This window comes from Felis catus, chromosome D2 (assembly GCF_018350175.1).
Source record: "Felis catus isolate Fca126 chromosome D2, F.catus_Fca126_mat1.0, whole genome shotgun sequence".
NCBI classification, from domain to species: Eukaryota; Metazoa; Chordata; class Mammalia; order Carnivora; family Felidae; genus Felis; species Felis catus.
In genome coordinates, this window is record NC_058378.1 from 43,821,719 (window position 1) to 44,858,854 (window position 1,037,136).

Genomic DNA, 1,037,136 nt, shown 5'->3' on the forward strand with positions numbered 1-1,037,136 from the left:
ACTGAATTCATAACACGAGGTAGGCATCCTATAAGAGTTGCGTAAGACTAGAATTCTTTCTTCCTGAAATGTTTGATAGAATTCATGAGTGAGACCATTTGGGTCTGGAATTCTTGTCTCTTGTAAAGCACAGAGTTGGATCTTGCCTCTTTTTTTTTTTTTTTTTTCCTGAGGGGAAAAAAAGAAGCTGTGACTTTAAATTGGAGAGTTTAGTCCGATTACACTCGATGTGACTACTCCTGTGGTTGGTTCAAACTCACAGTCTTGTTATTTATTTGCCATTTGTATCTTCTGTTTTTGTTCTTCTATTGCTCTTTTCTCACCTCTTTCTTTCTTTTTGGCGGGAGTGGGGGGATTAGTCAAGTATAATAATCTGTTTTATTTTCTCTCTTAACTTCTTAGCAGTATGTCTTTTGTTATTTTTTTAATAGTTGCTGAAGGGCTAACAAGATGTATTTTTCACTTTCCATATCTAGTTAGATTAATACTGTGCCACTTCACACCTGAGGCTTTCCATTTCTGATGTTACAACTTTTCACTTTACTTTTCACACCTCCTACTTATCACCTTTCAAATGGAATAACTAAAGTGTAATTTTATGTACACAATCCTTTCTTTAGTGGAGAAAGCTATTATGCTTATTTATTTCTATATACACTATAAATTCTACTTATGATGTCATTTTTATTTTAAACAGTTAATATTTATAGGTATTATAAGTAGAAAAAATGAATATTCTTTTATGTTTAACTGCCTATTTTCAATTACTGTTGCCTTTTCAACTTCCTAGATATCTGGGTTTCTCTCTGGTATCATTTCCTTTGGGTTTAGGATATTATTTCAAATTTCTTCTATTGTGGGTCTGCTGGTGACAAATTCTCCCACCTTTTGTTTAGCAGAAATTTTCTTTATTAAACCCTCATTTTTGAAAGATATTTTAGTTTACATATTATTCGGGCAGACTGACTCCACCAATACCCCATGCTTTAAGGATGGCATTCCATTGTATTCTTGCCTCTGTTTTTTCATGAGAAGTTAGTACAGTCTCAGGAACAGAACTAGACTTTTTTTAGCACTGAGTGCTTTCGAGATTTTTCTCTTTCTTTTTGGCTTTCAGTGGTTTAACTATGATATGCATTCAAGTGATTTTCCTTGTATTTATGTTGCTTATAGATCACTGAGCTTTTTATAAATCAATGTTTTTCATAACATTTTGTAACTTTTCAATTACTGTATTTCAAGTGTTTTTTTTTTTTTTCTGAATTATATTAATCTCTTCTCCTTCTGGAAATCCTACTTATGTATGCGTTAGACCGTATGATACTGACCCACATATCCTTAAGGCTCTGTTGAATTTTTTAACTATATTGTATCTCTTCTTCTGATTGGATGATTTCTTTGGATCTATAGTCAAATTCACTGTCTGTTTTCCCCTTCTTTCTTCAATCTGCTGATTCAATGAATTTTTCATCTTAAGTCAATTCCCAAATTTGTAGTTAATTTCTTTCTATAGTTTCCATTTTTCTGTAGAGATTCCTGATCTCTTTAATCAATAACTAATTGCTTTCAGTTCTTTGAAAATATAGTTTTAGGTGTTTTTTTTTTTTTAACCCTTTCATAGTAGCTGCTTTAAAGCTTTGGTTGTTTTTTGTTAAATCCATATTAATGGCCAACTTGTGGTCAGCCTCTACTGACTTTTGCCGCTGACTATGTGTCACATTTTCTTGGTTCTTTTCTGCATTCACCAATTTTTAATTTTATACTGGATGTGGCTGTTTTAAGTTGTATGAACTTTGGATTCTGTTATCTTCCTCTGAAGAATGTTGGCTTTTGTCTTAAGAGGCAGTATGATTACTGGCTGCTCACCTTTCGAATTGAGTAGGTTTGGTTTACATTTTAATATGGAAGATCTGTTGAAAGCCAAATCTGTTTCCTCAGCCTCTCCAACTTGGCAAGATTCAACCTCCATACTCTGAATCTCGTGAGAGTTTGCTTTCAGACTTTGTTAGAGTGGTCAAAAGTAGGTCTTGCTTTACAGTACAATCCTTCCTTGTGAAGCAAGGCATTTCTGGTGTCTCCGCTAGATGCCTCCAACATCCCTGAGCACTGCTTAAACTCTAGTATCTGTTCCATTCTCCACTCTGTAGCAACTATATCTTCTAGGTCTCACTTAATCCTTATAAAACCATAGTTCTTGGGGCGCCTGGGTGACTCAGTCGATTGAGTGTCTGACTTCAGCTCAGGACATGATCTCGTGGTCTGTGAGTTCAAGCCCTGCTTCAGGCTCTGTGCTGACAGCTCAGAGCCTGGAGCCTGCTTTGGATTCTGTGTTTCCCTTTCTCTCTGTCCCTCCCCCACTCATGCTCTGTGTCTCTTTTTGTCAAAAATAAATAAACATTAAAAAAATTAAAAAAAAACAAACCATAGCTCTTCACCAAGGATGCATGGGAACCAGGAGGAAACCTGTTCAGCTTCTACCCTTTAGAGGCTGACTCTCAAATTCCAACACTTTTAACTTCCTCAAACCCTGATGTCGTCTTCTTTGATCAGTGGTACTGTTGTTCCCTGCCTGGACTCCAGCTCATTCACTGCCATTAGGAAATTATCCCCCAGAAGAGACTCGAAGCCACGATGGGGTTTTCCCCATGAATATTCCTTCTTTTCCCGATGTGGTATTGCACTAATATGAGATTACCTCATATATTTGTCCAATTTTATGTTTGTGGCAAGAGAGATAGTCTAGTGCCAATTCCTCTACCATTGTCAGAAACAGAAATCCCATTACTTTTACTGTGGCAAAAGATATGTAATATAAAATTTACCACTGTAACCTTTTTTTTAGTGTACAGATTGGTGGCATTAAATATATTCAGTTCTCCTCACTCCCTAGCCACAATTATTCTACTTTATGTCTCTATGAATTTGACTATTCTAGGCACCTCATATAAATGGAATCATACAGTATTTTACCTTGTATGAGTGATTTATTGCCCTTAGCATAATGCCTAATGCCTTCAAGGCTCATCCATGTTATAGCACATGTCAGAAATTTCTCCCTTTTTAAGGCTAAATAATATTCCATTGTGTGTACATACAACATTTTACTTATCCACATGTCTGCGGCTTGAGACTTGAGTTGCTTCCACATTTTGGATAATGCTATTATGAACATGGGTGCCCAAATATCCCAAGTGTCTTATTGTAATTCCTTTGAATATATACTCGGAAATGGAATTGCTGGATCATATATTAATCCTACTTTTAATTTTTGAGTAACGAACATCCTGTTTTTCCACAACAGTTATACGATTTTTATACCCCAACTAGCAGCAAACAAGCATTCAATTTCTCTACATACTCACTAACACTTTCTGTTTTCTGTTTTTATAATAATAACTATCCTAATTGGTTTGAAGTGGTATCTTATTGTGGATTTGACTTAAATCAAATGATTGCAAATGATGCAAATGATTCACACAATCATTAGCAATATGAAGCATCTTTTTATGTGTTTGTTGATCATTTGTATATCTTATTTAGAGAAATGTCTGTTTGAGTGCTTTGTCCATTTTTAACTTATTTTTAGTGGTTGAGTAGTAAGAGTTCTTTATATATTCTAGTTACCAGTCCCTCATCAGAAGTCCTGATTTCATGCAGTAGCCAAATAAATGTTTTAAAGACTTAATTATACCCTACCCTTCCATTGCTTAAACCTCTTCAGAGGTTACCTGTTGTATGTAGCATGAAAAACTTGCCATTGCCTACCAGGTCATGGTCAGACCTCTGTCTGCCTTTCTAGCTAAGGGATCTTATGATGATTTCTAAAATTTGGAATCAGTATATTTGTACCTGCCAGCTTCCTGGATTTCAACTGTCTTGGGTTTTCACATGACCCACTCTTTCTCATTTTCTACAATTTAGCTTAAATATCGCCTTCTCAGAAGTCCCCCACGGATCACATTATAAATGTAGCAAAACTTCTCCCCTGTTATTCCTTATCACAGATACTGTTTATTCTCTTGGTGCTACTAACCATGGTGCTAAATGTTGCATTTATTTTCTTACACGTTGTTGATTTCTCCTGCTATCAGGGGAGATATATACCTCCCTCACTATAATGTATGATCCATGAAGGGAGGACAGTATAGCAGCCATTCACTCTCATATCACCTTGACCACAAATGCGCAGAAGCCTCAATATCAACAAGCTTATCGATATTATTAACCACATTTGCAGAAGAATCTTCATAGTTCCTAAGAAAGACTTTGATACAATTAAGCATCTATGCTTGGTAAAACTTGGAAATCTGAGACAAGGTAAGGTAATGTGCTATTGCCAGTGTTACTGGAGGTCAATATGGAAGTGGCACCCAATATAATTGGTGTCAAAATAAGAGCTGTAAATGTTAGAAAGTAGAAAATACACTAACCAAAATAACTTTACAATGGGATTTACTGATAGCATAGGTTAGTAGTTAAATGTTGTACTCTAACATTAGAACATCTTGATTAGAAATCCTGGTTTGCCGTTTACTTGCTTTACCACTTGGTAACTCAACACTTCAGTCTCAGTAGCAATGAGATTTGTAATTCACATAGAGCACGGTGCTCAGGGTCTCAAAACCTAGTAGGGACTTCATCAACGTGAGCTATTATCTTCCTAAATAGTGTTTCTAACATGAACTTCCATTGTGTGTGTAAGAAGAAAGGTCTCTTAAAAACAAATATTGCAAAAAAGGAAGGAATACAGAAGAATCCTGAAATTCAGAATTGATGCTAATGCTGCTGCTGCTGCAATCTTTTCTCTCTTGCTGGAACTTCATCTTTGTCATCAGGGTCTCACCCTTTTTATGGCACTAAATCTGAAAGAGAGCAGTAATCATGGGGGGTGCAGGGCTGGGGACACACTGGGGTGGAGCAAGGAGAAGGGTATGCTTAGCATTACTCTGCAGTTATTACCAGGGCTAGGCTCTGAATGAAACAGGGTCCCTGGGCTGAACCTTCTGCCACCTCACCTGTGAATAACAGAAGGTATTGTTCTTGCTTATCTTCTTGTCCTCAGGACCTAGTTTGTGGCCTAGTGCTTGATTAATTGTGTTCGAGAAGGGAAGGAAGAGAGGATACATGGGAAGAAGGAAGGAGGAAGGGCAAGTAGAAATTTTCACAGACCCATTCCGTCATGTCACTAGTGTTATATTGGATTCCTTGCCTTTTCTTCTTTGGCAGTGGTTCTTAAAATAACCTAAACCTATGATCCATGAAACTGAGGAAGAAATCAAATCAGAAGTAATCTGATTTTGCTCTGACTCCCTTTTCCTATCGTCTCTGAGGCAATTGGGAACAACTGAGAGACTGTTCCGAGTGAGGGAAATTAAGTGTGCTCTGTCAGATTTTATGTGTGTGGCTTCGGGATAGGCTTGTGTTTCAAGCCAGTCCTGTGGAATTTTCTGGAAAGTATTTAGGCTCAAATTTTCTCTCAATCCTTCAACATCAGGAGAAATAACCCAGTGGGTTAGTTTTTTAATTCGCGCTCTTCATCATGTGTACCTCATGTGGCTGAGGAAAGACTTTTCCATCCATCAGAGCACTAAACAATTAGCCAAAGTCTTTGAGTCTTCAGTGACAAAATTAGCCTGTCTTGTTTAGACAAATTAGGTCATGGGCAAAGCCTGAGTTCATAACAGTGGAGATTCCCAAGAAGACACTTCACAGAAACCAGTCACAAGACTTTGCTGTGGTGAAATGGGTCCAGCCCTGTGCTCTGTTTTGCTGATTGTGAGGCTATGGGTGAGTGTGAGGCAAGGGGGAGAGCAATGCACATCATAGAAGAAGATGCTAACCTCTCCCTCCCTTTCCCTTCCATATTCTGTGCACTGTTCTAGATCATTCTGGTCTGGGAACAGCTGGAGGGACAGGACATGCCTAGTGCTGCTCTCAGGTCCTGAGACTGCACTCAGCTGCGCTGAGGATGAAAGCTCTTCCCTTGAGGACTTTGTCATCCCTCAGATAAAACAGCTCTAAAGCTACTGGCACAGAGCAAGCACTGTTTAGCGCCATTAATGGCCACCGACTATACGAGAAACAAAAAGGAAGGCAGAGATCATGAGTTTTGAACTGGTCAAACGGGTGTTTTCTGACACTGGAAACAGTCTAAGTGAGTAGAAAGTAGTAGAAAGAGAGGATACCTGGAGATTGAACAAAAATAATGTGTGCTTTTGGGTGGGGAGAGGACAGCAGGTGGGGCACAGCCAATCCGGTCAGAAGGGGGGTGGCAGGAAGGAAGCAGGTAAATAAAGGCTGGTAGACAAGGGGAGACAATAGAGAGGGGACTTGATCTGGATCCCCAACTTCTTAGATTTTAGAATCACTTTGCAAGTTGTAACATTTTCCCCCTTAAACTATCATGGCACAGTGACAGATGGTTCAGAAATGCACTTACATTTAATTCTTTCCATGGGCCTGGATAGCAGGTATTATTATTCCCATTGTACAAATTAGGAAGCAGAGATGTTTGAAAGATGTTAAGAAATTTGTCTATGGTCTATTACAAAACTTGTGGGTTTTCTTTTCCCTTCTAGTACAACACCCCTGATTTAGAAATCCCTCCTGCTGGTAATCAGTCACGTAAGCAACCTGACCTTGGTTTCCCATTTTATGAAGCATGGATGTCGACCTCAGGGCTCCTTGAGACCTCACCTTACTCCAAAGTTGTAGGCATCTCAGGTAGGGACAAGGGGAGAGGACCTAGTTAAAATGCATCACAAAAACATACAAAAATTGAAGTTCATTCTTGCGTCTCAGAAAACTGATTTGTTGTCTTTTCTATGTAAGAGCATGGCCATTCGAATGCAGAAAATTAGCCCTTCAAATCTCACTTGGGTTGGTAACTGTATGAGCCTGCAATTTCTTTAACATCTCTAAGCTTCTGTTTCTTAATCAAGCAAATGGGGATAATTGTACTGACTTAAAATTCTGTATGAAGGATCAAGTGATATGATCTTTTCATTGCTTTGTATAATAAGACTACAACCCCTTCCTCCCACATCTTTACGAATCTGGGTCAGTCTGTTGCTAACAAAAAAAAGGAGCCCCACTCTGGTGGTTTCTGCTGGCCCAGTTCTCTGTAGAAGAGTGGAAGGGAATTCACCCATGCCTGCCATCCCTCGAGTCTCCAAGAGAGAGATGAATAGTTCTTACAGACACAATCCCAGTGAGATCTGATGATTGAGGACATATTCAGAATATAGAATCGCCTTTGAGTTATTGGGCAGTGACCATGTACCCTGGGCATGGGTGCCCGGTGGAAATGTGCCAGAATAGCAGATATCATGCAGAGCAGAAATGTTTAGAATGCCCAGATATTTACCTTTAAAGGAGGAAGCCAGGCTAACAATGTCACAGGCTCTCATTAGAACGCTAGCACCACTGGCTGAGTTATAAATGAATCAGGAATGATCGTTTGGAGTCACTAATAGGTGGCAATTTCTACCTATGTTCTTCCCCAGGTTGGCAATACAGAGCTTTGCCCAATGTCAAAGGACAAATGTTATGGACTAAATGTTCGTGTCCCCCCAGATTTATATGTTGAAGTTCCTGCAGGCTTGGAGATCATTTCTGTCCCCATGCCTCAACTCCCCATGTGAGTTGGCAGTCATTATCATGTGACCACTGCCTCTCCTACATGTGTCCTAGCTCCACTGCACACCGAGAGGCTGCTTGGGGTTCTCAGCACGATGGCCTGCCTCATGCCCAATACAGACAAGGCTCTGTCCCAAAATGGCAATGCCAGGATGACACAGGACACTGCCAGCTGATACAGGATGCTGTGTCTGTACAGCCCATGCTATTCTCACACCTTCCACAAGGAAATGTGGCTCACGTTTCCATGGGGAAGTGTGTCATAAGACACGTGACTTCAGATAACAAAACACGACAATTGTGGAGAACCCACAATTAAATGACAGGCAATTTAACTGCAGTTAAATTTAACTATAGTTAAATTGCCAGACAATGAAGATAGACCAAAAAGGCAATCTTGTTTAGGTCTTTGTGCCCAGTCCCCTTAGGCACATCTTGCAGCCTACTGGGATGGAGAATGCAGCTGGAGGCCCAGAGCTAGGCTTCCCACATCACTGGTGCCTTCCTCTCTTGGCTTATTTTCATCACCTTCCCTGAAGACACACAAACAGAATCCAAAACTACTGTGACCTGAGTGTGTACCATACGGTACAATCAGTAAAAGTGCATTAAGAATCAAATTGGTCCTCCACTGCCACGTTTTGGAAAATGAGAGGGAGGAAAGACTAGGAACAAAATCACAAAGCAATAGCTGGAGGCCAGTGTGAACTTGCCCCTGAAGGAAGCCTCTGTGGGTGGGCTCAGTGTCATGATGCAGGCTCACATCTTGAAGAAGACACCTGTAAAACGTCCTTTCCAGAAAGCAGCATTTTCTGGAAAGCAACTTGACAATATGCAGGTGAAATCTTAAAAATGTCTAAAACTATACCTCCACTAACTCCACTCCTAGTTTATTATAAGGAAACCATAAAGACATGTGAACTGAGGTTGATTTCAACACTGATCGTAACCATGGAAACTTGAGAATAACTTAAAAGAATAGAAATATGGGTATAGTTAAGGAGATTGCAGTGGGAACAAGCAATGGAAAATTATGCAACCATCAAAAATGATGTTTACAAAGAATCCTTAATAACATAAGGAGATGTTTCTAACTGAATTTTAAACCAATTGCTGCACATAAATCTAAAAATGCCATGTGATCTCAAGTGTTTTATCTACCAGTTGATGGCTACACCTGGCTTAAAAACCCATTGTGAATACATAAAAATTATAAATAGTGGTTATTGTGATTTTGAGTTCCAAGTGAACTAAGTAGTTCTTTTGTTGTTTTTAAGTATCTTGCAAATTTTTTGTAAAAGATATACAATGCTTTGATAATCTCAGTGAGAAATACATCATTTGGAATAAAAAAATGTATCTACTTCCTTGCCTCAACCTTCTGCTACACCAAGTAAGACTGCCTTTGAGATAAAGGGCCCTGTCTTTTTTCTCTATAACCAATGGCCTTCCCTAGCTCCCAGAATGAGGCCCTGATGCCCCATAATGTAGATTCTCTGAGGTTCTCTAATAACTGCTCTTTGCCATTCAAATGGCCAGCTCAGGTGCCCATTCAAAGCAGTTGCTAGCAGGAGAGGGGGCGGGTCAGAACAAGCAAGATAAGGGTCAGGTGGCAGCAACAACAAAAAAATCCTCTTTTGGAAATGGTTTTTATCTCAAAAGGGAACTGAAGACTGGAGTCACATTTCCAGCATTTTCTGGATTTTCTAAAGCCTTGCTACTCAAAGTGTGGTCCCTGGATCAGTATCATCAACATCACACAGGGACTTGTTAGAAGTACAAATTCATGGGCCTCATCCCAGACCTACTAAACTGGAATCCTCACTTTAACAAGATCCCCAGGGGATTCTGGGCACATAACAGTTTGAGAAGTGTTATTCTGTAAGGTATGTTTGCAGCAACCTGGTATAATATAATAAGCACAAACTGATGAGATGGGGTATCTGATCTTTGGTACCAGCTATAGGGATGAAAAACAATTTTCTTCCTCTGCCCCATCTTAGGTTCATTGGCTGGGGCCCTATAAATTAGACTGAAAAAAGATACCTTAACAAGAAAACAAACAGAAGTTTATTACCATGTACATCCCCCATACACAGGAGAGTATCAGTGATGAGTAACTCAGAGGGGGTGGTTAGGATATGGGCTTATGTAGCATGTTAACACAAGAACAATACATTTTTAGAGAGGCAACATGACAAAAGAAAAAGGACTCTGAGCTTCTAGGGGTGGAAAACTGGAAAAGCAAATATATGGGGAAACTAACAGTAGATAAGGGCTGGTTTTAGCCAAGTTTGTTATATAGAGTCCTATGGTACTGTCTCTGGGCTGATAAGAGTCTAGAGTTATCTCTGATGATTAACTTTTGTCCTCCTGGTGGGGTAAAGACACCTGTACAAATGTATGTCCTACTTTTAGGCCACAGGGGGAAGGCATAGAGCTTTTCCTGTATTTGTTTCTTCTCAATTGCCTTCAGTTCAAAATGCCAAAGTGCCACATTTAGGGGTGGTATATTCTTCTACCCTTCCCAACTCTGTAATCAAAAGGCAGCATGACCTTGAAAATCTGGATGCTTTTAACTGAGGGATATAACACACTTAGATTTTTGTTTCCACATCTGAAAAATGGGGATAATAAGAGCTCTCCATTATAGGGTTTGAGAGAACTGAATTAGGCAGCATAAAACTTCTAGGAAACTGCTTGGAATAGATGCAGTATTAAATAATTTTTATCATCATTATTATGATTATACATGACAGTTATAAGGATCAAAGAAGATAATGAAGATTCAAGGCTGCTACAGATGTAAGAGATTCGTACGCAGATGTGAAGAGAAATTACTTTACAGATGTTAGGAATCATTCTTATCCAGAAAGCCAGCTGTGAAGCGCTAGCTGGGAAAAAGATGGAAAATACACGCTCATTGGACAGTTTGCGTTCCTGGGGCCTAATTTCATGGCAAGAGTCAGCGGAAGCAGGAGCCCAGCAGAATGAAGGTTCCACAGACCTTTCCTCATTGTTCTCACTCTGTTCCTTCGCGCTCAGGGAGGAGGATTTTTCCTCTTGGATTTCCTTACTAGGAGGGTTAAGAAAAGTTGCAGTGCAACTATCCTCTCACATCCCATCCGGCACCACTGCCAGGCAATGCGCTCATCCCCAAGGCTGCTGGCGAGTAATCTTAACAAATGTTTTCCATTTTCCAACGTGAGGAGGCTCTGCCTTGATGCCCTTGAACAAGGAGGAAGAAAATGTCTAGGCATTACACTGGCCTCGTCAGCTGTCAAGCAAAGTGGCCAACTGCCTTGGACGGAGAATTGATAAGGGAAAACCTTTCAGAAATGGTTCAAATCAACTCAGCAGGAGTTGAAGAAAAGCAGCAGATGACGTTCTTGGAAGGGGGACTGAGTTTGAAGATAAAGAACAGAATGGGCCCAAGCTGGGAATCGTGGACAAAGATAATCCAGTTCCCCTGGGGGTGGATGAGAAGAGGAGTGTGAGAGGAGCAGGGACGAAAACCCGTGGGGATATGGCTAATCAGTGTCCTCCCTCTAGACTTGCTTCCTAATAATTTAAATAAAATTTCAATTTTATTAATCAGAATTCAGGTGAAGTCAATAATGAAGCAAATGGACTCTAACAAACCTGATTCTTAAAATTCAAAATTCCTGACGATGCCACAGGGACCCGACAAAACCAATTTGGTTTTGCTCAGTGCCACACTCAAAGGAGGCTGCAGATAAGCATCTTCCCTGATGTTCCTCTGACACTGAACTTGTGATTCTCCCCTCTCCCTCTCTGCTAAGTGGTGATGCTTTCTCCTCGCCTCCCTCATAGCACTCTCTCTGCTCTCCCGTTGCCCCTTTTGGTTTGGTGGTCCCCAAGCTGAGCTGGTGTCTCCTAGAGTTGCATTATGTTTTCCAGCAGAGGTTATAAACCCTAGCACCTTGAGGGTCGGGGAAGGGGAATGAATGTGTTATGTTAATGAGGCAGAGTGAGGGCCAGAGGGCCCGGCAGGTGCAGCAGGAGCTGGGGTATAGCCATTGTATCTCCGACTTCACCACTCTCTTTGGATATTTGGCAGGACTATTTCAGGCCTAAAACCAATTTGCAGGCCTGAAGATTTCTTGCTTTTATCTCGATCTTAGCTGGACTTCCCGGAAATAGCTGATGATCCAGGAGAATCCAGTCCCAAAGTCATGTACACAAAGCATGCACACAGAGGCCCTCAGTGTCCCCGTCAATTGCTCCCAAACTGTCTCTCCTTTCCACCCCAGCTGCAGCGGATGGTTTCATATCAGCTCAGGCTCACCTTGAGGGATAGCATTCCACTTCCAGTAGGAGCCAGGCATCTGTCAGCTTTGCTTCTCGGCCAGGACCTTGTCCAGGACACCATGGTTATCAGCTCAGCCTGTGTGTAAGCACAGCCAGAAGTACAAGGGAATTAGGCCAACCTTTCCATCTCCTTCTCATGCTTTCTTTGTTCCTACACATCAGTCAGCCATGTCTGAGCTGCTCAGTGCATCCCTCAAAATATCACGCTCTCAAAAGCCTATGCTTTGTCCTTCTTCTTCCCTTATCCACCTGGCTGATTCCTACTCATTTTTCACAATTCCACTCATTTTGTAACTTTTCTAGAAAGCCTTTCATCATTCCCCTACCCACCTCTGTTGGGTTCCTTCTCTGTGTTTGCATTCTTTGGATCCTGCCAGCACAGAAGTACTTACCAGATTTTCCTGTTATCAGTAAGATCTTCTTTTTTCCCACATACACTGCAAGCTCTGTAAAGGACAGAAGATGTGTCAGTCACCTCTGTATTTGCATGCCTCTTGTGTGACAAACAGCTGGTACTTGGTAAATATTTGTTGAATGAATGTATGAGTGCTTTGCAGTTAAGTACATTATCTTGCATAAGACCAGTATCAAAATACTTTGTGAGAATGTATTTGCCACAGAGAAATCATTCAATAAATGCTGAATTCTTGAGCTAAAAAAACAAAACAAAACAAAACAAAAACACTCAAGAGAGTGAGGTAAGTGAATATAAATGTAACAGAACTGATCATAAGAATTTTAATTAATGAGTCAGAGAGTGGGTGGGTGTATGACTGACTACTTCATAGAACCCATGGGGTTACAAGAAAGGGCCAGAATTAGCTGGGGGGGAGCAATATTACTAATTTAAGAAATACATATGGGATGCTTAATTCATGCCAGGTGAAATGTTTAGTAAGACCGAGCTTATATGATAAACTACCTCAGTATTCACCAAGCTGTAATGTCTTTGAGAATAAAAGAATGCTTACTTGGTTTGAATATGTCTTAAAACTTTTAGTATCTTGAAGGTAAAATTTGAGTTCAGGGCAATAGGAGATCCTGGCAATGACAGATCCTAGTTTCACTGCAGGTTTTGATTGACAACAGGTCGCTGGAACCTGATGTTTCTCTGCTTCAGCTTAACCCTGACTCTAACCATTAAGGATAATTGTGAAAATTATCAGGACTAACTACAATTTTGTTAAATGTAGATAGGAGGAGAAAGTGTCAAAGTCCTTAGGAATCTTTCAGTCAAAAATTTTAATTTGTTGCTACCTGGCCAGAGTCCTAAGATCTTTCTGTTACAAAGGCAGAATTGATGTTGCCCTGGTGTTGATTTTGTAACTTCTCTTCGTCATCTGCAAATGTCTGGTGAGGCAGCTTGTTAAAACAGAAATGGCAAGAGCTTGGGAACCAAACTGAGTCTGCCTTTTACTCAAATGCTTTGTAAACTTGAGCAAATTGGTTTTCCTCTTGGAACTTTGGTTTATTTACTTGAAACAGGGGGCAAAATCATCTTTCTTGCAGAATTGAATGAGTTAAGTCAAGTGGGCCTGGCCTGGTGACACCGATTCTTTGGTTGACCAAATTTTAGTCAGGCTGCTGAACCTTCTCCTGGTCTCATGTATGTGCACTTGCTTGTAAAATCCAGTTTTAGCAAGAATCCCTTCCCCTCCATAACTCATCGGCCTTCTCCTCCATATCCCCATCCCCCACTCTCTGTCCCCCCAAGGAGATATCAGATCCACCTGGCCTGGCTTCAGCAAGAATCCTGTGAGGTCTAGCCAGAAGCCCCTTACTCCTGACATTTCCTCTAAGAAATTTTCCATCCACTGGCCTCACCCTGCCCCTTGGCTATAATGTTCCACTTGCACATTTGTATTCAGAGTTGAACCCAACCTATCTCCCCCATTCCCCTGCTGTAAAATCCCATTACGGTTGGCCCACGGCAATGGTCCTAAATAAAGTCAGTCTTAGCATCTTTGACAAATGGCACTGGTTATTTTTTTCCTTACCACCTGTCCCTGGGAGTGGGGTACTGACAAGTTTCCCCTTTTCCTTTCCCCAGAATCCAGATCCCTGCTGTTGGGATTCTTCAGTTTGCCTTCTGAGATTCTTGATGTTTATTTTTTATTTGTGTGTGTGTGTGTGTGTGTGGTTTTTTTTGCTCCCTACCTACTCCTCTATTCAAAAGTTCAGTGTTAGAAAGAATTAAGAGGTAAAATAATTTGGAGCAAAGGACCCCCAGGCAAGAATTTCTCATCTTCTCTTTGTACTTTTAAGGTCTCCAGAGTGGCAGAGTTTTTTGACAGCACTCACTATGACTTGGATGACACTGACCTGTGTCCCGGAAAGAACTGGAGATTCTGGAATTTTTGCTTTCAATTATGCAAAGTGAAAACATTTGAAATGCATGCATACACGTCCATTTGTTATCATACTTTATTTCTGATTGCTACTTCATCAGCAATAGCTTGGAACACTTCAGCTTTCTATCTCTTCCTCTGTTAAGCAAGTAATGATCTGTAAACAAACATTTGAAGAAGTGCTATTTAAAAGTACTTCTTCATCCTTTTGTAATGTAAAGACTATTTTTCTTGTGCAAATGAGTCCACGCCCACTAATTTAGTTTTTGCAAGTAGTATGTTTAGGGGTTCCATTTACCTCTTCTGTGTAGAGCTTAATTACAAATGAAAGGTATGTATTAACTTTCCATTGCCACTGTAAGGAAATGCTTCAGATTCAACATCAAAAAACAAAATTTTGTTTATTAGCTTGTACTTCTGTAAGTCAGAAGTCTGAGAGGGCTCCACTAGGTTCTAGGCTCTGGGTGTCACGAAGGGAAAGCAAGAGTGGCCTTACTGGAGCCTTTCATGGAGATTCTGGGAAAGGATCCACTCCCAAGCTCATATAGATTGTTGGCAGAATTCCATCCTGGCTGTCGGCAGGGGATGATCTCTGCTTCTGGAAGCCACCTAGGTTCCTTCTCACATGGTATCCTACCTCTTACTCTTCACAACTCTCTGAATTTTCTTTCTGCCAGAGAAAGTGTTGTGCTTTAAGGCTCATGTGATTAGATCAGGTCTACCTGAATATTCTCCCTTTTGTTACATGTAGGGGCCAAGGGGAAGCCACCTCAAAATGTGCGACTTTGGCATATTGATTATTTTAAATTAAAGTTACGTAAGAGGCAGCTGGTGCAAGAAGGACACTCAGACCCTCCTCTACCCCCTTCTGAAAGCAGGAAATAAATGTTCCGTGCAAAAGGTATCTGTACCAGGAGGTAAAGACACACCCTTATGACCAGAAATAGGACCTTTAGAGCCAAGAAGGCTGTATCAACAACTTTGGTCACTTTTTACTAATTTACTCCCTCCACCCAAATTCTGATAGGGAAAAGATAGGATAAAATAGACAGAGAGGGAAAGGATAGGACCTGAGGTCCCAGGGTGAGGAAAAACATGTTTTAGAACAATGCTGGGAGTGTCTGACCTTAGCAAACACCCTCGGGTGTAAGGTTCCTAAGAATGTTATAGAAACCACCTATTCTCTCTTCAAGTTCCCCTCAAGAATTTGACCAAAGACCTAACTAAAAATAAGTAATAGACCATAAAACTATGACCCACAAGGAATGGTATGGCCATAGACCACCCCTCATGCAATAGAAACAAGCCAATCAGGAATGGACAACTCAGCACCTAGAGTTGTCAAGCCAATAAGGGTAAAACCTGAGAAGGAAGAAGGGGGAAGAAAAGGGAGTGGTGATAGGAACCGTATAAAACAAGGACTCTCACCTGTAGTCCTGGGCATTCACTTTTGAATACCTTTTCTCTGTGAAGAGAGCTTTCATGCTATTCTTACTTTCTGATCTTATACTCTAATAAACTTTTGCCTGCTGCTGATTTTGTGTCCACCTCTCCATTCTTCGAAGTGGTGAGACAACGAATCCTGGGTTTTGAGGTAAACAATCCTGCAACAATTCTATTTAGAATTTCACTTGAGTGTGAAACTCCCTATGTTTTCTTTGTCTTGTCAATTCCTCATAGATTTGTTTTCTCTTTGTCTAAAAAGTTTAAAAAATGCCTGCTTTGGTCATTTCTTTGGGTTTCAAATTCATTACAGCCAAGCAATGAAACTTTGGTTTTTTTCCTCTTTAAAATATCTTATGTCAATTTCATTCTTCGTTAAAGAAGACCTTGAAGGGTAGAGGAAGACTTTTTCCTTCTCTACATTGGTCAAGTATGCTATATAACACAACACAACCATGGGAATAATGTCTCTGCACATTCACAGGTTCCAGGTATTAGTATGTAGAATCTGAAGTGCTGTTGTAGAACTTGTGCCTACCACAGATACGTCCCTACAGAAGGATGGTTTCCCTCTCTGTTTCCCCTTTCAGCGTTTTCTTAAATGTTCTTGAGGAGGATACCTCACATTGATAGACAAGAAAGACTGACTGAAAGTGAGCAGGGCACCAGTGGCAAAGTGAGAAATCAAATAAAAACAGAGATTGTTCAACAATTTTCTTGAGTTAACATCGTCGAAAAATCAGAGCTTGTGAGACTGAGTCAAACTCAATTTCCTAACTACCTGGCTAAGACTGAGGAGGAATATATACAAAGTCAAATATCTTTGTGTTGGGAAGAATCATCTTATGGAGTCTGATGTTTTAGCTAGGTTGTCTGAGGTGCTAGATTATGTATATACTGCCTGACAATGCCCTGTGATAGGAGTAGGTAGTTAACATTTGTCTATCAACTATTAGATTAGTAAAAACAAGACCAGAGTAAACAGTTATGGAGAAGACTTATAGGTAAGAAAATTCCTAATTAAAACTAGATGTTGATTTATGAATTGATTTATAAAAATATTTTAATTATGTATTTATTTATATTTAAATATATGCCACAGTGTGCCATCACCAAGGCTGAAATAGTTTGTTAAAGTCTTCCACGTGCTCTAGGCAGACAAAGCCTCTCCTCATCTAGACAAAATACAGTATGAAAAATATCTAGCCCACAATCCTGGTCATATTCACTTATTTTTCAGCAAATGTCCATGGTTTACAGTGTGTTAGACAACCATACAGGTTCGGGAAACACATTGATGTGGGTTTGATAAAGTCACAGATGTGGGTCTGGGAAAGTCACCAAGGTGGGTCTGTCCAAACTAGTCCCAGTCCTCATGGAACTTCTATTCTAGACCTGTGTGAAGTAAGCAGCCACACAGGTGCAAAGTTGGGGCCTACAGGACAATGGCAGCTGTCAGAGTAGGGCCCAAGGTAAACACGTATCAAGTGCTGGAGATCGTGTGACAGACAGGCTTAGTGTTTGATAGTTAAAGCTGACACAGTGTCTGTTATGCACGAGGAGTGCTCCATTGCCTCCTGGAAACTCCAGATCTCACCTGACCCTGCCTGGGAAGGTGATAGAATCCATCAGAAAGAGTTAACCTAGTGGTATTAAGCAGGCATATCTAGGAAATGTATGAGCATTGCATCATTCAAAGTATGTAGCAAAATTTGGTCTTGCCTGGGACTTTGGGTAAGATAGTGCACAGGGATCTAACTGCCTCTACTTCCATTAATTTTATTAGAAGAATTGATATACAATAAAAATAAGGAATGGTTTTCATCAGACTTGGGTTGTAATCAAAAGTAAAAAAAATAAATTTCAGATGGGGCACCTGGGTGGTTCAGTCAGTTAAGCATCCAACTTTGACTCCAGTCATAATCTCATGGTTCGTGACTTCAAGCCCTGTGTTGGGCTCTGCGCTGATAGCTCAGAGCCAAGCGTCTGCTTCATATTCTGTGTCTCCCCTCTCTCTCTGCCTCTCCCCTGCTCACACTCTCTGTCTCTCAAAACTGAATAAACGTTAAAAAATTAAAAAAAATAAATTTCAGGGCTTTCTAAATTATACCTTATTTTCATCCAGGGGAAAATAAACAGGTGAACCTGAATTTTCAAGAGGGTCATTGAGTAGGCTGATAAAGCACAGTCAATGAGAGAATTGGTTCATAAACAAACTTCAAAAATTAAATTTTACAAAATCTTGGCTGATTAGGATTTGCAGATGCCAAGTGAAAGATGTGGGAGCAATTGGGAATTACTATTTTGAACTTAGGTAGGAAGGAGGGAAAAGAGAAAAAAAAAACCCCATCACACCCTCAAGGAACATACAGCCGCCCTCCTGGGACTGTTGTGTCCCCATGAGGGACATGAGAAAACCCTGATGGAGTTTCATTCCCCAGTCACCATGAGAGACAAGGGGCAATTCTGCAAGGCAGGACCAACCTCAGGCAGCTCTCCTCCTCCATTCCTCACCCGGCCAGAGCATGTGTTCTCTGATGACCACTGTGGGCACTTGGGAGGGAGCCGGGGCATGTAGGTATGAAGGCACAAAGCTGGGAACTGTAACCATGAGAATGAGACAAACTCATCTTGTATCCATTGCCCAAGGAAGGAACATGGGTAGTGAGGACAATGCAGAGTCCATGGCCTTCCCTCTCAAAAGCAAGGTACTCACACTCAGGCTATCTATGGGATTAAAGGAGGGATCCAAAGTGAAGCAGCCCTGGGTTCAAATGCCAGCTCTACTGTTTATTACATGAGTGACCGGGACCAGGATGCTGGACTTATTTGTGTTGCAGACTCTTGTACATGGGGAGACTATTGTTACTGAGCTCCTGTGTTGGTATAAGAATTGAATGTTATAGGTATGTTAATCTAGCAAGTGACTGTCACCCATTTCCACCCTTGTCCACCCCAATTTATTTTCCATACATCAATACAACACTCAAAGTGAACTTTTAAAATCGTGGACAGGACTATGCATCTCCCCCATTTAACTCTTCCATGGCTCATCATCCCCCTGAGAGCAAATCCACAAGTCTCCCCTGGTCTGCACAGCCTGCCCATGGCTGCTGTTCCAAACCCATCTTTTTCCCATTCCCCTTTGACTGTTGGGCTACAGCTCCACTGATGGAATCCCTGCCCTTCTCCTTGTTAAGTATGCCCCAACACAGGGCCTTTACACATGCTGTTCCCTCTTATACAATACTCTTCCTCAAATATTTACATGGCTCACCTTCAGTTCATCAAAGTCTCTGCTCAAAGGTCAAGCTTCAGAACACTCTTCCCTGACCAATCTACCAAAAATAACCAACTCTTTATGCTTTATCTGCTTGCCCAACTTTTATCTCTTTCTTAGACACCATACATTTATTTATTCATCTATTGTCTGTTTTCTGTAACACTCTGTAGGTTCCATCCTCCATACCCCAATGTCTAGATCAGCGCTGGCAAACAGAGATAATCTATAAATGTGAGTTACCTTTGCCCTCATTTTCTCATTCCCCATCCTTTCTCACAAGTATAGAATGTCATTTCAGAAGATAGGAGGATAAGAATTGTGTTTTCATACCCGAAGGAGTCAAGCTGCCCAGCTAGGACAGCTAGCACCTTCACCTGTGAAATCCACATCAAGATTTCATGCTGTCTACTTCCTCCTCTGCACCCTGGCCACACGGAGTTTTCCTGAGCTCTGTGATCATTCCCACTGTGAGGAGGAAGCAGGACATGATAGACCACTCCCAGAACTGCCTGCCCCATCTTTGGGCCTCCAGTTCCTGCTCCCCAGTAAGCGCCCAAGTTTATCAGGAAGTTCTTCAGTCTATAGTTAGTATCATTATAGGTGCCTGGTAAGCTTTATGAACCTTTATGGCACTTGATACACAATACTTGATACACAATAAATAATAATATACTGTCAGATGATTACTGCATAACTGCTGCTATGATGAGCCATTCAGGAGGCAGTCATAACCATGAGCAAATAGAAGAGCAAACAAAGAAACAATCTGTTGTGCTGCACCTAAAAATAAATCTAGCAACACAGAGATTCATCAGGGGTTGAAATATTTTGTTGACAAAGCCACAAGGATAATGGATCTGTTTAAATGTACTTTGTTTTTTTTTTTTTTTTATATACAGCTTCACTGTGGCATGCTTACATACCTTTCTTCAGGCCTCACAGTCACATGAAGGCAGAGGGGGCCACTTAGGCCCAGGGAGAGGGCAGGCTTGGATCCCTCCCTGGTCATAGTTTGTGACTTGAGGGAATGACTCAGATGTATTTGATCTGGAAAGCTGGTTTCATTTTAACTCCCCAAGGCCAGCAGTTGGGTGCTCAGAAATGGTTAGTAATGAGTGTTTCGTCCTTTAACAGACCCTCGTCACTTTATATATCATGGGCTCTAATTCCTTCTTTCTAATCTCTTCTACTTGTTACAGGGACTGGAGGAAAGGGGGGCAGTATTTTGCAGTTTTTGTCCCAGTAAAGGTATGTTGCTGAATGTCTGAATGCCTAATAGCAGCACAGCACAAAGTGCCAAAGATTGGATTCTATTCAAAAACTGATGGAAGGGCGCCTGGGTGGCTCCATCAGTTAAGCGTCCGACTTCAGCTCAGGTCATGATCTCACGATTCATGAGTTCAAGCCCCGCATCGGGCTCTGTGCTGACAAATCAGAGCCTGCAGCCTGCTTCAGATTCTGTATCTCTCTCTCTCCCTGCCCCTCTCCCCGCTCATGCTCTGTCTCTGTCTCTCTCTCAAAAATAAATAAATCTTAAAAAAATTTTTTTTCAAACTGGTGGATATACTGTAAGATCCCGTTGGCAGAATAACCTGGAAATGACAAAATTATAGTGATGGAGAACAGATCAGGGGTTTCCTGGGGTTAGGGTTGGGGGCCGTTCAGAGGTAGCATGAAGGAGTTTCTTTGTAGCAATGGAAGAGTTCTATATTTTGACTGTGGTGGTGTTAGCACAGATTTATACCCATGCTGAAATTTCACAGTACTATACGCCGCCACCACCGGCAATGCCAAAACCTGAGGAAAACCAAATAAGGTCTATAGTTTAATCAGTAGTATTTTGCCACCGCCAACTTCCTGGTTTTGAAGACGCACTGTGGTACGTGAAATGCTATCACAGGGGAAAGGTGGATGAATAGTCAGAAACTGTATTGTTTTTGCAACTTCTGTGAGTCTCAAGTTATTTTAAAATAAAAAGTTAAAAAACTGCAAAAAAATTTTTTTACAAAACCTGATGGCAAGTTTTCAGGTCTGTTAAGTGGAGTAACTATGCTCTCGTGTCTCTCTCACTGCTGTGACTTCAGTACCTGGAGGAGCTGATTTGGGACTCTGAAAGTAAATAGGAGCAGGTGGATTGGGAAAGAAGACCAGAATTCAAAATACCATCAAAATAGTGGTGAGTTTACCCCCTTTTTTTTCCCCCTCCAAGATCCCTTGGCCTGTATGTAACTCAAACTGAAACCTAGAGGTGGCCATCAGAAGAGAGACACCTCCAGGGATGCCTGGGTGGCTCAGTCAGCTAAGTGTCCGCCTTCAGCTCAGGTCATGATCTTGTGGTTCATGACTTTGAGCCCTACGTTGGGCTCTGTGCTGATAGCTCAGAGCCTAGAGCCCATTTCGATTCTGTGTCCCCCTCTCTCTCTCTGCACCTCCCCCGCTCATGCATCATCTCTCTCTCTCCTTCAAAAATAAATAAAACATTAAAGAAAAAAATTTTAAATAATAAATTTAAAAAAGAGAGAGAGAGAGAGAGAGACACCTCCAGGAAGAACCCTTTGGTCTTCACTCCAGGTGATGGAAGTCTGAAATTGCAAAGAGAATGTGAAAATCTCCTGGAGTTTTGCTGTTGTTATTTTCATTTGTTTGTTTATTTTCTCTTCTCTGATGTTTCATGCCCAGTTCCCAAGCAATAATATGGTGGAAGTGGCAGAGGCCTCTCCAGTCAGTGCATTTGGGTTCTCAGGAGTGGAGGGTGAACCACCATTGCTCTTTTTTCCTTGTCTTATTTCCACTTGACCCCAGATATCAGTGCTGTCTTAGAAGTACAGGACAGAGGAGTGAAAATCAAGCCACAGCACTTTGTCTGGAAGATAAAAAGGAGGAGCTCTGGGGGCCCCTTGGAATCTGTTAAAAACTGATGGATATATTGGACCCGGGAGACTGTGAAGAAGGAGGATATCAAGAAACCCACCCCACAAAGTAGTCTCGGAACCCCTGGGCTCGCTTCATGTTACAAACACACAGATCTGATTCAACTGGAGTATCAGAGAGATTTAGAGAACTGAGCTAACAAGCAGATCATTGTCCAGGTTCCCAGCTGAGTACAGGGTGGCACGCACCTGGGACAAATCTGACTAGCACTGCAAGAATTTGAACACTAAGCTGAGATTGGATGCACAGCCCACAGAAGGTAAGTTGAAACTTGTAATCTCTTCCAAGCCAGGGCAGTTGACTACTAAAAGAATAATACCAACATTTTCCATAGTATTTAAGAAGACCCAGAAATACATACATAATATTCAAAATACCAGGAAACAATCCAAAATTACTTGCCTTACAAAACAAAGCAAAACAAACAAACAACAAAACAATAGGAAATGCTCAGCTTGCATGGGAAAGATAATTAACAAATGTCAATATAACAGTGATATTGGAATTACCTGATAAAGACTAACAAAAACAGCTGTTATACAAATGATCCAATAAGCAATAGTAAACACTCCAAAAAGGGAAAAACAGAAAGACAGCAAAGAAATAGAATATGAATATATAAAGAACAACCAAATAGAAATTTTAGAACTGGAAAATATAATAACCAAAATTAAAAACTCATTGGATGGGCTCAATCGCAACAACAGAGAGAAAACAGATTGGAAAAAAAAAAATGAACAGAGATCCAGAGACTGTGTGACAATAAGAGAGTTCACATTCATGTCATTTGAATCCTAAAAGTAGAGGAGAAAAAGCACAGTCTTTGGAAAAGTTTTTGAAGAAGAAATGGCTGAAAACATCCCAATGTTGGCAAAAGACATAAATCTATAAATCCAAAGCCAGTAAAACCTAAACAGGATAAACCTGAGGAAATCCATACCCAAACACATAATAATCAAACTGCTGAAAATTAAAGCAAGGAAAAAATTATGAAAATATTAGAAGAAAATGATACATTATCTTTAAAGTAGCAGTGATTTCAAATGGCTGCATATTTCTCATCAGAAATCATGAAGGCCAGAAAAAGTAGCACTTTCTTTTAGAGTCAAGCGCAGTAGTGAGAAGCTGTGGGGGTGGGGAGGAAGGGGAGGGGAGAAGAGTAAAACAAGGGGTTGGTCTATAAGTGAATTTGAACCATCAGTTGAGATAACTCACTACCTTCAAACCAACCAGAAGCACCACATTTGTTAAATGATGAAAAGAAAAGTCCTTTTTACCAAGAATTTTACCTACAGTGAAAATATCCTCTATAACTAAGATAAAATAAAGACATTCCTACACGAAGGAAAGTTGAAACAATTTGTTGTTTTCAGATTTGCTTAAAAACAATTGCTGGTGAAAGTTCTTCAGACAGAAGACAACTGATATCAGAAAGAAACTTGGAACATCAGACGTGAAGGAAGAACAACAGATAAGGTAAATATCTTGGTCAATGTGATAGATTATTCTCCTCTTCTCAAGTTCTAAAAATATATTCAGTGGTTGAAAATGAAAAAAATTAACACTGCATAATTAGGTTTTTAATATAAATTGTAGTATGTAAGACCACTATAATGTAAAGGAGGGAGAGTAAAAGTTCTAAATGATGATAAATTTTATAAATTCCACTGGATGTGCTAAAATATTTTGGTGTCAATAAAAAATAAAGTATGCATAGTGTAACTGTGAGAAGAGCCACTGAAAATGCATATAAATAGATAAGGTCAAAATAAAAATACATAAATTAAAATATAATTTTAAAACATAATATTCACCCAATGACAGCAAGAAAGGAAAAACAGAGGAATGAAATATAAAGGCAATAGTCAGAAAACAGACAAGAGAATACTAGGACTATATCTAAACTCAATAATTAGGTTAAATGCAAATGATCTAAATGCATTTGTCTCAATTAAATGAAAGAAGTTTTCAGAATGAAATTTTTAATTTTTTAAAATGTTTTATTATTTATTTTTGAGACAGAGACAAAGTGTGAGTGGGGGAGGGGCAGAGAGAGAGAGAGACACAGAATCCAAAGCAGGATCCAGTGAGATCATGACCTGAGTCCAAGTTGGATACTTAACCAACTGAGCCACCCAAGTGCCCCTCAGAATTGATTTAAAAAAAGTTTTTTTTAATGTTTATTTGTTTTTGAGAGAGAGAGAGAGAGAGAGAGAGAGAGCGAGCAGGGGAGGGGCAGAGAGAGAGGGAGACAGAATCTGAAGCAGGCTCCAGGCTCTGAGCTGTCAGCACAGAGCCTGATGTGGGGCTCGAACTCACAGACTGTGAGATCTTGACACAAGCTGAAGTCAGAAGCCCAACCAACCAAACCACCCAGGCACCCCCAGAATGGATTTTTTTAATGACCCCACTTCATGCTGCCTACAACGACTCACTTCAAATATAACAAAATAGGTAAAAGGATAGACAATTATGTCTCATGAAATCATTAATCAAAAGAGAGTTGGAGTACCTATATTAATATCAGACAAAGAAGATTTCAAGGTAGAGAAAATTACAGGGATTATAAGGGTCATTGCATATTGATCAAAGATTCAATTCATGAAAAAGAAAAAAAAATCCTATATGCATATATACCCAAGAACAGAGCCAATATGCAAAAACTGGCAGAAATGAAAAGAGAAATGGGAACTTTCACAGTATTATTTGGGGAATTCAATGCACATCACTGAATAATAGAACTAGAAGTCAGACTATTAGCAAGGGTTTTGAAGAATTAAACAAAACCACCAACCAACTTGATCAAAATGACAGAGAACATTACCCGACAATAAAATACACATTCTTCTTACATCCATATGGAACATTCACCAAGATAATCAATATTCCGTGTCATAAAACAAACCTCAATACATTTAAAATAATTAAATCCTACAAAGTATGTTTTCAGATCTTAATGAAACCAAACTAGAAATCAACAGATAGCTGGAAAATCTCCCAACACCTGGGAATCAAACAAAACACTTTAAAATAACATGTAGGTCAAAGAGGAAGTCCCAAGGTAAATTAGAAAAAAAAGTGAATTTATATAAAAATTAAAATACAAAGATATCAAGAGTTTGAGGAATATTTAAACAATGCTGAGGGTGAAATTCATAGCAACAAATGCTTTTATTAGAGAAGAAAAAAAGTTCTCAAATCAATAATTTGTGCCTCTAAATTAATAGCTGAGAAAAGGAAGAGTAAAATAAACTAAAAATTAGCATAAAAAAGGAAATAATAAAAATTAGAATTAAAGTCAATAAAATTGAGGACAAAAAAATAAATATTAATGAAAGCAAAAGTTGGTTCTTTGAAAGATTAATAAAATTGATAAATGCCTATCAAAACTGATAAAAAAGGAAGACGACACAAGCTACCAATTGTAGAAATGAAAGAAGACATGTTCCTAAAGATGCCATAGATTTTTAAAAGGATAACAAGTGAATATTCTGTCCAACTCTTTGCATTCTAGTCAAGAATTAACATGAAATCATTCAATTCCTTGAAAACTGTAAACTACCCAAATCACACACGATGAAATAGATAACCTAATAAATATTAGAGAAATGGAATAAATATTACAGAAATGAAATTTATAATTTGAAAATGTTCTGAAAAAGAAATCCTCAGGCCCAGATTGTTTTACTGGTGAATTATATGAAATATTTAAAGAAATAACACCAATTGTACACAACGTCTCTTAGATAATAGTACAAAAGGAAACATCTCCTAAATCATATTATGAAGTCCACATCACCTTGTACCAAAACTGACAAAGACAATAAAAAAAGGAAAACTACAGACCAATATCCTTTATTAAAAAATATAAAACTATCAACAAAATATTGCCACATTACATGAAGTAATGTAAGCATAATCATAATACACCAAAATCAAGTGGGATTTTCCCCAAGAGAATAAGGCAGGTATTTTGAAAGCCATCAGTGTGATTCACCATAATCAAAGTGCAAAGAATAAAAGATACATTATCAGAACAATTGATAAAGGAAAATAATTTGAAAAAAATCAGTATTAATTCATGAAAAAATGTAGGAACAGAAGGGAACTGGATAAATTGAACTTGGCTGAAATTAAAAGCTTCTGCTCTAAGAAAGACATGGGTAAGAGAATGAAAAACCAGGCCACAAAACTGGGACCAAATAGTTGCCAGTCACATATCCATTAAAAGTCTATGAAGAACTTCCAAAATACCTGAAATCCTAAAATATATAAAGAACTCTTAAAACTCCAAAACAAGAATGCAAACAACTCCATTAAAATGGACAAAAGAGGAGAGGGGCCAAGATGGCGGAACAGCATGGAAGTTTTTTCTGCATCTCTCATCCCTGAAATACAGCCAGATCAACACTAAACCATCCTGCACACCTAGAAAACTGATTTGAGGATTAACACAACAATCTACACAACCTGAACCACAGAACCGGGCAGGTATGCAGCGTGGAGAGGTGAACTGGGGGAGAAAACCATGGAGGGAAGGGAGCTGTTTTTGCTATTAGAGAGAGGATGGAGACTGGGCAAGGGTGGGGGTGTTTGGCGGTGGGGGTGAGTACGGGAAGCATCCCACCACCCAAAAGCAGCTGGAGAGAAAAGAGTACACAAGGGACTGAACAAAAAAGGAGAAAGGAGAAAGGAGAAAGGAGAGGGTTTAAATTCCATTAAGAGTCTATAAACAGAGGGAGCGCAGAGTCTGAAACTCTGCAGCTCAATACCTGGCAGTGCTCTGGTGAAAAGGGCAAACCCCAGGAGCGGAGTGAGGTCTGGAGGTCTTCAGGCCACATGGGGAAAAGCTGTTTCCCTGCTGGCAAGACATCTGGTAGAGGCTGTGTGGCTTCCCCACAGGCAAAGGTGCCAGCAGACCCCAGAGAACAACCACATTCGCTGGTGCTGGAACAAGAACATTAAGGGGGAAGCCTGGCACCAGATGTGCTTTGTGATTTTCCATAATCCCTGTAACGCTACTGCTCCACAATCGCATGAACTTTTTCTGGGGCGGGCTGGCACCCAGCTGCAGTCTCTGGGCATCGGAAGCAACATGGTCTCCGGGACGTTCCTGGGTGTGGCCAGCACCCAGCCATTGCTCGGTGAGACCGTCTCCTAGATGGTCAGAACGGGCCAAAGCCACAGTCCCTCAGAAGTGAGAGGTTTGGAAACACAGCTGCGTCTGAGATAAAACTCAGGATGGAGGTGCTGACTGGCAATGTGAGGGCTTAGTCACAAACAGTGTGAAAAGGGAGTGGACAGAAGCTGGAGACAAAGGAGGGGTGAACAAATGATGGTCAGGGAGAACAGAGTTCTGATACTAGAGACTGGGTAGCTGGGTGACACCATTTTCACTGCTCCCGCGCATGCAAATACATATCTATAGGCGCCACAATAATCCACCCCAGTAAGCTAAGCAGCACCATCTAGTGAAGAATGGAGCCATTATACTAAGCCCCACCCAACTGGGCCAACCTAGCTCTTCAGGAACAACACAAGTCTCTCTGCCTGCTTAGTTTACAAACTATAAAGTGCCTCATAGTTCAAGTTCTATGGGAAACTGATGTAATTTCAATCATGCTTCAGTCTGTTTGCTGGTCCATCTATTCATTTTTTTTCTTTCCTTTTCTTATTCTTGAATACAGAAAGAGAAAAAAATTATTTTTATTTTCCATTTCTATTAAAAATATTTTCCCTTAATTTTTTCTACTATATTTTTTAATTTTTTTGGTACATTTTTTAAATTCTATTTTTTTCACTTCAATCATTTCATCTTATTCTATTTCATTGTATTCATTTTTTCAAATTTTCAAACATTTTCCTTTTTTTTCTTTTCTTATCTTTCCCTTTTTTTCTCTAATCTGTCAAGCTCCTTTCAACAACCAGACCAGAACACACTTAGGATCTAGCATCCTTTATTTGTTTGTTTGTGTGTGTGTGTGTGTTGTTTTTCATTTTTTAATTTATTTTTTTACCTTATTAATTCCTTTCCTTTCTTCAAAATGATGAAACGAAGGAATTCACCCCAAAAGAAAGAACAGGAAGAAATGACAACCAGGGATTTAACCAACACAGACAAAAGCATGATATTTGAACCAGAATTTAGAATCACGATAATAAGAATACTAGCTGGCATTAAAAAGAGATTAGAATCCCTTTCTGTGGAAAGCTAGTTATGATGAAATAGAAAGTGCTATAACTGAGCTGCAATCTAAAATGGATACCACAGAGGCAGAGCAGCAAATCAGCAATAGAGAGGACAAACTTATGGAGAACAATGAAGCAGAAAAAAAGAGGGAGATTAAGGCAAAAAAGCACAATTTAAGAATTAGAGAAATCAGTGACTCATTAAAAAGGAACAACATCAGAATGATAGAGGTCCCAGAAGAAGAAGAGAGAGAAATAGGGGTAGAAGCATTATGTGAGCAAATCATAGCAGAAAACTTTCTTAAGCTGGGGAAAGACACAGACATCAAAATCCAGGAAGCACAGAGGACTCCCATTAGATTCAACAAAAACAGACCATCAACAAGGCATATCATAGTCAAATTCACAAAATACTCAGGCAAGGAAAGAATCATGAAAGCAGCAAGGAAAAAAAAAGTCTCTAACCTACAATGGAAGACAGATCAGGTTTGCAGCAGACCTATCCAAAGAAACTTGGAAGGCCAGAAAGGAGTGGCAGGATATATTCAATGTGCTCAATCAGAAAAATATGCAGCCAAGAATTCTTTATCCAGCAAGGCTGTCATTCAAAATAGAAGGAGAGATAAAAAGTTTCCCAGACAAACAAAAATTAAAGGATTTTGTGACCACTAAACCAGCCCTGCAAGGAATTTTAAGGGAGACTCTCTGAGGGGAGAAAGGACAGAAAAACAAAATAAAAAAAAAAAAAAAGACCAAAAGGAACAAAGACTAGAAAGGACCAGAGAACACCACCAGAAACTCCATCTCTACAAGCAGCATAATGGCAATAAATTCATATCTTTCGGTACTCACTCTAAACATCAATGGACCCAATGCACCAATCAAAAGACATAGGGTAACAGAATGGGTAAGAAAACAAGATCCATCTATATGCTGTTTACAAGAGACCCACTTTAGACCTAAAGGCACCTACAGATTGAAGATAAGGGGATGGAGAACCATCTATCATGCTAATGGTCACCAAAAGAAAGCCGCAGTAGCCATACTTATATCAGACAATCTAGACTTTAAAATAAAGGCTGTCACAACAGATGAAGAAGGACATAATATCATAATTAAGGGGTCTATCCACCAATAAGATCTAACAATTGTAAATATTTATGCGTCAAATGTGGAAGAACCCAAATATATAAATCAATTCATCACAAACATAAAGAAACTCATTGATAATAATACAATAATAGTAGGGGACTTCAACATCCCACTTACAGCAATGTACAGATCATCTAAACAGAAAACTAGGAAACAACGGATTAGAATGACACACTGGACCAGATGGACTTAACAGATATATTCAGAACATTTCATCCTAAAGCAGCAGAATACACATTCTTCTCAAGTGCACATGGAATGGTCTCCATAATAGACCACATACTGGGACACAAATCAGCCCTCAACAAGTACAAAAAGATCGAGATCACACCACGCATATTTTCAGACCACAATTCTATGAAACTTGAAATCAACCACAAGAAAAAATGTGGAAAGATTACAAATACATGGAGGCTGGAAACCATCCTACTAAAGAATGAATGGGCTAACCAAGAAGTTAAAGAGGTAATTAAAAAGTACATAGAAATCAATGAAAATGATAACACCACAGCCCAAAACCTCTGGGACACAGCAAAGGTGATTATAAGAGGGAAGTATATAGCAATCCAGGCTTTCCTAAAGAAGAAAGAAAGGTCACAGATAAACAACCTAAATTTACATCTTAAAGAGCTACAAAAAGAACAGCAAATAAAACCCAAAACCAGCAGAAGACAAGAAATACTAAAGATTAGAGCGGAAATCAATGCTATCAAAACAAAACAAAAACAAACACAAAAACAGAACAAAAACAAAACAAAACAAAACAAAAAACCAGTAGAACAGATCAATGAAACCAGAAGCTGGTTCTTTGAAAGAATTAGCAAAATTGATAAACCACTAGCCAGTTTTCTCAAAGAGAAAAAGGAAAGAACCCAAATAAATAGAATCAAGAATGAAAAAGGAGAGATCACAACTAACACAGCAGAAATACAAACAATAATAAGAAAATATTATGAACAATTATACACCAATAAAATGGGTGATCTGGAAGAAATGGAAAAATTCCTAGAAACATACACACTACCAAAACTGAAACAGGAAGAAAAAGAAAATTTGAACAGACCCATCACCAGTAAGGAAATTGAATTAATAATCAAAAATTTCCCAAAAAAACAAGAGTCCAAAGCCAGATGACTTTCCAGGGGAATTCGACCTAACATTTAAAGAAAAGTTAACATCTATTCTCTTGGAGCTGTTCCAAAAAAGTAGAAATGGAAGGAAAACTTCCTAACTCTTTCTATGAAGCCAGAATTACCTCAATTCCAAACCCAGATAAAGACCTCACTAAAAAGGAGAACTATAGACCAATTTCCCTGATGAACATGGATGCAAAAATCCTCAACAAGATACTAGCCAACCAGATCCAAAAATACATTAAAAAAATTATTCACCACGACCAAGTGGGATTTACACCTTGGGTGCAGGGCTGGTTCAATATCTGTAAAACAATCAATGTGATACATCACATCAATAAAAGAAAGGACAAGAACCACATGATCCTCTCAATAGATGCAGAGAAAGCACTTCGCAAAATACAGCATCCTTTCTTGATAAAAACCCTCAAGAAAGTAGGAATAGAAGGAGCATACCTCAAGATCATAAAAGCCAGATATGAAAGACCCACCGCTAATATCATTCTCAATGGCAAAAAACGGAGAGCTTTCCCCATAAGGTCAGGAACAAGACAATGATGTCTACTCTCACCACTGTTATTCAACATAGTATTGGAAGTCTTAGCCTCAGCAATCAGACAACACGAAGAAATAAAAGGCATCCAAATCAGCCAAGAGGAGGTCAAACTTTCACTCTTCACAGATGACATGATACTCTATATGGAAAACCCAAAAGATTCTACCAAAATACTGCTAGAACTTATCCATGAATTTAGCAAAGTCGCAGAATATAAAAATCAACGCACAAAAATCGGTTGCATTCCTATACACCAACAATGAAGCAACAGAAAGAAATCAAGGAATTGATCCTATTTACAATTACACCCTAAACCATAAAATACCTAGGAATAAATCTAACCAAAGAGGTGAAAAATCTATACACTGAAAACTATAGAAAACTTATGAAAGAAATTGAAGAAGGCACAAAAAAATGGAAAAAAGATTCCACGCTCCTTGATAGGAAGAAGAAATATTGTTAAAATGTCAATACTACCCAAAGCGATTTACATATTCGATGCAATCCCTATCAAAATAACACCAGCATTCTTCACAGAGATACAACAAACAATCCTAAAATTTGTATGGAACCAGAAAAGACCCCGAATAGACAAAGCAATCTTGAAAAAGAAAACCAAAGCTGGAGGCATCACAATCCCAGACTTCAAGCTGTATTACAAAGTTGCAATCATCAAGACAGTATGGTACTGGCACAAAAACAGACACTCAGATCACTGAAAGAGAATAGGGAATCCAGAAATGGGCCCACAAACATATGGCCAACTAATCTTTGACAAAGCAAGAAAGAATAGCCAATGGAATAAAGACAGTCTCTTCAGCAAATGGTGCTGGGAAAGCCAGACAGCAACATGCAGAATAATGAAGCTGGACCACTTTCTTACAACATACACAAAAATAAACTCAAAATGGATGAAAGTCCTAAACGTAAGACAGGAATCCATCAAAATCCTAGAGGAGAAGGCAGGGAAAAACCTCCTTCACATCGGCCACAGCAACTTGTTACTCAACACGTCTCCAGAGGGAAGGGAAACCAAAGCAAAAATGAACTGTTAGGAGTTCATCAAAATAAAAAGCTTCTGCACAGTGAAGGAAACAATCAGCAAAACTAAAAGGCAACTGATGGAATGGGAGAAGGTATTTGCAAATGACATATAAGATAAAAGTTAGTATCCGAAATCTATAGAGAACTTATCAAACTCAACACCCAAAAAACAAATAATCCAGTGAAGAAATGAGCAAAAGACATGAATAGACACTTCTCCAAAGAAGACATCCAGATGTCCAAACGACACATGAAAAAATGCCCAACATCACTCATCATCCAGGAAATAGAAATCAAAGCCACATTGAGATACCACCTCACACCTGTCAGAATGGCTAACATAAACAACTCAGGCAATAGATGTTGGGGAAGATGCAGAGAAAGAGGATCTCTTTTGCACTGCTGGTGGGAATGCAAACTGGTGCAGCCACTCTGGAAAGCAGCATGAAGGCTCCTCAAAAAATTAAAAATAGAACTGCCCTACAACCCAGCAATTATAGTACTAGGTATTTATTCGAGGGATACAGGTATGCTGTTTCAAGGGACACGTGCACCCCAATGTTTATAGCAGCACTATTAACAATCGCCAAAGTATGGCAAGAGCCCAAATGTCCATCGATGGATAAATGGATAAAGAAGATGTGGGGTGTGTGTGTGTGTGTGTGTGTGTGTATACACATACACACACAATGGAGTATTACTCGGCATTCAAAAAGAATGAAATCTTGCCATTTGCAACTACATGGATGGAACTAGAGGGTATTATGCTAAGCAAAATTAGTCAGAGAAAGACAAATATCATGTAACTTCACTCATATGAGGACTTTAGGATACGAAAAAGGTGAACATAAAGGAAGGGAAGCAAAAATGATATAAAAACAGGGAGGTGGACAAAACATAAGAGACTCTGGAGTATAGAGAGCAAACAGAGGGTTGATGGAGGGGTTGTGGGAGGGGGGATGGGCTAAACAGGTAAGAGGCTTAAGGAATCTACTCCTGAAATCATTGTTGCACCATGTGCTAACTTGGATGCAAATTATAAAAAATAAATAAATTATAGAAAAAATGGGCAAAAGATCTGAACTGACAATTCACGAACAAAGATCAACAGATGGCAAATAAACATATGAAAAAATGTTAAATATCGCATGTCATTAAGTAATGGCAATTTAAAATAACAAGCATATACCACTTCACACCCTATAGCATAGCTTACATCTAGAACACTGGCATTAAATACTAGTGAGGATTTGGAGCAACAGGAACTCTCAATCATTGCTTGTGGAAATGAAAAATAGTACAGCCTCTTTGGAAGATAGTCTTACGGTATCTTACAAAGGTAAACATAGTCTTATCATAAAATCCAACAATAGCTCTCCTTGCAGGTCCACACAAAAACCTGCACATGAATTACATGACTGCCAAATCTCGGAAGCTACCAAGATGTCTTTCAGTAGGAAAATGGGTAAATAAACTTTGGCTCATCCAGAAAATGGAATATCATTCAGCACTGGAAATGAATGAGCTATCAAGCCAGCCACATAAAGATGTGTAGGAACCTTAAATGCCTATTACTAAGTGAAAAAAAAAATTAGCCTGAAAGGACCACATATTGTGTGATTCAAACCATATGACATTCTTAATTAGGCAAGACTGTAGGGAAAAAAGATCAATGGTTGCTAGGGAGTGAGAGATGAATAAGTGGAACACAGGAGATTTTTAGGACAGTAAAGCTATGCTGTGTAATGGATACTTGAAATTTGCATTGGTCAAAACCCATAGAATTTACAACTCAAAAAGTGAACCCTAATTTAAACTATGTGGTTTCATTAATAATAGTAATATTAACGTTAAAAAAAAATTTAAAAAAAAAGGGGCGCCTGGGTGGCGCAGTCGGTTAAGCGTCCGACTTCAGCCAGGTCACGATCTCGCGGTCCGTGAGTTCGAGCCCCGCGTCAGGCTCTGGGCTGATGGCTCGGAGCCTGGAGCCTGTTTCCGATTCTGTGTCTCCCTCTCTCTCTGCCCCTCCCCCGTTCATGCTCTGTCTCTCTCTGTCCCAAAAATAAATAAACGTTAAAAAAAATTTAATAATAGTAATATTGCTTCATCAATTATTACAAATGTAGCACATTAATACAAGATATTGATAACTGTGTAGAGGGGATGGGGTAGAGGGGTAGTATATGGGCAATCTGTACTCTATGAATTTCCTGCAAAGCTAAAAGTGCTCTAAAAATAAAGTCTATTAATTAAAAAGTCATAGAATCATACGATAAAATAAAATTCATGTTACTGTATTGATCCTTTAAACAACAAGTTAAAAATAAAAGTCATTGATTCTTCCCCTTCTTTCACTCCATTCATTGGTGTCAGTTAATCTCCATCTTAGAAGACTTACCAGTCCCGTGGAGAATTTTTCCTTCTTCCATGGTCAGTTTAGATTTTCTAGCTGATCATTTTCTTTACTTTCTTGCCATTACTCTTGCCTCTCTTTCCTTTTTGCCAACCCCACCTGGCAATTGTGCAACCATTCAACTATCTTCCTTCTTTACCTCCACACAGAGGACACAGAACATGGCTGGAGAAATTCCCCAAAAGCAGATCCTTGGGGTGGTGGTCACTTCAGCATCTCTGATTTCTAGGACGTGCCCAGCACGACTCATTGTCCCTTTTATATAATTCTCATGAGATCTTCTCCCACAATGGTGATTGTAAAACTTCTCCATTTTTCTTAACTATCTGACCCTACCATCATGCTTTCCCTCAGCAGTTGGCATTTTATCACAAATGAAATAGAAGTCATCACATGAGATCTATCACAAATTCCTACTATTGAGCTGACAAAGGTAGCCTCGTCCAGAATCACTGTTCCTTGTTTCTGCCTATTAAAATGAAAGGTTTATTCCCCTCCTCAAAACCTCATCCTATTAATTACTCTTCATTCTGTTATCATTCTATTATTCTCAAAGCATCTCTCTCTGCAAGACTTCTTCCAAAAGCATTTTATACTTTATCAATTTTTTTTCCACTTGGAAAAAAAAATCCCTCTTCAAATAAACATTAGAGCTTTTATCCTATTCTCTCTTCTCCTTATTAATAGCTATCTACAGTCATTACCTCTGATTCCTCACTTTCCATTCACCTCTCAATCCAACTCATCTGATTCTTTGCCATAAAAATTGTACTCACAAAGGTACAGCAGTCTGATGCCAAATCTAATGGGCACCTTTTCACCTTTATTTTATTTGATTCCTTCTCAGCCTTTAAAACCCTCACCCCCTGGTTTTTGTGACTTAATGACACTCTTATTCCATGGTTCATTTGTATTTGTTTGTGCTTCATCACAGCCTCCACTGTCAGCTTTTATTGTTTTATTATTTTTAAAAATTTAAGTTTATTTATTTTGAGAGAGCGAGTGTGTGCGAGTGAGTACAGGTGGGGTAGGGGCAGAGAGAGGAGAGAGAATTCCAAGCAGGACCCACACTGTCAATGCAGAGTCCAATGTGGGGCTCGAACCCATGAGCTGCAAGATCACGACCCAAGCCGAGATTGAGAGTCAGATGCTTAACCGACTGAGCCACCCAGGTGCCCCATTATTGTTTTATTTTTACGTAAACATTGGTCTTCATACTGCACACATGGTCTCTAGACAACTTCTTTCATTCCTGTACATTCAGTTAAGAATATTAATTTCTGTGTAGGTCTCTCTCCTGAATTTCAGTTTTATAATCTACCTTCTACCAGTCTCCTCTGTTTATATTTCCAAAAGTACCTCAAAATTAAAATATAAATCTGAATTCATCACTCACTCTTATTCTCCAATAGTTCCTGTATTAATTGTCAATCAAATGATGCAATCTGTAATCCTTGGGGGATCATTCCTAACATTCCTCTGTCCAACTCTTCACCCCCAGTGAATTCATAAGCCATGTTGGTTCTACCACCTAAATATCTCTTGAGTACTACGTGTTTCTCTCCAACACCAATCAAACCCAAGTCCCCCCACAATCATATATCATGTGAATTATGAAACTAGTCCCCTAACTGGTCTCTTACCTTCAACTTTTCCACCTGTGATGTATTTTTTTTTCCCCACACAGCAACCAGGGTTATCTCTCTCAGGCAAGGTTCTGATCATATCACTTCTCTGATTAAAATACTTCAATAACCCCTCTTGTGTTTAAACTAAAATGTTATCTCCTTACCAGAGTTAACAATCTTTCACAGTTTGACCCATCAGAACTGTCATGACTCAGCCCTCACCACTTCCCAGAAACACTCTGTTGTCCAGTGCATCCGAACTATGTACAGTATCCAGGGCTCACTGTTCCATCTCATGCCTCCAGGACTTTGAGGATGGTGCCCCTACTCCAGAAGGCTCTTAAACTCATTTTTTTTTAAACCACACTAGTGTCTATGTATCCTTTATTGCTCAGTCCAGATACTACCTTCTCTAGAATTCTTTTTCTGGTATAAGTGCTGCAACAATACACTGTATTTATTTCTATCAGCCCTTGTCACACGATGGTATAATGGTTGGTTATTTGCCTGCTCTTACACTAGTGGAAGTTCTTGAGGGCAAATTTAAAATGCTGTGTCTTACTTATCTCTGTGTTCTTGGTGAGTCCAGTAGATAATAAAAAAAAAATGTTTAAATAATTTAGGACATCAGGAGGGAGGGAAGGAAGGAAGAAGGGAAGGGAGAGAGGGAGGGTGGGAGGGAGAGAGGCAAGGAAGGGCAGAAAGAGAGCAGGGGTGGGGGGAGGAGTACTATTCAACCACAAGCCCTCTAAATTTACAGCTATGTAAAGTTGCATAAATACTAACAGATACTTTGTTCCTGGCATGGGATTATGGGTGATTCCCCCTTGCTTTGAAACACTGTTTTTTTTAATGTTGTTACATTGCTTCTAATATTAAAAAAAAACAAACTAATTGTGTTCTGCAGATGCCTGGCAGGTACTCCTGGTTTGGCAGAGACTGCTCCCTGTTCTTTAAAAGGTGTTACCTTTTCTTCATGGCACACACTTGCCTCTCTCTGTTAGTGTGCCATCAATCAGGTTCTGGCAAAGAGAATGTGAACAGTAGTGATACGTGCTACTTCAAAGCTTAGTCCAAAAATAGCTTCCCACAGTGAGATCTGTTCTCTCTTTCTGTCTGGAAGGTGACTAGAGAGAACTTCAAGAACCTTAAAAGAGACGAACCATAGATGGAAGAATCCCAGGTCCTTGAATGATGGCTTGGAAATCTACCCAGCTAAAATCCTTGATTGGACTCTAAATGGGTGAGACATTGGTTTCTATTACAGCAAATGGTTGAGGCTTGAGAATTTATATGTATGGAAGTTAAGCCAAAGTAAAACACTTTGTGAACAATTTAATATGGTCTCATCTACAATCTGAGATCACCTTACTTCATAAATGGCTTGGTCTGAGGCACATGAGAAATTATCACTAAACATGATTCCTGCAGCTCTGGGATGATGAAATTTATAATTTTAAAAAAGATACCAAGAGTTTATTCTTTCTGTTTAATTCTTTTAAAAATTTTTGTTTTTATTTTTAGAGAGAGAGCATGCAAGTAGGGGAGAGGGGCAGAGGTGGAGAGAGAATCCCAAGCAGACTCCATGCTCAGTATGGAGCCTGACATGGGGCTCCATCCCATGACCCTGGGATCACGCATGACCTGAGTCGAAATTGAGACTGGAGTGGGTCGCTTACCCAACTGAGCTACCCAGGTGCCCCCAAATTTATAACTTGGTTAAAAAATTCTATCATGGACTGTCTGAGGTAAAGTTGATAACAGAGGTCTTACTGTCCATCCTCTTCGTAATACACGTGAGAACGCTGAGGTGCAAAAAGGGGAAGGCTGAGTCCAGAGTGACTGGGTTAAGTCTTGCTTTCAAGTCTCCCACTCACAGGTGAAAATGTCCTATCTGAGACAACTCACACTCCACTGAGTACCCTGGACAACACATGTGCTCTGGTGTTCTAAGTGCAATCCTTCCCCCTCAAACCCCTGGGACATTCCTCCTGAAACTGAGTCTGTGGTTGACGAGGATCAATTTCCTAGATACAGGAGAACAGTTCTTTGACCAAAAACAAGCTGCACTTGCCTGGTCGAATGATAGAACTTTTAGAGCAACCAGTCCTCAGCCCCAAAAATCTTTGTAACCATGGGTGACAATGAACTTCCTAAATAAGATGCAAAAAAAAAAAAAAAAGCACCCAATGATGAACTAATTTTGCTACATAACATTTAAGAATTCCTGTTCGACAAAGGATGCTGTAGATTTTGTTTATTGACAATGGACTAAACGATTGTGGCAAAATAGAATCCCTCATCCACTTGTGGTAGAAGTATAAGATGAGATGAGTTCCATTTGGAACTCTGATGTAGAGCTTTCTGGGAATACCTAGTGACATTACATATGTGTACATTCTATGATCCAGCAATGCACGAAGCAAACTCCTGCACAGGTCTACAGGTGAAAAGGTGGAAGGGATTTATCTGTCCCTCACAGGAAGAATAAAAGTAAAATGCAAGGGATGCATACAGCATGCAGAGCAGCCCTTGGAAACATTGAAGTTCTGCATACAGCTACACAGGTAATACTAAAAATGAAACACAACAAATCCTGAGGGAATAAAGTATAAAACAAAGCAGCATGTGTATATATAATACATACATATATATGTATGTTTGATGTAAATTTAAATACATAGCAAACAGCATAAAATATATATATTTTATATATATATATATATATATATATATATATATATATATATAATATATATATTTTATCAAGGAAGTTTTGGGCAAACAAGTGTATGCACAATGTAACAAAAGCCCATATACCTGCCACTCAGCTTAAGGAATAAAACATTGCTGATAAAACTCACCCCACATGTAGTTGGAAAGTAAATCTCTAAGAACATATTCCTCTCTCTCCTGACCAGAGTTTAAAGCTAGTCTGACCTTGCTGATCATTTCCATTCATGTGCTTATACTTTTACTAAATGTGTATTTGTGCAGAAGCAACCTGTTTTATTACTTTCCATGTTTAAAGCTTTACAAAACAAAAAAAAGACATCATATTGTACATATCCTTCTTTTTGAAACTACCTTGATTTATTCAACATATTTTTTAATTAAAAAAATTTTTTAATGTTTATTTATTTGAGAGAGACACAGAGACAGAGACAGAGCACTAGCAGGGGAGGGGCAGAGAGAGAGAGGGAGACACAGAATCTGAAACAGACTCGAGGCTCCACCTGTCAGCACAGAGCCTGATGTGGGGCTCAAATCCACAATTGGTGAGATCATGACCTGAGCTAAAGTCAGACACTAAACTGACTGAGCCACCCAGGCACCCCATATATATATATATATATATATATATATATATATATATATATATACATATATATATCTATATATGTATATATAGATAGATAGATAGATACATATATAGATATATATGTATATGTATATATGTATATATATATATATACACACACACACACACATATAGTGCATATATATATATGAAAAACTTTATGTATATAGTGCATATATATATGGTGCATACATGCACTCTCTCTCTCTATATATATATATATATATGTGTGTGTGTGTGTGTGTGTGTGTATATATATATATATATATATACATATATATATATATACATATAAAGTTTTTCATTTGAGAGAGAGAGAGAAAGTGTGAGTGGGGGAGGGGCAGAGAGAGAGAGAGAGAGAGAGAGAGAGAGAGAGAGAATCCTAAGCAGACTCTATGCTGCCAGCACAAAGCCCAATGCAGGGCTTGAACCCATGAATCATGAGATCATGACCTGAGCCAAAGTCAGAGGCTTAACCAACTGAGCCACCCAGGTGTCCCAACATTATATTTAAATTTTTTTCTGTTGTTACTGGTACATCAAGTATATTCATTTTGGCTATAGATGTGTATGAATGCACATATATTATTTTTGCTTGTCTTGTTGATGGCCAGATTGTTTCAATATTCTTGACATTACAAATAATGCTGAAATGAGCAGTTTTGGGCATATGGCATAAAACCACAACTGGAATTCCTGTGGCATTGCTGTTCATATTTCCCTAGATATTGCTAATGATTATCCAAGGTGGTAATACCAACTTACATTCTCATTAGTACTGCACAAATGTACCTGCTCCTCTACAGTCTGGTCAACAAGCAGTACAATCAGTTTTACATGCAGTACATGTAGTTTTAAAACTTTATTTATCTGATGAATATGAAAGTCATCTGAGGTTGAAAAACTTATTTTTACTTATTGGGATTTGCCTTTTCCTATCTTTTGTCTATTTTTCCATTTTTGTCTGTTTTCTTATTGCTTTATAGTAACTTTTATATATCGTGAATATTAATCCTTTGTCATTTTTATATATTATAAATAGCTTTTTCCTTTGTGGTTTATATTTGCAATTTGTTTATGTTTTTGATACAATAACTGTTTTTAATAGTCAAACTAATCCACATTTTACTCTGTTGTTAATATTTTTCTTGGTGGATTCAGGGGCTTCTGAGTGGCTTAGTTGGTTAAGCATCTAACTTCGGCTAGGTCATGATCTCATGGTTCATGGGTTTGAGCCCCACATCAGGCTGTGTGCTGACAGCTCAGAACCTGGAGCCTGCTTCGGATTCTGTATCTCCCTCTCTCTCTGCCCCTCTCTGCTCATACTCTGTCTCTGTCTCTCTCTCAAAAATAAATAAACATTTAAAAAAACACTACACTCTTCTATACCAAGGTCATAAAGATATTTTGCTATATTTTCTGCTAAACATTTTTTTGAGTTTCACTTTGCAAATTTAGATCTTTGACTGGAACTGATTTGTTTTTATAGTATGAAGAAGGGATACAATATTTTTTTCACTTCAACTATTCACTCCAAAAACATTTACTGACTCATCCCATCTTTCCCAATGGATTTGCAATGTTAATTTTATCGCATATCAATTTTCTATTCATTCAGCGTGTTTTTATTATCTACCATGCATTTGAATATGTTCAAATATGTATATATGACACTCAGGCATAATTAGTATATATTATAAATATTATAATATTATACATATTATAAATATATATTACATATATTTTTTATATTTAAAATTTATTATATATTAAAATTAAAATTTATATTATATATAAAAATATATACTATGTATTATATCAATAATATACTATTATATATATAATATATATATACATATACATATATATACATATACATATATATATTATATATATAATATATATAATATATATAATATATATATATAATATATATATACACATATATATATATGTTATATATATATACATAAAATAATTATGTCTGAGTGGCATTCTGGGTTTCTATTCTATTCCCTTATTTAAGTTAACATCTCTCTTCCTAAAAATCTCAAAAGTTTAAAGATCTCTTTTAATGATTATAATATTTCACTTAATCATAATAACTATCAGAGAAGATTCCCTCCTCTTATTACTCTTTTTCAAATTATTATTGGGCCTTTTATTATATGTATATATATATTTGGTATATTAATATATTTATAATTTATAGTTATTATAATATATTTATAACATTACAATATATTCAAATTATATAATACATTTTAAACTTATGAAACATATAAATCATATAATATTTATAATCATATATGTGAATCACATTGTTAATTTCTGTGACAAATCTGTATCTTCATTTAGATCTTCTAAAAGCAGAGCCGGAGAGAGATGTTCTTGTGGAAATGTTTCTCTTAGGAAGAGAATGAAGGAAGTAAATAGGGCAGGAGACAGGTCTCCCATGCAGCTAAGGGCAATTCACCAGACAAGGGGCAACTGGGAGTGTTATCAGTCAGCATTCATGGCAGTTAGGGGACGCAGCAGGCTACCAAAACTATCTACTGAAATCTATTCATTTTTAAGCATGAATATATACTCCCAGTCATGTAAATTTTATACATTATGGTAACTGTCCTGGGAAAAAGAAATTGAGTTAGGGATGGGTGAAATAAAAGCTCAGAGGGCATATTACAAAGTGAATTAAGCCAATCTAAAAAATTACATACAATGTAACTTCAACTATAGGACATTTTGGAAAAGGCAAAACTGTGGAGGCAGAGCAGTGAAAATACTTTCTGTGATAGTATAATGGTGGACCCATGTCATAAATTTGTGTAAACCCATAGAATATACAACACCAAGAGTGAACCCAAATATCAGCAATGGACTTTGGGTGATCATGATGTCAGTGTAGTTTTATCAATTGTAACAAATGAACCACTCTGGCAGGGGATGTTGATAATGAAGGAGGCTATAGGCAGGGGGCTATAGGGGAGATCTCTGTGCCTTCCTCTCAATTTTGCTGTGAACCTAAAACTTCCCCAAAATTTTTAAGAAAAAAAAGAGGATTTTATACTGGGTGATTGAATGGTAGCGTTCTAATGATGCACATCTCTGAGACACAATAAAAGATTGATATAACTAAATACACAGTAAGCAATAAATACACAATCCCTTCCCCAACCACACAGTTACACTTTATAAACAGATTTTCCAAAACTGAGGAAATCTTGTGAACAGCCATTGTCTACAATTTAGGTGATTTTTTCTTAAGCTTTCGTAACTCTGTACTAATGAGTCTGTGTTCAGCCACCATTCAGTTGTAGCCTTTAATTGCAAACTTTAGAACACTCTAAATTAGGGGTGAGTGAAGCCAAATTCACTAAAACCCAATACATGTTGATGGGCTTAAATTTTTCCCCGGTGTAGACTTATATTAAACCTCAAATCCCACATAAATTTGCATTATGGAGAGTGTAATTCTTATGTTCTGATTTATTTACGCTTAACTCCACAGATGCATTGTTTGCTAAGACTTGTTTGATGTCCAAGATGTCTTGGGAGTGGTATTTTTCTAAGTTGGCTGTTTTGCCAACAGAATACAATGTATGTTACACAATTTACCCATTGTGTCTTGATTCTTGATCATCCAAATGCATTCTTTCATTTCTATCATGTCATTATTGACATTGCCACTCCCCTCACTTGGAAATACAAAACAATCATACTTGTCTAACTTGTATAAAGGTAGCCTAGAATCAGAAGTCCAGCAATATGGTGAAAGAATTAGCAGAAACCTCTATCCCAATGAATTATCTATTCTGCAATTTAGAAGAAAAGAAAACCCAGGAACAATGAGCAAAATTAAGTGGAATTAATAATAAGCCCTTTAGATGTCACTGCAGGAGCCTGCGGTAATAGTGTGACAGATTGAGGCCTCAGAAGGAAGATCTGGCATTTCAGTGCTGTCTTAGAAACTGAATACTTGGCTTTGGGCTCACATGAGTCAAGGCAGGCAAATGAGGTCTATTTCAGAACCAAAATCATGGAAGGGTTATCCTGAATGACAGGAGAAAGAAAAGAGCTGTACCCTTCTCTATGACACTGAGAAATGAGAAGTGAGCATGCTCTTGCCTAGGATTTTGAGTGGGTAAAAATGTCTTCTCTATATCCCATGGAAATTAAACTCATGGTAATTCAAAGATGAGAAAAACAAAGTAAAATCTAGTTTCAAACTATTGAAACTCTTTGGCAGAAGCAAATGCAAAGAGATTCACATTAAGTGCTATACAAATTAGAGTGCATAAGGTGTCTACAGACAAAAATAGTCTCTGCTGAAGATCTGGTTGCAAAAAATAAGAAAATGATCCACAATGAGGGAGAATCAGAGACAGAAAAAAGAAAATTAAACCCAAAAAGAAAGCCCAAAAGAAATATATGAAGACTGTCAATATGACAAGAAAGAAAGAACTGAAAGAACAAAAATATAACAGAAAGGATTGACAAAAACAAACTGTGTTCTTTAGAAAGAGTAAAAAATTATGAAAAAAAAATTTAATGTAGGGGCACCTGACTGGCTCAGTCAGTAGAGCATCTGACTCTTGATTTTGGGTTGTGAATTCAAGCCCCATGTTAAGCATGGAGCCTACTTTTTAAAAAGCTTTTTTTTTTAATACTAATGAAAAAAAAAAAAGGAAAAATTCCCAAAATCAGAAAGGGGGAGGATATTACAATTAAAAATGGAAGTTATTAAGATCCATTTTTTGACAATAAAATTCATAATGTAGATGAAAATATTCTTAGAAAAATCATAATTTACTAAAATTGACATAAGAACTAAGAGAAAATGTAAATAGTCATTTCTGTGTTAAGGAAATTTATCCTTTAAAAAATGGACTCCTCACAAACAAAAGGGTAGTCCCATAGGACGTTTCAAAGTTGCTAAACTTGTATTGGTAGAATAACACCAAGCTTACAGAAATCTTTCCAGAGAATGGAACAAGAGGGAGCACTCACCATTTTATTTTATTAAAACATAATCAACTTGGTTTTAAAACACAATGAAAGCATTATATTAAAGTAAAAATAGGGGTGCCTGGGTGGCTCAGTCAGTTGAGCACCTGACCTCGGCTCAGGTCGTGATCTTGCGGTTGAAGAGTTCGAGCCCTACATTGGTCTCTGTGCTGACAGCTCAGAGCCTGAAGCCTGCTTCAGATTCTGTATCTCCCTCTCTCTCTGCCCCTACCCTGCTCATGCTCTGTCTCTCTCTGTCTCAAAAATAAATATAAACATTAAAAAAAATTTTTAATAAACTAAAAGTACTGGCCAATCCTACTTATAAATGATAATTTAAAAGTTAATATTTGCAAAGATATGCAGTAATATATAAAACTGCTAACATTTTATGTCTAATTTAAGTTTATCCCAGGACTACAAGGTTGATTTGACATTAAAAAACAAAATGTAATATGACTCAGTAACAAAACAAAGGTGAAAAATATTATCTCAAAAGATGAGTAGGTATTATTAGATAAAAGTCAACCTCTATTGATGACACAAATTACAAATTCTCAGCAGGTTGCCTGGGTAACTCAGTTGGTTGCGATTCTGACTCTTGATTATGGCTCAGGTCATGATCCCAGGGTCTTGGGACTAAGCCCCGCATCAGGCTCTGTGGTAAGTGTGGAGCCTGCTTGAGATTCTCTCTCTCCCTCCACCCCTCTCCCCTGTTTGCTCTCTCTCTAAAAATTAACAAAAAATAAAAATACAAATAAAAAACAAAAACTACTAGCAAACCCAGAATATAAACATTTGCCTCAATACTCAAAAATGACTTATGACATTTAGCAACTAACAGGTTTGCTCTTATTCTTTCTATTCAACATTGTAAGGCAAGGAAAATAAAGCAAATGTATAAGGATCAGAAAGTAAGAGTTAATGATTTTTAGATGATGTGTAATTTACAAATGCAATTTCTAATAGCAAACATCATTGAATAGAGCAGCACAATAAATTTCATGATATTCATACAATGGAATAGTATGCAGCTATAAAAATGAATGAACTAAGGCTTTTCATGAAATCATTATTGGCTCTTATAAATACATTGTTGAATAAATAAGTTAGACACACAAAAAAATGTCTGTATGCTTTCACCTATAAAATTTCAAAGCTGGCAGGACTAATTGATGGTAAAAAGCCTGGATATTTGGTGTATTTGAGGCAAAGAAGAGTGTAATAACTGAGAGGGGACATGAGGGATAGTTATGGGTTTTGATTAATCTTTTATTTCTTGGAAAATATAGAGGGCACATGAATGTATTCATTTATAATTATTCACTAGGCTATATTCTTACTTTTTTTTTTTTACTTTTCTATATTATAGTCAACTTTAATTTTTTTTTTGTTTACAATCCAACAAAGTAAAACAAAACAATTTTAAGATTGGTACTTCTGTGTAAGAAAATATGGGAAATTAATATCTATCTACCAGCACTATCTATCTACACACACACTTATATTTGAAAATAGAAACACTGAAGAAACAAACAAGAAGCAAAGCACAGTCGTTATTTTTAAAAGGAAAAAAGAAAAATTGAAATAAAAATTCTCACATTACACTTTTTATACACTTTTGGTTTTGAACCAAGTGAATGTTTTACATATTCAAAAATAGACTAAAAAGTTACACCTAAAATGAAAAATCAACTGAAACAGACCTTCTCCTCTTGTTAGTATTTAGAAAGTTGCAAGAATCCATTGTTTTTACACTATCAACAAAAACAAGCTGGTTATGCAAGAAAATTAGAGTTAAAAAAAATCAGAAACTTGAGAACACAAATGTACTAAATTCCAGAAAAGATTAAACATATTATAGGATAAGAGAAACTTATGGCTCATGGAGAATTGTGAAGGGGGAAATATTCTATCATGGATGAGGTTTAGGAGAATATATGAAAACTGTCAACGTACTTGCCATGGCCGTGAATGGCCTTGTCTGATAGTTTGAAATTCTGAGCCACCTTAGCCACATCTCACCCACCCACTCTCTGGCATGGATCTTCACTGGAGGCTCAATGGTGGCATGTGAAAAGTTGGATGCAGGACAAGAGTTGGGAGAGATCGCAGTGAGGTGCATTGACCCTTCCCCAAGTACGCGGCAAATATTCAAGAGCAAAGGCAGGAAAGGAACAAAGAGAGATTAAATGATCAAGAAAAATACTCAAGACCAGCCAGACTTTCAAATGAAAGGCTGAAGGCAGAGCAGGAGAGCTTAACTATAGTTATTTTTACACTCCTCTCTGAGTAATTGATAGAATAAGTATACCAAAATTGGTAAAAGACAAGATGTGAAAAATGCTATCATGCAATTTGACCTAAATGGCATTTATAGAACATCCCACCTCACAACTGAAGATATTCATTATTTTCAGTTGCATATGGAACTGTCACCAATATAGACCAATATTCTAGGTCATAAAACAAGTTTCAATCAATACAAATGAGTGGAATCATGCAGAATGTATTCTCTGGCCAAAAGCATTTTAAATTAGAAATAAACAGCATTAAGAGATCCAGAAAATCCCCAAATATGTGGCAATTTAGTAACACCACTTTAAATAACTCATGAGTCAAAGTTATCAAAAGAAAATTGAAAAGTATTTCAAACTGATAATGAAAACTTGACATTCCTAAATGTGTAGGTTATAGCTAAAGAGGTGCTTAGAGAAAATGAAATTGCTTTAAATGACTATAGTAGACAAGAAAAAAGGGTTGAAACTAATTACTTTAGCTTCCACCTTAAGAAGCTAGGGGGGGGAAAAAGCAAGTTGTACCAAAAGTAAGTAGAAGGAAAAACAATAAATACTGGAAGTCAGTAAAATAGAAAAATGATAAATACAAAAATCAGTAACTCAGTGCTTCAAAAGTAGTAATAAAATGAGTCAAAAATCTTGCAGAATGATTAAGACAAAGAGACAACACTCAAACTGCCAAAATCACGGATAAAAGAGGGGATATCCTTACAGGTCTATAAACATTAAAAGGATAATAAAGGAGTGGTGTGAAAAACTTTATGATAATAAACTCTTTACCATTGCTTAAATGAACAAATCTTTGAAAAGTAAAACTTACCAAGGTTTAAACAAGTAGAAATAGAAAATCTAAAAATCTAGAAATCTCAAAATTGATTGCAAAATTCAAAAATTTAATTTAGGGGGGGCGCCTGGGTGGCGCAGTCGGTTAAGCGTCCGACTTCAGCCAGGTCACAATCTCGCAGTCTGGAGTTCGAGCCCCGCTTCAGGCTCTGGGCTGATGGCTCAGAGCCTGGAGCCTGTTTCCGATTCTGTGTCTGCCTCTCTCTCTGCCCCTCCCCTGTTCATGCTCTGTCTCTCTCTGTCCCAAAAATAAATAAACGTTGAAAAAAAATTTTTTTTAATTTAATTTAATAATTTATAACTTTTTAATAATAAAAAAAATCTTCCACAAAGAACAATCTGGGCCCAGATGTCTTCATAACAATTCAATGAAACATTAAGAGAGAAAATGCAAATTCTATGTAAACTTTCTCAAAATACAAAGGGCAATTCTTTACACATTTTATAAAACTGTCATAATACTGATACCAATAACAGACAAAGACATTCAAAGAAAAATATTACAGATCAATATCCTTCATGGACAGGGACACAAAATACTTAATAAATAAAATATTAGTAACTCTTTCCCAGCAGTCTTTAAAAAGGATAATAAATCATGAAGTACAACTTATCTCAGGAGTGCAAGGTTGTTTTAACATTTGAAAATCAAGCAATGCAATTCACCACATTAACAGAATGAAGAGAGAGAAAAAAATGATTTCAGTAAATGCAGAAAAGCATTTGATTGAATTTACCACCTCTTCATGATAATAACTCTCAGGAAACCAAGAACAGAAGAGAAATTCCCCATTCTGATAAAGTACATTTATGCTACAAAAACAAAAACAAAAACTCCTCACTGTAGTTAACATCATGCTTAATTGTGAAATATTGAATGATTTTCCACTAAGATAAGGAAGAAGGCAAAAATATCTGCTCTCCTAATTTGTATTTAACATTTTATGGGAAGTCTAAACTAGTGAAAATAAAGGTGGGGGAGATGCTGGGAGGAAGGAGAAAAGGAAAATAAGTATTGGAAAAGAAAAGACAAACTTGTTGACTTATTATTTGCGAGAAATGATTTACACAATTCCCTATGGGTTCTACTAAAAAACTACCAGAAGTAAAAATTAAATTTAGCACGGTCACAGAAGTCAACGTCAATATACAGTAATCAAATATAATTCTAATTCTAGCAAGTAAGAATGGACAAATAAAATTTACAAAACAATAGTGCCACCAACAGTGTCATAAACATATTTAAGAAAAAATTAAAATATGCAAATTTCCCATACAAAATAATATGCAACATGCAAGTTTCCTGTCCTAAAGACTATAAAATATTACAGAAAGAAATTAAAGGCAAAAATTAAAAGAAAGAGAGAGGTATCTATTATATCCATATTTTAGAAAACACAACAGGGTTGAGATGTCAATTCTTTGCAAATGATCTAGATTCAACGCAATCTCAGTTAAAATCACGTCAGGCTTTTATTATTTACTTACTTCAGAAATTGGTAATATGATTCTAAAATCACTATGAGAAAACAAAGGACCTATAATAACTAAATCAACTTTGACAAAGAATAACAAAATTGGAGAACTTTCAATACTTAATTTGAAAACTAAAAAAATCAGGGGAGTGTATTCTTAGGCTAAAGACAAATAGGTCAACCGAGACACCAGAAATGGAGCCAATAAATCAACTCATGTTTTACAAAGTCACTGTATTAGGTATCCGTTGTGTTGTAAATTACCACAAAACTTAGTAGCTCAAAGCAACAAACATTTATTATCTCACAATTTTTGTGGGTTGAGAATTTCAGTACTGCTAAGCTGGGTCTAGTGGCTCAGAATCTCTTTCTGGACTGCCATCAAGGTATAGCTGGAGCCTTAGTCATCTCCAAATGCTCCTGGAAAAGGATAGGATTCAAGCTCACTCATTTCATTGTGAACAAGATTCAGTTCTTGGCAGGTTGTTGGACTGAGGACCTCAGTTCTTTGTTAGCTAGTTTCTTCCCACATGAGCCTTTCAGAAGGGGGGCTCGTAACACTGTAGTCTGTCTCATCAAAGCAAGAGAGGAGTCTGAGAGGGAGGGAGGGACTAATGATGTGCAATATTTTTGCATGGTACTAATTCTGTTATCAGTGTTGTGATGTTTCTGTTCAATTATATGACTTTTAAAATTAAGTTGTTACTGCTTTTTATGTATACTGGTTGCAAGTATTTTGTCAGTTCTATGTGCTATAAATATATTTTCCATCTTTGGCTTGCCTACACATTTTACTAAGAATTCTGATCAAAATACCAATAAAATATGATTTATCCATATAGTTTTCTTTTATGGACTTTGCTATCTATGCTTTTTCTAAGAAATTTTTGTCTACATCCACATCACAAAGATATTCTCTTATGTTTTCTACTAAATGTTTTATTTAACTTTTACATGTAGTTCATTGATTCTTTTTGAATTCAGTTTTTTTTAAATTTTTTTAACATTTATTTATTTTTGAGAGACAGAGAGCGACAGAGAACAAGCAGGGGAGGGGCAGAGAGAGAGGGAGACACAGAACCCAAAGCAAGCTCCAGATTCTGAGCTGTGAGCACAGAGCCCCATGCGGGGCTTCAACCCACGAACCATGAGATCATGACCTGAGCCAAAGTCTTGATGCTCAACCAACTGAGCCCCCCAGGTGCCCCTTGAATTAAGTTTTATGAAGTAGGAGTTGATGTTAATTTGCCTTTCCTTTATGGATATTCTCTCAGTGGTGTTCTCATAACATTTATTGAAAAGATTTTTCTTTCTACATTCAATTGATTCCATGCCAATATTGCATGAGATCACTTATAACAAAAAATTGAACTCATAGAAACAGTGCGTAGAAAAGTGGTTGCCAGACAGGTGTTATGGGTGCAGGAATATAGGGAGAGGTTGATAAAAGGTACAAACTTTCAGTTATAAGATGAATAAGGTCTGAGGATCTAATACATAACATGGTGACCATATTGATAATACTATATCATATAATTGAAATTTACTGAGTGGAACTTACATATTCTAAGAAATGGTAAATTTGTGAGGTAATGGATGTGTTAATTAAGTTGATGAAGGGAAACCTTTCACAATGTATACATGTATCAAATCATCACTTTGTACACTTTAAATATCTTATAATTTTGTCAACTATACATCAATAAAAATAATTTAAAAAATAAAAACATCACCTCTAAAGAAATTAATAGTGCGGGTCTATTTCTGGGCTCTCTTTTCCATTAATCTGTTTACCCTTATACCAAAAACAACACTATCTTATTAATGTAGCTTTATATTAAGTCTTGAAGTCATAAACTTTAATTTGTTTATATTTGTCTTTATTTTTCAAGACTGTTGTAGCTATAGGGTCGTTTGTAAATGTTTACAAAACACTAATTGAGATTTTGATTAGAATTACCATAAACCTACAGATCAATTTGGGAAAACTGAGATGATAAAATATGGACACTTCCTATTCATAAACATGGCATATCTTGCCATTTAGGTCTTCTTTAATTTCTCTCAGCTATGTATTAAATTTTTTATTGCATGCCTTTTGTTATACCTGTACCTAAATATTTTATTTACCTTTATCCTATTTTTAAATAAACTATCTTTTATCTTTATTACATATTCCATTTTCTAATTATTTGCTGCTACTCTATGGAAATACATGTATTTTGTATATTGCTCAGGTATCCTGCAATCTTACTAAATTTACTTACTATCTAAGTTGAGCTTTTCATAGATTTCTCAGAATTATTTATTTAAATATCATGCTGTCTTTGAACAAAGACAGTTTTACTTCTTTATTTTATTTTACTAATTTTTTATGCCTTTTGTTTTTTTACTTCTTGCCTTATTGCACTGGTTGGGACCTTTAATACAATGCTAAATAGAAGTGGGAATATCAGACACCTTTGCCTTGATCTGTACCACAGCTGACAATGTTTAGTATTTTATCATTGAGTATATTGGTAGGTGTAGTTTTTCAAAAAAAAATTTTTTTAACATGTATTTAGTCTTTGAGAGAGAGAGAGAGAGAGAGCATGAGAGAGGGAGGGGCAGAGAGAGAGGGAGACACAGAATCTGAAGCAGGCTCCAGGCCCTGAGCTATCAGCACAGAACCTGACACGGGGTTCGAATCCATGGACCATGAGATCATGACCTGGGCTAAAGTCACTCAACCAACTGAGCCACCCAGGCGCCCCTAGGGGTAGTTTTTCATATGACCTTTTTCAGATGGAGGAATTTTCCTTTTATTCATAGCTTTCTGTGTGTTCTCAACATGAATGGGTTTTAAATTCTATCAAATTATTTTTAGGCATCAATAATGACAGTCATGATTTTTCACCTTTGTTCTGAAAATCTAGTAAGTTACATTGATTTTCAAATGTAAAAAAAATAATTTAATTCCTAGAATAAACCCTATTTCATTATAATCTACTATATTTTTTTCATACACTCCAGATTCAATTTGCATGTATTAGGCTAAGGATGTGTTTCTATATCCATGATGCTATTGACCTGTAAATCTTTTTTGGGGGGGGGTAATATCTTTGTAAGATTTTGCTATCTGTGTTATGTTTTCTTTGTAAAATAAGTTGAGAAAATTTCCCTCCTATTTCCTAAAAGAGTTTGTGTAAGATTGGCATTACTTCCTCCTCAAGGGTTTGATAGAATTCACAAGTGAATGCAAATCTTATTTGAACATGACTGAAATTCTTTTTTTTTTCTTAAGTTCTTTGGCTAAATAGACAACCATTCAGAACTTCTAATTCCTTTTGTGTCAGTTTTAAGATGTGCTTTCCAGGGGGTGCCTGCGTGGCTCAGTTGGTCAAGTATTCAACTTCAGGGTTTGAGCCCTGCATTGGGCTCTGTGCTGACTGACAGCTCAGAGCCTGGAGACTGCTTTAGATTCTGTGTTTCCCTGTCTTTCTACCCCTCCCCCGCTTGTGTGTGCGTGCACTCTCTCTCTCTCTCCCTTTCTCTCTCTCTAACACACACACATAAAATAAAATAAAATAAAATAAAATAAAATATTTAAAAATGTGCTTTCAAGAAATTAGTTCATTTAGGTGGTAAAATTTATTGGTATAAAACTATCAGTTATAGTTTCTTTCATTTTTTAAAAAAATTTTTTAAATTTATTTTTGAGACAGAGAGAGACAGAGCATGAACGGGGGGAGGGTCAGAAAGAGAGGGAGACACAGAATCCGAAACAGGCTCCAGGCTCTGAACTGTCAGCACAGAGCCCGACGCGGGACTCGAACTCATGGACCGCGAGATCATGACCTGAGCCGAAGTTGGACGCTTAACCAACGGAGCCACCCAGGCACGGCTCTTTCATTTGTTTAATAACTATAAAATCTGTAGCAATGGTCCCTTTTATAGTCTTGATACAGTTATTTGTTTTTCCTCTCTTCTTGATCAACCTTGCTGAGGGATTATATATTCATTAAAAAATTTAAAGAAAATTTTTACATTTGTTAATTTTCTGTTTCATTGGTCTGTTTACTCTCACTGCTTTCTTCTCATTATCATTTATGTTATTATTTTAATATTTATTACTATTATTTTATGATTGCTGAATATTTCTCATGAGTTGATACTTTCATTATTATGAAATATTCCTCTTTCTTTCTAGTAAATCTCTATGACTTGAAGTCTATTTGGTCTACTATGAATATCACCACTGAAATTTTCTTTTAGCTATTGGTTTCATGGCATTATTTTTATCAATTTTTACTCAACTATTTAAGTATATTTAAATTTTATCTTTTATAGACAGTATATAGCTAAACCCTGTTGTCATTTAAAAAATCTAACCTGATAGCCTGTGTCCTTTAATTGAAGGATTTCATCCTTTTCATTTAATGTAGTTATTGACATGCTGGATTTAGGTGTATTTTATTTGTTTTCAACTCATATATTTTTTGCTTTTCTATTATTCTTTTCCTCTTTTTTTGTCTAACTTTCTTTTAATACTTGATTTCTCTGTTAGATTTTCAGCTATACATCTTTATATTACATTTAGTAGTTGTTCTAGAAATTACTGTAAGAATCTTAATTTAAAAGTTAATATTATATAACTTTGCCTTGCCATGAATAGAAGAAGCTTGCCATAGCAATAGTTTTATTTTTCATTGTCCTTGGCACTTTTATTCTCATATATATGTAATATAATACTGTATTATACAGCTACATCTATATAATTGGTAAATAACTGGGCAGTGATATTTGTCACTACATGAATTTCTTTATCCCCAGGAACATTTTACCCAAAGGATTTTGTATCCATTTGCTAATATTTGCTTCAAAAAGTTTTTATATTTGGGGTTGCAAATTGGCGATTTTCAAATTCTGTCTTGATTAGCTGTCACTTCCCCCACCTTAGAAACATCTCTACAGTAATTAAAAGCTAATGAATAAAAAATATAAAATTATCATTTCAAAGGTAAACATTTGCAGGCCATGTGTTCTTTTTGAAATGTTCTATAGAATGTTGGAGTGCTGGACATAAAGGCCAGTCTGACTGGAGTTTCCTTCCTCAAAGCAGGATGGCATCTTCAGGCCTCCATGAAGTTCCAAGATCCATTACCCAGAGATATGCCATGGAGCTCTAAAGTTCTCATGAGTTGGTTCTGGAAATGTCCCTTCCTTGTTAACTCAGTTAGAAATGATTAATATCCCAATGGGGACACTCCCAATGGAGTCGGCTTCTGGGTTGCAGTGGATTAAGGTGTATGTATCCGCACCCGATTAAATGCTTGCCAACCAGCTTCTGTAAAAACAGATTTCATACCCAAAGGCATCTTCTCTTTTCTGAGCTGATTATCCTCTTTCAAGCTAAGAAGAAATAATCCCTGACACTCTTGTGCATTAGTGTTGCAGAGCCTATTCCATTTTATCTCTGCCTTATTTGCTTGGAATAGCCAACTTTCTTCTTAACAGGAATTCAAAAAAGTGCTTTTTTAAAAAGAAATATAAATTTTCAGGTCAAAAAGGTCAGCTCTTTTGAGAACCATACAGTCCCCTATAGCTCAGACACTTCACACCAGGGTAATGTCATCCCCAGCCATTCTTCCCAGTAGAAGGGCCTCACTGGGGTAGTGGGATAACCAACTCTGGATTTTTCACAAGTCCTACAGGCGAGTAAATTCTTTCGGCTATGTGTAACTCCTTTTCCCTACTAGCTGACTCTCAAATGTAACTCTACTACTTCCCAGTCATGGGTCCTTGACAAGTTATTTAGTGCCTTAATTCATTTAATTAATTTTTTTCTATAAAACAAGGAAATTAGTAATAATATTACACGTGAGTGTGGGAAGAGACAGTGTAGTGCCAGGATGGGTTCAAAGAGAATGCTCCATGATTTCAGGCTCTTGTCCTTTTTCTTCAATGCTCATTACACCCTTGGCCTCACAGTAACCCACAAGAGAGGAATCCTTCTCCCTACTTTATATTTAAGGATGCTGAAGCTGAGAGAGATAATCCATTATAGTGACAAGCATTTAGCTGTCCTATCATGTCTCCTTACCTTTTTCCGGAGCCTCTCATGAAATCTGCATTGATGACTCATTCCTGACTCATTCCAGAATGAGGGATTTCCCATACGCAGGATTTTCAGTGCAAAACCACGATAGTTGTAGGCAAACTAGATGGCTGGACACTCTTAACCCTTACTCTTGGGCTGAACTACAATTTCTATCTTTTTTTTTCCTACTAAGGAGATACCTCATTAATTCTACCTAGTTAACCAAATGCAATATTTCTGCTAGAACCTCTCAAAACCTCATACACTACATCCTGATACCATCCCAGTGTCATTCTGGTCTTCCTCTGTCATCCATTTTTTTTAGGTTGTTCAAGCCAAAGAAAAAGATGCTTGCCACCCCTCCAGTGTGGCAATCTCCTATGAGATTCAAGGTGGACAGACCTTGATCTCTGATCTTCTTAAGACTTGCCAGGAGTTTTCTTATGGACTGTATAGGTGACTATCAGTCCCAGGGATTCTCATCATCATCTTTCCAATAGGCTTTGGGCTCCTGGACGACTAGTACCCTGCTCTTACATGCCAGAGTCTCACCTTGGTCCCAGATGTTCCCCACATAGGTAGGCTCTCAATCTATGAATACATAATGTGTTATTTAATTTGTTCAGATTCCCTAGTAATCCTTGTAAAACAAAAACAAGAAAAACACATATACACATAAAGGGGAAAACACACCAGCAGCCCACTAAACTTGTGCACCTTAGACTCTGTAACACCTGGATTCACAGCCCAGTTTCACTGCTTTGTGTGATCTTGGGCAAGGCATTTACTTCTTTGAGTCTAGTTCTCCTTGCTGCTGTAGGACAGGGTAATGATTAAATGATTTACTATCAGTTATGTACTCATAACTGTACCTGGGAAACAGTGGGAACTTACTAACTGTTCAGTTTCTTTCTTCTCTTAAGCTATGTACCAGGACTTCTCTTCCCCAGGTCTTTTCGTATTTGGTCACTATGTGTCCTGCATAGAAGATGGAGAGAGTCTGGCCCCTGCAAGATGACACTGGGCTTTAATAAGTTGCCAGCTGGACTGTAGGGGCCCTGCAGGTACTGATTTGGTCGGTTTCTGCAGAGGTAACACAAGTGTCATCTTGCAGGGGCCAGACTCTCTCCATCTTCTATGTAGGACACATGGTGACCAAACACTCCTGGGAAGTACCTGGAGTCACTCCCAAGCCCTCCTGAGTCCTCACTGACTACACAGTGCTGAAGGCACATGTGGGCACTAATTGAATAAAGCTTTCTCAGAATCAATATGGCTTGACTCCAAGTAAAACGACTATTTAAATAAGCAAAAGGAAATGCTACTCACTGGCCTCTGCTGTTTGTCTCCTAATTGCTAGCATATTTGGCTGACTCGGAACCAATTTATGTACAGAAACCAAACAATTAAGAAGGTCTCATTACTAAAACCTGGGCATCCTTTTATGCAAATGAAGCACTGTGATATACATGGGATGACTTTGATCAAAAAGCCTGAACTCGGCTGCACATGTACCTCTAGTTGCAAACAGGTCCCAATGGGGTTAAGCCTTGGGCTACCTTTGCTAAGTTCCTTTTGTGGCACAGAGAAAGCAAGAGCACCGTCTCCAGTCTACAGCTGGGGCACCCATGTCAGTAATGGAGACAAAGCAAGGATATTGTCATCTACCCGTGTGCATTACCCTTCCTGTACCCCTGGTCTCAAGTCTTCTCCACTCCCAAATCCTGCACCTCTGCACATCTTCAGCTACTCACAGTCACAGCCGTGCTCTGAGGTCACATCATGATCATCATAAAAGAGTAGAAATATCCACCTGCTCCTACAAAGCTTACCATATTCTACATTGTGCTAAATGCTTCACATGCATTATCACATTTGAGTCTCACTGCAAGCTTGGGACATAGGAACTAATATTATCTCTACAGATTAAGCAACTGAGTTTCAAGTTCACACAGCTAATAACTAAGAGACAAGACATATACACAGGTGTGTATAAGTATATACTTATATCAGTTTCCCACTGTATCTTTTCTGCAATCTCTGATTTAACATTTTAGTCCGTGTCTAAAGTCTCTCTCTTCACCTGTCCCAATAAAACTGCCCTAATTTATCCTCCTGGAGAACTCCAGTGCCCCTGCTTTATCTTCCCAATCCACCAATCTCAGCCCAGCTTCACTTCCTTCCCTGTCAACATGGTTACTGATGTCAGTCATTTCAACTACATGCTTACCAATTCCCTCCACTCCTCTGATCCCTTAATCTTTCTCAGCATAGACTCTGATGATGTCCAGACCCCGATTAATACAACCACCTGTTTTTCCCTTTGCTGCCCCAGGGATACAGAGTGCTGCTGGAGAAAATCCATGACACATGCATGAATTCAGGCATTGTTAAGCTTTCAGGCTCACTCAAAAATCCTTTATCCTGCTCATGTTGGATCGCTTTCCTATTCACCACAGTGATGACTCTTAGTCTTGTCTTTATCTTCAGGCACCCCACCAGGCTCCTGCCCTCATTCTCTCAGCTGATGAATAAGTGGTCGGTGTCACTGAGAAAATTGAGATCGTTAAGCGTGAACTCCTTCAACTTTCCTCTAAAATCCCTTTACTTTCTCTATTTATGTACCCACAAGTCCCCCAGATTTCAAATATCCTGGTCTTCAGTAGGACCTCACTTTGTCAAAGAGATCCCTGGACCCTGCCGTGCCACTAAGTGTCCATTGAGTACTTATGTTTACCATCAATCATTCCATTCACTCCCGAGTCCCCTGCCATCTCCCCATGATCCCTCTAGAAAGAATAAGTCCATAGTCCCCACTCCATTCCTCATCTTAATGGAAATGTATAACTTTTAATAGTGCTTAGCATACCCTCTTTTTGAAACTTCCTCCTGTGACGGTGCATTTTTTTTTTTAATCTTAGGGCAGGTTGCTCAGGGTTGTCTCACTCTACCTGCTTCCCCTCCTCCACTGGTTAGATTTTATTTACATATATAACTGAAAATACCATATATAAGCTGATGATTCCAAACCAATTTCCCAAACCCAGACCTCAATTAAACACAGAGACCTGCACTTATATAGCAAATAATTATATGTCAGAAATTAAACCCAACCTCCTCCTTCTAAAACAGTTTTCTGTAATCTCTGTGTTAGTTAATGGCATTCAAATGGGTAAAATGGCTCAAGGTCAAAACTTAATAATGACATTTTATCTTTTCTTATTAGGTACTCCCACACACATGCCCAATCAATATTAAGTCCCACAGATTTAATCTCATTCATCCATTCCAAAGTATGTATTTGAAATCCTCTGTGTATGAAGTAAATAATTACACCTGCAACAATGCACAACTTCAGGGGTATCATGCATTTTGTGCAACACGATAATTTTGAGGTATTGTACTATACATGGGGGACATAAGGACATGAAATAATTGACATTCTCTGCCTTCATGGCTGTTTAAATCTAATGGGGGAGCGTAGGCATCAATAAGGTAACTATCAAGTAAATGAAACACTGCAAAGATATAACAGGAAATGATGATTGAGCCAGAAATCGAAGGACGGGGGAAAGATAAAGAGTTGAACAGGGTGGGATAAAAGAGTTCATGCAGAAAGTCATACAGGCGAATGTCTTGGGGCAGAAGCACCATGAAGCATACTTGTTACTGAAAGGCCAGTGTGGCTGAAGCATAAATTGATGGGGCGGGGTGGTAATTGTACAAAATGGGACCAAAGAATAGAGGAGAATCTGATCACACAGAACATTAGACTATATAAACAAGTTATGTCTCTGCTCTCAGAGTACTGGCAAGTTGCTGAGGGAAGATGTAGATCATTTTACACCTGGAGACATCTACAGATTTTAAGCATGTGAGCATGTGTGTGAGAGAGAGAGAGGAAAAGAAGGAAAGAACAAGACAGACAGAAAATCAAATTTGAATTTTGAAAAAAAAATTCTCTGCTTCAGTGTGGCAACTAACTTGGTGAGGAGCAAGGGTAGATGTCGGGAATGTTAAGGCAGCTATGCAGAAGAGATGTGATGGTCTCTTGGATCAGTGTGAGGGCAGTGAGACTAGAGACAAGTAGATAGGTTGGTGAGTTATTTGGGAGGTAAAATCAACAGGACACAGTAATGTGTTGAATATGAGGGATAAAGAGGAGAACAAAATATCTGATTCCTACATAGTTTCCTGGCTTTTATAATTGGATGAATGCTGGTGCCATTCACTGGCTCAGACAACAAGGGGAGAGGATTATGTGACGTGGGGGAGTACTAGGGGACTGTTAAGTTGATCTTGATTTAGAGCATATTGGTTTGCAGGGAATTTCAGCCTTCGGAGGAGATTATACAAGTGTGAAACTCAGAAGGGAGATGAGATGAGGCTGCATATATGTGTATGAGCTATCCGTGTGTAGCTGATAACTGAGGTTATGGTATAGGTGAAAATGTTCAGGGAGAAAAACTTGAGTGACCTAGGAAAAAAGCACAGGACGAAAGTCTGAGAACAACCTTTACTGGTAGAGTAAAAGAATGAGCTCAGAAAAAAGAGAAGTGGCAAGGGGAGTGTGAGGAAAAACCAGAAGAGTGCTGTCTCATGGAAGCTAAGGGCTGAGAGTGTTTCAAGAAGTAAGGAGTGATCATCAGAGCCAAAAGGTGCAGGTCAAGAAAGATGGCACACAAAAATACTTCTATTCGGTAGAGCTACTTGGAGGTGGAATTATGTGAACTAAAGTCGTATAGGAATGGTTGAGGAGTAAATAAGAGATAAGGACATAAGAACACATTCTTTTGAGAAATTCAGTAAAGCCTTCCTTTGTTGATTTATTACCCTTCATTCTTTTTCAGAATTATTTTGCTATTCTAGTTCTTTGCCTTTCCATTGCATTTATAACAATCTTATCCATTTCTACAAAATTTTGCTGTGACTGTTATGGTAATTGCATTAGCCTCATAAACTATAAACTATAAACTTACCTGATAGCCAGAGCTATAGCTGGAGGAAATGTGCAACTAAGATTTGACTTGTATTTAATGCAAAGGGCTTGAGCACAATTAAAATCTAATAGAAAAATCTAGTTAATAGGAGGAATCTGTGTATAAGGGAAAGGAAATGCTGGGGAAAGGAGTGGATGGGATCTAGTATTCAGTAGGAGGTTTGGTGTTGGCTCCCAAGTGGAAAGTCTCCTCTGTTATAACAAGAAAAAGTAAAGGGGGAGCTGCTGAGGGAAGATGTAGGTCATTTTATAGGTTTGTAATTGGGAAGACAAGGGAATTCTTGTTTTGGTGGCCTCTATTTTGTTTCATTTTTTTTTTCTGTAAAGTGGACATGAAGTAAAATAGACTGAGCAAGAACTGCTTCAAGGAAAATGGGGTAGACATACCTTTCCCTGTTCCTTCCTCTAACTACATTGTATATGAAATATATTCTCACATTATACATAAAGCAAATAGAAGAAGACTCCGAAGCGTAAGGAGAAGATGGCGGACTGACTGGGCATCGGGATGAGAAGGAACAACACCACAGTGAGTGAGTCCCCTGGGTTTTACTTTTTTCTTACACATTCCAGACATGTTGCTTAAAAAGCCCACAACCTAGGAACAGAAATATTCACAGACAAAACAAAACAAAACAAAACAAAACAAACCAACCTTCAACAAAGCCTGCTCTTTCTAGCCAAAGGACCAGGAAATAGCCTAGCAATACAGAAAACTATAGACAATAACTGCTCTACTATAGTAAAACATAATAGGAAAAAAAGGTATGCCTTTACCTCAACTCATACCAACAAAAGTCATATGAGGATTCTACACTTCTATCCTTGTCAGGTTGCCTTTGGTTGTTGAGAGGGACATATTGGAATCTACAACTTGATAAAAAAAACACCTATAAAAAAATCTACATCTGTCATTATACTTAATCATGAAATAATGAACCAGGAACAAAGCATCCAATTTAACATAGTCCTGGATGTTCTAGGCATGACAAGAAGAGGAAATAAAGGACATACATGTTGGAAAGGAAAAAATAAAACATATTGTCTCTTTGAAAAGGGCTTGATTGCCTACACAGATAATTTCACGAAATGTACAACTTCTTAGAACTAATACATGAGGTTCAATAAAGTTGCAGGATACAAAATAAACATACAAAAATCATATTTGCATATAATAGAAGTGAACACATGGATACCACAATTTAAAATATAATACCATTTAGGGGAGGAACAAAGGTCGTGGAACAGCATGGAAGTTTTTTGTGTGTCTCGCATCCATGAAATACAGTCAGACCAACACTAAACCATCCTGCACACCTAGAAAACTGATTGGAGAATTAACACAACAAACCACACAACCTGAGCCACAGAATTCAGCAGGTACGTGGTGTGGAGAAGTGAACTTAGGGAGCCAGAAGCCGCGGTGGGCAGGGAGGTGCTTTTGTGGGGGGAGAGAAGACGGATATGAGGGGGGGAATATGGGAAAAACACCCCTCCCCAAAAGCAGCTGGAGAGAAAGTGGATTGGAAACAGCCACAGGGACTAAACTAAAAAGGGAGAAAGGAGAAAGGAGAGGGTTTAAATTCCATTAAGACTGTAAACAAGGCGAGCGCAAAGGCTGCAACTCCGCAGCTCAATAAGCTCAATACCTGGTGGTGCTCTGGTGGGAAGGGCAAATCCCCTGGAGCAGAGTAGGGAGGTTCTCAGGCCACATGGGAAAAAGCGGTTCCACTGCCTGAAGGACATTTGGTAGAGACTGTTGAAGCCACCTGGTCCCAGCAGACCCCAGAAAACGGCCACGTTTGCTGGTGCTGGAACAAGGTCGTTAAGGGTGAAGGCTCGTACTGGATGTGTTGTAATTTTCCATAATCCCTGAAAAGCTGCTGCTACACGATCTCGCAAACTTTTTCTGGGGTGGGCTGGCATCTGGCCATAGTCTCGGGGCACCGGCAGCAGCAGGGTCCAGCGGGCATTCCTGGGTGCAGCTGACATTTGGCCATTGCTCATTCGGCCACTGCTTGGTGAGACCCTCCCGCAGAGAGGCGGAACAGGTCAAAGCCTCAGTCCTCCGGAAGTAAGGGGCCGGGGAAAACAGTCATATTTGAGACAAAACTTGGGAGAGAGGTATCTGCCTGGGGCATGGTCATGGAGACTGAAAAAGCGGGGAGTGGACGAAAGCTGAAGACAGAGGACGGGTACACAATTGCTGATCTGGGAGAACGGTCGGGTAGCTGGGTGACACCATTTTTACCACTCCCACGCATGCGCATACGCACCTACAAGCCCCGCAACAATCCACCCCAGTAGGCTAGCGGCTCCATCTAGTGGAGAATGGAGCCATTACACTGAGCCCCGCCCAACTGGGCCAACCTTGCTCTTCAAGAACACAAGTCTCACCGCCTGCTTAGTTTATGGACTATAAAGCACTTCATAGTCTGATTTCTAATGGAAAATGAAGTAATTTCAGTCCTATTTCAATCTGTTAGCAAGTCCCTTTATTCATTTTTTTTCTTTTTTTTTCTCTTTTTCACTTCTTTTTCTTGAATACAGAAAGAGAAAAACTTCATTTTTATTTTCAATTTCTATTAAAAATATTTTTCTTTATTTTTTACTATATTTTTTACTTTTGTGTAAATTTTTTCAAATTCTATTTTACTTCCATCGCTATATTTTAGTCTGCTTCAGTGTATTCACTTTTTCAAATTTTCAAATGATTTCCTTTTTTTCTTTTTCTTTTTTCTCTTTTTCATTTCTTTTCTTTTTCTTGAATGCAGAAAGAGAAAAACTTCATTTTTACTTTCAATTTCTATTAAAAATATTTTTCTTTAATTTTTTACTATATTTTTTTACTTTTATGTGAGTTTTCTCAAATTCTATTTTACTTCCATCATTTTATTTTAGTCTACTACAGTGTACTCACTTTTTCAAATTTTCAAATGATTTCCTTTTTTTTTCTCTTTTTCGTTTCTTTTCTTTTTCTTGAATAGAGAAAAATTAATTTTTATTTTTAATTTTTATTAAAAATATTTTTCTTTAATTTTTTCTACTATATTCTTTACTTTTGTGTAAATTTTTTCAAAATCTATTTTACTCCCATCATCTCATTTTAGTCTACTTCAGTATATTCATTTTTTCAAATTCTCAAATGATTTCCTACCCCCTCCCCTTTTTTCTCTAATCTGTCAAACCACTTTCAACACCCAGACCAAAACACACCTAGGATCTAGCATCATTTATTCGATTTGTGTGTGTGTGTGTGTGTTAATTTTTTAATTTTCATATTTTTTTATTTTAATTTTTTAAATTTTAATTGTTCTACCTCATTAATTCCTTTTCTCCTTTCAAAATAACAAAACGAAGGAATTCAACCCAAAAGAAAGAGCACAAAGAAATGAGAGCCAGGGATTTAACCAACACAGATACAAGCAAGATGTCTGAACCACAATTTAGAATCACAATAATAAGAATACTAGCTGGCATTGAAAAGGAATTGGAATCCCTTTATGAAGAGACAAAAGAAGTAAAAACTAGTCAGGATGAAATAAAAAATGCTATAACTGACCTGCAATCACAGATGGATGCTGTGGCAGCAAGGGTGGATGATGCAGAACAGAGAATCAGCGATATAGAGGACAAACTCATACAGAATAATGAAGCAGAAAAAAAAGAGGGAGATTAAGGCAAAAGAGCACGATTTAAGAATTAGAGAAATCGGGGTGCCTGGGTGGCGCAGTCGGTTGGGCGTCCGACTTCAGCCAGGTCACGATCTCGCAGTCCATGAGTTCGAGCCCCACGTCAGGCTCTGGGCTGATGGCTCAGAGCCTGGAGCCTGTTTCCGATTCTGTGTCTCCCTCTCTCTCTGCCCCTCCCCCGTTCATGCTCTGTCTCTCTCTGTCCCAGAAAAAAAAAAAAAAAAAAAAAAAAAAACGTTGAAAAAAGAATTAGAGAAATCAGTGGCTCATTACAAAGGAACAACATCAGAAACATAGGGGTCCCAGAAGAGGAAGAGAGAGAAATGGAGGTAGAAGGGTTATGTGAGTAAATCATAGCGGAAACTGTCCTAACCTGGGAAAAGACACAGACATCAAAATCCAGGAAGCACAGAGGACCACCATCAGAGTCAACAAAAACTAACCGTCAACAAGGCATATCATAGTCAAATTCACAAAATACTCAGGCAAGGAGAGAATCGTGAAAGCAGCAAGGGAAAAAAAAATCCCTAAACTACAAGGGAAGACAGATCAGGTTTGCAGCAGACCTATCCACAGAAACTTGGCAGGCCAGAAAGAAGTGGCAGGATATTTTCAATGTGCTGAATCAGAAAAATACACAGCCAAGAATTCTTTATCCAGAAAAACTGTCATTCAAAATAGAGAGATAAAAAGTTTCCCAGGCAAACAAAAATTAAAGGAGTTTGTGACCACTAAACCAGCCTTGCAAGAAATTTTAAGGGGGACTCTCTGAGGGGAGAAAAGATGAAATATATATATATATATATATATATATATATATACACACACACACACACACATACACCCACACACGTATATATGTGTGTATATATATATATATATATATATATATATATACATATATAGGAATATATGAATATATATGTATATATATGAATATATGTATATATATATATATATGAATATATATATTTATATTGAAAATAAGGGGATGGAGAACCATCTATCATGCTAATGGTCAAGAAAAGAAAGCCAGAGTAGCCATACTTATATCAGACAATCTAGACTTTAAAATAAAGACTGTATCAAGAGATTCAGCAGGGCATTATATCATAATTCAGGGGTCTATCCACCAAGAAGACCTAACAAGTGTAAACATTTATGTGCCAAATGTGCAAGCACCCAAATATATAAGTCAATTAATCACAAACATAAACTCATCGATAGTAATACCATAATAGTAGGAGACTTCAACACCCTACTCACAGCAATGGACAGATCATCTAATCAAAAAATCAACAAGGAAACAATGGCTTTGAATGACACACTGGACCAGATGGACTTAACAGATGTATTCAGAACATTTCATCCTAACGCAGCAAAATATACATTCTTCTGCAGTGCACATGGAATGTTCTCCAGAATAGACCATATACTGGGACACAAATCAGCCCTAAGTAAGTACAAAAAGATCAAGATCATACCATGCATATTTTCAGACCACAACACTATGAAACTCGAAATCAAACACAAGAAAAAATGTGGAAAGGTAACAAATACTTGGAGACTGAAGAACATCCTACTAAAGAATGAATGGGCTAACCAAGCAGTTAAAGAGGAAATTAGAAAGTATATGGAAGTCAATGAAAATGATAACACCACAACCCAAAACCTCTGAGACGTAGCAAAGGTGGTCGTAAGAGGAAAATATATAGCAGTCCAGGCTTTCCTAAAGAAGGAAGAAAGATCTCAGATACACAATCTAACCTTATGTGTTAAGGAGCTGGAAAAAGAACAGCAAATAAAACCCCAAAGCAGCAGAAGACAGGAAATAATAAAGATTAGAGCAGAAATTAATGCTACCGAAACCAAAAAAACAGTAGAACAGATCAATGAAACCAGAAGCTGGTTCTTTGAAAGAATTAACAAAATTGATAAACCACTAGGCAGTTTGATCAAAAAGAAAAAGGAAAGGACTCAAATAAATAAAATCAAGAATGAAAGAGGAGAGATCACAACCAACACAGCAGAAATAAAAACAATAATAAGAGAATATTATCAGCAATTGTATGCCAGTAAAATGGGCAATCTGGAAGAAATGGACAAATTCCTAGAAATATATACACTACCAAAACTGAAATAGGAAGAAAAAGAAAATTTTAACAGAACCAGCACCAGTAAGGAAACCAAATTAGTAATCAAACATCTGCCACAAAACAAGAGTCCAGGGCCAGATGGCTTTCCAGGGGAATTCTACCAAACATTTAAGGAAGAGTTAACAGCTATTCTCCTGAAGGTGTTCCAAAACATAGAAATGGAAGGAAAACTTCCAAACTCTTTCTATGAAGCCAGCATTACCTTGATTCTAAAACCAGACAGAGACCCCACTAAAAAGGAGAACTATAGACCAATTTCCCCAATGAACGTGGATGCAAAATCCTCAACAAGATATTAGCCTAACTGGAACCAACAATACATTAAAAAAACTATTCACCATGATCAAGTGGGATTTATACCTGGGATGCAGGGCTGGTTCAATATCCATAAAACAACGTGATTCACACATCAATAAAAGAAAGGACAAGAACCATAGGATCCTCTCAATAGATGCAGAGAAAGCATTTTACAAAATACAGCATATTTTCTTGATAAAAAACTTCAAGAAAGTAGGGATAGAAGGAGCATACCTCGAGGTCATAAAAGCCATATATGAAAGACCCACCGCTAATATCACCCTCAATGGGGAAAAATGGACAGCTTTCCCCCTAAGGTCAGGAACAAGACAAGGATGTCCACTCTCGCCACTGTTACTCAACAAAGTATTGGAAATCTTAGCCTCTGCAATCAGGCAACACAAAGAAATAAAAGGCATCCAAATTCGCCAGGAGGAGGTCAAACTTTCACTCTTCGCAGATGACACTATACTCTATATGGAAAACCCAAAGACTCCACCAAAAAACTGTTAGAATTGATTCATGAAGTCAGCAAAGTTTCAGGGTATAAAATCAATGCACAGAAATCGGTTGCATTCCTATACACCAACAATGAAGCGACAGAAAGAAATCAAGGAATTGATCCCATTTACAGTTGCACAAAAAACCATAAAATACCTAAGAATAAATCTAACCAAAGAGGTGAAAAATCTATACGCTGAAAACTATAGAAAGCTTATGAAAGAAATTGAAGAAGACACAAAAAAATGGAAAAAGATTCCATGCTCCTGGATAGGAAGAACAAATATTGTTGAAATGTCAATACTACCCAAAGCAATCTACATATTCGATGCAATCCCTATCAAAGTAACACCAGCATTCTTCACAGAGCTAGAACAAATAATCCTAAAATTTGTATGGCACCAAAAAAGACACTGAATCGCCAAAGCAATCTGGAAAAAGAAAACCAAAGCAGGAAGCATCACAATCCCAGACTATAAGCTATACTACAAAGCTGTAATCATCAAGACAGTATGGTACTGGCACAAGAACAGACACTCAGATCAATGACACAGAATAGAGAACCCAGAAATGGGCCCACAAACATCTGGCCAACTAATCCTTGACAAAGCAGGAAAGAATATCCAATGGAATAAAGACAGTCTCTTCAGCAAGTGGTGCTGGGAAACCCTGACAACAACATGCAGAAGAATGAAGAACGTGGACCACTTTCTTATACCATACACAAAAATAAACTCAAAATGGATGAAAGTCCTAAACATAAGACAGGAAGCCATCAAAATCTTCGAGGAGAAAGCAGGCAAAAACCTCTTTGATCTTGGCCGCAGCAACTTCTTACTCAACACATCTCCAGAGGCAAGGGAAACAAAAGCAAAAATGAACTACTGGGACCTCATCAAAATAAAAAGCTTCTGCACAGTGAAGGAAACAATCAGAAAAACTAAAAGGCAACCGACAGAATGGGAGAAGATATTTGCAAGTGACATGTCAGATAAAGGGTTAGTATCCAAAATCTATTAAAAAACTTATCAAACTCAACACCCAAAAACCAAATAATCCAGCAAAGAAATGGGCAAAAGACATGAATAGACACTTCTTCAAAGAAGACATCCAGATGGCCAACTGGCACATGAAAAAATGCTCAACATCACTCATCATCAGGGAAATACAAATCAAAACCACAATGAGATACCACCTCACACCTGTCAGAATGGCTAACATTAACAACTCAGGCAACAACAGATGTTGGCGAGGATGCGGAGAAAGAGGCTCTCTTTTGCATTGTTGGTGGGAATGCAAGCTGGTGCAGCCACTCTGGAAAACAGTATGGAGGTTCCTTAAAAAACTAAAAATAGAACTACCCTACGACCCAGCAATTGCACTACTGGGCATTTATCCAAGGGATACAGGTGTGCTGTTTTGAAGGGACACATGCACCCCCATGTTTCTAGCAGCACTATCAACAATCGCCAAAGTATGGAAAGAGCCCAAATGTCCATCGATGGATGAATGGATAAAGAAGATGTGGTATATATATACAATGGAGTATTACTCGGCAATCAAAAAGAACGAAATCTTGCCATTTGCAACTACATGGATGGAACTGGAGGGTATTATGCTACGTGAAATTAGTCAGTCAGAGAAAGACAAAAATCATATGACTTCACTCACATGAGGACTTTAAGAGACAAAACAGATGAACATAAGGGAAGGGAAACAAAAATAATGCAAAAACAGGGAGTGGGACAAAACAAAGGACTCATAAATATGGAGAACAAACTGAGGGTTACTAGAGGGGGTGTGGGAGGGGGGATGGGCTAAGTGGGTAAGGGGCACTAAGGAATCTACTCCTGAAATCATTGTTGCACTATACGCTAACTAATTTGGATGTAAATTTAAAAAAAATAAAAAATTAAATTAAAAAATTAAAAAATATAATACCATTTATTTTAGATGTGAGACACTTTAGTGTAAATATAATAAAATATGTATAAGACTTTATGCCAGAAAACTAAAAACTGTTCATGAAATCACAGAAGATCCAAATAAAGGAAGATACATACCATGTTCATAGGTTGGAACACAATATAGTAAAGCTGTCAATTCTCCCCAAATTTATATACAAGTTTAATGTAATTACTATAACAGTCACAGCAAGCATTTTGAAGATCTGGAAAAAACTGTTCTAAATGCAATGGCAAGGCAAAGAAATAGAATACCCATATAATTTTGAAAAAGAATAAACAGTAATAAATCTGTATGTCTGGTTTCAAGACCTATCATATAGCTACAGTAATCAAGATTGTGTGGTATTGATAGAAGGATGTACATATAAATCAGTGGAACAGAACAGTGAACCCGGAAATCACTTATGTAAATATGCCAAACTAGAGATGAAAAAAGAGTAAAAGTAAGTTAATAGAGGAAAGAGAGCCTTTCAAACAAATGGTGATGGAGCAAGTGGACATCCTTAATCAAAAAAAATTGAAACTCAACCAAAGTCTTATAGCGTATACAAAAAAATAAGCAAAAATAAATAATAACAAACTTAAATGCAAAATATAAAAGTATAGGGGCGCCTGGGTGGCGCAGTCGGTTAAGCGTCCGACTTCAGCCAGGTCACGATCTCGCGGCCCGTGAGTTCGAGCCCCGCGTCGGGCTCTGGGCTGATGGCTCAGAGCTGGAGCTTGTTTCCGATTCTGTGTCTCCCTCTCTCTCTGCCCCTCCCCCGTTCATGCTCTGTCTCTCTCTGTCCCAAAAATAAATAAACGTTGAAAAAAAAAATTAAAAAAAAATATATATATATATAAAAGTATAAAACAACTTATTTAAAGAGAAAATCTTTGAGATGTAAGGCCAGGCAAAGAGCTTTTAAACTTGACATCAAAAGCACTATTCATAAAAGGAAAAACTGATAAATTAGACTCTAACAAAATTTAAAATGTTTGCCATATGAGAGATCCTTCAAAGAGGATGAAAAGACAAGCAATAGTCTGGAAGAACATATTTGCAAACCTGTTGGTTCAAAACCCTCTCAGGGGATTTCTAGGTGAAATCTGTAAATGGACCCTGTATATGAAGGCCAGGGAGAGACCGAAGAAAGAGGCAGGTAACTCCAGATCGGTATGTGGCAGTTTTAATAAAAAGGGAACTTACATACGAGGATCATCTTGAGCTGCAGAAAGAGGAATGAATGCTCTCATCCACCCACCTTGCCTGCCAGAATCTCAGAGTTTATAAAAAGGCCTTAATTGGATTCAGGCGTGTATACCTTGCAGGTGTTTTCAATACATCGCTATCTCAAGCCTATGTTCTCGGAGCAGTCTCTGGCAGTGGGAAAGACAAGCAGAACCCACAGCCTAAGGACAGGGGAAGGGTGAGGGGCATCCAAGTGCCCAGGTCCAGCACATGGGTCCCTTGGTGATCAGGTCTTTTCAATGACCTCTCCCAACAAAACTACATAGCTAACAAATTACTAGTATCTAGAATGTATAAAGAACTCTCAAAACTGAACAGTAAAATAATATAATTAGAAAACAGCAAAAGACACAAAAAGACATTTCACCAAACAGGATATTCAGATGGCAAGAAAAGATGTTCGATATAATTGGCCATTAGGGAAATAAAAATGAAAATCACAATGAGATATCACTACAAACCTATCACAATAACTAAAATAAAAAATAATGACAACACCAAATGCTAGAAAAATTGTGGAGAAACTGGATCACCACCATACTGATGGTGGGAAGGTAAAATGGTGCAGCCACCCTGGAAAAAAATGTGCAGTTTCTTATAAAACCAACATGCAACCATCATTAACAATCGCAACCCAGAAATTTCACTCCTAGATTTTTACCCCATAAAAATGAATACCTAAAGGGGTGGCTGGGTTGCTCAGTCAGTTAAACATCCAACTTCAGCTCAGGTCATGATCTCACAGTTCATGGGTTCAAACCCCGTGTTGGGCTCCCTGCTGTCAGCAGAGAGGCCACTTCAAATCCTCTGTCTCCCTCTCTCTGCCCCTCCCCTGCTCTCTCTCTCTCTCTCAAAAATAAACATTACAAAAATAAAAAAAAATAATACTTATATTCACATTAAAATCTGTGCATGTATGTCTGTAGCAGGTTTATTTGTAATAGGCAAAAACTGGAAACACTCAAAATGTCCTTCAATGGGTGAATGGTTAAAATAATAGTGGTATATGCATATCTTTAAATATTACTCAACAATAAAAAAGATCAAAGCATTAATATGCATAACAACCTGGAAGAATCTTCAGAGAATTATCCTGATAAAAGCCAATTCCCAAAAGTTATACACTGCATGATTCCACATAAGTAACATTCTTGAAATGACAGAATTATTTATGGGAAGGAAGAACAAATTAGTTGTTGCCAGGAGTTCAGGAGTAGCACTAGGAAGTGGGTGTGGTTATAAAAAATAATATGAAGAGTCTCATGATGGTAAAGACATTCTCTATCCTGGCTAGATTTAAATGTCAATATCCTGTGGTAATAATGTGCTATAGTTTTGTAAGAGGTTACCACTAGAGAAAGCTGACCAAAGAGTACCTTGGATCCTTCTGTATTCTTTCTTACAACGACATGTGAATCTATAATTATCTTAAAAAATTTTTTTTAAGTTTAGTTTAAAAAATGTTCAGTGAGGGAGAAAAAGCATGTTCATGCATTTTAAAAATATGAAGTTTCTGGGGAAAGTGAAGATTGAATTGGCCAGAAAGTCCTGGTAGAATTTCCAGGTCTCTTTGAGACTGGGGATCATGCATTTATAATGACAGCAATCTGCTCAGCTGTGTAGCTTTCATCACTGGTGCTCCACTGTCTGGGTGTAGGAATAAAGAAAGCTGGTGGTTGAGTTTATTCAGAATATAGTTGTCACCTAACAGGTGCAACAACAACAAAAAACGAAGGAGAACTTTTCTGAAATTGATCTCTGCTGCTGCCTCAGCTCAGAATCATGGTCTCACTGTCTGAGCTACAGCCAGCTTCTCTCCACTTAATCCCTGCTGTCACCCCTTCCCCCATCCCACCACTTGATCCAGTGCTAGAGAGAGCCTTAGGAAAAAGTAAACTGAAACATATTTTCCCTTGCTTACAACTCCCTGGTGGTACGCCATTACATGGGGAGCATTTTTTCAGAAGTGCAAACAGGCTTTGGCCCTTCAGAGTTTATAGCTCACTACCTCTTCCAGATGCTGCCCACCAGTTACCAGGCACACAATGCTCAGCATCCCCAAGCTCTTCCCTCACCTGCCTTGTTATTTAGATGGCTTGCTCTTCAGATGCTTGGGTCCTGAAGAAACAAAGCCTCCTGTAAATATGTCCCCATAGTCCCTTATATGTAAGTCCATTGTATAAGTCGGAGTTCTGCAAAGAATCAGAAATAGGGTGTGTGGGGGGGACATGGAAAGAAAGATTTATTTTAAGGAATTGGCTCAAGCAGTTATGGAGGAGGCTGGCAAGTATGAAATCTATAGGACAAACTAGCAGGCTGGATACCCGGGAAGAGTTGATGCAGCAACTTGAGTATGAAGGCTGAAGGGAAGCAGACTCCCTCTTTCCTGGGGACCTCAACTGATTGGATTAGATGAGGCCTATTCCCGTTGTGGAGGGTAACTGCTTTATTCAAAGTCTATTGATTTAAATATTAATCTGTTCTAAAACATACCTTCACAATGACATCTAGACTGTGTTTGACTAAATATCTGGGAGCTGTGGCCCAGCCAAGTTGACACATGAAACTATCCAACACATCCACAGGAGCCATGTAATTTGTCCTTCTAATTGAAGCTATTAATAACTTCTGGAACAATAGGCATAATCTAAGACTATCTCTGGCAGACTAGGATGTAAGGTCATTCTCATTACAGCTTCACTGCAGTATACTTTGATATCTCCATGGGTGTTTCTATGCATCTTTGCATCCCCAGAAGACACTAATACCCTGCATGTGGTTGTGTTTGACAAACGTTGACCATTTCTCCTGGCCCATCCTGGTTTTCATTTATCTCTATGGTTGGTCCTCACCATGCAGTCCATTCAGGTACATGCTCCCCATCCATCTGAGATCTCCCAGACTCATATAACAAAGAACAAATTCTGTTGAACTCTGCTAAGACACATGTGAAACACCTCCAAAGGAATATCACTGAAAAACAAGGAAAGAAGACATAATTATCCTAACCTAAGCATACTCAGGTCACTTGCTCGGGTTCAAGGATAACTGCTTTTGGGCTGATGGCCACTGTACTCAGGCCCCTACTCTTCTGGTCTGAGTATTACATTGAGTCTCTCAGACCTTTATTCTTTTTTAAATGTTTATTCATTACTGAGAGTGTGTGAGAGAGAGACCGCATGCATGTGCACGAGTGGGGGAGAGGCAGAGAGAGAGGGGGGGACAGAGGATCTGAAGCAGGCTCTGCACTGACATAACTGAGCCTGATGCAGGGCTTAAACTCACGAACCACGAGATTATGACCTGAGCTGAAGTTAGATGCTCAACCAACTGAGCCATCCAGGTGCCCTGAGTCTCTCAGACCTTTAAATTGGCATCCCTCTGTCCTGTTTTGGTGTTACTGCTAGGTTTGCTCAATTCTTAGAATGTTCCAGGTCCTCTTTCCCCAGCTTCCAGTTTTTTGCAAGGGGCCTCCCCACAACTAAGAATATCTGAAGAATCCAAGTTAAAAATGGGGAAAAAACTTGAATAGACATCTCACTAAAGGGGATAATGGCAAATAAGCATATGAAAAGATACTCCCCATCATATGTCATCAGGGAAGTGCAGTTTATAACAAGATACAACTACACATCTTTCAGAATGGCCCAAATGCAAAATTCTTGGTATATCTTGGTATAAGGAGCTAATAATCACTGATATTTCAACCTAAAAGAATTGAAAATTTATGTTCACATAAAAACCACACAGATGTTCATAACAATGTTATTCATAATTATCCAAACTTGGCATCAAGATGTCCTTCGATGGGTGAATGGGTAAATAGCCTGTGGTATATCCAGGCAATGGAATATTATTCAGTGCTAGAAAGAAATGAGCTGCCAAATAATAAAAAGACATTGAAGAACCTTAAATACCTATTACAAAGTGAAAGAAGCCAATCTGAGAAGGTGCATGCTGTATAATTCCAACTACGTGACATTCTAGAAAAGGCAAAATTATGAGGGCAATAAAATGATCAGTGTTGTCTATGGTTAGGGGGAATAGGAGGTAAATAGCAGGAGCACAGAAGACTTGGAGGGCAGAGCAACTGTTATGTATATTTTCGTGATGGACACATGTTAGTATAGGTTTGTTAAACCATGGAATGTGATTCACTCTGTTGTAAACAGAGGGACTTTGGGTGATATGATGTCTCAATGCATATTCATTGGTAATAACAAATGTACCATTCCAGTGTGGAATGCTTATAGTGGGGAAGCCTGTGCATGTGTGAATAGTGAATACATGGGAATTCTAATTTCCATCCAATTTTGCTGTGAACCTAAAAGTGCCCTAAAAATATAGTCTATTAAAAATAGTGATACTATTATAAGGATGAATATGTAATATGTGAAAGGTACACAAAGCTTTTAAAAACATAGAACCAAAAAGCACATAAAAAACATAGCCAACAGAAAAATATAAATATAAAATCAGACACCTAGGTGATCTAGAATTTGGACAAAGCAAAAAAATTGTGATCAGTCTTTAAGAATATCTAGAGTGAAGGAGGTTGTTAAAAAAATAAATGATGGAAAATGCAGCAAAAAGCCTACAGGAATTATAGATCATGATTTTTCAAAAGTACAAGCTTGAGGGGCTCCTGGGTGGCTCAGTCAGTTAAGCATCTGACTTCGGCTCAGGTCATGATTTCAAGGTTGGTGAGCTTGAGCCCTGCATTGGGCTCTATGCTGACAGCTCAGAGCCTGGAGCCTGCTTCAGATCCTGTCTCCTTCTCTCTCTGCTCTACCCCTGCTCACTATCTGTCTCTCTCTCTCTCAAAACAAAATAATAATAAACACTATTTTTTTTAAAAAGGTACAAGCTTGAATACACATACAGCCACAGAAGGGAAAGAGGGGTTGAAATTTTACCAAAACTGGTAAGTGATAATAATTCATAGATACAAAGAATTCTAAAGCACCAAGCATAAGAAACTTATTTTAAGAACACACCTAAGCACATCATAGTAACATTGCTGAAAAGCCCAACACAAAGTGAAATCCTAAAAGCAGCCAGAAAAAAAAAAGACATATTATGTTCAAAGAAGAACAATGGTAATGAGACATGACTTCAGCAGAAACTCTGGAAGCCAGAAGACAAAGGAGCGATATTTTTAAGGTGTTGAGAGAAAATAAGGGATGACCAAGAATTCTGTACCCAGTGAAAATATCCTCTGAAAGGAAAAATAAAATAAAGATGGATTTCTAGACTTCACCCAACAAAGGTGGTGATATTTGCCATCAACAGATCAACGGCTAAAGAAATTCTTAAGGGAATTCTTGAGGCAAAAGAAAAATTTCAGAAAGAAGAGACATAGGAAAGATACATATATTGATAAATCTAAATGATTCCAGACTGCATAGAGCCATGATTACATCTCATCTTGCTGAAAATAATTGTAGAATCAAAATAACAAAAGGTGGGGAAACAAGTGATAAATGAATTTAAGGTATTTTAAGGTCTTGGCCTTGTCTTGAGAATAGTAAAAGTACATATTTCTATTTTTAGGGTGTTTCCTTTAAAAGTTTGGAACATATAAGAATGCATAACCAACAAGTTAACAGAGATAGGATATTGAATAACAAAGCATTATTTGAACCATAAGGAAGGCAAAAGGGACATAATTAACATAGAACAAGAGGAACAAATGGAAAAGTAATATGATTATAGATCTAACCCAAATATATTGAATGTGAATGGACTAATCACTTCAGTTAAGGATTTAAGAACCTGTAATAAATTAAACACACACACACACACACACACACACACACACGCACTTATGTTGAACTTTAATATGCTTAAAAATGCCAGATCTTAAGTATAAGAATGCAGAAAAGTTGAAAGTAAGGGATGAAAAGGAGTCAATTTTATTTCAAGTTTGTTTTTGGATTCAATGCAGTTTATTTTAACCTTGTTTATTTTTTTAATTTACATCCAAGTTAGCTAACATATAGTTCAATGCAGATTTAATTAAAATCTCAAGAGGGGGGCGCCTGGGTGGCGCAGTGGGTTAAGCGTCCGACTTCAGCCAGGTCACGATCTCACGGTCCGGGAGTTCGAGACCCACATCGGGCTCTGGGCTGATGGCTCAGAGCCTGGAGCCTGTTTCGGATTCTGTGTCTCCCACTCTCTGCCCCTCCCCCGTTCATGCTCTGTCTCTCTCTGTCCCAAAAATAAATAAACGTTGAAAAAAAATTAAAAAATAAATAAATAAAATCTCAAGAGGATTTCTGTGGAAATAGGATAGTGATTCTAAATCTACGTGTGAATGCAAAGGATGGACTTATACTACCAGATATTAAGACTGACCACAAAACTACCATAACTAAGACTGAGTGGTATTTGTGCCAAATGGACATACAGGGCAACAGAACAAAATATGAAAATGGGCCAGAACGTACAAGGTATTTAAGAAAAATGTGAAGCTGCAATGTTGATGGCAAAGGAAAAAATGTTTTTCCTATGGATGGTGCTGGAATAATCAAATATCTGTATTTTTGAAAATGAATTTAACCTCTATTTCACATCATACTTGAAAACCAACTCCAGAAGGGTTATAGATGTAAATATGAAAGGCAAAACAAAGGATAACATCAGAAGAAAACAGAGGAGAATAGCTCCCTGAACTGGGTTAGGTAAAGCTTTCAGAACAGCACATACCAAGCATTGAGGATAAGGGACAAGTGGATACGTGAGCCTACATTGAAATGAAGAACTTTTGTTCCTCAAAAGAAAGGGAGTGAGAAGGCAAGCCATGGTGTGGAAGAAGAGACATTTCACAAAGGCACACGTAAAGGCTCAATCTCACTGCTCATCAGGAAAATGCAAGTTAAAACCGCAAGTAGGCGTACGACATTCCCCCCTGGAATAGCTGAAATCAGAATACCTGACAGCACTGGTGACAGTGAAGATGTGGAACACATGTGATTCACAAGTACCCAAATCACAACATCACAAGTACCCAAATCACTACAGGTATTTCTGAAAACCTTTTAGCAGTATGCACTTAAGGTCAAACAGATGCCTACCTATGACCCAGCATTCCAACAGAAAGGCATACATAAATTCACCCAAAATCATGCACAAAAAATGTTGATAGGGACACTGTACTAACTCAAAATGAAAACAAACCAAAAGTCTGTCACCCATAGAATAGATACATTGTGACATTCACACAGTGAAGTCCTCAACAGCAGTGAAAATGAACCTCATGCAGAATCATAGATAAGTCTCTAAAGCCAATGTCGAATGAAAACAAAACCAAAAAAGGATAATTGATTTTATGTATACGTATTTTAAATGTATATGAAATTAATTAGTGGTTAAAGAACTGATAGTTATGGCTACCTTTGGAGTTCTGGAGGTTTCAATCAGGAAAATGATTGTGTTCTATTCTTGTTTTGGTTGGTGGCTACAGAGAAGCACTCACCTTGTTAAAATGAATCGAACTCTACAGTTATGATTTGTGCATTTTTTTGGCATGTATTTTGTGATTTTTTTTAAAAAGTATATTTAAGAACAGTGGCCTTGTAGTCAGGTACTTTGCAACCCTGTTTCCTACGTTCATCATGGTCATCTCCAATTGAACACTTGGGCTGAGCCAGCCACTGATGCTGGCACAAGGTGCTTTATTCCAAGTCTTATTTCATCCTTTGGGATGGGATTGCTGCTCTTGTTGTATAGATTTCAAAGATGTGGAAACTGATGTTCAGAGGGGTTAAGTGACTTACTTGTGGTCATATATAGCTAGAAAATAGTAGAACCTGCCTTCAAAAACACATCTTTCTGATTCCAATACACTGCCTTTATATTCTTTGGGGATCCATTCAGAAGAATGGCCTCCAACAACCAAGTTAGCTTTGTAGGATACAGTCTCTCTGCCTCAACTGTGAAAAGGCAGAGGAATGTTTTCTCCACAAATGCCACATACCCCACTCTGCCTACCTTTCCCCACAAATTTACAGTCTGTGGCTGAGCCCCAGATCTTGGGAGGTGACCCTCTGTCTGATGGTGTCTTACATCTATATCTTCTGAACATACAGGGCAATTCAGGGTGGAAAGAGCACAGGTTTTATTTAGACTGACAGGTGAGTTGGATCACCTTGAGCAAACCACTTAATTATTCTGAGTCTCATTGTCCTCATTTGTCAGAAAGAGATTTCTTAATTTTCCAATGTAAGAAATGATTTCATTCTTCTAGGACATGATAGGCATATGATCTACGTGAATCCCTTTTCTTTCCTTTCTGGATCCTGCTGTATTAAATATCTTTCATCTCTCCCTCTTGCCATACCTCCATACCCATTCCCCATCCTTCTCCACCCTGCTGTGTGCCCCAGGTTGGTCGGTGTGAATGCCTCAGTGGGCACTCTGTCCTCTGCTCCTGGAATTTGCAGGAGATTGGAGGCAGGGGGCCAGTGAGTTCAGAGGATGGGTCCCTGCAGCTCGCTCCTGTGGGATCACCATCGATGGTTCATTCTCTGGAAATGGATTCAGACAGCCCTTTCCAACCTCATCTCTCACAGTGAGAAGACATGCCCCCTCCCATTGTCCTTTCTGGCCATGAGAGCATAAGAGATGCTGCTGTTTCAGTTCCCACGTGTCTCCACTATCCTGTGGCTTTCCGTGATGTGTGGCATGCATACATCTTTCTAAATAGTTCCTCTCCCCAGATTCCTCAGTTTCACTGTGTCCTTTCATACCGGACAGGCAGAATCCACGTTGACCTAGTGGCCTGCTCTGTCATTTCCTCCTAAATGTGAAAAGCTCCATTCTCCATGAGGCAACTTAGCTTGTCCATACCACAAGCTGCTGACTGAGGAAGACTCGGCTATTGTGAGCTTCAGACCGAAGGAAGTGGCAGAAACTAAAAAACAGGCACAGACAGAGTGAATGTAAAATTATCTCAGCACATGTACTTTTTGTCACTCCAAATGGATGCATTATTTTTTCCCCACAAAATGTGAGGAATTTGGGTCTTACCTCAAGAAAAAAAGAAGCTGTCATGCCAGGAAGTCCCCGAAGGTCTGAGGTTTTATGAAATATATCCCAAGGACTCATCAGTGCCTCTACTAGCTTTGGAGCTTCTCTCTCCCGGAGCCTGCTTCTTCTCGTCTGCATTTCATTAGGAGCACACCTGGAAGTCAGGTGCAGCGAGCGCATTGACTGAACAGCTCACAACCAAATCATGCCTCTGCGGGATGCTGGGCTGCTTTTCATTTGTTTTCTGGGAACACTCACCCTGAGTGGGTCTCAGGAACAGAGGTGGGGCCTGCTGGTACCATCAGGTCCCTACAGGACAGGAGTGGGGCATTCAGCAAGCATCCTGGTGCTAAGGGTAGAAGTGGTAATGCTGTTTCTCTCTGCCCCAGCAGGTAATTCCACCTCCTGCCCCAGCTGGCAGGACCTGAACACTTTGGGTGACGTGGTTGGCTAACAGAGCCTTGCAGTTCCCACCGAGAAGAGTAATGCTGTAGGTATGCCGATCACCCCAAGAGCTGCCTTGGGCAAGAGTATGTTTGCGCAGGCGCCTTACCTGCATTATCACTGATCCTCACCACAGCTCAGGACTCAGGGACCATTCTATGGGTGGGGGGACACAAGGGAGGTGTCCTTGTGATAGCACGGTCTGGCCTTGATAGCAATGGGACTGGGGATGCCTGTGTGGTGAGTGACAAAAGCCAGATTTTAAGCCAGATCTGTCTGATGCCCAGTTTGTACCTATTATGTGAGCACTAGACCACACATTTGGCTCTACCTTAATGCAGAAGAAAGTAATTTCACCTCCATGAAGCAAAGGTAAGTATGGCCTTGCTTGTCAGGAGTCAGCGCTGGCCTTTGGGATCTGTGTAGGTTTCTAGAGGCTCAGATGTTGGAAGAGGGGAGCCTATAAACTGGGCAAACTTCACTCTGTGGATCACAGCACTACAGATTCATTCTAATCACTTCAACTCTGAGATCACACAGCTAGAGAATCCAGAACCAAAACGTAAACTGAGTTTCACCTATTTTATTGACCCTCCGCATTTGTCTCGCGTTGGGTCTAAGAGACACAAATCCCTTCTTCCTGAGTCTGCCACTCTGGGGGCCTGGCCTAGGAGAACAAAGCAGGTGCAGATGTTCCACAGGCACCACGCTGACACTGGCAATGCGAAGTACTAATGCTGGGTCACGAGGAGAAGCTCAGTCTCTGCACACAGACTTCCTTGACGTCATATCCCTTCCCCACCAGTAAGCACGTCATTAAACTGCTCGGAGCCTCATTTTCCTCATTAGCTACCACAAACGATAGTAGTAGGAGCAGATGAGATGATACAGGGGAAGCTCTGGTACGTGGTAAGGACTCTATAACTTACGGCTCTCATTATGATTACTAGCTATGAAATCCTCACAGAAGACAGAGATAGATATTACTGTCATTGATATATGATTGAAGCAATGAAATTCAAAAAAGTAAAACAAAAACAATGTGCTCACAGATGTCACAGCCAATACACACAAGTAGGATTCCAGCCCAGAATTGGCCAGTTTCAATACCCTGTGCCTTGTCTGGGCCACCTTCCCAGGCATTAGAGCATCAGCATCGGCCCTTTGCCCCTGCATCTTGCAGTTGGCCATGTGTTCTGCCAGTGGGGCTTGCCTGCCTCTGGGTTAAACCTCCGGGCGCCTTACTTGCAATGCATTTCCCACACCTTCCTCTGTCCACTCTTCTGTAATTATTACACCCCTCCTGGAGACAGGCACTGAAACAGGATTACACCTAACCACTGGTATTGACAGAATGGGACACCGGGGCTTGCCTGACTCCCGGCTCTTCAGGGCGGTGACTTAGAACTCTTACAAAAGAATGTCAAGAATATATTGGAATACATGGGCCCTGTTCCTGGAAAAAAAATGTGTACGCATACTAGCAATATGACAAGCAATTGTAGAAGGTTCTCAGACACCTCTGTGATCTATCCAGGGACTTCAGGGGAGGCATTCCTGATCTGGGGAGAATCCTAAAACTCGTTAGAGTACTCATCAGCCGTAGAGCTTCCGTGGACCTGACTCACAGTTTACCCTGCGCAGGAGGGGAGGGGAGAGGGACCGTGATAGAAGCAGGCCATTTTTCCATCTTAAGTGAATCTGGTGGACCCTGATGCCCTGCCTGGCCGAAGGCTGTATCAGTGGAGCAGTTGAGAGTGACCCTGTTATCCCAGGCCAGCCACAGCCACTGCAGGGGTGCAAAAGCAGATACTCACCAACACGCCGAGGCCACTGGAGAAGAGGCAGCAGATGTGGAGGCCAAGGGCAGTGGCAGGGCTGGTGCCACTGAGCCTTGGGACAGAGAAGGCCAGCAACTGTTTAGGGGTTGAGAGACAGCCAGTGTGCTCCCCACCCAGGGAGGACCAGCTGCTCTGATAGGAACACGCGCTACAGAGTCAGATAGCAGAAGAAGTGTGAATCCCAGCACTGCCACTTACCAGCTTTGGACCCATGCCTTTTTGAGTCTCATTTTCCTTTCCTATAACTTTTAGATAGAACTTTCTACCTTGTGGGACTGGTGTGAGGATGAAAGAGCATTTGTATGTAAAGGGTATGATACAATCCTTGCAACACTATACTTGATCAGTAAACAAGCTGCTGATATGAATAAGATAATGGGTGTTCTTATTTGGAAGCCATTATGATGCCTTGGAGAATGCATATTTTGGGATTCAGGTTGGAAATCAGGAGTATTTCAGAGCAAGTGTTTGGTGGCAGAGGATGGTTTGCTGTGCACACACCTGGCCAGAGAGAGGCCGCTTTGCAGGAGACATGTCCCCCTCCATAGCAGCTGATTGCAGAGAACCACTTGGCTGATTGCATTGAGATCATACACTGGGCAGGGCAGCCCTGAAGCAGCCTCTTTCCTCCACTGGACTATTTTGCCACATCTGATGAGCATGACTTCATCTGCTTGCATTGCCCAAGGGCCTTGTTGTGTGCTTTCAAAATTTATATACGTGACTGAACTAACGCATATGGACCTCAGTGTCTGTGTGTACAGGGGTACATGCGCCTGTGTATACTTATTTTGTGTATTGATAAGACTCGCTGTTGGTGAATATTTTGTTTTCCTCTGAGCTTGGACATCTGGTTGCCCTGATGACTGTATGCTTGAATCTGCCAGCAACTGAACCCTCCTTGAGACACATTTGGTTGCTCACCCTGGTACGCCCTCTTCTAGATCCTGACCATTGGTCATTGCAAATTTTCGTAGCAGGAGTTTTTCTTGTTGTGGAGAGAACCTCTCCTCTCTCTGGGGCTCAGCACCCAAGGTCAGGTTCAGAGATGAAAGAATGAAAGCTGGAGGGAAGGTCTGACTGATATCATTGATAATGGTTCCTTCCTCTTTTGTAGGACCGTTAGCCTGATTTATTTGGAATTTGTGCACTTTTTTTTCGTAACTGATCTCTCTGGCTACATACCATGGAGAGGGGGGAGAATATAATAATTAAAGTTATTAGCATAGAAAATTGTTGCCTATTTGGAGTTTCCAGGTATGAAGGGTCAGCATAATAAGAACCTAACATGATTTAATTTATTAAAAGCAACTAATGGGGTGAAATAAAATAATGTTTTCAGTATAAGGAATGTTACATTACGAACAGAAATTCTCTCTTTTCCTGCGTCTCTTTATCTATTATTTATTTATTTTCCTTAAGGAAAGGTCACTTAAAAATCTTGGAACTTTCGTCTATCTCGTGTTGCCAAAGCTAAGAGCACAAAACAAGGCTTTTGTTGAGACACAGGTGCTAATTCATGAGCACATGTCCATGGGAGTGAAACGTGAGCTCCCCAAGAAAGGGAACTGAAAATGAAGGCAGATGCCCATGAGTAACCCCTTCGTCTCAGAAGCATAAGGTCATGCAAAGCCCCACATTATCCACCAGACCTTGCCCCTCTCTATGATTATTAAATGAGAACCAAAATAGCAGAGGAACCAAATATCCCTTCTGTACCATCATGGCCATCAGGCCCAGTGATCTTGTCTTCCTTGGTGTGTCTTTGGTCTTCTTTCAGTGCTAGAGAAGACAAAATTAAATATGGAATTAGTTCTACCTTGGCAAGATTTGGGAAGATTTAGAATTTAGGAACTGGGCAGTTCCTTAAGGAAACATAGCCTTTGGGAGAGCTGTCCGGATCCATCTGTCTATTCAGATAATCTGGGAGTGTCTGCTGGGTCTCTGCCTCCCTGCCCCTCAGCCTTTGGAATTTGCACCTGTTTGGTGCATTTGGAGATGCCTCTCATTGGTGCAGGGGCACAAGAACAAGGACTAGACGCTATCCTTTCAATTCCTGGAAGTTGAGATCTTGAGAATGAAAATCAAACTCCTTGGGTTGGCCCTATTTGGTATAAGGCTGACAGAAGAGCCGCTTCTCCCTGGAAGGCCTAGAAGTCAGAGGGGAACCTTGTGATACAAAAAGTTGGGGTGGGGAGTATATGAATCTGGGGGGTCCAGGGCCCATGCTGATGATTCCGGGCAGATTAATATTTATTGGAGAATGGTACCTACAGACACATCCTCTGAGGGTTGGCTATTGAAAAGCCATGCCATGGTCCTTCAAACAATGACAGTCCCTTAGCCCTTAGGCCTAAGCACAGAGAAACAACTTATCTGAGGTCAGAGGAAGTGTAGGGATGAGAGAGGAAACAAAGTCAACTGACAAGAAGTTGTTCACTCCACGAGGCCATGGGAGCACTTCTCCATGCAGTATGGATAAATTCTCTCCCATGAGTTTTCTAATAACTCACATTTTATAGGAAATTGTTAGGTTAACCGAAAATTAGAATTGTTTCTCAGCCTGTCCCTCACGTTGCCCCCTGGTTGATATGGGGGGACTCTGGACATATACCGGGTAAGGAGGGTGTGCCTCCACCCCCAGGCATGTCTGAGACCCATTTGGTCAGAGAAGTCTCTCTCACCACTGCCCGTGCCAATAGGACAGAACTCAGCTCATGACCACAGCATTCCCTGGGAACAAGCAGATAGCATTTCTTCACTGAAGAGAAGAAGAGGGTAGGGAGCAAAGTCAAGTTTTATTATTAAACAACTTTAATCCAAATGCTGATTATTATTTGCAGTGTCTGAAGGCACAAAATATACCTAAAATGTATGGAATAGTCTAAACAGAGTTATAAATCCAAAGAGCAAAGCATGAAAAAAAGATACATTCTGAGCTGACACAGAAATCTGAGTTGGGATTTTTTTTTTTTTGAGAACTTACTTGAATATCAATCATTTCCCCTCATGCCAAGGGTAGGAAATTTAAAAAATAACATAAACATGGTGAAGAATAAATAACACCATGAGGTGTTAAGGGTTTTTTTTTTTTAATGATCAGGATGCCTTTTCCTCAAAGGTATACTCTCTCTCTCTCTCTCTCTCTCTCTCACACACACACACACACACACACACACATGCACGCACCCACACCCACACCCACACACACGCACACACACACACACACACACCTGCCATCTCTCTCTTCTCCCTTACACCCACTCTAAGCAAAGCTGTCCAAGAAGACATCCATGGTGTACCCCAGAAGACAGATCATCTCAGGAAAAAACAGACTTGGGAGTGAGATAAGGCAGTGAGACCAGAATTTGATTAAAAAAATAGATATATATGAAAAACTGACCATCCAGGGCAGGGCCCCCCAAAGTGCTGATGGAAAGAAAATGAAGCCTGCTCTTCCTCAGGGTAACTGTCGCCCACCTAGGCTTCACTATGCGCATGCACCCAGCTCCTGGTTCTCCACGCTCTGATTGGAGAAATGTCAATGGATTGCCTGGGTAGCGCTAACATCAGGCCATTCTCAGCATCCAGAGATAAATAACATAATTATAAACACTCTCCTCTCCAGGGTGCTTTTAGCTGACTATGTGATGCAGCCGTTCCTTTCTGCTCAATCATGTCAGTCAGGACTTCAGGAAAGAAATCAATCCGGGGCTAGTTATCACCCTCATAAATACACCTCTGGAGCAACTCTACAAGGCTATAGGAGATGCAGTCAATAGTCTTTGTATTGTTCCATGACCACAGATGGGCTCTCAGCTCCCTGATGACTGCCCAGCCAGGGATGGGGAGGGGAACCCAGCCCTCCTGGTGCCCAATGTGGGCTGTGTGCACCATCCTGGCAGGTTAGGAGAGCAGAATCACCATTGTCGTCAGCTCAGATTACTCAAACTGCTCTGCTCCTACTGGTTCTTTGTCTGGTTCTAAGGTTTAATTGTCCCAAGAAAGACAAGGGAGGGAGGCGTGGCTATCTAGCTGTCTTAGCCTTAAGGAACGAGCTACCAGTAGGTTCCTTAGCTTGGGGATAATCCTGGGAATCTCAGTGAGAGGGGCCCCTGCCTATTGGCTGGATCACCGCTTGAAGGCTTCTTGTCTGGAGAAGGGGGCAAAGCAGGGAGTAAGGCCTCACACTGTATTCTGGCCCCATTTGGCAGACTGCCTGCAGGGTTTCGGACCTGGAGACATCCTTTTAATTCTGGAGTTAGTTCCCTGGGTGATGAAGAGTTGCTTGTGTTTACATCACACCAAGTTCTGCTGCTCCTTCTCTAGGAGCCAAGGCTCCTTCCTATCTGAACAAACTATTCCCAGCACTGCCCACCGTCTAGAGTACTGGTCTGCTCACCTAGGGCACCTCCCTCCACTCCTCCACCATAACCCTTTGACCCGAAACCACAGGTCACAAATCCCAGGGGTTATTCTCCCTCTGCCTGGTCTCACCACCTCACCTGGTCCACACACTACAGCTAGCATTTCTCTATCCCCATGGACAAGGACAAGCCCACCACTGCCAAGCCTCCCAAGGCAATGATGGAGCCTACCTGCCTTCTCCCACATTCTATCACTTGTTGATTCTTCTAATTAGGAAAAGAAAGCAAAAAAACACAAGGCCAAGAGTATGACCCTAGAGCATGTCAGCATCAAAGCCCTCAGAGATGGTCTCCTCATTGTGGGTGCTTCTCTTGGGCCCACTGCACACTGTGTCATGCAGTGGGTGAACAAGAGGACTCCCCAGGTCCCGGAAGTCTCCTAAGTCCCAGGCTGACAGGAACAGCTGATCACCGTATAGCCCCGTGGCCTGGGGTCAGACCAATGCTGGCTCACTGTTTATCTACCCGAGAGGGTTAAAGAGGAACCAAGGGCCAGGAGCAGAGGAACTTGGCAGGAAACCATGGGACATGGCAACAAGCAGCATTTGGGGGCTCCTCTAAAGGGACTGGCTGCTTATCTTCCCCTCTCCCCCGGCAGGAAGGGGCTCCTTATCTGATCACCCCTCCTGCCTTCAGAAAGGCCCAGGAACAGGGGGCTTCTTTGGCACTTCAGAATGATCACAAGTAATTTGCCTTTTTATTCATATAGAACAAAATTTACAAAGTCATTCATACAGTTTTTGTGTTTTTTTTTTACTGACTTCGAAAATTGGGAATATTCAAAATACACTTTTACCCCACTCCATTCTGTCATTATTTACACATATGTACAAGAAAAATGAAAGAGTCTTTGTGTGTGTGTGTGTGTGTGTGTGTGTGTGCACGTGTGTGTGGTTTGTGTTGTTGTTTCCTTGTATTAAAAAGCTCTGCTGGTCGGGTGGGTGGATGGGCGGGCGGGAGGGCAGGCGGCGCGGTCAGATGGAGGTGCCATGGGAGGTGTCCAAGGCCTCTGGAAGGACGCCTCCCGGCACAGGCTGGAAGGACATGGGGATGGGGGTCTTCACCGGGCTCTGGCGGAATAGCCCCCCATTGGGCGACCTGTGTTTGCACTGCATGGAGGGCATGGTGGCCGAGCTGCTGAGGGGCAGCGGCAGATTGCTGCTAGGCCCTGACGAGAGTGTCCGGCTGGGGCCGTGGCTGCTTTGCTCTGGCAGAAAAGTGCTGACCGAGAGCTGTGTGTTCTGGTACTCTCGCGTCGGCTCCAAGGCTTGGCTGGGAGCCAGGCCCCCCATCTCCAGGGCCGAAAGCTCAATGGACGCTGGGGAAATCTGCTTGTGAGCAATGTCTTCATCCATTAGACTGTTCATGCGCCGGTGAACCTGCTCCAAATTCACTTCTTTGTCCTGGAGGGAAAGCACAGGAAGGTCAGGCCAAGCCCTCACATGAGCCAAGGCTGGCTTTCTACAAACTCTGGGAGGCCTGGAGACCCTAGGCATGTTAAGCCTGGTGGACACTAGGTGAGCACTGCCCCCCCATTCCTCCCATACCCCCTCACCTACATCTGGGTGAACTTCAGTTATCTGGGAACTGGTGGCCTAGGACACTGCCCCAAGGTAGCAAAGACCCAGAAAGCAGGCCTTGGCAACATGTACCTTCCCTCCTCACTTGGCCTAGAACCACGGTCACACTCAGAGGCAACCCCTGCGAGAAGATGCCTTGAAGAACTGGCAGAGACAGAAGGAGGAGAAGGGACTTCCCGTGGGAATAAAAGGAACTGGTCCTTGAGCCCCCAGGGTGTCCTGTGTATTTACCACAGAGTTCATAATGCTCAAAGGGCCTGATGTGATCATCCCCATCAGACACAAAAGGAGGCTTGGGTTCAGGAAGGTCAGTGACCTCCCTGGAATCACCACCCTTGTGAATGGCAGAGGCAGCAAGGGAACGCTGAAGCAGGAAGTGGGGGCCTGGCTCACCCTAAAACCCTTGTTCTCTCCATCTCCAGAGATGCCAGAAAGCAGGCATGTTCTTGTCTCCAAGGCCCATGGGGCTGGTTCCTGGATGAGGAAGATGGTGGAGATGGTAAAGAATGGGTCTTTGCAGGGCTTAGATGACTTTCCCGGTATCAAGAATGTAGAGACAGCCAAGAGGGTGACCCTGACACTCGACTCTTTCTCCATAATGTAAATGGTGGCAAGGAAATGGTTTTGTTTACTTGTGAGCTTAAGAAAAAGAATAAAATTCACTTTAAATAACTTGATGTTTTGTCTACAATATCAAAATAAATCAAGGGGGCCAAACTGCTTGAAAGCTCCTAAAAGACAAAGATGAGGTACTCTATTTGCTCAGTTCCCCCCACTGAGGTGGGGCATAAGACCAGGTGTCCACAAAGGACCCATGCCAGCTCCCCAATGAGGTTCAAAGTTCCACTCCTATTTTTAGGCAGCATGAGTGCCAATGTGACAGGCAAGGTCATGCCTACCACCCATGCTTCCCTGATGTCAAACTCCTAGAGAAATACCATGTCAAAGCTCTGCTCTGAGATAGAACACCACAGGCTGTCTAATGGTGACATCCATAGAGTAGAGAGAGGAGCCTGACCCAGGCCCATCTTATAGGGCAGTTAGAAATACCACAGATGTAAAGGCCCTCAACGGGCTTTCAAAAGATAAAAGAAGGAACCACACAAATCTAGGGGGCAATTCCAGTGGCTGTTCTGAGCTCCTAGGAGGTTGGTGGGAGAGGATCTTCCCCAGGAAGAGGCCACCCTGAGTAGCTGGTGTGAATGCCCCTCTCCCATGGGTTGCTAACCCCCATGAAGTCTCAACCCAGCCTTCCTCAGGCAAGGAAGTTGCCTCTGCAGTTTACTCCTTGTTCTCAGTGGCCCCTGGTGTGGAGAAGGCAGAGCCACTGCTCTCTCCACACCTCTGCTGAGCTCAAGACTGGTAGTCAGACATTGGCTTCTGCCTTTTCCAGAACCTTTCAGAGACAAAGAAAACTGACAACCCCCACAAGAAAATAAGAAACTCATCCCAGGCCAAGAGGAGACCTGAGAATAAGAAAGCCAACTGATTTGAGGATGGAAGGTACTATGGGGCATGGCTCCATATCATAGATGGAACAACATCAGAATTCACTGGCATAGCTCCATGGGCAGAGCCGACATTCCAGGGATCCAAAGCCCCACACAGCTGAGCTCAGCTCACTGGTGCCGGGAAGCCAGCTCCAAGTTGAGGACACCACTGGGTGGCGAGTGTCCTGGGTAAAATCAGGGAAAGGGGCTGGAGACTACCAGGCCTTGACTTAACCTGACTAAATGTAATGCATGCAATGTCTTTCACTGACTCTTTTAAGGCTGTAAAAAACTACAAGACACCGAATTCAAGTTCTCTTAATTACCTTACAACATGCTGACCCAGCTCTGTACAACTTTGCCTTTTTCTTTCTGTTTTATCTGCTTTGTTGTTAGTCTTGCACATGAAACGATTTTAAATAGTTTTTTAAACTGCTGTAGTAGTCTCTGGCTGTTTTAAGACCACCAAGCATCAATTATCCCTTCCTAAGACCATGGTCTGTTTGCTTTGAGGGAATTACTTCTCACTGGATAACAGTTTGGAAGGTTCCCTGCCCACCTGTAGCTAAGACGAAGGACCACTATGCAAACAAGGACAATAGGAATGAACTGAATCCTGAACAAAGAGATAAAGAGACAGAAAAGAGTTGACTGTCCATCCAATAATGCAATAGTACTTCAACAAACTTTCTGCTCCATGACAGTCCTCCTAGATCTTGCCCCCCCCCCCCAGGTTCTCTGGACAAGTCTGACTCCTGCCCACCACCCATCCTGCTTCTCCAGCCTTCTCATGGTTGCTGTGTGCCGCTGATAAACTCTGGGACAGATAAATCTGTCATCTCCACCGGCCAAACTCAGTGCCACAGCTGTGTTGGTAAATATCTGCATCTATAGGCTGTTTTCATTTCAAAATATGGGAAGGGCAGAAGACAAGTATCAGAGATCCTGGTAGCTGGATTAGTTGAGAGAGAATTTCAGAAACTTTTAGGGTCTCATAATAGAACCTTCCTTTCTCTTTGCAGACAGCAAAGCTTGGAGAAGGCTTGATAGCCAGCTGTCCCTGCTGGCAAAGTCTTCAGTTTCCACTGAAGAAAAACCGATGACCAATGGACCTGGGATCATTGGAAGAACGGGTTAGTTGCATGATCTCACCATTTCCTCCTTTAGATTTTCTTTCCAGGGCTCTAATAATCCTTTTGGGGACACAAAGAAGTCACATTTAAAAGTGGACTAATTTGGAGGGGAAGGCAAGTATCTTGGTCCCAGTCCTGTTCACTCTGGCCGTTAAAAGAAAGGGTATGACCCTTTTTCTCAGAAAGTGTTCAGGAGATGCTCCCCATTTTGCAGGGGTCTAGAGATAGAGAAAAGAGAACTTCCTGTCCAAGAAGACCACAGGAAGGCAGAGAGTTGAGAGTGGGGACAAAGTGAAAGGAGCCCTCTCTGTTGAATGTCAGGGCCACAAAACAGAAGGAGAGCTTTGGGGGAAGACCAACAACCCAAAATACTCTGAAGAAAAATGTGAACAAAGGAGGTCTCTGAGATGAAATCCTTCACCCAGGAAGTATAAGGCAGAAGAGGTTCAGGGGATGGAATTATAAAAGTGGTTGAGACTAGGCACCAATCTAGCATAATAATCACAGCTGTGAGGACTTGATCTGATACTACCAAAGCATCTAGAATAAAAATGAGCCCAGAGCATAGGTGTGGCTACAGCCCAATTACCTGATAATCAGTACTTTTGGAGGAAAGAGCTTGAATATAGTTTCCTAAATCCATATATGTTTCTTCTTGCCTCGAGTTAAGGACAAATGAAGCAGTTCCAAGGACTGTAAAGCTGTGCAGTGAGTGTCAGCTTCCAATTGAGGTTAGTCATTAGCCTATAACCTTTCCACGTCAGGACACAGAGAAAACGTCCACACCAACTGAACAGACTTTCCTGGGAGACCTTCCCACCCCAAATGGCAGTGAAGTAATTAATCCTCTCTGCACCAGTGAGACCTCATTCTATTCAAATTCTGTTACTGCTGGTAGCTAGCTCCAACACAAAACAAATCCCAGAAGAACAAGGTGGCATCGTGACCTGCCCATATTTGATTGTTTAACTGGACAGAAAATGAGAAAAACTCATGAGAAATGCCTCCCCACCCCCCAACACAGGTAGTCTGTTTGAGCTTCCAATCTATTTCTAAGTTGCCTGCTTCTTCCACCGTCTAGAGGTCAGATCTGAAGTGCAGAAAACTGGAGAAAACCACCTTGTACGGTAAAGCCTGGAAGAATCGTCTTGGATCACCTGGGGCCACAGATTTAGCACACACTAAGTCATTTCCAGTAGTCCCCGGCCAAGGAACGAGGAGGCAGAAATAATCCACCTGCTCAAGAAAAGAGGCAGGAGTGATTTGAATAATTATCTATATTTTAGACAAAATGGGACATTCTATTATGTTATGCAAATTCAAATAATGGACTTTTTTATGTGAACTACATCAGTTTACATCCTCATTATCCCAAGTTTTTGGTGTTCAACCGTACGGAAACTTGCTGCTGTCTTCATTAATTTACTGTAGGTAACTGACCTAGTCAAACATCCCTGAATATGACATAAAATCCACGGACTGCATTTATCCACAAATCCGGCTGAATTCCAGCTCTGTGTTTCTCACCTCATATTAAACATGATGACAGATGCACCAAAAGAGGTTACTGGGGACCCTCTCCCAGGCATTGTCTTGCAGAGAGATAAAGTTCTGTAATTAAGCCACTGTTCACCAACGTGGAAATAATTCAGTGTACTGGAAAATGGTAATTAACTAAACTATCATCTATGTAACAGCCAGTTACACATGGGACTCGTTAGAACAGGCTTTGTTTGGTGTCCAATGGCTTTTGCTTTAAGTTGAGCAGGAACAAAATGGGACAGGGGACTTCACACCTGACTGGGATGGTTGTAGATGTGTTCTCCCATTACCACTGACACCAACCGGGTTGTAAATGAGACCCAATGGCTGGGGAAAACGCCATCAATACGAACTTCTTAAGTGTTGCTCTAAAGACTTGCCCAGCCCTAAAGGACTGGTCTGGAGGTCTGAAAGTAGTGGCTAGGTAAGAGCAAAGAAATTGAGCAGCTAATGAAGTGGTCTCAAGAGATGATGGACAGTTTTCAGAGCATCATTGGGAAAGAGTTCTGATGGATTCTGTCACAGATTCCATAGGGGAGGGCAAAAAGAAGAGAGAGCTGATGGACATCTCCCATCATACGTGGTAGCAGCAGGTGTACATGGGGTGAACTGAGGCTAAGGGTGAAGAGATTCGCTCAAAGTCACACTACTTCATGCTAAGTGGAGCATCAGGATCAGAGTCCATATCTACCTGCCTCCAAAACCTGGGCTCTTTCCAACTATGCCAAGCTGTGTGTTCCCAATTTCCCCTTGAGAGGATTGTGTAGACCAGTGGTTTTCATCCTTGACAGGATGTCAGAAGCACATGTGGAACTCTTAGAAACTACAGTTGTTCAGATCTACCTAATAGGACCCTTTGGGGAATGGAGCCCAAGCATCTGTATTTCTAAAAACCTCCAGGATTAATCACCTCTGATGTGCAGCCAGAACTGAAAGTCATTGATCCAGCTGAAATGATTACACAACAATTTAACATTAATAACGTTTTCTTTATAGGAGCCCAGACTGGTTCATTCATTCGATAAACACTTTTGAGCTCCTACTACCAGATGAGCTAATGTTCTTGGTAAAGCATCCATCTTGGTCCCTGGCATGTAGAAGGTGCTCAATACTTCGGCTATATTCATCACCTCTTAACGAGAGGCTCCACTGTTCCAGACACTGGGCAAAGTGATGGCAATGCGGAGGTGGAGAAGTGCCAACAGACTCCAAGCAGGGATAGGCAAGTAAACCATTAGCAGCAATTTGGAATCAGCCAGCATGAGTGCATACACCCAGGGAAGCAGCCCACAGAGGTGAGCAGGGGAGATTTTACAGAGGGGAGTGATGTCTGAGCTGCTTTTGAGATACACATTGGTGTAAGATAAGCATTCACTCTCTTCTTGCTAATAGGTCTTGGGATAAGGGCTTAAATGCACACTTGCTATCCTTACCCTCATGCTAAGAGGTGTGATATCAGGAGTGTAGCCACTGGGCCAGACTCAGTTTGTGGCCCAAGAGACAAACTGGGGTGCAGAGGATGTCAATGCCTCGCTAGGAGCCGGCATCCTGGCTCAAGGAAAAAAGCCCAAGCTACACTTTTAATTCCCCAAATCCTCTGGCAAATGTCAGGCAGGAACCCCTGCTCCTGCACACACCCCATGGAAGGCCCAGTGGCAGACACAGCAATCATATCCCAGTTCTGTCCCTGCCCATTCTGCCGTTCATTTCTCCAGGGCCAAAGATGTCTTCCTCCAATGCTCTTGAAGGCAATCAGGAGAGTTAAGAAGATAACATGTAATCTTTCTGGCACAGAGAAGGTGCTCTAAGATGTGAATTGTCCTCCCCACACCCCTTACTGCCCATCACAAGGTCCTTGGGAGGGAATAGGGCCTTGGCCGCCATTCGCCAAGCATGTCCCATGGGCAGGTGCCGCTTATGGCACTTTCCACGCCTTCCCTCATTGAACCTCAGAGCAACCCCGTGAGGCTGGCATAAAGGAAGAGGGGAAAGGTACAGGAGAGAAAAATCTCTACATGGAGTTGGAAGAAGCATCAGAGGAGTGAAGGCAGAGAAGGGTGCAGAGCCAAAGGGGGTGTCCCCTGCCACAAATCCTCCACGGAGAGCAGGCGTGTGCTTCCCGGCCACACAGACAGCAGCTGGCCCGCCGGCTGCTACTCTGTCGCTGCTGCCCGGCCACCCTGGCCTCTGTCAGCTCCTGTCTGCGACGGAAGCAGGGACGGGGTGGGGAGGGCAGGCAAGGCAGGAAGCACAAACATTCCAAGCTCCCAGCCCAGTGACGGATGATTCATCCCTCACTCTTCATGTCATCTCCCATTTGTGCGGTTCTCATCTTTATTTCATGAATATTTTATTCTTAGAGCAATGGCTCCACTTCCCCCATAAATCTAGAGGGTGGCTCTTTACTGCAACCACAGAGTCTGCTGCACTCACCTGCACTGGGTAACTACATAATAGTCTGATTCCTTAGAAAAAATATGAGCTCAAATCCACATGAATATTAAGGGGTTGAACGCACATTACTACTCTTCCTCAAGTAGGTGTCTAAAGTCTGAAGACATCTCAGCACAAGCCATTAAACACAACTAGAACTACACCCAAAGACAGGTTTCTGGCTCTTAAGAAATACAGCCAGTGCCCCAAAATGAAGCATTCTAAGGTAAAGCAGACACTCTCACCTAATTGAGAATGCTGCTCCATAAAACACAGCCAACCAGCAACACAAAGTGGTTCTGGATTAAATACCGTTAATATTTGTGGAAGGTTTGAAAGATATGCTTCTAATATCCTGTTGTTTCAACCCCCTCCTGGTTCTTATTCCCTCCATGATGAGGGCTCAACCACTTGGCCTGACATCCAAGTCCCTTAGAGCAAGTCCCTGCTCCCTGGTCCAGCGTCCTCCACTCACATCCCCTTGCTGATGGCGACACTCCAGCCCCCACAGCTCCAGGAGGTGTGATGACTGTTTACCTCTGTGTTGTTCACCCTGCACGAAAGGCAACTTCCAATCTCACCTCCAGCTCTAGGATCTGTACCAACCCTTCAACACTTCACTAACTGGGAGGAACTCTTCACTAACTGATACCCCTGCCCCCCCTATGACCCCAGGCTGGGCTGGGTGCCCCTCAGTACATCCATGGTACCCTCTGCTCACTTGAGAATAGCCTTGATCAATGGAGGCTGCTTTGGTCAACCTCTCTGCCACATCTGCTCCTGCGGAGGTAAGCCCCCTGGGGACATGGACTGTTCCCCCACAGGCATATATTTATGAAAGGAAGAAGAGAGAGGGAGAAATTTCATTTGAAAATCAGAAACTCATAAAAACAGAAAAAAGATGGGGAATATTTATTTCCCTCTTCTATCATGCAACCCTTAGCAACACCAGAAGGGGCTGGAGGAAAGGCAGCTACCATGCTTTTGCAACCTGTCTTTTCACTGGTCCTCATTCCTATCTGGAAGCAAGTTGGGGGCAGGTGCAGAAACTTCCACATTTTCTAGGCAGGACCAATGTATTTCATTCTCTCTTACGCCTCAGATCCTGGGCTTATGCAGAAGCCAGAGGAGAAGACAGAATGCTTTGCTGACAAGAAGAGAGCTGTTCCTCACAGCTGGGTCATTTCTTGGTCTCCTGGTCTTTTCTCTCTTTCACATCTGCCTTCTATATCTCTCCAAAAATCAATCCCCTCACCTCTCCTTCTCTCTCTCTCCCCTCTCCCTTCTCTCTCTCTCTCTCTCTCTTTCTCTCTCTCTCTCTCTCTCTCTCTCACACACACACACACACACACACACACACACACACACACACACAGTAATCATTCACTTTGGCTGCCCAGGCTAGGCTTGTCACTAAACACTAAACTAGGGGATGTGAAGGGACATGATGACCAGAAGCAGATGAGAATGTCCTGTCCAAAGGAAGAATGGCCTCTCTCTGCACCTAGTTCATACGGGACATTCTGGAGGGCAGAGCCTGTTTCTCCTGGGCACCCACTCTGCCCATGCCATCCCAGGTCGGCACTTCCATGACAGGGAGAAGCTCACCCACCCAGAGAGCCTCTCCTGCTCCCCTGACCCAAGGGCATGTGCACTGAGAAGTCAGGCTGTGGCTGATTGGGTCTGGAAAAAAAACAAACCCAAACCAAACAATATGGAGAGTGAATGCAATGGGATCTTGTCTTCCCTTGTCCCCCTGGGGATGGCTCCAGGACCACCCTACCCTGGGTACATGCTGAGCCTTCTGTACATATAGACTTGAAGCTGGTAAGGGGACATATATGCAGACTTTCCTAAAAACTACTCATCGGAGTAATTCACAGTCCCTCCCAATAACTTCTTCACAAAAAAGTTTCCAGGAGCAAAAGAAGTTCAAGCAGAACCATTAACTGTTCCTTTCCGTGGCTTTCCCTTAAGTCTCCTCCTTCCTTCTCACCTGTGGCCCAGGGGTGACCAGAGAAGCACTGAGGCCATGGGAGACCCAGGCCTTTTCCACTTTGCACTTCCTTGCAGGGAAGCACACAGAAGGCAGATGAGGAAGATGGATGTCCCCAGAACATTTCCAACATGCTGAATCAAATGGCAAGATCCTTCCAGCAAAAACTAAGTGTGATGACAGAGAGCTTGCTGCCTGGTATGAATGGAAAGTCTGTCCTCACCCCCACCTTGCCAGGCGCTCCATTACAGACTGATATGGGGTATGGCCAACCAGTCTCTCCACGCTGCAGAGATGGTGGCCATGGCGACACTGCCTTTCTGGATTTGGCGCTGGTTACTTTGCTGCATCTTGTTTGAAATTTACACCTGTTTGTAGCAACATAATCTGTTGATTAGAATTCAGAAGAAGCTGAGGTATAGGCAGCACAGAGGGGCAGCCCTGCAATCCAGTGGCTCAGCTTATGTCTCCCTGCCTGTGTGTAGGTTTCCGCTGGCACAGATCATCCCCAAATGGCACTCCTTGCCACCCTCCCTTAGGGGAACTGGCTCCAGGGTCCCTTGGTGGAGGCTTCATATAAAAAAATGGACTCAAAGAAGAACAAAACCCCAACAGAAGGAAGTGTTGTGGAAAGAATCAGCTTGTGGTTGGCACACATAAGGAGGGATTTTGTGCCAGAACTTGAAGTCTGGACAGAGCCACAAAGTTCCCTGTGCTGGGTGTTCCTGGAGGAACATGGGCAAGGCTGGGCCCTATACGGAGGGGGAAGGGAAGGGGAGAAGGGGTGATGGGAGGGGAAGCGGGGGCCAGGCCCTACTTGCATGCTGGAAGAGCAGAGCCCTGTGGCCCTTGATGTGAAGGCAAAGAGAACCAAGAAGGAATGAGATCTCCTCTCTTACCCTACAGTTGGTCTCTCCAGGTCAGGGTGGAGGCACATGGGCGGGGCAGGGTGGGGAAGGGCTCTCTGGCGCTGCTCATGCTGTACCCGCTCTATAGATAAATACAGGACTTTAGTGGCCATGGCTGGTGCCTTGGCACTTTGTTCAAGCATAAAAACACCCCCTACATTTGTTCTCTTGCTTTAAAATCAAAGTAAAACAATGACACCATCCCCCCCAAATAAAACACTGCCGCCTCTAGACAAGTGACTTCGGTAAATACTAACTGGAAGAAAACCGCCCGCCGAGTGGCCCAGTATGACTCTCCTGCCTCTAGGATGCAGAAAGGAGAAGCAGGACTCAGGGCACGGACCTCTTTGGGGGTCTCCTGGTGGCACCGGTTGCTGTTCCACCACAACTCCAGGGCGGCCACCAGGCAGGCCAGGAGGAGGCCGATGGCCAGGATGCAGAAGACCCCAGCGAAGCTGTGCAGCTTGAGGGATTTGCCGTCGGCCTGGGCACTGGCGTGGCTGGTGAGATCACAGCGGCCCATGTGAGGCCACCACTTTTGCTTGAGCACGTCCAGGTCCCCAGTGTCCTGCAACTCCAGGATCCTGCAAGATACAATCCACATGAGCCACAGCCACCGGCCTCATCAGTGTGGTCATGGGGGCTTTGGCCCTTTCCCCACCATGCGGGCCCTTCCACAGACCACGCTGAACCGTGGTGGCTCTTATTCTGTCCCAATTTTTCCCTCCCCAATCCATTCTCCCACTGTGAGACAGAGTGCTCTTCCCAAAATACACATCAGGTTTGTCTTTCTCCTTAAAAGTCTCGATGCCCCCTCCTACCACTGCCCATGGATAAAGTTCAATAGCAAGCACATAAGGACCCTTCACATGGGACTGGGGGCAAGCTCTGGGGATAAAATAGGAAAATATAGAACTGGACGAGGCAATATTTGGACTGTGGACTTACAAAAATGCTTTCTTTAAACCTTCAATCCATTGTAAGTTTCTCCCACCAGGATTCCCCAAATCACTCATTCATTCATTCGATTTGAGGAGTATCTGCCTTGCGCTATGTGTGATGTTCAACACTGCTGAGGGTGCAGTCCAGAGACACATACATGGACCTTGAAACAATTAGAGCAATCAGTGTGGACACCGAAGCTGTGATCAATACCATGACATGAAAGCACAGGTGCTAAGAAATGGTGCACTGGGTGGGTGTCCAGACCAGGGGGGTTACAGGGAGGACCTCATCAAGGAAGTGACAGGTAAGCTGCCACCTGAAGGAAGGTTAGTCATCAAATAGCTCACACTTGTCTGGCATATTCTATGTGCCAGGATATATGCTAAGTGCTTGACAGATAGTGTTTAATTGTCATGTCAACCCTTTGAGATGGTTCCTTCCATTCTCCTATTTTTATACAGAAGGAAATGGAGGCACAGAGAGGTGAAATATCTTGCCAAATTCACTTTGTGGTTGGCAGGGATGGCATTCAACAAGAAGGAAAAACTACAGCCATGCTTGAAAGTCTTGTCTGGGCTAAGTGCTCAGCATGTCTGAGATGCTAAAATATGCCCACTGAGGCTGGAGAGTGATGGGTGAGGAGGAAGATGGTGGGAGAAGAAGCTAAAGCAGGAAGAGCTGAGAATGTCGGTTCTGAGAGGGTATGAGAGGGAGTCTGGATTCCATCCTGATCACCAAGGTAGGGCAAACCCCTGGGCTCCTGTAGTCCCCATGCAGGTGTTCGGATGGTGGTTTTCCTTCTTGTGGCATTTTATGGACTCCCTCTGTAATCCAGTGGTCTGAACAGTGAGCTAGTAGTATCTGGTAGTCCCCAGCCTCCTCATACCCAAGCTTTTCCATCTGGGGAGGGAGACTCTTTCAGCCTGGTGCGTGGTGATATATCCAGGTGATAACACCTGTCGTGACCTCTCTGAGCCCATATTCTCAGCTCTCTGGGTGTACACAGTTCAGGAGAAGTGGTTCTGTACAGCCAGGAGAAGCTCACTTCCAACTGTCCAGTTGAGCAGTCTCTGCCCTGGACCTGCATTGCAGGCCACCTGTGACCATAAGCTGAGGCTGAGGTCTATGGGCTGTGCATGCATGCATGGGCTGTGGCTGTTGGAGAGGGAAGGTGACAGCCCAGAGGGGGTCCTCTGACCTTTCACCATCATGGACCCAGCATAGCATGGCCTTTCATAGGCTGTGAATAGCTTGGCTCAGTACAAGAAGCAGGGGATGGAGGCACCAGATCTCAGCTGGGTATCACGGAACAAGTGACTTGCTCCTGCTTAACCTTGGCTGGCTCATCTTTGCAAGATAGATCCATGACCCCACTAGGTGAGTAGATCCTTCAGGATGGGCTGTGTGTTACTCTCCATGGTTTCTCCTGAGCAAGCAGAGTGGCGGCACAACTTGGGCCATCAATGGATGTTGGCTGCATCAATATGTGTATGAATATATTAATTGAATCATGAAAACTAATCTAAACTAAAATGGCCATGGTGAGATAATGAGATAATGTCTGTTAAGAGCCAAGGACACAAGTCAGCACAAAAGACTTAATATGCCGCTGTGCCTGTAGGGACTTGGTCATTGAGATAAATGCATGATTGACATGTGCACCTGTGCGCCTTGGGCTTGTGCTCGGTATGCCATTGAGCATCACAGATATCTCACATGGCACATCCCATGATCACCTGGGCAGCTTCAGTGTCCCATACCTCTGTATGGCACTGGACATGTTATGGAAGCTGGCCACTGGTTCATGCTGAAAGGCCACTATTTAAGTCTATGCTGGCAGGTCTGAATAAGCTGGGCCTCCTGGCAGTTATAGGAACCCCAGGGCTGGATATGCAGGATCTCAGGGCTTTGAGAAGACTCGTGGGTAGACTAATGGCTCACTGAGGAGAGACAGCAGAGCTTTGTATTTAGCACAGATTCTGCTCTGATGGACATCATGCAAACACAGACCGTGCCATCACACTAGCCATGGTATGCAACCTCTCAATTTCAGTGCCCTTATTACTAAAATCTGAGATCATAACAACTCCTACCACAGCATGACTGTGACAAAATGGAAAAGGGACACATGGGCACCACTCAGCTCAAGATATGGCAAGTAATAAGAGCTCCATAAAAGCTGGTAAAATTTGCACAGTCTGATGGCCATGCTGACCAGCAGCCCTATCCAGTCCAGTACTGACATGCACTGCCTTTTATTGAGAACATAGTAGGGACTGATCATTTCCCATTGTTGTAATCCTCCTAGCAGCCTGAAAAGTAGTTCTTAGTGAATCAGTTTTACATCTTGAAGACCTGAGGCTTGGCATCTAGATGACTTGTTCATGGTTGCAATTAGAAAGTGGCAAGATTACTCTTCAGAGCTGGGGCGTGCTGACCCAGGAGGCCATGCTCTTTCCAGATAATCAGGCTGCTAAGTGCAGTCAGCGGGCTCTCTGAGAGTTAGGTTCTGGTCTACGGGACCACGAAACTCTGGCCAGAGCATAGCTGTAGGGTGTGATTTTTACTCCTCCGCTCACTGACTGCAACATCGAGCAGGCTGCTTAGTTCTACCGATGCTTCTCTTCTTCCTGCTCCTTTTAATTGTATGCATTTTTATGCCCAATATTATTCCAGGAAGAATGTAAGGCAATTTATAGGGAAACATAGAATAAAGTAAAAACAAACAAATCAAAAGGAAAATTTAAACATGTAAGCAACAGAGGAAAGATAAAACAAGTCACGGGCACAAAATGAGTCCTAGAACAAAGCTAAACTAATGCACACCATAATAATCTATACTCCTGCTTATGAGTAAGCCGGAGCGATAATAGCCACTTCCTGAAGCCAGTTGTTCTATTTTCCAGACAGATATAATTGCAGGTGCTTTCCTCTGGTCAATAGTTGGGGAGCCTGCTACACAGTAGGTGCTCTATAAATGGCTATTAGGTTGTTAAACATTTATTGAATGCCTGCCCTGCATGCCATGGTCCACAAACAGGCTACAGCACTCAACCCTGCCATACACACTTAGAAGGCACGGCCTATAGAACCTGTCCTCTGCCAAAGCAAGGGCGTGTACCCATATTCAAGGAAACAGCTTAGTTTCCAGGATGAAGGGAAAGAAAGTTACAGCAGTTCCAGATAAGACCGGGATCTGTGATTTCTATGAGGCCTTTTTTTTCCTGTAAATGGCATAGTGCATTGCTTCCATAGTGCATCTGCCCCCTTCCTCCTCTCAGGCATGCCCCAACTAGAGACAGCTCATGGTTCTGTAGGCATCATACAACGGAGAGCCGCTCAAAGAACCACTGGCAGTAGTACATTGACGACCTGAGGTCAGAGTGTTCCTTCTAAGTAGATACCCATCTGCCCAGGTAGGGGAGGGGGGATGCTTTCAGCCCAAGAGAGGCTGCAACACAGAGACTTAATATGCACTCTCCTCCCAACTCTGCCAGGAACTGGATGAGTGACCCTCTCTGAACTTCAGGATGTTAAATGAATGACCTCTAATAACTCTCGCCCCTCCAAATGGATTATCCTCAGTGCTGGGATGCCTGTGTTTACCAGTCAACTGGTGTTGCCCCTAAGCCTGGGTACCATGCCAGCTTTTTCATTTGGACACATCTGCTATTTTGGATTTTGGTGGACCAAGATAGCCTGTCCTTTGGGATTCCTCTCTAAGCTCCTTAGTCCTGCCCTCTTCACTCACCAGGATGTCACCTCACAGACATGTGTGGGTGATGGGCCCAAGGCACAGATGTCCTTAGGAACAGGAGCCCCAGTGAGCAGGCCACTGAGCTCAACAATGCTCCTCACTTTCACCTTGTCTGGTAAGGCCAAGACCCCTAGTCAAAGACTAAGATAAGTTTTCTGGCAGTAAAAGCAGGGTGTTGATGACAGACTTTTTTTCTCAAGGAAGCTGGCCAGGTGTCCAGATTGAGCACTTGGAAACTTGATCATGCCCAAGGGTCTAGAGTAGACCAGGCTCAAGAAGGGATGGACTCCCACCAGCAAATTACATGGGAAGCTTAATAGGCCAACACAAACTAGACACAAGGTTTCACTTCTGGTGGAGGGTATCCATGTGCCTTTGCTTAGGCTAGAATACCCAGGCCTATAAAGCCCTCCTCCCCTCTTCCCCCCGCCCTCCCCTACCATTTGCTAGTATTAATTACCAGGAGGCTGATCTGGGGAGGATGGGGAGGAGGCAGGTCCCTTGCCTGCCCCAGCAGATAGCGTCTGCCCCCTCAGCCCATGTGCACATGAATATGCAGTCAATCTGCTTCTCTGACCACACTTTTTTTCAAGACCACATTGACTCTTCCCACACTGACTTTTCCCACTGAAAGCCAATTTTAGAACTTCCTAAAACTTATAATAATAAGTATTGGGCCCTTCTTAGATCCAATTAATTATTTACTTAATTTTAAATTACTGGGCCTATCTGGCTACCTCCTACTCACCCTTCAGGCCTTAGGTGCCCTCCCTGGCCTCCCGGTTCTGATCAGCTGTTTTCCTCTGCCCTCCTCCACTTCTAGAATAGCCTCTCCATTGCACTTACTTCCCTGTGCTGGCATTGCCTGCCTGCATCACAGTTCCCACCGAGACTATGCACCTTCATGAGACAGGACCATATACTTCCTCTTCTTCGTCCCCGGCTGGCATGGGACTAGTTGGGGTGGATGGAGGAGCATGTGCTAGTGTACAATCAGGGCTGAGTTCACGTGAGGAAGAACCAAGCTTGTGTTGGCTCTTGCCTCCTAAGAGAAGTTTATCCTCTAAGCCCCCCTTGGCTGACGGTGCCTACCTCTGGGAGAAGAGGTCCCTGTAGGGGCTGCCGTGCTGCAGGGCGATCCCGTAGCCCTTGCTGCTGACGCTGTTGCCAATGACAGTCACAGAGCAGTCATCATCTGTTAGGGCTGCGTACTCCACCACTGCCACATCCCATAAAAAGGCGTAGTTCCCCTTCTTTGCCTGAAAGACCAAAATCACCATGGAGTCAGGTAGGCCTGTATCAGTTTTGAGCACCGAGTAGCTCAGTGATGAAATTTGCAGGACCCTCCAATGCGATCCCCTGCCCACAAGCCAGCACAGCAAGCCACTGGCTTGCCACTCGCTGTGTTTAGACACAAAAGGCTGTGATGCTGTCTCCAGTATGCTCCAGGAAAGCACACGTCACACAGAGAAGTAGAAAAGGTGAGTGGTAGGTGAGCTCTAAGGCTAGCTACCTGCTCACAATGGCAGGGACCTATTTCTCAGATTAGCAGGCTCACCTTCAAAAGTGCAGGAAGTCTGACCCAGGGAATTGAGATTTTCTGTTCAGAGATTTAGGGGGAGTGTAATAGTACCCAGTTAGTATTTCTACTTAGAACCTGGCTGAGCCCTGCTTAGGGTGAATGCGGAAGATGGCCCTAGATTTAGTGCCCTGAGTGGCTATGACTTAATATCTAAGTCATAAAAAAATATCTATATATAAGTCATGAACTTGAACTTGCTATGCATAGGGAAGAACCCATAAAGTCAGGGTCCTGATTATTATGGTGCCAGGTTGCGTTTCTGCCACGTGCCTTCTACTGCCCACACAAGAGTGTCCCCACACATACAAACATGTGCAAACACATACATACATGCACAGACACACAGGCACACAAGCAAGAGTGCACACACACACGCACAGCCACACACACACAGGAGGTTTCTATATCAATGCAGTGATTGCAGATTATTTCATAAGGAATTTGCCCATGGCCACGCTGAAGTCCCACCCCATCACACCCATCCACAGCAGACCTTCAGTTATATCCTGAGCCTTAACTCTGACTTTGCCTGGAACTTGGACACTCAGGGGAAATGTGAGCTGCTCTGCTTTTTGGAAGGAGATGCAAACTAGACATTGTCACTTGGCCAGCTTAAAATAGAGCATAATGTTCTTAATGTAGCCAAGTGCCTGGTTTTTATTCTAGAGTGAGCGCACAGTTGTCTCTTTGCCACTTCTTCCCTCTTACCACAAATCACACTGGGTGCTGTAAGACCTCAGTCTGGGCTTGGTGGCAGGCCTGAAAGATCACAGACAAGAGATCAAGCTGGCACGCTACAAGTTTTGTGGCATCATCATGGGCATTGTGCTGATCTCTTGCTTCAGGTGAGTCTTCATGTCCACTGAGACTTTCCAAAGAGTGCTATTGTTACTTAGATGAAGGTAGTCAAGATTTTACTTCTTTTAGGACCCAAAGTGCCCGTGGGCCAAAATGGCTCATTTTTTCTTCAGAAGTTTTCCATCAAAAGGATTTGTGAGCAGAGCATGGCGCCCCCCGGCATGAAGAGGCTGCTCCTAGCCATTCAACAATTTTTCCCAAAGACCTTGTAAGAAATGACACATGCACCTGTGCCACCCATGGACTTGTACCTCCGGGAGCAATCCAAATATTACATCAAAGCTGCATTCCATGGCCAAGCCAATTTCAGAAGTCCCTAAAGGACTTTGACCCAGGTTGCAAAATTACACTCATTTCTCTCCTTCCACATGGGAAGATAACAGTCTTTGAAATTTTTTCCTGCTGGCAAACAAGTTTTCTCTTGAAAAGATATAAATTTTCAACCTCTTAGTATCCAAGTTTCTCAGCAAAATGTTGACTTATGACCTAATATTTGGCTTTGGTCTCACTTTGGAGCATTTCACATCCATGCTCGCAATTCAACATGACAATCAGACATTGTTATTTGGACGATTTCAAAAGGGCATGTCATGTTGAAGGAAGAATTAAGATCAGGTTCGTTTCCACCTTTCAAGTGATGTTCCAAGAAGGAAAAGGAAATAGACTGGCTCAGATTGAGTGGAAACCGACTGACAAAAACCTGGTGCAGCCATTCTATGGGGGTACTTAGCTTCCTTCAAGCCACAAGTGTTTGTGGTTCCAGTTTGGGCTCAGTGACAGGTGAGCGCAGCTGCAAGAAGGATGCATTTATTGTCTTGCTGGCCTAAGCTGAGAAGCCAGGAAACACATGGATAGGATGCTGACAATGTCTCAGCTGCAAATCCCTTAACCAGGAAGGCTGTTGAGAAAAGAGGGGAGAGTAGTTCTTTCTTGAAGTGGCGAGTCTTCCCATTTTTAAACAGACACTAAAGTTACTATTATGTTTATGTCTGCTTCAAGGAGCATGTGGCCAGTCCCTAATATACTTGACAATGCCTGAACGGGGGGCCTGGAGAGACTGATGTGCCCTATCTTGTTTGTGGACCACATCAGAGGCTCCAGATGCATTGGGCTCTAGCCTTACGAAAATACTCTCCATCCCCAACATCTCTGCCCCAATTCCTCAGCATCCCAGAGCTTCCTACGTTCTCCTCTTAGCCCCATGCTGAGTAAAATGTAGCATCAGATCCCTCCCTGTGCCTCCCAAGTCTGTTAGGCTCCAGGGAAATTTTCTGGACCTTGTAGATATCTCCCCATCTTCCTGGTGTGTCACAGACCCTGTGTAACACAGAAGTCTTCTTAGGCCTGGCCATGCTCTCAGGAATATTCAGATGCCAACTATAAGAAGCCCAAACACACTACCCATCATGGTTATGTCCCCTTTATATAGACGTTCCTGTCTCCATGAAGAATGAGCTCCACACACACACCTGCCCCAAATTTGAAGACATGCTTCTCCTTAATAGGGCCCAAACCAGCTTTCCATGGTTTGTGGAAAACCACAATTTGTGGAAAACCACAATCTGTGCTGCTTATCCACAAATCTTGGTGTGTGTGTGTATGTGTGTGTGTGTGTGTGTGTACACAGAAATATACGTATATGCATAAGCATATATATACACAAAATTAAAGTAGTATAAAACAATAGGATAGATACAGTATTATTATTGTTCTGTACACATGTGAAATGTAATATGCCAAAAGATGGATAGGATTATTACATAACGGAGTGGTATTAGTGATTCTTAGGACAAGCTGGTTAAAGGTTTTTCTTTAATCTTGTTACACAATCTATGTTATCACACACTATACAGGCACCAAGTCTGATCTCTGTTCCCCTGTGTGCCCTTGCCCATCAACACAACACAGAGGCCTGGCAGAGCTCTCCAATTTCCCGGCTATTACCCAAATACAGCCTTTATTTCCCTGGGCTGCATCTAAACATTTTGCTTTGTTTCATTCTCCCCTTTCCCTAAAAGGGAAAGAAAAGGCAATTGGTTTAAACATAAAAAATGAAAAGATGTGAAGATTCAGGGATAGAAGGAAAAGAACAGCTTTGATATTAGACAAAGTCAAAGGCATCTGAGCATCCATCCCCAGGAAGTCAGGATAGCAGCAGGTAGCAGGCCACCCCTGACATATCTCCCTGTAAGTACCTTAGCAAACAGGATCCAAGCCCTTCCCTGAAGTCCACTCTGCCCAGTCCACATGTACGCTGGAGTACAACGAATGGAAAGGGATGGAGATAGGATGGTGCCTGGCTCCAGCATTTAGAGTATCCTCCCTAACATTTGGGGGAATGTGATCAGCCTCTATGGCTGGAGGAAGGTTGGGCACAATAAACAAAGCCACGAGTGAGCTGGGATATTGGAGGACTCCCTCTCCATTGCTCCACACCAATAATAAAATGAGATTGCATTGCCTTTCATTGCACAGCTGATTCTGCCCTTCGCAGAACTCACTTGGAGCACAAACTTTCAGAAACAACAGCCTCCGAGGCAAGAACTTCATTATGCTCTTCTATTCCATTCTAACTGCTTTTGGAAAGGGGCAAGCAACCACATTGTTCCCCCAAACAAGAATGCTGGGACTGCAAACAGCGAACACAAATGTTATTGGAAAGAAAGTGCTGAAGGAAATCAGGTGTCTACAGTGCCAGCTACAGGGAAGGTGCAGAGCACCTGCTGGGTGCCGGGACTTTCAGAGCCCTGATTCCTTTGCCATCCCTGGTATAATTCTAAAGGGCAGAACATCAATCCCCTTTGACAGACGAAGGAGAAACAAAGTGAGTTGTCCCAAACAGACCCAGATCATGAAAGGCAGAGCCAGGTTAAGGTAAGCTAGCACTCTGGCTCCAAAGAAGGCTGTGCTGTCCCCTCTGCCCTGCTTGGACCCATGAAGGAAGGGCTGGGGAAGTTGGTCCTGGTGTCCTTGCCCTCTGAGCACTTCCCAGGGCAGTGCTGCTGGTGACAGAACACACTGAGATGGCAATGACTGTCTTTCTCCAGCTTTGGAAACGTGGTGGCTTGTGGAACTGCTGAACCCCTGTGAAATGGAGGTCATGGGCCACACTGTCTTTAGACGGGGTTGTTAGGATATCAGGGACTCCTTGGACACTTGATGCATCCTCATGTGCATTCGCCACCTGGAGGCACACCTAGTGCCTCTCCCAGAGTCCACTTTCACCCAAAGCAGAGCTTGGCCCTCTCAGGTGTCCCAAGTGTTAGCTCCCATGGTCATGTTCATGAACTGGCAATGCATTGCCATGCACAGCCTGAACCCTGGATACAGTGACACCTGCACCAAATTACAAGATGCACAGTGAAACCCCAGACCATCTGTGGAGAAAAGGACAATTTTACAGTCTGTCGGTAGGAATGTGGGCTGGCACGATATTTCTGGAATGGCAATTTGGTGGGGAGACTCAAACGCTCTTAAAATGTGCATATACAGCAATTCCACCCTTAGGGATCTATCCTAAGGAATTATTCAGTTTCTGAAAAGATGTTTGTACAAAGATTTTCAGAGTAACACTGTTTAAACTAGGAACAATTGGAAATAATCTAAATGTTCAAAACTTAAGAATCAACTGGGTAAATGACAGTATTAAATGATGGAATATTATATTACCATTACCATGGAGTCTTAAAGAGAGCAATGATCACTAAGGGAAACAATTGTCTGTGGCAAACAAGGGCTAGCCTGGATCTGGCTCCAACGGTATGGATTTGAATCCCAGCTCCACTGCTTTCTGACTGTGTGAGTGCAGGCAAGTTGCTTAACATCTCTAGGCCTCAGTTCTCATGGACGCAAAATGGTCCATTGCTCACAGAGTTCTGATGAGGATTAAATCCCTCGATAAATGTGACATGCTTAGAATCTTGCCTGGCATATAGTAGATGCTAAATACATGAGAACCAGTATTATGCTGTTTAGTGAAAAAGAATCTGTTACACTGGAGTATTTGCACTGTGATATCCTTTTTAAATCATCATGTAAAAATAATGTTTTTATGTTTATGAAGAAAGGAAACCAAGCACCAAATACCAACATGGTCATCTTGGGGTGATGCCACCATGGGTGACTTCTGTTGGTTTCTTTTAATCTACTGTGTTGCCCATGTTTTCTGCAGCTTGGCAAGCATCTCTCCTGTGACCGCACTGTCCCAGAGGGGAATTTTAGTGATTCGGCCCCCCTCCTGAGCACAGTGTAGTGAAAAGAGAAGAGTTGTAGACAAAGACAAGTGCAGGGCTACACCCCCAGCTCTTCAAGGAACTAACAATCTTGGGGACCAATAATTGTTTCCTAGAGAGCTATTCTGACTGTGAAATTACAAGACACAATACACTGTGCCTGGCAATAGTGAGGGCTCGATTCAAGCTCTCTCTCTTCCCTTCTGCAGTCCCCAGCTTGATTCAGGAGACCGATCTGTCAGCTGTTATGGGAACATCTATCTTCCCACACACCCCCCACATCCATTCCTCCACCTTGACCAAGTCAGCAACATGCTCTGTGGGAGTCTGTGGTGTGTGTATGGGTGTGTGTAAGTATGAGTACATAAATGTATACAAATGTATGTGTGTGTGTGTGTGTGCGTGTGTGCGTGCATGTGTGTGTGCATAAGTACCACAGACCCCAGGGAAGCAGGAGAGAAGTAAACTCAGGTACCAAGTGCCTGGAGAACCACAAAGAGTTTAAGATAAACAGACTAGCAGCAGGTAAGGAGCCTACCTCTCCTGGTCTCTCAGAACAATGGACAGATCATCCAAAATGACATGCACATGTAGGGCAGACAATCAACAGGACTCTCAGAGGTGTTCACAAGCTAATCTCAGGTGGCTGTAAGGAAACCTGCCACCCATGAAGTGAGAGATAATGACCATTTACCTAGACCAGCCCCTAGAACAGGAAAAGCAGGAAAACCAGGGAAGGCTCCATGGGAGGGGGAAATGGCAATATAACACTCCCACAGTTAGTGCAATGGCTGCTCTTCTGAAGTGTCCACGGGGCACAAAGTCAATTTGGCTCCTGGCTTCAGACCAGAGTGAACAGGATGGAGCTGGACAATGAGATAACACAATCAAAGGGGCAGCAAGGCCATCTGGTACGGGGATGTCCTGAGTGTGTGTGTGTCTGTGGACATGAGTGCAGGTGTGAGGGCAAACACGCAGGTTTGTCATGGTGGTCGCAGTGAGGCTGCCCATTACCTGAGGGACAAGACTGGGATAAGGGAAATGTCATAAGGCTACAGCAGCAGAAAATGGCTCCTGATGGCCAGGCATTAGGCCTGCAAGATTTCTGCAATGATTGCCTGTCCCATCCTAGTATTCTTGTATCCTAGAGTAACAAAGTCAGTGGCAAGGAGCTCACCAAGGGGTAGAGAAAATGGCAAGTAATTCCTCAAGCCACTAATGCCCTTACTCTTATATTGTCTTTTCTTTGATTCTTTAACTTCCTTTATAGAATTTTAGTTCCATTTCATAAAGAGAAAGGTCTGGTATGTCAATGATAGCAAAGGTCTGGACACGGGCAGATCAGGCCTTCCTCTAGTGTTCTTGGCCAGTCACCTGAAATCTGAGCCTACATAACCTCATCTAGAAGGTAGAAATAGCAAGCCCACACAGGCTCATCACAGGAGGAGACAGCATGGAAATTGTCTGATGCATAGAAGGAACTCAAACAATAAGACACTGTCCTCATGATCATGATAATCATCATCAGCATCATCCTTATAGGTTAAAGCTTGGACCCCCATCAGCCTGGTAAATTAGAAAGACTGTTAGCCTGGGTCACAGTCTTGGCCCGGTTACTGACTCACTACTGATTTGTAAATATGGAAGATGAGCCCAGATGGTCCTTCAGGTCTTCTGCTTTAACATCCTCAAAGTGTATGATGTAGACCAGTGGGTCTCAGAGTATGTTCCCTGGACCAGCAGTATCAGCATCACTGGAGAACTTAATAAGAAATGTAAATTCTCAGGCTTCATGTCAGATCCACTGAATAAGAGACTCTGGGAGTGGAGCTCAACCATCTAATAATCTCTCTAGGTGGTGCTGATGTGTGCTCAAGTTGAGAGATCCAACAATACAGACCTTTGTGTCCATTAATTTCTGACCCTCTCTTGAGAGCAGGTCTAGAAAGGGGGAGGGTATTAATGGCTCTAGGGTCTCGGGTTGGGGCACTAAATGGAGGAGCAGAAGTCATGGAGTTGAGAGACCAAGACTATTGAAAATAAACACTAAAGGAAAGTTACGTTTTACATCTTCTTCCTGCAAAGTGCTCTACTTGGGTCTTTCTCATACATTCTCTTCTTAGAAAGTTCAGAATAAACTTCTACAGCACAGACTGTGTCAATTTCCCAAGAGGATCAAGGCTCAAAAAGGACTATGCCCAAGACCACAGAGTCAGCTATTGACAGAGATTGAATGTCTCTCCAGGTCTCCTGGACTGCAACTGGCCTTCCACTCTCCCATATCAAAAGTTCAACATCTAAGTAGCCCCAAAGAGTCACACAGAGCCCCCTGAGGAGCTGTCTCTGGTATCACACTGATTTTTTTTTTCTCTTCTGCTACCAAATTCTTGCCAAGCTTTTGTTAATGATGTTCAGCCTCCAGCACCTGACTCTATGGAGGCTTTATGGTTGTATTCCCTTTTTGCACCTCTAACACTTTGGGACAGACAGTCTTATTTAGTGAATCAAGTATTGTCTTAGTGGAAGGAGGTTTCTCACATCTCCAAGGGAGATGGAGCTGGTTCAGTGCAAAGGAAAGATAAAAGTCCTAACTTGGAAGAATCAATGGCTTCTTCCTCAAAGTCTAAAACTGCACACCATCAGCAAAACCAGGGGCCATAAACAACCTTCCCAGCAGGGCAAAGGGACACATTGATTTTCAATGATTTGTCAAAACTTTAAATTGTCCAAAGACCATGACAAACAACAATCTAATCTGAGTTCTTCCATGGGAAAGATTAAGAATGATCTAAAAGAAAGAGTAAATTGGTTTGCTTAGATACAAAATAGATTACAAAGAGAAAATACAGAATGAAAAATGTTATCCTGGGGAAGGGAAACAACTTAAGAATATATGAATTCAGGCAGCAGAGAGGACAGGCATCCATGTGGTCAAACATTCTCTGAAGAAGCATAGGGATAGGGCCATGCAGCTACTCCCTGCGCATGCATGAGTGCGTGTGTTCACACACATACACACCCACACAAAGGAACATAAGCCCCATGGCCATGCGTGTCCTATTCATTGCCCTAGCATGATGTCTGGTATACAGTTGGTGCTGAATAAATATGTGTAAAGTGACTAATGAAGAACTGAAGGCATGAATGCAATGATATGGGGAAGCCTGGGGTCTTGAATCAAAGCAAGCTGGGCTGGATATGTCCTGAACGCCCCTCCAGATTTCTCCTTCACCCTTATCCATCCCGTTCTCTCCTCCACAGGCTGACCTTCCTGGACAAAGGCAGGAATGCCTATCAAAAGGCATCCCTGAGCGTCTGGCTAAGAGTCACTTTCTAAGATCCAGGTCTAAATCAAATATTAATACTAATAAAGCAACAATCATAACAATAAGCACCACTTGTTCAAGTGCACGTTCTCAAACTTAAGAGGGCATGAGAATCATCTGGAGGGAATGTTAGAATACAGACAACTAGTCTCCACCCTGCTTCCCTCTCTCAACTTCTGATTTACTGGGTATAAGGAGGACTCAAAGATTTCATTTCTAACATGTCCCAGATGATGCTGACATTGCTGGTCCAAGGACCACACCTGGAGAATGACAGTGTTAAAAGACACCCTACAAGGCACTGCGCCAAACCCCTACATCACCTCTAATCTTTATGATAACTCTGGGAAGACCCAGGAGTATTAATCTTGTATTTCAGAGGAGGTAACTTTGTCCGGGAATTATCTTGCGAAGGTCTCGCCTCTGGCACAAAAGGGATGTAAGAACCAAACCCGGTTCTTGTTAACTCAAACCCCTCACTCTCCTTGCCTCATTCATGCTGCTTTAACTGAGCACTTGACTTCTTGGAGACAAAGTTCAAACGAGACCCATGAAACCACACCCTGAGGCCAAGTTGACTTTGACATCTGCGGCCACTTCCCCCCTCTCTGTTTCTTTAGCCATAAAAGGTTGTTGGGAACTAGCAACTCAGACTGTGCCAGAAGGAGAGGAAAGTAGTAAAATTGTGTGTGATCACAATTAATATTAAAGACTACCCCTGAAACTGTTGGGAGGCCATCTCTGTGGGTTTAATGTTGAAGAGTCTCATTTGCTAACCCCATTTGCGGCTTAAGTATTCCTTTATGGCCTTTGCTGAAATGTCAGCCTTGAGAGAAAAAAACTCACACAATAGTCTGAAAGCACTTTGAGGAGCTACGAAAGAGGTCACATTCTGACCAAAAAGATTGAAATGGAGTCCTATCTCTCACAGAACAAACTCTGAGCTCTACCTGGCAGGATGTACAGCTTTGTAAAGTCAAAGAATCATAAAGATTCACCACCAGAGGGGACTGGCGGGGCCACTGGGTGAATAGGAGCCTGCCACATGGCCCAGGGGGACAACCAGCCCTTACTAGAAAGCACTGTGATCACTTCTCATCGCTTCTCGCATAACTAAGCTGAGGTCTGAGATATGGGCTGTATAGAATGAATCCAAGACCTCTTCCATATGAGGATTCTTCAAATACTAGAGATAGCCAATTTCACAGCTCAGGGTTTTCTTTACCAGGCTCCACACCATTTCTGGTTCCTTTATCTGATTCTTGAGAGGCATGATCTTCAGGGCTTTTACTGCTCTCATTACTGTCCCTGATTTAAGGTCATCTACCCCTCATCACTCTCTCTCTGTCCATCTCTGTGTTTGTGTGTGTATGCTCTCTCTCTCACACACTAAAATTTTAAAATGTCAGGTTCAAAGCCAATCTTAATACCTTTATATTGGAAGGTAAAGAGACGCCTCATTAGAGCTACCCATCCCAGGGGAAACCACTACTTCTACCCAAATAGGTTTTATATTATTGATGATGCTAGGGATGATGTGGTAATAACAGTAGTAACAAAAATGAACTTGTGGATGGTAGAAAGAGTCTGATAATCTCTTGACAAACTGTTTAACCTTTTCTGTGTTTTGCATTCCTCATTTGCAAAATGAAAATATCACAAAACGCCATCAATGGTGAAGACAGAGTACATAAGCACCATGCCACATGGAATAGTTTCTTTATAACTGTTATTTTCTTTCCTCCCTTTCTCCCTTTGTTTCTGCACAAACAACATTATACCAACAGAGCGGAAATAAAAATAAGCTAAACAAAAATTGCCAATGATCTGGCTGATGCAATAAATCAAAATTGTTTTCATTAGCAATCGCTTCTTGATTTGGAATCAAATAACAAAACAATTCAAAATGTAAAAAAAAAACTTAAATCATAAAACCCAGAGCAATAATACTCAGCGGAACAAACAGAATGGAATCAGCCCACATTTACAGCCAGCACGAAGGTGAAGTGCATCAGACCTGGGTACAAAGCAAATTACGGGGCAGAGCAAATCTGAAAAATAAAATCAGATTTAAGGGGAGTGAACATCCTCCCACCCTCTAATGAGGCGCTTGAAAATAATCAAAGTTAGCATGATGGCACAGATATTGGTTTGATTCCAGAGCTTACCCTACCAAATTATTAAAACTGCAAAAGAAAGTAATTGAAGAATTCATAACGAGATTTGCTTGGCAATGCTCAAAACCCAAAGCAAAGTAATTTAATAAGGGAGGCACACTGGGGGCTTTCCTTGATCTTTGGACTGTATTATCCCAAACCAATCATCATCAAACAGAATTAAACAGCAGGGTGTTATGAAGGGACCAACTTAGTCAATTGTATAGGAACCTGCTCCAGGAGACTGGCTAAGTCCCGCTGCCCTCTGTGCCCCTCCTCACCCCCTTCCTGCCCTCTCTGCAACTGGGTACCAGCAATCCTCCTCATTTATGTTGAAGAAAGATGCACAAGCCTACATTTCTGCACACTCTCATTTGTTACTCATCGAACATTTGTTTGATTTAAAAAGGATAAAAGGCTATGGATGTCCATGTGCTTTGGTGCTATGTCTACCTCTGCTCTAGGCCCTGGGAACAGACGAATGAATAAGAGACAGCCCTGACTCTAAGGAGCCTCTGAGTCTAGCGGGGGATATGACAAAGCAGGGCACTAAGGATGGGATGGCATCTGATGAAGGTGTGCTCTAGTATGCACAATGTGATAAGGAAGCCCCTGGCCCTGCCTGGAGGAAGGAGGAGCTGGGGGTGGGGTAGAGGGCTAGGGACTCAGGAAGAGTGAATGCTTCTGCTAAGTCTGGAGGAATAACTAGGAACCAGCCTGCCCAGCCAAGAAAGGAAATGATGTTCCAAGCATCAAGTACCATGGTGGTGTACCAGGGAAGGGAGAGAGACAGGAAGTGCTCGGGTTTCCAGGTGAGTGGAAGGCAGGAGCTAGTTTTACTCTGATCATGCTTCTCCTTCCATTTCTGCAAGATGCCACAGATAATGATACAGGTGCTGGAGTGAGAAAAATACTGAGCTCAAATCCTGGGTCCCAAACTGACTCAAGACTGATTTTCAGGAAGTGCCTTGCCCTCGTCAAACTTTAGTTTTCTCATTAATAAACAGGTTGTGTTGAAGAACAAGTGAGCTAAAGCATGGCAGAAACTTAACACCACACCTGAGTCATCCTAAGTCTCTCTAATGGTAGCCATCATGGTTATATTAATCTCTGGATTAACATTGACCCCAGACCCAATGTTAGGAAGGAAATGCCTGGATAAAGTAAGAAAGGAAACAAAACTCTTTTATTTTATAAATAACATATGTGCAAAATAAGCCTTTGCCTTCATTCTGACCTTACATCAATTCTAACTCAATTTTAGGAGGAAAGTATCAAGCCCACTTTTATATATTAACCAAACTCAGCAATAGTAAATGAGTTAATGTATGAATGAATGAATGCATGAATGAATAAGAAACAAAATACTTCAAATAATAAATTGTTGCAGAAATAACACATCTTGGAAGGGGTTTATATGTGTATCAATCTGATTATTAAATAAAGGTAGATGTCTAAGCATGATCTTAAGTCTAAACAGGATCTTAATTTTCTCAAACCCACCAAAATATATGGATCATTGATGGCAATACCTCATGTGGACCAAGGGTGTGTGTGGGGAGAATGAGTTGAAAAGGAAATGATTTCTTCTTCATTTGACTTCCCAGAGATAATAAAGCAAAATAAAGCAAAAATACATATGTACCTATATAAAAAGAAAGTGGAAAAAATCACAATAGAGAACATGAGAAAAATAGAAAAATACCAATTTGTAAAAAGATTCTTCCTACCAAAGATAAATCCACAAGGATTTGATGGGGAAAAAAAATGTGAAACCTGATTATTCTTTTGATTCCAAATATAAGAATGTAATTCAAAGTTTTACTTTTGGCAATACTCAGCAATATTTTTTTCAAGAGCTTTCAATGTTTATATCCTTTTTTAATAATGTAATTTTACTTTTGAGAATTTGACCTGAAGGGATAAATGTAGTAACTGAAAAAACATTTTACATGAAGGTGTTCATTATAATGCTATTTATATTTGTGAAAAATTAGAAATGGCCCAAATGACAATCAAGAAGAAAATGTTTAAATAAGTTATTTTACATCTATTTGATGAAATATTAATTTGCCACTAAAATACTTTTTATAAAGTTTTATAACAATATTAGAAAAACAGGATAAAATATATTTTCTAAAACATCATAATTACATACAATTTTTGTACAGATTCAAAAAAGACTAGACAGAAATGTACACAAGAATTCCTGGAGCCTTATTTAGGTGATGAGAAAAGTTTGGTTGGTTCTTTTCTGCTTATTTTTAAAAACATTCTAAGCTTTTCTTAATGGTGATATATTACATTTAAATTATAAATGTATATTTATATATAAGATTTCCTCTTAAAGCCTCATTACTTTAAATGTTGGCATGGATTGGAGGATACTTAACTTTAGTGCACTTGGAGTTGGGTTGGGCCACAGAGTTAAAGCAGGTGAATGAAGAAGGCTCAGGTATATTGCATGGCCAAGACAGTTAGGACTAAGGCTGAGACCCCAGAAGGGGGTTCTTTACACAGCAACTGTTCAGCAGGGAAAACACCACTGCCTTCATTCTCCTACAAGGAAACTATACATTCAGTAGAAATAAAAATGCACTTCGTTTACATGCATTTAACTGTCTTTTTTGCCTCTCTGGTTTTCCTTCTTTTTCCGTGTATTTAATTTTCTGCTAACCAATTTTCTCTCACGGTCTCACACTTGTATTGTCAAAACTGAAAAGGAATTGAGGCGTTTGGATTGCAAAATGTGTGTTCACAACAGGACTACCTTAGGAAGCTTTCCTCAACTTCACTAAACAGAATACATCCCTGCTTTCTGTCCCCATAGCCTTTCCCACATTAAATCACAGCCATTTGCTGTCCTCCAGAACTCAATAGGGATACCTTAAAGAAAAAGACTGAAAGTCTCACACTTCATATTTTGAGCTTAATGAAAATGCAATACATAAATACCATGGGATGCAGCTAAAACAGTGAGCAGAGGCAAATTTATAGTTCTAAATGTTTATATTAGGAAAGAAAATGAGCAAAATTCAATGGTCTAAGTCTCAACATCAAGAAGCAAAAAGAAGTAAGAGCAAATTAAAACCAAAGTGAATAGAGGAAAAAAAATTTTTTTAATTAAAAAAATTTTTATTTTAGAGAGAGAGGGAGAGAGCACAAGCAGGGGAGGGGCCGAAGGGGAGTGAGAGAGAATCTTAAGCAGGCTCCACACTCAGCACAGAGCCCAATGTGGGGCTTGATCCTATAACCCTGGGATCATGACCTGAGCCAAAATCAAGAGTCAGACGTTCAACCGACTGAGCCACTCAGGCACCATTAGAAGAAAAAAAAAACTTAAAAAAAATCTGAAGTCAATAAACCATAACAACAGAGAAAATTCAATAAAGTCAAAAGTTGGTGTTTTGAAAGGAAAAACTATGTTTGTGGATTAGAGGAGCCAATATTGTGAAGATATCAATTTTCCTCCAAATGATCTATAGATTCAGTGCCATAGCTATCAAAATCTCAGGCATTTTTGAAGAAATTTGACAAGATGATTCTAAAGTTTAAGTGGAAATGGAAAGGACCTATGAATACTCTTGTAAGAGAAAAGCTTGCAGGACTTATACTACCTGATTTAAGGAGTTATTAGAATTATTATAAAGCTACTGTAATCAAGACATTTTTGTATCAGCATAAGAATAGATATATAGATCAATGGAACAGAATAAAGAATCCAGAAATAGGCCAACAAATATATGGCCAGTTGGTTTTCAGTCAACACATCTATTTGTTAAGTAAACACACACTTTGTTTTTGTCTTTTAAATAAATGCTAGGTCAATGGGACGCATATATGGGGAGGAAAAGTGGACCTGGACCACTTCTTTATTCCACACACAAAAAACTACCTTGAGATGCAACATAAATGTAAAACACAAATATATGACATAAATGTAAAACCTAGAAGAAAACATGCAACTTTAAGGTAGGAAACTTTCTCAGACTAGAAACAAGAAGCATTAAACCATGAAACAAAAAGCCCTGCTCTATGGGGTTTTATCAAAATTTTAAAATTCTATTCCTTGGGGTGCCTGGGTGGCTCAGTCAGTTAAGCATCCAACTCTTGATTTTGGCTCAGGTTATGATCTCATGGTTTGTAAGATAGAGCCCTGCATCAGGCTCCATGCTGAGCATGGGGACTGCTTGGGATTTTCTCTCTCTCCCTCTCTCTCTCTGCTCCCCTCAAAATAAATAAATAAATAAACATTTTTAAAAAATCCTATTCCTTAAAAAACACCATTAAAAAAATGAATGGGTAAGTTACAGACTGGAACTTGATATTTGATCCTTAGTATTTGATCAAGGACTTACATCTAGAATATATTGAAAACTCATCTAAATCTATAATGAAAAGATGCAGTGCCCAGTAAAAATTGACAAAGACTTGAGCATACACTCCCTGAAAGAAGCTATGTGGATGGCCAATAAGCACGTGAAAGAGTGCCAGATACCATTAGCCACCATAAGAATGCCAATTAAAGGATGGGATACCCTTCACCAAGTCCATATTTTTGCCATAAGCATCTTTGCTATAGATATCTTTGTTGCAAGCATTTCTGCCACATAACTAGTTGGTCATGAGTCACTTTTGCCATAAAAGATAAAAGAATGAAAAAGAAAAGAGGGGCATTAAAAAGCACACAATGAAACATGAAAAAAATAAAATTATTAAACAGATCCCAATTTTCCAAAAACTAGGGTGCATATTTGCAACTGAGCTTTGCATTGTATTGTGAGAGCCTTTTGCACTGTTGTTTGTTCTTGGCATATTGACACATGTCCACTGATAGATGCTCCAAACTTCCATGGAAAATGTGATAGGCCAATGCTGTAATGCATTTGTAACTAAATTTTGTCATTGTTTTAACTGATCTGTCATCATTTTCTAGTGTAGTCTAGTGTGCAATCTGGCTTTACCACTCTCTTATTTCACACTACCAGTAAGTTTTATCACTTTACTTTCTATCAAGTCAACATACAGAGTTGTCATCAGCCTCTATTTTAAGACCACCATCTCTATGTGTTACTGCATAGACCACTTTGAGGGCTAGCTGAGATTTATATAGATCATTATGAGGGCTAGCTAAGATTTATATAATATAAAAATGGAAAAATTTTCAATGGAGAAATGAAAGCGGACTGTCAACTGGTTATCTTATCTTTTATGGCAAAATTGCCTGATGGCCAATTAGTTATTCAGCCAAAATGTTTGCAGTGAAAATTCTTACAGCCAGATGCCTGCAGCAGAACTACCTCAGACCATCCTTCACACCTACTAAATTGTCTACAGTCAAAAAGGCTACAACACTAAATGCTGGTTAGGATGTACAGCCACTGGAGCTTACAAGTATATAAGTCAGGTATTACTAGTGGGAGTAGAAAATAGAATAACCATGTTGGAGGTGGTTAGGCAGTTCCTCACAGAGGTAAACACACATCTGCTCCATGATCCAGGAATTCTACTCTTTTGTATTTGGTAAAGAAAGATGGAAACATTTCTCTACAAAAATCTCTGTATAAAAACGATCATACAGCCTCATTCCTATTAGCCCCAAATTGGCAATGTATGTCAGCTGAAGGATGAGCAAATACAATGAGGTTTGTTCGTACAATGGAATACTATTCAAAACGAAGAAAGAAAAAGAAGTATCTGGAATTGCACAGTTAAACCTCACTGCTGCTTCACTGCGGAAAGAAACTGAACACAAATACACACATTGTACATTATTCTATTTATGTAAATTACAAGAACAGGTAAATCTAATCTGTGTTACCAGAAAGTTGTGAGTGGTTGCTTCTGGGGGTAGGGAGAAGTATCCAGAAAGTGACACGAGGAAACTTCCCCAGGTGATGGGGAGTTTCTATAGCTTCTTTTGGGTGGTGATTACACAGTTGTATACAATTGTCTAAACCCATGAAACAAACACTTAGCATGTCTGCATTTTACTGTATGTCTTGTTAGAAGACTACATTCTATTTGTCTTTGTATTTTTATTATCTTCTTTTCCTAACATACAGTTTGCTGAGGTCTACTGAATGTCAACCTTATGCTTCCATGACAGACACTTTCTGCTGTATGAATTGGTAAGCTCACAGCTAATCTGGGCAGGCTCTTCTCAGTCTCACAGACAGCTCCGAGAGGTGAATTCGCTCGACCAAAGGCAAGCCACAGATTCAATTAAGTCAAAGTGGAACTTAAATTCACCTCTCCAAACTTCTAGGCAGAAGCTATTCAAACTACATTTCTTGAATGGATGAATAAGTGAATAAATGAATGAATAAAGAGACTACCCAACTTGAAAAACGGATATAGTGCCTTTTGAGCAAGTATAAAAGCTATAGAGATGAATAGTTATCCAGTGTGAGTGTCTCAGAAGGAAGAGGCATAAAGAATCCCTGGCCTACATTGACTCGGAAGCAGAGAAAGAACAAAATACGTGTCTTAGAGTATGCCTATAAGACCCATGGCTGCTGCAGAGAGTGTGTTGTTCCTTTCATTACACAGGGCTACCTAGTTTGTACCAATCCCTTTACCAGGAGTCAGACCTGCATCGAGAGTTCCTTTCATCAACTTGACCAAAACTTCCTGATCACTGCACCTAGCATCTCCCAAATACAAAGGAGTATCATTCCTTAGAAGCTTCTTTCCCCTCCTCAGTAGGAGCTTCCAGCATGCCACGGAACCAGGATGCTTCCTCACTTTGCTCCCTCCAAATGAAGAGCACTGTGGGCCACCAAAGTTCCTTGACCTCCCCTGGAATGCTGCAGTCTTTCTGGAGACCTCAAGAAGGACTTTCCTGTCACAGGGTATGGTCTCAGACCCTGTCCTTTTCTTCCATGGGGTACAGCCCCTGACATTGAGCAGGGAGTATGTGCAATGGGAGCAGCCCTTGTCATAGAGCAGTGAGCAAGGGGAAGGGATAAGATTCAGGTGCTGATGGGTGATACCCAATCTGGTCCAGGGTAAGCATTAGATCAGCATGGAAATAAATAAGATTTGTGGGCCTGTTTTCTTCCTGAATTTGCATTCACACTTTATGACCTCAACGATATTTACTGAGTGGAAAAAACCACCTTCTGTTACAACTGCTGGACTCAAAAGCTACTTCCCTCTGAAAAATACTATCTCTAGCCACAGGGTCTGAAACAAGCTACTTGTCTATCTATTCAAAGAGCTCGATGAGCAGTGAAGATTGACATTTGAACCATAAACACTGTATTCTATTTGACAGTGTTATTAAATATTAGGTCTGATTTATGGAAAGGCTTAATAAATTGACAGTCCAGGTCAGCCCTGGCTCTGCACCGAAATTGGGTTATGCTGGATGTTACTTGATAGTGTTGATCAAACTAAAGGAAAAAAAAATCCACTAACAACATTCAAGTCTGATTTCTTGTGACAAAGTTATTACCATATAAATTTGAACCACTTGTTAGCCCAATTCTGCATCTCAAAATTTCTCTGATTGATATTCTTAGTAGTTTGGAAATCAAAAGATAAATCAAGAGACTTAGAACAATTTTGCTAGGGCTTGGAAGGACAGTAAGGCTTTTAAAAATGAATGTCAGGTAAACGTCTTGTTACTTTAGTGTAAAAGAGGAAGGGAAATAAAAGCATGAGTAAAGAGTATGCAAGGGGAAGAGACACACTGAGATACAGAAATGGGAATGTCACCCCATGGGAAGAGGCAAGGTTGGAGTGAGTCTTGGCTTGGATTGTGCCATGGCTTACTCAGGTCCATGTGACTTTGAGCAAGCCACTTCATCCCTCTGTGAGGGGGATCCCTCAGGTCCCATTTCTACACGATGTAGATAATGATAATCAAGTTCTGTTTATGACGAGAAGAATAGTATACGTAGATCCTCTGGCACAGTGCCTGAAACACAGAGACTGCTCAACAGATTTCCGGGGGAGACTAGGCCAGGCCAAGAGCAGAGCTGGGTCCTGGTGGAGTGAGGGAGAAGTCCCTGGGCCACCAGAGTTAGACCTGAAGAGGACAAGAAAGGACAGTGTGTAGGCAGATGACACACCACTAGATGGTATAGAGATAAGAGGATATATTACTAGATATGCCTACGTGCAACTGGGTGGCCTAGAGCTAGGTGATGTGTTACCGCATGTGCCTATGGGCTGTTAGATGATGGACAGCTAACAGATGGTCTCCTTACTTGCTGTGCTCATGCACTCTCAGATGTTATAGAGCCAGATAATGAGTACCTGGATATGTGTATGTGCTTTTAGATGACATAGACCTAGGGGTGGTATCCCTGGCACACCTGTTACTCTAGACCAGGGGTCCTCAAACCTGTTCTGTAAAGGACCACGTCATATCTATTTTAGGCTTTGGAGATGATATGGTCTCTGTTACAACTACTCAACTCTGTTGAAGTAGTAGGAAAGACACCACAGATAGTTTGTAAATGAAAGAACGTGTCTGTGTCCCAATAAAACTTCATTTACAAAAATAGGCAGTGGGCAAGATTCAGCCCATGGACTGTAATGTTGCTGACATCTGGTCTACTCTTTGCTCAGGTCTGACAGGAGCAGGTGGCTGAGAAAAATGAAGGCAGCTTCTTTCCTCTTGAGGACCAGCAGGGTTGCTTTCCTAAGAGAAGGCTATTAAGGGACAAGCCTGAAAGGGACCCTGGAGTTATTTTCGTTACCCCTCCCATCGAGAAGTCCATGGAGGGTAACCAACTGATGGTACTGATGGCACCAACTACATTTCAGATTTATGTGTCTCTGCTCAGTCAAACAGTAAACAGATGACTCATTTAGGGGCAACCCAGTATTTATTGAGACTCACTGGGTGCCAGGCAGGTCTGTTATAAAAACTGTATGCTGTGGGTTCTTAGTAAATAAATAAAACTTCCTTCCCCTTACAAATTCCTTCCTGTTCTCTTCACCAGGGCCTGGAAAGGGCTGCCCCCTCCTTGTCTGAGTGGCCACCAGCATGAAGGAAAGGGTCACAGAGGTGGGGCAACCATGACATAATCCCTTTCCCTGGTTCTGATACTGTGGAAAAGTAATCACCTCTTGCTAAGCAATTTCCCACCTAAATTGGTTTCAAGTCATTAAAATCTGCAGCATTCCCAAGGAAAAAATAATCGCAGCTCTCTGAGGTTACCCTCCACACCAAGCTCCTTGACTTTAGTAGCAATTAGACGTCACTCCACACCAAGTACTCTCCAGAAATGGAGCCAGAGCCACCAAAGAGTAACTGGAAATTACAAGTGAGGTCATCCTCCCTTTGCTTAAGAAGTTTCTGGCAATGTCCCTTCGGGGCATCCCCTCCTCACCTTTACCAGGCTGCCTGTGCTGCACAGAAGCAGGCTCTCTTTGGCTGGATTTCTCCTTATAGCTCCTGAATTCAGGACATGAACCTCACTTGGGGCATGGTCATCCCCAGCCTGGTCTGCAGCAGGTGGGTGGGATTCACAAGGTTTCCAAAGCTGTAGCCTGGGGTTGGGGGGGGTGGGGCTTGAGGGGCAGCTCCATAGGGGCAAGAGATGGGAAGAGTTTCAGACAAGCATTTAGGCGCAGGAGCCCCCCAAACAGGCACATGAAGAGGACCTGAGAGCAAATCTGAGCTCTCCTTCCAGTAAAAAATGCAGCACACTCCATTTTCTGACAATACCATAAACTTACTTTTATGACACTAGTTATAAAACCCTTAACATTTGTCTAGTGCTGGCAGTTCAGTTTTTTCTTAAAGATCCAAATGCAAGAGAGAGATTTGTGACCCCAAAGCTGGTTTGGGGTTTATAAAATGAAGGTGTCATAAAAGTAACACATCCTATGTACTGGAAAAAGATTAGATTCTGTGCCACGAAGCTATAGGCATTTATAAGGAATCCTTCATTTGCATCTTCCACTACTCACATTTTTTTACATTGTTTTATTCATGAGATAAGACCCTAAATATTACCAGAGGGTGAATGATTTCCAAAGTGCCAGCAATGGGCTAGGGGTAAGTAGGATGACAAGTAACTATTTCCCTGATGACCCATCTCCAGATTTATCACCCTCCAGAGGGCTCTATGGTGGTGTTTGCTGTCTTATGGCACACTGGGAACAATACTAGGCAGGTTTGGAGGCTTGCAGAGACAAAAGGGCCTGACATCTGTGGGAGCCAAACTCTCCCTGGCTTGGTCAGGACTCACTCATTTGGAAGGGAAGGGAGGTGCACAAACTAGGATTAATCACCTGAACCCTTGGGTCAGGACACCCATCCTTTTGTCCAGGAATGACCCCTTTTTTAATTAACTCATTAGTTATTTATTATAATGAGAAATGAAAAAAAAATTTAAAAACCCCGTGAATCTAAAGCTAACGCTGACCTTGACTTGCAATTCAACCATTTGCTTTTCTCCTCCCTGTTGCTCTGCCTCTCCCATCTATATGAACCACTATCATGAATTCTGTATTTTATCATTACTTTCTATGTATGTATGCGTGTGTTTTATACATTTTACATGGGTATTAAGTCGTATGTTGTTTTCTATTCATTGATCCATATGAAACTGCCTTGAACGCTTTTTCTGACTCAATGTTATTCTGCTAAGGTTCATCCATGCTATTACATGAAGCTGTAGTCCATTCATTTCATTGCAGGTCATATTTTTTTTTACCTTGGTAAAGCTCATTTGGATGGTTTCCAGGGTTCTGACTATAAGCAATGCTACCCTGACCTTTCTCACTTCTGAAGTGCATGCAGGAGTTTCCTTTGGGTAGATACACAGGCGTGGTATCACTGGGTCATAGGGTATGTGGATGTTCTCTTTTATAAGAGAATAACAAACTCATTTCCAAAGTGGTTGTACTGGGTACACTCCCACCAGCAATTAACCACCTGTTACTCCCGTCCTCTCCACCACCTCTCATTTTATACAGGTCTAATTGGTGTAAAATGATATACCTTTATGTTCTTGATTTACATATCCTAGACCACTAATGATTTTGAATATCTCCTCCTATAATTACTGGCCATATGCATTCCCTCTTCTGTGAAAGGCCTGTGCAAGTCTTATGCCCATTTTTCTGTTAAACTGTTTGAATTTTTCTTACTTTTATAAAAGTTCTTCCTCTCATCTTGATATTAATCCTACATTGGTGATAACATGTTGTAAATATCCTCTCCCAGTGTGCGACTTGTCTTTTTATTTTCTTTAAAGTGTCTTACGACAAATGGAAGTTTAATAAAGTCAAAAGTAGCCATCTTTTCTAAGAAGTACTTTTTGTAGCACTGTTGCAATGAATCTTCATAAAAATGCTATATGAATGGGAGTATTGGCTGTCTATGAGAGACAAAGAAAGCAGAGAGCGGAAACTCAAAGGCCATTTGGCCCAGGCCTACATTCATAAAAAGCCTTAAGTCAACTTTGTATTCATTACTTCCAAATGAGGTCACCTACAACCACAGAGAGTCACTTATTAGGGATGAAGGAAGACCTGGCAGCTCGAGGTTAGAGTGCCATCCTTTGTAAATCACTAAAAACAAAGAGATTTTAATAAATCTCGTAAGCATGGGGATAGCATATTTACATTGCAGCCTATTATTTTTGTTAAGGTATCACTTGGTTCAACGTAAACATTCAAAATTTACCATAACATATAATTTTGAAAATTTTACCTTTTAAAAAAATTTTTTTTAAATGTTTTTATTTATTTTTGAAGGAGAGAGAGACAGAGCATAAGTGGAGGAGGAGCAGAGAGAGAGGGAGACAGAGAATCCGAAGCAGGCTCCAGGCTCCGAGCTGTCAGCACAGAGCCCGACGTGGGGCTCGAACTCACAAACCGTGAGATCATGACCTGAGCCGAAGTCAGATGCTTAACTAACTGAGCGACCCAGGCACCCCTGAATATTTTACCTTTCTAAGGAGACCTCCAAAGGGCCTCTCTCAACTCGGAGAGGTTCCAGACAGGAAGAGCAGTGTGCTCCACTTCACATAGTTGGTTAATACAGAGCTGGCATTCACACCCAAGTGTGTCAGGCTTCAGAGCCCAGACGCTTTCTATTGTTTCACGTGGCTAAATGACAAGGAGAAGCCATCATGAGCTAACTGCTCTGTGAGAACAGAAGGGAGAAGAGGAGATGTTGAGGCAGGGTGGAATGCCCGTCTGCTCAGAGGCAGGAGTCCTAGCCACAGGTGCATGTCTTTCTTACACCATTCACTAGGGACCTCCGGGACAGTAGGCATTGCATGTGAGGGTCACTGGATAGCAGGACACTACCACCAGTAGCATCCTTAGAGGACACCTGCCTTCATCCTACCATCTTCCTCCTCACTGACCCCTAGGGGCTTTGCAGCATACAGTGGGTAAATGCCAAACACAGCCTGGAACCCCAGGCATCAGGACCTAACTACGAGTGTGACCCCACATCTCTGATCCTCACCTGTACAATGGGATAACAATGATTAATTCAGGCCATTGTGGGCAATTAAATGAAATAAATGAGCAGAGTCTAACCCACTGCCGAAGAATGATGGTTGCTACTATGTCCTTCTTCTCTCTGGCCCTGGCTTCCTCGCTCCCTGCTCTCTGTCAGTTTCCCCCAGTATGGCCTCCATCCTAGGTTTGCTGTCCTCACCACCATCCCCTAAGAACACCTCTTTTCCATAGCACAGTTCCACAGACAGGCCCAACTGGCCAGCCCTTGCTCTGGGCCTTCTGCCCCTTAGGTGTGGTCTTCCCCTTTCTAACCCCCGGCTGCCCACAGTGTGCTCACCCTCTCCTCAACCTTGTCCCTTCAGTCCATCCACCTCTTAACTGGTCCTCAGCTTCTGCTTTTGCTGAGTGTTCTCGCTTGGGAGAACAGGCTCCTCAGGGCTACCATCCTATGGGCCCATGAGGAAGGAGGTCCATATGTGGGGGCTTACTCTGCCTGCTCTTCACTGACCCTTTGGAAACTTAGAATATACTTAATGAGCAGCCCCTCTGCTTCTGTTGCCAAGAATGGGCATCTACCTAAAGAATGTGTGCATCTCCTATGGACACTCAGATGCCTGTGAGAAATTTCTATCAAACTGGCTGAAGATGAATCACCCTGTAGATGACAGGGCTACTCAAAGGAGTTGCTCTGAGAAGGTGTCTCCTACCTTGGAGACGATGGTGCCCACAGCCAGTCATAGCACACATGTGGCTAGGTGGCCAGCTCTCACCTACCTTCCTGATGCCTTCTGAAGGACTGGACACACAGTTGTCAGCCCCTCCGTTCTTGCTGATGGTCCTCCAGAGTTCAGCAAATGTGCTGTCTTGTTCCAGGGGGTTGGTGCCCTTGGCTCGGAAGTACTCATACACAGCAGAATCCCGGACGGTACCGTAAGACATATCAACTTGTTTGGAGAGGTCCTGGAATGTCCTGAAATGCAAAAAGGCAGTGAGGCATGTGTACATGTTGCACACTGCAGGGATATAAATGGGCTGTAAAGTCCTCCTGAAGACCGAGACCAGCTGTGGCCCACTATCCACATTCATCACTTCCAACTTCAAATAGCTCGAGTTCCTCAGCCCAGAGCATGACTTATCAGGGCCTAATTCTACCACAGTTATGTTTCTTCAGTGTAGATTAATTCATTAAGGTTATTGAATACCTAAAACCAGGTCCTGTGCTGAGATCAAGGGACAAAAGGATGAATAAGACATCATCCCTGCCCTCAAGGAGCATCTAGTCTAGCCAGAGAAATATATAGACAGACAATCACAATAGAGGAGACAGGGCAACACGGGAGGCTGGATACTAAAGGTCTCCAACTCCAATGTCTACGGCACAGGAAGGAAATACATGTTGGCAACATGGATGATGATGACTAGTCCCTGACACTTAGAACTGGTGTGGGCAGAGGCACACACTCAGGTGGTGCCAGTGAATATGCATGTCCCCTCCAAAACTTGTGGCTCTTCTAGAGTTCCACCCATTGTTGCACTTTGAGCATTACCCCTCAGTTTGCCTTCTAATAAAGAAAGAAAACTGGATTTTTATATGAATTCTCTTGATTTTTAGGTGCTAAGTATTATTGAAAGATGGTGGAGATAAATCAAAGCATTTCCAAGAGCCTTGGGTTTATTGTACATGAAGGAGAAGCAGGTAGTTCAAGTCAGGTGCATGTTGGAGGCGGGGAGTGCATCAGGAAGGCCCACCGGCAGATGTCTGAGATAGGGGTCAAGGAGAGGCTTTCTTGGGGGTAGAAAATAGTCAGACCAGGAAGGACCAATTGGCATGAAGCTCTCACTTGCCTTAAGTGAGCATCACCTGGTTCAGTGTGTTGAGAGAATGCCACAAATAGAATAAACTGGCAAAAAAAAATCCCCAAATGCTTTGTGGTGAGCCAGCCTCTCTCTCCAGGCTCCAACTAAATCACTCTTTATTTATCTTCTGGAAATCTGTTTCTCCTTTGTAACAACAAGGATCATCATCCCCACTTCTTCATGAGTCACCGTTTCCACGAGGAGATCCCATCTTCTCGACCTGATCTACCCAACCCTCCATCTTCTGGTCTCATCTCCAGCTGCTGCCCCTGCCTCCATGCAACTCCACAGCCAATGCTGAAATGAGAAATCCCACACAGTCCCCATCTATGGCACCAGACCATGGTGCTTCCTCAGTCTGGAACCCGTTTATCTCACTCATCCACCAGATATTCTTCTGCAGACACCCTGAAGATCTGGGTGCCTCCCTTGCCCATGTGAAGCCATCACCTCCCTGTGCCATCTCTATACCTTGTACGGTTTCTATGGCTGCATAATATCACTGTGATTTGGGAGAACAGCATCCCAGAGTGAGAGGAAGCAACATCTCTGGAGTCCAACCACCTGCCTTACCTCCTGGCTCCACTAGCACTGATACCACAGGACTGGCAGGTTAGCTAAACTCTCTGTGCCTCAGTTTCCGAAACACTTAAAACAGGGCTAGAAGTAGAGCTTGTGGAAGAGGGCTACTGTTAAGACTAAGTGAAATAATGTGTGTTTAGCTTGTAAAGCAGCTCCTGATGCAAACTGAGTGGCCGGTAACTAGTAGCAATTATTCTGCATGGCAGACTATAGGAATCTGGAGGACTAGAGCTGAGGCAGCCTCCTTTTTACATCCATGGCACTGGATCCAGGGCTGACACCAGTCTTCACAACATGCACACAGAGGAGCCAAAAATGGGTGCTTCTTCCTGCTTTGGAGATGCACTCCATGGAGTTCCTTTAGGCCCTGCTACATGGCCCAGAAACAGAGCTCAGTGTTTGTTTCAATACATTACAGATGAAAGGAAACACAAAATAACAAATTCGATGAAGAAATCTTTCTAATTATTGTTCATTATTTATATCTAATTGAAGCAAGATGTTCCTTTGCTTGAAGGGCCCCAAGGGTTGTAACTCTGTCGTAATTTGCCTGTAATGAAAGGAAGGGGGGATCTTTTTTCCCACGTTTTTTATTTTTCTCATGGTAATACAAACAAACACAAGGCTTTGATGAATGGGAAACATCAAGATGAATTACACAGTTGAGTCTAAATACTGAACTGCTCTAAATTACTGCAGTTTCCATGAGTATGGAATGAATGCGTAACTGCCAAGGAGCTCAGCACTACTGTTCCATCCCCACATTTGAAATGGAGATTTCCTCTCGCCTCTTAGTATTTATTCATGACGGTGCCCCTGGCCAGAGGCTCGGGGATCATCTCTGGATGACAAGTAGGCAGCCCAAATGTTTATGGCTTCATGTCCACTTCTGTCCCAGAAGACCTCACTGCTCCCGCCCCCAAACACCACCTCATTTTGCTGTGCCAGCCTCATGGCTCAGCCCCATGGCCTCCATATATCATCTTTCATAGCCATGAGTCCATGCAGAGGGATCTCTCCTATCTCAGATGCACACACGCTCTTTCAAGGAAAGTTTCCAAGCTCACTAACATGCCCAGCACACAGTAGGTACTTCCACCATACTTCTGTGTAAATAACACTATCAAAACATTCAGAGGTTTAGGCAGGAGGACTCCACTCTTCATACACCAAAGCCGTCATTTCCTTGGGGCACTCATCCTCTCATCAGTTTTGAAAGGGGGAGGAATGAAAGAGTATAGGAGCAATGGGCCAACCAGGCTCCGAGCCAACACTGGCAGTCAGGGAAAGACAGATGTGCACATCAGATAGCACACCCATCTGAACAAGCAAGGGATGCTTAGCTTGGAGAAGGCATCACTAACACACTTAATTTAGCATGTTTCTCAAAGTAGTCTCTTCATCAATGACTTCTAGAAAGTGTCCCTGCACCCTCAACACAGAGAGATGAAGATCTGCCCATCACTGGTGCTATCTCTATAAACCTCAGTCATGCATGCTGACAACTGGTTAGAGTCATTCAAGCAGTTGTCCCACCAACAGCTGCTGAATAGCCACTTGGTAAGGCACCATGGCACACACAGCAAGGAATGAATGGCAGGCATCCTCATGGGGTTCACAGTGAGGGATGGGAGAATGGTCAGAGGAGTAAAACAGTAGTCACTAAACAACATGAGAGGGCTGAAATAGAGCTCTGCATGGGGGACCCTGGAAGCAAAGGGGAGGTGCAGCTGGCTATGGCCAGAGCTAAGGAAAGGCTTCGTAGAAGAGAAAATGTTAACTGAGCCATGAAAGATGGGTAGAGGTAGCTAGATGGAGAATCAAGGGGTAAGGTGTTCCATTAAGACAAGATATGACTGGAGAAGGCCCTGGTGGTCCATCTGGAACACACACCATGGGGCAATTCATATCAGCTAACACAATGCAGTGTTGGAATCATACAGATATGGGTGTGAATCCTGCCTGTGGATACCTTAGCTGTTTGAGGTAGACCAGTAGTTCTCGAAGAATGGTCCTCAGAGTCACAGCATCAGCATCACCCAGGGCCCTTGAAGAAATGCAAGTTCTTGGGCCTACCCCAGTACTACTGAATCAGAAACTTAGGGGTGGTACTCAGCAATCTATATACTTTTGCAGCCCTCCAGGTGAGTGTGGTGCATGTGCAGGTTTCAGAATCACCTACTGAGACCCTAGTTTTATTCACTCATACTTTTCTCACAAATTTGGTGAAGATTAAGGATCACAGACATAGGTCTGGTGCATGGTCAATGTTTAAAAATGGCGGCCCTTCTGTTAGGCTGTCAATAAGCAGTTCAAATGGTCAAAACAGAGAACAGTATAAAAGACTAATCAGGGTTGGGACTGGGATGGTCACACCTGGATGGAAGCAACTGAGGACAGGCAGCTTTTTTAGACTTTTCTAGGTTCATGAGATCGAAGCCTGTCTTGGCATCTGCCCATTTGCCTTCCTAGTAAGAGGCCTGTGGTCGAGTTTCTTGCTTCCATGTTATTGCCAAGGTACATGCAAATGCCTCTTTTTCAGCATCCAATGGGTTGCCTTGTGAACAGTACACATTTTAGGTACCCAGGATGCCTAGAGTGACAACCTGAGGAATTCTGAATCCAGAGTAAGCATGGAGACACCAAAACTCCTTTGGCAGGCCATATGGACCCTTTTTTTTTGTGAACCATGATGGGAACTGCCTAGCAGAGGTTTTTCCCGAGAAATTAGTAAGTGCCTGGATGAGGGAAGCTTCTGGGGTGGGATGTCTTTATTTATTTATTTTTATTGAAGTATAGTTGACGCACAATGTTACATTAGTTTCAGGTGTATGACATAGTGATTCAAAAACCCTATGCATTAGGCTATGCTCACCACAAGTGTAGCTACCACGTGACACCACATGCTTTTATAACACCATTGCCTGTATTATGGAAGGAAGTCGTTAAAAGAATCTTCCCCAGGCTGCCCTGTCTGGGTTTGCATTCACTAATGAAGTGTCACATTGCAAGCATGCACATTCTGCAGCTGACCCTGGCTTCCTGTAGTCTACTGCCTATCTCCTTACTTTTTCATCTTTTAACAACCTGTGGTGTTGGAATCCTTCCATGGCAAGGCTTAGCCTTTCCTCCAAGCCTACTTTTGAGCCTGTATCTTTCACTCAGTTGTGCCCTATGGAAACTGAGTTTGAGACCAATGGGAGATGCTTCTCTATATCTCCTGGCCCGGATGCTAATTTTGGGAGTCTCCCCTAGCTGAAAGCATAGCTGACTCCTACAAACACACCAGACTGCCTTGCAGAAAGCCTTTGCAAACATCCTTTGTCTCTGAGAGCAGTTTCCTCCAAATAAACATGCACACGCACTTTCTGGAAGTCCCACAACATCTCCTTCAGCTGTGGCCAAGGACAGTCTACCCAGCTCGGCACCACCTCCTTCCCCATACCTTTCTCCATAAATCAATCTTACTATTTCCTAGATACGTTTTCATTAACAAAGAGATAAATGTGTTTGCCACATGAAAAAAATCAATAATACAGAATTTATAAATACATCTTTGCATGTTACAGAAATATTTATGTTAGCAATGGAGATAAATACACTTGTAACAGGAGCAGAATCAATATACAGTATATGTAAAACAGATTTTAACAACTGTGGGCTTGCCATAATCACAGTCCTGGTAAATCTAAATCCCAAAGCCCTATTATTCTTCCTTAAAAAAGCAAAGAAAGTAGTGGAGTGACCCAAAGGGCATGGGAGGGTGGGGACGCTCATCCTAATGTGAAGCTGCATGAACTAAAGCCCACAGATGCCTTGACGATCATCCCAGCAGCCTTCTTTTTCTATTGCTTTTGTCTGACTCTACAGGAGATGACGCTACCTGAGTCATTTGGGATGGCCTGGCTGGGTTTCCACAGGCTGCTTGCAGGACCAGTGCTCTCAACTCTCCACCATTTCTCTGCCCCTCCTCAGTCTCTTCACCAGGGCTTCCCCCTGTGCCTCCAGTCACTCTGGTTCCTCTCTCATGCAGTGTTCTCCTACCCGAGGCTTTGCCACCTTTCCTGGTCTCTCCTCCCCCACACCTGGGGCTGTTAAGGTGGACAGGACCTCGGAAGAAGGCTGACATACTCTGAGATGCCTCTCAACCTTGGGCTCTGAAAGGCTTCACAGGTGTCTTCATGTTTCCATTGATTCATCCCAAAACACCTTTTCTAAGCATCTGCTTGTGTCAAGCACTGCTCTAGGTGAGGGATACAGCATGAACGACACCAAGTTCCTGCTTCTGGGGCATTATGTGGTAGAGGTAGGGAGACAGAAACAAACATATAAACAACAACAAAAACAGATGGAATGCCAGGGTCAGCACGCTTTCTGGAAAGGGACAAATTTTACATATGTGGGCAATAAGGGCCACATACCAATCTGTCACATATCCCTTGGTTTTGTGTGTGTGTGTGTGTGTGTGTGTGTGTGTGTGTGTGTGTGTGTGTTTTAGGACACTTTAAAAATGTTTCAAAAAAGAAAAACAGTGTTAGTTTGCAGGCTGCTGATGTGGCCTGTGGGGGCATAGTCAGCAGACTTCCAATGTCATGTATCCAGTGATCAAAAGTACTATGAAGATTAATAAAGCAGAGTAAGAATTATGGAAAATAATGGAGGATGAGATTAGATCAAGGGTGTAGGGGGTGTTTTAGCCATTGGAGTTCACACTGAGGGCATGTACTTCTCCAGCACTTTGAGGGTGCCCTTGTGGGTGGGACAAGACCTGGAGAAGCTGTGCCTTCCAAGAGCAGAGGCTGGCAGGCTGGAAATCTGTCTTCTCCTCAGGAACAGCACCCTCAACATTTGCCAGGGCCCATCATGGAAGCTTGGGGGAAGGTGAGGCGGGGGCATCACACACACTCTTTTGTATCCAGTCAGTCATGAGAGTGACTGCAGTTCTGAATCCCAGCTGGGGAACCCTCTGAGGACATTTAATGACCCATCAGGATGAGGGCGGTGTAGCTCATGACAGGAAGACATGCACTTATAGGATACAGGAGGCCACAAAGCCCTTCTTCAAACGTGAGCCCTGGGGCCAGCCACAGAGGGCCTGGCATGTACTGAGTACCCAGCAGAGCCACACTCCTCTCCCTCCCCAACCTTCCCTCCACATCGCTTTCTTTCCATATTCCATGTTTTTGAATGCTATGGAAATAAAAAGATGCCCAAACTAAACTGCTAGGAAAAAAATGTATTTGTATACAGCCGATCTGCATTCTGGTAAAAAGTAACCATTAATAAATGTAAATAAATATAGGAATAAACACAGGGGGAATAAGCCCTGAACAGTTGTGAGATTTCCACTTTTTACAAATGTGTTTCTATAAAATTTGCGTTTTTTAATTACATTGTAAACAGAATGCAAATCCTTAAAAATTAAAAATCCTTCTGCTACCTAAGTGACAGCTCTGAGCCTTGGGAGCTTAACTGTGTGCTGTCCTTGTCCTCCGTGTCCACCCCCTCTGCCAACTTCCAAGCATGGTCCAGATCCACTGCGAGGAGAGGGGCTCCTCTCCTACCTCATCAAATACCTGCCCTTCTGGCTATGAGAAGCAGGCTCCAAGGGGCTCTGATAGTTGTATCTTCAGTCCCCAGAACAAGATGAAAATGCCCAGCCTAACCCAGAAAGGCCTGAGCCATCCTGAGCATCCAGAGCCCATTAGGACTGAGGCTCCCTCACCAAGGCAGTCTGAAATTTCCCTCATGGGTGCAATCTTCTGGATTGAGCTCAGGTCTGGTACCCTGGCAGCCAAAGTTTCTGAAAGGAAGGTATATGTGGTCATGTGTTTCAGATTTGCGAAACTTAGTCTGGACCCTGTAAGTGAGCAGGGCTCAGTGACAGGTCCTGAGGGATGGGCTGTGAGTGTCACCTCAGCCTGGGTCAGATGCTGTTGAGCCGGGTAGCAAACTGAGGCCCTGGCATGTGTCAGAGGCTGAACGTCCATATCCTCCACTAAGTCAAAACCAGGGCAATACCATTGGCAAAAGATGCTCAGTCTCGAAGCCTCCTGCATTCCAGATCCATCGTCTCTAGCCTCTTCTCAGGCCTCCAAGCCTTCCCCTGGGCTCATTATCTGTCCATCATGCTGTGCCCTGCCTTCCTCATTGGACTAAAACCCACCCGCCCTCCAGGAATCATTTCAGCTGACATCTCCAGTAGGAAGAATAGATCCTCCTGGATCCAGGCCCCATTTTTGTGTTCCTAGGGTAGCCTATCTTTGCATCTACCCCTTTGGACTTCATGTGTCCATCAACATGTCTGCTCCCCACCTCAACAGTGAGCTCCCTTGGGGCTGGACTCTGTCCATGTCCAGATCCCTGTCATTCCACATATGGTCTGACAGACAACAGGTGCTGACTTTGTGTTTCCTGAAAGAATCAATTCTGGTTTAAAACAACTCTGTGCTTATAGCTGAATATGATGGAGAAAAAAAATCCAGGCTGGATACCAGCACAGTGATGGGTCTAACTTTAGAAGCACAACTGCTAACCTCAAGTAGACCCTCATGCAGCCTGGTGTGCTTCCAGACTCCCCTGCCCAATTCATCCTCTCACTCTCTTAGATGACTCTCAGACCATGACCCCACTTCCCATTTCTTAAGACAGTAGATGCAATCAGTAGAGAACTTTGCTTCTTTATAAAGAACTTTCTTTCCTAAAACCACTGAATACCTGCCGGCCCAACTTTTAAAATGGTGGTCAGTCCTTGCTCCTATTTCTGTCATACTGTGTCTGTCTCCTAGAGCCCACACTTCCTTGCCTTCTCAAATACATTGCCCTTCCAGTTGTCACCTCTGTCTCCAACATCATGAAATTGCCTCTCTCTACGGATCATTTCCATCGGCATGAAAACACATACATCTTCTATCTTTAAAAACAAAACAAAACAAAACAAAACAAAACCCAAAAAACAAAAACTCGTTCTTTGAAATCATACCCTTCTCCAACCACTCTCCAGTTCTTCTGGAGAGTCATCTATGTTAAGAGTCTCCATTTCTCTGTTCCCATTTTTCATGAACCTACCTTGGTTAAGTTTTCATTTCAGCACTGAACTGAAGCTGTTTTTGTCAAAGTCATTGATGATCTCCCAAATATGGTGGCCGTTTCCCACTCCACACTCTACCCCAACCAGCAGAATTTGACAAACTTGATCACTCTGTCCTTCCTGAAGACATTCTCTCATTTGGCTTCTGGACATCACTCTTAGTTCTCTCACCTTGCAAGTGCCTCCTTATTCCTCTCCTTTCTACTTCTTCTTCTCTTCCCACACTCTGAATCTTGGGGTGTCCCACGTGCAGCCAATAGATTCCCTCTCTTCTCTAAGTGACATCCCTTTCACCATGATTTGGTCAAGTCAGTTGGCTGTAAATACATCTATACATTGATGCCTCCAGTGGACCACCCCAGCCCTGACCCACCCCATTGACTCTAGGCAACTGCCCACACCTGACAGCTCCATCTGGATGGCTAATAGGTCCCTAGACAGAACACGTTCAAACCCAAGTTCTTGAATTGTGAACCCCAAAATCTACCAGCAAACCTGTTCTTCCTCTACTTTGTCCATCTCAGACAAAGACTATTTTCTGAGATGCTGTGGACGAAAGCTTTGGAATCATTGCTGTTCCTCTCTTCCTTGCATATCTCACATATTAACTTAGCATATTTGCTCTCTTCTATCATCAAGAGAGATCCAGAAGCAGACACTTTCTTATCACCTTCACCATGCACCACTCTGTGTCTTATGTGGATACTGAAATCATCTCCCTAATGGTCTCCCTGTCTCCACCTTTAACTCTACAATATTCCTCAAGGGAATAGGTGGAATGATCGTTTCAATATCTAAGTCAAATCATGTCACCTCTTCGTCCATAACCCTCCGATTGCTTCCTATCTCTCAAAGAAGCATCCAAATCCTCACAAGGTCTGAAAAGTTCCACATGGTCAGAACCCAACACCTCTTCTCTCACCACAATGGCTTCCCTGCCTTCCTGCCTTGGGATTTCTGTAGCTGTTTTCCCCTCAGCCTGATATACACTTCTCTCACATCTTTAATTGGCTCACTTTCTCAGTGTCTTGTGTCTCTGATCAAATGTCACCCTCTCTGTGAGGCCTTTGCTGACAACCCTATATAAAATACCACCCGTCTTAAATTATATGATAAAAGCAAAGAAATATATCACAGCCTTTTGAATGTCAGTTCTCCCCCTGGAATGGGACTTGGTTGTTTGGTTTATTGCTATATCACCAGCGCCTACAACTGCATGACCACATCATCCTGGTTTGCACAGGGCAGAGAGATTTCCTGGGACATAGGACTTTCAGTGCTAAAACTAGGTAAGTTCCAGCCAAATTGGGATAATTTGCCTCCCTACCTACAATACTGCCTGGCACTTAGTAGACACTCTAATAAACATGGGTTATTATGTGCATGAATAATATATTAGTGAATTCATTTTTATCACTTTCCAAATGTGTAGGTTGTATATTGTATTGGAAAGGTCTTTTTCTTGAGTTGACCAGTCTCCTTTCAGGACAGGTGTGGGCTAGTCATCTGCAGAGAAACAGACATAATGATGGCTTGAGAGCTTAAACAGAAGAACTGTAGCCTTGGGCCAGGAAACACAGCACAGAGCTATGTGGTCAGAGCTATCCCAGGAACCAATCACCAAGGAGCTCAGGGATGGGGCCGGGTACTCCCCAGCCTTCCTCCTCAGGGTACTGAAGCTTCAAGATCCAGTTTCTTTGTGGATTTAATGGAAATCAGCATTGGCTGAGAGAATCCTCTTGAGCCTGAACCCTGCAAGCAGCAGCTGTCTGCTTACCCAGCTCCTATGCCCCTTGGGCTCAGTGGGAGCCCTGCACAAACAGCCCTGCCAGCCGGCCATACCTCCATGCCAGGAATATGGCGGACTCCCAGCTCTCAACACCCGCAAATATTTGCTGCCACAAATCAATACAAAAGCAGGATGCACCATTAACCTTTAATATATCAGTGCTGGGGCTCTTAATCCATTATGAGGCTGTCATGAATGTGACCGAAATGCAAATCAGGGCAGCAGCCCTTCGGGAAGATGTGAAGGTGCCTTCATTGCCTCCTGGCACAGCCTGCATCCCCCTCTGCTCCAGAGAAACAGTCTGAGCCTCTTCTCTCCCTGCTGGCTTTTGTTTTCACTGTCCTTCCCTCCCTCTTCTCCTTTCCAGATGTCTGACTGAGCCCCTCAATTATGTCAGCTTCCCAGGCAGTCAGTCACTTGATATGCTAGAAGAAAGCTATAATAATGCTAACTTCCAGACACTGTGCTAATACATCATTTGTATTGCTTCATTAACTTTGGCCATACTCTCACATAAAGTTATTATTATCCCCCCATTTTAGAGATGAAGAAATCAAGGCTCAAGGAGATTAAGTAACTTATGGAAGGCTACAGAAGCAGCAAGTAGAAGGAAGAGCTGTCTTTCCACTCTGCACTGCTTGACCCCAAAACCCATGCACTTGATTGTCATCCTATAGCAATGTCAAGCAGCCCACACCCAAGTATGCAGGATAAATGAGCAAACAGACAATCAAAAATATCATGAAAAACACACTGTTAGAAGTAAGCTCAGAGTTATTGGGACAAGATGTGGACCTGACTGAAGCTCAGCAGATGAGAGACTGGGGTGGGGACGAGGAGCAAGGGTTAGCAGTAAAGGTGAGGCTTAAGTTTTGGCTTAAGGAGAAAGCAGAAACTGACACATGGAGGAGAGGAATAAAAGATGTCCTGAGCAAAGGTGACTGTATTTTCAAACCACTGATGTTTGGAGAGAATGAAAGCTCTGGGAACTATAGCAGGTTACTAGAAGGGAGCAGACATGGTAACATAACTAAGAAGCACTAAGGATAGGACCAAGGGCATAATTACTTATAGAATACTAAGAGGGCAGTATGATGGGATAGAAGTTCAAAAATGATGGGAAATGAAGTACGGATCACAGGATCCGAGAATGTGTGAGATGGGCAAGAGGGCACATTCTATGCACAGGGCAATGGGGAAGTTACCACAGAAAGCTGTCACATGTGCTTTAATTTTTTTTTATTTTTGATTTTATTAAAAAAATTTTTTTAATGTTTATTTATTTTTGAGACAGAGAGAGACAGAGAATGAACAGGGGAGGGTCAGAGAGAGAGGGAGACACAGAATCTGAAGCAGGCTGCAGGCTCTGAGCTGTCAGCACAGAGCCCAACGCAGGCCTTGAACTCACAGACCGCGAGATCATGACCTGAGCTGAAGTCGGAGGCTCAACCGACTGAGCCACTCAGGCACCCCTAAATTTTTTTTAATGTTTATCTTTATTTTTGAGACAGACAGAGATAGAGCATGAGTGGGGGAGAGGCAGAGAGAGAGAGAGGGAGACACAGAATCAGAAGCAGGCTCCAGGATCTGAGCTGTCAGCACAGAGCCCAACGTGGGGCTCGAACTCCTCAACTGAGAGATCATGACCTGAGCTGAAGTCGGATGCTCAACTGACTGAGCCACCCAGGCGCCCCTCTCACATGTGCTTTAGAAGGCAAAACTGAAGAGTACTGGTGAACCCATGTGCTTATATGTGTGTGCATGCATGCATGGGCACATGTGTTTAGGGCCTGGGCATGTGCATGTATGAATGTGCATGGAAGGACCCCAGAGCAGGAAGAAGAAAGGAAAGAGGGAAGGGGGGATTGCTGGAGGGCTGGGAGACTCAGACTAAGAGATGTCATGCACTGTGACAGAGTTTTAAATAAAGGAGCAGCTAGGGGTTCTTCAGTCATGGAATGGTGACCCCGTAGGAGGAAGATTTGTGTGACAGAGAAACCAACCAATGCAGTGAGTGCAGGGATCACAGCACAGGAGACATCTGCCCACCTGAGCTTGTTTATGAACCTGGGTAGTCAGCACTCACAGTGCAAGAAAGCAGGGACTCAAGCCCTCCCCATGTGGGGAAGCTGGAAAGAAAACACTAGCACATGTGAGCCTGTTACTGAACAAAACAAAACCAACTGTAATTAAATGTGAAGCTACAAGATGCTAGCTGTTCTGAATCAGTGTGCAGAAAAATTGCTCAAACAAGATACAGACTGATGGAAAGGTTAGGGAAGGGAGTTGGGAGGAGAAGGGTATGTTCTATTATTGATGAGTCTTGTTTGGGTGCCGGGATGGCAGGGGCCCTACCTCGTGCCAAGTGCTGTAATAAGGGAGGGCTCATTTCATCTTCAGACTGTACCTTTGTGATAAATTATTCATCCTACCTTATAGATGAGGAAATTATGAGGTTTTTAGGGCTACTTTGTGCCAGGACCAGGTTGAACTTGCTGGTCTGCCTGATGTTGAGTTTTTCTCTAAGATGCTTGAGGGATCTTCCCACACCAGCTCCAACTAAGGATGGTGTCCATGCCATGGACCATGGACCATTCACTATAGCTAGCTTTCTCTTGGACGAAACCTCTTCAAATGCCATTAGCAATGCCAGGTGCCAGACACACCACGTCAGGGGCCCCATGAGCCTCAGCCTGGCACTCTCTCTGGCAGGCACCACTGGGAGCTACGGGTGCCTTGATCAGAGGAACATGGCATACACTGCAGCACCTGGATGCTGGAAGAACTGAGCACAATCCTGCTTTTAGTTTAAAATAACTACCCATCCCATGAACTTCCCAGGGTTTGGGAAGGACACTCAGGACAACTCTGCCAGTGTCCAACAGTAAACTCTATGATGGGAGCAACACACCCAGGTGCAGAACACTAGATCAACCACCAAGGGGTACTTGTTGGAAAAGCACGCTGTGGCTTCCACAGACCAGAAGACAAAGAGAAAGACACCAACATTTATGGGGCATCCAAACATATCCATGCCTTATGTTATTCCCTCTTTATTGGATCCTTCTAACAACTCTGAAGGAAGCTATCACAGTCCTCATTCCTAGGACCCTGAGAGATGAACTAACTTCCTCAAGAGTTAGAGACTCATACCAACCTACCCAGAACCCTACATCCAGCCAGCACTAGAGTTAGGCATATAAACCAGTCTGTTATGGCTACAAAGCCTGGCTCTACTTGACCTGTTATACTCTTGAGAAGCAAGAGCAACATGGTCCAGTTTAGTAATATCACACTGCAAGTCTGGTGCCTGGGTTCTGGGCTCTGCCCAGGGTACATGGTACTTTCTTGCTCTGAGGGGCATCCATAATGGGGCAACCATACAGGGCAGGAGTCCAAAACCTTGACACTGGAGTCAGACTCTGGTTGCGAATTTCATGCTACCACTTGCTAGCTCTGTGGCCCTGGACAAGCTCAGTCTCTCTTTGCATCATTCCTTTCTATACAACAGGGATCTTCACGGATTGAGTGAATTCAGGAAGCACTGAGGACAGTGCTGGCCCATGGAAGACACTTAGTATATAGTCACATCCATGATCCCAATTATGCAATGAGAGATTTGCACATTATAGTTATAAAATGCCAATCTTCATGACAGATTCAGAAACAGCTGGTTTGCCTAGCATAGGGTTTGTTTGTTTTGAATTTGAATCCCTTTAATATGAGTATGTGATTTCTGGGTCACCACAAACCCCAGAACTCTCCTTGGTCTTAAACCCGCACTGACATTCTTGCCTGGCCCTGTAAACATTTGTGATTGGAACCCCTGGCCAAGATGAGATCTCAGGTCTTCCCACCATATTTCACGACTCTATGGCCTGGGTTGGCACTAAATCCTTATCTTATTTAGGATTCTCTCTTCTGACAAAGCAGCACCATAAACTGTTTTCTCTGAAACATAGCTGTTTTCTCTGAAAGCTGGAATCTCATTTTGAAGTGTCTGTCGGGACTCAGAGCTATTGTAGGGAAGAGTTCACAAAGAACAGGCCTTTAGCAATTAAAATTCAGTTTGTCTGGACGCCAGGAGCTTTGCTCCTAAGGAGCATTTACAGCCATCTCCCCAGATGCAGGGGCTGCTGAGGCTTGTCTTCAAGTCACGTCAAGGCCCCAGCCACACCACACCCGACAGGGCAAAGCAAATTAACTACCTTCAAAGGTTGCTGTGGGCCTCCCTGACTCTTAGCAACATAATATTGTCCCCATAGTGCCTTGGGGGGGATGAAAGATAATGCATGAAAAACAGCCACAAGCCCAAAGCAGAGCCCATCCCTTCCTCAGTAGGACAAGAGGGTCTTGCAGCAGGAAGAGTTGATAGTGAATATTAGGAGGAAGCTGTCTGCAATCTTCAAGAGACAAGAGCCTATCATGGGATCCCTCAAAGGACTGTGTTATTCAAAGTCAGTGTGCTTTCTTTGTCCCTTCAGAGAGCTGTGTCTCCCTGAAATGTCTCCCTCTTGCCACATTCACAGGGAATTGGACCAGGCAGGACAGAAGCTGCCTCTCATTCTCTAGGATTTAGAGCCTGGAGCACCAGGACCAAACTCTATCTGGATGTTTATGTCCAGATCACAAGATTCACTCAGTGAACAGCACAGTTTGTTTGAGTGGATGAATGATGCATAAACCACACATATCTGCTGCCTCATGCATGTTTCCTCATCTTCTCTTCTATTCTGGATGTTCTGGTCAGATAAATAAAGAGAGGATGCTTAAATCTCTATAGAAAGGAATTTTTTAAAATACCCATCATGGGTTTGACCAGCCAGGCTTGACAAAGCAAAAGTAAAGGGAGCGTTAAAAGTAAAGGGACCCCTCCCAGTGCATCCAACGCCAAGCAGAGACAGGCTCTAGGCTCCTTGTAGACCACAGTACTTGTCTTTAGGGAAGAGACCACATCCCTCCCTCCCCCCATGCCTGAATGAGCCATGTGCAGCATTTTCCTGGTGGGAGGCCTAGCAGGGGAACTTGGCTGACCAGAACAGAGATGCATGCTGAGTTTTAGGAGGTGTGGTTCCCCGCTGCATGGTTTGACAATGTTTTGAGTGGGAGGTTATGATGAGTTCTGACCATGATGTTTGTCTAGACAACCTCCATGGCGTCACATTTTTTTTCAGAAGAAAGGGGCCCCTCCTAAATACAACTCCCTAGGCCTTGCACAACTTGTGTCCACCTGGTCCTCCAGCCAGCACCCCTACACTTCTGTCCTGACCACACTGTTCCCTAAGCCCACTGGGGGCTTCCTCTCACCTCTGGTCCTTCTCATATGCCATGTGGGCCACTTCTCCTTCCTAAACACACAGGTATCTCCTCATATTCTAGGTCTTGGGTTACATATCACTACCTCCAGGATTTGGTTTAAGACATTCTCTCCATTATGGATTGAATCATGTCCCCCCAAATAGATGTGTCAAGAGTTGTAACCTCCCAGTACTTCAGAGTGTGATCTTATTTGGAGACAGAGTTTTTACAGAGGTAACCAATTTAGATGAGGTCATTAGAATAGGTCCTAATCCAACTACTGGTGTCTTTATAAAAGGCAAATTTGGACACAGTCACAGACCCAGGGAGAATGCCATGTGAAAATGAAGCTGAGATCGAGGTAATGAATGCATCCACAAGTCAAGAAACTCCAAAAATTTCTAGCAAATCTACAGAAGCCAGTAGAGACACAAGGAACAGATTCTCCCTCACCGACTTTGGAAGGAACAACCCCACCAACACCTTGTTCTCGGACTGCCCAAGCTGGGAGGCAATGAATTTCTGTGAAGTAACCCAGTTTGCAGTGTAGGCACACATTTTATGGTGCTTCACTCTACTGTACTTGCAGATGTTGTGTGCTTTAGAAATGGAAGGCTTAGGGTGGCCCTGTTTCGGGCAAGGCCATCAGCACCATTTTTCCCAGCAGCATTTGCTCGCTTCGTGTCTGCCACATTTTGGTAATCCTCATGATATTTCAAACTTTTTCATTAGTGTTCTGTGTGGTAATCTTTGTTGTTACTATTGTAATTGCTTTGGGGTGCCACAACAAAACCCATAGATGATGGCAAACTTAATCAATAAATGTGTGTGTTCTGACTATTCCACTAACCAGCCATCCTTCATCTCTCTCTCTCTCTCTCTCTCTGTCTCTCTCTCTCTCTCTCTCTCTCCCCCCTCCTCGGGCTTCCCTATTTCCTGAGACACAATACTGAAATTAGGCCATTTAATAACCCTATAGTGGCCTCTATGTGTCCAAGTGAAAGAAAGAGTCACATGTTTCTCACTTTAAGTCAAAAGCTAGAAATGATTCAGCTTAGTGAGAGAGCAGGTCAAAAGCTGGGATAGGCCAAAAGCGAGGCCTTTTGTGCCAAACAGCTAGCCAAGCTATGAATATAAAGGAAAAGTTCTTGAAGGAAATTAAAAGCGCTACTCCAGTGAACACACAAATGATAAGAAAGTGTAACAGCCTTATGGCTCATATAGAGAAAGTTCTAGTGGTCTGGATAAAAGATCAAACCAGCCACAACATTTCCTTAAGCTAAAGCCCAATCCAGAGCAAGGCTCTGACTCTCTCCAATTCCATGAAGGCTGGGAGTGATGAGGACTCTGCAGAAGAAAGTTGGAAGCTAGCAGAGGTTGGTTCATGAGATTTAAGGAAAGAGGCCATCTGCATAACATAAAAGTGCAAGATGAGGGTGCCTGGGTGGCTCAGTCGGTTGGACATCCGACTTCAGCTTGGGTCATGGTCTCACGGTTCGTGAGTTCAAGCCCCGCGTCGGGCTCTGAGCTGACAGCTCGGAGCCTGGAGCCTGTTTCTGATTCTGTGTCTCCCTTTCTCTCTGCCCCTCCCCCATTCATGCTCTGTCTCAGTCTCTCAAAAAAAAAAAAAACTAAAGAAATATTAAACAAAATTTAAAAACAAAAGTGCCAGATGAAGCAGCAAGTACAGATGTAGAAGCTGCAGGAAGTTATCTTGAGTATCCGCCTAAGGTAATTCATGAAGGTGGCTACACTCAACAACAGATTTTCAATGTGGACAAACAGACTTCTATTGATGAAGATGCCATTTAGGACTTTCAGAGCTAGAGAGAAGTCAATGCCCGGTTTCAAAGCCTCCAAGGATAGGCTGACTCTCTTGTTAGGGGCCAATGCAGCTGGTGACTAAGTTGAAGCCAGTGCTCACTTACCATTCCCAAAAATCCTAGGGCTCTTAAGAATTATGCTAAATCTACTCTGCTTGTGCTCAATAAATGGAACAACAAAACCTGAATGACTGCACATCTGTTTACAACTTAGTTTACTGAATATTTTAAGCCAAGTGTTGAGACCTACTGCTCAGAAAAACAAATTCCTTTCATAATATTACTGCTCACTGACAATGCACCTGGTCACTCAAAAGCTCTAATGGAGATGTAAAATGAGATTAATGTTTTCATGCTTGCTAACACAACATCCATTTTGCAGCCTGTGGATGAAGGAATATTTCAACTCCTCAAGTCTTATTGTTTAAGACTTACATTTTGCAATATATCACTGCCATAGATAGGAATTCCTCTGACAGATCTGGGCAAAGTGAACTGAAAACCTTCTGGAAAGGATTCACCATTCTAGATGCCATTAAGAACATTCAGGATTCATGGATAGAGGTCAAAATGTAATCAATGTTCACTGGATTTGAATGAAGCTGATTCCAACCCTCAAAAATGACTTTGGGGGTTCAAGGCTTCCATGGAGGATGTTAACGGAAGATATAGTGGAAATAGCAAGAGGACTAGAATTAGAAGTGGAGCCTGAAGATGAGACAGAATTACTGCCATCTCATGATAGAACATTAATGGATGAGGAGTTGCTTCTTACTGCTGAGCAAAGCAAGTGATTTCTCAGGATGGAATCTACTCCTGGTGAAGATGCTATGAAGACTGTTGAAATGACAACACAAGATTCAGAATATTCCACAAACTTAGTTGATAAAACAGCAGCAGCAGCAGCAGCATCATCATCAGCAGCAGCAGCAGCAGCAGCAGCAGCAGGGTTTGAGAGGATTGGCTCCAATTTTAAAATGTTCTGCTGTGGGAAAAATGCTATCAGACATAAGCATGCTACAGAGATATTGTTCATGAAACAGTCAACTGGTGCAGCAAAGTTGACTGTTGTCTTTGTTTTAAGAAATTGCCAAAGCTGCCTCAAGCTCCAGCAAACACCACCCTGATCACTCAGCAGCCATTAACATAGAGACACAACCCTCCATTAGATTATGACTCTCTGAAAGCTCAGATGGTAGTTAGCATTTTCTAACAATAAAGTTTTTTAAATTAAGGTATATACATTGTTTTTTAGGCATAATGCTATTATTGTACACTTAATAGATTACACTGTAGTGTAAGCATAACTTTTATATGTACTGGGAGTTCCCCAAAATTCATTTGATTCACTTTATTGGGATTTTTGCTTTATTGTGATGGTCTGGAACTGAACCCCCATATCTCTGAGGTGTGCCTGTCCTCTGTTATGGCAGCCCCAGGAAATGTATACACCTTTGTGCTCTGACAATCACCAACACTTCCTCCATCATACTCTTTCCTCACTGCACTATATTGAGTCACTGGTTTACCTGGTTCTCTGAATCGGCAAGTGCCATTCTATGAAGGTGGAGATGATGTTTTTCTCTTTCACATTTTTATCTCTGGAGCCTAACACAATGCCAGGTGCACAACAGGAACGAAGGATCTCTTTGCTGTAGGAAGGTGTGAATGAATGAGTGAGAGAGTGAATTAACAAATGGGAAGGACAATCTCTGGTTATGGGCCACTCTTATATTATGGTCATTGTGTCAATTACATGGTAATATTACTTGAGCACTGTTACCTCACTCCTGCCCAGCCCAATAACCGTGTGATGCTCAATAAATGTGTGACGAATGAATAAATGAATAACTGTATCAATGAATGTGTGAAGAGGCCTGGGCTCTCTCCTGGAATGTAGAAATCACAGTGTCCCTTCTAGGATGAGTTCATTCCTGGCATCACACTCCTAGAGATGAACCCAGCCACATGGAATATTCACTCGATCTTGGTGTGTAGCAGAGCGGGAACACGGAGATGTTGAGATTCCCAGTAGAGAGCTCCTAACTGGGAGGCAAAAATCATGGCCCCTTGCACAGTTAGTATGAGAGTCCACATGCATAAGCCTTCAGCAAGTGGAATTATGCTGTTTAAAGAACACTTACTAGGGGTGCCTATGTGGCCCAGTCGGTTAAGCATCTGACTTCAGCTCAGGTCATGATCTCATGGTCTGTGGGTTCAAGCCCCGCGTTGGGCTCTATGCTGACAGCTCAGAGCCTGCAGCCTGCTTCGGATTCTGTGTCTCCCTCTTTCTTTGTGCCCCTCCCCTGCTTGTGCTCTCTCTCTCTCTCTCTCTCTCTCTCTCTCTCAAAAAAAAAAATAAGCATCAAAAAAATAAAAAACACCTACTATGTGTCAGACACTGTGTCAAATCCTCAAGAAACCCAAGGGAGCTAGGCATAAACATTTCCAATTTCCTATGAGGAAGCCAAGACAAATGGGATAGGGGACTTGTCTATGGTCCTGAAGCCGGCAAGGGCATGAGCAAAGATTTCACAGTGGTGTCTGACTCCAAAATGCTCTTCCTTTGAAACTGAAGGATTACTTTGAGGCTAGACTTCCATCTCCAATTTCACAGTATAGGTTTTCAGTTTTTCATCCCTTGTAATGACTGAATGTGTTCATGTTTTATCATTCCACATGGACTGATGAAGTATTTTCAAAGTCCCCGCCAACCTTAGCTGTGTTCGGGGAACCCAAGCAATGAGCTCATTCTCTTTGCTGAAGAGTGGAGCTTGAAGCCACAGCTGTGGGTACCTTGGAGGTCGTGGAGGCAGCAATACTAGAATCAAAGAAAATGAAACTCGAAAGGGCCAAATAGGTCCCCTCTCTACTTGGAGAATTTCCTTTCAACTTTCAACATGAATATTTTATTAAGTGGCATATGTCAGTGAAAGCAGTGGCTTTGATTCAAACAAGCAGACATTTGAACCCAGGCTCTGCTACATACCAACTGTATGAACTGGTTCTCTGCCTTGGTTTCCTTATCTGCAATAATAGCTCAATGTAGTACAAATTAAATAATAGAATGTATGTAGAACACTTAGACAACTTGTAGCACATAACTGTATTGTATAACACAGTGTATATATGACGTACATACCTATATAGAGAACACATATTATATCAGATAATATAGTAAAATAATAGTAATTCTTCAATAAATGATACCCATTGATATAAATGGGTGTGACTGATATTTCAGTAGACTCCTCCACAGGGGCCACATACTCCAGTTCCCTTTCCACATAAGCAAACCCCAGCAGCTCTCAGGGCCACGCTGGGGCAGCGGCCAGCCCACAGCATGCATTCAAAGCTCTGGGCTGAGCTCACGATAAGGGGCATCAGCACATAGATCCAAAGGCCTCTAAAGCACCACTCTGGTCCACATTGCCACTTTTCTCTCCTTCTTCCCGTGACTGTAAAGAGTTACCATGGTAATTAAAGTATGAGATCCTAATTCTTATGATATTAATTAAAGTGAAAACCGCAGATGGTGTTTAATAACAACTTAGTCCCAGCAGGTTCCAGGCACTTTACCTAAATCAAACATATCATAAAGTTGGCATGAGAATCACAGAGGCTAGCCCTGCCACATCTGGCCCGGGACACACGTTCTCACCTAGAGTGAAAGTAACAAACCATCTCTATTACTTATGCAGATATGGCCTTAAATTGCCTGACAGTCTGATTCCACCCCACCACCTCCTGGAGCCAAAAATAAAGGAGTATTGATTGCAAAGATTAATAATGGAGCTTAAGAAGGAAAATGGTGCAAAACACCTTTTTCTCTCCTTTCGTGATATAAATGCCTGCCACCCCTGCAACCTAATTTTGTCACCCAGAACACGGGAGTGTATTAATTAAAGTGACACCAAGGACAGGAAAATCTGAGCTCTTGGGGTGATGACTGGAAATACATAAATATGCATCTCCAGGCTGTCTCGGGAAGGGAGGCACGTGGCCAGGCAAGATCAGCATAATTTCACCATGGGGAAGGTGGAGAGGAGTGTGCACAATTTACCCCTGGAGGTCACAGCTCTGATTCCAGCGACTGCTTCTCTAGACCAGACGCCCCCTCTTTTGTAAGAAACCGGACCATCACTTTTGTAAATATCCCCTTATATGACCTGGGGAGTAGCTAATATTTAATGGATAGTTATTATATACTCAATTAATTTTCACAATATACTGACAAAGATAGAGTGGTACCATTTTATAGATGAGGAAACTGAGGCCCAGTATGGTTACTCAATGTCTTGGCCAAATATCAACACCATATTTGACTAAAATAGGAGGCAGAAGAGGCCAGGATAGAATGAACAGGTTTTATCCAGGGGAGCAGTCCTGGAACAGGGTTGGAATTTCCCTCTACAAAACTATCACCTGCTATTGTCCCTCCCATCAGCACTGGGACACTCACATCCCAGCCAGGGAGGCCCTTCCCCACAGGGAAGGACAGGTACCAGCTGCCTTGGGTGGAGAAGTGTAAGATTCATGAGGAGATGATGGACGATTTTAGAGACTCTCATGTTTGCATTGTTTTATTCAGGTCAATTTCATTGTGGTCAGTGAATCAGTTTTCACAGCCCCCTGTGCTCTGTGCCCTGATTTCCAAAACTATAAGAGACCTGACCTCAGCTTATCCTGAGCTCCCTTACCATCATCACTTGTTGAGCATCCATAAGCATCTAAAACATCTAGTTCCAACTGGACCTTGTGGTGCCCATCCAACCCTGCTCTTCTCCTAATACTCACCACAGCTATGGGCATCACCAGCCCCCCAGTCCTGGGCTGCCCTGCACCTTCACTTCAGCCTTTCTCCCACCTGCCACATCCAAAAAGTCATGACCAAGTCCATCTCTCTCAGATCTCTCTTCCTCAAACAATGCCACTGCCCTAGTTCAGGAAAATACAGAAAATGTTCATTGGGCTGTAAGAAGAAGAGAGCCCAGCAGAAGCAGAGAGGAGCAGACAGATAGAGGAGTGATAAGTCTCATTAACACAGACAAGTAGAAAAGATCTCACCCCTCCAGTATCCTTCTATGACCCCAGGTTGGGGAAGATGACCTTATATGTAGCACACTCTTCTTTAACCAAGTCTTATATACAGTATATGTCTCATACTTGCTTGATTGATCCCCTAATAAGCTGCTATCTTAAAAAAAAAAAAGAAAGGTAAATCAGAGAAGATTATTAGTAAGTGCTTACTAGGTACAGGGCACTGTTCTCAATATTTACAGAATAGCTTTTTAGGTAAAATCTATTATTCTTCCCAATTTACAAAAGAGTAATCTGGGTCCCAGAAGGTTAAGTTGCCCAAAGTCATGCCTCCATTAAACATTGGGTCCAGGATATAAAATCAGGCAACCTGGCTCCCCAGCCTGTACTTGTAGTCATTCTTCTGTGCTTTAAGCTCCATGAAAATATTTGACAGGTCTGGCTTCTTCTCCACTGCATCCCCAAAACTGCCTGGCACACAGTAGGTGATCAATAGAATTGTCAGTGGATGAGTAGATGAGTCGAGCCTACCCCAATGCAATTCACGTCATTACATAAACCCTGCAATGGTTCAGGAAGACTTTCCTTCTGGCCCTGCTGCATGTCTCGGCTTCCCTTCCCTGCAAGACACGAAACCTTCTCCCTCCTCACCTTTCCATCAACTCAGCCTGAGCCAGTGTCTGCAATGGGAGAGCACCCACCGTGCCCAGGCAAAGCCCAGCCCTGCAGAGATCACATATACCTTGGCAGCTGAGTTCTCCCCAGGCTCAGAGGAAAAGCCTGTGACAACCTGCTGTGTATTTTGACCATCATTATTATGATATAAGGCACACTAGCCATGTGAGGGCATCAGGTACACACATGCATCCCAGAGCCTGTCAGACACAGGAAATGCTCTGATGCAGAGGCTCCAAGGGAAATCCTAAACAGACAAATTCAGCTCCAGCCCTGCCCTTTGCAGCCAAAAGCAGAGAGGGGAATAAAAGAAGGCTATACACAGAGATTAAATTTGTTTCTGTGTGTGAGCAACAGAGTGTGTGGTTATGACATTGTGTGTGTGTGTGTGTGTGTGTGTGTGTGTGTGTGTGTGCGTCCACCTCTGAGTGGGTGTGTGTGGGCTAATGTGTGTCCTCTTGCTGTGGAACTCTGCAGCAGAGGGAAGGAAATGTGCCCATTCTTGACCCTAGACTGAGGCCTGGTTTTCTTAGTATGCTGAGCTGAGAGAAGCCAATTTTGAGAAGTTCTACAGAAACTATTTTGTAAGACCCAAGTCATAGCTAAGTTGTTAAGCTCTCAAACTGCTACAGTATGGGAGGACACTTCAGGAATCTTGTAAAAGGACAGTCACCTTTCCAAGGACACACAGCTGGTAAGGATGCCAGCACTCTCCGCCCCTATTCAGGAGACTTTGTATAATGTCTGAGGGGTTGCAACAGAACCCACCAAAGCTAAAAAGTAGACTTTATCCCATGCTTTAGCAATGCAGTAAGAGAAGGCTCCTAAAAGAAGGCCACCAGTATTCACACTCAACGTGGCACATCAAAGAGTCACATTGGTCACTGTGTTCTCAACAGCTCATGACCCTTCTGTGAGTCCAGAAACCAAGTCATGACAATGGACTTGGTCTAAGGGGCCCAGATCTCAAGAGGCCAGAGGGAAAAGAAGTGACCCAGGTTGGCAGCCACTGTGGATTTGAGCCTGCAAAGTCAGGTGTTTGGAAAGTATTATCGAAGTTAGGAATCCTCTTGATTCCCATAGGATTAACACAGGACTAATCACTGGATTCCCGGGTCCAGGCTTGAACAAGCATGAGGCGCTAACCAAGTTTGACTCAACTTCTGTGGTCAGTGGCTATTTCATGGCCATAACCCAAATTCAGGACATTGTCTTCTCTTCTGGCTCCACTAAGTCCATCTCAGGTGGGGCAGGGGGTGGGTAGAGGGAGAGTATGATAGGGAGATCTCCTGCTTATTGAGGACTCCCCATGTGCCAGACACCGTGAAGAGTACTTTACAGACATCATCTCTTTACACAATCATGGCACCCATTGAGAAGATCCAATTATCTAATCTGGCTTACATTAAAATGGTTGACTCCACCTTCCTGTGTCTCTATGTGTACTACTTGCCATACCTGTTCCAGTTCACAGGTGACTTCCTTTCTGCTCCTTTCCATCCACTTTTCTAGACTGAATGTGTGAGCTTGCCCTTTTCTCTGGGCCATTTCTCTGGCCCATGTGCCATGACTTGCTCATTAGCTAAAAAGCTGTGCACTGGTTTGTTCTCCTTTTATATGACCTAGAGGAAAAAGTCTACGTCTTTCTCTACTTGGAGAACATCTTGAACATATCCTGCTGCACAACTCAAAGCTCTGGAAATACAAATTATAAAAGTGCTATTTTGAAGACAGATAAATGATAAAGGCTTATATCTCAGATGACATTTTATAGTATTCCAGGAATCAGCACATAGATTACATTGATTGATCAAGAGGAGTATCCTATGAGATCAGCTGCAGTTAATTATTCCCATTTGAAAGGTGAGGAAATGAAGGTTCTGAGAGGTGAAGGGTTATTCTGGACCACAGAGCTAGTGTTTTGTGGAACCCTAGCACCTGTCCTTTTAGTCATACCAATAACACAAGAAAAGTTAAGAGCAGACACTGTAGATTTTTTTAGGTGCTACATAAATCCATCCATAGCAGAGACAAATGGATTTCCTGCCAGTGACACACCCAGTGTATGTTAATATGATGCTCATTCATTATTAATGCAAATCATAACCAAATGCACACCAGGTCTTTTACCCTAGGAGGAGATATATGTAGGACAAATCCTAGGTATGGAAGTGAGGAATGGAGAGAATTATTCTGCCTTAACTGCTGATATATTCCATTGGAGTTTATTGAAAATTATTTTTTAGAGCTCATTTCTGGGTTCACGTTCAATGTTCTATCAATGGCTTTACAGCTGTTTCGGAGGAGATAAGAGACCGTCCATCAGGCTCAATGCTGCTGGTTTGTGTCATTTCCTCTCAGGAAAATTGCCCAGAAAAAAAGAGAAACCTATCTCAGAGAAAGTTTCCAGAAATTATTCACACTATTAGAGCATCCAGAAGGAGGCTACTGTTAGTGTCTACCCTGGGGCAGCTCACACATAAGAGACGTGGCTGGGAGGGAATGATGAGATACAGCAGGGCTAGCAACTGACCCTGCATGGACAGTCTAGCATGCAAGTACCCTCCTCTTCACCCAGTTTCTCCCAGTTTAGGGGGTAGTAAAGAACTCGACCTGAGGCAAATTACTCCAGGAGGAGATTGACATTCCAGTTGGAGAGAAGGCTGCTTTGAGGAATGACATTGTATGAGTGTCACTTGAGGGGTTGCCTGATCCAGTCCTGTAGATTGTGGCTCAAGATCCTTAAGGGAGATGTCTGAGAGAAGGACAAAGCAAGTTAATTAAAATGCATTTATGTGGTGAAGAAGGAACACCTACCTCTCTTCCATCTTTATCTCTCCCAAACAGAGGGAGATCATAAACACAATGAAGTCAGCATTCAAACTTCAGGGATTAGAGGAATGATATCCCTTCACCATCCAGCAGGGCCCCTGTATAAAAATGCTGCAAAGCTTAGTGTGACATTAACAAGTATAGACAAAATTGGGGGTGTCTGCTGAAGGTGTGTGTGCAAGAGCAGGGCAGGCTTGGTTCTTGACCTGTGAGGGTGAAGTCAGAGGCCAGGGGTGGAGTCAATGTCAGGGGGCCACAGGGAGGCACAGTGAGCATTCCAGGCACCCTGTGAGGGCTGGGACCCGCAGGGGAAGCCATGATGGAGAACTGAAGTTCCAAGATCAGGCCCTGAGTTCAGAATCCTGGGCTTGGTCAAAGTGCAGCTGTCAAGTTCTCCCTCCTGCCCTGTCTGTGGCCAGGTGGTTTTCACGAAGAAGCCTGTGCAGCACATAGGGGACAGCTGCAATGGGAGGATTTTTGTGGCAGCAAAGAACATGGGTATATTCTGAGTCGCTGCTCATAGAATGAAGAACAGTCATATGTGCAGAGGACACTGTTTGTATCCTTCCTGGATCCCTTTTTGCAAGGATGGATCCATCCCTCCTGGAGCACTGCCCTCCATAGAGGGTTGCTGCCTCCCCTAGAAATGACCCCCTCTCCCATCTCCTCTGCAAGGGGCAGCCCATAGCCAACAACTGAATGATCTGGAACTATAAAAGGCCAGCCCCTTTGCCTGATGATAGGACCAACTCTGTGCTCTGTGGGGCTACCCTCACACCAGAGCTCTCATGGAGGATCAATCTGGAGCCAGTTTTCAGTTGATATCACATCCTTGTTTAGCAAGGTTTCCCTGCCTTACCCTATTTCCCTAATTCTGCTTCTCTTGAGACTCTACTTTCACACACACACACACACCCTCCTAAACTACGTGGGCAAGAATCCTGCGCTCAGGCTCTGCTTGCTCAGGTTCCAGTGAGAGGCAAGAGGCCTGGAGCAATGGGGTCAAACACACCATAATGGAGATGCAGACTCCAATGAGCTTCTCTGAGCCCCAGGATGGCAGATGGAAGTTAGAAAGACATACATTTCCAAGTTATGAGGCACAGAACTGAGCAATGTCATAGGCACCCATTAAATCCTACAAGTCTGACTTAATTGATAAAACTCCATATTTTCACATGGTTGGCTGTTTGCATGCTGGCATCTCTGTTCTCTCCCAAGTCCTCATGACCCAGGATCTATGAGGACAATTAATTTCACTTGCTCACCAGATTCAAGCACAATTAGTCACTGAATTTGCCATTAGTTAATGGCAGGCAGAGTTATCAGAACCATAATTTTTCTGTTTGGGGAAAAGATGAAATAAATAAGGCCTACGATAAAACCTGGCTCCACAGTAGATGCTATTTACAGACAGGTTGAGAAACAGATTCTTTAGCCCCTATGTTAGCACATGCTAAACTTTCCTGATGATTTAGGACTGGGTGACAGGTCTCCTCTGGTAATCTCAGAGCAGGGATTCCTAATCCCCAAAACAGCCAGGGTGACTTCAGTGTTAAGCCTGGAATCTATTTCTAAATCAAAATCTCAAGAGCCAAAACATTTGATAGGACAAGAGATAAAGTAGGACTAGGGCAGGCATGATGGCTGTAGACCAAGTCCCTTTTTGGCCAGCACACCCAGTACCAAGTAGCCAGTGAGCAGGAGGAAGAGGGCACAGTCTGAGTCGCCCTTGTGATTTGGGAGTTGGAGGAAGAGTAAGGTCAGAAGTCAATGAGTTCCTGGATGTGTCAAGAACTGGGAACTGAAGAAAAGGCAAAGAACAGAGAAGCAGTAGTCCTAACGGAGGACATACCATGCGCTAGATGCATTCACATAGTTGTCTTTATTAACGTTTTCATCCTTATAGAGAAAGGATTCATATTTCTATCTAAGAGTCCAAGGAAACAAAGCCAAGAAGATAAGCCTATATTAGTCAAGGTGATTTTCACCAACCATAGCTCTACACTCAATTCTTTTCTGAAATCCTAGAACTTCTAGGATGGGATCTTCTCTGGAGAGAATGGAGTCTTGGGTCTGACCCTGAATCTTCCCTAGGAAGTAGTGCTTATGAGCTGAGCTGTGAATGAAAAGTAGAATATTAGGTGTACATATGCTACAAAGAACATATCAGAAAATAGGAACAACATAAACAGTGATGGGATAAAGGGCCCAATGAACTTTAGACTGTTGAGATTTAGATAAGTGAGTTGATAAAGCTGCATCTTGAGACACAAAAACCAAGATGCTGCAGAGGGTGATGGTGCCAGGGAATGCTCAGACATGAAAACAAAACAAACAAAACAAAACAAAACAAAACAAAAAAACCAAAAACACATGCACAAAAACAAAAAACAAAATCCCTGGAATCTGTGGAAGGGATTTAACTAGGACATGTGAAGGCAGGATGCTGTTTCTCATTCTTCAGTGACAAGGCACTCAGACGCCAAGAATCCCATTTCTCCATTACTCCTTACCCTGCTCCTGCATCCAAACTTAAAGTTGGCCAGAGCTAAGGCAAGGCCTGGGGTAGTCTTCCTGGCAAGAATGGAGTCATTTTTAATGAGCTTTCAATTGAAGTCTCAGTGGGGCAGGAGACTCAGGGCCCTGCTGAGTGCCAAAAGGAATGACCACCTTCCCACTGGCCAATACACCTTAAGAAGAAACCTTCATTGGAATGATTCAGCAGAGAATCATTGTTGATGCCCTAAAGGAAAAGATAAAAAGGATGGACATAACACACTCATTTGACTTCTCTTCCAGCCTTCTTTAAACATATTCAAAGGCAGTTATGACCTCAGGCTTCCCTTCTGTCCTTTATCAGCTCTAGGAGCACAAATAATAAATGTGGACTTCTAGAAGGATCAATACCCAGAGACAGGCTTAAAGCTTGGCTTCTTCTGCAGCTTGTGGCCTGTGGAGAAGACTCATCTCTTCAGGTGGTCTTTGTACCTCTATTCTCTGGTTCCCTTCTCAATCTGAATCTTACCGTTAATCTCATTTTAAGAGACTTTGCCCTTGATCAGCCCCTCTTTCTCTTACCTCTGGTCCCTCTCAATGTAAAAGCATGTTCAGGTCTGCCTCATCTAAAATCCATAACTACAACATTCAAATCTCCCTGGATAGCTCCTCCCCCCACCTCCGACCCCACCGCCACCACCTCTGCAAGCTACTGCCTCCTTTCCCTTGCCTCTCACCATTTAAGGTCTCAATAATGATATATCCTCACTTCTTCAACTTTGGTTTATACTCCTTGAAATTTAAATTACACCCTTAGCATGAAACTAAATTTCTCTCTCAATGGATAAAGGAGAATGAGCTACACTCAGCCAAGTCCCACGCTGCTGCTTAACATGCCTCATTATAGGTAATCTACACCTGCCATAAGAGAAAACAGGCTCTCAAAGAATGCTGATGACTTCATATGGCATTTAATCCAGTGTTCTTTGTAGTTTCTCATGCCCCATCAGATCCAGGGATAGAATATCCTCCTGTTGGCAGCAAGGCCTGACTATCATGGCAATGGTTCCCATGGTGGTGAGGAGCATAGCTGCAAACCCCAAAGGGAAACTGATATCAACACCAGACCAAATGCCTCCCCTACCCCTACTGCATCCCCACAAAGCCTGCTCCCTAGAACACCATAGCAATCCAGCTCCCTGGGCCTCTTCTCCACCTCCCTAACCACAGACCTCTCCCCTCTTCCTCAGTCACACCTTACATGTTACTGCTGCCCAAGGTCCTATCCAAACCCTACTGCTTTACAGTCTACAGTATCTCCACTTGAAATGTATTAACTTTCATAATGATGTGTGGAGGTCTTAGCGAAAGACTCTGGAGGCTCTGGGTTTAGCAGTTCTTACTTCTCCCAGATGAACAGGTGCACATTTCTAGCTGTTCCTCAATTCATTCTCGAGGGATATAGGAAGGCCTCTTAAGAAGGTAACAACTGAACTGGTATCAGATATCAGTGCCCTGGAGAAGCAAGAGAGCAGGGCCTTTCAGGGAGAGGGAGAAGGGCGAAGAGCATGGGATACAGAGCGAGAGATCCCCTGGTCTGCTAGGCAAAATTGTATTACTGGTAGGGGTAGGGAAGTATATGAGATCAAAATGGTTCTAGAGAAAATGCTACCCAGCTACTGAAAAGTAACAAAAACAGTAGTGATATAACAAAGGCAAAAAGTGTCTCTAAACTAATTTTAGGACACAATGGCAAATGACCTGCAAGAGTCACTGCAGTGATGTTAATTCACTCCAGTCCCCACCACTGAGGCAGTTCCAACCCTGTGTAAGAATAGCCTGAGAGTGGTGAGCAGGTTAACAATGATGAAGGCCTAGGGAAGTGGAGTGGGTCAATGTGGGTGGTTAGGAAAGTGTCACGTGGCACTGGGAGGGCAGATTGATCTCTACCGCATCCACCACAGCCTTGACCACAATAGACTATATGGTAACCTACACCACTGACCTGTTCTTCCTTGCTATGCCCAAGACTTTTCCTTCGGTCATTCCAGGGAAGTCTTGGATCTCTCAATAATAATAAAGGGTACATGTGAAGATAAGTAAGCCTAGAGGGGTTACACCAGCTCACAGCCTCTTGCTGCAGCCTATTCACACAAACTCATCTCCCAGATGTGCCATGTGCCGCCATGATCATGGTTGACTCCTGATTGAAACCCTCATTCAAGTGTAGAAATCCTTGATCTTGTATGCAAGGCTCTTTGTCCAGGGACATGGCCCAACCTCATTTCAAATTTATTTCCCCAGCTCCCTTACGAGCCCTATTCTCCACCTAATCTGAACCCAGAGAGAGAGAAAAGGAGCACTGAATGGATTCTCTGGGCACTTCCTTGGGGTCCAGCACTATATCCAACACTTTTAAATGCATTCGCTTTTTTTCCCAATCCAAACAACCCTCATAAATCAGATATCAGCATTTTCATTTATCTCTGGAGAAAGAAAAATGAAAAATAAGATAAGAAAAGTTTAGTTTCACAGGGTTTATTAATTCCTAGGGCAGGGACTCAGACCTTTGTCTGACAGTTTCCACATCTTTTCTCCTTTCAGTACAACATGATGCTTCCCCAGAATACATTGTGGATTCTCACCTCTGCTATTACCCAAAATGCATTGCCTCTACCTGGAATGCCCTGCCACTCACCATCACTTTCTAGATCTTACATCTCCTTTATGGCCCATCACCCTTCCTACTACCTCAGCCATAATAATTATTTCCTCCATACTGCCTTTGACCCGCGCATCTGACACATCATTCTGGGTTGTTCTGCTGGAATTTCTGCTTCTTTAATACTTCCCATGTTAAATAAGAATCTCTCTGATGGAGGGTCCTTTCCAAGGGTGACAGTAGTTGCTCTACTCTCCTCACACATGCTCAGCACAGTGTTTACACAGAGCTGATGCTTAACCAGAGTTGAATGAACATTGGGGTACCTCAGGCAATTCATGCTCTCAGTGAAATCCCTGCATGAGTCATGTACTAGCAAGCACGGGGAGAGCATCTCATTCTCTTTCTCATCATGGGATGCAGTTTACTTTAGGTGGGGAAGCAGCAGAGAGAAACAGGTACTGGATGATGATGGCTAGAAAGACAGACTTGCCCTCTCAGAACCAACAGCCTTCTCTGCAGCAAGAGACAAGGATTCCAAACAAGAGCTCAGGATGAATCCCAGGCCCAGCGCTTCCATGAGTTGTCAGGTAACAGTGAGTAAGTCTCTCAATCTCCTAGATCCTCTGTTTTCCTTTTGAGTGAAATAGGGATAATATGGTACACTCCTCCCAGAGAGTTAAGATGATAATATGAGATTATGTTTATAAGACATAATTAGAGGGTCTAATGCATAGGAGGTGTGCAGCAATTATATCCTATGGTTGATAGGGTGAATATTCAACAATGAACTCTCAAAAATCCATTAGTAAAAGTAAACTTAAAGGTAAATTAGTAAAAATCAAAGTAAATTAGTTACTGAGTTAATAAATAAGAAGTCCTGAATTGTAGCATTCACCAATTTCTATGGTATAGATGCTCCTACGATGGCCAATTTTAAGTGAGCAACATGATGCCACAGAACTATCACTGGTCAGCTCCAACACACCATTGCTTATGGCACGCGCGTGCGCGCGCACACACACACACACACACACACACACACACACACACACACAATGTTAATTCCATTTGCCACTCCCTCCACTTCCTACAAACACAGACAGACTTCTTTGCCAGATGGAATAGGAAACAATAACTATGATATCCAGTGGAGTGTGAATAGGAGACTGAGACCTGAGACACCCTTGCCAACAGAGGTTGAGGTCTCCTACCAAACAACCTGCATGGCCTCAGCAATCCAGAGACCAGACTGGATTAGTCTCTGTGTCTGGGTGTGGCCATGCTCATGGAATATAGGTGCTTGGAAAGAACAACAAGACTGCCTGTTATGAGAATTCTCTTTAAAGGCACAAGAAAAGCCTCCTTCTGGCATCCCCCGAGGAAGATGGCTCATGGCTAGACAGCTCTTCAGAAATTTCCCAATTTCCAAGGATATGAATCCTTCATTTTCCTCATGATTCATTTCTACTTTGTTTCTCAGTTTGCCTCAGCCAGTTTTGTAAAGCAACTTCTTTCTACAACCAGTACCTAAGTGGCACTCAGTTTCCATGGCAACAAGTTGGGCTAGTAGCTCTCACACACCCGACTTATCACCACTCCCAGATAAACAACAATTCCAACAGATATTTCTCCTATTTCTAACTGAAATCTACTCAACAAGAGAGACATCACTTTACAGAAAGTTCTAGAGGTTGTTGTAGACATGCAGAAAAAAAAATAGAAAAAACAAAATTTCACTGGACAAAAGTGAACATGATCTCCTGCCACATGTTTTGAGGGATGTGTGAGTGTTAAGACAGGGTGAAAACCAACTCTCTTTCAGTGGCAATATACAAATCCCATTGGAGAGAGAATCTCTAAACCTTAAGAGAGTAATTTTTAAAAGTTCTGATCTAAGAATATGAATGTATCTTCACAATATTGTTTTAGAGCCCTTAGTAACAACTTGACATGGGCGTATTAAATCCTGAGGACTGGAGAGCTAAGATGAGGTGCTATGGACCACACAAAGGTCATGAAATCAACTCTAAGGTATACCTATTTCCTTCTTTCCTCATTAGAGGGAGAAGAAACTTGCCATACAATCCTCAGGGATTTTTCATGGCCACTATACATGAACAAATGTTTGAAAATGCTTCAGAGTAAAATCTAGAAACTGCCTCTAGTAAAATCTGGCATCAGAAAAGAAAACTTGAATAGTCCTACAAGCATTAAAAAAACGAATTCCAGGGGCGCCTGGATGGCTCAGTCGGTTGGGTGCCCGAGTTCGGCTCAGGTCATGATCTCGCAGTCCGTGAGTTCGAGCCCCGCGTCAGGCTCTGTGCTGACAACTCAGAGCCTGGAGCCTGTTTCAGATTCTGTGTCTCCCTCTCTCTCTGACCCTCCCCCATTCAAGCTCTGTCTCTCTCTGTCTCAAAAATAAATAAACGTTAAAAAAAATTTTTTTTAAGTTAAAAACAAAACAAAAACAAAAAACGAATTCCATACTTTGAAATCTTCTTACATTGAAAACTCTTGGCCCAGACAGCTTCACTGTAGTGTTCTACCAAGTATTTAAGAACTAAATAGTTCTAGTCTTCAACAAACTCCTGCACATAATAGCCGATGAAGATTTTCTCCTGTGATAAACAGTGGCTCAATGCTTATTAAACCTATTTCTTCTTAATGGACACAAGGTACGTTACATCCTGCACCCTTCCTGGCAGTTAGGTTGGGATCATCTGATTAGATACAAATTAATGGCATATGGGCAGAATGTTATATAATTCTCAGAAACCACACATATGAGAGTCTTGCAATATATACATATTATGGATCTCTTAGTCATCCCTATGCCAGTGGGGAGTCACCTGAACTATACTGGACTCTAATGGAAGCCAGAATGAATTGTATTAAGACATTTTGGCATGTGGTTATTACCACAATATAGCCCAGACTAACCTGACAGACACACATATTCCAATACAATTTATGAAACTATCATAACTTTGGTAATAAAATCTGACAAAGATGGAAACGAATGAAAACTTATAGGTCAAACTCAAACATAAATATAGATGCAAACATCCTAAACAAAATACTAGGATAATAAACACAATAATATATTTTTAAAGATAAACATTGTAACTTAATTTGGTTTCTTTCAGGAATACAAAGTTGGTACAGCATTAGTTATATCAATGTAATTTACTACATTAATACATAAAGCAGAAAAAGAAAACTCTATGATCATCCTCACAGAGGTAGAAAAAGGATTTAATAAAATGCAATATCTATTCATCTTAAGAAAAACAAAACAAAAACTCCGCTTCATAGGAATGAAGGAAATTCTTAATGTTTATCTATAAAACATAACACACATCATTCTAAATGGCAAAATGCTGAAAGGTTTCCCTCTGAGACAAGAAGCAAGATGAATAGGCCCACTCTATTAGTCAGCTTGGGCTTCCATGACAAAATACCATAGGTTGGCTGATTTAAACATCAGAGATATATTATCTCACAGTCCTGGAGATTAGAGGTCTGAGATCATGGTAGGGGTTCTGAGGGGACACAATTCTATCCCTGGCCTGCCAAAATTAATGTCCTTTTTACATTCCAAAGACAGTATTCCATTACCACAGTCCCAAAAGTCTTAACTCATATCAGAATTAATTCTAAAATATAAAGTCCAAAGTCTCATCCAAATATTGTCTAAATCAGATACGGGCGAGACTTGTAGTATGATTCATCCCGAGGCCAAATTCCTCTTACTGTGAACCTATGAAATCAGACAAGTGATGTGCTTCCAAAACACAATGGTCTGCCAGGCATAGGATAGGCATACCCATTCTAAAGGAAAAAATTGGAAGGCAGGCAGGCAGGCAGGCAGGCAGGCAGGCAGGCAAGAAGGAAGGAAGGAAGGAAGGAAGGAAGGAAGGAAGGAAGGAAGGAAGGAAGGAAGAATGTTGGGTTGCAAACAAGTCCTACACCTAGCAAGGTAAATTCCATTAGATCTTAAGGCTGAAGAACTATCCTCTTTGGTTACTTTGCCTGTCACCAGCTCTGCAGGGCCAACCTTCTCCTTTGGTTATGAGTGCCCTGCCCCTGAGGTTCTCTGGGTGCAGCGCCCCTCTTCTCAAAGCACTGGGCAGGGTCATCTTAACCCTGTGAAACCAGAGAGATGAGCCCCATTCTTTGAAACCAGGCAGGAAACATCTTTTCCCCCTGGGCCTAGAATGGAAATGGCAGTCCTGATGATTTCTGAATCACCTTCAGGTTCATTTTTCTCTTTCCTTGAAGGACAGTGCATATTCACAGCCAAATAGCTCTATGGTTCAATCTTGTAGGATCCAAGAAGTCCAAGATGACTTCCTTCATTCCAGCTAATGTTCTCTGAACCCTTTAGTTCAAACTGGAAATGTTTTTGCTGGTATATTCCCACTCTATTCCTGGCTTCTGCTGAGATGGCTGATTAAGTCCATGAGTCACACTCCTGATCTTTTTATTAAATGGTTGTTCATCCACATCCTTAGTGTTCTATTTAGAATAAGCTTTCTCATATTTGGCAATATGGATAGGCTGATAATTTCCCGAATCTGTGAGTTCTTATTCCTCTTTGCTTAACAATTTATTCTTCAATTCATCTCTCCTTTCATGTCTTACCATCACCAGTCAGGAAGCAGTAAGATGATCCTTCAACACTTTGGTTAGGAATCTCAACTAAATACCTCATTTAATTGCTCACAAGTTTTAGCTTCTACAAAACACCAGAACACAGTTCAGCCAAATTCTTTGTCATTTTATAACTGCCTTTCCTCCAGCTTCCAATAACGTTCCTTATTTTCATCTGACACCTCACCAGAGTTGTCCTTAACATCCGTATTTCTAGCATACACCTAAAATTCTTCCATCCTCTAACCATGATCTAGTTCCAAAGCTGCTATTACATGTTTAGGTATTTACTATAGTAGCACCCCACTCCTCAGTGCCAACAACTGTATTAGCTCAGACTACCATAATAAAGTACCAGACTGAATGGCTTGAAAAACAGGAATTTATTTTCTCACAGTTCTAGAAGCTGGAAGTCCAAGATCAAGGTGTCACCATGGTCAGGTTCTGCTGAAGGCTCTCTTCTGGTTTGCAGATGGCCACCTTCTCACTGTGTCCTCACATGTCAGAGATAGAGAAAGAGAGAGATCTCTCTTCCTCTTCTTATAAGGCCACAATACTATCAGATTAGAGCCCCATCTTTATGACCTCATTGAACCTTAATTACCTCCTAGAGAGCCTATCTCCAGATATAGTCACATTGGAGCTTAGGGATCTTCAGCCTGTGAATCTTGGGGAGACACAATTTAGCCTATAGCAGCCACTAACATTGCTTGTATTCAAGATTATGCTGGAAGTCGTGTTTTGTTCATTAAAGGGGAAGAGGGAATACAACTCTAAGAAATGGAAAAAATAAACAAAATCCTCATTTTTCACAAGTCATATGATTATGCACATAGAAATTCCAAGAAAATCTAGAGTTAAATTAGCATTAATAAGACTGTCCTGAAAAGTAACTAGATTTAAAATCAATACGCAAATAAATTGCTTTTCTATATACCAGCAACATAAATATTCAAAATAAATTTAGAAATTATAAGATACCATTTAAAATGCCATGAAAATTTCAGGTACCAAGTAATAAATCTAACAAAAGTTGTCTGTCTTTATGGAAAAATCATTATTGAGACAAATTAAACTGAGGAAGAAAATACCTAAACAAATGGAGAGATGGCCCTTACATGGGTTGGAACATTCATTACTGAAGAAAAATACAATAAATAAAAAATGGAAAGACAGATATACTATGTTCATGAGTAGAATGACTCATGTCATAATTAGACCAATTATCTCAAAAATTATCTGCAAATATGTGTATCTTTTGTTCTTGTGAAATCTAAGAAGCTGATTTAAAAAAAATTTTTTTTCAACATTTATTTATTTTTGGGACAGAGAGAGACAGAGCATGAACGGGGAAGGGGTAGAGAGAGAGGGAGACACAGAATCGGAAACAGGCTCCAGGCTCTGAGCCATCAGCCCAGAGCCCGACGCGGGGCTCGAACTCCCGGACCGCGAGATCGTGACCTGGCTGAAGTCGGACGCTTAACCGACTGTGCCACCCAGGCGCCCCTAAGAAGCTGATTTTAAAATGTATATTAAAGAATGATGAAGGCAGTTCTGGAAAAGAAAAACCAAGATGAGTGTGGCAATTACACAGGTATTACAAATAGATCACTGGAAGAAAAAAAAAGAAAGCCCAGTGACAGTCTCTGGGACATACAAAGACTTCTTATGTGATAGAACAGGCACTGGAAACGAGGGGAGCTGATCAAAATCCTTAAAATTTTATAGCACAAAAAGTGAACAATAATGCATACAAATTTTAAAAATTGGCGGGAATCCAGAATGGAATAGAAATTGCAACATTGTAATCTAACTGTAACACAAATGTGTGACATAACCTCCAAAAGGCTGGGGGAAGAATAAGCTAACACAAGTAACTACGGAAAATGGTGTTTTACTGTGAAGTGTAAGGGTCAAGACAAAGGAAGTATCCAAAACATGGTGTCCTGATTGGTAAATTTGTCTCTCATGAGAGTATGGGCTAATAATTCTGAAACCGGTGTGCATATATACTGGAGTTCAACAAATAAATAAATGAATGGTGGATAGTTAGATGGATGTTTCTGACCGTTGGAGGGAGAAATTACAGAGAAGCAAAGGGAAGAAACCAGAATAAAACACGTGGTACCAGATTAGAGTCAGGGACAATAGTATGCGTTCATGTTTAGCTTAGTCAAGGTGCATATGAATAAAGAAACAATTATAGATACATGAGTTATACACATACAGATACTTCCTAACTCTAACTTCTGAGAGGGTGTAGAAGTGGTGATGCCCAGTAGCAATGAGCACACATAGAGCCCATATGTTAGATTCTAATACCATTCTTAAATAAAGATCCTTGGAGAAATGTCTGATCCTGGGACTGGGGCATGGAATATATAAAATGATTGTGGAGCACCTCTGTAATGTCAGAAAACAAAAAAGTTCTCAGAAATCACAAGAATGGGAGTGTGCAAAAGGGACACAGGAGCCCATCCAAAAGAGCTCTCAATGGCCAAAGGTGAAATAATTTGAGAAACAAAATAGATATAGTAGTACTTGAATATTATAACTTAAGGATAAAATATTCATGAGTCCATAATAACAAATTAATAACTGAATAAATAAATAAATAAATGTGGACAAGAGGAATACTTCTCCCTTAAAGAATTCCAAATAACTTCTGTAGATACTCCCTCCTCCAGGGAGTGGAAATTAATATCCCTTCATACCTGAGTGCAGGTTGTGCTTAATGACTTGCTTCTAAAAGGTAGAATATGGAAAAGAAGGAAAAGTAACTCAACACTGAAGAAAACTGGAGAACCCTACTTTGGCCAGGTGAACAAAACTAACGGAACCAGTAATAAGTAGCGTCTATATAATGTAAACCTGACATGATGTGATGAGAAGGAAAAACCCATGGAAAAAAGAAATCAGGAAAATCCTGAGAAACATTCAACAAAATATCTGACCAACACTCCAAAACTGCCAAGGTCATGAAAAACATAGTCTGAAAAACCGTAAGAGACCCAAAAGACAAAGGAGACATAACAATTAAATGTAATACGTTATCCTGGATGAGATCCTGGAACAGAAGAAAGACACTGGGGCAAACTGGTGAAATCCAAATACACCATTGCATTTAGTTAATAGTAATATACTAATGTTGGATTTTAGGTGGGACAAAATACCATCATAATGTAAGATGTTAACAACAGGGGAAACTAGGTAAAGAGTACACAAAAATTCTCTGTACTAGTTATACAATTTTTACATAAATATAAATTATTATAAAAAAAGATTTACTTAAAAGCATCAGAGGGGAAAACTTGAAGTCTTCAATAAACAGTGCATAAAATTGTTTATTCATATGACTTCAATGATAGTCTCCAAAATAAATTCAACATGGATAAAAACATTTATGTGAAAAATCAATAGTACACAATTTTTAAAACAAATTATGTGACCTGGAGTTAGAGATGATATTTGTTAAGTAACACACGAATAGAAGAAACCTGAATGGGGATAACTGATAAAGTTGACTGTATTAATAATAAATCTTCTTCGCAGTACAAGACACTGTAAGTAAAATAAAATATAAGCCACAGACAGGAAGAAAATATTTGTGCACATGTGACAGATATATGTATGACTGATAAGATTAAAACAAATAATCCAGTTTGAACAAAAGCAAAAAATATAAATAAAAGATGTGCAGAAGGATAAACCTAACTAAAAATAAACTTATGAAAAAATGCTTAGCCTCACTTGTAACCAGGAAACTGCAAATTAATATAGTCATAAAATATCTTGTCATACCCATCAGATTTTCAACAGTGAAAAGTGTGAAATCATCAAATATTCACAAGGTTGATAAACAAAGGGTACTCTGTTACACAGCTATTAAGAATGTAAATTTCCAAAACCACATTACAGAGCAATTTGGCAATATCTAATAAAATTAAACAGGCCTACATCAATGAGCCAGCAATTCTATTTCAAGGTATGTATCCCAAGAAATAACATCCATGTGTTCATTCACAGGACACATACAAAAATGCATTCCACAGTGCTGTCAATTCTGGCAAAATATTGGAAACAACCCAAATGTCAATAGGGAGACAGGTAATATAAATATAAATATATTATATACTTACATATTAAAATTGTGTATTATATATTACATATATTTACATATTTCAAATATACTGAATATATTAAAGATATAGATATTAAATATATTAAGATACTAAAATATATTAAAATTTTCTACAGATGCATATTATATATGGTACCATTTTATGTATACAGTTATATGTGAACTTGGCAGACTCTGAATTCATGTCCATAAATGCCTCTGGATAGAATAGAAAAAAAAATAAAACAGGACAAGTTTCAATGTGTGTTCAACTCTGTAAGATTTTCTTTCAAAAGCATAATTTGAAGCAAATTGATTAAGTAACATTGCTTCCATGTGGGTGGTGGGGCATAAGTGTTTGCTATATTATTTTTAAATATTTCTCCCAACTTAAATGTTTTGTGTGAAATCCAAGACAACTAATGAGATGTGAACTGTGATAAAAACACAAATATTGAGCAGGTCCTGAATTAATTTACTTACAGAACTAATATTTGGCAATTCTGGGTTACTGTGGTTACAGAAAAGGGATGCAAATGTCATAATTTTTTTACAATGTAAATATAATAACTAGCAAAAATGAAAAGTAATGCTTAGGAAATAGGAGGCGACCTATGTATGGTAATTTCCTGGTACAGATTCAAATAATGGAAGCCTGTAGTTAAAATGCACGTGAATTTCTTCAGTTTTTCAGATTTAATTGTATAGCCACAGAAGAATAATTTAGAAACTAATGTTTCCCTATGATAAAAAAAAAAGCTATCAAATTTCAGCAATACATTTAGTTTTACTTACATTCATTTTTTCCTCAAAGTTAAAATAAATTATAATCATTTTACTGAAAACAGATTTGATCATATGATCCCATTTTTTTCTAGATTGCCTCTTTCTATCCATCTATAAATATGCAGAGCCAGATATCTAAAATGATTTTCTGCAAATAAAAATATTAAGTATCTAAGGCAAAGTGGAAATTTTTTGATAATTATTTTTTTGTATTTGAATTTTTATGGTAAAAATAAAAAATATGGGGCGCCTGGGTGGCTCAGTCAGTTAAGCGTCCGACTTCAGCTCAGGTCACGATCTCTCGGTTTGTGGGTTCGAGCCCCACATCGGGCTCTGTGCTGACCGCTCAGAGCCTGGAGCCTGTTTTGGATTCTGCCCCACCCCCCCCCCACACCCCCACCATGCTCATGCTCTGTCTATCTCTGTCTCTCAATAATAAATAAACATTAAAATTTTTTTAAAATAAATAAAAATTAAAAATATATATTTATTTTAAAAACATCCATTATTTTAACTCATAAGGCAATGAGAATGAGAAGCAATCTGCAAGAAACAGTATGTGACGAGGAATTTTAAGGAGGGGAATATCAACTCAATCGGAAAAGTTCAAGAACAATTTGAGGAAGAGCAGTCTTTACTCCGACCTGGAGGAATGCTCAAATACCACAAAGAACAGAGGATTGAATGTGTGGTGGGAAGTGGAGGAAAGCAATCTGAAAATGACTGGTTTGCCCACAGTGAAATGCCTGCATTTAAAAGTGTAGGGATAATAGTATATTAAAAACACAGTTTCAATAGCAGAAGCTAGCCATTAATACAGCATGTGAAAAGTGCTAGGAAAGTGAGGATTGTTCACCGAGTCTGGCAGATCACAGAAGATTCACAGAGAATGGAACACTGGAATAGATTCTTGAATGGAAAATTATGAGGTTTCCAAGAAGACAAGAGGATTAAAGTATTCTAAGATGGGAAAAAAATGAGAAAGCACAGGAAAGAGAGGCAACTGTTTGAAATTATAATATGTGTGAGGAGGACTGGGGAAAGGTGGGGGCTCAAAGGTAGTAAGGATTGTAAGGGTATTCCCTCCTGTGCTTTCTGAAAGAGTTTTGACTTCCAGTAGCGCAACACTAACGGACTTTTTCTTGGGTGCTGGGAAATAACATGATCAAATTTGTCTTTTAAAAAGGTACTTGGAAGGTACTGGATAAAAGAAAAGCAGAGAAGATGGGTTGCAATATATCCAAAGGCAGAAGGAAATCATCCAGGTGTATGAACACATGTTCCCAAGGTACAGTGAAGAAGCGAAGATTTTGAGAAATGCGAAAAATCTAAAGGTGACAAATGATTTCCTGTGGGAAATGAGGACAGGCTGGGTTAGGGATGACTCTGTGACCAGGTGGACAGTGATGCTCTTCAACTAATGAATAATGTTGGTGGAGTGGTTCGGGGGTCAAGCTAATGAGCTCAGTGTTGAACATGTTGAGTTTAGGTGCCTGGCCTGGACCAGGGCCACAGATGTCACATCTTCAGTATTTGCTGGTAATTGAAGCCTTCAGAGTAGATTAGATTGCCCAAGAAGAGTGAGCTAAGCAGTGAGCTGAATGTGTAAGTCTGGAAATTTACCATGTCAGGCATCCTCCAGCCTGTCCTATACTTAAGTGGCTGATTATTTTTAGGTAGCCTGTCAGATTACATTTATCCATTTTGTTGGTTTCAGCACTTTGTTCTATCTTGTTGACATCATTTAGAGTCTCGATTCTACCAGTCAACACATGAGCCATCCCAGACCTTCCATTTTAAAATGGTTTCTCACTATCACACACTACTCTCTCAACCTCCTTATAAAATAACTATAATAGGAATAAACGGTCACATAATCACTCAATAATTACAACTTTGAAAATAGCAAATGTGCCACTTCTTTTACAAACGTTTTTGGAACTGGTAGAAGATAAAAGCCAGAAGTGAAAAGTCAATAGGATGAAATGTCAAGGAAAATGGTTAATAAAATGAATTACCGGGGGAAAAATTGTAGTTACTCAAATGAAATTCGTACTGATGGTAGAGAAAACAGAATAGGTGGTATGAAGGTGAAGAATACATGTCAAAAGTTGCCTCTGAATCCAGAATAAAAGAACAAAGAAATGGAAGGCAAGTGAAAATAAAATGCTAATAGTTACAAAGACTAGAGACCAGAACACGACCCTCAGAATATATTAGTTACAAAGAGAGTAAATAACTATATTTATAATTAAAGGGAAAAAATATCCTCAAATACAACAAACCAACAAAATATAAAAGCATGACAACCGAGAGATTCACAACATTTGATGGAAATTCAATGAAAAGAAACATACACTACTTATATGTGTACTAATAAGGAACGACAGGAATTCAAGCTTAAACTTGGTAGGAGAGTAAGGAGCCAAAGGAAGAAAAATAAAGTTGGTCATTCACACCCTGTGGAGTCCTACATGGTAGAGATACAAACTTAAATCCAGTCAGTTATCCTTCATATTATAAAGAACCAGAAATGAAACACACATGTAGGAATCAAGGAGTTTAGAAGAGAAAATACCTATATTCTGTTGTTGAAACACCTACTGAAATCATACTTCAACCAATCAAAAGTTAAATTGACACTAAGAACCTACTACAGAAAAGCTGTATATAGAATGATATCTAAATTAAAAAAAAAAACTTATTGGCAGGAGCTACACCCAACTTATCAAAATTATCTTAAGGAGAAATATTTTAATAATCCATACCTATTAGAATTGGCCATGAATTGAATCTGAAATAAAATAATTACACATTGAAATACACAGTCTTGTATTTTTTGTGCTTTGATATGTGTATTTGTCTTTAATAAGTTATTTACTTTTAAATTTTTTTCAACGTTTTTTTTATTTATTTTTGGGACAGAGAGAGACAGAGCATGAACAGGGGAGGGGCAGAGAGAGAGGGAGACACAGAATCGGAAACAGGCTCCAGGCTCTGAGCCATCAGCCCAGAGCCCGAAGCGGGGCTCGAACTCACGGACCGCGAGATCGTGACCTGGCTGAAGTCGGACGCTTAACCGACTGCGCCACCCAGGCGCCCCAGTTATTTACTTTTAAATAACAAGCTTTGTATTAAACATTTATATATCCTTAAATTTTATATTATCTGTGAAATTGATTAGCATGTCTCTGGTATCTTAATTGAAGTCTTTGATGATTGTTAAATGCTATGGTTCCAGGACTTTGGGCCACTCTCCTAGGCAATCATTTGAAAAGTTAAGCCAAGTATTATTTTATTAATGTTCTGGGACCACTTTTAACCAATTGGAAATCTGTGTAACAATAAACCACATTTTCCATCTTATTCAGAAGATTACTGCATATGCCCATCAATTGCGCTGCTGAAATCAAGATATACTATGTCTATAGAGTTATCCTAATTTGCTGGTCTAATAAGCCTATCAAAAACAAGCAAAAACAAAGAGGAAGATGTTAGCCTACCCCACCATGATTTTTTCCTGGGGAATTGATACTACTCCTAGGAATCTTTCCTAAGTATTCACAAATATCCTTTCAAATACATCATTTATAAGTTTTTCCATGGTTGCACGTGAAATTGGCATATCAAATAAAAAATTCAAAATTTCAACTGCTTTTCAAATATTTAACCATTACCAATAATCTGACACCATTCCCATTTTCAAATATTATGAGCAATATACTTGCATATATTTCCGTAAGTTTCCAATGTCTTGGGATAATTATCCAATTGCATCTAGAAGCAAGATTTTAAAAGGCATCAAAGGAACAATGAATCTATTCATTGAGGACCAGCTGAGTGCCGACATCACGATGAATCTCACAAAGTTTCCTTTAATTAACTGATATAGCACACCACTGAACTGGCAGAGTTGTGTATATTTTGGAGTTGAGAAAGCAAAGACTCTGATCCATAAAGTGACCACCTAAAATCATGCATAAAGCACGCCATGATGCTTAGCACAACATTTGGATCCATTGATTTTTATATTGCAGCAATGATTCTACTTAACCATCCATCAATAGCACGCAGTATTCCTTAAGTACTCACCTTCTCTTTCCTTGAGACACATTTTTAATCAAAACTACGGCTTAGAAATTAATTCTGCCAAAACTTTACATTTGTTTTCTCAGCAGTTTTCCCTAAAGTGAATTCAGTAACTTGGCCCTACCTGCATGTGTTTTCACAGGATGCCCCTGTTTTGTGCACTACCTTTCAACTTCTTGTTTTCTTGTAGCCATCGGACTCCATGGGAGAGCCCCAGGACATCCTCCTCTCGCTTCCTCACTAGGATAATTTGTGATTAGACCACTACCATTTCATTCTTTAAAGGCCTTTCCTTTTAAATTTCCTGTAATCTGAGATAACAGTCAAGTACGCCTAGCTCTTCCTTCTCTTTTATGTCTGTTACAAAAAATTTCAATAAGGTAGTTTCTCTTCCTTTCAAATTTCCCATTACTTGCATTGTCAGCAAATCATTTTCTTTTCATAATAATTAAAATGAGAACACCTTCACGTGGTTTTAAATTTGCCACAAATATCTTGGTTGTTTTCCAAGATACTTGACCTCATCTTGTTAGAAGACAGTCACTGAACACCAAAAACACCTGGGTTGGCTGGAAGATTAAATGGTCTCACAGTCACTGAACACCAACAGCAGTGACCACTTCATTTAAACTACTTTTTTCCACTTTATGGGATGCTACAGTCGGGGTCCCATTGCACACTGGGTGGTCTCACTTCAAGTTGTCCCTCTCAGTGGTTCTTGAGACAGCCTCTCTGGCACCCAAATGCCCCCCATCACACAGGACAAGCCCAATGAGAAGTTTGTTCTCAGCAGAAAATATTGTCCCTAATTTCACTGGCAGCCCCATTTGTGCTACTTTCTCTCTAAATCCATCGATTTCTTCCTCCAACTTTCAATGCTCATTTTTGTTATTACTTATTTTCTTATTGACTCTACGTTACCTGAGTCTGTCAAGTTCCCTCATTTATTCATTCATGCATTTACCTGACCCCTACTAAATTCTAGCTAAGTGTCAAGCCCTTTGCCTACTGTGGAGAATTCTAAAATGAATGTGACATAGTTTCCACCCCCAAAGAGCTTGTGGTCTAATGAAGGGAATAACCTATAAATGAATAGTAATAATTCAACTTAATAAGTTCAATGATAGAAACACAAAGAGAAAAAATAAGTGAAAGTTAAAACTGAATTTAAGAAGCTCTATATAGAAGCTGCCATAGGAAAAAAATAAGAAAACCATAGAAGATAAAAAAAAAAACTAAAAGGAAACAAAACTGTATCGTGAAAAATACAATTCTTAAATGAGCTAAGTACAGGACATAAAATGAGATACCCACTAAGGCTTAGCATTCGAGGCAGCACAGAACATGCATGTAGTTAAATAAAAGTAAAACTGGAAAGGTGGCCAAGGCCAAGCAAAGATGCTGTGCTAAGGAAGATGAATTTTAACCGGAAATGTATGTGGAGTCCTTGGAGGTTTAAACACCATGTACTGACTTGATCAGAACTTATTTTATAAAAGTGTTTCTGCTGGAAATATGGAGAAAGGGTTGAAGAAGTGAAAAGAGTAGAGATGGGGCGCCTGGGTGGCGCAGTCGGTTAAGCGTCCGACTTCAGCCAGGTCACCATCTCGCGGTCCATGAGTTCGAGCCTCGCATCAGGCTCTGGGCTGATGGCTCAGAGCCTGGAGCCTGTTTCCGATTCTGTGTCTCCCTCTCTCTCTGCCCCTCCCCCGTTCATGCTCTGTCTCTCTCTGTCCCAAAAATAAATAAACGTTGAAAAAAAAAAAAGAAAAGAAAAGAGTAGAGATAAAGGAAAGTCTGAAGGCTGTTGTAATAAACTAAGTGGTCATTGAGACCTGGACATGGTAGAGAGAATATAGAAATGACAACTATTTGAAACATTTAGGAGGTAGAATGAGTATTACCTATTGACAGAGTAGTCCCAGAGAGTACAGAGCAGGTAGGTATTTAGAATCATCCCAGTTTGAGGGGTGTCTGGGTGACTCAGTCAGTTAAGCATCCGACTTCAGCTCAGGTCATGATCTCACAGTTCATGAGTTTGGGCCCTGTGTTGGCTCTGTACTGACAGCTTAGAGCCTGCAGCTTGCTTTGGATTCTGTGTCTCCCCTCTGTCTGTCCCTCCCCCGCTCACTCTCTCTCTCTCTCGCTCTCTCTCTCTCTCAAAAATAAATAAATATTAAAAAAAATTAGAAGGATCCCAGTTTATGCTTAATTAATAAAAATAAGATTCAGGGAGCCTGGGTGACTCTGTTGATTAAGTGTCCAACTCTTGATCTCAATTCAGGTCATGATCTCATGGTTCATGAGTTTGAGCCCTGTCAGGCTCTGTGCTGAGCATGGAACCTACTTGGGATTCTCTCTCTCTCTCTCTCTCTCTCTCTCTCTCTCTCTCTTCCTCCCTTACTCCTGCTTTCTCTCTCAAAATAAATAAATAAACTTTAAAAAACGATATTCGAGAAGAAAGGAAGTTGAATGAATAGGTGGAGCAGAGGACAGTTTCAGTACAGTGAAACTACCCTGTATGCCACTATAATAATGGATACATGTCATTATACATTTATCAAAATCTATGTAATGTATAACACAGTGAACGACCCTTAAGTAAACCATGACATTTAGTTAGCATTGTATCTGTGCTGGCTCATCAAATGTACAACACTAACATAAAATGCTAATGAAAGGGAAGTTGGGGGTACCTGTGTGGCTTAGTTGGTTAAGTGTCCAACTTGGCTCAGGTCGTGATCTCACAATTTGGTAGTTTGAGCCCCGTATTGAGCTCTGTGCTGACAGCTCAGAGCCTGGAGCCTGCTTTGGATTCTGTGTGTCCCTTTCTCTCTCTGCCCCTATCCCACTGGTGGTCTCTCTCTCTCTCTCTCTCTCTCTCTCTCTCTCTCTCTCTCTCTCTTTCAGAAATAAAACTTAAAAAAAATTAGGGAAATTTGTAGGCGAGAGTATAAAGGAACTCTCCATACTTCCCATTCAATTTTCCTATAAGCCTGAAACTGTTCAAGAAAATAGTTTACTATTAAAAAACAAAATATAAAGTGCGAGAAGCACCAACTTGAGATCTCCCAGCACACTGGGCATGGCACTTTATGTTAGCATTGAGGAGGGTCATCTCTTGAGCATAGTCCATAGAGTAAGTATGGGAAAGCCCTGTCTTTCCACTTCCTTGAGAACCCACCATCTGCCTCAGAGGGCTGGACTCCATGCTTCTGAAATTCTTTCACAACATGATGCTGCAGCTGTAGATATGACAGGAGAGAATGGGGCATGCATCCCATCACAGGAGCTGCACAATACATCTGCCGCTTATGAACCCAGCTCCCTTGAATCATATGATTTTTGCACTCATAAGCCTGAGCACGAATACCGATTCTACAGCCAGTTTGTGCATATGGATGACTTAGCACAGCTATCAAATCTGGAGCTTTTCAATTCATGAATCTCAGGGTTCAGATGTGAAACACTACACACACAGCAAACTGCATTTCACACTATTCTAATGGATCCACGAATATAGGAGCAAAAAAGAATAAGAAGGATGAAAAAAATCAAAAGATGTGGAAAATCTCCAATCTGGCCTTTAGAAAAAGGTGTCCTGTCAACACTTTGCCCAGTAGGAGACCAATATGTATACACAACATATGCATTTGTCCTCAAGATAAAAATAGAAACAAAAATGCCAAAGTCAACTCTTTTTCGTTGCATACATACAATATGCACATAAACACATTGTTACACAATGTGATAACTTCTAAGAAAGACAAGTACTGGAGTCTATAAAGAGAAAAACAGAAAACTGTGATTTAAACTGAGGTGTATCCAGGAAGGCCACTCTGGAGGAGATGACATTTGAGCAGAGGCTTAAAGGATGGTCAGAGTTGACTAGGTAAAAAAACAGAGATGAGTATTCCAAAAATATAAATTAGCTTAAGTAAAAACCACAGAGTAGGAAACTACCTGTGACCTTTGATGAGCATACAGGAGCCAGGGAAGCAAAAATATTGAGAAATTATAGCAGGTTAAGTTAGAGAGGGCATTCAGAATGCCCCTACAGCTTTGTAGAAACTCTTGAAATAAAGTAGTATTGGTCTTCCAACTTAGTTCTTCTTTATCAAAATTCTTTCCCCCATACTAGACACTTTGTATGTGCATCAGTATGTATATATACATGTATAGTCTACAGAGTAGACTCTCTTTCTCCTCTCTCTCTCTCTCACATACACACACAGTCTTTGGAATTTTGATAGTGGTTGCATTAAATCTATAGCTCAGTTAGGAAGGTCTCCTATCTCAACAATATTGAATATTCCAATCCAATCCATGGATATTGGATATCTCTACATTTATTTAGATCTTTCAATTCTCTTGGAAACGTATTTCACTAATATTTTTCACTGAGGAAAAATCTTTTACATCTTCACATCTTTTAAAAATATATTCCTGGGAGGAGCCAAGATGGCAGAACAGCATGGAAGTTTTTTGTGTGTCTTGCATCCATGAAATACACCCAGACCAATACTAAACCATCAGGCACACCTAGAAAACTGAAGATTAACACAACAATCTGGACAACCTGGACCACAGAATTTAGCAGGTACGTGGCATGGAGAAGTGAACTTGGGGAGCGAGAAGGTGCAGGAAGGGAGGTGTTTTTGTGAGTGGAGAGAGCACGGATACAGGGGGTGGGGGGGAGAATACGGGAAAAGCACCCCTCTCCAAAAGCAGCTGGAGCGAAAGTGGAAAATTGGACACAGCCACAGGGACTAAACTAAAAAGGGAGAAAGGAGAAAGGAGAGGGTTTAAATTCCATTAAGACTGTAAACAAGGGGAGTGTAAAGGCTGCAAGTCCGCAGCTTGATACTTGGAGGTGCTCTGGTGGGAAGGGCGAATCCCCAGGAATAGAGTGGGGTCCAGGAGGTTCTCGGACCACACGGGGAAAAGTGGTTCCACTGTTGGAAGGACATTTGGTAGAGACGGTTGAGGCCACCTGGTCCCAGCAGACCCCAGAGAACGGCCACATTTGCTGGTGCTGGAACAAGGTCATTAAGGGTGAAGCCTGGTGCCAGATGTGTGTGGTGATTTTCCATAATCCCTGAAAAGCTGATGCTACACTATCTCACAAACCTTTTCTGGGGCAGGCTGACACATGACCGTAGTCTCGGGGCACCGGCAGCAGCAGGTCCAGCAAGTGTTCCTGGGTGCAGCCGACATTCGGCTATTGCTCATTCAGCCATTGCTCGGTGAGAACCTCCAACAGAGGGGGCAAAATGGGTCAAAGCCTCAGTCCTTTAGAAGTAAGGGGCCAGGGAAAACAGCCGCATCTGAGACAAAACCCGGTAGAGAGGTACTACCTGGGGCTTAGTCACAGAGAGTGAAAAGGTAGGGAGTGGACGAAAGTTGAAGAGAGAAGACGGGTATGCAATTGCTGATCTGGGAGAACAGACTGGGTAGCTGGGTGGCACCATTTTCATCACTCTCACGCATGCTTATACACACCTATGAGCCCAGCAACAACACACCCCAGTAGGTTACCAGCGCCATCTAGTGGAGAAAGGAGCTGTTACACTGAGCCCCGCCCAGTGGGCCAACTTTGCTCTCAGGAACACAAACCTCACCACTGGCTTAGTTTATGCACCATAAAGTGCTACACAGACTGACTTCTAGGGGAAAATGAAATAATTTCAGTTCTACTTCAATCTGTTAGCAGGTCCATGTTTTCAATTTTCTTTCTTTTTTTTTTTGTTTTCTCTTTAACACTTCTTTTCTTTTTCTTCAATACAGAAAGAGAAAACTCATTTTTTTTCAATTTTCATTCAAAATATTTTTCTGTAATTTTTATTACTATATTTTTACTTTTCTGTAATTTTTTTTGAAATTCTATTTTACTGCCATCATTTTATTTTAGCCTACTTTGGGGTATTCACCTTTTCAAATTTTCAAACGATTTCCTTTTTCTTTATTTTCCTTTTTTTCTCTTTTTCGTTTCTTTTCTTTTTCTTGAATGCAGAAAGAGAAAAACTTCATTTTTACTTTCAATGATAACACCACAACCCAAAACCTCTGGGACGCAGCAAAGGTGGTCATAAGAGGAAAGTATATAGCAATCCAGGCCTTCCTAAAGAAGGAAGAAAGATCTCAGATACACAATCTAACTTTATGTGTTAAGGAGCTGGAAAAGAAACAGCAAATAAAACCCAGAACCAGCAGAAGACAGGAAATAATAAAGATTAGAGCAGAAATTAATGCTACCGACACCAAAAAACCAGTAGAACAGATAAATGAAACCAGAAGCTGGTTCTTTGAAAGAATTAACAAAATTGATAAACCACTAAGCAGTTTGATCAAAAAGAAAAAGGAAAGGACCTAAATAAATAAAATTAAGAATGAAAGAGGAGAGATCACAACCAACACAGCAGAAATAAAAACAATAATAAGAGATTATTATCAGCAATTGTATGCCAATAAAATGGGCAATCTGGAAGAAATGGACAAATTCCTAGAAACATATACACTACCAAAACTGAAACAGGAAGAAAGAGAAAATTTGAACAGAACCAGCACCAGTAAGGAAACCAAATTAGTAATCAAAACTCTGCCACAAAGCAAGAGTCCAGGGCCAGATGGCTTTCCAGGGGAATTCTACCAAACACTTAAGGAAGAGTTAACACCTATTCTGTTGAAGGTGTTCCAAAAAATAGAATGGAAGGAAAACTTCCAAACTCTTTCTATGAAGCCAGCATTACCTTGATTCCAAAATCAGATACCCCACTAAAAAGGAGAACTATAGACCAATTTCCCTGATGAACATGGATGCAAAATTCCTCAGCAAGATATTAGCCTAACCAGATCCAACAACACATTCAAAAAATTATTCACCATGATCAAGTGGGATTTATACCTGGGATGCGGGCTGGTTCAATATCTGCAAAACAATTAACGTGATTCATCACATCAATAAAAGAAAAGACAAGAACCATAGGATCCTCTTAATAGATGCAGAGAAAGCATTTGACAAAAATACAGCATCCTTTCTTGATAAAAACCCTCAAGAAAGTAGGGATAGAAGAAGCATACCTCGAGATCATAAAAGCCATACATGAAGGACCCAATGCTAACATCACCCTCAATGGGGAAAAACTGAGAGCTTTCCCCCTAAGGTCAGGAACAAGACAGCAATGTCCACTCATGTCACTGTTATTCAACATACCATTGGAAGCCTTAGCCTCTGCAATAAGGCAACACAAAGAAATAAAAGGCATCCAAATCTGCCAGGAGGAGGTCAAACTTTCACTCTTCGCAGATGACATAATACTTTATATGGAAAACCCAAAAGATTCCACCCCAAAACTGCTAGAATTGACTCATGAATTCAGCAAAGTTGCAGGATATAAAATCAACGCACAGAAATTGGTTGCATTCCTATACACCAACAATGAAGTGACAGAAAGAGAAATCAAGGAATTGATCCCATTTACAGAGGCATGAAAACCATAAAATACCTAGGAATAAATCTAACCAAAGAGATGAAAAATCTATATGCTGAAAACTATAGAAAGCTTATGAAAGAAATTGAAGAAGACACAAAAAAATGGAAAAAGATTCCATGCTCCTCGATAGGAAGAAGAAATATTGTTAAAATGTCAATACTACCCAAAGCAATCTACATATTCGATGCAATCCCTATCAAAATAACACCAGCATTCTTCACAGAGCTAGAACAAATAATCCTAAAATTTGTATGGCACCAAAAAAGACACTGAATCGCCAAAGCAATCTGGAAAAAGAAAACCAAAGCAGGAAGCATCACAATCCCAGACTTCAAGCTATCCTACAAAGTTGCAATCATCAAGATAGTATGGTACTGGCACAAGAACAGACACTCAGATCAATGGCACAGAATAGAAAACCCAGAAATGGGCCCACAAACATCTGGCCAACTAATCCTTGACAAAGCAGGAAAGAATATCCAATGGAATAAAGACAGTCTCTTCAGCAAGTGGTGCTGGGAAACCCTGACAGCAACATGCAGAAGAATGAAGAATCTGGACCACTTTCTTATACCATACACAAAAATCAACTCAAAATGGATGAAAGTCCTAAACATAAGACAGGAAGCCATCAAAATCTTCGAGGAGAAAGCAGGCAAAAACCTCTTTGATCTTGGCCGCAGCAACTTCTTACTCAACACATCTCCAGAGGCAAGGGAAACAAAAGCAAAAATGAACTACTGGGACCTCATCAAAATAAAAAGCTTCTGCACAGTGAAGGAAACAATCAGAAAAACTAAAAGGCAACCGACAGAATGGGAGAAGATATTTGCAAGTGACATGTCAGATAAAGGGTTAGTATCCAAAATCTATAAAAAACTTATCAAACTCAACACCCAAAAACCAAATAATCCAGCGAAGAAATGGGCAAAAGACATGAATAGACACTTCTTCAAAGAAGACATCCAGATGGCCAACTGGCACATGAAAAAATGCTCAACATCACTCATCATCAGGGAAATACAAGTCAAAACCACAATGAGATACCACCTCACACCTGTCAGAATGGCTAACATTAACAACTCAGGCAACAACAGATGTTGGCGAGGATGCGGAGAAAGAGGCTCTCTTTTGCATTGTTGGTGGGAATGCAAGCTGGTGCAGCCACTCTGGAAAACAGTATGGAGGTTCCTGAAAAAACTAAAAATAGAACTACCCTACGACCCAGCAATTGCACTACTGGGCATTTATCCAAGGGATACAGGTGTCCTGTTTCGAAGGGACACATGCACCCCCATGTTTCTAGCAGCACTATCAACAATCGCCAAAGTATGGAAAGAGCCCAAATGTCCATCGATAGATGAATGGGTAAAGAAGATGTGGTATATATATACAATGGAGTATTACTCGGCAATCAAAAAGAACGAAATCTTGCCATTTGCAACTACGTGGATGGAACTGGAGGGTATTATGCTACGTGTAATTAGTCAGAGAAAGACAAAAATCATATGACTTCACTCACATGAGGACTTTAAGAGACAAAACAGATGAACATAAGGGAAGGGAAACAAAAATAATATAAAAAAGGGAGGGGGACAAAACAGAAGAGACTCATAAATATGGAGAACAAACTGAGGGTTGCTGGAGGGGTTGTGGGAGGGGGGATGGGCTAAATGAGTAAGAGGCATTAAGGAATCTACTCCTGAAATCACTGCTTCATTATATGCTAACTAATTTGGGTATAAATTTTAAAAAATAAAAAATAAAGCTAAAAAAATTTTTTTTGCTACTTGTCGGTTGTTAGTATATAAAAATACAATTGATATTTGTATGGAGACTTTGTTTCTTGTAAACTATGAAGATTTATTTATTAAATTTAATTTTATTAGAAGATCATTAGGATGTTCTTCAAAGACTATTATGCCATCAGAAAACAAAGACAAGGTGGGGTGACTGGGTGACTCAGTTAAGCATCTGACTTTGGCTCAGGTCACCACCTCATGGTTTGTGGGTTTGAGTACTGTGGCGGGCTCTGTGCTGACAGGTCAAAGTCTGGAGCCTGCTTCAGATTCTGTCTCCCTCTCTCTCTACTGCCCCCCCCCAATAAACATTAAATTTTTGTTTAAAAAAAGAAAAGAAAGAAAGGGTTACTTCTTACTTTCAAGTCTTTTCTTTTATTGCTTGTTGGTCAGGCAGGAACACACAGAACAATGTTAGTGGAAACAGAGTGAAGATGTCATCATTGAGTATATTGTTAGTAGTCAGTTCCCTGTGCTTGTTATCAGTATGGAAGTTTCCTTTAATTCACTTATTTTTTAATAATGAATGGGTGTAGAATTTTGTCAGATGCTTTTCTGTACATTTGAGATGATGATGCAATTTTTGTCCTTGATTTTATTAATGTGGTAGTAACATTGATTGGTTCTGAAATACTGAAAGAAGCTTGTATCCCAGGGAAAAAACTCCACTTGAATAGGACATATTATCCTGTTTATACATTGCTGGATTCAAATAACCACTACTATTTTGTTGAGGATGTTTGCATCTAGGTTCACAAGGGATACTGGCCAGTAATTTTCTTTTCCTGTAATATCTTTTTCAGCTTTGGGTATCAGAGTTAGGCCAGTTTCATTAAATGAATTTAAAAACATTTTCTCCTCTTTATGTTCTGAAAGAGCTTATGACTTGTCTTAGTTCTTTGAATGTTGGTTAGATCTCAACAGTAAAGCCATTTGGCCTCGATTTCATTTGTGGTAAGGCTCACAATCCATTATCTTTAATACACAGATATTCAGATTTCTATCTCTTTTTAAATCAATTTTTGTAAGCTGTGTTTTAAAAAAAGATGTATCCATTTCATCTAAGTTTAATTTATTGGCATAAAGTTGTCAAATAACTTTTAAAATATTGTCTTATTATCTTGTTAATTTTTTTTAAATTTTTATTTATTTGAGAGAGAGAGACAGTGAGCATGAGTAGGGGAGGAGTAAACAGAGAGGGAAAGAGAGAATACCAAGCAGGCTCTGGCTGCCAACAAAGAGCCCAGCGCAGGGCTTGAACTCATGAACCGTGACATCATGACCTGAGCTGAAATCAAGAGTTGGATGCTTAACTGAGTCACCTAAGCGCCCCTGTCTTATTATCCTTTTAATGTCTGAAGGATCTAAAGAAAAATCCCCTCTTTCATTTCTGATATTGGTAATTCAGTTTTCTTTCATTTATTTTACTGTTTTTTAATTTGCTTTTCTTGATGAGTCTTGCTTGGAGTTTACCACTTGGAGTTTAAACTTATCAAAAAACCAACTTTTGTCTTTGCTACTCTTCTATTATCACACACATTCCATTTCTTTCTTTAAAATTAGTTTGAGTTTAGCATATTCTTATTTCTCTATCTTTTAAAGGGGGAACTAAGAATCATGAACTTAAACATTCTTCTGCTTCTTTTAAAAACATTTTTTTAACATTTTATTTTATTTTTTGAGAGACAGAGAGAGACAGAGCAAGAGAAGGGGAGGGGCAGAGAGGGAGGGAGACACAGAACTGGAAGCAGGCTCCAGGCTCTGAGCTGTCAGCACAGAGCCTGATGTGGTGCTCGAACCCACTAACATGAGATCATAAGCTGAGCTGACGTCAGATGCTCAATGAACTGAATCATCCGTTGCCCCTTGTTTTCTTCTTAATAGGCATTTAAAACTATAAAACTTTTCTTTAAACACTATTTTAGCAGAATTACACAAATTTTGATATGTTGTGTTTTCATTATCACGTGGTAAGAAATATTTCTTTAATATTTCTTTTGTTTTTTTTTTCTTTGACCCACAGGTTTAGAATTATGTTACCTAAATTTGCCTGGGGATTTTCTAGATTATTTATTTTTATTGCTTTCTAATTTAACTCAATTATACTGATAGAACATACTCTGTAAGATTTTACTTTTTTGAAACTGGGTGAAATGTAACTTTAATGGCCCAAGAAATCATCTGTCTTGGTGGATGTTCCATGTATACTTGAAAGAAATGTCTATTTTGCAATCATTGGGTGTAGTGTTCTATAAATGTCAACCATGTCAAGTTGGTTTATAGTGTTGTTTAGATCTTCTACAGCCTTACTGGTCTTTTGTTTACTTGCTAGGTCAGTTTATAATGGGATGAAGTTAAAATTTGGACTATTTTAGATTTTTCTGTTTCTCCCATTAGATTTGTTAAATTTTACTGCATACTTTGATGCCTTCTTATTAAGTGAATACATGCTTAGAACAGTTTTTCTGATGAAATTGCTCCTTTTATTGTCACACAATATCCTCTTTTATCCCTTGTAATACTGTGTGGTATACAGATGACCCTTGAACAACATAGGTTTGAATTGCATGGGTCCACTTGGATTTTTTTGGATACAGTATAGTACTGTAAATGTATTTTCTCTTCCTTATGATTTTCTTAATAACATCTTCTCTTCTCCAGCTTACTTTATTGTAACAATACAGTATATAATACATATAACATAAAATGTGTGTTAATTGACTATGTTATCAGTAATGCTTCCGGTCAACAGTAGGCTACTAGCAATTAAATTTGGGGGAATCAAAAGGTATATGTAAATTTTTGGTTGTGACCAACCCTTCCCTTGGTCAAGGGTCAATTGTGAAGTACTTTACTACTGAGATAGCCTAACCAACTTTCTTATGCTTTTTGTTTGCATGGCATATCTTTTCCCTTCCCTTTCAATCTACCTGTGCCTTTAAGTTTAAAACGCTTGTAGACAGTGAAGTTTTTCCTGTTTATAGTTGTTAATGATGAAAGTTTTAGTCAGATACCCGCTACTCCATCATGGCAGGTACAGGAATTCCCGCATTCTTTTTTATGAGTACCATTTATATGCACCACCTTCCTTTTCCAGTTTGTGGTGCTCCGAAGGAAGGAACTGATGTGTAGTTCTGTTAAAATGCATTTGTTAGATGCAGCCAGTCACTTCAGTCTATTGGAATTATATAGATCTTTTTTTTTTTTTCTCATCAGAGGCATTGCTTTCCAAACTTTAATATAAATAAAAATCACTTGGAGACTTAGTGAGACACAAATTTTAAATCGGGAGATCAAAAATGAGGCCTGAGATTCTAATCTATGTCAGCAATACTGGTCTGTGAAACATGGTTTGAATTGCAATAATGTATAGGATTTGCTAACTTGCAAAGAGTCATTCGGGTCTTCTCAGCAAGGTTACCAACCTAAATGACTTGATGGTAGAAGGTAGGTATGTGAGAGTGTGAAACCAACGGATGTAAAAAAAAAAAACACACACACAAAAAAACCCCCAAAACAAACACACAAACAAAAACAGAGGATTAGCAGGACCAGATGTAACCAGAAGAGTGCTAGCACCACCAGTCCTTCAAATTTAAATATTTAAAACACTATGATCTACAAATTAAAAACAAACAAACCTTGTGAGGTAAATTCACATCGTATCCAACTGTTTATAATTCCTATTCAATGTCTTTATCCATATATTAATTGTAAAAATAAACACTTGATGTCCAAATTAATAATAAACCATGTGTAAATAGTCTTTAAGTTCATCCTTCAAAGAGCAATTGATCTACCTTGCGTTTGACCATGACTTCTTAGATACAATGCCAATAGCATGATCAATAAAAAAAAACTGAAAATAGACTTCTTTTGGCCTAATTGATAACTAGCCCTATCCTTCATATTATTCCCCATTTTATCCACAAATATATCTTAAAACGAGATAGGGTCTTAGGAAAGCCCATATATATATATATATTTCTCTCTTTCTCTGTATATATTTTTAAATATAAATAATAACTTACTAATATATAAATAAACATAAATATATATTTATAGTTAAATATAAATAATATAAAATAATAATTATAAATAATATATAAATGTTTAATTATTCATCTCTCATAACCCTTTTACTTATTAATACATAAAGTTCTTCCATGTCTTTTCATACCTTGATAGATCATTTAATTTTAGTACTGAATAATATTCCATTGACTGGATGTACCTGAGTTTATTTATCCATTCACCTCTTGCTTCCACATTTAGGTAATTACAAGTAAAGCTGTCATAAAAATTCATGTGCAAGTTTTTGTGTAGATATGTGTCTTCAGTTCATTTGGGTACAATGCCAAGGAGTGTGACAGCTGGATCACATGGTAAGAGTAGGTTTAGTTTTGTAAGAAACTGTCAAACTTTCTTCTGAAGCTGCTGTACCATTTTCCATTCCCATCAGAAATGAGAGTTCCTGTTGTTCCACATCCTCACCAGTATTTGGTGGTGTCAGTGTTTTACATTGTGACCACTCTCATAGGTGTGTAGCAATATCTCATTGTTATTTTATTTTTCAGTTCCCTAATGATACATATTACACATCTTTTCATATGGCTCTTTGCCATTTGCCTATCTTCTTGGTGAGATATCTGTTCAGATCTTTTTTCCCATTTTTAAAATGGGTTGTTTGTTTTCTTATTGCTCAATTTTAAGAGTTCTTTATATATTTTAATTAAAAAAATTTTTTTTACATTTGTTTACTTTTTGAGAGACATAGAGACACAGGGCACAAGTTGGGGAGGGACAGAGAGAGAATGAGACACAGAATCCGAAGCAGGTTCCAGGCTCCAAGCTGTCAGCACAGAGCCCAACGTGGGGCTTGAACTCACAAACTGTAAGATCATGACCTGAGCTGAAGTTGGATGCCCAACCGACTGAGCCACCCAGGCACCCCAAGTTCTTAATATATTTTAGATACTAATCCTTTATTTGATATATATATTTGCAAAGATTATCTCCCAGTCTGTGACTTGTCTTCTCATTCTCTTACCAGTATCTTAGTCACAGTTTTAAATTTTAATCAAGTCCAACTTACCAATTTTTCTTTTATTGATTGTGCTTTTGGTGTTGTAGCTAAGAAATCATCACCACACCCAAGGTCATCTAGATTTCAGTTTATCACAAGACTGCAAATAATTATAAAAACATTTAAAATAAAAAGCTTACAGTAAGTTTTGTGTGTATAAAGATCATTTTTTACATCAGGAAGATTGGAAGGAAAACCAATCGGAATAAATTAGATTGTCAGTGTGTTCAATCTTTTTATTTTCCTTTCTGAAATTGTATGAATGTGTGTGTGGGCATAAGACAAAGCTCTTATCATGGTTGCCTATCTTTCCCCAGCTTAGCACAAGAATTTATCTGAAGGAAGTATATGCTTATTTTAGTTTACAAATTTGATGTTTCCAAATTCGATGAAAAGATGAAGAAACATTTTAAACACCATGACTAGGCCATCTACAGCAACCGCTCCGTTTTATAGATACAGAAACTAAGAATGAGAAGGGACAAGTGACTAATGTCATCTACCCAGCTGGTGACAATACCAAAACAGAGTTGTCTATTTCCTAGACTATCATCTTCTCTCTCACTTCTCCCAGTCATGCTGCTTTTCCTCAATCTAGGAATCCAAACCTCAGGGTTATTACTTTGACTGCCAATATCCTTGTCAGCAACAACAATTGTATCTAGACTTATATGGTCTTTTCTATGTGTCAGGTTATATTCTAAACTGTAACATATATTTGTTAATCTCCCCTCAATAGTCCTATGAGATAGATGCTATTCTTACTCCTATGTATAGGTGGAAAAGTGAAGTACAGAGAGATTAGGTAAATTACCCAAGATCACACAGTTAGTAAGTGGGAGAAAAGATTTGAACCCCGGCAATCAAGCTTTAGTGTCTATGTCATTACAACCACACTCTGTACATCTCTTAGTCATGCCACTGTGCTTCTGCTTGCCAACATGAGCCTCCAGGACACATGGGATACCTCTGAATGTGATCCTTCTGAATTCTACTCACCTAGAACTTTAACCAAAGCATTTCCTAAATACAGGGTGTTGATGCCTGCACTGCCAAACCACCTGCCAATGCTACCATTTTCAAATGAGTCTGCTTTCATCATAACGGGTGAAGATCAATCTGTAATTGCAATGGGGAGGAAAGTAATTACATTTTGAGGCATGTTTAGTGAACTAAGAGTAAGATAGGCCCTCATCCCTGAATGGACCTCATACACACTCCAAACGAAAAAGCTAAAAATTGCTTAAGGTAACAGTTTTATATATATCTATATATCTATATATCTATATATCTATATCTATATATATATATATCTGTTCTCTAAAAAATTTCAATCTCTCTTGGTACCAGCCTTCCCTATGTCTTTAAAGGAATTTATAGGTTTTAAAGACCAGGACATTTACATTGACAGTGACTATGAACATTTATAAGTGGTATTATAATCATTATTGAATGGTTTTATATTAGTTTGAAAATGTATAGGTTGAGATCATTTAGATTAATAAGAAAGATTCATCAGAGAAGAGAGGACATATACCCATCATTAAGCCTTCCAGATACCTACTAAAATGACCGTGTAATTTTTTAAACTATAGGAAATAATGTATCATGAACCTAGGGAAAGATGCTACCCACTTATCAGATATTTTGGGAAAGCAAATTAGTGGGAGATAGCAATGGAAGATTCAAATTCATCTTGCTTTGAAAGTGCATCATCTCTGTGGATTTCCCTTTGTATATATGTGGACAAAACAGTTGAAAGTAATGGAGCAGTTGAAAGCAATAATGGAAGGCCCTGGAATTCCTCTAACTACTGCAGAATACAGTGTTCAGAAATCCCGGTTCACTGGCATTTATCTCTGACACAGAGAAGAACATTTCCAGAAATAAGGCTAAGAAACACTGTGGCTTTTCTTACAGTTGTAGAGACTGCATCAGTCAGGATTCTAGAAACAGAAACTTTATCAGGGCAAAAGCACTAAAAAGGAAAATTTTCCATTAAGGCACAGGACTGGTAATGGGAATTCATGTCACAGTTTCTAGTTAAACTCACCAGTCCAGGTTACGATCTGAGGGGATGATTCTACCTGCAGCCAGGTTAACTGTTAGGAGGCTCACAGAGTCTTTACATATCAGTTTATGGAACGAGTTATCCAGAATCAAGGAAGAACAAACTAGACATCAAAACAACAAAATGGAGGTACAAGGAAAGGATTTAGTATGAAATAAAACATATGTAAATATTTTATATTATATTGAATTGAAGACACTAAAAACATATTGTTTGAAAAGTATATGCTAAAGAAAATATAGTTTTAAAAATATTTGGTTTTCTGTAGGCATAATTCACTATAGTAAAGACTCTTACAACAAAAAATTAAAAATTCCATAAAGAGTGGCAGAGACATAAAAAGAGGTACTAACAGAGTGATAGGGAGAGAAAATGAAGGGTAAATACAAACATAAAAGGAGAATTTATATACTCATTAATGTTGTTGAAAAGGAAATGAACACTGGAGAAAATCTAATCAAAAATTTGGAAGACAAACTGAAGAACTCTCAGAATAAAAAGTAAAAGGATGATGAATTGAAAATTATCAAAGAGAATACAACAGACATGGAGGACTCATAACATCAACATATGAAAAGTTGAATTTCCTGGAAACAAAATGAAAACAAATGAAAAGAATGTAATACACAAGGAAATATTTAATAGATAACAAAATTATTGAGCTAAAGTTATCAGGTTGTTTTTGCATGTAAAAATAACTCAGAATTCTAATCATAATTAATAGCATATAGGCCAACTCATTAAATATTGATGGAAGTTTTTAAATTCAATGACGTTATTAAGGTTAATTACGAGGAAGAAAGCATAGAAAAGGAGGAGAAGTAAAGGAGGAAGAAAAGAAGAAGGAGGGGAGAAAAATGAAAAGGGATTAGAAACAGAGAGAAGAGAGAAGGAAGAAGATAAGCAGGGAGATAAGGAAAAAGTGGGAAATAATGGAAAGAAGACAGAGAAGAAGGAAGAAGGGGGAATAGTTAGGAAGAGGAGGGGGAGAAGGATAAAGGGGAGGAGAAGAAGGATAAAGGGAAAAGGAAGAAGAAAGTGACGAATAGAAGGGATAGGTGGAGAAAGGAATAAGAGGGAAGAGGAGAAGGAGAAGGAAGGATTAAAATAGAGGGAGGAAGAGGAAAGGCAGCAAGAAGGGTATGAAGGAGAGAAGAGAAGGAGGAAGGAGAAGAGGAGGAGAAAAAGAAGATGGAGAAAAAGAGGAGAGAACAGAGGAAAGAGTGAGAAGGAAAGATAGGAAAAGAAAAAGGAGGGGAGAAGATGGTGAATGGAGTATTCTCAGGCTTCTGTATAGCATTACATACAGGAAAAACAATGGAGCAAATTCTATAGAATCCATACAATAGAGCAAATTCTATACAATATTAAGGGAAAAGTTGTAACACAAGAATATTATACCCAGCTAGGTTTTAATTCATGCATAAATGCAACAGAAAACAATTCTCATATATATTATCTAAGAAAATATACCACTCTTGCTAGATCTATTGCTCAAATAACTACCCTAGCTGAACAAAAAGTCATCAATAAAGAAATGAACAATGGCTAAATTGCAGAATAGAGAGATTCAACAATCACTGAACCCCCTGGAACATAGGCTTCAGTCCAAATAATGACCATAAATGCAGATGGGATAAAACAAAAGAATGAAAATGTCAAACATATATATTAGAGAAACTATTATATATTAGAAGAAGGAGGATGAAGTGGAGAAGGAGGAGACAAGAAATAACAATAGTAAACTGGGCCTAAAAACTCAGATTATAATACCAAAACATGATTGAGTAGGTGGAAGGAGAGGAGGGAAAAAGAGTATGCCAGTATCATCTTACATAGGAAGAGATACAAATATACGGTTTCACATTTGATTCTGAAAGAGAAATAGCAATGCATATAGATTAAGCATAAAGGAAACCACTAAAGAGTAAAAGATGATGCTTACTTTCCAGTTGTGGTGGTGGAGGGTGGGGAAACCACAGTAATAATAATGGTAATAGAATGCTAAACATCATAAAAACAATTTAGAATGTATAAGTAGAAATGATAGAAGATTAAATATATTTATATTATACTACCTGTCAATTGTATGCCAATAAATTGGAAAACCTAAATGAAATGAACAAATTCCCAGCAACACACAATCTACACTAAAGAATAATGAACACCAGGATGCCTGGGTGGCTCAGTCGGTTAAACATCTGACTCTTGATATTGGCTCAGGTCATGATCTCACAGTCGTGGGGATTGAGCCCCATATCGGGATCTGTGCTGAGCATGGGGCCTGCTTGGGATTCTCTCTCTCTCACTCTCTCTCTGCCCCTCCCCCCTCAAAATAAATTAATAAACTTAAAAAAATAAATAATAATAAACACCAATCATCCTCAAGTTTTTACCCAAAAAATTCAAGAGAAGGGAAGACTTCCTAACTTATCCTATGAGGCCAGAATTATCCTGCTACAAAATCCCAAAAAAGGGAAAAGAAAACTACAGACCAATATTCTTGAGTAATATTGATGCAAAAATCCCCAACAAAATACAGTAAACTTGGTTTGCGAGCACAGTTTGTTCTGGAAACATGCTTATAATCCAAAGCACTTGTATATCAAAGCAAATTTCAAGAACCATTGGCTCAGTTGTGATCATGTGACATTTGGTGTCACATACTACTCATATTGCAAGACATGGCTCATTTATCAAGTTAAAATTTATTAGAAATGTTTGCTCATTTTGCAGAACACTTGCAGAACAAGTTACTCATAATCCAAGGTTTTACTGTACTAGGAAATTGAATTCAATAGCATAATAAAAAAAATTATGCACCAGGACTAACCAATATATTCTTGGAATACAAGGATGGTTCAACATACAAAGATCTATCAGTATAAAATAGTACGTTACCTGAATGAAGGAAAAAAAACACATCATCTCAGGGGAGGAAAAGCATTTGACAAAATGCAATACCATTTCATGATAAAAACTCAACAGACCAGGAAGAAAAGGAAACTACCTTAATATAATAATGGCCATGTATGAGAAACTCAAAGCTATCGTCATACTCAATGCTTGTCCTCTAAGGTCGGGAACAAAACAAGAATGTCCATTTTCAACACTTCCATTCACCATAGTACTAGAAGTCTTAGACAATTAGGCAAGAAAAGGAAAGAAAAGATTTTCAAATTGGAAAGAAAGAAGTAGAAGTATCTCCGTTGTCAGACAACATGACCTGATATGTAGAAAACCTTAAAATCAGACACACACCCAAACACACAACTATTAGAATTAATAAATGAATCAGCAAAGTTGTAGGTTACAAAATCAATGCACCAAAATCAGTTGCATTTCTATACGTTAACAATGAACAATCTGAAAGGGAATCCAAAAGCAATTCCAGGTAAAATAATATCAAAAAGTATAAAATACCTAGTGATACACTTAAAACCAAAAAAAACAAAAACAAAAACAAAAACAAACAAAAACACATATAGTGAAAACTAGAAAATTTTTCTGAAAGAAATTAAAGACACAAATAAATGGAAAGACATCTGTGTTCATGGACTGGAAGACTTCATATTGCTAAGATGTCAATACTACCTAAAGCAATCTACAAATTCAATGTAACCTCTATCAAAATTCCAATGATGTTTCAGGGAGAAAGAGAAAATTTCATTCTAAAATTCCTCCCCCCCCTACAGGGGACCTCAAATAGCCAAAACAATTTTGAAAAAGAACAAAGTTGGAGACCTCAAATTTCTTGAATTCAAAACATATTACAAAGCTATAGTAATCAAAACAGTGTGGTACTGGCAGAAGACAGACACACAGACCAATGGAATAAAGTAAAAGCTCCAGAAATATTATCACATTATATGGCCAAATGATTTCAAACAAAGGTGTAAAAACCATTCAATGAGAAAAGGACGGTCTTTTTAACAAATGGTGCTGGGAAAGCTGGGTATCCTCATGCAAAAGAAGAAGTAGGACCCTTACCTTAGTTCATGTTAAAAAATTAACAAAATGGATCAGAGACCTAAAAATAAAACCTAAAACTGTATAACTCCTAGAAGAAAATGTATGAAAAATTTCATGACATTGGATCTGGCAATGATTTCTCAGAAATAACAAAAAAGCAAAGGCAACAACAACAATAATAAAGAACAGATAATATGGACTTCGCCAAAATTAAAAATTTCTCTGCGCCCAAGGACACTACCAACCGAATTAAAAGGCAACCCATAAAATGGGAGAAGATAGTTACAAAACAATATCTGATGAGAGAGTAATACCTGGAATATACATACAAAACTACAACTCAGTAACAAAAACAAACAACCCGATTAAAAATGGGCAATAAATTTAAATAGACATTTCTCCAAAGAAAATATGCAGAGGGACAATAAACACATGAAAAGCTGCTAAACATCACTAATTATTAGGAAAATGGCCAGTCAAAACCAAAATGAGATACCACTTCACACCCATTAGGACAGCTATTATGAAAACAAAAACAAAACAGAAAAACAAGTGAGGGTGAGGATGTGAAGAAACTAGAAATTTTGTGAGTTGTTGGTGGGAATGTGAAATGGTGGAACTGCTGTTGAATATGATAAAGTAGTTCCTAAGAAAGAAAGAAAGAAAGAAAGAAAGAAAGAAAGAAAGAAAGAAAGAAAAAATTAAACATAGAATTATCAGATGATCCAGTAATTCCACTTCTGACTGTATACCTGAAAGTACTGAAAAGATATACTGAACATATATCTGTACACCCACGTTTAGAGCAGCATTATTAAATAGCCAAAGGATGGAAGCAACTCAGGTGTCTATCAACAGATGAATAGATAAACAAAATGTGGTATTAGCATACTATGGAATGTTTCTTAGCTTTAAAAAGGAAGGAAATTCTGACACATGCTACAACATGGATGAAACTTTAATATATGCTCAGTGAAATAAGCCAGTCATAAAAGGACAAAAACTGTATTACTTCACTAATATGAGGCACCTAGAATAGTCAAATTTATAGAGACAGAAAACAGAATGGTGGTTTCCAGGGTCAGGGAAGTGGGGAATGGGGAGTATTGTATAGACTTTCAGTTTTGCAGTATGAAGTATTCTAGAGATGGATGGTGGTGATGTTTGTAGAACAATGTGAACATACTTAATGACATTAAGCTATACACTTAAAAGTGATTAAAATGATAAAATTTCTGTTATGTATATATTACCACAATTTAGAAATTAAAATTAAAAACTATAAACATGTATTTTAATAATTATTCTAATATCTAAAGTTGTCTTAAAACAAATTGTGAAGTTTATCCACTAAGTTAAAAACAATAAAAAATAATAATTTAGGGGCACGCACCTGGGTGGCTCAGTCGGTTGAGCATCCAACTTTGGCTCGGGTCATGATCTCACGGTTCACGAGTTTGAGCTCTGCATCAGGCTTGCTGTGTCAGCACAGAGCCTGCTTTGGATCCTCTGTCCCCCTCTCTCTCTGCCCCTCCCCACCTGCACTCTCTCTGTCTTTCATAAATAAACATTAATAAAATAAAATAAAATAATTTAAAAATTAAAAATACAGGAGACTTTCCATTGAATAAATTGGGGAAAAAATGTTTAATTACTTCCTAAAAAGTAAGGGATCAGACAGCTTCAAAAAGGAGATGTTGTGGCAGGGGTGGAGTGGAACAGAGTGACATAGGAGAAACATTTTTTTATACTATTAAACTAAAGTTTGCTTTACTCCAAATTAAATTGTTATGAATTAAGATGTTATTTGAAATGCCTGGGGCAACCACTAAAAATATAACCCAAAAATATATAGTAAAAGAAATAGCATGAGAATTAAAATGGTATATAAAATATATCTATTTAACACAAAAGAAAGCAGTAATGGAGGAAATGAGGAACAAAAGAGGTGTAAGACATAGAGAACAAATAGCAACAGGGCAGAAGTGAGTTCTTCCTTATCACTAATTACATTATATGTAAATGGATTAAAGTCTCCAATTAAAACTGAGACTGGTAGAATGGATTAAAAAACATAATTGAACTACATGTTGTATAGAAATGACTCACTTTAGATTCCAAGACAGATTGAAAACGAAAGAATAAAAATATATTTTGTGCAAAGAATAACCAAAAGAGAACTGGAGTGGCTACACTAATATCAGACAAAGTAAACTTTAAGGGAAAAGTTTTTATAAGAGACAAAGAAGGACATTATATATGATAAAAGGGTCATTCGATAAGAGTATTAAAAAATTCCAATTAGAAACAAATCTACACCTAACAATAGAGTCTCAACATATATGAATCAAAATTGATAAAATTGAAGGGAGAAATAGGCAGTTCTGAAAAAAATGGTCAGAGAGTTTAATATCCCACTTTCAATAATTGATAAACAACAACAACAGAAGATCAGCAAGTAAATGGAAAATATGAACAGCACTATAAACCAACTAGACTTGAAGATGAAATAGACAATATGAATTGCCCTATAGCTATGAAAATTTTAATTATTAATTTAAAAGCTCTAAGAATATGAAATCTTCTAGATGGTTTCCCTGGAGAATTATACCAAACATTTAAGGATGAATTAACATCAACTTTATATAATCTCTCCCAGAAAATAGAAGATAAGGGAAGACTTCCTAAATCATTTTATTTATGAAGCCAGTGTCACCCTGAAACCAAAACTAGACAAAAAAAGTACAGTAAATAAAGTGCAAACCTCTATTTCTCATGAAGGTAGATGCAAAAATCCTCAATCAGAATATCAGCAAACAGAATCCAAAAATATATGAAAAGAATCATAGATAGTGACCAGGTGAGATTCATTCAAGGTACGTAACATTTGAAAAACAATCAATGTACTCTATTGTATTAATAAGCTAAAGAAGAAAAATCATATGGTCATGTCAAGCAATGCAAAAAAAAAAAAAAATTTGAGAAATCCAATACCCATTCATGATAAATAGTCTCAGCAAGCTAAGATCTATCAGTTTAATGCAATTTCAACTATAATTAATGCAATTCCTATCAAAGCCATGGAAAAATTCTTTATAAACACAGACAAGCTTACTCTAAAATTTATGTGGAAAGGTGAAGGCCCTAGAATAGTTAAAACAATCTTAACAAAGAAAAATAAAATAGGATGAGTCACTCTGTCCACATATTAAGGTTTACTCTGTAGCAATAGTAATCAAGATAGTGTAGTACTGGCAAAGGGATAGGCACATCATCAATGGAACTGAATGGAAAAATGGAAAACTCAGAAACTCACACATGCCCAAACTGATTACTGACAAATCACAAAAGAAATTCAATGAAAAAAGGATAGTCTTTTTAATAAATGATGCAAAAGCAATTGGACATTCATAGACAAAACCATATATATATATATATATATATATATATATATATATATATACACACACATATATATATATACAGTTTATAAAAAATTAACTCAAAATTGACTGTGGACTGAAATACAAAATGTAAAATTACAAAGCTTTTAGGAAAAACACAAAAAACAGGAGATTATCTTCATGGTCTATGGCTAGGCAAGAGTTATACTTGACACCAAAGGTATGATCCACAAAAGAATAAATTTATAAATTGGACTTTACAGAATTAAAAGCTTTTCTTTGTGAAAGATCTTGTTAAGGGTTGAAAAGAGAAAGTACAGAGTGGAGAAAATATTTACAAACAACATGTTTGATGAAGAACTAGTATCTAAAATATATAAAGAACTTCCAAAACACAACAGTAATAGTCAAACAATCCAATTAGAAAATGGGAAAAATACATAAATGGATATTTCACCAAAGAGAATAATACTATATCGATAGCAATGAGCACATGAAAAGGTGTTCACCACAACTACTCATCAGGGAAATGCAAATTAAAACCAGAATGAGTTATCAATCCATGCCTATGAAAATGATAAAATAAAAAATAGTGAAAATACCAAATGCTGGCAAAGATGCAAAGAAACTGGATCATTCCCACATCACTAGTAGTAGTAACATAATATTCCACAGTCACTCTGGAATACAGCTTGATACTTTCTTATAAAACATGCAATTACCACATGATCCAGCAATTGCACTCTTGGATATGTAGCACAAACAAATGAAAATTTCTTCACACAAATATCCATAGTGACTTTATTCATAATTGCACAGAACTGGAAACAACCCAGATGTCTTTCAAAGTGTGAGCTGGTGAACAAGCTGCGGTACACTGGATACCACTAAGTGGCAAAAAGCAATGAACTAGTAATACACACACCAACCCAGATGAATCTCCAGAGAATTAAGCCGAATGAAAAACGCAATCCAAAAGGTTCGATTCCATTTATATAACATATCTGAAATGTCAACATTTTAGAAGAGGAGAACACACTAGTGGCCACCAGTGGTTAAGAACAAGACTAGAGGGGGGGCGCCTGGGTGGCTCAGTCGGTTAAGCATCCGACTTCGACTCAGGTCATGATCTCGCGGTCCGTGGGTTCAAGCCCCGCGTCAGGCTCTATGCTGACAGCTCAGAGCCTGGAGCCTGTTTCAGATTCTGTGTCTCCCTCTCTCTCTGACCGCCCCCCACCCCCCGTTCATGCTGTCTCTCCCTGTCTCAAAAATAAATAAACGTTAAAAAAAATTAAAAAAAAAAAAAAAAAGAACAAGACTAGAGGGGAAGAAGTGTGACGCAGATGGGTGTGGTTATAAAGTGAAAACACAAGGGATCCTTACAGGAATAAAATTCTTTAGCACCCATACTATGGTGGTGAATACACAAATCTACACATGTGAAAAGATTGTGTAGAACCCAATATGCACACACATGCACAGAGTAATGAGTACAAGAGGAGAAATCAGAATAGAATCAGTCAATTGTATTAATGTCAATACCCTGGTTGTGATAAGATACAATAGTTTTTGCAAAATGTCACCACCAGGCTGAAACCAGTTAGAGAATATCATGAGATCTCTCTGCATTATTCCTTATAACTGCATGTGAATATGTAATTATCTCAGTAAAATTGTAAACCAAAAAATAAAACTGGATAATTTCATACTAAATTTTGAATCCTGCCCAGCATCCGAAGTGTTTTAAATAGGCAGTTGGGAGTTGTATTAGCTGGTTAAATGTGGATGACCAGTAGGGCTATGGATCAAAAGAATCCATATAATGATAGTGTGATGAATTCAAGGAGAAATCACTGAAGGCAGGGACACAGAAAACCTTAATCAGGGATCAAGTGAGAGATGACAGTGAAGCCAACATTGTACCCAAGGAAATGCAGACTAGATCAGTGCCTTTGGTCACCTCAGCACCCACATTTCCAATACCCCTTCACTTTCCCCAAGTTCATTTGCAATTTACATAATATGTGGAAATCTCCTAAAACAGAGGCATTTCCAATTTATTTCACCATGTTGAACTAATTCTTTTATGCCATATTTTTACCACTTTGATAAAATAAAGAAACGTTCTCATTCCCTGGTTTCAGTAATTTTATAATTTTATAAATATATGTGAAATAAGTTTTCCAATCACTGTGATAATGACAGGTTTTTAAAAATAATTTTAAGGTGTTTGAGGATTTGAAAGAAACATCTTACACTTGTGGTCTTAATTAATTTTAATTTAATGTTTAGAAAATTTTGATTAAATAAGTTTGTAATCAACACTTAAATGCCTGAGGAAATTTAATTTGTTAATTTTTAATGTTTTGATTTCTTAGTCTTACAAGCAGCATTTCAATGTTCAGAGAAGTATTATTTAATTCATTTATACATTTATTTAATTGTGTATGAAATAAAATACAACAGGAGTGAAGTTCCTTATGGGCTAAAGATCATAATAATTAACTTGCAGATCTGGGATCTAAGTCATCTGCCTCCATGACACCAGGCTGCCCTGGACAAGACTACATGCTCTCTTTACAGCCTCTCGGAGCTGAGTGGTCCTAATCTAGAAGGATGACTGGATCTTACCTTATGGGGTTGTCCATCCTGGACACGGTGAGGAATGCAGCAAGATTCGCCGTGTAGGAGGAGCACACGATGAGGGTGAAGAGCCACCAGCTGCCCATCACGATGCGCATGGCCATGGAGTTCACTGAGGATTCGCCACCTGCAGGGGGCCAGCACAGTGGATTGGTCCTGGGCTTCCATTCTCACTCCCATCCCCACAGAAGTACTCCAGCCTGAAGCCTGGCTTAGGGAACCACCACTGGGGATGGGCTGGGGAACAGGGGAGTGATTTGCTGACTGGTTATGGGGGACCACAATGACAATTCTGGGAAAAAACCCAAAGCCCGCCAATCTCAGAAAGGAATGAAGGCCCACCAGATACGAAAAAAACGTAGGATTGGCCTTTTAGTGATGTGGTGTTTGTCAAAATGCCAAGGATAGAGTTCTGAATATCAAATCTTCCAGTTAGAAGACTCTACCTCCCTGTGTTGTTTCCAGGGCTGCAACCTGATGTAAGATCCTTTTCGAATTTCAGATTCATAGAGAGTAGTCTCAGGAATTCTGTAAATATAGAATTACCTCCTACCTGGAGGGTTCCCCAGCTTTCTTTCAAACCTCAGAAATGAGATATCACTTTTATTAATATTCAGCCCTCACTAGACGACTTTTTTTTTCCCTGGGATTTTCAGAAATCATTGCCTGTGACTTGCAGTCAGAAGCTGCCCCGTTGAGGCCAATTATTTCTCCCTGGTCCCTTAGGTGGTAGCAGAAGAAAGCTTCTCACTGACTGTTCTTATGTAACCTTGCAAACAGGTGCTACAGGCTTTGCCATGGTGCAAATAAGGCCAACACTCACATTAGGGAACTTTGCAATTTGTTGTTTTGGTCCAAACTGCATAATCCTGTAACTCACCAAGTGCTCTCCAGACTTCACAAAGAAAGGGGACTTTGTATCTCAAGAATGGATGGAGTGCTGCTTAGATGATTACAAAACAATTGTGATTTTTTTTTTCCTATTAAGACTTCAAATTTAAGTGAGATTCAGTTTCATCTGACATACCCCATGTGCGTAACAATCAATCCGATGTGGGAGGGGAGAAAAGTGCAAAGCAGAACTCCAAAGTCAATTTTATCTAAAGTGCAGAATTAGGCTTTGAAGTTGAGTTCCTTGTCACTTCATTTAATTTCTATCTGATATAACTCAGAGAAACTGAGTGCAGCATGATATCAGTATCGTTCTAGAGATTAAATAAAACTGCATTTAAAAGGACTTTGGCAAAACGCATCTAAGGAATCTGCCAATGGGCAAGTTCTTCCAGGCCCGTAGAGCTACAGCAACATCAGGAAACCAGGAAAGTACCTTGCTGTACGAAGGCGCCGTAGACTATCCAGATGGCACTGTGCAAGGTGGCCGAAGCGGATGGTCGGGGCTGGGCAGCACTTTGAGCCCTCACGGCCTGTATCCGATTCAGCACAAAGATGAGCACACCCACCACAGGGATGGCGGCTGCAATGCAGGCCCAGACAGCAAAATCAAATGGAGCAAAAAGAGAGAAGATGCTGATTTTCTCCTCGGGCTTCTTGATTAGGATCCCCACTGAATAGTCCATGTACCGCTTGCTGAAGTCCACAACGCTCTCCCTCTCCGGGGTGATCGTGATGGCAGAGATGGCCAAGTCTGCTCTCTGAAAGGCAAAATCATCTGATCAGAAAGCAGTCCTCAGCTTCCTGCTGGGTCCCACCCTGTGTCAAGGCTCGCCCTCTGCCCTTTGGGTTACGGTCCAGAGGAAATGGATTCAAGAGGTGACACGCCGTGACCTTGAATACTGTAAAAAAAAAATAATCCAGCACTAAATTGTCTGCTTGAATTGTAGTTTGTCTTTACTTTCTTGTTCTTCTCACAAACTATCCCTATCTTCTTTCTTTTGCTGGTATTTCCCTCTACTCCATCCCTGCCCCCCACCAAGAAGTCCCTTCTCTCTTCTTCTAGGCTTATCTGCATCCTTCTTATACCTCCATTAAGCCTCTCCAAACTTCCATTAGCCCACATGATGTCTCCCTTTTCCGAGGTTCTTCAGAAATTATACGGTGAGTTGTACAACTACTTTATATCTCATCGATGTCTCGGTCCCTGGTTGTTTTGTATGTAGACTCTATGCCAGAGAGTAATGTCCTCCAAGCAAAAAGGGGTTATCTACTTCTCTTGATTGTCCACTGCCCTTAATTCATGGCCTCTCAGACATATGGGTTGATTCTTCATATAGTAAAGCCACGTTGTAAAGAGACTCTCTGGGCACTCTGTACTGTGACCTCTAAAGCAACTTGCAAGATTTCTGCTTTCCAAGATGGGATTAATTTTAAAATAGACAAAGACTCCATTAAGATGGAGTTAGATGTGAGATTAAAGCTGCCAAGACTGGTGGAGGTTAGGATACTTATGCCTAGATGGATGGTGGCAGCCAATAATGGGCCTGGAGTCCCCACTTAAACCACTGGAGCACTAAAATATATAATGACCATCCTGATCTTGACTCTTGGACCTCTAAGTGGGAGGCATCAACAGAACTAGGTTTATTTTAGGGGCATTTAGGTGGCTCAGTCGGTTGAGCATCCGATTCTTGATTTCAGCTTAGTCATGATCTCAGGGTTGTGAGATTGACCCCTGTATCTGCACTAGGCATGGAACCTGCTTGAGATTCTTTCTCTCCCTCTGCCCCTCCCCCGCTCATGCACAGACACACACACACACTCTCTCTCTCAAAATAACAATAAAATAATAAAAGAAGAAAATAAAATATCTCCTCAAAAAATAAAAATAAAAATAAAACTAGGTTTTAGAATAACCAGCTCTAACAACTAATTCAACCTGCATATGTAAATTGGGAAAACATACACAGAAAGATTTTATCAGAAAAAAAATTATCAGGTCTAATATATGAGCTAGAGGGGCAGCAGATATACTGATATTGTAAACTATGAAATCCAAAAAATAATATAAAAAAATAAATAAAATAAAATAAAATAAAACAAAACTGAAATCCAACAACATATCTAGAGCAAGGAGAAAAAATGTTGGAGGTAACGTTGGTGAAGCTCTCCTCTTAGAGTTGTTACATTTGCATCTCTGGTTCTTGCCTCTTTTTTCAAAAACTCAAGATCCAGGGATTTATTTTTAAAGATTTAGAGAGTTCAGACCATAATGAAGGATTAAGAAGAGATCTAGTGGAGCAGGATAGGTTTACAAACATAGGAATAAGGAAAAGTAATTAATTAAACCAGGTCCAGAAGAAGTACAAGGGATCGACTCATGACACAGGTAGAGGGATGGCTTGTAACATGAGGAAAACAATCTCTATGGGATATCGCTGAGGGGCCCAACAAAGCACAAGGTAAGGAACTTGGGCTGTCCTGAAGACCTAGCTGAGGTTAGAGACCACACATTGTTCACATACCCATCTGAGCAAATTTGTGATTTTCTCCTCTAATTCCATGCAGCAACTTGGATGTCAGAGTCAGCGGGTAGATAATATAATCAAGTCAGGGTTTCAGTACAATAAGAAACCCAGAACAAAAAGAATCACAAAAGATGAAGGGAACAGCATTATCTGATCAACCACTGAGGGCACACCAGGCAGGGAAGGATGCAGTATCACAAGGGCACAAAATTCTTACAGAAGAATGAACCTCAGTGGAACAGGGCAGATACAAAAGACCATATATCATATGACTTCATTTATGTTAAATGTTCACAAAAGTATTTCTATAGAGATAGAAAATAGATCAATGGTTGCCTAGGGCTGGGGTTGGGAATGGGATTAACTGTAAATAAGTATGAGGGATATCACTGGGTTGATGGAATTATTCTAAAACGAGGGGCACCTGGGTGGCTCAGTTGGTTAAACGTCTGACTTTGGCTCAGGTCGTGATCTCATGGCTTGTGAGTGTGAGCCCCACATTGGCCTCTGTGCTGACAGCTCAGAGCCTGGAGCCTCCTTTGGATTCTGTGTCTCCCTCTCTCTCTCTGCCCCTCCCCTACTCATGTTCTGTCTCTCTCTCTTCCTCAAAAATAAATAAACATTAACAAATTTAAAACTAGATTATGATGATGGTTGCACAACTCAGTAGATTCACTAAAAATCATTGAATTGTATATCCTAAATGGGTGAATTTCATATATAAATTAATACTTCAACAAAGTTTTTTTAAAAAAATCTTAGGGGAAATTGGAGACATTTGGTCTGCCTTTATGAGTTTATAAAGGAAAGGACCAATGTTTTAGGAGCAAAGGTTCAAAAGAGTCAGAAGGTTAACAGGCAGTCGTCATGGAGTGAGACAGTGACAGTAGTATGTAGGACGCTAACAAGATGCATCTGTACGGTGCTGATGTGGAGCACAAACAAAGGTCACTGGAGGTGAGGCGGTCAAAACGCTGGGAGCCCAGGGTTGTCCATAGGGATGTCAGAAACATCAAAGTTGGTGGCAACATCAACACTAGAGAGGGAAGGCTTTAGCAGATACCACCATCATAAATGATTGTAAGGAAATGACCCAGAGGTCATGGGAGGACAGGAAGCTTGGATGGGAACACAGTGAACTGGCCTCATACCATGAGTCTCAATGAGGATCCAGGCTCTATAGGAGACAGGAAGAGTAATTATTTGAAACTAATCTGAGGAGGTAGGGAATGCTGTATCACTTACACACAACAATACAGACACATGCACACACCCATTCACACACACACACACACACACACACACACACACACACACACACACTTGCATATACACACCCCACCTGTGGGTCATGAGGGAGAAAAGAATAAGCATTCATTAACTTCCCATGAGAACTAAGTTCTTATTTCAGCCCAAATATGGGGGTAGGTTTCAAGAAGGTGTATTATAAAGCAGGCTCAGCAGATAGGCTCAAAAGGAAAGACAGCAATCAGCACTGAAGGAAAACACAGAGTTCCAGGAAATGAGAGAAATAAAAGAGCAGAAATGGGTGGGTTGAAGAAAAGAGAGTCTTAGTGAGTAAAGAGTGAGTGGTAGGCTGTGGTTTGTTTAGTTAGTTCCAAGGTTCTAACTGCCTAATGGATCAAATTTAGATATCACCCCAGAGGCAGACTAGGGTGCCCCTCCCCATGGTCCTGCTTTTGGGACCTACCTTGCTGATGAGCTCCCCGATCATTCCGTTCCAGGAGGTGTTATGGAGCTGGTGACCATACCTGCCATCGGGGGCTTGGTAAATCTCATATTTGAAGCCCAGAGCTTTGGCCAATGCATCCAGGACATCTATGGAGAACCCTTTGTAGCGCTTGGGCTGTCCAAGGATGTTCTCAGCCACCATCACGAAAGGCTCTTCCTGAGGACAACAGAATGGATGTTCTTCAATTAAATAACAGGTTCATTAACACATATATTTCCAGGGTATTATTGGAAAGATCAACCTGATGAATCATAGCTTTAGAATGTTTCCCAACATGGGCATGTATATGCGCAATTTAGGGCTGGAGTCTGAACATCTCTGCCCTTTTTTAAAGCAGTTTATGGAAACTCAGAGCATAGTACATAGGAAGATCCCTGCAACCAGCATATTGATGGAGGAATGGAGATTTACTTGTCCTGTGTGATGCTATCCCAACTTCTGCCCAGAACCCCATTGCCAGAATGACATGATTTGTTTTTATTCCTTCATTTGTGACATTCAGGACTCTGTCCTTAGGAAATGCCATAATTCTTCAGGACCCACATAAGAACTGTGGTTACTTCTCATCCAGGATAAAGAACTACAGTAAAAGCTCTATGATGTTTGATTGAGAGAAGACAGAATTACATCTATCAGATTGTACTAGAAAATGGATTCTGATTCATGGGAGAATGTCATACCATAAGTCAAAGGACAGGACAGAATTAAACCCCACAGTGTCCGAGCCCAAAGCCACATTCACACATTCTGTGCTTTGTCATGTGTGCTCCTGTAGGGCATGCGGTCCTCTGAAAAACACCTCAGCCTTCCCCGCCACAATCCTGTGAAACTGACCAACAGTGGACTTTTGGCAAATAGCCTCAGAGAACGTACCTCATTAATTTAACTGGGAGTGTGTGTGTGTGGGGGGGGGGTATAATGCCTATTATGTGATGTGCATTCAGGGAATGCAGGAACACTGCTGCCAAAGGCTTCTAGAGCCAAGGAGATGTCAGTGCCTGATGCAACAGAGGGGACATTTGAACCATGTCTGGCCAGCTGATAAGAAGTAAATCCAAAATGTCTCCTACAGCTCTGGAAAGGTGAAGGAATTGAAAAGAAGATGATTCTAAGATCTCTTAAAGATCTAAAAGTCTATGATTCCAGGACATCCATGCAGAAAAATTGCAACAAATGGTTTTCATTATAAAGTCTGTGCCACATGGGGGTCATCAGCAGGATTGGGTGCTGGGAGAATGTCCTCCTCCGAGCATCTTTCTGGGGACTCTGGCTACCAGCAAAGTTCTCTTAAGGACCACGAGTAGGTCAACATACTGTTTACATCCAGGAGCAGGTAGAGATGGGCCAGCAGTGGATCCAGATTTGTGATCTTTCTGTAGAGCAGCCCAGTCACCTCCCATGGAAGGCCCTGGGGCAGAATCTCCGATCTTACTCTTACGTCATTATTTACAAAATTATTTGCCAAAGAGGCCTTATGAACACTCAAGCCACTACTCAAGATCCCCTTCTCTCCAAACCCAGTATTAAACCACATGGAGAGAAGCCTCTAGCTCAAAATCCTGAATGGTGAACCTCCCCAATATGCCCATGATCCTACCAAGACAGTCACCACTTTGAGAGTCAGTCCTTGGAGGCGGCTGCCCATGGGCCTCTCTTGCAGGCTGCCATTCAGACCTTTCTCTGAGTCCCACGTCGCCAACTGTGAAGGAAAAAGGGAGTGTGAGGGACAGAATGGGCACCTGTGTGCACCTAGGAGCTCGTCTCCTAAACTGGGATCTTGAGTCAGGCACAGAGGCGGACAGCAGTCCAATCCATTTCCCAGACACTCAGAGCCATCTTCAAACCTTAGAAAGAATACAGGTGTGATAGAAAGTTCCACTTCTTCCATCAGCTCATCTGGAACTCAAGGACCTGCCACGTCTTTAAAATAAAACCAATCGGTAAGAACTTGTTTCTAGAATGAATATTTCTGTATAATTTTATTCTGCCTGCTCACTGAGGTCATGTCACTGTGTCTCCCACAAAGTGTCTTCTTTCTTAATTACAACTTTACTTGCCTGGGCCAGAGGGCCCTTGAGTTCAGCCATCGCTGCCACCAGGGCAGGATGACAATCAGCAGTGAACCAGGTAACAAAGACCCACATGTACAGCTTGTTTTGCACCCTGATGCCTAGTGCAAAGGTCAAGAGCTCACTGCCTGTCTTCACTGTAATGCATATTTCATAATTTTGCTTGATATGCAGGTATAGGCTAAGAATACACATACTCTGATCCACCACATTTTCCTGAGCTTGCAGAGTTTATCCAATAGGCTGATGCATCTCTGACAGGCACCCTGAGGTGGTCAAGGATACCCTATCCTGGCTCAGAAACAACAGGAGACACAGAAGTTCTTGGGACCTGCTTCCCCTCTCTGCATCCCTGTAGCGTCCGGGCAACCATGATGAACTTTTTTGTCTGATCAATGATTCTCAATCATTAATTGGTGAAATGTAAACAAAATACAGATACCAGCGCCCATCTCAAGGGAACTTAATCAGGATCCCAGCACTGAGGGATCTTAATACTTCCCCAGCAATCCTCATCGAGAAACCCTGTTCTTCTAGGTCACTGCATATTAGATTCTCTTAAGAAGGCTTTTAAACATATTGAAGGCTGGGACTCACCCCCAGAGATTCAAATTTAATTGGTCTGTAGTGGGCTAGATATGAATATTTTAGCTTCCCAGGTGATTCTAATGCACAGCCAGGATTGTAAACCACTGCTATAGATTAAAGCAGTGATCCTCAAACTATAATATGCACACAAATTACCCAGGGATTTAATATGCACTTTCTGATTCTGGAGCCTGTGATTATTCCTGTCTAACAAGCTCCCAGGTGACACTGCTGCTGCTGATCTATGGCCACCATTTAAGTAGCAAGGGGTTAAATAATCAAATAATCAAACCACTGCAGGCAGCATCTACTCTTCATCAGAAAAAGTCCACAAGTACCCTAGTTAGGCTGAACAGAACTATTCATCTGTGGAGAAATGTCACCAGGTGTCCTAAAGAAGCCACCAGTAGTACCACCTAAGGACACTTCTATTTTCCCAGCATGTCCTGTAGCCTTGATGTATACAGCAGGGTCTGCACACTGAGCTCTGACTGTGAGGCCACAGTTGCAAAATCTGTAGGACCATTCCACCTGGAAGATACTAGAACCCCGAGACCTAAAGCAGGAACATCAGAATGAGATACATGGTTGTAACCTGGTTTAAAAGGAACATGGAAACTCCAGCTGTCACTTTGCACACAATGCCAACTAAGACTCACTCCATCCTAAGTAATAGGATACCTAGTGGTGATGAATGAATCATTTAGTTAAGAGCATGGCCATGTGCTCTGAGGAGCTCCTCACAGCCACCACTAATTAATTTCAGAGGCACTGCAGTAAAGAGCAAAGTTAAAATCTACCCAAAGTCCTGTTCAAGGATAGCAAAGATGCCATGCTCTGGTAACTGGTATCAGAATGAAAGCTCATGGCTATTTCTCCACTGGGTCTCAGGAAATAGCACTGGACCCAGAATCACTTCCTGCATCTGGGTCTAAATTCTGGTCAAAGGGAAGAGATAAACCCAGACAAAAAGAGTCAAGGTGTTGATTCCCTACATTCTTTGGACCTTCTGACATGGACGAGGGGACTCATGATGTGTATTTGGGCTGCTTGCATCTTATTCGCATAACTATCAGGCATTGGAGCTGCTTAGCCCTGATGGGTAACCTGCACCAACTGAGTTGGGTGGTGTTAAGAAGGTCCCTTGGACCACCTCAATGACTGAAAGAGTCATAATGAAGGCAATCTTGTCCTAATGATAACATGTGAGTTCCAAGTACAAGATATTCTGCCTTGCAGCAAGGCATGAATTCCTAACGTGCTGCCAAACCCCCTTGGCACAGGTGAAGGGGCATCTGAACTCTGTGCTACCCTGGCTTAGATGAGCAAGCACCTGGAGTGGGGCCATGTTTGGCCTTGATCAAAGAAATTTTACCTGGCTGTCTAGTGGGATTGTAATCAGTCATAGGAATGGAGAACGGAGGCACAGGAAAAAGCAGTTGGAATGAAGCCCTGTCCTTCTAGAGTTTTAGCTCAGCTGTGAGAAGGGCTCTGCCTCTCAATGCCTGTCCATACAACCTTCTTTTTCTAGCCCCCTGCCTGGCTCAAGGCAGCAGCACCTCTGCCCCAGAGTATTGCCATAGCCTCCTCACTGATCTCGTTACCCCCAACCTCTCTCTCTTATAGCCTCCTCCACCATGCTGATATATATCCTTGTAATAAACAAACTGAGACACGATCTGTGTCAATGAAAATTTTAGAACAACTTCCTATTTCCTACAGAATATATTCAAACACTCTGAAGCTTGGCCTAAAAGAAAGGCCGTCCTCATTGAGATCCAAGCCCGACCATCAGCTTACTTCAGTTTACGTAGGCACAGTCTATGCCAACCCCACCAAACCCTGCACCTTCCTCATGCACCTCACACAGCATGCTTCTTCCTGACCCTACCTGTAGTTCCTTCTGCCTGTAATATCATCCCTCTTTGGTTGGGTCTGGTACATTCTTATTCATATTTTTTTAAAAATAAGTTTCCACTTTAGAATAGTTTTAGATAAACAGAAAAGTTGTAGAGGCAGTTTAGAGACTGCCCATATACCCTACACCCAGTTTCCCCTATTTAAGATGTTACATTAGTGTCATACATTCCTCACAGCTAATGCAATGTTTGGCGCAATTTCCAATTATACACTGCAGTAGAAAGCATCTCCAGTGTCTTCCATATTGGACCTCAGTCCGTGATCCTACTGTGCTATTTGGGTTTGTTATCCTGTCCACTGAGATTAAAACCTTGTCTTCATAAACTGTCTAGAAATTTGGGCCATTGGACTAGACCTTACCTTGCTTATTCTCATCTTAGAGTTTCCAACCTTGCTTTGAATGCCATGTTCTTCTCTCAAATGTCAACTTACTCTGTATGGTAAAGATTTGGGGAAGAAGATAGGAACTTGGAGATATGAAAGCAGCATATGTTCAGTAGTCAGCTGACTGATATTCTGGTTGTTTCTACCACTTACCTGAATGACCTCAGACAGTATGTTTTACTGTGGTGCTTAAAACACAAAAGGCAGTCTACAAATATTTTTTAAATAAATATGACTCCATTGAGATTCCATTTTCTTGTATAAAAAGTAAAATAAAAGTAACTTCCCTGCCTACCAAATGTTCAGGGGCTATTCAAAAAAACAGTCGCTTTGAAATAATCTGTTATAAAATAATAATGACAAAGTAAAGAATCAGGATATAAAAACTGTGCAATAAAACCTTAATTATGTTTCTTTAAAAGGGTGGTGGTAAAAATGGGAGGAGCTTTGTTAAAATGTAATATGGTTATATATCCAGGTGGTGGAATTATGAATAATCATTACGACTTCTTGACAGTGTTATATGTTTTCAACAGGTTTTTCACCTACTTACACAGGAAGGAAAATAAGCTGTTGATTGAAATAACTAGTATATGTGACAAAATCCTGTCACATGTATTTGTATGACTAAGGACTGAATGGAGGGGAGTGATCAAAGTCAAATAATTTGTTTGTTTGTCAAGGCCAGTCTGAGGGTCCCCTTGGCTGTCAGGAGCTGTGGCCTTGGGGTGCCTAATGCCTAGAAGAGGCAACTGTGGGTTCATCCAGCATGACATCTCCCATTCTATGACCTCTCCAAGATGGTGTGGACCCCATGAGCCTACTGGGTTTGGAGATGGGGAAGTGGCCACTGCTGAGGTCTAGCTCCATGAAGACAATCCTTCTCCACCAAGAAAGAAATACAGCAATCCTAAGGCAAAGCCATTTAAATCAAAGCTCAACTACATGAGAGGGAAAAAAAATCCTCCAAGCCTGTAATTACCCCTATTTTTTGTCTGAAAGTATTTAGGACTTAAAGGTTTTTATTTTTGTGTGTTTTTGTTTTTTAATGTAGACCTCTCTCTCCCTGGCCTTCAGGGCATCCTGTACTCTGACAGAGAAAGAAAAGATACTTCAAAGTGAAACCAAAATTCTGCCTTCAAACACATCAAAGTACAACCATGTTCCAGGATCCAAGATCCTTCAGTTGGGCAGGGAAGTTTATTATTCCCTCACATCAGCCTGAAGCCGAGTGCCCCAGGCTGAGTGAATCCCCCCATTTCTACAAAGCCTTGTGTTCTTACCCAAATCTTAAGATGAGAGCAGTAAACCTTCACCATTTCTAATGAGACAGAGAGAGAGAGAGAGAGACAGAGAGAGAGAGAGACAGAGACAGAGGAAGGAGTAGGGGAGGGGCAGAGAGAGGAGACACAGAACTCAAAGCAGGCTCCAGGCTCCATGCTGTCAGCACAGAGCCCAACGCGGGGCTCAAACTGAGGAACAGTGAGATCATGAGCTGAGCTGAAGTCGGACGCTTAACCGACTGAGCCACCCAGGCGTCCCAAACCTTCATCATTTTTGAGCCATCCCTCTGAACACTTGATATATAAGACCAGAAAAACCATGGTCCAAACAGAAGACTCTAGGGGGATTTTTTAAAAATAAAATAAAGCCTTTAAATAGATTTCCAAGCTTGCCGCCGATCAAAATTAGGAGACTGTATTCTGCCTCCTTCCTGAGGCTGCCTGGTTCTCTTGGCTCAGAATGCCGAGGAAAAAGTTTAAGTCAATGAAACCAAATGAGGCTGATAGGCTTGATAAATGGGAAGCCAGAAAAAGCTTTCCCCTGTAGAAGTCCTGACACTTACTCATACAGCTGCAGACCATTTCATTTGTACATAAGTGCATCTACTCTGACTTCCCCTTGTATTTTGCAGACAGAATTTTGTTTATGGGATCGATGAATTTTATGGCCACAGACACCCACTTTTGACAGCTGACCTGTCAAGATCAGTGCCTGAAAAACTAATTTCCAGCACTGTTAAACAATACGAGAACTGCCACTATTTGATAAGACAGCTCTGGTTCTCATTCATCCAGGAGGTCTGCTCTACCCAGACCAGAAGCATGGATGGAGCCAGAGGCTAGAGCACAATCATCCCTTGAGAGGAGATATATGGTCTCAAAATCTGATTATGACAAACAACTGTTCAAGAGATCAGCCAATTGGAGAATAAATTTCATAACCCACTGGTCTCAGGAAAATATATTTCCTGAGTTAATCGGGGTGTTCTTCACGTTAGCATTTGAGTTGTGAGATGTGGGGATTTGGGACTCAGTGGTCCTGTATTTAATAAATGCAGGGCTATTAACCATAAATGGGACAGGCCTCCTTTGGAAGCCTGGGCTTTGTGGTCTATAATCTAGTTACAGAGGTCTCTTGAAGTGCCATCTCTTTTCATGGGGAGGAGGGAAGGAGAGGAGAGGCAGTCTAACTGCTTCACAGCCCAGACACAGGATATGACCAGTTCCATATACAGAGCCTCACCACTTCCTGGGGAGAGAGTGAGGGAAGGAAAGAAAGTAGGTTTGCTTCATCTCAAATCTCATATTTAACTATATCCAACAAGACAGTAGATCAATAACCTATATTTCACATTTTACAACTAGTGACCAACCACTTCGGTGGTAAGCTTATCTCAAGAGAGCACTGAAGGAAGGAAGTGAAGTTTTTACGACCATGTTGGTCATACCTCACAGCCATTGCTGGAATCCAATTTGAGCTATACCCTCATTGGCCAGTGACTGCTTTCAGCTGAGCACACAGCCCTGGCTGGGATATGGGCATCAGTAGTGATAGCCACAGTGGGTTTATAATCATGGCAGTGCATGGACTTTTCTAAAACCATAATCCCTCTATTAGCTTTTGTTCCATAATCCATTTTTATTAGAGAATAGATGAGTTCAGTATATGTTTGAAAGGATCATGGCCCTGGGTGGGATTGGCGTAAAGGGGGAACCCACATCTTGAATCAACTTGAGTTGGGGCATTCAGCCAGCAATGATTTCAGAGAGTCAACTGCACATTTTAAGCTTCTAAATGCAGGGACATGTTTAGACACAAAAGAGCATCTTGGAAACAGAATGTAAGAATCTGAGCATAGAATATAATTTGTAGTCAGGGTTTCTGAAGTATGGTCTAATTTAAAAGTTCATTTGGGAATTCCAGTATATCAGGGCCACTAAGGTATGGGCCTTGGAGAGTATGAACCATAGAAGATGACCATCAGATCAGATGTACCCATTAGACCACTCTTGAAGCACCAGATGTACTATAATGAGAAGAGGAGACTCACATGAGAGTGAAGGACTTACAGTGGAGAACTTAAAGTCTCAGCCCAGGACCCTGTATGCAGGGAATTGAGCATGTGGTGAAAGTTACACACTCTTAAAACAAAATCCCTACAGAATTTGTGTTAAAGATCCAGAGGACAGAGCCATGAGAAAATGAAAAGAAGAATAAAATAGGCCAGAGAGCTATCACAAATGGGGCTTAATGAAAAACCTTTAGCAAGGATGAGAGAAAGATATTCCCTCCCCCCCCCCCCTCCACAATGGTACTGGAGAGGAGAACCAGGAAAACTAGCAGAAGTGCCATCAATATTGGAAACTAGGTCATTCGTGATGGAGACCATGAACATGCCCCAGTGCTAGCCTCCATTATCTAAAAGGACAGACACACAGGACTCACTGTGGCCACAAAGGGATAGAAGGACTACCCAACTCCAGTGGTGCCAGTGATGGAGTCTTTCTGTCACATTAACAGTAAGGACAGAGGCAGTTCCACTCTGCCTAAGATGTAGAAATCAGCCAGACAATGTTGCATTCATTGAAACAAAAAAAATTCAGATAATCAACAAAACTATATTTAAAAAAATTTAGCTTCTAAGAGACCTGTGGTCACACAACCATCATGAATTTCAAAAGATGAGAAGCCCCTCCAAAGAGTCACAGGACACAAGAAATGTTTCATCTTTGGCAGAGTATGGAACAAGAGATGTAACAGTGGGTAAGAAGGAAAAGGACTGAAATTTTACCAAAATTTTAAAGGCCAAGTGTGGGCTAGCATGAGAGTGAGGCTCCCTGGGAGCCTAGACACAACAGAGGCCACACCCATTCATCAGCTCTTTCCTCCAAGCCTTTAGGGAATGGAGTGGAAGAAGGAAAAACAGAACAGAGCATCCAAAAGTTGTAGGACAATATCAGATATATGTGTATCTATAATATTATAGGACTTGTATCTGCTATATATGAATAAATCTTATAACTCAATTATAAGAAGAAATTGCAATTTTTAAAAATAAAGGACTCATTTTTCCAAGAAATATGTCGAAGGATAATATGAACATGAAACTATATATGCTCAATATCATAAGTCATCAGGGAAGTGCAAAACAAGACTACAAGGACATATCACTAACCTCCTTAGAGTGGCCAAAATTAAAGACTGACATTATCAAGTGTTGGTGGGGATCTGGAAAGCAAAGGTACAGCCACACTGGTAGACAGTTCGGCAATTTCCTAGAAAGTTAAACACTTCATATTAAGTATGTCCACACAGGGGTCGGTATGTTGATGTTCATAGAAACTTTATTCATAATAGCAAAAAACTGGAAACATTCCAAATGATGATCATGCTCATCAGTGAATGGATAGACAAAATGTGGCATACTTATACAATGGAATACTACTCAGCAATAAAAAGCAATAGGCTACTGACATGTGCAACAGCACAGATGAAGCTTAAAAGCATCACACCAAGTGAATGAAGCCAGCCACAAAAGACTTTATGACTCTATTTACACGATGTCCTTGAAAAGGCAATAATTGTTGGTCCTGAAAATAGATCAGTGGTTGTCTGGGGTCAGGAGTTGGAGGAAGGTATTGAATGCAAAGAGGAAGAAGGGCTATGTGGAGTTGTCAGAGATGATTGAGGAGTGTATACCTAAAGTAGTGAGTTTATTGCACACAAACACAAATACACACACACACACACACACACACACACACACACACATACACACATTGCTAGTGATTTGGAAAGGGATGAAGCCATGTGCTGGAGAGATGAAGTAGTGGCACTAACCTCTCAAGTGACCCACCTATGACCTTTTGGCAAGGATGATGACTTTTAAAGCAAGGATGATGATATGATACTAACTCTGACTGATGTCAGTACACTTGTTCATCATTCTTGGACTAGCTGAAGTTAAATAAGTATCAAGTGGCCAAGAAATTACCTATCAATCTAGAAGAACTGAATGTATCTTTATAAAGGTTTAGGAAGAACATGAGTGCAGCTTTACCTTCAAATAGTTCCTCAGTGTGTGTGGGAGAACATATTTCATAACATTGTATGTAGTATGATCCACCTTTTAAATGTTTATTTCCTTTTGGGTGATAGTTCACATGCATGCCTAAGACAAAAAGGTAGTTTTAAGTGGCTATTTCTGGCCTTGGGTAGGACAATGGGAATGTTTATCTCTTGTACTATACTATCCCATGATGTATGGATTGTTTTATGGACAGGAAGCATCGCTCTTATAAGCAGAAGAAAAGCAATAAAGCTATTTTCATTTTGAAACTGCACTGCAATCTAGCTTGTAACTGTAATGTTGATTTTGTATCTCTCTCTAGATGTGTTGGTTTTGTCTCTCTAAATAAATGGTATGTTCTAGCAAAGGCAGTGTTTGCAGTGAGCCAAGCCAAGCTGGACACCTATGGCAAGTTACTTGAATTGGTCATATGCTTTCTCTGGCATCAAATATCCTCACCTATTATCAGTTATTAATAGACATTAGTTATTGTTATTGACAATACTCTCTTTGCTCTTAGGTCTCTACTATGCCCAGGTCCATACCAGCAGCTTACAGAATTCTTGCCAATTTGAACACACTAGAATCACTGGCACCATCCACACTATCTACACTATACATCAGTCTGAAGTCTGACAAGGTACCTCCCAACAGCCAGCACTAGGCGTCTTTGCATTGTTAAGGCAGCATGTGTCTCTCACCATACTCGCTATAAACTCTTGGCTCTCTCCTCTCCCTGAAACACTCTTCTCTTTCTTTGTTCTCTGACTCCTAGTCACCATTTAAAGATCACTCCTTGCACCTTATACCAAGAGTAAGTGTCTCCCTTTGGCAACCCCATCCCATAGCACTTGATGCTGGTGGAAATGCTTTTCATGATACATTCAATTCCATGTCTATCTATTCACAAATCTACTATATCTCTTGTATGGCGGGGATTATCTGTTCTTCATTTCAACTCACTCAATAAAATTTTATTAGAAAAATTAATGAAATTGACCATCCCCTGCGTACTTCCTCATTAACTGGTCAGAATTTCACACTTTTCTGAAACTCAAGCCTCCAGGTACGTCCCATGTCTCAAGTTCTGCAAAAAGGCTTTCTCAGCACTGATTTATTTATGATGGTTGTAAGTGCCCAGGCTGGATTTTCTCTTTTTCCTGGTTTTGTTTTGCCTATTTACTTTAAGACTCTGAGTCATGAAAAAATGTTAGTAAAATGAACGATTCAGAAGACATTTCTTAAAACCCACTTTTTATGTCTTTACCTCCAGACCCTCGTTACACAATGTGTGGTCTATGCCAGGTCACCTGGGAACTTGTTTAAATCCAAGAATCTTGACTGTACTCCGTGTCTATTGAGTCAGTGTCTGCATTTTAACAAGAATCTCAGGTCACGCATAGGCACGGTAAAGTTTGAGAAGCACAGTGTCTAAATTGTGCCATCTTTATTTCTTACCTGGAATCTTTTTATAAGTTGCTTTACTTATTCCTCACTGCCTCCCTTAACTGCCTTTTATCGAAACCCCACACGGAAGCCAGAGTTTTCTTTCTTTTTCTTCTTTTACTGAAAATTATTTTATTTCACTCTCCTTTTTAAAGTTCTCAAGTGGCTCCCTGTGAAATCAGATTAAAAGCATATATCATTTTCATAGCCCGTAAAAGTCTCCAAGCCCTGGTCCATGCCTGCCCTTCAACCTCATCTCATGCCACACGTCCCACCTGCATCCACTGATGCTGGCCACTTTTCAGTTACTCTTCCAAACCAATGTCTTTCCTGCCTTGGGAACTCTGTGTGTGCCCTTCACTTCCCTGATAACTCTTATCTCTATCCTTCACATCCTATGGTTGGCTCTTTCCCATCTGGCAGATCTTACCCAATGAGTTATCCTCCTGATAAACCTCCCAGGTCACTCTTCCAAATTCTCAAGCACAAGACTTAGTTATTTTCTTTATAGCTCTCAAATGTTATCATTTCTAATATCACCCTCCACGATAGGAGGGTGTTTTGCTTGGGTTTGCTCAGCACCATGCATTAAATATCTGATACAATTCCTGGCATATAGCAGACTCTTAACAAGTTTTTGATGAATAAACAAATAAATGAGTAACCTAGTCTAGGGGTCAGCAGACTTTTCCATAAAGGGTTAGAGCAAATACTTTAGTCTTCTTGGGAAATATGGCCTCTGTGGTCAACCACCCAATGAGTGTCGTTGGGTTCCAATAAACAAAATAAATGGCAGGCTGGATTTGACCCAAAGGCTATAGTTTACTAGTCTCTAATAATTGACACCTTTATTTCTCTTGTTCCCTCTGTCTAGAGAGCTCTCCCCTCTAGCTGAACCTTTCAAAACATTATCCTTCTTTCAAGATTTAATTTATCATTAAAAAAATTGTTTAATTGTTATCCTTTCAAGAAGCCTCATTTTATCTCTCCAATCAAAAGTGACAGATCCTCCTACATCCTTAAAGCCTTACCCTTGCTCCTTTTTCATGGCACTGATTACATTCAGGTTTCCTTGACAGTTCCCATAGCAGATTGTATTTTCTAAAGAATATTGTGACAATATTTCCCACCCCACCTGCTCTTCTATAATGTGACTTCACCACGCCCTATCAAGAAGTGAAGTTTAATTCCTCTCTCTTAAAATCTGGTCTGAATCTGATGCTACTTGTCTTTGAGGCTAGGTTTTTAAAAAAGGCCATTAAAGATTCCGCCCGACTCTTGAGATACTTGCTCTAGGACAAGACTTCTCAACTTTGACATCATTGACATCTGGGGCCAGATAGTTCTTTGCTGGAGGGGCAGGAGTCGGGGGGTGCTGTACTGAGCATTGTAGGATGTTCAGCAGCATCCCTGTCCTCTACTATATGCCAGTAGCATCCCCTCCACCAGAATAACAACCAGAAATATCTCCAGACATTGTCAAATATCCCCTGGGGGACATAATAGACCCCCATTTAGAATCATTTATCTAGGAGAATCCAGCTGCCATGTAAAAAGTTCAACACCCTGAAACCACATGGGAAAAACACCAGAAAAATCACATGTAGGTATTGTGGGTAACAGTTCCAGATGAGTTCAGCCTTCCAGCTACCTCTGCCAAAGTGCTAGACATGTGAGTGAAGCATTTTGAACCCTTAATACCAGCCCATCAGCTGGACAAGTAGCACCAAATGATCTCAGATAATGTTAAAAGATTGTCAAGCCAAGCCTTAACCAAATGTCTGACATGCAGAATACATAAGATATGATGAAATTGTTGTTTACAGTAATAAATTTGGGTACATTTGTTATGCAGTAGTAATAACTTGAACAGAATTTGGTACCTGGAAATGTGGTGTCACTATAAAAAATATATAAAGTATGTAGAATTGGCTTTGAGACGATGTAGCAGAAAAACCTAGAAGGACCTTGAGGAGACTTTTAGTAGAAGCAAAATAAACCCTGAGGGCACAGATTATGAGAGTTTAAAGCAAAGCGAGAAAATAATACTGGAAGCTGCAGGAAACAGTACCATTGTGATATAGTGACAGAAAATTTAACAAAACCATCACCTGCAATAATAAGGAACATCTACTTAATAAGCTGACGGATCTGGCTAAGAAAGTATCAATCAGAATTTTATAGTATTCTGTTTCCTCTTAGCTGCGTATCGTCTTGTAAGCACAGATGCATAAATGGTTCCTAAGTGAAGTACAGAAGGAATTTTGTTTTCAAGCAAAATTTAGAGAAAATATATAGAAGCCAGGATTTGTAGGATTCAAAAATGAAACTTTCTCAACCCCAGTCTCTTCTAGCCAAAAATTCTAAAATAATAGAGGTTCTCAACGCAAAGAACAAATCCCACATACTACCCAGAAAATGTGGCCCCATGAAATCAAGGGTACGACTGTAAAATCCTTTCTTAAGGTTTTAGAAAATACTCAGGAAAGCATCTGATGGACCTTTTAGGGAGACCAATCTCTACAATCTGAAAGGTGTGTGTCTCAGACCATCTCTGTTAGACAACAGAGCTACTGTGCCCCATCACAGCCTGTTGGGAAGCTCCAGATGGAGATGAGCCCGACTCCAAGAAAACTGTGGGCATGGTCTTCATCTGGTATAGCAAACAAACAACACACGTAATAAAAACCCACACAACTTTTAACAGAATTATAATGACAGAAGCATATCCAGGTCAGACTAAATGGGACAGAGAGAATGAGAAAGGAAGAGAGACTTCAGATCTCCAAGCTCCTACAGGCAGGAAGCAGCTGTGAAAATGACACAGCTGCAAACAGAGTACACACTTTGTGGAAAAGTAAGGATAACTTAGGAGGCAGAATCAAGAGCTCAAAGGAGATCAGACAGAGAATCATTTGTGGGAAGCAGTAACAGGCCCTAATTAAGGAGCTAATGACATGAGCCCAGGTGCATATGAGAATTACTATGGACCAGTGACCACTATGTGCCTCCTATCTCCTCCCTCTCTTATGAATGGGGATGTTTATTGCAGTAATACTACTGTGGTCTTATCGTTACATATATTGAATGTGGAGAGGTCAGACAACTTGTCTCTTTAGACTGAGGTCTTCAGATTGAGGGGAACTACACTTGGAAAGCTACATCCAAGAATCTGAACCAAGGAACTTGACCTAATCTAGATAACAAGATCCTGGACTTTGAGCCAATGCCACAAGGGAACAAGGCTCTGGGCTTCTTGAGGGAAGGAATGAGATTATTTTTCATGTAAAGGGGTATGTGTGGATCATTGTGTTCGGATGAAGGAGTGAATCTTCCAGATTGTGTGTTCACAAGAGTAGCAACAAAATCACCTATCTCATATGCTCTTCTAGAATGTGGCTTTACCATGTCCTCATCAACACGTGGAGCCTAACCCCTCTCCTCTCCCTTGAATCTTGACTGGTTTCATGCGTAATTTATAAATTATGGTGGAAGTAACACCATGTGATTTCTAAGGCTACATTCTAAATGGCCATGCAACATCTCTTTGGTTCTATTGTGACACTTGCTCCGGGGAAAGCCAGCTACCATGTAAGAAATCCAACCATACACTGAAGAGGCCACATGTAGGTGCCCTGGCAGATAGATCTAGATGAGCTCAGCCTTCCAACCTCTCTGCCACAGTGCCAGATATGTGAGTGAAGCCCTCTTAAACTCTCCAGACTGGTCCATCAGCAGGCTGTGCAACTAAATGATCTTAGTCAATGCCACCAGGAGCAAAAAATCATCCAGCCAGGCTCTCCTCAAAGTCTTAACCTGCAGAATCTGTGAGATACTGTTGCTTGAAGCCACTAAATTCGGGGGTAGTTTGCTATGCATCAATAATAACAGTTTGCCAAGCATTTGTCCTCATGCCCATCTTACAGGCATGCCTGGGTCGTTCCTCTCAGCACCCAACAGGTGGACTGATGGCACACAACAGGTTAACCTACAAAGGACTACAAAGCACTGCCACACATAACATCTCATTCGAGTGCCACCAACACTTTGTGAGTGAAGTAGAACAGGAATTATTATCCTCAGTTTTGCCAGTGGAGAAACCGAGGCTCAGAGAAGTTACATGACTTGCTGTGTGTCCATTAAATAGTTTTAGGAGGCTGTAAACTCTGGACTTCTGAACCCAAGTCCACTGGACTTCTCTTGTAAAATGCTTCCTCGGCACACAGTAGGGTCTGCATGAACATTTACTCGTTTCACAAAGATAGAAAGAATGAATGGGCCCAAGATGTTAATTTTGATGGTAATGGAATCTCCTCTACACTCTGGAGTTACTAATGAGGCATTGAAAGAAGGCACCTCCCTGAGGTCAGCATTTTGCCAGGTCCCATTTTCCCCAAATTTTATTTGATTTCTGGGAGCCAGATCATTGCACCAGTATAACTTGGAAACCTCACAGGCCTCAGACCTCCTTCTTCCTGCCCCTTGCTTTTAGCCCTATACTTTAGAGATCTCTCCAACTGCACAGAAGGCAAACAGACTCTTATTCCCTTAGCACCAGACTCAATTATTCTTACCCAGAAAATGTATATAAGGGTGGCGATAAGAGAGCTAAACCCATCCCTGAAAGTGGTTTGTATAGATAACCTGGAGTTGATATTAGGAAATGGGTGTCAAGAGATGGAGATTTTGAAAACATTTCATGTTATGTGGAACAGTGGAAGCCTAGAGCAGAGACAGTGTGGGAGGAGAAAGACAGCTCTTCCCATTTCTAATTTTCCCTTTCACAGTCCATAATCAGAAGGTAAAATGATGTTTGCTTCTGTACCAGTGATTCTTATTTGTATTACACATGTAACTCAGATCTGAAGGTAGCCAAATAAAGCATCTTTGCTTCTACAAGAGTGAAAACAGAAAATGATCAGTACTCAACTCTGTAAAATTTGGAGGGTGCTCTGCATTTGATGAGCTTCAAGACTGTGTGCAGGGAAATGAGTCACAGGAATAAAAGACATCTGGCCATCTTGGCTGTGTGCACCTGAAGGTTGGAAACCGAAGAGTGCCTCTTGGTGGCCTCTAGAGACTCTGGACTCACATCGAATACTCAGTAAGGGCATTTCATAGAAGGACATTTACAAGTGAACGGAAATGAATAGAATGGCACAGAATGTTCACATGACTCCTTATTGAAAGGCAGTATGGTAGAGTATAATGTGGTATGGTTGAAAAACTTGCAAATCAAGGGTATGATTGCCTGGAAAATAATATATGACCTTGGTCAATAAACTTGAATATGCTGTGTCTCATTGTCATCACTTGAAAATTGGGGTAGGAATTTTTTATATCTACCATCTGTACTAGTGAAACCAAGTATGAAAAAGCAGGTTAAGAGAGCTATAAAATGGAACAAAAAGTTGATATTGTACGAATAATATTAAAGCAATGTTTATCTTTTGCAGAATGAGTTTGGACTTGAATTTGAATCCTACCTCAATCATATGCTAATTAAGATAATGAGCAAGCTGCTTAACCTTTTTTAGCCTCAAGCTTTGCTTCTTTAAAGCAGGGGATATAAGAGCACTGATAGCAGGTTTTTTTGAGTTTACAATCCACCAATGCTCTCTGATCACTTCCAAATTTATCTTCCTAGATCACCTTTCCTTCCTGGACTCCAGACTCCAATGTTCAGATTCCAAACTGACATCTCCATTTGAGTACCTCACAGATAACGCAGAGTGAAAAATCTCCAAAATGTAATTTTTCATCCTCAAACTCCCCAAACATACATGATGCGCTGTTCTTTTGCTTTCTTCCTTGTCTCATTTAAAGCACCATCATCCGCCCAGTGGCTTAAGCCAAAGATGGCAGCATCATCTTTGATTCTATCTCCCATATACAAGCCATCTGCTTCTTACTCTGCTTCTGAAATACATCCCCAAACCATCTCTACTGCTGCCTTGCAAATCTCAGCCACCATTATCATTTAGACCACTGAAACTGCTTTATAAATAATCCCTACTATTACTTCTGTTCATGGCCAGGCTCATGTGGTCACAGGCAGTTATAGTTGATCAAATATCAATATGTTCCCCTAAACTTCTCAGCCTCAATGAGGTTAGGGCTACCTCTAGGGAATATCTTCTCCATGCAGTGACTCAGGGATCCATGCTACATCTATCCTGTGATTATACCTTATCGACATACGACTTCCATGACACCAGTGGAGAGATGAAAGAATAAGCACACAAACTCTTATACGTGCTGGACCAAAAATAAGAATCCTCTTGGCAAACATTCTCATTTGTTTGACCTCAAGCACAGGGCCTCATGACGAATGGATGGATTTCTGCAGGAGGTGAAAACCAAGGATGACTGAAGTTTGCTTAAGCAACCAACTTTGTGTGACCAAGAAATAAACTTATTATATCAAGCCTCTCACAATAACACACTCTAGCTTATCCTGACCATAGTGCATCCCTCACACAGCAGGCAGAGTGACATTTCAGAAGCATCAATGATTTCATATCACTCCTTCATTTAAAAGGCTCCCTGAGCTCCCAATTAAAATAAGATCCTAGCGCCTAAGCATGACCTATTCTCCAAGATCTGGTCCCTGTTTCATTCTCTCATAGTATTCTATCACTTCTTCCTAGTTATGTAAAACAGCTACACTGGCCTTCTTTCTGTTTCTCAAACATTCCAAAACTATTTCTAGTTTAGATCCTTTGTACATGTTCTTCTTCTGGAAGTGTTTTTACCCTGAATTATTCTGAGTTGGCTTCCGTGCATCATTCGGTCCTCATTTTCTCCAAAGGGATTCCTTGCCAATTCTATCCAAGCAGACTCCCTCTCTATCCTGTTTTCCTATCTCATTTCTGAATAGTATGGATGACTACATGAAATTATCCAACTTACTACTTAATTGCTAAAATGTATATAAATGTATAGTGTATCTCCCCACACTGGAATACAAGCTACATGAGGACAGAATACTTTTGAACCATGCTCGGCTGGACCCTCAGCACTTATTAAAATGCGGAGCACAGAGCAGGCACTCAATAAAAACTAATGATTATTACCATCATTAAAACAAACAATGCAGAAAGGCATGCCTGTTTTTATAGTTAGCTGAATTCCAACAGGAACATCTATCCCAGTGCAGACAGGTGACTGGAGTGTGGATCTGGATGAATCCTAATTTAAGATCATATGGAGCCTTCCCTCACCTAAAATTCAGAGAGGATTCAGCCCTGCTCAGAAGCACATGACTCTTCTGACCCACTATCAAATTTGGGCATCTGATTACCTGTCATGACTGTTTGAAAGGTGTGATACTCTTATGTCAAAAACAGGGCGTATGACCTGGTCTCACAGACAGAATGGCCCACAACATAAAACAGTTTTAAAAACTGAAACGAAAGGAAGCCAGTAATTTTATGGGAAAAAAACCCCAAATATATCCACAAAAGAGAATATGCAATTATCTAACAAGGATGGGACTATGTTCAATTTAATATCACGAAAAAAATAAGTTGTAGTAATGTGCTATCTCTTGCTTACGAAAATATTTTTTAAATTGTAAAATCCCTGGTGCTGACACAGGAAAATGAGCACAATTATAATACAGGCTAAATTGACCCTCTGTGGAGGGTACTTAAGAGCCTAACAAATATACCTCTTGACCAGCCGTTTCAATTCTAGGGGACTTTCATAGGGAAGGAGTTCTATATATGAATGACCAAAAAAGAAAAAAAACCCAAAAATGATCCTCAGAGAAATAAATATAATGGTGAAGATAAATAAAAACGAAACTTTAATGCCCAATTATATGAGAATTGTTAAGTAGTTATGGTCCACCCCCAGGTATATTATACAGCATCAAAAATGATTATTAGAGATTGTGATAACATTAGAAAATATGTCCCTAAATGTTGGGTGGTAGTAATGAGAAAGGAAATCTTGTCACCGTTGAAGAAATGTTTAGTGAGTAGGAATAGAATGTGCTCTGTCAGTGGGTTGAGGGGAAGCTCTGGGAGAAAAGGACAGGAGATTGAAGGAAGATTCTGGGTGTTTACATTCTTACAGTCTCAGGAAAGAAGGGAGCCAAGAGTGGATCAGAATCCAACTAAATGGAGCAGAAAGTCTGGTTAAGTCTGAATTGCAAAACCACCTCTTCTGGTTGCCCGGGTTACTGGCCTCCTTCTCTGGAAAATGACATTATAAATGGGCCAAATCACATGCAAATGAAGCACGCAGATACTAGGGAAGAGAGAGTTGGCCCTAGGAAGCTGTGCCTTGGGGCAGGTCTGAGGAAGTCTGGGAAGGGTCTGTGCAGGAGACAAAAGGTGGCATTAAGAAGAGACGATGGCACATTCAGAACGTGAAGGGGTTGCTACCCCGAAGCTGGAGAACACCAGATCTGCTGTCACTCCCACCAAGGTGGTCCCATCACAGCCTGGGCCCACACACCTCACCTGTTCAGTCTGGTGTCTTTTGTTACATGGAGAAGATACCTCAGCTCCAAAGAATGGGACAGCTCACTGTTCTCAGTGGTTTTGGGGGTCATTGTAGGTAAAGGTGGGGAATCAAAACTACATGATTTCAAAAGAAAAAGAAAATGTAAATGATAAGTACAGGCTCTTATTACATCCATATATATTTAATAATATATGTATGGTATGTGATATGGGGATATATATTTCCAAGATTGATAGATACAAAAGTTAGTAATTATTCCTTTAAGTAATGAAATTATTCCTTAATATTTTTCTTTAGAATTCAACGCATTTTTAAAATGTTCTATAATGATCTTGACTTGCTTTTATAATGAGAAAAATAAACTGTAATTTTAAATTAGGCCATGCTTTTATGCAAGAAAGCTCAGTGTTCATTGGCAGAGAAGCCCAGGGATAAGGCCATGCCAGTGACCAGCTGAAAGTCATCATCCCCACATTTGTGCTAGCCAGCCCACTCTGGCCAGGGAAGAGCCACATCAGGTTCCCCAAAGGCCTTTCTTTAATCCACATTCCTTAATGAAGCTTGGAATAGACAAACTGTAGAAAGAGTCGATGTGCCCCATGAGTGTATCTTTATGATCCTTGTAATTGGTACAAGACCAAAGCACACACAATCCCAGCACTCAGGCCCTTTATGAGCTAGGATTGTTGGGGAGCACAATCCTGGGCCAGCACTGAGCTCTGCTCTTGGAGACACCCTCCAACTGGAGAAAGAACAGAAATCTTGGCCTGCAAGATTGGGGTTGAGATGTGTCTGACCACCTTCTCCAAGGTTGGGAAGGTTTTGAAGGTGACCTCGTGCCAGGGTCTCCACACTTCCTGGATATTACTCCTTCAGTGAAAGAATGTTAAGCCTCGAAACAATATATGAATGCTTATCTGTCATATGTAACTATATCATATATAAGATACATATATACAAATATATTATATATATTATAAAAGATATATAATGTAGAATTTCACAAGTGGAGATACAGGTACAATAAGTTATTGTTAAATGTCTTGTTGGACTTGATAGATCATATGATTATTGGAGAACAGTTCAAGAGTCAATATACACTTAAGGCAAGGTTCATTATTAACTACTATAAATTTAATTTGTCATCATAAATAGTTCTTTTTTTTTTTAAATTTTTTTTTCAACGTTTTATTTTTATTTTTGGGACAGAGAGAGACAGAGCATGAACGGGGGAGGGGCAGAGAGAGAGGGAGACACAGAATCGGAAGCAGGCCCCAGGCTCTGAGCCATCAGCCCAGAGCCTGACGCGGGGCTTGAACTCACGGACCGCGAGATCGTGACCTGGCTGAAGTCGGACGCTTAACCGACTGCGCCACCCAGGCGCCCCTGTCATCATAAATAGTTCTATTGATGACTTGGAATTTGCTTTTAAAGTTTATTTATTTATTTTGAGAGAGAGAGAGAGAGCAAGCAGGGGAGGGACAGAGATAATCCCAAGCAGGCTCCGCACTGTCAGCACAGAGCCAGACGCAGGGCTCAAACCCTGGAACTGTGAGATCCTGACCTGAGCCGAAATCAAGAGCCAGCCGCCTAACTGACTGAGCCACCTAGGTGCCCCGATAACTTGGAATTTTTTAAACCAACTTCCTGTAATATCCGGACAAATTATCATTGTTTTTGCTTCCTTATATGGTTGACAGTGAGCTCAGCTTTAGATCTGAAGCAATGTCCACTCTGCCATTTTCGTACTGTTAGCTGTGTTTGCCTTATTAGTATTATCTTTAAGCTGTAAATTATTAACAGGTAACTTTTAAGCTATTTTTTTTCCTCATTCTTAAGGATTATTGTAGTTATAAATTCAGTATTATCCATAAATTCTTAACGGACAAATATGAATTATATTATAATTTACTGAAATCAGATAAAAACTTGGGCACTCTGGCAAACCATCTGTGTTCTGAAATCCCTACTTTCCCCTTGAGGTATCCCACATTCCACACATCAGTGCTGCTTAGAGTGTCATCCGTGGAGCAGTGCCAGCCCTCAAACTGTTTCTAGTCCTCAATGAGATAAGCAGAGAAATCAGAAGAAAGTGTGTATAAGCACCTAACACTTTGACAGGTTACACTGTGAGAACTAATTTATTAACTAAGAGAGGTAGGAGGGGCCTGTATATTGCATGTCTTTTTTTTTTTTTAATGCTTATTTTTGAGAGACAGAGCGTGAGCAGGGGACCAGCCAAAAGAGAGAGAGAGAGAGAGGGAGACACAGAATCTGAAGCAGGCTCCAGGCTTTCAGCTGTCGACACAGAGCCCAATGCAGGGCTCGAACCCAAAAACCACAAGATCGTGACCTGAACTGAAGTAGGACGCTCAACTGACTGAGCCACCCAAGTGCCCTGCATGTCTTTTATTTCATTTTATCTTTTCAGGAAATTCATTTTATTATGCTTCATGAAAATGTTGGTTGGTGGCAGATCAAGAATAAGAATAATTAGTCCTTTATTACAGATAACTGAGAAGCACTGTCATATGACACGTGGACAGTCGGATATGTGGACAGAAGGCAGAGTCAGGCACACAGGCAAGGCCAGAGCCAAGGCCGAGATTGGCGGGGCTGCTAAAGATACAACAAGCCACCTTTAGATTCAGACAGTTCATTACTTATATGGATAGAGACAGGAAGAGTAGCCAAATGTGCTAGATCCTGGGTCTTTTTGCCACACACCAAAAACGATGGCCCTGAAACAAAAGGGCTTGCATGATTGTATCAGGAACCATGCAGGTGCCCTGCTGCTAAAGAGCCAATTCTAGACTTCAGTTAAGCGGTTTCATACCCCTCAGCTATACTCAGTACACAGAAAGCCCTGTAACTCATCACCGCCTGAGAAGCAATGAGAAAGCATCTCAGGGCAGCCCCCAGGAGAAATAGGGAGGGCGGTGGGAGATTATTATAGCAACTCTTCCCAGGTGTCCCTTCTTCTCCTGTTCCAGGAAGGTCACAAAGTAGTCCACCGACACGTACGTTAGCTGCAGTTACAGCCTCTGCCTGTGTGGCCTGTCTGGATATGTGCAGGGATGTGAGAGCATCATGGGAGAGCTATTCCCTGACATGCACATAGCAAATACTGTAAAGCTTCATTTCCTTCTCAGGTTTTAGGAAATTAAAAAAACCTATAACGAAATGTTCTAATTTTATCCTCTATCACCCAACGGTCCATTTCGCTCCTGAGATCATGATCTCATGAAATCCGCACATGACACCAGAATCCACACGACAGCGGCCTCAGTGACTACTTAGACACTCAACGAGTGGAGGTGGAGGGAGCTCACTTCTATCACAGGCGTCGTTTTCCAAATCTGGGCAATGGTTCACAGAGTCATTTCTTCTATTGAATCTTCAATATATTCATTAACTAAACAAACATTTATTAAAGCCTGCCACATGCCAGAACCTGACAGACACAGGTCACAAAGATGAATGAAGCACAGCCCCTGTCCCAGGGAAATTTATGATCTGGAAGGGAGAAAGATACAATAATGCAGAGTAATTAAAACCATGGGGTACATATAAGAGGAGGGTTTGTCCATTGCATGGTGGAAAGTCTGAGGAAAGAATGATCCTCTAAGCCTCGAATACTAGGGAAAGTTATGACAAAGAGTGAGATATGATATTAAAGAGTGAATAGGATTTCCCCAAGCAACGAACAGCAGAAAGGTCCTTGCTAGTTAAAGAAGACCATACACAACATCATGGAGGTCAAAGAGAGCATGTCATGCTGAGAGCACCTCCTTCCATCCAAAAAAAAGTCCCCCTTTCCTTGAGTTCCATCCTGTGGACCAAGAAGGAGACTGCAAGGCATAATAGAGGGAGGAGGTTATTCTTGAGAGTCAAACTCAGGTTCAAATGCTAGTTCCCTGCCCCACTTGCACACTGAGTGATCTTGGGAAAGTAACATAGCCTCTCTGTTTCTGTTTCTTCACCTGCAAAATAAAGTAATAGCTAAAAGAGTTACTTACAGGATTAGGGTCAGTTGTATATAAAATGACTGGTGTACTGAAAGTACTAAACATATTTTTATCGTTGTTATGGTTTTTCTGCAACTACTTGGGCTGTTTCTGAATCAGTCTAGTTTTTCTCACACATGACAGCCCTCCTGGTACACTCAAAGCAGCCTGCTCATGCACCTGGGAGGTTTCAGGCTTTTCTTCCCACCAGCTCCTCCAACTGTTCCTCATGAGGCATGTTTCAGGGTGACCCTTTGCAAACACAATCCAATATTACTTCATACGTTGGTAGACGAGCACCTAGAAAAGGCCCTGGACTCCAAGCCTGGTCTGACCTGAGCAGGTGTTTCTGTTACCTACTGCAGCAACACAAACCACCCAAAGCCTACTGGCATAAAGCAGCTACAATTTATGATTTCTAACAAGTCAGTGGGTTAATGGGGCTTGCTGGGGGACTGCATTCAGCTGGCGGACAAGCAGGGGGCTGGGGTCACAGGGCCCTGCTCTCCTGTGGTTCCAACTTGGGCTCCTCTGGGTGTGGCTCACTCAGGGTAGCATCCTAGTGCACGACGCAGAAGCTGAGTGGCCTCCTGAGACTCTGAAACTCCCGCAGCGTCCCTTCTGCCACTTCCCACATGTCAAAGCAAATCACTGGCCAGCCTAGTCTCCTGGGGTAGAGCAAGAGACTCCCCGTCTGGAAGGAAAGGAAGGCAAAAAGCAAGCGCCAAGGGTGCACATGCTAAACTGAGGAACCTGCCACCCTTAGAGAGCCTAACACAGCAGGGGACAGTGGCATTCTCACCCTTGGGGGTCTAACTTGGCACTGTGTTCAGGCACACATGGGCACCTGTGCATGGGGCCCAAGGCACAGCAAACCCCAAAACACACATGATAGGGTGGCTCTGATGCCCAGCTCCCTCCAGAGATCTGCATCTTGGTGACCTGGACAGGAAAGGTCTGACATGACTTTACTCCAAATGACATAGGCCTCTCTCCCGGCCCCCCACCTCAGTCCCCTTACCTTAAAACAAGGGAGTGGCATCCAGACTTCTCAGAGCCCTTCCATGCCTCTTCGAGGACACACTGAGCCCCACCCAATGAACTGGATACTACCAGACGTACCTTTGAAACTTCCCTCACTGTGATCTCCCTCCCACCCACTCCATCCCTCTCTCTCTCTCTCTATCTCATCCCCCAGCTACACGTGTGCAAAGGCATCTGGCCATTTGTCCATCTGTCCTGTACACCGGCCTATCCACCTCTTCTCTGTTGATTGAATCACCAAATATATAGGTTATCCCAGGGGCTGCTGAGCCCTGCACAAATATGAACCCCTCGAATCCTCATGACAATCTAAGGAGGTAGGTACCATTCCCGACTCCAGGTACAGTAGGGAGACGGAGGCAGGGAGTCATTTTCAAGCATAAGGGGGGGTGGGTGATCGCATGTATTTTTTTTTTTTTTATCAAGATGTGCTCATGGTCTGCCAACTACCTGCGCAGAGACCCTCCAGGGGTTGAGCTGTTGGGTTGTGTCCCGAGCTAAGAGCAGGCTCTAACACATTAGAAACAGGCCTGGGAACTCAGGATCCCCCGTCTGCAGCTGCTCCTTCACTGGCCTCCTCCCTGCCTGAAGGCCTCTAATGCCTGTGGGGGCTCTGCTGCTCCCTCCCTAGGAAGAATCAGCCCTTCCTCTAGGAGCACCTCGCTGTTCATTATCTGGGGGTAAGAAGTAAAGACTTCGAGGCCCAGCCAGGACTCCATCCTGACAAAGCCCAGCTGAGCTCTGTTAAGGCTGAGTGGAGCTGATGCACACGGGCAGGGTCGGGGCAGGAAATCCCTCCATCTATCCTCTGTGGGAGCTGGCAGGCACGGAAAAAACAGACACCGCAGTCTCTGATCAGGGAGTTGAGGACAGGTTTCCAAGTCCAGGTGGTCTTACAAACTTGCAAAGCATCTCCCGGTAGTAGCCGCCCATGGTCCTGGAGGAAGTGGGGAGGAAGCTGAATTTTGACACAGTTCAGGAACAGCTTCAATGGCGTGACAGCCTGTCTGGGGACACTGGAGAGTGGGTACAGGAGGTGAGGGGGGGCATGTACTATGTACAGAGGTTGAGCTGAACCAGGTTCTAATTCTAGCTGCACTCCAAACATGCCGTGTTAACCTGAACAAATTCTTTTTTTTTTTTACATTTATTTATTTTTGAGAGACAGAGAGACGGAGCACAAGTGGGGAGGGGCAGAGAGAGAAGGAGACAGAATCCAAAGCAGGCTCCAGGCTCTGAACTGTCAGCACAGAGCCCAATGCAGGGCTCGAACTCACAAACCACAAGATCATGACCTGAGCCAAAGTCGGACGCCTAACTCAGGTGCCCCTAACCTGAACAAATTCTTAACTCTCCAAGTCCCAGTTTCCCTCCCTGCAAGGTGGGGGCAATCATCTCATCTGTTCTTAGATTACATGATGAGGGCACTAAAAGGTATCTAAGTACATCCTTGGAGTTCAGTAAGGCCCGCACATGCCTCTATGCCAGGAAGTATTCTAAGGGGGAGTGGAAGCTCCAGCCAGACCAAGAAGGCCCAGTAGGCAGGGCCGGGGTCACGCATCTGAGTACTCCCTGCACAGCCTCACACAGACCAACTGTCCTTGGCACTGAGGAAATCCTTGAAGAGGCACCAACAGAAGGAGTAGAGAATCATGGTCAGAGGGTATCTCTGCACCCAAATTCCTTGATTCAATTTCTGTACCCGCCACTTCCTAGCTATGTCATTTTGGGCAAGTTCCATAGCCTCTTTATACCTCAGATTTTTCATCTGTAAAGTGAAGTTAATAGGTGTTTCAATTACCTTTTGCTGCACTGTTGAACAATTGCAAAACTTAGTGACTTAAGACAAAAATCGTGTTCAGTTTTTTATTTGCTCATGCTTTTGCAATTTGGACAGAGTCTGGCAATAGCTCGTCTCTGCTTCATGTGGCATCAGCCAAGAAAGGTCGCTGGGGTGGCAGGATTCACTTCCAAAGTGGACTCACTTCCATAGGCTGCAAGGTGGTGGGCTACAGCTGACAGCTCAGCAGGAGCCACTGGCCAGGGCCTCAGTTTACCTCCACACAGTTTCTCCTCACTGCTGAGCACAGTGGCCTCGGGGGTCGTCAGACTTCTGATGGGGCAACTGGTTTCTGCCAGAGCACGGAGTAAAGGCTGACAAGTGTCATAAGGCTGAGGCCCAGAACTGTCACAGTGCCACAGTGTCCATTTTGCTACATTCTATTGATTAAAGCAGGTCATAGGGCAGCCCAGGTTCAAAAGGGAAGGGACAAAAAAGGGTGCAAATACCAGGAGGTGTGAGTCATCAAAGACCACCAGAGAAACACTCACCATCGTCCCATCTCCCTCACCAAGAGGATTAAATGTATGGCTCTTGACAAATCGTGAGTGATCTGCTCACACCGAGAGGTGGGACAGTGGAGTAGCCAAAGCCATAGAATGTCGCCAAACTGCCGGAGTCCCACCACTTACCAGTGATGTGACCCACGACATCTAGTTACCCCTATGCCCCCCAGAGTCCTTATATATAACATGTAGGTCATAACAGCACTTGCTTCTAGAATTGCTTATGAGGATTCAGTAAATGGGTGTTTGCAAAGTGTTAACAGCACACTTTAAGGGGCACCTGGGTGGCTCAGTTGGTTGAGCATTCAACTCTTGCTTTTGGCTCAGGTCACGATGCCCAGGTCATGGGACTGAGCCCCACATCGGGCTCTGCTCTGAGCATGGAGCCTGCTTAAGATTCTCTGTCTCTCCCTCTCTGTCCCTCTTCCCCTACCCTGACTTGTGTTCTCTCTTTCTCTCTTTAAAAATAAAAACAAGGGGGGTGCCTGGGTGGCTCAGTTGGTTAAGCCTCTGACTCTTAATTTCAGCTCAGTTCATGATCTCATGGTTTGTGCGATCGAGCCTGGCTTCGGGCTCTGTGCTGACGACACAGAACCTGCATGGGATTCTCTCTCCCTCTCTCTCTGCCCCTCCCCTGCACGTGCTCTCTCTCTCTCTCTCTCAAAAATAAACATTTAAAAAATAAATAAATAAAAATAAAAAAACACATACTTTAACACTAAAATGAACAAGCATTAGTGTTTAACAACAACAAAGTGCCTGCCACATAGCACACGAGACAGAAGTGCTTCCTGTTATTATAATCCTAATCAAAGCTAAGTCTAGTCTCAGAGTCTTCCCCTTGATGAAGCCACTAGCATCAGCACTTCCCACCAAGCAAAGTGACTTCCACAGAGATATTGTCTTCTGCCTCATCCCTGAAGATCAGTCAAGGTCGCTGAATGCTTTTCCTGCCCTCTTCCATCCTGGTGCTCCCTGCCAGGCAGTTCCGTTTGATGGGACTTGCTCCTGGCTCCTGGGCCAGCCCTCGGCCTGCTATATCCTTGCAACCCCAGCAAATGGCTAAATGCACCTGTTCTTGGGGAAAGACCGGGAGCCCCACCCAAGCCGGTCCCCCCCCCCCCCACTCTGTCTTCCTGAGTAGGAGCACACTTGCTATGTTTTCTCCTCTTCGCGAGCAAGCAGCTCCCTCTAGAAATACATCTCCCTGACTTTTCTTTCACTAATCACAGCATGGAAACAACCTCTGGAAAACCAGAGAGAACTGTCCTCCTGGGTGGTAAAAGGCGATTTGCTCAGTGATAGAAAAATAACATTTTTTATCCAATCCATAATTAGGTCTAGGAGAAACAAATTAAGTGAAGGCAAAATTATGTTTCTTTAAAGCATGAATACTGATCTGCATAATGATGTACATTTAATGGTTTTAATTTCCAAGGGAAACTATTTTTAAAATGAGTTTGCAAAATGTATTTTTCCCTTCAATTCTGTGTCTATAAAGTTAAGTCCCCAGGCCTGGTGCTGTATCACTCCAGCCTGTAATCCTAGCTAATTAGTGATGACATTTTAAACTTAATACAGCAAACCATCTTCCACCTCTGAGGGCACCCTGCCACGCCAGGTGAAAAATTAGCGCAAGAAAGGAAGAGTCCCTAAAGCATGGTGCCTGGGGATGTGCTCTCACGTCCCATGTCCCCACCATCTCCTACCATCCCCAGGCCCATGTCTTCTCGGGCGGGGAGTGGGGGGCCTTGAGAATACCGATGGTGGTTAGTATGAATACGTAAAATGGCAATGCTGACATCCTGTTCTGTCAGGAGGTCTGTAGCTCACCTCCTCGGGAGATGGTGTCATAACAGAAAACTTGGAGACAACCAGCCCTCCCTGACCCCTTAGTTCAGCCACACGTGAGGAATATGAAAATGCTGACCTGCAACTGTTTTTGACCACACATGGCAATTTTATAGGGTTCAGCTTTACTAAACGCCTACATATGGGAAATGCTCAGTAGATTTCAGATGTTATTCTTACTCTCATTCTTACAAACTGCATGATTTCGGCCACTTCCCTGTGAATTGAGACAGTAGCACCTACTTCTCAGGTTGTTTGGAGAATCAGATGAAATTACGTGAGACAATGTACTGAGCACTCTGCCTGACACACCAGCCTATTTCCCAACAATTTCATCCCCCCGCTTTGCCAATTTTGGGTTGGCTCCATTTGTTTGCTGCCAAGAAAACTGAATTAACTACACACAAGTCATAGGGACCTTGCACCCCTCTACCGGTAAGGCTGCCCATGTCTTGGAAAAGCAATTGCAAATGGTCACACTCATTGTATTAGCTAGTGAGATAGAGGTTGACAAAAATATATGTATTTGCAATGTTCTCCATGGTTTCTCAAGCACCACCTATGTAATTTTCCCATTTTCTCTCTCTTAAGAACTCCATGAGGGAGGGGTTACACCTCAGTTCCCAGTATGGTAGCCATTCTGCTTGGCCATAGTGATTTGAGGATCGTGGACCTTCGTAAAACACCCTTGCCAGGAAAGCTGTATCACATGGATGCCAAACCCCAGCAGGGTCACTGAACCCCACCTATGGCAACGAGGTATTCAGCCAAAAGCAGAGGCAGAAGGTCTTGCTACAATATCCACACATTTTCCCACTCACCACTCACATCCACAAGATGTGGCTTCAGCCTCACGGCACTGATGATCCACTAATAACGCTTTTAACCCAAAGTTAAAGGTTCTGGCTTTTGGATCCCTAATAAATTTTTGGTAAACTCTTTAAAAGATAAAGAGAGTCTGAGCCCAGCTGAGCAAATAAAAAGTAACTTTTTGTGCATATCCCAGGAAGGCCAGAGCACCTGCTACATGCTATTTTGGTTTGTCCTCTTAAGGATGCCTGCAGCCAGCTTTACAACCCTCATTGAGCCCCAGAGAAGCTAACCCATTAGCTCCTGTCACACGTCAAGTGGAAGATCCAGGTTTCAAAACACTAATGTTTTTGCCTCAAGTTTTATAGATCACATCCCCAAACCGACGACCACAGCTTTTGATGACAGCTTGTTAAGGCTTCTGCATGGATAAGGATGTAGTACAGAGGGACGAATGGACTCCTGTTCCTTCCAGTTTTTGATCATCCATTCAAACAGATACTTATTGAGCCCTTTCTATGCTGGGGTGGTGCCGGGAGCTGAGGAGCCAGCGCGCTAGCGCGCTGAGCAAAGGGTGTGGCCACTTCTCTCATGGCAGACAGACGTCCCATGGTGAACAGAAGAGACAGGCATATAAAGTAGCAGTGGTATTGTTGTGCTGTGCAAGGCAGTGCATGGCAACCAACCCAACCCAAGGTCATTAAGGAAGCCTTCTAAAAGAAGAGACAATGACAATAGGTCCTTAAGGTTAAGTGTTAGCCAGCCACAGGGAGGAAATTGGGATGGAGGCCAGGGGACAGATAAATCTGACATGAATCCCCAGCAGGTCAGCCCCCCATAACATAAACTCTGAAAACCTTGGAATCCACATTGCTCTGGTCTATCTGTCCTCCAGTTTAGCAGCTCACTTGACTATTTCTAGCTGAATTTGGCAATTCGGAAGAGGTGAGGATACCACAAGAACACAGAACAAAAGAAATGCTTAAGACAGGGAAACATTTTTATCAGCCTACTTGAAATGTAGTTTGCTGCTCTCCAGTATGTTGAAAACATTGAAAAGCCTTTACAAATATCTCAAACATCTGCCGAGTGGGCCAAACGCCCCCCTTCCCATTCGCTCCACCCACAATCTCTGTATCCATCAAGCCTCATATTACACGACGCTCAATTACAACATGTATAATTTTGCACCATGTTCCTCAATCAAGGGCCCTTGCTGGGGCAGTCTTTCCCCCACCGTCCTCTGGGTGCGCACGGTGATGCTGATGAAATGCACGTGCATGATAATTAAATTTGGCATAATTACTTTTCCAAATGATCACTGACACTCCATTGTTCCAAAAGGATTAATCCTCAGAGCCTTCCAAATGCAGTCTGTTTCCTGGATCTAAATGAGATTTCAAAGAATTTATAATAACCACAATCCCTAATGCACACTTTGATATATCCTTTCTTTGTTACAGTCATTTGCTGGTAAAATCCTGCTGAATTAGAATTCTCCTAGGGTGATGAGGTACCTGTCCACGGATGCCAGCTACTCTGTCACAGACATTTCACTCCCAGATCGGCCCTGCTGGAGGGACTATGCCTCAATCCACTTCTTCCTTTCTACCTAAGCCCTGCCTACTCCACGTGCCAGGAAGAAATAGAACAGGCTGCTTGCTCCCTTCCTGCTGACAGAAAAAGCTAACTGGGGCTTGCCAGGACGCAGGGAGGGCAGAGGGGAGAAGAAGAGAATCCTCACTCTTGAGGGTATAAAAACGCCTGATAGTAAGGTTGGAGCATGTGCAAAGAGTGAGTGCCAGCTATGAGACAGGTGATTTGCAAGATGCCTTATATACATTAGCTCACTGATGAAGCAGTGTGATCCCAGGAGACAGCTATGTCTCCCCCTCCCCCCCCCCCCACACACACACAGGAGGCCCTGAGCAGCCTCGCTGTCAAAACCTAGCCTAAAGCCACACCCCTACCACCCCTACTGTGGGGCAGACTAGAATTTGCAACTATATCTCTGGGGCTAGAAATCTCATGCTCTTTCTGGAAACCAGGAAGCCACAGCAGAACACAGAGCATCTGGGAGAGGGGCTGGGTGGGGCCCCTCCTGCTCTGGGTGTGGCCAGAGCAAGAGGTGCCACTCTTCTTCAGAACTTAAGATTTGACTTTCAGAGGACAGGCAGAGTGCCCCGGACTCTTGTTCTCCATTCGCCAGTGACCCCCGAGCCAGCTGCCCAGGCCACAGCCCTAATCCCCATTCTTTCTGGTTTTCTCCTCTTCATGTTCTCTGTGTTCTACTCCACAGAAAGGATGCTATGGCCCTCTGCCCAAGGAGGCCCCCTGGGACGGTAGCTAGCTACATCTTATCGTACGAAGAAAAGACACAACCATAGATCTTCTACTCAAGGCTATGAGAGGGGAGGACCCGAGGAGGCCCATTTGCCCTATCATGGAAGGCCCCTGGCATTGGGTTGTCTGACTCTCCATTTTCCCATCACACCTGACAACACATCACTATCCTCCCACCTTCTGGTTTCCACAACGCAACCTATCTCACAAAGCATTTCCCAAATGCTAGGTAGATTTTTCATAACAGTACCAATTTATCTGGCTAAGAAGACTCCAAAGTGACAAAACATCAGCGGCAGATATCGCCAACACGGGTCTCATTTATAATACACGTTTGTACCTTATTCACTGAAAATGGATAGCACAAATGGCACTCACAAGGAGATTTGGGTATTCCTGCAATTTTAAATAGCATCCTCTGCATTAGTTAGAATCTTCAGTATTTAGACAGATTTGAATATGTATAACATTTATTAACTGTAACATTAGCTCTGACATTTCAATTTAATCAGTGTTACTACAGACAAGTAAAGTAATTCTCTCATACTCATACATAAACAGTATTATCTTTTCATTTCCAAAAGGTACCATTTTGTGATATAAGACGCTTGGGGAATAATTTTGTCTCTGTGTGAGAAGGTAGATGAGGAAAACACGGCAAAGTCTCTATGAGACTGCATTTAAAGATTAAATAATACATGAATTACAGAGGAGGGCACAGAGAAGACCTCTGGAGACTGCAGGATGCTCCCACATTAGTTCGTAATAAAAGTTAAATAAATATGTTTTCTGTCCACAGAAATCCAGTTTGTTCAGGAAAAGGATGATGAGCCTCTCAAATGATGACACTTTCCATGAAGAGTGACAAGAGGTGATCTGAGATGCTCAGTAAATCCTTCCCAGGCCAAGAGGCAGCCACATTTAATAATCAGAGAGATCCAGTGTCTCTCCGCACTGCTGGGTGCTATCCTGCAAAGTGATTGTTCTCAAGGACAGCGCAGAGTCCCTGTGAGGTGCACCATTTTTAGTAGGGGTACATCTGGCAAATCAACCCATCACAGGCCTGAAATAAATGCAGGGCCTTTGCCTGGAAACTCATGGCACTTTTTGGCAGTATTCACAAACCCTCTGTGAGACACTACAAGGACAGAGAAAGCAAACCCAGGAGGAAAAGGCTTCCCTGGTCCCCTGAAGAGCCAGCCTTCATGGCATGGAGAAACCCAGCCACTGGGCTGCTGTAGGAGTCCACAGGTGCCGTAGGGTCCAGAGCAAACTAGAATCCAGGATATGGTGGGTAGAAAGAGGCAGATGGATGCCCAGCCTGTGCTAACGGGGTTGCCCCAAACCCTTGAAAACATACTTAAGACTTTATTTCTGAATCTACTCTAAGTTAGTAAATCTGTGTCCTCGAGTTAGCCTTCGTCCATCTGCACCTTCACCCCAATCACAGAAAGCAGCCAGAGTTTGCTCTGATTAACTTATACTTCTGGTTAACGTTGGATGTTGGCCAGAGTATGGGCACAATTCAAGGAAAAGAGAAGAGGAAAGGTGAAAGCAAAAATCAGGATCTACCTGTCTGAAGGCAAGACCTCTATGGTTCTAGAATATTAAAGGGTAGTTTGACTATAAAGCACAGATGCACCAGGCATTTTTCTTGGTCCCATGGAGGCCAAAGTAGTAATGGTTAAATGGTCTCTTTCGAAATGCCTGGTGTATCTTCATACATGGTATTTATTTAGAGCTTATGATGTGCTACACAAAGCAACCGACATATGTCTCATTTAATCCTCAACCTCATACATTCATATGATTATGATGATCTCAATTTTTAAGCTGATGAACTGAGGCCTAGCGAAGTGAAATAACTATCCCACGGTCACACGGCAACATATTGGGATCTGGTGTCTGCCTCCAAATCCCTTATGTTAAACCCCTCAGAGTGCACAGGAAGCGATGGTGGCTACCCCCCATGGAGTTCTGGTGAGGAGGGAGATTTAACTAAAGGGAATTACTTGGGCCCATGGCTCTTCTGTTGGTCTAGCCTGACCAACTGCTGGGGGGCAGGGGGAGGGGGGCTAGCTATGTTCCCCCCTGCCCTTTTGGTTTTATAAAATGTGCAAAAGTTAATATGTTTAACTGAAATCAATTAAGACCACTGTTCTCTCCAACTCTCTTTAGCCACTTGCTCTTACATCTACTGCTGGTGGAGCAGATGATAAAAATTTGGGGAAGCCAAGTTTCGGTACATTTGGTTTGAGTTTAGTGGGACATATTTGTGTGGTCTAATGTCACTTCGGTGCAGAGTTAACTTATTGCCACCTGACTCAGGGTGGCAATCCAGAATTACTTTTAGCCATGCTGTGTGCTGACTCATCTGGCCTCATAACACCAAGGTGCACAAGTGAGGTCATGTCCAGCCCTGGCCACCAGAAGTATGTGGCAGTGGTGGAGAAACTAGGTTTGAAATCAGAAAAATGGAAAAATGTTCCAGATCTTACAACTCACATATAAAACCCCCAAATTTGACAGTAATCTTAAATTTATAGAACTGCAACAATGATGGGAAGCTAAATAAAACTTTTCTAAATAAATACTAATATAAAAAACTTTCAATCAACCATACCGGAGAAAAGATTTAATTATCTTTCTATCCTTGCTATAGACAAATAAATTTAAAAAGATCACCATATGAAGGTAAAATCAAACATTAGCCAAAAAAAGAAAGGGGAAAAAGTATTATAGAACTGTGCACCAGGCAGAGTGTGTGTGTGTGTGTTTGTGTGTGTGTGTGTGTGTGTGTGTGTGATTTTCTTGTATTTGTCACTTTTTTCATGTTTTTTATGATTTGTGTTATGATTTATATTCTCGGTGTATAAATATTCAATTTCACACCTGATTTTATATTCACAATTTCATGTCCTTTTCCTTAAAAAACAATCCTTTGATGTTGCATACGCTTCATGTCTCACAAAACGGGGACCTCCCTGGCCTGCAAAGCTAACTAGAAGTGAAGAATCTTTCCTTCACGGGGTAAGGATACATCTACACTCCTCCTGTTTCCTGTAAGCAAATCCACATACGTGATTGTCAGTCCCGAGCTCTAGAATTCCTTTATAATGAGCTTTTGGACCTGAGAGAGAACTAGGTCCCAGGCCTTGGTATCAAGGCAAGCTGGACTCCTCACCCACAGTTCTTTATCTTATTGTAAAGGTTGTAACTAGTATTTCCATTTTAGCTTTGCCTGCCAGAGCCAAATCTGTGTGCAAGGTAGTAGGTGAATGAACTTGTATAATCCACATTTCTGTGACTCTACCCTCCTCACATGCCACCATCCCCCACCCCCGGCTTTATTAATCTTTTGTCCTTCATGATCTTGGCTCTAATTCCACCAGCTACTTTTATCTTTTTTTTAACTTTCTTTAGCTGCTTCCTCTTCTTTAGTGAATCAGATTCATGAAAAGTGCACATAAGTTAAAAAGCATATCTATATACAAGAAGCAAACTTATCTTTACAAGGGGCAATAAACTTTATACAGAGATGCATAAATAGACAAACAGGACCCAGAAGTCCTGAGTCACCTGCATTTTGCTGGAGTTTTCAGCTCATTGTTGATCATTCCATCAGCAAGAGTTTTAGACCAGGGGATGGATAAGGGCAAGGTGGCATTCAGGGAAGGGACTGGGCATTCCTTCTGTTATCTTTTCATATGCTTGACAGCTGACATTTTCCTCCACCTTTATGCTCTCACTTTCCAAATGGAGCCTCTATTCCACCTGTGGATATTTCTTTGGGCTGGTGGCACCCATCCTATCCTGAGACAGAATCACTTGGTAGAAATCAACAAGCCATGGGGCATTTGCTGAGCGCTCTCTGCTAGCAAATGGCTGTAGCTGGTGCTGTAGCATGGTGCTGTAGCCACCATGAAGGCACATTAGACACATGGAGCATTTAAGTTGATTTGTTTGTATGAAAAGAATATTGTAGCCCAGGCAGGCAACCACAAAGGCTTGGAAATCCAGCAGGTGATGGAGTTGAGAAGTGCAGAGTAATCCCGGACAGAACAGGAAATGCAAACACCAGAAGCCCTGACAAAAAGATTTATCACCTACCTAGGAAATCCCAGGCTAAAATCCATTAAGGCAGGATGAAAGTTGAGAATGTTTTGCCCTTAACCAAACCCTAAGAAAGTACAGGAAATATGAATTATTCAATAAACGGTATTGGGACAACCAGGTGGCCATCTGGAAAAATATTAAGTGGGATCCATTCTTTACACTAGGCACACAACACACCACAGTGAATTCCAAAAGGATCAAAGCTTTAAATGGAGTAAATTAAAACTCCAAAAACACTGGGAGAAAACATGGAAAATTATTTAAATCTGGAGTCCATAAAGAGAAAAGAACGGTAATTGGACCACATAAAAACCTTCCATGTGGTAAGAAGGTAATAATAACAACAATAATAATGATAATAAACAAACTACCAATATTCTGAAGAAAATATTAGCAAAGCACAACACCATGGGTAATCTCTCTTAAGTGTAAAAACACCGACAAATGAATAAGAGTGAGACACATCAAAAGCCCAATTTTTAACATGGAAATGTATATGAATAGCAGTTAACAGAAAATGGTTCTAAAATATCTTGGACAGATACACAGAGCCTTGTTGGAGAATAATAAAAAATACAAACTCCAATTATTCTATGTTACAAATTTTCATCTGTCACATTGGCAAACATATCAGGTTGGTAATGCACTGTGTTAACAAGGCTGTGGGGAAATTGCTGCCTCCATACATTGTTGGTAGATGTAGAAAATGACTTGACCCCTATGGAAGGCAAGTTGGCAATATTTAGCAAAATTGCACACAAAATAATCCTTTTAACCAGCAATTCTATTTCTAGGTATTTCTCTTAAAGTGATTCTCACACTCTTCTGAATTAATATATGTTCAATGTTGTTCATTCAATGATGTTTCCAGTATCAGAAGATTGGAAATAGCCCAAATGTCCCTCTATTGAGTACTGGTAAAATAAATCATGGCCCATTCACTCACAGGCAAGTACTGCAGCAGTAAACAGAAAAAAAAAAATCTGCAGTAACGCACCTGTAAAAATAGAAATTGGGAAGTTCTTTCTGAGCTAATATGAGGGAAATTTTCACTCTACACTTTTACACGCTTTTCAAAAAGAGATTTTTTGAACCATGTAAATGTATTACACAATCAACTATTCACAAGTTAAAAAATTTCTAACCTGATGAACTTTTAGAGTAATATTTGCCTGAGCTCTACACCATCAGAAATACAGGCAAATACTTTACGTTAGTGGTGGTGTTAGTGAGGTGGCTAGATGGAAGCTGTGGACTGAGAGACTTAGGTGTGCCTCCTGACCTTGGCACAAACCCTTCCTCGTTCTGGGCCAACCCACTCAACACCCCTGGGCCTTACATGCTGGAGGAGACAGTGGGTAAGTAAGGACTTTGCTGCTCTGAGGGACGGCTATAAAGATTTAGCAAGCAGCTTCTGATAGTGCCAGCCAAGAACGAGCACTTGGCATGTGTGTATGAAGTAGAAGCTTACCTTCAAAACAATTCTGTTTTAAAATAACAAAAGCGAAGCTTAGATCAACTTCATGATTTCCTCAACAAAGGACAGGGGAGACAATTGATAGAAGACAAAATATAAAAGATTAACAAATAAATAAATAATACTCTTCCACTCCCTCCACTTATGAGAAAAAATAGAAACACACTTTTACAAGACAGGTCCAGGATCTTGGTTGGGGCAGAGCTGATGGTCACCTACGCAAAGCATGGGCATGAGCTGGTGTGGCCTGTGAAACTTGGTACTTACAGTACCAAGGGGACAAAGGGAAGCTGGAGATTCCTAGATGGAGGGCATCTACCAAGCCCCAACTCACGCTGTCATACCTGGATCCTCCTATACAAACAAGCAAGCACTAGTGGTGATTAGAGTGCCTGAGGCCAGGGGTCCACTCTGCCCTGGGCCCCTCCTTTCTCACAGGCAGCCAGTAACTTTGTTACCGGTGCTTTACCCACCTTCCACCTATAGTCCACTCATCAAACCCATTCACAAATGTGTCCTCACAATTCCACATCACAGCGGTCCCAACTCTGCTCAACATGAGAACCTCCTGGGAGTCTTTAAAGTAGATGAATGGCCGGCTCCCACCCCCAGACTTGAGATTCAAGTGGTATGGAGTGGGACCTGGACACTGGAATTTTTAAGAGCTCTCAGAAACCCATATCCTATTGCTATCTAATTTTATTTCGTTGAAGGTGTCATTATCTGTCTTCATGGAGATTATAAACTACTGGAGGAGGAAAGATTATTATAATGGCAAATACCCTGACTTTCTTCTACTAAAGAGAATTCTTCATTGGCCACAGCTCAGGATAGAAGGACAAAACGACCCCAGGACTCTGCAAATTTGATCACTTTTCAAATCCCATCTTTCAGGCAAACTGGGGAAGTTGGTCACCGTAGCATAGGATAGGACATCAGTCAGCAGTAGTAGACAGATGTTTAATATCATTAGATACACTTACACACAAAGTTTATACCTGAAATCATGGGAAACATAGAGGAAAGAACAAATCCACACCCCAAATGTATTTCTGTCCATGGCCACCTCGAGACACATTCACTCAACCAAATTCTTGGGCATCTAAGTACCAGGTTCATGTTGTCCACAGGATCTACAGATGAGGCCATGCCCTCTGTGGAATGCCTGAGATGAGTACACAGAGGATGAAAGCAGGATACAATGGGATAAGGGTGATCACGGAGGAGGGAAGAGGTTCTGAGGACCATGGGGAGCCCCAGCTCCAGTAGAAGGGGCCCCAGAGGCATGAGACTAGCTGTGAGCTCAGGCTCTTGGGATGGGCACATCCTATCCACCATTCCATCCTCTGAGGCAGGAGAGAAACCCAGCGGGGCTCACACGCAGGGGAGCAGGGGCATGGAGTGATGGGATGATGAGCCAATGGCTCGATGAGGTAAGACACAGGCAGCAAGGGAAGCCAAGATGAGGTGGCAGTGGATGACACCTGGCAATGAGACTACAGGTCCATGTTGTCAAGAATTGTGTAGTTATCCATTATATATACATACGTGCATGCATATCCACACACGTACAAGTACATATACACATATATGCAGGTAGTTCTAGTCACAGCTAGTCACTGTAGGTCCTTGAGACATTATGATGAGCAAAAAAGATACAGTTCCTGACCTCAGGAAGCTCACTTTCCAGTGGATGAGAGAAACCCATAAGACATAATTTCACGGCATGGGGACAAGCATGCCTCACATGCTGTGCTGACATTTTGGGGGTTTAACTTATAGTCAACAGGAAACCAAGAATTCCAAGCAGAAAGAAAGACCTCTCTGAGCAATGACCTTTGGAAAGACTCCTGAGCTGGAAGACAAACATGAAAACTCCTGAAAGCTAGGGCGTGACAGACATGAACTGGGAAGAGTGTGGAACAATACAATATCCCCGGGACATAACAATATTTGGAAGGGTGTGAAGGGGAAGAAAGCACCAAAGTCTGACAAGGAGCCGACTATTTAAACAGAAATGTTTTTAAGCTGTCATCCTTCAAAATATTTTCGGCGAAGCAGGATGCCTTTCTTTCTTCCTGCTGTTCATGCACCCGACTTGCTGCTGGAGAAAAAGTTGGGTGAGGGTGCTCCGACACCTTTCATGTGAGGGAGATGTCATAGCTCGCGAGCCCCTGTCCTTGTATCATTTGCTGGTGTCTCTCACTTCACGAAGGCTCCCAGGGCAGACACACAAAACACATCAAATGGAAACAAGGCTCGATTTTTGTTTCCCTGCCTCACTCTTTCAGAAGACTCCAAAGCCTGCCTTGGGAAAGTGTAAACTGTCTTACCCAGTAAGAGCTTTGCAGTTCTCCTGCCAGGGTCTCATCCCCGCCACTGGGCTCAGATGCTTACTAAGCACCGACTCGGGGCCAGGCTCCCAGCACCCCCAGCAGACACTACTCCCATGTTCCAGAAGGACAGAGACCAACAGGACCATAAACTGCTCAGCAAATCCCAAAGGACAGGCTCAGCCACTCCACTCCCTGCCCAGAGCGAGCTTTTCTGTTTTAATTAAAACATGTTGAATACCAGGAAGATTGGACAACGTTTGACAGTGTTATCTGTTCTACAAGCAGAAATGTGATGAGGTTAATCACACCATCTAAAGAGGTCCTAACTGCCCCTTCCAGGCATGTTCCCCTCTCAGTGTGCCCCCGAGTGAGCAGTTGGCAACATCAGCTAATCTCACAGCTGCAGAGACAAGGGTGGAAAGGGAAAAGGAAAGTTAAATGCCGAAATGATGGGTGGCTCCCATGATGCCACCATGTTGACAAAGCATTGGGACCTGCTTGGCTTTGCACACGGGAGCCTGGCGGGGTGACGGAAAGATGCCTGCCTGGGAAGGGCAGGCTGCAGCCTGGGGCAGATTCTGATTTTATCTACCTTCCACAGGCACGAGCCCCAACCGGGTGCTCTGTCACAACTCAGGTGGGGCCAGGTCAAGACAAGGTGAAACAAAGGGAGCAAAGCAGCTCTACCTCATGGCACTGCACAGAGCGGGAAGAGTGTCACAGGCCCCTCGCCCAACCCCAGCCCAGGGTCTCAGGGCACATCTGCTAAGTGGAAAAGAGGGTCTGCTAGACCTCCCATGGGCACCACAGACCAAATGGACTCAAAGCCAAGGCTACCACCAGCTGGAAGTCTGGAACATGCTGACCTTCAACTTCCAACAGATCACCTCAGTCCCAGAAATCAAGTGTGCTTGGAGGAGAACCACTGAGAACCTGTGTCACAGGGAGAGTAAGAGGCTGGTTCTCATCCTTCCCCACTCGGCTATAGGCCCTGTCTCTCCCAGCCACTGCCCACGTGACCTTGGGCGCACCACTTAAACTCAGTCTGCCTGAGTCCCCCTAGCAGTAAAATGTGGATGATAATCCTTCCTAGGGGGTAGCTGCCAGGACTGAGAGGTGATATGTATGAGGTGCTGGGAACATAGCAGGCCCGACAAGAGATTAGATGGATCAGTGACACTCATACGCCAACTTCCTTAACACCCCATCTGGAGGCAGACCATCTGGGTCCAGCCCTGTCTCCACCCCTTTCTGAGCTGTGTGATCCTGGCTGAGCTACACCTCCCTGTGCCTCAGGCCCACATCAGTTCCTAAGTCACAGAAGGATTATGAGGACTCAATCAGCCATTAGATATAAAGTGCTTCAAAGAATTTCTGGCACATAGTAAGGGCTTAATAAAGATCTGCTGTATTACGACTTCCAGGGTATGTGGTCTTGTTGAGAGAGACCAGGATACCCTGCTTGGCCCAGAGGGTGGTTCCATATGGGTACACATGTGCTTAGAAACTCAGGCGGCAAGGGAAGCAAATAATTCTCTGTATCACAGGAAATGTTTCCTCCCATCCCTGCTGAGTGCCAGAAGCTTCTTCTTAACACCCCAACCAGAAGCGGAGACGGAAAGGTAGGTGCTCCCAAGATTAAGAGCTGGCATTTGAATCTCTGCTCTCAGATTGAGTGTGAAGGCAGCAGAGCTCAATTTTAAAAAGTCAGTATCAAATCAAGGATAATTTTTCCTCTTCTAGAAAGAAACAAAAGCTAATTGCCCCAGACTTCTGAGTCCTAATATCATTTGAAGAAGAACATTTCCCTTCAAATATTGAGACACCTCCACACGCTCCCGCTACACTATATAAGCACTTCTGGTACCACCAGAAATGAATTCTTTGTCCTCTAAAATCCACAGTTGTTTTTTTTTTAATAGTGTCTCTGACAAATGAATAATCTTTGCTTTTTTTTAATGTGGCACTATTGATGACAGAAGCTACAATCTAGTGGTGGTTGACCAGAATAAACACACAGTTCAGATAAGAAAATGCTCATATGATGTTAATAGGCATCTTACTGAGGTACACGTTCTAACAGGAGTGCTTGGCTCTGGAAATGCTAACTTGTTCCTCTAATAGTCTTGAGTAAAACTTGTACTTAATGAACACTTACTACATGCCTGGCCCTGTGGTAGGCATTGTACACAAAGAATCATATTCAATAAGTCTGTGAAGTAAATGCCACTGTCTCCATTTTCCGGCAAAGAAACAGGGATTGATTGTGCATTAAAAAAAAAATAGTGCAGACTAGTTTTTCACACAGTCAGTGACTGATTGGACCTAGATTTGAACCCGGAAATGTCTGGTCTCAGAAGCCATGATCTTAATCACCAAGCCCTGACAGGGTCTGACAGAACTTGCTAATCGTTCAGGAGGCCAGGAATTCTCAATAGCATTGGTTTGACCTATTTTTGTTAGTCTTTTGTCGCAAAATTAATCTTCCTCAGGGCATAAATTAAAAGTTTAATTATAGTAAATCCAAATTAATATTCTTTTAAGTGTTTCATGACATTCCTATGTCAAAAAGCCAACCAGGTCTGAGAACCACTAGAGTGAGCATAAAATGAAAATGAGAGCAACAATACTAATTACAACAATTAACAATTAACCTTCAGATTAGAAAGGTGTCTGCACACAGTAGTCTGAATCTATACCATAACATTATGCTAAAGAAATGCTTGAATTGTCAGCAACCAATGTCTTTCATGAGATCTCTGTGGGATGGACAGTATTATTGCCTGTTGACAGCCTGAAAACAGAATCTCTTCATTTGGAAAATGTTGATTGAGCATACCAGACATTGTTCAAAACCTAAACAAAACAAGCAAAAATCACAGCTTTCCTGCATGCTATAGGCTAGTGGAGGGAGTTAGGCAAAGAGCAAAGCAAAAAAAGTCAAAATAAAGAGTGTGTTACAGAGTATAATGGTTAGTTTTATGTGTCAATTTGATTGGGCCACACGGTGGCCAAATATTTGGTGAAACATTATTCTGTTTATGTAGGGGTGTTTCTGGATGAGGTTCACATTTATATCTATAGACTGAGTAAAGCAGATTGCTCTCCCCAGTGAGGGTGGGCCTCAAGCAATCAGTTGAAGGCTTGCATAGAATGAAAAGGGCTGACCCTCCCCTGCCTGACTGCCTTGAGACTGGGTCATCAGCTTTTTCCTGCCTTTGAACTCAAACTAAAACATCAGCTTCTCCTGGGTCTTGAGTCCACCAGCCTTCAGACTGGAAGTATACCTTCAGGTCTCCTGAGTCTCCAGCTTGCCAACAAAGCCTGTATATTTTGGGACTTGTCAGCTTCCTTAATAATATACATTATACGCGTTCAATATGTGTATAATTATATATATTTAATAATATATTCCTATTTAATATATTTAATAATAACATATATATCATATACAGAATATTTATTTGTTTATTTATTTCTCTTGTTGGTTCTGTTTCTCTGGAGAACCCTAGCAGACTAATACAAATGGTTGTAGGGGAAGGATGGTGAATGTTCAGGTATTGACATTTTAAGTGAAGTGAACAAAAAAAGGACTCATTGAAAAGGAGATATTTAAGTGAAACCCTGAAGGATTTGAGGAAATAGGCCAAATGAATATCAGGAAGAAGAGCCATTCCAGGCTAAAGGAACAGCAGGTGCAAAAACTCCGAGGAGGTATGTGCCTCATAGATGTAAGGATCAACAAGGAGGCCAGGGCAGCTGTAGTGGTGTTAAAGAGGTCAGAGGTGACAAGTCACCATGGTCGCGGGAGCCATCCTAGACAAGATTCATGTACAAGCCTGTGTGTATGTCTGTGTATCTGGGTAGGTATAAACCCTCTTCCAGGAGAGGTTTAGGCCAACTTACAACGCTAACTGCCATAACGCTGCATACATTGACATGGGATCAAAAGAAAGAAAGTAAGTGAGGATGAAAATACACTGGGGCCAGCCCCTGACTAGAAATCAAAGATGGTCTCCACATCTCCAACAGGTGAGCCCCACTTTTGCTTCCAACCTCCTAGGAGTCAGCACGAACAGGGGCATGCTGTTAGTCACCACGTTCCTCATATCCAGAAGATACATGCAAACAAATAGCCCAGATCCTGTTTCTTAGGTGGCAAAGTAGAAGGCACCCTAACCAGTTCTGCCAAGTGTGCAGGGAGGACTGGGCATTTAAGGGCGCCATCTTCAGATGAACAGACTGACTTAAGAATTTATTTTAGTGGCCCCTGGGTGACTCAGTCGGTTAAGTGTCCGACTTTGGCTCAGGTCATGATCTCACAGTTCACGGGTTCGAGTCCCACATCGAGCTCTGCACTGACAGCTCAGAGCCTGGAGCCTGCTTCCAGATTCTGTGTCTCCCTCTCTCTCTCTTCCCCTCCCCCATTCACACTCTGTTTCTCTCTCTCAAATATAAATAAACATTAAAATTTTTTAGAAAAAAAGAATTTATTTTATAATATTGAGGAGAGAGACCTCTGCTATTCATGTAATCCTGAGTGGGGGGGTTTGCAGCTGATTTGTGGACAGAAAGAGCGAGGGTGACCTTGGACTGTCCAGGCACTGCCCACAAACCCTGGGAGTGTAGATCTCTGCTTGCTGGTCAAGTAGTGACCTCAAAGCCTTAGCAGGAAATACAGCCAGGTAGAGATGACATCCTTCTGTAGAAACCATGGGTGCTAACTGACAGTCTCACCTGTGCCCTGAGGCAAGCCAAGGATTATCTCTGGTGGGACCAGGAATCACCTCAGGAAACTACTGGGAGTCAGCTTCCGTGCACAGGCACTTGGGCAATCAGGGACTGATTTCATCTAACATGACCAGAATTCTTTTACTCTGAAAAAATATAGTCATCGTCACCAGACACTTGCTTGAGCCAAAATAACCTCCAACAAGAGCACCCAGAGAAGTGCAGCCTTTGAGAAAGGATAGCCAGACCAGAACACATGAGGAGACCACGTTATGTGGAAGAGGTTGGCTAGTTCAGATTGGGGTGCCCCTGACATGGCAGGGTAGATGTGGGCCTGTTAAGGACAAGAGGATGCAATGTTTAATTTCTGGGTGGTTTCCTGCATAGGGTCTGTGATGTAACTGCCCTCCATCATATCAAACGTTCACTAAAATCTGCTACAGATGAAAAAGAGCTGGGGAACACGTCGCAAAGAAAGTAAACGTAGATTTTAGGGAAGTTGAAGAAATGTGGACCTTGTCTTAGAAGAACTCTTTTGGACGGCTTATTGCTCGACCAGGAATCTCCCAGTTCAAGATGTTAAAAGCATGTCAGCTCCATGTTAAAGAACGTTTGACTCTTGTCTCAATAACGGGGTTCAAGCTTATCTAGTAATATATGTATATAAATCAAATACAAGCTCTGATCATTGGTTTATATAAACTGATCCTCAAGCCCCTAATCATACACGCATACTCCCCAGCACCCACCTTGGATGTGGCCGTGGAGGTTGATGGGTAAAGGACAAACCTCTAGAGAGAGAGAGTCAGGAGCCGCAGAGGACATGAATCAGGAAGTTCCCCCAGAGAGCAGAACTGGACTCTGAGTGGGGAACTTTGTCTACTGCCAGGGCAAAAGAACTCACGGGGCTGCCCCGGGCACTCAGCGTAGCTCCAAATGACTGCTATATGCCTCCTTTTCTTCCTCCTCCTAAGTGGGAGTGTTTATCACATTCATCTTGTCCCAATTCCAGGACTATGGATGAGGGTTTGGGGGAGAGGGCTGCAGACAATCAGAGGTACGGGCTGGCTTGTTTTAGTGCCTAAGGCACAGCACCACAAGGATCCTCATCATAAACTAATGGAATCCAGAATCCCTGTCCTTTGGACCTGATCCAGAGACTGGATGGGACCTGAGTGTCATTTTTGATGACGGAGTGCATACGTGCTCTAAGAGGGAAGAAAGATGAAATATTATATGGTGACCAGAAGGGCGGACTGTGGCACTGTTGTAACTGACTACCAAATTCTTTTCTCTCTGAACACACAGTTGGACTGCATTCCAGCCTCACTTCCATTTTAGCACGGCCATGTGACTGAGTTCTACTCAGTGAGATATGACAGGTAATACTTCCAAGCCTGACAACAATTCTCCACGGAGATTCTTGTGCTCACTCCCATCTGCAGACAGGACACTCTTGCCCTGCAAGCATTGCATTGGGACAAGCTGTTCAGTCTGGGGCCAATCACATTCTGTCTCCTACACTCACATGCAAGAGCACACGTGTATACACATACACACGATGGTGATCGGGAACACCCATTGTGGATTTTATACGAATGAGAAACTTGACAAGGGTGGAAAAGCTTTTATTTTTTTATTTTTAAGTTTTTTAAATGTTTATTTATTTTTGAGAGAGAGAGAGAGAGACAAAAAGCATGAGCAGGGGAGGGGCAGGGAGAGAGAGGGAGACACAGAAGCCAAAGCAGGCTCCAGGCTCTGAGCTGTCAGCACAGAGCCTGACGTGGGGCCCGAACTCATAAACAGTGAGATTATGACCTGAGCTGAAGTCAGACACTTAACTAACTGAGCCACCCAGGCACCCCAAGGGTGGAGAAGCTTTTAAATGCTAAGGCTAAATATTCAGGTAGGCAATGCCCTATGCTGGTCTCAGCACACCCCCAAACCTTTACTGAAACTCTGCTAATGTAACAGCCCTGTGTTTGGGTCACTTCTGTATCTCAAAGGAGAAGAGTCTGGTTCCACAGTGGTTCAGAGAAACCCCAAGGAAAGAAATGCACAGTAGGACATCGAATGAGCATGAGATGAATCCACAGATGTGGGGAAGAGAGGAGAAAGACAGTGACGGGGAGCAAAGCAAGCTTCCCTGAGAGGCCCAGAGCTCCAGGTGTGGACAGGGGGAGGGATGGGGTTGACACCACAGCCTGGATGAGGACTCAGCCATTTTTACATATTGATGGAAGCATGACCTCCAGAGTCTGAGGCTTGCAGGTGGAAAGAAATCTGTCTCCACCAGTCCTTGAGGACAAAGCTGGTGACTTCCTTTTCCCCTGTTTCTGGTGGCCTGTGCATCCAGAGAAGCGGCTCCATTGGACTTAACGGCAAAGTGTCCAGTAATAAATGGTTGGCACTCGACTCTACCACCATGACCAGCACCATCCCCCAGACTTCCAAACCCTGGAATTGCCCTGGGAAATTTGTCTGGCTCAGGATAAGATTGAAGACAGAACATTAGCTCCCTTTCAATGGGAGGAAAAGGAAAAATAGCCACCAAGGTACATCAAACAAGTGCACATATACACATACAACACACCAACACACCATACTCACATGCTCACACACACACACACACACACACACACACACACACACACAAACAATTTCTGGCCCAACTACATAATGCTAGATAAAATGAAATGTTTTTCATAAGTTTTTCCACCAAGCAATCATCTTTCCAAAAATGCACAGGCAGTGAATCCCAACTCACAGATAGAAAGCTGCCTGGATCAATGGCCAGACTAAGTGGCATAACATTTGTTTAATACTGCTTTTACATCATTTGCCAAGCACTCGTTAGGCACCTACCATGTGCCAGACATCACGTTAGGCATTTGAGAAACTGGGAGTAGAGGAGGGCATCCCCATCCTTGGAGGACTTCGCAACCAGACTACAGTGGCCACCTCCCGGGAGCTGGAGCCAGTGGTAACTCTGGCTTTCACGTCCAAAAGGACCCTGTGCCTGGGGAGTCACGCCTAGAGTTGATGTGACAGTCCTGCCTCTTTCCCAATGGCTCATCGGGCCACCCATCTGCAGGTACGCTGGACTCCAGGAGAAAGTGGGGGCGTCCTGGGAAGGTAGCAAGGAGCTCAAAAAGGCAAAGGTAGTCTCCACGAGCTGTGAGGCAGGCTTCTCCCCTTCATCCCTCCCCACTCTCCCACCTCACCCAGGGGCTTATTTCTATTGGCAATCTCAGTGGTGCACATCCACATTTAGATAAGTGGCACTAAAATAAAATGGACTGTAATTATTGTTATAGATTACAGTAATTACAGAGGGGGAAAGGGCCGATTAGATTAGCACGCCCACCCCCCACCAGGACCCGGCTGATATGAAGCAGATTTGTGCAGAGGGCGATAAACCTGCTGTGAGCGTTGGATGTCACTACAGCCTCCCAGGGCCCAGGCTGCAAAGGGCAGGGAGGCTGAGGAGGGGCAGTGGGAGGGAGAAGCTTTTAACCTGGAAATAAATGAGCCATTAGAGAATGAGTCCTCTTTCCAGCCTGCCTAGGGGTCACACGTAGCCAACCCCGCAGTCCATGTGAGGGGCAGAGTCATGGCTGAGCCTCACACCATGATCTAGTGCAATCGGGGACTGAGTCCTCCCAGCTCCAGTCTGTTATCTCCCATCAGGGCTACAGAGGTCTGTCTAGAGAACAAGACCTACCAAGGATGACTGAGATACTATCAAGTGACTTAGACTCTCTCTGAGCCTTGCTGTCCTTCTTGGTGGATGCAGAGACCATTCCCATTCATGCAACGTTGTAGTGAGATCACAGAAATACAATGTCTAGGACAGACTATGCCTAGCAAGGAGAAGGGTCTGGTAAATGTGACTGCTCCTTCCCCTGTCCCAGCCACTCCTGTCCCCATTGAATCTACTGGGACTGTCATCCTCAGGGCCAGCCTGGCCTCCTGACCTGAACAATGCTGACCTTGGGTGGAAGAACACAGCCAATGGTTGCCTTGGCCATGAAATCTGCATTGTCCTCTGAGTAACGGCTCTGCTGTCCACCTGTACCCCATTCATAAAAGGTCCTGTGGGTAAGGCTACCACCTGAGCAGCTCCTGGCTTATTCATGGATTGGGTATCCACCTTGGTGCTGGCCTCCAGTGTTCCCTCTCATTCATCTCTCCTATAGGAATTACAGCCCTATTTTGAGTCCTGGGTCAGGATAACTGGGAGCAGATGTCATGGGTATCTCCTACCCAACCAACCCTATTTCTCTTCCCAGAGCCTGCCTAGCTTCAGTGACACTTACCACTACTTGGACACTCAGGGCCACCCATTTGTCTGAAACAGGTATATGCCCAGCCAAGCGTACTGCCCCACCTGCTGGACCCCCGCCATCTCCCAGGTCAGACCATCCTTTGGCCAGCCTCAGTAGGTGTGTCTACTGCCAAGGCCCAACACTTTATTTTTTTTAATGTTTTATTTTTGAGAGAGAAAGAGAACCAGAGTGTGAGCAGGGGAGGGGCAGACAGAGAGGGAGACACAGAATCTGAAGTGGGCTCCAGGCTCCGAGCTGTCAGCACAGAGTCCGACACAGGGGTCAAACTCGTGAACCGTGAGATCATGACCTGAGCCGAGCCAAAGTTGGACCCTTAACCCATTGAGCCACCCAGGTGCCCCAAGGCCCAACACTTTCTGATGCTCTGTCTTCTGACATGCATCAGCTGAGGGCCCCCCAGAATTCCTTCCCATGCATGATATTTCTGCCCCTGGATCTGAGAAGGGGACCTATGGCTCACAGAATCCATTCCAAAATCACTGCCCAGGGTTTGCTACTGGTTACGCTCTCTGCCCTCATCTCCAACTACGCCTGCAAAATGCTCATCACATCATAAGTATCTGCTTACTCATCGGTCACCCTCAGAAGGCTATAAACTTCATGCAAAAAAAACGTTATTTTGCCTTTTAATTACCACTTAGCAGAGTGTCTGACACATGGTAGACTCCAATTAAGAGTTGATGAATGAATGAAAAAAAAATAAGAAAGTATTAATGTCTAGAATCTTCCCAGCCTTTAACTTTCTTCATTTACTTCTTCTCTGTTGGGGGAAACTTTCCTTATGGAATGCAGTCAGGGATAGGGAGGCTCAGTGAGTCTGGCCAGAGGCAGAAAGTACTCAGTGCAGGACTATACGGTGCACTGACAGACAGTGATATGAGTACAGTGCTATATGGTGCACTGGGCCCAGCAAGTCAGGAAGGAAGGAGGATGACTCCCATTCGCTCTGCAGAAATAACACATTTGAACGGAGTCTGAAAGCCCTGGAAACTCTTGGCTATATCAGGCTTATCATAAGGCCTGGAGACACAGTCTTTGTCAATGTAAGTAAACTAGGAGGTCTGAGATTCTATATGGCCTCCTCTTACCCGGTAAGGGTGGAAACCCCAGGCTTGACATGGGGCTTGTACAGCTTGGCTTGTGTTGCTCATCATCTCCACTCCTTATGTGCACCAAGAAAACTTGAATCCAATTTAAACACTTTTCTGAGAATCTGCAAGTGACTACCAGGCCAGTTTTTCAGGCTCGGTGTTTTGCCTGTTGGCCCCTGCCCTCTGAATAGAAAAACAAAGTACTGATATAGCCATGAAGTGAGAGCATTGGCAATGCTGCCACGTCACCTCACCAACCAAGCTCCCATCCCTATTTTCCACTGTCACACATCTTTAGGCTAGCATTTCCAACACATTCAACTAACCTTGACCCAGGAGCATCCGCAACGATATAGAGCCTCAGAAGGATAACTACATAGTGGAAAATCTTGGAACCCTGCCTCCCATGGAACAGACCCCACCCAAGGTAGCCTCTCTGGTTGTCCTCCACATTCTCCTGATGTCCCTGTTGGCCTCTCTCAAAGCTAATATCTGATAAGGTAAGTCTGATGTGGGTCCTTCTGTACCATGTAATGCCCATGATCAGATCTCACTAGTAGGGGGAACGAGGCAAGGTCAGTCACTTTCCTCCATGTCCTAAATATACTGCTGAGTTTGACCCCCGTGGCCTTGGTTCTCTACTCAAATCCTTATCCCCAAATCCTTAAGAGCCCCCTCAGGAATGCAGGCTCCTATGCCAGTACTATCCTCTTCTCATGAGGCAGAGGCGGGGGGGGGGGGGGGGAGCGGCAATCATGACCAGAGAAGATGAAGTCACTCTGCTGAAACATAGCTGCCGTACCCCGGCATCCACCCAGCCAGATGAGCTCCCCCTGCTTTAAGAGGCAGAACCATCGAATCCTCCTGAGCCCTTCATGCCTCCAAGAGGACCCAGACTCTCAACTGGACTAGTCTCAAAGTCAGGCTCTCAGGCAGAAGTCCCTGGAGCCCTTGGGTAGAAACAGAAGTTGCGAAGCCAAAGACATCATAGAAGCTATCCAACTTCCATCAATCCCTAGAACTCTCCAAGATTTGTCACACCTTGGTGCCTTTGTCTCTTCCTTTCCTCTGCCAGCAACATAGTTCCCAAGCCTCTTTATGTGGATTTCATCCACTCAATTTTTAGGCTTCCATTTGTATACTACATCCTCAGAAACAACCCAGCAGAGCACCGGTGGGAGCACAGCCTGCCCCATCAGAACTGTCCCATCAGTTCTGTCTCCATCAGAACTCCTCCTGTTTCCTTCTTAGCATTTATCATGACCTTTAATTCTTATGTTTAGGGTGTTCTTGCTATGGTCTGTCTCCCTGATGTCCTCTCTGCAGCACCTGACACAGTGGCCGGACCAGAGGAGGGTCAGTGACAATTTGCTGGCTGGTCACGTGAATTTATTCTCTGATGGAAGGCAAACACTAAATGTTTCTAAATATAAATCATCAATTGAAGATGTCTTCAGTCCCGACTATCTGGGAAGGCTCATCACCTCCTGGGGTACCTGATTTGTTTTTGCCATAGAACACCCTGGTACTCTGACTGGAACTTGTTTCCTTCTTCAGTGTGGTTAGTAGCAGGCTCCCAGGTACATAAGAAGTATCTGCAGCTGACCTCTAATGACTGCACCATCTGAGAGGGTTTGGGCAGCTTTAAAGGCTTCAGCTCAAGTCAGGACTTGCCTGGGAAATACAACTGGGCTAGAGAATGTGGGAGGTGGCAGGCAGAGTGGGCGCATGCGTTTTGTATTCTAAGTTTTCAGCTGGCTTCATCTCGCATCCCTGCCCTCATTTCTCTTTGCCCTGATTTCCCCCATTTCTTGATTATGGGGGGAAAAAACCAACTTCCAGTTGTACATGAATATTTCTGTAAGCTGCCACTAATCCGTTTTTGGCATGAGGCAGGATATAAATAAATAAATATAAATAAATAAATAAGCTCTGTCTCCCCCCCCAGGGTGCCCCACTCCACTCGGATTTAGGTCATCCACATGTCTATGATCTATTTTCGAATTTCAGGATTCTGGCTATGTAAGCAGGAGCCACAGAGCTGGCCCTGGGACCAAGACACCTGCCAAAGCCGACACTCAGCAGGGCCCTGCCACTAGTGTGCAGGCTGAGACCAGCCCCAAGGATCTGGGGAAGATGCCAATGCAGCCCAGAGTGATGGGCAGCCCACAGGGACTGGCAGCACAGCAAATCCAGAGGAATAATTGGGGGTCACATCTCTCCCTGGCCTGGAAAATGGGGCTTGGGGACAAAGACGGTCTCTGAGGGTGAAGAGAAGGTTTCACAGCTCCTGGTGCAGTGGCCAGGATGAAGTGTGGCACCTGGTATCCAATACCTCACCTGGCTGCACAGGTTGGTTTCAGGTGATGACCTCTAAGCACGGCCTTATGGATTCCATTGCCAAGGTTAAAGCAGCAAGCACTCTCAAGTTTCACAACAGAGAGGGAGGTTTGGGCTGACTTCAGACCTGCCCACGGGGTGACAGTCACGGAGGCACCACGCGATTTCGGTGCCTCTCAAGCCAGCTGGCAGGGGTTCACAGCAGAGGAGCAGCAGCAGCCCAGGCCCCAGCCTCAGCCAGTCCTCAACATCCCCACGCTGTGGCAGAGGGAGCTCTTCACATGCAAAGCCTCCCTCTACCCTGGGAATACAGTCCAAGTGCACAAGTGTGGTTTACAAGCGGCCAAGCGGTTTGGGCCTGCTGCTCTCCTGCTCCAACCACCCTGAGGAGCCTCAGGTTCCATGATGGCAGCAACCCTCCTTCTCGTGCCTCTCAGGCAGTCACACCTGCTCCACCACCTGCAGGGAGGCCTCTCCCTCGTCCACAACCTTGCCTGGATCAGCTCCAGGACTCCTGGCTTAGATGTTACTTTGTCCAAAAGCTCTTCTTGATGCCCGCCCCCCCAGCTGGGCTGGGACCACTGTTGTATGTTCTGTAGCACCCTGTCCCCCCCCTCACCCCCCAGCCACAGTACTCAAAGCATCACAGGAAACATCTACCAGATGGGGTAAGGACCAGCCTCTAAATGTGGGAGGGCAAGGCCACGTCTCCTTTTGTCCCCTGCCATTTCCCTAGCACCTAACCCCATGACTGGCAGATATCAGGAACTCAATAAATACAGATTGAGCAGCAGAATGATTAAATGAGATGACACTCCGCCAAGCAGCAGCACTTTGTCACCAGGCAATTGTCCTCAAGGGACCTAGTTCAACACTCAGGGGCCACTTCAGGCCCTGACAAAGGAAAACTGGCAAGAAACAAACAAGGTCTAGGTCTGTGGGGGGACAGCAGGACAGAGAAATTACAGGGGAGATTAGGAGCTGGCCAAAAGTTAGCAGTCATAGAGAATGGGGCTAGTGGGGCAGAGGGGAGGGCAGCAGGTGAGATAAGGTGGAGACGGTTAAAGCCCCATCAGGAAGAGGACCGGGACACATTGGAGTCACTGGCTTAAGTGGGTCCACACACTGGGTCAGACCAGAAGATGCCTTGGAGGAAGTGGCCAGGTGCTTAGTCCAACCTGCCTTCTGGCTTGATCAGGCCACAAGGGGATAGACACCACCCTACTCGATGAGTAGACATCCAGAGGCTGACAATGGAGGTGGCTGCTGAAAAGACATGAGGCTTTTACAGAGTCAGGCACCTTGTTGTCCTAGGGATCTCTGGATTGTCATTCCTCCTCCTCAAACCCCTCCTCCCTCCCCCCCACCTACTGCCCTGACCAAGCCCTCATCACGGCCTGCACAGAGTTTTCTGCCCCTCAGCTCTCACTCTACTGTTAGAGAAGCCCTCTGAGAGGCCAGCTAGCCACATTCCGGCACTTTCCAAGCAGGGATGAGAGGCTCATCGCCTATGGCTCTGGTCTTTCTGTGGGTCTGGTGGAGGGTGGGGGTGGGACACACTCTATTGCCTCCATAATCTGCTCTCCTTCGAACTCTGCCTTTCCCAGAGACGACGAGGGACGCTCACCCCAAGGTAACTGGAGCACACCTGCTGGGCGGTGGCACTCGGGTGAAATGACAGACGCTAAAGAGTAGAACACAGGTGTCCCCACATGAGTGTTGCAGGGAGCCCATGGAAGAAGCGAGCAATGTCACCTAAGAGGCCAGGTCAGGCCCCCCCCACCCCACCCCAGCACAACAGGGGGCTGGGCAGGGGAGAGGCCATGCTGCGGCCTCTCCCAGTCCCAGCCAGGAGACATGCTTTAAGATGTGGTGGAGCAAAGGAGTCGAGGACAAAGAGCTCAAGTCATAACAAGGAGAACGTAGATCTGAAGGCAATATTCTGAAAGTCCCTTCAAATTTTGAATGCTTAAAATTATGGAGACAAACACACCTTGCACCAAGTGACCTCAAACTCTGTGAGAGGGCATCACCAGTTCCCACGGAGCCCAAGCATTGCCCCAACTCCCCCAACCCCAACCCCGATCCCTCCCCTCACTTAACAGGGAGCAGGTGCCCCTCAAAGAGGGGCAACAACCAGGAAGGAATCAAAAATGAGCAGAATTTTCCCCCAAAATGGGCAGAGGAGGCAGGGGCAGGTGTGGGGAAGAAAGGAACATCTCAAAGAGCAGACGATAAAAATGTAAAATCCACCACTAGGGATTATCCCTCAGGGAGAGGAAAAACAAATACAAGGATAAAGAGTTTAGACAAATATTCTCTCCAGTCTAAAAGACGTTGTAGACAACACGGTCTCTGAAAGGGAAAGGAAATCTGGAAGACTAGAGTAGAGGGAAGAGAGATTATAAAACCACAGAGACGCTGAAAGGAAATGGTGGGGCTCTGGAAAGAGAAGCCTGGGAGACCCTGGGCCCCAGTGCAGGGGCTGCAGAGGGAGGGCAGCTGCGAGGTCCCAGCCACGGGGCAGAGAGCAGAAAGGTGCATTTATGGGCTAGGCTGTAACTAAAGCTCTCTGTCTACTTCCAGCCAAGTCACAGAGCACACCTTTCCCCAAACCCTCCTTCCTCAGGCCTGGGACCTCGGCCCCCACTGGAACTGTGGCCCAGCCTGCTGGATGATCATGACGATGATGTCCCCACTGTCAGTGCCACCGGAGAGCCATCTTGACATGCAAAGTTCCTGAAGGCTGCCGCAGGAGAAACAAGCTGTAGCTGTCAGTTCTGAAATGCAGACAGTGTTGTCCCTGTCTCCGGATGATGCCACAGGACCCGGGGCCTCAAATAAATCTTGTATTGATATTTCCACCAGTGGAGGGAGCCCTGGCGAGGTGCCTTTCAATATTTTTTAAATGATTTTTCCTCTTGGCTGTACTTCATAATAAGTCATCAGACACTGAAAGCCAGAATCCTCTTTCTTGCTGAAATGATTTGTTCTCTGGCAGGAGGCAGGGTTTATTACTCTGGAATACAGCTCACGATCCAAGCTGAGAGTTGCCGAAGGCCTCGGGCCCCAGTCTCCCCCTGCCCTCCTCCTGGCATGGGCTAAATAGAGCGACAGCTGCAGCCCTGTCTGGGCACCTAGATCCGTGGGGCAGGTTGCGAGGCAGGGCCACCCCAGGCCTTCTCAGTGGAAGGCGGAAGCCTCTCCTGCATGACACCCCCGGGGCATGACAGAAATAACACCCCAGAGTTCTGCAGGGGGAGCCACCAGTGACTTGGGTCTGATGCCCCTTCCAAGAAAACCACACAAGAGTGCAGGGCTCCTGAGAGAGCGGGCCAGCAGAGCAGAGGGCGATTCAGGTCCTTGCCCAACAAAAACACAACAGTGGCCCTGCTGCAGATCAGCTCAGATTTAATCAGATGGCTTCTCAGGGGCTCTACCACACGCTCACCCCACCCCATTCCCACTCAAGGCAGGCACCCGGCAGGAAGGAAGGAGAGCTGCCTGTGGAGAGTGGTGCTCCCCGTGGGTCAAGATGTCCAGGTCTCTGGGAGCCCTGGCACCACCAAGTCCTGCTGAAAGCTGTTGATATGGCCCCTTTCTTTTTACCACCTTCAAACAAGACAACTGTTGATGGATGGTGTGCCTGATGCTCAGACTCCACAAAGGAGGACATCCACGTGGGCATCAAGGAGATGGTATGCAAAGCCCATTGTACCTGGCTCTGGTCTCTAACACGCACTGAGGTTGCGATCCCACAAATGGCGAGCAGGTACCTCATCCTGCCACCAAGCACCCACATGGCCTGATACGGGTATTAATAGGTTCCCAATAGGCTTCCAATATCAAGGATATGAGATTGCCCAGCCTGGATCCAAATATGCAGAACCCTCCATCATGACAGATAAGAAAATGCTGTGTTGCTTGTTACTTGTCCGATGTGGTCTTAAATCTGTCTCCATCTTTATGACTAGTTTTAGGAACCACTGACTACCTCAGAATCTGGGAGAGGCTCACAATTACAGAAACTTAGAATTGGACGGACTTTTGGAGGCCAATAGCCAAAAATCCCACTGGCAACAGAAATCCCCTCATAGCATCTGGACTCTACTTGAATACCCTCAGTGATGGGACACTCACTACTTCACGATAGGGCAGCCCCCTATCTTCTGACAGCTCTGTTAGAAACTTCCTTTAGTTGAAAACTGTCTTCCTATAATATCTTCCTTCTGGAAAAACACAGAGCACACTCCCCCTCGTTTCTGAGACATACTGTCCTAGGACTACTTCTAGGGACATGTGTGCTTTTAGGAGGTAAGGCCTCAATTATCAAAGGTCACCTAGTCCTCCCAGGCAGTCTCAAGAACCATCTCCTTTCTTGGATTCCGTCAAACCCTTCAATGCTTTCCAGCATCTCTGCCAGAGCCTTGGTGGATGAACGTCTCTCTCCTAGACTATTTCGGCCTCCACATCCTCCCTCATGCCTCCAGGCTCTCTTCTCCCAACCCCTCACCACACAAAGTGATCTTTCTACAGTGAAATCTAGATATTATGTAACAGGTAACCTGCATGGAACTCAGAGAGTATGACAGGCGCTGGGCTAAGCCCACCATCTTATTTTAAAAGTCCCCATTTAATAAGTGAAGAAAAAGGTCTTTACCACATCTCTAAGTAGCTTCTCAAGATTAACCATCTGGCAAGTGCCAGATGTTAGCTCCCAGCTCCAGTGTTCCTTGCACACAGTGGGTGCACCCCCACCTGTTGTAGGTCAGCACCTGAAGATGGCCCTTAGCAGCCTCTTTAGGCCCATTTTCCATCTTCCATCTTCCTTTCCTCAAGGGTTCTGTGTCTGGCCACCCTGAACCCACTGTCCCCAGCAGCAGCAGCTATGGCACTTTCTGACACACACTTGTGTGCTTCAAGCTGCACACCCATGGCCCCTGTTTCTTCTGCAGGGAATCCTTAGCCTTCTACCACCCGGCAGCTCTCGTCCACCCAGCAACTCAGGCGTGGTCTCCTCAATCAAGTTTTTCCTGAACCTCGAATAATCACTTCCTCTTCTGGAGCCTTCTGCCCCAGCCCCTGTTACATGGCAGGCCCTTGTGTGTTCATGTATCTGTCCCCACTCCAGATGTGAAGCCCTTGGAGTCCACCCCTACCTTTTATTCATAACGTTATTCACAGAATCTAGCACAGGCCTGGAAGGTCAATGAAGATGTGCATGAAGGAAACCAGTCCTGCTTCTAGACTGCTGGCTGTCACATGCTGTTCTCCAACCTCAGCGCAAGGTGGTCTCTGCAGGGCCCTGTCTTCCAGGCTTCTTGTTTTGCTTTAATATCAAAGTTAATCGATATTATCTTTGCCCAAAGCGTAACATGTCCTAGACACCCCATAGATGGTAACCGCTACAACTATTGCAAAGAAAACAAAGTTCCAGGAAGATAAGGAAGAGTATATTGAAACATAAGAGCATTATTATCCTAGGAGACAGCCCCTGGTGTGAGGAAAAACCCACAGGTCTTAGGTTGAATGATTTAACCCAGCATTTTCTAAAGTGCACTCTACAGAGCACCCCTCAAACAGTACCAGATCCTATGTGGGGGATAGTAACGGCAGCAACAGCAAGGAAAGTCCTGTGATAAATAAACTTTGGAAGAAAAAAAAATGGTCATGATGAAAATTAAACAGATTTCTTTACTACAAACTTTTAATATGCTAATATGTGCTGTGAATCATCATAAGATAGATTGAACATCTCATACTTAGCTTCCCCCAGAGCCCCCTTCCTTTGGGAAGCATCTTCTTGAAGTGCTGTTGCTCAGAACATACTCTTGGAAATGCTGTATTAATCTCTCTGTCAGGACAGGTGTTTCAGTGGATTGTTTTTACCCAAACGAAGGCTGTAGATTCTCCCCTGCTGAGGTTATTTGGTTAAGCCTCCACCAGTCTGCCATAAGGATTTGAATATCAACTCTGTCACCCATCATTTTAACCACTTAACATGATCAGTAATCTAATCATTTACACAATTTAGAATATCATAGGACAAAGACGAGCATAGCTATTTCTATCCCGGAGGCGGAATCTCGGTGTGTCAGTGTTTACGGAGAAAACGTGTGTCAGACAGAGTTTTCGAGCTCATGTGCACAAAGAAGTCAATCCTGACTTCCTTAATTCTTAAGCATGTTTCTAACCCTGTCCCTCAGCGACAGCCAATGACATCACACCAAAAATATTTCACGAAATAGGTGTCCATGAAAGAAAGCGACTCTCAACAAAGGAGGCATGCTCCATGTCCGTTTCCCCAGATTATAAACATTAGAATGTCTAAAGGATTGATACAGTGAAGAGCTTTCAGGTAATCTACTAATTGTATCAGTTCTTCCCCCACCCCCCCACCCCCACCTCTGAGGCAGATGTAGTGACAAATTCATGGTTTTACTTCTAAACAAGTACCTGGGGTGCAGCCAGTACTTACCACTGGGTGCCAATAGAGCCATGTGCTCTGAAAGCAGCTGAGCCAGAGATAAGACCATGCATTTGCCTCCTGTAATCATGAGGCCACATAGCTGTGCCCTTGAGGTCAAGCACTCATGGAGAAGCAGAAGCTGGCACACTTCCAAGTGATTACTTTCCCAGCCCCCAAAGAGATAACAAGTTCAGTGTGGATTATTTACCAACCTTTTGCACTATTTAGCTAGGTCTCTGGGTTTAAAATGGCAGATGGCACATTCTCCCCCAAAATCTAACTAAAGTATTTATGAAGACACAGAAATGATTTTTAAAAAAATCAGTTGAACATCTGACTTCTACTCAGGTCATGATATCGTGGTTCACGAGTTCGAGCTCCCACTTCGGGCTCTGTGCAGACAGCTCAGAGCCTGGAGCCTGTTTCAGATTCTGTGTCTCCCTCTTTCTCTGCCCCTCCCTTGCTTGCACTCTGTCTCTCTCTCTCAAAAATAAACATTAAAATATTCTTCTTCAAAGAAAAAAATGAAGACAATGCTGTCAATTCATCTTATTGTAAATACTGGGGAAATTTCCATTGAATAGAAGGTTGATGGATAAGGATTGAGAAATACAATCAGTGGACTGCCTATACTTTTCTGCAAAAGACAGGACAGCCTCGCTTTTCTGAAACATCATCAGTGGATATTCTAACATCACCCTCCCCTTCTTTGCTTGCTCTTGAGATTGGAGCCAGGGTCTACACTAACTTGAATAGTGTGCATCAATTCCCTTCATGTGTGCTTCCTGCTCCTGGGTGGCCAGATGATTTTCTAGATTTTCCCAAACATGTGACAGCAAAGGTAACCAGAAAGTGTCCTGTAGAACATCAGTCTTACAAGGGGCATCTCAAAGAGCTTCATCTAGCCCCCATCCCAATGAGCCATCAAAGGCTCTCAGAAGCCATTCACCAAAAAGTCTTTTAGAGTTTATTTCATTCGATTTCTTTTTTTCCTTTTGATTCACATCCAAGTTAGTTAGCACATAGTACAATAATGGTTTCAGGTATAGATTCCAGTGATTCATCCCCTATGTGTAACACCCAGCGCTCATCCCAACAAGTGTCTTCCTTAATGCCCCTTACCCATTTAGCCCACTCCCTGACCCAAACCTCTCCAGTAACGCTCAGTTTATTCTCTGTATTTTCTCTGTATTTTAAGAGTCTCTTATGTTTTGTCCCCCTGCTTGTTTTTATATTTTGTTCAATATTTATTATATGCATTTGAATTCATGGCATTTTTACTTTCCACTTAACATCTACACACATTCGGAAGAACTACTGCTCCCTGAAACATATTTTCAGAAAACGCTCTAAATTCATTCAGGGAAAACAGTTTCCAGAGAACTACAGGGCAAGAAGTGGAGAAGAAAGGGAACAGGCAAGGATACACTGTATCCCAAGAAACGTAGTCCCCACCAGCAAAGCTCATTTGGCCAAGACACTTTCAGAAAGAATCTTAACATCTTACAGCAGGCACCGTGGTGATTACCAAGTAACCTGTGTCAAGTGCCAGGGAGAATGACCATAGATAGAACAACGTATAATATAGTAAACAATGGCTGCAAAATAATTCCGAGGACATTTATTTTTTTTATGAAACTGTTACAAAGAACCAAAAGAAGAAAATGAGCTAAGAGAAAAAGTCACAGGAAAAGACACAAATATAAAAGCTGAGCTCAAGAGGGGAGTTGGTGAATTAAAAGAGGGAAGGCTTGCAAATAAAACCAAACCTCTAATCCCCGTGTTCAAGTCTACACTGGAATTGACAAAGAAGCTATAGAATGGGTGCAGTGACACCTCCTTTCCCTGGCAACGTGACAGACAGAGGTGACAAGGGCTAGGGTGAAAAGCAGGGGGAAGACAGAGAATGAGGAGCAACACCAGAATTACAGAAGACTCTTGGGAATATATGCACAAACCAGCAAATATGCACAAACGTTAACAAAACCAAGGAAGACACAAAGAAATGCTTTTTGAATTTTAAACGAATCGATGGTAAATCAAAAGGATTATAAGGCTCAAAACGAAATCATTTCAATTAAATCTAGACACATTCTGGTAAAAAAAATACTTTAATTGAACAAAGAGTATATGCTGGAATAAAAAAAAATACTGTTGACTAAAATGCATCTGATTTCAGATTTTCCCTTTTTTACATTACAAACAAAAAAAAAAGTAAATGTCTCCAGCTTGTGTAAGAACACAAGAAGTACATTATAGGTTAAGGAGGGCACTGTCAGATATAAAAGGCTCAGAAATGAACAAAAGGTGACATACTTGGAAAAATTCCAAGCATATAACCCAGCCACCTGAAAGAGGTAACAAGAGTCCAGAAATCAAGGTTTGCAAATCATGGTAGGAAAACGATGACACTGAACACTGAAATAACTGAAGCAAATAGTTTATATGTCTTAATCTCTGCCTTTCCGATAATTATATGCCAATCTGCCTCTTTCTTCTCCCATGCAAGTAGAATATCAAAAAACAAACAACAACAACAACAACAAACCAAAACCAATCTTAAGTGCCCTCATTTGGAACACCGGAATGCAAGGGGTAGGATGGTAGTAGAGGCATTCCTGGGCCATGCTGGTCACCACAGGAAAGGAGAGGAGAAGAGCAAAGGAAGAAACGGAAAAAAAAAAAAAAAAGCAGCCTAGGGGTGCGGGGTGAGGCATGGTGGAGGAGAAAATAATGAGGAAAGTCTGGAGATAAATTTTTCAAGACTTAAATAAAGACCCTGAATGCCCTGGATTGAAAGCACAACATGGTTAAGATACAGGGAAATAAGAAAACGTATGAATCGGTATTGTAATGAAATTTAAGGATACCCAAAACAAAGGAAAATATTTGAACTGTTTCCTCAAAGAAAGAGCAAATAACCTATCAGAACCATTCGACATCAGACTTCTCAGCAGCAACGCTGGGTTCACAAGACAACAGAGTAATATTTCTTAAGGCTTTGAAGCAAAGGGACATTAAATCTCGAATTTTATATCCAGCCAAATTGCCTTTCAAATACCATAAAATAACTGTCAGACATACAAAGCTTCATTAGGTTTGTCGCACAAAAGCACATTTTAAAAAGACTCTGTGAGAAAGTACTCAAATAAGAAAAGGAACAAATCTAGAAGATGTTGTAAGAGATTCATAAAGTAGGGGAGAGAAATACCTGTAAAATTGTCTTTTGTATTTCAAAAGGTAAGAGCACCCCCAAAAGAAAAGGACAAAGTAGATCCATAAGAAACCAAAATGAAAATTCTAGAAAATAGCAAGATGATGTGGGCAATGGGAAAAGCTAATAGTACAAAGTAGCTACATATTTATCATTCGGGAAAAGGCAAAAGGCATTTTAATTTTTTTAATGTTTATTTATTTTTTTGAGAGAGAGAGAGGGAAAAAGTGCAAGCAGGAAAGGGGCAGAGAGAGAGAGAGGGAGACACAGAATCTGAAGCAGGCTCCAGGCTTTGAGCTGTCAGCACAGAGCCCAACGCAGGGTTTAAACTCACAAACTGTGAGATCATGACCTGAGCCGAAGTTGGACACTTAACCAACTGAGCCACCCAGGTACCCCTAAAAGGCAGAAAAAGTCAATAATTTAAATCAAACCTTCAAATAATAGAAAAATCCATATTTCTTATTAATCATAATAAATATTATTTTCAGTTCAAAGACAATGATGGGGGGGGGGGGGAATCTGCTGGGTTGTTTACAAATTGTGTTTTAAAGGACACAGAGAACTTAAAAGAAAAAGGATGAGAAAAAAATATATACCAAGCAGTACTAATTAAGAAAAAAAATTAAACCAACATTAAGGCAAAAAGTATAAAGAATACAGAGAGTCACTACAAAATGTTGAAGAGTTTAATCAAGAAGATATATGATATGTCTAAACAAACATATACCTAATAATTAGCCTCAAAATGTATAAAGGGAACACATACAGAATTGCAAAGAGAAATGTAAAAATCTAGCAACATAGTGATTCATTTCCAAGAAGCTGCTTCAATCACTGGTCAAGAAGACCAAATAATTACCAAAAATGTAGATGTGAACAGCAAAATTTAACAAACATATAATTACGCACTGGAAAATTTAAAAATATACATTCTGCTCAGATACATAATGGTATATTTTTAAAAACCAGTGCATACTAAATATGAACAAATTATTTTTGACCAAAAGTATAAGTTAATAATAAAAACATAAATAAGATATTCCTGTGCATGCGTGTGTGTGTGTGTGTGTATGTGTGTGTGTTAAGTACATCTAAATAACTCAGAGATTATAAAAAAAAAAACTCACAGTGGATAATTCAAAACCATATAGCACTAAATAATCACCACCAGCACTACCATATAACACAATTTATAGGATGCAGCAAGTGATAATATGAGGGAAATGTATAGCTTCCAATTCTCATATTAAAAGAGAGAAAGACCCGAATATTTAGAAAGAAGATGACAATAATCCCAAAAACATATAAGAAAGGAGATAAAGGTAAGAACAGAAAAAAACAAAATATGTGTATTTATTTACTAAAAAATTATTTTTATAGAACTATTTGCCACACACTGTTTTAAGTGTGTTACATTTTAGTAACTCATCTAATCTTCATAACAACTATATTCTTTAGGAAAAGGTGGAAACTGAAGCACAGAGAGCTTAATTAATTTACACAAGACCACACAGCTAATAATTGCTATACCCAGAATGTGACTACAAAGTCTGGGCTATTTGTTTTGTTAAAATAGAAAGAATCAAATCAAGGATGAAAGTTATTTTTTTTTAAAAAAAGAATAACAAAATAGATACACTTCTTGTATTATTGATTTTTAAAGAAAAAGAAAGAGAGGGAGAAAAGGTACACATAAAAAATATTATGGGGATGCCAGGGTGGCTCAGTTTTTTGAGTGTCTGACTGGATTTCAGCTCAGGTCATGATCTCAGGGTCATGAGATGAAGCCCCGCGTCAGACTCTGCACTGAGTGTGGAGCCTGCTTGGGATTCGCTCTCTCCCTCTCTGACGCTTGCTCTCTCTCTCTCTCTCTCTCTCAAAATAAATACATAAACTTAAAAAAATATGAATGAAAGGGTAACCTAATTACCAATATAGCAGAGATTAAAAAGATGAGAATATTCACTCTTTTATGGTAATAACTTAAAAAATTTGAAAAAACATTTGTTAAAACTAACACATAAATAAGCCAAGAAGAAATAATACATGAAAGTTTCTATAACTCTTACAGAAATTTTTTTTCAGAAATTTTAAAGCAGTAAAATTTTTCCCATACATAAGTTCTTGACGGTTTTATAGGCAACTTACAGTAAATTTATAAAGCACATGTTCTTTTTTTTTCAATATATGAAATTTATTGTCAAGTTGGTTTCCATACAACACCCAGTGCTCATCCCAAAAGGTGCCCTCCTCAATGCCCATCACCCACCCTCCCCTCCCTCCCTCCCCCCATCAACTCTCAGTTTGTTCTCAGTTTTGAAGAGTCTCTTATGCTTTGGCTCTTTCCCACTCTAACCTCTTTGTTGTTGTTTTTTTTCCCTTCCCCTCCCCCATGGGTTTCTGTTAAGTTTCTCAGGATCCACATAAGAGTGAAAGCATATGGTATATGTCTTTCTCTGTATGGCTTATTTCACTTAGCATCACACTCTCCAGTTCCATCCATGTTGCTACAAAGGGCCATATTTCATTCTTTCTCATTGCCACGTAGTACTCCATTGTGTATATAAACCACAATTTCTTTATCCATTCATCAGTTGATGGACATTTAGGCTCTTTCCATAATTTGGCTAATTGTTGAGAGTATAAAGCACATGTTCTATAAAACATCTAAGAGGGAACAGACCTAGCCCATCTTCTGATCCAAGATAATTCTGATCCCGAAAGACACAAAAATAGTGCAAGAAAATTTCACCAAGCCATTTCTCATTTATAAACACAGATGCAAAATACCTAAACAAAAATATCTGAAACAAAATTCTGAACAGCTGATGGAAAAAGCCATGTCATCACCTCACAGAGGCAGAAAAAGCTTTCTGTGATACTCAATACTTATTCATGATGACAATCAGGATACATTAAGAAAAGTTCTTCAATCTGATAAAAGCTATCTGCAAAGTACCTTTAATAAACACAACTTTAATGGGAAAACAGAAAAGCAATCACTTTAAAATCAGAAGGATGAGAGGATGCTCACTATTACCAGATTATACTAGAGATTACAGAATATACAATAAGAGACAGAGAAAAAAAGACTTAAGTATTATTGATGAGGAAATGAGTCATTATTTTTAGACTACACATTCATTTATATATAAAACAAAATAATCTTGAGAAAAATTACTAGCTGTAACAGATGAATTTAGCAAGGAGAATGATTATAAAATCTATTCCATCTGAAGTCAATTGCATGTCTATGCACCAAACCATTAGAAAAAAAAAAATATTTAAAGGGCAGCGCTTACAAGATAATTCTATGAAAATATGTACAAGATCTATATGGAGAAAGTTATAAAAAATCACTGAACATCATTAAAGAACTGAGAAAGTGAATATTTAACCCATGATGAAGGAAAGACAGACATAATATGCTGAAGATATCAATTATCCCTAAGTTGATCTACATAGGTAAAGAAATTCTAACCAGAAAAGCAATATTTTCCAAGGAATTCAGAAGAATAAAGAGCTAAGAATGCCTAGGATATTTCTGAAGAACTCAAGGAGAGGACCCAACTTAAAATATAGTATAATTCATATGATTTATTATCAGGCCATAGAAACTATGATAGTTCAGTATTAGTACAGGGATAGACCAACTGGCCAACATAACAGCATAGAAGGCCCAGAAAAAGATCCACATATATATGGAAATTTGTCACGAGGGAAGAGGAGGCATGATGTATTATGCACAAAAATCACTTTCTGATAGATTCAGACCTTAAGTTTCAAAGGAAAACATTTAAACTTTAATAAGAAGTACTCTTAATCCCAGTCATAACAGAGTAATCAGTACCATATTAGCCCTTCCAACACAAATAACTAAAAAGTTGCACTAAATAATATGCAACACCTATTTCAGATATCAGACAAGAGGCAGTGAAGGACTATGATCCTTGAGAGGAAAGAGACAGATGAGGAGAGCCTTACAGAATCAAGCAGGGTAAACACACACACACACACACACGTACACACACAGGCACACACGTCCCACCAAGGCACATTATAATCCAACCGCTAAAAGAAAGAGAAAATCTTAAAAATCAGCCATAGAAAAAAGAAATACTATTTAGAATAGGAAAACGTATGAAAATGCTACTGCAGGGGCGCCTGGGTGGCTCAGTCGGTTGAGCGTCCGACTTCAGCTCAGGTCACGTGAGTTCGAGCCCCGCGTCAGGCTCTGGGCTGATGGCTCAGAGCCTAGAGCCTGCTTCCCATTCTGTGTCTCCCTCTCTCTCTGCCCCTCCCCCATTCATGCTCTGTCTCTCTCTGTCTCAAAAATAAATAAACAAAAAAAGAAAAAAAGAAAAAAGAAAATGCTACTGCAGACGTTTCACCAATCCCAGTACAGGCCAGAAGATAATAAAGCAAAGCAAAATTGTTAGTGGCGAATTTATTTTTTAATTATCAAAGTAGAATTCTCTATGCGGCAAAAATAAAATCCCTCCAAAAATAAGAAAAAGTAAAGCATATTTACAAACAATGAAACTCCCAACAAAAACTTTTACAGGAAAATTTTCAGGCTGCTGGAAAGTCATATCACATTGAAATGTGGATCTATAAATAGATTTTATCTTTGATTTATCTGATCAATAAGGAGTGAAGGAAATGATATATACATATATGTGATTTTTAATTTTTTTTCATTTTTAAAAGACACTTGAATGTGTAAAACAAAATTAATAACAGTAAACTGTGGCTTTAAAAAGTAAGTAAAAACAAAATTAATGACAATAAAGTATGGGACGGTGGAAACTGGAAGTATATCAAGTGTTCTTACATTGTACATGAATTGGTGTAATATTATTTGAGGGTAGAAGGCGATAAAATGAAGATTATTATAAATCCTATAACAAGCATTAAAAATAAATGTAAAAATTAAAAACATATATCTAATAAACCGATAGAGGAGATAAAATGAAATACTAGACATAATGCAAAAGAAGATAGTAAAAGAGAAACAACAAAAAAATCCAGATGATACAGATAGACAAACAGCAAACTTGTAAGTTTGGACCTAGTTTAGTTTAGATTTAGTAAGTTAAACTTACTAAACCTAGTAAGTTTAGACCTAGATCTAACCATACAAATACTTACAGCAAATGCAAATAAAATAAACACACAAATAAAAGGTAAAGGTTGTTAGAATAAATTTAAGCCAAATATGTTGTCTAATAGAGAAGTGTTTACATATTGAGGAGAGCACCTGTTGGGATGAGGATTGGGTGTTGTATGGAAACCAATTTGACAATAAATTTCATATTAAAATAAATAAAGAAACAGATTAAAAATACAAAGATTAAAAAAGATATACCATGCGAACCCTAACCATAAAAGGGGTGGGGGGTAGTGGCTATATTAATATCTGATCCAGTACCCTGGAAAGCAAGAAATATGGATTTTTCTTTTCTTTTCTCTCTCCTCTTGCCTCTCTCCTCTCCTCTCCTCTCCTCTCCTCTCCTCTCCTCTCCTCTCCTCTCCTCTCCTCTCCTCTTTTCTACCCTCCCCTCCCTATTCCTTCCTTTTCCTTCCTTTCTTGCTTACTTTCTTTCTCTTTAACTCTCTGTGTCCAAGGACCAGCAAGCAAAAAGAGAAGACACCACACTTATGGGGAGGTGGTATAACACTATTTATGGTGGGGGCAGAGAGGAAACCTGTGATCCATTTGGGTGCCTCTTGGTGCTGCCTTGACCAATTGTGACTGTGAATTACAAAGTACAGCTACCCAGCCTGAGAAGTATTATTCCTAGGAGCTCAGACTTCTCAGGGTTATGGTTTAGTTCATACCACTAGATAAACCGTGGAGCCCAGCAGAGATGATATACGAGGGCAAAGAGAATTAGAGTGGATCAAGAAGTGAGGGAGGGAAGCAAACCATAAGAGACTCTTAAATACAGAAAACAAACTGAGGGTGGATGAGGGGGTGCGGGAGAGGGGAAAATGGATGATAGGCATTGAGGAGGGCACTTGTTGGGATGAGCACTGGGGGTTGTATGTAAGCGATGAACCACGGGAATCTACCCCAAAAACCAAGAGCACACTTTACACACTGTATGTTAGCCAATTTGATAATAAATGATACTTAAAAAAATAAAAAATAAATAAATTACATTAAAAGAAAAGAAATGAGGGAATGAGCACCAGTTGTGGCTCTGAGTTCAAGGCCTTTTTATAGTAATAAAAGTAATGATGCATCTATGTATGTACCTGATAAAAAACTGTTGAAATACAGGACCGAAAAATGACAGAAAATTCTAATATCCTTTTCTCAGCAATTGGTATTTTAAAAATATCAGTAGTTACACAGAAGACTGAAGCAATACTCTGTACAAACTTGACCTAACAGGCATGTGTGGACACTCCATCTAACAACTACAGTGGAGATGAAGTCTACTCACCCAGATAAACTATTGTTCTTCCACCAAACAAGTCTCAATAAATGTAAAAGGACTGAAATCATACAGATAATATCCTGTGACCAACAAAAATCAGTTAAAAAATTAGTAACAAAATATTTTTTTAAAAGCTCTAAATAATGAAAATGTTCAAATATATGTATAAATAAACAATGGGTCAAAAAATCACAATGAAAATTGGGAAATATTTTGAACCAAAACAAAATGCACAACCGATATAGCAAAGTTTGTGGGACATACCTAAATCAGTACTTAGCAAAAACACATAGTTCTAAATACTTAGGCAGCTCTAAAAAGAAGGCATGAAATCACTAGCCCAAACTTTTCTTTAAGGAGATAAAAAGAAGAGCAAATTAAAACAGAGTAGGTAGAATTCAGAAAATATTAACATGGGAAATATATGAAATTGAAGAAATGGAAAAAAATATAGTCATAAATTGGTTCTTGAAAATGTCAATTAAAAAATGATAAAACCCTTTTGGACCCATCAAGGGGAGAAATAAAATGAAAGAAAGTATAAATTACCAATATAGGGAATAAAAGAGGGGACAGCACTACAGATTCTACAGAGATAGAAATAATGAAGAAATGTTAAAAATAAAATATGCTGATAAGTTTGAAAGCCTAAATGAAGTGGAAAAAAACAATTTGAGATTAAAATGACCAAAACTGACATTAGAAGAAATAGAAATTCTGAATAGATCATAACTATTAACGAAATTAAATTCATAATTTGAAAGTTTCTGACAAAGAAAACATAAAACTCCTTTTGAGGAAGAAAAAATATCAATTTCACACAATTTTTTTAATTTTTACTTTTGCTTTTTTTTGAGAGAGAGAGAGAGAGCACAAGCAGGGCAAAGGGAGAGAGAGAGAGAGAGAGAGAGAGAGAGAGAGAGAGAGAGAATCCCAGACAGGCTCCAATGCTCAGCACAGAGCCCAACACAGAGCTCAATCCCGTGACCCTGGGATCATGACTTGAGCTAAAATCAAAAATCAGGTGCTCAACCAACTGAGCTACCCCGGTGCCCCTCACATAAATAATTTTAGACAACAGAAGGATACTTTCTAACTCATTTGATATGGCCAGCAGTATCCCCATTCTAATAATAAAGACTTTACAAGAACTAAAAATGACAGATCCATATCCCTCATAAAACTAAATTAAATCCACCTATGTATAAAAAAGGATACGTCATGATAATGAGGGCATTTATCCTACAAGTCCAAAGTTGTCTTACCATACAAAAATCAATCAATATAATTCACCACATTAACAGAATAAAGCCACAAATTAACATGATAATCACAATAAGTTCAGAAAAAAACTTGATTACATTCAAAGTTTATTTACGATAAAAGTCTCAGCAAAGTCAGAACTGGATAAGAGCATGTTCAAAAAACTTTCATTTCACGTCATACTTAATGGTAACAGTCTGAATACTTCCCCACTAAGATCAGGATAAGGAAAGAATATCAACTCTCACCATATCTTTTTTATTTAATTTTTTTAATTTAATATTTATTTACTTTTGAAGGAGAGAGAGAGACAGAGTGCGAGTGGGGGAGGGGCAGAGAGAGAGGGAGACACAGAATCTGAAGCAGGCTCCAGGCTCTGAGCCGCCAGCACAGAGCCTGACGCGGGGCTCGAACCCACAAACCGCGAAATCATGACCTGAGCCGAAGTTGGACGCTCAACCAACTGAGCCACCCAGGCGCCCCTCACCATATCTTTTTGACATCTTATTAGGGATATAAAAGGAAAGGTGGGGAAAAGAAGAGAGGAGGGAGGAAATAAGGGAGGTGGAAAGAAGTTGGCTGCCTTTTTTGGTCATCTATGTAGAAATCTAGGAAAAAACTACTAGAACTGACATATAATTTTAACAAGATCTTTGGATATAATGTCAATATGTAAAAATCTAGTGTATTTTACATACCAGCAGTTACCAATTAAAAAGTGAAATTTAAATAACATTTGAAACTGTACAAAACATAAAATACATAAAGATAAGTTAAATAAAGTATATGTAAGACCTATATGTGAAAAACTTCACAATATTGGGGCGCCTGGGTGGCTCAGTCAGTTGGTGTCTGACTTCGGCTCAGGTCATGATCTCACAGTCTGTGAGTTCGAGCCCCATGTCGGGCTCTGTGCTGACAGCTCGGAGCCTATAGCCTGCTTCGGATTCTGTGTCACCCTCTCTCTTACCTTCCCTCGTTCATGCTCTGTCTCTGTCTCAAAAATAAATAAACATTAAAAAAAATCTTTTTAAACTACACAATATTGTTGAGAGAAATGAAATAAAACCTAAATTATGGAAAGATTTGCTATGTTTATGGATGAAATACTTAATATTAAGATGTCTAATAAACCCTGTATTGATCAAAAGATTTGACAATCCTCCAAAATATCCCAGCAGGTATTTTGAGAAACCAACATTATAATTCTAAAGAAATTTTATTATTATAAAAATGTAAAGGACCTAAAATAGATAAAATAGTTTTTACTGAGGAGAACAAAAGTACAAAATTTTTATTACCTAATTTCAAGGTTTACCATAAAGTTTCAGTAATAAAGTATGGTATTAGCATAAGGACAGATGTATAAAAAAATGAAACAGAATAGAGTCTAGGAAAAAAAAAACCACATGTACATGCTCAATTGATTTTCAGTGAAGATACCCAAGCAATTCATTAGAGCAGCTTTTTCAACTGTTAGATAGCATATGTAAATAAATAATAACCTAAAGACCTTGATGCCTACTTCACACCATATGCAAAACAACAATTCAAAATAGTTAACAGACAGAAAAGTAAGACCTAAAACTACAAATTTTCTAGAAGAAAATGTAGGGGACAACATTTATAGCTTTGCGGTAGGCAAATATATATATATATATATATATATATATATATATATATATATATATATATATAAATTGGATTGCATCACCATTAAACACTTACCCCCTTTAAAGAACACCATTAAGGAAATAAAAAGGCAAACTATAGGCTGGGAAAAATATTAATATTACATATATCTAAAAATGACTGGTATCCAGAATGTTAAAGAAACCATACAACTCAATAAAAGAAGACAAGGAACCCAATGTTTTAAATGGGCAAAAGATTTGAATAGACACTTCAGAAAAGAAGACATTAGGAACTGCAAATAAAATGATGTTCAAAATCATTAGTCATTACAGGGGAGGGATTGGAAAACAGAGATGCCACTGTACAACTCCTATATGATAAAAAATGATACAAATTTAGTAGCCATACCAAGTTTTGGCAGAATGTGGAACAACTAGACCTTTCACACATTGCTGGTGACATTGCAAAATGGTATAGTCAATCTGGAAAACAGTTTGGTAGTTTCTCAGAAAGCTAGACACACACAAGTGCCATACCCCTAGATATTTACCCAAGAGAAATAAAAGCGTTACGTTCACATCCACATCACAAATTGTATGTGAATGTTCTTAGTGGCTTTATTCATGATCCAGAATTGAAAAGAATCCAAATGTCCATAAAATTGTGCTTCTATTCATGTAATGGAATACAATTCATCAATAAAAAGGAACAAACTACTCATATACAAAACAACGCAGAAAAACTCACAAACATCAGGCTAAGTAAAGAAAGTTGATAGGAAAGAGGACTATACACTTTACTTACATATTCCAAAAATAGATAAAACTAATCTGTAATGACAGATATGAGATCATCACTTGTGTATAATGTAGGTGGGCACTGAATTCAAAGGAGTATGGAAATGTTCTACACCTTAAATAGAGTGGTGATTCTCCAGATGAACACATTTACTATTACTCATCTAAGTGTGCAGTTAAAATGCATACATTTTATTGTCTGCAAATTATATCTCAACAAAATTTATTTTAAAAGCTTTTACTAGAGGGGCGCCTGGGTGGCTCAGTCAGTTAAATATCAGAATGGTAATTGGCTGGGTCATGTTCTCAAGGTTCATGGGATGGAGCCCCATGTAGGGCTGTGTGCTGATAGAATGGAGCCTGCTTGGGATTCTCTCTCTGCCCCTCCCCCGCTCACATGCGTAGGTGTGCGTGCATGTGCTCATGCTCTTTCACTCTCTCTCAAATAAACATTGAAAAATTTTTTTAAAATTTTCAAACTTTTACTAGAAAATATAAGAAAACATCTTTTTACCTGAGATTTAGACAAAAAATACTAATTTTAAAAGTAAAGAGAAATCAGCCTTGCTTTATTAAGAATTTATTTTATTTATTTTTAAGAATGAATTATTTAAAACAATTTTTTAACGTTTATTTTTGAGAGAGAAAGAGAGAGAGAGACACAGAGTGGAAGTGGGGGAAGGGCAGAGAGAGAGGGAGACACAGAATCCGAAGCAGGCTCCAGCACAGAGCCGTCGCGGGTCTTGAATCCGTGAACCATGAGATCGTGACCTAAGCTGAAGTTGGAGGCTCAACCGACTGAGCCACCCAGGCACCCCAAGAGTGTATTATTTTAAAGACACCATAAAGATATGGAAGAAAAAAAAACCCATGATACTAAAGACAGATGATAGCTGCATGACTTAAAGCCAAAAAGGCATAAGTTCCAGGAACAGATGAACACTGAAGAACTCCCAGTAACCAGTGAGAAAATCAGAAATAATCCAATAATCAATAATAAACAGAAAAAAATGAGAAGTGAACATTAACAGGAAAAATGTGCACTAAATAAACATGTGAAGAGGCTTAATCTTCACGGTGATCAGGAATATGCAGATCAAGATGGAAACATGATAATAGCTGTATACTGTCTTGACCGGCAAAAATAAGAAGTCCAAGATATAGTCAGGGTTCAGAAGATGCAGGGCAATGGGTATCATATATACTGCTGGCAGTGAAAATTAATACAGCCACTTTGGAGAACAAACCACTATTACAAGTTGATTTTTTAGTTAATTATTCACAACCCAGCAATTCCATGTCTGTACACAGTCAAGGGAAACTCTTGTACATAACCACATGTATGCCAAATGATGTTCAGAACAAGAAGGTTTATAACAATGAAAAAAACAACTAGAAATAAACCAAGTGTCTATGTCCAGACAAATAGATAAATAAATCATATACTCCGAAAATGAAACATTATACATCTGTAAACATTAAACAACTTGTCTACATGTAACAAACTTCATTAACATAATGTTAATTTAAAAGTTAAGTACCAAGAGAATATTATAACATCATACCCTTATTTGAAAGTTCAAAACTATTTAAACAATGCATCAAGCTAGGGTGCGGGGCACAAATAAATATGTGAAAAATCATAAAAATAAGTAAAGTAAACTACCATGAAACTTATTCAAATGCACAAAATAACCATTTTCAGGCCTTTATATACCAACCAATACAAGACTGCGTCTGAGATAATGAAAAAAAAAACCATGAGATGAGCCTGATATTCACACTAGATCTTCTTACCTGAAGAACTTTTTCCATCCATTTTGCATGGAAATCAAACAAGGGCATGGGATGGCAATCTCACTAGGTGAAGAGAACAGTTTGTAGTGCTGAGGTGAGACAAAATTCTGAAGGATGTTAAGAAAGGGAAGAAGCTGAAGTGACAAAGTACAAAATACCTCTGTATAAATTATGCACATGTTCGTAGATGACTCCTAAGGTATGAATCCAGCTTGCAAAGAATCTACGAGGATGTGATTGATGCACTGGGAGAATGGAGAAATGAGCAGATCTCTCAGAGGACACAGAATAGCAGAGACATGTTAAACCATAGGCTAAAAACTTCAGTTTAAATATCTTGATGCATACCAATCACTTTCAACTGAGACCACAGGAGGCCATGTCCTAAGTCTAAGAATCCAGTTCTAAGAGTGAGGGAAAGACTACAATAGAATCATTATAACAAATTCTAAAACTAATCTCAATAGTATTAAGATAGTATGTTGGTTACTCACATGTCTTCAAGTACAGCATTTAATAACCATCAGAGAAACACAATATAAGCCAGATCCTACAACATAAATCCCATACTGTCAAAGATAAAACAAAAATTACTACTATAAGTGTTTAAAAAAGAGTAACCAATAATCAAAAAAAACCCAGATCTTTAGTAGATGAATACTGGAGCTAACATACCAAGATTTGAACATAAATAGTACATCTAGGTCATGTCTATATGTTAAGATAAACAGAAGAAATGAGAAAGAGTCTGGCTAGTTGTAATTTTTATACAGGTAATCTGAATCCATAAAAAAAGAGTTATAAAGACCGTCAAGAACTGTAAAATAAAAATGTAAAATTAGATATTCACTGAATCAGTGTAAAAACTGGTCCCAAGAGAAGATGGGGCTAGTTAACTCAAAGACATGTTTATACCTGATATTCAAATAAAGCTCAGAGAGTGGAAAAAAAGGGGGAAATACAGTACAAAAGACATAAGTTCCTGTTAAACATATCTAATAAATGTTTAATTGTCTGAAAAAAAGAGAGAAACTGTCATAAGCAACATTTAAAGAAATAATAGCTGAGAAGTTCTCAAATCTAATGAAATACATCAAACCAGTGAATATAGCGGGATAAAGGGGAAAACACTATATCTTCCTAGACACATTATACTCAAACTTCTGAAAATCAAAGATGGAGAGAATCTTAAAAGCAGCTTAAAAAATTGTACACACACACACACACACACACACACACACACTCCATGGAAAGGTGCAACAATAAGAATGGTGACTGACTTTTCAAAATAAAATTTATGATAAAAAGATAAAAGATAAAAGACTAATGAAATTATATTTGTAAAGTATTTTTTAAAATAACAGGAAACCTGATTTTGATACCTGGAGAAAATATACTTCAAAAAAAAAATGATGATGAGGGTACCTTGTGATAATGGCCATGAAATAAAATGGTTGCAGAAACCCTCTTGTAGATAGCAAATTATGAGCACTTTTATTAGTTATTTTCTTCTCTTAATTTATTTAAAAGACCTATGACTGGAGTTCTAGCTAGTCCATGTTGGCATAAATCTACTCTAGCCCGTAGCTCCTGCTTGATGGACCTCTAATTTCTGGGCAAAATGCAAAAAACAATCACTTGAGGACTCTAACAGGTGACAAAAAATGTAGGCAGGATGTGGAAGGGCATCCAAAGTTAGAGAAGCAAACTGCATGCAGACGAGCTTCCTCTCTCTCTCTCTCTCGACACAGACAAAGAGATGGACTAGACACAGATAGAGATATATGTATTACTTAATTGCACATATATGCATATGCATGTATATATAATATATATGTATATGTATAATATATATACACATATAAACCCCACTCCCCATTCTTGCTCCATTTTACCCTTTAGGGGGCTCTTATTATGATCAACATGGTGGTGTTGGTGATAGCAATGGTACCTAAAGGTAGCATGGAAACCTGTCATTGCTCTACATTCAGTGAGCCTGAACATAGAACAAACAAAAATTATCCAATCTGAAGAAACAAATAGGGGCAGAAAAGGTTGAGAATGAGAGAGCCTGAGAACCTATTGGACAATATTAATATTGATAATATGTACCATTAGAACCCCAGAAGAAAAGAAAAAGGTTTTCACACAGACACATACACACACACACATACGCACACACACGACATTTAAAGTAATAATTACAGAAATTTTCCCAGTATTGGTAAAAGCTATACATTTATGAATTCAAGACATTCAATGAACTCCCAAAAGCATATACACAATACATCTTAATCAAGTTGCTGAAAACCAAAGGCAAAAAATTTTGCAGCTGAGGAAAACAACACGTTACATACAGGGGAACCACGTTTGGGATGACCGTGGGTGTCTTGCAGAGAATACAGAGGTCAGGATAAAAAGCTGTCAACTTAGAATTCTATACCAAGTTAAAATATCCTCCAAGAATAAAGAATTAAGATCTTCTCAGAAAAAGAGAAACTAGGAGAATTTTTTGCTAGAAGACCTGCACTACAAATAATGCTAAAGGAATTGTTACAGGCTAAAGAAAAACAATTTCAAAGGGAAACGTGGATCTCCCAGGGTAAAAGATGAATAAAAAATAAATGGTAAATATTTAAAGATTTTTCCCCCACCGGAAGTACTTTTAAACAAGTATGACTGCTGAAATTAAAAAAAAAATCATTATATTGTATACCTTGGGTTTCCAATGTATGTAGATATATATAACTCCTATAACACATAATAAATTAGAGATAAGCTGAGAGAATTATAGGAACCTATATGTTACAAGGTTTCTACATTTTATGTAACATAGTGTAATATTAACTCTAAGTAAACTGTGAAATACAGATAAATATAGATACAGACATATAGATATATAATGATAGATCCCTAAATAAGGCCCTTAAATATTGGTACAAAGAGATAAGACCCAAAATGAAATAAATAAACTAAAATGGAACATTAAGAATATTCAAATATGTAATCCAAAAGAAAGCAAGAAAGGGGGCACAAAATACCAACATAAAAAGAAAATAAAACAAATAACAAAATTGTAGACATAAATGCAACTCTATCAATAATTAGCTAAGATGGTAATGGTCTGAACAGATATTGACAGGGTGGACAAAAAGGAGCACCTTACTATGAGCTCCCTATAGAAGTCATAATTTAAACATAAATGCTAGACAGATTGAAAGTAAATAGGTGGATAATGGCAAAACTTATTAAGTTTTATGGAATGTAGCCAAAGCACTGCTTATGGGGAAATGTGTAGCTTTTAAAGCTTACATTAGAGAAAGACTAAAGATACAAAATTAGTAACCTGTTTCCATCCTTAATTAGAGAAAAAAAAAGAGCAAATTAAACCCAAAAAAACAAAAAAGAAGGGGAATAATAAAGTTAAGAGAAGCAATCATTGAATTTGAAAACAGAAGAACAGAGAAAAATCAATGAAATCAAAAGCTGGCTTTTGAAAAAATCAATAAGACTGATAAAACTAGTAAGACTGACCAAGAAATAATGACACAAATCACCAATATCCCCAGTGAAAATGAGACATCACTACAGACTTTAAAATGATAAGGAAATATGGGGTGCTTGGGTGGCTCAGTCAGTTGAGCATTTGACTTTGGTTCAGGTCATGATCTCACAGCTCATGAGTTCAAGCCCCATGTCGGGCTCTGTGCCAACAGCTCAGAGCCTGGAGCCTGCTTTGGATTCTGTGTCTCCTTCTTTCTCTCTGTCCCTCTTCCATTCACTCTGTCTCTGTCTCAAAAATAAATAAAACATTTAAAAATTTGTTACATAAAATAAAATAAAATAAAATAAGTAATAAGGAAATATTATAAATAATTATATGCTCATAAATTAAACAACTTATATGATTAAGGACCAGTTCCTTAAAAGACATAAAGTATCATAATCCCTCATGAAGAAATAGATAACCAGAATATCCCAAATATATATTAAATGCATAAAATTTATAATTAAAAACCTTTCAAAAAAGAAAATTTCAGGCATAGATGATTTCATTGATGAAATCTACCCAACACTTCAGGAAGAAATAATGGCTACTCTATACAATCTTTTCCAGAAAATGGAGGGAGCACTTGTGGGTGTATGACACAAAAATATTCGTGGTACAAACTGAATAGTAATAGCTTGTAGGGTTTTAAAATACATGCAGATCAACAGTTATGAGAGAGAAAATAATATTTTAAAAATAAACCACTCAAGGCAAAAAGGAAGAGAAAACAAAGAATATGAAGTATGTGGATCAAACAGAAAATGAATAAGAAAATGATGACCATAAACCCAAACAGATTAGCCATTACTTGGAATGTAAACAGACAAAATAGCATCAATCAAAAGTCGAGAATTGTACTGTACTGAGAAGGGGATTAATAGCTTTAAAAGAAAAGAAGAAAAACAAAATTAAGTTATGTAACCAAACATATCAAGAAGCCATTGAAAAGAATAACAAATCATAGTAAAATAAATACAACTAAAAGCCCTGGACATTATGTAAGAGGCAACCAAAGGAGACCTTTGAGAGATAGGAAGCACAGCAAATGGGTCAGGGACCTTAGGACTGGAAGCACACAGTGGCAGAGTGTCTTATGGTCCCCAATCACCAGAAGAAAACATCTCAGGCCTGGAATTGGGAACTTCCAATCTAGCCTGAGGAGGCTAATTCTTCCCCAGTCAGCCCAGCCCAGAAGCACTGACCTGGGAAATCCTTCAGGAGCTTCTCCAGCAACAAATGGCCCAGCCTATGAAATGCTTCCCTTCCACATCAGCCTGAGTCTCTGGTGACCCATCATGAGACACCTGGGCAGTTGGGCAGTCACCAACAGAGGTGATTCCACCACTACAGGTGCCCAATCCACTAGGCCTCATTGTCTCCATAGGTCTGAGAATCCCCATCTCACTGACAGTCACCAGGTAGCATTAACAGGGTGAATCCTGCCATAATCAGGGCTCAGCCAGGGAAGTGCCCTCTATTCCCCAGAGGCAGGGTGATCTGACCACAAATGCCCAGGCTTGGGAAGTGGTCTTCACCTTCATAGGCCAGAGACTCCCTTCCTTTAACAAGAGGTAGCAAGTGACCCATCCTAGAGAAAACGCATTCACTCTCTCAGGAAGCCCAAAGAGGGAACAACAGAAACCCCCGAAGCACCAGATAAACTAAGCCAACCAAAATAACATCAGCTCTTAAAATTAAGTAGTCATTGGAAACACAGCAGACAAAAGTAGGACAGACTTATGTGCTAAAACTAAAGAGGGTAACTCCCTACTAAAATAAAAGATTTAAATAGAACACAGCCTCCTAAGAAAATTACCACAATGTTCGGAATACAGTAAAAAAAAAAAAAAAAAATTACCCATCATACCAAGAACCAGCCAAATATCAATTTGGATGAGAAAAGACAACCAACCAATGTTAAGACCAAGATGATCAGATGTTTGAATTATCTGATAAGGATTTTAAAGGTCACCATAAAAATGTTGCAACATGCAATTACAAAGTCTTTTGAAACAAATGGAAAAAAAAGTAGAAAATCTCAGTAAAGGGAGTATAAAACAGAACAAAATGGAAGTCATGCAACTGAAAAAATACAATAACAAAAATTTAAAAACTCACTGGGTGGAATCAATCATAGAATTTAAATGGCAGGATATAGAATTGGCAACTGGAGAACAGAGCAACGAAATTTATCCAACATGAGTGGCAGAGAGAAAATAGACTGAAAAAGAGATGAATAGGACCTCAGCTAGGGACTTGAGGGACAAAAGACCTAACCTTCATTCCACTGAAATCCTGGAAGGAGAAAAACAAAAAGAGAAAGAAAGAGTATTGTTAGCAATTTCCTGAATTTCATGAAAGACATATAAACCTACAGCCTCAAGAACATAGGAATGCAAACAGGATAAATTCAAAGAAATCCACATCAAGACACCTCATAAGAAGACTTCTGAAAATCAAAGATGAAAAAAAATCTTTAAAGCATCTGGAGAGAAACTATCTAGAAGAAAACCAATTTCAATGACAGTGCATTCTCCTCTGAAACCATGGAGACTAGTAGAAAATGGTACAACACTTCTCCACGTATCACTTCTCCAGATGAAAAATAAGAACTCTCAACCACAAATTCTGTATCTGGCAAAACTATCCTTCAGGGATGAAGAAGAAATAAAGACATGATCATATGAAGGAAACTAAAAGAATGTGCGGCTAGCAGACCCTTAAGATTGCCAAAGGACATTTATTAAACAAAAAGGAAAGGATAAAATAATTCTTGGAGCATCAGAAATACAAAAATAACAGCAAAAAGAGCAGAAATGAGTATATACATACCACAGACCGTCCTCTTCCTAAGTTTTATAAACCATATTTGATGATTAAAACATAAATTATAACACCCTCTGCTACTCAAGACAATGATATTTGAAAGTGAAGAAGGGAGAAGGGATGTAAATGAAAGGAAGATTTCCAGACATCACTTGAAATGACAAAATGCTGATATGAGTAGACTGTCACATGCGCGTGTGCACACATGTACAAATGAAACTGAGAAAGTCTGAAACTGAATCAGATTCATGAACTGTATCAATGTCAATATCATGGTTGCTTTGCTGTACATGAGTATCACAAGATGTTACCACTGGGAGAAACTTAATAAAGGGTACACTTGATCTCTATATTTCTCTATATTATTTCTTATAATTGAATGCTAATTATGTTAATCTCAAAATAAAAGTTGAATTTAAAGAAGAATATTCTGAGAAGAATGAGAAATCAGAAGGTACCAAACTTTCCAAATATTGGAACATATTATAAAATATGAACATATTATAAAATAATAATAACCCAAACAGCAAGGTATAGGATTGATATAGAAAAAGAAAAATCATAAACAGCATCCAAAAGGGAAAAAAATCTACATGATTTACTATATTTACAGGAAAAAGGAAAAATATAAATTTTATAATTATCTTAGTAGATGTAAAAGAGCCTTTGACTGAATTAATACCCCTTTCTTTTTTTTTAATTTTTTAACGTTTATTCATTTTTTCATAGAGAGAGACAGAGGGTGAGTGGGGGAGGGGCAGAGAGAGAGGGAGACACAGAATCTGAAACAGGCTCCAGGCTCCGAACTGACAGCACAGAGCACGACGCGGGGCTCGAACTCATGGACCATGAGATCATGACCTGAGCTGAAGTCGGGCGCCCAACCAACTGAGCCAACCAGGTGCCCCTTAATACTCCTTTCTTGATAAAACTGTTAGCAAACCAGAAACTCAGGGGAATTTTCTCAATCTTAAAACAAACACCTACTAAAAATGTGCAGCAAATATAATGTAAAATTGTGCATTATAAAAAGCTGTCCTCTGAGACCAAGAACAGGATAAGAATGCCCACTATGCCTACATTTATTCAACTTGAATTAAAGACCCTAAGTAGTGTGATAAGGTAACAGGAAGGAATAAGGCTATAAAAATGGGAAAGAAAAAATAAAATTCTCATTTTTCATATATGATGTGACTATGTATACACAAAATCTTAAGAATCTATAAGTAAACTATTGGAATAAATCAGTGAATACTTCACTAGAAGCAAGTTTAATATACAAAACCAATATTTCTATATACACACAACAAACAAGTAAAAAAATAAGTTTGATTATATACTATCTACAATACAATCACAAATATTAATATGGGGTGGGGATCAAACAAAAATTATTCAAGATCTCTATAATACAAAACTACAAAACTTTCCTGAGGGAAATTAAAAATCTAAATAAATTGAGGGGTATAGTATGTTCACGAACTGGATCACTCACTCAATATTTGTAAGATGTTAACTCTCTAAGGTGATCCAGAGTCCATGCAATCTCACTGAAAATCCCAGATTTTTGTGGGGTGCCTGGGTGGCTCAGTTGACTGAGCATCCAACTCTTGACTTTGGCCCATGTCATGATCTTATGGTTTGTGAGACTGAGCCCTGCATCAGGCTGACATTATTTTTTTAATATATCTTGCCTCCAAAACACACCATACACAGAGACTGATTCCAGATGTAATGGAGATACAAAGGAGAAGTGTAAAACAAAACATTTAGAAGAAATATAGGATGACAGCTTCATGTTCTTAAATAGGTATACATCTTTTAAACAGCACACCAAATGTAGTAAACAAATAGGGAAAAAAATAGTCAACTAGATAAATGAAAACACATTAAAATTCAGAATTTCTGTTCATTAAAAGATGTCATTAAGAGCATTAAAGAGGCAAGGCACAGCATGTGAGAAAACAATTCCAATACATATAAAGGACAACATATCTAGTTCACCTACAAATCACTAAGAAAAAGGCTGAAAACCAAGTTTTTTAAAAAAATGCATGAAAGACCTGAACAGGCATCTCACAAAGGAGATCTCAGAATGACCAATAAACACTTGAAAAGAAGCTCAACATCATTAATCATCATGGAAATGAAGTAACCCCAGTGAGAAACCATTACCTACCCAGCAGAATGGCTAACATGTGAAGGACTAACAATCCAAGTTAGTTCACTGAGGGTGAGTGAAGGACAGATGACGCTCTTAGGAAAAACCCATAGGTATGTAAGCCGGTAACAAGCATTTTAGAAAAGTGTTTAGCAGTATTTGTTAATCACACACATACTTTCTGACCTAGTAATTCCATGCTCAGGTATATATACCCAACAGAAAGACATATATAATGCATCTAAAGACAAAACCATGCACCTAAGAATGTATGTTCCCCAAAAACATGCATCTAAGAATATTTAAAGTGGGATTGTTGGTAATAGAAAAATCTGGAAACAGCTCAAGTGCCTTCAACTACAGAATAAAGTATGAAATAGTCACAAAAGGTATATTATACATCAATATATATTAATTATGTCTTTTTATTTTCTGTGTTTCTGATGCTTTGCTATCCAGGGTCCTGCTAATCCTTAGAGAGACGGCCCCTTCTAGGACTAGCCAATTCCCAGTGACAGTAAATGACTCTCTTGCAGGGGTGCCTTTCATAGGCAAACTAACCAATCCAGAGCCTGTCTCACCACCCCCGACCACCTGCTTTATGGGGCATTTTCACTCTGGGCTACTATTCCTTTGCCCTCATCCTAGGGTGAAATAGCAGACAACTCAGAGCAGCCCCTACATCCCAGAGCCTGTTGAAACTAATGTCATTTCAAACCCAATACTGACTCTGCTTACCCTGTCTCACTATTCCTGCAAAAATCACCATAAAGGCTCTTGTCCACATTTTCCCCCACGCCCTTTGCCTCCTGACTGACTCTGGCACTTCCCTTTATAGCCCTGTGTGGTGTGACATTTGGCCACCTCCAGGGAACTGTTAACAAACTATCGTTTCAACGGTAGGCATCTCCTGATCTGGTGTCCTCACCATACTTGATTAACAATAAAACCTACATTAAAATTTTTTTTTAATGTTTATTCATTTTCGAGAGACAGAGACAGAGTGTGAATGGGAGAGGGGCAGAGAGAGAGGGAGACACAGAATCTGAAGCAGGCTCCAGGCTCCGAGCTGTCAGCACAGAGCCTGATGCGGGGCTCGAACTCATGAACTGTGAGATCATGACCTGAGCTGAAGTCAGATATTTAACCGACTGAGCCACTCAGGTGCCCCAAAACCTACATTTTAAAATACAGTAAGAATGAATAAACTAAAAGTACATACAATAATAATAATGAAACTCACAAACGTGACATTGAGCAAAAGAAGGCAGTTACAAAAGAGTACGGAGTGTGTGCATTAGATGTCAATAGTATTTCCGCTGGTGGGTGTAGTGACAAGAAGGAGGCACAAGGGTTATGCTGTAGTCACTGACGATGTTCTGTTTCTTGACGGGGATGTAGACATGCATGAGCATGTTCACTTTTTGAAAACACACTGTGATTTACTCATGATTTAGGCACTTTGCTATACGAGTGTTACATGTCAGTTTACATTAGGAAAACGACTAAGATTCAGCCACAATTATATTCAGAATAAAATAGAATGCATTCCAAAACAGGAAAGAACAAATTATCTGATACCTCATGGAATAAGTTCAAAAATCAACAATAAGACAAACACTAGGCAGCAGGGAGACGCGAAGAAAAACAAATCAATTAATTAGAGAAACATAAAATACAACAAAATTGATTAAACAAATTAGACCTAGTTCTTTGAAAAAGATCAATAAAGAAATTCTGTCTAGTCTAACCAAGAAATAAAGGGAGACAACACAAATACACAACAGTAGCAATGAAAACAGAAATATTTCAACATATAGATACTTTCTAAATTATTGCAAATATTATACAGAGCTTTAGTAATGAATTTGAAAACACCAGTGTTATACAAGATTTTCTGTAAAGTAGACTACTAAAAATTACTCAAAGAAATGTAGAAATCAGGAAAGAGAATTTCCAAAACATCAGAGTAATAGCTCTAAGACCAACAACCAGCCCAGGTAACTTTAGGAGTTAAATGTTTTCCAACTTTACAGAGCTCTGTCCCTCTAAGTGCAAAAGAGTGAACGATTCTCTACCCATGTTATGCAGGGAGTACAAGCCTAACACGAGTTGAACACAAGCATCTGAGAGGGAAACTATAGGCCAATGTCACACATCCATGTAGGTGGAAAATCTCAACAGCAATAACAAAAAAGCAAAACCATCACTGTATAAAAATGGGTAGCCAGGCTCAACTCCTGGGAGAGGTTTCCTCATTTATAAAAAGGAAACAACACACACAAAAAAATGACCCTCTTCTTCCACTTGCTACTGTCTCTCTGGGTATGACAGCTGGAACTACCACAGCCATCCTGAAATTATGAAGAGAGCTCAGACTACACCCTGGGGACAGACAAGTAGAAAGATGAAAAAGACCCAAGCCTTTGATCTGGGCACAGAACGTCTGCCTTGGCCAACTCTGGAGCTACCCTAGCACCAGGCCTCTTTTCATGTGAGATAATAAGTCTTCCTTATTGTTTAATCCACAGGAGATGAGCATTCTGTTACCTGCAGACAAGTGCATTCTAAAAGTATACAAAGATTAATTATATTGAACCTGAGAGGGGAAAAAAGGGAGAAAAGAGTCTAAGAATGTTTTAAAAGTCAATGGTGAGATATGGCAAACTTAGCAGAGCACATGATAAATGTGATGTTCAAGTCAATAGGGAAAGGAAGGATTCCTGAATAGTAGGAACCAATACTGAATAACGTAAAAGTTAGGTCATCACATCACAATTTATCCCAAATCAATCCCAAGTAGATGGCAGATTACACGGAAATAAAATCAAACCGTAAAAATACTAGAAGAAAGTATGGGTGAATAGTATCTACTCTGTGAATTGGGTACGACTTTCTAAAAAATACAAATACATAAACTGTTAAGTGTCTCTATGTGAAATTATTTTCTTCAGAGGCAAACAGTTAATGGGAAGAAAATATTTGACACAAATAACTATCAATTCCCTTCTGAAAGACTGGTTATAGGAACTGACAAGAAAAACGTCATCCCCAATATAAAAGAACAAAGGATCTAAGGTGTAATTTACAAAATATGAAATACAACTGACCAATGACTATATTTTTAAGTGCACAGTTCCACAAGAAATGGAAATTTATCAACATTATTTTTACATGCTGCTATCAAATTGGCAAAAATGTTTAATATATCACTCAATGTTTTAAGCATAGGATCCAACAGAAACTTCCATATACTACTAGTGGATGTAAAAATTATTAAATCTTTCTATAATCAATTTGAAAATAGGTATCAACTATATAAAGAACTTTAAAAAATTATTGTCCTTGGTTTGGTAATGCCCCTCCTTAAGAAGTAGAAGGACATAAATATAGATGCAATAAAATTGCATATATTTTGGAAGTCCATTTCAACATTATTCCATAGTATTATGATATAAATGCCTAAACATTCACCATATAGGAAGACAAAATAAGTGATGGCTCCTTGTAAGCTGAGAAATGTGTTTCCATTAAAAATCATAGTAAAGAAGAGTGAAAGCAATGAGAAAATGCTTCCAATATAGCATGAAGTGGGAAAGTCAGGATATAAAATGTATGTACAATAAACAGCAATTTGATCAATATACATATCACTTTCTCTATCGCTATGAACAGAGCAAGGGAAAAAAAGAAAAAAGAAGGCAAAAGCACCAGAAATGCTAACAGTATTTATTCCTCGATTCAGAGATCATGGCTGACTTTTATATTCTTCTTTTCATTTATCTGTATTTTCTAATCATTCTACCCTAAATGAGCATGTATTGATGCTATCTTCAAAATGAAGTGATACATGTACTTAAAATGAAATACTTAATTGTATCTTTTCCTTATCCCTTTACTCGGATCAAGCTGCAGGGTTTGTTTTGGTTCTCAGCTCTATCAAAAGTGGTTCTGCACAAGGGTTCGGAACGGTTGACATTTTACTCGGGAAATATGCTGCAAGAATGCTAATCCATGACGAGACTGAAGTTTATTTCTCTTCTGTGACTCACTGTGCACAGCTGGGAGCCTCTATCAGAGCAGCTTCATAGACACACTGCACAATACTCTGGCTGGATTCTCCCAGCCCCACCACTGCCCATCTCTCTTTCCTCACTGCTCAATCTACGACGTAGCTCCTGGTACCAGCTGCTGGAGCCGCCAGGTAAAGGATTCCACCTGTGCTTTAAGAGGCAGTCTCTACTTCATCACTAGAGCTATCCTGTCTACTGGCTGCTGCCTCTTCCACCTGGGCTCACTGCTTAGAACTTCTGAACCCTGAGAATGTGGGACGATTTGTTAACACAGTGTGGCAGACCTGGGCAAGAATGTTAATGATGCATGTTCAAACCCCTGGAGGGCTGGGGTCCTAAGGCATGGCGATCACTACATGATGAGCAATTATGACTCTGAATTATCAGCAGTCACGGACCTTCCCAGGGACATGATATCAAGGAGGGCATTTGATTCCTGTCCAAAGCCAGCTTTCATGAAGAATGGAAATTGACAGAGAAAACGGAAGAAGCATCTTAAACTGGTTAAAGGAGAATGAAGGCCTCCTAGTTCCTCGGGTAATTACTGGAATGAGGAGGCTGAGCCAAAGGCGTTGGTGGAACTTCAGCAGGCTCTAGACCAACAGGAAAGGGCTCTGAGGCCCTAATGCTGGCTCTGGAGGTGGTGGGTAGGGTGGGATGACAGGAGGATGGGGTGGAAAGTAGAGTGAGGGGGTCATGGAACCGCATAGTCCTGAGTTCAGAAAAAATGCCCCAGGTCCTCTGCTACAATCACCCTCAGGTAATCTGCCCTCCAGCCCCAGCACAGTCACATGATTGCTGGTGCTACATAACTGAGTCTTTCCAGTCTCTGGGCCTCAGTTTCCCAAGAGGAGCTGCTCAAAAAACCACAGAGATACTGGGGATGGGAAAGATGGTGCAGGGGAGCTCAGGGTCCCCTACCCCAATTCCCTATCTATGGCAACCACTCCATGTCTGCTTCTACAACTATTTAATGTATTTGGGTTCCAAGAAGATTCTGCTGGAACAGATTTTCTAGGACTAAAGTAAAGCTTGAAAACACTGGACTAAATTCTTTCTCAGTCTCTTGGCTCTCTGTCACAAAGAACAGAAACAGCCCGTTCTCTCTCATCACACCAGAGTATTCTTTGTCCTGGAATGCCAACACATAGAGCAAACTCATAGGCTTTCCTGATGCTTTCTGCCTACCTTCCCACCCTCCTGGCCAAGGAGACAGGCCAGCCTCCACGAAACCAGTGAATCAGGTGGACAGCGCCCATGGGAAATGACGTTCAAAGGGCCTTCGGGCATCTGGCAGTTTCCCTAGGGTGTCACTGCAGCAGGGACTCTTGTGTTAGTGGAAGGAAATGTGTCTCCCACATCAGTATCATTGGGATGGAAAAGGGTGGAGATCCTCAGCAATCATGTCACAGAAAAATGTTTCTGCAAGGCTGTAGCTTGTGTCATACTTGTGGGAAAAAAAGACACCCACGTTTTCCTTCTTCCTTTAATCACACCAAAACAGTTCTAAAAACAAAATTTCATCAGAGGCCAAGTTCCCAGCACACTCTCCCTCATGGTCTTTATATAAGGAGTGGATATCTGGTCCCATACATGGAAGGGGGAACGGTCAGTGCCGGTCACACAGAGCCCTCCTCCTGTCTCTGGCCTCAGGCTTTGGGTATAGCCCAGGGAGCTTCAAGGTGGAAGGCCACGTTCTTTTTTTTTTTTTTTAAGTTCATTTATTTTGAGAGAGACAGAGACAACATGAGTGGAGGAGGGGCAGAGAGCGAGGGAAAGAGAGATGCCAAGCAGGCTCCACACTGTCTGCACAGAGTCCGACATAGGGCTTGATCCCATGAACCGTGGGAGTATGACCCAAACCGAGACCAAGAGTCGGATGCTTAACCAACTGAGCCACTCAGGCACCCCATGGAAGGCCATGTTCTAAGCCTGCCTAGAAGTGTCTGCTCTTTTGGGGTCTGGGATAGAATGCTCGGAGATGGGGTGTGGCCCCACCTGCCAGAAGCTGATGGCCCACGCCACACAGGAGAGTACTCACTGCCCAGCGCTGCATCAGGGTCATTATACCAACTGACCCCCTGATTCGACCAGGAGACCTGTATTATCTGCACCTCCCATCTGAGAAAATGAAGGTTCAGAGAAGGGAAGTGGCTGCAAAAACTCAGGAGAAGCAGATCCAGGAGTGACACAAAGGCCCCCAAGTCAGTGAGACAACATATGCGTAAGGCACCTATGTTCACAGTAGGTGTTCAATGGTCCCTGCTCTGTTCCCTCCGTCCTGTGCTAAACAACTTTCCATACCCCAACCTTTGGTAACTTCCTGACAGGTGGTTTCCCACGATCCCACCCAGTTCATGTCATAAGCTAAGGACATTTGCCTGAGTAAGCCTGTGGGACTCTCCTTTGCAGATTTCTGTCTGAACAAAGAGAAAGCCAAGTAGAAACTGTGGAGCTCTGATAGTAACAAGCATGCACCTCCAGGTAAAATGCCAGGCCAAGTCCTATGGGAGCCTGACGTGACTTTCCAGCAAAGTCTGCTCCCCATGGGGTTGCTTGGTGATCACCCATGCCAGACAGCTCCAAGCCGAACACAGAGATGATTGATATTTTGCCGGGAGTTACACAGCAGGCTCGTGACATAGACCTTTGATTTTGCCATCCAGCACTCCCTCAACAAGAACGCACTTCCTGGATGAGATAATTTAATTAGTATTTGTCCAGCACCCTGCAGCGAAAGGCAATCACCTACCCCTTCCATCCTCTGAAGGGGCTGAGTAATCCACAGTCTCTTGATGCCATTTAATCTAAAACGTCTGGGTGACTCACCCTCCCTGAGATTTCCCTCCAGAGTATTTACCTTAAGAAAACATTCATTTGTTCCCTAATTTAAACAATTCCTCTTGGTTTAAATCTTAAAGAAGCTACTTGGTTTTTGTTTTTGTGCCCGTGTTTGTTTGTTTGCTACAGTTATTTTTAAAGTTATATATACATATGTGTATTTATATATACCTATATACTTGTATATACATATATACATATAGGTATACATATATAATTAAGATATATTTATTATAATAACAGCTTACAGAATATATAAGATATAGAATTTGTATAAATATAAGTAGAGAGAGAGAATAGAATATATACATATATTGAGATAAGCACCATTTTTGCAGAAAACCCCTGACCCTGCTCTAACATGACGGCATCTAGCAGTCAGCCCAATTGGCTCCTGTAACCATTCTGAATTGGGTGTGGCCAAAGAGATGCGGTTGAGGGGGGCTCCTCAGAGGTGCCCCTGCTTCCTTAGAATGAATGATCTCTGCCTTTGTGTGTTTCAGGATCCTAACCCTCAAATCTGCTCTCCACCCTAAACTTTACTTTTAGGTCACACCAATTTCCCAGCCCTACCCTTCACAGCTCTGTCTTCTACCAGGAACCATAGCCCAGAGCTGCCTTCAAATGCTGCCCTAAGCCTAAGCACTCTGCCCCAGTCCCCTTGCCTTGCTTCATCCTGAAACCTCCCAGACCTTGTTTGAATGCACCCTGGGCCTGAATAACAAACATTTGCTATGGTAAATCCCATTCCCCGCTTTCCAGATAACTTCTCCTTAGCAGAGATAAGCTGCCAGGCAGACAGATAACAACTGGGATATGCAGTTATTAAGGTCAGATTTTAAAATGACAAAAGGATACGTTTTAAAATAAAGCCCACTTGAAAATCAGCTTCCCTTCCAACTCAATTACATTCAGGCCTCCTGCTCTCCGAAGCTCCTTAGACTGAGAGATTCCAGCTCCCATTGGCTTCGGGGTTATTGGAGGAGAGTTGCCATGGCAACATGGAAGGCCCAGACACCTGAAACAGGAAGTGGAGGACACAGGTGCCTCTGGGTCTCTCAGGCACCTGGAGCTGCCAGTGTGGCCCTATGAGGCAGGGGCCCCCACAGTCAATGTTCCCACCTACTGTGGGACCTTGTTGAAGCTAAGCTAAAAGAAGGGTGATGGGGGCAGCAAGGGAGCCAGCAGGCAGGGCCTGAGTGTCTCCAGCCTCTCAGGACCACGGGGATGAAGGCACGTATGGTAGCAGATGTGAATAGTCGCTTCAGCAGGTAGCTACACTCTTCAAGACCGTGTTGTAACAGAGTGACTAAAAGGGCTCCCCGATGCTGGTTTCTCCTCACCAGGTGGAAGTCCTAACACAAGCCAACTTCTGTTGCCATCATGAATGACCCAGACCAATGCTGACCACCCATCCCTGGCCCCAACCAAGCCTCACAGCTTTGGGCATCCCTAGTAGACATCACAAGCCACCCCTGATGCCCTTGACATTGCACATCACACCTTGGTCCTCCAGGGTTATCACACCATAGTAGCCAACTCACTTTACGATGGCACAAACAAACCTCTGAGCTCAAAAATATCATCAAACCATGTTTGTCACTGTTGCACCATGACCAATTATTGAACCTCTTATTATTTAAATGACCAACCTATGACTCCACTCTCTGTCATAAGATGGGCTGAAACCCCCCAACTCCCACATCACATATGGACCCCCAGCCATCCCAGTCTCTTGGTGGTGACGACCATCCTCAGCATGTCCTCTAGCCCTTACACCCACCACCATTCCATACATGTATCCTTCTACCTGCTCCTCAAAGAGCACAGCCAAAGAATCCCCTCACCCAGATTCTCAATATCCCAACAGCACGTTAGCCTTTCCTGCCCCTCCACCACCCCCAGCTAATGCTGGAGGCCAGGCTAGAGGGCTCATTGCCAAGGGTTTATCCTGCCCTGAAGAGAGCTCACTATGCCCTATTCATCTGTTGGGCACTAATTAGTAGAGATGTCCTCCTTTCAAGTGTATAGAAATATATGTGTGTGTGACTACATAAGCCTGTGCCTGAGTGTATGCCAACTAGTTAATGGCCCAACAAACACTGGGCCTTCTATGAGGACCATTCCTAGGAGTGCATCTAAGCCAGCTGGGTGACCTGGCCCTGGGCAGCCAGCCACAGGCCTTTACCTGCAACCCCATCATCAGCCCCACACTGGCTCACAATGACCACATCTGAAGTTCTTGGATAACTGTTCCAATACCTTTCTTGCTACATTGACTTCTTGGTCCTAATACCTACCAGACTCTTGACTTCACAAGCCTCCCCTTAACTTTGGGGTTCCAACTCTGAGGAAAGGCTACCTTCCTCACCCCCAAGTCTTCAGCCCTGAAAATCTCCCATAGGAGGAGAGAGAAAAAGGCAAAGTATCACCAGAAAGAGACCTCAGGCCAGACACTTGCATTAGCACCAAATAAAGTAGCCTAACCCCACCCTGAGCTATGTGGCTTGTCTGCCTCTCCCATCTCCCTCCACTGGGCTCCACTGCTCCCTGCTTCCCACACTCCTCGTGGCTCATTTTTCTGTTCTTAGATCTGGGGGGGAACCGGCCGTAACAGCAGACTCCTGCCTCAGCCACAGTTACACCTGTCCCTGCGGTTGGGCTAATTTTGGCCACTCTGGGGAAAATACATTATCCCTTCCAGCCTCAGCCTAGGCCTGCATGGTTGGCCATCCAGGGCCAAGCAGTGAGACCAGGTGGTGCCAGGGGCCCTGCTGTACTCAGAGACTGTATTAGCAGAACTTCCTGGCTGAAAACTACTCTTAGCCTTCTCCACACTGTGCCCCATAAACACCAGCATCAATGGCAGCAGCATCAGAGAGAGACGGGAAGAGGGGATTTTTGTGCTGGTTAACACCTGCTCAGAACACAGAACCAGTGACCCAGCCACAGGAGGAGAGGGAGAAGGGTGCCCTGATGCTTACCTTCCGCATGTCTTTGCCAAAGGTCTCACTATAGGTTGTGCCGAGGATTTCAAACTGGACGTAGGGATTCGAGCTGTCCTCCCGAAACTCCATCACCCCTGTGAGGCCAGTGATGTGGCCCTGCAGGAGAGAAGGAAAACCCATTGAGGAAAATATGGATGGAAGGGATAGAGTCCCAAAGACAAAGAAGGGAAGGAAGTAGTCACCAAGAAGGGGACAATCAAGATCTTGAGGAAGCACCAGACAGGCTATAAATGAGGACCGGGCTGCTAGCAGTCCTATAGCCGCAGAGCAAGATTGACACTTCCTAGACCGCTGCTCACAGGGGAAATCCCTAAGGCTTGCATGTGATATTCAGGTGGTCAGTATGATTAGAGCACATGCTCTGTGCCACATATCGTGCTTGCTATAAAGGTCAAAAAGTGACAGTTCTGTCTCCACCCTCCTGGAGCTCACAGTCTTCCCGTGCATCCTGCTCCATGGGTCACCTTAGCCTGAGCCAAAAGAAAAGTCAAAGGTCAACAGAGCCTTTGGGCAGCAAAGCATGAGCACTAAAGGCCAACACCAGCTCAAGTCCTGGCTTTGCCACCTGTGTCACCTTGGTCAAGCCATCTCCCATCATCTCCAGCCTGAAGTTAATTAGATCCACATCACAGGGCCTGCAAGGGCCGAAGGATAAAATGTGTACAAAGCACAGTGTCTGGCACAGACTGTCTGTGGTGGGTGTGCAAGTCCTGCCCCCTTCTCAGGCCATTCAGTGGGTTCTGTAGAAGCAGGTGGCAGAGGGGCTGAGGGAGCCTATGGCAAACCCCCTCTCCCTTCAACCCACCCCCTCCCTAGGGTGGCGGTTCCACCAGCCTTGTTCTCCCATAGACCATGAGCTGGGAGAGTCCCAGATCCTGAGCTGGCCAAGGAGGGGCCCCAGCTCTGGCTCAGGCTGCAATAGATTCAACCAACACCGGAATACGTTCACTGCTATTGACAGTGCACACAATTTATTGTGACTACAATTCCTAGCACTATAGATTTCCCTAAATGCTCTTTTGAAGCCTCTGAAAGCCAATTCACTCTAACAAGTCTTCTATGGATTACCCAATTCACTTCAAATTCAGCCTTCCAACTTGGTGTCGTGCCTGAGTGTGTGCAACAGGTCATAAATGCAGAACACATGTGCACACACACGAACACACACAAGCTAAAGTCTTAGCGATCAGCACGTGTACTGCATACTGAGACAGCCTCTTATGAATAGTGGCCACCTGCATGGTAGGGTATCTGGCTCACCGGAGCTGGGCAGTTGCCTCCATTTGTTGCTTAAGCAACTCTAAAGTCCAATCTCCTTGTAGAAAACAGAGAAAACAATAATAATAAATCTATGAAGCCCAACTCACCAGCCCTAAATGCTGGGAAAGGAAGAGTGGCAAGGAGGGAGGTCTGTGGGGGGCCTGCAGGGACAACCACACAAAGAGCTCAGTTTCAGACCACCTGCTCAAGGGTGTGTGTGTGTCTGTGTGTGTGTGTGTGTGTGTGTGTGTGTCTGTGTGTATCTGTGTGTGTCTGCACACATGTGCATGCAAGGAAGGACCTGTCTTCAGCCTTAGCCCAATGGGTGTCCCCTTACACACACCTTTTTGATCGTGTCCAGCATGGACCTTCCTCCATTCCATGGCTTGGTGGACTTGCGTATACAGTTCAGGCTCGCCATGCTATGCCACTTCCGGTCCTCCAGCTTCCGGTGGAAGGCATTGGCCAGCATCAGGACACTGTCATACAGGTAGAGATTGGAGATCTGCAAACACAAAGGCGGTGAAACCCTTTCCACTGATGCATTTTCAGAGAAGGGGAGCAGCAGAGGCCTTGGGTGATCCAGGATGCCAACACTAACAAGTGGTGCCAGTATCTATACCACAATCCTCTAGCTTTTAGTTGTTCATTCAAAAACCTTGGGGCACCTGGGTGGCTCAGTTGGTTAAGCGACCAACTTTGGTTCAGGTCATGATCTCGCAGTTTGTGAGTTCGAGCCCCACGTCGGGCTCTGTGCTGACAGCTCAGAGCCTGGAGCCTGCTTCTGATTCTGTGTCTCCCTCTCTCTCTGTCCCTCTCCCATTCACACTCTGTCTCTGTCTCAAAAATAAATAAATGTTAAAAAAAATTTTTAAACAAAAAAAACAAAAACCTGGCCAGGCACTGGAGTCTTAAGCAGAATAAGAACTAGCCCTGACTCAGGAACTAGAGTGGGAAGTGGATCTGTACATCATGAGAACCAGCATGGTCATCACCATGGTTGAGACTTGCACCCAGGCTTTGTGCAAGACTGGAATGGGGCATCCTGCTCACATAACACAGGATGGAGGGAAGGATAGACAGAAAGCTTGGTCTAGAAGGATTAGTAGGATAAAGGGTAGAGAGCATTACAGGGAGGCAGAATTATGCAAAGGCATGAAGGTACAAAGGAGTGGGGTCAGGTAGGGCAGGGTCCACCAGCAGTGATCAGATATGAAAGATTTTAGACTTTGTGGACCTTATAGTCTCTTTTGCAATGCTCAGCTCTGCTCTTACTACAGAAAAGCAACCAAAGACATTATGTAACAAAGGATGTGCCAATAAATCTTTATTTTAAAAAATAGGCAGTAAGCTGGATTGAGCTGAAGACAACAGTTGGCCAAGCCTTGGGGTAGAGGGATTGAAAACAGTGCCAAATATCTGTATTAATGGGTACAGTAGAGATGAAGTGGGATCAAGGGGGAGGTAGGGATCAGGGATCTAGCCATGTTGAGCCTCATGGGCCATGCTAAGGAGTAACAGCATAGGTGACTTTAGGGAGAAGGATGCCATTGGTGGGATCTGTGCCCAGAAATCAGATATGTGCCTTGGAAAGACTGCTCTGATCCCCAGATAGGCCTGGGGTCAATGATGGTCTGAGTGACACTGGCAGCTTGTGGTTATAGAATATCTGAGGACACAGAGCCTGCTCTGCAGCGGCATCACTGCCAGCCAGGGGATACATTTGGGAATTTCAACTGTGCACATATGAGAACTATCCCTCTGCTTAACTGCTAAGTAGAGATGGCTCATAGAAGAAACAAAGCCCATCTCAGAGCTCTTGAGAGCATGATTGCAAGGGAAAAGCTGGTACACTGGTGAGGAGAGCTGTACAAGAGCCCTGGTATCCAGGGATGGGACAGGTCCAGCTCATCCTTCTGACTACAGTTCAAGACCCTGATCCAGATGAACCTGAACACCAGCACCTGCCTTCTCAGGGGCCCATCAAGAGTCCTCTGTAGGGTGGAAGGCAGCCCTGTTCTCAGATGTTACCTGCACACTATCCCTCTCCTCCAAGGGAGGTGTCATGAAGCACAAAGGTAGGGGAGTCAGGGGAGGGCATGGGTAGGAGGTAATGTCCACCCTTGTTCAGGTGTGTGGTCCCTCCTGGGTAACTGGTGCACAAACAACCATCAGCCAAAGTGGGTCAAGGGGATGATTCTCTGCACACCTAAGCAGCAAGGTGTCTGCTAAAAATATTTCAGAAAAACAAAATCACTGGATATAAATAGGAAAATGTGTCAACCTCTTAGGACTCCTGGGAGAATCAAATAAGATCCTTGGTCTGCAGGAAGAACCCCTGCTGCCTTCCAACTTTACCCCTCACCACTCCCCAGTATGGCCCTCACACCCCAGTATCTACGTGCCTTATTCTCCACCTGCAGTTTCTTTCCTCACCTGTCTTGGACTGGGTGCTCCCAAAGCACAGCCCCAGGCAAGAGCTTGGGTAGCATGGACCATTTTCTACAAGTGAAATCAGAGATGGGCTAAGAGAGCTGGTACTGGACATCAAAACCATCTGCTCCCTCACAACTGTCCAGTAACTCATGCTAACCAACCCTCAGGGGCATTTCTGCTACACCATGTCAAGCAGAGCTGACCACTTCTTCTGTGGGTGTCCCTGTGTCCTGCCCATTCCTACAGAGCCCTGCCTTATCCACCTTCAACCCATGTCCCTACAGTGGACACAGGGATGTATGCCACTAAGGCCTTCATAAGAAATGGGTGGAGGATGGACAGCAATGTTGCAGATGTGGCAGGAGTGTGCCTGGGACACCTGAGCACCGCTGACTTAACCAAGGCCTCCAAGTATTTTGGTGCCTGGTGACATTTTCTGGGGTCCTGAAATACACGTGCGCTTACCTGACAGCAGAGAGAAGTCACTGCCATCACGAAGAATTGACCTCCTGCCCTACAGGCAACACCAGGGTAGAACCGTACCTCTCGCTGCTTGAGCCCTGAGCAAGCATTTCCCTCCTGAGAAGGACTAACCCACTCTCTGTGCTTCTCAAATCCTCAACCCTCAGGAGCCCCTACCACTGCAAAATTATTTTTGACAAGTCCACCTCCCCTCTGGAATACAAACTCATAATGGAGATGTTGTTTTAGGCCACTTGGAACAGCAGAGCCCCAGTTGTGACCCAGACCAGCACCCAAAGGAATCCCTTTTTGCCTCCAGCACTTCTATTCACAAGGAATTAAGGTACTTAACAAATGAATGAATGCAAAGAGGCTGGCAATGAAGAGGCAAAAACAGGATGTGACTCAGAAAGGCCAAAGGAAGCCCTCAGCCTTCCCACAAGTATGTCTGCTGGGAAGGATGAACACATTTTAGTTCAAAGGAACAAGCTTTCAGTTCAAAGGCTTTAGCAATGTTCTTTTCCAGATAGATATATGTATCTGGAAATATATATATATATGTATATATGTATATGTATATATATATATATATATATATATATATATATATCTCAAACATGCATATATACAACTTTTATATAAATATGTATATACTCATATATAACTTGTATATAACTTTTATAAATGAAACATGTGTGTGTGTGTGTGTGTGTACATAATGTATGTATGTATACAACTTTTTTCTTACTATCTCTAAACACAGCATCCAGCACCAACAAAAGCATACAGGTGGTGTTTAATATATGTTGGATGGATGGATGGATGGATGGATGGATGGATGGATGGATGGAAGGCTAAATGAATAGATGAATGAGGGGATGGGTAGGTGAAAGGGAGGAGGAGTGGATGGATGGAAGGATAGAGGGGGAGATGGATGGGTGGATGGATGGATGGATGGATGGATGGATGGATGGATGGATGGAAGGAAGGATAGAGGGGGAGATGGATGGGTGGATGGATGGATGGATGGATGGATGGATGGATGGATGGATCTCCTGCTAAGAGGATACACACTGATCTCGGTTCCCCAAAAGAGAAAACAGTAGGAAGAAGAGATTGGGCACCTCCACTTTGACTTGGCAGAGAACCTCCTTTGTTCAAACAGCATCTTGCCTCTCATTTACAGCTTGCTCAAAATGTCTTCTCGATCCCCACTTGGAGCTCCACCTTCTCTCACTCCTGTCCCTTCTCCTGATAAGATGCTACGTCAGTACTTCTCCCTGCTGTGGGCAGACACTAACACCCTGTGTTGATCTGTGGCCCTATCTCTGCTGTTCAACTTCAGCATCCTCACACTGAGAAGACATGTGTGGGGATGCAAAGGGAGAGCACTACCCTCACAGTCTGGTTGTCTGGAGACTGGAGATGGGACCTTTAGGGGAAAAGATCAAGAGCAGATAGTAGAAAGGCAGCCTCTGCTTGGGGCTCTGTCTGGGTCCTGATAAATATAAGGCAAGCCTTTTCTCAGGGTGGGTGTGTGGAGACCAGCATCAGGGCATGGTCACGACCAGCCCCTGAGCCAAGAGTGGTCTGGAAGGAGAGAGGCTCCCAACTGTATGAACACTCACTCAATGTCAGGTTCAAGGGGCTAACAGCCCAAGCTGGGAGCCCCAGGCCACAGGGGCAGAGAAAAGGGGCCTGGTTTGAGGGAATGCTTGCCTCTTTTCCCTCACTTCTCAGGTAAGACACAGCACAGTTCATTCAGAGCAGACAGACAAGCAGAGCAGATACTGTCACTATTTAAACCCTCATCCCCCCTGGCTGGCCTAGGGACATTGCAGCACAAAAGTGACAAGGAACCAAAAAAAAAAAAAAAAAAAAAAAAGACATTTCAGGTGAAAGTAGACCTGAAAAGAAGACAGACCAAGGTTTGAGGCCAAGGGCATGGCAGAATAAAGACCTGGATGCAAAGCAAATGACCTGGGACCAGGTCAGACAATATAAAGTCAGAGGCAGACAAAAGCCACAGCCAGGCAAGGGGCCTGAGGCTGGAGCCTATGGCCTCCATTCTGAGTGGGGACAGAGCTAGAATGGAATCCAGCTGGTTCAGTTAGCCACCTTAGAGGTGTATGCCTGATCCCTCTTTCACTGCCATACAGCACAACTCTTACTGTACTGAGTGTGCCGCTTAGCCGGGTGGCCTTGCAGGATGAGCAAGAGTTTTGGATTCATCCCAGCCTGGGCCAGCTCTGCTCACTGCTATTCCTCCTCCAGTGCATGGAGACAGCAGGTGCTCAATAAATGCTTATTGAATTAGTGAATTGAATCTCCACTTGCATTCATGCAGAGTGATGTTGAACAAGTCATTTAATGCTTAAGACTCACCTTGATGACAAGAAAATACAATGTGATCAGCAGCCCTGGAAAGGTGCACCCTGGAGGGGTGGCCCTGAATAACTCCCCTGAGAACTGCGGGATGGTAGTACTCATGCGTGCCAACTACTGTCCTAACTTCTTTGTGTGCAGCTTTATTTTAGGAGGGAGAAGAAACAGGAAGAAATGGAAGGGGGAATACAAGACCTACACAGGCTCCTGACTTCAATGTGGATGGTCTGAGAGCTCCTCCAAGGTGCCCCATCTCTGAGCCCAGCATGAGTCTGGGACACAGAAGCCTCAGAACCACTGGGAAAAGAACTTGTATCTGCCAACACCACTCGCCCTCTTCCCCAATGCCCCTTGGCCTGAATGCTTTTCAAGGAGGAGCAGGAGTTGTATCTGGATTTGTAGCTTGTGGCTGGGAAGACTGAGCAAAGATCCCCCTGAGCATTATATCCCCAGTTCTGCCTGCACACTGCTCACCTGGACACATGACCCTGGTCTCCTCCTGGCCCCAGCAGCCCCGTCACAGCTGCCATAGCCCCCTGGCCTGAGCCAGACCTTTCGGGTCTGCAAGGGCTGAGGCACTGCAGAGCATCCCTTTATGGGAAAAGCCACTCCTCTGCCTCTGGGGTGTTCCATAAAAGGTTCCAATATCGGAAGGCCCAGAGTGGGGAGCTCACTATGCCTGACTCAGGCTCCTGAAAGGGAGATGGCTTGGCCCACTGCAGTTGAAGGTCTGACATATGTCCTGCAGGGCTGGCTCAACCACAGGAGACCACCCAGGTGTGCAGGAGAAAGAGGGAGGCAGGCAGGCAGGGCTAGAACAGGGACAGCTCCAGCCCAGCCCTGTGGGAAGCACCATGCTCTGTACTCTGCCCTGTCACCTGTCCCTCGCCCAGGCTTAGGGGCTTCAATCCCAAGGAAGCTTCCTTATGTCCTGTCTATGTGGTCATCTCCTACAACCACAGCGTGGTTCAAGTGCCCTCATTCCTCCCCGAGGAAATAGTAACTACTGGTTACCTTGTCTCCCAGCCTTGGGCCCTCCCCCACCCCTGCACAGAGTTGTCTTTCCTGGATGCACATCCTGCCCTGTCACATCTCCAAAGGCCACACCCTGGTCCTCGGCACCCTGGCGGCTATCCCCCTTTCTGACTGAATTCCCAACATTTCCCACCTCCCACCTCTAGCCTCAGACACACTGAACTCTGTCCCTGTTCTCCTGGGCCCCTGGGCTTTTGTATATGCCATTCTTCCTAACTGGTACCTGTTACGGAATAGAGATGAAACTTCCCCATTTATGCAGAGCTTGTGGGAATTAAGAGAGAGAGCATTTTTGAATGTCTAACATAGGAACTGTCACATAATCAGTGCATAATGAGGGTTTGTGGAATTAATGAATGCTGAATGAATAGATTTAAATCTGTTTTTAGGAAAAAGAACACCAAAATAAAGATATACCAAGGTATTTGCAAAAAGAATGCTTCTCAGAATACAACTGATGGAGGGGGCACCTGGGTGGCTCAATTGGTTAAGCATCTGACTTTGGCTCAGATCATGATCTCACAGTCTGTGAGTTCGAGCCTGGAGTCAGGCTTCGTGCTGACAGCTCAGAACCAGGAGCCTGCTTCAAATTCTCTGTCTTCTCCTCTCTCTGCCCCTCCCCTGCTCACACTCTGTCTCTCTGTCTCTCTCTCAAAAATAATAAACATTAAAAAAAAAAAGAATATCATTGATGGAGGATACAAGCCATGCTGAGAAAAGGGTATAGGAGCTCTGGACCAATATATTCCATGGGGAAGTGTCCATCTCCAATCAGAATCTGGGGTCTGCATTTCCAGGAGATGGGAGTATCCTAGCAAACTTGTATTTCCAAAGCCAATAATCTGTGCAGGAAGTGGGTCTTTGGAAGGGAAATGGGAAAGGTGAGGACACATTTCTCAGAGGTAGAGGAGAGAATTTGGCCAGGAGGCCTTGATTGGGGGCTTGCAGCCCTTGAGAGACCCAGGTAGACCTCTTGGCTGCCCAATGATCAAAGACCAATCCCATGAAGCCAACTGAGGACCTTGGATATGGAAAAACAGATTTTATTCTTTTAAGAGTTGGCACCAGAATCCCCACTACATCAGTAATTATATTTTATATAGTTATATTTTATATTCCTGTGTTAGCAAGGGCAAAGGCTACCAGAAAGATTGTTACGTTTATCTTCACGAAAAAATAAGGAGAATTTACTTTGGAGTCAAGACCCAGAGGAAGAAAATAGAGGATGGATAGAAAAGTCAGCAGGAAAGAGAGTGTGAGGTCCCGGGGGGAGGGGACAAGCAGAGAACATTCCTCAGCAGGAAAGGACTGAGGACATCACAGGCTGTCTGTGCCACTACAATGCCAATACCCTACCCTGACTCTTACCATATGTGACAGCATATTCAAGACTTAGATTTGTAGGCAAAGCCAGGGAAGGTGTTGGTTTCACATCTGAGTCAACCCTAATTTGCAGGCAGCCCCATGAGAAGGCTGGATGATCTGTTTACTTACATGAGTCCCCAGAAGCAGCATTAGGACCAAGAGTAATGAAAAGATAAGCACCCCCCCCCCCACTCATGAAATATGCTAAGGAGACCTATACTCTTCAGATCCTATCTGGACCCTGCAGGCCAAGACTTGTGTCCACCTCCATCAGACTGGAAGAGACAGGCCCCCAAAGGACAATGGCCCCGTCGTGGAGCCAGCTGCCTGACTTCCCAGTGCTCCATGCATGTTTCCCTGTAGTAAGTGTGAGGGTGCTCCAGCCGTGTCTCCATTATACTCCATGGCCCAGGGTATTTGCTGTGCAGCCACATTATCAGGGGAAGAATCATGCTTGAAGGCAAAGGAAGATGAATGGCAGGCCAGGGTCACAGCCACGCGAGCCAGCTGCATCTCAACACCAGACCATTATCCACCCCACACCAAAGATAGAAACATAAGAAATGTTTTCATTAAGGAAGTCTGCATTTCCTCCAGGCTTCTAAAGAGCCCAGTTTTCTCTTCCCTCCATCATTAATCAAGCCAAGTGGACTGTTCAGGGAGACCTCACAGGGGCAAACAGCAGGAACTGACCTCCGACCAGATCCTCAGACAGGCTCTGGTCAACCAGCAAAGTCAGACAAACAGCCGGCAGAGGGTCCAGCTGGGAGGACAAGCTGACGCCCAGATGTCGCAGCTTGAGAAATCCATCCCCAGGCGAGGCCTTTCTGCCAGACTGCTGCCAGCCTGCCCATCCTGAGACAGGGCACCACAGCCAGGCCTGGCGAGGGAGCAGATGGTGGCAGAGGGCAAAGGAGCTGGGGCTCTCTGCTCATCGGTGAATCCAAGGGGATGGAAGGCAGAGTGGGGAAGGGCATTTGTCCGTACCTGAGGCTCTCTGGCCTCCAAATGTGCATGTGGACATCTGTGGCCAGAACAGCAACTGACTGCAGCCAGAGAGACCACCTGTGCAATTGTCTCTGACAAAGGCATTGAGGATCGTGCCCCGCCATGCTCCCGTTATGCTTCATGACTGTTGCTACATATTCCACCAGGGTGTTTAGGGTTAAAAAGGAAACCAGTGAAAGTGACATAAAGTCCAAGATAGCGGGTGGCCCGCTGCTACTCCAGAGAAAAGGATTCTACTGGCAGGCTGACAAACAACTTGTAGCCAGAGAAGAATACAGAAAGCCCTAACGAAATAGGGGCATGTGGGAAGGGGGGGTTTCCACATGTTTTAGTAGACTGAGCAAGGGAAGAATTATTCCATCTACCAAGCCATTCAACAATTTAGAAATTCACAAAGAGGAGAAATTCCAACCCGAGGGAGCATTTTATAATACCACATTAGCTCCCACAGCTTAATTCAAGGATCAGGCTCCATGGTGACCAGACAACACAACTTCTATCAGTTGTCCATCCCCCTTTGGAAGCCCATTTGTATAGAAATGACATGACAATGTGACAATATGTCTGTTGCAGCCCTGAAGTCACCGGACAGGGCAGTTCTGAAGACCGAGTGCTTTACAGATTCTCCTCTCAGCAAGGCTGCCCGTGAAATCTTAGCAAAGTCTCAAGGTTCTTCCAGACTGGTTATCACTTTTATTACTGGCTGAGTCAGACAAGCTCTAAACCAACTTGTCAAGAGAACAAGAATGAGAAATACCCAAATGAGACAGTGCTTTGTAGGGGAAAATAAACAACAGCACACCGGCAAATGCAAAGCTTTTGGAGCTACTACAAGTCACTTATTTTGGTATTTTTCCTCCAAGGGACTTTGTACTAAATAGGAATCAAATTGATTTGCTATAATGGTGCTTGGTTGGCTCTGGAGCACAGAAAGCTCTGACCACAGGACTAATAGAAGAAGATGGAGCTTCTGAGACCAGTGCAGTGGAGAAGCCAAGAGATGGACGATCTTGTAAAAACTCCCCATTCTTGATGGTTCTCCTGAAAACATCTAACCCAGAATTATCATCCCAAGAGCAGCCGTCCGGGGAAAGAACTAAAAGATGGACTTGAGAGCTCCACTTCCCAAAGGATCTTCATTAATTTCATCAAGACAAAGTTAATAATCCATGACACAAATGTTTTATTTTTTCTTGAGTTAGTTGTTCTAAACATGTTAGAGTCTTCTCGATAAATCTCACAGCTAGAGGCTAGTAGAAATTAGTTTGTCTTCTATACTGTCATTAAGAAATAAAGAAGTGGTAATAGCTACTTGGGAAACTCGAAGAGAATGGCTTATAAATGAGATGAATCTAGGAGCTGCCCAAATGGTTGTTGGGAGGGGTGAGTAAAGTAAATCCGTGTATTTCCCTCTCACCACACCCCTTCTCGAGGCAGAGGCAACAAATGGAGATGGAGATTCCTTTCATAAAGTTCTTCATTTATATAAATATATATAAAGAGACTTCTAGAGACAATTTAACTTGTGTTAAGATCTGCATTATTAACAGATCCACCCCATCAGTCCTTACTGAGGGTCTCCAATGAGCAGAGTCTTGTAAAAAGGGCTCAATGGGTCTCCCCAGACATGGCCTCTCCTCTCCCACAAAAGGCAGCTCTGCCTGAGTGCCTGCAGGAGTGGTGTGGACAGAAAGCAGTACACAAGGCCTGCGATATGCGTCTAGACCCAAAGGAAACGCTCTCCTACTTGCTGTGTTGCTCTTACAGAGCTTGCTCAGGGGGGTGCCTGGGTGGCTCAGTCAGTTAAGCTTCTGACTTAGCCTCTAGTCATGATCTCGCGGTTCATGAGTTCAAGTCCCGCATCAGTCTCTCTGCTATCAGTGCTTTAGAGCCTCTGTCCCCCTCTCTCTCTGCCCTAACTCTAGGGGTTCTCTCTCTCTCCCTCTCTCTCACAAAATAAATAAATAAATTTTAAAGATCATGCTCAGGAAGACAAGTGGATTATACCTTACAAAATTTAAAAAAATGAGGGGTACCTGGGTGGCTCAGTCGTTTAAGTGTCGGACTTCGGCTCAGGTCATGATCTCACAGTTTGTGAGTTTGAGCCCCGCGTCGGGCTCTGTGCTGACAGCTCAGGGCCTGGAGCCTGCTTCGGATTCTGTGTCTCCCTCTCTCTCTGCCCCTCCTGCACTCATGCTCTGTCTCTCTCTCTCTCAAAATAAATAAAGATTAAAAAATTTCTTTTTTTAAATGAGACCATGTTTGCTGGAAACCCCGAACACACCTGACCACCTCCTCTGTAATGACATGAATAGGTCAGTCTTATTCTAAATGCTTTCTATACATTCCCTCACTTAATTTTTATTATGTCCCTAGGGGGTAGACACTTTACATTCCAATTTACGGGACAGGAAATGGAGGCACAAAATGACAAGTAAATAATAAATATTTCGTTAGTTACTAGAGTTCCTGGGATTTGAACCCACACAGCATGGCTCTTGAGCTGCTGCTGCTGTGCTGCTGCTACTCTTACTATTATTGCTGCTACTGCTATTACTACCAGTACTGTTACTGCACCGCTATTACTACTCCTGCTGTTATTACTACTGTTGCTACTACTAACACCACTCCTGCTACTACCACTGCTGTCGCTTCCACCACCACAAGATGTCTCTGATGTCACTCTTCCATCTTGCTCTTGATGGAATGCCTGGGTATCAGCAGGAACAGACAGAGGGAGGTAGGGTGGCCAGGGTTCCAGGTGTGATATTGCATTTACCATATTTGATGATAACCAGCCACACACCTCGGAGCTATGCCTTTGTTTACCCTCTTCACAGCTGTGGGCCATGTTAGTATGCTCTCTGCCAGATTCCTCATCCAGCCTGCCAGTCTCCTTTTCTCTCCTGTCCTCCTGGACACATGCTTTGCATCTAGAGTATCTAGTATGCCACCAAAGAGCCCACATTTTAGTCCGTGAAAAAATAAGCAATCATAGGCCTTAATAAGAAGAACTTCCATCCTCCCACCACCCACAACCTATACAACACATACTTGTGCAGTGGAAAGGGGCCCCTCCTGCTCTCCTCAAGTAGAAAGAGTGCAGTGACCAGGTAAGAACTGGGAAAAATGGATGCGGCGGTGGCGTGGAGCAGGGACAAGGCTGGAGAGGGATGAAGCCCATCAAGGGGAGACCACGCCTGGGAGTAAGACCCTCCTAGGGTCGGGGTCCCCGCACCCTCCTGCCCCAGGCAAGGATATAGGGATGGGCACACACTGACTGGAGTCAATCATCTCACTCTGCTTCCATCCATGTCGAGAGTGCGGAGATAAATGCAGAGGCCCAGTGAAGGGGACTTACTTGGTCTTGACCTCTTCTTCCAAGCTCCAAAAAAGGAAGAATGGAGAGCAGGCCAGCAGCATCCAAACATATAAAATCTTGCATTAAGCACCTTCCACCCCTGACCCACATGCCCAGGACTCTCGGGTCCATGAGCCCTGCAGGGGCCTTGGTCCGCTCTCTTGGCCAATCAATCCTTCACCATGTTAGAAAGACCCCAGACGTTGTGGTGGCTCCTGGGAGCAGTGGACATGGGGGTAGTGGGAATTACTCCAGCTAAAATCTGTGTCTGCTACATTCCCTCCTCAACCAAGAACATATTTCTAGTGTTTACCATCTTTTAGGGCATGTTTCCCTTCCCCCTCCCCAAACATAAGATTATAGAATGGATTTGACGCTTTGGCAAATTACACAGGTACCCAGACCACTCCAGAGATTCTAATAATCCCCCTCCCCAAAATGTGTGCCTCCTGATAAGGTTAATACCAAAATGTCCTGGGATGCAACAGATACTCAGGTGGTAAATACAGCATATCTCTGTCCTGAAACCTGATTTCCACTTGTCATGCCTGGCTGGGTAAAGAAGGTATAACTAGTTTCAAATGCTGAATGGCAAGCATATCACATGCACAAACTTCTGGGTAATTTCTGAAAACCCAACTGGGAGAAATTTCCTTCTGTTATGTGTCTCCCACCAAGCATCAAGCGAAAGTTTCCTTATGCATGGAAGTCTTAATGGAGAAGTGGATTCTGAGCTGCCAATGGGCAGTCTCCACTGTGTTTCATTGCTATCCTCAAACATCCAGAGGGAAAACGACCTCTCACAATAGGTACACAACTCGCCGTCCTACTCCCTGGCCCCAGGAGAAGCTAACACTGATTACATATATGGCATCAGGTGTGGTAGAAGCACTAATTGGAAGCACTCTGTACCTGTTGCGTTGGATGGAGTACAAGAGCTAGGCATGTCATGGTCCTGCCCTCGGGCCTCCCCCCCGCTCAGCTGGGACTCCAGGAATGTCCTGGTTGGCCTACACCTTAGCACTCAGCAGATGAGCTGGGACACTCCCTAGTTGTTTCACAAGAGCTATGTCTGTATTACTGACTTTCTACAGGGAAGACCCTAAAATAGGTTCAAAATGCTGACTCCCCACAGGAAGGCTCCATCTCCAATCCTGCCAGACGAACCCATCACCCACAAAGTAGTCAGCGCAGAAGCCTGAGAGACAGTAATGTCTTTACTCCCTGAACATGTAACTTTTAAATACAAGAGGCACCCAGTGAGCTCATATGGCCCGTCTGCTGACAACAGGCATAATTGCCTGCTAATGCGGCTCAGAGGCACTGCCCAGTTGACTGGTTTCAATTTCAGCAAATGACAGGGTTCCAGTAATTAAAGTTGGTGGGCAACAGTGCTCAGCTGAAGCTGTGGCACATCTTTGCCCGTTACCTGCGGCAGGCCAAGGGCATGAGTGAGACTCCCTTCTGGAGGGAGCTTGACAGGTGAGCACTGACCTGCAGCATCTGGAGGTAGCCTTCCTGGGGGTCACAGAGCAGGGAGGAGATGCGGTGGTTGTTCCTCATGCATTTCTGGTTGTCCTTTGCAGATGGGAAGATCTGCCGGACCACAGTCATCCTGCCAAGGGCGCTGTGCACCAGATCCAGGATCTCTGGGTCGCTGATTTCCTGGGAAGATAATCAGACCCATGCTTACCATAGACTCACAAACTGCGCCTGCAAAAGGCCCATCAGGAGGTATCAATGGCCAACAGCCTAAAAAGACAAAGGGGTCAAGGGACTGGGCCCACGTCACACAGTTCATTAATAGGTTATTTTAAAATAATACTTGCTAACCCTCAAATACACACAGAATCACTCAACAGCTGTCCTGAAGACCAGAAAAAGATGTCTGTGGCCAAGCCACCAGTGCGTTAGCTTCTATAGGGTCCAGCTCTGAAGAACCCATGCTGTCAATGTCATGGTAGGCATCAGTTGGAAGTAAAAGCTAAACTTCCTGTTGGGGGTCATCTCCCTGAGAGAAACAAAACTGGTTTTCTCAGACAAAACTGACCAAAACGCCATGAGTTTCCCTTAATTCTTTAATGATTAGCTTTGCTTTTTAAGATCCGCATACAAATTTTGAAAATATATCCACTCATTCATACACCCATTCATTGCACAAAATCTGCCCAACATCTCCTGTGTGGTTTGTTCTGTACTAAGTACTGGGGACACAGCCTTGAATGAGTCAGGCCTAATCCCACCCAGTAAAGCTCAAGGTTTTCGTAGCATGAAATAGGCTGAGTGCTGCAATAAGGAAATCTAGGGGCACAGGAAATCCATTGTGCTTCCATGTTAGATGTCTGCTAAGCTCTTTACACACATTATCTCATTTGGTGCTCACAACAATTTCAGGAATTCTAGGAGGTACATCCTATTACTATCCCATTTTCACTGAGCACTTTCAAGCATGGAAATAGTAAAGGCAGCTGGCCACAGGGAGCTCCTTCCAGAACGAGGCTTCGATGAGGAATTAGCACTGAAGCTGAACCTGAAAGATGAACTTGTTAGGCAAAGTGCTCAGAAGTATATGTAGAGGGAAGGGGCAGTTCAGAGCTGAGTCGGTGGCAGTGCTGCTGAAGACAGAGGCAGCGGGTGACACCCTGTGGCACCGGGTTCCTGGAGCGGCAGCAGGGCATGTGAGTGCCTCGGGCAGAAAGGTGCAGTGGTCAGACGCAACCCTCAAGCTCCTGTTCAGGGCCAGATGTGGGGGAAGGGAGAGTAGACCCAGCTAAGGGCAGTGAGGAGCTCTGGCAAAGTTTAGGTACAAAGCAGCTACACTCAGATTTCCATTTCAAAACCCTGTGGCTGCTTGCCATACAATGATATAAGACAAGAAGGAATCAGAACTGCTTCAAGGCTAGGAGCAACACAGGAACGACAAAAAATACAAACTAACACAAATAAAGGGTTTTAGAGGTGGAGTCAGGTTAAGAAAAGTTCTTGTTTATTGTCTCTCAAAAGGGATGGCTAAATCAGTGGTTGGTTGCAAGTCAAAATTTGAACTGTGAACATCCATGTTTTAAAATAGGTCTTAAATCTTCCTCCTTACAGATGACACATTCTAGCTTTGAGGCAATGAACTGGTATAAGTGGAGGTAATAAGGTTAGAAATTAGTGATGGGGAGGGTTCAAATCACTTAAACAAGAATGTTGATGGGTGAACTGGGGTAAAGTCTCTGTTCCAGGAACTCTCTTAGGAACCTGACATAAGCATGAAGACTGGCCAGTTGAAACAACATGCTGGATCTGGGAGAAAGTAAGACATTGAGAGTCATATCCTTTTAGAATGATCGATAGATATAGTTCCCAAGGATGTGGAAATGCAGTAATCTCAAAAGAATTCAAGTAAATCTGGGTTTAAACTACTAAACTTTGTATTTCAGACCAAAGACTATTTCAGGGAAGATAATCTTGTTGGATTGGGACCAACAGCCCAGAGGTGGTGGGGGAAAGTGCAAAGGTGAGATGGGCCCAGAACCAGCTAGGCTTCAGGAAACAGAACACAGACTATAGTTGAGCAGGATGTTTGCACTCTGCTCGTAGCTGCCATGCTAACAGGTCCCCTGCCCTGAGCATACAACAGTGGGGTGAGGGAAATCACATTCTGATCGAACAGTATGTAGGACCGTACGAAAGGGCAACGATGGGCCAGTTAGCTCTACTTGGAGAAGGAATACAGAAGATTGGGGGAGGAAATTGTTTTTAACTAAAAAAACCATGAGGTCAGGAAGAACATAATTTGAACTATGCATAAGAGGGTTAATCTGAGCCTGCACACCTTGGAGAGGAAACGGGGAGTCACATACCTTTTGTTTTTCTCACATACTCATTGATTGCAGAGCCATTGTAGAGGCTCTTTTATTGAACCTCTCCTGCACTCTCAACTTCCTGGTAGGTCAGTGACACTGCACCCCAAGCGGGACCCTGCAACTCTGTAGGGAGTCTGACTTACAGGGTACACAATACCTTTCTGGAAAGCACGCCCATCATCTTCCCTGGCAACCTGCGGCAGAATCAGGGGTGAGTGGCTAAGTGAGCCAAGGGCAGCCCCAACATAATGGGGTGGGGGACTTTGCTCCTGCTCCCAGCTGCTGTGGTCTCTATACTGTTCTTTCTCCATTCTTCCTGCCCAGAAATCCTTACAAACTTGGCACAGTTCAGCCCAACCCATTAGCTGCATCAATGAGGATCTCTGCAGACCCCATCTTCTATGGCCCAGTTCTCATCCACCCCCTCTGGGTCAAAGCACACACACCATCTTCCAGTGTACTCCTCCCTGCCTCCCCATCCTTCTGGGCCTATTCTTAGTGTCCAACACAGAGATAGTTGCAATCAGAATGTAAGAAGTGCAGGTAAAAGAACAGAAGAACAGAAGCAACTCCCTCGGGTCCCTTGAGGGCAATGAAAAGAGTCACCTCTTCTCCCAAGGATGTGTCCCTCCCCTCGGAGAATTCCAACCCTAGACCATCTGTCAATTCCAGGAGTTCTTTGTCAGGCTCTCTCCCGTGCTGTTGGTACCACTGTGTACCAACAGAGTACAGACAGGGGTTCACTCACTCCCTGCACCCAGCCTCCACAGTGGGCCAGCCTCTGGACCCATGTGAAGACATCCAACCTCTGGGCCTTCCTATGGATGCAGAAGGCTATCCACACAGTCACTTTATACAACCCACCTGGAAAACAAACTTTCTCTTTGTCCCAGTTAAACATTCCTTCCAGAGAGTGCTGGTGATGAGCCACAGAAGAAAGACAATGTGTATATATATACTGTGTGACCTCCACTACCCTCACTAAAATCAGCAAGTCTGCAGTAGCAGCAATAATGTGTCATACCCAGATGCCTACTGGGGTGCACAGGCTCAAAATAAATCTTGCTTTTGTTTTATGACTTTGTAAGTTTACACTGCGAAATATATCTTAGGCACAAACATTACATATATTAAGTATGAATAATCAAATGATCAGTGTGCCTTCTGCCAAACTAAGAAATGAAGTATACCCTGCATCTTGGTTGGATCCTTCCCCCCAAATGCTTACCCCTTCCTCCTTACCAGCAGCTAACTTTGTCATGCGATGAGTTCTGTGTATAGCCCAAATAATGTATAACTTTGTCTTATACATTTTTGTTTAGCTTTGTGCAAACTAAACCACCTGCAGGTCCCCTGTGATTGTGTTTTGACACAATTGGTTCTCAAACTTTGTTGTGTATCTGCATCACCTCAGGAACTTGATAAAATGCAGGTCCCGTTCTTCACCCAGCAAAGTTTTCTGTTTTCTCCGTGAGCTCTCCAGATAATTCCAATACTCAACAAACATTTAAAACCCACTGGTTTAACATTTTCCTAATCTGTTCATGGCAATGGGTACAGCTTAGTTTCATCATTTTCTTAGCTGTATCCTACTGCCCTGTATGCCTCTGTCACCATTAATCCACCCGAGTGTTGCTTACCATTGGAACATTTGTGTCCGTTTGCTACTACAAAGCTTCTGTGCACGTTTTCCTTGTGCACGTGTGTTGGTGACTTGTATGAGAATTTCTCTAGGATATATACCTAAAATTAGCATTCCTCAATAGGAGAATATAAATACGTTCAAATTTACGTAGTAATATCAAATCTCCAAAGTTATTGTACCAATTTGTAATCATGTCTGGTAAAGAGATTTCCTGCACCCTTCCCTGCACCTGACATTATTGTAGGACTTCCTAATATTTGTCATCCTGGTGAGTATGAATTGGTGCATCATTGGATTTTGATTTCTACTTCCCTAATTCTTAATAATATTAAGTATCTTTCATATGTTTATGAATTATTTGTGTTTCTTTTCTCATATTTGTGTTTTTGTCCAATTTCCATTGGGTTGGGTCTCTTGCATATGGATTCATGGGACCTTTTTTTTTTAATTCCAGATAATTCTTTGTCACATGTTATAATTATCTTCTCCAGTTTCTAGAACATTTAGTAGAATTGGCCTATAAACTCATTTAACCTGGTATGTTCTTTGTAGGAAGATGCTTTATTACTCATTAACTTTCCTTTTGTATATAGGGATTTTGCTCATTTTTCCTTCTGTCCTTAGTCATGTTTTCTTCTAAAAATTCAGCTATGTTGTCCAAACTTTCCAGTTGATTGGCATATGTTGTTCACAGTGTCTCTCTACTTCTTCACTCTCTAATGTATCCAAAGCCATGTGTTCCCATCCATTGCTAACAATACTTATTTGTGCCCTCTCTTCCTCTGATGACAGAAGTTTATTTTATAAATACTTTTTAAAAGGTAAGTTTTGACTTAACTGATACTTTTTTATGTGTTAGTCTTCTGTTTCATTAATTTCCACTCTATTATTTTTCTAGTTTCTTTGGATTTATTAGGTGTTATTTCTCCAACTGTTAAGGTATGCAGCTTGGCTGTGGAATCTTACACGGTTTTTTTCTTTTCTAATAAAGTGGTTAAGACAATAAATCTACATCCAAACATTGCTTTAGCTGTGTCCCATAAATTATACATACAAATTGTATCACTCATTTTAAAATCCCATTTTGATATATTTTTGACCCATAAGTAATTTACTAGGGATTTTTCAAAATTTTCCAAACATTAGGGTATTCTTTTTACTATCATCCTATTGATTTCTAATTTAAATGCATTGTGCCCTGAGAACATGGACTGTTTGAAGCTAATCTTTTAAAATGTATTGAACTTTTGCTCTGTGGCTTATCACGTGGTCAGTCTGCATGAATGTTTCATGTGCATTAACTATCCTGCTGTTGTTGGTTTCTGTGGTCTACTTTTAGGTCCATTAGATTAGGAATTAGTCTATTTCTTTCTGTATTCAGCCTATATTTTCAAAAATTCAAAAAACATATTCTCAGTGTTTTATTAGTTATGCATAAGTGGAGAACTATAACTCCTTGCTGAATTGAATCTTTTATCATTATTTAGATATCCTCTTTATTTCTAGTAATTCATCTTGCCTCCTACTGTATTGTGTCCAATATTAATACAGTGACACCAGTTTTATTTTGGTTACGAGCTGCCTGCTCTAACGTCTTCCGCCTCTTTGCCATCATCCATCTTTCTCTGTCTCACACTTAAGTTGGAGACTATTATAAACAAAATATACTACATGTTTTTTACATCCATCTTTGACTTTTTAGTAGAAATCTCAATCTATTTGTATTGGACTATGATTATCTATACATTTACATTGATTTCTACCATATTATTTACATTACATCTTATTGTTTCTTTTTTGTGTTTTTTTTTTACTTCCCCTTAGAATGATTTTCCCCTATTTTCATTATTTTGCCCTCTTTTGGAAGTTTTGTTCTCTATATTATTTTTTTCTTGGTTATCTTAGATATTTTTAAATGCATACTGAACAAAGCATGAGGCTAATCAGTATTTTTATTCTCTTCTCTTCAACATTTCTTTCCAATCACCATCATCCTGACTAATGTGATAATAATATCCAGCATTTTAATTCTTTCTTTATGCCTTCCTATTACATATAATTCCTATTAATTTCCCATTACTTTTAGAATTTCCTTTAACGTCGGTTTGTTAGTGATAAACTTAGTTTTTATTTGCTGGAAAATACCTTTTGTAATCTCACTCTTGAAAGATAAAAATCACAGTTGATTACTAGTTCCTCTTAGCACTCTGAATTTCATATGACACTATCATCTGCCTTCCATTTTTGTCCACTATATCTGTTTCCTATGGTTGTAGTACCAAATTATCACAGACTTAGCAGCTCAGAACAACAGGATTTTATTCTACACAGTTCTGAAGGCTAGAAGTCCAAAATCCATTTCACTGGGCTGGAATCAGATGTTGGCAGGGATGTGCTCCTTCCAGAGGCTCTACGAGAGACGGTTCCCTGCCTTCCACAGCTTCTAATGGCTTCCAGCAGTGCTTGGCTTGTGGCCACATCACTCCAGCCTCTTCCTCTGGACCAACTGCCTTCTCTTCTGTGTTCTTAAATCTTCCCATGCCTCCTTTTATAAGGACACTTGAAATTGCATTTAGGACCCACTCAGATAATCCAAGATAATCTCGCTACCTCAAGATCATTAATTTAAACACTTCTGCAAAATCTCTTCTGCCATGTAAGGTAACACACAATTTCCAGGGATTTAGGCCCTGGATATCTTTGGGAGCCATTATTCAGCCCACTAACTCCAGACATTAGGAATCCATTTAACTGCCATTTCTTTGAAGAAGACCTGTGTTTTCTCCCTGGATGCTTTCTAGATTTTTCTCTGTCTAATGACGTCTCTAGGCATGGATGTTTTACTTTTATTTTTATCCTTAGGATTCCTAGATCTGGGGTTTAGTTTCTGTCAATAATTCCTGAGAATTCTTGACCATAATATCCTTTCATATTATTTCTTCCCCATCATTTCCTATTTCCTTCTAGAAATCCAATATTATCATTCTATCTTCCATGTGTCTATATCTCCCTTTCATATTTTCCATCTCTTTGTATCTCTGGTATGTCTTCTAAATAATGTCTTCACATTTTCCAGTTCACCAATTCTCTCTACGTATGTGTCCACTTTGATAGTTAATTCATCCTTCACATTTTTTAACATCAACTATTAGTTTTTTTAATTTCCTGAAACTGTTTATTTTTCAATTCTGCCTCATTTTTAAATAGCTTTTATTCCTTGCTTATGTTTCCAGCATCTATTTTTAAACATATTTCAGCATACTTACTTAATAGTCTATGTCAGATAGTTATAATATCTAAAGTTATTTGAGATCTGATTAAACTGTCCTTTTCTCCTCCCTGGCTCTCACTCATGGTGGTTTGTTTCCTTCTTTCTTTCCTTTGTCTCTATATTCCTCTTTCCTTCCTTCTCTCTTTCTCTCTCTTTTTCTTTTTTTCTTTCTTTCCTTCTCTTGTGTGTACTCTTAGTTTCCTTAGAACTTCCTTATGAATTCCTTGAAGTCTGACTGGAATTCACATTACTTTATTTGCATTCACTTCTACAACCTAATCTACTAAGGTCAGAGCACTACTGATCTACAGCCATTGAATTTAATATTAAACCTTCCTCAGAGCTTCATTAGGCACCACAGGTGGTATGACTTGGGTCACAAACTCACATGGGACTCATCAATTGTCAAGAGAATTCATTCCCATCATGCAACTCCAAAGTCAAGAGAGAACATTTCCTTGCTATTCCCTTCTGTGCAGTGAGTTCATTTCTGGTTAGCCTGTATACCAAGGATCTAAGTTTCTAGCTTTATGAGGAAATCTCTCATTAGGCCCCACATCTGATTGGTTCTTACACTGATCTCATGTGTTTTGTGCCCTCAAACAGCCAGAAAAATAAACATTCAAGGTTTCTGCAGTTTGACCAATAGATTCAAGGCCAAAACTAAATTTGAAGCTCATGTATTTCCCAAAGTTTCAATTTTCACCTCATATTAGGCCTCTGTGGACATTACTTTTGACTGCTAAGTGATCCATTTCAAAATACTTTTAAAGTATATTACACCCTGTTTTTCTAGTTCTTTTCCACTTGGGGGCATCATTCAGGCTAAATACTACTAATCCTTTTATACAGAATTTTCTTTTCTTAGAAGAATGACTCCACCCTTTTCCTGGGACACACACCCACCTCCCAAACTCCTCATATGTTTTGGCTGTGTGACTAACTAAACCTCAGTTATCATGCTACAATTTCTATTTACTTCATTTGACTGCCTTTCTCTAAGTTCTTTGTCATTAATATTGGAAGGAGAGCCATTTCTGAGGGACCCAAGAGAAGCACATGCAATCTTCTCCATTTGCTCAAATCCGATTATATTCTTCAATCATCTCCCATTGTGCATGCAAAAAGGTAAATATTCTGCAGGTCCCAAATTAATATTTTGTCTCTTGCTCCAGAAACATTTCCCTAAATTACTGTTACCTTGCCCTCCTGCAACCTAATAGCTTCCCCCCATAAATCATCTCTCATCAATATTGCTCACTCAAGAGATCATCTCTGTGAAAGATGATGGCATCTTGGACTAGGGTTGCTGCAAATGGACCATCTTTAGACAGAGCTGAAATGCTGAAGCTAGAGCACATGCTGACTACGGGATTGGAAGAGAGCGATGGCAAAGATCTCTGAATCTTTTTTCAATGTAAGAAATATTTGTATTTTGATAACAAAAACATTGTGACAGCTAAAACAAGCAGAGGAAGAAAACGGGGATAGAATTGCCAGTGAACACCCCATTCTTCAAGTTATCAGCGGGGAAGAAAGACTCTTATGCCTTGTAGCATACTTAAAGGAAGATTTCTATGAACACAATAAAATGTGAGACCGAATAATAAAAATACTCACTGCCTCTAATTTTGTCCTGAACATGCACACTGAAACCTAGACTATCTTCATTTGGAGGCAAGTAAATTATCAGGAAACCTCCACACATCTCCTTGTACAAAGAGGTAAGACTAAAGAAAAGTCTGACAAATTCGAAAGAAAAACCAATCCTCACATCCTCTCAGAAGGCATTACTTAATTCACTGATTGAAAGCAAAATTGTCCTTCATAGAGGGCACAATAAGGAACCAAATGAGACCTGATTGCCTCCATTCAGAGACAACCTGTGTCTCTAGCCAGGGCCTCTGCCTGCTTGGGGCTGGGGGTGGCGGAGGGGGGGGGGGCTGCCATTCCAAAAAAATGTTAAGCATACAAGTATGTGTGAATTATCCTGTGGAGAAAGACCATGAGCTGTATTCAATTTTCAAAGAGGCCTTTGACCCCAAAAAGCTGAGGAACAGGCAATACCAAAGCCAGTAATGGTTTTGAAATTGCCCCTTGTTGCTAACTATGGGAAGAACAAAAACGATGAGGAAACATCAACAGAAAAATTGGGAGTTTTCATGTCTTTCAGATTCCTCTGCTTCCTCCTCACTTCCACACAGGCCTCTGAGGTAATAACAAAAACCAGAGGCAATGAGATTTACATGATGAACTATGATGCAGCTATAAAAATCACTGAGTAAACCCATAATACTACAGTATCACCTGCACCATGCAGCTAATAGAGTTAAGGAAGACAGACCAGAAAGGAAAAAAAGGAAGAGCAAGTTACAGAATGATACATCAAATACGGTACATTTATAATAGAGATATGTGTAATGCAGTAAAAACAAATGTGAAGGACACATGGCAGCTTCAAGAGAATGGTTGCCATTGGGGAAATAGAGTGGAATAGCAAACCGATTTGCTGCCTCACTTGCAGTCTTGCCCCTCCTCCCCTATGCTGCCATAACCCTAGGGTGAACAGCTGCCCTTCCCTCCACCATGGGATTTGGGGTGGTGGGACGTCATGACCGCTGCACCCACAACCACAGGTGCATCCTGCTTGCTATGAGCCAACCTGGATGGTCCTACTACTTTAGGCAGTCCTTGGAGAGGGGACACAACTCTATTTCTGTTCAGATGTGAAGGGGGTTCTCCTGGAAGGATTCTGAGATGGTTTGTTCAATGCTAAAATGACCACCAAGAAAAGACAGCACCTTTCAGCCTCTGGAGGTTGACTCATGGGGAAATTCCATTTGATGGTGGGCCAAGCACACTGAACACAACAGACCCCTGAGGAAACTAGTTAGCTTCTGAATCACCCTGCCCTGTAACCTCATGACCTACCTATGAGCCTCCTCTAAGGTGAAACGATAAAGCTTCAGACCATTTAACGAAACTAGATTCATACTTTTCTATTACTTGTGGTAAAAAAAAAACAAGCTGACTGACACAGAATTTAATGGGACTTAATGTAAGTGTGTATAGACAATTATATCTGAAATGGTCAGCTTCTTAAAAATTGAGATCTCAAATATGGCAACATTTGAATGATGGACAAGGTGTTTAGATATCATGCCCTGTACTTCTTGGAAATTTTTGTTTAAAACAGAGAGAATCACTAAAGAAGCCTCACTCCATGTCTGCTTGAGTAGCAAAGAGGATAAATTTTCATAATGAGGAGAAATCTTCAAAATAGCAATTAAAATGGTAAGGATCTCCTTTTTCTAAATACACGCTTTGGCAAACCTGATGCAAAACTCATGCACAAATAAGTTTCTGTCTGATCTTTAAGACTTCAGTAAAATTTCTGAACCCTCTGATACCAGGGGAAAATATTATTAAACATTTATATAGAGCTCTAAACTTATATAGGGCTGTGTAATCACATTATTAGTCATTTCCTTTTATTCTTTAGAAAGGCCTAGATCTATCAAACATCTGTGTGATACCAGCATTATTCCATTGCTGGAGAAATAATAAAGTTTGTTTCCCTCCTAACAACCACAGTGCCAGTAATCTAAAGTTGATGATAGTAAGGAAAACTTCACAGACAAAGCTGGCTTGAGAGAAGTTGAGAAAAACAGAAGGAAGATTCAATAAAGTCGTGATTAAAGATTTCCTCCCACTGAAGTCAACAGGCTTTTTAGAATGTCTGCTGTTTTCAGATCCCCACAGAGTGCTTAAGGCAAAGCAAGCTAAGGCTCCATAGAGACTAGGACATCCTGGCGAGGTGGAGAGGGTGGGAGGAAGCTGCCGAAGCTTGGTCCTGGTTACATTTCCAAGACAGAGAAGATGGGAGGAGGGCACTTTCTGCATGGTGGTTCTGACCAGAGACATCCTGTCTCATTCATCATCCCTTAAAAACTCATGGGGTATGCAGCAGTCTCCCTATTTTACACAGGATATGGAAAGTTGCCATAGAGGATGCCCTTGCTCCCCAGAGTGTGGTCCAAGAGCCAACAGCATCGGTATCAACTGGGAGTTTGTTAAAAAAAAAAGAGGCAGAATCTCAGGCCCCAGGCTGGACCTATCTACCCAGAATCTGCATTTTGACAAGATTCTCAGGTGACTCATAGGCATGTTCAAATTTAAGAAACACTGGTCTATATTATACAGTGAAGTGAAAAGAGTGTCGAATCTGGAATCAAGTGTGTATGGGCTCCAGTCCTAGCTTCTCCTCTCCCTGGTTGTTGAACTTGGACAAGGAACTTAATTCCTTTGAGTGTCATCTGGAAATGGGGTAACTACTTCCCCAGGGGCTCTGCCTTAATTCAAAGACTTTCATCCAATGGGACCCAACATGTCTAGCACAGAGTCTTGCGGTGAGTACTTCTTATCCTTCTACCTCAGAAGCTAAAGCTCTCTGTACAGCCTTTGAAGGCCGGCAAAACATCTGCCACAGCCTGGCTTCAAGGAAGACAGACCAGCCCTCTTTCTGCCCCTTTTTCCACTCCATGGCCCCATGCAGCCTCATGCACACCCCTAAGGGAGCCCATAGCAGACCACCCCAATCTGCACATACGGAGCTCTTTCCTGTCCCTCATCTCCAAGAGATCCTGGGGTTCACTTGACTTCCTGCCAAGACATCAGATCAGAACTCAGCCATCCTATCACTAAATATAATGGCCCATTAATTGAAAATTCATATGGCTTCTTTTATTTTCATAAATGACACAAATGGGTTCTGCTCACAGGAAAGCCAGCATCCTACTCTGCCTGCCCTTTTTACCCAGGGCTGCCCAGACAGGCGGCAGAGCTCTCCCCCCATCCCACCACCTCCATCACGGTCCATTTTCCTGAGTGGTCCAGTCAGAATGGCCAGTAGTGAGCAGCTCGCCCTGTTCCCTAAAGACCTGCCCCTAACCTTGGCCCTAGGGTGAAACAGATGTCCCCTCAGGTTCTCCCCAGGCCTACCAGCTTATCAGGAGAATCTGCAATCTCACCCAGAGAAGACCAAAAAAGTCCCCTGGGGTCTTGCATTTTTAGTGGCTCTTTTGTTCTATTTCATTTAATTGAGTTTTTATTTCATCACATTTTGTTCTATTATATTTGACCATGAACACAAGGTGGACATCTGCCCTCCAATGAGCCAGGAGACCGACACATGTCCCCAACATTTACTGGAGACAGTCAGTAAAGCTTCTGGCTGCAAGTTATTTATGGATGACAGCTGGGCTGGACTGGGCTGTCTGTGAGATTTACCCCTGCTCTCTCTCCTTTTTTTTTCTTTCATGTCTCTTACTTCCACTTTCTTCTTTTCCATTTCAACTCCCTCTCCTGGATCTCACTCTTCCTTCTTCCCTGTGTGCCCTGCCCCCATCTTCTCGGGTCTTCCTGCTCCCAGCAACCTTGCAAGTTCTGAATTCCCACAACCGGTTATCACTCACCTCTGCTCAGGCAGTTTCCCTTAATTCCAAGGGACTCAGAACATCTGAGGTAGGTCAAAGCAATTCCCAGAAGTGGCTCGCTGACTGCTAACCTTACCCTCATTTCTTCAGATGGGATATACCTGAAATATGCTCTATATTGGGCCTGAAACCTATTCTTCTGCAGGTCTAGGCCCGTGTATTAAAAGCACTAATAATTGTAGGGACAAGCTAAAAATAGTTAGTCTGCCATTTGGAGGGAGGAACAAATCTAGTGTCTACACAGTTCAACAACTCAGGTCAGAGTCTGAGTAAGAGTTCTCCAGGTAACAAACCCGGCAGGCAGTCACAGGCAGAAAAGTGATCCTTCACACAACCATATGCCCCCAGGAGAACACTACAGACGTCACCTGGAAAAAAGGGTGTCAAGAGCTGAATAAGGCAACTCCATTAACTTAGATCCAAAATCCATAATGAGCCTCTGGCCCTTTATTGTATACCCACAACCCTGATTCAGATGTGGAGGCACTGTGAATTCTGTGTTCTCCACAGAACCAGAAGGAAGCTGCAGGTGCTAATCCATTGCTCCATCTACACTGGGCTCAGAACTAAAACCAGCTCCTTGAGGCCAAGGTGTATGTCTCTCATATTCTGTTGTCTTTCTGATACTGAGCACCAGGCCTGGTAAACACTTAGGAAGAAAGAAGGGAAGAGAAGGAGGAAGGAACGAAGGAGGAAAAGGGAGAAGAAGGGAGGGAGGGAAGGAGAGGAGGGAGGAAGAGAGAAAGGAAGCAAAAGTGACCCTCAAAAATTTTAGTATTTGAAACTCTGACCTAAGTAATTCTCTAACATAAACCCAACGCTCTTCAGTCTGTTGTTAAATTTTTAAAAGCTGATCGGGGTTTCAATTTTCAGCTTACTCCCCAGGCAAATATTCAAACAGAAAAATAAATATAATGGCCGCTGATCCTTCATGGCACTCATTTGCTTGCTTGCTACAAACCACTTCAATTATTTTGTTTGCAATACCTATTTGTTTGTCTCAGGAGAATATTTAAATCTGCTTTTATTTGTGCACAACTCTCCCTACCACCAGGAAAATGTTTCACATTACCACTTCATGGTTTTTTAATCCCCAAGGAGCTGATAGAAAATTATAATTGTTAATTGCATTATAATTTAAAATCCTGAAATATTATTTAAAAAATTTCCAAATATAAATTAAAATAAGACTTCATGACTCAGAGCCCTGGACTGGATGGCTCTCAAGTTTACAGCCCCATGTTTACCATATCAAAGCCCTTACATCTGAACTGGAGCCCATTGTGTAGATTTAAATGTAAAGATCTGAGAATATAAATTTGGAAGAATAGAAGGTATGTAGCATGGTACTTAACTGATCATGATGGACTCATAGGGACTGAACTTACCATTCACTTTAAATAAAAAACAAAACATGAAATGACAGTTTTCAGACATTAGACAACAGGCATAACTAAAAAGTGTTACCCCTCCCAAAAAAGAAACAAATGAAGTGAGCCTGAACTTCATGCTAACAGAGACTTTTCAGGTTGCAGCAAAGGAAAGGGAAACCTAGGCAGAGCCTGATGGCCTCCATGAGTTGAAGAGAGAGTCTGGGTTTTGAGGAAGCCAAAACAATTGCAATTCATAAGGCAGAATTCCAGAGAAGCGAGAGCTACACAGAAAATGCCCTCCAGAAATCTAGTGAAAGTTCCCTTTGAATCTTCAGCTGAGTATTGGTTAGTGCATGTGAGTGAGGTAACTACCTGAGTCTAAGGAAAGAACCACCTGGAAGGATCAGGTTTAACAATCCGTAATAATGGGTCACATTAGCAACAGCAACAGACTAAAACTGTTTTTGACCTAACAAAGCTTCAAAGCAATTCTCAAAAAAATCAAAATGTTCCAAAATAACTTAACCCTGTCCTGGGGAAGAATAGAGGTGGGGTGGGGCATACTTAAAGAAGAAAAGGAATCAAGCACCCAACCATGTAAAATTCACAATGTCTGGCATCTAATCTAAAATTACCAGGCATGCAAAGAAATAGGAAAATACTCTCCATAATGAGAAGAAAAATCAATCAGTGGAAACAGACCCAGAAATAATACAGATGGCAGAATTAGTAGAACAGGACATTAAAACAGATATTATAAATAGTATAAACACACACCATATGTTCAAGAACATAGAGGAAAGTATGTACATGACAGGGAGAAAAATAAAAGACGCAAATTGAATTTCTACAAATAAAATATGCAATGTCTGCAATGAAAATTACTCTAGATGAAATCAACAGCAGATTAGAAGAAAAATAAATGAACCTGAAAGTACCAAAACAAAAACTCCCAAAATGAATCACAGAGGGAAAAAAAAAAAAAGACTGGGAAAAATCAACAGAGCATTAGTGAGCAATGGAACAATTTTAAGCAACCTAATATACATGTCATTTAAGTCCAGGAAATAAAAGAGAGAAAGGGAAAGACAGAAAAAATATTGGGAGAAATAATGGTTAAACAGTTTCTAAATTTGATGACATCCACACCTAAGCACACAATCAGAGAAAAAGAAAAATCTTAAAACAACCAGAGGAAAAAGATCCAATATGCAGAGAAAAATGAAGATAAGAATGATAGCTGATTTCTCATCAGAAACAAGGTGAACCATAAGTCAGTAAAATGACACCTTTAAGGAATGAAAAACAGAAGGTGAAGAATTTATCAGAAGCAGATCAGAACTATGAGAAACTTAGATACAATGGACAACTTCCTTGAAAGGCGCAAACTACCAAACCTCACTTAGAAAAAAAAATGTATAACCTAAATATATCTACTAATAAAGCTGGACTGGTTAAAAATCTTTCCATGGTGGAGGTAGGTGGGTAGGTGGGGAAATTTCTAGGCCCAGGTATCTTCACTGGTGAATTCTACATATCAATTCTACACAAATTCTTTCAGAAAACTGAAGAGATGAAACAGATTCTTGTTTCAGTAGGCTAGTACTACCCTGATAACAAAACTAGACAAAGGGTTTACAAGATAAGAAAACTACAGATGAACATCCCTCATGAACATAGATACAAAACTTCCTTAAAATATCTTTGCTAATATTTTAGGTAAGTGTAAATCCAACAACTCAAAACAAAACAAAATAAAACCCAGAAACATGATGAGGGCAAGTGGGGTTTATCTCCAGGCTGTAAGGTTGGTTTCACATTTGAAAATGAATTAATTTAGTACTCCATATCAACAGAATAAAAAAAGAAAAACCATGTGAATATATCAATAGATGCATAAAAAAATTGGCACAATCCAGTTTCTAATTCTGTTAAAAACCTTCAGGAAACTAATAATAAAAGAGAACTTCTTCAACCTTATCAAGCATATGTATGATCAACCTATACCTAACATCATAATTAATGGTATAAAGCTAAATGTATAGCCCTAAAATCAGTAAAGAAGTAAAGATGTGCAGTCTTTTTTTGTTTAATTTTCTAATGTTTATTTACTTTTGAGAGAGACAGAGACAGGGAGTGAGTGGGGGAGGGGCAGAAAGAGAGGGAGACAAAGAGTCCAAAGCAGGCTCCAGGCTCTGAGCTGTCAGCACAGAGCCCAATGCCTGCAGGGCTCAAACTCATGAACTGTGAGATAATGACCTGAGCTGAAGTTGGACTCTTAACCAACTGAGCCACCCAGGCATCCCCAAATATGTGCAGTCTTAATAGTTCTATTCAACATTGTGCTGGAGGTTCTAGCCAATGCAGTAGGGCAAGAAAAGAAATAAAAAAGATCTGGATTTGAAAGGAAGAAGTAGAACTGTCTTTATTCACATATGACATGATTATCTATGTAGACAACTGTAAATCTACAAAATAAAGCCACTAGAACTAATGTATAAGTTTAGCAAGGTTGTGACACAGATGCAAGGTCAATATTCAAAAGCCATTTGTATTTTCTACATGCTAGAAACAACTGTAAACTTAAATTGAAAAAGCAACACCATTTACAATTATATCAAAAATATTAGAAACATAGGGATGAATTTAACAAGACCTGTGCATTTAACATTGCAGAACATTGCTAAAAATAATTGAGGATATGCATAAATGAAAATATATACCTTGTTCATAAATCAGAAGACTCAATGTTGTGAAGCTCTCAATTCTCCCTCAAATGATCTCTAGACTCAATACAATTGAAATTAAAATCTTAGCAGGCCTTTTCTACAAACTGACAAGTTAATTCTAACATTTATATGGTCCGGGCACCTGGGTGGCTCAGTCAGTTAGGTATTCAACTCTTGATTTTGGCTCAGGTCCTGATCTAACGGTTCATGAGTCAAGCCCCACATTGGGCTCTGTGCTTCCAGCACCAGCATGGAGCCTGCTTGGAATTTTCTCACTGCTCTCTCTCTCTCTCTCTGTCCCTCCCCTGCCCTGTGTGTGTGTGTGTGTGTGTGTGTGTGTGTGTGTGTGCACGCACACGCATGCACGCGGGCATGTGTGTGTGTGTCTCAAAATAAACAAACAGTTTTTAAAAATAAAATGTATATGGAAATGCAAGGCAAGAACTAAGGTGAGGTACTTGCACAAACTTGAGGGTGAGTTCCCCCTTAAATTTTTTGCCTCATTAGGTGCCTCACTTGCCTCATCCTAGTCCCAGGCCTGTGAAAATGTGAAGGATGTAGATGGGTAAAAGCACATTTTTAAAGAAGAAAAAGGTGAAAAACTTACTCTACTTGATTTCAATACTAACTATAAAGCTACAAGCATAAAGACAGCATGGTACCGGTGTGAAGACAGACATATAGGTCAATGAAATAGAAGAGAGACCCTAGGAATAGATCCAAACATTGAAGGCCAATTGATACTCAATGAATGATCCAAAGGGGAAAGAGTACTATTTTCAACAAATGGTACTGGAAAAATTAAATATTAATGCAGAAAATAAATCAGAAGAAAATAAAAATTAATCTCAGCCCTTACTTCACGCCATATACAAAAATTAACCAACAAATATACATAACAACATGAATGCACTTCAAAATTATTCTGAGCTAAATAAGCTAGACAAAAAAGAGTATGTACTGTATGATTCCATTGATCTAAAATCCTAGAAAATGCAAAGTAATCGACACTGACAGAAAATAGATCAGAGGTTACCTGGGATTGGGTGGAGAGAGAGAGAAACTGGTTACGTGGGAACAGGAGAAAACTTTTGTGGGTAATAGAAAGGTGCATTTTCATGATTATTGTGATAGTTTCACAAATGTATATGTCAAAACTCCAAGACATAACTCATCAAACTGTGCAGTATCTTTAATGTCAGTTACACTTCAAAAAGTTTGTGAAATAATAAGAGTGTATGCACTAGAGTCATACTGCCTGGTTAAAATCCAGAACACCCTACATAAAATACCACTCCCCCCCACAAACACCCTAAAGCCTCCTTTTCCCTTCCTCAGCTTTAACACTTGCTACATGCTTGCCCTTTGGCTAGTCATTTGCCCTCTGTGTGTATCAGTTTGGTCAGCAGTGTCTGTCAGCCCTGTCTTCAAACTTTCAGAATCTGAGTGCATCTTACTACCTCTGCTCACTTATCTCATCCTGGTCCAAGCCATCATCATCGCTAATTAAAGGCACTAATTTTTAAGCTTTCTTTTTCCCTTTTTTTCTGTCCTTTCCCACCCTAATGCCTACAGTGTATTTTCAACACAGGATTTAGGGTGGTCCTTCCAAACCATAACTCAGATGGCATCACTCCTCAGCTCAAAATGCTCCAGTGGCGCCTCAGCTCACTCAGGCTAAAAGCCCAAATCCTTGTAGGAGCAGATTCAGCAGAATCTCCTCGTGCCCCTCCTCACATATTAGCACCCTGCACTCCAAACCACTGCCCAGTTAGATGTCTACCCATAATTTCATCCCTCAAGCTCACCACACTGCCCAGGCCTACAGCTCGTTGCTGTGACTACTTCTCACCTGAGGGGCACATCCTTCCCTGGGCTGTGTTATGTGAGCAGAGCTACAAAAACTTAATGGATAATAGATCCCTTCTTCCTGAAACCAATATCTGGAAGAGGAAACAGCATTTCATATTAAACGAAACCATTATGCTAAATTGGAATTTCCCTTGGAGGCACCAAGCTTTAATGATATGAAATTCCATAGTGAAGAGCCTGGCACACATGCAGATTCGCCAAGGAAAATGAGAATTAATTTCTCACTAATTCTCCAGAAGAGTCAAAATCGAGGGAAAGAGGATTTAGTGAGGAACGTTTACTTGAGGGGGAAAGGGGAACAGGGATGTGATTCCACTCCTCATGAAAGGAAGGAGGGCGCCTGCTCCCTCACTGCAAGTCTGCTTGGGGGAGCTTCACTGGGGCCATTGAAGACTCTCACAAAACACAGCCAGGGCCTTAAGCACAATACTGTGAGTTTAATCATAAAAGCTACTTTATGTGTCTTCTATGAGCCCACTGGTGCTGCTCATTCCCTTCTATTGGATAAAAATTAGAGAAATTTTCATGACTTTTCTGTGTATTAACCAAGGTTAATAGAAAATTCTTTTTTTAAAGTTTATTTATTTTGAGAGAGAGAGAGAGAGAGAGAGAGAGAGAGAGAGAGAGAGAGAGAGCAGGGGAAGGGAAGAAAGAGTGGGAAAGAAAGAGAATCCCAAGTAGGCTCTGCACTGTCAGAGTGGAGCCCCATGTGGGGATCAAACTCATGAACTGTGAGACTATGACCTGGACCAAAATCAAGAGTTGGACACTTAACCAGCTGAGCCACCCATGTGCCCCAAGTTTAACAGAAAATTCTATGTCTGGGTACCTGGGTGGTTCAGTCAGTTAAGTGTCTTGATTTAGCTCAAGACTCTTGATTTTGGCAAGTCATGATCTCACCATTCCTGAGATTAACCCCTGCCTTGGGCTCAGAGCTGACAGTGCAAAGCCTGCTTGGGAATCTCTCTTTCCTTCTCTTTCTGCCCCTCCCCTGCTCACTTTCTCTCACCCTCTCTCTCTCTCTCAAAATAAATAAATAAACTTTTTTTTAAATATGTAATTTATTGTCAAATTGGTTTCCATACAACACCCAGTGCTCATCCCAAAAATAAACTTTTTTTAAAAAAAGAAAATTCTATGCCACTTTAAGTTGTAAAACCAACTTTTGATTCAGGAATTGATCTAATCCAATATAACAATTGGAAGATTTATTTCTTCAGTGCAGAAATTTTGTCCCTTATAAGATAAATGAACATGCATCTCCATTTAAGGTAGGACTGGACTGGCTCAAAGGCAGCACCACATTGAACAAGCCCAACTTGAGCCTAAAATTCCAGCTTGTCTTTATAGAGTTGTGAGACCTTAGGCCTTTTCTGACCCTCAAGTTTATAATCTTTATTCCAGTGTTAGTAACATCTCTCTCAGAAGGTGGATGCAAGCGTCAGTCATATAACAAAAGACCAATATCTCTGCACAAAAGACATGAGCAACTAAAGTCACAAAATTAGAAACATGCATGATCAAAAATTAAATTTCCAAAGTGTTTGGCTTGGCTAATAAGCAAAGAAATACAAATTAACACAATGCAGTGAGCCTTTTTATCTATAATATTGATAAAGATGAAAAACAATGATAGTCGTGTTCATAAAACACAAGAGTGGGACGAGACAGGCACTCTGATAAAAGAAGCTTAGGCTCATTGAGGGCTCCCATACTTTGAAACAATATTTTTACCATCACTAGGAATCAGACATGTCAGATCTAGGTTGAAGTATGTTGACTGCAGCATTATTTACAACAGCATTAACCAACCTAAGTTTCCGAAAGTAGAGAAGGTTTGCAAAAATTATGATTCCTCCAAATGACAGACTACTACAAGACCATTAAATATTATTCTGAATGCTAATTACTGACATGATAAATTGTGAATGATACATTCTTAATTGAAAACAATAAGATACAAAGCTGAACATAGCAGAGAAACCTCAATTTGGCAAAATAAACTACATATATAAGGCTATTGGAAAGGATAATTCATTAGCATCTTAATTTGTATTTTGTTTTACTATTGTAGAAGATTCAGAAAAGAATAGAGCAATTTCCCCCTGCTTTCCTTCTACCCGTGTCCTTCCCTCCCTACCATGCATGTGCCCACATATATACATGGAAGTAAGCAATACTACAGACTCTAGAAAGTTTGTGCTCTTCTTTCTCCCAAGATATTTTCTTTCAGCAAAGATGTGAACTGACAATGATATTGGCTGGGAAGTTTCTGTGGCTTAGAGAATGGGAGTAGTCAAAGTGGCTTCAGCTGGGAAGGGAAGCTTCCAGTTAAGATAGAAAGGGGACAGTAGAGGGGTCTGTGGGTCTTCCCATTCCCTGATATGTGATAATCCAGGATGGGGTATCAGACAGGAGTGGCTGGTAGCCATGTAGGAAGCCTGAGCCCAATGCCTGGGGTCCTTCAGGCTCAGAAGAAAAAAAAAAAAAACAACACCATGCCCAAGCTTGAGACCTAAAGTGGGTTGAAACTTCCTGAGTATCTAGACAGATTCTCTATGATTGATCTCGACAGTGCAAAATCCAGGGACCTTTGCACAACCTTCAAGAGGACAAGGAGGAAGCTATCCTGTTGTAATGGGCTCAAATTTCTCGCCATCCCTTTAAATGGGATTTCACGGATAAATTTAATTTGTTTTGAAATAATGTCTACAAAGCATCCAAAGCAGGGCCTGGCACACAGTAGGTACTCAAATGTAAGTTTCCTGCTTCGGGGAGCAACCACTTGGCTCACTGTTCCTGCAATACCCCACAGCAAATAAGCAGAAATCTGAGGGTGAGAAAGGAGGCCATTCAGACCCCACTGGCCTCACAAGGTGGGCTCTTTAGCAATTCTTGACCAGAAGCCCCACTCTGCAGCTGGCCAGGAGGAGCACTTGGCTCCTCAGCCCCTCATCACCTTGGCAGCCAGCAAGCCAGTCTTTAGGGCTGCAGGAAACTACGGCCTAGTACTGATCAACGACAAGTAAAGGGTTTCTTCCCTCCTCTTGCTGAAATTGGACAATATTCATATGGGATTCTTCAACCAGCTTAAGAGACACTCTTCCCCAGTGCACAGAACATCTTCTGGTTTGAGACAGTGGAAAAAAATAACCAAAGCAAAGCCTACTGTCTTTATGAGCCCTTGAACGTTATTTAAGACACTTCACAAAAAGTTTTGGTGGTCTGAATTGTCTCCTGCCTCCACCTCTGCTTCTCTGTTCCAGTTTTGAAAGCACACTCCTTGGGAACCCCACCAGGGGCCTCCTAGCCCTCCCCCGCCCCACGCTGCGTAAAGGCGGTAGCTGCCTGGCGCATGAGCATGCGCGCATGTGCTTGCTGCTCGCCTCTCCATGTGGTACACGGTGATTAACCAGCCTGGCACAGGAGGTGTAATAACAGACTAGAAGGCACAGATAATAGGATCTTTCTGGCATAAGCAGTGAGTTCATCGGAATCCATCAGAACCCATTTGTGAGAAGAGCGATGGATGGGAATGCACAAAGGTAGACGCTAACCCTTAGTTTTCGGATGCATTTGCTGCACATGGGGATTAAAGCTATTTTTAAAACTCCCTAAGTGTCCGTACTCCCTTTCCCAAGCATCCTTCTGTCAAAACTCTGCAAAAGGATAACGTACTTGTTGGGGACAATTGATTCATATCTAAAACATGGAGTCTGATTCCACATCAATGGCAGGAATCTAGCTGAGCTGTTCTGTCTGCAGGAAGCTTGAACTTGGTTGCAAAAGGCAGAGGATCTGGAGTGGCCCCTACAAGCATTGCCTAGCTGTAGATTTGTGAAGAGCACATGTTTCTCACCCATGATGCCATAAGCTCTCTGAGAGTGAGGAGGATATCTCTCAAATGTGCATGAGCATCCCAACGCTTCAGGGGTGGTCAGTACGCGTATGACAAACGAATTATAGATTGTCAAGAGTTGCAGATCCTGGTAGGGAGCAGGACATGGAGGAAGAAGTTAAAGACCAATGAAGAATCACTGCCTCAGTTCTCTGGGGGAGTTGGAAAAAGAAAGGTTATGGAAGAAATTCATAGGTGTTGCAAAGTGAGGGGAGGGTAATCGGATGGAGTTTTAAAGGATGTATAGGAGTCTGAAAGGAAGAACTAGGGCCCCAGGAAGCCCGAAGCACAGTTAGAAATGTTCCAATCCGAGGTCACCCAGACGATGAGTTAAGCCATGGCTCCTTCCCCTGGCACTCCTCATGAAGACATGCACTGACCTGTTATCAATTCCTCAAATCTGGGTATTTCCTTAAGTTCCAAAGATGACTTCCCTGCAGGACATTAGTGATTGGTTAATAAGAGGAATGCTCCTTCAAGAGTGCTTGCTGTGTGCCAGACCCTGTGATGGGTCACTTCTGGTGAGTTATCTCACCTAATCTTCACAACTTTCCTAGGAGGTAGTATCATGAACCCCATTGAGCAGATGAAGAAAATAAGGCTTAAGGAAGGAAGTGTCCATTGCGTGTTCCCAAAGATTGATCTAAAACACAAGGGTACATTCACTACTCTCTTAGTACTATCCCCCAACTCATCTGTACAGCTCCAAGTACTCTTCCCATGGGGCTCTGAAAAGGGCTGGAGAATGATGTTAACGCTATACACAATGACAATTTCCTCATGTATCTACAACCATAAGTGTTAAATTTCATAGATTCCTTTTGGCTGAGGAAGGATAATAGGTACATTCTGAGTAATGACTGGAAGTACATTTTTAGCAAATGTGGTTTGTTCCCTTCAGATACTACTCATGTGACAGGTATTAGCTTAATTGTATGGGCTTTTGCAGGGCTCTTTCATTATTTCCACAGGAAATCTAAAACAAACAAACAAAAAAATGTGGTACTATGTAAAGTAACATAAAGGGAAGAACTCTAATAAAGGTTTTATAAGAACAAATTTCCGTAAATGAGAACTGTATTACCACTTCCAAATGGTAAAAACATTCTAATATTGTTGGGGTTCAGTCACATACTTAGTGTTTAGTTACTACTGAGTATGAGGAGGAAAGGTAAGAGAGGGGCAGTGTGGCATAGGTATTTATTTCTTAAATTTGGAGTCACCTACCCCTAAGTTCAAATCCTGACTGCCACTTCCTAAGTGACATTGAAAATCAGTCCATCTCTCTGAGCCTCTGTTTTCTTATCTGTAAAATGGAATAATATAAGTTGAGGTACATGGGGACTTGGTCCTCCAACTCTTTCCAACCATTGACCCCACAGGTCATCACATCCTCATAACAATAGCACTTGGCATCAATGTTCTCTCCCTCCCCTCAGAAATGGTTTTTTTCATTTGACTTCCAGGTAAAGAAACCATAGTTACTAATCATATTAATATTCACATTAAATTTAAATCATCTAAGCACTGCAATTAAAAGGCCAAGTGTTACAACAGATAAAATAGCAATATCAAAGTATGAGTGGCTTTCAAGAAACATGCTATATTTTAAGCACAAGGAAACAAGTAGGTTAAAAGTAAAAGAATGGAAAAAGATATATTAGGCTAACACTAGTCAAAATAGATCTGTAATAGCTGCAGTAATATCAAATTATATTTCAGAGTGGAGAACATTTCAGAGCAGAAGGCTAAAGAAGGTCATTTTGTAATGATAACAGATCAATTAATCAACAGGACATAAAATCCTAAACATTTATGCCTCTTGTAACGAAGCTTAAAAATACATTAAACAACAACGGATAAAACTACAAGGAGAACAAACTCACAATTAAAGTTGAATATTTTGATACTCCCCTCTCAATAAATGATAGAACAAATAGACAAAAAGTCATCAAGGATACAGAAGACATAAACAGCCCTATCAACTAAATTGACCTAAATGACATTTATAGAATATTCCACACAACAACAATAGATTACACATCTTTTTCAAGTGCACATAAAACATTTATCAAGACAGAAAATGTACTGGACTATCAAATAAGTCTCAATAAATTTTAAAAGGTGTAAGTATGAGAAACTATATTCTTTGACCACAGTGGAACTGAATTAAAAATCAATAAGAGAAAAATCCTTTAAAAATCCCCAAATATTTGGAAACTAAATAACACACTTCTAAACAACCCATGAGTCAAAGAAGAAATCAAAGGGTAATATAGAAAGTATTTTAAACTGGATAACAGTGAAAACACAACATAGCAAACTTTGGGGGATGCCATTAAGTCACTTGTGGGGAAGTTTATAGCACTAAAGAAAAAGTTCTGAAATCAATGATCTCAGCTCCCCCCCCAAGAGAGATATAGATATAGATGGCAAATACACACATGAAAATATGCTCAGTATCATTAGTTAGTAGGGAAATTAAAATTACAATCATAATGAGGTACCATTACATACCACTATAATGGCTAATATCAAAAACCTGATCAAACCAGCTACTTAACATAATGTGAAGCAATTGGAATTCTCATACCACTTGAAAGATTCTTAAAAAGTTAAACATACATCTACCATATGGCCCAGCAATTCCACTTGTAAATATGTACCCAAGAAAAATGAAAGCATATGTCCATACAAAGGCTTGTACATGAACATCCACAACAGCCTTATTTGTAATCACTAAAAAATCTAGAACAACCCAAATGTCCATCAATGAACAAACAGATACTCAAATTGTGATGAATTCATACATTTGAATACTCCTCAATGAAAAAAAGCACTATTGGTATACATTGCAGTATGGGTGAATCTCAAAATAATTATCTGGATGGAAATAGCCATAGCAAAATAGGAAAAAGAGTACATACTGTGTGATTCCATTTGTATAAAACCCTGGAAAGTAGGAATGATCTGTAAGTGCCAGGAACAGATCAGTAATTGCTTGGGGAGTGGGAGAAGGTGGGGCTGGAGGTGGGATTACCAAGGGGCACTTTGTGGGTCACGGACATGTTCACTATCTTCATTGTGGTAAGAGTTCGTGGGTGACTCATATGTCAAATGTAAATTGTACACTTAAATATATGCATTTACTGTACATGAATTAAACCTCAATAAAGTTGCAAAATTTAAGTGAAAAAATAGATGAAGAAAGGAATGCTCAAAACAACAGTGCTGGGCGCTTGGGTGGCTCAGTTGGTTAAGTGACCGACTTGGGCTCAGGTCATGATCTCATGGTTCATGAGTTCAAGCCCTGAACCGGGCTCTTTACTCTCAGCACGGAGCCTGCTTCAGATTTTCTGCCCCCGCTCTCTCTGCCCATCCCCTGTGCATGCTCTCTCGCCCTCTCTCAAAAATAAATAAACATGAAAAAAAAAAAGTGCCTGCATCTGTAATGTCTGATAGATCCGCTGGGGCTTCAGAGGTGGATAGGATGTGGCCCCTGTCCTCAAGGGCTCCTCGGTGGGGCTGAGGAGAGAAACAAGCGACCCAATTACAACAAACATAATTGGTTTTGAGTGTTCCTAAATTAAATTTGTAGACAGTAAGTGGTACAGGGACTTCATATCCAAGCAGAATTGGAATCTTCAAAATGAAAGGAAGAAAAAAATTAAATCTTCTCCAGACCTTTCTCTGTGTCCCAAATAGAGATTTCTTAAAGCTATTTGATTCCACGTTCATATCATGGTCTTTCTTCTTGTTTTCTTCAATTAGTGTATTAGCATTTCTTTCCCCCTCATTATTCATGTATAGCCTCATCTCATTTTCATTTATTTTAACTCAGCATGTGTTTGTGGGTGGGGAAGATTTGGAAGTCTGGACTAACGTTTTTCTGGACTGTTGACAGAAATGCCCTCTGGGGCAAGCCGACGTCTGCACCCAGGGATCCTCATAGAGTATGTGTTGGTGGCAAACCAGTGAAAGTAATAAGGTGGGGGCTGAGGCCTGAGGGGCCACAACACAACAGCATTCTGGGCAGAGGCTCGCTGAAGAGGTCCAGACCCTAGGATGACCCTGTGCTTGGGGTGGTGATCGCTTAGGATACACTCAGAGCAGCCCTGTAAGATAAGAGGTGGTTGGAACTAAGACCAGAGAGGGCTCTGAGGTCAGCACATGAACAACTTCATGAGTCATGTGGAAGAATGTGCACTCTAGCCTCCGGGTCCTGACACTCCACCACCTGCCAACAACCTATTCAAGAGCAGAGGGGAGCACACTGAGAGAAAATGCACGAGTGCAATTGGAACAAATGCACGTGACAGTGTGCACGGCCCCATCCTTGGAAAGCACAGCTGGCTTCAGAGACCAAAGATGCCTGTAGGAGACACCCATTTCTCACTCTTTAACTCTAACTTAGCCACCCTCTTTGATCACAGAATCCTTTTTCCACAAAGCACCTACAAATTAGCAGAACATATGCTCCCAAATGCAATTTGGAGACTGCTGTAGGAAGCCCAGCCAGCACTTCCCCTGCCCTTCTCCCTGGCTGCTCTGCCATCGGCTAATGGCTTGGACTGGGGCTGAAGGGAGCATGCGTGTGCCTCAGAGGAAGAGCTTGTGCCCCATGGGACTCATAAGTGCAGGGAAAGGGGATGCCGAGAGCAGGGGGTGCTGACAGCTGTAGCTCATAGAGCAAAATGACAGCTTTCTGAGTCTATGAAAGATAGGGACAGTTATAAATGCTCTTCTTCCACATGTAGGCAATTAGACAAGCAGAGTCAAGGTGAGGAAGCAGGAGGCCAGCCAGCAGCAGGAGCCTTAATGCACACAAATTCTCTGTGTGTGACTCCCTTGTGCTGGGAACTCTAGGCAGCCTGACAGAAAGGAGGTCCACTTACAGGCTGTTCAGGGAATCAGGCACATGCATCATAGTTGCATGCACAGGGAATCAGGCACAGAGCATCATAGTTGGGGCAAGGAGTGTACGACAGTAAGACAATGAATAACTCTAATGGGGGAAATCCAGGAAGACTTTTTGGCAAAGGAGATGTTTAGCAGACCCCTGCTGGAATGTAAGACCTTGGCAATCAGACATTCAGGAAGAGCATGCCAGGTATAAAGGGAGATCCTGGCAAAGGCAGAGCCAGGAAAGGAAAATAAATAGAGAAAACAAGTCACTCCTCTGCTCGCAGGGATGAGTCATGGGAGAGTGAGTAGAAGGGTAAGAAGTACATGAAGGTGTACAGGTGCAGTCAGGGTCATCCTAGACAGGTTCTGAGGCAGGGCCCATGATGTTGGCTTTTCTTCACTGAGTAGGAAGCCAACCAGAGGGGTCCCAGGAGACATGGGCCCCTGGGAATGGAACGCTGAGTGAGGGAGCATTGGGGAGAGATGCACTGAGCTGGAAGTGGTCACAAGGCTTCCAAGCAGCTGAGTCTAGAAGGCATCTGGACCTCTGGGTCTGGAGCTCAGACACAAGTTCTGAAATGGGCATGGGATGTGATGGTCATTGATGTCTGCTGGAAATGTGGCAGGGGTGCCTGCCAATTCTGTCTCTTCCACCTACACAGCCCAGAGCCTCACTCACTGAGAAACCTAAGAACAAGGGTTATATATGAGCTTCTGAACTGCTTTCTAAACATCTTAAACCATTTCCATCAAAACATGCTTTGGGTGCATGTCTGGAAGAACTACTCTAACAGTCTGAGCTGTTCAGCAACAAACAGAGCACTCCAAGTCCCATCACACTTAGTTCCGGAAGATGCTGAAAATTATATATATATATATTCCATAAAAGAATTTCCTCCAAAAAGTTCCCAAAAGACAGATCCTCATGGAAAGGGCATTCTCTTCTGCATTCAGACTCCACCTGGCATTGAGGACACCTGTCCTGCACACTGGCTCACCTGGGATCTGCTGAAAGCCATATGGAGAAGAGACACTCCAGACCAGCTAGTGAAGAGGTTCTGGAAGCTACCTAGCTCATCCAGAGCCATGTGTGACTGGTCCTCAACTGGCAACTTCTGGTGAATGACCCAGACTAGTCCCCTCCATCCCTAAGCCTCGAGTTTAATTGTTGCCTTTGTCTTTCCTCGAAGGCCTACTGAGAAATGTTCTTCAAAGGAACTTGCTCTATCCTAAGTATATCAACCTGCCTTCAACCAAACCTTATTAGGAACCTACTCTTTGGGGAATGTTTGGGTGGCTCAGTCGGTTAAGTGTCCTAGTCGTGATTTCGGCTCAGGTCATGATCTCACAGTTCATGAATTCAAGCCCCATGTAGGGCTCTGTGCTGACACCTGGGAGACTGCTTGGGATTCTCTCTCTCTCTCTCTCTCTCTCTCTCTCTCTCTCTCTCTCTTTCTCTCTCCTCTGCCTCACCCAACCTCCCCTCAAGCATATATACATGTGCTATCATTCTCTCTCTCTCTCACTCAAAATAATTAAATAAACTTAAAAAAGAAAAGAACCTACTCTTTGCATAGGGCACTAGGATTCAGTGATTACCTAAATTCTGACCATGTCTTCTAGGGACTCATGACCTAGTGGCCACCTTGACAACTGGTTCAATTTGCTTTCCACATGTTTTTTCGAATCCCCCACCCTCCTCCAAACTAACATAATTTAAATAATCAATGAAAATATAGTTTAGACCCAAAAGTACATCTGCTTGCCAGTGTTCCCACAGTCAAGCCCAGAGACCTGCAAAATCTAAAAACTATCAGTGAGGCTCACATGCTCACAAGCCTTTCTCTGCATCCAATTACCCCTTCTCCAAATGATATAGACCTCATGTATACAACACCAATATTCACCAGTGAAGGAGTATATGTATTAAGAAAACCACCAGGGGGCGCCTGGGTGGCGCAGTCGGTTAAGCGTCCGACTTCAGCCAGGTCACGATCTCGCGGTCCGGGAGTTCGAGCCCCGCGTCAGGCTCTGGGCTGATGGCTCACAGCCTGGAGCCTGTTTCCGATTCTGTGTCTCCCTCTCTCTCTGCCCCTCCCTCGTTCATGCTCTGTCTCTCTCTGTCCCAAAAATAAATAAACGTTAAAAAAAAAAATTGAAAAAGGAAAAAGAAAAAAAAGAAAACCACCAGATTAAGGAAAAAACAAAACAAAATCACGTGCCTTTGAGTGTTTATCTTGAATCCAGGAAAATACATTAAGGAAGTCAGATATAGAGGGAGAAACTAGAAGACACAGCCTGTGAGGAATGAGGGAGCAGGGGCAGAACTAGGGACCACAGTGCAGGCCTCCTTGGGGGAAAGACATGAGGGGAAGAGGCACCAACCTGAGTTTGTCAAACAAACTGAACTTGCTTCTAAAGAAGTAGGGAGCAGCTCAGGAAATGAGAAGATGGGGCCCCGATACTGTTGCTGAATTCTGGAGACCATGTCGGAACCACCAAATGCCTTCTCCTGCTTCTCTTCTTCCCACTTTATTTTATCCTATCCATCACATACGACAAACAGAAAAGCAACTGGTAAACATTGTCTGTGGCTCTGTATTTAGATAGAGTCTCGAATGATACAACTATCATAAGAATAATGGACTTTTGTTTCCAGTGGGGCCATTATGTAACAGGAAACAGCAGTTCTGAATATGGCTGGATCCTAAGGGTAAATCTACATACAGTTGAGAGAACAGCTTGCTCATTAACCAAAGGCCACACTGGGACCTAAGGGTCAAAGCTTTATAGGACGACATACCTCCAGATCACAGACTTCAAGAATGTACATGAGCTGACACCAAAGCCAAGAGTGTCTCCATAAGTGTGCATACCTGAGTCCTACCTACTGGCCTCACTGAATTAGACCTTGACCATAGTTTAAGGATCTTTGTCAGGGCCGTATGCATAATGGTGTCATTTGGTAGAAACGGCTTTGTAGTCAGTCTTCATACAGAATCCCAAATGCACCATTTAATCATTGTATGGCCTTGGGCAAGTGATTTAACCTCTCGGGCCTGCCCTTTCCCAACTGTAAAATGGGGATGATAATAACTGTCATATAGGGTTGTTGATGAGGCCTAAGGATGTTCCCAAATATAAAACACTCTGACAAGTGCCTGGCATATAATAGGTGATCAAGAAATGGTAGGTGTTGGAGCGCCTGGGTGGCTCAGTTGGTTAAACTTCGGACTCTTGATTTTAGCTCAGGTCATGATCCCACGGTCATGAGATTGAGCCCTGCATCGGGCTCCAAGCTGACAGTGCAGAGCCTGCTTTGGATACTCTCTCTAGCCTTCTCTCTGCCCCTCCCCTATGTGTGCTTTCTCTCTCTCCTTCCAAATAAATAAATAAACTTTAAAAATTAAATAAGTAAGGGGTGCCTGCTAGCTCAGTCGGTTAAGCATCCAACTTCAGCTCATGATCAGGTCACGATCTCAAGGTTTGTGAGTTCGAGCCCCATGCCAGGCTCTATGCTGACAGCTCAGAGCCTGGAGCCTGCTTCGGATTCTGTGTCTTCCTCTCTCTCTGCCCCTCCTGCACTCATGCTGTGTCTGTCTGTCTCTCTCTCTCAAATATAAAAGTAAAAAAAAAAACATAAAAAAATAAAAATAAATAAATAAGAAATGGTAGGTGTTACCCTTTCATTCTCAAGAAGAATAGCCTCCTATAGAAAAGGAAGCCAAGAAAGGAGATCACTTCTGGAGGAGGATACACTTAGCTCAGGGATATTCACATGATGTGTGTCCCAGCCCACAATGTGCTAATGACTGTCGTGGGGCATAGCTATCCTCTTGGATGAGGCTGTTCTAGTGTGGCTGACATCTGTCAGCCTGACTACTCCTGGTGACCCTAAGTAAGTCCTGGGGTCCAGCTGCCCCAGCAATGCCCTTGCGGGCACTTCAGCACTAACCATTCTGAAGTCACTCCTAGCCATGAAGAGGGGCTCAGGAGGGACAGAGGACCCTGGAGGTGAGTCAGGATGCAGAGGAGAAAAAAGCATACAGGTTAAAGATGCAAAATCAGAGTGCTTTTTGAAGACTGACAACAGAGGAACACTGACGATTCAGTTTGGAGGAGTCACCAAAATATTCAAGCCAGCACCAGACATTTGCCTTAAGAGGCACATGAAATGCATCCCTTCTCTGGAACAAAGAAAACCAGACTTTGAAGAACCCATAGAGAAGATGATAAAGCCCAGAGGATCAAAACTTCCCAGGACCAAGGAGGACTCCAGCAGGCTCTGAAGAACGGGGAGGTGGCCAACATGTCCCTTCTAATTAGCAGCACAACCAGCCACAACCTGACGTAAATGGACAGTTAATTTGCATTGTCCAACAGGCCCGGGTAGAGTTAATAAGATGTGAATTTATGGAGGAAAGCCATGAAAAGTGGGCCTTGCAAAAGTTACTATCTGATACTACCTGCAAAATTATTAAAATAAGCCACCCAAAACTCTTCCAGCCATAGAGCACTGAGCTAATGAAGAAACACACATCATAAAAGAATAAATTACCTCTATAATAAACCTTGCATCTTCTAGAATGAGGCCATTAGAAATTGATCAGTTAATTTAGGAGAAGCTGAAGGCCAAAGCCCTGATGAAAGCATGCACCAGGAACCGTCTTCCGGAATCAGCTCTGTTAACAGCATGCTGGGGTCACACAGGCTGCCCTGGTGGTGTTTCCTGAATGGGCATGTGGTTAAAGACCACTCACTTGGAATGTCTGCAGTGTGGAGGAGGTCAGAGCCAGGCAGGTAAAACAGCCGAAGAGAGGACTGGGCCACAGTGAAAACTTGGTGTTCCCCTTCTTCCCAGCACCCAAAGCAGTGGGATGGCCTGTCATGGGAGAGACTTCTCATCTACCCGCTTTAAATGGCTACACTGATTCCTGCCCCCGCTAGGTCCAGGGGCGTGTTCACACACGTACACACTCACACACATATACATCTACACTGTCACATATGCTGACATACGTGTTTTCACATACACTCGCACATGTAGGCACTCATACATACACACATTCACAGTCATGTAACACACAGAACTGCAAACTCCTGCATGAAATGCAGCCTCCTCCATCCCCCCTCACTCCTCTGCCCCACTCCCTCTCCATCCCATCTTCTAACCTGCCCCAATCTCTCCAGCCCCCAACCCCCTGACCGGCTGTCTCTCCTCACTCTGCACATCTAATGCCTGAAACCACTTCTCTTCTGACTTCATGTACTCCAATCTTGACTCTTTCCCTGGTTCTCACCTGCTCCCCTGAGCATCTTGGCAGGTCAGGTCCAACTCTCTGAGACCCTGTGCTGCACGGTGGGGCTCTGGAATTCACTCCAGCATCCCAAGTCAGAATTGGCCCCAACAGCTTCCCACTGAGCTTTCTCAAGGGGCTGGGGGCTCAGTGCAGGCTGCACCCCTTCCCACTCTGGGGCTCTTACCTCATTCACAAAGACCCAGTGGCTGTCCTTGGAAGCCAGATTGGTCTCTACAGCCTGCAGAAAGAAAAAGAAAACAAACATGAATAGAAGCAAGCCAGAAGCTGGTAGACACGCAAGATGATTGCCGAGACGGGGTTTGATAAACATTGTTCTTGGAGATTTTTTTCTTCACAAAACATGCCATCCCCTGAGCTTTCGCTGCCTTAGCTACAAGACGCATCATTTGAACACAGATATCTGATTTCCTGCTGTTTTCCAAGCTCTTATGCACTAGCCCTCAGCAAGGTCGAAGCTCTGGTTCCTACAGGCATCACAGGGCCACCAAAGGTGAGGGCTTTCCTCTCCCCTCTTGAAAAAGTACCTGCAAATGCTTTTCTGAAGGGGAGCTTAGGGGGATGATTCTCATGACTGCCAGAGGCTAAAAATCCGAAATCTGGAATGAGGGATTTATGGCAGCTTGTCCAGCTGCAATGAATGACACCTGGGAGAACAGCAGCTCACAGCTGGGGTTCTGAGCTGCCTTCAGTTCTAAAGAACCCATAAAGGACCCATAGAACTGGCTCTTTCTTGCTTCTGGGCAATGACTCTACTCCCATCATTCTCTCTTATAGCAATTTGTTCTGTTTCTTTATAGCACGTGCTATTTCTGTGCTTGAATATTAGCGGCTTATTTATTTCGTAGTATCTATCTCTTTCACCAAGTTGGGGTCTCCATGACGACAGGGACCACATCTTGCGTGGTATCCCAGAACCTTACCCTTTAATTGGCACATAGTGTTCAATATATGAGTGAATATTGCTGTTGAATACGTGAAGGAAGTGGAAGAGAGTGAAAATAAGGGTTCCTTATTTCGTTTCTCATATGTTTTCTGGGTGCTTTTATCCTCCTTTAACTGGAAAGCCATCAGATTGAAAAGAGAGAAGGAACTGATCATTGTCAAGCATGTCCTGTGAGAGCTCTCACCGTTAGCATGTGTCAAGTACTTGCTGAGTACCAGGCACTGTGCCAGGCCACCTATGAACGTGGGAGAGAACTATCAGATTGTAGTCCTCTTTTATTTTTACTTTTTTGCGTGTATTTTTGTGATGTAATTTTTATTACTCTTTTTTATTTGAAAAAAACACAGAGAAGTAAAAATGTTCAAAATCATCCCATAACCTTGCCCCCTTTTTAAAAATGTGCTAAATGGGGTGCTTGGGTAGTTCAGTCGGATAAGTGTCCGACTCTTGATTTCAACTCAGGTCATGATCTCAGGGCTCGTGGATTTGAGCTCCATGTTAGGCTCCAGGCTGGCAGCACAGAGCTTGCTTAGGATTCTCTCTCTCCCGCTCTGTCTGCCCCTCCCCTGCCTCACATACGCACGCTTTCTCTCTCTCTCTCAAACTTTAAAAAATAAACTTTAAAAGATAAAATAAAATATGCTAAATGGTGAAATGTCCCATTTACCCCTCCACATTTATTCTCCAGAGATTGTTTAAGGTGTCCCCTTCTAGAAGGTTGTGGTCACATCTGCAAGTACATATCTATGTACCCATATCAGACAGATGTTTTTATTTAAATGAGATCATGAAATATGCATCAGGTTACAACTATCATTTTTTTACTTATCAATATATCAAGAATATCTTTCCTCATCAGTACACAGAGCTCTGACTCTTTCTCCTTAACCATGAGGCATAGAGGGCTAAAGAGCCTGCCTGCACCAGCAACCCAGCTATATGTGGGAGGTACATCATTGCACTGTCTGTGCACGGGCTTCTGTTAAAACTTCATCCACATAAAGAATGGACACGTTTGTTGGCCAGCACAACAAGCATGTGGAAATAGAGCCTGTGTGAGTGTCCCAGCTCTAGCATCCCAGTCCTTTACAGAAAGCTCCCACAGGACACCAATGGTGGGCACAGGGGTCTTTCTGGGCCATCTGGGGGTTAAAGACACAAACTCCCCTTCTCCAGCCTAGAAGTGAGAGGGTGCCAGGCCCTGTGAAGACAAATTAGGATGGGAGTCTGGACTGGGCTGGAAAGGACTGCCTCCACCAGCTGTCATTTAACCCCTTTGGTCTCAGTTTGTTCATCTATAAGACATATATAATGCTTGCTTCCTCTTGTCTGTCAATATCTTCAGTCCTCAATCTCAAGAAGCAGCAAACACAAAATGGCGTCCATACAAATCCCAAGCCTTTTTCACAAAGCAGAGAAGGGAAGTGGCCATCCCCCACCTTTTGTCGGTTCCACCCTTATTCCTTGATCCATCACATTCTTGGAACCCGGAAGTCTTCTGGAGCCACACAAGTCCTCCTCCTTATGAGCCGTGCCCCCACAAAACTCTCCCCTCCTAGGCTGCTCCATCCCCCACCTCAGGAAGGAGGCTCCAAGTCTTCTCTGTTCTGCCCCTGAAAGAAAGGATCTCCAGAGATGCCAAACTCCTGTGGGGCCATGTCCCAAAGATACTTTCTCCCCATTCTACAAACTCCACAAACCAGGCCCTCTCCCTAGAAGCTATGAGGACTTAAGGGCCAGTTGCCCTCCGAGGAGCCTCAGATCCTCAGAGGAGGTAACTATCAGGGAACTTATAGGTTCCAGAACACTGGAACACTGAACTGAATCTAAAGAGATGTAGATTAACAAGGCTGCACTCAAAGCCCTGCTCTGGGTTTCCAGGAACAGAAGGGCAACTGGGGAGAGGAGACTTAGAAGAAACACTGCTGGGGCCGGGAGTTGACTACTGGGCTACACCACTTAATGGAGAACACAAAAAATTAGACTTGGTCACAGAGTAGGCCAGTGAAAGTATAGGTGTCTTTAGGCACATGAAGAACTGTCATGGGCAAGAGAGACTGGAATTGCTCTTTGCAGCCTCTCAGAGTTTATTTAGGACCAAGATTTCCAGTAATCTGGGAGGCAGGTATCAACACTATGTAAGACAGAATTTTCTGATTTTCCAAGTAGTTCAAGATGGAATGGGGCTGCCTCAGGAGCAGTGAGGTCTCATCAGGGGAAGTGCCTGAGTGGAAGGTGAACAGCGTGTCCCTGAAAGGTATTTAAGTATCAGCATAGAAGCTGACCATGGGCAAAAGGCAAGACTTAATCACACACTGACATTCCAAAGCAATGATTTTCACGTCTGGCTGCATGTAGGAATCTCCTAGGGAGCTTTTAAAAGTGAAGACCTTGAGGGGTACCTGGGTGGCTCATTTGGTTAAGCATCTGACTCTTGATTTTGGCTCAGGTCATGATCTCACAGTTTGTGAGTTCGAGCCCAGCATGGGGCTCTGAGCTGACAGCATGGAGCCTACTTGGTAATCTGTCTCCCTTGCTCTCTCCCCCTCCCCCGCTTGCGCGCGCTCGCTCTCTCTCTCTCTCTCTCTCTCTCTCTCTCTCTCTCTCAAATAAAAACCTTTAAAAATTTTTAAAAAGATGTATTTTTAACAAATGTAGACTTTGGGGCCCAATTCCTTGGGATCCTAATTCACTGGGAATGGTGATATGCCTGAGTCCTGTGTTATTTCAGAGCTCTGACCCTGACTCTTGGCCTCTGCAGCTGGGAACACTGCTCCAGAATGTTTGGTTCTGTGAATCTGAAGGTACAGGTGCACCTGTGCAGGAGAACGGTCCTCTGTGTACCCACAGAGCCAGCAGCGCAGAGGACCTGCCACAGCTGCTGGGACATCCCAGGGAACAGGTGGGACCCTGGCTACCCTCAGGAGTTTTTCCACCTGGTCTCAGACTCATACATGAAATATACTGATGGAGAGAATTGATCAGAAAACCCCACAGGACAACTGGCCAACTTTTCTGTCCTACTTTCCTCATCAATTAAGCTCAGCTAATTTGTTAAGCCTCTTTTCCCCACACAGAGATAAATAGCATTTGGCTGTAGCCTTTTCCAGAGGATGCAACTCACCCAGAAGCTGAGCTAGACTGTAAGAAGGAGAAGCTACTGCAGATTTGGAAAGAACACCTCTCCCCCTACCCCCTAGTTACTGGTGAGCTGCCAGCTCTGTGGGAAGAGCCCTAAATGCTCACAGCCCAGTGGGCAATGCCCCTCGCAGCACCACTAACTCCCTGTCTAAGTGCTATCCTTTCCTCTTCCTCCTCAGCCATGTCTGCAGCAGGTGCAGCTGAGTCCTCCCTTCCGTGGCAGGGCCAGCAGGGTAAGGGGGAAGCAGGCAGGCAGAGCATGTTCGAATCCCAGTTCTGGCACTGCTTGGTTGCGGGCTGCTGGCTGAGCTACTCCACCTCCCTGAGCGGCAGCTCCACGCCTTTAAGGCGTTCGAATGCCAACAGTGCTATCGATGCTCTGCCCACATTCCCCCTGAATCCCATTAGGGTTTTTGAGCACACTGGCTCCCTGTGTGCATTCACGCCCAACGGCAGACACCCGTGGCTCAGGCTGCCGGAACCCTGCACGGCACTCACTGTGCCTGGGAATTTACACCCCTCACCAAGGACAGAGAGTGTCACATATACAAGTCCCAGATGCCCTGTTCCCAGATGGGGACTGCTTCAAGTGTGAGCTCTGCTGGTTACAGAATTTCTCCATGGACTGAGCCCAAACTGCCTCATTGCTAGCGCACCAGCTCTGGCTTCCTTCATTTCCCTGCCACATTCCCACTCCCCTGCTGTCTTTCTTTCTTTCTTTTTTTTAATTCCCCTGGGAACACTTCTTAATAAATCATGGTCACACAAATCCTCACTCCAGAGTCTGCTTCTGGGAACCCAACCTGAGACACACACCTCCCACCCTGGGGTTATCATGGGAATTCAATGAAATTATGTGAAGCTTCCAGCCCAGAGAGTTGCTCACTACAGATAATGAGTGAACATGAAGGTGTTCTCCATTCCTTCCACTCAAGGCCCCAGCCTGGTCTTTGTTCAATGGTTTCTTGAATGTGTAGACATGTATAGTCTCTCATCTATTCCCTCCTTCACTCAACACACTGTGTCTGCCACACACCAGCTATTGTCCTAACTCTCCTGAATACGGGTATGAGCCAGCAGCCTCGTCCGTGCCATCATGGAGCCAACAGTACCAAGACAACCTACAATAAACACAATGTGGCGAGTGTGATAAGTGCCCTCTCCTCCAGGAATCCACAGACCCTTTAAGGCAGCACAACGTGGGGCCTCCCTTCACCTCGGCAACACTGTGAGTCCATTGCTATGAAACACCATTGGCACGGGCAGAGAAGTGTTGAGCTGACTAGACAAACAAAGGGCAGCCCTTCATTCTGTGGGTGGGGAAGGGAGTGGAGTGGGCTATCTGCTCTGGGTGGGTTCTGGTCACTCATCTCCAGCAAGTAGGGAGGCTACATTCCTACAGCTGGGCTTCTCTGCAGGAGCTGGGCACCAGGACTGTGGGGCAACCCTCAAAATAACACAATGGTAGGCAATAGAGTCCTGTGCAACAGTAGGAGCTCCACCTAGACCCTGTGGAAGGCAGGAACGAGGTCACAGTGACCCCAAGGAGTCCCTGCAGTGTCATGATGCCTTGACACAGCACCAGCAGCCCTGGTTAAGTTGCTGCTGTGAGTCCCACAAGGCCTGGCCAAACCATCAGTGACCAACTTCCCAGCTCTTGTGGTCCATCAGTAGATTGGCCAACACAGAACTTTAGAAGAAGAGCTGAGGAGGTGGAACCTTCCAAGGCTCATGCTGACTCCTGTTTGAGCCCCTTTTATTTTTTTTAAATGTTTATTCATTTATTTTGAGAGAGAGAGAGAGAGAGAGAGAGAGAGAGAGAGAGAGAGAGAGAGAGAAAGAGAGAATCCCAAGCAGGCTTCGTGCTATCAGCATGGAGCCCAATGCAAGGTTTGATCCTACAACCACAAGGTCATGACCTGAGACGAAATCAAGAGTTAGACGCTAGACCAACTGAGCCATCCAGGTGCCCTGAGCCCCTTTTAAATAGAAGACCTAAGGAGCTTACCATGGCACGTAGCTCATAGAAAGGGCTGGGATGGTGGACACAGGTAGCCAGCGGTGAGGGGCATCACCTATAGAGACAGAGCCAGGTGTCTACACTTGTCCTGACACCCACACACCACCTTCTTGAGAGAAAAGCACACTGTCATAGCTACACGCCTCTTAGGGAAGTGGAAGGCATCTGTCCCTTCCACACCTAGAGAAGAGAAAGTGTCCCCTCGTCCATGAGCAGCAGCCCCTGTCTGAACCTTGCTCCAATCGCATCACCAGAGCTCTCGTATAGGTGATGCGGGACACCAACAGGCCATCCTGCAGGCCTCCTGGAGGCCAGGGGACATTGGAATCCTGTCCTGGCTATTCAGCCACTCTGGTTCCACAGTTTCCATAGAGAAGTAGATACAGACCAAAACCCCCGCTCCCAGCTCCCCAAAGCTCTGGACAGAAAGCAGTCCCTAGTGCTAATGGGAATAGTATATACAGGGTGGCCCGTCTTGGCCACATACAGGTGGAGATCAGTTCTAATATCCAAATCCCTCTAAGGAGGTGGAGAAGACAGCAGTTCTGAGGGGCTGGAGGAAGCACCTCCAGTCCAGTCCCCTGCCTCTGCCTGCAGCCTTTCACACAGGACCAAGTCAGGGCCATTTCCTCCGATCAAGCACCCCACGAGACTCTTCGATACTACATCTCCCCCCCTTCACAACACACACACTTTCCTTTACTCACACGCCCTAATGAGCCAGGCAGCATTCTCATCCCCGTCTGTGCGGCGGGGAGCCGGGACCTAGATCTGGTCTCGTAGCTCACACAGGTCCCTCGGCTAGTACCTGGCAGAGACTGGATTTGAACTCGGGTCTCTCAGTCTCCAAATCCTGAGTTCTTTTCCATCAGTCACGCTGCTCCTCAACAGGCCCACATAGCTATCAGAGCAAGAATGTGAGCCTTTGGGCCTGTGCCTGGCCCCTGACAATGGGGACAAAATGATCTTTTTTCTCATAACCGAGAAAACGCCGTTAGGAGCGGCAGTGCCTTCCTTCTCCAGGTTAACTTGTTCTCATAAGCCTGAGACCATTATTCTACTTGCATTTCTTAAGTATGAGCCTGTTTCACTTTATCTTGGCCTAAAGGAATAGTAAATGGAGTGGAAAAAAACCTCCACATGGAAGCCTTTTAGCAGCATAGCTGAGGATTTATTTCACAAAGTGCAAATGCCACCGATTATTTATGTATGTGTTAATTGTTGGCCACTCTTCTCTAGGCACCCCCCAACACTGGGAGCCTGAGATAATGAAAACTTGTCAACAATTAGCATCTTTTTAAAACCCCAACTTGTAACATTTCAGAACATTCCCTCCATGGAGCGCACAGCCTGGCATTTTCCCAAGGACAGATAGCGCGCTAACTTTAAAGACCCACTGCTGCCTTTGCAACAACATGCTGTTTAGGAACAATTCTCTGTGTGCGATGTCACCCCTCCGGAGCATGAGGGAGTGCGATGCCCCCCATCGGCAAAGAAGAGGAGTAGCTGGCTACAAGACTACGGATGATTCAAGGAGCCCCTTTACAAGGAAATCAGCAAAGCAGCCACCATGTGGCCCAACTTCAGAAGCTACGCCCAGAACCATGAGCAAAGCCATAAAGGGCAGCCACTGCTGAACTACTTCTGGTCACTCTGGGCTTTCCAGAGACTTGCCTCCTCAAGAAAAGGGCCCGAGATGCTGGCCCAGCTACTTCTCCTGTTTACCCTAGCCTTGTTTCCAGAACTTCCTGGGGCCTTGCTCTTACTGGAAAACTGCCTTAATGTTCTCCCCAAGTGGATGGCTCTTACTGCTGGCTCCATCCTTACTCCTAGGTCCTACTGGGGAATCCTGGACCGTATGTGGGTTTCTTTTCTAGTTTCTTCTCCCAGTCTCTTCCCAGGAAACAGCTCCTCCTGACCAAGCAGGAGTTACCTGTTCCCACCTCACCCATCACTCTGCTAGAGCTTTCTTGAAGCTGAGGGCCCTCACCCTTGGTGGAAGCAGGAAACACAGCCACCTGAGCACACAGACAGGCAGCTTAGCCTGTGTGAGTTGTTGGAAAGGTTGGTTGCTGGAGGATGGTGAAGACAAGGCAATTGCACCAGGCTACACAAGGCCATCTGGGGAAAGTGTGACAGAATTAAGCCTGTGTGGCTTCCCAACCTGACTCTGGGGGACACTAAGAGGGCATTTGCTAAGGGAAATCTGAGCCTGCTATTGGGAGTTTGGGGAAGGTGCTGGCTGCAGACTGGGTGCAATTGTCTTTGTGAACACTCCCCTCTACCCAGACCCTGAATGAAGCCCTCTGCACACAATACTTCAATGAGTCCTCACAACTGCCCACTGAAAGTGGTTTCTGATCTGAACAGAGAGATGGGGAAACTTGCCCAAAGCCTCCCTGCAAGTCAGCATCACAGAGGCACACAACCAGCCCTTCTAGTGTGTCATGCCAACTTGAGGACAAACTCACTCTGGCCACTTCTTGGGGATGTTTCATACAAAAGCAAGAGTCAAGATGGAAGGCAATGCAGATAGTGATAAGGCCCGGATAGGAAATCTGGGAAGCCACAGAGACTTCTGCAAAGTTGGGTCCCGGATTCTACAGTTTCCTGCCACCGCCAATGCCGTGATCCTCCAAACTCCTGGGTCACGTGGTCCTCTGGTTGTACATGGGGAGGAGCCTCCAGTCCCTCACTAAGGGCTAAGGCCTGGTCTAGATACCATGCAGCCCCTTCCCAATATGGCACCTGGCAGACAATGAACTTTGAAAGATGTCCATGGAATCAATGAATGGGTGGATTCACACTCCCGCAATACTTCCCTGGTGCTGAGTACGACAAAAGCCAGGGACATCAATAGGAAGCCCCCAGTACTCAGAAGGGGTACTGACATACAGGTATTTTTTCCTTTGCATGGTACTGTGTTAACAGAAACCCATGCATCCAGGACCTGTGTCCTCATTTTGCACCGTTTGGATATGCACTTGAGTTTTGATTAACACTGTTCTGTGAAAAAAGTACCGCCTGTATTTGAAAATAGCACCCTTTTCCTACACATCTGAGAGAAGGTGAAATGAAACAAAGTGAACTTGAAAGGTGGATAAATACAAGACATGGTGACCTTTGGAAACATGATCACATTTTAGAGTTCTGTATGGGGATATAACTGTTTCTTCATTTGGGCTGAGTGCTGGAACTCCTGATGTAAGCTCCCTTATATCCTGCTTAACAACATAGTAAGTTCTGGAGTAGTCTGGTCAATCAAATGGCATTTTAAAAGACAGCCTTGTAATGTAGTTTGGCCAATCAGCTGGCATTTTAAAAGACAGCACTGTAACACTGAAGAAAGGATACTCATTGTTAGGTTTTTTGGGTTTTTTTGTATCGTTGTTGTTGTTGTTTGTTTTTTACACTGGCTTTGATCTCAGAAAAACTATTATGTTGTTATTGAAAAAAAAAAAGCAAGCAAGCAAACATAATTGACTAAACACATGTAAAAATCTGATAGATCTGGACAATTTCTCGTCGATCATTAGACCTCCCTGGCCTTCGTCTTCACTGTTTACCAAGTTTGAGATAAACAGCTCTTTCAAACCGCCTTCCCACTCTGTGTGGAGGGCAGAAGTGCCAGCTCACAGCCTCCGGGGATGAAGATTCATTACAGATCATTTGTGGATCCTTCAGATGAAATAGAGACAGGTTCCAGGGCTGTGCTGGAAGTGCAATTTACTGTAATAAAAAGTGAGAATATGCTACATGTGGACAATTTATGAGGAAACGTTAATATCAGCAGAAAAATGAAATGGAGTCTGCTCACAGGCACGACCTGCTTAATAAGAGCAACTTGGAGAAAGTAAAGCCAGGCGCTGCCGATAAGTAGCAACTGATGGATACTCGGATTTTAATAAATGGTCCATAATTTCCCCGCCATCTGGAGGGCACAGACGCCAAATAAGACCCTCCCGTGTCCGACTCTCACAGACACCCAGGCTTTGTCCTGCTGGGAGGACAACGGGAGCCGGCTTTTCTATCGGATCTTGTCTCACGGAGAAGAAGGGCATTCCCGCCATTGGCCGCATGGCCACGACCGCACAATTCCTTTTGAGGACGGAGAGGTACAAGAGAACAAATCACTTCTGAGCTTATTTACACTCCGGTTTGGCGAGAACAGCCGCCAGCCTCTGCAGCGGGCTGTGAACAATCTCGTGACGCGGTCCCCCAGAGGCCAGGGGACGCAGCTCTTGGGTGGCAGGTGGCTGCGCTGAGCCATTTCTTATACGCCCTGCTGTTCAGCTCTAGCTTAAGTGATTTTCAGATATAAGCAAAGCAAGGTCCAAACCTGATTAAAAATGTTTTCTTCTCCCTCCCAGGAGTATTTACACGTTCATGCTGGAGCTTGAGAAGGTGCTGCCTGCATCCAAAGACTGGCTCTAGGGACCTGCAGCATGAGGGGCTATGAAAGGAAAGGAAGGGGTGGGGACCATCTGGGGCAGAAAACTCCCTCCTAGGGCCACTGGGTCACATAAGGCTCCACAGACCTGCCCCACTGTGTGGCTGTCAGCCCCAGAGACCAGACCCACAGCAGACATCCACTGGGAGAGTATCTACACTGCCCGGGCTGCTCAATTAAAGCATCAGCGTTCAAGGTTAATACCGTGACCCCTTCAAATCCTGCCAGGCAAGCGGCTTCTGCACACGGATCTAATTCCTTTTCTCAACCTAAATTGTTTTTAAAAGATGGAAGCGTTTGAATTCTTTTTAAGGCAATAAAGTTGAAAGTAGCAATTCTTTACCAAGCTGATAAGAGCTGCTGGGTGTAATTTGTATTCTTTTTTATGAGCCTGACTTTTTGGAGAATGGAATAGAAAGAAAAATATCTTCTTTTCAGTTCTGGAGACAAGAGCTGCTTCTTCCTCAGAGTGCCGGGGAGGAGTTCTCTGGCTCAGGAATTGTCAGGAAACAAGTCCCTGATTTGTGACATGGGAAAGCCAGGGAGGTGCCCTGCATTGGAGAGGGGGCATAAAGCTTACCCAGGCATTCTGGCCCTAGTGAAAATGGTTCTAAGAGGCCATGGGCGGGGCTGTGAGGTCCTGGGGAGTAAGGAGGAGAGGATATTGCAAATTCACTGAAAAGAGAAAGGGGAGGATCTATTTCCTTTAGAATCTACAATATAAACTATTCTACAACCTTTGAGACAGTTTCTCTCCAAGTACAAAGCCTCTGTGCAGTTGGGTCCCAGACCTGGACATGGCCAGGAACCTAATTTTAGCCCCAAATCCTCTGGGCCCAACAATAAAGACACGTAACACTTGGGGTACCTGGGTGGCTCAGTTGGTTGAGCATCCGACTTCAGCTCAGGTCATGATCTCATGGTTAGTGAGTTGGAGCCCCACATCAGGCTCTGTGCTGACAGCTCAGAGTCTGGAGCTGGCTTTGGATTCTGTGTCTCCCCCTCTCTCTGCCCCTCCTCCACTCACACACTGTCTCTCTCTTGCTCCTCAAAAATAAATAAACATTAAAAAAAATTAATAAAGCCATGTAACTCTACATTCAGCTGCTAGAAGGGGTAGACACAGAAGCCAAATACACATAAGCTTTGTCCTCAGGGGGGTATGGCCCACCTACCCCACCCTCAACCCCCTTGGATAGCACAAAGCACTTAGAAAGGCCCTACCCATGAATGAGGCATTGCTTGGAGATAAAACTCTGGGCACAGGGCTTCCCGGCTCAGTATCTCGAGTAGAAAAAGCAGTGAGAAAACTTACCGTAACCATGTCCTACACTTGCCTTAGAGCTGCAGATCTGAAGCACTACACTGGTTTCATCTAATTTGATGATCTTGGTGACGAGCATAAGAGTAGGAGGCAATCCTATCTGACCCCCAGGGCAACTCTAAACCTTGAACTCTCCGAATACTCCCATCCATGTGCGCACACACATATACAAACACACACACACACACACACACACACACACACACACAAACAATTCCATTTCATACACCTTATAGGGGAAAATGGGGCACAAGTAAAAAGATCAATGAAACAACAGGCACAAAATGCCAAGGGTAGGCATTATTGCATCCCTACCAAATTCCTACGTCAGATTCACACTGGTCTTTCTTGCTTTCGTGACCAAATGTTCCACATGGCCTCCAAGGTGCTTATTCCAAAATGTAAGTTTTCTATCTATATCGGCACTATTTCTTGCAACAAATCCTGAAAGGTGACCATTTATGATCCCCTATGAAAGAAGAAGAAGGTGAAGCTTACAAAATAATAAATGTCCAAATAGCCAGCTCTTTGGGTTCACAGACAGGAAGAGCATCATCTCTGCCCAGACTGGAGAACTCAGGAGCACAGCTCAAATAATGATAGCATGAGATAGCCTGTGAGCACATCTGGAGTAGCTGTGTGTCCCACCAGACACCAAGGATGGGGAGACGCATGAGGTCTCAGCCCCTCCCCTCCAGTCATTCAGTGTAGACTTGATGCTTCTTGACTCTGTACTTCCTAGTACCAGGTTGGCTATAGCCCAAGGGAAGGGCCAAGTGCCAACCAGTGCTGGTCTGGCAGTTCAGGGCTTGGGGGGATGGGGAGGGGGAGGACAACTGGCACAAGCCAAGAGGCCTCAGGCTAGAAAGGGACCCAGTCCCTATAAGCTTCCTGAGGAATCTGCCTTATCTAGAGAAAGAGCAAGGCTTCAGGGAGGCCCAGAGGTGAAAAAGAGGCTTTTTGGATTCATCCACTTTGGGGAATCATGGGATTAAAAAGTCAAAGAAGCAGGTGTCAACCTTGAGAAAATCCATGAGCAGGTATGAGAGAGACAACAGCAGGGTCCACCCACCCATTTACCAACCATGTACCTGGGCTCCTAGGAGGGGCCAGGTGCTATAATCAATCTGGAAAAGGAAGTAAGGGAGTCTTGGGCCTTATCTTTGAGTGAATCCAACCCATTTAGAGAGACGACCCATCCAGAGAGAAAATTCTACTAGATAAAAGGAGAGATTGCAGTGATCGGGGAATGTTCAGTTAATGAGGCTCAAGATACCAACTTCCTCCTGGAGAGTAGAAGTCCCCATGCTGGGGCTAGGCAGTAGCGGGGCAGATGGCTATCCCAGTCTAAATTGACAGCATGTGTAAGCCTGGAGGTGAGAGGGGCCATTAGGTTAGGGAATGGTGGCTGAGTCACATCTTGTGAATAAAAATTTGATTCTGAAGTTATTAGGGGAGCCAAAAATCAACTATAATCAAAATTAGCCATGAAGACTTCTTAGCTCATGGATAAAGTGTAGTACAGAAAATATAATTTGTGTAAAGAATCCTGGATCCGTTCCCCTCACCTTTATTAATCAACGTTTCTTTCTCACCCTCAATTAGAGCTTCATTTTCTTCCCTGAGTGTATCGACTAAACTATCACCCTCGACCCTTGTCCAGCCCTCGAAAGCCATGCTCCCAATCCTGTCCTGTCAGATTGCTGTTCTGTCCAGTCAATTGGACCAGACAGCTTTGGAACCTCTTCCTACCCTACAAGTGAAGATGGGAGATCTGCATTCAGATGGGCCATGTGGAGAAGCCCTGGAGACTATGCATGCATTCTTTCAACCACTTTCTTTTACTGTATCCAGCTCTACTGTGTCCATTGTCTATTGATGAGGTCAATTGAGAATTGTCTGGCCTAAGTACCTATTGTCTAGAGTTAAATCTGCACATGAAGCATCCCCACAAGTGGTTATTCTGTGGCTGAAAATCAAAGGAGGGAGGATCAGTGGCATGAGGCAGGAGCTCTGACCTGAAATACTGCCAGGTCCCACACAGCAGGGCCTATGCAGTGGAGCCTGGCTTTTACTCTGTTAAATGGGAGCCCCAGATTGTGTCCTATGGAAGAGAAGAGGCTTAGGAGTTGCCAAGAGTTCTCCTATTGAAAAAGAAAAAAAAATCTATGCTCAGAAAGTGTGGGATATACTGCACCCTGAAGAAACGCAAAGGACACTAACAGAAACATCCTTAGAACTTTAAGGGCTACGTTGTGGGCCCTCCAGAACATTCATATGTTCAAGTCCCAATCCTCAGTCCCTCAGAACATAACTGTATTTGGAGATAAGGTATTTAAAGTAGTGATTAAGGTAAAATGAGGCCATTAGGGTGGGCTTAATCCAATATGACTGGTGCCCTTATAAGAAGAGTAAGAGATGCCAGGGTTACATGCTCACAGAGAAAAGACCATGTGAGGACATGGGGAGATGACAGCCATCTACAAAGCAGGAAAGGAGGCCTCGAAAGAAACCAACCCACCAGACACCTTGATCTTGGACTTCTGGCCCCCAGAACTATAGGACAATATATTTTTGTGGTTTAAGCAACCCCGACTTGGTACTTCGTTACGGCAGTCCTAGCAAACTGATGCTAAAAGTTGTCTTGAAAACAAATTGTGATCAGAAAGTTTGAAGAACCACAAAGCACACTAACAGAAAAGTCCTCATATCACAGAAAATCATCGAACTTGGCTGAACCCCATGTTTATCAAACCCATCTCCCTGGAATACTAAGTTTCTTTGTTCAAGGAACATACAGTATTTCACAGGATACTAAGGTTGCAATAGGAGACGGTGGGATAAATGGTACTCCAGGCCTTGGGGGTCTGGGAGAGGACATTCGGATGGGAAGTATATGGTCGATGTGAATTCCAGATGGGCCAGACTGGCCACATGGAAGTTCACAAGCATGAGAAGTGTAGGGAATCAGTTGGGAAGCAGTCCCAGTGGTCTAGAAAGCTGGTGGTGAGGGCCAGAACAGAGTGAGGTCACCAGGCTGGAGCAGAAGGGATGGGGTGTGAAATGTTTAAAAGAAAAACATTAACAGGATATGGTCATCAGTTGGAAATTGAGCGAGGTGTGAAGGACAAAAAGAAATCAGAAATGACACTAGATGCAATCACATAAAAACAGAAGGTGGATCAGGCTCAGTGAAGAACATTAATTCAGGCATAACCTCCTGGACAGCAGGAAGTCAGATAAGTAAGTCCTAAAAGTTTGGAAGAGATCAGTGATCACGGGAGTGAAGAGGGATCAGGCAAGGGCTTACCTCAGGCAAAAGGTGAAGGTGCATAGGACAAGGCAGATGACAAGGCATCAAGCTAACCTAGAGTCCCCATCTTCTAGTGTGAGCACCGGCAGTGTCTAGCTTGATCTACAGACACATTCAAGTGGCTCCAGTTGTAGGACCAGTGACCTGTGGAGGCTGGGAGCCAGAAAAGCATGCCAGGAGGACAGGAACTTCTTTACCTTAACCTTTGTACCACTGTTGCTTCTACTGGTGCAGGTCAAGCCAGCACCTTCCTGGAGACTGCACAGCACACACCCAGTTGTATCACTTTCAACCCCCAAGAATGTATTTTTTTAATGAGGCGTTTACACACACATGCACACACACACACATACTCCCCTACCTCCCTTCTATACCCTGTACTGATCCAGAGGGTTCTAAACCTAACTGGAAGACTTCACAGTATCCTTGTAGATTTCATGCTTTTGGAATCACTCTGCCACTCTATCTAAACTGTTGAGACCACTTTGGAACATCTTCCTGCTTTGCAACATCATCAGACTTTTCTGGGCATCATATTTTTCATCTGAAAAGTCTGAGAGATAGGCAAGAGTGATTCTCCATTCTCAGTATATTCTAAGATTCTATGGGAAGGTCCCTGATGGTTTGGGGAGCTGAGTGGTTTGGGAGAAAAGAAAAGGGTGTCCCATATGGGAATGAGAACCAGTTGTAGGGTCTTGGCCACCCAATACCAGAAAACTCTTGATTTGTAGAGATGCCCATTGTATGTGTCTGGGCCAGAGGTAAGGGGCTTCAACGGGAGAAGGACCCTCTTCCCAGCATACACAGGTCAGCACAGAACCTAAGCTTAGCACAGTAGATTCCCCTGAATTGTGAGAAAGTGACACATGATCTAATTGAAAAGTTAATCCCAGTGATGAGGGCAGTGTTATGAGTCCAATGATGGTGTCTTATCCAGACTGGGCTCAGAACTGACCTTGACCATCTCCCCACCATCTGGCCTTCCATAGGTTCCAACCCTGATTCCCCATCCTTCTGCCCACCTTTGTGAGCTGCCCAATATCATCTGAATACCTTCCTTTCATTTCCTATTAACTCTGTTTTAAAACTTTTTACAGGCAATAGGGAAAATAATACTTATTTTTAAAATCTGCCCCTATGCATCAGGGGCAGATTTTAAAAATAAGTATTATTTTCCCTATTGCCTGTAAAAAGTTTTAAAACAGAGTTAATAGGAAATGAAAGGAAGGTATTCAGAGCCTAAATGTCCATCAACTGATGAATGGATAAAGAAATTGTGGTTTATATACACAATGGAGTACTACATGGCAATAAGAAAGAATGAAATATGGCCCTTTGTAGCAACGTGGATGGAACTGGAGAGTGTGATGCTAAGTGAAATAAGCCATACAGAGAAAGACAGATACCATATGTTTTCACTCTTATGTGGATCCTGAGAAACTTAACAGAAACCCATGGGGGAGGGGAAGGAAAAAAAAAAAGAGGTTAGAGTGGGAGAGAGCCAAAGCATAAGAGACTCTTAAAAACTGAGAACAAACTGAGGGTTGATGGGGGGTGGGAGGGATGGGAGGGTGGGTGATGGGTATTGAGGAGGGCACCTTTTGGGATGAGCACTGGGTGTTGTATGGAAACCAATTTGACAATAAATTTCATATATTAAAAAAAATGGGGAAAGAACACGAAAAGGCAGTTATCAAAAGACATACAAATGGGCAATAAACATTTATTTTAAAAATAAAAATAAATAAATAGAATCTGGATATCAAACACTAGTAAGACCAATGTGCCGAACAAGAACATAATCAATATTTTTAAGGGAGAATAAATGGAGTAATTGCAAAGCACAATGAGACAATCATAAACCATAGTTTATAAACATATTATCCTTTACAAAATCATAGTTTAAAATGAAGTGGTATTAAAATCCCTCCTTTGGCAGATGGCAATCCCTGGCCCTGCCCCTACCCCTCGCCCTGCCCTCCAGAGGCAAACACTTGTAACTCTTTTAGCTATTTCTTTGAGATTTACTTCCATGTTTTTCAATCTTATGTTCACACTGCTACACTTGGTTGCTCGATTTTAGACATTAGCATTATCCATTATCCTCCTGATATGGTGATGAGGACTTAACTTTCTACACAACCCCTCATCCTTTCATTTTCTGTCCTACTATTCTCCACTTACTTGTATCACAATTTTTAAATAAAATCAAAAGTGGTGACTTCATTAGGACTATGAAATACTATCCCCTACTCTCTCTCTCTCTCTCAAAATGAAGCTGGTTATACAACTTCAGCTTTTCTTGCATCAAGTGCCTTGATTTGTATTTATTTACACACGTGCTGTATTAAACGTGCCCAAGTGCTCAACCATATGAAACAGTCTTCCAGTTTCCTTACATCTCAGAAATGGCCTGTCGGAGCCCTCCCTCCCCTGCTCCTACTCAGATGTCTGGTCTTCGGTTAGATCACCTGACCCCTTCCTTTCTGCTCTTCTGCTTGGAATTTCTGTATCTGTTATTGTTTACTTTCATCTTTTTGGGCTTTCATTTTATTTTTCTGAAGTCTATCCTACAGTATCTTCCTAAGAAATGGTACATGAGGCATAAACTTTTTAGGCTTTGCCTATATGGAATTTTTTTAATGTTACTGCTATATTGATTGATTGATTGATTGATTGATTCACTTAGTACCCTTAGACACCGTAATCTGAATTCTTCCACAGAAAGTTTCTCCAGTATCTTCTAGCATCCGGTGTTACTCTTTAGCATCCTAATGCTATTCTGATTTCTCTTGTTCCTGTTCCTTTTACATCACCTGTTCTTCATCCTCCTCCTTCTCCTCCTTTTCTTCTCTCTGCCTCTGTCTCCCTCTCTCTCTCCCTCATGCTCTGAAACTTGCCACTGCAGTGCCTTGAGATGGGTGTTCTTTTCACTTATTTTGGCTAAGAGCTAAATGGTCCATAGGGCTTTTTAGTCTGGAGACATATGTCCTTTAGTTCTGAGACATTTTCTTGTTTGTTTCTTTGATACTGGCCTTTTCTCCATTATTTTCAGTTCTCTCTCCAGAATTTTTCTTAGAAGAATATTGAACTTCCTGAATTAAGCCACTCATTTTCGTCAACTTTTCTCTCTCAACTTATACTACTACTTTACCCTTGGTTTTACCTTTCTCGATTTTGTCTAATACTTTAACTGGATTTTTACAATTTCAATTGTCACACTTTGTTAATTCAGTTGCTATTTGGTGTTCTCTGTTCTTTTTCATAGTATCCTGTTCATGTCTTAAGGATACACATTTATTTTAGCTCTTTAAGATTATCAGTGATAGGGTGCTTGACCTTCTGTTCCATGAACTAAGTTTTGCCCTGGATTCCTTTTTATGTTTGTTTTATATTTTTTCATTCCTCAAATGCACTGTGATCCTGAGCTGTCCATTTATATTTAAAGTGAGGCATTCCAGAGTGTAGCCACTCTGGAAAACAGTATGGAGGTTCCTCAAAAAATTAAAAAATAGAACTACCCTATGACCCAGCAATTGCACTACTAGGTATTTATCCAAAGGATACAAAAATGTTGATTTGAAGGGGCACATGCATCCCCATGTTTATGGCAGCACTATCAACAACAGCCAAAGTATGGAAAGAGGCCAAATGTGCATCAACTGATGAACAGATAAGGAAGATGTGGAATATGTACATATATATGTATTTAAAATGTGCTAAATGGGGTGCCTGGGTGGCTCAGTCGGGTAAGTGTCCGACTCCTGATTTCAGCTCAGGTCATGATCTCATGGTTTGTGGGTTCGAGCCCCTTGTGGGGCTCTGCACTGACAGCACAGAACCTGCTTGGGATTCTCCCTCTCCCTCTCTCTCTGCCCCTTCCCTGCTCATGACAGAGACTCAAATGTCTGTCTCTCTTGGAATAAACTTGAAAAAAAAAAAGAATGCATTTTCAAAAGCTTTGGGGTGGTGAGGCAGCCTGCCCAAACTTTGGGGTGAGGGAGGGACAGCTGCCTTCTCTGCTCTAATCTCCAGCCTCTGGAGGCTGTTGGAGCAGTATGTTCTTTGGGAGAACATGCAGCTGAACAGGTACAATTTCACAGAGAATTCTTGATCAAGCCCACGGCCCATTTTAGGCTTAGGCTCTGTTTATCACTCCTAGAGGGGAAGGATGTCAGATTCTTATCTGACAACTTCATTCCACAGCCCATTTAAATAAACAGGCAACCCAAGGTAAGGTGAGGGGAAAATCCATCGGTATCCTCAGATTGACATTATATCAATGGATGTGCATGAGGTCTGGGGATTTATAACAGCTTGTTCAAAGAAATAGTTCAAACACACTGGCTCACTTTGATCAACACATTCCTCTAGAAGGATGAATGATTTACAAATCTACAGAATACAGGGATCTGGGCTCCATCAACAGAAATCCAGGCTGAAGGTTTCATAAGCATACTGCCCTTGGTAAGGGTGAGCCTGAGGGCAACAAGGGAAGCCATACATGATGTCTCTTTCCCCAGTTGTTAGGAGGAGAGGGATGACGGACAGAGAATACATGTTATTTGTGGACAGGCGAGCTCTCTGGAGGGCATCTGACAGGGAAGTGAGAGAAGACTGAAGGGGTAGGAAAGGCTTCATGGATAGGCTGGGTTGGAAGGGTGAGGAGGCTTGGAGAGACTTGAAGGAAGAAGGAGGTCAATAAAATCCTGGGTAGGAAGAGTGATGATGAGTAAAACTGTGAAGGCAAGAGACCAAAACATCCCCCGCTCTCAAATATAACAAGTATACATACAAATTGCTCTGCATCCGAAGTGCCTACAGTATGCCTCCGAATAGTGGCTGTAAGTGCCCCTAGTGGCAGAGATGGGAAACACCAAAAAACCCACAGCAGAGATTGCCGCTCACCGAGAACATGCTCAACCAAAATGACGTGTCAGAGCTAGAGTCTCAGCCATTGCTCTGAGAGAATCAATTCTCATGTATGGCCCCCAGCACCATGCATATTCAGGAGTGTGTCCCTCCAAGGCTAAGATTTCTTTGCAAAACCTAAATATATGGCTTCTTCTTTGACTCTAGTACATGATATACTACAACTACAGTAACAAAATCACATTTTCCTCAACAAAACTACTTCATGTATCATTTCCTGTACAAGTATGATGAGAATTTAATTTTTCCTAATCCTTTCAAGTAAAATACCTGTGTGTCTTTTATAACAGAAGATGCAGTTAGTATGAACAAAGCAGTGAAAAGCTTCTCCTGACCTGAACGTACTCTGGTAGATGAGATGCCAGCAAGGTCAGCTGAGGTCACCAGCCAGGCCCAAGCCCAAGTGCCAGATAGCCTACCTACTGTAGGAAGTTCTTGTGGGAGGGGGCGTGCGGGGAGGTCCTGTCCCTCTAGGCTCAATTTGGTGGGCACTAACCCCTACCCACAATTGAGCCCCAAGGACCTTGGTTGGGATAAACCCACCTTGGAACTTTAAGGCTTCTTGAGTTTTCCTGGCTATTTTGACAAAGATGAATTCTAAAGTGAGTTCATGTCAAGAAGAAAATGCCAGAGGAAGACTTCAGAGAAGTGAGTTTCACAAAGTCTAGAGGAATAGGTTCTTACACTGAATGTCCACTAACCACAAGCCATGTCCCAGCCAAGTGTTGTACATAGATGACCTTCATGAATCCACACAACAGCCACCTCCTCAGGGGGTACCATCATCCCTATCATTAAAGAAAAGACAGTTGAGGCCGCAGATGTTACATTACTCACCCTAATTCACACAGGAAATAAGAGACTGAGAGCCAGGAGAAGATCCCAAGTCTACTGGTAGCCAAAGATTCCTCAATTGCTTCCTGAGGGAAACCGAGGCAGGGTAAGGCACTACCTGAAGAAGGCTGGAAAGCCTCAGAGATGGAGCTCCAGCCTAGGAAACACAATATCCTTCCTCTGTGTGACTGGACAGGGAGCTCTGAGAAGGACACATGGGGTTGCCCAATCTCTAAACAGAGGCAGCCTGGAGAGCCAGTGAGCACAGACTGTCAGCCTGGTTCCCAAGGAACAGGAGCTGTTCTTGAGTGACCACAAGTAAGCCTGTGTGCCAGGCCCAGCATAGGCCACAGCTCAGCCCATCTATCTACTAACCCTGGTAAAAGAGCTGCTAGGACTTCAAAGATACCAGTCATCATAGCTAATTACACTCACAGCAATATCTATACACCAGGCACTGTACTAAGTGTGTTCCATACGCTGATTACCTTAATTCTCTCAGCAGTCTTATAAGGTGAGTACTGTTATTAGCTCCATATTACAGAGCAACAAACCGTGGCACAAAGTAATTCTTGAACTCATCCAAGGTAGCAGAGCTAGATAGTGGTAGAGGCCCAAATTTGAATCCAGCAATCTGGTGCAAAAGCCCAGATTCTAACCATTCTCTGTACTACCTCTCCCTATACCAAGAACGTACGAGTTCTGACATGCCTAACTGATACACACAAAGGCCTATAATATCCAAAACCACTGTGTGAGCTGGGAATACAAATATGACAATGGCCATGCCTACCATTCAGGATCTTACTGCCTTTAACACAGACAGAGAAACAGGTATTATGAGACAGGAGCTCTCTGGAGGGGAGGGGTACACAGGGCATTAGGGAAGTGCATAGCAAGGTACCTAACTTGACCTCAAAGAGTCAGGGAAAGTTTCTTGGAGCAGACCATGCTAGAGCTAGATCTTAAAAATGAAATAGAAGCTAGCCAGCAAGACAACCTAAGAAACACATTTTAATTCTTCTAAAGCTTTTAAGCTCTACCTTGTGCCAAGTCAAATACCTAGGAAGCTCCAAGTCTGAATGATATCATTTCAACTTTCCACAGAAAAATTTGCACTGAACTAGAATATCACATTGTTTATGCCTTTGGCTTTCAGCCAGGGCTGATATAAGAAGCAGTCATATGAATCACATTTGCATTGTTTGTAAAACTGCTAGCAAAGACACTATCCATTATGTTGTTCTATGTCCCTTATCTACAGACTGATGTGATAAATGTCTCCCAAAGCACTAAACTAAAAAAAAGAAAGAGAAAAAAGAAAAAGAAATAGAAACCTCTCTCCCAATGGATTGGTATTCTTCTTTGTAGTAAGCACTGAGGGTTATGCATTCTATCCGGTCTATCATTGTCCTGCCTACCAGGAAGCTCAGAACCGAGGTCAATATTAGGAGTTTCCTTTAGCTTATGTGTTTTGGCACAAATATCCCTTTTGCCCTTGATTATCTGGCTCTTAACATCATAACTTTATTTTAATGGATTTAAGGTTTTAGGTCTTTTTGTAACTAGGCCTCTACTTATTACTATTACTGTGGCACAGTGCAGCATATAGAAAACAGTTGAGCAGGCTGGCTTAACACTCAAGACCACGCTGCTCCCCAGCTCACTGATACCTACAATATCCCATTATTTATTTTCTTCAAACCCTGAGTGTCCCTTCATAACCAGAAGGGATGGGTCCAGATCTACAGTTAAATATGAAAGGCCCACGAGCCAAAATGACCCCCAGCTGCTGCCTGTGGGATCTGTGATGCGGGGTCTCCTCTTGGAAGAGAAGAAAGAGTTGTACATCACAACCCTGCAGGCATGACCCCCTTCAGGGCTTCAAGAAAATTCTGAGGACAGGTTTTTCAAGAACTCCAAGCATCAGCACCAGCTGCTGAGAGGCATTTGAGATAACTCTGGCGAAGAGGGTTGTGTAGCTAGCTTCACAATATGTGTGCTCATGCATGCGTGTGTCTGTGTCTCCCCAAATCCCCCCTAACTCTTGTGTTCCATCTTAGCATGACCAAGGCTTCTTTTATCCCCATTCACAAAATGAGGTGGCTATGAAGCATTACAAGGACGATACATATGAAGCACCTGCCATCAGCTGGCACTTAATAACGATTACCTCTTTATTTGCTCTCTCCATGCTAGACTGCAGTCTCCAGGAGGATGAGGACTGTTACTGACTGTTTTAATCCCCAGTGCCTAAAGCAGATCCTGGCCTTTAGAAGCCACCAGACAGATACTCATGCTAAGAACACAATACTCACTTGATAAATATTGCTGGAATGAATCAATGACAACAAACAACAGATCTAAACAGATGACATGATATATAGCTGAGTTGCAAATTTACTCCTTTACTCAATGTGCAAAGATAACATAGCCTCCATTTTCCAGAACGTTCTTCACAATTCTCCATCCCCACCCTTGAGCACCAGAGAAGCAGATATGTCTATATGTGTCTCTCAGGCACTTCGCGTTCAGCTGTCTCTAGTGGATGTCTTCTAGATAGCTTCCCCTTGGCCCTGATCCTTCTTCCCATGATGGGTTTTCATGACCTAGTGGTAGGGAGGGCTTCGGAATGGAACATCCAGCTCATCTGATCTAGTCTGTCTGTTCCTTCACCCCATATGATGGTCTAATTGGCAAGTTTGGTGGTCAGTTCCCTGGTTGGGTGAGGACCTGGTGGTCTTGCCTCGCTAACCTGGCTCCCGTGACATTCAGACTTCTCTTAAGTTTCTGCCATGTCTTCCCTTTGACCACAGATAACATAGTCCTGCCCCAGTACAAAGGACATTTCATCCTCCTCTGGGGCAGTTCTGAACCCAGTGGTTTTCCACCCTCCCCAGAAGACATTTGGGAATGTTCAGCTCCCTTGTCTATTTTACATACCTCTGGTCTGGCACTGGACACATGGATGGATAAACAGTCCTAAGGCATAGTGTATGTTCCTTGCATCTTACACAGTCTCAAAAGGCTGTTCTTTACCCATCTGCCTCCCAACTTCTAGGACTGTGCCGGGCACATAGTGGGCACCACGGAGTCCTGTTAAACTCAAGTGAACCATCTGGAACTAAAATACAACTGAACTGATTTGGAGTGGATATGGTTCACTCCTTATTTCTGAGTTCATATTAATGAAAACTGGACCTTTTGAATACTAGCTTATAAACTCTTTTCAGGAGAAAAACTTGGCTCTAGTCTGAGAAAAAAACCTTACATTCAATATTTTTAGTGAGCTATTTTGGGGTTCAATTAAAAAACAGTTAAAAGAGAGTGTGCTTTAAAATGATATGAATAGGGGCGCCTGGGTGGCTCAGTCGGTTAAGCGTCCGACTTCAGCTCAGGTCACGATCTCGCGGTCTGTGAGTTTGAGCCCTGTGCCGGGCTCTGGGCTGATGGCCTGGAGCCTGGAGCCTGCTTCTGGTTCTGTGTCTCCCTCTCTCTCTGCCCCTCCCCCATTCCTGCTCTGTCTCTCTCTGTCTCAAAAATAAATAAACGTTAAAAAAAAACATTTAAAAATAAATAAATAAAATGATATGAATAAAATCTCTTCTGGTACTAAGTTTTAAGAGTACTTTAATAAGTTAATTTTAATTCATATTTGTTTTTTGAATCAAAGGAGTTTAATTTTATAAATTAAAACAATGCTTTGGTTGCCTAGAAGTGGCCACTTCCCAACTTTACTGGTGGGAACCGGCCCAGCCCTGGAGAGCAGATTTTGAGAGATGCAGTAAGCCATCATCCCCACCTGCTTCACCCAAAACCTCCCTCAGTCTCTTAAAGTACATCAGATTTGCCTAGCAAGCTTTAAAAAACATCTGCATCCAGACTCCACCTCTTCTGGCTTAATTAATCTGGGTGGGGTGTGACCAAGCACTAGCACTTTGAGAGAAGAGCAAGAAAGCTAGAAAGGTACTATGGGGCAATCGGAAGTGAAAACCTCCCACACTCACACACTAAAAACAGCTGTAGAAAGTCAAAATGTAGAGCAGTCTGGGGTCATTGGCTATAGGCACAAAAAAACAGCACCCTCTGATTGGCCCCTGTGAGTTTCAGGAAACCAAAGCTGATATTCAAAACACTGACCTATAATTAGAACAAATGAGTCTTCTGCCTTTGTATCCAGCAAAGCAGCTGTAGTGAAGGCACTGGCCACCCCCGGCCCATCTCGATCTTAAGAAAGATAAGGATCTCCCATATGGCTTCAGCCCAGTGGTTAGTCTGACTGTTACTCTCATGGCCCAATGCTCGTGGTGGGGGAGGAGGGTCTCCCCTCCAAATTGTGAGATTTTTGATGGCAAAGGTGGAGTCTGATAAGTTTCTGTAACCCCATGTCTAGCCCAGTGGTCCTCGACCAGGAGCAGTTTTGGGCCCCCAACCCCAGGGAACATTTGGGAATATCAGGAGATTTTGTGGTTGCCACAACTTGGGGAAGGAGGTGTTACTGGCATCTAGCAGGTAGAAGTCAGACACACAGCTAGACATCTTACAATGTACAGGGCAGTCCCCCACCACAAAAAATTATCTGGCCCAAAATGTCAATAGTACCTAGGTTGAGAAACCCTAGTTTAGTCTAACACTTGACAGAGCTGACACTAAATATCAGAAAGATATTCCCATTAGGATTTTTTTCTTCCCATACATACCCATCATCCAGATAAGGCCAGCATGATCTATAAACATCTAGAATCCTCATGCCAGATTTGTTGGCCATCTGGTCTCAATTTGACAACATTTTGAACTTAATATATAAACCAACGGAGTTCCTTCAGGAGATCTGAATGCCTCCATTCCAAAGATGCTCCCAAAGCTCTTGCCAGAGGAAATGTGAATGGGAAAGACTGGCTCCCTAGGGCCAGTTCTCCAGGAATATCCACCTGAATTAAAGAGGGAAATACAAGAACACATTTACCTATAAATAGGGTCCAATACTGAGGGAGGGATTTTGGTCACACTCATGACCCCCTATTGGATCACCAGCATCTAAATTCTTAGCTGGGATGAAACTCTATCCTCTACATTTGCCCTGACCCTCCATACAGCAAGTATTCTCCAATTTTTCATATTATAGATTCTAAATTTAGGGAAAAAAAGGAGAGAAACTGTTATTTTTATTTGAGCACTTACTACATGCTAAGTGATGTTTTATGTGGCTTAGCTCCTTGAATGCTCACAGCAACCCTATGGTCTCTATGGTTATGTCTATTATACAAATGAGAAAAATGAGGCTCAGAAACATGATAATATGCCATAATACAAAACAACCAGGATTTCACTCCAGGGATAGTGAGTAAATACATTGAAAATGTACAAAAGCCTTTCCAGTTATAACCCACAGTATTTAGAAGGTTTGAGCGGTTGTCAACAACCCAGTCCACTATGGGACATCACCTATAGCAACGTAACAACAGTGGAGTGGGACAATCAGAGATAGTCACTTAACCTTTGGCTCAAAAAGTTTTAAAAGATTAAAACATACTGGGACGCTTGTGTGGCTCAGCTAAGTGTCTGACTTCCGACACAGGTCATGAATTCCCGGTTCGTGGATTCAATCCCCACGTAGGGCTCTGCGCTGACAGCTCTGAGCCTGAAGCTTCCGATTCTGTGCCTCCCTCCCTCCCTGTACCTCCCCTGCTCATACTCTGCCTCTCTCTCTCTCTCTCTCTCTCTCTCTCTCTCTCTCTCAAAAATAAACATTAAAAAATTAAAAAAAAAACCTAAACATGCTAACGCCAGCAATAAAAAAAAAAAAAAAATCTCTCATATTGAACCCAAAGTAGTCACACAGAAATGCATTATGTAGTATTACTTTTTAAAATTAATTTCCTAAAAGTAACAAAAATTAATCAAATAAACTTGAGCATAACTGTTTGGAACTGCCAAGGGCTGGCTATTTTAAGAATGGGCAATGATAGGTGTAGCCCCTTAGAAAACTGGACCTTGCCAAAGGACTGTGCCCTGAGGTCAACCCTCTATAGATGGGTCATTGCTCAGGTCATGTTTCACCTGCTGCTTTGTCAGTAGGATCCCCTCTCTGCCAGCTCACCCAAACTGTGGAGGCGTGGAGTGGGGGGTGGGTGCGTTCCCTCTCACCTGAGTCAACAGCTAAGTCCAGTCATTTCCTTCCCATCTCACTCTATCTAAGCAAGAAAGCCTTGCAGTGCAGACTGAGGTGTTCTTACTGGTTTAAAGGAAAGTCACCTATCTTAGTTGTCCATTAATGCTGCAACAAATTATGCCAGATTTAGAAGCTCAAACAACGCAAATTTATTATCTTGGGGTTCTAGAAATTGCAAAGCCAATATGGGTGTCCCTGGCTAAAAATCAGGGTATTGGCAGGGCTGTATTCTTTCCTGGGCGCTCTAGGATAGAACCCATTTCCTTGCTCTTTCCAACTTTCAGAAGCCACTCTCATTCCTTGGCTTATGGAGCCTCAAAATCAGCAGCATTGCATCTTCCTGTGCCTTTCTTCAGTAGTGACACCCTCCTCTGACTCTTCTGGCTCCCTCTCCAACTTTTCAGGACCCTTGTGATTATACTGGGCCCACTTGAATACTCCAGGATACTCTCCCTACTTTACAGTTAGAAGATTAGCAATCTCAATTCCATCTGCAACCTCCCCTTTGCCATGTAATCTAATATATTCACCTGTCCTAAGGGTTAAGACATGGCTTTGGAGAAAAGGTGACAGGGAGGCAGTATTCTACCTACCACACCACCTCTTAGATGGGTAGCAAACTGTCAGAGAACTTTGGCCCCCACAAGAATTTCATTAAATTTGAAAGCCTTGCTATGGGGACATGCCCCATCCAGTTTGCCCAGTTCCTACCACTCTCTAATTCCCCAGCCTCCTGCCCTCATTTATCTTATTTGTCTGGACCAAGGAGGCATTTGGGTTTTCCAACCCAAGTTTAGTTGAATCTTCAAGAGGGAGGATCAGTCTTGCTTAGCTTGGGGCTCTTTTCTTAAGAAGCCAAGCTCACAGGCGTGATCTTGTGAATGGACCCCAAGAGCTCCTGGCACCATGCCATCCTCAGGGCTCTCCAATGCTACTGGAGTGAATAATGAATGTAGATTCTGGGATACACATGCGCTGATGTGACTTCCAAAAAAGAAACTGGAGAAGCATTTGTTTCCATCGATGTCTGGGTGACTTACAGCTCTAAACATATATCTCCAGGATAATTTATCTGAATTTTATAGATCCTAGACTTTTCCCAGCTGAAACCCAGTTACTGCTTCCACAATAACTCATTGGATTGATCGCTTTAAATTTAAAGGGGCACTGGGAGAACTCTGGCTGCCCGAACTGTTTAAATCTTGTCCTCTGTGGAAGGTTCTGTTATACTTCTGGATGATCTGAACACAAAGCACTACAGTTCCATGGTAACAACATGGCACCAGTGGGGTGGGAAGTGCAGCAGAGACAGAGGCAGAGCTGGGATGGAGAAGGGTGTCAGCCAGAATCTCCGAGAGCAGAGCAAGGCAGAGGCTCTGGTGCCCAAGGCTCTGGAAGGAGCAGCTCAAGTGACAAGAGCTTCTGAGCAAGAGTGGTCATAAACCAAAACACAGAAGGAAGAACCTGGTAGGACCTAAGAAATGCCCTGCCTGGGAAAGGCAAGGCAGGATGAGAGAGAGGAATTTTAGTTATTAAGCACCCACACATGTCAGGTACTTTATGTCTACCTGTGACATTCATTTATTCTTCCAACCTCGGGAGGATTGGTCTTAACAGTTAGGAAGGAATAGGTTCAAATCTCAGCTGTAACTTACACTAGCTGGGTGTCCTTGGGTAAGTTAGTTAGCCTTTCTGACCCCCGTCTTCTCATCTGTATTTAAAAACTACTATTCTGGGGCATCTCGGTGGCTCAGTCAGTTAAGCGTCCGACTTCGGCTCTGGTAATGATCTCATGGTTCGTGAGTTTGAGCCCTGCATCGGGCTCTGTGTTGACAGCTCAGAGCCTGGAGCCTGCTTCCAGTTCTGTGTCTCCCTCCCTCTCTGCACCTCCCCAACTTATGCTCTGTCTGTCTCTGTCTCTGTCTCTGTCTGTCTCTCTCTCAAAAATAAATATTAAATTTTTTTTTAAAAACTACCATTCTGTATTTAGAAATTATTATATATCAAATATAATATATACCTCACAGAGCATGTACCTTTTAAAGGGTGTTTTCAAAAAACATTTAATAGCATGGGAAAATGCTCTTTGACAAAATTAACAGGGAAAAAAAGTAGATGGCATATACCAATATAATTCTTATTTCGTAGAAAGAATATATACACTTTGAATAGATGCCCATCTATATATTTTGAATACATATGCACGTATACATATGAAAGAAAATAAAAATATTAACGGTAGTTATTTTCATGGTGGGAATTCAGATGATTTAATTTTTAAATGTACTTTTCATATTTTCCAAATTGCCTACAATGAACATGACATACTTTGAAATATTTTTCTAGATTTGCATTTTTATTGCAAAAGTGATCCATGTTCAGGATAGGAAATTAAACTTTGTTACCACTGGGAACAGCTTGTTATGAATTCTTGCAGATGTTTTTCTCTGCATATCTAAATATATATGTAGAGGGCATGAGTTTCACAGGCCAAAAATTCAGGTGTGCAAAAGAGGGCAGCTTTAGTTTTCTATAACCGAATTTCCTTTCTGTCTCAAGCCCCCAATCCACCTAGTGGCAGAAACTTTATTTTAAGTAATAGAAAGTACACTCAGGCAAATAAGGGTTTTCTCTGTGTATTTAACTTAATCCCCCCACTTCTACCTGGACTTGCATCTTCATCCAAGGGGGCTGACATGGTAGCCAGGTTTGTGGGGATGTCTCGTGCTGACTCATGATCCGATTTTGCTAAAGCGAGCAGAGGTATACCTTTTGCCTGGCCTTGGTCTGCAGAATCTATGCCAACTGACAGGTCTGGGAGACCTCAAGTTTCCCAAATCTACTTAGCAATCATGTCAAATATTCTGGAACACCCCTTTCTTGACTGGAAGCCCCCTTCTGGTCGAGCAGCTTTGGACCTCCATTTCACACGGAAAACTTCTGCATGCTCTCCCATATATCCCTGAAAGGTGCTTTCTCGGGCTCTCTCAGACTCCAAAAGAAATTTCTACTCTTCTGAAGCTATAGCCACCTCGCTCTGCTCAGGAGACGTTTGCAAGGTCTGCCAGCTCACTGAGTTCTGGTGGGGTCTCTTTGACTCACATCACCAGTGATCTAGGACCTGTGACCCAGACTTCCCTTCTTCACTCTGGGAGAGACTCAAAGACAACAAGTCCTCCCCAACACCCCACTACACTCCAAGATCACTCTCCGCTCAGATCCTCCCCTCTCTGAGGCAGGTATGATCTGTGATCTTCACCTTCTCTCTCTGGGTCAGACAGCCAATTTGGGTATCTGAGGTGTATGGCATGAACCTGATGTCGAGAGCCCTTTGACTCAGCCTGGAGATGACACAAGCCTTTGCTTCTGGCCAAGACTTTTATACTTTGCTTCACAGAGTATAAAATTTGTTTCGAAATTCCAAAGCTGAAAATTAACTTTGGTCCTGTGGTCTTGTATTCTGCACTGGCATTATACCCCTTCCTTGCAGCAGGACCAAGAAATGATCAAATTTGAGGGGGCTACAAGGGGGGAGGGGCTTGGCACAGAAAGAACAGAAAAACAAATCTGTGAATATTTTAGAATACTCACTTTATTTGTGCCTTTGGATATGGGAATATAAATACCCTGAGAGTTTAACAGTAGTATAACACTGGAATCATACCACACATACTTTCCAGAGTTCTTTTCTTCACTGAACAATATGTCTGGAAATTATTGGGCAAATAAATTCTTTGTAACAGCTGAGTAATATTCTATTGTCCTGTTTGGTTATCTAATCCTCTTTTCCAAAAATAGAGTAGTCCCCAATTTGTCACTATTATAATGCTTCAATGAACATTCTTGTTCATTATCTCTTGTTCACTTGATCATCTGTCTCTGCAGGATAAACTCCTAGATGTGCAATTGTTATGTCGAAGGATATCTATTGCTCAATAGCCCCCATCAACAACATATATATGGGAATATTATAGGTTTAAAAAATTCAAGTCCATGTAAAAAATGATATTTTATTTAATAAATCAATGTAATAAAGAATGACTGAACGAATCAGAATAAACCAAAGATGTATGTATATATATCATATTAAAAAATAAAACCATACGCCAGATAGATTAAAATGGAAATAATAGAAGTGCCTGGTGGCCAGTCAGTAAGCATCTGACTTCAACTCAGGTCATGATTTTGAGGTCTGTGAGTTCAAGCCCTGCGTTGGGTTCTGAGAGCCTGGAGCCTGCTACGGATTCTATGTCTTCCCTCTTTCTGCTCCTCCCCCGTTCATGCTCTGTCTCAGTCTCTCTCAAAAAAATGAACAAACATTAAATTTTTTTTTAAAACTGGAAATAATAAAATGGCTAAACTATGAGGAGAAAAAATGCCAGAAACACGAGTATAACCTCACCTTAAAATAAAGAAGAACTTCTTACCCCAGATTATTTTTAGTACGATACTTATAAGATACAGTAAGATACCATAAACAAAGCCAAGTGGTACATGAAAGTCAGGAAATATATTTATAGGGTATATGACAGGCAACTGGTTAAAAACATAAACAAAGAGCTCCCTCAGAATTAATAAGAAAACAAAAGGGCAAAGATTGCAAAAAGCAATGCAGAGAAGAAGAAATTTAAAAAGACTAATGTGGGAGATGGCCAACAAGAACCACAGGATTCCACCCACCCATCAAGAGATGGAGTCTATTTCTGCAACCCTCTCCTCACCGCCAGTCAACCGGCCACATGACTTGCTTGGCCAATGGGAAATTAACAAATATAATGCAAGCAAAGAAAAGCACTTGGTGCTGAGGCTTGCCCTGTGTTGCTCCTCTGAAGAACCCTGCCACAGTCACCCTGTGGCCCTAGCTATCCTGGTGGATGATGAGAGACATATGGCCCACTCATCGCCCCCCACCCCCACTCCAGCCAACAACTAGCAACTGCCAACCACCAAAGCTGCTTAACTGACTCACAGCTAACCACAGACCCCTGAGGGGGCTGACCCAAGGCCAGTAGTATAAGTGCCCAGCTGAACCCAGCCTCAATTGTTGACCCACAGAATCATAAGCTAAAGAAACAGCTGTTGCTTCAGGCTACCAAGTTTTGGGGTGGTTTATTATGCAGCAAAAGCTAACAAAAGCAGCTAATAAATAAAATGTTCAAATTCACAACCAGCAAATTTAAGCAGAACATCATTTTTTTTTTACCCATCAAATTGACAAAAATGAAGAAGAATGATCACTTCAGTTCAGGCAAGGATGTGAAGAAATAAATATTTTCATTCATCGCTGACAAGAGTGTAAATTGTTGCAAACTTGTTTGAGAAGTAATGTGACAATACCGATTAAAACTGAAAATACATGTACCCTTTGGCCACTTTGGGGGGTTTATCTTTCAGGGAAAAGATGTATAAGAATGTTTATTGGAGCATTGCTGGCATTTGGCGGGGGTGGGGGCGGCGGGAATCAACACAGAAAGAACAGAAGAAAGGAAGGGATGGAGAAGGAAAGAAGAGAGTGAAGGCAGAGCATGTACATTATGGATTATCATATAAATATTAAAGGAATGAATTAGAACTACATCTACTAATTTGGAGGAATAAATTTGATTTACTGTTGAATTTTTAAATCCATTTACAATGTAATGGATATAATTCTATTTTTCTAAAATAAAAAAAGATGACATATGTGTACATGTTTTAGCAGAATACTATTGACAGGCTTTCATTTCACCAATTCCTTTTATGCAGTGGCCCCCTAAAGACATAATAATGGAAATAATGCGTGCCATAGTGTATTATAGAAACAGAGGTTAATTCATGGCTTTTGAGTTTCAAATTGAGGTCCTCATCTAAACTATGACTGCTCAACATCCTACCTGTGTACACATATCAGTAAGACCTTTGAAGCAGGTGCCCCATTACATGCGTATAAAGTACTTAAAACTTAGGTACATCAATTACCACATAGTATAAAACATATGCAAAACTATGAATATTCAAAAAGAGCCAAAAAAAGGAAACTATTTTAAATAAAATATATTATATAATGCATTAATAGTACCAAATTGCTTTTGCTATTGCTAAAAACACATCCTCAATCATAAATAATTTTTAGTTAGAGCAGTGTAATTGAAAACGCTTTCCTTTTTAAAAAATATCTTGGTTTCACTCTTTGTGAATCAAAGCCCTGATACTAGCTTCAATTGAATTCAATACTTCATTTTAATCGTTACTGTAACTGAAAGTGGGAACTTACAGAGTTTCATACGTCCAAATGGAAGAAGTTCATCTTTGGTGGTATTGCTTTGCTCAATCTCAGCCACAAAAAAAGATGCTCAAAGTTGGCTAAAACATTTTCATCTTCCCAGGCGTTAATCATTCCTTCTTGCAAAGGCTTCAGAACACACTGAAATTTCATGTTTTTAGGAAATCATTTCAAAACACTGAAACTTTCCACTCTGGAAGATTTTTATATATGGGTTAGAAAATACTGTTTCCCAGGTGTTTTTTTTTCCAATTGCAGATATGAGAGGGGTTTCTTAAATTATTATTTGTGGATGAAATATGTTGTTTTCAGCAGCAGCGAGATAATAGAAATATTTCCAAACATTCATTTTCAAAATGCTCAAGAGCGAGAGTTTCTTTCAAAAAGCAATTATTTCTCATGCATTGTTAAAACAGGATGTCCCATTGAAGGGACAGATTGAATATATTTAATTTTTTCAAAAATAGCTGCCCAGTAGCATTTGACTAATACTGGCATCTCAAACATAGGTCAGTAAACTTGAGTATCTGTCTTTTTGTGAAACAAAAATATCTTAACATCAATTTCAGCAAGTCTTTTAAACACTGTGCCGTGAGGTCTTCACTGAAGCTCTGGGTCGTGGGAGAGATTTCAAAATCTCTCCCCATTTCATTACAAAGTATTGTAAAGAATGCTATCCTTTAAAGGTGTTGTTGTTAGCAAAACAATCAACCAGTGGTATCCCACAGCAGGTCAAATGGGATGTGCTGCAGGACCCTGAAGACACAGACCAGTGTGGTCACCACTCCAAACGCTCCTCACTGCCCACTCCATTTAGCCCAACTACCAACTCATATTAAATCACTGGAAAGTTTAGTTCCTTTCTTTTTTGATTAAAACCCTAGAAGTTTTAACATTTTTCTCTCATACCCGAGACAATCAACCATACGACCCACTCTGGAGATCACTGCTCTAAATAACCCATTTGGAAAAATACTTTCTATGGCACAAGGAAATAAAAACACCTTGCTAAGGCAAGAAGAGAGAGCATGAAGCACTTGAACAACAGAGTCCAATGCGGTCTCTGAAAGGTGTGCTGTGCCAGCTCACTGGGTCCTGACACCCAATCCAAAGCCATCCCTGTGGAGGAGTGTTGAGGGAACTTCCTGGTCTTGGGTGGCTGTAAGGAAAGGGGACCTGGCCTTTGATTTCACTGGGAGACTATGATAGGAAGAAGCCTAGTGCTCCCAGGCATCCAGGAAGGCAGATGTGCAGCAGCCCACAGAAGCCACACACACTTGCCAGTGTAGCACCCAAAGCTGCCTGGTGACCTGGGAGTTGTGGATGAAAACAATCACAGATGCAGATGAGAAGGTCACAGCAGAAGCGTCCACAACTAAAGACATGGAAATGAAAATATAGCAGGAGAGACGAGAGCAAGCAAATTCTAGAAGGAACAGAGGAAGGGGTAACAATTTCCCTCAAGGTAAAAATTAAGGCCATCTATAGACACAGAAAGTGACATGGTCTTCATTTCTGAACTTGTGGCTTGAGATTAATATGCACTATGCATGTTATAAATTTGTACCTACATGGAGATGTGCAAGGATATCCTCCAGGCTGGGAGCAGGGGCTAGTTCAGCAGGCCAGGATTGGAGGGTGGCATGTGGTGGGGATGGAATCACTGATTCATGCTTCTTTACATTGTTTGACTTGTTCTGATGGCCATTTATAACTTTGTCATTCAGATAAAAATATAATTTAAAAACATGTATGTGAGTGTTTCCCTACAGGCTGGCTGGTTTTTTGAGTGAAGCTGTGTTCACAGATTGCCCCAGAAGACCCAGCAGATGCCCTGAGGAGTTGTGGTTTGCCCCCAGGCCTCCACCAAGCAACACTGCACACGGGATGCCTGTTGATGTTTCTACAGGCCGTCGTTCCACAGGAAGATGGCCAGAAGAGGCACCCAGATGCTTCAGTCAACTTCACAGAATTTTTCTCCAAAATGCTTAATAAGGAGAAAACCACCATGTCTACTAAAGAAAGAGGAAAACTTGGACGCACGACAAAAGTATACGAGAATAGCCTCCTGTGACCTTGTTCTTGTTTCGTTCTTCACGTCACCCAGACGTCACGGGAGAGCATCTCGGAGATGTTGCAAAATTACTGGGGGAATGTTGAACAACTCTGCAGATGGTAAGCAACTTCATCATAAGTCTGCGATCCTAAAGAAAATTCTGAAAACAGTATTGCTTTGCAGCGTTCAAAAAGATTCTGGCCTAGGAAGAAAGGAAGCTGTCCTAACTGCAGTCTGGTATCCCAGATGGGATCCTGGGCCAGAAAAAGGAAATCAGTGGAAACACTAGTGAAATCCAAGTAAAGTCTGGGGTTTGATTAATGGTAATGCACCAAAGTCAGTTTCTTAGTTTTGACAAATGTACCGTGTGGGGTAACATAAGATTGATGAGATCATGGGGCGCCTGGATGGCGCAGTCGGTTAAGCGTCCGACTTCAGCCAGGTCACGATCTCGCGGTCTGTGAGTTCGAGCCCCACGTCGGGCTCTGGGCTGATGGCTCGGAGCCTGGAGCCTGTTTCCGATTCTGTGTCTCCCTCTCTCTCTGCCCCTCCCCCGTTCATGCTCTGTCTCTCTCTGTCCCAAAAATAAATAAACGTTAAAAAAAAAAAAAATTTAAAGATTGATGAGATCAGATCATTAACATTAGGGGGAACTGGGTGAAGGGAGATGGAGAACCCTGTGTACTATGTTCAATAACCAAAACTTATTCCAAAATAGAGTGTATTTTTAAAAAAGAGAGTGAGAGAAGTTGGGGCACTTGGGTGGCTCAGTTGGTTTACCATCAGATTTCGGCTCAGGTCATGATCTCAAGGTTCGTGAGTTCCAGCCCCACATCAGGCTTATTACTGTCAGCACAGAGCCTGCTTTGGATCCCCTGTCTCCCTCTCTCTCTGCCTCTCCCCCTGCTAATGCTCTCTCTCTCTCTCAAAAATAAATACACATTTTAAAAAGAGAAGAGAAAGAACAAAAGGAAGAGAAAGAAGAGGAAGATGAGGTAGCCAAAGATAAATTGATGGATTAGTTGTTTCTAATGCAAGTTTTCCTTTTCTCCAAAGGAATGAACTCATGTGCACATCTCCCATGATTTTTACAAAATATTACTGAAATAACAAAGATATAAAAGATCATTTGTTTGCAGAGTACTAAATCTAGCATTAAGATAACCCTGTCTTTCAGGAAGATTTGCAATAGCCATTAACCTCCTATGATACAATTTGAGGGCTGTAAATTGGCATGGAAATTTAAAGCAGGCCATGTATAACACAAATTACATATGGGATGGCAGTTTTGCTTCTGATACAACTTATATTAAATCATTGCTCTGTGAAATGAACACAAGTTTATAATTGACAAAAAAAAAAAGTTGCAACTGTCTCGACATTCTGAATGCTCCTAAGCATATAAGTTATTTTTTAAATCAAAACATGTGTTTCATGGAAAAAAATTTTATATGTAATAACCTCCCCTCCTCAATCACTTGAACATTCCGAAAGGTAATGTGATAATGCATTGTTGCCTGAATTTACATTTTTTATTATTAAATACTACTTTTTATGATCAAGAATGGTATACAAAAAAAAAGAAGCTTCAAGCCCACATAGGATGGCAGACAAGTGGAGCCATGAGGACACAATGCTGACTCTGGGCAGAGAGGACAAAGGAAGAGTTCTTGCTGTGAAAACAGAAGAGATGCCCAGGAAGGAGGTGGTGGGGCGGGGAGGGGAGAGGTCAGCCCTCCCTTGGTATCAGGGTGAGAAAGTCATGAAATAGGCTTTTAAATTTTTATAATAAAAAATAACTTATTAGTAAAATAATAATATTTATAAAAATTCCAAACAAGTCTTCATTAAAAATTCCTTTCTCTCCCCTAATCTCATTCCCCAGAAGTAACTGCTGGTAACTGCACTTTTGGGCATCCTTCCAGACCCTTTTTATGCATATACAAAGATATAATATTAACAGAAATGGAATCATACACATACGCTATTGTATAATTTGCTTTTTTTTTCATGAAACAATAGATCATGGACATTTTCCACCCTTTGTGTATGTAGGTCTAAGTTATTCTTTTGAGAAGCTGCATTGTATTCCGTTTTATGGATAAACCTTAAATTATTCATCCACTCTCCTATTGATTTTCATTTACAGTGCTTCCAGTTTCTTGCTATTATAGATGATGCTGCCACATTGTTTGTGCTCTAATGAGCACAATCTTTACATCAAGCCCTCTGAACTAGCATCCTTGCACTTCCAAAACTAACTCTGTGTTTTTAGACAGATTATTTAACCTCCTTGAAACTCAATGCCCACATTTCAATTGGAGATAACGTCTACCTCTACAGGGAGGTTGTGTGAATTAAATGAGTTTATGTTAATGAGTGAAATTGAATGAAAAAAAATGCCTGGTAGTTTACCTAGTATGTGTGTGTGTGTGTGTGTGTGTGTGTGTGTGTGTGTGTGTGTGTGTCTATAGATGGAGAGAGGAAAGAGAGACAGACAGACGGAAACAGACACGGAGGGATATAGAGATAAAAATGGGTGGACCAACACATGGATGGATGGATGGATGGATGGATGGATGGATGGATGGATGGATGCATGGATGGATGGATGAATGAATGGATGGAGAGACCAACCGACAGATGAATAGATACCTGTTAACTAAGGAAACCTAACAAGAGTTATTCCTCACTAACAGGACATGGGGGGAATTTCAATGATCAATAAACTTAAGTTCCTTCCTTTTCCACTTACAGAAATAGGGAGCAGAAGCAATAGGGAATTTAAATTCTCTAAAGGTATCTGCTTGAAGAGCTATTAAACCAAGAACAGTGGTTAAGACACCTGGAAGTGACAGTTGCCCACCTCAGAAGGTAGAGGAAGGGATGGAGGAGATGGTACTCTTCTGGATCTAAGAAGTGGTTCAGGGAATAGGAATGGCCAGAACATTGAGAAAAAGTGGCCCTGTCATTTTAATAGCATCCACTAGCCAGGGAGGGTGAAGCTCTATATAATCACAAATGTATTCCAGACTTTGGCCAGAGGGATTGTAAAACACCCAGAGAAAAGCAAGACTAAGACTCTTAAAAATGATACAGCTTCAGATGTGGGAGGCTCCCAGAATCCAAACCTGACCAGACTATAATAAATAGTCCTGGCAAGGAATAAAAGGGGAGAATATCTCAAAAGGCCTATGAGATAACAAAATATGCACAGCCTTGCAACCAACTTTGATTCATCCTCTAATTTAATCAGTTCTCAAATCCCATAAACCTTATGCCTGGTATAAACCTCCAGCAGAAGTGATCTTCCTAAACTCACTGTTAATGATGCCAGGCCCTATATTCCTCTGTGATTTACAGAATAAAGTGTGAAGTCCCGGCCTAGAATTCAGAATCCTCCTAAATCTGGTCCCATCCTGACTTGTACCTTGGCCTGGAGTATATACACGGTGGACACCTAGAGTTTGGGGCCTGTCTAGCTCCCCCATTCCATCTGGAAATGGTCCCTATAGGACCTCATCTGGTTCTAATCAAACAGCACTCACAAGATACCACTCCAGAGTTGGCCACTAGAGGATCCCAACCTCCTCTTCTCAGTGACCAGCTCACAGCATAGGAACATAACCCAAGTCAGACCAAGCCCAGCCTTTCTAAGAGAGGTGCCAGATGAACGTAGGGGCAGATTCACCCTCCATGTTCCTTGGGATGAGAAGTCATTAAAATATGGGCTGGGGCTACCAGCCACCATCCTACCCACCATGGGGAAAACTGGTCCCTGAGCCCCATAAGAGCAGGGGAGTTCTGTGTGGCACACAGTACACCCTTATTTGTCGAATGAATGGATGAATGAATGAGACAGAATTGAGTTTGATCAGCAGGCAAATAATAGGACAGACAGATTCCTGAACGTGTGCCTTTCAGACCTCCAAATTAAGTTCACTTACATATCCCATTTCTGCATTTCTGTGCACACTAATTGAGCTGGGTTTCTGTCACATACAACCAAAGACTTGCCCCAACACTCACCCCATGCTCAAAAGCTCAAAGCTCTCCAGATTTTTTTCATTTGCTAGGTCTCTTATGCAGTCTTCCCAGATGCTCCCACATCCAGGTACCCTCTATGTTTTTTAAACTCCAATCACACGTTATTTAAACCTTTAAACATTTATTATTTTCTACCTTGATCTAAAGCTCTTTATTGCCACAGCTGCAACAGATGCCATTGGTGCCCCACCTAGATGTCCCCCAGGATCCCCTTTACTGGGCCAGCTGCTATAAGCCTGACCCAGAGGGTACGGGTGCTGGGCTAAAGGCTCAGACCTACAACCTTCCCTGGGGACAACTGAACCCCAGAGGTACCTGGGAGTCAGTTACCTGTAGCGCCACATCCCAGCGAGCATTGGCTGAAGAACCAAAGCTGGCCATCACACCTCAAGGCATGCTCCAAGCACCACTCCTGCTCCAGGGGATCAAGCTGGGTTTCTCCAGAATCCACATTCTAGAGTAGGCCCACTCCTTCCTCCGTGCCACGCCCCTCCCTCCTTCTGAGTGTTTCGCTTCCCCAGGAAGTAAAGTGCTCACTGATCTGCAGGCCATGCTGTGCAAATAAGGAATAAGGTCTAAGGTAATGTCCCATCTCCCCTAACAAATCTCTTAAAAACAAGCTGTATGTTGACCCCCTTCAATCCCTTGTAGCGCAGTGCGTTCTTGGAACTGTGAGACACAAGCATGAGGGGCTGTGTGAATGAGGAACGAGGGAGCACTCAGCAGAGTTAACAGTCTGGAGTAAATGAGGAGGAGTAGATGATAGGCATGGTGCAAACCTGTAAACACAGCACAAGGAAGCCAGCTTCCAGAGCGGGGCGGAAATTTCAAATCAACTCAGAGAACAACAAAAATGGCCTTTTAAAAAGCTCTATCCAGAGGGAAAGCTAGACAAGTGTGCTGTTTTAGAAATTCTTCTTTTCTTTTACTGATCCTTTTCAGTGTTTCCTAAATCCCCCAGTTTAAGTAAATTCCCAATGTATCCGAATTCCCCCAGTTCATCTGTAATGAGATGGGCACTTATGTATCAAGCGTGACATGGAGGCAATGCCTTCAGTATCTGTGTGAAACCTGTTTTTTAAGGAGGTTTGATTTCCTCCAATACTTGCCTCCCTCTCCAAATAAACTCTTCTGCCACTTTAATTAACAGAAAGGGGTCTCGCACACTGTGCTGTGGGCTCTCTGGTATGCATTTCCCCCCACTGATCTGAGCTGTCATCTTAAGAGAATTATATAGTTTATAGAATATTTGGTAAGAAGAAACTCCCAGACTACAAAAAACAAAAAAGGCTTCCCCCTGGGCAGAATCCCTGGACTCTGGAGTACTCTTGGCTTCCCAACATTAAACTTTTAGCATGTATCTTTCTCCCTTGCTTCATCCCCTGTGGGCTTTTAAGTGTTTAACCATTTCACAGTGTCTCTAACTTAGGTACATCCATAATATGCAAGAAGGCACAGACATAACTCCTTCCCAGCATAATACATGCACACCCTCACATAAATGTTCATACAGAAACATCACACTCTCTGGTTTTAATATTCATCAGCTTCTTCTCCACCCAGAATTTCTAATTCTCAGTGTGGGACAATGTTTTCCTATTAAACATTTTCCCCTAAGCCTCATTACCTCTCTGTGGTAGAAAATCATTGTAGTGCTTTGGCTGTCTTTGCAGGAAAGGAAATTAATTTACAAAAGTGGGAAAAATAATTTCCAAATAAATTCTTCTAAACTTGGGATTTGGCACTTCACAACCAAGTCAGATAGAAGGGAGGCTAGGACTGCTCCACAAATTTCGGAGAGCAGGTGAAACTGACCCAGAATTAACAAGTATACAAAATGGAGGCAAGAAGGAGAGCCAGCCAGAAGCTCTGGCCCCAGAAAACCACACCATGAAATGCCATTCATGAAGATAATAATTGGGTGGTACTCTCAGGATGTTCAATTAAATATAAACTTTAAGAGAAAGGACTGCACTTCCACTGCAAATCAGTAAATGCCAATCATTGTATCAAAGTATGCCAAGTGATTATCAACATCGTCTCTTTCCCATGTCCTAACTATTTAACAAACGGAGAGTGACTGATGGTAATGGGGAAATCTTCAGAAATTAAGGCTACATGAAAATATTAAGTCACAAATACAGAAAATACAATGACCCTTTAATCAGCACTCCTGGCAGGCAAAAAAAAAAAATCTTTATACCTTTTTATTATAGAAGAGATTAACTCACCAAATACAGATAGTTGGCCCTTGCTAGAGTTGAGAAAGTTGTCCCTAAACCAACAACATCACTATGCCACGTGGCTCCTCTGATAAACTCTGCACTCTAATATGACCAGAAAATAACAAAACCTGGTGATGTTCATCCCTACATCAGCCTTCCAGGTCCTCACAATCTTGCTGAATTGTGTTAAACCCCAAAAATGAAGATCAAGGGAGTAAATTACGTGGATGAGTGTTGAAGTCGTGTGAACTCAGACACTTACTAACTGTGCAATCTACAATAAGTCATTTAATCCCTCTGAGCCACAATTCCCCAAGGTGTTGTTGTGAAATTCAAATGAGGTCCTGGATATAAAGTGTCAAACCCATTGCAGACACTCTCTGAACGTTAGGTTTTTCTCTCTTTCTAGCACATACTCTGAAACAGGTGTAAAAGATTGGAGTTTACAGATACAAGTATACTAAATGCTCCTACACGTAACTATGGAAACTTGGCCCCTTCCCCTGGGCAAAGCATGTACGTGCTGGAGTGGTGAGGGGAGGACCGCTGACTCCCCTCAGTGACTTATGGCTTCAGATGATGAGCTGCTGGGGGTCAAAGGAGAGAATCCATCCACCTGTCCCTTGGATGGTGCAGAAAGAACTTGCTCACCCATCAAGAACTAGGACAACAGAAGCTTCCAGGACCTTGGCCCAGAATCCCAGCTCATAGGGACTAGTGGTAGTATCAAGATGACAAACTCCTAGCCATGAATAAGCAACATATGCAGAAATCAAGAGGCCCCTCAGAACCTGCATCTAGATTGCATGGAAGTACCAAGAACCTGCATGCAAGGGCCTCCTTCAGGAATAAAACTGGTGAAATCAGTAAAGGAGGGTCTAGCCCCATACCTGGCCCTCTGCCTAGAAAGGTCTCTGCAGTCTGGGAACATGAACTCATTAAGGGGATTGTTCTGCTAAAAGACATGGGCAGGGCAAAGGAAAGAAAAGTGTTTCCAGGCCTCCAGTTTTGCCTGGGATTAAAAAAAGAAAGAAAGAAAGAAAGAAAGAAAGCTCTAGCCAGCTACCAAAAGGGTCCAGTGAGGCAGAAAGGTCTCTGTAGACAGACAGGTGGAGGCTTTGTGCCTCCAATTCCTTCATTCAGCCCATCCATTAGTTAATAGCTTTACTGGGCATCCTACATGCCAGATACTTTGCCCCTATCTGCCAAAGGCATAGCACACACAGTACAGCCAACCCGCCCCTCAGTCCTCTCCTTCTCACCCACCCCCAGTACCCATATGCTGCTGGACTCCCAGAGAGCTCCTCCAGCTCAGCTCACAAGAGGGCCAGCTGGCCAGCTACCAGCCATCATGGGCCCCCAGGCCCTTCCTAATTCTCAGTATGACAAGAAAACTGGGATCTGACAAGCACAACAGTTTCTTGTGAGCTTGACCAGCTTGAGTGGCCTCCAGACACCCTGACAGAATTGAGTCTCAATTCTGGACCTCTATGTAAGGGCTAAAGTCCAGACGTGGTTACTCAGGATGTATGATGCTTGATATACTGGACAGTCTCACTACCAGCCAGACATCTCATCCTTTCTCCCTTCAACACCTGTTATGCTCATGTTCCATTATACACATATTTTTTTCTCATTTTAATTTTAACCAAAATAACTTCCTGAATCAGACTGTAAGCTACTACCTCAAATGGTCTGTCCCTGCCAGACAAATACTGGACTCTAGAAGTCCAGAGCAAGGTCCTTACAACTGGGCACCACTGACCACCTAAGCCTTTATTTGGCTGTGCCAACTCCTTTCCCAAACAATTCCTATTCCAGCAAGCTCCTTCTAGCCCAAACCTCCCTAATACTCTTCTTCCCTGGACACTCATGAGATGCTAATCCTCACTCTTTTCAAAGTTCAGGAAGAGGTTTGCAAATTCCATACATTCTATGAATGTCATGTATTAAGAATTTAAAATAGATGTTCCGGATTTCTCTTTTAAAATGGGAGCATATGGGGATTAAGTGCAGTTTTGACCCCAAGAGACCATCCTAGCCTTGTCTGTGCTCATGCACGTGGTCTGATCACCATAAGCCGACCAAACATTCACTAGTATCAGAGAAACCGTCCCTACATGGGCCAGTACTCTACAAAATCTAATTCAAAGAGGTCCACCAAGCTAAATTGAAGATGCCCTTGCTCATGTTGATGAGGTCAGTGCAGAACAGGCGGGGAATGGGAAGCATCAATTTGAAAAGGGTCCAGAAAGCTACCATCACCACTGGGTTTTTTAGTGTAAGCAACAGAAATTAATTCTAATTAAAGTTGGGGAATTATTGGAAAGAATCTGGGAACTCGCAGAATCACTGCCAAAGGCTGGTGAATGAAGCTGGGATATAAGGCAGTTCCAGAGGATCAAAGAACAAACTACAGAAGTGGACTTTGGACCAGTCTGCTCCCAGACCCATGCCCCCAGATGAACGAACTCTAGCTGGTTCTTTCGCCCTCCAATTTTCCAAGCCCCACAAAAAGCGTGTGATCAGTCAGGTTAGGCCTTGGTGCTCCCTCTGGTTGTCCCAGTCAGTGAGAAGAAATCCAGGCTCTTCTGGCATCTGTAGATGCGAAAATCCACCACCCCCGCCCCCTCCCCAGAATATACATAGGGGTAAATGGCAGTTCTCCAAAAGGAAATCCGAGAGCCGTGGGAAGGAGGAAAGGATAAATATGCCCCACAGAGAAAATGAAGATAAGAATGTCCCAAACACCCAGGGCGCACCTGCCTCAGACACCCCACCTCCCAGCCAGGGTTGGCTTCACAAGCCTCCACGTTGTTTGCTGTGCACCATGCTCTCTCCCTGCACCCCTCTCAGAGGTCAGCCACACTCCCCCCAACAACCAACGCTTCCCCAGAGGTGGAGAGACCAGGGGTTAATGGGAAGGCAGTAAGGGTTAGGATGTTTTGTCTGTCTGATCAGATGAAACTGCCACTCAGAGGCAGCTTTGCAAAGTCAGCAATCACCTGCCATGGTGAGACCAGCTGGAAACAGGGACCTTCCCCCAAAAGGAGGATTACAACTTTTGATTAAAATGAAAATGGAACATGTGAGGTCAGGAAATGTGCTTGCTAGTCATGTTAGTGATGGCAGAATCCAGCGAGTGAGCAACAAAAGCAAACCTCCCAGACCTGGGGCCATCATGCTCAGGACAGCCCCCACTGACACCCTGCTGGTCAGGTCAGCCAGGCCCACTCCTGGATCCCACATGGCTCCTTCATGGACAGGTCTGCAGTTTGAATTAGAATTCCTTGGGTGACTATTTATGGATGATAGCCTCTCGCTGGAGCACAATCTCCTCAATGGCAGGGACCCTGTCTGGTCTTTGCTCCCACAACTGTCACCAGCATTTAGCGTCTGATACACATAAGTAGGTGCTTAGTAAATGTGTTGAGTTAGGCAATGAATGAATAAATGAATGAACACATGGAGCCTGACTCGCTTGTTTTCCCACAGCTGCATCATTCATGTATCACTCCTACCTCAACGTGGCCAAGGTTCTATAGAAAATACTGATTTTCTTGAATAGTGTGGCAGCAGAGATTCTAACCGTGGATTGAAGGGAGAGTGTGGGATGGAAAGCAGGTGAGCCTGTGCAGGGAAATCGGATTCTATTGGAGAAGGGGGTTGTTACAAACTACCTTCCCTCCCCCACAGGTAGTCCGGTACACTGAAAGTGAGTGCACACAACATGAAATACCATACCCATCTGCTGCTCCAAGGCCCTTGATGATCCCTGTGATGGTTAATTTTAGGTGTCAGTTTGACTAGGCCACGGAATACCCAGACATTTGGTCAAACATTATTCTGGGTGTGTCTGTGAGGGTGTTTCTGGATGAGATTAACATCTGAATCAATAGACTGAGTAAAATCAGTTGACCTCACTAATGTGGGCGGGCCTGATGCAATCAATAGAACACTAAATAGAACTAGAAGGCTGAGCAAGAAGGAACTCCTCCTGCCTGGCTGTTTGAGCTGGGATATTGCTCTTTTCCAGTCTTTGGACTCAAACTGAAACATCAGGTCTTTATGGGTCTCCAGCCTGTTGGCTTTCAGACTGGAATTTGTACCCTGGCTCTCCTTGAGTTCCAGGCCTTTGGCCTCAGGCTGGCATTACATCACTGGCTCTCCTGGGTCTCCAGCTTGCTAACTGCAGAGCTTGGGACTTCTCAGCTGCCATAACTGTGTGAGCCAATTCCTCATAATAAACCTATATATATATGTATATATGTATATATATATATATATACATATATATATACATATATATATATATATATATATATATATATATATATATACATATATATATATATACACACACACACACACACACACATACCCTATTGATTTTGTGTTTCTGGAGAACCCTAATATAGCATTCCTCAGTAACACCTCTCCACTGATTTGGTGACTATGGACCCTCTCCTAGGAAACGTTGGGCCTCCCTCTAACCCAGCAGACAAAGCAGGGGAGACGTGGTACAGCAGGGGGTCTCCAGGACATTGCCCAGTGCTCTGCCAGCACCAGCTTTGAGGTGTGCAGGTCACAGTGTTGACAAATGGATACACCTATGCACCCACCACCATAATCATCACCCTGGAAAGTTCTCTGTGCCCTGCATAGTCAGCTCCCACCCAACTTCAGCCCAGGAAACCAGTGACCAGCTTTATATCACCATAGATCAGATGAATCTTTTCTAGAGCTTCACATACATGAAATCATAGGCACATCTGGCTTCCTTTGCTCAACATAATGTTCTTGAGATTCATCCTTATCACCATATGTACCAAGAAGCTATTTCCTTTCATTATTGTGTAGTTTTCTGTTACCCGAATGTATAACCATTTCTTCAGCTATTCACCTGTTGATGGGCATTTGGATATTTCCAGTTTTTTTCTGTTATGATTAAAGCTTCTCTCAACATTCATGTCCAAGTCTTCATGTGAACCTATGTTTTCATTGCTTCTGAGTAAATATTTAGATGCAGAATAGTAGGCTCATAAGGTAAGTTTATTCTTAACTTAATAAGCAATGGTCAGACTGTTTACCAAAGTGATTACCCTATCTTCCATTCCCAGGAGCAAAGTTTTCGTATCACTCTGCCCCCCACCCCAACCCTGAGACAGGTGGAGAGGTGCTCATGCCGGGCCTACAGGGCATGCAAGACAGAAGACATTATGCCTGTATCACAGCATGGTGGGCCTTCCCAGCCAGGTCTGGAGCCCCCTCCTTGCTGAAGGCTTCCCTGGCCCTCAGTTTTGTGCTCTCCTCTGTACCTCCATGTGCACAGTGACCCACATGTACCCACATGGCAATGGCCATGCTGGGGAGGGAGAGCACTGTATGTTTCTACCAGCCAAGGGCTCAAGGACAGGGCTCTGTTTTATTTACCTGGGTATCTCTCCTCCTGACGCCCAACCCCTGACAATCTTGCACCATGCCTGGCATTACCACTTTCTGGTACATGTGTGATGAATACCTGAATGAATGAATGAATGAAGTCTGTTTTAATAACTTCTATCTCTATGCCTGCCTCACTCAGTTGGACCATTGCTTTCTCCAATTGGGTATGTGATTTGAGCACTGACCTCTCTTGGGGAAAAACTTCCTTTCAGTCTTCTGAGGAGAACACTAAACCTGATGTGGACTTGACCACTCGGGGAGGGAGAGGGGCTTCTGCTGCATTCCCTACTAACCCCTGCCTTCACCCAAGGACTGTCAGAGGGAGGCCTCCCTGGTGGAGCCTTTCTTTCCACACACACAGTCTTTGCTTCCACACTGGAAAACAGGTCTCCTGTATGGTTGTCCTGGTCATGGGAGTAAAGAGCTCCAGAGCTGGGCCTCAAGAATCTCAGGAGAGGTCCCCACCTTGGTTGAGTGGCAAGACCATTCTAAGCCCAGGTTTACTCCTCCAGAAAGAACAGAGTGGTAATACCACATTCACAGCACTTCTCTGAGATTAGAATGAAATCATGTATATGAAAGTGCTTTAAAAACACTAAATTACTCCCCAAATGTAAGGCCTATTATCATGCAGGACTTGGTTCTCCTCACACAGCCTGCCCACCAGTATCACCAGGCTCATTAGCTGTGCTGAACACATCCTCATGTATCTGTCAGTCTAGAAGCTATGAACAGACTCACTGTCAGCACCCACCGGTGACCTTGTATGAGGAGCACTGCCAGGCCGAGACCAGTTAAGGTGGTTTCCCACCACTGGGGCTCTGAGGCCAAAGGAAGCATATGCTCCAAGGCTTCAGACCTCAGGACCTATGGGTTACACCATCCTTCTTTCCTTCCTTCCTTCCTTCTTTCCTTCCTTCCTTCCTTCCTTCCTTCCTTCCTTCCTTCCTTCCCTCCTTCCTTCCTTCTTTCCTTCCTTCCTTCCTTCCTTCCTTCCTTCCTTCCTTCCTTCCTTCCTTCCTTCCTTCCTTCCCTCCTTCCCTCCTCAGTGTTCTTTCCCAACATCCACAGATTTGCATTTTTGGTGACAAAAATACTTAATATCTGGTGGCTGGACCTGGGTGGTCCTCCCTACAGCCTTCTCTTCCAGTTTCCACTTTGCTTCTCCATTTAAATATTTTTTTAATGTTTGTTTATTTTTGAGAGAGAGACAGAAAGAGCATGAGCAGACTCCAGGTTCCGAACTGTCAGCACAGAGCCAGATGTGGGGCTCAAACTCACAAACCACGAGATCGTGACCTGAGCCAAAGTCAGATGCTCAATGCTCGAGTCTGGGTGGCTCAGTTGGTTGAGTGTCCGACTTTGGCTCAGGTCATGATCTCGCAGTTCGTGAGTTCGAGCCCCACATTGGACTCTGTGCTGACAGCTCCAAGCCTGAAGCCTGCTTAGATTCTGTGTCTCCCTCTCTCTCTGTCCCTCCTATGCTCGTGGTCTCTCTCTCTCTCAAAAATAAATAAATATTTTTTTAATTAAAGAAAAAAAAAGAAGTCAACCTGTAGCTGCCTATCTCTCACATCAGAAAAAGTCCTTGCTCAACTAAGTGGCATTACTAAGTACCCAGCAAACCCCATGACTGTTCAAAAGCTACACTTAAAAATGATGTCCAGGGAAGCTATATTGCTTACAACCAGACTAGCTCCCCAAATGAGGATGGAGGGAAGAATACACCATCACAGTGTATCCAGGCACTCTCAGAGCTCTCAGCAGGGATCCTGAAAAGCAAGATGAGGGAGCTGGAGAAACCACTATACCTCAAGGGCCACCCTTGCCCCAATGAGGTTAGGTGCCTCAAGCTCTGAGGAGGGCCATGACAATCTCGTACCTAACTAGTATGCAAGGGCCCAGTCCCAGAAGGTGACCACAGTCCTGCTAAGCATGCAGAAGCAAATATGGGAGCCCTAGTTCAGTAAGCCTTTCCTCCCAAGTTAGTGCAGATCTCACAAGCTCCTGGAGGGAAAGTGTCTATAGAGGCTGGAAAAGGGGCCAAAGTCTCACATGACTTCAGCAGATGAACAGAACAAGGGCTGCAGATGCAAATTAGGCACTGGACAAGTTGGAATGGGACATCCTGAGTCAGAAGGCTAAAGTTTCTTATTCAATATGTAATCATGATGCTGCCTACTCTGGGCACATTGATCACTGGATATCAGGGCCATAATCTGTGGACTCTCAGCTCTTTGGGGTGAAGACACTAAGCATACTGCTCAGGTTTGGGAGGTCCTGAACTGGCAGAGGGATTTAGGAACTGATGGAATCAATCAGTACTAGCCTGCTAGATTCCCTCTTCCAACCTACTATACCTACACTTAGTTCAACACACAATTGTGAAGCCCCTACTCTGGGACAAGCTAGCAACACAATGATGAGTTCCTATGCTTAAGGCACTCACAGTTTACAGGGAAATATAGGCACATGGGCAGATAGTTTAAAATATTATGCTAAGTGCTCCATGGGAGATAATTCTCTGTGAGCCTAAGAAAAGATGCCCAACCCAGTCAGGGGAGTCTGGAAGAATGATCTGTGTTGTTGATTCCTGAGACAAGTATTGTTTATCTTTTATTCACTGCTGCTACAACTGTATTGTGGATTCTGAGACATGTTGCTAAAGGCAGCTGAAGCATAGATTCCATGGAATTCTTCATGTGGAACAAGCTACATTTTTCAGACACAAAATGATTCTTCTGACTTTTTCCTCCACGTGCAACCAGGTCCCAGGCCCTAGGGATTCCACTACTGAATTTCTCTCTCCACTCCAACCCTTCCTGCCCTAGTTCACTGCCACTGCCTTAGTCATCACTTCTCTGGTCATCACTTTTCCACTTAATTTGTATGGCAATAATACTACAAACAGCTATATTAAAGTTTTTATATAATATTAAAATTAAGCCACTATTAATCTGAACTAGACTGTTTTAAGTTAAAATGCTAATGTAATCCTCAGGGCAACCACTAAGAAAATAACTCAAAAAATATATAATAAAAAACAAAAACAGAATTAAAAGGCTACACTAGAAAATATCTACTTAATGTAAAATAAGGCAGTAATGTAGGAATAGAGAAACAATGATATAAGGTGTACAGAATGCAAATGGCAAAATGGAAGATGCAAATGATACTCCATCAGTAATTACATTAATTATAAATGAATCAAATACTCCAATCAAAAGGAAAAGACTGGGATTAATGAATTTTTTTAAAAAATCCAACCATATGCAGTCAATAAGAAACACACTTTAGATTCAAAGATACAATAGGTAAAAAGGAAAAGATGGGAAAGGATGTACCATGGGAACATTAACCAAAAGAGACTAATATCAGAGAAAATAGACTTTAAGATGAAGTGTTAGAATAGATAAAGACAGATACTTTATAATGATAAAGGTGTCAATCCATCAGGAAGATATAATAATTATATCTAATTGCATTACATATATAATTCTATTTAATTCTAATTTTATTACACATATATCATATAACTAGATGTAATATGTTATATATGAGATATACACATGTAACAACAGATCCCCCAAAACACATGAAAAAGAAACTGATGGAATTGAAAGTAGAAAATGATCACTGAACAATAACAATTGGAAACTGTAATACCTCATTTTCAATAATTGATAGAACAACTAGGCAGAAAGTCAACATGAAACAGACCTGACCAACATCATAAACCAACTGGACCTAAAAGACTTCTGAGGACCCTCCATGTGAAAAGAGAAGAATGCATATACTTCTCATGCACACATGGAACATTCTTCCAAGACGGATCATATACTATACCATTAAACAAGCCTCAATGAAATTAAAAGGGTTAAAATCACATAAAGTGTATTATCTGGCCTTAGTGAAATTAAATTAGGAATCTAAAACGAAAGAAATGTTAAAAATCCATGAATGTATGGAAATTATACAACACACTCCTCAATAACCAATATTTCAAATAAGAAATCTCAAAGAAAACTTAAAGATACTTTGAGATAAATGAAAAAAAGAAAAACATGGCATGCAGTGAAAGCAGTGATTAGAGGGAGATTTCTTTTTTTAAAAAAGAAAGATCTCAAGCAAGCAATCTAGCCTTCCCTTTAAGTAACTGTTAAAAAAAAATTAAGACCAAACTAAATGCAAAACAAGCAAAAGGGAAGAAATAATAAAGCTTGGAGTAAAAATATATGAAATAGAAAATAGAAAAACAATAGAGAAAATAAGTAAACAAAAAAGTCAGTTATTTGATGAGATCAACAAAATCAACAAACCTTTAGCTAGACTGACCAGGGAAAAAGGACAGAAGACTCAAATTAGTAGGATTGGGAAAGAGAGGACATCATTACCAACCTTACAAAAATAAAAATAATTATAAAAGAATTGTATTAATAACTGTATGGGTAACAAATTATATGACTTTGGTGAAAGGACAAATTCCTAGAAAGACACAAACTATTGAAACTGTCTCAAGAAGAACTAGAATGTCTGAACAAACTTGTAAGTTTATTCAGTAAGTAAGTAAATTGAATTAGTAATTTAAAACCTTCCCACAAAGAAAAGCCAAGGCCCAGATGTCTTCACTGACAAATTTTTATTTAAAGAAGAATTAATATCAAGCTTCCACAAACCTTCCTCCACCCACCCACCCGCCTATCCCCCCAAAAAGGAAGGAACACTTCCCAACTCATTCTATGAGGCTATTATTACCCTGACACTAAAATCAGGCAACAAGATCACAAGAAAGGAAAAATGCAGACCAACATCCCTTATGACTATAGACCCAAAAGTTTTCTTTTTTTTTTTAATATAATTTATTGTCAAATTGGCTAACATACAGTGTGTACAGTGTGCTGTTGGTTTTGGGGGTAGATTCCCATGATAGACGCAAAAGTTTTCAATAAAATAATAGTTAACTAAATCTAGCAGCATATAAGAAGGACTATACACAATGATCAAGGACATTTATTCCAAGAATGAAAAGATTTGTTTAACGACTGAAATCAGTCAACTTACTATATTAACAGATAAAGGACAAAAACCACATGATTATCTCCAATGATGCAGAAAAAGCGTCTGAAAAACTCCAACACCCTTTCATAATAAAAATATTAAACAAATTAGAAATAGGAGCAAACTTTCTCAACCTTTGTAAGGACATCTATGAAAAATCCACAGCTAACACAGTTAATGATGAAAGACTAAATGCTTTTCCTCTAAGATATCGAACATGACAAGGATGGATGTCCACCATTGGATATCACTTCTACTCAGCATTGTATTGGAGATTCTAATCATGCCAATTAGACAAGCAAAGAAATTAAAAGGCATCTAGAAGTAGGAAGGAAGAAGTAAAACTATCTCTATTTGCAGATGATAGAAACTTGTATATAGACATTCCTAAGGGACCCCCATAAACAAAACAGAGCTAAAAACTATAAAATATATATATAATAAAATAATAATTTTTAGTTATCAGGGAAATAGTAATTAAAACCACAGTGAGGGGGCGCCTGGGTGGCGCAGTCGGTTAAGCGTCCGACTTCAGCCAGGTCACGATCTCACGGTCCATGAGTTCGAGCCCCGCATCAGGCTCTGGGCTGATGGCTCGGAGCCTGGAGCCTGTTTCCGATTCTGTGTCTCCCTCTCTCTCTGCCCCTCCCCCATTCATGCTCTGTCTCTCTCTGTCCCAAAAATAAATAAAGAACGTTGAAAAAAAAATTAAAAAAAAAAAAAAACCCACAGTGAGACACCACTATACTGCCTTCCAAAGACCTAAAATTAAAAAGACTGACAACACTAAGTGTTGGTGAGAATGTAGAGTAGCTGAAACTTTCACACATTGTTTGTGGGAGTAAGAACTCCTGAAACCATTTTGGAACAAAGTTGGGCAGCATCTTCTAAAGCTGAACATATGCCTATTTTATAACACTGCAATCCCATTCCTATATATACATCTGAGAGAAATAAACATATGTCCACCAAAGACATGGACAAACACATTAGCAACAGACTTATTCATAATATCACAAAATTAGAAATAACTCAAATGACCATCAACTAGGAAATGGATAAATGAATTGTGGTATACTCACATAATGGAATTCTACAAAGCAACAAATACCAGATAGACATAACAATACAGAGCAGTCTCAAAACATTATGTTGCACGAGAGAAGTCAAACATAAAAAGTACAGCCTGCATGATTCCATTTATATGAATTTAAGGCAAAACGAACTGACAGTGAAAGAAGTTAATGGTTATCACCAGGTGAGAAATAGATGAGAATTGGACTACTGATGGACTAATTGATGGACTAACTGAACATGATGGAACCTTCCGGAATACACGGTGTTCTACATCTTGATCCAGGTGCCAGTTACATAGGAGTGTACATATGTAAAAACGGAATCAAGCTGTACTTTTAAAAATCAATGTTTTTATGTACTTTACAAAACTGGGATTTAAAATTTTTTTAAATGACATTATCAAAGATGAAATTAAAATATATTAAATAACATCAAACAAAATGAATTATTTAAAAAACTGCATCCAGGATTCTAGCCTAGGTCTGCCCCAGCACCTAGCACACATGTCTATTCCCCCATGTCCCATGGGCCTCAGGCTGTGTCTCAATAAAAGCAACCAAGGATTAACTACACATTTTTTACTGACTCAAAATATTGATGGCTCATAGTGAACTCTTAGTCAACTAAAATTTCCAAGTCTGTTTTCCCCTATGCACAGCTAGGACCCATTGTCCTCATTCTGTCCTTTTACAACTTTAAAACATTTTTATATTATTATTATTGTTACTTGTTACTGCAAGATGTAACAACCCTGATGGAAATCAAATGCAAAGGGAAAAGGAAATTCTCCCCCAGGCCAACCATCTCACAAATTGTCAAGTTCCAGAGCCCTCCAGTCCCTGTCCACTTACATATTTAATTTTTATGTACTTATAATCACCCCATAGATACAAGTCTGCTATTCTTTTTTAAATGTACATACTGTTACATCATAAATATTTCCCATAGTCTTTATAATTATCATTTTTATTGGCTGCAGAATAAGTCTATAGGGTGACTACACCCATAATTTTCTTGGCTATTCCCTGCACTGAACACTGAGGTCATTTCCAATTTTTCAGTATGATAGATAGCACTGCAATGAAATGCTTATGTATTCGTGCATTCCTCATTTAAATTATACCATTAGGCTAAATTCTTAGAAGCAAGATTATTGGGTCAAAAGGTATGATTTTAGGTATGTTTTGCAAAGCGGTTTCCTAATTGACTTGGCCACCCACAATGAATAAACAGTTTTACCACAACCTTGACAGCATTATTATAACTTTTAATCACAGGCAATAGACCTAAAATTGTTTCATAAATTCCATTTTATTTTGTAATTCTGTGATTACTCAAGTAGTTCTCCATCTTGCCATGTTTGTTTTTGAAATGCTGGTATCTGACACAGGGCCAGGTACAGAGAAGGAGTTTGAGAAACGTCTTTTGAAGTGAACTAACTTTATTTTTTGGGATGTCAGTTGTTCATTCATGCCTTTTGCCCATTTTTTAAATCTAAGCTCTAATGTATGCCTCACTGATTTGAAAGAGGCAAAGTAAGTACTTCCAACTTGGCATATATATAACATTTGTTACTCTACCCTCCACTATCTTTCTTCTTTTTTTTTTCTATAAAATTAGTTCTAAATTTTTTTAAAGTTGTGTCTGCAGTAGACCCTCGAACAACATAGGTTTGAACTGTGTGGGTCCACTTGTATTTTATATGTGGATTTTTTGGACAAATACAGCACAGTACTGTACTTTCTCTTTTTTATGGTTCTCTTAACATTTTCTTTTCTCTAGCTTACTTTATGCTAAGAATATAGTCTATATATAACACTGGTAACATATAATGTGTTAATCAACTGTATATGCTATCAGTAAGGCTTCCAGTCAACATTAGGCTAGGTAGTCAAGTTTTAGGGGAATCAAAAGTTAAATGCAGGTTTTTGACTGCACATGCGAACCCCCACTCTGTTCAAGGGTCAACTGTATTTGCCTTTGTAATACTTTTTATCACTTTACATTTTCGAAAATTATCTGAAAAATCTTGTGACCTATCTTTTCCTTATTTTCCAGGATTTTTTTTCCTACTTAATTCCTTAATAGAACTGTTACTTATTTTTGGCACATGATGAGGTATGTAGCTTTTTTTCCCCCAAATAACAATAAATTCTGCCAAAATCATTTAGTCAACAATCCTTCCTTTCTCCATGGTGTTTGATTCCTCCTTTATCTTCTATTAAGTTATTTTATGTAATAGGATCTCCTACAGACTTTGTTGTTGCTATAAATTTGTTTTGCACAGTATCTCTTTATCTCTCTGATTTAATTATTGGTATATATGTTCTAGAATCTGTTAATAGTTGTCCCCTTCATTATTTCTTGTTTTTTAAGTATTTTTATATTGACCAGGTTTCCCTTGCCAGTGTAATTTTCTTTTTATTTATTTTTTTAAGAGAGAGAGAATGCGAGTGGGGGAGAGGGACAGAGAAAGAGAGTCTCAAGCAGGGGCTCCATCCCACGACCCTGGGATCATGGACCTGAGCTGAAATCCAGAGTTAAACACTCAGCTGACTGAGCCACGCAAGTGCCCCTTGCCAGTGTAATTTTCTAATCAATTTGTAAAAGTCCAATTAAAAAAATGATTGGGATTTTGATAGAGATTGAACTATAATTATAAATTGAGAATAGACTTTTTTATATTTACCCAAAAGACTGTATCTGGGACTATTGTAAGTCACCTCAATTATTCTTCTTTATTTTTTTTAGTGAGATATGGTGAAATGCCAAAGAGCATGGACTCTGGAGTAGATTATCTGGGTTTGAATGTCAGCTCATCTACAAACTGGAGCTATGTATCAGTTAGTGCTGCTAGGTGACGACCAGAAAATCTTGGTGGCATACAACATTGAGGACATATTTCTCCCACTGGCAGGTCTTTGGGTCAGCTGAGTGGCCCCGCTCTACATTCTCATTCCTGTGGCTCAGGTGAGAGGACACTGAGTACCTGGGGCAGGCTCTTCTTGTTGTGTTCAGAAATGGAGGGCACCTTTTGGGATGAGCACTGGGTGTTGTATGGAAACCAATTTGTCAATAAATTTCATATAAAAAAAAAAGAAATGGAGGAACAAGGGGAAACATTCCCCACCCCTGAAAGCTTAGACTCAGAACTTTCACATTCACTTTTGCCCACATAACATGAGTCAAAGCAAGTTCATGGCCAGGTCCAGTATCAATAGTGCATGGAAGTAACTGATTGGAGGATATTTAGGGATAGGAATAAATACTTGCTGGACAATAATTTCATCTACTATACCATATGACCTAGGGAAATTTACCTAAAACCCAAGGTTCAGTTTTCTTTTTTAATAAAATAGAGATTATCACCCTGCCAACTCATGGGCTGCCATGAGGACAAAATAGAATAATGTCTGAAAATCACTCAGCATCATGCCTGATGAGTAGCAGAACTCAGTAAATGTCAGGTATTATTATTCTTTCTAATTCTAGGCCAAACACTGCAATTGGCCTTTCAAACCTTTCAGGTTTTGCATGTTTTAGATTTTATCTTGTGTTCTCTGACACATTGTGCCAGTCATTGGAGATATTTGGAATCATCATCTCTCAAGTAAATAAACAAATTCTGAGAGCACCATATTACCTAGGCTCCTATATATTACACGGTGGGCTTGTGTGGCACTGATTACAGAGCCATCCTTCTTGACTTGTCATCACGTAATGTTTGATCTTTGTGCCACAGCTCTTCACAGACAGTGGACATGTTGAAGGAGACAGAGCCAATATTGAAGTCCTCTTTTGATTGACATCAATCAGTGGATCAATAACCTCTGGATATATGCTTAAAGTTATACATCAACCTAATTGACCTGCTTAAAATTCTATGCTTCCCTGTTTCCTCTAGAAGGGCCTCATACAAATCTGAATAGGCATCCCCAGTCCTATTATATATTCTTGTCCTGAGTATGAATTTCTCCAAAATCTCCTTGTATGGCTCTGTTGGTTTATTCAGACATTCCCTATCTCCACTAGAGGTATTCACGATTATGTGCCCACATTCATTTCAGAGCCTCTACAGCCCAAAGAGTCATCTTTCCTTATTTTGACAAAAATATTGGGATTTCTTTGGGACTTTTGCAGTTCCCCTTACCAAGTTGTAGGGTGAGAGCATCTTTTGCCCAGCCTTCCCTTCCTGTCTTCAGAAACTGAAAGGTCATCTGGGAAATCTGTCACAAGGCTCCCCTCACTTCCACTTCACCAAATGGTTCCTCCACACTGTCCACATTTAGGGCCAAGATAGCAATTGTCTTCATCAAATCCTCTGTCATATAGGAAATAGAATTGCCAAAAAGCTATAAGATGCTTGATGAGACCTAGCAGATGGCTAGTTTGTGACTGGGATCAGCTTAGGGGTCATCCTAGAATTTTCAAACAGGGGAAGCCAACTGGCCTCCCTGTGGACATTGAGCTGGGGCCAGTTTATAGTAGGCTAGGCTGGAACCCCAAATTCCAAGGACTGGCTTTTCTTGGTCCAGACCTGTGGTCAGTGAGTCTCCAAGTAGCCCTACTTCAACAAGTTCCCATAAGGCAAGAGACCATCGAGAAGATGATCAAGAAAGTCAATGCTCAGGGCACCTGGGTGGCTCAGTCAGCTGAGCATCCGACTTTATTTCAGCTCAGGTCATGATCCCAGAGTTGTGGGATCGAGACCTACATCAGGCTCAGCACTGAGCATGGAGCCTGCTTAAGATTCTCTGTCTCTCTCTGCTCCCCTCCCCAACTCATGGTCTCTCTAAAATAAAAAACAAGGAGTTAATAAAAAAAGAAAGTCAATGCTCAAGGCCAAGCTCTTACATAGGCCATCTGCCCAAAAACTAGGCTCATTTGTGCTCCCCCCAAAAGATGATAGTGATTTTTTCTTGTAATATATATTTCACCTATAAGAATAGTTTAACCTATTTAAGCCTTTTTCCTTTATTACTCTTCCAAAATCTATCACTTGAATGATGTGCCATTGGTGAGAGTATGGGGAGCCCTGAGAGAGCTCACCGAAGGTGCAAGGGCCCTCTCTCTCTCTGTTCACCTCGCCAGCTAACCGCTGGGTTGGCGAGCATCGTCTAATAGACATGAATGCCTCTGCACTGTATGTCTCATCCTTCTCAGAACCTGGACAAGATTGTGCTATTCTCTTCCTTTCTTCTCATTAATATAAAAGCCTTTATTTTCTCTAATTTGATTATTGAGTTTTTGTTCTGTTTTCAAGTAAAAACAAAATGACCAGCGATCAAACTGTGATCATTTCCTGCAGAGATTAATCTGTCTGTAAGGCCGTGTTCTGCTGAGCACTTTGATCCACATTAATCATGCCTCAGGACCATGCTCCATCAATACAGCACAATTACTAGAGTGGCTAGCAATGAAACGATTTGGAATCACTGCCCCAAGAAGTAGGGATTCCTCTAGACCAAGGGAAGGCAGTGGGAGGTATTGCTCATCAGACCTATGCCTGGTCCTCTTCAGAGATGAAAGAGCAAGCTACTGCCTCCTTGTCTTAGAAAACCTAACCCAGCCAGCTAGCCTCCCTGCCCCTTGTCACCCCTTGCCCTGCCCTGCGTGTACACCAACAGAGGGGTGCTCACATTCCAAGCTGATTCCCAGGAGACAGAGCCCTCCTGTCTCCCAGCGTCCCTACAGCAGCTGCTCTGTCAGCCATAGCCACATCTCTTTCTTTCTGTGTATGCTCTGCAAATTTGTGCCTTCAGTCCTGACAGTCTTCAAAAGCCCCAGATAACAGGCAAAAACAAAAATCCAGAGTTTCCCAGTACCCGGGAAAATATACCACATTGGAACAGTTTGCTCCAACCATAATGGGAACTGATCTGTGAGTCGTGGGACCGTAAGTGATCTGAAATCATCAAAGGAACCATTCTCCTCCTCCTGCCGCATATGGAAGGCACTTAGGGAGGACTTATTTCTAAGCAGCAAGCACTGGCCCATGAATTCCAGTGCAGTCTTCTCCCTGGCAAAGCCCAGCTCCCAGGGGAGAGGTGAAGCCCATAAAGCCTATGTAGGAGCCAAGGATGCTTAACACACTTGATTTGGGGGACAGCCCCTCCTCTGTGAATGTCAATGAATGTCTACGTTGTAGCGTTACTACAGTTGGAAGAAGACTCGAGATGTAAAAATGGTTGGAGAAGTGAGTGACGTGTAGTAGATGCTGAGAAAAGGTTTTTCTTCCACTCCACAGCCTCTTGTGGTGAAAATGCAGATGGTAGAGGCCACACATACTCTGCCCCAGGCAGATCAGATGGTGAGGAGAGAGGGAACAGGCTTCAGGGAAGAGCCCACAAGGAGGGCTAATAGCCAGGCCTGACCCAAGGGTACACACCCCATCTAAAAGGGCTCCAGTAGACACGGTGAAAAACACTGTGTAGGCCACACAAACACATCTCTGAGCTGAGTTCAGCACACGGGCAGTGAGGTTTCAATTCCAGAAGAGAGAAAGATCTGGAAAATGCAAATAGTTGTGGAATATTTCTAGCAACGTAAAGGGAGCAGGCCGAAGCAAGATCCCCATGCAAACCTGCTAAGCCTAGAAGCTCTCACTTTTGCACATGCACCCTCAAGGCTGACCCCTCAGGACACAATGCTGTGAGATTATCTCCTTTGCTTCCCTGGATTAGATTACAAACCCTCAAATCCCATGTGGAAACACCAGGCCAATCTATACATCGCAAAAACCCACTACCTGCTAAAGTCCCTCCACTGAAGGTGAAATACTAACTACTATTTAAACAGACTGGCAAGGCTGACCTCAGTATCCAATGCACTGGAGGATGGGCATGAGGGCAGATATGATAACCGATGGCCATGGCAGGGCCCTCATGAGAACCAGCTCAAGTTGGACCAGAAGGCCAAAGCGGCCCTGGAACTTATCCAACTCTCTAAAAGCATTTTGCTAACCTTCTGGAGCTCCCCAAATACCTGGGGTTATCCTTATAATTCTTGCTTGCTATATGAAATAAAGCCATCAATAAATGGTGGAGAGATGGACATTTTTCCAGACCATCCAGCATCCCCCCCCCCACTCACCCTGTGATCAAAGAAATATCCCGAAAGCCACATCCTTGGGGTTCGGGCTCAACACCATGTAGCTGCCAGGGCTACTCCACTCATCTCTGACTGGCTGCCAGACTAAAGGACGCAGAACAGCCACATGATGTGCTGGCCAAAGTCTGAAAACATATTGCATTTGCTTATAAACATTTTCTCAAAGGAACCGGAGTAGCTTACACAAAGAATTTATCTAATCAACTGATACAACATAAATAAAGCATAATCAATTAGAACAAGAGAAAAGGGAACTACAATTGTACCAACATAAGAATTAATGGCCTTGATCTTCCTGATAGTAAGAACAAAAAAGGGAAATACATTCAGTTGCTTGGATCATGATGCCAGGGAGGAGGAAGCAGATATTCACTAAGTTCTGAAAGACACACCTCCAAGTTGTGTAACGAAGAGTTTCTTCAAGGGAAAAAGCAAATACTCATTGAATACCAACTACATACTGGGAATGCCATGACACCGATGACATACAGGGACATCCCAGCCTGTAGGAGCTTATAAGAACATGACCAGTGTGGAAGGGGTGATGACCAGTGTGCCAGCCAAGTCCAGCTCTGACTCAGCCCCTGGCCATCCTGTGCAGAACACAGCCTGCCCAGCTCTATAGGAAGCCTTGTTTATGCACATCCTCCCTGCATCCTTATAGGGACCCTGCAAGGACATGGCTGCACTCCACAGGTTTTAAAAAAGGAGAGAGACTCAGAAAGAGTAAGCATCTTGGCCAAGTTCAAATCAGTGAGTGGCAGAGCTGCATTCTCTGACTCCCGTGTCCAACCTCCTCCCACTACACCTAAATAAATAACAGTGCCAGACACAGAGACTATGGCAAATTCCATACCTTGTTTTCTTGTGGGACCCATGACAAAAGCTACCACTGTATAGGGGACTCTGAAGGCCCTAGGGGCATAATGAATGCCAAGTTCAGAGCTTTCTAGTAGACTGGCTCCATGGATAGATCTGAGGACTAAGGGTGCAAAAGCACAGAAGAAGGGTTGCATGAGACCTGTGCTCTGCAACCCACCCTCCCCATGCCCGATACTCATCAGCACCACCCAGAGAGACCCCACCCACAACCACATCTGCATCTCCGAGAGTGGGACCCAGGTGCTGATGTTTTGTAGGTCTCCAGGTTTCTCTATAAAGAGACAAACAGGTATTCATTTGTTAGGATTACTGTAACAAAGTACCACAGACCTGAGTGGCTTAGACAGCAGAAATTCATCTCTCCCAATTCTAGAAGTTCGAGATCAAGGTTTCTGTAGGGTTGGTTTCCTCCAAGGGCTTGGAGGGTAAGATCTGTTCCAGTCCTCTCTCCTTAGCTGTGAATGGTGTCTTCACATCGTCTTCCCTCTGTGTGTCTCTGTGTCTCTGTGTACAAATTTCTCCTTGTATAAGGACACTATTCACCCTATAGTGATCCCATATAGTCACCCTAATGGCCTCATCTTATGTTTTTATTTTATTTTTGAGAAAGAGACAGAGTGTGAGCAAGGGAGGGGCAGAGAGGGGAGACAGAATCTGAAGCAGGCTCCAGGCTCTGAGCTGTCAGTGCTGAGCCCGATGCGGGGCTTGAACTCACAGAGTGCGAGGTCATAATCTGAGCCAAAGTCAGATACCCAACCAACTGAGCCACCAAGGTGCCCGCCCTAATGACCTCATCTTAACTTGATTACACAGATGCTATTTCCAAATAAGGTCACATGCTTAGGTACTGGGGTTAGGACTCCAACAGATCTTTTTTGGGGGGACACAACTCAACCATAACCAAGGGCTACAGCATGGATATCCTCAGCGACAGATGATAGTCCACAGGGATCAGGAAGCGGCCAGGAGGCCAGGCTTCCTGCCAGGTTCCAGGTCTATCCACTGGCCTAAACCAAGCCACTTTTGTCTATTGCCAAAACAACCTCAATAGCCTCCTACCTGGTCTTCAATAGTCCACAACTGTCACCTCCATCCAAGCTCTACATAGCAGCCAGAATGAACTTTTCAATCAAACACAAATATCATAATAGCAGTCATGGCTTCAAAGCCTTCAATGGCTGCCTATTAGTCTCAGGAGAGACCAAAGCCACTCCATCCTCGTTATGTTTCAAACGTTGTACTAGGTCCTGAAATGCTCTCCCCTTCCTTCCCCTCCCACCTGGGACTCACCTAGATCGGGTCACAATTAGGTTCCTCACCCATCAGATCCCAGCTCAGAGGTCTTCTCCCCAGGGGTCTGGTACCACACCACAGCCCCCAGCCTGACAGTATCAAGGTGTTTTGCTCCCCACTGGATCCCCAGCACCTACAACCAAGCCCAGAATGACAGTGTTCAGTATTTATCAAGTGAAAACAAAGTATGGCAGTGATGCATTTAAGTGTATTATCCTGGATTACTTTCTCTTCTTCTGTGAATGTTTAAGTACTTACTATGCCTAAGGCATCACACTAGGAGCCTTAGATATCAAAACAAACTTTAGTTCCATGTAATAGATGAAGAAACTGAATTTCTGAACCAGTTGACTGTGCAAGGTCACACAGCTAACACGTCTGACTCCAGACCCTGAGTTCTCAACCACAAGGCTCTACTGGCTCTCACAAAGCTGGGAGTTATCCAGGACAGCTCTGATTCCTCCTTCTGTAGCTCATCTCTGGGTGTTTCTTGGGCAGCAGGTAAACCTCTGCTCCTTCTCCATGGAAAAACACCCATGTGTTCCCATCCAGAGGTCATGAGGCAAAAGGCTGATAAGAGAATAATAATACAGCCAACAGTGCTGGATGTGTCCCAAGTGGGATGGAAAAGGGGACCTGCCTCCTAAAGGCATCATCATGAATTGAGCCCTGGATCTGGAATCCCCAAATGAGGCATCAGGTATTACTTCTGCTACTTATGGAACAGGAACTTGGGAAAGTTACATGGCTTCCCTGAATCCCACTTTCCTTCTCTGTAACATGTGACAGAATATTTCAGTGAGAACTCAGGACACCATGAACACCTAGCCCTTGGTTATGGTTGAGTTGTGTCCCCTCAAAAAAGATCTGTTGGAGTCCTAACCCCAGTACCTAAGCATGTGACCTTATTTGGAAATAGCATCTGTGTAGATAATCAAGTTAAGATGAGGTCATTAGGGCGGGCACCTCGGTGGCTCAGTTGGTTGGGTGTCTGACTTTGGCTCAGATTATGACCTCACACTCTTTGAGTTCAAGCCCCGCATCGGGCTCAGCACTGACAGCTCAGAGCCTGGAGCCTGCTTCAGATTCTGTCTCCCCTCTCTGCCCCTCCCTTGCTCACACTCTGTCTCTTTCTCAAAAATAAAATAAAAACATAAGATGAGGCCTTTAGGTGACTATATGGGATCACTATAGGGTGAATAGTGTCCTCATACAAGGTTTTTAGGGAGCACATGCCAGCCATCGTGGGCACACAGGAAATGACAGCTGTAAATCTCAGGGGTAATGACAGGGATAAATCTCAGCAAACCACCATTTAACAGCAGCCGATGGCCGCAGAGAATCAAGAATTAACCCACAGGCTGCATGTTCCAGTTCAATCCCTGGAAGAAATGACCACCAGTAGCCAATCACAAGATACATACCTCTCCACACCTGGACAGGAATAACCCACACTTCTGCAAGCAACACCTTTGGTCAGACATGCAGCTGCAAGGTAAGGCCTGCTTGCTTTTGCTCCATTTTATGCCTTGAAATGTGCAGGCAAGGGATATGAGCCCCAGTCACTCCGGGGAAAAACCCTCATGGAGTATCAGCCTTTGTGAAAGGGAATCTGGAAGTATCTGGCTACCAAGGCCACTGACTTCACAAGGGCTTCACTGGCTGTCCAGCTTTAGATCAGTGCTCAGCAGCCACTAGGAACCTTGGCAAAGGACTTTATGCCGGTCTCGTTCAAATGGTCCCAAAGTTCCTCCAAGCTCTGCCTTCTTGCCCTGGGGTCCCATAGGCCTGAGTCCTAATGCCCAGATGTCCATATTTGGATCCTTCTCTTTCCTTTACTGTCACTGTATTCCATCCCCCACCCATCACTTCTTGATCCTGGTGTTCGTTCAATGAGTCATTCCTTCACCAAATGCCTTGAGTGCCAACTGTGTGTCAGCACTATCACCAACATAGAGGATACAACAGGAGCAAGAAAGATATAGTTCCTTTTATTGCAGCCTGGTAGGAGAGAGACAATCAAGTGACCTTCCAACTAACATATGATATAATATTGGGTCATGACAAACACTATGGAATAAAGCAGGGCGAGGGCCAGAGGAGAACAGGGACAAGAAGGGCAGTCAGGGAAAGCCTCTCTAGGAAGCAGTATTGCACAGAGGTTCCAACAAGGTAATGAAATCAACCTGAGGCCATCTGGGAAAAGAGTGATCCAATTAGAGGGGACATCCAGTGCAAAGGTCCTGAGGTGGGAGCTTGCTTAGCATATATGAGGACCGAAAAGGAGGCACCAGAGGAGCATGGAGGGATAGAAGTCAGACAGAGACAAGACCAGGGGGAGTAGTGGCCATTTTGTGAGGACATTGGAGGTGATGAAAAGGTCTCTGGATCTTTTTCTGAGTATGAGTGGACATCACTGGAAGCATTTTGAGCAAAAATGATCTGGGTTATATTTAAGAGGGTCAGTTCAGGTGCTCTATGGAAACTGCCTATAGAGTTCAATGGTGAAGTGCAGCTACCCTTGAGGACTCCTGTGGGCATAGTCAGTCAGTGAGAGCTGAGGGTGTCACAGACAGTATTGCTGACAAGGAGGAGGGGAGCCTAACCTTAGCAGCTGTGTGATTCCAGACAAGTCAGTGGTTTCTCAGAGCCGCTCTCTGCCTCGGACAATCCCATTATGACCTCAGTTTCTAATAGGAACACAACAAGATAACATATGCAACCAGCTTTGCATAGTGCCTGGCTTCTATCAGGACTGTGTTTCTGCCTCCACTAGTGTCTCTACCTTTCCAGCAGAATCCCTTCCCATCATGGCTGTTGCAGCTGGAAAATACTCCCTCCAAGGAGGCTGGAAGTTTTTTAGTGAGAGCAACTCATGGGCAAACATAGGAAAACTCAAGAATCTCTTACATCAGGACCTAAAAACCATCACAGAAAAGAAATCCTGGCACTTTTATGGCTCCCTAAAAACCCTTTAGAAACACACGTGGTATTTTTCTCTCAAGGCCCTCTGTGGTTGAACCAATTAGCCAACTTCAAGGCCAGGAACAACATAGATCTCCAGAGGCTGGTGGCCCCCAGAGAAGGAAGAACTGCCTGAGTGGGAGTGGACGCTGACCATGAGCTGGATACAGGGCTCCAGGGTAGCAGGTGGGCAACCCTACTCCTGTACCCATGACCTTGCCTAAGTGAGTATGACTGGGTTGCCTCTGCTGAGTCGATAAGTGAGACAATGGAGTCTCTCCCCACATGCTGGTCAGCCCTGGGTGCAGGTTGGACCCAGCTCAACCAGGAAATCTGGGGAAGCCATGTGCACAAGACAGGGAAGAGAAGACAGAGCAGGGCACATGTGCTAATTCACCAGGTGAGACTGAGCTGTGTGTCCCGTGCGCTGCAGTAACTCCTAAGTTCATAGTGGCATATCGCCTCAGAAATGAGCCTAGTTAAGTTTCACAGACTCTAATTTTCACCCCTCTAAGACGGGCAGGACATAAAGGATTATCCCATTTTAAAGGGGAGAGAACTGATGTTCAGAAAGGGGTTGTGGAGACTTGCACAGAATGGACCTCCTTCTGAGACCATTTGGGAGTCCTAGCTGCCAACCTCTCCTCAGCCAGTGTGTCACATCCAGGGCTGTCGGACTGAATGAGCCTCTGGGCTCCGTGGATGGGCCAAGGGAGATCCAGGGAGTCTCCCAGGTGGAGCCTGGCTCCTCCTCAAGGCCATGCTCCATTGCTCAGAGACCTTCCCTTGCCACAACTCTATCAAGCGAGAGAGAATCAAGGCATGTCACTAGGCCATGGCCTTGGGGGACTGCACAGAGAAAAGGGCTCCTTCTCTTTGTTCTTCATGGCACAATATTGTTTTCTCCTGTGGCCCCTGGACTCCTTAACCTCAACATAACCAAACTGTCCCTTCTCCTACATTCCCCTGTCTCCTCTAGATACCTGGGCTTCAGCCTCTCCCCTCCACCCCCTGCCAATCTTCATGGCTGCTGGATTTCAGGAAAGTTGCCTGAACCCAGCCTTCCTCTCCACCACCAACCCCCCTGACCTTTCAGTCTCCACTCTTCCTGGCCACACAGGGAGGCCCTAGCATACACCCCTGGCCTCCTCCCTACCCTGCTAATCTTTATGCTTATTGCTAGCGACTTTTTCATAGGCTCTTAACAGATTCCCTTTACCCCTGACTGCCCAGCCTGGTGGCCTCAGAAAAGACCTGGGACCAGACAACATCGAACAAGGAAAAAATACAAGTTCCCCCTCCTTCTTATAGACTCAGCATACCCAGCCTATGCCCAAACCTGGTGAGGTCTAATCCATCCACCATCTGAACACTTGGGACCAAGGCACAAACTGTTGATGCCTATTAATAATGAAGCCCAGATGCTGAGGGGTCCTGGGGAGGAGAGCCCTCCCCCAACTGCTGAGACTTCTCAACAGTACAGGCAGGTGATGGGCCTGGTCCAGAACCTGGAGCTGAAAGGCAGCAGGCAGGACCCCTGTGAAAAGCTCTCAAAAACCTGGGTGCTGGTCAGAGCCCAGCATGTGCCAGACCCTGGGAAGAAGTATCAGAGCCAGACAGCCCCACAGAAGCCATCAGACACATCACATTAAGGTAGTGAAATTGAGGCCCAGGAAAGGGGGAGGGAAGCGTCCACAGTCAGCAGCAAACCCAGGAGCCCTCATATTCCAGACAAAGAATACCTCCTACTTGCAGCACCTCATACTTGAAGCATCCCAAACTTAATGGAGAAAAACCTGAAAAGGTAATGAAGTTGTCTCAGACTGCCTTTGTCTTAAAGGCAATTGCCTGCAGATGGCTAGCCCAGAATATTTCCAAATGAGATGCCCTGGGAGAACCCTTGGTGGGCACCGAAGCAGTCAGTCCAAGAGAAAAAATAATAGTGCAGGTTGTTGTCTAAAGCACTTGTGTGTGCATTCTGTTTGGGGAAATAGCATTAGTCACAGAGGCAGCACTGATGGGGGGGTGGGGAGAGGGGGCACAACTGGGGAGAGCTTGGGGGAGGCAGCAGCATGGAGAAGGTTAGCATCTCTGCCAAAGCCTGCCTACAACCTGCCCCAACCGCCACCCACACTGGTGGAAGGGAACTGTCTGATGGGGTGAAAGCATATCAGGACCCTGCACACTGAGTGAGGAAGTGGCAAGGATGCTGGGGTCTCCTGAAACTTTCCCCAGCTCCTTGGCCAGCTCAGCCTGCCTTTGCACGTGAGTGTAACACATGTACGATATTCATTCATGTGCTCAAGCATTTGCTGAGCACTAAATCCAGAGAACTGTTCTAGGTACTGAAGATACAGCAAAGGGCAATGCAGATAAAGCTTCCTTCTCTCATGTGAATGGGGGGGAAAATAACAATGCCCATTTGTTCATTTCATGGAGCTAGGATTCTTCCCATTCCCCTGTTCCACACCCTGCCCCAGAGCAGCCCCATTCTGGCATGTCTGCATCTCCCAGCTATGAGTGCTGATTCTAAGGGAAGACCACCAGCCTGAGCTCCAGGATGGCTCAGAACTTCCCTCCCCGCCACACCCTAAAAACCCCATCCATCTAGGGCCAGTCACTGGAGGAGGGGGTGCACCACAACAGACACCAGAGTAGTCACTCGATGCCCAGTCCTTGTTGCTCCCAGCTTGCCAGCCTTCCAGCCCAGCAGCCCGAGTGGTCTCTATAAACCTACCCTGGATGGGGTTGCACACCCACCTTCTAAAAGCTCACTCATTGAAAATCAGACCCTCTCTCTTCCTCTTCCTCACTCACACAAGGCCTCACCTCCCTCCTCCAGTCCCCCCCTCTCCTCTCAGCCTCCCTGCTTCCTCCCAGCCTCCTTACCTCCTCTTAGTCTCACATCCCTCCTCCCAGCGTCACCTCCCTCTTGTCAGCCTCACCTCTCTCTTCTCAGCCTCCCCTCCCTCCTCACCTCCTCAGCCTCCCTGTCTCCTCCCAGTCTCACCAACTTCCTCCCAGCCTTACTTCCCTCTTCACAGCCTCACCTCCCTCTCCCTCATCTCCCTGCTTCCTCCCTGCCTCCTCTTAGCCTCACCTCAGGCTCCTAGCCTCACTTTACCCAGTTCTTTCTCTCTCTAGGCCTCCATTCCTTCTACCTGGATCCAGGATGCTCTTCCCCCATCACTGCCAGAGTCAAGCTAGCCCTTCAGATTCAACTGTAAGTGACACTTCTTCAGGAACCTTCTCAGATGTGCATCCAGAACAGACCCCTCACAACCCATCTTAACACACTTCACTTTTCCTTCACAGACATCATGATTTATACTGTTTTGGGGGACACAGCAATTATTTGCCTGATGTCTACATCTCCTACCCACTGAAAACTCCATGAAGGAAGGTAAAAAGCTGAGTTTGTTCACCAATGAATCCCCTGCACCTAACACAGACTGTACAGAGGCCCTTGTGAGGAGTTTGAGTTTTATTTTAAGTTTAACAGAAAACCTTCGAAAATTCTTACACAGGAGGTGATGAGCTCACACTTATTGTCAGTGACTTATTGAACAACCAAAACCCAAGAGAATAAAAATATTAAAAGTTTCTTTTCCTTTAGTCATTCACCTTGGTTCCAGAATGACACCCAAAAGTTTAAGTCACTTTTAATTATCAAGAGGTCCAAGCTTATTTCACCCCCTTTCATGCCTTCCTCCACTGTCTCTCATGCCATGGCTAATCTTTGTCCTGGGGAGGAAGCATGATTTCTAAGAGATTCTTTTCATATCCCTCCCAACTCCTCAGGCCTCCCTTCCTAGGGCCTGCAGGAACAGGGGCAAGGATAGAAACATGGCCAGTGTTGTCTGAGGTGTCCGATCACTTGTATATGAGGTGAGGTGCCCCTGGCTTCCATCTGGTTGGATCTAGTTCCTTATTATGTTGGGGGTTCCACTGCATGGAATGTGAAAAGTGAGGAAAAGAAGGATCAGGGAGATTTCTGTTTCAGGCTCAAGTATCTAGATGGTTGTTGGAGACATTTTGTGAGGTGGGATGTTGGGAAAGGAGGAGGCTGGAGAAATCCCTCTGGAGTCTCTTAAGGCCAAGGTATGTGGGAAACATGCCTGCAGATGTCAAGGCTCAGAGGAAACATCTGGGCTAGAGACCAGCATTTGGAGTAGTTTGATGTGTAGAGATGACAAGCCCCTGGGATAGATGAAGTCACCAAGAAAGGAGAACAGAGGAAGGAGAAGTAGCACAGCTCTGCCCCTTGGGGACTGTCAAAAGTTCAAGTTTGGGCAGGAAATTGGGGGGAGCCTGTGAAGCAGAAAGTTGGCAGCTAATGACAACATGGTGAAAACCAGAGAAGAGACTATCATGGAGGTCATGCTCAACCTTGTCAAATGTCACAGCAAGGGTACCGAAGAGGGAAAGGAGCTTGGGGCGGAAATATAAAGATGGCTGGCTTTGACAAAGGTAGTTTCAGGGAAGGGAGGGTGACATCAGTAGCCACACTGTGGTGGGTTGAAACGTGGACAGAAGGAGAGGACATGGAGAGGTAAGAAACAGGGCAGCAGCTGGAGGGGAATGGAAAAATGGGTAAGGGGGTTGCAGTTTTGCTTTTCTGATGGAAGATTCTAAGACAAGTTTCTAGGCAGCGACGCAGGAAAGTGGGAGAGGTGGAATGCAGGAGAGAGGTATAAAAGGGGGAAAGGCAAAATCCCAGGGAGGGTAAAAGCTTGGATCCAGAGCCCAGGGCAGGAAGTGGCCTTTGCAAGGGGAGGGAGACCTACTTCCTCCAGGACAACAGGATGGGGTCATGAGCCACAGGATGCAGATGCAGGTGGGGTTATAACTTGGGAGCCTGGAAATGAGACATGGCTGGGAAATGGGAAGGGAAGTGGATTGGGGATTGAGAGAAGAAGACAGAGTACAACACGGGTTTCGGGAGGATACGTGAATGCTGTAGAGGTGAGTGCTGAAGAGTCAAACCTGATACCCAGCTCTCCTCTTCACGGAACACCATGCACCTGTGCAAATTGGCCTCCAGGTTCATCAGGAGTTTTGCCTGATAAATATCACAAAGAAAAGTGAACAGGGAAATTGGGCAGGCAAGGGAAGGATTATTAATGAAACAAAATCATGATGTTTAACTCAGGAGACAAGGGTTTTGTGAAGAATGTGGGGTTAAAGATCTCACTGTTCCAGCAGAAGAACTGAGGGTAGTTGGAGAACGGTAGGTTGTGCTTGTGACTTTGGATACGGGGTAGCTGTCGCCAGTGGACTTGTCTAGAATATGAACTCCACGAGGCTGAAAGGCTCAGGTAAGTGAGGAGGTGCAACTGGAGATGAAGAGGTTATGGAAATGAAAGGCCGAAATGTGAAAGTCATCAGGAATGAGGCAGATCTGGGATGGGGAGAGAGCAAGCCCGAGGGGGAATAACACCTTCAACTTGACAGGCTGTCCACAGAGGATAACCAGGTGTCAGTTAAGGTAAGTAGGGGAAGAGAAGAGGTGGAGGTCAGGGTGTCTGTCAGCTCCAGGGTGGCAGCTGCCGAGGGAGAAAGGATGGGTGGGGAAGCAGATAGCAGGTGGAGGTTTGTGTAGGCTCAGGCACAGCTGTGACTGAAGTCAGAACAGTAGGATGGAAATTAAAAGATGCAGAGCAGTTGGTAAAGTGTCCAACTTCAGCTCAGGTCATGATCTCACTGTCCTTAAGTTCGAGCCCTGTGTCGGGCTCTGTGCTGACAGCCCAGAGCCTGGAGCTTGCTTCTGATTCTGTGTCTCCCTCTCTCTCTGTTCCTCTCCCGCTCATGCTCTGTCTCTCTCACTCTCAAAAATGAATAATTGTTAAAAAAAATATGCATAGCAGAGACGGGACAGTTTTAGAGCCGACATCTCTAGTGCTCTGGTTGACGGTGTGATTAATCCCAGGACACTACCTCAAATGGGTGATTCTCTGTACAAGGGCCACCTTTCTTTGTATTGTAGCCAATGTTTTCAAAGGACAAATATGTATGTTAATCAAAGAAGGCTAGAGAGGGAATTAATATTGAAAAACTACTGGTCCCAGGACATTTATATTTATGTCTGTTTAATCCTCTGATAAGTACGCAGAGAAATTATTACCGTTCCACTTCACACATGAGAACAAGGTTCAGAGAAAATAGGTACCTCATCCAGGGGCCCCGACTAGCAAGTAACAGACGAAGAAGAAGGAAATGATGAAAAGGGTATTATTTAGATTTATTTAGAACTTCCTGCCATAGGCCTGCCATGGCTAATTGCTTTTACCCACACTGTCTTATTTAATTCTCATGATGAAACTAATAAACTAAATTGCATTATATACCCATTTTATAGATGGCATAATTATGACTTAGAGAGTAATGAGATCTGTCCAAAGTCAAAGGCAGACACCCATATCCTTTGTTGGACATGATGTCTTTTACCCACAGAAGTCATGCTCTAAGCCCCACTCATGCAGAGAAATGCCCCATCAAGAGACCAGTTTAAATATAGAGCAGGTGCCCTTGCCACAGAGATGGACGCCACATCTTTTAACCTCATTGGACTCTGGCCTGCTGAGCCATCCTCCATGATGAGTCAGCTAATCAGACACATGTCCTGGGCCAGGGGCTACAAGCTGTTTCAATTTTTCAAACACAACAAACAACAGGAAAGAAAAATGATCATACCAGATCCAGAAAGAGGCTCGACCCAATGCCCCCAAATAGCTCTTCCAGTCAAGAAACAGACCCTCCATCTGGGCTTACAGATGTTGTTCAGTGACCCTCAGTCAGGCAGCCTGGCCCCTCAGGGGAAGCTGAGAGGATCGCATAGTGACGGTGCCTGTGAGTGGGCAGTGGCAAAACAGGGTGGTTCCCTGGGAAGAAAATTGCAGGACTGAGGTTGCCTGAAATCCAGCTGATAACTGCCAATAACTGGAATTTCTACACCCAACATCCCTGCCCTTAAGTCGTGTACCTGGAATCAGAAGCTGAGGACCACAAGAGCCCCAGCTGTTCACTTCTGTGTAACCCTAAAACTGACCAACAGTGAGATACTGGTAGACCCTGGGATGAAGAAATAGAGGTATCTCATGGCCAGAGCATCATGCCTGCACTTCATCAATTGGTGAGGTATTAGATGCTCAGCACAAGTATGCATCTGCAAATGGACTGAATGCTAGGTTCACCCCAATGGTCTGGGAATAATGCTGAAACCTTATCTCCAGGTGCCCAGGCAAGATTAGGAGTGGTGGCCTCTGGTTTTAATGAGAGAACCTTCTACAGACAAGAATTCCCTACTTCTAAATGCAATATAAGGTTCTTAAAGCAATGAAAAGCAACTAACGTTGGGAGTGTTAATAAGAACACAGTATCTTCAGTCCAGATGCCATTGGGCTTATACTTTTTAACATTTCTGCCAGCCCACACTTGGCTGAAGCAGATGCAAATGTAAAACCAACTTTGATGTCCCCTGTTTGGTTTCATAAACTTACTATAAATGTTTCAAAAGCACATTTTTGTGTTTTATATTCTTTTTGTTTATTTTCATGTTAGACTCGGGGTTTTATCTTATAAAGTTGTTTTCCAAAAGTAGAATTTTGCACCCACAGAATATTGAGGCTTCACATACACAACTCAATGTAGAGGCATCATCCAGAAACAAAGTAGTTCTCTGGTATCATGAGCCAACTCTTTGATGTGCCCTCTATCAGCTATCCTATATTTTGTTTCTGGGTAGACCAAATGTTCTAAGAGCATCTGGCTAGTGGAGCAGTCCCCAACTAGTGAGCAGCTAGATCCTCTGCATTCCATCTGTTGGCTCTGTCTTAGTTCCAGGGACTTCACCACTATGGCTACACTATTCAAGGGTCTCCACCCCAGAGGCAAGGAAAGGTTATAAATCTCACTTAGAGGGCTCCATTCAAACTACTCAAGGGAAAAAACATCCCGCAGCTGATTGAGAAATGCACATCTGGTTAAGAAGCATTGATATGGCATGTTGGAGTAATCACACCCCACCATGATTCTTCCCCTGGATGTAGCCATAAAACCTAGACAGAATGCATGGATCAGTATTAGAGGAATCTGAAAAATAAATAGTGGCAGTCAGGTAAGGGAAGAGGACAATAATTTTAAGTTCCACTAAACTGGATTGAAGTTTAACAAGTTTTCATTTTCTGTTCCCCTTGCTCCTCAGCCTTGGAGATAGGTACAGCCACAAAAGTGTACAGCAGGGCAAGATCACAAAAGCCACAGCTATCTGACTGAAGGACCATCACAGGAGATCCATAAGAACAGGAAAGTACTGGGGATATCACACAGAGGGAGGAGCTTGGGAAAGCAGTTCCATCAAGTTGTTTATAAACTTCTGGGACACACCCCTGAGCTTCTCATAAAAGGATAAGATACTAAACAGGATGGAAAAAAAAAAACCTGTGAAAACAAAATTTAAAGACAAGTTACCATCCAGATTCTAGACTGGTCAATGGGTGATACACAAATGGGACATATCAAAAGAGCACTGCAAGTGCTTTGAAAACTGAACTGATTTTAGAAACAATCCATAGGCAACATGCTAGAACTTGTGGCCTTAACCTAACCTGCTAAAACAAAAATATTAGTATCCAAAGAGATCAAGAGTTTCATAGCATAATATTCAAAATGCCCAAGATAAAATCCAAAAATTCTCAGAATAAGAACCAGGAAAATCTCAACTCATATTTAAAAAAAAGACATTAACATCAAGAGGAGATATTGGGGTGCCTGGGTGGCTCAGTCGGTTAATCATCTGACTTTGGCTCAGGTTATGATCTCACAGTTCATGAGTTTGAGTCCTGTGTCTGGCTCTGTGCTGACAGTTCAGAGCCTGGAGCCTGCTTCAGATTATTTGTTTCCCTCTCTCTTTGCCCCTCCCCCACTTGCACTCCGTCTCCCTCTCTCTCAAAAATAAGTAACATTAAAATTTTTTTTTTTAAGAGAAGATGTTGAGATGTTCTAGCAAAGACTTTAAAATGACCTTTAAGGGGCACCTGATTGGCTCAGTAGGTTAAGCATTCAACTTTGGCTCAGGTCATGATCTCACATTTGTGAGTTAGAGCCCCACATCAGGCTTTCTGCTGTCAGCACGGAGCCCACTTCAGATCATCTGTCTCCCTCTCTCTACCTCTCCCCAACTCTCTCTCAAAAATTAAAATAAACATTTAAAAAATAAAAAAATAAAATGACTATTTAAAATATCTTCTAACAAGCAATTGTGAATACTCTAAAAACAAATTGGAAAATAAAAAGTCTCAGCAAAGAAATAGAAGATATAAAAAAAAAAAACAAGTAGAAAAGTTAAGCTAAAATATACAGTAACTTAGAAAAAATAAAAAACTCATTGGATCAGCTCAATACAAATTTCTCAGTAATAGCATCAGCAGACAGATAATCAAAAAAGATATAGAAGAACTAGACAGTCCCATCAACCTACTAGATCTTATTGGCATTTATAGAACACTTCAAACAACAACAAAATACAATTTATTACCAAATACACATGGAACATTCGTCAAGAAAGACCACATCTCATATTATAAAGAAATCTTTAAAAATTTAAAACAATTAAATCATAAAAAGGCTTTCTGGCCATAATGGAATTAAACTAGAATTGTTGAGTAACAGGGGCGCCTGGGTGGCTCAGTCGGTTAAGCGGCTGCCTTCGGCTCAGGTCATGATCTCGTGGTCCGTGAGTTCGAGCCCCACGTCGGGCTCTGTGCTGACAGCTCAGAGCCTGGATCCTGTTTCGGATTCTGTGTCTCCCTCTCTCTGACCCTCCCCCATTCATGCTCTGTCTCTCTCTGTCTCAAAAATAAATAAATGTTAAAAAAAATAATTTAAAAAAATTAAAAAAAAGAATTGTTGAGTAACAGAAAAATAAAAAAGGAAATGTCTAAACACTTGAATACACTTATAAATAATCCACAGATCAAAGAGAAAGTCTAAAGAAAAATTCAAAAATATTTTGAACAAAAATAAAAATTTGACATTTTACAATTTGTGAAATGCAAATAAAGTAGTGCTTAGAGAGAAATTTGTAGCACTGAAATACGTATATCAAAAAGAAGAAAGAACTCAAAACAATAATCTAAGCTTCCATATTAAGAGACTAGAAAAGGAAGAACATATTAAACCCAAAGCAAGCACAAGGCTGGAAATAAAGATAACATCAGAAATCAAAGACATTGAAAACATAAAAACAACACATAAAATAAATGAAACAAACCAGATTTTTTCAAAAGATCAACAAAATTGATAAACCTCTTGAAAGACTAACAAAAAAGGAGGGCACAAATTACCAATGTCAGACATGTAAGGAGACATCACTACAGACTCCACAGATGTTAAAAGGAAAATAAGGGAATAAAATGAACAACTCTACACCCATAAATTCAGCAACTTAGATGATGCAGAGTAATTTGCAGAAAAACACAAAAACCAAAATTCAACCAAGATAAAATAAATAACCTGAATATTAGTGTAAATACTAAATAAATTTAATGCATAATTGAAAGCCTTCCCTCCCCAAAGTCTTCAGTCATAGATGATCTTATTGGAAAATTCTACCAAATGTTTAAAGAAGAAATAAAACCAATGTTACACAATCTCTTCCAAAATACAGAAAGGATACACTTCCTACTTATTTTACAAAGCCAGAATTCCCCTGCTATAAAAATCAAAGACAGTAGAAAACAGAAAACTGCAGATCAATATTCCTCAATAACATAGACAAAAATAGAGAAAGACCAATACCATATGATTTCACTCATATGTGATATTTAGAAACAAAACAAACAAGCAAAGGGAAAAAGAGAGAAAGAGAGAGAGGGGCAACCTTCTTAATTATAAGGAACAAACTGATGGTTACCAGGGAGCAGGTGAGGGGATAGGTTAAATATGTGAGGGGGATTAAGGAGTGCATTTGGCATGATGAGCACTGGGAGATGTATGAAACTGTTGAATCACTATATTGTACACCTGAAACTAATATAAAACTGTATGTTAACTAACTGGAATTGTAATAAAAACTTTAAAAAAAACATACACAAAAAGATCTTCAAGAAAATATTAAATATAAACAAATTGAATCTAGCAACATATAAAAAGAATATTATGACCATGTAATATATAACTCAGAAATACAAGACTAATTCAATCCTTAAAAATAAAGCAATGTTACACTATTTTAACAGTCTAAGAAACAAAAACTACATCAAAAGATGCAGAAAACTCATTTTGCAAAATTCAGCATGATTCATGATAAAAACTCTCAGCAAACTAAGAATAAAAGATAACTTCCTCAACTTGATAAAGGGTACCAACCCACACACACACACACACACACGCACACACACACACATACACACACACACACACACACACACACGGCTAATATTATACTTAATATTGAAAGACTGAAAGATTTTCTCCTAAAATAAGAAAAAGGCAAATATCTCTACTCTCACCATTCCTATCATACATCTTATTAGAAGTTATAGCCAGTGCAATAAGGTAAGAAAAAAAATAAAACATGTATTCCAAGATAGCAGCATAGAAAGACCCTGAACTCACCTCATCTGACAGAAACACAGAATCTATAGCTACATATTGAAAAATACTCACCAAAAAATACTGAAAACTAGCTGAATAACTCTCTTCAAAATAAAAGATAAAAGAACTATACTGAGACAGGAAAAGCAGAGATGTGGTCTTCCACAGTGCAAGGACACAATAGAGAGGACTCAAAATCACAGTGAAAGAGAAGTTACAACTGATACCACAGAACTACAAAGTATCATGATCACTATGCACAATTATATGCCAACAAACTGGAAAACAGAAAAAAATAGATAAATTCCTGGAAATATACAATCTTCCAAGACTGATCATGAAAAAAATAGAAAATCTGAATAGACAGACTACTAGTAAAGAGATTGAAAAAAAATAATCAACAACCTCACAACAAATTAAAGTCCAGGACCAGACAGGGTCACTGGTGCATTCTACCAAATATTCAAAAATTTAATACCTATCCTTCTCAAACTCTTCCCCCCAAAATTGAGTAGATGAGAATGCATCCTAACCCACCTTACAAGGCCTATATTAGCCTGATATCAAAACCAAACAAAAACACCACAAAAAAAAGAAAATTACAAACCAATATACCTGATGAGCATAGATGCAAAAATTCTCACCAAAATATTAGCAAACCAAATTCAACAATACACTAAAAGGACCATGTCCCAACACCAAGGGGGATTTAGGACAGGATGCAAGGTTGGTTAAACATCCACAAATCAATCATGAAACACCACATTAACAAAATGAGAATACAAACATATGATGATCTCAGTAGATATAGAAAAAATATTTGACAAAATTCAACATCCATTTATGATAAAAAAAAAACTCAACAAAGTGGGTACCTCAACCAATAAGAGCTATATATGAGAAACCCATAGCTAACATCCTACTTAATGGTAAAAATATCAAAGCTTTTCTTCTAAGATCAGGAACAAGAAAGGATGCCCACTCTCATCACTTTTATTCAACATAGTATTAGAAATCCTCATCATGACATTTAGGAAAAAAAAAACGCATCCAAGTTGGAAAGGAAAAAGTAAAACTGTCACTATTTGCAGATCACATAATACTATATACAGAAAACCCTAAAGACTCCACACAAAAAAAAATCTGTTAGAACTAATAAATGAATTCAGTCAAGTTGCAGGACACAAAATCAATATATAGATATCCATTATGTTCCTATACACTAATAACAAACTATCAGAAAGAGAAACTAAGAAAAGAATACCATTTACAAGTGCATCAAAGAGAATTAAATACCTAGGAATAAATTTAACCAAGAAGGTAAAATATTTATACACTGAAAACTATAAGACATTGATGAAAGACATGGAAGATACACAAATAAATGGAAATATAGTCTGTGCTCATGGATAGGAAGAATTACTATTGTCAAAATGTCCATACTACCCAAAGCAATCTACAGACTCAATGCAAGCCCTATCAAAATTCCAGTGACATTTTTCATAGAACTAGAACGAATAGTTCTCAAATTTGTATGAAACCACAAAAAAAAAAAAAAAACATGAAAAGCCAAAGCAATATTGAAAAAGAGGAAAAGAGCTGGTGATATCACACTTCCTGATTCCAAACTACCCTACAACACTATAGTAATCAAAACTGTATGGTATTGACATAACAGACACATTGATACAGAATAGAGAGCCTGGAAATAAATCAATATGTATATGGACAATAAACTTATGACAAAGCAGCCAAGAATACACAATGGAGAAAGGAAAGTCTCTTCAACAAATGATGTTGGAAAAATTTGGCAGCCATATGCAAAAGAATGGAACTAGACCACTGTCTTAAATCATACACAGAAATAAACTCAAAAAATATTTGAATGTAAAGCATGAAACCATAAAACTCCTAGAAAAAAAAACACAGGATGTAAGCTCTTTGACATTGGTCTTTTTTTTTTTAATCTGACTCTAAAAGCAAAGGTACCAAAAGCAAAAATAAGTGGAACTACAACAAACTAAAGAGCTTCTTCACAGCAAAGGAAATCATCAACAAAATGAACATCAACTTACTGAATGAGAGAATGTATCTTCAAATCATGTATCTAATAAGGGGTTAATAACCAAAATATACAAAGAATTCAAACACCCGAAACTAATATAATACTGTATGCTAACTATATTGGAATTAAAAGAAAAGAAGCAATGAAAGGAAGGGAGGGAGGGAGAGAGAGAGGGAGGGAGGCAGAAAGTACTCAACTCAACAGCAAAAAAACAATCTGATTTGAAAATGAGGAAAAGATATAAATACTTTTCTTTTTAAAAAATTTACATTTATTTATTTTTGAGAGACAGAGAGAGACAGCATGAGCAGGGGAGGGGCAGAGAGAGAGGGAGACACAGAATCAGAAGCAGGCTCCAGGCTCCGAGCTGTCAGCACAGAGCCCAACACAGGGCTTGAACCACGAATCGTGAGATCATGACCTAAGCCGAAGTCGGACGCTCAACCAACTGAGCCACCCAGGTGCTCCTAAATAAATACTTTTCAAAAAAAAGACATAAAGGTGGGCAACAGGCATATCAAAAGATGTTCAAAATCACTAATTATCAGGGAAATGCAAATCAAACCCACAATGAGATATCACCTCACACTTGCAAGAATAGCTATTATCAAAAAGTCAAAAGATAACAAGTATCGAAGAGAATGTTGAGAAAAGGGAACCCACATACGCTGTTGATAGGAATGTAAATTGGTATATCCACTATTGAAAACAGTATGCAGGTTCCTGAAAAAATCAAAAACAGATCTACTATATGATCCAGCTATTTGCTTTCCAGGTATTTTTTTGAAGACAATGAAAACACTAATTCAAGAAGATATACACACCTTTCCATTCATTGCAGCATTATTTATAATAGCCAATATGTGGAAAACAACCTAAGTGTCTTATTGAGGGATGAATGGATAAAGATGTGGCATGTTTGTACAATGGAATACTACTTAGCCATAAAAAAGGAAACATTACCATTTGCAAGAACATGTATAGACCTTGAAGTTATTATGCTATGTATGCTACGTATTCTCTCAGAAAGAGAAATACAAATACAGTATGATTTCACTTACATGTGGAATCCAAAGAACAAAACAAAACTCCCAGATACCGAGAACAGATTGGTGGTTAGGGGTTGGACAAAAGGGCAAAGGACAAAAAGGGTCAACTGTATGGTGATGGATGGCAACTAAACTAATTGTGATCATTACTTTGCAGTGTATAAAATATTAAATCATTATGTTGTACAACTGAAACTAATATAATGCCATGTACCAATTTTACCTCAATAGCAACAACAAAAAATTAAAGCACATGAATTGAAAAGGAAGAGGAGTGCCTGGGTGGCTCAGTTGATTAAGCGTCCAACTTTGGCTCAGGTCATGATCTTGTGATTTGTGAGTTTGAGCCCTGCATCAGGCTCTGTGCTGACAGCTCGGAGCCTGGATCCTGCTTTGGATTCTGGGTCTCCTTCTCTCTCTACCCCTCCCCTAATCATGCTCTGTCTCTGTCTCTCTCTCAAAAATAAAAAAAACATTTAAAAAATTTTTTTAATAAAAGGAAGAAATAAAACTGACCTATTCACAACCAATAAGATTTTCTATGTAGAAAGCCTCAATTAACCTACAAAACAATTCCTAGAATCAAAAATTATCAAAGTTGGAGAATACAAGGTCAACACACAAAATATCAATAGTATTTCTATATGCCAGCAATGTAGAACTGAAAAACAAAATTTAAAAATAATGCTATTTACAATAGCTCCCCAAAATGAAATAAATTATAAAGCTAATATAACTTATGAAGGATCTGTACAAAACACTAATACAGGAAATCAAAGACCTAAATAAATGGAAAGATAAACTGCGTTCGCAGATGGGAAGACTCAACATAGCAGTGATGTTAATTTTCCCCAAATTGGCCTATAGATTTAAAGCAATTCTGATTAAAATCCCAGAAGGATTTTTTAAATATAGACAAGTTGTTTCTAAAATGTATATGGAAAGGAATGGAATTAAAATAGCTAAAACAATTTTGAAAAAGAAGTTGAAAAAATCACTATCCAATTTTAAGACTTACTATAGAGCTATAGTAATCAAGACAACATGATATTAGTGAACAGATAGACAAGTAGATGAGTGAAACAGAGTAAAGAGCCTAGAAATAGAACCACATAAATATGGCCAATTGATTTTAACATTGCAAAAGCAATTCCATGCAGAAAGGATAGTCTTTTCTACAAATAGTGTAAGAACAACTACACATCCAAAAACAAACAAAAAAAACATTGAATTCAGCCTCACAACTTATACAAAAGTTAACTCAAAATGGATCATCCATTCTGGAAAAGTCTGGCTGTTTTAATAAAGTTAAATATATACTTACCATATGATCCAGGACACCCACTCTTGGGTGTTTATCCAAGAGGAATGAAATTGTCAGACAAAAACATGAACATGAGAGTTTTTAGAATCACTATTCATAGTCACCAAAAATTGGAAACAAACCCAAACATCCTTCAGCAGGTGGATGGATAAACACACTATGGTTGATCCAATAAAATACTATTCTACAAAAAGATGAGTGAACTATTGACACATACATGGATGAATCTCAAAGGCATTATTCGGAGTGAAAGAAGCCAGTTTCAAAAGTCTACACACTGTCTGATTCCATTTATATGACAGTCTTGAAATTATGAAACTATCATGAAGGAGAACAGATCAGGGGTTAGGAAATTCTGAGGCCATAAAGGAATAGCATGAAGGAGCTTTCTGATGAAATTGTTGTGTATCTTGATTGGGGTGGTGACTCCATGTATCTCCACATGTGTTGAGATTCAGAGAACCATAAAAAACTAATAATGAAATAAAATCACAACAAAAACATGACACAAATAGGACAGGGCACTGTAGCAAACCTCAATCAACCTCCAAGGCTTTGTGCGAGAGCTTCTCAGGTTAAAAACTTACAAACAAGACAAAAAACACATTTGAACCAGAAGACACAGAAGACACAGAAGTAGATTGACAGAGCATTGAAGAGACAGATGTGGACCCTTGAGGATGTCCCCTGACTTCACATCCAAGCTTACTCCTCCCAAGCCTAGAACACTGCTCAGCCACATTTCCCTGAACACAGTGAGTCCTATGAGCACTGGTCCTCAAGTTTGTTTGTATACAGAGTCTGAACTAAAGGAATCTGGCCTTGCAACAGAAGGGCATCTATTATAAATGCAGAGATGTGGCTTCAGTAGTGTCTGAGATACAGCCACAGAATGTAGCTTCCAGTGATCCAGAAAGTTCCCTTATCATCTGCGGGATGTATGTCTTACAATTAGCTGGATTGTTGAAATGACAGGTAGAGCAGCCCTGTTAGTTTGCTAGGGCTTTTGTAACAAGGTACCATAAATTTAAAACAAAGAAATATATTCTCTCACAGTTCTGGAAACCAGAAGTCCAAAATCAAGGTGTCGGCAGCATCATGGTCTCTCCAAAGCCTCTGGGGTAAGATCCTGCCTTGCCTCTTCCAGTTTCTGGTAACCTCGGGCATTCCTTGGCTTGTGGCCATATGACTCCCAATTTCTGCCTCCATCTTCACATGACTGTCTTCCCTCTGTGTCTGTGTCATCATATGACATTCTCCTCTCTGTGTGTCTGAATTTCTCTTTTCTTATGAGGACATCAGTCATATTGGACTAAGGCCCACCTCAATTAGATCTCATTTTAATTTGATCACAGCTGCAAGGGCTCTGTTTCTACATGTCACATTCACAGGTACAAGGAATCAGAACTTCCACATAACTTTATACAATTCAACCTATACCATCAAAATTTCATAGAAAATAGGAAATGAAAGGTAAACCAACAGTACTGGCATTCATTTGTTGAATGTACTGATAGCAATTGATTCTAAAGAGGTTGACAAGCATTGAGTCTCTGCTCTCCTTATCCTAAATCGCCTTTTCAACTTGTTGGGAAAAACAAACCCTCCCTTGAGTTGTATGTTTTTATATAATGCAGGCTGCACCTCTTTTTAAAGTTTTCAAACCAGCCCTCACTGATGTAAAATTTAATGATTTTTTACACTTGCTTCTGCTATGTTTCGATTTCCGAAGTCTCAGCAAAATCCTTATTTAACCACTTGGCCTTTTCACAAAATTATCATGGTACTTACTGGGCCTGGGAGGGATATAAACAAATCTCTCTCCCCTTACAACCCCCCAGACTCAGCCACGTATTCTAGGAAGAAGGAGCCATATTTGTCACTGTGTTCTTTTGTTTAAAGGTACTATGCTACTATGTCAAACTATGCATACCCAAAACATGGAATTAAAAATCTTTAATATACTGAAACAAAAATAACTTTTCAAAACTATGGTTGGCGAAGATCCTTGGACCTTCCTCCATTGGTTTATATATTCACCTGGTAAACATTCACTGAGCACATAGGATGCTCTGCACCCTATATCATACCAGGGGTACAAATAGGACAAGCCATAACACTGATGAAAATTCAGTATTTTGAGTGTTTTCATGGGATTAGCATAAGGTATGTTAGGATCTTGGTGCTGCTCCTAACTCCTCCTGAGAGTAAAGTGTGACTGTCCTCCAACTAGTTCAATTCTTGTCACCAATTCAATGGCAAACCCATAAGGACAAGAAATTCTTCCTCTCCTTATATCTCCCCCACCAAAGCAACCCAGAATCAGACCAGCTCAGGACCTCTAGGACAACCAGAGGCACCTGACGCATTCATTTAACAAATAGAAGTATACAGAGGCACCTGGCTGGGGCAGTAGTTGGAGAATATGACTCTTGATCTTGGGGTCATGAGTTTAAGCCCCACCGTGAGCATAGAGCTCACTTAAAAAAATGGAAGTGTACAACTGCAATATGCCAACCATGGTGTCAAGCAGTGGAGATAGAGGAGAACGGCAGGGCAGCTGTCCTTCCTGAACCATTGTCTACCGCAGACTGGCTCCTAGGAAGTCAGGGAGCTGGGAGAATGGGGAGGCCTTGGCACATCAGCTGGCTGGGAGAGCCCACGAGGCAGCCAACAGCTGCTCATCCAGATATAGCCCTGCTGTCCTGAGAACATGTCACCTTATTCAAAAACAAGAAATATTTTTAATTCTCTGGCACTTATGCCCCACTTAGAATTATTACTTCAGTCACTAATCAGGGGAACCCAACCGCTCCAGACTCCTGAGAGTTCAGGCAGCTTGTCAAAGGTACAAAGGCTACCAGCAGCCAGCAGGACTCGGGGAAGCTGGCTCATGCAGCCCCAGGTGGACCTGATCATTCCACCAGGCCCAAGGGATTGGCATCTACTTTGCCAATCTCCACCAGGCCCAAGTACATGTACAGGCCCAAGTACATGTACAGGCCCAAGTACAGAAGGCTGCCATAGCAGACCCCAAATATGAGAGTGGCTCTCTTTCTATAAAGCTTTGGAACCCAATGGCCAATTTTGTACCCAAACAGATGTCCAAACATCTGCAAATAGGGAGATGTACATTATAACAAAGCACCACTTATACCCATCTGACAGACAAGGATTTTAAGTCCAGCAACACAGGTGCGCCTGAGTGGCTCAGTCGGTTGAGCGTACGACTTCGGCTCAGGTCACGATCTCATGGTTTGTGAGTTTGAGCCCCACATCGGGCTCTGTGCTGACAGTTCAGAGACTGGAGCTTGCTTTGGATTCTGTGTCACCCTCTCTCTGCCCCTCCCCTGCTCATGCTGTCTGTCTCTCTCTCTATCTCTCTCAAAAACAAACATTAAAAAAAAAAAAGCTTTAAACTCCAGCAACATCAACCAAGAGTTGCCAGGATGTAAAAAACAGAGTACAACTAACTTGGAGAGCTTTTTGTCCATACCCAGGGAATCTGCCAGCATGAATGAGCTACAGGGCAGCCCATCACACAGGGCACAAGGGAAGCCATAGGATGTGTTCATCATAGTGCTGCCTGTTACAACAAAACATTAGAAACTCCCCAGCGTCTAGCAGTAGAAGAACAGGAAGGTAAACTATGCATCCAGAGGAATCCAATCAGCAGTTAAAATGAAACAAATCTCTGTCTATTCAGGTTTGTTAGATTCCCCCAAACATATTGCTATGTGAAAAAAAAGCAAGTTATAGAATATTATGTCCAATATGCTACCACATTCTATCATTTGAAACAGAAAACACTGCTATATCTTGTTAGTGAATATGTAGTTAAAATGTAGAAAAAATAAATGCCAAAGTAGATGCCAAGTTTAGGACAATGCTGCATTTGAACAAGGAGAAAGGTATAGGAGTTTGAGGATAGAAACAATGGAGGCTTCAACTATAAATTACTTTTTATTTAAAATATTGGAAGCAAACACATCATATCATAATGGTAGGACTTATCAACCTTTGGAGCTGAGTGATAGAAACACCCATGTGTCACAGGCACTAACTTATGCTTTACATACACTACAGCATTTAACTCTCACTACAATGCTGTGAGGGAAGGTATTATTTACCCCCATTTCACAAATGGGGCAACTGAGACACTGAGAGGCTAAGTAACTTGCCCGAAGTTATACATCCAGGATTTAAACCCAGGCCATCTGGCCCCAAATCTTTGCTCTTAACCACTCTGGGATCCTGACTCTGTGGAATGGACATGGAGGTATATTGCAATTCTCCCTGACGTTTACATAGGTTTGAAAATTTCCCTAATTAAAATCAAAGAAGATGTAGAAGTGCTACAAGAAAGAGCTTCCCAAAGCCCCCAGTTAACTTCATGTGTCAAGTTGGCTGGACCACAGTGGCCAGATATTTAGTCAAATATGATTCTGGATGTTGCTGTGAGGATGTTTTTGGATGATATTTACGTTTAAATCAGTGGACTTTGGGTAAAGTAAATTGCCTTCCATAATTTGAGTGAGCCATCTAATCACTTAAAGGTCTGAGTAGAACAAAAGGCTGACTTCCGCCAAGAGGAAATTCTCCAGCAGATGGACTTCAGAAGTGATCAGCGATATTAGCTCTTCCTGGGGCTCCAGCATGCAGACCCACTCTGCAGAATTTGGATTTGCCAGCCTCCATAACTGCATGAGCCAATTCTTTCAAGCTCTCTCACTCTCTCCAGATAGATAGATAGATAGATAGATACATACATACATACATACATACATACATACATACTATATATAGAGATACACATTATATATACATATATATACATACACACATGTATGTGCATATATACACACACATGCACACACATGCATGTACACATCCTACTGGTGCTGTTTCTGTGGTGAACCCTGACTAATACACCCCCCTCCAGCTCTTGCCTAGAAGAATGTAGTACAGCTGTCAAAGGACAGATGGAAAGAGGCCTGGCTGGGTTGCTCCTACTCCCTCCTGTCTGTGGAGTCTTGAGAGAAAGAATCCTAAAGAAGCCATTAATTATCAGAACATCACACTCCAAGGTAGCTATTGCTAATCCCATCTTATAGGGAGGAAAACTGAGGAGATAAACAGCTTGCCAAGTTCTCCCATCAGGCAAGGAACAAAGCACATTTCCCTAAAGCATACAGCAAGGGCTATCTGTGGGTGCACCTTGACTCTGCCAACAATCAAACCCAAATCAGACAAATGCCAGGAATCCTAAGAGTTGATCAGTTTGGGTACTAGGGCCACTGATGTGAATTTGCTTTTCACTACAGAGATCCTATGCTTAGCCCACAGCCTGGTCACCCTCTTCCCCCAGGACAAATATTTTTGTATGTTTTCCAGCAACCTACTCAATAAGTACATTTTAAATGGACATGTACTTGTTAAATAAAGCAAAACATATAGATACCCCCTCCCTCATATGGGGCTTCCTTTAAAACAGTAAGAAGAGAAACCAAGGACAAGGGTAAATCCTGCTGGGGAGTGTACTGGTTAATCATGTAGATTACGTAGCAGATGGAAGAAAGTGTGGTTTCACTGAAATATCTAACAACAAAGAACAAGATACCCAGACTACAAGAAAATAGCACAAAGAGAAGTGAAAGCAAACATCTACAGAAATCATTATTAAATTAACTGCCAAGTTCACAGGGTGCCTGGGTGGCTCAGTCATTTGAACATCCGACTTCGGCTCAGGTCATGATCTTACAGTTTGTGAGTTTGAGCCCCACATTGGGCTCTGTGCTGACAGCTAAGAGGCTGCAGCCCCTTCAGATTCTGTGTCTTCCTCTCTCTCTGCCCCTCCCCCACTCATGCTCTGTCTCTGTCTCTCTGTCTCTCTGTCTCTCCCTCTCAAAAATAAATAAACATTTTTAAAAAATTAACTGCCAAGTTCAGACAAGGAATCTCACAGCACGGTCAAAATCCTGATGGGGACACAGTGATGGCTCCAATACACACACTCCTCAGTGTCAGAAAACAACAACCACCTAGTAACATTGAGTAATTGAGCAGACACTGAATTAAGACAATATACAGGAATGTCTAATTATGGGGCATAGTTCCTGTGATGACTATGCAGAAATATATGAGGACTCATAGCAGACAAAAGAAATATTGCAATGCAAGGTCCTGTCTGATCTATGAAAACCTGAAATAAATGGAGATACATACCATACTCATGGATAGAAATATGTACAATTATGTAGAGTAAATTCTTCCCAAATTTATCTGTATATTTAATTCAACTCTAGTCAATATTCTAACAGTATTTTCATGGGCCCTAACAAGCTGATTCTGAAATTTACATGGAAGAATAAAGAACAATGAAGAGCCAATACACCTCTAAGAAAGAAGACTGCTGAGGAGAGAGTTTTTTACTAGGTCTCAAGAATTATTAAGTCTTAGGGATTAAGACATTGTGGTACTAATGCAATAATAGACAAAATAACCAACAGAATAGAATACAAAGCCCTGAAACAGATGCTAAAGTTATATGAAAATTTTCTAGATGACAGAAGTGGCAGATCAGGTCATGGGACACATAAGGAGCCAGTCAATGAATGAAGCCAGAAAATACGGGTGTCCACTTGGGAAAAAAAGTGAACTTCAATTCCTAACTCACTCCAAACATAAAAATTAACTATAGTTGGATGAAGAACTTAAATGATAAAAGTCAACTTTCACTGTTTTATGTAGCTAAATATCTTTCTGATCTGGGGATGAAAAAAGACTTCTTAGAAAAAAAGAAAAAAACTACATAAAATAAATGGTTGATAAATTTTGACTATATCCAAATTAAGAATTCCTATATATCAATGAAAACTTTCAAGATAATAAAAAGGCAAATAGGAAAATAATATTTGTTAACATTATAACTGATAAGGGATTAATATCAGTAATATATAAAGAACTAAAAATCAGTAAGGATCTTTGAACCAATAGAACAAGGATCAAAAGACATAAATAGGCAGTTCACAGAAAAGGAAACACCTGTGAATAATAAAGCTATATAAGATCTGTATTCTCTTTGGTGATCAGAGAAATGCTAATAAGGACCATAATAAAATGCCATTTTACACAAATTCTGTAGACACAGATTAAGAAGACTCTGTGTGTTGCAGAGTATATGGAACAAGAGCATCTCCTATATGTTGCTGGTAGGAGCATAAACTGATACAGTCAATTTAGAAAATAATTTGTAATTTTCTTGTAAAATTAAACATTCTGTCCCCGACAATCCAACAATGCCACTCCAAGAGAAACTTGGACATGCATAGCAGGAAACATGCACAAAAATGTTCATAGCAGCACAGTTCATAATAGCAAAATCTTGGCATCATGCCTAATGCCCATCAACAGGAGAATGGATTAAAAGGAAACACCATTCACAATAGCATCCCATTGTAATGTACACTACTCGAATATTATGTAATGAACTCTGGCTACATACAGTAATAATGAGAGTGTGTCATAAACCAGAGATTATGATTAACCCAAATCTGAGGTCTCCAATATGAATGAAAAGGAGTAGGAAAAAATTTTTTGAAAGGACACCTATCTTTCCCTGGTCAGACAAATGCTGTGATCTCATCCTTGCAAGGGACATAAGTGTTTATTGAAGGGGAATTTTTTAACAGCAAGTCCCTTCTGACATTCCTCAAACCAATACCATAAATTAAATTTCTATGCCAGCATCCCAGAGTGAGATAAATTGGGATTTAAATGGCAGAGGATGGGGGCTTAGCTGCAGCCATTTTTATTTATGCATGCATCCAGGCAGAGCAAAGAGAGGATACTACAACCCTGATGGTAAAAGTTAACAGGAACACCAGGCTAAAGAATTTGGGAAGGAAATGGCTTCTAATCAGTCTGTCTGATGGAACCAATTGCCTGAGATAAAGCCAGGCCATGCTGTTGAAGATGGATAATCGAGACTTTATTGGACAAATGAAACAGCAGTGATAAAAGAGGCAACCTTGTTGCCAAGAAGGAAGGTAAATAGAGCTGGAATAATGGTAAAAGCTGTTGTTAGATTCCAGTTTTCCAAGCACTATTTATGCTCCTCCTCTGAAAAGTCTTTCTCACTTTCCTAAACAACTTCAGAGAACCAGGATCATGGACACACTACCCAACCCAACCTAAGCTGAGGTGTGTAAACTGCCTAAATTATCTCTATCAGACACCAGAATGGACAAAAATGGGGATAAACCCAAAAGTTCGGTCACTATCATTAGGAGATAAATAAGCAGAGAGGTTTACAGGGGTGAAAACCCATGTCTCAATGGTCTCCAATGGCTGTCACAAAAGTGCTATCTCTTTCCACTTCCTGCACTCCAGACAGTGATTTCAAACCAACAATTACCTCATCCAGTTTTGATCAGGCACAGACTAGGATCCAGAACAAAAAGATCCACACTACTGTCAAACATCCATTCAGAAACAAATTCAGTTCACTTCTTGGCTCAAACTCTTCCCCCTTCCCCCAGGAAGCTATCCCTGATTGCCCCTAAAACCTTTGAAGGGCCTCGTCCAATGGCTGACTACAGTATCAGTACTGTGCATACTTTGATACTTAGACAATGAGCAATCATTAGAATGAGTATCATGATGTTATTAATTCATTAGACAAATACCATTCAATATTACTCTGTGCCAGTCAGTGCACTGAGAACTGGGAATACAGCAGAAAATGAACACAAACAGGACCCCTGCTGTCTGGGGGCCACTTGCTGGCAAAGGAAAAGCCCTTCATCAGATAGTCATAATACTATCATGATTACAAATCAAACTAAGGGCAATGAAGGGCAGGCAGGACAATGAGGGACCATATCTTGTTGGCAGGAGTGGGAGTGAGGTTAGGAAGTATTGTCTAAATTGTTTTTGAATGATGAAAAAGAAGTAGTCTGTTGAAGGGGTGTGTGCATGTGTATTTACACAATGTACGTGTGTGTGTGTGTGTGTGTGTGTGTGTGTGTGTGTGTGTGTGTGTTTAGTGGAGGAACAAATAAGGCAGAGGAAATAAGTGCAAATTTAAGTAGTAGATGGACCATAAAGGCCACATTTTCAAGATTCCCAAGTGTCCACTGAGAGCTGAATGGATACAGAAAATGTGGGGTGTATCTATATCTATATCTATATCTATATCTATATCTATATCTATATCTATATATATCTATAGATATACATATACATATACATATACATATACATATACATATACATATACATCACACACATACACATATATATTTATATATAATAGAATATTAGCCATAAAAAAAACAATGAAATCTTGCTATTTGCAACAACATGGATGGATCTAGAGGGTGTCATGTTAAGTGAAATAAGTCAGTCAAAGACAAATACCATATGAGCTCACTTATAAGTGCAATTTAAGAAACAAAATAGCAAATGAACAAACAAGAAAAAAGAGTCAAACATAAATCAGACTCTTAAATACAGAGAACAAACTGGTGTTATCCAGAAAGGAGGTGCATGGTGGGGGGGGGGGGCGTGAAACAGATGAAGGGGATTAAGAGTCACTTATCGTGGTGAACACCAGGAAATGTATATAATTGTTCAATCACTGTACATACTGCATGCCTGAAACTAATATAACACTGTAAGTTACCTATACTTGAGTGAAAAAAAGGATTCTGGTCTTTACTCAAATTCAATGGAAATCTTAAAAGGAATTTGGGGTAGGAGACAGTAGGCGCAGGAAATGACTTCTGCATTTTGCCATTTGGAAAAAATCACTCTGAATAGAATTGAGGTGGTCACAGTTAATATGTGAGAATAAGTTAATAGTCTATTGCAATAAGAAATAATGGATGATATCTGGGACTGATATTTGGGCCCCACTGGGGGTTATGGTAACGAAAATCTTAGTGGGATTCAGGAACGAGAAGCAGAAAATGAATACTTTGCCATGATGAAATAACTCCTTAATTATCACCTGTAATCATGTGAAATAAAATGTCTGCTAGACTTGGAACTCCATGAGGTCAGGGATTTTCCTCAGCTACTTTTTTTTTAACCTCTGCTGTATCCTAACACTTAGAATAACACCTACTAAACAATAGATACTTGTTAAATAGTTGTTGGGTGGATGGATGGATGGATGGATGGATGGATGGATGGATGGATCCTAATTGAAGGTAAGCCTTTGGTCAACTAAGGCTCCACTCCCCAAAAGCAATATGAAAGGCTTGAAGAGATAAATGATGATGGAGTGAGTTATAGTGACAGGCTCTTACTGTACTGTGTAAATGGGAGAAAAAAAAACAACTCAGATCTCTGTAGAAGCTGAATTATAATATAGCTGCATTCACAACCTCACCAAGTCTTTTATGGTGAAGTTGGGGCATTGGTTGGGAACCAGGAGGGAGCTGAGAATTAAAATGGATATTAATGGGAGAATGTAAAATGACTAAGAATGGCCTCACTACCCCAACCCTGCAAGTCCCCATTATGAGCTGAAACAGCCTCTCCTCCCTTCCCTATTGCATAGTCCTTCTTTGCTTAAAGACCCAAACATCCCTTCATTTTGGCTTCTACTTTGAAACAAGAAACTCATTTTCATCATCCCTAACACCACTCACTCCCACTCCCAACTATAACACACACACACACACACACACACACACACACACACACACACACTTCATTGTCTCTGTATCTGTAATGAGATTATTACCCCAGCATCTCCTGGAAGATCAATTACAAAGTTAAGCCTGGGAGAAGAAGGCTCACTCATACAAAAATATAGCAGGTCTTAGCTAATTTACACCAGAAATATATATATATAATGGGCCCTGAGGGGACCAGAACAAAGACAGGGGAATATAATCTCAGACCAGACTGAAATCACTGATATGGAGGCTTGCCAGACTTCTAAATGCAGTGTCCTACCTCAAGCAGTTGGAGTGGTTCTCATAATTTGCTCAGCTATTTAATGGAAATCTAAACTCAACAGTGATCTGCTCTAAATGAAGTTGAGATGCCAGAACTTCCTTGACATAATGGAGATGAAGTAGTCCAAAGACCACAGAATACTGACACCAATTTACCACGTGCTGTCTCCCCCTACTCACCCTTAACCACACACACTCCCAAAAGCCACACCCTTCCCCAACTGTTTATATATAAAATGGTGGGAGAGCCACCAGCATTTTGGGAAAATACTTCAGTGCCTGGTCTCTATAGGCTAAAAAGTGCTTGCTCAACTGTAGTTGAGGTCCCTGATTTCAACAGAGATGGGCAGAGGCCAAGTGAAAGCACCCAAACCCCAGGGGTAAAGTGTGCTGGGTGCCTACAGGAAGCAACAGGACCAGAGGGGTCCATTGTTCTCACCCACAGGGATTGCTGATGGTGGTGAATTGACCCTGAGGTCCCAAAAACAAAAGTAAATTCAGGCGACCTACTAAGATCTTACTTAATTTGTATAACTGAGGGGAAAAAGAGGCCTTGTTTAAGCCATAAAAAATGAAACCACAGACTGTTTTCATACAATCTCCAAATCCTAAATCTCTTCAATAACCCTGAACCTTTTAAATGAAAGGAAGCCCTGAACTCTCCCGCGAGTATCACAAATATTGTGAATATTCTTCTTAGCCTTTCTCAAAGGGACGTGAAACTACTTATCAGGATCAATTTGCACTGGCAGACAGGAAAAACCATGACCTACTGGGTATTATTGAATCTTGTATCTTGGCTCATCCTGATTCCTAGAAACCTGGCTCATCACTGGTGCATCCGTCAGAGTGGGGGCTATTGGAGGTCAAAAGACAAATCGAGTTTTGACCTAGGTCAGCCTCATAGAACGTCCAAGGGACCCCAGACCTTCTCAATGGTGGTTTCCCCATTTCTAGAGTGAATGTGTGAAAAAGACATCTTCAGCAATCTGATAAACTTCCTAATTGACTCCCTGGAAATTGACTAAGGGCTAATAACGCAGAAAGGGCAAATGGAAGCCATTTATTTCCCTCTCTGTGCTAAGATCAGAAAACAAAGCACTACTCCATCCCAAGGGAAATCAGGGAATGTAGCATCGTTACTAAATATTTGAAAGGTGCAAAGCAGAGATCCCAATTACATCCCTACATAACTTTATAGGCTGGCAGATGCAAAATATGAGTCATATGGAGTAACAGTGGATTATCATGAACTTAATCAGTGGTAACTCCAATTTAGATCTGCTGTTTCTGATATAGTCTCCTTATTGGATCAAATCAATGCAGACCTTAGCAACTGGTACACACTTATTGATCTGTCAATATATTTTTCCACTACCCCAACAAACAGAAACTGCTATAAGCAGTTAGCTTTCTCCAGGAAGATATAGCAATAAAACTTCACTGTCCTACCAGAGGGCCACATCAACTTTCTGGCTCTAAACCACACAGTCCACACAAATTTGACTGTCCAACCATCTAACAGAACACCATCCTAGTCCAAGACATGGGTAACTTCATGCTGATAAGAAGTAGAGAGCATATATTAGCAGATACCAAGTGTATATATAAATATAAATATAAATATAAATATAAATATAAATATAAATATAAATATAAATATAAATATATATATATATATATATTAAGGTCAAAAATAACTTCAGTGAAAGTGTAGGAACTTGAAAACTTGGTTAAGGTTTTTGGACTCCCAGTGCTCTGGGGTCTTTCAGAATATGCACTGCAAAATAAAGATTAAGATGTTGCTCCTGTATCCTACATTATAAATAAAGAATCACAATGCTGCATGGGTCTCCTTGGATTTTGGAGGCAATAGATACCATGTTTAGGTGAGCTGTTCCCATCCACTCACTGGATGAGTTGAAATTCTGACAACTTTGAATGGGGCCCCCAAAAAAGAGTAGGCTCTCTGCCTTGTCCTGGCTGCAGTGCAAACAGCTCTGACACCTCTCCTAGCTCAGGATTCAAAGTGGCTACAGTAACTCAGGATGCTACATGCAGCCCGCATAAGTACAGCATGCCTCCACATGCATCCACATCCCCACAATAAGGTCTTCTCATTTGCTATCCACAACTGGGAAATATCCTTTCCCCAATTATTCACATAGCTCACTTCTTCATCTTTTACGTCTTTGTTCAAATTCCAACTTCCTAGTAGTCCCTCCCCTTACCACCATATTTGAAACTGAATCTCTCTTAATGGTTTACATCTCCTTTTCCTGTATTTTTTCCCATACAACTTGTCATCACATGACATACTATATCCTTATTTATTCTATTTATTGCCCATCTCCCCAGAATTTCGCCTGAGCAGAAATTCTCCTGGGTTGTTCACTGCCCCAAGCCTCTAAAGCCGAGCCATTCACATAGCAGGTGCTCATAATGTATGTGGGTATTGGGCAGCCACACGAGGATAATGTAGTGACCATTTGGCTTTGTTTTGGCTCTGTAGCATCTGAACTCCCTTCTAATTTGGGGACAATTCAACCATAGCTTTAGTATTTCTAGAAGAAAAGGTCATTCCTCTTACTAAGGATGTTGAATGGGGCCAGATATTTTCTCTCCCAACACCCTTGCAGCTACAGTGAAAAGTGGGGATTGGATAATCTTGCCAAACTCTTCAACTCTGAGGAAAGTACACAAAGAAGTTTAGGAGAGATTGGCACCATCATAGTGCAATCAAGAGTGCCACCATGGTGGAAGTGATGAGGCGGAGTAGAACTGGTAGCCAGAGTTCAGCAATGGCCCTGACACTTAAACCAAGGTGTCACTGAATGTGTGACTTCACTGTGTCCTCTGTGGCTCACACTCCCTTGGTTGGTGCCCATCTCCCTGATCAGATTTTCTAGACTTCCCATTGATTCTGTGAGCTGTCCAACATCATAACATTTCACTATTCTCACAATTTAGGTTACGGGAGCTAACTTGCGCTGTTTGCAAGCAAAACCCCAAAGGTACAGGAAGCGAGGGAGAGGGAAGGATCAAGGATATGGTCAGAAAGTAGGGGCTGGGATGAAATAGTTTCAGAGGATGCTAAAGGCCAAGGTGGCCATGAAGGTAGGAAGCTGAGGGGCAGTGGAGGGGAGGGTCACCGGAAACAAGGCCAAGGAAATAAAAGGTCATAGAGTTGAAGAGTCACCACACGGTCAGTGAAGTCACCCAGCATTATGTCTGGACTGGGGCTGGCAAAGGAAGATAGTTATCCAGTTATCCAGGGCCAAAAACCTTACACAAAAGAGAAGAAGTAAACAGTGAGTGTGTTAAGTCATCACATTGACCCCCAAGGCAGCATATCTTACAAGGGTATCAGAGATCTCCATTCCTGAATCTCTCAGACCTAGCACAGCACATATGTGCTGAAGAGTCACAGGAAGCCAGCCTTCTTCATGTTTAACCACATGAGTAAAAGTTATAAATAAGAGTTCATCTCTAGAACTTCTCTTTAAAGTACACGTATGTGAGCATACAAATTTTTGTCTCATTCACCCTACGTTTATGGTTTAGTTATTTTTTTATTTATTTTTTTTATCTTTTAATTAGGTTTTTTTAAATTTCAGAGCAGTTAACATATAGTATTATATTGGTTCCCAGTGCACAATGTAGTGATTCAATAATTCTATACATCACCCAATGCTCATCATGATAAGTGTACTCTTTAATCCCCTTCAACCATTTCCCCCATCCCCCCACCCACCTCCTCTCTGGTAACCACCAGTTTGTTCTCTATAGTTAAAAGTTTGTTTTGGGGCTCTGGGTGGCTCTATTGGTTAAGCATCCAACTTCAGCTCAGGTCATGATCTCACGGTTCGTGGATTTGAGCCCCTCATCAGGCTCTGTGTTGACAACTTGGAGCCTGGAGCCTGTTTTGGATTCTGTGTCTCCCTCTCTCCCTGCCCCCCGCCCCCCATGCTTGGGCTCTCTGTCTCTCTCTCTTAAAAGTAAATAAGCATTAAAAAAAAATTTAAAGAGTTTGTTTCTTGGTTCGTCACTTTTTTTCTTTGTTTTATTTCTTAAATTCCACATACGAGTGACAGCATATGGTATTTGTCTTTCTCTGATTGACTTATTTCTCTTAGCATTATACTCCTTAGCTCCATCCACGTTTGCAAGTGGAAAAATGTTATTCTTTTTTATGGCTGAATGATATTCCATTGTATATAGCTACCGCATTTTCTTTATCCATTCATCTGTGGATGGACACTTAGGCTGCTTCCATAGTTTAGCTATTGTAAATAATGCTGCTATAAACATAGGGGTGCATGCACTCCTTTGAACTAGTGTTTTTGTTTTTTTTGGGGGAAATATCCAGTAGTATGATTCCTAGATTGTGGAGTAGATCTAAGTTTTTGAGGAAACTCCATACTGTTTTCCACAGTGGCTACACCAGTTTGCATTCCCACCAACAGTGCAAGAGAGTTCCCTTTTCTTCACATCCTTGCCAACATCTGTTGTTTCCTGTGTTGTTAATTTTAGCCATTCTAACAGGTGTGGAGTGGTAGCTCATTGTAGTGTTGAACTGCATTTCCCTGATGGTGAGTGGTGTTGAGCATCTTTTCATATGTCTGTTGGCCATTAGAATATCTTCTTTGGAGAAATGTCTGTTCATGTCTCCTGCCCATTTTTTAATTAGATTGCTCATTTTTTCAGTGTTGAATTGTATAAGTTCTTTATGTATTTTGGATACTAACCCTTTATCGGATGAGTGTAGTTTTGTTTTTCTTTGCTGTGCAGAAGCTTTTTATTTTGATGTTGTCCCAATAGTTTATTTTTGCTTTCATTTCCCTTGCCTGAGGAGATATATCCAGAAAAATGTTGCTTTGGCCCATGTCAGAGACATTACTGCCCAAGTTCTCTCCTAGGATTGCCTTGTTCACTCCTATCACCCAGGGGCCTAGAACAGTGCCTGGCACAGAGCAGGTCCTGCATAAATATTTATGGAATATAAAATAAATGAATGAACTTAAATTTCTCTTCCATCCATTTCATGTCTTTCCTGTTTCTGTAATACTTTATTTCTGCAGCTCTAAAGAATAGCTGGCCATATACCTTGGTCCCTTTCTCTCTCTCAGAGCATTGGCTTCCATTTCTTCTCCCTCTTTTATATGTACTATTTTGTCTCTCCACAAAACCAGAACCATTGGGCAGAGAGACCACAGACTTGAGAGCCAAGACATCATTTCTCACACTCAGCATCCACAGGACAAGGGTGCTCTGATGAGGGGCAATTATCAGTCTTAAGTCTGGCACTGACTCATTCATTCATTCAATAAACCTTTACTGAGTGCTACCACCTGGCCATATGCTGCTAGGCCCTGAGCTAAAAAGGGTCTAAAACCCCAAGAGGAGGTCATGCGCACATAACCATGGAGATCAAAGGGTGCAGAAAAAGATTGGACTTGCTGACAGGTATTTCTGGGTACAAATTCTACCCCAACACTTATTTGCTATAGGGAGACATTAAGCAAATGTCCAAACCTATCTGAGGCTCAGTCCCCTCATTTATCTGTGAGGATACCTAAATCTAAAAGTCCTGGCATGTGGGTAAGTATCAAGAGACATCTCTCACCTCTCCTTGCTCTCCTGTCCCTTTCTTTGCATGTCTCGTTAAGACTACTTTGGGGCTGGGCATACAGCAAGTGCTCAAAATATGAATTGCTGGAGAAGGCTGGGCTGAAGGGTCCTATTTCAGATTTTGGTGAGCCTTGGCTCAGCCCTGACCACTGACTCACCTTTTGCTGCAGACTCAGTTACCAGTCTGTGAAGGCAGGAATAGGTTTCCCATTGCCCCAACCTTATTTGCAGAAGCTAGGATTCACCAGCCACTTCCTCTGGAACCCTTGAACAGGCACTCCTGGGTCACTGCCCAACATCACAGCCCATTTGGCTGTGTTGGTCCTAGTATCCCCAGGACAAGGGGTGGGTATGAAGGGTCCACATCCAATCTGGAGAACCATACTGTGCAGCTGACAACTCAAACATCCTTTTAAGTTTGAACCATTTGAATAGATATAGCCAGTCTTGACAACTGAGAATGATTTGACAGCTATGCATGCTGCAGCAAGAAAAGCTACCATGGGGATTCCAAGTGGGGAAGACAAGGAAGAGGTGGGGAGGATGCTGGTCCTTTGCATGCTTTGGAAAGCCACCAAGAGAGAAGGAGGAAGAAGGACAGGGAGGATACTGGCACACCCCCCAGTGTTTGGCCCAGATGCCACACCATGTCAGCATAGACCTGCTGCACCCATGCTGCTCAAACAGACTCTTCCAGGTACCTCACCCCCAGCTGCAAGATGGTTTGCTTGCCTCACATCTCTGGGAAAGGAGGAACAGTCTAGGGCAATGGTCACACCCAGGCAGAATGATCCCAATGTGGCAATTCAGGGGTGATCTGGCTCTGGGCCACCCTCTTGGCCATGTGGATACAGACTCCTCATGAGCTCCTTTCCACCATGAGCCATAACCAAACCCCAGCATCAGAAACCTCTTCCTGTAATACACTAAAACTGCCTCAGCTTGGTCACAATTCTGTGACCACCTGTGGTGGATGCAAGTGAATCGGTGACCCACTCTCTGGCCCCCACAACTCTGTGGAGTGAGACAAGACAGGCCTGTGTGAAGCAGTCAGCAGATGCCACAAGACAGACAGCAACCCATGCCAGAGTGTCTGGGGAATCTGTATCTAGTTACATGCAGCCTTCTTAGCACCACGTGACAGCATGCCTCTCATTCCAGCAAGCCATTGGTGTTTTAGTAAGCCTCCAAGGCCAAAAGCAAACAGCTGGCTTGCTACAGCCCACATGACTACAGGTGCCCATGTCTTCTGCTGGGCCCAGACTCAGCCTTCTGGAGCTGCAGAAGCTGTATCTTCCAAATTTCCAGGGAGCATCCACAGGCCCACCAGCTCTGCACAGATAGCCGGAATGCTGGGACTACAGACACACCCCCAAAACTTGCTGTATGGGGGCTCTGGCCTGTCTCCCAGCCCTGTCAGAGGCTGAATGGCAGAAGACTGCCATGGGTTCAATGGTGGCCACCAGCCACAAATCTTGGGTTCTGACACCATCGACAAAATACGTCCCCTCCTTCCTCATGATGCAACCAGATATTTTTCCACACTTGGAAAACCCCCAGAGAGCATGCACATCTAGTCCACAAAGGACCTCCTCCAAAAGGACTGAGGAGCTTGCAACCCCAAATTAGGATGCATAGTCAGGAGACCTAATACTGGATGCCAGACTGTGAGGACAATCCAGGACACTGTGGCTCTTATCAGACAGGAAGGTGCCTCATGAAGGCGGAGCTTTCTCTCTCCAGTGACAGTGCATGGGGTGGACATGAGCAGCCCGAGCCAGGGGCCTGGCAGCTCTCTGGAACCCACTTGGGAACACATCTGGACCAGGCTTGGCTTCTGCACTGCAAAGCCGCCTAGGCACCTCAGCACACTCCTGCTCTCCGTGCTGACGATGGCAAGCCCTGCCTCACAGCGCTCCTTCCACCCGAGCTGCCCTCTGCATGATACCCCCTTGACATGACGGTGCTCCCACAGGCACCACAACAGCAGGCCCCCCAGTGCCTCAGCTATAGGCTCTCATGGGATAGTCACTGCATCTCTGTCAGGAAAGAGGCAGCAACCTTGAGTTCCTGTGCAACTTGTTGGGTTGGGGGGGGGGGGGGGCTTTAAGACCTAGGATGTGTCCCCTTTTCCTGCCCATGACCCCAAGCCCACTCCAATCTGCTCAACGCCAACCAGGCTGGGTAAGCAGGCAGCCTCTGTGCTCTGAATTGACAGTGAGGAAAAGCAGTTCCCACGCATGGAACATCCTTGCCAGGCCCTTGTCAGACTGTCCACCTGATCCTCCCAGAAGCCTCTCAGTGCAAGTTAGCATTCAGGTGCAGAACAGGTATGTGACCTGCTTTGAGCCACACTGTAGTGTGGTAGCTAATAAGTAGCATAGGATTCAAACAGAGGTCTGACTCCAAGCCAGGTCTTCACCAGCCAAAAGAAGGCAGACACATCTACTCAGGGCCACAGGGCATCCTGGTGGGCACCCTGGGCAGGTATGCCAACAGTAGGGGCGCCCTAGCTGAGCACCTGCCCATTGGCAGCCCAGGGCCCTGCTGGCTCCATCCCAGCGCTTACAGATGGGAAACAGCAGTCCCAAATACACCGAAGCCTTGGCAATGCCCTAACCCAGAATAAATTAGCTCTCCTCTAATTGTCCTACCACAGGGAGAAACGTGACAGACCTCATACATCATCTAAAGCCAAACTCAATTTGTACCCATTTATAACACAAACATGTCTCAGGTGTAACATCAAAGGAGCTCATTTAGCATTCTGCAAACTCACCTCCAAGAGCTGGCAATGCACTGGCACAGGCGAGATGGCACAGATCACTTATGAGCAAACTTGTTCCAATGTGGGAGAAAAAATTAGTTGACTTTAGATGGCAGGGGGGAGACCCCTCCCACATCTGTAACATGCCCAACAGGAGCGAGGATGGAGCCTGGCACAGGACAGGAACATAAGTTGCGTTGGCCATTCCCACCTCCCATGATTGGCAGGATGGCTTCAGGCCACTGACAGATGGACAGATCAGCCTGAGCAGGGTGAGGAGCCCACCCACTCAGTTCCAGCCTGCGGGTGCCTTGGTGATCATGGACATGGCACTAGGCATAGCCTGTAGGGTCCAGGGGACTCGCGCTGAACTAAATTCAAGTCTTTGCCCAGGGACCTTGTTGCCATTTCTTGGCTTCTCTAAGCCTCCCCTTCCAGCCTATTAAAATGAAGTCAAGGGCAGCCTGGGTGGCTCAGTCAATTAAACGTCTGACTCTTGATTTCAGCTCAGGTCATGATCCCTGGGGCGCAGGATTGAGCCCCAAGTTGGGCTCTATACTGGACATGGAACCTGCTTAGGATTCTCTCTCTCCCTTTCCCTCTCCCCCTCCCCTGCTCTCTCTCTCTCTCACTCACTCTCTCCCTCTCCACCCCGCCCCCACTCAAAAAAAAGGAAGTCAAGTGTGTGAACGTGACTGCACATCAGAGGAAGTAACAGAAAGAGAGAAAAAGTAGAAAGTGCTTTGTAACCCACCATCATTAATTCCATCCCTGCCATTTGCAAAATCCTAAAGCACTATGTCATTTCAGCCAGCACCACAGGGCCAGCACGCAAAGCCAGCAAGTACTACCAGGCCTCCCTGGGGAGGTAGGATAGCACCCCCTGGGAGCAGCATCCTCCTGGCTTCTAATGGGTTTGGCCACCATGGCAGCTAACTTTGGGGCCTTTTGTTAAATAGACTATGTCCACTGAATATGCAAACAGAAAAGTGCAAAAATCCTAAGACTGATGCATTTTTATAAGAGAACACACAGCAATAAGGAAATTGGATATTAGCAGCCCCCCGAGAACTCTTGGGGACCACTTTGCAAAGTGTTACCACCCTTTCTGATTCTCAAGCCTGGGCCAGCCTGCCTGGGAGGAGGATCAAAGTGCCAGAAAGCGGATCTCCAATGCAAAGACGGCATCCGTGATCAAAGCTGGAGACGAATCCACTTGTAATCGCGGGGTTTGATTTAAGGCCTTGATCTCCAAAATGGAAGCCAGTCAAATTAAGAAAAGGCATTCTTTTCCTTTCTGGACCCCTCTGGGTTTCTTGGTGAGACTCTCAGGAGAGACTCCTTGATGGGCAGGCGGCTGCTGCCCACAGCTCAGCCCTGTGCTGTGTGCCGGGCGGCCTCGGGAATGCTCTAATGATAAGAGGCTTTGATGGAGCAGGTGCCTGCCCTGATGAGCAGAGATTCAATGAGCAAATTTCCTTCCCCCCAAAACACATGGATGGCACTCTGAGATGTCTGTTTTTTTTTTTTTTTAATTTTTTGTTTGCATGTTTGTTGTTTGTTCTTCTTACTCTTCTGCTTGAAGTTTTTTGAATAGACTTCACTTTTTTAGAAAAGTTTTAGGTTCACAGCAAAATTGAGAGGGAGGTACATAGAGTTCCCCTATGCCCCCTACCCCCCCACACACCCTCCCCCATTATCAATATTCCCCCACTAGAATGGTCTATTTGTTAGAGCTGATAAGCTATGCTGACACATCACTATCACCAAAGTCAGTAATTTACATTATGGTTGGTGTCTGTTTTAAACCTACAAATTTGTCTTAGTTACCCCAAAAGAGTATTCTCTAGGTGAAGCCATAGGCTTCTCAGACCTGAAACTGAGCCAGGCCTCCTCAATTTTCTAATTTTCTAGTAGCCACCTTAAAAAGACATAAAGAAATGGGAGAGATTAATTTCAGTAACATATTTTCTTCACCCCAATATATCCAAAATATTAATATGTCCACATATAATAAATATAAAAATTATTAACAAGATATCATACACTTGGGGCACCTGGGTGGTGCAGTCGGTTAGGCGTCCGACTTCAGCCAGGTCACGATCTCGCGGTCCGGGAGTTCGAGCCCCGCATCGGGCTCTGGGCTGATGGCTCAGAGCCTGGAGCCTGTTTCCGTATCTGTGTCTCCCTTTCTCTCTGCCCCTCCCCCATTCAGCTGTGTCTCTCTCTGTCCCAAAAATAAATAAATGTTGAAAAAAAAAATTAAAAAAAAAAGATATCATACACTTGTACTGAATCTTCTAAACCAATGTGTATTTTATGCTTATAGCATGTTTTAATCTAAATGCTAAATTTTCATCAGAAATACTTGATCTAATTTTAGATTTCATAGAATTTGCCCTGGAAAAGTAGAGTCACATAATCAGGTTGTTCCAAACATACTTACAATTTTTCTAATGCTTAAGTTGAACATGATTTTTTTTATTTAAATTAATTAAAATTAAATATTATTTAAAAACTCAGGTCCTCAGTTGCACTAGCCACACTTCAAGCACTCAGCAGCCACGTGTGGCTGGTGGCTCCTGTGTCGGACAGGGCAAGGCCAAGGGAGGCCCACAAGTCAGCCGATGCTGGCTTTCACCCACAGTGGCCATTATTCCATGGTCCCAAAGCTGATTAAAGGTGTGAAAATGACAGCAGATCTGAAGTTCTTCTTTTCTGATGGTCTCATTGAGGGGCAAGTTCAAGGCTATGAGACTACCAGGCGCCTGGATGGTACTGTAGATGACATTTTCAAGACGAGCAGAGACCAGGCCCAAACCATGGTCACATGTTGGGAAGGCCCACAGGAGATTTTAAACCCCTGCCTCCTGGGCAGACCGACTCCAGCTCTCCTGGCCTCCTGTCCAGCCCTGGGCACTCAGAGGTTCCCCCGCAATCTTGCACTGCCACCTCCCACTCTGTCCTCAGGATCTGCCCTGCCCAGCTGAGGAATATGCACAAGAGTCCCAGCCCCTCTCCCCACTAATGTCTGACTTGCTCCAAAGGTGAAATGTGTGCTCCAGAAAAGGCTGAGAAACTAATCAGTTCAGGACAATCATTGCCATCCACAAGAGCAGTGAAGCTGGCCTGCAGACTCACGGTGGTCTGTGCTCTGCTACAAGCACCTGGGTTGAGGCGGGGGGAGGGTGAGCACCACCTCAACGAATATTCACAACTCCAAGCTGAGCACTATTACGGTCCCATTTTGCAGAGCAACCTTCACCTCCACTGCCTTTGCCCAGCCCATCTTCCCTGTCTCTGCCCCTGAGTCCTTTTCCTTTTAGACTATCTCTCTGATCAACCTGTTCCACACCCACTGCTCCTACCACCCAAGTCTCCAGTGGAGACCCCTCTCTTGAATACCATTTCTTTACCACCATCTGCCTACTAAAATTACCTGCGCGTGTATCCCACACAAACACTGAAGGCTCAAAAGGCCCAAGGCTGGACTCACCATTTTCCCCTGGCCAAACACCTTCCTCCTCCTCACTACTTGTTCTCCACGAATCATGTACAATTCACACAGCCACACAGGTAAGCACCCAGGCCTCATCCCGGCCTCTGACTTCTGTCTCATCTGTCTCCTACCAAAGTCAATTACATGTGCCCCCTGCACATGACTCAAGTTAGTTCCCCTTCCTACCTCTAGCTGCATATTAGAAGGGGCCTCCCCAGCTCTCACTTAGGTTACAGACAACAACAACAACAACAACAAACTGCACACACTTACACACAAAATGATAATCACAACCACATCTGAATACCAAGTACACAGTGATCGAGTGCTCATTGATTGTGCTGAATTAATGCCTTCCTCTTCATTCCATCCTCTATAGCTCTGTGAACCAAGGCCAGCCAGTTATGTCTCCAGGGGTTGCGGATGGTCTAAGAGCTGTCAGATTTCCCAGTCAAGGGCCGCCACCTTCCCTCAGAGGATGGTGAGGAGGAGATGGGTGTCCACACTCTGCCAACCCACTAGCCATGGACCAGTGGAGCAACAGCCGGAATGGTCAGTCTGGGATGACACTCCTCACCCCAGTTCCCAGATTGGTGACCAGAGACAGCTCTACCTGATTAGCATCCTGCAGAGTAACCTCTCTGCTCTCTCTGTGCTACCCCTCTTCCACTGCCCCCCAGCTGTCGGGTGAAAACAACCCATTTAAACATGTCCGAAGTAATGGCAAGAAACAGGATAATGAGGTAGCCAGCCCCAGGACCCCAGGCAGCGATCACTGTGTGTGCAGAACAGAGTGCACAGGCCTCTCCGTCGCTCTCATCTGTCACACATCAAGTAAGAAAAGATCTATTTTTTCCCCAGGCAGCATGCCTACAACTTCAATTGGCCCAAAATATGCTTGGCTAAATTTGCTTGTGTGATTCTCTAAATGGTACACAGTGTTCTATAAGAAGGCGTGAGAAACCTCAGCACAACATGGTGGGAGCTGGGGTTCTGCAAGGTGAGTAGTTCTGAACAAGGTGCAGGGTTCCTGCCAGCAAACAGCACCCCTGAATTCTGAGCCTCGCTCCTCTGGCTGGCTGCAGTCAGATCGCCCTCTGGCCACCACGCTTCTTCCCAGTGGCCTCGCAGTGACCCTCTCCTCTCTGCCCCTGGAGGCCTCCTCTCTGAGCACGTAGCCCAATCTTATCACTCATTGCTCGTCCAGGGGATAGGGGAGGCTGCTGGCTCCCCAGCACAGGGAGACAGTGGGGGTGGGGGGTGGAGAGGTGCTCGGTCCCATCTGCCAAGATGTAAACAAGGAAAACACCCAAACACATCATCCGAGGCTCAGGGGTCTTTACACCAGACTAAATCCAGAAAGCAGGCCTGGGGAGCGGGGGGTGGGGGGGTGGGGGCTTGCAATGTCAGTCCCAGTGAGCAGAAACCTGAAACAGCACCAAGGTTCTGAAATTGCTTTAAACACACAGCATATGATGAGAGGGGCTCCAAATACAGAAATGTGTCCCCAAGTGGCCAGCAATCTTTGGGAAGAGGATGTCCCAATGGAAGGAGAGAGCCACAGAGCAGCCTCCCTGCAGTCCGACAGGACTGGACTCAAATCCTGGATCAGTCAGTGACTGGGGGACACAGCTGCCACTCCACTCCCTGAGCTGCAGCTTCCTCCGCTCTGGGCCAGGAATAGAAACAGTATCACCTCTCCGATTTGGGGGGATGGGAAAATAAAATGCATATAGTGCACTTAGCACCTGGCACATAGTGGGTCCTTGAAAACAGGTATTCAGGCAGTTCCCCTGTGTGGGGACTGTGTGATGGCAGGAGAGAAGTTTGCATCCTGCTAACTACTCAGCAATGGTGTGCTTGACATCACCTGGCTCCAGTAAGCAGACCAAGCAGTCTTCTGCTTGGTGACAGAAGTGACTTCTCCCTGGTAGGCCTCCTACAGTCATAGTCACGGGACCCACTGGGTGGGCATCGCTATACATGCCAAGTTCTTTACAAATGGTATCACTTTGGTCCCCACCACAGCCCTAAGAGAGGGCCCAGACTCTCTTCATTTTACCTTAGGGCAAGCGTTTCCTTCAAGTGTCATGCACACAACCAGGAAGTGGCAGGGCTGGACTGGGAACCCAAGGCACAGACATCAGGGTCTGTTCTCTGCACTGTGTCAGCAAGGGGAGCCCAGGCTACTCAGCTAGGGTGAGCGTGAGCCCAGCACACACTGGACTCCTCACTAAGAGTAACCCAGTCTGGGCACTCCGTCAACCTGCAACAGTGTATCTGGTCCATCCACTCCCCAGGGCCCCGGTAAAATTGAATTTCAAGCCCTCAAGACTGAAAGCCAACCCCTGGCCTGGGGAACCTGTTTCTTAGCCTCCTGCCTCAGGATCTAGCCCCTCTGCACCCCAGAGCAGGCAGCCAGCCCCTCTCCCATGCCACATTACGACACAGGTCCCTGGTGCAGTGACCTGGTGCAGCACTTCTCCCAGGCCCATAACTATGTTGCCAACACATGCAACACAAACCCATCTAAGCCCAGAGTTTTGATGACAATTAGCTCAAAATAACATATGTGCAACATCTATATTATTGCATAATTTATATACATTTCACACTGTTTGTGGGGGATATATGCACCCAGAACAAGCTATTTGCATATAGATGGCGGGCTGTAGACATATGCTTGTATCTGATAGGTAGTATCTGAAATACACACACACATTGCTCTTTCAAGAGCTGAAATTTGCTTGCTTTCTACCACGACTTGAAGTGCACTGATCCTTTAACAGTTTTTTTTTTCCTTTTTAATTATTACAATGCTGAATTGTCCATCTCTGAACACGTAAATAATTTTCAACAGCTTGATGAGCTGGAGCCGCCAAGTATCAGGGAAAAAGAGGATGACGGCTTCACGAAGCTTCACCTCAGAGAACTTAGGAGTCAAGTTCACTTTTGTGAAAATGGCTCATGCTAATGGTTGCCAAAGAGAAAGCCATTCCCCCAGTCCGGGTCACAATCAACTGTCAAGTCGATAAGCTCAATGACAAAAAAAAAAAAAAAAAAAACCCTGTCATTTATTGATTAAACGCACACGCGGTTTCTGGCCTCTGCCTGAGGTCAGACACTGCACTAGTCATAGGGATCCCAGGGCGAGCCCAGAGGTGAGAGGCAACACAAACCTCGGACAGAACCTGGCGCACTAGGTGCTCAACAATTGGCAATGACTGCGATGTGTCTACGGTGGCAAGTCTGGCCCTAAAGTGGAGACGGACACAGGCAGGGCTTAACTGCGAGCTCAGTGCATGTGGCCTCTGCCACCTGAGAAAATGAATGCCCCTTTCTCGGCCTCCGTTTCCTGGTCTGTAAAGTGGGACCAATGCCTCCAAACTCATAGACATTCATGAAGATTAAGAAATGACATGTCTTTTTAAAAATTTTTTTTAATATTTTTTTTTTTTAGGTGGGGAGAGCCAGAGATAGAGGGAGACGCAGAATCTGAAGCAGGCTCCAGGTTCTGAGCTGTCAGCACAGAGCCTGATGTGGGTCTCGAACCCACGAACCACGAGATCATGACCTGAGCCGAAGTCACACATTTAACTGACTGAGCCACCCAGGCGCCCAAAGAAATGACATGTCTAAAGTGCACTGCCCTGTGTCTGGCCCATGGAGGAACCAAGGGAGGCAGGAAAAAGAGCCCTATCAGAGAATCTCCTAGCATTAGGTTGTTTTTTAACTGCTGGAAAATAGACATAATAAAAACTTCACCATTATAGCCACTCTAAAGTGTACAATTTCATGGCATTTAGTACAGTTACAGTGCTGTGCAACTACACCATGTGTCTTGTTCCAGAATATGTGCTTCATCCCCAAAGGAAACCCCATGACCACTAGCTGTCACTCTCTCTTTCTCCTTCCCCCTAGCCCTGCCAACCACCAAGATGCTTCATATAAATGGAGTCATACGGTATCTGCCCTTTTATGTCTGGCTTCTTTCACTTAGCATAATGTTTTCAAATTTCATCCAAGTTGTAGCATGATCGACACTCATTCTTTTTTATGACTGAAAAATATTTCATTGCATGGATATACCACATTCTATTTATCCAACCATTTGAGTTGTTTTCACTTTGGGGCTATTGTGAATAATGCTGCTATAAAACCCTCTCTGGTTTTAGTGGCCGGGACCAATACTGCTTCAATTTCAGGTGCTGTGTTCCTTAACTCACATCATCCTATCATCTTTGTGGGGTCTGGAGCTGCTCCTCCCAATGTCCCTATAAGGCCAGGACTTCTTCAGGTGAAGCCAGCAGCTGATGGCTTTTCTATTCAAACACGGTCTTTGTTTTGCCTACACATCAGCCACCACCTTGTGTTTCCTCGGTTCTGGCTCCCTAATTGATTTATTGACATAAAATCCACCCTCGCGTCACTGTAACAGTCATTACAGAAACCGCTCATCATCAACCTGTAACCATCACCATCGTGAATTTCTTGTTGGCTGCATACAGATGGGGAAAGAGAAGGAACATTGGGTGAGCGCTGAGTTGGTGCCAGGTGCTGTGCTGGCTCCTTTATCTGAGGGGGAGGAGTTAACATCCCCTGTCACATGAGTGAGAAAACTCAGACTCAAAGAGATGAAGGGACTTGTCTCAAATTACACAGCTAATGAAATGCTAGGGGAGCATTCAGCCCCCACAGGTGTGTTTGGCCCCAGAGCTGCCCTTGAAATACAGCGCAATGCTTCCGTGATGGAATAATTATTAACAACGGGCCATCTTAGCCTGCTTCTCTGATTGTGCCTGTTTGCTTTCCGCCCTGTCAAACTGAGTACCACTGCATCTCCGTGAATAAACAAAGCTCCTGTCTTTGTATGTTGGGTTTGGGGGCAATTCTACCCACTTCCTTCTGAGAAGGTAATGGAATTTTATATACTAGGCAAGGTGGAATTGGGGCCCCGGGCCAAAAGATAAGGCCAGGTCTCTGCAGCATCCTTAGTTACCGTCTGATGTGAGGGGAGCCAGTCCACCAAACTGGTCCTCATCTTCCTGTCAGCAAAATGGGCTTCCGTCTGCCCTTATAACGCCCTAGGAACTGTGGGAATTGTCTCTAGATAATTGGTATCTTTAGCTAGTTGTGTGCATATTCACATGGAAGACCTGAGCTTAAATCCAGAGAAGGGGAGTGTGGGATGTTTACTTACCAGAGACAAGCTAATCAGAACAGCAGGGCTCCCCTTAGGACCACCCTTCAGCCAGCACCCAGAGCCCTGGGACATCCATTGTCTCTGAGAGGCCATCTGGTAGAAGGAATTCAGGAGCCATGGAAAAGGGTATATTATCCATCTCAAATGGCAGCCTTGTAACTAACTAAATAATGTCTGTACCATCATGAGGCAAATACCCATACTTTTTAGAAAATGTCCCAGGTTTTCTAGCTGGAGACTTCCAAATTGGGATATTCCAAAGTCAACATGTTCCCATGAATTCTCGGGGGTGACAGGCAGGAAAGTGGGCTGCTTCAGGCTCCTATCTTCAGTTCTTAAAATAGCCCTTCTGCTACCAGTCCCCAGACCTCTTCTCTTCTTGACCTTCACTCCTTCCCTCAAGGTCCGTCTCACCTAGTATCCTGGCTTTTTTCATTTGTGTGATGATAAGTGTCAAAGTTGAATCTGCAGCCCTGACCTCCACTTGATCCCCAACACAGTATATCTAACTGCCTCCTCCAAGCCTCCGAATGGATGTCTAGGGTGCATCTCAAATGTAGCATGTTCAAAACAAACTTCCGGTTTTCACGTCCCCCTAAGACCTGCTCCTGTACAGTCTTCCTCATCAGGAATGGCCACAGCATTCTTCTCGCCACTAGGGCCCAAAAGCAATGTGCCATCCTTGGCTCTTCTTTTCTCAAGACTCACATCCACATTGTTGGCAGGTCTGTCAATCTGCCTTCAAAATGCATCCAGAGTCAGACCATTTTTCAGGTTTTCCACCTCTGGCCCCCACTCCCAAGTCAAACCCCCTAACACCTCTGCCTGGATTATCTCAGTAGTGTCCTAAGAGGCCTTCCTCTCTCCCTCTCCCAGTAAGGTCTGTCCTTCCCAGTGTACCTACTCAAAACCCTAGAATAGCTTCCATCCTGGAGTAAAATCCAATTTTCTTACCAATCCCACAAGGCCCTACCCAACCTGCTGCCCGCCTACTTCTCTGACCACAGTTCCACACCCAATTGCTTCCAGTTTCTTGAACATACTAAAGACACCCCTATTCAGTCTCCACACTTGCCATTTCCTTTGGACCCATGCTCAAATGCCCCAACATCAGGGACCTCCCCTACCCTTCTCTCTAAAATAGGACTTGGGGCGCCTGGGTGGCGCAGTCGGTTAAGCGTCCGACTTCAGCCAGGTCACGATCTCGTGGTCCGTGAGTTCGAGCCCCGCGCCGGGCTCTGGGCTGATGGCTCGGAGCCTGGAGCCTGTTTCCGATTCTGTGTCTCCCTCTCTCTCTCTGCCCCTCCCCCGTTCATGCTCTGTCTCTCTCTGTCCCAAAAATAAAAATAAACGTTGAAAAAAAATTTTTTTTTAAAAAATAAAAATAAAATAAAATAGGACTCTCACCCCCTTCTCTTTTTTTTAAGTTTATTTATTTATTTTGAGAGCGAGAGAGAGTGCATGAGCATGAACAGGGGAGGGGCACAAAGAGAGGGAGAGAGAGAATCCCAAGCAGTCTCCACACTGTGAGCACAGAGCCTGATGTGGGGCTTGATCTCAGAAACCATGAGATCGTGACCTGAGCTGAAATCCAGAGTTGCTTGCTTCACCAACTGAACCACCCAGGTGCCCCAGACCCTTTCTTTTCTCCTTATCTTTTTTCCTTCACTATATGTCTCTTACATATTTTTATGGTTATCTGGTTATTATCTGTCTCACTTCACCAGAATATAAGTTCTATGATAAAGGGGGGCTTAGTCTGGTTCACTGCAGTATTTCACTGGCTGGCATATAGTAAGTGCTCATTAAATATTTATAGGAGGGGAGAACAAGGGAGGCAGCGAGCGGGGGTGCGGGAGGGAGGAGGATTTTATAGACTCAGCAAGGTTATGGAATCAGAATCCTAAACAAAGGAGTAGAAGCCCAGCCCTGATTTACTGGTGAGCGAGTCCACTGAACAGGTCCCAATCTTCTTACCAACAAAATAAATATCTTTGACTGCCCTGGAATGTTTTAGAGATGATGTGAATTGTCTTTTGATACTGGTATCTTCACCAATCATGGATATTCAAGCCCATAAATGCAAGCTCACCCAAATTCATCCAGCTAGAAAGTAGAGAATCCAGAGTGTGAGCCCAGATTGTGATGCTCTAAAACCTGTGCTCTTTCTCCAACAATGAATTGCATCTCTGGGCAACATTCTTTGTAGAAATTGAAATCACTATCCCGAGTCAAGCAGGGCTGGAGACAGATAACATTTCCAGGAAAAATGTGAAAAATAAATGTTATGGTAACAAATTGCCCATGATCTAATTATCATCATCAAACATTTATTAAGGGCCCATGAGCACATGGTGCCCTGCTTGGCAGGCTCCTCAGAGGGATAGAGAAAACTAGAACAGCAGACAATGGGAGGCCCATTAATATGAATGATGCTTCAGCCTCTGTACTGCCCATGGGCTGGGGAAAAAAGCAGAGAGTCAAAGAAGGCTGGGAATTAAGTGTAGACAAGATGGAAATTGGACTAATTTTTAAAAAAACAATCTAGGCCTGCAAGAAAACCTCCTGAAGCCCTTATAAGAGAACAGCACCCTTGTCCTACAGAAGCAAGGACTGGAAGACAGCCCCAAGGAGCACCCAGGCAGACAGACTGCTTCTTTCCCACCACAGCCCCAAGCTGATGAATCACCCAAGCCTTCTCAGTTAGGGGCTGGAGATCCAGCCCTGACCAACTACCAGGACAGCAAGAATGATAGCTCTCTCCCACTGCACCCGGAGAACGCATGGCCCATTGAGGGTCCCACCAAATGAAAATGGTAACCACTCCCTGTCGCAGCAACAGGTGCCAAATCCCCACAAATACCAGCTCCAATGTTAAGATGTGCTGACTACACTTCCTAAGAGAGGCATCACCCAGTATCACCTCATCCCCATCTTCCCTGGTGTCTCCCCTGCAGAAAATGCAGAATCTATTCTAGACTTGGCTTCGTCAGGAAAAGTTTTCAGGAGACAAGTTTATTCAAGTTTATAACTTCAGAATTACAAGTTAGCTTATATTAAGCAAACTTACCCTTCAGAGTAATCAAACAGAAAGCCCAAGGCTCCTGCTATGTGTGTTAATATTTGATTTTTTTTAACGAGGTACTTATATGTGTGCTAACACAGCTAATGGCATTGAGGTAACAGATGTCCTTCTGAGTTGCCCGGGAAAAGGGAGGGCTTTAATGCTGAACTGAGAATTTTAAGTTCTATGGATGTGTATAAGTGTGTATGTGTAAAATATGGGATATGTAAATCTTTAAACAGGATCTGTATTTTATAAACAAATGAACCAAAGGGAGGCTTAGCATAGGACAGGGAAAGGGAAGGAAGGATACTCCCCCCTAACCCAAGCTACTAATGGCAGACATTCTGCTGAGACTTTTCACAGACATGACTTCACTGAATCCTCCCAGAGCCCTGCTGGATGGCATTGTCTCCATTTCAGAGGTGAGGAAAATGAAGGCTCAGGAAGGTTCCATAACTTGCCCACAGTCACTCAAGCCCATTTCTGACTAGTTCCAAAGCAAACATTCTTTCCGCAATACCACACTGTCTCCCAGGAACCAGCTGAAACTTCACTTCCTGCTAAGGGGCCCTCCCCTGAGCCCCCACAGCATCTGGAAGGCTCCCTGTAATCATGTACTATTTAAACTGTCTGTTTTCTCATTGGTCTCCTTTACCAGACTATACGTTTCTGAGAACAAGGGCCTTGTCTATCTTTTCACTTTTGTATTCCCAACTGTGCCTGTGTGGACGGGCAAATAGACAGGCAAGGGGGAGGGAGGATGGATGGATGGATGGATGGATGGATGGATGGATGGATGGATGGATGGACAGATGCATGGGCAGACAGACAGATAAGCAGATGGGTGGCTGGATGGCTGAGTAGATGGATGGGTGGATGGATATATGGAATCACTGGGGGCTAAGTGGGTCTAGGTTCTAGCTTTTGGGGATCATGGTTATTTGTTCAGAAGCCTTTTGGGAGCCAGGCCACCTTGGACAAGGGCCTCTCTACCTGGCCAAAGGACAGTGACCATAGCCACCCTTTATCAGCCCCCTTTATTTTATCTACTCTGTTCTAATACCTCCATCACAGCTGATGATGAGATTTTACCTAATAGCCCAGGGATGGATTTCTCTGGTCAAAGAAGCTTTCTGCTAATAGATGCTATTCTTATTCATAGAGGTTTCTAATCCTCTCCTTAGTCATGCTGAATTATTTGCCTCAATGTTATCCTGCAGGATTGAGTTCCAAAGGTTGATTAATTGCATGTTGCCAAAAAAGGGGGTTCCCGCGTGTCTATTTTAAATTTGCAGGCTTTTAATTTCATCAAGTGTCCTCTTGACTATGAAAGCACTGAGAATGGGAGTGCGCTATGCAGGATCCAATGCCAGCTGGGGGCCTGCAGGTCTCAGAAGAGGAAGCACCAGCCTGGCGATCACAGTGAACAGGGTCCAGAGTCAAGAGCTGGCAGTGCAGAGTGGATTTATGAGGTATTCCTTGGGTCCCTTCTCTCAGGACTGAACTTTTTGGGCATCCAACATTCATTTTAGTGAGCACCTATTAGATGCCAGGCCTTGGGCTAAGCACCAGGTATGCCCTGGTGAACAAAGCATACATGGTCCAGGAGGCAGACAAACCATGAGAATAAAGTAAATAAATAAATATGCTCATAATTTAATATATATAGCATAAATACATAAATATTAATAAATAGATATTTATAAGCTGAGATACACACTCCCAAAGAAAGTAGCAGGTGCTTTGGTTGAATAACATGGCAGGGGGGACAAAATATAGGGAAATCTCAAAAAACTGACATCATTAGACACTTGGAGCCTGAGACTGCAGCTTTGGAGAGCCTCCTGCCATTCACACCAAGTGGCCCTGAGTGTGACCTGAGAAGGCAGGACTGTGGGGGCATCTTGCTAAATGTATTATAATCAGTTTAGGGGGGAAAGAGGGGAAGGCAATCAGCTTGGAACCGGGGAGGGAAGCTCAAAGGGACAAAAGCTGGCAGCACCCATTCGGGGGCTACCAGACAAAGGGTACCTAGGACCCCAGATGTGGGGCACACAGGTCCTGGGTGATGGTTCAGACAGGAAACACTCCCACTGCAAGACAGGGCTCCCTGGCCGGGCTCTCAGTAAGGGCAGAAGGGACAGGTTTTGCAGTCCCAGGAATTCTGGCCTGGGGTCACACACGGGTTTCCTTGGCTGGAGGTTTCCTTGCTGGGCATTTATCCTGGGAAGGGAGTTCCTCTAAATGTGCAGACAAAATCAAGCTTCTAAGAATTCAATCCAAAGACCTAAGCCTGGGGGTGCCTGGGTGGCTCAGTCGGTTAAGCGTCAGACTTCAGCTCAGGTCATGATCTCACGGTTCATGGGTTCGAGCTACGCATCAGGCTCTGTGCTGACAGCTGGGAGCCTGAAGCCTGCTTCAGATTCTGTGTCTCCCTCCTTCTGCCCCTCCCACTCATGCTCACTCACTCTCTCTCTCTCTCTCAAAAATAAAATAAAATAAACATTAAAAAAAAAAAGAAAAAGAAAGAAAGACCTAAGCCTGCACCCTGGTGAATCTTCCCCAAAATGCCATTCCCTAGAAGTCTTGAAAGCTAGTCTCTGGCACTCTGACCACACCCCTGTTCACCTTGATCCTGTCATCTCTGGCCCCAGGGAGGCCCAGGTATAGAGCTAGTGCTTCTGGAGAGCCAGGACACTCCACTGTGGCCAGCAGAGGCCCAAGGAAATAACCCCGTGCAGCCTCCCAGTTCTCAGTGGGCTTGGAAACCAAGGGCTTTGGACCCACCCCATGAGCCCCGGCTCAGAACTTTGCAAGCCACGTGGAAGCATCCAGCAGCCAACAAGCAGGGGCCCTGCCCCGCCCACTGAGTGTGAGAGGAGCAGCCTGGGGAAGCACAGAGTCCAGGCAGACTTATGGCCTTACAGGGCACAGTGACTATGAGCTGCAATACGCATTCATGACACAGGTAGCCCAGACACCAGGCCCAGGGCTTCTGTAACCTGGAGGGAATGTTCTACTCCCCCACACCCTGCCACTTCCCATTTAGTGGTTCAAACAATGCAAGCTACATTACAAATCAAAATAAGCAACATTGCATTTTATAATTAGCCACAACTTGACAAATTAATTAGTACAGCAGCACAGTGCGTTCCCTGAAGCATGGCTTACTATATTTTGCTTAGAGAATATATGTCTCAAATTACAGATGTATTATTAAAAGAACTTATGCAATCAGAGTGAATTCTAAAGGTGCCCTTTTGGTGCCACTTTCTGGGACAGAACAAGGGGTTCAAGGCAGCTAGAAATATCATCAAACCCGCCATCCAAGCTTCCAACCACAACGGTGTTTGCAAAGATTTGCTTTTTTTCCTGGAAGGGGAACAAAGGCTGTCAAGGACCGAGACCTGGCCTCTGGAAAAGAGTTAATAACAATTAGTTACTTGAGGCAATGTAAAGTGAGAAATGCTGAGCCTCGGGAGCAGGCTAATGATCGAGGGCATCAGGCTTTGGGGCTGGAATCCTGACTCAGCCATCTGTCAGCTGTGTGGTGTTAGGCAGGCTTCTCATCCAGAAATTGATATGGTAATAATAATACCTGCCTTGTAGGCTTACCGTCAGGACTGATGTGTTACTTCATGACAAGTGTTTAGACCAGGGCCTGGTCCATAAGAAGACGATGATGCACTTCCATTGGAAGACTGAAAGCATGTTGTCTTAGGGGAAGCCTTATGGGCTGGTGGCCTAGATGCCTCATCCTTTCCTCCAGGGACAGTCAAGGGCCTGTTCTTAGCCTTATTCATTCAGAAACTTAAAAACTGCTTCTCTATGGGGAAACACCAAGTCACTCAAATGGATGTACACACCAAAAAGTGAGTAAGTGGCAGTGAGAGCGATAACCAGTGGCGTGCTGGTAAATGTGCAACAACTCTCAGGTGGTGGGGGTGGAGGTGAGGGGGAAGCCCTGAGTTGGAAAATGTGCCAGGCTAGAAATCCTCCCACCATGACCGATTCCGAGCTGTCAGTGTGATGTCACTGAACACAGCAGAACTGGGAACAGATACACACAATCAACACGCACAAGCAGGTACGAGCTGGTCCAGTACACCACCAGCTAAAACTGAGCCTGGGGTTGCAATCTTGTATCCATGAGACAAGCCACATTTCTGGGAGGGGCGGGGGGCAGGGAGGAGAACTCCCCGGCTGCTCAGAGGTAGCCGGTGAGTCATGGGGTAAGTGGAGTTAGCCAAATACACAATTCTCTGTAGAGCTGATGGTCTTGCAGAAGAGCCTGGAAGTCCACTGGCTTCAGGTGCTGCGCCCACAGTGGTGATGACACCACCATGCTCCTGCAAGCCCAGGGGTGCCCCCTTCCCCACTTGTAGGGTGTTTAAATGGACACAGCTAATACTGGCCCCTGCAACTCTCCCTTGCCTTCGTCTCTAGGAGGCAACCTCCACTTCTCAATCCTTCTGAAGGTCCCATTTTGTCCTGACACCAAAGCCATTGCTCTCTCTCACACATGTCCATGCAGCTCTATTTTGTGTTGGCTAAAGTGGTAACTCTCAGAAGATGGTTGTTGCTCCTCTTTCCTCGTTCTTGGTGTAGGGGAGTCACTTGCAACAGCCCTTACTCTTCTCTTCAACCGGCTAGCTTTGTAACTCCAAATTCTACTCAAAGCCAATGTTATCCTTGTGGTGGCAAACCAAGCTATTAGCAAGTCCCATCATTTGGCTTTCTAAGTGGTACACTCCGTCTCTACTGACACTCCCTTCCCTTAGACCCTCATCATCTTCTGCCGAGACTACTCAATGGTCCCCTGGCTAATCACCTTTCTTTAATCTCACTTCTTCTCATCCTTCCCTCCTCTACTCAACTAGAAAAAGAATTCAAAATGGAAATCTGACCTTGTTACACACCCCCCACTTATAAGCTCTCTAAGGTAATTTCTCTGTTCCCCCCCAACTCCTACCCTCAACTTTGGTAGTTCTGGACTACATGCTGGACCCCATGACAGCTTACAACTCTGTGCATGTGCAGTTTCTTCCACTTGAAGTTCCCTTCCCCACCGCAACCGGACCACCTGGACAATTCCTCTTCACCCTTCAAAACCCCTTTCTGGGCATGCCTGGGTGGTTCAGTCAGTTAAGTGTCTGACTGTTGGTTTCGGCTCAGGTCGTGATCTCACAGTTGCGAGTTCGAGCCCCACTTTGGGCTCTGCGCTGACAGTATGGAGCCTGCTTGGGATTCTCTCTCTCTCTCTACCTCTCTCTCCTTCTGAAAATAAATAAGTAAACTTAAAAAAGAAAAAGAAAAACCCTTTCTGATGGTAATAAATCATTACGAGAAACAGCTTGCTCTCTCTACCCATGTTTTGTCCTCAAATCTAAAGAAGGACTTTCACCCCTTTAAATATATTAAGGAAAAAGCTGCTGTTCTTCCTTTCACCTTTCCCAGCGCCTTCCCTTAGGAAGGGGGAGGTTTAGGGGTCCCTGGGTGGCTCAGTCAGTTAAGCATCCAACTTTGGCTCGGGTCATGATCTCACAGTTCATGAGTTCGAGCCCTGCGTCGGGTTCTGTGCGGACAGGTAAGAGCCTGGAGTCTGCTTTGGATTCTGTGTCTCCCTCCCTCTCTGTCTCTCTCTGCTCTTCATGCTCTGTCCCTCTCTCAAGAATAAATAAACATTAAAAAAAATTTTTTTTTAAGGAAGGAGGTAGTTTAACCTGCTTGGTAAGGGGGCAAGAGCTTGACACCCACTGGCTCACTTATCTCTAGTGAGTGAGGAGAAGAGTGAGGCCCGAGGCCCAGGCCAGTTGCCTCCGCAGTTGCTTGAGTGGAGGCGGGATCTACAGACAGACTGTCCCCACATGTAGGGCCCAATGAATGCATTTAGGGGAAAAGAGCAGCAAGTCCATTTTGACCTCAGCTCTAAAACAGGTCTTTTATTCAACAATAAAACAGTGTATTTTATCCCTGTCTGTCTCTTCTGTATGTTCCTCAATGATCCAGAACTCATTGAGGAGTCAAGTATGAACAATTAGCCCGGAGAACACAGAACTTGTGTGTCAGGAAGAGATCTGTGTTCAGAGTAGTGATTATCTGCTAATTTGTCAGTTTCCCCCAGTGGACAGTGAGCCCTAGGAGGATAGGGACTGAGTCTTTTTTGAATGGAATGCACTCTAGAAGCACAGAGTGCCCGTCCCTTTTCAGGTGGGACATCAACAATTCTAGGACCTGAATGCTTAGGAAGAGCAAGGCTAAGATGATCTCTGGGCTGCAGGACCCAGGCCTCCTGCAGTGCAAGGCAGGGATGCACCAGCCATGGAGGGATCCAGATGCAGCTCCCAGCCCACTTTCTCCATGGTTCTGCCACCTCCTCTGTTGCTTGGTCTCTTCTCACCCTGCCTCTCTCTCACTCACTGCACATCTGTGATGTGGCTGCCCCTTGGTGCTAGGTGTCAACCACACCTGGATCTCAGAGGCAGATGAGTCGTGTTCTACCGACTCAACCACACAGAGACAACTCAGAATACCTCAGACCAGTTTTTAGGGCAGATCTGCTAAAATCTGCTCCTGCAAACCAACCCAGAGTGTCAGTAGTTCTGCAAGGCCTCGAGCCCCTGTACAGCCTCCTTCAAGGACTGATGTCTTGCAAACACCACAGCAATAGAAGAGACCATCCACCTGCTTCTACCATCACCATCAACAAGGGCTCAGAGACAGGTGTAAGTCCATGAGCCAAAGCCTGTCCATGACCCACAGGGAAGAGGCTGATCTTATTTAGAAACTTCCCTAGCTGGTGCTATTTATGAGGCGGCAACATAAAACAGGGTAGAAAGAGGTACCTGATGGTTTTCTATTCCTCGTAAAGCCAGTTGGGGAATCCACCTGAGACAGCCTGGCTTTCTCAGAGAGCATGGGCTCTGCATTCACACTTCCTGGGTTCAAATCCCAGCTCTCTTTCATCCTATCCAGGTAACCTGGGCCAGTCCCTTGACCATATCAAAACTCAGTTTCCTAATCTATAAAACCTACTCTGTCACTCACAGTCATTGAGAGGTCTAACAGGGAGCACACATGTAAACTTCATTAAACCCCAGGGTTATCCACTTTGATATCTTAAGGGAGTATAAGAGCTATGCTGTCTGCTGGAACCCTGATGAAGTCCCACTTCTGTTCCACCACTTTTCAGCTGGGATGTTAACACCTCACACAGCCTGTCACTGAGGGACAGCCTGCCAGGCCCTCCTACCTAGTAGGCCCTCCCCTCTGGTTCTAGCCTCATCCTGGGCACCTCTCCAAGGAGACCAAGCAAAGCCAACCATCTTGTCCAGTGGCGGCCTCTCAAGCAGTCTCCACCCTGAAATAGGAACAGGTCCACCAGCCCCTCAGGCTGGACCGCATGCAATGGGGAAACTGTGTAGGTGCCAGAGGGGCTTAGATGGGTTTCAGTCAATCCTATAAAGTGCTGTGGGGAGCACAGAGGTTCATCTAGTCCTAAGCCTTCCATCCAGAAGACCGTCACCACCCCCACTGAGTTAGACAGGAGGGTTGTCTCTGTGTTTGGAGTCTTTCCTCAGCCAGAGGAAGTCAGCCTGGCCTGGCAGCAAAGAATCTGAGGACCAAGAACAAGAAAAGCGCTCCCTCTCAATCCTGATGGAATTAGATCAACATAAAGAAGATCTTCCTGACCAGCCAGTGGGTTGGGAGCACACACTGAAGGTATCAGGAAGCCCAAGGCAGCCTCCCCTGGGAATGTGGCCTGAGGCTCCCTTGCAAGGCCCTTGCCTGCAGCCCACTGACCCCTGCCCTCATTACTGGCTGGATGGGGCCTGGAGGCACAGGAAAGGGCAAAGGTGGGCAGGCTGCAGGCTATAGGTGACCTACCTCAGTTCGGCATCCAGCTGGAGCTTCAATTCGACCTCTAGCAAATTCGCAGCTCAACTGAATTTAATAAACCCCCCTCCGGAACTGAACACTGCATCATAAATAACCCGACTACCAGATTTTTGACCACTCTCACAAAAACAATTTCTTCTTACATCTCCGATTTCTGTTTCCCAAACACCAGCCGTCATACCGAATTTCACCAATCTACAAAAAGTTGTACTTTCTGGAAACTTAAATAACCAGAGCTTTACCTGCAAGGTGAGTTATCCCATGTGATATGCACCTATGGGATTTTACACTTCAGTGGGAATTAATGCATGGCAATAGAAAATGAAAAAATATTTTAATATGATAATTGAGGACTTACTAAACACCATCTACAACATGTATTCAATATTAAGGAAGCGAGTAATATCTTCTCATGTTATACCAGATTCACATCTGTTTCGACAGTCCACAAAAGAAACATCAGTTGTTTTACCAGGTTCCAATATGGAAACACAGCTCAACATAGTAGGATTGTGAAGGTTAAGAACTGAACTATGCTGTGTTAAATCTATACACCCAGTGCCTAACAAGTGCCAGGTACGTAAGTGCCAATGTTTGCTGAATGAAGGAGTGAAGAAATTAATGGCATTCCAATGCATCAAGTGTTTAATTTTCAAATCCCAGGCAAACACCCACACAACCTGCCTCCTTTCCCTACTCAGTAATCACAGCACATAAACTTGTAAACCTGCATTGGCCTAACCATTTCTGACGTGCCAGCGAGTGACTCTAACTTTGATTATATTTTAATTGCCAGTCCTTCTGCAGAGCCAGGAAGGCCTGAAACACTGTTAATCTACAGAGGACACACAATTTGCTTAGAAAAGAAGAACTAGGTGTTTGTAAAGGCAACTCTGTCCTTGCATCGGGCTTGTCTCTACTACAGATCTACCAAGAGCTATTACAGACCACCCAGTTTTCCCAAGGATCCCGACACCTCACCTCCCATCGAAGACCTCACACAAAGGGGGGAAAAAAGCCTACTAATCACAGCACAAAGGTGCCATCACAGGGTCCCCCAGGGACTGCCTGGGATGTGCAGAAGTAACACGGGACAGGGAGGAGAGGAATGTGAGTGATTTCCAGACTTTCAGGGAGCCTCATGGAAATCACACATTCCTCTGCAAAAGAAGTCCAAACTCTTCATTCTCGGGTAGAACTTGGAGGTCATTTTAACAAGTTGTCTCATACAGGTCAAAAATACATTCCATCGACACTGCCGAACTGGATGTTGCAGCAGGGAACCCTGGCCCAGTGCTCGACATCCTTGGGCCCTGTGTCAATGTCAGACAGAATCATGCAAATTCATCACACATTCGTTCCCTGGATGTTTACCTGGAAACTGCCATATGCCAGGCCCTCCTCACAACAATGGGACATAATGATTTACAAATCCCTGCTTTCATGGATCCTGTAGCCTACTGGAAATTATTTCAGCACAGATAACACTTACTGAGTGCTTATCATGTACCAGATACTGTTCTTGGAGCTTTATTTGTATTAACTCATTTAATCCACAAGTAACCCAATATGGTTGATTCTGTGATTATCTCCATTTTTCACATGAGGAAACTGAGGCACAAAAAAGCTAAGCAACTTCCCCAAGGCCACACAACAGTTAAGGGCAGAGCTGGGATTGGAAGCCTGACTTTTTGCCTCTGGAGTCCTCACTTATAATCAATACAGCAGTTTAATGGGGCAGAGGTCTGGATGTTCTGAGTTACCACATCCATATGTTCTCCAACAGTTACTGCAGAGCAAAATGAACATATAATGTGGGGATCAACAGGTGGTCAATAGGTAATGAGGTGGGGAAAATTATCCTGACAGGTTAGACTGGGATTTTTCTCAGGGAGAGAATTGTCTACTGAGGACAACATTTAACATTTGTTTAGGGCAACAGATAAGCTGCATAAGGCTTGCATGTTGACTGGCCCCACACTTCTGAGAAGCTTGTAAAATAGAGAAGAATTTGGACTTCCTGGGACAGTCTGGGGGACACAGGATAAGGAACAAACATGGAGGGAGGGAAAGAGAGAGCAAGATGAAGGCAAGAAGGCGAGGCTGACCTCCTCAGGATGCCCCACCCGTAAATCTTGAGGCAAGTCTACCAATCTCATGGCTGATTAGTGTGAGGATTGTTCCGTCTGTTGTTGGAACCAGAGGAGGGCTAAGGTTCCCAATGGAGAGGCACGGTGCCAGGCAGAGGCTGTACTTGCTGAAACCGTGGCTCAGAGAGAAAAGAGGCCAGCAGATTATATGGTGATATGATGAGCTTTGGACTACCACTGGCCATGGACTTGGACACCTTGGTCTCAAGACACAAAGTGGCCCGTGACTGTGTTCTTGGTTATAGCCAGCATGACCATGTCAGATGAGACAGTCAAGAATTTCTGTCTTCGTTCTCTTCTTAAAGTTTATTTCCCCAAAGAGTTGTTTGATAAAGATCATACATAATAGTTAAACCCTAGGGGCACCTGGGTGGCTCAGTCGGTTGAGCATCTGACTTCAGCTCAGGTTATGATCTCACAGTCCCTGAGTTCCAGCCCCACATCGGGCTCTGTGCTGTCAGTTCAGAGCCTGGAGCCTGCTTCAGATTCTGTGCCTCCCTTTCTCTCTGCCCCTCCCCTGCTCATGCTCTGTCTCTCTCTCTCTGTCAAAAATAAATAAACATTAAAATTTTTTTTTAAATAGTTAAACCCTAAACTCATCTTGATCTATCTGAATTGGTCTGCCCATGCCAACAAAGGAGGAAAGAGGGCCAATTATCCTGACAAGTGACACTGACAAAGAAGGAAATACTATTTGCTCATCCCTGGACAACTACCCCCATAAAACTCCCAATTATTGATCACTTGTATGCATTTAAACGTATGCAAAGAATCCCTGAAATAAGGCTGCAAATGCTTAGGCCCATTTCACATAGAAGACATGGAGACTCAGCGAGGTCAAATCCTTGCTGAGGCCCCATGGGTAGCAGGCAGTCAAGTGGGGATACCATCCAGGTCCGTCTGTTCGACAGCAAAGGCCACGTCCTGTCCCCACTCATACTTCTCTCTAGACGGGCCACTGGAACACTGGTGGCAGACTTCTCCACAGCTCAAGCATCAGAACAAAGGACTGCCTCAAAACTAATTAGCTGCTCATATTCAAAACCAATTAATCTTAGTTAAGCTCACTGAAATCTCACCCTCAGTGACTGAAACTACTAAACCTGAATTTGTCATCAAAGACAACTCCTCAGCAGGAAACCTACTTGTCTAAATAACTAGGCCTCCCGAGCCACCTGGGCCCTGGTGGGAGAAGGGAGAGTGGCAAGGGGCTGAACACTAATCCACGAGCATGGAGCAGAGCCAAGCCCCAAGTACATGGACCCGAGCCGCGCGCACATTATTAAAACATAGGCTGAAAATCACTTATTCTGCATTAGCTGATTAATAGTGCCAGTCCTTTCCTTGCACATGGCAGCAGCCCTGAGAAATGATGAGATTACTCCAGCGAATGGAGATGTTAAGGGACAGGTTACTACCAGGGCAGAGTGTACGATTTCATGGTTAATTAGGACTTTTGGAGGGGAGCCCTGCTACATTACCCATCCTAAACAGAGCTCCTAACCCTGCCCCTCTCCTTGCCTTTACATTGTGATGAAGTAAACTTTAAGGGTTGGGAAAAGCCAAGCCGCTCTGGGCTAATTAGAACCCGGCAATGATTGCCGGAGATGATTTTCGTCGTCACCGTGGGCTGGCCAACTCCTGGTGGCCTCTGAGCCACACCCCGTGCCCTCCGTAGTAGTACAGCAGAAGCACTGGAGACGTGGTTTCCAGGGAGAAAAATGACTTTTAATCAAGCCTGGGAAATGGAATTACATGTGTAATTAGAGAGACACAGCCACAAAACCACAAGCAAGGGAACGCGCTGTAATACTGCGCTTCCGTTCTCCGCGGCCAGCGAGAACTTAGGCATAAACTATGCTGATGAAAGCATTTGGATTTGCGTTCTCTGGCTGACCGGAACTTCCCAGGAGGAAAATAATGGCTGCTTTGTCCTCATTGGAAACACCCCATGTGGCGATGCGGTGGCTGGTGGCTGCATTCCCTTTGTCGGCTCCTGCTTTTTGCTCTCCTGGCCCCAGACCTTAAGCTTATCACTCGGGCAGACAAATAAACACATGTATAGGTTTTCCTCACTTTGGAAAGCAAACTCTGAATGCCTAGTGAAGAAGATAAACTATTTTGGGGCCCCAGGATCAAAGGTCACCAGTTAAGGGCTCTAACTGCTATTCATTTCATTTCAAGTTCATTGGCATATGAAGCAGAGTGCCATATTTTTTTTTTAATAGAGACACTGACTTCTTTGACCTCTGAAGGATCGCTTGAGTGCCAGTCTTAGGCAAAAGTAGGGCAGACAGGCAGCCACTGCCTGAGATTATGAGTCTATTAACACAATCCTTTCCTTGGAGGTTTGAAAAGCCTCACAGGGGCCTTCAAGAGAAAAAGCACTAAAACCCCAACAGCTGCAACTGAATATTCTAAGCCAGAGAGACTGGTAGGGTAGGCCAGAGTGGCTCCTCCAGGACCAGAGGCAGGAGCACACAACAAGACTTGGAAATAAAACCATTTCAAGGAACAGTGGGGCCAGGTCAGTGGCCTGGGCTCAAGACCCCGAGCACAGGGTCCATGGCAGAACTTCCAACTTGCTGCCAGAAGGCCTCTCCCCTCCCAAGCCAGGAATCTGAGTGAATGCTTGTGCGTAGAAACGCCATTTAGGAAAGGAGGAAGAAGATCACATTGGCACTAAGGCCACATTGGCAGTTTATTCATGACACATCACGCTGAAGACTCACCTTGTTTGTAATGTCAAGAAATACTACTGCTGTGGCTATGGGACACCGGGGGACATGTGGAAAGTGTACCAGCTATAGAGCCCTACAGGCCTGGGGACTCATCTGTTATTCCTTCTCTGTTCTGAGACTCAGTCTCTTCCTCTATGAAACAGAAGCAGTGACTCACCTTTCTCACAGAATTAGTGCAAGAATTGAAAATAGAAAAAAAAAAAAAAGAGTCCTTCTGTATATGTCAAGCCTCTTGCCAGTCACCTTATATATGTCATCTCACTCTGGTCATTCCATGAGTGTGGCATGGAAGTTGATGTTCAGAGAAGTTAAGCAATTTGGTCCATTACTCAGAAAACAGCAGAGCTGAGATGGGAACTTGGTGTGTCGACAGCAGCTCTAGGGTGTATCACCACCACATGATGCTAAGTGAATGAGTGAATGCCAGGCCTGCAGCAGCTTCTCATGTAGCATCATGACCTCGCTGTCCCCCACCCCCACCAACAGCTTAATCAGATGATCAGGACGGTGGTGGGGCGGTTCTCTCTTACATACTGCATTGATCCAAACCAAATTTTATCCTGTTACGTCTGACCCAACATGCTAGCAACAGACATATTTTTGACCCATAGGATTTCCTTCTTAAAGACATTATTCTGAGGGGGCTATTGTGTGGCCCAGAAAAGCCTGGCCTGATAGTGAGGTTGTGGGGACTAAGCTAGAAGGCAGGAAACAAGTCTGGTATTATAAACCAAGGACAGACATATGTAGTGCCTGGGTTAGGCAGAGGCTGCTTCTCACCACCATTGAGAGAATTCAACCATTAGGTAGCAATAGGGACCCCACCAGAATCAGGGTGATCCCAGATGTCATGCATTTTCCAACATACCAGACCTGTTGGTGGGTCTGGCTGCATTGCTTGGCTTTGACTACCACTGCGACCAGGTTCCACCCTAGGAGTCTTACTTGTCCAAGTCCTTAAGAAATTCAAACTCTTCTTGAAACACATTCAGGCCCTGCCTGCAGCTCCACCCTTCCCCTTCTTCTTGTTGCCACTCAAGTCTGTCACACTGTTGTCAGGTATTCTTTAACAGAATGTCCACATCACTCCTTCCATTACATAGAACATCCAACTTGGTCCTCACATTACAAAGAATGTCCACATTGTCCCTCATGTTACACAGAATGTCCACATCCCCCCATTACACAGAATGTCCATGTTGGCCCTTACATGGCTGGTTTTAAAAGGTGAGAAGTTCTCTCATCTTTCCCAGAGAGTCATGCTTGCATATTAAGCACTTGCCAGGGCTCGACCTCAAATGGTCTGCTTATACAATCCTGTCAAAAGCTGGCAGGCAGTTGGGAAATGACAGGATCTATGCACACAAAAATCTGGATACAGCCCCACAAGACTCAGCCAGGTGTGATTTCACAGGGCACATCCAGGAATCTCTGGAGAATTAAATCAATAAATGCATGAGGGTGACCATGTGACAGGTTTATAGTGACACTTTATAAGAAATATCTGTTTCCAATTATTCAGTTTTTTTAAATGAAGCACAGAATATCTCAACTGGCAAAATTGATTTGGACCATGCAATGCTTGAGAGTTTGTCATTAAGTGATTTTATACATTTTGAACATTTATTTATTTAAAAATGGGTGGGAACTTTTTTTTATTTTTAATGGGTAAATGGCTGACCCTGTAGAAGAATTCTGAAAACAAATGAAAAAATGCTGAGCTACTTCTGGTAAGCAAAAAAGGAGACAATTTAGTAATATATCAGGAAATGAAACCAATCCAAAAAGGTCAGTAATTCTTATCTTTACAAAACATGACTAATTATAAACATTCAGGAATAAAAAAAGAAGATTCACAAACAAGGGTAGAAAATGAAATACTGGGGCACCTGGGTGGCTCAGTTGGTTAAAAAATCCCAAATCTCGATTTCAGCTCAGGTCAGGACCTCATCAGTTTGTGAGATCAAGCCTCTTGCCAGGTACTTACAGTACAGAGCATGCTTGGGATTCTCTCTCTCTCTCTCTCTCTCTCTCTCTCTCTCTCCCTCCCTCCCTCCCTCCCACCCACCCATGCTCTCTCATGGGCACTCTCTCTCTCTCTCCCTCTGTCTCTCATTCTCTCTCAAAATAAATAAATGAACTTTAAAAAAAAAAAGAAAGAAAATACCTAGGAATACACCGAACTAGAAATGCGTAAATCTAAATGAAGAAAATGTTTAAACAGTACCAAAGGATGCAAAAGAAGGCTTGAAGAACATGGAAACACATGCCATTTTTTGAGAGCAGGACTCAACATCACAAAGATTTGGATTGTCCCTAAGTTAGTTTACATATTGAAAGCAATTTCAATTTGTTTTTCTGGCACTAGACAAGCTGATTTTGAAGCTCAAAAGAAAAAACAAATGAGAAAGAAACTTTGAAAAAAAGCTAATAATAATAATATAATAGTAATAATTATAGGAGGGGGTTCAGGGAGACATAATCTTACCAGGTATGAAAATATACACATTAGAAAACATCATTAAATAAAATAGTGAGGCACAGACATGCAAAAGATCACAGGAAAGAGTGGTCAAACAGAAAAGGATTTCCAGAAATAGACACAATATATGCAGGATTTGAGTATATCATAAAGGTGCTATGGCAAATCAATGAGAAAAAATAAAATTTTCAGTAAATGGTATCAAGAGTCTACATTTTCTAAATGGATCTCAGATTTAAGAGTTTTAAATGCAAGCACAGAAGTACTTGTAAGAAAAATAGAGAAAATCCTTTATCACTTTGCATTGGGGTATATTTTCCTACGAACTAAAATTCAGAAGCCGTAAACGAAACGATTGAAAATTTGACTATATGAATAAGAAAACTTTGTCATGAAAAAAAAAGCAAAGTGAAAACAACAGCAGACTTGGGTAGAATACTTCCAACTCATGCCAAAGATCAGGGGAGAAAATCCCTCATATAAAGAGCTTCCCAAAACCAATAGAAAAATAAGCAAAGTATATGATTCACAGAAAATGAAATACAAATAACTCCTGAGCATGTGAGAAGATGCTTAATCTCACTCAAAATAGAAATGCAAATTAAAACTCTGCTCTCATACTATTTTTAATCCACCAACTTGGCAAAAATCCAAAAGTTTGAGAACGCATTCTGTTGACAAAACTATGGGGAAAAGAGGCACGCTTATTCATTGCTGGTGAGAGTGTAAATTGGCATAACCCTTCTGGAAGGGAATTTTGCAATATCTATCAAAATTACAAATGCAAAAATCCTTTTACTCTGCAATTCCATTTTTAGGATTTTATCCGATACTTGCAAAAATACAAACTGACCTGATTACAAGATTCTTCTTTGCAGCACTGCTTTTCACAGCAAAAGACTGGATAGAACCTAGATGTTAGCATTAGGAAGCTGGTTAAAAAGGCTACGGCACATCCATACAATAAAGTACGGTGCAGCCGGGAAAGAGAGTAGGAAAGTCCTTTATATACTAATACAGAAATATGTTTAAGGTGGGTTACTGAGTACAAAAGTGAAGGGTGGAACACGTATAGACAGCATGCCCCCGTTTGCACAGGATGTTGGGTGGGGGTATGAATTTGTATTCACGTCTGCTTCTAATTCATAGTGAAACTCTGGAAGGACCCCTTCCCAAAATTAATAATGTGTTTATCTGAGGGACTGGGAAGGGGTAGAGCAAAATGGAGCTTAGGAGAATTCTGACTCTACAAAAACTGACTTTTACAAAAACTGTTAATTTTTGAACCTTGGGAATGCATTATCTATTCAAAAAGTAAATAAACATGTTAAAGTTACGTTTTCAAATGAAAAATAAATGCTAATGGAACAGATCACAGAGTCCCCCAAAATAAAGTGACACTCCAGAACTGCAGAGACAGAGAACATGCAAGAGGGGAGGTTAGAAAAGAGAAAAGAGCCCACTCTGCAGGACAAAAAAAGTCAGAAGTGCCAAATGCAAATATTCGGCACCATTTAGGAATAGAATGAAAAGACTGAATAGACGAAAAGATTGAAATACACACCCCGGGTGTTTCTGAACTAGTCATACACTTTGTATAAGACTCACATGTGTGTCTGCATCTGTATATATTTCATAATTCAGAGCATTTTAATGAGCAATGAATGCCCTCTGCCCCCAGCAACTGTACATCTCAAAATCTTTTTTTAAGGAAATCATTAGGAAGGTGCTCAAAGACTTAGGTACAAAGCTGTTATCTCACACTCAGATGCTCAACAATAAATGACTCGTTAAATAAATCATGCCCTCCTGCACAATGGAATGCCAAGCAGGCACCGAATTTATGCCAGAGAATATTTAGTGATTCTGAAAGATGTTTACTCTCTGCTGGCAAAGATATACACTAAAATATTCGCCGCAGTTATCTCTGTGAGTCGTATTACGGATGACTTTTATTCTTTCTGCATATTAATATTTTCTAATTTTTCTACAATGAGTATGTATTACTTGTGTAATAAAAAAACAATAAAAGTTATTTAAAAGAGGGAAAAAAAGGAAAAGCCCAGCTTAGTTGATTGATATCCAAGAGAGTGGCTCTAATGGCCACCACTTGTCTAGATTCTCTGCTTCAATATTTTTAAAATTGTGCCATGGTGAAATCCAAAAGGTTTCCGCAGGGGCTGCAGAGGGCAAGAGGGAAGGAGGCAGGAAGCTCTGCTCCACACCCAGGCCCTCCCACCCCTGTGCACACAGACACACCCACAGTAACACATACACTCAGTCAGAGCAGCTCCACTTTCTCAAGTCTTATAAAGAGGTGTTCTGCCTAAGATTTAACTTTAATAAAAGAGACTGCAGATGAAAAAACACACATACTATCCCAGGAAGCTTTGTCCGGATGCCATGTCTGAGCACCAAGAAAACACTTAACTCTCATTACCCCTGAAAAAGGCTTCTCGGAACTGAAGTAATGAGTCTGAAGGGCTTTTATCCTGGGCGGATGAAAGCGCGAGCGAAGGCCCGGAGGTGGGATTCAACAGGACTCACTGGGAGAAGAGGGTGGGCTTGTCTGGCTACAAGAGAGCAGAATGGGGGGCAGGCAAAAGCACAGTGGGCATCTGAGAAGCAGAGAAGTACTGAAGCAGAGGCCTAGTCCCTCCTCTCAGCAGGTGCCGGAGCACAACGTGGGTCAGTCTTGGAGAATATGCTAGCCACATCTCCCATACGAGAGATGCCTTGGTGCTGGAAAGTCAGACTCGGGCTGACCTTCCCGAACTCTAAAAGAAGGTCAAAGTCAGCATCCTGCTGACTCCCCTTCTAGGGGAGGGCCCCACGTTTATCCACAGCTTCTGTCCTCCTGAGTATAAAGGAGGCATTAGTGTGTCCTGCCAACCTGAGGTCAGATGTGCTTCTCACTTTGGTCACTGGCTGGATAAAGTGACTGACCCTGTATTAATTCTGAAACGTCATCCAGCTAATAATAATATAATAGCAGCTATCACCTAACATGTTTTCACTCCTGGTCAGGCACTGCAATATCATCAACAATTTTATTTAAGCCTAATAGCAAGGGTAAGAGGTATCATAAAGACTCACTGTGAAAATGATCCCACTTCTCTAGGACTTCCTGTATCTGTACTCTTTGTCATGTGACTTTGCAGCTCCTCCCATTACAAGGTGGGGTCTATATTTCATCTCTTGACTCTGGACAGATATTGTGACTTTCATGGCCACAGACATGATGAAGTGCCATTTTTTTTTTAACATTATGTATTTAGAGAGAGACAGAGACAGAGTGTGTGTGTGTGTGTGTGTGTGTGTGTGTGTGTGTGTGTGTGTGTGAAGCGGGGTGGGCAGAGACAGAGAGAGATGGAAGAGAGAATCCCAAGGAGGCTCCCTGCTGACAGCACAGAGCCTGATGTGGGGCTTGATTCCATGAACTGTGAGATCATGACCTGAGCAGAAACCAAGAGTCTGACACCCTGATGAAGTGCCAATTCTTTTTTTTTTTTTTCCAGGTTTATTTTTGAGAGAGAAAGCACAAGTTGGGGAGGGGCAGAGAGAGAGGGGGACAGAAAATCCCAAGCAGACTCCATGCCGACGGTAGCAAGCCCAACATGGGGCTCAAACCCACAGACCACGAGATCACGACCTGAGCCAAAACCAAGAGTCTGATGCTTAACTGACTGAGCCACCCAGGCGCCCCTGAAGTGCCAATTCTAAGCCCAGGCCTCAAGAGCCATTGTAACCTTCCATTCACCTCTATTTCCTTCCCTTGGGATCCTGACATCCCATGAGAGCAAGCCTGGGCTAGCTTGCTGGATGATGACAGACCATGTAGAAAGGAATTGACCCAGCCGAGGCCACCCTAACTCAGTCAGCTGACCACAGACATAGGTGAACCCATCCAAGACCAGCCAGGCTGGGCCCAGATCAGCAGACCTACTCAGTGGACCTATAGATTCATGAGGAATAATATATATAATTGGTCTGTTCAGGGACAGTTTGTTTAACTGTATTATTGTGATAGTAGATACCTGGATACAGGTGAGTACCATCAGTGCGGCCAACCTCGAGAAAAGAGAAATTTTCCTGCTATGGAATGAATGTCAGTGCCCACCCCCCCCCCCCAAATTCATATATATGAAGCCCTAATTCTCAGTGTGTTGGTATTTGCAGATGGGGCCTTTGGGAGTTAGCATTAAGTGAGGTCCTGAATGTGGGGCCCGTCTGATGGGATTATTGCCGTTATAAAAAGAAACAACAAAAATTAGTGCTCGCTCGCTCTCTCAGTCTCTCCCCACCTCTAACTCCCTCCATCTACCATGAGAACAGACAGCAAGAAGGCAGCCATCTGCAAGGCAAGAAGAGGGCCCTCACCAGGACCCAACCACGTTGCACCCTGATCTTGGACTTCAGCCTCCAGAACTGTGAGAAATAAATTTCGATATCTAAGCCCCCCCAACACAGCCTGTGGGATTTTGTTACTGGAGCCTAGGCAGATCTCACAGCTAGTAGGTGACAGAGTGAGGATCCAAAGCCTGCACTCCTAATGAAGAGTCCAAGGCTTCCTGCCCAGCCCTGGGGCAGTGAACAGAGGAGGAAGACTCCACTTCCAGGAAATTTTTCTGCCACACCCTTGGGGCAACTCTCTGCCTTGAGCTATCCTGGAATCCCAAATGTCTTAGGCACATGGAATTTCAATGCTGGAAACAGACTTGGAGGGCATTAACTCCAACTGCCTGGCTACGTAGATGATGCCGAAGACCAGGTGATTCAAATGAATGGTTCAAGGTCAGACTGTATATAAAAGCAAAGAAAAGGTTAAAGTAAAGGTCTCTGAGCCCCCAGGGAAGTGCTCACTTGTCCACACTGGGCTCATCTGTCTCTCCAGGAGTAATTTAAATGAGAAAGATCATTCTTCAAGAATTCTCATCTTGCTCCCAGCCCCAGCATCGCAAGGGTTCCAGTCTTGAGCTCCAACAGCCAGAACTCCTATGAGCTACTTATAAATTCCAACCAAATCTAGTCCCTTCCCCAAACTCTTCTCCACAAATCAGCCTGCTGAACCATGCAGTCAACATAGCATGGGCAGATGGTAGGGCCTGGCTCCCTATTGGACATCCAGGGGAATGAAACTGCTTTGGCCTACCAGCGTCATAAAGGCAGCAGCACCCTGTGCCCACATAAAAGACAGAGCCCTTCGGTTACTTCTCCAAGGCCATGCAGAAGATCTGGTAGCAGAGACTGCAGCTTATGTAGGCAGTTTGGCTGTTGCCATGCATATGGTAGCCTGGCAGCTACTTCCAAGAGCTTGCAAACCACATAGCAATCAGGAGCCCCTAGGGCCTGGGGCCCATCTGCTGTGCAAAGATAGAGCTTCATTTCAGATGCCACGAAGCATCAGAGGACATTGTATGCTTCCCTCTGAGCTGGAGCACTGCCCCAGCCTTTAGGCTGTGGTGGAACTCTTAGAGAAGATGAAGTTCACTCAGCATACAGGCAAAGTCCTGGGGCTCTGGGGCTCTGGGGACATTCTGACGAATGAGGTATGACTCTGGCCCTCAAAAGCCCCCAGTCAAGTAGTGAGAGTCCTACAGAGGTTCATAAAATTGTGGGCATGCACACACAGCAACTAATTCTGGTCTGGAGAGAGCGAGGACAGGAAGGGCATTCCAGAAGGTTTGGGGGAGACACCTGTCTGGCTCAGTTAGTAAAGCATGTGACTTTTGATCTCAGGGTGGTGACTTCAAGCCCCATGTTGGGCATGGAGCCTACTTAATTTGAAAAAAAAAAAAAAAAAAGAGGACATGACCTTTGGGCTGGGAGTCCAAGAAGATCTTTCCCGCCATCACGTCTCTGGAGATTGCGCAGGAGCTAAGATTGAGGTCAGGCGTGATGTACATGAGAACTCTGTCTCCGGTGTTCCCCAAATGCTGGCCTCCTATATGTGCCAGGCTCTCCAGCACCTGGGCTCACCTCTTCCTTCCATGACCCACAAAATGGCTTGGATTCCCACTCTACTTACTGCCACTACGTTGCTTAAAACCACACCATGGCTTTCCTTTTTATCTGAAATGAGGTTACAGTCTTCAGTATGGTCCCAAGGGCCTGCAGGTGTGGCCTTTGCCCACTCCACTATGTCCAGTCTCACCCTGCTTCTCGGGTTTCCTGGCACAGTGGTGTTCCCTCAGTTCCTCAAGCCGAATCCTCACCTGCAGGATTTGACACATGTGTCCCTTGCCCTTCAGTCTCGGCACAAGGGTCACTTCAACGGGGGAGTCTCCCCTGACCCTCCAGTTTGGGTCAGCTTTCTCAGATTTAATCCCTCATAGAACCACGTCCCTTTCTTTCACTGTATTTTAATACGTCGTGAAGTTATATCCCTCTCACAGTTTTTCAGTTAATGTCTGTCTTTCCCACTAGTCAGTAAACCTCATGAAAGTAGGAATCACATCTGCTTTTGCTTACGTTTGTAGGCTCAGTATCTAACACAGTGCCAGGGACATGGTATACACTCAACAAATACCTGATGAATTAATGGGTGAATGGATGAGCACTGCAAGAATTCTAACTGGGAGTTCTGCTCCAGGGAATGGAGAATCCATTGTGTCTTAGGTTGGGCGTCTCCAAAAGCAGAGCCTATGACAAAACCTTGAGTATAAGTCAACTTATTTGGGCAGTGAAACCAAGAAGTGCTAGGGGAATGGGAGGGAAGGGAAGGGAAGGGAACAGAAGGGAAGGGATTGGATCCAGGGTGCATAAACGGGACTCCTGGACTAGAGGGCTGGGGCAAAAGGGAGGAAGAGAGAGAGAGGCTGGTGGAGCCGCTGTGTGTATGACAGGTCAGGTGGGAGAAAGGAAGAAATCTGCCCATTTCTGCTTGGTTTTCTACTTGATTACTGGTGACTCCAGCCCCAAGACCCAGGCTTACTGACACAAAGGTTATCAGGTCCAACCTCTCTGTTTCTACTACTGGTTCCCCATGAGCACACAATTTCAGGTGGTCCAGAACAGGAATCTTTTTAGAGAACTCTCAATTCCCGGCTCCATGGAATACCAAAATTGGCTGATTGCACTGAAAGATCCAAGTCATTCACTCCAGAGGAAGAAGTGGTACTTTATAAGGAGACCATGACCCACACAGGTGAGGCTCCAGGTGTCCATGTGCCTTTATTTCCTGAACCTATCATATTTATGCAAAATGACAGAAACCAACATCTGCCAGAGGGCGTTCAGGACCCAGGAAGCGGGTCAAGATTTTACAAATAGCATTCCTCCTCCATCAAACTTTTTAATCCACAAGCACCATGCGCTCAGCCAAATGTCCAGCAAATGTCTGGGATGCCTACTCTGTGTCTGGCACTACATGGAGCACCGGTAGCACAGCTGTGAAGGTAGAACAAATCCCTGTCCTTGAAGGGGTTCTAACCCAGGGGAGAGGACATGTAACCACCAAAATGCATGTCGAAGGAAAGTATTCAGACCTACAAGAGCATAGCATGGGGCAGAGCACTTGGGGGGGGGGGGGGGAGGAAAGGAGCCTCATCTAGAGGCCAGGGAGGCCTCCCTGAGGATGGATCATCACCAGATCGACGTAAGTGTTAATGGGAAGATGAAGGAGAGGGGAAAGCATGCACAGCAGAGGAAATGGTATGTACGAAGCCCTTTGATGGGAGAATCATGACAAAGTGGACAATGAAGACAGGTGTGATCTGAGACAAGGCAGACAGGGGAAGCAGGTGTGGCCAGTTCAGGTCTTGAGTCCCACTGTGCAGGAGGATATCAAAGAACCCCACTTCTAGGGGGCCTGCCAACCTCAGATGTGAGAGAAGGTAGGCAAAGGTGAGGCAGGACAGATGCAATGGGACCCGGGCAAGTGGGTAAAGAATTGGCCTTTCCAGAGCACCTCCTATGTGGCAGGCACTGTGCCACATGCAAGAATTTATCAAATTCTTAGATTCATTCATTCATCCAATTCAACCCAGAGCTACTGAGCCACTGCTTTACTCAATGGCCAAGTAGAAGGCAAGGGTAATTTTTTTCCAAAATCGTCATTCAGAAAAAGAGTGAGAGAACTTATATTCAAATTCCTGACAAACTCTCCTATTAAAGGCCAGTTCTCTCATTTAGTTTATTTTCCACAACAAAGTACTGTTTGGGGAAAAGACATTAACCTGAAATGACCTCAATCAATGCTAGTTTTGGATGCCTATAAGAGGTTGTCTGATAGAATCATTACAGAAAGAGGCAAAGATATTTAACCCTACTTAATAATTTTTCCTGAGTATGACCTTAGAATTGTAAACTGGGGATATTGTTCTAAACAAGCCTTAGTACAAATCACTTTCAAAAGCAAGTTTTATTGTGGAGATCATGATCATGAACCTACCTACAGAATAATGTGGAAGGAAGTGGTTAAAAAGGAAACACTCTCCTAATGTTGTGCAGGTAAGTGCAGGTGGCTTGGGATAAAATCTCCAGTGACAGAATTTTACACAGATCCACAGGGTGCCAGATCTCAAACAACTATGACAGAAGTGGAGATTTCTGTGGCCTGGAGAACTGGGTTAGTCGCTCCATACAGTGGCTCTGGCAATGACAGCACTGTTGCCCAAGAGGACTGGGAAAGCTTTGAATAAAATTACTCCATGAAATGCAAGAGGAAGAAAGCAGTATTTCTTAGTGCACTATTTTATATAACATGTGAGTTTAAATATGTATGGGTAGCTAAATTAATAAATCTAATGCTACAGATAGACATGTGACTCTTTCATCTACCTCCCTAAGAGTTTACATGTTCAACTTCAAGTTGACCCTCTCCCCTAACTACAGGATCTCCCCACTGCGAAAATGCAAAAAGCACTTTCTATTAGGAAAGGAGCTGCTCTCTATTCCAGCATTTATGGGAACTGACGACAGGGGACGGAATGGAAGCTCACCCAGTTCTACACACCAGATGGAAATGGCCCTGCCAGCCAGAGCACCCTATATGCGCACCCAAATTTTGCAGGGAGCAAACCCCCATTTACTGATGAGGAACTGGGTCCAGAGAGGCCCTGGAAGCTGACCTGCTCAAGGGCACAGGCACAGAGGGCAAAGCAGGACTTTAGCCCAATCTGCTCCGCTCTGAAATCTTTCACCTAGCTGCTTCCCCGCAGCAGGACCTGGCCTTGGTGACCCACCTTCCTATTTCGGCACATGAAGAGTGCTCCAGAGCTCGAGACTAAACCCCTAGCTGTTTTCTCTGTCTCTCCTGAGAATATGACACCCAATCCAAGCTCAAGAAACATAGCCTCCAGGCCACAGGCAACCGCCCCATGTGTGGCAAGCCCCTCGGGTTCCTTGGATCCTCTTGGGCTAACTTTTGAACCTGTCCTCCATCCACTGGTGGCTCTCTCCTTTACAGAGGTCACTCTCCTGTGTATAGCTGATCCTAACTGAGTCAGAAGATGAGTGAACTGAGCTCTCACCTCTCAGCCACCAGCAGATCAATGGGCCTTTCCCAAGCCCTTCCCAAAGTCCCCAAGGGAAGGAGTAGAGCAGCCGTGCCCTTGGCAGGCCCCCCCGCCCACCCCCTGTTGCCTGCACCTTCCTTCTAGTGGCCTCATGCTCCTTTGTACCAGGCCATCCACCTTCAGGAGATGGAGGAAGGAGGGAGGCACCAGGATGGCCCAGTACTGATAAACTACAACCGTGGACCTGTTGTTATAATAAAGTTATATTAGAACACATGCATACCCTTCCTTTATGAATTTTCTGTGGCTACTTTCAGGCTACAAGGTAGAGTTGAAGAGATACAACAGAGACCTTAGGGTCTTCCAACCAGTGATATTTAGGTTCTTTAAGAAAGAGTTTGCTAGCTCTGGTTTAGAAGAATAGATAGCAAATGTTAATATCAAAATGTTAATGATGTTTATCGTAAGATAGAGGAAAGATAGGTAATTTTGGTTTTCTTGGGCTTTTTCCTTTATGGTTAGTTATATATTTTTATTTATATATATTTATATACATATACATATTTCTATTTTTCTACCACAATAATGTGTAATCTTCTAAAAAGCACATAACTTAAAAAAATAATTTCTTGGCATATTTACATTAAAAATAACTTCACTAATGCTCACAGTGATTTTCCTCCATTTTACAGTCGAGGAACCAGATTTGAGAAATGTCTAGCAATTTGCCCAAAGTCACACAGCAAGCGGTACACGTGAGACCCCAATCTGGGTCTGTCTGACCCAAAGACCTTCACAGGACCACAATGGAAGAAAGGCCCCAGGCTCCCCTCCTGAGAAGATAGGGACAAAGTGCATCTGTCTGAGAAGCATCACCACCATAAGCCCAGAGCCCCTCCTCCCAGAAACTGGCCTTGATAGGAAGCATCTCACTAAGCCTCTCTCGAGGCTTCAGAACACTGCATGTGGCTCACTGAGTGCACAGTGCCTACCTCAGCCTGGCAGGACCACCATAGTGGATACCAAACTGCTCCCTCTATCCCAAGCACGGAAGCCCTGAGGTCAGCAGGAAAAGCTGGCCATGCTGAGGTCAGAGACCACATCTAAACCTCCCCAGAGCTCCAGGGCTCTTCCCTGCCCACCTCCCACCTTCTCCTCCAGCTCCACCTCCCCACCACCCCTCCCCGGGCATCCACTCACTGCTCCAGCCAATTAGAAGGCTCTGCACTTCCCCACTTGCGGTGTTTGCACACAAGGTTCCCTTTGCAGGATAAGTGCTTTCCCTCCCCGGCCACTTGGCAAATTCCCACTCTTTCTTCCAAAGACAGGTCACAAACTAAAAATGTATGGCGGCTACAGATGTGCTTTCTCAGACTCGCATGGCATTGTAAAAATCGGGGCATTTTATGTAAAAAAAAAAAAAAAAAAAAAAAATTGAGATTCCCAGTCTTCCCAGACCAAATGAAAGATCTAGTAACACTCATCCCACATTCCCACATGGCAACCATAGGCTGTGCCTGAGTAGCAGCTGTTCTTTTGATAGGGTGCGTGCTTCTCAGTTGGCCATGGACCCCACCCATGCCCACATCTATTTACGACTACAATCCCTGCATTAAGTGCTCTGGCACAATGACTCTCTGTGCCCAGCAGTAGCAGCACCACCTGGAAACTTACTAGAAATGCAAATTCTTGACCTACGGAATCAGAAACTCCAGGGGCAGGGTCCAGCAATCCATGTTGTACCAAGTGACCCAGGGGACTCTGATGACCACCCCAATCTGAGAATCCCTGCTCTGGCACTGTAGGGTCTCACCCAAGCAAGAGGCCAGCTGTGTCTCCCACCAGCCTTCTCCACCCCTGACTTCCAATCTTCCATCCTCAGTCACAGCACAGCTCGGTCCTGTGTCAGCTAATGACCACATGCATTGCACCTCTGTCACATACACTCACCTGCCCTGTGGCCACCGGCCATTTACCTGTCCATCTTCCTACCCTGTGAAATCCTTTTGGGTGAAGGCTATCCTGATCCCTCCCTCCCCAACACCAAGCACAGAGCCAGGCCCCCAGTGGGAGCTGAGGGTCTTCTCCAGAACACAATCAACTCATTTGGTGATATTTATGTTCCCTTAATTACTGAAGCAAGAGTGACCGTGAGGCAGCCTCAGCCCTCCTCTGACATGACAAGGATATAGAGAACCAAATGCTTGCAGCTCCAGGAGAAGTGATATTTCAGCAGAAGATGAAGTAATTCCTATTCACAGCATCTGTTAATCACTCAAGATCCTTCTAGATTCGAGGGGCTATAGAATGAAAGGTGTTATTAATGAAACCATACAGACTAGGAGGCAGTTCTGAATAGCAGCCCTCCTTCCTAACAATGCCTTCCCCGGCAAGTTAATCCCCTTCCATTATTTCAAATTCTTCAAGTGCTAGAGAAGTCATGTAGGTTGTTTTCCGAATAGTCACTTAGCTGACAAGCATTTTCTAATTGACAGAACACTCTGAAAAGACAGATTGAAGAGGGGGGAGAGAGGTATTAAGATGGTGCAATTTCCCACACACAGCAGGAGGCTAAGTTGACTGAAATGTAAGATTTGGAAGAAAAGTTATTCATCATACCCCTCAATCCCACAACCCCTTCCAGGAGAGAATTCAGAGATATTCTTCCATGGGTGGCTCTGATCCAAAGACCAAGGATGTGCCCAGAGGGACCACATGCCACCCACAAGCTCAAACCCAAGCTGAGAATTGAAATCCAAGAGCAATAATAAAAACTGTTACTAATAGTTGAGCAGCTAATATGTGCCAGGAGCTTTCCAATAGGGTGTGTGCTGTGGGGTGGGGGCCCACACTTATCCCTAAAAGGGAAAGATTTTTCCCCATTTTCCAGATAAGAAGACTGAGGAAGGCATTCAAGTTCACAGAGCATGTAAATGGCAGAGCTGAGGTGAAACCCAAGTTTGCTAACTTGAGAGGCCCTGTGTGCTCTTTCTGTCACTGGGCCACTTCCTCCCACCTCTTAAGGAAATGCACTTGGTGTGACTGCAGAGTGGCGATGGGCTCGGGTGGCAAATACCCTGAGCCACAGCCCAGAACCTGTCAGGCACCATAGGTGCTGGCAGGGCCTGGGGCTTTTCGTGGGCTGTCGTCACACAACCTGGATGCCCCCGGTGCTTACAGAGCCACTGGACAGCGCTAACCTATCAATCACCCCTCCTTTAATATCACGTGGCCTGATGGATTACCACCACGCCCCACCGGCCTTCAAACCATGCGTGCTTTGAACAGCTAATGAGACATGCAGGATGGCTCCTCGTCTAATGTTTTCAGATTTCCCGGAGTGAGATAATGCCTCTCAAGAGGGAGTGCACACTGAGTTGTCCCAAGCACTGATAAGGTGTTAATAAACCTCAGCAAATGCTGATTAGAGGGGGCTCCAGCAGCACAGAGGTGCTGGAGGGTTGGCAATGAAAGCTGGGGAGCTTCTCAATTTGGAACTGATCCCCGGTTGGCAGCAGAAAGCATTTCCAGTGCCCCAGGGCTGCCCCCACAGGTCTGGCAGTCCTGCGACTGGTCCAAGGCATGGAGTCTGAACTCTGCACCAAGGGACAGATAGTGTCAGCAAGGAGAGCCTCACAAACCCCACCCCAAAATGCCAGAGAAATCGACACACATCCCTCGCGCCCCAGGTAACCATGAGGTACTGGGAATTCGGGAATATAGTTAAAACTTCCTCGAACGGACTTACATTTATAGCTGATGGAAAACTCTCGGGATAAGAAGTTTCAGAATAGGCGGGGGGGGGGGGGGGGGGGGGGGTAGTGGATGCTGCTGGTTCCGTGCCCAGATCCCTTCTACCAGCTGGTGTGCCCATCTCCAGCTGCTGTTTGTGCGGGCTCTGCCTTGCCCAGAAACACCAGCAGGTTACCTCCTCCTTCTGGGAGTGGCCTGCAGCCAATGAATGACTGCAATAGGACCCAAAAGTGCAGACCTTCATCCTCGAGTTGGGATAACTTTGTGGTACAATTCCTACTCCGGGACCCCCCCGGGCTTTGCAGAGTTTCTTCCCCTGCTCCACCCCACTTCCTTCGTACCCCGAAGGCTCTCACCTGAGGACTGTCCCAAACACATCACTGGCGGGGTGCCAGGCTCTGCTTCCAGGAGACCAGACTCAGCCAGAGGAAGGGAGAGAGATGAGAACTACTAATTTGTGAGCACTCTTACGCACTGGCACCGTGTTAGACATTTCCCATACATAACTTCACGAGCCTTCCTCAGTAAACTTGTGAGGTATGGGAGAACATCACCAACCATAGAAAAGGAAATGGAGGCTCTGAGTGGGAAAGTGACTCAGCCAAGGTCACACGGTACATAAATGGCAAAGGCAAGATTGATGTTGAAGTCAAAGCAAGTCTGTTTCCATGACACCACATTGTTCCCCATGTTTTCTATGAGCTGCGTGACATCAGAAGAAGAGAGGATGGAGTTTATAATAAGGATACAGATCTGAAAAGGTACATAAGGGTAAGAGCTGGCAGACCAGCAGGAAGAAAGAAAACCTCCCACACTGAGTTGAAGCAGGCACTCAGATCACCATTCTGTATGCTCCCCGTCACCCCCAGTGGAACCTAAGGATATTGCCTGGCAAGAACCTAATCACTTGCCACCTCTCTGATTCTCAGTTGTACAGCATATCCTACATTTTAATTTAGCATGCATATTTCACTGGCCATAGACTGAAGCAAATGTTTCCACTTTGGGCTCCTGCCTAAAGGAGCTAATAGTTTCCGTAAAGGTAAAGAAGACTTCTGTCAGCGACAGTGCCTTCTGATACTGTCACACATTCTAGCTTAATTAAAACGTGCTCCACGATGCACATCTCGGGAGAGACAACCTGCTCAGATGGTGTCACCCAAGGATACCATCCTTCCTACTAAGAAGGCAGGTAGGCTAACTGCAGTCCAAACAAACCAACAGTGAAATGTGCCACCTCTGTGTGGGTATTAATTACTGTCCCAGGGACCTGCTAGCTGACAGGCAGAATGCCGTGAGCAGGAGTCAAGAGGTGGGTGGGAAGCCCCTTTCTCAAAGTCTCACCACTCTGCAACCACACACCCTGCCCCCAGTGTCTGGAAGGTCCTGGTTCCCATTGCCACAATCAGAAATTCCCATCGGGTCTGCGGTCCCTTTGCCTCTGGCTTGATTTGACCTGAAAATTTCCCAGGAAATCCAAGGGCAGGGGGAGTGTGTGCAGACAGTTGGGGAAGGCTGGGCCATGGGGAACCCAGGACAGGCATAAAACATGTTCATGTATCCCTAATGAGAGCTGCAGGCAGGAGGGGGCTCCACTCACCCAGGCCAGGTTTGCAGCCACGCCTGCTGCTGCAGACACAGAGATGGCTGCCGGGTGCACTTGGCCCCAGATGTGAGCAGAATTCTAAGTAGGCCCCAGCTCAGGGGTTGGGGAACTCCAGAACACAGAGCCAGGCCCTGAGAACACTGCATTTGAGAGCACTACCCTCCCTCACAGAGGCCCCAAATAGCCAAGAAGCTTCATCAACAAGACAATGCCAAATTCCATTTTTAGTGTAGAAAATGTCCAGGAAGTCAAAGGCAAGCTAGTCCAGCACTGTCTTCATTTCCCATTGGCCAGAATATTCCTCTATGCCTTAGTCGGGGTCCCAGGGAGGGATGAGGTTGTTCCTGGTGCAGAAAGCCCAGAAAGCCCAAGCGGCTGGTGGGTGTGTGAAGGGAGTGAGGCCACTTGTTCTCGACCATGGAGAGAGAGGGATACCCAAGAGGAAACTCCTGGGTCACTGTGGGTCTTGATAGGTGCCTGCCAAGGGTAACAAGCTTGTAGAAGGAAAGGAAGGAGCCCAGGTAAGAAGTTGTTGTGGCCATGCCAGCTCTCAGCTTTGGAGCCAGAGAGACTATCTCTCAGAAGGCATGTGGAACGGAAACCAGTTTATCAGCCTTAGTAATGCCAGCATTTCTATGTGTATTTCATGCATACCTTGTGATTACCTCATTATTTCCCTTCAAAGTTTAGAAAAGTTGAAGTTCAACTCTTTCTTGGCTGGTCTAACCAGAGGAATACCAAGCATGCAGGCTTAGAAGACAGCATTGTGTGGTTGGGAGTGGTCATTGCCAGCATCCCCAGAAGCAGAGGAAACCAAAGCATGAACCCCTGATGGGAGCAGAGTTGGGCTTTATGGGCCACCCCCTTTACTTGGCCCAACCTCTCATGGTGAGTTTTACTCCCTTTCCATTAAAGGTACACAGCTTCCTTTGGATCAAATGAAGATTGATATCTCTCTTTTTACAGGTTATGACAAACATTTTCTGAGCACAATTATATGTTGAGTTGTGTGCTACATGTGTGAGGGAGATGCAGCAAGGATGCTGCCCTTGAGGAGTTCATGGTCTACTCAGAGAGAGAGATATCCCTAAACAACCCATAATGTTACTACAAGCTGGTGGCCAGAGAGAGTGGAGGAAGAAGGACCACAAGAGCAGAGGCCAGGAGAGGAGAGGGTGATGAGGACAGGACTTGGGTCACTTGGTGTTGATGACAGAGAAGAGGAAGGTAAGAACAATGGGGGGGGGGGGGGGGGGGGGGGAAGAAGGGTTGACAGCTCTTTGAGGACCCCATCAGGGATAAAGGAACATGACATTATTCTGGGGCAGTGGAGAACCACAGAAGGGTTTTACGCAGAGGCGTGACAAGGTAAGTTTCATATTTTAGACTTTCAAGTTTAAGACGGTGTCTGGCAACAATCCATAAGTCAGCTAACTTCCCTCCAAAAAAACAATCTATGACGACTCAGACCAAGATGAAAATGGTAAACTAAGATGTATCACTAACCGAGGGCCAGATGCCAGGAGAAACTTCTGCAATTTGTAACATCTAAGTTGCTAAAAGAAGACTCATGGACAAGACATTACTTGGCAATTTTTCAGGCCAGTAGTTTTTTTTTTCCAAGACAGTACCAGGTATTTCTTCATCTTATCCAGAGGAATCAATGCCTACTCTCTCTCTCTCTCTTCATTCTATTGAGTAAAGAAATACAAGCACATTTCAGAAAACATAGATATGCTTTTTTTAAATAGCATAGGTAATTAAAGACCATATTGTAGGAGTAAAATAAAATATTCATTCCAAATTACTAAAGAAATCACCTATGGAATCTCAAATCACATATCAAAATATAAAACCAGAAAAACAGCAAGAAAACAAAAATATAAATAAAATATCAGAAATAAGACCAAATATATCTTTTAGGAAGACAAATACAAGTAAGTTCTCAAGCTGAGCCAAGAACTAAAATCCAAACACATGCCAACATTAGTAGCCATGCTTAAAACAAAGCAGTTCCATCCTGATCAGCATGGTGAATTTATCTTTCTAATGTGCCTTTGTTCATGTGTTTTCATCAATCTACCCTACACTCTTTCATGGTCTCAGACCTCAGTCTACACCAAGGAGACATGTTAACCCCTTTGCTAGTGTAAGAAAACAACTAACCCACTTGCCCTCACTTCAGCCATACTACGGCTGCTTGTGAAATGTACAGATCCCTGTATAGCACACACTGTGTCTACACAGCATGCAGGTGACATGAAATTTTTTTATTCTATTTTCTCATCCACCCAATGCCAAAGCCACAATATTTGGAAACACAGAGCTAGCTGATAGAATTTTCCCTTCTTCTCCAGATGTGTGGCTTTGTGAGTCTTAAGAATCAGGAATAAACAGAGAGCAACAGCTCCATTTACATTTCCTACTGGTAACTTATTAGTAAAGGAAAAATCTTTGCTTGTTGAAGGGATTGAGGAGGAGACACAACACATTACACCCCCAGATATTTCAGCAAGTAAAACAAATTCTAAATAAAATGATTAGCATCTATGAAGATTAATACACATGTTCATAATGTCATCTTTCTCTCCATCAGAGTGACCCTTAGGATGGGACCTGTTCATTCAGATCTTTGCAGCAAGAAACCCAGTGCTTACTTCCTTTACACACCAGAACGGGGTGGATGGAGGTATTTTCCGTGTCCTGGGACAGTGGATGCCACTCAGATAGGAGCCGCTGCCTCCTGCAAGTGTCATCTGTGGTCCCCATTGTTCACCCAACAACAGAACTTTGTCTGGTGGAGTTCATAAGGATGCGGTTATATAGCCTAGAAACAGAGTTTGCTAATGAGGCTGTTTTCTTGCCTCCTGAACCAGAGGAAAAAGGAGGGCCAGGTGTCCTTCCCTGCTAGTGGGAAGTTGGAGTGCATATCTTTCCTCCAGGGACAACCAAGGACACTCCCAGGCCTCCAATGAACTCCAGGTCACAACGTAGACACCACTCAAATGCCTGCTTGAGGTTGGGCCAGACAGCAAGAACCAATGTCACTGGGCCCTAATCTTCTCAAGAGCAAAACTCAGGATCTGGACAAAAGCAAGGATAGGAGGAAAGAACATACACATGCTGCATGGCTGACCAGTGTGAGTGCCCAGACTCTCCTCTTGCTCAGAGAAGTGTGGACAGTCAGGGCAGCAGCTGACAGGGACCAGGTTTCAAAGGAGTGTATCCCAGCAACCTGTGATGGGAAAGCAGAACACAGCTTGCCATCCCTGCCTGGGAGACATCCCCATTATTCTGAGCAGAAGTGGCCAAAAAATCAAGTGTACATGCAGTCTGTAGACCCATTCTTCACCAAACCATTATTTTCTTTCAGTCTTGGAAAAGCACACCACTTTGAAGACAAAGATAGCTGAATGGTTCAATTGTCAAAACACAGTAGAGAAAACAAGCCCCTCCCTACCTTCTGAATCCTGGGGAATGCCTTTAGGAAAGGGCATGGGTGTTATTACAATCTGACTTCAGCTCCTAGCACAAGGATGGGGCAGGAGAGGGCTCCAATGCCTCTGATGGGGGACTGAATGAATGAAAGATGGAATGAGTGTTCATGTATGGATGTTGGAGGGAAGGAGTAAAGAGTGACTATCATTGTGGTTTATGAATGAATGAATGAATGAATGAATGAATGAATGAATGAGGGACTGAGTGAACCAGAGTAGGAATGATTACTTGAATGGATAAATAACTGAGCATTATGTGCATGTTGAATGAATGACTGAAATATATAACCTGAATGAATGAGCTTCAACCTGAGCATAACTTTCCACAGTGAGAGGTATGAGAAGCAGGGGCCCTGGCTCAGCTCACTCGCCATGGTGCTCACCAAAGGCTCCTCACTCACCACCACCCCACCGTGCCACTTTGACTCAGTGACAGTGCTTGCAGCCTATAATGGGTTGAATTGTGCCCCCTAACAATGTATATGTTGGAATCCTAACCCCAATGACTCAGAATATGACCTTATTTGGAAATCGAGTCTTTACAGAAGTATTCAAGTTAAAATGAGGTCATTAGGCAGAGAAGATTGGAATATGACTGCTGTCCTTATAAAAAAGTAAAATTTGGAGACAGACATGCACCCAGGGAGAATACCATGCAAAGAAGGCAGAGATCGGAAATGCTTCCATGTGCCAAGGAAGGCCAGAGACTGCCAGCAAACCACCAGAAGCCAGGAGAGGCATGGGGCAGATTGTACCTCACAGCCCTCAGAAGGAACCAACCCTTCCAACACCTTGACCTTGGACTTCCAGTCACCAGGACAGTAAGATGATAAATTTCTGTCGTGTAAGCCATCTTATTTGTGGCACTTTGTTATGGCAGCCCTGGCCAACAAATACACAGCCATGATGAGATTCCCCTCAGGACCAGGAAGCACTAATGGCCACCATGACACCAGCAGTGTGGACAGCTTGTTTCAGAGCAGATGTCCAAGGGAAGAGGCAGGCACATGGCAGCTCCTTAGGGAAAACACAGAAGATCCCTCCACTCATACACAAAGGAGGAAGACACTGCAGACTGTGAGGCTGGCCAGGTATTTGGAATATGTTCAGAGGAACTGGAATGTGAGGAGTGCCATTAGGCAGCTGGAAAGAGGCCTGCTGCCCACTCTGCCCCAGCCCTCCCCGTACTGTTGTAACTGCTGAAGTCTTCACTCTCCCCATAGAGCCCAGCCAGTCAAAGCCAAGACTGTTATGCATACCCCCAATTCCTGCTCCAGGACTGGCACTTAGTAGGTGCTCAGTAAAGTTTTGAAGGACAGACAGAAGCAAGAAGTTAAGGCTCATGGAAACTAAACCAAAATTGCTCCTGGTGCCCAGAGGAGGCCCCACTACATTTCTCAACTTGTTCTCCACCACTACAAGTGAGTGAGAGATGACATTAGGTGGTATATAGGCAGACATTTTTAATAGTTACATATTTAATTGGTTTTCATTGGGAAACTATTCACTGCTACTATATCAAATCCATGATTTCACAGAAATTATTTCTGAAGATGAGGCAACATTGAAGAAGTGAATGGGTTTGAAGAAAAATGGTACATAATGAACAAGATATGGCAAACTGTGAAAGTCAGTCATGAATCACTGGGGCTTGAGCCTGCTGCTGCTATCAGCCAATAGCCTGGCCAAACCTGGTGTATCCATCAGGGTTCTCCAAAAGAAACAAAACCAACAGCAAGTGTATTTAGAGAGAGCAAGAAAGAGATGTACTTGAAGGAATTGGCTCACATGATTATGGAGGCTGGCAAGTCAAAATCTTTAGGGTGGGTAGTCAGGCTGGAAATCCAGAGAACAGGTGATGCTACAGTTCATGTCCGAAAGCTGTCAGGTTGCAGACTCAGAAAGGACCCAATGTGGCAGTTCAAGTCAAAAGCCAGCCATCTCATGCAGAATTCCCTGTTGCTCAAGGGAAGTCAGTCTTTTGTTCTATTCAAGTCTCATCCATAAACACCCACAAAGAAACTTCTAGAATACTATTTGCTTGCATATCTGAGCACCATGGCCCAGCCGAACTGACATAAAACTAACCACCACACCTAGGGAACGAAGTTCCAGGAGCTGATGGAGAGGACTGAAGGCCAACACAGAATAGTTCCCCCAACCTCAGTCTAATCAGTGGCCAACACAACACTGGAGAAGAGTGACGGTGACCTTCATTCCTGGACCCCAGGCCAACCCCCCTCATTGCTCTCCTGACTTCCAGCCTAGTCCGCTCCAAAACTGATCCATAGGTCAGATTTTAGCATTCACAACTCAAAGGCCCTTTCTTTGACACCTTCCTCCTCCCTCCAAATCACCTGCAGCATAAGTTTCCACTCCCCACCATAGTCTCCAAAGTCTTCCTGACTTGATGGCCACCAACTTTTTCAGGTGAAGGCTCCTGATCCAATCATTCTAAACCATGATGCTCCGCCTGAGTGCCCCCTATAATCCCCAGCCACCACATCCTTGCACACCTTACATCTTGCCCCTGGAGTGCCCGCCCACCTTCTCACTCTATCTCATCTGCCCCTCATTATCTGGGACTACTGCTCCATGAAGCATTCCCTGATCCCCGCAGACAGAATCATGTCTTTATTTTCTACATCTCCATATGCACAGACCTGCATTAAAACACACTTTGTGTGACTCTGATTGGTGATTTGTATACATTCAAAGAAGAAAAAGGGGTCTGTCCCCACCCTCATGTGACCACTGGCTGAGCCATCTCCACTTGTAGATTGGGAGCTCCTTGTGGCCTTCTGGGGACATATATTGGGAAACAAACATCAGGATGGGAGGCTGGTGAACAAATGGCTGGAAGGCAGACAAATCATGGATGGGAAGAAACCTTGGCTTCAGAGCCCAGACAGGGCCTGGACATTAAGTGAAAAGTAGAGTGGCCCACTTGGCCTGGCCTACAAGCAAGCCCAGGTAGCTCCAGTTCCAAAGCTCATCCGGAAGATTCCTCTGAGGCTGCCCCAAGGGCTTGCAGGAGCCAAATCCCGACCCACAGCCAGCCTGGTGGCTTTAGCGCTCAAGGGCTCTCCAATACATGGATTAAAGAGGGATCTGGCTGTGCTGGGGCTGGCACTCACCTCTCCCTTGGCAGGGCCTGACCAAGAGCACCCGCAGGCGTCTCCAAGGAAATGCACGGGGCTTGATTTTCAACGCCATCACTAGAAAAGGGCTGCGACCACACAGCTTATCTTTCCCAAAGGCCAGGAGACAGTGACACCTCCAAGGATATGCTTAGCAAAGCCCTGGAACGAATTGAACGGGCAACACAATCAATCCTTTCCTGCCTGGGCTTTGTGCCTCCTTTTAGTTTCCTGCCTTGTTCACTGCAAAAACCCCTAAGTGTAAACCCTATAAATCAGAAATGTCCCCGTGTCATGGTCAGCAGCTGGTCGCCCCAGGCACAGTCAGGAGACGGAGCAGGTGTTCCCTGAGCCTGCAGCAGCCTCTCCACATGCCACCCTCTCCTTGCTCGGCTTCCCTCTCAGTCCCTCCTCTTTGCCCTGTCATGTAAATCAGGCTTCACACCTTCTCCCTCAAAAGCCATGATGTTCTGGAAAGCCTTGCCTCATGTCCTCTGTCTCCCCTGAACAAGAGATCAGACACGGGATCGATATGGGAGCACGCCGCTCTGCCTGCAATGCCATCCCATTCCACTGTTCATGGAGCTCTGGGCACGACTCAGGGCCAGGGCCGGCTGGGCAACAGGAGACATGCGCGAGAGCGCAGGAGAGGCAGGCAGGCGTCCAAGCCCAGCCTTGTCCAGGAGGCCAGCCCCTCCCCTGGGCACTGCAGCAAACCCCCTGGGGACTGTGCTCACCTTCCCCCACTTCTCCCGGCACCAGTGGCAGGGAGGGAAGCCAGCAAGCCTTTCCTTGTGCAGCCTGCCTGGAGCAGACCCCGTGTCAGGACCCGTACGGACTTGCATCCACCTCTGGAAGGGCTCAGCAGGCACAAGCAGAGGCAGCTTCCAGAGCAGAGGTGCTCAGCAGTGCCACAGCCCAGGGACCTAAGTGACAGACCAGCAGCTGCAGTTCCCTTCACGGACATGAAGGGGTTTTCCTTCCTGGGGCCTCGTGCTCCCTCACGGGGCCACAGAGTGTGTTTCAGAGAAGGGAGGGTGGGGAGGTGGGCCTGTCACTTCCAGGAAGCCCCATTACCAGCCTCCACAGCTCAGGCCAAATCGCTGGGGCTGTCTGGGGTGAGCTTACTCAGGGTGAATTACTCAGCCCTGTTTCGGCAGTGGCCTGGACTATAGGGGCTGATTACCCTTTGAACACAGTTCGGAAAGGGAATTTCAGAAGTCAGCCTCATTCTCCCTGATGGAGGTGGAATGCTTCGGGCGGATGGGGGTGAGGCCTGCCTGCAAGTGGCCAGGGCGATGCACTATTGATGATTTAATCATCCATTTTTCTCTGGGGCTTATTCCATGGCTCAGCCAAATCAAGGTTGGAGCACTGGGCTGGGGGGAGTAAGGCATCCATCAGACCAGGAAATGAGGGAGAAAGAAGAAGGGAAAGAAGTCAGGGTCCAGACAGCAGAGCTGTCTCAGGATGCAGCTCCCTCCACCAAGAGGAAGGAGTTGGACAGCCTGAGGCCCGAATCCCAGTACCACCAGTGAATGCCCTTGACCAAGCTATTCCACCTGTCTGACCCTCTGTTGCCTCCCGTGTATTTGGTGATAAATAGTATCTCCGCCATGGGCTGGTTGTCAGGATCAAATGAGTTAACAATGCAAAGTGCCTGGCACACATCAGGCCCTCGATAAATGGGGCCACTGCCCCCCCTCGACCTAACAGGCACAGAGAAAATTAACAGCCATTCTGTTTGAAGTGGCGTTATCTCCTTTCTGTATATTTTGGCTGAGCTCCCTGGCAGTGGGTAGTCAGTAAAGTAAACCAAGGGTGGAAGTGTCCCAAAGTCCAAGTGAAGGAAGTGTTCTCTGTGCAAGAAGGTAACCGGCAGGACCAAAGACTGTGGAGAGGTGGAGTCAGATGAAGGCTTGGGCCCACAGAGGTCACTGTTGGCCACACAGGAGCAATGCCTGGGATGGCGGGCGTCACCTGACTGGAAAGCGTCTGAGTCTGGGTCTCCAGAAGCAAACTCTGACATAAAGATTCAAGTGCAAGGGGTTAATCTGGGAGGCTCAACAAACATCATCAGGGAGTAGGGAAGCGATACAGGGAAGGGAAGACAGCCAAAAATGGGGATTATTAGGAGGCTTCCACATAGAGACCGGCACTTCCTCTTGCAGGGAATCCCCAAGAAGCAGTGTGGGCCTTGGGATTATGCCACTATGGGACAGAGGACGGAGTATCTATATACCACTCCCAAACACTCTTTAGGTGAGGGCAACTCCCAGGTGTGTTACTTCCCCGGTACTTCCTGCCTGCTATGAGGGCAAGCAGAGCATGGCCTTTGATGTTCCAGAAAAAAAAAAAAAAACCTTGGGCACAGAGGGGCAGACGTAGGCAGAGCCATAGGAAATGGGAGGATCTGGAGGGTGTGGACCAGTCATGGCCAGCGCCTGCTACACAGGAACTCCATAGGAGAACAAGAGGAGATGAGGTGCAAAGAGCAAGCACAGATAACTATCTTTGAAGAGTTTTGCTTCAAGGGGAACAGAGAAACAGGGCAAGAGACAAATGTGGGGTGCAGAGAGGGCTGTGCAAAGGTGAAAAGCATTGCAGCGTGCTTGAGAGCTGGTAGATATGGTCCACCTGGAAAGGAGACATTAACAGAGAGGGAGTTCTACCCTTGAGCAGGTGACAGGGAATGGCTTCGAGCATCCAAGGAGAGGGGATGACTTTATCGGGCCCACAGAGTTCATGCACAGCATCAGGAGCTCATGGGTACCACCAAGGGAAGCCGGAGGGCATGGCAGAGGGTACACAGATCAGCCTCCGTCCTCATCCGTCCTGTTTTCTCAGAGATTTAAAACGTATGGTAATTCGGGCTATAGCAGCTTCATTCATGATTGCCAAAACTTGGAAGCAACCAAAATGCCCTCTAGTAGGTAAATGGATAGATAAACTGTAGTACATCCATACAGTGGGATATTATGCAGCCTTAAAAGGAATGAGCTCTCAAGCCATGAAAAGACATGGAGAAACTGTATATGCATATTACTAAGCCCACTGTTACTAAGAAGCCAATCTGAAAAGCTATAAAATGCAAGGCTCTAACTATAGATACCCTAGAAAAGGCAAGACTACAGAGACTGTAAAAACATTAGTGGTTATCAGAGGTTAGGGAGAGAAAGGGATGAATAAATTGAACACAGGGGATTTTTAGGGCAGTGACACCACTCTGTATGATACTACAATGGTGGATACATGTCATGATACATTTGTCCAAATCCAGAACATGTACAACACCAAGAGTGAACCCGGATGTCAGCTATGGACTTCGGTTAATGACAACGTTTCATTATTGGCTCATCAGCTGTAACAAATGTACCCCACTAATGCAAGTGTTAATAGGGGAAGTTGGGAAGGAGAGTGAGGGGGTGTATGGAACTTTGTACTTTCCGCTAAATTTTCTTTAAACCTAAAACTATCCAAAGAAGTAACATCTATTAATTTTTTTAAAAGAAAAAAAAACAGCAAAGAATAAGTAAAAATAAGTTTTGGAGAGTTGAGGAGAGGGAACATGTGAAATATTCATCTAGGAGAGTGGGAGAATGAGCGGCCTGGGGAGGGTGGTGGGATGGCCAGGAGGCATTAAGGGTCTACAGGACGTGGGCAGCCAGATCATAGAGACACCAGCTCCAGCCTGGTTGCGTGTTTTTCCCAGCGAGGTACAATGGCAGGTGCACAGCAGGGAGGGAGCTGGGTTTAACCAGGACCGGGTTGTCCTAGACAAGCGGGCTTCTTCAGATGTGCTTTGCCCCCCAACCTCCCATCCTCGTCATTGCTCACCTACATCACTGTTATCTGTGATACCCTCTCCCTGGTTCCTCTCCACTGAGACTCCAATCCATCCCCAACAGGCCTACCAGAGGGAGTTTCAAAGAAAATGCAACCAAGAGGGTCACTTCCACTCTTCACAATCTCTGCTGGTGCCCAGCTGCCTTACAGGATAGACACCAGGCTCCTTCCTCCATGACACACAAGGAAACTGTCAGCCACCCTGGTCTAAGCTGACTGCCTGCCTCATCTGCCCATTCTCCCCCATACCCTCTGCTCTTGCCATGCAGAGTTTCTCACATGACTCTGCTTTTGCACACACTGTCTCCTCTGTCCACCCTGTCCTGACCTCTTTCTTTGCCTTTATCCTCAACACCCGGCTCACGTGGTCACTCCACAGAGTGACACAGGTGGCTTGTGGCAGCAGTAGTCTGGGCTTCTGTTTCTATTCCCGCAGCTCTGATGGTGCAACGGAAGGGCTTGTCTGCCTTTCTGCTCCACTAATCCAGGAGCTTCTGGGGGTGGAAGACATCACATTATTCATCTCGTCACCACACCCAACATAAAGCCAGACACATTGTGGGGGCTCAGGAAAGTTTGCGGAATGACCGAGTGAAGGTAAAGGATGGAAATACCACCTGGCCCAGCTCCCACCCAAACCTGACATTGAAAGCAGCATTTACTTCCTCTCTTGAACATTATATTCTCGTGCGGAGTGATTTCTGAAGCATCACTTGCTGGCAGCTGCCAGCTCTGAGAAGGGCACAGGGGCTACGTGGGGCTTGGCCCTGAGCAAGCCACAGCCCGCGAGCTCTGGCAGCCATTGCCACGGTGGCGCGCCCGGCAGAGTTCTGTTTCTGTCACTGCCTCGCGCACTGCTGTGAGGCCACGGCCAGATAAAGTGCCCCGAAGATTTCACCAGTGCTGACACACAGTAGGCGCCTAATTACTGCCATTTAACTCCCTTCATCGAGGTAATGGGAAAATTCTTGTCAAGAAGTCTGCTCTTTCAATCTTGTTTCAGGAGCAGTCATTCCCCTAGGTGATAAAAGATAGCTCTAACTTAGACTGCTTTTTCACATGATACAGTAAAAGGCCATGCTAACTTCAGATCCAGATCTCTTGGCCATTCTGAGATATGAAGGGGCTGCCACTAAATCACAAGTAATATAAGTTATGTCATTGTCTTCATCACTGGGAAGAAGAATGATAAATCTGCCGCCATTAGCTTCAGGAATTGGGCCACCTTGGCCAACACTGCCAATGACCTCCACTCAGCACATACCTCACATGCAGCTGTCTGCCTGAATACCCCACCTCTGTGCAGGCCAAACTCCGGTGCAGCTCACACAAGTTGTGCTTCTGTGTTCTCAGCTACAAGGCCCTGCGGCAGCATTAGGTGCTTCCGAGGATTGTGCCAGCACCCATGAAAAGCTCTTCTGGTGTCCTAGGTCCAGCAGCCCCAGGGGAGGAGACCAGGCTCTTCTCCCTGAATCTAGAGTCTCTGTTATCAGACCCTGGGGACCCTCTTGGGTCTAGGTGTTATGCATTCAATCCACAAAAATGCCTGAGCATATCCTCTGGGTCAAGCCTGGACATGACAGGGAGAATAGTGCTGGATGTCCACAGTATGTTCCCTCTAGAAGCTTACAGACTAGCAAGGCAGGAAATACACACACAACCAAACATAACCAAGGGAAGCACAGTGGACTGAGGGAGTATGGAAGACAGGAGCCTGAGCAGGCTGAGCGCATCAGGGAAGACTTCCTGGAAGAGGTCATGGCTGACCTGTGTCTTAAAAAGTAAAGAGGCCTCATACCCACTAGGTTGGCTACTATCAAAACAAAACAAAACAAAACAGAAAATAACAAGTGTTGGTGAGGATGCAGAGAAATTAGAATCCTTACTGTTGGTGGGAATGTCAAATGGTACCGCCACTATGGAAAACAGTGTGGCGGTCCTTCAGAAAATTAAAAATAGAACTACCATATGATAAATCCTTCACCCAATGTGTCCTCATTGTTCATTGCACTATTATCAAAACCAGAACATTGACACAGCATTATTAATTGAACTACAGACTTTATAACAATTTTGCCATCCAAAGTGACTAGTTTTTAGTTTTGTGAGCTGAGGTGCTACCAGATGAAGTCTGGATCTCAGGGGAATAAAATTTATGATGAAGAAAAAAAAAAGAACTACCATATGCTACAGCACTTCCACATCTGGGCACTGTCTAAAAGGATTGAAAGTGGGGTCTCAAAGAGATGTCTATCCACCCATGTTTATAGCAGCATTACTCAGCATAGCCAAAAGGTGGAAGCAACCCAAATTTCTCTCAATGGTTGAATGGATAAACACAATGTGGTACATACATACAGTGGAATATTATTCAGCCTTTAAAAAATGAGGAAGATTCAAGAGCGCCTGGGTAGCTCAGTCATTTAAGCCTCCGACTTCAGCTCAGGTCATAATCTTGCAGTTCGTGAGTTCAAGCCCCGCATCAGGTTCTGTGCTGACAGCTCAGAGCCTAGAGCCTGCTTCGGATTCTGTGTCTCCCTCTCTCTCTGCCCCTTGTCCGCTCACACTCTCTCTCTTTCTCAAAAGTAAAGAAACATTAAAAAGCAGATTCAACTTAAAAAAAATGAAGAAAATTCTGACATAGGCTACAACATGGATGAACATTGAGGATGTGATGCTCAGTCCACAGTCACAATAAGAAATAAGGTAGTCAACCAAGAGACAAATACTCTGTGATTCCCCAGATATGAGTGGAATATGACTACCTAGAGTAGTCACAGAGAGAGGAAATAGAAAGATGGTTGCCAGGCCACTCTGGAAAACAGTATGGAGTTTCCTCAAAAAATTAAAAATAGAACTACCCTACGACCCGGAAAGAGCACTACTAGGAATTTACCCAAAGGATACAGGAGTACTGATACATAGGGGCATGAGTACCCCAATGTTTATAGTGGCAATTTCAACAATAGCCAAATCATGGAAAGAGCCTAAATGTCCTTCAACTGATGAATGGATAAAGAAGGTGTGGTTTATATATACAATGGAATGCTATTTGTCAATGAGAAAGAATGAAATCATGCCATTGCAGCAACATTTATGGAAGTGGAAGGTATTAAGTGAAATAAGTCAGAGAAAGACAGATATTATATGTTTTCACTCTTATGTGCAACTTGAAAAACTTAACAGAAGACCATGGGGGAAGGGAAGGGGGAAAATAGTTTCAAACAGAGAGGGAAGAAGGCAAACCATAAGAGACTTTTAAATACAGAGAACAGACTGTGGGTTGATGGGGAGAGGGGCCAGGGGGGAGGGGAAAATGGGTGATGGGCATTGAGGAGGGCACTTGTTGGGATGAGCACTGGGTGTTGTATGTAAGCGATGAACCATGGGAATCTACTCCTGAAGCTAAGAGCACACTGTATACACTTGTATGTTAGCTAACTTGACAATAAATTATATTTTTCAACAAAAGAAAGAGAGGAAGGTGGCTGCCAGGGGCTGGGGAAGGGGGAACGGGGAGTCAGTGTTTAATGGGGATAGAGTTACAGTGGGGAAGATGAAAAATCTCTGGAGATGGATGGTGGTGACAACGGTCGCACAGCCATGTGAATGTACTTAATGTCACCGAACTGTACGCTTAAAAACGGTTAAAATGGCAAATTTTATGTTATGTGTACTTTACCGCAATTTAAAAACTAAAGTAATAAAAAAACAAAAAGGAGTCTCCAGGGGATAGCGTTTCTGGAAGAGGCACCGTGATAACTCACTCCCACTGCATCTAAGAAGCTCAGAGTTGGGAGAGTAGGAACACCTGTCCTTGGAGACAGCAGGAGCAGCCTGCAGGGACAGCTGTCTGTGAGCCGTCGGGGTCCTCAGTTTGTTCTCCTGGGGTTTGGGGGCTCATCCCGCACTGCAGTGTGCTCTGACCACCCACATATGCCTGCCCTCAGAGCTTCTGCCCTTCTCCACCCATTGCATGGGCCCTACCACACCAGTCCGAGGGGGACACAGTGCCACCAAAGGATAAGAAGTTACAATGGGACTAGAGGGGCAAGCAGGTGTGAGAAAACACTGAAATTAAGAGGAAAAGTAGAAATGCACCTAGGCCAAAGTCAGGAGAGGAAGGTTGCTGGGGCCAGCATGGAAGTTAAAGGGAAGCCCGTACCCACCCCCCTGAGTAGACAAAGCCAATAGAGTCGAGTCTTCCCGTAAAACAAACAGAATCACAGAGAATGTCCGACGTCTCCTTCATTGCTTGGTCACCCAGGAAGGCCAATGGCACTGTCACCACACCCAGCAGTCCTCGTGTCCTTGTGGGTCCCAACAGTGCACACAGCATCCAGGCACAAGACATCTGCCCCACATGCCCTGCTGACCACACATTCCGTGGCACTAAGCTGGGTGCAGGCTGGGGATTGGGAAGGCTTCCCATTGTCTCGGAGCACAGTGCCCTGGAGCAGAACCCAGGCCTCCCCCACCACCATCAGGGCCCCCACGTCAGGCACTGCTCAGAGCCCAGACCTCTCCTCAACCCATGGACTCTCCAGCTGTCTGTGCTGCAGTCCTTTTCTGTGCCTCAAATTTGCCAAGCCCTTTGGAACCTCACAGCCTCTGTTCTTAGGAGTGTCCCCCACCAGGAATGCTGCTTCCTGATCCCAGGGCTGGCTGGTGCTCGTCCTTCAGGCCTTGGCTCAAATGTCACTGCCTCTGAGGGTGCCTTTCTCTCTACATCCTCACCAACACTTGTTACATCTTGTCTTTTGATTGGAGCCCTTCTGCCAGGTGTGAGGTTATATTTCATTGTGGGTTTGATTTGCATTTCCCTGATGATGAGTGACACTGAGCATCTTTTCATGAGTCTGTTGGCCATCTGTAGGTCTTCTTTGGAAAAGTGTCTATTCAGGTCCTCTGCTCACTTTTTCAAATTGGATTCTTTGCAATGTTTGGTGTTGAACTGTATAAGCTCTTTATATATTTTGGGTATTAACCCTTCAGCAGATATATCATTGTAAATATCTTCTCCCATTCAGTAGGTCATCTTTTTGTTTTATTGATGGTTTCCTTCACTGTGCAAACACTTTTTATTTTGATGTAGTCCCAACAGTTTATTTTTGCTTTTGCCTGAGGAGACATATCTAGAAAAATGTTGCTACAGCTGATCTCAGAGAAATTACTGCCTGTGCTCTCTCCTAGGATTTTTATGGTTACAGGTCTGACATTTAGGTCTTTAACCTATTTTGTGTTTATTTTTGTGTATGGTGTAAGTAAGTGGTCCAGTTTCATTCTTTTGCATGTAGCTGTCCAATTTTCCCAGAAGCATTTACTGAAGAGACTGTCTTTTCCCCACTGTATATTCTTGCCTCCTATGTTGTAGATTAATTGGCCATATAAGTGTGGGTTTATTTCTGGGCTCTCTAGTCTGTTCTATGATCAATGTGTCTATTTTTGTGCCTGTCCAGACTGTTTTCTTTTCTTTTTCTTTCTTTCTTTTTTCTTTTCTTTTCCTTTTTTTTTTTTTTTTTTGCTTAGAGATCTTTGTATTTTTCCATTTTATTTTTTTACATACTTTTTATTTTTTAATTTATATCCAAATTATCTAGCATATAGTACAATAATGATTTCAGGAGTAGAATCCAGTGATTCAGCCCCTACAAATAACATCCAGTGTTCATCCCAACAAGTGTCCTTCTTTATGCCCCTGTCCACACTGTTTTCATTACAACAGCTCTGTAGCATATCTTGCAATCTGGAATTGTTATACCTCCAGCTTCGTTCTTTTTCAAGATTGTTTGGCTATTCAGAATCTTCGGAACCATCATGCACTGCTGGTGGGAATGTAAACTGGTGCAAAAACAGTATGAAACCACTGTCAAACATTAGGGAAGTTCCTCACAAACTCAGAAATACCATATAATCCAGTAATTCCACTACTGGGAGCTATCCAAAGAAAATAAAAAACACTAACTTGAAAAGATATATGCAACCTTATATTTATATGGAAGCAACATGAATGTCCATCATCAGATAAATTGATAAAGAAAATGTAGTATACACAATGAAATACTACTCAGCCAAAAAAAAGAATGAAATCTTGATATTTGTGACAATAAGGGTGGATCTAGAAGGTATTTTGCTAAGTGAAATAAGTCAGACAGAGAAAGACAAATACCACAGGATTTCATTCATATGTGGAATCCAAAACACAAAACAAGTGAATAAACAAAAAAACAAAAAGCAGAAGTAGACCTGTAAATATAGAGAATAAACTGATGGTTGCCAGAGGAAAGGGGATGGGGGGGGGGTGCAAAATGAGATAAGGGGAGCAGGAGATACAGGCTTCCAGTTATAAAATGAGTAAGTCACCAGAATGAAAGGTACAGCATAGGAAACACAGTCAATGATGTTATAATAGCATCATATACTGAAAAATGGTACCTACGCTTGTGAGCATAGAGTGACATATAAAGCTGTTGAATCACTGTGATGCATACTCACAACAATGTAACATGTGTCTCGACTATACACACATACATACATACATACATGAAATGTCACCACCTCTGAGAGGCCCTCCCTGACCACCCAGCTATTTTCTCTGACATCCCCCGCTCCTTCCCTCTACAGAGCTCATCCCTCTCCTTAATTATCTGTCCCACTTACATTATCTCCCTTGATTCACTCACTCATTTACTTTCTGTCTCCTTTAACAGCATATAGTTCCATGACGGCTGGGGTCTTGGCTGTTATTTTTGGCCAAGCACTCAGATTCAGTACTGGGCACACAGAAGTCAGAAATATTTGTAGAATAAATGAATAAATGAATATTATCTGCCCAGCACTTTTGTGCCTGTCATCTCATTTGATCTAACAGGAAATCATTTTGAGATAGGAATTACTGTCTCCACTTTATAGATGAGGAAAGTGAGCCCCAGGAAACTGAGTGCCAGTCATACAGCAAAGCAGTGGCGGGGCTGGGATCCAAACTCACGTCTGTCTGAGGGTCCTGCAGAGCCCAGGGGGACACAAGAAGCAAATGAAAGAGTGTGTATGTGAGCATGTGTGTGTGTGTGTGTGTGTGTGCATGCGTGCGTGTGTGTTTGTGTTTGTGCCTGTGCCCCTAGGCCTGGACCTGGCTCTATCCCAAAGGCCCAGGAGCTCTTGGAAGAGAGAGACCTCATCATTTTCATACTTCTAAGTCCAGAACATTCCACGGGACTTTCAATTGAGCTTCAGTAACAGTTTGCTGAACTATTACTCAAGAGCTGTGTACATGTGAGCTCTCATTGTTTGAAGTCCCCTTGTTTTTCAGCATGTATGTCAGGGGGAGTCAGTGAGCCTCTAGGAACCAGCTTAGCAACAGTTTAGGGTTAAAAAATGATTGTGCTTACACGGAGAGCATGAAGCATGGAACCAACACAGTCCTCTGATGTTTCTTCAAGGGCTCTACACACAACCTGTCTGGGCCTCTCCATCCAGCCTACTATGTCACCTTTGTATTGGAAGATGAAATGTATATCTGCGTGAGTGTGTGTGTCTGGGTGAGTGGAGTCTTGTGTGTGAATCTGGGAGTGTCTGTGCATGTGTGTGTGTGGACCTGCATGTGATGTATTGCTGGGTCCATTTATGGCTATGAATCTACATGTAGATCTGTGTGTGTGTGTGTTTGTGTGTGTGTGTGTGTGTATGTGTGTGTGTGTATGAGTGTGTATGTATCCTGCCTCCCCCTCCAGACTGTAAAGTCCTGACAAGAGAGACACCAGGTGGGATCTTTCTCTGTTTTCTATCACTGGCCACTTCCTGGGTATCCAATAAGTGCAACTGATTAATTTGTTAATTAGCAGATGAGCACAGGGCTCGCCTTTCCCCTGGATCCCTGTCCACACTGCTTCCCAGAGTCACAGTGAGACAGCCCCCACTCCTCCACCCCACACCCATTTGGCCCAGCTCCCTCCATCCCCCTTGGACCGCTGATACTCCCCCCTGAAAAGTTCTCAAGGGTCTGCTCTGGCTGGTGGTGCAATCACCAGCGAGGCCAGTGCTCCCCACCCCCTACACCCTCCATCCACTCATGCAGGGCACGTCCTGCGGTCAGTGCAGAAGGAGGAACTGTCTGCAGAGTCCCCAACACTGGCTGCCTCTGTCCTCACCAACAACCGCGGACTGTTCCAGCCCCACAAACGCTTCCGTGGCTTTGTATCCATTAAAGGCACAATCTTGCTCAACCAATTAATGAAGCACCTTCTCTCCCACAATTCTTAAATTTCCCCAGAGCCAAATGTAAAGTGTATACAATTACACAGCTCACAGTTTGATAAAGGAAGGCTGACATCTTTAATAATTCTCAATGAAAGAACATCCTGCGAAGGAATTGTTTAATTAAAAGACAACAATGGGATAAAAAGCAAATAAAAAGGAAAAAAAGAGAAAGATTGCAACTATTAATTCAGAACTAAACAAATACCTTCCACTTGAGATTCCTTAAATACCTTCCTAGAGTTCAGATACACTTGTTTAGCATGCAAATGTCCAGCATTAAACATGTCTGAAAAATGAGCAGCTATACTTTGACTAAATTTCTAGCTCCCCATTTAAAGAACAGCAGAAATGTCCCAGGAACACTAGAATTCCAGCTCTGAAGGCGGGACTCTGCTCTGACTCTCCAGGACAAATTTGTGAGGCTGGGGGAAACCTGGACTCAACAAAAAGATGCTTTACTAATTGAGGGCAGGCCAGAATGCAAAACTCTGCTTCAGGGAAATGGAGTTAATGTACATTTCCTTATTCTTCCCAGTAAGTGCAAGTAAAAAAAAAAAAAACAAAACCCAAACATCATACAGAAATAATTTAAGATGAATCTGAGGAGAGGAGTAAAGGTAGACCAGCTAGGGACCATGGGACCTGAAGAACATGGGAACTACATCTCCAGGTTTTCTTTTCACTTCATATATTCTAGACCCAGAGCTGAAGAGCTGGCAACCCAGAAACACCAAAAGGCATAAGCAAAACAAACAAACAAAAAAACAAACAAAAAAACCCTGCTATTTCTAGCCAAAGGTCCAGGAAATGGACAGCCTAGCAAGACAGAAACAGACAATAAGCACTCTACCCCAGCCAAACACCACAAAGCACAGTGTTGCCCCTGCACTCACCCATACCAGTGAAGGCACAGTGGACCCCTTAGACTTCCACCTTTGCAGGCTGTAACAAGTTTCCTTTCCTCAACCAAGATGACGTCATAGGAGGTTTAGCAGTGAGTCAGGATGTTCACCACCACCCAAGGATAAAAAGGCCACCCTCCTCTCCCCCTGTGGAGGCCAGATGGGACCTCAGGAAGATGGAGTTGAGATTCCCAGGTTTTCTGCCGAGGAGAAGCAAGAAACCCACACCTCCGCTGTCAGCAGAGGCTAGGAAAGCATCCTGTCCTGGACTTTATCTTCCCTTACCAGTAATGAGATGACAGCACCACCCCAGAGTGGTGTCATAAGGAACCAATGAAAACAGAAGGTTTAAGTAAAACCCAGAGCTTCATAACATAGTACCCAAAAATGTCCAGGATTCAAATGAAAATCACGATTCATACCAAGAACCAGGCAGAACTCAAACTGAATGGAAAAAATCAAGCAACAGATTCCAACAGTAAGATGATGGAAATGTTAATAACAATCTGGCAGAGATTTTAAAGCATCCATCATACAAATGCTTCAATGGACAATTGCAAATATACTTGAAACAAATGAAAAAACAAAAAGTCTCAGCTAAGAAATAAAAGATATTAAGAAGAACCAAATGGAAATTTTGAGCCAAAAAATACAATAACTGAAAATAAAGCTCAGTGGAGGGGATAAACAGCAGAATGGAGGGAATAAAGGAAATAATCAGTGAACTGAAAGATACAACAATAGAAACCACCCACTGTAAACAACAGAGATAAAATAAACTGGAAAAAAAAAAGTGAACACAGCTTCAGGGACTTGAGGGACTGTTAGAAAAAAAAAAAAATCTAACATTTGAGTCATCAGAGTCCTAAAAGGAGAAAAGAAAGAGGGTGGGGCTGTAAAAGTGCTTGAAGAAATAACGGTTGAAAACTTCTCACATTGGGCAGAAGATATAAATCCACAGATTCAAAAATATGAGTGAACTCCAAGCAGGAAAAACACAAAGAAATCCATAGCAAGACACATCAGTATCAAACTTCTAAAAATTAAAGACAAAGAAAAATTCTTTAAAGCAGCAAGAGATAAAAAGTACCTTATCTACAGAGGAAAAGCAATTCAAATGACAGTAGATTTCTCATCAGAACCACAGAGGCCATTAGGAAGTGACACAACATTTTTCAAGTGCTGAAAAAAAAACTATATCCTGTAAAAATATCCTTCAGGAATGATGGGAAAATAAGGGTATTCTCACATGAAAAACTTGAGAACTTGTTGCCAGCATACCTACCCTAATGGCTAAAGGAAGTTCTCTGAATAGAAAGGAAATGACAAAACAAAACACCTTGGAATATCACAAAAAATAAAACAATGAGGTAAGCAAAAATATGAGTATATACAGTATATTTTCCTTCCCCTCTTTAGCTTTCTAAATTATGTTTGAAGGTTGAATAAAAATTATAGCACTGTCTAATGTGATTCTAAATGTACAAAGAGTAAATATGTAATATAAGATAATTACATATTATAAATGGGAAAGGTAAAAAAAATAGAGGTAAGGTTTCTGCACTTCACCTGAACTGGTAAAATGTCAACAGCAGATTGTAACGAGAGAGAGAGAGAGAGAGAGAGAGAGAGAGAGAGAGAGAGAAGAGAAGAGAAGAGAAAAAGTGATACTTAGAGCAACCACTTTCACAACTAGGCGAAGAGAAACACTTAAAACCTCTATAGATTAATCAAAATGGAATTCTGAAAAACATTGAAGTAATCCAGGGGAGGCCAGAAAAAGGAAACAGAGAAGCAAACAAAACAAACAACAAAACAATAAATAAAATGGCAGACTTGCGCTCAAATACATCAATTATGACATTAAATGCAAATGATCTAAATACAACAACTAAAAGACAGAGACTGGCAGAACAGATTAAAATTTATAAGCAACTGGGGCACCCGGGTTGCTCAGTCAGTTAAGCGTTCAACTTCGGCTCGGGTCATGATCTCACAGTTCATGGGTTTGAGCCCCACATCAGGCTCTGTGCTGACAGCTCAGAGCCTGGAGCCTGCTTCAGATCCTGTGACTCCCTCTCTCTTTATCTCTCCCCTGCTTGAAATCTGTCTCTCTCTCTCAAAAATGAACTTTTTTCTTAAATTTTTAAAAATTATAAGCAACTATATACTACCTATAACATTTGTTGTAGGAACATCATTCCAATATAACAATATAGAGGTTGAAAGTAAAAGGATGAAGAAAAACATAGTATGCAATCAAAAGAAGGCACGAGTGATAACATTAATATCAGATAAAGTAGACTTCAGAACAAAGAAAATTACCAGAGACATAAGGGACATTACATGATAATAAAAGGGTCAATCCATGGGGCGCCTGGGTGGCTCAGTTGGTTGGTCATGATCACTCAGGTCATGATCCCACAGATCATGAGTTCAAGCCCTGCAACAGTCTCTGGGCTGACAGCTTGGAGCCTGGAGCCTGCTTCGGATTCTGTGTCTCCCTCTCTCTGCCCCTCCCCCACTCGTGTTCTGTCTCTCTCCTTCAAAAATGAATAAACATGAAAAAAATTTCTTTCAAAGGGTCAGTCCACCAAGAAAATACAGCAATCCTTAATGTGTATACACCAAATAACAGAACTGTAAAATATGTAAAGAAAACCGGATAGAACTAAAAGGACAAGTATTCATATCACAATTATAGTTGGAGGCTTCATCCCATCTCTCTCAACATTTGGTAGAACTAGACAGAAAATTAGCAAAAACAGATAAGTACCTAACAGCATCATCAACCATATATGTATATATCCTTATTTATAGAACACTCCATTCAACAGCAAAATACACATTTTTTTCAAGTGCCCAGAGAACATAGACCAAGAGAAACCATGTCCTGAAGCATAAAACAAATGCCAACGAATTCGAAAGAATGGAAACTTTATAGAGTACATTCTCTGACCACAACTGAATCAAACTAGAAATTAATAACAAAAAATAACAGTAAAATCTCCAAATACTTGGAAAACAAACAGCACACTACAAAGCAGCCTATGGGTCAAAGAGGAAGTCTCAAGGAAAACCAAAAATACAGTCAACTGAATGAAAATGAAAATACAACCTATCTAAATTTGTGGTGCACAGTTAAAGTAATAACGAGAGGAACATGTATAATGCTAAAAGCACACATTAGGAAAGAAGAAAAGCCTCAAATCAATAAACTAAGCTCCCACAACAAGAGTCTCAAAAAAAAAAAAAAAAAAAGAGCAAAATAAACCCAAGACAAGCAGAAGGAAGAAAAGAATAAAGATAAAACCAAAATCAATGAGACCAAAAACAGAAAAACGTAGAAAGGATAAAAAACAAAAAAAGAGTTCGTTCTTTGAAAAGATCAATAAAATTGACAAACCTCTAGCAAGACTGACAAAGAAAAAAGAGAGACACAAATTACCAATATCAGCAATGAAACAGGGAATATCTAGACCCACAGACAACCATAGAAGAAGGGAATATTGTGAACAACTCTACACATCAAGATTTGGCATCTTAGATGAAATAGCCCAATTCCTAAACACACAAACAAACAACAGCAACAACAACAACAACAACAAAATATACAACTTACCCAATATGGAATAGAGAATCTTCTAACCATTAAGAAAGCGGAACCATTGGGGCGCCTGGGTGGCGCAGTCGGTTAAGCGTCCGACTTCAGCCAGGTCACGATCTTGCGGTCCATGAGTTCGAGCCCCGTGTCGGGCTCTGGGCTGATGGCTCAGAGCCTGGAGCCTGTTTCCGATTCTGTGTCTCCCTCTCTCTCTGCCCCTCCCCCGTTCATGCTCTGTCTCTCTCTGTCCCAAAAATAAATAAATGTTGAAAAAAAAAATTAAAAAAAAAAAAAAAAGAAAGTGGAACCATAATCTTAAACGCCCCCAAAAAGAAATCTTCAGACCTAGATGGTTTCACTGAAGAATTATATCACATGTTTAAAAGTGAATGCTAATTCTACACAATCTCTTCCAAAAAATAGAAGACGGGGAAATGTTTCCCAATTCATTTTATGAAGCTAGCATCACCCTGATATCAAACCAGACAAAGACCACAGGAAAGAAGAAAACATTAGGCCAATATCACCCATGCATGCAGATGCATAAATCCTTAGCAAACTATTAGCAAATGGAATCCGGTAATATACAAAAAGGACTAGACAACATGACAAAGTAGGGCTTATTCCAGGAATGCAAGGATATTTCAAAATTTGAAAATCAATCAGTGTAATCATCCACCATATTAACAGGCAAAAAGAAGAAAAGTCACGTGATCATATCCATCAAAACAGGGCATTTCACAAATTTCAATATCCATTCATGATAAAAACTCACACAAAAAGGAATAGAGGGGACTTCCTCAACTTGGCAAAGAACATCTACCAAAAGACCTATTGCTAATATCATAAAACTGAATGCTTTCGTCTTTCATTTGCTCCTTATTTGATATGGCAAAAAGCAAGAATATCTGTTCTTACTCCTCCTATGCAGCTTAGTACTGGAGGTTTCAACCAGTGCAATAAAGCAAAAAATGGAAATAAAAAGCCTACAGATGGGAAGGGAAGAAATAAAACTGCTCCTGTTTGCAGATGACATGATTGTAAAGAAAATCACAAGGTATCTAGAAAAGAACTTTTAGAAATAATAAATGAGTTTAGCAAGGCCATATCATACAAGATACACATATAAAAACCATCTACTTTTTATATACTAGCAATGAATATATGGACACTGAAATTAAAAACACAATACCATTTACAATTGCAAGGAATAAAAGAAATACCTAAGTGTAAATCTAAACAACACATGTATAGGACTTGTATGCTGAAAACTACAAGATGCTATTGAAAGAAATAAAAGGAGAGAGATTTAAATAAATGGAGAGACATAGAATGTTTATGGATCGTAAGACTCAACATCAATTCTACCCATATTGATATACAAGATATCAATTCTACCCATATTGATATACAGGTTTAAGTAATTCCTATCAAAATCTCAACAAGATTTTCCCTAGATGCAGACAATATTAATCTAAAAAGCAAAAGAACTAGAATAGCTAAAACAATTTTGAAGAAAAAATAAAAAGAATAGACAGGGAAGAATCAGCCACCTCAATTTAAGATTTATCATAGAGCTACAGTGATCAAGATTGTGTGGTATTGGTGGAAGGAGAAACACACAGATCAATGGAACAGAATACACAACCCAGAAATAGTCCCACACAGCTGTGCTAAACAGATCTTTAGCAGAAGTGCAAAAGAATTCAACACAGGAAGAACAGCCTTTTTTTTAAGTTTACTTATTTATTTGGAGGGGGGAAAGCAGAGAGAGAGAGAGAGAGAGAGAGAGAGAGAGAGAGAGAGAGAGAATATCCCAAGCAGGCTCCTTGCTGTCAGCACAAAGCCATCAACATGGGTCTGAATCTCACAAATTGTGAGATCGTGACCTGAGCCAAAATCAAGAGTCGGACACTTAACCAACTGAACCACCCAGGTGCCCCAGCACAACAGCCTTTTTAACAAATACTACTGGAGTAACTGGACATCCACAAGCAAAAAAAAAAAAAAAAAAAAAAAAAAACTAAACAATTAAAAAACTAACCTCAAACTAAGTCTTATACTGTATACAAAAATTAACTCTAAATGGATCATAGACTTAAATGTAAAACCTAAAACAATAAAATTGTTTTAGGAAAACAATATGAGAAAATCTTCAGGATGGAGGGACGCCAAGGCAAAGTATTCTTAGACTTGACACTAAAACATGACCCATGAAATTAAAAATTAATAAATTGGACTTCATCAAATTGAAAAACTTCCTGTCCCTGAAAGATCCAGGGACCTTTCAAGCTGCAAAAGGATGAAGAAAACAAAACAAAACTAGGGGCACCTGGGTGGCTCAGTCAGTTAAGCATCTGACTTCGGCTCAGGTCATGATCTCATGGTTCGTAAGTTCAAGCCCCACTTTGGGCTCTGTGCTGACAGCTTCGGACCTGGAGACTGCTTCAGATTCTGTGTCTGCCTCTCTCTCTGCCCCTCCCCCACTGGCGCTCTGCCTCTCTCTCTCTGTCTCAAAAGAAAACATAAATAAACTTAAAAAAAACTAGACTGGGAGAAAATATCTGCAAATCATATATCTGACAAGGAATATGAAGAACTCCCAAAACTCAACAGTAAAAAACCAAACAATCCAATTAGAAAATGGGCCAAAGACATGAAGAGACATTTCGCTGAAGAGCCTATACAGATGGTAAATAAGCACATGAAAAGATATTCAATATCATTAGCCACTGGGGAGACGTAAATTAAAACCACCGTGATCCATCATCAGGTACCTATTAGAATGGTTTAAATTAAAAAGTAGTGACAACATCAAATGCTCATGAGGATGAGGATAAACTAGATCATTCACACATTACTGGCGGGAATAAAAATCACCACAGCCACTGTGGAAAACAGTTTGGCAGTTTCTTAAAAAAAAAAAAAAAAAAAAAAAAAAGCAACTACTACATGACCTAGCGGCTGCACTCCTGAGCGTTTATCTCAGAGAAGTGAAGATATGTTCACACATAAAGCTACACATGAGTGTTTACAGCATTATCCGTAACAGCCGAAAACCAGGTAAAAAAGAAAAATGTCTTTAAATGAGTGCCTTGTTAATAAGCACTTCTTGGTACATCAGGCCATGGAATACTACTCAGGGCTGAAAAGGAATGAACTATGGGTACAGGCAACAACTGTGTGCATTACGGATGTGTGCGACAATCCCCAGGGCATTGTGCTGAGTTATGAAAGTTAACTCCATCGGCTATGTGCTGAATAATTCCATTTATACAACATTCTTGAAATGACAAAATTATAGAAATAGAGAACAGATTTGCAGTTGCCAGGGGTTAAGGAGGGATGGAGCTAGGAAGGGGAGTGTGTGTGGCCATAAATGGCAAAACACAGCATCCTTGTCATAGGAATATTGTGTATCTGGACTATATCGATGTCAATATCCCAGCTGTGATACTTTACTGTAGTTTTACAAGTTGTTATCATTGGGAGAAACTGGATAAAGGTACAATGGACCTTTCTGTATTATTTCTTACACCTGCATGTGACTCTACAATTACCTTAAAACAAAAAGTGCAATAAAAAAAAAGTTGAGGGTAAAGTCCAGAATCCAGGATGTCAAGCATCCCTAAAGGTCACCTGTATGAGCCACCAGAAACTGCAGAAACAAGTAACCCAGTTCCTGAGTCTCATGGCACTGAAAAGTGGCTCATAGCACTGAAAGAAGGGAGAATGATGAAAGCAGGATTGTCCTCCCAGAAGACCACTTCTCCAAGGTGCCCAGATGGCAGAGGATATACTCCATGGCATCCCATCGTGGCCACTGTCCTCTGCTGCCCATTACAGCACTCTGCCTTGACAGGAGGAAGGCATGAGGCTGGGATTGTGAGGGAAATGATGGCAGAATCACCCAGCTCCCAGGGCACAGCTCTGGCTCATGAATACACTAGCAAGATAATGACTATGAAGTGGGCAACTCTGGAAAGACCTTCCAGCCGAGCCATAGACTCTAAACATGCCAAGCTGAAAAGCTGCCCAGCAAGTCTCCTGTCCAAGGTACATTCTGGGGAACCCTAGGTTTACAAGATATTCTGGGAGAAAGGTTTCAGTGGTCAAATTAGTTTGGGAACCATTGTATTTTGCGTGCCGTTCTGACAACTCATACTGTAAATTAGCATATTAAAGGTACTACATTTAGTATAAAAATCCTACCATAAAGAATCTGTTTAAGTGTGTTCAAGCCAGCCTTTCACAATTTGATTGGTCAGAGAAGTCTATTGCCATGCAACTTCCTTTTTAATTACAAAAAACACACTTTGAAAAATGGTGATCTATTCTACCTTCCACTGGACTCAAGTGACCCAAAAGAATGGTCACTGGCCTCTGCTTGGACACATGTGGCAGTAAGGAGCTCCATCTCACTAAGCAGATCCTTCTACCAGTGAACAGGACAGTGGACATGGCTTAAAAAACAAAGGCTCTGAAGAAAAATAATCGTGTACCTGAATTTGACTATGGTACAAGAAGGAGCTACGGGGCCTTGGACAAATGGTGTAAGTGCTCTATTCCCTCATCTGTAAACTGGAGCTAATAATGCCTGCTTCACGTGGTGGCTATGAGGATTCACTAATAGTAATCGTGATCATACCGACTATTATTGATCACTTATCATGGGCCAGTAGTGTGCTTGATGGTTTTCACCACCTTAAGGGCAGACATTCCCATGGTCAGAGGAAGAAGCCAAGACTTGGAGATGGTAAAGAGCTCCCTGAGGTTACTGTCAATACTGGTAAGTCGCTGCACTGAAATCTGAACACAGACCATCCAACACCAATGTTTGTGCTCTTCAACAGAGTGAATGCAAAACACCCAGCATACAGTGGATACTCAGTGGAAACATTCCGTCACTTCTCACTTTCCAAAGCCCTGTTAAGAATGCAGTGCCTGGACTTAAACATTGTACCCAGATGTGCCCTGCTCACTCCAACAACACCAGGGCTCTCATCAGCTAATGGTGCCTCAGCCCCATTGAGCTTCTGTGCAACCTCCCATGACTGCCCCCAGGAACGACCTACCCTAGCCTTGTCCCACAATGTGGGGCTCACAAAAGCATTGTCTTGATTTGCCAGAAACCTAAGGGCCCGTCTGGGGATATAATAATTAGTGTGAAATGAACATGCCAGTAGTTACCTTTTTGTGGAAGTAGGTCTTAATCATCTTGGGCTGCTATACCAAAATAGCTTAGTTGGGTGGCTTAAACAATAGGCATTCATTTCAAACTGTTCTAGAGGCTGGGAAGTGCAAGATCAAGGTGTCAACAGATTCAGTTCCTGGTGAGAGCTCTCTTCCTGGCGTGTAGATGGTTGCCTTCCTGTTACACCTTCATGTGGCATAGAGAAGGAGCTCTCCAGTCTCTTCTTCTCACAACACTAATCCCATGGTCAAGGCTCCATCCTCATGACCACATCTCAACCTAATTACTCCCAAAGGCCCCACCTCCAATACCGTAACGCTTGGGTTAAGGCTTCAACATACAAACATTCCATACATAGCAGGGTGTTGCTAAAGGACACGGTCTCAGGGCGCCTGGGTGGCTCAGTTAGGCGTCCGACTTAGGCTCAGATCACAAACTCGTGGTTCATGAGTTTGAGCCCGGCATCGGGCTCTGTGCCGACAGCTCAGAGCCTGGAGCCTGCTTCGGATTCCATGTCTCCCCCTCTCTGCCCCTCTCCCACTTTCACTCTGTCTCTCACTCTCTCAAAAATAAACATTTTTTTAAAATTTTAATAAAATAAAAAATAAAAGACAGTCTCAGGAGTAGAGTCAACAGAAGAATTTTTCATTATAATAGATATTGCTAAATTGCCATCCAAAATATTTATACCAATTTACACTCACCAAGAGTGTATTAAAGGGAACATTTGCCTGCAACTTCTCTATAACTGAGATAGAAAAATGTCAAAGATATGTTGCTAAATGAAAGAAAAAAAAAAAACAAGCAAATGCATGCTATGATCCAATCTTTAAAAAAACTATAATTACATGACACTGTATATGTTGGGAAAGATGAACAGATGTATACTCAACTCTTGATGGTGATTATCTGTGAAGGTGGGAGACAAGCCTTGTTCACTTTCAGTTGCATGGGGAGTGATCATGATTGAAGTTTATGAAACTGTTTTATTAAGTCTATAAGGAGAAGAAAAATATTCAAGTTACTTAAAGAGAGAGAGAGAGAAAGAGAGAGAGAGAGAGAGAGAGAGAGAGAGAGAGAGAGAAAGTGATAAGATATTAAATGTAAAACAAAACTAAAAAATTCCAGACGTGAAGAAAATGAAATCAAGTGATTATTCTCCAGCACAGCTCATCATCAGAAACCACCCCTGGGTTTTCAACAGAACGAATTCCAGATGAAAACACTACATAAGAAGGCAGTTTCTTGACCCAACTTTAGTGATCATGGCACTTCTATTCCAGCAGCATCCAAGTCTCCATTTACACAGCTAAATGAATAGCTCCTAAGCTGTTGGTCTATATGAAAGGGGTGCATGCTTACTATTAAAAACAAAATTAAAATCCCCATATTCATTCTACTCTGAGGCAACCATCATTACCTACTTCATTTTACTTACTTCCAGATTTGGTTCTCTACAAGGATCCCTAGGGTATCTTACATATTTGTAATAAATGTTACGTATGTAGTAAGATGATACAATCTTGTGGCTTGCTTTTTCCCTCCCAGTCTAATATGCTCATCTCCTGCATCTTGGCAAATGTTCATGGGATGGCTGCAGGCACGATACTCCATCACGTGGCTATGCCATACTTTCCGGAACCACTCTCCTAATGCTGGCTCTTCAGATTATCACCAGTTTTTTCATTCAGCTGTTTTGAACTACGTCATCCAGTAAGCTTTCTGTGTAATTAGGATAATCCCTTAGGAGAGATTCCTAGAACTGAGATTTCCAGGTCAAAAACAATATAAACATCTTTACAGTTCCAGATATTCATTACTAAATTGTCTTCCAGAAAGTCTTCCCCAGTATGCAGCGGAAGAGACAAGTGTCACCAAAGTCTCACCAGCACGGGGTGTTCTGTAATTGAGTGGTGAAAAATGGCATCCTGTCTTAATTTGCTTTGCTTTGATTACAACTGAGGTTTTAGTGGTTTTCCATATGTTTGTTAACAAGCTGCATTTTCTCCTGTGATTTGCTGGATCCTGTTCTTTGCACATCTACTGAGGATGATCAGTATCATATCTTAGTTTCTCTGAGTCTGCTTTCTCACACTTCCGCTAAGACTCTCCTATTTCCTGACTCCTATTGGTGCCCACTTCAAATAATAATAGGAGTGAAATTTTAGATCTATGGGGCACTCAACACAAGCACTCTGGTCTGATTTGCACAACAGCCCTATTTGTAGGACGAATGGGATTTGTAATCCCCATTTTACAGAGCAGAAAGCAGAGGCCTGAAGTGATTACATTGGCTTCTCCAGATCACATGGCCACTAACTGGCAGGGCTGGGACCAGAAAGTGCCCTTCAATTTCAGGAGAAAACGTAGCACAGGGTAATGAGTCCAGGTCTGTATATCAGCTCTGCTCTAACCACTTGCACCACCCCGGACAAGTACAGACCTCTCCAAGCCCCAGGAAAACAGCAGCAATTTCCTCCAGGGGCAAGTGAAAGGGCCAAATGAGATCATGGGCGTGCGAAGCCAAGCACGGTTCCTGGCTCACCATAACTGCTCTATAAATCATTCATTTCACACACAGTTGCTGATGTCATGGGGGCCACTCTGCTTGGCCCTGGGAATGCAATGATGAGCAGGAGTTCGAAGTCTGGCAGGGAAAACAAACAGACATAGTCCTAACTGCCAATCCACGCGGCAGGGCCCTCACAAAAGCACGAACAAGGCACTGAGCGGGCACGACCCAGACCCCCTGTCCCCTCAGCAGGGCAGACTCCATCACTCAAGGTCAAATTCATCCTTCTGAAGCTTCACATTTGAGCAGTCTGGCTCCTCCAGCCCATTGTCATCCATGAGGGGTCATCAGACCAAACAGAATGACTCTCATAAATTTTTACATGCCCCATCCATCAAGCCCTCCCTCCATGACTCTGCTCTCAGCCGAAGGAGGCTACATTTTGCCTGATAATATGCGTCTCTGATTCTCTCTGCCCAGAGACCCAGCCACCCATTCTCAGAGTCTGACTGCTTCAGAGTCTGCAGACAGCTGTCCCTCTGGAGGTCTCAGTCCCACACTGCACCTGGCTCCTGGGGAGCCAGGAGGGAGCTAACCTTCAACATGACTTAGGGACCAGGCTCTGATCCGGTCATTTATTCTGACTTCACAGGGCATTCTGATGCACAGGAAGAGGCGAGAGCCCTGTAACTAGCATGAAGGGAGATACGGACGCGGCAAAGCATTAGAAAAACAGGTGAGTTCTCCATCAAAGAGATCCTGGCTGGCCAGGTGACTCAGAACGAATGACAGTCTCTCTGTGCCTCAATGCCTCACCTCTGAAACCAGAACTAAAAACAGATCTTGCTTCAAAGGTCTACTATGCAAATTATCGCAATCATGGACATAACTGAGGCCTCAACTGTCCCAACAGCATTCAAACTGTAGAGTAATAAGAGCCACCAATTACTGAGCACTTCCTGTGTGCAGGAATGTAGTTTAAGCATATCTCATATATCATGTTAATAATGTCTTAGCATAACCCCATTCAATCATTTAGCCAAATATTTATTGAGCATGTTTCTAGGTGCTGGAGATACAGTAGTGAGTAAAACAGACAAATGTCCCTGCTCTGATGAAATATACATTCCAGTAAGAAAGACAGAAAATAAACAAGATAAATAAGCAAAATGTATGATAAGCTATACTGCCATGAGTGTTGAGGAGAGAAACAGCCAATGTCAACTTGGGGGTTAAAGTCTGAGAAGGTTGGCCAGGGAAGGCCTCACTGGGAAGCTGACAGTGACAGTTTGGGTTATCGGTAATAAATTCACTCCTCCACCACGTGGGTGGTATATACTACATAACTCCACTTTGGCAAATGGAATGTTAACAGACATGAGACAAGCAAAAGCTTAAGATATTTTTGTGCAGGCACTTGCCGTCTTGTGCTTCTGCCATGGCCAAAAGAGAACAGTAGCTACTCTTCCTCCATATTTAGCTCCAGATGAGATGCCAGGAAGCAGACCCACAGGTAGAAAGAGAACCTACCAAGTCCAACTGGGATCAGTCAGCCCAGCCAGCTGGCAGGGATGCACAAGATGCCGGATCTCAGTGAGATCTGGGGTTATTTGTTACATAGCGTTATGCAGTCATTGCTGACAGAGGAATTTTGAGTAAAGACCTTAAGGAAGTGAGAAAAGCAGCTACGTGACTATCCAGAGGAAGACTGTTCTAGGAATTGAGGAAAGCAAGAGTAGAGACCCAGCTGGCATATTCAAGAGATAGGAAAGAGGCCTGCGTGACTGCAATGGAGAGACTAAGGAGAAGGGCAGTAGGAAATGAGGCCAAAGAGATGATAAATGGCTAGATCAAGCGAGACTTTACCTGCTTGGACGAGCAGGTAATTTATCATCCAAACCAAAAAACATTTTTAAAATTGAAGTATAATTTGCATGTAGTAAAATAGATTCTTTTTGTCCAATTCTATTTGTTTGATAAACTTAGACAGTCATGTAACCAGCACCATAATGAAGACATATAACACAAAAATTCCCTGTGCCTCTTTCAGTCAATGCCCCTAGCCCCGGAAAACACTGAGCAGGTGTCTGCCCATATAGTTTCACCTATTTCCAAACATCATTAAATGGACTCATGGAGTACAAAAACCTTTTGGATCTGGCTTCTCCCACTTGGCATATGCTTTTGAGAATCATCCCATGTTATTGTGTGTATCAGCAGTTTGTTCCTTTTCAGTGCTGAATGATACTCCATTGTATGGATATACCACAATTTGCTACCCATTCACCGGCTAAAGGACATATAGGTTATTTCCAGTTTGGGACTTTTATGAATAAAGTCGCTATAAGCATTTGTATGCAGTAAACCAGAACAAGGCTGAGAGTGAGTAATTCTTCTGGGGCAAGAGGTGTAAATGGGGAGCAGCCCAGGCAGATCAGGGAGGGTCTGCCTTCACCTGACGAGGGTCAAGGCAGGGACTCTGGCTGTCACCCCTACGAGATGGGAAGCTATGGAAAGATTCTGAGCAGAGGAATGACGTGGTCAGCTGACATTGTAGCGGGTTCATTCTGGCTATAGGAGGCAAAGGCAGAAGCAGGAAGACCAACTACAAAGCTATTGCTGGAAAACTGGTGGCTTAGACCAGGGAGCTGGACTCCCCAGTGGCCCGGAGTAATCCAATTCCAGATACCTTGAAGACAGAGCCACCAGAATTGTTGATGGACTAATTATGACGTATGAGAAAAAGAAGCATCAAAGACAACACTAAGATTTTTTACCTGAGCAACTGACAAAAAGGGTGATTGGCCCATTTTACAGAAAAGGCCACCACCCCAGGCTTAGAAAGGAGAAGACACTTGCTCACAGCCACCCATCAAAAGGGTAGAGCCAGAACTCATGTTCCAGTAGCAAGCCGCTTGGCATCACCACACCACTGGCCTATGTCAATGAGAGAAGCAACTGGCCTCCTAAGGAGAAATCACACATAGGGAGGAATCCTAACATGCACCCAACCACACAAAAACTACCTCAGTCCAGGGCTAACCATTCATGGGAGAACTGACCTCCCTCCCCCCAGGGAGGGAGCTGGGCCTATCCCTCAACTGTTCACTATCAGAATACAATGCCCAGGGATGGGCAAGGGAACAGGAGTACAAAGTGAGGACAGGCAGACAGAAGGGGCTAGCCACCCTGGTCACACTCCATGCTCATCAGTCTACTGAGCCAGTGTGCATCACAGGGGAGGAAGGCCAGGAAAAGAGGCAGTGTTAGAGCCAGTCTCCACTCTGCCCCCAAGGCCATCCACAGCAGCCTGGCTTCTTCTGAGGACAGAGGCTGGAGCTAGCCCTGAAATCCCTCTGGGGCCCAGCTGGGAATTCTGGACCCCTCAGTAGTTCCATGTGAGCCCGTGATGCAGGGTATAGCCCTGCCCGCGGGCCTCAGCTCAGTGCCCGGAACAAGATTCACAATTTGCCATCTATGAAGACTCTACCGCACTCCCAACCAGGACCATCATCCTGGCTCAGGTGCCCAGGCTCCCAGATGCAAGCATCAGCCATGGGGGCTGGGAGCTCCTGTGGGTGAACAATGGCACTGTGACACATGCAGCAGAGACATGACTCCGCTGCTGAGCGTGCAACACCATTCAGGAAGGGACAGGCCCCCCTCATTTCACAGCACCTCACATTCTTCCCAGCCAAAGTTCTTCCGAAAGAGTATGCCCTACACCCCAAGGGTAGCAAAGCAGAGGGCACAGTCACCCTGATACACTGTGCACCTCCCCACACCCCAACCATGTCATTGGGAGGAAGAAAATCATTACTAAGCACTGTTGGGTTGATCCCCGCACACTGGGAAATAAGTCATCCAATGATGGATGCTGGACACATCCCTCAGCATTCCCACCTCCATCTCTACACATTTATCACACATTGTTCATCCTGAACCTCAGAAGGATGGTCCCCTCTGCCATACTTCCCTTGTAAGCACCGCCTTATGGTATGGCCTTCAGAGTCTGTTCTGGCCACAAACACACACACTCCAGTCTGTAGAGGGGTAGATCAAGCTCATTCCACTGGATAAAGCAGGATCCCACTGTCTGATGGACTCTTCAATACCACGCTTGAGTAAAGCAGACTTGGAGACACATGAACTGGATTCAAATCCCAAACCTGCCGCTCGCTGGCTGTGTAACTTTGTGCAGGTTACCTAACCCCCAAGCCTCGGCTTCCTCACCTGTAAGATGTCTCTCTTGGGCTTCGAGAAATAAATGTGCTCATGTATAAACATGCCCTGTGGATAGAAAGATCTTGCTCTTCTTGCAAAACTGCTGGCCAGCCCAGTTCGGAACCTAGGGCGCACCTGCGTCTGTGTCCATCCTCCACCTGCAAACCACCTCGGCTCGGAAGGCGAGACCTCAGCCAGTGCAGGGCCTCCTGGATTCTTCTGAGAAGTCCCAATAACAGTCCCACACCTGTATCATTTAACCTACGGGGGGCACAGCTCACACCCACTTGCTTGGTGGCAACCTGGCATCCTCTCCTAGGGTGCAGGTCTCTGCTACAAGGACAGCCCAGACAGGGGCATGCCCTCCACATTCAATGTGTTCCAAAGTCCCAAGGCCCAGCCCTAGCTGGAATCAAGCAGGCAAGATAGGTAGGGCCAGCTCATTTGTGCCCAGAAAACAGCTCATGTCATACATCAGAGGCAACCCTCGCCAGACTGAAAGCCAGGAGCTATCTATGCCTCTCTGTGCCTTCTTCGGTGGGACCCCCACTCCCATCCCATATCCCCCAGACCACAGGCTCTATCTTGGTCCTTCACTCTCAGACACATGCCTACACCCAGGCTCACATCAGGTGCAGCTGAAATTCAGCCCCAGTACCTTACTCCCATGACCCTCCAGAGCCCGAGACAGTGCACCAGGCCTTTCTGTGTGGCCAACCATCGGGCAGCACACTGGAAGGCTGGGGGGTGGGGAGGCTAGGAGGGCAGAAGGCAGCAAGCTGGAGCTGGAAAGTGAACAAGACCCACAGCAGGTGACAGGGCTGTGACAGGTCCCGTGCCCCCACGCGCCTCCACCTGCTGCTCAGATTAATTTACCTGACGAATCAATCCTGCCCACTTCTGACTTCATGATTTATTCACATAATTACACCCAAGTTTTTGGGAAAAAATTATGATTTACAGGATCTCTGAACTTCTAGATGAGGGTATCACCACCTTCCCAGGAAGTTGAAGGAGTGCTTCCAATTCAATGGGCTATGTTTGCACAAAAAGTGTTACCCCAAATATCTGGCAAGAAAATCGAATGACATGGGCACTGGGGTAGCTTCAATACGCCCAAGAAGACCCTGAGGGAAGGAAGGCCAATCCCAAGCCCAGAGGGCCACAATGTACACCCATTGCCCAGGTGAGAAAACTGAGGCCCGGGGCACTAAATGCTCTACTTGAAGTCCCACAGTCAGAGTTGGTCAGAGGGAACATCTCTGCTACAAAGGGCTTGTTTGTCTCATCATACTTTGCTGTCTCCCAAGAGCATCGTGGATTCACTCACTATTCTTGCCTTCCATGCCTCCCAGTCCTCACGCTTGAGACATAACCTCTGAGGCACACATCTAGATTATTTTTCTTCAAGGAAAGCAGAGCACAAGTGGCCAGCTGCCCCTTGCCAGGGGTGTCCTGGGCACATGGAGCCTTCCTTCCTTGTTCGGCAAGCATTTAATAAGACCCTTCTGTATGCCAGGCACCAGACTGGCACTGTGGGGAGAAAGGCAGCCACAGTTCCCTTCTCCAGTGCAGATGAGAATCCTGTGGGCAAGACTGACATTAGTCAAATAATTATCTGACTGATATATCATCACAGAGGGAATCAAGGAAAAGTACAGGGAGACGTAAGCATGTCTAACAAGCCTGGGTTCCTCAGGATGCCCAGGAAAGGCTGCCCTGAGGAGCAGCCAACCAGGCTGGGAGAGAAAGGATGACTGGGGTTACGGAAGTGTGCAAAGGGGGCACAGAGCAATGGGGGCTGCTCCAGGAAGAGGAAGGCAGTGTGAGAAGATTCTGGAAAGGCCCGTTTTCTCATTCGTAAAAGGAGGGTGATGATACCCACCACTGGGTGTGGTATCAAGACAAAGATGATGCCCGTTCAGGAGCCCAGCACCCTGACCCTTCTGACCCACTCCTGGAAATTTCCCACCAGCAATAATCCAAGGAGAAAAATACAATGTGACACACAAAGATTGCCACTGAAACACTGTCCGAAAAAGAAAATTGACTGAAGAGTTGGAAACAAGCATGATGTCCAATAACAGGAAACATTAGGTGGGTTATGGAACATCAATTCTTCATCTCAATGCAATCATTAAAAATGATCATTAGGAAGGCTTTGCAACAACACAGGAAATGTTTATGCCAGGATGTTGGGTCAAAAAAGCAGAACACAAAATTGCATCTAGATTATGAGTATCTCTATCTAAAATAGGTGCGCATATGGTCAGAGAATACAGAAAATGAAAACAGCAACTGGGCTAGGCAGTGAGGTTATGAAATTCTTCCTGATGTTGTCATAGTGGTTTTAAATAAGCAAAACAGGAGTTAGGGTATGAGGGACCTGCCTGCAGGAGTAGGGTTGGGGGGACAAGCCTGCAAGTATGAGGATGGGAGGAGGGACTCACCTGCAGGTGTGAGGACGGGAGGAGGGACCCACCTGTAGGTGTGAGGATGGGAGGAGGGACCCTGCCTGAGAGAGTGAGGGTAAAGGAGGGTCCTGCCTTCAGGTGGGGGTTGGGAGGAGAGAGACATGAGTTCAAGTTAAAGTTCTGTTCCTAGGCAGCACACTTGGGCCAAGTCTTCTACTTCTCATTCCTGCTCATTGATAGATGAGCACAGGGGTGTCTCTGTGAGGTCAAAGGGCATGTCTAGGGATATAATGGAGCAGGATGGAGGTTTGAATGGCAGAGTCAGGAGGTGGAGCAGGTCTGGGGCTGGGCGAGCTTCCAGGGTGAGGTCATAGGAGTTGGCAGCTCAGATGAGATATGAATAAAAAGGTAAAGGCACCTAGAGGTGAAGGAGAAAATGAACTGATGGTGGCAACAAGGTAAGGAGAGGGGTGGGTTCCTAGAAGAGAAGGTTTCCAGGTCAAAAGAACCCAGACATCTCTGGTGGCTGGGGTCTAACCTGCCTATGGAGACCCCAAACTCTGGCCAGGTTACATAACTTCTCTGTTTCTCAGTCTCCCCAAATAAAATGGGTAGAAATTTTAAAACCTACCTCCTGGAATTGAGTGGCTTGAATGAGACAAGACACAATAACTGTTCAGAAAGCAGCTGGCCTGTGGTAAGCCTCAGCAAGAAGGAGCTGTTATCACTGCCTGCTTGGAATAGAGCTTCATCCACCGAATTGCCCTGTTATCTCTCTGGGACCAGAAACCTCCATGAGCAAAGAGGTACACACATGCATGCACACACACACACACACACACACACACACACACATGTTTATAGATAATATGCATACACACACACATGCAGGCATGCATGCAAATACACACGTGTGCATACATAATATGCATACATATGCATATGCACACACATGCACAGGACCTAGCTCTGTCGCCACCGAGGAGGGACGTGCAAAGGTGGAGTGGCACCAGGCTCACTCTCCAGCATTCCCACCAGACCCCTCTCTTTTTTTCCACTCAGCGGGTTGTTTACATTTTCTTATCTGTCTTACTTAGAGTCTCTTCTGATTTCCCGCATTCTCTGATTTCTCCATCCTGTGTTTGACAGGGGAGGTCTCTGATCATTTTCAAAATCCATTCGGCACTGTTGGGAAAAGGCGCACGCATCAGAGGGCCACGGCGCCTGGGAGTCCGGCCATGGTTTTGTGTGATGACTTGGTTTCCCTGAGTTGTTTTGGTGCAGCTGCCACCTTCCCCCGTCCCCACCCTGGCCCACCTACCTCTTGGAGCCCCTTCCCTCCTTCCACGCTACTGTCTGGTTCCCTCCTCTGCCCAGTCTGGATGGCCTCCCACATTCAAGACCAAAAGGTGATTCCGCTTTCTCTTTTCGTCTTTTTCTTCTGCTTTCCTCCTGACCCTTTTCTAAGCAAACATTCCTCCAACTGTAGTCATAGATTGAATATCTTTCACAAGAAGTATTTTCCTTCCTATTTATCCTGCTTCCAAGTGGCTTCCTTCCTCGGTAAGTCAAAACAACCATTCCCTTAACTCCAGTGAGGGCCTCTGCCTGGCAGTTATCAGGACCTGGTGACCGAAGGGAGGAAGGAGCAAATCGATGTGCAGAAAAAAGAGAAACTCCGTGTTCAGGGATGATGCTCTCACCCCTGCCCTGCCAGGCATGAGCACGGCTTAGAAAGCTCTCAGCAAAGAGCTCAGGCTCCCAACATGCAAGGCCTCATTAACCTGCTCCAGAAGTCTCTGTCATCAAGCCCAGGGACAATGGCTGCCCTCAAGGTCACAGTGACCACACAGGTTCAAGGCTCTCTCCACACCCATCCCAGCTCCTTCTCACACACAACTCCACAGAAGGACAACCACACTCACTACTTTGTGTCCCAATGCCAGACAGGCCCTAAAGCCACTACAGGCAGTAAGGCCAGGACATGGCAGGACTGGCCTCAGCCCTAGGGCTCCCTCTTACTTGGTCGATGTTCAGGCCTGGGACTCAGTGTTGTCGAAAGCTCTCTAGATGCCTCTAATGTGTGGAATAGGCTGGGACCACTGGGCTTCCAAAATCTGGAACTATGGATCCAGATGGATGGGATCCAAACCCTATTTCCACCAACAATCTCCAGGAAGTTACCAGCCTCACTAGGCTGCGGCATCCTCAGCTATTCAAAGGAGAATCAAAACAGCACTTCTGGTAGGTAATGAAGAAAATACATACAAAGAGCCTAGCACAAAGTAAGCATTGAATAACTATTTAATATTACCATTCTTAATTTACCCCGGGTCATCCCATCCAAGTCCAATTCTCTCTCCATTCAGGGCAGCCTCCGCAAAGGGCTTTTCAGATGGAATGGAAAGGCCTCCAGAGCCCATCTATGGGGTTGAGCTGACTGCTCCAGGTAATGAGAAAGCTGGTTTGGGTCACAGTACCTGCCACAGGGCTCTCGAAACACCCCACTACAGCAACCACCTGCTGGGAAGGAGGGATAAATGGTAGGCTGTCTAGACATGATAAGCGGTAGGCTAAGCACTAGCCTTAACAATAGCCGTGACTTCTACTAGACCTCCAGTCTCTACCACCCAGAAGCCCACGTTTCACTGCAATGCTCCTAAGGGGGCCCAAAGGGACAGCCATAACTGAACCAGGCTTGGAACTCCATGTTGGTTCTCATGGCCCATACCTTTTGCTCACTTTCCCCAACTGACATTGAGAAACGAACTAGCCTCATACCTTCCATCTGAATGAAACTCTGAAAGAGTCAGCCAGATGGGGTGGGTACCTCAATAGTAGCCAACAGACCCTCAGGCTCAGAGTGTCCATATATGTGGCAACTTAAAGAAAGGATCAATGCAATAATCAGGTTTAACAACCAGATAAAATTCTTCACCCATTCATTCATTTGTTCATTCAGTAAGCAGTTATAAGAGCCTCCTCTGTGTCAGGCATAGTGCTGGAGTAAGGAACACAGAAATGAATATGACTCAGTGTATCAGTTAGCTATTGCCAAAATAATGCTGTGTAACAAACCACCCAAAACTCAGTAGCTAAAACAACCATCAATTACTCTCTCAGATATGTGGGTTGGCTGGGGAAGATCTGTTCCTCACTGCCAGTTTGTGGGTCAGTCAGTTCAGTGGCTCTGCTCTGACTCTTGCATTTCTCATGCTCCTGGGACCAGTGGGTTATCCAGGGCTTATTCTTTCTCTTTGTGGTAGAAACTCAGGAGAGGTGGAAACATCTAATACCTCTTAAGGTCCAGGCTCAGAATGGACACATTGTCACGTCTGCTACATGCTGTTGCCACAAAGCAAGTCACGTGGCCAAACCCAAAGCTAAGGCACAGGGAAGTATACTCTACCCACCATGAGGTCACAGCAAGAGTATGATGAACTACTGAGGTTGACCATTCAATTGGCCACACCTAGCCTCTGCTGTTCAAGAGTTCCTACTGGCCTGCACAGAGAATACAATGTATCAAGAATAATTTAATGCAGTCAATCACTGGGGTCATTTGGGACCTGGAGTCATTTCTAGTCTGAAGGACACCTGTCCCCTGTTCTCATTACCCCTTTGCAGGCATTCTGTAAATTAGACTGAGCAATTCTTACCCCGTTTGACATGTAGAGAATAGGCAACGCAGAGGGATAAAGGGACTTGCCCAAGACACACTCAACTGCTCAATTCTCTCCTATTATTTGCATTTGGTGAACATATTTATTTGAAAAAGGAAGTGGATCTGGTGTGTGTAGCTTCCCAGGCTAAGAGAAACTAAAGCCAGACTAGTCCAATCAGTCATGCCACTTAAGGAGGTCAAAAAATTCAAACTGATGGGAAGAAGCACTTATGATATGGCACAGCCTTAACCCACAGGCAAGCACCATCTTTTGGAAAGAAAACAGAAACTCTAAAGGGCCTTCCATGCTCTGGGCAGGTTATAGATGTCATCTCATCAAATTCTCCCAAGAGCCCTGTGAGGTGCCCTGAGGTGCTAGCTCCATGTGATGGATGAGGAAATGGCCAATCATAGAGACTAGAGTCCATGCCAATAGTCTCACAGCTGGTGAATGGCAGGGGCAAGGCTGCAGGGCGACTCCTTCTGTTGCAAGACCTGAGTTGTCACTAAATGCTGTAGATGACTCAACTCAGGAGTCGTCCGTGTCGGCCCAGGTGAGGACAGAGCACAGGCGAGGCCAACAAAGAACAGATGGGCTTGCAGAGAATCCTCAAGCATGTCCTCAGGACGAGGGGTGGCCCAGCTCCCACTCACAACTTCCTGGAACCGATCTCATTGGCCAGTTGCAAGGATATGTATTCTCTTCCCAGCTCCTCAAGTGAACATCTGTTTTTCTCAAAGCTGTGAATGTCACGTCAAGAATTTCCAATTACCTTCCCCTTGGTTTTATTTAGCATCAGTGTATTGGAGGCATAATTAGTCTGAGATGAAAACCTGTATTGTTCCCTTCTCCTCTGCAATGAAATAGGTTTCCAAATGTGCTAACAGAGAGGATCCTTCTCCAAAAATGACAAACAGCAAGTGAAGGATGAAAGCAGGAGTGAAATACAGATTGATGACAACCGTGGCTGGGTTGGCGGGAGTGGGGGACGCGATGGCGGGATCTGCCACAGAGCTCCTGCTTCAAATCTCACCTCCTCCTTGCCTTCTAATGAGGATGGGCCTTTTCCACAACATAAAAGTGATGCTGATGGAGATGAAAGACCAATTTCCACTGATATGTTTTCTAATGATGCATCATCAGAAGGAAGTGCCTCCGGGGACTGCTGACGTGAAGGTATCGTGAGAATTCTTCTCTGTCCCCACCATGCTCAGAGCCTGAGGCCCTTGGCGGAGGTGTGCGAGCTTCACATTGGCTCAGGTTACTCAGAATTGGAGGGGGAAAATACACTCACATTTTTACACAAGTCGAAAATGCCCCTAGAGTTCAGTACTCAAGGTACGACAACTCAGAGGCTCTCATTGACCCCAGGACTTGCGGGAGACTAGATCTTTAGCCTCTGGTTTGTCCAGTACTTATCAAATCAAGTCTTCAAGGGGAATTGATGCCTGGAATGTCTGCAGTGATATGTATTTTCCTCCCATTCTTATAGGCCCGTCCCCACAAAACAGCCAGAGGAATCACAAAATGGGACACAGGTCATGTCACTGCCTTATACAAACCCTCTAATGACTCTTCATCGCCCTTAAAATTAAACGCAGCTCCGGGGCGCCTGGGTGGCTCAGTCGGTTGAGCATCCAACTTCGGCTCAGGTCATGATCTCACGGTTCATGGGTTCGAGCCCCACGTCGGGCTCTGTGCTGACAGCTCAGAGCCTGGAGCCTGCTTCGGATTCTGTGTCTCCCTCTCTCTCTGCCCCTCCCCCACTTGTGCTCTGTCTCTCTCTATCAAAAATAAATAAAATATAAGGCTGATGCCAATTTAAAAATGCAGCTCCTCACCTGGGTTGCAGACCACAGGTGGCATACCCTCGCCCACCTCTCTCACCTCATGAGCTCTCTCCTCACCTCACGCGAAGCTCCAGCCACACAGGCATACTCTTTCTGCTGTTCTTCCAACCAGCCAGCCTTTATTACCACCTAGGGACCCTGGCAATGGCAAAGGTCTCCGTTATGAAAGCAAAGGACTTCACAGGCCTGACTCCACCAGCCAGGTTCTCAACTCAAAAGGCAGAGAGGATGGCCACACAAAGTCAAAAGTGGCTCCAGTCACCCCCTATCACCTCGTCCTGTTCTTAGGGAACTCTTCAGCTTTATATTATCTTGCTGTTGTTTCTTCCTATTGCACTTACAAAGTATGTTCCAGAGGAATAAGACCTCACCTGTCTTATTCTCCGCCCACTACCTCAGCACCTTACAGGGTTGCAGAGTATCTGACACACAGGACGTGCTCAATAAGGATTGAGGAACTCAAGACCAGTGAGGGAGCTGATGGGATCTGGCTTTTCAAAAGGACCACAAGGTACATGCAGGTTATCTTCAGATGACTGAGGGGCTGACATGGGGAAAGAACAGTAAAATTACCCTGTAGCCCCAAAACACTGATCCAGGACTAACAGGGAGAAGCCACGAGACAGATTCTTCCTAACATCAAGTAGAAGTTCTCTCACTGTTGAGCTGCCCAATGACACAACAGGTTTCCTTTGTAGATAGTGAGTTCCCCATCTCTGGAGGTATGTAAGCAGAGGCCACTGCTGGAGTCCATGTACTGGAAAGATAAGCATCCTGCTAAGTTCCCGAGTCCACGAACCATCCTCAACACCCACTGTGGTTTCTTTCACCTTGGTCTTTTATTCTCACTGCCAGATCACAATCCCCTGAGCATGGCAGAGATTTGCTCTCTGGCATGGCCCCACAGGACCTTGCACCAGGCAGGGCCATGTTAATGGATGGAACACACACGTCCATCAGACACAGAGTGGAATAGATGTGTCTGACTCTCTGTAAGTGAAACCAGGAGGTTCTAGGCAGAGCCAACTCCATGGGGCCCTGGGTGGGGGTGGGCACCATGCTGACAGAAATGAGCTTGGAGCCTCCACCTTCCTCCAGGGACACAAGCCTCGAGAGTGAACAGGTTAGGAGGTGGAAGAGGTGGCAGTCACCGAATGCCAACACCTGGACTCCAACTGCTTATCTTAATCGGTCCTCCTGCCAGCCGCCATGAGGGGGTGACATGACTTCCATACCACAGACAATGAAACCAAGGCTCAGAAAGGTCAAGCAGCTTGTCCAAGTCCTACAGTGCATCCAGGGAGCTGGGAGTTGAGCTCAGGTCTGACAGATGCCACAACCTGCATTCCTGCCACTTGGCCCCCACCAGATCAGTCACTTCGCTTCCAATCTCGGACCTTCCAACCTCGGAAACATTCTCAAGTCATTCCGTCTTTTCCTCTCCCCATCTTCTGGGAAGCTGAGGTCCCTCAAATACCCCCCCCCCCAGCCTGAGCCCGTCTGAACTGCACTCAGCTCCCTGTTCAATCATCCAACCCCAGACCCATTCAGAGGAAGCTGGTTGAATGAGTGTGTTCCCACAACGCCTCCTCCCAGCCATGTGCAGGCAGAGCTTCCTGCACGTGCCACAGTCTCCTTCCCATCACCTGGCACAGGTGCTCACAGAGGTGCTCAGCTCAGATGTGCCAAATAACCATGGCAGGACAAAGGCACATCGGAATATCCTCCCTCCCAGCCCACGAACAGGACCCAACAATGGCCCCTGTGTCTTCTCCACCTCCTTGGGCTTCCTAGGCTGGTTCCTGAACTTTTGTGGGGGTAAAAAGCGGGGTGGGGGGGGCAGGAAGGAGGGGAGGGGACCAGAAGCAAGAGCACATGTGGACCATGTGACATATCTGGAGATTTGGGGAGCCCCTGTCTAGTAAGAGATAAGGGGGAAGAGAGACAGAGAACACAGATTCTAAGCATTGTTGCTGTGAGTTATGAATTGAATCCTCCGACTGTCTTCAAAAGATACCAGAAAAGAATTGCTAGGTACAGCATTACTTTTGCTGGTTTTCCTCCTAATATGACTTTACTGACACTGGGATGTGAGACACCATAGTTTCATTTGGATTACAAAGGAATGAAACACCATCTCCTGGGAAAGTACCTATGACTTACTGTGCTGGATGTATTTAGAATTCGTCATCCAAAAAAGCTTAGCTCTTTCTTCATCTCATAGAAGAGCCTATTGCCTCCACGCCACCCTCTGCTAAAAAAAAAAATCTTTTGAGCAAAAATTCTGAAACTATAAATGTCTATTTTAGTACTCAACTATGAAAGAATCTGCAAATATATGCAAATACATTTAATAAAATGTTTTGGTCATGTTAAAAAAATTCAAAAGAGATGAATAAACAAACACATGAATGAGAACCTGAAATCCATTGTTTAGCTCACAAAGTTTTAAGTCTTTCCTGCCTATGTTTGAAATGATCACAGCTAACACTTCCTAGGTAAAGGTTTGCCCCAGGTGAGGCAACTTTTTGCATATATTAACTCGTTTAATCTTGACAACCATCTATGAGGTAGGTAATAACATTACCTGCATTTGCAGGTGAGACATTGACCTTAGGTCCCACCATTAGTGAAGGGTAGAGCCAGAATTCCAACTCAGGAAGATGGCTCCAGACTCCTTTGCTTAGACAACTCTACTAACCTGCGCAGAGATCCAACTCACTTGCCAAAAACGCCTTACAGAGCCAGCTACCCCACCACACAAGGTCAGTCCCATCCCAGCCACTCCTGGAAGAAGAAGGCTGCAGGGTATTACCCTGGGAGGCCAAAATATGTGTATATCTTCTAACAGCTTCAGGATACATAGCAGAAAAATCAACCAAATGCAGCCATCCCCTCCTTGGCTATAATCAGTAAGTGCTTACAAACTGTTATTTCCTAGAAACACAGTGAAATAACATGACAAATAGGAGTATGGAAAGGACGGAGCTTCGAATGTTGAGGCTGAGGCACGTCTGCCATGCCTCCACCCCCAGAACCCATCATGTAAATGCCCAAAAGCAACAATGCTGCTCTCTTTCCTTGTCCCCAAAAGGGCATTTAGGGAGAAGCACTTCAACACACGTAAAAGTGCTTGTGGGTTTGACTTAAATGGAACGAAGTCTCTACTTTGTGGGGAGAAGAGCACAAACAGGCCACGTGGCCAGGGGCTATGGCTCACAGAGCAGAGGCTGAGACTTGCCCACCTGGGAGACCCAGGCTGTGGCTCAAGTCATCCATCCACCAGCAATCAGACTGTCCCTTGGAGGCAGGCCCGGAGGGGCACGGTTGGCCCAAGGCATGAGTCGTCAAGGAAACTTTGAGTCTTCTGCCACTACCCTGTCTACCACCAACCCCACAGGCCACACCTAGCTAATTTTCCCATCAGAAAGAGAATTAGAATCTCCTGTGCCAACGAATTCCAAATAATGTATGTAGATATTGCACCCTCAAGGAGGTAGAACATAACCCCCTACTCCTTAAGTGTGGGCTGCACATAGGGACATCTTTCCAAGGAGTACAGAAAAGGGGAAACGAAGAGTAACTTTAGAGGGGAGAAACATGACAAACACTACCTCAGCCGGGTGGTCAAGGTCAACACCAATAGTGATCAGTCATGTTGATAACACGCACACTTGGTATGACGTGATAAGAATGGCAATTTACCTCCATGGTCTTTCTCCCCCAAACCTATAATCCCAGTCTAATCATGAGAAAATATCAGATAAATCCCAACTGAGGGGTATTCTACAAAATACCTGACCAGGACTCTTCAAAACTGTTAAGGTCATCAAAAGCAAGGAAATTCAGAGAAATTGTCACAACCAAGAGGGGCCCAAGGTGACAGGATGACTAATGTATTGTGACACCCTGGGTGGAATCCTGGAGACAAAAAAGCACAGCAGGTAAAAACTAAAGAAATCTGAAAGCATGAACTTCAGTTAACAAAAATATATATCAATAATGTCATTAAAGGTGACAAATGCACCGTACTAACATAAGATGTTCATAATAGGAGAAACTGGGCGTGGGGTATGTGAGAACCCTGTGTACCGTCTCTGCAATTTATCTGTAAATCAAAAACTATTCTAAAATTAAAAGTTTATTTTTAAGAATTGGAGTCTCGTCCTGAGTTCTGTAGAATATGCTTCCAAGACAGTCCTCAAAAGTGTTCCTTCTCCCCAGTTATCTCTGACTTCCTCAGTGCTATGTCAACATTCACCCAAATATTGGCAACACACTTCCTCCCTGGCCCCAGGCCGCCCCATCCAATCTATCAGGTTCCCGGAGGCCACTCAGAGCTTTGACAACTCAGGTGTGATGAGGCACACCTGTGTTGCAATGGCTCCCTCCGTCTTCAGGATTGCATCTGATCCCCAGCATGGAATCTGGGGCTCCTACTCTTTCACAGCCTTGCCCCTACTCTTCCTTGACATCCCTCTCTTTTTTTTATTAGCCTTGTTTTTCTTTTAACTGAGGTATAGCTGACACACAATGCTACATTAGTTTCAGGTGTACAACACAGTGATTCAACAACTCCATACGTTATGCTGTGCTCATCACAAGAGCAGCTACCATCTGTCACCATACCATGCTATTATACCATTAATTATATTCCCTATGCTGTAGCTTTTATCCCCATGATTATATTCATAACTCAAAACCTGCATCTCCCACTCCCTTTCACCATTTTGCCCAGCCTCCTAACCCACCCTCCCCTCTGGTAACCATCAGTTGTATTTAGGGGTCTTTTTCCGCTCTTTGTTTCTCTTTTAGATTCCACATATAAGTGAAATCATATGGTATTTGTCTTTCTCTGTTTGACTTATTTCACTTAATAAAATACCCTCTAAGTCCATCCATGTTGTTACAAATGGCAAGACTTCATCTCCTTTATGGCTGAATAATATTCCATCCCGCAATCGTGCACTCGCGTGTGTGCGCCCCCCCCCCACACACACACACGCACCCCACATCTTCTTTATCCATTCATCTATCGATGGACACTTTGGTTGCTTCATATTTTGGCTATTGTAAATAATGCTGCAACAAGCATGGGGTGCCTATATCTCTTTGAATTATTTTTCTTTTCCTTGGGTAGATACCCAGTAGTAGAATTATTTCTATCTCTAATTTTTTTTTTGAAGCACCTCCATACTATTTTCCACAGTGGCTGCGCCAGTTTACATTCCCATCAACAATGCACAAGAGTTCCTTTTTCTCCACATCTTTACCAACATTTGTTATTTCTGGGCTTTTTGATTCTAGCCATTCTGACAGGTGTGAAGTGATATTTCATTGTAGTTTTGATTTGCATTTCCCTGATGCTGAGTGATGTGGAGCATCTTTTCACGTGTCTGTTGGCCATCTGTATGTCTTCTCTGGAAGATGTCTTCTTTGGAAATGCCTATTCAGGACCTCTGCCCATTTTTAAATTGGGCTATTTGTGGGAGATTTTGGTATTAAGTTGTATAAGTTCTTTTGTTTTGGATATAAATCCCTTATGAGATCTATCCTTTGCAAATATTTTCTCCCATTTGATAGACTGCCTTTTTTTGTTTTGTTGATGGTTTCCTTTGCTATGCTTTTACATGCCTCTCTTGATGGTATCATATCAAAGTATCTATTGCTTTTTCTCCAAAAAACTAATCCTCTAGCTCACCTGTGCTTCCCTTCCATGTTCCCACATTTGCTAGTCCATCACCTAGGATGGCTTCTCTCCACTGTTTTCCCTGATTGGCTTGTGCCTGTCCTTCAAGATTCAGATCAGACACTGCTTTCTACAGAAAGCCTTCCTTCACTCCAGGATGGATGTGTTGGCTTTGGTGGATACCCTAATCATGCCTACACTTACATCTCTCCCCACTGTTGACGGTTGCCTTCTTTCCGTGAGGACAGGTACAGTGCTCTCACCATGCATCTCTGGTGCAATCCTCACCAAATGCTTCTTTAATAATGAGTACATCACTGGAGGAAAAAGATGCAGTGAAAAATCACAACCAGCAATCCAGACCTTTTGTTCCTAGGTATTAAATTACAAATTCTACTCTTTAGAACTCCATTATTCTCACTAGAGTCCTATATAACTACATTCCATTATATGGCAATGTAACGGATTACTAGATTTAATTATAACAGGATAATTAATGTCAAGATATTGCCCGTTTGGACATAAATATTAAATATTGGCTTCAGTGTAACTATTCTCTAACTGTGATTACCGGGCTTAGAAACACCAGTTTTTGATGAGAAGTACCTTTGTCCTGAGGGAAGCAATGCCAAGTAGAACACCTGTTTTGCAGGCTGCTACTGGACCCGAGGCAGCATATCTCCTTCCTGGCTCGAAGTTGGGCTCCCGGCATCCCTGACCCTGTGATGAGCTCCATCTCTCACACCCTCCAGTGCAGAGCACCAAACCTTGCCTTGCTCTGGCGGAACTGAGGACCTTAGGCAGAGGAATTTCTCAAGGGATCATCCAGGCCCATTGGGAGGTCCCTGAGTCACATATGCCTTCATGACCTCCTTTTCCCTCCAAAACAAGAAGTAACAGCAACCACAAGGAGTAAGGGGCTCTCAGAGGCTGTGATAAGGCAGAGACAGCACAGCCAAGTCCCGGGTGTGCTAAGCTTGCTGTGGAAAAGGAAGGCCCCACCTTGGTATTCCATCCTTCTAGCATGCCCTCTCCCTTAGCGACCTCACACACCTGGCTGGGGCTCCAAATTTACAGTGACTATGATTTCATTCTGTGCCTTGACAAAAACATTGCCTCCTGTGAGTCACCTTGAGGCCACTCTCACATAGTAGGACTATGAATGTCCACAAAAGCGAAATACAGGATGCAATATCCCACTTGACGCCCTCTCTCACCCTGGTTCTAGCCAGAATTATGGAACAGATATGTCCAAGCTTCCACTTAGCTTATACCAGAGCTGTGGGCAACTATGTAAGAAATCCTGCCACCCTAAGGCCACCCTGCTTTGAGGAAGCTCAACTAGCAAATTCGGACAGACCACATGAAGAGGGAGAGATGCCCAGCCAGCTTCCGGCTTCTCCCATCCCTCACTCTTCCTGATCCAGGGGTTGTACGACTGACTGAAACTTCACGACAGCCTCTGAGCCAAAACCACCAAGCTGAGTCCTTACCAAAATTTCGATCCAAAGGAAACAGGTGAGATAACAAAATGATTTTTGTTTTAAGCCACTAAGTTTTGGGGTGGTTTATCACACAGCAGCAGATAACCAGAACAAAGGTCCAACCAACATCAGAGCCATGGTAGTGAACAAATAGCCCTTAGATCCTTCTTGCATGAGCCAAACTTGACTTCAGCTTCCTACACAGCCCCAGTCCTGTTGTGAACAGAGAAAGATGCTTTATCTTTCCCCAGTGCGCTGATGCTCCTGGAACAAACATCTCCCTGAAATAGTCATTCAGACCCCACAACCACAGGGCCTGGGATCCCCAGGCCCCTTCAACCCCACATAGCAAGGACTCCTTGTCCCTACCTCAATCTCAGTCATCAATCCAGAAACAAAATAAAAATTTCCTTTGAGTATGCTATGATCGAGCTGAGACCTCTGGGTTACTCGTGTCTCCAAGTAAGATCAAGATAATGCCAAAGGCAGAGGTTCTTTTTTTTTTTTAACATTTATTCACTTTTGAGAGAGAGAGAGAGAGAGAGAGAGAGAGAGCACATGAGTTGTGGAGGGGCAGAGAGAGAGGGAGACACAAAATCCGAAGCAGGCTCCAGGCTCTGAGCTGTCAGCACAGAGCCCGACATAGGGCTCAAACCCATAAACTGTGAGATCATGACCTGAACCAAAGTCAGATGCTTAACTGACTGAGCCACTCAGGCACCTCCAAGGGCAGTGGTTCTGATGGGAAGCAAAGCTGCATCATCATCACCATCATCATCATCATCATCACTGCCACCACCACCAGCATCGCCATTATAACTATCACCATCATGATCATCATTATCACTATCACGATCACTGTCATCATCATACCCATTGTCATCATCACCAGCATCACCATCATAATCATCACCATCATCATCACCGCCTCACCATCACAGTCATCACAGCCATCATTACCATCACCATCACCACCAACATCAGCATCACCATCATCATCACCACCACCACCCTCATCATCATCATCACCATCACTAACATCATCATAACCATCACCATAATAACCATCATCACCATCACTGCCAACATCATCATCATTACCACCACCATATCCATCATCATCACCATTACTATCATCATCATACTCATTGTCATCATTACCAGCATCAGCATCACTGTCATCATCAGCCATCACCACAACCATCAGTATCATCAACATCACCACCACTGCCATGTAATACAGGGACATGTACTGAGTACTCATTATGTACCGGAAACTGACCTAGGCACTTCAAGTATACTAGCTTGTCAAATTCTCATCACATCCTCATGATGTGGTCCTCCCTATATGCTACTATCCCCGCCTTAGAGATGAGAAAACAAAGGATTGGAGCAGTTTTTAATTTGCTCACAGCCACCAGCCTTAAGAGCAGTGCTGGGATTCTAACTTCAAATGCACTAACTCCAAACACCATGTGCAATCTTACTTTCCTTGGCTCCTCTCTCCTCAAGCCCACTCCATGGTTCTTCACCCAGAGTTTCTTTAGAAATACTCCAGTGGAGACCCCAGGCCCCCAAATACAACCTTGCAGTGCCTCAGTCTCATCATCTGGAGTGGTGACAACAGCCTGGCTCTGGACACAGTGTCAGACCAGAGTGAGGGGCACCATACCATAGGAGGGAACAGGATGAAGTCATTTATGAAAGACCTACTCTGGGTCAGACAACACTGGGCATTCACCCCACACATTGTCTCATTTAACTTCACCACAATCCCGGGGGTAAGTAGGGATAAGCTTCCCTATGTTGTCAGTGCGCTCAGATAAAGAGAGTAAGCCCAGCTGCATAACTTCTAAGCCTTTACTCCTGTTGCCCCAAATGTCCTTCCACCTTGAGGATGGGTCCCATGTGCCACATGCCAAATCCCCTGTCTGACCCTGTCAGAGAAGCAGAGTTTTTCTCTGCACATTGACTTAGAGCAATTAATGAGTCAGGGATATATTTGCTTTGCATTTCCTGGGCAGGTGACCATTTTGGGCATGGCTCCTTTCTCATTGAAAGATACCCCAGACAAGTGGAAGAGAGACAGACGCACAGCCCTGGACTAGATTGTCCTTGCTCAACCTCTTCCTGGCTCCAGAACCCAATCTGAGTGCCCAACTAGCTTATTATGCAACTTCCCTTCTTTTGGAAGCTGAAACTTGCCAGATTTGAAAGGATACCTCCCTTCATAGAAAGAAAAAGTCGTGATTTTTTATAAGTGCCCACTAAATGAAATGTGCAAATAGCATTCCCCATTACACAGAAAAAAATTTATGTCTGAGGTTTCCCACTCTGCCATGACTATAGCCCAGGTCCCCTGGGACGTGGAATGAGAGGCAAGAATAGGATTGGAATCCACAGCATGAAAAGGGGCACTATGTAAGTCTATCCTGTCCTAAGGGGAATGCTGCAGCCCAAGCCCAAGGAGCAGAGGTCACAGCTGTGGCCACACAGGCACGGCCTAGAACCTATGGGTGATGCTGAGAGCTGGCAGGGGGGTGGGGTGCAGTTGGGAGCAGCAATGGGTGGGATGGATGGAAAGGGAATCCCACAGTACTATCTCCCACTACACTGGTGGGCCCACTATGGGGGCGGGGAGTGTCACACAGGCCCCAAAGTGTCAGTGTGGAAGCAGGTCAACAAGGGCAGGAGATGTGAGCAAACTCTCCCTCATCATACAAACATACGCACACAAACATACAATGGCAGCACAGATTTGTTTACCTATTGGCACAAGTGCAAACAAATGGAAGCCCACAGGGGGCGAGGCCTGCGCTGGGCTCAGGGGCTGTCCTACCCGACTCCCATTAAGTGGTAGCGGAAAGTTAGCTGTGGGTTGGGTTAGCTCTTGTTGCTGCTTGCCTGAAATCCCTGGCAAAGGATGGGGAAAGGCTGTTCTGCAAAGGGTGTGTCCTCTCAGCCCTTCCAGAAAAAGAGTCCTTGGAGCAGCAAAGCAGTCCCATTTTCACATACATTAATAAGATGCAAAGCTCTTTAGGCTGATTGCTTGCTCCTCACAGGAAGCCACCATGGGTGGCTGCCAGGAGGCTGTGCTCACCCCTGAGAAGTCGCTGGGTTGTCACATGAAGCAGGGGCCTGCGTGATTTCCTGCAGCAAGGGCCCATGCAGGGAGTCCCAAATGAGGCTACCTACCCAGAGCCCTGTGCCATCCCCATGGCCCCAGCAAGCCGAGGGGGCAGAGGGAACACCTCCCCCAGAGTAGCCCTAATCAGCTCCACAAACATCGGCTCCCTGTGGCCTGACAACTATGATCTACTATCTGCTTAGACTTCCCATGTCCCTGAGTTACTTCCTATAGAGTCGAACAATGGCAGAGAGGACACCTGCACCCTGGTCCCTTTCCAGATTGTGCTGCTGACCTGCTCACAACCCTCCTGTGACTCCCCATTAGATTGAAACCAAGTTCAAAGTCCTCCAATGACCTGAGAAGTCTTCTGGGCTTGGACCCATCCCATCACTCTTTGTCTGACTCACCCAGCACCAGGCATACCCTCCTCCTCCCGGATCCTCCATCATGCCAAGCTCATTCCAACCTCAGGACCTTTGCATGTGCCATTCCATCTGCTGAAATTGTTCTGCGGTCAGATCTTGCTTTACATGTTCCATCACGCCCTTCTGGTCCCTCCACAAACACCTCCTCCCTGGTAGCACCGTCCCTGATCACCACATCTAAAACGATGTCACTGCAGAACCACTCTCTTCTTACCTTGCTTTGTCTTTCCTCATAGAGGTTATCACTACCTGAATTACTGTGGCTTTATTCATTTACTTATTTATTTAGTGACCACCCTCTGCCTCCACTGGAATGTCAATCCTTTGAAGTCAGGGACCTTGTCTGTCTCAGTCACTCTGTATCCATAGGACCTACAATAGGGCCTGATCCATGTTAGCTGCTCAATGAACTTTTTGATCCATTTGAAGACCAGCAAACTGAGACCCGGAGAGGCGCTAGTCTGTAGGGTGCAGCATCCCAGGCAAATCTGGGCTGGGCTGGCTCAGACATTTATTGCCTGGGACTGTAGGCTCACTTCCTGTTCTCTAAATCACATCTCACTTGCAAGAAGAGACTAACCCCCACCTTTCAGGCGCCTCCCCAGTCCTCAGAAATGGCTAGGCAGAGTAGATTCTCAGCAAATCCCCAAATGCATCAGCCAGGCCTTTAAAAAATTGTCCAGTTCCCTTTATCATACTCAGTAGCCCTCCCAGAGCCCTGGAAAGCTATAACAACGCCCATGAACAGAGCTACCTGCCAGGGTCAAGGAACTACCACCAGCACTGTCGAGCACTATTAGGGGCACAAACCAAAACCCAATGATAACCCTCTGTCTAAAGAGCTGACCTCCACATGCTTAAAGACCAAGACCTTCTTGCAAATACAAAGAAGGATCCTAAGGCAGTTTAGCAACACCCAGGCACCAGCCAGCAAGGATAAGAAGAGTATGGGATGCACAGAAAACAAGGGTGGTACCTAGAGGATCCAGGGGAGAAGCAGGAACTCTCAGGAACAGTGCACTAAGGATGACTGCCGGTGCTTAGTGAGAAAGGCCTGAGAAAGGAGAACGGGGCTTACTTCACGCCATTCCCGTATTTAATATGCTTACGTTGATGGCATATAAGCCATAAATCAGACGTTGCCACTCAGCGGTCTGCAAGCCTTATCAGCCCTGCCACAGGCAGAGCTGGCCAACAGAGAGCTTAAAAGTTTTGTAATTAGTTGCCAACATTTAAAAATTAAGAGATTTCACAGTAAAGTCCAGATTTCTGGCTCCTTTTGAGACACAGAAAGCACTGGCTATACCAGGCCTTCACGTGGGAATCTCAAGGGCAGCCTGACTGTCCCCTTCAGGGAAGGCTGTGCCCTCCAGGCACCCACGGTTGGTACAATCTCGGCCCTTCTTACAGCCCACCTGGCTCTACACTTCAGTATTCCTGCCTGGAGGTCACAGGCATTCGGATTTGTGACTTGGTTGTCCCTGGCTCGTGTTCCAAAGGGAGGCTGCAGCTATTCTTATCTAATCCTTTGTTTGTCTTCAAAAGCCCCAAGTTACAGAGCGCCCAAGAGTGGTTCATGTGGTTACCTGGGCTGGGTGGACCCACCTGACTGCCACCGAGCAGCAAGAGGACAGCAGACACACAGCTCCCTTGCCCGCTCTGCTGTGCTAGCCATGGGGCTGTCTCCAACTGGGTGCTCACAGTTTGGGCACCCACTTCTCTTGCTTGTGGTTCTTCCCGAGCAGCTAAGCTTGCTAGCTCTTCAGGGGCAGGGCCCCTGCCTTTCTCTACCAAAGAATCCAGTGCAAGGGGTCCAGGGAAAGGGGCCCGTTGTGTTGATGGTGGTTGGCCACCCAACAGGCTGTTAAAGGAGGGCTTCTCATCCCCAAAGTAATTCTGCAGGCAGAAAGTACCAGCAGCTCTTTCTCCTTCTATCAGCCCAGCAAGCAGCAGCTCTGAGAAGCTACTAGTAGCTGTGCCTGCTTGGCCGGGCAAGGGAGAGCCCAGACGGGAGGAGATTCCCTGAATGCTCCCACCTGCTCCTGGGCACCAACTGCAGGTGCCCAGCCAGCACAAGGGGCCTGAGGGGGCACTGAGATGCCCTCTCCTCCCCCATCCCCCCCATGGACTCTAATATCTCTCCAGGTGAGCACTGGGATGAGAGGCCAGTCTGCAATCCCAGCTGCACCGGCTGAGGGCTGTGAGCATTCTGTCACTTTTTGCTAATCCCATCCCTTACCACCTGGTTTTCCTCACCTGGTTCCGGGAGCTGTGCTTTCTGACATAGAATGCGTGAGGAGCCATCCTGCCAGACTGGCCATAGCCCTGCTCCTCTGAGCCACTAACACATGTGCCCTTGACCCCAGCAGCCCAATTGGTTCTACAATCCCAGCCAAACACTTTCTACAGACACAATAACAAAACTACCATTCACAGAGCACCAGCCCTGCACTGGGCCTTCTCATGGGCTTTATCTCATTTCAGATCCCACAGCAACCCTCGGGGAAAGTAATACTATTCCAGTTGACAGACCAGTAAATGGGCCCAAAAAGATGGCACTGAGAGTGAGCTGGGACCTGACTGTGCATCTGTGTTCCAAAGGCAATGCCCCTTCCTCTCTGTGTTGCCAGCAGCCCTCACCCCTGGGGAAGCACCATCGTGCCCCCAGCTAAGCATCAAAGATTCTCAGATTTCTTCTGCAAAGAAGGGAAAAGGTGGGGTGTCGGAAGGAGGAGGCAGAGAAAAGGGACACACTCAGGGGTCTGCCCTGTCCCCTGTTGCTGAAATTAAAGTCATTCCTGTCCTGCCTCTCCCATTCGGGAGGAGCTGAACCCCTCCCCTCCACACCTGCCAGCATACCAGGGCTTTCTATAAGGGGCTGGGGGGATACATGCATGTTTCTCCCGGTGCACGTTTTCCTCGACATCCTACTTCCAGCTGGTTCCCTTCTCTCATACTGTCACACGGGTCTGTCCCAGCAACTCCTTTCTCCCCAATCTCCATGGCTCCAACCACGGACCACAGCCCCTGTCCCTGGCTTTCTCCCTGACATCACTCACCAACACAGACACTGAAGATTCCTAACACACTATGAGGAGGGAGATGCCACAGCAAACAGCCGAGAAATGAGCATTAGACATGCCTGTTAACAGGCCATCAACCATGCCCACTTCTCTCCTTTGGTCAATTGACCCAGCAGCAGGTCACCATAAGAACCCCTAATGTCAACGATAAGTGCACTTCAAAATTCAGAATGTTGACCTTGCCTGGAGTCAAGCAGATTTTTCACTTTTCTCAATGCTCTGTGTGGCCCATATCCTTACATTGGCTAAGACTCATCCGTTTCCCTGTCTAAGCAGCAGTCACTGGGTACCTTCTGGTGCCCAGCCCTCTGCTAGACAGCCCCTCTGGGGCCCAGCCCTATGAGGGAGGAAAAGGAGAGAACTGCAACCCAGAATATTCCCCATGCTTAATTATTACAGTAACCTTGTAGGTCAAGTGTCATTTTAAAGCCACTGTACAGAGAGGGAAGCAAAGCTCAGAAAGCCTCATGGTGAGGACACAGGACCTGAACCAGGTCTGTCTGGAACTCTGCCCCATTGACCACACCACAGAAGGGTTAAGGGGACCTTGGGGTCCTATGGACGTTGCTCTTCCAGTTACCAAGCAGGGAGGCACAGGCAGCCTGCCCAGCCCCTCACACTCCCTGCAGGTGTGTTAGCAGAGACAGGACCATGGGATCCAGGGGGGTGTCCCGCATTCCCCAGATGATCTCTGAAAGGTGCCCAGTCCACATTCCCCCTTCCCACCTGATCCTCAATGGCGATGTTCATCAAGTCCACCCTTTGTCATGTTCTTGGAGGAAAATGGGCTTCCCCTTGATCTGTCAAGAACAAGTTTCCTCCTCCTCCCAACAGCACGTAGTAGCACAGAGCTGGGCTGTGAGTCAAGGAGTTCTGAGCTCACATCCCAGCTCTGTCACATAATCTGGGAGCATGAGCAGGTCCCACAACCACCAGTTTCCAATGCTCTGTGATAGCCCTTCCTACCTAGCATTGCTGAGATTGGGTGAATCAGTGGGTCCTACATAAGCAATCTTGATAAATAAAGCCCGGTTCCATCTCTCCCTCTGTTCCACATCCCCCTCCTCACCACTTTCACCCCAAAGTTGAGCCAGGTTGAAACAAAGTAGGAGAAAGGAGGTGCCTGGTCCTCATCATCCACACACCTGCAGGACACCTGCTTGCTCCTAGGAAGCTCATCTGCACACTGGGACATGGAAGACAGATTACAAAATGCCCCCAAGTCACTACCCTTTAGTGTACTACCCTCTTTGCATTGTGACTTTGCACTTCCCCCAAGAGGAGTGTCCCGGGAGGCTCCCTCCTCTGCCCCTTAAATCTGGGCTGATCTCTTGGCTTGCTTTGGCCAAGAGATTGTACAAAAGCAATAAGGCACCAGGTCTGAGCCTGGGCCTCAAGTAGCCTGGAGCACTTGCATTTGCTCTCTTGGAACTCTGCTGCTGTCACATGAGTAAATGTGGACGAGCATGTACCATGAGAGACCTACGACCTCGTCACCCCATCACCCTAACAACTGCACTCCTAACTGGCCAGCCCAGCTGAATGGCCAGCTGACCACAGATGCATCAGCAAGCCCAGACAAGATCAGGCATGGCTGCCCCAGGTCTGCTGACTGCCAGACAGGAATAACAACAAAGGCTTATTGTTTCATGACACTGAGTTTGGGGTGGTTTGTTATACCGCACCAGCTAACTGATGCAGAGGCTTTCTCTCCTCCAAGCTGACTGGCAGCTTGGACATAGATGGCGGGTGTCTGAGGCCAAGTTCTTGGTGGCACCAAGCAAAAGGCACCATTGGGAGCAATGCAGAAGACGGCAACAGAAAGCTTCTCTGTGGGTTTCTCTGTGGGCTGCACGGCACAGAGAGCTTTTCTGAGATGAATCCAGGCAATTGGAATAACCTGGCCTCACCTCTGCCTCTCTTAACACAGCTCAGCCTTCCTCTGGCTTCCTGCAACGCTGGGGAAATTCTGCTGCTTCCCTTCTGGGCTCCCCACCCGGCCCTTCAATCAACAAATGGGCTGACTCACCACCTCAGGGGAGGCCCCCCAGGCAGAACACCCTTGGGGATCCAGGAGCAGAAAGGGTAATTGAGTCATTCCACTGCTACAGGCTGTTTCCCTTTGTAAATACCTATTTCTCATGTTTGCTGCCTCCCCAGCCAGAAGGGGCTGAGAGACGCCCACAGGGAGGAAGTGACAGTTCGCTGGCTATTTAATGGCCCACAAAGGAAGAAGGAAAGAACACCAGGTGTCTCCAGACCTGCACTTCAGGTTCATGATCTCACTCTTTGACCCCAAGAAGAGGCAGAAAGTTCTCCCAGACAGCCAAGTAAGACCTTCCTGAGCACCAGGAATGGGATGGCATGATTCAAGATGCAACTCAAAATAGAAACAGCACTCGAGCAGAAAACAAACACCAGAAGACCCAGAAACATTCAAGCATTGTCCCTTGATGAGAGCTTGGACGCCTGTTTAAAATATTAAAAACTCAGGGGCGCCTGGGTGGCGCAGTCGGTTAAGCGTCCAACTTCAGCCAGGTCACGATCTCGCGGTCCGTGAGTTCGAGCCCTGCATCGGGCTCTGGGCTGATGGCTTGGAGCCTGTTTCCAATTCTGTGTCTCCCTCTCTCTCTGCCCCTCCCCCGTTCATGCTCTGTCTCTCTCTGTCCCAAAAAAAATAAATAAATAAATAAACGTTGAAAAAAAAATTTTAAATATTAAAAACTCAAACATTAAATGCTTTCAAAACACTATCTTACTCAGGTGCCCCTGCTTAGCTACAGTATTAAGAATGTGTTTTGTCTGCCCACTAGGCAATCTAGCTTCTAGAGAATGTTTGCGTGCAGCTGAGGTCAGAGCTCCTGGGATTGATTGCACCCTTCATCCACCCGTGTGCCAATCATCATCCACAGGCTCTGAAAAGGTGATTCACGAAGATGAACATGTCCCACCTCCTGACCTCACACGTTCCAAGGCCCCATGGGGAGGGGAGTACAAATGACAAGTAGTCACAGCAAGAGTGGTGGGTACCGCGGAAGCCCCCGGGTGACAAAAGGCGATAGAGGTGTGCTAGGAATGTGGAAGGTCCCACAGGGAGGGAGCCCACAATGGCTTCCCCAGTACGCATGGGGGTCCACAAGGATCAAGGGCAGTGAGGACAGAGAAAGAAGGGGACAGCGGCCATGTGGAGTCTCTGTTCTCTTCCCCATCTCAGCCCCAGGCCGCCAGTTCTGGCTGCCTTGAGCATCCCTGAGCTCCTGAGCTCCAAACCTACCAGAACAAACTCAACACAGTATCTTTTCCTCATAAGCTTATTTCTAAGAATTTCGGGGGGGGGGGGGAGGAAGCATTTCTCAGACTCATAGCACTTTTGCTGAAGTACTAAGGCTTTAAAATCCGTAAACAGTAGGATATAATTAAATGCAAATGCAGGGCCACATTTAAAAATTAATCTTCTATAATTAATTAGTAATTTAAAATATTCTGGTAAATGATACTTAAATGGCACAGAATTATCCTAGCTCTGAGTGATAAAGTCGCCTGCTGAAGCTTTACCATGTTGGAGTAAGAAATATTTGCATATATCATGTGGGACAACAGAACACTGAGATTACTTAATTTTCCTTTGCTATAAATGTATTAAAAAAACACAGTCTTTATATTCAAATTGTGGGAGCAAACTCACTTGCTGCAGCAAACTCTGAGAAGCAATTGATTCAAAGCCAGGAGTTAACCCAGCCTGTGCTTCTAGTAAGGATTAAATTGGCCTCCAGCCACACTCCTTGCCTGGGAAGCCAGTCTGAGCAGAGTTGAGGAGAAATTTGGGGAGTGGCCTTTTCCACCTCTGTCCCTTCTATTCACCTGTGCCTCACAATCTGGGTGAAAGGGGACCCCCAGTCCCGAGCAATGGGGAGCTGTCCTACCAATAGGCCACTCCTCTCACTGTTTTTCTCTCCCATCCTTCTGGCTACAGAAAGAGATCACCAATATCTAACTGCAAAAGCTAACTGCCACCTGCTGTAACCATCACTTGCCATTTCTCTCCCAACATTGCAATGCCTTCCCCAGACTGCTCTGCCACCAGCAATGCCTTTACCCTGGTGTGTGTGTGTGTGTGTGTGTGTGTGTGTGTGTGTGTGTGTGTACATATTTATGTATAGGTGTGGGGGCTGAGTGGCTGTCTGTTAGGCTGTGCTCGTCTGAGGGTCTGCTTGTACCAGCTTTGAGGCTGGTTAGCCGTATCATTGCATCAGCCTGTGTCTATGTGCATGTGCGTGTGCGTGTCGTGTGTGTGTTTGTGCCTGTGTCACACATGTCTAGTCTCCCACACTGGCCTGCATGGCTGCTAATCGTCAGTCCTCTCCCAACACACTCACCTCTCTGCACACTGCTCCCCCTACGCCGTGCCAAAGCTGGGCCTGGGAATGTCCCACCCACAGGGGCAGCCACTGCCATTTGCCAACCCACCCAGGCCTAAGGCAGGGTTCTTAAGCAAACTTCACCCTTCCCAATAGCAGAAGTTTTAAGACCAAGGCCCTTACTGACAGGCTGGCTCAGGACTCGAAGACAAGCTGAAAAGGCAACGAAGGTACACACAAGAAAACCTAGCTTCGAGCTCTTTTTATTAGAGGTAAGAAATATAAAATATCCATGCATTTATTCCCTCAGCAGCCATTGTGGGCTAGGCTTGTGCTGCTCTTGAAAGATACAAAGGTGGACACCACCCAGCCCTGTCCATGAGGGGCTCACTTTCTTGTGGGAGGGACAGGGTGCCCAATATCTACAGGCCACACCGAGCTGGATGGTGTGCGAGCTGCCGGGACCTGCTGGCTGCTGTCTGCCTCAGGAACTGGGCAACTCTTCTCCAAGAGTACACAAATGTTTCAAATACTTTGTTTCTTACTCTTTCTAGAAAAACGAAAGAGACAGGGAAGGAAGGGAGAGGAGGAAACAAGGAGGATACAATAGGAAAGAGGGAGGCCTAAGTCCATCTAGAGACAGGGGCACACAAATGACAAAAAAGAGCTGAAAGAACAAAGTCCTGGACTACCCCACCCCCACCTCCGGAGGAATCCTCAGTGGATGAGAGCTCTGGGGTATGCCACCTAGGCCAGCCACTGCGAATGCCCAACACGACTATGGTCATGGTGGTGTAGCCACAATATTTAACGTCATGTAGGTTTCCAGGAGGAGACACCACCTCTGTGTCCCCAGCCAGTACTTGATATGGCTTCTGGTCCATAGTAGGCACCCAATCTGTACTAAATGGTTGGGTGTTTAGGTAGGAGGATGGATAGATGGATGGAAGGATGGATGGATGGATGGATGGATGGATGGATGGATGGATGGATACACGCATGCATGCATGGACAAACAGACGGACACATGGACAGATGATGGACAGATGGATGGAATCACCTCCAGGAAGACGAGATGAAGCCCAGGACCAAAACTGAGTGTGCACTGGAGGTCTCCCTATCAAACCTGGCCCAAGAAGAAGGGACAATAAGACATACATACCCTTCTCAGCACTGGGGCCGTGGTTATGGAGTACACTGTAAGCTGTTAGCCTCAAAGACTCCGAAAAGGACACCAAGAACAAACTGGTCCTGAAGTTTAGACTCCCCACCTTGGATCAGAGACCCCTTCCTGCTGATAGCCCAGTCTCAGCCTCAGCCACTCTCCACCCTGTGCATCCATTGCTGAAACCACATGACGCACAAGTCCCTGAAAACACTGGGGTCTCCAGACTTCTGTCCCCCAGCATCCCCTTTGGCCATGGAGTTAATGAAGGTTCATTCCTGTAGACCCAGCCCCAGTGTCACCTACTCCAGGAAGCATCCCTGAGCGTCTGGCCACCCCCATCTCTCCCTGGCCAGAGGGCATTGCTTCATCCTTGGCACTCTCACAGAACCTGGTCCACGCCTCTGCTCTGACAGGTGAAGGAGTCTGTTCACACCTCTCTCCTCCCCACCAAACTGGGAGCTCCATGTGAGCAGGGACAACAGCCTCAGTGCCCAGCACAAAACTTGACATGGCACTCAGGCTCATTAAATTCTAGAGAAATGAAAGATGGAACCCACAGACAGAAGGAAGAAGGTTCCAATAGCCACAGACAGGATTCCCAGGCAAAGCCTCTGCCCTCAGCCCCTCTCAGGACTCCCACGGCCCTGGAGTGAGGAGAGGACACTCACATCCCCAAACCCCTAGCAGGTGGTTCAGGCTGACAGGCTACATGGGGACAGCGGCATAGTGGGTATCACTGCGTAATGAAGCTCCACTTAGCAGTCAGTGATCTACAGACATATCAAGGCCCAGCTGAGGATAGAATGAGTCCAACTCACTTCCCAGTTAGGGTGATTAAAAAGTGCTGCCTACCCTTACTCAGAGATCCAATGGCAATCCCAGAGCAAAACAAGCCTTTCAGGAAGAAGGATTCTCTATGGCCTATGCCCTCAGCAGTCCCCAAGGGCACCCCACAGTGGGCTCCAGGTCTGGGACCAAGGGACCAGAGTGCTGTCACCCCTGAGCCCAGTTTCCCCAAGGGGGGCCTTTTAAAAACAACGCACTAGTGTGGTGGTTGTGTAGACTGTGATAAAAAGATCCCAGAGGAAGGAATGTGGATTCAAGACTGAGTGATGGAAGGTGAGGGGATCTTGAGGTGGGACCTGTTATATGAGCCCACGTGCCTCCCCCCATGGCCTCGGCCTGCTTGTTCTGCTGACACCCACCCACTACCAAGGCCAGACTCCCCCACGGCTCCCAGCCAGGATGGCTTCTCATAAAGTGGGATCACAGAGATGCCAGTGGTGCATGGGCCCCCAGGCCGAGCCCCCCACATTGAATGCATGCATCCTGGACACTGGACAGAGACACAGCTCCCAACACAGCATGTGGACAGCCTGGCAAGTCCCAGGCAGCCAAGTCCACATCATACAGAATTTGTCACTAGCGATAGTGAAAGTGCCAGCCTTCCTAACAGATTCACATGTAACAAAATGTAGAAGATTCAGGCAGAACCATGTTTCTCCCTCCTCCCATCAGCCGGGCTTTTTGAGTGGGGAAGGGAGAAATTACAGTCAGGAGAGCGATATACCCCACCACTACTGTGGCTCGCACACACCAGTCCTGACTGGGTATAATATCCACGTGTCTTCAATAGCTGTGGGGCTCTCAGGCCATTTACTGCCCCATTACAGTGTTCTGAGTTTCTTAAAATTCAGGACCTGTCCCGTCAGTGGATCAGCCTTGCGAACACCCTCTATCCTCATTATAACAAACAAGAGGTGGGCTCGGTCTGCTCAGAAAGCCCAAGCAAGGCCTCCAGGCAGTGAATGAAGGTTTTGTGCAGTGATGGCCTCCCCAGGTCTCTCCCAGAGGATCTTCTGGACTAGCCAGCCATACATGTCACATTCACCTTCCTTCTCCTACTGTGTTTAGTAGATGCCCTAAAATTCTTTGAGCATAAGCACCCTAAAATCCTCTGCCAGACCTTGGACAGAGGCAGTTGAGCCATATCCCCCAGCATGAAGGGAGCATGGCCACACTGACCTACCACCGACACTATAATATTCTCTCATCCCAACAACATGGCAAATGGGGACCCTGGAGTGGGTCAAATCTGGATTTGACTCCTGCCCAATTAGCCGGTGGCTACTTGTGTGACCTAAAGCCAATCATTTAACTTCCTCAGCTTCACTTGCCCCATTTGCGGACCATGACAATTAGGGAAAGCACACAAAGGGCCAGGACCATGGTGGGTACCCAGGAAATGAAGCCTCCCCACCCCCACCCCAGGCATATGAGATCAAAAACCAAGACCCTGACCAGCTGGAGCTGAAAGCAACAAAGCCCAGGTGCCCTCCTTCCCCACGGTCTCCGGCCAGCACTCCCAGGGGCTTGTCACTCTTGCCCTGCATTCAGAGTAGCCCCTCCTGGGGCGTCCCCAGCTCTGCAGCACCCAGCAAAGCAAAGACTTTGCAAACACAGGAGGGGGGGGCAAGGGGGGGATCAAGAAGGCAACAGGCCAAAGCCAAGCCAAGTATTTCCAACACTGCAGAAGTTTGCATAATTATCCACTTGGAAATAATATCTTTAGGCCAGTCTTGTTTGCATCTTAAATCCCTGCAGGGCCTAGAAACAGAGCAAGGGCTGAATTCATCTGGAAGGCAAACAGTGAATATGATGTTTCCTAAAAAGCTATGTACCAAATGCTTTATCATCGCTCTAGTCTCCTTCATCCCTACTTTACAGATGAAGAAACTGAGGTCTCACCGGTGAGGCAAATCACCCAAGGTCACAACGATACTAAGTGGAGGAGTTGGGACTTGACCCCAAATCTGCTGAACTCCGAAGCCAATACTCTTCCCACTCCCAAGCTTAACAGCAGAGCAGTGACAAGGCAGAAAGGAAGCAAGCAGAGGAGGCAAGATGTGGGCAAGAAGAGAGAGGAAGAAGCCCAGCAACAGAATTAGTGGACACCATCACCAGAGCAGACTCCGGCCGGGGGAATTTAGCAAGGACAAAAGCTTTCCTGTGAGCAGACACCGACACATGCGCTGCTGGGAACATTCTGAGAAAGCCTGGATGCATTAGAGCCGATCCCGGGCTGCCCATTACTGGCCTGAATCACTTCCTACAGGGAAACGTGTTCCCGAGAAAATGCCGGGCGCCGACAGGACATCACAGCCTGGCTGACCACCAGCGTGATCTGGGCACTGATTAGGCCAAGAGCGGCAGGGCTGGCAGCCAACTGCACCAAATTAAGCGTTCCAAATTTTAAGTTCTCTGGCGGTGGGCTCCGTGCCGGTTCCTGATGCGTAAGGTAGCATTCTGAGTAATAATTAATTAGAGGGGAAAGCGGAATAAGCAACCAAAGTACATCAACTGGAATTAGTATAATTCTTTCTCTTCATTTTCCTTTCAATCAGAGAGAGCCAAACAGGTGACTGGGGTTGGAAAGGAAATCGCAGGGAGCATTTGGGCACCGGGCGACCCCTCTGGTCCACCCCTCCTCCCAGGCACACCACACCCCCAGCACAGCCCCCACCCCCAGAAACCAACCCAGGCCAGAGAAGCACCTGCCGCGTCCAGCTCGTCACCTTTCTGCCATCAGACCGCCAGGGCTGGCACCATGAGCCAACTCAGAGAGTATTTCTCGTTGCCTATTCTCAAGACACCAAATTCTTTGTTAAGCTGCTGGGCCCTGTCTTCATTAGAAGGCCCTAACCCCTGATAGAGGTGTTTTAAAAAAATGCACTGATTAGCCCAGGCACCAAAAATACAAGCACGCACACCAAGTATCATTTGAGCTTATGCAACCAACACCTCCTCCAGGTGCTAACAAATACCAAGGCAGAGCTGCCCACCTCTGCAGAAAGCTGGAAATTTATTTTATCCCTAGAGGCTTACACCTGTCAACAAAGAGAGGAAAATTAAAACACCACCACCACAAACAAACCACAGCCTGGGTTTGGCCTCAGGTATCCCTGGCAGAGACTTGTAAACAGGCTTCCCGCCAGCTGCCCCCAGCCTCTCAGTGTCCATGAAGGCCTTGGGTCACCTGCTGGGGATCAGTCGGGAGCCAGGTTGTGCTCGGGGTCTCTTTCTGGAATGTGCTGTGGGCCCAGCACCCAGGAGTCCCCACGTCCAGTTTGCTCCTGCACGAGTAGGCTGTGCCTGGCAGCCACCTGGGCCACCCCACAGCACCCCGGGGAGAGGCTCCTGCGGCCCCAGGCCCCACCACCTACCTCATTGATGAAGGAGTGGGCCCCCTGCGGGCTGAGCAGAAGGATGGCTCGGCGTAGTGTGTCCCGATAGCGGTTCAGCTCCTCTGTCTTCATCGTGGTGAAGAGACTGGTGAACACGTGGCTAATGTTCTTGTCCACCTTTTGCAAAGAGACGTCAAGGCCCAGCCGCGAGGCCTGATCCAGAAAGCTTTGGAGCCCACGGATATCTAAGCAGTGGAGAAGGGGGAGGAAAGAATGAGCTTTAAGCAGGAAGGGTCTAACCCCAATGCTCCACGCCAGGTACAGGCCGCTGCCACAAGCCACGGCTCACGTCTGCCACAGTGACCACTGAACAGAGATGGAAAACACCCACACATCTGTTTGGCCCCAGGGTGAGTGTCTCCCACTGTGAGGAGCATGCCCCACCATCCAAAAGGTCCTGTGGCCAGAAAACCCTTTGTGATGACCTCCCTTTCTCTCCCTATTGCTTCCACCCAATGGGAGCGAAAGTTCTAGCAGTTCTGTCCTCCACACCTGAGCTGCCCCCTCCACAGGATGCTCTGGGCCTGCCCATGTCACACAAGGTGCTCTCTCCCGGAGCCTGGGATGCCCATGGGCCACCATGGGCACACCCTGCCCCATCCACTCCCCCAGAATCAAATTCACAGTAAACAGTATTAATTCAACCAGAGCGCCTTTCCCAACCCATCACTCTCCCAGACTTTCCCTTCATGCCCATTCCACAAACTTCTTGAGCTTGCCAGGCACCATGCAAGCTGCTATAGTGAACCCTCAGCTGCCCACCTTTCCAGGATGACAGACTCACCAGTAAGTCTAGTCCCAGCGAGACGTAACAAGAGTGGTTATGGAAAACCAGACACAGTGTCAGGGAGGAGACCAGGGCGCCATGGAAGTCATGACTGGGGTGCTGGGGGGAAATGTGCAGGGGGCCCCAATTTCCCACCACGGGGGAAGCCCTGGAATAGGCTCTAGGAACTTGCCATGGACTCTGACACTTAGAATTTTGGATAGTTCCTTAAACACATGGGCAAATCTTCCATCCACTTTGTGCCTCAATTTGTTCATCTATAAACTGGGGATGTAAATTTCTGACTTCCATTTTCACAGGACTATGAGGAACCACAATTCTTCAGGGTCCCAGTTGTTTGTGTCTCAGGGGCCGGCACCTAGGAGGCACAGAGAACCAACCTCCTAATGGTTCGCGGGGAGGGCACAGCAGTGCCCCAATAAGAGCCCTGAGAGCCTTTCTAGGGATGGCAAATGCAGGACTAATATTCAATCCTGTGGCACCTGTATTCAAGTCCAGCCATGACCTCAGCCAGCTTTGCCCAACGGCAACCAGGCCCCTGAAGCACAGACACTTACCCAGAGCTGCTTGCCTGCAATGCACGGGGGTCCCAGTGCTGCTCTGCCCACTGAGTCACACAGGAAAATGGCACCAGGCAGCAGGTCAGGCTCTCTTCATCAAGCCCTTGCCCCCTCCCCCAAAGCTATGAAGTATGAAAAGGTAACAGAGATCCTGCCACAGCGCCAGAGGCTCCTGACACACAGGCCCCTGGCTATCGACACCCCTCAGATTCCCAGGGAGGCCACGCAGTCCTCACAGCCTGCTTGGGTCCTTAGAGACCTGGAGTCCCAAAGCCTCTTGAAAGAGAAGCTAAAAGAGGTTTTGAAGAAGTCCTCTTAACCGAACAGAGGGAATGACAGGGCAGAGGTGCAGAGACGGCTCAGGGTGTGGAGGTGCAACAGGTGGAGGGGACCCCCAGCTAAAAAACTCAGTCAACCCCAGCCACCTCCTCTCCTGAGCACATCACAACTCACACCTGCCAATAATAAGCTTGAACACCTCGGCCCAAGCAGAAACCCAGGTCCAGCAGCCGCTCCCATGCTAGGCAGGCAACGGCCTTCTATCTGTGCCCAGGATGGTCTCCCCCTGGATCTGGGCTGTTCAATAGAGCAACCACTAGCTACATGGGGCTGTTTAAATTTAAACTTAGATTCATTACAATTAAATAACATTATACCTCAGTTCCTCGGTCGCACTAGCCACATTTTAGGTACTTACCCACCACATCTGGCTGGTGACTACCATAGCGGGCACCACAGATAGCCATCATCTATGATGGATCACTGCAGAAGTTCTATTGCATGGTACTGCCTGAGAAACTATCTCGTAACCAGCATGGTGTAAATGATGTTCCCAAATATGGGAGATTTAGGCCCCTGGTAATGGCCTCCCTCTTCCTGTGCCTCGTGCCCTGTCACTCTGAAGACGCTTTGAGCCTCTACTCTGGGACACACGACCTGCTCTGACCTATAAGACAGCTGTGACTTGGTGTAAGCAGAGGTCTGAATAAGCGTTTGTGCATTCTGCTTCCACTCTTGGAGCCTGCCACCACCATGAGAACACCCGGGGCTGGCCTGCTGAAGGGATGCGGACACACGTGGAGACTCAGGTGGGCCCCCAGGCAGCCACCTTCAGTCACAAGTCAACCGCAGCCAGCTACTCGAGCGAGCCTAGCGCAGAACTGTCCAGTTGATCTACAGACGCACAACAAATAATAAATGACTTGTTCTAAGCCACTAAATCTTGGGATAGTGTGTTTCTCAGCAATGCATACTGACAGAATGAGTTGATCAGACATCTTTATCTCGTATAGCATATGAGAACTTCAATGAAAGAACAGGGCTTATGTCTTAAAAGTAACTCCACACACAGCTTTCCCACGGCACTGCCCACGTGGAGCTGAGCGTGAGCCAGATCAGGCAAGGTCACATCCTCTGTGGCCCTATCCCTTCACCTGGACACCAACAGCCTCACTGCCCCCATGGCTTAATCTGACCCAGATGTGAGCACAGCTGACAAGACACTGAGGGCTGACTGGGACAGGCATGAAGGTGGCACCCTCAGACTCATATCTACCAGTTCCCACTCCTCTTCTGCACCTTGCAAGGCCATCACAAGTCTTTAAAGTGGCAGAGGGGCACCTGGGTGGCTCAGTCAGTTGGGCATCCAACTTTGGCTCAGGACATGATCTCACAATTCATGGGTTCAAGCCTCACATAGGGCTGTGTGCTGACAGCTCAGAGCCTGGAGCCTGCTTCAGATTCTGTGTCCCCTTCTCTCACTCTGCCCCTTCCCTATTCTCTCTCTCTCTCTCTCTCTCTCTCTCTCTCTCTCTCTCTCTCAAAAACTGAATAAACATTTAAAAAAAATTTTAAGTGGCAGAGACTAACCATGTCTGCAGAGGCATGCTTTCTGCACCTGTACATGAGCACATGCACAATGAGGGCTCCAGCATGGCTCTGTGCCCATGTCCTTGTGTCCATGAGTCCAATAGGGCTCTAGGGACCTCATATGTCATGCCAACATGGCTAGTCCTCCCAAACTGGGCGTGAAGTCCCCTGAGGTCCCTTCCCTGAGGTCCCCCTGCCTAAAACCATCTCAACCTATAGGACTGTTCCACTTTCTTAGGGAACAGGAGGTGCCACTGTGTGCAGGCAACTGTCTTGGGACCCCTAAGTAGACACAAGGACATGCACACATGGAAAACACAAGTCGTCAGAGCTCCTGCACACCTTCACCTGCTCTGCTTCTGCCTACTGTTCCAGGCAGCCCCGGCTGGGACTGAGCCATCACAGAGAATTTAAGTTCCCTGTCAGCAGCTGGCTCCTCACCCCTGGAACAAGCGATGAGGGCTGAAGGCACACTCCTCAGGGACCACAGCCCCTGGCTATAACCGCCTGCTCCCACTTGGCTGAAAAGGTCAGCTCTCAGCCTCTGAAGCTCTTATTCAACCGCACATGGCGAGGGCTGGGAGCAGAGAAACATGTGAGAGCTTATGCTAACTTTGCAGCCCTCCTGACATTCCCCAGGAACAGGGCCAAGGAAGCCCACTTCTCCAACACAAGTCCTTTTCTCCCTACAACAGACCGGGTTTGCAATGCCCCCTACCCCCATCCCCTCAAGAAATCCAGCTCTCCACTGCTGCTCCCCAGGAAGGGAAATTCTCCAAGAAGGTAGACTAGGGACAGAGCTGGGGCTACTCCCATGGGCAGCAGAGTGTGCACTCCAGAAGCCCCTTGGCCCCCCTGGGGTTTTGGACCTTGGCCCAGTTCCTCCCCTGCAAGGTCCCTGTGCATAATGGCCAGCCCAGGCACCACTCCTAGTGCACCTCCTCCAACCAGACCCACCCCCACTGGGCAGGGAGCTGATGGGATATCCCCAGCCCCAGCCCCAGCCCAGAAAGGGCAGGAAGAGGCAAATGGCCCACAGTTGTCCAAGGCCACAAGGAGAGGCATAAACCACGAAAGAGGGCATCGGTCACCCATGGGGATGGGGAGAGGCATCCAGCTCCCCAGAGAAAAGAAACAGTATAGGGAGCATAGGCAAGTGCACTCCTATGAGGAATGTGATACGACGGTGCCCCACCACAGGCCTCAGCTTCCTTGGCCTGCCCTACGGGCTCTCAAGTCTTTCTAATATCTGAAACTGAACAAGCCATCCAGTGGAAATTTATTCATCCCTTATTTTCTCCTATATTAACTAAGAGCTTTCTCCATGTTGGTCCCTCTCCTAGGTGCCGAGAAACAAGAATGAATGAGCCCACGGTGTTCCTGCTGTCAAAGAACTTACATTTCAGGGGCTGGAGAACAGACCGGAACAAATAAACACCATGCTAAATAGATAATTTCCAACAGTGGTAAGAGCTCTGAAGAAAATAGATGTTGGGCTGGAGGAAACTGCAGGAGGTGGGGGTGGGAAAAGCCTCTGCAAGGAGCATCAGTGAAAGGAGACAGCTCTGGAAATCTCTCAGAGAAGAACGCTGCAGACAGAAGAAACAGCATATGGAAAGTTCCAGAATGAGGCATCTGCGACACTACAGGAAGAGGGCCTTGCTCACTTCATGATGGGGGCCAGGAATAGGGAGGACCAAGAAACTCGAATCGTGGAGCTGCAAGGGAAGGAAGCTGGGGTCCATGGGCACCGGGGAGCACCTCCCACAAGTGGAGGAGGGAGAGACACAGGTCCCAAGCGCCCGAGTCCTGGACCTCCTCCCTCAACAGACCAGCTTCCTAACTGAAGGCCCATGTGCCCTCTGGCACTTCCCCACCACTCACCTCTCTGTCCAGTGCCACCCACACCATGCTGCTCTAAAGTTCATGCTCATGTCATCAGCAAACAAGGATCCTCCTCTCTCTTCATATTCCACAGTGCCCAGCCTGGAGCACCGGTCTGTGAAGGGCTCTCCTCCCTGGGCTTCCCGACACCGTGTGCTCCTTCTGCTCCCACTGTTCCCCAGTCCCATCCCCCAACACACACTCCTGTCCCCATTCCCAGATACTCCTTGGCTTCCCTCTGGCATCACCCACTAGTCAGTCTAGGTGGGAGAACATCAACACCAGACACACAATCTATTCCCACAACCCCTTTCCAGTTTCGGGTATCATCAATACCTCCCCTGGGACTTCTGCCACAGCCTCCTAAGAGGTTCCCCCAACCCTGGGGTCTTCCCCTCCAATACCTTATGCCAGGATGGCTTCTAAGTTCACATCTGCTCACAAAAGAGCCCTCCTCTAAAACTTTCCATGAATAACACAAGTTTATTTTAAAGTTGCCAGGAAATTAACATCCTCAAAAGCATCAATCAATTACAAACAAACAAAAAGCCTTCTAGAGACTCTATTATTGTGCATAAAGAAACCCCATACACCTTAGCCTGTGCATAAAAGACTCTGTGGCCCTAACAGCTTTGTCTGTGTTGCTTTTGTATCACCAACACCTACTTCCAACACCACCACCAGAAACCATGCACCTAAACTCCAGGAGAAGAAGCTCTTTGCCCTTCCCTGGACATTCCCCATAAACACACACACACACACACACACACACACACACACACTCATACCCCCACTCATGAGTGCATACGCTCTGCTCCCAATTGGGGTGCTCCCAATTGCACATTGACATAGCCCCACCCCTCCGTCAAAACCTAGTGAAAGTCATACTCCCCTCAGAGTTTCAAAACTCACGGACATGGGAAGCAGAAACTAGGGCTTTCCCATTTCTCTCTCCCATCCCCGGGCTCAGTGCCTAGCACACGCTCAGGGACAGTGTAAGTTTGTGGAATCAAACTGACCCAGAGCAAGAACCAGCCTGAAGCCCCGCATGCCTTCCGCAACCACGCAATGTCATGTACTTGGTAGAAGCCCAGCCATTGGCAAGGAATTGAAATTGGGCAAAAGTTTTTTTTTCAAAATCTAAGGTTGTAGCTGTGATTATCCCACCACTCCTTCTGGAAAAAAAAATCAGATAATCACGGGTACTTTAAATATTTTCATTCTGGAAAGTAATTGAAACAAAAGAACACATTTCAAATTGCTTCTCCTACTATTTTCAGCTTCGAGAAAGGTCCAAGCATTGAGAGTACTTATGAAGAATATTTTACCATCTGTGATATACAGATATATGTATAAAGGCCACCACCTCACACCCTGGAGAAGTTCAGTTACAACTGCTTAGGGATTATTGGCAAATTTTCCAGAAGCTGAGACACAACTTTGATTGTATGGACATTTTTTTAAAACTTTTTTCTTGGGACGTCTGGGTGGCTCAGTCAGTTAAGCATCAGACTTCAGCTCAGGTCATGATTCCACAGTTCGTGTGTTCAAGCCCTGCATCGGGCTCTGTGCTGACAGCTCAGAGCCTGGAGCCTGCTTCAGATTCTGTGTCTCCGTCTCTCTCTTCCCCTGCCTGCTCATGCTCTGCCCCTCTCTCTCAAAAATAAATAAACATTAAAAGAAAAAAAAAACTTCTTTCTTATCTGGCCCCCAAATATAGGTTTCACAATTTTTCCCAGATGTAGTTTATCTTAATCCAAGCTCACTCCAAAGACCCCTGCCCGGGCTCCTCTCCTCCTTCATTGCCCTCCCCTCTCCCTGCCACCAACCTAAAATGCCAGCATCTTTGTCACAGGCACAGAAGAGCTAGAGAAATGGGTGTGGATGGAATCTGGGTCTGCAAGTGAGGAAGCATCCACCATTTCCAAAAGAAAGGATCACAAAGGCCTACCCGCTGTGGCTCCAATCAAAGTAATAACCTTCCCTTTGCTCAGAATCCATTGTGTGCCTCACCTCAGTTTCCCACCTATGCGTTTCCTGCTTTACTTCTTCCTTCCTTCTTTCCTTGCTTCCTTGCGTCCTTGGGTCCTCCCTTCTTTCCTTCTTTCCTTCCTCCCTCCCCCTTCCCACCCTACCTCCCTCTCTGCATCCTTCCGTCCATCCCGTCTTTCTTCCTTCCTCAAATACTTCCTGAGCACTGTCCTGGGCCAGGCCACAGGCTGGGCACCAGAGCAGCAGCATTTTAAGACTTTGCAGCCCCATCCTCAAGGAGCACTCAGTCCTGCAGGTAAGACTGAGCCTGAAGCAGAGTGGCTCCCCTCCCCCTTGTATTGAGCATCTCCTATGCGCCAGAATGTGTTCCGTTTGCAGCCTGCATTTCATGGATGAATTAATTCATTGCAGTCAATCTATGTAGGTGTGATTTAAAAAAAAAAATCTCTATGGGAGTCAGGCGGGCACAAAGCTGGCTCTCAAGAGTTCAGCAAAGGGAGGAAGAGATGTGGCACATCCAGCCAGTTTCGGTAAAACAGGAAGACTGTCAGGTGGTGTCCCACAGTCCTCACGGCATAGTGCCACTGCTCTGTCTTCTTGCCGAGGGTCTCGTCTGGGAGGGAGAACCATCTGTCCTGGTCACAGTCTCAGCTGCCCAGACAACAGCCACAGCCGACCTGGCACTGGGAGTCCTCCAGGGTGACATCTCATCCCCAACCCCCCAAAACGCATTAACCATGACTTTATTTTCTATATTCTGATGCTGTGACATCCGGGGTCTTGCTGACCCGAGAGGGACCACCCCTCACAGGATTAGCCAATCTCTAGAAGTAGGAAACTGCCTACTCCAGAGCACCCCTTTCATGTGCAAACCAGCCCCTCCACAGCCCACACACAACCACCTTGGGGTGCTCTCACACTTGGGGTGCTCTAATCACCCCAGAACCAGGTGATCGGGGATACCCCTGTGCTCCCGGGCCTCCTGAAATTATTCAAACTAGGTCATCTTTTTTTTTTTTTTTTAACGTTTTTTATTTATTTTTGGGACAGAGAGAGACAAAGCATGAACGGGGAGGGGCAGAGAGAGAGGGAGACACAGAATCGGAAGCAGGCTCCAGGCTCTGAGCCATCAGCCCAGAGCCCGACGCGGGGCTCGAACTCACGGACCATGAGATCGTGACCTGGCTGAAGTCGGTCGCTTAACCCACTGCGCCACCCAAGCGCCCCGAAACTAGGTCATCTTAAACCCACTTACTCTACCTCACCCTTCCTTTCCCACAGAGGTCACATTAAGGGCTCTTGCCCACAGTTCCCCTTCTCCCTCTGCCTCCTGACCAGCCCACGTGCTTCCCCTGGTGGCCCCCCATGGCGTGGCGTGCCCCCTCCTCCTGGGAACCGTAACAAACTATCTTTGCAATGGCTGTCATGCTATGTGTTGGTCTCACCATACCTGAATGATAACAAAATACCCTCCCCCCTGGAGACCTGGGATAGAGCTTGGGGAGAGGCGCATAGAAGCAACCCCATCGGCCCCCCAGTGGGGGGACACAGAATAAGCACAGGTGTGGGTTCAAATCCCACCACGCACTAGCCAGATGAGCTTGGGCAACCACCCGTCTGAGCCCATCTCTTCATCTGTAAAACAGAGCAAAGCCCACCCTCCTCACAGAAGCACTACGGTCCTTCCGAGAGGGGCAGACATTACTGCTGGCACAGTGCAAAATAGATATTCAGTGGCCGTCAGCTGCCTTCCAATCTCCTCATCAGCACCAGGAACGCTCCAAAAAGGGTTCCCAAAGGAACAAATCATCTCTCTTGTTCTAGAGGCTCATCAAGAAGGGAGGTGCCATCCTGACAATCGGATGGCACAATGGAAGACAGAAAGTGTCACTTCTCCATTCTGCGATAATGGAAATTCCAAAGCTGTAAAGTGGCTGAAGGAAACGGTCTGTCACTGGAAACTCTCTGAGAAAGAGATCGAACATCTGCCTATAATAGGGGCCCATAATATTCACAAGACTTCCGCTCAAACAGGTTTCAGAGCCAGCCAGGAGGCCATACGAGAAGAGATTCCACAAAGGGGAAGAAGTGTTCTGGGTAAATCCTCATGAGGGCATTCACAGGGCGTGTGCACACACATGGCATTTCAGACACAGGGATCCATGAGTGAGCCCTACCCACCGCCCCTGCCTGGGCCCTGGGAATGGAAGGCATCACCTGATGAGAATATACTCATTTCTCGCCATTTCTCTGTTCCTTTCCATTTGAAAAACAAATATAAGGGAAAAACATTTTAAATAATCAGGCTGGAAGATCGAGATTAAAAACAATTTAAAATAAACATCTACTCTGGCACTTTGGAAAAAACATACCACGCTGCATTAAGTGCTTTGAATTAAGTAAATTACACCAAGTAACTAATTTGCATAATGATCAAAATTTGCATTTTACACATGTTATGATGAAAATGGGTTTATAAAATAATTCTTCACCAACTTCTGCTCCGAGTTGGGTTCCAGTATTTGGATAAAACTCCGTGGTGCTGATCTGCTACTGTCTTTCATGTTTCAACTCTCTGGCTACTTCAATATATTTTTTTCAATCTGGCAGGTCCCTTATCCCCACTATAATAAATAGTGCCTTTGATTTGCAATTCTCTTCCATCAGCCGAGTGAGATCATATTCGTAAAGAACCTGTAATATGCTAATCATTCTTAGAATTTTCACAAATAAAGTTTGATATTCCTGACACCTTTTACTTACAAGGTATTTGGTATTGATTTTAGCACTTCTACTCCAAGATTTTTAGAACTGGTTTGCAAACCCCTGCAGCTTTTCAGGATAAGGTATCAGGATGGTATTTCTCAACAGGCTTCTTTCCAGGGCCAACAGGCATGTTGGGAAGTGAACAAAACCCCACTGGACATGTCCACAGGGGACTGAGCACAAGGTCCTCAGGAGACTGGCTGCCAGCCCCATCAGGCCACTGCACACCTTCAGGTCCTTAGGACCTACGAGACTGGCCCAGAGCTAGACTCCCTCTCCCAGAGCTATTGGACGCTTAGATGCTTCACGTCGTTTCTCCTCCATACCCTTTGCAGCAGGCATAACCATCCCATTTCACAGATGAGAAAACAGAAGCCAGGGAAGTTGGGACCCTCCAGCAACACCACATGTCCAGCAAGAGGAACAACCCATGTTCATGCTTTGAGAAAGTTCTAGGTATTTTCCTAGACTTTTCTCTAAGTTAAGTAGGATCCCAAAGCAAATCCAGAAAAGTAGCTTCCAAGTATTTACCCAGAAGAGCCCCATTTGAATTTCTAAGGGGCCCCAAATCCAAGGACGTTTCTTTTTGTTAATGCCACAGACAGACGGCCTCCCCCCATGGCATGGCAGAATGGACGCCACACACAATAAGGATGATGAAATACGTAATGGCACTTGCTGATTACGGTCTGACTTTGTGCAGGGCACGACGTTAAGCATTTTGCATATATTGTCTCTTTTGATCCCCACGACCCCCTGATGTCTGGTCAAAGTCATCCAGCCAGTTAGGGTTCAAATCCAGACCTCTTCCCCCACATTCACCAAGCAGTCAAAGACACCTGGAAAGGGATGAGAAGGAGGCAGGTCAGTGCCCCCAACCTCATGCAGATGCTGAGCTAGGTGCCTGACACATAGTTCGTCTGAGCCTGGAGCACCCCAGGGAATTACCAGATTATGCCCATTTCACAGATAAATCCCAGGCTCAGAACATAGCTGAGATTCAACTCCAGACTCACCCACCGCCAGAGGCTCTGCTCTCTGTGCCTCATCAAGGCATGGGACTAAACTGGTAGAGGCCAGAGCCTCTCCCTGACCCCAGCCCAGGCTTACAGAATAGCTCCACATAAAGCTCCAGGGAGACCACACAGCATGTGGTCAAGTGCCAGAGTCTAGCTTTTATGAAGGGCAAGAAATGAAAATGTGATGGCATGCCGTACCAGCTGTTAATTTGCAATCAGTATTAATAACTGACATTACACAGTGAACTGCAGCATCTTCATTAATTCTGTAAATTATCACTCTGAGGAAAAGCCCACACTCCTGGAAACAGCAGCCTCAACCGGTCTGACTTGGGAGCAACCCTGGGCTGGGTTCCGCATCTGCAGACCTGCTCAGGGGATGCCCAGGGACGCCGCCTGCTGACCCTACTCATGGCCCGCCCCAGGACCAGCAGCAGCCTCCCACCACCCAGTGAAAGGGCTGTAGGGCTGGCCTCACAAGCACCTCACTCACTCAGGCTTTCTCCAAGCTCGAATCTAGTGCCCACACCTTGCCATGCCTATTGTGAGGACTAGAGAAATGGAACAGACAAGCAGCCCAATGGAAATAGAGGAGCGATGCTCAAAGACGTGCTAGGACCCATGGGAGGTACCCAGGAAGGAGCCTCTTTGCCCAGACAGCGTCTGCGGGAGCTAAGGCCTCCAGAAAACCTTTAGAGAGCTCAGCACAGAGGCTGGGGGCTGTAGGGTGGGGCAGTCTTTTCTGTGTCAACAAGAGAGGGAAGATTACTCCAGGCCAAGAGGACAACAGAGGCAAAGACCTCACAGAACCCAACGGCCCACCTAGGAGACCTGCTGATGACTCTGTTTGGCCCTGACAGTCATGTGGCCTGCTGTACCCCCAAGAAGGATGGCCAGGGTGGCACTCTTGGGACTGGCCAGAAAGCAGCAGGACAGTAGGAAGAGCAGGGTGGCCTATAGGCTAGCTGAGGCCAAGGCCCGTGGCCCCAGCTATGCCAACTCCACCCCTCCTGTCCACTCCACACCAAGTCTCTGAGGCACAAAAAGGACCAAGGGAGAGCAAAGTCCATGCTCTGGAGTCAGTCTAGAGCCCCAGTGTGTACCTGAGTGCCCTTCATGGCCAAAGCCACACGGCCTGAGCAGCTGCTGGCCCCCTCACGTGGGGGCCTTTTCAAAACAGGGCTGTGGCTCCCACACGGGAGAAGGATTTGGGCTTTGGGGTCTGACACCAAGAGATGGACTCAGCCATGTTGCCATCTCTTGCCTTGACTGGTCTCCTCTGCTCTCTGAGCCTCAGTTGCCAGCTCCATAAAATGGGCAGAGTGATGCCTCTGATGCGGTACTATTGTAAGGAGCAAAGCAGATGACACACACAAAGCACCTGAGACAAAGTCCAAGTGTGGGAAGGGCTGCACATGATGAGCTCACCTTCCCAGGGACACTGCCACCTACACTGCCACCCCACCCTTCCTGCTCCCCACCGGTCCTGGCATAGGAAGCCTCTGTCTTCACGGCTCTCTGTTGACCTCATGACAAATGTTCTTTTACTTATGTATTTAATTTACATAATGACTCTCTGATATTTACTCAGATTTCATTTGTTTCATTTGGAACTTGCCTTTGAAGAAGCAGTGCCAACCAGAGCCAGGAGTGAACTGCAGCAAGGGGTCCGGGGATGCCATCATCCCTCCCCAGTAGCCTCCAAATGCCACCTCTGCAGAAGTACCCAGCTCTGCCCAAGCATGGGCACCATGCAGAGCCTCACACTCCCTATGCCAGAAGGATGCCGGGTTGGGGTGGATCACTGCCCCCAAAGCAAGCGGGAGAGACACATAAACACCTGTCCAAGAAACAAGTCTATGCCAGCCCCAGAGGGAAGTGTGGACAGTGCCAGGCAGAAGGAGGGCAGGAGTCCTTTGCTCAGGGAGCTCCGGGAAAGGGGCCGAGCTGGGTATCAGGCTGTGCTGGAGTCAGGGGGCAGCAGGTATACAGATGGCACTGCCAGGGCCCTCTTTGGTGTAGAGAGAGTGGGGTCCTAGGGTGTCATGCAAATGAGGCCAGACTCCAGGGCAGGGTAGGCCACAAAGGGTACTGGGAACACACCATGGGGTGGAAGAAAAGGTTTGAGTTTGAAAACTTCATTTGGCAGTTCTGTAAGAGGGGGTATGACCTGGAGGGCAAAGGCCCAAAGGTTACAGAAAGCCAAGGCCACAGTGCAGGCAGGACCCAGTGGAGCCCAAACCTGGATGGGAGCACTAGAATGGAGAACAGGGCCTTTGGCTGCAGAGAAGGAAGGCAAGAAGGAATAAGGGATAACAGATGCGGGTTATGCCTACAGGGCCGATGGATGGGGAACAAAGGACAGAAAGGAGGGAGGCGGGAGGAGGGGGCAGGAGGCGGCTCAGCCCTGGCAAAAGAGCCACACACAGCCCAGGCCCCTGCTGGGCCTCCCCTCCTTCACCCTGCACCACACACACACACACACACACACACACACACACACACACACACACATATGTGCACACTCACAAGCAGAGACACTCATGTTCGCACTCACACCTTCACATATACCCTTGCTCACACACGTAGGCTCACTTGCACACTCATGCACTCACACACACATTCACTCACACAGTGGTGTGCTGGAACCAGCTCGTGCCACCTCATGAGAGCCTGTTGTTAAATTCTCAATTTTGTGAGCCAGGTATTAAACACTGCCCCTGTCGATTACATTATACAAATTTATAACTGAACAAATGATATTATGAAACAAACTGATAAATACACCAAGCTCACCACTTCCTAATTCTCTGCTGCATTTTACTCTTATCTATGTTATCCGTGTCGATTGTGCCTGAAATACCACGTAATGGCACGTCACGTCTTCCCAACTCAACACCCGGTGACATCATGGTGCTCCAACTCAGCCACTGTGGGAGTATTTACACCCCAGGAACCAGCAAAAACTGTAAATCAGGGTTTCCTGTTTTCTCGGAGAGCTGCTTGTTAAGCATCTACCAGCACAGCACTGCTCCCCAAGCTCACACATTGTCACTGCCCACTCACTGGCACGCGTGCTCACACACCTGCACCCACACTCACCCATCCACACATACACTCATGCCCACACCAACACATACCCCCACGGCAGCACTCAGCACACATATACACACGCATGCACGCGCACACATTCACACACACAACGCACTCCCCCCTCTTACACACACACCAGCATTTCATCTCCCCTAATGTCACGCGGAAGGTCGGAAACCACACCCACACCCCCGCAAGACCAGAGGCTGCTCTGGGGATGAAGGATCGGAGCGGCACATCCTGCTGGCCCCGGTCTCCCCCAGCCTCCTCGGGGCCCAGGAGCTGACTCCCCCAGAAGGTGTCCGTGCTCCACCCAACTCCCCTCCCCGGGCTGCCTGGCAAGCAGAGGCTCGGCGTCCCACTCTGGTGCCTCACTTTGGCAATTGCAAATAAGTCGATGGTATAATCAGTGGCCAGTGGAGGCTGGGAGCCCTGCAAGGAGGGATAACATGGCTGGATACCCCAACCCAGGCAGCCAGGCCATTCTGGGAACAAGCCCACACAACTCCACTTTCAAAACATGCCTGCTAAATCCCAAAATTAAACCCACATCTATATTAATTAAGAGCCAGGATCCGCAGGCCTGATAGGACTGCCGGTCCATCCATCACCAGCTCATTAACTCCCACCAGAGCCTCTCAGGCCAGATTACAAATGGGACTCAGGGTGGGGGCCAGGGGAAGCAGGGTATTATCCTGAAATATAATTTGAACTTTCCTTCTAAAATACCATCCTCAGGCTGGTCCATCACACATCCACACCCGCTGGGGCCACAAGCAAGGGCTGGACTGTGGGGCCGTCCATCACCAGCTGCCAGAAGGCTCTGGAAATGCCACGGCAGCTCGAGAGCTCCAAAGAGGATGGGGACGACTGGACTAATAGTATGATCAATGCCAGTGGGACAGGCCACAGAGACAGGAACACGACTGCGAGGGTCAACGCCAACTCTGCTCCTCTTCCCAAGGGTAAATATCTCCCCACTGGGAGTGCTGGATGGAGAGGAGGGGAGCAAAGTCCCAGTTAAGAAGCGCCTTCCGCGTGCATCCCCATGTGCTCTCCTCACAGCCAGCCTGTGAAGGCTCTATTCTTTACAGATGAGAAATCTGGAGCCCAGAGAGCTTCCATCACTTGAGTAATAGAGGCTGATCCAGGCAGATCTGACTCCACCCTACTCTGCTGCCTCCAGGAGAGCAAACACAATAGGACATGGATCCCCAGGGACCACAGTCCCATTCTCCAGGAAGACCTGTGACTCCCATCTGACTGTGAACTGGCCTCAGTACCCAAGGGGGTCCATCCCAGCAGCAGGAGGTGTCTCTGGCCAGTGGCCCAGGATTCTGAGTGTCTCATCCACCACTGCATATGCTGAGCACCACACACAGTGCTGGCATATAAGAGCAGCCCAATAAAGCCACATGGGGAAAATGTGTGAATTAACTAATGAAAGGCAATTCTCCGTCCAGAGGTGGAAGCTAGACCCAAGAAGATCCCCCTGGATTGCAGCAGAAGCCATGCAGGGGCTGGGTTGTGAAGCCGATGCAGAAGGACTGGCAGGGTTGCCATTGTAGGCTGTCTATGGCATCATCTCCAGGAGCAGCAACCACAGAGGATGTCCTGACATCTCCCCATCACATCGACCACCCAGCAACCCCAGAAGGGCAGTTCTATCATTATCCCCATTTTCCAGATGGCAAAACTGAGACTCAAGAGAGGTAAGTTCTAGAGCCATGATTCCAAAGAGTGCCTGCCCTTAGCCTCGGCTTTATGGGGACACTTCTGCCATGCAAAAGCCCCCCATTATTGATAGCCTCCTTTGCCTTCCAGGAAAACCAATAATCAAAAATAAACCCACACTCTGCCCAGTGTCTTCATCCCAGGCCGGCACCACAGGCTGTACAGTGCACTGAAGGCTGGGGACAGCCCTACAGTGGCCCTAGGACCTGGCCCCCCCGAGACTGAGCTGAAGGTTCAGCACCCACATTATCAGGCTCTAGCGGGCCAGGTCGGCGGCCAGTCTGCTATTCTCTGCAGCAGGGGCCAGGCAGCCTCCACCAAATGGGCTCTTTCACAGCCCACAGCTGCCTTTCCACCAACCTTGCAAGGGCAACTGGAAATGCACATTCCGATTCTGAGTCAGAGTTTTCATTGCGATCATAGTGATTTTCAGTTTAGAAGGAAATGAGCACCCCAGAAAGCATTTAGAATTAATCCTAGCATTCTGGAATAGCAATAAAACCCTGTTAGGAATGAAATATTTGCAGTTTATCACAAGCCCTGTCACCAGGAGAAAAGAGAGATCCAATTGTCTGTTGGTTGGCATGGGTTCCTGGGGCCGTCAGAGGTGACAGAGCTCCTGCAAAGCTCCCCCTTCTCATCTGCACTCCTTGCCCTTTCCCTCTGACTACATACATCAGCACAAGCGAGGGACAGGTTAACAGTGCCCAGGAGTCTCTTGTGGGAGGGGGCTGCAGACTGCGGGAGGGAGGAGAGCCGTTTGTCTCCTGTGGGGCTCTGCTATGTGCCCTGGAGGCAGGTCTGAGGTTCTGCTGCACAGAGTGCTGGCCTGGGGAGGATGGGAAGATGGGGAAATAATCAGCGAATGAGGATAGTTCAAGGCCTTCAAGTGCTCCCACAGCTGCTGATGGGTAGGACCAAGCTAGGACCAAGTCCCCCAGACACATGCTCTGGATCTCATGCTCCTCCTGAAAGCCAGGAGGTCAAAACCTATAGAATGTCATGCATATGCTGGCCTACTAACTCCTTTACAGAGACCCTCTGGCTTTCAGAGGACAGGACCAGCATGGGATCCCAGAAGGTAAAGAGGGGCTCTAAGGTGATGTGGTTATAACCACAACACCTGCAGCAGTGGGGACAGAAGCTGCCCAAGGGGCCTGCGTTTTACTGAAATTCATAAGTCACCTTCTCTCCAGGGTCCTGACCAGCCCTCCTCTCCCCTAGATGATACCATTCAGTCCCATGGCTTCCAACACCATCCGCACCTGACTTGTATCATTACCCTGGACTCTGCCAGGATTTCCAAACTCACCTCTTCACTTGGGAACAGGCATTACAAATGTAATCCAGCCCAGAATGAACTCCTGACTTTCAATCTCCACCCCAATAAATATCACCACCCACCCAGCTGCTCAGGCCAAAAGCCTGGGAGTCTTCCTGGAGACCTCCCCTTTCCTCACTCCTCACCTGCAGTCCACACAAGATAGTTGAAACCCAACCTCTCCTTGCCTCGCTGGTCCATGCCAGCACCTCTCCCAGAGACGATTCTGACAGCCTCCTACCCGGCCTCCCCGCCTCTACACCCAGACAGTGGTTTCTCTAAGCATGAAGCAGACATGTCTCTGCTCTGCTCAAAAACCCGTCAGTGGCCCAATAGTGTGCTCAGGATGAAACCCCAGCTCCTCACCCAGGACCTGAGAGGCTCCACATGGCACAGCCCCTGACCTCATCTCCAACCCAGCTTCCTTCTCCTTTCTCTACCCCCTTTCCTGCCCTGCGGCCACACAGCACCACCCCACCCCTTTCCTTTCTGAACACTGAGAGCTTGTTGCCACCTCAGGGATTTCGCATCTACTGTTCCTTCAGCTGGGAACAGTTTTATCTTGCCCAGTTTTTATCTTACTGCCTCCTTCCAAGCACCCCGGTATCGGTTCACATGTCGCTTCCTCAAAGGGACCTTCCTTGAGCTGCCAGCTGGCCCCTCTCACCCCTTCCTGTGACTCTGCCATACCCCTGCCCCTCTTCCTCATAACACCTCTCATCCCCTAAAATGATCATCTTCATCGATCAGTCCTCGTGTCATCTTCCACTGTGTCCCCAGGACCCACAGCAGTGCCTGGCACCGAGCAGGCACTTTGGGGACGTTAACTAAAGGCCCAGGTAAAACCTAGGGGCAGCATGCTGCAGTGGGAAGAGCCCACGTTTGGAACTAGACTGCTCCGGGTTTGAAATCCGCTCAGCTCGGCGCCTCCTGGCCACGTGGCCTTGGACACATCACTTCAAACCTTTCAAAGCAGCAATTTTCTCATCTATAAAATGAGAATAACAATACCTGGAGGAGTTGATGCCAGGATTAAATGAGATAGCAAGTTGTAAGGCGTTTGGAATGAACTTTGCCAACAGTCACTATTTTTATTCATACCAATAACAGCAGATGTGAAAACACCTAAGTGAAAGTGGAAATTGGAAAACCGACAGGTGAGCAGGGAAAAAGGAAAGGCATGTACGTCCACCAGCGTCCACTCTGCTGGCCCGGGGGGAACCATGGAGATGAATACGCATGCACGCTGCCCTCAAGCAGCCGGTGGGCCGGGGGAGAAGCCAGATGTGGAAATGCTGTGTCACGCGGCCAAATTAATAGCCACATCGGAGGCACACGTGGCAGCCGCGTGAGCACCAGGGAACGCCCCCCTCTACAGAAGGCCTGCCGCAAGGGAAAGGCATCGGTGCACAGCTTGTGGTCTGCCACACAGATCCCTCTTCTTCTGGAAACACCTTCCTGCCCTTATTCTGGGGAATGTCTCTCTACTATCCCCCAATCCTGCAGTTCTACGGGAGCTGCCATCCAGAGCCCCCCGTGTCCCACATGCTGGTTCAGCGGCAGGCACATGATCCAGGCCAAGCCAAAAGAGCTGTCCCCGACTTTCTCTAAATGGAACGAAGAAAAGAGGGATAAGCACTCTCACGACAAAGCTCACTCGCCATGTGAGCTCAGGGGGTGAGAGCTGCCATGTTTCTCGCCAGATGGAGAGAGCAAGCCTGAGGGAAGTTGCCAGTGTGCCGATGGAGAAACAAAGGTGGGGAGAAAGTCCTGACCATACCTAAAAAAAAAAAAAAAAAAAAAAAACTGGCTTATGTAACCATGGGCCATGGGGGCTGCAAGTCTGAAATCTGTAGGGCAGACTGCAGGCTGAAAACCCTCATGTAGCAGCAAGGCTGCAGTACTGAAGCAGAATTTCTTCTTCCTCAGGGAAAGTTCTGGTCTTAGGGCTTTGCAGTTGATTGGACGAGGCCCACCCAGACTATCAAAGATCATCTCCTTTATTTAAGGGCAACTGATGGTAGATGTTAAGTCCACCTACAAAACACCTTCCCAGAGACACCTAGATCAGTTTGACGGAGAAACTGAGTATTATTGCCTCAGCGAGTTAACTCATAAAACCAACCACGGCAGGCGTTAGGAAGAATATCTTTGAGGAGGCAGTCAGGGCAGTAAATACTGATGACACTTTCAAGATACCTGGCTCTGAGGGGCTATGGGAGCTTGGAGAAGAGGCAAGATGGATGGCAGAGAAAGGAGCTAGGTTTCTCCTTGCCCTGTGTGGATGGGGGAAATGAACAGGAAGGAACTGAAACAAGGAAAGACTGAAATTACAAGAAACAGAGAAACTGATCTGACGGCAAGGCCCCTGAACAGAGCAGAGAGGATGAGCCCGGGGCGGGGGCGGGGGGGGGGGGGGTCTCTCATTATCCACTGCATCAGGGTGACAGCCAAAATCTTCACAAGCAGCCCAGCATGGAAATACATGCTGGAACAATAAATCTGCTCCAAATCCTCACCACACCCTGTAAGAATATACAGTCACCCCAATGTTGTAGATAAGGAAATGGAAGCCCAGAGACATTGAGTGACTTAATCAGGGTCCCATCTCTAGGAAGCAGGACTGTGGACCTTGATACAGGAAGGAACGAGGAAGGGATGGGCAGATTCTAAATACTGTATCCTTCTTCTTGGGACACCTAGAAGCCTACACAGAAGCCCCAAGACCCTCTGCCTTCTCTCCAGCTGAGCTGGAATAAAAGGAAGTTTGCCCTGAGGCCCAGGGCCCTGGAGCCTCTGAAATCTCTCCTAAAGAGGAAGCACTCAGCTCTGCAGGGTGCCTCTGTCAGACAACACAAACACATGGTAGGTCCTTCAAGAAACCCAGTATCCCAGTGTAGAGGCCATGGGGCAGGGAGATGACCAAGGCCTGCCATGCCCAACCTTTTTCTCCTCAAAGCACAACTGGTGGCTTTCCACCTGCATGACTTCCTCCCAAAGGCAGCTCAGAGTGGGGACACTTGCCAGTGACTTAAGTCCTTGGGCCACTTCTGCCGTCCCCATGGAAGAAAGCAGGCAAAAAAAGCAGGGACTGAAAGTGAGGTTACCCTGGGAAAAGCTGGAATCTGCCCAATTTATAAACGCTAGTTGATAGCAGGCAGTCAGTGAAGGTGTCCATCATCCTCTCCATCAGTATCAGTGGTGAATATCAGGGGGACTGCCCGCTGTGGACAGGCTCACAGGGGTGGTGCATCCTGACCATCGGGGCAGCCTGTCTCTGTCTGACTCCCAGCTGCACCCACAAGCTGGCTGAGTGTCTCCCCCAGAGGGATACTGTAGCCCTGGAGCATGGACCCCAAGAGTCTAATAGTTAACAGTTATTTCAAGGGGCCCATCCAAGCTGAGAGCGTTCCTGGGACTTTTACTGTGTCATGTCATGCCACCCCCAATTTATCCAGTGAGCTAAAGAAAATGCTGCCTCACCAGTCCTCCCTCTGCCATATTTGTCCCCTGGGCAAATATGTTCACAAGCCCCAAGGGCCCCCTGGTTCCTTTCGAGAATAATCCCCAATCCTTGACCTGAACTGAGCCTGAGTGTGCTGACCAAAGAAAGGCCTAGCCTTGGGAGTCCGACAGCCCTGGGCCTCAATCTTGGCTTCCCCATCCAGTGGCTGAGGTGCCTCTACCCTCTCTGAGACTCAGTTTTCCTGCCAGTAAATCCACTGATTCCAATAAAAGAGCGAATTACTCTCTGGGGTTATTGTGAAAATTAAGTGGAAAATGCCAAGATGTTGTACAAATGGCAGCTACAATGACCATCACCAGAAATTCCCCGCCCCAGACTCACCCACCTCCTGACCCCCCAGAAAGCAACATGTATGATTTGCCCCTGCCTGCTTTGGCCTTCAAAGGCACCCTCAGTCCTGACTTTTCCAAATTCTCTCTGAGCTGCAGGACTCAGTTCCATCTCCTCCTAAAATGATACAAAGGAGCATGTGAAGTGCTCAGAGATACAACAAAGGTGGGAAGCTATTCGATTAAATGCAAAGCAAAAATCAGGGGGATCTGTCTCCCAGTCAGGCTGTGAGCCACAAGAGGACAGGGAATGGGTGTTCCATAGATAGCCACAAGCCACAAGTGGCCACTGAGCACTTAAACCATGGCTAATCCAACTGAGAACGGCTGTAAGTGTAAAACAGACGTCAAATTACAAAGGCTTAGTACAAAACAAAGAATATAAATGATTTCATTAATACTTTTTTCTGTTGATTACATGTTGGAGCAACGTTAATGAACTAAATGAATACATTGAGCTAAATGAAATATCTTAAATAAATTTCACCGGGATCTTCTCACTTCTTAAATTTTAAATTATACATGTGGTTCACATTATATTTCTGTCAGACATCCTTAGGCCAGAGCCTTGTCTGCCCCACAGGACACTATCTTGCTCAGCATCACTGGTCGGCATGCTTGGAAGAGAGGCAGGCTGGTACAGTAATTAAGTCAGCCAGGGTTCAATATCGCACTCCACCCCTTGACATTAGACACTTCGCTGAATCTCTCTCTGCCTCTGTTCTTCATCTGTGAAGTGAAAATAATAAAATAGTAAGCTCATAGGATTCTTAAAAGAACTCAATGAATTAATACCCATGTAAAGCAAGCAGATAAGTAACTAGCATGTCCTAAGTCCTGAACTGGCTCTATTAACACTACCACAATCCCCATCATCAACATCACCAGCATCACCACCATCCTCACCATCACCATCACCATCACCACCATCACCATCACCATCACCACTGCCAGGACCACCATCACCACCATCATCACCATCACCCTTGCCACCACCACCATCACCACCATCACCATTACCACCACCATCACCATCACCACCATAATCATCACTATAATCACCACCATCATCATCACCACCATCATCACCACCACCATCGCCACCATCATCACCATCATCACCACTACCATCACCATCACCACTACCATCACTATCATCACCATCACCACCATCACCATCAACACCATCACCATCAACACCATCACCATCACTACCATCATCACCATCACCACCGTAATTATCACTATAATCACGACCATCATCATCACCACCATCATCACCACTGCTATCACCATCACCACCACCATCACCATCATCATCACCACCATCACCATCACCATCACCACCATCACCACCACCATCATCACCATCATCATCACCACCATCACCACCACCATCACCACCATCACCAGCACCCACACCATGTGTGCCAAAGCACACCTGTCCATCCCATATGGACTTCAATCTCTAAACTAGGGTATTGGTCAGGCTGGGTCTGATTTCCATCCTGAGGGCCCATTCATAGGTATATACTAAGCCCAGTTCTTGCTGCAGTCCCCGAGTGAGGGCAAAGTTACCCTGCATATGCCACTGTGTGCCTATCCTCTATCCCTGTTAAGCAAACTTCTCCAAAGCATACATTCTGTCTCAACCATGTGGAATTCCCAGCTTGGTCCAGATCACCTACTCTGCCCCTGCTCTCCCGGCTGCCATGCCTTCTGCACTACCTACTGCACTAGCACTACCACTCTGCAGCTACCCTTTGGGAAAGCTGACATCAACGGCTTACACAACCATGCCACGAGGAAGGAAGTTTGATGTGTACCTTCTGCCACTCAGAGGGAAGGAAAGAATAAGGCATAGTCAACAAAACGTGTGAAGACAGAGTGGCCAGAAGCTAGCAACCTGCTAATGGTCACCACTCTCAAGCCTGAGTGCCTGCCCAAAGCTCTGCTCCAGACATCCTGAGCAGTGAGAAGCTCATCAGTAGCAGCCCCCAGCATTACAGGGAGAAAAAAGCCATCTGCGTGCATTAAGGGCCTGCTATGTGCCAGGAGCCATGCCCTACCCACTTAGCCTTCAAAACAAAATCCTTCCAGGTGGGAATAAGCACCCTCATTTTTTAGATCAGTAGCCTGAGACTCAGAGAGGTGAAGTAACTCGCCCAGGCTCACACAGGGCATAAGTGAGAAAGCAAGGAATGGAATTTAGAGGAGTCCAGCTCATAAGCTTTTCTCTTAGAATCGTGTAGTCTATTGTCGAAGTACACACTCACACACTGAGAATCAAAGCCTCTTATTCTTAGAGGCCAAAGCCTTCAGCGATTTCTCAGCATCTGTTTGGAAGTTCTTCCCAATGCTCAAGATCCAGGGAGTTCTCGTTAAGAAGCGTTTGCCCAGCTGGCTCTCAGGAAAGCTGTGCCTCCATCACCGGCCTGCCACTTCTCAGCTATCACTACCAGCAACGACAGACAGTCTGACTGCATGAAACCTGAAAAAAGCTACAACCACACAAAGCCCTCTTCCCCTGGCCACCTGAACTAGGAACCCAGAGAACCTGGTGTGAGCCATGCCCCTTGCAGTAAGAGATGGCATGAGAAAATAAGCTAATGCCAGGGAGTGTCAGGAGAGAAAAACAAATTCTGGGCCACAGTCTGAGATCCTACCACATTCAGGTGGCTCTGGAAATGTGAAGATTTTTATGCTCAGATTTTTTTTCCATCAGATTTTTAAAAATTTAAATCCAAATTAGTTAACATATCATGTAATAACGGTTTCAGGAGTAGAATTTAGTGATTCATCACTTACATATAACACCCAGAGCTCATCCCAACAAGTGCCCTCTTTAATACCCATCACTCATTTAGCCCATCCCCCACTCCCCCTCCAGCAACCCTCAGTTTGTTCTCTGTATTTAAAAGTCTCTTAAGGGGCGCCTGGGTGGCGCAGTCGGTTAAGCGTCCGACTTCAGCCAGGTCACGATCTCGCAGTCCGTGAGTTCGAGCCCCGCGTCGGGCTCTGGGCTGATGGCTCAGAGCCTGGAGCCTGTTTCCGATTCTGTGTCTCCCTCTCTCTCTGCCCCTCCCCCGTTCATGCTCTGTCTCTCTCTGTCCCAAAAATAAATAAACGCTGAAAAAAAAAAATTTTTTTAATTAAAAAAAATAAATAAATAAAAGTCTCTTATGGTTTACCTCCCTCTCTGTTTTTATCTTATTTTTCCTTCCCTTCCCCTATGCGCATCTGTTGTGTTTCTCAAATTCCACATATGAGTGAAATCATATATTTGTCTTTCTCTGACTTATTTCACTTAGCATAATACACTCTAGTGTAATCCACATTGTTGCAAATGGTAGGATTTCATTCTTTTTCATCGCCAAGCAGTATTCCAGCGTGTGTGTGTGTGTGTGTATCACATCTCCTTTATCCATTCGTCAGTCAATGGACATTTGGGCTATTTCCATAATTTGGCTATTGTTGATAGTGCTGCTATAAATGTTGGGGTACATGTGCCCCTTGGAAGAGGGGAGTAGGAACGCTTGGAGAAGTGACTCAGTCTGAGAAGTTGAGCCAGGACAGGCAGCTTATAGGAAGGGACGGCATTTGTGAAACTTACTCTCTGCCAGGTGTGGGGGCAAGTAGTTGACATGTGTTTACCCACTGAGCACTCCTGGTTCCCATGAGAAATGCCCTAAAGCCCATCACACCACACACACAAGAACACTGAGGCTGAGACAGTACACTGAGCCAGGAAACAACCTCTACAGCTGAGGCTGGGACCTTGAGGGAGGGTCGTTCTAGGGCACAAGTGCTTGAGGGGGTCTCGAGGAGGGCTTGTCTCTGCATCGGCCAGAATTCACCTTCCCAAATGTACCGCAGACCTCTCAGTGGAGAGGCTCGTGAACGGGTCCTGGTGGTCACGAAGGAACCGAATCGCGGAAAGGGCCGGGGGTGGGAGGGATTGATAACAACATCTCTATCCACTCAGAAACCAAGAGGAAAATGAAACAGAAATTACATCCAGCCCCTTCCTGTTAAAACCAAATCAATAGAGAAGGCAGAAAAACAAGTGTGTTTTATTTTCTACGAACGTCCAATTGTCACACTCTGTTTACAGAAGGAAAATGCTGGTGGCCACACAGGCAGCACTCAGGGCAGCTGGCTGAAACCAGACCTGTTCTGAGGATGGCAAGACATAGAACGAGCAGTGGGGCTGGGCCTGGATGAGTTTTTTGAGGGTGCAATTAGCACTTCTAATTGAAATTAAGTGTTAAATAAACGCAAGGGTGCTGGTATTAGCAATTGATGCAGATGGCTCCCAGGGTCCTGGGCAGCAAGGCCCAAGGAGATAAAAGGGAAGAGAGTGTGGCCACCACAGGGAGGGACTGACCCAGGAACAGAGACACGAGAACAGGCCATCTTCACTGTGTCCCTGCAGAGGGCCCGGGAACCCTTACCTTTCCTGGACCCAGGAGGAGGCACTGATGTACCTGCAACCGGTAACTGACTAAGAGCCCAGTCTGCCAGTTTCCAGCCACGGCCCCTTCAAGAAGCCATGAAACCAGGAGTGTCTACAAGACGAGATAGGATGGCAGTGTCGAGCACACCCCCCCTCAATGTTCCTTCTCAACTGTCCTACAGGGTCATCAGCAGGGATAGCCAGAAAGCCCCAGGCCGGCCAGGGCTGACTAAACCTCACAGAGCTCCCACACAGGCCCAGGCTGTTCCGTGCGGGGCAGGGGTGCAGAAGGAGTCACTCTCCACTGCCCCAAGTCTGAGGCCTGCCCTCCCCAGGCCCCCCAGGCTGCCCAGGGTGAATGGAGGGTGGGGACTGAGATCAGGAGGAATGTGGATTCTGCATCTCAAGGGAGAGATTGCCACTTTCCCAATACACTCATGGTATCTCAGCCCACAGGCCTGACAGCTTCCTTTGGGGCCCTGGACGTCCTGTTCTGCTCTTCCAGCCACAGCCACAGCCCTGCTCTGGCTGGCAGGGTCTCCATGCTTCTCCCAGCATACCTGCTCAGTCTGCCTTTGGGGCTCAGCCGCCTCTCCCTGCCAGGGGTCAACCTTATCTCATCTGCTCCTCCCCACCCCCAGGCTCCAAGGCCAACATGCCCCTGCTCTGCCAGGAAGCCCAGCACCAAGGAAACCCATATGCTCTGCTAGGTGGGTGGGGGCCCCAAGCCAGCACCTGCCTTGCCCCAAGCCTTCCTACTCCATACTTCTTAATCTGCACTGCTCCACAGGTGGGCAACCTTTCAAAGACCGGGGAGGTGGTTTCAGAACAGTAAAGTGGTGTGCCCCATGCCCCTCAGCCTGGAGTGTGACAGAATTTGAAGTCACACCAGGCAGGCAGGTGCTGCCTTAGAGCTTCCCTGCTGACATGCAGGCAGAACCGGGTGCTGCCCCATGGACCCAGAGCTCCAAACCAGCTTTCTTCTGTCATCGGTCCTTCCCATAAAATACAGCGTCCAAGGGGCGCCTGGGTGGCACAGTCGGTTAAGCGTCCGACTTCAGCCAGGTCATGATCTCGCGGTCCGTGAGTTCGAGCCCCGCGTCAGGCTCTGGGCTGATGGCTCAGAGCCTGGAGCCTGTTTCCGATTCTGTGTCTCCCTCTTTCTCTGCCCCTCCCCCGTTCATGCTCTGTCTCTCTCTGTCCCAAAAATAAATAAACGTTGAAAAAAAAATTAAAAAAAAAAAATACAGCGTCGGAGCAAAGGCCCTTCCTTCCCCATCACCCAGACCCATCCTCGCCCTCTCCAGGACCCAGGGGCGCTTCACTTCTCCACAGCTCCCCAAACCCTCGCCCACCCACCAACACATGCCCAGCTCCATGTCCAAACACTCGACGGCTTTACGCTTTTGAAAAAATGGTCCCCAAGACCCTTCTCATGCACAAGAATCCCTCTGTTTCCAAAGACTGGATTTGCAGAGCTGGGAATGGAAACTGGGGTTGCACCACCATAGGCCTTACCTAAAGTAAGCTCCTGAAAACAAAAAAAAGTTGGCAGGGTTACGTTTGTGTGCTACAGCTCTTTTCTCTGGGGGCATCCAACTACCCTTTGTTTTCAAGTGATACGCAGTCTGCTGGCTGCTGGTTACCTGGTCCTGTCCACACCTGGAGGACTCACGCAGGAGAGGGCGAAGTGGGTGCCACACCCGCTGAATCCCTGCTCAGTGGCAGGGACTGCGGGGGTCACCCGTCTGTGGTCTCTTATTTAATCTTCTTTCTGCGGAAGTACGATCAACTCAGCTGCATGGGATGAGGGGATGAAGAGCAGAGGGGATAAGCAGCTGCTGAGTGACTGCCTTCAGTGTCACCACACTGTCCATCTCAGAGGGTGCTGGTGTGGCAGGGAAGGGTCTCCGGCCTGAGGCCCCTACACCACCACACCAGCCCCGTGGCGGCCTTTTTGGAGACAAACCCCAGCAGCACTTTTGTGGACGCACCAGGCCAGGCAGAGAGGGAGGGGCCGTGTGAGCTCAGCGAATAGATTACCCGCTTCAATTATTTTATCTAACGATGACATTTGTACTGTAAAAGTCAGCACAAAAATCAATGAGTTTTAAAGGACAAAATCTGGGGGAGGCTCCAGCCCAGCGACCTGGAACAGCAGCCCAGGAACCAGGAGGAAAAAGTCTTAGAACTGGGAGGAGAAGGAACTCCCAAGCTGCCAGAACCTGGGTGGGCCCACCTCCACCAGCCCCCTGTAGCAGAAAATAGAAAAGTCAGTGCTGAGACCCGGCCCTGGACCCTCAGCTTGGGACAAATACGTACTGAGTGGCACCTGCGTTCCAGGCAGCCCGCTCAACACAGGCACAGAGGGCAGTCCCTGCCCTCACCCAGCACAGCGGAAGAGACAAGATATGTAATGAAACTGATAACTGCCCAACTACTATCAAACGAGAGCAAAGTCTGCTGGTCAGAAGGGTCAGGGAAGGCTTCCAGAGAAATGACTTTAAGATGACGCTTGGAGGAGGGATATGCAAGGGAACGGCATTCAGGCAGATAGAAGAGTAAGAACAGAGGCTGTGAGCTCAGTCTCCTCGAGGACCTGAGAAAAGCCCCTTGCTCCAACCCCCGGGATCCACATTATCCAGCCACTCCCCCGGGGCCCCAAGGGGTAGAGGATAAAGGTGGGTGTGCGGCCTTCCTCCTTACACATCAGCAGTACAGGGAGGCCACGTAGGCAGTGGTAAAGCATGGCTGTGCATGGTCCTAGAGGTTTGCTCTCAGTGCACATTTCATGCTCTCCTTTATTACGTCCTGGGGGTGAGGGGCCCCAAGATGGGCCGCGAACCCTGGAACAAGGTAAAGAGAAGCGATCGTGTCACATGGGCAGCTCGTGCTGTGTCACTCATGCTCAAGTTTCGTTAAGGAAATGCCTGAGGAGCTCTAGTTCTCTGTGAAGAACAGAGGCCCAGGCTGCACCAAGGAGGAAGAAAAACAGAGCTCATGGGCTGTGCAGGACCAAGAGGCAGAACTGTGGCACTGTTTGCTGGCTTCCTGGAGACAGCGGGCTGGGAGAAGGGGGGAGACACAGAGCATCTGGATAGACCCTGACAGGCAAGGACTAAGAGTCAGAATCTGCTGGAGCCCGGGGGCTGAGGAGGTGCCCGGGGCTGGAATAGTTTACAAAGAGATGGACACAATTTTGAGATCGGGGTTAGGTAAGGTTGGGACTGTGGCTAAAGACAGGAGTTAGGACTGGGGTCAGTCTGAGGATAGGGGTAGGATGAGTGTTGGAGCTGGGATTCAGCAAGGTGAATGGAATCCATCCCTTCCTTTATTCCCAAATGGTAAGTGAGAGTCCATCGCATAGACCTCCTTGTACTAGGGGTGAATTGGAGGAGGAAGCATGGGGTGGGGGGAGTTGTGATGCAGAGGGGAGGTTCTAAGGCAGGGCAGGTACAGCTGTGAGTTTCTGGTAGTCCTGGGAAGTGATACCCAAGCAGGCCCCTGGGATTTGGAAGGTGAGACTCACCTCCCTGCTCACACCCCCAGAAAGCCTGAGCAGTGTGGTGGCTCCCACCACACTCAGATGAGGTCTGAGTCACACTGTTGGACATCAGAGCCCAGGGAAATACCAGAATGCTGAAGACACAAGAAAACATTTCAGAGTTCATTATGCCCAAGCCAACCACGGAGTAACCTCCAACCCCCGGACTGGCCTCCATAACGGGAGATGTATCGTTCTCAACTGTGCTTTTTTGTCACTCTCATCATGTAGCACCATTCACTGAGCCCTGAGGCCAACTCCGCTGGCACTTTACATACAGTTTTTCACTTAGTTCTCACGAGAGCTCTAGAAGGTCCACATGACTGTCCCATTCTGCAGATGAGCACCCTGAGGTTTGGAGAGCATATGTCACTTTGTGTAGTCCCACAGCTGGGAAGTGTCAAAGCAGGCCCCGCAGCAAGGATGGCCAATGGCTGGCCCAAGAAGTTGGCTTGACCGACATTTAAAGTTTAGGTAAGAACAAATACGTTATCTCTGCTTTGTCAACCCTGAAGGTTAAGTGTGACCAGAATGCAGTTTCTATCTGTCCCCACAGCCATAGCAAAGTTTTTTGCTGGGAAGTCTCTATTTCCACGTTGTCTGTGGTAGTAGGTCTGCTTGGATCCTACCCCCAGCACCTCCTCACTTCCCAGGTAAGTCTGAGCCATGCCTCAAACCCAAAGTCCTATGTTCTCAGGCTCCCAACCTGCCTTTGTGTTGGGAACCTATGGGTGCCTCCACCTGCCTACTGCAGGAAGGATGCTGGGGTTCTGCTGGCAAGGAGGGAGGCTGAATGAAGAGTACCCCCTGCCAGCCCAGAAAAGGCCCAGGCAAGTGGGGCAGAAGGAGAAGACCCCTCCCCCGTTACAGCACTGCAATCTTACCCACAACCCCCAGAGCCATGTTGTCGGGGAGCCCACAGTCATTCTACCGTCTGAGTGCTGGTTGGTCAGAGAACCAACATGGGGCTTCCAGTGAGGAAGAACAGAGGACCTGGCCCTGGGAGTGAATCCAGCTATGGGTGGAGGCAGACTGCTAGCCAGTTGGAATCTGGAGAGATCCCCCCTCCCTGCTCTGTTTTCCTGGGGATGGGCAGTGGAGAGGGGGCCACAGAGGCAGCCTACATGCCTTCATATCTTCGGAATCTCTAAGGCAGCCCCACAAAGAGTACTTGTCCCCTCTGGAAGAGAACCATGCCTCTCCCCAAGATGCAGAGAATAGCTCCCATAGGTCACACACACCCCTGTCCCTGGCTCTCCCCAAGGACACCAGAACCAGGCAAATGGACCCAAGGTCCTGTGGAGAGAGAGGAACTGCCACAGGGGTGGCAGAAGGGAGGGCTTCTCCAGAGCATCCTCAGTTGTGACCAACAGGCTGGGCCTGGACCATCCCATTTAGTCCTCACCAAGGCCAGGCAGGCTCCACAGCATTGTACCTGTTTTCCAGATAAGGAAGCTAAGGATCTCCTAACTTCTCCTCCTCACAGTCACTGTGGGGTCAATCCTCCCCAATCTATTCCTCAGCCTGAGGTTTTGGGACACAAAAGAGGGCTGACTGAACAATGGTTTGGGCCAACTACAATCTGGGCATCCTGCCTGAGCAGCTGGGGCATCTGTGAGACAGAAGATGCTAACTTCAAGGGGAGGAAAGATTCAGGACTGAACCACTGGGACCAAAGGGAAGTAGGGGTTTTCAGGGAAGGAAGTGGCAAAAGAAGCCACATGGACCCCATAGCTTCTGAGCACACCGTTCAGGGGCACGAGCTGTCTGAGTATGGTGAGGGCAAGAGAAGAAGAGAGCAGTCAGGGCAGGCTGCCTGAAAGATGCAGACATAGGCATCAGTGGTTTGCAATTCCTCACAGGCATGAGTGCAGCCCAAGAGGTCCAGACTCCACAACAGGCACCAAAGGGCAAGATCAGCCTGCACGTGGCTGGGCCTTGGTGTCACTGCCTCAGGCAGTGTGGTGACTAGAGAAAAAGAACATGGGCCCTCGAGTCCAAGACAAATCTTTCCCCTGGCATTTATGGGCTGTGTGACTTTGGACGGAAACTGAACTACGCCGAGCCTCGGTTTCCACTTCCGAGAAATGGGCACAATGACACGTACCTCACCAGGCTGGTGTGCAGAGCCAGTGAGACAATGCAGTCTCGGTAAAGCAAGTTGTTCCTGCCTTTGTCCATCACGTAGAGATGGGCAGGCCCTGCCTCAGCGGAAGTCTGTGTTCCCCTAGGGTGCATCTGAGCCTGGGAGTGAGATACCCCACCACTGGTCCCAAGATAATTGCCAGCACCCAAAGAGCCTACTGTTCACACAGCTGCTGAGGCGGCATCCTCCTCACATACTCCAGCCCCGAGGCAGCCCCAGCAAACCCAGGGAAAGCAGCAGGGGCAGTGGTGAACTGGTGAAGGTTTAACCATGGGCTCTCTGCAAGTGAATAAAAAGATAGATAGCTGATAGATTGATAGATCGATAGATCGATCGATTGATAGATAACAAGTCCTTGATTCGCAGTGTTTGCAGACTTCCTTGGTGCAAATGCTTCTCTTATGATCAATTTCAAGCTACCAAAGTGACATCGCCAAGCACAGAGAGGAAGCCAGCTGGTGGGAGCCACTTCCTGCGCACTCCTGCCTGGTGGGGGCGTCCGGGGGGGGGGGGGGTGTATCCGCTTGTGCCTGGTTCTATTTCAGAGGTGCGGAGCGGAAGCCACCAAGGAGAAAACAGGAGTGGAAACCAGAGAGACCCCAGGGGACGCTAAAGAGCAGTTGGCAAGGCCTGGTGAGTCAAGCAAGTCAGAGAAAAGCCAAATTCCTCCTAAAGTTTCCCAGCAGAGATCTAGGCTGCGGTTTCAGAAACATAGCCCCTCCCACACTGAGGAAAGGCTCCCATTCTAGAGTCAAAGTGCCACCACATCGTGCAGATGCCACATCCCAAAAGAAATAGCCCAGTGGCCACCCATGCAACTCAGCCTGGGGCTCTGAGAACACATCTTCTTCAGGGTACAGTCACCTCACTTGTCCTGTTTGCTCAGGGCGTTGTTGGTGAGAGCTGGCAGGGGAGGAGAGAGGCGAGGAGGGGCCCATGCACGGAGCAGCCACCTGGCCCTCCGCTGCTGAGAGCAGTGCTGGGGCTCTGGGCGGGCACCCCTTTCCCACCATCCTTAACGAAAAGCAAATTTCCCAAGGCTCTGCCAGGAAGTCCCCAGGCAAGGCTAGGACTCAAGGGAATCAGGAAGCCAGCAGGCAGTGACGTGCAAGCCAGCACCCAGTGCCCGGGACTGGGCCCCTGCACCAACTCAGCCAGAGCAGCGGTGGGCATCTGCTCCGCAAGCACTCACCCCGCCTCACTGCTGCCCGCAGAGAGTGTGGTTCTGACCTGGGCTCTACCACCCACGATCTGGAAGTCCTTGCACACATCGCCCAGTTTCAGTTTACTCCCCTATAATGTGGAAATGACAGCCCTCCTCTCCAGAGTGTGAGTGACCCAGCACACTGCCTCCAGAGGTCCCTACCTCAAGAGACGCCCACATCCTGCCCTTTGATGAATGGGCCCACTCTCCTCCCTGGCGGGCAGCTCTTCTCCAGAAGAATACACGCCTCTGCTCCACCAGGGCCAGGGAGGCACAGAGAAGCAATCAGCAAAGGGCCCAGGGCTGAGCAAAACCTTCCCACTGTCCTCCGTGCGCACACGCTCCGAGCACCAGAGGACAACCCCACTGACATGTTTGGTTGACAAAGAAGGAAGAGTCCTGCCCGAGGATGTGTCAGAGCAGAAGGGAAGCTATTTTTGTCCATGTTCTAAAAGCTGAATGGATTACTGGACCCGAGCTTCCTTCTATTTTCAGTAGAAAGCCAGTTATAAACAGCATGTTTACTCACAGGTTTTGCTCTTCACACAAGTCAGGAGAAATGTTTACTCTCCATCCTTCCGCCCCCTACTAATTAAGTGCTCTTGATTTCCCTGCCTTCAGACCTCCCATTTGGCGTGTCTTCTCTCTGAGGCAGTGGTTCTCAAACTCTGCGGCATATCTGAATCACCCAGAAACTTTCACTAGTCTCCGTACCCTGTACCAATTACATCAGAGCACCCAGAGGCAGGGCTCAGGCATTGACGTCCTTTAATTTTTTTTTTAATGCTTATTTATTTTTGAGAGAGAGAGAGCACACGAGCAGGGGAGGGGCAGAGAGAGGGGGAGACACAGAATCCGAAGCAGGCTCCAGGCTCTAAGCAGTCAGCACAGAGCCCAATACGGGGCTCAAACTCACAAACTGGGAGATCATGGCCTGAGCTGAAGTTGGACGCTTAACCAACTGAGCCACCCAGGCACCCCCGGTGTTCTTTTAAAACCCCCAAGTGATTCTGACATGCAACCACTACTGGAAGCGGGCTTTGGCCCTGCCAGGGCAGCCAAAGTTTATACTGAAGGGACAGTACTCCTTTGCCTAAGGGACCTGGGGCAACAGAAGCTGCTTAGACCTTCCACCCTGAGCCCAGGGCTTTGGTCAGCGAGCCTGAAACCCCAACATCAAAGCCAATTCTGCAGGTCAGGTCTCTCTCTGTCTCTCACCACAGTTTAATCAAGTAAGGAATTATTGAAGGGAGAGAGATAAATTAGGAGATGGTGAATCAATTAGATTAATTACTATTGGCTCTATACCCGTTAATGGAGGCGAGAATCTAAAGGGTGAAGCTGTACTGAGATTCAGATGTTCCCCTAAGTTCTATGACCTAAAAACCACTGCTGGGAAATATAGGACAGTCTAAGGACAAAGGTATGAAGGAGAACAATACAAAAAAATACCACACTGCCCAAATACTGCCCAAAAAATTCTCACGCTTCTTTAAGAGACATTTTTTTTAAAGACCAAAACTGTGGAGAAATGAACAATATATTTTAGGGATACTTAGTAGGCTTTTTTTTTAAGTTTATTTATTTATTTTGAGAGAGAGAGGCAGAGAAGGAGACAGATTCCCAAGCAGGCTCCACGCTGTCAGTTTGAAGCCTGATGCGAGGCTCAATGCGGGGCTTGAACTCACAAACTGTAAGATCATGACCTGTGCTGAAATCGGACACTTAACCGACAGAGCCACCCACTCACCCCTGCTTAGAAGGCTTTTAATTCCAGACCAGAGTATGATCATTAAAACCCTGAGATGGTAATACTGCCTAAACCACTGACTTCCAGAGTAATCATAGCATGATACGTATTAAACACTTCAGAAAGTAAATGCTGGAGGAAAATGCCCCCCCAGTGATTTCAGTAAAGCACCTACAATTGTTAACCCTGCATGATGTGCTGGGCCCTCTTCTAAACACGTTGCACATGGTATATTATTTCACCCTTAATTCTATGATGTGGGTGCATTTTTTTTTCAAACAGCTTTATTGATACATAATTTACATGCCACAAAACCCATCCATTATATGTGTACAAGTCAATGTTTTTTTTTAATTTTATTCAGAGTTGTGCAGCCATTACCACAATCTAATTTTAGAACATCCCATCATCTTAAAAAGAAACCTCAAGTCCATTAGCAGCCACCCCCTGCTATAATCTAAACGTCTGTGCTCCCCTCCCCCACGCAATCCTAATGTGATGGTATTGGGAGGTGTTTAGGTCATTAGGGTGGTGCCTTCCTGTAAGATCAGTATTGGCAGGTCCCTCAGTCATGAGGCTGGAACCCTCTTATGGGGTGAGACCCCACAGAGCCCCATACCCCTGTCTACCACGTGAGGACAAAGCCAGAAGTTGGTAGTCTCCAACCCAGAAGAGAGCCTTCAGACAACGAATTTGCTGGGACCAGGATCCTGGGTCCGCCAGCTTCCAGAACTGTGAGAAGTAAATGTTTGTTGTTAATAAGCCACCCAGTCTATGACATTTTTTTATAGCGGCCTGAATTGACTGGGATACCCCTTATACCCTTCATCCCCACACAGCCCCTAGCACTCTCTGTCTCTATAGATTTTGCTATTTTGGGCATTTGGTATAAATGGAATCACCCAATAGGTGGTCTTTCATGACCGTCTTCTTTCACTTAATGTGTTTGAGGTTCATCCACATTGTAGCATTTTCCAGTACTTTATTCCTTATTGTGGCTGAATAATGCTCCACTGTATGTGTATATAGTGGTTGCTAGCATAACCCTCACTTTGCAGATGCAGAGCTACCCAAGGGCAGAGGATGAGTACGTGCACAGCCAGGAGTCTGCCTCCAGAGCCTACCCTTAAGCCACCATGACCGCCCCCCCCCCCACCATAAAGTGCTGGCCTATTTAAGCCCACAGTATGACTCATTTTCCTGCAAAACATAATATGACTATATTATATGCATGTAATTTTGCAGAAGTATCCAAAGATAAAAGCAAGCTGTCTAGGAAACCCGATTGATAGTTTCCTGTTCTCATTAATAGTTGTTCGTTACTTATCCATTCATCCTGCCTGCCATCTGCTCCTCTCTAGCAGGCAAGTGATAACACCACCTAAGATTCCAGGAAAGTTAAGACATAAAACCTAAAATAAAGACAAACAATATTCTTTGCATAACTACAGAAGGATTGCTATCATACGCTTTTATTTTACTGTATATTATAGAAAATTTCAAACATTGAAAATGTGTAAGGAACCCCCAGGTACCTCTCAGTGTCAAGTCCTACCACGTATACATTCAAAGAAATCTCCAACACCATATCCTTCATTTGCAAACATTTCAATTGTATCTCTAAAAGACAAGGGATTTCTTTAAAATACATAAACACCATATCATGAGTACACCTGAAAAAGTGAAGAATCCCCTCAACATGTTCCAATATGCAGTCAGTATTCAAACTTTCCATAAGCAGTATTTGTATGTTTTTTTTCACATCAGGATCTTGATAAAGTCCATGACATATGGCCAATTGGTGCATGTATCTCGTGTATCTTGGGTCACTTCAGTCTCTACTTTGCCTCCTCTGTCTGCTTTTGTCCCCTAGAGCAGCGCACCAATGTTCCCCAGGGCCTTTGAGAATCATGAGAAGTTCTATAAAGACGTGCACGTGGATGTGTATATGGATGCACATATGTAGATAAAGATGTCAATATAGATACAGATACAGTGCCTCAGCATATTGATCTGGTTATGCCCTCTGTTTTTCTCTCCCCCTGTTCTTACTTCCTTACTCCCAGGGGGCATTTCCTCCATTTCCCTACCCCCACCGAAGCAGGCGGGGGAAAAAAAAAACCTCAAGGAAATTGCTGCCCTTAAATTTGAGAAGATTCAGGGCTAGTCTTTCATTTCTCACTTCTGAAATTCTAGATGGATCCAGTTTGGGAGAGAGTAAGCAAATGCCAAATGCAACTAAAAAAAGCCAACTGGAAAGAGGGGAATAGAGGATCAGAGAAAACTTTTGGTAAGAGGGACCAGGAGACAGAAAGAGATTTGGAGAGGCCCACAAAGCCAGGCTTCCCTCTCCCCGCTGGTTTACCACCCACAGGCCACCCATCCTTCAGCCATCCTGCACACTTTTTTTTAATGTTTATTTTTGAAAGAGAGGGAGAGACAGAGTGCAAGTGGGAGAGAAGCAGAGAGAGGGAGACACAGAACCTGAAGCAGGCTCCAGGCTCTGAGTTGTCAGCACAGAGCCCAACACGGGCTCAAACCCACGAACTGTGAGATCATAACCTGAGCCGAAGTCGGACACTTAACCAACTGAGCCACCCAGGCGCCCCCATCCTGCACACTTGAGAGACCGCCCCCTAGAGGATAAGGGTCTGGGAATGGGGGACCAGGAGGGCCATAGGCCCTGCCCAAGGTAGACAGGAGCTATTAGCAGGGGCAGTGGTGGCCATATTGCCCCCATTACACAGAACATAAGAGCATGAACTGACATGGAGACAGAGACAGGCATCATCTGAACAAACACTGATTAAGCACCTACCCTTCTCTGCCAAACACTGGAGATACAGAGATAAGCAAATGGTGGATATAGATGGACAAATCAATACACCAACAGATACAGACGGACAGAAGGATGCACACTTTCCAGATTGCTGCCCACACACGCACTCACGTACATGTACGTATGCACATGCACAAACTAGCTGCTAGATACAGAAAGAACTAGAGGCACAGATGCTGAGTACCCTGGGCCCAGTGGGGCAGGGGGAGGGGAGTGCCTAGAGCCACTTCCTGTCCAGGGCACCCACCCCCACCCGCATGACTCTGGGCTTTGATTCATGCTGTTCACTCTGCCACAAACACCCCTCACCATGCCTCCTGTCCTCTCCACCTCAGACTCCAGGGGGCCCTTCTAGACCCTCCCCCCTCTTCAACTAGCTGTCATCCCACTACACTGCCTGAAACTGTCAAGAACAGTCTTTACTTTGTCCATAAATGAACACACCAATGAATTTAGACACATCGATCCCAACCCTAATAGGAGCTAATGGCTTAATGGTCAGCAATGAAGGTTCTGGAAATTTGGGGTTGTCAGGCAGACCTGCTTCCTGCACCAGAGCTGCCTCTCACGCACGAATTATGTGGTCTTGGACGAGTTGCTCATCCCTCCTGTGCCACAGTTTTCTCAACTGTAAAATCAGGTGATGATATTGCCATGAGCATGAAACCAGATGAAGAATGAAAGGTTTCCGGCACAGTATTTTCCACGGAGTAGGTGATCAATAAATGTTTCCTGAAGAGCAGCCCTGTGTCAAATACATCAGGGACGTCCCCAGCTGTCATGCCAGGAAGAAGCAACCTCAGATATAGCAAAGAGCTTCAGCCATCAGGAGCCCAAACCTGCCCCCCGCCCCCGCCCCCGCCCCCGCCCCCGCCCCCGCCCCCGCCCCCTGAGCTCTGACCATCAGCAACAAAGGCAGCAGGCTGCCAGGTGAGGTCCTGGTGCAACCCGCATGACCAAAGACCAGATACAAGATAGGGATACTAGCTCACACCCTCCCTGTGCCCTGGCTGAAGCCATGTGATGCCCCAACACACACACACACACACACACACACCTTTGCAGGACTAAGAACCCACCCTGTGGGGATTCAAGGACCCGCAAGCCACCTGGGCCCCCGGATCAGGTCTTCCTGGCATGGAGCATCATACTATAACAGAAGCCTGAATGTTTTGCCATTAAATAGCTGGGACCTTGGGAACATTATATAATTCTGCTAAGCCTCGGTTCCTCATCTGTAATATGGGTACAATAATTCCTTCCTAAATGAAAAACAGACTAGATGTGAGAAATCCTTGTTGAATGAATGGGTGGATGGGTAAATAATCTACCCAAGAGCACAGCACATTAAACTAATAGTTGTGAGCTCCCTTTCCCAGCTGATCTGGCATAGATATTGTGTGAAACCCTGCTAAGTGGGCTCTGCCCTGATCCCCACACTGCCCCCACCTCCCATGACAGGACATCCACCCTGCCTTGCTCTGCCTAGCTCCCACCTTGGCCCACGCACTGCTGACTAGCTCCTGAACTTGGCTCTGACTTGGCCCTAGCTTACTTTCAACCTTCTTTAACAGCCGTTGGTAGCCTGAATGCAGCCTTGGTCTCAGCCTATGGACTGCTCAATTCTAATGTCCCCACCAGCCTGGACATGGGTGCACCCCACTCCAAATGCAACCACCTCTCAGACACCACGCAAACCATTTCTTCTCAAGCGAACCACAGCCAAACCTGCCTCCAGTGCCGCTCATCCACCTTCTTGCCTGCTCTGACTGTCCTGTTACCAGAGCTACGCTGCCACATCCCTGGAGCCAGCACTGCTCCACCCCGCCCCTGCTCATGCTGGGAGTCCTGGCGGTCATGACCATGACACTCAGACAGTGGGGAAAGGACAGCCCTGCAGATTTCTCCAGTGCGGAGCTCATTGGCGGCCAGCTGGTTAATGGTGCCAGGAGAGGCCAGACGAGGCTCATCTCACTTATGACTTACGCATCTTGAGTACCAGATCTCATCCCCTGCAGCCAACTTAAGGGCATCATACAGCCAATTGTCCCTTCTCTCTTGTAGGCAGCATTCTCTCTGCAGAGGCCTTCCATCAGACCACACAGGCACACTGTCATTCCCCCTGTCTTTATAAAATCATCCCTCCCCGACACCACCACCCCTCCAAGATTTTGCCTCCCTTTACAATGAGATGTCTACAAAAGGTTGTCTACACCTGCTGGCCCCACTCCCTGTCTTCCAATTCCCTCTAGAACCCACTCCTGTCAGCTTTGATCCCACCACCACCCCGCAACAGCTCTTGCCAAGGACCTCAAGGACAACTCTGTTGTAAATCCAACAGTCAACACTCACGCATCTTCCTCCACAACCCATCTGAACCACTGGGTGATGCTCATTCCACTCTCCCCCAAAATGCCTCTTGACCTCTCCTCCTGGTTATCCTCCTACTTTCTTTGGTTTTTAATTTAAATTCATATTAGTTAACAGAGTGTAGCGATGGTTGCAGGAGTAGAATTTAGTGATTCATCACTTATATATAGCACCCAATGCCATCCCAACAAGTGCCCTCCTTAATGCCCATCACCCATTTAGCCCATCCCCCCAACCACATTCCCTCCAGCAGCCCTCAGTTTGTTCTCTATATTTAAGAGTCTCTTATGGTTTGCCTCCTTCTACATTTTTCTTATTTTATTATTTATTTTTGAGACAATGCGAGAGACAGAGTGCAAGCAGCAGAGGGGCAGACAGAGGGAGACACAGCATCTGAAGCAGGCTCTGGGCTGTCAGCCCAGAGCTTGATGTGGGGCTCGAACTCACGAACCGTGAGATCATGACCTGAACCGAAGTCAGACGCTTAACCGACTGAGCCACTCAGGTGCCCCCCTACATTTTTCTCATTTTATTTTGCCTTCCCTTCCCCTATGTTCAGTGTTCATCTGATGAATGGATGAACGAATGGATGTTGGTTCATCTGAACAAATGGATGAACTATATATATATATACGTGTATATATATATATACATATACATGTATATATATATATATATATCTGTATGTATATATATATCTGTAAATATATATGTATATGTAAATATATGTATATTTACATATATATGTATATTTACAGATATATATAATGGAATATTATTTGGCAATCAAAAAGAATGAAATCTTGCCATTTGCAACAACATGGATGGAAGTAGAGTGTATTATGCTAAGTGAAATAAGTCAATGAGAGAAAGACAAATATCATAGGATTTTATCCTCCCAACTTTCTTGGCTGCTTCTTCTCAGTCCCCTTCACTGATTTTTGGGGGCATCATCTCACACATTTATCTGTTTATTTGTCTACTATCCACCTTTCTGCACTAGAATAGAGTCTCCATGAGGTCATGTTCGTTACCATATTCACAGTGCCTAGACCTGTGCCTGGCATATGTTTGATAAACATGTGTGAAATGAGCTCATTTGGGGAGACTGGACCACCATTCTTGAGGACTAGCATGTGTCCAGTCCTGGGCCAGATGCTGGGGATACAGAAGTAGACATAGCATGGTTCCTGCCTTCAAACATCACTCTCTGGCGGATGGGAGTAAGAGGATCGAATATGGAAACAAATTAAATATAGCACAGTGTTAGGAGCAATGTAGGAGTTATCAAAAAAAAAAGTTGGAAGAAGAAAAGAAGAACAGAGATGTTCCTTGAGCTGGGTCTTGAAGGGCTGTTAAATTCACTGGATTATAAAGTGAAAGGAAGGCTTTCCTAGGCAGGAAGATGAGCATGTGCAAAGGCACTGAGACATAGAAAGGTGGAGGCATGAGTAGGAGCAGTGTACAAGTATTCTGAGAACCCAAGCACTGTAGGCTGCTGGAGAATACCAGCAAAAATAGGGTGTATGGAGAGACAATATCAAGGAGGAAGGGAAAACTGGGTTAGGAAGGGTCCCAGGTGTCATGCTGTAAACCTGAACTGGATCCTGAGTCAAGGGAGAGCCACCAAAGATTTTCAGGCTCAGACCTGACCAATCAGATTTAAGTTCCCAACTCCCCTCTCTTGGCCAAAGGAGTGGATCAGAAAGAAAATATGGTTGAGAAAAAAGAAGAAGAAGAAGAAGAAGAAGAAGAAGAAGAAGAAGAAGAAGAAGAAGAAGAAGAAGAAGGAGGAGGAGGAGGAGGAGGAGGAGGAAGAAGAGGAGGAGGAAGAGGAAGAGGAGGGGGGAAGAAAAGATACCAGTTGAGGTCACTGTCACACTAATCTAGGTAAGAAACGATGATGGTCTGCAATGGTGGGAAAGGAGAATAGGTAGATTCAAGAATGTTCAGAAAGAGCTGGGGATCAATCGGCAGAGTGCCACGAGGGAAAGCAAGGAGTATCACCTGGGTGACAGTGGTGCCACCAGCCAAGCCAGGGGGGGATCAGATCTGGAGCAGAAACGGTGAGTTCAGACACTGCGTCTGTGAGACAGCCCCAGGCACATAGTGGACGGCCTCTATCATGTCACTGTCTGGTGATCTGATCGTACAAGCAGGAAATACCAACAGCTCCTCTCTCCCCCACCCACCCTGAGCGGGGAGAGAGGAGCAAGTCCTCCAGGAACAAGCACTTCCGAAATAGTAAGAAAATCCAAGGAAGGAAAATGCTGTGTCTGCTCCTGGAGAACTTATTTGTTTTTAACACTCAGTGAGAAGGGTTATTTAGACCAATTATAGTGCATTGTCTTTTCCCTACTCCCTCCAACTATGGTTGTTTTCTGAGCCACCCCTGGGAAAATCCTGCCCAGCCTCCAACTTATTCCTCTGGTGGCTTCAGGCAGAAGTGTGTGTGCGTGAAAGAGAGACAGAGACAGAGACAGACAGAGAGAGGGAGGACCTCAGTCCATACAGGGCGGAACATGCTGCCTCCAGGAAGGGACTGAGTCTCAGCCTTGAGGGGCACAACATGTGAGTATGTTTTCCAGGTAGGAGGCCTCTGGCTTCCTGTAAATTTTCCTGACGTTTCACTTCAGAAATCAGGTGAACGCAACAAAAACCAAATCTCCAAAGTCAGTTCCCCACATGACAAGATCAAACGACTAGTTTTAGTAGCCAACTCACCAGAAGCCAAACATCCCCTGTCTCTCAAATGCCAAAAGGCAGTAGCGAGGATTTTTCCCGAAGTTTCATCCTCATCTTGCCCCTCCTCCCACCCATCATTTGCATATAAACCAGGATGAGAGGGAGGGGCAGGTGGAAGAAGACATCCAAGGCAGAGGCAAGGGCTGAGGTGAAAGCGAAATTTGAAAAACACCTTCAAGCTCTCAGCAAACTGGTTATTCAGTGACTGGCTCTAAGGGAACATTGCCTGACTTTTGGCAAATGGGTGCAGGGCCACTGGTGAGAACATCCAGGGCGTGCCCATCCACATCCATGGGCCGTGTGGCTGCAGCTGGTGGGCCCCAGGAAGGGTTTCAGACAACTGCCACGGAGGACAGACCCATTAGAGACCTCGCTCCCACGCGCCGTCCTCCAGGTGACCAACATGTAACTTCTTCCTCAGAACCACCTTCTGCACATGGTGAACCAGCGATCCTTAAATGAAGCAGCCCCTCGATCCACCTTTGGAGCCTGGGAGCCACAACCAGGCATTTCCCAGGCCTCTCTGACTTTGAGAGACTATTTTCTCTCCCCTCCCTAACCCACCTTCCTTGCAGCAGACACCTTCTCCCCAGCATCCCAGCTTAATTCTGAGTGGGCTCTTCTATCCCAGAGACCCTTAAAGTCTGGGCCATGACAAGGAAGGCCTCAAAAAGTTTTCTGATGGGGAGGTCTTCAGCTTTGAGCTGAGGGCTTTGACTTTGGGCAGGCAGGCGCTGCAGAGGCTGCAGGGTCTAGTTCATCCTCGGGCCTTACTCCAGCCCCATTCTCCTCAGGCCAGTCCAGGGTCCTAGCCTGGCCAGAGCAGAGAAAGTAATGGAAAGCACAAGGGTTCAGGTCATCAGATCAAGATGGGCGCCTACCAGTCTCCAGCAGCTCTGACCCCTTCCCCTCCATCCTCCTCGCTCTCCTGGGACCCAGTGGAACACTTAGCCATTCAAACTCACTCAGGCTGTCCCTGACAATGTGCCAGGCATCTTCACCAAGGCTACATCCTCTAATTCTTACCACAGCACAAGCAGGAGGTCACTTCCCTGCTTAGTTTTCAAGGGAGGAAACAAGCTCAAAAAGTATCCCTCCCTTGCTGGAGGTCACACAATTTGCAGGTACAGAGCCACAATGTAGTTTTGGATTTCACTTTCCCTGACAGGTGATGGTATTTTGTGGAGCCCCAAAGCCCCTTCTTCGTCTTGGCTCCCCCAGTCACCGCTCCAACTGGCCTTGGGACAGTGTCCTTCCATCTATGGGAACATCTTTATGAAGCATGGAGCCGTGGCTCACATAAACTCTACCCTGTCCCAGGCCCATCCATCATCAACAGCCCCAGATGACCCTGCTGGCCCAAACCAGTGAATCATGTCTTAATAAATGTTGGCTAGGATTTCAGCCACCTTAACCAAGACAGATTTGACAGTAAAAAGTCACCACATGACCATCCCCATACAATCCTCCAGGGGATCATGAGGAAGCCCATCTTCCCCCTAAAAAAGCCAGCTTCCCACAAAGGGAGAGGGGAAGGGGATTCACATTATTCATCAGCCACCCCTGCCCAGATCGCTCTGCTGCACATGGGAGAGTCCCAGGCTCTGAGTCCAGGAAGACTCCCAGCAGGGTCTATATCACTCTTCAAGACCTAGGGCATCATTAATAAAATGGAGTGCCATCAACCCAAAACAGGCAGAGTAGTGTGGGGCCCACTAGGGCAAGGCACAGCAAAAGCAGGGCTAGACAAAGGAAGGGTGCCTCAGATGGTGGCCAAAGGTGAGGTCACCTGCCAGCAAGCCTGTGAAAGGGAGGCTCCAGCTGGTACCTAGGAAGGAGATCCAGGGAACACATGGCCAGCACCATGTGAGGGGTCTTGCAGGGATCACCTCAATTACTTCTCTCCTCAACCACACAAGCAGGTATCCCTTTCCCCATTTTACTGACAAATGGCATGGAGCCTCCCGGTGATCAAATGGCTGCCCAGGGTATGCTTGGCCTTATACTCTCTGTAGGGAAAGTGACTCTGAGATCCCAAAGGTTGTCCTCAGAGTGCCTCATACTGACCACATACCAACCACAGTCAGAACCTCTGGTCTGCTGAGCACATAGGTCAGGTCCTAGGGTCAAGGGCAAGGACCATTTGAGAGACCAATGGTGTTAACACCGTGTGCTCCCTGCTCCAAGCTGGGCTGGGGCAAAGGCACAGGCAGCAGGAAGCCTTGCAGGAGAAAACCCAAGTGCACCTACTCCTAAGTGTTCCCCTGAATACTCCAGAAAAGGCCCCATCTCCTTCTGGGCTAGAGGCAGGAGTAAGGCAGCTATCAGAGCCTTCTCTAACGCCTAAGGACAGGCCCTGAAACTGGGCAGTGAAAGTCCTCTGAGACTGAGAATGAGAATCACAATTGGTGCTCCCAAGGGTGCATGCAGCATCCTCCTGAGAAGGGCCTAGGGAAATTGGGGCCAGACCAGAGAGGCCATGGGCCCTGGCAGAGACCTGGTTGAGCTCAGGGCAGGCTAATCCGGAGGATCCAAGATGGCGCTGGGACCAAGGGCAGGCAGGGTGGGAGTCCTTGTTTGGACGTTAGCCGTGTGGAAGGCAGCAAGGCCCAGAACTTGAGGCCCCCTCAGGCACATGGGCCATGAGCAGGACAATCTTTCAGACTTGGTGCCCAGGGGGCTCCTGACCAGCCTTTGTTGAACTGGACCAGCCCAGGAATGCAAAGGTTTCTGAGCATGACCCATTTCCTGCCCCCTTCCAAGTGACCATTGACACCTGCAGGCCCACACACCCTGGCTCCAACCAGTACCAGTGCTCTATTTAAATTAAGTAAAATGTGGGGCGCCTGGGTGGTGCAGTCGGTTAAGCGTCCGACTTTAGCCAGGTCACGATCTCACGGTCCGTGAGTTCGAGCCCTGCGTCAGGCTCTGGGCTGATGGCTCGGAGCCTGGAGCCTGTTTCCGATTCTGCGTCTCCCTCTCTCTCTGCCCCTCCCCCGTTCATGCTCTGTCTCTCTCTGTCCCCAAAATAAATAAAAACGTTGAAAAAAAATTTTTTTAATTAAGTAAAATGTTCTTCATCATCTCTCAGGTCTTCTGACCATTTTGTTCGACAGCAGATGTCCCGAGATGCTCAGCACCAGATGGCAGTAGACATTCCATGGCTTCCTGGGACCCTCCAGCCAAAAGACATTCTGACTGTGACCCACACAGGTGAAAAGTGCCGTGGACTTGGGGGCCTGAAGATTTGGGGAGGCTTCCAGGGGAGGCAGACAGGAGCCTAGTACATCAAGGTCATCCACAACCAACACCACCAAAGAGTGACGAACTAATGGTCACAGACATCTGCCCTGCAGCTCTGGGAAATGTGTGCCAGGCATTGGCAAGAGGTTCAGCATTGAGGGCCTGGCCCTCTGCATATGGCACAGTTCTCTGCCCGGGCTGCCCAGGTGGGTAGGAAGAAGAGAGAGAGGCTGGCACTGGTGGTGCAACTGCAGAGAGCCCCAGAGGCTGGTGTGCAACACCCAGAACGGGGCTCAAATGACCCACAAGACACCTAGAATGATTCCCGTAGTGTCCATGTCATCTCCCAATAGAGGTGCAGGAGCAGGACATATTCCCTAATATGCCCCGAGTCACAGCGCCAGGTGGGCTTACTTTTGAAGCCCTCACCCAGACCCCCAAGATGTGCTTTGTTACCTGCACCTGCCTATATGGCCAGCACTCGAGGCCCCACGCTGCACCCTACAGAGCCAGGCAACCAGGCTGCCTGTGGAGCCCTGGGCACGGTCCCTCAGGAAGCCAGATAAGAAGCAACTTCCAAACATACACCGATGTGAACCGGGAGAGGGTGGCAACAGCTCAAAGCTCAAAGCCCCACGAGGAGAAGCGAACACAGGTCTCTCCGGGAGTGAGCTGAGATAGAGAGACAGGGAGGAAATGGTCATGGTGGGCCCAGGAGACAGTGAGGAATAGACACACCTGTGCCCATGGATATGAGGGCGGCTGGTGAACTAGAGCCACAAGCTTCCTCTTCCTTGGAATGTGGCCACTTCAAGCATTTGGTGAAGACTATGGACTTTTCCCAGAGAAAAAGTAGAAAACACATGGGCACACACATACTTGCACACACATACACAGGCACGCTTTTCCAACAACCTCATGGAGCTTCTGGAGCCTATGAACCCAAGAAGACAGCCCCTGAAGAGAGGACGTCAGGTGTGTTTTGTGCATTAATAAGAACAAGTATTATTAATCACTTTTTGCTTCCTTACTTATTGATTTTCTGTCTCCTAGGCTAGACTATAAGTTCCATGAGAGCAGAAACCTGGACTCTGTCATTCTCTGAATCCCCAGTACCTAAAACAGAACTTGGCATACAGAAGGCACATAATAAATACTTGCTGGTTGAATAAACAGATCTAGAACTTTCCGCTTGCACACTCAGAAGCCGCTATGGCCTTGCTCTCATTAATCACCAAAGTGGTGTGGGGCTAACCACAGAAAAGATGTGAACTTCTTTCTGAGCTGGACTCGGCAACTTCAGACTCCCTGGCACCAGAACTAGACCCTGGCATCAATTCCACATCAGCCTCCTCAGAAGCAGACAGCCCTGGAGCCAAGCACTAGCCCTTCCCATTGGGAGTCTAGGCTGAGACGGTAGGGCATGCAGAATTCCAGGGTCTGCAGGTGCTGCCTGGAAGCCTTGCCCTGAGGACACTGCCCACTGGCCCTGGAGCCTAGCATGTGTACCTCTGCCTCTGGGCCTTGGTATTGCAAGGCAGTGGTGGGGGTTCCACACTGCTCACCATTGATATCCACTAATGAATTTCTTTGTGGAAAGGAACAAACTGCTCCACAGTGAGACTGGCCAAGGCCGCCCCAGCGTGCAGGCTGGTGTCTCGGGCATGCTAATTACTGTGCTGTCTGAGTACATCTGATCAGCCTCCCCCACCACTGTTCCATAACCGACACGCTAATCTGTCCCCACCTGATGCTTCCAAGCAGGCCGGGGACCTACTAATCAACCCTAATGTGGACAGTTGAGAAAGGAAGAAAATTATAACCCTGAGATTAAACACCGTGATGTCAGCTCCTAGAAGATCGTGATTCACTTAGCTTCCTTTGTAGTGCATTTCAAGGACTATTAGCTGAAATCGCTCATTGCATTCAGGTCCCCAGATATAATCCTGGCTGTTCCACTCTTTCTTTCCCATGTGTGACAGAATTCCAGCAAGCCAGCATGACACAATTGTGTGGTGGACGTTATACAGGTGGATTATCAAACTTAACACACCTTTGCAAAGCATAAAGGGTATGCAATTGTTTGAACGAATTCAGGCATGATCATTTTCTTAGCATGGAAACACAACCCCTGTGATGGGCAGCAGGGTATCTGGAAAAGGCAATTGGAATTTGTTTAACAGCTTTATGGAAGTATAATCGATATGCAATAAATTACAAATACCACAGGGGCGCCTGGGTGGCTCAGTCGGTTGAACGTCCGACTTCGGCTCAGGTCATGATCTCGCGGTCCGTGAGTTCGAGCCCCACGTCAGGCTCTGTGCTGACCTCTCAGAGCCTGGAGCCTGTTTCAGATTCTGTGTCTCCCTCTCTCTGACCCTCCCCCGTTCATGCTCTCTCTCTGTCTCAAAAATCAATAAACGTTAAAAAAACATTTTTTAAAAATTACAAATACCACAGTGTACAATTTAAAATATTTTTGACATACGTATCACCACAGTCAGGATGGTGAACATATTCATGACCCCCCCAAGTTGTCCTTATGCCCCTCTCTGTTCCTTCCTATATACACCCTGTCCCCAAGCAACCACTGATCTGCTTCTGTCACTATAGAATTATCACTATAATTATCACTACAATTCTAGAGTTCAATATAAATGGAACCATTCAGTATATATTCTTTTTGGTCTTCTTTCACTTAGTCTAATTGTTTTTAAATTCATCCATGCTGTTGCTTTTACCAATAATTGTCTCCATTTTATTGCTGAGTAGTATTCCACTGCACAGATGCACCACAATTTATCCATTCACTTGTTGATGAACACTTCAGTTGTTTCCTATTGGGGGCTATTACAAATTCAGCTGCTATATAAGTTTTTGTGTGGACAGGGGCAGCTGGGTGGCTCAGTCAGTTAAGCATCTGACTTTGACTCAGGTCATGATCTCGCGGTTCATGAGTTCAAGCCCTGCCTCAGGCTCTGTGCTGACAGCTCAGAGACTGCAGCCTGCTTCAGATTCTGTGTCTCCTCCTCTCCCTGCCCCTCCCCTGCTCATGCTCTCTCTCTCTCTCTCTCTCTCTCTCTCTCTCTCTCTCTCTCTAATGCTCTCTCTCTCTCTTTCTCTCTCAAAAATAAATAAACATTTTTAAATTTTTTTTAAAGAAGTTTTTGTGTGGGCATAGGCTTTCATTCCAACAAATAGAATGACTAATATGATAGGTGTGTGGCTTGTATAATAGGTAACTATTTAAGGAACTGTGAAATGCCTGGGTGGCTCAGTTGGTTGAGCATCCAACTCTTGATTTTGGCTCAGGTCACGATCCCAGGGTTGAAGGATTGAGCCCCATGTCAGGCTCTGTGCTGAGCATGGAGCCTGCTTGAGATTCTCTCTCTCTCTCTCCCTCTACCCCTCCACAGCTTACGCACACTTTCACGCACACACACGTGCTCGCTCTCTCTCTCTCTCTCTCTCTCTCTTTCTCAAAAAAAAAAAAGAAAGAAAGAAAGAAAAAATAAAGAAAAGAAAAAAAAACCGTCAAGCCCCTTCTCCAAAGAGGCAGTGCTATTTTATATTCCTATCAGCAGTGTATAAGAATTACAGTTGCTCTGAACCTCACTAATGCCTGGTATTATCCTCCTTCTTTAATCTCAGCCACTCTAATAGGTACGTGGTAGCTTTTAGTTGCAAATTTTTTTAGTTTATTTATTTATTTTGAGAGAGAGAAAGTGCATGTACGTGAGCAGGGATGGGAGGGTGGGGAGAGAGGTGGGGGGTGGGAATCCCAAGCAGGCTCCACACTGTCAGAGTGGAACCCGACACAGGGCTGGAACCCAGGAATCTGTGAGATGATGACCTGAGCCGAAATCAAGAGTCAGATGCTTAACTGACTGAGCCACCTGGGAGCTACTTTAGGTGCAGTTTTAATTTGCATTTCCCTAATCACTAGGAAGCATCTTTCCATGCGCCTATTTGCCATCCATATATCTTTGTTTGTAAAGTTGTATTCAAATATTTTGCTCATCCTTCATTATGGTGTTTGTTACCACTGAATGTTAAGAGTTTTCTACCTTCTATATGTGAATCCTTTATCAGATATGTGATTTGTAAATATTTTCTCCCAGGCTGCGGTTTGTCTTTTTATTCTCTTAACAGTGCCCTTCAAAGAGCTTAATTCTTAAGGTCTTAATTTTCATGAAGTCCAGCCTATCAATTTTTTTTTTAAGGATTGTGCTTTTGGTGTTTTAGCTAAGAAATCTTTGCCTAACCTAAGGCCACGACAATTTTCTATTGTGCTTTCTCATAGAAGCTTTATAGTTTCAGACTTTTCACATCTGTGATCCATTCTTCACTTATTTTTTATATATAGTACAAGGTAGGGATTGAAGTTTCTTTCTTTGCACAAAGATATTTGCTTGTTCAAGCACCATTTGTTGAAAAAAATATACTTTCTCTACTGAATTACCTTTGTGCCTCTGTTGAAAATCAATCATCCATATATGTGGGAGTCTATTTTGGGGTTCTCTATTCTGTTCCAGTGGTCCACCTGTCTATGTTTACAGCAAAAACACACTGTCTTCATTAATGTAGCTTTTTAATATTCTGAAGTCATGAAGTTAGTTCTGCAAATTTATTCTTCCTTTTCAAAGTGGTTTTGGCTATTTGGGGTACTTTGCATTTCCTTATGAATATTAAAATCAGTGTGTCAATTTCTACTCCACACAAAAGCACACTGGGATCTTTATTGGGATGCATTGAATCCATAGAGTAATTTGAGAAGAATTGATATTTCAATACTAATGAGTCTTCCAATCTGTAAACATGGTGTATCTCTCCACTGATATACGTCTTCATTTCTTTCAGTAATGTTATATAGTTCTCAGTGTACGGATCTTGCTGATTTTTGTCAGATTGATCCCTAAGGATTCCACATTTTATGCCATTATAAATAGCATTTAAATAGTATTGTTTTTGACTGCAGTCATCGATTCCTAGCATATAGATATAATTGATTTTTGTTTATTGATATTTTTTACATTGTAATGTTGCTAAACTTGTTAATTCTAGTAGCTTTTTTATAGATCGCATTGAATTTTTCACCTAGATGATCATGTCATCTGTAAATAAAAAGTTTTAATTTTTCCTTCCTAATCTAGATGTTTTGTTTTGTTTTGTTTTTTGTTTTTTGTTTTTGTTTTTTTTTTTTTTTGGCCTAATTGCACTGGCTAAAACCTCAGATACAATGTTGAACCGATACGGTGAGAGTGAACCTTTCTGTTTTGTTCCTGATCTTAAGGAGAAAGTACTGTCTTCATCATTAAGTAGGAGGTTAGGTGGAGGTTGTTCATACATGCCCTTTATAAGATAGAGAAGTTCCCATATATCCCTAGTTTGCTGAGGGTTTTAATAGAACCAGATGTTGGATTTTGTCAACTGTTTTTTTTCTGAAGCACAATCATATGGTTTTTCTTTTTAAATCTGTACTCATGGGGGAATCACATCAATTGAATTTTTAGTGCTAAAGCAAGCTTGCATCACTGGACTAAGTAAGCCCCACTTGGTCATAATACATTATCCCTTTTATATGCTGTTGATAACATTTTGTTGAGGTTTTTATGGGTCTGTGTTTATAAAAGATAATGGTTTGGTTTTTTGGTAATGTCAGTTTTAGTATCAGAGTAATACCAATCTCATAGCATTCCCTTCTCTTCAATTTTCTGGAGGACCACATAAAATTGATAATATTTATTCCTCAACTATATGGCAGAATTCAAGAGTGAATCCAGCCTGGTCTGGAGTTTTCCTTCTCACAGATTTTTTAACTATATATTCAATTTCTTTATCAGATATAGGACTGTTCAAATTTCCCATTTCTTCTTGAGGGTGTTTTAGTAGTTCGTGTCTTTCAAGAAATTAGTTCATTTCAGCTTGCTTGTCAAATCTGTTGGTGTAAAGTTTTTCACAATAATCCCTTATTATTCTTTTAATGCCTGTAGAATCTGTAGTAATGCCACTTCTCTCATTCCTGATGTTGGTAATTTGTGCTTTCTCTTTTTTCCTGATCAGTCTGTCTAGAGGTTTATCAATTTTATCTTCAGGAAGAACCAGCACTTGGTTTCATATATTTTCTCTATTGTTTTTCTGTTTTCTATTTCTTTGCTTTCCACTCTGATCTTTTTTTTTCTTCTACTTATTCAAATTTCATTTGCTATTCTATTTCTAGTTTCTTAAGTGGAAGGTGAGATCATTGATTTGAGACCTTTCTGCCTTTCTAAGAGGCAAAAGAACTTGAAGCCACATAGACATCAGTTTTTGTAACTTTTTGGCTACATGACCTTAGTCTAGTTAAAATAACATGTCTGAACTTCAGTTTTATCATCTGGAAATGGGAGCAAAAGTACCTACGTTTTTTTAAAGTTTATTTATTTATTTTGAGAGACAGTGTGTGCACAAGAGGAGGAGGGGCAGAGGGAAAGGGAGAGAGAGAATCCCAAGCAGGCTCTGCACTGTCAGGAAAGAGTTCAGTGCGAGGCTTGAACTCACACCGTGATATCATGACCTGAGCCAAAGTCAGACACTCAACTGACTGCGCTACCCAGATGCCCCGAAAGTACGTACCATTGAAAGCTGTTACGAGAATTCGTTGAGATCAAATTTCAAACCCAGGACCAAATTTTAAATCCAATACTAGCACAGTAATTCTTCAATATGTGCTTCTTACCTTCCTATCACAAGCAATCATCCCCATCACCTCCTTGGGTGACACCTAAGGGCATATAAGTACCCCACAGCCACAGATACAGAAATTGATGCAGTCACAAAAGTCCAGCCGACCTGATCTATTCATTCAGAGAATGCAGAAACCAACTCCCAAACAGAACCACCTGTTCCTGTGGATTAACTTTAGAGGTACAACCAGAAAGCCAAAGACAACGTTCCATGACACCAATGGGCTTTGTGGGCATCCCAAAGAATAACCAAGAAAAGGTATCCCTAGGCCCTTTCAACTCACCTTAGCATTTAAACCTTCAATTAAAAATCCTCAGAGAGGGGCGCCTGGGTGGTTCAGTCGGGTAAGCCTCCAACTTTGACACGGGTCATGATCTCAGTTAGTGGGTTCGAGCCCTGCGTCGGGCTCTGCACTGACAGTGCAAAGCTTGCTTGGGATTCTCTCTCTCTCTCCCTCTCTGTCTGCCCCTCCCCCTTCTCAAAATGAATAAATAAACTTTAAAAACAATCCTCAGAGAGCACAGATCTTTATGGATTGTAGTAGGGAAAATATGGTCTGGATCTGTGACCTCAGACTAGTTACTAAATCTTCCTAAGGCTCAACTTCATCACCGGCAAAATCCGAGACATAGATGGAGTACCTTACCCAAGTTTGCATTCGCTACAAAGGGTGGCCTCAGACAGTCTGCACCAGAGCCCAAGTGCTAAACCACCATCCACTGCTGCTAATTACACTATACTCCCAGGGTTTCGTGAGATTTAATGAACATATCCAAGGGGCCCAACACTGAACAAGGCCAGGAAATGTGAGATCCCAGGAGGAACCAGAGGACCGGGGAGCCACAGGCAGAACAGGTGACATTCGCAGCAGCTGCACAGGTGGGGAGATGCACTGGGGCCACTCTTGGGGCTGCTCTTGTTCCAGTGGAGATATTTACACTGCAGGAGGCACCACGTCTGCTCGGGCTGAGCTGAGCCTCGAGCTGATTTGCACCTGGAATTGACTGTTATTGATTCATTTCCATATGGCAGCTTCATGGGAGAATTAATTCAAGAAGCGCCCACCACCCATTTCTAAGAGCTTCTACTCTGCACCTGCTACCTAAGACGTGCAAGTAGAGATGCCAGAGCCATAGGAACCACTGCAGTCCTACTAGTGGTAGGGAACTAAGAAGAAGAGATCTGCCCACAGTCCACTGATTGGTGATGGTGGATCTGGGTGGAGACGAGGGTCTCCAGGCTTTTGCCCTGCCCTGTCCTGCCCATCTTTTGCAGGCCCAGGAGACAGATCCTCAAAGAGCACTGATGAGTGACACATACATGCTCAAAGTGACACATGGGACAAAGTGAATATTACAGTGAGCATGTGTGGCCACACACACACACACACACACACACACACACACACAAAAGGAAGCTGTGGCTGTCCCACCGACAGATACCTCAAGAAAATGTCAGTGGTGCCCTCAGGGCAGGAAGGTGTGCACAAAGGGGAGGGTATGCAAAAGGGAATTTGATTTTTAGTTTGTACAGGTCAGTGTTTACCCCTTCACATATTCTCATTGCCGGAGAAACCTATTTACTTTGGGGAGCCACTGAGAGCCCTTGCTTTGGTGCTCTGGGTGAGGAGGGAGCTTGCAGCTGATGTCACCTTCCAGACCCTTCATTTTTGCCTGCAAACTTCCCTGACTTTATCTGCCACAACCCCCAGACTCAGACATTTGATGCTTTACTCAGGCCCGTCTCCTCCCAGGGAGACCCCTCCTTGTCTCCATCCACCCAAATCCTCCCTGAGCATCAGGGTCCAGCGTGGGTTTCCTCGTGATCCAGCCCCAGGCTGGATCCACTATACCCTTAATAATCCTCTGCATCACCATCTCGTCCCCACCTCGAAGCAGTCAATAAATACTGGAGAGTGGGACATGCGGTGTGGCACTAAACTGACTCCCCAAAATAAAAAGCCCTGATGTGTGTAGCACCTGCTGATCTCCATGGTGTGAATACTCACACATGGCCGATTTCTGCTACCAAAGTGCTGTCACTGAGAAGAGGCAGCCCAGTGGTCCTTGTAAGCCCATGCATAGGGTTCCAGGGGACCATGCAGACCTCCACCCCTCACTGCCCCTGTCCCAACACAGGTGGGGGTCCAAGCCTCACTGTGTCATGGCCACAGCCTGGCTTTATGGCCAGGGCCTCTGGTCACCGCAGCTCCAAAGTGGACCCCCTGGGTGGAAAGCTCCCACAGCCCCTGTCCCAGTACTGGCTGTCCCTGGCACACCAGCCCTGTCCTGCAGGTCCACCTGGTACCCCATACTCACTTTGATCTCCCCCCACCACAACAAGCCAGGATAACTGGAAGTTCACAGAAGAATTTCACCTTGAGCTGCCCTGTGCCCTCCAAGGAAACCTTGTGCCGACGTGGAAGGAGGGAAATTTATTGATCTTCCTCAGTGACTGTTAGCAAGATTCATAACTGTGGAATACATTCATCTGCACCTATGACTCTAATTACCACAGGCATCTGAGATGCATGTATGTGTGCATGCATGCTCGTGTGTGTGTGTGTGTGTGTGTGTGTATGAGCCTCCAGATCTCTGGTCCTTTTACTTCTGTTACATCTAACCCATTTCATAAAATAAGCATTCGCTCAGTACCTCCTCCATGCTCCCAGCTCCCTTAGGGTGGTCCCTCTGGAAAGTCTCCGCTCCCACTCGGCAGTCCTGGCTCCAGGACCATCTCTCCCATTTGTCTCCTAGCCCTGGATGTCCTGGTACCTTCTTACAGTTGTTAGTCTGGGATGCTTCCACATCACCCCTGCCAAAACGTGTCAGTGGCTCGCCATGTTAAACTCCCCCCTCTGAAGGACGCAGAGCGGGCTGGGTCTCCCTGACTGCACCCCGCCTAGTAGCCAGGACACGAGGAGTCTCAAGGAATAATGAGAACAGGCTGGAGAAAGGAGGTGAGGGACAGACCTTGAAGGTCACAGGACCACCTGAAGGGATCTGAACTCGACTCTTGAGGAGGAGGGGTGCCACTGTCAGGCTCTAAGCAGAGCGCTGAACTCAGGAAGGTGACTTTTGGTGGCAGGGTGAAGAACGAATGGATGTCCTCCGAAAGGTACAACATGTGAATCCACACCACACACACACACACACACACACACACACACACACAGGCTCCCAAGAGACCACACTCTTCTCCAATACCCTCAGAAAGCAAAGCGGACAAAGGTGGAAACAACCCAAATGTCTACTGACAGAAGAATGGCCAAACAAAATGTGGTCTGTACACACCATGGAACATTATCCGGCCTTAAAAAAGGAAATTCCCACACATACTATGACATGAAGGAACCTTGAAGACATGGGGCTGTAAAATAAGCCAATCACAGGTAGATAAATGCTGTGTGATCCCACCTGTGAGGTACCTAGAGCAGTCAAATTCACAGGGACAGAAAGGGGGTGGCTGCCAGGCACTAGGGGGCACTAGTGTTCACGGGGGGGGGGGGACACAGTTCTGGTTTTACAAGGTGAAGAGTTCTGGAGATGGATGGTGGTGATGGCTGCTCAATGCTGGGAATGTACTAAATGCCACTGAGCTACACACTTGAAAATTACTCCAATGGTAATTTTTATATTGTATATGCTTTACCACAATAAAAAAAAAAGGCAAAAAAAGCAAAGTGGGAAGTTCCCAGTGTTGAGAGATGATGCAAAGATCTTGGGAGAAGGGGAAGCCTTTGATTATGACTTGTCACCCAAAGACTCTTGCCCCCATCGGAGGTGAACTAGGAACAAGGACCTTTCCTGCCACAGTGCCCCTGGGGGACTCTGAGAGATGGGAGAAGTCCCTTCTAGTCCAGACCAGCTCTGACTGGTGGACAGCTCCTAATTCCTGAACCACCTTTCCTGACCAGAGGCCCTGCTCCTGGGGCAACTTAGAGTGGACTGGACTCCTCGACTCACATCAGCCCTGCCCCCAGGCCCATCCACTGCTCCTCCTGAGAGCTTGGGTCCCTCCTCTACACACTCATGTCAGCCTGAACTCATCAGCACCAGACAGGCGTGATCCCTTCAAAGCAAGACACAGGGACCACCCCCCGCCACTGCCCGCCCCCACCGAGCGACCCAAATTCCCAAATCGTTTCTCACGAGAGCTGCGGCTGACCTCAGAGGGCCCCTGCTCCATTTCATCTGGTTCTCTGATTTTGGATTTTGGCCCTGAACTTCTGCCTAATCACATTTCTCCTCAGTAACATCGCAGCCAAGAATTTATCTTCCTCCAAGCCATCAAAAAGCCGGGGACCAGGACAAGGTCTGTTCTCCTCCAAAACACTTCTCTCCCTGTGTGCCTTATTTTGGTACCTGGCAGCTCACCACCATCCTTCTAGATTCCTAATTAGAAAACAGAGTCCCCTGGAACTCGGCAACCCTGCTTTCTAGCAATGCATCCCACAGAAATACGCAGACACGTGCACGAAGCTGTACGTTCCACACAGAGCCGCCTGCAAGTGCACAGTAACTAGAAACCACCTAAATGAGGAAACGGATCAATAAAGCCCACAGTCCACCCTGAGGAATGCTGGGCGGCAGGTGACGAGAGCAAGCGAGAGCCAAGTGGGCCGGCACGGAGTGAAAAGCTCCAAAGCACCCCAAGCGGAAAGCTCGACACAAAACAATACATGAAGCGTGGTCCTGCTTCTGCTTTTGAAAAGAGCCACGTGCATGAATGCGAACGTCTGCACGTATGTGTGACGTGACCAGGAAAGTCCTCTAATTACCTCTCAAGAGGAGAGCAGGTATGTGGGAGAGGGAGAAGAGGGAGCGTGGAGGGCGTATAGTTTTCCTTGATGCCCATGTCGTTTGCGTTTTTTCAACAAGAACAGATTCATTCCCTGTGTTACTTACAGAATTAAAAGTATCTTCAAGGAAAAGAAAGCAGAGTGGTCTACCTTTCCATGTTTCCTCACCACCCTTAGGATACACAGCCCCTCAGCCACCTGGTTGGGCACTCCATGTCGGTCCTTGATCCCAGAGACTAGACTCCAGCCAGGCATAAACCTAGGCCAGCCCAGAACATCTCTGTTTTCTCTCAGTCTGGGCCCCACACTTGCCCTCCACCCCCTGCCCAGGCCTCCTCACTCCCAGGACTCAACTCAGCTCCAGCAGGCCTCCCCAGGCTCTGCCAGGCGGGCAGAGCTCACCCCCTACAGCTCAGATGGCCCTCATCACTCGACCTCCATCACAAGCCTTGTCCCCGCTCATGGCAGTTACCCTTGGGGCCAAGGAGGCAAAGGCCGCACCCGCCTCACTCACCTCCAGCTCTCCACACAGCACCTGGGCCTCACACAGCACCTGGAGTTCAATGGGCATCTGTCCGATGGAGCCAGACTGACTGGGTACAGGAGGCCCCGCTCTGGACAACCAAGAACACCAGAACAGGCATCCACAGATTCCATGACCTCTTTCAAAGCCAGCCTGCAGGAAGCTCCCATAGGGCAGTCCGGCCCCTGCCCTCTGGGGCTCTCCTGGTCCTGCAAAAAATGGGACCTGCTAGGGACCCACCAGACCATGAGAGGACTATACTCTGAACACTCAGCGAACTGGGCTCGACTGAGAAACAGCCAAACAAAGCCCACCTCTGCACATGCTTTAAAGTGAGCCAGGGCACCAGGGTGGCTCAGTCAGTTAAGCCTCCAACTCTTGGTTTCAGCACAGGTCATGATCTCATGATTCGTGAGTTTGAGCCCCGCATCAGGCTTCGTGCTGACAGCGTGGAGCCTGCTTGGGACTCTCTCTCTCTCACCCTGTCTCTCTGCCCCTCCCCCACTCACTCTCCCTGTCTCTCTCTCAAAATAAGTAAATAAAAACTAAAAAAATAAATAAACAAAGTGAGCCAGAGCTACCGCCCATCTGTCCTCGGTCCCTATGGCATAGATCCAGTTGCTCTGGGGGAATCCTTTGAAGTGCTGCAGAAGCCTGGTCCCTCTGAGGAGCCAGCCACCCGGCTTGTTTCTTCCGGAAGACTCAGAGCCCTGCAAGCCTCCCTTCCTTGCTGCCAAGAGAAGGTGGTTGCGGGGGTCCCTGCCACCCTCCCAGCCAGCACAACCACGGTGGCCCTGTCTTAATTTTCTAACTGCCACTTTCTTAACCTCAGCATCTGTGAGCCTCATTAGAAGCCTCTGCAAACCCTCTCTGGATGTGCACAGGAAAGAAACAAACAAACAAGCCAACAGGCAGACAAGGCAACCCAAAACAATGAAACCAAAAAATTAAAAGACAGCATGCCAAGCCGACGTGAGGAGGTAGGTAAGGACAGCAGTCAAGTCCTCACGGGCACGACATCAGGCCACTTGGAAGATGACTTCCAGCAAGGAATTGGATAAACAGAAACCCACAGGGAAAGCAGTGTGTCAGGTGTGACCCTAGCTTCTGGTTCTGAGTGGGCTTGTCACCACTCCCAGAGCCTCCAGTGAGGTGGACAGCTGCCACCAAAATCAAAACTCCCAGTCTTCTTCTTACAATGGAGAATGGCCATACAATGCAATTTTGTGCAATTTCGTGCAATTTCAGCTTTTTCACGTTCCAGGATGAGGCGACCAAGGAGGTCAGGCTTCCGTTCTCAAGCATTGCTGCTGGGCAGGAGAGTTCCCACAGGAGGGCAGGCCTCCGTGTCACAGCACACATCTCACATCAGAAGAGGGGAAAGCCGACCACGGACACGAGTCGCCCCTGGCCAGGCCACCTGAGTCTGCATGTCCCAGTCCCACCCACCCTTCCCACGGATGCCTCACTTCCCAGCACTCGGTCGTGTAAACTGCCAGCCCCCCCAAACCTCCTTCCTGTTGAACACGCCATTTCACATCCTGATTGTTCCTGGGATTTCCTTGCCCCCTCCTCTGCCCGAAACCCTCCTTGCTCCCAGCTATAATTCAAACTCCACCATCTCCCTGGGCAGTTTGTTCAGCACTAGGCTCAGAGGCCAATAAGCTGGTGCTGTCCTGGGTACTGAAGAGGAACAGGAACAGTGAAAAGCGGCCTGGGGTCACCGGGAGCTCCATCCTTCAGACCCAGCATTTCTTTTCGACTTCCCCAGAACCCCTGAGGTAGGCATCTTTATTATCCCCGTTACCGAAGGGAGAAAACTAAAGATGAAAAAGATTTGTCCACGTGCCCAGAAATAAGTCTGAAGAAGGCTGAGGCAGGAATGACACCCAAGTGCTCCAGCAGGCTCCCCACAAAACCAAGGCAGACACTACAGCCTTCATCGTGATATGAACATTTGTTCCTCCTGGGAAACTGTAGAGAGAACTTTCAGGTGAACTGAGCCTGTTTGAACTCTTCGTCGGGCCCTGGCCTCCAGATACACAGAATCTCCCTACACACCTGCCAAAGGAGGAAAATATAGGCAGAAATTCAGTGGGCTGAACACACTGGTTCACTGCTGGAACTGGAGGAGGGCGAGTCTTCGGCTTTGTACATCTTTGGACTCCATAGAAATTATGTATCACTGTTGTAACTGGAAATCTTAGACAGACTTCCAGTTATGGAATGAGTAAATCAGGAGATGAAAGGTACAGCACAAGGAATATAATTTGTAATAACGTTATACCTTGACAGAATGTTGCTACATTTGTGGCGAACACAGCATAACATACAGCCTTGTCCAATCACACTATGGTGTACCTGAAATTAATGTAACATTGTGAGTCAACTATACTTCAATTTAAAAAAATCTCAAATAGGGACACCTGGCTGGCTCAGTCGGTTAAGTTGATTTCAGCTCAGATTATAATCTCACGGTTTGTGAGTTCGAGCCCCACATGGGGCTCTGGGCTGACAGTGTGGAGCCTGCTTGGGATTCTCTCTCTGCCTCTCTGTCTTCCCCTCCCCTGCTCGCTCACTCTCTCTCTCTCAAAAATAAATAAATAAAATAAACCTTTAAAAATCTTTTAAAAATCTCAAATGGGGTGCCTGGGTGGCTCAGTCGGTTGGCATCTGACTTCAGCTCAGGTCATGATCTCACCGTTCATGAGTTCGAGCCCCACGCCGGGCTCTGTGCTGACAGCTCGGAGCCTGGAGCTTGCTTCAGATTCTGTCTCCTTCTCTCTCTGTCCCTCCCCACCCCTCTCTCTCTCTCTCTCTCTCTTCTCTCTCAGTAATAAATAAACATTAAAATTTTTTTTTAAATCTCAAATAAACAAATGCTTCCTAGAAGAATAAATGGGCAATGAAATGTCCCAAAATACAGATTCCTTCATTCACTCGCTTGTCGAATATTTAATGAGCACCTACTATGTTCCAGCTGCTGTTCTAAATGCTGGCTATGCAGCATCATTCAACAAAACAGACCAAATCCCTGCCTGTACGGAACTCACATTCTAGTTGGGGTAAGACACACATCAAAAAATAAATAAATGGCAGTGGATTTAATGAAAACAAATAAGGCAGGAAGGGAAAAGGGGTGCCAAGAGGGAAAAGAGTTCATCTTCAAAAGAGTTAGTGAGGGAAGGCAGATGGGATTAAAGCCAGGCCCTGAAGGTGAGGAAACAGCCTAAAGATATCTAACTTCTTGGTGGGAAGAGTGTCCCAGCAGAGGAAACAGCCAGCACAAAGGTTCTGAGGCCAGACTGCACCTGGTATGTTCACATAGCAGCAAGGAACTAGAGGGGAATAGACAGGATTGGGAGGAAAGGGGCCATGACAGTGCGCAGGACATGAAGGCAGGGCAGTGGCTGTTACTCCCGTACAAAATGGAAAGCTCCAGTGGCCACAGTGGATGTTTGGGTTAACATCCGAGGTTCCCACAGGACACTTTACACCTTCACACCTTCGGGTGCCCCAGCACCTTCCTGCCTCCTGAGACTCCCAAGGGGAAGGATGTTCCGAAAACTGTTCCAGAGATCCTGTCTGGATGCAAGCCAAGCCAGTCCCACCAGCCGCCCTCCCACAGAACCCTGCTGTAGCCTCCAGCCAGCCAGGTCAGCGCTGAGCACCAGGCAAGAGAAACCCACTTCCCAGGCCTCAGCTGAGATCCCCTTGCAAAAGGCGAAGGAAAACTTTTAAAGCATAAGGTCCCAACCCCACTACTGTGTGCCAAGCACATGCTAAAGGCCAGGTTCTACCACCAGCCTAGGAGGGAAGTGCTGTGATACGCATCTTACAGACCAGGAAAACCAAGGCTTCAAAGGGTACACGGCTCCCCCAGGATGTAGTAAACAGTGCAGCAGGGACTTGAACCTAGTTCTTTCTGACACTACAGCCTGTGTTCACAACACCCCAATGAGAAGGCTTCTCTGTCCAGTGACCAGATGTCAGAGCTCTCATCCTGGCTGGAGACGGCTTTGGCCTGAGTGCCAGCCACGGTTGCCAAAGGGCTTCCCTGTCTCCCCTTGCCCCTCCCCTGCCATCCACACCTCCCAGTCCCACTCCCTCTCTCCTGGCCAGCCACACTGACACTCTAGGTCCCTAAGAACCCTCTTTAGGAACAGAAAGGCAGCTACAGGGAGGCTGCACATGGGCCCCAGGCACAGGGCCTGTGGCCACCCAACCAGTGCTGAAGTGACTGGGGCCAAGGACAGGTGACCTACAATTTTCTTTCTTCAAAACATATGTTGCTATATCTAGCAATATTCTACCCCCTCATTGGGCTGGTAGTTACTCTGGTGCATACATTTGTCACACCCATCAAATATCACACACCTAAGGAGTATATTTTATTGCGTGTCAGTTACACCTCAATATAGTTCATTACAAAAAAATGAAGGCGCTCTCGTGACATTGCTGGGTCCTGTTAGGAAACAGCCATGCTTTCCCTGACAGAACGGTAGGAGGTGATTTAACTGAGGCCTTGAAGAGGACACGGTATTTCATTTCACCGAGGGGCGGGGGACAGATCCAATCTGAGCCAATGGTCTTCCCAGACGTTGGGGCCACATCACATGGTACTCTTCCTGGAATTCTGGCATTTAACAACAAAACCTACTTCCTCTTGTGTGCTGGGGTCAATGGGATCAAAGCAATCAGGACCAGGGGCGCCTGGGTGGCGCAGTCGGTTAAGCGTCCGACTTCAGCCAGGTCACGATCTCGCGGTCCGTGAGTTCGAGCCCCGCATTGGGCTCTGGGCTGATGGCTCAGAGCCTGGAGCCTGTTTCCGATTCTGTGTCTCCCTCTCTCTCTGCCCCTCCCCCGTTCATGCTCTGTCTCTCTCTGTCCCAAAAATAAATAAAAACGTTGAAAAAAAAAAAAAAAAAAAGCAATCAGGACCAGCAGGAGAGGGTTGACAATGGGGCCATATCTGTCTTCCAAGGGGACTTTCTGGCATGGTGTAGAAGAGGAAAGCACAGAAGGTCTGGCCAAGTTCTTGCTGTGGTGGCTACTGTGGCCTCCGGCTGCACAAGGGGGCATATGTGGGGGCCAGTGCAGGCTTGTCTTCCCGTTCTTTATCCATGCCTGTATCAGGCCTTTCCTCCCATCCCCAGATGCACTCTGGAATCTGGCAGAGGGGTGAGGAAACTTCAGACTTAATGAACTTTAATCTTCTAGGGAATGCTACAATTAACATGCCCTGAAGTATAGTTGCTTTGTAATTAGATGGAAGAACAAAACCCAAAACACTCGTCCTGGTAAAGTTATTGTCGAACTTCTTGGTAGGTTTCCTAGCAATTAAACTCACTTACTCATTTCATCTAGAAAAAGCATTTATTACTTCAATTTAAACTAATGCCATAATGATACAATGTGTGTTATTAATGAGATCCTCAGTTGTCTGGCCTGCTTTGCCAGGGGCCAGAAAGAAGACGCTGTTGGTGCAGAGCATTAAAACAGCATTTGGTCTGGGGCGTCTGGGTGGCTCAGTCAGTTAAGCATTGGAGTCTTGATTTCCGCTCAGGTCATGATCTCACAGTTTTTCAGATCCAGCCCCACACTGGGCTGTGTGCTGACACTGCAGAGCCTGCTTGGGATTCTCTCTCTCCCTCCTCCCAACTCTCTCTCAAAATAAATAAATAAACTTTTTTTAAAAATAGCATTTAGTCCAAATGATTCTTTCTTCTGGGGAGTTTCACTTCAAGAAGACTCAGGGGTAAGGTCCAATGGCTGACGGATGTTTGCTATGAGAACCAGTCAGGCTGTCCGGCTGAGGAGGTGTGATGGCTCACCAGAGCCACCTGTGACCGTGTAGTGAATGTCCCCTGCAGGCGAGACACCTGACCCCCAAACTCTGTCTCCCTATGTACCAAGAACACAACCAAGATGTGGTCCAGGCCTCAGAACAAGCAAGAGCAGAGATTCACCAGCTCAGAGGCCAAGAGAAAAGAAGCAGCAATGGGGCCCCGCACTGGCCACAATTCCTGAGTAAATCAGTCTGACCAAGCACTTAAGCATGTGCCAGGCGCTGGTGTGAGCCCTTTGTATGTATTAACTAAATTAATTCCCACACTGACCCTATAAGCAGGGATCGTTATTTTATCCCCACTTTATAAACAAAGAGACTACGCCCAGTGTCACAGCTATAGAAGCAGAACTGGGATTCGACCCCGGCAGACTGTTCTTGAGCCCATGCCCCTAACCGCTACACTCAAGGTAATCCTGAGCCAGAGTGGAGGGGCAAACAGCTGGACCTCTCACGGCAACCCTCTGCAGAGGCCCTGTCGCCACACCCAGTCCTCCGATGGAAGAGCGCCAAGTACCTCCACTCCCGGTTCCCACACACAGTTTGCTATTATCACACAGACCACCTGCTTTGTGCCACAAACTCCGCTGAGTGCTTACTCTCATAGCCTATGAATTCCCATCCCACTCCAGAGGTGAGGAAACTGAAGCTCCGAGAAGGTCTCCATGGGCAGTAAGAAGGAGGGAGGGGTGGCAAGCCACATTTTTTTTCTGTTTACTCATTTTTTGTACTTGGTACAAAACTCAAAAGGTATTTTTTTTAAGTGCTGTGAAAAGCAGATCTCCCGTGCCTGTCCCAAGTCATTGTGTTTCTCTCTCTAAAACATTTCACCACACGGATGGTGTGTGTACTCAAATACATATACACAAGCTTGCTTTTACACCGAGCAACCCTCCACACCTTTGTTCTCACTTGGCTATTGTCAGCTAACAGCGTCACGTGTTCGAACTCTTGCCTCACAGTACATAAAGAACGAGTATTCAACTATATATATACCTCCTAATAGATTAACCAATTTGCTGAAGATGAGCATTTAGGTTGTTGGCAATTTCTGCTGTTACCAACAACGCTACAATAAATCTTTGTGTTAAGAAGAGAGTCTACCTGCAGTGTTTGCCATGCGGACCCAGAGGCGGTGAGCACAGCCGTGATACCCAGCTTTGGGAATCAGACGTGGCCAGCCCCCTGTTCCTCAGCTGTATGACCTAGAGTGAGCCTCTTTACTTCTCTGAGCCTCAGTTTCCCCATAAAACAGGAATGGTGCGAACCCACCTGGAAGTGTTGCCATGAAACGATGTAAGCTGGCGCCGTTAAAGTGCCTGCATCGTGCTTGGCGCAGAGCGAGGGCTGGAGAGACAGGAGCTGTTACTCACTGACACCTAAGTCAGCTGGGGCATTCAGGTCCTGCCTGCAGCTTGGACTCCAGGCCTGGGGCTTGTCCTCAGTCTAATCACAGTTCCTCTCTATGCGTTACTTCCTTCTCTTTCATGAGCAGCCAGTGAGTCTGGACACAAGAGCTGAAGGACTGGGGCCATCCAGAGATGAAGACCCCCATGTCCTCTATCTGCCCTCAGGCCTCTGAATGAGCATGAAAAATAGGCCCAACGGCACCACCCGAGGTAGCAAGGTACAGCTCCCAGGGATTTCTGGGGGTCCTAAGCTCACTGTGAGCCTCTAAGGCCTGCCTGGACTATAGTCCAGCCTCACCCCTGGCCACTAACCACAATCCAGGCATATGATCTGTCTCTTCTTCCCTGCTTCCAGGCCTTCCAGTGTGCTCTTCCCTCTTCCTGGGACACTCTTCCTACTCTCCTCCCTTTTGCTCCCAAGCCCTTTGTTTACCCAACTCCTAATAGTCCTTAAGTCGTTGCTTACATGTCACCTCCTGCAGGAAGCTCTCCTTAACCACCTTGCCACAGGCTGTGCAATACCACCAAGAACAAGATTGGCCCTGGGCCATGGCAGAGTCATGGAGGAATGTCAGGCCATGGCTTCAGGGAAAGAGGCAGTCTAGCATCAGGAGCCACATGTGTCTTATGCTGGGACCTAACTGTGGGTACCCAGCCAGGAGGGCAACATCTGTCCTCAGTGCAGAGAGTGAGTTTTTGGAAGGAGAATATGACATTTGGGCAGGGAAGGACTCCTTAAATGAGAAGAAAAAGAGCTAACTGTATAAAAGGTGAATACATCTAACAACAATATAACATAGAACTTCTGTGCATTAAGACAACTAACTGACAGAAGTTATCTCCCATACTTAAAAAACAAAAGTCTCAGTGTTTTGAAATGGGCAAAAATTTTAAATGGTAAACAGGCATTTCATAGAAAACAAAAACAGTTCATAAAGATAGGAAAAAATGCTCAATTCCATCTGTTATCAAGAAAATGTAAATTTAAATCATACTAAGATACCATGTCACATGAAAATCTTAAAAGTAAAAAGAATACCAGGTGTCGGTGAGGTTGGGGAGCTTTGAGAATTCTGGAACGTTGCAGACAGCAGGGTAAACAGGTAGAGATGCTTTGCAAAACAATGTGAAATAACCTAATAAATTGAAACATGCCTGGATAAAATACTCCAGCAATTCTGCTCCTCAGGATGGACTTTCAAAAAACTCTTTCACAAACTAGTGCAGCCACTCTAGAAAACAGTATGGAGGTTCCTCAAAAAGTTAAAAATGGAACTACCCTACGATGCTATAATCACACTACTGAGTATTTACCCAAAGAAAACAAAAACACTAATTCAGAGGGCTACAAGCTCCCCAATGTTAAAGCAGCATTAATTACAATAGCCTAGATATGGAAGCAGCCCAAGTGTCCACTGACTGATAAATGGATAAAGAAAAGCTGCTATATTATACAATGGAATACTACTCAGCCATAAAAAAGAGCGAAATCTTGCCATTTGCAATGACATAGAAGGAGTTACAGAGTATTATGCTAAGTGAAACAAGTAAGTCAGAGAAAAACAAATACCACACAATTTCACTCTTATGTGGAATTTGAGAAACAAAACAAATGAGCAAACAGGAAAAAAGAGAGAGACAAACCAAGAAATAGACTCTTAACTGTACAGAATGAACTGATGGGTTATCAGAGGGGAGGTGGGTAGACAGATGGGTTAAATAGGTGATGGGGATTAAGGAGTGCATTTGTTGTGATGAGCACTGGCTGATTAAAATAAAAACTTTTTAAAAAAAAGAAATATTGAGAATATTTAAAACTTTAAACTTTAAGAAATAAATTAAAATGTGAATAAGTAAAAAAAAAGCCTCTTGCACAAACATCAAAAGCACAAGAATGTTCTAATTAGCATTATATGTAATAGCAAAAACCTGGAAATAACTCAAATGCCCATAACAATAAAATGGATAATAAATCAGGTGATACTATGCAACCATAGAAAATGACTCAATACACCTGAATTGGATGAATGGCCCTCAAAAACCTAATTTTGAGTGAAAAAGGCAGTCACAAAAGTGTATAAAAGTGCTATTCCATATATTTAAAGTTCGCAAACAGGCCAAACCTAAGCAATATGCATTTCAGGATCCATACCTGTATGATAAACTATCAAGAAAAGCAGGGAACTGGCTAGCACACTATCAGGTTAGTGGTTATGTCCCCTCAGTAAAGGAGGACATGATAGGAAAGGGACGCACATGGTTCCTTTACATTTTTTAAACTGGTATGGATTCGTGGGAGTTTATTTATTATCATTCTTGTAACTTGGCATATACATTGTTACCACGTGTGACTTTTAGTTGTTTTTAATAATTTAAAAACTAGCACAAGGGGTGCCTGGGCGGCTCAGTCAGTTGAGTGTCTGACTCTTGATTTCGGTTCAGTTCATGATATCGTAGTCTGTGAGATCGAGCCCCGTGTTGGGCTCTGAGCTGACAGCACAGAACCTGCTTGAGATTCTCTCTTTCCTCTCTCTTTCTCTGCCCCTTCCCGGATCATACTTGCACGTGCTCACTCGCTCGCTCTCTCTCTCTCTCAAAGTAAATAAATAACCTTTATGTATGTATATACATACATAAATACATAAGAGCACAAATAGACAGTGGCCACTCACGCAGATCCTGACCCACCCCCAGCCTGCAGGCTGGTCCAGGGGCCAAGAGCAAGCTGCTGCACACTGGAGACGCTATAGAGAAAAGAGCTCTGGTGTCCCAACTTCACATCCCAGCCCTGTGTAGCTTTAGCCAACTTCCTCTGTTTCTTTATCTGTGAAGAGTTCTTAGCAAAATCATCGTCCGTGGTGGGGACACGGTGAATATTTGTTGAATGAATGAGTCAAGACATCCAAGATTCCATCGTAACTACCACCCTCATCCAAATGTATTCCTGAGGGGGAAATTGTGGCTACAGCTTCTAGCACCCACCTCCCCACACGCACAAATGAATATCCCAGAATTTGAAGTGGCACATCAGAAAGTTCTCTGTTCTGTTCGATCCAAACTTTTGGTATTTTAACGTTACAGATTTTCTCTCCCAAATGTCAGCTTCTCTTCTATTTTTCCTTTCGCTGTCACAACAAGCATACAAGTATTTTCAATGGAATTTTACCAAATGGCACATCTTACATTTTGTAAACTATATACATGCACACTCCTCTTCTCGCCCCTCTGCCAAGTTCTGTCTCAGGGCCCAGTGATTTTGCTTCTTTGACCCTCATCTCCTGATTCAAATGCCCAGTCCTAAGCTTCCACCCAGAGCAGGTTATTCCTGGGCTTAAAGGGAAGCCAGGGGGCAAATGAGGAAGCATCAGGCCTCCTTAAGCAACAGGGGGAGCTTCTGTGTGACATTCACTAAAGCCCTGAGCACACCAGCCTAGGAATGCCAAGTCCATTCCAAATCACTCTTCCTTCCTTCTTGGCATCAACTTGCCCAGCTGGGGACAGGAAAAGGAAGCTGGAGCCTAGCAAACCCCAGATTACAGAAATAGGATGGAGCCTTGGCTAAGGGCGTGGGCATTAAGGTCAAAAAGAACCTCTCTGGACGTCATGTTCTTTATCTGTAAAACACAACAATAATCCCACCTCAGAGAGTTATTGAATGGCATAAATATTTATATATAATATACATTTAATATACATAAAGATACTTGCAGATCAGCATTTAAAAAAAAAGTTGCCATATCCCCAAACCACTTCTGTTTGACTTTGGAAGGAATAAAACAGTCTTTACACTCAATTTGCTTTTTAATTGGGCTCATCTGCAGCTAGTGCTGCAGTGGTGGGGTGGAGGAGGGGACCTCAAGAGCTCTGGAGGCACCATTTGTCTTGGGCATATCAGCAGTGTAAGCCCACCTACTACTCTCAGACAGGCCAATGCCAGCCATGCTGAGAAAGCACTCACAACCTGCACTCATGAGCTGGAGATACCGCATCAAACAGCACATGGGTTGGAAAACAGGCCAGAGACTAGACTGTTGCATGAGCAGCACAGCCAGGACAAGCAGTGGAAGTCAAAGTGGTTACAGTTTACAGAGAATATTTTGGAGCAGAAACCTGGCCTCAGAGGCTGTCAAATCAGCGGACCGACGCCCAGGGCCCACAAAGGTAGGAGGTGTTGCACAGAATCCAGTGAAAGAGCTTTGGTCTCCAGAACGCCTAAAGCCAAACAGATCAGCACCCAGGACAGCGACAATCAAATGTATGGCAGCACTGAGACATCGCATTCACCCCCACCATCCAGATCAGAATCAGCAAACATAGCAGGTTGCCGCCAGTCCCTCCCCTGCACCATGCAAACCTCATGGAGCAGTCATGGCATTTTCTATGGTGAGCCCACATACAGCCTCAGAACCCTTCTGAATCCTTCCCAATACAGCATTCAAGGCTCAACCAGTTGCTGGTCTATTAGAGGAAAGCTATTGGTTTACCCTGTCTTCATGGAATCACTGACAAAGGCCAGTCTGGTTGAAAACTAACTTCAAACCTCATCAAAGGTAGCAAAAGTATCCAAGTCAGAAAAAGAGGCACATCTTTAGGCTTGACTGGAGGTGTTGGGTAGGAGGGGAGAGGTGAGGGGCAGGGAAGTGTGTTTGCAGAATGAAACATCCTAGCCCACCTCCCCCACTTCAGAGGTCAGACTACCCGGTGCCTTGTCTTTCTTCCCATTTTTTCCTTTGTCTTCTGTGAAAGTTGCTTGAAATATCCATGTCCTCATAAATTAGATGCTTCATTCACACACTGATAATTTCTTGGGGCCAACTCTGTGCCAGGCATGGTACTAAGCAGCAGGGACACAGTAGTGAATAGCACCTGGCCTGCTCCCCCGGAGCTTACAGCCTGGTGTGAGAGTCAGTGTCCATCAACAATTAACCCTCAATAGTTTGTCAGGACAAGCTAATAGCAGGCCAAGAGAGTGAGATGTGTACCTCACACATGTAACCAAGGAGCCAGCTCCATAGGAAAGAGAGGAGCCTTCAGACAGGTAGGGATCAGGGCCCCTTTCTTTGGAAGTTCCCACCTCCCAGGCCTTGGGGAAAACCAAGGCTTGAAAAGTTCCTGTAGGCTACAGCACAAAGGGAACAAAGATGTTGGAATAAGGGGGGCTAGGGGGCTTGCAGACCCTACCCCACAGCATCCTCCAGCCCTGGCGGTGTCCACACCTCCCAACAGCCCAGCCTCAGAGCAAACTGGATGCCTGGGTTGAAACATCAGTATGAAGCATTCTCAGGGAAGGCTGAGCCTCTGAGAGACACCCTGTGGGCTCCGGGGGGCTATGCCATGACCTCCAATGCCCTCCACGACCACCACCCAGGGCCAGAGATTGAATGCAGGTGGGAGGGAGAGGTCAGGCCTTGGACACAGTCTAGTTCAAGTGCTTGAAGCCTTGAGTCACCCTTGTCTCCATCACCACCTCATTTCACTTCAGCACAGTGACTGTTTGCTCTTCTAATTCCTCCTGGAAGACTCTAAACAGCATATTTGCTCAAGAGCTGGGGACAACATTCCAGTCTTAGAGAAGCAGAGTATTTAGGCAAATGCAAACATATGCTGGTTTCTCTTCTTAGTTACATTCTTGGCAAAGGAATTATTTCACCAAGAGACAAATCAGGACTTTCGAGGGCCCATTCATTCCAACCTGGCCCCAGCGATGAGACTGCTGACCCTTACCAGTCCCCAGACCCTTTAAAGACATGTAATGTGAGTGGCAGCAGCTATAAAAGGGTGACACAGGGATCCCTGTGAGGGAACTACTCTATGTCCTGACCCTAGTGGTCACCTAGTGGTGATAAAATTGCACAGAAGTGAATACCGACACCCAAGTGCCTATAAACTGGAGAAGGATGAAAAAGGTCTCTGGATTGCATCAATGTCAAATGCTGCTTATGATATGATATGAGTTATGCAACGTGTTGCCCATGGGGAACCTGGGTGAAGGGTGCATGGGATCTCTCTGTATTATTTCTCATAATTGCATGTGAATCTCAGTTATCTCAAAATTAAGTCTTTTTTAAAAAAACACATAATGCAGAAACTGTTTCATCTTGGGAGTAGGACTGGCCTGTTTTCACAGAGCAGCCATAAGAAAACCTAAAACTATTTCTCCAAAGCCCATTTTTGTGCATTTTTAACAAAGTATGATTTTTTTTTTCATATGGGAGGTCTTCAAAAAAGCCACATTTAGCAACATCCACATGACCTTACCTGGCCCCATGACCCTTAGGGTGCCCCTCCCCTGACCTATGCCCAGGGGAGGCATAGGTCATGGCATAGGTTTCAGAGTCACAGGGCAGTGACTCTGAAACTCTGAACTCAGGGCAGACTCTGAAACTCAGGGCAGACCATGGTAGAGGGAGGCAAGGGGCTGGGAGGGCCAGGTGACCGTCCAGTGTGAAGGACAGTCTTTGAAGAGGAGTCTTCTGGGAGGACCGTGCTGGCCGGCCTCTGCCTCTACCTACATGCAGCCCTTCGGATCCCTGCCAGCAGTTTATTAATATTTTATTGAAAACTCTAAGATGATTCAAACTTCAGCTGTCATGATAAGGTGTCGTTGCTAGGCAACATTCGTGCTTGTCTACAGATCTGTTTTTGCAGCTCTTCCCCCACTGGCAAAGCTCAAGGTTAGGCCCTAGCACCCCGAGACCCATAACGCTCAGACCCCCAACCACCATGTGCACCCAGCCCACTCTGAAGCACTCAGCCACCAGCCAATGGCCTGGCTCACGGGTCTCCCAATGCCCAACATGCCTCCCAGGAGCCACAGAGTAACCCCTGCCCCCAACTCACCATACTCGCTGTCGTAGAACATGACAAACTTCTGCCAGCGCAGCTCTGTCACCAGCCTGAGCATGACGTCATTGAGGCGCACGGGCGGTCTGGAGGCCAGCGTGTAGGCCTCACCGTCAGGGCTGGGGTTCAGGTGGCAAGCAGTGCGCGGAGACCCCCCTGGGTTGCGCTGGACAAAGAGGTGTGGGATATGCATCGCATCTGTGAGTGACTGCAGGGCGTTGGCAGACGCACAGCCAGTGGACGTGACCAAGGCCAAAATCCCCTGGGTCATGAGGTCACAGGCTAGAAAGAGAGGGAAGAGAGAGGGAGGGGTCAGCACGGGGACAATGCTGCACTGGCTTCGATCCACATGGCCCATGCCTAGCAGCTCATGCCCAGGGCCCCAAGAAATGCTGCCTGCCTCCAGAGACAGAACTACCTCGAGCCAGGCCAGGAGCTCTCAAATGCAGAGTCCCACTGATGCTTCCAGGGATCCTGCCACCCAGATATTCCTACACCCATTCAGCAGATGAGGAAATGGAGGCTGGGTGAGGCAAAATCATTTGCTCAAAGGTTACTCAAAGAGGGACGGTAGGACGAGAATCCAACCCACATCTGCTTGAGACACCCATCAGGGTTGCTAAATTAGCCATCCTGTTTCCCACCTGGGATGTGAGCCTTTTAAGAGCCAAGAACTCATTTTGTGGATCTGTGTGCCTCCAAGGCCAAGACACAAGCCGTGAATATACCGTGTGCGCTATGATTGTTGGCTACACCGAACTGATTGAGGCTGAAGGGAATAGATTACATCAGAAAGTCAGGGAGACACTTACCCCAGAGGACTCAGGTTTCAGGCAAAAAAAAAAAAAAAAAAAAAAAAGACAGCACTCCTAGGTCTTCTGGCCAAGTCCACTTAATTTATATCATAAAATACTGGGTCAAACCCCAGATGAAGCAGTCAGTTCCAGAAGCCCAAGATTATTCAAAAGCCAGTTGATAATAACAAAGGAAGATGCACGGCAGCTAGGTGGAGGAGGAGAGGGAGGGAGGGAGCCGCCAGCAGCCTGTTCTTGGGCTGAGGCCCTCGCAGCCCATCTTTTGAAGTCATCCAGTATCCGTGAGGGGTGCCCCTTTTAGCCACAGACTTACGTCTTTGAGGGACATCAGACCAATTAATAGAAACATGCACCGCCCAACACTGCAACCCACTGCTCTGGTTTTGAAGCAAACATTTATTAATAATGCTTATGTGATGGAGGGATGTGGGAGAGCAGATGCAGCTTCAAAACACAGCCTGGGAATGTCAGCAGGCCATCTGCCGCAGACAGCAGACTTTTGAGCAACTTTGACAATGTGGTTCTTTCGGTTGAGAGCCTTTGGGTTTATGTAAACGTCTCAGACAAGGCTGAGAGGAGACCAGGAGCAGAGGAAACAACCCCAAGGAGAAGGGAGTGGAGGCCTGGGAAGGTGAGGGAGGAGGGAGGCCCTCCACACCTCCAAACCCTAAAGGCCGGCTGCTCCCCACGCAAGGGCGCTCACTGGGCACATTCATGAGCATCAGCAGGACGGTGACTCAAATGCCCACAGTGCTCCCTGCTGGACCCTCAACCTGCACACACAATGCAGGGGCAGGGGCAGGGGCAGGGGTGGTGAAATGAGATCCTCTGATGTCTCTTGGGAGTCACACAGCCATCCAAATGCTCTGACCAACTCCCATGCAAGCTTCACATGGCAGTTCTCTCCCAAACAAAAATCCAATTGCATCATGCTCCTGTTTAAGGCCTTCAGTGGCTCCCAAGAGCTTTGGGGACAGAGTCTTGTAGGCTTCCCAATGCCTGTAGCTTCCTGCTCTTCACATGCCCCTGCCCACTATGCCCAGGCCAACCAGCCCCGTTTGAGCCCCTGGAACCCTCCACATTTTCTGTTCCCTCTTGCAACTTTCAACTTGAGTGAATACTCAAGACTCAGACTCTATATCCCCAGACCGGCCAGCAACCCCCTGTCTTGAGCTCCCCCTACACCCACACTTTCCCTATCAGGGCATGATGCATGGCTTGTGAAATTCTCTGTCTCTCCTAGGACCACACACTCCAGGGAGCTATGTGATGTGCCTGTTCTGTTCATCATCCTTCCCTAGACACACACCGTTTCCAGCACATGGCAGTCGGCAAAGACTGGTGCAAGAATGCAGTAAGCCTGGATATTTTCATGCCCTCTGGTCAATAATTCCACTTTAGGCACCTATCAAAATTATGGGAATGGCTCTGGATCCCAAAACATTCATAGGATACTTATCCATGCTGTTGAAATATTGCTCACAATCTAAAAGATGCAGATATTGCTGGAGAGGATGTGGAGAAATGGGAACCCTCTTGCACTGTTGGTGGAAATGCAAATTGGTGCAGCCGCTCTGGAAAGCAGTGTGGAGGTTCCTCAGAAAATTAAAAATAGACCTACCCTATGACCCAGCAATAGCACTGCTAGGAATTTACCCAAGGGATACAGGAGTACTGATGCATAGGGGCACTTGTGCCCCAATGTTTATAGCAGCACTCTCAACAATAGCCAAATTATGGAAAGAGCCTAAATGTCCATCAACTGATGAATGGATAAAGAAGTTGTGGTTTATATACACAATGGACTATTACATGGCAATGAGAAAGAATGAAATATGGCCTTTTGTAGCAACGTGGATGGAACCGGAGAGTGTGATGCTAAGTGAAATAAGCCATACAGAGAAAGACAGATACCATATGGTTTCGCTCTTATGTGGATCCTGAGAAACTTAACAGAAACCCATGGGGGAGGGGAAGGAAAAAAAAAAAGAGAGAGAGAGGTTAGAGTGGGAGAGAGCCAAAGCATAAGAGACTGTTAAAAACTGAGAACAAACTGAGGGTTGATGGGGGGTGGGAGGGAGGGGAGGGTGGGTGATGGGCATTGAGGAGGGCACCTTTTGGGATGAGCACCGGGTGTTGTATGGAAACCAATTTGACAATAAATTTCATATATTGAAAAAAAAAATAAAAAAAAATAAAAGATGCAGATAGATGAGTGGTTATGAAAAACACTCCATTTGTTGAAAGCATATGTAGCCTTTAAAATTATTGATGAAGATACTAAGGTAACATGGGAAAGTGCTTGTCATAAAAAAGTTATGTGAAAATGATACAAAATTGTATGTCTTTTATTACATCGATTAAATAAAACTCAACACACATGAAAGACCAGAAGAAAATACTGCAAAATGCTAAAAGTGCATTTTACAAGAGGCCTGAACTGATTTTCCTTCTTTTCCATATTTTGCCAAAATTTCGAGTCATGAACAGATCATTCTTTTAGAAAAGAAAAATAATCTTCCAATAATGGGTAAGTTGTGAAGCTATAGAGGAGGAGGGACTATTTTCTGAGAATTTTCCCTGTGCCAAATACTGTTGAGTGTGTGTGTGTGTGTGTGTGTGTGTGTGTGTGTGTGTGTGTTGAGCACTTTATGTATGTGTCATTGTGTCCATTTTCCAGATAACAAGTTGTGAGGCCACACAACCAATAAGAGACAGTGCTGAACTGAAATGCCATCCAATCTAAAAAACACTTCTGAGAGGCAGCTAAGTGACAACAGCAGGGCACGAAATTATACGCACCCCAGAACTGTAGATAAAAAGCTTGCTTATGGAAAAGGCAGGAGAAAACACCAAAAGACAAGAAAAGAACAAGGTGTGGTGATGCTGAATGGATTTCTCTTTATTCTCTGGTACATACTTTCTTCAATGCCAATACACTGAATTTCTAACTCTAAGAAGTAATCATACAAAATAAACTGGACATCACAAGGATGGAAAGCTGTCCAGACACCCAGCCCAGGACACCCACAAGAGTGCTCCTGGCTGCCATCACTCACTCCCGGCCCTCCACTGCCCACCCCATCCAACTCCCTCCCAGGTCATCACCTGACTTCTGATGGCAAACCCTGTGCCCATTCCATATACACCGGTTCTGAAATCACTGAACCTCTCTGAACGTCAGTTTCCCCATCTGGGCAGGCATCCCACCGTCACTACAGACTGCTTGCTTCCCCTCTGTGTGTTTCATACATATACTCAGCGCCCCCTACTGTGTGCAAACCCCTGCACTGGGCACTGGGGGAGCAAAGGGCACCAGCCCCAATTCTGAGAAGCTTGGATCCACCAAGAAGACAGACCCCATGATTCAGCCTGTGGGGAAGGAGAGATGAAGCTCCTTGGGACCCAGAGAAGGGTGACCTCAGGGTCTCAGAGAAAGAGGATTTAAACCAGCTGAGATGAAGGAAAACAGCATGACAGAGGGATGCAGCATGACAAAGACACAGGGGCCAGGCAGCAAGAACATGCTCAGGGAACAATTGTCTGACTGGTCACTTTGCCCCAGTCCTGCTGGTAGCCAGGGACACCAACTTCTTGGCTGGGCCTGGGCTCACCAGGGCAGCAGAAGAAGCCCTAGAATCTCACTAACCAAGGTTCTGGTTTGGGCTCCTCCGGTCACATGGGGTGAGAGCTCCAGTGATCCCGTCTGTCCTATGACGTGGCCGGTGCTGTGCCTGGCACGTCCTACCCTGAGAGTCCCGGGTCTGGAGAAGCCTGGATCAGCAGGATGCTGGCATTTCAGGGAACACTGGCAGGATTGTGATTGTGAGACTGTCCCGGAATGCTGACGGAGCCCATGGGTCCTTTGTGAGCCTCCGTTTTCTAAATGAGGACAAGAATCTCTACCCAGCAGAGCTAGGGGAACATGGACTTAGGACATGGACAGCAAGTGCCAACCCTTGCTGTGCACAGGAAAGAGGTTAAATAGAAGCCAGTTTCCTGCCACTCTCCTTGGGCATCCCCATCTCCCCCATCAACGTCCCCACCCAAGTCATGCCCAGGATCCCAACAAACAGTAGTTAAGACAGAGAGCGCCCTCACTCCTGCTGCTGACAGCCCTCGCCGTAGAGGTGGGCACCACTACCCCACCCCTCGTACAGCCACCTGCAGCATCATGCAAACTCCTCAAGCCGCCAGCCTCGGAAACTGGGTGGATAATTAAGGCTGGAAGCTTCTCCCAGGCACTAATGGAGAGGCCCGATGCAAGTCAATTTCCAATCCGTTGTGAATGGCCTGCTAATTGGGGCACTGTTGAAATGATGGTTATTTAGAGGCTCCTAACATAAAAATAATATGATCAAAATACATCAGATCAAAGCCAAATCAGCTATTAGCTTAATCAAGGTTGTGTGCTCATTCCGGGACAGGACATACCCCCAGTGCAGAGAGAGATGCTGAACCCCAGTGACAGGGTCCCCTGGCCTGAGTCTGAATCTGGGCCCTGCCACAAACATGCTGTGGGACCTTGGGCAAAGTGCCGGCCCTCTCTGGGCCTCTGTGTTTTCTCTGTCATGTTACAATGATTGCGCCCACTTCACAGGGGTGTTGTGCTCATTCCGTGAAAGGTCTTGGTATGTAAAGAGCCATTCGCACAGCCTGGCACGCAGTAGGGATGCAGAAGTCACCACTGTTATTACCTCTCCTGCTTAGATGTGTTTCCGCAGCTCACTACAAGAGCCTTTGTTATAATTCTTTGCCTCCAATATCATGTGGTCATAAAGCTGATCTCTCTCTTGATTGCAACAATGCATGCTTGATGGCTTGATAAGGACACCCTGAGAGTGGCTCATCAGCTGGGAAAGTAAGAAGCAGAGCTGAATGTGATGATCAGCTTCGAGCCCCCTCCCCAAGCCTGGTGGTCTAGGAGAGCAGAGGGTCTCTGCAAAGATCTATGCACTGCCCAACAGCATCCCAGGAATCGGGAGAAAGAGGGTGCTCAGAGCTCAAGCTTGGGCCCAAATGAAGAGGACCCATGGGCTCCGCCAGCATTCTGGGACAGCCTCACAATCAAGTTCCTGCCAGTGTCCCCTGAGATGCCAGCATCCTGCTGATCCAGGCTTCTCCAGACATAGGACTCTGAGGGTAGGTCGTGGCAGGCACAGCACCGGCTACATCACAGGACAGACAGGATCTCTAGAACTCTCACCCCGTGTGAGCTTTCTGATCTGGGGAGAACACTGCAGCACAGAGAGGGCTGGCCAGTCAGCCAGGGCCACCTAGCCAGAGAGCACAGAGCAAAGAGATCATCAGAAGCAGACCACCAGGAGCCTCTAGAGCCAGTCCCAGAAGAGACAGTGGCCAGCAGGGGACAGAGCCCAGGATTCTGTGGCTAATGCTAGCCAGCACTTCCCTGGACAGAAATGCCTAGGACAGCTCCACACTCAGGGCAGGCCCCGGGGAGGAGCTGGCCGGCAGGCACAAGGCCTCTCTCTCTGCTGACAGCAAATCCGTGCCGTATCAAGTCATTCGGTGCCTGCAGGTGGACACTGTTGAGAAGAGAAGTATCCCCAGACATTGAGGTCACTCCAGGTACTACCCCGTTTCATGTCCAGTCTTCTCCATCCCCATCAGGATTCCTGGAAAATTCTCAGGCTAAAATTGGTTGGGAGAAGCAATACCCCAGAAGCCTTGGGCTAGAAGAGACAATTTGTGGTGTCACCACTCAGAAATGACGGCCACAGCTGTCCCAGGCCTCCCCTCCACCAGGTGCCCCTGGCATATCCACACTGCTCCTCCCGAAAGACCGGATGTGGCCCGGCATAAGTGAGATCCGCCCACGTGGGCCTCTCAACCTCACGTGCCAACTGGCCTCTGGCTAGCCCCTTCAAGAATCACGAGACTCTTCCAGATGGACAAGGCAAGAGAGAGGGCACTCCACCTGGGTAGGAGCAGAGGTGCCCGGGGAAGCCTGCCAAGGCTCTGCTCATCTCAGCAGGCAGCAGATGGGAGAGCCAGGCTCTGGGCAGCCCAGGGCTTCACCCTACCCTACAGAAGGAATGGTCTCTCTCTCGGGTGGGGGTCCAGCAGGCCAGCCCCAGGAGCTCTAGCACCTCTGCCTGCCCCGTAAGTGGGGCTCCCAGTGACAGCTCGTTATCGTAATCATCTTAACAGCCATGAGCACTCACCCTCCCCTGAGCCACCCTCATTATTGGTGCCCTTCCTTTCCTCCTTTAAGCTGGCACTGCTTTATTAATATTTGAATTCTAACGGCTAATGCTTTAAATTAAGGTAGCATTTATAAATACTTTATAGTCAATGAATAATTGACCAAATTTAGTATTGTCATAACTCATAGTAAATTATTGATCTATGAAGAATAAATATTTTTTCATGTTTTATTAAGACACTTAAAAGGTAAACAATACCATCAAATGGTGGGGGGTGCGGGGGGGAAATGGGTGACAGTACCAGACAAAGGCAGGTGCTAGAGCTCTGGTCCCTATAGTACATCGACCCTCCCTAGCCACTTACCATCAAAGGTCACCCCCACAAAGGGGAGGGTCACCAGGGTCTTTACCCTCCTCCCTCTTGCGCATCCTGTCCTACAGACCTGCTTAAATAACGCTCCCAGTGGCTTCCTCCTGCCTTCACTCCCATCTCCTTGCTCAGTTCAGTGTCTGTCCATCTGTCACTACAGCCACTCCATTGCAGACAACCTCACTCCCCTCTCTCTCCTTACGTGGCACAGCTGATGAAATCCCAACCCGGGGTCAGCCCCCTTCCCCATGTCTGTGAGCAAACAGTGGAGAGTCAGAAAGACCCACGTGCCCGACAACGTGGTGACCCTTGCAAAGCTGTGTCACCTACCTCACCCTGCCATTCACCTTACACCCTCTCCACCACCTTCTCTGCCCACTCTCGGACCTCCCCAACTTCTCCCCCAAGTTCAGCTGATGATCTTGCTTCATTCTTCATGGATAAATGGAAGCCGCAATCAAAAGGAACTCACTCCACTTCTTGCCACCACATTTTCACATCTGTCTGCATTTGTGTTAGAAGCTGAAGAAGACAGCCTCTCCCGTCGGAGGTCGGGCCCTGCTCAGGAGCTCTGGGTGCTCCCACCTCTTGCTTTCTCCCAGACCAGACCCATCACTCACCCATCAGTCACGCCCTCTCTCTACGAAATCATCAACCTTCCTTGTATTTGATCTGTCCCTTTACAAGTTAAACCTCAGCCATGTGGATGGTTCCATAGCTGTGGCTCCAGCCCACAGCCCTCTCCTGGGCTGCCAACCCCCAGCCAGGGGAGGCTCCCTTGCTGAGTTCACTAGCAACTCAAACTTGGTTTATCAACACTGAGGTCCCTGGCGTGTGACCTTGTCCCTCCTGGTCACCAATCTCTTCAAAAGAGGCACCCCTCTCCACACTTGTCCTTGACCCTTCTCTCTCCCTGACCCTCTGCATCCAAGCCATCATCAAGTCCTGGATGTTTTATCCCCAAAATATGCTTGGGTCTGTCAACTTTCTTCCACCACCTTGGTCTAAACCACTATGACATCCCTACTGGACCCACATGCATCCAACCTCCCCCTGGGATCTACACACCATCTATGCCAGTGGAATGGCCTTCATGAAACACCAAGCAGACTGTGTTGTCCCTGCTTAATACCCACATTAGCTTCCCACTGGCCTTAAAATAAAATCAACATCCCCAAACAGGCCCTGCAAGGCCCTGCATAACCCACACCCGTGCCCTGTATCCCAGGCAGGCGGCCGTCGTGCTGTAACTCAGACACTGCTTCTCCCGCTTCTGGGTCTCTACAAACTCCCTCTGCTTACAGTGCTCCTCCTGCTAGCTCTCTCATTCTGTGCTTTTGTGGGTAACCGTCACCCCCCAAAGAGAACTTTCCACAACCCTTATTTTCCCTTGCTGTACTTGGCCTGCACACCACCCACCAACATTTGCAGTTGTGGACTATTTTGAGCAGCCGCCGCCAGTCATCTTTCTCTGAACCATGAGCCCATGAGCAAAAGAGCCTGCATACCGCTTACCCTCCGAGCCCCTGGCCCAGCGCCCGGTGCAGCACAGCAGAGCAACAAACTATTTAATACTCCTAACAACTCCGCAAGAGAAGCACTATGGGGGTCCATATTTCATTGGTGACACAGAGTTTTCAAACCTACCAAGGTCCCCAGATACTCATGTCCTCCCAAAAGGGTAGCCATGTTCCAAAAATTGGAGAAGGGGAGTTTCTTAATTCACCAAAAGCTCAGAGGGTGCCAAGGGGACAGTGGGAGAAAAGTTGGCTGGGCCTGAGGCCCCGGAGCACCCCCAGGGTAGGAGATCCCACACCCCTCTGGCCTCACGGTCAGCCCAGGCCAGGGGCCCAACAGCAGCAGGGCCGAAAGGTCCCACTGGATTTTGGACCGTAGCCTGAGGCAGGTGGGCAGCTGGGGCAGGCAAGATGCACAGAGACAACCAGGAGGGTGGGGTAGAGCTGGCAACACCATGCCAATCTCTGGGGCCTCATCCTTATGCCAATTAATGAATCAAAACTGATTCCCTGCTCCCGCAGATTGGAAACACAGGGAACACTGGGTGGGATCGTGCTGGCTTATTTATAGCTCTCCAGCTCCTCGTTAATGATTTTTACTGCTCCGCCAATGGAACGCCAGGCTCCCGGGCCGGATTCGCACAAAGCCTACACTGTGGAAGTTAAATCAGGACAGTGACAAGTCCTGGGAGACTGAGAGAACCTCGAAAGCAGCCGGGCACCCAGGAACCTCCTGTGGCTCTCTCTGCACCCCAAGCCCAGACCTCCCTTCCCGGACGCCCCTCACCCTGCCTCCAAATGCCACTCCCTACACTTGCTCACATCTCTTATCAGCCTACTTGTCTCCCTGCCTCCCAGCATTTCTTTCTCCAACCCACTCTGCAGACCAAAGCTCAGCAACCAAGCATGCCCCAAAATACCTGCCATGCTCCCCACTGCCTAGCAGTCAAAGTCCAGTTTGTGAGATCCCCCAGTACCCCTCAACTCCACACACCAGCATGGCACCCATCTGTTGACCAACCTTCACAAGCCCTGTGCTCTCCGCTGGTCACCACACCCACCCTAATCTCTAACTTTGCACATGCAGATTCCTTTTGCTTGAAATGCCCTTCCTCCACCACTATGACCTTCAAACTCCTACTTCTCCTCCAAGACCTACCCCAAATGCCTCTTTCTCTATGGAACTTTCCTTGGCTTCCCCTTGCTAAGGAAAATTAATCATCCCTTTCCCTGCAGGAAAGTACTGCATCCTAGCATACTTCTATCAAGCATGTATTATTTAACTTCATGCTTAATTGCTAGGGTCCAAGAAAAGAAACTGAGTTTCATGGCTTTCTGTATCTCCAGGCTCAGGGCCTGATAAAGAGATGGTCAGGGGATGTTCACGGAAGGCATGAGTAAGTGAAAGCACAGATGCATAGAGAATGAGTGAAAAGCTGGAAATGTCAGTGCTATAAGGTAAACGAGTCACCCAGAGAATCCGTGGGATGGGAAACATGTCAGGAATGATGCAATGGAAAAGTCTGCCTTGTCAAAGAGCAGGGCTAGCTCTGGGCAGCACAGTGAGTGGGCTCTGGGGCCTCCTGGACTTGGCTCAGAATACAATCCTTGCATGGCTGAGCCAGGGCGCCATGGGATACTCACTTCATCTAATCCTGCCCAAGACAGAGGGACTGCTTAGAGGAAGAGGAGAGTTGGAACCTTGGAGGAAGCAACAGCACTGTTCTGGAGCCGACGAGGCAAGGGAGAGACACAGCCAGATCCGAGGAGCACCGGTTCCACGGGCCCCGGAGGAGGGACAGTTCGGGGCCTGAGCCCGGGTGGCAGCCTGGCTCCGAGAGAACAGCAACGGACAGCTGGCAGCACAGAGAGGTCTCTGGAGAACTCAGTGTTCCCGGGACACGCACTAAGGGACATGGGGCACCCCTGCGTGGCCATACCCCAGAGTACCCAAGAAGGTGTTTTCAGCTCTAGAGCAAGAGTGAGAAGGAAAAGACTGTGGCAGTGTCTGGACTGGGGATAAGGACACGGCCCTTCTGCTTCTCTGGACTGTGGAATGGGAAGACGGGAGCCTGGCCACAGATTGCCACCAGGTGCCATCCATCTAATCACTGAACCCATAGCCTCCCTGGGAAGTGGGTACCACTACCTCACTCTAGACAGGGGCAGAGACCCATAGTTAGGGTGTTGCCCGAAGTCACAGGGGAGCCTGGGTTCAAACCCTGAGCTGCCTCTCACCCCAAAGTTAAACACAGGGGCCCAGGAGACAGGCAGGCCCACTGCTACAGCTGTGTGTTCTCAGGCAAGTCACTTAAGCTGGCTGATCCTCAGCCTTCACTTATAAACAGGCTAATACAGCCCCATCTCTAGGGCCACCACAAGGAATAAATGAGCTAGAGGCCAAGGATGGATGTACCCAACAGGCCGGATCACGAAGCCTGACCTCAGCCCCGCCCACAGCCCTGGGCTGCCCAAGGCCAGTTCCATGTGTGCCTCTCCCCTTCCTCCACCTGCATTTTTCTTCCAAAAGTGAAGGCCATGCAGTCACCAGGCACCCCCTGGCCTGTGCTCCTTCCAGGCCCAACACAGCCCTCTGAGATGGGGAATTGAAGCTCAGTGAGGCTTCTGGATCTCCCTTCCCATCTCAACCTATGTCTGACTTTTCTAGCTCTCTCTGGCTTGCTCTCTCATTCTCCCTACTGTTGTTTCTCACTTGCTGAGCCTCAGTTCTCCCTCAGAGTGCACACGTGGTGTGTGTGTGTGTGTGTGTGTGTGTGTGTGTGTGTGTGCATGTGCATCTCTCTCCCCCACCAGCCTATGCCCTCTCTCCCCAGTAGGACTGACTGCCCTGGAGGGACACAACCCCATGTCTACGCTTCAGCTCCCAATCCCCGTGCTGGGTTTGGAAGTTGGCCCGTGGATGCCCAGCTACTAGGCCCTCAGCACTCCAGTCTCTCCACCCACAGAGGATTAGTGTCACAGGAACAAGTGTCACCTCTCAGCCTGCGCCCCTTCCAAAAATCCTGGGAGGGCACAGAAATGTCCCCATCCTGCCAAGCTCCAGCTCTGAGTTCTAGCTCCAAGATCTTGCACTAATCCTGTACTTGGAATCCCCACAGACAGACAAGAGGCAACCTCCAGGCTCTGAGGTGCAAAGCAGGGACTCGGAGGCTATCCTGCCTGTGTCACATTCATATCTCTGTTACCTGCATTCCCCTGCAAGCAACTCACCATTCCGGACCCAGGTCAAGTGGCTCTTCCTCTTCAGGGGCCTTTTTCACCCAGTCAGGACAACAGAGGCCCTGCCTCTACTGTCCCCCTGCTTTACACACAAGTGCAGTTCAAAGAGTATCATTGTTTGTTCGTAGATCTCTGTCACATACTGGACTGACCCCTAAGGATCTCTCTGTCCCTAGCACCAAGTCTGGGGCTGGACACTCAGATGCCTCAGGGGAGCAGCAGGGACAATAGGACAATGGGGGATGGGCATGCTGCTGGCACTGGTCCACCCGCCATCACAGGGGCAGCCCAAGATGGCTGCTCTCACCGGGCAAACCTAATGGCAAGAGGTCGTCACCACTCTGTGGGTCCGTCTCTAGGGTGAGTGCCCACAGGGATGCCCACACACACCTCAACAGCCTGTGCAGGTCAGATACAAATGGATCCAGTCCTCTGTGCTACTCTGTGGTCTGTCACCTGGTGAAGACAAGCACTGAAGCACTGGCCCGAAGCCATCCCGATGGGCAGGGACAGCCTACTCTCAAGGGGAGGATGCCAGCACTGAGCCCCCAGCCTCTGGCTTTACTGACCCAGATAAGCCACTAGTCCATCCTGCCACATTCCCTTACTCTCCCACTGGGAGGGCCACGCCTGACCTCCAGATGGGAGTCTTGAGCTCAACACCTGCCACCTGCACAATGTCCCTCAAACAGGGTGTTTGGACTCCCTCCTTAGGCACCACCCCTCCACAGCTCAGCCCCTTCTCTCACTCTGCCCAGCCTAGATGCCCCCCCACCTTGGCTGCCATCAAGCCCCCATGCCTTGCAGCCAAATCCAGGAAAATAGACAGCAAGAGGCAGCCCCTCATGCCTCCCTGACCTCTCTGCCACACAGCACCCTACATGGCAAGGGCAGGAGTGGGGAGCTGGGGCGAAGCCAGAGAGGTGGCTGTGACAGATGGGGCTGGTTACACCCCAAGGCCCTGCTGTGTTCATCGTATCTTTGTCATGCTTCTTACATGGAGCGGTCCAAGCAGGCTGGTGTCCACACTTACTGGTCCAAACCCACAGCTGATTGTGAACAGAACATTGTGCGGGGGGGGGGGGGGGGGGGGCTTCACAAATTCCTGACATGTGTCTTACAAATGAACTTCTTTCCATTCAGCCCATTACTCTTCTCAGGAGGCAGCAATTACAAAGCCCAAGCCCTATCCTGTCACTTAGCATCCAGGAGCCTGGGCCAGTCCCTTTTCAGAAAGAATATCGGCGGCGTGTTATCTTCTAAAGTAGGAGGACAAGGGGCGCCTGGGTGGCTCAGTCGGTTAGGCGTCCGACTTCGGCTCAGGTCATGATCTCACGGTCCGTGGGTTCGAGCCCCGCGTCGGGCTCTGTGCTGACAGCTCGGAGCCTGGAGCCTGCTTCTGATTCTGAGTCTCCCTCTCTCTCTGCCCCTCCCCTGTTCATGCTCTGTCTCTCTCTGTCTCAAAAATAAATAAACGTTAAAAAAAAAAAATTTAAGTAGGAGGACAAGGAGGAATGGGTCACAGCACCCGCATTACACACAAGACATGAAAACAAAGCCTCTGGCACAAAGTACATCTTGAATCAATTCTACGATGCTAATTCCTTCCCCCTTGGGAAGGATCCATTCGCTCATCCATCATTCATTCACTTATCAGGTACTTAGTACCCTCCCTCCCAGCTTCTTTTAAACTAGGCACACACGGCTGCAGAGGACAGCCAATGACACAAAGGGGAGGGTGGCGGGCTGCTGTCCAGCCCACTGGGGCTGAAACAGAAAGAAACGAAGCACTCTTTCCCTCTTAGAGAGATGGAACAGCACAGTGGTAAGATGACGGGTGCCAGAGCTGAACTGTCCGGGCACCCCAATCCCTGCTCTGTGCCTCAGGCTGCGTGTGGCTCTGGGTAAGTCACACCCTCTCCTCGAACATGCCCCACCTCGAACACAGGCTAACCACAGGGATTCCAAATCAGATAAATGCATTTAACCAAGCAAAAGCAAACACACAAACAAGACCCACAGCACCTACCTCCTAGGATACTAACAATACTCAAATGAGTTAGCCCCCACCAGGAAGTACAACTAACTGATCATCTGCACAAGGAATGAACTAAGACCAGAGAAGAAAGCAGCCCAGCCAGGTTCAAAATCAGGCTGCCTGTGAGTGCCCAAGGCCACCCTCAGCCTTTCTGTGCATTTCCCCAGCAGGGGCAGTTCTGCTGGCCAGGGACGAGTGGGGCAACACCCAGCCTGGCCTCTACCTCCCAAAGCCTGCAGCTGCTTTCCTCAGTCACCCCAAGGCTCCACATGGCCTTGATGTCTACCTCCGATCTCATTATCATCCTAACAGCCATCATGACAGCACACAGCCTCCAAAACTGAAGAGACAGTGCCACTTTTGGAGAATGAGTCTAGAGGGGACAGCTGCCTCAGCTCCCAGTAGCCACCACCTGACAGTCTCCCAAGTAACGGGGTTGGTGTGGGTACTGGCCCAGCCCCCGAAGGCAGCTTTCCCCGCATCACCAGGGAAAGGAGGCAAAGCCCTCAGGACACAGACAATGGCCCATGCCACCCTGGCCATTCAGGCCAGGCCTGCTGAGCCCAGCTCTGAGGAGGCTCACTCCTGAGATGTGCAAAAACGTGCCCAGCTGGCCTGGGGACATTACCTTCCTTGGCTCCCAGGTGCTTTGGAGCAGACAGGGAGAGAAATCAGAAATCTCCTGCAGCCAGCAGGGATGAGAGGGGATCCTTGCCAGTGATAATGAAAAATTTCACAGTAGCAGATGCTTGGAGAAAATTGAAAAATACAACAAAATTCACAAACCAGAGAGGAACTTAAGAGAAACGTGATCAGTGGGGCTGTTTTCCCATTGGCACCTTTCCAGGCATGAGAAGACTGACTGGGAACCAGGTCCTCCCTACTAGGTAATTCAATTGCCCCCCCGCCCAGAGCCCCAGAGGCCACCATAAATCTCTCCAAGCACCTACTATGTGCCCAGCCAGGATCCATGCCAGGAACACAGAGGATGCAAATATGGCCCCAGGTCCTAGAAACGCCATCTGGAGAGGGAGCTGGGGCATGGGCCGGGACATTGTGGTCCCGTATCCATGGAGGGATGTCAGGCAAGAGGAGTGTGGGTAGGTAGTCATGAGGCCTGGGATGGCAAGGGGGCTTCACGGGGGACAGGGCAGCTGATGCCGGGACAGAACACAGACAAAAAGGGAACCAAGAGAAAGAGAGCAACTAGGCTACCAGCATGCCATGAGCCGAGGCATGCACATGAATGGCATCTGGGGATCTGCCAGGAGGGAGCCACTCATGCTGGGGTGAGAGGGAAACAAGGAAGGTGGGTTCAGAGTGGAGGTCTTGCCTGCTCAGCTGAGGGGCTTTGTTTTGATCCCATGAAGGAGGCTTGGAGGGTTCCTGAGCACAGGCAAGGCCTGCTCAGAGCTTACCTATGGAAAAATGGCCTCAGTGAGGACACAGCAAGAAGACTAAAGGCCTAAGCTGACTCCTCCTGCTCCCTGTCCTGGCAGGACCTGGGCCAGGAAGTATGGAGGCAGAAGGCAAGGAAGACAGTCAGGGCCACTGCAGGTCAGAGGACAAAGTCAGCTAGATGCACAGAATGGGGGGTGGGCAGTCAGGCAGACCTAGGAGCCAGGCTCCCCCACAAAGCCAGCAGGACTAGGGGTGAGGCACCTGTCGCCTAGTGGCACACGCTACCCTTACATGCCATTGCCTGGCATCCTCCACAACCCTAGGAGGGCATCACCATCCCTCCCCTCTACAGTGGGGACAGCTGAGGCTTGGCAATGTGAGGTCTCTTGTCAGGTGTGGACCACCCACCTCCCCCCTCCCGCTAGTGAGTATGAGGCCAAGAACCCAGGCCTCCCAAGAGGCACAAGCTGCCCACCCCAAGCCTGGGCTGAGGGCCCAAGGGGCAGGGCAGGATAGGAGCTGGTGCCTTCCGGCCCTGTAGGGAGTAAGGCCAGCCCTTCAGCCCGCAGTCAGCGTCTGTGATGTCCCCAGAGGCTTGAGAGAGCTCTAAGAGAGATGTCAGGAAAGGAGCCGCCAGTGGAGGAGAGTGGATGAGGTTGGAAAGGAAAAGCGGGCCCCTCACCCACCTCTGCCCCTAAAGGAAACCCTATGGAAGCCATTCACGTCCGGGGCTGAGCCTGAGGGACGCAGACACACAGGCACACCTGGCACCCAGTAGGCAGGCTCGCCTCCTGAATGGCGTAGAGAGGCCTCTAAAAGGTGCACTCCACGAGAGCCGGCCTGCCACGCAGGGCATGAGAGTGGAAGGAAGACCCTAAGTGCAGGGGGTCTGTCACCGGGACTGATCACGTGTAAGACCGCTGACAGGGACAGAGGGTATAGTGTGGGCAGAGCCACGTCATGAAACTCTCCAGGCCACAGTGGGCACAGTCGGTACGTGAGCCTTTCCCTGGAGCCCAGCTGGAAGGGAGCGGGCGCCCCTTCCTCACCATCATCCAGGCAGGAGCTGGCAGTGCCAGGGGCACGTGCACAGAACAGCACCATCACCAGGTGGGGGCACGCCAGCCTCCTGTGTGAGTCTCCGCTGGCCAGAAGAGGAGCCTGGGGACTCCTGTTCCGTGCCGCAGGCCTGCTTCTGGAGGGCGCTGTGGCACATCGAACCAGGGCAGGGAGGCTCTGAAAACTGACGAGAACCACCCTCCTGCCCCCAGAATCCCAACACGATATGCGCTCGTTGTGATCTGCACTCCCTCGGGGCATTTTCTTGCTATGAAGCAGGCTCCACTTGGATGGCTAGGCCTACAAAGCTCCAGAGGTTGAAGTGAAGCCCAGCTCCAGCCCTGCCCTGGCCATGAAAGTCAGCGCCGCTCTCTCCTCTGCGCAGACATCCTCCCTGGAGAGAGACAAGGAGGCAAAGGGGTGGGAGGACACGGCCACCAGCACACACAGCAGGACACGCCCCACACACCAGCGAGCACACACACACCCACGTGGCACTGAGACTCCCCATGCGGTGCGGGCGGCTTCATGCTCCAGCCCACTGACCCCTGCCAGGATTTGGCAGGGATGGTTCTGGGCAGATCTGGAGATATCTGAACTCTGCGGCCTCCTCAGCATTGTCTCTCCTCTGCAGGGACCTCCACCCCAAGGAAGGGCAGTCCAGCTCAGCCCTTCGGACAAGCCCTTCCATACGCCCACAAAAGTGGGCACCCCTCAGGCGGTCCCGAGACTGCTCTCCAACATGTGGCTGAGGTGGCACGGGCAGCAAGTGACAACCACGTGCTATGTCTCATCACAGAGACACAGTAATGCTGTGGGCAAAACGGGCCAACGGAAAGACCTACCTTCCTGAGCAAACTGCTCTGTTCACAGCAGCTCCCTTCCTTTTCTTGTTTGGTTTGCCTTACAATCTTTTTAAGTTGTTTTTTTTTTTTTTTATTCTGAGAGAGAGATAGCATGTGTGAGCAGGGGAGGGACAGAGAGAGAGAGAGAGAGAGAGAGAGAGAGAATCAGCACTGACAGTGCCTAGCCCGATGTGAGGCTCAAACTCACGAACCTGTGAAATCATGACCTGAGCCAACATCAAGAGTCAGATGCTTAACCAACTGAGCCACCCAAGCGCCCCTTGCCTGACAATTCTGAGGTAAGGATTATTGTCACCATTTTTCAGATGAAGACACTGAGGCTTAGAGAGCAAGTCACTCGTTTAAGGTCACATAGCAAAAGGCAATGGAGCCTGAGTCCAAACTCAAGTAAGTCTGATTTTGCAGATCCTGCCATTCCCACACTCCCAAGTGGTACAGGTGAAGACTGAGAAGCAGCAGGTGAAGATCAAGGACCAACAGGCAATAGATCGATGTGCAAAGTCCCCCGGAAAAATGAAAGAAGGAAAACCTTCCTGTTCTCATCCCAAGCACATATCCCCACTAACTGGTCTCCACATCCTACCGAACTCCCAGAACTCCCACCTACTCACGCCCCCTCCACACTCCTAACATACACAGACTCACAAAACTACTTCCTATACCTATTTAAACTATTGGTTGAAGGAAAGTGCTGCCGACCAGCTGAGTGAGCCTATGCATCAGCACCTGTCTGGGCAGAGGCTTACCAGAGAAGAGTATCACTCCCCACCCCGGCTGCCCACACTCCCACACAATTAATAGGAAGATGATCCCTAAAGCTCAGAGCTTAGAAATGTGCAGAAGGAGATACAAGAAGACGTGGGTGCTGGGTTGCTGCTGCCTATCCTGGCCATGGTCAGATCCACAGTCACCCTACCCTACCAGCCTTGCCTGGGCCTTCCCAGTATGGCAGCTTCTGCTCTAACAGGGCCATATGGGATGTGGGGGGACACACAAATAGGTCAGACCCAGCCCATTCCTCCCACATAGCACCTGAGCCCTGCACCTCCATCATGCCCCAGGGGCCCTGACCTCACCTGGGTAGACAATCAGCTGACATCCATAATACACCCAAGATGGACTCCCTCAACATAGCCTTCCAGAGCACTCGCCATTGTCACACCAACACCCAAGATCCCTGTCCCTCTCCTCCTCCTCCTTCAAAGCTCACCTCAAGTGTGCCCTCCATGAAGCTTCCCGGGACCTTCTCAACTACCCCACACACACACACACATACACACACACATACACAGAGTTCAGCTCAGTCTGGCCCCTGTCATTCTGAATGATCGCCCTCTGTCTCTGCCACCAAACTGTTAAGGCCACTACAGGATCCCCAAGATGCAGGTGACCAGGGAATGCTTATTGAAGGAATGAATGAAACTGTTGAGTTTGATCAAGCGGAGGTGCTGAGGACTAGCACATACCACGTATTGATTTTGCCCTACAGAACTGTGGCTCAAGCTGTCCAGCTGAGGGCCCTGGTGTGAAGCAGGAGGAGGAAGAAGGAGGGATGCCATTTCCCAGTCCTTCCCACAGGCCGGCAAGTGAGCTGGACGTGCGCAGAGACTTGGCTAGGGCCCCAGGTAAACCACAGACCTGAGATCCAAGCAGCGCTCACCGCCTCCACTCACTCCCTGCATTTCTGCAGCTGAGGCATCAGCAAAGGTGGATGCCCAAAGCAAATGCAACACCTTTTTGCCTTAAGTGGGTGATTTCTTGAATGGTTTTTACGAGGATATAACACCAAGGGAAGCACCGTGCAAGGCTGAGAATTACATATATTTATAGTGTTAAGGCAGATCTGTACTCAGAGAAGGACTATCTCGTTGCTCACCACAATTTGCACTCTCCTTTGAAGCACGTTTTTTGCAAGGAAGGAGGCCTGACACCTGGCAGTGGCCGGGAGACAGCAGTGTCTGGAGGTGCCTTAAGAGGTGTTGCTGTCCTGGCCCCCAGCCCCACCCTAGGCCTAGCCTGAAGCAGGGACAAGAAAGCCGAGGGGCCCTAGGTTGTCAGAGAGAGACACGGGAAGATCTGCTAAGAATCTACCTTCACGGCATGGAAATCCACACCTCTTTGAGTGACAGGACCATCTCTTAAAGTTCAAAAATGGCTCCGACCTGAGGTACTTGTACTTTAAGTTTCCATTGATTGAGAACATTGCTAATGAGCAGATAAGCCTTCAGTACGTGTGTGCCAGGGTCAGGCTGGGAGCACTCGCGGATTCATACCCCCTTTCTACAGACCTGCAACTGGGCAGCTGGGCTGACGGGGCCCAGATCGAAACACGAGGAGCAAGGAGAAGGTATGGATAAAAGAGAAGAATCACATCAAAGACATCCCAGAAGACTCCCAGGGTCGTACACCTGGAAAGAGGGGAACACTGTGCTCCTTCCCACTCAACCCTGGCCACCACACACAACACACATACACAATGCACACACACACACACACACACACACACACACACACACACACACACACCTGCACCATACACACCCATAGCACACACATACCCCCCACACACACAGAACTCACACATATGTGAAACTATTGGAAGAACCACAGGCAGACCCACCCAACCCTCCCACCCTCTGTGCTGCCCAGAGGAGTGGGAGTCTTTGCAGCAACAAGAGGCCCCCCTGGGCAGGAACCCCAGAGTCCGAGCCAACCTCCTCTCTCCTGCCTTTCAGAAGAAGCTCGGAGGAGCGGTCTCAGCAAATAGATGACCCAACCGCATCTCTCCCACAGCCCACCCTGAGTCCAGCCAGCCTGCAGCGCTAATTAGGAAACTGAGGGCCAGAGGTCACCAGGACAGATGAGTGTGGAGAAACGCCATGCCTGGCCTTGCCATTTTCCCTGGTTTGATGCTGCGTGCCCCGCCCCCATAGGCTCCGGTGCCCACAGTTCACCCTTCTCGGCGTAACCAGACACCTGGGGCAGGAGCCACCCTGAGCTGTGTTTATGCAGCTCATAGAAACAGCCCACGATGGGGTGCCTGGGTGGCGCAGTCAGTTAAGCGCCCGACTTCAGCCAGGTCATGATCTCGCGGTCCGTGAGTTCGAGCCCCGCGTCGGGCTCTGGGCTGATGGCTCAGAGCCTGGAGCCTGCTTCCGATTCTGTGTCTCCCTCTCTCTCTGCCCCTCCCCTGTTCATGCTCTGTCTCTCTGTGTCCCAAAAATAAATAAACGTTGAAAAAAAAATTAAAAAAAAAAAAACAGCCCACGACACACACAGAACTGCCAGGAGAATGCGGTCATCTCCAAGATGTGCCCCCCCCCCCCCCCCGGCTGCCCGTGGGGCTGAGTGTGGTGGCAGTGGGTCCACCTCCTGGTGGGGAGAGGAATGACAGCAGGGACCTAGCGGTGGGAGGTGTGGTCAAGAAAAAGAAGTCACAGGATAGCAGTACCCTATCCATTTGAAGAGGCCCTCCTTCTGGGGCAGAGGGTGGGCCTGAGGTACCTCAGGAAATGCACCAGCCCAGCATTAAGAACTCCCGCAGAGCTAGCTGGACAGTGGCTCAGCCTACACTCTTTGAGAAGAGAGAGAGGGTCCCAGCACAAGGCAGGGAGAAGGGCTCTGAAGCAGAGCTCATGGTCCTTTCATCTTCCTGCCTCCAGCCTTGTCCCTCTGGCACATTCCTCACCCAGGCAATCTTCTAAAACCCTCAAGGATCCCCATCCCTATGGGACCTGCCACTCCAAGGCCTGGCCCAACACCCTCATAAACTGAGCCTCATCCAGCTCTCCACTCCTGTCCCCAACACCTGCCCCACCCTCATGCTGCATCACACAGGCGACTTCCTGCTCTCTGCTGCCCTTCTTCCCACCTCTGAGCCCTCATCCATGCTGGCCCTCTGCAGGGAGGGCTGTCAGCCCAAGTCCCACCCATGAAGTCCCTGCGTGGTCCCCAAGACACAGCTCAAGCTGTGGACCACCTCCCAAGGTAAGCCAGTGCTCCCTTCCATCACGGGGCCTCAGTGCATCATCCCCACCACTAGACCATGAGCCACTGCAGGGCCTAGGATTTGGGGTCCCAGCACAGTGCCTGGCATATAGTTCAGTGAACACTGAAGGAGGCAAGGAATGAATGACAATAGAAGGATGGATGGATGGATGGATGGATGGATGGATGGATGGATGGATTGGTGGATGGATGGGAGGTAGATGGATAGATGGATTGGTGGACAGGTAGATGGGTGGATAAAAGGGAGGGAAAATGCAGACAACCAGGGGAAGTCTGACCTTGCTCCGGCCTTGGCCCCCCACCCTCACTCCACACTGCCAGAGCACAAAGGCACTTAGAAGGATTAAGCCTCCTTGATACAATTGGAGCGGCTGGAAATAGCTCTGTGCAGCCTGCAGACGCTGCCTCCCAGCAATCAGCCTCAATCAACACCCACCTGTCCCCGCTGCCAGTTAATTCCACCTGACACCCTGGCCGGGAAACTCGAAGCCGCCAGGTGTCGGCCCCATATGAAGGATCGCAGGGGCTGGATATGCTCAGCCAAGGCCAGAGCAAAGTCACCCTCCTGGGTCCCCAGTGTCCTATAGGGACAACAGTATTCATGAGCTGCGGCCCACAGCCGAGCTCAGAGACCTCAGGAGATCGTATACCCCCAAGGGAACTAGGTCAGCCTCAGGAAACAAACGTGTTCCCCTTCTGTCCCGGCCGCTCTCCTCTCATATTCCCAACACAATTCATGCCTTTAAAGAGTTGGTACCTCGAGGCGGGATTTTTAAGGGCTTCAGGTATTGGAATATGGAGTGTCTTCAACACCAAAAAACGACAATGCAAGGGAATGAAGGAGAGGGGTAATCCCCTCCAGATCCTCTACTTGCCCAAGGGTGCCCCAAACAAGGGTGGGCAGTATGGAGGCAACTGGCACCCCCAGTGGGGAGGGGCCACCTTGGTCCAGAAGGGGCTTCTGTGCCTTCAAAATAGGGACTATGTGAAACTCAGGAAAGGGGCCCCTTGTGACCTCCTCTAGGACTTTTACTTTGTAACCATGCCTCCCGGTCCCCTAACCCCTCAGTCTCTCCAGTCATATACCTTCCATGCCTCCCACAATAACCCCAGCCACTCAGCCCCAGCAAGTGCACAGGGCCAGCATGGACAGTGCCCCACCTCCTTGGGCAGAAGGGAGGCCCCCAAAACACCAGGGACCACTCAAAGAGGGGGTAGCGTTCTGAGTAAGGACAGGGAGTCAGGCTGCCAAGTTCAAAGCCAAGCTCTGCCACTTCGTGAGCTGTGTGACCTTGGGCAAGACACATAACTTCTCTGTGCCTAATTTCCACACCAACAAAATGGGCTAATAGTAGACCCACATTCACAGGGCTAAGTGAGTAAATATTGATAGTCCCCGATTTACAGTGATCGGACTTAACAATTTTTAAATTTTACAACGGTGTGAAAGCAATAAGCATTCGATAGAAAGTGTACTTTGTATTTGAATTTTGATCTTTTCCCAGGCTAACGATGTGTAGTATGATACTCTCTTGTGACGCTGGCAGTGGCCTGGAGCCTCAGCTCCCCGTCAGCCACATAATCACGAGGGTAAAAAAGCAACACATTTACAACCATTCTGTTTTTCACTTTCAGTACAGCATTCAATAAATTACAGGAGATACTCAGCATGTTGTTATAAAATTGGCTTTGTGTTAGACGAGTTTGACCATCTACAAGCTAATGTCAGTGTTCTGAGCACATTTAAGGTAGGCGAGCCTAAGCTCTGATGCTCGGAGGGTTAAGTGTATTAACTGCATTTTCAACTTAAGATATTTTCAACTTACGATGGGTTTATGAAGACATAACCCTGTCATAAGTCAAAGATTTGTAGTATGATGGGCTAGGAACAGAGCCTAACCCTCAGGGTGTCCTCCGTGTACTTTGTTATGATCTGGAGGGGGCAGTGGAGGCGTTTCTGGGAGCAAGTGGACTCCCATCATTCCAGCCCATGGAAGCTTAATGCCTAAGGAGGTCTGTCATGCCCAGCGCTGCCTGGAACACACAACTATACAACTGTCTCACACCTCTGTCTACTGCTGCTGGAGGTCATGGGATTTTCCTGGATTCTGCTCTACTGTGGGGGCCCCAGTGAGGCTCCAAGTCATGGTCTGCTGAGTGACTGCAGTTCTCAGGCATCCCACCCATTCCCCAACCCCTGTACCCTCCAGGAGGGCTTCCTGGAAAGGACAGCAGAGGCAGGCACTGTACCCCCAATGCTGCCCTGAAAGCATGGCCAAGGCAAAGTCCAGGGGGCTGAATAGCCAGGCCAGTCCTCCCACTCTGGCCTTGGCACCTGCTGTAGGCTCCTCCACAGCCTCCCCCTCACCAAGTCTGGCCTGGACACCTCTTCTCCAGGGGCCTTCCCTGACCTGCCCCAGCCCCCAGTCGAGGCTATGTCCTCTGTAAGGATGTAGCCACCATACACCCTGCCCTGTTCTCAGAGCACTCTCTCGGCACCTGGACACACCTGTCTGGTTCACCTTGCAATCACCACAGCAGGCCCTACGGGTGTTTGTTGACTGAAAAATGACTGCTAGTAAGTTATGGAGCAACTCCCTCCAGGGCATCCCAAGCTCCTGGGACCCAGTTGATGGAAGACACTCCTCCTCCCTGCCTCAGCCCTCCTATCTGTCTGGCACACCCACCTCTTCACACAGCCCAACCTGCCCCCGCTTCCTCAACCTGGCTCCAGACTCCACCTGGCCTGGCCCTACAGTTCCCACCCCATCCCAGAGCCTCTGCTCGCCTCACCAAAAGAGTGACAGGGGACAGAGCCACCACTGGCCCCCACTATTCTCTGGTCATACTCACGGCCACCGGTGGGAGTTTTCATCATGATCTCCATTTCACAGATGAGGAAATGAGTCTCTGAGTGGGGAAAAGAACAAGAGGAATCCCTGTGCCACCTCTCCCCAAATCCTCACCTCCCCCAGAAGCCATCAGGTTACATGATACACAATGCAAGAGCAGCAGACAGATCTCTTATGGTTTTTCCTGATCAATTCTGGATGAGCCACCATCAACACCAAGCACAGAGCAAGGAAGTATGCACTCCCCTCTGTCTCCACACCTGAACCACCTCACCATTCAAGATTTGTCATTTTGCATGCCCTATTACTTCAACCCTCGGAATTCTCCCCTGGCCACTATAAACTCCTACTCATACCTCAAGAACTTGCTCAATTATCACCTCCTCCAGGAAGTATTCTCTGATTTCTCCTAGGTCCTTCTCTGTATTCCCAGAGCTGCCTCCCACTCTGGTCTGTGAGCTGCTCCAGACAGGGCCATGTCCCAGCTACCTATTCATCCTCTGCCCAGGACTGGCAGGAAGGAGCTTCGGCAGACGGGCTCCTTCCATGGATGGGTACATGAACGATGCACACTCACCACTGTCCTGCAGTGTAGACAGTGATGGGCACCAAGTGGCCCTGCATCCCTCCAAGCTGCTATCCCAGATTCCCTGAGACTTTCCTGAGGACCGAGTCTCTCAACACTGGGCTCTTTCCAAGGTCTCTAAACACAACTCTGGCTCCAGCAAGCCTGGAAACCTGTAGTGATGGCTGGGGACAGAGGAAACGCTACCTGCCTAGCCAGGCTTCCAGAAGGGGCTTGTGATGCACATTTTGCAAATGGCAGGAGACATGCATGTCAGAAAATTGTCCACGATCGATTTAAAATTCTAAATGGAAATGGTTGGTTTGCTGAAGTCCCTATTAATTTGCCTGAAAATCTGAGGAGAGTGTCTCCTGGTAGAGGGTCTGAGGCCAGTTCCTGCAAAGTCAGAGACAACTTCTTAACCTCCTGCACCCAGGACAGAGAGTCCAGCTCTAATGACCCCTGAACCAGCAGGCCACCCATAACCCTGTTCCAGCCCCACCCTGCAAACCCCTGTGCCTCGAGCCGGGAGCAGACTGAGCCTCAGCAGGCACAGGGGTCCTACTGTTCAACCATTCTCTCACACCGCAAGCACCCACAAAGAGACCACCTCACAGTAGGTGTCCAAACAGGGCCACACTTGATGTTTTGCACGAACGGCATAGTTGGGTCTTGGTGTCTCTCAGGGCCTTGGTTTTCCCAGCTGACAAATGGGAAGAATACCCTTTCAACTCTTCCAACTCTGTCTCAAAAGCATATTTGCTACCATGGGAGGCAGCAGAGGGCTAGCAGCTATTACAAACCACCCCCAGGGGTCATTAGCCACCCAATGCCGATCCAGTACCTATCCCCTGCGGTTCACTGACTCACCAGCAAAATCCTCCACAGTAATCTGCATTTGTCAGTCTGCCTCCCCAAGAAAGCAGGCACTCAGAGCCTCTGTTACCACACCTCCCCATGAGCAGCACACAGAAGGCACTCAATAAGTGCTTGCGGAGTGGGAGACAGAGTGAGGGCTGAACCCGTACTGCAAACCCTCATGTGCACCTGCACGGACAGCTCTTCTCCCTCCTGAGGACTGGGGGGCCCTGTTCTCACTGTTCTCACTGCACTTGGAGATCAGAGAGGGGAAGAAAAGATAGAATAAGAAGTCGTGGGAACCCCGAATCCTAACTCCCCTCCTCTGTAAGAATGCAGCAATGGAAGGCCAGAAAGGGGCCTGGAGTAACAGAACAGCCATCCTATGGGGGCCAGGAGAAACACAAGGCTGAGCAGCTCTTGTCCTCCAAACACAGGAACATTGCTCCTTCGGGAACTGATACACTGTGGATTCTCCAGTGGGCAGTCTTTTGGCATCTCTCTGAGCCTTGGTTTTCCAGTCTCTGTAATGGGGACAGAGTTGACGTAAAGACTCAGTGATGTTTCATAAGCCCGGAGTCTGCACAGTACCAGGTGAGGTGAGGCAAGGCGGGACTTGGTACAGCCTAGCCTCCTCGCCTACTCTATGTCCTGCCCTCCCCACCACTACACCACCAGTGGGACAAATCAGGCCAGCCTCTGAAGGACAGAAACAGTGAGAAGCAGTTGGAATGCAAGGAGGAGGGTTTAGTGGAGGGAAGAACACTATGGTACAAATGCCCATTTTTAAGTTTTTCTCAAAGAATAAAGAATGCTTAGCAGGGCTCAGAGTGAGGCTTCCTTTTCAGGGTATTAACAATTTGTATTTTTTACTATCCATCTTCCTCACAGTCCTTTGCAGGGAGGGGAAGTCTATAAGTATTTTTTTTTTTTAAGAAAGGACTGAATTTTGATGAACTCAGCTAAGGGAGTGCTTTGCATATGAATGGGAACTGATTAGCCCCACACTTTCCCACAGCCGAGTGGCCTCCAACTTCAAGCGTTCAGAGAGTTAAAAAGTTGAAGCAGCCACATTTATGTGGCTCCTCTAATAAAAAAATCATGCAGCATTTATTATTAATGCCCGGCTCTGATAAATATCCTCATCTAAAATTCTTCACTTGCCGGAACCCTTCTGTATAATTTCTTAGGATAACCAGAGGGAGCACTTCAGCCAGACCTTTGCAGAGACCATGGTGTCTGTTGGTGGCAGGGGGACAGGAAGCAAGACCAGCTAAGTGCGAGGCAGCCGTGTTCGGGTGGGAGCTGTGTCAGCCTCAGATGGGGCTCTGGCTCTGCTGTCACAAATCCACCCTGGCTCAGCACAGCTAATGAAAAGATTGGGCAGATTAAATACCCGTGTGAGGGGTACCTGGGTGGCTCAGCCCATTAAGGTCATGATTTCACGAATTCGTGAGTTCAAGCCCCACGTCAGGCTCTGTGTGAATGGTGCAGAGCCTGCTTGGGATTCTCTCTCTCTCTCTCTCTCTCTCTCTCTCTCTCTCTCTCTCTCTCTCTCTCTCCCCTCCCCTGCTTGCACACTCTCTGTCTCAAAATAAATAAACTTCAAAACAGATATACCTATGTGAGATGCCTGGGAAGCAAGGCACTGGGTTTCTATAATCTGGAGGCATCTGCTAATTGACACTAACATCTCCCAAATCATGGTGTGGTGTGGCGGTCATTCTCAAGAGGGCCATCCTCCTGTTCCTGCCTGCTCCAAGTGTTGGGGCTCTGATGGTCATAGCTGCCCCTTCCCCAGCAAATCGTCCTCACCTGAGGGAGCTGCCTTGCCCAGAGTTGATGGCCCCACTTCCCACCTGAGGGTAACTCACACCCAGTGGCCAACAGTCATGGTAGGAGAGAAGCCTCCTCCGCTTCACCCCTAGAGGGGACAACCCTATGTCCCAGAGTCCCCAAACAGGGTCAGGATGCCCTTACATAACACCATGTCCTTGCTTGGCACTTTCCCCTTCTCCAACCTACTTCTTTCAATAAACCATACCCCCCAACCACTGTCCCAGGCTCTGCAACCAGGGAGACTGAGCGGAGATGACGTGACCTCCCTCCAGAGCCACGCCTGTGCTCTGGAAGGCAAACCACTAAGGACAGTAGTATCATCAGGACTTCTTGTCTTCTGGCTTCCTTTGGAATCTGGCCAAGAGGACCCAGGCAGGAAATGACAGGGTGAGAGGAGAGAGGTGGGGTTCTCCCCTCTCCCTCCTTGCAATAGCTGCCTCTGTGCCTAGAAACTGTCCCCACCATCCCCCCCTCCCACTCCCAAAGGAGTAGGGAAGGGAACAGCTCCCCCATAGCATGACCCCAGGTGCTTTAACAAATCTGTTGGTCCCTTAACCTTGCCCGCACTTTTGTAGAGACTCACTCAGTTCATTAACCTAGCTCCGATTACCCTTTGAGCACACGCTCCCTTTCCTGCCAGCCCTTGACTGGTATGAAACCAAAGCTCCAGCCCTCCCTTGCCTTCTCAATGTAAAATGGGTAGTTTCGTCACAAGTAGCCCCAGGAAGAGAAGCACGCAGCTCTCAGGGTTATTGAGACTCCCCCAACCCCCCACTTCTGCTCCCAGCTAATTTACCTTACACGGAGCACAGCTCTCTGCACTATATAATGGGCTCTCCTCCCCAGCGGGGCCATAAGAATGAAAGCCAAGCAAAGGAATTGATTTTCCCCAAATCCCCAGTGCATCCAAACACACGCAAGTGCCTGAACCCTCAGCTTACCCGCTCCTTAGTAACTAACAACTTATCAAGGATGCAATGTGAAGCAATGGATTAAAATTTCATGCATTTTGCTTCAAAAATCTATAAAAACTAAGTTTCTTGGAAGGAAAAAAGAAAACCCTCTTCTCCAAGCAACACAGAAAGCAAGCTGTGGCCCAAGCCCTCCCCTGGCTGGTATTTCAGTGTAAATCTTTAATTTCATTTGCTGCTCTGTCCTCTGACCCCCGCAGTATTCCATAAATATTTAGGCAGCAAGCACCAGGCTTGTTTTCCACTTTGGAATGCTAATGATGGAAACAGGGCGCGTGAGAGAGCGGCTTCTGGAGTCCAGGGCCCATCAGCAAAATACAACAGACGTTCTGGAGGCCCAGGGAGCCACAGGCTTCCTTAATGAACCTGCAGGTGCACTGATGGCCAAACCACCAGCCCAATCAATAGCACTAAAGACACCTTGAAGGGAGGGAGGTGCCGTGGAGAGGAGAACGGACGTGCAAAACAGACTTCGCAGAGAGGACCGAGAGCTGCCAAGCCAGCACCCCCAGGCTCCCCACGCCTAAATCCAGACCCTCACACATCCCTGCCACATGCACACACATCTCTGAAAATCTGGGACTTCCAGATGGCACTTCCCAACTTCCCAGCCCTTCACCAGCCGCCAGACGTAATCGTAACTTCACCTGTCCCTCCACTGCAGAGACCAGATATCTCTCGACTCCTGTCCAGGCTCATCTCTCCATCTCTACCTGGCACTGGGGGGCCAGAGGCCAGGGCTCTGCAGGAGGTGAGCCTTGGTTTGAACTCCGCCTTGGCCATTTGCCAAGCTGTATGGTCTTCAGTAAGATTTCGTTTAATAACTTTCTAGAGGTATAATTTATATACCAAGACATTCACCCATTTTAAGTGTGAAGTTCTTTGAGTTTTAGGAAATGTATACAGTTGTGCAACCATCATGACTATCCAGTCCTCAGACACTTCCATCACCCCCAGGAAGCTCCTTCATGCCCATCTGCAGTCAATCCTTGCTTCCAGCCTCAGCCCCAGGCAACCAGTAATCTGCTTTCCGCTTCCACAGTTTTGCCTTTTCGAGAAATTTCACATAAATGGAATATACAACATGTAGTCTTCTGTGCCTGGCTTTTTTCACTCAGAATGAAGCTTGTGAGGTTTTATCCATGCTGCAGTATGTCTCAGTGTTTCATTCCATTTTACTGCTGAGTAGTATTCCACTGAATAGATATACCCAGTTTTGTTTACCTGTTCACCAGTTCACCAGATGGACATTTGAGTTGTTTCCAGTTTGGAGCTATCATAAATAATGCTGCTAGGAACATTCTTATACAAGTCCTTGTATGGACAGATGTTTCCACTTCTCTCGCGTGAGTTCCTAGGAGTGGAATTGCCGAATAATATAGTTAAGTATATGTTTTTCTGTTTAAGAAACTGTCATAGTGTTTTACGTTTAACGGCAGCGGATGAAGATTCTGGTTGCTCCACATCCTTACAACACTTGTTACTGTCTGTCTTTATTACAGCCATCCTAGCAGGTGTGAAATGGCATCTCTGTGTTTGATTTGCATTTCCCTAAGGACTATTGGTGTTGAGCATCTTTTCATGTGTTTACTTGCAATCTGTATATCTTCTTCAGTGAAGTATTCGTTCAAATCTTTTGTCTATTTGGTCCTGGGTGGTTTGTGTTCTTGAGTTATAAGAGCTCTTTATATATCCTGGATACAAATTCATGATCAGATATGTGCCTTGTAAATACTTCCTCTTAGGCAGTATTTCCTCCTCTCTATTTCTTCATCGGCAAAATGGAGCTCATCATAACAACCTGCCACGCAGAGATGATGGTGTCAAGTGCCTGGCATGAGGCCTGCCACACAGTAGCCTTTCAATAACTGGAGATGTGGTCTTTATCTTTGACTTGAAGTGCCCAGTGTGAGGCCTGGTGCAGAGGAGGACCTCAGCCAGGTCTGGTCCCCAGCCATGCTGGTATCCTCCTGCACATTCTCTCCAGGAACCCCCGTCTACCCTCAGCAGCACCAGCCCTGGTCCTTGCAGCGCTAAGTGCAGGGCAGCAGACAGGACCTCATGTGAGCATTGAGAAGGGAGCCCAATCTCAGGGGTGATGGGATATTAGCAGGGGTAGAAGGGTAAGATATCCTGGCAGAGGAGAGAGCATAGAGAGCGACAAGGTGCACAGCACATTCTAGATACCCAGAGCAGAGGTGCACACCTGACAGGGAGTGTGGCAGACCCAACGGTCAGGCTCACCAGGGGCGTGAGGGGTGCTCTGGAGAGCCAGCTATCCTGGAGCCCCTGGGGCATCTCCGCTGAGATAGTGACACGTCAAGATGCATTCGTGAAGAATCTTTAATTCTTTAGTCCTCTGCTCCTGCTTCTACACTCCCTCTCCCTAGAAGGTGTCCACAGCCCAGGGAGAGCCAGAAGGTAACCCCCGGTGCCAGGGTCTGTGTCTGGACAGTGTATCATCCCTTCACTATAGTCATGAGAGGAGGTGACATTATCCCATGTCACGAGCAGAGCTGTGCCCCCAAAATCCATATGTTGAAGCCCTAACCCACAGCATCTCAGAATGTGACTATATTTGAAAAGAGGGCCTTTAAAGAGATCCTTGATCTAACATGAGGTCATCAGGGTTGGTCCTAGCCCACTATGACTGGTGTCCTCATAAGAAGAGGGGATTAGGACATAGATTCACACAGAGAGGCAAGACTGTATCAGGACCCAATGAGAAGATGGTCCCTCACAAACCCGGGAGAGAGGCCTCAGAAGAAACCAGTCCCACTAACGCCTGGGTCTCTGTCTTCCAGTCTCCAGGACCATGAGACAATAAATGTCTGTCACCTAATCCCCCAGTCTGTGGTACTTTGCTACAGCAGCCTGAGCAGACTGATACATTTCCAGATAAGGAAATGGGGGCTCAAAAGGTGGCAGGATGCCTGAGGCCCACAGCTGGGAAGAGGCCGGCCCGGGCCATCTGGCTTCAGGCCCTAGGTCTCCATCCCGTCCCCCCGACGCCACCCCAGCACACACCCCACTAGAACACAAAACCTTGCCTGGGACCGTGCTGGGCACACAGATGGGCTCAGGGCACCATGAGGGGCGGGGCATGTGGAGGAGAGAGTGGAGAGGGAGGCAGGTCAGTGAGCAGATGGGAAGCAGGCTCCCAGCAAGACCTTAGGGACTATGTGAGGACATGCCCTGGGGCCCTGCCTCTTCACAGAGGGAGCAGCCGGCCATGCCCTGGGGCCCCAGGGGCATATCCAGGACCCACAAAAAGTGGATTTTAGCTCCAGATGAGGAAAAACCAACTGCCGACCCATGAGATGTGCTCCATGGTAGAGAGCCAGGGCAGCCACAGCACCCAGAGGGGCCACACACAGGCCTGGAAGCTGAGGGGATGCTTTCCAGACCCCTCCACCTCTGGGGCAATACCAGCTTGGGCTCCCCTAGCTGCCAGCACACAGCAGCACAGCAGCCAGAATGTTCCAGCATTCCAGCCATGGCATCAAGGCCAGGGCCAAGCAGTGGCTCACCTATGCCTGTCTCCAGGCCTTCATCCTCCAGAAGAAACAGGATGGGAACCCCAAACTAGCCTCAGAAAGCCCAAAGCACAGAACAGCAGGAGGGCCACAGGTGAAGCCATACCCCCACACACACACACAGAAAGGCACGGAAGACACCCTTCCTTCCCCTGGGCACCCCTAAACACCACCTGCCAGGTGGAGTCTGAGCCCCTGAGAAGGGCCCTCAGGCTCCTGAGGAGCTGCAGCCTGAGTGGACACTCTCTCTTTATAGATGCACATGAGGAGACAGTCTGATGCTGAAGTCCAGGCAATGGAGCTTTGGGGAGAGGTCACCATCCTGCTGAGTGGGCGGCTGTCACCCATGCTCCTGGAAGGGATCCGAAACTCATGCTTCAAGCTGCCCCCATCGCCCACCAGATGAGGGTCATTCACTCTCCGACCATTCCCATCCTGCTCAGCCACCTGCCCTGGGCTGGCTGCTTCCTGCTCCCCCGACCTGCTCCAGGCCTCTGAGCCATGTGCGGTTACTCTGGCTCTTCGTGGTAACTCCAGCCCCCACCCCAACCCTTCCACAGAAAGGCTCTGACTCCTCGCTGACCCTGGCCACAGGGACCCCTTCATCCCAGGCAGCTTAGAAAGGAGGCATCCCTTACAGGTGTGCTGTTTCAAAGTGGGTACATGCACCCCAATGTTTACAGCAGCACCATCAACAATAGCCAAAGTATGGAAAGAGCCCAAATGTCCATCAGCGGATGAACGGATAAAGAAGATGGGGTATATATCTACAATGGAGTATTACTCAGCAATCAAAAAGAATGAAATCTTGCCACTTGCAACTACGTGGATGGAACTAGAGGGTATTATGCTAAGCAAAATTAGTCAGAAAAAGACGAATACCACATGACTTCACTCATATGAGGACTTTGAGATACGAAACAGATGAACCTAAGGGAAGGGAAGCAAAACTAATATAAAAACAAGAAGGGGGACAAAACCTAAAAGACTCATAAATATGGAGAACAAACAGAGGGTTACTGGAGAGGGTGTGGGAGGGGGGACGGGCTAAATGGGCCAGGGGCATTAAGGAAGACACTTGTTGGGATGAGCGCTGGGTGTTATACCTGGGGGATGAATCACTGGAATCTACTCCTGAAATCATTATTGCACTATATGCTAACTAACTTGGATGTAAATTAAAAAATAAAGAAATGAATAAATAAATTTTTTTAAAAAGGAAAGAAAAGAAAGGAGGCATCCTTATGTTCCCCCCCAACAGTCACTCTGGGCAGCACCCCAATAAGACAGAGCACCACCATCAGCCTGTCCCCCTTCCCAATGGGCAACCAGAGTCCCCAAGTCTTGGCCAGTCCACACTTCCCTTACGCAGGACTCCTTCACCACTATCTGACCATCAGGGAGTTAATAGCACTGACTTCATCCCAGACTTTACATAGTTTTTTCCACTTTTTCGTTCAATTAATTATTGCAATATCAATAGATCTTTAATTTTCTCATCAGTGCATAATGGGAATAAGTTTCAATTCCACAATATAATTAATTAGTTATGAGTGCACAAGCACAAGGTCCTACTCAAAGTCCTGCATGTACAAACTCCTGGCTGCTGCCCCCAGGAGGCCGGCACCAGCAGACAGATGTCCTGCCCGAAGCTTGAGGACACATGGCCCAGCCTGCCCGGAGAAGTGACAAGAGATACCCCAACCCGACCTGCCAGAGCCCAGGGAGTTCACCAGATCTTCAGGAAGCATCTCCTGCGTACTGACACCCACACTGGGCCCTTGGGTGAGGGACCAAGCTGACACTCAGGGACAGCCCTGCCTCAGGGGCTCACATGTTAAAGATCACAGAGATATGGCACAGACAGCTGGAAATAATGGGTGCTAATTCAGTTACACAAATCTTTGTTGAGTATCTACGATGCGCCAGGTTTTGGTGACACAGCGGTGTCTGATGGAGGCAATGACCCCACTTGGCAGAGGTTAGGGGTTTCTAAAAGCATGACTCCGCTTTGAAGACTGAGGTGGGTTTACCAAGTAAAGAACAGGGTCAGGCATCCCAGGCAGAAGGAACAGGATGTACGAGGACCTGGAAACGGAAGGACCATGCAGTCCAGGGAAATGCAGTCGGTTTTTAGATCCCAGAGGGAGTATTGGGGGCCCATACAATGCCAAGAGGGGTACAGAAGGACAAGACTTCTTCCCCATCCCCGCGCTGGTCACAGAGAGCCTTGGGGAGCCAGGCCAAAGGTCAACCAGGCAGGGGGCCCGACACACTTGCACTTCCAGGAGGGAAAGGGGGTGTGGGGGAAAGAGTTGGGGTGGGAGCCTCCAGAGCTGCCTGCTCCAGGTGCAATGCCCCATGGGAAGCTTCCTCCTGACGGGCCCTGGCTCAGCCCCACTTGGATGGCTCCTACAAGTCCATATGGGTAAGACAGCTGACAGTGTGGGGCCCAAGCTCGGAAGCCCCCAGTAAGGGAAGTGGTCCATGCCAGCCCCAAGAGCTTGGTGCCAGCACCAGACCCCCTCTTCCCAGAGGACCCCCAGGAGCACATGCTCCCCACCCCTCACACCCCAGCAATCAGAGCCTTCCATGTGCCTGATACGGGGCTAATTGCTTTACACGGGTGAACGCACCCCTCCGTGTGATGACACCGCAGGTCACAGACAAGGAACTCAGGCACAGCAAGGTGACTTGCCCCCAGTCACAGTGACAAGTGGCTGGGTGAGGATCTGACCCTGACGGTGGATGAACAGATGGACACAGCCTCTCCACCAGCCCCTCACCGGGTCCCTCCCACAGCCCTGCCCACACACCCCACCCCTCTGGCACAGCCTGAGACCTGAACCAAGCTCCCTGTGCCTCATCTGTAAAATAAGGGTCATAAGGGCACCCACTTGCCAGGGTGAGGATGAGGATGTCATTCCAGGGACAGCGCCTGGCACATGGCACAAGCACAGTGCATGTCGACAGACATTCTTGGTGCCATTGCTGCTATGGTGGACATTGTGGTTGGTAGCAAGGATCCTGGCACAGGTGTAGTGCCATCAGGAATGGGCACCAACCCTAAGGAAGAGGAGGAAGTCTGGCTTGACAAACCAGAGCTCAGTGGGGCAGGTCTCCAATGGGGGAGGCCAGAACAGGAGTCAGGTGTCCTCAGATGAAGCCTTTGGGGGCTCAGTCACTCTCGAGCCCCACCACAGGCCTGCGAACCACACTGCCGGCCTCCAACCACCCTTCCACGTTCATCCCCATGGCCCCCAAGCCACCCGGCCAACTAGGTTCTGCGTGCCAAGATCCAAAGGGGGCTCAGCTCCTCACATCACCCTGTGAGCAAGGCAACATCACCCCATTTAACAGATGAGGAACCTGAGGTAAAGTAACAAAAGGAGAATGAAAAGAGCTCACACTTGTTGAGCAATTGCTCGATGCTAGGCCCTGGAGAAAGAGCTTCAATTGCAATCTTTCCCTTAATTCTCAGAAACAGCCTCTGAGCTAGGGACGGTTGCTGCCAGTTTGCGGATGGGGAAGTCGAGGCTTGGAAATGAGTTACTTACCCAAAGTGGCACAGATACTCACAGACAGATGTGGGATCCCCACCCGCAGGCCTGCTGGCGGCCACCCTTCTGTCACTCACAGCCCCCAGCACAAGCTCAGGCTCCAGGGTGGAGAAGGGGCCACCCGATCCTTGAGGATGTCTGATGTGGTCTCCCCAGCCCTCACTGCCACCCCTTCCACGCACGCACACACAGACACGCACGAACAGGTGCACACACACCACACACCTCCTCCCTTCCTCTCTGTGTCTCTGTTCCCAAACCAGAGGCATAACTACGAGGACACTGGAATTTTTTTAAAGCAACCCCACTCCCCACCAGCACCACCTTCCCCAGCTACCCCCAGAGGAGACAGTGGCTACACGGGAACCCCTGGCAATGTCAGTAATCCCATCAAAGTCCGCAACTGGCAAAAGGGGTCTCTGGGAGGGGCAGGCTCTTCTTCAAGGCGTCCAAGGCCAGGCTCAGGGCTCAGCAGGGCCAAGGCAGCCCCCAGCCCCCTGAGAGGCCCAGGCACGTGGCAGAACAAGAACTAGAATTTGGTAGAGTGACATGGGGATTTGACGCTAGAGGCCTGATTTCTCTGACTGCTACAGATTAAATCAGGGATAATGTCCCCCATCTAGGAACCGGATTCGATGCAGCTTAAAATCTGCTCAGATGCCGCACCATTATGCTAAGCAGCTCGGCCGTGAGGGGGCTGCACTGCCTGCCTCGTTCATCATCCCTGGCAGCAGAAGCACAGCCAGCCGGGCCACCACCGCTCCAGTGGGAAACAGGAGGGGCAGCGAGGCCCAGGGCACCTTCCCCCTCTCCTGGACGGACAAACAGATGGAGGGCAGCCAGGGCCCCCTCTCTAGTCCCACAGGCCCAGAGAGGCAGCCACGATGAGAGGCTGCGTTGGAAGACACCATTTCTGAGAGCCTGAGCTGAGCTAGTACTCGAATATCCTCTGAGATGTAAATTATGTGGGTTGAACTAATGAGCTATATATGTATCTTTCATCCCCTAATTAACTGCGGTTTAATGAATTTCTCAGCGCGTTGCTGCCAGAATAGCCTTGCAGCCCAAAAGATTTTTCCCCTCCATTTCAGGTAAATATTTAAACACCCCAAATTAAAGAGAGCACCCGGGCCCAAAATTGGAGGTTTGATGCTATCCAGAGTAATTAGACCCCTGTCTCATTGATTCAGCATTTTCATTTCTTCCTTTCACTTCCGAGGGCAATGGCGGGTAACTTTGGCACCAGGAATGTGGCCCAGTGCAGGGCCTGAGGCTCCTTGCAGACCAATGGGCCTGTGTCCAGCTCTCCTCACTTAGAAGTTCCTCTCCCAGGCTCTGGGGGACTGGCTCCACCCAGGGAAAGGGGGCAGGAGATACTACCCACCCGCCATCCTGGGTTGGCACAGAAATCCTCAGGGCAAGAGGGCCCGTAACGTGGTCTAGTGTCCTGGGAGATAAGGATGCTGCGCACCCATCCTAGTGGGCCATCCTAGTGCCCACTCCTCCCCTCAGATGGTCAACTATTCCCAAGGTTCATTAGCATTATTATCGTTATCTCCTATTATGATTAGCTTTACTCTATTACTTATAGCCAACATGCATCAGATGTTTAAGGCACTATAATCTGGGGACCAGGCCTGGCCAGAACCATCCCACTCCAGGCCTCTCTGCCTTGGGCTCAGGGCCAGCTAGGGAAGCAGAGGACACTGTGCCCTCACCTCTCTCCACTGGCCCTGCCACTTCCTGCCCTTTCTGACCAGAGCCACTCAGGCAAAGCCAAAGGCCCCTGGGAAGCCACATAGCCCACCTGTGTTACCTGAGGCCCTGCTGTGGGCATCTCTCCTCACTCTCCCCTAGACTCTCTGGTGCCTGGGACATGTGTCTGGGCCCTGAGAGAAGCCCAGGTAGGGGCTAGACTCCAACCGCCACCAGAAGAAACAGGCAAGGGAGTTCCTGATAAGGATTCCATCAGCTCTCAGTACCCCAAACCCAGGCACCCAGAGGCCAGCTCCCAGAGCAGTGGAGTATAACCCTGGAAGGAGCTGAGGGTCAGTCCAACCACACGGGACTACAAAGCCCAGAGGTTCCCCTCCCTGACACCCCCATTGCCCACCCAGTGCCCCTGTTCCAGCCTACTGGCCTTGTCTCCTCCACACCTGTCCCTTGTCCCAGGGGTGCTACTGCCCAGGTCTCCCCAGGTCACCACTGCCCAGAGCCCCTTTCAACCCCATGCACCCTGCACAAGAGACCCCCTCATCTTCCTGACACCACCTAAAAGCTTATTCCAGGCCTCCGTGTCCTCACCACAGTTACCTATTCATAGCCACACCCCACCCAGGGCCTCCCCCAGCCAGGGTAGGCTCCTGCCCGCTCCTCCAGCCCACCCTGCTCACATCACATTCACCTAGATACCATTATGATGAGTCCACCTATGCAGAGCCCTTAGGCAGCTCGCCATGCCTGTGACAGCTTCCGGTCACTAAGTAATAACTCACAACAGCCCCATGAGGGTGACTGATGGCCCCTCTGCACAGACGAGGAAAGGGCTCTCCTCTCCAACTGCAGACAGGACCCATCTACTTTAGAGTCCCCAGTACCTGGCACTGTGCCTGGAACACTGTAAGTATCAACAAATACTTGCTGGCTGGATGAGGAGACAAGACAGATGGACAGACAGACGGACAGATAAGTGGGTGGGTGGATGTATAGATGAATGGATGGATGGATGGACAGATGGACAGATGGGTGGGTGGAAGAATGTAAGAATAGAGGGATGGACAGACAGAGAGACAGACACACAGACTCTCAAACTAATCACTAAAAAGAGACCCCAACCAGTCTCCCAAAGCCAAAGGGTTGGCTGTACACTGTCTCCAAGGACAGCAGGCCAGGAAGAGAGGCCCTGGGGCTCCAACAAAGGGCCATGACTGGCAGCTATGCCCTCTAAGGATCGCTCCAAAGTGGGGGATCCAAGATGCGAGAGGCAGGAGCTAGAGTCCGAAGTCAAGAAGGGGAAATGAGAGGAGTGTGGGAACCAGCAGCACTAAGCACAGCAGAGACCAGATCAGACCAGGCCCCAGGAGGCCCCAAGGAGCATCACACCATGAGCTGGAGAAATGGGCTGGGTCAGAACTCCACCCTCAAGCAGGCCTGGCAAAGTCTGAAAGGGCCAGCTAGGCCCGATGCCAGGCCCTCTGAGCACCTAGCATGACGTGGTAGCTGTGTTTACCTGTCTCCAGGCCCTCCAGGCCAGACTGGAATGTGTTTCTCACCACTGTAAAGGCCAAATGCCAGCACAACCTCTGTAGAGACAAGTGATCAAGAAGTCCCTGCTCTGGGGATGCCCAGGTGGCTCAGTAGGTTAAGGCGTCTGACTTCAGCTCAGGTCATGATCTCACTGGTTTGTGGATTCGAGATCCACATCAGGCTCTGTGCTGACAGCTCAGGACCTGGAGTCTGTTTCAGATTCTGTGTCTCCCTCTCTGCCCCTCTCCCATTCAGGCTCTGTCTCTTTCTCTCTCTGTCTCTCTCTCTCTGTCTCTCTCTCTCTCTCTCTCTCAAAAATAAACACTAAAAAATTTTCTAAAAAAAGTCCCAGCCCTGGAGGCCCCAGCATGGCTGGGCAGTGGAGGGACATGTCCCAGGGCCCAGGTGAAGTTAGCACTAGGCTGGCAGGGAGGAGCGGGTGGTACGTCCTGGACACAGCTAGGGGTCCTCCTTTGAGCAGAACAGGAGGCCAAGGGGTTTGGGCCTGCATCTGCATCCCTTCTCTGGAGCCTAGGGAATGAGTCTTAGACTCAGGGACCACTAATAGAGGGGGCTGCCCATGCCTCCCATTGCCTCCCACCTCCACTGGAATGTATAGAATTTCCATCCTTGCTTGTTACACTCCTTCCCAAGAACCCACAAGCAAAGTATGGAGATGGCCCAGAAAGAGTGGCTTCCGAGGCAAAGGCAATAATAATGAGATGGCTTCCGCCAGCCAGCAATCGCCTCCACCCACCGACACTCCCCACCTCAGCAGGCTGGGGGCCGCCTGAGCACAGAGGCCTCACTCACTCAGGGCAAGGGAGCATATTCTACACACCTGCAGCACCAAACTAGGAGGAGGAGGGCTGGGGAGGGGTGCTGCCTGGATGGGTCGAAACAACAATATTGTATGGATCAACCAAAAATAACCATGAGTTTCAGAATTGGCAGATTTGGAAGAAATCTCTACTTTCCGCTCTGGTCATATAACCTGGGATAAGTCAATCACTCTAGGCCTCAGCCCCCATCTGTAAACTGGGTGTGACAATCCCCACCTTCCAGTTACCACCAGGATCGAAGAGGCTGGAGCAAGCACATCAGGCCACAGTGCCCTGGCCCGCTGTGGGTGCCAGCACCTGCCCCTCTACAGGAGGAACCAAGACCAGAAGGGGACGGAGGCCTGTACCCTGGTGCAGAGCAGCACACGCGGGTCCCCAGAAAACCCTCCTATCCCCAAATACTTTCTCCTTCAGATGGGAAGAGGGTCCCATATTCCTTTGGAGATGGAGGGGCTCCCAGAGTGCCCCTTCCTGACAGCAGGGCCTGTGCTCTGGGGTGAGGACTCGGGGGCAGGAAAGGACCCAGCATTTGGCCACCACAGACCACCAGTCCTCCCTTGCAGAGCAGAGCCAGCTATTCCCCCCATCCATGTCTCCACTTTACCCTCTCCAGTCTCTGAACACGGACCTGACTGTGCCCCTGTTCGACCCTCAAACCAAAGGTCAAACAGTTCATTTCCTCACTGAGGGTCTTGTCAACCGTCCAAGCTCTTCTCCCACTCTCCACCTCCATTTGTCCTCCACTGATCCCGACTCACCTCCCTTTCTCCACCCTCTCCCCTCCCCCACAAGCAGAGAGCTGTTCCAGGCCTCTACACCTCTGTAGACAGAGGGGACTGACTGCCTGGGACCCCTTTCCTTCAACCACCATTGGCTCCATAGAGCCAATGCCTTCTTTAATTTCAGACTCAGCCCAGCGACCCCTCCTTGACAAAACCTCCAATTTCCACCCAACTACTGCACTTCCAGGCCCCCTTACACAAGTTTGCTTGTATGTCTGTATTTCTAATCCCTAGTTACATAGAGGGCCTCATCAATGTTTGATGAGTGGATATAGCTATGGATAACTAGATGGATGGATGGATGGATGGATGGATGGATGGATGGATGGATGGATGGAAGGAAAAGGGGATGAATGAATGATTACACAAAGAGATGAATGAATGATTTCATAAGATGGATGAATCGGTTGAACAAGAATGCCACCTGAATAAGATGCAAAGGCAGGAGCCAATATGGACATGGTTTCCAGGGTCAAAGATTCCCTCCATGCCGATGGGGCTCCACCGAAGTGTGAATATGGCACATTTCCCTCTTTTCAGAGCATTCGGGGCAGCCCTATGCAGAAGCAGAGGGCTGGGCGAGGTGACCTTCCCAACATCGCTTAACATTAAGCTTTCTCCGTCTGCTGACTTCCAGCAGCTCCTTCATTTCCACAGTCACTTTCTCAGTGCACAGACTGGGATAGATGGGGAGGCCTCAGCACTGGAGTGGGCAAAGGGAAACCCTTCCAGTAAGCAGCAGGATGCCAAGCCTCCAACTGTTTCTACAGATCTCATCTCCGCAAAGGGACACTCAGCAGGCTTGTCCAAGGGCTATTTTAAAATGGTGTGCATTTGACATGCAATGTGAGGACATAACAACAAAGGATGCAGTCTTGGGGCTACAGCCTATTTCTACAGGCCCCTCCCCTCTGCCAGGAGCTGGTGCCCTCAAGCCTTGAAGGGCCATCTCCCAGCTCTTCCTGGAAAATCCTAGATTTGTGACCTTCCGTTCAGCTCCTATAATGCCAGACCCCAGAAGGAGAGGCCTGCGGGGCTGGAGTCAGCACTGCCACCAGACTTCACTCAATCCACTACCAGGAAGGGCAGCACAGGAGTGCCTCCTCCAACGGCCTCACACTTTGGAATTTGTCTGCCGATCACTGCCAACAAGATTCAGAGCCAGGATGAGGTGGCAGCCAGAGTGAAACAGGCCCGCAATTACCCAGCTGCCTCAACGGTCACTCAACAGGATCACCGGAAATCAGGGAGCACAGACACCTGGCCCAGACACGGATACCGCCCACCCACCTGCGCGTGCAGGTGACAGCTCAGGGTCAGGCACCTGCTGAGGCTTCTCTAGGTCCAGCTAAGCCAAGGGCTGTCCTGGAAAGCTCTGTGAGCCAAATCTCCTACAGGAACATCCTGATGGGCGCTCTCAGTTTGTCAACGAGGTGCCTTCAGCAAGACCTCTCGCAGCACACGCATCCTGATGCATTGTCTCACATCATCTTCACTGCCACTCTAGGAGGTGGGATGAGGGTCCCCATTTGATACGTGGGGAAACACACGCGTGGGGCCTACCTGAAGTGGCCCTGCTACTAAGTGGCAGAGACAGGCGTAGAGCCTGAGTCGTGCTGACCCCCAGGCCCACTGGGGCTCTCCCTCAGTCCCACAGACCTCTGAAGCAGTGATGGGCTCAAGGGGAGGCAAGGTGATGCCAGTCCTCTCTCCGTCCAGATGCTGGACTTGATCCAAGAAGAGTTCTGCCATCATGCCCAACCTGGAGGACCTGCCTTCAGCCTCAGGCTGCCCAGCTCCCTCACATCCACTTAGACCCCTGGTGAGTGGCACCTACCCAGTGAGCCTCCTCGGACTCCCCCAGGCAGCTCACATGCCTGCCCTCCCCATGCTTCCTCCTGTCCCAGCACCCCTGGTCCTCTCCATCAGAACACCCGGGACAGTGCACCATACTAATTATTGATGGGGCTATGCGACTGGATCTGGAAGGTGCATGAATAAATGGATGAACAAACGAATATGTGGTTTGGCACCAACTCTGCGTTGGTGTGCAAATCCTTCACGAATCCAGGAACAGACAGGAAATGCGTCTTCCCCTAACAAGCTACAGCCAAAGACTTCCATTTTCCTAGGCCAAAGATGCTCAGCATCTATCATCTGTGATGGTAGCTGAGTGACACCGTCTGACGCCTACCATGGACGAGTGGCGGAAGGATGTATTTACATAGTTTGTGCTCCCTGAAATAACATTACATCTCCGGGGGCCTCCAGCTGCATGTGATACTGGTGCACAGTCTGAATTACCTCCACGATGATTTCATGCTGAATTTGCTGAGTCTCCAAGCAGAGTCATAAATGTAAAGCAGGAGCGTTTCTCTGGGCCTTCACCACATCTTTCATCCAGAAAATAAGTGGTGATAATATTTGTAATATGTTTACTGACAGGACCAGGGGCTCTGTGCAGATAACTCTTTTATGACACAAAGTACTTAACTAAGATGGAAAATGGCATTACTCATGTTAAATTCAAAATGAGCATTTTGTCCCAGATTGCTAGAAACCCAGTAAATGTCATTAGCTATCTGAGGTTACAATGAAATCCGCAAAGGGTTACTCTTTGGTAATTACATTTACTGTAGCTATAGAAACAAGGGACATCAGACTCAGCCGGCTGACAGCTCTGTCTTTTCCCCCAAAAGAACGGCTCATCTGCGTGTTGTCGTCTCCAAAGACTAGGCTCCAAATCATGCATCTCAGCAGCCTACTCTTGGGAGGATTGTTTTCCCCACAGGCACCAGGCCGGAGCCCCAGGACACGGGCTGCTGTGATTCTCAATTGGAAACTGATGATAAAAGACAGAGATGAGGAAAGATGCCCTTCCTGTGGCTTCTGCATTGAAATGTGCCTCCTGAATGTGTGTGGGGAAGTTATGCTTCCTGAGCCCTCCTTCTGTGGCAGATGCATTATTCATGGCCAGCCTGCTATTGTGCAAAGCACTTCCCCCACAATGCCCCACACTGCCATTTCCCAGCCTGACCTTAACACCCCTCCCTCCAAGACCAAGAAACATGCCCAACCTAAAGGAGGCCTCGGGTCTCCACTGGCCTTCTTAGACCCATCTGAGCTGCAGGCAGGACCTGAAGGCTTCAGGACACAGAGGACACGACACACAACTTGGAGCCAGAGGTCACTTCTGCCTCCATGGCAAATGGACTGATGGAAGGACCCTATTAGCCAAATAGACGGACCGGCACCTTCCTTCTTCACCTGTAACTGCCAGCACCTTCCCTCAGATCTGTGACAAGACACCCCCTTCCCTCATTTCATGTGTGTGACGGCCAACAGCTTTCCTCACCAGCTGGTAGCCCAATACCTTCCCTCTCCAGCCACACATAAAGCCACCAGCTCTCCTCAGCACCTACTAACACTAACACTTTCCTTCGTCCCCTGTCACAGCCAGCACCCTCCTTTGCCTCTTACATCTACAGCCAAGAGCTTTCCTCATTACCTGATATAAGCCAACACCTTCTACCACTACCTGTGTGAGCCAACACCTGTGGGTGTGACAGTAAACACCTTTCCTTGCAACTGGGTGGCAAGCAGCACCTTCCCTCACCAGCTGTGACAGCCAACCTCGTCCCTTACCACTTTGACAAACATCTCTCACCACCTCTGTGTGACAGTCAACACCTGGCCTCACCACCAGGAACAACTGACACCTGCCTGCCCTCATCACCTGGAAGTACCGGGATTTTCCCCAATCACCTTCCTCTGGGTCAGGGGTTCTCAAAGTGTGATTCCCCAGACCAATAGCATTAGCATCTCCTGGGAACTTGTCAGCATTCAATTTCTTGTAAAGTCTCAGGCCCCACCCACACCTAATGAATCAGAAACTTTGGAGGTGGGGCCCTGCAATTTGTGTTTTCTAACAAGATTTCCAGGTGATTCTCATGCATATGAAATTTGAGAACCATGGTGGCTGCTCTTTAAAAATCACCTGGGGAGCTTTCAAACACCCTGACACGCTGGTTGCACCCCCAGAATATAGAGGCCCCGGAGTCACTGATTTTACAAGTTCCCAGGTGGTTCCATGTGCAGCTGGAGCTGAGGGCCAAGCTCTGGACCGGCATGCTTCTCCACAATGGCAGATAGGGCCCGGCAAGCTCTTAGCTGTGCTGCTGGCCATCATCTGTCCAATATCCAACAGCTGCCTCTAGGCCACAGAAATGCCCAGGGGACCAGAGTTCCCGGCAGCAGAACTGCCGGGACCCACGCCTGTCACATGCACCCAGTCAGGTGTCCCTGAGCTGCAGAAGGATCCCGCTGGCTGTGCCTGTCAAGGCACTGCTCATCACCTCACTGACAGCTGCCTGCACTGACAAGGGAAAGCCTCTAGGACCCAGATTAAGGACCAGCCCCCAGGGCGGGCTGCATGAGGGAACCCACCGTGACAAGTCCTGCTTGGGCCTGTACCCGAAGCCCAAGACCAGACCTGCCCTCAGTAGCCAACATCTCTCCCTCATGCTCCCCACCAAATCTCCAGCCCCGTAGACCCTCTACCACTTGAATGTCACCCCACTGTGATCCCTGCCCTCTGCTTCCTGAGAAATCACGATTATTTGAGAAAGGCCTAGAAGAAAACAAGCCAAAATGTAACCCTGATTGGGTTGCAACGCAGTGGGGTTTTTTTTCTTTCTTTCATTTTCAAAGACTGTCATACAAATATTATAGTACATTTATACTTTAAAATTAATAACAAAAACGGATTTTCTCTATACTTTGTGGCCTAGGTCAATGTCATACACGCACACACACACAGACACATGCATACACCGGCCCCTTCAGGGATACCTTCTCTGGCCTCTCCACCCTTGGGATCCCTTGGCATCTGGGTGCACACATGGCTAGGCTCTGAGCACCCACAGCTTGGGAGGCCCTCCTCCTGCTGCCGTCACCAGCTCTCTTGCCCAGTGCTCAGCCTTGGGCGGCAGAAGAGTCCCACACTCTCCCTAGGAATCCTGGGATATCCTCAGCCTTGTATGTCAGGTAGAGGCCCTGCATATGGCAGCTATGGAGACTAGCCATGTGCACTCACCTGTGCTGGGCAGGGCCGGCAGGTGGATAGACAACTCAAGAGGAGTTCCAGGGCCCTCGCCTCAGCTGCCCAGCCCAGAACACACTCCGTCTCAGCTCTCCGCAACCCACACAGCCCTGAGCACCACACCACCTGCCCCAGGATGGACACCATAGCCAGTCACCAGAGCTCCTGGAGAAACAGGATCATTCAGATCACAACCCAACCATCCCTTCAGAAGCAAGCCTGGAACAGAAACTGCTCAGCTCTTCAGAAGTTAATCAAGTCCCCCAGCCCCACAGGTATGTCTGCTTGAATTCTATCCATGTGTCTTGCTCCGGACAGCGTCAGGCAGAGGGGCAATTCCATGGGCACCCATCAAACCCTCCCCCTCCTGGGGGCTCTCCTCCCACAGGAATGGGCCAGCTAGCTCCCACAGCATTGACTTGCAAAAACCAAGTATCATCATATCCCCACAACCATAATTAAAGTCACCCCGCTGGCAAGAGAATCCACAGGTGACAACAGACAAAGAAGCCCTCTCTCCATTTCCAGGAACCAGCTCCCAAACAAATATTTAATTCACAGAATCTGGGGGGACCTTAATAAGTAACTGCATGTAGCACCACACGGAGGTTCGGTAGCACTTTTGTAGAAGCATGTGCAGTCAGAGCCTGACCTGGGAAGCTGCTTATTCTGCCTGCACCTCACGATCCACCCCGGTAAGTGCCCCATGAGGCTGGCCTCCAGGGACTCTACTCCCAGGCTCCCCAGCTCCCCTGGCTCCTCCTTGGCTTCAGCCACTAAGAGGCATCAGCAGACAGAGAGCTGAGCTGGGTCCAGATTTGCAATGGCCATGTTCCCCCATCTGAGGCCAAGGCTCCCATCGGGCAACTTCCTCTTGCCTTCTGCATCCTTCTATCCTTCTCGCAGGCTCCGTAACACTGCCCCTTCCCCTACCCCTTCAGGCCCACAGATGGTGCAGCTCCCTGTGACTGCTGGTCCCTCAGTGTTTCCCTGTCTCTGGTTGGTTCCTCTTCATTCAACTCTGTTCAGTGATCCTTGGGAATGTGTGATCGGTTTCTTGCCCAACACTAATTTACCTGAAGAATCTGCACATTAAGGTTTAGAGCTGGGTTCCGGCAAAGTAATCCAGAGTCTTCTCTGAGGTGAGCTGGGTGCTAGTATAATTAGGTGGATTCAGAGATTAACCAGATCCAAAACAGGATGATTCATAACAACCGGCAAAGTGTCTCTAGTGACCTGCCTCAGGGCTCTGTCCTCAGATCTGTCCATTCGACTTTTATGAGTGACTTGGCAAAGGACACTGATTGCTACTGATCCCACCGCACAGAGAGTTAATTTACTGAATGGCAGTGTTGGTATCCAAAAAGATCTTGGCCGTCTGAAACAATGGGCCATATTCAGCAAAATATAACTCAGAGATAGATAGAGACTTAAAAGTTTAGAAGGCCAAAGGCATAAGCACAGAAAAAGACTCAGTGAAAAGCTTTGGGGACAGACTTGGGTTCAGCCACCTTGAAGCTGAGTGTGAGCCAACAGACTGATGTGGCCACTTCTGGGTGAATTAATGGCATGACAGCCAGGATAAGGAGAGAGAGCCTCCACCCCCCACCCCCACCCAGCCGTGGCCAGTTTAACAGGCCAGATGTCAGCTGAGAGCTGAGTTCCACTCTGGTCTGGGCTCTAATGCAGCAGGGACAGTGGTACTATGGGGAAGGCTTGGAAGGCGACAGCCAGGCCGGCGTACAGGACACAGAGACTCATCACGAGGTGTGGCTGAAGAGACCAGAGAAAGCCTGGGAAGAGGCCAGCCAAGTGAGAAGGTGACATGAGAGCCAGCTCCAGACACCTAAAGGGATTATCTCCAGGAAGATAAAGAACAGGGGAGCAGTGCCAAGGACTTTCTCCCTCTGATCCAATTAAAACCGTCTGCAATCACTGAAAAAAAGAGCACCGGCAGCACCCACAGTGACAAGCTGAAAACGTGCCCAGCCTCAAACCACACACTTCCTCCCACCAGCCAGGGTGCTGGGTGGGTGTTCCGCTCCAGGCTTACAACCCCTGGCTTTCCACCCCGAGGAGGCCACCAAATCCCACAGCAAAGCAGGGAGGAACAACCAAGAAAACACAAAGAGGAATAAATAGGTAAAGGAAGTAAAATCTCTACAGTCCAAGAAGAGAAAAGAGGGAAGAAAAGAAAAGAAAAGAAAAGAAAAGAAAAGAAAAGAAAAGAAAAGAAAAGAAAAGAAAAAAAGAAAAGAGAAAAGAAAAGAAAAGAAAAGAAAAGAAAAGAAAAGAAGAAAAGAAGAAAGAAAAGAAAAGAGAAAAGAAAGAAAAGAAAAAAGAAAAGAAAAGAAAAGAAAAGAAAAGAAAAGAAAAGAAAAGAAAAGAAAAGAAAAGAAAAGAAAAGAAAAGAAAGAAAAGAGAGCAGGACAATTTCAGAGCAATCATCAACCTTAAAACAGACCCACATAAGAAGATTTTGGAAAAATGCTACCAGTTGTTTTCAATGAGAACAAAAAATACATTACATCAATTGAATAATAGAGTTCAAAACAAATTAATATCTCTATATAAATCGGTGGTTGCCAGAAGGGAAGGTGGGTGGGGGAATGGGTGAATACAGAGATAAAGGAGATTAAGAGGTACAAACTTCCAGTTATAAAATAAATAAGTCACGGAGATGAAAACTACAGCACAGAAAATATAATCAATGACATCGTAATAATGTACAGTGACAGATGGCGACTACGCTTACAGTGATGAGCGGTGAAAAGCGTATAGAAGTGTCGAATCAATATGCTGTACACCTGAAACTAATAGAACACTGTAGGTTGATTATACTTCAATACTAAATTTTTGTTTCAATACAAAGTTTTTTTAATTAACATCTCTGTGATCGGAAGCAGTAAAAAACAGAATCGGCATTATTATATCAGAAAACATTATATCAGAATTATATCAGAAAACAAATTATATTTATATAATTTATATCAGAAAACAAAATTATATCAGAAAACAAAAACCACATTTGAGACAATTAGTATTAGTATTGTATTCGTCAGTTGAAGCTAAGATATGCTGTCATAATAAGCAACCCCCAAATCTCAGTGGCCTGCATCAACCAGAGGTTATGTTCCCCTCATGCTACGTGTTTATTGCAGCTTGGCCACAGCTCTGGTTTATGGCATCTTCATCCGGGCTGAGGAAGCAGCCCCCACCTCCCCAGGCAGAAGAGAGGACAAACATGCCAGAACCATGCGATGGCTCTTAAAGCTTCTGTTCAGAAGAGGTTTAAGGTATCCACACCCCTGTTTCATTGGCCCAAGCAAATCACGTGGCCAGAGATGACAATAGGTCAGAGCAGAGCCTGTACATCCTCCCACTGACAGAAGCACTGAATATCTTGAACAATAAGACAGGCTACCACACATATCCAGAACATGGGACAAATGAATAGAAGCCTTGTTTCACGAGGAAGATGATCAACAGAAGAGAAAATGCTGGAAGAACCCAATGGGGGGGCTCTGATTCACAGAGAACACGTAAGAAACAGACTGCAGCTATATTCATAAGCCCATCAGAAGAGTTACAGGAGTTGAGCAAAGAACTGATATTAGAAATCAGAAGACACAGTGTGCCAAGGAAAAGTTTATACACAAAACGGCATGCTAAGTTTCATGACTGAATAACGTTTAAATTTCAAAGAAAAAGAGAGGGAGATATTCTGATGAGGGAAACGGTGCACTTGTGGGCTTCACAGAAGTGGGTGCTGACGGGGACTCATCACATGTCCTCCCCAGCTCTGCCTTCAAAGCTTCGAGAGGGGGCACCTGGGTGGCTCAGTGGGTTGAGTGGCTGAGTATCCAACTCTCGATTTTGGCTCAGGTCATGATCTTGTGGTTCATTAGATCAAGCCCCGCACTGGGCTCTGTGCTGAGAGTGTGGAGCCCGCTTAGGATTCTCTGTCTCTCTCGCTCCCTCTGCCCCTCCCCCACTTGCTCTTACTCTCATGCATGCGTGCTGTCTCTCTCTCTCAAAATAAATAAACTTTAAAAGAAAAAAAAAGGCTCGAGAGAACCCATAAGAACATGGACTTGCTTCCTTTCATGAGCTCAGCCCCTGCCCACGGGCAGATGAGCCAGGCCACCCCCCAAAAAGTATAAAGACCAGACTGGTTGCTCTCAAACCTCAGCAGCTCTCCTGTCACTCAGAAATCTGGATCTGCCCACATTCACTGAGGACAGTCTAGTGCCCGTCCTTCCTAAGTTTTATCTGCAAACTATCTGCGTGCAAAAACAAAATGTCTCTGAATCATTAAAATGATTAAACCATACACATGTATATAATCATATATAAAGTTACATAAAGATATTAACACATAAATTATAAAGAAAAACAGGGGAAATGCAGGTACCACCAACATGGCAGGAAACACCTGAAAGTGTCAAATCAGAACAAGAGTGAAATTACTTCCAATTTAATCAAGCCGACAGCCCCGCTGGAAAACTGCACCCCCAACAGTTCACGTCTGTGTCAGGGCACGTGTAGGAGAAGGGGGACAGACGAAAGAGGGAGAAGGAGGCAGAGGTAAGAGGAAGGAGAAGGATGGGAAGAATCCACTACGAATGGAGCAAGCCAAGGAGGCTGGTTAGAGGCCATGTCCTGACCTCTGTCCAGAGCAGGCTCCCAATGGTGATCAAGAAGGTCCTTGGAACCACCCAGTAGGGTCCCCCCCCGCAGGAGAGATGGATGTGGGAAGCACGCAGGAAGGACCTGGCTCCTGGAGAAGCTAGCTAAGATAGGACTTCCCACCACAATACCTTTTGGGGGGAGCATGTGAGAACCCAGGCAGTGGTTTCTCCCTGGGAATTAACACGCTGACATGTATTCAACAAAAAATCAGTCTCTCATGAGCTTTTCAGTGGGAGTCATTCCCACCCAGTCCTAAGACAGCCAAGAGTCTGCCCCTGCCCTCTCCCCACCTATGGAGTGGCGGCCTGGGCAACAACCACCCTCCTCTCCTATGCCCCGTTCTCTGCTCTACTTCCCACAGGGAAATTCAAACACTGCCTACATGGCTTCTTGCCACTTTTGACCCAGCGTTTCTAAGCACTGACCCCTGTGCCAGGCACTAAGCTACGCACCGTGGATATAACTTCATGATAACCTTTATACCAACTCTTAACAGCCAGCAGGTACCCATATCACCCTCATTTTAGAAATGAAGAAAACAAGGCTCAGAGCAGTTAGGTAACTTTCTCCAGGTCATGGAGCAAGTAACAAAGCTAGATTTAGAACCCAGATCTGCCTCTGAAACCTGAGATCCCCACAAGTGTCCTGCTGAGTGCTCCTCATCAGAGCTTTTCAGTGATCCCTGCAGCACACGTCAGCCTGGACCCCAGCAAGGTCTTCAGGAGTTCATGATCTCAGTGGGGACACAGACAGACACACTGAAATGAACTACACCAATACCAGGTGACATCACAGGAGGCTCGAGGTGAGGCCTGAGAGGGCCATAAGGAGCTGGGCCAGTGGAATAAGGGAGTGAGAGGAGGTGGGAGCTGCACCTCCAGAAAATGGAAAATCACCGGTCAGCCCCGCTTCCCCAGAGTCTGCTTGGGAATGTGATAACCATGATAACAGACATGGACAGTGATGGAAAGCAAGCCTCCCAGGGGAGGCCCCCACAGCCAGACTCCACAATTACCAGCAGCTCACCGGCAGCTCTGGAGCTGACAAGACAGACAGTTCCTTCACTTGCGATGCAGGAAATGTTTTGTGTTTTCTGCCTCGGCTTTAATTCTAAGCTAAACAAAGACCAGGTGGGTGGGAGATGGAGTGCTGCCCAGGGAGCCCCCTTCATGCCTCCCAAACATGGTTCCAAAACCAGAGGAATAGTAGGGGCTGGGGCTGCAGGGGACATGGCTGCAGTCCTGGGAAGCAAAACACTACCTGGGGAGCAAAACACTCAGCCACTTCGGCAAGCCCCAGGACCGTCCAAGCTCTGTGCATGGTGGCTTCCCTCTCATATCCCTGGGAGGCAGTATGAGTCTTATCCCAATTTTGTGGATGAGGAGATGGGCTCACATGGATTATGTGACTTGCAACATCAGAGGAGGACAGAGCCACATTCCAACCCACCCTGTTGGAGTCCGGAGCTCTATCTTGGTAGGGCTTGCGGGACCCTAGGAAAGAGGCAGGTCAGACAAGGCATGCCAGCATGGGAAAGGAGTGGGGTTCAATATCGGCCACAGACTGTCTGTTTTGTGGCGAGGATTAGATGTGAAAAGCACTAGCACCAAGCCTGGCACTGGGAAACTGGTCAGTAATTGCCACCACTCAGAAGACTGAAAGCTCCCTGAGGGCAGGGGCCTCATCTGCTCTGCCCACCTGGGACCCTAGTGCCCAAAGGGTGCCTGATGATCCTGCTGGGAGACGACTAGGGATCTGTGCCCCATGGATCTGCAGCAGGCTTCATCTCACCAAACCCAACCCCAGGACATTTTCTGGACTTTCCTTTCCCAACCTCTGGGCTGGATCAGTCAGAAACTCTGGGGCAGCAGGTGAGGAGCAGGGAGAAGGCACAACAGAGGAGGAAGAAGGCAGAGCAAGACGCAGGCAGCCCACTGCCCCAAAGGCCAGATTCTGCCACATGCAACCCAACCTTGAGGGCTCTGGGCAGGTGCACATAAGTGGCTCACAGGGACATGTGTGCATCCAGGCAGCCACCAGCACACAGGTCAGCCCTGCTCCCCAGTCCAACTCCCAGAAACCACAACATGGCTGCCCTGCTCACCATCACATGTCCAGAGACCAGCCCTAGGCATTTCATAAACGTTGTTGCAGAACATTACTGCCCAGAGCCTACTATGTGCCTGGCACTGCTCCAGAAGCTTCCCTCTTCATAATCAGTCTTGCAAAGTGAAAGCAGGTGGTGAAACTGAGGCTCAGAGAGGAAGCAATTTGCCCAGAGTAACACAGCTAGAAGGTGACAGCAAAGAGTCTGGCCTCCACTCATGCTCTATCAACTGCCACACATGGCTTCTAGAAGGAGGAGAAGGAAAAGGGAGAAAAGGGCTGTTCTGGAACAGAAAGCAGTTACGCTCCCCTGACCAGCTTCTCTGAGCCATGCTCTTACTGTGCCCAGGGCAGCCAGGGCAGCAGCTCGAAATCTGCCTTAAATTTAGCCCAGGCCAGGGGCGCCTGAGTGGCTCAGTCAGTTAAGCGTCCGACTTTAGCTCAGGTCATGATCTCACCGTGAGTTCGAGCCCTGCCAGGCTGACAGCTCAGAGCCTGGAGCCTGCTTCAGATTCTGTGTCTCCTTCTCTCTCTGCCCCTTCCCTACTTGTGCTCTGTCTCTCAAAAATAAATAAATGTAAAAAAAAAAAATTTTTTTTTTTTTTTTTAATTTAGCCCAGGCCAAAGCCAAGTCTCCCCTGAGATTCTAGTCCCACCCAACCAGGAGCCTGCCAGGCTCCGGGCTGACCTTGGTGAGCCAGGAGGAAGGCCTTGTTGGCCCAGCCACCTTGAGGAGCTTGGGTCTTTCAGCCCAGACCCCTGGTCCGTGCCACGGGGTCAAAGTCCAGAAGCACGCACCACCCCAGAGTCCCCAACCCTCCCCCTCTGCTAGGACACCAAGCTTGCAGAAGCAGGAGGCGGCGCCTTGGCGGAGCTGCGCCCACAGCTCCGCCCCCAAAGGTTGGCTGTGGCTGCCTCCGCTGTCCAGGGTTCCCGCACTCCCCGTCTGCGTTATCTCATTATTCCTCCTCACCCCAGGTTCAAAACGCCGTCAGCCCTATTTCAAGGATAACAAGAGCTCAGAGAAGTTAAATAACTTGCCAAGATCGCACAGCTGGTGAGCTGACGTGCAAACCCAGGGACGTGAAAACGCAAAGCCCTAACCACAACGCAGCTCACTGCCTTTCAACGCGCCCAAGTTGCAACCGCATGCCTCATGAGACTCCTGCATTGTGCACACAACTGCAGGCTCCTTCCCCCCAAAGCACAGAGGCTGGCGACGGAGAGCCCGGGAGCCAGAGCCCCTGAGGCCGGTACCCTCGCCCCGGGCAGGAAGCGCCCCTCGCGGCGTTCCCAGGCCCGCACCGGCCCCCTCCCCCGGCGAGCGGAGCCTGGAGCATAGGCTGCATTTGTGGGAAACAGGGACTCAGCGCGCTGAGAGGGAGTCAATTTATTCTGGAGAAAACATCTTTGTTCTGCGAGTGAAGGGGAGCCATTCCCAACAATTTAATGCTCTGTTCGCGGGCCCGGGTGCTGGGGTTGCAGCGCGAGGCTTGTTCTTCGAGGCAGAGCCGCACATAATGAGGCTTCTCACTGCCGCTCCCCGCCATCCTGCCAAAAACCAGAACGGTTATTTATCCATTAATCTGACATTACACCCCCTGCATTTTATCTGCTTAAATAAATTTGGTGGTTAGAGTGTGTGCCTGGCGGAGCAACTCCCGCATTCAATTTCCTACGCGCCAACGCGTGCAACGTTGCTGTTATAAACTCGCCTTTGCCATCTTGGGGGCCTCGGCGGTCCCAGCAGCGGAAGATAGGCCTCTCCCAGCTCCGCCAGATCCAGAGCCCAAGGGGCAGTTCTCCAGAGACTGTCTCGGTCTGCACCTGCAGAACTGAGTTACCTGCTGGATGGTCCTTCTACCAGGAGACAAGCCACCTCCTTCTGCTGTCACCTACAGACAGCAGGGAAGTGGGGGGAAACCTCAAATCTAGACCCCCAGCTTGGGCTGGAATTCTGGCTGTGCCACTCAGGAGCTGTGTGACCTTGAGATGTCACCACCTTTCTGTGCCTCTCAGTTTTGCCACCTACTTCCTAGGGCTATTGTGAGAAATAAGAGCTAATATTTAAGTGCTTAGAACAGTGCCTGGCACATAGTAAGTGTTCAATAAAAGTTGGTTTAAAATATATATAATGTTTAAAATCCACGACAAGCATTTGTAAGCAGGGTTTTAGAGATGAGCTAGACTACTAGGTCCTAAATGTGTCCTGAATTAAGAAGAAAAGTGAGTAGAGCACTGACTTTCCCCCCTCCCCCCCCACACACACCACCATTTCACTTGGTTAATTAAGAGTGGTCATGGTTAGGAGGGTTCATGGAATATTTCATTTGAACAAAGCGTTCTGCTCTTGAAAATGTTTGAAATCCTTTTTCCCCTCTATGGCTTGCATTTTACAGAGGAGCAAATGGAAAGCCAGAGAGGGGAAGGGACTTGTCCAGAGCCCCCAGCAAGTCCACAACAGAACTAGAAGCAGAATCCAGGCCTTCTATGACCAAGGTCAAGTTTTTGTTTTGGGTTGTTTTGTTTGTTTTTTTTGTTTGTTTGTTCTGCAGCATTAGACCTCCTGCCCATTCACCTCAATTTCAGTAAGGATCTCACCAGGTACCCAAGGCCGGGTCAGAATGCCCCAGGACGAGGTCCAGCTGGGCCTCCCCTCCCATCAGCTGCAGCACCACCACCACCCCCCCACCAGAGCTGGAGCATAGCCCAATGGCAGGTGAAATCCTGTAACCCCCAGACTTTAACATCCACAGTCAGGAGCCTGGCAACCCCCTGCCCGTTTGTCCTTCATTTATTTCCTTTCATCCTCTGCTTCTCTGCAGCATCTCCTTGGCCTAGAAACTTGCTGGAACTACCTACCTTTCCTCTCTACATCTTGTCTGCCCCTTAACACCCTATACCCTCAGCCCCATGGCTGCCTGTGCCCTGCCTGACAGACCGGAGCCCAGCACTGAGTGACACCTGGGCCTGGTTGCCCCACCCCCACCCTCACCACACAGCTTTGGATGTAGGCCCCTTGGGTGCAGCACTGCCCAGCTCACACCCAGCTGGAGCTCACTACCCTCCTCCAGGGGCTGTCCCCAGCCAGGCCCATTCCCTGAACACCTCCCAGAGGGCTGGCAGCTCCACCTGGAGAAGGTCATTTCCACAGTCTTCTTGCCCAGGAGAGGCCAGCCCGACGCCCCACGAAGACTGTTGAGGTGAGTGGAGAGCGAAGCGGTGAGTCTGGACCAGAGAGAGGAGCTGTGTCCCACGCAGGAGCCGCTCTGCCCAGGCAGCTGCAGGCCCAGCCCCTGCCTCCTTCCGAGCAACAAAGAGGCAGGCATGCGGGCAGACAGACGCCCAACACAGAACCTCCCACTCGCTCGCTGTGCCACTACTTGCCCCCTCTTCCCCGACCCCACAGATGAGGAAGCCCCTCCAACCTGCAGCCAGCTGTACCCTTTGCCAACCAGAAGCTCCCAGGGGAGGATGGCTGCCCGCTAATCTCCAGAAAATCCCCTGAGGCCTGGGACCAGCCAGGGCTAGCTGAACTAGACCAGCCCTTTTCTTTCTAGCCACATTTAAGCAAGTAAAAGTGTTCCAGGCAAGAAGAAATCCCCCCCTCCCGAGGTGGGGGGGGGGGGGTGGTTGCAGGGAGACTGGGGCTGCTCATCACTCCTGGGCAGCTGGCCTGCCTGGACCCCAGTAGGCACATGCTCCTGACACAGTCTCATCTTAACTGTCCTCACTAGTCTCCTACTTCACTTACCTGACTATTCCCTCTCTTTTGACTCACGTCCGCCCTCAAGCTCACCCCTGATCAATAGCTGCTCCTGGGAAAGTGAGCAGAGTCCTGAATCCTATCAGCTTCTGTCACCAGCAGGACCCAGCCCCATCCCCTGATAACCTGTGCCAGGCACTATGCCAAGTGCTCTGAAATCTAAGACTTAGCGAGGTACCCCCCCCCCCTGCCATTTTACAGATGAGGACACAGGTTTACCCAGGGCACAAAGCCTCTAAGTGGTCCAGTCTGAATTTAAACCCAGATGTGTCTGAATCCAGAACCCCAAGTCTCACCACCAGCCCTGCCAGCAGCCAGCCTGCCCACAGACCTGTTCTTGCCTCATGAATGAAATCAGACATGGAGTCTCACTCCCACAGCCACAGAGGATGGAGGAGACCTGGGCACTGTGGGCCACATGTTCTGTGGGTTCTAACTGGGGGTCTGTCTTCCTTCAGGGCCACTAAGACTCACCTGTCATTGGCAGCAAACGGAAATCAGCATTTTGCAGCAATAAAAGGCTGCTCCTGGTTAGACATCAAATGAATCAATCTTCTCTGACAGTTAATTTTCATTTTGCAACTTTCCCTGGTGACAACGGCAAGTAATGACCCCTGAGCATCTGCAAAGTCGTGGAGCAGCAGCCCAGCCTCCCACACCCCTGGCTCCTGGCTGCCCTGGCTCAGACCCTCCCTCCCCTTCTGTGCCCACTGCTCACTCCTGCCCCTTTCCCTGGCCCCCAAGACCCAGCCCACAGACACACCTCTCTGCCCAGGAACCCCTCAAAAACGCTCAAGCCCAAGCTGTCCTCCCAGGGCACTGAGACCAGAAACAGACGCTGCAGAGCTGGGACAGGCACTGAGAGCTCCCTCATCCTCACTGATCCCTCCCATCACCACACTATCAATGATCTTCTCCAAATACCCCATCATCAGACTCCGCAACATACCTCTGGCCCCAGCTGTGACCCCGGGACCTGCCATCAACCCCCAAGGCACAGCACCAATGACTCTATCAGGAAGTTCCCCAAGTACATCTTTCTCCCTCCCCCAGGCCCCATCACAGAGCATTCACATACATGGCACCCCTGACTACCTCCAAGTGTCATCAACAACCCCAAAACCACCACATCTGACCCCCCAAATGCACTTCACAGATTCCTGGCATTTCCACACATCTGAGGAGCCCCTGCATCTGGCCCAAGTCTTCCCCTATCTGTGTGTGGGGGTGGCAGGGGCAGATGGGACAGATCCTTTCCCGGGGGAAAGCTGTCTGCCCCATTCACCTGACCCCCAATCTCTGATGGGCTGTCAGCTCAGCTCAGGGCCTCCCGACCCAGTGTGCCACAGCAGCTCTGCACCTGCTAAGAGAGATGAGGGAAAGGCCCACTCCGCGCTGGACTGTGACTCCCTAGTGGGCCCCAAAGCCAAATGCAGCCACTTTCCCTGGCTCAAAAAACCCTCTCAGGCTCCCCTGAACCCTGGGACCCACAGCCATAAGGAAGCTTATGTTCACGGAAGCGTCTTCCAATGACCCCCAGGCCCTTTCCAGCAGGGCAATGGCATCAGGGACTGGACCTCCCTCTATCCCTCCACTTCCCAAAATACTCAAACTCTTAGAGGAACTCCTCCCCTAGCAACCCACCCCCATCCGCAGAGCCCCTGACCTCAAGAACAATACTAACTACCATTCAGTGAGTGCTCCTGTGTGTAATAGCACAGCTCCAGCCGGGCTGTCTATTCATCATGGGGCCACGTCAGCCTCACGTCACTACATGGATCCCAGCCCTGGGACAGTGCTTGGCACACATCAGACAGCAATAAGCATTTACTGAATAAACGAACAGACGGAGGGCTTTCCACCTATGCTCTCACGAAATACCTCAGCCACCCTGCAGGCTGGGTATTACCCCAATTTGAGGAAACAGAGCGCAGACTGGGGCCCTAAACTCACACGGCCGGCCGTCAACTGGCAGAGCCGCATTCCAACACAAGTCTCTCCTAGTCCAGAGCCTCTGCCCAGCTCTGACCCACAGAGAGCCCCATTCAACAGGGATGCCATCGAGAGGCGGCTCAACACAGCACTGCCCTGCTCAGGACAGAACTCCGCTCCAGGCACTCTGAGTACTCATTTCTTCCTGACACCAAACCACAACTCCAGGAAGTGCAGGCGGCAGCCCCTGGCATCTCCCTGGCAACCTAGGAGCTTTTGTTCTTGAAGAATGAAGCTGATTCATCTCCCCCCACCCCCACCCAGGGTGAACAGCAGGGGCTGCCAGCAGCAGAGAGGGGTCTAGACCCCTGCTGCAGCCAGGAGCAACCCAGGCTGAGCTGATGCACGCAGGGAGGGGCCCTAGCCGGGTTTCCAAACCAAGCGTTCCCAGTGCCCTCCATATCCACGGGCCAGCACCCCACAACCAGGGCTCAGCAGGGAGCCACGGCAAGCCAAGAAAGCCTCACTCCCGACCCTCCTACCCCTCCGGACTCTTCCTCTCCACCATAATCCCACAGGCCTCCAGGGCTCTACACGAGCAGCCCACTGGCCCTCACCCAGCACCCTGCCCTTGGCTCCACGCCTTTGCACACCTGTCCCTCAGGCTGCAAAGCCCCTTGCTTTCTTCTCCCTTGCTGGGGATTTCTCATGGTTGAACCAAGGGCTCAGACATCGCTTCCCCACCCCCAGTTATTCTCCGTAAGCAAAATGTCTCACTGTTCTTGTGTACCCCACAGTCCTGCGCTCTCCCAGAGGCATCCCTTTCTTAGGGCTGGGGCGTCCCTCCACTAGATGGTGAGCTCCTGGAGGCAGAGAGCAGGGCCCCTCTCCACCGAGCAGTCCCAGCTCCAGCATGGAGTGAGGGAACACCCACAGGAGCTCTGAAAGCCAGTGCTGAGGGGACGGCACAGAGCATCCACTGTAGACTGTTACTGTCCGACATACTCCCGTATACCACTCAGTCAAGCCCGGTGACTGACCTACTCCGGCCAGTGAAACGTAAGCAGTTGTGACAGATGCATTCATTCCAAGCAGAAGTTTTGAGTCTCGGAGCTGATTCTTGCTTCTCTGCCGGTATCGTGAAAGGCACTTTGGATGGTGGTTGCTTCTCAGCCTGGCTCCTGAAGGGAGGAAGATGGCAATGGGCCAGCAGTGCCCCCACACCAGCCCATGATGGACATGTAGCGTGTGTGAGAAATAAGTCACCGAGATTGGAGGCTGCTGTCACTGCCACATAGGCTAGCCAGGCCGGGCAATGCAAGGAATGAGAAAGCATGTGCCTCCTGCACCTGCCCAGGACAACGTAGGTGTCAGGACTTTGCAGGATGCCACTAACACGCCCCTGGCTGCCTTTCTAAGCAGGCCTAGTGCACTATGATGACCCCATGACAAATTTCTAAAAAAGGAAGAGAACCGATGGGGCATGTTAGAAAGATTGAGGTTTGGAGGCAGGCAGATCTGAGTTCAAATCCAAGCTAGGACATATCCATGACTTTAAGCAAGTCTCTTCACCTCTGTGAACCTCAGCTTTCTTATCATACAATCAATACCTACCCCCCAGGGCATTCTTAAGATGTGAGGAGTACAAACACTGCACATAAAGTGCCTAGCACATTGGGCAATCTTCCATTGCCCATACTTGCCAGTCCCTCCCATTAGCTCCAAGATGCTGAGGGGTGGGGAGCAGGGTAACTCCATCCAGCCAACTTAGGACAGACTGTATCTGAGATGATGCCACCTGTCACCTACACCTGGCATAGAGAGGCCCAGGCTCCTGCTGTGCTCAACTCGCTGAGATCATCAAGCCAGTGCTCCAAGTTATATCCCCCACCCCCACACCCATGCACACAGACAAATGGTGGTATTCTGAAAGACCCCATCTCTGCCTCCTCTGGGGCACCTGAGCCCTGGCCTGCACGGACCCTTTGTTCATTAGTAGTCCTCCCGTCCTCCTCCCCATGCCTGCTCTGGTCCTTAGTCCTTCCTCTCCTCCTCCCTGACCACAGCTGGCCCTTTTCTCAGGCTCAATTCCTGAACAAAAAACACTTTAGAGGCAGGTTGGCAGCAATGTTGTGAAGATAGGAACACATCCTGTTGCTTCCTGCTGTCCTAAGCTTTCAGACTTGTCTAATTAAGTGGAACAAGAGGGAGTGATTCCTTTAAAATTTTTTCTTTTAATGTTTATTCAATTTTTTTAAGAGAGAGAGAGAGCATGAGTGGGGTAGGGGCCGAGAGAGAGGGAGACAGAGGATCCAAAGTGGGATCTGAGCTGTCAGCACAGAGCCCCACTGCAGGACTTGAACCCACGAGCCGTGAGACCACGACCTGAGCCAAAGTCGGATGCTTAACTGACTGAGCCACCCAGGAGCCCCAAGAGAGAATGATTCCTAATGAACAAGGGGCCCCACAGGAGCCAGAAATGGCATCTCTCAGAATGCAGTGCAGAAACCAAAGCCACCATAGCTCCTGCCTGTGGAGGCTCCAACTCTGGCAGGCACAGGGACTTGGGACTCATGAGAAATGCCCATCAGAGCATCACACTGTGCAAAGACACAAACCAAGGACTCGTATGCAGACACAGAAACCACATTTGCTGATCACCTCCTAGCTAGCTGCCTAGCTGTTAGGCATGCTGAGGGGTGCTTGACGTGTTCACCCCGCGAAAATCCTGCATGATGCCTGCCATTATCCCGTTTTACTGCGCACGAGGGCACCAAGGCTTCCTGCAGGGGAAGGGCCAAGGAGGCTCACATGTGGGTCTCAAGCTCCTTCCTACAACCACCTCACACAATTAACCATCCTCCTCCCTTAATGGCTGAACGAATCTATCCTGATTTGTAGGCTTTCCTGGAACAGCATTTATAATTGCGTTCAGTGTAAAATGTTTTAAATGAATCTAATTCTTCATAGTTTGGAAACACGAAACATCTGCTTTGTCTCAGCCACTGTACCTCTTGATTAAAACAACTATAAACCATTTCTCCCACCCCTTTAGCCCTTTAGATCATGGGCTCCTTGAAGGCAGGGGCCATGAATTATTCTACCCAATACCCACAGGAGCCTGGCAGAGAGTATCGATCGAGAGCAGATTAAAAAACCAAATTTTTCCTTTTCCTCTCATTCCAACACCTACCTCCTCTCCACCACCCCTCACATCTTCACCCTCTCCATTCCCTCCTTCATTAAATAAACTCATATTATCAATATTAAAGAAAAAAAACTCGGACTTCTGCTTCTAACCAAGGTGGATTAACAGGGACCAGATTTACCCTCCTTCTTGAAACAACCCCCCAAAATGGGTAAAATATATGAAACAATGGTTTTCAAGATACTGTCGATGAGGCAACAAAGGACAGTGATTCTTGAGAGACTAAAAAAAACAAGGTGAGCCCTACAATGGCCTCAGCTTACTACCTTAAGTTTCCAGAACAACACAGGAGGGGGAGGGCACAGGCAGAGTCCAGGAGATGCCGTGAGTTGATGATTTGAATCTGAGTATCCAGGGAGACTGAGGCAGCCAGAGGCACAAGACGGAGTACCAAAGAGAGATGTACACAGGGAGAGAATTCTGGGGATTTTCCAAAAGACCCCACTGAAATATTCAGCAGAGCTGATCTTTTCCAAGGTCAGAAAAAGAATCACCAAAAAGATTTGAGGGACTAGTACTTCACACAGGGCCATGAACAATGCTATTTCCAATAAGAATCCCATGATTCACATTGGGTAGAGTGCATAGAAAGCTCCTGCCTCAGCACTAATAGCTGTGGTCCTGCCCAACAAATGGTAAAAACAAGACTCAAAAGGATCAAACTGTTTCTAAGTAATTTAACTGCATCCCAGAACAAAGCTCGGGAATATTTCTAGGAATACAAAAATATCCATCACAATATTTGTAACCACATCAAAACTCACGAGGTATGTACAGAAGTAGGAAAACACAGTTGACCTTTGAACAACATGGGAGTTAGCGGTGCCAATCACCTATGCAAAAATTCATGTATAACTCTTGGTTCCCCCAAAACTTAACTACTAATAGCTTACTGTCAACTGGAAGCCTCACCAATAACATAAGTAATTGATTTACCGTATTTTGTACACAATATGCATTACATGCTGTATTCTTACAATAAAGCAAGCTAGAGAAAATGTTATTAAAAATCATAAGGAACAGAAAATACATGGACAGAACTATTTGATATTTATTTTAAAAAATCTATAAGTAAGTGGATCCACACAGTACAAACCCATGTTGTTCGAGGTCAACTACACTACCCATATGAAGAGAAAATCAATCAATCCAGACCAAACCAGAGCTGGCAAAGATGTCAGAATTAGCAAACCACGGTATTAAAACAGTCATTATTACTACATGCCATATGTTCAAAAGTTAAACAGAGGCATGAAAGATTGAAAACAAGATGCAAATTAGACTTCTAGAGATAAAAACTAAAATGTATGAGATTAAAAAATAAACTGAATTGGATTAGTGCCAAATGAGATATAGCAGGAAAAAAGAACTTAAAAAGATGACAAAAGAAAGTATCCAAAATGAAATACAGAAAAGAGGAAAAAGAAAGTGAAGGAGGGAGAGAAGAAAAGAAAAACAGAAAGAGGAAGGAAGGAAGGAAGGAAGGAAGGAAGGAAGGAAGGAAGGAAGGAAGGAAGGGAAAGGAGTGAAAAGAAAAGCAGATTAATGAGCTGTGGGGCAACTTCAAATGGTCTAACATATGTGTGATTCAAGTCCCATAGAAGAGGACGGGGAGAGGGAAAAGAAAATATATTTATAGAAATAATTCATGAAAAATTTCCAAGTTTTATTAAAACTATACACCCACAGATGTAAGAATCTTAAGAAATCTCAAGCACAAAAAAACATGAAGAAGAAAACCACATCAAGGCATATCATAATCAAACGCTCAAAATTGGGATACAGAGAAATCATAAAAGCAGCCAGAAAAACAAGAAAACTTATTACAAACAGCAAGGATAAAGATGACAGCAAATTTATTATCAGAAACAGTGCAAAGGAGAAGACAATGGAGCAACATGTTTAAGGTGCTGAAAGAGGAAAACTATAAACCTAGAGTTTTTTTTGAGAAAGCATGTGTGTGTGCACGCATGCAGGGGCACAAGCAAGTGGGGAAGGGGCAGTGGAAGAGAAGAAAGAGAATCCCAAGCAGGCTCCACACCAGCATGGAGCCCAATGTGGGGCTCAATCCCATGACCATGAGACCACGACCTGAGCCAAAATCAAGAGTCAGTGGCTCAACCAACTGAGTCACCCAGGCGCCCCTCAACCTAGATTTTTATATCCAACAAAAATATCTTTCAAAAAATAAAGGCAGAGCAAATAGCAGAGTAAGCAACTCTAAGTTCTTATATCCATGAAGAAACATGAAAACACATACACACACACACACACACACACACACACACACACACACACACACACACACACAGAAATGGCCAGAACTGAGGCCCCTGACTGTCTCAGTCAGTAGAACGTGCAACTCTTGATCTCAGGGTTGTAAGTTTGAGCCCCACACTGGTTGTAGAGGTTATTTAACAGTAAAATATTAAAAAAAAAAAAAAAAGAAAGAAAGAAATGGCTAAAACCAACTTTGTCAGAACTCTGGAAAACAGTCAAAGGTTTATAGCAACAAAGAGAATAGTTCATCAAAAAAAAAAAAAAAAAAAAAAGGAACGTGAAAACAACAGGAAAGCATTGTGACATTTCTACTCGCCTTTGTTCCACTCAATCTCCAGCATGACAGCAGTCTTGAAGTGCTCACAGCCCATGTTCCCAGTTAAAAACCTTAATCCCCGATTCCACAGAAAGCAGAACAGAGCATGTTCACAAATTATTCTGCATGTCTATTATAAGATGTCTGGGAGCTACCCGAAGGACTGACACAAGGCACTCATCTATATTTTGCAACTCAGAATGTAAACCAAAACTCACAGGCATTGGTTGGAACACTGCAAGATGAACTAATAACCCACACACAGACACCTGGGGCAAAAGATACAGTTGGGAAACTACTTGAGACTCAGGAGGAAAAGCTGAAAGAGATTCTTTGGGAAATTAAGACATTCAAAAGTACCCATTGATAGGAGGGAATTTGGAAAGCCACACCATACCCAAGGAAAGATACATGCCCACAAGAGACCTGAGAAGACACTAAGATTTCACCTCAGGCTGATCCACAGACTCGGAGCAAGCCTGGCTAAGTGCTCAAGGAGTTCTCTAGCAGAGAGGCAATCTGCAAAAACTGGGAGAAATGTTTGGGGTTTGGGGTTTGTTTGTTTTTCATTTTTACTTGTGTTTGTTTTGTTGTTGCTGTTGTTATTTTTCTTTGATTTGTTTTGTTTTTAACTCCTGGCGTTCAAGGAAATCTCTCTCAAACCATTAGCTGAGCACAAGCTAAAGGAACAGAGACATCAGTATAAAGTCTTTTCTGGGTTTTTTTTTTTATGCTTATTTATATTTGAGAGAGACAGAGAGTGAGCAAGGGAGGGACAGAGAGAGACGGAGACACAGAATCTGAACCAGGCTCCAGGCTCTGAGCTGTCAGCACAGAGCCCAATGCGGGGCTTGAACCCACATTGGTTCACGACCTGAACCGAAATCAGACACTTAACTGACGGAATCACCCAGGCGCCCCATAAAGCACAACATAAAGTCTTTTCAAAAAAAGTTTGAGGGCGCCTGGGTGGTTCCATCAGTTAAGTATCCGACTTCTGCTCAGGTCATGATCTCGCAGTTTGAGAGTTCAAGCTCCATGTCGGGCTCTGGGCTGACCGCTCAGAGCCGGGAGCCTGCTTCCGATTCTGTGTCCCCTCTCTCTGCCTGCCGCTCCCCTGCTCATGCTCTGTCTCTCTCTCTCTCTCAAAAATAAATAAACATTAAAATTTAAAAAAAAAATAGTTTGAAGGGCATCTGGGCGGCTCAGTTAACCATCCAACTCTTGATTTCCACTCAGGTCATGATCTCATTATCATGAGATCAAGCCCCTTCTCGGGCTCCGTGCTGGGCATGGAACCTGCTTAAGATTCTCTCTCTCTGTCTGCTGCTCCCTCCACCACTCTCTCAAAAAAGTAAAAATAAAGTTAAAAATAAATTTAAAAAAATAGTTTGGATGGGGCACCTGAGTGGCTCAGTCGGTTGAGGGTCTGGCTCTTGATTTCAGCTCAGGTTGTGATCTTGCAGTTTGTGGGATGGGGCCAGCATTGGGCTCTGCATTAACAGTGTGGGACTGCTTGGGATTCTATCCCTCCCTCTCTTTCTACCCCTGCCCTGCGTGTGGACACTCTCTAAATAAACAAACAAACAAACATTTTTTAAAATAAATAAATAGAAATAAACATTGCTTTAAAAAAATCACTAAATAATAGACTACTCAGCCTTCAATAATTTAAAAAATATTAAAATTTGGGAAAGGGGGAGAATCTAATTTCTCAGCTCTAGCTGAAAACCAAGAGGAAGGCACAAGTCTTCATTTAAATATTAAGTAATTAGAGGGGGCACCTGGGTGGCTCAGTCAGTTAAGCGTCCGACTTCGGCCCAGGTCATCTCACGGTTCGTGGGTTCGAGCCCCACTTCGGGCTCTGTGCTGACAGCTCAGAGCCTGGAGCCTATTTGGGATTCTGTTTCTCCCTCTCTCTCTGCCCCTCCCTGCTCACACTCTGTCTGTCTCTCTCAAAAATAAACATTAAAAATTTTTTAAAAATAAATAAATAAAAATAAATATTAAGTAATTAGAGACACCAAAGAAGCAAGATGTTCATTAAAGTACCTAATTATCATAATAATGTATTCTGCTTTGGTTTTGTTTTTGAAAAAATAAAATAAAATTATAAATATAAATGTAAATATAGGGGCACCTCGGTGGCTCAGTCGGTTAAGTGTCCAACTTCAGCTCAGGTCATGAAATTCATGGTCTGTGAGTTCGAGCCCCACATGGGGCTCTGCGCTGACAGCTTGGAGCCTGAAGTCTGCTTCAGATTCTGTCTCCCTCTCTCTCTGCCTCTCCCCTGATCATGCTCTGTCTCTCTCTGTCTCTCAAAAATAAACGTTAAAATGTAAATATAAATATTCTCCCAGGAATGTATTGGACTCTATTTATAAGTAATACAAATTTTCAAAACTTAAGTGTGATTGACACAATAGAAGGCAATGTAAATAAATGTTCAATTAAAACCACAAAAGGCAAAAGATAGAACAGGAACAAAGAACAAGGGCAACAAACGGAAAACAGTAACAAATTTGATAGACATTATTCCAACTTTTTTTTAATTTTGCTCATGAACCATGAGATTATGAGCTGAAGCCAGAGCCACTGAGCCACCCAGGCACCCCTCAATAATCACTTTGATGGGAATGCAAACTGGTGCAGCCACTCTGGAAAACAGTATGGAGGTTCCTCAAAAAACTAAAAATAAAACTACCCTACAACCCAGCAATTGCACTACTAGGCATTTATCCAAGGGATACAGGTGTGCTGTTTCGAAGGGACACATGCACCCCCATGTTCATAGCAGCACTATCAACAATAGCCAAAGTATGGAAAGAGCTCAAATGTCCATCGATGGATGAATGGATAAAGAAGTGGTATATATACACAATGGAGTATTACTCAGCAATCAAAAAGAATGAAATCTTGCTATTTGTAACTACATGGATGGAACTGGAGGGTATTATGCTAAGTGAAATTAGTCAGAGAAAGACAAAAATCATATGACTTCACTTATATGAGGACTTTAAGAGACAAAACAGATGAACATAGGGAAGGGAAACAAAAATAATATAAAACCAGGGAGGGGGACAAAACAGAAGAGACTCATAAATATGGAGAACAAACTGAGAGTTACTGGAGGGGTTGTGGGAGGGGGGATGGGCTAACTGGGTAAGGGGCACTAAGGAATCTACTCCTGAAATCATTGTTGCACTACATACTAACTAATTTAGATGTAAATTTTTAAAAATAAAAAATAAAATAAAAAATAATAAAAAAATAAAATAAATTTCAAGCTAAGGATTTAGAGGAATATTTTAATTGAATGGACTGACTCTTGGTTACGGAATACAGAATTAAGAAAACCACTCTGTTACTGAGGACTGTTGTCATTAAATACTGCTGAAAAAGTAAAAGACCTAAATAAATGGAGAGATATACTGTGAAAAATAATAATAATAATAATAATAATAATAATAATAATAATAACTTTGAATCTCAATGGTCTAAATGCACCAATTAATAGAGATTGTCAGAATGGATCAAAAAACATGACCCAACTGTATGCTGTCTATAAGAAATCCACTTTAAATATAAAGACATGTATAGATTAAAAGAAAATGGTTAGAGAAAAATATATCATACTAATACTAATCAGAGAAAGCAGAAGTAACTATTAATTTCAGACAGAGCAGACATGAAACTAAAGAAAAATATCAGGGATAAAAAAGGTACTAAATAATAATACAGGGGTCAATTCTCCAAGAACACATAACAGTTTTTAATGTGTATGTACCTAATGATACAGCATCAAACTATGTGAACAAAAACTGATAGAACTGTATGGAGAGATAGATGAATCCGCTATCATAGTTGGAGACTTCAACACCCCTCACTCAGACATGGACAGATCCAGCAGGCAGAAAATCAATAAGGATATAGTTGGACTCAACAACACCATCAATCAACTGGATTTAATTGACATCTATAGACTACTTCATCCAACAACAGCAGAATACACATTTTTCTCAAGCTCACATAGAATGTTCAAGATAGACCACATTTTCAGCCACAGAACACACTTCAACTCATTTAAAAGGAAAGAAATCACACAATGTCTTTACTGAGACCATAATGGAATTAAACTAGAAACCAATAAAAGATAGCTGGAAAATCCCAAGTACCTATAAATTAAACAACACCCATCTAAATAACACATGAGTCCAAGAATATTTAAAATATTTTGAACTAAATAAAAATGAAAGCACAATTTATCAAAATTTGTTAGATGCAGGGAAAACAGTGCTTAGAGGGAAATTTATAGCATTGAATGCATAAATTAAAAAAGAAGAAACACCTAAAATCAATAATCTTAGCCTCACCTTAGGAAACTAGAAGGGCAAATTAAATCTAAACCAAGCAGAAAAACATAATTGATAAGATTAGAGCTGAAATCAATGAAATTTAAAACAGGAAATCAATAGAAAAAAAATCAACAAAACCAAAATGGTTCTTTGAAAATAAGAAATAAAATAAAATCTATAAAGTCTCTAGCTAGGCTAATTTAGAAAAAAAGAGACAAGACACAAATTACTAATACCAAAAATTAAAGAGTGAATATCACTATAGACCCCATGGAAATTAAAAGGATAGTAAAGGAACACAATGAACAACTCTATGCCCACAAATTTTATAACCCTGATGAAAAGGACCAATTGTTTAAAAGACAAATCCCACACAGGAAGAAAGATAGATGATCTGACTAGACCTATTATCTATTAAGGAAACTGAGTCAATAATTAATAACCTTCCAAAATAGAAATCACCAAGCCCAGATAGGTTCACTGGTAAATTCTACCAAACACATAAAGAAAAAATTATACCAGTTCTCAACAATCGCTTTCAGAAGACAGAAGCAGAGGGAATACTTCCTAATTCATTCTATGAGGGCAGCATTACCCTGATACCAAAACCAGACAAAGACCTTAGGAGGAAAGAAAACTACAGACCAATATGTCTCCTGAACATAGACGCAAAAATTCCCAACAACAGAACATCAAATCCAAAGAATCATACCCCATGATGAACTGGGACTTATCCAAGTATGCAAGGCTGGTTCAACATTCAAAAAATCAGTTAACACAATCCACTACATCAACAGACTAAAGAAGAAAATCACATAATCATACCATCAGATGCAGAAAAAGCATCTGACAATATTCAACACCCTTTTGTAATAAAAAAAAAAAAAGTCTCAGCAAACTTAGAAGGGAGCTTCCTTAACTTGATAAAGACTGTCTACAAAAAACCTACAGCTAACATTAAACTCAAAGCTTTCCCACTAAGATCAGGTACAAGGCAATAATGTCTTCTCTCATCACTCCTTTTCAATATCATAGTGGAAACCGTTACTAACATTCAGTAATGCAATTAAAGGATATAAAAAGGTATACAGATTGGGAAAGAAGACCTAAAACTCTTAATTCACAGATGATATAATCATCTATGTAGAAATTCCAAAAGAACTGACAAAAAACTCCTGGAACTAATAAATGATTCCAATAAGTTTGCAAGATACGAGGTTAATATACAAAAGTCCATCGCTTCCCTATATACCAGTAATGAGCATCAGAATTTGAACTTAAAAACCTAATACCATTCATATTCACACCCAAAGAAATGCTTAGGTGTAAATATAACAAAGTATGTATAAGATCTATATGAGGAAAACTGAACAAAATAAAGAACTAAATCTATGGAGAGATTTTCCATGTTCATGGATAGGAAAACTCAGTATTGTTAAGACATCAGTTCTTCCCAAGTTGTTCTATAAGATTCAGTGCAACCCCAATCAAAATTCCAACAAGTTATTTTATGGATATTGACAAACTGATTCTAAAGTTTACATGGAGAGGCAAAAGATGCAGAGTAGCCAACATAGCATTGAAGGAAAAAAACAAAGTTGGAGCTCTGATGCTACTTACTATAAAACTACAGTAATCAAGACAGGGTGGTACTGGCCAAAGAAAAGACAGATAGATCAACAGAACGGAGATCTCAGAAATACTCACATATAAATATAGTCAACTGATCTTTGACAAAGGAGCAAAGGCTATCCAACGGAGCAAAGATTGTCTCTTCAACAAATGGTGCTGGAACAATTGGAAATCCACATGCAAAAAACTGAATCTAGACACAGACAAAAATCAACAGCCTTCACAAAAATCAACTCAAAATGTATCATAGACTTAAATGTAAAACACAAAACTATAAAATTCCTAGAAGATAAAATAGGAGAAAATCTAGATGACCTTGGGTATGGTGATGCCTTTTTAGATACAACACTAAAGACATGATCCATGAAAGAAATAATTGATAAGCTGGACTTCATCAAAATTAAAATCTTCTGTTCTGTGAAAGCCAATATCAAGAGAATTAGAGGCAAAAGCTACAGAGTAGGAGAAAATATTTGCAAAAGACACATCTAACAAAGGACACTTATATAAAGTATGCAAAGAACTCTTAAAACTCAATAATAAAGGGGCGCCTGGGTGGTGCAGTCGGTTAAGCGTCCGACTTCAGCCAGGTCACGATCTCGCGGTCCGGGAGTTCGAGCCCCGCGTCAGGCTCTGGGCTGATGGCTCAAAGCCTGGAGCCTGTTTCCGATTCTGTGTCTCCCTCTCTCTCTTCCCCTACCCCGTTCATGCTCTGTCTCTCTCTGTCCCAAAAATAAAATAAAAACGTTAAAAAAAAATTAAAAACTCAATAATAAAAAAACAAGCAACCCAATTTAAAAAATGGGCCAAAGACCTTAAGTGAACCCTCATTTAAAAAGATATACGGATGGCAAATATGTATATGAAAAGATGCTCCACATTATATAACATCGGAGAAATGCAAATTAAAATGAGATACCACCATATACCTATTAGAACAGCCAAAATCTGAAACACTGACAATAGCAAATGCTGACAAGGATGTGGAACAACAGGAACTCTCATGCATTGCCTGTGGCAATGCAAAATGGTCCAGCCACTTTGGAAGACAGTTTGGAAGTTTCTTACAAAACTAAAAATGCTCTTATCATGCAGTCCAGCAATCATACTCCTTGGTATTTACTCAGAGTTAAAAACTGTATCCACATAAAAACCTGAACAAAGATGCTTATAACAGCAGCTTAATTCATAATTTCTAACGCTTAGAAGCAACCAAGATGTCCTTCAGTAGGTGAATGGATAAATAAGCTGTGGTACATCCAGACAACGGAATATTATTTAGTGCTAAAAATAAATGAGCTATCAAGCCATCAAAGGATATAAAGGAACCTTAAATACATCTATGGGTTTGGTTCCATACCACCACAAAAAGCGAATATCACTATAAAGCAAATCAAATGAACTTTTTGGTTTCCCAGTGCACATAAAAATTATGTTTACACACATTATAGTCTATTAAGTGTGCAATAGCATTATATCTAAAAAAAGAATAATGTGCATACCTTAATTTAAAGATACTTCATTGCTAAAAAATACTAACCATCATCTGAGCTTTCAGCAAGTCATAATCTTTTTCTGGTGGAGACCCTTGCCTCAGTGCAGATGGCTGCTGACTGACTAGGGCGGTGGTTGCTGAAGGTTGAGGTGGTTTTGGCAATTTCTTTAAATAAGAGAATGATGAAGTTTGCACATCAACTGACTCTTCCTTTCACAAACAATTTTTCTGTAGGATGCGATGCTGTTTGCTACCATTTTGCCCACAGTTGAACTTCTTTCAAAACTGGAGTCAATTTTCTCAAACCCTGCCACTGCTTTATCAACTACGTTTATGTACTATTCCAATTCCTTGCTGTCATTCAACGATCTTTACCACATCTTCACCAGGAGCAGATTGCATCTCAATACACCACTTTCTTTTCTCTACCATAAGAAGCAAATTCTCATCTGTTAAAGTTTTATCATGAGACTGCAGCAATTCAAATATGATAATAATGAAAGGTTTGAAATATTTTCATCATTACCAAAATGTGACAGAGACACAAAATGAGCAAATGCTGTTGGGAAAATAACACCAATAGACTTGCTTGACACGGGGTTGCCACAAACCTTCAATTTTTTAAAAAATGTATTATCTGTGAAGCTCAATAAAGCAAGGCATGATAAAAGTATGCCAGTACTAAGTGAAAGAAGCCAATCTGAAAAAGCTACATACTGTATGATTCCAACTATATGACATTTTGAAAAAGACAAAATGATAGAGACAATAAACAGACTAGTGTTTGCCAAAGGTGGGAAAGAAGAGATGAATAGAAAGAATACAGAGGATTTTTAGGGCAGTGAAAACACTCTGTATACTATAATAATTGATATCACATCATAATGATTGTATATGTCATTACACATTTGTCCACACCCACAGAATGTACAACCCTAAGTTAAACTACAGACTTCGGGTAGTTACAACACGTCAGCATAGGTTCAGCCTCAGTTAAAAAAAAACAACTATGCTTCTGGCATTCTGGTGAGTAATGTTGATAATGGGAGAGGTTATGCATATGTGAAGGCAGAAGTGTATGGGAATTCTCTGTACCTCCCTCTCAACTCTTTTGTAAACCTAAAATTCCTAAAAAAAAAAAAAAAAAAAAAAGTGTCTTTAAAAACAAAGAGCAAATTACATCCAAAGTAAGTAGAAAAAAGGAAATAATAAAGCTCAGGTCAAAAACTAATAAAACAGAAAAACAATAGGAGAATCAACAAAATGAAAAACTAAATTTTTTAGATTAATAATATGGATAAACCTCTAGCCACACTGATCAGGATAAAAACCAGAAGATACAAATTACTAATACCAGGAATGAGAGCGGCACCTGAGTGGCTCAGTCAATTAAGCACCCAACTCTTGATTTCGGCTCAGGTCGTGATTTCACAGTTCATGGGATCAAGTCCTGCTTCAGCTTGTTTGGGATCCTCTCTCTCCCTCTCCTTCCGACCCTCCCCCACTCATATGTGCACTTTCTCTCTCTCTCTCTCTCTCTCTCTCTCTCTCTCTCAAAATAAATAAATAAACGTTTAAAAAATATATCTGGAATGAGAGAAGCGACATAACTACAGAAGCCACAGATATTAAATGGATAATAAGGGCATGTTATGAACAACAATAAATTCAGCAACATAGATGAAATCAACCAATTTGAAATATATAAACCACTAAAGCTCACTCAAGAAGAAACAGGTAACTTGAACAGACTTAATACCTACTGAAGAAATGGAATTTGTAGTTTAAAAACTTCCAACAAAGAAAACTCTAGACCTCTGTGGCTTCACTGGTGAATTCTATCAAACATTTCAGAAAGAAATGATACCAATTCTACATAGACTCTTCCAGAAAATTTTAAAGGAGTGAATACTCCCCAATTCATTCTACTAAGCCTAAATTACCCTGATAACAAGTTATCCCGACAATCCCAAAGATATTATAAGAAAAATAATGAATTATATCAATATCCCTCATGAATACAGATTGTTTTTTTAATTCAGCAAATCAAGTCCAACAGTATATAAAAATGGTAATAAATCATTATTAAGTGAAATTTAATCCCAGGAATGCAAGAGTAATTTAATACTTGAAAATCAACTGATGTAATTAACCATATTAACAATTATATATATAAATAATTTATAATACATATATATATGTGTATGTACACACACACACACACACACACACACACACTCAAACATTCATCCTAATAAAAACTTTCAGAAAACAAGACAGAGAAGGAAACGACTTGATAAAGGACATCTACAAAAAACTTATAGGTAACACCATACTTAATGGTAAAACACTGAATGGTTTCCCTCTAGGATCAGGAAGAAGACAGGGATATTCACTCTCATCACTTTTATTTAACACTTTACTGGAAGTTCCATCATTTCAATAAGGCAAGAAAATGAAATAAATAACATCAAGAATGGAGAGAAATAAAACTGGCTTTATTCACAATGTGATTATTTATGTTGAAAATTGGATGGAATACACACACACACACACACACACACACACCCCTAAAACTGAGTTTAGCAACATTGCTAGATACAAGATAAATATATAAAAGTCGTATATAAAAGTCAGGATACTAGCAATCAGAAGTCAAAAATTTTTTAAATACAATTCACTATAACATCAAAAACATCATTTAGAGACAAACCTGACAAAAGTTCTACCATGACAACCTCCTCCTTTTCTTCTTCCTCCCTTTCCTTCCTCTACTTGCTGCTCCTTCAATGATTCCTTGTTCTTTCATTTCAGGAGCAGAGTCAAGGCTAGACTCAACAACTCCTCAGCGTGGCCAGCAAACTCAGGGCATCATTGTTACTAACTGCAATGAGACTTATAAAAGTTAACATGGGGATCATTCTTTATAAGAATTCTTATGAAAGCCAGGGGAGCAAGGCCCTCCTCTCTCAGTCATGAGTAACCTGCATTGTAATGGTCTGGTGGCTCTCCGTGTGTTCCATCTCTCCTCTCAATTTATTTTACAAAAGTTCTCATCATATCCCCTCCACTATGAAATCAAGTACAGCCTATCACAGCTTTCAAGGTTATGATCTGGCCCCTACCTACCTTACCAACCTTATTCCCCATTTCACTGACCCTTCCACCAGCTAAAGTGATTCACAGTTCCCCAAACATACCCCACAGCGTCCCCTGTCAGTTCATAAAATTTCCAAGTATTTTCTCTCGGCCCCTCCCTCCTTCCCTCCTTGGATGGTCCCCACCCAACAACCTCAAATACTCTTCCTTCTACTCACATACAAGTTCTCCCCTGCACTCACAGATAAGCTGAAGATGTCTCTTCCTCCAGGAAGCCTCACCTGACTCTACCAGTCAAGGGAATCGCTTCCTCTGAGTTCTCAGGGCACTCCGTCCCTCGACTGGGCTGGGAGCACTTTCCCTTTGGGACATGTTTCTTATCCGATCCCTGTACTGAAAATTTAATAGACAGAGGCAGAGACTGTATCTGGCTCATCTCTACAACCCTAAAGCACTTCCAACAGGGCCTGGCACACACAGAAGAAACCATCAGTAAGTGGTGGAAGGAAAGAAGGATGGTTGCTCCTTCCGGGAGGAAGAAAATGCAACACATGGATGAAAAGAAGCAGAAAATGGTTATGGGAGGGTATCTGACATTCATCTTGTTCCTGGCACTGAACTGCTCTGACTGTAGAAGCTGAGGTACACAAAGGAGTTGCACCCACCACCAGAGTCAGAAGCTGCTAAAGGGTTCCAAGGTGCAGCAAGGAGGGTAAGCTCTTCAGGGAGAATTTCTCACCAGGGCTGTGCTAGGCTGGAGGGAAACTACAGTACTCACATGTCTTCATCTACTCTTCTCTCCTGCTCACTAGCCAGGTGGTTCAGCTTAACGCAGGCCTTTCCAGAGTTCATCTGAAAACTCAGTACAAAAAACTATCACCAAAAGTGACTTTGTCCTTCATGAGATTTCCCAGACTCAGGAGAGAGTCATGTCCAGCAGCTAGAGGGAGGAAGCAGCAAGGACTCTAGACTCCCTGCTGCCCACATACCACCTGCCTGAGGCCTGGGGACCAGTAGTCTTAAGCCTTCACTACAAAAGACAATCAGCTGGGGCATTTAAAAAATGTAATTGTCCATGCCCCACCTCAAGAAATGGAATTTCAAATAATCAGAGCCTGGGCCCATCCTAAAAGCTCCCAAGGTAATTCTCCTGAGCAGCCAAGTTGAAAAGCTTGGCCAACCTACAGGTGCATAGAGAGGGCACCTGCCACTGTCTGCAAGGCCTGCTTAAACACCACTCCTCCCTGTACCCCTCAGTGGAAAGCAGGATAGCCCAGTGGTACAGAAAGACCCTACCAACAGTCACCTAGGTTTGCATCCCTACCCTACAGAGTGGGACCCTGCAAAGTGACTCTAACATTTAAAGTCTTGGCTTGCTCATAGGTAAATTAAGAAAACAATCCTCACCTTGCATGGATGCTAGGAAAACTAAATGGGAAGGTGTAATTCAAAACCTCACAGAGACCCTAACACACCGTACATGTTCAAGCCATGCCCTCACATGGTCAGCCTGGCCTCTAAAGGTAGAGGTAGAGGTCCAGGTATACCCCTCTCTCCATGGGTGACTTGGGTAAGCCATCAGACCCCCCTGGGCTTCTGCTGCCTTATCTGTAAAATGAAGATAACTACAGACAGTAGCTGAGCCTTTCTCCTTCCCCTTCTTCTTCTTCTCCTTCTCATTATTATTATTATTATTAGTATTATTAGTATTATTATTTTATTTGAGCCTTTCTTTTCTTCACCCTATCAGGGAAATCAGACACAGAGAGCCTTTGAGCATAGCCCTTCCATGGCGTCCATCCTCACAGGGGCCCTATGGTCCATCTCAGGCAGCAAGTCAAAGAGTACAATCTGTCAGCAATCTCTTAAATCTCCACCAGTAGAGGGAGAAGGTTGGTACATAATTAAGGAGTCACTGTGAGCAGCAACAAGATGCCTTAGGATGTGGGAACCCAAGGATGGGCACAGAGGGCTCTTGCCAGAGAGGTGCTGTGGACACTAACTTCCCACCCCCCAGACATGCCCTAATCCAGGCATCTTGGCCCCTCCATCTTCCTCCTCATCTCAGCAGTCCCCAAGCCCTCCCTGGAGGGTCCCCCTGGGACCTCAGAGGCCTCCTCTCCCCACTGCTATGGCCCCATATCAGTCATTGTCTCTCACGTAAATATTCACACCAACCTGCTTCCAGCCCACTTTCCACTCTTAGCTAGAAGGACCCTCCTAAAATTCAAGTCTGTTCATATCACTCACTCTTTTGCCTAGAATCACTCAGCAGCAACCCATTTGGCTGCAGTGGCATAAAGGGTCCTTCATGGTCAGAGTCAGACCTCTACCTACCAGTCCACCCTTACCTCTTCCCATCCCCTAACTCATACCAAACTGCTTGCACTTCCTCTAAGACACCAACGCCCCCTATCCTGGGCATCGCTGTGCCTATGCATGCTGTTCCTTGGCCTGGAATGTCCTCCCCTAACCTGTGTGCCCGGCTGATTCCTCCAAGACTCTGCTTTGTCACCACCTCCACCAGGAAGCCTTGCCTGAAGACCCCTCCCCAGGCCGGGTTAAGAAACCTCTGAGCCAGTCCAGTTCCTATGCTGTCACTGCAGTTGTGCTGCTGTTGACAAAAGTAAGAGAGAACTCAGACCCTCAGAAAGCTGGGGAGGACTCAGACCCTCTCAAGACCAAGCCCAGGACTTTCACTCCATTCAGTTCACTACAGGTGGCAGGTGCACACAGAGTCTAGCCCACTGCCTGGCCTATGGAAAGACTTCAGAAGAGTTGAGCCAATTTTAATGGAACCGGCCTAGTTGGACAATGAGAGCTGGGCTCAGGCACTCGGTTAGAACAAGCTGTAGTTGTATAGCATGCCTCTCCCTCTCTCTCTCTCTCTCTCTCTCTCTCTCTCTCCCTCTCTCTCTCTCTCTCTCACACACACACACACACACACACACACACACCCTGGCACATACACCTACACACACACGCCTGCACACACACCAGCACACCTGCACACATACACCTGCCCTTGCACATTATGTGCACACACAGCCTGTGCCTCTCTTACAACCACTACATTTCAGTTACAGATGGAGACCCCTCCCAGCAGCTCAGCCGCCTCCTAATCAGGTTCTACTTCACGGAAGCACACAGGAATTGCAAGGTTCAGCCTCCAAGCCAGGGACTCCAAATGCTCCTCTTTGAACAAATCCAGAGCACCAGCTGGCATAAGAGCACCCACTTCCACCACTGCTAAGCTGAGGCCACCCGATCCACTGCTGGAATAAACCAATACTTCTGCCAGCTCCTGGGGTGGGAGTGGAAAAGGCAGGGTAGTAAAAAGGCCACCAAGCACCATCACACACCAGGGCCACTCGGACAGAGCAGGCCTGAGTGATGCTGACCATGCTGTAGCATAACTCAACAGGTGACAAGTGGGGCGGGTGGAGCAGGCAGAAAGGTCAAGCGAGCTCCCCAAGAAGAAGTGGATGCTATGGGGGACACCAGACATGGATACTGTCCGCTGTCAGGCACCAACATCCCAGGCCAGAGTCTGAGGAAAGGGCAGCATCACAGCAGAGGGGTGAGGTCAGATGCCAGGTGGGCACAGTGTTTTAGGGGTCACTCGGGTCTGGTTCCATCAGACCCACAGGGTGGCGTGGGACAGCTTTATCACTCACAGTCTTAGTGCCAACAGCTACACAACAGGGACAATAGCAGTGGAGTTGCTGGAGGGTGCAGAGAGGCCATGCCTAGGCTTGTACCCAGCCCCATGGGCTGACAGCCCTCCCTCAGTGGTGAGGTCAGGAGAGGACCTGGCCCTTCTGGTGGTCAGGGACCTTTGCCCCTGCCCATCCCAGGCCGTGGGAAGGATCCAGGATGCTCCTATAAACACCACCCCCCCAGTACCTGGTGAGGCCTTGTGTCCCCCAAGGCAGGGCACTGCTGCCATCAGGGTGACACGTAGGCATCATCCACAGTCTCGGGCTGCCAGCGGGGGAGTTCCTGGATGGTGTCTAGAGGGTTTCCCTGTGCATGATGCTCACAGAGAAACCCCGTGGTGACATGCTTGCCTAAACCAAATGTGACATTCTTAATGACCCCCAAAGGAGATGCAGCCAGGGAGACTTCGGACACAGAAACAAAGGGAGCGGCTTCAGCAAACCTGCTGCTCAAATGCCCAAGCCCAGAGCCCCTGCTTAGCGCATCAGCAAGAAGGGAACCTGTGCCAGGTGACCTGCAGGTCAGGCCTGGGGGCAGTGCAGGATGAGGAGGAGACAGAGGGCAGCATGGGGTGGGCAGTACAGGATGAGCATGCTTCCAGGGTCTCAGAGAGACCCAACACTGCACCCCTGAACTTGGCCTTCCATTAATAATAATCCTAAATCCACTAACGTGTGCACAGTGTCACCACACACCAGCACTGTTCTGAGATAAGTAGATACAGATGCAGGTGTAGATGCAGGTGTAGATGAGTGCAGGTATAGGTATAGATATAGATCAGATATATGGATAAGCGTAGATAAAGATGTAGATTAGACGTAGCTATAGAGATAGGTGATAAGCATATAGAGGGAGGCAGGCATATAGGCTCAATCTTAATCCTCACCACAAACCCGTAACAGGACTGATATTCAACTGTACCACTTTACAGATAAGGAAACAAGGCTGGGAGTGAGCCTGGACCACTACCCAGCAGTGACTGTGGGAGTTTGGCCCTCATCAAGGACCTAGGAAAGACACCTCGGGGACCAGCCTGTGTAGCCCCACCTCTGGACAGCCAAGGGACAGGCACTACCACCACTCTGTTATCAGGGAGGATTCCTGGGCCAGATATCCTGCCCTCCCCTGCCTTTTCACCAGGTTCAGAGAAACCACCATGGGCTCCACAGGGCGCCAGCTTCAGCCCACAAGTGAGGCCACAGCTGCCGAGAGGGAATTTGCAGCAGGAATGCCCTCCACAAAGGGCAAAGAGGGAATGCTTCTCAGTAGCTCAGCATATGGTTAAGATCCTGGAATCAGATCAAAAGACACAGGATGAAATCACAGCCCTGCCAGGCATCAGCTATGTGACCGAGAGTTACCTGACTTCTAACCTCGCTTCCTCATCTGTACGGTGGGGATGACAGCAGTACCTACACCACATGATGGACTCGACACAGCTCTGCTCAGGGCCTGGTGCCCCACAAATGCTCCGTCAGCGTTGCCTGCTTTCCTGGTTACTGAGAAGCAATCGGTGTCCCAGCATGTGGAGAACCAGAGGGGGAGAAATTAGGGCCCTGTGGGAACCCCCCCGATCAAGAAGCCCCTGGGATTGGGACACCATTGCCTGGGCACCTACAAGGTCCCAGGCCCTGAGCCACGGACATGGTCATGTGTGTTTGCTGAGTCAAACTGGGTTCCTGTAGGCCATGCTCCCTGTTCCCGGGAACCCCTCAGGCCAGTGCGGGAAGTGGACACAAGACACATGACTCCTCCTGGTGCAGTGGGGACCCAGGGAGCAGGACGGAGTAACCACCCTCCCCAGGGACTGGAAGTCTCCACAGAGCAGGAGCCTCAAGGAGGAGAAGCTTGGACCCAGAAGGATGCACAGGACAGGCCTGGAGACATGGAAGTAGCTGGAACGCCTGGGGCACAGGAGGCAGGGTGGAGGGGACACAAAGCCAGACGGAAAGCAGGTATGCCACACGAGAAGCCTGAACTATAAAAGGTCACCAAATTCTCCAAAGTATTCCTAAAGAGTTGGATCAGGTCATTCACTAATTCACCCCCAACTGACAAGCCGGTGCCCATCCTCAAGGCAAGAGATAATTAAGGACAAGTCCAGAGCACTGTGCCCGGCCCAAGTAATGTATCGCTCAATTAAAGGGAGCTACTGCTATTGTTTTATCAAGTGCTTTTTGCAAAAAAGAAAAAAATGCACATGAACGACTGCACAGTGGTTCAAATGAGCTGTACGGACTGTGCCAGGACCACACAGTGGCAGCCTCAGCAGTAGGCTCATCCTGAGGACACAATGCTCAGGCAGGCCTGCCACACATCAGGGGCTTGCCCCCCACCCCCCGCCTCTGACCATGAGCAGCTGGGCCATCAGAGAAACCACAGGACAGAGCTGGCCAACCCCCTCTGCAGAGCCCGCCCCAGCAGGATGACCGCCCATCCTGGTTCGCCTGGCACGGCCAGCTGCACTTGTTGTCTGGAATAGTTATTAATAGCACCACCTTTCCCTTTCAGAAGTTTCTAGGTTTGGGTGACAGCTCATGTGATCAAACTCACCTCTGAGCCATGTGCTTTTAGCTCAGAACTCCGTTGCCCTGGGATTTTCTGAGATTACCTAGACACCCAAGTCAGAAGGCAGCTGCAATCCAGATCAATAGAGGAGGCACGGAGACTCCAGGAAATTTCTCCTCTGCACCTCACTGAGGCAGGGCCCGGACTTTCAGGGTCACATCCTCCAGCTCTGACATAGGCCCCATGCAGACCCGGGGCCCCCTACCACGGCTGCTCCATTCCTGCTGTGTTCTGCCTCCACCAGAGGTGCTGATTGCTGAGTCATACCATTGCCTCCTGGGGAACAGGCACCCGTGGCTGTGCCTGTGGCAGCCTGAAGATGCCATGCCTAGCGAGACCAGAGTCTGTGCACACAGAGGGAGGATGGGGCTCTCACTGTGACCACGGGGTTGCATTCACCCCCAGTCAGAATCTCACCAGTGATGCAGTTCCCTGCCACGCTAGAGCTGTGCTCTGCAGCAAACACCGAGACCTCAATGTCTCCTGAACAATCACCCCCTCAGCTGGAAGGACCAGGCACAGCCTGCCAAGAACGTGCTCAAGGAGGTTGAGAGAGCCCATTGTCTCCAGTTAGGACTTTACAAGGATAACAATGGTGCCTTTGGCTTGGAGAGTGTGTGTTCATTTACATATCTGAGGGAGGACGTTCTCTCTAGCAACATTCAGCTCAAGACATGGGTAATATGCCCATGAGGGAGGCTTTTATGGGGCACTGTCATTCTAGTACATGATCACCATTCACTTTAGAATCTTGCTCTTACTTGCCTCAGAAAATGGAAACAAGGTAGAACCTCATGAGGACCCAGAAGTCCTGCTGAGCACCCATGCTGGCCCTTCAGGTACCTTTGGAGAAAAGTGTCTTGGTTGTATCATAGCCGCCTCAAAACGGCACCTTGGTCTTCAGGTTCCCTCTCAAACCCCACTGCAACCACTACTACCCCAAGCCCCAAGACGGCAGCACACAAATTGCCAGGAAACATTGCCAGGGCCTTTCTCTAAGCATCGCTAATGGCTGCGCCAGCCTCATGAACAACAGGCAGTGTAGGCAGTGTAGACGCAAGACAGCCAATTCAGCCCGCCACCCCATTCAGCCGCAGGACCTGGCCCTATACACCACTCGCCTCCCTTCTGTCTGCCCCAGCTTAGATGTGAACAAAAATGTGCTCTGCCCCACTCCTTTGCTCTCACTGGGCCCCAAGGGCCTACCTTCACTAGAACTACAAGTGTGACAGGTGAATTCCTAAGTCCCTGTCATTCAAGTTCAGCAGACAGAGACCAGTAGACCCCACCATGCTGACTGGGAAAAGTGTCTGACAAAGATCAGTCAGTATCCATGAACGGCAGCCCCAGCCCATGAGAAACAGAACTCCTGAAGCATGCAGCTGCTTAAGGAAGACAGGAAGGTCTCATGAGACCATTGCCATGGTTATTAACATTTACATATGAATCCCTGATAAACAAAACATTAACAAGCTGAACCATCCATAATTTACAATCCCCCTCACTCTCCTGTTGTGTCCTTAGTGATTCAGTGCAGACCAAAATCAAGCTCTCTTAACTCAGCCTCTTCCACCCTCTATGGACCCAGGCCCACCCAGACCAACCCACTCTCCTAATTGTTGCTGGCTTAATCTTCTAGAGACAGCTCTGATCTCCTCAGTTCCTTGCTTACCAACCTCTGATGGCTCTTGCAGGGCCATCCCCTTCCCAGTCTCCTATCCCCAATTGTCTTCGCAGAGCCACACACCTCTACTCCTAGTCCAAGACTTCTGGGGGGCTGGCCCCACTCCCCTACAGAGCGGTGGCCCACCCCAACCAGAGTGCCAACCCTCACTGATTGGTTCAGGGATGGGTTGGTGACCCAAGCTTGGCCTCACAATATCCCCAGAGCCTGTCTGGAGCTTTTAGAACAGAAGCCCTCACTCGTGTTGAGATTGTGGCCACCAAAGCCCAGATAATCTGGTGCATCTGGTGATCACCTTTGTCACCAGGTAGGAAGGGCATTCCTGAGAGTGAAGACAATTGAGAGGAGAAGCAAGACACACAGAAGGAGCGAGAAAGAGAAAGCAAGAGTCTTAAGGATAATATTTAACCACTGGATACAGCCATGCCTGAAGCTAGACATGCCCTTGAACCACCCAGTCTTTAAGCTTCAAAAACTTCTCTTTTCTACTCAAACCAGTTTAACTTGGCTTTCTGTCACTTGTAACTAAAATAGTCCTGAGGAATACAGCTTGGACCATGACTCCAAAAGGAAGTGGACTCAATGACAGATAAATAAGTAATCATCCTGAACTAGAAGGCTAATACAAAGAAGGGAAACCGCAAAGTGCTCTTGGGAGCACTGAAGAGGGAGTATATACTCTGTCTGAGAGCTATGGGGTGTCATCCAAGTTGTCTCTTAAAGGACATTCCAGGTGAGGGAACAGCAAAGACAAAGCATGAAAGGCCACAATGTGTGAGGGAAACAGGAAATAGTACCATGGGGCAAGGCATGGGGTCACTGTGGGAAGCACACATATCTTACTGCAAAGACAACAGAGAGAAAAGTTGCCCTCAGACCACACTACATTCCCTGAGGCCCAATCCAGAGAGAAAGCAGCCCTGGAAAGAAAGCCCTCCCAGGGAGGGCAGTGAGATCCTGACAGTCCAGTTCCCAATCCAGCAAGGCAGAGGAAAGAACAGCAAAGGTGCCAGTCTCCAAGAGTCTCACGGGACCAGGAGAGCTCAGAAAGATCATAGGAGTCCTAGCACCCTGCTCCCAGCAGCCCAGAGCCCACCAGGAGTGTGGCCACTCCAGGCCATGTACATGAGGCTCAGTGATAAACCACAGGTGCAGGGGAGGTGGGAAGCAATGCACAGGAGTCTCCAAGTCCACAACCCACACAAGCAAGTCAGAATGGAAGGAGCCGGGAACCCAGGCCCCCACCCCCAGGCCCCATACACTCTACAGCCCTTGGCCTGGCCCAACGTTTACCCCAGAGACAGCATCGGAGGCTGGCGGGAGAAAGGGGAGCTGAGGAGCCCAAGGCAAGCAGGGGTCCCTCAGAAAAGGGACAGGCTGAGTTAGGGACCACGTCTCCTCAGGCAGCACCAGGCAGCAGCCTGCTCATCACCAGCCCTGCCTCAGCCCAGGGACACAGGGCAATAACCCCACACACCCTTTGGACCTTGGTGTAGGCCATAATCCTCCAGGAAGCCCTCCTGACACTCCTTCCTGGGCTGCTCTCGGCTGCCATTTTGCCCCTCAGCCCCGGTGCTCATCTCATCTGCTGTGGGGATCAACAAAGTGCTGAGTTTCTGTTTTCATGTCCATCACCCCTCCAGACAGGGTTCCTGGGAACAAAGATGGCATCCAGCTCATCCCCACGCCTGGAGCGAAGTACTGTTCAATAAATGCCAACAGCACACCCTGACCTCGCCATGTACAGACACAGCACATACCAAGGTCCTTCGGGTGAGGGTGGGTGGCAGAGATCCAACACACAGGCCCTGATGGAGAGGTCAGCATGCCCATTTGACAGAGAAAAACAAGGGCCGTGACCCCACCAGGTCCCCAAAACTAGGACTCAAACCCAGGCCAGAGCTTCCTCCTTCCCTTCGTTGTCATCATCACCTGGAGTCTGGGCTGCCAACCCTGGAAACCAGGGCAGAGAGGGGGGCTGCAGGGCCCACACACCTTAGGAGAAGCCAGAGGCTTCCCCTCCACAGACACCCCTCATCCCCTGGCAGGCACGGGGGAAGCAGAGACTGCAGGCCTGTCCGGGGAAGGAGGCTGACCCCAGCACACTCAGGGGTACACACCCACCATTCTGCCCACCAGCCTTGCTGGGGGGATGGTGGCCCATCCACAGGCTCCAAGCTGCAGGGAGCTCTTTGTCTGCTCATCTGCAAGCTCCATTTCAAGATCTGTCAGGACTGATGGCAGCCAAGATGCACAGGGTGACAGAGTGATATGAAAAATGGATTCCTCTGTCGCCCTGCAGCCACATGCCCCAGGGAAGCATCAGTGGGAAGAAAGGCTATGTTCTCAGGAAAGCAGAGCCTACTGAATTTGTTGGTAAGCTCATGTTGACGGCTCAGGGATAAGTGTCGGCCACGGGCTCATCATTCTCTGCGCCTGGAGAGAAACAGAAACCCACTGCCCCAGGGCTGAGAGGAAGCCTACCTGGGCCCAGGGCCATCTCTTCACCAGCTCCCTCCTGCCTTTCTTCAGGGGACAAGGTGTTTTCTGTGAGTATGTGAGTGTGCATGTTTACGTGTGTGAGAGAGTGTATGTGAGCATGTGAGTGCAGATGGTTGTGTGAGTGTAGAGTGAGCATGGGTGTGTGTGAGTAGGCATGAGTGTGAGTGTTTGAGTATGAGTGTGTATAAGAGGCAAATGGGGACAGACAAACGGACTTACTGAAAGATAGTGCACAGGGCCTGGGCTCTAAGAAAACCACAGGCCTTAGTGCCCCAGTGGCCTGGGCACGAAACACCCCACTACAGACGCAGGCCTCGAATTCGCTCCTGTCCCTGGCACAGTGCTCAGCCCGGAACAATGTCCAATAGTTGTTGTGGGAAGGTCCCATGATGCCCGGGTTCTCCCAGATACCCAGCCTTTTGTACAGACATACAGTCATTCTCTTCTCTCAGGGCCCCCTTCAGGGCTGCCACAGGATCCCTGGGGGTTCACACACACACCAGCAGGCGGGGAGAAGGAGCAGTCCCTGCCCTCCCTGTGTCCTGCCCCAACCGGTCCCTCACAGGTGGGCACCCTTGAGGCCCCACAGCCCTGGCCCCACAGCCGCCCCCACCAGCTTGCTCACAAAGCCCCACAGGAACTTTTCAGAGCCAGCAAACGCCCTGGGAATCAGGGTGGGCATAAAAGAAGAGCCATTTGATTTGATTACTTGGCTCTGACAAACAGAGCCATTTACATGTTAAAGACTTTTTTCTTTTATTTTATTATTCTGTATATTACATTTCAAACAAAACCCTCAAACCAGTACTGGAGCAAAAGCCTTTTGCATTTTCCACAAAGCAAGCTGTTGTTCGTAGCCCTAGGCCTCAAGCTCAGGGGTGTGGCACCATTGGGAGTGGGGACAGCAAGTATTCACCTTGTAGGAGGGCTGGCAACACTGACTCCATCTTTGGCCCTCCGTCTTGCTCATGTTTGCTCAATGGCCTCTCTTGGGGCTACATGTTCTGGGCCCCTTGGAGACTAATACACAAACCTTAGAAATGCCCAGCAAGGCTGGGATGGGGGGAGGCTTGCTTTGGCTTCCCCAGAATCTGTTAGGAATAACACAGTCCTTCCCCTTCCTGATGCACAGGAAATGCCACAAGATCTCATTAAAGGTTAGCTGTCAGGTGCACACAAGCCCTTTGAGGTGCATGTGAGCCCTCTGATCTCACTACAGTGCCCTTCTGTGTGTCCCCTCGCTCTATAAACTGCAGACTAAGGTCCGGATTTTGTGGAGAGAGAACCATCCAGCTGCTGTGGCTCATCCTCTGCCTGATGCCCCCTGTCAATACGTTACCCTGAACAAAACTCTGTGTAAACTGCACGGAGTGGCCTGCTTTGTTTTCTGGCCCCAAAGTACCTTCTCAGTCTGGGGGAACTTTACTGGCCCCCACCTTCTAACAAACCCGCATCCAAATAAAGCTTGCAGAGTAAAGACACTGCCCTTCAGAGGAGTGTCACCACCAGCCATGCAGAAGGTAGGCGACACCTGGGTAGGCAATGCAAGGACGCAGGTGGAGTGGGAGGCATTCATTCATTCATTCACCACTCATTCATTCCACAAACACCACAGGCACTCAGTCTGGCCCAGGCGCCGTGCTGGTTGCAGTAGATTCACACCAGACACACCTCTCTGATGTCTCAGACCCATACTCTAGTCCAGACAATACCAAGTAGATTATAGAGCATATTCATTGGTGATCCCAGTGAGAGTAAAACTAAATCAGAGAAGGGGATCTTGCAAGCCAAGGGTGGGAGATGGAGGGGCGCTGAAAGGAGGCTGGGGACCCTCCTCCAGGGAATGCTTAAGCAAAGCCCAGTGGACAAGGGAGGAGCCTTCTGAGCTCTGGGAAGAGCCGCTGGGGCAAACTCCTTATGGAAGGCATATGTCGTGCTCGAAGGCAGCAAGGACCAGCGTGGCTGAAGGCAGTGAGCAAGGGAGCCTGTGGGAGCTGGGCAGGGGTAGAGAGGCAGGGCTGCAAAGGGCCTGCCCGCCACCACCCCACCACCTCACCATCTGCCCCCCCACCCCTTATCCCCCACCCTGTCACAACCTCAGCTTTTGCCCTGTAAGATGGGGAACCACTGGGGGCTTTGATCAGAGGGGTGGGGAGATACAAGTTGTTTGTATCAGCATCACTCCGGCTGCTGTGTTGTAAACAGATGGAAGGCGTGAGGACAGAGGCCATTCTGATAATCTGGGTGAGAGATAGTGGTGGCTCAGAGTACAGCCGCAGCCTGTGGGGTGGGAAGTGTCACCAGCAGGAAGGATGGGTGCGTGGGGCATGAGAAAAAGAGGAGAGTGAGGGGGACCCCAAGAGGTTGGGCCTGAGCACTGGGAACGATGGGCAGATGAAAAGGATTCAGGAGCCTGCTTGGGCCAAAGAAAGGGCTTGGCTGGGGACTTGCATATCTTAGAAGCCTATCAGCCACCCAAGGAGGCAACCTGGCCGTCCAAGTGACAAAAGAGTCTGGAGTTGAGGACAGAGGCCCCCAGAGTGGCACACTTAGGAGTCATTGGTGTGTATGCAGTATTTAAAGGTATCAGAAGGTCCAGACTACCAGGGAAGGGAGTGTAAGTGGAGAAGAGAGATATCCAAGGTCTGAGTTGTGGGACACCACAATGTGTGGCTATCAGGGAGATGAGAAGGACCTGGGACACTGCACTGTGTGGCAGTCAGGTGACTGAGAGATTCAGGAACGAGCAGGAGGGAAGGCACTGGAGGTTGAGGGCAGATCAGCAGTAAAGGGGTGGGACATAGGGCAGTAATAAAGGCAGAGTAGGACCAAGGACGACACTGGCTGAGGCAGGAAGCCTCCAACACCTTCCCTCTCCTGTGCGCTGCCCATCCCCTACTAGCAGAAGACCTGCTTCCTACATATTTCACTGAGAAAAGAGAAGCCCGAGGAATAGAAATAGAACCATCCCGTGCTCAGGGAAAGGTGTTGGAGGGAAGACAAAGAAAGTCAAAAGCAACAGCAGAGTGAATGGACTAGAGAAATGCACTGTGATGCAGCCAGCATGCACAAGTGTCCCCTGAAGTTGGCACCAGTGAGACTGGTCGACGTGGATGTCCCTGTTTCTCCACCAGGAGTAGCAGGTTAGGGCTTGGCCAGTGATAGTATCACATCTGAGCTTGTCCTGTTCATCTGTATTTCCCGCACCTATCAAAATTGTACAGGCACTCAACAAATGTTTGAGAGAAGGAACAATCAGAGAGGGAGCTATACCAATGAGACATATACCGTGACCACCTGGCACCACAGCCAAAGAGATGTGGAAATCACAGTGTTCATCCAGGCTGTGGAGGGCCATTTCAATCAGTTGATTCCAAAGTCACCTCTCCCACTTCTCCTGCAGACTGTACTTCTGATTCCTGGCTCCTTCACCAGGGAGGTACCTGAAGCTAGGATCGGCCTTGCCCTAGCAAGCCTTACTGAGAAGCAGGCAGCCTCCCCCGTGCCCACTCTGCCAGCCTCCTGTTATTCACTGAGCCTTCCATACCATGGCCAGCAGCTACAGCCAGTCTCCCCTGCCCCACACACTCCTCAGGATGGCTGAGAACCTACATTCAGTCCCCATGGTTCACCATTAAATGGGATCGTTAGCAAAACTCTGCAGCAAGAGGGGAAAATGCTTCTGAGATAATATAAGAGAAGCCACAGGGTGTAAAATGGATCACCACTGCGGTTATAGCTGTGTACATCTGTTTGCAGATAAGTTCTAGAAGGAGCCACAAAAAAAGTGAAATCATTTGCCTGTTAAAATGATGAGATTGTGGGTTACTACCTTGTTTGTTTTTTTAATTCTGAAAATGTTATTACCTTCTTGGTTATACAATAAATACAAAATATAATTTTTATTATTTTTTTTTATTTTAGAGAGAGCACATGTGAGCAGGGGAGGGGCAGAGAGAGGGAGGGAGACAGAGACAGAGAGGGGGGAAAATCCCAAGCAGGCCCCACACTCAGCACATAGCCCAACGCAGGACTCGATCCCATGACCCTGGGATCACAACCTGAGCTAAAATCAAGAGTTAGATGCTCAACCAACTGAGCCACCCAGGCACCCCAAAAAGTATAATATTTTAAAAATGAGTTATTCTACTACTATATTCTAGACAGGCATAAATATAAAATAAAGTGAAAGGAGATCCCATTCACAGAGGCAACAAAAAATATAATTATTTAAAAATAAACTTGGGGCACCTGGGTGGCCCCGTCGGTTAGGCGACCGACTTTGGCTCAGGTCATTATCTCATGCCCCGCGTCAGGCTCTGCACTGACAGCTCAGAGCCTGGACCCTGTTTCGGATTCTGTGTCTCCCTCTCTTTCTGACCCTCTCCCATTCATACTCTGTCTCTATCTGTCTCAAAAATAAATAAACGTTAAAAAAAAATTTTTTTTAACAAAAATAAACTTAACTAGAGATGTGCGTGACCTACTAAAGAAAACTAGCAGGGGCGCCTGGGTGGCTCAGTCGGTTGGGCGTCCGGCTTTGGTTCAGGTCATGTTCTCATGGTTCCTGGTTCGAGCACCGCATCAGGCTCTGTGCTGACAGCCTGGAGCCTGCTTCTGATTCTGTGTCTCCCTCTCTCTGGCCCTCCCCCACTCATACTCTGTCTCACCCTCTCTCTCAAAAATAAACAAACATTTAGAAAATAAATAAATAAATAAATAAATAAATAAAAGAAAAGAAAACTAGCAAACTTTATTGGGAGTTATAAAAGATGATTTGACTAAATAGAGAAAATAACCATTCCCAGCTGGGAAGACTGTGTTATGAAAACGTCAATTTTCCCCAAAAGTTAATTTATAAATTTAATTCAATCCCAATCAAAATCTTAAAAGGGTTTCCTAAAGGAATTAAATAAAATCATTATAAAATCATTTTGAAAATAAACAGATGAGAATATTAAATAAAATTCCATAAAGGAAAAAAATGAGAGGAAACTAGATATAAAAATAGGTTATACAGCAATAATAATTAAAGTACTATATAACTGGCACAAATACAGAGATATGGATCTGAATTTAAAAATCCAGAAACAGACCTAATTGCCCATGATAATTTCATGTATTACAAGGTAGACATCACCAAACAATGGAGACAGGAATTCTTGATTAATAAACTGTGCTGTGGCAACTGGCAGTTTCAAGGAAAAGTAGTTAATTCAGAAACGCACTTTACCTCACACGCCAAAAAACAAACTCTGGAGGGATTAAAGAGTCAAATGGGGAAGTCAAACGAAAGAACAACTTAGCAGGAAATATTTATCTGTTCTCTGGAGGGAGTGATAACTTTTCAAGTTTCAAACTGATAAAAGGACGTACGAAAAAAATAAATAACAGATTCAACAACATAAAAGCTTTGTAGAAAGGGAACAAGATAACTAAAATTAAAATAGTCTAAGAGAATATTTGTGGCAACGTGTCAGGCTGAGTGTTGATAGCACCATAATATAAAGAGTTCACACAAACCGGCATGAAAACTTCAAGATGCCAACAGATGAATGGGCGGAAGGAACAGAAATCCGCACGAGGAGATAGCCGAGGCAAACACACACAAGGAGAAAGGCTCCATCTCTCTGGTAATCAAATGGGAAATCACTTCACGTCTATTAAAATAGCACTAAAGAACAACAAAGGTTTGTCAACGCAGTGCCAAGTGCTTGTTGAGTTATAGTAAAACTGGTCTTCTCATGCAGCTGATGGGGAAATGATCCTTTCAGAAAACAACTTGGCTTCGCTATGGTTCAAGTACCATGAACATGGCCAAACGATCTGACCCAAGAATCTCCCTTTTTCTGAGAAAACGGTTAGAAGGAAAAGGCTCCTTCAAGATGTTCAACATGGCTTGAAGTAGAATACCCAGAAACCAGAAACAGTCTCAGCAATCTAAACCTCTAACAAAGGGGCATATTTAAATAAATTAAAGAACATCAACTTTAATGGCCAATTTATGCAGCCATTGAAATGATAATTAGGAAAACTCGGTAGCTACAGTGAAAAATGTTTACAGGATAATAAAGAAAGCTGTAACCAAATCTGCAGTTGTGCTATGATTGAAAATATGCCTATGGACCAAGGGCTGGAAGGGAATAGAGACAATGAAAATAGAATCGTGGGGCTTGGTTCTATTCTTCCTCTTCCAATGGAATAGCATTTTTGTGTGTTACATAAAAACTTAGACACAGGAATCTCTTTGGCTGTGTGGTCAGCCTCACCTGACACTCCTCTCTGAGCTCCAGAAACTGTGTCCTGGGGCTGAGGGGTCATGTCACCCCCTGGCCATTCTGTCAGGACCTGGGGCCCATTAGGTCTGGCCGGCCTGGGCTCTCTGGGAGCTCCGGACCTCTGCTGTGCTTCTCCTAGGATGCTCGAAACACTCTTCCTACCTCCCTGGAACAATCCTGGGAACAATCCTGGAACAATCAACAACATAAAAGCTTTGTAGAAAGGGAACAAGATAACTATTGTTAATAGTTAATAGACAAATTAAAATAGTCTATCCTCAGGATTCATCCTGAAACACGCTCCATGAAGCTTCCTCAGCAACCTCCCTCTACCATATACAAACTCCACTTCATAGCACAAACAGCTGTTCTGGACACAGAGCTGCCAGCACGTCTGTGTTGTGTTCCTGTTTAGCCTCAGGGGCTCCTTAAGGACAGCGATTCTGTCCAGTCTACCTTTGGAAGTCCAGCACTGAGCTCCCACCAGGCACAGAAAGTGTATCAGCAGAGACACTCTGCTTCTCACTGACACTCACGGCATCAATGGCCATCCCAACTGGATGATGGGACAGACCTGCGAGCTGGAGACGGTCTTGAGGGCAAGAAATGCTGGCACCGCTAACTCGCCTCTCCCTGGGTTGGCCAAGCTTCTGCCTGGACCCAAACAGGATATGTAGTGCGTTCAGTAGTCTCCCCCCAAAAAGTCACATTTACAGGGAACCTCAGAATGCAACCTATTTTTGGAAATAGGATGTTTGCAGATATAATTAGTTAAGATGAAGTCATATTGGATTGGAGTAGACCCTAAATCCTTATATGGCCCAGGGTCCTGATGAGAAGAGGAGAGCACACCCAGAAACACAGAGGGAAGGTCTTGTGACAATGGTCATAGAGACCAGAATGATGCATCAACCAGCCACGGAACGCCAAGGGCTGCTGGAAGCCACCAGAAGCTAGGAAGAGAGAGGCAAGGAAGGATTCTTCCCACAAGCCTTCAGAGAGAGCATGGCCTTGCTGACCCCTTGATTTGAGACTTCCAGCCTCCTAACACTGGGAGATAAATAAATTTCTGTTGTTTTAAGTCACCCAGTTTATGGTAGTTAAATACGGCAGCCCCGGGAAGATGGAACAGGATAGTGCCCCAGTCTACCTGGAAACAGCCTTTCTTCATAGGGAGCTCCAGGACCTGGCCAGGTCCTGCCTTGAGGCCCACCCACCAGCCAAATCAAGGTCCCACTAGAGTCATCAAACACTTACAAACGCAGCTGCAGTAATTTGGAGTAGAGCCTCTGAGGCCCAGGGACTCCAAGCAAAGCATTTGCCTGGGTTCCACCCCAGTGGAGCCAACCATTCCCCACCCCAACCTCCCTGCCTCTACCTGAGCACAGCATGGGGCCCAGGAAGCCTGGGCCAGGAGGAAAAGACAGAAGACAGGCCCGCAGCATCATGGGGCACAGGAAGGGCAGAAGCTTTGGAAGCAGGCAGACTGAGTTCAAATTCCACCTCTACCATTTACCAGCTGGGTGGTCTTAAAGAAATCACTGAAAATGGAGGATCAGGTGAGAGTAGGGAGCCTGGCATTCCTGTTCCCCTCTACTGCTGGTCCATTCCATAGAGCTAAAATATGTGTGCAGGACCTGGAGGGTCCTCCCTCCCTCCCTCCAAGGAAGGCAAAAGGAATAAAACCTTATTTGAAAAGTAAAATAAACCCTCCACAAGAGCCAAAAAGAGGCAGCTGAGCTAGTTCACCATGGGGGCCAAAACCACAGGTCACAGGTAAGCTCAGAGGTACACTGGCCTACAACCTAGAGGCCACAACGCCCCAGCCTGGCCATGCTGCTGGGGCCCTAGCCGACTCTGGCTCAGGGCAGCTCATTGACTTTCTGCTTCAGGTTGCACTGAAGAAAAACCCAAAATCAATCAGCCCCATCTATCTATATCTGCCACTGACACCCTTCATTTCCATTCATTTTCCTTCCTGTTGTGCTAATGGTGTGTGGCTAAGCCACAGTATAAAAGAAGATATAAAATTATACAGCATTATCTTTCCCCCGAGCCTGAGCACATGTGCTTTTCTCTCCAGCTCTGCTGATTCTTTCAAGAAGGGAGTGGACACAAATCTCACCCAGATTTAGACCCATTTCTCAAGGGGCCCGCTGGTCCAACAGATGGGCCCTCAGACACAGAGTACCATTCTAACCTGTATCCCAACTTTTCCAGGGAAAGGAGCAGCAGGGACCACAGGAACCTGGGCAGGAGAGAGCCAGCACACGAGCCCCTTGCTTTGACTTGCCTCTGAGCTGTGTTTGCCTGAACCACTGGCACCAGGGGTTCCGGGGGTTGGCAATCATCACTAGTAACCGACCCCAGGATCCTCTTCCACAATCAGGCTCTTCACCCTTCTTGAGACCCCAGTACTATTAAAGAGAACAGCTGATCTGATTCAATAGAGAGAACACATTCTAAAATCGTCGGTTGTTCTGTACCTGAAGGAGCCTCTTAAGACATCAAGGCGACCCCCACACCCCCCAAAATGGGCTTCTGACTCAGGGCATGGTTCATTACCTCCGGCCCACATCCTACAAGCCAATGTCATAGGAAAGTAATAGGGGGGATTGTTCTAGACCTTTGCTACTCAAAGTGTATATCCATGGACCACCTGCAGCATCACTTAAGAGTCTGTTAGAAATGCAAACGCTTGGGCCCCTCCCCAGCCCCCTGAATCAGAATCTGCATTTCAGCAAGAACTCCAGGTGCCTGTACATACATACGAAAGTCTGACAAGCACTAGTCTAAATAAGAAGAGACTTAGAAGAAATAACAGATGGCAACATACAGTCCTTGATTGAATACTGACTTAAGCCAATCAGCTATAAGAGATACTTTGGGGGCAACTGGGGAAATTTGAATATGGAATGTTAGATTATAGTAAGAAATTATGATTATTCTGCTAGGCATGATAATGGTGTTATGATTATATAGGAAAATGTCCTTAAATTTTTAGGGATACGTACTTGAGTATTTAGGGATGAAGTGTCATGTCTGCAACTTACTTTAAAATATTTCAATAACAGGGCACCTGGGCGGCTCAGTCAGTTAAGCATCCGACTTTGGCTCAGGTCATGATCTTGCAGCCCGTGAGTTCAAGCCTTGCGTCGGGCTCTGTGCTGACAGCTCAGAGCCTGGGGCCCACTTCAGATTCTGTGTCTCCCTCTCTCTGCTCCTCTCCCTTCCTTCCTCCCTCCCTCTCGCTCGCTCTCTCGCTCTCTCACTCTCTTGCTCTCTCAAAAAATAAAAATTAAAAAATTTTAATACTTAAATAACAACAAAAAAAATAGATGAAGCATATACATAGCAAAATAGTAACACCTGTTAAATCTAGGTGATGGATGTGGGTGTCCATTATATTATTCTACTACTTCTCAGTATGCATGAAAAATTTGTATAATAATCAGAAATAAAGGGTTCTTTTACTTCATTAAAGAGATCTTTCTAAACAAAAGAGAGAGAGAGAGAGTAGTGCTCAGGTAGGAGCCTGCTCCGGTGAGTCCCCCTCTTGGCAGGGATTAGGTTCAGCAGGTAGGCAGTGAGTGTGGAGGGTGTAGGCAACAGGTGAACACATGTTTCTTGAGCACCTACTACCTCCTAGGCACAAGAGTAGTTAGTATTTGTTTTCCTCATTTATCTGCACATCACCCCACAAGGTCAGTCTTTTTTTTTTCTTTCAAGAAAGAGAGAGAGCATGAGCAGAGGTGAGGGGCAGAGGGAGGGAAACAGAGGGAGGGAGTGGAGAAAGAGAAAGAGAGAGAGAGAGAGAGAGAGAGAGAGAGAGAGAGAGACAGAATGAGAATGAATCCCAGGCAGGCCCCACGCTCAGAGCAGAGCCTGACACGGGGCAATCCCACAACTCTGGGATCATGACCTGAGCCAACACCAAGAGTCAGATACTCAACAGACTGGGCCACTCAGGTGCCCCAAGGTTGGTCTAATTAATTAGCTCCATTTTACAGATAGAGACACTGAGCTGCCTACCAGACACCATATCACCCCACGTCACACAACTATTAGAGACTAGGGTAGGACTTTTGGTGATAGCCCCTGTCCCCTCCAGCATACCAGCAGCCCGCCTGGCTCCACAGGGAGCTATTTCAAAGGCCTCACCCAAACTCCCTTCTGGCCACCACAGTGCTGGCAGGACGTGCAACAAGGCTCATCGTGAGCTGTTCCTACCTACACTGGTGTCTTTCCAGACACTGCCTCCTAGTCCCGCCTCTGCACCATGTCTCCTGGCTAATTGACCTCACGGCTGCTGACCTTTTAAAGACCCAACAAATTTTCGCCTTTTAGTCTCAGATCATTACTTCTTCTTGCACTGCCCTTTTCAGTCTCCAACCCTTCCTCTGGCTGGATGCTCGCACAGGGTATCCATTGGCTGTGCCCTGTGAAGATATAACCTTAAGTGTTCTCAACCACCTCCCTAGCAGGCTGTTAGGGCCCCTGACCCTGGTGGCGACCCTCCCTGCTCTCCACCTCACTCAGAGGAGGCACATCCCCAGCTCACTCCACTGCACTTTTCCATACTGCCGATCTGCCCCGACTCCTCCATAACCTGCTTCAAAATGCACTCTGCCCCTTGGCACACCACATGATCTATGCTGGGGAGCCCAGGAGCTGCATATTGAAAATGCATGAAGACAAAGGGAGGGCATGAGCAGGGACTTGATTAAAATGAGGAAGACATCAGCAGAAAGAATTCTTCACCCCCTTCCTACCCGTGAACTCATGCTTCATGTATACCATCTTCAGCTGCCACATTTGGCTTCTCATTTCTATACCCCCCAGGTCTGCTGCTGGAGTCCCACAGAGGGCCTCACCTGCTCCTGGACCCCAGATATGGACCCAACAGAAACATGCTGAGCCCCACAGAGCTCTGTCTGTCTACTTCTCCCAGCCCAAAGGGCATGACAAGTGCCAGAGCTTCAAGCAGAGGTCCCCCCAAAGACAGGAAGAGAAATTCAGAGGAATACTGTGCCTACTCTGCCGTATCTGTGATCTCAATCTCCAGCATTCCTGTAAAACACAAGCTATTGTCTTCATTTAGCAGACAGGAGAAATAAAGAAGGATGAGGTGTCTTGTGATTTCCAAGAAAGTGGGGAAGCAGACATCAGAGCCCATACTGCCACACTCAAGAGCCACATGCTCTCCGTGGTCAGGGTGTAAAGTGTCCGCAGATCTAAAACTCTCAGATTTAAACATGGACTACAGGAGCATTTTTAAACCACTGGATGCCATTGTCCCCATCTTTGATGACTGCTTGTGTGTGTCAACTTGCTAGGCCATAGTGGCCAGTTATTTTGTCAAACACACTAGTCCACATGTTGCTTGCTGTAAAGGTATTTTTTAGATGTGATTAAAATTAACATTTAAATCAGCAGACTTCGAGCAAAGCATACTATCCTCCATAATATGGGTGGGCCTAATCTAAGCAGTTGAAGGCCTTAAGAGAAAAGATTGAGGTCTTTCCAGAGCTTCAGACTTGAGTCTGCTTTCAGATCCAAGACTGCAACTTCAGCTCTCTCCCCTGGGACTCTGGCTTGCTGGCTTGCTCTGCATATTTTGGATTTGCCAGCACCCACAATCACATGAACCAATTCCTTAAAATTAATCTCTTTCCCACTCTCCCTTGCTCTCTCTCCCTGTTTGTCTCTCTGTCTCCATCCCTGTTTCTCTCTCTCTCTCTCTCTCTCTCTCTCTCTCTCTCTCTCTCTCTCAATGGATGGAGACAAGAAAGAGAGAGAAATATGCATTCCCATTGGCTGTGTTTCTCTGGAGAACCCTGACTAATACACCACCTCCTAGAAAAAGCCCTCCCTCAAGATCCTGCTACTGGTCAGAAGTATGAGGGTGCTGAAAGACAAGCAGAGAAGCAGGGTCTGTGCCTGCCCTGATGTGTGCCCCATAAACCTTTCTTTATTTCTCTTAAAGTGACTGGAAAGTGACATGGCTAAGGATTGATCTTGGCTTTATGATTGTGTAAAACTCAAAAGAACTGTTAGTTTATAACCATGTGGTTTTCAGACCTCACTCCCCATCCCTCATTCCCTCCTTCCCTTGGAAGCAACAGAATATCTAACATCTATATCAGAGTCCCCAAAGGCTGTAGGAGTGGAAGCACAAGGGGTGGTGCCACCAGAGCCGAGAACATCTCTGCACAGAGAAGCTCCTCCATTCAGCCTCTCTGGATGGAGAGAAGAAGGTGGAGGTTATTAGTCCTGGCATCAGCTCCCAGAAACTATGGGAACTGGGAATTCCAGTGAGGTCTTCCTCCAAGGCCAGACCACTGTGACTGCTCTGGAGACTTCAGAAAGGAGGATCAGACAATGTCTTCAATGCCCTGGGAAGGTAGAGCTGAGACTCCCACTGAGCACTTTCTATAATTTGTCTCTACGCAATGACTCTATAAAGTAAGCAACACAGTCCCCATTTACAGCTGAGGAACAAGCCTCAACCTAAATCTACATTTGAGGAACAGGCCTCAGCAAGAATTGTCACAAGCCCTCTTTCCAAAGACCTTGTAACAAGATGGTAGGAAGCCAGGTTTACAAATGGGTGTTTTGACTTCAAAATGCATGGTCCTGTGTTCCAGCCCAAAGCCTTCTACCAACACTTGGGGATGATCAGTGCCCCAACATTTACCTTGACCACATTTTTAAATTATCCTTCCTCAGATGTCTCCCAGTCAAGAAAAATGCTAACTCCACCTGACAGGTGAATGTAGAGAAGAGGAAATGCCTTCAGGGATCATCCCACCTAGACCTCTCAGTGAATCTTTAGGCAAACATGGGATCCCAGCCTTTACTCCAAAACTTGAAAGAAGAGTCATCCAACCCAGTTGGCCCAGTTTGGGGCCTCTCCTGCTACAGCCCCAGGCCCCAGCTGACCCCTGCTTTGACCGTGAAGCCCACAAGACCTGTAAGTATTAATGGACCCTGGTAGCTTATCTAGGGCTCTCTTGAGCCAAGGTCAATGGAGAAGGCTCTTTGTTTGGGTAACCTTCCCCACTCACTGTCCTCTGATTTAAAATAGCTCCTAACCACATTTGGCATTCCCTTATCTGCTTCTAGGAGACTTCCAAATCCCAGGGAAAGACAGAGGCAATATTTGGAAACTCTCAAACATATACCTGTGGCAACCTGGGCTCAGAAGACAAAGAAAGGATCTCCTAGATGGTAAGACCCCATATGTCTGGGCTCAATTCCCCCCATTCTGTCTCTTGCCATAAGTCTGGATCCCTAAAGCCAATGGTCAAAGCAATGGGAAAAAAAGAGAAAGAAAAAGCCACACTCTTTCCATGGACAGGATGTGGGGCGTTCTCAGATTTGAGCCTCTTGGATGTAAACATGGACTAGAGGATCATTTTTAAGCCACTAGATGACACTGTCCCCAGTTGTGGTGGTTAATTTTGTGTGTCAACTTGGTTAAGCCATGGTGACCAGCTGTTTGATCAAACACTAGTCTAGATGTTGTTGGAGGAAGAGAGGGGGACAGGGAGGAAGGAGGTCCATTTCCCAGGCCAGAAGACAAGGACCTCCCCTGACACAGAGATCCAAACTCCTAAAGATATGCAACATAAAGAGCTCCAAGTTCTTCTAACAATAAAAGTCCCAGAGAGAGGGCAGAGCATCCTCAGCAGTCTGGACTCTGGAGCCAGATAGTTTGACCTCAGAAGTACTGGAGATAATGGTGCTACCCTGGCGCTATCCGAGGTGCTGACCTGCATTCCTGAAGTGTGCTTTGATGAGCACGGGGATTGGAAGAACCATTCTTTATCCCCACACCTTGCTGCCACTTTGGTGTGAATTCTACTGTCCAGAATTCAGGTGCCAGGTCTGTCCTCACCTCCTGAAAACCTATCCTTCTTGCGTGCTCTCCCCGGGCACTTAACTTTCCATCTGGACTCTGCTCCAGAAGCAGCTTATCTTTAGCTTCATGGACCCATGAACTGAGTCCACATGTAAGTGGCCAGCTGGGTTCTTCCACTCCCAGACCTGAACTAGTGTCCACCATACTTTGGAGTGAGACCCTGACACTTGGCTGTGGCCCTAGAGCCACTTCCAGAATTTGTCAATATTTGGTTCAAGTGGGCTATTGCTTCTATACATTCTGACGAGTTGGGGAGTCTATGCCCAAATGTACTAGTGGAATAAGAACACAAAACACCCAGCCTCAAGTCATAAATCCTCCTACATGGTGGTGTTGATCAAAAGAAAAATCTGTTGTGCTGGAAAAGGAAAAGGTATTAGGTTCAATAGCAAGTATATAGAATATTCTTGGCTAGAGGGATTCTAAACATATAATTATTTCATTATTTATGTTTGGAAATAGTCCCTATTTTATGTTAATAGGATGATGATATAGTAAATTAGTGGATTTAGGAGAACTGGTCTTAGAACGTAGGATTTATAAAGTCATAGGAGAGATAAGGGATGGGAAGCTGCAGAACATTAATTTTCTTGAGACTACAAAAGTAAGGTGAGCACTAAACACAGCTGGTTTTGAAAGAGTGAAAAAGTGGAGCAGCTGACTCTGAAACCTGCAGCCCAAAAATGGGCTTCCTCCTCATGCTAATGAATGATAATTAACAAAGCCATAGTAAATGAAGTAACCAACAGCACTTGGTCCTCTAAAAACTACCCTGGAGGAGATACTAGGATGGAGTCTGGAGGTGTTGAGTAACAAAGAGAGGGCATAAGGGTGAGAACCATGGTGATACATAAAGGAATCAAGTGAACCTGTGTTCTAGAGGGTTCTGGGCATGGTACCTGTCTGTCATGTCTCCTACAGACACAGTTTCGACCAGGGTAAAGAATCAGAGATGTCCACACTGCATCATCTGTTCTATCCACAGCACTCCCACCTAAAAGGAATCCTGGACAGGAGAGGACAGCATTTGTTCCCATGAAGGCTCTTAGGAAGGACTTAAATTACCAGCAGTGTAGCCTCTGGTTTCCATAATTAACACCAACAAAGAACCCACCCAATGGAAGTCCAATAAGTGGAGTGGGATCAACATCCTTCAACAGAATTCCTTCTGAAACATACCTGTGCAATTTGCACACAAAAGTTGCACTAAAGTTCCTCCTACAAACCCCCCTTGCTTTGAGAGACCATCTTCTCCATGTGTCTTTGAAGCCAATCCTCAATGAGATCAGCCTCTAAAACCCTGCCCACCCCTCCACCCCTGCAATATGCACGAACCCAGGACTGAGCCAACTCCACTCTATTTCCCCACCCCCACCTTCTCAGAACTCATAGCCAGATCTGTTCAACCCCACCACCACCCCCTTAGGTCCCAGCTGGCTTGCCTGAAGCCACCTGCCAGAGTAATAGCCTCAGGTCCACCATCGGGACTGCTTCAGGTTGCTTCTATTGTCACCCAAGCCAGAACCCAATGCACAGGGCAGTGCCCCACCATCCTCCTCTCCTGATGGCTCCACCCTGACTCAGAGCAATTTAGTGACAGCCCTCACACCCTCCTTTCCCCTTCCCCAAGCCAAGATCCTTCTAACCAGGCCCACAGCCACTAATGAATTCTCACTATGAACAGACACAGCCCGATGCCTCAAATCTTTCCATGCCCTTCTCAATGGACTAGACCCCAAGGTGCTTCCCAGGATAGAGTCATGGGGTTTCTGCATACACTTGGACTTGGTATCTCCTGCAAAGCACTCTCATCAGGGCCAGCATCTGCAGTAGGTGTTTTCCAGCCCCAGGTGGGGCACAGTAGTAGGAATAGGGCTCAATCAGCTCGCAGCCTGTGCGTGACCCCAACAAGGAGCCTTGAGTCCCCAGGACCCCAATCACAGTTTGATGCATCAGCCAGCCCTGCTCTTGCAAGGAACCCCAGTATCTAAGTGATGTGCAGAAGGGTACATACAGGTCCAGACTCCAAGTTTCTGCCTAGTTTATGGTGTCTGCAAAGAGGCTAGAAATTCCAGAAGAGGCCGTTGATCGCACTCAGGCCCCAGGTAGACATACCCACTGCCCTTCTGTCATCTTGTCCCAGAGACTCCACATGCACTCCAGTCAGCTAGAGCCTGAAATGTCCCCACTTTTATTTCTGAAGCTTCCAAAAAGCCAAAGTCAGAGGAATTCACAACTTGGCCAGCTTTGCTAATACCGTGCAATGGTCTGCACAGTAACAGCCTGTTATCTCTGAGCCCAGATCTCTCCGTCCCAGACAGTAGAGGCTATAGGAAGGTGAGCATGATAGATTTCCAGCCAATCCATCCTGAAAGAGCCTCGTGGGTCAAGAGGGAGGAGGAGAAGCAAGAGAAGGAGGTGGGGAAGAGGACGAGGAGAAACAGCAGAGAAGGAGGAAAAGGGTTAGGAGGGACAGACTAATATTTTCTGAGAACGTCCTCTCAGGTGCCACCCTGTGCCAGCCAGGGAGCTAAGACATCATGTATTGCTATCTTGTTCAAACCCCCAAGAGTCTGTTAGGTTTCCCTGAAGTTTTCAAACGGCAGTGGGAGAAAACCCTGGGGCAGCCGGAAGAGCTGGTCACAGCAGATGGGGGCCACCCACATCCTTTTTCCCATAATGTTCCATTGTATCACACACGGGGTGTGATCCCCCCTCCACAAAAAAATGCTCCATCAAAGCCTAAGGGTGTTACTGATTCCCACACAGACCTCCCCACTCCAGCCAGGCAGGACAAATACCTAGACCACACCTTTCTGACCCAACACTAGACAGATGTCAGGGGCTTCCCAGTTCCTGAGAACACTGGACCACCAGAGGGAAGAAATGCACCATGATTCGTCTCCATCCTCCCCCACCCCCCATCCCTCCATCCCTCCAACTTGAGCTCAAGTTCAGAAGCTAAGTCAAAAACCCACCAGCAGCAAAACTATCTGTTTTGATGAGCAGGTTTTAAAACCCACGGGTCTACATTTCTGAGGGTCCCAAATGACTCAGTCCAGGGTACCTGCCCCACATGGATGAAGTGGGGAGCCCAGAGACTCCCTTGGGGCTGGCCTCCGCTTCCCAGCACTTGTAATTTGTGCAAAGTGCCTCCTGGCTGAGTGCCACCGTGCAGGCTCTTTCTGCTGACAGGGGCACTTTTGTAAAGTTCAGACAGCCTTGGCTACTGTTAAGTTAAATGTGGGCGAAAACAAAGCAAAGCTATTTCCAAATGTTTCCAGGTGGTTTAGCTCCGTCAAGCCCAGATGACATCAGAGTCATTTCACTTTCAAAACAGAAATTCCCTCAACCCAGGGAAATGACTTTCCATGGCAGTGCTGAAAAGGGAAAGCAAGAAATGCACTCTGTGGACCCCTCCCCCTGCCCTCAGCTCGCTGTTCCCTTCTCTGCGGACCCCCACCCCCCTGCCCTCAGATCTCCGTCCCTTTCTCTGTGGACTCCCCCTGCCCTCAGTTCTCTGTCCCTTTCTCTGTGGACCCCCCCCACCCTCACCTCGCTGTCCCTTTCTCTGTGGACCTCCCCTGCCCTCACCTCGCTGTCCCTTTCTCTGTGGACCCCCCCTGCTCTCACCTCGCTGTCCCTTTCTCTGTGGACCCCCCCTGCTCTCACCTATTTTCCTTTTCTCTGTGGACCCCCCCTGCTCTCACCTCGCTGTCCCTTTCTCTGTGTACCCCCCTGCCCTCAGTTCTGTCCCTTTCTCTGTGGACTCCCCCTGCCCTCAGCTCATTGTCCCTTTCTCTGTGGACCCCCCTGCCCTCACCTCACTGTTCCCTTCTCTGTGGACTGCCCCCCCACCCTCAGTTTTGTCCCTTTCTCTGTGGACTCTCCCTGCCCTCAGCTCACTGTCCCTTTCTCTGCAGGAGCTCAGGATGAGAGCATCCACCAGCCCCTCCCAACGAGCAGATGCACCCTCTCTTAGTCAGCCAAGGGGAAGTGACTGCTTTCCTTTCCTTCCCAGCTGCTCCGCCAGTCCTGCCTCTCCACAGACCATACAAGGGGGGTCGCCTCAGACCTCAGACCCCAAAGGCCAGGCTCAGTCCTGAGGCAGGGAGATGGGAAGAGCTGGAGCAAGGGAAGAGATGCAGGAGGCAGGTTCGAATCCTGGCTTTATCACTTACCAGCTCTGCAACTTGGACAAGATGCTCCCCTTTTCTGACCCTGGAAGTCACAGTTGGTCACATCTCACAAGGAGAATAGGGAGACTGAGCTCTTTGTAAATGATTAAGTGTAGTCAGGGCTACCACCTGCCACACCCTGGAAGCACCATGATCAGTGACCACAGTGACCAGTGCCCAGGGTTGTGCCCCCTGCAGTGGAGGGCGTGGCAAACAAATCCCAGTGACAACATGAGCAGTGACACACCCACACTGGTGCCCCAGGACAGGAAACCAAGACAGAGGATACCAAACCCAGGAGCTCCTTCCCCAGTACCACAAGGCACTGTGGCAATGGTACCACAGGATGAGCCACAGGCTGGGCTCCTGGGCTCCAGGCCTGAGGGAGAGACTGAGAGACGGGGCAGACCCAGGAGGAGAAACAGCCCAGGCAGGAGGCACATCTTGTGCACGGAATAAGGCTGAGGGTGGGCAGTGTGGGGAGGGCACCAGGACCTGGGACATAGCAGGCTCTCTTTTACTCCCCTGCCATTAATAACACATTGATTATCCTGACAGCTGCCATTACCCAGCACTAACTATGTGCCAGGCACTGTGCCAGGCTTTTTACACACACCTTCTCAGGCCATCCTCATGACAGCCCTGAGATGCTGACAGATAAAGACACAGAGGTTCTGAGATGCTCCACAACTGCCCCCAAGTTACTCAGCCACCAGTTGGTGGGGCCAGAATCGGAACCCAGGCCCTCCTGCCTTGCCCATCTCTTGGCCTCAGCTGAGCATAGGGATGTTTACGTTATGAATGGAGGACTCTCCAGGCCTCTGGGCTTCTCAGCTCAGGTCCTCTGTCCCCCAATCTTTCAATGTGCACAGGATCAGTAAGAGCCACCTGGGAGGCCTCCTTCTCCAGGTCTCCATGGCAGTGCAGCATGACCTAGCACAGGATGCCATGATGTCCCAGGACTGAGCTGCACCCTGGGTCTCACTTATCCCTGACCACCCCTACCCATTGCCCAGGCTTTGCCCCCACCAATCCTGACCCCCCAGCCTAGGTTCCAGGCTCCAGAACCTCAGTGCCAAAACCCAGGAAATTCACAGGACAGGAACAGCCTCCTCCTGGCTGGGGAGGAAGTGAGAGCTGGGCTGTTCCCCAGCTGGGGCACCCTGCTGCTCCCGCATCCTCAGCCCATAGACTTGCTGTCCTGGTGGCTGGCTCCCTGATGGACAGCCGGGCCTGCCAGTGCTTGTTGTTTCTGCTAAACTTGATGCTATTACAACAAAACCCCTGTATTTCTTGCAAACAATTTTCCCCTTTGCAATCTCATAAATTAATTCCCTCCTTTCGAGCTGACTGGCTTCCTGCTAATCTAACCGCTAACCTATCACCATCCGTAAACTAAATGATCCGTAAACACTCTCACATCTGTAGCCTAATGCACTAAAATTACTTTTCTGTTTTTTCCTACTTTATCTTTCTTTGCTAAGGCCAGCTCAGTCCAGCTTCCTCTCTCCTTCCTCCCAAAGACAGGGCTTGCTGCTCTTCTCTCTTGAGGCTCCATTCCTCACCCCTTGGGCTCCTCCACCAAGAGCCCTGGGCACCAAGGTCTAAGTGATGAGGACTGCCCTGCCTGAAACATGGGTGGCATGGAAGTGGCTCCGAGACCAGGGCTCCTCCCATCCCTGTGCACCTATGTCCAGCGGCCATCTGTTCCCCCAAACCCTCGAGATAGGATCAGCTGTGCCCACTGGGCCTAGCCTGGGAAGATATCAGAGGAAACTCTGAGCTGGCCCAGAGACAGGGGCAAGGAAGCTTTAGGAGTCCCGGGGATGTTTCCCGCCAGGCCTGGGAAATCCTGACAGAGTGCCCTTGGAATGAAAGGGTAAGGGGGCTGCAGGAAGCTTCTGCTGATCACCAGAAGACCCCTGAGGAGGTAGCTCTCTAAAGGCAGCACTATTATGAAGCCGCTTTGATTCTTAGGCCCACAGTCTCTCCTCCCAGCACCTCTCACAGGTAAGCCAGCTGTCCAACCCTCTGTGCTTAGCAGGAATATGGTGCCGCCTTTCCATCGCCCTGCCCAGTCCCCTAAGACCCATTGTAGGAGCATCAGAAAGGCCACATGGGCATGGAGCCCAGACAGAGGACCCAGGGCCTCATGTCTCAGCCAACAAGTCGCTATGTCTGTTCACTCCACAGGGAGCACTCCTGAAGAACCACCCTCTGTCTTAGCCTGCAGTCAGGGATCCCCACACAATCTGTCCTTCCAGGACTGACCTCCTGCCCTAGACCCATTGCTGATCTGATCTCACTGTGATGTCTCTAGTTCAGAGCCACCAGTCTCTGCCAGATCTCCAGGCCCTGCCCCTGTCAAACAGCATGACCTTGGACCAGCCATCCACCCTCCCTCAGCTCCATCTCCTCCTCTATGGGGCTGACACCTCCCCAGATGTCATGAGGATGAAGGTCATGGCTTCCCTCAGCCTTTGTCCTCCAGACCCCATGTCATGGCTCTCATCTTGTCACTCAGGCCAGGCACAGCCATATCCCAGGCAGGACTCTCAGACTCCAGGTAGCCACACTCACCAAGGAAGGATGGCAGAGGCCACAGGGAAGAGAGAGACTTTCAGGGCAGGAACCTGATCTGGTGGCCCAGGGAGCAGTGCAGGGCTGCTTCCTTTCATGGGTCTCAGGCTGGGCAACTCCTCCCAGAACCTCTACAGCCTCTCCAAGTCCCACAATGGGGCTGGATTTTTGCATATCTGGCTGTGGCTTAATTTTATATTATTTAGTCTCATCACCCACCCGATCTGCCTCCTACCTAGCAATCCATCCTTCCACGCCCACTAACCATCCACCTGTAGATCCATTCATCCATTCGCCCTACTCTTCATCCACCCAGCTTCCCACCCACCCACACATATACCTCCACCTATCCATCTTCTCCTTCAGTCACTCTTATATATCTCCCTCCAATCATCCAGCCATTCATCTACTCCCATCTATACTCCATCAATCCACTCATCCACCCAGCCATCCCCAACCTCCATCCCATCCATCCATCCATCCATCCACCCATCCAACTCTAATCAATCCTCCATCAGTCCTCCATCTACCCACCCACCCAGCCAGCTGGCCATCAACTCAATTAACCATTCATCCATCCATGCATGCATACATACATCTACCGTCTTCCTAAACACCATCTGTCAACTCTATCCACTCATCCGTCTAGCCCCCATCTACCCATCTATCCATCTACCCATCCAGCCATTCACCATTATCCACCCACCTGTACCATCCAACCAACCTCCATTCCCCCTGCTCTTCTCCTAAGACCGAGAAAACCTGTCATAGAATGCAACATTGGTGGGCAGTGGTTAGCATGGCCATGGACCCAGCCCATGGCTACCCTATTCCACTCTGGTTGATACTGGGAACCTCTACTCAGTCAACACCCCTCACAACCATTAGGCACAACACTCTTGGAAGTCTTCCCTGATCCCCCAGGCAAATTCTGTGCCTCCAGCATGTTCTATAAGGATCACACTGGGCTCACTCTGCACACTATCTGCACACTCCCATAAGCCAGGGCTGCCACCTGCTTCATGTCAAGGACTTCACAGCCCTGACTTGCAAGTAAGTCAAATCATATGTCACTGCCCCCTCCAGAGTCTCCAGAGCTGTGTGACCACATATGGCAGTCCAGCCTGGCCCTTGAGGCTCTAGACATTCCTGAAACCAGATGAAAGAACCTTTCCCTAACACTGAACCCCAAGGCCCCTCAAAACTGCCCAGGGCCAAGTTAGAACAGCACAAGCAAGATCTTCAGGCTTGGTAGGGCTAGACCCTACAGAAGACAGGTACACAGAGCCCAGCCTAGAATGACTCAACAATAAGTGCGTAAAACCTGAGTGCTCCTGGACCCCGGCCATCTGTTGCTCCAAGGTCATCTTTATGGGCATTGCTCACAAACATATAATCCCTAAACTACTACCCTGTTCATCCTCCAAATAAGGGGCTTGTCTTGGTCTTGTGTAGTTTTTGCTGAGGCAAGGACAGGCTGAAGTTCAGAACAGCCTACTCCAAGCCAGTGCTCCTCACACTACAGTGTGTACAGAATCACAAGAACCACCTTGGCTAAAATCCCAGGCCCTTCTGCAAGAGACTTGATAGGATTGGTGGGCACAGGAAACTGTATAAAAGTCCAGCCTTGGTGATCCCATGATACCAGTGGCCCCTGGGCCACTCACTAAAGAACTAAACATCTAGGGGCGCCTGGGTGGCGCAGTCGGTTAAGCGTCTGACTTCAGCCAGGTCACGATCTCGCGGTCCGTGAGTTCGAGCCCCGCGTCGGGCTCTGGGCTGATGGCTCAGAGCCTGGAGCCTGTTTCCGATTCTGTGTCTCCCTCTCTCTCTGCCCCTCCCCCGTGCATGCTCTGTCTCTCTCTGTCCCAAAAATATATAAACGTTGAAAAAAAAAATTAAAAAAAAAAAATTAAAAAAAAAAAAAAAGAACTAAACATCTAGGGGTGCCTGGGTGGCTCAGCAGGTTAAGTGTCCAACTCTTGATTTCAGCTCAGGTCATGATCTCATGGTTCGTGAGCTCAAGCCCTGCACTGGGCTCCACACTGAGAGCACGGAACCTGCTCGGGATTCTCTCTCTCTCCCTTTCTCTCTGCCCCTCCCTCTGCCATGCATGCGCCCCTGAGCTCTCTCTTTCTCTCTCTCAAAATAAATAAACTTAAAAAATACACTTAAAAATACAATTAAAATAAATAAATGAAAAAATAAAGAACTACACATTTAAATCCCCTCAGAAGAGAACTGTCTGGTTCCCATCCCTCACCTCCATGCAAAAGGCAGACCCCCACTCATTCCCTCCACAACTCAGCCCCCCACCCTCTGCACCAGCCCACCCTGGGCCCTTGGTCAGGGCCTCAGGACTCAGCCCAAGTATGGAAAGCTGCCCCTTTGTTCTGACTTCCTCATTTCCTGATTCTGAACACTGGGCTTGCAGCTCACTGCTAAGACCAGGCTGTGCCTTGTCCTGCAGGGTCAGACCCCTGAATCCAGAACCTTCTCCATCCAGGCCTACATGCTCCCACCTGCATGGATAGCCCCTCTTCCCCCTGCACCTACTCTGAACAAGATAGACTCTGCAGAGTACAGGAATGCAGTGAGTGTGTGCTCTGCGGGCCTGGGAGTTTCTCCAAGTGTTATGAATAACCTAAGGAGAAAGCACTTGTAAAAATTATGACAAATAGCTTGACAGTGTTTTCAATTACCCACAATTACATCTCACCTTCTAAAAATGGTTTGTCCACACTGCCATTTTTCTTGAGGCACCCATCTGGCATTCCCACACCCTGCCTCTGCTGGGATAGCAAGGAGAGGTGAGCAGCCCAGGTGCATGAGGAGCCCCTGTAGGTGGCGATCTAGCCAGTGCTCCTGGCTGGGCCATGAGGGCATGTGGGCCCCCTTCCTGAGCTCTGCTTTAGTGAGCGGCCAAGGGATACCTCCTGGGTTGTGTCCATTTAGCTGAAGTCTGAAATGGCTTCCCAAGTGGAAATAAAAGGCCCCAGGTGCTTAAGGTACTTCACCCCGCTGTCAGCCAGCTCTTCAGAAGCATGAAAAAGGATGTAGCCCACCTCAACATAGGCAGGTACTAGCACTGACTCAGTACCTGAGTACTGGTACCGTGTGGCTGTTTGGCCCCTACTGCTATGGACCCCAGTGCCCACTCTGCAAGGGTGAAGAACCTTAAAGAGGTGTCTTTAACTGACACCCCCCCCAGGCCCTTCTGGTGGTCTTAGCCTCCTTCCAGCTTATCTCACAGCAAAGACACCCCAGCCTCTCTCTTAGATCATGAGGGACCGAGCCTTTCACTATTCTGTCGATAGATTCTGACCCCTCTTTCCAGCTGTCCCCATTGTTCCTGAGCAAGCATACGAGGCTGGTGCCTCCCAAAGTGCCATGCCCCCTGTTAAGAGTCAGCAGAGTCAGGGGGCGCCTGGGTGGCGCAGTCGGTTAAGCGTCCAACTTCAGCCAGGTCACGATCTCGCGGTCCGTGAGTTCGAGCCCCACGTCGGGCTCTGGGCTGATGGCTCAGAGCCTGGAGCCTGTTTCCGATTCTGTGTCTCCCTCTCTCTCTGCCCCTCCCCCGTTCATGCTCTGTCTCTCTCTGTCCCAAAAATAAATAAACGTTGAAAAAAAAAATTAAAAAAAAAAAAAACCAGTCAGCACAGTCAGGCATCAGTAGGACCCTCAGGGTGAGAGAGGCAAGGGGCAAGGACTTTGGGGCCAAGGGACACACTGGAGCTAAGCAGCCAGCTCCCGAGCTGTCTACCAAAGTCCCTCTCCATTATGGAACAAGGTTGACCCCAGAAACTATGTCTCACTCTGGCTTTCATTCTACACATTTCACTTAACTTGGACTTGGTCAAGGCCACAGCCGCCACACAGAAGCCATGCCAGGGCTGGAAAATGCCTCCTCTGTCCTCAGCAAAGTGCTGTGCTCTGCTCCCATGGCTACCCCAAGGCTCCTGCCCTCTACCTGCCAGGGCCAGCCACACCCACGGCCACCAAGCTGGTGAGCTGCAGGTAAAGTTCACACCATTGCCCCCTCCTGCTGTGAAAATCCCACTGCCAATATCCTAGGGATGTTCTGGGGACTGTCCCCAGAGAACACAACCAGCCAGGCCTAGCGTCCTCCCCCTCCACCCCCTGCTGAGACACATCCAAGCCATGGGGCTGGGTCTGAGGTCATGGGCAGAAGAAGAGAGTGTGGGAGAGAAAAGAACTAACGCTTCCTGAGACCCTATCATGAGCAGGACCACTTGCTAGACACTTCATTCATTCATTCATTCATTCATTCATTCAACTGAACACCTACTGTGTACCAAGCACTTGGGATTCATCTGAGAACCAAATAGATTTAGAACCCTATCCTCATGGAGTGTGTATTCTATCAGAAAGAGGGTGTGAAATCATGAAAAGATGCTCAACGTCACTCCTCATCAGGGAAATACAAATCAAAACCACACTCAGATATCACCTCACGCCAGTCAGAGTGGCCAAAATGAAATCAGGAGACTATAGATGCTGGAGAGGATGTGGAGAAGCGGGAACCCTCTTGCACTGTTGGTGGGAATGCAAATTGGTGCAGCCGTTCTGGAAAGCAGTGTGGAGGTTCCTCAGAAAATTAAAAATAGACCTACCCTATGACCCAGCAGTAGCACTGCTAGGAATTTACCCAAGGGATACAGGAGTACTGATGCATAGGGGCACTTGTACCCCAATGTTTATAGCAGCACTCTCAACAATAGCCAAATTATGGAAAGAGCCTAAATGTCCATCAACTGATGAATGGATAAAGAAATTGTGGTTTATATACACAATGGAGTATTACGTGGCAATGAGAAAGAATGAAATATGGCCCTTTGTAGCAACATGGATGGAACTGGAGAGTATGATGCTAAGTGAAATAAGCCATGCAGAGAAAGACAGATACCATATGGTTTCAATCTTATGTGGATCCTGAGAAACTTAACAGAAACCCATGGGGGAGGGGAAGAAAAAAAAAAGAAAAGAGGTTAGAGTGGAAGAGAGCCAAAGCATAAGAGACTCTTAAAAACTGAGAACAAACTGAGAGTTGATGGGGGGTGGGAGGGAGGGGAGGGTGGGTGATGGGTATTGAGGAGAGCACCTTTTGGGATGAGCACTGGGTGTTGTATGGAAATCAATTTGACAATAAACTTCATATATTGAAAAAAAAAAGAAAGAGGGTGTGAAAAATAAATAAGCAAATACCTACATCTAGAATAGTGTGTTATATGTGATAAGCATTTGATGAAAAAATCAGGGAAAAGGAAATAGGAACTGGTGAGTGAGCTTTAATTTAAAACAGAAGGTTAGGGTAACTTTCCCTGAGAAGGTGACATTTGAGAAAATACTCTAAGAAGATGGAAAAAGAAGCCATGTGAGGATCTTGAAGAAAGCACTCCAGACACCAGGAGCAGAGAGTACAAAGGCCCTGAGGCCAGACCATGCCTGGGTACTTGAGGAGCAAGGAGAAGGCTAGTGTGGCTGGCATGAAAAGCACACAGTGGGGGCGCCTGGGTGGCTCAGTCAGTTAAGAGGCCGACTTTGGCTCAGGTCATGATCTCGCGGTCCGTGAGTTCAAGCCCCGCATCGGGCTCTGTGCTGACAGCCCAGAGCCCGGAGCCTGTTTCAGATTCTGTGTCTCCCTCTCTCTGACCCTCCCCCGTTCATGCTCTGTCTCTCTCTGTCTCAAAAATAAATAAACGTTAAAAAAAAAATTTAAGAAAAAAAAAAGCACACAGTGAAAAGAGGCAACAGAGGGCCAAATACTGAGGGCCTCATGGGCTTGAACTCCAAGAGAAATGGAGGGAGCCTTGGCAGGTTATAAGCAGAAGAATGATGTGACCTGCTTTTGGGTTTTTTGTTTGTTCTGGGGTTGTTGTTGTTGTTGTTGTTGTCGTTTGGTCTTATTTTTATTTAAGTAACATTCTTGAATACTAGTATGTAATGGCTGGAAGAATTTGAGTTTAAAACTAATTTTCTCCTAGAATATAAGGACATTCAATATTGCTGATTAGGAGTTTGATGTAAATCCCATTCTCAATATGTTCTGAGGATGACTTTTTTTTCTTTATTGACATATAGTTGACAGACGTTATACTATTTTCTGGTATACCACACGCAGATTCAACAGCTCTCTGCACTATGCAATGCCCACCACAAAGTATAGTCACCATCTGTCACCATACGAAGTTATTACAATATTATTCACTATATCCCCTATGCTGTACTTTTCATCCCATGACTCATTTATTCTATAACTGGAAGTTTGTACCTCTTGATCCCCTTTACCTAGTTCACCCATCCCCCTCTTCTTCCCTCTGGCAACCACCTCTTTGTTCTTTGCAGTTATGATTCTGTTTCTGTATCTGCCTTTGTTTTCAAAGCATCTCTATGACAACTAGTCTGAGAAGAAAAGCCCAGAGACCAGGCAGACAGATCAGCCTCACCAAAACTCAGCACAGACCAGGGAGGAGTACAACAGGGCCGAGTCTCAGAGAGGTTAAGTAGCTGACCCCAGATCACTCAGCCAGAATCAGAGGGCCAGGAATCCATTCTGGGTCTCCAGCTTGTTGTCTCCAGGACCCTGCAAAGGCTCTGCCTACCACCACGTGGCTGGCCCAGCCCTGCACATTCCTGGGGACAGCCCCTGAACTGGGCAGGAAATAACGCAGTGACTGAACTAGCTGAGTTCTGCAGTCCCTTCCAGGCCTGCTCTGGGTGAGCCCAGGGGGTGCAGAGTGGGAGTGTATGGTTCTCCCTCTCTCCACCACTCATTCTGCCTCCACCAAGTCCCCATGGACCTCTGACCGCCCTCATGAATCCCAAGAATAAAGCATCCAACCTTCCAAGAGGCACTAACTGAGCCATGACTCTGAGCAAGGAGCCTCCATTTACCCATCTATAAAACGGTCATGGTAATGGCCCCCTCTGAGGATTCTTGAGACAATCTGGGAGGTGGGAAGTCTTGGGGCCTGCAGAGTTGCTGATGAGGACAGTGACTGTGGCAAAGATGCTGATGGCTTTCAGGAGCACTTGCTGGTCCTGGTACCCAGGATGCTACAGGTGCTGCCCTCCCCTCCCCTTCCCCGGACTCTATCAAATTCCCTCGCAGAGTCAGATCTTAAAGCATGAACTGCAGTGAGAAACAGCTGTACCAGGAGCCCCCTCATTTCCTCAGCGACAGAAGCAGCAATAATCAAGTGATAAAAATGCAATTACATCTTTAAACCGCACCCCTCGCGATCACTATCCCCACCCACCCCCTGGGCACAGGGCATTCCAGGGCCGCCCCTCACACCTGGGCCCCGTGACCACGTGGCAATACATCTAGCAGAAGCAGGAGAAACAGAGCAGGCACCATGATAAAACTCAACATACAGATTACTGTAAAGCAAGTTTATAAGCACAAACTTTCAGACCAGCCCTGCTGGGAATGAAATTCCATTTCATTTGGCTCTGGCTCTGAGATGAATCACTAAGCGAATGAGGCTGGCAGAGTCTCCGGGAAAAGCCCTCTCTCTGCACACGAATGAAGAGTGATACCCAGGCCACCTCCCGGGAGAGCACTGTTGATTCCCGAACATGGGCTGGAGGTGGGGAGTGGGGGTGGGGGGCTCTCAGTGTAGACGGGGGCAGAGTGGACACTTCAAAACACACAGTGACAATACGGATGAACCTTGAAAACATGGTAAGTGAATAAGGTAATCACAAAAGGACAAATACTGAATGATTCCACTTCTATGAGGCACCTAAGGTAGTCCAAATCAGAGATGGAAAGTAGAGTGGTGGTTACCACGGGCTGCAGAAAGAGGGAATGGGAAGTTGTTCATTGGGTGTGAAAACGACAAGGATCCCCTAAGGATTCTCTAAGGAAAACACCGATCTTCCTGGACTTATATGATAGGGCCTCATCGCAATAAACCCATTTTTTAAGCTTATTTATTTATTTTTGAGAGAGATAGAGAGCGAGCAGGGGAGGGGCAGAGAGAGAGAGGGAGAGAGAGAATCCCAAGCAGGCTCCATGCTCAGCACAGAGCCCTACGTGGGGCTCCATCTCATGACCCGAGCCAAAACCAAGAGTCACACGCTTAACCAAATGAGCCACCCAGACACCCCTCAATAAACCCATTTTAAGTGGAAAATATCATAAGTTGAAAGTGCATTTAATATACCTAACCTACCAAACATCATAGCTTAGCCTAGCCTACTTGAAACATGCTCAGAATGCTCACAGTAGCCTACAGTTGGCCAAAGTCATCTAACACAAAGCCTATTTTGTGATAAAGTCAAGTATCTTCTGTAATTTACTGAATGTGTACTGACAATGAAAAACAGAATGGTCCTAAGTGGATCAGTCATTTACCTGTGTGACCGTGTGGCTCACTGGGAGCTGCAGCTCGCTGCCACTGTCCAGTGTCACAAGAGAGGATCATACTGCATGCCATTAGCCCAAGTAAAAATCAAAATTCAAAATTCAAAGTGCAGTACTGAATGTTTATTGCTTTTGCACCATCGTAAAACTGAAAATTCGTTAAGTCATACCATTACAACTCAGGGACTGTGTGTAGTCCCAAATGTACACAAAGTTTCAGGTATAAGATGTTCACTGCTACATTTTTTTATTATAGCAAAATGTTGGGAAGTAAAGGGAACTGGATGAGTCAATTAAGGTATTGCCACTAAAAGAAATATTATGCAGTCATTGAAATAGTGATTACTTTTAGTGACCTGGGAAATGATTACCATATCACAGTAATTAGATGGAAGGAACTGTATGCAACGTCATGAGGCCCTTCTAGTACAGGTCATCCATAAAAAAACGAACAGAGATTGGATCAAAATGGCAGCCCAAGGACATGTTCGACCTCTCCTTCCCAACACAAATGCCTTAAAGTGACAACATTAAAGGTAAATAAATTTTTAAAAACCTGCACCAGTGATAGGAAACAAGAATGGTCTCTTAAGAGGGCATTAATCATGAGGAATCTCTGAAAGGATGAAGGCTCATGGGTTCATATTGGAAATGGCACCAAAGCCCAAAGACACCCAAGAGATAGCTGCCATGAGGTGGCAGTTCTGAGTTGGGAAGCTGAGGGTATGGTGGCACAAAGGAAAGCTCTGAACAAATTTGAGAGTGGTTAAAAAAAAATGGAGAGTAGAAATGGTAGGGTCTTGGGAAAGGCATTCAGGTGCACCCCACAGTGCAAAGCAGTGAACTACAAAAGTGACTGCCCACAGGAGCAAGAAGTGGGAGGTACTTGATTTCCAGGGGGCAGGCAGCTTGACGGTGGCACCAACACCCAGGAATCCTGGTGGAATCCTCACACCCCAAACATGAGAATCTGATACCACCAATGCAGCAACCCAGGTACCCAACCCAGCCCCCCATTGCTGGGGCTGTGTTTAGCCTCACAGATAGTCCAACAGGACCTAAACCCAAAGAGAAGAACACAACCCAGAATCAACCACCAATATTTAAGAAAAGCTACACATTGAAAGAGGCAAGTCAAATCCATCAACTACCAGAACTAACACCTGAGGATATAGAGGTATTAGGACAGACAGAATAACACTTTAGAACAAGGAAACTCTTAGTGATGGGAGAGGTATCGCATCCACTAAAGGAAGAAGAATGAACTAGATCTGGGAACCAAACACTTCGTTATCAAAGTATAAAAACAGGCTGAATAGCAGCACGGAGCAGCTGAAGATCAAATTCCTGACCTGGAGACTGAGACAGGAATTCTCCCAGATGGTGGTACAAAAGCTCAGTGACAGAAAGGATGAAAGGAAACAAAAGGGAATGGGGGTTGGGGGGGGGATAAACTCTCACCACCACCTAAAAGGAATTCTCAGGAGATATCTGAAAGAATACAGGAAATTAGTAAAATAAATAACCACAGAAGGACACAATCCTCAGATTGAAAGTACTCACCACATGCAAAGCCAGATTCTGTACAAAGACAATTATTTAGGCACAAAGTGGAGAAATTTCAGACTCAAGGGAAAAAGGAAAAATGCCAAATTCTTCCAAAGAAGAAACAACACAGATTGCATTGCCTACGGCAGAACAGAAGTTACTGACTGGTGTCAACTTCTTGCGAACCAGGCGGCAGGGTGTGCACTGTACCCCTCTTTCTTTGATGCGGGGCCCCTCCTCACTCTGCCTCACTTTCCCCATCCCATGTGTGGGGAACAGTCCCTACAACAGTCTCACATCGTTGATGTCAGAGTTACATGGGTTGACATGCATAAACCCCAGACACAGAGTGCCGGCTAAGTAAGACCTAGCTCTTACTATTCATGTGATCCAACACACACAGGCCAATGAAACAGTAGTATCTCAAAAGATGTGCTTAGGGGAGAAATGGCATAAAACTTGAATACTCAGCCTTTGGAAAGAAAACAGGAATTTTCTGACATGTGAGAAACCTCATAGCCCACAAACCCTCTTGGAAAGAATTACCAAATGGTACACTCCAGCAACTACAAAAATGAATCCAGACAGAGACTAGACAACTGGTTGGCAGGCGCTGGGGGCAAGAGGAATGGAGAATGACTGCTAACGGGGAAGGGGTTTCTTGTGGGGGTGATGAAAATGTTCTGGATTAGGTAGTGGTGATGGTTGCACAACCACTGCAAGTATACCGGAAATTACTGAATTGTACACCTGAAAATTCTTAAAATCATGATTTACATTATGTGAATCTTGCCCTAATGACAAAAAAATGAATCTGAGAACAGGATGTGGAATACAAGAGCAGCAGTGAGAAAATTTTTCTAATTTACTGTTGAAACCATTTACTGACTATTATTAAAATTTGGAACAAAATCCCAGTTGGGTCTCATCTTTTAAGTGGTGATAAAATTCAAGTGTGGAAGCGTCAAGGCGTATTAAAGTTCTTGATTTGTTCAGGAAGATAATGGAAACACTGATTACGTGGTGAGAGACAAATGGGAGCCTAAATAGATCTTTAAAATACATGTCATCATACAACAAAAATATAACGTATTATTTGAACCCTTAGCAGATGGCTCTCCACTGCGAACAGAGGGAAGGGGCATTTGGGATTGTCACAGTGACAGGCAGGGGTCTACTGTAATTTGGTGTCCAGAGCCAGGAATATTAAATGTCCTCCAAGAAGGCAAAAGTATCACATCCCAAAGGACAGTCTTTCCAAAATGATAGCAGTGCTCCTATTGAGAACATTGCTTTAAGGAACAAAAAACCGGGACAAGGAAAACCCAATCAACCCAACAAAAGGCAAGAAAGGGGGAAAACTGCCCAAGAAAGCACAGTAAGTGAGAAACACAAAATAAGATGGCAAGAAAAAAGTCCAAATGAGGCAGTAATCTCATCAAATGTAAATAGGGTACCTTCGCCTAAAACCTCAATAAACGAATCAGATTTTTTAAATTATTTTTACAAAAGATACAAACACCCAGAAAGGTTTAAAATAATAGGTTGAGAAAGGCAATATTAAGCAAAAGATAAGCCAGAAAAAGAAGGTGTTTATCAGACAAAATGGAATTCAAGGTAGAAAGCACTCAAAGGAATAGCCAGGGAAATTTCATATTGATAAAAGATAAAAGCCACACCAAAAAAATGGAACAGCTGTGGCATTTTATGAACTTTACAACACATCTGCAAAATACAGCCAAACTAACAATAATTAAAGAGGATTCTGACAAACCCACAATCATAACAGTGACTTCAATATTTTTATTTCTGATTCAGTAGGCAAAAAACAATAATATGGAAGATTTGCATATCTCACCTATAAGTTTATCTAATAATATATATTTATTAAATACTTCAACTACGTTCCAGCTTTTGTTTTATAGTTTTGTATATATTAACTAATTTAATCCTTCCACCATGCAACATAGTAGGCATTACATGATATCCATTGTACTCATGATCAAACTAATGCCCAGCCACCTACCCACCATCATGCAGCCAGTGGGAGGCAGGCTAGGACCCAAGTCTGCCCTAATCTGCTCTCAACTCAACTCTGAGCTTACTCACGAGACCCAACAGAGACAGCACAATCTCTCCCATACCACCCAGCTCTCCAACAGTGGAAATCTCAGTGAAATCCTAGAGAAAAAACCATTCAGAAATCCATCATACATTAACTGAGTCCAATGCAATAAGATTGGAATTAACAACAAAAAGAAACTGCCCCCATCTACCTACTTAGAAAATTTAAACCTTTTCTTTATGTGTGTGTATACGTATATATATATATGTATATACGTGTGTGTATATATACATATATATGTGTGTATATGTGTGTGTATATATACACATATATATGTGTGTATATATATGTGTATATGTGTGTATATGTATATATATGTGTGTGTATATGTATATATATATATATATATATACACACACACATATATATGTGTATATATATATATATATATATATATATATACATATCTAACTGCTCGCTTATGAACTCATCACACACACACACACACACAAAATTCCCAAGTATTTAGAAATTAATTTGAATCAGGTCACCTGTGGTATTTGACCAAAATAATACTCTCAGTAAAACCCTTGGTAACTCTTAATGAAGAAGGGATCAAAAAGAACTACCCTAACCAAATAAAAGCCATCTCCTAGAAACCCACAGCAAGCATCATACTTAATTGTGAAACTTTAGAATATTCTACCACTGTCAGTCCTAGACAATGTGATAACACCTGAAAAAGAAATACGAATAAACATGAAAAAGGAAACAAAATTGGCATGAGTTGTAGAAAATATGAGCATCTACCTATAAGCTTCAAAATAATCAACTAATAAACTGTTAGGAATTCATGAAAGTTCAACAAAACTCACGGATAAAAAAAAAATCCATAGGCAAAAATCAATAGCTTTCATGTATGCCAGCACTCCCAATTAGAAAATGCAATCCAAAAGAAAGTTCATTCATATCAGAAAAAAAAAAAAAAATCTATAAAATCCCTGGGGATAAACCTAATAAGAAATGTGCAAGACCCATAAGAAGAAAAACATAAAACTTTACTAAAATCATTAAAAAAGACTTCCAACTAAATAGAGAGACTCACAATGCCTCTGGATGGTAACTATCAGTGTATCAAGATGACAGCTCTTGCTTTATTAACCTATATATTTAAAGCATTCAGTGACAGACACACCATTTCATTTATAACCGGTGGGTGACAAGTAGATGATTGTTTATGAGAACTACATTCATTTTCTGAGCATTTATTTAGTTAATCAAATGTTTGAAAGTTATGGGGCGCCTGGGTGGCGCAGTCGGTTAAACGTCCGACTTCAGCCAGGTCACGATCTCGCGGTCCGTGAATTTGAGCCCCCGCGTCGGGCTCTGGGCTGATGGCTCAGAGCCTGGAGCCTGTTTCCAATTCTGTGTCTCCCTCTCTCTCTGACCCTCCCCGGTTCATGCTTTGTCTCTCTCTGTCCCAAAAATAAATAAACGTTGAAAAAAAAAATTAAAAAAAAAAAAATTAAAAAAAAAAGTTCTAAGAAGCACAAGATGGTCTGAACCACATGAACAAAAACTGAGAAATCAGAGAACATTAATGAAATCGTGAAAAGCCATTCAAATAGACCGCAATGACACCAAAGGGCATAAAAGAGAAGAATGATTGGCCACTGGAAGAAAAGTAATGGAGCACTGCTGGCCCGAGCAAATGGTAGTACCAGGCTCCAGTTAGAAGCGAACGTAAAGCCCCACAGACACACATAACATAGGAGGTACACCCCATGGCTACAGGCACCTCACAGGTTAAACTGAAGGCAAGGGTCAAGCATGTGCCGGACTACCCAGCAGGCAACCAGCAAAGCGGGAAGCCCCAAAACAAGAACATATTTTAAAAATAATTTGGTTTCAGGACATCTGGGTGGCTCAGTCAGTTCAGCATCCAACTTTGGCTCAGGTCATGACCTCATAGTTCATGAGTTTGAGCCCCTCTGTGCTGACAGCTCAGAGCCTGGAGCCTGCTTTGGATTCTGTGTCTCCCTCTCTTTCTGTTCCTCCCCCACTCATGTTCTGTCTCTCTGTCTCTCAAAAATAAATAAACATTTAAAAAATTTAATTTAATTTAAAAAATAAAAATAATTTGGTTTCACAGTCATCCTGAAAAAACCTAATACTTTTCTTGGACATCCTTGCATATATGTTACAGTTTGGTGCTGTTTTTACTCTCAATTAAATAGGAAGGTAGAGCAGCCTAAAACCCCAGGGCTCAGAGATTCCACAGGTCTCACTGTAACTCTGGATATGCACTAGTTATCTCTACCCACTTACTCTGCCTACTGCTGGAGACCACACGCTTCAACAACAGCATCTTAAAGAATTTATACAAGCAGCAAGACAGTGCATCAAATCCACATGAGAACAACCCCACCACGTCAGTGGGCCCCCATCAACCCGTCATCGTCAGTATTGAGTCTTAGGGCAGCATATACTGCCCTTTGAAAAGTTTCATCATTGAGGGGCGCCTGGGTGACTCAGTTGGTTGAGTATCCGACTCCTGATTTCAGCTCAGGTCATGATCTCACAGTTTGTGAGATCGAGCCCTGCGTCAGACTCTGAGCTGACAGTGTGCAGCCTGGTTGGGATTCTCTCTCTCCCTCTTTCTCTCTGCCCCTCCCCCCTCAAAATAAATAAATAAACTTTAAAAAAATAAAATAAAATAAATAAAAATAGAAAATAAAAGTTTCATCACGGAGCACTGAGGCCAGTGTCTCTGTTAACTGTGTTTGCAATGAACTATTTGGATCAATAAATATGTGATAACATTTTGATTAACAATTAAGATCTACTAGAATGGCATACATGATGTATGTAATATAAAAAGACTCACATCAATTAGGGAAATGCAAATTGAAATAACAATGAAGTACGGTCTGTCAGCTATCAGATGGGCAAAACTCAAAAGGCTGATAATATCAAGTGTTGGCAAGAATGTAAGAAAGCTGGTGTTCTTCTTACAATGTCAAGTGGGAGCGCATATTGATTCATTTAGCTTTCTAGAGCACAATTTGGCAGAAGCTACTGAAAAATTTAATTGTGCATGCCATTCAGCCAACCAGCTCCACATCTTGGAATCTACCCTGATGAATACTCATCAGCATGTGTAAGAATTTTCATCACAATATGGTTTGTAATTGTGAAAAATCAGAAATAACTTAAATATTTCTTAACATGGAAACATGTTATGGGATTTTTTAAAAAGTGATAGATTTATGGGTGCTTGGGTGGCTCAGTCAGTTAAGCATCCGACTTTGGCTCTGGTCATGATCTCATGGTTTATGAGTTCAAGACCCACATCAGGCTGTGTGCTGACAGCTCAGAGCCTGGAGCCTGCTTCGGTGTCTCCCTCTCTCTCTGCCTCTCCCCCACTCACACTCCGTGTCTGTCTGTCTGTCTCTCTCTCTCCCTCTCTCTCTCAAAAATAAACATTTTTAAAAAGTGATAGATTTATATGAAATAACACAAAGAGCTCACCAAGACATATTAGTGAATAAAAATTAGCAAGGTAGAGTATAATATGGGTAGTCAGCATTATTTATATATTCAGAAGCATTATTATTATTGCTTATTATTAGGTATTATTTATATATACAAAGCAAAACTCTGTGCAGTTATCCCTGCTTTCCAAAAGTTCTCAAGATGCCACTTCAATTTCACCAAAGACCTACATTAATACAGTAACAGCTTTTTTTCATAAAAGTGCAAATCCTCTTTGGGTTTCTTTCGGTTAGCAAAACAGATACTAATGTAGGTCTTTCATAAAAAGCAAAATGGTGTCATTTGAACTTTTGGGAAGTAGGGGATACTCTTTGCTTTATACCATTTTGGCCCATGAAAAGTTTCAAAGGAATGCTCTTATCTGTATTCCATTTTGTATGTACATAAATGTAAATACCAAGAGAAAGTTCTGGAAGGATATACAGCAAACTGATTTCAGTTTTCCCTCTGAGGAGGGAAATGGCACTTCTATTTCTTTTCATTATCCTTAACTCTTTTACAGTGACACTTATCTGTGTGTTATTTGTGACATTTAAAGAAACAGAAGGACTAAGGTTTAAGACAAATCCAAGTGAAGAGAATGAGCTCAACCATACGAGAAGGAAGTCTGCAAAGACCAGAGGCTAGAAGATGTAAACAGCAGTTCTCTGTATGGTTGTGGTCCTGGCAACATTTATCTATTTTCTTGTGCTTTTCATTAGGTCCTAATTTTCCTATGAAGTCTAGGTATTGCTTTTACAACCGGAAAATTTCAGGAAACATGTTCATATGCAAATGGCTGGTGCCCCACTGCTCCCACTGGGAGAAATTCCCTATAGAGTCTCTCACATTTTGAGAATTAACTCGGGGTCAAGAGCCCCAGGACTCGGCACCTGTCCTGGCACCCTCAGACTTGCCATGTCAGTGGGCCAAGAGACACTGGACTCGGGGACTCACTGACTGAGGCCCTTTAGCTCTGTTTATGGCCCTCTCCATGAGGACCCTGGCTCTCCTCTCACCCCCAGCCCTCTACCTGTCAATAAGCCCAGAACTTCCCTGTGCTGCCGAGCGCTTGCAAGAGAATAGGGCTTGAGATTCAGATAATGAACTGCACACCCCCAAGGTTGCCACCCCGGCATGGGTAGACAAAGCCAAGAAGCACCAAGTGAGGAAAGAAGCATGGGCATGGAGTCCTCAGCAAATATCTGCCAGCATCTTCTTCCACATGTGGGGATAGACGCGGCAATCTCTTCCCACCCTCTGAAGTGAAATAATAAGCTGGCTGCCTGGCTCACCTGCCCTCCCCAGCGCTGCCAGCCTCACACATACACGCCGCCTGTGGCAGGCTCCACCAGGCTGCCTCTGCCCCCCGCTGTGGCCCCGCCACATCCCTAAGGACCATGTCAGGATTTCAAGGACCCTCTGAGGCAAGCGAACATGCTGTGGTTACAGAGCACCACCAACCCCTAACGAGCCAGGGGTCTATGGCCCATGTGGTTGGAGGACAAGAACCCTAACATGTCACCATGAAACCAAGGAAGGAAGACAGTTATGTCCAGAATCAGGGCCTGTGGGCTGCCTTCCCTGGGTAGAGCTTGGGGCAAGGGACGCCCTGCCTTTCAGCCAGAGGATGAGAGCAGGCCCAGAGAAGGTGGGGGGAGGGGGGATCACCCCATCTGGCACTGAGAGAACGGCCCAAATGACCTTCAGCATGTATATGCTACCTTCTGGGCCCATCCCCTGCGCTAGGCCACTGACCCCGTCACCAGCAACTGGCAGTATGTGCATGTCCCACCTGCAAAATCCCAGGGGACGGGGCCCTGCTGGGGTCTTGCTGTTCGACCCCACATTCCAGCCTCCTCCTCACCCATACTTTGGACAGCTCCAGATTTAACCCCAGGGACCCAGAGCCTTGATCTTCCTGGAGAAGTTGGAGGGAACCTCCTCCAATGCAAATCAGCCACAACAGGGCTTAGCAGCCACATCATCAAGGGCTCCTCACTGTCCTTAGATTCAGTTCAACAGCCTGAGCATTGCAGCCTCCTCCCCGGCTCCTGTCCAGACCCCATGCTGCTGCCTCCATGACGCCCCTTCCCGACACACTGAGCTGGCCAACAGGCCTGGCCCTCCCTTCCCATTACCTGTCCCTGAAGTCCCCCACCCTGTCCCTGGAGCAGTCAGGCATCAGGGCCTGTATCATGGATGTGGCCGTGAGCTCCCTCAGGACAGGCCCTCATCTGTTTCCTCTGAGTCCCCAGCCCCAGGGAGAGGCTCAATAAATGTCAATGAATGAACCAGACACCCAGGGCTTCCCTCTGACCCCAGACTCACCATTCCCATCCTGGGGAGTTGTATGCATACCCCTTCCCTCCCGGAGCCCTTCCCTTCCTCCTCTGGCTCTCCATCCTGCCCAGTGGAGATCTTCAGGCAGGCAAAGGACACCCCTGGCAAAGAGCAGGCGGCACTGCCCTGCCCCACAAGCTTGGTCCCCGGTCAGCAGGCTGGCAGTGCCACCAGGGCTGAGTAGGTCTCCCCCTACACAAGTTCACCCACAGCCTGGAGCTCAAGAGAGGCCACGGGAGCAGAGCCCTGGAGACTGCACAGTAACAGCATGGTCGACCATACCCACTCCCCAGCCCTGACTGAGCCGAGTGAGGCAGTGGCCATTAGGGTCCCCACAGTGCCAAGCAACAGGAAGGCCTAGACAGTCCTCATAGTTCGTGCAAGGCCACGTAGCCGGAAGGCAAGGCTGGAAACTAATCCTGGTGTGGCACACGGCAAAGTCCAGGTGAGGCCAGGTGCAGGGTTTCCTGGAAAACAGAAGCCAGGAAAGCCTGGCTGGGAGTAGACCCACAAGTACGGGGCGCCTCCCTCATGCCAGGCAGGCCCACTAAACATCCAGCATGTCCCAGCATGGGAAGTGAGGCTGGAGGACCAGCTCAAGGCCATGCAGCAAAGGGGCAGATTGCAACGCCCAGGAGGCAGCCTGTCAGCCTATAACCCTGCTCGCTGTGGTGAGCACGGAAGGAAGAAGAGAAGAAAAGCAGGGTGGCAGGAAGGGAAGGCAGGCTGTGTGTCCTGGGCTGGGCTCAAACCCAGGCCTCCTGAGAGGATGTCCCATCACAGAAGGACTGCAGGGGTAGACAAGCGGGGGAGGCTGTGGCCAGGCCAGCGCATGCAGGCAAGGGCCAGGAGACGACCACGGTCACCAGTGCAAAGCTGCAGGCGTGGCTTGTCCTTGTGGGATGTGCTACAAACTCCACTTCTCCCCACCCGTCACGTCTCCAGCTGTCAGAGCGCTGCGACTTCTGTAAGCACCTCCCCAATTCCCCCTGGGCATTCTGGTCAGGCTGGGCACCCCTGAGTGGGGCAGGAAGCACACCCAGAGCTGCCCTGACAGGGTCTCCCACCCCGGCCACTACACGACTGAGCCTGAGAAGCTCCAAGAACAGCGAGGAGGGTGGCTCAGAAGATCAGTTGCCACGGTGGTGCCCCCTCCCCCCCCCCACAAGGCACCCACAGCACCATTTGAAACTTCACAGCCGGAGTCAACACTGCTGAACATTCCCACCAGTGCCCCAGCCACGCAGGGCTGGAGGCGGACAAAGACTGCCAGGCTCCCCGCAGGGTTACCCTAGGACCCCAGGAGCAGGTAGAATAAGAGCCCAGACTTTGGGGTGACCAGACGAGAGTCCCCAACTCAGCTGTCATTTCTACCCCAGCTCTGTTCCCCAGGGCAGGCACTGAGTCTCTCAGTTTCCTCACACGTACACAGGCTGTCCTGAGCAAAAACACACTAGTGCCTGTAACACACCTGGCACAGAGCGGATAAAACAGGGCTGCTTTGTCCTCTCCAGAGAGATGGGTAGCCGGCCCACCGTCACTGTTAGATCTCACTGGACATGGCGGGGTAGGCAGAGCTGAATCAGATACAGACCCACTGCCCCGGACACTGGTCATCTTGTCGGATGGGGACGTCACAGTGAGCAGGAATTGACTGTAGGGGACAGACCCGACACAAGCTGGGGAAGCATGGGGGCAGACCTGCAACACCAGAGCCACCTACATATGTGAAAACATGCTGAGTCCAGACCATTCACTTCAGAGCTTCAGAGATGGAAAAACTGGATCCCAGGGGTGGTACGACTTCCCTGAGGTCACACAGCCAGCCAGTAGGAGGGCGAGGCGTGGAGATGGCTGGCCGTGGCCTTCCCCACCCTCTCGGGTGGACTGGCTCTCTCACAGTCTTCTCCTACTCTCTAGAATCAAGACGGACTTCCTGCCTAAGGAGGGAAGGCTACTCGGGTGAAGGATGGGGAAGACAGTCCATGGAGAGAACAGGGAGACATTCCAGGAGGAAAAAACAAGACAGACAGAAGCCAGCAAGTGGGAGAAGCAAGGGTTAGTGGGGCCCTGGGAAGGGGGGCTGGGGATCCCCTTCTGTCTCCTTCAACACCACGTGTGGTAGACACTGTGCCCCAGATGCCTCTTCTGGAATTAAGGATTCCTGGAACACTGCTTTCTGATGCTCTTTGCTGACAGCCTCCAAAGGGGACCGCCCCAGCTGATGAGAAACCCTGTGCCCAAGCCACATCCCATTCCTGAGGCAGCCGCCCCAGGGCTGAGTGGCAGGGGGCATGAAGGCCCAGAACCTCTGTCCCTGAGTCAGGAGGCCTCTGTAGGGTCACGGCATCTTGTCTTTAGAGCCCCCCGGATGTCCTCCCCTGGGATGGCCTCACCCCCTCTCTTGCCTCGTGCCCAAGACTCTGTCCCTTTCATTCCTTCCCCAGGTGTGGACCCCAAGAGTGCCTGCTAATAGAACCTTAAAAGCCAAGCTCCACATATATTTTGAAAATTAACCCCTTGTTAGACATATGATTTGCAAATATTTTCTCCCATTGCCCCCTGTTGACTGTTTCCTTTCCTGGGCAAGTTTATAAGTTTCTAAGTAGTTCCATTTGTCTGTTTTTGGTTTTGTTGCATGTGCTTTTGGTGTCTTATCTATGAAATCGTTGACAAGACACCTATCATGAAGCTTCCCCCTGTGTTGTCTTCTAGGAGTTTCACAGTTTTAGGTCTTACAGTTAAGTCTTTCATCCATTTTGAGTTGATTTGGTGATTTTTGTGTATGGTATAAGGATCTGATTTCATTCTCTTGTATGTGGACATTCGGTTTTCCCAACACTACTGGCTGAACAGACTACCCTTTCCCCATCGTGTGTATTATTGGCACCCTTGTCAAAAATCAGTTGACCAAACAAATGTGGTTTATTTCTGGGCTCTCTACACTGTTCCATTGGTCTACGTGTCTCAATAGCAAACAAACAAGGACAACAACAAAGACACTAATAACCCAATGAAAAATGGGCAGAGTACTTGAACAGACATTTCTCCAAAGAAGACAAACAAATGTCCAACAGGTACATGAAAAGATGCTCACATCATCATCACAGAAATGCAAACCAAAACTACAAATGAGGGGCACCTGACTGGCCCAGTTGGAGAAGCGTGCAACTCTTGATCTCGGGGTTGTGAGTTCAAGCCCCACACTGGGTGTAGAGATTAGTTAGATAAATAAACTTCAAAAAAAAACCTACACATGAGATATCACTTCACACCCACTAGGAAGGCCACAACCACAAACAAACAAGCAAAGAAGAACAACAAAGTAAAGGGTATGGAGAAATTGGAGCCCTGTGCACTGGTAGTGGGTCCAGCCCACCTTTGAAAACAGTATGGAGGTTCTTCAAAAAAAAATTTTTACAAAGAACTACCACATGATCCAGCAATCCCACTTCTGGATATATGTATCCAAAGGAAATGAAAACGGGATATCAAAGGGATATCTGCACTCCCGTGTTCACTGCAGCTTTCTTCACAATAGCCAAGATGTGGAAACAAACTACGTGCCCATCAATGGATGAATGGATAAAGAGAATGTGGTGTGTCTGTAAAATATTATTCAGCCTTTGAAAAGAAGAAAATCCTGCAAGATGTGACAGCATGGATGAACCTTGAAGATGTCCTACTAAGTGAAATAAGCCAATCATAGAAGGACAAATACTGCATGATTCCACTTATATAAAGCATAAATGACAAAGTCATAGAAACAGAACGGAATGGTGATTGTCCGCGGCTGGGAGGAAAGGAGAGGTGAGGGACACTGTTCAAGAGCTATAAAGTTTCAGTTGTGCCAGATGAATACGTTCTAGGTTTATGCCATCAATCATGTACCTATAGTTAACAAAACTGTATCATGCACTTAATCTGTTAAGATGGGAGCTCATGTTAAGCATGCTTACCACAATAAAATAAAATTTTTAAGTCATTTAAAAAATGTTTTAACTTGTTTTCCAAACTCCCTGCCTCATCTCTGTGGGGGATTCCTTTCCCCACCTTCCAGTAATGCTTTCCAAGGTGCTGCCTCCGGGACATCTCAGCCAGGAGCTCTCACAGGCAGCCCCAACTCATCAACTTCCCCGGCTCCTCCCCAACTCCTCATCTCAAGGATGGCAACCTCTACAGGCCTGAGCCCAGACTCAGCCTTCAGCCTGACCCCCCCTTCCCTTACCCCAATGGCCAGAATCCAACCTCCACGCTCTTTCCCTGACCTTCACAAGCCCCTCCTCACTTCTCCTGGCTGCATCATCAGCCTCTCTGTCCTACCTTCCACCAGGGTGATCTCCCAGAAACACAAATCTCATCAAATAACTCCAGCTTCAAATCTCACCCAGCTCCTCTTTGAGATCCAGCTCCTATCCTTGGGACACCCACTTACCACTCAAATCTCCAGCCACATCTCCTTCCAGACCTTCCCTCATGGCAATGACCCAACAAACCACTAGGCACTCCTTACACATCCCATACAACTCCCCAACTCTGCTTAGATGCCATCCCCCCACCACCATCTCCTATCCTTAACTTCAGACAATTTAGCCAACTCCTATTCACACCTCAAAACCCCAACTCAAGTGTCCCCCAGGAAGCCCTCCCTGACATCACTAGAAAGCAAAACTTCTCCCCTAGTCTAAGCCACTTCTATGATAATTTTCCATTTATTCCATGAACTGTAATTATTTCTTTCCCACATAGATCCACTCTTCCCCACCAGACTGGGAGCGTGTTGAGGGGAAGAATTGTACCAGAGTCATTCTGGAATCCCCTGCATTTAGCACAGAGCCTCCTTTACAGCAAGCTCTCAATAAACATTTGTTGAATGAATGAATGAATGAATGAATGAATGTTGAGAGTATAACTGAATGAATAAATGAATAAATCCACTCTAGCACTGGACGCCAGCCATCTCCTTGTCCCCTCCCCCTTCCTCTCCCTCCCCTCTCCTCCCTCGCCTCCACTCTTTCCTCATGTTGTGCTCAGCCTGTCCAGGGCAGGACCCTCACCTCCTACATCACTCAGGGCAAAGGCTGCTTCCCCTCCCTTTTGCCCCCTGCCCCCTTGGCTCCCTCCCAGCCCTTCTAGCCCATCCATCTGCTTGACTAATGAATAGAACAACCTGTGCTCCTTTTCCAGGGAATGTGCCTGCCTTAAACTGCTTTGAAGAGCACAGCACCTGCTCACATATCAATTAAAATTATAATTAGGTGGTGAAAGTATATAATTAAAATAACACGTTCCATCTCCCTCATTTATTGCTGCTGCTGGCTGTCAGGATGAAGTGAACCCGTTCTTCAGAGTGGGGTGGGGGCAGGAATCACTCTGGTCTCTGAACACACCATGCTTCCCTTCCTAGTGTCTCTTCTCATACAAGAAGCAGATTCCCAAGGCTGCCCTAATCAACCTGAGTGAGAAGTGTTTTCTGTCACTTACTCAGCCTTTACACTCTCCCTGTACCTCATTACATAGGGCTCATATCACATGTCAGATTGTCCAGGCCTCCATGCCTTTGTACATGGAGTGCTATCTGCCTAGAATGCCCTCCTCCCAGTTGTGTGTATTAGAAACTCCTATTTACCCTTGAAAACCCAATTCTGATTTTCACCCATGCTGGATTATGAGAACACAATGGGGAAAGATGTGTTATCTACTTTGAGGAACATACATTGTTGTCCATGATGGTCCCCGTGCTCCAGAGAAGTAAACTGTCTTCCTGATCCTTCCCCATGGCTGGAGGGATCTCCACAGGCCCCCAGTGGAGGGCAGGGAGAGGAGAGGCCCTCCCAACATCTTTGGAGAGGTGACCATGAGTCGTGCAAGGAGTTGGGAGGGCTGTCCCTGCTCTCCCCCATGTGCCATTCACAAAGCATCTCTTCACACAACTCCCACTCGTGTGTCAAGGGCCTGCCGTGTGGGGTCCCTGTGCTGGGTGCTGGGGATACAGCAGTCAATAGGAGAGACCTCACGAGCCTGTGTTGTTATTTTTAAGATGCAGACAATCATAGCCACTTTCCAGGGCTGGTGAGGAATAAAATGACACAGCAGCATGTCCCAAATTGAGTTCTGCACAACTAATTCTACAAACTGCTGTGGGAGAAACAGTCTCTGTGGTTGCATACATTGTGACCCAGCTAGATGCTTCTCTTAGAGACATCACCATGTGCATTGGCATACTTAAGGCTCTGAGAAGTCCTGCAGTAAAGAAGCCTGTTAACTTTTGTGAGCTCAGTTGTGAACTCTTGCGGGCTCAGTTGAATGTGGAACTTTCTTTGGCAGAGCATTTAATCTTGTATAATTACTGCTTCACAAAACCCATTTTGGAAACGCCAAGACAGCATATGTAATACCCCACGGAATACCCTGTACCTGGGAGGCACTCAATAACCGTGAGTCTCTCTCTGCCTTGGTGTCCTGAAGAAGGCAGAGGGACAAAGCAGGGCCTCAGCTGCCCACAAATCAGTGTGGTGCAGCCGCCAGTAGCTGTCACACTCAGATTTTAGTGGTGTTAGCAATGAAAGTCAAAGTAAGTTTAATTTTGAAAAGGCAAGGAGTGATTTCCCCCATGCTATGCCAAAACAGGACTGCAGCAGCATGAGCTGGGTGCTGGGCACAGCTCCTGGCTGGAAAAATCTCCGCATAGCACCATCAGATAGCAGCTGGCTTCTCCCAAGCCACACTCCTGTTCTTCTTAGCAGAATATGCCACTTGACGGATTTACCTGTCAGGGCCACTAGCTGGCCCCCTGGATGGCTGCGGATTTAACAGGCCTGTGTTCTGGAAAAGATGTCCCTGCAGCCACCGAAGTGGAAAGGGACTGAGGGTCTGGGAGACCCCAGGTTTGGCTGAGCATAGTTTCCGTGAGTCCTCAGGAGCCAGGGAAGGGACAGGAGCCCAGTGGTCATGTGAACATCACACCTGTTGATCACAAATGTCACCCCTAATGGAGTCAGGAAGGTGGCAGGGCCTGTGCTGGCCACAGACCACTTCAAGTTGCCTTCCTAGGAATTCGATCATTGGACTTCTGGGGTTTTTTGTTTTTTTTTTTAACATTTATTCAATTTTGAGAAACAGAGTGTGAGTGGGGGAGGGACAGAGAGAGAGGGAGACACTCCGAAGCAGGCTCCCGGCTCTGAGCTGTCAGCACAGAGCCCGACGTGGGGCTCGAACTCACAGACCATGAGATCATGACCTGAGCCGAAGTCAGACGCTTAACTGACTGAGCCACCCAGGCGCCCCAGATCATTGGACTTCTTAATCCAATGCCATGTCCTAGAAGGAGATTTGTTTCATTGTGCTTGCAATAAAATGTACATGTGCACACATTAGAAATCACCAGTGGAGATCAGGCTGGAGTGAGGGCTTCTGGGACCATCAATGTGCCAGGATCACGGCATGTGAAGCCTACTGGTTCACGTGCTCTTCTGAACAGCCCAAGCAGGCAGCCGAAGAAGAAATCAGAGTCTCTCCACCACCTGGCCTCCCTGCTGTGACAACGAGGGCTCCTTGACACCCCTACCAGCTCCACACCTTCCCAGACATGGACGGGCTCCCTGCCGCCATCCCCTGGGTGCTGGAGCCCAGTGGTGCCCCTGCCCAGCCCAGCCTCAGGGCTGGCTTTCATAATAGGTACTAAAGTGCAATGATCAGATGACAAAACTCATTTGCCAGGAGGCAACATGCAAAGTCATAACCAGGCCTGGCTCCATGGGAACATGGCTACAAATTATTTTTGACAGTTGTTTTATTTCATGTGAGCATTGCCCATTCATCTGTACACATTCTAGAAAGACCCTGTCCCACACCACAGCTGACTGCCTGGCCCACTCTATCTCACTGACTGATCAATCAACAAACAGACTGACCACAAGCCCAGCCACCAAGAATGCAGCCCAGCACTAGCTAGAGAGGCCCCCAGCAAGTCCACCACCCCTCCAACCTAAGTGTGGGCAGGACCAGAAGTTGCCTTAGGGTATGGCAGGAGCTGGGAGCCTCTGATCCTTGAACTGTGTGCCCAGGAGCCTGTGCCCAGGACATCCCTCCAAGGATGTTGTCCTGTAAAGGACAGGCAGTTCCAATCACAGCTGAGCCCCAGCTACAACACCACAGAATCCCCTGTCTGGGGGGGAGACACTGATCCACCTTTGAGACACCCCTTGGAGCTGTAAAGGTAACAGGTGCTGTCCTGACCTAAGGGAACTCCTTAGCAGTAGGGAAAGCCCAGGCCAGCCCTCAAAACAGCATGGTGAGGACAACAGAGTCCCATGAGGAGTACTGATCCTCACGGAATGGCCTCTGGTAGTGGCTGTACCAGTTACAGTTCGGAATGACCAGCACATTTATTCATTCACATTATTCTGCCAACAGCCCTTCTCTTGCCCTTTCGGTACTTTTTCTTCCAATTCCATGCAGTCTCAGAGAGGAGTGAGGCACACTGCTAATCAATAAGGATACCCACATCCCTGGTGCACTCACCGGTTCCTGGATGGGCATATGACTCAGGCTGAGCCAATCAGGATGCTCCCATCCCTAGCAGACCTGACTGGTTCATGGATGGGCTCATGACCCCAGCCAAGCCAGTCAAAATCTTCCGAGGTCCACTTCCCTTGGGGTGGAGAGAGAATAGGTCTCTTTCCTCTGGCATTTTTGCTAAGGAGGAAAAATGACCTTCAAATAAGGAGAAAGCCTGGCAAAAAAATGAAGTCAGACAGACCCACACAGTCCACTCCAGAGCCCAAGATCCAGTCTTGCCTGAGCCCCTTTTGGCAAACGCCAGGGTGAGCTGGATTCTTGTCTCCTGTAAGTGAAGGAGCTCTGATCAGTATTCATTTAGGAAACCTGTTGCTCCTTCCCATCTCAGGAGTCTACCTGCCATCAGAACCCCATTATGATGCCCACCCAACACCTACACGGTGCCTCCCCTGTTCTATTCCAAGTTCAGCCTAATCCTTAATGTCCAGCAGCACAGGCCTCCCTGTCAGGGACCCTGGAGATCCCGGCTGACCCCATGACCACTGGTAGTTGAACTTTCAACTCTGTCCTACTCCTCTGTTACTTTGCCTCGCACAGCTCTCACCTTGCTGCTCCGCCCACCCCCCCCCCAAACACACACACACACACACACACACACACACACACACACACACACACACTCCTTCCCTCTGTCATGAGTTCCTAAAACTGTAAGGCCAGGTCAGTCACCTCTGCATTCCTCACAGCACCCAGCACACAGCAGGTGCCTGGCATGTGCTAGCTGCCCTAATATGTGTTGGGATGGGGATGGGGCCACCTTCAGTGAGCACAAATACCCCAAGTGCCAGGTGCTATGTTTATCCCCATTTTATAGATAAGGAAAGTGAAGCTCAGGGAGCTTAAATAAGTTACTCAAGGTCAAAAGCTGGAAGAGCTGGGGTTCAGACCTAGCTGGCCCGCCTTCAAAGTGCTATCTCTCACCCACTCTTTCCATTAGACAATGAGCTCCATCCATGCACCTGCCATGTCCACTGCCCATCCCAACACCCAATACAGTGCCTGGCCAGACCAGACACCAGTAAACACCTACAGAAGTGAAGGTGCCCCCCTCCCCCCACACACCCAGCAAGACTGCACCTGGGCATCTCCCAGCAGCCTCCCAGGGGTCCTGCCCTCCAGAGAAAAGCCCCCTGGGAGGAGCTACAAGGGAAGGCAGGAAAGAAGGCAAAGGATGAGACAGGAGAAGCCTCCAAGGCTGGCAAGAGCCAGGCCAGAGCACCTCAGAGCCCCATGCAGGAGGATGGGGTGGGCCAAGCTGGGGTGAGTGAGAACTGGGGTAGGCACACGCTGCCCTTGGGATGGACTCAGTGATTACCCAGTGCTAACTGTAGCCACATGAATGAACCTGCTGCTCCCAGAGGTGAGGTAGTTCCCACTGCACTCTGAGGCTGAGCCAGGGGCTGTACGGAGGGGGGCGGGGAAGTTCTCCTGCTGAGGAGAAGGTCCTGGAGCCCTCAGGGATGGTCACACTGAGCACCCTGAAGAGCAGTGATTAGGCCGACCACACCTACCTAAAGAGCCCAAGAAAACAAAAGAAGGAGAGAGGAGAGGAGGAAGGCTGGGAGTCAGCAGCAGACCCCAGGCGACCTTAAGAGGGAAGTAACCTGGGGCACCAGGGTGGCTCAGTCGGTTGAGCAGCCACTTCAGATCAGGTCATGATCTCATGGCTTGTGAGTTCGAGCCCCAAATAGGACTCAGTGCTGACAGCTCAGAGCCTGGAGTCTGCCTTGGATTCTGTGACTCCCTCTCTCTCTGCCCCTCCCCGATTTGCACTGTCTCTGTGTGTCTCTCCCTCTCTCTCAAAAATAAATAAACATAGGGAAAAATTTAAAAAAAAAAAAAAAAGAGGGAAGTAACATGAGGAAGGAGGTGCCAAGGAGCCAGCAGGTGGGGAAAGAGGCCACACTGAGAGATCACAGGACAGCATTCTGCACCGGGGTCTGGCAACCAGCTCAGAGGTATTCAGTCCTGACTGGGCACCTGCTGTTTGCCAGGTGCTGTCCAGAGATGGGGACCCAAAGACAGCAATCCCTGCCCTCCCACAGCTTCCACTGGTGATGGGGGTGAACCAACAAAAAGAAGGTCAATCATCTAGATGAATGGCCTGTTACAAGGACACTCGTGACACACTACAGAGAAAAACAGGGCAACGTGGGAAGTGCCAGGGAGTGGGACAGGTACAGAGTGAAAATCTAAAGAGGGTGTCGGGAAAGAACTCTCAGAGGTGGGGACATTCTGAGCATAGACTGGGGAGAGAGGAGAATGAGCCCCACAGATATTTTAAGGGAGAGTGCCCCCCCCCCCCGCAGCAGTCAGAAGGCTCCAGGGGTCATGGGTCAAGAGGTGGCATGAAAACCACACCTGATGCAAATGAGCGGAGCAAGAGGGAATTCAGATGACCCACCAGCTGAGAGCGTGGGAATGAATTAGCAAGAAACGCATGGAAAGCGAAGCCCCAGACGGCCACAAAGTCAGTCATTAACTCCAGGGGAAACGAAATGTATACAAGAAAGGCAAAGGCTTCCCCCGCTGGGCCGGGGCTGAGCTGCGATGGCACAGGCCTAAGGCGGCATCCCAGAAGGTGCGACACAGCTGGGAGGAGATGGGAAGCGAGGGTACAGGGGGAGGCAGAGCCCGAGAATTGAATCCCTCCCCTGAAGCAAGAAGCCCGTGCCAGAAAGTCACAGGTGCAAGCCAAGCCCGTTCCCGGGATCTACGCAGGTAAACACCTAACATCCACTCACAGACAGGTGCTGCCACTGGCGGGGACAATGCAGGGAAGGGAGCTGCTGTTTTCCTAAACTTTGTGGAAATTGTCAACTCTTTAAACTACCTGCATGTATCATTTTGATTTTGAAAAAAAATGAGAGAGTGAGAGAGGAAGACAAAGAGTGGACAAGAACTCCCTGCTCCTTGGGGCTCCCAGGGCAGCCAAAAGCCTGCAGGGGAGAAAGAGCAGAGCGGCTGGGGTGAAGACTGGAGGCCAGAGAGGCCCCCTGGAGGAAGTGGCCTGAGGAATGCATGGAGGGTGCCCATGGAGGAAGGAAAAGGCCAGAGCTCTCTGCCTCCCAGAGCCCACCCAGGTCCATGTTTCAAGGTAAGCCCTAAAACACAAGAATAAAGGGAGCACAGTGCTCTAGGAACAGAGAGAAAATCCTACTGCTGACACAGAGATCCTGAGGGCATGCTGGGAGGTCCCCGGGGCCTCCATGCCCCACAAAACTAGCCAGAAGGACAGCAGAGAAGATGGGGCTAATGCCCCATGTCAGCCACACCCCCTCTGCAGCCAGAGGCTCTGGGCACTCACACTGCACTCCCCTCAGCACATTTCCAGAAAGGCCTGCTCAGGGTAATACTTCACCTGAAAGAGCTGGAAGGTGGCATTTCTGCAGCCAGTGAGAGTGGACAGTCCTTCCCTGCAGAGCCCCCAGCCCCACTTCGGCCTGAGCATCCCCTTTCTTATACTTTCCAGAGCTACTCCACTTGTCGCCAGCTGTAAATGGCAGACCACGTGTGTGTCGTGAAACCCCATGGGAGAGACCACGTATCGTGAAACCTCAGTTACGTTTCACAACACGTGGTCTCTGGCTGTAGGCTCTGCATTTACATCTGTGTATGCAGTGATCAAGTACCCCTCCTTCCCCAGGCCTGCCCGCCCGGAAGAGTGGGGGGCTGCGCTGGGGCTCTGGGCTGGGGCTGGCTTTAAGAGCATGGTCGTGGGACTCTGTAGCCTTAGCTTGGAGCATCTGGGCTGCGTGGCTTCCAAACTGCATCTCCAGGCTAGACGGTTCTGCATCTACATCTCTTACTCTGAGGAGATGATACAGAGGTTTGGACCCTGGGGTTTTGCCATGGTGATTTTTAGCTTGCTATTCTGGAGTTTCTGAGTCTAGCAAAGGGGTCCAGTTAGGGTGCCAATTCTAGAAGTTCTAGCATGGGTCAGGAGGGGCTTCTGCTGGGGGGAAGGGGCTTATAAAAAGGAGTTGCTCTGGGCTTTTCCAATGGAAAAGGTTGATGTGGGTGAGGGGCAGATGGGCCTCCCAAGTCTTGCCCACCTCTGCTCACTCCTAAACCCTTGGGGGAGATTCTGGCCTTTTCCCCACACCACTGCTAAAAGACCATTAACCAATGGGACCCCAAACACAGTGCCCTTGTATTCCAAGAGGTGGGACAAGAAGCAAGGTCTGAAGAAGGAAGGATTCTCACTGTCCTCATGGTGAAAGGCACACCCACCCCCCCCTGAGATTTCAGGAGAGGCACCACTGAGCAAGTTGCCACAGCCAGCATCCGGAACAGAGAGGGCAGCAACACACAAAGGCCACACAGCACTTCTAGCTGATCCCAGATACTGATCCCACCAATGACTCAGCCCTAGGCAGGATAACCAAGGAGGTTGAACCCCAGTCCCCACAATGCACACACATGCCCACACACAACATCTCACTGGGTCCCCAGCCAATGGCCAAGAGGACCTGGAGCCTTTTCTTCCAACCTGATTAGCCTGACTGGGGCAGCCCCACCCAGTTACAAGGTGGCCTGAACCAAGGCTGGGCCCTGGTAAATACCCACAGGGGTCCTGAGACAGGGCCAGGCCCCCAAGACAGAGTAGGGAGGGCAGGGCTAAAGGACATTCTGGGTCTGCAGAACAGGAGATGTGGCCTGGTCCAGCCCACCCTCCAGGAAGCCCTAGGGACTCCAGCCTGGGTCAGACCTCGGTAAGCCCTCGTCAGTCTGTACCATCCGCAGAGAGCGAGCCCTGGGTAGCCCTGTGTGCTGCGAGTCCTGTTGGGCAGTCCAACCCAAGGAAGCACTGACCATTGGAGACGTCTCACTTGAGAGGCATACACACAAGTGTTTGTTTCTCTGGAAAGTGCCAGATATTCAAGGATAAAGATCATGGCTTTCCTTGTTGCATATCCTCAAGTTCAGGGCCAGGCCCACAGTAGGCACTCAGGACATGAATGAATGAATTACTGTATATTTCCTTTCTAATACCTTCACTGAAGGATCAACAGAGAAATTTATGTGAATGTTGTCTCTCCTGCGGTCAGAGCATCACTTGTGCTCTCAAAACCTTATTCCAGGGATGGGGAGACTCTCCGAATTCTATCCACGGTTTGGGCTGAGTTTTCTGCAGACATTTATTTGCCTTCTCCTAAGGTGATAGAACCTCCCAACACTCCTCTGGAGCTACCTCATCGCTAATTCTCTCAATTTCCATATATAAAATAAATCTCTTAACAAAAACCTGTATCTACAGTGTATGGAACAAAGGGAGATTTCAAAGCCCATTAACTCACAGAGATGGTATGTTACTGGGAGAATATGGGCTGTATAATTAAAAACAATTTAAATCCGATTATAAAAACACAGTGGGCTTTACTGTCTGCCACCATCTCACTAAATGGAAAGAAAACCAATATCTTGAGTTTTTTTTAAATTACTGTAAAATTATGAATTAGAACATGCACAGACCACTGCTTTACTGCTTCACGTTACTGATAAGATGAGGTGAAATACTCCTTGCAGAGAAATATTCCTTACAGAGAACATAAGCTATCTTCAGCTCAGAGCTCTGTGGGGTGTATGTAGTATCTGGCAGGTGAGACGCCTAAGTCAGGAAAGGAGATGGTCTCCACGCAGCCAGTGTGAGGATGGGTCCTTTCTGAAGACCCCAGTCTCAGCATTAGTGATGTCTGGCTGTCACTGTCCTCCCTACACTGAACTCCAGAGCCCAGTGTCTGGGGGAGGGAAAAGCGAGGGACGAGGGGTTTGTGATGAAGGAAACTGGCAGTGAGAAGCACCCCCATGAGCTCACCTACCATGAGCCAGGAAAGAGTCCAGCTTTCCTGGCTGAGGGCGATGCCCAGCCCTCAGCATCCCACCTCTCCATCACCAAGGGCGGTGTTGACTGGCTGGTCCTGTCTACATATAAGCATCTCTAGGAAGCTCCTAGAGAATATTGGTGCCTGGGCCCTACCTGGGCTTGTAAAATCAGAATCTCGGGGGTGAGCCCTGGGCACAGGCACTTGTCTGAGATCCCTGTGGGTGGGGACTGGGTCTGCTATGCTTACACAGCCCTAGCACAGTGGCGGGCACAGGGTTAGCCCTTGGTAGACATGTAAGCAAGAAATGAATGGGCACCTACTGTGTGCATATCCTCTTTATATACCACTCCTTCGGATTTCATAACCATTCTTCAAGCTAAATGTCAGTATCTCCACTTTACATAAGAGGAAATAGAAGCTAGGAAACAGAGAAAGTGCCATGGATCACAAGCCAACAAGAAGCACAGGAAGAATTCAAACCCAACCAGGTTACTGGCCAGGGCCAAAGGCCATTCAGGAACTTCCCATTACACTTCTCCCCTCCCCATCTCAGTCCATCAGAATTGGCCAGGGGGCTTCATGTGCCCCCACGCTAGGCCGGAGGCTGGTGGAGGAACAGGGACAAACAAGACTCAGTTGCTAGGCTGTCCAACTCTAGTGATGTCATCAGATAGATGACACTGGGGATAGATCCAGGCACCAAATCCTCCTATGCCAGTCCCTTTGGGGGCCAAAGCACACTTGCAGGATATGATTTCAGGAAAGTCCCTGCCCTGATGCCTGAAATTTCACCATCAAGTCATTCTAGGAAGTCTGGCAGAATCTGAGTATCAGTCAACTTTTATGGCCCAGGTCACATCCCCTTAGTCCACCTTTGGACTGTTGCCGTGGTGACTGGCTGCGAGCAGGTATAATGCAGCAGCGCCTCACCTCCCCTGCACCAGGGCTCCCTGCCTCTGCTGGCACCACGTGAGCTGCACACAGGGGCCCACCCAGCCAAGCTGCTGTGCAAACCTGAACAGCCAGGGAGGGAATGCCCTTGGACCACCCTGACCACTGGGGAGTTGGCTGGTGGATAAATACTCTCCTGTCCCTTTGCTAGGGGGGCAATCCAAGAGCTGGTCTGCATGGTCCTGATGGGGATGGGCCCCACTGCTGGGACTGGCTCCGACTAGCTTTCTCTCCTTCCCTGGTTCATACTTCCTACCCCTTTAGAACACATTCCAAAGTATACTGCTACACATCTGCCTTTGTCTCAGACTCTGCTTTGGGCTTGGGCGGGGGGCCTCAGCTTTGACATCTGTGAAAGGCAGGTACTCTTGTCATTAGCAGTAGATGTCATCAGGTGACTCCAAGAAAGGCCCAGCTTGGGTTGACAGGAACAGAAAAGCCTGGGGTTACCTCACCTGCCAGCAGGAATTTGGGGCTCTGGGCCCTGCTCCCCCAGCCTAGGTGGGACCAGGTGGCATTCCCAGAAGAGCCTAGCAACCTGCCCCTCCTCTCCCCTCCACCTGACCCATCCACGGATGACCAGGCACTTGTGGGCATGAGAAACAGGAGCCAGACATATAGGAAGGGCCACACTATGCAGAAATCCTGAAATCTCCAATAATGACTCACTCTATATCTGGGATCTTCAAGGACAAGCCTCTATCCTCAGCCCCTGGGAGCAGAGCATGGAGGTCTACAAGGGAGGGAGTAGAGTGGAGGGAACTGACTGTCCCCTTGTGTTCCCCATCGTCATGGGTCTCTCCTCTCATGACTCAAGGCCTAGATCTAGGTATACATCTCTGGGCCCCGAAGCCTACAGCCTACACCCCTCGCCTGCCCTAAGGGCTCAATCCCCAAAGCCTGGGCCACTTCTGCCAGGACCACAGAGCAGAAGCTCTAAGACCCCCGTAGACCTTACTACGCTGTCAGTACCCTCCTCCTCCACTTAAGCCCAGTCACCCTGGTCAGCAAACTGATTGGGCCATTTCACACCTCTGAGCCTTTGCTCAAGCTCTTCCACCACCTGGAACGCCTACCTCCCTTTCTTTGCCTGACCAACCCCACCCCACCCCCCCATTCCTCACTTAGGACTTGACTCAGGAGTCACTTCTTCCAGAAAGCCTCCCATGATTGTTCCCAAGCCCCAGCTAGGTTAGGCACCACATCATTGCCTCCTTGGGCTGGCTTCATTCTCTTGTAGCACAGATCACGTTCCAAGTCCACTCGACTATCCCTGCCGCTCCCAGCTCTGTGGCCGCAGCGTGCAGGATGGTCAGTCCGGAGGGCCTGGCCCTCACTGCTGGACACAGCCTGCCAGGGCTCTCCCAGAGAATAGTCTTGGTGGGGCTGGAGACCATCCTCTCAGTCCTGGCCCACCTCACACCTCATAAGGATGTTCATATTTCTTCCTCGACCCCCACCACCTGCTTTCTCCAGCTGAAGTTAATAATTTGAAAGTAATTAAGTCCAGCAAACCGAAACCGATTAAGTACAGACTGGCAGTGGCCGGCTGAGCTGCACGGCCTCACGTCTGCCTGGGCCCATATTTGGAGGGCAGTGGGGTGGGGGCCTGATCCCAGGTCCAGCCTCCAGGGACCTGACCACCCTGTGGCAGAGATAAACCTCTCCACGCAGCCAGCCGCCTAATGAGACTGTCAGGGGACCTCTTAACGAGATTAGGCAGGGCCGGAGCTCTGCCTCACGGTGTGTGGAGGGTTTCTATTCAATTAGTCATTCAGAGCAGGGCAGACATGGCCCAGGAGGCTGCGGGAGCCCTTGACGATAGGGCCAGCAACTCCTAGTTTGTCGTGGTGGCCCAGCCTCTGGGGGAAATGACCCCACTATGCAGAAGGATGAGCAGAACCAGTCCAGGACAAGGGGCAAGGCCAGGTCTCTGGCTACCAACCAGGGCTCCTTCCCTCCTTTGGAGGGAGTTCTCGGGAGCAGCCACAAATGGGCCACTTGGAAAAGGGAGGAAAGACCCCAGCCCACAATCGGTGTGGGGATAGAAAAGACCTACTGGGTAGGCAAGGCTGAGCCTGGGTCCAAGGGAGAGGTTTGTGGCTACACAAAAACTGGGGGCTGAGTGTGTAAGGCCACGACCCAGTGCCCTGCTCTCTCCTGCAGACAGGGTGTTCACATCAAGCTCAGAGGAAGGGAGAGGACCGAGGTCACCCAGGAGCTGCAAGAGCCCAGGGAGCAGTGAGTGACACCTCCTGAGAATAAGGCCCTGCCTCCTATCAGGACTTCGGGGTGCTAAGGGAGGCCTGGGTCACACCACACCCACAGAGACCCTTAGGACACTGGGGAGAAAGGGACTCAGGTCTCAGGTCCCCTCCTATCTTCCCACTCCCCAGCGCTGGCCCCACCAGTCTAGTCCCGACTCTTCCCTCACTGTCCTAAACCCACCCTGAAACAAGTGTCACCTGCCTCTCTCAAAGCCCCCTGGCCCTCATGCCAGCACAAGTGTCCCTCCCCCAAGGAAACCTTCCAGAAGGGCTCAGCCGCCAGCCTCCTCTCCCTCCCCACCCACCCAGAGCTCAAACCCTGGCTCCTCCCTCTCTCAGCCCTGCCCCAAAGAGAGGTTTCTAGTCAGCATGCTCTGGGATCTCTTGGCGTCCACTGGGTATGGCTCTAGGGCTTTCAGTCCAATCCCAATCCCAGCGGCCCATGGGCAGAAAGCTGCTCAGGGCAGCAAAGAGAAAATGTGAGGGCATGCTACTGTGGGCCCAGCATCCTCTGTCCTCTCCCAGTGACACGACCACATATGCTCTACCCCTTTCAGTCTTAGCGGGGGGCTGAGGCAGCACAAGCCTGACCCATCAGGGCATCCCACTCCTCTGGCACAGGACTGAATCCGGGAGGAGCCCGTCCCCATGCCAGACCGATGAGTGGCAGTCCTGGGACCCTTATGAGACTCCTTTTAAACAACCCCCCTCTTCCCATGGGCAGGGACCATGGGCTGGGCTGATCAGACATCAGCCTGCAGCAGGCAAGGGCACTGAGTGGATGGGGCTGCCTGGGAAGGAAGCTCCACAAGGATGTGGAGATGGAAGCAGAGTCCTGGGGATACCACTTGAGCCCCTGGATCCAGCCATGTCTGAAGTTACACAACCTCTGGCCTTTGCCATTACATAGCCTGATAAATAGCCCTGTTTTGCTTAGGCCAGTACCTAAGGGTTTCTAACTCCCACATGATTAATACAGCTAATAGAGACGGTGATTTCAGACCCTCAGCAGGTTTCCCTGATGTGAGGTTAGGATGTGGTTTTTCAGATGGTCCAGCTTAGAATTCCCACAAATGCATGGGGGCAACAACTTCCTCCCAGGCCATGAGAGGCAGAAACTCTCCACAGCCTCTAGGGCACTGTGGGTCAGCCACCTTGCCACAGTCCCAGCGGGGTCCTCAGAACATACTCTCAGCAAGCAACCTGACATGCTCTCCCAGGGAGGGGTTCTCTGGGGAGATGATCCCTGGACCCACCCACCACTGGGGTCTCAGCCAGTGTGCAGGTGTGGGTCTGTGAGTTCAACGGGACACTAAGTATACACTCCTGTGTGCATTTGCAAGCCCACACGTGTAAGTGCCAGAGGGACAGTCAGATAGCCACTCAACAAACAGTTGCCCCAGTACTGCATGTGCCCAGGAGTCCTGAGATGCGGAGCTCATGGTGCCTGCACTCACACACCTCACAGGCAGTGACTAGGACATGATGGGAGACACACAGGACGGTGTGGCAGCAAACAGGAAGCCCCAGCTAATGGAGAAGAGCAGCCAGGGGAGGCCTCCTGAAGAACCTCCCCAGCTAAGACTGCAAAGTGATGGGGAGACTGGGGCACAGGGGCAAGTGGGTGGACAGAGTCAGGGGAGAACCAGGCCCTCTCTGCTGGCACAGCAAGAGCACCAGGGCATGCAGCAGGGACAAGGCTGGACCCCAAGGACCCAAATGCTGAGCACAGACATCATCCTGCAGGTCAGGAGCAGGGGGGCCTGGCCAGACACGAGCATCAGGAAGAGGCCCTGGTGAGCTCTGAGGGGCAAGGCGGGGCAGGAGCCTCCCCGCTGGCGGCAGGTGCCTGCATGTCTGTGCACAAACACAGTGTCCCGGAGGTGAGGGCAGGGCACAGCAGGCATGTGGCCCCCATCTAGCTGCACCCACCCCACCATCTAGAAGCTGCCCTGGAGCACTCACCAGGACTGATCAATGGGTGCTGATACTCATCACAAACCTGCCATCCTCCTTTTAATGAAGTTAATTTTCTTGACAGGAGCTAAGCAGCCTGACACAGTCAGACCCCCTGAGCTGCGCTCAGGCGGGCGTCTCCTGATGAGGTTTTGATCATTAACAACAGAGCTTCAAAGCCCCTCCAGCTCCCGAACACTGGGAGGGCTCCAGCTCCTGCTTCCTCGGAGGCCGGTGTGGCAGGGATAGCAGCTACGTCTCTTGTTGTACAGAGACAGCAAGTTCTCTGTTCTCTTCTTATGCCTGACCCCACCATGAAGGGCCCTACCCTCAAGGCCCCATCTCCACCTAATCACCTCCCCAAAACCCCACTTCCAAATACCATCACGTTGGGAGTTGAGGCTTCAACATATGAATTTGGGGGGACCCATGCAGTCCACAGCACTTCCAAACCTTCGCTGGCCTTGGCTTGCAGGCCCTCCTCCAGCTCTGGATACCAGAACCCTGTGCTGGCTGCTGACCCATGTGGCTGGGACCCCCAGAGGGCCACTCCCTGGGGTGTGCAGGCAGGCTGGCTCCCACCCTCACCCCACTGACATGATGCCAAAGTGCCACCATGGATGCCAACAATAGGGAAGGGCCCAGGCTGTGGCCCTCAGCCTCTTCCTGAGCTTAGTCAAGTCAAGTTCCACAACCACAATGACCATCCATTGGAGTGATCTCCAAGGGGCCCAGGGGCAGGAGCACATATCTGGGTCCAAGGATGTGCCTGCCCCAGGAGGAACGGGGAAATGATATTTATTGATCGTTCCTCATGAATGTCCCTCAGAGCTGAGGACATAATAGGGCACAAAAGAGAGCAAGTCCCTCCCTTCCCACAGCCCACAGCCTCCAGGAGACATCACCAAACACAGGAGGATGGGGGCACGGGGCAGGGCCAGCCTCCTCTGGGCATGGGGGGCTCCCCAGGGATGCCACATCTGAACTGAGACCTGAGGAGGGCAAAGAGGGACAGTACTAGAGAGGCTCCAAGCAGCGGCTGGAACTGCTGGCTCTTTCTGCAGAACTTGCCCAGACAGCATGGGTATCTACAACACACAGACACACACACACACAGACACACACACACACAGACACACACACACACACACACACACACTCGTGCACACATACTCACAAGCACACATACTTGTGCACATGCACATGCACGTGCACACACATGTATACACTCACATACACCCCCATACACACACACTTGTACACACACATGCACACACAGGGCAAAGGTGCTCTGCCTCGATTCCATGGGATGCCCGAGGACCTCCTCAGCACTGCCCAGGGGTGTGGCCACCGTACTTGCCTGTCCCTGGAAGAACACTGGCCATAGGTGCCCTGTGCAGCCTCAGTTCAGCACTGTGAGCCATGCAGTTTCCTGTGTCAGCCCTCGAGAGCCTTTATCAGATACACAGGAGACGCCCTGAGCCAGCCCTGAGCTGAGGCTCCAGCTGGGGGCTCAGTGACAGGGAGAGACGTACCCTCAGGCTGGCAGCCTACATACAGGCCTCAGGGGCAGCCCAGGGAGTTGTTTGGACCACAGAGCCCCAGGGAGAGGCGAGTGAGAGCAGGTGCCCTGGGAGCCAACCAGGACTGAGGAGAAGTAACATTTGATGTCCGCAGCCGTGACAGGAATGGAAGGCAGCAGGACCTAGCTCTGAGCTAAGTCAGGATCACCTCAGCTCCTGGCCCCAGCCCTCTAAAATGGACACCAGACAGACAAACGCAGGGAGTTCAGACCAGGGCCTAGAAAGTGACCCCTCTCTCTCTTTCACTGTGCCTCTGGGTACCCAAACAAAAGGACAGAAAACAGCCCCCAGCCCCAGTCCAGGGACAGAGCCAAGGCAAGACCTCAAGACTGAGCAGGAGGAGCTCATGGGAAGCAGGCAGCCTGCAAAGCCAGGCCAAGGTCAGGTCCACAGGGGCTCAGGCCATGCGGGGCGAGCAGATGCATAGGCTAAGCCAGAAGCACCGGCCACAGTGGGGTGAGGATGATGTCCACCCAGCAGGGCCCATGTCTCTACCCTAACCAGGCAGTTGGTGGCACCCAGGCAGGCCCAGAGACCATGGAGTATCATGTACCCTTATCAGGGGCCCAGGAGGACAGGACAAATGATGGCCAGGACACAGGGAAAACAAATGCCTACGGAGTGTCCTATGTGCCACCACCCACACACTTAACCCCAGCACTAGGCTGAGCAATCCTCTGCTGGGCATTCCGAGGACGACCGCTTGCCGAAAGCCTCCTTCCTGCCAGGCATACCTCACCTGTCTAGATCTATCAACACGACACCAAGGTAGCCCCACTTCACAGATGTTGAAACTGAGGCTCAAAGAGGGCAAGTGACCTTTCAAGACCATACAGCTAATCACTCACAGAGCTGGGATTTGATTCCAGACCTGCCTGAGCCCTTTCTACCCATACAGAGCAAGTAGGCTGGGCCAGGCAAGCTGGATTCTGGCTGTTCCGTGCACTCAGAACAGCAAGGCTGCAGCAAGATTGCAACAGTGTGCAGTGACAGTCTCCAGGGTCCCTGAGCTCTGGCCCACACAGATGGCTCCAGGTAGCTTGCATATGAGCCATGTCATCAACAGCAACCTGCTTCCCTGCCCTTCTGGGACACCCAGAAAGGCCAGACTCAACTCTAAGCTGCCCTAAATGCTACAGGGGCTGGGGGAGCCTGCCCAGCCCAGGTCACAAAGGGGAAGGGGGCCAAGAGCCCCTTGGGACCACTCTTCTACCTCTTCTACCTCTTTGCTTGGCCTTTAGCCAGGCATTTTATTAAATTTCCTCAACTGACCCTCTGAGCTATCTGTCCTCTCTGTTGTCACTCCCGTCTTCCAGTTGAGGACACTGAGGTAACCTGCCCAGAGTCAAACAGCAGAGAAGGGACGAGAACCCCAGTCTATGAGTGAGAGCACAGGGCTCCTTCTGCCCCCACCTTGGCTTCTGGGCACCACATCCTCCCGTGTGGAGGAGTAGGAGGGCCGGGCCGAAGAACAGAGGTGGAGAGGCAACGTCCAGCTGCCCCTGCCTGGGACCAGCGAAGGACTGATGTGAGGGAAGCAAACAGGGTAGACGGGACTGACCAAGGCCACATATGCCAGATCTGGCTGGAAGGGGCGCAGTGCAGCCTGGGCTGAGGACCACTCTGGGGCCCCAACTGGCAGTCCCTGGCTTCACCCCTTGGGAGCCTACCTCACCCACAGCCTGGACCCAGAAACAAATAAATGGAAGCCATCTAATCACTGCACAGCTACCCTGCCTGTGCTCTAGGCCCAGAAGGGACAATCATGGGTCTTTCTCTTCCCACCCCATGGCCATTGGCCACAAAACTGGCTGTTTATTGGTTGGAAGGAAGGTCTTTAGAGAACCCAACTGATGAGATATTGGACACGGACCCAGATGCCTTCCTGGTCCCCATGCCTGTCAGAAAGGCTAGACCCCAGAGAGAGAAGCTGTCACTGGCCAGCCCATGGCAGTGATGAGTCTCTGCCCTGGCCCAAAGCTATAGTGAGAGCCAGCTGCTGCTGTGTGGGGAAGGCAGGGGTGAAGATGGCCTGGGGCAGGGGAATTCTGTGAAAGGAACAGGACCACAGGAAACCCTGCCAAGGCCTCAGGCAGCTGAAGTCTGGCTGCGGGGGCTCACAGATGCTGGGTTCAGTGATGGCCAGGCCTTAACCCCCATCTTCACCTCAACACTTAGGAAGCAGCTAAACCAAGCCTTCTGAAGCTGTGCCTGTCTGGTCCCTAGTTCACAGAGGACAAGGCTGGTAGACACAAGATTCTCTCTCTCTCTCTCTCTCTCTCTTTAAATTTTATTTATTTTTGAGAGAAACAGAGCATGAGCAGAGAAGGGGCAGAGAGAGAGGGAGACACAGAATCCAAAGCAGGCTCTAGGCTCCAAACTCAGCACAGAGTCCGACATGGGGCTCAACCTCACGAACTGTGAGATCATGACCTGAGCCAAAGTCGGATGCTCAACTGACTGTCACCCAGGCGCCCCAAGATTGTCTCTCTTTTGAAAGTCCAGTGGGGGCTGAGAACCCAGGCTTCCTGACTTCCCCCAACACCAAAGCCCAGAGTTTTCCGGAGCAGAGGGACGTGTAAATGAGTGGACAAAGGGGAAGTGATGGGAGCAATGGATCTGGCCCAGATGGGATCCAATACTTAAGCCTGTTTTGGGTTGTTTCTCTGTTGTTTTAATAAGTCACCAAGGAAATGGAAGGACTGTTTTGATATGAATAAGTATTTGTTTTTTTGTGTGTATTTGTTTGTTAAAATTTTTTAATTAAAAAAAAATTTTTTAGCACTTATTTTTGAGAGCAAGACAGAGTGCGAGCAAGGGAGGGGCAGAGAGAGGGAGACAGAATCTGAAGCAAGACCCAGGCTCTGAGCTGTCAGTACAGAGCCTGATGACCCACGAGATCATGACCTGAGCCAAAGTCAGACACTTAACCGACTGAGACACCCAGGTGCCCCTGTTTGTTTGTTTTTTAAAGTTTATTTATTTTGAGGGAGAGAGCACGTGAGCAGGGAAGGGGTTAGAGAGGGAGAGAGAGAAAATCCTAAGCAGGCTCTGTGCTGCACAGAGCCTGATGCAGGGCTCGAACTTATGAACCCAGAGATCATGACGTGAGCCAAAATCAAGAGTTGGATGCTTAACCAACTGAGCCAGCCAGGCGCCCCATGAATAAGTATTCGTGTCATTCACCAAATATTTCCAGTTGTCCCTCCTTCCAGGCCCACAGTAGGACTGTGCTTCTTGGATGCCTTATGACTAGCTGGAACCATGTGAGTAGTTTTGGCCAATAAGCTATAACCAGAAGTGACACATGTCCTTCCCCCTCCCTCCCCCCACTTTGGGCTGAGACCCCCAGAGCTCTCTTTCCATGTGGCACAGCAACTGGCAATATTCAAGCTGAGTGACCATCATGAGCCAAACTCCACGCTGACCAATGCCGGACATGTAGAATGAGGAGATAAAGTTTTGTTATGTAAAGCCACTGAAATGTTGAGATTGTTTGTTGCTACAGCTTGACTTAAGTCTTCCTAGCTGATACAACGGAACCATAGAAGAAAACCAGAGGGCAGGGACCTCAGTAGCCAAGTCTGAAAAAATTCCTATCCAAGGATCGCACTGGGTTATAAATGGTTCAGGAATAGGCAATACAGACTAAATGTTTCAAGTTTTTAGCATTTTCTGGTAATGAAAAGGCAAAGTAAAGAGGGAATATGGCTGCTAGAGGGGACAAAGCTAGGGGATTTTTGACCTGGAAACTACAAGAATTTGGAAGGAGTCTATCTGCCCTTATAAGATACAGCTCCAGGTGCTAAGGGCCAGTCTAGTTGTCCTCCACAAGAAATCTGGAGAAATGGCCCTATCAAGCTGCTCCAGACAGGACGGTTGTTAAAGTCCCCCTGTCACCAAGAAAGGGACTAGCAGCAGCTCAGAGGCAGCCTGAGGACAAGTGTCTCACTAGACCCACATACCCCTGGCCTACATGCCAGGCACTAATAACCATCTATTCACAAATTGCCAGTTAGGTCCAAACTCCCAAACTGGGGATAAGGATATGGCAACAGGGATACTAAAAGGAAGCCTATAGAACCCAAACTATGAGTATGTGAGTGAGGCAGGTGTCCATAAAATGAAAGAGTGTGTGTGCATGTGTGTGCCTGCCTGTTTGCACACACAGGAGTGACCCTAGAATGAAGGAGAATTCTGGAGCCCGGTTACTCAGCTGAGGGAGGGATGGGGACCACTCCTTTACACAACCACAAGCTGGTGAGCAATCCAGAGAGGGGACTAGATGGTTCCCTGTCCCCAGGCCCCCTCCAGCATGGAGCCATCACTGCCTGAAGCCACGGCCACAACCATCTTCCAGCCCAAAAGTCTTGCTGGCAGCAGGCCCTATGGGACCAGGAAGAGCTCCAAGCAGCAGCCAAGTAAGACGGACTCAGTTAAGGCCCCCCACCTTGGGCTCTAGGTGGGCATGGTGGATCACATGGGGGAGGAAGGAGGGTTTGAAACACCTGCCCAGAGAGAAAAGGAGGTATGGGCCTGTGTGGTAGATGGGACTTACAGTCTGGCTCTTCAACAAGAAGATTCTCCTGGGACCTTCCTTAGGCACAAGCAGCTTCCAGGCCCAAGGAAGGAAGTCAGTGCATCACTGGAGAGCACAGGTGAGTCTATAGAGGCCTGCAGGCTTACTGCCACCTCCAGAGCAAGCTTGGTAGACATGGAAACACGGCCATAGGTCCCACGTGCCTCTAGCAGTTGTGGCTAAGACCAGAAGATGCCCCCCAGCAAGCAGGAGAGCAGTCAACCGTGCAGAAGAAAGGAAAGAGGGGACAACGTGCACTGGCTATGATGGGCACTGACAGGTGTGCCAACATGGCAGCAGGGCGATGGCCCGCAAAGACCCCCACACCCTAATCCCCACAACTGTGACCACGTGAGGCTTCACGTCAGAGAATTAAGGTTGCGGAGGGTTAATTAATCAGCCAGCTATACAACAGGGAGGTTGTCCTGGATTATCCTGGCGGGCCCAGTGAAATCACAGGGTCCTAGGGAGGGGAAGGCAGAAGAGTCAGAGGCCAACAGGAGATAGGAGGACAGAGGCGAGATCAGAGTCACTCTGTGAGAAGGACCCCACCCACCATTGCTGGCAGAAGACGGTGGAAGGGGTCCAAGAGCTGAGGAAGACGGGCAGCCTTTTGAAGCTGCAAAGGCAAAGACACAGATACTCTCCTAGAGCCTCCAGAGGGAATCAGCATCTGGACTTCAGTCCAGTGAGACTTGTATCAGGCTTCTGACCTACAGAATCGTAGATGATAAATTCCTGCTTTTGACCAACTAAGTTTATGGCAAAATTTGTTTCAGCACCTGGGGAAAATTACTCCGGCCAAGTGGCTGGGAATGGGAATGACAGTCGCGGGCCTACACACATCTTTATGATATCACCAACATCACACTCAGAAAGCCCCTGCTGGTATCTCCTGGGCAGGGACCCATAAAGCCCCTCCCAGAGACAAGTGGGTCGGCCAGAGGGTCGAGATGGATTTGCCCTCACTGGCCTTATCCTTCTGAAAGGAAGCCATGGAAGATGCCAGAGGCATCAAAGCTCAGGGCGGGAGACCTTCTAGCAGAACGTCTACAACCCAGCATGGCACACGGGAGGCAGGGTGACCATCTAGGAGAGACCAATATAAAATGAATGACCAAGGCCATCAGGTAGGCACCAACATGCTCACTGTTTTACTTTCACTTTATTTCATTGTCTCATTGTTTTATTATGAACACCAAGCTATACTTGGGTAATTTTTACCTTGTCTTCCTAAAACACTTTTGTGCTTATTGGAACTAAAAGGAATATTGCCTCCCATGCACATTCCTCTTTCCTTCCTCTTCCCTAAATTGTTATCTTTCCACTGTATGATAGATATGTCCACAGTATAACCAATAACTCAAATCTTTTACTTACAGTAAAAGAGAATACTGTGAACAGAGAAGACTCCTGCTCAGCCGCTTCTTTTATGCATTTACTCATTTATATGATATTCTCTTTGAGCAAGCACTTTAAAACAATATGAAATTTTTTTACTTGACAAATTAGTGTTTCTTCTAGTATCCAGAAGACAAATTTTCACTTACTATGAAGATGGGCTTTGCCAACTGAATCTCAGGCACAACATTATAAAGATTTAAATGTCATTTCGGTGTTACCATTTGCTAACTTTAAATCTTCATCAAACGCATATTTTATTAAATGCGACCCATTCTTTTACATCAACTGACCAGGTGTCTTGAAAGGTAGTTTGTCAGGAGCTTGTACAAAACCAGCCTGAAGAAATCGTAGGTATAAATCTTAGTACCAACAAATCAAAGCAGAGTTTCTTGTTCTCTTCAGTGATACTTAAGCATACCTTAGCATATAAACGACTTCATCTTTTAAAAAATTGATTGTCTTGAATATTGAAAAATATATGCAGCCGCTAAGCAGTGTTTACATGTATGTTGTAGCAATTTCAGAAAGAGCCAATAAGATGTTACACGGAAGAAGAAAAAAAAAACAGGGTATCCAGCTGAACAGAACAGAATGGGAGCTCTCGCTCAGCACTTAACAAAATACAGTGAGTGAAAAAAGACTGGAAGGAACTGGTAGGATTCTGAACGATTCTGTCCTGCCTCGTGAGGCTTTCCTGTCCCTTTCATGTTTTATATAATGAACATGGATGGCCTTTTCCTTTTCTACATTATTTAATTGATTCATGCTCACTGTAGCGATGCGTTTCTTTTATAATCAGGGGGGAAAAAGTTTAGCAAAATGCTGAAAATGGAAAGGTCAGTGAGAGTGTGCTCTCAAGGAATTCACCAGCTTGAGAAACGATGTGGCTGAAAATATCAACAGCCTCAAGAGAAAGTGAGATGGATTCACAGCTGGGTCAGGGGACAGAGAGGGAATTCGTATTTACTGAACGCCTACCACAGGCCTTCTGCAGACAATTTATACATGTCTTGTCTCATTTCATCTGCATGATAATCCCATGAGCCAGGTAGTATGGTTGGTTCCTTTTAACGGATATGGGAACAGAAGCTCGGAGCAAGGCTAGGACGTCTCCATCTTGCACATGAGGTAAGACAAATTTGAACCCGGTTTCTTGGGCTGTAGCAACCAAGCTCTTATCCTTGCATGGTGCTGCCTCGAAGGCAAAGTGGGGACAGGATCACCTCAATCCCAAATGTACTGGGGGTCCACTGGGATCTTGTCCAGCCCATGATGGAAACTGAACCCCGGTGTGCCTCTGCCCTCGGTCCATGGCCACTCTCCACCAAGAAGTCCTTTCCTTTCCCACCCAAATTATATCTACCACCCACGGCCTGCTGCAATGATCATCCAGGCCCAGGAAAGAGAGAAGATATCCACCAAGCAGGACCACACCACAGGATGGACAGCAGCCCAGAGCACAGAAGGAAGGACATGCAGAGAGTTGAGTGCCTGCCCAGCTGAGCCCCAGGCTAGGGACAAGGAGCCTCTGAGCACTGCTCTGCACTCCCTGAGGCCCCTGAGGGGCTGGCTCTTCCTATCCCTTGTCAACATCCAAGGTCTGTGCAAGGTCATGGGATAACAATGTGGACTTCTGCCCACACAGCTCATCAGTTGAAAGCACATACCAGCTTTAACCAGCACACACTCTCTGGGCAGCAGGCATCCCAGTAGCACCCGGTCAGTATGCTTCTACCCGGATGTCATCAGACATCCCTCAGTCACGAGGATCCAACTCCCTCCTTCTGGACAGGTACACACGGTCCCCCTCACACCCTCTGAGACTGTCAGCCTGTATCCCTGGAGCCTGAGACATTCTCCCAATCATAAAAATACAGAAACTGAGATCCAGAAAAGCAAGACCCTGGGTCTCCAGGACAAAGGTGCCCTGGGCTTGAAGGTTGAATGGCCCACAGGTATGTTTTGTTTGGCTTATTGTTTAAATGGTTTGATTCGTTGACAACAGTTAGAAATCAGATTTTATAATTAAAGTCCAGATTTGGGGCTCCCCTTACAAAAAAAAATCGGCACATCTACTATACTAGGATTTTCATTCCCAAATGGCAAAATCGGCTAAGGCTGTATAACAGCTGCTCCTTTTAACAGAGATGACCTCTCCAGACCGCACGCTACAGGCCCTGCAGGGTCCAGCTGCCCGGTTCACCTATGTGTGTCACCTGCCTAAGACTGTAACCCTGGGCAAGAGCATCATCTTCATTCCCTGGAGACCTGCTGTTGGAGGGAGGGGGGATGGGCATCATTCAGGAGCAAAATGAATGAACATGGAATACTCCAAACAGCAGAGGGGAAGTCAAAAGAAGCAAAATATGTCAACAGAGAATGTGGAACAGCCAAAGCAGCATGTGGAACACAGGCAGGATCACCACCACACTGTGAGCCCCTGGGTACAAGAAATGCATATGTCCACCTGTGTCCTCAGCTCCCAAGCACAGAGAATGACTGTCCACAGAGACAAATGTGTAGAAACAGTGTCAAGGGAGCAAGAAGCACTGTACAAATCATGGCATGTGACTGGATAAGTCCATATCACCCCGGATCCCCACCCCAGTTAGGGTCATTCCTGGCTAAGGAGGCCCCACCCTCCCTGGCTGGAGCTCACACCAGACACTTGCAAGGAGGTGTAAGGAGATCACACAGAAAGGAAGTCCAGGGGTGGGCCATGTGAGGGCAGGGGCTGTGGTAGGCCACACAGACACCAAAGGATGGGGATTCCCCCTTCTGTACCTCAGTGGACATCAGACAATAGACGTCTGCCAAGGCTGGAAGCAGCAGTCCCCACGATAGGCAACGCCAGCTTCACCCCACTCGCCACCACTCCAAAAACACACTCAAAACTCCAGGCCTATACACCCACTTTAAGGCATCCTTGGGCCTTCAGGACTCACAGTTGAGCCTTCCCCTTCTCTGCTGCACCCAAGAATAGGAGACTCCCAAAGACCTCCTTCTAGCACAAAGTTCTCTCCAGCACCAGCTCTGACCTTCTGGACACAGATCAGAGGCTTCACTGAATCACCCTACCTGTGCAGGTACCCAGGAGCCCAGCAGCCAACATATAACCCAAGGCAGCAGAAGGGCTCTGGGCCCAGCCACTGGAGGGATGGGCTGGGGGGGGGGGGGGGGCAGGAGCTGGCCTGGAACACTCAACCAGCCCACCTCTTACCTATACCAGTTGTCCTGTCAGTCCCTCCTGGGAGGAATCCCTGCATCCTGTGCCACCAGCTGTGTCCCCTATCCTCACACTCCAGGGCAAGGGCCTCAGAGTCAACCCATGGATACGGAGAGCAAGCCAGAGCATAGAAAAAGGTACCTAGGCTAGGCAGATGCCAGAGATGGAAGGAGCCCTAGGCCCTGATCAGGAAGGTGGCTAGTGACATGGAGGAGGAACGGGGCTCCAGAGCCCAGCCCTGAGCCAGGTGAGAAGGAAAGGAAAGAGAGAGGAGGGGGAAACAGAGGGTGCCGCCGTTGAGAACGCCCCCGCCACGCACCCGTTAACCCCCTGCTGGCGGGTCCAAACTGAAGCAGCGGCTGCAGGCCACGGCGGCCGGCAGCACAGGCAAGGGCTAGGATTCCCTCCCCGCAACCCGGCCGGCCCAACTCTGCTTCGTTTCTGGTCAAACAGCGCCCACCTCCGGCCCAGGCGACGGCGCCTCCGCCCGCGGCAGGGACAGCGAGAGAGAAACCGGCTCCTCCAAACCCGGAGGAGAAGCACGGCACAGACAACGCCGGCCGAGGCACTCAGTGGGCGCAGGGCACAGCATGCCGTACGTAACAGATTGTGCTGCGTAGAGGGGAGTCGGCGGGCTCCGGCGCCAGGCGCTCCTTGCTTCCAGACGCGGAAGACCCCTGCCCATGGAGGTCAGGGGCGGTGCACCGACACAGGTACCCGGCACGCAGACACGCCCACCCACAAACACTCAAGAAACAAAGACGGCCCTGAGCTACATACGCCTGCGCCGCCAGCGCTCGGCGCACACACGCGCGCACCCAGCTGTAAAAGAACCGCACAATCCCGCAACACGCCCGGCAAAGAGCCCAGCTCGCTGTGCTCACAAGCTCCCGGCTCCAGCTCGCCGGCGCAGAGCACTCCTCGCGCCACCGTTTGGTGGGCTGGCGAGGGCGCGCGCAACGTGCTTGGCACCGCGCGTCTGCCCAGGTGCACAGGGGGCTTTGGGTGGCCAAGCCCGTCCCAACCCCGCGGGTCTCCGCTGCTGCGCCGCCTGGCAGGCCGCGGCCCTGTTTAGTTAGCCCTGGGCGCCGCGGCCACTCACCTTCCTGAACGGCCTGGAACGGGTTGTTGGCCTCGATGACCTTGATGGAGTAGGTGATCTTCTCGCTCTGCAGGATGTCATCGTTGAGGCTGAGGTCTGATACGGCCAGCTGGAACACCCTGTCGTCCTTGGCCGCGTTCTCCTCGAAGATGGCACCTAGAGGAGAGGAGGGGTCAAGACCCGGCCTAGAGAGGAGCTCTCCCTCCCCACCCCACCCCCACCCTAGCCTTGGCTCTCGGGTCATGATGCTGGCAGGTCGGCTGGTTGCCTGGTGAGGAGTTTCTCGGACTGGGGTTTCAGCTAGACAGGACAGTTTAAGGCTCTCCTCGTCAACCAGCACGGGAAGACGTCCCCCACACACTGAGTACATGTGCACACAGTTGACACGAGTTACACATTGCATATGCTGCCACCAGGTCACACATGTGTCTCACAACCAAGCCACCTCGTGTCCCAACCATGCCCCACGGACTGAGGCAAGCTGGAGTGGCCTCAGGCAGCACCTAAATGCCTTGATATGGCCCCTTGAATCCCATCGCAGGAGCCAGGAATTTCCCCTGCAGGGCAACGTCCCAGACCCCAGTCCCAAAATGGAATGATGACTTCCTTCTGCCCTGAGATCCCCCTTTGAGTGAAGCTGAGTAAGCAGGTCAACATTGAATTTGCTGCACCTGGGGGCTTCTTTACGCAGGGGCCTGGATGATCAGCAGGTCAGTCCCATCCTGGTTCCACTTAAGGCTACCCAGCCTGGCTCCCTGGGCTCCACCCCTCCTTGCTTATTCCTGCGTGTATGTGGAAGGAGAGGGGACTGTACCCTAGACCCCTTCCCTTCAGACCCAGTAGAGCTGAGGCCCTCATAAGGTACTGCTCTTGAAAGGGCCTTCTAGAACCGCGAACATCTCCAGGGCAGCCTCGGGCTGGCCCTTTGCGCGCTTAGCACCGCCTTGGCGGACTCTGCGCTTCCAGCGGAGATCGGTCCGATTCGCCAGAGCTTGGCCCTGCAGCCTGGGCAACTCTGGAGTCTCCCCAGCCTCGCCAGGCCCCGAGGGTCCCCACGGTCCCAGGACTGGGCCCGATGATCCCGGGAGCTGGGGACTGGGCGGGAGGAGGGAGGCCCGGGTTCCACGTTACACCCAGAGCCGCAATGCTGACCGCGAGACCCGAGGCCCCCCTCCCCCCGGGCGGGAAGCAGGTTTGGCGCCGGGCCCCTGCGGGGGGCGTTGCAGCTCACCCAGCCGAGGCCTACTCCCTCACCACTCCTCCCCACCCCCCACCCCACGCCCTGCCCGTCCCATCATCCCTGCCTTCTCACACCTCCCAACCCCCAGTTTCTCTGTGCTCGCTGGTCTTTCCCAACTTCCGGAAAGGCGACTGCAGAGGGGCTCCCCCAAAGCAACCGCTCTCAGCCCCCCAACCTGGCCCAACTTCCTGGGATTCCTCCCCTGTCGCCACCAACTCCCACACACTCCCCTTCCCCGCGCCCCCTCCTCTTCTCCTGTAGCTCATCTCTCCTGGTTCTATCCCTCCATCCATCTCTTCCCGCTCAGCGCACACACACACTCCTCCCCACCCCCAGCCGCCCACGCTTCTTCCCCCGGCTCCCACCACCTGGACCGTCTGCCGGCCCCCAAGACTTGGACCACGGGAAACTCTGGAACTGTCCAGGATTGGGCTGCAGTCGCCACAACCAGAAACACAAACACCCACACATATACTGCGAGATACACAGACACACACCGGGGAAACAGGCAGACACTGTGTCCACTCTAACAGGCTGACAGTCGTGCACGCACCAACGCTGGCTCAGATGGACCCACACATCCCAACGCCCTCTCGCAGTGACACCAACACGGTGCCAGGCGCACACACAGCGATACACGCTGACAACACCCACCCACCCACATTCACACACGGTTCCGGTCGGGGCCTCTTTGATCCTGCCCTGCCAACTTGGCGAGACCCGGGGCCGTGCCCGCCCCCTGCCCCCCGCTGCTCGGAGCCCGCCGACGGCCCAGCCATGGGCGCGGGTCCGGACGCGCGTCCAGCCCCGGGCTCCCTGCAACCGCGGCCCTAAGTGTCGGCAGAGGCCGCAGGGATTGGAGCCCCGGGGAGCGGCGAAGAGCCCGCGGGAGCGCGGCGCGGCCCATACACAGCTCCTCCGCGGGGCGGCGCGGCGCGGCCCTTCGGGGGAGCACCGCCCGCCGAGCCCCTCGGCCCGGGGAACCGCCAAGTTTGGACGCCGCGCACCCCCCACGCCGCTGGGGCCCCCGCCCAGCCTCGGCCCCAGCTGCCCGCCGCGCTCACCGATGTGGATGATGGAGTCGGCCCGCACCGACACGCACTGGCATATCCAGGGGAGAAGCCACAGCGTCAGCGCTTCCATGTCCCCCGGGCGCGCGGCTCATCCGCCCGGGCCCGGGGCGAGGCCGAGGGCAGCGCGGAGCGGGGAGGCGCCGGTCCGGGTGCAGTCCCGGGCCGCTCCCCGGGAGAGCCGAGCCCGCCCGTGCGTCTTCTCCCGCGCGCCCGCCCCTGCGCCCTGCGCCCGCCCCAGCCCAGCCCAGCCCAGCCCAGCGCGGTCGGGCTCCGGCTCCCGCTCCCGCTCCGGTGGCGGCTGCGGCGGCGCTGGCAGCCCGAGCCGAGGCCGGCGAGGCGGGGGCGGCCCGCGGCGGCGGCGGCGGCGCTTCCCGCGGCTCGGGCGGCTTCGGAGGCGGCGGAGGCGGCGGCCGGGCCGGCGCGGCGGCTCCGGGCTCGCTGTGTGTCTGAGCCCCGGCGAGAAGCGAACTGCGGAGGACGCCCCCTCCCCTCCCCCTCCCCTTCGGCTCCGCTCCCCCTCCCCTCCCTGCCCGCCTCCCTCCCCTCCGCCCTCCTCTCGGCCACGTGACTGCGGAGCCTCAGCCTCGCCGCGCGGCGCTCGCCCGCTCGCGGCTCGGAGGGGGCGCCCGGTGCTCCGCGCTCCTCGTCCGGGGGACACTCGGGGGCCGGCATGGCAGCAGGGACCGGCCGAGTCCGCGGCGCGCAGACACTTGGCGGCCCTGGGTCTTATGCCCACCGTTCGCTGGGGGCAGGAGGATGGAGAAGGGTCGGCCACAGCCTGCCCTCGGGGGATCCCGGAGCGCCCGCGACCTCAGCCTCCGAGCGTCTCGGGCCATGCCCCCCGCCCCGGACAGAGAGCCCTAGCGGAGCAGCACCAGGGGTAGCGGAGAGAGAGACGGGGCGGGTCTCTGAGGCAGGCTCCGGGATGCAAGGGGAGCCAAAGGGGACCCGACGCGGCCGAGCGTCGCGGAGCAGAGACAGAGCCGAGGCTCGCACCCTAGCTAGCGGCGCAGACCTCGGTGGGAGCCCATCCCCCGCCCCGCGGGCCCGGCGCTCAGCCGCGAGTCAGGCAGAAGGCTCGGACTCTGAAGCCTAATTCATGGCCGGAAACCGGCGCAGCCGTGACCGCGGCGCCTGGACGTGAGGAGCCTTCCAAGCGGCCGGCGTACTCAGACTCCCCACTCTGCACGGAGCCTTCACGCGCGAGCCCGGGCTGAGAGCCCGCTCCTGGCGGCCCGCGCCGAACCAGCTCTCTCTGCCGCCTGGTGAATACCTCCGGCGGGCCACCACCAGATGCAGGGTTAACCAGTCTGGGCTCAAAAGCCTGGGAGGAGGTGGCAAGCCTGATGCGCAGCTCCCCCACCCCCAAGTCCCAGACTGGGCTCCACGTGGCACACCCAAGATTTCGCGGAGACAGCTGAGACTTCCTGGACCCCAATTCAGCGGAAGCTCGGTCTGGGCGCGCCTGGCAGAGCCTAGTGTAAGGGGCCGCTGGAGAAAACCCAGGAGCGCCCCTTGGCCCTGTAGTCGGTCAGCCAGAAGGTACCTGCCATGCCTTGCGCTGGAAGCAAGGGACCTGGAGGGGCTTAACAACAGACCTTGCCTGGAACTCCCCGTGCAGTGGGAGAGGCGGACACCTAAACAGATCATTAAAAGATGTCACGAGGACCTTGAATGAGCCATGTATACACGTGGCCAAGCATGCGAAGAAGAGCCAGGGATGGCTTCCTGGAAGAGGTGACAGTTCTAAAAGCTGAGTGGAGGTTACCAAGGGAGAAGGAAGAGAGGCCTCCAGGCATTGAACACTGGTTATCCAGCCAAGGCAGGAAGATAAAGAAGTGTGTGTGTGTGTGTGTGTGTGTGCGCGCACGCGCGCACGCGCATGGGTGTGTGTCTCTCAAGCTGCCAACCACGGAGGAGTCATTGACAAATGTTACTTTGCAAAGGTGGGGGAGGTGGCTGTGCAGAGAGGGCCAAGTACAAGCTTGGAGAGCAATGAGGCAGCCCTTGCAGTGACTGCTGGGGCTGACTCAGCCTGGTGGGGGCAGCCTGATGGAGAGTAAAAGCTGGGTTAGAGAAATAGCAAGGAACCACACCAGCAGGCAAACAGCTTCCAGGATGAGGGGCCAATGGGCAAGAAGAGAGGAATGACCAGGCCTGAAGGCGGTTGGGCTTGGGGGCTGGGTGTGGTGCCCACACAAATGCACTTCCTCAAGAAACCTATCTTTGGGGCCTTAAGTTATAAAGTATGCCCCACCCAGCCTCTCCAAACCCCCACTCACCCATGCCTCCATTCTTATTCTCTCAAAATTCCACCATTTGCTGGCCAAAAAGTTATAGAAAGTAGAGAAATAAAGGATGGACTTTATTATATAACAATTTGGTTCCTATGAGACTGTCCACCTTGAAAAGATAGTGGGTGTGGTCGTCCGGTAGGTGCTCAAACCTGAGGTCAAGAGTCACAGGGTCAGAAATCCCCAAACTCAACTTGTTTGGGCCTCTGCAGTGTGTTAGTAAAGTATGTGATACTTCTAACACAGTGAGAAGTTTCCTTGATGTATGTAGTAGCACTAAGTAGAGGTAGCATGATTGTAGCAGGCCAATCCTCAAGACCTCCCTTCTAAATATTAAGAAAGCAACCTATCAATACACACAGTTTTGAGGAGACTTCTGTCAGTTTCTAGTTTGGATGATGAGGTCCCTCTGTTTGGGGCCATGAGGGTTGTGACTCGGGTTGGAACCCCCTGGGAAGCTGTTGGCCTGGGGCAACCTCCCCTCCTGTCCTAGGTAGCCTCTCCTCCTCTACCTTCCACAGAGTGGGGTCCTCCACCATCCCCAGATGCTCATCTCCTAGTGCTCATATTCCTACACTCCCCAGCCGGGCTGACTTTCCCTGCCAGGCTGGAATGGCCTGGGTTCCACTTGCCTGGCCACAAGGGGAAGTCTGCACAGGTCACATTTCTCCTGGAGCTGGGAGGCAAGGCCCAAGGGTCACTCCTCCCTATGCACACCCACCTCTAGGCAAGACTGTTAATCCTCTCTGCCACCTGAGGTTGGGACTGCCAGCTTTCAAGGACATTGGCTATTATTGGGGGCTTTATCAGGCTCATCAAACCCTTAATTACTTATTGATCCCAGCCAGTATAGTCCCTTTAAGCCCTAATAACCCCCTGAGACCACAAAGCTGCCTCCCCAAAACCAGGCTCTTGGTGAAGCGGTTCTACCTGACGAGCAAGATCACCCCCACTGTAATAACTTGGCTGAAGAAGATAGATTAGCAAACTCTGGGTCATATATTACCTACCCATTGCACAGAAGGGAAAACCGAAGCTCAGATAAAGGAGTGACTTACCCGACGCATCAGGTCAGTTGCTGGCAGACCCAGGACTCCGTCTTCTTGATTTGCTCCTAACTACACAAAGATGTATTCACAGAAATTAAAAGTGAGTCAATAAATCCTTCTTTTGCACAGAGTTCAGCCAATACAGGTGATTACTTTTACTAAAGAGATATTCAGTTATACTGATTGTAACTACATTTATTTAGCATATACCACAGGTGGGCATTGTGCCCAGTACACTACATCTTACCTGTGAGGTGGAACTCCCATTTTGCATACAAGGAAATAAAGAAGGCTGTAAAAAGATCAATTGCCCCTCAGGAATCTCAAGTGGAAGGCTGCTAGAAGCCAGTAGTTTACTGCTGAAGCTACAGACAAACCTCAAGGCAAAGTGAGAGGCCATGGTGGTTGGCTAGGAAGCCATGATCATTGTAACTTAAAGCTTTGTCATTCCAGAAATGCACACCTCTCCTTTCTCAACCCAGCCAATAACTGTGCTACGGAAGGGCCAGTTGGAATCCTGTCTGCCCAACCCCTGCAGAGGTGCCCCTCCCCAATCACGTTTCCTCCCAGAGCCCCCCCCCAATGAGATATGATACTGTACCCTGAAAAACTGCCTTCCTCTTCCCTCCCCAGCATAGAGCCCACCCGGAACTTCTAAGACAATTCAGCCCAGGCCCTACGTGAAGGTTGCTGCTGGCAAGAAAGACCAAAGCCCAGCCTGGGGGGGATTCTCTGCAGGCTTTGACAGAGAAGATACGGTCTCCCAAGTACACTAGGAGGAGGCCAACCCAAGTCCTGAGGTCATCTCCCTAAGGTGGGGTCCGCCAGCAACTTAGAAAGAGCCAGGCTTGGAGCCCTGCAGCCTGAGTTCCAGGCTGGGCCCGTGGGCTCCAGAAAACCCACCCTCTGCCAGGATTCTGAGCTCAGAAAACTTCACTGCCACTTGCCCCTTTTAATCCACTGGGTTTTTCTTTAAAACAAAAACAAAAACAAAACAAAACAAAACAAAACAAAAAAACAAAAAGCTGTATTTATCGCTTATTCCCCCTTTGGCTCTCCAGTTCTATGTAAATGGCCCACCTCCACTTTGTCTTCCTTACCCTTTCTTGCCAACCTCTTTCATCTCACTTTCACGGTTTCTCGGCTTATATTTACTTTATTTGATCTTCTTTTATATTACCATATTTTTTTATTTTCTTTTACTCTTGGTTAGCCTCATGGGCTTTTACTTTCAATTTCCCAAGCCAGCAATCTTTTGCATCGCTCGTTCTACTATTTGAGCCTTCTATTCATTTGGTTTTCCTGAGGTTGGGGATGGGGGAGTGGAGTCACCAGGGCAGGACCCACTGGTATGCCCCATTCTCTGCCCACACTCAGGTGCTGCACCTTCTCCAGGTACCCTCTCCACCGCACTGCCAGTGGCACAGTATGGCACCCATGGCTGGCAGCCCAGGTAGAGGAGGACTTCTGCTTGCTGGAACCATTCCCAGTGAGGAGGAAGAAAACTGTACAGTAGTGTGTCCTCCCTAGACAGAGCACCTTATGTTTGCAGGGTAGAGACCCCTTCTTTATCCTCATTATATGGTCAGGAAACTAGGGCCCAGGACAGGGCTCTCAGTCTGCTTAAAACCAAGGTAGTCTAAACAGTTACCCGCATAAAAAGTTACTTCCTTCGAAAAAACAAGCTGGACCACAGACGTCTGGCCCCTGGACCCATGCTCTCTAGGCAGGGTGGGTGGTAGAACCAAATACCAGCTCAGGCCCATCTGGGGCTCTCATACTGACTTCCAGGTTCCCCTTGGCCTCCTGAGAGTCCAGCAAGGTCCATCCTTTCTATAGGCTCCTCTGAAGATCAGACAAGGCAGGCCAAAGAGCACAAAAGCATTACCGCATGCCAAGGGAGAGCGGAAAGAAGGAAGGAAGGCTCCCAGGAGGGATCCCTGTGGCCTGTCATTCTTAGTCCCAGGCCTCCTGGGGCAGTCTGAGTCCCAACCTCCTCCAAAGCAGTGATCCTCCAGGTGTGTGTTCCCCAGCCTGGATCTGGAAGGTCTTCAGAGGAGGCTCAGGGCCTTTGGGGCTCTAGACCCACCCCACTTCCTATGTCTTGCACGTGGGTATTCTGGGTCCATTGCTTGTGAGGAAAGCGTTCCACAGATGAGAGTCTAAAGTGTAAAAATCACAGCCCCAATGAGTCTCTCCCTGAGCACAAAACCCCACCCGTGTTGCCTGTTGGAGTCCCTGCTTCCCAGTCACACGGCCTGGGGAGGCTTTTCCCTCTTTCCCCAGCCCCTGAGCCTTAGCTTTTTTGCATTCGGAGGAGCTCCCAATTCCCCAGGAAGGACCAAGTAGCAGGGAACTGAACCCTGGCCTGTCTGTCCGTCCCTACAGCCAAACTCAGGACTCCACACCCTCAACAGCCACTGTCCAGGGCTCCAGATCCAGGACACAGAGCTCCGCAGATGCCCCCGTCCCTCCCACCACTGCCCAGGGCTCTTCCTGCCCCTGCCCTCCACCGCAGTGGGCTCCATGCAGGTTGAGCTGAGACTGTGAACTAAGGAGAAAGGTACATACACATTTCAAGTAGAGAGAACAGCAAAAGGGAAAGAGTGGAGGGAGAAGCACATGAAGAAATGCACAGGGGAGAGAATGTGAAAGAAGAGTTGGTGGAATACCCTGGGCAGAAGTTGCCAGAATAGCCCAGGTGAGAGATGCTGAGGCTAGATTCACTGGTCCCCATACACAGAGCAGCACCCCGGGTGTCTCCACAGCCAGAAATGTGTCAACTGTGTGTCTTCAGTGGGTGTCCTAGGGGAGGGAGCCAGAAGGCCACTGGTGTGCAATGGAGAGTCACGATAGAGGGGTGAGGCCCTTGTCCCCGGCCACCAGGGGGCTCACAGGAGACTCCAACCCTGGCTCTGCCAAGAACACTCTGTGCCAATCATATGTCCTCTGCCCCCCGCAGGGATGGGGCTGCAGGTGTTCACAGGTGAGGTGAGGCTCACTAGACCCCAGTCCTGGCCTGCTGCACACCTGTAATGGGGTACTCAAGTGTCAACCCGCACACCGACTGGGAGCTACACAGTGGAGACCCAGGCCACTTTGTTGACTGAATGTGAGAGGCCCACCGCCTCCCACCTCATCCCATCCTAAGCCAGGTGCAGCCCAGCAACTCGCACCAACCCGGACCTGCAGTCTCTCAAAGCTAGCCCCTGCCATTTTCCCATGGGAGTGGGGATTAGGGAAACTGTATCTGCCTGGAGCCCTGGGTCATCTGGCAGATAACCTCTTCCCCAAACCCAGGCCTCCTGCTAGAAACAAGCCCTAACAGATCAGATCACCCTGCTCATGGACACACCAATTTCCATAAGGAGGTTTTCTGGCCTGTAAACCTCTTCTTTTATCTGGAGATGAAATGAAATTGTGATTGATTTTTTTCCAGTCTGGTTGTCATGACGCATTTAGCACCCTGTAAACCCAAAGGACGAACGTTCTACCTCCCAGGGATGTTCCTAGGGCCTCGGCTTGGAGCAGGGGCTGCCCAGTCGACTTCAGATGAGGTGGGGAGACAACACAGGCCCTGGAGCCACTGCTAATAGGCTGTGCAACCTTGGGCAAGGTCCCTAACTTCCCAGAGACTGCTCTGGAAAAGAGAGTCCCAGGGTGTTGGTGGGAAAACAGGGGTGGTAGGAGGGGGCAGAAGCCCCAGCAGGAGGCCTCCAGGGGAGGAAGGGAGACTGTCTGTGTCTAACCCTTGCCACATTCCATGCCTGGGCACCACAAACACCTCACTGAGAGGGGGTGCCCACAATGCAAGAAGGAGAAACAGTGGAGATGGGGACAAGGGTCTGCAGACTGGAGGCCCTCACAGTCTATGCCTCCCAGCTCCTCTTCAACCGTCTCCGGGATCAGAACAGGTCAATGACAAAAGGGAAGGAGGGGGACACTGCCCTAGGAGATGAGAACAGAGGGGAGGGGCAGGGCTCCACCACAGAGAGGCCCAGACCTCCTGCTCATAAGGTTGGTGGTCACCACAAGGCGCTGTGAGAATGGGCTTCTCATCCCCAATCTATAGACACGATCACTGAGGCTCAAAGCAGTAAAGTCACTGGACAGTTAATGGGTACGATATACTGAAAGGTGGCCCCTCAAAAGATATCCACATCCTAATCCTCAGAATCTGTAAATGTGACTTTATTCAGGAAAAAAAAAATGTCTTTGCCAATGTAATTAAGGAATTAAGATGAGGAGATTGTCCTGGATTACCTGGGTTGACACGAAATGCCATCACAAGTGTCTTTATAAGAGAGAGACAGAGGTAGACACACAGACAGAAGGTGATGTGATCACAGAGGCAGGGATTGGAGAGATGCAACCATAAGCCCAGGGACCGTCAGCAACCACCAGGACCTGGAAGAGGCAAGGACACATTCTCCCCTAGAGCTTCTGGAAGGAACATGGCCCCACCAGATTTCAGACCTCTGGCCTCCAAAACTATGAAAGAATAAATTTCTGTTGTTCTAAGGCACCCAGTTTGTGATCATTTGATACAGCAGCCATAGGACATGAACACAAAAAGGAAGCCAGGATGCGAAGCCAGGTGGGTCTGGCGTGAGCCCCTGGGGGCCTGTGCAGGGGGACAAACTCCAGCTTGTTTGCAGACAGAGGCCCAATGGCCAGTGGGCCCAGCTTTGCATTAGCACACATCCACCCCTCTTGCAGACCAGCAAGTAGAGAGAGCTAGGGCAGGCCGGCAAGGCAGCCCGCATAGGGAAGAGCCCTCATGGGGCAGCCATGGACTTGCACTTCACTGCGTGTTCTCAGAGCAGCACTAGCCTGAGGTGGTCCACACACCAAGAGGGACTGGAATCATCAGGAGAGACCTCCAGCAGTCCAGCTGCTGTGGCCTTCGCTCTGCTCTTGTGTCCCATGTAGCAATCTACCCCTACCCCCTTTTTTAAACCGCAAAAAGCCCTTTTATCCTCTATGCAAAAGCTTGTTTTAGGGTCTGGCTTGATTTAGAAAATGCCAGAAGACATGGAGAAGAAAATTATAATCACTCATCACACCACTTCCATGTTCTTCTGCAACTTCCTTCAGCTAAAAGCAGCTATGTGACTCTTTCTGACCAATCAGACATTGGCTGAAGCTCTGCTCCTGGGTAATAAAAAGGCAGTGCCTCGAAGGGGAAAAAGTTGGCTCCTCCCCCTTCTTCTCTCCAACCTGGAATGTGGATGGGAGATCTAGAAGAGAGGCTGCCATCTGGTGACCTTGAGAAGCCAAGCGTGGGACTGACAGCCTCATCCCAGGATGGCAGAACCACCGGATGAAAATGGTAGGCTTTTTCAGCTTTGGACACATGAGACAGTTAAGCCTTTGACTATTTAAGGTACTGCAGTAAATTTTCAGTTATTTGTAATACAAATCCTAACTGATATCACCAGCCAGACATAGCCACTGTTGACATTATGAGTGTTTCCTCTGTGCTTTTTTCTATTCAGATATTTTTTTTAAATAGAAGCAGACAGAAGTACCACTATCTGAAATTATTTAATTTTTGCTTGTTTATTGTCTGTCTCCTCCCTCTAGAAGATAAGCCTCATGAGAAGAAGAATAGTATCTACCTTGTTTATAATTGTATTCTCTGTATCTAGAACAATGTCTGGTATGTCTAGATGTTCAATAAATGTTAGTTAAATCAATGAATTAATTAATAAGTGAATGAACATTCTAATATGAGCACTTCCCCCGCCATGAAATTGTTTTCTGAAAACATGATTTTTAATGACTGATTACAGTTCTAGTCCACAGACCTATCATACTTTATTTAACCAGTCACTTGCTGTGGGATGGCTTTTTCCCACTTTTACCATTATAAACAATGCCCCTGTAAAAGTACTTATACAGGCATGTTCAGCTTTTATGCAATTACTTTTTTTTAGGATAAATGCCTAGAAAGGTTATGCATAATTTAAATCTCTTAATATGTATTTCTAAAATTGCCCTCAAAAGCTGTTTTTTAAAACCAATTTACATTTCCATGACCGATTTATGAAAATGTTTCTCTGTACCTTCACAACACTAGGCATTGTTAATTTCTTGTGTTTTGTTTATTTTGGTAAGTGAAAAGTTGGGTCTCAAAGTTGTTTTAATGTGCATTTCCCGCTCACTGGGGTCACTGAGTGCTCTCTGTCAGTTCATGGCTCTTTGACAGGTCTTTTCCTGTCCCAGGTTCCTAAAGAAGGTGAACTGCATCTGTCATCATCTGCTAGAGGTGTGTGACCACAGATGGTGACGGTGGGGTCCCCTTGGCCAGTGTTCAAGCCCCTCCAGGAACTATGAGGGAGGGCAGCCAAGGGCTAGACCCCTAGAGTCCTTGAGACCCCAGGACAGGGCTCACTGACCTGAGACCTTCTTTAACTCATGCCAGGCCACTCCTGTGGTCCACTACTAAGAGCCACGTGAGACAGATAGGAGTCCTGATGCGAGGCCCAGAGCCTGGCACAGGCAGGGCCAGGACTGATGTTGGAGCCAAGGGAAGCTGATGCCAGGCCCTGGGAGACCTAGGAGGCTGTTAAAAAACTTCTGAGGAGCATAGAGTAGGTTAGAAGAGCAAACAGGGGAGCGTTCCAGGAAGGACAAGCAAAGGCGCTGAGCAGGTTCAAGAATGGCATGTGCTCACGCCCAGATCAGCGCTCTCTTCAGGACCACACAACCAGCCACAGACTGGACCAGAAGCCAGTGTGTACACCCTCATGGCCACACTTTCCCTCAGTTGGTCGCACTTGCCCAGATAACCCCCGGCCTGACGCCAGCCCTGTCTAGCCTACTTTCTACGGAAAGCCGTGGCGGAGGTTAAAACATTTCCTGCCCGTCACTCTGCAGCCGGCCTGAGCCAGGCCCTAGGACACTGTGCCATTCCTCCCATTTCACAGATGGGGAGATGGTGCATGGGAAGCAGAGCACGCGAGAGCTCCTCCGGGCTGCACAGAGGCAGAGAAATAAGGAAGTCGCGGGGGCCAAGAGCCTCGCGCAGGTGAAGGAGAGACGCCAGACCAGGAGAGGAGACCGGCGTCCAGCAGAGACCGCGCTCACCGAGCCCTCTTGCTCATGGCGCCGCCGGGACAGAGGGGACAGTGCGAGGGAGCTCCCAACTTCCGAGGCTGGACCTCCTGCGCCGCCCAGAGGCAGCCGTGGTGCAATGCTGCCCCCTGCTGGCGGCTGGGGAAGCAGGCCCGGCTGCGAACCGCAAGAGGTCACTGGAGAGAGGGGGGAACAGGACCTGGGAGAGCTGAGAGCAACTGCGCTGTTGGTCAGAAGCCAGACAACCCTGGTCTCGGTGAAAATAACAGTAAAGCCAACATTTACTATGATCCAGGCACAGTGGTAATACTTTACACACATTAACTCATTTAATCTTCACCCAGTCCTTAATTAGGAAGGCATGCTAGTTATTCCCATTTTGCAGAGGGGGAAACTGAGGTACTAGAAGGTTATGTAACTTGCCCAGCTAGTAAGTGGCAGAGTAGGATTTGAACTCAGGCAGTCTGGCTCTACAGCCCTTTGAACCATTTGCTAGTCAGAAAGGGGACTGGGAGAGTTTGCTTTTATATGTCCCAACATAGTGTCACTTTCTGCGATTTCCTCCCAAGGCCAGGCGACCTCTGCAGAACAGCAGACAGGTGTCCTATAGCACCAATTATAAACCTATCCTCTGCTTGGCCACATGGAAGGACTGAAACCCTGGATTTCCTATGGACCTGGGACTACTCCGAGCCTCTCCTGCGAGCTTCCAAAGGCTAGGATCTAAGCTTGCCCCAGAATCCAAGGAAATGGCCTGGGTCGCTCTCATCTGAGGCCACCCAAGATCCAGAGCAGGAAGGGGGTGCAGGTGAGCCTTTGTGAAGAGCACTGTGTGCAGTGTTCTTCCTCCACAGCTGGCGGCTCTGGCTCTCATCGTCTCTCAACCTGGTTACTGCAAAAGTTCAGTTCTCTCCAAACCACAGATCAAATTATGACATCCTGCTTAAAACCCTTTCCTACAATTCAACAACAAAAAACAAACAACCCAATTAAAAAATGGGAAAAGGGGGATGCCTGGGTGGCTCAGTTGGTTAAGCTTCCGACTTCAACTCAGGTCATGATCTCATAGTCTGTGAGTTCAAGCCCCGCATCGGGCTTTGTGCTGACAGCTCAGAGCCTGGAGCCTGCTTCGGATTCTGGGTCTCCTTCTCTCTCTGCCCCTTCCCCGCTCACACTCTGCCTCTCTCTCTCTCTCTCAAAAATAAACATTAAAAAATTATTTTTATTTTAAAAAATGGGAAAAGGAATTAAACAAACATTCCCCCAAAGAAGATATATAAATGGCTAATAAGCATGTGAAAGATGCTCAACAGCTTTGTCATGAGGGAAATGCGAATCAAAACCACAGTGAGATAGCACATCACACCCATAGGATCAAAAAAATATCAATCAATCAATCAATAACACATGTTGGCAAGAATGTGAAGTAAATGGAATCTTTATGCACCATTGGTGGGAATGTAAAAAAAAGTGCAGATGCTTTGGAAAATAGTATGGCAGTTCCTCAAAAATTAAAAATAGAATCACCACACAAGAAAAAGAACTTTGTAATTATGTGTGGTGATGGATGTTAACTAGACTTATTGTGATTATTTTGAATCATTAAGTTGCACACCTGAAACTAGTATGTCAATTATATCTCAATTTAAAAAATCCTCGCAAAATACAGACTTAAAAAAAAGAAAAAGGATTACCATGTGGTCCAGCAATTCCACTTCTGGGTATATACTCAAAAGAATTGAAAGCAGGATCTCAAAGGGATATTTGTATTCCAATGTTCATAGCATTCACAATAGCCAGAAGGACAGGGGCGCCTGGGTGACTCAGTGGGTTAAGCAGCCAACTTCAGCTCAGGTCATGATCTCACAGTTTGTGAGTTTGAGCCCCATGTCGGGCTCTGTGCTGACAGCTCAGAGCCAGGAGCCTGCTTCAGATTCGTGTCTCCTTCTCTCTCTCTCTCTCTCTCTCTCTCTCTCTGCCCCTCCCCAGCTTGTGAGTACTCGCTCTCTCTCCCTCTCTCTCTCTCTCAAAAATAAAAATTAAAAAAAAAGTTTCACAATAGCCAAAAGGAGGAAGCAACCCAAATGTCCATTTGGTAGATACGTAGATAAACAAAAGGTGTTATATATATTTATTGAATATGTATAATACGTATACTGAATAATGGAATGTTATTCAGCCTTAAAATGGAAGGAAATTCTGATGATGTTTATCAGAATTGTGGATGATGTTCATTATGTGAAGTGAATAAGCCAATCACAAAAAGGCAAACACTGTATAATACCACTTAAATGAGCTTCCTAGAGCAGTCAAATTCATAACAACAGAAAGTAGGCTGGTCATTGCCAGGAGCTGGGGGGAGGGAGGAGGGGGAGTTGTCTAATGGGTCCAGATTTTCCTTTTGGGAAGATCAAGAAGTTCTGGATAAATGTTCAACTCTGCATTTCTGGGATGGCTGTTTTACTCAAAATTGATTTGAAAATTAATTTTGTTGAATTTTTTTCTATTTAATCATACAAAATGCTGTTTAATGTATGCAAGTATGAAACACATAACTGAATTGTCCAAATAATATTTCACTCCAGTGTATTTAGGTACCATGAATGTTGTGAATGATAAAGCATGCTAAAATGAGTTATATTTCTTGCCACTAATAAACATAATAGCTCCATTTTTTTAAAGCTCCGTTTGTTTTGTTTCTTATATTCCTCATATGAGTGAAATCATATGGTATTTGTCTTTCTCTAACTTATTTCACTTAGTATTATACTCTCTACCTCTATCCATGTTGTTGCAAATGGCAAAATTTCATTGTGTTTTATGGCTGAAGAATACTCCATTGTGTATATTTACCACGTCTTCTTTATCCATTCATCTATCAATGGACACTTGGGCTGCTTCCATAATTTGGCTATTGGAAATAATGCTGCAGTAAACATAAGGGTGCATGTATCCCTTTGAATTTATTTTTTTGTATTTGGGGGAGGGAGGGTAAATACCAGGTGTGCAATTACTGGATCATAGAGTAGTTCTATTTTTAACTTTTTGAGCAAACTCCTGACTGTTTTCCACCAACTTGGCTGCACCACTTTGCATTCCCACCAACAGTGCAAGAGGGTTCCTTCCTTTTCCTCCACATCCTCCCCAGCACTTGTGTTTTGTTTTGTTTTTTGTTTTGTTTTGTTTTGTTTTAGCCATTCCGACAGGCATGAGGTGATATCTCATTGTAGTTCTGATTTGCATTTCCCTGATAATGAGTGATGTTGAGCATCTTTTCATGTGTCTGTTGGCCATCTGTGTGTCTTCTTTGGAGAAAAGTCTGTTCATGTTTTCTGCCCAATTTCTAATTGGATTATTTGGGTTTTGGGGTGAGTTCTGTAAGTTCTTTATATATTCTGGAGACTAACCCTTCATCAGATATGCCATTGGCAAATATCTCTTCCTTCACTAGGCTGCCTTTTCATTTTGTTAATGGTTTCCATTGCTGCACAGAACTTTTTACTTTAATGTAGTGTCAACAGATTATTTTTGTTTTTGCTTCCTTGCTTCAGGAGACATATCTAGAAAAATGCTGCTACAGTTGATGTCAAAGAATCAACTACTCCCTGTGTGCTTTTCTAGGATTTTTATGGGTTCAGGTCTCACATTTAGGTCTTTAATCCATTTTGAATCCATTTCAGTGTATGGTGTAAAAAAAAGTGGTCCAGTTTCATTCTTTTGCAAGTAGCTGTCCAATTTTCCCAACACCATTTGTTAAAGAGAATGTCGTTTTCCCATTGAATGTTCTTGCCTCCTTTATTGAAGATTAATTGACCATGTAATTGTGGCTTTGTTTCTAGGCTTTTTATCCTGTTCTATTGATCTATGTGTCTATTTTTGTGCCTGTATCATACTGTTTTGATTACTACAGCTTTGTAGTATAACTTGAAATCTGGAATTGTGATACCTCCTTCTTTGTTTTTCTTTTGCAAGATTGTTTTTCCTATTTGGGGTCTTCTGTGGTTCCATACAGATTTTAGGTTTATTTTTTCTAGTTCTGTGAAAAATGCTATTGGTATTTTGATAGGAATTGCATTAAATCTGTAATTGCTTTGGGTAGTATAGACATTTTAACAATGTTTGTTCCTCCAACCCATGAGCATGGAATATCTTTCCATTTGTTTGGGTCATCTTCAATTTTTTTCATCAGTGTTTTATAATTTTCACCTCCTTTCACCTCCTTGGTTATGTTTATTCCTAGGTAGTTTATTATTTTTAGTGCAGTTGTAAATGGGATTCTTTTCCTAATTTCTCTTCCTGTGGATTCATTATTAGAGTATAGAAATGCAACAGATTTCGGTACACTGATTTTGTATCTTGTGACTTTAATGGATTCATTTATCAGTTCTAATAGTTTTTTGTTGGAGTCTTTAAGGTTGTCTATAGAGAGGAGCAGGCCATCTGCAAATACTGAAAGTTTTACTTTCTTACCAATTTGGGTGCTTTTATTCCTTTTTCTTGTCTGATTGCTGTCACTAGGACTTCCAGTGCTATATTGAATAAAAGTAGTGACAGTGGACATCCTTGTTTTGTTCCTGATCTAAGGGAAAAGCTCTGTTTTTCCCCATTAAGGATGATGTTAGCTGTGGAGTTTTTATATGTGGCCTTTATTATATTGAGGTATTTTCCCTCTAACCATACTTTGTGGAGGGTTTTTATCATGAGTGGATGCTGTACTTTGTCATATACTTTTTCTTTGTTTATTGAAATGATCCTATAGTTCTTAGCCTTTTTCTTACTGATGTGATGTATCACACTGATTGATTTGTGAATATTGAACCATCCTTGCATCCCAGGAATAAATACCACTTGATTGTGGTAAATAATTTTTAATGTATTGTTGGGTTCTGTTCTGTTGGCTAATATTTTGTTGAGGATTTTTGCATCTCTGTTCATCAGAGATATTTGCCTGTAATGCCCTTTTTTTTTTTTTTTTGGTAACATCCTATTCTGATTTTGGTATCAGAATAATGCAGGCCTCATAAAATGAATTTGGAAGTTCTCCTTCCTCTTCTATTTTTTTGGAATAATTTGAGAAGAATAGATATTAACTCTTCTTTAAATGTTTGGTAGAGGGGCGCCTTGGTGGTGCAGTCAGTTAAGCGTCCGACTTCAGCCAGGTCACGATCTCGCGGTCCGGGAGTTCGAGCCCCGCATCAGGCTCTGGGCTGATGGCTCAGAGCCTGGAGCCTGTTTCCGATTCTGTGTCTCCCTCTCTCTCTGCCCCTCCCCCGTTCATGCTCTGTCTCTCTCTGTCCCAAAAATAAATAAAAACGTTGGGAAAAAAAAATTTTTTTTTAATAAATGTTTGGTAGAATTCACCTGGCCCTGGGCTTCTGTGTGTTTGGAGTTTTGGATTGTTGATTCAATTTCATTGCTGGTAATTGGCCTGTTCAAATTTTCTATTTCTTCCTGATTCAATTTTGGGAGGTTATATGCTTCTAGGAATTTATCCATTTCTTCTCCATTGTTCAATTTGTTGGCACATAATTTTTCATAAATTATCTTATAATACTTTGTATTTCTGTGGTGTCAGTTGTCATTTCTCTTCTTTCATTTCTGATTTTGTTTATTTCAGTCCTCTCTCTCTCTGTCTCTCTCTCTCTGTCTCTCTTTTTAAACTGAGTCTGGCTAAGGGTTTGTCAATTTTATTGATATTTTCAAAGAAACTGCTCCTGATGTAATTGATTTGTTCTACTGTTTTTTTTACTTTTTATTTCATTTATTTCTGCTCTGATCTTTATTATTTCCTTCCTTCTACTGGTTTTAGGTTTTGTTTGTTCTTTTTCTAGATCTGTTAGGTATAAGATTAGATTGAGATATTTCTTGCTTCTTTAGGTAGCTTGTATTGCTATAAACTTCCCTCTTAGACCAGCTTTTATTCCATCTCAAAGATTTTGGACTGTTGAATTTTCATTTTCATTTGTTTCCATATAATTTTTTATTTCTTCTTTGATTTCTCCATCGACCTACTCATTGTTTAGTAGCATGCTATTTAACCTTGACTCTCTCCAGCACTAACCTTGTGCTCTCTCCAGATTTTTTCTTCTGGTGGACTTCTACTTCCATAGCATTGTGGTCAGAAAAGATTCATGGTATGACTTCCATTGTTTTAAATTTGTTGAGACTTGTTTTGTGGGCTAATATGCAATCTATTCTAAAGAATGTATGTGGGCACTTGAAAATAATGTGTATTCTGCTGTCTTAGGATGAAATGTTTTGAATATATCTGTTAAATCCATCTGGTCCAATGTGTCATTCAAAGCCACTATTTCCTAGTTGATTTTCTGTCTGGGTGATCTGTCCATTGTTGTAAGTGGGGTGTTATAGTCCCCTACTATTATTGTATTACTGTCAATTACTTCCTTTATGCTTGTTATTAACTGCTTGAAGTATGTGGGTGCTCCCAGGGGAAAGTGGGTGATGGGTATTGAGGAGGGCAGCTGTTAGGATGAGCACTGGGTGTTGTATGGAAACCAATTTGACAATAAATTATATTTAATATAAAAAAAAAGTATCTGGGTGCTTCCATGTCAGCTGCATAAATATTTACAATTGTTATATCTTCTTGTTGGATTATCCCCTTAATCATTATATAGCATCCTTCTTTGTCTCTTATTACAGTCTTTCTTTTAGAGTCTATTTTGTCCAATATAAGTTTTGCTACTCTAGCTTTCTTTTCACAACCATTTGCATAACAAATGTTTCTCGACCCCTTCACTTGCAATCTGCATATGTGTTTAGGTCTGAAATGAGTCTCTTATAGGCAGCATATAGATGGGTCTTGGCTTTTTATCTATTCTGTCACCCTAGAGACATAACAATTTTAAGTTTATATGTACTGAATAACAGAGTCTCAAAATATAAAAAACCTAAAATTATAGATCTACAAAAAGAAATAGACAAATCCAAAATCATAATGAAAGAATTTTTAACACACATAGACAAATCCAAAATCATAATGAAAGAATTTAACACATGTCTCTCAGTAATAGAAAAAGCAGTCAAAATCATTAAAATTCAGTGAAGAAGTAGGCAATTTGAATAATATTATTATTAACACATTTGATCTAATGGACACATATAGAACTCTGCACCAATGAGAGCAGACTACACATTCTTTTCAAATATACATAAAACGTTTAAAAAAGATCATGCTTACCTGAAATAGTATTAAACATAATTTCTGAAAATAATGTAATTAACTTGGTAACTGATAACAAAAAGATAATTAGAAAGCCTCCATGTATTTGAAAATTAAGAAATCTACTCCTAAACAGCCCAGTGGACAAAAAGGGAATGACAAATGGAAATTAGAAATACTTAGAACAGAATAACAACAAAAATACTACATATCAAAATTTGTGCTTCTGTTAAAAATAGTCCTTAGGGTACTTAGAAAAAGATTTATATAGTCTTGAATGGAGAAAGGCAGAAAATTAATGAGAAAATTTGAAAAATATTTTCAAATATTAGAAAAAGAAAAGTAAAAAACTCAAAAAAGTAAAGAAAATAATATAGAGTATAAATTAATAATATATAAAGCAAGCATACAATACATACAATAGAACAATAGAGATGTTTTTAAAAAAAAGCCAAAAGTTGGTTCTCTGAAATTATTAATAAAGTTGAAAACCCCTGGTAAGACTGATCAAAAAGGGAGAAGAGAGAGACAGAGACAGAGAGAGAAAGAACACACACACACACACACACACACACACACACATACCCAAGACTAAGAAGAGAAACTTAAGAGCCTATAGACAATAAAAATAATGAGGAAATATTATGAACACATATTTGAAAATTCAGATGAAATGGATAAATTTCATTGAAAAATACAAATTACCAAAACTTATACCAAAAGAAATGGAAAGTCTGAATAGTCCTATAATTATTAAAAAAATGTAGGTTGAGTGTCCAACTCTTGATCTCAGCTCAGATCTGATCTTGTGGTTTGGGGTTCAAGCCCTACATCAGGCTCTGCGCTAATGCTGTGGAGCCCGCTTGGAATTCTGTCTCTCCTTCTCTCTCCCCCTCCCCAGCTTGTGTTCTCTCTCTCTCTCTCTCTCTCTCTGTCTCCCTCTCTCTCTCAAATAAATAAACTTTAAAAAAAAGGAAAAAAAAGAAATGTAAATCTTCCAGGCCCAAATGGCTTCATTGGTGAATTCTGCCAAACATTTAAGAAAGAAATAATGTCAATATTACAAAAACTTTTCCAGAGAATAAAAAAAAAGAAAAAGAAAACACAGCCCAGCTTATTTATGAAGGCAGTCTAACTTTAATACTAAAACTTCACAAAGAGAGAGAAGTAAAAATTACAAGTCAATTACTTTCATGAAAGTAAACACAAAAATTCTAAACAAAACATTAGCCAACAAAATCCAACAATATACAAAGAGGATAATTCATTATGACTAAATCTGGTCTATTCTAGGAATGACGGTTGGTTTAACATTAGAAAATCAATTAGTGATATTCACCACATTGTAACGGATTCAAAGAGAAAAAAGAGATAACATTTATAGTCATACCAAAAACTATGAAAAACGTATGGATTAAATGGGACAAAAAATGGAGTGCCTGGGTGGCTCAGTTAGTTGAACGTCTGACTTTGATTCAGGTCATGATCTTGTGGTTCGTGAGTTTGAGCCCTGTGTCAGGTTCTGTGCTGACAGCTCAGAGCCTGGAGCCTGCTTCAGATTCTGTGTCTCCATCTCTCTCAGCCCCTCCGCTGCTCACACTCTCTGTCTGTCTCTCAAAAGTGAATAAATATTAAGAAAGGGGGCGGGGGGAGGGGAGACAAAAAGTGGGCAAGTAGAAATCTATTAATAAGGATAAAAGAGTACCTAAATAATGGCAAAAACATATGATCAATAAATATTGGAAGACTAAGTATGGAGTAGGTGTCAATGCCAATCAAAATCCTAGCAGAGGTGGGAATGCAAACTGGTACAGCCACTCTGGAAAACAGTATGGAGTTTCCTCAAAAAACTAAAAATAGAACTACCCTACGACCCAGCAATTGCACTACTAGGCATTTATCCATGGGATACAGGTGTGCTGTTTCAAAGGGACACAGGCACCCCCATGTTTATAGCAGCACTATCAACAATAGCCAAAGTATGGAAAGAGCCCAAATGTCCATCAGTGGATAAATCATAAAGAAGATGTGGTGTATATATACAATTCAGTATTACTCGGCAATCAAAAAGAATGCAATATCGCCATTCACAACTACACGAATGGAACTAGAGAATATTATGCTAAGCAAAGTTAGTCAGAGAAAGACAAATATCATATGAGTTCACTCATATGAGGACTTTAAGACACAGAACAGATGAACACAAGGGAAGGGAAGCAAAAATAATATAAAAACAGGGAGGGGGACAAAACATAAGAGACCCTCAAATATGGAGAACAGAGGATTACTGGAGGGGTTGTGGGAGGGGGGATGGGCTAAATGGGTAAGGGGCATTAAGGCATCTACTCCTGAAATCATTGTTGCACTATATGCAAACTAACTTGGATGTAAATTAAAAAATTAAATTAAATTTTTAAAAAAATCCCAGCAGATATTTTGGTGGAGCTTGTCAAGTGATTCTAAAATTTGTGGGAAGTGTAAAGGGCCAACACAGCTAAGTCACCCTTAAAGAACAAGATGGGAAAACTTACTCCACCAGATAGTAAGACCTATTACAATGCAAAAGAAGTTCATTGGTATTCACGAGCTAAGGACAAATAGAGTGGAACAGAATGGAGGGCCCAGAAAGGACACTTACAGAAACAAACAGCTGATATCTGGCAAAGTGGACCATAGAGCAGTGGGGAAACTATTCTTCCTCATAGATGGTACTTAAATAAACTAAATAAACTAAATAAACATATGGGGGGAAAAACTACTACTTCACCATCACACACTAAAGTAAATTCTGCGTGAATTAAATATCTAAATAAGCAAGACAAAATTAGAAAGCTTTTAGAAGTTTAGAAAGGTTTTTTTTTAATGTTTATTTATTTTTTTGAGAGAGAGAGTGGCAGCAGGAGAGTGGCAGAGGGAGAAGGAGACACAGAATCCGAAGCAGGCTCCAGGCTCTCAGCTGTGAGCACAGAGCCTGATGCAGGGCTCCAACTTGTGAACCTCGAGATCACGACCTGAGCCAAAGTTGGTTATTTAACCTACTGAGCCACCCAGGTGCCCCAGAAAGTTAGAAAAATTTTAAGAGAATATTTTCATGACTCAGAGGGAGAGAAAAACTTCCTAAACAAGATTCAAAAAGCATTAGCCACACAGCAGGGCGGGGATAAAAAGAGTGAAAAGAAAGCCATGGTGGAAGAGCTCATCCCAAAACATGTAACTGACATTGGACTAATACAAAATATATACAGAACTCCTTAGTAGGAAGGAGTTTTTCAATAAGAAAAGCTCTACAACTGCAGGAGATGAAAATGACTATAAATTTTTCCTGTTCCTCTCATTGAAAGGTGGCATCTAATTCCCCATTCCCTTGAATCTAGATTGGCCTTAGTGACTCGTTTGACAAATATTAAGTAAACCCTACACCCAAAGTGGGGCTTGAATTCACAGCACCAAGATCAAGAGCCACACACTCTACCAACTGAGACAGTCAGGCACCCCACATTTGACAAATAGAACGCTGCTGGGACATGCAAGACTAGATCAAAAGAAGCCTTGCATTTTCCACCTACACCTCTTGCAATGTTTGCTGTGGGGGAAACTGGCTACAATGTAAGAAGTCTGATTGCCCTGAGACTTTGATGCTGTGAGGAAGCTATTCTCCAGCGGGTCCAAAGAGCAGCCATTGAAACATCCCAGCTGAGGCTGCACCCTGCTCAAATTAAAGATCCATGAGCCAAGTAAATTATTGTTGCTATTTAAATCATTAAGTTTTGGAGTGGTTTTTCATGCAGCAATAAAGAACTGAAATAGCAACCCAATAGAAAAAGGGGCAAACAATTTGAATAGGCACTTTTCAAAAAAGGAAATCCGTCAATGATGAGGGAAATGCAAATTAAAACTGGAACAAGAAACCATCAGACATCCACCAAACTACCAGAGTGTAAATTTGTATATCCACTCTGGAAACAGTTTGCTACCATCTATCCAAGCTGAGGATACACTAGGCCCTCACCCAGCCATTCCACTATCCCCTAGAGACACTTCCACACGTGTACACAAACGACAGACACATAGATAAGCTAAAACTACAGAAAATATGAATGCTTAGAGAGCAGGATGTCCACCTTTGTTTCATGCGTGAAGAAAGAGCAATTTAAAAACAGGTGATGTTGAGAAGGGCAAATTTTTTGTTCAGAAGTGTGCCCAATGCCATACTGTGGAAAAGGGAAGCAAGCCCAAGACTGGGCCAAGTCTCCATGGTTTCTTTGGACAAAAGGCAGGCCAGGCCCCTAGGTTTTCTTTTTTCTACGTGGGACTCCATCCCACGACTGTGAGATCATGACCTGAGCCGAAATCAAGAGTCAGACACTCAACCGACTGAGCCAGCCGGGCACCTCAGGCCCCTGGATTTTCTTACCTGGATGCCATGAAGAACAAAGGCATTACTTGGGAGAAGAGACACTGATGGAATATTGGAGAATCCCAAGAAGTACATCCCTGGAACAAAAATGGCATCTTCACTGGCATTAAGAAGAGAGGAGAGAGGGCAGATTTGACAGCTTATCTCAGGAGCTGCTAAGGAGTAAAGTTGGCCACTGCCTTATTTATTACAAAACAAAAATGTCTCATGACTCCTTTTATGTGTACCGTATTTAAGTTGATCTCATACATCAGAATCCAGATCATGAATGGCTGATAAAATATTTCTTTTGGACAGTCCTGATTTAAATAAGATTGGCTTATGGTTAAATGCATGTGATCAGTTTTTTGAACTTTGATAGTAATTTTGGGTCAGCAAGTGCTGTCACTGGTTTCCCCTTCTAGAGATACGATTGGAGGGGAGCCTGGCCGGCTCACTTGGTGGGCGACTCTTGACTCAGGTTGTAAGTTCGAGCCCCACGTTGGGTGCAGAGATTACTTAAAAATAAAATCTTAAAAAAAATAAATAAAAGGATTGGAATTGATCAGTAATATTCGTCCTTTCATAGAGATGGTAAATGCCATCTCTGAACCTATCGGAGATTGGTTTTATATTTAGATTTATGAAACTGGTCATATTAATATATTTAAATACTGAGGAAATCCTTTCACTGTCTCATAGAACAGCAAGATTTAGCTGTATTTCAGGTTGTGTTCGTTAGCCTGTTAAAGGTAAGGGCTGAGGATAGGCTGGCAATGTCCACTTTATCTTTTTGATCTTAACTGTGCCAATTTAATTAAAATTCCCTGCATCTAAAATGTTGCCTTTTGCTTAATGAAAGGCATTTTAGTACGGTTTATGTATAATATTACATAAAGAATATTTACTACTTCTCACATTTTACAGATAATCTATAAGCTCAGATGCTTTTAAAATTCAGTGTGACAAGTTATAGTAGCAAACTTGGCTTCTGAATTCTTTACTAAGTCAGACTAAGTTACAATTCAGGATTGTCTTCTAAACAGCTGTTCAGGAACACAACTGCAGAATTACGGCATAGGCACGATTGGTAATGGTGCTTTTGCCAGCTCATTAGAAGGATTAAAATGGAGGAGATATATCATCAGCACAAATTTGTAAATTATACGATAAAGCTTAAGATAATTAAAAACAAAATCACAGATCATGAAAAAAAAGAAGATATGAATGATGTTCAGAAACATAATGTTGAACAAAAGAGATGGAAACAAAACAAAACAGAAAGACTATATGTAGTAGGGCTCCATTCAAATGAAGTTAAATAAGGGACACCTGGCAGTTAAGCACCCAACTCTTGATCTCAGCTCAGGTCATGATCTCGCTGTTTGTGAGTTCAAGCTCTGCATCAGGCTCTGTGCTGATGGCATGGAGCCTGCTTGGGATTCTGTCTCCCTCTCTCTCTGCCCCTCCCCCACTTGCTCTCTATCTCTCTCCCAAAAATAAATAAAAATAAACTTTAAAAAAATGAAATTAGGGGCGCTTAGGTGGCTCGGTTGGTTAAGCAGCTGACTTGGGCTCAGGTCATGATCTCACAGTTCAAGGGTTCGAGCCCCGCATCGGGCTCTGTGCTGGCAGCTCAGAGCCTAGAGCCTGCTTCGGATTCTGTGTCTCCCTCTCTCTCACTTCTCCTCCCCTGCTTGTGTTCTGTCTCTTTCAAAAATAAATAAACCTTTAAAAAAATGAAGTTAAATAAGCCAGAGACAGACAAATATTGCATGGTTTCACTTCTATGTGGAATGAAAAACAAAACAAAAAAGAAGTCGAAATCCTAGAAACAAAGAGTAGAAAATTGGTCGCCAGGCAGGGACTGGGCCTGGGGGAAATAGAGGTGACAAAAGGGTACAAACTTTCAATTATAAGATGAGTAAAATCTGAGGCCGTCGTGTAACATGGTGACTGTACCTGATCACACTGCTTTGTGTAACTAAAGCTTGATGAAAGAGGAGAAATGCAGTGTTCTCACACACACAAAAAAGTGAATACAAAACACTTGGGTGGTTCAGTCAGTTGAGCATCTGACTCTTGATCTCAGCTCACGTCTTGATTTCAGGGCGCTAAGTTCAAGCCCCACACTGGCTCCACACTAGGTGGATATTATTTATTTAATATATATTAATAATTAATAATAATTATATATATGGTGGATAAATAAATATTATTTATATAAATAAATAAATGTGGTGATGGATGTGTTAACTCAAAGGGATACCTTTCACAGCGTATACATGTATCGTATCATAACATTGTACACTTTACATGTCTCATGAGACGAACACTGAGTAATGTCTAGAATGAGCAAATCACTGGGCTGTACACCTGAAACTAACATAACATTGCATGTCAAGAGTACTTCAGTAAATACATAAATAGATAAATGAATAAACATCTTACAATTTTATTTGTCAGTTATACTTCAATAAAGCTGGGGGGGGATTAAGTTTTTAAAAATCAAATGAAGTTAAACGGCAGCCCAAAATGATTTAGGCATACATTTAGGTGGTAAAATTAATATTTAAACTGTTATCAGTGAGGCCAAATGGTGGTTACATCTAGGAAAGGATTCTGATTGGAGAGGATCACTGGAAAGATTTTTTAGGGTGTTAACAATGTCTTTTTTTTTTTTTTTTTTTTTTTTTTGCCCTGGGTGAGGGTTACATAAGTACTTACTTTATTCATAAAATGGTACACATGTGTTTTGTGTGCCTTTCTATAAATACATTTCACAAGTTAAAAAAAAAAATCGTGGGGGGGGGGGCAGGGAGAACTTCCACAAGTTGCATCTTGGCACACATATCCGTTCTCTCTCTGGTTGCTATGAATAAAGTGTACTCGCTCCTGGAAAATCAAGCGCTCCAACATAGGATATTGTGTCAGCAACTCTCGCCTCTCTCGCATCAATATGTTTCTCTCTCTCTTGTAATTGGGTGCCTCCCATCCCCTTTAGTCATGACCCCATCTCTCTCCTTCCCTTTAAAGCGGACACCATCAGGAGTGCCTGGGTGGCTCAGTCAGTGAAGCGTCTGACTTTGGTGCAGGTCATGATCTCACAGTTTGTGGGTTTGTGCCTTCCGGAGTCGGGCTCCATGCTGACAGCTCAGAGCCCGGAGCCTGCTTCCGATTCTGTGTCTCCTCTCTTCCCTTCCCCCACTCGTGCTCCGTCTCTCTCTCTCAAAAATAAATAAACATTAAAATAAATAAATAAACATTTTAAAAAATGTTAACGCAAACACTGTCGGAGGTTTGTTTAGACTCACCTCCAACTCCTCTCTCCTGGCTCTCTCTAGAACCCACTCCAGTTAGGCTTTACCCCCACCATTCACCCAGACTGCTCTGCCAAGGTCACTAGTGGCATCCATGTTGTTACATCCAGTGGTCACTTTGCAGTCTTCGTTTTGCGCCATCAGCATTTGCTACAGCTGACCATCTCCTCTGTGAAACACTCTCTTCACTTGGCTCTTGGGCTCCCCCTTCCTGGTTTTTCTCTCACCACCCCAACTATTCCTGTCCAGTCTCCTCTGCTCCCCCTCCACCCCCACACACATGCCTTTGCTCTTTTCTTTCCACACTGACTCTCTGGATGATGTTATCCAGTTCCAAGGCTTTAAATACCATCTCTACATCATGACTCCCAAATCTTGATTTCCAGCCTTGCCCTCCCATGCATTCCCGTCTCTTTAACCAATCAGCATCTAACCAGCATCACCACTGATAGGTCAAAATTCAGCTCTAACTGGACATGTCCAAGGGGAGCTCCTCATCTCCCTGTCCCCAAACCTGCCTCTCCTACACCCTTCCTCATCCCAGATAATTGCATCCTTCCGGAAGTTCAGAAACTTACGACTTTCCCTCAAACCCCGCATCCAATCCAGCAGCAAATCGTATCCTCTCTAGCTTCAACTTAGATCTGAAATCCAGCCACTCCTCACCCCTCCACCACTACCGCCGGTACTGGCCCCACCACTCTTCTCCAGTGTGTTCTCCATAGCAACAACCACGGAGATTCAGTTATTGTGTATCAATCCTGTTCCTCCGGGGTGGAGAGCCCTTCCCCCCTCCTCTTTCTCCTTTCCTTTTAGAGAAAAAGTCCCTCTCCTCATGAGGGTTTCCTCCCTGGCCTCATCCCAGGTGCTCTGCCCACCCCTGCCTCTAGCACCTTGGCCTGTTTGAATCCCTTGAACACATCTATGCATTTGCTGTTTGCTCCACCAGAAGGCTCTGCGCCCAGATATCTACCTCTTCAAGTTTTAATCACTCGCTCCCTGTCAGGGAAGCCTTCCCAAATCGCCCGACTTAAATTTGCAGCCCTCTTTCCCAAAGTCCCTATCCTCTTTTCCTGTTTCATTTTCCCCCAAGGACTTGTTAATATACCATGCTTTTTAAAGCCTATGTATTTTATTATCAGCCTCTCCACACTAGACTGTAAGCTCCAAGAGGCAGGCTTTTTGTCAGTTTTATTCACTGCAGCATTCCCAGTCCCTGGCACATAGAAACGATCAGCCGCCATGTATCAAAAGAAAAAAGGTGATTTGCATAACCCTTACTGTAAAGCTGCAGGAGTGAGGACTTGCATCCATCAGCGATCTGACGAAGACCTACCTGGTTAACCACCTAGGAAACTGAAGGGGCGGGGCCTGAGATGGGCGGGATCCGTATCGGGAAGCCCCGCCTCCAGTTCCGACCTTGCTTTTTCCAGAAATTCCCTAAATTCCTAGTGGAAGCCAGCTAGGTGGCAGGGCCAGAGGAACAAGGGGGCGCCTCTTCTCCTGGGGTGGCGGTCGGTGCCAGGCCTCTCAGGGCCGGTTGGCAGGACCAGCGTGTAGATCCGCTGCTGCCGCCAGGGGGCGACAGAGCCCGCTGGGCACACCTGGGCGCACCCGGGCGCACCTGGGCGCAGGGGGCGAAGGGAGCCACAGGGCTCCTCGCCTGAGTTTGCCTGGAGCCGCAGCCTCCCGCCCCTTCCTCATCTGAGCGCTGGGGCCGAGCAGGCGCATCTGACTGCTCTGGACCGAGACATGGGGGAGGAACTGCGGGTCCCAAGCGGAGGGACTCCGGCATTTGAGCTTAAACCTGACGGGTGAGTCGTTATCCGGGTAAAGTGTTCGAGTCTGGGGCGTTTGAAACTGGGTACGGGACTGTTCAAGGGAGCACAGTCAAGGCCAGTGTGGCTCAACTGAGGGGAGCAAAGCAAGGAGGGCTGCCAGGCGGAGGAGAAACTCGAGGTCTGGCCGAGGATTTGGGCTTTTTCTCAGAGAGCCACTAATAATTTTACTGTTTGCTAGCAGAATGACAGGATCAGATTTGTCTTTTAAGCATCCCAGATACACCTGACAGTCTCATTTACTGCTCCCTTTATATTTCTGTCCGTTAACTGCCTCTCCCCAAAACTGAGGCTGGCTGTAACACCAGATGTTTCTGGTGATGGCAGGCTGTCATCTGCCTGCCTATCCCTGTGCCACACTATGTGCCCAGTCAAAGAAGCCGACCTTGCCATCCTCAGTGCCCAGTGAAGGCAGTAGCCTCCCTGCCCCCAGCACTATGCTTATGAGTGTGGACAGCCGAGCCAGACTGTCTGGATTTGTGATGTCAGTTCCTGCTACCTGCATGGCCTCCGGCAAGTTTTTGTGTCTCAGTTTCCTTGTCTGTAAAATGGGAATTATATCCATGTCATATGATTGTAGGGAGGCACCTAAAACAGTGCCCCGTATATTGTGGAGGGTTTGCTATTTGATTAGGAAGAACCGTGACGGGGGCGGGAGGGAAGGGAGCGAGTCCCTTGGACCTACTCTAACTGCAACCACAGATTTCTTTAATAAGCTCACCAGATTTTACAAGTTAAGTTTCTTTGCATCCCACCCTACGTCCTGAGAGAGCCGCCAGGTGGAGCTCTCACACTGGCAGCCCGAGCTCCGCAGAGGAATCAGGTAGGGAGGGAAAGCGGGCGTCAGAAAGACCTGGGATAAAAGACCAGCGACCCCGCCCCTCCCCTGCGGGCTCCGATGCAAACGGCCTGGGCTCCGGCATTTAGCGAGCTTCCCAGGCGATTGTAGTGCACCGCTAGGGCTGAGAAGCTCTGGCCGAGAGAGGTCCAGCAGGGAGAGAAGCGGTGGTGGAGGAGGGCGGGATGCTGTGTGAGCGGCGGGCTCAGGAGGAGGAGCGAGGGAACGACTGCGACTCCGGCCCTAGCGTGGGAGCTTGCAGCATGCTCCAGGAGCGTGCAGCACCGCGGGGACTGGGGAAGAGGCAGGCGCTCGAGCTGCGGAAGTCAGGGGCAGCAGGGCTTGGACGTGGCCCCCAGAGGTCACGGGGGACCTTGGCAGACAAGACGCTGGGTGCAGATAGGAGCCAAAACCGGAAAGCAGAGGCACCGAGGGAGCTAGGCAGAGGAGGGTGTGAGCAGCAGGGCGAGTGTAGACAATTCCTCTTAGAAGCCTGTAGGCGTAAAAAGAAGGGGAGGCAGGAGACGGTAGCTGGAGGGACCTGTGGAGTCAAGGGAAGTTAGACTTGTTTTCTTTCTAGGGTGGGGCCTCCTGGGCATGTCGGGGTGCAGGGAGAATCCTCCAGGAGAAAGAGAAAGGAAGGCGGGGGCGTGGGAGCAGGTCTCCGCGGGAGGAAAGGGCGAGGCTGAGCACTGTGGGCCCTTCTCCGAAGAGGAGGGCAGGTGCTGTGGGAAGGCCCCGTAGCTTTGGTATGTAGTATCGGTTACTGGGTTAAGTACTGCGCTCTAAGCCCTGGTTGACTTTTCTACACTTTGATAGATGTCTGTTTCTGTTAATGATGTATATTTCAGTTTCAGTGTGTTTTTTACATAAATTATTATAATGGAATGCATAGCGTGTTGCCACTTGCTCTTTCCTTGCATGGTTTTTTTTTTTTTTTTTTTTTTTTTGATATTTAAATGTGTTGCAGGTGGAGTTCTTTCTCTCTGGCTTTGCTGCTTTACAGCATTCCATAGTTCACTTACCCATTCCCCAACCAAGGTAGAGTTGAGTCATTTCCATCCACATTTCTAGGATGACCACTAGTGACCCAGTAAACATCTTGGTGCACGTGTCCTAATGAAGATGGGAAAGGGCTTCTCTAGAGCAAACACTTACAAATGTCTCCATTGTTGTTTGCAGACCTAAGTAGAACTGCCAAGTTCCTCTCCAAGTCCACTCATTTATATTCCAACAAGCAAAGTATAAGTCTTCTGATTCCATCAGTCTTACCAGCTCAGTGTATTACCAGGCGTCTTAATTTTTTGCAAAATTTATGGGTATGTAAAAATATATATCTCGTTTTTTAAATTAGCATTTCCCTGTTATTAGTAAGGTGGAGATTCTTCAAGCCAATCATATTTTTCTCCTTAGGGAAATGCCCGTTCTTATCCTTCACATATTTTTGATAGGGTTGCCTATCTTTTTCTTACTATTTTCTAGGAATTTGTCATATGTAGGCTAATTGTCAATTATATGCACTGGAAGTACCTTCTTCTAGTCTGTATTTTGCCTTTTTATTATTTCTTTATAAATTTAATATCAAATTTATCATCTTATTTTTTAGGTTTTGCTTCTTATAGCCTGCTCTTCCTTACCTCTGATGCCATAAGAAATATTTCTACATTTTCTTATAAAACATTTTACAATTTCATGGTTAGATTTTTTAATCCATCTGGAAATTTCTCTGGAAACACTAGCTAATGCCACTAGTTTTGATATGCAGTGTTTTCAGTATAGTTTAGTTTTAACTGTTTTTCTAATATCTATTATTATTTATTTTTTGACCCCTAGATTAGGATTCTTTTTTTAAAATATTTATTTATTTTTGGGAGAGCACAAGCAGGGGGATGACAGGGAGAGGGGGGCAGAGGATCTGAAGCCAGCTCTGCGCTGACAGGCTCACAGCAAGACTGATGGGGGGCTCGAACTCACAAGCCTCCTAGGAACTGCGAGTTCATGATCTGAGCTGAAGTCGGATGCTCAACCCACTGAGCCACCCAGGTGCCCAAAGTGTTGCACTCTTGATCCCCTCTCAGGTCATGATCTCACAGTTTGTTGAGTTTGAGCCCTGTGTTGGGCTCTGCACTGAGAATGGAGCCTCCTTGGATTCTCTCTCTCTCTCCCTTTGTCTCTGCCTCTTCCCCGCCCCCCTCAAAATAAATAAATAAACTTAATAAAATAAATATAAGTATACTTGCATACAGTGTTCTATTCCTTTCAAATGCACAACTAGTGAGTCAGCAATTCTGTTCATTACTCAGTGCTCATCACCGTAAGTGTTGTCACCATCTGTCACCACACAGCGTTCATGCAGTATCATTGATGCTGTGCTGCCCTTTTCATCCCATAAGTTATTTAATTTATAAATGGAAGTAGGTATCTCTTAATCTCCTTCAATTGTTTCACCATCCCTCCCCCTCCCCCACCTGTCTCCCCTCCAGCAACCACCAGTTTCACTCTGTATTTATGAGTTTATTTGGGAGGTTTTGGGGGATGGGGGGGGGGGAAGAGAAGCTATTTTGTTTAGTTTTGGTTTTCTTGTTCATTTGTTCTGTTTTTTAGATTTCACGTCTAAGTGAAAACATGTGGTATTTCTTTTTCTCTGACTCCACTTGTCATTACCCTCCAGGTACATCCATGCTGTTGCCAGTGACAGGCTCTCATCCTTTATTTTGGCTACCATTCCATTGTATGTATATTTCCATTGTATGTATATACAGCGCGTCTTCTTTATCCATTCATCCATCAAGGGACAGTTAGGTTACTTCCATATCTTGTCTAGAGTAAATAATGTCGCAATAAACATAAGGGTGCATATATCTTTTCAAATTAGCGTTTTCATTTTCTTTGGATAAACACTCAGGGGTGGAATTACTGGATTCGATGATATTTCTGATTCTTTGAGGAGCCACCATACTCTTTTCCACGGTAGTTTCACCACCAATAGTTCACAAGGGCTATTTTTCTCTGCATCCTTGCCATCTTGTGTTTTTTGTGGTCTTTTGGATCCTAGCCAGTCTGCTGGTGTGAGGTGATACCTCATTGTGGTTTTGATGTACTTTTCCCTACTGATGAGTGATGTTGAGCAACTTCATGTATCTGTTGGCCATTTACATGTAGTCTTTGGAAAAATGTCTATTCGGGTCCTCTGCCCATTTTTAATCAGATTCTTTGTTTTGTATATGTGTGTATGGGGGTTGGGAGTTGGTGTTGAGTTGTGTAAGTTCTTTATATATTTTGAATATTAACCCCTTATCAGATTCACTATTGGCAAATGTCTTCTCCCATTCAGTAGGTAGACTTTTCATTTGTCAGTGGTTTCCATTGCTTTACAAAAGCTTTTATTTTGGTGTGGTCCCAGTTTATTTTTGCTTCTGTTTCCTTTGCCCAAGGAGACATATCCTGAAAAATGTTGCTAGGGCCAATGTCAAAAGTTTGCTGCCTTTACTTTCTTCTAGGAGTTTTATGGTTTCAGGTCTCACATTTAGGTCTTTACTTTTAGTTGTTTTTTTGTGTCTGATGCAAGAAAGTGGTCCAGGGGCGCCTGGGTGGCTCAGTCGGTTAAGCTTCTGACTTGGGCTCAGGTCTTATCTCACTGTTTGTGAGTTCGAGCCCCACATCAGGCTCTGTGCTGACAGTTCGGAGCCTGGAGCCTTCTTCGAATTCTGAGTCTCCCTCTCTCTCTGACCCTCTCCTGCTCATACTCTGTGTGTCTCTCTCTCAAAAATAAATAAACATTAAAAAATTTAAAACAGGGGCGCCTGGGTGGCGCAGTTGGTTAAGCGTCCGACTTCAGCCAGGTCACGATCTCACGGTCTGTGAGTTCGAGCCCCGCGTCAGGCTCTGGGCTGATGGCTCGGAGCCTGGAGCCTGTTTCCGATCCTGTGTCTCCCTCTCTCTCTGCCCCTCCCCCGTTCATGCTCTGTCTCTCTCTGTCCCAAAAATAAATAAACGTTGAAAAAAAATTAAAAAAAAAAATTTTAAAACAAAAATGGCCCGCTTTTGTTATTTTGCATCTAGCTCTCCAGTTTTCCCTGCACCTTTTATTGGAGAGACAGTCTTCCCCTTGTATGTTCTCACCTCCTTTGTCATACATTAAGTGACCATATAAGCATGTGTTTTCTATTCTGTTCCATTGATCTATGTATCTGTTTTTGTGTCAGTACCATACTGTTTTTGATTACTATAACTTTGTAGTGTATCTTGAGATCTGGCATTGAGATACCTCCAGCTTTGTTCTTCGTTCTCAAGATTGCTTTGGTTATCTGGAGTCTTTGGTAGTTCCATGCAAGCTTTAGGATTACATGTTCTAGTCTGTGAAAAATGCCATTGGTATTTTGGGGATTGCATTGAATCTGTAGATTGCTTTGGATAGTACAGACATTTTAACTATTAGTTCTTCCAGTCCATGAGCATGCTATACTATTCTATTTATGTAGCCTTCAATTTCTTTCACCAGTATCTTCTAGTTTTTAGAGTACAGGCCTTTCACTTCCTTAGTTAACTTTGTTCATAGGTGTTTTATTATTCTTTGTACAATTGTAAATGGTATTGTTTTCTTAATTTCTCTTTGTACTCCTTTGCTATAAGTTCATAAAAATGCTTCATTTTTCCGTATATTAACTTTGTGTCCTGCAACTTTACTGAATTCATTTGTCACCTTTAATAGGTTTTGCGGGGGGGGGGGGGGGGGGTGCGGCACATGGGTGGCTCAGTTGGTTAAACGTCCAACTTCAGCTAAGGTCATGATCTTGTGGTCCATGGGCTCGAGACAGCTCAGAGCCTGGATTCTGTGTCTCCCTCTCTCTCAAAAATGAACATTAAAAAAAAAAAAAAGATTTTTTTGCCTTTGGTGGAGTCTTTAGGACATTCTGTATGTAATATCATCTGCAAATAGTGACAGTTTAACTTCTTCCTTACCAATTTGGATGTCTTTTATTTCTTTTTCTTGTCTGACTGCTGTGGAAAGGACTTCCAGTACTATGTTCAATAAAAATGGTGAGAGTGGACATCTTTGTCTTTTTTTTTAAATTTTTTTTAATATATGAAATTTATTGTCAAATTGGTTTCCATACAACACCCAGTGCTCATCCCACAAGATGCCCACTTCAATACCCATCACCCATCCTCCCCTCTCTCCCACTCCCCATCAACCCTCAGTTTGTTCTCAGTTTTTAAGAGTCTCTTACGCTTTGGCTCTCTCCCACTCTAACCTCTTTTTTTTTTTTCCTTCCCCTCCCCCATGGGTTTCTGTTAAGTTTCTCAGGACCCACATAAGAGTGAAACCATATGGTATCTGTCTTTCTCAGTATGGTTTATTTCACTTAGCATCACACTCTCCAGTTCCACCCACGTTGCTACAAAGGGCCATATTTCATTCTTTCTCATTGCCATGTAATACTCCATTGTGTATATAAACCACAATTTCTTTATCCATTCATCCGTTGATGGACATTTAGGCTCTTTCCATAATTTGGCTATTGTTGAGAGTGCTGCTATGAACATTGGGGTACAAGTGCCCCTATGCATCAGTACTCCTGTATCCCTTGGGTAAATTCCTAGCAGTGCTACTGCTGGGTCATAGGGTAGGTCTATTTTTAATTTTTTGAGGAACCTCCACACTGTTGTTTTCCAGAGTGGCTGCACCAGTTTGCATTCCCACCAACAGTGCAAGAGGGTTCCCGTTTCTCCACATCCTCTCCAGCATCTATAGTCTCCTGATTTGTTCATTTTGGCCACTCTGACTGGCGTGAGGTGATATCTGAGTGTGGTTTTGATTTGTATTTCCCTGACGAGGAGCGACATTGAGCATCTTTTCATGTGCCTGTTGGCCATCCGGATGTCTTCTTTAGAGAAGTGTCTATTCATCTTTTCTGCCCGTTTCTTCACTGGATTATTTGTTTTTCAGGTGTGGAGTTTGGTGAGCTTTTTATATTTTGGATACTAGCCCTTTTGGACATCTTTGTCTTGTTCCTGATCTTAGGGGAAAGCTCTTGTTTTTTCCCTAATGAGTATGATATTACTATGGATTCATCATGCATGGCCTGTTTTGTGTTGAGACATGTCCCATCTAAACCCACTGCTATGAGAAGTTTTATCATAAATAGATGTTGAATTTTATCAAATGCTATGTCTGCATCTATTGAGATCATATTGTTTTTATCCTTTGTTTTGTTAATGTGATATATCATGCTGATTGATTTGCAGGTATCAAACCTCCTTGCATCTACAGAATAAGTCCCACTTGACCTTGGTGAATGATCCTTTTTTTAAAAAAATTTTTTTTAACATTTATTTATTTTTGAGACAGGGAGAGACAGCATGAACGGGGGAGGGTCAGAAAGAGAGGGAGACACAGAATCTGAAACAGGCTCCAGGCTCTGAGCTGTCAGCACAGAGCCCAACGTGGGGCTCAAACTCACAGACTGCAAGATCATGACCTGAGCTGAAGTCGGATGCTTAACCAACTGAGCCACCCAGGCGCCCCGGTGAATGATCCTTTTAATGTATTGTTGATTCATTACGATATAATGTAATGTATTATATTCAGTTTGCTAATATTTTGTTAAGGATTTTTGCAACTATGTTCATGAGGGATATTGGCCTGTAGTTTTCTTATAGTGTTTTTCTCTGATTCTGGTCTCAAGATAATGCTGGCCTTAAAGAGTTAATTTGGAAATTTTTCTTCTTTGTTTTTTTGGAATAGTTTTAAAGAACAATTAATGCCTATACTTCTCAATGCTTGATAGACTTCACCTGTGAAGCCATCTGGTCTTGGACTTTTGGGAATTTTTTGATTATCAATTCAATTTCATTACTAGAAATTGATATGTTTGTATTTCCTATTTCTTCCTGATTCTACTTTGGAAGATTCTATGTTTCTAGGAATTCATTCATTGCTTCTTTGTTATCCAATTTTGGCATATAATGTTTCATAGTACTTTTCTTTAATGCTTTGAATTTCTGTGGTGTCAGTCACTTCTCTTTAATTTCTGATTTGAGTCTTCTCTCCTTTTTTTTCCTTGGAGCTTAGTCAAAGGTTTTATCAATTTTTTTTTTATGTTTTCAAAGAACCAGCTCTTGGTATCATCGATCCTTCCTAATAGTTTTTTGTTTTGTTTTGTTTTCTAGTCTTCATTTATTTCCTTTCTGATCTTTGGTATTTTTTTCCTGCTACTAACATTGGGCTCTGTTTGTTCATCTTTTTTTCTAGTTTCTTGATATGTAAGACTGTTCATTTGAGATTTTTCTTGTTTCTTGAGATAGGCCTGTATTACTATAAACTTAAAACTGCTTTTGGTGTGTCCCAAGGATTTGAGACATTGTGTTTCCATTTTCATTTGTCTCCACGTTTTGTTTTGTTTTGTCTTGTTTTTTGTAATTCTGGTTTCATACTGCTGTGGTTGGGAAAGATGCTTGATATGTTTTCATTCTTCTCAAAGTTTGGGAGAATTGTTTTGTGACCCAACATATGACCTATGCTGGAAAATATTTCATGTGCACTTCAAAAAAAAAAAAAAGTATATTCTGCTATTTTTGGATTGAATGTTCTGTGTATATCAGTTAAGTCCATGTGGTCTAATGTTCATTTAAAGCCACTGTTTTCTTATTAATTTTATGTCTGGATGATATTATCCATTGATGGAATTGGGGTGTTAAAAGTCCCCTAGTATTATTGTGTTATTGTCAATTTCTTCCTTTATGTCTGTTAACATTTGCTTTTATGTATTTTTGTGCTCCTGTGTTGGATGCATAGATAATTACAATCGCTATAGCCTCCTGTTGAGGTCATTCCCCTTTATCCTCTTTGTTTCTTGTTACAGTCTTTGTTTTGAAGTCTATTTGGTTTGATGTAAGTTTTGCTACCCCAGGTTTTGTTTCATTTCCATTTACATGGGGTATCTTTTTCTATTCCTTCACTTTTGGTCTGTATGTCTTTAGGTTTGAAATGAGACTCTTGTAGGCAGCAAGTAGATGAGTCTTTCTCTTTAATCCATTTAGTCACCCTTTGTTTTCTGATGGAAGCATTTAGTCCATTTACATTTAAAGTAATTATTGGTAAGTATGTACCATTTTGTTCATCCTTTTCAGATTGTTTTGTAGTTCTTCATTGTTCTTTTTCCCTTCTCTTGTTCTCTTCCTTTGTGATTTAATTACTTCCTTTGTGTTATGCTTGGATTTTTTGTTTGTGTGTGCGTGTGTGCGTGTGTGCGTGTGTGTGTGTCTATCTCTTATAGGTTTTTAGATTGTGTTACTGTGAAGTTCACATATAACACTGTATATAGCAGTCTGCTTTCAGTTGATGGTCACTTAGGTTCAAACACATTCTAAAAACACTTAATTTCACCCCTTCTTTTACAATTTATTTTCACGATGTCATGTTCTATGTTTTATTTCATGAGCCTCTTAACTAATTTTTTAATGTTTATTTATTTTGAGAGAGAGAGTGTGTGCATATGAGCAAGTAAGCAGAGGAGGGTCAGAGATAGAGAGACAGAATCCCAAGCAGGCTATGCACTGTCAGAGATCTCACGAAGTGCGAGATCATGGCCTGAGCTGAAATCAAGAATCAGACACTTAACTGACTGAGCCACCCAGGCACCCCTCTTATCTAATCTTTAGACATAATTGCTTATACTTCTTTTGTCTTTTGACCTTCATACCAGATTTATAAGTGATTACTCTATTTCCTTTATTTTATGTTTGCTTTACTCATGAAATTTTTTTCTTTTCATAATTTTTTTCTAGTTATGGCCTTTTCTTTTCTGCCTAAAGACCCTTTAACATTTCTAGTAAATTTAGTGGTGATTAACTTATTTAACTTTTGTCTTGGAAACTCTGTCTTCTTCAGTTTTGAATGATAACTTGCTGGATAGATAATCTTCGTTGTAGGTTTTTTTTTTCTTTCAGCCCTTCTCACCTGCAAAGTTTCTGCTGAAAAAAAAAATCAACTGATAGCTTTATGGTTCCTTTGTACATAACTAGTTGCTTTTCACTTGCTGCTTTTAATATTCTCTTTAATTTTTGATGTTTGAATTTTTACTTGTCTTGGTGTGGACCTTCTTGGGTTCATCTTGTTGGGGCCTTTTGTGCTTTCTGGACCTGGATGTCTCATTCCTTTTCCAGGGTAGTAAATTCTTCAGCTATTATTTCTTCAAATATATTTTCTACCTCTTTTTTTCTCTCTTCCTGTCACTTAAGCAAATGTCATTACACTTGATGTTGTACTAGAAGGCTCTTAACCTATCATCTTTTTTAATTCTTTTTCCTTATTTCTTTTTAGCTTAGGTGCTTTCCATTACCTTGTCTTCCAGACTGCTTGTTTTTTCTTGCATCTTCTATGCTACTTTTGATTTCCTCCAATGTATTTTTCATTTCAGTTATTATATTCTTCAGCCTTGATCCTTCATAGTTTCTCTCTTTTTGAAAATTTCACTGAGTTCTTCTCTCCATTATGGTGAGTTTTTATGACAATTGCATGAACATTTCTTCTGGTAGACTTCTTATCTCTGTTTCATTTAGTTCTTTTTTGAGGTTTTGTCTTGTTCTTTCATTTTTTGCATATTTCTTTTATCTCATGTTGTTGATTTTTTGTGTTTCTATGAATTAGAATAGCTAGTCTCCTACTTTTGAAAGCATGGCCTTGTGTAGGAACTTCCCTTGTGTATACTATATGTACCTACCTTCTTTGGCTGGCTGGAGCTGTAGCAAGTGCAGGCTGGGGTCACAGGGCACTCTGCATTGGGGTCACCCTGTTGAGGTGGCTGGAGCTGAAGCAACCACTGGCCACTGGGTCCAGGGTGCTCTGTGAAAACGATGCAGGATAGCTGGCAGGATAGCTGTAGCTAAAGCAGTTGTGTGGTCGGTGGTTCTAGGGCCCTCCGTACAGAAGGCATCCTGGTGGGTCACCGGAACTGAAGTGGATGCAGGCCATGGAAGGGAGAGTCCTAGGGTGCTCTCTGTAGGGGGTGCCCTGGTGGGATGTCTGGTCCAGTGCATGCTTGGACCAGCGATCCCAGAGTGCCCCACGTTGGAGGCACCTTGGTGAGATGGTTGGACCTGAGGTGGACACAATCCAGGTAATCTCACGGTACTCCATGCCAGAAGTGTCCTAGCAAAACAACTGAGGCTGACACAAGTGCAGCCTGGGAGTTCCTGGGGAACTCCACACAGGAGGTGCCCTGATGATTCATCTGGAGCTGAAGCTAGTGTGGGTTGGGATGTCCCAGGATGATTTGTACCTGTGTAGCCTTGATGGGATGGCTTGATATATCATGGGTGCTTTCTGGTGATTTCTCAGTGTATACCACACTGTCACCACAGTGGTGGGAGAGCCGAGCTCTGGTGGGCACAGGTATTGGAAGCCGTCTTGGAGGAGCAGCTGGAGCTGGCATTGGATAGTAGCCTGGGACTCACTGAGATGGCAGGCCAGGTAGACAGCCCGGATCCTGCTTCTGTCTGTGCTTTCAAGGTGGAAGAAAAATGAAAACACTGATGCTCACCAGCACCTACAACACCAGAGAGCATTCCAGCAGCTCCCCCATCGTTTGGCAGAAGTTCTAGGGCTAGTTCCTTTATATTCTAGTTTCCTTTTAACTCGTGGATTATTGTTTTGTGCCCCAGCACTGCCAGAGCTCATGTGCACTAGTGGCCAGAACCCCCTGAAGCAGCAGGTTGGCTAGAGCACTCATTCCTTGTTTTGTCTGCACTGTCAAGGTGGAGGGGGAATGTAAACAGTGGCACTCACCAGCCCCTCCAACCCTGGAAAGCATCTCGCAGGTCCCCCACTGAAAGTAAATTCTTTCATATTCTGGTTGCCCTTTTGTACCATGGCTTTCTCCCTATAGCTCCCGGCGGAGGGATCTGCTCCAGGTTTCTCACACTGTCCTCCTCACCGTGGTTCACGGCATCAGTGTGGAGTCCCTGTGTCTCCATCTCTCCTGCCACTCTCCGTGTGATCCCTCCATCCCTTGTTGTGCAAAAGCTGTTCAGTCTGCCCTCATTTCATCTTCAGGAGAAATTACTCTATACATAGGTGTAGATTTGGTGGGTTCGCACAGGAGGTGTGTTCAGGGTTTTCCTATGTCGCTATCTTGGAGCTTCACCCTCCCTTAACCAATTTTTGTAGATGTAGTTGATTTGACTGCTTTTGTTTTTTAACCTTCATAGTAGGTTTATAAGTGATTACTACCTCTTTGTTTTACAAAGATTACTATCTTTGTTTTTACCAGCGAAATTTTTTCCTTTTTATAATTTTCTTCAAGTTATGACCTTTTTTTTCTTAAAGAAGTCCCTTTAACATTTCTAGAAAGGTTGGTTTAGTGGTGCTGGACTCCTTTCACTTTTGTTTGGGAAACTTTATCTCTCCTTCAATTTTCAACACTAACCTTGCTGGATAGAGTATTTCTTGGTTGTAGGTTTTTCCCTTCAACACTTTGAATACATCATGCCACTCCCTTCTCACCTGCAAAATTTTTGCTGAAAAATCGGCTGATAGCTGTATGAGCATTCCCTTGTACATAACTAATTGCTATCTTCTTGTTGTTTTAAGATTCTCTTTAATTTTTTTACTTTTTAATTCTGTGTCTTCATGTGGACCTCTTGGTGTTTATCTTCTTTGGGGCTCTCTGTTATTCCTAGAAGTGGATGTCTATTTACCTTTCCAAGGTGGGGAAGTTTTCAGCTATTATGTCTTTAAATAAGTTTTCTGCCCCCTTTACTCTTCTTTGGGGATGCCTATAATGTGAATGTTAGTGTGCTTGATGCTGTTCCAGGAGTTTCCTAACCTATCCTCATCGTAAAAAATTCTTCTTGCTGCTTAGCTTGGATGATTTCCACCACCCTGTCTTCCAGATTGGTGTTCCATTCTTCTGCATTCTCTAATTTGTCATGGATTCCCTTTAGTGAATTTTAAACATTAATTTTTTAAAATCTTAATTCCAGCATAATTAACATAGTGTTATATTGTTTCAGGTGTACAATATAGTGATTCAACAATTCTATACATTACTCACTGCTCATCACAATAGGGGTATATTCTTATTTTACCTATTTTACCTATTTCACCCACCCCTACCTCCCCTCTAGTAACCATCAGTTTCTTCTCTATAGTTAAGAGTCTGTTTTTTGGTTTGTCTCTTTTCTTCTGTATTTCTTTTCAAAATTATTATCATTATTATTGTTATTATTATTATTTTAGAGAGGGTACGCAAACAGGGGAGAAGTATAGGGGGGGAGAGAGAGGGAATTTTAAGCAAGCTTCACACCTAGGACAGAGCCTGATGTGGGGCTTGATCCCACGACCCTGGAATTGTGACCTGAGCTGAAATCAAGAGTCGGACGCTCAACCGACTGAGTCACCCTGGTGCCCCTGTTTTATTTCTTAAATCCACTTAGGAGGAAAATCATATGGTATTTGTTTTTATCTGACTTATTTCACTTCACATTATACCCTCTGGATCCACCCATATTGTTGCAAATGGCAAGATTTCATTCTGTTTATGGCTGAACAATATTCCATCCAATACACAACATTTTCTTTATCTGTTCATCTATCAATAGACACTTACATTGCTTCAATAATTTAGCTATTGGAAATAATGCTGCAAAACATAGAGATGCATGTATGTTTTCAAATTAGTGTTTTTAAATTTTACAGGTAAATATCCAGCGGTGGAATTACAGGATAATTCTATTTTTAATTTTCTGAGGAACCTCCATTCTGTTTTCCACAGTGGCTATAACAGTTTTCATTCCCACCAACACTGCAGGAGGGGTATTTTTCCTCCACATCCTTGCCAACACTTATGGTTTCTTGTGTTCTTGGTTTTAGTCATTCTGATAGTTGTGAGGTGATATCTCATTATAGTTTTTATTTGCATTTCTATGATGAGTGATATTGAACATCTTTTCATGTGTCTATTGGCCATCTGTATATCTGTGTTAGAGAAATGTCTGTTCATGTATTCTCGTTTTTAATTGGATTATTTATATTTTGAGTGTTCAGTTGTATAAGTTCTTTGTATATTTTGGATATATATCAGATATGTCATTTGTGAATATCTTCTCCCTTTCAGTAGGTTGCCTTTTCATTTCGTTAATCATTTCTGTTGCTGTGCAGAAGCTTTTTATTTTGATATATTGCCAACAGATTATTTTTGCTTTTGTTTCCCTTGTCCCCTCAATAGACATATCTAGAAAAATGTTGCTATGGCTGATGTCAGAGACATTACTGCTTATGCTCTTTTCTAGGATTTTTATGGTTTCAGGTCTCACATTTAGGTCTTTAATACATTTTGAATTTATTTTTGTGTATGGTGTAAGAAAGTGGTCCAATTTCATTCTTTTGCATGTAGCTATCCAGTTTTCCCAGCACCATTTATTTTTTTTTTTATTTTGTTTTTTCAACGTTTATTTATTTTTGGGACAGAGAGAGACAGAACATGAACGGGGGAGGGGCAGAGAGAGGGAGACACAGAATCGGAAACAGGCTCCAGGCTCTGAGCCATCAGCCCAGAGCCCGACGCGGGGCTCGAACTCACAGACCGCGAGATCGTGACCTGGCTGAAGTCGGACGCTTAACCGACTGCGCCACCCAGGCGCCCCTTTTTTTTCTTTTTTTTTTTTTAAATTTTTTCCAGCACCATTTATTGAAAAGACTTTCTTTCTTTCTTTCTTTCTTTCTTTCTTTCTTTCTTTCTTTCTTTCTTTTGCGGAGACCATCTTTTTCCGTTGCATATTCTTACCTACTTTGTCAAAGATTAATTCACCATAAAATCGTGGGTTTATTTCTGAGCTGTTTGTTCCATTGCTTTGATTACTACAGGTTGGTAGTATAACTTGAAATCTAGTATTCTGTTATCTCTAGTTTTGTTCTTTTTTAAATTTTTTGTTTTGTTTTGTTTTGTTTTGTTTTTGTTTTTGTTTTTGTTTTAGAGAGAGAGAGCACATGAGTTGGGGAGGGGGCAGAGAGAGAGAGATTGAGAATCAATCCCAAGCAGGCTCCATGCCCGGCGTGGACCTCAATCTCATGATCCTGGGATCATGACCTGAGCTGAAATCAAGAGTCAGACATTCAACTGACTGAGCCACCCAGACACTCCATTATTCTTCTTTTTCAAGGTTACTTTGGCTATTGGGGTCTTTTTTGTGGTTACATGCAAATTTTAGGATTATTTGTTCTAGTTCTGTGAAAAATGCTTTTGTTATTTTGATAAGGGTTGCATTAAATCTATAGATTGCTTTGGGTAATATAGACATTTTAATAACATCTGTTCTTCCAACCATGAGCATAGAATATCTTTCCATTTGTTTGTGTCATCTTCAATGTTTTTCATCAATGTTTTATAGTTTTAAGAGTACAGGTCTTCCACTTCCTTGATTAAGTTTATTCCTAGGTATTTTATTGTTCTTGCTGTAATTGCAAATGGGATTGTTTTCCAAATTTCTCTTTCTGCTACTACATTATTGGTGTATAGAAATGTAATGAATTTAGGGGCGCTCAGTCGGTTAAGCGTCCGACTTCAGCTTAGGTCACGATCTCACCGTCCGTGAGTCCGTGAGTTTGGAGCCCCGCGTCGGGCTCTGGGCTGATGGCTCAGAGCCTGGAGCCTGCTTCCAATTCTGTGTCTCCCTCTCTCTCTGCCCCTCCCCCATTCATGCTCTGTCTCTCTCTGTCTCAAAAATAAATAAACGTTAAAAAAAATTTTTTTTAATTAAAAAAAAAAGAAAAAGAAATGTAATGAATTTATATACATTTATTTTGTATCCTGGGACCTTACTGAAGTCATTTATCAGTTCTAGTAGTTTTTTGCTAATCTTTAGGGTTTTCTACAGAGAGTATCATGTCATCTGCAAATAGTGAAAGTTTTACTCCTTCCTTACCAATTTGGGTGCTTTTATTGGTTTTTCTTATCTGATTGCTATGGCGAGGACCTCCAGTATTATGTTAGATAAAAGTGGTGAGGGTGGACATCCTTGTCGTGTTTCTGATATTAAGAGAAAATCTCTCAGTTTTTCACCATCATGTATGATGTTAGCTATGGGTTTTTCATATTTGGCCTTTATTATGTTGAGGTATGTTCCCTCCAAATCTACTTTGTTGAGAGTTTTTATCATGAATGGATGTTGTACTTTTTAAAATGCTTTTTCTGCATTTTATTGAATGGTCATATGGTTTTTATCCTTTCTTTTGTTTGTGTTTTTGTTTTTGTTTTTATTTATTTTTGAGAGAGAGAGAGAGTATGTAGAGTGCAAGCAGGAGAGGGGCAGAGAGAGAGAGGGACACAGAATCTGAAACTCCAGGCTCTGAGCTGTCAGCACAGAGCCCAATGTGGGGCTTGAACTCACAAGCTGTAAGATCATAACCTGAGCCAAAGTCAGATGCTTAACCAACTGAACTACCCAGCATCCTGTATCCTTTCTTTTGTTGATGTCATGTATCATGTTCATTGATTTGTGAATATTGAACCACCCTTGCATCCCAAGCATAAATTCTACTTGATTGTGGTGACTCATTTTTTTAATATATTGTTTTGAGTTCTGTTTGCTAATATTTTATTGAGGACTTTTGCATCTGTGTTCATCAGAGATATTGGCCTATAGTGAACTTTTTTTGTAGTGTCTTTATCTGGTTGTAGAATCAAGGTAATGTAGGCATCATAAAATGAATTTGGAAGCTTACCTTCCTCTTGTATTTTGGGGGATAAATTGACAAGTATAGGTGTTAACTCTTCTTTAAATGTTTGGTAGAAGTTGCCTGTGAAGTCATCTGGTCTGGTTGGGAGTTTTTAGATTAGTTTTTCAATTTCTTTGCTGGTAATCAGTCTGTTCAAATTTTCTATTTCTGCCTAATTGTTTTGAAAGGTTATATGTTTCTAGGAATTTATCCATTTCTTCTAGGTTGTCCAATTGGCCTAAGTTTTTCATATTCTTATAGTCCTTTTCAAAATTGTTTAAGTTTCATTCTTTATTTTGAGAGAGTGTGAGCAGGGGAGAGGCAGAGAACAAGGGAGAGAGAGAATCCCAAGCAGGCTCTGCTCTGGGAGCATAGAGCCTGATGAGGGGCATGAACTCATGAACCACAAGATCATGTTTCTGTGGTATCAGTTGTTATTTCTCCACCTTGATTTGTGATTTTGAGTTCTCTTTTTTTATTTATTTTTGGATGAGTCTGGCTAAAGGCTTACCAATTTTGCTGGTCTTTTTAAGGAACCAGTTCCTGGTTATATTGATCTATTGGTTTTTTAGTTTCTATTTTATTTCTGCTCTAATCTCTTTTAAAAAAAAAATTAAGTTTGTCTATTTTGAGAGAGCAAGCACATGCCAGTGGGTGAGGGCAGAGAGAGGGGGAGACAGAGAATCCCAAGCAGGCTCCATACTGTCACACAGAACCTGATGCAGGGCTTGAACCCATGAACCAAGAGATCATGACCTGAGCCAAGATCAAGAGTCGGATGCTTAACCGACTGAGCCGCCCAGACACCCCTTTCTGCTCTAATCTTTATTATTTCCTTCCTTCTACTGTTTTATGTGTTCTTTTTCTAGCTCCTTTAAATATAAGGTTAGGATGTTTAAGATTTTTCTTAGGCCTATATTGCTGTAAACTTCCCTCTTAGCACAGCTTTTGTTACTTCCCAAAGATTTTTGGACCGTTGTGTCTTCATTTCTATTTGTTTCCATGTATTTTGTTTGTTTGTTTGTTTCCTCTTTGATTTCCTGGTTGACTCATTCATTATTTAGTAGCATGTTATTTAATCTCCATGTATTTGTGTCCTTTCACATTTTTTCTTGTGGTTGATTTCTAGTTTCATAGCATTGTGGTCAGAAAAGATGTATGGTATGACTTTGATCTTTTTTGATTTTGTTGAGGCTTGTTTTGTGGCCTAATATGTGATGTGTTTTGGGGAATGTTCCATGTGCACCTGAAAAGAATGTGTATTCTGTTTTAGGATATAATGTTCTGAATACATCTGTTTGATCCTTCTGGTTCAATGTGTAATTCAAAGCCACTGTTTCCTTATTGATTTTCTGTTCAGATGATCTATCCATTGATGTAAGTGGGGTGGTAAAGTCCCCTACAGTTATTATATTACTACCAATTACCTCCTTTAAGTTTGTTATTAGCTGCTCTATATATTTCTGTGCTTTCATGTTGGGTGCATAAATATTTGTAAATGTTCTATCTTCTTGTTGGATTGTTTCCTTTATGATTATATAGTATACTTCTTTGTCTCTTGTTACACTCTTTGTTTTAAAGTTTATTTTATCTGGGGCACCTGGGTAGCTCAGTTGGTTGAGCGTCCGTCTTCAGCTCAGGTCATGATCTCTCAGTGTGTGAGTTCAAGCCCTGCTTTGGGCTCTGCTGACAGCTTGGAGCCTGGAGCCTGCTTTGGATTCTGTGTCTCCTTCTCTCTCTGCCCCTCCCCCACTTGTGCTCTGTCTCTCTCTATCAAAAATAAATAAAATATAAAAAAATTTTTTTAAATAATAACGTTTATCTTATCCAATGTATGTAATGCTACCCCAGCTTTTGTTTCACTTGCATTTGAATAATAAGTGGGTTTTTATCTCTTCACTTTCAGTCTGCATGTGTCTTTAGGTTGAAATGAGTCTCTTGTAGACAGAATATAGATGGGTCTTGCTTTTTTATCTGTTCTATCACCCTATGTCTTTTGTTTGGAGTGTTTAGTCCATTTATATTCAAAGTAATTATTTATAGGTATGTACTTGTTGCCATTACTTGTTTTATGATTGTTTTTGGAATTCTCTGCTCCTTTCTTTTCTTCTCTCATGGTTTGCTGGCTTTCTTTAGTGATAGACTTGGATTTCTTTCTCTATTTTTTGCATATCTATTACCAGCTTTTGATTTGTGGTTATCATTAGATTTATATATAGCGTCTTCTGCATATAGCAATCTACGCTAAGTTGATGGTTGCTTAAATTTGTTACTGAAGGCACTAAATTGTTACTCCTCTCTCCCTCCACATTTTAGGTATATGGTATCATACTCTAAACCTTTTATTTTGTGAAAACCTTGACTGATTTTTACAGATATACTTGATTTTACTGCTTTGTGCTTTCTGCTTTTCTTACTCCCACTTATGCTCTTTCCTTTTCCACTCAGTCTCCTTTAACATTTTTTTTTTAAAAATGTTTTTATTTATTTTTGAGAAAGAGAGACAGTGCAAGCAGAGGAGGGGTAGAGAAAGGGAGACACAGAATCCAAAGTAGGCTCCAGGCTCTGAACTCTCAGCACAGAGCCCAACGCAAGTCTCAAACCCACAAACTGTCAGATCATGACCTGAGCTTTTAAGTTGGACGCTCAACCAACTGAGCCACCCAGGTGCCACCCCTTTAACATTTGTTATAGGGCTGGTTTAGTGGTCATGAATTCCTTTAACTTTTGTTTGTGTGAGAAACTCTATTTCTCCTTCTATTCTGAATGACAGCCTGCTGGCTAGAGTATTCTTGGTTGTACCTTTTTTTCTTTCAGCACTTTGAATATATCCTGCCACTCCCTTCTGGCTTGCAGTGTTTCTGCTGAAAAATCAGCTGATAGCTTTATGGGGTTTCCCTTGTGTGTAACTGTTTTCTTTCCTCTTGCTGCTTTTAAAATTCTCTCTTTGTCACTACTTTTTTGCCATTTTAAGTACTATGTGTCTTGGTGTGGACCTCCTTGGGTTTATTTTGTTGGAGACTCTCTGTACCTTGTGGATCTGGATTTTTGTTTCCTTCCCCAAGTTCAGGAAGTTTTCAGCTATTATTTCGGTCCCCTTTTTGCTCTCTTCTCCTTCAGGGATTCCTGTAATGCAAATGTTGTTATGTTCAATAGTATTGCTGAATTCCCGTAATCTATTCTCACTTTTCATTATTTTTATTTTCTCCTGTTCAGCTTGATTGCTTTCAATTACTCTGTCTTCTAGGTCACAGATCTATTACCTTATTCATCCAATGGCATGGTCATTTCCCTGGCTTTTTGAGAGGAGGGTTGTAGAAATTCTTTTTATGTAATTTTTTTGTTTTTCCATTTTTCATTGGTTTTTCATATTCTCTAATTCACTTATGGTTTCAATGAAGTCTTTTAGGTCTTTAACCTAATTTTATATTTATATTTTGTAACTTAATCATGTTGTATAGTTTTATCAGATTATTCTATTTCCCGAATTTTCCCAAAATTCTGGAGGTTCTAATCCCCCCTATTACCACTTTATTAAGTGGGTTTCAATCAGAAAAGAATATTGAATCTTCTCAAATGCATTTTTAGGCCCCAGGGAGATGAACATATAGTACTCTTCTTACATATCATTTCCTTTATGTTCCTCCTGGACAAAGACTTTACTTAAAATAAAATGTTAAAATAAAATGTTCCCACCTCCTTCCTCTATTTTATTTATATCCATAACACTTATCAGACACTAGCTGTCCAAATCACAGTCTGCCTTATTCCTTTGGGGCTGCTGTAACAAACTGCCACAAACTGGCATATAAACAACAGAAATTTATTTCTCACAGTTTTGGAGGCTTGGAAATCCATGATCAAGATGCCTGCAGATTTGGTGTCTGGTGAAGGCCCATTTTCTGGTTCATAGACAACCATCTTTTCACTGTGCATTCACATGGTGAAGGGGCAAGGTGGCTTTTCCCAGGCCTCTGTTAAGGACACTTATCCCATTCCTGAGGCCAAAGCCCTCCTGAAGACCCCTCATTCTAATATCACTACCATAGGGGTAGGGTTCCAACATATGAACTGGGGGGGTGGGGGGTGGTGGATATAAACATTCAGTCCATAGCAGAGGCTTAGGAATTTTTCCCCCTCAGGGGAGTCTTTTCCTTCCCCAGAGCCCAGACAATAAAGCTTTCTTGATGAGTAGAATGTTTTCTTTTTTGTTTTTAAACATGTTTTATTATTTATTTTTGAGAGAGAGCATAAACAGGGGAAGTGCAGAAAGGGGGGGGGGGCAGAGGATTGATAGCAGGCTCTGCAGACAGCAGAGAGCCCAATGTGGGGCTCAAACTCACAAAGCGGGAGATGTGACCTGAGCCAAAGTCATATACTCAACTGACTGAGCCACCCAGGGGCTCCAAGCAGAATGTTTTCAAGTCAACCTCCTATTAGGGGCACAAACCACCCAGGGACCTGGCCTATTGTATGTGTATCCCCATCCCTAATCCCTGCCTCCCATCAGAAAGCAATGAAACTTAGTCACCTTGGCAACGTAGACCCATAGCAGGACCCCCACCCTGGCAGCTGAAATATTGAATCATAGTCTTGCAACCCAGGATTTTCCCTTTCCTCTTCACTAAGGGGACTTTGCCTTTCTTCTGAGCTTGTCTAGGCTGTCACATGTCTGGGTGTTTGTAGCACAAGGGGGTTTGGACTGTCTTGCCTGGACCAGGACCTGTTACATTCCTAGCAGTTGCAATGTCCCTTGTTAACAATGAGAACAGACCCAGGCCTTGAGTAGACAACAGTCTGTTTTTTATGCAGTCATTTTTTTCTTTTAATGCTTTGTGTACATAAAAAAATAATTCTGGCTCTCCATTGTTTTCTTTTAAAGTATCCTGTTAAAAATATAAGAATTCTGGGAAGATGGCGGTGGTAGTGGAAACATAGTTTTGTGCCTTCCAAAATTCCCACACAAATACAAACAGAGCAGTAAGATATTAAAACCAAAACCCATGGACAGTCTTTACAGGACTGGGTGATATGGTATATCCCCCATCACCACAAAATAGGACTGGGTGGACAAGAGCCATGAGACCTGTAGTACATCACGATGAGTATTAGGGAAAGCAGAAGGAATCAATAGGGTAACTAGAGGCCTGAGGGCCCTGCACACTCTCAGTATAAGAGCAGAATGAGCCCCCCCTCACTCCTGGCAGGAGAGCCTCTCCTGGGCACAGTACGGGGGCAGAGCGAGGATGTGCAGCTGAGACTGGGAGGGCGTGGCTCACCCCACCGGTGGGCGAGGTAAGGCTGTACAATAAGGTCTGAAGGTCTGTGAATTCTCACACTAAGCTGCCTGAGCTCTCTTGGCAGTGGACCCGACAATAGATGGCAGCTGACAGGAGTGGAATCAAAATTAAGTGGGATGGGAAGAGGAAAGACAAAGGAAAAGCTCCAACTTAGAGCTGGAACCAGAGTGAGGCCAGAAAGGCGCTGTCCTCAGGCGCAAAATTTTAGGGAGCCTCAAACAACTCAGTAATCAAGGTAAATGAGATTTTAATGCAATACTTTTTTAAAAAGCAAATCTAATGCCAAAAAATCCTTGATGAGCAAAATCTCAAACTTTTAAATGAAGAGAGAATCATTAACAGTTCTGTGCTGAGCCAGATCAGAGCCTGAGTCAAAGGGGAAAATCAGTAATACTGATCCTGCCTTTATTATGCTGTTATAGAAGAGTGATCCACCAGCCCCCCTGAGGAATGCACTGAATAATCAGCTTCCAAACCAGAATAACTAAAGAGACATTATGGTAAGAGGTGGTGGTGAGCAGTAAATCCATATAGTTACTTGTAGAATTAAGATTACATGAGAGTCAAAAAGAGATGATACTATGTAACGGCTTTACGTCCTGAGAATGTAGTTATGGTACAAACAGAAAAAATGGAGAGTGGAATTTAAATATTATGCAGAAAGAGTTTTAATTGTTTTCAGAAGTCTAGTTCTGCTATTTTTTCCTAGGGTATAGTATTTATTTTTTTAATTGAGGTACAATTGACATAGAATATTAGTTTCAGGTGTACAGCATAATGATTTGATATTTGTATATGCTGCAAAATGATCACTACAGTAAGTCTAGTTGACATCCATTACCATACAGTTACAAAAATGTTTTTATCTTATGATAAGAACTTTTAATATCTACTCTCAACATCTTTCAAATATGCAAGACAGTATTAATACTGTCTGTAGTCACCATGCTGTACATTCTATGCCCAGGACTTATTTATTTTATAAATGGGAGTTTGTACCTCACCTTCACCCATTTCCTCCCTGCCCCCACCCGTGGCACCATTAGTCTGTTCTCTGTATCTGCGAGCTGAGTGTTTTGTTGTTTAATTCCACGTATAAGTGAGATCATGTGGTATTTGTCTTTCTCTGTCTGACTTATTTCACTTAGTATAATGCCCTCAAGGTCCATCTATGTTATAGCAAATGGCAAGATTTCAGTCCTTTTTATGGCTGAAAAATATTCCAGTGTGTGCGTGTGTGTGTGTGTGTGTGTGTGTGTGTGTGTGTACACACCACCATTTTTGTAATCCACTCATTCATCTGTGGACACTCTGGTTTCTATATCTTGGTTATTGTAAATAATGCTACAATGAACATGGGGGTGCAGATATCATTTTGAGTTAGTGTTTTTGTTTTCTTCAGAATAAATGCCCAGAAGTAGAATTGTTGGATCATATGACACTACTATTTTTAAGTTTTTGAGGACCCTCCATACTGTTTTCCACTGTGGCTGCACCAATTTACATTCCCGGCAACTGCACACATCGGTTCCCTTTTCTCCACATCCCAACATTGGCTATTTCTTGTCTTTTTGATGCTAGCTATTCTAACAGGTATGAAGTGATATCTCACTGTGGTTTTCATTTGCATTTCCCTGATGATGAGTGATGTTGAGCATCTTTTCATGCGTCTGTTGGCCATCTGTATGTCTTCTTTGGGAAAATGTCTATTCAGATCTTCTTCCTATTAACTGATTTTTTTTTGTATTGAGTTGTATGAATTCTTTATATACTATGGATATTAACCACGTAGCAGATACATCATTTGCAAGTATCTTTTCCTATTCGGCAGGTTGCATTCTCATTTTGTCATTGGTTTAGCTGTGCCAAAGTTTTTTAGTTTCACGTAGTCTCACTTGTTTGCTTTTGCTTTTGCTTTTGCTTTTATTTTCTTTGCTTTTGGAGTCAGATCCAAAAAAATCTTCAGCAAGACTGATGTCATGGTGCTTACTGCCTATATTTCCTTCTCAGAGTTTCATGGTTTCAGGTCTTACATTCAAGTCTTTAATCTATTTGAGTTAATGTTTGTGTGTGGTATAAGATAGGGATCCAGTTTCATTTTTTTATGTGTGGCTATTCAGTTTTCACAACGTCATTTACTTTTTTAAGTTTGTTTGTTTATTTTGAGAGAGAAAGAGTGCGAGTAGGGGATGGGCAGAGAGAGAATCCCAAGCAGGCTCCACACTGTCAGCACAGAGCTCAGTCTCACAAACCATGAGATCACGACCTGAGCCAAAACCAAGACTCAGGTGCTTAACTGACTGAGCCACCCAGGCGCCCTCCCACAACATCATTTATTAAAGAGACTCAGTCAGTTGAGCATCCAACTCAGTCAGTTGAGCGTCCAACTTCGGCAGTGGTCATGATCTCACAGTTTGTGATTTCGAGCCCTGTGTCAGGCTTTGTGCTGACAGCTCGGAGCCTGGAGCCTACTTCAGATTCTGTGTCTCCCCCTCTCTCTACCCCTCCCCTGCTCATGTTCTGTGTCTCTCTGTCTCTCAATAATAAATAAATGTTAAAAAAAAATTTAAAAAAGAGACTGTTCATTCCATTGTATATTCTTGGTTCCTTTGTTGTAACTTAGCTGGCCAGATATGCATGGGTTTATTTCTGGGCCCTCTATTCTGTAAGTGTCTCTCAATGCTAATACATACTGCTATATGAGTATGGCATTGACTGATATAGCTTTGTAATATAGTTTGAGTGTAGGGAGGGCGATGCCTCCAGCTTCGTTCCTCTTTCTCAAGATTGCTTTGGCTATTCAGGGTCTTTTGTGATTCCAGACAAATGTTAGGATTATTTGTTCTGTGGGAAAATGCCATTGGAGTTTTGATAGCGATTCCATGGAATCTGTAGATTTCTCTGGGTAGAAAGAACATTTTAACAATATTCTTCCAACCCAAAAGCATGGAATAAATTTTCACTTATCTATCTTGAATTTCTTTCATCAGTGTCTTTTGTGGTAGTATTGTGATTGTTATTCTGAACCCATGTGTACATAAATTGAGATAAAAATAAGTGACTAATTGGATATTCTAATTTAATTATTCACTGTGTCCTTGAGGACCAGGTTTCCCTGTGTGGAAGGGGAAATATAGACGTAACAGAAAAGGTTAAGTAAGAACCCTGGAGTCCTCAGTTGGAATTGGATGGAGAAGCATGAGTATTTTATCATATATGCTATTTTTAGGTTTTCTCACCAAAAAGACCTTTCTATGAGCAACCCAGCAGTGAGGAGGATTCCTAACATCCCAGCCGTGGTCTTCACTATTATTTCCCATTAAAAGAAACCAGGGCTTCTTGGAGAAATGGCTGATTCTAGTCTTGGGCAGGAAATAATACAAGATGAGCTGGAAACACCTGGATAGCAAGGAAACCAGATAGCAAGGAAACACTCATCCTAATGGGGTCGTGTAGGAAGGACTTAAGAGTTAACCTGAAGAAGTTCCCGCTGGCCAAAGATGGGACAGTTTGAACATCAGTAATGATAATAACTGCAATGTACTGAAATCCGTCAAATATGTTTAAATCTTTAACTTCCTCGTGGTATTCTTAAAAACTAATTTATCGAGGTGCCTGGCTGGTTCGGTTGGTCCAACTCTTAATTTTGGTTCAGGTCATGATCTCACAGCTGTGAGCTAGAGCCCTGTGTCAGGCTCATGCTGAACGTGCAGCCTGCTTAAGATTCTCTCTCCCTCTCTCTCTGCCCAACCCCCTCCCCCCCCCACTCATGCACACATCGTGTCTCTCTCTCTCTCTCTCTCAAAATAAATAAATAAACATTTGAAAAATAAAAATAAAAACTAATTTATCATCTTTGGAGGATGACAGTGTAGCAGTTCATTATCTTGAATATGGGCAAATAAATGAAAAGAATCAGCTATCCTGGCTTTCCTCTATGAACTGTTTGGGTGACCAAATAGTAAATGAAGGGAGGTGTCCTTATAAAATCAACCCAGCTCCTAAATGAAAAAGAAATGATGGAATTAGAATTTCGCCATTTTTCGCAATGAATTAATGAATGTAAGCCTTGAAAAGTTGAATATCCTCTCTGCCAACATCTTGGAAAAAGAGACAAGCAGACATTATGTGCTCCCCAATGAAAGAGCACATCAACACCTAGAGTATCATCAAAAATCTCGATCCTGAGCCTGATCAAGCCTCTGGATCTAGAGGTCAATTTGTAGGAGCTCTAGGGACCAGGGGATGTGCTGAACTGTACTGAGAAGGCCATCTGCAACATCCGGGCTGGAAAACCCTACAGGGGAAATGGCTCACTTGCTTCCCCAGATACATTGTAATGAAAAGAGAGATGCAGAAGGAACCTGCAGATTAAAACGTTTAAAAAACATGAGCAAGGCTAACCTCTAGCATCTAGAGAGGCACCTGAATGATGAACACTGTAAAGAACCTCAAGGGGAGTAACAACTATAAAGTCAGGGCACTGGGTGGGTACTTTTGGAAGGAGGCAAGTGGGTGAGATTGGGATGGGATTTAGGGCCGGTAATATGGAGAGGCTGGAAAAGTACTATTTCTTGGTGATGGCAAGGTTGTTCATTTCATCATAATTTCCTAAGCTTCACATTTGTTTTGTGTCGTTTCCTGTATATTGGACATTGGATTCAAACTAAGAACTAATAACCGCCTACAGAGGCGGAGAAGAGAGGAAGGCTCTGGGGGCCTCCACTCACGGCTGGGTTGGGGAATGTCTCGGGACTCACTGCAGGGGGCGCTGCAGGCACCTGGGACCGGGGCCGGGACTGCAGTCTCCGGTGCGGTCAGAAAACTCAGAAGCCGAGCGAGAGAAGGAGAGGGGCCGGCTCGCGGGGAGCGCAGCCGGGAGGCCGGCGGGGAGCCGGGGTCCGGCGCGCAGGCCGGGAGAACCAGCCCGGCAGGCAGCAGGCGGTCCACCCCGCGCAGCTGCCCGCGCCACCGATCCTTTGGTGGCCCGACTTTTTTCTCCCCAGAAACCTTTGGGGATTTCCCCAGTGTGGCGCTTGGGGGCCCCACACCCACACCTTCCAGGCGGGGAGGGCGGAGGCCACCGGGGAGGATGGAGGCCGGGGCTGGTGGTGCGGGGACGGAGGGGGGTGGGATGGGGGCTGATGACCCCCGCCCCGGGGGAAGAAGCGGGAGAGGTGGCTGGGCCCAGCTTCCCCTTTCGGACGCCCACAGACTGCACGCCCTCCCGATAACTCCCCCGAGCAGGGGACACCCGCCACCTCGGGCCCAGCGCCACCCCAGGGTGCTGGCAAGACTCCAGGACAGGACCGAAAAGGACAGAGGACAGGCGCGGGACCTGAGGCCTTGCTCCGCACCCTCCAGCCCCCGCCAGCTTCCTCTCCAGGCAGCCCCCCGGGGGAGGGGGAGGGGCGGTGAGGCCCTTCCGGGGCCTCCGATGGCACCACGGGGACGCGAGCTAAGCGGGGCTTCTGGTCCCGCCGCGCTCTCTCCCCCGGCCAGCCTGCGTAGAGCCGCGCGCCCGGGGACAGGCGCTGGACTCGGAGCCCACCAGCGGCAGCTCACACCCTCGCCGCCGCTGCTCCTTGACAGGTTTGAGCTGGGTTTGGGGACAGAAGGCGGCCCAGCTCGGCCAGTCTCCAAGGAGGTTGCACCTCGGGATGGGCCGATGGGAGGGGAGGACACACCAGTAGCCCTGAGCAGGGAAGTGCCCGAGAAACAGAACCAACCAGACCCGGTGCCCAGGGTTGTCCCCACCCTACCCCGGTCATCCTTCAACCCCGCATCCTTCCCTCCTTCTTCCGCTTGAACCTCTGTCCTCAACTCTCTTCTGTGCCCTTCCTCAAAGAACATCACTCACTCCCAGGACCGCACCTTCCAGAGCTCCCCCCACCCCCCACCCCCCCCCCCCCCCCCCCCCCCCCGTCACTGCCCGAGACTGCCAGATCCGCCTTCGACTCCTCAATCTGCTTTCTACTGGGCGTGGGGCGCTGTTCTAAGAGCTGGGAGAGGCTCTGGGCGAGACAGACTCCATCCCTTCTCTGTGGTGGCCTCCAATCAGTGCCGGGGACAACAGAAACTGGCGCGTATACTTCTGTGTCAGCTAGCAACAAGGACCTTGAAAACAAGTTAACCAGGCGAGGGATGGGACGAGGTGTCTTAGGTGGAGAAGGCCTCTGCTAAGGGACAGGGATAGCCGAGATTTTTCGTTGCTTATCCTTTTCTACCTGGTGAATGTTGGCCTATGTACATCTCTTAACCTTCCAAATTTCTCTTCTTCTTTGAAGAGAAAGTATTTCAAAATAAGCAACAATAAATAAGGCTGTGGGGGTCATCTGTACATAAAATAGGATATAATTTATGGAAAAAAAAAAAGGCCAGAAGACATCCCAAATGGGTACCTCAGAGAAGAGAAACCAGATAAGAAGAGTGAGTCAGTGGGACTCCAGCTTTATCACTGTTTTGGTTTTTTCACTTTAAAAATTAAGTTTAGGGACGCCTGGGTGGCTCAGTCGGTTAAGTGCCAGACTTTGACCCAGGTCATGGTCTGTGTTCTTGAATTCGAGCCCTGCATCAGGCTCTGAGATAACAGAGCAGAGTTTGCTTCAGATTCTCTGTCTTCCTATTTTTCTGCCCTTCCCCTGCTCATGCCAGCGCTCGCTCTCTCTCAAAAATAAATAAACCTTAAAAAAAATTTTTTTAAATTTCAAAATACAGTAAGCATATGTATCCAGTAGGGAAACCTGAAGAAGAAAGGAAAGGCAGTTATCCTGGAGAGGAATCCCGGAGGACTGTGGGCATCTTTAGGACCCGCAGGTGCTTCTGAAGAAACGATGTGGGCAGAACCTTCCTAGTGAGTGGCAGCTTCAGCGGCTGAGAGTCAGGTGTTGGTAATGCCTCTGAAGTAGGGACAGAGGGGCTTGTCGATGGAGCAGGGGAGCCATAGCAGAACATAGGAGTCATGGGAATAGCAGGACTGCAGGCAGGGGACTAGTGTACATGTGCTCCTGAGGGCTGGTCACCATTGCTGAGATGTGTCCTGACTTCCAGCGTCTCCATCTCTAAGGGACCTGAGGGGGTGGTGGTTCTTTGCAGCCTGAGAGGACCTAAGGAGAATCGGCCTGAAGCAAGGGCTTCTGGGGAGCAGAGTGTGAGCGAGCGCACTGACGCCCAAAGCAGATATGGTTTTGTCGCAGTGTGGGTCACTTGTAGCTGAGAGGTAAAAAATGTTTGAGAGGTAATGAGATCAAACTGCGTGGATCCTTGAATGCCAAGGTGATGTGTTCAGATTTCGGAAAGGCCATGGCCAGTTGTTAGTTAGGTTAGGGCAGAGGCAGTTTCAGAGCTAGGCTGCAGATTGATGCATCTGGAAGCCAGGGAAGGTGATTGCCTAAGGGCCAGCCTAGAGACTTGTTTGCCACCAGCATGAGAGTTCTACAGAGACATGAAAAAGACCTGAATGAGGTTCTGGGGATGGGAAAGCAAGGGTCAGTGTGACAGATGCTGTGGAGGTCAGCATCATAGGAACTGATGTGGCAGGAGATATGGGTCAGGCTTGGTTAATCGTGTGGAGAAGCCCGCTGAGACAACTAGTAAGAGGAAAAGAAATTTTCTGTAAGAGCAGAAATGAAGCAGAGCCAGGCTTGATGAGAACAAGGTTGGGATCTGAGAATCATTAGGATCAAAAGAGGCAACTCTTTGCATGTGTGTGTGTGTGTGGGGGGGGGGAGTCTACATATCTCCTTCCTGTGACTCTGCCCTATGCTCCATGGTTCCAGGTTTCTGCTCCCTGTGACTTCATCTTGCAGTGATTCAGCATTGCCATGACCAATTCTGACCCCTCATCTCTGTGGCTTGGAAGCTCCCAGGCTCCACACTTTTGAACACAGGTTAGGGCCTTGACATTGGAATACTTGGCCAGCATCGAGCCACATGTGCATTGGGTCATGTGTCTAGTCTTAGCTGAGATCACCCAGGGCTCCCCTTCCTGAGCTTTGGCAAAGCACATTAGGTCAGAAGTTGAATGACATGTCTCATAGAGATGCCAGAGAGAAGCAATCAAAGACAACAGCAGGGACAGTCCATTCTTACTAGAAAATGTTGCTGTGTTTCACTGGAAGGAAAGCATGAGGAGGACCATTTGATGAAGTTCAACACCAGATCATAATTTAAAAAGAATCTATACCAGATATTATTGTCATGGGAAAATGTTAAAATTCCTTTAAAACTAGAAATATAGAAAGGATTGTCACAATTACCACTTCTATCAATGTTATATTGGTGATGCTAGCCAATGCAGTAAGAGAAGAAAAAATGTATTTAAAAAATGTATTAAAAAAACAGTGAAATCAAACTTTCATTACACAGGTGATATTGTCTAATAGAAAACCAAAAATAATCTATAGACAAATTATTGTAGTAAGAGATTATATGAAAAAAAATTTAATTACATTTCTATATACCAACAGCAGTTAGAAAACATAATCTTAAGGGGCACCTAGGTGGCTCAGTTGGTTAAGCACCGGACTCTTGATTTGGGCTCAGGTCATGATCCAAGGATCGTGCGATCCAGCCCCGTGTGGGGCTCTGCACTGATAGCATGGAGCCTGCTTGGGATTCTCTGTCTCCTTCTCTCTCTGCCCCTCCCCCAGTTGCATGCTCTCTCTCACTCTCTCAAATAAATAAACATTAAAAGAATGAGGTCCGTTTTCCCCAAATTGACTATAGAGTCAATGTAATTCTAAGTAGAATTCCAAAAGTGTCTTTTTTGAGGAACTTGACAAGTGGATTCTGAAATGTATCTGGAAATGCAAAAGCCTAAGAAGAGTCAAGTAGCCAAGACATAGGGAGAAGGTGAATGAAGGATCTGCTTTACCAGGTACTGCAACCATTTGCCACACATTTAGTGGCTTAAAGCAACACAAATTCATTGTCAGTTCTGGAGGCCAGAATTCTAAATATGTCCACAAGGCTGTGTTCCTTTTGGAGGCTCTAGGGCAAAATGTGTTGTTATGCCTTTTCTAGCTTCTAGAGGCTACCACATTGCAATCCCATGGCTCATGCTCCTTTCCTCTTTCTTCAAAGTGCATCATCAATGTCTACTAAGTCTACGCCTCACTCTTATGAGGACTCTTCTGACTACATCAGGCTCACCGACACAATCCAGGATCACCTCCCCTTCTCAAGATCCTTAATCATAGCTGCCTATTTCCTTCTGCCATATAAAATAACATTTGCAAGTTCCAAGGACTAGGAAGTGGACATCTCTGAGGAACCATTATTCAGCTTATCACAAAGACTGACAGAGAAGGGTCAGAAATGGTGCTGGGATAATTGGTTGTTCACATGGGGAAAATGAAATTGATATTTTTAACATAAAATCAATTCCAAATAGATCATGCACTTACATGTGAAAAGGAAAGTTCAATATTTTTAAAATACAGAAGAATGTCTTTATCAACCTAGGTAGAGAAGGATTTACAGACATACCTCATCATAGGGTGTGCCTTGTTTTATTGCACTTTGCAGAAATTGAGGTTTTTTTTGCAACTTGAAACGTTGTGGCACCCCTGCATCCAGCAAGTCTATTGGAACCATTTTCCCAGCAGCATTTTCTTACTTTGTGTCTGTGTCACATTTTAGTAATTCTCACCATATTTCACATTTTTTCATTATTATGATGATCTGTGATCAATGATCTTTGATGTTATTATAATCATTTGGGGGTGCCACAACTGTGTCCATCTAAGGCAGCAAGTTTAAATCATAGATGTGTATTTTCTGACTGCTCTACTAGCTATTCCACCCCCTCCCTCTGCCCCAGGTTCCTATTCCTTGAGACACAGCAATATTGAAATTAGGCCATTAGGGGCAGCTGCGTGGCTCTGTTGGTTGAGCATCCAACTCTTGATTTTGGCTCAGGTCATGATCCCAGGGTTGTTCGATCGAGCCCTGCATCAGGCTCCACATGGGGCCTGCTTAAGATTTTCTCTCTCTCTCTCAAAAAAAAAAATGAGAAAAACAAAAATAAATTATCCCAATTAATAACTCTACTATGGCCTCTAAGTGTCCAAGTGCAAGGAAGAGTCACCGTCTCTCACTTTAAATCCAAAGCTAGAAATGATTCAGCTTAGCAAGGAAGGCATGTCGAAAGCTGAGATAGGCTGAAAGCTAGGCCTCTTGCACGAAATAGTTAGCCAGGTTGTGAATAAAAAGGGAAAATTTGCGAAGGAAATTAAAAGTGCTACTGCAGTGAATACATAAATGATAAGAAAGCCAAACAGCCTTATTTCTGCCATGGAGAAAGTTTTAGTGGTCCAGGTAGAAGATCAAGCCAGTCACAACATTCCCCTAAGCCAAAGCCTAATCCAGAGCAAGGCCCCAACTCACCTCAATTCTGTGAGGACTGAGAAAGGTGAAGAAGCTGCAGAAGGAAAGTTGGAAGCCAGCAGAGGTTGGTTCATGATGTTTAAGGAAAGAGGCCATCTGCATAGCATAAAAGTGCAAAGTGAAGCAGCCAGTACTGATGCAGGAGCTGGAGCAAGTTCTCCAGACGATCTAGGTAAGATAATAAAGACGAGTACACTCAACAACAGGTTTTCCTGTAGAGGAAACAGCCTTATATTGGAAGAAGATGCCTTCTAGGACTTTCAGAGCTAGGGAGAAGTCAATGCCTGGCTTCAAATCTTCAAAGAACAGGCTGACTCTTTTCATAGACATTAATGCAGCTGCTGACTTTGAGTTGAAGCCAATGCTCATTTGCCTTTTTGAAAACCCTAGGACGCTTAAGAAGTATGTTAAATCTACTCTGTTTGTGCTCTGTAAATGAAAGAACAAAGCCTGGTGACAGCACATCTGTTTACAAGAGGCTTTCCTGAATGTTTTAAGCCCACTGTTGAGACCTATTGCTCAGAAAAAGGGATTCCTTAAAAAATATTACTGCTCACTGACAATGCACCAGGTCACCCAAGGGCTCTGATGATGTATGCTGAGATTAATGTTTTCGTGCCTGCTAACACAGCATCCATTCTGCAGCCCATGGACAAAGGAGTAATTTCAACTTTCAGGTCTTATTATTTAAGAAACGTATTTTGTAAGGCTGTAGCTGCCATCCATAGTGACTCCTCCAATAGATCTGGGCAAAGTAAATTGAAAACCTTCTGGAAAGGAGTCACCATTTCAGATGCCATTAAAAATATTCGTGATTCATGGGAAACTGTCAAAATATCAACATTCACGGGACTTGGAAGACGTGTATTCCAGCCCTCATGGTCAAGACTTCTGTGGAGGAAGTAACTGCAGAGGTGGTGGAAATAGCAAGAGAACTGGAATCAGAAGTGGAGACTGAAGATGGGACTGAATGGTTGCAACCTCATGACGGAACTCCAACAAATATGGAGTCGCTCCTCATGGATGAGCAGAGCAGGTGGTTTCTTGAGATGGAATCTACTCCTGGGGAAGATGCTGTGAGGATTGTTGAAATGATGATAAAAGATTTAGAATATTCCATAAACTTAGCTGATAAAGCAGCAGCAAGGTCTGGGAGAACTGACTCCAATTTTGAAAAGAGTGAGACTGCGGGTAAAATGCTATCAAACAGGCATCACCTGCTACAGAGAAATTGTGAAAGGAAGAGTCAATAAATGCAACAAATTTTACTGTTGTCTTATTTTAAGAAATTGTCACAGTCGCCCAGCCTTCAGCAACCACCACCCTGGTCAGTCAGCAGCCATCAACATGGAGACAGGACCCTCTACCAGCAAAAAAAATTATGATATGCTGAAAGCAAGTCTAAAGTATTAATTAAGGGATGTACATTTTTAAGATTTATAAATTTTTTTTCAACGTTTATTTATTTTTTTGGGACAGAGAGAGACAGAGCATGAACGGGGGAGGGGCAGAGACAGAGGGAGACACAGAATCGGAAACAGGCTCCAGGCTCTGAGCCATCAGCCCAGAGCCTGACGCGGGGCTCGAACTCACGGACCGCGAGATCGTGACCTGGCTGAAGTCGGACGCTTAACCGACTGCGCCACCCAGGCGCCCCCATTTTTAAGATTTAATGCTATTGTGCACTTAAGAGGCTATGGTATAGTATAAACATATGTTTTACATGCATTGGGAACCCAAAAACTTCATTTGACCCACTTTATTGTGGTGGTCTAGAACTGAACTCTCAATATCTCCAAAGTATGCCTGTATTAAACAATATAAAATAGTTCTAATCATAATAAATGCAACTACATTAAAATTAAGAACTTCTATTAGAAAACACTGTAAAGAAAGTGAAAAGTCCAGCCCCAAACTGGGAGTACTGGGAGTATGTATGTGTGTGTGTATATATATATATATATATATATATATATATATATATATATATGTGTATATATATACACACACACACACACACACACACATATATATATATATATATGGCATATGCCATATGGCATATATATGGCATAGAGCTTATTTAAGAAAAAAAATTTTAAATAAAACCAGAGATTTTTTTTAGAAAGATGAAGAAATGACATTTTATATCCACAAAATTAGAAAAACATTTAAAATCAGATAATTCGAAGTGTTGGGGAAAACATGGGACAATGGGGGCAACTTTAACTGCAGGTGGAAGTATAAATTGGTACAACCATGTTGGAAAACATTCAAAGGCATTTGGAAAACCACTCTGGAAAATTCAGTATTTTGTAAAACCCAGTATGTGCACATCCCATGATCAGGAGAGTCCACTCCTAGGGATACACCGTAGAGAAACTCTTGCACAGGTGAACAAGGAGATATTTGCAAGATGGACCACAATAGCATTCTTTGAGAAAAAAAAAATACTGAGAACAAGCCTTATTTCCATGGATGTGCGAAAGCACAAGTGTGAAAACTCCATGTAATAGAATATTATCCAGCTGTGGGAATGGACCTACACCTATCTGCAGCAATAAAGATGAATCCTAGAAGCAAACAATGAGTGAAAAAAAGAAAGCCTCAGAAGACAACAAACACACTGTAAAAGACACTATTTTTATTAACCTCCATGACAAGCAAAACTGAGCAACCTGTTGTTTAGAGATGGACTCATACTAGGTGACAGTTTTTTAAAGCATGAGAATGTAACAGTAGTTCTCTCTAAGGGAGTTCACTTAAGAAGGAGCATGCTACCCCAAAGCGGGCTCATGTTCTACTTTGGGATAGCTTTACAAGTATTCATTTTATTATCATAACGTACATATGCATTATATATTCTTAAAGTCCTGGTTCATTAAAATTAAGTGCTTATGTTAAGCTAAAGACATCACTGATAGGAAAGCCAGCAACTGAGAGAATAGATTCACCATGCATTTGTCTGACACAAGAGCACCGACGGATCACCAAGAAGAGGACAAACAACTCAATTAGAAAATGGGTGAAGGACCAGAGGCACTTCATAAAGAGGGTATCCAGATGGCTAATAAGCACATGAAAAAGTGTTCAACCTCATCACTCATGGGGAAAATGCAAATTAAAACCTCAGTGAGTTACCACTACCTACCCGACTGGGCAGCTAACATTTAAAGACTGACAGTATTAAGTTCTGACAAGGATAGTATAGCACCCAGAAATAGTCTTTAATAGACTGGGGCAGGAAGGGATGCCTGGGAGGCTCAGTTGGTTAAGCATCCGACTCTTGACTTCAGCTCAGGTCATGATCTCACGATTCGTGGGATCGAGCCCCACATAGGGCTCTGTGCTCACAGCGTGGAGTCTGCTTGTGATTCTCTCTCTCCCTCTCTCTCTGCCCCTCCCACACTCGTTCTCTCTCTTCTCTCTCTCTCTCTCTCTCAAAATAAACATTTTTTTTTAAATAGAGGGAGCATAAATTGGTTTACCCAGTTCAGAAAACTGTTGGACATTATCTACTGAAGTTAAACCAATGCCCAGCCTTGTGATCTGACAATTTCACTCCTAAATATTTGCCCAAGAGAACTGAATGCATTATGTCCATAAAAGACATGCATGAGAATATCCATTACAGCTTTATTCATAATAGCCCCAGACTGGAAACAACGTACACGTTCATTAACAAGGTAAATAAATTGCGGCACGTTCATACAATAAAAAAGAAATTACTGATACAACAACGTGGATGAATCTCTGACGTTATGTTGAGCAAAAGAAGTGAAACACATACATGCTGTGTAATTCCATACATATGAAGTTCAAGACCAAGTTAATTAATCTGTGAAGATGGAAGTCAGAATAACGGTTACCTCGTGGTGCCGACGGAAGTGCACAAGGGAACCTTCCGGGACAATGGAAATGTTCTCTAGATTTGATCTGAGTGGTAGTTACATGGTGTATACATAGGTAAGCAATTAAGATTTGTGTATTGTGTATAGGTGGTATCTTTTTTTTAAAAAAAGTCCTCTAGTACTGCCTTCCAACCAGGTTTCTCCTCTGGGCATGCTCTGTGTAAGAATCCTGGAACCCTTGACGTTTTGCCTGAGGAAAACTGCAGTCACAGTGAGCAAGCACAGCAAAGAAACCAGTATCATTGGGGGCACAAAATGGCTTGCAAAATAAATAAGAAACCAGAGGACACCATTGAGAGGAATGTATTTCACTGATGAAATGGAGATAGGTAGAACAGGAGAGCTGACTGCCTCCTGAATTCACTTGTTTATTCGACAAAGACTTCTTCAACTTTTGCCACGTGCACACATCGTCCAGTTCTCCGCTAAGAATCAGGCCACCTTATTCACCCCTCAGCAACAGAGCTGGCTTGACCTTCCTTCCCCTTCGTGGTGACTCTGCTCCCTCTGTGCCTGCCTCCACTCCCTCGCCTTTTCACCCCCTTCTGTGTGCACCTTGTATATCTCATGAGTTTAGCTTACTTGAATTCAGCCTTGGCGGATGAATCTATGCATCTTCCCAGCTCAGGCTCTTCCTAATTAGTGTCTGTCTTAGCTATAGCTGTAACAAAGTACACCAGAATTCAGTAGCTTCAAACCGTCGTCATTTTTGTCAGCCCTGGTGCTGGGGGTCAGGGATTTGAGCAGGACTCAGTGGGTGTGGCTTCTCCTGCACATGGTGTCATCTGGGTGGCTCAGCTGGGGCTTCCCCCTTCTTAACAAGGCTGACTCATTAGGAATTACTTGAACACATCAGCTCCTTGCCCACTGAGCTCTTACAAGACTTGCAGATAATGCCTGCAGATAATCCCTAACCCAAACATAAACAAATGTCAGATGTCCTCTTGTTTCTAAACAGCCATGCATAAGGAAACACACAGAGGGGTGCCTGGGTGGCTCAGTAGGTTGGGCGCCTGACTTCGGCCCAGGTCATGATCTTGCATTTTGTGGGTTCGAACCCCACATGGGGCTCTGTGCTGATAGCTCAGAGCCTGGAGCCTGCTTCAGATTCTGTGTCTCCCTCTCTCTCTGCCCCTCCCCTGCTTGCATTCTGTCTCTCTGTCTCCCCAAAATAAATAAAGTTAAAAAAATGTAAGGAAACACACAGAGATAGTGTCCATTCTATGATTAAGAGACTAAGGCTGGTCTAAAAATATTTTCTTTCCTTCTTGTTTTTTAAATTTTTTAATGTTTATTTTTGAGAGAGAGAGAACACGTGCTAGAGGGGCAGAGAGAGAGGGAGACAAGGATCCTAAGGGGCTCAGTGGGTTAAGAGTCAATGTCAGCTCAGGTCATGATCTTGCAGTTCAAGTTTGAGCCCCGTGTCAGGCTCTCTACTGTCAGCACAGAGCCCCCTTAGGATCCTCAATCTCCCTCTCTGTCTGCCCCTCCCCCCTACACCTGTGCCCATTTCTCTCTCAAAAACAAACACTTTTAAAATTAAAAAAAAAGAAGAAGAAATTTTATCTTGGGTAAACCCCATACTGAATGATTAAGTCACTCCCTTCCCTTGAAGGGAGTATTCCCCACTTTACCCAGCTTCTTCCTCAATTTCTCTTCAGATAAGATCTTCATAAAATCAAGGCATCAGTACAAATGGAGGTGGAGCAAAACAGAAATAAATGTCAAAGCTGCACAGATAAAATACATCCATCAGCCTTCTGATCCAGCAGATTATTTCAGGAGACACCCACGGAGCTCAGACAGGAAGTTCCTGTGCCCTGCACGGCTGGCAGACTCAGGGAGCACCTGCTGTCACAGGACAGGCTTGGAGAACTGGGTCACAGCCCTGAGTTTAGCCCTTCCCTTCTAACTGTGAGCCTGGCCTTCTCTAGGCCAGAGTCCCCACACCATTGGCGTGACCGTGAATGAGACGGGGCACATACAGCCCGCGGCACTGAACATAGCACCTCATAGGTGTTCAGTAAACGTTGGCTTCTACCGGGACACCTGGAGCAGCCCCACCCTCCAGACAGCTGCCCGCGTCTGCCCACTTTACCAAACCAGGATAAAGTGGAACCAGGCCGTGGGCTGTCTGCACTCGGCACTGCCTTTTGCAAAGGAGTGGTTCCTCTTCCTACAGCACGAGGCTGTACATGCCTGTGGCTCCCCGCCTCCACCCGCAATACGTACATCACCATCAAGTCACTTTACCAGGTAGATTCGATTAAAACAACACTGCATTACTTTGATGGGCAGAAGAGATGTGTATGCCACATCATAAATGACTTGTTAACATCTAGGCAAGGCACAAAAAAAACCTTTTTTTCTTTTTTTCTTCTTCTTTTTTTTTTTTAATGTAAGCTCTATGCCCACGGTGGAGCTTGAACTCACAACCCCGAGATCAAGAGTTTCATGCTCTACTCTAAGCCAACCAGGCGCCCCCTCGCCTCCTTTTTTCTCTTAACTTCACATTGCCTTGAAAATTAGTTAAAAGATAGCTTGTGCACATTTCATGAACCCTTCCAGCACGGACCTGGAGCCCCAGAACTGAAACAACAGCTTCTTCTGGAAGTATCTAAAAATTGAAACCTGTGCCAGGCACACCCTAGAGGCTCAATAAACGTTAGCAGTTTATCCTAAAAATTATCCTCCAAAATGCACCCTAGGTTTGGAAAGGAAGATGAATGAGGTAGTAGTTGGAAAAAGAACAGGTACTTTAAATAGATGGGCTTCCTTTACTCTGGTCTCTCATGTATGTGATTTTGCTATGTCACTTACTCCTAAAACCCTAAAAATAAATGTCGTATTTAATATTAGGCCACCGAAGCTATTTCGGGACGGACACGCTAGATTGTGCAGTCACTCACGCTTACCAGTTCAGAAACTGTTCAGTGATCCAAAGGTCAAAGGCAGGATGTGGTTGACAGGGGTCTGGCATGTATAGAGGGAACGTTCAGTACAGGTGGGCCGTTTTTATGGAGATAGGCTTTCATTTTCCCCTCGGAGAACAGCCACGGAAAACAGGAAAATCTTGGAGCAAGCACATGTGCTTAAGTAGCGTCCCGCTTTGCATTATTTTATTTTCCGTGATATGCTGTATCGTGAGAGTACTGACGATGACAGTACTGAAGCCCTGAGCCTTTTTTGAAATTTCAGTTTAGCCACCAAAAACGATTTGATGTTTCCCGTGGCCAATCATGTGAGCATTCATGCTCAAGTGCTTTAGAAATTGTTCCATGGTCTGAAGGTTCAACTCAGGATGTGGTTTCCACCCCGAAGCCAGGCTCAGCTGCCACTCACTTGACTTTCACAATTTAGGTTTTCTCTCTCCCAAAGCGTGTGCGTATGTGTATGCACCTTAAAAAGTCAAAACTTTTACAATGAGGGACACCCAGCTGGATCAGTCGGTAGAGCAAGCGACTCTTGATCTCAAGGTCATGAGTTCAAGCACCACGTTGGGTGTAGAGATTGCTTAAAAATAAAATATTAAAAAAAAAAAGTTTTACAGTGAAATAGCTTACAATGAAAAGTAATAGTTCTCTGGGCTCTCCTCCAATACGTGCTGAGCTTGTTCCCCAGAAGCATCTAGCACTGGCCCTTCTGGCTATTTCTTCAGCTCATGTCAGTCACCTCTGTATTTCTAGACAATATGCTTATACTATGTCTTGATTTGTCCACGGATTGGCTGACCTAGAAGATTAGGATTTCTCTCTCCTATGTCCCCTGCCTCCACATACTTATTCTCCCCAAATAGCTAGATCACAGGTTTGGGGGAAATCAGTGGTTAATATTCATTACTGCAACCATATACACATATATTACTCCCAGACGAGTCATATATACATACCACAATTGCACTTCTTTCCTTGTGCAACTTTTTTCTGACCTCTAAATTAATAATTTACTTTCTTTTCTAAGTATCTCTGATTCATCCCACACTGCCAAATGACATGTAAATCACTTCTCAAAACATTCAAACCAATGAGCTATCCTATCAGCCGATTTTTTTTTTTTTTCTTTTTCTTAACTGTGTCTGTCCTTCCTGGAGTCCTGCTTCTAATTAGTCTCATCCCTGGAACCTTAAATGGTTTCTTCCTTGCTGTAAGAAATCAGAATTTATTTTAGAAATTGGTGGAGATAAAAATAAAAAGTTATTTTAAGCTAGTTCCATCGGGACCCTGTGCATTCAAACATGAATAAATCCTGGTTCCTGCTCTCAACGAGCTCAGTCTGGACCAGGAAAGCCGTGAAACAGAAAGATGCGGGGATACTTACAGACAAGGGAAATACGAGGAGAGGTTACCCCCAGAGAGCACAGCATGGGGTACTGAGGCCCCTGCCTTTGGAATCAGGCAGATCTGGGTTTAAATCTTGATTCTGCCTCCTCTGGGACCTCAGTTAACCACTTAACCTGCCAGAGCCTGGATTTATTTCTCTGTGAAATGGGTACCACTCTTCCTCCCAGGATGTTGCAGAGGTGATGTCAGAAAAAAGACACATGAAAGCACGTGGTACCAAACTGGACCCTTGAAATGGCCCTTCAACCTCAGCAGTCTCAGAAACACTCTCCAAATAGAATCCAAGGGTTACATACCTTACAATTTATGTCAATATTAATTGAATGCTGCCATCATCCTCCCAAAATCACCATAAAATTTTCTTGCACTTTTACAGTTTTGTAAAAGAAAAGGAAAGAAAAGCCAAATGTTCCTGGAAGGCAATGACTTCATTTCAGTTTATGCCACTTCAGAGCTTGACTCAAGTTTTGTGTGTCAGAAATTCCTTGCAGTGGTTGTGAGAAAAATCCCCCCAGTAAAAATTCTGATGTTTCATATTCTAAGCGAAGTATACATTTTTTTAAGTTTTTAAATTTTTTTTTAATAATTTTTTTAAATGTTTGTTTTTGAGAGAGACAGAGCACAAGTGGGGGAGGGGCGGAGAGAGAGAGGGAGACAGAGAATCCAAAGCAGGCTCCAGGCTCTGAGCTGTCAGCACAGAGGCCAATGCCGGGCTCGACCCCACAAACCATAAGATCATGACCTGTGCTGAAGTTGGCCACTCAACTGACTAAGCCACCCAGGCGCCCCTAAAGATTTTTTATTTTTAAGCAATCTTTACACACACTAGGGGGCTCGAACCCATGACCCCAAGATCTGGAATTACATGCTCTACTGACTGAGCCAGACAGGAGCCGCAAGAAGTATATATGTTTTCAATCAACCGTCCATTAGTATTACTTGAAATTAAAGGGATGGTTTTAACAGTGTGATGAGGGGCGCCTGTGTGGCTCAGTCGGTTGGGCGTCCGACTTCGGCTCAGGTCATGATCTCACGGTCCGTGAGTTCGAGCCCCGCGTCGGGCTCTGTGCTGACAGCTCGGAGCCTGGAGCCTGCTTCCGATTCTGTGTCTCCCTCTCTCTCTGACCCTCCCCCGTTCATGCTCTGTCTCTCTCTGTCTCAAAAAATAAATAAACGTTAAAAAAAACAAAAAACAAAAACAAAGAAAAACCCAAAACAGTGTGATGATCCTATGGCACCTCGCTCAGCTTGGCTCTCCATCAGAGGGTCAGGCTCCTGCTGTTCATGCTCCTGCTTTTCCTCCCAAAGTCTTCGTTGGTTGTCAGCAAATAGTTGTCACATTCTCATCATATCCTTGCATAGAGTTACTTTGAATTACATCCTTGCTCCTGGTGTTTTTCAAACACGTTATATACCTTCAATTATTTGGAAATGGACTCTGTTTTCAGTAGTATTTGCTCTTTTCCAGGATAGTTTATTTTTTTTAATTTTTAATGTTTATTTTTGAGAGAGAGAGAGAGAGAGAGAGAGAGACAGAGTGTGAGTGGGGGAGGGGCAGAGAGAGAGGGAGAAACAAAATCCGAAGTAGGCTCCAGGCTCTGAGCTGTCAGCACAGAGCCCGACACAAGGCTCGAACCCATGAACCGTGAGATCATGACTTGAGCCAAAGTCGGATGCTTAACTGACTGAGCCACCCAGGTGCCCCTTTCCAGGGTAGTTTAAAAGGATCAAGACATTCACAAAAAGAACAAGAATTATTTCCAAGGTTGCATTTATCTATTAATATTATGCTCATTGAAATATTCATTGCATGTTAGCCCCTCAAGAATTCTTAGTTGCAGATACCATGTAAATATTTACCACTTGCCAATGGCAATAAGTGATGATTTGTTCCCACAAAAGTCAAGTTTCCACTGACCTATTAGGACAGTTTTAATTAAATTAAGTGTGGTTTTCTGGGACACTCTTGAATGTAACCAGATCATTTATGATCGATACTCGATACTTAGCACCCTTTGCGGACAACTACTAAGTAGCAATGCCAACAATACCAACTTTTTGTCTGTTCATTTGATTTTCTGTCCTTCTAATTTTAATTTTCAATACATATGAACAAATATATTTTCAGTAAAAAGAAATCAAAGCATTAAAGATTTTTTAATGTTTATTTTTGAGAGAGAGAGAGAGAGAGCACAAAGAGCACAGGGGCAGAGAGAGAGGGAGACAGAGAATCCCAAACAGGTTCCATGGTGTCAGCACAGAGCCTGACAGGAGGCTGAAACTCACGAATGGTGAGATCGTGACCTGAACCCAAATCAAGAGTCAGACGCTTACCTGACAGCCACCCAGGTGCCCCAAGTCAATAAAGTTTAGACAAAGTTCATCTTGACATCTCCCTCATCTCATCTTTCCCCTGAAATAATCCCTGTTATCGCTTGGCTATGTGGCCATCGAGAACTTTTCTATCTATGCACTCACAAGCATACATGCACATTATCTATACTTTAACTGATTATTGTATACTGTACATATTACTACGCAACTTAATTTCCCCCCCCACCCCCCCACCCCCCCACACCCCCCCACACCCCCCCACCCCCCCCCACCCCCGCCAACAGTATGAGGTTGAGTCCTTGTCAGTATAAGGACAGTGCATGATATTTCAGAGATTCCCGTTCTAGGGAACATTCGGGTAGTTTTGATCTTTCACTATTCTGGTGTTGTAGAGAACATATTCATATTCACTCTTTGTGTACAATGCACGTGTTTTCTCTGGTGGATTGCTAGAAATCAAATTTCCAGGTCAAAGATAGACATCTGTAAAATTTCCACCGACCCCATTAAATTAACCTCTAAAAATTTTATACTCAGACCCACAGTGTATGAATGTGGATCTATGGCCCTACATCCTTACAGAATTGGTAATATCAATCTTTTCAGTTTTTGTGATGTGTGAGAAGTTACCATAGGTCATTAATTGTAAAAATATTGATTGGACGCCTACTATGTGTCAGTCGCCGTCTGGACACTAGAATTTAGCAGTAATGAAAAAGACAAGGCCCCACCTTCATGAAGTTTGCATGCTAGTAGGGGAGAGAGATGAGAAACAGATGAATAATAAAAATATATCTGGCAATGAGAAAAGGTGGTGAGAAATAGTTGGATTCCAGGTATATTTGAAGATAGAGATGAGAGGATAATGGATAAATTCAATGTAAAGCCAATGGGAGGGTCAAAATTATTCAAGTTGAGAGCATAGGAGCTCAATGGAAGCAAAGAGACACGAAAGTTGAATGGGTTAAGTACAGTTGGGGGTGAGGAGGGACCCAGAGTTCACTATAGACCTTAGGTATGAGATATCCAGTGGGAAGGGCGAATAGGTACCTGGATATAGACATTCAGGGAAAGGTTTGGATTGAAGGTCTCAATTTGGGAGTCATCAACACAGAGACAATACTCAAAGCTATGAATTTGTATAAGACCACCAAAGAGTGAGGGAGAATCGAGGGCCATGAATGGAGATCACGGGCGCTCAAGAAGCTTCTATATCTGCACCCTGATTGGTGTTTGTCCTAACGTAAATTCAACTTGTTTGTGAGGTATTAACATTTTTATATTTTGCTAGAATCAACTCACTAATATTTTATTTAGCGTTTCACATCTAAACATGGAAGACTGGATTATAATTTTTCTTATAATGTCCTTGTCAGGTTTTGATATCATGGGCAAACAGTGGTTTGGTTGGGAAGTATTTCTTTTTTTTCCCCAATTCCCTTAAAGCATTTGTGTAGACTGTTATTTTTTTCTTAAAATGGCGAAAAGTCAGGGTGCCTGGGAGGCTCAGTTGGTTAAGCATCCGACTCTTGACTTCAGCTCAGGTCATGATCTCATGGTTCGTGGGTTTGAGCCCCACATCAGGCTCCACACTATCAGTGTGGAGCCGCTTAGGATTTTCTCTTTCCTCTCTCTGCCTCTCTCTCTCTCTCTCAAAATAAATAAGTAAAGATTAAAAAAAACTGGTGAAAAGGCACCAGTAAAGGTAAATGGGCCTAGTGTTTTCTTTATAGGAAGATTTATTATTTTTTAAGAGATTCATTGAGGTATAATTGATATATAAAAAACTACATTTATTTAAGGTATACAATTTGATAAATTTTGACATAGGTATAACCCATGAAACCATGACCACAGTCAAAATAATGAGTATTCTTATCACCCCCAGAAGTTTTTTCATGCTCCTTGGGAATCCCTCCCTCCTACTCTTCCTTTCCCTTACAAATCCACATAACTGTTGATGTGTGTATTGTATTTACTTAAAGATTTTATTGAAATCTCTTGCCCATTTGTTATTGAGTTGTTTTCTTATTATTGAGTTTTGAGAGTTCTCTATATATTCTGGTACAAGTCTTATCTGATAGGAGATTTGCAGATATTTTCTCCTAGTCTGTGGCTTATGTGTTGGCTCTCTGAGCAGTGGCCTTCTAAGAACAGAAGTTCTTAATTTTGATAAAGTCCAAATTATCAATTTATCATTAGAATTCTGAAAATTGGAGCGCTTGGGTGACTCAGTCAGTTAAGCATCTGATTTCAGCTCAGGTCATGATCTCACAGTTCATGGGTTTGAGCCCCGCATCAGGTTCTGTGATGACAGCTCAGAGCCTGGAGCCTGCTTCGGATTCAGTGTCTCCCTCTCTCTCTGCCCCTCCGCCCACTCATGCTCTGTCTCTCTCTCTCTCTCTCTCTCTCTCTCTCTCTCTCAAAAATAAATAATAAACATTAAAAAAAATTTTAAGGAATTCTGAAAATTATTGCTTCATATATTTTGAGGTCATATTATTAGGTAAAAAATAATTTTTAATTTTTGTATCTTCCTTGTGAATTGACCATTTTATCGTTAGGAAATGATAATCTAATGCTTATGACTTGTAGTACTTTTTGCTTTAAAGTTTCACGGTTATTTCTTCTGGATTGGCAAATCCCTCAGGGCAAAAGTGATTGTGAGTGCTGAGTTCTTCCTCCTCACCTTTTCTGAGGCCAAATAATGTCTTACTAGTCTGTTAACCTCATCAATTCTTCTGTAAAAAGATTTTTCTTTTGATTTTTTCCAGTGTTTTAACTGTCTTCAGCAGAATGGTTGGTCTGAATTCTGTTGGCTGCTTGTCTTTTGAATTTCCACCTACCACATTGCTAAGCTATCTTTTTATTTCTAAAAATCATCTATGAACATTTGGATTTTCTATGTAGACAACATCTACATAGATCATCTGTAAATACTTTCAGGCTTTATGTATTCCTTTCAAACTTTTGCATCTATAACTATTTGTCTTACCACACTATATAAGACCTTTAATATAATATTAAATAGAAGTACTAACATTGAAAATATTTGCTTTGTTCCTGAATTTAAAGCAAATGTTTTTAGGATCTTACTTAAGATGAATTTCTGTAGGTTTTTATTGGATACTTTCAATTGTTTCAAGGAAGTTCCATTCCTACTTTGTTAAAAGATTTTTTTTTCTTTCAATATCTTCACTTTTGGGTGTGGAGGAGATAAGTTAAATAGGTGATGGGGATTAAGGAGTGCACTTGTTGCGATGAGCACAGATATCTATCTTTGCATTTGATTTATTAATATCAAATCTTCAAATAAAATATTTCTTTTAGCTACTCTTTTGATTTATTTTGAATATATATCTTCGAATAGTACTTGAGTTTAATTTTTGTGCATCCACTTAGAAGAACCCATGGTTTTCTTCCTTTACTCTGTTAATGTGATGAGTTGTTTTTTTCTGATGTTCACTTACTGTTGCATTCCTGTGATAAATCCAACTTGGACATGTTGTATCTTTTCTATATTTTCTAAAATTGCCATACTCAATTTGCTAGCATATTTTAAAGGAATTTAGTGTCTATGGTTATGGGTGGGATAACCTTACAATTTATTTTTTCCCTGTTGTCCTTATTTTGTTGTATACAGTTCACTGAGTTTTTAGGGTGTTTCTCTCTTTTTCAGTGCTCCAGAATAATTTGCATAAGATTCAGATTATTTACTTCCTGAAAATTTAGTGGTAACAGCTTTCAAAACCATTAACTTTGTTATATGTGTTACAGAATTTTTTTTAACACTAATTCAATTTCTTTAGAAGTTATAAAACTCGGGCATCTGGGTGGCTCAGTTAAGCATCCGACTTCGGCTCAGGTCACGATCTCCCCGTTCATGAGTTCAAGCCCCACGTTGGTCTCTGTGCTGACAGCTCAGAGCCTGGAACCTGCTTTGGATCCTGTGTCGCCCTCTCTCTCTGCCCCTACCCCTCTCACACTCTCTTACTCTTTCAAAAATAAACATTAAAAAAATTTTTTTTAAGTTTTAAAACTCTTGTTTCCATTTCTTTTGGTGTCAATTTTTTCACTTTATTTTTCTAGATACTTATTCATTTCATTTAAGTTACTGAGTTCATTAGCATATATTTAGTCGAGTCTTCAGTTAATGTCTCCCCCCCCCCCCCCCCCCCCCCGTAAGAGTTTTCAATAGGAAGCTACCAAATTCCTTCGCCACAGTTTCTGGCCAATATCTGAGCAATGAATAGCTCCAGAAAGTGCTTCAAAAATTTTTGCATAGGGGCACGTGGGTGGCTCAGTGGGTTAAGCAACCAACCGTTGATATCGGCACAGATCAGCTATCTCAGACTTAAGGAATGGAGCCGCGTGTGGGGCTCTGCACTGACACTGCAGAGTTCACTCGGGATTCTCTCTCTCCCTCTCCCTCTCTGTGCTGGTGCTCTATCAAACAGTAACAACATTTATATAACTCAGCTGTTGCAAAGGAAATATTGGTTTTATTTTAACAATTAAAAGAAATTTGAGGCACCTGGGTGGCTCAGTCAGTTGAGCAACCGACTTTGGCTCAGGTCATGAATTCAGGGTTGGTAAGTTTGAGCCCCACATTGGGCTCATCGCTGACAACACAGAGCCTGCTACAGATCCTCCATCTCTCTCGCTCTCTGTCCCTCCCCTGCTCACACTCTCTCTCAAAAATAAGTAAACATTAAAATAATTGACAGAAATGATTGCAGTTTAAACAGTCTTACCAGAAAATCAGTATTGCCAGTGAAAGTTGGAAACAACTTAGGAGTAGAAGCTGGAACTCCTATAATTTCTTCATTGCCCCTTTATTTACAATCTATCCAAATATGACTCACTAATGTTATTCATTTGTTTGCTTAGCTGAAGTATGATTAACATACAATATTATATTCATTTCAGGTGTGCAACATAATGATTCAACAATTCTGTATATTATTACCACAGTAAGGGCAGTCTCCACATGTCAGCAGGCAACATCATTACAATATTACTCACTGTATTCCTTGTGCCATGCTTTTCATCTCCGTGACTTCTTTATTTTATAACTGGAAGTTTATACCTCTTAATTCCCTTCATCTAGTTTATTCATCCCCTACCCACCCACCTTCTCTCTGGCAACCATCAGTTTGTTCTTTGTATTTAAGGGTCTGGTTTTGTTTTGTTTTTTATATTCTACATATAAGTGAGGTCAGATGGCATTTGACTTTCTCTGACTTATTTTCACTTAGCATAAAACCTTCTAGGTCCATCCGTGTTGTCACAAATGACAAGATCACATTCTTTTTTTATGGCCGTGTAATATTTCATTGTATGTATTTCCCACAATTCAATAGACTTATCCATTCATCTGTCAGTGGACACTTAGGCTGCTTCTATGTCTTGGCTATTGGAAATAATGCCGCGATAAATATAGGAGTACATGTATCTTTTTGAATTAGCATTTTCATTTCCTGGGGGTAAATAGTAGTAGAATTGCTGGCTCCTATGGTGTTTCTTTTTTTAATTTTTTTGAGGAACCTTCACCTTGTTTTCTGGGGTGGCTGCACCAATTCACATTCCCACTGACGGTGCAAAGGGTTTTTTCCCCTCCGCATCCTCACCGACACTTGTTATTTCTTGTCCTTTTGATTCTAGCTATTCTGACAGGTAATATCTTATTGTGATTTTGATTCGCATTTTGAGTCTAGCTATTTTGTCAGGTAATAACTCATTGTGATTTTGATTTGCTTTTCCCTGGTGATCAGTAGTGTTGAGAATATTTTCATGTGTCTGTTGGCCAGCTGTACATCTTCTCTGGAAGAATGATGATTCAGGTCCTTTGCCCATTTTTAAATCAGATTCTTTGTTTCTTTGGTGTTGATTTGTATATTTTGGATATTAACTCCTTATTGGACATATCATTTGCAAGTATCTTTTCCCCTTCAGTAGGTTGCCTTTTCATTTTGTTAACGGTTTCCTTTGCAATGCAAAAACTTTTTATTTTACTGTAGTCTCAATAGTTTATTTTTACTCTTTTTTCAATTGCCCAAGGAGACATGTCTAGAAAAATGTTGTTATAGCCACTGTCAGAGAAATTACAGCCTGTGTTGTCTTCTAGTTTTATGTTTTAGGGCTCAAGTTTATGTGTTTAATCCATTTTGAATTTATTTTTGTGTTTGGTGTAAAAAAGTGGTCCTGTTTTGTTCTTTTGCATGTAGCTGTCCAGTTTTCCCTTCATTGTTTATTGAAGACACTGTCTTTTCCCTGTTGGATATTTTTGCCTTCTTTGTCATACATTAAGTGGCCATGGAAGCATGTGTTTCTTTCTGGGCTGTCTATTCTGTTCCATTGATCTAAGTGTCTGTGTGCCAGTACCATACTGTTTGGATTACTGCAGCTTTGTAATATATCTCGAAATCTGGGATTGTGATATCTCCAGGTGTGTTGTTTTTTCTCAAGATTGCTTTAGATATCTTGGGTCTTTTCTGGTTCCATACATATTTTATTTTAATTTTTTTTCATTTTATTTATATGAGAGAGAGAGAGAGAATGCCAGCAGGGGAGGGGCAGAGAGAGAGGGAAAGAGAATCCCAAGTAGGGTCAGCACTGTCAGTGCAAAGCCCAATGCAGGGTTTGATCCCATGACCCTGGGATCATGACCTGAGCTGAAATCAAGAGTCAGACTCAACCGACTGAGCCACCCAGGCACCCCCATACAAATTTTAGTATTTTTGTTCTAGTTAAGTGCAAAATGCTGTTGTTATTTTGATAGTAGTTGCATTGAATCTGTAGATTGCTTTGAGTAGTATGGGCTTTTTACCAATATTAATCTTCTAATCCATGAGCATGAAATATATTTCCATTTGTTTGTGTCCTCTTTAATGTCTTTCATCAATATCTTTTAGCTTACAGAGTCTTTTACCACCTTGATTAAATTTATTCCTAGGCATTTGAATATTCTTGCTGTACATGTAAATGGAATTGCTTTCTTAATTTCTCTTTCTGCTACTTGAAATATATTCTGTGTGTAGAAATGCAATCGATTTCTGGGGTGCCTGAGTGCTCAGTCAGTTGAGCATCTGACTTGATATTGGCTCCAGTCATGATCTCATGGTTGTGAGATTGAGCCCCACGTTGGGCTCCGTGTTGAGCGTGGAGCCTACTTGGGATTCTCTCTCTCCATTGCTCTCTGCCCTTACCCCGCTCTTTCTCAAATTAGATACAGAAACTTTTTTTTTTAATGTCTATTTTTGAGAGAGAGAGAGTGTGAGCAGGGGAGGGGCAGAGTGGGGATGGGGGTGGGGAGCAGGGACAGGATCTGAAGTGGGCTCTGCACAGACAGCAGTGAGCCTGATTGGGCGGGGGGGGGGGGGGGGGGGCTCGAACTCACTGTGAGATCACGACCTGAGCCGAAATCAAGAGTTAGATGCTTAACTGACTGAACCACTCAGGCGCCCCAATAGCTTTTTCCTTTTTTATTAAGTAATCTCTATGCCCAACTTGGGGCTCAAACTCATGATCTTAAGACCAAGAATCACACACTCTACTGACTGAGCCAGCTGGGCACCCCTCTAGTGTTATTACATTAATAATAGCTATCAACACTTTTTCTGCAAGTTTTTTTTTAATGTTTGTTTATTTGAGAGAGAGAGAGGCGGGGGGAGGAGACACCAAGCAAGCGCTCAATCAGGGGACAGGCAGAGAGAGAGGGAGACACAGAATCTGAAGCAGACTCCAGGCTCTGAGCTGTCAGCACAGAGCCTGACATGGGGCTTGAACCCACAAACCCATGAATTGTGAGATCATGATCTGGGCCAAAGTTGTACGCTTAACCAACTGAGCCACCCAGGCACCCCTCCCCAAGTTTTTCTGTTGAATGTTTTAATGTCTCCTGGACAAAATGGAAATGGATTGAAAGACCAGTTGTATTTTTAATTTTACAAGGAATTTATAATTTGGAAAATTTTTCTAAAGTGGTGGTAATTTACATTCCCACCAACTACATTAAGAAAGTTTTAATCTTGTGCCAGCATTAACATCTTTTGAATTCTGTCTGTTCTACTGAATACAAGTACCATCTTGTGATTTAAATTGGCACTTCCATGATGACTAATGATGTTGAGCACTTTTACATGTATTTATTTTTCATGTTTTCATCCTTTATGAAGTACCTATTCAGGATTTTTGCCCATTTTAAAACTGGATTGTTTGCTTTTTATTATTGAGTTGTGGTTCTTTACATATTCTGGATACAAGTCCTTTGTCAAGCATACGATTTGTGGATATTTTCTCCCAATCTGAGACCTGGCTTTTCATTTTCTTTTGAAGTTTATTTATTTTGAGAGAGAGAGAGAGAGAGAGAGAGTGAGAGAGAGAATCCCAAGCAGGCTTCACACTGTCAGCACCAAGCCTGATGTGGGGCTCCGACTCAGAAACTGCGAGATCATCACCTGAGCTGAAATCAGTCGATGCTTAACCCACTGAGCCACCCAGGCGCCCCTTGCCTTTTCATTTTCTTAATGGTGTCTTTTGATGAAAGTTCTTGATTTGGATGAAGTCTAATCCATTTTCTCCTTTATTGGTTATCCTAAAAAATCTTTGCCAATCCCCAAATCATGAATATGTTCTTTCATGCTTTCTTGTAAAACCCTCATGGATTTAGCTTTTACACTTAGGTCTATATGATCCACATGGTATTAATTTTTGTGTTTGGCATGAGGTTGTAGGGGGTCAAGGTTTTTTGGTTTCGTTTTAATGGATATCCAGATGTTTCAGAACCATGTTAAAAATACTTTCTTTTTTTTTTTAATATATGAAATTTATTGTCAAATTGGTTTCCATACAACACCCAGTGCTCATCCCAAAAGGTGCCCTCCTCAATACCCATCACCCACCCTCTCCTCCCTCCCACCCCCCATCAACCCTCAGTTTGTTCTCAGTTTTTAACAGTCTCTTATGCTTTGGCTCTCTCCCACTCTAACCTCTTTTTTTTTTTTTTCCTTCCCCTCCCCCATGGGTTCCTGTTAAGTTTCTCAGGATCCACATAAGAGTGAAACCATATGGTATCTGTCTTTCTCTGTATGGCTTATTTCACTTAGCATCACACTCTCCAGTTCCATCCACGTTGCTACAAAAGGCCATATTTCATTTTTTCTCATTGCCACGTAATATTCCATTGTGTATATAAACCACAATTTCTTTATCCATTCATCAGTTGATGGACATTTAGGCTCTTTCCATAATTTGGCTATTGTTGAGAGTGCTGCTATGAACATTGGGGTACAAGTGGCCCTATGCATCAGTACTCCTGTATCCCTTGGATAAATTCCTAGCAGTGCTATTGCTGGGTCATAGGGTAGGTCTATTTTTAATTTTCTGAGGAACCTCCACACTGCTTTCCAGAGCGGCTGTACCAATTTGCATTCCCACCAACAGTGCAAGAGGGTTCCCGTTTCTCCACATCCTCTCCAGCATCTATAGTCTCCTGATTTGTTCATTTTGGCCACTCTGACTGGCGTGAGGTGATACCTGAGTGTGGTTTTGATTTGTATTTCCCTGATAAGGAGCGACGCTGAACATCTTTTCATGTGCCTGTTGGCCATCCGGATGTCTTCTTTAGAGAAGTGTCTATTCATGTTTTCTGCCCATTTCTTCACTGGGTTATTTGTTTTTCGGGTGTGGAGTTTGGTGAGTTCTTTATAGATTTTGGATACTAGCCCTTTGTCCGATATGTCATTTGCGAATATCTTTTCCCATTCCGTTGGTTGCCTTTTAGTTTTGTTGGTTGTTTCCTTTGCTGTGCAGAAGCTTTTTATCTTCATAAGGTCCCAGTAATTCACTTTTGCTTTTAATTCCCTTGCCTTTGGGGTTGTGTCGAGTAAGAGATTGCTACAGCTGAGGTCAGAGAGGTCTTTTCCTGCTTTCTCCTCTAAGGTTTTGATGGTTTCCTGTCTCACATTCAGGTCCTTTATCATTTTGAGTTTATTTTTGTGAATGGTGTGAGAAAGTGGTCTAGTTTCAACCTTCTGCATGTTGCTGTCCAGTTCTCCCAGCACCATTTGTTAAAGAGGCTGTCTTTTTTCCATTGGATGTTCTTTCCTGCTTTGTCAAAGATTAGTTGGCCATACGTTTGTGGGTCTAGTTCTGGGGTTTCTATTCTATTCCATTGGTCTATGTGTCTGTTTTTGTGCCATTAAAAATACTTTCTACATTAAAGAGTTTTGGTGCCTCTGCCAAAAATCAATTGACCATTACATGTAGGTGTTCATCTAGGCTCTTTTTGTACTGATTTTTTCTCCCTGCGGTAGGTAATACCACATGGTTTTGACTACTGTAGTTTTATAGTGAAACAAAGTTCGGTAGTGTATATCCTCCAGTTTTGTTATTCTTAAAAGATTATTTTGACAACTTTAGCTCCTTTGCATTTCCATGTGAATTTTAGGTCAGTTTCTAAATTCTAGTTTAAGAAAAATAAAAATAGAAGTGTTGAGCTTGAACATCTCTGCCTTGTTCTTGACCTTAGGAGTGAAGTATTATACAACGGCACTTTTTATATATGCTCTTTATCTGGTTAAGGTAATTCTCATCTATTTCCAGTTTGCTGAGGCTTTTAAATTTTCATTTTAATTCCAGTATACTAGTTTGCTGAGCTTTTAAAATCATAAGTGGTTATTGCATTGTCAAATACTTTTTCTCTGTGTAGAGGGGATCATATGATTTTAGTCCTTTGTTGATATAGTTCCTTATGTTGATTACAAATGTAAAACCAACTTTGGACTCCTTTGACAACTCCTTGGTTGTGATGTATTATGCTTCTTATATACGAGTGGATTTTATTTTCTAATATTTTATTATTAAAGACTTTGCATCTATGGTCATGAAATGGTCTGTTGTTTTTTTTTTTTTTTTTTCTTTCCTTTTGCCTCTAATATTAGGGCATTATGGGTGAGCCTCATACCACGACTTGAAAAGTACCTCCTTCTATTCTTTCTCAAGAAGTCTATTTAAGATTGATATTTTCTTAAATGTTTTACAAGGTGCCACTAATCTTCTGGGATAGTACTTTTATTTGTAGGAGGTTTTTAAAATATAAATTGCTTTTTTAAGATACAGGGCAAATAAATTTGAGTCCGTCTTAAATTTTTTTCAAGGAATTTGTCCAATTATAAAAATGACTTAATCATAATGTTAATATCCTTTTAAAGATCTGTAGCGTCTATAACTGATAGTCCACTTTTCATTCCTGACATTGGTAATTTGTGACTTCTCTTTCTTCTTGATTGGTCCTGCTAAGTGTCTACCAATTTTGTTAATTTTTCAAAGAACCAAATTTTGGCTTAGGTAAAATTTCTCTTTAGTTGTCTCTTATTGCTTTCTGCTCTTAGTTTGCTTTCTTTCTTTCAGCTTACTTGGGCTTAAATTGCTCATTTTATCCCTTTAGTTTCTTCAGGTAGAAATCTAGATGTTAAGCCTTCTTCCTAAACATTTTAAGCTAATTTTCCAAGCACTATTTTACCTGCATCCCATAGATTTTATTTGTATTTTGTTATTCAATTCCAACTATTTTCTAATGTCCTTTGTGATTGACTCATAGGTTATTTAGAAGTATATATGACTTTTTAGTGTTATTTTCTAGATATTGTACTGTATTGACTGATAGAATTCCTTGCACAGGGTCCAGTCATCTGAAATATTGAGATTTGTTTTATGACCCATCATGTAGTCTGTCTTGGTGAAAGTTTCACATGCATCAGAAGAACTGCTGAGTAGCATCCCATAAATCTCAGTTAAGGTAGTTGATCACTCAGATCACCTGCTCCTACCGATTTTAAAAAATACATCCTATCGATTCCTGAGGGGTGTTAAAATGTCAAACTATGGTTGTGACCTTGTCTACTTCTACCTTTTGGTTTTTGCTGTATTTTAAAAGTTCTGCTAGGTGCAAAATTATTCCTTACTGATACATTTTCCCTCTCCCCTAATCATTATGAAATGTTTTTAGTCCTAATACTCGCCTTTTGTCTTAAAACAGTCACTCCAACTTAGTGCTCGCATGGTCTATCTTTTCCCATCCTTTTTCCTTCAAAAACTATTTGTATTTAGCATCTCTTTTTCAAAGAATTTTTTTAATGTTTATTTTTAAGAGAGAGACAGACAAGGGAAGGAGGGGCTGAGAGAAGACAGAGGATCTTAAGCAGGCTCTGCACTGTCAGTGCAGAGACCAATTGCAGGGCTTGAATTCAAGAACTGTGAGATCATGACCTGAGCCAAAGGCAGATGCTTGACTGACGGAGCCCCCCAGACACCCCTAGCACATCTCCTTTTCAGTCTGACAATCTCTGCCTTGTCACTGGGGAGTATTTGGTTACTTACATTCATTAGAATTATTGGTACTGTTAGATTTAGTGGATATTCTTGACTTCTTCCTGTCTTATAAAAGGATTTCTTTGCTTTTACTTAAATCTATTTGCTCTTGGTATTTGTTTTCTATTCTCATAGGTTTTTGTTTTTGTTACTCTTCCCTGTCTTCCTTTGGTATACTCAAATACTTTTCAGTGTTCCATTTTCATTCTTGTAAGCAGCTCTGGCTATATGCTTTCACATTGTTTTTTACTAGAAGCTGTAGGGGTTAGAACATACATCTTTGTTACAATCTACTATTAAACTACTTTACACTAAGATTTATGAACCTTCCAACAGCATAGTTCCATCTACCCACACCCTCTGTAATACAACTGTGGCTAGCAAACAGTTCATTTCAGACCATTGAAAACTAGGTAATACACAGATACTGTTTTCTATTTTTGCTCACACCAGTACAGGGCCTTTGGGGTATTCAAATTGCACAGAAGCTAAGGGAAGAGACGTTTGACCAGGACACTTGATATTCTTCTTTGTTCAAAGATTTTTCTAGGGGCGCTTGGGTGGCACAGTCGGTTAAGCGTCCGACTTCAGCCAGGTCACGATCTCGCGGTCCGGGAGTTCAAGCCCCGCGTCGGGCTCTGGGCTGATGGCTCAGAGCCTGGAGCCTGTTTCTGATTCTGTGTCTCCCTCTCTCTCTGCCCCTCCCTCGTTCATGCTCTCTGTCACAAAAATAAATAAACGTTGAAAAAAAAAATATTAAAAAAAAAAAAAAAAAAGATTTTTCTAGGGGAGCCTGGCTGGCTCAGTTGGAAGACATGGGACCCTTGTTCTCAGGGTTGTGAGTTCAAGCCCCATGTTGGGTGTGAAGACCACTAAAAAAAAAATAACTTCATCTAGAAAAATTTTAATCTGTGCATCCAGTATCAGATTAATGGACACTGAATTATGCAAACTCTTCCAGTTCTTCCTTCTAATGTAACAAAATACCAGTGGTACGTTTGAAACATTTTAATAATCACACTGGTTTGTTCCATTTTCTCCCTGCTTTAGTCACTAACAAGGTATTAACTACTTTAGAAATAATTTGAGAGACTTGCAGTTAAAGGGACCCAAACCCAAGGACCTCAGCAATAGGAAAGCTCTTATCCCAGGTGTGGACAGAGTCACAGTAGTCTACTCTGTTTAGAACATTTTCATTTCCTGACCGTGGAAACAGAATTGTTTGGCGAAAGCTACCATTTACCAAGACCTAGATTTGAAACAGGGTGCTAATGCTTCATACGCACGGTTCCGTTTAGTCTTCACGGTCCTGAGGTCAGGGAGAGCCCCATTTGTGGCTGAGTAAGCAAGATACAAGTCGTTTGGGAAACTGCTCATACATCAGCACTTATTTTCCAAATGTATGTGTGTGATTTAGGTCTTTCTATATGCATAGCCTGCCCACTTCCACATGGTTATACATGTTGTGTATGTGTGCAAAAGGGGAGAGTGGATGCGAGCTCACGGGAGAGGCCCCTTCGAATCTAGTTTTGAAAGCAGTGAGGAGAGGTGACGAATCCACTTGTGCAGGAAACTTAGAATCTGACATCTAAGAAAACTGAAAAACTAAAAGCAGCTGTAAAACAAATCAACAAAGTCTTGGGTCATATTCAGAGAGGCAAAAAGACTAAGGCAACTTAACAAATGCATCACGGGCCTAACTACATACAAGCAGAAAATCACCATCCCTAAACGAATCCAAGTTAAGAGTTGACATTCGGATGAGTATGAGGAAGGGAGAAGTTATGTAACGTTTAACAAAAACTGGTTAACTGTTTATGTGTATGTTGAAAGGGAAATTCACGTAACACATCATATCTCCCCTTAGTCAGCTATATCAAGTTCATGAGCTTTCTTCCTCCAAAACAGTTCAATAGATTTATGTTAAAGACAACATGTGTATTGAAAGTAGCAATTTTATTTGAGTTAAAATTATTTACAAAAACCCAAAGACATACTTCATGAAACTGGTACAAACTATTTTTTTCCTGCCGTTGGCTTTTGCTCCAAAGATCACAGCTGAGAAATACTGTATAAAATAAAAATAGGATTGGATTCAGAAAAGTACTCTACTGTTCTAATTTCCAATTGGTAGTATTTACAGAAATATTTACAATGGAAAAAAGGTTACTTTAAAACTTTAATTTGCAAGTCAGCCTCAAGTACCCTAAAATGCAGAGTTCTCTGAGGGTTAAAAACACACAAATGCACTGCAGTTGGTGAGGTGATTTCTCCCCCACCACCCCCACCACAATCTGCATCTCTATCAGTGCTTGACAATTAGTTATTATTTAAAAAACAAAACAAAATAAAAAAAAACTGTTAAACACGGAGGTAAATCAATTCTCAAATGATTACCAGTGTAACAGAAAAATGTAGTTCGCCCTGACTGTTGTCATCCAAACATTTTAGAAGATTCTTTACCATCTGCCACAAGTCAGGTTTTTTAACCAAAAATCTGTTCAATTCCTAAAGCCAATGATTAATATCAATGCATTTTAAAATTATTAAACAAAATATATCTAACTAATTCAATTTTATGGATATCATTTACTGATATACTTTTAAAATAGGTCACTACGCTAGCATTTATACTCAGGGCAAATAAAACCTCGGTCCTTCCCAAGTTACACTGGCATAACTAGAACTATGCTGTTAAGAGGTGATGGGTGGGGGTTGGGTGGGTAGGAGGAAGAAAACAATTTGCCTGGAATCAGTTACTTCCTTATAGATTTCCCAACAATCTGCATTATCAAAAATAGGAAGACAATAGAAGGCAGCCACTGCATTAAAAAACATTACAGCTGGCACTGATACAAGAGCCCCGATTTGTCACTTTATACAAGGAAATAACAAAGTCTAAATGGATAACAATTAGACTTTTAGCTATTTTCCTCAATACACACCAAACTAATATATTTTTATGGCTTCAAGTTTTACAAATCCAATGAAGAAACATGATATAACTACCTGAAAGGTATTTAAAAGTATTAATGAAAGAAATCTCTGGAAAGCCTGTATTCAGGCCCAATCAACAAAAAAAGTTTAACCAGTGGTCTGAACAATAATTAACATAAGAAAGAGTTGCAATGTTGTGAAATTAAATATATAACATGTGTTTTGTGTGTTCCATGACTGTTTTCCAAACACACTGTTCTATGAACTAAGAATTTGAATGAAAAAAAGGATCTTCTCTGAACCAGCAATTTAAGGCTTTGCGTTTATGCATTTGATCCTGTCACTCTGTAGAAGAATATACACATTATCTGGAAACATGAATTCCACATTGGTGTTTTAGCTTCCTTATATTTATTGTACTGAACATTAGAAAATATATCTAGAGAGCCCTCCCTCAAAACAATGTTTCAAGAGCCTCCTCTAGCATTAAGCGTAAACTACCCTGGGTTTGTTTGTCTATTTTGCTTCATCCTTTAACAGGGCACATCATCTTACATAATATTCCCTCAAACTGTTGTTTGTTTTCTTGTGTCTATAGCTATGACTCATTATGGTATGATAATATGGTCATGGTCTCAAAAGTGAAAAACAGCTCAACAACCCAAACCAAATCAAAAATAAAAAAATATACTATTAATCCCTTGTGTCTTTGGATTCCATCTAATTTTAAATATAGACAGTAGTTCAGGGAACAACAACAAAAAAAAATTCACAAAATTATTAAAAGCTTTATTTACGATTGGAATCATTCAACAAAAAAGCAAAAGCAAATGAGCCTGAAAAAGGAACTAAGCTGTTGTCTAGAATGTCCTCAAAACATTCGATACCTCAGTAGCTAAGCTGCCTTTGCACCTGGCTGGCATGACAACAGTGGCTCAACATACACAGCAGTTGCACTAACAGCAGCACAAATTTTCCCCTTAAAACTTGCCCAGAATGAAGCAAGAGAGGAGGGGAGAGTATAAACTCTGCCAAAGTTAAGTGTATTTAAATACTGCATGGAATTGTTAACAGCCTGAACCTTTTCCCTCATTTTTGATAGTTGCAGATTGATGTAGTAACTGTCATTTAGCAAATGCAGAATGCATGACGAAGAAATCAGGTGGCCTTAAAAATCCAAACATGAATGATACTGATGAATGTTCTTGGTATATCTTCAAGGACTTCTTTCATGACTTTTCTTTGTCTAAGAATAGCTCCAGCATTACCGAGCACCTGAAGCAAAGGTAAAGCAGCTAGCAATGTTCCAAGTATTCAATCACTCTAGAGATAGATTTCTGGCCTGTGGTTCCAACAGCACACTGAAGGGAAGGTGGGGAGGGGCAGAAAGGAAGTAACAGTTAATATTTAACCAATTTTATCAAGCATCAAATCAAAGCTTAGAATCTTTGCTTTACTAAACTGAACACTATGAATCAGAACATATGAAGATTAAATTGTGGCTTTGATAACATAATGCCAATATATTTGGCCATAATAATGAACAATTATCTTAAAAAGAACACATTAAAAGAGAATCCCTTTTCGCTTCTAGTCACTATGGCCATACAGCATTTTAATTCCTACCGTTTAATGACAGTATCATATTTAAGACCACACAAGCTGCAACAGAAGCTACTTACAGTAAGATTCATGAAGCTCAGGAATTTTTTGAGCATCTCTGTCATTATTGAAAAGTCCCCTTCTGGCAGATATTCCCGCACCGTGGTCACATTGATCTGAGGAAACAGATCAAAGAAACATCGGTCAGGCAGCAGAAAACAGGAGTCTGCCCCCGGCACTGGGTTGTTGGTTTTGGCACACACCCTGTTCGAAACTTCCACAAGGTCCTTGAACTCCTTGGTTAATGTGCAATTTCCTTTTCTACCCTCCTAAATCTGCCGGTGTATGTGTCCATTCCCTACTCCATCCCATCCTCAGAAAGGTAAAACTGGGAAAGGCTACAATGAAACATTGTGTCCTTATTTACTTTTGTAAACGTACAGAGAAAAATGCCTGAGATAACAAAATGCACTGTTGAGGGCGGGGGGACGGGAGGGCAGGCACGTCAAGAAGACAAGAGGGAAGTTGAAAATGTCCTCAGAAGTGCTTATGAAATTAAAAAAAAAAAAAAAACCTCATGTTCCTATGTAGGCTAGGAATTAACTAGATCTTTCCAAAGATAATCTAGTTTCATGAGAGAGAGAATGTCAGCAATGCCAAGAAAGGACATTAAGGTGTTTCCCTTCACTGTTAGCAAGAAGCCGCCAAACTATATATATATATAACCAATCTGTTACAAGGAAAATATATAACTTGCTTAAAAAACCTGTTCTATTTCAATATATTTTTGAACTGTTTTAAAGGTTCATAATAAAAGGAAAGGCTCTTTTAAGAAGGTTCACCTAGGGGTGCCTGGGTGGCGCAGTCGGTTAAGCGTCCGACTTCAGCCAGGTCACGATCTCGCGGTCCCTGAGTTCGAGCCCCACGTCAGGCTCTGGGCTGATGGCTCAGAGCCTGGAGCCTGTTTCCAATTCTGTGTCTCCCTCTCTCTCTGCCCCTCCCCCGTTCATGCTCTGTCTCTCTCTGTCCCAAAAATAAATAAACGTTGAAAAAAAAAAAAAAAAAAAAAAAAGAAGGTTCACCTATAATAAAAAGCACAAAAGAAAATATGTTGTCCTGAGTTTGGGGCCAGAAGGTGGGGGCTGAACTTCGGATTTTCGTGATGGGGGCAGGGAATGAGATTACATGCTATGCTTTTAAGACACTTGCCAGCAGTCCCCTCTCTCCCTTTGTAAAAAAAATTCCTGTCAGGGTACTTTTGAAATTATAAAGAAACAAAATAATGTATGGATACAGTTTCAGAAAAGATCTAATAAATGTTACTAAAATAACTACGCTAAGTTATGTGCTATCAATCGCCCATAATCTAAGTGAACCACCTCCCCACCGAAAGCCACCGTAAGCCCCCAGCTGTGCATATTTACTCTGGAGTTAATCTTGCACCTAAAACAGATTTTACAAAATGCTTAAAAAATATACTGAAGTGATGAATGTTATAAGGGCAATCATGATGGAAACTATAGAGCTAAATGAAAGCTAATTTAAGAATGTCTTTAAGCAATTTCTAGGAGAGCAGCGTGCTAGCATAGTGGTGGCAAAAGCAGTAGAAAAGCGATTTCTATGACACAGAATAAATGATTAGATCCAAGGTTTTGAGTGAAAGCCTCAATAATCAAATCCCTTTCCATCAAAACAGAATGCAACATATAGTGGCTGGGGCGTGGGAAGGACAGTCACAGCATTTACTTTTAAACAGAGAGCAGCAAGTACAAAAAGAAAAAAATGAGAGGGGCTCTGTCAGAAGAACATGCGACTCAATCTCGGGGTCGTGAGTTTAAGCCTCATGTTGGGTTGTAGAGATTACTTAAATAAAAAGAAAAAAATGAGAAATGGCATGGCCTATTTGGGAAATTTAGAAAAGTACCCAAGGGGAAGAACAGATTTGGAAAATGGAGAAGGCAGTTTTAACAAGTTTTACATGAAGCCATAAACAAAGTTATGATTCCCTAAATGACTGGGAGACAAGAAAGGTGGTCTTAAGAAAGCTAGCTATGGTGCAGTGTCCAAGATTTCAGGAATGGAGTCAAGAGAGCAGGAAAGACAAAAACGAGTGAGGAGACTATTACAATGCACTAGATACATGGTATGCAATGGAAAATGACCTAAGCTCCTGGGCTTCCGAAGCATGCAGCCCTTTCCTACAGGCAGCTTTTACTATAATATAACCACCTGCTTTCTTGTGTCTCTTTTACTTACACATTCAGCAAACCAATTTCCATTACGTTTTATGTATCAGCTAGCTTTCTGGGGTTAACCATAATAATGCCCCAAGGCAATAAAGACATCCAGGGTTCTATGAATTCACAACACTGCCTACAATTTAAGGACCTTATGACCTCTTTAGAGATAAGAGATACAGACAAATAGAAATTTATACATGAGAAAAATGGCCAAAGGTAAATCATATGTGGTAATACCACAAATTAATTTCTAGACCTGTTATTTAAGAAAGAATATAAATGAAACTAGGGTGTGTGCAAAACAGAATACCTAAAAATTGTTAAATTTAAATAGTATGCCCACTGTTTTGGACAACTGCCTCTTCCTCTTTCCCCTCTGCTTGATAAGCATTTCTCATCTGCCCTTAAAATCTCTGAATTCAAGGGCGCGCCTGGGTGGCTTAGTAGGTTAAGCGTCTGACTTCAGCTCAGGTCATGATCTCAGGGTTGGTGGGTTCCAGTCCCATACTGGGCTCTGTGATGACATCTTAGAGCCTAGAGCCTACTTTGGATTCTGTCTGCCTCTCTCTGCCTCTGCTCGTGGTTGCTTGCCCTCTCTCTCTCTCTCAAAAATTAAACATAAAAAAAAACAAAACTTTTTTAAATCTCTGAATTTAAGGAAACAAAGAAAAGGGCTGAGCTGAAAAAATCTTGCAGGGCCTCTAGAGCCATGATGAGAACTTTGGTCTTGATCTTGAAAGCCATGTGCCAGGAAGGGCCACAACGGAGCACGCTAGTCTGCATTTAGATCAGAGCTTGACTAGAATATAAATATGGAAGAGATGGACAAGAAAGGATCAGAAAAAACATTTAACACAAAAGAGAAGCAAACTTGGGGCACCTGGGTGGCTCAGTCAGTCAAGCGTCCACCTCTTGATTTTGGCTCAGGTCATGATCTCAGGATTTGTGAGATCCACATGGAGCCTAACTTGGGATTCTGTCTCCTCTCTCTCTGCCCCTTCCCCTGCTTGTACATGCTCTCTCTCTCAAACATTAAAAAAAGAGAGCGAGAAGCTAACCCAAAATTTCACTATAGAATAGACTTCCATTCTTGCCTCCTGAATGCCCTTGGCTCCTAAGGAAAAGAACTTCCCTTTCATTTTAAAATTTGGCTCTTCACTAGACCTTCCCCTTAAAAAGTCCTCCCAATGACTGTCCCATTAGCCAGAACTGTCTGCCCTCATGCTGACTCAGCCCTACCATCTGGACACTAATACTTCTAGTTAAACCATCATAATCTAAATCTTACATAGTAATCCCATTTTCCCTGCCAGTAAGTAAGTTGTTTAAACAAAAGCCATGTGAGCCAAAGTTGGCCAAGATAAGAGGACGTCTACCTGGTGCAGTGGGTGTGGAGGGATGGGGAGCGGAACTCTGCTCTTAAAAAGAAATATACAGGAGGAAGGCTACCTTCTTCTACTGGACCTTATTTAACTAGAGGAGACTGGTAGCTAGAGCCAGTATGGGGCCAGGAGGAGACCAAGCACAAGACCAAACAACATGCAGAGGGCAGTTGGGTTTAAAGACACATTATCTGAGTCCTTAATAATAATATCACTGAGACTAGATTTTTTCCTTCCCCCCACTCCCCCAGCCCCCCTGAGACTAAAGCCAGCTAAGCACAGGTTTTATATTATGCTTTTACTTCAACCAAAGCCATTTCAATAAATTCATCCATCCATCAAAAACTTTCTCATTGGGGCGCCTGGGTGGCTTAGTCAATTGAGCATCCGACTTCGGCTCAGGTCACGATCTCATGGCTTGTGAGTTCGAGCCCCGCACTGGGCTCTGTGCTGACAGCTCAGAGCCTGGAGCCTGCTCCATATTCTGGGTCTCCCTCTCTCTCTCTGCCCTCTCCCGCTCATGCTGTCTCTGTCTCTCAAAAACAAACATTAAAAAAACAAACAAAAAAAACCTTTCTCATTAAATCCGATGTACTCTTATTTTGGAGTAAGAAATAATTAATACCTTTAAAAGTTCACCAAATAAGGGTGCCTGGGTGGCTCAGCTGGTTAAGTGCCCAATTCTTGACTTGGGCTCAGGTCATGATCTCATGGTTCATGAGTTTTGAGTCCTACATCCTCTCTCTCCTTCTCCCACTCTCTTTCAAAATAAATAAGCTTTTTAAAAAAAGTCATCAAATATTTGAAAGCTTTAACATGAAGATGAAAATAAAGTAATACATAAGTAAATTAGGTAATGGTATGAAGTTGTCACAATGGAATCTCTTCAAGACACATAATACTGAACCATTACTTACTGGACTCTCCTGGCAGAGACACCCGAGAAGCAGCGCTGTGTACGAGGCCACAATGCAATCTTCCATGTGTTTGCCAGCGTGCTGAAGGGCTAAGAATGTTTAAACAAAAAACTGTAACAGTATATCAAAACAAACAAGAAACCACCCCACAAAACCACCAATTCTGTTATCTTTTCTTCAAAACTGCTTAAACATCGATAAATGCCACTAGAAAAATGGGATATCCACACAAATTAACAAAAAATAACTCAAATAGAAGAGGGACCTTAATATAAGCATGAAAACCATAAAACTCTTAGACAAAAATACAGGACTAAATCTTTATGACCTTGGGTTAGGAAATGGCTTCTTAGCCACCACACCAAATCCACAAGTGACGAAATTAGATAAACCAAACTTCGTCAAACTCAAAACTTTTGCATTTCAAAAGACACCATCAAGAAAGTGAAAAGACAACATAGATAGGTAAATGAGCAATAAGCAGGTGAAAACATGCTCAACACCATTTATTCAACAGGGAACTGCAAATCAAATAACATATACCTTCACACCCACTAGGATGGCTAAAATGAAAAAGACAAATAACTATTCGTAAGGATTTGGAGAAACTAGAACCCTTGTTATGTGGCTGGCAGGGATGTAAAATGAGGCAGTCACTTTGGAAAACAGTTTGATAGTTCCCTAAAATGCTAAACATTAGGTTAACAAATAATCCAGCACCTTCCACTCTTAGGTATATACCCAAGAGAACTGAAAATATATGTTCACACAAAAACTTGTATGTGAATGTTATGTCATGGCGGCATTATTCATAAGAGCCACAGGTGGACTCAACCTGAATGTCCATCAATTGAAGACTAAAGTGTGGTACATACCAACAATGGAATATTATTTGGCCATAAAAAGGAACTTATGTACTGGTAACATGTTATAACATGAAAAACACTGAAAACATTGGGCTAAGTGAAAGAAGCCAGTCACAAAGGGCTACTGTTATTATTCCATTTACAGGAAATGTCCAGAATAGGTAAATCCAGAGACAGAATTAGTGGTTGCCACTGGCCGGGGAGGGGAGAACAGAGAGTGGTGGCTGCTAAATGGACATAGGGTTTCTTTTGGGGATGATGACATGTTCTGAAATTAGGCTGTGGTAATGGTTGCACCTTGTGAATACAGTGGAAACTACTCCAAAGTTTCCTTTAAAAGGCTGAATTTTATCTTGTTGTGGGCTGAACTATTACCCCGCCCCCTGAATATGCTGAGCTCCTAACCCCCAGTGCCTCAGGGTAGGAGGTGGATAGGGTGTTCAATTAAACAGGAAGTTAGTTTAAATGAGGTCACTGGGGTGGGTCCTCATCTGTCTGTTATCCTCATAAGAGGAAATGAGAACAAAGATACATCGAGTGAAGACCATGTAAAAAGACAGGGAGAAGATGGCCATCTACAACCCAAGGAGAGATCAGATCTGAGACCAACCCTGACACCTTGATCTTGGACCTACAGCCCCCAGAAGTGGGACAGAATCAACTTCTGTTGTTTAAGCTGCTCGTCTACAGTTACAGCAGGTCCTCACAAGCTAACACTTATGCCAATAAAGCTATTGCCAATAAAGCTATTATTTAAAAAGAATGCTACACAACCAAAAATATTATCCCAAAGGAAACATGAACACTGAGAAAACGGAACAGCTGGGGCGCCTGGGTGGCTCAGTTGGTTAAGCGACCAACTTCGGCTCAGGTTATGATCTCGCAATTCAGGAGTTCAAGCCTCGTGGTGGGCACTGTGCTGATGGCTCAGAGCCTGGAGCCTGCTTCAGATTCTGTGTCTCCCTCTCTCTGCCCCTCCCCTGCTCATGCTCTCTCTCTCTCTCTCTCAAAAATAAACATTAAATTTTTAAAAATTTAGAGAATGGGGGGCGCCTGGGTGGCGCAGTCGGTTAAGCGTCCGACTTCAGCCAGGTCACGATCTCGCGGTCCGTGAGTTCGAGCCCCGCGTCGGGCTCTGGCCTGATGGCTCAGAGCCTGCAGCCTGTTTCCGATTCTGTGTCTCCCTCTCTCTGTGCCCCTCCCCCGTTCATGCTCTGTCTCTCTCTGTCCCAAAAATAAATAAACGTTGGGGAAAAAAAAATTAAAAAAAAAAAAAAATTTAGAGAATGGGACAGCAATTTTTTACAATATTAGAACTAATGGCATTAGTGGAACCGTGGACATAAGAGAAAGACTAGGCTCAGAAAAAGACATTTGCTGGGGCTTGCCTCCTAGCTTGGTAAAGCTAATCATATTATTTAATTTCATAACCAGAGTGACATGAAGTTACAAATGGCTATTTTGCAGTACGCGCATAAAAAGTAAACCCTGTATCAGCTGCTGACAACAGTGGATAATAAATGTAATGACTCCATCAGTTTATTCCTTACAGTGCTTGCAAGCTAATACCATTTGAGAACTGTTACTGTAATTTTGATAACAGATCTCACTTTATAAAGTGAGACCCATAAAAAAAATCTCAAAACTGTAAAAACCTTTAGGAGTCCCAATGTTCAACCATTCTCTTTTCACTGAGTAAAGCCCAGCCTGGGAAAGGCAGACCTTTCGTACACTGCACACGTGCCTTCCTCACCACTAGGAAACCAGCAAAGAAGAATTCCTGTGAGCACTGAAATATGAAAGCTTGTCTACGCTGAACTAGAGAGGCCAAACAATCATAGCAAGATTATGACAACACACGAATTAAAAAGGTGTTAAGAGGGAAACATTTTCAATTTGAATACACGACTTAAAATAAATGTACCTTTATTGAGGTCAAGTTCTTCATCGTCCTCCTCCTTCTTCTGTTTCTCTTCTGTACCATCGGTCTTTTCAGTTGATACCCACTGTATTTCTCCACTTGTTTCTTGCCACTCTCCACTCTTATCATGCTGAGTGGTGGGAGCATCTTTGATCAATTCATCTGTTTTACTTTCTGCCAACTGAGCTGCTCGTTCTCGCTCAAGGAACAGCTGATAAAATTTTTTTTGAAGATCATTAAAAGAACACCAACCAACATGTATGTACCCAAATATAAGATCTGTTTGCTTTCAAAATCACTAACCCTAAGAAGCATGCTGTCTGGTTAAAAAGGGTAAGTTACGATAAAAGGCTTTGTTCTACATCCACCTGAAGGCAAAAAAGAAAGTATAAATGCTATTGGGATTCAATCAAGTAAATTAAATGTATCTACTAATGCTATAGGCATTCTATTTGTAAGAATGCAAATCTCAACATGTGCCCTTAAATTGGATAATAATGACCGGATATTTCAAGCAAAAATACAAACTTGATTTAAAAAAAAAAAAAATTTTTTTTAAGCCTGAGCAGACGGGATAAAATTAAGAAAGGACACTAAATAAAATTATATAACATTAACACACACACACACACACACACACACACGCGTGCACACACCTATATAATATTAGGGAAAAGCAACATGGCTTCTTTAAAAGAAATCTAGAGATAAACAAGCACCAGTAAAAATAAAAAGCAAAAGGTCTCAGAGAAAACACTCAGAACTGGATCAATCTCAACTAACATTATTAACAATGAAAATGTAATTGTCAGTGGAAGTACACAGAGAAAACTCTTAAGTCAAAAGGGAACGTACTGAATTCCTTGCCTTCATGTACTTTATTTTCCTTGTGCTGGGCTAGTGCTGAATGTACAGAAAGTATTTACTGATAGAATCTGGGGAAAACTCCAAGTTACTAAAAACAACTACCTGAAAATCAAATGCCAAGTAAATCTCAAAAAGTTGCTGAGTATACAGAAGAGTGGTATAGAAACTTTTAATACCCTTAAGAAAATAAAATTTGAGCTTTATACAAAAGCTGTATTTCTTAAAATTGGTTCAAGAATCTCTAGGAGTCCCCAAAATCCCTTTAGAAAATCTGTGAGGTCAAAAATCACATTCATAACAATAAGAGGTCAACTGACTTCTTTCTTTCTCTCATGAATGTACAGTGTTTTCCAGAATCTACATACCATGTGATTATGTTAGTGCTTTCATGGCTAAGGGAACGAAGGCCTCTGTTTTATAATTTTCTGCTTTGATTTCAAATTCAGTAAATATCAATAGATCAAACACACAAACAAAAAATTCTTTTTATAATTTTTTTTTAATGCTTATTTTTATTTTTGAGAGAGCGAGTGAGTGAGCGAGAGAGAGCGAGAGCATGAGCAGGGAAAGGGCAGAAAGAGAGGGAGACACAGAAGCAGGCTCCAGGCTCCAAGCTATTAGCACAGAGCCTGATGCAAGGCTCGACCATGAACCGTGAGATCATGACCTGAGCTGAAGTCAGACCCTTAACCAACTAAGCCACCGGGGCACCCCAAACCAAAAATTCTTTTTAAGTCTCCAATAATTTTTAAGAGTATAAAAGAACCCCTGGGATCAAAATATTTGACAAGAGAATGATGGGGTCATAGCTATGACTCAGGAAAAGATCAAGTTGTTGTGGACTGATTACCTTCTTTAAAAAGGTAGTTTCAGGGGTGCCTGGGTGGCTCAGCTGGTTAAGCACTGACTTTGGCTCAGGTCATGATCTCACACTTCGTGAGTTCAAGCCCCATGTTGGGGCTCTGTGCTGACAGCTCAGAGCCTGAAGCCTGCTTTGGATCCTGTGCCTCCCTCTCTCTGCCCCTCCCCTGCCTGCACTCTGTCTCTGTATTTCAAAAGTAAAATAAACATTAAAAGAAAAAAAAGGTATTTTCAAAAAGGCCAAAAGGATTAACAGGATAGTAAAAGTTTTGGAAACAATGAAAAGGATAGTTCATTATCAATTCTGAACATGCAAATTGTCATTTAAGGAAAGAAAAAGGTAGTTAGGAACCTAACCTGTTAGACTGGAAAAGAAAAACTACAGTGCCCACTATTGTTCAAGAAACACAGCCATACAGTTTTTTGGGAGAAGCATAAATTGAGGACAGGGAGTGTGTTTGGTGACCGGGATCCACTGAACTGAGGACATCAATTTTTATTTATTTATTTATTTTTAAGTTTACTTATTTAATCTCTTCACACAATGTGGGGTTCAAACTCCCAACTCCACGATCATGCTCCTCCAACTGAGCCAGCCAGATGCCCCAAAGGGACATTAATTTTTAAATATAGTTATTCTTAACACAATTCCTAAGCCAGGAAATTACTCCACAGACATACTCTGAAAAGTGTGCACCCCACCCCCGCTTCCAAAAACAGGAAAGGTATGGCCCAATATTTAGAAACACAAAAGTCCGAGACACGGATCACACGAAGAAGTAAATGCTAGAGGACTTGAACTGGATGGGATTGGGGCTAGAAACGGATTCTTGACCTGCAATCTTTTGATAAAACAAATACGCCTTGTTTCTGCCTTTCACTAACAATGCCTAAGGAGTGATTATTATAGTTAAACTGTCAGTGGAGTGCAGTAAGGAAGGGTATACATTCTAACCCAGTGTACCTTTCAGTGAACTGGCGAGGGTGAGCTAGATACAGACACCCATACACACCCACAAAAGAAAAGGGGAGGGAGAGAGGCGGGAAAGGTGCAAATGATGAAGAAGTTGGACAATGCAACAAACTGAAGGTGTTAGCTTGTTTTGAAGTTGTTGCTTACCTGCACTAAAGCCTGAACGGCATGAATTTGTCCAGCTATCCTTAAACTATCATCTCCTTCTCCACTACAGAGGGAAGAATCAAAAGAACATGATGTTTCCATGTTGACAAGACAGTGCCGATTCCGAGCACTATACTCCACTAGATTTATCAGTAGACCCAAGCCCTACAAAAATTAAAACATGCATATTACCACAGGTGAGAATTAAAAGCAAATCAACACAGTATACGTAACTTTTATTGGCAGCTAGAAACCTGTGTTCTGCCATCCACTAAATGGTTAAAAACCAGTGTGAAAGATAATGATCTTCACAATGATTTCACTGCTTTTTAAAAATCACAACCTTTAGGTTTGTTTTTTTTTTTTAACTTTTAGATTGTTTTCATACTTAATACTTTTTTTATTTTTGCACAGAGCCCTTCCTGGCTCTCTTTTGTATAATATGAGGTGTGTTCACAAGTAATCCACTGAAACCCTCAATATATTGAACAGCTGGTTCTTAAACCCAAAACTAAGATGAAGTTTTTATCATTTTAATAGATTAAATACTAATTTCTGAAATAGTCACTCCAACTCACCAGCACTCGGATATCAAATCTCTGCTCCTGAGGTAGGTACTTTGGAACCTGAAGCACACAGTTCATTGCTGTGCCAATCAAGCCATCCTGTTCTCCCGTTTTGGTGCTGCCCCACTCTGAAAGAATTAGGAATGTTAGGAATATGAAAATTGTTATGGATTCTTCTCTAGGACACTACCAACCAATACTCATTAACACTGATATAAAAAGTTAGAAATACATAACTATTTCTTTATTAAAATATATTTTTGACCATACTATTTCCAAACCAAGCTACCAGGCTGACCCTAAAAATACTGGGGTGCCTGAATGGCTCAGTAAAGCATCAAACTCTTGATTTCAGCCCATGTCATGATCTCACAGTTTGGCAGTTTGAAGTTCCATGATGATTGAGTACAGCCTGCTTGGGATTCTCGCTCTCTCCCTCTCTCTCTGCCCCTCCCCTGCTCCCACACATGCTCATTCTCAAAAGTAAACTTAAAAAAAAACAAAACAAAAAAACCTACAAGTAGTTAAATCTATACATGAGTGAGTTACATGATGGCAATTAAAAAATCACTACATCGAGGAAAGAAATAAGGGGAATAACTTGTTTTTACATGTAATATACAATCTTTCAATGAGAATACATGTAGAAAATATAACTTACCATTGTCATTAGTTAAATTGAGCAATACCCCAATGATGGCCCTCATACAGTCTTCCACTGCTTTGCCCACATGGTTGGTTACATTCTGGTGAGGCAGAGGCTTACTGTCAGGTAAGCATATACTGTTCTCAGCACGGTTATACTGCTGAATCAATCCTTCACAATGTTGTAATGCTCTTAAGAGAAAACAAAATGTAGACTATTATGCTAAACAAAATTAGTTATACTAAGAATTTCTATTTACTTGGACCTTAATGTTTCAAATGTCATAAATGCTGCCAAATTAATCTCTATTATAGAGGTATAATGTATTAACTATTTAATCATATACCAAGTAGGTCTAATATCACACTAAGTGCTAAATTTTATTTTGAGAAAACTCGGTAATTTAAATTTTTCTAAGTTAAAACTATAAACTCAGTGGAGAAGCTTACATCTGTACTACTTACAGTTGTCCCCACTTTACCAATCTCTCCAAAACAGACCTACCACAATCCCTCCCTAAACAAGATAATTTAAGAACTACACTTCTGAATTTCATTTAGATGATTTTCATTTAGGATGCAAACTCTGAGCAGGTAAAGAATATTATTTATGTTAATAATGCATAATAAATAACCTTGTATAGATGATATTAAATACTTCATAAACATTAGAGTACATCATATTTTTTTAACATGAGGTCATTTAACTGACCTGGCAGCCATAAGGGTTATCAGTTACATCCCAAGGATTTTCAAGATGCTACCCAAAATAACAAGGAAATATAATCTTTAAGTGAGCCTAGTATTTCTGAAGACTGTCTTTAAATCACCAAGTCCATTAGTTCAAAAAAGTATATGCTCTCTCAGTTGATTATATATACACCACACAAAACTCCTAAAGAAAACTGTACTGTAACTCATCCTTCTCTAGCCTCTCCTGTTAAAACACATTATATTATTAGGAAGGTGTTCCTCATGTCTAATCTAAAATAATTTGTTGCTTGGGCTTGTGGATGGCTCACTCAGTTAAGCATCCAACTTCAGCTCAGGTCACGATCTCGCAATTTGTGGGTTCAAGCCCCACGTCAGACTCTGTGCTGATAGCTTCAGATCCTGTGTATCCTTCTCTCTCTGCCTCTCCCCTGCTCTCACACTCTCTCTCTCTCTCTCAAAAATGAACAAACATAACATAAAGTTAAAATAAAATGAAATAAAATGAAATGAAATAAAAAATAAAAAATAAAATAAAATAAAAATAATAAAATAAAATAAAATAAAATAAAATAAATTTGTTGTTTAGATGTTTGAGGATGTGAGCCAGAACTAACTGTGCTATTATTGTTAACTGCCTTCAGTAGTACTGAGCTAAAACATGGTTTTGGTTTTGATTGGCAAATGAGGGGAAAACATCAGAGGTATATCATTTTATCTTTCAATATGCTATCCCTGCATTTATCAGGGTCCTACTGAAAAGTTTAAAAAGTCAGAGGAGTGTTACTTCACAAACATCCAATTCTGACACCTACGGCTACTTCTAAGATTTTTGACAGAAAATTCCTAATCACAATGAAAGAGATGAAAACTGTCATATTAAATACCTCCTGAAAGACACCATGTGTACAGGGGTCATGAAATATACAAGACGTTTTTAAAGGAAGAAACTGATTTAACCTGCAGGAATACTCTTTGGTAAGGGAGAATAAAACATAATAACAACTAGAACACAAGCCTTAAAGGTACTAAATGTGATACAAAATTTACAAATGTAAGGCCAAAAAATAAGACCCAGGGGAAACCTACAGATCTACTGGAAACTAAAGACTACCAGAAATTTGAATACTGACTGGATGTATGATAACATTAAGTCAATAATTTATAGGGTATGAAAACAGTATTGGGGTTACACCACTCATTCATTCATTCATTCATTCATTCATTCATTCATTCGTTTAGAATTTTGGGGCCAGTGCCTGGGTGGCTTAGTCGGGTAAGTGTCTGACTTTGGCTCAGGTCGTGATCTTGCAGTTCCTGAGTTTAAGCCCTGCATCGGGCTCTGTGTTATCAGCCCAGACTACCAGATGATTTTAACTAAGAAATTAACTTTAAAAAATTTTAAGTAATATTTACATCCAACGTGGGGCTCAAACTCACAACCCTGAGATCAACAGTCGCAAGCTCCACTGACTGACCCAGCCAGGCACCCCTGTGGTTATATCTTTTAAAGAGTCCTCTTTTAAGAGACTTTATATACTCAAGTATTTAATGGATTAATGAAATCTGTAATTTGCTTCAAAATAATTAATACAGAAGAGTTATCAACAGGGTTACAAATGGAAACAAGACGGGCCATGGTTGATGATTATCCAAGCTTAATGGTACATACATCAAGATTTATCATACTACTGGGGCGCCTGGATGGTTCAGTCTGTTAAGTGTCTGATTCGTGATCTCAGCTCAAGTCATGATTTCAGTTTTTGTGAGTTCGAGCCCTGCCTGGGCTCTGTGCTGACAGCGCAGAGCCTGCTTAAGATTCTCCCTCTTTCTCGGCCCCTCCCCGGCTCGCACTCTCTCTCAAAATAAATAAATAAACTTAAAAAAAAAAAAAGGATTTGTCATACTACTTTGTCTATTTTTGTCTGTGTTTGAAATGCAGTAAAATAAGGATTAAAAACACATGAACTCGAGTCAGGCTACAGTGGGCTTTTGATTTCATTCCAAGGACTATGAACACACATCCAAGGCCAGTAAGGAACCAGAGATTTGGGCCATTTGCAACTATGTGGATGGAACTAGAGGGTATTACACTAAGTGAAATTAGAGAAAGACAAATATCCTATGACTTGACTCATATGAGAACTTTAAGATACAAAACAGGTGAACATAAGGGAAGGGAAGCAAAAATAATATAAAAACAGGGAGGGGGACAAAACATAAGAGACTCTTAAATATGGAGAACAAACAGGGTTGCTGGAGGAGTTGTGGGAGGGGAGATGGGCTAAATGGGTAAGGGGCACTAAAGAATCTACTCCTGAAATCATTGTTGCACTATATGCTAACTTGGATGGAAATTAAAAAATAAATAAATCATTAAAAAAAAAAGGAACCAGAGATTTGGCATTGGGGATTATATTTACAAAGCAGAGATTTGGGAAAGTTAAGCCCCTGTGGTATTGGGCTGGACAGGCTGAAGGCGAGATATCAAGAACTAGGATGGAGATTAGGAAGAGGCTGTTGTACTAAACTTGAACCAAGGCTGGAAACATAACTGGAAATTTTATGTGAACTGAGGTGACAGCATTAACCTAATGTCATGCAAGTTGGGCAGAGAGAGTACAATAGAGAGAGCTACATATAGATCTGGAAAAACACATATAAAGGACAGGAGAGGGTTAGAAAAGGTCATTTACAATAAAAATAAGGACTAATACTTAGTTTTTACCATATCTAAGAATTATTTATGCATACACATATATATTAACATCGTAATATATACATTGTATACAATAAGACATTTAAAGACAAGAAAGGCATTTAAAAATCATTTAAAATATTTTAATATTTTACAAATATACCATTTAAAACATTTTTGAAAATGTTATATATAACATATATTAGCATATATACAAATTATCTTTAGTAACAACAACCTTAGGTAGGTAGATGCAATTATTACCCCCTTCTAAAGCACTTGTAGCAAGTAAATGACTTGCCCAAGGTCACAGGGCTAAAGTTATGAAGCTGGGACCCATACTCAGTCTTTCTGGCTCCATAATCTGCACTCCTAACTTTTGTACTACACTGTACTACCTCTTGTTCACAGAACTTGACAAAAGTGTTTTATGAAGGAAGGTGATACAATCATACTTCCTTTATGGTCAACTCAAATGCCTTTTTTTTTTTATATATACACTTTATTTTTTGAGAGACAGAGAAGAGACAGAGTGCAAGTAGGGGAGGGGCAGAGAGGGAGACAGAATCCAAAGCAGGCTCAAGGTTCCAAGCTATCAGCACAGAGCCCAACAGAGGGCTCACAAACCCATGAATGCGAGATTATGACCTGAGCTGAAGTTGGATGCTCAACTGACTGAGCCATCCAGGCACCCCCTTTTTAAAATGTTTTTAATGTTTGCTTATTTTTGAGAAAGAGAGACAGAGACAGAGTGCAAGTGGGGGAGGGGCAGAGAAAGGGAGACACAGAATCCAAGGCAGGCTTCCAGGCTCTGAGATGACAGCGCAGAGCCTGATGTGGGGCTCAAACTCACAAACTGTGAGATCATAATCTGAGCCGAAGTCGGAAGCTTAACCAACTGAGCCACCCAGGCGCCCCTCAACTCAAATGCTTTGAATAAACAGCATGATATTTCAAAAAAACTTACTTAGCTGAAGAAACAATGAGCTGTGAATCTTTATATGCTATCAAGTAGCTTTGATTCTCTGGGTTATGTACTGTTACCTAAAAGGGAAAAATATGAAATAATTGTGGCAATACACAGCTTCTATTCATTTACATACAACATACGATCCCTTGTACAGTAAAGACAAAGATAGGGAAGAATCAGCCCTTGTCATCTAAGGGAATAACCAACATGTTCCATATTTAGAATAATAGAGCTATTCCTCTGTTATAAAATTAAAGCATTTTTACAACTGTTTGCTCATAAGTAACATTCTGAACTACACATTCACTGTAATGAATTACCAATCACTCTCAATGTCAGAAAAGAGCAGTCTCTAACTTATAAACTATTAAAGTCCCTAAATGGATTAATTTAGAATAAAAAAATGCTACCTGTTTAATGTAATGCACCTGAAGCACTCTAAAAGAGCAGGAAAAATTTCAATTTTGTCTACACCAAGAACTTTTAATTCTATATTATCCTGAAATGCACTGCCAGCATAAATTATAACCTACACCGAATTAGGTTTAATCATTCATAAAAGCCAAAGAACAAATATACTTATGGCACACACAGTTCAACAGTAGCATTCTTCAAAGTCAAATATTATTAAGAGCTGTGATTACGATCTGGCTCAAATAGCTAAATCAAGAAAATCCTTATTGATTAAAAAAACAAAACAAAAACCTGACAGCTCTTAATTACCATTTTCCACAAACAATATATTTAAGCAGAATTCCACATTAAGGAAAGAACAAGGACATTTTATAATAAAAACAAACTTAACCTGCAAGGTTTCCTAAAGAGTGACAATATGCATTCTTAAACCAAACTGGTTATTTAGCTTGTTCATTAACACTGGCTGCTCAACGAATGCATTATAATTTCAGTTTGGATTAGCAAAGTAAACTTTTGGGATACTTCATAAAAAATATCTGACGGTCTCTCACCCACCCAGTCACAATTTTCTCAACATAGTTGTCCATACTTATACTCACACTTTCTAAAACTCGTAAACATCTCTCTGCTCCCCATAATGAGGCTACTAGTTTCTCTTCATCTTCATCACTACTTAAATGATCCACACATTCTTTCACTAGGAGAAACAAAATGGATACAAAATTAGTATGTCTCATCACCTCAATATTTATCTCCTTAACTAACATTAAACGCCATCTGCACCCACGAACATGCCAGAACCTCTCTGAATATAATTTATTCTGAGTTTTATAGAACACTGAAATGTTGAAATATAGGAGACTCTTATTGTTGCTCTTTTATTTCCATAACTCCCCAATATCAGAGTGCTAATGGCTTTTCCTTTAAAAGTCAGAGATTTGCAAGATGCTGCTAAAAGAACAGATCTTGGGGCACCTGGGTAATCAGTAAGTTGAGCACCCAATTCTTGATTTTGGATCAGGTCAGGATCTCACAGTTTGTGAGATTAAGCCCCATGAGCAGAGTCTGCTTAGGATTCTCTCTATCCTTGCTCTTTGCTCCCCCCTCCCCACCTCCCCGGTTACATTCACGTGTTCCCTCCCTCCCTCTCTCAAATAAACATTAAAAAAAATAAAATTAACAGGGATGCCTGGGTAGCTCAGTTGGTTAAGCATCCAACTCTTGATTTCGGCTTAGGTCATGATCTCACGGTTTATCCCTTTGTGGGATCGAGCCCCGTGTCGGAGCCTACTTGGGATTCTCTCTCCTCCCTCTCTCTCTCAAAATAAACAAACATTTAAATATATATATATATATTAAAAAAAAAATAAAAGTAAAATATGTTTAAATTGATGCCATTATTTTTTTGAAGTATGTAAATAGATTATTTTCTTCAGGCTTTAAGTAACATTAAAAATGTTGGGGCGCCTGGGTGGCGCAGTCGGTTAAGCGTCCGACTTCAGCCAGGTCACGATCTCACGGTCCGTGAGTTCGAGCCCCGCGTCAGGCTCTGGGCTGATGGCTCGGAGCCTGGAGCCTGTTTCCGATTCTGTGCCTCCCTCTCTCTCTGCCCCTCCCCCGTTCATGCTCTGTCTCTCTCTGTCCCAAAAATAAATAAACGTTGAAAAAAAAATTTTTTTTTAAATGTTATATACATGTGTATGTCATACCTTTATCTACAATATGATCCAGACCACCCAAAAGCCGGAGTTCTTCTTTAAACCAGTCTCCTGCTCGTTTAGAAGTAAGGGACAGCAAGGTCTCCATAGCTAAATGCCCAGTCTAAAAATCAGAGGCATCATTAATGAATATTGAATCTTGGTGAGATTTCTGAGGCAACACTTCTACAGATTGTTTTACTTTAGAAAAGTTCACTGCATGCTACCAGCCCATAGTATTTTTTGTAACAGTAAGTGCTTTCATAAGTAAAACTGAACTAATTTTTATCAGGCTAGTCTAAGTTGAAGAAACACTTTAAACCACTGGCTTGTTTTTACAGAGAAAACCCCTTATTAAAAGTAGTCTATCTAGGAGCAGCTGGGTGGCTCAGTCCATTAAGCATCCAACTTGTGGTTTCAGCTCAGGTCATAATTCTGCAGTTCATGGGTTTGAGCAGCCCTGAATCGGGTTCCGCACTGACAGCATGGAGACTGCTTGGGATTCTCTGTCTCCCTCTTTCTTCCCCTCCCCTGCTCGAGATCTCTCTCTCTCTCAAAACAAATAAATAAGCTTAAAAGAAAGAAGTCTATCGACCCCTGGCTGGCTCAGGGCATAGAACATGTGGCTCTCGATCTTAGGGTTGTGGGTTAGAGCCCCACATCAGGCACGGAGCTCACTTAAAAAAAAAAAAAAAAAAAAAGTCTATCATTTGTCAATTCAATAAAATAAATGCTGATACTGTTCTTTCTATAGAACAGAGGCACAAAGATAGAAAAATAGGACTGTTGAATCAAAGTGCCTATGTATTAACTGTAATACACTATATTGGAATAATTTACCACAAAGGTTGTAACATTTAACTCTAGGAACAAAGTGTAGGTGTTATCAGTACACCTTGCTTTTGAATCCTCAAAAGCACTAGCTATCACTTTAAATTTTTGCCAAAGGATAAAAAATGATATCTTATTGCTTTGGTTTGAATTTTTCGAACTATAGTAAACTTGTACATTTTTTCCACATATTTATAAGCTAACTGTATGTCTTCTACTCTGAGTCCTTGTCAGTAATTCTTTATTTTCCTTGCAAAGCTGCTTGGGATTTTTTGCTTGTTTTGTTTTCAAATTCTGTATATTTTCTTATCTCTTCTGAATAAAAATCCTGTTACTTTTAGGGTTTCAGATTCACTAGTCTTGAACTTGACATGCAGTGTTAGCAGCCTGGATACACATGATATGTCTATCGTGACAAAATTATATGTAAATAATGATTGAAGACCATCATTACAGTAAGCCCAGAATAGTAAAGTCACGACAGTAAAGTCAGTAGTATTTATAACCGGACCAGAGTTTTTCTTTCTCTTCATTTGCCTTTAATTATTCATTTTCTTTCTTATTATGTTTCTTTTTAAAAGCATACAGCCACCCCCCCAAGAAAGAACAATCTGGTTCCTGTAACAATATGGAACTTCAGCATAACAAAATTAGCAAAGCTGATAAGACCTGGTTTTCTTTCCAAAGCTTCTTTCCTTTCAAAGATACAAGTTTACATTAAGTCCTCCTGGTTTGGAACTGAATATAAATATTTAGAAATGGAAAAATAGAGCTTACCAGCAAAAATCTTACTAGTATTACAGATTTAGAGGAGATCTAGAATATTTTAGTATATTCATTAAAAAAACAAGGTTGATGTCCAAGGTGACATATATAGAATGAGAAATTGTCACTATAAAAACAGATTCCGTTTTGCCCAATTCTCATTCTAAGTCCCTGAAAGAGTAATTTGATGAGATCAGTTCAGGTATATTAGCTCAAGAGTCATAGTAGTAATAAAGCTGAAGCCTAATGAGGCTTTCTTTGTTAAGGACGAAAGGGAATAGTAATTTGATGCCAATATACAGCAAACAATCATTAAGTTTTTATGCTAAAAGGGGCCTTGGTTTGTCTCTATCCACATAAAAAGGATTCTTTGGTATGTTAAGCTATATTCATTAAAAACAGCCTATAAATCAAACATTTTATATGCAAACTGGAATAGTCCTTAAAGAGTTAAAGCACAATCAAATCATTAATCAGAATACTAACCAGCAATTGTTAGCTCTCAGTTATGTAAATTATACCTGAAAACATAATATATTTTAAATTATCTTCCCAAGGTGCATCAGGAATAGGAATGTATTTTTAAGAAGTTAAGCAGTTAATAAAAAACCAAAACTAATGTGTAGAGGAACAGTCACTGTACAAAACAATGTCTACTGTACAATTTAAAACAAATACAACATTCAAGTATAGCTGAAGTTGGGAGGAAAAAGAGGCATCCTAAAATTAGCAACTGTGTTCTCATTTTAACCATGTAAGTAAATTATTTAATACAACATAAGAAAGTTATTATACCGCTATTTGCCACCCTAATAAATTTAACAAACCATAGAGAAATTTCAAGGAACAAGTTTATCATCATGCTATTTAGCAGCAAATGCTTGGAAAGAATCTAAATGTTGAATATGGGAAACCCCCACAAAAAAGATACATTTATTCAATGATGCAGAAAATAAAAATCTCAAATTTATTTTCATATCATTAAAAAATTTGTACGCATTGCAAAAGGTTAAAGGAAAATAAAAATTACATATATATTTTAATGTAGTATACAAACAATGTGGTGACGTACAGGGATCTTTATCCACTAGCTGAGCATAACAGCTATTTTCCCAACTTTACTAAGTACTGAATACATTCAATTCTATATCTTGTCTTTTAATGTTAACCTACTTTCCCCTCAAACCCCACTTTATACAAATCACCGACTCTACCTTAATTAAACAGAGCACTACCCCTAAATCATATTTAATTACTACAAAGCATTCTATAATTTTTGAGGCAAATGCTGCAGTCTTCAGTTTATTAGTAGTCAGTAGAAAAAACAATGCTAATACAGTTTTGATATTGGAAATATCTCAAAGTCAGATTATATATAAACAAACAACCTTTTTTCAAAATGACAAGGTCAATTATCTTCTACTGACCTAGTAACCTGTGGGGATACTACTGATTCTACAAGTAAAGCAGCCAAAGGAAAGGAGAACTAGAATCAACCAGAAGCAACACAGTCATCTTAAACTTCGGGAGTTGTGTTGAGCCTAAGGATTACTGGCCATGACCCCAATTGCTGCTGGCAGGAAACTTCTTTCAGAGCCTTGGGCCCTTGAGGAGTTAACCAGACACCTTGAGATACTCTGGAATATGTGAATGCTCATTTAAACGGCCCCTGAAAATCCTCTGGATCTTTACTCCTGAAACCTACAGAGAATAAGAATTCAAATTCCTAACAGTCTAAATATAGTTAATACACTAAAAAAATAAACAAAATAAACAAAACAAACAAAAAACAAACAAACAAAAAAAACCAAGCAAGACAAAAGGACAGACAGAACACAACAGAAAATTTACTGGCAAAAAATCTAAATATAGATGGGCTAGTTTAGGCAGGGAACAGAATCATGCTCAGAGCTAAGCCTTAGAAGAACTTGCCCAATTGTTGACCAGGAGATTAAATGATCTGTCCAAAGTCACACACCTGCTGTGACTAATTTAAAACTTTCTGAAAGTAATTTTCATTTTATAATGGACGGAAGGAAGAAACCTACCGTTATATTTTCTAGATCAAGATGCTTGTTGTGGACAGTTTCACAGAGTCTTCGAATTTTTTCTTTGATTTTGTTCATGTCTTTTTCATTCAGTAGCTTAGCTGAAGAAGCATCTTGTTCCAGTTCCAGAAGTCGAATCATTAGATCTAGGCTAGCTCTATCAAGATCCATGTTCAAACGATCTCTACTCAATATGTACATGAGGGCTGCTGTACAAAGGGACAGATTCTTCAACAGACAAAAATAAAAGTTAATGTACACAACTGGTGACAATTTCATTTATGAGACTGTTTTGAGATTTGTTGGAAGCCTTAAAAATGTTATATTCAGTGCAAACTGCCCCCTTAAGGGGCACACTCTAGGAAAATATGAATTAAATGAATAAAGGTCTGTTACTTAAAATTTTCCTTTCTATCAGTGCTCCCTATATGCATGCTCCCAAACTAGAAAAATGTTAAGTGGAATTACATATTTTCTTAGCCATTCTGTGCTAAGAGTTTATAAAACATTTTTTCCAGCTACACACACACACACCCCTGTTTTTATACAATAGTTCACTTTAGGATATTATAGTTGATAAAGTTGAATTTCAACTTTAAATCAAGAGCATGTTTTAAAATCTGTACCACTTAGGTATTTTTTTTCTATAAAATAAACACAGCTGAGTTTGTGTCAATACTATAAAGTTAAGATGCTCAAATAAACATATTTAGACTCATTTCTTTAAAATAAATCAAGCAGGAGGTGCCTGGCTAGCTGACTGGCTCAGTCAGTAAGTGTCTGATGCTGGGCTTAGGTCATGATCTTGCAGTTTATGGGTTCAAGCCCCACATCGGGCTCTGTGCTAAAAGCTCAAAGTCTGGAGTGTGCGTCAGTTTCTGTGTCTCCCTCTCTCTCTCACCCTCCTCCACTCACACTCTGTGTCTCTCTCTCTCAAAAGTGAATAAACATTAAAAAAAAATGTTTTCACATTAATATAATGTGCTCTCAAAATCATTGAGATCAGGCAGTTATTAGCATACTCTGCTTATAATAGATACTAAAAGCCAGAGTACTGAGGTAATATATTTTAGGTAACCATTAATATTAACAAAATGGTCTATGTTGGGATAGTCTAACATTTGGAGTATTTTGTACTTACACTTATTTCATATGTACAGAAACATAATTATCTAAAGATTTAAACTCTAAATCTTCCAAAGTAGAAAAATTTTTGACTAGGTGACTAATTAAATGCTTACAGAGCAAATTATTTTTAGAAATTAGGATGTCATAGTATAGGCCTTGGGAAATCCACTGCCCCCAAGAGCACACACTAATGCCTTGGTCCTCTCCTAACTGTGTAACAAAGCAAATCAATTCTTAGTTCTTTTCTCTTCCTCTCATTGTTCTGTATCTGCTACAACTTGGCAATGGAGTTCTCCCAACTCAGGGTTAAGGACACTGTTTTCAGTTTCAGAATATTCACTATCAAACTGTGTCACCTAATCTGCATTTAAAACATAATTTCCTTGAGCAAAAATATAATAAAATGATCTGAAAACACCACTACTGATAATGATAAAATGATTTTTTTCCCAATTTGAAAAATGTTAAACCCAACTTTTATTACATATGCTTGATTTTTAAGAGATAGTGTCAAAGCCATAATGAAAATGAGATTTCTTTTCACAATGGGCTAGAACTAGATTCAACATCCAAACAAAATGTCTAAATATTTTTTTAAATTTCAAACCATTTTTCTCATGCTTTCGATAGAATAATTAAAGATTTTTTTTTTAAATTTTTTTTTCAACGTTTTTTATTTATTTTTGGGACAGAGAGAGACAGAGCATGAATGGGGGAGGGGCAGAGAGAGAGGGAGACACAGAATCGGAAACAGGCTCCAGGCTCCGAGCCATCAGCCCAGAGCCCGACGCGGGGCTCGAACTCACGGACCGCGAGATCGTGACCTGGCTGAAGTCGGACGCTTAACCGACTGCGCCACCCAGGCGCCCCTAAAGATTTTTTTTTTCAGCATCTTATGATTAAAGGAAATCAATGCATACAGAATTAAATATTCAGTATAGTATGGTATAGTATGTTAGGTATGAAATCAGAATGACGTTTTAATAGTATAAATTAACAAATTAAGAGAAAACAGGGTCATGAGAAAACATCCTTAAATAATGTATTAAGCAAAAAACTTCTAGCATTAAGCTCTATATATTCAGCAAATAAAACTAACTGAACCCAAAATTAGGAAATACTCATTTATGAATAACCAATAAAGATATTTTTCAATAGCTAAATAGACTAAAATTTTAAAATAATGCTTCCTAATCCCAGAAACTTAAAAATACCTGATGGTGCTGGGAATCATCCAAGGTTTTAAAAACCATTGCTACCATTCCGTGTGCTCTCAGGTGCATTCGAAAACTGGGCATGGCACATTTAGTAGCCAAGCTAATAACACTAGGAGAAAACAGACTAGGTTAGGGGGACTGAAAATAGCTAGTGCATTAGTTTTTTGTTTGTACAATACCAAAACAAGCAAATGCGGAGAGGTGAGGGGTGTCAAAGCACTACCCATTGAGATCACAATATAAAACACATGGGAAAAATGAATTATTAAAAACCTGTTGATGCATAGTGATAAGGTATGCTATATTAAAAAATGTAACTAACACACAGTAAGTCTTTAGTGTATTACTACTACCATTAAAAGCGAAAGGTCTCAGCTACTTTTTGTAACTAACACTTTTGTTGTATCAGGACTATAGACAATGTTTGATTGGATATATTCCAATTGACTGGATAATTCAAACTAAGATATTCAATCTATTATAGTATGCAAAAGATGATCCAAATCAAAACATGCTTAAAACAAATTTATTACTTGTCTAAAATTTAGGGATGAAAAATAATTTTAATGATTTTTTTAATGTAACACTTCTTTTAAGCATCTGTAAACTGAAGACTGTACTATACTAAATGGCTATGATCATCCAACTTTCCATTGTCCATGTAGAATCAAGTTCCTCATGAGAAATCAATCACATTCTAACTTATCACTGACTATAAAATACATTCATGATAATAAACTCACAAATGTTTGGCTCTACTCGGCTGGAAAGTGTTAATAAGATATAGCATGCACATAATTATCAAATATAAAAATAAGATCTTACCTAAGGCAACGTGTGTTTAGAGGCTGAGTGCTCTTTAAGCCACTTAACAGGTACTCAATGTCATCAGTGAACTCTTGATTTTCACCAAATTCCACCACATCATTGAAGTGCTTCACATGCTGAACAACTGTATATAACTGCCAAGAAAAATAAGTCCTCCTCTTTTATAACCACGAACTAGCATACTTAAATCTACGGGCTTGCTTTACTTCATTTAAAAGTGTATAAAACAGTTCAATATATGGAACTAAAAGAAATGTTTTTAAAATCATTGGTAGTACTAGGAAAAGATAAGTTCGTGGATATCTGTTCAAGACATTAAAAGGCTAAATGTTACATACAGAAATCTATCCACGTGCAGTAAAACTGTATATAGCTGCTTACTTCTTTGTCTTCTTTTCTGCATTTCAGTGCAGTAACTATATCTTGGTAGGGCTGAGTAGGTATTGTCACAGTTTTTATCACTTTGGGTGGTGGTGCAGGAGCCTTAAAAACTCCATCATCTTTTTGATTTGGTTCCTTTGAAGACAGCCTCACCTATTAATAAAGGTATTAAATTATTGTTCTAAATAAATATAAAAAAATAGTAGTAACTCATCTACCTAGTAAATTTGGCTTAAAAAAAAAGTGGGAAAAGCCTCTGAAAGGTCATAAAGGGCTACGTTGAAATTCCATGCACTACTAGGTAAGACTCAACAAAAGAACCACTCGGGAATTCTTTCTGGTCTTTTTTAACCTCAGATTTCACAGACAATCTATTATTTGTCTCCAGGACCATTAGAAGGAATAAAGAACCACAATTACATACATAACACTGAGAAAAGCTAGGAAAGGGACAATCAAACTACAACAGATAGACAAAAGAACTTTTAAAGTACAAGAATCTGGGGGCGCTTGGGTGGCTCAGTAGGTTAAGCATTCGACTTCGGCTCAGGTCATGATCTTGCGGTTTGTGAGTTCAAGCCCTGCATCAGGCTCTGTGCTAACAGCTCAGAGTCTGGAGCCTGCTTCAGATTCTGTATCCCCCCTTTCTCTGCCCCTCCCCCAATCATACAAAGTCTCTCTCTGTCTCAAAAATAAACAAACACTAAAAAAAAGAAAAGGTACAAGAATCTTCAATTTAGGGTATAAATAGTCATAATGAAAGGCTGGTATATAATTACTAATAGACACAATGATGATTCTATACTAGTAAACACAGTTGAATATACTCAACTTAAGGAGACAGGGAACTGTATATATAGAGATCTCTATCCCTAACTCTTTTAAATTCATCACTTGATAGCTCCAGATGACTGAGGTATTACCATTAACCTAGAAATATTAATCTATGGTCCTTTCAGTTATTCTGAAGAAAATAATTTGATAACCTTTTCAAATGTGTTTTAACGGAAAGGTATTACTGGAATGAAGGATAAAGCTCTCCTCTGAAAAGTAAATGAACCACTCAAAGCTACTCTAAGATCTATGTAGGATGTAATTTATAATATAGCTCTAGTAGCTAATTACAAAATTCAAATATGGAATAATTTACCCTTAAAACACTAAATACAGTAATTCCAGAAAATGTGGGTCAAGGGTAAAAAGTGGTCCAATATTTTTTAAGGCTCTTATCTATAAACTAGTAGCACCAGATTTTCCATTATCCTGTCCATAATCCTCACTTTTCCAATGATTAAACTGAAGCCACTCAATTTTAATGAGGAAGTCCAAAATACACTGTTGAAATCAAAGATTTTCAAACTGTGAATAAAGATAGCAATGGCTTAATTTATAATCTATTAAACAAAAAATGAAATAAAATGTACAGTTCACTTACTGTGGCACTCTGAGGTTTTACTATTGGTGGCCCAGGCAGTTCTTCCGAGTCTGGATGGTTCCAATGTCTGGCATTATATACAGCTTTTGTAGGAGACTAGAGAGATGAGAAAAAGGTCACCTGTTTCCTTATTTTGCATCATTATAAAAGTAACTCATTTAATAAATAAAAATTCACTAAGAATAACTTAAATAAATAAACATATATCCTAGACAAAGCAGGATAGACAATACCTAGCTTGTATTCCCACCGTGCTCTCATGCCTATGGAATCACTGTGGTATTCTGCCACAAAATCAACAATTAGTGCTGTGGGCAACTATTACCAATCTTGTACTAACTTACTTATCAACACAGTCTACTCAACATATACTGTATTCCTCCTACTACTGATTCATGCTCCATATTCTTCCAGTGGTGGAAATAAGGCAGCTTATGAAAAGTAATAAAGTTCCGTATATTCATATGTAAGTGAAACTATGGGGGGCCAGATGAGTACCATTACTGAGAAGTTTTCAAATTTTTAAAAAGTAGTTACATATATTTAAATAGTTAAATATTAGCAGTAACTATTAGTGTAAATTAGTAGTTACAAATTTTTAAAAAGTAGTTACATATATATATTTTAAAAAGTAGTTACCATATATTACGTAACATATTACATACAGTGGAATCTAAAGCAGTACTACGTAATACATATATGATTTCTGCAGCAAAATGTCTGCATATTCACATGAAGTGGGATAAAGATATAAATGAACATGCTCCACCTCAGTCCAGGTTAGTGTGCTGGCAAGTTAATTTAATATAAACTTAAAATAATTTTCAATTTTAACATTCTCAATTTCAGAATTGAGAATAAAGAACCATGAACCCCTATAATCAAATCCATAGAATTAAATCTGTATGAAAAGCACAAAAATCTTCACTTTTAAAAGGTGACTGATTGGGGCGCCTGGGTGGCTCAGTCAGTTAAGCGACCGACTTCGGCTCAGGTCATGATCTCACAGTCCGTGAGTTCGAGCCCCGCGTCGGGCTCTGTGCTGACAGCTCAGAGCCTGGAACCTGTTTCAGATTCTGTGTCTCCCTCTCTCTGACCCTCCCCCATTCATGCTCTGTCTCTCTCTGTCTCAAAAATAAATAAACATTAAAAAAAATTTTTTAAAAAAAGAGGTGACTGATTAAACAAAAGCTGAGAACACTTTTGCCATTCTTTACAAAAGTTATGTTCAAGTTTGTTCTTTAATCGTCAAATAAATGTTTGATCTCCTTAAGAGATTTTCTGTTTATAAGAGTATAACAACTCACACTTTCAGTACTACAGACAAAAAACAGAAGTACAAGTTGGGAGGTGCCTGGGTGGCTCAGTTGGTTAAGCACCTGACTTGATTTTAGCGTTCAAGTCATGATCTCATGGTTCTGTGGGTTCAAGTCCCATGTCAGGCTCTGCGTTGATAGTTCAGAGCCTGCTTGGGATTCTCTCTCTCTCTCCCTCTCTCTCTGTCCCTCCCCTGCTGGCACGTGCTCACTCTAAATAAATATACAAACTTAAAAAAAAAAAAAGTACAAGTTGGGAAACATACTTTTAAGACAGGCCAAAAATTTACATAACAAATAACCTTCCTCCCTTACTAGCTGCAGTAAAGGAACATAACAGGAACCAAGCATCAAAGTTATCTTTTTCCAAATACTATCTTTAAAACAACCATGTTGTGACATCAAGGTAACAGTGTAAGCTCTACAATAACTAGTTTATTGAAAGATAAAGTTTAAGTTGATTTGCATATTAAATGTGTCAGAAAAATCGTAATACTAAAAGGAATCCTACTTTGAAACTTGCATAGTCTCTCACCTATACTATGTATATAAACCCATTATTCTTACATACCGGCTTACATAAAGTGAGGATGCATCAGTAATCTAAAGCAATTTATGCACTCCAACAATGATTTAATCAGGCCTCTTGAGGTACTACCACATAGAAAAGATCCAGCATAAATTTTAAAATCTAGCTCTCTATTTCTTACTGTTCTTCTCTCAAACATTAGCTATATAATCCATATGGCTGCTAGTTGTTAGATTCTTCATTTAAGCAACTTCTGACACTCAAAGCATAGTCGTGAGCCCAGGAAGTTAAAGGACATTTGGAAAGAACAGGTGCCTCAAAGCCCAGTCACTATACTTCTTTTTAAAAAGCATTCATCTCCAATAATAATCTTCTGGATAATAATAAGGTATTTGGTTTCACAGGTAACAAAACAGCAGGGCAGATCTAAATTAAATAGACCACCTTCCAGTTAACTGTGAGTGGTGATATACCTAAGCAGACTTAGGAACCAGATGGTCTGTATTAAAATCCAGATGAACAGTAAGCTCTACTATTAGTTACTAAACATTTTACTTATCTGAGGATTAAATGAAAATATATAAAACATTTAGAAGAGTGCCGAAAAGAATATGTGCTAAGTATTACCTATTATTAATAATATTAATGGTAATAGTTGCTAAGTGATGATGTGTAATTCTGACACTAGCATCTCCAAAAGAAAATTGGGAGTATGTGGTCTATTCATCTAACAGAGAATTGCAATGAAGAAATGAAATAACTGACATGAAAACACATCTTACCAAGTATTACTGTTATAAAAATCAGACTGGGATACACTATTCTAACTCATCTCAAAAGTCTTTGAACAATATCACTGATGAATACAGATGGAAAAACTCTCAACAGAATACTAGAAAACTGAATTCAACAGTACACTAAAAGGATCATATACCATGACCAAGTGGGATTTATCAGTGGAATGCAAGAAAAATTATCAATGGAATGCAAGAATAATTCAAAATATGAAAATCAACCAATGTGATAAATCAAACTAACAGAATGGACAAAATTCTGTCCATCATCACAATTTGGTGCAAAAAAAAAAAAAAGCATTTGACAAAACTGAATAGCCTTTCATGATAAAAACACTCAACAAACTAGGAATACAAGGAAATTACCTAAATATAATAAAGGTCACATATTAAAAGCCCCAAACTAACACACTCAACAGTAAAAAACTGAAAGGTTTTCCTTCAAGATCAGTATTAAGGCAAGAATGGCCATTCTCACCAATTCTATTTAACATAGACATACCAAAAAGTAATCAGGCAAGATAAAAAAAATAAAAAATAGGGGTGCCTGGGTGGCGCAGTCGGTTAAGCGTCCGACTTCAGCCAGGTCACGATCTTGCGGTCCGTGAGTTCGAGCCCCGCGTTGGGCTCTGGGCTGATGGCTCAGAGCCTGAAGCCTGTTTCCGATTCTGTGTCTCCCTCTCTCTCTGCCCCTCCCCCGTTCATGCTCTGTCTCTCTCTGTCCCCAAAATAAACGTTGAAAAAATAAAAAAAAAATAAAATAAAAAATATCCAAATTGGAAAAGAAGTACAATTTTATCTGTTAATAGATGACACAATCTTGTGTGTAAGAAAACTCAAAAGATTCCACCAAAAAACCCCAAACTGTTAGAACTAATAAATATATTCACTTAAGTTGTATGATACAAACTCAACATACAAAAATCTGTTGCATTTCTATACAATTACAAAAGAACAATCTAAATCCAAAAAGGAAATGAAGAAAACCCCATTTACAAAAGCATTAAAGAAAGAAAGAAAGAAAGAAAGAAAGAAAGAAAGAAAGAAAGAAAGAAAGAAAAAGAAAGAAAGAAAGAAAGAAAAAAGAAAAAGAAACCTGAGGAATAAACTAAGGAAGCAAAAGACTGTACACACTGACAGGTACAAAACATTACTGAAATAAATTAAGGAAGACACAAATAAATGGAAAGACATCTTGTGTTCATGGATTGTAAGGCTTAATATTGTTAAAATGGCCATACTACCCAAAGGGATCTATAGGTTCAATGCAATTCCTATCAAAATCCCAATGTATTCTTTACAGAAAAGATAAAACACAAACTTAAAATTCATATGGAATCACAAAAGACCTTGAATTGCCCAAACGATCTTCACAAAGAACAAAAAAACTGGAGGCCTCACACTTCCTGGTACCAAAACACATTATAAGGGCACCTGGGTGGCTCAGTTGGTTGAGCATCCGGCTGTGGCTCAGGACTACATCAAACTGAAAGGTTTCTACACAGCAGAGGAAACAATCAAAAGAATAAAAAGGCAACCTATAAATGGAAGAAATATTTGCAAACCATATATTTAATAAGGGGTCACTATCCAAAATACATAGGGAATACCTACAATTCAATCTCACAAAAAACCAAATCAAAACTGATTTAAGAAATAGGCAAAGGACTTGAACAGATATCACTCCAAAGAAGAGAAAGAAACAACAGGTTTCTGAAAAGTTCATCATCACAAATCACATGTGAAATGTAAGTAAAAATCGTAATAAATATCACCTTACACCCATTAGAATGGCCATTATAAAAAAAAAAAAACCCAGAAAATAACAAGTGTTGCAAGGATGCAGAGAAAAACTGGAATACACGTGCACTGGCTGGTAGGAATTTAAATGGTGCAGCCACTATGGAAAACAATTAAGGAACAGGAGATTCCTCAAACACGTTAAAATAGAACTTCCCTCAATAGCCAAACTATGGAGAGAATCCAAATGTCCACTGATTTATGAATGGATAAAGATGTAGTGTGTATGTACACACACACACACACACACACACACACACACACACACACACACACGATGGAATATTACTCAGCCATCAAAAAGAATGAAAAAGAATGAAATCTTGCCACTGGCAATAACATGCATGTAGCTAGAGAGTATAATGCTAAATGAAATAAATCAGAGAAAGGCAGATACTATATGATTTCACTCATATGTGGAATTTAAGAAACAAAACAGATGATGGGGCAGCTAGCTGGGTGGCTCAGTCAGCTGAGCATCCAACTTCAGCTCAGGTCATGATCTCGTGGTTCATGGGTTCAAGCCCTGCATTGAGCTCTGTGCTGACAGCTCAGGACCTGGAGCCTGCTTCAGATTCTGTGTCTCCCTCTCTCTCTCTCTGCCCCTCCCCTGTTCACACTGTGTCTCTCTCTCTCAAAAATAAATACACATTAAAAATTTTTTAATTAAAAAAAAAAACAGATGAACATATGGGAAGGGGGAGAGAAGAGAGGGAAACAAACCACAAGAGACTCTTAATGAAATCAAACTACGGGTTGACGGAGGAAGGTGGGTGGGAGATGGGCTAGATGGGTGATGGCTATTAGGGAGGAAACTTGTGATGTGCACTGGGTGTTGTATCTAAGTAATGAACCACTGAATTCTATCCCTGCAACCAATACTGCACTGTATGTTAACTAAAAAATTTAAATTAAAAAAAAAAAAGGAAAAAAAATAGAACCAATTATCAAAAAAATTCAAATCAAGATCTTGAAAATTTTTCACTCTCATGGTCACTGTAGCATTATTCACAATAGCCAAGAGGTGAAAACCTATCAAAAGATGAATGGATAGGGGCACCTGGATGGCTCAGTTGGTAGAACATGCAACTCGATCTCAGGGTTGTGAGTTCGAGCCCTACGTTAGGTGTAGAAATTGCTTAAAAATAAAATTTTTAAAAAGAAAAAAACCACGGATACAGAGAATGTGATATATCCATACAATAGACTATTATCAGCCATAAAACAGGAAAATCCTATCATATGCTACAATACTGATGAACCTTTAGGATGTTATGCTAAATGAAGTAAGCCTAACAGGACTAATACTGCAAGATTCCACTTATGTAAGGTATGTAAAGTAGCCAAACTCATACAAAAAGAGAGCAGAGTAGTAGCCAGGACCTTAAGGGAGGTGGGAAATAAGGGGCTGCTGCTATTCATTGCATACAAAAAAATAATATAAAATGAAAAAGTTCTAGTGTTCTGTTGTATAACATTGTGCTTACAGGTAACAATAATACTGTATTGTACACTTAGAAATTTCCTAAGAGGTAAATTCCATGTTGTGTTTACCAAAATAAATTCTTTTTGAAAAGCCCCTAAAGCCTAACAGGATACAGAATAACCAAATAACTTATATTAAAGGGACATATTCAAGGAACTTTCTATTTACTCTGTTGAACAAAGAGATTTAGTAATACTGTTATTTTATTTTTTAAATGTATTTATTTATTTATTTATTTATTTTTGAGAGCGAGCGAGCAGGTATGGAGGCACACATGGGGAAGGGGCACAGAGAGAGAGGGAGATGGAAAATCCAAAGCAGGCTCACAGCTGCCAGGACAGAACCCTATGTGCGGCTCAAACTCATGAAAAGATGAGATCACGAGATCATGACCTGAGCCGAAGTCGGACACTTAACTGACAGAGCCACCCAGGTACTCCAGTAATACAGTTATTTTAAAAGTTTTTGTAGGGTGATTGGGTTGTTCCATTGGTTAAGCATTCACCTCTTGATTTCAGCTCAGGTCATGATCTCAGGGTTTGTGGGATCAAGTCCCACATCTGCTTGGGATTCTTCTCTCTCTCTCTCTCTCTCTCTCTCTCTCTCTCTCTCTCTTTCTCTCTCTCTGCCCTTCCCCCCACTCATGGCTCATGCTCTCAAAATAAATAAACTTTAAAAAAAGGTTTTGACTTTTTACCATTTTAGTACTTAACTAAATGAAAGTGGATCTAATTAGATCCTCAACTACTATTTCAAAGTTTTATGTGATTAACATAGGTTTAATAAAGGGAGGAGGAGATGAAGATACATACTATTATCTAAAAATTAAAATAAAAAAATCTGCAGGTGGCATGCACATGGACACACAAGGGGCAATGGTTGGGGGGTAAGGACAACACTGACAGACTCTGAGCTCTTTACATCATTCCAAAATGATGTATGACAACTGCACATGCACTGAAGTGAATTGTTTATGGAGACTACACAAAAATACTATGTCACATGCTAAGTTCACCTAGTGAAAGTGACTGTGTATAGTACCTGCAAAAATACCACTTAAGAATTGACTTTTCATGGAAGATGAAATCATCCTTATCATTCAGCAACCTAGCTAAGTTTAAACTAGGTCATTCTGACTGCACCACTACACTAGGCTTACCTTTAATCTCGTTAATTTTATTCTCGCTTAAAAACCAGACATATCACATTAAACAAATTCCTTAACTTTTCGCTGTGTTAAAATATTTGTGGGTTCTGTTCGTTCTGTAATCTAATAAGGAGAATATTACAAAATAAGAAAGCTCCTTAAGAATACTCAAACATTTGGGGTGCCTAGGTGGCTCAATCGATTAAATGTCCGACTCTTGGTTTCAGCTAAGGTCATGATCTCACAGTTTGTGGCTCAGAGCCTGCTTGGGATTCTCTCTCTCAAAACAAACAAAAAAGGAGCACTGTAACATTTTTTTAAGTTAAAATGTTCATTTATTTTAGACAGGGACAGAACGTGAGTGGGGAAGGGGCAGAGAGAGAGGGGGAGACAGAATCCAAAGCAGGCTCCAGGCTCTCAGCTGTCAGCACAGAGCCTGATGTGGGGCTCAAACTCACAAACCATGAGATTGTGACCTGATCTGAAGTTGGAGGCTTAACCAACTGAGCCACTAAGGCGCCCCTTATATTTCTTTACATTTATTTATTTTGAAAGAGAGAGAGAATGTGAAGAGGAGTGGGCAGAGAAAGGGAGAAAGAGAGAATTCCAAGCAGGCTCCACACAGAGCCTGATGCAGGCTCAAACTCACAAACCGTGAGATCATGACCTGAGCCAAAACCAAGAGTCAGACTCTTAACCGACTGAGCCACCCAGATGCCCAAGAATACTCTAACATTTTAAAGATCTGGAATCATTTTAACATATTTCAATCTTAGTAATCTTAAACACATACTATTTTATTCAACTCTCCAGGGGCACGACAAACAAGAACCCTAAGTACAACACTCTATTAGAGCTAAGGGGGAAACATTCCAGTAACAGACCTATGGGAGCATTTATCCATGAGAGAGAATCCAGTTTCTATGAGAACAATGGATAAAAATTGGGTCTTTACAATTTTAATGCCAAGGCCATGCTTAACAGATTGGCTTATTGAATCATAATTACAAAGCAGAGGAAAGAATTCCTTCACCAAAAGCTAAGAAGAAATGACAATATTATGCTATCCTTCACTGAGATGGCTCCCAAAAGGGAAAAAAATTGGATAATTGCTTTTAAGCCATATGAATTTTTTTAACAGTATCAAATTTATTTCTGAGTTTTAAAGAAGACTATGTACTAAATGAGGACAAAAATAGTAAGCTGATTAGAATTCATCTAGCCTTACCCACACAAGGATATCATGAGAACAGAATCACACTCTAACCAGTAATTCAATCAGCAGGCTGTACAACGAAATGAGTTCTGAAAGAATCAAGTGCTGCAACACACAACTGTGTGTGTGTGTGTGTGTGAGTGTGTGTGTGTGAGTTCACATGCACACATGCGCCTGTGGTACTTTAGTGGCAATTCAAAAAGGGGAAATTAAGTCTGGCTTTAAAAAAACGTTAAGGAGTTAAAAAAAATTTTTTTAATGCTTATTTATTTTTGAGAGAGAGAGAGAGGGACATAGTTAATCAGAGAGAGGGAGACGCAGAATCCGAAGCAGGCTCCAGGCTCTGAGAGGTCAGTGCACAGCCCATGCGGGGCTCGAACTCACGGACCGTGAGATCATGACCTGAGCCAAAGTCAGACACTCAACTGACTGAGCCACCCAGGTGCCCCTTAAACATTAAGGAGTTTTTTATTTTTTATTTTATTTTTTATTTTTTTTTTAAATTTTAACGTTTATTTATGTTTGAGACAGAGACAGAGCATGAACAGGGGAGGGGCAGAGAAAGAGGGAGACACAGAATCTGAAACAGGCTCCAAGCTCTGAGCGGTCAGCACAGAGCCCGACGCAGGGCTCGAACTCACGGACCGTGAGATCAGGACCTGAGCCGAAGTCGGATGCTTAACCGACCGAGCCACCCAGGAGCCCCAAGGAGTTTTTTAAAAGATGGATGATAGAAGCAGAGGAAATCTGAGGGAGAAAGGTTTACAAAGATTAAGATAACTGGGGCGCTTGGGTGACTTAGTTAAGCATCCAACTTCGACATCTCATGGTCTGAGTTCGAGCCCCGCGTTGGGCTCTGTACTGACATCTCAGAGCCTGGAGCCTGCTTTGGATTCTGTGTCAACCCCACCCTCCCCAGCTCTCTGCCCTTCCTCCACTCATGTTCTGTCTCACACAAATAAATGTTTAAAAAAAAAATTTTTTTTTTAACAAAGATTAGGATAACTTTTAGCTTTTTATTTATTTTTTTAAAGAATGAGTGATACCTTTTTTTTTTTTAATTTTTTTTAATGTTTATTTATTTATTTTTGAGACAGAGAGAGATAGAGCATGAACAGGGGAGGGTCAGAGAGAGAGGGAGACACAGAATCAGAAGCAGGCTCCAGGCTCTGAGCTGTCAGCCTAGAGCCCGACGCGGGGCTCGAACTCACAGACTATGAGATCGTGACCGGAGCCGAAGTTGGACACTTAACCGACTGAGCCACCCAGGCACCCCCTTTTAACTTTTTAGAACTTTCCTTTAATTATAATCACATAATCTCAAGTTGTTCCACCCTATTACAAAAAAAACCTTAAAAAGATTTTCATGTGTTATTAAATATTTAGATTAGTTATTTGAGGAAAAAAAGGCAGATATCCCTAAATTAAATAGAAAATGTACTGCTGTGATGCCTGGGTAGCTCAGTAAGTTGAACATCTGACTGTTGATTTCAGCTCAGGTCATGACCTCACAGGTTCCTAAAATGGAGCCCTGCATTGGGCTCTGCACTGACATCATAGAGCCTGCTTGGGATTCTCTCTCTCCCCCTCTCTCTCTGCCCCTTCCACGTACACACAAAATCATGTGCACGCATGCACACTCTCTCTCAAAATAAACAAACATTGAAAAAAAAACCACACTGCTAAGAACAAGACATTTATAATAGATTAACACAGAGCACTATGCAGAGAATACAGTCTATAAGTACAAGGGAGAAATGTGAGCTTAAAATCTTTTCTACCGGATTCAATTAAACTCTGTAAATACCTTTTAAAGAAATGGCCTATTTTTATGAAAAAATTGTTAATTCCTAGCTACATGAAGAACAAGGCACACTACTACTCAGTTATTTGTTGAGTATACGTCAAAAGTGGTAACTGGTAGCAATGACTTTATAGAAACAGGCCATGACTGGGGCACCCGGGTGGCTCAGTCGGCTGAGCATCCAACTCTTGATTTCAGCTCAGGTCATGATCTTAGGGCCATGGGATCAAGCCCCATGTCAGACTCTGCACTGAACGTGGAACCTGCTTAGGATTCTCCCTCCCTTCCTCCCTCTCTCCCCCTCTCCCTCTAAACTAAAAAAGAGGTGGGGGCAGGGGGGACGCTTCAGTGGCTCAATCGGTTAAGCACCCACTTCAGCTCAGGTCAGGATCTCAGGGTTCATGAAGTTCGAGCCCCTCATCGGACTCTCTGCTGTCAGCACAGAGCCCACTTTGGATCCTGTCTCCCTCTCTCCCTGCCCCTCCCCTGCTTGTGTGCTCTCTCTCAAAAATAAACATTAAAATAATAATAATTAATAATAATAATAATAATAACAACAAAATCTTTTTAAAAAGAGGCTGTTGTAGGGGTACCTGGGTGGCTCGGTGGGTTAAGCATCTGACTTCGGCTCAGGTCATGATCTCGCGGCTTGTGAGTCTGGGCCCCAGGTCAGGCTCTGTGCTGACAGCTCAGAGCCTGGAGCCTACTTTGGATTCTGTGTCTCTCTCTCTCTCTGGCCTCCCTCACTTGTGCCCTGTCTCTCTCTCTCTCCCAAAAATAAATTTTAAAATGTAAAAGAAAAAAAAAGTTAAAAAAAAGGTAGACTATTGTCATGTTAGAATTTAAAATATCATAATTTGTGCATAAACTGCAAAATATCCAGATAACAAAGCATAAATTCAATCCTTGGCACTTTATGAAAACTATTACAACTTAGCCTACAATTCAACAACTATAAAAAATACTACAATGAGCCATGATAAAATTATCAGCTGAATTAGGGGCATCATGTTTTATAACTAAAAATGTCATTAAGTATATAATGGACCAGTTGTATTAAGCTGAGGATTATCAAATTTAGAAATATGAAAAGAGAAGCCATAAATATCCTGAGACACCTATGGCTAGAAAACATTCATTTCCTCCTCTTTTTCTTTCACAATATGTAGTTAGAGGAACACCTGGGTGGCTCAGTCAGTTAAGTGTCCAACTTTTGGCTCAGGTCATGATCTCACTGGGAGTTTGAGCCCTGTATTGGGCTCGCTGCTGGCAGCAGAGTCCACTTTGGATCCTCTGTCCCACTCTCTCTCTGCCCCTCCCCTGCTCAAGCATGCATGCGCTCACTCTCTCAAAAATAAATACACATTTAAAACTGTCTTAAAAAAAAAAAAAATAGGTAGCTGCACACATGCTTATCCTGATTTTCCAACCTCTCTTGCTGCTTGTGTGGCACATGACTAAGTCCAAGTCAATGATGAGTGAACAGAAGTACAGTACACCTTGTGGGTCCTGGTCTAGGAATGGATCACTGCTCACACCTTCCCATTCCTTCTATATGCTTTAATAGTATAGAGATGACAGAACACTATCACAGAGGAAACTAGACTCTGACAATACAGCAACTGGAAAATAGTCCAGAGGTAAACAGCCAAGGACTGAGAAAAGTAAGCTACCTACTTAAAAATTTATTTGGGGTGTCTTTTATAGTAAGCAAAGCTAAATCCTAAAACACCTGAATAATCTTCAGCTGAAATTAGGACCAAATAATTATAGTGATGTACTGAATATACAAAATTTTACCAACACTGTATTTGCATATCTACATTACCTACACATGTGTAACTACAGTTTAAAAGATGTAAACAGGGATGCCTGCTGCCTGGGTGGCTCAGTTGGTTAACTGTCTGACTCTTGATTTCAGCTCAGGTAATGATCTCACAGCTCATGGGTTCAACCTCACATCAGGCTCTGCATTAACAGTGCACAGCTTGCTTGGGATTCTGTCTTCCCCTTTCCCTGCCCCTCCCCTGCTCACACATTCACTCTCTATCTCAAAAATAAACAAATGTTAAAAAATAAATAAGAGATGAAAACATGTAAGAGAATGGACAAACAAACAAAAAAAAAAAACAGGAAAAAATGCAATCTAAACCCAACATAAAAAAAATTAGAGCTATATATACTCTGAGGATAAACCCAGAGTGATTTCCAAGAGTTATTAAATTTAAAAAAGCACAAAAGAGCACATACAGATGCTACCTTTTATATAAGAAGGAAGAAAAATGAGATAATTTGTGCTTATTTTTTAAAAAGGAAACACAGGGGTGCCTGGCTGGCTCAGTAGGTAGAGTATGCAACTCTTGATCTCGGGGTTGTGAGTTCAAGCCCCATATTGGGCATGAAGCCTTCTTTTAAATAATGAATAAGATAGGAAACACAGAAAGGATAAAGTAGAAAATAATGAAGTTGGTTCTCTACACAAGGTAGTTGATGGGCTGAAAGATATCTCAACGACGTGACTCTTAACTGAACTTACCTTTTTGTGTATTTATGACTTTTGGAAGCATGTTACCACTGTAAATATTCAAAAAACAAATCAATAAGAATGGAAAGGGAAAAAAAAACTAAAACTGGAAGCAAGCCAGAAAAAAAAAAAAACGTATTCATAATTCAAATGAATACCAAATACACTGAAGAAAAAACAGAAGGACAGACTAAGAGGCAGGCAGACAGAACTAATCAAAGCAACTTACAAACATACTATTTCACTTAATACCCTCAGTGGGAGCAGCATTGGGTGGGGCAAATACAGGATTGCAAAAATTAAAATAAAATAAAAATCCTGAGTACATTAGACTTATTGTAATACATGGACAAAGCAATTCTCTATTTTAGGTGTATTGTAGATATTGTATTGTAGGTGCATTGAGTCAATGTGTTGATGTTGCTGGGAGTCAAGGTTAAGAGAGAAGGCAAGAAAGAACCCTATGGGGATAGATTAATATTGGAGATAGTATGCATTCATGATTTTTAGAACAGATATATGCATATGCAGAAACATGTATGCAGGTGAACATAAACATGCATGTTTTCTACTGTCATCTGCTAAAAGGGCCAAGAAGCAATGAGCACATCTAGTACCCAGATCCTAGTCTCTAATACCACTGCCCATAGGGAAGAGGGACTCATTAGAGAATGAAACGGATTCCAGGGCTAGAGCAGAGGTACAAGATGAACCTGGAATATTGTGGTCTGCCAAAAAAGTACAGAAGTGCTCATACAGAAGATGGTATGTTACAGGCACAAAAGAATCAGCTTTAAGAGGCCAAAAGAGGACAAATTTAGCTCCAAAAAAAGTAATGAATTATAAACCATTAAAAGAGAGAGAGAGAGAGAGAGAGAGAGAGAGAGAGAGAGAGAGAGAGATTCATAAGTCTATACTGATAAAAGAAAAAAAAAGGGAGATGGGCTCATGCAGAGTGCTGAAGAATGTGGAGGAAGTGTGAGAGATGGGGATTATTTTGTAACCAGCATAGTAATAAACACTGGATCATCAAAGAATCATCATGTATACTGAATCTAAGAGTATAGTCTAATGAAAGATAGGGTATTTGAATAGTCTTAAAGTATCTCCTCAAAGACTGCTTTTTAGTTTCAAGAGAAAAAAACCAGTTATATACAGTAGAGGCATAGACAACCCCTTGTGTGGGTGATCATAATGAACATCCTCCAGATGTGATAACACTGAAAAGAATACACCATCACTTATGCAGTATCTGGATCTAGAATGAATAACCTGAATCCAATCAAGATAAAGCTTGAGACTAAACCAAAATGAGATGCCTTTTCTTTAAGGGATCAGGTGTGTCAGAGTCATAAAAGATAAAGATTATGGAAATACTCCAGTTTTAGAAGAGACTAAAGAGATTTAACAGCTAAATGAAATACCTCACCCTAGACTGGATCCTGTACCAGAAGAAAAGAAAATGCTACAAAGGACATTATTGTGTCAACTAACTAAATTGAAACAACAGTTTAGGTACAAATATTGGAACAATGTTAAATTTACTAGTTTGAGTACTATGATGTGGACCTAGCACTGAGTAGGAAATGTATTTAAGGGTAAAAGGCCAGGATATATGTGACCTAAATATCCAAAAAAAAAAAAAAAAAAAAAAAGTATGCAAGTATATGGATGTATACAGACAAATATAGACAAAGAACAAATGAAAAAAATACATGTTAAGTTAGTCAGGATAAGGAGTGTTCTTTGTACTATTTTATTTTTCCAACTCTTCTGTAGTTTTGAAAATATTTCTGGGGCACATGGGTGGCTCAGTCTGTTAAGCATCTGACTTCCACTCAGGGCATGATCTTGCAGTTCGTGGGTTCGAGCCCCACATCAGGCTCTGTGCTAACAGCTCAGAGACTGAAACCTGCTTCAGATTCTGTGTCTCCCTCTATCTCTGCCCCTTCTCCACTCACATTCTCTCTCTTTCTCTCAAAAAATAAACACATTAAAAAAAGGGGGGAGAAGTATTTCCAAATAAAAAATTTTAATTTAAATTATTTTCCAAATTAAAAAAAATGTAAGTTCTCTTAGGGACACCTGGGTAGCTCAGTTGGTTGACTGTCAACTCTTGATTTCAGCTCAGGTCATGATGTCGTGCTTCTTGAGTTTGAGCCCTTCATCAGGCTCTGCACCGACTGCAATATGAATGCTGGGATTCTCTCTCTCTCCCTCTCTCTCTGCCCCTCCCCAGATCCTGCTTGCTCACACGCATGCCTCCACTAACATGCACTCTCTCTCTCTCTCTCTCAAAATAAGTAAACTTAGAAAACCTGTAAAATAGAGAAAGTAGAAATTAGGGCACCTGGTTAAGCTGGCTAAGCGCCCAACTCTTCATTTTCAGCTCAGGTCATGATCTCACACTGACAGCATGGAGCTTGTGTGGGGTTCTCTCTCCCTCTCTGCCCCTCTCCTGCCATGCGCGCTCGCTCGCGCTCTCTCTCTCTCTCTCTCTCACTAAATTAAAAGAAATTTTTAACTTTAAAAATAAAACAAGGTAGAAATCTTTTACCATTGTATCAGTTAATATTTTAATTTCCATGAAGCAATTATATCAAATGCAGATAAATTAAAGAAAGTATGAAGTCAAAGAGTAATAAAAAAATGAATACAACCTTAGAACAGGCAATCTTACAAGTGGGAAGGGATAAAGATATCCTTCACTAATAACCTGAAATTAAATACTGTTAATTAAGTAACCTACCAATAACAAATGAAAGTTTCTTTAGGCTTATTTTTTTTCCCAATAATTTCTACACCCAATGTGGGGCTCAAATTCATGACCCCAAGATCAAGAGTCACATGCTCTTCCGACTGAGCCAGCCAAGTGCCCCAACAAATGCAAGTTTAATAGCAATACCTTACTTGGTTGAGATACAGAAAAAAATCAAAATATAACCCATACTTGGCCCAAGGGTGGTAAGGGTTTTCTATTTTTAATAGTCCTTCCTAAAAAGTAAAGGGGCCACTAACAACCATCTCTGCCCCGGCTTCTAAGCTTGAAGTTGTACTTGTGGTAGGCCCTAGGAAATCTACCAAGACAAAAGGCTTGAATTTTGTCTTTACCTCATTCTATTCCTTACTGTTTCTTAATAGAATTTCCTCATTTATTTTTAACCTGGTCCTACCAAACTTCTATCTGTATATTTTCTCCAATGTTTTTTTATATAGGCAACATATAAATCATAATTAAGCATAAATAGATACAACTGTATTTCAATTTAATATAAAATTTCAAATCAAGTCAAATTAAAAGGCTAAAACAGAAAAAACAAGAGACAGAAACAAGAATGGACCATTAGTTTTGGAGGTAATCCTTATATGTTTTTTTTTTTTTTTTTTTTTTGATGCTTATTTATTTTGAGAGAGCGAGAGAGCGAGAGAGAATCCCAAGCAGGCTCTGGAACCTGATGCAAGGCTCAATCCCAGGAACCATGGAATCTTGACCTGAGCTGAACCAAGAGTCAGATGCTTGGGGAACCTGGGTGGCTCAGTCAGTTAAGTGTCAGGCTTCAGCTCGGGTCACGATCTCATAGTTTGTGGGTTTGAGCCCGACACTGGACTCTGTGCTGACAGCTCAGAGCCTGGAGCCTGCTTCAGATTCTATGCCTGCCTCTCTCTCTGCCCGGAGCCCCACTCCCACTCTGGCTCTCTCTCTAAAATAAATAAGCATTTAAAAAAAGTTAAAAAGAGAGAGAGAGAGAGAGAGAGAGAGAGAGAGAGAGAGAGAGAGAGAGAGAGAGAAAGAGAAATGCTTAACTGACTGAGCCACCAGGTGCCCCAATTCTTTTATTAAGTCCTCATGAAGAGAAAAAAACCTTATTTTTTAGACTTCAAGGATATAGAACATAATGACTATCATAATAACATATACATGAATCTAGAGTTTACATTTCTGGACACAATGTTGTAACAGGGACCAAATTCACTTTGCCACATGAAAATAACAAACTGAACAAAATCTATGAAACAGTTTTCAGACAACGGACATCAAATAGCATACAGCACAATGATCCCTAAGAAGGCAAATATATAAGGTAAGCCCTATAATTGCCTGAGTTCCCAGGGAGTGACACAGGAAGGAAGAATTCACAGTCCAACCAGTAGCAGTCTCTCTTATGGAGATGGAACCAGGATCCCGGGGAGATGAAGGTGGCTAGTTTGTACAGCACAGTACCAGAGAAGAGAGCTGTTCAAAGAACTCTGGATATACAAAGGGGCCCCACCGAATATGTAGCTGAGTAATGATGAGCAAATATGTGAAGAAAATACTTAAGGGAAAGAACTTCCCTCAGAAAAGCAAGGAAACAATTCCTAGGCTGTTCTTTCTCAGAGCTGGGGCAAGTTCATGTCCCCACTAGCCACAGTGAAAAGCCTTGTAATTCAGGGGAATCAGGTGATATATTTGGGGGGGGGGGGGAGGGTGAACCCTAAAAGCTGCTCACCCATCTAAAATTTAAATGCATTGTAAGGATCAAACATAACTTAAATGTATCTCAGAATAAGTCAAATCATATAAGGAAATATCCAATGTCCAACAAAGTAAAAGCCTAAATGAGTAGGATTCAATCAAAGATTATCAGGCATGCAAAGAAGTAGGAAAATACGACCCATAATACGAAAAATCAATCCACAGAAACAAACCCAGAAACAATACAGATGATAGAATCAGTAGACAAGAACATTAAAAAATAATTATAACTGTATTCCAGATATTTAAGATAAAGGAAATACTGAATATGTGAAGTAGACAATAAAAATACAAAACAGATCTAAACTTTCAGAGATGAAAACTGTAATGGTTGGGATTAATACCTGCTACACACTACAGAACATCAAAATGCAATAGCAGAAACAATCAAAAATACAACAGAAAACAGACTCTTAACTACAGAGAACTGATGGCTACCAATGCAGAGGTGGGTGGGTGGGGATGTGTGAAATAGGTGATGGGGATTAATGATACACTTATCACAATGAGCACTGAGTAATGTTCAGAACTGCTGAATCCCTATACTACTGGGAACTAATAGAACACTGTATTGTTAGCTATACAGGTAATTAAAAAATACAGTAATACAGATTTTTGATTCATTAAAAAAAAAGAAAAAGGTGAAAATATCCCATTCTAGCTTGGAGGATCTAAGTTACTTTGAAGAGATGCACAGCTTTAAATAGTTTCTGGACACAACATCCCACAATTACTTTAACTTCATAATTTCCAAGTAAACTGGACCCCTGGGTCCACTTTGCAGCCCAAACCTCAAATTGATCTCTTCACAAACAGCACCACTTTGCTGTGAGCCTCTCACACACCATTTCATTTAAGTTTCACCCAAACTCCCCAGTTCCCCCAAAATTCTACAAAAACTATTCTTTGGTAAGATGCTCCATCATTCTTCTGGTGTGCAGTATGCTTTATTGCCATAAGTCAATAACATTCTGTCAGACTACAGGTTTTAGCAGCTGATTTTTGGCTGACTGAGGTAGGACTAGTGTAACTCAAGTTCTGAAAGGGGATAAAGAAAAAAGTATTTGAAGGATATTGGCTGAAATTTTTCCAAGTCTGATAGGCTTACCAATCTTGAAATAATAAATATATATATATATATATATATATATATATATACATATATATGTGTGTGTGTGTGTATATATATATATATATATATATATATACACACATACATATATATATTTAGTACTAAATATTCCTTGCTGAAAGATACTTCCATGAATCCCAGCAATAAACATTTATGAACTCGTTCTGTAGCTCAGACACTGAGAATGTGAAGGTAAAAAAATATGGTCACCATCCTCAAAAAATTACACATCTTTTGTTAACTTGTGATCATCAGAGCATCAAGAGCATCAAGAGCATGAAGTCATCAGAGCATCAAGAAAATAAAGTCTAGCTAAGAGTTTTCTGGATGTCTGAATCCGATGAACTCTAAATAAAATATATTACAAACTGGAAAGACAAATTCCAAAAAATAAGCACCCTAATACGCATGTACACACTCTTTGGCTAAGTGTCAAATGTATGTCAAAGCTATCAGGTTCTTGATAACCTACAGCTATTATTTTTTCATTTCAAACTTCATTTTCCGGGAAATAAGTTACAGACAAATATTTTGAACTTTCAAACTTTAAAGGCACTTGAACTATAGAAAATGAAAAGATTAATAGTACTTTTATTCTTTATTAAAATCCTTCCAGACTAAAATATTACAAGAAAAAAAACCCACAAGAATTAATCAAGAAAATAATTTGTATTTTCCTAAGTCTTTATGTAAATCAGATCAACAATTTAAGTACCTGATTTACTATTTAAGCTAAATTCTACCTATATAAAAAGGTGACAGTTGCTTCTGCTTTGAAACAAACACAATGATGAAGTATTAAGACTAACCAAAAGTTCTCATAGAGAGAAAAACATTCTACCTCAGACAGCCTTTTACAGACTTATTCTTTTTTGTATCCTCAGCACCTAACACAGTGAAAGCAAGTATTATATGTTTAATAATAAAAGCAATCACAAAGAAAAGCCAACTAAAACTGACCTTCTTTCACACCCTGGATCAGCCAGAACATGCTCAGCTTCAACAACTCTTTGGATCAGCCACCTAGGAGCTATAAATGGGTAGTTGTGGCTTTTTACTTGTACACTTTGGCCAGTACCCCCATTAGCAAGCTGATGGCTAGTCTCTTTTTTTTCTTCCAGGCACCACACCCATTTATATCTCAGGTTTCTAGTCCATGAGAATATAGTAAATTTCACACTACCACCTTGATGACTGGATCCCAGGATGATCAGTGAATCCCCAGGCACAGAACAAAGGTAATCACGGGTAAAACAATTTGATAGAAAAATAAGCTACTTCATGAGAGTGAATTTTAACTGCTGAAGGAGGATACTGTGAAGGAACATCTGCTCTTGGGTGGGAGGTGGAACTACTTGTCCTTTAAAAATCTCTTCTGTTGTAAGAGTTGACAACCTATATAAATTCATTTTATGAAACAAAAAAATGGGCTTATAAAATTATAAAGTTACACTTAACTTTAAAACTGCAGCTTTATGTAATCTTAACAAGTATAATATATAGCCACAATTTACACTGATAATCAAATTTTATTTTATTTTTTTTTAAATGTTTATTTTTGAAAGAAAGTCAGAGAGTGCAGGGGGGGGGGGGGTGGGCAAGAAGATCTGAAGTGGGCTCCTCACTGACAGCAGAGAGCCCAACATGGGGCTCAAACCCATGAACCATGAGATCATGACCTGAGCTAAAGTCAGATGCTCAACTGCCTCAACCCAGGAGCCCCAGATAATCAAATTTTAATTCAATTACTCAGAAGCCCACTATTCAGTATCATACTGAATGACAGAAAGGAAGAAAAAAATAAAGTCCACAAAGTTCCTTTGAGAGTCAGATAAAAGATGCTACCAGATGGGCCCAACACTAAACTATAGGAAAATGATAAAAATGAAGATACTGGGTATTTGAGAACTGAAACAGAGACTGACAAATACAATTAGTTTCATCAGTGACCCAGCAGCAGTCTTTACTAGCAAAATAAGATGGCCAAACTCCCAGGTAAAATATAACCCTCCAAGCACTGAAGATTAGTTAGGATGATCACACAGATAATGGGGCAGAAAGAAAAGAGGGCAGAAAGGCAGCAGCTGAATGGAAAGCTAGAAATCAAACAAAAAGCAGGGAAAGCAAAAGAAATTAAGTATATTAGCACATATATGACAACTGCAAATAACAGAATGCAGGAAAACGATATCCAACAATCAGAAATAGGATGGCACTTTTTTTTTTAATGTTTATTTATTTCTGAGAGAGAGAGAGAGAAAGAGTACAAGCAGGGGAGGGGCAGAGAAAGAGGGAGACAGAGAATATGAAGTGGCCTCTATGCTGGCAGCAGAGAGCCCAATGCCGAGCTTAAACACACGAACCATGATATCATGACCTGAGCCTAAGTCTGACACTTAACCAACTGAGCCACCCAGGTGCCCCAGGATGGCACTTTAAAAACAAAACAAAAAAAAAAAGGCATCAAAATTGACAAATGACCAATAAAACCATATATAGAAACAACAGGCACTTAAATACAGATACATTCCAACCTAATTCCTCAAACTCTCATTTTTTCCCTCCCTAGCAAGTGACAACTTTTCTGGGTAATCATTTCAACTATTCTTTTTTTTTTTTTTTTTTTTTTTGGTAAAGTTTGTTTATGTATGTATGTTTATTTTTGAGAAAGAGACAGAGCGTGAGTGGGGCAGGGACAGACAGAAAGACATGGAATCCAAAGCAGGTTCCAGGCTCTGAGCTGTCAGCACAGAGCCCGACGTGGGGCTTGAACTCATGAACGTGAGATCATGACCTGGGACGAAGTTGGATGCTTAACTGACAGAGCCACCCAGGCGCCCTTTATTTATTTATTTTGAGAGAGAGAGAGAGAGAGAGAGAGAGAGGAGGGAGAATCCCAAGCAGGCTCTACACTGTCAGCACAGAGTCCTACTTGGGGCACCACAAACCGTGAGATGACGACCTGAGCCAAAATCGAGAGTCAGACGCTTAACCAACTGAGCCACCCAGGTTGCCCCTCAACTATACTCTTACCAGAAGTTTTCCTCACCCTACTCATCTTCATTCTGCCACATGTGTTCCCCTACCCAGCCCTCAATCCTGTGAACAACCCTTCTCTGTATCTCTGGTTAGGTGCTGGGAAAGATCATCACAGCAGCATACTCAAAACATAAATGTTTTCAGGGTGCCTGGGTGACTCAGTCAGTTAAGCATCCAACTTCGGCTCAGGTCATGATCTCACCGCTCGTGAGTTCAAGCCCCACATCCAGCTCTATGCTGACAGCTCAGGGCGTGGAGCTTGCTTCGGATTCTGTGTCTCCCTCTCTCTCTGCCCCTCCCCTGCTCATGCTCTCTCTCTCAAAAATAAACAAACATTAAAATAAAAAAAAGTTAATGTTTTCTAACATGAGCAGATGGGGAGAGGGAAGAGGGACCTCCTCTTGACGAGTGGCACTAAAGCTAAGGAGATGGCCTGTGTTGTCAGGAAACTGGTTATTACATGAAGATTGAGAAAATATATAAATATGTTGACAATAATGGAAACCAGATTTCTGTCAGCAAAGTGAAGTAAAATGTGGAAAGGCTAGAATAAAACATGGTGTTACACTCGAATTTGAGTTATCAGTGTGAACTCATGGTTCTAAATATAGATACAAAGTGTGTGTGTGTGTGTGTGTGTGAGAGAGAGAGAGAGAGAGAGAGAGAGAGAGAGAGAGACAGAGAGAGAGACAGAGAGAGAGAAAGGAAGGAAGAGATGCATATATTTACATGCTTCCCAGCTCTGTCAACTCAAAGAAGACCTAGAATGACAACACAGAAGAAACAACCATACCTAATGACCAGACTTTTATTTCTAAATACCATTTTCCACTTTTCCACTGAAACAAAACAGGGGCCTTTAGATAAATGGGTGATGTCAGGGCTAGGAATGTATATGATGAGTTTTGAACATCTCAGCAGGTCAGTAAGAAATCCAAAATAGTTGGACACATCACAAGTCAGTTTGAAGAAACATCCACCTGCCAAATCCACAACAATCTGAGTGTTGAAATAATGATAGTATCATTTAAATAACAGTAACAGGGGCGCCTGGGTGGCTCAGTCGGTTAAGTGGCCGACTTCAGCTCAGGTCATGATCTCGCGGTCCGTGAGTTCGAGCCCCGTGTCGGGCTCTGTGCTGACAGCTCAGAGCCTGGAGCCTGTTTCAGATTCTGTGTCTCCCTCTCTCTGACCCTCCCCTGTTCATGCTCTGTCTCTCCCTGTCTCAAAAATAAATAAAATGTTAAAAAAAAATTTTTTTAATAACAGTAACAAATGATTAAATAAAACAGGAATCCATGTTCATACTGACATAAAGAAATGAATATATAAATACATACATACACATATTCTTACATACATGGATGTGAGGAAAAGATCTACCTTATAGGAAAAGGCCAACTGCTAATAACTGTAGAAGGAATGATGTAATCAGGAAAAATCACTCAACAACCATCACGGTAAAAAACTGATCTGGGCAAGAATGAGTGCTAAAACTAGTGGATCAAAGTTTAATGAGGAAAGCTGAGGAACCTGACCAACACCAAGGGATCAGTTAATATCAATAGTAATGGTACAAACACAACTGTGTGCCACCTGATATGATGCAATGAGAACAGAACATCTCTTCTGTGGTATTTCTACCAAATACATATAACCTAAATCACAACACAAATTGAGGGTCATTCTACAAATAACTGATCTTAACCCTTCAAAGATGTCAAAGCCATAGAAAGACCAAGAAAGAAAGATGTTCCAGATTGAAGGACACTAGAGACTTGTCACAACAAAACACAACATGTGATTCTGGACTGGATTACGGGCTCTTTGGGAGAAATGCAGGGCATTTATTTTGCCATAAAGCCATTATTGAGGCAATTGGTAAAATCTGAATGGGATCTGTGACTTAGACTGTATTACAGTATCAATGTCAAACCACTTCCTGGTTTTGATGGGAATGCTGTAGCTACAGAGGAGAGTGCTCTTGTGTTTTAAAAGTACCGACTAAGGGATTTAGGAATAATGGACATCAAGTCTGCAACTTATTCTCAAGACACACACACACACTCCAATGGGAGGGAAGCCCACTTTGATCCCCACAAGACATTTAGCAAGATCTGCAGACATTTTTGGTTGAAACAACTGGTGGTGGGTTGGGCAGTGGGGAGAAAGGTTGGAGTGGGAAGCAGGTTCTACTAGCATCTAATGGATAGAGGCCAGTTACTAAATATCCTCCAATTTACTAGGGCCAACACCACAAGTAAGATTTATTGAGTCCAAAACATCCACAGTACCAAGCCTAAGAAAAGCCCAATAGGTAGGAAGGCTTGCCACCACAAGCCACCTCTTCACTTGGAAATGAGGTCATTAGTGTCTTTAAATCTAATCAGATTAGAGAAGACCCAGATACTCCCAGTGACCTATCAGCTACATGAAGGTGTTTCTATTATAATGGAGAACTGGAAAACGGGAACAACAGCTGAGAACATTTTCTACACCCAGCTACTTACCCCCCCCTTCCTTCTCCTCTGGAGATTTGGGGTAACCTACATAAAAATTCCTTTGAGAATTGAGCTTATCTATTTTTTTTGCACAGACAACATGAATCCTCATTTTTATATATAAAACACCTATCATTTCCACTGTATTAATTTACACATATGTTTTAACTAAATGCTGAAAATTTTGATCCACTTATTTCCTCTATTCCTTTATACTCATCAAAACTCTATAGGTAAAATTTCCCTTATTTCTGTTTCTCAATGGCTCTCTCCTTTTTAACAACTCTGAAGTAGTCTTTTAGTGTCCTGAAGGTAAATGGATGACCTATTTCCTATGAGCTATTTTATACCATTTAACTTCTTGTTGCTCTCTTCCTGAAGTAAGCTTCTAAATCCTTTACCTAGATATTTTCATAAGAGTACGTAACTTCCATGGGATCTAAAACATTTTTATTATTTTTATTAAGGTACAGTAATGATCAAAGTTTCTTTTTGAAAACTGCTGCTCCACCTAAATAGTACTAATATATGTGAAGAAATTCTGACACAATCCCACTTAAAATAAAGAGGGTTTCAGCAAATATTTCAGTAGGCTGTTAAAAAAGGAAATCAAAACACTTACTGAAGTTAAGCCTCTTCAGGGAATAAAATGTTATTTAGGACTATTGTTTTTAGGTGTGCTTCACCCATATTACATTTTTCAAATGAGTTCAATTTCATAAGTTCTTTTGGTTTTATAAATTAACAAACACTTTCTGAATTTTTCTCAGATACTATCCATCAACAGTAAATAGGTCTTCAGCCTACTAGGTTATATGACCCGATTTACTTTAGGCCAGACAGATTCCTTCATAATCGGGTCAAGTACGTATACACTGCTGCCTTCTAAGCCACATTAGTAGCAAGGAAATGACTCCAATATTAAAATTAAAACTAAGTTAAAAACCTGAACACAAATGAGTAAAAATGATTGCAAATGAATATCAAATTAACAAAAGCACACAAGATAAAGTTACTTCAAAATTTGGGAACACATTACTATGACTTCATCCTTAGTGAAATAATCTAAAGACCACAAGAACTGGAAAAATCTTAAATTTCACTCAATGTACTTATTTTTCATAATAATACTAGTATCACCATTTTAAAAATAACATATACTGTAAGAATAAAGCACGTAAACTAAGTACAAACTTTCATAATCTTACATTTGAAATGAAAACTATCAACATGAACTCATAGTTTATTTTTTCTACATGTTTCATAGCTCCATTCAACAAAAGAAACTATAAGAAACAAATACAGCCAGCATTCAGATCTGGGTTTCTAAATACTATACCCATACAAAAAGAACCAAGGATTCTTGCATAAATGGATGATTCTGTGACTAAAACAGGTAAAATATAAGAGGAGTCTCAGGGGCGCCTGGGTGGCTTAGTCAGTTGAGTGTCCAACTCATGGCTTTGGCTCAGGTCATAATTTCATGATTCAGGAGTTTGAGGCCTGTGTCGGGCTCTGTGCCTCTAGTGCAGATGCTTGGGATTCTCTCTCTCTGCCCCTCCGGCACTCTCGCAAAATAAATACATAAACTTAAAAAAAAAAAAAAAAAAAACAAACAAGATGAATCTCAAGTCATCTCTTGTGCAGGAAGCAAGGGAAGTACTCAAAGATGATGGAGTTGGGACTCCTGGCTGGCTCAGTCAGTGGAGCATGCGACTCTTAATGCTGAGGTTGTGAGACTGAGCCTCACATTAGGTGTAGAGGTTACTTTTAAAAATAAAACAAAATCGTAAAAATAAAATAAAAAGATGATGGGGTTATAGCAAAAGGACACAAGAGATACCTTGAAATGGTTCACACTGGCCAAATCTATTGTAAATACATTTAATAAGTAAAAGTTATTGAGTCTTCTCTGCTGTCAGCACAGAGCCCACTTTGGATCCTCTGTCTCCCTCTCTCTCTGCCCCTCCCCTGCTTGCTCACTCACTCTCAAAAACAAATAAACAATTAAAAAATAAATAAAATTCTTTTAAAAAATTCTTTTAAAAAATTCTTTTAAAAAATTGAGTGGCTCAGTCGGTTAAGTGCGACTTCGGCTCAGGTCATGATCTCGTGGTTCATGAGTTCAAGCCCCACGTCGGGCTCTGTGCTGACAGCTGAGAGCCTACAGCCTGCTTCAGATTCTGTGTCTCCCTCTCTCTCTGGCCCTCCCCTGCTCACAGTCTGTCTCTCAATAATAAGTAAATGTTAAAAAAAAATTTTTTTTTTAAATTACTGAGTCTTGAGGCATGTGGGCAGTTTAATCAGTTAAGCGTCCAACTTCAGCTCAGGTCACGATCTCGCAGAATGTGAGTTCAAGCCCTGCATCAGGCTCTCTGCTTTCAGTGAAGAGTTGACTTTGGATCCTCAGTCTCCCTCTCTCTCTGCCTCCCCCACCATGCATGCACACGCGCTCTCTCTCAAATAAACAAACATTTAAAAAAAAGTATTGAGCCTATAGGGTAGAAGAGAATGAGAGCAAAGGAGTAGGGAGAGGAGGAAGAACATTCTTTACAGAATTCCAGTTTTTAAATGCGGAAGAAACGGCAACTAGAAATCTCACCATTCTGCAACTATCAGTGTAATAAATGATGCAAGCAACAGTGGATGCTAAAATGATGAAGTGAAACATAATGGGGAACAGGATATTCGCATGGTGCCAAGGTGGCACCTAGAAGCTTACTTCTAAATTATTACTAAATTATAAAAGAAAAAAATATGCCTTTATTGGAGAGCTGGTGATCACAACCTTCATTTGGTGGTCAAACAATATTAAGAGTAGAATAACCAGGTGTTATGTAGCTTCTGACGTAAAGCAGCATACACAATTATCACTTTGACTTATTCTTGTCAAAATGTTTAACCCAAACCTAATCAAACTTACAGAATTCCAGTGGTCTATGCAACTATGCTACTTTAATATAGTGGAGTAATGACTTAAAAGACATCACCAGAGGAAAAATCATATAAATTCTGAATGTGGAACATTCTGTAAGAAAAATAACATGAATTCGTTAAAATAAAATCAGTGCCACAAGAATTTTTAAAAGATGATGGGACTGTTTAAGACTCAAGAAATATTAACAACTAAAAGATTATGGTTTGAGGGAAAAAGAAAAACTAAAAGCCAATCAGGAGATAGCTGGAGAAAATGAAATACAGGCTAGATATCAGATAATATCAAAGAATTTCTAATTTTTAAAAAGTTCATTAGAGAGAGAACACGCAAGTGCAAGCAGAGAGAGGGAGAGACAATCCCAACCAGGCTCTGCACAGTCAGCGTGCAGAGCAGGCCCTGAATTCACAAACCACAGTATGAGGATCTCAGCTGAAATCGAGAGTTGGATGCTTAAAAGACTGAGCCACCCAGGCAATGCAAAGAATTGCTAATTTTTTCAAGTACTGTAATCATATCACCACAGTTGAATATGAGATTGTCCTTTTTCTTTAAAAATGTATGCCATCTATAACTCCACAACTTTCAAATAAGACAGAAAAAAGTTACACATACATTTATATACGGTAGGGGAGGAGATCATGTATATGCAACTGAGTCAAGATATTAACTGGGAATCAATCTAGACAGAGGATGTGGGTATTCATCATACTGCTTTCACATTTTCTAAATATTTTGACTTTTCATAATAAAAAGTCTAGAGGGAGGAAAATAAAGTAGAATGCTATAAATCAGCAGTTCTCAAAACACGTGCTAGGCATCCACAAAACTCAACCATTTTCACAACAATAAGATGTTATTTGCCTTTTTCACCGTCTAGTCATTCATAAGGACAGTGCGAAAACAATAGTAAACAACAGGTAAAGCTGTTGGAGTCTTAGCATGAATCTAGATAGGGGCTCCAAACTGTAAGCAGTCATATTCTTTACTGCCAGATACTTCATAGTTTAAAAATAAAATGCAGTTTCATATAAGAAAAAGCTTCTCATGAAGGATTCTTTTTTAGAGTTGGGGAGGGGCATAAAGTGAGGGAGAGAGAGAATGCCAAGCAGGCTCCACACTCAGTGCAGAGCCTGATAATGGGCTCAATCTCACAATCCTGAGATCATGACCAGAGCCAAAATCAAGAGTTGGACACTTAATCAACTAAGCCACCCAGGCACCTCTGGATCACCATTCTCTATCTGAAAAACTAATTGACAAACTATGCTTACAGGTCTGTAATACTGACTTGGTATTAGGCACACATTTTCTCAAATATGAACAAAGTGGACCTATCACTGTCAGTCATTCACCCTGAAGTATTTTCTGCCAATGAAAAAATTTCAACTTTTAAGCAACTAAAATTTTAGACCTTTTACCTACCACTATGAAACTGATAGCTTCCCAATACTTAAGACTTCTGATGACTTTGGCAGTGATACTGTGATTTTGATACCATATAACGAGATGTGTCACCATCTGAAAGATCTGCATATAAATCAGTGTAACCAGTATTTTCCAAATGACCAATGGATGATGTTACAAAGTATGTACGTGTAAAAATTCCATTCAAAGTGAAGACAAAAAAAAAAAAAAAAAAAAGTGAAAGACCTACAGATTTCAATGTAACAATATGAAAGGTTCATTGGCATGCTTTTAAATTCCAAACTGCAACTAACCTTTAAGAAACTCCTATTTGTTGAGTCTTGGTATCTTATGGAAGAACAACATTCACAATTACCAGAAAAGGCTATTAAAAATACTTATCTGTGTGAGGCTGGATTTTCTTCATATATTTCAACCAAAACAGCATTAATGAAATATATTGAATGCAGGGGCTATGAGAATCCAGCTGTCTTTCATTAAGCCAAACTTTAAAAAAGATTTGCAAAAAATGTAAAACAATGTTATTTTTCTCACTTTGAGAAAGTAATTTTCATAAAATGTTATACTAACATGTAATGGGTTGTCATTTTAAGTGAATTATTAATATGTATTTTTGAAATGTTTTCACTTATAATTTGATACTGATCTGCACATATAATCAAAAGGTCTTTAAAAAAAAAAGTTCTTTGTGATTCTCAGTAAATTTTTTAAGATTATAAAGTAATCCTGAGACCAAAGAAGTTAATAACTATTGCTCTGGAATTAACACATGCCATGCACAATTTCATACAAACCAAAAGCGGCACCTAAGCATTAATGACTATAGTCTATATATTCCATACAGACTATATTCCACACTGCCCTGGCCCCTGGGCTCTTGCCCCAGAGCAAAGCTCTGAAGTTTTAAGTTTATTGATATTAGCACTGGGGCGCCTGGGTGGCTCAGTTGGTTAAGCGTCCGACTTGGGTTCAGGTCATGATCTTACAGTCTGTGAGTTCAAGCTCCGCGTCGGGCTCTGTGCTAAGAGCTCAGAGCCTGGAGCCTGTTTCCGATTCTGTGTCTCCCTCTCTCTCTGCCCCTCCCCGACTCGTGCTCTGTCTCTTAATGTCTCAAAAATAAAGATAAACATTAAAAAAGATTACAGAAATAACTCGAGTTCAAAAAAAATTAAATTAAAAAAAATTAGCATCAAGCACTTTTTTTTTTCTGGTGAGGGGTTGGTCACATGAAGGGGTACAAAAGTATAGCATAATTACTTTGAAAAGATTCCCAATTAGCTCTTTACAGAGGTAAAAGAATAAAAATAAAATGAGGCCGTAAGACTTGGCTTTACTCATTCTTGAGCTGCTCAAAAGCAGTTCAATCTGCAAAAGATGTTGACAACTTGCAACTTTCAACAACAAAACAAAGAACAAGTTATATAAGGAATTTTTTATTGAACAGGTAAAGTCAAGCAAATTATTCTGAATACCCGTGCTGGACCATATTAAATGACTTACATAATGCATAAGAATGAAGTTGGACACCCCCCCCCACACCCAAAGAATGAAGTTGGACCCTTAACTTACACCATATACAAAAATTAACTCACAATGGATTAAAGACCTAAAACTATAAAATTCTTAGGAGAAAACATAAAGGAAAAGTCATGCATCTGATTTGGCAATGACATTCTGGCAGCAAAAGAAAAAGCAAATTGGGACTTTACTGAAATTAAAAACTTGTGCATCAAAGCACACTATCAAGAGAAGGGACAAGTCACAGAATGAAGGATCTATGTGCAAATTATTTATCTGAGATTAATATCTAGACTACATAAAGAACTATTAACAACAACAACAACAACAAAAACTCAATTCAAACATGCACAAAGGAGCATCTGGGTGGCTCAGTCAGTTAAGCACCCAACTCTTGATTTCAGCTCAGGTCATGATCTCACGGTTCGTGAGTTCTGATGTGTCACTGCAGAGCCTGCTTGGAAGTCTCTTTCCCTCTCTCTCTCTGCCCCTACCCTACATGCTCCCTTTCTCTTCTCTCTCTCTCTCCCTCTCCCTCTCTCTCTCTCTCTCTCTCAGAATAAATAAACTTAAAAAATTTTTTTAATTAAAAAAACTTTAAGGAAAAAAATCAGGGGTGAGAGGCATTAAGGAGGATACTTGCGATGAGCACTGGGTATTATTATATGTAAGTGACGAATCACAAAATTCTATTCCTGAAATTATTACTGCACTGTATGTTAACTAATTTGGATTTAAATTTTAAAAAATGTTAGGGGCTCCTGGGTGCCTCAGTCAGTTAAGCGTCTGACTTCAGCTCAGGTCATTATCTCACACTCCGTGAGTTGGAGCCCCACGTCAGGCTCTGTGCAGACAGCTCAGAGCCTGGAGCCTGCTTCAGATTCTGTGTCTCCCCCTCTCTCTGCTCCTCCCCTGCTCATGCTCTCTCTCTGTCTCAAAAATAAATAAAAAACATTAAAAAATGTTAATGAACAATTTTGTAAGATTAAAAAAAAATCAAACATGCACAAAGGACTTGAAAAGATATTTCTCCAAAAAAGATATACAAATGACCACTCAGTACCACAAAAAGATGCTCAATATCACTAGTCAGGGAAATGCAAATCAAACCATTAGATACCATTTCTCACCTATTAGAATAGCTATTATAAAAAAAAAAAAAGAAAGAAAGAAAAAATAGCTATTATCAGAAAAAAGGGGGGAGCACATGGGTGGCTCAGGTGGTTGGGCATCTGACTCTTGATTTCAGCTCAGGTCTTGATCTCAGGGTGTGAGTTCAAGCCCCGCATTGGGCTCTGCACTGGGCGTGAAGCCTACTTCAAAACAAAATGAAACAACACAACACAACACAACCCAGAAAATAAGTGTTGGTGAAGACATGGAGGAAATGGAACCCTCTGCTGGTAGGAATGTAAAGTGGTTTAGTCAAGGTATAAAACAGTGAGCTAAACACACACCTACTCACTCAAAAATTCTACTCCTGTTTATCCAAAAGTATTGAAAGCAGGGACTCAAAATGGCCAAAAGGTGAAAACAACCCTAGTGTCCACCAACAGATGAATAAACACAATGTGATAAATACGAAATGTTCCTCTAAGAGAAAGAAGACAGGGAAAGAGGGAGAAGGCCATGTGACGGAGACAGACAATGGAGTTATGCAGCACAAGCCAAGAAACACCTGGAGCCACCAGAAGCTGGAAGAGGCAAGGACAAATAGCCCCCTTAGTGTCTTTTAGAAAGCAAGACCCTCCCAACATCTTAATTTTGGATTTCCAGCATGCAGAACTGTGACAGAATAAACGTGTTTTAAGCCAGCCAGTTTATGGCTTAAAACTAATACAAACAGTAACCTTCAATAAATTTATATCACATAATAGAGGAGTTGTACCAGTGGATGGCAGAGTCTGGTCTTCTCTTCAATAAAATATCCTTGAAAAACAACAACAAATGTAGTATATACATACAATGGAATGTTCTTCCACCATAAAAAAGGACTGAAATTCTGATATGTGCTACAATATGGATGGACCCTAACAACATTATGCTTAGTGAAATAAGCCAGACACAGATAGGTAAGAATTGTAAGATTCCACTCATACAAGATAACTAGAATAGGCAAATTCATACAGACAAAAAGTAGAATAGTGTTTACCACAGGCTGGGAGGACAAAGGGGGAGTTATTGTTTAATGGGTAGAGTTTTTGCTATGATGAAATGTTTTGGATATAGATAACGGGATGGTTACAAAACACTGTGAATGTATTTAACGTTACTGAATTGTACATATAATAAAAATTATGCTAAGTATATATTTTACCACACTTTACAAAAATGCTTACAATTTTTTTAAAAATTGACTTACATCCTTTGAACCCAAAATTTGTTAGTAATTTTCAGATTAAAAAATCCAGAACTGAGTCCTCCAATAATATATAAATAATACAAATCACTGATAATGCTTTACTTACCCGTTTGGGACCACTAAAAATCTTTCTGGTGTTTTCTTTTGATTTATCTCCTTGTTTATTTGGGGGCTTCTTCACACTTTCAGGCACACCAGGCAAATCCTCTGTAAAATCCAAGTTTTCTGAAATGGTAATCAAAACTAGCTAGCTTTCCAATATTTCAAATTATCTACCAAACAACCTATGAACATTTGGGGAGTGGCATTTTGCAGGGTAAAAGAATACAGGAATAAAAGCACCATTCAGTTGACAAAATATCCCTAACGATAATAAGTCTCATTTTGCCATTCTCACCCTCTTGCTTGCCGACCCCAACTTTAGAAGAAAATCAGAAACCAAGTTAGTATGTATGTGCTTCAGTTTTATTTTCTGTAAATGGCAAAACCGATTCTTTTCTAAAATAACTGCTGGGTATCTAGGGACACTGACATTGGGCATTCTAGTTTAAATATACACACAGTTATCTACCTTTAACATTTTTCTAGAGCTTAAGTATACTGAATCATGCTGGCCTTCAAAGAATGTCGGCTTGCACCTACAAAAGTCACATAAAAAAAAAAAAAAAGACAGCTATTTTTGGCAAAAGATATAAAATGACCTAGTACAATGTAGCTCAATGATTTGTGGGTCTTCATACAAAAATAACCAAATAATTAGATAAATTCCTAAGCCGTTACATTTCTTCTAGCCTAAACAAAAAAGTAAAATAGGAAGACTTTTCACTATCACTAGCCCAACCATTAAAAATGTTCGCTATTTCATGGGGCACTCGGGTGGCTCAGTCAGGTAAGTATCCGACTTCGGCTCAGGACACGCTCTCAACCGTTTATAAGTTCGAGCCCCGCATTGGCATTGTGCTGGCAGCTCAGAGCCTGGCGTCTGCTTCAGATTCTGTGTACCCCTCTCTCTGCCCCTTCCCTGCTCATGCTCTTTCTCTTCCAAAAATAAACAAACATTAAAAAAATTTTTTTTAAATGTTTGCTATTTCATACATCAGCTGAAGACCCTGGATGTATCAAATGGTCTCTAATTTTTTTTAATTTTTTTTTCAACATTTATTTATTTTTGGGACAGAGAGAGACAGAGTATGAACGGGGGAGGGGCAGAGAGAGAGGGAGACACAGAATCGGAAACAGGCTCCAGGCTCTGAGCCATCAGCCCAGAGCCTGACGCGGGGCTCGAACTCACGGACCGCGAGATCGTGACCTGGCTGAAGTCGGATGCTTAACCGACTGAGCCACCCAGGCGCCCCTCTAATTTTTTAATTTTATTTGGTAGCAATATGAAAGAAGTTTTTGAAAGGGAGCCTGATGATCTCACATTTCAAAGCTTAAAAAGTTACATTACCCCAAAATGTAAATTTCAGCCAGAGATTTTTCAATTGCTGATCAAAATAACTTGCTACCAAAGTTAGAAGAGCTAAGTAAATTGCAGGAAGAAAGGAGCTCAGGTTTTGTGCATGATTACTTATCATCCTCCTGACAAAGCAACCCTAAGCTGTCTGCCCAGTCATCTCATGTGACTAGCAAGGATGCTGCAAACTTCAATTCTCCAGAAGAGATTCAAGACAACACTGGCTGAATTGATAACCCCCTTATTTATTTATTAATTTTTACAGTTAGAGGAGTAAGGAGTGAGCCCTTAGGGACTATTCTTATATGCCTCTAGTTTTGAAGAGTGACTCTAATCTAACAAAACTATTTTTAGGCCAAATAAAGCAAAACAGTAGGTAGTCTCAAGTATGACTTATAATGCACACAAGAATCTTTATGTAAGAATACTATTAGAATTCTAATTCACCATGACACTTCTTATATGACTTAACAGACAAAAACGTTATTTAACAAGTAAAGCGATACAGAGAAACTATGTATTTGGTTAAATATATATAAATATAGCCCCTGGATCCCAGAGGCTTTTGCTTACTCTTCCTCACTCAACAATCAATCCACTTCACTAAGCCCTTGTCAGGTAGTGACTTAATTATAGCGAAGCTAACCTACTTGTGTTGGTCTCTCACAGTAGAAACTATCAACTCCTTGAGAGCCTCCAGTCATTACTGGCTCTACTATCTTAAGAGACAAATTAAATTTTCACTGGTAAGAGTGAATAAATACTTAACTAGCACTTTTCAATTTTATTAAATCAACTCAAGAGGATGATTTTTAAGATTAACATTTACCTTTTAACTTTAAACTTAAGATTTCTTGACAATGTTTTAAAACATTAGTTTAATTTTGAGCCAATTACAAATGCTTTTAATCAATTTTAATTTTCTAATATTTCCCTCATTACAAACCATCTATTATCTATGTAGTTTTAAATGTCCAAAATCTACCAAGTCCCCAACTGCATTTGGATTTTCAAAGTTGAAACATCAAGATGTCTAATATCCCTGTACACACACACACTTTAAAATTCTCAAGTGCTAAAGGCAGAATTAAAACACAAAATTAAAAGACCCAATCTATAAATTGATCCTTACAATGTGGAACTTGATTATGAACATTTAAAACACTGTACCTCTGGATAAGGTACAATCTGTGGTTCTAAATAATACTTCTATTAAAATTAAACATAACAAATTAAAATTAAGTACCTAAGCAGAAACTCAGTAGCTGTTGACTTAAACTTAAAATGCATTTACTTGTAATAATTTTTTTAAGTCTTACCTGCATTATTAGTACTAGACTGACTGTCCTGGGAATTATCACTGTTTTCAGGAGGAGGCTGCAAGGAGGGTGATGGAGCTGTTTTAGTTCTTTTTTTGCTTGTCTTTCTTTCCACTTGACAGTCGTCATCATCATCATCTTCACTTTCACTGAGATCATCAAAGCCAAAATACTTAATTTTGTAATTAGAACTCCCAGAACCTCCTTCATCACCTCCTGTCTCATCATGATCTTCAAAACCAAAAAATTCAAGTTTAACATCCTTTTTGGATTTAGTATTACTAGGTCGAAATCTAGTAGTGGTCTTAGAAGTCGCAATATCTGCCTTTTTTCTTAGACGGCCAGCTTCTCCCAAATCTGCAGGGGTTGATGCAGTGAACTCATCCATGCTACGTTCCATAGTATCCTGTATGGTAACATTACAAACTGACAAGCAAGATGGATGTAAAACAGTGTAATCTCTAGTCCGTCCAACCGTCCCTCTAAAACTGGTCCCAGAACTTACACTGCCTTTCTTTGCCTGATTCAGGCCATCTTTACTTGATTCACTGTTTGCTTTGGCTAAGGCCTGACTGGTGCCGTCCATTAGCTTATCAAAATTTGATGCTCCTTGTGAGGATTTTGCTTTATTCGCCCTACAGTACGTCCTACAGTTGCTTGGCCTAAGAACACTTTGCACGATGTCTTCTTCAATGGCTTCATTTAGATTTTCCAACCGGTTTTTAAAATCTTCATCCTTCATCTCCAAAAGAGGATCACTATCCAAACCTAAAATACAATCTTCTGATCTGATATCTTCAAAATCATTATCCCATTCATACAAACCAGTTCTTACAGATCCCTTGATGGAAGATATTTCTGATGGAGATTCTGACCTTTTTCCAAGTTGGGAGTTCCAAGTATCATTTGTTTCCTTGATTTCATCAGCTTTGTATCCAGAAGCTACTGTTGTTTCTGCATTGGATTTCTTAGTACTGTCTTCAGCATTTTTGTAAATATGGTGACTATTCTTTTCATATTCTTCACTAAAATTCTCCACTTTATCTATAAAAATTAAAAATAAGTCAAGGATAAAAATTTAAGTGACATCAATGTAAAATTTAACAAATAATGATATCTGGCTAAGAGCACAGAATCAGTCTTGAAATAACTGCAATAAGGTTAAACTGTAAAGAAATTAATGAATGTTTACATATTTGACATTTCCCCTTCCACCTTTTAGTATAGAGCTCTTATGCCTTTTAGTGACCTCTCCCTAGTCATTCAAGTCCCTTAAAATTGTTATCCTTAATTCAAGAGATTTCGATAGCGCTAAGCAACTAGATCAATTCAGAATTAAAGGACTCAGCAAACCTTCTTGGAGATTATTATGGGTTTTTCAAATAAAAATGCTTAAACTAAAATTTATTTAGTAGAATCTAAACAGTGTAACACAATAAATGAAAACATTCCAGCAGTTTATTTCTCCGGTGTAGGGCTGCCCATAAGGTATGCCAGCTCTGTCTAGAAACCCATCTCAGGGTCAGGTTTCTTTCTCTAATTCTGTTTCCATTCTTTCTCCTAACCCTAAAAGCCATATAACTTCAAAGATTTTTTTTCTTAACAGCTGCTCTGGTGCCTAAGTGACTACAGTGGCTATCTATGCATATCCGCAAGTAGTAAATCTTACAGTTACTATTCATTTTGTACTTGGGCAATTCATTTTTACTATCTTTAATTTCTATCATCATAAACATTTTTTGTTAGCCTTTCTAAAAACAAGATGAAAATATGACTCAAACTGGTATTATGATTAATTCTCCCAGAACTTAGCAGTAGAAAAACAACGGCAAAATGTTTATGCCAAACTTATTGTTTATACTTAAAAAGTGCACTTACATTTAAGAAAAGCCAAATTACAGATCCCAATTAACAAACCATCAAATATAGGCAAAGGGATGATTACATGAATTCAATGCACAATTTTTAATACTACCCAATGGCTTTAAATCTAATTTAACTTGTTAGATTAATATTTACTTACCTTTAGAAGGGACCTAATACCTGTTTTATTCTTAGATATTTTCCAGCAGAAAGCAAGGAACTACAGTTTTCATAATCTCAGAAGTACCAATCACTAAGCCTAAGATACTGAAAAGTTGAAAATTAAAAGGTGACTCTGACATCTGAGTCAAGCAAAGTCAAGTCTAAATCAAACCAGAAGAAATACCACCACAGCTTTTACTAACAAGTGGAAAGAGTAGGGGTAGCTGAGTCTGGAGACTTACGTTGCCCTGGTTAAACGAGCTCTTCAGAGCTCAGGCAAGATCCCTAACTTCAGGAGTTTTCCTGAGGGCTTCAATTTCCTCATCTGTTCAGAAGGGAAGTCACTGACCTAGGCTACTTTACAGCCTTACCGAAGGAATTATTTCCTAATGACTACATTATGGGAGTGCTTAGTATGTTTAGCTTCACAAAGGTCTGTGAGATGTCATTAAATGTATTATCACATCACTTTTGCCACTGCATAGCATTCTACCATCTTAATGCCAAATTTTATGTAGGCTGTTTCTAATTGTTTTATGTAATAAATATCTTTCTGACTAAAAAGCAAAGAACAGCATTTACATGAACAATAAATGTCAGTATCCCTATTTGTAAAAACTACTACTTCGGGAAGCACCTGGGTGGCTCAGTCAGTTAAGCATACGACTTTGGCTCAGGTCATGATCTCACAGTTTCTAAGTTCAAGTCCCACATCAGGCTCTGTACTGACAGCACAGAACCTGCTTCCGAGCCTCTGTCTCCCTCTCTCTCTCTGCCCCTCCCTCCCCCAAAATAAACAAACATTAAAACAAATAAAATAAAACAAATTAAAAAAGAAAGAAAGAAAGAAAACTACTACTTCAGGGCACCTGGGTGGTTCAGTCAGTTAAGGTTAAGCATCCAACTTCGGCTCAGGTCATGATCTCGAGTTTGAGCCCTATGTTGGTCTCTGTGCTGACAGCTCAGAGCCTGGAACCTGCTTCTGTGTCTCCCTCTCTCTCTGCCCCTCCTCTGCTCATGCTCTGTCTCTCTCTCTCTCAAAAATAATCAAAACATTAAAAATTAAAAAAGAAACTACTTCAAGTTTCACTTTTATTACTCCCATTTCTCCTAAAATCAGAGAAAATACATGTTGTCATGTTGTGTTACTATTCTTATAAATAAGCCATCTTTCCTATGTCTAACTTTGTTGTGTGCTTATTATATAAATCTACTTTAAGTACAAAGTAATAAAGAGCCCTACAGAAAATATTCTCATTAAAAGTTGTAACTAAAAGTTACATTAGCAAGTATAATCAACTCATCTATTCAATTGTATAGCAAAAACAACCCTACAGATGAATTATTAAAATACATTACCTATTTTTAAATTTCTAAACATACATTACCAACAGAGTTCTGCATAATAAATGCTGTCCAAGTTCTCCACAAGAGTATTCTAATATATAAAATAAACACCTTCCCTTCATCATTTACCTCTGCAACAAGTATTTACAACTATATCTTTAGAAGAGAGAGCAAGGCTATCTGATCCTAAAATGCAGAACAATTACTTTCAACTGCTTTCCTCCCTCAAATATCCCAGCTTCTCTGTCACATAAACTCATTTGGTATCTTAACACATCAAGTGTTAAAAAAAAAAAAAAAAAAAAAAAGTAAATAAATATCAGTTATTTTCTTCCAGAGAAGCTATGCATTACTCTGTTTTAATCTAAATTGACTATATAAACAGAAACATGTTCCTAGCTAAGACAGGTTTAGGAGTTCAATGAACGTGTGCCAATTCTGCCACTTTCTGGCTAAAACGAGGCCTTAAGAAGTTCAGGCTATTTCTTCAGCAAAAAATTAACAAAATATTTCTGAAGGGCAGGTTGAACAGATAAGTATATTTTACAGGTTATACAACATCACATAGATGCAAATTAACATAGCTATTACCACTCTGCCATAATACAGGACGTATTTTTAATAATCTTTTAGCAAGATTTTTCTTAGTGGGCTCTAACCTGTAAGTTCATCAATTCTCCTTTATGCGCCCTGTGTCTACCAGCTTCATGCAAGGAATCCAAAACTACATTCTAAGTCCTACTGTTCCTCAAGCTAAGTGTGAAGACTGGATGTATAGAAAGTTCTTAATTTAAAACTTAGCCCAGCACTATCGGCTATCAGATACTTAATAAATGTCTCTTAACATCACTTGATTTTAACATTTTCTTATTTAAGTAATCTCAACACCCACCATGGGGCTCGAACTCACAAACCCAAGATCAAAAGTTGTACAGTCTTCTGACTGAGCCAGCCAGGTGCCCCAACATCACTAGATTCTAGCATCACTAGTTACTCAATCTTTAGTACGTTAGCTAACATATAAAGGAGGGAATTTATCGTAATGAAGGAAACACATGACAAGCATGATGTTAAACAACACAGCTAAGCCAGTAACTAGATGTGCAAAAGTTTGGCAAGCTGTATTATCTCTCTAGGCCTCATACTGCCTATCTAAAACACAGAAAGCAATGGCACATAAAAGATTAATTAAATGCCCACTATTCCCTTGAGGATTCTTAATTTTGAAAGGAAATGGATGATTCCCTTAGCAACAGAAACACAAACATTATCAGTCCTTAAAATACTAGGAGTATACATAGTTTTGTAAAGAAAAATAAATAGGTGGGGTAACAAGTCTTCTGTGAATGAAGGATACTCCTTGAAGTATTTAAAAAATTGGTAAGTTTGATCAGAGATTTATGAATGGGTTTCACAGTTTCTTCACATTTTGTGAAACTGTATGAAAATGTGCACACATTTCTCAGGGAGAGTATGCATAGTTTCAGCAAATTTTCAAACTAAAAAATATTTTTACTGGCTTAAAAGAGAGAAGGAGCAAAATATATGCAGGACATCAGTATATATTGATTGTGGAATTTCAAATCTCTATGGGAAAGATGGATTATTCAATAAAGGTACTGGAATATCTGAGGGAAATAAAGTTGGATTTTTACCTCAAGTATTAAAATATATCCTGGATTAATCAAAGACTTACATACAGAAAATGAAACTATACATATATTATAAAAGAGAATTTTAAAAAATACATTACACTGGAATGGGGAAATTCTCAGATACAAAGCCTATAATCCATATTAATTTACACAAAATCTAAAATTTCAGCATGTTAAAGTTAAAAGAAACAAAATGTGAAAAACCTAACTGCAACTACCAAAAAAGAGGTAAATTTCCTTCACTTAACAAGAGTTCTTACCTATCCAGATGCATTAGAGACGTACATATGGGGGTAAATGCAAAGTTTTTAGAATACAGGAGTGTATCTTTAGGACCTCAGGTGGGTTAAGTTTTTTTAAACCAGATACAAAAAGCACTAACCATAAAGGAAAAGAAAGAAATTTCACCAAAATTAAATCTGTCCATAAAACAATACTATTTAAGAACTACCAAACTAGAGTGGATGGTATTGAGACTACATAAAGAATGCATATAACGAATAAAAAGATGCCTAATTAAAACATGATCAAGAGACTTGACAACTCACTCAAAAAGAAAGGATATTCAATAAACATATAAAATACATTAAAAGATGCCTAATTCATTAGCAAATTAAAACCATAATAAGATACCACAACACAACCATCAAAAGAGCTAAAATTCACAATATCAAGTATTGTGGGGAAGGTAAAGCAGCTTCATTCAACTGGTGGTAGAGGAAACTGAACTTTGGCATTATCTATAAAAACTAAACAGAACACTTATGACACAACAATTTCATTTCAAAGTACTTACCAAATAGATACTCGTGCAAACATACACCAAAAGATGTATTCAGCTGAACCATATGAAATCTCCATTTTAAAAATAATCAACTAATAGCAATTCCACATGGTTCAGCATAACAGAACTATGCCCATAGCAACATCATTCTAAAACAATGAGATCTAAATATTCATTAACAGGACAGTCAATAAAGTGGTCTGCTCATACAAAGAAATTCTACAGAGTAGTAAAAACCAAACTACATTTCTAGGGCAACTGGGTGGCTCAGTTAGTTAACCCTCTGACTCTTGTCATGATCTCAGGGTTTGTGAGATCGAGCCCTGCATCAGGCTCTGTGCTGACAACACAGAGCCTGCATGGGATTCTCTCTCTCTCTCTCTCTCTCTCTCTCTCTCTCTCTCTCTCTCTGCCCCTCCCCAGCTTGTGCACACAAGCTCTCTCTCAAAATAAATGTTTTCAAAAATGTACATGTCAAATAGACTTACCCTTGAAGCAAGCAGTTTTATTTATACGCATTTACTCTAAAATGAGTATGAAATTAACATAAGTAACAAGGAAACTCACAACTTTGTTTCCTGGTTTTTGCTTTCATACACAATATGAACACCTACCAATAAAGAACAACTTAAAGTATCATACAGCCACATATCTAAATACTATGTAGCTATTTAGAAAGAATGAGGCAGATAGATCTGTGTTATGTAGAGATAAGGTCATTGTTAAGGATGGGATGAGGGACAAGACTTTCCTATCGAATTGCCTACAGTCTGAGAATAGTCTGTTCATATGCTTAAAACATAATAAAAACTGCCAAAGATACATATTAAGTACCTTAAAGAGTAACAATGGTATTGCAGTTACCTTTTTTGGAATCCTTATCTTTTAAAGAATTCTATCTATGTATGAAATACAATACTGGAATTTGCTTCAAAATAAGGGAGACTTCAAAAAGGAGAGTAAATAGGAGCACACGAGTGGCTCAGCGGTTAAGCATCCAACTTTGGCTCAAGTCATGGTCTTTGGTTCATGAGTTCGAGTCCCTCATTAGGCTCTGCTGACAACTCAGAGGCTGGAGCCTGCTTCAGATTCTGTGTCTCCCTCTCTCTTTGGCCCTCCCCTCCTGGCACTCTGTCTCTCTCAAAAATAAATAAACATTAAAAAAAAAAAAAAGAGTATATAAGAATAAAAATGAAACAAGACTGACCATGAATTAACGTTTACTGAAGCTAGATACATACAGATATACACATGTGTGTAACTGTATGCTAGTATGTATATACATACTAGCAACATATATACTTCTTTCACCCTTGTAAGAAAGCGAATATATTTCCTTTCACTTTCACCAAAGCCATCAACACAGATGAGGAAAAACAGGCCCAGCGAGGCTCATGACATGAACAGTTACCAATTAAACAAATGGCCAAAACACCCCATAAAAAGATCCACCCTGAGTTCTATTACATTTTACTACCTTTGGTAGCAGCTAAAAATTGAAATACTAAAGCAGATAAACCATCATAATCCACATTAATAGAAGAGATCCAGATAAAGAAGTTAAACATCTAATGTTTTGGACAAATGTGTATCACATGATTTGCTGAAGGTTAAATTTAAACAAAACCTTTGACTTTTGACAAAGACGACTGTACAGATAAAGAGGCTTTGGAGACGATTACTGACTAAATACAGGTGAGGTAACTAGAAAAGTTAATTTGGGCAGTAAGGGGTACCTCCATCATATGCAAGCTGCCTTTAAATATCAGAGTGGTTGTCATGAGAAGAGGGAACAAACGTATTCAATGCGTAAAAATCATTCAATTCACTGAAACTATAAGGACTAATGAGCAAAAATACTGAAGATCAATTAGAACTGTCCAACAAAGGAATACCTAGGGAAGAAGAGAGTGTACTCCCTTGCCATAAAAGAAGTATTTGATAAAATGGGACTTGATTAAAATCAGTTAACTTCTGCTCTGCAGAAGACACTGTTAAAACAATGCAAAGACAAGCCACAGACTCAAGAGAAAACGTCTGCAATAAATATACTTGATAAAAGACCTTTATATAAAATATATAAAGAACTCTTAAAGTTCAATGAGAAAATAAGCAATCCAACTAAAAATGAGCAAAAAAATGTGAACAGGTATCCGCCAAGAAACTATACTGACATCAAATAAGCACATGAAAAATGCTCATCATTAGTCATTAGGGAAATGCAAAAAGCTAGTAATTTCCTTAATATATTAAAAATTCTTGGGTGCCTGAGTGGCTCTCAGTTGGTTAAGTGCCTGACTCTTGATTTCAGCCCAGGTCATGATGCATGACCTCGGTTCATGAGTTCAAGCCCCACATTGGGCCCTGCTTGGGATTCTCTCTCCCCTCTCTCTCTGCCTCCACCACGCTCATGCGCTCTCTCTCAAAGTAAACTTAAAATTTTTTCTTTAATTAAAATAAATTCGTACACATTAGTAAGCCCAACATCTCACACAAACACAAAAAAGCTGGAGACATAGACAATTTATAGAAAAAGAAACAGAAATGAGTAACTTATGAAAAGATACTTTATTTCATACACAATTAAAAATCAAAGTACAAAAAAGGGGCACATGGGTGGTTCAGTCAGTTGACCATCTGACTTCAGCTCAGGTCATGATCTCCCAGTTCATGAGTTCCAGCCCCACACTGGGCTCTCTGTCAGGTTGTCAGTGCAGAGCCCGCCTCTGGATTCTCTGTCCCCTCTGCCCCCCCCCCCCGCCCCACTCCTTCCCTGCCTGCAGTCCCCCCCAATATACACACACACACACACACACACACACACACACACACACACAAATAATCAAAGTACAAAAAGAATCAAAGTACAGGGGTGCCTGACTGGCTCAGTCAGTGGAGCATACAACTCAATCTCAGGGTTGTGAGTTCGAACCCCACATTGGATGTATGGATTACTTAAAAATAAAAAATAATAAATTTTTAAAAATCAAAAACTAAAAAAGTACCCAATGTTATATGTTCATTATTTCTCAATAAAGCTGATGGGGGGGGGGGGGGACAAAATAAAACCAGGCTGAACTATACCTATACTTACTTAGCCCTCAGTATGTGCCTAGTACTGTTATAAATACTTTCTGCATCTTAATTCATTTGATTTCACAGTAACCTTTTGAGGTAGGTACTACTACCAGTTCATATGCTTTTATCACAATTTCAACACCCAGAAAGCTCTGAAAACTAAATTTTTTCATAATACATTCTGAAGCAAAACCTGACCTCACCTAAGTGAGGCTATTTAGAGTATCCTACTTAGAAATGTATTTTCTTTTTCTGAACAAACACTGATTAGAATGCTGCCTCAGACTCTGATGGGGTATTGATGTAAAATATACACACTTTCTGTTTGCCAAATTAATCCTGAATTCCAAAACAAATCTGGTCCCAAAGACTTCAGATAAAGAAATGTGAACCTGCATCCCATTCTGCAGATAAAGGATAACAGACATAAGTTACTGTCTGACAGTCACACAGTTATTAAGTGGTATTTGAAAAATAAAGCAACTTAAAGGGGCGCCTGGGTGGCACAGTCGGTTAAGCGTCTGACTTCAGCCAGGCCACGATCTCGCGGTCCGTGAGTTCGAGCCCCGCGTCGGGCTCTGGGCTGATGGCTCGGAGCCTGGAGCCTGTTTCCGATTCTGTGTCTCCCTCTCTCTCTGCCCCTCCCCCGTTCATGCTCTGTCTCTCTCTGTCCCAAAAAATAAATAAACGTTGAAAAAAAAAATTAAAAAAAAAAAAAAAAAAGCAACTTAAAAAGAAAACAAAAATACCGGAAGCAACCCAAAAGTCTCACATCAACAGAAACCATTTAAGGAATTTATAGCACATACAGAAATGGACATGACCATGCAGCAGCATTTTAAATTAAAAAGCGGGGGGGGGGGGGGGGGGGGGGGGCACCTGGGTGGCTCAGTTGGTTAAGCATCCGACTTGGTTTCCGCTCAGGTCATGGTCCTGTGGTTTGCATGTTCAAGCCCCACATCAGTCTCTGCAGTAAGTGTGGAGCCTGCTTGGGATTCTCTCTCTCTCTCCTCTCTGTACCTAGCCCCTGCATGTGTGTATGGTTTCTCTCCCTCAAAATAAATAAACTTAAAAAAATAAAATAAAAAGGGAGGGAGGCCAGAAAGAACATTTTTATATACTGCCATAGAATTATCCCCAAAATATATTAAGAGAAAGAGCAAGGTACAAAATGGCATGTTAACATTTGTGAATTTAAATACACACACCCATAACTACTTTTATTGATTCTATGTGCACAGTATTTGTCAGAAGGATTGAAACAAAAAATAAATGGTCACTCCAGGGAGAACTGGGGTGACTGGGGAAAAGGGCTGGGAACTTTTCAACCATTACCATGCACAAATAAATTTTGATTTGAAATTTTTAAAAAGATGTACAAATTCTAAAATGAAAAAATTAAACTCTCCAAATAAATGGCATTCATTCAGCTAGGCAAAAAGCCCAAAGTTTTATAGAAGGATAAGGCAAAAAAAAAAAAAAAAAGGCGCCACACATCTACTTGGAAATTTGACAACATCAACTGAAAATCTGAATGTATACACCCTGGGGCACCTGGGTAGCTCAGTCAGTTGAATGTCTGACTTCAGCACAGGTCATGATCTCACAGTTCATGGGTTCAAGCCCCACGCTGGGCTTTGTGCTGACAGTGCAGAGCCTGCTTCAGATTCTGTCTCCCTCTCTCTCTGCCCCTCACCAATTCATGGTCTCTTTCAAAAATAAACATTAAAAAAATTTCTTTTAATGTATACAACATCTTCTACCACTATACTGAGACATTATGCTCAAAAACACAAGTAGGGAGATGTTCAATATAGCAATTATTTGTAATAGCAAAGAACTAGAAATAGTCAAAGTGTCCCTAACAGGCTAATTTTTAAAGTATAGTACACTCACACAATGGAAAACATGGAACTGCTACAAAAGAACAAGTAAATCTGTAAGTATTGATAAGTGCACATCTGAGAGATTTTCCCTTAAGTGTTCTGCAAGGCACAATACACTATATATAGAGAGTGTGTATACACGTACACACTCTCTCTCCATATATATGTGTATATATACGTATAATATGTATACATGTATTTATATATATATGTATCATGCTCCCATTTGTGTGTGCCTACATGTTTAAGAAACATTGATTCATATGCTAAGCATACTGAAGATTGTGAAACGCTATATAAAAAATTGTCAACAGCATTTGCTTCTGTGGAAGGGAATGTATTTTTTTCACCATCAGTCAATAAAAATATGTGGCTATTTATCAGAGGTATCTAAAAAGCCAAAGGAAAAATGGCACATCTTCAGTGGATCAATTTTACTTAAAGATTTGAATGGTAAAAGGCATTAAAAAAAAAGCGCTTTAACTGGTAATTTAAGACATCTTTACATTTTGGGAAGGGAAACAACCAAAAATGAACTACTGGGGCACCTCATCAAAATAAAAAGCTTCTGCACAACAAAGGGAACAATCAGCAAAACTAAAAGGCAACCAACAGAATGGGATAAGGTATTTGCAAATGACATATCAGATAAAGGGTTAGTATACAAAATCTATAGAAAAAATCAAACTCAATATCCAAAAAACAATTCAGTGAAGACATGGGCAAAAGACATGAATAGACACTTCTCCAAAGACATGGCCAACCAACACATGAAAAAACGCTCAACATCACTCATCATCAGGGAAATACAAATTAAAACCACAATGAGATACCACTTCACACCAGTCAGAATGGCTAAAATAAACAACACAGGCAACAACAGATGTTGGTGAGGATGCAGAGAAAGATCTCTTTTGCACTGCTGGTGGAAACACAAACTGGTGCAGCCACTCTGGAAAACAGTATAGAGATCCCTCAAAAAATTAAAAATAGAACTACCCTACGACCCAGCAATTACACTACTAGGTATTTATCCAAGGAATATAGGTGTGCTGTTTCAAAGGAGCACATGCACCCCAATGTTCATAGCAGCTGACAATAGCCAAAGTATGGAAAGAGCCCAAACATCCATCAACGGATGAACGGATAAAGAAGATATGGTATATATCTACAATGGAGTATTACTCAACAACCAAAAAGAATGAAATCTTGCCATTTGCAACTACGTGGATGGAACTAGAGGGTATCATACTAAGCGAAATTAGCCAGTCAGAGAAAGACAAGTATCATATGACTTCACTCATATGAGGAATTTAAGATACAAAACAGATGAACATAAGGGAAGGGAAGCAGAAGTAATATTAAAACAAGGAGGGGGGCAAAACATAAGAGACTCTTAAATACAGAGAACTGAGGCTTGCTGGAGGGGTTACGGGTGGGGAATGGGCTAAATGGGTAAGGGGCACTGGGGAGGACACTTGTTGGGATGAGCACTGGGTGTCGTACATAGGGGATGAATCACTGGAATCTACTCCTGAAATCATTATAGCACTATATGCTAACTTGGATGTAAATTAAAAAATAAATAAATAAATTTAAAAATAATAAAAATAGTTTTTAAAAAAACAAGAAAAAGACATCTTTATATATTATAAAGTATACCAAAACACCAAAGTTACATGTAATTTAAAAGATAAAGCCATAAAAAAAAAAAGATAAAACAGTAAATATCAAACAGCTTTCAAAAGTGCTACTCAGCTGGGCCCACTACACAGATAGTCCAAATCACAGAGCAGTACTGGTCAATTTAACCTTCCCACATGCCCCATCAACATTACCTATGGAAAGCCTTAACTATGACAACCTACCAGCAAGTAAGGAGCTTGTTCACTCCAGTGGCTTTTTTTTTTTTTTTAATGTTTGTTTATTTTTCAGAGAGACGGAGACAGAGCTCCAGCGGGGGAGCAACAGAGAAAGACAGACAGAGAGGGGGAGAGAGAGGGGGAGAGAGAGGGGGAGAGAGAGGGGGAGAGAGAGGGGGAGAGGGAATCTGAATCAGGCTCCAGGCTCTGCGCTGTCAGCACAGAGTCTGACTGCGGAAATCAAACCCACAAGCAGTGAGATCATGACCTGGGCTGAAGTCTGACGCTTAACTGACTGAGCCAACCAGATGCCCCTGCTCCCATGGCTCCTGCTCAAGATGCCCATCTCTGCCTACCTACCAGGAGACAGGAAACATACCCCAGTCACTCCTCGACCAGTGCACCTACCTTCCAAGTGGCAATTAACTCTTCAAATTAATACAGAGACACCCAGAACTACGCTAAAACCTTTCAAAACATATATAGGCACAATTGAGGTTTAAAGATATTCATTTCTGGGGCGCCTGGGTAGGTCAGTTGGTTGAGCATCCAACTTCAGCTCAGGTCATGATCTTGATATTCATGGGTTCAAGCCCCAAATCCAGCTCTCTGCTGACAGCATAAGCCTGCTTTGGATCCTCTGTTCCCCTCTGCCACTTCCCCACCCTTCCCGTGCACGCACACACACACAAATACACACACACACACACACACACACACACACACACACCCTCTCTCTCTCTCAAAAATAAACGTTTAAAAAAAAAAAAGAAAGAAAATTCATTTCTAAATCCTCAATTCCACATGTTCCACATGTACTCCGGTCCAAAATCTGAAGTGCCAACCCACCTGGGATTTAATCATTCTCCCACATTATAAATAATGGCATATTGCTCACCCATTCCTAATCTTACTGTGATATATTGCTCCAATTCTGGCATAACCTATAAAAAAATAATATGATAGATTACCGGTTTCTGTGCTTACTACGTGAGTAACTCTAATGTATGGGTAACATCCTTTGCATGTCAGGCAGTTTCCAATTATTGCTTTCAAATAGAAACTGCTGTAACAACTCTTCCCCTTACTTTTGTCACTATGCTTTCTCAATATTTACATGTATTAAGAAACAAGAATAGATTGATACCAAAGCTTTTTATTATCTAAGCAATGATATTCATACACATGCACTAATTGGAAAAAGTCCTGCCCATCAAGATGTACATTTCCAATAAATTCCAAAATTTCAATAAATTTTTCCTTTAAAATGTATAGTATTCATAGTTGACCAACCATGCACTAATAACTGTGCTCATAACAATCTAGAAGAATTTTTAAATTTAAACATATATACATATTCCTGTACAAAGAATTATGAAAAGGATGAATTATTAAATAAACATAAATACGTGCATTAGGATAAAATTCTGAAGGCAAGTGGAATAGAAATACAAGCATCCGACTCCTGATTTCAGCTCAGGTCATGATCTCAGGGTTCATGGGATCAAGCCCCGCGTCAGGCTCTATGCTGACAGTATGGAGCCTACTTAGGATTCTCTCTCCCTCTGTTCCCCTCGCCAGCCCCTGCCACGTGGATGCTCTCTCAAAATAAGTAAATAAAGTTAAAAAAAAATACAATTTCAAAAAGATAAAGGGGCACTGTAAATCTTCTGGCTGTGAAAGAACTTGTTTGTTTTTTAATATTTGAAAGTGAACAGCAAATAATTACATTTCCAAGTAAGAAGGTGATTATGATAAAAGACAGGAGAGCAGTCATTCTGGGGGTGAAGGAAGGGACAGAGGGAAGAGATTCTACAGTGGCTGCCAAAATTCTATTTCTTAATGTGGGTGGTGGTTATAAGCATGTTGCTCTTATAAATAATTCATTAAACCAAACAGGTATTTCTATACATTGTATTGTATGGTTTTCTGTACCTGTGTTTTTATAATAAAATGGTCAAAAAAATCACAGATACTTAAATGTTTTATTTTAAAACATCAATATTCATAGGAAATTCTTTTTTTTTTTTTACAGGAAATTATATCTTTTGCAAGCATTTAAATTTGAGATCAATATTTTCATAACCTAGGTACTTACCCAAGAGAAATGAGGAAATATGTCTAACAAAAATCTAAACGTGAATGTTTATGGCAGCTTCATTCATAATTGCCCAAAACTGAAAACAATCCAAATGTCCTTCAACTAAAGAAAGAATTTGGGCATATATAGAATGGAGTATTACTCAGCAATTAAAAAGGAATGAACTACTGTTACGTGGAATACTCTTAAAAGCATTATGCTAAATGAAAGAAGCCAGACTGATTAGACTACATACTACATGATCCCAGATGTATGACATTTTGGAAAAGATAAAAACTACAGGGACAGAAAAGAGATCAGTGGATGCCAGGGGTTGGAGGTGAGACAAGAGACTGACCAAAAAGGTGCATGAAGGAACTTTTGAGATAACAGAAATATTCTATATCTTGATAGTAATTAATTATACACATTTTCATAGAACTATATGGGTTTGTTTTTAAAATACTACACCAGGTATATTCCACTTGTCCTTCCAGATCCACTCACCATCCTAATCTCAGCCCCAGGAGGCTGATCTATATCAAAAAGTTTCCTTCCTTCTTCCACTGGGTTTTACCCATTAGGAGCCCCAGCAGGATGAATGGAGGAACTTTAGGTTCAGGTATACCACCCTGCCCCACCCCCCCACCTCTCCACCCCCATCCCCCCTCCCTCCCACCAGCACTTTCCTTATTAGGCCTCTCTACAAAAGGATACTGCTCCCTTAAGGTGGCTTCCTCTATACAGCTCAGATAATCCCCCTGTCCCTGTGAAAATGGGTGATAATAGCTTCACTGCTTGCTAACCAAGGCTAGGGCACCTTGTGATTTCCTTAACATTTTCCCCACAACTTTGTAAATAGTCCCTTTATAAATACACTTTCTTGGTATTAGCCTAATTGGGGCATGCCGCCTATTTCCAGCTGGGATCTTGACTGATAAGACTCAAACTTAAAAAAATATATAGGGGATATAAGAAGCAGGGACAGTTTTCAAACACTTTTCGGACAATGAGTGAATGAACAAAGAAGGTTTGAAAACTGCCATCAGAGGGGCGCCTGGGTGGCGCAGTCGGTTGAGAGTCCGACTTCAGCCAGGTCACGATCTCGCGGTCCATGAGTTCGAGCCCCGTGTCGGGCTCTGGGCTGATGGCTCAGAGCCTGGAGCCTGTTTCCGATTCTGTGTCTCCCTCTCTCTGCCCCTCCCCCATTCATGCTCTGTCTCTCTCTGTCCCAAAAATAAATAAACGTTGAAAAAAAAATAAAAAAAATAAAAAAAAAAAGAAAACTGCCATCAGAAAATTTGGTTCAAAAGACACCATGCTTCTCATCTGTTTCTCTGGGTCATGATCCAAAATGTAAACTCATCTTGTCATCTACCTTCTCCCAAACACTTTAATACTCAAAACGTATCCGTACTTCTTTCCAATCTCAAAATCCAACAACCAACTGCCATCACCACCCAAACCCTTAAGTCTAAATCACGCAGGACTCAGTGATCAGCACACTCACATATACCTGGGGGTTCATTCCCTCTACCACTTCCGGGCCCTAGCTGAACCCTGACTACATACATATGCCTCTTACCCTGCAGCCCCTTTCAGTATGAGAGTAGGATGCTTTGGGGTCACTAGTATGCTGACTCTCCAGAGACTTTTTATAAAACTATTCCTACTCCACCCTCTTATAAAAGCCCATCCTTTTGAGGCTTGTGTCACTTAGCTAGTTACCCTCTAATCTTCCCCAAACTCGTCATTTAACAACCTCTTATTCTTCATTTAAGGGTTTTACATAGGATTTATAACCTATCCCTCATGCCAGTCTTGCTAGCATCCTGAATTCCATCAAATCCCAATCCCCTGACCTCACAGTTCTTTAAGCTTCTCCCAAAGACAGTCTTCTACATTCCGCTCAGCCACCAGTTCTCAGTTTCACCCATGAGTTCTAGTTGTCATGTCCTAGAAGGCTTCACCTCTTAAATATTAAAATCTAGTAACTCACTTCTCAATCACAACCTACCAACTATCCAACCTGTTCCAGTAACCCCATTCCTGACTTTTATTTAACAAGACTCTCAGGGGGCGCCTGGGTGGCTCAGTTGGTTGAGTGGCCGACTTCAGCTCAGGTCATGATCTCACGGTCCATGAGTTCGAGCCCTGCGTCAGGCTCTGTGCTGGCAGCTGGGAGCCTGGAGCCTGCTTTGGATTCTGTGCCTCCCTGTCTCTCTGCTCCTCCCCTGCTTGTGCTCTGTCTCTCTCAAAAATAAATAAATGTTGAAAAGAATTAAAAAAAAAAAAAAATAAGACTCAGTATACTGACCTCTCTTCTTTCCTTTCTCCTATCCACCAGCCTTGTCCAACTCCTAAACGTTTTAAATTTCACAATCATTTCACTCACTCTGGACAATACCCTAAATTCTTTCTTCTCTACCTGTTCACACCACATCTTGTCAGACAAAAATGACAATCCAGGATAGTTCTAATTTTCCTATCTAATATTCTACGTTCTGTGCAGGTTCTGGCTAACAGGGCCTACTAAAGCAGCGGGGGGGGGGGGGGGGGGGGGGGGGCGGGGGGGGGCGTGTTTGCACTCACAATGAGGTGACCGTAAGTTTTTAATGATACAGACTTCACTAAGGCTTCATTGACGTCCAGAAATTCTCTCTATACAGCTCCTGCTTCCATTTTCTGCAACACCTGTTTGAACCCTTTATCCCTCCACTCTAGCCCCCACATTTCCTTGCCCTTATCTTCCTTTCAGGGATAATCTCTTCTATCATTTCATGGGGGAAAATAATGTCTTCATCCATAAAACCACTCTATCTTCCATCCTTTCACTAAGCTCACATTCTCATCCATCTTTCCTCCTACCCAGGAAACATGGTTCCCTTCTTCCAAGACCAATCTCCCCACCTTGTGCTTTGAATCCTATGCTCTAAGGCTCTACTTTGCAATCAAACCTTCCAGAAACCCTCATCACCTCATAACTTTTCAGAACCTCTCTTCTCCCCTTCAAATATCTTTAATAAGTTGTGTACACTTGCTACTCCCATACCCTGTGTAGTCACTATTCAGACTGTTCCAACCCAAGCTGCACACTCCAATGCCAATTCTGCAGTCCTCATTCTTGTTGACTTTGCAAGTAGCATTCCAATTCAGTTGATCCTTCATGAACACCTTTCTACTGGCTTCTATAAAATACCACTGGCTCAATTTTCCTACTGGTGCTCTAGCTGCCTCTATTCAATTTTCTAGTTTTTTTTTTCTTCTTCTCTCCATCAATTAAGTATAACAAGTTCTTCATAGTTCAGTGCTTTCTCCTCTTACATTCTCCTTAATGACTTCATCTAATCCTAGAATTTCAAGTACATTTACATGCTGAATCTCAAATTTATCATCTCCAACCAAGTCTTATCTACGTTCATACCGGCATACCCTATGCCTCACAAATGTCTCAAATCCAGTGTGCCCAAACCTACACTGATGAACCTGCCCTCAAAACATCCCCTTATCTTGGGGCACCTGGATGGCTCAGTCAGTTAAGGTCTGACTTCGGCTCCGGTCATGATCTCACAGTTGGTGAGTCTGAGCCCCGTGTCTGGTTCTGTGCTGACAGCTCGGAGCCTGGAACCTGCTTCAGATTCTGTTTCCCACCCCCCCCTCTGCCCCTCCCCCATTCACACTCTGTCTCTCTCTCTCTCTCTCTCTCTCAAAAATAATAAACATTAAAAAAGTAAGTCCCCTTATCTCAATACCACCATCTGCTCACATGTTCACATTAGATAACTGAGAGACATTCTTAATGTCTCCTTCTTCCTCCACTGTCCACGCCACTATGCTCTGCTACTTTCATGCTTGCTCAGTGTAGCAGTAGGTCCCAACTTAAGGGTCAGCTTTGGGGGACCTGGGGGGTTCAGTTGGTTAAACATCTGACTCGTGATCTTGGCTCAGGTCAGGTCTCACGGTTAATAAGATCAAGCCCCATGTCAGGCTCTGTGCCGACAGCATAGAGCCTGCTTGAAAATCTCTTTCCCTCTCTCTGCTCCTCACCCACTCTCACTCTCTCTCAAAAAAAACGAGTAAACTTGAAAAAAAAAAAAGTTGAAACACTGTTACAAAATTTTCAAGAAGTCAGCTTTGCCCCTATCCCTCACTCAGACCATACACTCTTAAAGGACCCCACATTTTTCTTTTCTTTTTTTTAAAGTTTATTTATGTAATCTCTACACCCAATTTGGGGCTTAAACTCACAGCCCTGAGATCAAGAGTCCCATGCTCTTCCGACTGGACCAGCCAGGCACCCCAGATCCTATATTTTTCTGTAATTTTCAGCACACTTCTTCTCTATTCAATCTCTGTCTTGCCCACTAGAATGTGAATAAGGCAAAATCTTGTTCATTGACATACATGAGCATTCAGCATACACAGGACATTAAAATAATAGCTGAATGGCTGGAAGGAAAGCAACCCCCAGACTTTCCTATGAACAAATTTATCCTCCTCTACCATGAGCACTCTGGAAAAGTTGAGGACTGTTTCCTGGAGTCAAAGATTGGGCAAGAAAAATGTGTGAATCACCTGGCTCTAAATTCTAAAAATATGGAATGCATATGGAAAATCTCTGAAAAGCATCAAGTGTTGTACAAATGTGTTGTCACTGTTTTAAAAGCAGTTATTACCAGCAGAAATCAGTAACTCCATTCCCAGAGGGCATGGACTATGCTTACAGTTTCTACATACTACCTCCTATGGCTGGTATTCAACCTGGATCCGAGAAGAAACTTGTCAGTGGTCACGTGCACTTTTGTTATTGCTCAGACCTTGAAAATAATCCTCCTTTTGGGCGCCTGGGTGGCTCAGTTCATGATCAGGTCATGATCTCGTGGTTCATGAGTTCGAGCCCCACGTCAGGCTCCGTGCTGACAGCTCGGAGCCTGAAGTCTGCTTCCGATTCTGTGTCTCCCTCTCTCTCTCTGCCCCTCCCTTGCTCATACTTTGTCTCTCAAAAATAAGTAAATGTTAAAAAAAAAAAATTTTTTTTTCCTAAAAAGAAAATAATCCTTTTACTAAGAAAATATTTTACAAGAAATTAAAGTTCTGGGGCACATGGCTGGCTCAGTCAAAAAAGCATGTGCCTCAATCTCAGGGTTGTGAGTTCAAGTCCTATGATGGGTATAGAGATTACTAAAAAAAAATAAACTTTAAAAGAAATTAAAATTCCACTCATAAACAAAATTTAAAATTACAGTGTCTTTCAGAATTTGCATACTAAATTTCCATTTGTATAATACATATCGCAAAAAGTGAAAAAAGTAGAAAATACTTATTACTTGTAAAAATAAGGTCAGTTTTATTTGCTAAGTATTATAATTACTTAGGCCACATTTCTTTTAAGTTTATTTATTTATTTAGAAAGAGCAAAAGCAGGGGAGGGGCAGAGAGGGAGGGAGGGAGAGAGACTCTCAAGCAGAATCTGACCTGTCAGCATACAGCCCCACACAGGGCTCAATCTCATAAACTATGAGATCATGACTTGAGCCGAAATCAAGAGTTGGACACTTAAAGGACTGAGCCACCCAGGCACCCCAGGCCACAATTTTTATTGAAAAGAAAATTATTCAGGGTCACCTGGTGGTTCAGTTGGCTGAACGACTGACTCTTGATTTCGGCTTAGGTCAAAACGTGCTTGGGATTCTCTTTCCCCTCCCCTGCTTGCTCATAAGTGTGCTCTCCTCTCAAGATAAATAAATATTTTTTTTCTTTTTTTTTTTTTTTAAATTTTTTTTCAATGTTTATTTATTTTGGGGACAGAGAGAGACAGAGCATGAACGGGGGAGGGTCCGAGAGAGAGGGAGACACAGAATCAGAAACAGGCTCCAGGCTCTGAGCCATCAGCCCAGAGCCTGACGCGGGGCTCAAACTCCCGGACCGCGAGATCATGACCTGGCTGAAGTCGGACGCTTAACCGACTGCGCCACCCAGGCGCCCCAATAAACATTTTTTTTTAAAAGAAAATTATTTAAATAGAGGCAAGAGGGAATCTAGAATGTATTCCTATCAATTATCTCCAATGCCAAAATAAAACTAAAACTGTACAGTGACACTGTTATTTTTTTTTTTAATATACGAAATTTATTGTCAAATTGGTTTCCATACAACACCCAGTGCTCATCCCAAAAGATGCCCTCTTCAATACCCATCACCTACCCTCCCCTCCCTCCCACCCCCTATCAGCCCTCAGTTTGTTCTCAGTTTTTAAGAGTCTCTTATGCTTTGGCTCTCTCCCACTCTAACCTCTTTGTTTTTTTTTTTTTTTTTTTCCCTTCCCTTCCCCCATGGGTTTCTGTTAAGTTTCTCAGGATCCACATAAGTGTGAAAACATATGGTATCTGTCTTTCTCTGTATGGCTTATTTCACTTAGCATCACACTCTCCAGTTCCATCCACGTTGCTACAAAGGGCCATATTTCATTCTTTCTCATTGCCATGTAGTATTCCATTGTGTATATAAACCACAATTTCTTTATCCATTCATCAGTTGATAGACATTTAGGCTCCTTCCACAATTTGGCTATTGCTGAGTGCTGCTATGAACATTGGGGTACAAGTGCCCCTATGCATCAGTACTCCTGTATCCCTTGGGTAAATTCCTAGCAGTGCTACTGCTGGGTCATAGGGTAGGTCTATTTTTAATTTTTTGAGGAACCTCCACACTGTTTTCCAGAGTGGCTGCACCAGTTTGCATTCCCACCAACAGGTGACACTGTTATTTTAAATGTAAGCCTCTAAATATAAAATTAAGTTCATTCACATCAGAATACAGAAGAGAACACTTTGTTTCTTGAATCTTCTACTAGTAATCTAAGTTATTCACTGAACTGTGATTTACCCTCTATAAAATGGAAACAAAGCCTGACTTACATAGTTCTGATTAAGAATCAATTGATATATAAGATATAAGAGCTCAACACAAAAGTAGGAACTACATAAATAATCGGTCTCATTACTTCCCTTAAAAGAATTTTAGGTCTGATATATACATTCTAAACAACAAATATGTCCAATACCTAAATGAGGGTTAGGAGCTCTTGGTGATGCTACACTTTCAGAATTCTTTACTAATTCTCATTAGTGGTACCTGAGTGGCTCAGTCGGTTCAGTGTCTGACTTTGGTTCAGGTCATGATCTCACAGTTAGTGAGTTTGAGCCCCGTGTTGGGCTTTGTGCTGACAGCTCAGAGTCTGCAGCCTGCTTCATATTCTGTGTCTCCCTCTCTCGCTGCCCCTTCCCTGCTCGCTCACTCGATCTCTCTCTCAAAAATAAATAGACATTAAAAATTAAAAAAAAAAAAAAAAAAACACCCTCATTAATCATCTGTACTTTATCCAATGCGCAGATGAAAATCTCATCTCACCTCACAAGTTCCTGGGCTACTTTAAGTTTTCAGGAATAGAACAATTTATTTCCCTTTCCTAAAATCATCTTCAGGGGTGGCTCAGTCAGTTAAGGGTCTGACTTAGGCTAGGCCATGATCTCACGATTTGTGAGTTCGAGCCTTGTGACAGGCTCTGACAGCTCAGAGCCTGGAGACTGCTTGGATTCTGTGTCTCCGTCTCCCTGCCCCTCCCCCGCTCGTTCTCTCTCTCTCTCTCTCTCTCTCTCTCTCTCCCCCCCCCCAAAAATAAACATTCAAAAAATAATCATCTTCAGTTCCAAAGCAAAGTTCTTAAATTCCTGACAATAATATCCCTAACACACAAACACTTAGTACAGCTTTAAGCAAATGGAAAAAATGCATTGGCTACAAAACCAGTCATGCAAATTAAGAGCCTATGCAGTAGTTATCTCAATATTTGGCAAGATGTGTAGACTGAATCCCAGCTGGCTGGCAAGGAAAGTGTGCCAAGTGGAAATATAAGTCTTTGCATACTTTATTCTAGAGTCCAGATTAAAAACCTGTAGCAGAAAGCACAAAGATGGAAAATGGAAGTAGCCTCATATAAAAGGCAAGAGAAACCTTTCATCCTTAATGCACACAGCCCTGGATACCACACTTTACAGAATATTCTAAGATCTCTTAAAAGGACAAAACTTTAGGTACTGCTAACAGTCATTTTTAAGTGGTAAAGCTGTTTGAGAACTCAACTTAAAAGCAATTACAACTAAAGTATTTGCACATAAAATAAGAAGTCCTGAATCTGCATTAAAATAATCCAGGGATTAGAGGATAGGAAGTGGAAAGAGTAGTGTGTAGAGTAGATAAAATAAGGTTTGCCATATATTGACAACTATTGAAGCTGATATAAGTTTTTTATTTTTTAAATCAAGAGTTAGGACATTAAAAAAATTTTTTTTATCTCTATTTTTGCGGGGGGGTGGGGAGAGACAGAGTGTCAGGAGGGAGGAACAGAGAGAGGGTGACACAGAATCCAAAACCGGCTCCAGGCTCCAAGCTGTCAGCACAGAGCCTGATGCAGGGCTCGAACTCACGAACTGTGAGATCATGACCTGGGCCAAAGTCAGACGCTTAACCAACTGACTGAGCCACCCAGGCGCCCCAAGAGTTAGGACATTTTAGCAACTCAATCCTTCTCTGCAGTTCTCATTCACAGTTTATAATCTAGATTCTGGTTCTCATACCCATCAAAAATCTATCTGGAAAATGGCAACCATAATACATTTTATCATAACCTTATTCTGTGTTTCCTCTTCAAATGAGCCACAGTTTTTAAAAGTAATACCTGGTATAAAATATTTTACCTATAATTTTAAAAGTAGCTAAAAATTAACCACATAGTCCCCTGTAGAGAAAGAGATGCACTTTAAAACTTGATGCCAGGAGAAATTTTTACAGTATATTTGAGCTTGGATAAGCCCTTTTCACCGAAATAATATAATTTTACAGTGAAAATGATCTGAAGGAGCAGGCACTTCCCACAGGAAGGATACAATGGAACTTAGCTACTACACTATGAACAAACTACAATAAAATTTCTCAAAGGCTCTTTCTTGAATAAAGTGTGTAAAAACGACCTGCAAGGGTTTACTGAGACATTACATGTACAAGCAGTTTCATCTTAAGTCCAAAACATTATCATTCTCGAAGAATCTTTAATCCAAAAAAACACCCTTTATCAAAAATTTAAGTTTAGTAGGGTGCCTGGGTGGCTCAAGTCGCTTAAGTATCCTTTTGGCTCAGGTCACAATCTCACGGCTTGTGTGATGGAGGCCCGCGTTGGGCTCTGTGCTCATTGGGCTCTGTGCTCACAGCGTGGAATGCGCTTGGGATTCTCTCTCTGTCCCCCCCCCCCCCCCCCACCAAATAAATAAACATTAAACACAATTTTTTTTTCACAAATTTAAGTTTGGGTTTCTAAACTTCAATTACAACCAGAAGGCTTCTTTCTGAATGAGAGTAACGGCAGTAACAATATGACAGACAGTAATGCAAGAGTCTAGATATAGGGAAACGCCCAAATGTTAGAGGGGAGGGGGAATGAAAAGCAAGGTCATACCATGTAAAAATATTTCCAAAACTATAACCAACTTACAAAAACCTATAAATGGTTTTTAAGACCTCAGAACTACAACTACCATGAGAATTAAAAGCACTCCTTCCAAGTTCCCTTCTTATCCTACAGGGGGCTGCTAGGGTTGCTGCAGCTCTAGGTGGCCAAGGGAAAGGAGAAAAAAATGTTCATAGTGCTACCCCATTCCCTTTACACTAAGGATGACCTGTGAAGGAGGAAGAGGGATAAGATGTTCCTGAACATCTATCTGTATTTTAGTACCCGTTTTCTACTCATAAAACCATTACCATGCAGTTTGGATTCCTTAAGTCCACAGTATCAGCATTAGAACTACAATTTAGCTTTATCAGACTGGGAAGCTAATATCTCATTTCTACAGAAAACTGTTTCCAATTCCCACCAAACAACTTCAAATGGCAGTTTGGACATACACAGATGTATATGCAATATAAGCAACTTCTATCTATGTAGATTTAATTTCCAAGTTTCTATTGTCCCTCTACCTAAACACTTTGCCCAGTTCTCCAAAAGTTAGCACTTGGGGAAGCTGTGTCTGCCTTCTTGACCAGTTTCGCCACTTCCTCAGCCTCACGTTCCTTCCTCCAGCCTATCTGCCCCCACTGTGGATTAACTATCAGAGGACAAGACAGCAGTAAGAATACTGGATAATGCAAGTGGAACAGCACTCTCATAGCCTATCACAGTGGAGGTAATGTAGTATGTGCTCAATATGTTGAAAATCAATAAATGAATATCATTCCAAATCTGCCACTAGCCAACCTTGGACAGTCACTTGACCTCTTTGAGCCTCATCTGTACAGTAAGGAGAACTGAGTTAGTTTATTTTGGTTCAACAGTCCTGTGACTTGTAATACATGCTTAGAAGCTGAATTGGGAAAGTTTTTAAGCTGTTTTTTATTTTTTTTAATGTTTACTTATTTTTGAGAGAGAGAGTGAGTGCAAGCAAGGGAGGGGCAGAGACAGAGGGACACACAGAATCTGAATCAGGCCACAGGATCCAAGCTGTCAGCACAGAGCCTGATGTGGGGCTTGAACTCACAAACTGAGAGATCATGACCTGAGCTGAAGTCAGACGCTTAACCAACTGAGCCACCCAGGAGCCCCTAAGCTGGTTTTTTTTTTTTTAGTGAAAGATTAACCTAACCTTAAGTTTTGAACAATGTGTCAAGAGAAATGTGGGCAAAGCATAAGGACAGCCAAATCAGAATTAACCAAGAGGATCAAGGGAATGACAATAACAGCTGGCTCATCCTCTCATCCAAGGGTGAGAAAGAGTGAAAAATGTCCAGCATTTTTAGTAAAACTATGCAAGGCAAAGTCTTTTATTATATTGTTTGAGGCACTTATATTAAGCCTCGAGGACAAACTCCTCTTGAGAATTCAGTACTAGGAAAGTTTTGTCTTTACTTCCTTTCAAAATATGAGATCTATATAACCTTTAGTATCACCAAACTTTGCCAAGAAGTCGGAAACTAAGGTCTGTTTTCAACTACAGTGCCATCCTTGTCCTATTGCTAATAAAGCAAGCACACTGTCTCTCCTGCTACCTCCAAGCTTAGTTCTTTAGTGTTTCAGTTAATTGCACTTTTACCGTTTACCCGAAGTCTCAAATCCTTTACGAAGGGAGTAGAGGTAAAACGGATAAAATGTTATTTTTCAAATGAACCCTAGATACCAGATTTACAAATTAACACTTTAAAAATACAACTGGTTTTGTGGATTAAAATCTATTAATACAAGTTGCTACTGGCACCAGACTCCACAAATCTCAAATTGCAATGAAGTTCAATTCCTCAATGTTTCCACAATACCTCCTTAATCTTTCTAAACTAGTTTTGAAAAAAAGTCTAACACTCCTAAACCTAATCCTCATTGTAAATGCTCATCTCATTTTCATTATCAGTAACAACACAAATCTTCCCCACTAATGTAAGATACTGTGTCATCCTAACACAACAAAAAGACATGTTTCTTACTAGAAATGGAGTTGGGGAGGAAGGAAAAACTGTTCCCAAAATGCACCACAAGTAACAGTCTGGAAGCATTAATATCCAAGCTGCTTAAGTAAAATTTCAACCCCCAATTGGTTTCTTTAAAGTTTTTAAGTCTCTTCTACAAATAATCTAAAGCCCCCATTAATCACAAATGCAGGAAGAAAACCCAAGCAGCAGGATATTTTAGAATTTAAAGCATTTAATAACTAAATGGCATACACAAAGGTCTCCTGGCTCAGAATAAAGAAATTCAAGGGGTGCCTGGCTGGCTCTGTCAGAAGAGCATCCAACTCTTGATCTCAGGGTCATGAGTTCAAGCCCCATGAGTCAAGTTGGGTATAGAGATCACTTAACTAAAAAAAAAAAAAAAAAAGAGAGAGAGAGAGAGAGAGAAAGAAAGAAAGAAAGGAAGGAAGGAATTAAAAGCTTACCTGAAGTCATTAATTTAGCACAGCTACTTTTGCTTGCATCATCTTCTAAGATTCGGTTTGTGCTCTTTTCTTTCCCAACCAAAGTTTCTTCCAAATGTAAGCATTTATCAGACCCAACACTGTCTTCACCAACTGCATGACTAATTTTGCTATTAGCTTCAAGTACAGAAGTGACATCTTCCAGCTGAGCAGCTTCACTAGATTCTGAATGAGAGGAACCCTTACCCTGGGCTAAATTCTTTGAAGAAACTGGTAGAGACTCATCATCACTATCAAATCCAAAAGGATCTCCAGTATTTTCTTCTTCCACCTTAGGTTTCTTCGGAATTTCTTGGATATCTGGTTTGAAATTGGGCCTCTTCTGCCCTAATTTAGCCATAAATGTTGTCTCTCCCCATTTTGTGCTAAGGGTGGTCCGTTTGTTGGAAAAGACTTCATCAAATTTTGAACTGCCATTTCCTCCTTTCCTACTGTAGGTTTTCCCAAATCTGGATGTCATTTTGACACCTGTTTCATATTCTCTGTGGGGGGGGGGGGGGAAAAAGAAAAGAAAATATACAATCACCAAACACTTAACAAGCGTTAACACTGAATATAAAAATAACCCAGGGATTCTCCCCCATGGGGGCTTTTCAACAGTCAAGATACAAACTTTAAAAATGGCTGAATACATACAGGGAAGGTGTATAAAGAGAGGGGCTCATTTTTTTATTCTACATACTTCCGTATCTAATTTTTTTTTTTTATAATGAGTACATAGTCATACACTTACAAAGTAAGCAAGCATAAGGATTAATCAACTTATCCACAAAACCAACTTACGAGTGGAATATCCATTTTTTTAAAATTTCAAATGAATCTATGTACTATTCTCATAAATATCACTTTTACCTTAAGAAAATAATCTGAATAGGGTCATTACTCCTATAAAATCTTATGCACAAAATGTTAATTTTTTTCAGTATCTCAGAATTATCAAATAATTGACTCAATTAGGTCTTGAAATGTCAAAGCATTTATTCATTCATAGAAGGGAGAAAAAGTGGGGAAAATGGTGCTACTTTCTTATGTATTAGAACCTGCAGCCTTTAATACAATCTTAAAGATCCTGATCCTTGGTCTAATGTAGTTTAAACTGTAACTTGAAAAATATTCTCTAGTCGGTCATCTCCCTAATCACAAAAAAACGTATTCTATCTTCTTTGTCTTCATCTGCAGAGTTATGTTTTCTGAAGCTGGTGAATTCCAGCATATTACACCAGTCTACTGATTATTAAATGAAGCAACAGAAACCTGTAAATTTTCCTCTTTGCTTTATAAAGGATAAGTGGACTCATCTGTTGTATCTACATAATAACAAATACTATAACAAAAAAAATTCAAAATAGTAAATCAAAAGAATAAAACACTTTTTAAAGTAACAGTACTTCTTAAACACTATCAATTCTTATCATTTCCTACACTTTGACCTCCTAAAGTTTGAATGTCAATTTATTAAATATACCCAAAAAAGATCACTGTCTAGATTTGGGGGAAAAAAGCTTCATAATTTGAAATTTAAAATATGACAAGTAGAATAATATTTGACTTCTACTCTTGAATACATTTTGGTCTATACTTTAAACATAGTTTTCCTTTACTAACTTAAACTCTTACAACTTATGTCACTATAAACTTAGTTTCATGTATATTCAATAATGATTTTCCTCTCTCGTGTTTGGCTAGAAACCAATTCTAATTTGACAAAGTAATAACTTAGTCATCATACAGATCTGCATTAAGAAAAAATAGTGTGAAGACCTTTTAAAATGTCACAAAACTTTTTCCTGAGATCTACTGTAGATTGACACTAAAGAATCTTTGGCTTTCCTGTTAGGTCCAGTCTAAACAAAACTAAGTATATTTGGCAGCTGCAAGAACAAAAGAAAAAAGTCATTTCATTCCTTCAAGAATTTAAAGCCCTCATCTACAGACCTACATTTACATGTACACCAACAAAGCTGGAACATTTTGTATACACTCACAAGGTAACCACCTAAAAATGCTGACTAAATGACACACCAAAAATTTCGACTTGAGCTCCTTTGGGCCCGCAGGAGAAAAACTGGTGGTCTTGCAGTAAAATGGTCTTGGAACCACAAAGCATTCACTGTTGCAAGTTGAAAGTCTGCAGATGAACACTTGATATGAAGGAGTTAACTATTTTAAGCGATAAGAAAATCATGCTTGTTTTTTAAGTATCCATGTCTTTTACAATTATGTACTAAAATACTGATGAAATAATGTCAGCAATTCTCTAGCTTTAAAGGATGTGGAATGGAAAGTGTGTAGATGAAAAACACTCGGTTAAGAATTAAGAACTGTTGTATCTGAGCGGCAAATACATGGGAATTCATTATGTAATATCCCCTACTTTTGATTTTATAGTTTTCCATGTCTGTTTTGTAAAGTCACTAGACATACTATCGCGATAACATTATTAATGCCTAGAGTGTAAAGTACGTACAAATTAGTGAAAGAGTGCGGACACAGTTGACACACTTTAAGTATATCTCAAGTACACAAGCTATCTTGCTCAGTCAGGCTTCAAACTCCAAAGACTTTCCTAACTAAAAAGGAAAGAATGATTCACAACTAAGTCTTTACAGTCGTTGGGCCCTTGCCTCTCTGCCCAAAACCAGGTCGAATTTTCAGGAACGTCGCTGGGATTAAAAAGTCCTCACACTTAACCCTCAACCAAGTGTAGCTTCTTTAGGACCCCCAGGGGCTTAGGGGCTTCCACCCAGGAGTGAAAGCCGGAAAGGATGAAGCTAACCACCTAGAGATTCTCACCTGGGGGCGGTCGGTGCACCGGGGGGGGGGGGGGGGGGGGGGGGGGGAGAAGAGCTGGAGACGCGGTCCCCTCCCGCTGGAAGCTCACGCAACTTTTCTCCTCCCCACCCCCACCGCCAGGAACGGGATGTAGCTTCCGACGCCCCGGAAGCCTCTGCCACTGAATCCCCAGGGCAGTGTAAGGCCTTAGTGGCGGCCAGGGGCGGAGGAAAGACGGCAAAGGATTCAGGGCTGAAACCAACGCACTTGACCGCGCTTGGGGAGGGAGGCAAATCAGTGGCCGCCCGAAAGGAACTCAGAAAAAGGAAAAATAAAAGAGGGAAAAGAGAGTTCTCCAGGTCGTTCCCCTGCCCAACTTCCTCAGAGGCTGTGTGGGTGAAATAGCGAGACTTCCAGACCCCTGCCTCCCCCACCCTCCCTGGCTCCCTCCGGGCCTAGGCAGCCGCCCGAGACCTCACTTACCCTCGGCGCCTGGCGGGTGCTTTGGCCTCGGGCCGCCTCCGCCTCTCCTGCTCCCAACGGCCCACGGACGGGCGCGGGAGCCCCGCGCGAGAGAACAGGGCCGGCTTGTGCGCGAAGAGAGGCAAGGGGCTCCGCCACCGTCAGAACCCGCGACTCCGCTCTGGGTAAATAGGAAACCCGGTGGAGGGAGGGGGGGGAGCGGCGGCACCGCAACTTCCCTCCCCGCCTTGAGCGCCGCCGGCCGGGCCCGGGCCTAGGCCTCCCTGGCCGCCGCCGCCAGAGCAGGTACCGGAGCCCGCTACGTGCCCCCGCTAGGCCGCCGCCGCCTCCTGCGCCGCCGCTTCCGCCGGTGAATGGTCAGCGCTGGAGTTTGAACAGGGCCCTGAACCATCTCAACGCCATTTGCGCTCCCGGCCCCCACCTCCTTCCTCCAACAGCCGCTCGCTCCGTCACTCCGCTTCCCACAGGCCCCGCGCGGCCGTCCGACCCCGCAGCCAATCGCGCGGCCGCTTACTCAAACCGCCGCGCAGGCGCTGCTCCCCGCATGCTCCGGCGCCCGCCATTGGCCCGGCCGCAGCGCCCGACGGGAGTTGTAGTCCGGGTCCGCGAGGGCGCTATACTCGCGGCTAGGCGCGGGAGCCGGCGGCGGGAGGAGCGGTTGTGGCGGGCTTTGCCCGCCCGGGCTCGGGAGCCCGTTGCAGCTCTTGACCACGCCGGGAGACGCAGGTGCCGCCAGGGAGGGCCGGGGGCGCAGTGCAGGCAGCTGTGTCAATCGTTTCCCCTCCAGGGACTCGCCCGTGTCTAGGGACGGTGGGTTGTGCAGCTGCGCCAGGCCTGCTGGGGCCGCGGCCTGGGAGCGCGGAGGCGCGGAGTTCGCGGCTGGGAACCGCCCTCTACCCGGCCTGGCGAGTGCTGGCCCGACGCAGGTAACGACTGCGGGAACTGGGAAGCCCGGGGCACTGGGCACCTAACGCCGCGATGTCGGCCCCGGCGCTTGAATGCTCCCGCGACCCCTCCGCTCATACTTTCATAGTTCTCTGGTCTGCCCTGCACGCGTTAAGAGAGACCCCCAAGAATACTGGATAGTATTATCGTTAACTTTGTTGTGTGTAATAACGCTAACGTGGTTATGTAAGAATTTTTTTAAAAAGTCTGAAGTTTTGACGGGTAAAAGGATTATGACTCTGGGATTTACTTGAAAATAACTGACCGAGGGAGAATAAAGCCAGTGGGGTGTTTGTCCATTGTTGTGTGATGCGTACACAAGGGCTGATTATTCCAGTCTCGCTAACGTTTCTGAAATTTTCCGTAAATGAAAAATTTCGAGAATTGAACCAGTGATTGCCTCTGGGGAGGACAGGGAGGTGGGAGATTGATGGGAGAAAAGAGTTAATTTTACACTACGCTCCTTTGTGGTCTTTGGGTTTTGGTTTTGTTTTTTTCGGGTCAATGTATTGATTATCAAAGTTGGAAATTTGGATGGGGGGGGATTTTTTTTTTTTTTTTTTTAAAGGCTGCCGTGGGAAAACAGCGTTCTAAAAAGTAGCACAATCGTTTCGTGCTGAGAGGTGCATGATTCATCTGGCTTGGACGGCCCAGCTGTTTGGTGGGTGGTTAATGGAGATACACCTGGGAAATTAGGAAACTAATTGCTTCTAGTGAAAAGCCCTCCCCTTCTTCCGCAAATGGATGATTTGCCTTGAATGCACCCAGAAGTTAACCGGGTTCCTCCAAGTATATTCAGGAAACTCTGAGTCAAGAAAAAATAGTTAAGATATCCTGCAGCCCTTCGCACTAGAAATTTAAGGTGGATTTTAGCGTGGCTGAACTGTTTTACTTTTGCCCTACTGTTTACAAAATGTATATTCTGACATTTAAAGTTTCCCAAATATTGTAACAGTACTTTTTCTTGATAAATCAACTTTTGATAGCTTATGTGACTGGAAGTTATAACAGGTCTGTGCATTCCGCTGTGGGCAGTATGTGCATGGCTTGTATTTGGGTCAGTTTTGTCTTTTCATTTTTTTTATTTTTTTAAAGCATTTATTTTGAGAGAGCCAGCAAGCGTGAGTGGGGGAGGGGTAGAGGGACAGAGAGAGTATCCCAAGCAGGCTCTGACCTATCTGTTCAGAGCCTGACTAGGGGGTTGGAACTCACCAACCATGAGATGATGACCTGAGCGGAAACCAAGAGGTGGACACTTAACCGGCTGAGCCACCTAGGCATCTCAGTTTTGTCTTTTTTTTTTTTTTTTGCTTGTTTATTTTTGAGAGAAAGAGGGAGACAATCTGAAGCAGGCTCCAGTCTCTGAGCTGTCAGCACAGAAGCCCTATGTGGCGCTTGAACCCATGAACAGCAAGAGCCAAAGTCAGACGCTTAACCAACTGAGCCTCCCAGGCGCCCCCCACTTTTGTCTTCTTAAAAAATCAGCATAGGATCTTATTTTATCAGTTTCTTCAGAGATTGTAAGCAGAGGTGCAAGCTGCACTTACTATAATTATTTAGATGACAGAGTACTGGGTGCTAATTAAGGGGTCATTATCATCAGAGGCAAAGGCTAAGATCAAAAAGCCGAAAGTGGTGCAGAGATGAGACCATTGCAAGATCTTCCTGTGGAAGAGTGCTGTGAACCCTCCTGGACCAAAGGATGCATTTTTTATGACCTAGCCTGGTTACTTGGCTGGGTCAGTGACTCCACATGAAGCTTAAATAGAAGAGTTAATTTTTTATAGAAAGAGATAATCCGTGGAGCCCATTTAGGGGCTTCTTGTGCAGTAGTTGTGTTATTGGAGCTTAGTAGAGTTAAATTCTTGCTGCTCAAAGAGTGATCCCTAGTCAGCAGCATGCATACCCTGGAAGCTTAGTGGAAATGTGGAATCCCTGTCCCCAACTCCACTGAATCAGAATCTGCATTTTTAACATGATTCACCAGGTAACTGGCCCACACGTTAAAGGTCAACGGGCCCTGATTTTTGAAGTACACCTATAGCCTTTGACAGAAGTCTAATCTTTTTTGTTAAGATGGGGGAAAGGAGGAAGAGAAAACATTAAGAACCTATTATACATCAGGTACGATGCCAGCCTCTTCATTTGCATCCCTGCCTGTTATCCCTGTTTTACAGGTGAGGAAATTGAGAGGTTGGCATTTGCTCAACGTATGGTAACTAATAAAGAAATCAAACTTTTTCTTGAACATTGGATATCCATTATTATAGACATTGTTGAATCTGGTAGAAAATGGTACGTGATTTGAAGAGTAGGAAAGTGTGTGTGTGTGTGTGTGTGTGTGTGTGTGTGTTTAGTCTGTGGAAGCTTAGTATATTAATACTGAAGAGAGCTGTGCTGCGGCTCTCTGCTCTCCTGTGCCTCACACTAAAGACTGCCTACGCCAGGGCCCCTTCTGGAGGCAGTTCGGTCTCTGGGCCTTCAGGCCACACCACTCCCTTTACCTTTTACCTCCCTGATTCCAGTGAGGCAAGTGAATACCCTGAAAGCCCCACTCCATTCCAGTGCCGTGGCCCTGAGTCCCACACCAGAGTGAGCAATGTGGACTCCAGTATGAATAACACGTGGGAAAGCAGCTTTTTGGATGTTGGTGGTGGTTTTCCTTTGGTTTTCTTAGTTCCCTCAACTTATACTCTGCCACCTGCCTATCCCCATCCCCCACCCTCTCTCCCTGCACACCCCCCCCCCATTGGTTCACTTCACTTCATTCAAATCTTCACACATATATTAGGTAGCAAATGAGGGCTTTTTTGTTTGCTAGGATGCCTCAGTGTCTCATGTCTGATTTTTCTCCCCCATTAAATTATATTTATGGCAGGGGCACCTGGGTGGCGCAGTCGGTTAAGCGTCCGACTTCAGCCAGGGCATGATCTCGCAGTCCGTGAGTTCGAGCCCCACGTCGGGCTCTGGGCTGATGGCTCAGAGCCTGGAGCCTGCTTCCGATTCTGTGTCTCCCTCTCTCTCTGCCCCTCCCCCGTTCATGCTCTGTCTCTCTGTGTCCCAAAAAAATAAATAAAAACGTTGAAAAAAAATTAAAAAAAATTATATTTATGGCAGAGACTAAAATCATAGATCTGAACCACACTTGTACCCTTTGATGCTACAGGCTGCTCTCCTGCGTGCTGCCTGGAGGAGGGTAGAATCTCCACTACCTTGAGCTCCATCCACTCAGGTGGACTCATCCTTTGCTTCAGTGGAAGAAAGAAAATCCTGCCAGGAAAACTAATAGAAGAATCTGTTGTGCCATTGTTGGGTCTCTGTTGCAGCCAGGACATGAGAACTGTCAGAACTGGAATTGCTAAGTAGAACTGTGTAATCTTTTTCTGATAATGTGTAGTACAATGTATCACAACTTTCAAAATTCACTTCAGAGAGCTTGAAGTCAGAAATGTCCACACTGGTTACAGGAAATGTTTCCTTGTTTTAGGATGGGGAATCAGAATTTATAATAAAAATTATAAATCATACACTTGTATGTTGTGGTGATTGTATTACAGTGCCCTACAAAATGAGGGCCAGGCCCTGCCCTTACCTCCCTGACACTCCCAAACCTTTCTGTTCTGCCCAGTATGGAAAAGGAACTTTTCAATCAATCTCCCATGGACCAGCCTGTTTTATTTATTTATTTTTTAATGTTTGTTTATTTTTGACAGAGAATCCCAAGCAGGCTCCGTGCCGTTGGCATAGAGCCCAAGGCGGGGCTCAGACTCCCAAACCATGAGATCATGACCTAAGCCAAAATCAAGAGTCAGACACTTGACCAACTGAGCCACCCAGGTGCCCCAACCTATTTTAAATTGTAACACCCCACTCCCAAATGCTATTTCTACTTTATTTTTCTTCAGGGCATTTATCTCATCTAACATATCATGTTTTTTTGTGTTTATGTTACGTACGTATCTTCCCTATGAGGGAAGGGATCTTTGTCTCCTCTTGTATATCCCTACCTCATGAAAGAGTGTGTAGCAATAGTAGGTGCTCAATAAATATTTAATTGCCTGCCCCCCATTTGCTTCCTTTCATGTTAGATTGTGTCTTGAAAGGAAAGTGACTTGAAACTGTCAGTAGTAGTTGACTGGGTTTTCCCAAGGGAGAGAGGAGTGCTTTCTGGACTAACCTGTTCTTGCTTTGGATAGGTTTTCATCCTGAGAATTGAGAAGATGAATACTACTATAATCACAATTGTCTTGTTTTCCAGTATAATTGGAATATGTTCTCCTGAGATGGTGACATCCTTTGGGGAATAAACTGCTGTCTTGGTAGTTGAAAAGGAAAGCAAGGAAAATTCCCTGGGGACATGTTGCCTGACAAGGATTGGTACCCAGCAACCTCTAAAGGTCTGTCTGGCTACCTGACCCTTGTCTCCAAACAGCCATCTACTCCCCAGTGTCCTCACTCCTAATGTTCTATGATATTCCTCCTCCCCAACAAAAACCCTCCTGGGGCTTCCCATCGCCAAGACTAAAATCCAAAACCCATCTTGTGGCCTGTAAAGCCATGGGTGATCTGGCCCCTGACTACTCCTTATCCCTCTCCATCTTACCAATCCTGCCTCTGTCTACTAGAACCTGCCAAACCTGCTCCTGCTTCAGGCCTCTCTGCTGCTGTTCCCTCCACTAGTCCTGGAGATAAGCACATGACTCACTCCCTCACCTCTTTTAGGCCTCCGCTCAGGTGTCTCCTCAGTAGTGCCTACCCTGAGGTGCTATTTAAGTTAAATCCCTCACCCTGCCAGCCCAGCACTCTCTCTCTCCTTTCCCTGTCATTTTTCTTCGTGGCAGACTTCATGTTTGCTTTACTTATTAACTTGTTTATTATTTGTTTCCTTCCACTAGAGTATAAACTCTATGAGGACAGGGATTGTTGACTTGTTCACTGCCATGCACCTAGCACACTTAGAATAGGACCTCACACACAGAAAGTAGGCTATAAATGTTGACTGAATAGCTCATAAATTGTGTTCAACCTTTGTATATCTCCACTAGTTTTTTGTGTGTACTTGACCTATCAATAAGAGTAAAAGGTACGCTGAAACCTCCCAGTATAAGAGTAATTGTGTCAATTTCTCCCTGGGGTTCTATTTTTGTTTTTATACTTTGAGGATATTTTATTGGGCACACGCAAACTTAGAATTTTTTTTATAACATCCTGGTGGAATTGAAAGCCTTTTAAGTGCTTTGGGAGATTAATCACAAAAATCGCCTGAATTTTCCATCCTTCCCTGTATGCACACCTTTTGTAATGTGACTTTGCAGCTCCTCCCAGAATCTGGGCTGGCCTTGTAACTTGGGTTGGCCCAAAGAACATGGCAGAAGTGATACAGTTCTGAGCTTGAGTCTTAAGGAAACTTGAACGCGCCCACATTCTTTCGTGGACCTCCGCCTCTGCCATAAGAACAGGCCTGGGCTAGCCTGCTGAAGGCTGAGACGCCACATGGAAAAAAGCTGAGGTCATCCATGCCAGTCAACAGCCAGCAGACCCCAAACACGCAAGCCAAGCCAGGATTAGCATGGCCACCTACCTGACCTGCAGCTGCCCACAGATGTGTGTGTGAGCCCACCTGGGGCCAGGTGAACTGCCCAGCTGACTTTAGGCTCGTGAACAATAACAAATAGTTCTATGTTAAGCGTCTGCATTTTGGAGTGGTTTGTTACACAGCATTATCGTGGCAACAGAATTGATGGTTAATGCCTCCTTATTTGGTTCTCAGCCTCAGAAAGGCTTTCCTGACTACCCAAACTAAATCAGCCTCCCAGTCTATAATACCATGTATTATTTTCTCAGTAACACCTCACTCTCCAAAATGATTTGTTTACTTCGTTTTTCTCTGTCTCCCATACTAGACTGTCACCTATGTGAGGACAGAGACCTTGTCCGTTTTGTTCCCTGCTCTGTCCTCTGCACCCTGCGTGGTACTGCTCTGTCCTGCTGCGTGTGTCCACTGGATGCTGGAAATGTGGCTAGTCCAAGTTAAGATGTGCTGAAAATCTAAAATACACACTGGATTCCAAAAGCTTAGGGCCAAAAACAAAAGGATATAAAGTATCCAAATAATTTCCACAGTGATTAAATGTTTAAATGATAATATTTTAAATATATAAAGTAGAATGTCTTACTAAAAATTACTCTCATCTGTTTCTTTTTACCTTTTTTAAAAAATACATATTTTTGAGAGGGGGGAGGGGCAAAGAGAGAGGGGGACAGAGGATCCAAAGCAGGCTCTGCACCCATAGCAGAGAGCCTTACACCGGCCTCAAACCTGTGAGCGGCGAGATCATGACCCAAGCCAAAGTTGGGCACTTAACCAACTGAACCACCCAGGTGCCCCTCTTTTTACCTTTGTTAAGGTGACTACTAGAAAAAACAAATTTGTGACCTGTATTATATTTCTATTGGACCGTACTGATACAGAAGTTCAGTAAATGTTTATGGAAGAAAAATATTTGTTAAAGGCTTACTGAAAGAAATGAGAAATTAAGCCACAAAAAGACATAAAAACCTTAAATACATATTACTAACAGACAGGAACCAGTCTGAAAAGTCCATGTAGCATATGATGTTCCGGGGGGGGGGGGGGGGTGTGAGACAACACTGTAGCAGTTGGTGGTTGCCAAGGGTCTACAAGGAGGAAGCTGGGAATAATGAATAGGTGACGTGTGGGGGAGTTTTTAGAGCGATGAAACGATTTTGTATGATACTGGAATGGTGGGTACATGGTATTATGCATTTGTCAAAACCCATAGAAGTGTACAAGACAAAGACTGAACCTCATGTAAACTATGGACTCTAGTTAATGCATCATATTGGTTCATTGTAGCAAATATACCACACTAATTCAAGATAATAAAAATAAACTATGAGGGCAGGGATGGAAGTATGTGGGAGCTCTAATATACCCTCAATTTTTCTGTGAACCTAAAACTAAAAAAATTTTTTAAAGCTTTCAAAAAATGAATTCACCCAGGGCACCTGGGTGGCTCAGTTGGTTAACTGTACAAGACTTGTTTTCAGCACAGGTCATGATGTCACGGTTTGTGAGTTCTGGCCCCACATCGGGCTCTGCCTGCTTGGGATTCTCTCTCTCTCTCCCCGTCTCTCTCTGCCCCTCCCATGCTTTTGATCCCTCTCAAATAAATAAACTAAAAAAAAAAAAAATTCACCCTTGCACAGCTACCAAATAAAACAAAAATTTAACCACTTCCCTCTTTTAGAACAAGTTTGGCGACTCCCCATTGTCTACTAGAATAAGTTCACCCACTGCCTGACCCTTGCAGCCCCCATGACCTGGAAAGTCCTTCTTCCTCTCTACTTGTGGAACCCAATGAGTCATACACCCACCCATATAAATCGAACATACTCTATTCCTTGTTTCTATAAATTCTAAATGAAAAGTAGATACAGAAAAATGTGCATATGAAGGTTTGGTCATATTGGAGCTTTGTGCCTCTTTCTAAGTAAGTTTGGAAAATGGATATGGAAATGTTGAAAAAGAAGTCTGATAGCCACAGGCAGGCTAGGGATTAATATCCTTGAGATGGAAACAGTGGAAGCAGAACAAGGCTATTTAATGTCAGTGAAGATCTGCTGGGGCTCATCTCCCAGGAAGCAGTCAGTGGGATACTGTGCTGGGAGCAAGATCCATCCCAGCAGCGAGGTGGTGTTAGCTGACCGCCCGCCTCCCGTGATAGGAGACAAGCCACTGGGCTGTCACCTGCTCTGAAAGCCAATCTGTCTCTGACTGCTGCTCACCCAAGCCAGGATACCAGGGTGATTGAGTTTCAGGTATTTCACTTCCAGAGCAGATGACAGTGTGGCAGTGGCATTTCCCTTTCTACCACCATATAGTGGGGCCTCAGGAGAACGCGTGAGAACGTGCGTGAAGTGTGCAGGAAGTGAGCAGGCTTCCAGGTGCTGTTTACAATGCAGATTTCCCCACCTCTCCTCCTTTTCAGGAATTTTCTAATTTCTGACCACTTTGCCAGTGGGAAACTTAAGGAATACCGAGCAAGGATAAATGACTTACCCAAGATCACTCAGCTACTTGACAGGTGTCTGTTTTTCTCCAAAGGTCATGGACATAAAGCATATGCTACCCTAGGTTGTTAACATCACACCGGGTAGAGGAACCCTATTCTTTTGCTGTCCTTTCCAGCCAGAGGTCCATGCCCCCTGGAGGAGTAAGGATCTGGTTAAGACCTCAGGGGTGTTTAGAGGAAGAGACCAGGTTGGAGTCAGAATGGTCTTGTGCCTGTGGGAAGGTTTAACAAACCTGGGAGATAATATATCTGTGACCACTGAGGGTAGAGGGGCAGATGAGTGTCTACAAGGCCAGGCTAATTTACCAATAGGAAGCCAAAGCACTTTGTCTTAACCAGGTGATATACAATCTCTTTCCACCCCGTCCATCAGGTCCTCTGACAACATCCAGATGTTATTACTAGGATGGAGGTGGGGGGGTCCTCTACCGTAAGCTGTTTGTCCTCCCTTCTCTCTGTCACTCAGCTGATCCAGGGAATCCACAACTGACACTTGGGGCAGAGAAAACGCAGGAATTGGGATCTGTAAGAAATGCTTATGAATAACCTGGGCTGGCATTTCTTCAAGTGACAACTCCAGCGTTTGGGTGGGTAGGAGATCTCCTCAGTGAACCCTCACCCCTCTGTATACTCCCCCGCCCCCCGAGCCCATAGTCTGGGCAGTTGGGCAGCTCTGAAGATTGCCTGGGCTGAGGGGCCTCTCCCAGGAGAATGGGAAAGAATTCTTTCCTTTGTGTGACTTGCTTCATTATATGAGTGTTACTGACTCCCATGGTTGAAAAATGATCATTCCTTTATTGGGTTTTCCCAGCTCCAGGCAAAAGCTTTTGGAAGGCCAGGCTGTGCCTGGGAGGATTTAGTGGATTAAAGAATTCTGAAGTTGGGGAATTGTGGGGACCTGGCTGCGTTCCAGGACCACAGTGGTGCCCTGGTCACCTCCACAGCCCCTCCCCAGCACACATGATTCCCCGGGCGCGTGGAGTCATACCTGCACAATTGGGACCCCATATCCAGCGGGGGCACATGCCCCAATTTGCTCTCTCCCTGCAAGGATGAGTGGAGAGTACGTGATGTTCCCATTCTAGAAAGAAGCAAATTGATGGCTTGTGTCATCTCATCACAGGTTACTCCATGCGCAGGGCTTCGAACAGTGCATGGCAGAATGTCAGCCCTCCTCCCAAAGTGACCGCGGGCACCATTATCATCGTTAGCAGCTGGGCTGGGCAAGGAACCCGACTTGATAAGATTTTGGCACTAACCCTGACCAACTATCGAATGTGTACAGGGAAACTCACGCCAAGGCTTTTGAAAAGCACCCGCTGTGACACCCTTTTGTGTCCTCCGCAGGCGCAGTAGCCGAGCGAGTTACGCTAAGGCCGCCCGGCCAGAGAAACCCAGCCTCGCGGTGGTCAGGGCTACCCGAGGACACCTGAGCCCTAGCGGCCGCCTGGCTAAGGAGCTGCGGGCCGGGTTCCAGCCTAGGAGGACCTGGGCGGGGCCTGGGCTTGGCTCCGCCCGAGCGCGGCCCAGCCGGTGCTCCACCTGTGACCTGGATTCCTCAGTGCCAGGAGGGGGCGGAAGGCAGCGCCGCCGGGGTCCTCAGCCTGGAGCGTGCAAATAAGGGTCTCTTGATTGGGAAAACTCCAAATCCTGGTATCGGTGCACAAAGCAGTCTTTTTAAAGCGAGTGGCCAGGGCTGTGTAATAATTTACCGCGTTTGTCTACGCACTCCTGCCTCTCTCTTTTAGACCTACAAATGTTTACCCTGTTCCCACCCAGGCCGAATGCCGGTTTGTTTATTAATCCCAGAGGTTTCAGCCGGTTTTCAAAGACACAGATCCGGGCCTAGAAGGAAGCTTCAAAACATTAACATTTCAAATGAAAGCGCTCGGGAGTTGTGGGGGAGGGGTGCGGAGTGGGGGCTGGTGCCTCGGCTGCTGGTACCAGGGGCTCCACTTTGCCTGGGGGCGGGACCCTATATTTACAAGACAGAAGGCGCCGCTTGGGGCCGCCTTTGTTGTGCGGATGACCTCGCGGGCACTTCCAAGACTGATCGATGGCCTGGGGGGGCTAAGCGGGCTGTCCGGCTGCGGCCCGGGGAGCGGATGTGGTGTGATGAGCAAAGGCCCATCTAGGAGCTGCACGGGGCCGGAGACCGCGTCGGGGACGCTTTCGCCGGAGCGCACCGGCTTTGCTGTCCCGCGCGGTGCTTGGGAGCGGTTGGGGGACTACCTAGCGGCGGCGGGATTGGCCCGTCCACCTCCACCTGGGCTTTGATCTCTTCACTCGAAGTTTCTGGCTTAGCTAGAACTGCTCCTGTCACCCGGCACCGCCGTTCCTCCTGCCCACTGAGTCCCATCGCGGTGCGGCCTATGACGCTCCAGGAAGGAAGCGTGGGTGCGAACCCGCGGTCGGGAGCTGGCCCTGGGCGCCCAAGGCCGCCTGGCGGCGCGTCACGAGCTGCCATACACATCCAGCCACGCTTCGCGCCATCCGGGCCTTTACATCCAGGTACATGATTCCTGAACGTCTTTGCCGCACCCAGGTCTCCAGCGGTCACTTCTGCATTGCTTCCTCCGTCCCGCTGAAGCTGATGTACACAACAAACCGGATGCCTCGGGGCCCGGAGTCTTCTCTGCCCTCAAAACCCTTAGCGACCCCTAACAGAGAGCTCCTTGAAATTGTGGTTACATTTATAATTAGCTATGCGCCCTTGGCCTCCCCAGGCCTTGGCTTCCCTCGCGACAGGGCCCGGGGTCTCCTCCAGAGAATGAATGTTTGCATGCGGGGTCTCCCGTACTCACCTCAGGCTGTGCATCCTCTCCTCCAGAATCACAGAGATACTTCCCAGAGGACCCCTGGGATTATGGAAAGGGAATGAGGTGCCAGTTTTGGTAAAATGAGGGCAATTTATACCAGTCCCCCCTTACCCCCCGCCAAGGGTTTTAGGAGGTAGCTCTGAGTTAGTGGCCACCGACTTCAGGCTCTGTTGATAAATTGCAAGGTCCTATCCCAGCCGGCTTTTGAGTTTTATTTCGCTCTGCCCAGAAACTGCAGTGGGTCTCCTGACATTGCAGAGACTCCACAGTAGTCTCAAACTTTGAGGAAAGGATGTGCTCTGTTAACTCGGTGCCCTGAAAAATACACGTGGTCTCCCAGTTTCGCACCTGGCTTCAGGCTCCAGGCCATGAAATTTGTCCAGGTCCAGGTTTAAGAATCCTGTTCCAGAACCTTCCCAGGCTCCACTTATTAATCCTCCTTTCTCCTGCCAAGCTGGCTTACCTGTTATTCTCCAGCAGGTGTCTGGGCCATGCAGCTTCCATGTTTTTGTATAGCAGTCAGCTGCCTACAGGAATGCCCCCACTTGAAGTTCTTTCCCCACACTCTCCCCTGCAGCCAGGGGTCATCACCCCTCAACTGCTACAGGACTGGTTGAACCTTCTACCTGCAGCCTACTGCCTCCTAGCCTTTGTCTTCATTGGGTTTGTCTCAGTCCCCATGACTGACACCACTTGGGACAGGGCCTTGACTTCCCTCTTCTGTGTCCCCTCTCCACCCCTTTAGTCCAGCCCACTCTCAGAGTTTATCAGGTTGCACTGGTGACTTTTGGACCCATTTGATGACTTGACCTTCAAGATAATCTCCCAAGTGCCAAGGATGGTTCAGAACTTGCCAGAAGACACACAGAATAAGTTCTTTTTTTTTTAAGTTTATTTATTTATTTTTTTAGTAATCTGTGATATGGGGAACAAAGGCAAAAGGAAAATAAATTTCCTTACTACTTACAGCCCATTGACAAGTCCTTGAAATAAGCAGAGTGACCTTCCTCCAAGAAATCAGCTGCCTCCATGTTGACACTTTGCTAAGGGCAAAGGGCAATCTTAGCCTGACCCCCCAGAATCCTATGAGTCTACTTTAAACATATAAAAATTCCTTTGGAAGCTTCCTTTATCTCTATCTGGCAAGATGTATGTTGGCAATTATACTCCAAGCATATGGCCCACTGATACACATCTGAAGGGTCTAGGACCCGTTTGATGACTTCACCTCCAAGATAATCTCCCTAATGCTGCTTTGGTGCCACCAAGGATGGTTCAGAAATCTCCAGAAAGCACACAGAATAAATCCTTTGTTTTTTTAAGTTTATTCATTCGAGGGAGGGAGAGAGAGGGTGGGAGGAGCAGAGAGAGAGGGAGAGAGAGAATCCCAAGCAGGCTCTGCGCTGTCAGCTCAGAGCCTGATAGGGGGCTCGAACTCAAGAACCATGAGATCATGACCTGAGCCAAAATCAAAAGTCAGACGCTTAACCACCTGAACCACCCAGGTACCTCCCCCCATTGTTTTAAGTTTATTTTTATTTATTTTGAGAGAGAGAGAGAGAGAGAGAGAGAAGCGTTTGCTCATGTGCATGCGCACGCACGTGCGCGCGCGCACACACACACACACACACACACACACACACAAGGTGGGGAGGGGGGCAGAGAGAGAGGGAGACAGAATACCAAGCAGTCACTGCACTGTCAGCACAGAGCCTGATGTGGAGCTCAAATTCATAAGCAGTGACATCGTGACCTGAGCCACCCAGAATAAATTCTTAAGCACCAGAAACTCTGCAGGATTCTTTTGCCTACAACAAGCAGCAGGGCTGGAGAACTATTTGGGGTGTCCCAAATCGAGGTCTCTGCTAATATTCTGTGGGCTACTCTGAGCTCAGTGGAGTAAAACCACCAATAGGTGTTGATGGAGGACTACTGCAGGCCAGGCAACAGGTGGAGTGATAGAGGTATAAAGAGCCTGCGGTCTAGAAGATGTCAGCCATACTGTCTGCTCTCAAGCAGCAGTTCTTGAGCTTCTCTCCCCACTGAATTAGTTTCTCCTTCCTCTATGAACCTTTACTTTCCTCTCTTGGGGCACTTACTCCACTATCATCTGTTAGTTTTTTTGTTTTTTTTTTCTTATGTTCTATGTGTGTTTCTTTTTATTCTGGTTGATATTGATCTTTCTGAGTTCTTCAATTTGGTATTCCTAGCCCCTAGCACACTTTTTTTTTTCTTAAAAATTTTTTAATTTAAATTTAAATTTTTTAAAATTTACATCCAAATTAGTTAGCATATAGTGCAACAATGATTTCAGGAGTAGATTCCTTAATGCCCCTTACCCATTTAGCCCATCCCCCCTCCCTCAACCCCTCCAGTAACCCTCAGTTTGTTCTCCATATTTATGAGTCTCTTCTGTTTTTCCCCTCCCTGTTTTTATATGATTTTTGTTTCCCTTCCCTTACGTTCATCTGTTTTGTCTCTTAAAGTCCTCATATGAATGAAGTCATATATTTGTCTTTCTCTAATTTCACTTCGCATAATACCCTCCAGTTCCATACACATAGTTGCAAATGGCAAGATTTCATTCTTTTTAATTGCCAAGTAATACTCCATTGTGTGTGTGTGTGTGTATATATATATATATATATATATATATATATATATATATACCACATTTTCTTTATGCATTCATCCACTGATGGACATTTGGACTCTTTCCATACTTTGGCTGTTGTTGATAGTGCTGCTATAAACATGGGGGTGCATGTGTCCCTTTGAAACAGCACACCTGTATCCCTTGGATAAATGCCCAGTAGTGCAATTGCTGGGTTGTAGGGTAGTTCTATTTTTAGTTTTCTGAGGAACCTCCATACTGTTTTCCAGAGTGGCTGCACCAGCTTGCATTCCCATCATTTGTTAGTTTTATCAGGACTCACAAGAACCAGACTGGTACCCACCTAACGGAAGGCCACCAAACAGGTGATGGTCAGGATAGCCTCCCACCCTGACTCTCAAAAGACATCAAGGAAAGGGACAGGATTCCAAAGCTAGGCACTGGCCGATCTGGGGTGGTTGGCCCTGGGGACTGTAACATGTGTTTTTTAATTTGGTTTTCTTTGTTTGTTTGTTTGTTTGTTTGTTTTTGGTGTAGCAGGATATAAAAATTATACCTAGCTCTCAGACCTTGGTTTCAAATACCATTCTGCAATAAAAAGGAACCAGAGACTCCTGGAGAAATGGCTGATTGCAGGACTGGGGCAAGAAATGTGTAAGACTGTGTAACTGAACCAATGTGAGTTCATTCCTGGGTGAGTCTGAAATTGCACCAGGTTGAGTTGTTGCACAAAGAAAACTTTTTTTAAATGTTTATTTTTGAGGAGGGAGGCAGAGAAAGAGGGGAACAGAAGATCTGATGCAGGCTCCGCTCTGACACCAGAGGGCCCAACATGTAGCTGTAACTCCCAAACCGCAAGATCATGACTTGAGCTGAAGTTGGACACTCAACTGACTGAGGCACGCTGGTGCCCCAGAAAACCTTTATTTCCAGCAATTAAGATCACAGGGAATGGCTTCCAAAGCTGAGACTGCTTGAGCAAGGGTGGGTAAGTTCCTTTTATTTAGGGTTAGGATGAATATTTAGACAAGGAAGCCTTGTCATAGGGTAGAGGCAGGCATAGGGGTTGCACATGCGCCTTAAGGAAACTTGCCTATACACATTGTATGTTATGTAAATGTTCCCCTTTGGGCAGAGATTTTAGCATTATAATGAGATAAAGGTAATTGTCAGTCATTCTGCAGGTCACTCTATGGTCCATCTACACAGGTATGAGCCAAGGGTTAAGTTCAAATTGGTCTGGGTGGTTTGGGCTGGCTGGAGGTCTTGTCAGGGCAGTCGCTGTGACTCAGAGGGCAGTTTGCTTTCCATTTGCCTGAGTTAAGAGGAAAGCCAGAAAGAAGAGTTTAAGGGAAAATGTGGGACAAAGGTCAGTGAGGACAAGCAGGTGGACAGTGCAGGTCAGGTCTTGGGGTCTAGCTGGTGACAGTAAGCCTGGAGTATCCCCTAGTGCCAGAAAGGAAGTACTGAAAAATGAACAAAACCCCACCAATGCTGGACGTGTCCGAGGGACACAGACGCCAACTGAAAGAGCTCCTGATGGCTAAAACTGGAGGAACCTGAGTGATATGAATAGCGCTGGATTTTATATAACCCAAAATATAAAATAAATATCCATGAGTCATGCTGATATAAACAATTGAAAAAATAAATACATGGAAAAGAAGAGACAAATCTTCCATGCAGAAGAAATCCAAATAATGTATGTTGCTGGTATGAGTAGGATAAATCTTGCAATTATTTTTCTGTGCAATGCTGCTCCTGGGTTTCAGCTGTAATCTGACCTTTGGACACGCTGGGTTTTATCTCTAGTTCGGTGTGTAGTTCTCAGTCTTGGCTGCAAGTTAGACCCTCTTTGGGAGCTGCTAAGACCCAAATTAAATTGCACCACAGACCAATTAAATAAAAAATTCTGGGCATGGCCAAATGCCCATCGATGGATGAATGGATAAAGAAGATGTGGTATATATAAAATGAAGTATTACTCGGCCATGAAAAAGATTGAAATCTTGCCATTTGCAACTACATGGATGGAACTAGAGGGTATCATACTAAGTGGAATTAGCCAGTCAGAGAAAGACAAATATATGACTTCATTCATATGAGAAATTTAAGATACAAAACAGATGAACATAAGGGAAGGGAAGCAAAAATAATATAAAAACAGGGAAGGGCACAAAACAGAAAAGACTCTTAAATATGGAGAACAAACAGAGGGTTGCTGGATGCGTTGAAGGAGGGGGGATGGGCTAAATGGGCAAGGGGCATTAAGGAATCTACCCCTGAAATCATTGTTGCACTATATGCTAACTAACTTGGATGTAAATTAAAAAATAAATAAGTTATTTAAAAAAATTAAAATTAAAATTAACAAAAGATCTGGGCCTGCAATCCAGAGATCCAGTAGGTTTTAAGATTCCCCAGGTGGTTCCAATGTGCAACCAAGGTTGACAGCCACAGTTCCAGGGGTAGGCCTGGAGCCAGTACCAGTGAGATTGGTCTCCTTTTGCAGGTGACTGGCTCCAGGGTCTCTGAAGGGGTCTTCAGGCATGAGGTGACTCCTCAGATACACCAGGTTGAGTGTGGTTAGGAGTACTGTAAACCTCACTGAACTTGTAAGAATCCTGTTCTCTTATCACTGCCTTAACTTGCACCCAAGAAATGGTAAGCCTATGAATTCAACTGATACTGTAATTTTATCAAATTACTGTTCAAACATTGGGTCTGCTTTTTGGCTCCCTCATCCTGTGACTACAAGAGGTTAGCGATTATTTTAGCACAATCATAGAAAGTCCCTGGGCTGTTCCTTAGATTAAGAATTTACAACATATTCCTTCTTTCTCTTTCTTTTTAACCTTGACACAATCTCAGACTTCTTTTTTGTTTGTTTCTTTTCCAGAACCATTTGAGAATAAGTTGCTGACATGATCATCCTATAATACTAGAATTCAGGCTCTCTCAACCAGGGTTCCTCAGCTGGATGACAGAAGAGGAGAAAATGATTTGAGTGACTATTCCAGTTCTCCCACGGATGTTATACGATTAGCAGCATTATGCTAAGGAGAGAGTTAATGCATATTATATTTGGAATGCCTTCAGATACTAGGGCTTACTTCTCTCATAGAAAATTAAATGTGGGAGGGCTTGGGTGGCTCACTCAGTTAAGCGCGTGACTCTTGATTTTGGCTCCAATCTCACAGTTCGTGAGTTCGAGCCCCACATTGGGCTCTGTGCTGACCCACAGAGCCTGCTTGAGATTCCCCCTCTGCCCCTCCCCCACTCCCTCACTCTCTCTCGAAATAAACTTTGGAAGAAAAAAAATGATGGAAAGATGGGTAGATTGATAGACATACAGAGAGACAGGGTGTGTGTGTGTGTGTGTGTGTGTGTGTGTGTGTGTTTCCTACTGCTATCCAAGGAGCCTGGAAGAGCAGAGTCCTAATAGCAATGAGCACACATAGCACCCAGAAATACCATTTCCCCTAAAAGGATCCAGTGTTCTATAGAGAAATGGCAGATTCCAGGCTTAGAGCAGGAAACATACAAGATGAGCCCAAAACTTTTTTTTTTAATTTTTTAATGTTTATTTATTTTTGACAGAAAGGGAGAGAAAGTGGGGGAAAGGCAAAGAGAGGGAGACACGGAATCTGTAGTGGGCTCCAGGCTCTGAACAGAGCCTGATGCGGGGCTTAAACCCACGAACTGTGAGATCATGACCTGAGCCAAAGTCGGACACTTAACCAACAGCCTCTCAGGCACCTCCCAAAACATCTTTGTAAACCAGAAAGCAAAGACTTGCTCAAGAATGTTGGGAACATGTCAAACAGACCTATGAGCCAGTATGAAGGGGCTCCACTGATCAAATCTGGGACAATTTGAGCCAGTCAAAATAAAAAATCACATTAAGAAAATATATCCCATTGAAATAAAATAGGAAAGCACAAGTCTATATGATATGCATTGATAAATGAGTAAATTGATGAGGAACGGGGTACTTACAGAATTTCAAAATATCCACCAAATACTTATTAATTTCAAAGGGAAAACAGTGCTTTACAGTGGGAAGCAGACACCCACGAACCGTGAGATAATGACCTGAACCTAAATCAAGAGCCGGTCGGTTAACCAACTGAGTCACCCAGGCACCCCCATCTTTTCATCTTGAGAGCTGTGAGTTCACACTCATACCTACAGTTCCCAATCCAACGTCACAGGATTTATGTTATTTTTTTCTTTCCCTATTTGTAACTCACTCTTCTGACAGTGAGAAGCCTGGCTCCAATTATCCTTAATATATTTACTTATGTGATCAATCCCCTGTATGCAAACCATCTTCCAGCACTACTCCCACCCCCACATGAGCACAGATGCCTTCCTCAAATACACTTGGACTCCAACTCCCCCACGCCAGTCTGTCTTTCCCACATGGATGCCTTCTTCATCCTGCTCAGGCTCTGAAAACCCATGCCACTCTTCCCTTGTATGTATACGCCCTCCTCACTCTGCTCAGGGTCTGGGACACCACAACCGAGCTGTCCCTCCATATCTTTTGTAAATTTAAAATAGATCTGCAAATTCTTTGATATTCTCCCTTCAGAAGGTGTAACCTATTTACCCCTTCCTTGACTATGGGTTGGATTTAGCAACTCACTTTTTTTTTTTTTGAATGTTTATTTATTATTGAGAGAGAGAGAGAAGGAGGGAGAAAGAGAGCACATGTGGGGAGGGGCAGATAGAGAGGGAGAGAATCCCAAGCAGGCTCCACACCACTGTCAGCATGGAGCCCAATGTGGGGCTCGAACCCAGGAGACATGAGATCATGACATGAGCCAAATCAAGAGTCAGATGCTCAGGCACCTGGGTGGTTCAACTGGTTGAGCGTCCGACTTTGGTTCAAGTCATTATCTTGAAGTTCCCTGTGTCAGGTTCTGTGCTGATAGCTCAGAGCCTGGAACCTGCTTTGTCTCCCTCTCTCTTTGCCCTTCCTCCCACTCTCAAAAATAAATATACATTAAAAAAAATTTTTTTAAAGAGTCAAATGCTTAACTGATGCCATATGACTGTCTAAGCTAGTTCATTTTTTAAAAGATCTCTTCTTCCTGGCTCACTCTCTGGGATCACTGGCTCTCAGGGAAGCCGGTTGCCATTTTGTAAAGCTACTCAACAGTCCTGCGGAGGGAGTCATGTGTGGATAGGCCACATAGAAATCAGCTTGTTAGCGTTGACTTTCAGGCATGAAGTGAGCCACCGTAGAAGCAGATCCTCAAGCCTCAGCCAGGACTTCAGATTATTTTAGCCCTCAGCTGTCAATTCTGCCAGGCTAGGCCCTAGACATTGCGGAACAGAGACAAGCCAGAGAATTCAAGTCTGAATTCTCAACTCACAGAACCTGTGAGATAGTAAATGATGATTGTTCTAACCTGCTAGGTTTGAGGGTAATTTCCAACACAGCATGAGAGAGTATGCTTCATTACCCTGCTCAGGTTGTAACATCCTCACTGAGCTACCCATCTGCAGTGCTGTCCTTCTCACCCTTCTCAGTCTCTGACACCTATGCCAGGCCACCCTCCTCCACAAATGCTCTCCTTATCCATTCAGTCACCAGTACCCCACTCTGTGCCACCAACACTCCTTCCACTCCAGGTACAAATGTCTTCCTTCCTCTGTCCTACCTCATGCCTTTAGCATTGAATTTTCCAGGAATGTAAGGGATGAGAAGAAAAGAGAAGAGAAGAGAAGAGAAGAGAAGAGAAAAGAGAAGAGTAAAAATAAACAGAAGTAGAAGAGGTATAAAAAGTTATGACCTTGTGCTTCTCAATCACCTTCCTTCAATTGTCCAGCAGAGTCCAAACCAATGGCATCACCCGCAGTCCTTGAATTCCTTCTTTCCTCTATGATGTTTTCTGATGTCAGTCACTAGGAGCCCCAGAGCCTTGCCTCAGTGGATATTTCATTACAGGTAACCCTATGCAATAGTTAAGTCAGTGATTTCATCACCACATGACAGAACCTGCAAGTTCCCATCCCTAAATAATTACTGTTAGTTATCTATTGGTGCATAACAAATTACTCTACAATTTAAGGTATCGAAACAACACATACTTATTATCTCACAGTGTCTGTGGGTCAGCATCTGGGCACAGTTTATCTGTATCTTCTATGTCAGTGTCTCTCTCAAGGTGGCAATCAAGGTATCAGTCAAGGCTGTGGGATTATCTGAAAGTTGACTCAAGAAGGATCTATGTTCAAGGTTTCTTACCTGGTTGCAGACAGGATTCAGTTCCTTATGAACTGTTGATTAGTTCCTTGCCATTTGGATCTCTATAACATGACAGCTTGCTTCATTAAAGCATGCAAAAATAGAAGGTCATGGGGCAAGATGGACGTCACAGTCACAGTCTTTTGTAACTTAATCATCCCATCACTTTTGCATATTCTATTTGTTAGAAGCAAGTCACTAGATCTGGATCACACACTAGCTTAAATACAGGAGGGGAGGAGCTTTGGGAACAATCTTAAAGTTTTTTATTTATGTTTATTTATTTTTGAGAGACAGAGACAGAGTGTGAGTAGGGGAGGGGCAGAGGGAGAGGGAAACACAGAATCTGAAGCAGGCTCCAGGCTCTGAGCTGTCAGCACAGAACCCAATGCAGGGCTCCAATCCACGAACCATGAGATCATAACCTGAGCCAAAGTGGGACTTAATTGACTGAGCCACCCAGGTGCTCCTAAAAACTGGAGCTTAATACTATGAAGCCATTGTTTGAAAAGCAGGATATCTATATTTGCTCATTTGGAAAATTGTCAACAATATATTACTAAGTGAGAAAAGCAAATTCTAGAACGTGAACCTGTTCTGAACAAAAATTCAGTTACATTTAATTCCAAGAAGTTATCAACTTTTCAAGTATCCAGGAACAAAATCCAGCACAAGACCATAATGGGGAAAAAATAAAACTTCAGAGTTATTTATTTATGAAATTTGGACATTTTTATTTTATTTTATTTTTAAAGTAGGCTTCACAGGGGCATCTGGGTGGCTCAGTTGACCGAGCCACTGACCCTTGATTTCTGCTCAGGTCATGATCCCAGGATCAGAGTCATGGAATTGAGCCCCACACAGGGCTCAGCGCTGAGCATGGAGCCTGCTTAAGATTCTCTCCCTCTTGACCTCTGCCCCTCTGCCTTGCTTGTGCTTGCTTTCTCTCTCTAAAATAAAAAATGATAGGGGCGCCTGGGTGGCGCAGTCGGTTAAGCGTCCGACTTCAGCCAGGTCATGATCTCGCGGTCCGTGAGTTCGAGCCCCCCGTCAGGCTCTGGGCTGATGGCTCAGAGCCTGGAGCCTGTTTCTGATTCTGTGTCTCCCTCTCTCTCCACCCCTCCCCCGTTCATACTCTGTCTCTCTCTGTCCCAAAAATAAATAAATGTTGAAGAAAAAAATTTAAAAAAAAAATAAAAAATGATAATAATAATAATAATAATAAAGTAGACTGCACACCCAACGTGGTGCTTGAATCATGCCCTGAGATCGTGCTCCAGCAACTGAGTCAGCCAGGCACTTCAAATTTGGAGTTTTTGGGGTTTTTTGTTTTTTTTATATGAGTTCAAAAACTCATAACCCTGAGATCAAGAGTTGAATGCTTTACCAACTGAGCCAGCCAGGTGCTCCAAACTTGGAAAATTTTTAAAGAGAATTAAAGTAATATCCCAGAACACATTGGACAGCCCAAAGAGAATCAGTATTGAGGGTTCTACCCCTTCTATGCAGAAGGAACTTTATTGGTTTTCTCTGCTATGTCGCACATTATCTCAAAACTTAGTGACTTAAAATGATGGCAACAATTTTATTATTATCTCTCCCTGTGCCTGTTGACGGGGCTCAGCAGGCAATTCCCAATGGCATCTCTCGTGTAGTTGTAGTCAAACCATGGCTGGGGCCTGAGTCTTTCTCATGGCTGGAACCTCAGCGAGGGTTTCAGCTGGCTCACCTGTCTGTTGCCTGGCATCTGGATTTCGTCTCATGAATGTCCTAAGAGGAGACAGGCAGGCAGAAGCTGATCTGCTTTTATGACCCAGCCTTGAAACTCATGGCACATCACTTCTCTATTCTACTGGTTGAAAGCAAATTACTAGGGGCAGCCTGTATTCATGGGAAGGGGAATTAGACTCCATTCCTGATGGAGAGGATCTTCAAGAATTTGTGGACATATTTTAAAAACCACCACAAGAGTCATTAAAGGAGACTGCTCTGGGCTCTGCAAGCAAAGGCTTCCTGGGCAAACACAATGGCAGCTGAATGATGGGGAGGGCACACACCAACTTCAGGAGACACAGAAGTGGTGATGGGCCCTGGACATGCAGTGGTGTAGGGCACAGAGCAGAAGAAGTCCATCTGCTGTGCCCAGCACTGGACCTCATCCCGGGTGCCCGATTTGCCCATTGCTCAAGTAGGCCCCTTCCTGGGCAGTGAAGTCTGACCTGGCAAAGGACTCAGACAGACCTGTTTCCCAGCCCAGTTATGCTGCTACTATCTCTCAAACTTGGATAAGCTACCCCCTATCTCTAGGGGTTATATCAGCCAGAGTCCTAGCAGAAAACAGATGACACACTCAACTGAGTAATCTGAGGAGAGTTTAATAAAAAGACTGTTTACAAAGGTGTGAATAAGGTGTAGAGTAACCACTGGGGGATTGTGCAGTACTCTGACTGGGGACTAGGAACTAGGAACAATAGGGCTGTCTGTCACCTCCCCTGGGCCTGAAGGACAAAACCTGGAGACAGAGAGGCTGTGTGGAGGGCTACCCTACAGGCGGTGGAACCATGGGTGGCAGAACAAAGCCAGCCAGTGGGAGTTCTGCAGTGGGAACTGGGAACAGACTTGTCACGTGCTCTCTCTCCTGTGTAGTGCCTCCTGCAGGTGCACCCAACTGGCCAAACCCAAAGGGAAGCCCCAGGAGGAGTGCGCTGGCTAATTCTGTCTTGACAGCTCAGCCTCTGGGGCACACAATGGTTGGAGAGGGGGGGGAAGCTGATCTGGAGGGGCAAATAGAAGATGCCAGTCACAGAGATTAAATGGAAAAATGAATGAAAACTGGCCCAGAGAAGACACTCTGTAGCCCTAAGTTCCAATACTCTGTTCAAAAGATGTAGAAAAGGTGGTGTTTCCAATTCACCGGGCTCTACCTTGCATTAAAATGCATTTGTGTTGGGGTGCCTGGGTGGCTCAGTCGGTTGAGTGTCTGACTCTTGATTTAGGCTCAGGTCGTGATCTCACGGTTTGTGAGTTCAAGCCCCTTAATCAGGCTCTGCATACCGAGCCTGCTTGGAATTCTCCCTCTGCCTCTTCCCTGCTTGAGCTCACAAGCGCACTCGCTCTCTCTCTCTCTCAAATTAAAAAAAAAAATTAAAAATCCATATGAGTGTGTCCTAACACAAAGCATTTAAATAAATGAATGTTGGTTGTTTCCCCATAAGGAGGAAAGGCAAACATAGCCTGCTTGAGGCATATCACAGCCTTTAGCAGCATCTAGTGGTGGTTTAATGCATGGAAAAATGTAGGATTCAGGACATCCCTATCAAGCCATTACAAACCTTAATAATAGTTTCCACCCAAATTTCATGAATTATTCAGGCTTCCCAGAATTTGGACACCACAGTTTAAATCAAAACTTCCTTGGAACCCATCTAAAGATGTAACCAGGCAAAAAGCACTGGCAGAAGATTCAGAATAAATTTCATAATCATAGTGAGATGTGCTGCCTGACAAAAATAAAAACTGATGGGGGCTCCTGGGTGGCTTAGTTGGTTAAGCGTCTGACTCAGGACCATTTGGCTCAGGTCAGGATCTCATGGTTCATGAGTTGGAGCCCTGCATTGGGCTCTGTGTTGACAGCTCAGAGCCTGGAGCCTGTTCAGATTCTGTGTCTCCCTCTCTCTCTGACCCTCCCCCCCCTCTCTGTCTCTCTCTCTCTCTCTCTCTCTCAAAAAATAAACATTAAAAATAAACAAAGAATAAATAAATAAAAACTGATGGAGAAGAGACCTCTCCACTCCCATGTTCATTGCACAACAGCCAAGTTATGGAAACCTAAGCATCGCTGAATGGGAGAATGGATAAAGAAGATATGGTAGATCATATGACGGAATATTTTTCTGGCAGAAGAAAAAAGGAAATCCTGCCATTTGTGACAATATGGATGAAACTTGGCAACAGTATACCAAGTAAGGTAAGTCAGACAGAGGAAGACAAATCTTGCATGAGATCTCTCATATGTAGAATCTAAAACAAACAAACTCAAAAAGACAGGGGCTGAGTTACCTGGGTGGCTCAGTCTGTTGACCCTTGGTTTAGGCTCAGGTCATCATCCCAGGGTCGTGGGATCGAGCCCCCTGTTGGGTTCTGCACTAAATTCCATTTAGTTCATTGCCCCACCCACTTCCCCTCCTGCAACCCTTAGTTTGTTCTCTGTACTTAAGAGTCTCTTATGGTTTGCCTAATTCTCATTTTTTTAATTGAGATATAATTGACATGTAACGTGGTGTAAGTTTAAGCTGTACAACATATTGATTTGACGCATTTATATTGCAACATGACTGTCACTGTACTGTTAGCATCTCTGTCATGCCACACAATTATCATTTCTTCTACTGATGGGAACAATTAGGATCTAACCTCTTAGCAAGTTTAATGTTTACAATATGTGATACAGTTTTGTTGTCTGTAATCACTGTACTGTGTCTTAGACCTCCAGGAAACACTTACCTACTATTGCAAGCATGTACCCGTTAGCAATATCTCTCCCATTCTCCATCCTCAGCTCCTTTCTTAAAAAAATTTTTTTTAATTTAAAAGACATTTTCTAAGAGAGAGAGGTGAGTGCATGTGCACACAAGTGGCGAAGGGGCAGAGAGAGAGGGAGAGAGAGAATCCCAAGCAGTCTGTGCACTGTCAGTGCAGAGCCCGACGTGGGCCTCAAAGTCATGAACTGAGATCATGACCTGAGCTGAAATCCAGAGTCAGATGCTTAATTGAGTCTTCCAGGAGCCCCATATTCTGCTTTGTTAAAACAAATGTGCTTGGGTCTCAGAAGGGTCAGAATGTGGAGCAAAAAACTCAGATCAGACAGGCTTGGCTATGCATCCCTTGTTTAGTGAGGTTATGCATTAAAAGTAATTAGGCCACAACAAGGGCACCTGGGTAGCTCAGTCAGCAAAGCTTCTGACTCTTGATTTGGGCTCAGGTCATGATCTCACAGTTCATGAGTTTGAGCCCCGCATCAGGCCCTCTGCTGACAGTGTGAAGCCTGCATGGGATTCTCCCTCTCCCTCAATCTCCGCCCTCCCCCACTGGTTCTTTCTGTCTCAAAACAAATAAACTTTTAAAAAAAGAAAGAAAAGTCATTATACCACAATGAGATACCACTTCATACCCTTTGGGATGGCTATTATTAAAAAAATGAAAGATAAGTACTGGTGGGGATGCGGAGAATGTGGACACTTGTATGTTACTGGTAGGAATACAAAAAAAGATGCAGTTGCTGTGGAAAACAGTACGTGGTTCCTCCAAAAGTTAAATATAGAATTACCATATGATCCGGCAATCCCACTTCTGGGCGTGTACCCAAAAGAACTGAAAGCAGGAACTCGAACAGATATCTGTACCCCAACACTCACAGCAGCATTCTTCACAACAGCCAAAAAGTGGAACCAACCCAAGTGTCCATCAACAGACGAACAGGTTAACCAGTAGTGATGGATGTACAATGAAATATTATTCAGCCTTAAAGAAGAGATTCTGATACATGCTATAACATGGATGAAGCTTTGAAAACATTATGTCAAGTGAAATAAGCCAGATTTTAAAAACTGAAATATGACTCCACTTATATGAGGGCTGTAGAATAAGCAAAATTATAGAGACAGAAAATAGAATAGAGGTACCAGGTTTGGAGGGAGGGAAGAATGTGGGGTTAGTGCACCGTGGGTTGTTTGGAATGACGAAAAAGTTCTGGAAATGGAAATGGCTGAACAACATTATGACTGCACTTAATGTCACTTAAGTGTATACATAAAAATGGTTAAAATGATAACACATTTGTACCGTGTCTTTTACCACAATAAAAAAGATGTATAGATCCAAATGAAAGAAAAAAAGCAGTTATAAATCGCTTTATTGAAATTTTATTGGGGTTTTCAGAGGAGTGAAATTAGATGCACATTTTTAATTCACTTCTCTATCTGCTCAGTGAACATGTGTTAAATGAATAAATGAGTCACATCTAAAAGAAGTTTCTTTGGATAGACCCAGAGGAGCAATCACACATACCTTCACCCCCGAAGGCCTTTGTCCCATCCATCTGTCTTTTGAATTCAGAAGCACCATACGAACTCATGATCATTATTTAAAAAAAAATCATACAACTTCAAATTGTAACCATGTGCCAGAATGTTCACTCTCACAGTTTCTCTATGCTACTTTACCCTCAGGTTTTTACCTCTAATCGCTAATTGGCTAATACCATCACGTGCGTACCAGTCAACGCTCCCAGCAAGCTTCAGATCCAGCCTAACCCAGGACCCAGGTCCAGCAGCGTCTTCTTAGGAAAGCCACCCACCCCCACCCCCCACTGCTGCCCTGTAACACACACACACACACACACACACACACACACACACACACACACACACACTTCTAAGATTTATGGGACTGTTTTACCCTCTTCTCTATTTCTTTTCCATCAGAGGTATAGGCTTGAGATCCTGGCTAGGTTGTCAGTTCCCTTATTTCCTCTGGTTTCCAGCTAGAGAACCCCTAATGCAATCCAGAATCAGATTCTTCAAGCAACAGAAACCAATTCTGACAGATTTAAGGAAAATGGAATGTATAGAATGAAACTAGGGAGATTTGGAGACACTGACCTGGAAAATAGGCAGGTCCAAGGGAGGCTATGCAGTCAGAGATGCAGCAAAATTTTATGCTGTAAAATGAAACCAGAGATGTAAAGTGAGGCCACTGACGAATCTGTTTGGTCTGTCAGCATGGGACGAAGGATATCACCATTGGACCTACTGTTAACCCTGGATGCTACTAACATTGGTTTCAGGATACTGTCACTGTCCCAGGACACAGATGGTGGCTTTGCTAGTGGTGATGACCTAGAAAGGATTCTTCATACCATTAGCTCTTATTTCAGGTTCTGGGGAGGATGCAGCTGATCAGCTCTGACCCTGTGTCCTAGGAGCCTGTGCCCTATGTGCAAAGGCAGAGGGAAAAGCGAGTATTTGGCCATTATGGCTTCCGTAGTGGAAAATGATCATCTCTGCCTTCCACCAAGAGCCATAGGCAAGTTCATATGCTTGGCATCCTTAAAAGAAAGAAAGCTCCATTTTACCCATCTTCACCTAGATTTTTTTGCAGCCTCTGTGATACTGGGCTAGTCACTGCCCCGGCATCACATTTCCTTGCAGTGTACCACAGAGTTCCAGAAGATATAAAGAAAAAAATTTTTAAAAATCAACTGGAGGATGACCTCTGACATTGGCAATGAATGATGCTTGCTTGAATGGAGATGACTGTGTGTGTGAGTAAAATAAGTTTATCACATCCTCACTAGATTTGATGATGCCATTGTTGCTGGGTTTTTCATAATTCATTTTTTCATAAAGGTAATACTTGCTTCAAATGTCAAAACAATATTAAAAGGTCTGTGCTTAGAAGTCTTGGTTGCACTTATACCCCCAGCCAGCTCATTACCTCCCCACCTGCCATCTATAGAGAGCCACTTTTATTCACCTATTGTGAATCCTTCCAGTTTTATTTATGTAAATAGAAGTACATATAAGATGTCATGTATAGCATGATGACTATAATTAATAATACTGTTTTGCAGGGGTGTCTGGGTGGCTCAGTTGGTTAGATGTCCAACTCTTTTTTCTAAATTTTTTTTTAATTTTTTTTTCAACATTTATTTATTTTTAGGACAGAGAGAGACAGAGCATGAACAGGGGAGGGGCAGAGAGAGAGGGAGACACAGAATCTGAAACAGGCTCCAGGCTCTGAGCCATCAGCCCAGAGCCTGACGCGGGGCTCGAACTCACGGACCGCGAGATCGTGACCTGGCTGAAGTCGGACGCTTAACCGACTGCGCCACCCAGGCGCCCCTAAATTTTTTTTTAATGTTTATTTATTTTTGAGACAGAGAGAGACAGAGCATGAACGGGGGAGGATCAGAGAGAGGGAGACACAGAATCTGAAACAGGCTCCAGTCTCTGAGCTGTAAGCAAAGAGCCTGATGCGGGGCTCGAACTCATGGACTGCAAGATCATGACCTGAGCCGAAGTCGGCCGCTTAACCGACTGAGCCACCCAGACGCCCCGATGTCCAACTCTTGATTTCGGCTCAGGTCATGATGTCACGGTTGTGGGATCAAGCCCTGCGTTGGGCTCCATGCTGAATGTGGAGCCTGCTTAAGATTCTTCCCTCTCAGGGTGCCTGGGTGGTTCAGTCAGTTAAGTGTCTGACTCTTGATCTCTGCTCAAGCTATGATCTTGCAGTTGGTGAGTTCAAGCCCTGCATCAGGCTCTGCACTGATGGTGCGTGGAGCCTGCTTGGGATTCTGTCTCTCCTTCTCTCTGCCCCCTCCTTGTGCTATCCCTCTCTCAAAATAAATAAATATAAAAAATTTTGAAAAAAAAGATCCTTCCCTCTCTCCTTGTGCCCCTCTCCTCTGTTCATGCATTCTCTCTCTCTTTAAAAAATAAAAAAATATATTTTAAAAATACTGTATTGCATATTCAGAAGTTGTTCAGAGAGTAGATTTTAGAAGTTCCTATCATAAAAAACCTGTTTCATAACTATGTGTGGTGATGGATGTTAACTAGACTTACTGTGGTGATCATTTTGCAATATGTACAAATATTGAGTCGTTATGTTGTACACCTGAAACTAATATAATATGTCAATTATACTTCGATAAAAAAGTGAATATAGATAAGTTTCTATTATTCATGAAGTTGTATACATCAAATTTGTACAGCTTTTTTTACGTCAATTATACCTCAATAAAGTGGCTTAAAAACATATTTTTTCTTATTTCTCTCTCTTTCTTACAAAAACAGGTAGAATGCTATTTACACTATTCTGTTTCTGCCTTTTCTTTTTCATTTTTTAAAATTGAGGTATAATTGACATAGTTGGCATATAATTAGTTTCAGTTAACATCTGTCACCAACCAGTTACAAATTCTGTGTGTGTGATGACAACTTCTTTTTACAGTTTATTTATTTATTTTGAGAGAGAGAGAGAGAGCAGGGGAGGGGCAGGGAGAGGGAGAGAAAATCCCAAGCAGGTTCCACACTGTAAGTACGGAGCCCCATGCAGGCTCCAACTCACCAACTGTGACGTCAACTTGAGCCCAAACCAAGAGTCAGATGCTTACCCCACTGAGTGACCCAGGCACCCCAAGAATGGGAAAATTTAAATCCATCCCAAAGCTAGCCCATCATAAAAGTTTAATGAGCTGTATAATTTTCCAGGGTTTCAATGTATATATAGATTTCTATTTTTATATAGAAGGATTCATTGGGAACATACTAGTTTTTAATCTTTTTTTTTTTTTTTAACTTGACAATACTTGGAGGACATATTGGCTACATCAAGAGGTACGGATCTACCTTATCCTTTTTAATAGCTTCGTGGGCTATTGTATGGTTAACCAAAAGTTGAACCAATGTGCTCTTTTTTGAGGGTGTGGTGGGGTGGGGAGTTGCTTCGAACTTTGACAAAAACAGAAGGTAAAGTATGAAAAGAGCTCACGGGTTGGCAGGTGGGGATGGTCAGAGGTGGCTACTGAGGGGGAGGGTGTACAGCAAGGCTAAGGCCTCCACTTGGCTCCAGGCTTCCCGGCTTCCCAGCTTCTGGGGCCTCAAGCTGGCTGGTCATCGAGGCCCCCACGGCGAGCCTGCCCTCAGGGGACAGAGAGGAGGAGACCAGGGTGGGGTCCACACCAGGGGGCAGCGTGTGTTTTTGAGCGAAGCCCGGGGAGAAGCAGCCATGGCCGTCCTACCTCTCTTCGAGCTTGCCAGTGATCTTCCATCCACTACGCATTCCTCGCTCTCGACCGTCGGCTCCTCGGAGGCGGAGCGGTTGACTTCCAGGGACACGCGCCAGCGGTCTGCGGCTGCGGGATCTTCCAGACGCCGTCGCTGAGCTAACCGGCCGAGCCCGGGGCCGCCGGCGGGCGCGGCCCCCGCGGCGGGGCCCTAGACCGCGGCCACGGGCAGGGAGCGCACGGAGAACGGCCACCCGCTGTGGCCGAACCGCTGCGCTCACTCCCCGGGCAGCCCCGGCCGCCCGCAGGCCTGGTGGGAGAGGCGGTTGTGGGCCGAGTCCCGGTCGCGGAAAGGGTCTGAGCTGGGGCTCCGCAGGAGGGAGAAGGGCACTCGTCGCTCGGTCGGGCTGGCTCAGCTCCGCGCGTCTGGCGGAGGCTTGGTGGAGTCCCAATCTACTCTCTTGCTGGACTTTCCCGCAGTTTTCCTATAATAAATTTCCGGTAGTAAATAATGCTACAACGAAAATCCTTGTACGTCCATTTTAGTTGGGCAGATGTTTCCATAGGATACATTTGGAGAAGTGGAATTGCTTGATGGAAGAGTATACAGATTTGAAACATTTTTAAATTATTAATTTTTTTAATGTTTATTTATTTTTGAAAGAGAGAGAGAGAGACAAAGTGCCAGCAGGGGAGGGTAAGGGGGGGGGGGGGGGAGACGCAGAATCCAAAGCAGGCTTCAGGCTCTGAGCTGTCAGCACAGAGCCCTAAGCAGGGCTCACGCTCACAATCTGCGAGATCATGACCTGTGCAGAAACCAAGAGTCAGACCCTTAACGGTGGGAGTCACCCAGGTGCCCCTGAAATTATTCTTAGTTGTATAAAATTATATGCATAGTCCTAGAAGGTGAGGGATAGTTTCACTAACACTGGGCACTTCTTAACTTTTTATGAATTGTATTTTTCTTTTTAATGCTTATTTATTTATTTTGACAGAGAGAGAGAGAGAGAGAGAGAGAGAGAGAGAGAGAGAGAGAAAACGAGCAGGGAAGGAGCAGAGAGAGGGGAGAGAGAGAATCCCAAGCGGGCTCTGTACAGAGCCCGAGGTTGGAGTCCACCTCCCGAACAGGTGAGATGGTGATCTGAGCAGAAATCAAGAGTCAGCCATTTAACTGACTGAGCTACCCAGGCAACCCTGAATTATATTTTTTCATGTTTTTTGCCCATTTTTCAATTAGGGTGCTTGTCTTCTTTTTTGGCTTATATGTGTTCTTTGTGTATTAAAGATAATACACCACCAAGATATTGACAAAGTCAACAGTAAGCTCTGATTGATGGGAAGACCAGACACAAATCACTTGCTTAAAATTACATATCTAAAATTTATAAAGGGAACTCAGGGGTGCCAGGATACCCTGCAAAGAGATTAGAAGCATTCTGCAGAACAGATGAGGGATATATAAATTCCCATGTCCCCCAAAAGCCTCTTCTGGGACACAGTTGCACATAATAAATCTGGGGGCGGGGGCGGGTCATGTCATACCCTCTGGAAACTCAGTTGCCCCTCCTCCAAGGCCAGTTTTCTGTGCATAAAACTGAAGCATTTCTGCACCTAGTCTAGTCTGAGCTGACTTCTTGCAATTTGGGGATGCAATTGCACACAGTCTGCCTATAGTGTGGTACCACAAAGCCTGGGCCAAAAGGATTTCTTGATTTATTGCTGCATGACTCTTTATATGTTAAAAAAAGTAATTGACTAGGAGCAAACGGACCAAGGCAGAGGGGAGAGTGGGACTGAAAGGGCTCTATCTCCCTTAATCCCCATCAGCTCTCCTTAGGTGTCCTCTCATCATTATTCAAATAATTACATAAAATATATATTGTTTGTAGTAAAATGTGCAGATGAAAGCATCTTTGGAAGACTGCAATTTAACTGAACTGGTCATATACTGTTTATTTATTTAGGGTGCAAGTGAGCGAGGAGCAGAGAGAGAGAGAGAGAAGCGGAGCTCACAGGAAGCGGGGCTCGTGTGTACCCAAACTGGGACTCGTGCTTAACTTGATGCTGGGCTCGAGCTCACCTGATGCGGGACTCCAACTCACAAACTGTGAGATCGTGACCTGAGCCGAAGTCAGATACTTAACCAACTGAGTCACCCAGGCACCCTATTTATTTATTTATTTTTAATTTTTTTTTTAGAGAGAAAGAGCACGTGAGAGTGGGGCAGAGGGGCAGAGGGAGAGAGAGAGAGAGAGAGAGAGAGAGAGAGAGAGAGAGAATCTTAAGCAGGTTCCATGATCACTGCAGATCCCAACTCTGGGCTGGATCCCACAGTCCTGGGATTATGACCTGAGCTGGAATTAAGAAACACTCAACCATTTGAGTCACGCAGGTGCCCCAGTAATACACTATTTAAGTGAAAAGGATTTACATGCTGTTGCTACGCAAAGTGGCTGTGCCTCTTCTGGAATCGCCATTGGGTGGAGAGAATCATCTCTCTAAAAGGTGATCTGGGCTCCCCAGTTGGGTTGGGCAAGTCTGGCTCTGGGCTGGACAACCGGTGGAGAACAGTGTGAGGAGAAACCCCTTGCCTGGCAAACCCTGGGTGCCTCCAAGTGCCTTATCACCTCTCAACAGCTTCACTACTAAATGACAAAAGAAGGTGGGGAGTATCTGCTTGAAATGATACTGTGGGCCCTGGCCTGCAACCCTGAGCGCCCTTGCCCCACCCCTGGTTTCTGTGAAGGAGGTATAGTGGATACAATGGGTGCCCCCTTCTGGTGATGGGTGCATGTGGACCAAAGTGGGAGGAAGCCTGGGCCCATCATCCAGGGAGGGTTTGAAGTCTTGTCTGAAACTTCAGCCAGTCTATCTCTGCTTGTGTTTTGTTTTAGGAAGCTGATTTCAGTTCAACTGCTTGGATGTGGGTTTCAACACCATGATGAGTTAACTTCTGAATAGGAAATTTGAAAATACAGTCTTTGTTCCATCTTGAAAAATTTAATGAAAATGTATCTACCAGATATTAAATTGTTTCCCTGCTGCAAAGTTCTGCTTATTGAATTTGGAGATGAATTGTTCTCCAAGGACAAATAGATATATTCTGGTTTTGTATTGGGTCCTGCCCAGGCCTGAAGGGGAGCTAAGGGAGTCCTCCTCCCCAACTGCCCCACTTCTAAAAAGAAGACCAGGGCATGCCTTCAGGCCAGCAGGAAACATCATGGACAGTTCTTATTGCTGTTTGACTTATTTTTCCCCCCTCTGTGTCATATATATATATATATATATATATATATAATGTTTATTTATTTTTGAGAGGGGGGAGGGGCAGAGAGAGAGGGAGACACTGAATCTGAAGCAGGCTCTAGGCTCTGAGTTGTCAGCACAGAGCCAGAGGCAGGGCTCAAACCCACAAACTTCGAGATCATGACCTGCCAACTGGGAGATCATGACCTGAGTGGAAGCTGGATACTTAACGGACCGAGCCACTGAGGCGTTCTGCCCCGCCCCCACAACTCTGTGGCTTCTGATTAACTTTTTTCATTTTTCAACATATTTGTGCACATGAAAGATCACTTTTACAGATGCAGTCACTGAGCCCCAAGACCTGTGGTGTCTGGCCCCAGATGCCGCAGCAAGTTGGGACCAGTGCTGGGACTGGAGGCTGAGTTCAGAAATGCACAGAAAGAGGACAAGATGCCAGCAGTCTTCTGTGCCTGCCAGGGGGTTCCAGCATTTTCTAGTCATCCTAGTACCAGGGGCCTCACCAGGTCCCTGAGCTAAGTGCTTCATGGAGACAAAGAGCACCTCAGTGTGGTGGTGCTGAAGCCCTGTGCACAGATGCCCACCCTTTCCCACCTGCGGCAGGCACGTGGCTGATGGAGGCCCCCGGCCCCAGCTGGGACTCTGGGAAGCCCCCTTCCCCACATCTGTGCCTGTGCCCTGGAAGCCAGCACCATCACAGCCGTCCTGTCCTAGAACGGCCAATCCTGTATCAAGGCTCAAATGCCTCCTCCTTCCCTGGGCTCTGCAACTGGAACCGGCTGTTGGAGCAATTCATTATGTCTATTATTGGAGTAATTAATTAGTTACCCAGGTGTCTGCCAGCCCCACCACGGGTCTGCGAAGGCAGGAACTGTTTCTTGTACTTCTTTGTAACCCCAGTGCCCAGCGCAGGAGGGCCGGAATGGTGCTCCCTCTCTTTTTTGTGACCAGTCTCCCTGTGGGCGCTGTTCCCTCTCTGAGGAGCCACAGTGCCACCCAGCGGCAGGCTGGCTGTACTGAGGGTGTTCGCCGAGGGCCCTTCCGCCCCACCCCCTGCTGGTGGGGGCCACTTACTGCCCGAGTTGACTGGTGGATCACCTTCCCCGCAGGGCTTTCCGGCACCCCACCGCTTAGGGCAAAATGGAAGTGGAACGGCAGAGAAGCATGCCCACTGCCTTTGGGATCCTTGGGCACAGAGACTTGACTGCATGTTGCTGTAGCTGCTGGAGGCGCGTGTGGTTCTCCCTGTCCTGCTGTCCTTTCTCCCTTCCCAGGCTATTAAAATACACTTCGGAGGCTCAGCTCAGTCACCGCCTTCTTCCCACGCTGCTCCCATGCATGCCGCCACAGATCTCTAGCTTATGCAGCCTAGATTCAAATCCCGGCTTCGCACATTATCCGTTGTGAGACTACAGGCGAGTTACTTAATTTCACTGGCCTCGGTTTATCTATAAAACGGGAAGAATAATAATACTACATGCCCCATGGGGTTGTGAGGGATAAATGAACCCAGCCTGGTAAGGTACATGTAAGTGTAGTGCCGGTTTAATTTGTACTTTTGTTCCTCAGTCACGTGTACCACTTGGGGGCAAGGACTGTGTCTGATCCGTTTTACCTTCACTGCGCTAGCATCTGCCAGGAACTCAAAAGGTGCTACATCTGCCAGATGCAGGGCAACAGGCAGCCTTTGATTTGGGTCTTAGCAGTAGGTGGCAGAAGAGGTCCCTCATCCTGGTCCTGGCTGTGATACTTTCTCACTGTGTGGCCGTGGATGTGTCACATCATCTCTGGGCCTCAGTTTCCTCATGAGCAAGTGGAGGGGGTTGGGTTATACTGTTCCAAGTCCTTTCTGACCCTCTTGGGGGCCCAGGCCTCCTGATACGTTTTCCCTCCCTGAACCTCCCTTACCCGCAAGCCTTTGTTTGTTTGTTTGTTTGTTTGATTGGCAAGACTCTTAGTTACAGGGTAAGGCTTCCCTGATCAGGTAAATAGATGAGAGCTGTACTCCAGAGAAGAAGGAGTGATTTTGGCTTTGAGAGAGAGAGGAGCAGCTCTGGGACAAAGGGAAGGGATATATTCCTTTCTTAGGAAGGATGTATCTATTATAAGGTGAAGCCAGGAGCAGAAACACTGTAGGTCTGGGGGCACCTGGGTAGCTCAGTCAGTTAAGCATCTAACTTCACCTCAGGTCATGATCTCATGATTCGTGGGTTCCAGCCCCGCGTCGGGCTCTATGTTGACAGCTTGGAGCCTGGAGCCTGCTTTGGATTCTGTGTCTCCCTCTCTCTGCCCCTCCCCTGCTCATGCTCTGTCTCTGTCTCTCAAAATGATACATAAACATTAAAAAAAAAAAAAAAAAAAAAAAAAGAAACACCATAGGTCTGGGTTCAGATGGAGGAGTAAAGGAGTAAAGGGGTGACCACCACAGCTGGGTCTAGGAGAGGATGGGGTTACCCTGGTGTATGAGTTTCTGAGTCTGGGTACTGGCTCTCCAGACTGGTAGGAACTGATAAGAAACACTCTAACAAATATGGTGAATACTAACCCTGCAGGCAAGGAGGAAAGTCCTCTCTGATGAAAGGTGCCAAGATCTTGGGGGAAGTAGGGGCCACGAGCAGCTGAAGAATTATGTTAAACAAATCTATGATTTGTAATATAACCTACAGAAAGTAAAGGTCTAGTGGTGCCTGGGTGGCTCAGTCAGTTAAGCATCCAACTTCAGCTCAGGTCATGATCCCACAGTTTGGAGGCTGGAGCCCCGCGTTGGGCTCTGTGCTGACAACTCAGAGCTTGGAGCCTGCTTCCGATTCTGTGTCTCCCTCCCTCTCTGCCCCTCCCCCTACTTGTGCTCTATCCCTCTCTCTCAAAAATGAATAAATAAACATTAAAAAAAATTTTTAAAAAGAAAAGTAAAGGTCTAAACACGTGTGAATTTTCTAATTCTGAATGGATTCTTCAAAGCTATTTTCTTCACCTTATCTGTTTTTAGACCCATATCTTGAATTTTTAATTTGTGCTATTAATTTTTCACCTTCTGAGTCTTCAATTTCTGGTTGTTGGTTTTTTTTAGATTTTATTTTTAGGTAATTTCTCCAGCCAACATGGGGCTCAGATTTAGAACTCCAAGATCAGGAGTTGTATGCTCTACTGACTGAGCCAGCCAGGCACCCCAATTTCTGTTTTTTTTTTTAGTTTCCAACTTTGTATCAAAAATTCAATTTTTAGGGGCACCTGGGTGACTCGGTTGGTTAGGCAACTGACTTCGGCTTAGGTCATGATCTCACAGTTTGTGGGTTCGAGCCCTGTGTCAGGCTCTGTGCTGATAGCTCAGAGCCTGGAACCTGCTTCAGATTCTGTGTCTCCCCCTCTTTCTACCCCTACCCTGCTGACGCTCTGTGTCCCTCTGTCTCTCAATAATAAATAAATGTTAAAAATTTTTTTTAATTCAATTTTTATCCTAATGATCATACTAAGATAGCTTTTTTTCTCATTTATGTCTAATAATTCCCCTGTCTGGACAGTCTGTGGAAACTCTATCATCTATTGTTTACGTTGGTTCCTGTTCTTACTTTATCTCCTTCTGTGTCTAATTGTCTTTGTTTGTGTGCTGAAAATTGTAATTGAAAATTTTATTGGGGTAATTTTTTTAAGTCTTTAAAAAATTTTTTTTAAAATGTTTATTTCTTTTTTTTGAGAGAGAGACACCCACACAAGAGTGTGAGCAGGGGAGGAGCAGAGAGAGGAAGACACAGAATCCGAAGCAGGCTCCAGGCTCCGAGCTGTCAGCCCAGAGCCCGATGTGGGGCTCGAATTCACAGACCATGAGATCATGACCTGAGCCGAAGTTGGACGCTTAACTGACTGAGCCACCCAGGCACCCCTAGTCTTTTTTTTTTTTTAAGTATATTTATTTATTTTGAAAGAGAGAGAGTAGGGGAGGGGCAGAGAGAAAGAGTGAAAGAGAATCCCAATCAGGCTCTGTACTGTCAGGGCAGAGCACAACTTGAGGCTTGATCCCACAACCAACTATGAAATTATGACCCGAGTTGAAATCAAGAGTTGGATACTTAAGCGACTGAGTCACCCAGGAGCCCCTAGTGGGGTAATTTTCAGACTAGGATAGTATCATCTTCCTACGGAAAGGATTTTCATGGACTTTTGCAGATGTGTAGGGGCATTAGCAATCCAGAAGCACCTTAAGCATTTTTAGTGCCTGAGATTTTTCTGAATCACCCAGAGTACTTGAAACTGAGCTGAAATATGGGAGAAAGCTTACTCTTCCTTCCTTCCTTCAGTTTATTCTTCCTTCCAGGGTGCAGCCACTCAGGATTACTGTCCTAAGCATGGGGTAGTTTTCCAGAATTGCTCCTGCCTTGCAAAGCCCTAGATTCCAACTTACATGACCTTAGCTCCCTCAGCTTTTTAGCCACCTCTTCTCATTGCAAAAGTGGCCCAAATACTGAGCTCTCCTCTCTGGAGTTTCACCTTTTCTGAGCTATTGTCTCTTGACAATAATTGGCAAGGTGATTCCTTGCTACTTGTTAGCTTTTTTTTTTTTTTCTGTTACAGGAAAAAGCTTTTTATATTTCATATGAATTATTTTAGTTGTCTTCAGTAGGAGGGTAGTTCTGAATTATGTAGCTCACTATTTCTGAAAGTGAGGGTGCTTTACTTGGTTTAAAATTGTTTAATGGCTTGGTATCTCTCTAGAAGATTGTGGAATGCGAGAAGGCTGATAGCAGCGAGAAGGCTGATGATCTGAAATCATATATTAGATACCCAAATACAATGATTTTTAAAAATTTTATTTTAACTCCAGTGTAATTAACAGACAGTGTTATATTAGCTTCGGGTGTACAATATAGTGATTCAGCAATTCTGAACATTACTCAGTGCTTGTCACAATAAGTGTCCTCTTAATCTCCTTCACCTACTTCACCCATAGCCCCACCGACCTCCCCTCTGGTAGCCATCAGTTTCTTCTCTATAGTTAAGAGTCGGTTTTTTTAGTTTGTCTCCTTTTTCCTCTTTTCGTTTGTCAAAGTACAATGATTTTGAGTATTTTTCTTATAATTCAATACTGAGGCACTGAAAATTATATGTAACTATTTGCTCCAGGATTTCTGATCTTAGAAAGCTGGGTTTTGGAAATTTTTTTTAAAATGTTTTATTTATTTTTTTGAGAGAGACAGAGAGAGAGAGACAGAGAGCAAGCTAGGAAGGGACACAGACAGAGGGAGACACAGAATCCAAAGCAGGCTCCAGGCTCTGAGCTGTCAGCACAGAGCCTGACGCGGGACTCGAACTCACGAACCATGAGATCATGACCTGAGCCGAAGTCAGACGCTTAGCTGACTGAGCCACCCAGACACCCCTGGTCTTTGGAAATTTTAATTGTGAATGTTTGAATGTTTTTTAATTTTAATTGTGAAATTGTGAATGTTTAATTGTGAATGTGTTTAATTGTGAATGTTATAAGGAAATTTATAATAGAATTTTTTAAAGTTTATTTCTTTATGTTGAGAAAAAGTGAGAGAGAAAATGAGCAGAAGAGGGGTGGAGGGAGTGGGGGACAGAGGATCCCAAGCAGGCTCTGTGCTGACAGCAGAGAGCCTAATGTGGGGCTTGAACTCACAAACTGTGAGATCATGACTTGAGACAAAGGTGAGTCAATCAGTTGATTGAGCCAGCCAGGCTGTCTGTCCCTATAACAGAATTATTGATAATTAATAGAGAACTAGTTAAACTGCTTCCATAGGATGGGATATTGTGCAGCCATTAATAATGTAGGATGATATCTAATGCCTTAGACAACTAGGCACATCATATTGAGAAGTGAAACTAGTCAATCACAATATGATCCCTCTTTATATATTTACATATATTAGAAATATCACTGAAAATATATTCACTAAAATGCTATGTTATGGTTATATTGGTTATGTTGGCATGGTGAGATAGCTAGTGATTTTTACCCACTGGTTTTTGCATCTTTATATTTTTATAATTTCCTAAAATGAACATTTATTACTTTTGTAACAAAAGTTGACTTATGAAATAAAATTGGCTGCTCTTATTATGTTGCATTGAAATTTTTATCTACATAAATAATACACCATTCAGATTTAAGATGTTTTTATGAATATCTAGTATATGTCAGCTTCTTTCAGACATATATTTTCATTAATGCTTGTAAGTGTTTAAGGTTCAATCACAAATGCAGTGAAAGTAGGGACAAAGCAGTCTGAGCTCCTTTCAAAAAGAAATCAAGTGTGGGGTACCTGGGTGGCTCAGTCAGTTGAGTGTCTGACTTTGGTTCAGGTCATGATCTCAAGGTTTGTGAGTTCAAGCCCTGCATCGGGCTTTGTGCTAACAGCTTGGAGCCTGGAGCCTGCTTCGGATTCTGTGTATCTGCCTCTCTCTGCCCCTCCCCCGCTTGTGCTTGCTCTCTCTCTCTTTCTCTCTCTCTCTCTCTCTCTCTCTCAAAAACAAATAAACATGAAAAAAAAGAAAAAAAAAGAAATCAAGTGAAAAGATTGATTGATGCAAGATAAACGGTATGATTTTCATAGTCAGAAAATATCTCCAACATATTAAAGGCCAAGTGATGGATACTATAATTTACCCTAGTAAAACAGATGTTGAATTATAAAAATTATACAAATAGTGCAAAAATAGATGATATGAGAATGGGAAAATAACAGTAATATTCCTATACTCTGCTGCTGCAACAGTTAACATATTAAGATATGCAGGCAGTTGGATTATCAATTCCAACCACCTGCTCCCTTCCCTATAAGAGGATTATATGTGTAATCTGCAGTGCCTTCCCAAAGGTAGAGTGTACTTTCCTACTCCGTTGTCAATATGACTTGCTTTGAAATGTGAGCAGGAGTAATATATACCACAGTCAAGCAGAAACTTTAAGAACCATTAGATAGTTCAGTCTCGTCTCTTGCTTGTTTCCCTTGGCCATAAAAATGTCATTTCCTAAACAGGGACCGATCCTTCAGGTTGGTCTCAGAATGAGAAGAAACATGAAGCAGAGCCACCACCACTAATTCATAGATACCAACATGTATTGCGAACGAGAAATGTGTATTATTGTAAGTCAATGAGATTAGTGTGGGGGGATGTTTGTTACCACACCAAAGCTAACTAATGCATTATTTCCTCACAAATACAGTAGCAACTCTCTTACACTGAATTGTACTTTTAAAAAAAAGTATTTAAAAAAAATTTTTAACATGTATTTATTATTGAGAGAGTGAGCAGGGGAGGGGCAGAGAGAGAGGGAGACACAGAATCTGAAGCAGGTTCCAGGCTCTGAGCTGTCAGCACAGAGCCTGACGTGGGGCTTGAACTCACAAACTGCGAGATCGTGGCCTGAGCCGAAGTCAGAGGCTTAACTGACTGAGCCACCCAGGCGTCCCCCCAAAATTTGTTTTTAAGTAATCTCTACACCCACTGTGAGGCTCAAACTTAAAACCCTGAAATCAAGAGTTATATGCTCCACTGACTGAGCCAACCTTGTGCTCCTGTTTTTGTTTTGTTTTTTTTTTTTTTTAGGTAACCTCTATGCCCAATGTGGGGCTTGAACTATGATCCAGAGATCAAGAGTTGCATGCTCTGCTGACTGAACCAGCCAGATACACCTTAACTGAACTGTACTTAACTGACTTTCCAGATTGACAAGTGTTCTCTTTTCCTTCTTTAAAACATATTCACACACACACACACACACACACACACACACACACACACACACTAACAATGCCCATGGCATTGAATATCCAAGGCTGGTAGGCTACTTTCCATCATGAGTGTTCAAGTCTGCCTGATTAGCCAACAAAGTGACCCAAATCAAGATAGATGCGAGGGCTGTCATATAAACTAGTTTGAGGTTCTGAGGTGGTTGGCTGTGACTCAGTGTTAAGAGAGAGAGCTCTGGAGGGAAGCTGCCAAAAACCAAATTTCAACTTTACCATGTGGTAAATATGTGACCTTGGTCAAATTACTAACACAGACACCAATATTGAGAGCTACTCATTTTCAAGAACTCTTTCAGAGAACGGTAAATAATAATCTAGTCCTGAGCTGGCTCTCCAAGGGTCATTAGCATCAAGATCTCCCCACAATGACAATATCTTCCATTAGAACTGAGTGCATTTTGCTGGAGAATTGCAGGCGTGGTGAATCTCCAGTGTGGGAGGAGGTATCCAGCTTTCTGCTCTTCATACATATTCCTATAAAAAAGGCTTGTCAGTGGCATTCTCTCAGCAAGTGCAGCATGTGACCATGGATGCCTCCGTCAGCTCTGTGGCCCTTTGTCAATCAGGAGGCTATGTCACCACCATTGGAACAAAGTTCTGTGCTATGAACTGGAAAGATCAGTCAGCAGTTGTCCTGGCCACAGTAGATAAAGACAAGAAAACTGATCTGCTGAGAGATACTTTGCTGGCACCATGGCTGAGGAAATGGCCCCCACAGTTCTGGAGTCGCACCAGGGGTCCCTGTACTCCCTCTTTCCTGACCACTGCCTGGAAAAGTACTGTGACCAGTAGTTTGGATGGTCCCTGGGCCAAAAAATCTATTACATTGACAGCTTGTCCTACTCCGTGGAAGCCTTTGACTATGACCTGCAGATAGGAAAGATCTCCTACTGCAGATGTGTTCACAAGCTGGAAAAAGAACAATTCCCAGGTGGAATGTGTATTGATACTGAGAGGAAGCTCTGGGTGGCCTGTCACAATGGAGAAAGAGTGATGCACTTAGATCCTGAGACAGGAAAAAGACTCCAAACTGTGAAGGAACCTGTTGATGAAACAACTTCATGCTCCTTCTGAGGGCAGGACTTCTCTGAAATGTTTATGACCTGTGCCCAGGATGGAATGGACCCCATGCATGGGTCTTCTGCAGCAACCTGAAGCTGGCGGAATTTTCAAGATAACTGGCCCAGGAGTCAGAGGAATTCCTCTTTATCCCTGCGTCAGGTCTTCTTTCCTACTGGAAGAACTTTTGTTAAATAAAAAGTGATTTGAAGACTTTTGAAGCTCTAGAAAATTCTAGAGCTAAAATTTCAATCTAGTTACAAAAAAATGTATAAAGAAATTATATTATGAGTAGGGTTACATTTTTATTTACAATTTTTAAAGGTAGATCATTTTAGTAAGGTGTGACAGGTAGTTTTTTTATTTTATTTTTTTATTTTTTACAATTTACATGCAAATTAGTTAGCGTACAGGGAAACAATGATTTCAGGAGTAGATTCCTTAATGCCCCTTACCCATTTAGCCCATCCCCCCTCCCACAACCCCTCCAGCAAGCCTCAGTTTGTTCTCCATATTTATGAATCTCTTCTGTTTTGTCTCCCTCCCTGTTTTTATATTATTTTTGTTTCCCTTCCCTTATGTTCATCTGTTTTGTCTCTTAAAGTCCTCATGTGAGTTAAGTCATATGATTTTTGTCTTTCTCTGACTGACTAATTTCACTTAGCATAATACCCTCCAGTTCCATCCACGTAGTTGCAAATGGCAAGATTTCATTCTTTTTGATTGCTGAGTAATACTCCATTGTATATATATACCACATCTTCTTTATCCATTCATCCATCGATGGACATTTGGGCTCTTTCCATACTTTGGCTATTGCTGATAGTGCTGCTATAAACACGGGGGTGCATGTGTCCCTTCGAAACAGCACACCTGTATCCTGTGGATAAATGCCTAGTAGTGCAATTGCTGGGTCGTAGGGTAGTTCTATTTTTAGTTTTGTGAGGAACCTCCATACTGTTTTCCAGAGTGGCTGCACCAACTTGCATTGCCACCAACAATACAAAAGAGATCCTCTTTCTCCGCATCCTCACCAGCATCTGTTGTTGCCTGAGTTGTTAATGTTAGCCATTCTGACAGGTGTAAGGTTGTATCTCCTTGTGGTTTTGATTTGTATTTCCCTGATGATGAGTGATGGGCATTTTTTTCATGTGCCAGATGGCATATATCCAGTTGGCCATCTGGATGTCTTCTTTGGAGAAGTGTCTATTCATGTCTTTTGCCCATTTCTTCACTGGATTATTTGTTTTTTGGGTGTTGAGTTTGATAAGTTCTTTACAGATTTTGGATACTAACCCTTTATCTGACATGTCATTTGCAAATATCTTCTCCCATTCCTTTGGTTGCCTTTTAGTTTTGCTGATTGTTTCCTTTGCTGTGCAGAAGCTTTTTATTTTGATGAGGTCCCAGTAGTTCATTTTTGCTTTTCTTTCCCTTGCCTCCAGAGACATGTTGAGTAAGAAGTTGCTGCGGCCAAGATCAAAGAGGTTTTTGCCTGCTTTCTCCTTGAGGATTTTGATGGCTTCCTGTCTTATGTTTACGTCTTTCATCCATTTTGAGTTTATTTTTGTGTATGGTGTAAGAAAGTGGTCCAGGTTCATTCTTCTGCATGTCGCAGTCCAGTTTTCCCAGCACCACTTGCTGAAGAGACTGTCTTTACTCCATTGGCTATTTTTTCCTGCTTTGTCAAAGATTAGTTGGCCAGATGTTTGTGGGCCCATTTCTGGGTTCTCTATTCTGTGCCATTGGTCTGTTCTTGTGCCAGTACCATACTGTCTTGATGATTACAGCTTTGTAGTATAGCTTATAGTCTGGGATTGTGATGCTTCCTGCTTTGGTTTTCTTTTTCCAGATTGCTTTGGCGATTCAGGGTCTTTTTTGGTGCCATACAAGTTTGGGGATTATTTGTTCTAGCTCTGTGAAGAATGCTGGTGTTACTTTGATAGGGATTGCATTGAATATGTAGGTTGCTTTGGGTAGTATCGACATTTTAACAATATTTGTTCTTCCTATCCAGGAGCATGGAATCTTTTTCCATTTTTTTGTGTCTTCCTCAATTTCTTTCATAAGCTTTCTATAATTTTCAGTGTATAGATTTTTCACCTCTTTGTTTAGATTTATTCCTAGGTATTTTATGGTTTTTTGTGCAACTGTAAATGGGATCGATTCCTTGATTTCTCTTTCTATTGCTTCATTGTTGGTATATAGGAATGCAACCGATTTCTGTGTGTTGATTTTATATGCTGCAACTTTGCTGAATTCATGAATCAGCTCTAGCAGTTTTTTGGTGGAATCTTTAGGGTTTTCCATTTAGAGTATCATGTCATCTGCAAAGAGTGAAAGTTTGACTTCCTCCTGGCCTATTTGGATGCCTTTTATTTCTTTGTGTTGTCTGCAGAGGCTAAGACTTCCAATACTATGTTGAATAACAGTGGCGAGAGTGGACGTCCCTGTCTTGTTCCTGACCTTAGGGGGAAAGCTCTCACTTTTTCCCCATTGAGGATGATATTAGCCTTGGGTCGTTCATATATGGCTTTTATGACCTTGAGGTATGCCCTTCTATCCCTACTTTCTTGAGGGTTTTTATCAAGAAAGGATGCTGTATTTTGTCAAATGCTTTCTCTGCATCTATTGAGAGGATCCTATGGTTCGTGTCCTTTCTTTTATTGATGTGATGAATCACGTTAATTGTTTTGCGGATATTGAACCAGCCCTGCATCCCAGGTATACATCCCGCTTGGTCATGGTGAATAATTTTTGTAATGTATTGTTGGATCCGGTTGGCTAATATCTTGTTGAGGATTTCTTAATCCATGTTCATCAGGGAAATTGGTCTATAGTTCTCCTTTTTTAGTGTGGTCTCTGTCTGGTTTTGGAATCAAGGTAATGCTGGCTTCATAGAAAGAGTTTGGAAGTTTTCCTTCTGTTTCTATTTTTTGGAACAGTTTCACGAGAATAGGTGTTAACTCTTCCTTAAATGTTTGGCAGAATTCCCCTGGAAAGCCATCTGGCCCTGGACTCTTGTTTTTTGGCAGATTTTTTATTACTAAGTCGATTTCCTTACTGGTTATGGGTCTGTTCAAATTTTCTATTTCTTCCTGTTTCAGTTTTGCTAGTGTAGATGTTTCTAGGAATTTGTCCATTTCTTCCAGATTACCCATTTTATTGGCATATAATTGCTCATAATATTCTCTTATTGTTTTTATTTCTGTTGTGTTGGTTGTGATCTCTCCTCTTTCATTCTTGATTTTATTTATTTGGGTCCTTTCCTTTTTCTTTTTGATCAAACTGGCTAGTGGTTTATCAATTTTATTAATTCTTTCAAAGAACCAGCTTCTGGTTTCATTGATCTGTTCTACTGGTTGTTTGTTTGTTTTTTTTTTTTTTTTTGGTTTTGATGGCATTACTTTCTGCCCTAATCTTTATTATTTCCTGTCTTCTGCTGGTTTTGGGTTTTATTTGCTGTTCTTTTTCCAGCTCCTTAAGGCGTAAGGTTAGATTGTGTATCTGAGATCTTTCTTCCTTCTTTAGGAAGGCCTGGATTGCTATATACTTTCCTCTTACGACCGCCTTTGCTGCGTCCCAGAGGTTTTGGGTTGTGGTGTTATCATTTTCATTGACTTCCATATACTTTCTAATTTCCTCTTTAACTGCTTGGTTAGCCCATTCATTCTTTAGTAGGATGTTCTTCAGTCTCCAAGTATTTATTACCTTTCCATTTTTTTTTCTTGTGGTTCATTTCGAGTTTCATAGCGTTGTGGTCTGAAAATATGCATGGTATGATCTTGATCTTTTTGTACTTACTTAGGGCTGATTTGTGTCCCAGTATATGGTCTATTCTGGAGAACGTTCCATATGTACTGGAGAAGAATGTATATTCTCCTGCTTTAGGATGAAATGTTCTGAATATATCTGTTAAGTCCATCAGGTCCAGTGTGTCATTCAAAGCCATTGTTTCCTTGTTGATTTTCTGATTAGATGATTTGTCCATTGCTGTGAGTGGGGTGTTGAAGTCTCCTATTATTGTGGTATTACTATCAATGAGTTTCTCTATGTTTATGATTAATTGATTTATATATTTGGGTGCTCTCACATTTGGCACATAAATGTTTACAATTGTTAGGTCTTCTTGGTGGATAGACCCCTTGATTATGATATAACGCCCTTCTGCATCTCTTGATACAGTCTTTATTTTAAAGTCTAGATTGTCTGATATAAGTATGGCTACTCTGGCTTTCTTTTATTGACTATTAGCATGATAGATGGTTCTCCATCCCCTTATTTTCAATCTGAAGGTGTCTTTAGGTCTAAAGTGGGTCTCTTGTAAACAGCATATAGGTGGATCTTATTTTCTTATCCATTCTGTTACCCTATGTCTTTTGATTGGAGCATTGAGTCCATTGACATTTAGAGTGAGTACTGAAAGATATGAATTTATTGTCATTATGTTTCTTATAGAGTTGGAGTTTCTGGTCGTGTTCTCTGGTCCTTTCTAATCTTTTGTTGCTTTGGATAGATAGATAGATAGATAGATAGATATAGATAGATATAGATATAGATATAGATATAGATATAGATATAGATATTTTTCCATCTTTTCTCCCCTCAGAAAGTCCCCCTTAAAATTCCTTAAAAGGAGTTCACAAACTCCTTTAATTTTTGTATGTCTGGGAAACTTTTTATCTCTCTATTTTGAATGACAGTTTTTCTGGATAAAGTATTCTTGGCTGCATATTTTTCTGATTCAGCACATTGAATATATCCTGCCACTCCTTTCTGGCCTGCCAAGTTTCTGTGGATAGTCTGCTGCAAACCTGATCTGTCTTCCCTTGTATGTTAGGGACTTTTTTTCCCTTGCTGCTTTCATGATTCTCTCCTTGACTGAGTATTTTGTGAATTTGACTATGATATGCTTTGTTGATGGTCAGTTTTTGTTGAATCTAATGGGGGTCCTCTGTGCTTCCTGGATTTTGACGTGTGTCTTTCCCCAGGTTAGGAAAGTTTTCTGCTATGATTTGCTCACATAACCCTTCTACCCCTATTTCTCTCTCTTCCTTTTATGGGACCCCTATGATTCTGATGTTGTTCCTTTTTAATTTTTTTTTCAACGTTTATTTATTTTTGGGACAGAGAGAGACAGAGCATGAACGGGGGAGGGGCAGAGAGAGAGAGAGGGAGACACAGAATCGGAAACAGGCTCCAGGCTCTGAGCCATCATCAGCCCAGAGCCCGACGCGGGGCTCGAACTCCCGGACCGCGAGATCGTGACCTGGCTGAAGTCGGACGCTTAACCGACTGCGCCACCCAGGCGCCCCTGATGTTGTTCCTTTTTAATGAGTCACTGATTTCTCTAATTCTTAAATTGTGCTTTTTGGCCTTAATCTCCCTCTTTTTTTCTGCTTCATTGTCCTCTATAAGGTTGTCCTTGATATCTCTGATTCTCTGTTCTGCCTCGTCCATCCTTGCCGCCGCTGCATCCATCCATGATTGCAGCTCAGTTATAGCATTTTTAATTTCATTCTGGCTATTTTTTACTTCTCTTATCTCCGCAGAAAGGGATTCTAATCTATTTTCTACTCCAGCTAGTATTCTTATTATCGTGATTCTAAATTCTGGTTCAGACATCTTGCTTGTATCTGTGTTGGTTAAATCCTGGCTGTCGTTTCTTTGTGCTCTTTCTTTTGGGGTGAATTCCTTCGTTTTGTCATTTTGAAGGGAGAAAAGGAATTAATGAGGTAGAAAAATTGAAATTAAAAAAATTAAAATGAAAAAATATTAAAATTAAAAATTAAACACACACACACAAATCAAATGATGCTAGGTCCTAGGTGTGTTTTGGTCTGGGTGTTGAAAGTGGTTTGACAGGGGTGCCTGGGTGGCTCAGTCAGTTGAGCGTCCGACTTCGGCTCAGGTCACGATCTCGCGGTCCGTGAGTTCGAGCCCTGTGTCGGGCTCTGGGCTGATGGCTCAGAGCCTGGAGCCCACTTCCGATTTTGTGTCTTCCTCTCTCTCTGCCCCTTCCCCGTTCATGCTCTGTCTTTCTCTGTCTCAAAAATAAACATAAAAAAAAAAAAAAAAGAAAGTGGTTTGACAGATTAGAGAAAAAAAAGGGGAGGGAAGGAAATCGTTTGAGAATTTGAAAAAATGAATACACTGAAGTAGACTAAAGTGAGATGATGGGGTAAAATAGAATTTGAAAAAATATACACAAAAGTAAAGAATATAGTAGAAAAAAACTTAAATAAAAATATTTTTAATAAAAATTAAAAATAAATATGATTTTTTTCATTTTTCTGTATTTAAGAAAAAAGAAATGAAAAAGAGAAAAAAAGATAAAAAAGGGGAAAAAAAGAAATTGTTTGAAAATTTGGAAAAGTGAATACATTGTCATAGACTAAAATAAATTGATGGAAGTAAAATAGAATTTGAAAAAATTTACATAAAAGTAAAAAAACATAGTAATAACAATTAAAGAAAGATATTCTTAATAAAAATTGAAAATTAAAATGAATTTTTTCTCTTTATTCAAGAAAAAGAAAAGAATTGTAAAAGAGAAAAAGAAAAAAGAAAAAAAGAAAGAAAATTGAATAGATGAACCTGCTAACAGATTGAAGTAGGACTGAAATTGCTTTGTTTTCCCCTAGAAGTCAGTCTACATAGCTCTTTATAGTCCATAAATTAAGCCGGCGGTGAGACAGGAGCTCTTGAAGAGCGAATTTGGCCCAGTTGGGCGGGGCTCAGGGTAACGGCTCTGCTCTCCACTAGATGGTGCTGCTAGCCTACTGGGGTGAATTGTTGCAGCGCTTGTAGGTGCGTATGCGCATGCGCAGGAGTGGTAAAAATGGAGTCACCCAGCCACCCAGTCTGTTCTTCCAGATGGGCAGTCATGCACCGGTCCTCCGTCTTCAGCTCTCGTCCACTCCCCGCCTTTCCACTCTCCGTGACCAGGTCCCAGGCAGATACCTCTCTCCCGAGTTTTGTCTCAGATGTGGCTGTTTTGCCCAGCCTCTTACTTCCGAAGGACTGCAGCTTTGACCCGTTCCACCCCTCTGAGGGAGGGTCTCACCGAACAATGGCCAAATGAGCAATGGCTGAATGAGCAATGGCCGAATGTCAGCTGCACCCAGGAACGCCCGCTGGACCCTGCTGTTGCCGGTGCCCAGAGACTGCGGCCAGGTGTCAGCCTGTCCCAGAAAAAGTTTGCAAGACAGTGTAGCAGCAGTGTTTCAGGGATTATGGGAAATCACAACACACATCTGGCACCAGGCTTCACTCTTAACGACCTTGTTCAGCTCCAGCGAATGTGGCCATTTTCGGGGGTCTGCTGGGACTAGGTGGCTTCAACAGTCTCTACCAAATGTCCTTCCAGCAGTGGAACCGCTTTTCCCTGTGTGGCCTGAGAACCTCCCGGACCCCACTCTGTTCCTGGGGATTCACCCTTCCCACCAGAGCACTGCCAGGTATTGAGCTGTGGAGTTGCATCCTTTGCGCTCCCCTTGTTTACAGTCTTAATGGAATTTAAACCTTCTCCTTTCTCTCTTTTCAGTTTAGTCCCTGCGGCTGTTTCCAATTTTCCACTTTCTCTCCAGCTGCTTTTAGGGAGGGGTCCTTTTCCCGTATTCTCCTCCCTTCCCCCAGTCCTCTCTCCGCCTGCAGAAGTGGCTCCCTGCCCACCGGCAGCTTCTCTCTCCCCAAGTTCACCTCTCTGCGCCAGGTACCTGCTGAATTCTGTGGTTCAGGTTGTGCAGATTGTTGTGTTAATCCTCCAATCATTTTTCTAGGTGTGTAGGATGGTTTAGTATTGGTCTGGCTGTATTTCATGGACGCGAGACACACAAAAACTTCCATGCTGTTCTGCCATCTTGGCTCCCTCCCCCCAAATCTCCTCCTTATTTTTAACCTAAGCAACCAATATGGATCCTTTGTCCATAACCTAATCTGTTGTGACCATGTCACAAGTCCCAGGGACATTTGTTTTTCCCACCCTTTAGTAGACAGTGCTTTGAAGGTTCCCTGGGTGTTACACCAGCCTCACACCTCCACAGAGGGGTCAAGCAGGTCCCCATTTCCACCTATGATAAATGTACCATATGAAAACTTATTTCCTTGAGACGTTTTTGATGGCAAGTAGGGAATTGGAATTCTCAAGGCTTTTGCTTGTTCTCGAGAAATGAGTTTTTCAAAAAACCTGTTGGGTGACTCAACAAGAGGCTATAAGGGACATAAAAACACCGGGATTGTTTCACAAAATGTGGAATAAAAAAACCCAAACACTTATAGATGGAAATATTACTTTGTAGAATACATGGTTTCAAATATGAGTAGTTAAATTAATAAACTAGATGAACACAGACATAACTATTTGTTCTATGTCTCAAACGTTTTACATATTCATGATGAATAAAAGTTGGGAAAATTGAGATATTTTGGTAAGGAGTTGTCATGCATTGGGTTATATAAGGTGGTTTTTCAGTTACAGAAGGAGACTCATTTCCTGAGAAGACTCTGACTCCCCTTGTCCTTCCACATTTTATTTTATTTTTTTAAACATTTTATTTTATTTTATTTTTTAACTTTGTGAAGTCACTCCTCTTTCTTTTTTTTTTTTAATTTTTTAATGTTTATTTATTTGAGAGACAGCATGAGTGGGGGAGGGACAGAGAGAGACAGAGACACAGAATCTGAAGCAGGCTCCAGGCTCTGAGCTGTCAGCACAGAGCCCGACGCGGGGCTCCAACTCACAAACCACGAGATCGTGACCTGAGCCGAAGTCAGACGCTCAACTGACTGAACCACCAAGGTGCCCCAATCACTCCTCTTTCTATTGCTCTTGATTAGTTTTCCCACTTTTTCCACACAAAGAGTTTTCTGGAATATGCTCTGGATTTGGTCTCCGGTCGTTGACCATCCTCAGGTACCACTGGCTCTGCTCCCCTTTTATCTGAGGTTCTGCTGGCTTCTCACTGATTCTCTTCCCCTAGTTTTATACATCCTTCATGATGCATGGGAACAATTGCTCAAGTGCAGGAGACAAGGCAAACCCAACTCCAACAACCTCAAACATTAGGAGTCAGGGAGTCAATTTCCTTTTTCATTACCTCCTTAGCCTGGAGGGATACTCCAGTGGTTTCTACTTGGAGTTTCCTATTACAATAAACACTCTTTAAATCCTGGAGCAGCTCCATGGCAGTCAGGCCGTGGGGAAATGACCCTGATGTCTGCTGCCTCATAGGACCTGCCGTTGACACTGGTCAAATCTTCAATTGTCACCTGGTGCTATTAAAGCCATGATTAGTGGACCAAGTTGGTGGTCTGAATATCAAGGAATCAGTTCTATCTCACAGTGAGGGTCAATTGTAACTGAAAGTTTGGGGGGAATCCTCTCTACCTGGCACAGTACCTGGCAAAATCACCACGGGTTTTTGGCGAAAGACTAGGAAGAAGGTGCATAGTATGCATTTGTGCTTTTGAAGTTCATCAGGGGCCTCTTAAGTCTGCAAATAGGCTTACCAGGGGCTGCAACTCTAGTAAAGTTGGGCCTCTATTCACCAGACCTAAAGTACATTTGATTATACAGTTTATATGCAGTTGGATGATGCTGTTGACCAAATATTTCCTACTCTCTACCTTCAGGGCACCTGCCTGTTTGCACTTCTTACCCCCTTGTGCTTTAGTGGGGAACACGTGACTAGTTCTGGCCAATCAGTTATGATCAAATGACGTGTGCCACTTCAGGACCAAAGCGTCTGGTCACCAATTTGTCACCTTTCAGAACAATTCCTCTGCTTGTGAGTCTGGCAATGTTCAAGATCGTGACGGTCCCATCAGGCTAGATCCTAGAGTGAGAAAGTCAAGTGAAAGGGATCTGGCAACTAGCAATAGATACACAACCTGAACAAGAAATAAACTTTTGTTATCTTATATCATTAAGATTTTGACATAATCGGGGCACCTGGATGGCTCAGTTGGTTAAATGTTTGACTTCAACTCAGGTCATGATCTCTGGTTTGTAAGTTCGAGCCCTGCATCTGGGCTCTCTGCTGTCAGCATGAAGCCCACTTTGGATCCTCTGTCTCCCTCTCTCTCTGCCCCTCTCAGAAAGAAAGTCAGGCGCTCTCTCTCTCTCTCTCTCTCTCTCTCTCTCTCTCTCTCTCTCTCGCCACCAATGAATAAAATGAATAAAAACATTTATTCAAATGTTTTGAATGAACAAAAATGAATAAAACATTAAAGAAATTTAAAAAAAGATTTTGACATAATCTAGCGTACTTTTGTTTTTGTTGCCTTTTTTTTCATTACTCAACAAAGCTTCATTTTTTAATTTAGCTTTCTGACTCTGAGCTTGTGCCTTCAACATTTTCACAACATCCTCAATAAGGAAAGCACACTTGATCCTGTCACAAACACACTCAGCGCACAAGGAGTCACCCTAGGCCCTGCCGACATGTGTTTTTAGTTCTAGGCCACCTCATAAGTTCATAAGAACTGTAGACCTCACAACACAAACTCCTCCAAGTCAGCCTGGGTGTGTGCCACACGTAGATTTTGGTGCTTTCCCAACCTACCTGGTATAAAGGCAAATGGCTCTATTACCAGGGGTTTAGGACAGGCTAGTTTTGTTAGAGGTTGTATTGTAGGACAGCCTACGATGATGTGTCAAATGCACCACCATTCTGAATGCCTGTGGATGCTGCCCCCAGAAGAGAGTTAGCATACTATGATCGACCCAGAAACTGATGCTGGGAGATGAAGCGTGCCTCAACAAAAACCTGACTCTTGTGGCTTTGACTTAGGGATCAACTCATGGAACAAGAAAGCTGACTTTGGAAGCTGTTTCATATTGATACAGTTGACAAAACCATCACCTGCAATTACTCGGAAGGTAGATAATGAACCTAGAAAGCTTGTGACCTGATAAGCTTGTAGCTTGTAGCTCCAGAAGAGTCTAAAAAAAATATGTTAGTAGCTTGTGTTGGTTGGTGTTGACTGCATATTACACGATACTTCAAGAAAATGATATACTCAGGAAATAATGAACTAATTTATTGTAAGCAGGAATGGAAGGGAAGAGAGAGTTTTGGCAGTCTTAGTTCCATCCTGAGGCCTCCTCCTTTGGCTTGTAGAGGGACCATCTTCTCCCCTTTGTCTTCATGAGGTCTTTGCATGTGTCTATGTCCAAATTGCCTCTTCTTCTTCTTCTTCTTCTTTTTAATGTTTATTTACTTATTTTGAGAGAAAGAGAATCCCAAGCCGACTCTACACTCAGTAGGAGAATAGTGCAGGGCTCAACCCCATGAACCGTAGATCATGACCTGAGCCAAAATCAAGAGTCAGCCCCTTATCCAACTGAGCTACCCAGGCCCCTCTAATTGTCTCTTCTTATAAAGACACTAGCCATACTGGAGTAGAGTCCACCCCAATGACCTCATTTATCCTTAACTATCTCTTTAAAGACCCTATCTCTGGGATGCCTGGCTCACTCAGTCAGAGGAGCATGTGACCCTTGATCTCAGGGTTGTAAGTTCAAGGCTCATGCTGGTGTAGAGATTTCTTAAATAAATAGAACTTTAAAAAAAAGACCTTACTTCCAAATATTCTGAGGTTCTGAGGGTTAGGACTTGAACATATGAATTTGGGGTGGGGGGTGGCACAATTCAGCCCACAAGACTCTCCCACCAAGCTTGATGGGTTTAAGGTACCTGGAATTAAATAGATGGAGATGAGAAGAAAGAACTGTGGTTATGCTACTGCAAATAAAGCTGATTGGAATCAAATTGTTTAGAATGATAATGAAATGTCCGGGGCGCCTGGGTGGCTCAGTGGGTTGAGCGTCAGACTCTTGATTTTGGCTTAGGTCATGATCTCATGCTTCATGGGATTGAGCCCCATGCCTGACTCTGCTTTGATAGTGTGGAGCCTGCTTGAGATTCTCTCTCCTCCTCTCTCTCTGCCCCTGACCTCTGCTCAAATGCTCTCTCTCTCAAAAAAAAAAAAAAAAAAAAAAAAAAAAAAAAGAATGATAATGAAATGTCACTCCATATCTATGGTAGTACTCCTTGCCTTAAATCTAATTTGATCATAGTAGAGCCTTATCAGGTGTTTTTTTTTTAAATGATTAGTGTTTTAGATACAGTGCTTCCATTTTGTTTTCAGTTTATGTATAAACAACAGATAGTTGTGTTTTGCTTTATTGTCCAAGATGAAATCTCTGCCTTTTAATGTTTTCCCAGTTCTATTGAGAAATAATTGACATATAACATTGTATTAGTTTAAGGTGTGCAACATTACGATTTGATCTATGTATATATTGTGAAATGATCAGCACAATAAGTTTAGTTAACATCCATCACCTCACACAGTTATACATTTTTTTATTGTAGTGAGAACTTTTAAGATGTACTCTCTTAGCAACTTGCAAATATACAATACAGTAGTGTTAACCAGTCACCATGTTGTACATTACATCCAGAGAACTTACTCATTCATCTTGTGAGTGGATGAGTTGGTACATTTTGACTACCTTCACTACCCCCACCTTTCACCCTTTGCCTTTTAAATTAATTGGATTTAATAATTTTTATTTAGTGTAATTTTTATATGGTTGAGTTTAAGTATTCCATCTTATTGTTTATTATTTGTCCTATTTGTTCTTTGTGTCACTTCTCTTGGGTTCTTTTGGGTCAACTGAGGATTTTTTAGTATTGTAAGCATTGCAAGCATTTTTTTAGTATTGTATTTCATCTCCTTTATGGCATTTTACCTACAGCTCTTTGCATTGTATTTTAGTGATTGCTTTAAAAATTATAATATGCAAACTTAATTTATCAAGTCACTGAAATTCTGCAATAAAGTATTTCAGATATTGTTTATGCTTAGTTTTAGAATTTACACTTGGTTTCTTTTTTGGAATTTCCACATCCCTCCTGAAATTCCCATTTCTTTACTTTTTATGTTTATCTTTTTTATAAATTCTTCAATGTACTTTCCTTTAAAGTTTATTTATTTAGTGGGGGGAGGGGCAAAGAGAGAGGGAGATACAGTCCCAAGCAGGCTTCCCACTGTCAGCTCAGAGCTCAATGTGGGGCTCGAACCCACAGACCATGAGATCATGACCTGAACTGAAATCATAGTTGGATGCCTAACCGGCTGAGCCACCTAGGTGCCCCTGGAATACTTATTTTTAAATCCTTGTCTGCTATTGTCAATACCTTTATCATCTGTTGGTCTGCTCCCAGTGACCATTTCCCTCTATATTATGAGTCACATTTTCCTGCTTTTCAGCATGGCCAGCAAATTCTTAATGGCTTCTGAATATTTTGGATCATACAATTTAAAGACTCTAAATTTCATGATCTTCCACTTACAAATGTCAAGTGTTATTCTTGGAGGAACTTAAACCACAGGCAGATCATTTTGATCCTGAAGGCTTGGTTTTAGACTTTTTTAGAGTGGGTCTATTTCAATTTTGCCCTTAGTCCTAGGATGTAGTCCTTAATTCCAGGAAGTTGTCCTTACTTTTAAGGTGTGGCCCTTCCGGGGTTTCAACGGAAAGCCAGAATGTTTACCAGGTGTCTCTAACTTGACAGGATTTGAGCTCCAAACTTTTGTTTCTCTAGCATTGGACAGCGGTTGAAATTTCCATTCAACTTTCGCCTTCCTCTGGATTCCTTGGAGTCTTGCCCTATACATGTGCAGTAGGAGTCAGCCAAGGATTTCAGAGGAGTTTGTACACAGATCTTGGGGTTCTCCCTCTGGTACATCTTTGTTTCTGGGATTCTCCCCTCAATTTTAGATGCTCTGAGGCCCTGACCTCTGATTCCTCAGCTGGGTATGTTGGCCTCTTTTTGCCTGAGATCTATCCCCACTCCCACTCCACCCACACCTACCCCCCCACCCCCACCCGGCTGAGTCCTACACTGCAGAGACTGAGTGACCTGGGAGAAAAGTTGGATAAATGGGGATCTCACTCCACGTTCCTCCCTTCTTTTCAAGGATCATATGCCCTTCAGTTTCTGCCCACTTTTGGTTCCTCTTGAATTCCTTCAAACAGTTGGTTTGTAAACCGTTATATTTTGTCCAGAATTCATAATTGTTATCAGTGGACAATTAGTCTAATAGAAGCCACCATTACTAACTAGAAGTGGAAAGCTCCGGAAGACTTGTAAGTCTGCTCATTGCTTTTTTAATGCTCATTTCTTTATTAGTGAGGTGTAGTGCTTTTTGTTTCCTTATTGGCCATGTATATTTCTTTTATGAATTGGCCATATTATGTGTTTTGTCCAGATATCTATTGGGATGTTCATTTATTTTTGTTAGGACTTAAATATTAGTAACATCAACTCCTTTTCTCTCATACATGTCATAAATGCTTTTTCCTGGCTTTTTTTTTATTTTATTTTATTTTTTATTTTTATTTTTATTTATTTATTTTTTCAACATTTATTTATTTTTGGGACAGAGAGAGACAGAGCATGAACGGGGGAGGGGCAGAGAGAGAGGGAGACACAGAATCGGAAACAGGCTCCAGGCTCTGAGCCATCAGCCCAGAGCCTGACACGGGGCTCGAACTCACGGGCCGCGAGATCGTGACCTGGCTAAAGTCGGACGCTTAACCGACTGCGCCACCCAGGCGCCCCTGGCTTTTTTTTTAATTAAAAAAATTTTAATGTTTATTTTTGAGAGAGAGAGAGAGAGACAGAGTGCGAGTGGGGGAAGGGCAGAGAGAGGGAATCCAAGCAGGCTCCTGGCTCTGAGCTGTCAGCACAGAGACCATGTCAGGGCTCAAACTCAGGAACCAAACCGTGAGATCATGACCTGAGCGGAAGTTGGACGCTTAACCGACTGAGCCACTCAGGCACCCCTTTACTGGCTTTTTATTTGCCTTTTAACTTGGTTTATTGCATTTTTCCATATATAATATTTACATTAAAATTTATTTATTTATTTATTTTGAAAGAGAGAGCATGAGCAGGAGATTGGGAAAGAGGGAGAGAGAGAGAATTCCAAGCAGGCTCCACCCTGTCAGTGCAGAGCGTGAGGCAGAGCTCTAACACATGAATCAAATCAAACCTTGAGATTGCGACCTGAGCCAAAACCAAGAGCTGGAAGCTTAACCAATTGAGCCACCAAAGCGCCCCGATAAAATTTACATTTTATGTAGACAAATATGTCAATATTTTCCTATGTGTCTTTATTTTTCCTGAAATGTCTGGGAAAGGTCTATAAGATTATGAAAATATACTCACATTGGGGCACCTGGCTGGCTCAGTTGATAGATATGACTTCATCTCTGTGGTGAGTTCAAGCCACCTGTTGGGTGTAGAGATTACTTAAAAAACAAAATCTTAAGAAATATATATTCTTGCATATTTTCTTGGCTGTTTAGTTTTGCTGTTTTGTTATGGCTGATTTCATTTTAAGATTTTATTTTTAAGTAATCTCTACACCCAACATGGGGCTTGAACCCACAATCCTGAGATCAAGAGTTATACGCTCCACCAACTGAGCCAGCCAGGTACCCCATGGCTGACTTTTTAAAACCATTAAATCTTTGCTCTAAGATTTGCTCTGAGATTTTTGTGAAAGCGACATCTTTTTTTTTTTTTTAGGTTTATTTATTTATTTTGTGTGAGAGAGAGCAAGCAGGAGAGGGGCAAAGAGAGAGAGAGAGAGAGAGAGAGAGAGAGAGAGAGAGAGAGAGAGAGAATCCCAAGCAGGCTCCGAGCTGTCAGCACTGAATCTGATGTGAAGCTCCATTTTACAAACCATAAGATCATGACGGGGGCCAAAATCAATAGTAGGATGCTTAACTGACTGAGCCACCTAGGCGCCATGGGACATCTCTTCTTAAAATGGGTCAAAATCACCTATTTAAATGTTTAACTATGTCGTTTATTGAAAAATCTATCCTTTTCCCAGAGTTTAAAAGTGTAGCCCCGTCACATATAAATGACTAGATGTGTGGTTCTGTTTCTGGTCTCTGTTCTGGTTTCTGTTCCACTCATCTGTTTGTTTATCCTTCTGCTAGTCCCACAGTATTTTATTACAGTAATTTTCTGGTACATATTTTATTTATATCTGGCAAGACACGGCCTCTCCTTGTTCTTTTTTTTTTCTTCTTCTTCTTTTTCCAAGAATTTCTGTTTGCATGTGTTTCTTCCTGAAGATGACATTTTACAGCCAATCCCTTGGGTTATAAAAACTATGTGTGAATTTGTTTCTATTGCGGTGGTTCAGGCAGCAAAGCCTCTCTAGCAGGATTGTCACTGCTCTAAGGCACCTGCTCGCCTTGTTTACCCACAGAGGCAGCCTGTGAGGGCCTGGGGTCGCTAAGGTTGGACAGAGGCATGGGTCTGGCTAAAGTGGGGCCTCCGCAGCACCCTGAGGTGGTGATGAGGCCCAAGCCACAGTGCACGGCCTCCCCAGAGGGCTGCCTCTGATTGCGGGCGGGGAGTCTGGAGGTGGACAGGAGCGGGACCTCCGGTCCGCGCAGGTAGTCCTTGCTCGCGGGGTGCCCCTCGGAATGCCCAGGCCGGCTTCGTGTGCTGGCGGTGCATCTGGATGGGTGCCTTCTGCTCCTCTGGGGGTGGAAGGGGCCAGCAGGTGGGGCTCTGAGCGGCCTCAGGGCTGTGGGTGCAGAGCGAGTCCCCGGTGATGCCACGTGCCACGGTTGCAATTAAAATCAGGACCTAGAGACAGATCCCAACTGTTATCATTATTACTTAATATTGTTTAGGACACTCAAGCAGAGAAAATGAGGAAATGAAATAACTGATATGACGTCTGGTAACAAGAAGTGAAATCACCTATTTCTCAGATAACTGGACAACTGAAGAGACCCTAGTTTAAAAAAAAAAAAATTTGGAATAGGTGAGTCTGGGAAGTTTGTTCAATCAACCTAGACATACCAAAATCTGTGGGTTTTGTCTCCTCTAGCAACAATAATCTTTATAAATTAATTTTACAAGAAAATTACATAAGTTATATTTTAGACAAACTATAAGATCTCAGTGAAACACAGAAAATAAGATCTGACCGAATGGAAAGCATAATAATGATGGGAAACTAAAAAATAAATGTCAATTTAAAAAAAATCAGTATTTTCCATTGAAAGCAATTCCAACCATCTCAAATGATAATTATTGTCTTTGGAAGGAGAACTATTCAATAAAATAATCCTAAGAGTTTATCTGGAAGAGTAAATGCCCAAGAGCAGTCAAGAAATACACAAGAATAGGGGCGCCTGGGTGGCTTGGTTGGTTGGGCGCCCGAATCTTGATCTCAGCTCGGATCTTGATCTAAAGGGTTATGAGTTCAGGCCTGTGTTGGACTCCATGCTGAGCATGAAGCCTACTTGAAAAGAAAAGAAAAAAGAAAAGAAAAGAAAAGAAAAGAAAAGAAAAGAAAAGAAAAGAAAAGAAGGAAGGAAGGAAGGAAGGAAGCAAGGAAGGAAGGAAGAAAGAAAGAAAGAAACAAGAATAGTGAGGTAAGACTTAGCTTACCAGATATCAGAACATATTCTAGAACCCCTATAATCAAATCAGTATGACATTGCCATAGGCAGAGATAAATGGATCACTGGAACAATTAATTAGAAAACCCGGAAATGCATTGCAGCACCCATGAGAATAGAATATATAACCCAGTTGGTAGCTCATTCTAGTGGAAACAGAAAGGTGTATTCAATAAGTGGTGCAGGCACAGTGGCTGGCTAGCTGAAAGAAAAGAAACAAGTATCACCCCTCTTTGCTGCTGGGACATCTTTAGCTCCAGTTTTATGGACCACATTGCATGAATGGCTGCACCAGCGAGGTGGGACACCACTGCTGTCCAGGTATACTTACTCAACGGCCTGCCAGGCCCTCTGCTGGTCACTGAAGTTGCAGCAATGACTAAAGAATGAGCCCACCCCAGAGGCCCTCACCCATGTGGAGAGAGGGGCAGCACAGGGAGGTAAGGTGTATAATGGAACCCTGTATAAAATAAATGGAGAGGGAGATACAGTTGTCTGGCAAGGGACGTATGACCCGAGTTTGAAGAGTGAGCAGGCATCTTCACTGCTGAGGCTGGGGAAGGGCAGGTCCATCTCAGAGGCTCCTGAGGCTGCTCCCCAGTGACTGACTGACCAGCAGCCCAGAGCAGACCTCCACATTGAACGTCAGAAGCACCAGAGAGGGGCCCTGAGGGATCCAGTGGGGATCCAAGGGCCTGGCCAGGCAATGCAGGGGACAGAGCTGACTGGCCGTCCATGTTCTATCTGTGTCATCTGCAGTTCCCCCCTCAGTGGGAACCAGAAGGTCCAGAAGAGGGGGCCCTGGCCTCCAGCCAGGCTCTCTGTCCCCTGGAGCCTGGCTTGGTCTCTGCAGTTGTTGTACAAGCTGGTTCTGTAACCTGCCCAGAGAGGGATCCATGTGCGTGGTCCAGGGCCTGCTCAGGGAGGTGAGAAGAAGTCCATCCCAGGAGTTCCAGACTGGCCTGACAGTGTACTCGTATTCATCAGTGGCCGGAAAGTCTTTGTTCCTTTGTATTTTCCATTAAATGGTAGATGCTGGCAGAATCTGCGTTAGCTGCACTTCCTTGAGGAAGGGCACCCTCCTCTGGAGCTCTCTGGCAGGTATGGCCTGTGGTTGTTTGGCCCGTGTTAGTCTTATCTCCTCAGCTCAACTTTGACTATCAGCCCTGACTTCCAGAGCAGAGAAAGGGGAGACTGAGGACAATGGGGGCAGAGTTGGTGGTCTGCAGGGGCTGTTGGGAGTCAGGGACAGATTCTAGGATGTTTCGGTAGAATTTGGGTGTGGGGAAGTACAGTGGGGGTATGAGGGACAGCTAGTGATCAGGACTAGGAAGAAGGAGGGGAAGAAATGGGGCACACAGCTGTCCCAAGAAACAGGTGTGTTGGTGCCAGTGCACAGGGATGGGTGGGCTGAATGTCTCCAGGAGGAGCTGGGGCATGCCAGCTGAGTGGCTCCCAGAGTGCCACAGCCCGGCAGATGGAGCAGCACTCACCTGTGACCCTCCTAAGGGTGAGTGGATTTACTCCATTAAGCTCACCAGAAACCGAGGTCAGAAAGCCGACAGCCTGGTTTTCCCGTCCCCCAGAAGAATGTTTTCCTGAGTCAGGGTCTACACCAGAAAACATGCTAGTCTCTAGAAGACACACTCAGGTTAAACTGATGAGGCTTTGTAGGGGGCCAGAGGGGACAGCCTAGGGTCTCCAGCCACCTCAGGCCATACCCGGCTCCAGATGGCTGAGGAACTCAACTTCTGAGCTCCCCGTAGCCCACTTTGGGAAGCTCAGGGCTAAGGGTGCAGGCAGGCAGTCCCCTCTGCTCACATGACACCACCCCTGCACACCCCCTTCCTTGTCAGACACATGATACCTGGGTAGCTTTCTCTCCATAGAGCATAATCACACCCCAGCACCACCTGCCAAGGAGACCTGAGGTCACCAGGAGGAGTGATGGGGGCTCCCCAAGATTTTAACCACACTCTACCACAGATGAGTCCAGGCTTGGTTATGTTAGCCGGGGGTACTCATACACCTGAGTATGTGAAGTCCTATGAGTTCATTTTCCAGGGGCAATGCTTTTTCTATGATATCCAGGTTCTTTGAGAGCATCTCAGTTCTCTCCAGTGTACTCCCTTTGTCATATAATACACAGCAGAGAGGCTCCTGACCAGCCTCTAGGCAGGGGTATGGCTCATATTAGAAAACAATGAAAATGTCAAATTTTAAAAAATGTTTATTTATTTTTGAGAGAGAGAGCATGAGTGGGGGAGGGCAGAGAGAGAAGGGGACAGAGGATCTGAAGCGGGCTCCACGGATCTCAGAGAGCCCAATGCAGGGCTCGAACTCACAAACCATGAGATCATGACCTGAACTGAAGTCAGATGCTTAACTGACTGAGCCACCCAGGCGCCCCTAAAATGTCAAATGTTCTCTAATTGTCAATGAAGATGGTCATAATTTTTCTCCTTTGAACAATCACTGTGTCTGTTCTATTCATCAATTTCCTAATGTATCTATCCATGCAATTCTGGTAGAAACCACACTTAGTCATGGTATATTAATTTTTGATGTACTGTTAGATTCAATTTGGATTCTTGCTTTGCTATCTGTAAGTGCTGTTAGGCCTTAGTTTTCTTGTATTTTTCTGAGTCCTGGCTTAGGAAGAATGCAGGAAGCTCTGATGTTTATAGGGAATTATAAACTAGCTACTGAAATAAGGAACGATAGACAAAATCACTGCCTCCTCCAACCCCTCCTGTAACCCCCATCCAGTGTGGTAACCATTGTGCTTGGTTTCCCCAAATTTACTCTCCCAATTCCCTTAATGATTCATCTAAGTCACTGCTGTCTAGTAGAACTTTCTTCAGTGATGCAAATGTTCTATAATATGTGTTGTCCACTATAGTAGCCGCTAGCCACGTGTGGCTATTGAGCACTTGAAATGTGACTAGTGCAACTGAGGGAATGAATTTTTAATTTTGTTTAATTTCTGTTTTAATTTCAATAGCCATAGGTGGTTCGAGGCTACCATATTAGACAGTGTAGATCTAAACTAATTGTGGTCCTAAGGCCATTTTCCTTGATAGAAGTTTGTTTAGGAATGGGCATTTGACCCTATCTTAAGGGAAAAATACATGGGACCTTCCTAATAAGAGGACATTCCTCTTCTTCCTTGGGGTATCATTTCTGAAAATGATGTTTCCATCCCTTAAGCTTGGATCACTCACCAATAAAGGAAACCATTTTATCACAAGCTTAAGATGATAAACCAGTGCAGAGGAAAGCACAGTTAGAAAAACCATACAAAAGCAGACTGGGAGCCCTGGTGGGCTGAGACTACAGCATCTGGTTCTGGTTGTCTGTTACTGTGGAACAAACTACCCCAAAGCCTAGAGGCTTAAACCAGCAACCACTTACTTATATCTCGCAATTCTATGGGTCAGGAATTTGGCAGGGCTCTGCTGCACGATTCTTCTGTGCATGAACTGAGGTCACTCGTATCTAACTGGCATATGGCAAGGTCCTAGGTGGCTTCCCTCATGTGCCTGGCACCTGGCAGGTGTGGCTGGAAGTCTGAGCTCTGATGGACCATCAACTGAAGCAGGTGCATGTGGCTTTTGCGGCAAGGCAGGCTGAGTCATCAGACTTTCTTGCGAGGCAGCCGGGGATCCCCACATAGAGTGTCCCAAGAGACAGAAAGTGGAAGTTTCCAGTCTCTTTTATTATTATTATTATTTTAAGTCTACTTATTTTTGAGAGAGAGCATGAGCAGGGGAAGGGCAGCGAGAGAGCGAGAGCGAGAGCAAGAGAGAGAATCCCAAGCAGGCTCTGCACTGTCAGCGTGAAGCCCGGTATGGGGCTTGAACTCACTAACCGTGAGATCATGACCTGAGCCAAAACCGAGTCGGATGCTTAACTGACAGAGCCACCCAGACGCCCCAAGCTTCCAGTCTCTTAAGGCTGGGACCCTGTCTGGTACAACATGACTCTCAGCATATTCTACTGGTTAAAGCAGTCACAGAACTTGCCCAAGTTCAAGGAGAGGGCATTTCACATCTCAATGGGAGGAGTGTCAAAGAATTTGAGGCCATGCGTTGAATCTACCACACTGGCAATGCTTACTGTGAACACCACTTTGAGTCAGGGCAGCTGAAACCATGTGAATCCCACTCTCAACCTGCGTATTTCTCATCTCCAAAATGTTCACTCTTGCCCTCTGGGCCATGGAAGAATCTGGGCAGTGGGTTCCAACTCCTTAATGCTGCCCCACCTGGCCACTCACCTCTCCCTTTCTGGTCTACTACCTCTTCTTCTGGGGTCTCAGGCCCTCCCCTGGCACTTCCTGGCACCTCCCCATGTGAACCAGGTTACGGAACCTGAGTGGGTGTGGGGCCAGACACCCTGCTCTGATGGACAGGTGTCTTTTTCTCCTACAGCTGCCGAGAAATGCTTGTGCTAGATCCAATCCGTGCCCCTCCCTGTTTTTACTCCATCACTGTCTGCCCGATGTTATAGGTGACCCTTCTGGAGGACCACCTGCTACCGCCACATCCTCAAGGCACAGGGAAGGTTTGGATCTTCATTGGAACGGGTTTGCTGAGCTGGGCTCAGCCTTGTGGGGCAGGCTATATCTGCCTAGTGTGCTCCCCTCACCTGACCCTGTAGCACCCCTGCCCCCACATTCTTGCCGCATGTCTCTTCCTCCTATGCTGGAGCTTGTCCCTACTGGGATGCAAGCAACTGCAGCATGCACGTGGGCCTGCCAGGCCAGCCTACAGAGCTGTGGGCTGCAAGACGGCAGATGGGGTGGACCACTGGCTTCTACCCACTGGCTGGCTTATCCCACCAAGCTGTGGTTCGTGCCAAAGGTGCACCACCACGACCTTGGGATTCAGCTCTTCTGGTGCCTGCTGGGGCCATGAGGGGTGCCACCATAAGCACAAGGGTAGAGAGCCCCCTGGTGTGGGCACCCAATAAACACAGCAACTGGGAGACGGGACTTTGTTTTCCCCTTCTTCCTCTGAGGCAGACTTCTCAATGCCACGGTGGTTCATACAGCCCCCCTTCAGATGTCTTACTCAGCTCAGCAGCAGTCACTGTCCCTATTATAGCGCTGTGGCCAGCTTCCTCAGCCCTCCCTCAGGCCTTCCCTCCCACTTTGCTTGCCTCACTCCTGCTTCCCTGGGATTCACTCCTCAGAAAGTGTTAGCATCTAAGCGTTTGCCTTAGACTCTTTCCCAGGGAACGCAGGCTAAAACAAAGCTCCTTCTTCACACTTGGTTTCACGAAAATCCTGTGACATCAGTTCTGATCAACGCAAAGTCACTTAGCACCTCCTCCTGTTTGCTGGGCACCAGGAGAGACCTCAGGGACACGGTGGCGAACACAGCAGGTGTGGCCCTTGCACCCAGGGCCCTTGGGGTGGGGGACGCACCAAGGGAGACGAGGGGGACAGATATCCCACTATGCCATAGAAATTGAAAGAATAGGAAGGGCAAATTCTAGAAGACTTATGTCTATTGGTGGTCAATTCTAGAGCCTGTAAGCAGGAGAAAGGGGGCTGTGGCTAGATTCATTAGAAATTCTGTCCGCCACGGGGCACCTGCGCAGCCCAGTCTGTTGAGGGTCTGACTCTTGAGAGCCAACTCAGCTCAGGTCATGATCTCACAGTTCGTAAGTTCGAGCTGTGTGTTGGGCTCAAGCCCTGTGCGTTACCTCCTTGGGATTGTCTTTCCCTCTCTCTCTGTGCCCCTCCCCTGCTTTCTCTCTCTCTCTCTCTCAAAATAAATAAATAAATAAACATTAAAAAAAATTCTGTCTGCCAGATAATCTCTTTCCTGAAAGCCTACGAGAGTGGGCGGGCCACCAGGCTGATGAATGACTGCCGGGGTCACAGCAGTGTCATCTAAGAAGACACTGACCCAGGCTCTTGTGGCACCTGTGGCCAGCTCTACCACACCGGCTGGAGGACAGGACATTCGGTGGACCTGAGAGAGGATGACAAGTTTGGAATGTTAAACCTTTGAGGGGAGGGGACCCTCCCTATCCCCACAGAGGGTGGACCAGAAGTTGGGAATCCACTTGTGATGACCTTGACCTTTCATCCCACTCTGGGATTCTGTGCCTCACTAAACACCAGTCTTTGGCAGAATTTCATTCTAGTTGCTTGTTCAATGCAGCAGACATTTTTTGGTGCTCTGCCCAGGTCCTGTGGCCACCATTCACTGGGCCTGTGCACCCACCCACCTGCTTCTAACGGCTGGCTTTTGGGAGTTCTTCACCCCTGGAGGGAGCTCAATGCTTGGGTATTTAGGTACCTGCAGGATAGCCCACAGCAAAGAATTGCTCACTCAGCCTCCTTGTCCTGAGGTTGGATTAAATTCCAAGGGTGGATAGTTTACACTCAAGAGTTCCCAGTAGTATCTGGTGGAGGCTGGGACTTTGCCTGATATGACACCTTTGGCTGCCCTTCATGTTCCCTCCTCTTATACTACTCCCCGGTCTAGCTGGACCCTTCCCAAACTGATATTTCACTGTTCTTACATTTGAAGTCCTGGGAATTCCAAATCAAAAGAGGCAGGAGCATCATCTGTGTGGGCCCTCAAGAGGTGGCCAAGAGTGCCCCTGCTCCCAGGGCTCTATGCCAATGCGTAGGGGGCAGGATCCAGTGGCTGGCATGGTAAGGGGAGGGCCTGCAGGGCACCAGCCACAGTCCTTCCTCTTGTAAAGTTGCAGGGTTACAGGAAGGAAGGCTCAGGGACCCTTTCCTCAGCCTCACCTGAGTCAGCCATACCCAAACACAGTGCTGCTTCATGGTCCCATCAGGAGCCAGCTCTGAGCACAGGATGGCTGAGGCCAGAGCCAAGTCTAGGGCCGAGGGGCAGGAACAGGGATGTGGAGGTAGGTGGTTCCTTAATGGACCTCCCAGACAATTCCTGCTGCTGTAGCCCTCAGGGAGGTACCTAAGTGCTCAGCTAAGTACGTCCACCCTGCTCAGGGTGCCCCCAAGGCCCAGCTCTGAGGGAAGGTTTTGTCACTCCTGATACGGGTTTTCTCTTCAAAGCCCAGCCCTGCTCCCAGCTCCTGGGAGCTGTCTTTGTGTCCTGTCTTTGTGTCCTCAACAGGCACTAGACCCAGAAGGGCCAGGAGGGAGCACTGTCCTAATTGTGAGGCTCAGAGGTGCCCAATGCCTCGCACCTAGGCCTCCTTGATTCTGGCCTCTCCAGGAGCACTAACCAGAGGCAGGAACAGCAAGATCTGTAATGGAGAGAAATGCAGATCAGCTGTCTGCCATGAGGTTGAAAACAAAATAGTCAGGGATCCCCAGGCCTGGATCCTTTCTCATGGGGACACGTCACTTCTGTACAACAAGTCTAAAGATCAGAAATCTGAACCCAAAGACACTCCAGCTCAGGGTTGGGCTTCTGGGGAGAGGAATTGGAAGCTCCTATTATGCTTTTCAATTAGATCTGGTGTTGGGAGGGCATGTATTAAAAACTCCCAGGTTTTTAGGCTCAGGGTTCTGTAAAATCAAATAATGTTTTTCTGTCAAGTCTCCACATTTAGGAAGTTTGTTCTAATCTGGGCTTTTCCATTCAGCGCAATCCAGGCAGGTGCTGCCTGTAAGGGTGGCCATGCTGGGGATCACGCTGGGGAGGGGAGGCCACAGATGATGGGGGATGCCAACCCTCAGAGCAGGGGTCTGGATCCCTGATCCCGCTAGAATCTTGTTTCAGGAACTTTGGGAATATAAGCCTCCAAAAGGACCAAGCTGATGTACAAAGATGCTTATGGAGAAACTTCCAAGTTATGGGTCACAACAGTCAATTAAAACTTCCCCATCATAACTGTCCCCTGGTAACTAACAATGTGAGCTACAAAATAAATAACAAAACTCCAGCTTTTTGAATAGTTAATCATTTTTAGAAGAGAGAGCAGAATACAGATGCCCTAACAAAGATGGGCAGTGCCTCAGTGTGGTGCTCCTTGCCAACTCCTGACTCTACCTGTGCCCCCTCAACCTACGGAGAAGGGGAAGAACATAAAAGACCCAGCCTTGCAGTGCACCTCAGAGCAGAAAGCAAACTGGAGACTTCTGGATCAAGATGGCAGATGGAACACTCATATCTAAGTTTGTTGTCTCTCCAAAACTTCCACAAAAATCAGTCAGTGGATATTTGAAAGGCATCAACCTCCAAAGATGGGGAGAATGGCAGAGGAAACCACAAACCATCTGGAACCTAGAAGCAGGTGGATAAGTAGAAACTGATTCAGTAACCCTGAGAAAGCCAAGACCTAAACTAGCAATGGGAACAACCATGAATCACCCACAATCACTTGATTATGTGGTGGGATCCACCAAAGGCTTCACTGTGAGCAGAACCAGGTACCTCGGAAGAGGTGAGGGGGAGGGAGGAGGCCAACAGGGGGATCGCAGGATGCTGTTTGGAGCCCTTGGTGTCTTCCCCACTCTGCACAGCTGTATCCCCATCATGTAGAAGACTGAAGGGTATCCTTGGAGTGGGCAAGGGAGGTACTTGGGGGATCTCTGCACTGGGGGTGGTGGTGGCCATCAGACAAAGGTACTGAGCATGGGGCTACTGAACCAAAACAGGGGCTAAGTAAATACTGAGATGCGTTCTCTCCCACCATCCCTCTTCTCTACTCGGCTCCTCTCTGGGAAAACTGGTATCAGGGTCCCCCAACAAAGAACCCAGCCAGATATCCTGTGAAGAAGTAGGGGTGAGGAGACTCACCGAGCCTTCAGCTTCTTGGGTGGAAAAACACCAGTATACTTCTGCAACATGGCGGCCGGGTGGGGAAGAGGTCCAAAGGCCAGTTTGGGCTCCTCTGAGGTGCCCTTGGAGGGCTGTCAAGCAACTCTGTGATGTTCTTTCTAGAATGTGGGGGCCCTTAAGCCTCTTGGCTTCTGCTTTGGGTCTTTACCCAACAACAGGAAAAGTCCCTTTCCACATCCTTCTAAACAAGATTCAGTGACATAAGCCTTTTGTTTACAAATATGGAGATAGCTGGCAGAAGAGATACTAAGGGATTGAAAATGGTTGCTTCCAGGAGGTGGAACTAAGGAAGTAGGAGGGTTGGGACAGGGGATGAGTTTTCATAGAAGCCTTTCTGTATGATTTCATTGTTAAAGGATGTGCTGGTATCAGTTAGGTCACACAAATAAAAACTACAAAACAATCCCAGGAATTCTCTTGCCCTGGCCTGTCCTCGGGGCTTTGTGAGGCAGGGGGGGCCCCTCACTCTTCCAACCCATCACATGGTTACTCACCCCACCACTGCTGGGGACACAGAGTCCCGAGCAGGGAACACATGGGCAGGGCTGGCCAGAGCAGCTGCTGTGAAATTGTAGGCTTCCTGGTCCTCGGGGAGAAGCTGTGAAGTGTTTGCTTTCAGAACTAGAGTTCTGAGAAGCTTTTAGATGATGAGGGAAAGGCCAAGTCCCTTGGTGGAGACCACAGCATCTCGGAATGAGAAGAGCAGAGGGGCAGGCCCAGCTGGAGGGTCCATGTTTTGGGGCATGAGTTTGGGCCTCCACCTGCTCTGTGTTGGGAAGGGAGGACCCCCAGGTTCTGCAAGTCAGCCCCACCTGGGTCCCATCTCCTAGTCTCCAGGTCACCCCCATGCTCTGTCCAGCCCTCTCCAGGAGGCCCAGCAGCTTTCTGGACCTCACCTGCAGTGAAGGCCACTTCTAGTTCTCCAGTGAGGCACTAAGCTCACTTGCTCAGAGTGAGCTGGATCAAGATGGCAGATGGAACATTCATCTCTAAGTTTGCTGTCTTGGGGGCAGCACACCCTGGATCCACCCTGCTACACCGTGGGTCCCCTTGCCTCTGGGTGGCCAAGGCCTCCTATAGACTCTGTCCCCACTGGATGTTGGTGAACTCTGTTGCTTGCAAGGAAGCGGAGTTTATCTGGGCAAAGGGGAAGGCAAGACTTACAGGCTGGCACCAGGGTTCAGGGACTGGGTTGGATGGGAGGCCCTGAGGCCTGGCAGTTCTTGCCAGATTCTGGCTGCATCTGGGGATCCAGACAAAGCTAGATAACCAGGCCTGAAGGATCCAGGGGCTTGTCACAGGCAGTTGTATCTCAGTTCCCAAGATCTCCAGGCAGCCTTTGTGGGGTAGTCAGGGGAGGACCCTTCTAGCCCCTCACAATCATGGCTTCCACGTCCTGGTCTCTGAACATTTGCCTCAACTTCTACTCCACGATTCTTTTTTTTTTTTTTTCAACGTTTATTTATTTTTGGGACAGAGAGAGACAGAGCATGAACGGGGGAGGGGCAGAGAGAGAGGGAGACACAGAATCGGAAACAGGCTCCAGGCTCTGAGCCATCAGCCCAGAGCCCGACGCGGGGCTCGAACTCACGGACCGCGAGATCGTGATCTGGCTGAAGTCGGACGCTTAACCAACTGCGCCACCCAGGTGCCCCTATACTCCACAATTCTTAACCGTGGTGCCAGGGACCACTATGGAGTCCCGGGGAGCCTATGGAACCCTTTCCAGGCATGTTGCATAAAATGCATAAAATTAAATACACAAGATTACCAAGGAAACCAATCACAGTGAAATATTGTTACTAAAAGATTAAACAATAAATGTGTGAGAGAGTAACGTGCATGCTTCTTGACAAGTCAACAAGGTCTGGTGGCAGGTGTAAGGAGGGCCCGTAATTGAGAAGTAGTGCTGAGTAAAACCAATCTTGTGCCATTATGCAACAACCCTACCATCATGTAAAAGTAGCAGTGATACCCACTGGTGACCAAGGCACAGGTTTTGTCCACACTTGTAATGAAGGAAAATGCTAAATTTCAGCCAGAGGTCCGTGCAAACAATATCATTTTTTTAATATATAATTTATTGTCAAATTGGTTTCCATGCAACACCCAGTGCTCATCCCAACAGGTGCCCTCCTCAGTGCCCATCACCCACTTTCCCCTCTCCCCCGCCCCCCATCAACCCTCACTTTGTTCTCAGTGTTTAAGAGTCTCTTATGGTTTTTTTCTCACCCAAGTTCATGGATGCCCTGAACTCTACCTGCAGACCCCAGGCTACGAACCCTGCCTCTTCTGCCTGCCTTCCATACTTCATAGCTCTGCTCATCACAGCCCTTGCCATGTACCTGGATTCCTCAGCACCAGGGATTTTCTGTACTTTTCAGGGGCTCAGGTAGGTCGGGTTGGAGCGTGGATTCAGACCTTGACCAGAGAAGGTGCATGTCAGAGGAGGGGGGAGAGTTCACTCCTGGGTGCAGGCTGCAAAGCCACAGCACTGTCCAGAGCAGATGGAGCCAGAGCTGAGGGCACTGGAATGAATTGTGGGTTGGGGACAGGGCTCACCTGTGAGTCCAGGTGTGTAAATGGAAAGCAATAGCATAAAGATGCAGGTCTTTATGCTTAAAAAATGTTTTAAAAAAATCCCGGTGCTTAGGCCATATCCTAGGCTAACTAACTCAGAGACTCCAGGGGTGGGCTCCAGGTGACAAAATTTGTACTGTGCCAACATCGAAGTCAAGGTTTCCTCTCTTCTGCCTCGGCAGCCCCTGTAAACTTGGGGCCCCAATTATGTGTGAGGCAGGCCAGGGCACCCTAGACATTTCCTCATGAATGAAGCAAGTTTTAACACTTTCATTCTATGGATGAAGAAATTGAGTCTCAGGGATTTCTGTTCCTTGTGACTTCCAGATCCTGACAGCAGATAGGGGTAGAGCTGGAAGGCCAGCCAAGGTCGCCTGACCTGCTGGGCCAGCATGAGAGGAAATTTACAATATTTACAGCTTTGGGAATCCTCCTGCAAAGGTAACAGGTCCACAGTCACATAAAAAGACAAAGCTAATTCAAATTCAGGGATTTCATCCAAAATCTTCCAGGTCCACGCATGCAATGCTCAAATAAATGAGGGCTTATGGGTTTACTCACTGAGAACGGACCCAGACATGCATCATAGGCTAGAATCACTGTTCACTGAGAACATCTCTGTGTCTTGTGTAGATTTCCATCCTGCCGCATACCTTGTTATCTCTGAGCAGTCAGAAATAGCTCTGGGCTCTCAGAAGTTAAAGTGGATACCCTCCTCCCATCTCCCCTTCCTCCCAACCCCCACCCCCCGCCAGACAAATGCTCCACTTTGTAGGGAAGAGCTCAGGAACTTGGTCGAGATCAGTTAAAACACTGAGAGGAAGAAAATTGCTTCTCCTGCTGTTCCAGCATGTTACCAAAAGGTCAAAAAAAGTGTATAGTGCCTAGGGTGGTTCAAGCCTCTCTCTGTGTGACCAAGTTGGGGTGCTCTGCATGCCACTAGGAAATGTCAGAAGCTCTTAGGAATGAATCTCATTGTTGAAATCTGTAGCCAGTTCTTGCTTTATGCGGGTGGCTGGGCGTGCCCAAGGTACATGCCTCTCTAGGGTGTGTAATCAGTTTTCAAGTTAGAAGTTTGTTCTTTTGGCTTTACTCGATTTTCCTTGACTTTTTGTTTCCCAATTCCTCTCTTGTACCTGTTAACCGGCTCTGACTCCCTTCGACAGAAACTTCCAGCTAAGGGGAGAAAGTGGCCAGTGTCTAGGGGGGAGGATTGCATCATTTGCCTCCCAATAACACAGCAAGCGTGCCCAGGGCAGCCACTATAACTGATGCTAGCCCAGAACCTGGCACACTGCTGTGGTTTGATAAGTGCATGGTGCTTGGCTGGGTGTGAGATTGGAACCCCCAGACTGGACTTACTGAAACATCACACATGGACCTGGCAAGATGGGCATAGGGAATACCTCTTAGTGCCTGGCCAAGAATGTGGGCATCAGAAGGTACAGGAAAGGGTCCCACAGTGCTGTGTAAACTCTGCCCCATGGCTGTACCCAGGCTAGTCCCTCTTTTGGCTCTCACAGGCTGCACAGGAAGGAGGCTCCTCAGTGGTAGCACCCCAGAATGGGGAGTAAGGGCAGAAGGAGCCACTAAGAGGTGGGCCCCAGGGAACAAAAGGACTCTGGGATGCCTCTGGGGACATTAGCAGGACCAGTGGGCCACTTAGCTGGCTCCCTATGGGCAGGCCTATACTGGTGGAGGGGCACGGATGGCGGTCACAGCAGGTGAAAGGGCGGAGTTACACCTCCCGCCCTACAGCAGAGGTTAGCAGAAGAGCAAGCTTTTCTGGATTTCTGAATTTATGCCCTCTACCCCCACTCTGGGTCTTGGGAAAGAGGACCCTATCCTGACAGGGTTTGTCTGTAACCCCACCAGTTCCAGGTGAGGGGCGGCCCAGGTGAGCTGCTGGCTAGGTGCCTACAGGAACATACTCATTGAGACATTTAATATTCCCCTGGCAACAGCTCCTGGGAGTTTCCCAGGAGTCTCTGGGTAACCAGATAGCCCTTGCCAGCCTCAGGATGAGGAAGCTGATCCCTAGAAGTAAAGAGGATGGGAATGGCATGGGAATGGCACTACAGGACTGCCTGTTAAACCAGTCAGAGAGACCTGTCTCCCTGAATGCTGGTGCTGTGGCCAGAAAGACAGAAATGCAGGGATCAGAGGCCTGCCCTCCTGGCTTTTCTTATAAGACCTTTCAGGACTTCTCCATAATAGACAGGAATTCTGGGGCTCAGAAGAAAGGAAAGTTGGCATCAGGGCCCTGTGGGCAGTGTCCATGATGCTGGTTGATTCTAGTCCCCCAGCAAGTGTGGGTTATGCGTTGGCTGATGACTCAAGACTGAGTTGTGTCTAACTCATGCTTGATCTAACATAAAACGTCATACCCCCTGCCTCCCTGGCCCCTTGGTTGTGCAGACACCCAGGCCCCCTAAGCCACCGAGGGCAGCCCTCGGGCTTCCTGCTTCCTATGCTTCTAAAACTCCCCTGAGGATGAGGGGCCTAGAAAGCTTTTCCCACTTCCAGCCATGCCAGTGAGGTATGAGGAGCAAGCAGCAGGTCAGTGGTGAGCTGTGGGTGAGGGCTCCATTGTGTACCACAGTGCACACACAACGCCTTTTTCTCCTGGCACTCCGTGTGTGTGTGTGTATGTGTGTGTGTGCGTGTGTGTGTGGGGGGGGGGGGGTGATGCGTGTGATGGCGCATAGACTCCTAGGTCATGCTGGACATAAGGGTGGCTCTGGCTGGTTCAGGGAACCCAGAGGCCGGCCAGGCAAACAGCTCGTACCTCTGCCCACCCAAGACTCAGGCCACCCCTCCATGAGCAGCCCCTAGAGAGGGGTGAAACAAATCAAGGAGCAAGAGCACCTGTAGGTGAGCTGAGAGAGCTGATCTGCCTGCTGGGGTGGGGGACCCACACCATCTACTGGCTACAGTGGCAGGTTGGGGGTGGGGTCGAAGAGCGATAACCTATGTGCCCCACTGCCCTTCCCTACTCTGTTCTCTGTCCCAGGGAGCCACGCCTGTCAAGCCCCCCTACCTCTGGCTTCCAGGCAGGTTTGGCCAGTAGGAGGCAGGTGCAGAAGACAGGAGACCAGAAAGGAGGGATGGGAGTTCACGCTCCACACTCTGCTCACCATGGCACCTCTGCCAGCAGCCGCATCCCCACCTAGGCTCCAGCTCCCACTCGTGAGCACAATCAACAGCACCCTGCTGGACCGCTCCCACCCCTGGAGTCCCAGGGCCCACCTTCCTCCTGCTGTCCTTCCAGCTTTCATGGCAGCATGTACTGCTCTTGCTAATCCCTGGGTGGCCTCGGTGTGCCCTCAGGGCAGCTTCCACCACCCCTACGTCCTCTGAAGAGTCTAGATCAGCACCTCACCCATTTAATGTGGATGGGTCGGCTGATTCAGTAGGTCTGGAGCGTTTCTAGCAAGCTCCAGGTGACAATGATATGGTCAGTCCTTGGACAGCACTTTGAGAAGCAAGGACCATGGAGATTTTCCAGAGACAATGTGTAGGCACTTTGTAGGGCATTAGGTCACAAAGATGAAACAAACAGACCCATTCGTGATCCAGGGAGGGAGAGGACACAATCAGATGACAATCACTATAAATGACACAATTAGTGAGTGCCCCATAGGATGGACAGGAGGCTGTGAACAGTTGGGTCCTCAGGCACGTCCTTGAGGTGGCGTTTGAACAGAGACCTAGAGAAGGGGTGGAGGGAAGTTTCAGGAGAAATGCATGAGCAGAAGCTGGTGACAGAGGGACTGTGTGCAGTCTGTGGACCAAGAGGAGGCCAGTTCACCTGGGGCACAATAAGGACTCCTTGGTGAATGAGCCCGGAGGCCCAGGCACCAAGCTGGTTCCTCCTCCTCCAGAAGGAGGGTTTGCACCTGAACTCAACTCCCCATGCGATCAAGCGTCCCCTTCCCACATGGCCCAAGTCCAACTCCCAGTAAGGTCTTCAGGTACCAGAAGCTGGCATTCTCAGATACTTCCCTGCTTGCAGGCAGCCACACCCAGACTGCCTGGCACCTGCACCTGGTGGCTCCTTCCTGAAAACAAGGCTGTTCTGGAGCATGCATTCGGTGGGGGATTGCAGGCCTCTTCTTGCCATGTGCTGGGTGGTGCTGTGTTATTTTCCTTCACCTCCTTGCCAAATTGGGGCTTTGTCTATGTCTCAAGAGCAACGGAAGCCACCAAAGAATGAAGCATGAGGCTATCTGACTGACTTTGTGGTTCTAAATGACTTTAGGGCTGTAGCATGAAGAATGGGCTGTAAGGAGGCAGGTAAGAGAAAAGGGAAGGCCATGAAGAGAGGAGCCATATGTGGGGATGGCAGCGTGCTATCAGCTCCAGAGGCCTGGGACCTAGAAGGCCCCAGAGCCAGCAACTGGCCCTGAGCACTGAGGTCAGCCTGCCCTCAGTGACCAGACCAACCAGACTGGGAGAGGAAGAGATGCCTGACCGGCCTCCGAGGAAATGGGCACTAACTAGGGTGGGGCCTGTGAAGGGTTTGAGGACCCCGCCCTCTCTATTCTTGTGCTCACTCCTGGATGGAGTGGGGCCCCTGGGACTG

At 44.1% G+C, this 1,037,136-nt stretch overlaps 3 protein-coding genes, 3 long non-coding RNA genes and 4 pseudogenes across 13 annotated transcripts; 4 read left to right on the forward strand and 6 right to left on the reverse strand.

The window, feature by feature from the left end:
* Window positions 1-84,092: 84,092 nt before the first annotated feature.
* GRID1 (glutamate ionotropic receptor delta type subunit 1) lies at window positions 84,093-783,022 on the reverse strand. Of its 4 annotated transcripts, none has more exons than XM_023240627.2 (16): window positions 782,821-783,021; window positions 780,517-780,672; window positions 625,208-625,492; window positions 553,863-554,068; window positions 344,555-344,608; window positions 311,526-311,696; window positions 298,323-298,484; window positions 296,696-296,815; window positions 205,158-205,259; window positions 203,519-203,716; window positions 199,713-200,037; window positions 198,374-198,512; window positions 126,894-127,089; window positions 102,617-102,783; window positions 97,166-97,406; window positions 84,093-87,143 (listed from the first exon to the last, which is right to left on the reverse strand). In XM_023240627.2, the coding sequence occupies exons 1-16, from the start codon at window positions 782,897-782,899 to the stop codon at window positions 86,715-86,717; spliced, it is 3,030 nt and encodes a 1,009-aa protein (XP_023096395.1). In that variant the 5' UTR covers window positions 782,900-783,021; the 3' UTR covers window positions 84,093-86,714. The 4 variants fall into 4 exon arrangements, with proteins under 4 accessions (XP_023096395.1, XP_044896171.1, XP_044896173.1 ...); XM_045040236.1 differs by lacking the exon at window positions 782,821-783,021 and adding an exon at window positions 781,020-781,188; XM_045040238.1 differs by lacking the exon at window positions 625,208-625,492 and having other exon boundaries at window positions 782,821-783,022.
* LOC123380822 lies at window positions 399,401-406,352 on the reverse strand. Its single transcript, XR_006587067.1, has 3 exons — window positions 406,013-406,352; window positions 404,783-404,925; window positions 399,401-404,197 (listed from the first exon to the last, which is right to left on the reverse strand). It is a non-coding gene; the product is annotated as an uncharacterized LOC123380822 (long non-coding RNA).
* Window positions 408,056-413,543, forward strand: LOC109492547. 4 transcript variants are annotated; one of them, XR_006587065.1, is made up of 4 exons: window positions 408,056-408,470; window positions 409,981-410,163; window positions 413,084-413,162; window positions 413,255-413,543. It is a non-coding gene; the product is annotated as an uncharacterized LOC109492547 (long non-coding RNA). The 4 variants fall into 4 exon arrangements; XR_002146451.3 differs by lacking the exon at window positions 409,981-410,163; XR_006587066.1 differs by lacking the exon at window positions 408,056-408,470 and having other exon boundaries at window positions 408,495-410,125.
* On the reverse strand, window positions 679,014-682,093 carry LOC123380823. Its single transcript, XR_006587068.1, has 2 exons — window positions 681,882-682,093; window positions 679,014-679,192 (listed from the first exon to the last, which is right to left on the reverse strand). It is a non-coding gene; the product is annotated as an uncharacterized LOC123380823 (long non-coding RNA).
* Window positions 783,023-841,793: 58,771 nt separating the features above from the next.
* Window positions 841,794-843,715, forward strand: LOC111556950 (annotated as a pseudogene).
* A 23,413-nt stretch (window positions 843,716-867,128) lies between these two features.
* WAPL (WAPL cohesin release factor) lies at window positions 867,129-961,222 on the reverse strand. Of its 2 annotated transcripts, none has more exons than XM_003994133.6 (19): window positions 961,047-961,222; window positions 957,753-958,273; window positions 931,064-932,107; window positions 928,395-928,495; window positions 896,242-896,337; window positions 894,807-894,959; window positions 894,423-894,559; window positions 893,595-893,706; window positions 891,253-891,480; window positions 887,621-887,732; window positions 886,511-886,608; window positions 885,492-885,568; window positions 881,132-881,307; window positions 880,483-880,598; window positions 879,905-880,069; window positions 877,060-877,267; window positions 874,270-874,358; window positions 869,811-869,906; window positions 867,129-869,489 (listed from the first exon to the last, which is right to left on the reverse strand). In XM_003994133.6, the coding sequence occupies exons 2-19, from the start codon at window positions 958,249-958,251 to the stop codon at window positions 869,424-869,426; spliced, it is 3,573 nt and encodes a 1,190-aa protein (XP_003994182.1). In that variant the 5' UTR covers window positions 958,252-958,273; window positions 961,047-961,222; the 3' UTR covers window positions 867,129-869,423. The 2 variants fall into 2 exon arrangements, with proteins under 2 accessions (XP_003994182.1, XP_003994181.1); XM_003994132.6 differs by having other exon boundaries at window positions 928,395-928,513.
* Window positions 959,805-965,518, forward strand: LOC102902576 (CASP-like protein 4A1). The gene is made up of 3 exons (XM_023240295.1): window positions 959,805-959,870; window positions 961,219-961,972; window positions 965,158-965,518. Exons 1-2 carry the CDS (start codon window positions 959,805-959,807, stop codon window positions 961,849-961,851), a joined length of 699 nt encoding a protein of 232 aa, XP_023096063.1. The 3' UTR covers window positions 961,852-961,972; window positions 965,158-965,518.
* Window positions 965,519-990,922: 25,404 nt separating this feature from the next.
* On the reverse strand, window positions 990,923-993,172 carry LOC111557098 (annotated as a pseudogene).
* A 9,944-nt stretch (window positions 993,173-1,003,116) lies between these two features.
* On the forward strand, window positions 1,003,117-1,003,869 carry LOC101088785 (annotated as a pseudogene).
* Window positions 1,003,870-1,013,901: 10,032 nt separating this feature from the next.
* LOC101089046 lies at window positions 1,013,902-1,014,336 on the reverse strand (annotated as a pseudogene).
* Window positions 1,014,337-1,037,136: the final 22,800 nt, after the last annotated feature.

What these genes read in the sequence shown, in the direction of transcription:
- LOC102902576 (XM_023240295.1), top strand. Translation starts at nt 959,805, where the DNA reads ATGACACACCAAAAATTTCGACTTGAGCTCCTTTGGGCCCGCAGGAGA. An exon ending in GAAAAACTGGTGGTCTTGCA is followed by an intron (nt 959,871 to 961,218) that starts GTAAAATGGTCT and finishes CTGGGTAAATAG; the next exon opens with GAAACCCGGTGGAGGGAGGG.
- GRID1 (XM_045040236.1), bottom strand. Translation starts at nt 781,173, where the DNA reads ATGTTGACCTGCTTACTCAGCTTCACTCAAAGGGGGATCTCAGGGCAG. An exon ending in GTTCCAGGCCGTTCAGGAAG is followed by an intron (nt 625,493 to 780,516) that starts GTGAGTGGCCGC and finishes CTCTCTTTCTAG; the next exon opens with CCTGTGACCTCATGACCCAG. An exon ending in AGGATGGACAACCCCATAAG is followed by an intron (nt 127,090 to 198,373) that starts GTAAGATCCAGT and finishes TTTGCATTTCAG; the next exon opens with GACATTCCAGGACCTCTCCA.
- WAPL (XM_003994132.6), bottom strand. Translation starts at nt 958,251, where the DNA reads ATGACATCCAGATTTGGGAAAACCTACAGTAGGAAAGGAGGAAATGGC. An exon ending in GTCTAGTACTAATAATGCAG is followed by an intron (nt 928,514 to 931,063) that starts GTAAGACTTAAA and finishes TTACCATTTCAG; the next exon opens with AAAACTTGGATTTTACAGAG. An exon ending in CCGTTCAGGCTTTAGTGCAG is followed by an intron (nt 877,268 to 879,904) that starts GTAAGCAACAAC and finishes AAATTTTATCAG; the next exon opens with CTGTTCCTTGAGCGAGAACG.